Source organism: Podarcis erhardii, assembly GCF_964252035.2.
Source record: "Podarcis erhardii genome assembly, chromosome: 1".
NCBI classification, from domain to species: domain Eukaryota; kingdom Metazoa; phylum Chordata; class Lepidosauria; order Squamata; family Lacertidae; genus Podarcis; species Podarcis erhardii.
This window is the reverse complement of record NC_138497.1, coordinates 59,971,081-61,019,057: the sequence shown is the minus strand read 5'-3', so window position 1 is coordinate 61,019,057 and position 1,047,977 is coordinate 59,971,081. Positions and strand designations below refer to the sequence as shown.

Genomic DNA, 1,047,977 nt, shown 5'->3' with positions numbered 1-1,047,977 from the left:
CCTGCGGTGGGTTTGTGTGTGATTTTAGAGAACCCACAGACAGTGGTACTGGGAGATAGTGCTAACTTAATGTCAGGACTGCTTGGGAGGACCAGTTTGGGACTTTATGGTCACCATGACAGGCATAGGACTATGTTTAATACATCAGCGACCCAGCGCATTGACATGCCCTCAGTGTAGTATAGAGAGAGTGGACCAATATTCCTGTTGTCAAGATTGGATTATTTTCTGGTGAAGTTTCAAAGAAAATTCACTTTCGTATCACCATTGCATCCTCATATTCTGTGGTGAATGGGCTATTGAAAGCTGACCCAAAGTTGGAGGGGATGGAACCCTTGAAGATCTGCTGTTACACATTTGCAAGGCATTTTAGAGGTAAAGTTGCTTGCATTCATGCTGAACTTGACCTAGTTCCAGTGGAGGTATCCACAGCACTGCCTGGTCAGGTTGTATACAATCAATTTTATTTGTGGCTGAGGACATGGACAATATCTGACCAGCCACGTGTAATCTTGACTTTTGAGAGCTAGCAAGAAGAGCTTGTCTGGGTGGGTCCAGCAAAAATTTGTTTGCATGAGGGGAAACCTGCCACCTTAAAGGTTGTGGTAGTATGATCACTCCACAAGAAGTCCTCACCAGACCTGGTTTGTACTCAAGGTGGTGGTGGCCATTCAGCTTCAGACTCCCTTGAGATGGTACTACTGCCAAATGCAAAAGTTACCCCAAGTTCATCTACCAAGACTGCCAGAGACTTCTTGTCAGGCTGCCAATAATAGGACTGCTCAGAGGGTCACTTGCTCCAGTCAAGTTGTCTGGAAATCTATGAGATTCAGAGATGATGGATTGATTACTTGGACTACCAAATATTTAAATAGCTCTGATTGGTTCAATTGTTTAACAAAAGGAAAGATATGAGTGGATAGTGTCGTTATAGAGTTTAGTCACTAGGTGGCACTGGACTTAGTTATCTCTTGATGGAGTCAGGAGTTTCCTGTTCTTGTTTGAAAGAGACAATAAAGTTCATGTCTAGCTTCCTGACTGGTGTGTCTTCTAAGGCTTTAATGATAGGTCACAGTGGTTAGTTCTGCTTACTCCTAAGAATGTGTCCAAGACATCTTCCAGGGAATGCTTTCACAGATGAGTAAAGATTTCCCTCCTCGTTCCTGCAATTCAAGACCTCAGTTCCAGCACTTCAAAAAAACAACAACCTTGAATCTTCAAGCCAATGCTTTAGTATGCTATCAGTCACAGACCCTTTTAGCATTGTATAATGTTTAAGGGTGTCTGAATTTCCTTTCCTCCCGATCACTCTAGTATTATTTGTTTTTCAAAAAACAAATGGCTAAACATGTTCTGCGCACCAAACAAAAAACAGAAACTGGGGACACTGAGCTCTTGGGGTGCACATATTTGTTTAGAAATTAAATGAAGTCTGAAAGTTAAGATTTTTCTTTTTAATAGTGGAGAGAAACAATTTTAGCATTTCTCTCCAGAATCCACTGTGTGCAAAAAGAACATTTTAAAATATAGACAATGACATTAGTTCTTGGCGTTTCTGAAAACATCTTTCATCAGCTCCAGTCCTGCAAGCTTGGCTGCTCTGTTCATTGGGCCTTTTCCTGCACTCGGGTAAAGTTATTATCCTTTTTTTATATACTGCACTTCGTGCCCTTATGAACCTGTTGAAAAGTAGTGAAAGAGAGTTGAAAAGTACCACTGGCTCCTAAAAATAGTGCTGACTATGAGGCAGAAAAGGGGAACTCCGGTTTTATTCAGTGCTAAAGATAACACCATACAGAATGATAGACTCCTCTGAATTGTTTGTTCCCCTTCAGCTATTGTTTCTCCGTCACTGAATGAGCCTCTTAGCCGCACTTGAGGGCCTGTCACAGGTAGGCAACCAACAGAGATAATTCCCAGCCTATGCTTGATTGCCCCCTTATAGACACTCACTCATGATTCTGAAAAGCCTCAGACACTGTTGAATAAACTCCTACTCGCTTCCATAAACTTTTTCTCCCACTGAATTTTCCGGGGATGTGAGCAGCTCCCAGCCAAGCCTGAGGATGCTGCTGAATGCACTCCTGTTCTGAATCAAAGTTTGACAACCCCAGCCTCTTTATAAAAGCAAGAGAAGAAATGGGGCCATCCTTCTGGAGGAATTTGCTTTCTTATGCAGGTGAAGGCAGAGCCTCTGTAACTTTTGTTTTTGCACTCTTCTGCTCGGCACTTGAATATTTGCAAATTTACTTTCTGCAGCGTATCCTTCCAGAAATGTCTGGATGGAAAGATGCTTTGCAATTCTAGTGTTTTGGGTGATCAACCGCAATGAACAACACTAGCATGTGGGTGTTCATTGGAACAAATGCCTGTCTCTTTCACTTGTTCACTTTTGCTGCTGTAGCATGGGTGTGACTGATAGAATCCGTGCCACATCTGATGCCTGGTGGCAGATGTTTGAGGCCGCAGAGCCTTTTAAGTCGGCCTTTTGGAAATTTGTGAAAAGAATCAGTGTTACGGCACAGGTTTGAGGAGGGAATGCAGCTCAGTGGCAGCGTTCATGCTTTGCATGCAGCCAGCCCTGGGTTTAATCCCTGGGCATCTGCAGGTAGGGCTGGGGAAATACTCCTGCCTGAAACCCTGGTCAATATAGACAATACTGAGATGGAAGTACCAAAGGTCTGACTTGGAACATGGCAGCACCAGCATGTATGTTTTAAAACATACATTGCTTTAAAACAGTGAATTTGGCGCTTGTTTTACAAGTAACACACAAAATACAAAAGGTGTTGCATGCCACAATACAACTACTACTGCTACTATTCAAGCGCATGTACAAAAATAAAAGCATGTTCATAGCTGGCATAGTGTTAGTGATTGATTTATTGATTTCATTAAATGTATACACTGCTTGACTGCAGCAACAACAACAACCTTCAAAGCAGTTTACAAAAAGAATCGCATTGACTGAACTGTTGGATAATGTGCAAAAGATGTATAGTAAATATATGCTACTCATGCTGCTTGTTTTCTGAATATTTGATATTGGGAGATTCTTAGAGATGGATTTTGATTTATAGAAGCTAAGGATTTCCAGGATACTTACATAATTGTTTCATCTTGCAGAGCTAGCTTCTTCATTATGCCTTATTTTATCCTGAAGAGATGTGAGAGGAGCCTGAAGGTATGGAGCCTGAGCCCATGAATATTTATCCTGAAGTAAATTCTACTGAAATCAAATAAACATGCACAGGATTTTAGCCTTGGGTTGTATATATAAAAAAAGAAGAAAAGATCAGAATATACTATTTTTGGGACTCCAGGCTTCTCCCCTCCAGATACTCCTGCAAAGCCCTCAGGTACATAAGATTCCCTTTTCACTTCAGTGGAAAAAGCCTTCCACATGTTCACTCCTTTGCAGACCCCACCCAGTGAAGCGAATAGATGATATGTATTGTGGCTTGCTTGTAAAGCTTTTCTGATTAATTTTTTTTAGAGCTGTTTTCACAGGGTTGTGTTCTTCGTGAACAAAAGTTATGTGCTGCATTATTTATCTTTAGCCAGTATGCTGGCTAGGCAGTAGCTTGCCTTGTACAGTGGCAGAGTGGTGGGACAAGGAAACTTTTGCTTCATTCCTCTGAAGGGTTTGTTGTGGGTTTTTGGCATCTGTTTAGTGTGCTAAACTGTGACAAGCATCAAGTTTGTTTGCTTGCTTGCTTTTAACAACCAATTATCCATGTTTGTACTGTACATAGGACTGTAAGAGGCAGGTACTATGAGGCAGGGACTTGCAAAAACAGTTGGCTCTTCCTCAAACAACTGAAGCTGTTTTCCCCTAACCTGGCAGTTACCAGACTCCACGGAAAAGAAAATGACATGAAGAAGTAGTGGTGGGAAGCATTTACGTATAAGCACTCCATGTGCCTTCTCTGCTTCCAGTTAGGCTCTGCATTTAACCTCCTCTATGCAGCTGGTGGCTTTAAGATGTCATTTAATTGTTGTACTGTTAACCGGAGACAGCCAGTGGGGCATAGTGGCCAGAGATTTGACTGGGCCAGGTTCAAATCTCACTCAGCCATGAGGCACACTGGGCCAGTCACTCTCTCTCAGGCTAAACACACAGGGTTGCTGGAATGCTGAAATATACAGCACATGAGGAACTTGGAGGAAAGGCCGGATAAAAATGTTAATGATATTGTTGCTGTTACTAGGCACTTTTATATGTGGTTCATCTACAGAAAGGCCTACAACCACTTGGTTGGACTAGTCATGTAGACCTTTGCCCTGGAATCAGCACTTCACCAGAGCTGCAGGTTTTTAAAAATTACCAGAATGCCCTTCATTGAACCCACAGAAGAATGCCTACCACACTATAATTTTTAAATGGCACTTGAGGAAGCAGTACTAACTCCCCACAATCTTATGATCCAGTGGATGTCGTTTACAGGCCTCCCTCCTTTGGCCTCCACTGGCGTAGGCGATTCATTGCCACAGATGTATTCATTGTACTCAAGGGAAGCACAGTGGAAATAATGTAAGACATTTCAGGGGTACAGCTGGCCCAGCCAAGGATCCTCTGTATCCTAGGCTAGTTCAACTCTCAAAGAGGCTACCTGTCCCTACCGAGACACCTTACTATGGACCACAAATTGTTTTTCTAAAAGTCACACAGTGATGGAGGCAAAAAAAGTGGCACTGCTCTTGTAGACCTTGTTTACACAGAGCATTAAGCCAAACTATGTCTAAGCATGAATGAGCCAGCATGCAGGTACTCAGAACAAAAATCTTAGCTGCTTTGCTTCTTCCATAGTCTTGCTGCTGCCACACTACCCCAAACTAAGCCATGGTGTGGCTTAGCATTATGCCTGAACTCTAATGTAGTTAATCTTCACATATACACTCAGTTAGGAAAACTCTGTATTATGTATGAACATTATAACACAAAGATTATGGTCAATCAGAAACAGAAATGCTAATATCCTGAAATGTAGTTTAGCAGTCTAACCAAATGGCATTTCTTGAATACAATGTCCATACATATAATTTTTTCCACTGGTTTTTGTACCTTTGAAATGAAATCATAGTTTTCTTAAAGTAGCTCTACACGCTGCTCTGTTTAAATTTGCAGTGTTTCCAGGCTACGTAGTAGCATTAAAGCATAATAAATAAAATCTTATAATCACTTCAGTGCTATGGATACAAGCTTAGTGAATATATGTGGTAATGACACACAAGCAGTGTCTCTTTACTTGGTGCAAGGTTGCCTCGAAAATTTTAGCAAGCTATTTTGCTTCTTGTGAAAAACCTAGTCATTTGGGGTGGCGCTTATGCCAAACATAGACTAGATAAACTCTAGTCATCACCTCACAATTCCTTTTTATTATTATTAATCTTTAAAAGGACAGGCTGCTGGTTAACTGAGAAGTCCCTTGCTTGATTGACAGTATCTGTCAGAGGCAATGAACTCCACTTGAACATTGCCTTTATGTTGCTGTGTAAAGTTGTTCAACTGTGACCCTTCCATCTGTTCCAGCTAATCTGAAAGTCATTTAGACCCGCTTTACCATTCATCCTAAACATAGCGCATTCTCCTGTTAACACACATATGCAAAGTTGGGCTGTCAGCAATGCAAGGGATTTTTTTTCCCTCCATAAAAGTCTCATTTATGGTATCTATGTAAACATTTAGTTTACGAATTCATAAAAGAAACTGTTCACTTGAATCCACTTCATATCGGGTCAATTTTTATTTAATTGTGTTCATGACTCAACCAGTTTCCTAGTTATCAGTCCTTAAAACTGATGTATTTTGAGATACATATGCAAGCCTTTAACTTTTTAAAGATGTAAACAGATATAAATTTCTGTTGTTTTAAATGTGTGTCGCTCTGGTTTTTAATAGTTATTTAATCTCTTATATTATAGAAGTTTACATCATTGATTGCTAGGTAGTTTTCTGCTTCAACTTACTGAAGCTGATCATATGATTTTGAAGAGCAGGTTTCAAATTCACAGACTTGAGGTTGAATATTCATTTCATTTGATGAACATTTGAATTTGCATTATGTGAATGCAAACAAATTGTTTAATTCAGCATTTACAATAAAGCTTTGTCTCAGTGCTAATTTACATGTCTAAGCATTGCTTTCATAAAAGCAGTAAACAGCTTGGGTGTTGCAGACCTCAGAAACTGCCTTCTCCCTTATGTCTTATTGCAATCCTTAGAGGCCACTAAGAGCTGCTCTCCAGTCATGGCATTTGTTGGGAAGCCAACTCTTCTGATTTTGTCTGGGCAAGCCAGCAAAATCATTATCATCCTAAAGAAAAAAGTCTTCCTTTCAGGAAAGGGAAATATCCTGGATTAAAAACAACACGCAGGAACAGAAAATAATACTTAGCTTGATTCAATCGCTCTTTTTGTAAGGTACCGGTACATATAAAGTGCTTAGTTATGAAAAGGCTTCTGTGTTTATTGCAGTGATGGGGGTGAGGGCAGAATTGTGCAGGAACCCTTGCCTGGATAGAGTTTCTTTACCACCAAAGTGGGTAGGGAAGTGATCTCATGTTGGAACTTCTTAGAACTGTGCATGTGTTGCTTACGCATAGATTCAATTTATAACACAATAATCTGGCTCCACCCTTCTGCTATGAGTGTTCAGTATAATGACAGCACAGTATATGTGTGTTCAAAGTGTAAACACATTTGCAAGGCATTTCAAAAATAAATGCACTCATATTTGTTCTAATCTTGAGGTCACATTTGCTAGTTTCTGGTGAGCCATCCAGAACTTAGATTGTTTGGGGTTGGTTTCAATTACTGTGGCCTGGGGATTTGGACAAGAGGTTAGATGGAGTCTGGCCTACTACTTGTTCTCTTGACCCTTGACTTTTAAAAAGTAGTCAAAGGGGTTGATTATGTGGGTCTAGGAAGTAGTGAGTGTCACACTCCAGTGTGCATGTGATGTTCCTTCCACCTTAGAAGAGATGGTGATTCTCTCTCTGGACACCGAGGTTTTTGTAGCACCTACCAACCATTAACAAATATTCCGTTTATGGTGAAAGTTCTTGAGAGGGTTGTTGGCTAGGCAACTTCCGGCATGTGCAGATGAAGCAGAATTTCTTGATACATTTCAATATTGTTTCAGCACTAAGATAGCTTGGGTCACTCTGGTTGGTTTGGAGTTCTGCATCACCAATATGCAGATAACACCTGGTCCCCGTCCCCCCCCCCCGTCATTTCACCTGAACTAAATGAGGCTGTGTTGATGATGAACTAGTAATCATACATCCACTGTTTCGTTTAGAATATTTTTTTCTTGTTTTCCTCCTCTAAAAACTACGTGCGTGTTATGGTCTGGTGCGTGTTATAGAGCGAAAAATACGGTAACAGTTGCACAGTCCTCTTCTGTGCATCAGGAAACCAACAAATCATTGGACCAGGAAAAAAGCATTTGTACTGTTAAAATAAATTATTTACTCTCTTCCTGTATTCAGGCTATGAGTTTCATTTCTTATGTAGCCAAAATGGTACCATCCATGCACAAGAAGAAAGTGCCAACATGTTTGGGGAAATCAAGGGTTTCTGAAGTACCAAAAAACACCCAAAACTATATTTACAAAAAACAAAACAAAACCCAACTAAAGTTTTGTAGGGACTCGTAAAATAGCCGAATTATGAGTGAGTGTGCTCAGGGCCACTGGCCATGAAATACTGAGGGGCCATCTGCTCTATATACTCTTAATACACCGTTTTACCATTTTAAACAGCCACGGTTTTTCCCAAAGAATCCTGGGAACGAGTTTGTTAAAGGGGCACTACTGAGATTTGTTAGGGGACTCCTATTCCCTTCACAGAGCTACAATCCTCTGAGTTCTTAGATTGTAAGAATCCACTCAGTAGCAAAGGTCTCTTTTCTAATGCAATTTTAAACAACAACAACAACAACAACAACAACAATAATAATAATGATGTAGTATCAAGGTCTGTGGTTTTATAGTGTCTGCAAACTATTCTGGATTGATGCTTTTCCAGTTTTAGAAATGAATTTTCCTGGGCATCCCTGTTCTGGGACTGCTAATGGAGTTATCATGTTTATATGGTCTTTGGGGAGGGGGCCTCAGGAAGGCAGGAGATGGGAGCATCAACCTGCTTTCCACAATCCAATTTCATTCCAGCCCTTCTATTCTCGCCCAATGATCTGTTCCAGTGACCTTCTTAGATAATGAAAATATGTTTTAAAATGCAAACATTCAAGTTTACATACTAGCAAAAAATCCATATTTGACCACCCATTCAGATCCGCTAATAACTATCAAAGCAGTTGAGAGCTTTGAAGATTTGCATTTGCTATGAAAAAGCATCTTCATCTAGGTCACGAGTTCTTCTTTAACCCACTACTTCACACCCAAATGAGCAACATCATAGCTGAATGTACTGCAAGCCACAAGTAAAAAATTAGGACATTAAAAAGCACTCTAGCTAAGGCAACATTATTCTGATGCATTTGTATATTTGTGATTTATGCCTTTTTGTTATTATTATTATTATTGTGGGAGGACAGTTTACAGCATAAAATACAAAATGAAAAACAGAATTCCTATCACAACAACAACTGCAACTACAAATAACCACCCTCCCACAAACACATTTAAAAGGCCACAGATTGTTTATTCAGCCATTAATATAATTATTGTCATTATTAATATGCCTTAATGTAAAAAAATGCTTTCAAACTCAAATACAGTACCGATTTCTGGTTCTCTGAAACAGACATGTACTTATGCAACTATTGTTTACTATTGTATATGTCTATAGTATATTGTGTACTATTGTATATGTCTGAACCCACATGTGTGGACACCACTCATGTGCATTCACACACACTATTAAGAGGTTAAGGGCTTAATACACATAACTCAGGCATACTTTCAATGAGTTCTTTTTGACTAATGACAGTTGGCCAACTCCTTAAATGTTAGGTTTGATATTGCAGTTTATCCTCGGTCTTTGTCACTGTTTGCCTCCTTGTTGGCTTCTCTGCTTGACTTTGTCACTAGGAGGGCCATGAACCACTGAGTCCCTGATGGAATCAGAAGCATGCCAAGAGTATGTCAAGAGGAGTTGGCAGCAACCGGGAGGTAGCCCAGATGGCTGCCTCTTCTTAATCTGTGATCAAGTCGTAATCAGTTAATCAAACCAATTAACTGATTATTGCTTTGCTCTGGGCAGAAATCAGATCAACTAATGAATCATTTGAAAACTGAAAAAGGATTGATTAACCTGATAATTCATCCACACACTGAATAATTTAACCAATTCTATATGGGGAATATCTTGTGTTAAAGAAAATTCAGCTTCTTGATTTGGTGAGATGTTGAACAGCAAGACTCAAAGAAATATTCTATCCAATTAGTCCCCTTGCAAGCCGGAACTGGAAAGCAAGTATCACTGTACCAATGTCACGGTTTAGAATCTGATAGCTTCACACTAATAACTGCAGTTTATTTGTGTCTGTGTACGACATAAAATAGCTTCATGGCATGAAAATGAAGACATTAAAAGTGCATGCTCAATGGAATAGAGAAATAATTGGCCTGCCCATTGGAAAGGTTCAGTATAAAAGCTTTAAATTAGGTTTACAAAACAACAGCATTTGTCATTTTCATGCCATTAAATAGAGTGGAGCATTTAGTTGCAATCCACACCAACAGTCATTTAGGTTGGCTTGCTGATTCACATTACCCTAAATGTCAATTGATTAGACTATGTGTCAAGAATAGAATTCTGAAGCAGAAGGCATCCCAGTTGGAAATATAGTCGCTGATTCACCCCAATTTTAAAGGGGAGAAAGGAGTTATTTCCTTTTGTTTAACTTCCACTGCCAAGGTCATTGGTATAACCTGGTCTAAAATCATGGGATAAGTAAGAGATATTTTAAAACAAATGATTTATTATGTATCATTATAGTTCTCTGAAAATTTGTCTTGATTTTGAAGCCAAAATTAACTCGGATTTAATCCTAAAATAGATCATAAGCATGCTTACCCTCACTAATTCACATATATATTATTAGATACTGCACTCTGGCTTCTGTCACAGTGTTCCATTGCACCAAAAGCAGTTTAATCATGCTGGCCACATGACCCGGAAAGCTGTCTGTGGACAAACGCTGGCTCCCTCAGCCTGAAAGCAAGATGAGCACCACAACCCCAGAGTCGTCTGTGACTGGACTTAACCATCTAGGGGTCATTTACCTATTACCTGTCTTATCTAAGTAGCTTGGGTGATATCTATTGCATTTGGATGGTTAAATTTAGATGAAAATGAACATTTAGGTTTCTCATGGAACTATGGAGATGACGACCCACTTAACAGCCCCTTTCCTACATGATATAAATCGTGGAATGGAAAACAGTGACTGCAAATCCAACATCCATGCATTCATATCTATGTCTAAAAGGAGCTCATGTGCCCTCCTAGTCTTTTCCTTCTTACAATCATATGATTTATGAAAGGGGGTAATGAATTTTCATAATAAGAACTGCATATTATTAGCAAAGATACTCAATGAAGGTGAAAAGATTTAGTGCTAATAACAATGTCAAAAGGGTATTGACGTTTCTACAGCAACCAGAAATGTACACCATTATTTCAAAATCATTATGTGTAATTCCGTTAACAGCTTTTTCAGCAACTACAGTTGTAATGTGAAAACCAATGTAAAAGGTAGCACAGCCAAACATAAGGCAAGTCGACTGAGCTATTGAATGAAAACGTGTGTTTGTATCCCACCCCCCGTCCCCTAGCAGGGCCTATGTTAAATAAAAAGTACGATTGAAACTTCATTTTGAGATGGTTTTTCTGTTTTGAGGAAGACTAGAAATGCCTATTCAGTCTTTTCACTCCTTCAGCTGTTGCTCTGCTGCCTCCCTAAGTCAGTACTTTTGGTCAAGTCTGAGAGCATTTGCACTTGCTCTCATCAGTGGACATGGAGTCTATGAAAAGTTTTGTCTATTTTGCCTTTTTTCATTATATGAGAACATGACTGCAACAACACTAAACGAATATCAGCTGCCTACGCTGTAAAACATCTTACTGTGCTGCAAAGGCTCTTCAGTGCCTTAAAGTCTCTAATTTTCTAGCCCTGGTCCCAGGAAATATGTCTATGTAGAATCATAGAATCATAGAATCATAGAGTTGGAAGAGACCACAAGGGCCATCGAGTCCAACCCCCTGCCAAGCAGGAAACACCATCAGAGCACTCCTGACATATGGTTGTCAAGCCTCTGCTTAAAGACCTCCAAAGAAGGAGACTCCACCACACTCCTTGGCAGTAAATTCCACTGTCGAACAGCTCTGGTCCTTATGACATCACTTCTGGGTGACATGCCAAGCAGATAAGCATTAGAGTGGGAAACATTGAACTTCATCCATTAAGAAGTATCAAAAGGCAACTTTATTAAACTTAATGATTTTATTTTTATTTTTTTGCAGTGAGGTAACAGCTTATAGCGTCTTGCAAAGAGATATGAGAAAGGGCAGGTTTTTCTTATCTTTTGTTATTGGAATTGACCCTCAGGATCTCTAGGCCTCAGCGAGAGCTTAAGCAAGCTTAGATCAAGGAAGGATTTTGAAATTGAATTTATTCAGATTACCAAAACCTTCCATGACAGGATTTACTCTCAACAAGCTGTTGCCAAGTTGGAGCATACAAAGCGCAACCCATTTTGCTGGTATACAATCAACTCGTTCTAAGGAGGGAGGGAAGGAGGGAGAAAAGAAAGCTGCTGGCTGGCATCAATAAAAACATATAACTGAAATGTAAATATACTGGAGGAAAATGTTTTCTATTTGATCTTCCCTTTTTCTGTGTTTTTTTTTAATTAAAAAATGTATTGTATATTTCCTTCAAAGAAACACTAAACCAAAAAATCAAAATCATAGCTGAACGTTGTCTTCAGTTAAGAAGGATCTTAACAAGATTAACAAACATACAGAAATGAGGGATGCAGCGCCTATATACACACTTACCTAGAAGGAAACCCCAGTGAGCTTAATGAGACCTATTTCTTCTGAGAAGACGTGTAGGACTGAAGCCTTCAGAAAAGATAGGCACAGATTTAAGAAATGCGCTATTGAAGAATTATTGTTGAACTAAGAAATAATCATAAACCGTTTACCAGAAAACAGTTTGCTTAGTAATGGAATAGTAGAGCTTCTTTCCGTGTTTTGTTATACTGTATTATCATGAAGTAGGGATGCAGGTGGCGCTGTGATCTATAGCACAGAGCCTAGGGATGCCGATCAGAAGGTCGGCGGTTCGAATCCCCGTGACGGGGTGAGCTCCTGTTGTTTGGTCCCAGCTCTTGCCCACCTAGCAGTTCAAAAGCACATCAAGTGCAAGTAGATAAATAGGTACAGCTCCAGAGGGAAGATAAACAGCGTTTCTGTGCACTGCTCTGGTTTCACCAGAAGCAGCTTAGTCATGCTGGCCACATGACCCGGAAAAACTGTCTGCAGACAAACGCCGGCTCCCTCAGCCTATAGAGCGAGACAAGTGCCACAACCCGAGTCGTCTGCGACTGGACCTAATGGCCAGGGGTACCTTTACCTTTATTATCTTAAAAATAGGGTTACCATATTTCAAAAAGTAAAAACCAGGACACCCTGAAAGCCAAAATGGGGCCTAAACCCCAATGCAAATGGATCTTGAAAATCAGTTTCCTCCAAGAGCACCTCAATCTGGTCCAACTGGGTATGCAGCAGTTGGGGTGCATTTGCAGAGTCCCATTAGGTTTGCAGCAGTTGCTTTCCGGCCTTGCCAAATAGACTGGTGCAAAAAGAATTAAATTGGGTGGACCTCTTTCCCCATCCCAAAGAGCTGATCAGCATGATCATTGATTTTCTAACGCACTTCAGCATCCACAGCACAGGTAGCTGAATTGGAGAGACAAGCAGCATATAGCAGCCATTTGTGTGCCTGGTTCCTCATCCAGCAAGTGATATCTGTACTCCCATGGATCATGGGAATATAGGAAGCTGCCTTATACCATTTGTCCAAGGGGCTCAGCATCATCACTTCTGATTGACAATGGCTCTCCAGGGTTTCAGGCTGGAGTCTTTACCAGCCGCACCTAGAGACTCTACCAGAAATTGAACCTGGGTCCTTCTGGGTGCTAAGCATGTTCTCCATCACTGAGCTACAGTGCTTCCCGAAAAGCACAAATCATATCAACTGGATCAAGTCATAAAGATTTAGCTGGCTAATACTAATTAATACTTTGCATGTCTTAAATTTTCAAGATAATCAGTACTGGGCTTCACAGAGGAAGCTTGGGGGCCTCTTTTCAGTCACATATGATGTTTCAAAGCCCTTAGTGATATAATATAAACTATCTGTGCTTGAGATTGTCCATGGAGAACTCACTCTGGTACTCCTACCCTCAGAGGTTAAGTAAGGAGAGAATCTGTCATGGCACCCAGTCATGGAATTTCCCCCAGAATTGTTACTTGTGACCTAAGCACTCTTCATACGCACATACTGTATGTTAGAGTGAAAAAGAACTTTATTTCAGAAGTTTGCTCTAAACATATGAAGGCCTGGACAGAGCCATGCGACCTTGGGGGCAGGACTTAATTGGCCCTGCATCTGCTTTGTATCCATATTGCTCCTTCATGTGAGTAGTATGAGGAGTGGGCTTACTTTATTATCATTTAGGCATCTAAATGGTGGAAACTGTTTTGGGCTGTTATTCTGTTTGCATACTTACTTAAGAGTAGACATGTAAAATACTGTCTTGTTATTCTTCCAACCTTTGCAGTGCTATATTTAATTGTGATCTCTTGGGTTTTATTGCCATGGTGCTGTAATTTTGATTTTTAGCTGTTAAGTGATTTTAAATTGTTATTTTTTTATTCTATTTGCATACCCTTAGGCTGTCCTAAGGAAAAGTGGGACATTCTGGGATCAAATCAGAAACCGGGATGACATCTCTAAATCAGGGACGTCCCTGGAAAATAAGAACACATGGAGGGTGTGTATTTGTATTATTGTTCTTAATTTCTGTTTGTAACCTGCCACAAAAGCTATGTGCATAAAATAGGAAGATATCTTACTCTGCAATTTAAAGCATGCTTACTCAGAAGTAAGTACCAGTGTGTTTACTGGGGCTTATTCCCAATAAAATGTGCACAAGTAGCTTATATAAAAATAATAACTCAGTTCCCAATGAGTTTGGTTTCTTTTGTACCTAGAAATTAGCAATAAATATTTAATTTTTAAAATTTAATGTGACTTCTGAATAGAAATGAATAGAATAGAAAATATACACTCATTTATTTTATTTAGAATCATTTATTTTTTATTGTTTTAATTTATGATTTGCCTTCTTCACATGTGTCAAGCAATTTACAAGTTAAAGGTGTAGAGAAAGAATATCGCACATGTGTTTATTTTACAATTTTTATCTTCTTTTTATTTTTATATTCCCAAAGTTTATTCAGCTCAGATTGTAGATCCATTCCTGGGAAATCTAGAGACCTTTTTCTTGTTTCATTTCATCCTTTCCTATTAATTCATGCTTTTCAAGCCCTGTTTAGGACAAATTGGATTTTCTTTTGATTTGTAAAACCTGTTACTTCATATATTTAACAAAAGGCTAATTTCCATCCATAAATGAAATGTTTTAAAAAGAAAATGGTTTCCTTTAGCATTAACACAGACTTTATAAGTTATTTCTGTGTGGGGTTTTTTAATACCCGTGAAATACTTGTGCCTTGAATAGCCCTTTTAAATTTAACCAGAATATCTTTTTTTATAATTGATTTTAGCATTGAGTACTATTTGGCACTATTTCAATCAGCTTCTCTTTTAAAACAAAATAACTAATTCTCCTGCTTTTAAGAGCAATTGGATTATTGCTCATTCAAAGTCTATTATACTCTCCAACCCCATTTTTGTTCATAAATGAGCTGGAAGTATATGACATATTTTGAATGAGTTAAAACTGGATGGGTTTTCAGCAGTGGTACAATATAAAATTATTAATAAATTTAGAATATTAAAGACAAACAATGTCCCATGCTAAAACAGAGAACTTCTTCAGGGGTTTGTTTTCAAATGTTTCAACATCTGTTAACTTAAAGTTCTACTAACAATACAATGCTTGGATACAAACTTTGCACCTAAAATAAAATGCTTGCTTCATGCAAATACAATAACCTTGCTTTTAAATTTGAAAAAAAACAAACCAACCTGAAAGGCGCTATTTTCACAGACTGTTTTATGTACACAAAATTGAAACCAGAGAATTAATATTAAACCGACCATAATTATTAACCTTGGATTAAATTTTATCTTTTATAGAGAGCCAGAGCAACTGCCACCAAAATACACTCGAACAATATTTTATATGTGAGCTTACATAACTTTCTTGCTTCCCTGCTGGAGTATACGTATGCATAGATTGCAAATTATTAATTTGTATACATGCCTAGTTATGATTCCATTGGCTCTGACATTAGGCTTGTTTCTTGTAATAAAGGCCACTGTTGTATGTATACTATCTTAAATGGTCTTTTTGTGACCTTGGTCTGTACCCTCCAACAAATGAGCAGGATTTTTTCCCCCTGATGGACATTGGGAGGGGGGGAATCATCATTATCCATGCGGTGCACCAAGGCATACAAACTTCCTTGTGACCGTATTTAAAGAAACGGACACAAAGAAATAGTCATTGCAGTTACAATAGGGGAAATCTAGTATGCATTTCCAAGGAATCACATTTTGGGGAGAATTACAGAATAATTACACATATGCTTAGATCACGAGCATTCAATGAAGCGGACAATATTTTGGGGATTTAAGATGTTGGTGTTGTGGTCGTCTCTAAGAAACCAGGATAATTCAGACATTCAAATGCAAAAATGCACCATTTGGAGAGTGTAATGCGGTCTGTTCTGGTCAGTGTTACAAATTCGGAAAGGATTCCCTGGCTGCAGACATTAGCCACTTAATACTTAAATCTGTTTCCAAATGTAAAGCATAGAACAAAAGTGCTTTGCATTAATGAAATGTATCCTAACACTAGGTGTAGTGACACATTTCATTAATGTGTCACACTGGTGACATAAAATATAATTACAAAAGATATGCCTGTCGCAGAGACTGATAGAATCTTTGGATTGTACCAAAAATAGATAGAAATGTCTGAAGAACTTTAAATAAAAGCCAGGATGTGCAAACTGTTAACAGGAGTTTTGAGAGCCATGAATATGTGCATTGACTTTATTTGGGTTATAGGATCAAACCATGAAAAATAGTCCAGAGCAAAACAAATAAGGAGGGAAATAGAAGTAGGCAATAATAAAATATTTCTAAATTATTACAATGTAATTGGCACCCTGTACTTAACTCCAAGCTCTCTGAATTTTGCCTTCTAATTCCCATTATTTCTCCCTAGCAGATGATTGGTGACTTTTGCATACAACCTGATCAGAGCTAGCTCTGCATGTGCAATCCTGACTCCTCAATCAAATGTCCAATCCCTGGGAAATGTGAGCACATAGCTGTTTGTGCGTACATTTCCTCCTGTTGGATCAGGGCCAGCAAGTTCAGCAGCCTTGAGAGTATAACAATAAGCAGCATTGAGCTATGAAAAGTGCATTTCTGGTAACTGGTATTCAAAAGTGACCAGTTTATTTTTTTCCATAAGGAGGGATATTAACAGCAATATTGATTGTGTAATAGAAGGGAGCTCACGTAATGTTAAAAATGGTTGGCTAATTTCAGCATGTAAGTAGGGCTTTTAGAAGGATCACAGCATTTCTAAATCATTATTTTTTAACACATTGAATTATATACATAGAAGGAAGTTAACTGGCTTCCTTGGAGTTCTGAAACAGATAAAATTTAGTAGTTAGGTAAAAATATCAGTGCTGATAAGCAGTTCAATCCAACTTATTGAAGAGTTATTAATTCTCTCTGATCACCAAGAATGTTAATACCAATGTTAACACCATTACCATATTTAATTAATTACTTTTAGGTGGATTCAAGTTACAAGCAAGGAGATTCCGACTAAACAGGAAGAATTTTCTGACGGTAAGATCTGTTTGACAGTGGAACAGACTCTCTTGGAAGCTGATGGACTCTCCTTCCTTGGAGGTCTTTAAGCAGAGTTTGGATGGTCATCTGTCATAGATGCCTTAGTTGAGATTCCTGCATCACAGGGGGTTCGACTAGGGACTAGATGATCTTCAGGGTCTCTTCCAACTCTACAATTCTATGATTGTATGTGCTGTTGGAGGGAGAGATTGAGAGGGAGCTTAGTTTGGGCTTTGTAAGCATCTTAGGGTGCTGACTTTCCCTAGAGATCTGATATGTTTGAGCAGTGATTCTGGTCATCTATGAAGTGTTCAAGCTGCGTGTTTCCACTTTTGCTCAACCTGTATCTCTATAAAGAAATATCAATGACACAGGCTCTGCTCAAAATAAATCAGTCATTAGAAGTACTCACCAAGCAATCTGCAGAACTTACTAAACAGTCTACAGAGAATTCTAAGAAACTGACGGAGCTGACAACAAGACTAGACCTGAACACAACAACAATCTCATCTAATACAGATTCTATAAACCGTTTGGTTCAAGAGTCTACGGAAACAAGGAGAATAGCTGAGAGTGCTAGGTCTACTGCCGAAGAAACCAAAGGAAAGTTTGCGCCTATTGCAAAAAAACTACATGAACATGATACAGCATTAGCCCTACTAGAACTGGAAAGGAAAAGCAAGAACCTGAAATTAAGACTGGTTCCAGAAGAGGAAGAGGACAAGCTTGGGGAATTCCTCACAGATAAATTTCAAGACTTTTGGAATGATGAGTTAGATGGAGAAGAAGATGAATTTGTGATAACCTCAGCCTTTCGGATTGGCAGGAAGCAAGGGAAGAAGCCAAGAGACTGTTTAATTACCTTGGGATCAAAGGAACAAAGAGACAAAATACTGAACCTACATTTCCAGAAGGCCTTGGTTATTAAAAATTCTCAGATCCAGATTTTCAAGGATATTCCTAAATATTTTTTGGAGGTTAGATCTCAATTTAAAGAATTAGTTGATCTACTTAAACAGAATAATATCCCATTCAGGTGGGAATTTCCACAAGGGCTGTCCTTTAACTTTAAAGGGAAGAAAATTAAAATAAAAACAAACCAGGATAAAGAACTCTTTTTGGAAAGAAATCAAGAGGATCTTCAGAAAGGAACTGTTAGTGAGGGGGAAGTACCGGACATTTCAAATCTATCATTTGGACTGAACCGAGCACCGACCGAGGAGGAACAACAACTTGGTGCAGTCGGTGGAAGAGCTACCCAGTAACAAAAATGTCTCTGCAACTCTTCAGCTGGAACTGTAATGGTTTGAACCACCCTCGAAAAAGGGGTCAAGTATTCCATCTATTAAAGAAGGAACATCTAGATGTAATCTGTCTACAAGAAACTCACATTGCCAGGATACATAGAAAACTTTTAACAAATAAGAGATTAGGACAAGAATTTATTTCATCAGATAGAGTTAAGAAAAGAGGAGTTGTGATCTATGTCAAGGAAAAATTTGAACCAAAACTGATCTTTAAGGATGACCAAGGAAGATACCTGGCAGTGGAAATTCAAACTTATGGAGAAAAGATTTTGATTGTTGGAGTTTATGCACCAAATGAGGGGAAGGCTGAATTCTTCAAGAAGTTGCACGAGACTTTAATGGACTTTTTGGATTTTAAAATTATAATGATGGGTGATATGAATGGAGTCGTCTCCACAAACATGGACAAGGCCCAAAGACAAACAATATCTAATGATGGAAGACTACCAAAGACATTCTTCGAACTGACTGACACTATGGACCTGATTGACATTTGGAGAACTAGGAACCCTCTGGAAAGGGAGGGGACCTTCTTCTCTGAAGCAAAAATGACATGGACTAGAATTGATCAAATATGGACTTCTAGTAATCTGGCATCAAAAGTTAAAAAAATAGAAATCTGCCCAAAGACCTGTTCTGACCACAATGCTGTCAAGATGGAAATGAAACTGACAACAGCTGGAACCTTTAGATGGAGAATGAATGACACTCTTTTTGGAGATGAAGAAATTTGTAAAAAGGCCCAAAAGACACTTAAAGACTACTTCGAGATTAACCTGAGATCAGACACCGAAAAAAGAGTTATTTGGGACGCAAGTAAAGCCGTGATGCGTGGCTTCCTAATACAACAGAATTCAATAAAGAGGAAAAAACAGAATGAGAAGAAAGAGAAAATTTGGAATCTAATAAAAGAAGGGGAGAAGAAATTGAGATCTAAGTCTAAATCTCAAGAGATATTAAGAGAAATAAAATTCTATCAAACACAATATATGGAATTGATGAATCAGGAAATAGAATGGAAAATTAAACAAATGAGACAAAAGACTTTTGAGTCCGCAGATAAATGTGGGAAGCTACTGTCTTGGCAATTGAAAAAGAGGCAAAAATTGAATACAGTGACATCACTCGAAGTAGATGGGAAGTCTATTAATAAACCAAATGAGATAAGTAATTGTTTTCAAAGTTTCTTCAAGAAATTATACAAACAAGGGCCAAAAAACGAACAGGAGATAGAAGAATTTATTGGAAAATACGGCTTACCAAAAATCTCTGAAAATAATAGAAGGAGTTTGAATGAGAAAATTACAGATCAAGAAATAGAGAGCGCCATTCAGGATATGCAGCTGGGAAAATCACCAGGACCAGATGGACTAACCGCGAGATACTATAAAGTACTGAGGGATTGGTTAATACAACCATTGAAAGAAGTTTGCAATCAAATTTTGGAAGGGAAAAAGGCTCCCGAATCGTGGAAGGAAGCATTCATCTCACTTATACCGAAGACAGAAACTGAGAAACATCAAGTTAAGAATTACCGCCCTATATCACTCTTGAATGTGGATTATAAAATCTTTGCAGACATTTTAGCAAAAAGATTCAAAAAAGTTTTGTTAGAGGAGATTCACAGGGACCAAACTGGCTTTCTACCAGGCAGGCAATTGTCAGACAATGTGAGGAATATTATAGACATTTTAGAACTTCTGGAAACTGACATAAATAGAAAAGCTGTTTTGATTTTTGTGGATGCAGAGAAAGCCTTTGACAACATTTGTTGGAGCTTTATGAAGAGGAATCTCCAAGGGATGGGGGTAGGCAAGAACTTTGAAAATGGTATAAGTGCAATTTACTCTGAGCAAAAGGCCAAACTAATTGTAAATGGTATGGTTATGGACGAAATTCCAATAGAGAAAGGGACACGACAGGGATGCCCAATTTCCCCTCTATTGTTTATATCGGTACTGGAGGTTTTCCTAAATATGATTAGAAGAGACCAGCTGGTTAAAGGTATACAGGTCGGAACTAAACATTATAAGTTAAGAGCATTTGCAGATGATCTAGTCTTGACATTACAACAGCCAGAAACCAGTACAAAAAGAGTTCTGGAACTTATTGAAATATTTGGTCAGGTAGCAGGTTTTAAATTAAATAAACATAAGACAAAGGTGTTGGAAAAAAATCTTACGGTGGGGGAAAAAGATAGTTTTCAAAGAGAAACTGGTTTGGAAATTACTAAAAAGGTAAAATATCTGGGGGTGAATTTAACATCTAAGAATGTGAACCTATTTAAAGACAATTATGAGAAATGCTGGGCCGAAGTGAAGAAAGATTTCGATATATGGTCAAGTTTGAGACTTTCCTTGTTAGGCCGAATTGCTGTTATCAAGATGAATGTATTGCCGAGATTGTTGTTTCTGTTCCAGACATTGCAAATTCTAGATAAGATGGACTGTTTCAAGAAGTGGCAGAAAGACATATCTAAATTTGTCTGGCAGGGCAAAAAACCCAGAATAAAATTTAAGATTTTGACTGATGCAAAGGATAGAGGGGGCTTTGCCCTGCCGGACTTAAAACTTTATTATGAAGCAGCAGCTTTTTGCTGGCTGAAACCATGGCTACTTCTTGAGAATACAGACATTCTGGACCTGGAAGGTTATGATAATAGTTTTGGTTGGCATGCATATTTATGGTACGATAAGGTAAAGGTACATAGAAATTTTAAAAACCATATTGTTAGGAAAGCATTGTATAATGTATGGAATCGATATAAAGATTTGCTTGAAAGTAAAACCCCCAGGTGGTTGTCACCAATGGAAGCCAAGGCGGTAAAAAGACTGAACATGGATACAGATTGGCCAAAATATTGTGAAATTATAGAATATGATGGTGAAAAGTTGAAACTACAGAGTTTTGAGAAATTGAAACCTAAAGTCCGAGATTGGTTACATTATTTCCAGATCAATGAAACTTTTAAGCAGGACAGAAAACTAGGATTTCAGAAGGAGAGGTCAAAGTTAGAAACAGAATTGCTAGAACCCAATACTAAGAATTTGTCTAGAATGTATAATCTGCTGCTAAAATGGAATACACAGGATGAAACGGTTAAATCAGCTATGATTAAGTGGGCACAGGATATTGGTCATGATATTATGTTTGCTGACTGGGAGCAGTTATGGACCACAGGTATTAAATTTACGGCATGCAGTGCCCTGAAAGAGAACATAATGAAAATGATCTATAGGTGGTACATGACCCCAGTCAAGCTTGCAAAGATATATCATTTGCCCAATAACAATTGTTGGAAGTGCAATGAATGTGAAGGAACTTTTTATCACCTTTGGTGGACCTGCCCAAAGATTAAGGCCTACTGGGAAATGATCTATAATGAAATTAAGAAAATCCTTAAGTGGACATTTGTAAAGAAACCGGAGGCTTTTCTCCTGGGCATGGTCGGCCAATTGGTACCAAAGAAAGATAGGACCTTTTTTATGTATGCAACAACAGCAGCAAGAATCCTTTTGGCGAAGTATTGGAAGACTAAAGAATTACCTACTCTGGAAGAATGGCAGACCAAGGTGACTGAATTTATGGGACTGGCAGAGATGACCGGCAGAATCCGTGACCAGAGGAAAGAGACAGTGGAGGAGGACTGGAAAAAATTTAAAATCTATCTCAAAAATTGTTGTAAAATTTTGGAATGTTAAGATGTCAAGGGATTGGATACAAAGAATTACAGCTATAAATTGAAATTTATAAAATAGAATTTTTTTTAAAGAGAATTAAACATAAAAATGGGATGAAGAATTGCTAAAAATTTTAAAATATGGATGCAGTGAAGGGGAGGTTTGGGGAAGTCGTGTTATGTTTATTTGTTTTTTGTTTATGTTGTAAAATCAATAAAAATTATTTAAAAAAAAAAAAGAGATTCCTGCATCACAGGGGGTTCGACTAGGGACTAGATGATCTTCAGGGTCTCTTCCAACTCTACAATTCTATGATTGTATGTGCTGTTGGAGGGAGAGATTGAGAGGGAGCTTAGTTTGGGCTTTGTAAGCATCTTAGGGTGCTGACTTTCCCTAGAGATCTGATATGTTTGAGCAGTGATTCTGGTCATCTATGAAGTGTTCAAGCTGCGTGTTTCCACTTTTGCTCAACCTGTATCTCTATAAAGAAATATCAATATTGCAAAATGGCAATAAGCCTCCAACAACTTCCTTCCAAACAGAACCAAACCCAAGTTACTGCTGCAATCCTGGAACTTCTCACCTCAGTGGGATGAGCATGACAATATCATTACAGTGGTACCTCGGGTTAAGAACTTAATTCATTCTGGAGGTCTGTTCTTAACCTGAAACTGTTCTTAACCTGAGGTACCACTTTAGCTCATGGGGCCTCCTGCTGTTGCCACACCGCCGCCACTCGATTTCTGTTCTCATCCTGAAGCAAAGTTCTTAACCCGAGGTACTAGTTCTGGGTTAGCAGAGTCTGTACCTGAAGCGTATGTAACCCAAGGTACCACTGTACAGGTTTGCAAAGTACGGTAAGAGTAAATAAATGGGCCTAATTCATAAACAACTAAATGCCAACCATAATTCATAAGAAAGAAGAAGCAAGTGTGAATATATAAAAGCAAACATATAGCAAGTTTTGTTCAGGTGTAATATTTAGTTACAGCAGGTTGCAACCTTAATTTTTTAAGCCTTCTCATTCCTGCTGCTTTTCAGTTTGTCAAGAGGACTGAAGCTTAAACATTTAATTATTTTGATCGCACTCTCCACACATTAGTCTTAAATATTCATACTTTATTTTACTTGGAGTTGATAACTGTTTCTTCCATTGCACTAGTTGATCATGAGTGTGTGCATTTGTGCATCTTTTTCTTTTTGTTCCAGTTCAGATTCAGGTTCTGTTCCATTATTTATTTTGTCTCAGGCTCAAGTTCAGTTTGAATCCCTGCTCAAAGGAACTAATACACACGTGGAAATTTTCTTTTGTGTCCTCTTGCCCCTGTGTATTGAATGTGAAGCTGAATGCCAGTTAGTTCAGGAGTTATAACAGGAAATTGATCATCCCAGCGTACATATGAAATGTGCAATCATAAGTTTAGGGTATTCTTTAGGGAACTGGATAAATTCATGGAATATGGCTCTGTCAACAACTATTAGCTAAATGCAAGCCTCCAAATACTAAATTCTAAGGAGCAACAGCAGGGAAAACCCCTTTTTGTGACCATACTGAGGCCTTCGTTGGCTGCTATTAAAAACAGGTTAAGTTCTACAGGTTTCAGTGGTGCTTACTCCCAGGTAAGTGGAAATAAGATTGCAGCCTTAGTCTGATTTAGCCATTCAAGACCTGTAACCTCCTTGCCTCTGTCACCAGATGGCAATACCAAGATCTTGTTGACTTGATCGTATATCCTGATAACCTCTTACCAAACAAGCAGATAACAAAAAGGGAGGCTCTCGGCACCATCATTTGCTCTTTCCTTGCCTTTGTTTTCACCTCAAGAATAATTAACAATGTCCTTTCCTCAGGTAGGCTCCTTTAAATGTCACGGAGAGCACATCAACCAAGACATCAAGCAGGGGAGGAGTGTGATTCTCTTTTTGTCTAAAGAAGTAAGACCATTGATTCAGAATGATTAACCTTTGAATCACACATAGTCTTGCTCCAGGAATATAATAAACAGATCTTAAAAGAGTCTGGTGGGAGCAGATGCATGTAAATGCAGCAAGCATAATCAGTGCTCACTTCTTTGCCCTGCAGATGGCTCCAAATACAAAGGGAGCCAGACACAGGAAGCTGCCTAATACTGAGTCAGCCCATTGGGCCATCCAGCTCAGTATTGTCTGCACTGACTGGCAGTGGTTCTCCAGGATTTCAGGCCGGAAATCATTCCCAGCCCTTTGCTGGGGATTGAACCTGTGACCATCTGCATGCTAGGCAGCTGCCCAACCATTGAGCCACAGCTCTTCATATCTATTGGCCATGATCTCATGGACTCATATTTCAGCGGAATAGTTTAGATGTGCAGAACACATATATCCATATACAGGGGTACCTCAGGTTATGAACTTAATTTGTTCCGGAGGTCCGATCTTAACTTGAAACCGTTCTTAACCTGAGGTGTGCTTTTGCTAATAGGGCCTCCTGCCGCTGCGTCATTTCCGTTCTCATCCTGGGGCAAAGTTCTCAATCTGAGGGCCTACTTCCAGGTTAGCGGAGTCTGTAACCCGGTTTTTCTATATGCAGTAACAGCAGCAAGAATATTATTGGCCCAAAAATGGAAGCAAGAAGAATTACCAACGAAGGAAGAATGGAGGATGAAATTAATGGACTATGCGGAACTCAACAAACTAACAGGAAGGATTTGAAACCGGCGGGACCAGAAATTCACCGAAGACTGGAGTAAATTTACGGATTATTTGAAAAGTATTTGTGATGACCAGATGATGTTTGTAGGTTTACAAGAAGCTCTGTGAGGAATAAGATAAGAAATATTGTAAAAATGTAGAATAAGAGATGATATGTTAAAAGACGTAAAGGCAATATTAAATTAGGAAATGCATAATAAGTGATTTAGACGAAGGATTATCAGAGGTGCTGATGGAAGTCCAATAAATTTGTGATAAACTGTGTGGTATGTTTTATAATTTTATATGATAAAAACCAATAAAAATATTTATATAAAAAAGCGGAGTCTGTAACCCAAAGTGTTTGTAACCCAAATCATATACACATACCAGAATAAGTATGCCATCCTATACCATTTTTCTGAAAGAAAGCCCTATAGCACTAACTTGGATTTGTTTCTGAGGAGATATACATAGGATTCACTATATGTCTAACTGTACTCATTTACTTCTGAGTGGATATTTATATACTTGCACTGTAAAGTCTGAAGACAAACAGTCAGGTTGTGTATCCACATTAGTGACCAGAGGAGAAATAAGTGCTGGGAGGAGTGCAGAGAGAAGATACACCATGGTGCATCTGTATCAGCACAACCGGACACCTTCAGCTGCCCCTGCTGCAAAAGGCATATTTATATGCCTTTTGTCTTTGTCCATGGAGTTTTCTTGGCAGGGATACTGGAGTGGCTTGCCGGTTCCTCCTCCAGGTGGATCACGTTTGGTCAAAACTCTCCACTATGACCTGTTCATCTTGGGTGCCCTGCTTGGCATAGTTCATAGCTTCTCTGAGTTCTTCAAGCCCCTTCGCCACGGCAAGGCAGTGATCCATGAAGGGGACAGCAGCCACGAAATTAAGAGATGTCTGCTTCTTGGGAGGAAAGCAATGACAAACCTAGACAGCATCTTAAAAAGTAGAGACATCACCTTGCCAACAAAGGTCCGTATAGTAAAAGCTATGGTTTTCCCAGTAGTGATGTATGGAAGTGAGAGCTGGACCATAAAGAAGGCTGATCGCCGAAGAATTGATGCTTTTGAATTATGGTGCTGGAGGAGACTTTTGAGAGTCCCATGGACTGCAAGAAGATCAAACCTCTCCATTCTGAAGGAAATCAGCCCTGAGTGCTCACTGGAAGGACAGATTGTGAAGCTGAGGCTCCAATACTTTGGTCACCTCATGAGAAGAGAAGACTCCCTGGAAAAGACCCTGATGTTGGGAAAGATGGAGGGCACAAGGAAAAGGGGACAACAGAGGACAAGATGGTTGGATAGTGTCTTCGAAGCTACAAACATGAGTTTGACCAAACTGCGGGAGGCAGTGGAAGACAGAAGTGCCTGGCGTGCTCTGGTCCATGGGGTCACGAAGAGTCGGACACGACTAAACGACTAAACAACAACAACTCCCGTATTGGTCACAGCACAGCCACAGCAGGCACTGAGACTCTCCAACAGTTTGACTTTCAATGTCACTTGAGACAGACGAATGCCAACAAAGTACCTTCAATCTCCGGAGGCTACAGCAGGTCTCCTGCTAGGAAAGGCAATGATATTTGGGGCTATTTAGTTTAGAAAAGAAAGGCAAGTAAGGGGGGCACGATAGACATGCATGATGTGGAGAAAGTGTTTCTCATAGTACTAGAAACCAGGTCAACCAATGAAGCTGAAGGTAAGGATATTCAGGTTAGACAAAAGGAATCCATCTCGTGAACTACTGAACTCACTTTCACAAAATATGGTGATGGCCACTAATGCTGTCAAATTCATGGAGGATGTGGCTATCTTCTCTTTCTTCTTCTTTGGCGATCACTTGAAGCCAAGTAAAATTGTCTTCCAAGAACACGGTCTTAATAATGAGTCCGTAAGTGACTGTGGAGGCCAATTCTGGAGTCACACGTCCTTCTGGAGTCCTTCCACAGTGGGGACATAGGTTTCCAGGCGGAAGTTGATCATGGTGAGGGTTTGCCAAGCATGCCTTCTTAGCATGTTTCTCCCTTTTGTCCTGAATTCAAGCATCTTCAAAGCCCATGACACCTTTGGTAAAGACTGTTCTCCAATTGGAGTGCTCGCAGGCCTGTGTTTCCCAATTGTCAGTGCTTATATTAATATTTTTAAGATTTGCCTTGAGAGAGTCAATGTGGCTATCAATGGCTACTACTCATGATGGCTATATACTACCTTCAGGACTCTACACTGAAGATAGCCAGGAATTCCTTTGCACTGGAGATTTTGGGCATCCAAAGCAGAGGTCTAATTTCTTAGTGATGAACTATACAGCACTTCCTAAGTATGTAATTTTTATGCATGACAACATAATTTATGGAAACAATTCACATTCTGCATTAAAGCATACTGACACCAAGGAATGTGTATGATCAAGTCTTTAACCAATGGCAAATTAAATCAAGGGGATATCAAAACACTTTAAACCAGCAAGAATGGTTTCTTTTCAAATGCCAAAGCTTCATCATACAGTGGTTGCAATTATTTACTGTAGGTGTAAAGCATAAATAGAATATTATTTTTTTAATGGCACAAAAATTCTATGAGGGTTCTACAGGCTGCCAAAATCTGCATAAGAAAAAGGCAAAGAAAAAAGAAAAAGGCTGAGGATTTGCATCTGGTACCCTTGCTTATTAAGAAGGGAAATATGAAATCTGCTCCATACTTGGGGGTAGACTTTTGTGCTCCTTATTCTTCTAGTGAAAAATTAAGTCACTGAATTTTTTGTTTTGGTTTTCCCCCCTGCTAGTCTAGATATGGTATTGTCAAGCATTCACACCCAAAAGCAGGGGGGGGAAATCTATGGAACTTTTGTCTTCTCAGGGAAATAAAGCAGCAATCAGAAAGAACTCTCCATTTGTGCCAGTATCCTGGTGGCAACTCTTTAAACAGGTTTATGAATGTGCTGAACAAAGGTCAAACTGGAAGACACACAAATAATTAAGTTGCTGAAGGCTGCATTTGGGTAGTTCCGAGTGTAGTATTTCTTTGATTGATAGCTCTGAACTATACCTGGGGGTTTCAGCAGTATCACTTTATTCTAAAACAAATTCACAGCTATTATTTATTACAGGTGATTCAGTCATTTTTCCTGAGGGCAGAGTCTCTGCTGTAAAGGTACCAGTTTCCCTTCCTTCAAGCTGCAATATTTTATTGCTTGAAAAAATGACCGCCTCCTATTTTATTAGGGCAATCTGTGCTAAAACAGTTGTTGAGTGGTATGTGAGTGCGTGAAACTGTCATGGACCTATCTGGTGTGTGAGTGAAATTGTAGGAACAGTATCCATTCTGCTGTAGGCTGACTCTGCCAGTCACATTGAGCTGTACCAGACTAAACATTTGATGTAGTTCAGTCTATTTCAGGTGCATCAAGTAAGCCACTACCATCCTAAAAGAAAACATTACATAGGAATGCATTATAGATCATGTGTCCCCCCCACCCTTGTCTTTTTCTCTAAATGAAATAGCCCCATATGTTGTAATCTTTTATCATTGGGTAGTTGTTCCAGCCCATTGATAAAAACTATTCCAACTCCACAATATTCTTTTAGAGATGTCCTTTGGAACCAAGATAATACCCTTAGCATATGCCTGTCATCAAATGAAAAGCTAATGGACATAGAAATAGAAAAGCAGATAGCTGAAGTGATGGAGGTATGGTATCTTGGGGACACCGGGGTCTAGCAAATTTGTCATTTATGGTTATACCCTTCTCCCAATGGTTATCTTACTTAGAATCATAGAGTTGGAAGGGACCCAAGAGTCATCTAGTCCAACCCCCTGCAATGCAGGAATCTCAGCTAAAGCATCCATGACAGATGGCCATCCAACCTCTGCTTAAAGTCCACCACTTCCCAAGGGAGACCGTTCCACTGTTGATCAGCTCTTACTGTCAGAAAGTTCTTCCTGATGTTTATGGAATCTTCTTGCTTGTAACTTGAAGCCATTGGTTCAAGTCCTACCCTCCTGCTCTCCCTTAGTTGCTGGCTACTTCCCCTGGTTGTGGGAAAGAGTGGGAACAACTTTTTAGTTTGGCTATGGCAGTAACTTGAATCACACCACCATTATCAGTAATATATAAAACAGTGAAAAATGTAAATTGGTGGCATGTCCATGGTACAGGTATATAAACAACCAGAAAATAAGGTGAGTTTTTGTTAATTATTTTATTTTTATTTTTATTGTCCTTGTTGAAAGATTAGTGTAGTAAGTTGTGGTCAAATTAGTGCACCATATAAGAACAAAAGGGGGAAGAGGGAAATGGAGCATTTTGCAGTGGAATCCTTTCTAGTGCTATTTTTCTAGAAAAAGAAGTGCCAGAGCTTAACACGAACTTTTCCCTTGTTTTTTTGAATGACAATGGTGCCCACCTGAGAGGTGCCAGAGCTGAGCTCCAATGAGCTTCAGCTGTGGGGGGGGGGGAGCCCAAATCCTTTCTATGAATATTGTATACTCCTATGGCTGTTACTTGCATTGGGAGGAAAGTTCATATTGGCATCAATGAGTCTTTTCCCTTCTATGCAAATAGCATCGGGGAGGGGGGTGTGAACAATACTGGGACTATGCTGAAGGCAAGGGTTACATTTCCTTCCCTCCCCCAGCCCATGGTTCTGATCTGGATCCCCCCCCCCTTCCACTCAACATTCTGAAATTCAGAACAGAGAGCAGAATCTAAACAATTAGATGATGTCTGGGGCATCCCCTTGGCTGTAGCCTGACTCTTAGGAATACTTAACATAATAGATAATCAAGCCCTGCTTCAGCTGCACTTCTACAATGAGACAATCTGTAACAGCAACAGCTCAGACAAATTGTGACCGGAAGATTAATGCTACTTGATATAATATATGGCAGCGCTGAGCAGAACTGGAGGAATACATTTATTTAAAATTGTTATCATCTTGCCAATGATTATTAAGACAATGTGCAGTTTGCCAAAATACGGTATGTATCAAGCCACCTCTCTCCTTGATTGCAGCTAATCTCATCCTGTTCATTTTTATTGTTTGGTCTAGATATACATCATACAATGCCCATGGGCTATTCATATTTGGAAGATGATCAGCTGTGACTGATTGTAAAAGAAAATAAAAATAAATGCATGCTGAGGTCATCATAAATACTTATGTTCTGCATTTGTAAGAAATCAATCATTTAGCATGGCAACACATACACTCTAGAACTCCCTTCCTTATTCACATCAGGCAGGAGGTGACCAAAAGCATTTTTGTTCAGGCAAGCCTATCCAGACATGCAGAAGTCAACATGTGTTTGAATCTGTTTTTAGCTTTTTGTAGATTTTCATTATTATTACTTTTGGAATTTTTCACTGACAGTTTTAATGCTTTGTGTTTTTTGTGTTTGTTTGTTTTTTGTACATTGTTTATAGGTTCTGTTTACAATCAAGTATTATATACATTATGATAAATGAATGAATGAATGTAATTTTATAATCTGCTTTAGTTACAAATTTAGCCCATGCAGTCCTTAAGAGTAACCTTTCCCAGTCAAGCCACCATTCACCAATGGTCCCAGGATAGGTGGCTTATTTTGTAAAACTGATTAAAATACGGCATAGCACTTAGTGGCAAATGGTATGGTGGGGCAGCAGCTGCTTCAATGTGAAGAGTGCGCATGTATTTCTGTGGAGCTACTCAAAGCTATGCGGAACCTCTAGGATTTGCTGTGTGCAAAGGAGGTTCATGTTCTGAAAATAGTTGGGCTTAAAGTGCATAACTAGGTTTAATCTTGCTTTTATGGACATCAAAAATCTCCTTCTTTCCAGCAATTGATGCAATTACTGCTACACAGAAAGAAAATGACAAAATGTTATATAGCACTATTGTCACAAATAGACCATGGACAACATCCTACTGATCCCTACCTCCACTTACCTCCCTTATTTTTTGTTCTTCCATAGCTGTCAACTTTTCCCTTTTCTTGCAAAGAATCCTATTCAGAATAAGGGAATTTCCCCTTAAAAAAGGGAAAAGTTGATAGCTATGTGTTCTTCCTGTGCTGAATTTTACGTTAAGGCTCCTTCTGGCAGGGGCCTGTCATATTCTATATTCTCTTATGCTCTATGCACACTGACAGAGTTGTATAAAATATTGTGATTGCCTCATGTTATTTTACATGGTAGCATTATATTCTCTGCATAATAACACTTCCAGCTTGAGTTATTCCAGCATTCCATAGAAGCAGACTACCTCAATATGACAGGCCAGGAGAAGGACACCAAACAACCTATGCACACCAAGTAGCCCATGGCTTTTCAGGCCTGGATGAGTAGCACTTAAGGATTGATGCAGTTCTTCCCTAGTTCTTCCCACCATGGAATGACCAGGGAATGGAACATTCTTACCTTCCTGCTCTCTCCCCCCATGAAACAAGGAATAACACTCAAGTCAAAGCTTCTCTGTGTACTCTTCAGTATCGGACCCAACCTTGAATGTGGCTTGATTGAACTAATTATACCGCTAGGGGGTAGGAGGTTGCAGTTCACTGCAAATGCACATGGCAAAATAGAGATCATAAAAAAGGCTTTTATATCTCTAATCTTCAACACAGCAGAATCATTTTATGAGGCTTTAGAATACACTCTTGGTCTTGGTGATGCATGGAGGGGGTAAAGCAAATATTTTAGCCAACTTTCAATAGGCAAAACCAATTATAATGTAGCAAACAGTCTTACAATATGCAAGCTCACTGGAATTCTTATTCCATCCCTCCTCCTTTTTTTCTTCTGTTCTTCAAAGCCTGTAGATCACTCCCACACACTGACGGAAGGGAAAGCTGAAATTGTGAACAAGTCACTTTTCTTCTTTGCCTCTATTTCCTTTTCAACCCTTTCTTTCTTTTCGGTGTAAGTTGTAAGCTCTTTGGAACCAAAGCTGTCCTTTTCTATAAATATATGCCATGTCTAACACAATGGCCCCCATGATCTCGCTTGTTGCCTCTCAGTGCTGCAATAATACAAATAATCATGTCTTTCTACTAGCTGTTCTAAACCTACATGCTTCACACCCTCTTCCTTACGGTGTCCGCTTCCATTTGTCAGGGAGTGAATGCATGGGTTTGATTTATGCGGAGAAAGCATGATATAGACAGCATCACTTATGCTGAAACTTCATCTGTGGCTCCTTGCAGCTTAAACCTACAAGACCCAGTCAAGAAATAGACAGGTGGATTTCGTCTCCTGTGTTGAGCACAAATGTTCCTTCTCTGCAGTTGCAGTTTTCGTAGAATTAGATTTAGATTTTGCCTTCAGGGCTGTTCCACATGGAGCTCAGCTTTGGTGCACATTTCTAAACATGATGTAAATGTATGCTTCCCAGCTAGTAAATCTGATCACTCTGACATCATAGATTGAGAGTTCTGTTGCATCACTTCAGATTCAAATGCATGCTTTCAAGATGTGCAGTGTGCTTCAGATCATGCTGGTCCTCTCCCAACTAACCTGAGTCAGTATAAAGAGTCTAATCCTATGATTCTATGATTCTATGATTCTAATCCACATATATCTTGTTGCACTAATTATGGCAAGGAAACTGAAAAAACAAACATCCATATTTTGCTAGGACAATTCTGCAATGTGTGTTGTATGCTCACAGGAGGAGACCTGGTAGCCACAAATCTTTCCAGGACTGTGGAAACGAATTATGTAGTGAGTTCAATTCACAAAAGGTGAGCACTTGATTGGTGCCACATAGTAGGAAAATGATCTGTGCAGTCAGGAAAAGTTATTTCAGATTCAGAGCGCTTCATCATTCACGTTCAGGATATACACAAGAATGTAAATGCTCATCTAGTTCCCCTGAAAAAGAATTCAACTTGACATTTTCAAAATTAAACAGAATATCTACCTACCTACCTACCTACCTACCTACCATCTATCTCTGGGGCCAAAACACTGACAATGTAATCGTTAAGAGATTTTAATGGCATTGTCATTTTGGCTATCGACACAGTTTTTTAACCTGTTCAAAAGTCCTTTGTGAAACCTCCAGCTTGCCTGGGTTACATTGCCCATTCAGTTTCCAAACCCCTTTAAAGAGAAGCAAAATTGGTTTCATTTAATAGGTGATGTTAAAAGACTTCCCCAGTGAACTCGATAGAAAGGAGGAATAGGGAAACCCAACTTTTTGCCCTCTCTGACAGAAATCATTCCAGTTTGACCACCTGATGGGCTCTTGGGGTTAATTAGAAAATCCCCATCAAGAGCTCAGAGGCCAATATCAGCTGTCAAAATCCCACATTCCCCTTCTTTCAAGTGCAAAACAACCTGTGTCTGAAGATGTGCCAGAGTATAAAAGGGCACACCACCACCACTGCGGGCTCTGACTTAGCTCTATTCATAGCCTCACTACTATGAATACAGCAAAATCTCAAATGAAAGTTTTAATCTCCCCAATGCATTCATCCCAAAGAGAAAAGGGTTTCCCTTTTAACAATTTTCCTCCTTAAACCTTTTGTGTTGGTCCGCTTTGGTGCGTGGGGGGAGAGGTTTTTACTCTGACCCAGCAAGGGCTTTTGCTATAGAAAGCACTGCACCTCACCCTTTTATGCTGGAATCAGAGTAAAGGTCTCCTCAGACCAAAAGTAACTAACGCAAAAGGGCTTAAATGCAGACTGAACATGGCCAGAATGGTTTTTTAAACCCCCCCCCCCCCAAGAAAGAGGCACCCGATTTCAGTAAACTTACCTATTTGTGCCTTTCCACCTTTCTCCCATCAATCTATTAGCAGCCAACGTGCTGGATAGGAATTCCTGTGTAAAGAGTGAGAGACCTTGATGGAAAAAATAGTTGGGGGAAAATGGACAGCAGTATACCTCTCCACAGAATGCAAGTCTGAAGCCTGCAGCCCCTCTGCAGAAGAGGCAAATCTGTAAATAGTAAACCTAATTTAATTATTATCAGAGCTACACAGAGCATGACCAAAGCCATTCTGATATCAAATTTACTAATGGTTAATTTCACCTTTCCACATCACGAGAAGTCAAGTTTATTGCATTTTAGCTTTTCTTTACATACTGCAAGTTATCTTAGCTATATAATGTTTACATTACAGTGGTACCTCTGGTTACATACTTAATTCGTTCTGAAGGTCCGTTCTTAACCTGAAACTGTTCTTAAGCTGAAGGACCACTTTAGCTAATGGGGCCTCCTGCTGCCGCCGCGCCGCCGGAGCCCAATTTCTGTTCTTATCCTGAAGCAAAGTTCTTAACCTGAGGTACTATTTCTGGGTTAGTGGAGTCTGTAACCTGAAGCGTATGTAACCTGAGGGAACACTGTATATAAGAGAGAAGAAAAAGAAAAGCCAGCTTACAAAAATGCCCCTAGCTTGCATTGCATCCTTTTGACACTGAGTGACTTATTTTAAACAAATTTTCCCTTAAGTTCAGCATCTAGATACAGAAAATAGCATAATTAAAAAATTATGGGTTAACCAAAACATCCAACTTCACTTATTAATCCTTATTCAGGATTGAGAACAACCTCTTCTGCCTAATCTATGGAATGGAATATTAACAAATAATGTGAAAGATCTTGAATAGGTTCAGATTCACATAAATAACATTATTATTGGGGGGACAGGGCAGAAATGTGCCTCATTCTACATGCAGCACACTCTCATTTTAACTATTTTTTTAAAAAAAACAACTAGCTATAGGCCACTGCTTATATATGTCACATACTGTATGTTTAACAAGAACCACTTTGCCCACATTTATGGCAAACAAAATTTATCTGTGCCAACATGTCCTGTTATAAAAGAAGCACCTACTATATATCATAAGACCCCAGTGTTTGCATTATTATGGCACAGAAGTGTGTGTGTGTGTGTGTGTGTGTGAGAGAGAGAGAGAGAGAGAGAGAGAGAGAGAGAGAGAGAGAGAGAGAGAGAGAAATCGAGAAATCCCATAGCCCACATTCGTTATTTTAAAAGGCATTTGTAGAGATGTTAATGGTGGATATCCACGCAGGCAGGCAGGCATAGTGGAAGGGGTCTTTGTATTAAAATGCATCTCCTCTGTGCATCTTTAGAAGTGCTACTTGGTCTTTTTGAGGGTTATTTCACTGTAAAATGCCCACCGATTGACTCACAAAACCAAGGCAGATGCTATTCCAATCTCATTTAGAATAGCTCGGTGCTTTCAAAGAGCTCTCCCGACCCCCTGAAAGTACCATTCGAAGTCACCTTTTGTACCATGTCCCTCTTACTGATATGAAGGAGGCATGATTTTATGAGTGAGTGAGAACGCTGCCCTCCCCTCCGCAGGACTGAGCTCCCTTCAAGTGATTATTGTTTTGTTTCTTTCCCTCAGAGCAGTAACACCTACATTGTATGAGGAGAGACAGAAAGCATTCATACCCTTCAGAAAACCATTCACTTAAAGGCAGCTGGACGGACTAAAGTGTTCAGCTTGCCCTCTTCACTCTTGGATGAGTTTTGTGCAAAGCCCGGGCTTGGAGGCCTTCCCTTCACAGATCCGAGCAATTAATGAGAGAATGATTGTATTAAAATAAAAAAAGGGGGAAAGGAAAATGTTGTAGTGTTTGGTCTGCCTCGACCATTTGGGTTTGTAATTAAATTATACTCCTGAAGTCCCCCACCATTATGGGGAAATGGCTGGTCTTTTCCTTTCTTTCTTTTTTAATGCACGATGAAAAAGTAATGCTGTTTACGTAATTAATAGCCATGTGTGGCTTTTCTTTCATATTAAAGGGCTAATAAGGGTTTGAATATAGGGCCTACTGTTAATCCAGCAGCAATTGGAATTAATACTTCCCCAGCCAGATTCTTAGTCAAACAAGATGCGGGGGGAGGGCATTAATTTAGCATCACTCCCCCCTTAATTCTGACAGGCCAGTGAATCAGTTCCTTTCAAAGGAAGTTTTTGTAGCATGAACAGAGTTCAAAAGGTCCTAACGGAATGTTAAGGACCTCTCTGCCCCGAGGTCTGTGTGTTACTGACCAGGATCACATTCCCTAGAAACACTGTGGCTGTTCACTTCTTAAAAGTCCATTAAAAAGACAACAATCCTTTCTCTCCTCCTGCTCATCTCCCTGTCTCCCCGCTTTCATTTTCAAGCTAGTTATTCCTGGCAAGACATAGTGCTTGTTTTTTACTTTTCACAATGCAGTCGGTATATAAGACAACCTACCATCAGATCACTTGACAATATTTGACCATTTTTTGTAAGCTAGTTTGCACTCTGGCTTCTCTTTCATCTGTCAGCTTCATGGGATTTATTTTGGCTTCTTCCATATGTTGGATTATTGGGTCACCACCAGTTCGTAGTTTTATGAACTCTTCATCTTTCAGTATAATTCTACCAATAAGGAAATAGTAGTAGTAGTAGTAGTAGTAGTAATGAGTTTTCCACATGCCATAGAATATATTTCTGCCATTTCTATATAGCAGAACTGTGTGTCTGAACTATCAGTTCTGTTTTTACTAAAATAATAATGACTATGATGGATGCTGGAGAGAAATGGACTTCCGGATGCAGCAAAACACAATTAAACAACAGATGTACATTCTAACCTCTGCCACTATGTCACTATGGGAAAGGGCCATGGCTCAGTGGTTGATCACATGATTTGCAGGCAGAAGGTCCCAGGTTCAATCCCTGGCTTCTTCAAGTAGGAATGGGAAATACTCTTGTCTGAAACCCTGGAGAACCACCGTCAGTCAGTGCAGACCAGGAGTAGCCAACACGGTGACCTCTGGATATCTTAGACTGCAAATCCCATCTGCTCCAGCCAGCATGGCCAGTGGTCATAGATAATGGGGAGCTGCCCTCTGCAACATTATTTGTTTTTTGGTGTGGGGAGGTACCCAATTGGTATAGGTAATACCAAGTTATAAGGTTGGATTTGGTATAAGCTATCTTCCTTTGTTTCTAATAAGGGTAAATTATTTGATAGACATATAATACATAATGTTATTTTTTCCATATTTTGAAAAATGGCATTGCTATATAGGAAAATAAGGGGGGATTGTGGCCAGTTGGAACTGTGACCAGTTTTCCAGGGCCATATGACATGTGACACTGGAGAAAAATGGAAGATCACACCAAACAGGCCTCCATGGAATAGTTGAGGTGGTTCAGTTGACATGAGAGCAAACTGTGTGATACTCCTCCAAGTCATTGTATGCACCGTAACTAATTCTGCCTTATTGAAACTTCTGGTTGCAAGTAGTAGATATCATGGCCCAGTTTGATGTGATGGTTCCAAATCGCACCAGCCTGGATGCCTCTGAAGATATGATCACCCAATTTGGAGTGACAGTTCCGAAGAGTGAGGAGTGGGTTTTGGTCTACACTTGAATACTGTTGACTCCAGGTGGTGGACTGAACCATTCCAAAGAGATGACTGTTCTGAACTATGCCAATTTGGATGCTTCTGAAAACATCATGGCCCAATTTGGCATCACATAACCCAATTTGGCATGATGGTTCCAAACTCTGCCAGTTTAGAATGCTCTGAAGACATCATCATTCCAGTTGGATGTGATGGTTCCTGAGATTAAGGTATAGGCTTTGGTTTATTGTTTAGATACTATTGGATGCCTTTTCGAATCAAGGTGGCAGACTGAACTGTTCCAAACCGCAGTGATTTGGACATCTCTGAGGATAATGTTGCCCAGTTTGGCATAGTGTTTCTGGACATGAAGAAGGGGTTCTTCATGAGCAGCCTCACCACCAAATTATTAATGACAATTGAATTTTTTTCCTTTCATAAAGAGATGTTTGTTATCTTCTAGATTCAGCTGGTCAACCCACTTTTGCTAGCCAAGAAGGACAATAGTCAAGAAGACATATAGCAGGCCACACTCATTCAAGCCCCTTCTTCACAGCCCAAAGCTGCAAAAACAAAAATGCATCCCATAACCCCATAACTTAATGGTGCCATAGATACATCCACTGCCTGAACTTCTGAACAAGTCCAGGTCAAGGTAAATGCAAAAGCCTTTATTTTCAAAGTACTTAGCAAACTTACCTTAGTGACTCTCCAAAGTTTCTCTAATGCCACCAATTTGCCCAAGTTGAAGTAGGCCCTGAAGAACTTGGAAAAGCTCCACTGGGTGGCACCCTGAGGATGCAATGGTGGCTTGGCAAGTCATGCTTTTTCACTGCAATCCAGGGCCAGCTGCCTTAGGTGGCATTTCTGCCCCATAATCTGTCTTCTGCTCCTTAAGCTAGTCTGCTGCTCTCAGATACCATGGAAGATGCTATTGGGTCACCAGTGTTGAAGGAAGATTAAGCTGCTAGCTTTATTAGCCATCATACATGGACTGGGTGAGACACTATATTTTTCATTGCCTCAAGCAGCAAAGGACTTAAAATGGCTTTGTCACCATCACTGTCACTCAGTAGGCTCAGTAATGAGCTCTTTTCTGGCTTCAGTCAAATTCACTTTGAGACTTTCACCATTAATATTGTACTCATCTCTTAGAAAGCCTCACTGCTTGGAGCTCCTCAGAAAGCCAAGGAGAAGACTGAGCTCTGCAAAGTGGGAGAGGCACTTGGGAGTGATGGTGACTACCACTGCTATTCCAGAGAGGAACCGGGACTTCAACAGGCATTCTGAGGGCAGTGAGGAAAGAGAGAAGAAATACAAATCCTTCTGCAACCAGGTGTTCTCCTACAACTCCCATCATCCATGAGTATTGGCCATGCCAGCTGGGGTGGATGGGAATTGTTGTCCAAAACATTTGGAGTACACTAGTTTAAGGAAGGCTGCTATAGGCTATAATGATCTCTCACCAACCAATTCTCATGCATATATTAGTGTTATAGAGAAACTCAGCTGACCCTAGGCAAACACCGCTGCTGAGAAATCAGTTTCTCTCAGCTTACACACCCACATCTCAGTAATACACAGTATGTCAGTTCCCTTACTCATGATTAAGTCATGGGTGGTAGATATATAGCCCTGAAATCAAACAATACTCCAGGGCCCTTATGACAAGTTGGGAGGGAAATCTATGTTACGGTGGCTGGAGGAATAGTGGATGGACCTCAAATGTTGATCCTAAATATCTTAACACACATTTAGTTATCACAGACAAGGTTTCTTTATAACACTAATTTGGGGGATACCAATGGAAGCCAGCACAGTGGTAAACATATCACAATAGCTGCCACTTCAGTTATCACATTAATTAGCTATTTGCTTCTTTATAAAATGTCCTGTGCAAAATCTGAGATGCAACTTTGCAGAATAAGGTGGCTTGCTTGCTTAAAATGGATTAATTTATATCCTCCGAGATTAAGGTCATATCGATATCATGCATGATCTCTATCAGCTTTACGGATTCCTGAACTTAATGTTCAGGCTCACTAAGGCCTATTCATACTTGGCAGATTGATATAGGAACTGACAATTCATTGCCACCCAAGTGTATCTTAGCCTACAAAGCTCACATAAATATTGCTGAACATATCCCATTGTAGAATGGCTAGTTAGTTATGCCAGTCATTCAGCTTCCTGCAACTCTGAGTAAAGGAGCATTTCTCTCAATGATTCACATAAAAGAACTAAATGTGCTATTATTCTTTCACTGTGTTTTTTTCCTCTTCACCAATGAACAGCACTTAAGAAAATAGATTTATCTGTCAATCAGTGGAACATTGAAGGAAGAAGTGGAACAGGACCTGAAACTGGATCGGGGGCGGGGGGGATGATGGGATTAAGATGGAAGCATAATAATAATAATAACAACTATTACTAATGGTCCATTGAGCATTCTAGTCAAGCACTTTCTAGTTTGGCAGGTAGCAGTTCTCTAAGGTATCAGACTATGTCTCAACTTTCCTGAGATCCTTTTATAGCTGGCCTGAGTGCCTATTGGTGGTTAATACTAATGGTTGGGTCACCTTCCTAAATCAGTTAAAGCTGGACTGCTTTAATTCCAGGCAAAACCAAGCAAGCCAAAATCAATCATTTTTGGTATAAAAGTAACTGGCTAATTGGGCTAGAAAGTTGTCACAGGAAGAAGATGGGCTTCTGTTTGGGAAGCAGATGTCTTAGTGTTTGCCTCAGTATTGTTTGCTGATGACAAACACTACAGCAAATCAGCAGGGCCACCATTATCCTGTGACAATGTTCTATTAATTAGGCATGCCATTCTAACTTTTAAGTATAGAGTCAAAAGCAGCTGTTCTATAAGCACTGTTATGAGGCAGTGAATTGGAGGGACCACACCTGGTAGCCAGAGCCTTAAGTGTCATCAAGTCCTGCCCTGAAGAGATCTCTCCCCCCCCCCGCCCCCCTACACGCACCAAAAACTTCAATTTGTGAGGAAAATCTGAGCTCACCACCAGTTCCCTCAAGGCTAATTCAAGCACCATACTCATGCCAGATTCACTTCAAAAGTCACTCAGTTACTTCACTAATAGCCCCCCCCCAAAGAAGGGAATCCCAAAATGCTTAACAAACCATGAAAAACATTGGTGGTGCCTAACACATTTTGGTTATATCATGGCTGTGTACACACCATACATTTAAAGCACATTTAAAGCATATGACTTCCCTCAAAGTATCCTGGGAACTGTAGTTTGTCAAGAGTGCTGGGAACTATGGGTCTGTAAAGTACATTTTCCAAGATTCTTTGGGCAAAGTCATTTGTATGGTGTGCTCACAGTAATTTACTCACCTTCAGAGTTCTGCCCCAGTCCTTCATCTCTGTTTTTCCTTCTGGGTTATTTTTTTTTTTTTTAAGAATAATGAAGGTAATGTGAGATTCCCACTTTAACAAAGTTCCTTAAAATTTCTGAATCTATCTATCTACCTACTGCATTTATATCCCACCTTTTTCTCCAAGGAGCTCAAGGTGGCATAGATGGTCCTCCCCCTCATTTAATCGCCACAGCAATCCTGTGGGGTAGGATTAGGCTGAGACTCGCCCATATTCACCCAGTGAGCTTCATGCCTGAGTGGGGATTTAAACCCTAGACACCCAGTCTGACACACTAACGACTAACCACTCCACCACACTGACTTTTGCATCTGGAGAGAAGGCAGCTCTTGCTCCTTGTGTTTACTCCCTTCCCTATCTGCCATCCCTCCCACCAGACACAAGGATTTCTTGTGCCATAGAGCAAAGGAGTAAATGGAGGCAGATACTACAACTGATAAGGGAAAGAGCAAGAAGAAGAAACTGTCTGCTTTCATTTTGTTTTGGGAAATTTAAAGGAACCAGCCTATTGTCCCGTTTGTAAGGTGAGTAAGAGTCAAGGGCAGAGGGTAAGAGTTAAAGGATAGTAGCTCTCCAGCTGTGAGAAGAAACTTTCACCATATTGGTCCTTGTGTGTAGTATATTCTTTCTGTCAGTGACCAATACCTTTCCTTGTCTAACCAACACATGAAAATTGGTAGCAGCCATGTAAAAGTTAAGAATGAATAAATATTCAGAGAAGAAATTAGGCATGTATTCATTTTCTGATACGCAGTATAATCCAATGTAAATAGCACCCCATTTAGCTAATCTTCTGATGACCCACAACTATTTAATAACTTCAGGCCCATTTAGCTTAATGAGATTATACTGTACATTATTCTGAGGCAATCAGGTTTGATAAATCATATTAAATTGCTCTGGAGTTGCAATTTTGTCTTTCCCTCCTTCCTTCCTTCATGCATTCTCTCTCCAGAATAATGTCACTGCAAAGGATACTAGAAGCCAAAGCAAATGCTTCTCCTTTAATTTTTTTCCCCCTCCCAAATTCTATATGGTAAATTCTATACCAGGAACGGGGGGAAGGTCACATTCCAGTCTTTACCAATGACAGAAACAGAAATCAACAAATGTTATGCAGACTAGTTGATTCCAGAAGATAAAAGCAAATCCCTATATTCAAATCATAGACTATAGGGAAAGTAAAATACAATGTATGCATATGTAGCAGGAGGCAACATCTGCTTCTGTGGAAGCATGAGTCTCCAGTCTGTAAAATATAACAGCAGTGTCACCTAAAAAAAAGGCTGCTTACATACAATACCTTTAAAGCACATTCATATTTTTTTAAAAAAGATATTTATTAAAGTTTTTAAATATAAATGCACAAATAATAAACAATCTTACTTCTGTCAGAAACATAGTTTCATCACTTCTTTGGACTCCCTCACGTCTCCCGCTCCCATTTACATCGTTAAAAGTTTTTTCCAAACAAATTATCAACTTGTTTACAAATCTCATGTCCAGTCATTCAAATATGATCTAGCAATTCTTCCAAAAAATTTTATATTTTCTTTAGTCTCACTTATCATCAAATTTTAATTCTAATTTAGTGGTGGCCGCTTTTTTATAATCTAGCATCCTTCTTAATATTCAACCAGATTACAATGTTTTTGTAGATAAATCTTAAATTTCTTCCAGTCTTCCTCCATCTTCTCTTCTCCCAGGTCTCGGATTCTGCCAGTCATCTCGGCCAGTTGCATATAGTCCATCAGCTGCATCTGCCACTCTTCCAGTGTGGGTAGATCTTGAGTTTTCCAGTTTTTTGCGATGAGTATCCTTGCTGCCGTTGTTGCATACATAAAGAATGTTCGGTCCTTCTTTAGCACCTTCTGGCCGACAATACCCAGGAGGAAGGCCTCTGGTTTCTTAGTGAAGGTATACTTAAATACCTTTTTCAGCTCATTATATATCATTTCCCAGAAGGCCTTCACCCTAGGGCATGTCCACCAGAGGTGAAAGAATGTTCCTTCATTTTCTTTACATTTCCAACATTTATTATCAGACAAATGGTATATTTTGGCAAGTTTAACTGGGGTCATGTACCATCTATATATCATTTTCATTATATTTTCCTTCAGAGCATTACATGCTGTGAAGTTCAGCCCAGTGGTCCACAACCTTTCCCAATCCTCAAACATAATGTTATGCCCAATGTCCTGCGCCCACTTTATCATAGCCGATTTAACCATTTCGTCTTGTGTATTCCATTTTAACAGCAAGTTATACATTCTAGATAGTACCTTAGTCTTTGGTTCTAACAATTCTGTTTCTAACTTCGATTTCTCCACCTGGAACCCTAACTTTTTGTCATTTTTAAAAACTTCTTTAATCTGAGCGTAATGTAACCAGTCTCGCACCTTATCCTTCATTTTCTCCAAACTCTGCAATTTCCAATTGTCTCCATCTTTTTCCAGTATTTCCCAATATTTTGGCCATTTGGCCTCCATATTGGGTCTTTTTCGGGCCTTAGCTTCCAGAGGTGAAAGCCACCTTGGAGTTTTATTCTCCAATAAGTCTTTAACCTTTAAAGCACATTCAAACCATATTCTTTTCCTCAAAGTATTCTGGGCATTGTAGTTTACCTCTCACAGAATTACAATTCCTGGCAAGCCTTAACAAACTACAGTGCTCAGAATTATTTGAGGGGTCAAAATGTGCTTCAAATGTCCTTTAGAGGTATAGTGTGTGCACAATCTAAGGTTGGAGTCCTCTGGTCTCTCTGAGAGCATCCCAGAAGCTGTTAGACTATTTTGCATCTCTCTCTCCAAGAATGGAGAAAGAGGTCCCTGGAGATAGTTGTTGCTCTACCAACATCAGATCTTGGACTCCAGAAAGGGCAAAAATAAGGCATTCTGGGAGAAGCTGTGGATCCAAAGCTCTCCTGTTTCCCCAAAACACTCATGGAATTGGGGAATAGCATCATTTATTTCCCAGAAGAGAAGCCTATGGCTACCTTGGGTTTGGATTTGAAGTTTCCTCTGCCTTTGATTCCTCCTATTCCTACCCCAAAGGATTGCTCTATAATTCTTGTACTGTATTTTGGAATGAGCTATTGCATCAGATGCTTGTCTTGTAAGCATCTGTGGGTGTGGAGTAGAACAATGACCCATTTAAACTGGCTGACAAAAAAACTGAAGCAACAAAAAAAATGACCCATTCCTTACTTTTATGTAGGAATCACTATTTAATGTATACTTGCACTAGTACCACTAGTGATAATTCCTAATTCTTCTTTATCCATTAATCATGTGCTTATAACGCCAATCATCCTGAAGAGGGGTGACCTATCTGGACGTGTATTATTGCATCAAAAGCTTTGCTGTGGTAAATGGCCCAATATTCCTTCAGCCTATCTTAGTATATGGTCCATGAAAGAAAGAAAAATGGTGGGAATGGAGCACACTTTTGAAAGCAAAGGACGCACAACAGACATAAAGGAGACAAAAATGCAGCCTTTTTTTGGTGCAATCAAATTCAGACACCCTTAGAATTTAGCCCATCAGCCTCTTTCTAAAAATGGCTTCAGAAGTCCTATAGAGGTATTTCAGCTTCTCTGACTTCTCACACAATATTCTTTTAAATGAATTTAAAGCTTTTCAGAATCCCTGCAAAATAACCATGGTGCAGTTCCCCTCGTACTATTATGCAAATAGATTAATCAGCCAATGCTTCAGTGAGAATTAATTTATATTTGAATCAAATGAGCCCTAGACGCTTTATAATTGAACCCTTAGGCCAAGGCCTGGGCTAGGTAGCAACCCCATATTATTCATTTGACGAAACGTGAACTGACATAAATACTATGGCTAACTTTCAATCCGATTACTCCGTTACCTCACATCAATGCTATCCCAGCCATCAGACTCTGGCGTCCTTCCTTTCATTGGCTTTGCTAACAACTGACAACTCCTGCCTGATAAACAAGCACCCACGCTGCCATCTCATACCCCCTCTCTTAACCCATAATTCCTGCTCAATGGGCCCTATTCGACAAGGTACTTTATTTTGTTTGTAGGAATCAAGGACTAAACAGGGTGTTTTTTGTGCTTTTTTTTTAATTATAAAAAAAGTTCTGTTGATGTGGCTACAATTCAGAACTTCTCACTCACAGCTGCTAACTATTTTGAGTCCTAAGAACCCAAAATACACATGGGTGCTCAGCTCTTAATTTTAACAGTTATCCAAATTTATTATGGTCTTTTAAAGTCTTCCCACACCTTCCTTTATATGCCATTTTTTGATAACTGTGAGTAAAGGTCAACGTAAAGTGAACCCACATTTTGTACCGCACCCTTATACCAAACTCATGTTGACAACCACCACATTCTTTCAATTGCATTGCACAGGAACTTGTATGGGGGTGTATGTTTTAAGGAAAAAAGTTTTCCCCCTGTAAAGCCACAGGCATTTAAAAAGATTGACCAAACAATCCACCAGGTGTGAGAAAAGCCTCCACCACCACCCCCCGCCACCCTCTGTAGGCAGCTCTCTGGCAGAGAACTTACACTCTCTAATTAGATTATCAGGCCAGCTTTGAAACTCTTATCAAAACATTTTCTCTGCTGTACGGTTCATTGTGCATAGCTGATAACTAAGCTTCTCAAAAGCTCCAGTTAAAAACCTGTTTTTAAATAAGTTGGAAGGAAGTATGGAGAAGAAAAAGAAAACAAGACTTCCATTTACTTGAAAAAGCATGGGTCGCTAGGGATTATTTTACAAGGCATGTTCTAAACATATCATATGATTTGTAGTTCAGCCTTTAGGGTGCACATTACATAGGGAAGGTTAAACACAGCCATTCAAAGCTCTCTTAAAGTTGGCCCTATGCTACCATTTGTGGTGAAGAGAGGTCATCTTTGTGCGTGGTACTATGCAAAGAGGTAGGCGAGGTTGCAGTGAGCACCAAAATACTTGGGACTGTGAAATTTCAAGCAGACTGTGAATCATTCCAAAAGGATTTATTCACACTATATTCAATGCTGCTGACATTTTTCAGTCGTATATGTTAAGGGGGTATAAGTTGGCTTCAACCCACCAGAAATAAACCAGAGCTGAAAACTCTGAAATTGAGGAATTGAATTTTTTTAAAAAAACAAGTGTTTTAATATTACTCACTTGCATAAAGCTTACATAATATCTATCTACAGCACGGCCATTGTTGTTGTTGTTTAGTCGTTTAAACGTGTCCAACTCTTTGTGACCCCATGGACCAGAGCACGCCAGGCACTTCTGTCTTCCACTGCCTCCCACAGTTTGGTCCAATTCATGCTGGTAGCTTCAAGAACACTATCCAACCATCTCGTCCTCTGTCGTCCCCTTCTCCTTGTGCCCTCCATCTTTCCCAACATCAGGGTCTTTTCCAGGGAGTCTTCTCTTCTCATGAGGTGGCCAAAGTATTAGAGCCTCAGCTTCATGATCTGTCCTTCCAGTGAGCACTCAGGGCTGATTTCCTTCAGAATGGATAGGTTTGATCTTCTTGCAGTCCATGGGACTCTCAAGAGTCTCCTCCAGCACCATAATTCAAAAACATCAATTCTTCAGCGATCAGCCTTCTTTATGGTCCAGCTCTCACTTCCATACATCACTACTGGGAAAACCATAGCTTTAACTATACGTGCCTTCTGGTTTGGTTGTCTAGGATATTGTTGAATGAAGGGAAACTGAAAATGGTAATTAGTGATCAGCTGGGTTGAAGCACCATTATTACAAAGATAAGCTTAAGAAATTATGTATTTATATACTTAGAGAATATTTGTATACCACATTTCAACAGTATATTCTCAACATGGCTTAGATAGTACAAAGTAGCTTATGAATGTTTTAATAACATTTAAAGTCTCAGCATTAACAGAATTCCATGTGTAGATTGTCCACCCTAGAACAGTTACACTCTCATTAGGATTTAACCAGTATGCAGAGATGATGGATATACAGTGGTACTTCGGGTTAAGTACTTAATTTGTTCCGGAGGTCCATTCTTAACCTGAAACAAAGTTCTTAACCTGAAGTACTATTTCTGGGTTAGCAGAGTCTGTAACCTGAAGCGTATGTAACCTGAAGCGCATGTAACTCAAGGTACTACTGTACCTGACATATACTGGGTCTCAACTGGTATTAGAGTGAATTATGTCAATGCTGTGCAACAAAGGTAAGGGTCATATTGAGTGCTGGACTAGATGATCCTTTGGCAAGCATTTATTATGTTCTTATAGTCTAGACTTCAGTCACTGTAATCATTGATTGACCTTGTAAATGTGGTGCAGGAAATCACAGCAAGGATTGCAAGAGCTTCCTAAAACTTAGCATTCAGGACTATTCTTGTTCTTGTGTTAGTATGTATCATACAGAAGGATTAAATCTTGCTTCTTACTTCTGTGTAACTTACTGTGTGATCAAGTTCTTCAGTACTGACGGAGCTGTAGTCCTAAACATCTAGAGAGCATCAGGTTGGGGAAGGCTGGCATAGGCTGTTGATGTGCTCATCTGACACATTAGAAACTGAAGTTGGAAGAGCAGGACTAGGTGACGGACTCCCAATGAAGCTGATGAGCTTGAAGCCCTATGCTCCGTCTACTTGTGGACCACAGTCATGACTGCTCAGCTGTTTGCAGGGGGAAGGCTTGGACGATGCTTAATCTCTGCTTGATTGCTTTGTGTGGCTTAAAAGCTGAGGAAAATATATGTAGAGATAGAGATTGAATTAATACCAACAATAACCAGACACATGACAAATGGGAAAATAAAATTCAAAGTAGACAAGTGAAACACATTAAGAAGAGAAGGGACAAATTAACTAGCCTCACAGTTGGCCTGGCAAAGAAACAGGGACAAAACTCCAGTGAATTACTTTTGACCTGATCACATCCTTCGTCTGTGTATTTGAGAACATGGTCGTTCAGGGTTGGCCAGTCTGAATGGAAGGGGTGGAAGCATGTAACTCTCGCCTCCAGGTTCCTTTGCCAAGTCTCGTCTCTGCTGTTTTATCCAAGATCCCTTCTTTCTTTGGGGCAGGGAGAGAAAAAGAAGAGAAAAAGGGGGGGAAACACCACACAGTTAACCACCTGTCAGGGCTGAGGACACAATAAGACAGTCCCCAAAAGAGCTTTTCATGCATGCGTAATATATTTGTTCAGCTATTCACTTAATGAAGCTGATAAATGTGATGCAAAACAATAGTCAAGTTAATCTATTTAGTAAAATGTTTTGAGACTTTCAGGCGATGTTAAGGAGGGTAGTGTATGCAAGCCATTTTCATTTCAATGCACTCATCTCTCCCCCCTCTTTGGGGGGAATAGAGGGAGGAGGGGGTAGATTCAGACAACCTATGTGAATATAATTTCTTATAAATGTGTCTTTAATGGGTTTAATTCACCCTTGCCAGCTGTTTTTGGAGCTGGTTTGAAAGAGCAAAACAAACGTGCCAGGTTTGGAAAGCTAGTTAAAATTAGTTTCGGTCATTGGGGCCAAGCTATATTTCCTGCAAACCATCTGCTTGATTGGCACAATAGAGGGATTTTCAAGGAAAAAAAACAGGGAGGGAGGGAGGGAGGAGGGAGGGGGAGGGAGGAGGTGGGGGAAAGACCAGCAAAGCTTTGAAGGACCCAACAGTTACTGTTCCTTGTGCTGAATTCTAAAGGCGAACATCTTAGGTGTCTTAATACAGCATGTCCCATTCAGGCATTCAGCAAGGTCGATGAGCATCAATAAGGGCACCTAGAAAGGTATTAAAACTCCATGCAGAGAACCTTCATCCTTATACCCCCCCCCCCCGAAAGAAACAAAAACAGAGAAATCTCTCTGTGTGTTTTAGATAGATAGCCTAGATTTGAGTGAGAGGGGCATTAGCCAAAGGTGCCCGGGTGGAGAAGCCTGGCCACCAGCAGGAAAGGCATTCAGGCCCAAATGATTTCCTAGCCTCTCTTGTTCCATCAGATGCTAACATGTTTGGAATATGAGTTATCAAAGGAAGGCAAAACAAGCAAAATGTGCCAAGCAGTCGTTTCTTCCCCTGCCCCTAAACTATATATGGTACATTGCAAAAGGGTTGCCATCAAGAGCAGTCCTATTTAAATGGATGATGCTTCCTGATTTGGACTTGGGTTCTAAGCTCCCTTACCTGCCCAACCTAAACCTAAATTAAACGACACACATCAGCCTACTGGAATCGCTACATAAATGAATTCCCATAGTGGTCTGTGCTAAGCTGCCAAGGTGAGTCCATTCACAGCTATTTCTGCATATAGTGAATGTCATATAGCAGACGGGTAATTGTTGATGTTTTTACTGCTCTCTCATGCTGAGGGACCAGGCATTGTTTGGATTGACCCTGCACAAGTGTAACCATTCACAGGACTGGACTTGTGTCACACCACTGTCAACCCACAATTGCTTAGTGCCTTTTAAAACAAATTGTTAGCAGTAGGGCTTCGAGGTACCCAGTTTTGATGGGGGTGTATTCACAACACTGGCTCTCTAGGAAAAGTTATGTGCAGCACTTGCAAGGGAACTTCCAGCAGCCTTCATATGCCCGTATGTCCATGTAGTAAGGCTCTATTTGAACTCTCTATAATGTAAGCAAACGAAAGATAAATAATGGAATGTACTTCCATTAAAATTATGCATAAATCTTTCCATGCCAGTTTACAATAGGATGATAGATTAGAATCCAAAACTTAGTTCTGTAGTAGTAAATGTATTGTATCTATTTTCATTGATGAATTATTATTTACAAGCGAGCCTTTTCAATGTTTCAGCCAACCAGCCATGCCCTCCTGCACATATTCCATTCCATTTTGTTTACCCAGCCTCCAGTTTTCTGCCCCACCATAAATCATAGAATTATAGAAATAGGACTGTAGAAGTGGAAGGAACCCTGAGGATCATCTACTCCAACCCCCTGGAGACACACAGCTTGAACACTTACTAGATGGCCAGAAGCACGGCTCAGCATATCAGATCTCTAGGGCAGGCATGGCCAAACTTGGCCCTCCAGATGTTTTGGGACTACAACTCCCATCATCCCTAGCTAGCAGGACACACGGTCGGGGTGATGGGAGTTGTAGTCCCAAAACAGCTGGAGGGCCAAGCTTGGCCATGCCTGCTCTAGGGACACTCAGCACCCTAAGATGCTTACAAAGCCCAAACTAAGCTTCTTATCAGTCTCTCCCCCCAACAGGACATAGTATCATAGAATTGTAGAGTTGGTAGGGACCCCGAAGGTCATAAAGTCCAACCCAACTAAAACATCCATGATAGATGGGCATCCAACCTCTGCTTGAAGACCTCCAAGGAAGGAGAGCCCACCACTCTCTGAGGGAGTCTGTTCTACTGTCAAACGTATCTTACCATCAGAAAGCTCTTCCAAATGTTTAGTCATAATCTCCTTTCTTGTAACTTGAATCTGTTGGTTCAGTGTCTACCCTCTAGAGCAGGAGAAAAAAAGCCTGCTCCATCTTCCATGTGACAGCCCTTGAGCTATTTGGAGATGGCTATTATACCTCCTCTCGGTCTCCTCTCATCCAGGCTAAACATACCCAACTCCTTCAACTATTCCTCATGAGGTTTGGTTTCCAGAACCTTGACCATCTTAGTCACCTCCTCTGTACACATTTCAGCTTGTCAATATCCCTCTTAAATTGTGGTGCCCAGAACTGTATTCCAGCTGAGGTTTGACAAAGGCAGAATAGAGTGGTACTATTACTTCCCTTGATCAGGACACTATGCATCTGTCAATGAAGCCTAGAATAGCCTCTGCTCTTTTTGCTGTGGCATCACACTGCTGACTCATGCTAAGCTTGTGGTCCACCAAGACCCCAAGATCCTTTTCACATGTACTGCTGGCAATCCAGGTGTCTCCCATCTTATATTTGTGCGGCTGGTTCTTCCTACCTAAGTGTAAAACCTTACATTCGTCCCTATTGAAATTGAAAAATTTGTTGCATATTACATTATTGGCAGAGTTTGAGTTTCAAGAGATATCAGGGTAGTTGAAGTCTCCCATGACTGCTATATCTCTCCTTTTTTAATGTTTGGTATTCTGCTGTAGAAAGTCTTCATCCAAGTCTTCAGTCTGGCATGGTGGTCTATAGCAGACACCCAAAGTAATGTCTCTGTTGTTTCCCTCTCCTACATTTTTACCCATATACTCTCAATCTGCCTTCCATGTTCATGTATACATCCTTTATATGTAATGCTGCTACTCCTCACTTCCTGTTTGATCTATTCCTTTTGAACAGGTTATATCCCTCAGTTTCTGCATTCCAGTCATGAATCTCATCCCAGTAATGCCCATTAGGTAATATTTACCATCTTGCATTAAGAGCTCAAATTTGTCTTGCTTGTTTCCCATACTCTGTGCATTAGTATAGAGACAACTGAAACCATGAGTCATTCCCTCCAGCTGCTTCCTTCTTGTAGTTTCCTGCCCTTTAGCATGTTTCTGTAGCACTACCTCAGTTTCCTGTGCATCAGTGAAGCTATTATACCCAGGAAAAGGTGTTCTCCTGCAATCTGTAATATTGTCTCCTTCCCCCTCAGCATTTAGTTTGAAAATCTCCTGATCAGGTTCACAAGACTCTAAGCAAACAGATTTTGCCAACGACTGTGAGGTGCAACCTATTTCTTGCCAGAAGTTCTTCCTATATTTTGCTAAACCAGTGAAACAGCATGGATCCTGATTGTCCTGCTTCTATGTGTCATGCTCCTCCAGGGTTTCATCTCCTGCAGTAGATGATCTTCCTTCTCTCTAGGGGCAACCCACCTGCCTCACTGTTCAAGGACAGTCCACTCTGCTCTATCAAGAAATTCATCATCTTACCTAGTAGCTCAAAGTGTGGATAGATGAGCCTCAAGTTGCTGTACCTTCTCTTCTCTCAGAGCCTGTGCTCTAGCAGAGGCCACACACACAAAAACTCACAATCAAACCTCCAAACAGCTCAAACAACCAAAAGACACAAGCTCATTCTCTTCCTTCTCCTTCACCAATCCCTGACAAACACTCCTTTTTAACAAGTCCTGGTCACAAGCTCCCAGAGGCTGCAATCAGCTAAGTGAAACTACTGCTGGCTGCGACCACCAAGTCACTCATTATTCCACAAACATTGAGCATGCTCATTCTACCCTTCACTGAAGTTTTCCTCTTAAATATTTATTTGCACTTGGCAAACCTTTTGCCATCTGATGCTTCACCCTTGCATCCATGGATGGTACAGTTTAGGCAACAGAACTTCGTTGACTTTGTGCAAGTTAACAGCAAACTTCTCCCATTTCATTTGCAGAGCCCTGCACGTATCCCATACCATAGTCCCCAACACTCAGGAGCAGATTTTCAGGAGGTGCAGGAGGCAACAGGACAGAGGCAGGGGGCGCAGGCATTCTGTGGATGTGAACTCTAATGGAAAGTTAGGACCCAAGCCTATGTCCTTAAGCACCCATCCAAAATAAACCCCATGGTCCTGTGAATATGTTTATTGTTGTAGATTGTTTAGGCAACCTGTGAAAAAAGGACCATTTCCTTATCAGCTGGACTCTTTCATGTAATGTTCAAGAGTTCCTCCTCACAGGGTGATGCGAACTTTGAGAAGTTGAAGAAACACCATACTGCAGAAGATGGATGTAGTAATGGAGGTGAAACTCAGAAAAATGAATGTGGTAATAAAGAACTGTGAGGAGACTGGTTCCAGAAGAACCGTGGAACTAGGCAAATTCTAAGAAACGGACTAGTACATGCTAGCAAATGTCCTACCAGGGATGTCCAACAGGTCGATCGTGACTGACTGATTGATCCCTGTAAGGTTCTGATTGATCGTTAGCTCCTTTTCCTTTGCAGTGGCATAAGAGCATCTGGTCCTGCCTCCTCACCCCGTCCTTCATTTTTGCATGATCGCTGGAACGGAAGATGCAGATAGTTTCCTTAGCTGAACCCAAGAAACCCAGGACATTTCGCCCTTAAAAAAGCTCAACAACTTTGACCTGAACCCCTCCAGAAAGGGGTAAATCACTGCCAGTTTTTTATTCTGTGAGTAGATTGCAGTCTCTTGGGAGTTGGTTGTCCCTGGACTAGGACAACTAACTTGGCATTTTGGAAACAAAAAGTGTGTATCTGAAGAAGTGTGCATGCACACGAAAGCTCATACCAAGAACTAACTTAGTTGGTCTTTAAGGTGCTACTGGAAGGAATTTTTTCATTTTGTTTTGACTATGGCAGACCAACATGGCTACCTATCTGTAATTGGCATTTTGGGTCAGGAACAGCTACCACCCACAGTGCCCCTTTGGTTAGTAGCTTCCACCAACCTTGCATAACAGCTGGCCCTACCAACATCAAGTAGATCCATTGAAATTGAAAAACGTGAAGTTGTTCTAGTCCATTATTTCCACAGGTCTATGCTGTGTATAACTGACATTGGGTCCAGCAACTCTCAGATGGGCTCCAAGCAGCAGCTTTACTGCGTGGAGGGTACAGGCAAGATCAGAGCCTCGGTGACTTTGGGGTAGCAGCAGAGCACCGACAGAGCCCATCTGGTGTCCCACCAGACTGTCCTGGTAAGTGGCAGGGATGCTGCTATTGCAGCATTGGTTGGTGGCACTAATCTGTTGTGACTGGCTGTTCACTGCCTGGGAGGGGAAGAGGTGATTTTGGGCTTTGGGGGCCTGGAGCTTTAATGGGAGGGGTGAAAGATGCTTAGTCCCAGGCAACAAGATGTCTTTGGGGCCGGGCCCTGCCTGGATCCCTCTATCCGTCTGTGCATGCTCCAAGTTCCACCAGCAACACCCCCCAATTTGATTTTTTTTTTTTTTTAGCCATAAAGGGGAAGGAGAGGCGGACAACGGCAACAAAGCCGCCGAGTGACAGTTAAGGAAGAAAGTTGGGAGATCAGGACATGGAAATGAATGGTAGGACGCAGCACCCCGCCCTCTCCCTGCGCCGCCGATCCCAGGTCAAGCGGCATTCGTCACAGGTTTTAGAGGGAGAAGTCCCTTCCCTTCCACCCCCAGCGCCTTTGAAAAGACACTTCCAAAGGAATCGCTGAAAAGGAAGATCCCTTCCCTCCTATTTCTGGGCTTCTTGGGCGGCGGCCTTCCCTTCTCAATAGCTCCTCGGGCCCCTTTCGCCGCGCTGCTTAAGATAAGTCTCCTGCGCGCCCCCGAAAGAGAACCCGGGGCCACGTGGGCGCCTCTGCGGGCGGCGGACCCACATGAGAGGCAATGCAAAGGTTCGCCTCCCGGCAGCCCGACGGGGCCACGGCAGCTGCCACGAAAGGGCATGCGCCTGCCTGCCTGCCTGCCTGGGCCGCAATTCCGCCTTTCGCCTCGGGTCCCCTGAAGCCAGACAAGTCGCTGGAGCTGCTGTGGCGCGTCACCGGATCCGCTCTGATTCGGAAGCCCGTCCTTCTCCCTGGGGGCTCCGCGGGTCTTTCCGTCGGACTGCAGCCTTGAACGTCACATATTTTCGGGGTTGTGAATGGGGCTGGCAGACACACCAGACCTGTCTCAGAAAGTTATGCCAGTCACCTGTTGCCTCCAGGTACCCCAGCGTCGGTGGGACTGTGGATTGCGCTCCGATTCTTGGGATGTGGCGCCTGCTCGCTCACTGCGTTTACACACGTTATGACCAAAGCGAATTATAAACAGGATAACAGCGCGTAAATACTTTTCCATTTTAATCACCTCCCCACCCGAAACAATGGGTTGTGGCAATCTGTATCCTACTAGCGGCAACCAGACCCTCCAAATGTCCCTATTTTTCAGGGACATCCTTGATTTAGAGAAGCCGTCCAGGTTTCTGATTTGATCCCGGAATGTCCCACTTTTCCTTAGGATGGCCCTGTTTTCATTGGAGAAATGTTGGAGGGTAGGGAGTTATCCGACCCCCAGTTGTCTGAAGGCAACCCAGTATATGAGGGTTTTCTAAATGTTTTATTATGTTTTTATATATGTTGGAAGTTGCCCAGATTTGCTGGGGCAACCCAGTAAGATGTGTTGGGGTATAAACAGTAAAATTATCATTATGGAAGGGACGTCCCTCTTTTCATCAGAGAAATGTTGGAGGGTATGCAAAACACGAATGGCCAAGGGGTTAGGGTTTTCTGAAACTTGCGCTTAGAAGTCTGCTCGCTTCAAAAAGGTCGGAGGCCTAAGTCGGACTGAAACCTATTGGTTCAGTTACAGATAGGTAGCCGTGTTGGTCTGCCATGGTCAAAACAAAATAAAAAAATTCCTATTTGGGTCGGCGTCCCAAATCCGAACCCATTCCTTAGCGAGCAAATTCCCAGAGCGTATTCGCTTCAAAATGCAGTCGCTACTCATTCAGCTTTATCCCAGGAACGTCTGTTCTTACTGGCTTGATTTCTTGACATGAGTTGAAATAACAGAAATATCGTAAACCGTATCCCCCCCCCCCTTCTCCATTTCCTCGAGGTATGGAATTAAATAATGGCAAAACTTTAGTAGCCCAAAGTGAGGAACTACAAATGCTCTTCCTTCTTTCCAGTGCTAGAAATAAAATAAGCACAACCTGAAAGTGAACATGCCCTGAACAGGGGGTCTTTTGCAAAGGCTAGTAGTTACGCACTACAGCATGGGCGTAGTCAAGGGGGGCAGCTGCCCCCCATCAAGTAAAACAATAGAAATACTTAAGTAACTGACCAATCACATCTGCTCCCCCTAACAAAAGTGCTGTTCCCCCCAACAAAAAACTTGGCTCCGCCCTTGCGCACTAGTGACTCCTCAAGCACATTTAACCAGCTTTGTCTTATTCGTTACCCGTGCGTAAGGGATGGTTAGGATCCCCTCCCTTCTTGTACTTATGAATGACCTGGTGATTTCTCATTCGTATCAGGAAGTACAAAGCCGGAGTACTTGTTTCTGATCAGTTGCTTCATGTCTGAACTTGAGGAAGGATCGTTTAGTTAGGTTCAGCCTAATTCTGAGCAGCCCTTTCTCTTCCAACAAAGATAACCTCATATCCTTTAGATCCGTCTTAATTATTACACCTGAATAACAGCCGCTATATGCAGCCTGTGCCTCTCCATGACTTAATAGGACGTACTGCTAAGCAAATGTCCTCAGCACAAACACGAATAACTTTCCAGTCTCCAGAAGCGCGACTGGATGCAAAAGATCGAATAAACCTTCTGCAGCTTCCAAATGCTAACCTCCAAAGACTTCCAAGATTTATTAAGTTTTAAAAGTCAAGGGGTGAATGGTTCTAGTGGTCTTCGGTGTCCTCTGTCATTTACTTACATTGAATCGGTCTCTGCACAATTGTTACAAAAAAAGGAACCACACTAGAAACAAATCCGAATGCTATTAAGAACTCTGCAGCAGCTTTTGACTTCTCATTTAGAATTGCTCTGGAGTCAGCGGGTGCCAGGAGCTAGCCCGGTCCGTTACTACTTGGAAATACGCGCCACTGGATTCAATGGGATGAACTTGTACACCATCCCATCCCCACCCCGTCAATTAGCCATACTTAGTCCTATCCATTGATTTCAATGGGTCTACTCTAATTTAGGTCCATTGATTTAGTGGGTCTTTACTGAGTATGGCCAACGTTGGACCCCACCCAAAGGGAACTTCTCCCCGCCCATCAGTGCAGCTTTCCAAATATGTCCCCTTGGCATCCGCGCTATGGGACTTAATTCGAAGTCACTGCGCTTGAAGCTTCGAAGAGCATTTGCTCCCTCCTCCCCCCCTTTGCGGTTTACGATCAAGCTGCTACTTAGAATAGTAGATGGAGCAGTGGAGCCAGTGTGGTGTAGTGGTTAAGAGCGGTAGTCTCGTAATCTGGGGAACCGGGTTCGCGTCTCCGCTCCTCCACATGCAGCTGCTGGGTGACCTTGGGCCAGTCACACTTCTTTGAAGTCTCTCAGCCCCACTCACCTCTCAGAGTGTTTGTTGTGGGGGAGGAAGGGAAAGGAGATTGTTAGCCGCTTTGAGACTCCTTAAAGGGAGTGAAAGGCGGGATATCAAATCCAAACTCTTCTTCTTCTTCTTCTTCCTGCCGCAGGAGCAAAAAAGAGCTGCGGAGCCACAGCGAGAGCCAGCCCACTGCGAGCATTGGAAAGTGAGGATTATTTATATTCAGAGCCCAAACTCTGCTCTTTTTGCAAGTGATATCCGTTGTCCCTCTGTGACATTTCTTAGGTTTTTTCTTTATTTTCACCAAAATACATAATAATGCGTGGAAATCGCGCCTTAAATATCAAGCCACTCCATTTGCTGTCAGCTCGGGCCAGTGCTTACTTACTCCCAGTTGGGTAGGGGTATTTGTGGGTGGGGAGACCTCGGTGGGAGCAGGAGGGGCTTCTAACGCCACCATATTATTTCGTAGACTAATCCCCTTCGCCTTCCCTCAAATAACTTTTTGATTTGAATCGAGGGAGAGGTTGAACAGACGTTCTTTCTTCGCTAATGTGATATAAATCACAGATGCACTTTCTCCCCCCCCCTCCGAATGGTTAAAGCATGGAGACATGGAGATCATGAGCGCACGCACGCACACCCCCAAGAAAGAAAGGAAAAGACGAAGGCCCAGACCCCAAAGGAAAACCACCGAAAAAAGTAAAGCTGGTTAATAAGATTTTTTTGGAAGGGAGAAAGCTTTGTGTCCCCAAGTTAAAAAAAAGAGGAGTGTTGAAACAGCTGAAGGTGACAGTTAGTTCATGCTTAATAGGATCAGGGCTGCCTGCCTCGGGCTGCACGCTTCTGCCGGCTAAAAGTTCAGCACCAAAAGGCTGAATGGGGTGCTTTTAAAACATACGACGATTTAACACATCTGTTAGAGATTCTGCAACGGAGAGGTTCAAAAAGAGAAAAGAAAAGGGAAAGAAAGCCTTTGCAAGGACCTCTTTGCAGTGTTAACTGCCCTCAATTTTCGACTGCCCAGCACGTTTGCGTTGGTTTTTCTTTTATGCATTCACCCACCAACAATTTTTCTTGAATACCAAAATATCCCTTTTTTTCAGTGAGGTTGGAGTTGGGGTAGGGGCTTTGTGCTAAATTTCCCATTCGATAGCCAGGGCAGACTTCCCTGTTCTCAGTCTTGCCTCTCTCCCAGACACCTGCAATTCAGCATAACGATGCATCTTGAGGAAGTGCGCTGTAGCACACGGAATTTCTGCCATAATAAATGTGTCAGTCTTCAGGACTCTTCGGTCTCGCTCCGAGCCTAGCTCTACTGCCCCTCCAGAGAGGTGTTTTCAGAAAGTCTGCGAAAAAGCCGCTTAGAGGCTAGAGGGCTGAAACATCAAGCAAATACAGTAGTTATGTGATCAGCCTGTACAGGGAGCGACAGTGCCAGTGCAGTCTTGTCCACTGTTCCTCGGAAGCCCAGTCCCATCGCATTACATATTGGGCATACGCCTGGGGCTTACCTTGGTGCGCCTTGCAGCGTGGGTCTGTTTGAAAGGAAAGCGCCGTTGAGATGCACAACCCAGTACGATGGCAGCCTTTGCGGCTGACGCCGATTTGGTCGCCTCCAAGTGGAGGCGAATCCGCTTGAAATCAAGCAATGGAACTTCGACGTGAGTCGAAATAGGAACTTATCTTCCATAACAGCAAATAAATGATTTTGTTTCCAAGGAACATATTTAGGATCGCAGCGCAAATCGGCTAAAGTCTTTTTTTTTTTTTTAAAGCGATGCTTTATTTTATTGTCCAAAACAAAACATTAAATTTAAAAATCGGTACATAATATGAATTAGTAATCGTATGCGATGTAAGGCTGTTTCCCAAAATGGGTAAGATTTTGTCTTCAGCAAATGGTTTTTAATAAAGAAAGCTATATTTTTGCTTCCCAGGATGTCTCAAAGCCAGACATAAAGTAGTTACTACGAAGATGTAGTTCTAATTTCCATTATATACAGACCTATATATAGTTTTGCTTTGGATGAGTTAAAAAAAACACACCACACGCCCCATACACACCAAAACACTCCATCCCAGAACGTTGATTTATGACTAGGTCTTTAACCGCAGCAGTTGCGGGAGCCCGTTTAAACCTTAGCAACTGGAAACTTGTTCCGAGACGCAGACACACTGGGGAGCAGCCCAATTTAAGTTTAGCAACTAACCCCCCCCAAACAAAGCCCCCCCCCCCCAAGGCACAGCGGATCATATATCAAAAAAACCCTTTTCATCTGCGGCAAAGATTTCACTTCACGTTGCCTCATTTGTATTTTCTATTCTGCAGAAAGCTCCGAGATAAGTTTATATGAATATTTATTGCTTTATTTCCTGAGAGCCAGCGGGGGTGGTGGGGGTGAGAGACGGACAGAGAGAGAGAGCGCGCGCAAATAAATTTAATGCTTTTCTTAAAATAATTCCCCCCTTTTTTCTCTTAGGAAGGTGGGGGGATAAAATGTCCCTGGAAACTTTTTGTAAATATATAAATAAATAAGAAATACGCATTTAATTATCCGTCCCGTGTGCGCGCGCCTTGCATCGGAACAAAACCCCGCTGGTCGCCCTCGGAGCTACGCCTTTCCCCCAAGAGGCGGTCAATATGCAAAATTGATGCCTGCCCCTTCTTTGTGGCGGGCCCATTGTGCGGGGCTTGCTGATGAAGCCTAATCCAATCCTAAATTGCGACCCCGGACCAATCAGGGAGCCCCGAGTGCCCGATGAATGAAACTCAAGGGGAGAACCCCATTGTGGGAGCTGTCACTTCGGGAAGCGCCTGAGCGGCCCGGACCCCTATAAAACCCCATTGCGCCAGAGAAAGGCCGAGGAGAAGAAGCCTGCCAGTCTCGCTTAGGTGGATCTCGAGAGAAAAGGAGACAGAGCAAGACCATTTGTTTAAAAAAAAAAAAAAAAAAAAGCGGGAGGGGGGAGGAAAAAGGAAGCGGGGCGAAGACTGCTTTGGAAAAGCAACAGCCAGCCCTTCCAAGTTGAGGCTTGGACCCTTGGCCAGGCGGGCGCTTCCTCTGCCTCCCTCCCCGTCTCCTGCCATGATGTTCCCCAGCCTGATCGCGCCTCCCGCAGTCTACCCGAGTCTCCTGCGTCCCACGCCGACCCTCACGCTGCCGCAGTCGCTGCAGTCCGCCTTCTCCGGCCACTCCAGCTTCCTGGTGGAAGACCTCATCCGCATCAGCCGGCCCGCCGCTTACCTGCCTCGCGGTGGCGGCGCCCCGCCGCCGGCCAGTCTGTCCCCACCGCCACCGCCTCTGTCGGGCGCCAGCCCCGCCCGGACGGGCCCGCCCGGACCCTCGTCGGCCGAGCCGGCCAACTCCGACGGCGCTGCGCGGCGGGGCTGCTCGGCGCCCGCCTCCGCCTCGCCCGCCAGCGACGCGCCCTTCCTCAAGTTCGGCGTGCACGCCATCCTGTCGTCGGCGCCCCGGACAGGTGAGCGCGCTGCGCCGTCGGGGGGAAGCTGAGGGAGGGAACCTCCGCTCGGGTTGGCTCAGGGAAGGAGGCCTTGCCAATGGGAGGAGCGGGGAGGTGCCAGGTGTGCCTGTGTGTGTGTAAGAGAGAGACTTGACGAGATGGGCAGGAGCTTCCTCCTTTGCGCACCCATTCAGGAGAGAAGGGGCGGGGGGGGCACCCACCCACCCGTATAGCAGTAGGGAGGATCGCGTCACAAACCAGGTGTGGGGAGAGTTAAAAGGGGAGTAATTAGATATTCTTCCCAATTGTGGTAGGTAAATCAGTAGACACTATTCCGGGGGGTGGGGTGGGGGTGGGAGAGAGAGTGCGGTTGCTTCTTTAGCACCACGGACGTGACAAAAAGGAGAGAGATGTCAGTTCTAGTAATGGTTTGTCAATGTGATTCATTAGTTGCACAGGAAGCTAGGTGGAGGAGGACCACTGTCCCAGGATCCTGACATTGTCTCTCCGGGGTTTCCGGCTTGGGAGGGGAGAGGCGTCTCTTCCGATCCTGCTACCTGGAGATGACAAGGACTGAACCATCGGGAACCCTTAGCATTTTAGTGCCTGCGCTCTAACCACTAAGTCGCAGCCCCTCCTTGCCTTTAACCCGTCCTTACTAATGTGCATTTTCTCTGCTCTCCCCAGAAACCTCCCATGCGCTGATGCAGAACGTCCCTCCCAAGACTTTCACTTTCCCGTATTTCGAAGGATCCTTCCAACCTTTCATCAGGTCTTCTTATTTTCCAGGTAGGTCTGGGGTCCTCCTCCTCCTCCTCTGCGCTCGCCCCTCCCCCCCTCCAGCCACCCACTGCTCCCTCATTGTTGCAGGCATCAAAAGCGAATTATATCTTTCGGAGGGTCCGGGAGGTGGCGGTGGATGGGTGGTGGTTGGGGGAAGGGGGAGGCCGTTGCTCGTCCTCCAGTTCAGAGGTTGGACGGGGTACAACATTCAAGAATCCGTCGCGCCAATTTGATGCCCTATTTAGCACAAGCGCGGTGGCTGCTTGACATTTTCGTTCCCAATTTCTCTCTCTCCCCCCCCCCACGCCCCTCCCCTGCTCGACAAATTAGCTGGGATTGTCACGGTCCGAATGCGAGGCGGTTCAATTCTGACACAGAGATGCTGTCCGGCCTCCTCTTCAGGGCGGCGGTTTTCCCACAGAGCCGGTGATCGGCAACAAAAGTTTCAGCACCATGACCAATTTGGTCAGCTCCCTCCGGGCAACCACACACAGACCAAGCGCTGACTCCGCCGTGCTGCTGATAGACATTTACCAGCCATGGGCTAATTTCCCTTTAAAGGTCATTCGCTTTGCCAACGTTTTCACAAGGCCACATGGAGCGCTCCCTTGTTTGGGAATTCGGTGTGACCGAAGCCAAACCCCCACCTCCAAATCTTTTGCTCTGACAAAGTTATTACCTACCTAAATCTCAAAGGGACCTCAGAAGCAGGTGGGTCTCAGTCTCTGCAGAATCAGGCTGGGAGGCCAGGACCAATTCACACCCTACTACCCTTATGATTGCCAACTTTCCTGCTACTTGATGTTACTTGACCATTGCAACCTCTGCCACCCAAAGTATTAAAACTCAACATATAGCGCCTGGTGTGAGCCGGGGATCACCTGGTGCTACAGGATTGCTACAGTTAGGCAGGTGGTTTGGAAAGGAGATCAATAGAGCCTTTCCCCAGGTAAGCTCCCCCAAGTTTTCAAAAGAAAGAGAGGCACGAAAGAAGCACCTATAGGTACCACTTTTCCATACTGAAGTTATGTTCCACTGCCAATTTGGGTTTTCAATTTTTTCTATGGGGTGTGTAGAATCACACACAGAGGGTACCTCTCACATTACACATCTATAATCCTCAACTAGTGTCGAACTGAAATTAAATATGTTTAGAAGAATATGCTCCAAATTATCACACACAGATCTACTCTAATCCGCTGTTGGTGTTCAACTGATTATTTGAAGCATATTCTTTTAAACATTTTCAAGTTAGGAATGCCTAGGCAAGTTAACTTCAAATCTTAATTCTGAAGCTGAGAAAAGTGACGGTTAAGAAGAATGACTCTCAAAAATATCACTCTACCAACAAGCTGCTAATATACTTTGTACCAAAAGCCAAGAGCTCCTTCATTCACTCTCCTGATAATGGAATTTGCTTCCTTTCTCCAGCATTTGAATGGCCCAACAAAAACAACTTGAGCCTTATATATAGCTTTTCATGTCCATTTAATGAAAATGATTTGGGGAAAGAGAAGGCTGTGTCATCAGTATTCTCTCCAAGGAGCCTGGCATGCAGTTGTGTTTAGTTTGAAAGTGTAAATCTCTTTTGTTCCAATAATATATGGCTTTAGCTGCTTGTCCTCAGTCTTTTTCTGTTAGTTCATTACTACACAATTACCATTCACGCTTCATTAGAATCTCTGTTTCTCTTTGGGAGTTTTTCTTTCCGCTTAAAGGCGAAACTTTGCCCTTTTTATCATACCAATTCCATTGGGAACCAGTCAATGTGCTAATTAGCTGTTACTTTTCATGTCTCCAGAGTGAATTCTGCAAGTTTTGTAAGGAAGAGGTGGGGGCAGGGGAGGAAAGATTCATATATTAAAAAGATGAATGCTGATTGATCAAAACTTGCCACTTAAAAGGACTTTTTTGTTCCTATAAGAAAAGTCCCTTATTTTAATCTGGGGTAAAATAAAGTTCCTGCAATTGGGGGGGGGGATGGGACTTCTGAACATTTAAATACTCAGACAAGAGAGGGGGGAGTTCTTATCCCCTTCCCTTTCCCCCCTTTTAAAATTATACCTCTATCTTCTTGGCCTTTTCTTTTGAAAGTTAAGATCTTTGAATCTGGTAACAAAACAAGCCAACATTCATTTGGTGTATCTAATCAAATCTGGTTACCATTGGCTGAAAAGGACAGTTAAGTTAAGCGTAAACTCCCTTTCACAAACCAGGTTCATAGGTGCTGATCTGCTTAATTCAGCTGAGAGTACAGAAAGGAAAAAAGAGGTGGCAAGAAAGAGAAAGGCGAAGAGAGAAATCTATGGGCATGCAAATAAAAGGGAGATTTGCTCCTTGACTTCAGTGGGATGGGGACTCCATCTTTTGGAGCAGGACTTTTGTCTTTCTTTTAAAAAATCCAGCCTGTTTCAGTGCTTTATTTTTTCTTTTTCTCACAGCTTCATCTGTGGTGCCTATTCCTGGCACTTTCTCTTGGCCTCTGGCTGCCCGGGGGAAACCACGCAGAGGTATGCTCCGCAGGGCTGTCTTCTCAGATGTGCAGCGCAAAGCCCTGGAGAAAATGTTCCAGAAGCAGAAGTATATCAGCAAACCAGACAGGAAGAAACTGGCAGCCAAGCTGGGCTTGAAGGATTCCCAGGTAAACTCATCTTCTTTCTCCCCCTAGACAATCACAGAGAATGTGAAGCCACAGGTTGGAAAGAGGTTGGCGGTGGTGGCGCTAGACATTTAACTTTCACTTCTCAAAAACAAGACCTCTCCTCCTCAAAGAGAAGTGTGAGTATAAGGAGACTTTCTAAACTGGAGCCAAACACTCCATCCAGATAATATTGGCGGCACTGAGGACCTGACAATCTGAAAGTTGCTCAATGTGGTATTATACTACCATTGATTTCAGTGAGATGTAAGCATGACAGTCTTTTGATTACTGGCACTTTTGAAAATGAACAAATTTATTATGGTTCTATCAGGCATCTCCAAACTCGGCCTTCCAAATGTTTTGGGACTACAGCTCCCACCATCCTTGACCACTGGTCCTGTTAGCTAGGGATGATGGGAGTTGTAGTCCCAAAACATCTGGAGGGCCGAGTTTGCCTATGCCTGGCATAGCACTATACTGTTTGCCTGCAAGTAAGCCCCACTGAAATAAATGGGACTTAGTTTTGAGTATGCATGCATGGCTACCTCTAAGTATTATTATTTCTTAAATGGGGCCATGGAGAGTTTTGCATGAATAGGTTAGTCTCATTCAAATCAATGTGACTAATTTCTCAAGTTGATCCCTGGCTTGTGCTTGGGGAGAGGAACAGGAAATCTCATTGTGTGAATGAAAGGTTATTCTGCAAGTAGACTGTTAGGTGTCACACAATTAGTCGCTGAAAACAAATAAACAAACAAAAAACACTATATTATCCTTTATTGCATTTCTTGGTTGCTTTCCACCAGAAAATGGTCTCAAAGTTGCTTGACAGAATAGAAATGCTTATTGCAGCCCAATGCGCATCACCCTCAGGTTTATTTTCACAGCCCCCATTGAGAATTTCATGAGGTCTCCTTGGGCTAGTCCAACATATTAACTTGCATTTCTGGGACAAGGGTGGGGGATAAGATCTTCGCCAAGGAGAAAACCTGAAAATTGGTAAAATTTGGAAGTGCTGGCTGCCATAAGATATATGAGCTTTCCTGTGAGTTGCTGCCCTGAATGCAGACCTGGAGCACCTTAGAATGGTTGTCTCCATTATGCATACTTAAAAAAAGAGATGCAAAAACTCCCACCTTCTTGCAACAGCGAGGCATGGGGTTGTATTCAACATTGGGTAAGTCTAGTTTAGCTCATGAAACTTGACTTTCCCTTCTCTCCACCCCCTTGCATCCCCACACTATGCCCCCCAAATCTGCTTTGGAGGCCCCCAACCTTTAGAGCAGATTTTGAGGGTGCACAAGGGGCTGCAGGGAGGAGGGAAGGAAAGTCCCATTGTGCAAATGCATGCTTCTTCTACTGCCACCACATTAGGTCAGGCTATAACCCATTTTGTTTTTGGACAACCCAAGTAATTTGCGTACCCTTGAAAACTCTAGGTGAAGATCTGGTTTCAGAACAGGAGGATGAAGTGGAGAAACTCCAAAGAGAGAGAGCTCCTGTCATCTGGCGGCTGCCGGGAGCAGACTTTACCCACAAAGTTCAACCCTCACCCAGATCTCAGTGACGTAGGCAAGAAAGGCTCTGGAGAGGAGGAGGAAGAAGCAGTCTCACCCCGGTGCCCAGCCAGCCCCAGGCATTCCTTAACATATCACCAGTCCACAGATGACCCACGCCTGAGAGACAGGTTGGACTCCCACATGCTCCCTTCCCCCACCCATTCCAGCAGCCCCAGCAAACCGTCAGACTTCTCAGACTCTGAGGAAGAGGACGAAGAGGGGGAGGAGGAGGAAGAAGAGATCACGGTCTCATAGAGACCCTTCTTCTTGCTATCATGAAAGGGGACATTGCAAAGATGTAAATAAACTAAGGGCTATCTAATTGAAGAGGTGGTGTCCTTCCACACCCACATGGTTCAAACAGACAATGTACTGATCATCATGCAACCTTGGGGTTTCTGTATGACATATTCCCTGATTAGGAACTCCTTGCCTCAATATCCTCCTGTTGTGATCAATGACTAATCAGCCAGTCTTGCACTTTTCAATTGAAAACTATAGACTAGAAAGCCATTAGAACATACACACCCCTTTGGTATTAAGATCATGTTGATTTAGAAGCAGAATAATTAGCCTAATTCAGTTGTGATTCACTTAGCTAATTCCAGGATGTGTTAATTTCTCTGAAAATATCAGCAATCTTTTCCCCATAAGCCCTAATCTGTTGCGATGCTGATGTGATGCTGCAAAATCCAAGTGGTGGTTAATGATTAGAGCTCGCAAGCTGAGCTCTAAAATGCAGCCAGTGTGAATTGGGGTGGTGGTGCTGGTGGTTCCTATTCCAGAGAGACACTTACTGAGTGTGGGCATATGAACTGGAGCTGCCCCTGAAATCATTCACGTTCACCCACAAGAACCATGGCCCCTGGCTTGGTTCCAGTGTTGAACATTTCTGTGTTAATTTATGCATCTGTCTGCTTCATACCATTTCCACATTTGCCCCCAGCTCTTTGGCCATCTCCTTGTTTTGTGACTGCTGCAGGTGCAATGTGTGGATGCAGGGAACTGGACCTGCCTCTTTGATTGTTGACTGAACTTTGCTGTCTTTGCACAGCTTCTATGATCTGTACACTATTTTGTACTCTTACACTGTATGGATATTTTATACCAAGGCAATTGCAAGTATGCAGATGGAAGAATATTATATTTTGTCTGGGTTGTCTTTTTTTTTTTTTTGGTGTGGTTTTTTGGGGGGGTTAACTCAAGGAGAAGCTTAGCTTCTAACTGTGTAACTTATAAAAAAAACATTGTCTATTTTGTATTTTTACTTTGTGCATATTTTAAATATGTATATATAACAAATGAAGCAAATGCCAAATTAAAAAAAAAGATGTGCAAGGCTTATCATTTCTGAAGCTTGGGGATTACATTTCATGCATTTCTAGTCATGCATTAACAACCATAGCCTGGCTAGAGTGGTGCATATTCTAAGCTGAAGTGGGTTGTGATTCGGAACACACTTTATGTAGAAGTAACTTCTGTTGATATCAGATGTTCTTAAAAGCCTCCTGTCGGTGGAACTCCTTCATGTTGATGCTGCCCCAGTGGCTTTCCTATGCATGTGCAAATAGCTGGATTAGTGGTGCTAAGCCATCTGGAAACAGCACAGGATCATAGGACATGGACCCTTTGGAGGCAGCGAAAAATGAAGATGAGCAATTATTATGTCCCAGAAGAAGAGGGGTGTACATGCATGTTCCACTTGGCTGTAGCAATTCCTAGGATGCAGCTGCATTTTGCACACATGGACAAATGTCCTTCCACAGCAGATAAAGATGTTCAATGATCAGCAGTGCTGGTAGGGAATTTTAGACTCTGGACTTTATGGTCTTGAAAGGCACTCCCCCTGCTTTGGATGGTCATGTATATTACTTCACTTACTTCAACATTTATTTATTCAGGACATTTATATATCACTTGATTCCCCCCCCCCCACCAAAAAAACCCTCCCTCCCCTCCAAGCCTTACTCCATTTGGGGCCCTGGGTGTCTGTTTCAAAGTCTTGCCCTGATAGCACCACTGAAAATAGTTCTTCCTTTCCTATGGGGGAGTCTGTGCCAGCAAGAAGAATTTGGAGTGGAAGGGTCACAAGTTAACAGGGCTTGCTGACAGCTGCTTCCCACTGACTTGGGAGCTGCATCAGCTTTAAAGGTTGTTCGTAGTTTTAACAACAATCCCTTGTTTGAAATGCCTCACCTGCACTGATCCTGCTAATCTCCCGGCCCACTATTTCCACCAGGGATGATGCTCCATACAAAAAAAAAAAAAAAAAAAAGTCGCACAGTCTGAAAAGGAAGCCACCCCAGATCCTGCATGCAGGGTTACAAATTCAGATGCAGATTGCTCTTGTAACCTGCAATCTTCAGATATCTTCAGGAGGAACGTGTGAGATCTACAGTATTACTTGCAAACAAAGGAAGCAATTAAATACCCACATGACAAATATAAAACATAAAATTCCAAGGTGTATTAAAAACAAAACGAAATTCAGGAGGGTTTTTCCTCTCTGCCCATTTGTCTCATTATAGCTTGCACTAGTGTAAATTTAGTGTGTGTGTGTGAGAGAGAGTGTGTCTGCAGAAGTGCAGGTAAATGTCAGGTGTTACTCATAACCAATTCTCACATTAGTTATCATTCATCCTGTGATGGAAAAAGCAATGCAAGAAACAAATCTTCAGACAAGCCCTTGCTACCCAACTATGTTGTAATACTGAATTAACAACCACTGTGGGGGGAAATGGCCCCTAGATAAATTATGAATTTGGTCTGAAAAGCGAATGAATCAGAAAAGAGCACATAAAATAAGCACAATTAAAAATGTATAATTGTGCCATAACACACACTTCTCATCTGTAAATAAATAAATTTCATTTTATAATGCATATAAATCAGAGAGAACAATTACGTGCAGCTAAAAATAAGGTCCTACATTTCAGTCTTCATTGCTACTGTCACTCAAACTGTGAGTGAGAAAGTGCCAAGAAGCTGATAAGAGACTGATGAAAAGCAGGGTAGTAAGAAGTGGGAACAGAGTTGCTATTTAGTGCCATCAAGAAAGGAAGAAAGGAAGAAAGGAAGAAAGGAAGAAAGGAAGAAAGGAAGAAAGGAAGAAGGAAAGAAGGAAAGAAGGAAAGAAGGAAAGAAGGAAAGAAGGAAAGAAAGAAAGAAAGAAAGAAAGAAAGAAAGAAAGAAAGAAAGAAGCACCCAACTCTGGGGTTGTACTGTGTGGGGGAGCTAACAACCACCAAACGACATGAATGCTTCTCCACAAAAATATTAAAGGACTGAGATGATAAACTATGTAGTTTGCAGTATGGTAATGATGTTGCAAATGCTATCTACTTCACTCCTGCCACTATGCTCCATACAACCATCAAACAGGATGTGTCATCAAGGGAAAAAAATCAGACATTGCACTTTAGCAGGTTCAACAAACTCAACAAAGCACTAGGCAGATTTCTCTCCTAGCACAAGCATTTCTGCTTGTGTCCTGTTCTGGGGGTTTCCCCCACTAACTCAGAGCCGATTTGGGGAGGGGGGCACACAGTGGGCTAGAGGAGAGGGGATGAAAGCCCCATTGTGCTAGCAGAAGACTTGCATAAGCTTCTGCTGGGTGGGGCTCATTAGTTAAAATCCATATGTTTAATTACGGATCAATGCGACTCCCCTATTCCCCTTACACAGCTACCAAGTTCCCTGGGAGCTGTAGCTCTGCGAGGGGAATAGGGAGTGGTGGTCCCTCAACACCGTCCCATAATTTTGGGGGTGAAGCCATGGCTGTTCAAAGTGCTTTAAATATTGCTTTAAATGTGTAGTGCAGGCAGGGCCTCAGTGATTTCTTGAACTCATTCCAGCCATGCAATAGAGGTGTAGCCAAAGCAATCTTGAGCAGCGTTTTAGTAGAGCATTGCATTTATTATTATTATTATTATTATTATTATTATTATTATTATTATTATTATTTGTCAGAGCTGCCTCTAGGTCCCAGCTCACAGAGGACCAACGCCCGGTTGATGTAATGTACAAAAGTCTTTATTGAAGTTTAGTTTCCATTTCAAACCCCAGAGCGTGCTGCCCTACGTCTTGGCCCTAGACCAGCGAAGTCCCCTCTGAGTCACTGCCCCTTCCGCACCAGTTTAAGATCCTAGCCCGGCTCCACCTCCTGCGCTGTTCCTTCCTCCTCTGGGTCCTTCTGCCCCCTGGGGTTTCCTCCTTCCTGGACTCTTCTGACGCTGACCCCCCTGAGTCTTGCCCTTCCTTCCGGCGGGCTTTAGGACCTGGCTCCCTATCCGGGCTACCTGCTGTGCCGCTCGCCTGTACATTTGAACTTGGCGCGCGCGCCCAGCCGGTGACTTTCCTCTTGACCGTTTCCCCGCTCTCTGATGGAGGCGTGGCCAATCCTGACTCATCTCCTCCCTCTGGTGGTGAGAAGACTGGTCCCGATGCCTGGGACTCCTCCCCCCCACTACGCTCTGGTGGGGACGCTGGTCCTGATTTCCAACTGCTGCTCAGGGAGTCCCCGCTGGCCCCTTCCTTCTGGGGTTTCCCCCTTGGCACCCCCCTTGCCCTGGCCATCGGCGCTCCTCTCTGTGAATCTTCCGATTCGCTGGAGAGACTCGTGGAATCTCTCTGACCACTGTCACTGCCTACACCCCCCTCGTATTCCTCCTCCTCACTCTCCATTTGCTCCTTCTCCTGTGTCTCTGCTCCTGAACCCCTGACATTATTATTATTATTATTCCCTTCATCTCAGAGGAGCCCATACTGTAGTTTTATTGTAGTTTCTCAGTTTATTATGATGTACTTGTTATTTTGTAAATTACTTAGAGAGACTGCCTTAAGTATTAAGCAGTATATTTGTTGTCGTTTAGTCGTGTCTGACTCTTCGTGACCCCATGGACCAGAGCACGCCAGGCACTCCTGTCTTCCACTGCCTCCCGCAGTTTGATCAAACTCATCCTGGTAGCTTCAAGAACACTGTCCAACCATCTTGTCCTCTGTTCTCCCCTTCTCCTTGTGCCCTCCATCTTTCCCAACATCTTTCCCAACACTCCTGTCTTTCACTGCCTCCCGCAGTTTGGTCAAACTCATGTTTGTATCTTCGAGAACACTGTCCAACCATCTTGTCCTCTGTCGTCCCCTTCTCCTTGTGCCCTCAATCTTTCCCAACATCAGGGTCTTTTCCAGGGAGTCTTCTCTTCTCATGAGGTGGCCAAAGTATTGGAGCCTCAGCTTCACAATCTGTCCTTCCAGTGAGCACTCAGGGCTATTTCCTTAAGAATGAATAGGTTTGATCTTCTTGCAGTCCATGGGACTTTCAAGAGTCTCCTCCAGCACCATAATTCAAAAGCATCAATTCTTCGGCGAGCAGTATATTACTATGTAAAAATAAATTATGGTCAGCCTGTGTAAGGCATCTTCCCATGTTCTAAAAGTATACAAATTGCACCCCCCCAATCTCTTATTTTGAAACTTTTAAATGCAAGTGCTGGGAGTGTACATTTTCTTTTTTTGTGCACTTCTAAATGCTTTTGTGTTTTCAATGCAGTTTTTAATAGAGTTACTTTTTTTTTTTTTACACTGCTTGTGTATTTTTAGTTGTGTTTGTTTCCATTCTTGTTGTGAGCCACACAGGGACCTGCACTGGGAGAAAGGAGGGAGGGAGGGAGCAAGAGCAAGCTTGAGTTTATACAGTATGAAGATTTGGTCACTAAGCAACCAAGCAAAGCCCAATTTCAGTTAGCTTGAGTTTGCTGCCATCTCGTGGTCAGGTTGAGATAATTACAAAAACTTCCCTGAGAGATCTTCATATGTGTGTTTTGGAGGGTGTCAGTCTGGCTGCTGTCCTGCAATAAACCAGTTCCTTTGTTGAGGTAATGATTTAGGCTAGCTAGTAAAGTCACAACAATTAGCAGAACCGGAGATGTTGCTCTGTGTCATGGAACAAATGGATAGGCTTTATCCCCACCCCAAACTAGCTGTCAGGTAGGAAAAGCATAGCCAGAGTGGCTAAGTTGAGCTGGAAGCAGACTGAAAGACACAGGGACATGTTTGCTCTGTGCTGGATCCAAAGCTGTGATTAATGGAGAAGAAAGATCGTTGGGGGTGTTAATGCTGTGAATCCCTTTATCATATGTGCAGGTTGTATATATGTGTAAATAAACCATATAGCCTATAGAATTCCCAGTCTTACTAACCTTCATTCCAAAGACTCCAAACCCTGGGCAAACACTGGAACCCCTGGATTCTCTCACCACTCAGAGACAGGGACGGTGTACATAACAATACTAAATAATTTTGGCATCAAACCAGACAAGGCTAAGCAATTTGATAATCCTATTCATTAATGCTTAAATCACTATATCTTACACCAATGAGATTTAAGGCAGCTTATTTTCTGGATCACACGTCTCATTCACATTGTAAATGATTGGATTCTATGCTATCTCTAGGTTTGCCGATAAAATGCTGCCTATGAACATTTGAACGCCTCTACCTCACCTTCCAATGATGTATGGAAGTGAGAGTTGGACCATAAAGAAGGCTGATCGCCGAAGAATTGATGCTTTTGAATTATGGTGCTGGAGGAGACTCTTGAGAGTCCCATGGACTGCAAGAAGATCAAACCTATCCATTCTTAAGGAAATAGCCCTGAGTGCTCACTGGAAGGACAGATTGTGAAGCTGAGGCTCCAATACTTTGGCCACCTCATGAGAAGACTCCCTGGAAAAGACCCTGATGTTGGGAAAGATGGAGGGCACAAGGAGAAGGGGACAACAGAGGACGAGATGGTTGGACAGTGTTCTCGAAGATACAAACATGAGTTTGACCAAACTGTGGGAGGCAGTGGAAGACAGGAGTGCCTGGCATGCTCTGGTCCATGGGGTCACGAAGAGTCGGACACGACTAAACAACTAAACAACAACAACCTCACCTTTCTCCACTAGTTGTTTCCCGAGGAGAGTTATGACAGAAAAACATGTTTGATCATTTAGGGTGCAATCATGTATCCAGTTTCCAGGAAGAAAAGTCCCATTGAACTCAAAGAGACTGCCTTAACAACATAAGAATCTTGCTGGTTCAGATATAAGACTCATCTAGTCCAGCATCTGCAGAGTGGTCAACCAGATGCCTATGGGAAGCCCACAAGCAGAGCATGGCAGCAATAGCACGGTGTTTTCCAGTAACTGGTAGTCAGTACCATACTGCCTGATACTAGAGGTAATGTAGACACCATGACTAGTAGACATGTTTCTCCATGAATTTGACTCTTTTGGCAGCAAATTTGGAACTTGCTCTATGTGCTCTATGTGTGAAGCAGTACTTCCTTTTTTCTTTGTATCCACTGTTTCCCACCATTCAACTAGGGTGGCACTGTGGTCTAAACCACTGGGCCTCTTGGGCTTGACGATCGGAAGGTCGACAGTTCGAATCCCCATGATGGGGTGAGCTCCCGTTGCTCAGTCCCAGCTCCTGCCAACCTAGCAGTTTGAAAGCACACCAGTGCAAGTCGATAAATAGGTACCACTGCAGTGGGAAGGTAAATGGCATTTATGTGCGCTCTGGCTTCCATCACAGTGTTCCGTTGCGCCAGTAGTGGTTTAGTCATGCTGGCCACATGACCCAGAAAGCTGTCTGTGGACAAACGCCGAAAGCAAGATGAGCGCCGCAATCCCATAGTCACCTTTAACTGGACTTAACCATCCAGGGATCCTTTACCTTTATAAAAAAACAAAACAAAAACCATTCAGCTTTATTGGATTACACAGGGTTCTAGTTCTTATGAGGGAGAAACTTCTCACGACCCACTTTCTTCATCCCATGCATTACACACTCCCCTTTTCACTTAGCCCTTTTTTTAAAGCTTACAGGAACACTAGTAATGTTTGTATACTTGCAGATCCCATGTGGGCAACTGGGAGACCCATGCATTGTCCACCTGAGAGGACAATGAAAACCTCGTTTAGGGTGTGCATCCCTTGTCTTGTGACTGTCTGCACAGTTAAAACACTCTGATTCATCAAGTATCTGTTCTTAAAGTTCTGTGGACTTGAAATGAGCCTTGAACATTCTCTTCGGCAGCATGTGCAGATTGTTGTTGCTGAGAGTACGGCAACGTGACTTTAATAATAAAGAAGATGAAAGGATCTGAATCCAAAACACACAGATAATTGGACTGGTGAATGCGGCACATCACCTAACTACTGCTGCTATTATAGTTTATATGGCATATGAACTATGCGGAATTTTGCTCCAACCCTTACAGCAGTAAAAACGGCAGTAAGACCAACCAATCTGAATAAATAATCATCAAATTTATTGAATCATGAATAATTTAAGACTGGTACAATCATTAGCTTTATTCTCCATGACACAGGACAGGGGTGAGAAGGGCAGGCCAGAGGGAGGAATGGTCCAAAACAGACCAACGGCAGAACCAATCCTAAATGGTAACAGAAAATTAAATAGGGATGGTAGGGCGGAGGTAAACATCATACTGTACACAAAATACTCAATTCCTAGTTTTTCTCTTTAAAAATGGCTAGAAAAAATTCATCAAAATGCAGCACTTGTAATCAAATATTTACAGTTCTATGTTACAATGAAAAAAAATGTACATCTTAAAAGAGAACTTTTCTCATAAATGGTTCCACTGGAAACAACTAGATCAAAACAGCAACCTTCCATTTAATCTCCACTATTTTTTTCCATGTATTTTTTCCCCCTCGCTGTCTCCTTTTCCTTAAAAGGGAATTGTCACATTTAGACAAGTTTCAAGACACAGAATATCAAAAATGTCAGCATCACCAATGCAATATTGTAAGGGGTTTATTTGTCTCTCCAAAATATACCAAAAAGGAGGAGGAACTAACCAACCCCTCCCTGTTTCTGCACCATCACCCTAAAAAAAAGAAATCCAATATATGACTTGTACAATTCTTGACAGTTATGAAGGAAAGAAATATTTTGCATGCTTCCAATTTATAACAAAACACGACTGTTGCATAGAGTCTTGCACTAAAAACCAAGAAGTAATTCCAATTTGTGAGGCGGGTTGAGGGAAGGCAAAACTGGAAGCAACTCAGATGAAGTATTTCATCATTCTAAAAAGGGAAGGAATTTTTATTTATCAATGTTGCAAAGAAGAGCTAGGTAAGAAATGTGCACAACAGGTAACCCTGAATCCCGAAGTTTCAGAAAGGATACTGAAGTTGTCCGATCATCCAAAAGGATGAAGTTGCTCAATGTAAATTATTTTTAAGTGACACAAACTATGGTAATAAAAAGATAGAATTCATTTCCTGTTCATGGCAACAGGATATGCAGGAGAGGAAAAAAACCTGAATACCCAGCATAGAGATTTTGTAAAGGGAGTCAAATAGGCTATATATCTGATGTCAGTCAAGATCCCACATACTGCTTTCCCCAGCCATATCATTCCTGTAAATAATTCTTGTATGTCTTGATGTTTGTGAAATTTCAGTGCTCCCAATTCAGTCTGGCTGGACAACAAAGCCTTCGGCTAAATAAAATTTCTCCACACATTTCACTGGAGAGATCATCTCCATACGTGGTTTTTGCTTTCTACATATGAAGAGTTGCTCTTTGCTTTGAAATGGACCAGACAGCAGAAGCATGCATGGAATCACTGCATCAGGATAAATTTGCGGCACTTTTATAAGGAAGTTTCTGGACTTGCGCAACAGGGTAAAGTTGTTAATGTACCTTCACAGAAACCACTTTGCACATGAGGAGACTTGACTGGAAATGACAAATAGCAAACTCTAATTGTCAATTCCAAACAGATACAAGGGGTGGTGGTGGTGGTTGGGAATCAAATTGTATAATTTAGCCACTGGGGCACAACTGTAATAAACATTGTTTACTATATTGGGTAGGGTGAGCAGAATCCTTGAATGTTTCTTATGAGCCTATGCATACACACATCAAGAACCCGATTCCACAGTTCCCTTAGGAAAAAAAAGTCCCCACTGGCTGGGGAAAAACCCCCATTGGTTGGTTTACTTTAAACAGGATCCCTCTGTTTTTAGCAGAGAAAAGGCAGGAGAAGATGGGAACCCTTCCAGGGCACACTTTTCTTAGCACTATTAACTATGTGGCAATGATGCTTTCAGCAAGACATTTTAATGTTGCATGTTAAAGGCATGGCAGCTGGGAATCACTCATGCTACACAGTTCCATGCAGATCTTGCCATACAGGTACAATGCCTGACTCCAACCTGCACTATATCATCACTTGGGGTGGACTTCAACACTGCGATAACTGGGGTACACACACAGCGAGCAAGGTATGCTTGCACAATGAGTTTGCTTCTTCTCTCCCCTGTACCCCCCAAACCTGTTCTATGGTCTCCCTCAACCCTCCATAACAGATTTATGGGATGCAGAGGGAAGAAGGTCCCATTGCATGAGCAGACCTCATTCATTGTACACAGCAACTTAGGTGAATCTTCCCCTAGTTTGTAAATCCCGGACTTGGGGGAAAGCCTCACATATACAACAAAATATATTGCCCGTATGACGTGCACCTCCATCTATGCAAGCTCTGGGTTCCAGGTAGAGTGTGTGGTTGCTACTGAATCATGCAAGTCAGGGTATGACTTTAGGAACTCTGCAAGACTCCAGAAGTATGGGTCGCCAACTACAACATCCATGGGGTGCGAAACAGAAACTGCTTAAAAACATGCAATGTAGAAACCAATCTCCAATGGGACACAGATGGGTCTTTCCCAATGCAAGTGGTCTTCCTCTAAACTTCTTTTTCCTTCAAAATTATTTCAACGGAGAACACCACATATTCCTATGAAGGAAAGTGCTATGCTGAAAGAAGTCCAGACTGTGTTCAATGTTGGGTATGATGAATCTATTCAAACATTTATAAAAGGCATGCAGTACAAATTTCCTGGGACTATACCATTCAAAATGTACATGGATCTCCTGTTTTAATGCTGGTTCTTGGTTTGTTTGTTTTTTAAAAAAACCCTGCAAGTGTAAAGATAGCACTTCAGGGAGAAGGCAAAGAAAGAATCATTTTCTAGGATGATGGTTTCCATATGAAGGGAATTTTTGACCTGGGAGAACCTTTCAAATCTGTCCTGCAAGAGGTCCTAAGAAGCAGGGAGCTAAAAAACTAGCTCTCTCCAGCATATTAGACGGATCTGCTTAGGGCTGTGGATCACTGTGGCCCATTATCAGCAACCAGGTGAGAATTAAGAAGGTCAGCTACCCTCCTTATATCTTGTTATGATGAAACACTCAAGAAATTCTGGTTCAACAGTTCAACAGGCCATTAGTTCTAGAAAAACATAATGGGAGCAAGTTCACAAAAAACTCCAAAACACAACAGATTAAATTCACACGTCACCAAAAGCAGAAAGTTATGAGGTATAATAAAAAAACCCTTACTCTTTCATGAGGCATGGTAGCATAACCATAGTCCTCTTCAGGCATTACAAAGTTAGAATCACAGGTGGTAATTAGAATCATAGAATTGTAGAGATGGAAGGGACTCTGAATGTCATCTAGTCTGACCCTCTTCATTGCAGGAATCTCAACGTGATCTCCCATCCAATTTGAAATCATAGCAGATCCTGCTTAGCTTTGCAAATGTGCAAGCGGTTTCATTGCTGCACCACCAGGTTCTGGATGTCTGGGAGGCATGGAACACTGTGTAGCGGTCCTGCTCCCCCTCCCCCCGACTTTGCTGTGTTGAATGGTAAGGATTGAAGTGGGATTGTAAGTTTGCTCCCATGGACATGCTGACAAACCTCTGCACAACTGGGGTTCCTGATTGCAGAGAGGCTTGTAAATATGCTCAGGGGTACCCATTTACAAGCCCCCTATATACCTTGCTGCTCAACACAACGTGATTGGAAGTGGGGCGAGAGCTCTTACGGTGCCCTTTGCCAACCTGGTGCCCTCTAAAACTTCTGGAGGGCACAAGGTTGCCGAGGACTGTCCTATATGCTTTGACATTTATAATGTCTGAAGAGGGCTTGTGTCTGTTGCATCATATTAACCCTACAAAGATTTAACACTTTCTTTTCAAAATGGTGACAAACATCTAACCTGCATGTTCTAAAACAAAAGATTCTAGCAGTGATGCTGTACAGCATCCTAGAATATTTGTTTCTGCCTCCATTAGATAAACATTTGTCCAATAAACTGTTAGCTGTAAGTTGATATGGACATTCTGAAAAGCCCTCTCCCTCTTATTTTTCCCCACTCTTTTAGTTATTGTCACATTTAAAAAAAAAAACCAGAAGAAATCTCAATTATCTTATTACAAACAGTATTCACAGCAACTCACATAATTGTACTCCAAGAGATGACTCCTATAGCCCTGTTTTGTTTAAATAAAAACCCCCATCATATGCAGCACTAATGGAATTCAAACACAATTAGTAGAAAGTAGGTAAGGCATCACTTTAAAAAAAATCAGCACCCAAAGATAGCTGAAAAGGCGTGTGTGTGTGTTTTGACTGTGGCTCTAGCTGTGGTACAGCCTGAGACAGCTGACTAGTTGTATATTTCAAACAGAAAAACACAAATCAGAGTGCAATTCTTTGTGAGGTGTTCTTGTTCCCCAGCAGAAGCACCAAGATTTTTTTAAAAAATAATAATTAAAAAAACACGCATCTTTACTCTGTGCGTTTGGGCAAGGAGGAAAAGGAGAATCTAAGAACCAGATAGGTTCAAAAACACGACCCTTCAAAGAAACAAATAAAATATTTAAAGACACAGTTCTCCTTTACGCAAGACCTGGCTTAATAAAAATGATTTAACAAGTTGCAGGAGTCCAAATAGGCTTTAGTGTTTTTGTACTGAAAAACAGTGAATTCTCATTCCTCATGACAAGTGGCTTTTGAAAATGAGGGCATTTCAAAAATAGTTTATTTTGAGGCATGAGGATGAAGTGTTAAAAAATTGTACTTGGGCAGTGTGAAGGCTAAACAATTGCTGCCTCAAACTTTTGGTAAATGTTTGGGTTAAGTAACAGTGTAACTAAAACCGGAAGTGTTCATTAAGCGTGTTTTCACCCTTCCGGTATGGGCAGCTATGCAAAGAACAGATGTGCATCCATGGGTGATGAAATCCACATTGGAGTTTTGCTTCCAGTCTTCCCTGATGCAGATCCTATTCCTGAAGAGACAAGCTGCAATCTAGTTTTAAAAGCCACTTGCCTTTTCAGCGGTGATAACTGCTAACGCAAAAAGTGGAAGTAAAACACAGGCTGTGGGTATGTTTGTTTTCCTACGCATTACTTTGAATCCTGGCAAAAATGGTCATAGTCCACAACATGCTGCTGTGGCTCAAAGGTTTGTGGCTCCATTGAAAAGTAGCAAATGATGTGCAACATCTGTGTTTGGGGTGGATTAAGCCTTACATCTGCACCTATATAAAGAAAACGAAATACATAAACATAAAAAGCCAGATCTCTAACTAGAGAACACCCGTGTGTATGTGTGTGTGTGTGTGTACATGTGTGTGTACATGTGTGTGTACATGTGTGTGTGTACGTGTTTTCCCTGTTTCTCAGCTCTTTGCCTTTTGTGGAACATTATCAAGGCAAGCAAATATTTTATAGCACCAGAACTATCTGTAGATGAGGTTAGACTGAAAGATGATGTTTAAGTTCAGCAAATTCTGAATGAGTTTGGTCAGAAGCAGCATAGGCAAGATCCACTCCCTTTTCTCCCTTTCTGGACAGTACATGGCACAAAGCTCTTTTGCTTCATAGCTTTGTAGGTGAACATTTTTTGTTCCTTCTTCCCCCACGCCCACCACAAATTACTATGACTAATGTAATTGTTGGTATGGGGGAAAAACATGTATTCAGTGTCTTAGGCATGTGAGCTCACAGCAATGTCAAAAAACAAAACAAAAACAAAGTAGTGCAGTTCTAATTATTAAGGAAAATAAAAACACAATTCAAAAACATCAACTGGGTTGCCTGCACCCATATTTGAGACTGAAAAGGGGGTGGTTGGGGGAGAAACAGAAGGGGCGGAATAGTGTCTCTATTGTTCTTGCAGCTCTAATACTGAGATGTCCAGCTGGACTAAAGACCAGTGATCTTCATGGTTTGGTGATTATGTCTTCTAAGCAAGGCAGGAGATGGACCATGGGAAATAACCCACTTCTGCTATTTTCGCATCATAATGTTGATTCCAGAGATGAATCGAGGATGTCGTCATGATGGCTATTGCTGTTGGAGTCACTGTCGTAACTCTGTGGGCTTGAATAGTTAGCTGCCTCCTGCAATCTCATCAGCATGTTCATCTGAGGAAATATCACAAGAGGACAAGCGGTGTTACTTGAATGTTGGCTCTATTTCCACATTTATTTATTGGCCTGTTTAAGCACTTGCTCTGCTTGCTGCATAAGACCCTCAATTAGCATTCAATGCCACAAGAAATCTAGCACCTACACAAGCAGGGTAGACTGGGCAACCAATTCTTCCTTGGTGTTTATGGACTACTGGCAGTAGCTACGTGGTGGAAACAGAATTGGAGTTAGGCTGGGTGGAGTGGAACTAGCTTGCTGGACAAGCTAGAAAAATCCTTCTGTCCTAGTAGCAGATCATGCCAAACATTTCAACCTTTCTCTGGAGGTTATAAGTTACCCATCTCCATCGCATCATGCAATGCAGGGTCAGGGAACACTTGGATCTGTTGCGGCTCACATGCCAATGTTGGGCAGGGCGAAAAACAGTGTTTGTCAAGGGCCCACCCCTTTCTCTCCCCTCTCAGTGGGCTGCCAGGGGAGGGTATGATTGCTCTTGCTGGAAGTGTGAACCGACTGCTTGCAAACACCCTCCTTCCATCACTCTGTTCATTTTGATTTTCTCCTGGGTCTGTCCCCCTCCCCCCACCCATCTCCTCTCTCTTGGCTCCTCAGACTTGCATCAAGTTAGGGATGAATGCAGTCTCAGGGGATTAGATTCCCCACCCCTTATCTAAGTCCCTTTTGCAAGTCACATGTAATGTCATTGATGCTGAAGTGGTTTTTTTTGCAGCCAGTTGAGAGTAAAAGAGATTTTGGGTCCCACATGTTTGGTCCTGCCCATTTGTTTGTAATGGGCAAGACCACTCACATAACAGTGCCATCCTATGAATCCATGGAAAAAGCAGCTTCTGTGGTACTGTAGTAACATGAAAAGGGCACCATTACCATAATCTGCTCATTGAAAGAATTTGCAGAAGGCATGGCCTTGAGATAAGTTTCAAAGGTGGTTTGTAATCACTGTTTTACTCCTTCCAAAACTTAAGAGATGCTTCTCATAGAACATATTGTAAGGTCAGCACAGCATACACAAAGCAATCACACAGACATTGCAAGCCAAGTAGACACCATCACATCTGCAACACAATTCTAAACTTCTAGGATGAGCCACAAACCACACATGGGGCTACACTGGGGTCATCTGTATGTACATTATACAGACCACCTGTGCCTTCCTGGACCAAGTCTCAATTCTTCCAAATGATACAACATTCAACACAATAAAATTTGTGCTGCTGACCAGCTGAGAAATCTCACCAGAGGATCTCCTTCGGCATCACTAGGTGGAACTTGCTTGCTGGTTGAACCTTCCCGAGGCATGGAGTACCCATCAAATCCAACATCTTCTGGCCGCAGTTGCAGCAAAGGAGGCCATTCGTGGTGTTGTGGGGTGGCTGCCCATGGGTAAGTGTCCATTACCCATTTGGCAGGGTCTTCCCATGGTGCTCTTCTTCCATACAACTGCAAGCAAGAACAAGACATCGACCCTCATTAAAAGATTAGATTTTTCAATATATAGGCCCTTTTTAAAAAAACAAAACCAAATTTCTATTAAAGATTTCCTAGTTTTCAAAAATATGTGCATTGTCTCTTTTTTCAAGTTGTGTTTTCTACAGATCAGTTTTATTTGTTGCGAGGCATTAGTGCTGCATACAGTATAAAGTTGGGAAGAAAAGATGGGGAGGGGTGGAGGATGGTGAGTGGGGTGGGGATATATAGGCCTTTAAGGTATAGCCTTTTGGTTTGTCATGACATTTCACAAGAGGAATCTCCCATTGTGTAAAAAATGTCCGGGCCAAGAACAGCCAGAGCTCTGCATGCTTCCTCCTTTAAGCACCAAGCTCTAACTGTTCCTGGGTTGCCTGTTCATTGCAAGTGATGTGGAATGATGATTCCCAAGCATTTGGAGGTGTCTGAGCATCTGGATTTCTCATAGGTCACAACCATCACAGCAATGGTTTTCTGTGTTCTGGGAAAGCCTGGGATTTCTCAGACGTTTATGAGGGTTTCCTCAAGGAGAATGGTGGGACCAAAGTGCCCCTACCGCACATTGATATCATATATCACACGCAACCATGGGATCTTTATGCGTTGCAGGTACCTAGGATGAACTCTTAGTACATGTGAATTGAAAGTAAGGACTAATGGGGCTGGCCAGCTCATGAGACCTGAGCTTGTGCAACGAGGCAAGCAAAAGGAGAATGCACAGGAAAGTGCGGGATAACACTTGGTTTCACATGTCATCAGCGCCCCCCAACAACCCCTCAATTAATAATGAATGCTCTTTAAATAGCCTGTGTTGCCTAATCTCCATGCAAACAAATCAAGATGAATGCTCAATAAACAGGTTGTCGGGAAGCACTCAGGGATAGACAACCGTCTCCTCTGAGAATTTGTAAAAAACAAAAGAGGTAAGAAGCTTCTCTGATCTCCTGTCCTTTTAGACCAAATGTGGTTAAAGCTTCAGAAGTGCCTTTGCCAAACTGTTTGCTTGAATGTTTGGCTTCAAAGTCATCAAAGAACTACAGTTCAGTGCTTGGCAAGCTTCCCCTGCTTTGGTGCCAAAAATCTCCCAAGGAACAGGTGATTCCACACATTTTAGTCTTTGACTTCAAACACGCATGCCCTCGCCACTTTGAAGAGGCGGTTTGATTTGACTGTAGCTTGCAAAAAGACACCACAAACCCTGCTCTGTGGAGCCATGGCTTTTTGTGAATGTATTTACACGCAGCGTCTTGGGCCAGCCAAAACCATTTGAGCAAGATGAAAGCTGAAGTTACAGAAGGTGTTTCTAGAGGAAAATGAATGTTCATGTTTCCATGCTTGTAGTACAAAGTTTAAGGTGGCTGCCCGTTTGGGGATTGTTTTTCACTTGCTATACTTCTCTGTTCTGACAGCTTACATGGTGGAACATTAAGCAGGCCCACCCCACGGGGAGCAAAGATGCATTATGAGAACATCAGAATGTCATTAGCGTTCCGGGCATAAAGATTTCAAGAGCAACCCATGACTGCAGTGGGTTACATGACGAACATAAATGCTCCTATTCCTATTCATCTCTTTTATAACCTGTGATAAATTTTAACTTAAGTTTTAAAAGAAAATACTGGGGAGCTCTCAACAGTCTTCCTTTGAACCAGTCAATTAGTTAAAACAAAAAACATTTATTCATTTGGCATTACAGTCTCTCTCTCTCTCTCTCTCTCTCTCTCTCTCTCTCTCTCTCTCTCTCTCTCTATCTCTCTCTCTCATGGTGAACATTCTCTTGACCAAGGCATTTAGAAACACAAGAGGGGAAAATACTGAACCATACACTTGAGGTAGATGGAATCTCTGTCTACGTATTTTGCTACCTTTGGATTCTGACAGTTTGAAGCTTCTGTAGGACATATCCGATTTGACAACATTTGTCAAATCTTTGTAGCATGGTGTTGCTACAAAGTATATTTTTTCTCTATCCAAAATTGTTTTAGAAACATTACAATATGTATGAAATAAACCAATTCTATATACAGTGAAATATGCTTTGTAGAGATTTCTCAGAAAGCAGGGTGTGTATTTATTAAGTAAATAATTAACAGAATTCACGCTTTATTCTGAGAGCACGCCAAATGGTTACTGAGCAAATTTGTCCGCTAGGTGGTGCCATGTAATCCAAAATCAGGGACTCTCACTCAACGAAATTGTATGTCAGAAGAAGAGAAGAGGATTTCTACTCCAAAGACATAGATTCAACCTGGCAAATGGATGCTTATAAAATTCCAGTTCTACTTTCAAGTCTCCTTTCCTAAAAATGTGGAATAATATCTTAAATCTTAAAGTTAAGGTTATAAACTTATCACACTATTTTCCCTTTTTTCTTCTTTATTCAAGGCCATTTAAGTGTCTGAAATATGCTTTCAGATCACTGTGCATCAAGCAAGTTATGGCACTGAAAAACCACAGGCATCTTCATACATTCTTATGGGAAACAATCAGCAGCAAATGGTGTCCTTTCTTACAAGACTGAGATGGTTACCGACTTGTTGAGGATGGGAACATGAAACACAAAATAGATTAAGATGCGGAGTCACCAGCAGTTATCATGTTTGTTTCACAGATATGCTGGCTGAGATAACAATAGCAGTGTTGTCTGAGCTGCTTGAAGCTGCTGAACAATTAGAACTTGTAATAAGATACTAAGCACTATCAGTTCAATCAGTCCTAAAAGACTCCTAAATCACTTTAATGACTCCTAAAGCACCATAAAGGAATTTAATATATATTTCTTTTTTTAAAAAAAAACCTCTACAAAAATGTTACAACTAGTTTAATTACATTGCTTTTGCTTTGTTCTCCTGAATGATAAGAACACAAACAAAACTACTTGTGCCCTTTCCCCACATCTTACTCCAATGAAAAGAATACTGTGTTCTTAAAAAGATAGTAATAAATGTAGTGAGATAGCTCCAGACATGTGCTTGCATGAAAAGAAAAGCTAATTTAGTTAGCAGAAGGGACTCTGATCCAGTGGAGGCTCCAACACTGCCCCGAGTGTCGCCCAACAGAGCACAGAGAGGGCTGCAGGAGGAATTGGTGAAAATCGCTTTCCTCCAGTAGTTGAGTCCCGTTAACAGAGTTGGTTCCCAGCATGTCTAGGTCTAACCCACCGGGTATTGGTGCAATTCCTTTCCAAGCTAAAGAAAGCATTAATGCAAGTCTGCATAACTCGTGACTCCAAAAGCCATTAACAGAAAAGTGGGGGAAGGAAATACTCTTGTTTTCAATGCCTGTCGGGGACTTGTTGCTGAGAGAGTTTGCCCAACATTAATGCTCTCATAGCGAGAGTTCCCTCACAAGCTTCTGAGGCACACTTGGGTTTGCCAAGCTCCTGTCCGGCTATTAAATAGTTGGTGGGCTGTGACTGGCTTGAAGGAGAGACAGTGTGGTGTAGTGGTTAGAGGATTGGGCTGGTACCTGGGAGACCAGGGTTCAAATCCCGGCAAATAAAACACACCTGGGGGGGGCACAGATCTTGGGATGGTCATGGCCTCTCAGCCTAAGCTACCTCCCAGGGTTGTTGTGAGGATAAAACAGGGAGGAAGAGAACCATCTACACCACCTTGAGCTCCTTGAAGGAAATGTGGGGTATAAAGAGAGTAAAACAAAACAAATAAATGAGATGTGAAGACCTAGGTTGTGCTGTATCTGTTATTCCCCCATGCCCACACTCTTTTGAGTAGGTGTAGTTCATATGCAAGCTCCTTACCTGTAGCCCTTCTCTGACAGCCTCAAGAAGATACGGAACAATAGAGTAGTTCCACAGGTCAGTAAACCAAACCCTAGAACCGTCAACATCTATAGGGCAGGAGAGGAAGAGTCTTGGACCTGTGAGAAAAAAGGAGAAGGTTACATATGCCAAGCATCTTTAGTGAATATGGATTGAATTACAGCCATAACATCAATGACAAGAGAGGAGAAAGAAATGTACACTTAGGATAAAGCACTGCACCAACAAAGGAGCCAATTAACCCATAATGATAGATTAGGATTTATCTACAAGTTGAACATTTGCTATGGCATCTTTAGTGAGCAGGCATTTAAAATCAAGCTCCCTCAATAGTTGGGCACAACCTATTTTTATTGGGTTCACATTATAACAAAAAGTGTAATGTATCTGATTCCATGCCTCATAAAGCTCTCGTTTTTAATGTAATTAGGACACTAAGGAAAAAGTAAACTATTATCTTATGTAGAGCAGATGAAATCTATGTTCTCGACCAAGTGTTTAGAAATGCGTCAAGAGCTCTAACAGATAATTCTGAGTTCTCACCAATAGTAACATCTGAAGAGCTGTGGGCCTCTAAGAACTTGTTGAGATGCTGCCAGACTTTGGGAATCCAGTCTATAATTTTAATTAGTTCCGCATTTCTCATACGGCCACCAATCTCCGTTTCAATGAGCTTTCTTCTCAAGAAACGGCCAAGAAAGCCCTTGACTGGCTCAGTGTGGTTGGCACACAGCACCCATCTGAAGTTGTGGTGGAGCTGAAGGTTTGGTGTAGAGGAAGTTGCCTGGTTCATAGTTCCAATAATGTAGGGACTGTGGGAAACAGATCAGTCAGTATTAACGTATAGAAAACACAGTATGTAAAAAAAGAAGAAAGAAAACCTTTAAGTAATCACATTATCTACTTTTTTGCTACTACCACTGGCATGTGAAGGAAAACTATCTGAGCCTAAACAACATTGATCAGACCTCTCCATCTCTCCCAAAGTATTGGCTGAGAGTATCTGTGATTTTACAGAACATTTCAGAATATTTCATCTGCTTAAGAAACAGAAGGTACAGAATCCGTGAATGAATAATGGGGGGGGGGGGAATACTGCACAGGGTGGCTAAATTCCACATTTTAATATCAACTAACCCATCAGCCTACTAAATATTTGGTTGCAGGTCTTATACATTTTATTTATTCTGGGCTGGACCAAGATGGGCAGAAAAATCCAACCCCCATGTCAGGGTGGTGGTTTGGATTAGGCAGAGATGTCTCTCCACCAAGCTTTCCTGGCTCAACCAGGCTCCTGCTGAACATGCAGGTGGCCCCATTGCTGCGGTCTTTGCAGGCAGAAAGCCTCAGAACTGAGTGTTCCAAGGGTGAGGCTGAGAAAGCGCAGGAACCACTGGATCTTGAGCAAATCTTAATGTCATTGAAAACAGCATGGCCTCGAATTATCCTGGCCCCTTCACCTTCTGCTGCCATGACTGACAGGGCTGAGGATGATACAGTGGCCTTGCTGCTCTGCAAAACCACACTGATGGTCATATTGGGGAGTTTGGATTACGCCCTAAAATAGGTCACTTCAGTTAAATCCCACTGATTTCAATGGGAACTAAGCCATGGCTAATTTTTCACGTTTGATTTCAATAGTATCACGAGCAACTAATGTGTTGGATCCAGCCAGGTCAAGTCTCAAGGAATGCTCCTGAAGCAAACACACTTTCCTTTCATGAAAGTTTGAGGCAGAACATGCTGTTACCATTTGTGGTACTTGCAGTTCAAGAGCCCATTGAAGATCTCTCCCAGGGAGCTGACATGGTGCAAGTTGTCCAGGATGATCACAAGAGGCATCTCCACAGCACTGTTTTCACTATTGCATTGGTCGGCAAGGTTGGAGAGGTATTGGCGGAGTTCCTGTGACGCAGATGCAAAAGAGAAAATTGGCTTTCAGACATTTCTTTTGAAGATCTTGAAAAAAATGAAAGTGGCTGGATTCAGTGGTAAAACAGTCTTCTGTTAAGGGTGTGACAGCACACTACACAGGGCCAACATTCTCCCAAGAGAAATAACCTTTTGAATAGCGTGTATAATAGCTCGGACAAATTTGACATCTTGCTTAGAATCTTAATTGAAAAGCTGACTATGATCCAACTAAACACCATTTCACACGAGACAGGAAAAGGTGGTCCTCTTTCATTCTGGGGGCAGTTCACAGATGTCTCCTGATACTCCCAAAGAATTGAGATTGCTTCTGTAGGCATTAACAGATCTCTCTTGAAGTGATCATGTAACGAGAGGTGGTGTCTGGGGACAGGGTGGAGCCAGGATGATGAAAAGCATGCGCTGCATGTCAGGATGAGGGTAACAAAATTGGGGCTGCCAGGTTTGGCTAGGTAAAGTCACCAAGGTATCAACTAGTTTTCTGCACAAAGTCTCTTGCAGAAAGCTACCAGGTCCAAGAATGTCATTGCACACGACACAGGCTCAGCATTACAAAATGGAGGACTCCTAGGAGGACATTAATTAGTAACTGAATACTATTCTTCACTAGACAAAAAAAGTGGTCCTCTTCCAGGCCTTTTTCCACATGGCCTGGGAGGGCAGGGCCCTGACTGACTCCAGCTACAAAAGCTAAGGCTGCTGAACAGAATCTTAGGCTGAGGTATTGTTGAGGCTTTTTGTTGGGGTGTGGTTGTTGCTGCTGTTATTTTTTGCATCTTTATTTCGGATTTTGTGATTTAGGTGGAAATCTGGCTACATTTGTTATGTTTGTAGTTATGTAACTTTTTATACTTTGTAAACCGCCTTGAACATGGTCTTAAAGTTGGAAAAGCAGCATACAAATAAAATGACTGACTGAAAGAAACATCAGTTCACCCTACAAGAAGAGGGTCACCTGCATGCTTGCCAAGGCAGGCAAACGCATCAGGGCCTTTATCGCACCAATCTGCTGCTCAGGAACAAATTATTTTGATTTGTAAATGGTAAACTTTTTGAGGGGGGACAAGTCAATTATATGAATACTCACCTTACTGGACTTGTGATCCACATTAAATGTTGCAATAGCACCATCAGCCAGCTCCCTGCCCTCTCTAAGGACCATGTACTCTGACAGACGATTGGCTAGGTAGGTCTTTCCTGTGCCGCTTGGGCCAGATAAGATGATTCTCCTGTGCTCCATCAGGAGTGACACATAGCGCTGCAGAATAGGCTTGGGGATCAGGGACTCAAACACCAGGCAGTCCAAACTATTCTCTGCAATCCCTGTAACAACAGAAGACATGGCATTCAAAACTTAAGAACTAAAAGTTATCACCAGAAGATTTTATTTAACAAAATTTATAGACCACTTTATTGTAGTACAATCTCTAAGTGGTTTACAACAACTATTTAAATTATAAGAAAAACCATTTCAATATAATTAAAACCAACCATAAAATAGATTAAAACACTTCAGCATCTATGTGTCTGGATAGGCTTTCCTAAACTTGCTCACTTCAGTGTAGTGCAACTCTGTCCAGAATCAGCTGCCTTCCCACCTCTCAGAACTGAGGATACTTAATACACCTTCCTGATAAGGATTCAGCTTCAATCTATTCCGCCATGGCCAGACCACACTTGAAGTCCTGTGATTATCAAGGGGCTGGAAATCAAGCTTATGAGGAATGGTTGAGGGAGTTTAGCCTGGTTAAGAGGAGAGGAGATCTGATAGCCATCTTCAAATATCTAAAGCAGGCATAGGCAAACTCGGCTCTCCAGATGTTTTGAGACTACAATTCCCATCATTCCTGACCAGATAGGGATGATGGGAGCTGTAGTTCTAAAACATCTGGAGGGCCGAGTTTGCCTATGCCTGATCTAAAGGACTCTTGCATGGAAGATAGAGCAAGCTTGTTTTCTCCTGCTCCAAAGGCTAGGACCCGAAACAATGGCTTCAAATTACAAGAAAGGAGATTCTAACTAAACATCAGGAAGAACTTTCTGACGGTAAGAGCTGTTGAACAGTGGTACGAACTCCCTTGGAAGCTGATGGACTCTCCTTCTTTGGAAGTCTTTAAGCAGCGGTTGGACGGCCATCTGTCATGGGTGCTTTAGCTGAGATTCCTGCATTGGGGGTTGGACCAGACCAGATGACCCTTGGGGTCTCTTCCAACTCAATATTTCTGTGCTTCTAGATAATTGTTATGTACTTCTAGGTTTACAGGAGGGAACACACCAGTGCCTCCATCAAGGTGGATGGTACTTCCAATGAAGCACTGTTCACTTCCTGGACCCACACAGTAGTCACTCCCCTTAGACTAGCTCTAAGAAGCCAAGGCTCAAGAGGGTAAATTCATGCTTCCAGATTCTACACATTTACGATGATTGTCGTGTAAATATGCCACACTTTGCTCACTTTAAAACAGCATTCCCGCCTCCACCCCATAAAAACTTCCTCTGAATTCAAAATACTTCTCTTTCCCCGGAAAAACCAAGTGATGTGTTGAATCTTGTTTTGTACATTATGGGATAAACAAGGGAGACTACCATGAAACATTGCAGTGTGGATTATACCTGTTCAGAATTCCAACTAGCCAGCTAGCCATGGCAGGGTTCTCGTTAGCCACGACAATTTGTTCCATTGCCCCTTGCCCCTTTTCTGTGGGTTCCCCCTCCCTCCAACTGATATTCAATATTTCATGGTTACCCCAGAGTGGTGGTGGTTCTCTCTTAGCTTTAAAAATATTTTCTTCCTCCATATTTTTTTGTTTAGAAATGTATCTGCACACATATTTCTGTAAACCAAGGCATTCTTCTGAGCATATTGATACTTCCCTTCTGTTTCTTAGTGGCTGTGTTTTGACTACATAGCTGTTGGCACTCACTGCCAAAGTTTAATATTAGAGGGAATGTTATGTTTTCTGGCAGAAAAACTTCCACTGGGGGGTGGGGGGAGAGAATACAAGCAATGTCAGCAGGGAGAATTGACTGTGAAAAAGGTCAGCAATTCTTAGAATCCCGCAGATGGAACTTCAGCTGGGAGAGTACATAGGGATGGAATGTTTATCACCTGCTAAAAATTATCAAGCTTAAACATTTGTATGAACAGCTGTATATCTGGAAGGTATGTTACCATGAAATGTTACCATGAAACAACTTAAAAAGCACTTTGATCGTATAAAAATATATGTACTATAACCTGACTCTTAAAATCCAGCATTAGCGTAGTTCTTGAAATGCCTAAATAAATAACTTGAAATATACATAAATAAACTTCAGCAATCGAAGCTTGCCTGATAGTCAACAATTACAAACACGAAAAATACTGGCTGAAATTCCATCTTCTATACAGCAGTTCCAAGGTGTAAGATCCCTGTTCCTTTTTTTTTATGCAACCACCCTAACGTCAGTGAACATGAATGCTTCTTCACTTGGAACTTTTCACTCAAAGAAAGACATGAAAAGGATAGGAAGAAGAAAGAAACTCATGAAAATGTCTCTTGCTCCTCTGAGGTTTCTCCAACGCCTGGCAAAACCTGTAATTACAAAGAACAGTAACAAATGGATCACCTATAATTTACCTTTGATAGTCACCGATATGGTATTGTTTTCACCAACCAGATAGCCACAGGGAAGCAGCTCAGGTGTCTCCATGCTATTTGTGCGAACAATTTCCCCAATGCTGTATCCCAGGACGCTGTCTGAGTTCAACCCTAGCTGACTTGCAGGATCAACATGAATGATGTATTCCTGTGAAAGGGAAGTAGAAAAGAATAATAACAATACACCAACCTTATCTTCAAGGGTCTTGGTTCCCTAATATTGAAATTTCACAACTGAATTTTTCATTTTGAAAATGAACTAATTTGGGCAATGAAGAAAGGCAAACCCAAAGTCTACTTTAATCAAAGAGTAAAGAGAGGGAAAGGGTAACAGATATATGCAAAAACCACACAGCATATCAGCAGACTCACTGGAGATTTCAGTACTTGTTGCACCATCACACTCAGTTTCCATGTAAGAGAGTTAATATAGGACTTTCCTGTCTATGTGAAATGTATTGTATATGCACTGTATATTTAAATTAAGAGGTGCAGACACATATGAAGCCCTGTATACATTATGAAAAGAGGCCAGGTGCTGGACAAAAACAACAGCAACAGGGGGTGTTGTCATCTCCCTACACTGGTTGTGAACTTTCAGAGGCATCTGGCAGGCTACTTTTGGACAAAGTGTTTCCCGGATGTTGAGTCCTTGAATGTTCTTGGACTCCCAGCAAAAGCTTTAGAGATGATGGGAGGAGTGGTTCAACAACATATGTGGACCCACAGGTGGGAAAGAATGAATTAGGTGGAATTTTGACCTCACCCAGCAAGGTATTTCTTACAGTCCTCCATTTCAGGCTATGGCATAATGCATGAAACCTCTTCCTTCAGTGAGATCACAAGTATCAGAGGAAAAGTGTCAGTTGCCACACTGCATATTACAATGGAAGTACAGTGGTACCTCGGGTTAAGTACTTAATTCGTTCCGGAGGTCCGTTCTTAACCTGAAACTGTTCTTAACCTGAAGCACCACTTTAGCTAATGGGGCCTTTCACTGCTGCCCCGCCGCTGGAGCATGATTTCTGTTCTCATCCTGAAGCAAAGTTCTTAACCCGAGGTAATATTTCTGGGTTAGCAGAGTCTGTAACCTGAAGCGTCTGTAACCTGAAGTGTATGTAACCCGAGGTACCACTGTACAGGTCTTGAATATCCTCAGTTGGCATTTATTCGAACCTCTGGAACTGGGAGGCTGCAGTGGTCAAGAAGGATGTACCATATGACCAGATATACATTGTGTATTTGGTCTTCTCTTTTGACTTTTTTTGTTTTAAAGATAGGAATGTTGAAATAAAGTAAGATTATTTAGCACACACTGCAGCCAGTACTTAATGACTTTTCAGAAGCCTACATTATATATGGTGTAAAAAAAATAATGTATACAACATAAAGAGAAATACGATGCTGCAGTTAGTATGTTTTGCAGGCTGCAGTACATCAGGCCTTGGGGAAGCCTCACTTTAAACTGATGAAGCAAAGGAACCTGTCAGAAGAGTTTTCTGCCTAAATAAAAAATAATAGCTTTCAAAGCTATCCAAGTTGTTAGAAGTAACAAAAATAACAATGTTCACCTTAAACAGCCTTCTAACAACGCCATCGAGAACATCCCATTTGGTCTTTCCACTGACGCCTATGCAGCCGATAAGGAAGAGGCGAGGCCTGGAATCCTAAAGGCATACAAATATGTTAAAAGAAAGGCAAATATGGTGCTGTTGCAGAACTATATATATTATTTCACCATCATCCAAGCTACTTTGGTGTACATCCCTGGGCTGAGACATAACCCCTACATGTGTGGCATTGCAGACCTGATCTATTCTTTGACTAGGAAAGCATGTACACTGGGGATTTCCCACGCAAATAGGGCAGAACCTAGACACAAAGAATTCTGTATGCTCACTGGCACCTCATCAAATTATGTGCCAAGTTCCTAAACACTAGTGCAGTCTATTTAACCACTTTGCTAACTGAAATATGGGGGGGGGGTTAAATAATTTATTGAATTATGACCAGAATTAAATTAAATCCAGAGCATTTCCATAATCCACTAATTTAGGAATCCAATCTAAAAACACAGGTAGGATTAGTCTGGAAGGAACCATTTGTGTCAAACCTGTGCTGACTTCTGCAAATCATTGTTACCATGAAGCTTACAACAGATCCCTTTAGAAGTCAAAAAATGTGCTCCCATGTGACAATACAAGCCTTCTAAACCTAGCAGGCAAGTTCCGCAGATAAACAGGTGCCTCTCTCATTACCCTGCACCTGATCTAGGTCTTGGATCACTCGTCACTAGTAATGTTTATTTTAAAAGTTAATTTAAAACCAGTGAACAGGAGAAAGGGCATGTTTCAGCTTAACCAAGACAGATCTTGAAAACTTCCTCCAAGCTAAGCATGTTTGGTTCAATTTCTCTTTTATTCATGCCAAGTTCCTAGGGTACTAGCAGGTCTGGACTTCACAACATCCATGGCTGCTGGCATTGTGTCTAGACTAGAACGCCAAGCATATTCATCCCTTTAGAAGCCGTGATAAAGGAAAGGTCCTAGTGGGAACCAGGCCAAAGCTGATCTTTTGAGAATGGAAGTACTTCTGAGGACGGGGTTGGAGAGTCCTTTTTTTTCTTAGTCTTTGAAAACTAAGGAAATAGTTGGATGCAACCCACTAAAATAAAGTTTCAACAGAGCAGACCCACTGAAATGAATTGACCTAGGTTAATCATGTCCATTCATTTCAATGGGATTACTCAGAGTATGACTAATATTGCATACAACTTATTTCTGTAGATTTTCCACTCTTTGGAGTATTCCGTAGTTCTGCTCTCCCCACAAGGGGAACTTTTTCATGCAGCTGATCAAAGGATTACAGCAAAGCCCTGAAGGGATTGACTTTGAAGTTGTTTCACCTGAAATCAGGTGAGTAACAGGTGGTCAGCCAAAATGGGTCTCCAGGGGTTGGAGGAGTTCAGGATCTGGCCCACTGGCCGGATCCTCATTTTTGTTCTTGCACTAAACCCCTTTTTGTATGCTTCAAGCAGTTTCTTTAACCTTCCATTCATTTAAGCATAACATTATTCTTATGATCAGCCATTGGGTCATCAGTCATTTCCTAGAAGCAAACTAGTGACAAAACCTGAGTCTTGACTGCATTGCTTCAGACTACAGACAGGACTTCAAGTGACAAAAATACTTAAAATAGTGAACGATGTGGGTTTCCTCACAAAAACTTCAGTCTACGTAGCATGCCAACAGACCTAGTCTCTGATAACGTGGAATGGAAAAAGGTGAAAAGCAAACTCCACACATAACTCACTTCTCTCCATTTAACTTCATCCTGAAAACTGACAACTATTTTAACATGCCTGCCACCTTCTTTTCGAGAAGAACCATCGCTGGGGTCATCCAGCAGCATGTCTGTGGACAGGAAACAAATTCTTTTTTAGTTACAAATGGTGAGCTGGGAAAATACGCTCATATGGTTATTTATTTCATTTATAAAATAATTTACGAGTTGGCTTTCAGCTCAAAAAGGGTCCCCGAGCTACTTAAAAGTTTTAAGTTTGTAACTTTTTTTTTAAACATACAACCCTATCTAATTCTACTAAGAGTGGACCCACTGAAATTAATAAGACATGAGTTAGTTATGTCTATTAATTTCAGTGGGTCTTCTCTGAGTAGGACTAACATTGGATACAACCCAAGACAATGACAAACAGATTGAGAACAAAGGTGGGGGCGAGAATCACCTTTGAAGAGAGAGTGTAAAATGAGTGACATTCAAAATCTTTGTGTGGAACAAATAAGTTTTAAGGACCTACCCACAACTAAAGAAAGATGAAGTCAACCTAACCTCTCCTAGTGGTGAGACAAATAGCAGGACCTCTGAAGCAGATATTAATTTGTGAACTTAAAGGGCAGGTTCATAGTCTTGATTTACCCTGCTACAAAAAAATAAAAATAAAAAATACCCTACAGTATTACTCTTTTTGTGAATATATGCAAGGCTGTGTTTACTCCAGCCCTTATAGATGAAAATTATGCACCAAGAAAAGTGTAGGTGCACGTGTCTATGTTACACAAACTTTCAAACAGTTGCTTGCTTTGGATAATTAGATTTTTAATTGCTTGATTCTGTGAACACTGCCAGGTTTGGTGCTTTCGAAATTGTGAAGCGCACACTTCTTGGAATGTACATAAGACCTGAAATAATGGAAAGACATTCCTCTCGCAATCTGGAACAGACATGGAAGAAATGAGGGAAGACCACAGAAAAATTAACAGCGTTTTCTCTTGAAAGAAATTTTACTTTGGCAAATGGGTGCAATTAAACTGACTCCCAACATGATTTTGCACAGCTGAAGTCATAGCTGGAATGCTACGCTTCAAAGTGAAACAGAGCTGCCAATGATATTGTAATGGAAGGGTTTGTCCCAGGCCACCTTCACACCTTAGCCACCAGCGATTATTTACAGCTATTATTTATTTACGGCTACAGGATAAAACCTGTCGGCTGCCCTACTCACCAAGACTCGCTGACTCTGTGAGGTTCAGGCTGTGCTGGGAAAGACCCATGGACTGCCTTGGAGAGGATGAAATGGAAACCTGAGATTGGGCCCTGCTGCAGCTGCCTTGATTTTCCGACTTCAGCCGGTCATTTTCTGCTTTTAGTTTCTCGATCTCACTCTAGATTAGAACAAGAAAACAGCCAGTAAAGGGAATGGAAGGTGCATGCCCTTTCAGCTTTTTTTATACACAAAGAGAGATAAAAATCTCTTACACACAAACACACACAAACATGAGATACAGCTTACCAGCTGGTCCACTGTCTCTCACTATCCCCAACAGCTTTCAATCAAAGTCGTTTCCTTTTCAAGCTTTGCTGGTAGACCAGGCTTCCCCACTTTATCCATCCCCTCGCCTTGGCCTTCCCATAGTCAATCTTCCCCCAATCATGCAGAATTACACATGAGAGCTGATAAAGTTTTCATGGCAATCTTCTTTGAGTTGTAATGAGACCTGCAGGGATCTCTGCACTTTTTGCAGCGGTACTGTTTTTCCTTTCTGAATGATGTGGTGGCTGTTGTGCACTCTCTCTCTCTCAAGTAGCCACTGAACTTCCAAGGCTGAATGGGGATTTGAACTCTGGCCTCCCAGGTCCTAGGCCAACACTCTAACCACTACAACACACTGGCTCTCACATTTCCATGTAACAAGGCCCAGAAGCACAACAGAGATGCACCAAAAGAGAAGCTAACTTCAGAGAAACACATTTTTCAAGTCTTGCTTTAAATAGGCTTTCTGACGATGGGTGTGGTTCTACTCTGCTGCTTATTTGGTTTTTTGGTATTATTGTTTTCAGAACATTTTCTAGGTTTTAATATATGTTTGGATGTGACTTTGAACACCCATGTTGAATAAATAACAAAGCCATAAACGCTGCAAGTAAAATAAATGAATTATAATTAAAACGGTGGGATCAAAGAGCCAGATTTATGAAGCGGAAATGACAGACACGTGGGGATGTATAATATCTATATATTCATGGCAGAATGTAACAAAGAGTGACCACCTTGCCTCGCCCTATGGCCCATCCACACACATTGGTGACAATTAGTGGCAACTTTAATGAGCATGGCTCAAGCGTCTTGCCTTGGCATTTGCTCTGGAATGAAAAATATAGTGTTACATAAAATCTTTACAGAGAAGCTCTAATTTTAGGATTAGCGTGTAGATGTGTGTGTTGATATAGATCAGTAACAACTGAATAAAAAATAGGAACCACAGAGTAAAAATAAACGGACAGTTTTCCCAATGGAGATAAATATAGGAAGTGTAGTTCCCTGAGGTTCGGTATTGGGAATTGTGCTTTTTAACTTTCCATAGATTATATGGAGTTAGGAGAGAGCAGAGAGGTAACCCAAGTTCTGTTGGCGATACCTAACTGTTCAGGGCGGTAAAAACAAAAGGGGGGAGTGAGATGCTTGGAAAGGATCTCTCCTAACTAGGTAAGCGGAGAGGAAAATGGCAAATGCATTTCAATGTAAGCAAGTGTAGAGTGATGTGGTGGGGGGACGACCCCTAAACTAAATTTCACAAATTTGCTCATGGGATCTGAACTGACAGTGACTGACCAAGGAAGAGGCCTTGGGGTTGTAGTGCACAGCTCAATGAAGGCGATGACCCAGCGTGCTGCTGCTGTGAAAAAGGCAAATGCCATGCTAGGGAATTATTAGGAAAGGGACTGAAAATAAAACTTCTGATATCACCTTAAAAAAAGGAAGACTTGATAGAGGTTTGTAACATGATGCAAGGTGTGGAGAAAGTGGATACAGAAATGTTTTTCTCCCTCTCTCATAAAAGCAGAGCAATGAAGGACAGTTCAGGAGGGACAAAATAATGCTTTGGGGGTCAGTATGCCTCTGAACACCATCTGCTGAGAATCACAAGCAGGGAGAGTGATGTTGCACTCAGGTCCTGCTTGGGGGTTCCCACAGGCATCTGTTTGCCCCTGTTTGTGAGGATGCTGGGCTAAGCAAGCCCAGCAGGGTTTTTCTAAAGTTTGCATGGGTGCTGCTGCAGTTCCTTCCTACCTGCATTCTGTTCATAGCTTCCCGAAGTTGGTCAAGTTGGTGGGCGGAGCTGAGGGCCTCCAAACGGATATCAGTTAGCTTCATCTCTTTGTCTCTCAGCTCATTTCGCAACTGCATGACTGTTTCCGCTTCACTATCGATACATTCTGAAATCCTGGGAAAAGATAATAACGAGCCGTTCACCGAAGAGCTTGAGAAGCAAAAATTCTGAACGTTAGCAAAAATCAAAAGTGTCATTGCTCTGCTTTCAACCAGATTTTTGTTTGTTTGGGGGGACTTGGCAAAAATGGTGAGATGAAGGGGACCCTATCTTTAGAAATGGTCTCAGCCTGCCCAAGGAAAAAAAGTATGATGACAGCCAGCGGAATAAGGGCAGAGAAACTACCATTTTGGTTGTGACCTATACAGAGTTTGTTAAGCTGCTGTTAAACGTACAGCTGTTCATTGGGAAATCTATTCAGCCTGAAAATCCCAGGTAAATTAAGGAGGCATAGTAGCAGCAGTCATTTGGAGATTGATGGCCTCAAAGAAAGATTTAGTACTCAGCAGGTGTAGTGCACAGCTGGGCGCCCCTGTATGACTCTGGAGGGCTTTGGAATCCTATACCTCTTCAGCTTACTCTGCACTGTTCAGGCTTTTTTAAAAAAGAAAGAAAGAAGTAGTTTTATTCTCCTGGCACCAGCTTTCTCCACCCTCCCACCTACTCAAATTGAACAGAGTTGAATTACTCCCTAACGCATAAAAGACAAGCAGCACCCTTGCCATTTTCTGGCAATTTTTCATATCACATGCATCCTGTGAATAAATCTTTTTTCCCCCTAGCTTGGCTTCCCTTGTCCTCAACAGTATCAAAAACCAATTATATGGTACTGCAGTCAAGAAACAAGAAAGGAAGGAAGGGGAGAGCTATGAAGAAAAATGGTGCTTTACCATCCATGCAGTGGCATAGCATGAGGGGGCCATGGCCCCGGGTGCACAATCTGTGGGGGTGCGAACCAGGTGCCCCCCTGCAGAGACCCCCCTTGCGCCCTGCTGGCGCCAGGGGCTGGAGAGCACGGAGGGTGAAGATCGCCCTCTGTGTGTCTCATTCCCGCCTGGCATGTTGAGCCACAGCTCCCCCTTCCCGGGGTCAGTCCTAACCCAGGGACGGAGAGCAGCTGCAGTGCCTGGCCGCAACTCTGGAGAGTGGCCATGGCACGCCCAGCCGAGGCTCCTCCTTCCCTGAGTCAAGGTTGACCTGGGGGCGGAGAGTGGCCTGATCCGGGGCAGAGAGATGCTGTGGTGTGCAAGGAAGCTCCTGCTTCCTTGCTGCCAGCTCCAGTAGAGTGAAGAGAGTGGGTGGCTATGTTGCCACCCACTCTCCTGGACTGGGGTGCGCGAGTGCGCCCCTGAGCCGGTGCCACAGCAGGCTCCCTCTGTGCCCCATGACCCATGTGCTATTTAGATACTGCCATGTTAGGGATGCTTCCAATGTTCTCTCAGTTCAGGCTAAGAAACTAACTTTGAGGGCCTGCCTCAAATGCAAGGATTTTTTAAAGCTTGGGGTTCTTTTGTTCCAAAGTTGTTCAAGCTGGAGAATTCCTAGCTTCTCCTTGGCTGTTTCTGCTAGCCTTCCCCTTCTCCAAATATCATCCTTGTCTGCTGCCATCCTTCAAACCATATCCCCCCATCATTTTCCTGCCTTGAAGCTGCTGCTGCAGTAGTAGCAGCAATGGTGCATGGTGAGGGAAAGAGGAAGATGATTCCCTCCCCTCTCTTTCAGTCTCCTAGACTTTCTGGGTAACAGTGAGGTGTAAGACCATGGAGCACTATGGAAAATATTGCTTCTAACCACTTTCCAGTCCAATGAATACTTTAAAATATCCCTTAGTTTGTGAATTCTGTGTTCACAATGGAGTACTTGCAAACCTTTGGTTTTGTTAAGACTGACAAAACTGATGACAGAAACCTAAAGTGCCAAAGACTAAATAATATCAGCAAAGTGCAAACAACTCAAGAAATTCAACTATATAAAGAAACTTTGGATTTCAAGCATTGATACAATACATCTTGATAAAATACAGTCTTTGCTTACATGACTATCAGGCTGAAAATATTATGTAGGCTGAATCTGGGAAACATTAACACTACGTATATCTATTCATAGTGCTCTTCTGCTTTCTAATAAAGGCTACACTCAGAAGCCAAATAAATCAGTGCTGAAGCCCTAGGCAGCCTAGTGCTCTGCTTTTCTCCTCCTTAATTCTGTAGGCCTGTTTATTCCTCAGGTACTTGGTACTTGTCAAGACTCGTCACATGCATACTTTGACTGATGACAAGCACCATCATAAAAGACATGATGGATTACATGGCTTTAAGCTTTTGCTCACTATTCAGTACCACAGGGATACGATAGGCTAGTTTCAGAGTGATGAAAATGAGATAACATAGTTGAAGATAAGTGAGAATTTTAAAAATAAAAATACATGATTCTATGATATCTTAATCTACAGGGCTTTTAATTTCAGGAATGCAAATTTTAGTGATGCCTGATTATCTCAAGTATTCCCTGTTTTCTAATCTCTACTAAATTCTGTATCTTACCATCACACACAGTTGGCTATAAGGGGCAGTGGAAAATCATCTTAACCATTGAGGTTGCATGGAAGAAGAATATTCAAGCTTTGCAATACTGTTTACATTCACCATTTCCTGAACCCCTTCAATAACTTTTGACAGCTTCTCCTGAGCCTTAGAGTCTTCCTCAAAGCTACAATCTAGAGTGGACATTTCAAAAATGTCCTCTCACCATCACTTTGATGGCTTCTGGGTCTGATCTAGCAATTTAAGGTATATGGTGGATGAGTAAGCATTACTGTATAAATGAACAGCCAAAAGAAGAAAGAAAAAAAGATAAAGCAAATACCCACATTATAGTTGGCACTGGCTTCAAGTACCTGACTAAATAAACCTCAGCTGAAGAAAATCTACGTAATCCTTAGTGTCTTGTTCTTTTATAGAGTCCACAGAAAAACAGACTCCAACCCCAGCATAAAACAACAGCAACATGTCAACAGGAACTCTCCTGGACATGCAAACTCAACTCACAGTGAATTAGAATGGGACGTTCTCAGTAATGGCGTAGAGATAACTGAGCCATTGTGATGCAGTTTTGGCGATGAAGGCAGGGAACAATCCGTCATCTCCTCAATATCTGAATGAGAAGAAGCTGACTTGGGGGACTTCTTTTTACCAAATGCTTGTTTGAAGGAACTACGCAGCTGAAAGAAAAAGAGCAGAACAAGAAAGATTATACATAAAACAAACTGCTTTATGACGATAAGTAAGGAACAGGAGAAAATAGTTAGCATGCAACACTTTAAAAATGGTTACAAAAGTCCATTTTGGGCAGTACAAATTGACAATGGAAGTACAGATTGCTACCTTTCTGTTCTGGAAATCTTTACATTGTGTTTAAGAAGGACATTGTCTGAGACACTGCAAAAGTTCTGGCTGTTGACAAGCCCTTATTCTGAAGCACACCTTTCCACTCTGAGACATTGCAAATTCTTTTCGGCTCAAGGACAATTTTATTACGGTGTTATCACAGGTTGCAGTTATGAAATGACATGGCTCAGATGAGGTTATTGATGCTGACAGAGTTAATCATGTAAATGGATTAGTTAGCTTTGTATTTTAAAATTTAAAATACATCTTTCTTACCTCGTTGACCTGCCAGAGGAAGTACAAGCAAAAAGGGAAGCGGGAAGGAAAAAAAGACAAGTTTTAACAGATAAAGCCTGTGACAGGGAAAGCGCTGGATTTCTCAGACAAACATGAACCCCACCCATCCACAAAAGCACACACACACAAAACAAATAATTTTACCATGGAAAATAATACTGTAAAGCATGTCATCTTATGATCAGAATAGGCCTGGGACATTTCACAGAGCTGAAAGGATGATGTACAGAGTTCAATATAAATTCACATTGGATGAGATTCACCTAGCCAGTCCTGTCCTGTCAGCAGAAGCCCTGTGTAAGAGTTCTGCTTGCACAATTGGGCTCTGCCTCTCTGTGCCCCACCTGAAATTGGCTTGGCTGGGGTCAAGGTAACCCCCAGGACAGCATGTGGCAGAGAAGAGGGGGGATTGTTCCGTCAGGGAAGCTGCAACGCTTGTGCAGACAGAATGATTAGAAGAGCATTATGATGAATTCCACCCATTATATTTTGCAAGTCACCCAAATTATCTCCTATCAGCCCAACAAAGGATCTCACATAATCCTTCAAAATGACTTTGCACAAAAGCCCCATTCTCAACTTCTCCACCATACATTTGGTCAAGTGAACATTTGTCGGATCCAAACATAATCCCTCAGAATTACTGTACACAAAAACTCTATACTCATATTCTCTGCCACACATTCTGGCAAGTATTCATTTGTAGGGCCTGTACACATGACCATAATCTCTCAAAATCACTGTGCACAAAAGCCCTGTACACAATCCATCAAAGTTACTGACCATAATAACCCTATTCTCATTTTTTCAAGCACATGTTTTGTCAACTATACATTTGTAGAACCTCCTGCACACAACCAGGTCCCCAATCCTGAACACATGCCCTGCATGTATAAAACTGTACATGTTTAGAGACCCTTTCCACTCTTGGTCTGAGGTGCAGAGGTCAGGGAGCCTCAAGGGGAGACAATTCCTCTCCATGTGCTGATTAAAAGAATGCAGGAGGTGAGAACAGTGCTTAGACTCTGTAAATTACTGGCCTCCCATAATATTCAGCAAAAACAGGAGCAGGCCTCAGGCTGACATGCTCTTTTCCATTATTGACAGAAAGTTATTTCTGTCCCATGACAGAATTTGCATTGTGAAACTCTTGAAAGGATAATGAAAATACTAGAGAAAGAAGTTTATTGAGGGTAAGGGAGGGCCCATTTTTAAACAAGCATAAGTCAAGATCCAGAAGGGAAGGAAGTGCAGAAGCCCAGATACTGGAGAATATTAATGTTGGCAACTCACGTGCAGTTTCATTGTTGCAGGTGTGGGGAAGTCAACCTTTTCCAAGGAAAAAGCCTTAGTGGGCTGAATAGGATCTACAAGTCTTATGTTAGCTAACCCTTTTTATAGGGAGAGGAGGCAGCATCCGTTTATTTGCTTACAACACACAAAATCCAAAGACGCAAAGGGACTACAGGAACTAAGTTCATCTGTTCAAACTACGATAAAAGCAACGTCACGATGGCAGAGGTAGTATCACAAAAACGGGATTCGATATCAGATACCTTTCCTCCAGCACATGGGACCTTGCATACAATAAGCGGCAAGCAATGAAGAAATGGGAAGTGAAAATGGTTATTTTGAAGGCTTCTACCACAAATTAAGTTTAAAGACTGATACACGTAGGTCTCACTTTCCGAACACAATGCATTCCCAGGAAATCATTCATTAGGTTTGCATAGCGAGTTGTTTCCCATGGGAACACTTCTATTCAATGCTTTCTCCCGCCATGCTTTCTGCCTGAAACTGCAGCAACCAATTAGCAAAAGCCAAACAAAGGAAAAGCTGATTCGTCCAATCACTCCTGCTCCCTGATTGTACCAAACTCTCTCCCTCTGCCTGTAATGGTTGCCACCGACCAGCAAAAAAACAAGTCCGGGTTGGACAAACTCTGGCTGTTTGGATATCTGAATCAGCCATTTGTATAGCAAGGTTTGGGTATAATTCTTTGCATTTGGACAACTGAGATTTTGGATAACAAATGTTCCGATCACAGGACCTGTGTGTATTTTTGTTTTGCCGTGACAATACAGTGGTACCTTGGGTTACATACGCTTCAGGTTACAGACTCCGCTAACCCAGAAATAGTACCTTGGGTTAAGAACTTTGTTTCAGGATGAGAACAGAAATCGCGCAGCAGCAGCGCAGCAGGAGGCCCCATTAGCTAAAGTGGTGCTTCAGGTTAAGAACAGTTTCAGGTTAAGAACGGACGTCCGGAACGAATTAAGTACGTAACCAGAGGTATCACTGTAGTCAAAAGAGGGCCCAAGGTATAATGAACTTAATTAATACTTTTCCTAAGGGTGAAACCAGACTACTCAAGAGAGCGGAGCTTTTCCTTATGCAGATAGCTTACACACACATTTATCATGGACACAAATACTAATTATTATTTGACTGATAGATTTTATCACCATCTATTTAAAGTAAAATCCACCACTTCCAACTCTCTGTGCAGATGAACAGCATAACACTGAGTCATAGAATTACTTTATGCTATACTTGATCTTAGCCAAAAGGCTGATGATTACTTTTTGGTGTGAATTCTTAACAAGTATTGTACTGAAATTCACATTTCCACACCTATGGCATGGAAAATTCATCTGGAGGAGCAGTGTGTGTGTGTGTGTGTGTGTGTGTGTGAGAGAGAGAGAGAGAGAGAGAGAGAGAGAGAGAGAGAGAGAGAGAAACTAATTCTTCCCTTGCATACTATTTTTCCAGTCAGGATTGTTTCCCCTTCTAGGCTGCTGTTGGCCCCATTATATTAAAAATACACCAATTTTGGTGACAATAAGCTGAGACAGAGTCCATACTTCACTGAACAGCACAGTGGAAGGGGTTAAACCACCACTTCAGCTGCTCTGAAATTAGAAACCTTGTAGATGCATTTCAGGGAGGAGAAAAAAAGTGGGAGATCCATTCACAGATATCCTGTGGTAAAACATGTTGTTTGGATGTCAACCACTTCCAGCTAAAACTTTGTCAAGTCCTAAGAATGGGCATAAGTTAATATTTATTCACTGGGTGTCCATCATACTCATTTTAGTTCAAGGCAGTGCATTTACTTGGCTCATGTACTGTACTTTCTGGAAAGCTGATAAGACACACACACTTCAGTTCATTTGATCTGCTCTGTTGAAGCATACGTACCCAGTTCTTTCTTTTCTTTTTCTTGGAGTCACATTCTATGTTGCTTCCCACACTGGAATGGCTGGTTGCACTGTTAATGCTAGAGACACTGTCTGAGGAGTGCTGCCTCCGGATCCGCAAATCAGTGGTTTGTGCAGTCCCACTTCCTACATGGTAATTAAACCTAGTTAAATGCATTCAGAAATGGCATCTTCCTTTTTCTTCCTATACATGGACATTCTCCCTTGCTGCCCCTTGCTATCACATGCAATCAAAATTGCCTGACCCACCTTCTTCATAGCCAGCCCAGAGAACTATAATAGTCCTGTGCTGGTACTGGCTGGGGCACATGGTACCGTATTTTTTCGTGTATAAGACTAATATAAGACTAGGTTTCCCCCCCTAAAAAATAATGTCAAAATTAGGGGGCATCTTATAGACGGATACATCCCCCCACTTTCTTAAATCCGAGCCCCCCAAAATAGGGGACGTCTTATACATGGGGGCGTCTTATAGACGGAAAAATACGGTAGTTGTAGCCAAAATATCTGGAGAGTTTAATCACTGAATCTCTGTTCCTCCTGCCATACTATATCCTAGCATGGATCCAGAATTGGCTTCCATAGTCACTTACGGACACACCATTAAGACAGTGTTCATGGAAGACAATCTTACTTGGCCATGATTGATTGCCAAAGAAGAAGAAAGAAGACTATCCTAGCATGGCAGAATAACATCACTATGTGGGTGATGGAGCAGGAAGTGAATCTTGACTGCTGAAACAACAGAGCAGCGGTGGTTATGTTAGATGGAAGAGGCAGAGCAATGCTGACTACTGGGTATGGAGACTGTGGCACTGGAAAAGAAACTGCTAGAGAGATGTGGGTTGCAGCAAGGGACCCTACTGTAGTATTGTGGGGATTCCTAAGCTACATGTATATAAACAGTATTAGTAACAACAGGCCTATCACTGCAAGAAATAAAGTTCAGTTTGATGATTAAACATATAGTCTATCTCTGGAAAAAGAACTCTGCAAAACTTTGCATCAGCTATTACCAAGGGGATGAATGCCCTCAGAGCGTTACACTGTTATTGAAAGGGAAGGCTGAAATCTTTCCTTTACCTTTGCAGGCGAGCTCAGGTGTGTTAATTACACCATTTATGGCAGCCTGAGCAGCAGCATTTTGTTTTTTCAGTAGTTCAATAGTTTTTCTTAACTCATTCAGTTCTGAATCCTGCAACACACACAAAAACAAACAAACAAACAAACTAATGAATGAATGTTGTCTCTGGATTTTCTCCAAAGAGTGGTCAAGCAGCCTGTACAGCACTAAAAGTTGAGACCATGCAGTCAAGCTGGATGGGTGTTTAACGGGGACTCTAAGGTGAGTCTGAATCTGGTACCTGAGCAGTGGTCAGCTATGGAGACTTAGGAAGATTTTATGGATTTCACCTGTTTGTATGTCTGTCTAACTGATTAAAGATGGCTACAAGTAGAGAAGAATATCGGTGGTGCTGAGCACATGATGTAAGGGTATAAGGACTTCTTACTTTAGTAGGAGGGTTTAAGGGTCCCTCAAGTCAAACTGGCTAGAAACCAGCATGCCACATGCCCTTATCTGTACTCTGCCTTCTCCACATCATGACTCACTTCTTTAGGACACTTGGGCTAGTTTCACAAACTCTTACAAGCACAAACCACCTTGCTCATTTCTATTCTTTGCTTGCTGCACACTGTATTGAATGGTCCAGACTAATCTAGGATAGCTACTTGGGTTTAGAACACATGACAAAAATGATAGTTTTCCATGCTCCCAGTGTAATGCTTGTTTGCCCAATTCTGGCTCATCAGCTGTATACAGCAGAAAGGAATAAGCTGGTGCAAATCAGCATAAATTTATTAAACTGCAAACTGCGTAGATGTTCTAGAGCAACCTGAATGAGCCTATAGATCATTCTATTTTAGAGTAAAAGTGCTCACTACAGTGATTATGATTATAGATCCTTGCCCCAACAGTAGTAAATTGAAAATTTTACAACAGCTCAAAGATGCAAGAGTGTCATGTCTGCATCTCTGTAGGATCTTACTTTATAGACATTTTAGTTAGTCTAAGATATTGTAGTTCTATAGTGGGTTGAAAATACGCTTTTCAATTTAGAATGCATTACAGTCATACTTTGGGTTGTGAACGTGATCTGTGTGGGAGGCACGCTTGCAACCCGCAGCGTTCACAACCCGCAGCGCATGTCTGCGCAAGTGCGTGACGTCATTTTGCACTTCTGCACATGCGCTGAAACCCGGAAGTAACCTGTTCTGGTATTTCCAGGTTCAGCAGGGTCCACAACCCAAAAACGCAAACCCGCAGCGTTCGTAACTCAAGGTATGACTGTACTAGATAAAATTCATAGAAAATGCATTATTTGCAGTTTGTATATATATTACAAACACATGCAAAAAAGCTGGGTTAATAGTAATAAAATACTAAGGGAGTGTAATAGTAGCCCAGAATACGGCCTGAAGACATCAGTTGGTTTCTACTGCTGGAACTAAGCAGGTCTGGTCCTGTAAACTCTCTTGAAAATGAAAGACCACCTGGGAACCAGAGGGAAGCTGCTTAGGGCTCTTTGGAAGAAAAACAGGATACAACTGAAATAAGTATTTATTGCTTCCAGTCATTGCATAATTGGTTTCTGCGACCCCTCTAATGTACAGGCACTGACATGCTCATTTTGTGGAAACGATGAGAGACAGGATGAATGTCAGGTTTAAAACATGGACTCAAGAAAGCGCAGGGAATAGGAACTAGTGTCACCAGGTAACGTTTAGTTGCTAGTGCAAATGGTCTAATACCTCATTTTCACCCCACCACTAACCCCAGAGAGAAAGTTTATACTCAGTTGTCACTGGAACGTCAGCAGCACATAGATGCCTGAGAAGTTTTGCTTTACTCTGCAGCCCAATCCCAAAGACATCACTTTACTGCGAACCCAATTTTAAAAGTTCTACTATGGAATCTAGGCTCATGAAAAATGTACAAGGGAGCTTCAGACTTGCCTTCTGTTCTGCTGTCATGGTAAGGCTTTGTAGTCTAATGGTCATATTTCCTAAGCTCTGTTCAAATGCTGCCACGAGGTGAGCCTGTAAGTTGAATTGCATTACACAATCAAGACTGTACCTTTGTAGACTGTTTGAAGAATAATGCAGAAGATAACATTACGCATGCAGAATGTAATCCACAACCAGCTAGTCCAGAAAGAACAGCACAGACAATTGAAACCTGGCAAACCTAACATTCCTGAGATGACAAAACCATCAAACTAAGTGGCCACACAATAACCACTGATGCTTCTGCATCTGGGTCTAAGTGTCACCTGCCATGAGCTAGCAGTTCCTGGCGTGGAGCTGTGATAACGTCTCTAATAAGTCATATTATAGTGTCATAACCTGGCCTGTGAAGTCTTCTGGCCTCAGGTATGTTTATACATGGTGAATCTGCTTAGGATGGCAACTTTATAACCACCTCCTCCAAGCTAAGGAAAAGCCATGACAAATATTTATCCCGTATCAATGTGGTACAGTAAAGTCTTGTGCAGTCATTCCAGCATTGTTCATCATCAGCACATAGTTGCCTTAACCTAACTAACTGTTCTCACATTCACCGTGAAAACAACCATGAAGAGTATGATAACACTGCGATATGTGGCTCTTGCTCCCTCTGGCCCCTATAAAAACAAGCCTGGCTGAACAAGTGAGAAAAAAATGGGAGAAAATAAAACAAGCTTAGCATTGACTACATGTGTTATGAAGCTAAAATGTTTACTTAAAAAATACTGGAGCGAGTAATTCCTGCTTGAAAAGATCTGCCAACTATTCAAAGAACCAGCGAAGAGTCTCAATTCAAATATTAGTAGGAAAAGAGGCATTTAAAGGGGGAACAGTTAGTACATTCCATAGTGCTGATTAAGGTGATCTCTCTGTTAGATTTGGATAGTTGATGTGAAACCAGCCCAAAGGATCAAAAGATGTTGCTATTTGACAATTGTTCCAAGGGTAATATCTTAGTGGGTGTTAATTAGTACTGTATGAATTAATTGATCAGCACAACCTCCCCACCCTGTGCCCTCGCCAGATCTACTCCAGAGGGTTTGGGGAGCCCCTAGAACAGTTTTAGGGGGACACAGGGAGAGGAGGGGGAGAGACTCTACTGCACAAGCGTAAATACTCACAGTAATGGGACACATTATTTGGATACCACCCACAGTTAGTCTAAAATGTATTATGTTTAAAAGTTAATGTATTTTCATTTTTTTTATACCAAACTACATCTGAAATTCTTATAAACCAGCTCACTGTTTATCACCAGATTGCTTCTGTCTAGCTATCTAGCTATCTATATTGTACTCACATTGGCAGTCAACTGTGTTGTCAGAGCCGAGACTTTCTCTTGGGATGCATCCAACTCCCTCCTTAGCTTGCGAATCTAAGTATTATATTTCAAAGGAATATTTTGTTTGACAAAACACTTTTCAAAATTAAGTTACACAAAATGAGAAAACGTATCTACCTGCTTTTGGAAAAGATGAGAGAGAAAATGTAAACAGGAATCCATATCCAGACCAAACTTGAAATGACAATATTCATAAACTAGTAAGCAGAGGTTGGGAATGACTATTGGGCAGAGGGCTGGATCAAATAGTGCCCAACCCTCCACGAAAGCAGCTGGATTTGCATTTGGCTCCAAATTTAAACAGCAATTAATGTGAGCTGAGGTTGCAAAGGAACAACTGGGCTTGTGTGGCTTACGAGTGTGCTTCTGATTGTTCCTTTGCAGCCATGCCTTGCATTCAGTGCTTTTAAAATCTGGTGCCAAATGGAAGATGTGCTGATTTTGGCAGGGATCAGATTCATTTGGGAAATGTGACTGGGAGCTCTTGAGCACAATCAATCCCACCTGGCAGAAGTGTAGCTTGAATTTGGTGCCAAACTGAAATGGCACACCACTGCTGCAAAAGAACACTTGGGCCTCCACACTGTTTTTTAAAACACAAAGGCAGCAGCTATACCCACACGATGGAAATTAGATGATAAGGTATGTAAAAAAATGAGATAAGCACTAAAAAAGAAACCCAACAAGGAAATTCAAACAACACACACTTAACAGTGTGAAGAAGACTGCAAAACATACACACTGGTGGGTTTTCTCTCTCCAGCAGGAACTGGTGAGTATAGATCCCATGCCCAGTTCTTTGCTGAGGCAGGGCCAGAGATTCCTAAGGTATGTTGTTTGACCATCACTGAAGGATTGCTTGAACTCCAAGTGATGGTTTGAACTCCATCATTTTTCTAGTCTTTTCCCAGCTCTTTCAACTGAAACAAAAGTTTACACTTGAAGATGGGGAGTAATATTACTGGACAGTAGCCTGGCCAGGCTGTTCAGTGCCTTTAATTCCAGTGTGTCTAGTCTAGTTTTGGTCTGGAAAATGAACAGCCTGCAAATTGGAAAAGGAGACACAAAATAATGGGTGCCAAACTGAGTCTGGAAACATCTAAGACCAGCGATGAACTGCGGACATCAATAAGTACATAGCCTTTTCTTAGTCTACGAACTTAATGTAACTCTCAAGGCCAAGAAATACAAATATGCAAGAACCTTTTTTTTGTATGAGCCAGTCTGCGCACCATTTATGACACTGGGTACATACAGCCCTCTTACACGCACAGTTCTGCATATAGGAAGGAGCCTGACAGGGTTGGCAAGAAAAGATTTACTCATGTGGGAAAAGCATGTGCAGAAGGGCAGGATATTGCAAGACACTGTTCTTAGGGTCATTGATGATTTTATAAAAGCTGAGACTATTGCCACCGTGAATGCCAGACTTTTTTTTTTAAGTGTGCCTGCCACTAAAGGTGGAAAGGTTACTAATATGAAAGAAAAGGAACTCTTCCTTACCTCTGACTGACATTTCTCTTCAGGCTGGAAAAAAGAATTAAAAATAATTGTGTGAAAGTCATATTGATTATTTATTTGATACCAGATAATATTGTCCAAAAACAAAGGGAGGAAATTAGATGATTTCACATGCTTAGGTAACAAAGAAAGCAAGAGGATGTAAGGGCACTGCTAAGCACAGAAATTCTTTTGGTGCAATTTAAGTATGTTTAACATTTTGTGTGCCCAGTTCTGAGCATTAAGCTAGTCATTTCCGTTTTATGACACTCACCGTTGAGTAAATAGATGATGTGCTTGAAACCAAAGAGAGAGAGGATCCATGCACTAAAGGAAACATAAAAAAGCAAATTGCTCAACTGATTCCTTGTGTACAACACAGTAAATGACAGCAGATAATTCACTGTGGATGCTGCTAGCAGCTTTAACATTTCATCAGCAGCCTATTAAAAAATTGCATCACCAGTCATAAACATATTTACTCAAAAAAATCTTTGCAGAAGTGTCAAGAAGTAAGCTGAAATAAATGGAAGCATTATACAGAGCATACCCAAAAATGATCTCAAAATAAAGCTTTTTTAAAATTTAAAAAATCATTATTGGGATGTAAACATTTGCCTGCCTCTTATGTTTCATACATTACAAAGTTATGATAGTGCATGAAAAATGAAACAGAAGATGATGAGAAGCAGACAAAGTAAAGGTTAAACTGACCAGTCCAGTTTCACCATATGGTTGGCCTGAAGCATAAACAGCAAAAGGGAGTTAAAAGGTTTTATAAATAAAGAAGGCTGAATATTTAGGTGTTAATATAGGTAAAGACTCATATTAAGACAGCAAAGAGGAAAAAATGAATATATTTTGACATTTTCTCTAGTGCGGGTTTCCCCATTCTGGTGCCTTCCAGATGATGCTTTAGCTGAGATTCCTGCACTGCAGGGGGTTGAACTAGTTGTCCCTTGGGGTCCCTTCCAACTCTACAATTCTATGATTCTAGGGACACAATAGTAGTAGTCTATTAACATCTGGAGGGCACCAAGTTGGGGAAGTCTTTTCAAGGGGGATAAAAGTGGGGGAAATACAAAAAATATGCTATTGCAAAATAAACAAATTCAACTGGCTTAGAAACAGATTTTGCTGTAAAAAGTAAGTTTCTTCTAATGCTATGAGTACGCAATAAAGCTGTGTTATGCAAAACGCAATTGCCTTAAGCATGTCTAGATATGTGGCTGAAAATCTGCCATCAGCAATAAGTAGTACAGAGGCAACGAGACAAGCTGCTTCATTATTGGCCATCCCACTTCTCTCCCTCACAACAGGACAGAACCTATAGATCCTGTTTCTTTTACACAGGATCCCTTTAACCTCACTCCCTCCCGCCATGCCGGTTCTGTACCAGAAAAGACATTTCAAACCAAGGTCCCACCATGTTGCTTTTCTTATAAAACACATTAATAACCTGTGCTACTTCAGAGACCGCTGAACTCACATCACTCCAAAGAGCACAACCAGTGTTCAAGGATGATGGAAGTTGTAGTCCAACACCATCTGGAGGGCCACAAGTTCCGCATCCCTGCAGTAGAACATTAAAACACCCCCACCCCCACAGGCCTCGGGCTAATTAAACAATTTATGGCCTTCTAAACCATAAAGTATTGTTTTTGTTTGCTACTTGTGTTATGTATTTTTGTGCTTTTTATATCGTGAACTGCTCTGTGATCCTCAGATGAAGGACAGTATAGAAATTTAATAAGCAAAATAGTAAAATAGCAAACTAAAAAGAGCTTCCCTGAGGCAAGACTTACCGTATTTTTCGCTCTATAACACGCACCTGACCATAACACGCACATAGTTTTTAGAGAAGGAAAACAAGAAAAAAATATTCTAAATGAAACAGTGGATATATGATTTTTGTGGTTCATGCTGTGGCCACAGACATGTGATCTGACGGTGAGTTTGGGGTAGCCCAATGCAAAAATCCTGAGGATCCATGTGGATCCATGCTTTGTAACCACGTTTTTGCGCCATTGCGACCCCATGAAACAGTGGGTGCGTGTGTGTTTTGGTGCAGGCTGTAGCCATGGATATGCTATGTGATCTGATGGTGAATTTGGGGTGACCTAGTGCAAAAATCCTGAGGATCCATGTGGATCCGTGCTTTGTAACCACGTTTTAAGTGGGGAGGGAAGGAAAAGAACTCAAGGGACAAGGAGCTCGCGTGGGGGGTGTGGAGAAGGATGCTGCTGATAATGCAGGAGAGGCTCCTCTCCGGCTTTGCTCCTTTAGAACAAGCAGGCTCTGCGTCTCTCCCTCCTCCCCGGCAAGGAAACCATGATAGTAACCACTCTGAGACAAATCAAGAAAAATTGCGACCAACACTCTCCCCCAACAAGCGCAGTGAGGTCAAAACACACACACAGAGAGAGAGAGAGAGAGAGAACTGGCCCTAAAGTCGCAGGGCGCTGGGGGAGTGAACGGGAAGCAAGAGAAGGAGAAGGAGCCCTCACACACACACAGACACACAGAGTGTCAATTCTAAAGTCGGAGGGACAGCGCAGGGAGAGTGAACGGGAAGCAGGAGGAGGAGAAGGAGCCCTCTCTCACACACACACAGACGCAGAGTGTCAATTCTAAAGTCGGAGGGACAGCGCAGGGAGAGTGAACGGGAAGCAGGAGGAGGAGAAGGAGCCCTCTCTCACACACACACAGACACAGAGTGTCAATTCTAAAGTCAGAGGGACAGCGCAGGGGCGCAGGGAGAGCGAAGGGGAAGCAGGAGGAGGAGAACGATAGCTCAAGCACACACACACACAGCCCCTACAGTGGCTAATCCAAAATCGGACAGCAAAAAACTGCAGGCAGGGACAGAGAGCACGGGGTTGTTTTAAAGCAGCCAACCCCGCTCTGCTTCTCTCCCTCCTCCCGGCTAGGCTGGCTGAAAAGCTTCGCTGCTACTTAGCAGATCAGTGGGGAGGAGAGAGGAACATAGAGGACGGGGTTGTTTTAAAGCAGCCAAGCCCGCTCTGCTTCTCTCCCTCCTCCCCAGCTCGGCTCGCTGACAGGAGCCGCTTACACCTGCTTTGCTGTTTCAAAGCAAGCCACAGACTGCTCACAACTGCAGCAGATTCCCCCGCCATCTGTAGGCATTCGCTCCATAACACGCACAGACATTTCCCCTTACTTTCTAGGAGGAAAAATCTGCGTGTTATGGAGCGAAATTTACGGTAACAACTGCGTGTTTATTGCACTAAAGAAAGTAAATAAATAAAAATCTGGAAGTGCCAATAAACAAACAACAAACAAAAGGGGGGAAACCCCCAAGAACCAATCTGTATTATTAAAAACGATTTCCACAATGACAGAGAAAGATGTTTGTTTAATATGCAATTTACATCATGGGTTGAACCAAGTTTAGAGTACACAAACTAAAAACAATTGAACTTTAAACTGGAAGTGGTTCTATGTGCATGATCCAAATTTAGCAGTGTTCAGAAGCTTAGTCCCCGTGGGACTATTGAAAATATGCAGGCTAGCTCTACCTGCAGAAACATAATCAACTTTAAAGTGAAGTAGGCTTGGTTGTATGGTCATTCTACATGGATGGGAATCAAAATCCCAATTGCCGCCCTTGCTGAAGGAGCCTGTGTGCATCCATACCTCTGCTGTCCTTCAGAACGATGCTGACCACATGTCATCTGGATGTGTGGCTGGCATATGTCTCAGTGTCACAGGGGCACAGCTAGCCTGTGTGTTCTCAATACAGTGGTACCTCAGGTTAAGAACTGAATTCGTTCCAGAGGTCTGTTCTTAACTTGAAACAGTTCTTAACCTGAGGCATGCTTTCATTAATGGGGCCTCCCGCTGCCACTGCACCGTTGGCACACGATTTCCGTTCTTATCCTGGGGCAAAGTTCTTAACCTGGAGCAACCACTTCCTGGTTAGCGGAGTTCGTAACCCAAAGCGTCTGTAACCCAAAGCGTCTGTAACCCGAGGTACCACTGTAGAGAGTACCTGATTCGGGCTACAGTAATATTACATTTCACAAGCCCAATAAACATTTACCATTAAGTTTTTACTTTCAGTAGCAGCTCCATTCTGCTATGTCTGGCTTTTTTGGATTTTTTTCTTGTAAACTTTGAAATAAGATTGTGTTAGACATTTCCAACTATTTGTAAGGGGACCTTTCCAGGAAAATAAATTCTATGGTGTGCTCATAATCCCCAAGTAAGAAAATGATTCTGTCTTAAGTAATTTAATTTTACATTAATCAAATACAACTAATATTTTGGTAACTTCTTAGTAGACCTAAATGTGTGTGAGAGAGTGTGTGTGTGTATAAATATATTTGAAAATCTGAATACTGATTGTGATTTTCTCTTGCTTCAGAACTGTATATTAAATTACTCTACTTTTGGACTTATATTAATCTTGGCGTGCCAAGCATTTTGCATATTTCATTCTGTATGCTCTCAATTTCTCCTTCATTAAAGGTTATAATTCTCATAGTTTGCCATAGCCAAAGGAATGAAAATAGTTTTAAATGCTATTATGAATTAAACTAAAAATACATTCATTGCCACTGTTGCATTGTCCACATAATTTGTGGAAAAGGGCAAATTCGAAAATCATATTGGCCTATTAATGATTTAATAGTTTGACATGAAAGTCAAGAAGCAAAGGAATTTTTTTGTCTTAACTCATGCCATTAAAACAACTATTTGTTTTGCTTTCTTCCATGGCATTCATAATAATTTTATAACATGTATTGCAATGCATACAAGGACACAGCAAATTCTAACTTTGGCTGGGAAATTTGGCAGTGTGAAATGGAGCGGTAGAGCCACCACCATATTCGAAGCCCTGACACTAATGCTGACCAAGTAAGGAGGAGAGGGCACTATTTTTAATTTTTTCACTGCACCAATTCCAGGCTGATGCAGCAAAGATGATTAGAGAGCTCTTTGAGAGCCAGAAACCAGTAGTTCCTTGAACGGTCCATCTCCACCCGACTGCCACCTATTAGGGCCTAGAACTGCAGCACGAAATAGCCAACTGATTGATATCTCTCAGCAAGACAATGCTTAAACTAGGTGAACAGGTTATGAATCCAAACCAGCACTTCAGCTTTTGAAAAATAGCTGGTTTCTAGGCAACATTGCAACTTCAAAGGAAAATCCTGAAAATATGATGTTGCATGTGCCATAACTGAACTTTCCCAGATGAAATCATTATCCACAACGACAGACACTCACAATCCACATCTGACAGACAGTATGAGAAAGAAGCCTGAACTATGGAAGACAAAGATCTACTCTGTTCAAGTTGGGAAATTGCTACTTGGAACATCTTGAACTGAAAGGTAAAGGAAATGAATTTTAGAGGCTCTTAAAAGGTACAGAAAATGGCACCATTCATATTTATATACAGAGGGAAACAATAAGCAGTTGATTATGAAATGCTGTTCATCTTAAAATGCAAGGACACAAATATTTATGCAAGGATATTCTTCAGTAAGAACCATTAGGATTTTACGAGGTATTTGACAGAATGTGTTGACATCTGAAAGCAATGGTTAAATGTTTTAGTGGTCTTAGGCAAATTACCGTATTTTTCGTCCCATAGGACGCACCTAGTTTTTGGGGGGGGGAAATAAAGGAAAAATTTTTTCCCTTTATTTCCCCCCCCCCCCAAAGCAGGTCAGGGAAACCGAACCAGGTTGAGGAACGGCGCTGCGCCTCCCTGCTGTCCCCCGAGCTTGTGGGGCTGGCCGATGTCTGCCTCAGGCGGCAGGCTGCTATCCGCAGCATGGGGAGCCCTGCGGGGAACTCCTGCAGGGCTCCCCACACTGCGGATGTCTGCCCAGCGCGCGGGGCGCTCTGCTTCAGGGCGCCCCGCCCACCGGGTGGCAGGCTGCTATCCGCAGTGTGGGGAACCCTGCGGGGAACTCCTTCAGGGCTCCCCACGCTGCGGATGTCTGCCCGGTGCACGGGGCGCTCTGCTTCAGGGCGCTCTGCCTGCCGGGCGGCAGGCTGCTATCCGCAGCGTGGGGAGCCCTGCGGAGAACTCCCACAGGGCTGCCTAGGCTGCGGATGTGTTCCCAAAGCGCCGGGAGCTCTGCTTTCAGGGCGCCCGACGCTCCGGGAAGCAGGCTGCTATCCGCAGCCTAGACATCCCTGCAGGACCTCCCGCAGGGCTACCTACGCTGCGGATGTGTTCCCGAAGCACCGGGCGCTCTGCTTTCAGCGCGCCCGGCGTTCCGGGAAGCAGGCTACTATCCGCAGCCTAGACAGCCCTGTGGGAACTCCCGCAGGGCTGCCTAGGCTGCGGGTGTCTTCCTGAAGCCTGGAGAGCGAGAGGGGTCGGTGCGCATCGACCCCTCTCGCTCTCCAAGCTTCAGGGAAAGCCTGCATTCGCCCCATAGGACGCACGCCCCATAGGACGCACCCAGATTTCCCCTTCATTTTTGGAGGGGAAAAAGTGCGTCCTATAGGGCGAAAAATACGGTAGTATCACATCAGGACTCAAGTAAAACATTCCCATCACCTCTGTTTACCTCAATTAACTTTTTTTTTTAAAAAAAACCCCTAAATTTTATATTTGCAATTTTACTTAAATATAAACAAGTCAATGTTAATCAACATTATGGTTAAACACTTGAGAAACTTTAATAATGTTTGATTCAGTTTATCCCCCAGCAAATTTCAATTGGAAACTTGATCCAACTTTTGAAAAAGATTTTCAGCTCACTTACCCTCTTCAAAGCCATCCCGGAATGACCCTGAACGGCTCATTGTCCTGCTCTTTTCATCCAGTGACATTGAGCTGTTCCGGAACCGGGTGTCACTGTAAGGATCATAAGGGCCATCCGCATTAGAAAGACTGTGCGTCCGTAGCATGGTTGGGTTTGACAAGCTCATCTGGGCTGCTGTGGTGGGGCTTGCTAGAAAGCAAGGCAGGCACAGAAAGTTCAAAAATCTATGCACAAGAAACTACCAAAAGCAGCAACTCTATCACTACAAAAAGGTATCAGTCTCTATCTACATCTAATTAACTGAAAAGCTATACAAAGCCGACAATGGTACAAAGTTGATTTCAACACATGACACTGAGCTCATTGAGCAATCTTCTAATCACAGACATTCATATTCCACACCGCCTTTCATGTTTTCCCCTCCCCTCATTCCTATGTCCCCTTGAATTTTGGAGTTAGCTTGGTTTGGGTTACTCCTGCATCAGCATCAAGACTAATTATGATTTGTTAAAATGTTGCTATAGCATTAGCTTTGAGTAGTGATCAAGGCAGAGGGAGGGCAAGCAAAGGTCCCCAAGAACTCTGGGGTGCAGAGACAAGGATTGCAGATGCCTAGGCACAGGCCCCAACACAACTCCAGACCTCACCTGAGATGGGTCCTTCTGAGTCAAAACCCCTAGAACAACACTCCTGGGTCAGAACACCTTTAAAAGAACCACTACTGTCATCACTAAGGGCCTCTCTATATTCAGCCTGCCACCTGGCAAAGAATATAATGTACCTGGGCATATATAACTGAGCAGCAAAAGAGTGCAAGGACGCTGCTTTAAACGTTTTTAGATACTAATGGCATACAGGGAGTGGGTGGCGCTGTGGTCTAAACCACTGAGCCTCTTGGGTCTGCCAATCAGAAGGTTGGTGTTTTGAATCTGTGCAACGGGGTCAGCTCCCATTGCTCTGTCCCGGTTCCTGCCAACCTAGCAGTTCAAAAGCATACCAGTGCGAGTAGATAAATAAGTACCACTGTGGCGGGAAGGTAAACAGCATTTGTATGCACTCTGGTTTCCGTCACAGTGTTCCGTTGTGCCAGAAGCGGTTTAGTCATGCTAGCCACATGACCCAGAAAGCTGTCTGTGAACAAATGCTAGCTCCCTCGGCCTGAAACGAGATGACTGCTGCACCCCATAGTTGCCTTTGACTGTACTTAACCATCCAGGGGTCCTTTACCTTTTACCTTACTAATGACATATGTGGGTCTTGTTTGAGCAAGGTGTCTTGCTTTGAGCTGTCCATGGTACTGCTGTCCCTACACATTCTGACTGATTAATAGTTGCCATCCCTTTTACTTCCTAACACTATGTCTGTTTCCTACCACCCACTGAAACCCTATTCTACCTACAGCTGCACACTCTGGCTTGGAGCTAATCCAGATCAGTGAAAATACTGGTGAAAGCATAATACTAATTATGGTTAGCTCCAAAAACTTTAAAGAAGGGAATTTTACATGCAAGAGCAGGGCAGAGAAAAGAGTGCAAGTCCATGGGACTCAAGTACAGTTAGAAGACTGCATGGCATTATACCTACACTGGTCTTCATTGGTAAGCTACATCAAACAAATGTCTCCTCATAATACATCAATTCTGTAATCATCAGTGGAATAATTTTCTATCGGACAAAATCCATCACCCAAAGTAACAAAAATGATGATTTGTACAGAGAATGAGTGCTGCTTGTTATTCATTCTAGTTCCAAGAATTAAAGCTCCACTTCCCATTTCATATAGAGTTAGCATTAGCTTAAAATAAAATGGACTCAAGTTTTCCCATCATACTAGCAAAGCTGATGGGACGAGAGAAACAAAAAGCAATCCCTGCAAAAGGCATAAATCCCAAGTTGTTCACTGCAGGTGTGGTCTGGCTTATTTCTTCTATCCTTTCAAGAAAGCACAAGTTCTAAGCAAGCAGTAAAAGCTGCAGGAACAGGCAAAATAGGCTTGCATCTCTTACAACATGTGTTTTAATCAGATTTTATTGCAGTGTCTTGGCATTTTATTGTATGTTATTACTGTTGGTAGCTATGTTAGGCACTGGTTGATGGAAAGGTGGGGTACAAATTTAACAAAGAAATAAATTATATAGTAAATATATAATCTTAATCAATAACTTTGACACTTTATTAACAGGATTCCTTGAAATACACTTTTTAAAAAATCTCCTTGAAGATGGAACTACTTCAATGCAGAAATCAGTAAAATTACAAGGATAGGCCACAGGTTTCTGCAAGTCACAAAGCAATGCCCCACGGGTATACACTTAGCTTTTTCATATATAGTCATTCTTGTAAACTGGTGAATGTATTTAAACATAACAGTCAAACAAGAACAAAGTACTCCAGGGTTTGTTTTTAGGGAGATATAAAAAATGGAAATGTACAATATTTCATAATTAGTATCTGGAATTAAAACGGGTATATATGTATGGAATTTTCCTTCTTGAGGTAAGGCATTTACAGGACTGGGTTCCCAGGATGAAGACTGTGTTAATATAGCTGGAGCTCAGGCTATAATCCAAGTGAGCTTTAAAGGAGAGGAAGAGTATGGGGTTTGAGAATCCTGAATGTGAATGATATGGCTGTTAAGCCACACACTGATAGGGGAGGTTCCTTACTGGTTTGTCAAATAACACTTTTTTAATATTCAAGTTCATAAGTTTACTGTTCTAACCAAATGTCATGACAAACTTATAGAAATAGTGCTAATACAATAATACAGAACATACATCCACAAAATAAGCCAACTTCCATGATGAAAGACAGGGAAGATATCATAGACACCAACAACCTCAAATCTAGCTTGATTTCAGATTATACCTCCAAATCTCCAAAACAACTTATAGCGATTCCCCCCCCCCTTTTTTTTTGCAGCCACTGCATAGAGGGCCATTCAAGATTACTTATTTTGAAATAAACCTTCAGGTTTTGTTCTAAGGTTAGCTATAATGCTCCTTTTTATAATGCTTCACTTCTATTGTTACTTATTGTGGCAGATCATAAAAAATCTTAATAAACTGTTGAATATTAAGTATCTATATATGCATTAAATAACCTCTATTTTTTATATCAGCAGCAATGCCATACACATCCATAGGAAAAAAATGCCTAATTTAACTACCCTTCCTACTTTTCTTCTCCTGGAATTTCCTGACAACTGGTTTTGTACTTCACTCTTTTTTCAGTGATTTACTTGGCAACCTTGACAGCAAATCTTCTTAGCATCTCAGTTACTTGGTCCCTGGACCAAATAACACTATTGTAACATGACTACACAAACAGGGCAGTAGTATCTTTTGCTAGCATTAGATGTCATCAGGCAAGAGCAATTAATGCCATATATGGAGTACCATCAGTGCGAAGATCTCCTTGGTCATGGACCATGGATAAATTGCAATTTAGTGTGATTAGGACTGTTGTGTAGCAGAATCCTTTGCTCGCAGAAGAGAAGGGAATGAACTGAATATCACCCACAAGAGATGGCAGCTACTTCCCTTCCCAAGCTCTGAAGCAGGAATGGCCATTGCTATTCAGGCCCTTTCTGCCATGTTTAGCTAAATTATAGTCTCTGTGTTTGAGATGATAGTGCTGCAGCATCAACTTTTGCCTCTTGCCTTACTGACCACCATTGTGTGGCACTCAGATGGCTGTCCAGAAGGAACTTTGGCCCTTGTTCCCCACCCCGGGAAACATCCCACGCTAATATACCCTTAAGGACATGACAAAACTGCACTCTCCTCTCTCAGATTGCTAGGCCAGTTACTGCTGGTCTTCCTAAGGCCTCCTTTGCAGATACATCTGTCCTGGATCTTAAAATCTTTGTGTTTGGCTTCTCCCATGCCTATCTCTCTGTACTTGCCTACGGACTTCCTAGCTCGACCTTTTCCCTCTGATTACGGTATACCTCATAATGTAGCCTGCCATACTGAAAGGCCTAGAGAGTTGCTAAGCATTCCATTCTCGGCGATGAAATGATATATAAAACATTACAATGATGTGGAGGAAGGGAACGGATGAATTTAAATAAAATTATTTTTTAGAAATTATTTGATTCCGAGTACTATCACCATACAGTTGTGCAGGCAGAGATCCCACTTTTGTTTGTGGTGAGGGAAAAAAATCAGTGTGCTATCTGTTACTTTGCAAAGGTAAGCATGTTAAACATGTTCCAATTATGAAAAGCAAATAGTTCACTCACCCAGTTGGGAGAAGTTAAATCTAGTTCCAGAAGGTGATGTGATGCTGGAGCCAGAGGAAAATGGAGAACTGACAACTGTATCCTGAAGTCCTCCTGCAGAGTGTGAACGCAGCCATTCTTTTGCTTCTTCTTGACTGCGAAGTTGTGATGAAGGAGTATACCTGTGCAGACAAAATAAGCTTTAGCATTTGCTCAAAAAATGTTTCGTTTACCGAAAATCCATAAGCACGTGGACAGGAAAACAGGCAGCGAGCCTGAAAGAAGTCTCCTGCCTACCAGAGGCCTTTTCTTTTCTTTTCTTTTCTTTTCTTTTCTTTTCTTTTCTTTTCTACACTGGATTGTGCCAGTAGAAGGAAGTTAAATGGGGTGGGTGGGGGAGACTTTGGGAGTCTTAAAAATGGCTTTTCTTATATTCAAGCCATGTAAATGATCAGAATTTCACTTCCAAGACAAAATGTTTTAATTTCATTTTACAAATGTTGGCTGAGTATCCAATCTCATGTGAAATGCTACTTTTCAGCACAGGACAAATATGTTGTTGGAAAGGTGGGTGAAGGATCTGTAGAAAGAGGACATAGTGAAGCAAAATGAGATGCATATAAGCATCCATGAAAAGAAATAGTGTGAATTGAGAGGAAGCTTTCACATGGCTAGAGATTAACAAAGCAATCATTTCCTGGGGCCGTCCAGCCACAGGGATAATTGGAGTGGAGAAATCACAACTGCATCCAAAGCTTCAGACTGGTGTGGCAGAGGAAATATCTCAGAGGAGTCCAGTTCCCTCTCAATGGGCTGGCTCAGGTCCCAGCAGATCTTTAGCCTGCTCTGCTTCACTTTGAAAGACCTCGTTGAAAGGCCTTGTGTTGGCTTCTGCTGATGGTAAGATTTCTGGCAGCAGCTCCCAAACAGCCAGCATTTCCTGTGGTGGCGAAGCCTCCTTGACTACAAAACCTGGCAGAATTGGTCAGAAGGACACCTTCACCTAATCATAAACCCTATCAGGGGTGTAGATGCATCCCTAAGAAAGCTACACCAAGCTTGTAAATAGGCACTTACATAAGGTGCACATAAAAGTACAAACTGTCTCCAGACAACTGGGCAAAGATGTTAGCTCTTCCCTGCTTTTCAGGCTGCTGGTTAGAGTATAGGATAGGGTTGCCATACATCCAGAATTTCCCAGACATAGCTAGAATACGGAGGTCGGAAGCAATGTCTAGGCAGAAATCACTGAAATGTCCGGATGTATGGCAACCCATGTTGGAGGTCTAGATGATGGCAAAGATTTTAAGATTTTGCAAAAAAAAAGCAAGCAAGCTCAACAGCTTTTTTTGTGTCCGGATTTTCACTTTTTGAAATATGCCAACCCTAGTATAGGACCAGGAACGGAAAGACTAGATTAAAATTTCCACTTAATCATGAGAGTCAGTGGTGAGCCACAGCCATTATTGCTCAGCCTAGCTAACCTCACATGATAGTTGTATAGGCAATGTGGGGCTTGAGTGAGGGTGGCGGGGTAACAACCTCCCCATTCAGGGAAAATAGGATATAGAGCTAATAAATTTTAAAACACACAACAGAGGTCTAGTGGTATTTGCAAGACTGGGATTACTGGTCCTTACAAAACAAAAAGGAACAAAAAACAAAAAATGGGGAGGAGGAACCCAGGTAAAGCCCATTTATATGCAAATATAAATTTTGTGCATGGCAGGTTCTGGATCACAGTGATAATCACATCCTCAGTTATTTTTTAGTCTTTGAAGTAAATGAGAATGCACAACTTTTAAGAGGGTACTGGCAACACCACTGTCTTCCTGCCATCAGCCTTGAATTTTGAGTATTGATTTCAGATACTGAAGATAAAAGTCATTCATGTGTATAGATCTTTCAGGGATTGGAGCCATAAACAGGCACACAAAGTTTAGCACAATATGCTAAAGAACAAAAGTGTAAATACCTACCTCTTTGACATTCAAATACTTTAAACTTAAAATATGTAATTCATTATTTAGCTGGAGACATTTGACAGGCACAGAAAACAATTCAGACCGACCAATCTCTCCCCACCCTCACCCCACAAATTAGCAAAATGCTTTTAGCACCTAGCTCAGTGTGACAATCAAAGCTGCTGCAAAGAACAATGTCTTTGTAGTGCAGAATAAATTGCAGCTCTAATGTAAAGCCATCATTTCCGTAATCTAAAAAAGTATTTATAATACAGTCTGAAATTGAACTGTTTTGCCAGATACTTTCCACTGAGTGAGTTCAGCGCTTTCATTTTGTTGTATTCAAGTTAATGAACCTAGTAAACCTAGTAAACATGTTTAAAGTCTACTTTCTTTACAAAAGAAACATATTCTTCTATGTAATTACTCTTAATGTCAAATCATATGTATTATATGTTTTGGAAGCAGACATTTATGGAGCACCTGATTGGTTTGATACTTTTTTGTATTTAAAGTACTAGTATAGCTCCAACTGTTGTATTGTAAAATGTGCATTTTTAATGACCTCTAAATTCCTCTTGATCTGCATTTCAGAAGTTACACTGTGAGAATAACATCAACTAGTTACTACTTTGGTCGTAAAAGCTGCAAATTATTGCTTGCAAATCAAGCTCAGTGATGGTTTGTGAGATGCGCTTTTCGAAGAGCCAGCCAGCTACTGTTGCAGTCCCTGCTCAAGCTGAGACGTTATCAGATGGAAAGAAGCATGTAGGGTAAAGGAAAGGGGGCAATGACCTGCTTCAAAGAGGCTGAGGGAAGAAGGAGGAAGAGATTGCAGCCAGGCACTGCAAAAGCTGAGACCACCACCATCACCACCAGCACTACTGACGGCCACAAGAGACACACAAAGCAAAGCTCCAAAAACCACATGGAAAACTGCTTATGCTATGTGGAAACACCAATACCTGAGTCCTTTCTTAGGCAAAGTGTTCCTATCAAGATGAGGGTCGCTGTAGAAAAGTTAAAAGAAAAGAACTTCAGAAGAAAAGAACGAAAGAGGAGGATTAAAGATCAGCTTGAAAGAGAGGAGAATTCACTATTAAAACAGCTGCACCATGGTACTGGAAAAGATAACGAGAGCCCCTGCCAAGCCGACATGCAAAAAACCTTCTTACCACGTGTGGGTTGTGTTATATACAGAACATGCACAAGGGACCATGCAAAATGAAGACTTTGGACCCTCAAACCACTGAACTGCGTGTAAGCAGCATTTTACTTTTATGTGACTTTTCATGGTCATTTGAAGATAGGGATCACACAGTGACCTTCCTGTTTCTCTTCCACAAATGTGGCTGGAAGAAGCTAGCTTTTAATATGAAGTGTGCATGCCTCAGATGAATGCATTTAGGACACAGATGGCCACAATCTTGTTTTCTGTCTCTATCTCTAACAAATGCACACCTCTGAAAATGGCGACTAGGCAAATGACCAACCAACAGGGATCTGGGTTTCCACTTTCAGGAGACCAGGGTACTACTGTGGTCCAGATCACATGTGATTGTTCCTGGCATCCTATACACAGTAGGAATGGCTACTGTTATAAATTCTCACAAGGGCCACCATTAGCCACAAACACATTTGCTTTAAATAAGGTGTGACAGGTGTGTTGATAATGCCACAGTATGAGACATTTAAAAAGCAGTTGCAACAAATGCTTTTAAAATATACTGCTTTAAACAAACTAATAATAATAATCTTGGATTCTCCAATGGCAAGACATTCAATCTAGCTGAAAAGGTTTCCCCACCTACTGAAATCTGAAATGGTACCCGTGCAGGAGACATAGAAGCGTTAGAATTAATTCTCTATCAGTTACTGGTGTCAGATGAACAAAGCACAGATGACAGCAACAGCACTTCTGACATATCTTGCTTCCTTGCATTCGTTTTTACAAGGACACACAGATACCCCTACGATCCTCCCTCTCCCACCCCACAAGCCAAAATGGGTGAGCAACTTGTAACAGGAAATAAATTTCAGCCACGCTGGAAGGGTGGGGGATAGAGGGATCAAGACAAAAAGGTGATACGGCCTGAAACGTGAGGGAAAGCAGCATGCCACCAGAATGCCGAAATGCTAGTGAGAGTTTACGCTGGCAGATAAAACTATGGAACTTTAAAGAGATTGTTCATTTTGTTCTTGGAAAAACTGCTACACGCCCCAGCTTTTCCACATGCCTCTCCCCAGAATAAACTGGGACACAGCGCTGTAAAACGGTCTCTCACTGGCATGTCTTTTGAGTGACGGTTTACACATCCCAGTGAAACACACACACTCTTCACTGAGCACAGTCTTGCACAATACACTTTTGGCTTCTCAAGTGTGAAAATGAACCTTCTCGGCTGTTTGTGCATTCTACTGCCCTGAGACAGCATTACCTGTCCTGCCTCCTGGGTAAAGTATTTCTGCAGAATTTGGGACTAGCAGCAGGGGAAGAGAGAGGGCTAGAAGAATAAAGTCCAACAAGACAAAAACAAAAAACAACAAGAAGAGAGAGGAATATTAGCACAAAAGGAAGAAAGGGAAAGAGCTTTTGTATGTTACGATGCCACAGCAAATTAGAATGTTCTAAGTGGAAAAAAGTTCTACAACGGGGTTAGATAAGCTTCAAAATTTCTTTCAACTCCTGTGGTTTTCACTGGAGAAACATTTAACGTCAGTTCCAACTTCTTTGTTTTGTGGTTTCTTATCCACACAGTAGTTGCATGAGCACCATTTTCCATAGGAATGCAAACTGACAAGGATCTTGAACAAATGGGTAAGTTGGCATGCCGCTGCAGATCCATGACCATAAAACCAAGTTGATAGGTGCCATTCCCAAACCAAAACAATCTGAGGAACTGCAGATACTAGAACCCAAGTTTTGCTTTGAGTGGTGAACCAACCATTGAAATGGATCTGGGAAAGATCTAAATACATGGGTCTACCTATTTCTGGGGTGGATATGGAGGGCAGAGAACAACTGAGAGCATTCTGATGAAAATGCTTTTATTTAGGACAACAAACCTCCCCAGCTGCCATAGCCCAAGGTGGGTAGGAATTGTATCATTCCTACATTCTGTAGAAGGCTCAGCACATCTTTTCCAAGAAAAGGTAAACGTAGTAATATAGCTACAGCAGCAGTAGTATAGCAAAAAAGCTCATACTATCATCAATTATACCAGAAAAAGTGACATATCCATTTTGTCTTTGTTTAGCTTCTGGAGCCTACCTTTTAACTTGCTCTTACTCATCAGATCAAAATTGTGGTAGTAAGTAAGATCAATGAAAATAGCTCACTTTTGCAATCAAAATAAATATAGGGTGACAAAATTAAGCTGGATTACTTAAGTCATCATAACTGTGATGGATATGTCCAGAAGGGAACAGCAGATACTAAACCTTGGGGCCAAACTACATGTGAGGTTAAGAACATCATTAAATGCATCTTTGCAGCTAATGTGCAGGTTTCTAAAAATACAAATTACACCATATTGATAATTAATGGGAACAGAGTAGATATGAAGAGGGAATTTAAGTCTTTCATCTTCTGCAATCCTAAAGAAAATCTCTCTTCTGAAGTTGGTATTTGCTTTGGGGAAAAGCTCCATGGGCATTAGTGGAATAGTTTCCTCCACATCAAATACCAGAATCACAGGAAGGATTCTTCTCAGGACTGCAGCAGAGGCTTAAATTCCATATTCTGGTCTGTCCTGTTCCAGTTAATTATTTGTTACTTAAACCAGATAATGCAATTTGCATTTATTTTAATGGCACATTAAATGTCATATGTTGTTTGGCCCCTAGTATTTCAAAGTGCTTAACATTCATTATCTCAGTAATTACCAATAGGCCAGTATTGCTGTCCACATGATAAAAAGGGAAGAATGAAGCGGATTGATAATGACTTGCCTAAGATTATCTAACAAATTTGTGGCTGAGGTGAGATTTGAACTAAATCCTTCCCAACTCACATCTCTCCCTACGTCTCGGGCACTATGCTTTTTGTTGAGTTCTTATGCCTTGATCTATGAAATTATAACCTACACTAATTTATTGGCCTAATACAGTAATGTGCTGAGATCTAAATGGCAGAACAGGATGCCCATCGAATGGATGGACATGACAAGGCATAGTGCTCTTTTCAAGTATGGTTTGACAGGAAATAAAGCATGTTCTTCATAGTTGCCACATTATGTCAAGCTGTATGCCAAGCCTCTTATTCATGGCTGTAGTTCTCACTGGTGAAATCTGACTTGTGATGATCCAGTTCATATATGAGGTGGTTTGTTATTACCCATCTGAAAATCTAGGCACTTTTCATCATACATGTTTGGGAGCCCACAGTTAACAGAGATTTTTTAAAGGATGACAGGCACAGTGATCACAGCCATCTGTTGAACTCCCTAGATTAATTCATGCTTGCACAACAATTTCTCCATCAATTCTTATTTACCTCATAGGAATGTCAAACTGAACAAAAATAAGTCATCCTGAATGACACTTGAACTCAGCGGGAATAATTCACAGTGAAACATGTCATGATTAAGCTACCGATTACATAAACCACAGTATGTAACACAAAGGTCTTCGGGGGGGGGGGAATCTCACCTCTCTGACAATGTTGTCTTTACACTGTTGGTTCTAACAAAGGGAGTCAGCGAGTCATCTTTAGAAGCTGCAATCAAGCCACTGGACGAGTTGTGGCTCAGGCCGCCTCCACTGCTGAGTGAAATATCTATGGATTCACAACTGGTGTGCAGGCTGCTAACAGACTGGTATCCAATCCCATCCTTGCTAACAGCAGAAGAACTACTGGCATTAGTGCCCCAGGTTAAGCTGTTGGAAGGAGCTGAATGAGCTGAACTGGGACTAGAAGCTAATGGAGACTGGTTCATGTCTGCATTCTTGCTATAAAGGGGACTACTACCACCACTGCTCAGTATGCCACTGCCAGGAGAATCCAGGTTCCCCTGTTGGTTCATGGTTGCATGTGGGTTGGAGATGACCACTGAATTTTTCATGCTTTCTGCAGTTGTGATGGGAGCTTGTTTACTTGGCTTTCCACCAAAAAGTCTGAAGAAGGGAAGAAAAGGAAAGAAAGTCAGGAAACATACTAAGAACCTTTGAGTTTAAACTTTTTATTCATATTTTACTTGGCTCAAACACATTTGAGAGAAATCCTTATTTGTCAGATTAACGGGATACACTAGAGATTATTTTGTTCTGATCTATACTGTGTGTAGATGGACATCCACAGAGTATAACCTGCACTCAGAATAGGCAAATTGGTGTCAGTGCACCAATGAGTGAGGCATACTAATGCTGACTTGGATCTGAATGAAGTGTGATAGCTTCCCCCTTTCCTCTATGTTCACCTCTGTCTCTAAATGCTGGATCAAATAAGGTCATTCTAGGATTTCCCTCTGCCCATGGGGGGGGGGGGGTTAAGGGGGAGGACATGGGCACCAAGCACACCTATAAAGTATATGCAATCTTGGCTAGGATCACCAGAATGACTGTTTCTAGCTATGAACAGGTCTGTAATGATGGCATTTTAGCAAACCTGGCATGCAAAACGTGTATTCTTCTTACAAAAGGAAAGGAAAATTTCATTTTCAGAAGAGGTGATCTTTTGGATTTCATCCAGAATGGCAGTGTAACAGAGGATTTATTGTGGCTAAAGTCGTTCCCAGAGAATATTCCATTCAGTGTTTCACTCTGTTTTTACTTTATACACTGCTTTTATGGCTTTATGCCATGAAGCTGTCTATACATTATTATTATCATCATCATCATCATCATCATCATCATCATCATCATTATTTCTGTTTAAAGAATGTCAAAGTCAGAATATAACCCCCCCAAAGCTTCTGAACTCCTTTCAGGCACTGCACAATTGAACAAGTTCTACATACCTGCGCAAGGTAGGGGAGGCTACATCTGGGTACTTGACTCCTTGCTGGTGAGCACTCTGGGATGCACTTGAAACCGGCTGAGATGCTGGGTTCATTTTAACAGAATTACAAGAGATTACACTTTCGTTGTCCGATGAGATCCCTTTCTCTTTATCCGTTTGGTTGACTAAACCTGGCAGAGAGCTCCCAAGGGCAACTTTGGCTGGCTCTCTCATTTTAGGAACAGGCAAGCCTGCTGACTTGCTACTTATGTTGGAATCTATGCTGCTAGTGCTAGATCTATTGCCAGCTCCGCTTCTGCTGCTGGATTTGCTGGGCCTGGGTAAACTCCGGTACTGAAGATTGCTTCGAGTACTAATGGCTAAGTAACCATCGTCCTGATTCTGCGAGCCATCAACACTAGTCTTCCGACCAGTTGACCTTCCCATAAGTCCAGATGACTTGGGGATTTTGCCCAGGGTAGCTGATCTACTAGTGATAGTTGCCCCACTAGCTGTTATTATGGTCATGCCTACAGCTGACCCACTCTGTTTTTTAAATCCAAATGCATTTGTGTTAGCAGCAGCTGTTCTAGAGTTATTTGCAGAAGGTTTCTTTGATTCATCACCACTGCTCCGTCCTGCATCTGATGGGGAACGTTTAATGTGTCCGGATTTGGGAGAAATTCTACCCTTTTCCGATACCTTGGCATCATCAGTTTTTCCTAGGAAGAAAGGAAAGTAAGTTCAAATATTGCATGGTATCAAACGCTGTGCACATTAGTATAAAGAAGTGATGAAAAAGCTTAAAACACATGAAAAACAAGAGTATGTGGAAGCATTCTAATTTTTTTAATTTCTAGAAATCAATAGCACTATGCACAGGAATGACAGGATAATATAACTGCTGTGTTTAAAAGTGAAATTTGAGCATGTGGGCCCAATGATTCAAACGAATTGAGCATGGTATCCTTAGGGCAGATGTGGCAAAACTTTGGCAAACAGGTGTTGCTGAACTACAACTCCCATTGGACCCAGCAAGTACAGCCAATGGCCAGGGATGATAGGAACGGTAATAATAATAATAATAATAATAATAATAATAATAATAATAATAATAATAATAATTTATTATTTATACCCTGCCCATCTGGCTGGGCCTCCCCAGCCACTCTGGGTGGCTTCCATAGAAACCAAAAATACACTAAAATATCATGTTAAAAACTTCCCTGAACAGGGCTGCCTTAAGATGTCTTCTGAATGTCAGGTAGTTGTTTATTGCTTTGACATCTGCTGGAAGGGCGTTCCACAGGGCGGGCGCCACTACCGAGAAGGCCCTCTGCCTGGTTCCCTGTAGCTTTGCTTCTCGCAATGAGGGAACCGCCAGAAGGCCCTCGGCGCTGGACCTCAGCGTCCGGGCAGAACGATGGGGGTGGAGACGCTCCTTCAGGTATACTGGACCGAGGCCATTTAGGGCTTTAAAGGTCAGCACCAACACTTTGAATTGTGCTCAGAAACGTACTGGGAGCCAATGTAGGTCTTTCAAGACTGGTATTATATGGTCTCGGCGGCCGCCCCCAGTCACCAGTCTAGCTGCCGCATTCTGGATTAGTTGTAGTTTCCGAGTCACCTTCAAAGGTAGCCCCACGTAGAGCGCATTGCAGTAGTCCAAGCGGGAGATAACCAGAGCATGCACCACTCTGGCGAGACAGTTCGCGGGCAGGTAGGGTCTCAGCCTGCGTACCAGGTGGTGTTGGTAGACAGCTGCCCTGGATACAGAATTGACCTGCGCCTCCATGGACAGCTGTGAGTCCAAAATGACTCCCAGGCTGCGCACCTGGTCCTTCAGGGGCACAGTTACCCCATTCAGGACCAGGGAGTCCTCGATACCTGCCCGCCTCCTGTCCCCCAAAAACAGTACTTCTGTCTTGTCAGGATTCAACCTCAATCTGTTAGCCGCCATCCATCCTCCAACCGCCTCCAGACACTCACACAGGACCTTCACCGCCTTCACTGGTTCTGATTTAAAAGAGAGGTAGAGCTGGGTATCATCCGCATACTGATTGAACGCCCAGCCCAAACCTCCCGATGATCTCTCCCAGCGGCTGCATGTAAATGTTGAAAAGCATGGGGAAGAGGACAGAACCCTGAGGCACCCCACAAGTGAGAGCCCAGGGGTCTGAACACTCATCCCCCACCACCAGTTTCTGAACACGGCCCAGGAGGAAGGAGCGGAACCACTGTATGACAGTGCCCCCAGCTCCTAGCCCCTCAAGACGGTCCAGAAGGATGTTATGGTCGATGGTATCAAACGCCGCTGAGAGATCCAGCAGAACTAGGAAACAGCTCTCACCTTTGTCCCTAGCCCGCCAGAGATCATCAACCAGTCCCATGATGAGGCCTGAATCCCGACTGGAAGGGATCCAAATGGTCCACTTCTTCCAGGCGTGCCTGGAGTTGTTCAGCAACCACTCGCTCAATCACCTTGCCCAAGAATGGAAGACTTGAGACTGGGCGATAGTTGGCCATCGTGGCCGCATCTAAAGATGGTTTTTTAAGAAGCGGTTTAATAACCGCCTCTTTCAGCAGGTCTGGGAAGGTTCCCTCACGGAGGGAAGCATTCATCACCCCGCGAAGCCCATCGCTCATTCCTTCCCGGCTAACTTTTAAAAGCCAGGATGGGCAAGGATCCAGGAGACAGGTGGTTGGTTTCACTCGTCCAAGCAGCCTGTCCACATCCTCGGAGGTACAGATTGGAATTGATCCCACTCAACTTGACTAGACAAAACTCTAGCACTCTCCCGCCCCGGCCCTGCTCCCACGGTGGAGTCTACTTCTTCCCGAATCTGAGCGATTTTATCTGCAAAAAAACTTTGCAAAATCATTGCAGGAGAACATGTGGTTCCGCTAAATTGTGAACCACCTGAAAAAGTCTCCTGCTACTGTTTTCTGCAGATGCAATAGAGGCGGTGAAGAAATTCTTCTTCGCCGTTGCTATCGCCACTTGGTAGGCTCGACGTTGAGCTCTAACCTGTGTCCGGTCAGATTCGGAATGAGTTATCCGCCACCGGCGCTCTAGCCGTCTCAACGATTGTTTCATTGCCCTCAGATCCATGGAAAACCACGGGGCTGTCCGGGCTCCATGCAATCGGAGAGGGCGCTTCGGAGCCAAACAGTCAATAGCCCTGGTTAACTCCACATTCCAGCAGGCCACCAGGGAATCAGCTGAAATGCCAACATGGGATAAAGCATCCCCTACCACTCTCTGGAAACCATTTGGATCCATTAAGTGACGGGGGCGGACCATCCGAATTGGTCCCACCTCCCTGCAGAGGGGATGGGTCGCAGAGAAGTCCAGTTGCACCAGGAAGTGATCTGACCATGGCACTTCTTTCGTTTCGCTTTTACTTAGTGTCAGATCACCAACATCCATAGAGGTAAACACCAGGTCCAAGGCATGTCCATGGCTATTGGTTGGGCCAGACTTATTCAGGGACAGCCCCATGGAGCCATGCTTTCCACGAAGTCCCGAGCGGCCCCTTGTAAGGTTGTGTCGGCATTTATGTTAAAATCCCCTAGGACGACCAAACTAGGTGTCTCCAGGAGAACATCCGCCACGACCTGAAGCAGCTCGGGCAGGGAATCCTTGGTGCAGCGGGGAGGTCGGTACACCAAAAGGAATCCTGTACTGCCCCTATTGCCCAACATCCAGAACATGCACTCGGAAAACTGGGTCTTCCCAATAGGACGCCTGGTGCAAACTAATGACTTCCTAAAAATAACTGCAACCCCCCCTCCCCGCCCACATGACCTGGGTTGCTGTGCATAAGAGAAACCTGGTGGACAAGCAGCGGCAAGGACAGGCCCATCTGCTTTATCCAACCAAGTCTCTGTTACACATGCCAGGTCAAGTCCTCCATCCATGATCAAGTCATGGATGGCAGTGGTCTTGTGAATCATTGACCTGGCATTGCACAGCAGCACCTTCAGGTCATGTGGGTATCCCTTGCTGATTCTAGTATCCATCCGGTCAGGACCAGACCTGGAGGCAGGAATAGTCCTCAGACAACGACTAAACCTGCCTCCTCTGTAATGACATGGTCTAGTCTTAGCGTAACTCCTCCTCCTACCCGTGATCACTGAGATCGGTTGTCCCAGTGCATCCCCCCCTGTGGAACATGCCCCAGCCATTTTGTGGGCTGGGGCCCACTCCCCGGCAGCCCTGACCCCTCCCCTTAAGAACAAAATAACACCTTAAACAAACAAACAAAACCAATAAAACAATACAAACAAAAAACTGTAAAAATTACAAAAACATCAAAATCAAAAAAATTCCCCAAGCCCAACCAAGCCTCACACTTACCCAAGGGCAGTGCTATTTTTCTAGAAAATGAGGTGCTGGAATTAACCATGAATACCTCCAACTGAGAGGTGCCAGAACTGAGTACCACTGAGTTCCAGGTGAAAAAAAGCCCTGCCCTAGGGTATGAAATATTGGGGCAATTGGAGGTGGTTGTGCAAGAATGAGGCAAGGCAGGGCATCAACCACAGTGGTCCCCACCAGCCACGCCCCTCCTCTCCTCTCCTCAGCCCCATATCTCCTAGTTTAAAGTTGTTTTGTTCATATTAAATTGCCAGCAGCCCTGGTACTCTCTCTCTCCCTTGCTCTGAAGGGGGGGTGCATCCTAAGTGCAAGGCATTCTGGGTGATGTGGGCCACAGAGGGCCTGTGCTGCTACTGTTTCACAGTGGTAGTTAGAAAATATTTGTTTGCACTTAGTTTAGAACAGGGGTCAGCAAACTACGGCCTGCGGGGGGTCGTTAAACTGGCCCCCGGCCCTTGCCGCCTGCTCGGTCAGTTCCTGCTTGGAGCTAAACCAGCGCGGTGTGCCAGTTTAGCTCCATGCGGGGACTGACTTCCAGGACGCAGCCACGGCTTCCTATTGGCTGCAGGAAGCTTCTGCAGCCAATAGGAAGCCGCAGAAGCCACCTCCTCCCTCGTCATGGCTCCGAAAGCCCGCGGGGAAAGAGCAGTGGGCGGGCACACATTTGCACGGGTGCGCACACTCCCATGCACGGGCGATCCGGCCCGCCGGTGGAAAAGTTTGCCGACTCCTGGTTTAGAACCTCAAAGTTACTTTAAATTAAGGGTACCTATACACCAGGCTAAAGGTGCCTACACACTCAGTTTCTCCTGCTATATTTCATTTGGAATGGCATGCAGTGTTAAGAAACGTGCAGGGACAATTAGTTATCACAGCTGGATATGATGCTTGCAAGGCGATAGGTTACATATGCAACTTAGACACATTTTCTAATTAAGTAGATTGTTATTTTAAAAAAGAACAAGCTGGTCTTAACTAAGCATTCAAAGGTGCCTTCAGATTTATTTACACTTTCAAGAAAACACACGAGTTCTACTGCTTAGCACATACATCATCCATTCAAGAGGCAAATTTCACCCCAGTTACAAGACACTATTGAGTCGACATCATTGTTGGCAGGACCTCTTCAGTTTGGCACTGGTACACAAGGGCAGAGATTTATTGCACAGTTCTCCATCAAAGACAAGCATAAATCAAAATGCAGTTGAAATCCTGACAGAGGAAATTTTCTTCTAACTGCACAAATTCTTGGCCTGCATTGTTTGTCTGTTGGCTGTGCATTCCTCACCTGTTCCAGGTGTCTTCAAAGTTCCTGAAGTGGCTGTCGTTTTTGTCCTTGGTGTGGTAATGCCAACCTGAGCTGACATGCCCCGTCTCCAGGAACCCGTCTGCGAAATGACTGTGTTCTTCCTCCCAGAATTGCTTTTATCAGATTCATCAGACACATCAGAGGGATTCCTTCTCCATTTAGACCCAGGCTCCATCTTCACACCACTGTCTGAGCCACCATCGGATTTCTTGATTTCGTCGCCAGACCACAAGGAATTCCGCTCCACTTGGGAATGCTTTTCAGCATCAGTCTGAAGAGAAAAAGGAAATCATAAACTTATAAACTTTTTCTTCCCCCAGCATGAAAAATTTAACCCTTGAAAACTTCACTAATTATTTAAAGACCTCACTAAGGACTTTTTACTTAGCTATTTTTGTCTCCTTTACATTTTTTTTTAAAAATCAATTCTAAATACAAACAATAATTAAGCTAAATCACATTTTCTGTAAATTCATTTCTAATGCATTTAAGCAAAAAAGTCACTAAATAAAAGACATAAAAACAAGATTTATAAGGTGAGAAATCAACTGATTCATCCTGAGCTTCCTCACAATATCTTTTACTGCAAGACATGAACCCACTTCAAATCTGTGTTGTGAGCTTCTTCCTTTGTTCTGCTTTCCTGTCTCCTTACTGGCAATGTGATCTGTGGAGTATGAAGAAGCAGCTTTTCGCAAGACTGAAATGTGTGCTTCCCACACACCCACAGCCTCACTCTAACTTTATCATCAACTGAGGTGAGAAATTTTCAGAAGTGGCAATGCTTCACATCTGATGACTAAATTTAAATTTGTGATTACCTAGAATCTCCTAAAAGCCCGGATTATTTATTCCTCACAATTAATTTTCTCCCCTTTTCCTCCAAACGTATGCTACAAGCTAGGACCCTTCAAGTACAATATTATTATTTTTTCTTCGTATGATGACCAAGGGAAGGGACCCTTTTCTGGGATGTATTCTTTATCTGCACTCTTTTGTTTCACTTGCACTGGCTTCACCGGCTTCACCATCCATCCGAAATGATTTGCAATTCAAATCCCACACATGGAGACTGACATCCACAAATGCCAAAATAGCAGAAAAAGCTGTGAACCTGCTACACATATGGGAACCCAAAATTGCAGGCGCTGGGGGAATCTGTGTCTTTGGGCACTCTATTTATTCCTTATCCTGCTGAGTGGGTCCTTTTATTTCCTGCCCTGTTTACATAAATAAAACATTTCAAAATGCAAAATAGGCAACATTTTTCTTCAGACATGAGGCATGATCTTACAAACTAAAGGTGACCTGGGCTCATGTTTCATGGGTAGGGGGGCATTTTTGGCCATTTTCAGATGTGGAAGAAGAGCAACTGCCACATTTTCAGAGGGGTGGAATGACAGAGGCTTCTGTTTTCCTTTTTTAAATAAAATATTTTTTAAAAATAATTCTGCCACAGCAGCTACACTCCTCCAAACAGCCTGTGAGGAGCATCCCTGTAATGTATCACCTGAAAACATGACATCATGGTGTATAATTGTTCTGAGTGCACTGGTGAGGGGAAATATTCAAGGTGACCCTCTTTTGCCCAATGAACAGCAGCCATTTCCATTCAAGGAAGAGAAGCTGCACTCACAGAAGGACTCGTTCAGTTGAGTGCAATTCTTGAAAATACAGTGGTACCTCGGGTTACATACACTTCAGGTTACAGACTCTGCTAACCCGGAAATAGTACCTCAGGTTAAGAACTTTGCTTCAGGATGAGAACAGAAATTGTGCAGTGGCGGCAAGGCAGCAGCAGGAGGCCCCATTAGCTAAAGTGGTGCTTCAGGTTAAGAACAGTTTCAGGTTAAGAACTGACCTCCGGAACGAATTAAGTACTTAACCCAAGGTACTACTGTATAATGAAAATGCTAGATGCAACCCACAGTCCCACTGATGCTAAACCTCACAGTGTAATCATACAAATTCGGCAAACTGAGTGAAGGTGCACATGCCCCGAGGTGAGGCGAGAGGCTTCCCTCCAGAAACTTAGCTTACTTCAGCAACCCTTACTCCGTTGGATTGGTTTTTATTCTGCAGGTCTTCAAACTGTTGTATTTTAATAAACATGACCTTGCCCTGACATGCTGTGGCTTGTTTCCTCTTTTGGGGTGTGGGGGCAATGGTGCTTCTGCCTTTAGCAGGCATGGGTTTGGCCCACCCACTCCTCACCTAGGAAGAGATGTGATTTGTTTTCTCCTGGGGTTAAGGGTTGCTAGCTCACCTTGGCTGGAATGCTCAGTTAGGAAGGGCAAGACTGACTGGATTCATCAATGTCATTCTTCCCCCTGCTCATCCTTAATATCCTTAACCTTTATATACCACTTAAGGAGTTCAAGGTGCTGTACATGGTTCCCCTTCTTCCCTTTTCATCTTCACAAAAATCCCTGTGAGGTATGTTAAGCTGAGAGTCAGTGGCTGCTCCAGTGAGCTTCACGGCTGAGTGAGGATTCGAACCCTGGTCTCCCGGGTCATAGTTCAATGCTCTAACCATTACACCACACTAGCTCTCCTTTATCTTCATGGTGTGTGGCCTCCTGCCCTCTTTTTCACAGCCTGGGCTTGTGCTAGCTGCTTTTCTTAAGGAACTGCATAGGAATTTTGTGGGGAGCCCCTGATTGGCATCTGGGACTCCTCTTCTTATTGCTACATTTCCTCAACTTGCCATGTATCAATTCTTCTGGGGTGTGGGGGCAACTAGGTACCACCAATTTAAAACACACATGAAAACTCTTGATGCACAACTAGAGGCAAAACTCTTTAACGCAGCCACAGCTATGCACTTCATGGCAACAGAACAAAGAGTAACACTTCATGGCAACTGCACTGTTATATTAAAAACTGCTATTAAAATATTTTCAAATTTCAATTAAAAGAAAAGAAAAGAAGGAAGTGAAATAATAGCTGCACAGAAATATTCACGAAACAGCAACGGTTAGAAAGCATGGACAAATTGCCTTTGACTTGTGAAAACCCCTAAATTATTGCATTCTTCAAAGAAGTTTTAGATGTAATCAGGTTGTATCCACTTTGGAAAGCAAAAGAGAATGCAAATTCTTACAGCTTATCTTGGGGACAGAAAACTTCCAAATTGCATACTGATGCAAAATTCTTTACTGTTTTTGGATCTGTTGGATCTGTTGGCTAGGAACACTGGAAGCTCCTAGAATGCCACCTACAGACATTAAATATAAATTTCTTGTGAAAAGCTGCCAAAAGACTGGATAGCTAGTAACAACATGCAACCTTGGAAAATAATAGTGCATTTCATTAAGTAGACACGTTTACATTTCTGCTGAAACTGTAATCATCTTTACACTTTTATATGAACTAAATTAAAAATCTATTCCTTAATTAATAGTAGATTATACAGTTTCAGTGTCAAAGAAAGAAAAAGAACTATTTGTTAGATGTGTGTGGTCTTACTCTTTTTTCAAGTTCAGCACCTAATTGTTACATTTCTATGGAAGCTGAAAAGCCACCGATCCTCAGCACAGACAAAGGTTGCTGTGTCTTTCAACTCTCAGTGCTGGGACACTGCCTTGAGACAGACTGCAATAGGTGAAGTGTGTTTTTATTTAAAAATAGTTGGCCTTGTATGTAACCTCTGTTTGTGACAACGTGAGAAAAGGATGTCTGTGTATATTTCACACTTGGTATGTATGAGTGAAGTCTCCATGAAAAGAAAAGAAAAGTTTCTAATCTTGAATATGGACCTTTGGCATGTTCAGTTGTATATGTGTAGATAACACATGGGTTTGGGGGGCAGAGGTAGGCAGAATGGTCTAGTGTTACTCCGCCCCCCCCCCATATGTTTGGTCAACAATCAATACTCTCTTGACCACACAGTTTAAGGCAATTCTTTCATTCATCCAGACCAATGTAAGATCATTCAGAGAAAGGAAGAATCTGCATACCAAATATTACTGAAAGCCACCTACTGTAGCGCAACATGGGCAACATATAAAATAAGCAAACATATAAAATAGTGTATCAATTTTAAAAAGCACATGACAATCACCAAAACATATAGGGGCATCAACAATTCATTATTCTAGCCTGGTTGTGTCTCTGCTCTGATCTCTAGGAGCAGTCAGGAAACATCAGAATCTGGAAACCGATCTATGTTTTCTTAGAAGCAGGTCCCACTGTATGGAATGGGGTATACCCTTTAGGACGGCAGCCTTGAAATCCAGAAGCTTCAAATGAAATAAGTCCTTAATTCTCTTTTGGTAAATCAACAATATACACAGGCTCATGAGGCACTGAAGGTAATGAATACCTCCAACACTATTAAAACATGTCTGCTATAGAAAGGAAACCTTACCTGGGAATCTATATTTTTACGAGAGGATGCAGGTGTGTTGGCATAGGAACTGATGGAGGAGCTTGTGTTAATGTCATCGGTGCTGAGGTTATCTATGGTGTCACTGATCCCACTGCTGACAGAACTGCTGTCATCCCAGCTGAGGGGAGGAAAAAAGCCACAAAAACTTCATAACTCAAACAAACAATAGCCACAGCTACACCAAGAAGCCAGGTGACACACAAGGGAGCTTTAAAACATCTCAGGGTCTCACAGCAATTATTGATTTAGGCCTCTAGAAACAGTTTCAAACAGAATCAAATGTTAATTCAGGCAACTTCCCTAAGTGCTTTTTTTTTAAAGAACGCTGACGTTATTGCTGTTGTAGCTTTCTTACTTTTACACAACACAAAATCATGCTATCAGATTTTTACGCAGAAAGTAAGAGAAAAGATGGCAATTTTGAGGAAGGTGGGCAATGAGCTTCATTCTGGATTTTTGCTAAAGTGAAATGAACCACTTGGAGCTTGGTATTTCTCTACAATGTTCTGGCACAGACTTACTTCTATTACCTACCAGTTATTTTATCATTTTTCAGAGTGATTTACAGTGGTTTGTCTGTTGGGAATCCTGTGAGGCAGACGATTACTAGTTACAAGTTACAGAAGGGGCAAAGAGCTAGGGGCTTGCTCCTGACCACACAACTGAGGTGGACCAATGGCCTGACTCTGTGTGAGGCCACGGCCTATATAGCACTCAGGAAGAGCTTCTGGAAAGAGTAACACATGAAGCAAATCTTTACCGGTTCAAAGACAAATGTGATCTCATACAGAAGGCCTCTCTGTGCAAGCCACCGGGTGCTCTTATTAAGTGTACCTGACAGGATGATATGCCCTTTCATCAACCTCTCAAGAGCTAGATATGCAGTATCACTTCTAAACTCAGTTGGGGTTGGCGGGGGGAAGGCGGAGATGAAGCAGAAATTCATTCAGGAGCTGCCAGCTGGATTCAGTTTCTAAAGTTACACCATGCGCAAAAACAAAGACTTACTATGTAAGACTTGCCTCTTCAAGCAAGAGACAATAGTGTGTTTTTTAAATCCTCCGAGCATGGAATGCAACATAGAATAAAAGCACATATGCAAAAGTTGTAACTGATAACACATGAACTGATTTAAATATGAACTACTAGTGGAGAGATTTGTAAACAGGAATATAATATTTTAAAAGTCTTCAGAAAAGGCCCTAGAGAATTATTAGGCAGTGGCCCAGCTGTTTGCAATATGTTTTGGGACATATCGCGTAAAGGACAGCTGGGATAGGCACACTCTAAACTCATACCCCTGGGGTTAAGTTTCACCAATTTCAATGGAAGTTGTTCCAGACTAAGGTCTGGTTCTGATACTGTATCTTTTATCTCCAAATCATAGCTTGGAAATGGGGCATGAGCTGCTGTCTTGCAGACTCCTCATTGCTCTCAGAAAAATGCCCCCCTACCTTCCAGTTTGCTTTAGCCACTCTTCCAACATGTTATTTCAGTTCTGGTTCACAGTGAATGCAAAAACTGGGCCCCTGATTAGCCTCAATCGTGTTTATTTTTGTTATTAACCTTGCATTGAGTTAAACTGTGTCAGTCAGCAATAAATAATAGGATCACTATCACCTGACACAGACACACAATTTGGAGAGGGAGAGAGATTAACAACTAACCATAGTTAAAACCATCAGTGAATTCTGCATGCAAGGGGGGGAAAGAGTGGAGGAAAAGGACTCTACTTCCATGGTTCACATCCTTAATCATGGTGAAAGAACTGGCAGTGTTCTTTACTTTTTACTTAGATAGCAGCCAATTAACATATTAGCTGCTGCAGAACTGGAGAAAGGTATAAACATAGTACACAGTAGTTGCTTCATAATATTTCTGTGTTATTACACCATTAATATTCCTTTCCTTCCAGCAAACATAGTCTTCCTAATGAACTGCAAACAGAATATAATCTAACCAATAGAAGAGCAAGCTCATGAAAATTATGGACAGCAAAATGTTTGATAGATCTAAGAATGCACGCAAGCACTCTTCTCCTCAGTAGAAACCAACTCCAGAATGTAGCTTTATACCAATTTTAAACCACTTCATTACACATATTGTTTTAAAATGTTGCCCTTGCTTCAGTTTCTCAGTGGTTGCATTCAAACGCAAATGGAAAGGAAGGGAAATGTAAGAGCCCTCCTAATTACAGCACTCTATGCTCGGTGAACAATGATAAGATCTTTGTAATTTAGCTGGGCAATCAATAACTTCTGATGCCAACAAAAGTCCACTCAGCCATAACTTGAGACCCTGTCTTATTTCCTTTTAGTCACTTGATCAATCAAATGAAATCTACTTTCAATGCTGGAAAATTATGTGAGTGCTGAGAGACATAGTCATTTTCCTTCCTGTTGTGGAAAGCCATTTTAAAACTGAAAATAAAGCTGAAATTCAATCAGACAGGTAAGACATTACAATTTGAAAGAGAAGAAATGAAGCCTCATAAGATGACTGAGGTAAGTCCTCATATAGGACTGAACTTGTTTAAGAACACAAATTGTACTCCAGCCTACAATTAAATAAAAATTGCAGGTGCCAAGTGAAGAATGAAGGATTCTGACAAATAGCACGGACTCAATCCCAGAAGGGAGGGGAGATTTTTCTAAATATCCAAATCTTAACCAAAACTCTTTAAGACCTCAAATATTAACCAAGAATCTGTTCTGTTTCAGCCAAAATACTAGTTTCCTGTGAACTTTGGGAGCCCCCCAAAAACAATCTCAACTGGTCCTTAACAAACATTTCACTGCCAGATTCCTAATACACAACAGGCAGCCACAAAAAATGGGAAGAACATTACCAGAAAGATAAAAGACATGTTTAAACATGCAGATTAGTATAGCAATTAAAGGTTAAAAAAGCACTATCACTGGCTAGTACATCGTTAACCAGAAGCCTTTAGCCAAGTTAGTCTTCTGCCTGCCTTACCTCTAAGACACTTAGAATTATTTGGGTCTCCAACATCATAACTGATTCTTTACATTTGTGTATTAATCAAGTCTCAAGCCCATACTTCTTTCAATAGTAGGTTGAGTCATCTATCGTCACTGAAATCCTGTAAGTTAGGTGTACCTGAAAAACTGTGATTTCCAAAAGCTATCCAGTCAGTGAGGTTTTGAAAATAGGATTCCACAGTCAAACTCAACACTGTAAACACTACAACCAGAAAACTTAAATCTGTAGAGGTGGTAGCTTCTCTGAGGCTCTGAGCCATTAGCTTTTACTTTTCCCAAGTTTCAATTTACAACAAAGAGTAGCTCTTCATTGGCTATACATAGGGCAATGTCGCATACACAATGGTTGAAGTCCATCGCATTTGCCATAAAAAAGTACCATATGCAAATTGCATATTTTTGGTGACATGCTCAGAAGTAACTCTCAACTTAAAATCTGACCTCGATTAAAGGTTCTTGTGTAGTGTTGGCAAGTGCACCACTGTATTCTGCTCATACTATCATATTCCTCCCATGCCAAATTTTCTGTTTACAAACTTTGCTAGATTTAGCATGCTCACTGCAGCCAACCACAGGAATCCAGCCTCTTCAGAAAAGGAATATAACAAATTGGATCCTTTTAAATACCAGTTGGTGGAAGAAACAAACCTGATTCCCAACAGACAAACTATCCAAAGCTCTGCAAATACCAAAACCACATGTGTACACACAACTGAAAAAGGTAAGTTTAATATGGTACAGTCCATCATCATTTTGCCAGGATGCATAATTACTACCTTTTGTTTGTTTGCATGGCTTGTCTACTGGAAACATGAAGGTGTATTTTGTCTCCCACAAACAGAAATCCTCCATGTCTCTTCTATTTCAAGCAAGAGGAATAAGAGTAATATACAGGTGCTTTTTGGATGTTTACTGACCTGGATAAAGGTGTGACATATTTACACGTGTATCACCAACCAAGTCAGATATTAATAGTCCAAGTTTAATATGGAACTCTCCCATTAGTACCAAAAGAAGGCTATTTTATACTACACGGGCATGCAACATTTCAACTGGAAACTTGGTGATTCTTCCTAAAACATTAGCTATTAATTTGTTCAATGACAGATATAAGACATCACAGCCTAAAAGAGAAATTCTTCTGAGAAAAACCACAAAGCGTCTTAAACTGTACTATAAAACAAAGTGAGAATAGCTGTTTCCATTGTTTTTCTTTGGGACACCCATCAGATGCTGACATCACGGCACGAGGAATTCTAGGAACGATAACAATGACTGCATGGGGTTTATATCAAAATGTTGAATCATTAGTCTGAAGAATAAATGATGTCATGATTTCAGCTCCAAAACAGTTGCACAGAATGAATACACAAACACACACTCATGGCAGAGCTTGGTGTGTGTGTGTGTGTGTGTGTGTGTGTGTGTGTGTGTGTGTATGTAGTTAATATGATTATCAAAGCCAACTCAAATGGAAATGTCCATAAATAGAAGGCAAAATGTGAACATGACAGGGTTGTTGGAAAGGATTTCTCTTCTCATCCTGAAGCAAATTTCTCAACCCGAGGTACTATTTCTGGGTTAGCAGAGTCTGTAACCTGAAGTGTATGTAACCTGAAGTGTATGTAACCCGAGGTACCACTGTAATCATGATTTTTTTCTCTTATCCACACGCTGATGATGGTCAGGGGTGTAATGGGCAACACTGGTCTCTGTCCCTCTTTCCTTTCCTCCCTCCTCTGATGCCCTCTAGCATCCCTGCCTCCCAAAGGCTTGCACAACTGTTTGTTGCCGCAGCCCTGGCTACAAGCTCCCCAGGCGAATGGCGTCTCTGGTGCTGGCCAGGGGGTGCTTCCCAGGCCCCTGTGGGGCAGTGGGAGGGGGCACCTCTCTCTGGGGCAGGGGGGTAGCTCAGAGACCAGCGGAGGCAGCTGTGGCTGGCCAGAGCACTCCCAAGGAGAGGGGAGAAGAGAGGAGGCTGAGGGAACACTCCACAAGGGTGTTCAAAAAAGGGTGAGGGGCTTCTCTCAGTTACCAGGGGGGTTGGGGATTTGCTGCAGTGTAGGTACAACCTCTGCCCAAGCTAGCCATAAGCAGCCTTCCCACTGGCAGAATATAGCAAGAAACCCCAAAGTGAGTCATTTTGGGGCAGGGTTGGGGTAGGATTCCCCCAAGGGAATCGTTGGTTCCTAATCTGCAACAACCCTTGATTTGATGCAACAAAAATGGGCACATGCACCCTTTTCTTTCCTGATTGACAGTAGCCGGGGGAGGGGGGCGGTTGAATACAGTGGCTCTGCTGTTTCAGTTGTCCCTGGCCCATTCAGACAGCTCTGCCCATTCTCATCTTGCTGACATGTGAGTCAGCACCAGTTCCTCTCCTATACACACTATCAGGTATGCAGAGGTACACACTGGGAGGGGTGGGCGGAGAGAATGTTGCATTCAGAGTCTGCAACATCCATATGGTTTTCAGTCTAAATATTTTCATACCTACTGATTTCTCAGTCTTCCTAAGCATGTGATGAAAAAGATACTTAAGTTGATTGTGGCACGAGTTTTCACATGCAGCATCCGCCTAAAGTTACTTTCAGCTGGGTTAAGGATGCTTCTGTACTGAATTGTGTAATCTTTTTTTGCTACTAAAATCTAATACTGATATTATTCCAAGACCAACAGTGTACAGATTTGATTAAGAATTCACTAAGCAACTACCAGCATAACAGAATGCTTCAAAGAAATTAAAATACATGTTAAAAGAAGATTTGGCAATGATAAGATTTTTTTTTAGGCGAAGGCATTGCTCAAGAACTGAAAATGCTGAGGAGAAACAGTCTCTCTGTCTCCCTTATCACAGCTCATTTATTGGTTCTTAAATACACTGCCCCTCCTGTCTCTTCTGCTCTTTTCAATCTTCACTATGCTGTTAGCCACCAACATTACTATCAGCTGATTTAAGTTATAAACTCCACTATCCAAAGATCACAGTAGAGAATAATAGAAGTGCATTTTTAGAGAGATTGGGATATTTCTCAAATTGAAAATGAAAACTCAGTGTAATAGGATAAGCTTTTTCTCTTCAGCTTGCACTTATGCTTGGAGAATAATTCGTAACTAGTGGAACTTGTTTTCTGGGAATCATTCAACACAAAGCTTTCCGAAATGCCTTAAGGGACAGGAGATAAATCAGGAAGTAGTAAAGTGTCAAACCCAAAGGTAGGATTAACACTAACCTACAGAAAAGAGATCAGAATACTATGCAAAGATTTCATTCAGACATATTACTCTCATGGGTAGCTGTGTTGAATTCATGTTTTAATTCTAAATATTTGTGTGAGTCTCCTGACTGGAATGAACATCAAAGATTCACTGCTGATTCTCTTATGACAAAGGGTCTCACTGAAACTGTTGAGATTTAAAAGTGCTTACAATTCAGCTGGTTCAAGACTATGTACATCTGGTGTATTCCTATATCTCAGGGCAGAAAGTGCTGAGCATCACAGTCAACTGAAAGTCTTGCTGCTATAGACTGAACAATTTTAAAGTTGTACAGAAGTATGGGACATAAATAGCTCAGTTTATTACTGCCAAGACTGCTCCCATTTTATACTATATACAGCAGTGGACTGCACATTCTTTTCAGTGGCCTGGCCTTTTTAGATTTTCTCTTCCCAAAATCACCTCCCTCCCCCTTATATGAGGTCCAGTTCTCATGTTCCTTTTTGCCATACAAAATCACTGCAGTGGTGGCTTTTAGTCACTTATTTTTTAGTTAATATATGTATTGTCAATTATTGTGATAGATGTATTATGTCTACTGTTTTAAAGGTCTGGTTTTATTGCTGTTTAAGTTTATCATATGATATGCAACATGCTTATATTTTTAGAATTAAGTGGTGTGTATACACACACACACACACACACACACACACACGTATATCCATAATGTTTGCAGTTCCCACCCTACCCTGAGGTGGTTGCTGAGAGGCAGTGCATACGGGCTGAAAGGGGACTTGGCAAAGATTGATTCCCGTTCCCTTTCTCAAATGTGCTTCCTCTCCTGGATCTCTGTGTAAATGGAAGAGGACTTTCCATCCATGGAACAGACCATCTCGAACCAGCCCTATGCTTCTAATGTGTCATGAATGATGACTCCAACATTAAAATAAAATAACTAAGTAAAAGAGCACACAAAACTTATTAATTTATACACTGGCCCACAACTTCCTAGGAGACAAAGGATGACACCCTCAATTGTCTGCTTAAAATAAATGGCATAGTGAAGTGTTTTATCAGGCTATACCCTATTTCCATTCCACCAAGCCTCCAATGACGCTTCTCCTCATAGCAGACCTTTAATATCTTATTTCCATAGTCAGTTCTTCCCCCCCACACAGAGAAAGGGTACCAGATTTGCCTTAAGGCATCATTTATAACTCTGGGCTCAAGTGCACAATTACTTCTTAACAATGGGGGGAGGCAGCTGTAAGCTTCCAGCCTACCTATAACCTAAGCAACATCCCAGAGAGAAAATATTTCAGAGATAAAAACACAAGAGCCTGGTCTGTTGGGAGTTGTTAGGAATGGAAGAAATCACCAAAAAAGAGCATTTTATGAAGAAAAGAGAAAGACTGCAGAACTATATCAGCGCTTACGTTACAATGTGAAAAAATGCCAGAATATCTAAGAATTCCTGAGCTTCCCTCACTGTAATAAAGCCCTGCCAAGATGTTTGATAGGCTGGATTTCTGCTGGCTTAATATAAATCAAAAGAGAAACCTATTAATTATTGAAGTCATTTCTGCATCATGCTTCAGTTCAAAATTTTTCAAAGTAGTTTGCAATAACTCATAAAACAAAGAATAGTAAAAGTTGGATCACACACACACACTCCACTCATGACTTCTTTTTTTAACATGGATGTAGAAATGAAATGGAAGGTGCGTGGACATAGCCAGCAGTGATTTCCATGATCACAACATGATCTAAAAACAAATATTTGATGTATATATAGTGTGGAATTATTTTGTTTCATATACAGATCAGGGACATATGCAGCTATGTTTTCCTCAGATTATGTAAAATAGGCTACATCAGCCCAAGATAGGAAAAGAGGTAGTAAGGAAATACCTAGCTACTTTAAATGCATTCAAATCTTCAGGGCCTGATGAGCTGCATCCAAGGGTACTAAAGGAGCTTGTGCATGTTATTTCAGAGCCTTTGAGAATTATCTTTGAGAATTCTTGGAGAACAGGTGAAGTCCCTACAGACTGGAGATGGGCAAATGCTGTCCCCATCTTCAAAAGGGGGGGGGGGAGGAAGACCCAGGTGAGTTTGACACTGATACCAGGAAAAGTCCTAGAACAGATAATTCAACAGTCGGTCTGTGAGCATTTAGAAAAGGATGCTGTGATTACAAAGACCCAGCGTGAGTTTCTCAAAAATAAGTCATGCCAAACCAATCTCTTTTTTGATGGAATTACAAACTTGTCCGCCATGATATTCTGGCGAGGAAGCTGGTAAAATGTGGGTTGAACGAGGTAACTGTTAGGTGGATTTGTAGCTGGTTGACTGACCAAACCCCAAGAGTACTCATTAATGGTTCCTCGTCATCCTGGAAAAAGTGACAAGTGGGATGCTGCAGGGTTCTATCCTTGGTCCATTGTTTAACATCTTTACAAATGACTTGAATAAAGGAATTGAGGGGATGCTCATCAAATTTGCAAGTGACACCAAACTGGGGGAGCGGGTAGCTAATGCTGTAGAAGACAAGCAGAATTCAAAATGACATTAACACATTGGGGAACTGGGCACAAGCTAACAAAATGAACTTCAATAGGGACAAATGTAAGGGTCTGCACTTAGTCAGGAAGAATCAGATGCACAAATATAAGATGGGAGACACCTGGCTTACCAGCAGTACATGTGAAAAGAATCTAGGGGTCTTGGTGGACCACAAGCTGAACATGAGTAAAAAATGTGATGCAGCAGGAAAAAAAAAAAGCTAATACTATTCTAGGCTGCATCAATAGAAGTATAGTGTCCAGATCAAGGGAAATAATAGTACCACTCTATTCTGCCTTAGACCACACTTGGAATACTGTGTCCAAATCTGGGCACCACAGTTTCAGAAAGATGTTGACAAGCTGGAACGTGTGCAGGAGGGCCACCAAGATGATCAAGGGTCTAGAAACTAAGCCTTATGAGGAGCGCTTGAAGGAGCTGGGTTTGTTTAGCCTGGAAAAAGAGAGACTGAAAAAAGATATGATAGCTATCTTCAAAAATCTTAAGGACTTTTACATTGAGGAGAGAGCATGCTTGTTTTCTCCTGCTCTTGAGGGTGGGACTCCAATGGCCTCAAGCTGCAAGAAAGGAGATTCTGACTAAACATTTGGAAAAAACTTTATGACAGTTAGAGCTGTTCAGCAGTGGAACAGACTCCCATGAGAGGTGGTGGACTCTCTTTCCTTGGAGGTTTTTAACCAGAGGTTGGATGGCCATCTGTCACGGATGCTTTAGCTGAGATTCCTCATTGCAGGGGGCTGGGCTAGATGGCCCTTGGGAACCCTTCCAACTCTATGATTCTAAATTCTATAAAACTGCAATATCATGATGAAGTATACAGAAAACTATCATGTTGCCAATGGATCTTAAGTTTATGGCTACCTACTTTGAAGAGGAAAAAAATGTTAAACATAGCATCATCATCATCTGCTAATAATTATATTACATTACTTCTTATTTTGTCTTGATGTTGCTTGTTGTTCTTTAAAAAAAATCTCCAAACAAACAACTGTACAAGAACTAACAACTGCCACCAGATTTCAGAGCTTTTTGCTGGCTATATCAAAGTAGTGACTGTCTCACACATTTCTCTACATGATAGCAAGCACACCCAAAGCAATGCAAACACACAGCTGAAATCATTCTCCTGGGGTTGCTTGGAAGCAAATGTTTGGTTTGGGAAAGGGACTGCTGCACAATTCCCCCACCCAGCTGTTCCTAGATGTGTAGCCAGTACACAGCAGATGCCTGCCACTGCCTCCTGCACTTATTGCAGAGTTTTCTTTTAAAATGCACTGAACCTGCATTATACAGTACCACCCAGTTTGTTAACAGCCACATAGAGACCAACACCAAATACACACATAATTTATATGGAAGACTGAAGTGTCGCAGCTGTGACAGAGTGAGAGCCAGGAGTCATTATGAAGCTGCTAGTGGGCAGCAGCTGGGATCCAAATCCCATACATATTTGCAGACAGTTTCTGGAATTGCGATCAAATTGGTCTCAGTCAGTTAGGCCTATCTGAGTATACCCTGAAGCAGTATGCAGAAACTCAGTGACTGTCCATCAAGCAAGGTAAGAGTTACATCAAGATGAGAGAGGGAATGAACAGGTAGGGGACACTGCTCCAGATTTTTGTAGCATGGCTGCTCACGTTGTCCACCACCGGCTGGGCCACCCAGGTTATTTATTCATTTAATAACATTTCTGTACCAAACAAAACAAATTCCTTCCAGTAGTACCTTAAAGACCAACTAAGTCAGTTCTTGGTATGAGCTTTCGTGTGCATGCACACTTCTTCAGATACACAGTGTATCTGAAGAAGTGTGCATGCACACGAAAGCTCATACCAAGAACTGACTTAGTTGGTCTTTAAGGTGCTACTGGAAGGAATTTGTTTTGTTTTGACTATGGCAGACCAACACGGCTACCTATCTGTAACATTTCTGTACCACTTATGTAAAAAACCTCAAATCGGCAAAAGAAGAAAATCAAGTGGGGTGGGGAAACCACAATAATACTTTAAGATGTAAAAAGGTAAAGGTAAAGGTACCCCTGCCCGTACGGGCCAGTCGTGTCCGACTCTAGGGTTGTGCGCCCATCTCACTTAAGAGGCCGGGGACCAGCGCTGTCCAGAGACACTTCCGGGTCACGTGATGAAGCTGCCCTGGCGAGCCGGCACCAGCGCAGCACACGGAAACGCCGTTTACCTTCCCGCTATAAAGCGGTACCTATTTATCTACTTGCACTTAGGGGTGCTTTTGAACTGCTAGGTGGGCAGGAGCTGGGACCGAAAGACGGGAGCTCACCCTGCCGCGGGGATTCGAACCGCCAACCATGCGATCGGCAAGCCCTAGGCGCTGAGGTTTTACCCACAGCGCCACCCGTGTCCCTAACTTTAAGATGTACAAAAGTTTAAATACAAAAATGGATTAAAATTACCTTAACTTTCTATACATCTGGGTAGGCTTGTCTAAACACGAATGATTTTAGCAAAGGGAGTACAGTGAAGGTGCTTGCTTGATCTCAATAGGCAGGGAGTTCCAGTGTGTAGTGCTGCCACAGTACGTAAACAATTGAGTTCTTACAAATGTGGAATGGGTATAATGTGGCACCTGTATGATGTTTTCTGACCACCTGAAAACTTACACTAGTTGATATATTCATCTGAGTCTGGTTTAGCACAAGTTTGCATATGTGGCCAAGAGTCTACTATGAATAATAATAATAATAATAATAATAATTTATTATTTATACCCCGCCCATCTGGCTGGGCCTCCCCAGCCACTCTGGGCGGCTTCCAAAAGAATATTAAAATACTATGATACATCAAACATTAAAAGCATCCCTAAACAATGAAGGAAGGAAACAATGCAGTTTAACTGGTCTATCATATGTTGGGATGTTGTCTTTCTTGCATCAAATTTACAAGACCTGCTCCCACTGAACGGTAACTCGACTCTTGCACTCAAAACAGCAACAAGCAAAACAAAAGGCAATGTGCTTCACCTGTAGATTGGGTACAAGTCAGGCACAGAGTCCAGCAGAAAGCCGCCTAACAACAGGATACCAATTTTTGTGAGGTGTCATCATCATTACCATCATTTTTAATAACAGAATTTAGATACTGCCTTTCATTTTGAGAATGCCAAGGTGGTTCACAAGCAAATAAAAGCAAGCAAGAATAAAAGGAACATACTTGTAGATTCCAAGTATACAACAATTTTAAAAGCTTTTCGGAATGTTTTGTGGTCTGCCTCCCTGGCTTCTTTGGCAGGAAAGGGAGAATAGAAATGTAAGAAACAAACATGCCACAATAGCCGGTCTCCACTAGGGCACATTTCCATCTAGACTTACATACAGGAATAAGGTACATTGCTAATTTTACAATGTGAGGCTTTCCTGGTGGCCTGTCCTCATATAGGGGATACCAGTATGGATACAAGACTGATCTGCCTAGCTGTCTAAAACTATCACAAGTCCAGTTTCAAGCACCTGGACTGGGACACAATGTGACTGTATTTGCTATGGGAAACTGGAGAATCTGAGCAGATTTCAGCCAGGTAGACAAAGCAAACTGTAGAGGAGACCGCAGGTTTTTATCCCAGGGAACAGAAGCATGGGCAGAGAGATTTCAAAGAAAGTCTCCACCTGCAGGATAGGGAAGGGAAAGCACATCAAGCAAAAGAAGTCTGGAATTGCTGGAACATTATTCTTTGACTTGCGAAGTCTTTGCTGTGTTTGCCATCACAACAATCCCTCTGAGATAGTTGCTGTTCCCGTTTTTGTACGCAATACTTGCTGCAGACCACACAGCAATGTGGGTTTGAAACTAGTCCCAATTTACAGTCATTGAACAATAACTCTGTTGTTACACACACATACATATGGGCGGGGGGGGGGGAGGAGAGAGATGTTTTAAAAACCTGACTGTTCAAAATATCCTTATTGTTAGATGTTTTGACTAATAAGTGAATATAAGTGTAGTAAGTTGCAAAAAAAAGCATTTTTTAAAAAACATTCTGACTCTCTACTTCCACAGTAGGGAGCAATTTTAATTGTGTATTTAGATTATTTACCGGTATTTCATTTATATACTGCCATTCCTCCGAAGGACCCCAAGGTTGCCATCTGTCAACTGCACACATCCCCCCCTAAAATGTGTTATTACATTGAAAATCAAAGTAATAAAAGTCAGATTTCATTCATTGTTCCAACTTCAATTCGGTGCCGTAGCTTACGGCATTTCAGCAAGGAGAATTCTTACGCCAGTGTTGCAAAGATTCAGTCACCTACTCAAATAAAAATTTCAACATTCCTCCTTTACTACTCTCCCTTTACCCACCACATGAAGACCATCCTTATTCGAAGTGCAAAAAAGAAGAATATTCCTACCTTGCCAGGTCCCTAGGCCAAAGCATTTCTCCACTTTGCTGCCCATGAAGAACTCTAGAGAAAGGGGCCAGATTTATTTTGCAGGTTGACACCTTCATTTGGGTGCCATAAAAACACTCCAGCAGGAAGGGGTAAAAAAAAAAGAGTTTGCGATCTTGGGACGCCCGGTGACACACAGGAGAAAACAAGGCTGCTTCTCCTAACAGCACACACAGTGGCTCCGCACGAGGCTGGGAAAGAAGCAAGCTAGCTAGAAGGTGAATACTATAAACGGCCCTACAAAGTAATCTGATCCCTCTGTGAAATTAACCTCTGAAATGCTGGTGGAGAATGAGACCGAGCCATTTCCCCGGGACTAGGTCAGCTGCGGAAGAGTTTCGACACGCCTGGCTTTCAAGAGGCAGACAAGGTTGTGCAAAGCCTTCAGATCAGATACAGTAACTCTGTTACCCTCATGTGGGCAGCACAATCTGATCACAAGTAGCAGACCTCAGTCTGCAGAGAACAAACAAACCAGACCACATACTGTAATCCTAACCTAGTCTGATTTAAAACAGGTCTGATACACTTCTCAACATTTCCAATGGATTTTATCAGGTTGTGCCCAATGTAACGTTTCTTTTTTTCTCCGTAGAGAAAAAGCTGTAGAGAAATATTATTTTGGATTTTGAAGAAAAGGTCTTGAAAGCAGAGATTCTTGCCTTCTTGGAACTTCTGTGAAGGGCAAACAATACAATCAGAACTGGCCCTCTCAAACACTGAAATCACTGTACAAACACTTGCATTTGAATACACTAAATTCCTTTAATATTTTCGTTTGTTAGAACATAACTGATATGTTGCCCAGTTGCCTTGCACAATACCATACATCTGGCCTTTTATGGACACAACACACACAGGATACATACTTGATTGCTATAATTTGAGTAAATGATATAAACCGTACTGGAAAAACCACAAGGTAGTACAGCATCAGGCTGAAGTATTGGTTTGATCCGAGTCAGAATACGTATTATTATTGGCTCACGCAAGCGAGGTCCCTGGTTTAATTTGCTAGTTTGACATTCTGCTTGACATTTCTTTTGTGGGCCACAGACCCCGCTAGCCACAGGTATGGCTGCAATAAGAAGTTCTCTAGAATTGTCCTGACTGGTGTAGAGGATCCTTCCTTACATGAAGGAACTCAATACACATCTCTTTCATGGTCACCCAATAAGTGGAGGAAGTGTGACCATTGCATGAGAGTATTGATTTGAACTCTTCTGTTATTGACTGCAACACATTTAACAATTTTCCTTGAAAATTGAGACACTGGGATGAAAAAGTGAGCACATTCATGACAAGGTTCTTTATCATAATCATAATTAAGGCATTTGAAGTGTGGATTGTTGAACACTGTGCTGTTCATCAGAATTACCATTAATTCCTTTTTACAAATAGCCAAAAGAAGGCCTGAATCACTTGTGACACAGCAGCCTGACTGCAGCTGACCAGACTTGTAATTATGGTGTTGAGGTGCTTGAAAACCTCCCTGTGGCTGCCATATGCAATTGGTGAGTTTTGTTTGGCTTGTCAGGTTGCAAGGCCTGACTTAGCCAACACCGTGAACCTGAGATGAATACACCTGAGGTATGCCAAGCTTATTAATACACAGATGTTGGAGTGTTTTGCATCCTTTTTTGTAACATTTGGTTTCCAAGTGAAAATTGGTGGAGAATAAATCAAAACCTGTAACCTTTAGAAAACAAAAAAATAGAGAACACAGGTCATTAAAAGCCCTTCACAATTCTAATTTTTATTTCCATACTTAGGCAGTGATGGCTGGTTGTTTTCCTAGGTTTACTTGGCTCAGAACTATTTCTCTGAAGACTGAGAAATAGCTTGGTTTATTCCCCAAGTGATCTGAATTGTGTTTTTGCCCACCCTCACCGCTTCTACACAGTCACTTCTACCCCCTCCATCGACCAGTTCTCCAAACTTCTTCTACCTTTCCTCTGACTCCACTTACTTTGCAGTGGCAAGAAGCAACAAGCAGGAGTAAAAGAAGCCATCTCCCCCCTCTGGCATCTGTTATTTAATACCACAGGTGCAAACAGCCTCTGGAAAATATAGTTTCCCCCAGGTACCTGTATTGTCACGTGTGAAAGGGGGAAAGATCTCCCTCCCTTTCCTTCTGCTGTCCGAAAATAAGTGGGGTAAGGAAGACAATAGGGCCTTGGGGGTGGGGTGGTTCAAGTTGAAAGGGGGAAATTTAGATTAAAATCAAACCTGTACAATAATGCAGAGGGTCGTAATGATTACCTCATATCTGAGGAATGAAGTACCGTACAAGCTTGCAAGCTTAATATTTCCGAGCCAAATATAAGTTTCGATAGTGTCATTAGCTTACTTGCTAGCACAGGAGCAAGAATTCCCCATCCCCTGCAAAAAAGGATGGGGTGAATTTGGCAGCTTTGGGCAAATAATGGTGCATTCTAATAATTCAGGAGGAAGGTTGCATTTGAATTCTTATAATTGGAGAGACACTGTGGATGAGGTGCCTGACAGTCTTTTCTTTTTCTTTTTTTACACACACACACACACACACACACACACACTCTTAATTTGCTGCCACTGGCACTGCTGATAGTAGCCTTCCTAATTAAAAAAACAGATTGTGTCAATGGGAATGACACTGCATCATGATGTAAAACAATTCCCAGGGGCACTGGCTGCTCCCATACACCCCCCAATATAATAATAATAATAATAATAATAATAATAATAATAATAATAATAATGGTATCACAGTGGCAGTTGTCGTTTCCAGTTGATTATACACTTATCAAGTTCACCACTGTGTAATGTGTGCAATGCACTTAAATCACACCTAAAATGTTAACTGTTTCCAGGCTATGTAGTTTGCCATGATGTAAAACATACAACCTAATGAATCCTAGAGACTTTCACTGTTTTAATGGGTTAAAACTGTATGCTCTCCAAAGAGTTATAAAAATACCGACTTCAGGAAACAAAGAACTGCAAAACTAAGTCAATATATATGCCTGCACTTGCTTCTTCTTTCCTCGGTCTATGGTTTAGTGGCTATTGTGTCACTATGGCAACATGAAAGACTGCTTATTTAGAGGTTGCATGTGACAATTTGCTATTTTTAAATAAACAAAAAAAAATCACAGCCGTTCAGAAAAGCCTAATTTAAAGAAACCAGATGATTGTGTTTTTAGGATGAAAAGAAAGAGTGTTAATGAAATTCCTTCCTGCAGCTGGACCATTATCGCATTAAACTAGATTAGCTATGAATATAAAAAGACAGGAGTGCTCTAGTCTCTCGCCACATATTTGTATAATGACAGAGCTAGAGACTGTCTTAGCTGGGTGGATGCTAGATGAGTAGATATCAAAGGCAGACTGTGAACTGAATGAAATAGCTGCTCCTTCATACAAGGGAGCTTCTACCACCAAGATTGACCTCTCTGTACAAGAAAAATAATGTTTGGTGTAACCTCTGATGTGTGACACTAGAATTTTTTTCTCCCCAGATTATACAAACTGGGCAGCCACTGTACATTGGTTGCCTGATCAGTATGCCTCAGCAAAGTAAAACAAAAAACAAAACAACAACCATGTTTTGACAGTGACATGCTAGCAAATGAAGTTCAGGGCCAATTCCTGCTTGCTGAGGGATGACATCTGCTTCCCTCTCTGTCCAGCTACCAAACTAGATGCAAGAGAAATCTGTGAAAGGAGGAGTGCTGGCAGTGGTTGCGGGCAGCTTTGGTCCACAATTCTTCACTGCCTCTTCAAAGCTGAACCCACAGTCGCTGAGGATGGACTTCATTAAGGAAATTCCAAAATATTAATCAGTTTATGTACAGAGGTACAGTCGAACCTTGGATCCCAAACGCCTTGGTACTTGGACATTTCGGCTCCCGAACTCCGTAAACCCAGAAGTTAGTGTTCCAGTTTGCGAAAGTCCTTTGGAACCTGAACATCCGATGGGGCTCCCACAGCTTCTGATTGGCTGCAGGAAGCTCCTGCAGCCAATCAGAAGCCATGTTTTAGTTTCTGAACGTTTTGGAAGTCGAACAGACTTCGAGAACGGACTCTGTTTGACTTCCAAGGTACAACTGTACTTTGAAATCCTGGATTATAACACGCATGCTGCCTGAAAAGTCTCAAACCCCTGAGAGCTAGAATATTTTAATCTTGATTTTTTATTATTATTATTCAAAAAAAAAGTTGAGACTGGTCAAAACTGTCCACTCATATTCCATATACACTGAATCACAGTACCAACAATAGCATGTTCTAAATGTAGTGCAGTCTGTACAACTGGAAACTCATTGGCTCCTTCCAGTGACAAGACAAATGAAAAACAGCATCTTGCTTAATAAAAATAACTGCACTGCCTGATTTGTCCCAATCCATGAAGTCCCCAAACAAAAGCATAGCCTGTGAGCTTCAATGAGTTTTGATTTTCTTGAGCGCCTCTGAAGTCAGATGAATTTACTGCATTTATTCAGTGAATGGAGAATGAACATGTATTTATTTTACTTAATAACCTGTGTGAGATTAGTTGTGATTCAGTTTATAAGGATTTGGTTTATAACAAGTGTGTTTGAAAATTATAATTAAAAAAAAAATCCAAATAGCAATCCGGTGAGATAAGTTTTACATTAAAGGTCTGTTCCAGTAGTTAAAATTGTGGATAGAAGTAAAGAGGCCCCAGGTATTAATTTACCTAAAGAGCAGCTGTTAGAAAACACATTGCATTGTGTCATACATGCCCAGTGTAATGAAACCACAGACAAATAAACCAAAGAATCACTGGTTTAGGGTTTAAGCCTCCTGCCTAAGCATGTGTTCAGCTCCTTTATAAATTAATGGGAACTGGATCCAGCCTGCACTGAAAGGGGATAGCGACACATTACCACAGTAATGTAAAAAGTCAACTTAATACTTTTATTTCCTGTCTTGAAGTGCAAAGTTTGGAGTCCATATTGAACCCACATGAAGTTGGAAATTCTTCCTCAGAGAGAAAGACTTAACACACATTTATTTTAAATTTGTTATATATACTTCCTGCCATAACTTGTTTCAAATTATCCAGCTTGACTTTATCATTCCTTTGGACTAATTCAGAACATGACCCTACTAAGTATCATTAAATTTATTTAAAAATGTATTTGTTGGGGGGGGGGGTTCTATAAAGCACATAAAGAAAATTAAGAAAACAGTTAAAAGTATATGTGGTGTTTTTAGACATAGCAGCTTAATTCATCTTAAAATAGGTGATTGGCAGCTCATTCTCATTTACCACTTGCTGGGGCAGAGGAAGGGGTGTGTGGTGGGTGTGGACCGCCCCAGGTGTCACCACTGAGTGGGGTTACAAAATGCTGGGCGGCACATGTCTCTCTTGGGAGAGATGCTGTGGCTTGGGCACGCGCAGGCTCCACGCTGCCCAAATGGTCTGCCTGCTGCCTCCCCACCAGCTGTAGGGCAGCTGAGTGGAAGAGGCAGGCCCCACGGTGCACCCTACCCCTCAGGGCGGCTTGCCCCTACCCTCTGGGCAGCTCACCCCACCCCTGGGCACGCAGCCCCAGGTGCCCAAGCGGCTTCCTCTGCTGCTGCCATTTGCAACCCCTTCTAGAAAAAGCAGGTTTTGCCTCCTATCACACCCAGGCTACTACTACTGTAACAAGCTCCAAATGGGTCTGCCTTTAAATAGGGTTCAGAAACTTCACATAGTAAAGAATACAGCTGTTAGGATGCTTGTGGGAATAAGTATCCAGATCATGTAATATCAGTCAATACCAGCTGCACATGACTGATTTAGGCCCATTTATTTCAATGGGTCTACTCTGAGTAAAACATAGTTGAATATCACCCTTTGGAACTAGGTTATTTCAAGGACTGCCTGCACCCTCAAGTTCAAGTCTCTGCTCACAGCCACACTTTCAAGATCCATCAGACAGAAAAGCTTTTTAGTTGTGGCCCCAGAATCCAAGCAATACATATGACCTAATCTTTCTTAGTTTTTTTGGGCAGACCTCAATAACTTACAGTATTTGCTTTGGCCTGGATTCTGTTAAAAGTGTAGTGAGTTCAGTTTTTAGCTTTTGTTACTGGATAGTTTCATGTGTAGTTTATGGAACTCTCACTTTTTGAAAAAGTCTTTAAAATCTTGTCCCTTCTCTAAAGCTTTTATTAATATGTAAGGTGAAGGCTTCTTACTGGGACATGATTAAGTTGCTGCTGTTCTCAGGCTCGTTTTATTTTATTGTGGTTACTCGCATATGGTTCCTTTACTTACATGTGGTCTGTTTGAAATATGCAGCTTTGTGAAGGAACACCTCAAAAAGCTGTGTATATATTTTTTAAAAAAATATTTATTAAGTTTCTATACCACCCTTCATCCGAGGATCACAGGGAGGTTTAATGCAGTAACACAAAAATGCATAAAATAGTTATTAACAAGAGATATTGCCTTTGACAATATCTCTTGGAATTTTATGAAGAAGAATCTCCATGGGATCGGGGTAGGCCAAAGGTTTGAAAACGGTATAGGTGCAATATATTCGGAACAAAAGGCAAAACTAATTGTAAATAATGTGGTTACTGATGAACTTTCTATAGAAAAAGGGACACGGCAGGGATGCCCAATTTCCCCGTTACTCTTTATATCAGTCCTGGAGGTTTTGTTGAATATGATAAGGGGGGACCAGCTGGTGAAAGGGGTTCAGGTCGGAGCCAGAGAGTACAAATTGAAGGCTTTTGCAGATGACTTAGTTTTGACCTTACAAGAGCCAGACACTAGTACAAAAAGAGTTTTAGAATTAATTCGAGTTTTTGGTCAGGTTGCAGGATTTAAACTGAATAAGCAAAAAACTAAGGTTTTGGAAAAAAATTTAACAAATGTGGAAAGAGAGAGGTTCCAAGAGGAAACTGGATTAATTATGGTAAAAAGAGTGAAATATCTGGAAATTAACATACATCTAAAAATGTGAACTTATTTAAAGACAATTATGATAAGTGCTGGACAGAGATAAAGAAAGACTTAGAAATATGGTCGAACTTGAAGCTTTCCTTGTTAGGCCGAATTGCAGTGATTAAAATGAATGTGCTGCCTAGAATGTTATTTTTGTTTCAGACACTACAAATTGTGGATAAATTAAATTGTTTCAAGAAGTGGCAGAAAGATATATCTAAATTTGTCTGGCAGGGCAAAAAGCCCAGAATAAAGTTTAAGATACTTACCGACGCAAAAGAAAGAGGGGGTTTTGCCCTGCCGGACTTAAGACTGTATTATGAAGCGGCAGCATTTTGCTGGTTGAAAGACTGGCTACTACTTGAAAATGCAGACATTCTGGATTTGGAAGGTTTTAACAGTATGTTTGGTTGGCATGCATATATCTGGTATGACAAGGTTAAAGTGCACAAGGGTTTCAAAAACCATATTGTCAGGAAAGCACTATATAATGTTTGGATTCGGTATAAGGATTTGTTGGAAAACAAAACTCCCAGGTGGCTATCACCAATGGAGGCTAAAGAGGTGAAGAAACTTAATATGAGAACTAATTGGCCAAAATATTCTGAGATTTTGGAACTAGAAAGTGGCGAATTTAAATTACAGAGCTTTGAGAAGATAAAGTCCAAGGTACGAGATTGGCTCCATTATTTTCAAATAATGGAGGCCTTTAAACAAGACAGGAAAATTGGATTCCAGATGGAAAAATCGAAATTAGAAACTGAATTGTTAGAACCCAATACGAAGAATTTATCAAGGATGTATAACTTGCTGTTGAAGTGGAATACAATTGATGAGACAGTTAAATCAGCCATGATTAGATGGGCACAGGACTTAGGTCATGATATTATGTTTGCTGACTGGGAACAGTTGTGGACCACAGGTATTAAATTCACGGCTTGTAATGCCTTAAGAGAAAACATTATGAAAATGATTTACAGGTGGTACATGACCCCAGCCAAGCTTGCGAAGATTTATCATTTGCCCAATAATAAATGTTGGAAATGTAATGAGACCGAAGGTACCTTTTTTCACCTTTGGTGGACCTGCCCAAAGATTAAGGCCTTCTGGGAACTGATTTATAATGAAATTAAGAAAGTACTTAAATGTACTTTTCATAAGAAACCAGAGGCATTTCTTTTGGGTATGGTCGGCCAATTGGTGTCAAGGAGGGATAAGATCTTTTTTATGTACGCCACAACGGCAGCAAGGATCCTTCTAGCAAAGTATTGGAAGACACAAGAGTTACCCATGCTGGAAGAGTGGCAGGCGAAAGTGATCGACTTTATGGGATTGGCAGAAATGACCGGCAGAATCCGTGACCAAGAGAAAGAGACTGTGGAGGAAGACTGGAAGAAGTTTAAAGCATATCTTAAAAATTGCTATAAAATTGAGGAGTGTTAAAGTGTTAAGGGAAAGGAAGATGTATAATTACAGCTATATATATCTTTTGATTCAAAGTGTAATTGAAAGGAGAATAAGTTAAACTATAATTGGCTAAAAGGGTTGCTGAAAAATTTTGAAATTAGGATGCAAAAAGGGGAAGGTATGGGGAAGTCCGAGAAAAGAGGCTTATGAAAATGAGGTTAAGAAAGCAAAAATGTATGTATGTGTCTATGTTTGTTGTTGTTTGTATTGTTTGGTGTTGTTTCGTTGTTAAAATTGGAAAATTAATAAAAATTATTTAAAAATAAAATAATTATTAACAAAAACAATAACCCCACTCCCAGTTTAAAAGGCCATAGATTGTTTAATTAGCCAGAGGCTTGGGAGAAGGGGAACATTTGATGACTGAAGTTAGGCTATCCCTGTGCAAGCAGGACCACCAGCGAAAGCTGATAGAAGACACTCTGCATGGCCATAGCCATTTGAGCCTCAAGTGACAGTAATGAATCCAGAAGTCCCCGAAAGCTGCATACCCGCTACTTCAGAGAGAGTGTAACCCCATCAAGAGCAGGACACTTCCCATCTATCCCGTCTAGGGAACCGCCCACTAACAGTGCCTCTGTCTTATCCGGATTGAGCCTCAGTTTATTGGCTCTCATTCAGTCCATTACCGAGGCAAAACACTGGCCCAGCACATCCACTGCCTCACCTGCAGATGTAAAGGAGAAGTAGAGCTGTGTGTCAGCATATTGCTGACATTATACTCCAAAACTCCAGATGACCCCATTCAGCAATTTCATATAGATGTTAAACAGCATGTGGAATAAGACTGAACCCTGAAGAACCCCACACTGATAGCTCCACAGCGCTGAAGAGCATGCCACAAGCATCACCCCTTTGGAAATGACATCCAAGTAGATCTTAAACCACTGCAAAGCAGTGCCACCATGCCTTAATTTGGACAGCTGCTCCAGAATGATACCAATGTTGACAGTATCAAACGCTGCTGAGGTTGAGGAGAATTAGCAAGGACACGTTCCCCCTGTCTGTCTCCTCACATAGGTAATCATACAGGGTGACCTTTTAAAATATGTTAATTTGGTTTTAAAAATAATTGTTTTAGTTACCGTGTGTAAGCCACCTTGGCAAGGCTTTACACTGAAGGGACGCACACAAGTACTTTAAATAAATAAATATCATCCAGAAGATTGCACTCCTAATATTATTTTCATTTATTACATTCATATCTCACCTTTTCTCCAAAGAGCTAAAGGTTCTTCCCCTTCCACCATTTCATCCTCAGAACAACTACATAAAGGTTAAGTTGAGAGAGAATTATGCCCTCTCTTTCCAGATTATGTCTTTGATTGTAATTTGTTCCACCTAAAATGGATTTTTTCATCTAACTTTGATTTTAACCTCAATTCGATTTCTATAGTATTACACAATGTAAACTGTGAAGGATAACCTTCCAGTTACAGGATCAATTAATTTCCTTGGTTAAAGAAGAAAATTCCATTCTTTTAGGTTAATGCAACAGACCAGAATATTACTTTGCTTTCTTATCCTACAATACCCCCTTGTCTTTTGCAGCTGTTAATATTTGACTAGGTCCTCTGGACTACAAAAAGGGTTATCAAAACAACTGAATTCTCTCCCCCTCCCTACTGCCCTAGTTTCAATAGTAGAAAAGTATGAGGAACTATGATCAATATGGTAGATTATGTAGAATAAAGGTAAAGGTAAAGGTAAAGGTAAAGGTAAAGGTAAAGGTAAAGGTACCCCTGCCCATACGGGCCACTCTTGACAGACTCTAGGGTTGTGCGCTCATCTCACTCTAGAGGCCAGGAGCCAGTGCTGTCCGCAGACACTTCCAGGTCACGTGGCTAGCGTGACGAAGCTGCTCCGGCGAACCAGCACCAGAGCAGCACACGGAAACGCCGTTTACCTTCCCGCTATAGAGCGGTACCTATTTATCTACTTGCACTTAAGGGTGCTTTCGAACTGCTAGGTGGGCAGGAGCTGGGACCGAACGACAGGAGCTCACCCCGCTGCGGGGATTCGAACCGCCAACCATGCGATTGGCAAGTCCTAGGAGCTGAGGTTTTACCCACAGCGCCACCCGCGTCCCTTTTATGTAGAATAGTATTTAAATAAACAATCCCCCTGAATCTGAGTAAACAATTGTGATTGTTAGTGTTTGGGATTCAGTCTGGTTAATTAAAGCTCTGAATTACAAAAGAAATTAGCTAGAGAACAGTCCTAAAGTATTTCTGAGCCTATAACTATTCAACAAGACGTGTTGGAGTCAATGGGTGCTTCTATCCAGGGCTTTCTTTTAGAATTGGACAGTCCTCTTTTTAAGAATTGGACAGTCCTCAGTGCATCCAATCACAACAGGAAAAGGCCTTGTGGCTACAGTTACAGGATCAATTCCTGATATCTCCAGATTAGGCTGAGACAGACTCTTGTCTGAAACCCAGCTGTCAGTCAATGCAGACAGTACTGAGCTAGATGGACCAATGGTCTGACTCAGTATAAGGCAGCTTTCTATGTTCCTAAGTAGCAGCCAACTCATGAACACTAACCACTGTCTTTTCTTATACGTATACATGTGCATGTGCATGACAGAAGGAAAAAATGACAGATCTAACAGGGGTTCAAATATTCAAGCCATAATGCATGAAGTATCAGTGCACCATTTATTACTGAATCTGCCAAAGGTCCTACCTGGACATGACATGATTCCTGGTTTCTTTTCTGTCTCTCCAAGGTGTTTTTTATTGATTTATATCCCTTCATGGGCTCAAATAATAGATTATAAAAAGGTAAAAATAAAAGACCCCTGGACGGTTAAGTCCGGTCAAAGGCAACTATGGGGTTGCGGCACTCATTCAAATGGCTGCCAAATGACCACCTGATGGGAGTTCTGGACAGTGCATATTGTCATGACATGAAATCATGTGAGCATGATCCTGCAACCCCCTCACACTTTCTTGTAACACATGATATTTAACAATGGAATCATTTTCTATTCACATATAAATCTCAGGCAGGAATTTTTGTTCACGCAAGGGGGTTGATTTCAAACTATCTTGGGAGTTTGTATATTCTTCCCCCTTTAAGTCTTTCTATGCAACAGGTTTCATACCTACAACGGACTAGTTGGCCCTCAGGGTCCCTTCCAACTCTACAATTCTATGATTCTATGCAGTGGAACTTCAATACATACGTTACTTAAGACTTCAGATAACTTCATTTCCTCTGTCTTGCAAAATTCCATCATGCCCGTACACGAGCTTGATGTTTTCCTCTCATTCTCAGTGAAAGAATAGCTTATCAGAAATCTGACAAGCATTATTTCTTCCCAACAGTAGTGAACAGTAGTGAACACATTTGAAAAGGAAACCCCTTTTCAGGCTGTCATTGTTGGAGCTTTAGCTCATAACACTAGAACTCGGGGACATCCAATGAATCTGAACGTTAGAAGATTCAGGAGAGACAAAAGAAAGTATGTACTTCTTCACACAGAGCATAGTTAAAACTATGGAATTCACTTCCACAAGAGGTGGTGATGCTCACCAACTTGGATGACTTTAAGAGGATTAAACAAATTCATGAAGGGTAAGCTTATCAGTGGCTACTAGATGCAAAGGCTTTCTTCTTCCTCCATGCCCCTGGATGCCAGCTACTAAGAACCACTAGTGGGGAGAGTGCTGTTGCATTCAGGTCCTGCTTACGGGCTTCTCATAGGTTGTCCACTGTGAGAACAGGAAGCAGGACTAGACAGGCCATTGCTCTGTTCCAGTACGCTATTTGTATGTTTTTATTAACGAATATAACAATTCCATGCCTGTCCCCATCTAGATGATATACATCCTTATAATGAAGCAGGAAGAGATTCCTAAGCTTCCTAAACTAAGTAGAGCTTTGAAAATTGAAAATTCTGCAAGAATTCAAGTTGCTGAATTGAAATATGCCCTAAATGAAATCTATTCAGCCTTACACGACCACTTACACATTAACTAACTGTTACAGAGAACTATTGTGTAATAAAATATCTGGTCAAGCCCTCTGTTATTTGAGAATATTAACAGTCTTACAAGGCAAGGTATGACTAAGCGTATCAGCTTCAATGAGTTTTATTGGAAAGAAACCATAGCCCACAAAAAATGCAAGGATCAAATGGCTCAAATTTTCACTTCACGGTCAGTAAGCTCTTTATTGATAGCTTTACACCGAAAATTAATGCCTCCTCTCAATTCTTGACAAGCCCTCTTTTGGCGCCCAAACTGGTATGGTTCCTGTACATATAATGGGGGGAATGCTACCTAATGGTAAATTATGCAAAAGCTACCCATAAGGCTTTCATTTTTCCAAATCATCCCGTTTTCCATGTAACACATAAACATTTTCTGAGATTGTCAGCCTTCTAGAACTTTTAAGTTGCAAAGTACGGTATCGCTTGACTCACTACCATCAAATTCCTACTGGTTCTATTTTTCTATTCCTTTTTTTGTGCTATTTGCCTTTCTGCAAGTGACTTCAGTACTCTTCAGGTATTATGTTAAGGTGTTTAGTAAATATGTGAGGGGGTGGGGGAAAGCAGGGACAAGTGTACTAACTCTACCTTTCAGAGTAATAGATTCACTGAAGTAGAGAGACTCTTGAACTTCTAGAGGCTCCCTGTACATTTTAGAACTCTGTTTATAAAACATACATGTAATCTCCAGGAGTATAGGAAGCCCTCCACCTCAGATGGCTGCCCTCTTACAAATATGGCAAGCAGAGCTAGAGAGCTCATCCCTGGTGCCTCCTTGTGTGTTTACTGAACTGAAGAGGGCTTATCGCTAAGTAAGATTTTAGCTGGTACACTGGTACTAGAAAATTCATACAATGGATTCAGAAGCTTGTCAGGGAGCTTCCAGTGTATTCTGGATGTGCAGTGACAGTTGCCTTCCAGTCTCAATGCAATACACTATCTGTGTAACAAAGCTCAGTACTGTATGTAAAATTTCTTGCACTCAAGCACATCGATGACTTCTGTGGTGCAAAGTAACTTAATCACGGCCGATTTACCTGCCAATCTCACTGAGTGGTAATGCAGATATAGAGTTGCTTCAGGAGATGAAAAACTTTACCATGAGTGCTCCCTGGCAATAGAAAGAGTGCATCTCATGTCACTATTATCAGACTGACAGCTCTGGCTGGAGAAAAGGGTTCAACAAATACAGTTACAGTGGTACCTCTGGATGCAAACGGGATCCTTTCCAGAGCCCCGTTCGCATCCTGAGTAGAATGTAACACGCTTCCGCACGTGACATCATTCTGAGCGTCTGCACATGCGGCGAAACCCAGAAGTAACACGTTCCATTACTTCTGGGTTGCTGCAGAGCGTAACCTGAAAACGCTCAACCCGAAGCTACTTTAACCCGAGGTATGGCTGTATTAAGGTGGTATATTTTCTTTACTGAAGAGTGCATGGTTATAGGTAGCAGAAACACTGTAAGAAGAAAAGCTACTAGTTTGTTGGTAACATGAACTATAATTATTTGTTTTGGCCCAACTAATACCTTTGGCTTCATGTATTTAACAGTTCTGCTTATTCACATTTTTTATTTTTTTATTTGCAAGATCACTTCACCAGCATCTGATCAGAGATCTAGATTTATTAACAGGATTCATGTAATGTCATCTGACAATGATCTGCAAAACTATTTTCTTTTAGCTGCCTTTAAAGTAAATGTCTCCATTATGTACCTTATAAACAGAGTTAAATATTTACTTTGGATTGCCATAAGACAAATGTCTGTCTGTAAGAAACTCTTCCTCTTACCCCTCATTAAAATTGTTCACTCAAGCTTTTAATGAATGTCACTAACTTAGTCATTGGAAGCAAGATACTATCTGGGAATGAAAACTCCAGTAAATATTTAAGCAGACAAGGTAACATAGAAATAAATCAAGACCTAAAAATGACTGTTAGCTCCATCTTCTAAGGTAGTATACCTTGGAATACCAGATACTATAGAAGAACAGCCATGAACATAACTTTGTGTGTTATATTTTGGAGACATCTCAAACGCTAGATAGCTATTTGATATAGTAATGATCCAGTAAGGCAACTCTGAGGTTCAGTGGGAGATTACATGTTTTTAGTGTGGAAAGGGCAGTTTCGACTGCACCTTCCTTTGTACTGAATAAAGTAGTTGTAATAAGGCCTCTACAACAGGAATTCCAGCTATGCCAACTCGTTTGCTTGACTGCTATGAGCAGGCCATAATTCTTCACACAAGTGAGGAAGTTGCAGTGCTTCTACAAAAGCCTAATAACCCTGCTATTGGCAGCATTATGGTAAATAAGCAGGTCAAAGAGGAGAGATTATTGCAGCTCCCTATTAGCAGCTACCTGCTTTAGTGGAAATCATAGGCAGGCCAGTCTCGTGTATCTGATGGATGGTATTCTTGCAAAATTGCAATCTTTAGAAATATCACATTATACATGACACTGTACCCATGTTAGAGGAATTCTGGTATCATTCAAATTTGTGGTTCTGCTCTGTAATAGACCCAGGATTATTCCAATAAGGTTCCTACCTTTCCTGGGCTCCTGGGCCTGCCATTTCCTGTAACGAACTGTGTTTCCAACACTGCTCCCTCTATGGGATTAAGGGGAGGTACATATCTCTTGCCTGAGCCTTAACAGACATAAACTGCTCCTGAAAGCTTTAATGGGCCTTGCTCTTAATTATTAACACTCAAGATATTGACATGTATTGGTACATTTTATATGCTATATGTATTTAGGAGGCATTCAGGTCTCAAGTAACCAAGGAGAGAGAAGGAACAACCCATTGCCTTATGCCCTCCATTGTTCCACTGTTGCCAGCTTCATTGCTTTCCACATGTTGGGAGGGGTGATACGGGGTGTGGGCCACAGGGGAACTGGAGAATTGGTGAAAGATGTCTCTCACCTCCACCAGCTGGGTGGAAAAAAACCATTATTTCCATGTTGTGTGGGGAAAGCATTTCCATTCATAGAACGCAAAGTAAGTCTGGATCTAATTTTATGAAAATGGTTAAATAACAGAACATGAATATATCAGTTATAAATGTATTGGGGGGGGGGAATCAGGCATAAAGGAAAACATGTACAGAAGCTAGACCCGGCTTACTCCTTCCATTGTCTCCATCCAAAGTACTGCTAACTAGCTGAACAGAAAATAATTCAGAACCTAGTATTATTAAAGAAGATAAAACTGACTCCAGCTACAAAAGCTGAGGCTGCTGAAGAGGCCAGAGATCATCTTGGCTGTGAGTCCTGGAAGACCTGCTCCCTGCCTTGCAGGCCTTTTCCCACCTGGCCTGGGGAGTCAAGGCCCTGACTGATATAGCTACAAAAGCTGAGGCTGCTGAACAAACTCTTGGGCTGGAGTATTGTTTAGGACTTTTTGTTTGGGGTTGTTGCTGCTGTTATTGATACTAATCTTTATTTTAGATCTTACTATGATTTATGTGGAAATTGTTTCATTTGGTTGTGCATTTTTTAAAGTTTTATTTATTGTTTATGACTATTTTTGTTGTATTTTTTTCATGTTGCAAGTGGAGCATTGGCGAACTATGGAAATAAAATGATGTATGCCTGAATAGTTAGACTAAGAAAACAAAAGGTAGATAACAGTGTGAAGTGACAACACATTGAGCTGAATGCCCCACCTGATCCATTAGAGATTTTTAAAGTGTTGACCAAAATAATTTAAAGCTTAAATCTTTACTCAGATATACTCAAGTGCTCACTTGTCACCATTTCAGGCTATTCATTGACTGTTCAAATCCTGATATACATCAGTGCAGCCTTCAGCAATGTGATAATTTCCAGAAGGTCAGTAGGCCTTAGTTCCCAAAGCACGTACATCAGTCACATGAGAAGTGATATCCCTTTCAAAAACATCACCATACTTGCTTTTCTTGCAGTTTCTATCAGCGGATCCAAGAACTCAGCACATCACCCGCCGAGGTCAACAATGATGCATATTGTCAAAACAACATGAAAAACTGACGTAAGGACAGTCCTTGGGGCGAGACTGTACAGATTAGTCCAATACATGTTTATTTAGAAGTCCCACTGGTGCTACATAATAATTCTCACTATTATCTGCTGCACCTTAACTTCCAGCCAAGTGTAGTTATGCAGCCTTAGATTATCACTGTTACTTGAGAGCGCAATTCACTGACAAATAATTATATTGCATGCCTTCATCCACAAAAGTAGAGTTCATAAGGGTTGAAAATTAGGCACACCCTTCCCCAGTGATTTGTCATATATTTGCTTGAATGCTCAAAAGTGCACTTGCTTGTTGTTTGATTGCCTTTACATTTGACCTTATTGCCTCACAAGATACCCAAGTCCGAATGAAAGCTCCAAATGTATGAAAACAGTGTTTGCACTTTGGAAGCTGAACAGATAACCTCAGCAACAGGGAAATCCCAAGATCAGAGGTTACTGAAGCAGCTGTCTGGGGACTTTTGTTGATGTTGTTGCCATTAGATGTGAAAAGCCAAATAACAGTTTCTGCTCTGTGTCAAAAATTTTTTTTACATCCTTCAGCTTGTCTTGCAAAGCACAAAGGACCTGCCTACTGTGCTTAATTTTGGATAGCAAACCTACTTTTCCCACTTGTTCTGCTGAGTTTGAAAGCCACTATATGTTAATATTTGCAGTGATCTGGTAACTTCCTGACTAGATTACTATAATGCATTGTACATGGTGCTGTCCTTGAAAGCAACTCATAGGCTTTAATTACTGCCAGATTAATTAATTAATTAATGTGACTGCCAGAATTTTAAGTGGGGCAGTCAGATGGAATCACAGTGCTTATTTTTCCTGTTTTCAAGTAGGATACATAGAAGAGGATGGCCATAGTTGGATGGAAGGCAGATATAGTTGTACTGTACTAGGAATGTCTTTAGTACAAGCCTAATTTCATTGCTCCTTACAAAAAAAGATAGTATTGGAATATTGTGCCCTGTCCATGTCTTTTGACACAAAGGTTAATGCTTTTGACAAGGCTGCACTTAAACCTTTATGCTCAACAGAATAGTGCTATCCTTTCCACCTTGTTGGGCTCTAAAGGAGGGAACACGGGTCTATAATTTTGGCAGCTAATCCAAACATTGTGGTTGTCAGGATTCTAGCCCTTCACCAGTTTAGACCAGAAAAGGTTGGCGGGGAGCTTGGAGCAGCACAGCATCCAAACAGCTCTTCCTCCAAATCTTGAAGTTGAAGGGGGTCAGTCACTGTCCAGTTGTGAGGATGATCCCCGGCCCCTTCTGTAGTTCTGGGTTTGGGAGGGATGCTGGGGTTCATCGTGCTCATCAAAGGGTAACTCTGGGGTGGGCATACTGAGTTAAGGCATACGAAAAATCTCACCTATAAAACGAAGGCCTTTTCTATTGTTATTGCTAGCTATTTTAACCAGACAATCATCTTTCTAGAATGCAAGAGTTCAAAAGAACTTTTGATGGGAATTCCCTTTGTTCTTTTCCCCCGCATCTGATTTACAAGATAAAACTTGTCTTTCTAAGGCAGAGGGAGATTATCTCTCCATGTACTCAAGTATAACTTTACTTTGAGAGCCGGGTTGTTTTGAGCCAGCTGATAAAAACCAAACCAGACAGCTACATGAGGCATGGGGTTTTCTGGGTTGAAGGTTTAAGTGGTCCTTTGATTTCTCTGTTACAGGAGCTATAAATATTCATATATTACAGTTTAGGTGGCTAAACTGGGATACATGATCACTTCCAAGGGCCAGGGTGTCAACAAATACCCAGAGATGAAAGCCAGAGAAGAGTAGTGATGCTGCTCTGTAGTAGCAAAAATACAAAGAGTGTTCTGCCTTGCTGTCTCATAATGCAGCAGCTGAAACAGGCTACGATCTACAGTAAAACGACTTTAGTTTTACCTGTCTGGCTTTTGTGTTCTTTTGAGCTCAGACATAAGCCAATATCCTTCAGTCTTGCTGAATTCAGTGAGATGAACACCACAACTAAAAGTTTATATGCCAGCATGTTCTGGCTTAACTTTGTGGCTGCTTATTTGATGTGTTCAGTATACTTGTATCATTAATGAATCAGTGATGGGACACCTGTGTCCTTCCAGGTATTATTGGAGTTCAATTCCCATCAGCCCCAGCCATCCTGGTCAGAGATGATGGGTGTTTGGTACAACACTATCTGGAGGAGCACAGGTTCCCCATTTCTGATTTACATCCTGTATTCCTTCATCATGAAACTCAAGGCAGCATAAGTAATGTTCCCTGGCAGTCTCCCATCCAGGCACTGATCACACCATGACCCACTTAGCTTTAGCAGGAGACTGCATCACTTTCCTTAAGATCATGCACCTGAACAAAAATGTTTTTTATTACATTTGATAATACAGTGGTCCCTCGGGTTACATACGCTTCAGGTTACAGACTCCGCTAACCCAGAAATATTACTTCGGGTTAAGAACTTTGCTTCAGGATGAAAACAGAAATCGTGCAGCGGCAGCGCAGCAGCAGCAGGAGGCCCCATTGGCTAAAGTGGTGCTTCAGGTTAAGAACAGTTTCAGGTTAAGAACGGACCTCCGGAACGAATTAAGTACTTAACCCGAGGTACCACTGTACCCTTCACCAAAATAGCTCAGGTCAATGGACATGGTCCTTCTCTGGTCTCATTTTACCATCACAACATCCCTGTGAAGTAGGTTAGCCTGAAAGAACGATGGAATAGCTGGCTCATACAGAGCGGAGAGTTGAATTTGTGTCTTATTTGGTCCTAGTTTGGCACTCAAACCACAATCGTTTCTTTTGTGAAATGAAAGCCACCTTCCCCCTAGCTCAGATCTAAACTCGTGTTACTTTTAAAGGAGCCACAAGTCTTTTATGAGAGTGTTTGGGATATAAGAAAAGTATACCCCTCTTTTATCAAAGATTGGATATCATGCCCTAGAAGGAACAATAAAGAACAGTCCTATTAGTTATATATCAGATGTTTTTCTGCAAGATATATCCACTAGTTCCATCAACTGATTGCCTTGTTTGTATGTTGCAGGAAACAATGCTTGATTTCTTTATGTGCACTTACAAAATATCAAAAGATATCACATCATTTGTCAGCTACAAGAAATACTACTTTTCACAAGACATTCAGAAACATGTGTTAAGAGATGGTGGATTAAAATATGGGGGCATGAATGAGAGTTGTGTAGGTGGACCCTACATGCCACACATATATTTAGAGTTAAAGATATACTACTAAAATAAATTTTCCCACACATTGACTTTGAAAGCAGCTGCCCATATATCCTCTAAGCTTATAAAAGCATGGACAACTTTAAAGGTTAAATTAAATTATAGCCCAACAGTTAGCATAATGAATTATAAACACTCCCTGTCATGATATAGGCCTATAATTGCCATGGTTTCTCAGGTCTGGCCAGCTTCCATTTTACAAAAAAAGTGGAAACTCTACTGTAGAAGCTAACAATGCTAGCAAAGCAGTTACCGTATTTTTCGCTCTATAACACGCACCTGACCATAACACGCACATAGTTTTTAGAGGAGGAAAACAAGAAAAAAATATTCTAAATGAAACAGTGGATATATGATTTTTGTGGTTCATGCTGTGGTCACAGACATGTGATCTGACGGTGAGTTTGGGGTAGCCCAATGCAAAAATCCTGAGGATCCATGTGGATCCATGCTTTGTAACCACGTTTTTGCGCCATTGCGACCCCATGAAACAGTGGGTGCGTGTGTGTTTTGGTGCAGGCTGTAGCCATGGATATGCTATGTGATCTGATGGTGAATTTGGGGTGACCTAGTGCAAAAATCCTGAGGATCCATGTGGATCCGTGCTTTGTAACCACGTTTTAAGTGGGGAGGGAAGGAAAAGAACTCAAGGGACAAGGAGCTCGCGTGGGGGGTGTGGAGAAGGATGCTGCTGATAATGCAGGAGAGGCTCCTCTCCAGCTTTGCTCCTTTAGAACAAGCAGGCTCTGCGTCTCTCCCTCCTCCCCGGCAAGGAAACCATGATAGTAACCACTCTGAGACAAATCAAGAAAAATTGCGACCAACACTCTCCCCCAACAAGCGCAGTGAGGTCAAAACACACACACACGCAGAGAGGGAACTGGCCCTAAAGTCGCAGGGCGCTGGGGGAGTGAACGGGAAGCAAGAGAAGGAGAAGGAGCCCTCACACACACAGAGACACACAGAGTGTCAATTCTAAAGTCGGAGGGACAGCGCAGGGAGAGTGAAGGGAAGCAGGAGGAGGAGAAGGAGCCCTCTCTCACACACACACACACACAGAGTGTCAATTCTAAAGTCGGAGGGACAGCGCAGGGAGAGTGAAGGGAAGCAGGAGGAGGAGAAGGAGCCCTCTCTCTCACACACACAGACACAGAGTGTCAATTCTAAAGTCGGAGGGAGAGTGCAGGGGCGCAGGGAGAGCGAAGGGGAAGCAGGAGGAGGAGAACTATAGCTCAAGCACACACACACACAGCCCCTACAGTGGCTAATCCAAAATCGGACAGCAAAAAACTGCAGGCAGGGACAGAGAGTACGGTTTTTTTTAAAAGCAGCCAACCCCGCTCTGCTTCTCTCCCTCCTCCCGGCTAGGCTGGCTGAAAAGCTTCGCTGCTACTTAGCAGCTCTGTGGGGAGGAGAGAGGAACATAGAGGACGGGTTTTTTTAAAGCAGCCAAGCCCGCTCTGCTTCTCTCCCTCCTCCCGGCTCGGCTCGCTGACAGGAGCCGCTTACACCTGCTTTGCTGTTTCAAAGCAAGCCACGGACTGCTCACAACTGCAGCAGATTCCCCCGCCATCTGTAGGCATTCGCTCCATAACACGCACAGACATTTCCCCTTACTTTCTAGGAGGAAAAATCTGCGTGTTATGGAGCGAAATTTACGGTAGTCTGACCAGTTTTAACGCAGTATGTTCCATTCCTTTGTCTGAATCCTGTTGTCACCTGCAGGGATTCAGGTTGTGGATTGTCCTCTGCTTGGCCTCATGTTTTTGCAATGTAAATACTATTTTAAACTGCTGCTAGGCAGAACTCATTTGTCCTGCTCTAGTGCATGATGTCCTGCATGTGTTCCTCTGTCTAACTGGCTACAGGCCTTTCCTCCTGCCTATTCCAACTACATTTCAGAAGAGTATTTTATCAAAATTTTGTACAGGCATCCCCCCTGCCCCCCCCTCTTTCACACGATCAATTTGTGTGACCATATATATGTGTGGGGCTGGGTTCTTATTGAAGAAGGTTTAACAACAACAATGCAGCTATAAACCCCCCCAAAAAAGATAAAAGGCCTTTTAATATAAGAATGTTCTACTAGCCTCCTAAAAGAAGAAAGAGATGAGGCCTGGAGATCCTCAGTGGGCAGAAAATTCCACCAGAAGAAGACAGAAGAATAAGAAAGTAAACAGCAAAGATTCGGAATTTCTTCCTATCCTGACAACCTTTCCCTGTTAAAGGGTGGCACCTGGGAGATGTGCAGATCTGTCTGGGAAACTGGTATTTTTCCAACCTTCTTGCACATTCACTTTTGTAACAAACAAAGGCCTGGGGATCTAGATTTGGAAAAAAGACTTTAATTCCTAGAACTCTGTACCTACACCTATGTCTCAGGGGTGATGTATCCCGTTTTGCCAGTTGAGGCAAAAGGGGGAAGCGCTGCTCCGCTCCACTGCCTCTGGTGGCCAGCGGTGGTTTCTGGCCAAATATCACCAATTTCCGGTGAGATTTTGCCAGATATTGGCGCTGCTGCTGCTGCTGCTGCTGCTGCTGCTGCTGCTGCTATTTCTCCAGTAGTGATGGGGTGGGTTGCCTTCGCCTGAGGCAGTGGCTTCACTCTACCTCTTTGAAGGGCCGGACCTGGTATGTCTAGTCTCTTTTACCATTCTGTGACGCAAAAAGAGAGAGAAGTCTTTGGCTTGCACAGATGTTGAAATTAATTAATAACTCCCACAACCAGGTGGGTAAACCCAACACAATAAATAAAGAAAAGATGAAACTATTTTTGACTGTTTTACATCCTTTTAAAATAAACAAAACAAATCTAAATTAAAGGGGGCTTTCAGATGCTATTCATTTGAGTGGCGTGTATGCCTGTGCACACAAAAATACAAATAAACTGGTAAGCTCAGCTGTTATTAAGGTAATCCCCATTAACCTAGCAATCAGGCATTAAATTAATTTTCCACATCCAGATCTGCTGGTCTGCTGCAGGGGGAAATGTATCTTGTAAGGGCCATGTTTGATGCTAATACAGTTAATATGGAGAAATCTTCATTCTATCTACAACTAATGAGATAGCACAAGTAAGCTGAGCAGCTGGAAACGAAAGAGCTCCACTGGGGATATCTTAGCAATAAGCCATTTTACTGTGACATTCAAGTCCAGTGTTGGATTGGCTCAGTCTTGGGACATTCAGCTTTATACAGTTTCAAGGGGATATAAATCCAGTCTCTAGAATATTATTTCATGAATCATGCTTAAGAGCAGCTTAATAATGTTTTAATTATAGTTAGGGCTGAGTGGAAATGCCTCTCCAACAAATTTGCCAGCCCTGTTCACAAATTATGTGAACTGGAATGGCAATTTTGGCAGTTTTCGGGGTTGGAATTAAGTATTACAAATTATTTTGCAGGGGGTGCTGTTTCCTTTCCCCATCCCTCATCTTTTTAACAGTAATGCTGAATATGCTGTCTACTGCTACCCTCCTCCACCCTTTATGTTTGAAAGTCTAGCAAAAGTGCCACTTGCCACTACTGTGATGTGGCCAGTTGCCACCATTTTTCTCTCAAATGCCTTACAGAGTAAACCAGCGTAACACCACTAGCATTATAATTAGAGGGGTTGAGATGGGGGAGAATATGGTGGCAGACAGAGTAAGGGTTGATTTTTCCATGCTTTAAAAATCTGTTGACATCTCAAGTGAAAATCAATCCGGACACAAAAGTTGTTGAGCCAAAATCTACACTTTTGATATGGGTTGCCATATGTCCTGATTTTCCCAGACATTTAAGCTGTTTCCGCCCAGGCACTTTTTCTGATGGCCAAATCCCGGTTATGTTCAGGAAATTCCAGACGTATGGCAGCCCTATCATAGGTTAACTTTGGGTACTGGGAGGGATAGAGCTGGCTTTGAATAATAAGCAAGTTATCTCTTGCTGTGGCTTGGGAAGAGACTTTTCTTTTTGGTCTCCAGGTCTTATGGACTGGCATGAGGTCAGAAAAATACGTTCCCCCAGTTTGACTGAAGACTCTGGGACAGGGTGAGAACCTGCATGGCCTTCTTCACTTCGTTCAGCCATATGGCTTTGTTTTCAGTCAACGTCTCTACACTGCAGACCATTTATTTATTTATTGCATTCTAGTGCAGGGGAAACAGGGTAGATAAAATCTCACCTCTGCCACAAACTCTCCAGGTGGTCTTCAACAAGCTACTGTCTCTCAGTTTTATCCCATTACCAATTAACCATCGAAATAACTGTCCAGATGTGCTGTCATAGAAAATGTGCCTAATTTCCACTCCACTTAAATACCTTAACTCAAGTATCCTCAGAAGATCCCACTCAAAATCACAACAGCCAAATTCTACTTCCTTGCAATATATTCGTAGGCTATTCAAAAGGCACATGTTTTCCTTTGTGCTTGAGTTGGAACACGGTTCATAAGAGTGTAAAAATACAGAATGTAAAAATAAAGAATGGCAGGTGCAGGCCTACCTGTCTGCATCGCCCAGGCCCAGCGAGGTGTTGCGCTGCAGAGTTTCCCGTACAGCAGCCATCCCATCTGGGAGTCTGTTTAGCCTTCGAGTGTAAAGGCCCAATCCACCATCTGTCATGTACCTTTGAAAACACCAGAAATACATTTGTGTTGCAGGTTTACCAGATCAGTCAACCTAGCTAGCTAGCTATTCATTTTTATATTATCCTTCACCAAAAAAGTCAAAGGGTAACAATATGATAGAAAAATGCATGCACATCATATAATCACTAAATTCAACACCGAGAGATGTAAAGTTGGATTACATTTACTTGAAACTAAATTTTGCCAAGGAATAAAACACAAGAGCTTTTTTACATGTTACATTTACCATGAATTCTGTTAAAAGTCAGTTTTAGGAGGTAATATGGCATGTTAGAAGCATGGCAAAGGTCTTGCTACCTTGATGTACTGAGCTCTGCAGGTGAGGGCCCCTTGCAAATACCATCTTATCAGGAGGTCCATTCTGCACAATATAGGAATCAAGCATATAGTATTTTAACATCTACCCATCGGAATTCCCTTCCCTTGAATATTCGGTGACATGTATGCTGTCTTTTTTGTGCCTACTGTAGACTTTCCCATATCGTTCTCAGTTTTCATGTGTACTGGAATTGCTTTTAAGTTGTTTTTATTGTATGGACACTTCTTGTTTGCTGCCCTGGGCTCCTTTGGAAGGAGGGGCAGGATATAAATGTAATTAATTGCTTGAGTAATAATGTCTTCCAACTAGGAATGGACTGGTAATATTGTGAGCTTATCTTCATAAGTAAATGGATAAGAAAACTTATTTTTCAGGCAGGATTCACTGGAAAGAAATTCTTCCAGTGGTAGCAGGGGCTGGTAATATCAGCAATAGACCTCTCATTGCCACTGGGTGTCATACAGTTTGTGTAACATTTTGGAATTGAGAGGCTCCTGCTTGAAAATGTTGGAATTACTACTGCATATTTTCTGTCATTAAAACACCCACTTCCATGTCTGCAGTATGCAATCACACTCACACATGAACTCTTCAGTCTATTAGCTGGCTATAGCACCACTATGTTCATTTCATGGAGTTTAACAGAGTGTAAATTTGTCACACTTAAGAACTTAAAACAAGTTATGAATGTAGTTTATCTCTTTGGAAAAGACAGGATAAAATAAAAAACACTGGCATTGAAATAAAAGGAGCATCTCTGACAAACAACATTAAAAATGGTTTAAAATGGTTTAAAATGATAAAGTACGTGTTATTACCATCCTTTACCCCTAAAGGATAAATATCTATATCAAACCAGTTCAGCTGAAATTAAAATATATCTATTAAGCTGAATATATTAAAAGTAAAATAAATGCAAATAATTCATCCAAACACATACACATGAAAAATATGCTTGGCTATAAGATAGAGATTGATGCATGCCCTGAAGCATTTATATTGTTGTTGTTTTTTGCAAACAGGAGTATGAATGAATAAGCTTATGAACACTGGAGAAAAAAATCTAAATGCATGGTATATGTGCACCTTTCCCCTTCTTCTAGATTGTTTCCAAATTGGCAATACAATCAAAATGTACATCAAATAAACAATAAGAAAGCAAACAAACTGATAAGCTTTGGTAAACTTTCAATAAAATAACATACTTGACTAAACTGTAACCTGAAGAGCTATTTCCTTCCAATGCAGTTCTGGAAACAGTGACCAAATTATCTGAAGAGGCTGCAGACGTCCTTTAGTTTTGCAAAGTTCATTGCCACTCACTGATTTTTCTTCTAGAGACTTATATTTGCCCGTGAGAAAGAGAAAAAGAAGCCTTCCCCCATCACACGGCCAGTCCAAATGCTGTTAAAGTTGATAATCTTGCAATGACTAACAGAAAACAACCCTTAGTCCACAGAAGCACTAACCCATTTTTTGAAACCCTAGTGTTATACTGTCAACATTAAGAGACAAAACCTGACTGTGTTGCCTGACTCAATTATTAAGCTTCTCATGCAACAGGAAGGCAAGAAAAAAGTGCAATGGATGTAAGTTAGCTTTGTGAGTCTCTACTGGGTTCAAGAACAATAGACAATTGCCCCTCTGGGGTTTAACAAAGAGGTTGCTAAGCTAGTTAAACTAGGGACAGGGCTATTCTCAGTTCTGCTTTGTCCATGGGGACAAGACACAATACTTTCTCTCAACTGCATAAACAAGGAGTCCAGTTTCAATGGCACTAATAGAAGCTAGCTTGCCACTAGTCCTCCATTCATTTATTTGTCAGGAGCTTACAAAAATCAACCTTAAAAGTGGAAGAAGAAAACTCAGCAGTTATGTAACAGACCGTGTTAAAAGTGCTAGTATTTAAGGACATTTCATTCAACATGGAATAAGTGCCACAGAGAGCATATACACAAATACAAACAAATACGCACATATATTCCACAGTAACTAACAAGTTTGCCACCAAGGCAGTATTTAACAGAATACTGCAGCCATCCTAATGGTATGACCAATGTCTTCTTTCCATGCACATTAAAACACCTTTTCGTTGCATTCAAACTTAATGTATTTAGATGAATACAGTTTTAAAATCTTTAAAATCTCAGGGGCACATACAAAATGTGTACTAGACAAGTCAATCAAATTTGAAAATACTGAAACCCTGCTGATTTCAGTGGGGCAGGCAAGCACATGCTTAAATCTCTCCACTGAGATCAATCGGATTTTGGCCAACAATCTATGAGGCTAGACTTTGTCCAATCAGTTAATATACATTTTAGAAATAAACAAAAGCATGAGTGAACTCCATTTCTGTTATTCCAGCTGCTACTTACACCTCCCCTCAACAGAGTTAGTTTCTCCTGCCTAATAGGCAGATCCTTTCTTGTTCATAGACATTTCCATCTTATCATTCCAGTTCCTATTCACTTACAACCATTTAAAAACACTAATATAACCACAACCCTCTTTTCCTGCACCAGCAACGTTTGCTACGGCACTACATTGCATTGAAAAAAATGAAACACTGAATGAACTTTGACTTTCCCACATGTTACAATGACAGGGCATTCCATCCCCAATCCCCCTTTGGGTAGTTGGTGCCTATTTATCACCACCTTTCTGGACATACATGTTGGAACAGGAAAGGAAACAGAACCTCATGAGTGTAGCTTAAGGAGGTTCAAATCAGTGGAATATCTGCATATGAGAGAGAGAGAGAGAGAGAGAGAGAGAGAGAGAGAGAGAGAGAAGCCATTTTTTTAGTTTTCATTATTTTAAGTGAAACACTTGTGCCTCTTTTGGCAGACCTATGCAGACAGAGCACAGGAATAAGAAAAGTGGCTTTCCAAACGTATGCATGTTTATGGTCTAATCTTTCTGCTTGTCCGAAAACAGCAGCAGCCACCATTCTTCACTATCAGGACATATTTTGTACCCAAATATTTGATTAAAAATAACAGTGTGAATAGCTATGGATAATGTGCTGTTCTGCTTCCTGCAACAATAGCACCCCCCTCACCGAGATACATTGTGTGTATTTGTGTGTAAGCATCTTAGATTTTCAATTAGCAAAACTACTGGGAAAACAAAGCAAATGGACTTCTCATACCCAATAAAGCTCTCATTCTTAAGGTTGTCATAAATGAAGAAGCTATTGATTTGGGGTTAGGACCAGTGTGCCAGAGGAATTGTAAATAAGAAGTTCCCCCATTTGCTCTGCTGAATTATTGCTCCACAGAAGCACAGCTTTTGAGGGGGAAGTTTACTTAACTTTGGCAGGCAGGTTACGACAAAGTCTGTGACCCTCTAGCACAACAACAAGTTGCAACATGTATTGGAGATATAAAAATAGATTTGAATGATTGGTTATCCAAAATGTATTTCACTGGGATATTTATTGAACTCATCTGTGGAATCCTCATACAATCATGAATACAAACAACCAGTAGATGAAAATAGATTATGGACATATTTAATGATTGCTACCTGTCAAAACAAAAAAATTCCTTCCAGTAGCACCTTAAAGACCAACTAAGTCAGTTCTTGGTATGAGCTTTCGTGTGCATGCACACTTCTTCAGATACACTGAAACAGAAGTTTCCAGACCTTTCTATATAGTGAGAAGGTGGGGAGGGGTATTACTCAGAAGGGTGGTAGGAATGGGTGATTGGCAGATAGCTGTGATGAGCCTGTTGACGACTCTTAACGACTGCAATAGGTCTTACAGGAGGAAGCAAGGGGTGAAAAGGTGAAAAATGGCTTTGTCATGTATAATGAGATAAGAATCCTAGGTCTTTGTTCAGGCCAGGTTTTTCCATTGTTTTAAGTTTGGTGATAAGTTGTAATTCAGCAGCTTCTCTTTCCAGTCTATTTCTGAAATTCCTTTGTAGTAAAACAGCTACTTTGAGATCTTGTATAGAATGTCCTGGGAGATTGAAGTGTTCTCCTACTGGTTTCTCTGTCTTGTGATTCCTGATGTCCGATTTATGTCCGTTTATTCTTTGGCGTAAGGTCTGGCCTGTTTGTCCAATATAGAGAGCTGAAGGACACTGTTGGCATTTTATGGCATACACAATGTTAGACGTAACTGATCTGTAACTGATGTTACAGATCAATGTTAGACGTAACTATCTGTAACTGATTGCTACCTGGTTATCTAGTCTATTTATTTATTTATTTTATTTTTAAAATCTCACTATTCTAGTGCAAAAACACCAATATTTTTTTTTTATAACACATAACATTACCATTTCATAAAACAATTGCAAGAAAGAGGTAGTCATTAAGCACTGTGATGCTTAGATGCTTCTGTTTCAGAACTTCTTCACTATCAATCAAAAACCACCTTAGAGAACCAGAGTGATATAATGAACAAAATGTGCCAGTTTTTCAGTCAGCCTCAGTAACTGTGTCTTTAACAGCAGCAGCATGCAAGAATAGCTGCCTTCTTTTAACCAAATGTAGAAAAAGATTATCACTTATGGATGGTTACATAGGAAGCTGCAGTTAAAATAATGTCTACAGAGGCCTGGTTCCCACAGTCATGCTAAGCCAATTCACTTTGTTCCTTTCCAGTCATTTTGCTGCTACACTGAGCACAGGGTCATGGCTTAGCTCTTCCAGACAAAGCCCAAACTGTAAACTCTACAGGACAAAACTCGGGTTACAGTTTGTGGTCAGACTCTGGAGAGAACTGAACCATGTTCAGAGTGCACATTAAGCCAAACCATGGCTTACCTCAGCACAGTACAGCAGCAACAGCAGCAGCAGAGGTGCAAAGTGGCTGCAATCTCGTCTTCCAGAGCCCATGTGCTCATTTAGGCTAAGCCATGGTTTGCCTTAGCATAAAGTGCAAATTAGGCCAATGTAGATTGAAACGTTGATAGCTTTAGGATTGGACTGGAGAAGTATGGATTAAAATCCTGCTCAGCTGTCAAGCTCAGTGGGTGAATTTAGGCTACTCAACCTAACCTACCTCACAGGGTTCCTCTGAAGATAAAGCATGATGGCTATATTCTACTTCCAGAGTCAGAAGCAATATGGGGAAGAGTGGGGAAGAGTTCTGTTGTACTAAGATCCTGCTTGCAGGGTTTCCATAGGCATCTGATTGACCGCTGTAATAACAGGATGATGGGCTAGATGGACCTTTGATCTGATGGCTTTTGTGTTTTTAAAGTAACTCACACACACTGTCTAAACCCATTTGAATAATGGAAAGTGCAAATGACACACTGAGGCATTTTGGTTTTATTGCATTTGGGGAGCTCACCCAGAGAAGCCCTTAAACTTTTGTGATTTCTATGCAAATTATTAAATTTCAGTACTTTCTCAAAACATCTAAAGGGTATAGTTTAGCATAGCTTTAAAGTGGCAGATGGGGATGACAGATATTAATTGATGAATTAAGCATAAACTACCAAAAGAATTCTCTGATTCATTTTCCTGATTATCTCAGGATTTTTCTCAATGACAGTGCTATTCTACAACTAGTAATGGGCCATAAAATTCATTTTCTACAGTCGCATTCAGTGTACAACCTTTATTTATCCAACTGTTATTAATAGAGCATTAAAAGGACTTACCGCAAATGGATATATGCTTTTCTAGGCAAAAAGGGGGGAGATGCTTCCCCCCTCCTCTGTTCCCAATTTACTGGCATAAACCAACTGCTTCTGAGTTCCCTTGGCAACTTAAACTCTTGAACTTTTCTCTCCTTTTGCCAGCGGCTTGCACCTCAAACATTTTGTTTTGTACAGCAAAGTCATTCCAAGTCATTGTTTGTTTTTGTTTTTTAAAAAGATGCCTTAAGTAACGCTTTTCACTGCTACTTGCATTCACTGAAAGAGATCAGGTACAGTAGGTTTCACTTTAGCAATCTAAATCTTGCCTATTTTTCAGTTGCCAATTTACAGGAGCACCTGCCATTATCTAATGCAGAATCAAACCTGTTGAAAACATTTTACAAAAAGATAACAACAGCTGGAGGAATTGACTAGACCTTCTCTGTTATGGAGCCAACATTCTGGGATGGGCTTTTGGGGGAGGTATATAAATGATGGATTACGCTTTCAGATGGGATGGAAGATAGTTTGAGGGAAAGTGCATCAAACAGCAGTATTTCTCCAAATAACTGCAGGATAGATACAGATTGTGGCTAAGGTCATGTGTACACAGCTTCAAACACCAACACTGGGAGTGTGCTGGAGCCGGAATAACTGGCAATGTGTACACAGCCTAAGTTTTTATTACTATTTTGTCATCACTTCTCTCCTGTCCCCTCCTCCTCTGGTGGTTTTATGTTTGACTTGTGTTTTAGGTTATTTTCTTCTATTTATAAATATAATTCCTATTAAGGTGAACAAAGAAAGTTGAATGTTTGAACCCATGTTTACTTTGTTCTAGTCCGCCTGGGTTAAATCCAGTGCTAACATGCTGCTTGAAGAATGGCTTTTGATCCAGCACAGACGTCGGTTGACATAAAAAATGAGAGGTGGTTTTCTGTGAATTCATCTTCCCTCTGCAGTGCTACTTTTCATGCTGTTGTGGAGGGTCCTCCAAACCTAGGATATTTGTCACATGGATTTTTTACTCAGCAAAATTTATATACTGCTCTCTCTTTTTTTAAAAAAAGAAAAGCTAAGCAGCGTATATAAAATAACGACACCGCAGATAAAATCAGCAAATTTTTAAAAACAAGTATATGTAACTAAATTATATATCTGAGTAGGATTGCTGAAATAATATTTTTTCTTAACACAGTATAGCAAGGGTGCCCACCACATGAAAAGATACGACTTCTAACTGTGGAATGAACATTATATGGAACTTGTAGAAGTGCAAGTTCCACAGCTTGAAGTGGTCAAGTAGGCAAGTATGGAGCAAGGCAATCCTTCAGACAAACTGGTCCCAAGCTGGTATGGGCTTTAAATACTAATAGGAAAACTCTGATTTGGGCCAAAGTCTGGAGGAGGTCAGGAGAGTCCACACCAAAATACAGAAAATATTCCCCTTTCTCTAATGCCCTCCTTTGATATTTGGCCTCCTACAGGGTGCCACTGAAATTTGAAAGACCAAAGTCCTGATGATGCCCACCTGCTGTCAGGTGAGGTGAGGTACAAACACAGCTACAAAGGAAAAACTAGGAGCTTAGAGTGAGCTCCTAATTGTTCCTTTGCAAGCAGGGATGCTTATTTAATATGCTGTGGTTTTGGGTGGGTTATCCATTAAATCACAACTGGCTTCCCAACTGGAATGCAGCAGGAGTTGGATCTGGAAGTCCATGTGGTAACTTTAAAGTAAGAACCAATACTGGCCCACAAGGATTGCTGTGTTAAAAGATGGGCAGCAGCGCTCAAAAAATGAGAGAGCAAAGCCCCATAATTTCTCTAGAACTACTGGAAACCTGACACGTCAGTTCAGAATAGTTTTGTTTTTCTTTCTTTTTTTCTTGGCTAAATTTCTGTGCCAAACCATATTTTATTCCCTTAGTCTGTCAACCCATCAGTCTTAACTGACCACCATCTCCTTTCAACTTGATCTTTCTGGACAAAGAGTAGTATGTGAAGTCTGCCCACAAGTTTTGTCAATGTGAAAACTAAGAAATATATAGCCAGATGGCTAGGGTCAATTCAAGTTTCAGACTACAAAACTTGAACTGATGAATGAAGTCAGGCAGAGTGAAGTTTGGTCATGAACTTGTCCATGGCTTTGTTGCCACAGTGTTTAGTCAACCCCAAAGACCTTCTTTGAGTACATATCCACTCGACACACTCTAAGCATTAGCTTTTAATCTAATAGTACAGTCTAGCCTTGCTATGTGGTATCTTAGATGAGCTTCAAACTGCATAAGAAATTGTTTTGTAAGCGGCATAGTCTGAAAAATAAGCTTATAGGGAGGGAAGACATGTGAGGAAAACAACTGAGACAAACAGAGGTCACTGAATATTATGACAGGGATGTGCAACAGTCCCTTGTCCTGGCAGAGCCCCCACAGAAAAGATCACTGAGTCACAAATCTTCAGGAGGCACCACCACATGCCTAGAACATGAATGAAGGATATCTCTTTCGAGGAACGTTGAGACATTCATGTCCTAGTCCTCCATTGCTCTTTGAGCTCCGCTTTACAAGCACACCCAGCTGTTTGGGAGCTGTTTCACTGTGACATGCCCCCCCACAGGTGGAGAAAGTGTGTGAATATTAACAATCATGATGGTGGGGTTTATCCCACCCAGTCAGCATCCTGCTAAGATTGATGGTGACAACTGGGCTGAAAGAACCCATGTTCTTTCACATTGCTGGAATAGGAAATGGGATAGTGAGTACAAAACATAACGAAGTATAATGCCACTTTCATTTTATTTGTTTATTAGATTTCCATTACACCTCTTCTCCAAGGAGCTCAAGGTGGTGGTATACATGCCCCCCCATAAATGAATGCCATACAAAAGTTATTACTGTTACTGTAAAAAATAATACATCTACAATGTGTGTGTTTGTGTATGTATATACCTAAGAAACCTAATTAAAAATAGAACCCAGGGTCCTAAAACCACACGATACCTATTATCCATTAATGCTATGTTGGCTGGTGGTTTCTAGGTAGGAATTTCAATACAAAGGATATCAAAACATAACAAACTTTAAGAACTTGGTGCTTGTTAAAATATATGTTCACTGGATTGCATAACGATAGATGCCATTGGGATTGAATAAGACATATCTTAGGTCAAACAGAGCTTCAAAATTTATCTCCATAATAATGAGGTTATAATGTGTTGCCCACCTGCACCCCTCCCCCTTTTAAAAAAATATTCAGCTGAGGAAGGTTAAGAACAAAGCGACTTTTGCCTAGAGTCGGTTTTCAGGCCTAGTATCTCCCAGCTTGTTTGAAATGAACAGAGATGAAACTGCATGCACCCATTTTTCTGTATGGCTAGGGGCAAATAAACTTCCAATGACCTCACGGTGGGGAGAGATTTGAATTAAAATTGAAAGCACAGGTATGCTAAAAATGAAATAACCGGCCTGTTTTTCTGTTATCCCTTTTCAGGCTTAGCCAGAAAACAAGTACTGAAGAGACAATATTGATTTTACTACCTTGAGGAATCAAAGAATGGAAAATCTCAAACAAAATATGCAGTCCGTTGAATTCCACTGGCTTGCTGTTCTTGATCACATTTCCCTCTAGTGGACAGATCCAATGTACAGTATTGTAGCATGCAGCAAGCCTTTTACTGAAATGGCAGCAGCATGGGCTCATTAATTTATTGGCTATATATTTACAGTGGTACCTCGGGTTAAGTACTTAATTCGTTCCAGAGGTCCGTTCTTAACCTGAAACTGTTCTTAACCTGAAGCACCACTTTAGCTAATGCTGTGCCGCCAGAGCACAATTTCTGTTCTCATCCTGAAGCAAAGTTCTTAACCTGAGGTAATATTTCTGGGTTAGCGGAGTCTGTAACCTGAAGCATATGTAACCCGAGGTACCACTGTATCTCACTTTTCATTACACAAGGAGACATACCCCCTCCCTGGACTATTTATGCGTAGCATTGAGAACAATCTCCTGCTTATCACAAATACGGATCTAGCTCTGATCTTGCAACAGCACCAGTATCTTGAGAGCTGTCTCAAACCCTAACTCTCGGAGCTGACTCAATGTAATGGAGTGTATGGAGGTGAAAAGGGAAGTATGTGCACTGACATTCTGGAGACGAGTTAGCAGAAACCCCCAAAGCCAGCCTTTCTGTCCCACTGTGTATTTACTTGCAATGCTTCAGTATTTAACAAAATCAGCAGAAAGCCTGCTACAACAGAAAGCAATTCAAACAAACACCACATTCAGAAAAGATAACGTAAATGACATTGTAATTATTATTAATCATGTTGAAATCATACAGCCATATACGGTATATAAGTAGAGTTTTCAGCTCTCTTCATTAGTCAGCGAGATCAAGTCCTGTTCCTCTAAGCCAAGCTATTTAATGTTACTGTGCCTTTTGAACTGACCAAGTCGTGCTAATTTATTTTTAACACTGTTGAGGGGCCCCGGTATGAAATGCTGGAAAGGTTACAAAGTTCAAATTGCACTTGAGTTTGATTACACTGCAGTTCAGCCTTCACCAAGTGAGATTTGTTAGCATTAGGATCTAAGCCAATTGCTTCAGAGTTTTGGACCCTGAAAATCTTCCGCACACGTCTCAAGGCAACAGACAAAATGCGATAAAACAAACCCACAGAAAACAGCAGATAAAATGTAAAAGCAGTACCTAGTAGACACCCGTGGCAGAGACCTATTCATCCAGCTCAGAAAGCTCGTCAGAACAAATATATCTTCACTTGATTACAGAAAGTGCAGAGATCTTTGGAACTTGCAGGAGAAGCTCTCCTGCAGACCACAGTGACCTATTGGATATATAAGGGATACGGCAGTCTCTCAAGTAACCTGGTCCTCAGTGACATAGGACCTTACATATTGGTGCCAAACCTTGAATTTGGCCCATAGCAGATTGGCAATCAGTACAAATCCTACAAGCAAGGTGTTCAATGCCAGTGGTAGTTTGCCACTACAAATAATCTGTTCTACACCAGCTGCAGTCTCTGGATCATCCTCAATGGTAGCCCCACATATAGAACACGTTGCAGTAATCCATTCTTGGGGTTACCAATGCATGGCAATTGAGGTCAAACTATCCTGGTCGCAGCTTTCTTCCCAACTGATGTTGAGAACAAGACACCTGTGCGTTCAATGACAGATCTGAATCCAGGAGCACCCCCAAACAACACACTCGCACCTTCATTGAGAGTGTGACCCCATCCAGGGCAGGCAAGTTAACTACCTCCTAAACCTGGAAACCACTCACCCACAAAGGCTCCATCTTGCCAGGATTCAACTTATTAGCCCTCATCCAGCCTACCGCTGCACCCAGACCTGGGCCTTCTCTGCCATTCCCAGTTCAGCTGTTACACAGAAATAGAGTTGGGTATCATTGCTCCATATGACCACCCACAACAGCTTCATGCAGATGTTAAATAGCACTTAAAACAGTAGTGCTGTGTGACACCCTGTAAGAAGATAAAGAGAGCCTGCTGGCTCAGGCCAATGGCCCATCTAGTCCAGCATCCTGTTCTCACTGTGGGAAACAAGCAAGCAGTATTCAAGCACCGGAGCGCTCTCCCCTGCTGTGGTTTCCAGCACTGTATCCAGAAGCATTTCTGCCTCCAAATGTGGGGGCAAAGCATAGTCATCATGGTTAATAACCATTGGTAGCTGTCTCCTCTATGAAGCTGTTTAATCCTCCTTTAAAGCCAATATTAGAATGTTAGCTCTAATACTGGACCATAAAGAAGGCTGATCGCCGAAGAATTGATGCTTTTGAATTATAGTGCTGGAGGAGACTCTTGAGAGTCCCATGGACTGCATGAAGATCAAACGTATCCATTCTTAAGGAAATCAGCCCTGAGAAGGAAGGACAGATCGTGAAGCTGAGGCTCCAATACTTTGGCCACCTCATGAGAAGAGAAGACTCCCTGGAAAAGACCCTGATGTTGGGAAAGATGGAGGGCACAAGGTGAAGGGGATGACAGAGGATGAGATGGTTGGACAGTGTTCTCGAAGCTACCAACATGAGTTTGACCAAACTGCGGGAGGCAGTGGAAGACAGGAGTGCCTGGCGTGCTCTGGTCCATGGGGTCACAAAGAGTCGGATATGACTAAATGACTAAACAACAACAACAAGAAGAAGAAGGTTAGCTCAGAGGGAGGAGGCTGAGAAACACTCAGCCAATGCAACCTTCTGGAGCCATGGTAGACGGTAACAAAGAGATGTCTAGCAAGAACAACAGGATCACACTCCCCACATCCCTCTTCTTATAACAGTTCATTCATCAGGGCAAGCAAGTCAGATTCACTCCTGAGCCCAGAGCGGATTGGGCCTATATAATCATTTTCATTCAGGAATGTCTGCGGCTGCATCGCCATGGCTTTGAGTATCTTGCCTGAAAGGGGGGGGGGTGGCGTATATGTGATCAGGTTGTAGTTGTTAAATACCATTAGGTTAGGCACTTATTTTTTGACTTACTAAACTCTAGAGAATGCCATACACATTCATGGACAGGTAGGTGGTATGGTATCATTATTATTTATATTCCTCCCCTTTTAAAAACCCCTAAGCTTCAGCTACCCAACATTTACAGCATGGTGAGTCAATGTACAAGGGGGAAAGGGAGGGAAAGAGCATTATGAGTCAATGTATAGAGATGAATATAAAAGGCATTCACCCTAAGCAAAGATTAAATAAACTCTCAATCTAAAGTGGCAGGTAGGAAATGTACAACTGATGCTTTCCAGACAATATTGACATGAACAATGAGACTGATATGAAGCATCCATCACAAGGGGCACCAGACACACATCAGAATCTTGCTCATGTTACTCAACACTCAAGCAAATCCACGCTCTATCTTGCTTCACAAGCATTCTTGTGCTACATTCTTATCTCCACCCAAGCAAATCTAACATATTCAAACTCAACTTGTGACCTACTTCAACAACCATATATTCAGTATGGGCTTTCATCCTCTAGATCAGTGGTTCCCAATTAGCTAATTACTGAGGAACCCCTATTTTTCAAAAGTGAAGTCACAGACCCCCTACTTTTGATTTTTTTTATAACTCTATGGTAGTTACCTCTGCAAAGCATTTATAAAAAAAAACAAAATGTGCGGTAGCCTCTAATAAGCAATGGATTTTAGGTATACTAAAAAACAGACTAGTGCTGAGCGAAATCTGGTTTTCAGCATCATGATATACCAGCAGCTAAACATTGCATATCACGATGTCTGAAACTGGAGATCAGGCGTGCGGATGAGGGAAGGAGCGGTCACAGAAACAGCATTTACCACCATTGATGCAATGCAGCAGTGGCACAGGCATTCTCTGGGGCCAGCTTACCTGCAATGCCTTATTCTGAGGAGGGGGCTCCAGTTGTGGTGGTCTGAAGAGCACAACTGCCAGCTGCTTTCCATTAACAGTAGAAAGACTCCAGGGTGAATGAGGGCGAGTCACAGTTGCTGCCACCACTGCTGCCACCGCAACATTAATCACAGTAGGCAGAAAAGTAGGCTGCCAGCCAACCATGCTGGTGACAACAACAGGCAGCTTCGCAGACAGCAGATGGAAAGTGCAATTTGCCAAGACGCACACCTCATTATACAGTTGGCCTTGCTCACAAATCCTTGAATTTTTAAGGGGGAAGGGACGTCAACTGATAGCTGGGTGACTGTTGCTCCTTTAAAGTTCTCTTGCAAATGCAAGCAACTGGGAAGCACCTCCTAGTGCTTACATTCAGAAACCTGTACCCTCTGGCCCAGGGTGTAACTAAGGACCTCATACATATTTTCCAATGTCCTGTGAACCATCAGGTGTTCACACACATACTTAGGTGGAGACAGAGTTGAACTGGTTGTAAAATTGATGTGATTACATTTGTATAAGACAGAAATTAGCACTGCTGCGAAAAGTTGGGTGGCCCATATGTACTCTGTGCAAGTTTCACATGCATGTTATCACGTGCTGGGCTTAAGAACTACAGTCAGACATTGCACAACCAAGAGAAGATGTAGTCTGAACTGCACTGTGTGAATGGGATGCGCTTTCTGATGTGCATTCAAACTTACATCCCAATCCACTTTTTTTTTTAATGCATCACTAGTTGCACATTTACAGCTTGTGGTACACATGAGTAGGGCTGGATTTGACATATTCTAAAGAGAAGATAGAGATACACAATGATCTTGTTTATATCCCCTCTCTACGTTGCTTGGCTGTGTTGATTTCTGGTATCTATGGCAAGGCAACTCCCCTGGGTGGGTCAATCAGTTTCAGAACAAGCACCTGTGGCCTCCTAAGGTTTGCAGAGGCATACAAGGTCATAGATATATTCAGATATTTACAAACCAAGAGGAATTCAATTCCTTCTAACCTCAGGATACCAAAACTGCTGCCTGCCAGAACTTTGCTTGGACAGACCTGTAAGTGAGGCCTCACAAAATTTCCCATGGCCCAAGATAGATCAGTGAGGGATCTGAGAACATGTGGCTGCAATGATTTATCTTGGCCACTGGGTTTGTTTTGGCTGTAAGAAATATTTTGGCTCTCTTTCCTATCTAGTTGCCAGTAAAAACACAGATACTTGCCATTCTGAGAATGACAGTGGAGCACATGCCAGCTGACAAAAGGGCATTCGTACTGTAATTTTTTTTCAAGCCTCCTGTTATTATCTGTACACCAAGACACAGCAAAGAATTTGTACACATTTGTTCTGCTGCTTCTCTCAAGCTGTTTTCATACTAGCACCTCTTCTCACTTTTAAGTGCCCTTGTGGGGAGGAAGAAACCTTTTTTGAAACTTAATTAATTAATCCTGGAAGCAACTGTTCTTTGCTCCTCAGTTTAAATCAGGGCAACATGCTTCTGCCAATTAACCAAGGCTAGTGTGCAACTCCTTCTGTCTGCCTGATTTATCAGTGGTTTTTGCTCCACCCTCTAGTTTCACAAGATTTCTTGCAAAAGACAACCACAATTTTTCTCCCATTTCAGAAAGTGAGCAGCAGCCAAGCAAGAATAGACTGTTATAGGGGTTACATGAGTAGAATGAGGGTGTTGCAACATTTGTATCAAGGAATTAATGGCAAGCCTCATCATTGCTTTTTTTCCAAGAAGTGCTGCTCCACATTTTGTGGAGTATAGGCACTTTCAGCATAGACACTATGAGCGATGTTCAGAAGTGGGGTATATACCTGGAAACAAATGAGAGATGTGCAACTGACATACTTTAGGAACCACTATTGAAAATACCTAGCCAATAAACAAAAGTCTTCTTAGTTTAGAATTACAGTGGTACCTCAAGTTAAGTACTTAATTCATTCCGGAGGTCCGTTCTTAACCTGAAACTGTTCTTAACCTGAAGCACCACTTTAGCTAATGGGGCCTCCTGCTGCCACCGTGCCGCCGGAGCACGATTTCTGTTCTCTTCCTGAAGCAAAGTTCTTAACCTGAGGTAATATTTCTGGGTTAGCGGAGTCTGTAACCTGAAGTGTATATAACCCGAGGTACCACTGTATAGCCACATTCACACCATACATTTAAAGTTCTATGATACCACTTTAAGCAATCATACCCCCACCCCTGAATTCTGGGAACGGTAGTTCGTTAAAGTTGCTGAGAGTTGTTAGCAGACCCCTTCCTTGCAGAGCAACAATTCTCAGAGTTCTTTGTGGAGAAGGGTTGATTGTTAAACCACTCTGTAAACTGTAGTTCTATAAGGGGAATAGGAGTCTCCTCACAACTCTCAGCAACCTTAACGAACCACAACTCCCAGAATTCTTGGGGGGAAGGTATGACTGTTCAATTTGTATAGTGGTGCTTTCAGTGTAGGATGTGAATGTGGCCTACGTTTTCCTCAGTAGCCAGCCATCTCTTCTGGGTACTCTCAAAGAGGGCATGAAACAAATTGTCCCCATCATGCTGTTTTCAACATATGAAAACCAAAGCTACCTGGCATGGGGAGAAGGTTGTGTGATAGGGCAGAGCCATGGAACTGTCCTCTTTACACCTGTATTCTTGCAGCTTACCCAGACAGTGCTGGGGTGGAGTAGGGTGGCGGATATGCCAGCATAATCAACCTGGAGGCACTCCCACCTGTCTGTGCATCTACACAGGTACAGCCCTGACCTTGCTGCCACCCTGTTCCACCCCAGTACTGTCCAAGCTGCAGTGATGCTATGCAGTGATGCTACCCAACCACACCAGCTGCTACTGCATGCTTTCCCCCTGCAAGCCACATGATGGGTACGTTGAAAATACACCTGAGTGAAACACACAGGATTGTTTCCTGGGGCACATCTAATTGTGCAGATGTGCACAGCGATATTATTTCTCCCGCAGTGAGAAATATGGCTTCCTCGTTTTCTCTTGTCGTGTGTTGCAGATGTCCAAAAGCTATGTCTCATGAAACTGATGCTACAGAAACATCTGTTTGCACTGCAGACAACCCTCTTCCAGCAGTATTAGGTGCCTGCATTGTTCGCTAAGGTAACACCCTTCCCCTAGAGGCGGAAGAGTTTATGTCCCATAACAGTTTTTGAGATGTTATCCAATTGCGTCATTGCAACACAGTACTGGAATGCTGCCTTCCTCTGGGGCAAACATGAATATGAGCTTATATATCAAATTAAAAAGTCCAAAATCAACACTGCTGGGATTGAGTTTCCCTGCCCCACTGCTACAATATCTTGATTTCAATTGCTTCTAAGCAAATATGGCATTTGCTTATCCCCCAAACACCAACAAGCTCATATTCAGTCATTAATCTAACAGTCCAAGGGGCTTGCCAATGGATATGAGTAACTATCAATCTGTCATTTTATTAGGCACAGAGCCAGAGAGAGGGAGTCTAGCTTGGCTGGCTGCTGGTAGAGAAGGAGTATTGGACTATACAGACCTTTGGCCCAATCCAGGAAACCAATGCAATTGTGGAGTATAATTATTTATCTGCGTCTGTTAATGTTTAACCCAGAAACTCTTTCATGACCACCAAGATAATTGCTGAAACTTATACCATCTACTTAACACTGGAATTGTTTACAAAAACAAAGCCCACACAATGAAATAATATGTGTTATTTCAGTCACATAAGTAAGGATGCACATATAGAGTAGTATTATTAGCTAGAGTGTCAAACAGATGCTTATGGGCACTGCTTGGAAAAACCAAGATCAGCTGACTGCCTTTCCATTTTTTCACACTATGTTGGTTTTATTTGTGTCCAATAAAGTGCATAACACATTGTTCACGCTAGATACTTCTGTTTATTTACTCAGAGATTTATATTCTGTCCTGTTACTGCATTCACAGCAGCTTACAGCAATTAAAATTGCTAATAAGAACTACAATATATGAAACAAACAGTAGAAAAATGCAAACATTTTAAGTGGTAGTAGCTACAGTTCAGTAATTGCAGTCAGCATTTGCTATGTTGGATTTACTAGTTATAATTATGCTCTGCAGGCAATCCACAAGTTATGAAAACAGTCTGTGGTAGAAACAGTGATGCTGAATTTTTCATCTATTTTTGTTCCTGAGGGTTCCAGGTTCAAGAATAGGAAACTGCAATGCTACCTGACAGTAACAGGTTTGCCGTACAACACTTGAGTTTCACAGGCATATGCAAATATATTAACAAAATCATCCACCACTAGATGGAGCTACAAACAAACAAAAAAGCAAAACTTGTACAAAGCACAGGCATCTGTCTCTGCAAGTGCACGTGCAAAGCTACCCTAACAAATCAGACATCCATCTATAGGAAGCCTATAATTTTCCCCAGTTCATCCCCAATTCAATTGAACATGCATATGCATATATTTTATTGACCGAAGACATTCCTTTGATGAAAGGATTCACAATCATTTAAAATAAACTCTCTTGGAAATAAAATGCATTCCAAATGCAGTTTCAGGTAAAGGTCATTTGCTTAGCAAATATTAGCACAAGAAACATTGAAAAGCAAAGTCTTGCACTACTTTATTTGCAGAAACATGGGATGGGCAAGCTGTGTGTTTGCTAGACCACTGGTTGCTAAAGGGTTCTTTTGATAATCATTTTCTAAACCTTTTGCAGGATAGAATTTTTATTTGTGTGTGTGTGCGTTTTTTTTACAATGTGCTTTTGAAACTGTCAGAGTAAAAATCAGCAGCCTCAAAATCAAGATGTTTCAGGTAAGGACCAAACTAGACAAGATGCCAGGAGATCCATGATTACATTTCCTATGGACTTGAAGTTGTTTTTAGTTCAAAACAGTCAGAGGGATGATTTGAACAGGGAGCCAGTGCTGGACCAGGGCACTGAATCCATTCGCCTCCACTGTTTAGCCAAATTGTGATCCTAGTGTATGTGGTTTGTACCATATATTGAGAATAGCCAACTGGCAAACAGGTGGTACTCAGTGGGAATTTTATGTCCCTTAAATCTGGCAAGAGATCCTAAGGAATCTCTACTTCTTCTTTTTATCTTGGCCGATTAATTTGATCCATCAAAACTGTTATAAACCATTTCTTGAATCAAACACACATTTCATTTGCACCTGCTCTCTACTTAATGACATCAGATTGCGATAGGTTCATCTATATTTAAGGGGACAAGGAAGGAGAGACAAATAAGGATGGGGTCCATAATGTTCAATGTGTGGAGAGCCCAGATTTTGTAACTGAAGTTTTTTAGAGGTTCTCCTGGTCTGACATACCTTTTAAAAAAGCACCAGCCTTTTTAACTCTGTTTTCTTAAAGTAATTATTTTCCTATAAAGATGTGTGTTTAATAAATAACATTATTTGGTGTTCAGAAAACGGATTTGTATACCATGTATACAATACTAAAAGTGATCATTTTCTGATCAATGTTTCCTTCCTTCCTTCCTTCCTTTTCTGTAGGAATACTTCCACATTATTAATGTTTTTTGATAAATCATTTCACAGAAGGCCCATCAAGTGTATTCACCTACAAGCAGTATATGTTGCATAACAAACATAATTTTCCATGTAACGATAATCTCCTATATTAACTTGACAGCACCTAGATTTTTAAAATAATTCTGAAAAAGCTCTTGTTGAACTAAGAGTAGAAATATGCACCCCCTTGTGGTGACAGGGAATGGTGCAGCAATTCTCTTTTAGACACCCACTAAAACACAACACACCCCTTCACTATAATCTGCTTGAGTGCAGGAATCTTTTGCAACCAATCGGAACCGCGCCTCAGTTGTCAAACATTTCAGAAGCCAAACAGGCTTCCAGAATGGATTACATTTGACAACCAAGGTTTGACTGTATAGTTAAGGCAGAGGTGTTAAATTTAATTCTACCATTATAGGCTGAGAGCATTCTAAAATATTTCTAAAACGCAGACTATTTGGTCAAATTTTCTGAAGAATGGTGGCAGGAAAACATATCCCCCCAAGAATTTGAAACTTTACAGTAGTCAATAATTCAACATGCTGCTTCAGTATCCTACCATGCCACAATATACTAGGGAGGAGTGGCGTGTTTGCTGTGGGGTGTCCCATTACCCTGAAAAAACCAAATAACTCAACCAACTGCTTTACAGATCCTTGTAAAAGACTGTAGTGTTCTTAGGAGACGTTTCACTATAAAAGTGTCTGCATCAGGCATGCATAAGAGGAACAAAATCTACATTCTTATGGAAGTGCTTGAACATCTGCATCCTGTGTCAAGCAAACAAAGTACATGTGATAATTTATTAGTCCTGACACATGGCATTTATGGCCACCTGAGGCTCTTCTTGCTCCTCCCTTCTCCTGCAGGGAAGAGCCTAAAATCTAGACTTGGATCATCAGTTTCATGGAACCAGTTGAAGCTACCATAAACACACACGTCCATGTATCTTTAATACTACGTATTTTCATAAAGTATTGTAATGGTTATAAAATGCTCTGAGAGCCAATTCTGGCTCAAAGGAAGATTATACAATTATTATTATTATTATTATTATTATTATTATTATTAATCAGTAAACTTGAATGTACTCACCCACTTGTAATATCATCAGTCCTTATATTTTTTCCCAGAACATCTCCGTCACTCATGTAACCCGTGGCATCCATGTTGATTCCTTCAAGATCTATTTCATCACCTCCTTTGTCGGTGATATCCACATGACAAACGTTGCTGCCCCGCGATGCTAGCTGTCTTCTTAAGGGAGCTGAATACATATAACGCCCTGATTCTGCATTGATGAACCGGCTGGCATTGGCTCTTGGAGGATATCCATTGCCCACTGATGGAGCATCACCTGCCTGAAGGCGGGGACTAGACTGCCCAAGTCTCCATGATAAGGGTGTTGGCCTTCCCGTCATACTGAGAATACTGCGTCCGCTTATTTCAGTGGTGACATTGGTATCAAAGGTGGTCTCCAAGGTGCTTGAAAGAATAAGAAATCAAAATTATGAAAGAAATTAAAACTGGGAAACTTTTAATCAAAATGTGTTACATTTGTAGTGAATAACAAGCCCCCCCCCATTGTTACAAATACAGCTGATTGTACTTGCAATGTGCTACACTTTGAAGACCTTATCAGCTGATAGTCAGGACTCCAAAATGTCTTGCAAACCCCCTTTTGGGCCAAATGGGACAGCTTGGAAGGCCTAATTAGGCCTTTGGGAAGGAGGTTTCCCACTCTGTTATAAAGGGATTTATTAAAAACACAACTGTATTTTTAAAATACTGGATTCATTTCAAACCTCTTCAGCTGAGATGCTTAGATACAATGCTTAGATATATTGAACTCTAGCCTAACTCTTAAAAAAAAAAAAAAAACACCTTAAGGGTTAAGTTAATATTCTCTATTCTCCCTCATTCCAATTTTAACCTGCAGCTTTGCTTTGTGTTAATACCTCTGTGACCTACAACACTGAAAGAACAGAAATATATTTGCATGTACTGTGAATATGGAGGTAGGCACTTAATTAAAAATCTTCATCCTTGCTGAAGGAATCCTACAGGGAACATATTTGAGCAACACATGCTTCATCACTGTGACTAAGTGAAAGCTTTACACCTCTCAAGACAAGAAATACTTTTAAAATACAATTTAGGCTATTGTATTTTTTCCTTGGAGGGTGTTAAGTTGTGGGCGAACATATCAGACGACACAGCGATTCTTCCAAAGCAGCTCTTTATTTTTAAGCTGGAACAGAACAAACTGAGGAGCTCAGTCAGCCTGCTTATATAGAGCTCCAGAACAATGTAACTGTTGCCATTTTCTAAAACTATCCAATCACTGAACGTCACTTGCATACAAACTATCCAATCACTGAACGTCACTTTCGATCCTTCATTTGCGTAACTATCTACAGTATCCCCCTGCTGGCCCAGGGTGAGAACTTCAGTACATAACAGAGGTCAAAAAGGGAGCTTGGATTCCTAATGTTATAATATGGTGTGCTGGGTGATTTAACAGCTGCAAATCAAAGAATGTCACATTCCTGTGGTTTTATTAGCTTCCTTTAACAGTTAGCTGAAAAGCTAATTTGATCATAAAAAAATTGGATTAAGTGTATACAATGGCCTGGATTCAGTGATATTGCGAGTGAATTTTATGTTTGATTTCATTTCCCCATCTGCAGTGCCCTATGTCCCCTGAAAATCTGCACTGGAATATTGAAGGACCCTCCAGACCTGTGTGGTAGGTGATCCTGGAAGATGCAGAGAAAGGATGGGAGGAAATTGCCTTCACTATATTGCCAGCCCTTTTGAAAATGGAAGGACCACTCTGGTCCCGAGCCAGTGTTTTAAGGTTTCTTGCAGTAAGATCCAAGTATTCTTCCACATTTTATATTTGTTTGTGGATGTGTACTGGGAGTAGCCTTTCTTTGATTAACAAGGAACATTGTACACTATTCTTCAATCATTTTCTACAGTTACTGCTTGAAAAGAGGAACATGGGAATCTGAGTTATACCACGTCAAACCATTGATCCATCAAACTCCATGTTATCAAATGGTGTCAGCTATCCAGGATTTCAGGCAGGAGTCTTTCCTAGCCCTACCTAGAGATACTGAGAAACATTTTGCATGCAAAGCATTTGTTCTACCACTGAACTATATGGGTCTTCATTATTTCTTTTGTGGCTGATTTTATTTCCTAGTTAAAAAGGTAAAGGTAAAGGGACCCCTGACCATTAGGTCCAGTCGTGGCTGACTCTGGGGTTGCAGCGCTCATCTCGCTTTATTGGCCGAGGGAGCTGGCGTACAGCTTCCGGGTCATGTGGCCAGCATGACTAAGCTGCTTCTGGCGAACCAGAGCAGCGCACGAAAACGCCGTTTACCTTCCCGCCAGAGCGGTACCTCTTTATCTACTTGCACTTTGACGTGCTTTTGAACTGCTAGGTTGGCAGGAGCAGGGACCGAGAACAGGAGCTCACCCCATCGCAGGGATCCGAACCGCCGACCTTCTGATCTGCAAGTCCTAGGCTCTGTGGTTTAACCCACAGCGCCACCCTTGTCCCATTTCCTAGTTACATAACGTTTATTATAAGAACGGGCACTGAAACATGCAAAATGCCTCCATTCTGACTATTTGCCAGAACAATAAGTATTCTACAGTGTTCTGAGCAAGTCTAATGACTCCATAGTAATTGTCATTAATCACACTGAGCCACCGTATTAATTTAAACTTCAAAAGGAAAACTGATGTGCTGGAAGTTCCTAAGTGCAGGAACTAAATTAATTGAATTTTCCAGGCAAACTTTCAAATGTTGAATTCATTTGAGATCTTATGCTAAGAGGTATACAACCGCTTAACAGTCAAATTAAACTAGCTCTTGAATGTCTTTGCACGTCATATTCTGTGATGGGATAGTGAGCTGCTTGTGCGTAAAAGCTTGATCCCTCTGGGGTTTGGCTGGTCATCCAAACCGATGCACTAACGGAGCCCCCAAAGCATGACTCCGTCAGTCGCTGGTAGAATCTGACAGTGGGCGTCTACGGAATTTACGCCAACATAAAAGCTCTTTGACAGACATGCGCTTTCGAGACTCTCTGCGTGACAGTTTCCGGCGAAGGGTGGGCGTTCCCAACGGGGGTCCCGTTACCTCTCCACTACTCTCACTGGAAGCATCCCAGAGCCTCCCCTCCGCTGTGACTCCTGCACTCCCCCTGCTGGTTCCCTCTTCTACTGCAGATTCTCTCCTATTCTCCTGTAGCCTGTCCACCACCTGTCTCTCCGATGGCAGTTCCCTGACATCCACCTCCCCCCCAGGGCCCCCTTCACCCCCTCCCGCCTCCTCTCCCACTGGCGGTGAGGGCGGAAAGCCCCTGAAGGAACTCTCCTCGTCGTCCGAGGATTCTAACACTTCCAGCCACGGCGTACCGTCTCTCTCCCCGTCTTCCTCTTCTTCGTCGGAGTCGGCTTCTTCACCCACCCCTGACTCTGGGAACCCTTCAAACTCTCCTTCCTCATCGGTGGTCCCAAAGTGTTCCCTTCTAAATCGAGCCACGGGTTGCGGTTTTCTTGGGAAACGCTGATGAAATGTTTCTATTAAAACCTCGTCATTGACTACCTCTGCTGGTACCCAAGTGTTTTCCGACTCTGCTTCCCCCTCCCATTCTACCAGATATTCCACCTGATTCCCCTTCCACCTGGAATCAATGATTCCTGCCACGTTCATGTCGCGCTCTCTCTCTTCTATCACGGGCGTTTGGGTGGCCTCTCTCTCACGCTCCCCCCACTCGCGTCCCTCTCGGTACGGCGACAGTAATGACCTGTGAAATACTGGGTGTAATTTCATGTGACTGGGCAGCCTGAGTTTGAATGCCACTGGGTTGACCTGCTGTATGACCTCAAAGGGTCCCAATCTTTTGGGCCTCAATTTCTTACTCCCGCCCTTGAACGGTAGCCCTTGGGTGGACAACCACACCCGGTCCCCCACCCTTATAGTTTCACCTTCCCTCCTATTTCTGTCTGCTTGCTTCTTATATTCTTCCTTGGCTTTCTCTAAGTTAAGTTGAAGCTGACGGTGGATCGCCTCCATCTCTTCAAAAAAATATTCCGCCGCCGGCACGCTCCACCTCTCCCCTCCCTCTCCTGGGAATGCCCGGGGGTGACACCCATAATTTGCCAGGAAGGGACTCATCCCTGTGGACACGTTCTCCGCGTTGTTGTAGGCAAATTCTGCTAGAGGTAACTTATCCACCCAATCATTTTCTCTGTCTTTTACATAACACCTCAGGTATTGTTGTAAAACCCCATTTGCCCTTTCCGCTTGCCCATTGGTTTCTGGGTGCCGGGCAGTTGAGAAATTGAGTTCTACGTGCAGTAAGCTCATAAGTTTCCTCCAGAACCTGGAAGTAAATTGTTTCCCTCTGTCGCTGACCACCCTCAAGGGGGCGCCATGCAACTTGAAAATATGTTCTACAAACAACTTGGCGGTTTCCTCCGCTGTGACTGCATGTGAACAAGCTATAAAATGACACATCTTGGTTAATTGATCTACCACCACCATGACAGCTGTTTTGCCTTTGGATTTTGGCAGGTCCGTCATAAAATCTATGGATACTGCCTCCCATGGCCTTTCGGGCGTGGGTAAGGGTTGTAATAGCCCCGCTGGCGCCACCCTCTCTCCTTTCGCTCGCTGGCACCTGTCGCAACCCCTGACATATTCCCGTACGTCCTCCCTCACCTTGGGCCACCAAAACTCCCTGGTAACCAACCACATGGTTTTGTGCTGTCCAAAATGTCCCGCTGTGGGGCTGTCATGCAACTGCTTGAGTACTCTGCCCCTCAGTTCCCCGTCGGGTATGTACAGTGCCCCTTTGTAATACAACGCCCCGTTCTTTTCTTCGAACCCCCCTGTGTTCTCCTCTGTCCTCCGGAGCTCTCTGAGTTTCTCTTGGGCGTATTCATCTTTCTCCGTACCCTCTATCAGTTCCCTCTGCCCCACCAATGCCGCCCCACACACCCAGCGGTCTTCAGAGATTACATGCCTTGCCTCAGGCGCTCCCTCCCCCTCTAAGTACTCAGGTTTCCTGGAAAGAGCGTCCGCCCTCACGTTCTCGGAGCCGGGCACGTAACGAATCTCAAAGTGGAATTTGGAGAACTCCTGGGCCCATCTCACTTGTCTCTGGTTCAGCACTCGGGCTGTTCTCCAGTATTCCAGATTTTTGTGGTCAGTTCGGACTTGAACCTTGTGCTGCGCCCCAATCAGCAAGTGCCGCCATTTCCGGAATGCTTCATGAATGGCGAGCAGTTCTCGGTCGTACACTGTGTAGTTCCTCTCTGATTTGTTCAACTTCCGCGAGAAGAATGCACACGGTCTCCATTCAGACGTATCTTTTCCCGGCTGGAGAAGAACGGCCCCCACCGCTCGGTCTGACGCGTCAGTCTCCACTCTCATTGGTTGTTGTAGATCCACGTGCAAGAGTTGCTCTTCCGACGCAAACGCCTGCTTTAAGCGTTCGAACGCTTGTTGCGCTTCTCCCGTCCAAACAAATTTCTTTTTGCTACTAAGACAATCCGTGATGGGCGCTGTTAAATGGGCAAAGTTTTTGATGAACTTCCTATAGAAGTTTCCGAAGCCCAGGAACCTTTGCACGTCCTTCTTGGTCTTTGGTGTTTTCCATTCCAGTACCGCTTGAACCTTGCTGGGATCCATGGCCAATCCCTTGTCAGACAACCGGTACCCCAGGAATTCCACCTCCTTGGTATGAAACTGACACTTCTCCAGTTTCACCCACAGCCGGTTTTCTCGCAGCTTGCTCAGTACCTCTCTTACATCTCGCACATGCTGCTCCTCATTGTCTGAGTACACCAGAACGTCATCTAAGAACGCTACGCAGTTCTTGTAGAGCAGTGGCCCCAGGACGTGATTCATGAATGATTGAAAACAGGCGGAGCCCCCTTGTAATCCGAAAGGCATAACGGTGTACTCAAAGGCCCCCAAGGGGGTGAACATAGTGGTCTTCCACTCATCCCCCTTTCTCACACGTATCAAGTTATATGCCCCCCTAAGGTCCAGCTTGGTAAAAATTTTCCCTTTTCTCACCCGTGTTAGAATGTCATCAATTCTGGGCATAGGGAAAGTCACTGGTTCTGACACTGCATTTAGGGCCCTGAAATCACATACAAGCCTGGGCTTGCCTGTGTTTTTTTTGTCCACAAAGAACACTGGGCTGCCCCCCACCGCTCGTGACTCTCTGATGAAACCTCGCTTGAGATTCTTGTCAATGAACTCCCTTAACTCCTGCATCTCACTGTCTGACATTGCATACAGCTTGCCCACTGGCAATTGTGCTCCTGGGAGTAAGGTAATTTGACAATCAAAGGGTCTGTGCGGGGGCAGTTTATCTGCTTCTTTTTCGCTGAATACGTCAAGCAAGTCAGCGTATTGTGGTGGCACCCTCCCTTTGTCCATCACTTCCATCACTGCTAGAGTGCCCCTGGCGCCTGCCTGAGCCTCTCCCTCCTTGCAGTGTTCTAGGCAATGTGCTGATCCAAAGGAAACCACTCTCTGATGCCAGCCTACTAGCGGATCGTGTAGCGCCAGCCAGCTCATACCCAAGATAATAGGAGCTCCTCCCAAGGTGGCTACGTTAAACGCTATCAGTTCGGTGTGTCGTGCCACCCTCATTATCATTGGTACAGTCTGTTGGCTCACTTCTCCTCCCAACAGCTCCCTCCCATCAATCGTGGTAACCTGCAAAGGCTTACTCAATGGGATAGTCTGTATTTGGTGTGCAGCTGCAAACTCTTTGCTCATGAAATTACATGAGCTACCTGAATCCAATAGCGCCTTTATCTTCAGTGGGTGTCCGTTTGCCAGTTCCAGCAACACCTCTATCACAAGCGCTGGTCTTGGAGGTTCCGGCGTGGGCACATTCATTACTCCCTGGCCTGGCTGCTGTGCCCTGATGTTGGCAACCAGGCGTTGGCTTTTACTGGCTCCGTGATTTCTTCTTCCTCCTTCCCCCCAACAGTTCCCGCCATCCCTTGCCATTCCTTCCTTTGCGGACAGACTCTGGCAAAGTGACCTGGCTGTTGGCAGAGATAGCATCTCTTGCCGCTCTTTCCCTCCTTCTTCCGCCCTTCACTGGTGTTTGAAACTGCGCGCGCGCGCGCTGTTCCAAGTTCCATCGGCTCTGCTGGCGGGAAAGGCTGCTCCGGAATCTCTGGAATGCGGAAGTCCTTCCAACGTTCCCCCTTTCCTTCCCGCTTTTCCATAGCTCTAGCTTCCTGGCGTGCCCCAATGGACAGCGCTGATTTAGTCAGCTGATCCATAGACTCCGCCCTAGGCGCCCGGGAAAGTTCATCTTTCACTGCCGGAGAGAGACCTTCTTCAAACAGCATTTGAATAGGTTCACTAGCAAGGTCCCACCCAAGTCTATGAATCAGCATGGTGAACTCAGTCCAGTACTCACGTACAGATCGGCTCCCCTGTTTACACGCCATTAACTGCCTGCGCACCACTCCCTGCTCGATCTCGCTGGAAAACATCAAGTCCATGGCGCGGAAAAACTTCATTGTGTCCTTTAAGATTTCATTATTGGCTGCCATCAGGGGCCGAACCCAGTCCCTCGCCCCTCCCTCTAGATGGCCAATCACGTACGCCACTCTAGAGTTCTCGTCGGGGAAGTCATCAAACAGTAGATTGAGAGCATATTGCATCTCTGTCCTAAAGGCTTGATAGTTCCGGGGATCCCCCCCAAATTTCTGCACCAGTCCAGGCACCCGTCTGGCAAGTGGGGTGGTCTTCCCCTTATCTGCATCTTGAGCCCTCCTCTCCTCGAGCCTCGCCGTTTGCAGTGCCAGCTGGACCTCCAACGCCCTGTACCTTTGTTCCAGGCTTGGATCTGCGCCAGCTCCCGCTCCTGCTCCTCCGGTTCCGGATGGTTCGCTCATGATGCCTTCTGCTTGCACAAGCTGCTTTCAAAGACTGTCAGATTGCTGTGATGGGATAGTGAGCTGCTTGTGCGTAAAAGCTTGATCCCTCTGGGGTTTGGCTGGTCATCCAAACCGATGCACTAACGGAGCCCCCAAAGCATGACTCCGTCAGTCGCTGGTAGAATCTGACAGTGGGCGTCTACGGAATTTACGCCAACATAAAAGCTCTTTGACAGACATGCGCTTTCGAGACTCTCTGCGTGACAGTTTCCGGCGAAGGGTGGGCGTTCCCAACGGGGGTCCCGTTACCTCTCCACTACTCTCACTGGAAGCATCCCAGAGCCTCCCCTCCGCTGTGACTCCTGCACTCCCCCTGCTGGTTCCCTCTTCTACTGCAGATTCTCTCCTATTCTCCTGTAGCCTGTCCACCACCTGTCTCTCCGATGGCAGTTCCCTGACATATTCCTTCCAAAACCTTTTGTTAAAAACTTAAGTTGGCAATCTAACTGAGTATTGGCTTAACAACAGACATTTCGTTTTATCTCTGAAATGTTACTGGAGAGTCCTAAAAGTTGCTTTTCTCTTAAAAATCATATACATGTACATCACTTAAAAAAATTATATGGCTTTGTTTGACCAAAGAGCAGGTAGGAATTCAAGCTATGCACCTTATCAAACAGGTCATGTAAAGTTCAGGTGCTTGTTTAAACACAATATTGTAAATCTGGTAAAAATGCATTGAAGTCTCTCGTAAGTAACATTTTAAGTAGTAACCTTTGCACATTTTTATTCAAACATCACCTAAAGTATGTAACAAGCATTTATTCAGGGTTAGGCTTCTATATACAGTCTGGTTTTCTCCTCTACCAAAATTTACTTCATCATCTTTAGACAGTTTAGAACCTGGGCTTTTAGTTTTAAAAAAGAATAAAGCACAATACATGCTTAGTTCAGTCAATGCTTGTCATTACCAGTCTTAAATCGTTTCTCGGGGCAAAAACTGAGTCAAGGACAGGAAAAACAGGCCCCCACAGTTCTTCTTCTATTTGAACAGAGAAGCAATTCATGCCTCCCACCTGTGAGAAACCTGGGTCCCTCGTAAGCTTGACATGGTCTCCTCCAAGTTTTGTCGCAGATCAGCGATATTCTTGACGGTTCGCAATCGTCTAGCTTCTGGATCTTCCCCTATGAAAAATATAATTGTTAGAGGGGAAAACAACTAGATTTTATTACCAACAGAAATTGCCATCTTTTTATGGCTCCAACCCAAATGTGGTTTGCTTCTTTTACAGTTAATGCACACTAGCATCAGTTTTTTATGGAATGGGTACCTACTGTTGATGTACAATAGCACATTAATGACATTAGGAGGATCCCTTCCACAACAACCAGTATCAAATGCTTAATATACTAAAATATTACTCTTGCTACTGACAAGGTCTTTTTCCTAAGCCATATTATTGATCACTTAATTGTTAAAGCAAATACTCAGTGCATTTCAGAAGAATATAGTACGGCTTGTAGTTTGAAGGTTGTAGTTTGAAAGCGCTGATAACTGGAATACTTCAGTCACCTTTGAACATAAGATGCTTACCTTTTTTCAAAAAAATTAAAAAATGCTGCTTATAGGAGCCTGAACAGACTTAGCTGACCAAACAGTTCTTTAGCTTGAAAAATTATGAATTTTCTCGCTCAACACATCCTTGCATCGTATCAGTTATCATGCTGGCTGACTGAGAGTGAAACAACTAAACCCTCATCAGTATGAGGACTGTAACAAAGGATCATATTCCAAAAATCTACTTTTATGAGTCTTGATTTAAAAAATGAACTACAGAGTAGGTTTTGCAATCCTGTAAGTTTTAGTGATCCAGGTTTTTTCGGGTTTGTGTGTGTGTATGTGTGTTAAAGACACTACAAGGACTCCTCAGTCTTGCAAAACTGTTATTCTCTTTTATAATACGATTTCTTGTGCAAGAAATTAAAGTAGACATATTCTTGGCATACTTTCCTCACATTTTGAATTTTGTAGGAAAATGTGGAAGTTGCATAATATTTGAGGAATTTTTAACAATCATCTTTTGTACAGCAAATACTTGTCTTGCAAAACAGAAAGGAGAACTCTGTTAATTCATGGAATGAATCACAGATTCAAAGTGAAAAATCATTTTCATGTGTTCATTAACCTAAGTGAAGCCTGAGTTTTTAATACATAACTTATTTGATCTGATGAGGGTACCCTAGGAAGAGATGAGAAAGCTTGTCCTAAAGTGGTTTTTATTAACTATACAGATTCAGAAGCTCATTCATTCTTCATCTCCATACTGCTTCTTCCTCACCCTAATTTATTTTGCTAGCAGCCTACAATTTATAAGACTATCTGCTGAATGCCACTAACCATCTGTCTTTGTGAAACTGTTGTCCCACTTCTCATGGTGCTTGATCAAAAGTTACAGTGTGCTAAAATAAAACATTTCCAGTTTTGATGACAAAGGACCAATACGAGTTAGCTATTATTTGCTTTTTGTAGATGTGTAACTCAGGTCTGGAAGATTTCCTGAGGCACCACTACATGGGGAACGCATATCTTTCCTTACTGGTTATGCTGATATGTGTTTCTATATACCTTAGGTAGCCAATCTCTCACTAGAGGCCCAGATGACTACAGTTGCTTGGCTTGCCCATTGTCACTTCAGTTGGTTCAACAGCTATGATCACTCCCAGACAAGAGCAGCGCAGCCTCGCCACAGTTGGCCATGCACTTGTAACCCTGTCTAGATTACTGTAATGTGCAGTATGTGGAGCTACCCTTCTGCCTAGTTCACCAGCATAATCTAGTACAAAGTGGGACACCCAGCTTTGCACAATTGCACTGGTGTTGAAAGATCCTGGCTACAGAGCCAGGTTCAGTGCTTGGTTTTTGATATTTAAGACCCTGAACAACTGCTTAGAAGCCATATTGGCAAGTAAGTGGTATATAAATTGATAAATAATAAAAGCAGACTACCTCCTCCAGCATAGACCAAGATGAGCCTCGAAATCTTCTGCTGAAGCTCTGCTAGCAATTTCTCAACCAACATACTATCACTTGGTTCCAGCACAGAAGTTGACTTTCTTGGTGATAGATCCACCCTTTGGAATGCCCTTCAGTTAGTTCAAGCCGCAGAGTAAAGTAACCAGCCTTACTCACCTCTTTAAGTTATGTATGTTTACTCAAGCTTTCCAGGGCTCTACGCACTGCTAAGTTTTATATATGGTCTATAGTATTGCTCTGCTTGTATTTCGCTTTCAAAAAGTCTTATTCGAATATTGTTATTCTACTTTTATACTGATACCTTCATGGTTATATTTTATGTAAACCATATAGAGATTTATTTTTACATCAACTAACAAATATATTGAATAAATAAACAGGACTCCCACTGTTTGCCATGGTGGCTAAAAGGAGTAATAAAATAATAAATTTAATGGAGACAGAGAATGTTCTCTACTGGTCATGCAATGTGAATCTCCCAGCCCCTAAATTTTAAGGATTTATCCAGCCCATCCTGGAAAAATGGTCCCCACATTTGCAGCCAAAGAACAGGACTGGGAAGGTTAGGCAGGGCCTTTTCAACCAGAATCAGAATAAAAATGCACACTAATCTCCTTCCCATCACAGAAGGGAGATAGTGGTAGCTAATGATTTCATTTAGCCCCATCTTTTATTCCTCTGTATTAACAAAGTCAACACATGTAAGTCTTACCAGAAAGATCTTCTAAAATAGGCTGTGTAGTTTTTGTGTAAGGAGCAGAATCCATGCTTGTGCTCATCCCTCCAGTGCTGGGCTCAGCCGTTACATTCCCTTCATTGTCTGTCTGGGATCTTAAGTTCAAAATATGAGAGAGAGAGAGAGAGAGAGAGAGAGAGAGAGAGAGAGAGAGAGAGAGAAATGTAGTCATTCATATGGCAAAAAAGAATTCCAGCACCAATACAAGTACACTTGCCATCTCACATTGTGTCCTCTCCCCAGGATATACTAGCAGACTGACTTTACATAATTCATTAGTCCCATGTTGAGCTATGTCCTAGAAATGGAAACAAGCACTCAACTGTAAAAAATATATGAAATATTCACTGTCAAATACAGGCTTTGCAGGCCCACAGACTGGCTATACAAATACCTTCACATTTTTAAATTAAGCGTTCAGCCTGGTCAACAACCTTTATTGCTGTTTTATGATCCAGCCATCACTGATGACAACTTTAGGCAATGTGATGCAGGCTGTTTGTGTCAGTTTCTTTTTTTATTTAAAGTATTTGTTCCATTTGTATACCACCTTTCCTCTAAGAGGCATAGTGTTGTAGATCTATCATATTAAAGCAGCATATAACTTCCTAGTGCTTTTTTTAAAAAAAATCTCTGTTAATTTTTATTCTAGAATTTAGGGGCTGGTTTACTTGTGATGGTGACCACATGACAGCTGCAATAACATGGTTCACTCTTTGTGTGAAGTGGCTCGGCATGTGGTTTGGATGATTTTCTTAATGCCTGTGCAAGGTTGGTATAGAAGAAGAAATCAACTCCTCGGCTGGGTTGGGTATGAGCCACAATGTGTGAATAGTTTACTCTTGACTAACAGTCAGCCCATGTCAATCTATGCTGACTTTCATGTTGGAACTATACAGAAGGTGCTTTTCTTTACATATCCCACTGCCATGTGAGAGATGCTAAAACAGATAGGAATCCTTTTGATGCAAAGTTAAGCAGATGGCTTATTTCCATGGGCTCATTAACTACAGAATGACATATGCTGGGAAGGAGTATTCTTATTATGAGCATTCCTATTTATTCTTATTTTTAGAAGGATTTAATATATCTTATGTTCTCAAATTAAAGCAAAGAATCAGAAAATCCAGTCTAGATACTGCTTCATTCATGACCCTCTAAGCACATTACACACTTTGTCAGAATCCTCAGAAATAAATCAAAGATGTTCCCAATACTGCAAGAAGAAATTTAAAGTCATCAGCAACATCCAGACATCACAAGAAACTATGTTTTCTCATGACAGCAACCAGCTAATTTCCCTTAAGCTTGTGCACTCCCTAGTCTGCTCTCCTCCTCCAATGAAGCCACAAGGAGGAATTGGGAAGCTTTCACTTCTGATTGCAGCTAACAACGGTTTAGCTTATGTCCAAACACAAAACTGTAGTTAATCTTAACTATAGGTTGTTGAAGCAAGCTAGCTTCATAAAACACAGTTTGCCATTAGCTTGTTTTAAACAAATCACAGTTTGGTGGGTTCAGACAACCTGATAAGATGCAGTGAAAGCTTCTGAGAGCCTCATCACAGTTGCATTGGAAGAACCTGCTGGATCAGACCAATGGCCATCTAGTCCAGCACACTGTGACAACAGTGTCCAACCAGATGCCTGTGGGAAACCCACAAGCATGACCCAAACCCAAGAGCACAACCCCCTCAACTGGCATTCAGGAGCATTGCTGCCTCCAACTGTGGAGAGGGGCAGGGGAGTATACAAGCCTGGAGGATACTATATGTGCAGTTTATCATGATAGTGGGATGTAGCCATTAACTGATTAGTCTGTTAACCTTGAATTAAATGTTTGTATATTTTAAAAAGCATTTCAGCCAGAGTCAGTTGATTAACTTTATGAATTGCTACAGCAATACATAAAACATACATATAAACCTATTAAAAATATAATAAGAGAAAATGCCCAGGGGAAAAAAAATCTTTGTCTGGTACCAAAACAATGCCAAGTAGACACCAGGCTGTCCTGGGGAGAGCATTCAATAGATGAGGAGCTCCTACAGGAAAGGCCTGCTCTTTCATTGTCACTCTCCAAATCTCCCCTGAAGGTGGCACACAGAGAAACGTCTCACATGATGACCTCAGGTTCTGGACAGATTTATATGGGGAAATGCAGTCCTTTAGGCATAGGAGTCCTGATCTGTATATGACAGTAAAGGTGAAAACCTGCACTTTGAATTTGGCCCAGAAACAAATCAGCAGCCAGCACAATTGGGTTAGAACCTGCTTTATATGGTGATGCCTTTTTCTCCCAGTTAACAACTGAGCTGCCATAGTTTGGCGCTAATTGTAGTTTCCAAACCAACTTCAAAAACAGCCCCATGTACAATGCACTGCACTGGTCTGACTTGGAGGTTACCAGAACATAGGCAACCAAAGCCAGCTGGGCTTCCAGCCAAAGCTAGTATAAGGCGCTTCATACCACTGAGACCACTTTTGCCTTCAATGACAATGCCAGATCCAAGAGTATCCCTGTTACACTGCTGCTCCTTCAAGGGGAGTGTCATTCCATCCAGAACAGGATGTAATCTACTCATTCAGGCTGAGAAACCTACCACTAACAGCATCTCTGTCTTATCTGGATTCAACAATCTGCTTTAAACATTTCTGCCAATTTCGAAACATCTCTATAATCGCTATATAGTTGTGGCAAGGGATTTTTCATTTTGTACCTTGAGCAACCCTGTGTTATTAAGGTTTGGCACAAAATGTAACGAAACCATAATCTTACCATTATTATTATTATTTGTAGCCTAGAAACATACAGTTGTATTTATTCTTTTGTGTCGCTTTCACAGTTAACTTGAGGCACAAATAAAAAGAAGCTCTGTCCTATGCACACCACAAGTCTGCTGCTTATTAGGATCTGGAACGCTCGTTTGGGGTGGAAACCCAACTCAAGTTGTTATTGTAGGTTTTTTTCCTACTTCTAGAGAAAGCATGCCACAGAAGAAGCAGACTACGCTAAGCGAGTCAGACTTGACACACCCTGCTTAAAAAGTTACTCCTACCTGTACATGAATGGTGCTACTGTGGCAGTATTCGGGTGGCTGTATTGCTGTTGTGGATGAGGTAGCTGAACACTCACAGTATTGCTTCCTGTGGTCTGTGTGGTACTGCCTGTGGGCCCATTGACAGCCTGGGCACTGCTACTAGTACTCAGAGCAGGCACCCCTCCAATGCCTCTCCCTTCAGAGGAGGCCAAACTTGACGTGGAACTGGAATTCCTGCCGTCCAGCTGGGGCTTCTGATGAGAGAGGCCTGAGGCAGGCTTCCCACTGCGGCTTCTCTCGCCATCCTTTGCCGAACAGCTTGGGGCACTTGAGGATTTCCCTGTGGCGGTTTTCAACCCTGGTTTTGGTATTCCACTGTGCGAAGGGGCAGGTGCCTCCTTCTTGGCACTGTTTAGCTTTCCCCCTTTAGGGATAAAGCTTGCGATCTTGGAGGATTTTTTTGGCATCTCGGTTGTAGCTGGTGGGATCTGTTCTTCTTTCGGCTCCTCTTTCACATCTGCTTTCTCAGTTACGGATATTCTCTTGGCAACGTCTTTGCCCTTTTCCTTTTCTTTATCCTTCTGCTTCTCTTTTTCTTTCTCATTGCCCTTTGGGGAACTCTTCTTATTGGTCAGTGCCCGACTGAACGTTCTTTGTGCAATTCCCTTGAGTGCAATTTTGGGACTGTTTGATGGGGGGTTGTTTGCGTTCCGATTCGCAGCTTCAATCTCTTCACTTTCCTCAAAGCTAGGGAGGGCCTCTAACCTTTCACAACTAGTGTCCCGAGACCCCGGACATTCAAGGGATGACCCTCCTGCTTTGGAGCCTCCTTTTGTATTAAAAAGCTTCAGCTTTTCCAGCATGGATTTCTGACCGTTGGGAGTTGGTTTGACCATCTCTGGAGAGGATTTTGGAGGTTCCTGGACTTGCTGTTTTACTGATAATATGGAAGACGTAGCTGTGTGCTTGGCACTGAGTGACTTGCTGCGCCAGGGTTTGACGGCAGAGTTGGGCTGGGGGATGGCTGAGGAGTTATTGCAACCGGCAATGTTGTTGCTACTGCTGCTTTGGGTTGAAGGTGGTGCATTTTCATTCATTCCTGTGGGCTGAGAGGCTAAATTGTCTGCTGGCTCTGGAGACAGAGAACAAAAAGAAAAGAAAATCATGATGCCTTGCTTTTTGGAAAGTCTTCAGGTGAACACAGCTTGCTTTCACAAAATGCTGACATCTAACAGCAGCTACAAAATACTAAGGTAACATTTTATATGACCTGAACACAACACTATCTATGTCATTCAAAACAAAATCTGTTTTATTTTTGTTCTGGTGGGGGGGGGGCAGTAAAATAATAGCACGATCAAATCATCAACAATTAAAATTGTTAAGTTTTTTAAAAAGCCTTCTAGCAGGGACCTTCTGTTCCTTATTGCTATGAATTACCTTGTCTACTTTTAGTTGCTTACCAAATAATAGAGAATAATGTATTTTAGATATTACCTAACATCAACTACATTCAAATAAATGCACATCGTCAGTGTGTGTCAGAGTATCCTGCTCAGACACTAACAGCGTACTATTAGAAAATCAAAAAATATAACAACTTTATAACCCAAACTGTCTGCTTTATACTGAGCAGAATTAGCTCTGCTGAAGTTTGCTACTTGGCAAAAATCCAACTGTAACATGGATCAAACAGCACAACACACACATGTACACTCTATCAGAAGATCCTTCTGATAACTGCAAGCTCAGTTTCTAGTCCAGTAAAACACTGAATCAAACCCAAATCTACAAAACCGAAACTCATCATATCCTTATTCACGCAGCAACAATAAACGATACATCTTTATCTCATAATTGAAACCAGCTGGAGTAAAAAGAGCTAGCTGAAAATGCTTCCTTGGCAAGTCCAAATCTCTTATTGATTCTGTCTGTTTGAAAGTGTCTCATTCAATGAATACGAGAGCATAAGAACCACACTTGCTTACCCACCTCTTGAGAGCCACTTCTTTTCTAAAGTTACTCTTTGCAAACTCTCTCTTCTGGAGACATTACATCCCAATTACTGCAAATATGTCTTCTGTTATGCTGCTCATGTTTCCAATTAACTTTTGTCATCTCTGTCTGTTAGTCTGCCCAGGAGCTTGCTGGGGATTAACGGCTTTTACCTGCCGTCCCAGATCCTCTAGCAATAAACGGCATTTAGAGCTTCCCAAGCTGCTTTTTTTATAAAAAGAAAAAAAGGAAAAAAATGAACTTAAAAATAAACAACGGCTGAGAGCGAATGTTTGCAGCAGTTTGTGGGGGGGAAACTGTGAATGCTGTTCTGTGAATCACTAACTGCTGCAGCCACACAGAGGCTGTTTTGCTTCACTTTTGGCTGCTCACTGAAGATAAAGCTCTGTTAACCTCCCTCGCATGATCCATACCAGACCACCTCACATTTCCAAGCACACCCATCTTCCTTACGTAGCAGGGATGTGAATTTCCAGGAGAACCCTCTTGTAATAAGCCCACGGTCATTTCACACTGTTACGTCCTAACTAGAAGAGCAGATGTGTATGCTTGTTTTATAGAAAGAAGGCATTGCTAGGATGTGGGAAGATTTCCAGTGTGTTGGATTATTAACCACAACCCGTTAAAACTGGACGGTCTCTGCTGCAGTTTCCTCCCCAGAAAGCGTTATGCCAGGAGCCACAGAAAGGCACGGTGCAGGAGAAATTTTATTAACAGACCCAGATGCAGGGAGAAGAGCCTTTCGTGGATTAATTAGCACACACATTTAATTGGTGCATCGTCAACCCATATGGGCTCTTTCACAAGTTATGCTAAATGCACCTAAAAAGGCAGAGCTCAAGGGTACCATTGACTGTAAACCAAGGTAGTATGTGCAGAGACCTCCGATTTGTCTTAATGCCGAAGTGTCAATTAAGCCTTTAAGCCACTAGGGATTTATTGATATGTTTCAGTAAAAGATGCATTCTTACTATGTTTTTCATGTGTTTCTGCAATGCAGGACTGAGTATAGGCACTAGTCTAGTTGCCTCTGATAAGGAAGAATCAAATCTTGGTAGGGTTATATGCTTTTCGGTCCTCTCAACATCTAGCAATGAATGAGCAGCAGGCTAGTAAAAGTTCCTGTTCACTTGTAAATTTGTAAAATTTATTTGCAAAAGCTGCTGTGGTGTTTAAAGGAGAGGTTTTTGGAAACTTTTTTTGTAATTTATTAAGTAGCCCTGAACTGTGCAAAGCTATTCCCACCCACAACTTGTTGTCTCCTGTACCATTCCTTGACCCTCATTTTCTCTCTCACTACTTACTCTCAATTCTTATCCTCTTCTCCCATCTCCCACTCTTATTTTATCTCTCTATTCTTCCTTTTCCTCACAACTATAAACTGCAGCCATCACACATTGCCTTCTCAATTAGAAATAAACAATGCCCTCATCCCTAATCCTGTTATATCTGTATCTGTATGATGAGGATCGTATCACCATATCATAAAACCTTCTAATGGGGATTGCTTTTATGTATACATTATGTTTTATTATCTGAAGAAACTTCTAGTGGTCAGAGAGCTGAATATGGGAAACTTAAGCCACAACTTTGTTATGGATAGACTGTGTAACTTTAGAAGTAACTCAGTCTTGCTCATCATCAGCTCCCAATATGGAGTTTTTGGAAGAAGATGCACTTGCCTGAGGACTTTACCACATGCCTGCCTCTGTCTCTTGATCAGTTTTTACTTACAAAAATTTGCTGCTCAGTGTGGTAAATTGTTTTGGCCCTATATCAACAATACATCATAAAAAACTTCACTTGCTAAAGAAATTTTCATTTCAATTAGCTCTGACTTTGTCCTGCTGAACACTCAACTGATTTTATGATGAGTTAAAATCCCATTTGTCTTATTTTGTGAAGCTGTATTCTTTTTGCAAGAACCATTGCTGACTTTTATCGACAGCAAATGAAATGTCTTCAAATTCAAAATACAGCTAGGCTGAATAACCACTCACTATGCCTCTTTCATAGACAAGTGCTGTGCCTAGAGTTTATTTAATTCCAAGTGTTTCTGCTACACAGATGATGGTGGTCTTGTTTGAATGCCAATATACACTGCAGTACAGTTAGGTTGGATTTCATCCGCTCCTGTAATGTCTTGACTGCAAACGCAAGCCTAACCATTTGCAATGAGAAGATGCATATGGTTTGAATTGTTCTGTGAAATGCTAGATAGCGTGCACTATAATAAATGCCACAGAAAATATATGCAATTTCCCATCATTTGTCAAACACAAGCTGCTCTCTCACTATCTGTGTAACTTTGCTAGAAGTAACCAAAAATGCCTCTAAATATTACCAAACATAGTTCTAGGCAGACTGACAGTGAGTACCCAAAAAGAAACATAAATATAAGAGATTTTCACAAAGCAAATATAGTTAAATGGTGTCTGGAATTTATCAACACAAGAAAGCACAAACGAAAGAAAATACAGCAGAAAATAAAATTAGATCAGTTTAACAATTCTTTAATGCATACGACTATCTGGTCTATTCGCCAAACACCACTCAGAGCATGCTGGGTTGTGCACATAAAGTAACCTGGGCCAATTTCATTCACACACAGCAGATTGTGTGAAGCCAGACACCATATGAAACAGTTCAGGTCTTAGTTAAAACACATAAAGGGAATCTTCAGCAACAACTTTACATTTTAGTCTACAAAAATAAATATACCCAGAGATGGAAATACAGTAGTCATGTTACTAATTCAGAGGAAAAAAGCAGAGTATTTCAACAGAGATCTGGGTGAGCCAGGGGGAAATAGAAGCATGACTGATTTATGCTTCTGATTAGCTACATCTGCAGTAACGTTTAATAACATAGGTGCCATCTTGCACTGAAGATTGTGGGTGCCTGCAACATAACGCAGATGTGTGATGTCACACACACATCCTGCATGTAGTACGTGTGATGTCACACGCACCGACCAACCAGCAGTGGCGGCTCCTCTTCTTCCTCCTCCCTCACTGATCAGGAGGAGGAGGAAGAAGAGGAGGAGGAGTAGCTGGCAGAGCCAGACACAGCAGCCCCTCCTCTCTCACGTTGAAGAGATGGGGACAGCGGGGAAGGGCATCAACTTTGCCCATTGATTTTTCGGGGGGAAGCCCCCACATATATAGTATTGTGGGTGCAAAAGCACCCACACCCCCTGGACTTGGCTCCAGAGTTTAATATGGAGATCCTAGATGAACCATAATGAGATGCATGAACACCACCTTCCCTCAGGATCTCCCTGTAGCCACTACGTCAAAGTCATACTTCGAATGCCACTGCAGAAGGGAATATTCAGTCAGCTGGATCAATCATGAGGTTCCAACTTACTGAAGGACATTTGGATAGGTAGATGGAAGGATAGCTACCCAACATTTCCACCCTGGCTTTTGTCCCATTGCTCAAGGCGGTTGGTTGGCTTACAATAAGAAGCAAAAACAATGCACAATAATTAAACAAAAATACAGCAAAAATGACAATCGGAATCACAGATTTAAATGACAAAACAGACTTTTAAAAGGCAGTAAATGATGGACACATCTATGACCTAATTTATTTTGATAGTTCAGTTCTGAAAATGAAACCCAAAGTGTGTCAGTCAAAAATACCTATAAAGAAGCACATTTCCTTCTTGGATCTAAAGCAGAACTACACCAAACTAACTATCCCTTTATAGTCAACATTCCATCAGGGAACAATGTGAAACAAGGCTGTTCCATCAGCTCTGCTGTGAGACCAGCTTAATTTGGCTCCTTTTGTCCCTCAACCGTTTCCATTCCAGCTGAGAATCAAGAACTAATATATTAAGAATTGGTCCCTGGGCCTACTTGTTTCCCTCTTTCCTCCTCATCCCCCCCCTTTTTTTTTTTTGCTTCTCTGCGATTTCTTTTCCACTGCAAGCCTTTGGAAATTCTTTTGGCTGAAAAGCAGGGTAAAAACACTTTAAATTGACAAATAAATAAGCAAGCTGTGATGGCCTGGGATTCCGATTCAGAGGATGAACCAGAGGAATCCCAGCCTGCACAGGAGTCCCCGCCTCCAGGGCCGGCTGAACTGGGGCAAGGCCTAGATGCTGAAGAGCCTGCACCTGTGGCAGAGCACCAGGAGCTGGCCCCAGGTGAAACCCTTCAGGCCCCAGAGGGGCTTGAGGACTCAGTGGCTACAGGTGAGCCTCCTCCAGGGCCCAGTAACCCTTCGGCCTCTCCTGATCTGCAGAGGCTTAGGGCAGAGAGGCGAAGGGAACTGGTTGCTCCCAGGAGGAGTGCTCGCCTTAAGGCCAGAGGAGGCGGGGCTCCTGGGGGCCGGGACCGCCCCTGGCCTTAGAAGAGGATAAAAGCCCAGTCAGCCCGGTCCCAGGTTGCGGGAGCAACGTCGTTGTTGGCTTTGGACCTTCCTGTGTTCCTGATCCCTGCTCGGCCTCCTGTTCCTGACCATCCGGTGCTCCTGTTCCCTGCTCGGCCTCCTGTTCCTGACCATCCGGTGTTCCTGTACCCTGCTCGGCCTCCTGTTCCAGTGTTCCTGTTCCCCGCCCGGCTCTCCGCCTCGGACCTCGCCCCTCTTCGTGTGGACTCAGACTACGCTCACGGTACCTTTCCCCCGGGTCCAGCACAGTTTGCTCCCGCCACACCCGCACTCCCCCTTCGTTGGGGTGCGTTCGGGAAGAGCCAGAGGCCATGGCTGACCAGGCGGCTGCGCTGGTGGCTTTGGCCCAGAAGAACCAGGCCTTGACTCACACCGTGCAGCAGCTCAGCGACGCGGTTACGGCACTTCAGCAGCACTTGGAAGCCCTACCGGCTCCTGGGGCCGACGCCCCGGCTCCTGGCAAGTACCCAGTGGCTTTGCCCGAGAAATTTGATGGAGCCCCGGCCAGCTTTCCCATGTTCCTCGCCCAAGCCAAGCTGTATATTCAGGGGCGAGCCCGGAACTTCCCTGACGACCGCACCAAGGTGCACTTTTTGATTAGTTTGTTAAAGGACCAGGCGGCCAAGTGGGCGTTGCCGCTACTCAGGCAAGACTCCCCCTTGCTGGCAGACTATACGGGGTTTTGCAATCTTTTGGAGGCCGCGTTCGGCAACCCCCAGAAAGGGAGTCAAGCCAACCGGGCGATTCGGCAGTTGAAACAGGGCGAGTCCACGGTGGCCGCATATACCACGGAGTTTCGGCTGTTGGCACAGGACTTGACCTGGAACGACTCGGCATTGCGGGACCAGTATCTCGAAGGGCTTTCGGACGAGATACTGGACCAGCTGGCCACAATGGAACGCCCCACCACGCTAGACACTCTCATTCAACGGAGTCTACAGATAGACGACCGGCTGGAGGATCGTCGCCAGGCCCGGGGCCGACGACACCTCCAGTTCTCGGCACCAGTTTCTTCCGGCAGCCCCACAGTCACAACTGAGTTATCGGAGGAGCCTATGCAGCTCGGGGCAGTGCGGCCACGCCTTTCCCCCGCAGAGAAGGTGCGGCGTCGGGAGGGGAATCTATGTCTCTACTGTGGCGGAAGTGGACACTACGCTCGGTCCTGCCCTGAGAAACGCCAGCCGCAGGGAAACCGCCAACCCCCAGTAGCTGATGGCCCTAGCTACCGGGGGTCCCAAACAGCGCAGAATGGGCCCGCACCAATGGACTTGCAACATCTTATGGTTCCGGTACGTTTATACCCTCCAGGTGGGCCCTGGATTCTTACCCATGCTTTGGTGGATTCAGGAGCAACCCGTTCTTATATGGACGCTGCTTTTGCTGCCCATCATCAGGTGCCACTTCGGAACAAGCCAGAACCGGTCCAGGTGGAAGCAATTGACGGACGGCTTCTACGTTCAGGAGCCGTTACTCAGGAGACCCAGCCCCTGGTCCTGTGTCTCCAGCAGCACCGGGAGTTGCGAACTTTGGACATTGCCTCTATGCCCCGGTTCCCCCTCGTGCTCGGGATGGACTGGCTGGAAGCTCACAACGTTCAGATTGACTGGGTCAAACGGACTGTGCACTTCCCAGACCCATGTTCCCATGCTCAATCCGAGACGCTGGCGGCCGCGCCCACGGAGGAGGCAGCACCCACGCTCCCAGCCGTGTACCAGGACTACCAGGACGTGTTCGAGGAACGGGGGGCAGACCAGCTGCCGCCGCATCGGCCTTTTGACTGCGGCATAGACCTCCAGCCCGGAGCGCCCTTACCAGTGAGTCGCTTATATTCTCTAACAGAGCCAGAGCGCGAGGCTTTGCAGGACTTCTTGCGCAAGAACCTGGAGCGTGGGTTCATTAGGCCTTCCACCTCGCCTACCGCGGCACCAGTGCTCTTTGTTAAGAAGAAATGTGGGGAACTTCGCCCTTGCCATGATTACCGAGCCCTGAACAAAATTACCATCCCAGACCGGTACCCCTTGCCCCTTATCTCAGAGTTGCTGGAGCGGGTGCAAGGGGCACAGGTGTTCACCAAGCTGGACCTCCGGGGGGCCTACAACTTGATTCGGATCCGAGCCGGGGATGAGTGGAAGACAGCATTTGGGACCCGGTACGGGCAGTTCGAATACTTGGTTATGCCTTTCGGTTTGTGCAACGCGCCTGCTGTGTTCCAACGCTACATCAACCACGTGTTCCAGGACTTGTTAGACAAGTACGTGGTGGTGTACTTGGATGACATACTGGTTTACTCCCGTGACCCGGCTCGCCATGAGGGACATGTCCGGACCGTGCTGCAGCGCTTGCGTGAGCACCGTTTGTACGCAAAGCTCAGCAAGTGCGAGTTCCATCAGCGGACTGTGGACTTCCTTGGACACCGGCTCTCTCCAGATGGGGTGCAGATGGACCCTGGGAAGGTGGCAGCGGTTCGAGAATGGGCGGCACCCCGGAACCGCAAGGACCTACAGCGTTTCCTGGGGTTCGCCAACTACTACCGGACCTTCATCGCAGATTATGCTCATCGCACCACCCCGTTGACCCGGCTACTGCGCCCAAAGACGCCGTTTTCCTGGGACAAGGAGGCAGAGGAGGTGTTTCAGGGGTTGAAGGCCTGTTTCCAGAGGGCGCCAATCTTACAACATCCTGACCCCTCTCGACCCTTTGTGGTGGAGACCGACGCCTCCAGTACGGCTCTCGGTGCCGTCTTGTCTCAACAGAATGGACCTGAAGCGCCACTCTTACCCTGTGCCTTCTATTCCCGCCAGCTCCTACCAGCGGAGCGTAACTATACTGTGTGGGAGCGGGAACTACTGGCCATCAAGGTGGCCTTTGAGGTCTGGCGCCACCATCTTGAGGGGGCACGACATCCAGTGGAGGTGAGAACCGACCACCGGAACCTGGAGTACCTCCAGACCACCCGCAAGCTGAACCAAAGACAGATCCGGTGGGCGTTGTTCTTTTCCCGGTTCCAGTTCCGGATCCGCTACATCCCTAGCTCTCAGAACCAGAAGGCGGATGCCCTGTCCCGGAAACCTGAAGACAACTCAGACACGGTACAGCAAGCAGAACCCACCACGATCCTACCTCCAGCTGCATTCCTGGCCACCCAGGAGGCGGAGCCACTGCAGGCTCGGGTGCGGAAACAGCAGCGGGTCGACGCTTGGGCCCAGGAACGACTCCAGGAGCTGGCTGAAGGGTCCAGCCCACAGTATCCGGGGCTGGTCCTGCATCAGGGCGTTCTGCTGCACCACGGTCGTCTGTACATCCCGCCAGGGCCACTGCGGCTGGAGGTTCTCCGGATGGCCCATGATGCCCCAGCAGCGGGGCACTTTGGACGGTATCGGACCACCCATCTGGTCAGTCGTGAGTTTTGGTGGCCCCGCCTGAAGGCTGACGTGGCTCGATATGTTGCTGGTTGTGATGTCTGCCGGCGCGCCAAGGGCCCTACCGGGCGACCCCCCGGCCTACTTCAGCCATTGCCAGTTCCACCGCGCCCTTGGCACACGGTTTCATTGGACTTTGTAGTGGACTTACCCCCGTCTCGTGGTTGTACCTGCCTCCTAGTTTTCTCCGACCATTTCACCAAGATGGTGCACTGCGCCCCCTGCCCATCTGTACCCACAGCCAAGGAAACCGCTCAGCTGTACCTTCAGCATGTCTTCCGCCTGCATGGCCTACCTGAGCGCGTGGTGTCCGACCGGGGCGTTCAGTTCACATCCCGGTTCTGGCGAGCATTACACCAGACCCTCGGGACAGAGGTCTGCCTCTCGTCAGCCTACCACCCACAGACCGATGGCCAGACGGAACGGGCGAACGCGGTGCTGGAGCAGTACCTCCGGTGTTACTGCAGCTACCAGCAGGATGACTGGGTCGACCACCTGGCATTGGCGGAGTTCGCTTACAACAACGCGGTGAATGCGTCCACCCAGCAGACCCCGTTCCAGGCCAGTTACGGTTATCATCCACGGCTGTTTCCAGATGTGCTGCCGGCATCCGCGGTCCCGGCGGTGACGGAGTGGCTTCAAGAGCTCCAGTCCCAGCAACAGCTTTTGGTGGAGCAACTGCACCAGGCCAAGGAAGCGTACAAAGCCCAGGCCGACCGCCACCGCCAGGTGGGGCCGGAACTTCGCGTCGGTGACCTGGTTTGGCTCTCCACTCGCCACCTCCACCCCTCTCGACCTTCGCGGAAGTTGGACGCCCGATTCACCGGCCCGTTCCCTATTGTGGACCAAGTCTCTCCTGTGGCATTCCGTCTCCGGTTACCCGCAACCCTGAAGGTTCACCCGGTCTTCCACAGGTCCCTTCTGAGTCCAGTGGCCCCACCCGACGAGTTCCACCCGAACCGTCCCCGACCGCAGCCAGTGTTGGTTCAGGGAGAGCCTGAGTACGAGGTGGAACGCATCCTGGACTCCCGATACCGCAGGGGAAAGCTGCAGTATCTCATTGACTGGAAGGGGTACGGACCGGAGGACCGTTCCTGGGAACCAGCGGCCAACGTCCACGCACCTGCCTGCCTCCGAGAGTTCCATGCGACGTACCCCGGCAAGCCGGGTCCGGACCCTCGGTTGAGGGGGGGGGCCTGGGAGGGGGGATGGTGTGATGGCCTGGGATTCCGATTCAGAGGATGAACCAGAGGAATCCCAGCCTGCACAGGAGTCCCCGCCTCCAGGGCCGGCTGAACTGGGGCAAGGCCTAGATGCTGAAGAGCCTGCACCTGTGGCAGAGCACCAGGAGCTGGCCCCAGGTGAAACCCTTCAGGCCCCAGAGGGGCTTGAGGACTCAGTGGCTACAGGTGAGCCTCCTCCAGGGCCCAGTAACCCTTCGGCCTCTCCTGATCTGCAGAGGCTTAGGGCAGAGAGGCGAAGGGAACTGGTTGCTCCCAGGAGGAGTGCTCGCCTTAAGGCCAGAGGAGGCGGGGCTCCTGGGGGCCGGGACCGCCCCTGGCCTTAGAAGAGGATAAAAGCCCAGTCAGCCCGGTCCCAGGTTGCGGGAGCAACGTCGTTGTTGGCTTTGGACCTTCCTGTGTTCCTGATCCCTGCTCGGCCTCCTGTTCCTGACCATCCGGTGCTCCTGTTCCCTGCTCGGCCTCCTGTTCCTGACCATCCGGTGTTCCTGTACCCTGCTCGGCCTCCTGTTCCAGTGTTCCTGTTCCCCGCCCGGCTCTCCGCCTCGGACCTCGCCCCTCTTCGTGTGGACTCAGACTACGCTCACGGTACCTTTCCCCCGGGTCCAGCACACAAGCTTTAACTGTTTGCTAAATTATTTCATTAATGTTTCGTTGTTCCACCAGGCTGTTTCCACGATTGAAAAGCATCTTGTTTCTACACATAATTCTGGCCCTCTATATATTATCACAGGCAGAAACTCATATTGTGTATCAGTAAATATGTTCACCCCATGGTGCTTCCAAGAAGGACCACCATGGCTGGGGAGATCTGCCAAATTGAAAAAATGTGAACTGCCACTGTACAGAATATATTTCCCATCCCCTCTTGAACCTGTGCTCTCTTACTGTAGTTCGCTTGCTTAAGACCTTGAGTAGAAACAGAGTTTTTAGTTCTACGATATTGTCTATAGTGTAGTGCTGAAGATGGGACTTGAACCATGGAGAACGGATGTCAACGCCCTGCTCTGCAGGGACCTTGGGCCACTCATGGCCTCACAGTGATAGCTGAACCTTCCTCACAATAATGTTGACAAAATAAAATGAGGGGAGGATGCAGCCCTGAGCTTCCAAGAGGATGGGCAGGGTGGGGGGATCTAAATGCAATAAATAAAGTGGAACTGTGATCACACAGAGAAGAAAGGGGCTTCTGGCTGTGAGAACTAACTTTGAAAGGTGAGGAGGGAACCCCACAATGCTACAATACAGGCATATTTATTTCCTTGTCTGGCCTTAAGTGACTACAATTTCTTATTGTCTTTGTTTAAACACTGTATAAGTACTTGAAATGCTAGAGGCACTCCTATCATCCCATTATGCAACAATAGAAGATGTGAGGTGCTTTTAAAAACTGAGCAAGACTTGCCCCTCCATGTAGTCTTTCAGGATTGAAGTCATTTGTAATAACAAACACTGACAGGTTTGAGATGACAGAGAACTCCAAAGAGCCCTTGGGAGGCTGATTCTCCTTGGACCCTGACTGAATGTTTTAATGAAACTCCACACAGAGAGGTCTGGCATACAATCTATGAGGCACTAGAAAGACTTGAAACAATCATGGGAACCTGTCAGTCATGGGCATCAAGTTAGACAACATTTTTGTCACTGAAGAATAACCAGGAAACGAAAGCATGCTACAATAATCCAGACGCAAAAAGAGAGAAGAGTAATCAAAATGTTTGCTTCAAATGGCATTGAAATATTAAAAACAGCAGGGGTTTAACAAAGCTTTTATTCCTAGATACAACCAACCCAGCAAATACCCACACTTTGCTTTTCTGTCAGTTCTTACACCTGCATTCTTTGCTGTGTTCAACCACACATATCCTTATTACATCCCTCCATCCACATTCATCTGTGTTGGCCTCTATTTTTAGTATTCTTCAGCTAGCTTCTTCTTCCTGTTGTTTCCTTCTACACACATCCCTCTCTGCCCTCACGGATGCAAACATACCTTCTTTCATAGCTCAATACCAAAGTATCTCACACTGTAGGACATAAGGCTTTGAGTGCCATTGCTGCTTCATAGAGTCATAGAGAGTCAGCAGCTTCATAGTTCCTTGGGTCACCTGACCACTACTGATCTGTATGACTGACTTGCCTTCTGCTACCCTTTCCTGGAGAACACTGACCAGATCCCTATTCCACACCAGTTGGTCACTTCAGGATTGGATTGCTAGAGATTAAATACTCCAGGGAACAATAAAGTGGTGGTCATTTCCTGCCCCTCTGTAAAGATGCCACCATAAAGAACTCTTCAAGGCTTCCTACATGGATTCCACCATGCTTTTCACTAATTTGGATAGCTTTAAACAAGGATTAGACAAATTTGTGGAGGCTGCAAATGCCTACAAGCCATAATGGCTATATACTACCTTGACTGTTTGAAGCAGTATGTCAGAAGCAGCTTCTGAATACTAGCTGTCAGGGATCACAAATGGTGAGAGGGCTGTTACACTCAGGTTGTGCTTGTGAGGTTTCCACAGGCATCTGGTTGGCCACTGTCAGAACAGAATAATGGACTAGATGGGCTCCTGATCCAGCAGAATTCTCCTTATGTTCTTAGACCTTTAAAAAAGCCCATAGGTGGGGTCCCATTATGAAGGTTTAGTTTTAAATCTGTTTTGTGGCCTTTTAAAAAGGGTGGGAGTTAAGAAACCTGCATCAACTATATTCCTTGGCTCTTGTCAGTTCGTAGAAGTGTATTTAAATATAGTTTTATTTTACTCTAATATTTCAACAAGTTTATACCAAGTATGGCAAAGCTTTCACTATTTCAGCTGCTATTGGAACTTTAGCCTCTTTATGTTTAAGTAAAAGAACTGGGTATGTTTCAAAATGCCAAAAAAGGGCCAAATTTAGCCTGTTAAAAGAGACATAAGATTAAACAGCATGATTTACGGCCTGCTTGTATCTTGTCCTCTAACTGCATTGGGCCTTGGATTTACTGTGCCCCATGGCACATCTCCAATATAAACAAGCTGTCAAGACTGACTCAGACAAGCCAGTTGTATTCTTAAGATAATGTTAATGAGTCACATCAAATAATAATAGTATAACGGCTGTAAGAAAACTGAAGTATCAATAGAAACAATTGAACAAAAAAGGGCAAGATTCACATTCCTGTCTCAACTGCTTAATTCTAGTGACTATAATGGAGGAAGGAGAACATTAGCCAGCCGCTCCTATCTAATAAATATTTTACAGAATTGTAGAGTTGGAAGGGACCCAAAGGGTCATCTAGTCCAACCCCCCGCAATGCAGGAATCTCAGCTAAAGCATCAAACATCAATTTCACCACAGTTTTTCAAAAACTGCCCACCCTCCCAGCTAAACACCATCTTAAACACTAGGTGTCCTTACTGAGACTAGCTATTGAAGGGCAGCATCCAAAAGACTAGTCACAAGGCAGCCATCTTCAAATATCTAAAGGTCTGTGACATGGAAGATGGAACAAGCTTGTGTTCTCCTGCTTTGGAGGCTAGGACGCGAACCAGTGGCCTCAAGTTACAAGAAAGAAGATTCCGACTAAACATCAGGAAGAACTTTCTGATGGTAAGAACTGTTCCACAGTGGAGCAGGCTCCCTCCAAAGGTGGTGGATTCTCCTTCCTCGGAGGTTTTTAAGCGGAGGTTGGATGGTCATTTGTCATGTATTATCTAGCTGAGATTCCCGCACAACGGGGGTTGGGCTAGATGACCCTTGGGAACCCTTCCAACTCTACAATTGTATGATTCTATAAGAGGGGCTTGTTGTAGTTTCCCAAACAGAATTTATCTTACTGCAATTGTTCTGCAGCCTGTGTTTAATGCTCAGGTGGGCTGAATGGTACAGAAACTGGGAATGTAATGATTACAAAAAAGAATCCCAATGTGTGCTTCATAATGAGGAGAGGAACTGAATGCACTAGTTTATAAATCTGTTGTCTTTGCCATTTTTCTATAAATTGCTATGACCTATACACTATGCTGTATTTGCTATACTGTTCACTTTTTTAGAGCAGGAGCTTCTGCAGTGATTGGGCTGCAGTGATATCGACTTCTAGGTATGATAATGTAATGCTTGCTTAGCACCCAACTGGGATATAGCACTTTAGACAGTTATATGGCACATGGACACATAAAAGCAAGTCTGCAGCTCTGATATGCACACTGGGGCTGCTGCACAGTTTTACTAGACAGAAACCCAGCACTGGTCTCAATGGTGCACCATAGTTTCAAACTCCATGTTTTTGACTGAAAATGCAGGAGAGGTTTTCAGCTTCAGTTTAGCTGTCATTATTTTTCAGCTTGAGCTTTCAGTGCTTTGTGATACTAAACATGCATTTCTGTGGCTACAAACCTATATAAATAAAATACAAAAATATTAATGCTAAAAGCAAGCATTTAGGAAGCAGAATCCCATTAAAAACAGAAAGCATGATGAAATTTTTATAATAAGATGAAAAACTTACCACAGCACTTTAAGAAGTAAACACCGAGAAATATCCAAGTAAATCGCCCGTTTTCCAAGTGTATGAAATAGTAAAGCATTCATCCTTTTATCATGAAGGAAGCTAAACATATTTAACTTACTGCTTTGGAGTGTTTGAGCCAAACTATTTCACTCTATAATTGCTGCAGCTAGTTTCCCTCTGCATGTGCTAATGCAGCATTCACCAATAACTAAAACGATCTCTACCTAAAAACCTCTACTTAGTTTTGACAGCTGAGCAAACTGCTGTTAATCCCGTTCAGTTTCTGAAAATTTATCATCATTCCCCTCTCACCCCTCCTCCCTTGTCCAGCTAACACACTTGGATTCAATGCTACAGGGAATTTGGCACGGTCCAAAATCAATTTCGCTGATGATCTGGCAGTTGTCCAGAAAGGGTCACTGGCTTTTCAAGATCAATTAAAGTATCTCAGAGTTCTCATTGGCATATGACAATAATGTGTACAGTTCACAAGAGAGACCAGTACAGATATCTGTTTCCAAAGTTATACTTTTCTTTCATATATCAAATGCAAATATATTTATAGTGGTAAAGAACACCAAAAAACCTTTCTGGATATAATGAAGCTGATTAATAGTACTTTCGCCAATGAATATATAGATTAGCTAATAAATATTGATGAAACAAATAAAAGCAAAGTTTTTATTCACAAATTTAATGAGGAAAAAAGAAGAAAATAATTAAAATTAAGGAAGAGACAGATGAGAAGCCCCTCCATATAATAATAATATACAAAAAATACTAATAATAACACTGTATCTCCAATGTGAACCGATGGTGGTCTGCTGTTATCATTAAAGAAACTTAAAATAAATACATCCAGAAGATTGTCAATTATTAATAATAATATTAATAATGATAATATTTTTTATTATTTATACTCCGCCCATCTGGCTGGGTCTCCCCAATCTCTCTGGGCAGCTTCCAACAAAATATTAAAAATACAATAAATCATCAAACATTAAAAAACTTCCCTAAACAGGGCTGCCTTCAGATGTCTTCTAAAAGTCAGATAGTTGTTTATTTCCTTGACATCTGATGGGAGGATGTTCCACAGAGATACCAGGAAACCCAGGTATTCTATCCGATATTCAAATGTACTTTTAATAGAACCTCACAGAAACAATTACTTCTTTTTTACTGACATTTAATGAATACTCATAAGAGAGAGAACTTTTTTAGTACGTAACAGAGTAATGGTCACCTCTGTTTTTATTAAATATACCACACATCCTATATTAACATTTAATTCTCACTGAAATGAAAATGATTTTTGGTTTCATCTGCATTTCTGCTGCCACCTGCAGGATTATTTTCAAGTCAGTATTTTATAACAAAGTGAAGCATTTCAAAGAAAATAGTGTTCTTTTGTTACAGAGCACTGCACAGGCTTGCTAAGACAGATTTACAGAGCATAGCTTTGTGGTCAAGTAAAGGTTGGGGCACAACCAAGACAACCAAACAATGCAGTTAAGCAAGCGCATTGACCAGTCAGAACAAGCTCATAGCACTGAAGTTTGCTAGTCCATATGAACAAGACATATGAGCACTGCTGTTTTTCTTAGCTGTTTCTTACAATTCAAACTATAAAAAACATCCATTTTTAATGGGAATATACCTCTGGATACTGAACATGGATTGGAACAACTGTACTGTTATTTAAATGACAATATATAATGAGAAATATCTATATAGATATGAAATGCAAAGTGACTCAGAAATATATGTACCTCAAGGGACAAGGCGCAGACTGATGAATGAAAAGGCTTGCATGTAGTGCATGTTTGTTTAGACTGCACAGAAATGTCTCAAGTAATTAAGAAGAATCCAACAATGACCTTGTCCAGAGGGCATATGTTTCTTATGCTGTGGTTTATTCACAGTCTGTCTTGTAAAAGAGAAAAACCAGACAGGGGGTACATTTGGATAAGCAATGGGTAAGTGACAGTGACAATTCAGATGTGGATTACAAGGTTTTAATTACACAGAAGCGAGTGGGTGACATCAGAAATCACAACCTTGAATGCTTCATCACTTTCTTTGTAACCCTAAGTTATAATTACAGCTCTGCTCAGCTGCTTGACCATTAAAAAACAAACAAACCCAACCCTTCACCAGGCCAAGTAGTGCAAAATGCAGTGTCTAAACTGTGGATTGCTAATTAAAATGCTATTGAGCACAGCGAAAATGAACAAAAAAAATTAAACTAAGGAAGGTTATGGCATAATTATGCTGTATAAGGAATTTTCACTTTCAATTTCTATTCATAGAGGTCTGTGCTTTAACACAAGGAATTATGAAATAACATGTGGAGCACACAGGACACCAGTGGAGCTTTTTTCTAGGTGGATTTCAATTTCTGATAAATGTTAGCAATGCGGTGTTATCGAGGCCACTGGTATTACCATGTTTAAATAGATGTCCGTATCATAAAGGGGCTTGAGATAAAGTATAGTTTTTTCAATTTACTTGCACAATTTTAGGTCATTTGTACCTTTAAAAAAATGCTTGGGCTGATGGAGCATTCAGCCTATGCTTGCCATTCTCCTTCGGAGGGCTGTGCCCCAATAGTCTTCGTGGATCAACTTCCATTGATTACATGCACCTTATATATATTCAGAGTGTAGTGGAGTTCTTACTTTGTGCTATATTTCTTCCCCAATTTCCTAGTATTTATAACTTTTATTTTATCATTACTAAATTACTTCTTATGAAATACAGTAATTTCCCCACTGTGTGTGGGGTGTCAGGATCGTCCTACCCACGAGTAGGACCCTGGCAGAGACACATGCCCGACTGGCATGTTCTCTCCCTCCTGGTCAGTCGTTCGGGAGCTTCAAAAGCTTTCTCCAGCCCGAACATCACAGCGACTGATACCAAAAGGCATCAGCACACTTACAGAACCTGCAGAGTATTAGCGGTTTGCATAACAAACTCAGCAGCACAGCATTTTGGCTAATCTACTTTTATTTACATATAATACACTCAGAGCATTCTGACTTAGCTTCTTCATCAGACAGCAAAGAGAAAGAACAAAGGACAATAGTCCCACAACACAGAAGCACAGTAAAGACAAACATCCTGTCTCCGTCACTTCCCACTATGTTGAATGAAAACATACACCGTCATGTGACATAAAACAATCCCATGACTGCAAGCACAGAGCAAGAATCCTAACATGGGGGGGGGGATGGAAAGACTTGGAGGAAGTTGGCTACTTCCCACAGCTATATTTGTGATTGTTATACTTTTATCAGCATCTTGAAAATGTTGTGCAGTAGTTTGTAAGGGCTCATATGAAATTGACCACTTCTAAAAAACAAGTAGAAGGCTTCTCTGTGTAAAGGAGGAATTACTGAATATGGCATGTGGCTTTGGCAGAGAACCTAACTTGGAGCTGTAGGATGGCTAGAGGTGAAGAGGACACATTTTCTGAAATATGGTTTCCGTTTACTGTGTATGTTCACTTCAGTGGCAATTTGTCTTGGCCCCCAGCCTCTCAGGTGTATTTTTGGATGGATTCGCTCATGAGATAAATTTCTGTTAGTGCTAACCTGTTATGGACTATATTGCTCCTTACCTGCTTTTTCTGCAGGCAAAAAACTGCAGACATGTACTGTTTGTTTACTGTTTCTGTTTGTTGTTAAAAGTCAGTAACATTTTTTAAAAAGGAAGAACATGTTGCTATGAGCTAAAGAATGGTAAAAGGTAACAAAATTGGACAGACTCTAATGATGTGCTTCCCAGTATTTTTGAATGTACAAATATTGATAGACTTCATCAAGTACGACTAACAAGCTTTTGCTGATCCTATGTGAATGTGCAGCCTCATTCTGTGAAGTTGCTTGAAAATACAGGCTCTGGTAAACATTTTGAAAATATAATGATGTACAGAGAGAAAACACACTATATGGTAAAAGTTACTTATGATATGCAAGTACACAAAAACTGCAGCTGTGTCTTAAATAAAACCAACCATGTTACATACACAGTATTGGCATACCAAAAGGATGGGTAACCTGTGGCCCTCCAAGTGTTGTTCAACTCCAACTTCCATCAGCCCTAGCTATCATGGCCAATGGTCAAGGATGATGGGACTTACAGTCCAAAAAATGTTTGGAGAGTCTTGGCGTCCCCATTCCTGAACTAAAGTATCAAATCTATATTTTAGGCCCTGGAGAAGTTATATCAGTCTCTCTCACTAGGGGGCAGCAACATTTCAAACAGGTATGTTCTCTCACTTTCTTCTACACCATCTTTTCTACATATGGCCACCAGATGCAGGCAGTAGCTGATTTTTGCTAAGCATCCAGTGACAGAAGAGCAGTCAACAACTCTTTATCTAACCACTTTTTTTAAAAAAGTACATGAGGAGATGAAAGAGACATTTGCCTGCCAGCCAGTCACATCATAGTATTCCAAATTGCTCATGGCAGTTCACATGGGGATTTTTATCTTCACAACATGGCTAGGATGTAAGTTAAGCTTCCAGATCATGATTAGGCCAAAGTCACCAAGGAAGTTTCATGGCTGAGCAGGCATTGTTCTAATGCTATAACCATATGTGAGTAGGTCCCACTGAATTCAGTAGGATGTCAGCATGGGTATAGCCAGGATTTTTGTGGGGGAGGCAAGCTTTTGCTAGGGGTGGGCAGAACCTCAGATTTGTATTGATTTGTATTGATGTTTATTGATTGGGGGGCAGCTGTCCCCCTGCCTCCCCCCTTGGCTATGTCCATGTATGTCAGATACTCTGCCCACCATATCTCACTGGTACAGTGGTACCTCGGGTTACAGACGCTTCAGGTTACAGACTCCGCTAACCCAGAAATAGTACCTCAGGTTAAGAACTTTGCTTCAGGATGAGAACAGAAATCGCGCAGCGGCAGCGCGAGGCTCCATTAGCTAAAGTGGTGCTTCAGGTTAAGAACAGTTTCAGGTTAAGAACAGACCTCCAGAACGAATTAAGTTCTTAACCCAAGGTACCACTGTACTCATGTGCTGCTGGTGATTAGAAGCTCCTCCAAGGATTACAAGACAAAGAAGCAGCATCCCAAATAAAAACAGCCAGATAATTGCACGACTGTAATTGTCAAATGGAAAAGAAAAGCTGGCCCTGATAACATTCAAGCAGAGTGAAGTTATGAATAGAGACATCCCAGCTTTGTGTGGAACAAACAAGTTTTTACATATCCTTCAACTCTTGCTGAAGGTTTTTTAAAATATGTTTAGCTCTTCTGCTTTATTTTCCATTCTTAGTTTTACCTGACCTTAGTTTGGAGCTTGTTTTAATTATGCTGCATCACATTTATTATATTATTATTTTACTGTTGTTGTTGTTGTTTACCTGTTTGCCCTTTTTGTGTAAGTGGACCTGAGAATTTTTTTTTATTTTGGTGGCCTATGAATATTGCAAATTAAGACAACCACACACTTTTGGTGCACTTTTAAAATACTATTATACTACAGATCCAGGCGCAGCAATCCAATGCCCCAGCCAGGAGCCATTGGGTGGAATGGGGGGGGGGCAGATTCACTGCCGAATGAGATTCATTTGAAACCAGGTAACAGCCAGGCAGATGGGAGGGGGAGGAGGAGGAGGAGGAGGAGGAGGAGGTTGTTACTTTATCTTTATTACTGCACTTGCTCCAGGCTGCCTGGCTTTCACTAAGAGCAGAGGAAGCCTCCACAAGGCCAAAGGAATACCTTTTTCTGTTCATAAACCCCCAGATTGAGGGCTAGTGCTGTACTGTAATACACCAGTTCAGGTTCCGAATATCTTATCAAGTTATTTAAGTTTGGTGAAACAACCATTTGCGGCAGGGGCGGGGGGGGGGGAACCATATTCTCTTAGGAAAACACTGTATTTGGCATTCATGATGAGCTGCCTCATTTCTCTGTAACATTTATAAAGCTATAGCACATCTTCAGCTATCTAGCCTGTATCCAATGATCCTTGAAATTAAATTTAAATCATGTACATTTGGAGGAGAAGAGAGGGTGGGAGGCAACAGGCTTATTTGTCATAGAAAAAGTCTGAGGATGTTTCCACTGGTTATTTTTCAATTCCTGTTAATCAAATATATCTATATATGTATATTTATTTTTTACTTCCCATTTGCCTCCACTTTTAAAGTAAAAATCACAGGGCAATAGGATTCATTGGCAGGATTTGCGGGCACATATATGCTGATGAGGAAGGTTGTTTAACAATAAGGAGATTTACTTCAATTATGCTGAACCACAAATATACACACTTTGCGGCTGCAGTCGCCAGCTGGTTTTAAATGGTAAATGCTATACACATACCATTCAATTTATCTTTTTCTCTAGCAGCTAAGAACTATGGTACAGAACAGGGTTCAGATAGTCAGCAGGAGTAAGAGTAGGAGAAATTCATTTGCAGGTGCTTGAATGTCATCTACAAAGAACTTTCTAATAACTGAAGAGTGACCTTCCTCCTCCTTTCAGCACAAGGACTAGAGATTAAGCATAAAGGCATGCAGCATGGCTCTGTTTTCTGATAGCAGAAGGGCAATAGGAAACAGAAAAGCAGCAGTGGGTGGGTGAGGGTGTGCTTAATGCTTTCCCCAACCAGCATGTTTCTGTTCTATATTCATGCTGGAACTGCATTTCCTTCTGAGGCCCCAAGGATGTATTTATCCCTGCAAATGTTCCTTTGGAAATCAGCTGTGGTGTTGGGAAGTTCTTGGAAGAAATTCTTTGGAGTGGAGAAGTGCTCTAATGGATCACAAGCAGAAAGCAGACACAAGCATAGCGCACTGTTTCAAAGTGCCCACAAAATAGATGACAAGCTTCAAGAAGGGAAGGGAGGACAACTAAGCTGAAATTCCTTGCCAGTCTCTGATACAACAAACAACTTGACTAGATAGCCAAATCCAACCATCAACTTCCTCTGATTTTGGGGTCAAGGTTTCCTGTTTATTGAAGGCACTCTTTTCCTGACCTCCAAGTATTTGTGGAGCCATAACTGTTCCCTCCTACCACATGGCAACAAATATAAAAATATCAGTGTCAAATATTCAATCCAAGCTCACTTCCTAAATGTTATGCATAGAGAACACTCCTGTCAAAGTTAAGCGCATTTGAAGTTGATTTGATTTCAATAAGACAAATGCACATGTTTTAAATGCTTACTTTTGAATACATCACTCCCTGTATTTCCAACTGTTTTTAAAAGCTGGATAGATATTCTACTTTTGAGAGTACAATACAGATCAGAATAACATATACTTCACATACCTTTCTCATTGCTATTTGATAGAAGGGATGGTGGGCTTGTGGGTTTGGATTTGTCATAGTTGTTAAAGCTCTGGCTGCGCCGGTTGTTGGCATTAACTGAACCACGAGTTTTTGCTTCGCTGCCTGCAGCTGAAACTCTCGTAGGACCTGGAAGTCTGTTTTCGAGGTAAAAAAAAGAAGAATAAGCAAATGTTTCCCTAAAGCACATGAATGAATTCAAGTTAAACACAGTCAAATTGGAGGAATGTTTACCTCCCGTAAAAGACAACTTTACCTCCTGTAAAAGACAACTTGCCCGGTTAAGAGCTCCGTGTGTGCCCTTTTGTTTACATGGAGCTCCAATGAAAGGACTTTCCTGGTTACTTTAGTGGAGAGAGCAGTTCTCTGCATGCAAATAATCTGTCCATGGAACTTGAGTATTGAGTCAATGGAACTTGAGCTCTTGAGTATTGGAGCTTCCACTAAAATGTAGCCCAGAATGACTAGGTATGCAATCTATGTCATTTTGGAAGCTTGACTAACTGAAAATAATTTTTGAAAAGTTATGCTATAAGGTTGCCTCAGTGGATTCAGTTATCTTAGTGGATTCAGGTGCCAGTCAATTTCCAGTTGATCTTCATGCCCACTGCCTAGTTGATTTTAATGCCCCCAAAAGGTCATCATCTTAGACTTGGTGTTTCCCAGTTGGAACCTGGATAATGTGCCTAACTGAATGTTGCAGAGGTCATCTACTTATGAAAACGCTTGATACAGTAGTTGGGAAACATTTTTTCTTAGCTGAATTTCACAAACTCTGAGATGTCAAAATAAACCGTTAGCCTGTATGGGTCTGGATACACTGGTGGTAACATTGCATATGGTTGCATTGCCTTAAATCACATTGGGTGATATCCAGTTGTGCCCATTACTAGTGGAGCAGACTTTTGCTCATGCAGTGTGATGTCCCTGCCTATCCTATCCCCAAAAGTCTCTCTGACTCTGCACCCACCAATTCTGTTTGAGAGGGTTAGGAGATCCTCTGGGCCATATTTGGAGAAATATTTGGAGAAAGGCTGCAGGAAGAAGAAGAGGAAAGGGAAACTAGCTTGTACAACACTGGATATAACCCACTGATTTCTACGAGGTATAGCTACTATATGAGCTGAATTACAGCCCTAGCCTACAATTCAGAGAATCAAATCCTTGCATAAGCCCATTGACAAGTATGCACATGAAACACGAGCTATCAAGGCTCTTTTAGCTAGCAATATGCATTCCATTCCAAAGGTCCAGAGCACAGAGTTTCCATGCTGGGCCCCAGATTGTAGCCATGCAACATAATCCAAAACCTCTTAATTCAGAAATCAGTATGCTTAGAATTTCTGCCTTATTTTTGAAGCGGTCATTTGATCAAATCTATACAGTGCAGTAAAACTGAAAATGCAAAACAGTGCACTAGATGGAATGTTGCAGAATTTTTTGAACATAATACCGTGTGGTGGTCCTTTTTATTCTAAGGCTTAAAAAATAAAAATAGCTCACTTTGGTACAATCTGCCTAGATTTTCCCCCACCCTGCACCAGCCCATCATACAGGTTGTTATCACAATGGCTTGTGCAGGAGTTCCCAGTGGCCAATTGCTTTAATTTATAGTAGCAAATTATTTACCCCATTGTTTTCATGAATTATAATATTATTCAATAGCTTACTTTTTTCCTTTTACTTGCTCAATACAGAACTCAAAAAATGCTTGAAGTAAACCATAAAACCAATAGGCTAAAACCAATTGCAGCATTGATTCGTATACAGTTTCCTGAAGGTAGAATTCCCATCTGATTAGCAACATTACAAACCTTTGGTAGTTGAATGGAACTTTTAGAGCTGGAAATAAAAGAGGATTAGTGATTTCTTCCCAACAAATTCATAAGATTGATCAGAAGGAGGATAGATGGGGAGAAGAAAAGAAGCACATAAGTCTCAGCAAATGCATGCACATGCTTTCAAAGCTTAAAGCTGGCAAGTTTGCAAACAACCCATTTACTTCCACATCACCACAGACCACTAAAACATAGAGCTGTGTAAAGTTTGCTTCCTTGCTTTCCCAAAGGCAGACTCTTCTGCTTTCAAGTGCATGTGAAATAAACCTAGGAAACCAAAGCAAGAGGAACGCTAGAAAGTTTCACATAGCAGTTGTCACAAAGACACAACCAACCCTGGATACAGAAACAGCCCACAGAAAGGCTACAGAGGAAGGCACAGAGGAACCCAGGGTGAAAGGCTAGGGGAAAATAAGGTTCTTTTTCACTTTCCATGCTTTTGTGTAAGATTTGACACTGACATGGCAATGACATTCATGCAGAGCTCATGCTGGTTGAAAGGTAAAGAGAAAAAGTGTTGAAGCATAATCTTTTCACACAGAAAGGACATTTCCCCCTAGTCTTTATCTCCCCCCATGGCTTCTAGGATATTTGTTTGTCTTTCTAAAAAAGCATATAAAGTGTTCTCCCGCTAGGAGAACCCAGACATGGACAGTCTCTGATGTCTGTCTAACTATGTGCAGATAGGCAATTAAGTATTAAGTAAGTATTAAGTATGTGGTCAAACTTGGTAAATGTGTAGGAATTACAAGCAAAAGAAGAGATAACATTTGACTACAGCAATGATGGAGAACTGAGATGTCAATCAAAGCAGAGTGGAAGTGTTGACAATTCTCAAATATTCACCTGGTAAGGATAGTTTTGTTTTGCTTTTTGAACATCTTGCTTTTTGTGACATCTCTCTAAGTACCCCATCATTCAATGTTTTAAAGTGGAGGGACTATAGGAAGTTGCAGATATATCCCTGTGAATTCTCAATAAAATAAAATTATCAGTAAAAGAAACCTGTATATCTCCTTTGCAAGGAGAAAAAAGCTTGGAGAGGTCAATTTGATTGGAAAAAAATAGACTGCACAAGGAGTTAAGTGCACAACATCAGTAAAATTTGCCTCCCATCACTTCTGCTTCTCTATCTCAGTCTTAAAATAAGTCAGCAGGTTACTCCTGCAAGGACTCATGTCTTGTCCAGTTTCTCTCTAAAACTTTGAAAGAAGTTGTTGATTGAAATACTGAAACAGGTGAAAAGGCATGAATTGGTAAATAATTGAGATGAAGGAAGATTAAAAATCAGTGAGGAGAGGGGATCCTATACTAGTACCAAAGAAAAATGACGGAACAAAGAATGATTTAGAATAAAGGAATCTAAATCACAAAGTAAAAATAATGTAGTATAGTTTGTGCACAAAACAGGATAAACTGTGGTGCCTTATACAGAGAGAGATGTTAGGGGTATTTCTAATGCAGCACAGCGTGGTAAAAGTAGCATTCATCTCAAGAAAACCTATGATGAATATCACAGGTATTAATAAAGATTAGAGCTGCATTTTTGAAGTGCTGCAGTGAGATGCTCGTAGGAGTCATGTCAAGCTGTGGCTTAGAGGAAAACAAATGGGCTGAAACACCTATTATTCATTCTCAGAGGGATTAGATGTTCCCCAGTACAGGACACGGAGGAATCCAGAATAGAGACGACACACCTATCTACGCTGCTGTGTTACATTATCTGACAGTAGTCATACTCATTACTCTTTTTCACCCATGAGAAAATAAGTTGAACCTTACAAACGTAATCTATAAACAGAAATTAACAAGGAAGTTAGAGCAAAGGTAAAGGGAGAGTGTCCAAACACATTCATGTATTTATTTTTTCAAGATGGAAAATTCACAGGAATTGAGTCCCCTTCACACGTGAATTGCCAGAAGGGAATATAATGCAGTTAACCACAGAACACATTACATTGTTGCCCCAACCTAAGATGTCAATGTACGGCATGGACAACTGAACTGCCAGAGCTCATGCATTAGCTTCCTGGTGTTCAGCACTCAGATCACATGGAAGCCTCCAAACAAATAGCTGCTCATGCACAAGCTTTGTCAGTTCGGTCATCCAAGGACAGGGGCAGCACTGTGCAGCACAGAATGAAGATCACGTGATGCGCTCATGTGATTCACCTATGAAGGGGGCTATTATGCTACTATTCCCCAAACTAGTAATATGAATTACAGGTTTTAATTGTGAGTCATTTCAGGACATATACTGATGACATTGTTGTAAAAAACAAAAAAACAAAAACATCCTCAGCCCCAAAGACAGGGAGGGGTATAATCAGGGGTCGGGAAGGTTTACCGGCCATGGCCTGGATCACTCCCATGGAGATCGTCCGTGGGCCGGACTGGTGCAGCGTGACACCGGAAACCGTGTCTGTGCATGTCCGCGGTGCCGGAAATCGTGTCTGCACATGCCCAGATGCCAAAAATCACTTCTGCACAGGCGTGGTTTTTGGCATCTGAGCATGCGCAGAAGCAATTTCCAGCGCTGTGGACATGTGCAGATGCAATTTCCGGCATCACTCGGCGAGTCCCCGCGCCGTGATGTGCCGGTTTAGCACAGCGCACGGGGGACTCGCCAAGTGGGTGGCTCAGTTCAGGGGCAGCTCATAGGCTGGTAAAACAGTCTTCATGGGCCACATCCGGCCCTTGGACCGCATGTTGCCGACCCCTGGGTCATACAGAATAAAATAGCTCTCTTTGCTTTGGTTTTTTCTTAAATGTTTGGTTTGAAACCAACAGGTAAGCAGTGGTAAGGTGAGCCTTGAGACATGCAAACTGGGGTTCTTGCAAGGAGGGTTTTCCATGCTTTGCATTAGAGGAAGAAACGCTAACCTAGAAGCCTTTTTCTGACCGAGAGTGAATCGGATGATTTTGCTTTGAGATGAGTCCCTGGGTGATGCACTGCACAACAAGAAAGAAAAAAAGTGGAAGATGTGAGTGAGTAAAGAAGATACAGTTGCACATGAACCCACTGAGCTGGCAAAGGTGTGGGGGTTTTTTGGAACGAGATTAATCCAAGTGTTTCAGAAGGGGAAAACAATCCCTCTCAGCCAAATAAAACATTCAGGTGTAGTACCTTTGGATTTATCAAAGCAGCAATAGTAAGAGAGGCAACAGTATGCATGCAAGCAAATTTACTTCAGGGTCATGTGAATGAACTTTCATAAGCAAATGCTGTCTATATGCACATTTCTGAATTTGAAAAATATCCATGGTATGATCTGATGTTCACCATGTCGAAGAGCACATTTTAGTTTAGTTTTTGTTGTGGTGATAAATACCATATTTCACCACATGAGGGTGTGTTCCAATGAAAGCTTTCACCTTGTAAAAGGGATGAAATTATTTATTTTCAAATACCATGAAAAAGATACAAAAAGTAATGCAAGACTCAGGCTTAAATGGTACATTTATAGTTCAACATTTATGATCTCCACATTCAAAATGTATATAAAATATTTATCATCTGGGTTTTAATTCTGAGGAAAACAAAATTCAACCAGCCAAGATTCAGTGATGGCAATTTTGTTCCAAAATGAAAAAGTAACTATTCAAAAAGTTTTGATTTTTGATTCAGCTATATAATTGGGTTGAATTTAAGTCTGCAAATAATTTTAAGGGCTATAAAAGGGTTTTATAGCTCAGTTTAAAATTCGACAGAGATCATATATACTGTTATATTGAAAAATATGCAAACTGTGTCATGTAGGGATATATTAATATTTCTATATGAACACATGCTTTGAAGGTATTATGGAAGGTTATTCTGCAGAGAGGCTATTTCAAATAAACCAGAAAATATTATGTTCCCCAATTCATTAGGGTTGATCAAAAGAACTGAGGTCTGGATCTGATTTAACCACAATCTCTGTACTGGATCACAAGAAAAAACAAGAGACAGCAGAAGGCATCTATTTAAGAGCAGCTTTTTGGGGGGTGTGTGTGCGTGAATTGGCTCAAGGGAAGGATTGGACCAGTATCTTTTTTTCCAAAGATCCACCTTGCCAGAGATGCTATTAAAAGACACGTGCTTGTTTCTCCTAAATAGTAAAGCTAACAGGAATGGGGAGGGCAGGAGGAGGATTTCAAGTAGGAGGTGGCATGTAGGAGAAAGATTAAATTGCTCCTCCCTTGAGCCAATTTGCCCCTGTGCTGCTTTTACGCTTTAAAGGAGACCCAGTCATGGATCTCCCACATCAAATGTATTTTGGGTCTACAAGTACATTGGTACACCTTAAGCATCACAATATAGCACATGTAGCTGAATGGAGACTGAAGAATCAGAATATGAACTCTACAATCAATCATTAGCCAGCAACCACACTGAATTTACACATAGCCAATCCAATCCAGCTGGGGGTCGTGTGGTTCTGGAAGAAGGATTCAGCACCCGTATCCCAAGGAATGAGGAAATCTGTGAGCACAGGGCTGCTGCAGATACAGTTCCTTTAATAAAACAGGATTGCACAGCCAGCTGTTTAAGAGGAGGAGTGCAGGGCCTCGACTGAGCAACGCCTGCTCCCACATCCACACCAAAGCACTCAGCAGTGTACACTGGCCTTTCTAACTTATATTTTTAGGATGTTTTCTTTTGCTCCACCTCTATCAGATGCATGCATTTTAAAAAATTGACCGACGTTCCAAATCCATTACCCGGGTGAAAAAGAAATAGAGCTACTTCATGTTAGCTACAGTTATTTCCAGGCGCAAAGATTTCAAAGTAAGGTGCTATTTTAGCATCCGTGAAACACTTGACATTTTAAAACAAAAAGAAGATTTTGAAAAGGAACACCCACCTGGACTGCATTTCTGGTTGTGCTTTTAACTGAGGATGTGGTGCTTGCTGGGGTTGTTGGCACTGAGACTGGGGTGATGCTGGCACAGATTGTGGTGGTTGCTGCTGTTGCTGTTCTTGTTGGATTTGCTGTTCTTGCAGCCCAAATTGGCACTGGGATGGAGGCCTTACTTGCTGGGGTGATGTGGGAGGTTGCTGGGATGGGTGGGGCTGTGAATATTGTTTAGGGGGCTGCTGTTGCTGCTGCTTATATCGTGACAGACTGAAGAAAAGGCCTAAGATAGCCTTTAAATTCCCATTCCTGATTTCTGCAAGACAAATCACAAGTCATTTATATCAGCTTCCAATGCACTTTATACATTCAGTAGAGTTGCTTGTTTAAGCCTTAACACTATTCATAGTACTACTGACAGCTCCCTGCAAACCTAATTGCTGTCACAATTGATTAAAACTGGCCATCATCCGCTGAGCAAATTAGTTATTTCTCCCCTGCAGAAACTAAATGCAGACAGGGAGCTTGGTACTATGGCAGAGAAGATTTAGTGAGCTAGGCATCCATCAGCACTAAAGTGCACAATGGAACCTGTCATGCCTATGGCAGATCCATTCCTTAATCCAGACCAGGATTCCAGAATGCTCTGGGCTAAACATAGTCTACTTCATTCCAGGACTTTCAGAGAATTCTGCAAGGAAGAATCGTAGTTTGCATGTAACCATAAGAAAAGAACTCTGAAATAAACCTCTCTGTCTAGCAAGCATAGTCTGAGTCCAGGTTCTTATTTCTAAGACTCCCAGGCCTCTAAGCACAATATGACCTACTGCAGGGGAAGGGGCAAGAGATATATTTCACTTTCCTTGGCTACTTCTGAAGACATGTCAATCCCCATGAAAGCACATTTCAGGATCATGGCAAACACTTCTCAATTAAAGAAAAACCAAGAAGAATATACTGTTAGGCTGCATTCACATGGCAGTTTATTCCATTTTCATGACGTTTTGCTAACTCTTAATTTTCACATTCTATTTGAGCTTTCACATGATGTAAAAGTCACTTCCAGAACAATAGTGGAAATGGAGTGGAGTGGAGAATGCAATGCTAATAACCAATACCAAGGATGAAGGTCTACCAGGCTTGCATGTTGAGCAGGCTGCTTTATTGAAGAGAGTCATGGGCAATTTACACCTGCCAGGAGTGATGCCTCAATACCTTTCATATGTGCTGCATCATGAAGAATTTGGGCATCCCATGGCAGGACAGAGTCTCACACAAAGATGTGCTCTCCCAAGTCCACATTCCCAGCATGTTTGTACTTGAGTCTCAGCAATGTCTTGGTCATGCCCACAGAATGGAAGATGGCAGGATCCCCAAGGCCGTGCTCTACAGGGAGCTGGCTTTAGGCACCAGACCCATTGGCAGGCTAACTGCATTACAAAGATGTCTGCAAATGTGGCATGAAGGCTGACAACATTAATCGGGCTGTGTGGGAATCCCTTGCAGATGACCTATCAGTGCCCATGGCAGCTATACATATAGCGACTGGCCATGTGAAGTGGCCTTTTGTTGCCACAGGGTCAATCAGGATTCCCAATTTGCATGAGGGAAGACTGTATAATTCACATAGCCACCAAACACCTGGCTGGTGAGAGAGGCAAGATCATCCTATTGGTTTAGCACGCATAGGGCTAGCTAGCTGGTGTGACTCCACAAACCCTCTCGTGTGCTTTCAGTGAGGAAGTTCATGTGGACCCACCCTACGACGTTGTGGCCAGAATAACTAGATGAGTGCCAATTAATTTCTAATACAATTCATGTCCCGGTAACATGCATCTTCTGATAGAGATACAGGTAACACACCCTAAAAATTAAGCCCAACGAATGGATTAGCAAAACATTACTGGACTTTGTAGAGTGCTGGTTTAGAAGTAAGCTATAAACTATGTTTCAAATAATCGCTACAGATGCATTTCCTGTTAAGTTATCTCAGGAGATGGACTGAGGTAATTCACCTGGCGCTATGCCACTGGACTTTGCACATAGAGGGCACATCAACCTCTTTGTTTTTTGCCGACTAGTACAGTCTGAATTACTTCCTCTTGCTGCTCCCTTCTGTCCTGTGTGTCTGTTTAAATATATACACATAGGTTTTGTCGATGTGAGTCTGTAACCCAGTCATTTCCATTTTGGCCACAAAAAAGGGTATTTTTAAAAACTGAAAGCAAAATACTGCCAGATGTTCTAGGGTTTTTTAGGGCAGGGAGGGTTTCTTTTTTCAGTCTGGTGTTTGGAAGCTTCCATGCTGTGAGGTTTCTGTTGTCTTGGATGCCTTGATCTCCTTTACTTCAGTTTTTTATATTATTTCTCTTCTTCTTTTCCCCTTGTGACACAAACCACTCAAATCACAATTGGGAGCAAAAGAAGTCACACAGAAAGTTAGTTGAAGAGGCTCAGTACTAAGCAAGGAGTAGGAGGAGGAAGAAGAAGAAGAAGAGAAGAAGTAGCAGCAGCATGGAAGAACAGACTAGCATGTGAAAATGTGCTTTCCTGGCAGGACTTTCATATAATTTCATATCAGCAACTTGAAACATAATGCTTTTTAAATGAGTCACTCAGCTGCGATTCAACAAATTTTGATGGTGTAAAGGCATGTGTGAACCAGCCCTTAACTGAAAGAAACCCTTTCCTAAAAAACTCGAAAGCTATAATGTCCTTGTACAGGGAAAAACAAAAAAATGACTTGTTGAATTTCTGGGCTCCCCTTGTTTTGGATTTGAAAGTCATATTTTGTATGTACAGTACTTGTCTGCCACTTAGTGCTCTTACTTTAAACATAAATATAATTCAGCCTGAGAGTGGAAGACAGAAAGAAAAAGTATAATTATCCCACTGGCATAAGCAGCTGGGATTCCCTCCATGCTCAGTGTTCTTGTTTAGAGCCAGGAGATTCCATTTGCTGGCAACCGGGATTCTCCTACCCAGGGAATGAGGGAATCTTTCCCATGTCAGCCGAGAGTTGATCTGTTGATCTTCCATTTAAGCATTCTGGCAGCTGACATGTATAAATGTGCTCTCAAAGCAGCAGTGTGAACTCAAGGAAATTGTGGCAGCTTTTGCTGTCAAGGTAAACCTTATTCACAAGTAAAAATGGATACAAAACTCACACAATCTGTCTTTCACATAAATGACCAAGAATAAAACAGGCTCACCTGTATTTGCAAATCCAACTGCTAATTTTGAGAATAGTGAGGAGGGGTAAGAGAAAGCGTTCAGCGGCAGATTTAACTGCCATTTATTGAAGTGGCTAACTCCTGCTTCCGCTTGCAAACATGCAAGTGAAAGTAAAATAGCAACTCAGAGCTGTGATGAACATACAAATAGTTTCGCCACGCAGCCCAATCAAGGATCACCTTTTGTGTGCACAATGACTCTGATGCAAACAAGAGTTTCCCTATTGACCTCATAGCACCAGGAACAGCTCAACTTGTCTATCCCAAGTGAATATCAGGAGTTGCCCACAGAGCTTGGATAAGAGCCAGACAACATACAGCTTGTTTTTAATTAAGCAGGCATGAAACATACCTAATTAATGATTATGCCATGAAGGAGTTTAAACAATTACAGTCTGAGCATTGGATTATTTTATATCAGCACCTTTAAGACATATGACCTCTATAGATAAATTAACCACAAAGCACAATTCATTGCCTGAATCTGGTTTGGCCAACTGAGTGCACACAAATCAGTCAAAGTCAAAATTGTGTTACAATGATAAACAAGCTAACTTCTATTTATACTTTACACCTAGTATTAGGTGAAACAGATACACTGCTATCTTGAACTCTAATAGACTTGAATGCAGGTTACGATATAAAATATTTATTCACACTGACGGTGGTTATTATTATTTTTTTGTCATCATTGTAATCTATAAGACTGTACTGTAGCTCCACTAATCTTGTTGCTATATAAATACTACAAATACGGACTCACCTTCTGCAGACAGTCCCTGTATGTTTATTCCTTTGGCAGCCAAAAAACTCAGGCACGCATCTATATTTTCAATCTTAAAAAGAGAAAAAGAGGGAGAAAGAGAGAGGGAATGAGAGATAAATGAAAATGCATTACTGCACCCTTTGGATTTCATTCTACTATTCATGTGAAATCAACTTGTCAGGCAGAAGTTCATGTCAAAATCCTCAGCTTAATACTTTACGTTATTATTTATTACAATTATAACCCTCATTTTCTCCCAAGGAGCTACGCCAACATGACACCTTCTGAGCAGGCCATAGTGAATTGCTTATGTTTGTGCAGACCACAATACCTTATGCTCTTATCAGTCACATAATACAAAGACAATGCAGACCTGCCCTTAACTTGTATTAGATACCACAGGGAGAATAAGCCGCATGGGAAGTGCTTTGTGTGACACAGTTCCACATGTGGTTCAGGTGGTTCAGGTAACAAAATCTTTATTTGGGGGAACCTTTTTATGACACGGTTAAGACTGCCTCGACAAAATAAGGATCTCTCTCTCAGACACACATATGCCTGCCAACTGATTTAGAGCCAGTTTGTTCCCAGCTGTGCCACGCTACCAGCCCAATATACAAATGGGTCCCAAGAGTAACTTTCCCAATGTTTCTTGTCACTGTCTGCTGAAAATAAACACGGGGCACCATATTTGTTTGATGTGAGGAAAGTTTCTCATTTACTCCTAAGTGGGACAGCTGGCAGAAATTTCCAGTCATGGAGGCAGTAGAATTCAAAAATGGAAACTAGAAACCTCAACTGGAATCCAGAGCATGTTTACTCGCATCATTCTCTAAATGGTATGAATAGCAGCTGATTACTGAAGGCAACGGCTGTTTCTCATGGTGAGTCTCTTCTTCATTTAGAATAAAGAGAACTACAATATGGGCTATGCAGATACAGTGGTACCTTGGGTTACATACACTTCAGGTTACATACGCTTCAGGTTACAGAAACCGTTAACCCAGAAATATTGCTTCAGGTTAAGAACTTTGCTTCAGGATGAGAACAGAAATTGTGCTCTGGTGCAGCAGCAGGAGGCCCCATTAGCTAAAGTGGTGCTTCAGGTTAAGAACAGTTTCAGGTTAAGTACGGATGTCCGGAACGAATTAAGTACTTAACCCGAGGTACCACTGTATTCAGAATTTATTTCAATGTGACTAGAGCATGGGAGTATTATCACTATAAACTTCATTTGGCCAGAAAAATCACTGTGGGGGTAACATTCCCTTCCCCAGCAATCCTAATGTAAAATTATTTCTCTCTGTCCTCTTATTTAAAGGCACACCAGCTCCAAGTTCAATTACCACCAGGTATCTAAACATAAACTGAAAGTATTGCTTTTGAGACTAAAGAAGAGCTATCCCTCTCTCCTCTCCCCCTGCAAAAAATATCTCTGGGTTTTCTAATTTATATGGCCTGGTCAAGACACGCAGAAGAAGGAAATAGTAGAATCCTGAGGTGATAAAGTGAGCTATGCCACTTCAGGCTGAAGAAGGGGAGCACCATTTTTAATGCTCCTGCATGGAAACCAACAACTCCCCAAAGCAAAACCCAAGACCCTAGGATTAATGTTTTTAACCTAGCCTGTTCCTATTGTGCTGGATTTCTTTTTGCAGGAGGTTTTTGTTTTCTTAACACAAGAAATGTGATTGCCTAACTGCAGTTGGTATAATCCATTCTACCAGGTGAGAATTCTACTACCTTATTCTTACCTCATTATGCTGTGTGTGTAAACCAGGCCTATATTATGCAGGAGAAACTTCTGCCACTTCTAACTGCAAGTAAGGGAACCGGTTTTGAAACTAATCCTCCATATAAAAAGCTCATTATGTATAGTAAAATAGCACACACAATAAAAATGTTTACCCTAATATTATAAAACATTTTCGTATATGACCACAATATGGATAGTATCATATAGTTTAATCAGTAGGTGGTACTGGAGTTATATCTGGGTGGAGTGTGAAATTTCCTGTAAATGTTCTTGTTTAATGCACAAAAGAGTTATTGGCTATGTACACACTTCAGTTTACTCTGCATCCTGTATGCTACCACTGCTGGTTTGGGAAGCAGTGTACACGCAACATTAGCCACAATCCATATCTATCCTGTTTTTTACTTATGAAACACTGCATATTGATGTATTTTCCCCAAAACCAGCTTTGATCCAAATTAAGAAAAGGAATGTCTGAGCGCCATTTTACGCCTGTAATGTGACTCAGTCCTTGCCTTGCTATGTGACAGTCTTCATCCAAATCTTCAATGACAAATACCATACATCTGTAGTCCATCATTTATTCTGCACATTCATACTAAAACACACACTTTCAATTTTACTATATAGGGCTTGATGTTTTACTGTACACACACACAGTGCTTTTTCCTGGGGGGACACAGGGGTACACATACCCCTAAACATTTTGTGGATCTAAGTTTGGCCTCACTGAGGGACAGTATTTCAATATGAATAGGAAAATGAGAGTACCCCTAAACATTTATTTAAGAAAAAAACACTGTGTTTGTGTGAGTGTGTGTGTGTGTGTGAGAGAGAGAGAGAGAGAGAGAGAGCGCGCGCGCGCGCGAGCGAGCGCTACAACTAAAACTATATTTGGTCACATATCGTTTAATAGCAAACCTGCCTTGCTGCAAAGTGCACATAATGTAGGCTTAAACAGCAGCCAATAAAGATCTGAGCTGGAAAAAGCATAAGTAGTAAAATCTTTCTAGCTTAGTAAGCATGTCTGGTAAATGTCACTAATCACAGCAGAGAGAAGACTTAAAAACGGTTTGTGTAGCCTCTTCTTGGCCATCAGTTAGCACATCTAGAGTTAAGATGCACTGTTCAATCTATTCTTTCACCTCAGTTACCATTGTCTAAGTCTGACAAATATGAAAAGTGAAGAAACCAGGAAGAGAGAGTGTGCAGAAGGTTGCATATGTTTCAAGTAATGGGCGTTAAACAAAGTATCCACGTGGGAGTCCGGAAATGCAACTAGGCATGCCCTATTTCCTTGCACAGTCACAGCTGATTTCAGGGCATCAAAATTGTTATTAAGACCCAAAATCCACTATGAAGCATGAAGGAACCAGAAAGGTTCGTTCTGTAGTGGCTTCCTGCATCCTGTAACCCTCCATTGTCAGAATCCTATGCAGCTGATATACAAGTCCCATCCTCTGGCTTCCAAGTGCCCAGCATGAAATCTAGTAAGTTGCATACCCTTAACAAATGATGTAGGACACTGTGGACCATCTTGGGTATGAGTCCTGAAAGACCTGGCTCCCTGCCTTGCAGGCCTTTTCCACCTGGCCTGAGACAGTGGGGACCTTGACTGACTTCAGCTACGAAAACTGAGGCTGTTGAACAGACTCTTGGGTTGGGATATTATTTAAGGAGTTTCTGTTGAGAGGAGGGTTGTTGCTGTTATTGAAAATATTTTTTTGGTATTTTTATTTTTAGATCTTATTATGATTTAGTGTGGAAATTGTTGATTTGGTTGTGTACCTTTTGATGCGTTGTTTTTATTTTTTATGACTATTTTTGTTATATTTGCAAATTATGAGATTTTTTTCATGTTAAGCATGAACTGAATTATGGAAAGGCGACATGCAAAGAAAAGGTGTGTGTGTGTGTGTGTGTGAGAGAGAGAGAGAGAGAGAGAGAGAGAGAGAGAGATCCTAACCCAACAGGACACCATCATGTGCAGTTGGTCCTCTGACCCAAAGTTTTTTTAAAAAAAGAACTTTTTGTACTCATTTCAGAAAGCAATTAGAGCTAGTTCACAAACCCTGCCAGTAGCCATTTATTAAAGACTTGATGTCAGATCAGACAGAAAATAAGCCAGCACCCATAGAAGAAAGGGAAGGATCCATCCCTTTTACCCTCTTCAAATATATGATTGGTTCTACCATTGCTGAATAAAGTACTGTGCATGTTTCACCAATCCAACAAGAGGAACATGCTTGCAGTTGTAGATATTTGGCAGGAATACAACAAAGAACACCCTGAATATATATCCTACTGGAGATAAAGGAACCCAGAGAGATGCAGCCTTTGATGAATTGGGGAGATCATACTTTTAAAATGTGTGTGAAAGAGTTTGCCCCATGATACATATGAAAGATCTTAACATTAAAAAAACCAAAACCCTAAACTTTAAACATCATTCAACTTGGCTGGAAACCAAAATGAAGCACTAAAAATTCAGGTGGGTTATTTACTAAGGCAAGCATCTTGACAGTGCAGATATTTCTATTAAAAACAAAAGTATTGAGGTTAAAAGTTTACTGATGTTAAGTGGAATTTTAAATAAGGCCCACAAGACTCATTGTCCTCCTACATAATTCTATTTTGATGCCCCTTTATTAATACAACTTGAATGCTAGTTCCTGATGGCCACCAGCATGTTTCTTCCAGGAAATCTGTTTTGATTCATAACATTTGAGTGGAGCCCCAAAATATTTTACAAATCACAAAAGGGCAGGACATCACTGAATGTTTGTTCCGTATCTTAGAGACAAGAAAAATACCATCTGTTGTGGCAGTTGTCATGGTATCATTTTCCTAGGAATACTTAACACGACAACTTCATGTAAATTATCCATGCTAGCAGGATAGGACGTGGAAAGAGAGAGAGAGAGAGCCATACCATTGTCTCAAGCTACACCCAGCATTTCAGGTACAACAGTGAAAATGCAAAGTATATAAAAAGACTTGAAATCATAACAGCAGCACTAAAGTGTAGGTGCCTGGAATATTAGTTTTCTTTGAACACCTTTACTTTTTACCAATAAAACCAACAAAAAGCATTAAACAGATCGTCCATTAGCAAGTTCTTTACCGATCACTTCTTAAAACATTGTTGATACACCTTTTTTAAAAAATAATATTTATTACTTTTAAAGCTTACAAAAAAGAAAGAAGAGAAAGAAAACAAAAAAGAGAAAAAACAATACAATACATAAACAATACAAAACACAACCTTAACACATTAAACTAACACAATAAACTAAACCAAACCAAACAAAAACAATTTAAAAACATACATCATACCTTTTCCATATTCTATCTTTCATTCCCTTGTATCATTGACCTCCTCTCACCTCCCTCTTTATATTCCATTTCCATTAATTGTTTCAGCAATTCCTTTCCATCTTTCTCTATTTTCTATCATATAAATGTCTTAAAATATTTTTAATCTTATTTCCATTAAAATTAGTATACTTATTTAAGCTTAACTCCTTATAGCATTTCAGCTAAAGCCATAAAATTTCCTTCCAACATTTTTCTATCACTCAGTAATTTTACAATATTTCTATATATAGACTTTAAATTTCCACTCTTCTTCCACCATCTCCTCTCCCCAGTCTCGGACTCTCCCAGCCACTTCCGTCCACTCCATACAGTCCATCAACCTGGAGATCTTATGTCTGAGGCTCTTAACTCTTTTCCACGTCCCTTCTGCCAGTCTTCTTCATATTCTTTGATGCTGAAGAGCAGATCTCGGGGAAACTCCAATCCAACAATACTTTTATTCCTTCTCGACAAGTCAGCCAGATTTCTATAATTAAAACTAGGATCCATAAAGTATTTCCGGGCATGTTTCAAAATTCCTCCAAATCCAAAGGCCCCCAGAACTCCAATCTCCTCCTGACCCAAGTCCATATTCCAAAAGTCAGTTAATCCCTGTATAGAGGGATCTTTCCAACTTTCCTTTTCTAGTCCAGGCCAGGCTCCGATCTTCAAAATCTGACTTTTTCTAGTCTCAATCATAAAGGGCCTCAACTTGTAGTCCTCAATTTGCCTCTGTAAGGCTAAGGCTCCCCCTTGTATTACTTTAGGTTTGACAACAGCAACTTTCTCCTTCTCCTTTTCAGCAATTTGTCCTGTTGAAATAGATTCCTGTGCCAAATCCTGAATAATTTCTGTATTGGTGCTCACTTTTGGTTCCAAAATGTCAATTTTAGTAGCATCCATATTTTTATGAAGCTGTTCCAACAAGTGGCTTATCTTAGAAAATGCAGTCCATAAGGCTTCTCCTGTCGACATTCTTGAATATCCAAGGTCAATCTCTAGTTCTCACAGTTCTTATCAAGCAGCTGGAGATTTCCCAGCTCCACTCTTGTAACAGTTTCAAAAGCTCCCTCTAGAGGGGAACAGTCTCCACTTGTATCAATCTTTTCCAACACAGATCAAAAAGTAAAGATAGTTTCAATTTTCAGATACTTTTCCTCCCTTTTAAACTCAGAAGCAGACAATGGAAACAATATATTTCTCTTATTTAACTGACTGTCAACATCCGTTCTCTTCGCTGTCAATGAACTCTCCTGAAACATCAATCACTGGGAGCCCGTTCCCAGGTTCAGAGCAGTGGTAATTTAATTTTGATCACTCTCTCCTGCAGGATACACAGTCCAAAATTTCCCCCCTCTTCTCCTGCTTCCAAGGGGGGTCTAATAATTTCAATCGATGGAAGTTTAATCCTTTACATAAGGCTTTCCAAGACCTTAACTTTTAAGCTCTTTGCTTCAGTCTATTTACAAAAGGGGAAGGCGGACTTCCTGTTTTGAACCTTCCCCGTTCGATGCCAAATTAAGATATTTAAAGATCCAATTTTCCGTTTTACTCACGGGTTGTTGTTTAAAATCCAATTGTCCACAAGAAAAAGTCAGTGCTCTCTGGCAACAGCAATGCGGCTTCACTCCGTGAAAGAAGCGGTCGATTCAAAGCACCACGCTGCTCACCCCACGTCGCTCCGGATCCCCAAAACAGGGTTTCCCCGCGAGTAGGGGAGGCGCAAAAGGTGCCAGCCGAATCCCAGGTTCACAAGCTTCTTCCGCCTGTGATTTCAATGGGTCTCCGCCTTCGCCGTGGCGGTTCAGACCCAACTTTCCACGGAGCAAGTTCCTCCCGATCGGAGGAGCTCCGCCATTGCCGGGGGTGCCAACCCGGAACTGCTGATACAGCTTTTTTAAAACCTGAGTGCCACTTTAAGGTACAACAAAGAACACAACTCAGATTTGCTGAAACAAATATGCAGTTTTACACCTGGGTAAAAGCTGGTTTGGCAAGCTCCTTTTGGACTGGATTCTACAGAGAAGGTGCCATTACAGAGTAGGCCAAATTCTCTGCCACAACTTCATGGCAGCGACACTCAGAAAAAAGGCCTCCATAGTGAAAGGAATTCAAGCAGAACTGAAGTTCCTAACAACTTTGCAGGATTGTGAAGCCAAACCTTTCAACCTATGTGTGTTCTATATGGTCCCTATTCCTGATAAGGCTTAGTTTCCAGATCCTTCATCATCTTGGTTGCCCTCCTCTGCACACATTCCAGCTTGTCAATATCCTTCCTAAATTGTGGTGCCCAGAATTGGACACAGTACTCCAGGTGTGGTCTGATCAAGGCAGAATTGAGTGGGACTATTACTTTCCTTTATCAGGACACTAAACTTCTATTGATGCAGCCTAGAATAACATTAGCTTTCTTTGCTGCTGCATCACACTGTTGATTCATGTTAAGCTTGTCATTCCCCATCTTCTGTTTGTGCAGCTGGTTATTCCTGCCTAAATGTAGAATTTTACATTTGTTCCTATCAAAATTCATTTTGATAGCTTTGGCCCAGTTCTCCAAACTGTACTCATGCAAGATTGTATGTACATCTAGGCAGCCTTAAAGAGTTGCTTGGCTGTGCAAGAAAGTCTCTGCAGGGATGCAGCTTGCACAGGTGTGGGAACCATTCATGAACTTTTGGGACCAAGGGTTTGCCTTATTTACCCTTCTACAACACTCCACAGGCTGCATGCCAGTTGCAGGTGTGGCCACCTCGTACTCGCGCATGCACGCACACACAACACACACACATAGGCAAGCAGATCACCCGAGTGGGGAGGATTACTGCCCCTCCCTGCTCATCAAATTATTGGTCTGATAAATCTGTGACAGGTGTCTTGCATCATTATCAGGGTACTGAACTGGGCAGAGAGTTTAGATCAAAGTGCTGGTTTTGACCTATAAAGCCTTTAACAACTCAATACCGCTATACCTCAAGGACCGCCCCTCCCCATATAAACTGCCCCAGACTCTGCAATCATCATCCGAGGCCCTTCTTCACGTACCTCCTCCATGTGAATTCTGGAGGATGGCAACACAAGAACGGGCTTTTTCTGCAGTGGCTCCCCATTTGTGGAATGCTCTCCCCAGGGAAGTTTGCCTGGCGCCATCATTATATATATATTTAAGCGCCAGGCGAAAACACTCCTCTTCAACCAGGCCTTTTAACCCACAGCCTTTTAAATGTATCTGTGGGAAGAGGAGGTGTTCGTTTTATGTTGTATTTTATTCTGTGAACTGCCCTGAGATTTTTTGATGAAGGGTGCTATATAAATTTAATTAATAATAATAATAAAAAAATAATAATAAATCCAACACCCCAGCACTATGTCTTTGTAAAACAACAACACATATTTTCCTCCCACTGTCAAACAGTGGCAGGGGAGGGGTGGCTGCAGGGGGGGAAAATGCTTAGTGGGGTTGAATCAGGCCTCCAAACAGAGGACTAGTTACTCCTGCATCAAATGCTTTATTATACAGTGGTACCTTGGGTTACATACGCTTCAGGTTACATACGTTTCAGGTTACACACTCCACTAACCCAGAAATAGTGCTTCAGGTTAAGAACTTTGCTTCGGGATAAGAACAGAAATTGTGCCCCGGCGGCGTGGCGGCAGCAGGAGGAATCATTAGCTAAAGTGGTGCTTCAGGTTAAGAACAGTTTCAGGTTAAGAACAGACCTCCGGAACGAATTAAGTACTTAACCCGAGGTACCACTATATGTGTAGGCAGTGCTTATGTGATGGAGGCTTTTCTGAGTCTCCTTAGTGACTTCCTGGCTGGCTCAAGCAAGTTTCAAGCAGTGGCTTCTTTGCTCACCCTCTTAGCCATGTCATTGCAGCAGTTTGTAACTTCATGGTAAAGGAGTGTATTTTCGTGTGTTGTATGTTTTTGGAGAAATGCAAATGTGGAAAGCAATCCTATAGTTACACAGCTATGGGCAGGGGTGTGGGGGGTGATGTGTGAATCAGCTCCCAGTTGGGAAGGCCTATACCAGGGGTCAGCAACCTTTTTCAGCCGTGGGCTGCTCTACCGCCCCTCAGAACATGTGGGGGCCGGACTATATATTTTTTTGGGGGGGGGATGAATGAATTCCTATGCCCCACAAATAACCCAGAGATGCATTTTAAATAAAAGCACACATTCTACTGATTCCCGGACCATCCGCAGGCCGGATTGAGAAGGCGATTGGCCTTAGGTTTCCTACCCCTGGCCTATACTTAAACCTTTCATTTCTTAAGTTTTCTGCCCTGGGCCAAGGCTGCACACTATCCAAAACAAACACAACAAAGTCTGTTGATTTGCCAAAATGAGATTCTGTGTTTTCTTTTACTCTTTGAACAAATCTGGCAGCCAGTTCTGATTTTCAACTGTCCTGCACCTCCTCCTCATTTAGAGGGCCACTTTATAGTACAGCAAAGAAAAAGAGGTAAAGATGAGCACTGGAACACTCCCTTTCTAAACACATGGACAGAATCAGCACCAGAGAATTGGAGGGGGGCAGACTGAAAAATGGCACATCCAGAACCATGTTGCTTTGAAGATGAACATCTGTAAACAGTTCAAAATACCTCAAGATAAAGCGCAAGAACATGGTGTCTGGGTGCTATTATATTTCCTCTTAAGACTCTGCAACATTGTTTGAAGAGCTTTGCTATTTATTTGCATGAACTAATATCCTGATTTGACCTGGAGGCTTGTCCATTGACTTCACTTGGTCTACTCTGAGCTCTACTCTACATCACTCCTAACACCAAATGCCAGCCAAAAAAGAAAGTTCTTATGATCTTTAACATTCATATTGTAATGTGGAATAATCTTTGCAGGTATTTCTGCACAGCACCTGGTGGTTTCCAGTCAGATGGGTGGCATATAAATGATGCTGATGCTGAATAATGTCCACAGTTTTCCTTCTATCCATCATGTCTGTCTAGAGAACATAATGGCTGTAATAGCAAAAATGAAATACTTCCTGGCAAATCTGGTATGTGGTAAGAACTGAGATGGTGAACCTGTAGCACTCCAGATATTGTTAGACTATGGGAGGGATTCACCTAATGAATCCTGTTGTGCAAGGTCTTCCACTTGAACATTCCCCCCTGTCTTCTCCCCATGCACCCCCTGCAGGTGCATAGTTGGGGGTCAGGAAACCCCAAAACAGCATGCATGGGGAACCCAGCCAGATGGGTGGGGTATAAATATTATTATTATTATTATTATTATTATTATTATTATTATTATTATTGAAATCCTTCCAACTGACAAGCTGAAAAGCTTGCGCTGATGGAATGCTCAACATAGTGCAACATTGAATTTCATCCTCTGAGTCCCATTATTTCTGAAAATTGGCCAGGTGGCTGCAGCTGAGGTGAGTTGAAGGCATCTGAAAGACCACAGGTTCCCCAGACCTGGTGTAGTCTCGGTGAGGCAGCAGAATTGCCCTAACCTACATGTTGCTGTGTGGGACCCAGAAGCTGTCTGTGGACAAACGCCGGCTCCCTCGGCCTATAGATGAGCACTGCAACCCCAGAGTCGTCCACAACTGGACCTAACGGTCAGGGGTACCTTTACCTTTTGCTTTACATGTTGCTGTTAGTCCATACAGTGAGGCTTCTGGTCTATACACTGAAGGAACCTGATATATGCAGGTTGAACTTAGCACCTGCATTCTGACTAGCTTACAACACAAAGCTAAAATTCTATCTCTGTGCACGCCAGAGTAGGCATACAATCATGCCTTCTTCTCCCAGCATATGAATGGCTATCCCCAGATATGCTATTGTGCCCATGTCTAGCTTGCAGGCTTCTCACAGACATCTGGTTGGCCACCGTGAGAACTGGATGCTGGACTAAGTGGTGGGCCATTGGCCTGATCCAACAGGCTCATCTTATACTCTTCCATGTTCCAGTGGGTTTGTGCACAGGTCCTTACCCTCTTTATAAAATGTTTTCTTTACTAACCAGTAAAGAGGAAGAAAGCTCAGAAAGGTGGACCAGTTACTGAGATCCATCCCAGCCAGATTTATTCCAGTTCATTTTGTGTTTATACACTCCACCCTGGGGAGAAGAAGCAATCTTTCTTCACTCCCTTTTGTGGCCACCCTTTTGCTCTCTGCCAGGATCCATTTCCCATTTCTGTTTAAAGTAGAAAAACTATTGTCTCACAACAAATATAACTGATCTGTAGAAAACATAACCTGAAAATAGAGACAGTGCATGTGCTTTTGTAAATGAGGAAAATATTTAATAAAAAGTATCCTTTAAAAAGGTAGAGAAACAATTAAAAAGTATATTTAAAATGAGAATGTCAGCATCTTACATTTTAAAAATATGAGCTGGATTTATATGCAATACCAGAATCATCACTAGAAATGAATATGAAAAATACCAAACAGGAAATGGAAAAGTCTGGCTGAATGTTCTGAAATCACTGGGCTTAGATCTTTCAGCTGGATACATGCATCCCATGTATGCTTTTCTTCCAATTCCCATCTGTGTCTATTCCACTACAACTTGGAAGAAGTCTCTGTCTCGGTTTTGATTTTTATACTCCCTGCTATGCATTTCTAAGATTTTGTACTAAAACAGCCCCACAGGATTTTGCTGGCCACACAACTGACAAACCTGCTGTGTTAGAAAGACAATGGAAACACACTCAGGCTTATACAAGAAAGTAGGAAAATTTGACTCTTTAGCCCATGGGTAGGCAAACTAAGGCCCGGGGGCCGGATCTGGCCCAATCACCTTCTAAATCCAGCCCGCGGACAGTCCGGGAATTAGCATGTTTTTACATGAGTAGAATGTGCCCTTTTATTTAAAATGCATCTCTGGGTTTTTTGTGGGGCATAGGAATTCATTCATTTTCCCCCTTCAAAATATAGTCTGGCTTTCCACAAGGTCTGAGGGACAGTGGATGGCCCCCCTGCTGAAAAAGTTTGCTGACCCCTGCTTTAGCCCTTCACAAGCTATAGCACATAGAATTATGGGGTTGAAAGGTAAAAGCAAAGTCTGAAGCTAAAACCGACAGGAACCTATAAACTGCCTTATGCTGTGTTAGACCATGGACCCTCAAGTCCGTAATTGTCTACTCTGAGTTGAAGAAGTTCTTCAAGATCTCAGCACAGGTCTTTCCCCATCACCCACTGCCTGGTCCTTTCAACGGTTTGAGCCCAGGACACAGAGCACACAAAGCTTGTGCCCTGCCACTGAGTTGTTATAACAAATGTGAACCATTTGTGCAACCATGCAAGAGAGCCACACGCCTCCCAAGGGGTTGCAAACACATTTCCCTCCCAGATCACAGGCGTTTACTGCAACATACACTAGTGTAACACTTGGAGCCAGTTCAGACTATCGTAGTTCATATCAACACAGGCCTTCAAAGTGTGGTTTAATATCCTGGTTTGTTCTGAAGCTGGTAACCATCGTTTCCTGTTTTGAATGAAAGGGGGAACTATGGTTATTTAGATGCTTCCTGGTTTTACTGCAGCTCATGTGAAGGGGGTCACAAGGGCAGGAAAACTGCTTTTGCATATTGTCAGGGAACTGCCATCGGAAAGGCAGGTGGTGGAGAGGCTCTCAGAAGCTAGGAGAGACTCAGCAGCGGGGGAAGGCACCAGTAGGGGGAGTGTGGGAGATCAGAGAGAGAGTGAGGTGCCAGACTGGCTCAAGGAATTTTCCAGCGAAAACAGTGGAGAAGTCTCAGGACCTCCTATAGGTACACCCACTCCTCGCCGGAAACTGTCGCGCTGAGAGTCCAGACGACGCGTTTCCGTTAAGGAGCTTCTATGCTGGAGTCGTTTCCGCAAACGCCCACTGTCGGATTCTGCCAGCGATTAAGGGAGTCATGCTTAAGGGGCTCCGCTGTACACAGTGTCTTGAGAAACATGCCCAAGATCTGAGGGACTGAACTTTTACGCACAAGTAGCTCATAATCCCATCACACATATCTTGGTTTTGCAAGCTAAGATAGACTTGTCCAAATGCTTGATGTAGCTTGAATACCAAATAAAGTGTGAAGCAGTTCAAATTTAGAATGTAGCTCAGAAAATTTGTGATATGCAGAGGAATCCTACACTTGTGTACATTACTGGTCTTCTAAGGAGCATTTGACCAAAATGCGGGAGGCAGTGGAAGACAGAAGTGCCTGGCGTGCTCTGGTCCATGGGGTCACGAAGAGTCGGACACGACTAAACGACTAAACAACAACAAGGAGCATTAGTTTGCATAGGATGGCAGCCTTGGATATACAGTGGTACCTCAGGTTACATACGCTTCAGGTTACAGACTCTTCTAACCCAGAAATAGTGCTTCAGGTTAAGAACTTTGCTTCAGGATGAGAAGAGAAATCGTGCTCCAGTGGCGCGGCAGCAGTGGGAGGCCCCATTAGCTAAAGTGGTGTTTCAGGTTAAGAACAGTTTCAGGTTAAGTATGGACCTCCGGAATGAATTAAGTACTTAACCTGAGGTACCACTGTATGTAAAATTCTGAACCATTCAATTGTTTACAAAACATTCTAGAAAAATATGTAAAATAATCAATGCAATAAGACCCTTACTGCAAAGTTGAGGAGATCTCTATTTCTCAGCACAGCAATAGAACAGGACAATGCTACTAAATTGTGGCCAAAAGTGTTAAAAATAAATTGCAAAGTAGTAGTAGAATAAGAAGACTCCTTCCATTCAGAGGCTTTAGAAGTTTGGAAAGATAAAGGATATTATTTCTGCCTTCAATAGAATGCCAATTTCAGGTGTGAAAACCTCAGTAGTAGGTACTCTATAAATAGAGGCATATTTAAATAGTCAGAACAGCCAAGGTGGAAGCAGTTGTATAAAGAGTTCTGCCATAAAATTAAATCCCTGTCAAGGTTCCCCCCCTCACATTCTGATGTGGCACAAAGAATTGCAGGCTGCCTCGCTGTATATTGTTTAACAGACTATAGAAATAATAGGGTTCTATTAATATAATCCAGAAACCAGAGCACACATTTGGAATTAGAAAAAGGCAATTCGGACCATGCAAGCATAAGCATTGTGGATCCGTCTACATTACAAAGAGCTGTAGCCTCCACATTTTTACTCGGGAAATGCTGTGTACAGGGATAACACTTTCCTTTCCACACAAACAATGGATGGAATTCAACATAGCACTAAGTGGGGTATGTGGGATGAAAGCATCCCAAATGCTAAGTGAAGGGTTATAGCATTCCAATACAGTACTCTGTGATGTCATACACCTTCTGCCAGAGACAGTTATGGCAGTTGGTACAGTTATGGCAGTTATTAACGGTCTTTTCGAGCAGCTGAGAAGTAGGTCTGTTCTGTTGTGCTGCTGTCTGCTTCAGAGTTACCGGTAGTCTGCAACAGTTTTTTGTCTTAGATACCACTCTATGTAATATGTATTAGTAACATAAGTAACACCTGACTGTCTTGTATCTTTAATCCAACAAGTGCAAGTACACTGAGTAAAAGTTATTTGTTATTTGAACTTTAAAAGAGAGTTTCTTGTGAATTTTTTCGGGAGGGAAAAGGGAACTAATTAAAGGGTGAAACTACCCAGTCTCTTCCTTTTGCACAGCTCTGTAAACGGGAACTAGAATCAAATTCCCACAAGGAATACCTATGGGGAGCAAGGTCTGCTCGCACAATGGGACTTCCCTCACTGCCCTCCCCAATGCCCTTGTAGCTGTTCCACAAATCTCCAGAGCAGATTTAAGAGGTGCAGAGAGAACAGGAGGAGGAAGGTCTCATTCTGTGAGTGGATCGCATTCCATGAATGCCACAATTTAGTGGAATCCCACCTCTAAGGCTGTAGGAGTTGCTAGGAGACCCCTGTTTCTCTCGCAGAGCTACAATTCCCAAGATCCTGGGCAGAGGGATTGGTGCTGAATATCGTAACTCCGTACCCTTAACAAACTACACTACCCAGCGTTCTTTGGTAGTTAAACCATGATAGTTTAAAGTGGTATGATATTGCATTAAATGTATAGGTCAGATGGAGCCTTTTAAAACAGGGATTAAATCACAGACCTACGGTTCCCAGCACCCTCAACAAGCTACAGTTCTTGGATTCTCCATGAGGTGAAAATGGTGTAAGAGTGCTTTAAAATATGGTGTAAATGTGACTTCAGGCACTTAGCAGCAACTGTGTCATCTGAATTATGTTTGAAGCAGGTCTAGGTGTAACGCAGGTGGCTTATATTCTTGTAATATTCAGAATGCCCCTTCTCCTTTCAAAGAGTATATAGATGTACTTCAAAGAGTATTTTAACGTCCCTACTGTAGATAAAGATGCTATGACCATACTAAAAACTTGGAGTCCCTAAAGCAAGTCCCATTGAGTTAAATATGGCTTATTTCCAGTTAAGTTTGCATAGGTTGCAATTTTACAACAGCTGCTTGGTTCAGAATACTACTGCCAGTCTCTTGGCAGGGGCTAGTCATTTGGAGTATGTGACTCCACTGCTATTTAATCTGTGTTGGCTTTTGGTATGCTCAGTTCAAAGTGATGGCTGTTACTTTTAATATTCTATATAGTTTCAGTCTGGAATATTTGAAAGACTACCTTCTCCCACATTACTCTCCCACCTGTGGAGACTATGCTCTCATCTTTCTCCTATCTGAGATATGTTTAGTGCATTCATTGGGACAGGGTCTTCTCAGTGGTGGTGCCTACACTCTACATCTCGCTCCTCAGAAGGCTCATTTAGCACTTCCCCTCCCAGCCGTCAAGAAGATTGGCAAAGCAGTCTTGTTCAGTCATGCTTTTTTGTGCTGTTTGAGAACCGGAGTTTTATTTATGATGCTGCAGTGTTGCTCATTTTAAAAACTGAGGATACTGTTATTGTTTTCTTATATTTACAAACTGCTTTGAGAGGACATGCTGGGGTGAAAGGCAGCATATAAATATTTATATTAATAAATAAATATACATTTGCAAATATATATGAAGTAAATGAGAAAGTTTAACTGAGGATGGTTTTTTTCTGGGCAGGGGGCGGTTGGTTACTACAGCTATACTATTGCTAATGCTTCTAAATACATTCCTGTCTGGAATTTGCGGGGCAAAAAAAATGTCTCTAATGCTTTTGAACTTTTTGTTGCCCCCTCTGTGATTCCCCTGTACCAGTTTTCAAAGCCAACTAAACCCTTGGTGTTAGAAAGATGAATTTTATTCTCAGTCTTAAAATTCTCCTGGGAGGGTTTCATTGTAATAGTTAGTACAGCTGGCTACATTCATTCAAACTGCCTCTTGAAGTCTTTAGGGTGTGATATTTCAGTAATCCCAAATTGAGATTAAATGAAACAAAAATTGGTGAGAATGTACAGCCACAGAGAAGCCAAAGGCACCCTCTCTATGAACATCTAGGCTCAGCTCTGCACACTTTAGATTCACCACTTTACCACAAGCACCACACAGTCACCACAGTTATTTCCTGTTCTTATTATAAGATAAATTTGTGGTTTCTTTGTCAAGGCTGCATTTCTTTCTGCCTGTCTGATATTACTGCTTGGATGTTCCACAGCTTCTTTCACTTTCCTCTGGCTACATCTCTCTTTCCTATCTTTTGGTTCAATTGTTCTGCTTTCTCCATCTTTCATGCTGGCCTGATACAGAAGTAGTGTTAAACTATGTGCTCTAATGAACGTTCTGTCACCTTTAAAAGCAAGTTTTACATCATTTTCACTCAGGTATCATTCGGCCTGTTTTATCACCTGTAACTCCTCAGTGTACTAAGGAGTAGCACAGGTCCTAAGCACAAGAAGGGGCACTGGGGAACAATTGTGTCAATGGCCTATCACATTTCACCGTTCCAAGGTGACATTAGAACCTCAACAGATTATTTATTCACTTATTTACCACTTAAATGCCATTCCTGTCAAAAAAATTCCTAGGGTATTTAGGAATCCAACAGATTTCATATGTCTCCAGAGGTGGACCATCTTAATGGAGCCACAACTTAGTGGAGGAACTGCCATTCTTGACCAGGAAATTGTCTGACTATGACAATGGGATTATCTCACCTCCTCCTATCTCCACACTATCACATTCATATCAGATGATTCAAAGACTAAGGGCAGGCAACAAAGTCCCATGGTTGTCATGAAGGCCATGAAATCTTGAGCTGGATCATTAACGGCAGTCTCAGTGTGAATGTTGAAGTTCCCCAAGACAATGGTCCTGAAGTTCTTCAGCATCATGCCTGAGACCACCTCAACCAGCTTCACTTTCCTAGGGTTAAGAATGCTTTCTGGCTGTGTTAGCCTTTTAGAAATGGTACCTGCATCTTTTTCAAAACTTAATCATTATTATTTTTATTTTAAAAAATCACTTTCATTTTATTAGCAAAACTTAAAAACCATCATAAAAACCATGAACCCCAAAGTCCTAGCTCCATATATTGAACACATAGTTCATTTATTTGAAATAGTTTTAATCCAGCCTTTATCAATACATGATAATAGGATGGGGTGCAATCACTTAAAAATCAAACATACAATCAGCATGCACCAAGATAAAGGGACCAGACAAAATCATAACCAGATTGGCAGTAGCAGAAAAGTTAACATACAACAGCAAAACTGGTCAATTTATTTTATCATCATAAAAGCCCACTGGAATAAGTTGCTGTTCAACCGTCACCTGAAACTACTCAAGAGATGGCACCGGAAACTACTCAGGATTGGCATCAGTCATATACCTGGGGGGCGGCATTCCATAATCAGGGTGCCATTGCAGAGTAATCCTAGTCTCTGGTTGCCACATAACAGATGTCCTTTGGGTGCAGAACAACTTAACTTTAATGCCATTAACTAAAGACAGGGCCTTCATTGAACATACAAGGGATAGGATAAAGCACTTTTTGAATCAGCCTTTAAGATAAAGGACGTTATTAATGTTATGTTTTTGATGGCTCAGCCAGCTGTACCATGTCATATAGTAATGTGACTTTAGTTCATCAATGAAAACTTCCCAGCCCTGGATGGAATTCAACACCACAGTATTACAAGCATTCCATTTGCATAAGGATATAAGCTTGCCAGACAGAATGATTCCCCTTTCCTTCCCGTCATGTGCTGTTTTTTTGAGTTATTCCCCCCCCCCCGAGTCTACTTCAGAGGGAATAGGGGGTGCACACAGGGGAAGGAGAGGGGGGGAAAGCTCCATTGTGCAAGCATATAGCATAGGAAAAATGTATAACTTTTAAACGAACGGTTCACATAACAAATATCAATGTAATAAATGCATTACATTGATGTATATTAAATGTATATTAAATGTTTGCATACTTTCCCCATACTATTTTTAAATATTCTATAAAATGAATTAAAAACTCTACGTCCAATACATTTGCATTAATATTCTAAACTGTGCTGCTAAACAAACCTATACAGTAGGGGTTGCAGCTAAGATTCAATTACAATGTTAAATACAAGTTAATAAACAGAAGATGCAATTATTGTAATTAATTTAATGATCTCCATGTGATCTGATTTGATATATTGTATGGCTGTGCAATAAAGCAATATTGGTTGATTGATTAAATGTTAAATATGCCATCATGTCTGCAGCTAAACCCAAACAGGTTTCTTCAGAAGTAAGTCCCACTGAGCTCAAAGAAACTCACTTCCTCTTAAGTATGCCTAGAGGAAAACACAGTGAAGACAAAACACATTTAATTTTTCACTTACCATTTGAGATCTATTCTTTGGACAGCCATTGATGTCTTCGATTTTCTCATTTGCTAAAAATGAACAGACAGAATTATTTCAAAACAAAACCTATTGTAAAGACACCTGGTGCAGTTATTCTCAGAGCACTTGTTGCAACTAAATCAAACAGCCTAGAGCTATGGTTGCCCAATCAAAACAAATGTGTGAAACACCCAGAGCCATCCGGTGAAATTCTTCTTCTGAGCCATTCCTCTAGAGACAGCTGGAGAAGGTCACCACCATTTCAAAAAGAGACAACTGGGCTGACAGCAATTCTTAAAGTGATGGGTAATCTTTGCCAGACTGATTGTTTCAAATCTGGAAGCCACATCACTCTTTATGCATGAGTGCATGGCTGGTTTGCTTAATAAGCCATGCAGATGTACAAGTCAGATGTAAATAAATTAAATTTTTTTTTAACTTCTCATTTACTTTACAAGCAGTGGGTGAAGTCTGTTGTTGATGACACATTTCCAAGATCTAGCAACTAACCTGAACCTACAAAGTATAAATGCACATGGTGCAAATATATTCCGCTACTGTGCAATTTAGTCCAGAGGTGTTTTTTTTTATAAGTATTTATTAAGATTTTCCAATTTTATACACAAAGAAAAACAATTAACAAAAGAGAAAAAAAGCAGAAATACACATTTAAATACAAAACAAAACAAATATAATTCCCAATTCTTATTTCCATTACCTTATATCCCGGACCTCCTCTCACCTCCCCCTTTTGTATTCCAGTTCAAATTCTTAATTTAGCAAAATCCTTGTTGCAACATTGATATAACTTATTTTAACTTATTATGCCACCTTTACATTACAGCTGGTAACCATTTAATTTCTGTCCAACATCATTCTAGCTTTCATTAATTTTGCACCATTTGTGTAGATAGTCTTTAAATTTACTCCAATCTTCTTCTGCCGACTCTTTCCCCTGGTCTCGGATTCTGCCAGTCATTTCCGCCAATCCCATGTATTCGATCATCTTCATCTGCCATTCCTCCAGAGTGGGTAAATCTTGTGTTTTCCAGTATTTTGCGATGAGAATTCTTGCTGCTGTTGTCGCGTACATAAAGAAAGTTCTGTCCTTCTTTAGTACCATTTGGCCAACCATTCCCAGAAGAAAGGCCTCTGGTTTTTTCAAGAAAGTGTACTTAAGTACCTTTTTCAATTCATTATAAATCATTTCCCAGAAGGCCTTAATCCTTGGGCACGTCCACCAAAGGTGAAAGAATGTACCTTCAGTCTCTTTACATTTCCAACATTTATTATCGGGCAAATGATAAATTTTTGCAAGCTTGACTGGGGTCATGTACCACCTATAAATCATTTTCATAATATTCTCTCTTAAGGCATTGCATGCCGTAAATTTCAAACCGGTGGTCCATAACTGTTCCCAGTCAGCAAACATAATGTTATGTCCAACATCTTGTGCCCATTTAATCATAGCAGACTTCACCGTTTCATCCTGAGTATTCCATTTCAACAGCAAGTTGTACATCTTTCACAAATTCTTAGTTTTAGGTTCTAACAATTCTGTTTCTAATTTCGATTTTTCCACTTGGAATCCGATTTTTTTATCCAATTTATAAACTTCCATTATCTGGTAATAATGAAGCCAATCTTGTACTTTACTCTTTAATTTCTCAAAGCTCTGCAATTTCCATTTGTCTAGTCCAGAGGTGTTGATGGTACTCAATATTCTGATTCACAGGATTCCACAATCTAGTTTACCAGAAAGTTGTAACCTCTAGTACGTTGTACATGCAGAAGGGCCCTCTTCCATTACTGCCAGATGTGCAGCCACTGAGAGCCCAGAGAACACGCTGGCATCAGGAGGTGTGGCCAGTGGGCACACTCCCACTCACATGGACATCCAGTGACTCAACTCACAAGTTTCACACAGGCCATTAGTGACAAAACATTGGCTTCATTCACACATCATAGTAAGCCGCAGTCTAAGAAAAACTATGGTTTACCACAGTGTGATGTGCACACTGGTCAATCGTGGCCACTTTGCTCCTCTCCGGAGACAGCTCAAAAACAAACTGTGGAGTGGCTGGCTTACTGTTCTGTGTGAACCAGCACTTGAGGCTTGTTTCTCTTGAAGTCAAAGTTTGTTCTTGGCTTCGTGTTGTGTGGGTTCACACGTAGTGGTAAGCCAAACACTGTACAGTGGTACCTCGGGTTACATACGCTTCAGGTTACATACGCTTCAGGTTACAGACTCCGCTAACCCAGAAACAGTGCTTCAGGTTAAGAACTTTGCTTCAGGATGAGAACAGAAATCGGGCTCCGGCAGCACGGCAGCAGCAGGAAGCCCCATCAGCTAAAGTGGTGCTTCAGGTTAAGAACAGTTTCAGGTTAAGTACGGACCTCCGGAACAAATTAAGTTCTTAACCCGAGGTACCACTGTATTATTTGTTTTCTGGCTCTGGTCAGGGTAGACCAAAGCAAGCATGATTCGGCACCATGCACCAGCACTCCACTCATTCGTGGTAAGCCACAGGTTATTTCTAGCCATGGCTTACTGTTACAAGGAAAGAGGGCAGTAGGTTAGCCAATGGCTTCAAAGTGGGAGAGAAAGCAGAGAAAGAAATAGTAAGAGTGGTAGACAATTATTTTAATATTCAAGATGGCTCGAGAGATATATCTTGCTCAAACAACTTCAAATAAACCATGTATCTTCAACCTTTTCAGACCCAGGACCCATATTTAACCCAAACATGCATTTGGGACCCATTTCTCAATCTTTTACCATATAGCTGTATGGTGGTAGCCTTCTGTGACCCACCTTGCATCAGGGTACATGATCCACCAGTTGAAGACCAGTGATTTACACTATAGGTATAGGTTTGGATTCTAACTGCAGTCTTTCAGACACAAGTACAGCATATCATCCAGTAGAACACACTAGTCCCCTACTTTTAGGGCAAAAAACTATCAGTTTAAGCAGCATAGTATACAGATATTAAACAGATCTCTGTGCATCAGCTCTCTAGCATAACAAGAACAAAATAATTGCATGGCAGAAATATCTACATTCGCAAACAATATTTCTGTTTTCTCCCACTATATTTACTACATGCTACACATACATAAATATGGCAACTGGGTGAAAACATGCCTTAACAAAAATAATGGTCTTTTTAAGTACTCATTCCATACATTCTCAGATGATGAATTATGGCTTCTTTCTTCTTCATGTCAAAAGAGCAAATTAAATGGCTTAACTCCACATTAAAGCAGACTGTGGATTGGCCTAACTTTTGCTTCTCGTACACTGAGCGGATCAAAAACTGGAAGGCAGCCTAAAAGAGTGCTTTTCTTCAACTCTTTGGTGACAGGCACATTCCAAGACTACTAGCTTCTACATGGAGACGCAGAGTATTAAATGTATATGGCAACATCTCCTCTATGCTATAAGTGACAGTGAAGTATTCCTGAAATAGCTTTGCTGGGCAGCTGCTGGTTTCTCCAAACTTATATATAGAAATGAAAAGTCACCAGCAAACAAAATCCCTTACATCTGCCAGCAGCATTTTGCAGGCTGTCTGTAGGTAGGATGAACCTTGCTTGGTCCTGCTTTTGCATGGATCATACCATATTCACAACTAGATAAGTACATTTAGGAGGCTGTCTATCCATAGTTAGCAGAAAGTTTTATCAGACTACCATGCTCTCCACTTCCCTTCAATCATAAAATACAACCATATGCCATGAAAGGAGGGGCTTTCAAACACTAATGTCATGTTCAATCTGTTCCTTTCCCATGTAGGAGTCGGGGGTGGAATCCAAAGGAGTGAGAGAATGGAGTACGAGTAGTGAAAGCACTAAGACCAGGCAGTCAAAACCATGGCTCTCCTCTCACAAAAAGAAAGGGGGGGGGGCATGAGCTGTGCAGTGTAGGACCTGGAAACTCACACAAGAGGTACTGCTGCATATGAGCCATGATTAATGCTCCCCTGCTGGTCTCAGCAAAGCTTGATGATAACGCATGCTGATGGCTTTGAGAATGTGGTAGCAGCTGAAAGCTGTCTTTTGGGTGTTCACAATTCAAAATAATAATCACACTAATAGGGTGTGTTAGGGTCTTTTAAAAAAATGCTCATTCCAGTGAATTTCTTCCAAAATTATTATGACTCTTGCAAGTCCTGGAAGTGTGTGTGTGTGTGTGCGCGCGCGCGCGTGCACACATACGTGCGCACACACTTGCATAAACTGCCTGTTGGCTTGGGAGATATAGCTTGAGCAAGAGATTTGTCATGCTGTTCTGATTCATCTACACAGTTCTTATATTCTTCTGGAGGTCATTTTGCTTCTTTATAAAGTGCCCTCATTCATAAAGAGCTGCATTATACATTTTATTCACATTAAAAGTAAATTTGCTTTATAGTTTTTTTTTCTTATTTCCCCCCCAATATGCAGTCTGTATGAAAGTGGATCTTTTCTGTACTGATTAAAAATCCACTTCAAGTTTTCCACAAGCTCTAGTATATCAGAATCTGGAGATGTTCCAATCCAGGTTTTATTGTGGACTGAGTCTTTCCATTGCCTATTAACAACATTCATTTACAGAAGAGCTAAAATATGACTTTAGGGTCATGTGTGGAAAGGTTCTAAGTGGTAATTTTGACTGGTATGAAGTGCAACAGTACTAAGGATGTTGGTGAACATGGAGCATACAGTAGTGAGTCAATAGCAGTCTTCTCAAAATCTTGGAAAATATGAAGACATACTGAAAGTTTATGTTCGTGCTGCCCCTGCCAGTTTAATCCTTGCACGTCTCTAGTCATCATAGAATTGTCCAAGAAAAACAAAACAGTTCTGATTGTCTTTTTTAAAAGAATAACAATACTAGAGACAGGATAACACTCCCTCCTCCCCAAGAAACTTGAACAAGAAGTAAGCTGTTCACTCTTCTTTCCATTCATCACAAAACTGGCAGCAAACAAGTATATTTTCCCTCTTCAGATTGCCTTAAAACAATGGATTAAGTATTGCGAAGTACCTTCGCCAGGACTCCTGAACAAATTCCAGACAAACCATGTTTGTCTGTAGCAAGAAAATTCCAGACAAACCACATTTGTAGCAAGAAAAAGGCAACACACACAAACACACACACCACCACCACTAAGTAACCCATGGTATTTTAGGTCATGTTCATATATACAGGTGGGGGTTATGTTCTGGGCCCCGACATGCATAAGTGAAATTGCATAAACAGGGGAGCAGCCTCTAAATGCCTATTTCACCCTGCTCTCCAGCTCTCTCTCCAATCCAGACCAAAATATCTAGAGCTCTGGGGTTATCTTTCTGGATGAGTTGTGATGTTGTAGCTTCCATTTCATTAGCTATACTGAAACTGTGATCACAATCACTATAGGTGCATATTATCACCTCAGATGTGACAATGATATTCACTTTGCCTACAGCTAGTATATGGGATACAAATGACTACAATTTTTTAGTGTCAAATTGAGAGATTAAAATAGGAGCAGCTGTGCTTAAAGATGAGTTTTCTTTTTAATGGAAATAGGTGGTGGTGGAATCTTACGTATTAACAATTCAGTGTTCTTAAACAACTGAACCCAAACATATTAAAGCAATGAGAAGAAGAAATGGAAAAAGAGAATCAAGTCAAGTGTTCCTCCTCTTGAAAATATACAACTTTCTTTCCTGTCTTTGTTATATTTTTCATGGGTAAAAACTATTGGTCTGCATGGAAGGCAAGATTTGGTTTGCATTCTGTTTTGGAAAATGGGTCAATTCACAAACACCTCAGCTTTGAGTATCACTTGCTTTGCCTTGGGTCTGAATCCTTGCTTTAGAAAATCAAAGATTTCAGATGTATATGCATTGACTAACATGAAGAAATACACAAGGGGAAACCTTTTTACTTTCTTTTCAGAACTAGGTGAACTTTTCAGGAACAGGAACAGTTTCTGAGTTAATGGGGCTGCCAAATTGCATATAAATATGTGTAGGAGGTTTTTTGGTGTTGAAATTTACAGTTTGAGGGTTTGTTTTTAAAGTGAAACTTATAACAGAAAAGTTATAGGAAGAATTGGATGGAATTTGCAGACATAGCCACCCCTTCTGAAAAGATGAAGCTTGCTAAATTTCAGGCAAAAGGGTTTTTATGCAAAAGTCTTGGGGAAGTAGATTTTCATACCTAACCCATATGTGATTCTGGGGGCACTTTTTATGAAAATGGCATACACAGCACAGGTAACCCTAGGTTAGTAACTTCCAAAATTTCAGAAAGATAGGTGCAGGGGTTATGGAATTATGGTGAATGAAAACCCATGCAAGACTGTGCTTTTGCTTTATGTTCATTTAACAGTAAGTGGTAAGTTCCTTCTACATTCTATCCTGTTCTGCTGGGACTGGGGCCCTTGGGGATACATGGTAATGAATACCAGAGCCTCTTCCATTCCAGGTCTGGTTTGGTGGAAGGCAAAGCAAATCAGGACCCTGGGCAGCTCCTGGTAGGCCCTGCTAGTTGAGTTTGGGAACTGATGCATTAGCTGAAACAGAGTCCTCTGCAGGCAGTGCAATATTCTTGTTGAAGTTAGGAAACAAGAATTGTACACCGTGTTCAACCTTTAGTCACACCATAGTTTTGTATAACAGCAGGTAAAGGTAAAGGACCCCTGGATGGTTACGTCCAGTCAAATTCGATTATTAGGTTCACTTTCAGGCTGAGGGAGTAGACAGTTTTCCCGGGTCAAGTGGCCAGTGCACGGAACACTGTGATGAGTGCCAGAGTGCATGGAAATGCTGTTTACCTTCCCACCGCAGCAGTCCATATTTATCTACTGTGCTGGTATGCCTTCAAACTGCTAGGTTGGCAGGAGCTTACCCTGCTGCATAGATTCGAACTGCTGACCTTAGCAGTTTTATTTTCAGTTCCTTTCCTAATTATCACTAACCTGGGATTCACCTTTTTCACAGCTGCCACAGCTGGGTTGTCATCTTCATCAAGCTATGCACTATGAGCCCAATGTCTCATTCTTGGTCAGTCACCATCAGTTTAGACTCTAATAACCTATTTGTGAAGTTAGGATTCCCCCCTCCTCCAATATGCATCACTTTACTCTTGCCTGCATTGAATTACAGCTGCCATTTTAATGCTCATTCATTTAGTATGACAAGAGCATTTGGTGTTCCTCAGAACCCCATTTTTGCAACTGAATCCATTTTTGGGGTTCTGGCGGCTTCACTGATCATCCCTAACTCTAGATCATTTAGGAGGAAGTTAAAAACCAGAAAATACTGCTGAGATTCTCATTTTAAAGTCTTCTTTTGACAATGTGTATCTGTATTTTTGTGTGTGCTTAAATTTTGGGGTTAACTTTTAAAATTGGGTTAGGAATGTGTAAATTAATCAGATATTAATATATTAAAAAGTTGTTGGTGAAAGGAACAGACTAGCTAAAGCATGATGGATGTTGATGAAATTGCATATATGTCACCCATGTCCAGGCAATGTGAGAGAAAAGAAGTGAATGAGGTCAAAGATGGACCACCCCTGAAGCCTCTTGCTAGTGAAGACCCACTATGTCTCTTTTAGTGCTTTTGGCAGAAAATGTCAAATGCCAAAGTTCTTCTCTTGTTCATTCTAATTTGTGCTAATGGACTTCTTGAGTGTTCAGCTCACTGCGATTTCATCCATGTGGGCAACAAGACCATATGGATGGATCACTAAAGGAAATAATGAACTTGACAAACTGGCAAAAGTGGAAGAAGAGCAGGAAACACTCCAGTGCTGTGAGCTGCAGTACATCCCCAGTTTCTGCAGATTGCAACCTGAGCTGATGATGGAGCTTTTATCACTACATATGGAGCTTTTATCACTACAGTACTGAGAAAATAAATATACCCAGCTTATTCAGTTGCAATAATCTTCAAGGTTAACGAGGCCCATGCTATTTAACAAACAAGTGAGGGCTGGTTTATGCAACCAAGTACATCATTTGATTTCTCTAGAGTTGCTCACTGTGCTCCTCATATAGGCAGACTGGAAGCTGCATGTACAAACTGAGGCTCAAAAACAACACAGTATGCTGAGTGCATAGCAAGCAGTTAAGTGTCTTGCTTTTCTTAAATTAATTACAGCTGTAGAGAATCCCTGATTGTTATCAAGATCACAGCATCCACAGAGAGGAGGTTTATCTCCCCCCAGTTCCCCAAGAAATTCTACTCTGGACAGCTATGGGTTATAGTAAAAAAAAAGTTTTATTTATTTCATTAAAATTATATACCACTTGATTGTTTTAAAAAACCCTCAAAGTGGTTTGCAGAAAAAATAAAACAACGAAATTATCAATAAAAACTGTTAAAAGTAACAATTTTAAACCTTCAAAAATATTGACAATCAATAATGAGCCAAAAAACCCTGATTAAAACATGTCAATATTCTGTATGTCTGCATAAAAAAGGTATAAAGGTACAGACCCCTGACAGTTAAGTCCAGTTGCGAACAACTCTGGGGTTGTGGCGCTCATCTCGCTTTACTGGCCGAGGGAGCTGGCATTTGTCCGCAGACATGTGGCCAGCATGACTAAGCTGCTTCTGGCAAAACCAGAGCAGCGCATGGAAACGCCGTTTACCTTCCCACCGGAGCAGTGTCTATCTACTTGCACTTTGACATGCTTTCAAACTCCTAGGTTGGCAGGAGCTGGAACTGAACAACAGGAGCTCACCCCGTCATGGGGATTCAAACCGCCGACCGTCTGATCAGCAAGCTCAAGGCTCAGTGGTTTACACCACAGTGCCACTCGTGTCCCAAGTCTGCATAGACTTGCTTAAATAAAAATGTTGTTGGCAGGCACTGAAAAGAGCTGGTGTGTCTTCCTGGCGTCAACAGGCAGGGAGTTCCAAAGTTTTGGTGCTGTCATGCTAAAAGGCTGATTTCTTACAAATACAGAATGAGTATTATGTGGTATCTGTAACATTCCAGATCTGCAGATCAGAGTGGTTGAGTCTGAAAATATCTTGCAGGTAAACTAGTCCCAAACTATTAATGAGTTTAAATACTATATTAGCACCTTGAACTTGACCTAGTGACCAATCAGCAAACAGTGCAGATTTCTGAGTTCAGGAATTATATGCTGACAAGGTCTCACTCCTGTCAACAGCTGTGCTGCAGCATTCTGCAATAACACCAGTTTTGGGGTCAAATGCAAGGGAAGCCCAACATAGAGAGCACTGTGGTGATCCATTAGTTCCCATCACTGTTAATAAGAACTACTTCTTCATCTTTTTACTAAAACTCATAGCTGGACAGGGGGGATTTCTTTTTTTGGGGGGGGGACAGCAAGGGAGACAAAGGATAAACTTCCACTCCCTGCATGCTGCAATCTCAAAACCAAACAAACAATCACCACTGCTGCAATTAATTTAAGAAAAAGAAGAACCATAGCATCAAGTATAACAGCTACTTTGGCCCTGACTCTATGAGGAAAAAACTTTGTATTTGAAGTGATATGAAATTTCTATCTTATATTGATTCTGTGATTGAAGGTGTAATTACCAAGTGATGAACTTGAATTTGTGAACCAGAATTTAAGAGTGCAATCCTATGCATGTCTGCTCAGTTGTGCCACTGAATTCAATGGGACATCCCCAGGCAACTGTATAGGATGGTAACATTAGAAACTTACAGTATTTTCAAGGATCTGCTAGTTCTTGCACTTAGATCTCTACTTTGATTCATATTTAAATCTCAGATTTAAGTTTATTTTTTGTAAAACTGAAATAATAATAATAATAATATATAATATATGAATTGCTTCTTATGAAGCATCTCAAAGCAATTTCACAATCCAGAATAGAAATGTTAAGAACTCTGTGCATAAACACTACCATCTAATACCCACTTCTGAAGCCAAAACTACAGCAGACAGCTAGCTAACTCATCAATTATTTCAATATTAATCAAAAAGAAAAGAGGAAATAATAAAAAATGGAATGCTCAATAGCAGTTATTTTAAAATCCAATGTGACTGTTATAAAGTTTGTCATCAGCTTCTTTTTGGCTTTAGTTGTGTGCATGATATACTGCTTTGACAGATCTTTTCAGCAACAAATAATTACCACAAACCATTCCCATGATTTTTTTAAAAAATGCAACTAATAATTACAGCATGCATGCCCATAGCACTATCTATATGATTTTAGAAAGATTTTTTCCCCAGATAATTATTATTATGAACACTATATCTGACTTTCTAAGCTATTGTACTATGATTTTATGTGTGCACTGCCTTTAAAGGCTGTTTTGGCCCTGCAAAGCAGCACAAAAATATTTCATTAAACATATTTGCTTTTTCACAGAAAAAATGCTCCTGATGAGACAATTGTGGCTGTGAGGTAACAAAAGGCAAATTTACTTACCTACTACCTGGATGATTTCAGCCAGTAAAACTCCGTCAGTCACATCTTGTTGCAGATCTTTTATCAAACGTTTATGACCAGATTTTGCTAGATAGTGATTGGCCCAGTCTGTATAAATCTGTAAAAAGCAGAGAAGGGATTAAAAGATACGTATTAATCACATTGTCTAATTAGCTTTTTAAACCATAATTTTATCAAGCAAACTAGCTAAAGCCAACCACCAAGGTTTGCAATCCCTGGACTATAACGTTTCTCTTCTTTTTCCCTGAGCTGATAGAAACAAAGTTAGCAACATTAAAATTCAAGGCATTGTGCTAATCAAGTATTCAGCTTATTATAGCAGGTCTTTCTTGTATAGAGAAATTTGACATCAGAGCTGGAGGAAACTAAAGAAAGCTTCTAAACATGCTAAAGCCTGAATGGGTTATCAGACATGGAACTAAACAGTCTGCAAGAGAGACTGGGCTGAATTTCTCTATTTATGCTAAAGAATTCAATGTCCTAGTACCGAAAAAGCTGAAGCATATTTTTTTGCAGCAAACGTTAGACATTTTTACATTTAAAAAAATTCTGTAAATGATCCACAGTATTTTTAAATCAGTTGGATTTATTTAAATTGCTAAAGTCTTTTTGGATGCAAATAGCAAGAAACCTAAATGATATTGCTATTTACTTTACATGTGAAACATTCTCCTTACACATTAGCAGCTCACAGTTCCAAAGCTGGTATCCCAAATTAGATTTGTGAAACATATATTCCATTCATCCTAAAATAACCTCATATATCTATGGATATCTTCACTGGTAACGCCTAATATTGTTTCTAAAGGATTTATATATTAATCCTGAATATACTTTGCAATTTTTCTATGTGAGGACTTCAGAAAGAAATTGGAAACGTTCCTACTTTGATAACATTCATATCCAAGTTATATTCCATTTTTTAAAAAATATCCTATGTATTAAAGATATAGCCATTTTTCAAATGGCTGACAGTACTGCACTAATTGGTGACATAACCTGAATAACCTTTGTATGGTAATTCTATCCTGCTCATAAAATATAAGACATTTGCTTGCATTATTTTTAAGAATGCAAAAGCACATATAGACCAGAGACGAGATATTTGATCACTGCAGAGTTGTATTGCATGTTGCAAAAACATTCTTAGGGAACAAGCTCTTTTAGTCAAGAAAGAATATTGTGTTTAAACACAATTCTTCAAAGAAAAGTCAGCCATCTTCACACCCCAGAAAGAACCATGTGGCAGGGGGCAGACTGTGGTTATATGGTACCCTGAGTGTTGCAAAATTTGGTGCCCCCCAATATTTCTTATTTTCATGCCCTCCTTCCTCTCACCTTCCATTCTGCACCCCCTTGTCTTGGCACCCTGGGGCGGGGGGCGGGGGGGACCACCAGCACCACCATAAATCCAGTGTTGCATGGATACACTGGCAACTATCTGTATGTAGTGGTAAAATGTGCTTTGGAACATTTATAATGACATCGAAGAATTCATTGGTAAATGCTGTCCAAATAACAGTAATTCATCAGATCTAGGCAGACAGGATGAATGATGTTTAGCAGGTCATTTCATTTTGTCACTGCTATGATTTTCATATTTTTAATCAAAGCCGCCCCCACCCCCTTCATGCAACCATCCTCTTGTCATATCACTTTTACATCACTCTTGGAAACCTAGTTCTTTAATGCACTGGAAAGATTAACTAAACGTAATACCAAAAAAACCTGCTACTAATAAAGCAGTTGATAGAATTACAATGAACAACTTTGTTATTTAGTTACAAGCTCAGATAGACACAGAATGCTCAGCATATTAGCCAAAAAGAAAATAGTTTAGATATGAGCTGATACAGTCTAGAAAATGACAGGGAGAAAGCTACATCTTGACACATTTGAAAATGAGAATTGTTATTAATATCATCCATTTGCTGAATACAAAATTATTCGACCATATGCATATTTGAATCTAATAGAATTATTTGTAGTGGAAGGAAGAGATGTTGCCTGTGTTTTTGCTTTACAGCACAATTCTATGAATGCTAAATTGCCAAGGACGTAGCTCATTTTAAGCAACACCTTACTTTACATGAATTGCAAGGTCTTCTTGCACACATTAAACTAATTATGGAAGCATTGCAGGATATAGGCAAGAGATTGCTTGAGTTTGCAGCTTCCTCCAGTTTTGCAAGACCCTAGGAATTTCACCAATCTAGCCCTAGCTCAGTTATTGCAGAGGATAGCATAATGTGATGCCCAGCACTTCCTCATCGTCCATTGATAAACCAGTCAAAATCTGCATTGCAATTGACAAGTTCAAGTGGCTGAAAAGATCAACAAATAGATAGACACAGTGACAGAACTGGGAATATTATGCTTATTACTGTTTATAACAACAACAACAACAACAACAACAACAAACAACAATCTATTTATCAATTTTTAACAAGACATTAAGGAACTGAATCTAGGCAAAAACTCTGAAGAATTGCACAGAGTTCTGAAAAAGTGTTATAATGAATCAAACCATGAGTTCATCAACCCTGGAACTGTCCACTCATGACTGGCAGTGCAGTCCAAAGTCTCAAGCCCAGACTTTCTCCAGTTCTTCTACCAGAGATTATTTTAACTGGATATACAAGAAATTAAAATTGTGACTTTCTGCAGGCAAAGCAAGTGCCTTGCCAGCAAGGGACAAGCAAGATTTGAGAGTGGCAGTTTCCACCTCTAGCTTACTCTTCACATAGTTTCTGTCTACTACCTCAAGTGCTTTCCTCCATCCCAGTCAAGTTTTCAGGTAGGGCTGTAGCTTATTGATAGAGCATCTGTGTTTGCTGTTCCATGCTTTCCAGATTCAATCCCTGGAATTTCTAGGTAAGGCTAGGGTAGACTCCTGTCTGAAATCCCGGAGAGCTAGATGTTGCTGAACTATAACTCCCATCATACCCAACAAGCATGGCCAATGACCAGGAATGATGGGAGTTGTAATTCAACAACATATGGATAGCCCAAGGTACTCTGCACCTGCTGTAGACTAGTGCTCTGGCTCAGCAAAAGACACCTTTCAATGTTTCCCTTGTTCATCGGATAATGAAAGTGACTTAGGCTGGTGGGGGTGGGAGGGTAGGGATGGAGAAGTACTTGGGGAGAGGAGCTATAATTGGCAAGAAAGGACAATACTTTACTTATGCTCCAATTCTGGCTGTTCAGAATTGAACCCCCTGCCTCTCATTCTGCATTATTGCTGCCATCCAATATGGACCTTCTGTTCCCTGTAGATTTTTTTCAAATGATGCTAAAAACATGTATTCATGAATTTAAAAAAACTACTATTAAATCACAACAGTTGCCTCTAACACATAAATTATGAAAGAGCTATATGTGAAAAAGAGTTCCACGCACAGCCTTTTCATACTCTGAGTTTGAATTAGGGATGTGCCAGGTCAATGTTGTTTTTCCAAATATAACCCAGGATTTTTAAGTTCACTGCTGAAAGACTAAAGACAGAGCAATCAAAGTTCTGACAGATGACCTCATAAAGTCAATATAAACAGGACACTGCCTGTAAGAAAACAAGAGTAAGACCTAAGGAAACAACTATATTTTAAAATTCGGAAGCTTAAAGGCACAACTTGGGGAAAATATGTAAGGGTGGCTGTCAAACATGTGGCCTTGTCAAATGCTTTGACTGTCACACGCCCACAACTTTTGGAGGGCCCAGAACAATGACCTGGTTATGACAGGTGAACTGGATTTATTCAGTAGACAAAAGACTCTTCTATCATGGGCACAAAAGTTCCCATGGAATTTTTGTTAAAAACTAAGCACATTTATTTACCCTTAGTTTCATCAAGCTGACAAACTCATTAATCAAGCGCTGAGCTGAACTTCAATTTCTTAAAAGCTTAAAAGAGTGACATGATAAATGAGCAAGAGGCCCGCTCAGGAAATATGCTTTACTTGACGAGAGAAGGGGTGGGGTGGGGAAAGAAACCTACCAAACCATGGTTTCACTTGAGTAAACCTCCACTGGGATCCTAGTCACTGGGACTTTTCATTTTAGAGAAAAGGTGAGGAAGAGGCAGGATGACAGAAATGTATAAAATAATACAGGTAAGGAGGCAGAGGATAGACAGAAGCTTTTCTTCATCTTTCTAGAACTTGTGGACATTCAGTGAAGCTAAATGCTGGAAGACTCAGAGCAGACGCAAGAAAGTATTTCTTCACAGAGTGCATGGTTAAAATATGGATTCTGCTTCTATGAGAGGTAATGATGGCCGCCAGTGTGGGTAGCTTTAAAAATGGATTGGACAGACTCATGGAGGATAAAGCTATCAACTGCTACAAGTCATGATGGCTATGCTCTGCCTCCACTTTCAGGTTATTATGCACCTGAATAGCTAATGCTGGAAAGCACAGAAGGGGAGAGTTCTCAGGTCCTGCTTGCAAACTTGTCACAGACATCTAGTTTTCCACTATGAGAACAGGATGCTGAATTAGATGGGCCTTTGGTCTCATCCAGCAAGCTATTCTTTTGTCTTTGTTCATACAGATGAGGGCTGCGTTATAAATATTTTTAATTAAAAAATAAATCAAGAACAAATAAGAATGGTTTATACATACATAAGTGCAGAACAAATGTGCATTTGGAAGCTCCCTTGGAAATTTTTATTTGTCACACACAACTACTTTCTGTAATGAAATGCCTGTGTTCCTGACTTTGCTTCTCATTGCCAGTTACTAACAATGAAATGCATTTTCTTCTGCTGTCCCTCTGAACATTTTCCTTTGAAGAGATGTGTGTGAATCAGACACTCATGAGTATGACTCAAGGAGATACCACAGTAACAGCTGAGCACTGTATTTTTGATAGTAAATACCATAATTAGAACTGACTAAAGAGTGTGCTCCGCTCCTTGATGGCTGACAAGGTTAGTCACAGAAAAAAGCCCCGCAAAAGAAAAGAAAAGAAAAGCATGTGTTAAAATGCAGTGCCTCTCATGGTGCTATCTAAAACCACAAGGGACTGTTGAGATTCACACTATGCTTAAACTTAGCATCAGCACTTTGAGGTGATCCTCACAGGAACATTCACATTTCCTGTTTGTCACAATCCCAAGTGCAAAATAAAGTGTAAAACACAGCCCTGGTCAAAACTTAATTTACCTAAAGGGTACGTAATTTTAAATTGGGAGTGAGAGAAGATGCCTCTGCCTTAAACTCCCACTCCCTGTTGCCATCAAATTCTGAAGCTACAAGATGCCACGCTTGTCTCAACTCTTTTCACTCTCAGTTGGTGCTAAATAATCCCCATGGGGCTGAACTTGGCTTAGGAACTTCCAGTTACTTGACTCCTATTTTAAAGTATTGTCAACTGGTACTTTTGCTTTTGAATACCTTGCTGCTGAATCATATTTTAACGTCAATGTTCTCTCTGTTGGCCTCTTAGTTGAGTAATGTAGTGCTTAAAGTGTTGGATTAGGACGTGGTATGCCAGTGTTGGATGGTATATCAAATTCTCACACAGGCATGATGAAGTTCATTGAGTGATCTTGGGCCAATCACTACCTTGCAGCCTAACCTGCTTCACAGGGTTGCTGTGAAGAAAAACAGGAAGGGGAGAGGTGGGAATTCTGTTCTTTTGAGTGTGTTTGTTCTACTTGAGAGAAGGACACCTTCTATCAGGGAAAGTTGTCTTTTCCTGGGCTAGGACCACAATCCAGGATTCCTCTTAAGCCCCTGCCAGAGCTTGTTCCCCTTTCACAAAGAGAAGAAGTCATCTGGGGAATGAAGGAATGGGCCCCTTCTTCTGAAATTCCATTAGGAGACTTTCTCCATGCTAAGTGTCCTCTCCCACTTGAGCAAACAAGACAACCGCTGAGGAATGATGGAATAACAATATAACAAGTAACTGTGCTACAATTTTTTTATTAGTTCTTAATTTTTAACATTTATTTAAACTTACTTAACTAATACGCTTTTAATTAAACTTGGGGGGGGGGGGGAGAAGCCAAGTGGCAGTATTGTCATGCTTCAAAAAATGATATAGGCTTGCATAATTTACAGTCTAAAAGTTTTGGTCATACAGAAACACTGGCAAAAACTTATGATAAAATTGCACTGGTTGTGTTACCCCCAAGCCACTCCCAGAAGTCAGCATAACATTTCTAGGTATTTGGGCAAAAAATCCTGATACATATGAAGGTATTAGATTCACCTCTGAACTAATTTCAAACCATATACCTCATTGATTTATTTGACTCTCCAATTGCCTTCCTTGCACAGGCTTCTGAAGAATGGGTGTTAGTGTAAAGAAATAGCAATTACTCCTTTTTAAATCTTACTCATTTTTTAAAATTATATCCTTTTTGCCTCCTAGGAATTTGAGTTCCTTTAAAACTTTATGATATTTAACAGTGTACTTATTCTTGCTATATGCTGGTTGTATTTGTTATAGAAAAAGTGCAACTCAAACATGTGTAACAACCTTCACTATCAGAATAAGCACTCCCGGGTATATGTGCACGCAATCATCTTTTATTTTTATTTTTAAAGGGTGTCAGAAGTAGAAACTTGTCTGTATAGATGGAACACATGCCTTGGGTGAGTAGCAGCAATACTTTTAACTGCCTGAAGGATATTTTCTGCCTCCAGAGCCAGTCCAAGACATTTAGCAGCCAGAGGCAAAATAAATAGTGCTTCCCTTTACATCAAGGTGCATGGAAATAATCAAAGCCAGCCAAGTTGTTTTGACATCTGAGGCAGAAAATCCCACAAATGCCACTCCCGCTGTAAAGATACAATCACCACCACCACAAATTAAATAGCTAACAATATGCGACATTTCTCAATGCCCCAAATCAGCTGCCTGAAGCAGTTGCCTCACTCTGCCTAATGGTAGGGCTAACTCTGGAAGCCTCTTCTCGCATAATTCCCTTACAATACAGCTTGCGTGCATTAAGCTGGCTTTAGAGTCCTCAGGTATTACTCCTTTAAAACAAACAAATCTGAAAAACTTATCTGAAAAAGTTACAGACAGGAATTCACAATAAACATGGAAACTGAATTTCAGAATCTCAAACAGACAACATCAACCTCAGGGTAACACCACAGTAATGAGAACAAAACCAAGCTATGAACTGCTTACTCTTTTATAGTGATCATAGGAAAATTTACTTCGCTCACAAGCTGGGACCCGGAAATTCATACTTATTGGAATAATATTTAAAATGAAGGTAGAATATCCATTTACAATGCAGCCTGCTCTTCTTTGTCAAAGGATGCACAGTGGAGGGTGAAATATATGCTGGCATGTGAAGCCTCAGTAGTTAATTTTAGTGGAGGTCATGAATGCACCCTGATCAGATATTCTTACACAGGAATGTTTGCTGCATTAGTATACCCACCCTGACACAGCTCATGCATGTCTCTCAGCCCCCATAACCCTGTCACTGCCTCCTTTTCTTTTCAGTCTTCTTCTGCATAATCCTAAGCACCTTTTAAAATATCATTATTCTATCATTTCATAACATTTATATACTGCTTTATTGTAGGAAAAAACCTCAAAGCGATTTTTTTTACAAAAAAGCTAAAATAATAATTTCCACTAAAAAAATTACAACCATAATTTAAAAATCCAAAAGGTTAAAACTGCAATCTAAACAAATGAAAACTTGTACAAATGTTCTAAGCATCTGGTTAGGCATTTCTAAATAAGAATGTCTGAATACATGAAACACCTACTGTTTTGAGGAGAAATTATATCCAAGCTGGTAAACATTTCATAGCTGTGAAACAGCACAGCTCATGCCAGCCCCAAGATATTACATTAAGAAGTACATTAAGTTGTTATATCCAATAGTGTACCAATGATCAGTTATTTGCCTTTGATTTTAATGGGGTGGTGGCATGCACAGATTAGATATATTAAACTAGCACAGCTCACAATTGTTTTACATTGAAACAACATAAGTACAGTGGTACCTCGGGTTACATACGCTTCAGGTTACATATGCTTCAGGTTACAGACCCCACTAACCCAGAAATGTTACCTCGGGTTAAGAACTTTGCTTCAGGATAAGAACAGAAATCGTGCTCCAGCGGCGCAGCAGCAGCGGGAGACTCCATTAGCGAAAGTGGTGCTTCAGGTTAAGAACAGTTTCAGGTTAAGAACGGACCTCCAGAACGATTTGAGTACTTAACCCGAGGTACCACTGTACCTGTGTCTTTAAAGGCAATAATTCAGCTTTTGCGCAATTTAAGACAACTGTCTCACTAGCCCCACCCAAGTGGGAGTTACAAATCCTACTAATTATGTTCATCTAACTAGAGTAGGCCATTTTTTCAGAACATGACAACAACAAAAGTATTAAAACCAAACACCAAAAGTCCCTTATTTCTGAAATGTTCATCTAACTGTGAGCAGGCAAAAGAAGTTGAAATGTATATAGAACTTTGATCTGGGGATGTGCCTATGTTGTATTACCAAAAAGATGGCATATTGCCATCTTCAAGTCGTAACTTGTTCTCTAACATCTTGGATGATATTCAACATCACATTGGTGAACTTCTGCTCATGTAATGGAACTTCCTCTTCCTCTCCTTCCCAATCTGTTCTGGAGGTCCCCCATACTCTAGAGCACAGATTGAGGAGGAACGTAGAGGTTACAGGAGGGAGGAGTGGAAGATGAAGCCCTGTTGCATGAGCAAAGCCCAAAGACACAATAAGATGCCACCCTTTTTGCACTTTACAAGTGTGCTCAATTAGAGACACTGTCCAACTTCCACTGGAGGAAATAGTAAAATTTCCATTAATTTTATTGTAGCTGAACTTAATGAAGCTCAATGCATTGTAGAGTCTCTCAGATACTGTATTCTAATAGGAGCACAGCAGAGGAAATTTTATCATGTTGTGCAACACAAGTTTGACTGAACTGACGGAAACAAGATTCAGTGGAGATGAATTCTACAGAATGTACTGTTGAGATATGAAAAGAAAGTTTGCAATACCCATTCATAAACGCTACTCTGTACTTGGAAAAGCAAAAGATAGGCCCTCTAATGGTACAAAACTTCTACAGCTCACAGTGTTTTAAATAATGTAAATGCTTAAAAATATATCTGGAATTTTCATTTTCTCCCTAGACAGTTTGATTGTATGGCTTTGAGCTCCATTAAATAGCATACATATATTAGTTTCGCATCGGGAGGGGAGGGTAGCGTGCTTTGATCAAAAGCTGTAGTTTGTTTTGGCTGGGAAGGCAAATCTGGATTGACAAAAATCCAGAGGTCTTTATACCTGAGCAGATCACAGCAAATCATAGATCATGAGACAATCATGAGACAGTCACAATATTGCCAGCGAAAATTAGCCAATCACAAGCTTCTTGCCATGCTACCAGCTCCTGGTCAAGCACTGGTCAAGCACGGAGTTCTAGTTCTGCTTTCCGATGCTTGCAGTGACGCTCTGTCTATCCTCTCCCCTAGTTATGACAGGACAGGGAGTTTTGGAGATTTTGTGGTTTTGCTCTTCCTGTTCTGTGGATTAATTTAGCCTGTATCTGAGGGGATTTTGTACCAGAATCTCTGATTCACGTCTTCCCCTTGTCCAGGGTACACAGATGTTTGTAGGGGAAAGGTCGGCTCCTAATTTTGCTGTTTCAAGCAGTATGCAGTTAGCTAAGGCACAGCTTCCCTTTGATTCAAAATGGATTATAAAATACTGTAAGCCCTGATTATGTGTGAGCATATATGAATATATTGATTTCTGATAACTGATTATATGAATAGCATAGGGGTAGCCCTTCTTCCTTGCCTCACTACTACACAGTTTGTAAGCAGGTGTCCTTTGTTTTGGGCATGTAGTCCTCCATTTATCTACCTTACATTGCAATACAGTGAGGACAGGAATTGCATTTTAAATCCCACCAACTCAAGTTCATACTGCCATCAAATATTTCCAGCTGAATGCGTGCTGCTAAATAAGAGGTATTTGATATTGCAACAGAATGTCAGTTGATACGGCTACCCTCCCACCTGTTTTCACCCACCCTTTCTATAATACTTCATTCTCATTTTTCTCTTCTATAGTTCTCTTACTTCCCCTTCTCAGTGGGAAAGTCCTTTATAACTGTCCTTAAAAGAGACAGGAAATTCCCTCTTAATCAGGATAGATCCCTTCTGCCTCAGCAATCACAGCCTGGTGCACAATCTAACTCCCTCACACAGCCCCCTTGCTCCCCAAGGAATGCATGTTTTGAAGAAGAAAGGGGGAGGCAACATTATACCGTACCTGAAGAAATGTTTCAATCTGAAATTAGTACTCTGTACTTCAAGACAGTCCAACAAAACCAGCCACCACATTTCTTGCTATCTCTCTCTACCTGTTTAGACTGTAGCTTCAAAGAATAGGGAGCACAAAGCATTTCAAAATCAATGTTATCCTGTTAAAGCAGAAGTCTGTAGCCAATAAAACCTTAGCAGGCAGTGAGGCTTATGAAGGATTGGAGTCTGGTTCAACTCCATCCCCCAATAAGACTCACTGACCTGTGGCATTAGGATTTGTCAACTCAAGTCCTGGGGGATCTGTATCAAAGGAAAATGGGAAAATTCCCCTGGGATTTGTGTTCCAGTGGCTCAGAAAATGTACCATATTGGAAATAGACATGTCAATACAACTTTAGAAAGTTGTACCCCCCAAACCACTTCCTTCCTTCTCATTCTCCATTTTGGGATTGGAAGGCTAGATGGGATGTAAATCAGAAATTCTTCTCCAGCTCAGATTTGAATCCAATCCAAAGAAGAATTCAGGGTCTCCTTAATGATTTCCTCAAAAAGGAGTTGAGTATTTATAAGCCCCTGAGCTGGTAACTGGTTCTGATCCTGGTGAAATTTGCTGCCAGTGCTTTCAGCTAAGCTGGTCTAGCCTTAAGGTATAAATAGCATATATTGTAGAGAAATCATTTTGCTTTAGTGCAGAAGATGGGACTGGTTGGGCCTTCTAGAAGTTCATATATTTTGTAAATACTGTATAATTAGATTGCTTTTGTCCTCTTTTCCAAAATATAAACCACCTTACTCTACTCTGCCCTCTCAAATACTTGTAACTATCAGCAGAACAGCAGAACTTTCTTGCTTAGAATCAGATATTTCCCAGTGACAGCAAAACGATGCTACCTAAGAGTAAAGAAAGTAGCCACTTCAGTTGTTGATAGCCAGAGTATATTGCGTCCTCTGCAAAATGCATTATATTTTTGTAAAATATTCCTCACCCATTTAGGAAGTTGGGGGAAAGCCTCTAGAACGTTTCTAAAGAGGGAATTAATTCAGACTCATGTGGGCAGATCAATTTATTTACTTTTCATGAAGCAGTTAAAACAGCTGTAAAGCATTACTGAGTTCCTTCATAAAATAAACAGTCAAACTGTCATGCTCCTATCCTTTGGTTTGGAAAGCAAAGACGAGAGACTGTTGCAATGTGTGTACCATTTAGGTATGAAATTCAAGCAAGCTTGGGTTACAAGAAGGTAGTGTCTCTCCATAACAGGACGTGGGTGGCTCTGTGGTCTAAACCACCGAGTCTCTCTCCATGTTTCAAATGGAGCCAGGAACTGTGTCTGAGCAAGTTTCATGTGCTCCAATGGGCTTGTGCAAGCCTTTCTGTTGATGCACCCACAGAGAAGTCCATAAATTGATTGTTTAAAGGAAAACATAAATTGGGGCAAGAAAATGTGCATGGTCTACCCCATGAACTGCAGTGCAGTTAGAACTTTTCAGTTTTGGACTGCATTTTAAGGATGAGCCAAATGTCCTATGTGGTCAGCAGAAAAGTAACTAGTAGATCTTGGCAGAATAAGAGTCAGATGCTCAACAACTTAAAACAGAAACATGCGGAGAGGTTATATTGGAGAGTTTGGTCTAGAGTACTTCAATGAGGAGCAAGTAATTGTTGCAAGTGCTTTGTAATGACAGATTAGAGTAAAATAAGATAATGGTTGAAAGAACAGTAGCTATCATACATCAATAGATGGCAGCATTTATATTGGTGTATTGTCACACCTCATATACTTGGCAGTCACCAGATGCATAATTTAATATGTTCTGGGACTTTCCCAATTTCACATCAAAGAACAATGATGCTGCCATAAATCTCCTTAGTTAGATTGTGTTAAGTATATCACACAAGTTTTTTCAAATAATACGGTGCTGAATTAATTTCAAACAGGCATAAAAGATCTAATCAAATAATCTTGTATTTGGCCATCTGTTTCACAGATGTAAACAAAAGCAAAAATTTTCTACTGACTGATAACTTTCTAAATTAATTGTCTGTTGTGAACCTGCTGTCAGCTTGGTTGCTCTAGCTTCTATTTAGAGGTTTCTGGGTCAAAATACATTTTGTCATTACAAATTGAAACTCTTTAAACTGTCTAGATCGTTGCTGAAAAACAAAACTAGAGCCATGAGGAAGGTGAGGAGGGCATCACGTTTTTCAAATTTGCCAGATTTCCAAATTTGCCCGGTGGGAAATGGGAAAGAGCTTTCGAAGAGTAATTACTTCTGTCTTCATTCAGTAATTTCATTCATTAATGGCTTAGCCCATACTGGCAACGTATTATTTAGAAGGCATACTGAAAAAGAGAGGGGGGGGGAGAGGGAGAGACAGAGACAGAGACAGAGACAGAGACAGAGAGAGAGAGAGAGAGAAAAAAAAAAGGTGACAAAGGAGTAGATAAAGAATAAGGTAACTTCCCTAGTGATTAAAGCTGTTCAGAGCATTACAATTAATTTTACAGTGTTGTTGTTGTTGTTGTTGAGTCATTCAGGCATGTCTGACTCTTCGTGACCCCATGGACCAGAGCACACCAGGCACTCCTGTCTTCCACTGCCTCCCAGAGTTTCGTCAAATTCATGTTGCTAGCTTCTATAACACTGTCCAACCATCTCATCCTCTGTCGTCCCCTTCTCCTTGTGCCCTCCATCTTTCCCAGCATCAGGGCCTTTTCCAGGGAGTCTTCTCTTCTCATGAGGTGGCCAAAGTACTGGAGCCTCAGCTTCACGATCTGTCCTTCCAGTGAGCACTCAGGGCTGATTTCCTTAAGAATGGATAGGTTTGATCTTCTTGCAGTCCATGGCACTCTCAATAGTCTCCCTCCAGCACCATAATTCAAAAGCATCAATTCTTTGGCGATCAGCCTTCTTTATGGTCCAGCTCTGACTTCCATACATCACTACTGGGAAAACCATAGCTTTAACTATATGGACCTTTGTTGGCAAGGTGGTATCTCTGCTTTTTAAGATGCTGTTCACAGTATTACTATCCCTAAATTGCAGGTATGAGGAAAGGAGCTGAAAGTGGCAGTGGTTTGACTAAAGCTACCTGATGAGTTAATGGTTCAGCTGAGGCTGTCACCAGTACCCCTGGGGCAGAGAGAAGGGGCCATGCTGGGGTTGGATCCAAAGTCCTCCCATTCACCTAACATGCCCCGGAGCTGGCATACTGCATTTCCTTCCAACTGGTTACCCAACACACACAAACATCCACCTGGGCAGCAAGACCAGCAGGTTTCATGTTAGCCAATTGCTCTGCCAATGATCGATTGGGTCAACTTAAGTCTCTTGATTTCTGAAGGTACATCCAAAGAAATTAGGTATTCGTTTGACACTCCCATTGCCACAGACAACCCAGTAATGCTTTTAAGCAGATGGAAGCAGAAGATGACAACTAAATGATGTTTGGATTGCTCCAGCAATTAAAACTGATGTTGCTGTTGAAGAATTGTTCTAAAGTAGGGGTGGCCAAAATTGTTGAGCTTTTTTTAGGAAGGAGGAAGACTTTTCTACCAGTAGATCGATCTCAATCTACCTGTTGGACGTACCTGTTCTAAAGTATAAGGAACCAAGAATTAAAATGCACATAACTAAAATGCTATGCAGGAACCATTTGAATGTGAAACCCATACAAGTATAGAAAACAAGCACTCAGCCCATTAAGCATTTAAGAGCCTGTACTGATGACAACACTTAAGGGCTTTTTGCTGGCACTTTGTACTGAGGTGTAATTCGCTTTGAATGAACAGGACTCTTTGTGCATTAAATGATGCTTGAGATTGACATGGTTATAAGTAAACTGCATATATAACAATGACTTGGAGCCAGACATGGAGTAATACAGTTGGCATAAGCACGAAGAAACCCATCCTATTCCATTATTTGTGTCACATGTCTCCACTGCTTAATTCATAAGATGACAGGTGCATGAACTCAAATGAAGCCTTGCATACATTTCATTAAAAGTGTAGCATATGTAAATATTGGTTTCCTGGGACCTGTAGTTTAAGGCTGCTGGGAATTATAGTTATGTGAGGGATGAATGACAGTTCTAAGGATTATGTGGGTGCGGGGAAAATGCTTTTAGTGTGTGGTGTGTATGCAGTCCTAGTTGTTGTATGGCACACTCTATCATTTACAAAAACAATGTACTAATAATCGCTTAGCCTGTGTGTGTGTGTGTGTGAGAGAGAGAGAGAGAGAGAGAGTGAGTGTGTGTGTGTTTTTTAAAAAAAACATTTTAAATTTACAATAAAAGGTAGTTTATTTGGATAAAATCTAGGTTTTGTCCCCCCACAAAATGTAAATTTCGAGTTAGCCACATTAACCTATGGTTCAGTGCTGAACTTCACTTTTCAACACAGCAGAGCATGATTCCAGTCAATACACCAGGACTAGTCCCTGCAGCATTAACACTTTAGTTTCATTCAAAGAGTTTTATCACCACAGTGTCCAGTTTATTTATTTATTTATAAAGGTCAATCAAGCAAATGTTTTTGATAGGCAGTGGTTTTTGATGTGATTAGATGTCTCATGGAAGCATGACAGAATAACAAGAAATGGGTGAAGGAAGATAATACTGTCTTGAAGTCCAAACTGCTATAGTTCATAATTTCTCCTAGTTGACATAGGTAATCTGGCAACCTGGTCAGATTAAACAGAGAGACATGAAATCAAGTCATGTGTGACATATCTGGAGGTTTTTATAACTGGGAAAATGATATACAGAATTAGTAGGTTTGCAACAATCCCTGCTGTAGAACACCATGTGTTGGTTGTGCATAAGGAGCTGAAAGTGCTTTGTTTGTCTTCTTGCCTGTGGTATGGCAAGTTGCTTTTCAATGGCACACAGCAGTGACCAAAGCTGAAAATCTTTTGAACCACCTCTCCTTTCAACTTTTAGATTGCTATCAGATGGTTTCTCCAAGATAAAATCTGTTAGGGATGACGACAGCAAAACCATGATTATTCCAACAAAATATAATTAAATGGTCAATTTTCACATAAAATTGAGATAACATATTTAACTGAAACCAGTTTCAAAGCTAACAGAAGCCATTAGAAAGAAAGATAAGTTTTTTTGCTTGTGTGAAATGGAAGTGTATATATGATAAGACTACACCAGTAAGATCAAAAGCAGAACCTTTGGCAAAGTCACCCTTTGTAAGCTCTATAAATATATTTCTACTAAATGTTTTGCGAAGCCTACTTTGGATGTTATTATTTATGTGGACTCCAGGCTTGTCTGTGCCCAAGGGATCAGGGCAGGTAACCAAGATTTAGCCTTTGATATTAAAAACAGGGACAAGACAAATAAATTGATTTATGTCTCAAAAGGGTACAAAATCTAGTTTGTCTGGACAGGAAAAAATTTGAAAAATATTTAGGCATAACAAAAGATCCAACTGGAGAAGTCATACAAATTAGCAAACTATCTGGTAGCCACATCAAGTGTTGCAGTATTCTTTACCATCCTCCAACCTAACCCACCATGCATATTGAAATAGGTATTTCATTTTTGCCAACCAGCCAGAACTGGCTTCAGCACTCCTTGGGCAATTGCCAGGACCCCAGTGCACCAGTAGGGCCCATCACCAACCTCACCCCTTTACTGTGCTCTTCTGAGCAGTGGGGCAGCTTAGAGATGCTATTTACATTTCTGACAGTGTCCAAAAGCTGCCCCCCCCCCCCCAAATATAGCATTGCTCTCAGGATGCAGGAAATTTAAATGTATGTCCCAACTTACTGCCAGTTAAGTCCACTGGGGTTAATTGGGGACTCTCCATGTAAAAGAAGCCCACTAGAGGCCGCATCAAACCATGATTTGTCCCTCTGCCCAACAGTTGAGTTTTTGAACAAGGCTGTTTCAAAAAACAACACCTTCAACGCATCCCCCCATCCATTATGCCTGATTAAAACCTGCCTTATATTTTAATCAGATCATTGATCCCTCTGGCCCAGTACTGTCTGATTCCTTTGGCTTTTTCTCTCCATGGTCTGAAACAGAGATTTTTCAGGACTTTTTCGTAGCCCTTAGAGAGCAAACCTGAACAGTTTCCATCCCAGATTATCATTTTAAGAACTGTAGCTTTAAGAACTAAGACCCACATTTGCCTTTCTTCCCTTCCTTCTTCATTCCTTTTTTTTCTTTTATGTCTTGTAGACTGAGACCCTGATGACAGGACTCTCTTGTTTTTATTAATCAGAAAGCCACTCTGGGAGCTTTTCAAGAGAAGAGCTAGGTAAAAATGCTACAATAATTATTTTCTAGGCTATATTTTAAACATTTCTGTTATGGGAAACTTGGAAAGACCCAATTATTTCACTGAGTTCTGCAATCTCCAGAGAGAAAATAAATGACCAGATTAATGGAAGCTGCTACTACTGTGCATCCAACTATGACTTACAGGCTTCATAAACAGTGCTTATTGGCAGTTGGGCCAACTGATTCCTTATGAGAGGATTATGCACAATTAGCATTAGTTGTTTCTAAATGGGTAAGACAGCTGTCTGACAACCACCAATTTCACAGTGGCAAATGGCCCAGCCTCTTCTTCCTAACACTTAGTGAACAAAACACTAATTGTTTGGGGGTTTGTCTTGAGAATTCCTCCTTTTCCAATCAGCCGCATTGCCGAAGATGTCTTGTCAGCAATGAAAGAGACTTTCATAACATCCTCCAGTGAATTTATTAACCAAATTTAAGAACAAGAACAAATTTAAGAAATGGGCACAAATTCATGGTCTCACTCACACTGCTATTAAATGCAAGGAGACAAGCCCCCACAGTGGCCCCGCCTTCAAAGTGACCCCAATTTAGGTCTTAAAAGGGCTTAGTGGAAGTATCTGCAGCCACCATTCAGTATTAAGGATATCATAAGATTATCCTGAAGAAGTGAAAGTCAGCCCAGTATTTAGAACTATTTATATAGTCTAAAGCTACAAAGGCGGCATTCTGTCATAAGGATTTAAGGGGCTATTAATATAAGTAGAATATCTACAGAATTAATGCAAATATTTTATATGTGTGTATTTAACAAAAATGTAATAGGCAGGGCTCATGCCTTCAGAAAGAAAGTAAGTGACACTGGGAGCAGCCATGACTTCCACTTTGATTAAACAATTCAGTTTCAGAGGGAGGGGGAAGGAAAGAGTTCTGTTTTCTCAGAAGAATCTGTACTGAAAGCAAGGAAGGACACTCTGCCTTCGTTTTAAAAACCTTGGTCCTCACTCATGTTCTTTGAAGAACACTTGGACTGGGGAATAAGAGGTGCCCCTGCCAATCTTCCTTCCCTCCCAACACCAAATGGCTAACCAGCAACACCTTTTCCTTTTTCCATTCCCTTCTTTTGCCTTAGATTATTAGTAACTAGTGGGCCAAGAGATGTTCACTCAGGGGCCAGATTGCTGACTTTTCACAACATTGGGAGCTGGATTTGGATCTGTTGTAAAGGGTATAAATACCCAAGTACCTTACCTCAAGTCTGTGCATTGATGAATGCTGATGTTTCTCTCTTCCTAGCTGGCCACGAGCAGCAAAGGCATTAAGACTGTTAAATCTGGGGTATCTTTAGGCACTGTAGTGCCCCATGTTGCTCCATTCACAGTATTGCCCATTCATTTGAAAACAGATCTCCAGCAGCATAGTCTACTGAGTGTATGTGTAGGCCGTCCCCATGCATTGGAACCTGCAGAGCTTAGGGTTCCACTTCACAGAAGCAACCTACTCATATACAGCAAACTGCTCTGCTGTAGACATGGCCCCAAAGGTGAGGGTTGTGTTTGAGGAGCTGTCAGGGGTGCTGGTGGTGTAGGACAAGCAGGCATGGCCCATCTCTCCTGCCTCACATAGTTACCATTGCATATAAGCTGCAGGAACTATACAGCAACACAGAATTAGTTCTTAGGATCAGGTAGTTCTTTCACTCTAGAAGATGATCTTCCTCTCAAAAAACTGTCGAGCTGAAGCCACAGGACAGAGCAGGAAGCACAGAGCAGGAAGTCAGTGTTAAACTAAGGCAGCTTGCTATGGCACAAATTGTTCTACAGTGGAGCTGCATGACTGGGTGTCTTCTCCCCAGCCATTCTGACTGAAGGCTCCAGCACTGCTGCACAGAAACTTGATCCAGCCTCCCCAATACCTTGCGGGACCACATGACAAACCAGTTGAGGCTTCTGAAGAGTTGGTGAAGTTGCTGGTGCATTACTGAGCCCAATTTAAAGTGCTGTTTTGATCTTCAAAGCCTTAAATTTAAATGAATTGGGTCTGAGTTACCTGAAAGACCAGCAGTGGAAGCCCTTTTCCAAGAACAGTTAAGCTGGCAGAGACAAGAAAAATGGCATGTAATGTAGTGGCCTTGCAGCTCTGAAACACGCAACCAACTGACCTTCTCCAAGAAACAACACTTCAAGCAATGCCGCATTTAGTGTGGTGCAAGGGTGCAACATTCAGAAGATCCATAATTGAGAAGATCCATTTGGAGGCACAAAATTTTGGCCTTGCACAGGGCACCATATTATGAAAGATTACCAAAGTCCACCCCTGTTTCAAGGGGAGGAATTCAACAGCACACTAAGGTGATAGTTCTATTTCAGCTTGCCCCTGCCCCTGTTCCATGGATTCTTTTGACCCCTAAGCCAATTTGGGGGCGAGGAGAGAGAGGGAAAAGTCCCAGTGCACAAGTGGAAATCCTTGCACAGTCTTCTGCTTACAGGAGTCATTAATTTAATCCTTTCCTGGGTGTTTAAGAAAGCATTAAAGCCTTGCCTGTTTTCATTAACCTCTTCTTGAACAGTGCTCTATTCTGTTATTATACTATGTTCTTCTGCTGGTGGTGGGTTTTCTTAAGAACTTAAGGAGAGCCCTGCTGGATCAGAGCACAGGCCCATCTCTACCCCAGACACGTGTTTCACAGTGGCCAACAAGATGCCTATTGGATACACACAAGCAGAACCTGAGCACAAGAGTGCTCTCTTCACATGTGAGTCCCAGGAACTAGTTATAGATATAGATATATCTTGTTAAAGTTATACAGTTTTTATTTAAGTTTGGGGCTGCTTGGTTGTTTTACAATTGCCAGTTTTACTGGAGTCTGGAAATTTTTGTGGTATTGTATTATATTGCACTGTATTTTACTGTGTTCAGTTATGGAGGACATCTCGAGTTTTACTCTCAAAGGTGACCTACAAATGTTTTAAATAAATGAACAGAAGGAGTATATGGCACAGCAGCAAAGTTTTTTCAAAATAGCTTGTAGTTGTTGGCCACACTTCTGTTCTCTTGTACATATTTCAAGGACATGCACCCATTTTGTCTTGGCAGTAAAGGAGAATCAAGACTGCCACACAAGTCTCTGTAAAAATCAGCTCAGTTTTCTTTGGGTTTTGAAGTAATCACTCAAAAAAGCTATTTACAAAGGTGATTATGGTTATTATCATTGGCAGCAACATTAGTGTAGCACAATAAGGAAGACAGCAAATTATCTTCTTGCAATTCAGGCCAAGAGTGATTTGTCATAAAATAGGAGCAAATCAGACTAGGAGCATGAAGTATCACAGACAAATAAGGCAAAACCATATTATAGGAGATAAACTTGCATATTTATCTTCAGAGGAAAACTCTTTGACACAAGCAATGTATCTTTTTCCGACAAACTGTTCTAAGTTCAGCAAAGTGTATTTATTTAACTCCCTACTTGTAACAGCACTAGCTAATATTGACTGAAAACATTTCTAGAACTTTCCAAAAGTTCAATTGCACTATATTAAAACCAGAATAAAATAAAGACGAAGGGCGGTATTCAACTAAACAATTGCAGAAGTCAAATGATTCCCACTTGAGAAATGGGACTTCCCTTTTGCCCTGTATTTGCCCTGTGATGTGTCCAAATCTGTTCCAGAGGATTGGGGGAACCCCTAAAACAGATTTAGGGGACACGGAGAGGGAGAAAGGGGGAAAAACATTCCATTGTACAAGGAACATTCCATTGACCTTGTGCTGATGGAACTTTTGCTTCAGCACTACCTTTAATTCCATCCAAAAGCCTTACTGCAACACCAGTAATGACACCCTCTGCCTCTCATAAGAGACTATAAAATAAAATAAAGTCCTAACCTCTCTTTAATTGATCTTAATGCCTAAATTGTACCCTGCTGAGAACAGTCATTCCAGAATCCCGAGACTACAATTGAAAAAAAATTCTGTTATTTCCTGCAGATGATTTCATCTCCCAAACTCATTGCAATAGGATGGGGATCCCAACACTTTGGTGATTCATATTGTGACTGACTGACACCAGTTTGGGGTTGCAGTTAGAGTGTTGGACCATGAAGCTAGCTGGATGACCACTATCTCCTCAGCCTAACCTACTTCACAGGGTTGCTATGAGTTTAAAAAGCGGAGGAAGAGAACAATGAACGCCATACTGAGCTCCTTGTAGAAATGGTAGAATATAAATGTAATTAAGTTTAATAATATGCATGGGAAGCTGTACTCTACCTAGTCAGATCATTGTGCCATTTAGCTGATTTGCTGGAAGTTGCTCTCCAAGGTTTCAGACGGGACATTCCCAACCCAAACTAGAGGTGCCAGGGATTGAACCTGACCAGTGCTTTTTTCTAGAAAAAGAGGTGCCAGAACAACATGAACACCTCACTCATTCACTTAGAATGGAAATGATGCCCACCTGAGAGGTGCCAGAAATGAGTTCCAGAGAGTTCGGGCTGAAAAATAGCCCTGAACGTGACACCTTCTTCATAAAAAGTGGATGCTCTACTACAAAGCTATTGCCCTTCTTATTGTAATGAAACAGTTTAAATAAAATCTTATTCTAATGAATAGTTATGTTCTATCATACAGAGAAAGGAAAAACTTTTGAGACTGTAATATTATTTCTTAAAATTGCAGCTATACTTTGCACATATGTGTGCGAGTAAAATACAATAGGTGTTATAATAGCTAACAAATGTATGTCAGGCGAAGGACTCTGCTGGAGAAAAACTGGTTGATCAAATCCTAATTCTCCAAACTCCATAATCTCTTATCCCCTTGAATCAGTTCCTCCCTTGCAGTTTTAAACTTCAGCATGCAAGAGTCTTTCCAAATGTAATTACTATCCCTAAATAAGCATTCCGTCTTTGGCAAATTCTCCTCAAGAACCCAGAAGGCACACAGTGATAAGAGCATTAAAGACATATTTTGAGCAGAAAGTGAAATCATGTAGAACAGATATCCTAGCCTCAGTGATATAAACCTTCTTGCACTCTTCAGAGGGAGCATTCTAAATTAGTTCAAAATTTACATGAGCAGAACTTAAAACTTTTTGAAACACAAGCCAAAATTCACTGCTAAAAGGCAGTCTAGAGATTCAGGGTTAGTTCAAATGCAAGTTTTTGGAGGGGGTAGTTATTTCTAGGTACAAAAGATACACATTGCATGCTTCAATCTGAACTACACACACACACACACACACACACACACACACACACACATACACACAAACACACTCTTGCAGCTGCTTGCCTCTTGAGAAATACACATTTGTGAGGGTCCAATTCTTTCCAAATAGCTGTTGGACTGGAGCATAGGCGCCGACTCCATGGGGCCTGAGGGGGCCCGAGCCCCCTCAAAAATTTGTTTGGGGGGGCTCTGCCCCCCCAATAATTTAAGAAAATTATTAGTTATATTATGCTTTGTAAAATCACAAAATTATGTTGGTATTTTTTATTTTCCTTGTTTGACGATAGTTACCTTTTAAAATACATTCAGTAATGAGTTAAAACAAAGCCACTCCCGATCTAGAGAGGGGGTGGGGTTGCGGGCTCTCGACCCATCAACAATCTCGCGGGGCTGGCGTCAGCCCCGCGAGAAGCGGGGATTCCCCCTAGCTCATTAATATTCACCGCCCACGGCAGCAGCCAATCGGCTGCCGCAAAGGGCGGCCCCTCACAGGTTCACTTAAGGTCGGGGCAGCCCGGGACTCGCCCCTTTCGTTCCCCCAGCAGCAGCAGTTTGGAGGTCTTGGCCCCCCCCCATATTTTTTATGAGTCGGTATGGGCCCCCGCCCCCCCCAATATTTTTTATAAGTCGGCGTCCCTGGACTGGAGCTAAATATACCCATGAGCACATCTCAAAATTAGATTTTAGGCCTGTACTTTGTACTATGGGACTCACACCCATAATCACACCTGTACTTTGTATTATGGGAATACAAAAATGCCTTGGTTGAAGTGCCCTGAGGCTTAAATGAGATGTACTGTGCCTGCATCCCACCATAAGAATGCTGATCCTTTTCAGTACAAAATTGCGTGACCAATTCAGGCCTGATTTAATATATGCCCTTACCTTTCTTGATTTTTCTACATTTGATGGCTGGTAGAGCAATATATGGCACGATTCCACCAAAACCACTAAAGGTGATGTTGGGAAATGCTGGTTAATATACTCAATGGCCCACTCATTCAAGGAAGTCATCACTTGATGATGCAGATTGAATACTGGATATGCCTGGCTGAACAAGCCCATAATGGATTTACAAAGCTAATTTCCCAGTCATTCTCTGCACACAGTTTGTGGTAGAGGACCCATTATTTCCCCAGATTTTCATTCTTTTAGTGCTTACTAGTTCCCTCCCCATTTCAAGATTTGGAGGGGTGGTGTACTGCTGTGAGATTTGCTCTGTTACTTGTTTTATTCTGTTTTAGAGTTCATGTGTTATGGTTTTATCCAAGTATTTGATTGTCTTCAACTTTATTTTATTTTTTTTATTTATTTTATTAATTTTCCAATACAAAATAAAAACAAAGCAACATACACACATAAACAAACAAAAACATATAAACATGTATAGTTTCAAATCCTTTAAAAAGAAAATAAGTAATTATCTAACTGGTGCGGAGGGTTGTTGAAAAAATTTAAAAATAGGGATGCAGAGACGGGGAGGTAAGGGGAAGTCCGAGAAATAATGTTCATGAAAAAAATGATTGTCTTCAACTTTAATTCTAAGTCACAAAGAGAACTTCTCTTGTTGGATGGCATATAAATACTGCAATCAAACACATAGGAAAGCTGTGTAACCTAGTTTTTTTAACAGTTCTTCCTCTCACCTCTCAATACCACATTACAGTGGTACCTCGGGTTACATACGCTTCAGGTTATATACGCTTCAGGTTACAGACTCTGCTAACCCAGAAATAGTACCTCGGGTTAAGAACTTTGCTTCAGGATGAGAACAGAAATCATGCGGCGGTGGCGTGGCAGCAGCGGGAGGCCCCATTAGCTAAAGTGGTGCTTCAGGTTAAGAACAGTTTCAGGTTAAGAAGGGACCTCCGGAACGAATTAAGTACTTAAACCGAGGTACCACTGTACTAAATACCCAATCACAAGGCCAGAAAATTGACATACAAATCACCTAACCAATTAGTCACATGGAACAAGTAGAAATTACAACTGAAATACATCAGGTTGGCTGTAGCAGGGTAAAGTCTGTACTATCTGCTTCCTATTCTTTCTTTCTTTTTTTTTTTCTTTTTTTTTTTTTAGGCAAAGGAAACTCTGTGCCCTTGTTGCACCATCTACATTTCTACTAAAACTGTTGGCCTGAGTCACACGTCTCCCCCTTGCAGCCAGGAAGTCAATCCTATATGAGTGGTTCTCATTGTCCAAATATTTCAGGGAATTTTCTGGGTCCTGTTGCCAGTGCTCACGTATGCCGCTTTGTTTGGAAGGCTCACAACAGATGTGGCAAGTTTTTACTGGCACTGATGTGCCACTAATTTTTTAAAAAACATTTATTTATTTATTTATTTATTTTGAGAGAAAGAACCATGGGGGGAGGGGTATTGCTGTGGGTTATGGGTCACACCACAATGTCCATAAATTTTCCAGTGCACAAAGTTACTCCACAAACAATGATTGGCTATCACTACATTACAATGTCTAAAGGCATTTTATCACTTCAAAAGTAATGATATGTTTCATTCTATAGTTATCTATCTGGATTCCCGTTACAGATAGGTATACCTAGGAGCCAGCTCCTAGGGGCTGAGGTTCCTTTGGACCCCAATTAAAGTATTTGAGGGGGTTGGGGGTTGCAAAGTTGATGGGCACTGCCATTCAAATGGTGTGCATGCACACGTCTAGTGATTGATTATGTGGAGCAGGGCTTACCTGGCGTCCCCAATATTTTATTTGAGTTGGCAACCCTGTATATAAACAAGACTGAGACAGTAAAGCACAGAAGGCCACATGGTGAAAATGTAGATGAGTAGAGATTTGAACCCAATTTTCCTAAGTCCAGATCTAGCATTTTTATTTTATGGCCCATTCTGCTACAAATACAAAATTGCCACAGAGGAAGGGAGGGAGGGAAATAGGTTATACTCACTTGGCTTCTCCCAACAAAATGTTATCACTCACATCCAAAACTCTGCTTCACACCTACATACATCCCAGCCTGCCAGGCACTGTAAGGGCGCTGCTCAGTTATTAAGGTTAATCTCTGAGTGTCTGAGTTGGGGTGGTAGTGGCAGGTTCCACCTGCTGCTATATGTGCACTGCAATGCAATATGCATGGTTGTGGGGAACCACAGGATCTGCAGCTTTGCTTTCTCAGGGTTCTCAACTGTGGTGAGTCCTGCCTTTACACCTATGTTGCAGACGTGTATTTCTAAACATGGGTGGTGGGGAGTAGAACCTGCTGCTAACCATCACCTGTACGTTCCACATTGTCCCTCGTAACAAGGGTATGTAACGCATGCTAGGGACAGAATGGGGAGTAATGACACATGCTTGTGACCATTTATGTCCCAAAATTAGCCTTGGCCAACCATATGTTCTAGACTGAAACTCCCACCAGCCTCACCCAGCCATGTAGTTGTGGGGTAAAGAATAAAAGATACACAAGGTTCAATACTCTACTGCTAGTATTTCAGCAGCTTGTAAGAGCCTCAGAGATTCTGTTTGCACAGGACAGAAGTGAGTGTCCTTCCACAAAAACAAACAGAAATCCCCAAAAGGAAAATATGACCAGGGCATAAATGTTTTCATCTCACAACTGTTCTTAAAAATATGTCCGAATTTGCAAGGATATCCTTGCTGCAATGATAAGAATCCAATTTTGTGCCAAGAATGTTCACAGCTAAACAAGTTTCAACCTTTCCTTGAAAAGAATATACTGTAGATCAACATCAAACACATTATTTCCTTGTTGGTTGGCAACTATTTTTATTGGCGGACCATCTAAAATGTGGGGGCTCAAGGAAGCCTGATGTGTTCTTGGCAAAGACAGCTATCACTCTCCTCTTTCCAGGAGAAGCAAGAGGACATCAGCAGACAGAGGGAGCCTTCTCTTCTCCCTTAGCTCATTTTGGTCTCAGTCTCCCTTTCCCATGACCTTTCTAGGAGACAAACTCATAAGGAGCTGCTTCCACATTGTTGTTGGTGGTGTTGTGGGCCCCAGAGTTCTATTTCTTTATGTTATTGTATACTGTCTTTCCACCAAATGATGCTCAAGTTAGATAACAATAAAACACAAAGATAATTGTGCAAAGCTTCAGCTGACGGGGCTCATCTACTCAATAAAAATATATAATGAAAATTGCAATTGGTTTCCAGTTCATTCCTGGGCCCCATTCAAGGGGCTCACATTAGTGTTTAAAGCCCTAAAAAGCTCAAGCTCCAAGTACAGTGGTACCTCGGGTTAAGTACTTAATTTGTTCCGGAGGTCCATTCTTAACCTGAAACTGTTCTTAACCGCGCCACCGGAGCACAATTTCTGTTCTCATCCTGAAGCAAAGTTCTTAACCCGAGGTACTATTTCTGGGTTAGCAGAGTCTGTAACCTGAAGCGTATGTAACCTGAAGCATATGTAACCCAAAGTACCACTGTATCTGAAAGGCTGCTTCCTTCCCTACAAACCCTGTGTGAAGATCAGCAGAGGGTAGTTTCTCCACCCTCAAAAGCTTGGATTCGTCATGACCCTGGAGAGGGCATTCTATGTCGCAGGCCCTAATTTGTGAAACTCCCTCCCCACAGGGAGCCCTCATTATGTAGTTTCTGCCACATACTGAAGATCAACCTTATTTATGTTGGATTCTCTCTCTTTCTCTTACACACACACACACACACACACACACACACACACACACGTATAGACCCATCTTATTACATTTATTGTAAACTGTTGTATTTTAAATTGCTGTAACCCGCCCTGAGACCTTGTGGCAAAGGGTGAGTAAGAAACTGAAATAATAAACTTAAGAACAAATCAAGTAATAACAGCAGAAACAACCAATTGGAAAAAAACACTTTCAACATATGTCTAAGTCAGCCTATAGGCCAAAGGACTCTCTAAATAAAAAATGTCTTTGCCTGCCTGCAGGCCATCAAAAATGGGATAAACCTTTGTCCTTTGGTAAGGAGGTCCAGAGTCTGAGAGAAGTTGCTGAGTGAAAATGCTGCTTACAATTATGCAAATGTGTTTAGGATTGCCCTGCTTCCTTCTGGAAATGTTCTCAGTTTCTTCACTTGGCCTTTCCTTGGCAGATTCAAACAGATTAGAAAAACAAAGCAGGAAGGGTTATCTGATGCCTATTATATCCAGTTACATTAGTCATCATTCTTTTACTGATGTAATGGCCAAAGGTTAATCTAAAAAGGAGCAGGATGGATCTCGGGTTTCATACACATACTAAGCTGGCTGCAAGGAGTGTTAAAATCCTTGTGTCAAGAGAATTCAGATCAAAAGTTATTTGCAGCAGTAACTTGCATTCAGAGCCTTAAAAACAACAACACCTGAACAGCACGTCATTCTCTGCAAATATACAAAGCAGGCGGTAGCAAAGAGGTCATAATAACCTTGCTGTGGTTATGATAAAAACAGAAGGTGTTGCTAAGAGACATGCAGCCTACGTGGAGTTTCTGATGGAGGGGGAGAAGTGTCAGATTTGGGGTTGTCAAAAATGTAGGTTGCTGGCATTACTTTCAATAGCTGTAAGGAGCTGGGGAGTTTACACCATGGTGCTAAGACAGCCTTCCAAGCACACATTCTAGGGTCAGGTCTGTGTTCTGACACCTGCATAAACAGGCTATTGTGAGGGAAATGGGAGCATGAAAATGCAATCCTGGGCTGGCAATCCTCCAGCAAGAGATTACATCTCAATGAAATCTATTATGCAGGCTGTTTGTGCAACAGCATTGTGGCTGAGTGTAAAAATTACAATGTCAGCCTTAGGGTGGTCACAGAAGAGAGGACTATTGTGGCAAGCAGAGCATTACCAACAGGAAAGGTTCAGGAAAAATTGCACCATCCTTTTTTAAGTACAGTTGCAACACTCATCTTCTATTTCCTTTTAGGTTGTTTGCACAGGTCACATTTAAGTCACTGTCAGGTAGTTGTGCTGATGCCCACTATTAGCACTGCAACATTTCTTGAATGAATGAATTTCTATTCTGCTTTTGTGCTAGATCCACAAAGCACTTACAATATTACTACGAGTTTGTGGGGGAGGCAAATTATCCTGAAAGTCCTGGGTACCAGATTCCCAACCCCCTAATTTCTAGACTTAATAAATGTAGGAGATTACTAAATGTTTGAAGTCTTCACCTGGGTGTGAGACAGCTTAGCAGTGTAAAAAGGCAGGCTGAATCAGCTTTCTGACCAGGAACTGCATGGCAGTGGCGTAGCGTGGGGGGGTGCCAGGGGTGCCGGCCACACCGGGCGCAACATTTGGGGGGGCGCGAGTCCAGAGGGAAGGGACAAGTTCCTTCCTCCGCCGGGCTCCCCGCCACCACCGCCAGCCTTGCGCCCTAGCGGGCGCGCGCCCCCCGCCGCCGCCACTGCGGCTGCACTCCACTCACTGCTCGCAGGAGGAGCAGCCGCTGCAGCAGCGCCGACGCCACCACCAACGCCTGGCCGGGCACGGGCAGCCTCCGCACCCCGACGCCGACGCCATCCCCTCGGCCCAGCCACAGGCGGCGGCTGCTTCTGCCGACTGGGAGGGAGGAGAGCTCTGAGGGGCCTCGCCGCGCCCTGCTCTCCCCAAAACCCTCCGAGAGGAAGCCGGCGGGCGGGCGAGGGTCTCCCGGCGGAAGGGGGCGCCGCTGGCTCCGGCTCTCAGCGCAAGTCTCAGCCGGGGGGGGTCGGGTGAGGACGGAGCGTGGCTGGAAGCCCCCGGACCAGGCCGGGGGGAGGAGAGGCGCTCGCCAAGCCCGGATCTGGAGCGCCTCGGAGCGCGGGCTCCACCTACAGCCCAAGGAGAGGAGGGGGCGGGGAGGCGCCCGAGGGGTGGGGGCTTCGGCTGCCTCGGCCCGCGGGGGCTCCGCAAATAATAAATTTAATAAATTCCTGCTGAGCCTTAAGGGGGGAGGGTCCTTGGCTCCTTCGCTCGCCCCCAGCCCCAGTGGCGTAGCGTGGGGGGTGCAGGGGGGCGGCCGCAACATCTGGGGGGGCGCGCTCGCACTCGAGTGCTAAAATCCAGGGGTTAGGGGGCGCAAATTACTTGCCTTGCCCCGGGTGCTGACAACCCACGCTACGCCACTGCTGCATGGTGATTAGAACCATGGGTAATTGACACAAACGGTTACTCTGTGCTGAGCAGCAGAGAGGTGTCAGCCCCTCCTCCCATGAGGGGATGGTGATCAGAGGCCAGGTTTAGGATTTCAGTGTTTGATGATATAAGCTGGGAGGGGAAGTTCCAGGTGGGCAGTAGGTGGGGGTGTAGGCTGGAGGATAAATTGTGGCATTAAAAAAAGGGGGGGGGTTGAAAATGGAGGGCCGGGGAAGAACTTTGGGCAGGCTGGCAAGTTGAAGGAGAGACATGGAGATGGCACTCAGGATGCCTCTGAATCCAATGCTACACTCCTGCAGGAATGCTGGGAACTCCAGTAGACTCAGGTGTAAATATGTGTAAATAAACCATATTTCACAAAGACAGTACAGTCTCCATTGTGCCTCAATTCTGAGGGAAACACAGTTACGTGCCAAGACCCCCTAGAATCTCGTGCACCACTTGGCAGAGATTGGGGTAGCTCATAACAATATATAAAAAGTGCTAAAATGCTTTCGGCTTGCCCCTCTGGGTGTTTTCGAAAAAGTCTCGCTAAGTTCAGTGGATCTTACTGTAAAGTAAGACCATATCACAGCCTTTATTGAAATACTACAGGCACCGTTGCTTTTAAGAACTTGCTGTACCTGGAAGAATTCTCATAGCCACTCCCCTGACAGTCAATTGACCCCGTCTCCCCCCAGTGCTTGTGACAATCTACATTTGTGGCAAACGTATGCAATGCCTAAATCTATTGCCATAAGAAGAAGTTTCCACTCCGCATGCCAGTCAACCCACCCGTTACTTTTTGTCTCATGCCTAGCCAAATAGCAGCTTCCCTTCATCTAGCAAACCTGTTCATTGCTAGCATAGATTGCAGAGCGGTGAGAGGGAATATTGCATAAGTCATGTCAAACTTTAGATACTATTTATTGGACTTATTATTCTCTTGTTGCTTAGAGAACTACTTAAAATAGCTACATCCAAGCACATTCAGAGTCATTCTGCCCTTTTTTCTCCTTTCAAACACTTTTTTCTTAGAACATTCCTGTGGCAAAAAAACCCCACAATATCCTGGCCTCTTAGTGGAAGGTCAGACATACAGTTTTGAATCAGTGCTGCCCTCCCTCATTCTTCTCCTAGCTGCAAGTGAATGAGATGGGGGCAAGTCACATTAGATGTTCTAACACTCCAAACAGTAGCCTGAAGAACTTTAAACAGGCAATAAATAAATACAAATCAAGCTTGTTTTCCCACTAATTTTGATTAATGTTAACACACTCACTTGCCTTTGATCTTTGTTCTTTCCATGGTACTACTTGGCTTCTGAATATTGAATGAGTCACAGAGATGCTTTCTGTTGCATTGATCTCAGACACAGACACCACACGCAAGTGATGTTGCATGCAAATCAACCCATTCTGAACCCACACAAATCCATAAAAGGGTTTTCTCCAGTTACACTTTAGCTTCCAAATCAGAAATAAGTCTTTTTGGGAAAACAGACTTTCCTGTTGGGATTTTAAGAAAGCTTCCTCCCTGCGCCCTCCTTCTATCATAATTCGGGAACTCAGGGGCACACAAGGAAACAGAATGTTGGAAAGTTCAAGACAAAAGAAAGTACTAATTCACTTGCCACATAGATACAATGCTAAATTAGTGCAAGATGCAGATGGCCACCAACCTTCCAATGCTCAAACCACACTTTTGCCAGCTGGGCTTTTTGCTGAGAGATGCCAGGCATTTGTCACTTTGAGATCTACCTGGGAACTATTACATACGCCTTCCATGAGCATGGTATGTGGTTCTGAGAATGTGAAAAACATTCCACTCAACAATCTTCTAACATAAGGGTGTGTTTCAATCTATGCAATTGCTTACAGGTTGTTACTCCTGTGTACCATGTGGTTGTCAACAGTAAAGCTGAAGTCAAAAGCCCACTGAAACCAATGGAAAACATTTCCATGGAATAGCCTACAAATATGTGATATGCACACCAATATTCGTTGTGTTGTTATGAGGTGCTGTGTTGCCTCCACAGGATGTTTTGTGGTTGATCTTACAGTTGTTTTCAGGAATGTTATGATCTGCTCTGTTACTTTGTTGGATTGCTTATATTTCAGTTCAATTGTAACCTGCTCTGACATTGTAAGATGAAAGTGGGGTAAAAATATACTTAATAAATAAAATTAGAAATTCCTTCCAGTAGCACCTTAAAGGTAAAGGTAAAGGTAAAGGTACCCCTGCCCGTACGGGCCAGTCTTGACAGACTCTAGGGTTGTGTGCTCATCTCACTCTAGAGGCCGGGAGCCAGCGCTGTCCGCAGACACTTCCAGGTCACGTGGCCAGCGTGATGAAGCTGCTCTGGTGAACCGGCACCAGAGCAGCACACGGAAACGCCGTTTACCTTCCCGCTATAAAGCGGTACCTATTTATCTACTTGCACTTAAGGGTGCTTTCGAACTGCTAGGTGGGCAGGAGCTGGGACCGAACGACGGGAGCTCACCCCGCCGCGGGGATTCGAACCGCCGACCATGCGATCGGCAAGTCCTAGGTGCTGAGGTTTTACCCACAGCGCCACCCGCGTCCCTTAGAGTAGCACCTTAGAGACCAACTAAGTTTGTTATTGGTATGAACTTTCGTGTATTTTGTTTTGACTATGGCAGACCAACACGGCTACCTACCTGTTAATAAATAAAGCTATTATTGCTATTGTAATAGCTGTAGTGTTTTATTCAATCTTTGATGCATTCAGCCCTGTTAGCCATTGATCATTCCTACAAAAGTGCACCTTACTAGGCTGGAATTAGTAGTGGATTGGAATCAGAAACAAATATTCCCTTGTTGAGAAACAGCAAAACATTCCCACAGTTGCAGGGGGTAGGGGAAAGGGAGCAGGCAAAACTCTACAGCGAAAGTGCTACAGAGTACGCAACTGATGGAGGGGGGGATGTTAACACTGAAGTGGTACTTCTGCAACAGAAACAGTTCAGAGGTAAGCCACCTGTTCAGTTCCTGCCTGCCTCCCAATTCCCAACAGCAACCCTATAGAATTCTAGGGTTTATGCCAGTGTTGGATAAAGAGATTCTAGACATGAAGAGGAAAGCTTGCCGTGCTTATTTGCAAGTCAATAAAAGAAGAGTGCTTTTTCTTCAGCTCACAGCTAGCAGAGTCTTGGGAACAAACAGAAAGTGGGGGTCTCTCACTTCTGCCGCTGCCTTGATCTTTGCCAGAGTGAGGTTTCAATGGCAAAATAGTGGGTCAGTTTGCACATATTCCCATCATACTCTGTGGAGCATGCAGTGCTATTAGCAGTTGGGAAGCAAATGCAAGCAGTAATTGCGTTTCAGAGAGAAACATAAATGTGGTGCTTTCTCGGAAAATAGCAGGTTATCAGTATGATTAAAGGTTAGGTCCCCCTTTAAAGGCATAAAAAGATCATTATGTTTGCCTTGTCTAGAATTTCACATAAACATTTTTTCCATGCAAGGCTTATCTTCCTACATGTAAACTGATAGCAGATGGTAACATAAACCTTGATCATGTTTCAAAGGAAGCATGGTTTCTCTATAAAAGAATTGGATTAATCACTTCTGTATTTTAATTGTCTTATATTTGTCTTAATTGCACTTTTTTAAAAAAGGGGGGGGGAGAAGAAGAAAGATATACAATATTAATATGTAACAATATATTTCAGAAGCAGAAATAGTAACAGCATCACTAAAGCTGCTAGCAAGCTGCTAGCAAGCAGCTTATATAGCAGCCAGAGTCAGAAAAGAAGGCATGATACACAAGAACAAGCTGAGAATGAGAAAGAAAGGGCACATATGTAAAATAAATAAGAGTTATGAAAGTGGGAGGTGGAGAGAGAGAGAGATAGGCTAACAAAGCTTTAAAAGGGGGCAGGCAAAATTGTAGAGGATAAGCCTATCAATGGCTATTAGTCATGATGGCAATATATGCAAGCATTGCATTCAGAGGCATTATGCCCCTGAATACTAGCTTCTGGGGAGCAATACTGGGAGAGATCTGGCTATGCAGTTGTAACCGATCGCAGCTCGTGCAAAGGTGTGCTCTCTTTTTTGGAAGCTGCTAGAGCCCAATCTAACAGTGGTGCAGAAGCACATGTAAAAAAAGGGGGGAGGGCAGGATAGTTCCACATGGCCATCCTCATGCTTCAGAAACTGAGTTACAGTTTCCTATGCATGAATAAGTGCACATTGCACTGGTGCCCTAACCGAGTCAACAATACAACCTAAACAGTGCCATTTGCCATATGGAGCCTCACATGGGGACTCTTGGGGTTTTGTTTTAATACCCACAACCACTTCTGTATTGAGTTTCCGTGCTATGCAAAGACAGTGAGAGGGGCTCATGCTCCAACCCTTTACTATTGCTTTGAGCAGGGTGGCTAGCCTTTTGGACCAGAGAGATGCATTCAGGGTTGGCCAATCCTTCAAGGAGTCAGTGCTTCTTATGGCCAAAACAGTTGTGACCACAAAACTCCCCTCTGCCCACCATGAATTCCTACTTATATATGCTTTTATACTATTGTTTTTCTGGTTTTATGTCATATTTTTGTTTTAATGATATTGTTTATTTTTGAAATAAGCCATTTATAAATGTTTTAAGTAAATAAATGAATGTGCACACAGAAGTACACAGGTCACACTTGCAGACCACACATACACACTCTCCGCATATACTCTCACTCTCTCCTCCACACCTGCACAAAAACAGACATACATTCAGGTACACATCACATGCATGCACACCCACCCACATGAGTGCATAAACATGCACATTCATAGGAGGAACATGCACATAGGAGGAAGATCGGAAATAGATGTGATGGAGAGAAAAAATATTCTTTCTTTGCTTCAAAGAGTGCTGTTGAAAGAGTAGAGACAGTGATTTTTATCTCCCCATCAGTGCTAAGTGGGGAGGAATATGTGATGAACCTGACCAAGTCTTGATTTTGATTCAGTAACTCATTCCATTTTTAGCCCTGTAACCATTTAGAAAGATCAAGTCATAGTTGATGATGTACTTGTTAGCACCTGGAAACCTTTCTTGCAGTGGGCAATCTCCAGGTGTTGAAAGACTGATATAATCATCTACACATATATTTATATACCTTGTAAAACTCCTGTCCTCACAGCCCTTAGAGTAGAAAGAAGCGACAACTAAATATCATCTAATTGGAATCTTGCAATTAACAACAGCCCTCAGCACAATAAATAATTTCAGCATCTGTTTGGCTCGGAATGGAATATCCACAAAGTGTTAACCTCTGCTTTTCTCTCTATAGCAGTGTGGGTCAGCCTGGGCCATGAAAGAGAATCAAGCCTTTTATGGAAGCACAAGCTTTTCACCTGTTCCTCATAACATTGCTAGAGGATGAGAGGGGTTGGGGAAACACACATGCACTCTGGCTTGCACATGCAATGCTAAACCATAGTTTAGCATTATAGGAGAACTAGGCCATCTCCACTGGAGGCTGGTCCATTAAGTCAAATTGAGTGCTGCCTCACCAATATCATTCTGTCTTCAGCCAGCCCCTTTTTGCCTGCCCAGCCCACAAGGTTGCCCTGCCAGCTTCCTCAATCTCAGTTTTGCCCTTGTGGAACCAAGAATGGAAGATGAGGTTGAAACTAGAAATAGTTTACTTTGGCTGCCTCTCATTGACTCTGGCTCCACCTTTTGTTGGTTCCATGCCTAGGTAGTTTTGCCTCCATCTTCCTCTGCAGAGTTGCACAGTGATGATACTGAGATTGAGGAGAAAGCTGATAGGCAGTGCTACCTCTTGGGTTGGTTATAAATAAGAAGGCAGGCAGGTGGGGGCTGGCAGCAGGAAGACTAAGGTTGGTGAGGCAGCATCCCACTTGCCCCTGAAGGACCAGCCTCCATTGATTTGTCATCCGTCTTTGAGACATAACATCCAAACTTGTTATCAATAAAGCAGGCAGCTCATCTGTTGCAGCAGAAACAGAGGCATTCCACATAGCTTCAGCCTTATTCCCTGGACAAAATGACTACAAAAAATGGATACCGGGGGAGAAGAAATTCCCTGAGGACAGCCACTAAAATATTTAAGACATATAGTAAATCATCCAAGATGAACACCATGACATGCACACCAGGTGCAACAAAGTGTAGAAAGCATTTCAGTGCTCTTCTACGCTCTGTGCTATCTGTAATAAAGCAAGAGAAAAGTGTTTACAACATATATAGAGCACTGCCACCATGAAAGAGGAGAGAAGGAAGCAATTAGGTTTCACGGAGTCCAATAAAACCGTGACAAGCAGGCAGATTTGCCTACACAAGGCAGGAGTGGCTGTAAAGCCACTCAGAAGAAACTTCTGAGCGCTATTTGATCCATGAACCAGAACTACAATGCTGCTGCTGCTTTCTAAAGTGAACTGCCAGCCCTCACTAGCTGACTTCAGGATTGTCACCAATGCTTATTGGGCTGATATGTCATGCAACATTGTCAAACTTTGTCATTTTGGAGCCAAACTGGGACATTGCACACAGATGCATGTAGCTTTCTCTCCCCCCCCCCTTTCCTAATGTGAAAATAAGGTTTCAGAGACTGCCATCGGAACTAGAGGAATGGTGATGGGGAAGAGCGCCCTTAATCCTTTCCATGTAGCCCCTCTGTATCTCTTAGCCCATAGAAGAAAAGCAGCTTGGTAGGTGCCAGGGATTTGAGGACAAAAGCCACTAGATCCATCCTATGAAGGGCTCCTACTTTTTGAGGGGAAATCCTAGCGGATACAGGTTCTCCCTTCATTCTAACACAATGACAACAACAACAAAAAAGTCACAATATGTAAAATTATCTTTTCTATGCAAATGCATACAGAAGCTCTTTCAAGACACGGACCTGCAAAGCTAAGAGGTAGTGAATTCCAACAGGCAGGGAAGAGAGGAGACTGATCCCAGCTATCCAACAATGGAAAGAGAAAGGTAGGTCCAGCAAGCTCCCTCTAGTGGACATGAGACAAGCCTGGTGGGCAGCAGCACTCGGTAAATAAAGGTCTGACCTCTGAAAGGCACAGATGTCACAACCATGAGCTGATGTGGGATATGGAACCCTGCCCAGGTCCATGTTACCTCCATTGCACTTTCTGGGCATTGGGCCTTTAGCCTATTATGTGTGGCTGTAAGCTTTCACTGCCAGAGCTTAGCACATCATTGAGCTAAATAAATATTAAACAGCATTAGTTGTATCTGATTATCACTAAAGCCCACAGAGGAGCCCATTGTACCTACTGGATTCTCAAAAGCCCATATAAAGGCCAGAGACAGTCAGTGTTTCTCAGATATCCTCAGCATTCATAGGTAATTTGTAAGCACAGCACCGTGCCTTGCTGTCTGTCCTGACAGAACCCATTTTTTAAAGTCAGCAACCGCAATAAAGGAAAAATAATCACTGAATCACCTGAAGTAGTTTATGTCTATCTATCCGGTAAATGCAAAGGAGCCGAAAATGGGAGGGAATTTTCTTGCTTGTCTCAATTTGCTTTAGATCTTTTTATATCATAAATACAAACCTATCAGTTATTCTAGACTTTGTATCTTAATTTTACCTCTGTGACCCCCATGAGATATGATCTCACGGATCTGCTTGTTGAACCAAGTGTTCTCAGCTATTTGGCAAAATATCAAGTGCTAAAATTGCTGGCATACCCCGCCTTGCATTTTTAAAGCTTCTTTCCCCTCTTTACTTTTTAAAGCTGGCTCAGTTTCCCCATGCATTTAGTTCCTCCTCTTTGTTTGGGAGGCCCACTCCAAAGTGGCTCAGATGTTTATGTTTAAAGAAAGGGCTTTTGCTACACCTGCGTAGCCCATTCTCTTAGCTTCCTGATTTCCGGAGCATAAAAAGGCAGGCTGCTGGAACAGGAGCCACCTCTCATCTCAACATGCCTGGCAGCAGCTCAAGCCATGCTTGGGCAACCCCTGTGCTTAACATGCACCCTTTCCTGCCAATTCAAAAACAACAATAATTCAATTTTCTAAGAGGCACTCACACATGCCAAATCGGAAACCATCCTGATCTCCCAACCAAGAATGGCTTTTGTATCCAGTAAGATCATCCATAAACTGATGATGACTGCACAAACAGTCCTTCAAATGTAAATAATTTTTTTAAAGATGGGAAGTAATTTTGAATGACAGCCATAGAGATATGGGTTTCAATTAATGCTCCACGCGAGTGATGCTCTTAAGGCACTTTCTACACTACAGTACCAATTTCCCAGGCATACACTGGTTTGGGGCCCCTTGACACTTGGAACAAACCCTTGGTATTGAATTCTAAACTTCATAGGAAACATATTTAAAGTGAAATGTGCACAGGAGTGCAATTTCCATTGTTTAATATAATCCAATAGATGGATAAAGAATAACACTCTTTAAAAAGAGCAGTTGCTGGCTCAGGTTTGGAAGCAGATTTCCAAAAGCCGCTAATGTGCAGACTCCCTAAGTTTTTTAACCCACAGTTCCAATCTTGGCACGGGGAGTAATTGGAAAAGACAGGCAGACGTTTGGGTTTCCTGATCTCATTTGCGCTGGGGGAAATGGGAAACCCACAAACTTTCTCTTTGCAAACAAGGAGCTGCGGTTTCTTTTTAACTCTCTTGGGGAAATTAACGGGGAGGTTTTTTAAAAAAAACAACGAAGCGATCAGCAAACCTAGCGCCCAAATGCCTGCGCTTGAGGAATCCTTATTACAGCAAAGGGCACTGAGGCAATCCAGAGAAGCAGGGAGGGAGGGAGAGGAGGAAGTAGCTGAAGAACAAAGTATAAGCACCATCGATTTCTATTTTTCTGCTTTGAAAGAAGCTTAAGCTAGGAAAGATCAAACTACAGGCGCAGCCATGCGTTGCAAGAAAGAAAGAGAGAGAGAGAGAGAGAGAGAGAGAGAGGAGGATCTGTGGGGAGATCGGCCTCTGCTTCTGCACTCCTGCTTTGCTTAACAGCTTTATTCTGAACGCTGCGCCGCTTGGAGCCAAACTCCAGCAATGATGCCCAGAAAACAGCACACACAAAAATGCCATCCACACGAAATGCCCAAGGCACATGGCGAGAGGGTCTCCAGCAGACTTCCTCTTCACAGTTATCACCAGCGTGCAATCGGAAATCCTTACCAACTTCATGGTCATGTTGTTCTGTTCCCAGCGCCATAGCATCACACTCATTTTCCTCGGCCAGCGCACCCAGCCAGCAGCACCTGCCCAGAGGAGCCAGCACCCAGCCAGGCTACGCGTCCATCTCACGCGTGCTTCCAGTACCTTAACATCCCGCCGCTACAGAGAGCTTCATTCCCCTCTGTTGGGTTAAGGAAAGCCTCTCTCATCTTGACGGTGTTCTCTGCAAACTTAGCTCTCTAGTCGTGCACGGAGCTGAGCTAAGACCATGATGCATCAACTCCTCTCTCTTTCTCTTTCTCTCTCTCAAGCCAAATCAAACAACTCCTCAAATGAGCTGGAGGAGGCAGCTGGGGCTGCAGGAGTGAAAGAAGGACAAGGAAGTCTCCCTCCCCGCTCCCCCCCCCCCCGCCAACCACAAGCACTTCGCAGATTGGGCATTCCTGGTTCAATGGGCCGTTCATCGTTTCTGAAGAGAATCCCGTTTAACCCCTTCGGGGCGGGAGTTTGATCCGTGAACCGGGGAAGAATGGGAGCAGCGCGCAGAACAACGGGCCCCGCATGCGAGGAAGGAGCGAGGGTAGGGCAGGCGGGGAGTTAAAACGCCCAGAATTGCTTGCTCCCTGCTTCAGCCGATTTTGCAAACGGAGCTGCCGATTTCAAGCGCATATCTTCAGGTTTTGTGTTTGATTAAAGAAGAAGAAGAAACTAGGCTGGCATAAGCCATCAGCTGGAAAGGTAGCACGTGCTCTAGGGTGACCTGGTGCAATAGGACTTTTATTTTCCTTTCAAATTTGGGCAGGTGTACATCCAGGGGGAGTGGCACTGGACGACATTTTCTCTTTTACAAAACTGCAAGAGGAATCCTATCTGAATCAAATCACAGAGGTGGAAAGGGAGCTCGAAGTCCAGCCCTCTGCCCATGCAGGGAATCAGTTGTTCCAGCATCCTTGGGACATATGAAGCTACTGGATGCTATCAGACATTGATCTGTGCAGCAAACTCTCTCTGGCAATGGTTTTCTAGGGGTGCCATCAGGGATAGCAGTTTGGGGCACAAGTTTGGGCCCTCTCAGCAGGATAATCAAGAGGACCCTTAAATGCAGCAGAGCAGGCTTACACATTGTGAAACAGCCTGCCAGCCCACCCCAACCCATAGGGATGGCTGAGCTTTTTTTAGGATGGAGTGCAGGCAGAGCAGGGTTGGCGACCAGGTACACTTGCCCAAACTCTCGGAGGGCTAAGCAGGGACCAGCTGCTTTTTTGTTCTTTATTCTAACAAGACTCCCACCCTGGGCCTCAGACAAGCTCTGTACGGGCCTGAGGATAGGTGTTTCCTGGCCAGGAACTGCTGGTGGCAGGGGAGTGTCCTTGCAATGGGAAGAATAGAATTCTAGAATTGGAAGGGACCATGAGGGTCATCTAGTCCAACCCCTGTAATGCAGAAATCTTTTGCAGAACATGGGGCTCGAACCTATGACCATGAAATTAAGAGTATCATACTCTACTGACTGAGTTATTGCTGGTGGTTCTCCTGACAGTGATAGCACAATCCCTCTGTTGTTGTTGTTTTTTTATATGCAAAGCAGACTTTGCAGTAATGACAGAAATTCTGAGATAATTTGCTTCCTTTTTAATATACATGCCCCCAATCTTGTTCCTTCTTTCAGGCAGTGTTTCTTCCCACCTGCCTTCAACAGTGTTGTTGTTGTTTAGTCATTTAGTCGTGTCCAACTCTTCATGACCCCATGGACCAGAGCACGCCAGGCACTCCTGTCTTCCACTGCCTCCCAGAGTTTGGTCAAACTCATGCTGGTAGCTTCAAGAACACTATCCAACCATCTCATCCTCTGTCGTCCCCTTCTCCTTGTGCCCTACATCTTTCCCAATATCAGGGTCTTTTCCAGGGAGTCTTCTCTTCTCATGAGGTGGCCAAAGTATTGGAGCCTCAGCTTCAAGATCTGTCCTTCCAGTGAGCACTCAGAGCTGATTTCCTTCAGAATGGATAGGTTTGATCTTCTTGCAGTCCATGAGACTCTCAAGAGTCTCCTCCAGCACCACAATTCAAAAGCTGGAGGAGACTCTTGAGAGTCCCATGGACTGCAAGAAGATCAAACAGTTTAAGACAACCTAAAGGATGCTGCCAATGAGCCAGTTAAAGTTACACCACAACCAATGGTCAAGCGGCATGCACTGCTTTCATCTGTTAAGGGCCACATATCCTTGGGGAAATGCCAGCAGCTGCATGCCAGTGGTGGGTTGAACCAAGCCCAGCAGTGGGTGGGACACTCGCTTTCTCTATTCCTTCCTTCCAACACCCTTTTCTCTCTCTTTCTGATACATGCAACTCCCTCTGTCTTCCACCCCACTCAGCAGGCTACAGCTGTATGGACAAGTTGCTCTTGCCAGAACTGATTGCTTGCAATGGGCTTTTCTCCTTCCTCCTTCCACTGCTCCAACAGCTAGGGCTTTTCCTGTTCCTCCCCCCCTTTCCCCTTCTGTTATCCTCCCCACCCATATACGCACTGAAAATAAGCAGCGGGCCATGTATGGCCCATGGGTCAGTCACTCCTGCCCAGGGGGATGCACACATCCCCATTCTTGTCAAACAGTCTTCTGGCCAGTTCAGTAAGTTGTGACCAAGCATGTCCGTGCAGATGAGGATGCACATCCACATCAGATACAGGAAGGGAATCCTCCTTCCACATGTAGATTTGCCTTGTGGATTAGGCAGCTGGGTTCAGGACAGAAATCAGTATTGTACAGCCACCCACACTCACTCGCTGAAACATCTGCCAATATCTGCAACTGGCTTCTGTGTATGTGCAGCCATTGGTAGGCACATATCTATATGCAATGTCATTGCAACACTGAACCGGGCTCCACTAAATTCACTAGGTACACATTTTGATGGTGAATTGTCTGGATACTCGTGCCCATTCAGGGCCACTATCCACTGCTCACAACTAGAGTCTGATCAGAAGCTGCTATATCTAATAAAGATAAAGATATTGCCCAACTTTGGAATCCAGAGGGTTTTTTTTCCCTTATGGACCAACACAGCTACCCTTGGTTTTGAGGAGTTTGGGGTGGGTTTCTTTTTTATATTTAACATAGATTCTTCTGGGCTGATGGTAGTGCAGTATGCAGTCTAAGGTCACCACATCAGATATCCAATCAATGGAGTCTAAGGAAATTAAGGATATGTCCAGCTAGCAGGTTTCTATGCTTTAGCCAAGCACTAATCCAGGAGCACGCAAAGCACATTCTCTTTCTTATCCCATAATATGCTATTGTACTTTTGAAAGGATTTTCTGATCTGCTTGGCAAGCAAAACTTTTGCCAGCCTCAGAGACCAACAAAGAAGTCAAAAGGTTTCCCTGAGCTACAGTTTTAAAGCAGATGAGGACAGACACCTGCACAGTTATATCAACATTTAAATTCATCAGGTTCACTTAGCCATTATAGAACGAGCTTTTAATTCTTTCTCAAAGGTATAAAGGACTCTTCTTCATTTGCTTTTGTGGCAGCAAAATACCTTGCATTGCAAAACCTTCTGAACTAGCCGGAGTGAGTGCCCCACTGAAAGGTCACCTCCAGGAGGTTGGAAATCTGAGGAAGAAGGTCGCAGCCTGTTGGCGGGCTTTGGAAATTAGATGCACGATTTGCAGTAGGGTCAAAGGCAGCTACAATGAGCCAATGACAAATGAAAAGATAAATGAATATGAGGAAAGGGGGAGAGAACCTTGGATGTGAGGCCAAAGGGATTTCTATGGGAATTACATAAGTCTTCTTAAGCACAGTGCTCACGCAAACTGCCAGGCCCTTCAGAGCTTTCCTTTTAACTAAATTTAATTTGTCCCTTCCGTGCTGCTGCTGACCCAGTGGAAGCACTACACAGCCTGCCACTTAGGATGTTGTCACCCAGCTTCCCAACTGTGCCTCAAGGAGGTTCAGGCCAGAACGTGCAGCTCAGGGAAGGATATGGAAGAAGGCTCTGGGCCATATCTGTATTTTCAGTGCTTCCCTGTGGTTTTCAGAAGCTCCTTGAACTAAGTGGATGTGACCCAGGGTTGCTCTGACTTAGAGAGGAAGAATTAGAATGGCCTCCTAAACAGAAGCCAATTAAGATCCAATAGGGCCCAGCTGGCTGATCGACAACGAACCAATAAGCAGCTCTTATTTCCTCAATTATTTCACCATCCGTTCATATAGCTTGCTTGCTCTCTTGTTTTCAGTCACATGATTCCTTACACACCTCCCTCCTGTCTTATTTTGTTTTCCTTACTGCCCCCTACTTCTGATAGCCCCAATACTCTTTCCCCCCAAACCACTGCAATGACTGCTGTTCCCCCTCCACAGCCTTTAGAACATAGGAACATAGTAAGAGATTGTTGGACCAGGCTAGTGGCCCATCTAGTCCAGCATCCCGTTCTCACAGTGATCCACCATGCCCTAAAGCAGGCTTGGCCAAACTTGGCCCACCAGCTGTTTTGGGACTACAACTCCCATCATCCCTAGCTAACAGGACCAGTGGTCAGAGATGACGGGAATTGTAGTCCCAAAACAAGTTTGGCCATGCCTGCTAAAGGGAAGCCTGCAAGCAGGACCTGAGCACAAGAGCACACTCTCCCTTCTTGTGGTTTCCAGCAACTGGTATTCAGAAGCATTACTGTGCCCAGCTGTGGAGGCAGAGCGTAGCCATCATGGCTTGTAGTCATCAACAACCTTAGCCTCCACGAATTTGTCCTCTGTCCTCTCTGACCCCTGTCACTCCTTCCTTTGCAATGATTGTGCTGCCGCCCCTGCCTCTCTTAACAGTGTTATTACTTAGCATTACAGTTTCTTGAAGTCTACCCACTTGACATTATTACAGAGGCCTGTTATGGAGACCTGATGCCAGCCCACCCCACAATCTCAGACAGTCCTAACATAAAATCTTTGCCAACTACCTTTGGAGCATTTTCTACTTCTGGTGATTTTGTTTGCTATATCAACTTGAATCTCTTGGAACCTGTTCAAATCCCCATTCAGCTATGAAGTTCACTGGGTCCTTTACTCTTTCTTCTTCTTCTTCTTTTCCTTTCACTGGGTGACCTTGGGCCAGACACTACCTCTCAGCCTAACCTACCTTGCAGGGCTGTTGAGACCATAAAATGGAGGGTGAGGGATAACTGTATACACTGTTTTGAACTCCATAACGAAAGGTGAGATATAAATAGAGTAAACAATTAAATGAATATGCAAAAGGCCAAAAAGTTATTGGGGCCCATGGTGGATTAACTGCTTTATCACTTCCACAATCATTTTCACCATTCCTTCAAAGCAGAACTTTTTCTACAATGATTTTCCAGAGATTCAATTCACAAATTCAATTACAAGTCACCAAATGTTGGGTAATCTGTTCATGCATGGATGAACCATCCCATAACTTCTACATGGCAAACTCTAAGAATGCTCCTACAGTAACAGATTGTGACTATTATGCTGTACAATATACAAAGCATACAAGATATACAAAGTATGCTAGAACTTCCTGAGTATGATAGAAAACACAGGGACTTTCATCAGCTTAGAAACACAACAGAATACAGTGTTACTAGAAAAAAATTAAACCAGAAATCCTATTTTGTTCCCATCATTTTCTAAAATACAGCCCATTTTGGACACATTCATTTAATTGAGCTTTTTTGAACTCAAGATGTATTTTGCCTCCAGAAGAAATCCTGATAGCATTGCCAGGTGTAATTGACACTTGTTTCTTTCTTTTTTAAAAAATAAAAATAAAAAGCAGTAAGGCTTTGGAGTTTCTTTCATCCTCTTGCAGAACTTCCCTAATAAGGAGCTCCTTGAACAAAATGGAAGAGATAAGATTGGAAGTGGAGTTGGCAAAATCCTTGCTATGACCTTTTCCCTCCTCCCACAAGCAACCTTTAGACAGCTCATCCTCCAGTGCTGTGTGTTTGACTCCACAGAGACATGCTGCTCAGACATTCTGCCTTAATTTAAAAGGGTAGGATGGCAAGGGCAAATACATACAATTCCTTTAAAAAATAGCATTTATCAGGATTTCACAAACCCTTTTCTTGAAACTACTGACATTTAGCAAGGAAGGATAGAGGTGGGGGTGGCCAAGGAGCTTTTTACCAGTACATGAAATGCATGTCAGACTAAAAAGCTTGTTAGCAGCCCTAATGGGATGTTAATGGGCACTTAAGCATCCCAATTAATGTGCAAAATAATGCTCTTGTTATTCATTGATGATTCTTCAATGACACAGAAAACAGGTATGAGTCCTGCATTCAGCCCCCTAATGAATATAATTCTAACTCCCAGGACACAAAGGATACTGTTGGGAAAACAAGAGGAAACAGATGTTGGGGAAATTATGAATGAATTCAGAACACATAAACATTGTCAATACATCAGTTACTAGAGGGAAAGAAAAACCCATTAACTACTTACCCATTGTGTTGCCATGAAAAATATGCATAACAACAACTGGCTAGCTAGCATTTAAGCTTCTCCGTCATATTAGATTCATTACAATTACTTTGGCTTTTTATTTCTGAGTTCTCTAACTCAGTTACAACTATTCATTAATTAATGCATGAAGCCTACTAATAGAACACTTTGCCATTTACATTTGCTGTTTACTTGAGTTAATGCTGTTATAACATCAGGCCTAACCAAGCCAACTCAGAAATAAGCCCTGGTAATCCCCCCCCCCCCCAGTTTGTTAGTGTTTAAAGTGCCATAAGGCTTTTTGTTGTTTTTACTGCAACAGCTACACATCTGGACTTTGTTCTGGAGTGACTTCACACATGTTTTCTGAGTCTTGTAACTGCAATTTTATTGTGGTATGAGCCTTTGTAGACAAGAGCCTGTGTCATCAGATGCAGATAAATGCCAGGTTATGAAAGCTACTGCCTATAAAGCAAAATGTTTTTGAATGGGATTTTCTGATGGAAATTTTCTGGAGAATAATGAATAAGATCACAGTGACAATTATTGATGCGATTGAAAATATAAAACTCTTCCCTCTACAGCAGAATCTATGGCCGAATCTTTTCAAAATAAAGATGTTTCCATCAGGATTTCCGATTTACTGTATCTGCTGAATTGTGTTTTTATTTTATCTATTCATAGAACTTGTTAGTTGCTTTATCCTGCCCAGGGCAGCCTAAAGCAACCTACAACCAATTAAACAGACAGACAAAACCCCTCACATTAGAACCTGGGGGGGGGGGCGTATTTGTTGTCGTTTAGTCATGTCCGACTCTTCGTGACCCCATGGACCAGAGCACGCCAGGCACACCTATCTTCCACTGCCTCCTGCAGTTTCCTACCTACTTCCAAAAGGCCACAGAGAGTTAAAGGCCACAGGCCTAGTTATAAAGGGAAGTTTTTGCCTGGCAGCTGAAGATATTTAACAAGGGCAACAGGAAAGCCTCCCTGGAGAGAGAGCGTTTCACAAATGGGGAGCCACCGCAGAAAAGGACCATTTACATGTTGCCACCCTCTGGACCTCCCATGGATCCATACCCCTTAGAGAGAAGATACAAATCTATTTATTTATTTATTTATTTATTTCATTTTTTAAAAAATGTTGCTTGACTATAAGGGAAAAACTTCAAAGCAGTTTACAAAAAAAGATAAAACAATAAAATGATCACTAAGAAATTTACAACCACAATTAAAAACATAGGAAAGTTAAAACTGCAACAGAATTAGCTGAAACAAATTAAACTTCATAAAAATACCTGGTTAGACTTGTCTAAATAAGGTTTTCAGCCTCCGCCAAAAAGAATACAGTGAGGGTGCCCACCTCAGATCAATAGGCAAGGAGTTCCAAAGTATCAGTGCTACCACACTAAACCACTGAGTTTTTACAGATGCAGTGCCTAAGATATTAATATTTGTATTTTAATGCACTGGTAAAGGTAAAGGGACCCCTGACCATTAGGTCCAGTTGTGACAGACTCTGGGGTTGCGGCGCTCATCTCGCTTTATTGGCTGAGGGAGCCAGCGTACAGCTTCCGGGTCATGTGGCCAGCATGACTAAGCCGCTTCCGGCGAACCAGAGCAGCACACGGAAACGCCGTTTACCTTCCCGCCAGAGCGGTACCTATTTATCTACTTGCACTTCGACGTGCTTTCGAACTGCTAGGTTGGTAGGAGCTGGGACCGAGCAACGGGAGCTCACCCCGTCGCAGGAATTTGAACCGCCGACCTTCTGATCAGCAAGTCCTAGGCTCTGTGGTTTAACCCACAGTGCCACCCGCTGTGCATATTAAGCCAATGGGCCAATTTTTTTCTTGTTATTTTTCTGTTGGTTGCTATTTGTTGTTTGTGAAACATCTTGGTATTTCTTTAAGCTAATAACAATAACAACAATGGGCAGAATTCAATGTAGTCCTAAGTGGAGTATGCATACATGGAACAAGGTCTGCTCATGTGACTGGGTATTCCTCCTTCTCATCACCCTGTACACCCCCTAAATCTGTAATGGGGTTTCTTCCAAGCAGATTTAGGGAGTGCAGGAGATGAAGGGTGAGGAGGGGGGAAGTCCCATTGTGAAAGTGAAATTCCCTCCCTATGAAACTACACTTGGTCTCTCCAACGACTTTCTGGCATCAACTAAAGACATACCTGTTTACTCAGGTTTTGGGGTGATAAAAATGATAAAGACCCTCAGATTGCATGATGGAAATGCTTTGGACTGATATATATGATATTTAGTTTTTACATGTTTTGATTTTCGTTAACTGCTTGCATTTTATGTGATTGTGCTGTATACCAGCCTAAGTTCCCAGGGCAGAAAGGGCAGTCTAGAAATAAAATAAAACAAGACAGCACATGACCCCCAACAAAATCTGTATGACAGAGAAAAAAGCTTAACTGATGACATGCATTCTTTATTTCTCTTGCAGAAGAGGACAAGTGGTGCTTGCTAATCCTTTTCAGGAAGTTGAAAAATCTCTCTTGGTTTCCCCTAATAGTGCTTCCTGGATCAATATGCCCAGAAGCAATGACTGAAGAAGATATAATTGATCATGTTGATTTTGAGGGGTGGTTAAGTAAGACTTGCCACCTGCTTTAGAGGGACACACAGGAACACATCTGAGGATGGATTTTACATGCAATAAAATTGAGATCAATGCAAATAAATTATTTATCAAATTAATTTATCATTTGCAGAAGCATTAGGAAATGTCTTTGAACAACATTTTAAACTGTAACAATGAATATTAATTTGCAGGGTGTTTTGAAGCAAGAAGTAGGGTGGATAAAATGAAATGAAAGTCCAACTCATTTTTTTTTAACAGGCCAAGAATCTAACATACATCCCTTGTATAACTAAGTAAGAGATGAGATTGTCTGAAATCTTGGCAAGTTTGAGTGCAAATGTTGTAGTGAACATAAGCAGTGACAAGAAAGCAGCTGTGGAAATGGATGCCCTTGTATATTGACAAAGCTTCTGTGGCTGCTTCATCAGCCCTTGAAAACCAAAGGCCACTTCTAATGAGCCAACAGTATTCCACATTTGGTTTTATGTTCCATCATGACTGAATCAGATTGTGTTGCTTTGATGGCTTTACAGCCCTATCCATTTATTTTTGGCTGTTTATTGCAGCATTATCTTTGAAAGCATTCAGGGTTTCCCTGCCCTTCTTATTATGCAGCAGTGACTCACCAGATTTACTGAGGCTTATCATTCAATGATCCCTGGGATGACATCAGCATCCCCAAAGCTGGACAGTTCCACTCACTTCAAAGATTTTCTCCCTTGTTCTTCTCCCACCACCTCCCTTGCTCAGAGAGATTACTCAGAGTAGCTGCTAAATTACAGTGTATTATTCACATAGTTTTCTCTATAGTTTGGAGCAGCTCTTCATGGAGCTTCATATTTTCCCCATCCCAAATCATAATGAGGCTAAGACTCCAAGAGGAGCACAAAAAGTTCTGGTTTGGAGAGATTTAATCTATGCACATTCTAATAAAGCAGCTGCCTCAAAATACTTGGGTGTATGGAGAATATAAATTCTGGGGCTGAGATTTCAGTTGGCGCATGAGAATTTTAAGCGCCAAACTGAAGAGTGGGGGGCAGGTGGCATATCATCTGATTGTCTTGCAGCTTTGGGGCACTGTCAGGATCTGGTTTGGGTCAGCAAGCTCTGATAGAGGAGGAGGTAGAAGAAGCAGAAGAGGGCTGAATTGTGGGAACCTGGGTTGGAGGAGGGTGGGGCCTCCCCTTTCCATCTCAACTTCATATGGAAGGGGAAACAGGGATGCCAGCTATCCCCTTTGATCTTCCTGTAGATAGGAGAACCTCAATGGAGGCTGGGGAGGGATTTGATCAGCTAAGGAGGAGGCTGAGCAGGAGATGGCAGTGACTGAGCAGGAGGGTACAGTCTTGTCACTTAGAACAGCATCCACCCAACCCAACGAGGAACGTGCTTGCAATCTCAATATTCCTACACATGGGTGTAGCTGGGGGAGCAGCTCCCCACAATCCACAAAAATTATTGAAAAGCATTGAAAGTACTCGAATAACTGAGGTTCTGTTCCTCTAGCAGAAACCTTTGGCTACCCCCTTCAAAAATCCTGGCTATGCCCATGTTCCCAGAAAATGAGAGAGTCTTATGAAGGAGTATGCCATGCCTTGTCTTTATTTTTATTTTTTTAATAATATTTATTAAGGGTTTTTTGATTACAATATAAAAAGGCAAGCAAAAATATTATATATCATAACATATTTTCTTATCTCCTTTGGACTTCCTCACATCTCCCGCTCCTGCGTTCCAAATTATAAAAATTAAACCAGCAATTTATCACCTTATCTCCATCCTTACTATCTAATTTTCCAATGTTATATCTCAAATTTTAGATACGTTTATTTCACTCCTTAAAAAATTAAACTTAGCCTAATAATTATCTAAAAATTTGTTTTTTCTTGAATTTGACTTATCTTCATAGTTCACTTCATCTGTTTCAATGCTGCCAAGTTGTTTATAATCAAGCATCCTGCTTAACATTCATACATTTTACAATATTTTTGCAAGTAAATCTTAAATTTTTTCCAGTCTTCTTCTACCGTCTCCTCTCCCAGGTCTCGGATTCTGCCAGTCATCTCGGCCAGTTCCATGTAGTCTATCAGTTGCATCTGCCATTCTTCCAGTGTGGGTAGATCTTGGGTTTTCCAATGCTTAGCGACAAGTATCCTTGCTGCTGTTGTTGCATACATAAAAAATGTTCGGTCCTTCTTTAGCACCCCTTGGCCGACAATACCCAAAAGGAAGGCCTCTGGTTTCTTAGGGAAGGTATACTTAAATACCTTTTTCAGCTCATTATATATCATTTCCCAGAAAGCCTTCACTCTAGGGCAAGTCCACCAAAGGTGAAAGAATGTTCCTTCATTTTCCTCACATTTCCAACATTTGTTATCAGACAAGTGGTATATTTTTGCAAGTTTGACTGGGGTACCATCTATATATCATTTTCATTACATTTTCTTTCAAAGCATTACATGCAGTGAAATTCAGCCCAGTAGTCCACAACCTTTCCCAGTCCTCAAACATAATATTATACCCAATGTCCTGTGCCCACTTTATCATAGCCGATTTAACCGTTTCATCTTGTGTGTTCCATTTTAACAGCAAGTTATACATTCTTGAAAGTACCTTAGTCTTAGGCTCTAACAATTCCGTTTCTAACTTCGATTTTTCCACCTGGAATCCTAACTTTTTATCAAGTTTGAAGACTTCTTTAATCTGAGCGTAGCCATGCCTTGTCTTTAAAAGCTTGATTGGATGGATGGAGAAATTCATTGGGACATCTTCACTACCTCTATCCAGTTATGAACTTCTTGCCCTACTCCTGAACCTCTGAACTGTGACTCCTGTGCACTGTGTCTGCTGCTGAGTCTGTATTGTTACCTGCCTGAAATAATATATCTCTCTTATTTAGAAGTAAAAGTCTCTGACTGTGCATGTTGGGTGGAGGCCAGGTCATTCATATCTTTTTGACAATTATTTCATGATTTATAGCCTCATTTATTACAATGTGATTTAAGTGCAACTATCTCTCTCTGGATTTGGATCTTATTGCATAAAGCCCTTGATATAATTAACAAAGTTAAAAATGCTTTAAAAGAAAAAGAAAGTTTTGTATTCTATGGCTCTGATCCAAAGAGTTTCCTGCATGAGTGGAAAACACTTCCTGCTTGTATAATGGTGAGTTACTGATTCCACTGATTTTCTTGTCTAGTGGGAGTCCCTCTCTGTGTGCTACTTCCCACACCATTCTGGACGGTGTCCGGATGTCAGGGAACTGCCGTCGGAAAGGCAGGCGGTGGAGGGGCTCTCGGAAGCGAGGAGAGACTCAGCAGCGGAGGAAGGCACCAGCAGGGGGAGAGAGGGAGCTCCCAAAGAAAGAGAGTCGGAGGGATGGCTCAGGGAGACTTCTAGCGAAAACAGTGGTGAGGTCTCAGGACCTCCTTGAGGCACACCCATTCCTCGCCGGAAACTGTCGCGCCGAGAATCCCGAAGACGCGTTTCCGTCAAGGAACTTTTATGTTGGAGTAGATTCCGCAGACGCCCACTGTCGGATTCTGCCAGCGATTAAGGGAGTCATGCTTAAGGGGCTCCGCTGTAGACAGAGTCTTGAGAAACATGCCCAAGATCTGAGGGACTGAACTTTTACGCACAAGTAGCTCATCATCCCATCACACCTGAGTACCAGGAGCTGCTTTTCAGTTTGGGCACATGAAGATCCAGGGCCAGGAATTCACCTGTTTCTTGAAGAATTCGAGCCAAAGTAATTAAGCAAAATCATCTCTCTCTCTTTTTCTTATTATGATCTAGACAGTTCTAGAAAGGATTATTATGATTTACCTGTTGGGGGGGGGGTTCGCTTTATTTATGCACAGGATTATCAGGATTCTTTCAGAAGTCAGCATTGCAACTTCCTGCTCACATTTGATGAAATGAAATATTACTTTGTTGGCTACAGAGCTTTCAGAGATGCCTTCCATGAATTATCTCCACGTGTCACTGACAGACCTCTACGAAGAGAGAGATGGTGCAATGAACTCTGCTTATTCCCATTTCTGCTCAGGTTAGACCATTTAATTCTGAAAACTGGTTGCAACCTCATTAGCCTGGTTTTAAAAAACCAAAAACCCAACAACCTTGAGTTAAAATAGTCTTGAAAGCAATATCACTTTCCCCTTTCTGAAACAATTTGTTCAATTACACCTCCTCTTCATTTTCCTTTACTTTGATTATATTCTGGCATGGTGAAGCAATTAAGTCTTGGCAATACTGGAGAGGTTTTAGGTTACAGTGTTAAAGCAGTTTCAAACTGTATAAGCTGCCCATGACCTTCCGAGAAGAAACTTTACACATAGAAGCCTACCTCTGAAATAATGATTTAGAATGAAACTAACAGGAAAAATGACAGGAATGTTTTCAGCGGGCAAAGTGAGGTGTGGTCAAGCAGGGCAGCCAACACAGACCTGCTCAAAGACCATTGCACTGGAGACATAAGTTGCAGGATGAAGACTGAAGCATGGCATGTTTTCCATCCAAAAACAGCAAGCAAAACCAAAATAGCTTATCTTTTATAGAAAGGGCACACTGCACACTGTCTGCATATCTAGTCTTGAACATATTTTAACTTTTAATATTTAGTAGTCTAAAGTAGTAGCCCAAGAAAGGATTACATAAAGCTGGTACATGCAGGCTAGATTTCCTATGTGCTTTTAATGCTTGCTTTAGGGTGGAGAATTTTGGCAGGCACATCTTTTCATCTAACTGATCTTTAAGAACATTCCCTTTTTTTCTGGGAATACATTACAGCAGGACTTTGGGGGTTCTCTTCTGATTGCAACATCCCCTTGCTGCATGAAGAGTTAGTTGGGAACCTATAGGGGACTTTATGTGAAGTAGCTCCACTTTGACTAGGATGTTGGGTATTCTCTGTTGCACACACAAAACTGCCTGGGTGTAGAAAGAGAACACTTGGGATCCCTGCCATTGGTTAAGGTAAGTTTATACAAGGTAGTTCCAGCATGGGAGAGTGTAGCTCTAAAGACTGCACCAAAAAGAAAATTCCTTGCAAAAATTCCCAAAGCAGCACTCTGGTAGTAAATGACAGAGTGGGGAAAATTTTCCTGCAGTTCTTAAAGGTATGTACTACAATACTCTACAAGTCATGATCTAGGGACTTTAATTGAGTGTAGGTGGTGGGGGAGCTATTCACTGATACTTGAGAATGTCAATGAATTCAGATGCCTGATGGGAGTCTCCACCCCCATTGCTCAGCCCGCACACTGAGGTCCAGCTCTGAGGGCCTTCTGGCAGTTCCCTCACTGTGAGAAGTGAGGTTACAGGGAACCAGGTAGAGGGCCTTCTTGGACGTGGTGCCTCCCCTGTGAAACGTCCTCCCATCAGATGTCAAGGAAATGAACCACTTTTAGGAGAGACCTGAAGGCAGCCATGTATCAGGAAATATTTAAAGTCCGATGTGTTACAATTCTTTATATATGCTGTAAGTTGCCCAGAGTGGCTGGGGAAACTACTACTACTACTTCTTCTTCTACTACTACTACTATTAACAACATTTGATCCCCATATTACTTTGACTATAACATCTGTCAGCAACCTCTACTGCAAATGTTTGTTTTGTAATTGCTACAATAGATGTGTTTCTTATAATATCAAATGTACTCCTAACACATTTTAATAACTGTTCTAATTCCAATTATGCATGAACAGAACTTTCCCCCCTTCTTTTTCCATCTCTAAAATTTCTCTGTCGCAAATAAAATCTTGTTGAGTTCCCCACCCCTCCATTAACCTGGTGCACCCTGGATTTTGCTTGTGGAAAGACCCATGGATCACAATGTTTAAAGCTCAAGGGATGCTGAAATATAAACTAGACATAAACATCTGTTAGGAAGAGAAAGGGCTATTTCAGGCTGCCCTGGAATATAAAAGACAAGGCACACAAAAGGTCAAAAGATGGTTTAAGAGCCCCAGGAGGTACCTCCTGGTAGAGCAAAGATTGCAAGGTGGTGCATTCCTTGTAATAAAACAAGAAATTTCAACAAAGATACAAAATTGAGATAAATGGCTTTTACAAGGTTTGGCTGGAAGCATATGCAGCTCTTTTTGCTTCAGTCACAAAAAAAGTAGAGCCTGCAACCACTCATTTTTTCATCCAAATTACAAATTGGGAGGAAATGACTGTATCCTTGATGATCGTGATAAAAGCAACTCAGCAGAAAGAAATGAGTAAACGTTCTTTTTAATAAATCCATAATAGTGCTTTTGAGACTGCAACCCAGAACACTTGGATAGGGAAGAAGCCCCACTGAACGCAGCAGGACTTACTTCTGAGTAAACAACAAGCATAGGCTTGTATTGCACATGCCTACACAACCTTGTTGACTGACTGCATTTGGATGCAATGATGAATGATTGGTTTTTTATTCCTGAGCCTCAGGCTCAGGCTCTTTCCCTTCCCAGCTCTTCCTTCGAAGTGGCTGCAAGCAGATCAGAAGCTAGAAGGAAGAGATCAGAGAGTGTTCTCAGTTGTGACACTCTGACTGTGGAATGCCTCCCTCTCACCAATTTGATGGGCATCAACTCTGATGGGTTAAATAGCTTGTGGAGGGGGGACAACATCTCCTCATTGGACTTCTCAATTCATTATATTTGCTGCTGAGTTTTAATGTTATGATTGGTTTATATATATTGGCTTATTTTTGGTTATATTTTGCTGTGCCTGTATAAATATTTGTGGGAAGCCCCCACCTCCAGCAATAAATTGGATTAGGCTGAAGGTCAGATCTCTCTTCTCAGTGTGCAGAGATGAAGCAAAAAATGCTGAAGGGGTGGGACCAGCTGGATGAGGAATCAGAAAGAGTGAAGCAGGGGAGTGGGCAGAAGGAGAGAGGATTCTTCCATCCCGCTTGCAGAGCCAGCAGTTTGTGGGAGCTGACAGGAGGAGGCGGAGCCCTTTAAAGCAGCACCCGAAGAAAGATGTACAGAGAAATGGGATTTGGAGGGCACAACAAATAAGAAGGCAACAAGCAATTGAGATATTGGTGATAGGGTCTGGGACAAAAAGATTGGCAGAATATAAGGAAAGCAGGGGTTGAAAGCAGGCTAAAGGACAAGGCTAGGGGAGTCCTGTGATAAAAAGGGAGCCTGCACTCTTATAGTGATGGCCCCCACCCATTAAATTCTGAAAGGTGGTGGAGAAACAGAATGAGTATAAAACCCACTTTTCATTACTTTTTAATGAACTGAGCTACGAATGCCTTAAATATAATTAAATTGTTGAATTAAAAAACAGTAAGTTCATTGTTACGTACCAACTTTAAACCAGGAAAGGGGAGTCTGTGGCCCTCCAGGTGTGGCTGAGCAAGAGTTCACATCATCTCTCTAGCCATTGGTCATGCTGGCTATTGGGAGTGCCATCTTGTGGGAGTTGGCATTCAAGACCATTCTAAGGACTACATATCCCCAACACTGCCCTAACCTGTGGTATGGTTTATTGAAACATGCCAATTTCATAAGCCATGGTTTGAAACTACCGTATTTTTCGCCCTATAGGACGCACTTTTTCCCCTCCAAAAATGAAGGGGAAATGTGTGTGCGTCCTATGGGGTGAATGCAGGCTTTCGCTGAAGCCTGGAGAGCCTGGTGCGCACCGACCCCTCTCGCTCTCCAGGCTTCAGGAGAGTCGCAGCGCCAGTCCCACAAGGTCGGGGGACAGCGGGGAGGTGGAACGCCGCCATCCCGCTATCTCCCGATGTGGTTTGGAGGCCGACGGCGGGGAGACACATGCTTCTCCCGGCCGCCAGCCCCACAAGCTCCGGGGACAGTTGGGAGGCACAGCGCGTCCTCCCGCTGTCCCCGGACCTGGTCTGCAGGCGGGCGGCGGGGAGAAGAGCGCTTCTCCCCACTGCTGGCCCCACAAGGGAAATATTTTTTTTCTTTATTTCCCCCCAAAAAAACTTGGTGCGTCCTATGGGCCGGTGCGTCCTATGGGGCGAAAAATACGGTAGTTTGTTTCAGTAAACCATGGTTTAAGGCTAACCACATATTTTCTGGATAATAATGCTAAACTGCAATTAGTTAAACTTACAAGCAAAAACATCAAATGGCTCATGGCTGGGCTAGAGGAGAAAGAAGCTGGGAGCTTATATACCCAAGTCTTGTTCATGTAATGATAAAACATAGTTTATTGGTACACTCATATGCAGCCAGTTAAGGGACAACAGGCAACATACAGGCTGTTCCCTAGGATGGCAGCTCAGAAGGACAGCAACACTTCATTAAAAAGATCCACTTTAACAGATAGAGGAATCTCAGATATAGTATATGGATAATTCTTGGTATCTCAGTAAATTATTTAAAACACTTATTTGCCAATCAGTCATCAGTAAAGAGGCTCAGACCTTTCTTTTATTAACTTAGGCATTTGCTGTAGTTTGTCTTCATAGTTTTAACTTTTTCTAAAGATTTTAATAAAGACCTTAAAGATGAAAACCCTAGAATTATCCTCTTATAGGCTCGGCCTTTGTCTAAAATCATGTCTGCAAAGGTTTACACTGGAAAAACCATCTTTTTCAAAATTAGTTAATTTATGGGTCAGTTTAACAATCTGGCGAAGCATCAAAGTCAAAAGGCCACAGTGGTTTGTTGCTAAAGCAAGCCTATGAATTTTGGTGCCCTGAGCTTCAAAACAAATGTGTATCTGACTGATGTATTGTAGCAACACACTGGTTTTTCCCCCCTTTCCTAAGCTTTCCAGCTGGAAAGGATTAATTTGCCCTATTATCAGTGTCTTTTTTCCATTACAAAGCAGGCATAAATTTCTAATTTAAATTGCAATGAGGAAAAGCGAAGGCCCCCATCCCCAGCTAATCTTGAATGTGTAAGACAGAATTGCAGGTATATGAGATAGATAAATCTGCTTGGCAGAAAACAAATCAATTAAATGAAATCAGTTTTGTAGAATCCAGCACAAAACCCACACAGCTAGGGTTTTAGATTCATTTTGGGAGTTCCATCAAGGTTGAAGAAAGAATTTACCTATAACGTCTGCTGTTTAGGCAAACACATTGTGTTAATAAATATTTTCTGGAACTATCAAGAAGAGGAAAGTTAAAAATAAAACACAACTTCAAACATGAATATGGGACTAATATGGCACTCACCTGAAGGATGGGGGGGCAGCACTAGAGCACCACAAGGTGTGTGTTGTCTAGCTCTACGAACTTGAAGAGAAAGAAAACTTCATTCTTTCTGGATGTAAGCCCTCCCCCTTCTTGTAGATGCAGTTCCAGCTATGCTGAGTCTTAAGTTAGTCATTCAAACATTCCTACAAGGATTCCTACTCAGGATTCAAGAGATCAGCTATTATCTAGGTATTAGTGTTAGCATAATACAGTAGTGCCATCTCCCTGTTTTCTAACAATATTTTTACTTTTCTCAGCCAGCACTGGGCTCAACCCTGCATTCTGTTATTATGCCATATATTGCCATTACAGTGGACCCTCCGGATACAAATTAAATTCGTTCCGGGGATCCATCTGCAACCCAAAAAGTCCGTAGGCAGAGGCACCGCTTCTGCACATGCGCATGAGGTGAAACCTAGAAGTATACACTTCCGGGTTTGCCGCGTTCATAACCCGAAAGTTACGTATCCAGATCAGTACGTAACTAGAGGGTCCACTGTACATAATTCAGAAGCTTATCTATTAATACCAGAAAGTACTGAAGCACAACACCTTTAATACAAAAAGGGTTACCTTCAGCACGAAATGCCACCTAAAAGGTATCTCAACATCACAACATGCAGTGATGACCCTCCCCAGCTGTCACCTCTTGTTGCGCCATACAAGGGAATATATTTCTATTCAGCAAAAAGTAAGATTATGGTCTCATGAGGCATAATTGTGGTCCAATAGGAAAAGCTCGGGGGGGGGGGGGGAATAATGGTTTCTATTCAATTTTCAGTCGATACCTACTGGATTTTGCAGGTTCTGGTGGTATTTCCTTGTATTTCAACCACTTGTTTCTATTGTGGACAAAGGCTTCTAAAACTGGTGGTGGAAAGACTTCTGCCAATTCAAGTGTTATATAGCAGAAGTAATGATGTCTTTGTCTGCAAGAGGGCCTTATTTGAAATAATGGCAGTGAACCCTGGGTGGTCTAATGCAGAGGGAGGTGGAAAAGGAACAATGTGCTTTAGCTACCTGAATGCAGTGCTAATTTGACTGAAGTTGCAATCCCTTGCATAGTTAGACTTCTTAGTTTCCTAATGATTTCTATGGGATTGAAACAACCTAACTTTGTGCAGAACTGCAATGTAGCTTTCGATGTTCATATGTTAAGTATTCACTAAGTATGTCTTAAGCAAGGAAAGGGGAACATTTGGCCTTCCAGATGTTGTTGGACTACAAATCTCATTATCCTTGCCCACTGGATACACGACCAGTGTTTGGTGAGAGTTGCAGTCTAACAACATCTGAAGGGCCACAAGGTCCCCAATCCTGTATTAATCCCAGAACTGGACAGAACTAGCAACTACATGGTGTCTATAATTGGGGCACAGGATTTTACTTCTTATGGATTGCATTCAGCCTTTAATTCAGAGAGCTTCCCTTTTTTCTATTCATTTCAGAATGTTGCTGTGCCTCTCAATTTTGTCCCACCAGCTGTTATGTTACCAATTCGCATATCGCAGTTTGATTGCAATCATTTGTCTTTCTGTTTTATGTATGCGTATGCCCAAAAAGAGGCATATACATAAATGTTTACTATCTAACTAACTAGCTAACTTTAACTCAAAGTAGGTGTTCAGGCTTAAATGGAAGTCCAAAGCTATTAGGATATGAACTATAGCAACCTGTATTTATTTATTTATAAAAAACCTCATCACACAGAAACTCCTCCAAACAGGCCAATCACACAGCAAAATAAAAAAATAAAATAAAAAATGGAGGATTTGGACTAACAATCACTGTTTCGCTCAGAGGATCCTGGGAACTACATGCTTATGAACCTTGTTAGAATTCTCAGATTCCTTTAGAGATCTACCATACATTTATGTTTCTGTGTGTGCAATAAATGCAAAACATTATAGCTTACTGATTATGTGCACATGAGGGGGTTTTTTTAACCACAGGCAACCCACCACCCAATCACTATCCTGTATCGTATCATACAAAGGACTGTACTTACTCTATACTGAAATAAACCAAATCAAAACTCTCTGTCATGATAACCTAAATACTTTATCAGGAAAAGAGAGCTTCAACAACTTGTATGCCTTATTAAAATTAAGAAAAAGTAAACCCTGAATAATCAGGGTGTAGATCAAGCTTGGGGATGATGGGAGTTGTATTCCAACAACATCTGGAGGGCACCAGGTTGGGGAAAGCTGGTCAGGTAGTTGCTGACAGCATGCATGTGAATATGGGACCACGGTAATAATATTTGACAAGTAAATAAATTAATAAATAATAATACTAATACTAATAATAATAATAATAATAATAATAATAATAATAATAATTCTTATTTATTTCTACCCCGCCCATCTGGGTGGCTCTGGGGGGCTTTCAACAGAACACTAAAAACAGAATAAAACTTCAAACATTAAAAACTTCCCTAAACAAGGCTGCCTTCAGATGTTTTCTAAAGGTCGGATAATTGTTTATTTCCTTGACATCTGATAGGAGGGCATTCCACAGGGCGGGCGCCACGACCGAGAAGCCCTCTTCCTGGTTCCCTGTAACCTCACTTCTTGCAGTGAGGGAACTGCCAGAAGGCCCTCGGTGCTGGACCTCAGTGTCCGAGCTGAACATTGGGGCTGGAGACGCTCCTTCAGGTATACAGGACCGAGGCCGTTTAGGGCTTTAAAGGTCAACACTAACACTTTGAATTGTACTCGGAAATATACTGGGAGCCAATGTAGGTCTTTCAGAACCAGTGTTATAAGGTCTCAGCGGCTACTCCCAGTCACCAGTCTAGCTGCTTGATTAGTTGCAATTTCTGGGTCACCTTCAAAGGTATCCCCACATAGAGCACGTTGCAGTAGTCCAAGCGGGAGATAACCAGAGCATGCACCACTTTAGCGAGACAGTCTGTGGGCAGGTAGGGTCTCAGCCTGCATACCAGATGGAGCTGGTAGACAACTGCCCTGCACACAGAATTGACCTGCGCCTTCATGGACAGCTGTGAATCCAAAATGACTCCCAGGCTGTGCACCTGCTCCTTCAGGGGCACAGTTGCCTCATTCAGGACCAGGGAGTCCCCCCCCCTCGCCCACCCTCTGCCCCCCCCAAAAAACAGTACTTCTGTCTTGTCATAATTCAACCTCAATCTGTTAGCCACCATCCATCCTCCAACTGCCTCCAGGCACTCACAAAGGACCTTCACTGCCTTCACTGGTTCTGATTTAAAAGAGAGGTAGAGCTGAGTATCATCTGCATATGGATGAACACCCAGCCCAACTTAATTTATCCTAAAGTTATATAGTCCTTGATGAATATATCTCTGCTGGCATATTATTGCTTCAGCAATTCACAGAGAACATCTCTGACAGGATATAACATGATTCCCTCAAAGCCACGGCTACACAAAAACGATCCTTCAAACAGCACCATAACACATGAAAAGATTTTGCAGACGTGTGTGTGTGTGTGATTTAGAAAAATTAACAGCTTGGAATGAGGATGAAGGAACAAGTATAACACAAAATGATTGGAAATAGTGCTTGTATGATTAGCATAAGTGCTATTCTTACTTTAGAATTTCAGCACAAAGTTCTGTCTCACTTTGTTTAAAAGTTTGTAACACGCTGTGCAAGTGTTAAGATGCAAGCTTGCCAACAAGCTAACCACAGTCTGCATCTGAAACATTCAGGTCAGACATTGTTCTCTTAAGATGATCACATCCAGCAGCTTGAAAGCCAAGGAGCAGGTTGAATATAGGATATGCTTATACTAAGTTCATTAAAGTCTACTTTTACCTGTGACATGCAGATAGCTCAGCTAAGTACTTCATTTCAGGCTTTCAACCTCAGTGACGAGAATGTCACTTGTGCAGTTCTCCCTCCTGAATAGCTTGTGGTCCCCAATACTGTTCTAAGCTGGCATCTGGTTCATCTAAGGAGCAGCTTCGTTGCCTACTGAGGATGGCATAATGGCTATAGCTCCACCTTCCAACTATTATATCCTAGGAGGAGATAGTCCATGGACTGAATAAGAGAGGTAGGGGTGTGTGTGTGTGTGTGTGTGTGTGTGAGAGAGAGAGAGAGAGAGAGAGAGAGAGAGAGAGAGAGAGAGAGAGAAGGCTTACGGTTAAATGAGGCCGCTCATCAGGTTTCCTGGATTTAAGATGAGCAATTGTTACTGTGACAACATTTCACATCTTCGGCTGCTACCAAGTGAACATTTATTCACATAAGAAGCCTTTGATCATGACAGTAGCCATTTGTCTCCAAGAAGAGTTGCTCTGACCGTGGCAAGTTTGCACAATTGGTACACAGAACGAGGCTCTGAGAAACGTAACCTTTTGCAGTTCCTTCAGCCCCCTTGCCAACTCCTCTTCTCGCTTGCACTGAACTTGCTGTGCCCCATAAAAGAGAAGGGAACATTCATCCCAAACCACAGCCTTCTGCTGAGATAAACGGGTATTGAGTCCAGCATGTTTGTTTTGGTCCGCTCTAAAATGTACACTGTTACGTGAGACTGGCTTGTACCACTGCCGTTCTATTAATTTTCGAGTGCTGCAGTGAACAAACAAAGTGAAGCTGGAAGGAAGGGAGGAGGGTCAGAGAGGAGAAGATACTGCTGGCTTTCATTTCAGGAAATATTACTAATTCAAGTGGCACTTGCACACACCTGGCTGCTCTCTTTCCTGCTGGTATGACCAGGCGCTTCGTTCCGATAAGCTATTAGTAACCACAAGGCCTGAAATGACTATATACTGTCTGGTCAAAATAGACTCTTGGGTTAAAAAAAGAAAACACCCCATAATACAATTGCTAGTTTTGGCAATGAGAGAAGGCTTATAGCAAAAAAATATTCATGGAAACGGGTAATCCAGTAGCAGTTGCTCCTTTTGGAGATATTTTAGGGGCTTCTCGTGGTTTATCAAAAGGGAAGGGGGGGGGGGAGCAGCCATGCAAAGAAGGTGGTAGAAGTACAAAAGCAGTCAGCAAGCAAATAAATGAAATGAAATGAATGGTTTTTCAGTAGTCAGTGTTTCTTGTCCTGGCCCCAGAGGGCAGAGGTTCATTAGCTGCAGTTCTTCCATCTATAGGTCAGTGGGGCAGAAATGAAGGCTGCTGGATCTATCTTTGGGAACCATGATTGGCAGCACAAGATGGAACCAAATCAAACACAAGGACTTGTGTGGATGACTGAGAATTGCAAGTATTTTGTGCAGTGAGAGGGGTTTTTATTATACAGTGGTACCTCGGGTTAAGTACTTAATTTGTTCTGGAGGTCCGTTCTTAACCTGAAACTGTTCTTAACCTGAAGCACCACTTTAGCTAATGGGGCTTCCTGCTGCCGCTGCGCTGCCAGAGCCCGATTTCTGTTCTTATCCTGAAGCAAAGTTCTTAACCTGAAGCACTGTTTCTGGCTTAGTGGAGTGTGTAACCTGAAGCGTATGTAACCTGAAACGTATGTAACCCGAGGTACCATTGTAATTGCTATTCTAGATCCCAAATTCAAAGATGGGGGGGGGGGACGGGGACTCCTGAGGATGTATGGACATATCTAATTGCTCACCAAATATCTTTGGACAATGAAAGGAAAGGGGTCAACATGCCACAGCCCCCCCTTCAAAAAAACACTTTTTCAGCCATGGTGTCAGTGGCCGTGTGTAAGCCCATTCCACCCCATCCTGCCACCTTCCAGGGCCAAAAGTGACGTGTGCCTTGGCAGTTGTGAGTGTTTTGGTTGTTCACAAAATAGCTGTTCCCTGTACTGGGAAACTTTGGGCAAGGATCAAAATTTGGGTTCATTTTGGGAACCTAGCAAAAGTGGGTTGTGCCCTTGAATTTGGTTGATTGGATACAACAGATCTTCTTTTTTTACCTTCCCAGAGGCCCAGGGCTAACTTAAGCTGAGAGACAGTGACTTCTCCAGGGCCACACAGTAGTTCATGCCCTAATGGGGACATGAATCATGATCTTCTTGGCCCAAATCCAGCACTTGATCACAACATTACTGAGGCCAGTTCCAGTTCATGGAGGGGTGGAGAAGAGCTTATTTCCAGTCCAGGCAAGTATTCACCCCCATTACTAGAATTGTTGAAATGCCGCTGTGGTGTTGTTTTGTTAACGCTTAACTGAAATTCAACTTTTATGCTCTCCCTAGCATTTTCTACCACAACGCTTTTGCTATGATTTCAAACCTCCCCACCCAGAAAGATTTCCAGGTGTGAGTCTTGAATACACATGGGGGAAACAGAAAAGTGGGTGGTCTGATATAGCACAACATATGAAAGCTTTATAGGAATCTTTTTTTGAAAATTCTTCCTTTCAGGGCGTTTTTCTTTACCCCTGAAGAACAAGGGCTGTATCTTCAAAAAAAGATGTAATAAAAAGTTAAACATATGGGAGCTTTCTATTAAAAAACCTTGGGGATGTTGAGGTGGGAAGCTTCAGTAAGTGAGGTCACGGGCTTTCCTTAGCCATCCCATATTGCTCCTTTCTAGAGTCTCACTCCTTATTTTCCCTGTCTTTACCTATAACAGGGGGTAAGGAATTTGATCTGAACAGCAGGCCAGATCATTATCTCCCCCACCCTGCAAGGGCATAGTTGTCAACTTTCCCCTTTTCTTGTGAGGAATCCTATTCGGAATAAGGGAATTTTCCTTTAAAAAAGGGAAACCTTGACAGCTATGCACAAGGGACAGGTTTGACAGGTGGGCAGGACCATGCACCTGTCAATCACCTAACACCATAATTTCATTGAGTGACATTTTTTCACCACACGGTATTGCAAATCCCCTTCCTGGGAATTTTGTAAATATATTTAGGCATAGATACAAAGCTCTGTGCACAGCACGTTGCAGCCATTGCTGATCAGATGATGTCATATACATGTCAGGTGTAGGGCAGGGGTGGGTGTGGCCTGGTGAAAATGGCTTCATGAGCCAAACGAGGAGGCCTGGTGGGCCTGATTAGGTCTGTGGGCTGGAGGTCTCCCCTCTCTGCCCTGTAATCTCTCTCTCTCTCTCTCTCTCTCTCTCTCTCTCTCTCTCTCTCTCCATTTTAGAGATGCAGCTCCTCATGCATCCTAATGGTTTGCCAGTGGAACAGAAGTCAGTGGGCTCTTTTCCCGGAGGGATGCTGCAGTTGCATCCTGCAGTGGTGCAATGCAAGGTTGGCCTTGATAACCTCCAAAGTTCCTTCCAACTATGACATTCTATGTTTTTTTTCTCTCCCAAAACAGAGTGCATTTCTCCTGCTTGTCCATCATCATCATCATCATCAATAATAATAATAATAATAATAATAATAATAATTTATTATTTATACCCCGCCCATCTGGCTGGGCCTCCCCAGCCACTCTGGGTGGCTTCCAAAAGAATATTAAAATACTATGATACATCAAACATTAAAAGCATCCCTAAACAGGGCTGCCTTCAGATGTCTTCTAAAAGTCTGGTAGTTGTTGTTCTCTTTGACATCTGGTGGGAGGGCGTTCCACAGGGAGGGCGCCACTACCGAGAAGGCCCTCTGCCTGGTTCCCTGTAACCTGGCCTCTCGCAGTGAGGGAACCGCCAGAAGGCCCTCGGTGCTGGACCTCAGTGTCCGGGTAGAACGATGGGGGTGGAGACACTCCTTCAGGTATACTGGACCGAGGCTGTTTAGGGCTTTAAAGGTCAGCACCAACACTTTGAATTGTGCTCGGAAACATACTGGGAGCCAATGTAGGTCTTTCAAGACCGGTGTTATATGGTCTTGGCGGCCGCTCCCTGTCACCAGTCTGGCTGCTGCATTCTGGATTAGTTGTAGTTTCCAGGTCACCTTCAAAGGTAGCCCCACGTAGAGCGCATTGCAGTAGTCCAAGCGGGAGATAACCAGAGCATGCACCACTCTGGCGAGACAGTCCGCAGGCAGATAGGGTCTCAGCCTGCGTACCAGATGGAGCTGGTACACAGCTGCCCTGGACACGGATTTAACCTATGCCTCCATGGACAGCTGTGAGTCCATTATTTATATCCCACCCACCTGGCTGGGTTTCCCCAGCCACTTCACTAAATAAACCCATGGCAAATAAGTACAAATTGCACAACAAATAAACACCCACCATTATGAAAAACAAATGGGCAAGTGCATGCTAAGTATTCCAATTATTGTCTTACAGGAGAACGTAGAAGGCGACAAAGGCCCATGGATCGCAGACAGCTTTGGGAATGTCAGCAGAGGCTGGGGCTTCATGCAGAGACAGATTTTATTTTATTTTAGAATATATAATGGTGACCAGGTGTGTGCTCAGGAACGAAACATTATTCTACAATCTTTGCAACAAGTGTCAAATCCACTCGAAAAGAAACGTTGCAGAATAGTGCCTTCATTTCCCCCCTAATCCCACCAGGTGGCGGTAGCAACCAAATTAACCAGGGAACTCCCATCCTTATCCTTTATCTTCCTAAATACACAGGATAAGGCTCAGTTTAATTTTCTAGCAGTTAAATTCCCTGTCAGCCTAATCATGTGTAAAAAAGGAAACCATATGGCGGTTTTCTCAGCACTTGGGATTCCAGCGATGTCAGGGAACAGCCAATACACCCTCTCCGAATGCAATTATCTTTGAAATACAGTGCCCAGTTTGAAAAATAATTATGTACCTTGGACCAGGTCCAGGACTAGGAACACCTCTCAGTGCCCTGGGTTTTTAAAAGGGGAGAAAAGGCAATTGTGTTGGCTGTTTTCTGACATGCACATTAACATGATATTTGACTTCTTTCACTTGTGACTTTGGCTCTAATTTGCAGGGGCACTAAATCCAGCCAAACAGCAATGCTGCCAGTTTCCAAGATGCAATAATAATAATAAAAAATTTAAAAAATAATCCCGTGCCCATCAAGTAATTGGATTTCTAAAATTAAATTCTATACTTTAAACCATATCCATATCCGTAAGTCAGTGAACATTTGCTAATGAAGGATAGAAACATAAAGCTACTCTGGCAGCTGAGGTTCTCAAGAATTTAGGAAAGGATCCAATTTAACAAAATTATGCTTCTACAGTGCTATAAAGAAACCACAACATTTGATAAGAATGCAATTTAGGAACTGCCCGCAGGAATTGTCACAGCAAACGTATATTATTGAGCATAATATGAAAACAGTGTGCTGCCACCTATATTTCTGTGCCTGTAGGTGGCACTTTTTTATTACATACCTAGAAAAATAGAGATTCGGTAGAGAGGTAATCTGAGAGCAGCTGACAAATTCAATGAAGCACCACATTCATAAAAAGTATGCAAAATGCAATTTGCATGCCAGCCTATATACTGCATAAAAAAGCTAGACTATACTAATAAGCTTATCTCCAGTAGAACCCATTTTATCCTCTATTCAAAGGATGATAGTTCTTGATAAGACTGGAATGAATAGAAGTCTGGAGAGAAGATTAGCTAAGGCCTACATCATTTTGACCGAATGCTTTGAGTTCTGCACTCCACCTTCAGGAAGGCTCATCCTCTTAGAAGGCATTTAGGCACAAGAGATCCGGACAGATTCTAGGACTTGCTTTCTAATGCCCATCCATGTCTTCACATCCTGCCTAGAGCCAATCAGTATTCTTGACCCTGTTGGTAACAAGAACTTCCACATACCCCATAAGAGTGTTATTTGGCTGCAGCAACAAGCTACTGTGCAACATCTGGATGTATTTCAGCTGTTAACTGGACGGCAGCACACTTTAACAAGTTTTGGACACTTACATGGAGGCAACAGTCTTCACACGATGGAGAAGCAATTCTTCCCTCTTGAAGAGGAGGAGGAAAATCATGTATTGAAGCTTTGACACATGAGTGCTTCTGTGTGAAGCACCCGTGGCACACGCTATTTTGTTTGCATAATGAAGGGGAGAGGTGCATGACCACCACTCAGCGCAGTGTAGTGGTTAGTGTGTTGGACTAGGACCTGGGAGACTAGGGTTCAAATCCCCACTTGGCCCCTCACTGGGTGACCCTGGGTCACTCACTGCTTCTCAGCCTAACCTACTGCACAGGGTTGTTGTGAGGATTAAATGAGGGGTGGAGGGGCGACTATGCACAGCACCTGGAGCTTCTTGGAGAAAAATGTGGGGTATAAATGCAATAAATAAATAATTTTAAAAAAATCAGTGACTGCTGCTGTCTTGCTGCTGATCAGGTAAGTGTCGGAAGCAGGCAGGCCACACTGGGCAGATTTGCTTTTACATCTAATAAAGCCCCAGAGGATTTAGTGCAGAGATCCTACAGCAAAGGTTTGCAAGAGCAGCCCTCTGTGTTCAACGCTCAATTTTCGTGAGGTTCAATTTTCATCTAAAGTGCCGACCTGCATGTGTGTATGCAAAACTGTACATGAAAAATACCCTCTTTTGCACATTTTCCACACTCACATGTAACTTGTTCTCCCACCGGCTGCTGTCAATAGAAGAGAGAGGGGTGGGAGAGATGTAAGACTGCTACCCAGACCCAGCAGCTATTTTCACAACATCATGACCAACTGAGAAAGAATGTAAATGTGGATGACCATTCAGATGTGCATCCCATTGAAAATAATGCATAGCTATCAGAGGACAACAAGAAACCGATGTATGGAAAACTGTTTTCATTTGTTCGTGATTAGAATTAGAAACATAATGACAATCTTTAGCCATCTTCTTTGTAGTAGATTATTTTCCTTTTCCTGTTCTGATGAGAATGCATTATAACAAAAGGACAAAAAAGGGAGAAAGTAATGCACTGCAGATGGGTGACACATGCATTGTGACATACATCCTGTATATCCAGATGCTATTAAGTCATCTTAATAGCTATACCTCCAGTGAGATGCACATCCCAGCCTGATTTTGCCCACTTCTGAATGTTCATCTACATCCTGTTCTGTGCCAATGAAACTGGATTGTGACAAAGGGGCAATGGGACTGACAACCCTTTGCCACATTGGGTTTTTTTTAGTATGACTTCCAAGTGTACCTGTGCCATAAATACAATGTGTAGGTTCATGGGATGGCCAGATTCAGAGATCTGCAGGAACACACTCCTTGAATAACCAGCAATGTCAGCTTTGACAGTGCTGATCACCTGTTGAAGCAGGAAAAAAGAAACCTAGCTTGTTTGTCACTCAAACAGGGTTAAATTTGGCAACTGTCTTCTTGGCACTAGTAGTGGTTGGTGGGTTGGCAGCACTTACCTGACATCCCATCACCAGTGTCTCTGCAGCTAAGTGAGAGGGAAAAGGGGCAAGGAGGCGGTGATGCAGGCATGGTGCAAATGCACTAGCAGAGCCAATCTTATCTTCTGCCAGTACATTTGCTCCACACTGACCTCATAGCTGCAGTTGTGGGAGATCAGGTAAGTTGCTCCTGCCCTGCTGACCACTACTGCTCAGAGCTCTACACATCATCCTGGTCCAGCAAAATAAACTACACCCATAGTTGCTGTGTTTTGAGGTATTTCAAACATGGAAGTTTACTTCTGTGTGCAGATCATTCTAGGTGGATTGAGGTGTTTTATGTGGCTCGTGACCTCCGTGCAATACATTTTGAGGGTAAAATGGCTCAATTTCACGATGACCTTGATGCTGCTACTATAGCATGGGCTGATGAGGCCCCAATATTCCATTTAATCGATTTTGGGGGGGGATCAGTTTCAGCTGATGGAGCCAGAGGATGTGGGCAAGGTGCTTCCTAGTATGCATTCATGCGAATGTGCTCTCAACCGTTGCCCATCCTGGCTGATTAAAACCAGTCAGAGAGGTTTGACTGTGTTGGTTCAGACCATAGTGAATGTCTCATTACAATAAGGAGTAATGTCCCTGGTTTCATAGTATACAACCACTACACACACACACACACACACACACACACACACACACCCCACTACCTAGTTGGCAGTTTATAAATATTCTAATAAAATAGCAGAAAAAAAGCTAAAATTTATTTTGATGAATTACATGTTCCTTTCCCATCTACATACCTCCAACCAGAGCTATAAGAATGATTGTGTCGATGTGGCCAAAGATATGCCAAATGTCCATTAAGGGCATGAGAGAGCTCAGTTGGTTAGAGCATGGTGCTGATAACACCAAGGTTGCAGGTTCTATCCCCATATGGGACAGCTACATATTCCATTGCAAGGGGGTTGGTCTAGATGATCCTCACGGTCCCTTTCCAACTCTACAATTCTATGATTTCTTCTAACACTATAAAACTGAATCTGAACCCAGGAAAAGCCCATTCTCCTTATTCTCTCTTAACCTAGCCAATAGTTCTCCTTGAACCTGCATGACTGGGCTCTAGAAGCAGGAGCAGGCCTGTGTGCTGCCTGGCCACCGTATTCCTCCAGCCTCTTGAGTGGAAAACCTGTGCAGCCCCACACTACCTGGATGGCGGCCCTGTATGTAAGAAGGCTCACATAATTGGGGCTTTACTTAGTGCTCACTTACGTTTAGCATTTTCAAAAGCTACACAACCTGCAGAGTACAGATATGTGCGGTAGCACTGCCACTTTGCTAGGAAGGAAGCTATTTTTAAACACTTGCAGCAGTGGGAACTGCATAAAATTACCATAATTTCAGCCTTCACTAACAGTTTTCGGTTTACAGCATGATATGGTATGAATTAATGGTCGGCAACATGCACTTTCCCTTCCTTTCATGTGGCCAACCAAGGAATTCATCTGGCAGTTTCTGGAACCTAACCTTCATCTACCACAGAATAATTTCAAAGATCACCGCCCCCCCCTCCAATGCCCCGCTGCTTCCCACCTCCCTCCCTTTTTGCAGAGAGATAGTATCAAAGATTTGGATTTCACTACAAATCCTGAAAAGTCTTCATGTCTAACCGGTGGTTATGTGACTTGATAATTGCAGGACATCCTGCTATTTTCCCCTATGGTGATATTCTGCTTGTGGGCAGATGGCATCAAAGTGCAGTACAGATGGTAACCCACAGCCCACAAGCTTCTCGTTACTGTTTCAGATTCTGTGCACAGGCCATTTTGATTCTTATCTTTGCTTTATAATATTTTTAGAATTAAAAGATGCATGCGGTGCTGCTTTTCCGCAAGCGGGACCAAAATAACAATGCCTTGTTGTTTCTAGTTGTGTGCAAAAACCTTCCCTTTCAGCAGATTAAGTGACTTGAAGTAGGTAGGTTTTTACAAAAACCATTATATCCTGCCTTTGAGCCCTGAGAATAAACCTGATGGCAGTTTCATACACACACCAAAACACACACACACAAACCCATCCCTCAATGCAAAGAACCCACCTCCCTGGGATAATATTAAAGCAAGAATAAATCAACAGAAAAACCAAACTCATAGCCTGCAATATTAATATACTTTTGTTGAATAAAAAGTCTTCGTCATCCACCTCAATGATACCAATGAAAGGGCAAACCTACTTTTTCTTAGGAAGGATTTCCACAATTGGGGTGTTGGTGTGATAAAGGCCTTGCTTGTCCTGGGAAGGGCCATAGCTCAGTAGTAAAGCATCTGCTTGTCATGCAGAAAGTATGGGCATCTCCAGGTAAGGCTGGGAAAGAAGAGTTTGGATTTGATACCCCGCTTTATCACTACCTGAAGGAGTCTCAAAGCGGCTAACGTTCTCCTTTCCCTTCCTCCCCCACAACAAACACTCTGCGAGGTGAGTGGGGCTGAGAGACTTCAGAGAAGTGTGACTAGCCCAAGGTCACCCAGCAGCTGCATGTGGAGGAGTAGGGATGCGAACCCGGTTCACCAGATTATGAGTCTACCTCTCTTAACCACTACACCACACTGGCTCTCACAAAGGCCTCTGCCTGAAACCCTGGAGAGCCCCTGCAGTTTGGATAGACAATACTGAGCTAGGTGGACCAATGGTCTGACTCAGTATCTTCCCATGTTCCCATGTATCCCCCTTCAATTGCAGCTCTCCTGGTAATGGACAATGTCTGTAGTCATGACTACTACTGATGGGCAGATTCATATCGAGGAGGCGGTTCTTCAGTTATCCTGGTCTCACTCCTTATATAAGCAGCTCCTTGAATTGGTGTCATGCTTCAGGGAATCAGATTCCTATCCCTGTGGCAGTAGATATGCAGAACAAAGGAAAAGGAGTCTTATCAGTTAGAAAGTTTAATAAATCACAGTGAGAGAACAAAGAACCCATCTCCTAGAAATGGCAGTGCTCCCAATTAAGAATCCCACCCCCTTACATCCCTATATCTCTGTCACTTCTATGTCTTGTAATCTGAGCTTGTACCATCTGTGATCTCTGTGCTTTCTGTTCTGCTACTTTCTGAGCTCTTCTTGACCTTGGGGAGAGTGGAGGAATGCTTTCCAGAATCTGTTAACTCTCTCTCTTCCAGTGTTTCTTCTCCTAGCTGTTCCCCATCCAGTATTTCCCAGCTTCTGCCTTCTGAACTATGTCCCTCTGCAAACTACTGCTCCAAATCTATACTGTCCTGCTCCTGGGAATATTCAGGATCTGGATCAGGAGCAGGGGGAGGGGGTGGCATCCACCATTCCTCCTCAGTGCAACCCTCCTCAGTACGGTCCCTGACAACTGGACTCTGAAATGAAACAGGTACGGTTGATTAGAATCCATAAATTACTTTAAGTAAAGGTGAGGATTTTTTAAAGTCTTTGCATTTCCTTTTCAGAAGAATTGGCAACTTTGCAACGAATTTTTTTCTCATGGACTGTTAGTGTGAAATGGTAATAGAACGGAAAGCCCCTCCTTTCCTCTCTCATTAGAAGATGTACCAACCTCAGACTGAAGCAGCCTGAATTATAAAGGTGTCATCTACACAGCTAACAATGTCCTCATCTTCCATGTATGATACGGCACTCAGCTTTGGAATGAGGCAAATAAGAAAGGACATGATACAAACCAGGAAATCTATACAACTTTAATTGAGTTATTTTGCACCTGGTTTCCCCTTAACTCTAAATAATTTAATCATTTGGCAATAGACATTAGTTTCATTAAATGCAGACCTGCCATGGGTGTGAACACTAATAACTCCACGAGGTAATTTATTCATGCATGGGCAAGGTAAGATTTAAATTACAGTCTGTCTCATCCATGAAGGTCAATTTATCTTAGTGCCACTCACAAGGGAATCCCCCTCCATAATCTCTTTAGAAGTTTTACTCTCAGGATCAGCACCCAGTTGCCAGACTTTGCAAAAAATAATTCACATTGAGTAGGAACATGGTTAGTACAATTTCAACATTAAAAACTTGCTATAAAAAATAATTATTTTATCAGGACCACCGAGGTTCCCAGAAAACTGGTTGAAATGGCAGGTTGTATTTGTTTGTAATGTTATTATTTTTATTCATTTCATTTCTATACCACTTTATGTTGTGATAGGAAAGCATTTCACATAGAAGACAAATAGAAACCATGGGGCCATAATAACATTTTTTGAGAATAAGAAACAAGAGGATTGTTCCCTTGCTAAGGTAGTGTATACAAAATCAGGGTTTCCCAAATTTTATCAGACTACTGCTGAGACTCTTAATCTCAGGGTCATGGATTTGAGCCCCACATTGGGAGACAGTTTCCTGCATTGCTGGGGGTTGGATTAGATGACTTTGTGGTCCCTTCCAACTCTACAAATCTATGATTCAATGATTCTAATTGTGTTGTACCCAGTTCTGCCAATTGCTTAAGACGGTCTCTGTGAAGCAATCATGAGGTTCCAAATGATGAAGAAACATAGATTTAGGACAGATGTAGGGAACTTTAGACTTCTTAGGTGTCACTGAACTACAAATCTTATCATCCCTGGCCACTGGGCACAATTGCTAGGGCTAATGGGAGTTCAGTAGCATCTGGAAACCAAAGATTCCCCACTGCTGATTCAGTAGCCACCCGCAGTCTAATGTGGAGGAATTCCTGGCAGTAATCCGCAGCCATGTTCCAGAACTCCCACCAAAGGTGAAAGTATGAACAAATCTGCACATACTCCTTCCCACAATAATGACAATAGTTTGGATGTCCTGGTTAGATTCAGACCGCCCTTTATCCAATGGACAAATTAGTGAAAAGGGCCATGTTAAGATATCCTGCTCTCTTTTTTTAAAAAAAAGCAGATTGGAGCACTAGAGGGGTAGGTGAAGGAAGGAAGAGATTGAAGGCGGGGTGAAAAGAAGGTTGCACAAAAGGAGGTAGTGGAAGGCATCAGAATGGTTTTAAAGATGAAAGCAGGGACATGAAAGGGTCTGAAGAACAGGAGCAGGTGGTGGCCTCATAAGCTGAAAAGGGTGCTTAGTAGTTGCAATGCATAGGAGAAGGAAGATGCAGGAGGTTACCATGGGGGTGGGCTTTGTGTGCATTGGGGGTTGCACAAAAGGAGGGGGAGGCACAGACATGGGGTGAAAGTGAAAATGGGAGTGCAAAGAAGAAAGAAGTGGCTTCAGAAATGGGGCTGGGTAGGCGAAAAGGAATGGGATGGGAAGGGTTAGAATCATAGAATCATAGAATCATAGAGTTGGAAGAGACCACAAGGGCCATTGAGTCCAACCCCCTGCCAAGCAGGAAACACCATCAGAGCACTCCTGACATATGGTTGTCAAGCCTCTGCTTAAAGACCTCCAAAGAAGGAGACTCCACCACACTCCTTGGCAGCAAATTCCACTGTCGAACAGCTCTTACTGTCAGGAAGTTCTTCCTAATGTTTAGGTGGAATCTTCTTTCTTGTAGTTTGGATCCATTGCTCCGTGTCCGCTTCTCTGGAGCAGCAGAAAACAACCTTTCTCCCTCCTCTATGTGACATCCTTTTATATATTTGAACATGGCTATCATATCACCCCTTAACCTCCTCTTCTCCAGGCTAAACATGCCCAGCTCCCTTAACCGTTCCTCATAAGGCATCGTTTCCAGGCCTTTGACCATTTTGGTTGCCCTCCTCTGGACACGTTCCAGTTTGTCAGTGTCCTTCTTGAACTGTGGTGCCCAGAACTGGACACAGTACTCCAGGTGAGGTCTGACCAGAGCAGAATACAGTGGCACTATTACTTCCCTTGATCTAGATGCTATACTCCTATTGATGCAGCCCAGAATTGCATTGGCTTTTTTAGCTGCCGCGTCACACTGTTGGCTCATGTCAAGTTTGTGGTTAACCAAGACTCCTAGATCCTTTTCACATGTACTGCTCTCAAGCCAGGTGTCACCCATCTTACACCCATGTTAGTTCTAGGGGGTTAATGTGGGGGGAAATGGCAGAGAGGTTGGTGAGCAGGGCAAGCAGGCGGGCACCCATGAGTACCAACAAACATTCTGTGGGGCTTCCCATATGACACACTGGTCACAGCTGCCTCCTCAAGAAGCACTGCCTTCTTGTAATATGGTGAGTTTATAAGAAGGCAGGTATTAAAAGATTATACTCCCACTATCCTGTCACTGAGGAGTTTGTGCTAATTATCTGGGGCAGAAAGCAAATTCTTTGACCCATTAACTCTTCATTCCTGCAACATTTCAACAGGGAGGGGGACATCCTTGATGCAGGGAATAAGTTGTAGCAAGTTACCTTCCCAGGTACTAATCAACAGATGGCTGTGGCAGCAGCATTATGCTAGTCCGCTCACCCACACAAAAAGCTCTTGTCAAACTAAGGAGTTTGGACACCCCCAAACTTGTTGAGCTGCTTCTTCTTCTTCTTCTTCTTCTCTCTCTCTCTCTCTCTCTCTCTCTCTCTTTTGGAAAACCCAAAATCACCTCCAAACTTCTTCTGGAAATTTCCCCCGAATGTCACTTCTGCTTTTGGAATCCCAGACATATGGCAGCCCTATGGTATGTTAGCATGTTTGTGGAGCCAAAGGTACAATACTGCTCACTGAACACACAGGTCTTCAAGGATAATGGAAGCAATTTTTCCTAAGTCTGCATTTACTGTAACACCAGCAAGATGCCAGAGGTCAACACGAACTACTTCACCAGACAAATTGGGTTTTCTAGAATGTAAATTGTTGACAAGACTGACCTTTCCCCTTGTGGTTTTAAGATATAAAATCCCACCACATTTTCTCAAGAGAGATTTGGAATTGCAGTACCGCAGGCACATACACAGACCAGCAGAGGGTGCTAAAAAGTAAAACTGCTTGCACATCTCATCCCACTCCGCTCCCCTAAAAAGAAATGACTAAGCACATTGCAGCTTGCCAAGTGTTCTTGGTCATGAGCCAGAATTAAAGCTGCCGTGGAAGCATTATCTTTGGCAAGCAAGCCTTAGAATCTTTCCAGGTTTACAGATAGTGGGTGCTTCGTTCTGTAAGGGCAAAATCTGAATAGCATGCCCTGATCTTCTATCTACACAGGAACAAACTGGACTCCTCCTATTCACCAAAACACCTGTGCTATATGTGTGGTGTCTCTATGGGAATGTGTCCCATTCACAGCAGGAGAGTCTTCCTTTGGCTTTCATAGTTGTGCAGGGAAACTTCAGCATATTTCTGCAACCTAGAAATGATAAGCTCTCCCCATCAAAATCCCCTTGTGAGTAAACTGCTACTAAGGGCACAGGAGCACTGTCCTTATTGCACCTGGTCACCCTAGATAAAAATGCTGAGTTTCCTGTGTCCTTTGGGTTTTTCCATTATATTCTGAACTAAGCTATTCCCAATGCTCCATGGGGAGGTGTACTGGTGGAAGGAGCAGACCTAAGAGTGGGTGTCAAAATGCACCAAACTAACAAGACAAAGTAAGGCCTGTAAGAAATGACTCCTGGCTTTGAATCTAATTAGGCCTGTTCATTGTTAGTAAAAACAACTTCATAGGGTCATGTCAACAATCTAGTGTCTTGCCTCTAATAGTAGTCAATTCTGGACGCTCTAAGTGGAAGCATATGGCTGCATTGGTTGCTTTGGTTATGTCTGCACCAGTGTCCCTCTGCGGAAGTTCTTCATGTTTTGCTTTGCTATGTTTTGTCTCTCTTCTGCTCTTTGCGAGTGTCATGTCAATAGGTGCTTCTTTCTGTTGGGATTGCAAGATGCTCTAAAAGTGCTAAAAGGAGAAGGGGATGTGAACTTCCAACACATTGTGCATCAAGTTAGAACTATATATTACACTGGAGATGCAGCTGCTTTTAAAAATTGTGTATCAAGTGTTAGGAAAGTTGGAACACCCCAGTGGTGGTCATGGGGATGACAATGTGAAGGTAGAGCTATATATCACACGGGCCACAATGGGACCTCCATGTCAATTTCTCATCATCTCAACACTGAAATTCAGATTTAGAAGAAAACATATGTAGAAATAATTGCTTGATATGCAGAGTAAAGTGAAGACAAAATAAAAAAATTCCTTCCAGTAGCACCTTAAAGACCAACTAAGTTAGTTCTAGGTATGAGCTCATACCAAGAACTAACTTAGTTGGTCTTTAAGGTGCTACTGGAAGGAATTTTTTTATTTTGTCTTGACTATGGCAGACCAACACGGCTACCTATCTGTAACTAGAGTAAAGTGAAGATATCTTTGTGTTTGTTAATGCTGCATTCTTTATGTTGCCTAATAAGGTTTTTTTTTTAAAAAAAAAAAAAAACCACAAAACTTTGGAATCCTTTAGTTTCAGAACTCATAATTGAAGTTTACATGAATCACATCAATAAGTAGTTTACAGCATCATCAGATTTTACTTTCACTTAATAATGAACTGGGAACTCATCCGAATTTACAAATAAATCTCATAAGCCTGTCCCCATCCTTCTTAACATTGGATAGGCATCTTTAAATCTAAACAAGTAATGAAGCTTCTGTAGGAAAAATAACTTTTGTCCATATCATCCGCACTGCAGGAATCTGCAATTTTGACAGATGGGATATGAGAATTATTATGACTTCTCCGGCCTGGATATTTTTTCCAAAGCGAGTTAGATTAAATATGATTTCCTTACTACTGACATCTTTAATGTTAATACATGCAGACACAGGAAAGGAAAAGATACAGATAACATAGGTAAGTATTTTTAATGTTTAATGTTACTAGGACTATGCTTGCTTCCCAAAGCATATGTAGGAAGTCTGATGAAATGTCATAGATAAAATGATTTTATAATGTTTCTCACTTCTGGGATATGCAGTGCTAGCTCTAGGATTTGGGGGGCCCTTAGTGTAGTTTTGTGATTTCTAAAGAACAAGACCCTGACTACTGTGCAGGATCTTGTTTGCCAGATTCCTTCTTTATAAACAGAATAAAACTTCTTTTGAGGTTTGTGTCAATGAATTTCTACAGCACAGCCAACTTCAGTTCTGACAGGGAGTAAAGGGGATCGGGGCTCCTAGGATCAGCTCAATGGTACAATTGTAGGAACATCGAGGTGCTAACTGTCCTGCCTCCTTCTTGCAGAACACATCTCCAAAAGCCACATATTGAGTTGGGAGTTTCTCCTCCTCATCTGTGAGGATTGGCAAGGGATCTCCAGAGGGCTGTGCCACAGAGCCTAGGATGGCCTCTGGCAGTGCTGCTGACAATAATGTGAGGAAAACACAAACAAGAAATGCATGGATCGTGTAACGTTAGTCAGGTCATTCCCAGGACGATCAAGAAGCAAAGCAGGGACACCTGATAGAACACCAGCTTCTCTCAGTGTCCTAGTATCTCCTTCTAGAGGCTTGGATAGGGGAAGTTTGTGTGTGCTGGCACCTGTGTCCTAGGCAACAAGGTGAAGTGGATGCCAGCTAGGTACCAGATTTACTCTCAGCCACCTTCCCTGAAAGGAAAAGCTCCTGTGTAGCAAGGGGAAGTGCTGGAGGTGGCTCCTCAGCTAGAGAAGTTAAGAATGGGCAGTAAGAGGAGCCCACTGGGATCAGACAACTGGAGTTTCGAATCCACCCAGCTGGGCCTATCTTCAGGGTCCTCCAGGGTCCTCCAGATCTAACTCACTGAGCCATGCATGTGCTCTATTTATCTGGAATGCTGCTTTATACTGTATGTGTTTATTAATAATGTGTGTGTGTGTGTGTGTGTGTGTGTGTGTGTGTGTGTGTGTGTGTCCCCCTCCTGTGTTCCCTGAGTCTGCTAGAGAGCCTTCATGGGCCCCTGGGTGTCTTAAAAGAACCCCAAATTTAGCTGGTACAGTATTGGGAAATGTGGCTCACTTTTCATGGTATGGCACCTTCAGCGGAGCTCCCTAACCTGGAAGTGGCAGGACAGGTAAACTGAGCATTCTTCTAGGAATGTGGAAATGCTAGTACTAATAATACACTGGACCCTTTGCTAGACTTGGGGCCCTGGCAAATACCCAGGCATTGCCACCCTCTGGAGTGGGTCCTGGTGATAAACAATGTAGATTAATATTAAATCAACACCGGCTTAACTGGAGACATTACGATGATTAATGAGAATTAGAAGAAGCAATAAAACATGTAAGAGTAACTTTTAATTTATACTGATGAAAGACAGAGTCTCTGAGACAATTACTCCCCTGGTCTTTCAGTGCAGGAATAGCATACAAGATGATCATTACTGAATTTAATAGAACTGTTTGTACTAAATCAGTTTTAAAATTCTCAAGTTGCTTTTCTAGGCTAAAATTCAGTACTCACACAGTTATATGGACACTTATGTTCCACTGAATTAAATGTGGACTGATTTCCTAAAAACCAAATTCTCTTAGGCGTGCTATATCACATATTTCTTGACAATGCCATAATGGAAATTGATGAAATTAAGCCTTGCACATTCTAACAGAGGACAATAGCAATATATTTATACTGCTAGAGTACTGTAACTTGTCTTAAAACGAGATGTAGGATATTGGCCCATCCAGGAATAATATGGTTCAGATATCACTTTAGCCATGGGGCCCTGGGTGTCAGAGAGAAGGCAGAACTGCTTAACGCCTACTTTGCTTCTGTCTTCACCCAAAAGAAAAGCAAGGCCCAACCTGGTGATAACAGAATAAATGGTGCAAGGAGGGAGCTGCGGCCCAGAATACAAAAAGAGGTGGTAAGGGAACACCTAGCTTTAAATGAATTCAAATCTCCAGGGCTTGATGAGCTGCATCCAAGGGTACTAAAGGAGCTTGTGGATGTAATCTCAGAGAATGTGGACTGGAGGCGGGCAAATTTTGTCCTCATCTTCAAAAGGGGGGGGGGAGGAGAAAGACACCAGGAACTACCAACCTTTCAGCCTGACATCAATACCAGGAAAGATCCTAGAACAGGTAATTAAACGGTTGGTCTGTGAGCACTTAGAAAAGGATGGTGTGATTACTGAGCCCCAGCTTTGGTTTCTCAAAAACAAGTCATGGACCTTATAGTTCACAATAATAAATTACTCTTAATAAATGCTGCTGCGATGATATGGCAACGGGAACTGCACAATACAGGAAAACAGAGCCTACGTTCAGTTTGATATTCCTGTCCCAAATAATCTAAAGTGCACAAACTTATTCTGAAGGAATGAATTTCCAGATAATATTATAAGCTTGCCAGTGAAGTGACAAGTGTTTGACTATGTTCCAGTTCTTGGTGAATGGAAAACCAGCAGCTTCCTGTTACAAAATGTACCAACAGCCCATGCCTAATAATACACACTGACACTGGCAACTTATAAGCTTGATATATAAATGTTTCTTTTATTTTTTATTTTTAAAACTGAAACCACTATATTTTTAGCAAGGTAAATAAGTCTGAGTTAGACTGGTTTCTTCTATGGTTCAGCTCACAGAGTGGAATTTGAAAGGCGGTGTTTTGCACAAGATACAGAAGTGAAAATTCAGCCAGGACTCAATTAGAGAATTTCCTGGTCTATGCTGTATTTCCTCTAGTGGTAAGTGTCTTGAGACTGCAGAGTAGATCAGCCTCCACCAATCAGATGCTTTGGAGTAAAACTCCCATCAGTCTCAGCCAGCATGGCCATGTCATCTAGGACAGATGGGAGTAGTAGTCCAAAACATCAGGAGTGCACCAATTTGGCAAAGTCTAGAGAAGAGAAAAAGGGGACAACATTGATGCCTCAGTTCCTAGCATAGGTAGATTATGTTGGTTCCTTTGCATTAATGCTTTGGGTCAGGCGTGGTTTGTTGCCTCATTTGTGTGTTTCCCTATGCTTGCTCTGGGTGTGCCTACCTGCTTGCTCCCCTCCCCTTTCTCTGCACTGACCCTCCTTGTGCATCTGCCCCATCTTCCCATTCATCTCTGGTCCTAAAACTTTCAGGTCTTTCATTTCAGCTCCCACATGCTCGGCTACTTACAGCCCAGTGCTGCTGACACTAACTCCATCAATGTCACTGAATGAGCTGAATTAGTGGCATTTCCCTGGGAAATCCGCATTACTGATGTTATTCAGTACTGATGCGGGGTTGACAAAGGTCACAAAGCAGAACGTAGCTTAACACATTCAGCTTGCAGAAATAGAAATTAAAAAGAATCAGGTCAGCGCTACTTGACAGGGTTCATCGTTTTAAACATGTTGTATAATCTAAGAACTGAGACTCTGTTCACACACATGATTTTATTGCTTAACCTCCAGGCTTTTCCCAGTCTACTTCCAGGCAGTGCCAGGACCACTCCAAGACCTTTTGCTGCCTGAAGCAGAGACCAAATGGCTCTGCCTCCTCACACCTTTGCTAGGCCAAAAAGGTGAAACTGCATCATCAGATTCCAATCCCTCCCCACGTTGCTTCTCCTGTAGCAGGTTGCTTTACCCTGCTGCAGGGCAAGGCTGGCCCTGGAATAGAGGTGTACTGCAAACTAAATGGTATAAAAGTTGCCCATAATTAACATGAGTCTTGGCTGAACCTAAGACCTATGAAGCATGTGCTCTGCTACTCAGCTATGGCCCTTCTGTGGCAGGGACAAGAAGAGAAGTGAAAGTAGGTAAGTGCAGGAAGGATAAACAGCATTTTATAAGCTGCATACCAAGGCATGTCACACAGACAAGGAATTCCCACAAATAGGAAGCTGATATAGGGAAAGGCATGGGCCTGATGGAAAAGTAGGATCTTCCGGTCCCTGAATTTCATTAAGGCCAGCAATGGAACTTAGCCACCAGACACCAGATACTAGCTCTGATCCTGGAAGGTCTAAGATTCAAGTCTACTTCCCACTGCTAGTCGTGCCACAACTTCAGTATTTTTCAACTGACCTTTAAGTTTTGTCTCTCTGCAAGTCCTTTAATATTCCATTAAACACCAAAGTTTACTAGCTCCAACAATACCATATGGGGCCATAAGATTAATGTTGAGCTCTACTCTTTTTATCAACAGTCCTTTCCTTGGGGCTCTGCCCAGATACTGGATTTATGTATTCCAAGAGTTGAGAACATGAGAGGAGCCCTGCTGGATGAAACCCAAGGCCCATCTCATCCATCTTTCTAGTCCAGACCAATGCCCATCTAGTCCAACCAGAAGCCAATATGAAGGTCATACATGTGAGCAATGGCCCTCTTCTACAGTGACAGGTTGCCTCTGATACAGGAGGCAGCATGTAGCCATCTAGTAGCCACTGATGTTTACAATACTCAGAAACTCCCCTAAAGCTTCCATTCCTGTTGAACTCACTTCCAAAGCATTATCTTGCTATTTAACACAGCAGCATAACGTTGTGACAGATTGTAGTCTTGGAGTTATTTGCTTCCAATTTTTGATTATCAACCATGCTCCAGGAACACCTGGAGAACAAAGTCAACAGTGATTCGTGAAAGAACTAACAAAAAAATAACTAGTGAATCCCAACCTGCGTATTCAGATCCTTGCTTTGCAATCTACTGAATGGAGGTTTCTGTGGAAACGAGTTAAATATTTCCAAAACAATTCTGTCCATATCACAGTATAATTTATTTCCGTATGTTTGTAAAACTGACCATTTAAACATCAACAAATCAGTTAACGAGGAGGAAGCTATTGTGAGTCATGAAAGGCAGGCACATGTTACTATAACTGGACAGGGTAATAGCCTGTGTTTTTTAATGGTTACAACTGAACAAATATAATGGAGCGGTTGGCAACTTCATGTGGAAGAAGTACAGGGAGGAGGAGGGGAGAGCTAGGATCCTTCGTCTCCTGCACTTTTCTCTGAAAGCTGTTCCCCTAGCTGCTTTTCATATGGCTGGGACAAAAGACTGGAAGGAAAATCTGTATTTTTATCTACTTATTTAAGGCTGTAATCCCATAGTCACTTACCTGGGAGTAAGGTTCACTAAACTCAATGAGTTTTACTTCTCAGTACACAAGTACAGTGGTACCTCAGGTTACATACGCTTCAGGTTACATACGCTTCAGGTTACAGACTCCGCTAACCCAGAAATATTACCTCAGGTTAAGAACTTGGCTTCAGGATGAGAACAGAAATTGTGCTCCAGCGGCGTGGCGGCAGCAGGAGGCCCCATTAGCTTAAGTGGTGCTTCAGGTTAAGAACAGTTTCAGGTTAAGAACGGACCTCCGGAACGAATTAAGTACTTAACCCGAGGTACCACTGTATAAGATTGCTCTGCAAATTGCCTCTCTACTGTTGGCATGATGAGTCATATATTTTCTAAAACAAAGGTATGTTACATCTAGTTCTGGCTCCTCCCCTCTCCCAATGTATGTTTCCTCAACTTACAGTTTTTTTATGCCACATTCACACTAGACGGCAACCTGCAGTCTCAACCCTTTCAAACATTAATTATTTATTGCTTTAAAAAGTGTCAGTACTGTACTACACTGCAGTTATCACATCCATTTATAGATACAATAAGAGAGGAGTAAAGGCCAAAATTCTGAAAAGGAAATACTGGTTTTGATGCTAATACAAAAGTCTAGACTATAAGTCCATGCTGAATATGAGAACTTGACAGGTTTATCAACAGCAGACCATCCTCAAGCCTAACTACCGTAAGCCTCACTACCAATGTGACCTCCATGACATAAATCCTTACTTTGTTTCCTCACTGTCACAGCCGCATACCCAATGAAATAAGATACAATGGCTAATGATGCAAGAATTACCTTCATGGTTTGTCAAAACAAGGATAGCAGTGGCCAAACATGGCCATTGTGGAACTCAACATATAACAGTCTGTAGCTTACTGTTATAAAGGAGGGGGAAACACACGGAAAGTCTAGTGGAGAGCTTTTAGTAATGTTTTAAGGGTCTCACTGAGCTGACTGATCATAAGGGGGACTGAAGTTCAGTGTTGGGATGGGTCTGCTTCTTATTTCCCCAACCTTAAGTTAAGCTCACAGGATTTCTGTTTGTGGTTTATCTTATTTTAAAAGTCTACATGAAAAATTGTATGTATTTTCTCATGTATTTTTCCTAATATACACATTTTTGTACACATTTTTGCCAACGAAGTGCATTTTTCAATCAAAGCAATGTTGCATTGTACATTATTTTCACCAATATATACATTTTCGTGCATGTTTTGTGCAAATGTGGAGAAGTACAACCTTCAAAGGCTACTGTGTTTTGGTTCTCTTATCTGTTCTGAAATGGCAAATTTAGATACATTCACATTAAAATGCAAACTGAACAAATTTCTACCCCATTCCTAACACATGCAGAAAACCCCAATTTCAATCCATGACATCTTTTGTTCAAAGTGTTGGTGCTGACCTTTAAAGCCCTAAATGGCCTCAGCTCAGTATACCTGAAGGAGCATCTCCACACCCATTGTTCAGCCTGGACACTGAGGTCCAGCGCTGAGGGCCTTCTGGGGGTTCCCTCACTGCGAGAAGTGAGGTTACAGGGAACCAAGCAGAGAGCCTTCTCAGTAGTGGCACTCGTCCTGTGGGACGCCCTCCCATCAGATGTCAAGGAAATAAACAACTATCTGAATTTTAGAAGACATCTGAAGGCAGCCCTGTTTAGGGAAGTTTTAAATGCTTGATGTTTTATTCTGTTTTTAATGTTCTGTTGAATGCCGCCTAGAGTAGCTGGGGAAACTCAGCCAGATGGGTGGGGTAGAAATAAATAAATAAATAAATAAATAAATAAATAAATAAATAATAATAATAATAATAATAATAATAATTACTATTATAATTATTATTATTAAAAGGATTAGATAGCAGATGATTGAAAAGATCCTCATTGGTGACTCTAGAAACCACTGTTAGTTAGAGGACACAATAATGGGCTAGATGGATGAATAATCTGACCTAGTATAAAAAACACTCTCCTAAGTCCCCTTGCAATTGACGGATCCCAGAACTAGTAAGACTTCTTTAGCAATGTCACTAGAAACATACCCACAACATAAAGACCTGCTGGCTAAGTAGGCAGCCCCACCATCCTAACTGCAATTGGGGCTGGCCCAAGACATTTTGGCACCTATGGCGAATCACAAAAAGGCAGGCCTCCCTTCAAGGAAGAAGGGGTGAGTGAAGATCTACATCAAGAACATGGCAGGGAATTAAACAGCTTTACCCAATGGTTAACGTGGGAAGTAAAGGCCATCATGGTGGAGGGGACCTGCTCTGAATCACTCTGGGCGGGTGCAGACCCCAGGAAACCCCAGAGGGCAGCTCCCACCATTTCCTCCCTAGGATTTGAGGAGACTAGCAGAGCCTCCTATTCACCAAGAGGCTGCTGTAGAGGTGGCATGGAAGTGTGTGCTGCCAAGGAGGTAACAGGTCTGGCCTCCAAGGCGTGCACTCCTTGGAGGCTGGATCTGCTGCTCCTGTGGATCCTGCCTCCTGAGGTGGTTTTCTCACCTTGTGCCATGAGTTGGTCCTAATTGTAATGTATAGGATGTGTAAATGGCTTTTAAGAGCACCTACAAGTTTTAATTTCTCTTTCCTCATGGGAACCTGGGAAGAGTCTCACTTATTCAGTCACCTTTTCTGTCTCTCAGTGCAGGTCTTAGAGCTGCTGAGATAATGAGTCATGTGACTCCTCAGAAGTTAGTACCTCTTCATGTTTGGTGTTTTTCATGTTTCATGTTTTGTGGAGGTACACTAATCTCAGGGTGTTTCCTGGTAAGCAAAGCCTAGGTGTGGACAATAAACTGAGCAGGTAGGTTCCCATCATATTCATCTCACCCAAGAGCCATTACACTATGCAGCCAGAGCCATACATTATTTGAAAGGGAACGACATGGTGTGGTGGGAATGGACATCTCTACCCCATTTATCAAGGTCAAGTACTTCAGTTGCTACAATGCAAACTAAATTGGAACACTCAGAAGTGGCTGTGGAGAAGATCTCAAAGCTGTTCTTATGGTATCCAAGGGACTCACCAACAGAACATTATCCTTGCCAATAACTTACTTGTCATTTGGCCTAAATATTTGTTCCCTAGGCTAAGCAGAGTCCTAACATCACCCCATAGCTTGCTGGCTAACACTTATACCCCTCTCCCAAGGCTCTTACAATCCAGAGCTGAACTCTGACTTGGGGATCTGTATTCTTCAAAGTACACCCCAGAGGACAAGAGGGAGCTTTAAGCATGGACAGCCTCCAGATGTCATTGGACTCCAACTCTCATCAGCCCCAACCAGCATGGTCAATTGTCAGCGATGGGAGTCCAACAACATCTGCAGGGCCCCAGATAGGCTAGTGCTGACATATAGTTTTGGGTTCCTGCTCACTTACAGACTCATTGTTAAAACCATGTTTATGGAAGACACTCTTACTCGGCTACAAGTGATCGCCAAAGAAGAAGAAGAATACCAGATGCAGAACTGCCATGGTTTGAGGGTCAAACTAGCACAGCCATCTCCAGCCTTGTGCCCTCCAGATATTATTGGACTACTGTTCCCATCATCCCTGACCACTGGCTATGCTGGTTACAGCTGAAGGATCTGGAGGACACCACAATGTAGAACTCTGGTCTGTCACAATGTGATCCTCTGCTAGCAGCAAAAAGTAAATTAAGTAACTGGTTGAAAAATCACAACCATATGCACAGTGTGACTGTTTTGGTAGGCAAAATCTCCCCCCCCCCCATGAATTTCAATGGATATTACCAGACCCATGACAATACTAGAACTCTTGAGCATTTATTTGGTGCCAACAGAACACATAGGTTATACAGCAGCTTCCCAGAAGCCTTGCTCTTGATTTAAGACAATGGAGGAGCAGATATTTTGAGATGAAGAGCACAAGGAAAGATTAATTGGAAGCATCCTAAAACAGGTGAGGCTGTGATTGTCTTGAGAACAATCTGTGTGAAGATGGGTAGGAATGGAAAACAAACAGAAACCGAGCAGTATACTAGGCATAAATGCTATAACCAAATGACCATTATTACCATCATTGAGGCTACGTTCAGACTAGTAAAGCTACATGCTGAACTCTCACTGAGCCTTGTGTTCTATTACAACTATTGAGATTTGTAAATGTGAAACACTTCCTCGGGCTTTGAGCTATAGATTGGGCATGCGAGTTATCATTCCTCCCCCAAAGCAAAACCCAATTAGCACCAATTGATTCAATTTCGAGCTCCTAACACATACACCATTCAGTGATTCAGTTCTCAGCATTTAATGTGCCACAGATAGGTGCATACTAGACTTCTACAGCCCTCTTAAGAGTTATAAAATCAACTCACCCACTCCATCACCCATATCATATCATATTCTTATCACTCTTTCAAGCACCAGATTATCCCCCCTCTTTTCCCCCTTTTTTGGGGGGGGGGTCTGTAAAAGTTGAGGTGTTGCCAGTGCTTTGAAAATGAAATATAGAAAATCGAAAGAACATTTGTGGCTCTCTCTGGAGTGTGATGTGATGCAAAGGTCAGTCTGTCTGCTGCCACTACCCTGACATCAGTACTATCATGTCTCCCTTCTGGTTCTCAAGCCCCCAGGAACTGGTAGTGTTTCATGAGTCGTGCCGGATATGTCACTCTGCCTGCCAGGACAAGAGAGTGCAGCATCCCCTAAAATGCAGGGCAGGAGGCCAAGCTCTGTCAGCAGCCATGCTATTCCTTAGCAGAATAGGTTACGAGGCCACAGACTGCAAAACCTAGATTTGCAGGGGTGACCTAGTATTCCCCAGTGGTGGGGAAACAAACCAATAGCGTTCTTTCTAAAGCAGCTAACTTCCCACCCCAACATGGCTGCACCATTTGCTACCAGGCACAAACGTCTGCAGAAGAGGCTTGTGGCATGCAAAGCCGTTTTGAGAATTCATGATCTGGCCACACGGCAATCTCTATCTAGCTAATGTTAATTAGTCCCATTTGTGGCAGCGGACCATCTGCTTTGCTCACTCAGTAGTGTGTGAGCGTTTACTATCTGCTTACGCTGTTATTGAGCATATTAAGGCACTGGTGATGCAGAAGCAATCTGATCCATGCTGAAAATACTAATACACTCACAAAAATAAAGCAAGTCAGAATTACACAGACAGTTGCAGCCTCTCGCCATATAAAGCAGCAGCATTTAAAGAGGCATCTAAAAATGGATTCAAGCCACATTTGAAGATGGTTGTATCCAGGATGACAGGAATATATAGTGGAGAGGAAATTCCAATTAGCCTATTTTTTTCCCAGGCATCCAAGGCATGGACAGTGTTACTATATTTCACACACACTCACTGAATCTAAATGCATGGTATGTTTAAACATCAGTATCTTTCATGCATACCATAATATAGATCATGCTTCACCATCATTTTACACATGACTGCTACACACACACACACACACACACACACACACCACTCCCACAAGCTCAGCAACATAAAGCAGAATGATGCTCAGCTACACACAGCAGTACAATCACAACAGGAAACCTCCGCAAGCAGCAAACCCTTGTGTTACCACTATGATGCACAAACACACCCACTGCAACCTGTACCACAACAAACTGGAATCATATATATTGGCATCGCAAACAAAGCACACACTCCACTACTGACAGCCCTGCCTTAGTGAAATATTCAGGACACCACAAGTAAGAAACTACCCACCACAACTAAGAAACATTATAAGAATATCTATGAACATCCAATTCCCCCTTTCACTATAATATATCTGCAAAAATATGATTTCCTCGCCAATATATGCAACCACCAGGAATATAATACACATACACCCCATCAGCATCGCAACACAATCTGCTCAGCAGATTTCCATAAAACACAGTACACACACCCATGCTGTTACCACGCTAACACCATTTTTGCTGACCTGGGTGTCAAAGCCATTTTCCATGGAGCTGCTCTTCTTGGGTAGGAAGCCATCTCCTGCATTCTCATGACCATTGTGTGACTTGAGAGGGATCTGGCTGGAATAGGATGACTTGTTCACCTCCACCTTGCTCCCAAACTTCAGGTAGCAGGGTTGTGGGATGGTCCTTGCTGCTGGAACATGAACAATAGGAGTAGCACTGTGGACAGGTTTAGGTAGTCCAGATTTCATTTTGGAGGCTACCAGGATGGCTGGCATTTTTTCTCTTTCGGCTTTGTTAACACGTTTCTGTCAGTAACAGCAACAGGACCAGCAACAAGCAGCAGCCAGGGAACGAGGTTAGAGGCAGATTTTCCAAGCTGGTGATGCTGAATCACACACACACATACAAAATGAGCAGAGAGTGGGGGGATAAAGGGGGGTTCCCCACTTTAAAGCCCGAACTAGCTCTGACAGGTGTCTCAGCCTTCCACCTGTTTCCTCTTTTCCCTTTTTGCTGTTGGTCTTTATTCTCAACCAGTGTCCTCCTTCCGCCTTGTCCTCTTCTGCTGCTGTTTAACTTGCTGATTCCTCCTCGGTAGCTGATTCCTGTAATTTTCTTTCTTGGAGACGAGAGGCTCTTATTTCATTATCTTTTCACTGGAAATGGGAAAGTGAAGCAGTCTTTTGGAATTAAAGAAAGAAAGAAAAAACCTGCTGCAGCATATGCTTCTTGGGCTGCCTGCCCCGTGTGTGTGTGTGTGTGTGTGTGTGTGTGACCACGCTAGAGAACAAGCACAGGAAGGATTTCCAGGCTTAAGATGTCTTTCTTCAGTCTTAGCCAAGAAGCAGATGTAGTTCAGTATGTTAACAGCCGATGCCCTTGGATACGAGCCTTAGAGAATCCAAGCTCTTTAATCTTAATATCTGTGAACAGGACCAACGATGCCGGAGCAGAGGGAGAAACGTCCATGGATGACATTTAAATCATAAGACGGCTGGTGGCAAAGCGATTTCTCAGTGCTGCTGCTGCTGCTGCTGCTGCTGGAGCCTAGAAGGAGAATTTCCCCTGTCAAAGCTGCGGGAAAAGCAGCTTCCACCTCATTTTTAAGCCTCAGCAGTGAAACAGGTTTCAGAGCTGAATGGCTAATAAGAGGCTGAGCTATGGTGTGAAAGAGTGAGAGCGAGCGAGAGAGCGAGAGCGGATGTGTGTGAGTAAAGGCAGCCTGCTGTGGACTACGCCAAAGAAGGCTACCCAGATTAGCAAGAGCGGGAGAAGGTTGCAATCTGACAGTACAGTAAAAACAGTGCGAGCCTCCTGATTGGTCCTCCCAACTCAAATCAGAAACAAAATATCTCTGCAAAAGAGGAGTGGCTTCAACTCAAGTGACTGGCAGGAAACTCTTTCCCCTCCGCTCTAGTACAAAGCACATTCTGTAGCAGCTCTGCGGCAACACGGTGGGTCTCTGGGCTAAATGTAAAGGATGTACAGGAGGAGTGGGGAAGGCGGGGGGGGGGGGGCGAGGCGAGGCGAAAATTCCTAACCATCTAGGCTGCTGTTTTGTGTTTTGTGTGTTTTTTTAAATGGAAGGCCCTTTCAAAGAAAAACACATGAGGGTGAATCACAATTCCGTTTTTACTGACTACTCATTCAGGGAAACTCCCACTGAAAATGCCAACAAAAATGTGGGTGAATAAAGGCTGAGTTATTTAACCCAATCAAGTCGGAGCTGGAAATGCGCAGGGGCTTTGCACAGGTGGTTGTAGACCATCTAACCTGATCTATCTCTCTCTCCCCTCCCCCTTCTCCCCAGAGAAGCCAGTATTCCTCGTGAGCAAAAAGCTTATTTGCACATTATGCTTCTGATGTGTGGCTCTATAACATTCCACACACATAACAAACACATCAGCAAAACTGCATGTGCTTTACAGCTACATCTTCTGGGGGCAAGGATTGGGCACAGCTCACCTGCACACAGCTGTGCAATGTGTGCAGGGTTAGACCAATTAATGAGGAATAGCGATATAGCAACAAAGGCAGGATGCCAGTTACTGCGGAAGGAAGGTAGCTGCCAACCTCATGCAAACTTATTGTTGCTGAAAACATTACATTAGCGTAGCTGGACTTTGGTCTGACCCAATAAGCATTTTTGACCCTCGTAATATGTGACCTAAATGACTTTAATGCCAAAGGTCACCTGGCAGCTGCAGAAAGGAGTGAAAATCAATGGGGTCACTTAAAGACAATGTCCAAATAATGTTCTGGACTAGTTTTGTGATAACAATGTTTGTTTGTTTTTAAAACACACGACACTCCCCTGTTGGCTCTCATGGATTAATTTTTGGAACACCATGAGGCATAGTCACCCTGCTGTTATTTTTGTGATCTACTTATCCCAGGGTGAAATAGAGATCAGTGGAAAGTATTCATTTGTTTATTTCCTTATTACTTAACAGTATTTACTGGCTATCGTATAACAGACTTCTTAGGATGGGAAACAACACACACACACACACACACACACACACACACACACTGGTACCTCAGGTTAAGAACTTAATTCGTTCTGGAGGTCTGTTCTTAACCTGAAACTGTTCTTAACCTGAAGCACCACTTTAGCTAATGGGGTCTCCCGCTGCTGCTGGGCCGCTGCAGCACGATTTCTGTTCTCATCCTGAAGCAAAGTTCTTACCCTGAGGTAATATTTCTGGGTTAGCGGAGTCTGTAAGCTGAAGCGTATGTAACCTGAAGCGTATGTAACCCGAGGTACCATTGTAATTGCTATTCTAGATCCCAAATTCAAAGATGGGGGGGGGGGACGGGGACTCCTGAGGATGTATGGACATATCTAATTGCTCACATTTCAGTGTAGTGTAGCGTAGCGTGGTGTGGCGTGGCGTAGCATAGTGTAGTGTAGTACCGTGTCAAAATATTTCTTTTTATTTGCAGAATATGGATAGATATCTTTTCAAAACGAGAGCAAGAGCATCAACTAGAACAATCCTAGTTGTGATCTAGAATTGGTGTTCAAACAGCATGTTGGAGAAGACTCGTATATAATTATATTTGGGGAGTAATTCGTGATCCTATGTAGCTGCGTTGTTTTATACTTTCTGGATGTCTCATGATCACATTATAAAGTAGTTGTGTTGTGCGTTATAAATCAAGCACTGCTAGGAGCTGTTTCTTTTTGTTTTCAATGTATTTCTTGTCAACAAAAAAATTGGTGTGGCGCAAGCAAATTTTAATTACGAAAGTGTGGCCCAGAGAAGAAAGTTTGAGAACCACTGCACTAAGCAAACAGCAATAAAAGTATAAAGCAGCATTAAAAATAATCAAGATAAATGTGCATGCCAATGAATGGTACAGCCTCCTCCCCTCCTCCCCCAAACCCCCGCATACACATTTCAGAATTGCTGTGGCTTTTTCATTATTTAAAACAGGGTTGGGGATACTTTTCCAGCCTGCAGAGAATGTCCCCTTGCTTTCCAGGGGCTGCATGCCAGTGGTGGGTGGGCACAGAGGCAAGAGTGGGAAAAGCAATGGATGCAAGCAGATCCCACTGGATTAGGCCAATGGCCCACAAGATCCAGCATCCTTTTCTCACAGTGGTCACCCAGATGCCTATGGGAAACCCACAAGCAGGATTCAAGCAGAAGAGCACTCTCCCCTCCTGTGGTTTCCAGCAACTGTTATTCAGAAGCACTACTGCCTATGATTTCTCCCAACCAGTCTTCCCATGCTCCCTCTCTCCCATTTGCTGTGCTCTCTCCCATTCAGCAAGTGAGTAGGGAGGATAAATGGGTTGAGGGCAAAGAAGGCCAGGAGAAACCAGGGCTGCATTGATTCTCCCTGTCAGGCAGGTGTTGATTTTTTATAACTGAAGTATTTATAGACCACCCTTTCATATGAAATATCACAAGACGGTATGCAACCTGTATGGGGGTGTTAGGAGAGGGGTAGTACCTTTTGGGAGGGGACACATTATGTTGCTTCTGGGGTAGTTCGTCCACCTTTGGTCCCCACCCTGCACTCAATTCTCACCTGTGGCTCCCAAAACCTGTCAGCATGCTACAGCGGCTACACCCCGCAAAACGTCTTCAACTGGCCAGCTAAACCAGGTGAGGGTAGCTGATGGGTCTCAAACCCTCAGCAAGTTAAGGACTTCCCCCTGGATGTGAAGACATCTGGTGGATTGAATTGATGAGACCAACAGTGGGTCCAACGGTCAGGAAGGCAGTTTCTGCACGTGATGTAGAGGAAAGTGAGGGGCAGATGGGGCTTGTCAACCTGAAAAGGTAGCCCATCTAGGAGAAGGAAAACTCTGGTGCTAAACCTCTGATGCTTCGCAGGTTATCTTCAGAAGGTATCCCAAAGGAGTATTTAAGGAGTAAACACTACACAAATCCAGAGTGAAGTCCCCAAGACGGTTGGATGGCACCTTGTACGCCTCCATGCAAATTGGGAACCTGTGCAACTCTTTCAGCAGCAGAGTAACATGTTGCCAGAAGCCTGCTTCTGTGAGAAGGCTGGCCACTCCATTCTGTACTAGCAGCAACTTCTGGACCAAATACAAGGGATGTCCCACATAAAGTCCAGAGGTTACCAATGCATGGACCACCATGGTCAGACTATCCTAGTCAAGGAATGGTTGCAGCTGGCAGAGGCTGGTAGAAGGCATTTCTAGCAATAGATGTCACTGGGGACTCTACTGACAAAGATGAATCAAATAGTACCCCCAAGCCACGAACCTGCTCCTTCAGAGGGAGTGCAACCCCATCCAGAACAGGCATTGGCCTATCTTCTGGACATGCACCCACGCCTCCATCTTTCTAGGATTCCAGCTCAATTTGCTGGCACACATCCAGCCCAACACTGCATCCACGCACTGGTCCAGGCCTCACATAGTCTTTCCTGAGTCATATGTAATGGAGAAATAGAACTGGGTTTAATGAGCATACTGATAACACTTAATGATATATTATACCTTTTCAGGCATTGGGCCCTCACACATTCAACCAACACCTGTACATGATCTCTCAAGGGTTGTAAATGATCTCTGTGATCAGGGAACTTGCGGCTTATCTTATATATTTCCATAGGGAATTATAGTAGATTGACAGGCCTGGCCTGCAACACAGAGTACACCTTCAACTGCCAATAGAAATTCTGAAAATAGTCCTTAGTTACAGAATGACTTACATAGTTTTCCCTTTATACGGACATTGCTTTTTTATATGGCAGGTGTTATTTTATGGTATGTTTTATGAAGGGGTTGTCGTAGCATTGTTGGTGGTCTTTATACTCATCTGAAAAGCCTACAAAACCTGTTTTAGCAGGACAAAAGTAATAAAGGTGTTTACAAGGGAAAACAGTGCTTCTATCATACCATTTTCAGCTTTCCACTGTCCATCTCAAGACAACCAGCGAAAAACACCTGAAGGTTCTTGAGAGACAAGACTTATACTTTCCGTTCATTTGACATGCCCCTGGTTTCTAATCTCAGTTTCCATGCTCACTCAGTGGGTTGCCTTGCATTAACGCTAAGTGGGTAATTTTTTAAACAGGAAATGTGTTTTTCCTCTAGTCTCCTTTGTCCACTAATCTCAGATTACAAAGCGCTCATCTCTGTTCTTCCATCTCATTCAGGCAAACCTTCCAATGTTTTCTCTTTTGCCACAGCGTGAAGCACAGCTTTGAGCTGAAAATGATTGTGAACAAAGATTTCAAAGCTTTAATAAACCTGACAAGCCAGTGTCAGATTTTGCCAGATGAAAAGAGAGGTGGTGGTGGGAACCGAGACATGTGTTAAGAGTTACTTCACTATTCCCATTTGTTCCGATACTTTTTTAAAAACATTGATTTTAAAAAAGAAAACACCATAGGGATCTACAGAATACACGATTCCAATGCAAGGCTAGTTTTTAATCCCACAGCTGTCAATTTACTGACACTTGGTTTACATAATTTTGCAGGAATTCAAGGGACTCCGTATCTGTAGGAATAAGTGTCTGATGACATTTGTGCTAATTCTAGTGTGAAATTATAGGATGGTTTGGTGATCGTCACATAAAGGAGACAAAGTAATGATATGATAATGTAAACAGTGGAAACTGTTGCTAATGAGTGAGAATTGAAGCTAAAGTACATATTGCCCACGTGACAGCCAGTACAAAGTTTCTGCTGCTTAAGAGTGAAAGCATAGCTCTTGGAAGGGATGGAAGAACCTGAGTGATTGTTTTCTTCCTCTTGCACAACCTGAAAACTCCAAATCAATGCGGGATCACAATCAGAAAATGGGTTGGGATACAGAACAAATTAAAGCTACCCAAACAAATTAAAACCGCCCAAACAACCTAAGACAGCATCACATGACCAAAGCACAAGCATTAAGGATGAGACGAAGACAGCAAATAAAACAACTTTAAAATTATAGAAAAATCAGCCTGCCTAGATGAATGGGTCTTAATAAAGTGGCAAAAAGAGAGTGAAGCAGCAACCAGATGGAAATCCTGGGACACAGTGTTGTCACCACTACAGAGAAGGCTCTGTCCCACGTGCAAGTGAGCCTCTACAGCATGGGTAGGCAAACTAAAGCCCCAACACCTTCTAAATCTGGCCTGCAGATGGTCCGGGAACCAGCATGTTTTTACATGAGTAGAATGTGTGCTTTTACTTAAAATGCATCTCTGGGTTATTTGTGGGGCTTCGGAATTTGTTCATTCCCCCCCCCAATATAGTCTGGCCCCCCACAAGGTCTGAGGGACAGTGGACCGGCCCCCTGCTGAAAAAAATTGCTGACCCCTGCTCTACAGTTTACCTCAAAGGGTGGGGGACACCCAATGACATTAACATAGTTATCATTGGGGTTGCAAACCTGTGTCTAAGTTGTGCTACTGCTGTTGGAACCTTAGGCTTAGATTACTATAAACTCCTCCAGTAAAATGAAATCTCTCCACATAGAAAGCTGGTAGGTCAGGAGGACAAAAAGCTCCAGTTTAATCTTTTCCCTGATACCAATTTTTCTATGTGCATGAAAGACATGCACACACTATTAAATGCAAAATGCAGCTCCAAACTTTCTATATTTATACTCTAGCAGAGAGGCTTCACTAGACTGATGTTGCAGCCTTGTCTGTGTAACTTCTTTCGGAAACAAGTGAGCTATTGTAGGCACTTTCTTCTGATTACTAACCCTCATCCCTAGGAAAAAGTCTGTTTGTTACAGGAAGACCACCGCACGCAAACCCCATCCAAGGGGGTCTATTTTAAATTGTCATAATGCCCTCCTGCATTCAGTATAACACAGCATTAAAAGTTGCATCTCTAAAAACTTCTGACATGTGGTCTTTCTGCTTCACTGTGGATCAGATTCTTAAGATTGAACCAGCGATTTTTGGTTGGGTCAGCTTAGTATTTAATTCCTATAATGAACAGAAGAAGAGCCTCTTGGATCAGGCCAATGGCCCATCCCATCCAGCATCCTGTTCTTACAGTGGCCAACCAAATGCCTGTGGGAAACCCATGGGCAAGATCCATAAGCCATATGTATCAATATTTCACGAAAAGTTAAAATTATCCCCCTCCTAGGCTCATTTCTTGAAAGCATTGTTAGACAATGGTGAGGGAAAAACACAAGAAAATGGCCCACTTTCTGCTATCCATTGTTGTGCCAAAAATTTAGGGCTGAGTGAAAATAGTATCCTAAAATACTCAAGTCTATTCGCAGGTGGAAAACTTGGAAGAGAATCATTTCATCAAATATTCTTGCTGGGGGAAGAAAATTTCCCAGTGCGCCCCTACCATTGGTGTTTGAAGCCACAAACACATATCTGCTTGATGTGTTTTCCCTCAAACCAGCTAATTTGAAAACTTAAGCCACAGTTAAGATGAGGTGTGTACATTTGAGACAGCTCTTGCCTATGCACAGATGCATGTGCATGTGCAGACAACAGCTTCATTGAATAGGGGCTCCAGGGGTTGCAGGCAAAGGGAAGGAAATCAGGCAGTACACATCAGGTGAATTTTTGTCCCTTGCCCCCTCTCTGGTGTGCACAGCAACACGCAAACATGACTTGAAACACACTGGGAGGAAACGACCTTGCTCTGTTTTAAGGCAGTAATATGTAGCTGAAATGAAACAACTTTGTTGTTGATACTGGTTAGTGAAGGGTGCCAGATCCTGGGGACCGAGCCCTTTCCATGCCCCAATATGTTTGGGGTGGGGGCTGGGCCTTCCCAATATCCAAAAAGCATGGAGGTGAAGCACAGTGTGGCTCCAGTGGCCAGCTCCTCCTCCTCTGCCGCAAAGGGGTTGAAGCAGCCTCCCCCCACCCTGGTGGCAGTGCCAGGAAAAGGAGGAACCTCTGGCCATTGAAGCTGTGTTTGGCTCTGCCCCCGGCTCCTCCCATCATCAGGACATCATGCACATGATGGTGGCTCCCCCAATCACCCTCACAGGCTGGTGTCTCTGATGAAGGGAGCCGCATACTCAGAGAGGAAGACTGAGAGGAGTACAGGGTGAACTCGTTGCTTCCTTCAGTAATGATTTCAAAATATATCTCCATAGTTATGTCTGAAATTCTATGTCCTATTTGTAGGTGGTGAAATATTGCTGAATATTCTCCAGAGATGGGTGGGCTGAAACTTTCCAACACTTCAGAGGAGTCTTGAAATAGAAAAATACGCCCTCCTGAAAAATTCAGGCTAGCTATAGCTGAATATATCAGGAAGGCAATCAAGAGCAGTAGTATCCTTTGAAACAGTTTCCCAGGAGGAATTCCAGAAAGCCCCCAGGAATAGAACAGATACACACCTCCTTGCAGCCAAAGGCAGCAGTCTGACCATTAACATGTGTTGCTTTTCTTCTGAACTTAATGAGAGAAAAACTATGTCTTGGGAGTCCAAATGGAAGCTAATATAAGCCACGATTCTTGCTGACCATTCAGTTACTGGAGAAAACTGCCATATACCCTTAGTCCCCTGCCCTGCCCTTCTGCTTTCGTACTTGCAAAGAGACAACATGGTCAAGTGCCTCTGTATCCCAGACTTCCCAAAGGGAATTGGTTTCACCAGACACTTGTAGTCTGCACACTCTCCTTGTCTCCCCATGTGTTTCCTTTTTATAGGATGAGAGAAGATTAAATTCCTTTTAAAAGGATCCAGCATAGCATTTCGCTGGTAGTTTAAGCTTTAATAATTAGCTTCCCCTCTTACAGCAGACGTGGTACATAACTACTTTAAGTTAAGTGGTTTTGCTTACTTTATTTTATTACCAGAGTCAGTGGCTGCTGCTATTTGTCAAGGAGAAAGGACATTGTGATGGCAAATCTGCTTTCAACACTTTGGTTAATAATAAGAGTAGCTTTACTTTGCTCCCCCCCCCACCTCCACCACCACCCTGGCTGCCCCTGGTTTCTATGCTGCCATCAATATTTGATCTATCTTGCTCCATTTTTCTGCAAGTATACTGGTCTAGTTCACATTGCAATGTCAAGTCTCCAAGTCATATGCATGGAACAATACATGCAAAGGACACCTATTGTGACCACAAAGCAGAAACCTAATTAAAAAGCATTGCAGTTCTAGATCTGGACTGTAAGATTAAATGAAGTGCCATTACTAAAACCTTCAAAAGCACATACAATTCACACTGCCCACACCACTAGTTTGCCTAAATGATGCTTAAAGCTATAGTCCTGAACACATGTAGCCTGGATGTTAGTCCCATTGAACTCAGTTGGGCTTACTCTTGGGTAGACATGCCTAGGAATGAGTTATTAATCTGTACCAGTGCTCACCAGCTGTGAATACACAAACTTCTTTTAGGACTCAGTTGTGTAGCATGCAAAGTAATAATGAAAATGAGTCTATTGAGCATGAACAGAGAGCCTCTGCTATAGCATAATTAATAAGCATGGAATATGCAATCTGAGCTGTAGCATTTATCAAAAAGGAATGATGCGCACACCTCTCTGTAGGATTTTTTTTTTTTTTTGTTTTTAAAAAAGCACACAGCACTAATCAACCTGGATTCCTTATGACTGATAGACTTGGTGAAATTAAAGCAGAAGAAATTATTGGGGGGGGGGGCGTCTTCCCAATTCACTCTGAAACTAGAGCAGAAATCCAAATAGATGCTAGACTCTTGTTCATGCTGAGTCTCATTTTGGCTCATCTTCAGAAATGGCTGAATTTTAATTAGCGTAAATTTTAAAACAAGCACCCTGGATTTAGCCTGGAAATAAACCAGGATCCAGTAAAAGTGTTGCTATGTCCAGGAAGCTGTATCCCTATTTCTGTCTGTCAGTAATGTAGCTGCTGCATTCTGTGCTACCTCCACTTTTGAAATGTTCGTCAAAAAAAGCCTGGCATATAGTACACTGCAGAAAGACAACTGGGATGTAACCTGAGCATAAATGACTGTGGCCAGGCTGGTGAAAGTTGCTTCATGCTGCTAAAGTTACTAGGTTCGTTCTCAAAAGAACGGATTCTAGTAGTCCCCAGACTCCAAAATGGATTCTTTTAGGGAAGTAAAATCCTTTCCTGACAAGCGAAACACACCTCCCAGCACAGACAGACCATTTATCAACCACATCTTCAACTTAGCAGGTTTTAGTTTCATTTGTCCTCATCACGTCCATTAACAACTCCAGACACTGGTTTAACACATCCCTTGCTTTGCCTGAATTACATGAAAAGGAGAAAGTCATTGGAATCAACAGCCTAAGTGACATCACTCAGCAGTTTGCCATAGGTTCTGAGAAGCATGGAGAACAGAGTAGGGCCCATTGCCATTGCCATGGACCGCACTGCCATGTATTAGGGCGGCTGTGTTCCAACACCACTTTCTGGAAACAGCCGTCCAAGCAGGAGCAGAACTAATGGAGCAAAGTGCTCCCAGTTACCCCTTTGAAAAGCCACTCTGAAAGGATACCATGGCTGATGGCACTGAAAACTGCTGGGAGTTCCAAGAGAATTAGCAGGGTGACACTCAGTAAGAGCTGTTCGACAGTGGAACAGTCTCCCTCGGGAGGCTGGGGACTCTCTTTCTTTGGAGATTTTTAAGCAGAGGTTGGATGGCCATCTGTCATGGGTGCTTTAGCTGCGATTCCTGTACTGCAGGGGGTTGGACTAAAGGACCCTTGGGGTACCTCCCAACTCTACAATTCTATGATTTTATATTTTTACGATTCCTCCTGTTCTTCTCCTGGCATCTGCCATCCATCTAGTACAAGCAAAGCAGTTCCTGTGCCAAAGCCAAGTCAAAAACCAAAATGAAATGGATTTATATCAAGGAAACCAATGTTATGTCCTCCTGATGTTGTTGGACTACAGCTCCTATAATCCCTGACCATGAGCCATGGTGGCTGGGGCTGATGGAGTACAGCAACACCTGCAGAGCACTGTATTGGCTATCCCTGATTTAAACAGTATCACCAAAGAGTGCATGGAGCTATATAACAACCAGCTGCTTAAGCTGATTGCCAAAAAGGGGTATAACTATTGCAATGGGCCAATAGTTGGAATGATCCAAGCCAACCTTTTTTTCAGAAGCAATCTCATGACTGCTGTTTTCAAGCAGTGGAAGAGCCACTTACTTAGCACTACTACAGGATGTGGGATTTGCAAAGGTCAAGCCAAGCATATTCAAAATAGGAAGCTGCCTTATGCCAAGTTGGGTCCATCCAGCTTGTTATTGTCAATATAGACTAGAAGCAGCTCTCCAGGGTCTCAGGCATGGGTCTTTCCCAGCCCCATCTTGAGACATCAGATATTGAACCTGGGACCTTTTGCAGGCAAGGAAGATGCCCAAGCACTGAGGTTCATCCCTTTCCCAAACTGTACACAAACTGCATTCATTTTTCTCAATGGAGTCAGAACATTCGCAGAAACCATAATGAAGTTATTGCTGGTACCTCTGTTTTGTGTGCACTGCTGGTTATCTGAGACGAGCCATTCCCAGAACCGTGTGGAGAGCAATCAGTGAGGCTGGTGACAGCTTGTTTTAGGCACAAGATGCTCTTTAATAGGAAGTTATTAAACAGAAACAGCTGTGTTGATTTCAGCTCCATTCAAAACACAAGGAAGGGAAAACAATCAAAGTCTGACTAATAAAAAGCACACAATGTACGGAGACATAGAAGGGTGTTTTTTTTATATATATAAAAGAAAACCACCCCCCATTTTACAATTAGGAGTAGATTGACCTTTTACCTACATTCTGGTACATCTGGAAAAGATCCACTGCCTTGTCTTCCTGGAAGCCAACCCAAAATGGTCCTGCCAGCTGGCTTGAGAGTGGTGCCCATCTGCACTTGTCCAGAATCCCTGTCAGACCTCCAGGCCTTTTACTAGCATATGGCGTTAGTCTCCTAGTGGGTAAAATGAGGTAAATCTAGAGGGCAATTTCTGATATTTCACTCATTTCTTGTTTTGAGGGGGTTTTGTAATCATGCTGCCAATGAGTTATGCAGGACTGTGTACCAGGTTCTTGATGCCCTCTCATTCTCACAGCTTCCAATGAGATATTTCAGAATGATTTCTATTTCTTCAGCAGATGGCAAACCAAGGCTGAAAGATAGGGCCTGGCATAATGCCACTCAGCAACTCTGGCTAAGATTTTATTTGAGCAGAGGTCTCCTCAACTATCTACTGGCACTGTGAGAAAAATCCTGCAAGGATCCTGAGGCTTGCATATTTCCTCTTCCCTCCAAGCTTTCCTCATTAGAGGCAAACTATAGTTTGCCACTTTGTCTGTGTTTGTCCTGAAAACCAGGACTATAAATAACTGTCTGATCCTGCTTTCTGTGCTTAGTCTGTGGGGAAAGTGCAAAGTATAGTTTGCTGGTTTGGATGTGATGGCAAGCTATGGACCTATTCAGGTCAGGTATTATTAAATTCTACTTGTGCAGGGGATGTACCATTCCTGAACTTCATGGGTTGGGTGAGAAGGTCTGAATGTGACTGGGAATCTTGAAGGGCTTCTTAAATATATTGAACCAGGAAATGATAAGTGGGTTGTGGGGGACACACAATACTTCTTAAAGCTTAATTTTCTTAGAACAGAGGTGAGAAATCTCAGCCCAGGGACCAAATGTGGCCCTCCAGGTCTTTCTGTCCACTTCTCTGAATGACCCCCAGGCTACACTCCAAGTGTTTGTGCCTCGCTGGAATATGTCCTGGAACTCTGATAATGCTTCTTGTTTGCAGGGATGGAGGTTAGAGAGGAGTGTGAGAGTATCCGCAGAAAACAGCCTACTCTACAAAGGTACAATTAACATTCCTTGCTCTACTCACATTTGCCCCTGGTCCTGCCCACCACTGACATGTGGCTCTCAGAGCAGAATTCAGCCCTCAGACTGCAAAAGGTTCTAGCCCGCTGTCTGTTGCATCTGTACCAAACCAGTGATACCTATACTACACATGGCCTGGATAAAGAGAAATAAAGAAATGACATTCCCAAGGTTGAGTAGACTAAAATATTGCTCAGCACCTGGCCACTTATCCAGCAGGGTATTCTTGAGATGAAATAGGTTACTAGCACAATACTAGTAACCCTTGGGGATGAATTGTCCTTAAGGAAACAGTGGCACTGACGCTCCAAACGGCTTGCAAAGTTCCTTCAGTAAACCAGACTACCCACTATACAGAATACTGTATACCCTGCAGAGTAGCATGGGGGGGGGGGGGGACAGAGTGGCATTTCACTATTCTTCTTTTTTTTAAAGCAAGCATTCATTTCTAAAGGGGAGCAAACTTAGCCATTAATATAATCTGCATCATAGACCATAGTGTTGCCAAGTGCCACACTTGCAGGCTTAGTTTACATTGTATTTAGCATTTTACATGGATTTGCCCATTGCTAAATTCTCTGGAAAACCTAATAATAATAATAATAATAATAATAATAATAATAATAATAATAATTTATTTATACCCTGCCTATTTGGCTGGGTTTCCACAGCCACTCTGTGCGGCTTCCAACAGAATATTAAAAACACGATAACACATCAAACATTGAAAACTTCCCTAAACAGGGAACATTTAGAAAACATTTAGAAAACACTGGAGACCCCAAGTGACTATGATAATGAGCCAAGCGCTTGAGTCCTGGAAACCCTCAGGATAAGGTCAACTCTGACAGATTAAAGTTCTGCTTCTGCTTCTACTACCAGAGATCTCGCTGAGATGGGGGACTGAGGCTGAAGTTTAGTGCTTTACCTAATGCTGCTCAGGAAGATGGTGGCATAAGCATCATCATTCTCCATCGTTCTTTTTCTGAATTTTCTCAGCTTCTCCCTTGGTTTGGTGCTTCAGAGAAGACCTGATAGCAATGGTCAAGTTCATGCCCCTGAAGTTCAGCAAGGTGGTGCTTGAGTGCCTATCTAATCTGAGCTTGGGAGGGAGTTGGGCTCGGGCTCACTAGAATGAATGCAGGATTCAGACAGGACTCTCACCTTTCATCTCCCACCTTCCATGGACCAGATAGGCCTGGAGAGATCCATTTGGTTCCCATGCCTGAGACTCTCTATCCTGGATTTAGGGTAAGTGAAAACAGCTTCCCAAAACCCTCTACCCTAGATGCAGGAAGTGAAATTGGAAAGGGTATTTTGTCAAATACTCTTAGAGGGGAAGGCAGCTGGGGACAAAAAAGCAGAGGAGAAATTGTCAGAAAATTGCATTCTGAGAAATTTCAGCTCTGTTAATGTTAAAGTGCACCATGAACAGGAGCAACATAGATGGTAATGTTTGGTCCCCCCCCCCAATTGATGACTGCACATAAAGGTTTTTTGGAAGATAATGAAGGAGTTTTGGCTTCTTTCTATCCATATAAGAATGGATGCTTATTTTTCACTATGTAGTTAATTATAGGGGGATGGGGGTGGCTCCGTGGGTTAAACCACAGAGCCTAGGACTTGCTGATCAGAAGGTCAAATCCCTGTGACGGGGTGAGCTCCCATTGCTCAGTACCTGCTCCTGCCAACCTAGCAGTTCAAAAGCACATCAAAGTGCAAGTAGATAAATAGGTACCGCTCCAGCGGGAAGGTAAACGCTGTTTCCGTGCACTGCTCTGGTTCGCCAGAAGCGGCTTAGTCATGCTGGCAACATGACCCGGAAGCTGTACGCTGGCTCCATCAGCCAATAAAGTGAGATGAGCGCCACAACCCCCGAGTCGGCCACGACTAGACCTAATGCTCAGGGGTCCCTTTACCTTTACCTAGTCAATTATAACATTAACACATGGCCATTTTAATCTCCTTGTGGTAATTCTCCCCACAAGCTCATCAGCAGATAAGCAGTTCATCTGACTACACCTTTAGTTTATACTGAAAAGTTATCTCTCACAAGCGAGTGATAAAAATGTTTCCGATTGACAAACTGCCTACCTCAAACACAACGCAGGAAGAAACAGGTTTTCTTATTCATAGTTTTATACAGTTAAGAGTGAAATGGTAAATGTGTAGAGTTGTACGTCTGCCTTCTTACATTTGTATTCCCTTTAAAACACAGTTATGGCTAAGAAAACGAGAACAGCAATAAAGGGGGAAAGGTTGGAGGCAACGCCCTGGGCACAGCCATCACAATGTCACTTCAGCTTTCTCTTTTACTGTGCTGAGCAAGCATTTCCAAATCAAAAGAGTAATTAACATTCTGTAGAGAAATCAGAGCACTGGCAAATACCAAAGCTTTAACCTTGCAATAGTAAAGATCAATGTGAAAACAGGACTTTAAGCCCACTTGCTGTTCTATTATATTGGGAACTGAGGGAGCGAATTTTGTGTGGCATCTACAAAACCACGTTGCAAACTCTGGTGGAGTCCTGAAAAGCACATCCTGAAGGCAAGGGTATTGGACACGTGGGAGCTTGACAATGGAACTTTTGCACCAGCAAAATACTTTCTGGCCATACTAACTAAACCTACTTATACTTCAGGGAAATCTACCAGCCCAGACTTCCTTTGTTCCCTTTCGGGCTGATCTGATTTGTAGATGCTCATCTCGTCTTGATGGATGCAACAACGGTCAGATCCTGTTAGGTCAAGAAGGTACTTCATCTCTGGGAAAGGAACTCTACCTCAGCTCTGTTGTCATTTCTTCTGAGCCAGACTCTGGGGTGACCATGGAAATCTGGGACTTAGATATGAAGAGGTGATCTTTCTTGAAAAGCTGGATTAACTTGGAGTGGGGTGTACAGTAGACCAAGCCTTGCAGCTCAAAGTTCCTCACTGATCTGAGAGGGCTCAGAGATCTAATCATCTTCACAGAAAGTTTTGGGGAATTGGAGAGTGAGTATGAAGCAGTACTGTACTTGGAAGATAGCACACAACAGCATGTGATTCCTGGTGGCACAACCACTACCTGGGAAGTTTTGGGGAAAGCCAGATTAACAGCTGTTTTGATATGCCCTTGCCCAACCCATCAAAATCTTTTTTTTTTTTTTAAACCCTTACATTGTATAGCTAGGTTTTATCTTGTACTAAGTACTGTAATGTGAGTTCTGGTTATGTTACTGACAAGGATCCTTCTGTGTCATTCGAGTCACAGCCCTTTCTCCCTTGCATTCACTGTTAAATATTGGCCAGGGAGGGGGCTGTTCAGTGACAATAGTTACAAACATCTGAGCAAACGCTGAATATTTCATCCTGTCTTTCTCTCCAGCATGTGTCTGCTATTGCTTCTCTTTGCAATCTTGCATGGGAGTCACCAGCCGATCAGGGTGCATACATACAAACACACACACACACACACACACACACACACACACAGGCATAGCCAGGGGGCAAAGAGGGGCAGCTGCCCCCACCAAATCAAGTAAATCAATACAAAATATTTAACTGAGGTTAGCTTGCCCCCCCCCCAAATAAATCATTTCAGGTTTTTTTAAAAAATCAAAGACAGCTAAGAACCTGTTTTAGCTGTTTTACTAATTTATTGTTTGGTTAACATCTTGTAGAAGAATGCTGGGCATGCTCAATATATTTTAAATGGGTACAGGGATAGGTAGATAGACAGGTATGGAAACAGAAAGTGGAGTTGACCAGGGAATTGTTGCTATACCAGCTTATGGAACAAAAAGTAGCAGCATGAGGGCATTTCAGTGTGTGGGCATAGCATCGCGCACTTAAAGCAAATAAGTATAAACGCTTTCTGAAGTCAGCGTTTGTTATTAGCCCAAACAAAGACAGAAAAATATGCCTCGCCCTGCATGTACCTTTTATAGTAACTGGTGGTTCCTCTTACAAGAACCTGCTTGTCCTGTTTCCTCCCCACCCCCACTCCCCCTCCCAAAAAATCTCAGGTTGACAAAAGATATTCATCTAGCTAGGCAGTTTATCAAAGCAGCAAAAGCACTAAGCCTTTCTTTTAACAGCTGTCAAATCAAGGTCCTAGAATGTAGTTCCAGATCACCGGAGGCTTTTTTTTTTAAGGAACAAATATCAACATAGTTAAAGGCTTGAGCTCATTTTCTTCAAACTGACACTAATCCCCCCATGCCATGCTGACCTGCGTGGCCAGTAAGGAGGGAATCCCCTTACTTAAGGATGTCTGGCAGGCAAGGAAGGGTCAGAGGGATGTCACACTTCTCTGGTCATGCCCTGTGCAGTAATTTTCATCTTCATGAGCTCAAGATGATACAAACAACAAAGTTGTTCAAGCTGCTCCAAGGGCTCTGGAGCTAATCCTCAGTATAGCATCCTAAAAATAACCCCACTATAGCTTTAGGAATGGTGGCATTTCAAAAATTAATTATGTGTGTTTCTGCAAAGAAGAGCTATGTTTTCTAAGCATTTTCTAGTTTTAACCCGGATTTTGTTTTATTCGTCACACAAAAGCTGGGATATACAGCAGGCCTTGGACCTTTGAGGCTAGGCTAAACACTTCTTCCTCTCATGCTAGTTTTTAGCATGAACACATATTGTAACATGGGCAGCATTTAAATAGCATAGTCCGGGAAAAGGTTTGTTTGTTTGTTTTATTAATTGTATGCCTTTAGGCAATTTATAAGCTACTTTTCTCCATAATGTCGTTTCCAACACCATAAAACCAGCACAACAATTTTAAAAACCAGAATCCAAGTAAAATCAATAGACAGCAGCAGCCGAATACAAACACTCCTGACCTCCAGAGCAGACTTAGCCAGATCCCTCAAAAGCCTGGGAGAATATATATGTTTTAAGCAGGTGATAGAAGGTGATAGAATCCCATGAAATATGTAGCCATCCATGCATTAAGGGGGAGAGAATTCAAGAACTGGGGTGCATTTATCCAGGGGTGCAGCTATTCAGAGTGCCATTTCCCTACAGAGTAAGAAACACAAAGGGTGCCCCTATTCTCCTCATAAAGCTACAATTCACAGAATTCCCTGGGAAGAGCAATTGTTTGTTAAACCACTATGGGAACTGTAGGTCTGTGGGGAGAGCTCTTAACTCTCAAAACTTTATCAAACTTCAGTTCCCAGGATTCTTTGGGGAAGCTATGACTGTTTAAAGTGATTTGATATTCCTTTAAATGTACAATGCAAATGGGGACAGAATCTAAGGCCAGCTGATCCTAGTGAGCTACTGTCTCCAAAATTGAGTCCCAGGTATTGCTGTTGATTTTCAAATAGCACATGGGTCATGAAGACTGCGCGCTATTTTGGTCTGCCAACGGATTATTCAAATGCAGCCACCTTATGCCAAGTCAGAACACTCATCTATCTCACTTAGTGTTGTCTACAACAGAGATTGGCATCAAATCTGCAGGGTTTCAGGCAGGAGTTTTTCCAAACCTCTGCCTGGATCTTCTGGGATCTTCTGCTTTAAAAGCATGTTCTCTATCACCAAACTACAGTCCCTTCCTATATACTAAGGGAAGTCAGGGATATTCTATGCAGCTTGTGTCATATCAGATTCTGCATGGTGTGCTCTCACTTGAAAGCATTCTGGAATAAAAAAAATAATAACAATACTGGAACCAAATAAAGTAATATTTGTATATGATCACCACAAATCTGTGTATCAGCAGAGAGGCTTGTGCTTTGCTCCTGATAAATCCTCAGAGCTGGTGTATAAACAAAGGCAACTGGATACCCCCAAAGGCTGCTATGCAAAACGAGGTGGTGGCAGTTATGCAAACAACCCTATTAATATATCTAATCCACACAAACAGAGAGCAGGAAAAAGGGGGTGGAGAACTGAAGCCTGCCAAGTGGAAAGAGACCGAAGTCATTAGGGAGAAAAAATATGGCCCAGCTTCTGAGAGGGTGCTATAGCCAATAAAAAGTAAAAACAAATGTATAAAAGCTATATAAAACAGCTTTAACAGCTGCCTCTTTTCATGTGGAAATATGCCTTGATGGGGTGCTTTATGTTTAAAGGAGTCACAGGCAAACAGGGGGTAGGGGTGGGGGAATGAAAAAAAATGAGAAAACATCATAAAAGTAGCACTTGTGAGGCCACGAAAAACAAATGGAAATTGTTGTTTGTTTTTCCTTTAACCCCTTTGTATTTTCAGTCCCTGCCTCAAAAAACAGGGCAATAGGAAAGGTCAAGTTTGAAATGTCATCAGGCAATCCACCCAGTCGCCTGCTTCAAAACAAGGTTTAATGAATATATGCTCTCCCTCCCTCTCCCTCTTCTCCTCTCTCAACACACCAACAGGTATCAGTCAAACTGAGGACAGCCCTTTCAAATGATGTCTGAAGCTGCATGTGTCATAGAGCTGTGTGCAGGAGAAGATAACTGAAGGAAACAAAAAATAATAATCTGGGACTATAATGAGCAAGAAGGCAAATGTGGCAGCAAAGGGCAATGGCTGATTAGTGAAAAACCAGCCCCAGGAAGGATTCCACCAGGCGTCAAAGCTATCTTTCCTGCTAGCAGAAGCTAAGTAACAGAACAACAAGCACAGGAAAGCCAGCTCCAGGAAGGCCCATATTAAGCATTGCACAGTATTCCAGAGAGGCATTCTGCTTTGATTTCCAACATGATGTAGAGTTTGTGATGCTCTATGTTCTCAAGGGTGCAAACAAGACTCCATAGCGTTTGATTAAAATGTAACCAAGAGAGCTCCGAGACCCAACCTGATGAGCAACTTAATACAAACCTAGTTTGGGGACAGCAACACCTCCCAAAGCAAGTGTGATAAGAGTACAGGCTTCATAAAGTTGCCACTGCAAAACAGTCATTCCACTGTGGGCAGAGAGACACTAGCAAGAGGGACCACTTGAGGAAAAGCGTTGTATACTATAAATACACAAAAAGAAGATTAGAGGCAATTATTTAGGACGCCAGTCAGCTTCCCCTGTCAATACATGAACAGATAAAATGGGCATCAAGAGTTCAGAGCCAGTAGTGAATATGATCACTGCAGGAATAATACTTTGTTCTTGCACTACACCTTTCATCAATGGATCTCAAAAGAGTTTTTACAGCATTAAGGCTGCAGTCCTATGCACTGAGAGTGCCTGGGAGCAAACACCACTGAATAGAGTGAGACTTTCTTCTGAGTAAACATAAACGGGATCATTTAGTAAGTGATTGAAAACAAAAACCTAAGCACACCTTTCTGGTGTGTGTATCAGAAGTGAGGTTACAGGGAACCAGACAGAGGGCCTTCTCGGTAGTGGCGCCTGCCCTATGGAAAGCCCTCCCATCAGATGTCAGGGAAATAAGCAGCTATTTTTAAAAGACATCTGAAGGCAGCCCTGTTTAGGGAAGTTTTTAATATTTAATGCTGTATTGTTTTTAACACTCGATTGGGAGCTGCCCAGAGTGACTGGGGAAACACAGCCAGATGGATGGGGTATAAATAATAAATTATTATTATTATTATTATTATTATTATTATTATTATTATGCATCCTAAAACTTCACAAAACCACAGAATCATGCAATGGGATAGTTTTAATTCAATGGAATACATGCAATTGTGTTCGTCTGATTTCTATCTGGAACATTTGTCTTCTGTTGTTACTTCAAAGAGCTCAGGGTATACTGGGTATTTTGTAACTACTATTGGCTACAACCAATTACAATATGGCTGAATGAATAAAATATCAGGTGTTTTAATCATATCCTCACAACAACTTTCTGAGGTAGGTAAGGCTGAGAGAAAGTGACTGCCGAAGGTCACCAGTGAGTTTCACAACTAAGCTTATTGTTGAACTGAAGTGTCTCAGGCCAAGTCTGATACTAGGTATTCTATGCAACATTGTTTCACAGTGACATGCACTGGTCTATATAGTATCTGTCAGCATTTTTTTTTTAAATAAATATTTTATTAAAGATTTTCTTAATACAGTAGAAAAAACAAACAAATATAACATATAATTTTTCAATATCCACATTTTCACTTCTTTGGACTTCCTCGCATCTCTTGTTCCTGCGTTCCAAATTTTCGAGCTTTACCCAGCAATTTATCACTCTGTTTCAATTCTTATATTATAATTTTCTAATATTGTATCCCTAATTTTAGATAATTCAACCCAAACCTTACAAGCTTAATTTTAACATAATATTTATCCAAAATTTATCTTTTCTTATATCTTCATTTATCTTCATATTCCTTTTAACTAACTTATTGGTACCATGTTGTTGATAATCTGTCAGCATTGAATAGATAACATGCAATGGTACACAGTATTTGACAGCTGTAGTATGGACAACTATTTCAATTATTGGGGACATTTCTATGTGTATATGGATTGCCCATCACCCTACTTGGTCCACACATATCCTGCATCATTGTTACATAGGCAAGTACATCTAACTATGTACAATTCTGCTTCATAGCCTAGGGCAAGCAACTCTGAGCAAATTTTGTCCGATTGAATCAGGAGCTCTTGGCAGAATGTTCTTCTAATTAGTTAACCAAACTCCAGCATATGAAGAATTGAGTTCCCCAACCTGAGAGCATCAGAAAAGCTGACAGCACAGAATTCATATGAGGATAATGTATAACTGGAAAAGAAGTGACAATGGACTTGTGAGGCAAAGGGACTTCAGTAAGTTAAGTCTCCATTAAATGCTTACATCTCAGGCTGGCTCTTAAATATCCTACAAGTGTAGAAATGAAAGAATAATATCTGTAAGTTCCTAGAAACAGCTGAGTGCCAAGCATGGGGTTACCACATCAGCTGTAAGTGCTATAAATTAAGAATGAAAATTCAAAGGCTCTAACACAGCCATTTCCTAATCACTGTTATTATACTCCAGACAGGATATTTTCAGTTGATGAGAGGATTTTATTATCAAAATGCTGGGTGTGTGTAGTGTTATATATATTGAATGTGTAATTGTAAAGACCTTTCACTTCAAAGCATAATTTAAAAAAAATACCCCAAGCTCTCATCACTGTATGAAACAAAGCAGTCCCTCAGTTTTACAGGGACAAAGAAGAAAAGTTCAAAGGATTTATATGTTTTGTCAGAGATGTACTGAAACCAGCGTTGGAGTTGGGGTTCAGAGTAAGCATGCCTTGAAACCCCACCCAGGACTCCTAACACTCCTCCTCAAATATTCGTGTTGAGCAGCAGTAGTAGTTAAGCCTTAAAAGGTTCCAGCCACTTTAGCATTTAATAATTATTATTTCTATATGCACTATGATTTCTGTTCTGGGGCAGTCAGCTATTTCAAAGTAATGCCAATAAATATATCCAGATTCTTCCAGCTGGTCATGTTTTGAGGGAGGAGAGAGAGGTGCTTTGACAAGGATCCACCGTATTTGATTCTCATTCTTACCTTTAGCATAGAAAGGGTCAATGCTAGGCAAGCACTCCTCCAGATCATCTTAGAAAGCACAAAGTTCTCCAGAGCTTTCTCAGAATATCTCCAGAACAAACATGGGCATTGGTTAAACATTCTCCAAGAAAACAAGGGAAAAATAAACATGGATGGGATGACTCTACCCTACCACCAACCTATCCATGAACATCCTACTTCATCCCATACTTCTGCCAGCTATTATCTTTGCCGCTCCCTCCTCCGGTACCTGGTGTGCTGTTATACAGATGCTGGAGGGGGATTTGCTCTGTTCCTCTCCACAGATGGAGGAGCAGCAACTCAGTAGGCAGGTGAGAAAGAAGGAACTTTGGGTAAGAAAAAGAGAGTTGATAAGAATGGAAAGGGCTGATTCCACCCCCCACTCCACCCCTGGCTTGCTAAAAGCACACCCATTCTAGTGAACATGCATTTGTCCCCACAATAACTCAACGCATAGGGAAGCATGATTTATTTTGAATGCAGGAACAAAAGTCTGTGTGATGTAAGCAATGTAATCAGTATGGCTCTTGCTAACTCCAGTTATCTAATTCCAGGAACTTATTCCTGAAATACATAAAGAATAGATAAAAGTGCCCCAAAAATGTTCAGAGTCTATTTGCCACACTCTGTGTCATCACTCATCAAGGATTAAGGGAAAGTCTTCTAGACTGCTGTATGTTGTTTCCAGACAGATGACCCCAAAAGATCTCTGTTTCTCGCTCATTCCCTTTTAAAGTACTGAATGTTAAGAGTAGCTTCAAATGATACTTTGCTATATAGTAGGGGTGGGGAACTCCAGATGTTCTCAATCCATAGTTACTACCATCCCTGACTATTGGCTAAGCTGTCTGGGATTGGTGGGAGTAGTTGGAGGACAGCAACATCTGGAGGGCTACAGTTTCCTCATCCCTGCTGTATAGAAATTGCTTGAACAGTTCCCCATGAAGAAGAGTTTGGATTTGATATCCCACCTTTCACTTCCTTTAAGGAGTCTCAAAGCGGCTAACATTCTCCTTTCCCTTCCTCCCCCACAACAAACACTCTGTCAGGTGAGTGGGGCTGAGAGACTTCAAAGAAGTGTGACTGGCCCAAGGTCATCCAGCAGCTGCATGTGGAGGAGTGGAGATGCGAACCTGGTTCCCCAGATTACGAGACTACCGCTCTTAACCACTACACCACACTGGCTCACAACAGAGCCTTTGCTTCTCCCATACCTGTGAGAGTGCCTGCAGATTTCCTTGGGATATGCAAGACTATATTTCAGATGTGACATTGTTGTGGAGGAACAGAAAGTGTGAAAAATTGCCATGGTATTCCTGCACAGGAATGCAACATCTGAAGATGCTCTTTGAAGAATTTCAGGGCCTTTTCCATTCCGCGTTAACATTTATTTCTTTGTCCATTTAAGATGACTTATAGGTGGTTCATACATTACTTCCTTTGTATAGTTTCCAGAAGCATGAGTACCCAGTGCGTTTGAAGTAAGGTGTTGAAATGGACCTCATAGATCTCAACAGATGTTACCTGGAAATCATGAATCTCATTACTGTGGAGATCCAGTAGGAGCCAAATTTTAAGCTATTCTAACTGAAGGGCATCAGAGAAGCAAGAAACTTAAAATAAAGACCTGACTGGCTGCCAGGCAGGACATAAGTAGAACAGCTGACTAAGTAGAAAAAGCTAGGACGATGCATACTGGAATTATTGATGCAAAAGGTTTAGTTTCAGTGTCATGAAGTACCTTTGAAGCTCTTGCCAGCTGAAACTAGATTATTGTTGATGATCTGACAATAGTTTTAAAGCATAGTTCTATGGGCTGAAGCTGGGAGGGGCATCAACAAAATAATGGCTTTCACCAACCTTTGAAGAATAACAGTTCATATAAAATATACCCATCTGGGTTCTCTCTCCCCTCTCTGTTGAGTTAAATATACAAATATCACAGTTATGGCTTACTGTAGTCCACAATGTGAGATGGACATAGAGCTTGAGACATAGAGCTTAGCATGTACAATTGATGCCACTAGGTCATGACAATAACAAAATACTCCAAGTACTTTACAACCTTACACTTCCCATGGAGTTTTTACTGAAATCCTGCTCGTCTTTTCAAAAATCAGTCAATCAATCAGAGCCTTACATTATTATTTTTTAAAAAATTCAAGCAGCTCTTTTACTTACTTAGCCTAATGTAGCTGCAATTGCTGCTGGATTTTACACTGCAGGTGGGCTGAACCAGTTTTTATGGGTCTCAAATGCCTGCACTCTGACTGCAATGCAGATGGAGCTTATTTGCCAGAATTCTTGCCAAAGGTAAAGGGTTCAGAGCACATGGCTGCCATGCCAAGAGAAACCAACTGCCTTCCAGCAGGGCAGTCAAAGCTACATTTTAAGAACAAGACGGAAGGAATGATTATGTCATGGTAAAAAGCCAACTTGAAGGACTTAACTGGCATTTGAGTCCACTTTGAGGCTCTTACCTTCACAGCACAAGCTTAAGAGGAGGAAATGGGAAGAGCTTCAGGATTGAACCGGCATGTAGAAGGACTTTGCTGTGTTAATGGGAACCACAATAATGATCTTAAGACTATACAGTATGAAGATGAAGACGCTACGGGGGAGATCTTCTTGTGTATATAAGTATCTTAAAAGGGATCACAAGGATTTGAGAATGGATAAAGTTGAACTAATTGGTCTCAGTAAAACATGTGGAGTTTTATGTAAGTTAAATGTACACATATTAAATCTGAAGATTCTTCCCTCCAACCAACATCATCAGTATCTTATTCCAAATTCTTCTCTGCAGAAAGTAAGTGCTGTTTTGAAGTGGCAAAGGATATGGAAATGAATCTGGATAATTACACAGATACTAGTGATATCTTGTGGTTTAAATAGGATTAACCATGGCTTAACAATGATGATTCTTGTTTGCACGCACAAGATTGAACTGATGGCTAAACTGAAAAACAGAAGTACATGTGTGTCAACTCCTAAGTCCAAATGCGTTCAGTGGAACTTATTTCCCAGTTAATGAGCTTTGGCTTGAACTTTCAACTAGATAATTAATACTGCATAAGTATCAATCACCAGAATAAAGCAAGGGTAATTGAATATCTTCTTTGAGATCTTAAGCAACCATTTAATACCATCCAAAGATTATGTTGGAGGAAGGATAATAAAAGTTCCTTCATCAAAAGCATAGCTCAGGTATCCAAAAGAAAGCAAGTATGGATAATGCTCATGAGCAAAAAACAAAACAAAAAAGCAGCAATATAACAAAATCTTGACATGACCAAGAACAGCAGATCCTTTCCACCACCTTCTCCCCAACAGTCCCTCTCTCCATAGCATTCATCACTAATTCACAGCGCTGTTTCTCATACTGTTATTCTAGCTTCATGCAGCTCACTCAGCCATAACAACAAACAAACCAAGTAGCCAGGCAAGAATTTTATTTTCTCGGCACAATAATAAAGCACAAAGAGGAAACTCCTAATTCTATAACTAAGCTATAACTAAGTCCAGTGCCACCTACTGACTAAAACATAAGACACTAACAATAACACATTTCTTCCTGAGCCTAGTCTTAGAGACAAGAAGCTCTATAATCATCAGGGTCAAACTCCATGCAACACATTTTATAGTAACTCAAGAGCAACACTCAAATATAAAGAAAACTGCTTCAGAAGAAGATAGTTTGGAAAGGGTAAGGACCTTCTCTTCTCCCTCTTTCATTTCTCTGTCCTTGTCACATTTAATGAAGTGGCATTTCCTGTTTTGGTACTATTTCACACACTTGTGCATAACCTGTAATTTTTATCAGCCTTATAGCTTGCACTTCTGTTGCAAGCTCCAAAATGGCCCAATCTTAGAATGTTTGAGTAGGATGGTGCTATTCTGGAATGGTTGTGTTGCACATCACTACAGTAATACTTCAAATGTGAGACCATGACGGGCATATAATAATAATTCTGTGTGCTGCAGCTCTGCCCATTCATGATGATGGGGTGGGGAGCAGGAGCAGCTTGTGCAGTAAGATGGTTCTGTGTTGCCACTTTTCTGCCAGCGATGTTACTACTGCATGGTACCAAGACAATGCTGGAAAGGGTTAAGTCAGGGCTGCATGGGTGCACTGGTGGGAGGGGCAGATTGGTTCCACTGGCGCACCCACTCAGCCTCAACTGCACTGCTACTCTGACCCTATGCTGTGTGGGTACCATCCTGATAAGTGGCAGCAATGTCACTGTAGGAGGACAGCATCCCCACCCTTCTTTGGCCATCTTTTATGAAGAGTAACAGTTTGTGTGTGTGTGTGTGTGTGTGTGTGTGTGTGTGAGTTCCTTTTGCTGTTTTGCTGTTTGCGAGGAAAGGTGAGATAGAAATGTAATTAAATAATAATGACAACCATATCATAGGTTGATTGATTGATTGATTGATTGATTGACTGGGTATTTTTTACCACACACACACACTTACTTTAAAATCAGCATAAAAGAAAACAAAGCAACCCTGTTTTTAAAAGGCAGGATCAAAACATCCCATCCACTCAAGGATGCCACAGATAAGATAAAAGCCAAAGGCCTGGAAAAAAAGAAATGTTTCTGCCTGAAACCTAAAACCTATGCAATGATGGTGCCAGGTGAGGCTCTCCAGGGAGACAATTCCACAAGCAGGGAGCCACCACTGAAAAGGCCAATTCTTGTGTTGCCATCCACCAAGTCTCCTGAGGAGGGGGCACACAAAGAAGGGTGCCAGATGACAATTGCAGGGTCTGGGTTCATTCATATGGGGAGAGGTGGCCCTTGAGGTATTGGGATCCTGAGCTGCATAAGGCTTTAAAGGTCAAAACCATTAAAAATATATATTTAATATATTTTAATATATAATGCAAGAAGCACTGAAGATAATGCAGCAATAGACATAGAATGTAAGAAACTCTCACATAGTGTAAGAACAGGCATTTCTACCATACCACTGAAAGCTCATGAACTGTCTCTGTCTTGCACTTCCTAGCAGCTGCAATTCAGTAACTTGAAAGCTGTATACAGTACAGTATTTCCTAACTTGATATGCAGTTTGCTAGTGACTACCAGATGTGCAACTATATTGAAGCTTACCAGACATACACATCTGTTCATCAGGCAGGATGTTACTGATCAGACTTCACTAGGCTTCACAATTTTTCAAGCATTTTGGAAAGTCTATGCATTTTAGGATTTAGTGTTCAAAATGCATATTAATGTACAAAATTCACACATGTATTTATGTGTAGAGTGTTTGAGAGAGACAGAGGGGCAAAGGGTGAATGAATGTGTGGTCTCTCTCTCTCTCTGTGTGTGTGTGTGTGTGTGTGTGTGTGTGGTCTGGGTGAGAGGAAGAGATGTGTGTGTGGCTGTGTATACATGATGCATATGAGAATCTGGGAGTGGGAGAGATGCATGTATGTCTGTGGCCTCTATGTGTGTGGTGAATGTGTTTTTGTGCTGCCAGTGCAAGATAGTGTGTGTGCGGTAAAGCCACCTTTTATATTTTAACTGGTACTGGAAAATGTGCCCTGTTGTCATTAGGTTGTAACAGCATCAAGTTTTGTGTATGTCTAGCAGAATCAATATTGTGTGAACTTCACAATCAGGACCAGCAGGACATAGCTGACAATGACTGTATTTTGTCTAGTTTTGTGTTGTGCCATGCCCCTAAAGCCATCATTCTGTGACGGGTGCTTACAGCACTTTCTCAAAATTCAGAATGTGCCCACTGGTCCAGAAGGGTAGACAACCTCTGCCTTAACATAAAATAAGTACCTATTTCTCTTCGTTGAAAGGAATGTTGCTGTTCCTGATTAGTTTGGCTGCAACCAAGAATTTATGCACATTTGCACAGAGCATGGTTTAAATGTTCTGCCACAGCCCTTTCATTATTTCAAAGTGTTTCCCAAAACAATTTAAGTGCAGATTTGCTCAGATTATATGTATCTATGCCAACGGAGGAGAATCTGTGGAAAATGCATTAGTTACATCACACATCCTAATCTTTCTGCAAGATGCAACCCACTCCTTAGCAGCTCTTTGGCAATGACTAGTCATGCGATGCATCAAGAACTGTAAGTAGTTTTGTTTGTAGGCCAAAAGGTATATTTAAATGCCTCCTTAAAATGAATTCAAAACAAAAAGTTTTAAATAATGTTGTCTCAAGTCTCTCTCACATGTTAATTTCTCCTGGAAAGTAACGACATCAGATTTAAAACTGAAGCTCTCTCCACCTGGATTTGCTGTCAAGCAAATTTAGCTAAACAGAGGAGAATGTGCTGCACTAGCAGGTGACAAGGTGTCAATAAAGGAATTTGTAGGGTGGGATGGTAACATTGGCCTATTTATTTCCACTACTATTTTTCTTCCTTGTCTCTGATTTGACAGTGGTTCAGGAGATCAGAGACAAGGATAGGAAGGTGTATAAAAGCCTCAAGGCAACCCAACTTCACTGACCTGAGAGTATTGATCATAAGATGGCTCCTTGAAATCTTATCCCCCCCTGCCCTACAGTTTTGGTATTATGAGGAGTATCCATGTATAACCATTGATCTCTCCAGGACAGGTCAACATGCAATGGTTCACCCACATCATTTGCTGCCTGTATGCCTTCTCTGGACAGAAAGGGGCCACACCCTTTGTTCATTGAGGACACCAGGGACCACTAATATTTTCTGATTGAAACAACAACCACTAATACTAGCTGATAACAATGTTCTGGTCTGCAGCATCCTTGGTTTTCAAGGTTATGCAAAAAAGAAAAAGGGGAAATGGTGTTATCCTAAGAAGCAGCATATAAATAGCAGTGATAATTGGACCATGAAAACATGAAAAGCAAGGACAATATGTATTTGGTTTCTAAATCACCTTTCTTCTTCCAGATTAATTTTCAAAATGAAATAATGACTTGAAGCACTCAAGCTTTATTAAAACAACCCAAGCACAAAAAAGACAAAGTTAAATCTCGGCTCTTACTAACATATGTTCTTCATTTGAAGGGTAGAGCTTCATTTGCATTTACAACTCTTTTTGCAATATTTCCTCATATAGACTATCACAACAAAGTCCAAATATTAAAGCATAAACCTACAATTGAGCATGGGAGCTAAATTTTACTGCAATCCACTGGATAGAAGGATTTTATTAAACACTAAAATCCTAACACTGCCCCAAAATTCCCACTTAACTGATATCAGTTAACTGATGTTAAGACTGATGTTAACTGATGTTAAGACAGGTTTCAGTGAGGACAATATTAAACAGCATCAGAACTTTCATCTAAATTATACCAGTTTTCTGTTATCAAAATGGTTTTATCTTGACAGCATCAAAGCAACTTACAATATTGGACATAGCTCCCTGAAGGGGCTTCAACAACTTTTCTCATATGGCTCCTTTGCACTTTGAACCAAAACCCACAGTAGGGCAATATTGTCAGAAAAAGTTACAGAATGGTGAACAAGTTTCTGAATTCTCCAGAACTTTTTATCAGGCTAGATGCAAAGAGTGGTAGGTAGTTAGGCTGGTGTAAAAGTCATAGTTAGACTCAGATGGGTTAGTCATACTTTAACCTCACTTAAATAAAGGGGACTTGTTAGTCATGACTAACATGACTTGTTGATATCAATGGAACTAAAGCATTACTGAGTTAGTTTGGATCCAACCTGTTAAGCCTGCATTGGTCTTTATCTTAATATGGTGCATAGGAAGAGGGAGCAGATGTAATTGGGTTAAAACTCTTTTAAGCAGTGCTGTGATTAAATTTGCCCTTCAAATTGCTCAGAGGTTTTCTTCCCCTGTGAAAGAAACTGTCGTTTTTCAACCTCTTTCTCAGAATGTGCCTGCTTTTCTTTAGAAGTCTATAAATTCTAGTTGAAATGATTGATAGATTACATATACCAACTTTCCTCCCAGAAGCTACCTGGTTTTCCCCTTCCTCATCTAATCCCCAAAGCAATATTATGAGGTAGGTTAGGCTGAAAGGGAGTGAGTGGCCCAAGGTCACCCTGTATTCTACATGGCCAAGGAGGGATTTGAACCCTAGTCTCCTAGGTCCTAGTCCAACATTCTGAACACACTGGCTAAAGATAAGTGTATATGTCTGCCTGATAGATTAGTTAGTGAAAATGAAATAGGCTATCTTAAAATAAAACCTGCTATCAGTTAGTATTTTGGCAAGACAGTCATACCAATTCCAAAAGATTTTTTATTAACTGTATAATTGCTTTATACAAGCACATATGGATGGGCTATAACAAATATTTTTAGTTTTATATTCAAACTATCTAGGCAATTTGCCCACAAATGGCTCCCTCTAAAGCTTGTATTAGCTTAAACTCTTCCTCGGTGCTTTGCAATCAGCAGCCAGTCCAGCTGTAAATTCTTTAAAATAGCCTGTGCCATTAAATACACCCTGCTGCGTAATTGAGCACCACTGCTAAAATACTGCATACATAATGGAAAGAGAGGATGAGCCTGAAGATAGTAGCAGTAAATCCTAAGAAGCGCGGGCAAAATATTTCAGAAAGAAAACTGAAAAATCGTTCTCGGACATTCTATTTTAAAGGGAAGGCTACAAGATTATTGTACCTCGTACAATGGTTGTATCAAAAGAAATCATCCTACCAAGACTTGACTTTTAACCCTAAGACAGAAATGATGGCAGTCCCCTTCTGAGGGAAAATGGGTCCAGAGATTCCCTCTACCAGTTTCTATCAGATGGCAAAAGACATTGCTGGTGAATCTGGAGATACTAAGGCAGTAGCCTTTACAGGTGAGGACTTCAGCTCCAGAGACACTTGTATGGCAATGCACGTAGACATGTTACGTGTTGTTGCTATTGTTGTTGTTGTTGTTGTTGAACATTACAGGCTCATTTGGGGGCTGTGCCAGTTATGCAATTTTGTTTCTTCTTAATGTGTGTAATTCCAACATTGCAATGTGTATGGAGCAAGAATGCAGCGGAAGGGCAGCTCCAGGACCTTTTTGCACAATGATGTGATCAGCAGGAGCACCAGGAAAGTCTCTTCACTCTGCTAAGTGAATGGGGTGATAACAAGGCTTTCAGGTTTTACCACTGTCTGTGACAGATTAGCACACAGAAAGTCGAAAAATGTGTGAACTAATAAAACAAAGGCTGGGTGCTTCCCTTGGTAGGGTTCCCAGTTCATACTAGCATTTTAAAGAGTAAATGCTTCCATGAAAGATTCTTTGCTGATCTAATTAGGTTGCATTTCAGCTGGCTGAAGACCTTTTGTTAAAGCTCCATGTGTTTTAAAAGTTGAATTTATGTAGTCAAAAGGTAAGCACCACTGAATTCAATGAAGCTTATTGTCAGATCACTATCCATAGGATTGCACTTTGTTACCCTTTGCCAGCTCATTATTCTATGACTACCAGCTAATCCTTTAAAATTGAGCATTATGTGGTGTACTGCTGCTCTTTGAGGAGTGGGGTGTGTATGCATTGGCCAACAAACACAGTTGTCTGTATGTTTGGACACCCATTGGGGCTGTGGCTATAGAGCCACTGTGCACTTCAGAATTTATCATTACTCCACTGCTCTTGGATTGTGAAAAGAGCATTTGTTGTTACTTATTTGCTCCTCTATTGCTAAATATGTTATGCATGTGGAACACAAGTGGCGCTGTGGCCTAAACCACCGAGCCTCTTGGGCTTGCCAATCGCAAGGATGGCAGTTTGAAATCACACAATGGGCTGAGCTCCACAAAGGAGCCGCTCTTTCCCAGCTCCTGCCAACCTAACACTTCAAAAGCACACCAGTGCAAGTAGATAAATAGGTGGGAAGGTAGATGGTGTTTCTGTGCACTTTGGCTTCCATCACAATTTCCCATTGCACCAGAAGCAGTTTCCTCATGCTGGTCACATGACCTGGAAAGCTGTCTGTGGACAAACGCCTGCTCCCTTGGCCTGAAAGCGGAGATGAGCTCCACACCCCATAGTCGAATTCAACTGGATTTAACCATCCATGGGTCTTTTACCTTTTTTTACCTATGCATTCAATAGGGCAGATATCATTTGATGAATAATGCTACTTTAATAATATGGTCCTGGACTTTCAGTCCATGATCAAAAAACTGAGAATGCACATATGCAAAAAAATAAAATCTACAGAGGCCAAAAGAAATCCCATAAACTCAGATCCAAGGAGAATAGCTTGTGCCAATTCACCATAAATTTATATTTTCACACAAACCACTATAGGCCACCTATACTGAAAGGTGGTTTAAAAAGCAAGCTTTTTCTTTAATTGGCAGTTCTGCAAATGTTATTAACCTGAGTTCAATGAACAATGAAATCCCACCCTGAATTGTTAAACTTAAAGTAAACCTTTAGAGCAATACTTTTCTATGCCATATATCCAAACACCTATATTCTAAATATTATGCACTATGTGAAACTAAAGGTATGATGTAACATGCGGAATCTTAAAAAGGCATACATCTGGTATCTTTAGGATGAATGTTGGTCTCTGGAAAGAAAAGAAGCAACACATTTCTATTCCAGTTGGGAAGTAAACCTGCATTCCCTACATTCCCATTGTTAGTATTTGATGCAAACAAGAAAAGGCCAAGAAAACTGGAATCCATCCTGACTTCAATAGAGAGCTGCAGATGGTTGGAAATCTGGCATTATACTGAGAGAAAGACATCTGTTAAGAAGTGGAGTTCACAACGCCTGCAATTCCCTCCCCCCCCCCCCAACGTCAAACAAGCTCGTGTTAAAGATTAGGAAACATTTTTGATTAGGAACAACTATTAAATTATAAAATGGTATGTGAGTGGAGAATATCTATGTGAACGTGCAAAACTCTCAGGGATAAGACCAGACAAGAGGTATCTTCCTGACATCTATGATTTCCTATGTGGAAGTAATTTTTGTATGAGGGGAACTGAGCTATATGAAGTGGCACAGACCAGGCACAGATTTACCATCTTATTTGCTATTTGTGAAAACTAGGCTTCTATCCCAATAAAGTCCTGAACCTCACTGCATAGTCAATGCAGGGTGGTCCACTGCAGCACAATCCCACCACCACCACTCCTGCTTTCATGAAAGAATGCAGGATGCAGGCTGTGGTGCTGTAGGGGTTTGCCCTGCCCACAACCAACACAGCTGGGGGCAATAAATCCCCACAGTCTGCACATTTGGCATAGTTGAGAAGGGGCTCTCTGTGAATACCAATGCATGCACATAGAATTTTTCCATACAAAAGAGAAATCGTAATATCAGTTGGGTCCATCCTGATTGCTCCTACTATGCAGACAGCAGGGAGTGTGTTGCTGGGCACAGTTGCAGCGGGGTGGCTAGCCTGAGCACCTCAACAGCTCCAGTTTTGTTCAATTCATGGAGGGATGGAGGACTGAATCCTAGGAGCGCACATAACATCTGTGGCATAGCAGTGGGGTTAAAAAGTGTGATTCCTCCACTATGTAACCACTACATAGGTCCAGCTCCAAGGCCCTTTGGGCGGTTCCCTGACTGCAATAAGTGAGATTATAGGGAACCAGGCAGAGGGCCTTCTCGGTAGTGGCACCCACCCTCCCATCAGATGCCCTCCCATCAGATGTCAATCAAATAAACAACTATCTGACTTTAAGAAGACATCTGAAAGCAGCCCTGTTTAGGGAAGTTTTTAATGTCTAATGTTTTACAATTTTTTATGTGCTGTAAGCCGCCCAGAGTGGCTGGGGAAAATCAGCTGGATGGGTGGGGTATAAATAAAACAACAACAAAAACAACAACAACAATCTCTTGTTACATGTTGGGATTAAAAGGTGTTTTCTGGGTTTGGAAAGTCTGAAGAATGCTGAGAGCAACAACATGACAGATGGATGCTCAGGACAGAACTGCACGCTGAGAATACATTTCCCAAACTGCTCATTTTGTAAAAATAATTTATTTTTTTTACAGAGTAGAATTGGCAAGTGGGAGTGGAAACATTTCCTGTAGATACAGTTCTCACCTCAGGCCTTCCCTTCACCTTACTCAGGGCCTTACTCAGGGGTGGGGTGATTTCAGCAGGAGAATAAATGAGTAGGAAAATAATTAAGCATTTCCCTCACGTAATTATCTTTCACAATTCCCCACATTATGTTATGTAGCCACCATGGGTTTTGGAACTCAATGTTGCTCCACCTTCACAACCATGTTTGCATGTGTCCACAGCTACACTTATTCCTTCAGTCTCTGGAACTGTCAAGTTCAGCACATTTCTAAAGCACCAAGCTTAGTAATTAAATATTAATAATAATGCTACACAGCCATAAATAACATGGAAAAAATAAGACCACAGAAGTGGCTTCAAAGTGTAATCATATTACATATGGTTGGTTTGTGCCCAATGACTCTACTACCCTCAATTACTTTTGGGAGGCTACAATATATTTTCTGACATTTCTATAATTTGAATAAAAACAAAATATGCAGGATGGCTGCTTAAGCTAAAGTATGCCAGAAACATCTGAGAAAACAGGCACTTAACATTAGTCAGTTTAAACTGTAAATCCTCTGACTTTCAGATGAGTCACTGCACTGCTGGGCAAAGGATTCTTTAATTTTTATCTTTTATGAAATGCAAAAATTTGGTAATACTGCATTAGGGAAAATGATCCGATGTTTGATGTTCAAAGGAATTAAGGCTGATGTGTCTAGCAGCCAGATCTGACAAGTACAGTAATAACAGTAATATTTAGTAACACTTCAAGGGTAATTCTGGGTTGTCCCCAAGTCTGAGCTAATGAGAAACCTTCCCATTCTGGGAAAAGGAATAATCATCATGAAAGTGATGACTTTACCCCTCCAAGGATCTAATTCTGGCTCCAATGATGAAAGGGTATCTATTCAGACGCAGGGTTTCCTGCTGCATGTTCATGTCTTTCTGGAAGTTCTTCTGCTGCATGTTCTGGTATTTCTGCATGTCTTTCTGGAAGTTGACAGCTGAGGGTCCCTTTTTCCTCATCCAGGAAAAAAAATGACAAGTGGGGGGCTGCAGGGTTCATTCCTGGGCCAGTTGTTCTTCAGCATCTTTATAAATGACGGATGAAGGTTATTGAAGAGATGCTCATCAAATGTGCAGATGAAACCAAACTGGAATATATAAAAGGATGTCACATAGAGGAGGGAGAAAGGTTGTTTTCTGCTGCTCCAGAGAAGCGGACACGGAGCAATGGTTCCAAACTACAAGAAAAAAGATTCCACCTAAACATTAGGAAGAACTTCCTGACAGTAAGAGCTGTTTGACAGTGGAATTTGCTGCCAAGGAGTGTGGTGGAGTCTCCTTCTTTGGAGGTCTTTAAGCAGAGGCTTGACAACCATATGTCAGGAGTGCTCTGATGGTGTTTCCTACTTGGCAGGGGGTTGGACTCGATGGCCCTTGTGGTCTCTTCCAACTCTATGATTCTATGATTCTATGATTCTATGGAATGGGTAGCCATGCTGCTGAAGACAGAATCAGGATTCAAGAAGACCTTAACAGATTGGAGAACTGGGCCCAAACAAACAGAATTAAATTCAATCAGGACAAATGTAAGGTTCTACACTTAGGCAAGAATAACAAGCTGCACAGATAGAAGATGGGGGACACCTGGCTCACCAGGTACAGCAGCAGCAGCAGCAGCAGCAAAAAAAAAAAAAAAAAGCTAATCCTATTCTAGGCTGCATCAACAGAAGTAGAGTGTCCCGCTCTATTCTGCCTTGGTCTGACCACACCTGTGGTCCAGTACTATGTCCAGTTCTGGGAGCCACAATTGGAGGATGCTGACAGGACGGAAGGTGTGCAGACAGAGCAGAGTGACCAAGATGATCAAGGGTCAGGAAACCAAGCCTTATAAGGAACAGTTGAGGGAATTGGGTATGTTTAGCCTGGTAAAGAGGAGACCGAAAGGAGATATGATAGCCATCTTCAAATATCTAAAGGGCTGTCACCTGGAGGATGGAGCAAGCTTGTTTTCTCCTGCTGTAGAGGGTAGGACATGAACCAGTGGCTTCAAGTTACAAGAAAGGTGATTCCGACTAAACACCAGGAAGAACTTCCTGACAGTAAGAGCTGTTCAGCAGTGGAACAGATTCCCACAAGAAGTGGTGGTTAGACTCTCCTTCCTTGGATGTTTTTAAGCAGAGGTTGGATGGCCATCTGGCTTGCATGATTTAGTTGAGATTCCTGCACTGCAGGGGGTTGGACTATATGACCCTTGGAGTCCCTTCCAACTCTACAATTCTTTGATTCTATGATTCACATATTACATTTCTATCTTGGTTTTTTTATATAAAAAAAAATGAAGTGTGAATGTGACACCGACAAATTCACTAAAAAACCATTCAAGACACTCTGTAACGAGCCAGGGTTGCCAATGGTCTAGGATAGGGGTAGCTGATGGTGATATTCTCCAGGTATGGTTGGACTATAGCTCCCATCGCACCTAAGCAATGGCTGTGCTGACCAGGGCTGATGACAGTTGTAGTCCAGCATCAGGAAGGCACCACTTTGACTTTCAGCACAGAGTGCTGAAAAATGGACAACAAGTCAAGTTTACAGCTGAGATAAAGTCACTTGAGTGTACATCTACTTTCCCCTCTGTATCTTTGTGTGGTTTTGCCTCCCACAGCTGCACAGTGTAGGAGAAGCAGATAGGTGTAGTCTCAATGCAATGCTGCCACCAACACCTACTATTTGTGACACTTTTAGCATGCATGCTACAGATTCTACATCAATGATCTATAGCGATCTGCCGCAGTTACTATAGCCGTAGCAACACACCATTAATGTAGACTCAAAGGCATGCAGTTGTATGCTCTGCAATAGCTTTCCTCAACCTACCAACTTCCAGATGTTTTGGACTAAGACTCCCATCAGCTCCTGCCGGCATGGCCAATAGTAAGTGATGGTGTAAGTTGCAAACATCTGGTGAGGAAAGTCTGCTCTACAACATGTTGAAGACATGGTTTATTCTGACGAGAACACTTACAACCCATGTCAGATGGAGAAAACATAAAGTGAGAGCATAAGGTAAGGAAGGATTAACTGATAGCAGACGGTGCACAAGAGATTAGGCTGTGGTGATTCCGGAAAGGCTGCACTTCAGTAAGCACCTTGTCGTCTTTCCGCTTGTCTCAGCTGAAGTGATTCCAGCTTTCCCAAGCAGCCGTTGTGGCATATGCCCATCTAGCTACTTCCTCTTAGGCAGAGCTTCTCTGTGGGTGGGAGGACAAGAGTTATGCAAACATTATGCAGGCAGCTAAATTATCCACGAGGATAAACAGCAAGGATTTGTAGGAAGAAATGTTCATTTGCAGACTGATAAAACTTTGTCAACATACCAGTCAAAACTAAGGGAGGTCATATAAACGTATCAATGAAACTGCCTTATATTGAGTCAGACCATTAATTGCTCTGTGCTACACTATCAGCTGATTGTCAGGGCTTTAAAATGTCCTGCAGTGCTCTATTAAAGCATCAAGGACCGATCGACTGGTCACTGGTGCTTGCACAGAGCCCTACACAGCACTTAGAAGCACCAACAATGAATTTTTTAAAAAAATATTTTATTAAGGGTTTTCTTGTTTTACAGTGTAAGTGTGATGCCTCGTATTTTTTCCCCCATGTAACATTTTTACAAATCCATTTCATTTGTTGAGGCATTAGGGGGAGAAGAAAAAAAAAAGAAAAGAAAGGCGGGGTGGAGGGAGGGGAGATGGATGGGGGTGGGGTCGGGTAGCGGTGTTTCTATTATGTTTAATGTATGTAGTTTGGTGTCAGCGTGCTTGTGTTGTTCACTTGTGTTCCTTTGGTGGTGAGAGAGGTTGGGGTTGGCCTAGGATGTGATTGTTTGTTTGTGATTGGCTGTGGTGATCTTTGTTTTCGTGTGTGAGTGAGGTGGGTGGGTGTTTTGGATCAGGTTAGCCATATTGATTTGTATGCTGTTGGTGGATTATTGTCATTGTCCTGTTGGGCTGTGTATGTGATAAAGGGGAGCCATACCGGGGTGAAGGTGTCTTCTTCTGTTTGTCCCTGTGTCAGTTTCAGTTTATTAGTTAATTTTTCTAGTAGGGCTGTTTCCCATACTATTTGGTACCATTGGTCCATGCTTACTCCTGACAGGTCTCTCCAGTGTCTGGTTATGGTGTTTCTGGCTGCTGAAAGTAGGTGGGTTATGAGTTCTTTGTGGTGTAAATGGGCATTGTTGTCTTGGAAGATGTTTAGTAGGGCCAATTCTGGGGTGAAGTCTAATACTTGCTTAGTTATTTTACATATTTCTTGTATGGCTGTTGTCCAGAATAGTTGGATTTTGGGACACTCCCACCACATGTGAAGGTATGTGCCTGTGGAGGTGCACCCTCTCCAGCATTTTGGTGAGGTTCCTTGGTGTATTAGCGCTAGTTTCCTTGGTGTGATGTACCACCTGTAGGTGAGTTTCAGTGTGAGTTCTTTTCTTTTCGTTGATATGGATTTAAAGGGGGGTTTAGACCACATTCTGGTCCATTGAGTGGGATTAATCTCATAGCCTATGTCATTCTCCCATTTTTTTTGATTGCGTCTAGGGGATTTGCGGGATTTTGGAGTAGTATTTTGTATATTGCGGATACCGTCCCTTTACCGTTTCCCTTTGTTGTTAGGAGGAGGTTTTCAAAGGTTGTCAGGGGCCTAGTTGCTGCTGATTTTACTGTTGGGTTGTTTAAGAGGGCATGTAGTGCACCAACAATGAATTGATTGCCAGGGCTTCAAAGCCCATGCAATTTAATTTCAAATTGTGCAGGCAAAAATGAGTTACCTGGCGTAATTGACAGGTGACCAACAAGTGTGTGGGCTTGGACCATAGAGGAAGGGGGAGATAAAAGTTTCAGCTCACCAGCTGAATCCAGTTCCCCACTCCTGCTCTATAGCATGGTCACTCATTGCTTAAAAAGAGGAAATGGATCAACGTAAGAATAGATTTTTTTTAAAGGGCACTGATTTGCATGATCAAATTTGTGTATGTTAATTTATACATAATAAATGTGTCTTGCCCAGTGAGGAATCAGAACTGCAGTAACAGCTTCCTGGCAGCGGTGTCACTGTTGCATACTAGGAGGGGAAGGCAAGGTGGCAGGAAAGTTAGGGTTGCACAGGATCACCAACGAGAGTGCTAGACTGACTCCAAATGTGTGCCCATGTAGCCCTGACCTCACTGCTGCCTTGCTCCTCCTGATACATCACAGTGACTCCCTTTCTGATAAGCTACTGCTGCAACTCTGCCCAAAGCTGCTCCTTTCTAAACAGAAATAATATATATTCCCATAGTAGGGAAGATTGTGACCACGGGGCCTGTGTTCCAGCTCAGTTTGCTTTGCAGGTGCTAACCACTGATGACCAACTTCAAGATCTTTCATTTTCCCTCCTATTTTTGCTTATCTTTAAACTGGCCTTGGACAGAAAGCTCTTCATACAGAAGACTGACTTCTATACAAAGCAGTACACTTGGCGACCCTATTCCTTTATTCAGGATCTGAGGCTGAGGTCTATACTAGACCCACTGCTTCTGACCCTTTAACTAAATGTGACAGGGACTGACTCCGGAACCTTCTGCCTAGAAAGCATGTGCTATCACTGTGCTATGGCTGTTTACACTCTTAACCACTGATGGCAAAGAATCAGGATATGGTCAGCCTGCAGCAACCTTTATGGGAACTATACATGGTAGCCAATATGTACACGTTTACACACTAATTCCAAGTGACAGTCCGGGCAAGAAAATCAGAATATGTTAAGCCCAAGCAAAAGGGGGCAGGAGGAGAACATGGAATGTATTCTGCTCTAAGAGTGTCAAAACCAAAAGAGGTCAGGGTAGGTTGTGGTTCTGCAAAGCTTAAGACTGGAATGATTGGTTAGTGCAAAACTGGAGTCACAAGATCAGGAAAGAAAGCAAGAGTCTAGGTAGAATCCAGGAAAGAGGTAAGGCAGCAGTAATCAAGGAAATGACCTGCTGTATCATCCAGAAGTAAAAGCAATGACCAAACAAAGCTCAAAACCTAAGTCATTCCCTGTGCTAATTGTTAATGAGTACACAGGTCTTTGTCTGGAAGGCCAGAAATTAGCCATGGCCACCCTAGAAACATGGCCTGTTTCTTGGGAGAAAAGCGATGACAAACCCAGACAGAATCTTAAAAAGCAGAGACATCACCTTGCCAACAAAGGTCCGTATAGTTAAAGCCATGGTTTTCCCAGTAGTGATGTATGGAAGTGAGAGCGGGACCATAAAGAAGGGTGATCGCCGAAGAATTGGTGCTTTTGAATTATGGTGCTGGAGGAGACTCTTGAGAGTCCCATGGACTGCAAGAAGATCAAACCTATCCATTCTGAAGGAAATCAGCCCTGAGTGCTCACTGGAAGGACAGATCCTGAAGCTGAGGCTCCAATACTTTGGCCACCTCATGAGATGAGAAGACTCCCTGGAAAAGACCCTGATGTTGGGAAAGATTGAGGGAACAAGGAGAAGGGGACGACAGAGGATGAGATGGTTGGACAGTGTTCTTGAAGCTACAAACATGAGTTTGACCAAACTGCAAGAGTGCCTGGCGTGCTCTGGTCCATGGGATCATGAAGAGTCGGACACAACTAAATGACTAAACAAAAAACAACAACAACCCTAGAGAACATAACTTCTCTCAAGGCAAGCTGATGCATGCTGATTCTCTGCTGCCCTAATAGCCTCGGCCCAGTATATCTGAAGGAGCATTTCCACCCCCATTGTTCAACCCAGACACTGAGGTCCAGCGCCAAGGGCCTTCTGGCGGCTGCAAGAAGCTAAGTTACAGGGAACCAGGCAGAGGGCCTTCTCGGTAGCGGCGCCCACCCTGTGGAACACCCTCCCATCAGATGTCAAAGAAATAAACAACTATCTGATGTTTAGAAGACATCTGAAGGCAGCTCTGTTTAGGGAAGTTTTTAATGTCTAATATTTTACATTTTTTAAAGTGCTGTAAGCTGCCCAGAGTGGCTGGGGAAACCCAGCCAGATGGGCAGGGTATAAATAATCATCATCATCATCATCATCATCATCATCATCATCATCTCAGATATGTAAACCTCATTGACAATAAAGAGGCCCTGATCTTCAGCATTAGCTGCTACTTTCACTGCAGTGATCTGTGATGATGTTTTATAAGCCAGACAAGTTTTCTCCAGACTGCATTGCTATAAATTATATGTATATTTGGCGATGGAGAGACATGGGTGACTCAGCTAATAAATGGATTCAGAAATGGTGGGACCAGACCTTCCGTCACCTCATGTGAAAACAATTGGGCAATGCCCAGTTCTCACTTGTGAATCATGACTCTAGGACTGTGCACTTTTCTATTATTAAGATGTCCCTTATTAAAGTTAGATGTTATAACTCCCTTGAGTAGAGAGAGTTGGCCCAGGCAGTGATTTAGCATATTTTGCCAGCAGTCATACTTGAAATCAACACAATTTTTCAGGATTAACTATGTCAGACAAAAGGGGCCAGCTCTACTCTAAGAATGTCCAAAGAGAGAGACAAAGAAACATAGCAACTTTGGACTATAGCAAGCAGACCTTGGTGGCTCACAGTATTGCAGGTATGGTGTATTGTGCTGTCTTCTTGTACACTGTGGAGGTGAGCCATACATTTATAAATAAATATTTTTAACTGGGTCTTTATTTATGTAAAGGTAAAGGGACCCCTGACCATTAAGTCCAGTCGCAGACGACTTTGGGGTTGCGGTGCTCATCTCGCTTTACTGGCCAAGGGAGCTGGTGTTTGTCCACAGACAGCTTCTGGGTCACGTGGCCAGCACAACTAAGCTGCTTCTGGCAAACCAGAGCAGCGCACGGAAACACTGTTTACCTTCCCACCAGAGTGGTACCTATTTATCTACTTGCACTTTGACACACTTTCGAACTGCTAGGTTAGCAGGAGCAGGGACAGAGCAACGGGAGCTCACCCCATCACAGGGATTCGAACCATCAACCTTCTGATCAGCAAGTCCTAGGTTCTGTGGTTTAGACCACAGCGCCACCTGCTGTGCATGTATGTAGGTATGTAGTACCTGTCAATTGCAGCATTTCTTCTAATAAAGGTGCTGCACCATGCAATACAAATGTAACCAGCAATTAGTGGGCAATCCTCATTCAAGAGGAATAACTGCAATCCTTAACCCCCAACCCCCTCAAGGCTTTGGCTGAGAGGTTTTCAACCTGGGACTCTCCGGTCTATCTTCAACAAACAGCTATATTACACTGGATCTCAGAGGAGGGGTTGAGGTGGGAAGCTGAATGGGAAAGTTAAGGAAAGTAAACTCAGCTAGTGGAGTATGCTCTGTAGTGGAGCACTATAGGAATATGCTGCTGGAGCTGTAGGCCTTTAGAGGGAATGCACCATACTTCTTTCTTCTGCATATTAGTTTTGCTATTTGGGGGGAAACTGAATGAAATACATAAATGACCAGAGGAAGAAAACATCACTACTGAATAATCCTGGCAAAGTTATCTCTTGCTTGTTGTATGTCAGGCACAGGAAACCTGTGGCTCTAGAGCACGGGTGTCAAACACAAGGTCCGCGGGCCGAATCCGGCCCGCCAGACCTCATCATGTGGCCAGCCTTCACCTTTTATTCTCGCTTTTTTTTTTTTACACAAGAAAGCCGCCTCTTCAGCGCATGCGCAGCAGCCTACAAGCCAGAGAACGTCTGCCCTCTAGCGGTGCCGGCCGTTCTACACAAGAAACTTGCCATTATTCTGACTATGTTTCTGCTTTCAGAGCTAGTTATTACTTACATTATTACAAAAAACAGTAATAATTGAATGCAGTGACAATAATTTATGATAATAAAGAGTGGACACATAGTCCTACAGATACAACCGGCCCTTTGAGGGTGACCAAACTGCTGATGCGGCCCCCGATGAATTTGAGTTTGACACCCCTGCTCTAGAGGAATTGTTGTATAACCAACTGAGGTCAGCCCTACTTCCAGCATGGCCAATGTTGTTGGAGCTGTGGTCCAACAACATCTGGTTCCCCATGACTGACTTACATAGAGTCCTTAACAAAATACACTGAAATTATGGTCACATCATTAATGTTGCATCTATTAACTGCCAGTGTTGACAGCAGATGTCTCAAAGGGCCAACGACACAAAATACAGTATAATTATGTGTGTGAAACTTGTTGCTACAAGTTCATTTTTATTTATTTTTTGCTCTATATTTTATAATGGATTTTGCTCATACTTCAACACAATTGCTTTCAATGCATTTAGCAGCCAGAAACCTATAAATTCTCAGTAAAGTCTTGGTAGTCATATCCAAAATTCTGTTGTCAAATCAGAAAACAACTCCAATTAATCTGTAGAATCCCCCCCTTTTTTTTAAAGTGGATGGGATATTGGCTGTGAGTAGTAGTCACTGAGACGTAAACAACCCAGAGCCATTTCCTCAAACAGACTTACACAATAATGTTACAATAAAAATATTAACATTCTTTCCCAATAAGAATGCACATGGAGGCTTGTGATGGCTGGCTGGGATATATATCCCTGTTTCTCCTTTCTGCAGCAGTGCCTGGACTGTAAGGCTGCCAGATCAGGAAACATTTCAGCTGACGTAGTTCTAATAAACCATCAACTCCTAAAGGAGTTGAGGAGAGCACTCTTCTATAGGTAATATAGGCACATGGTCTATTGAGCAAAGTACCTCAGATAGCATTGGCTCAGTCCCCTGCGGTAGAATCAGAAAAGGGCAACCAGGATAATTAAGGGGTTGGAACAATTGACCTGTGAGGAAAGTGGAGGAAGAACAGGACAGGCTGCAGGTAGCATACTAGCCTAAGCTAATGTAAGGCCACAGAGGCTATCTGAGTCTCCAGTGACAAAGCTGGATCTACTAGTACCCACTTAGAAGGACCTTAGTGCATACAGAATCACAGACTTGCAGAGTGATAGATGGCAACTTGTTTCCCTTCTGGGAAGAGGCAGTTGTGGCTATCCCAAATTAGTCTCCTGTAGATCTGCAGGGTGTAGAGTATATATTTACAACCATAGCACACTCCAATAACTGCTCCAGCCATGTGGATTCTCTGCTGTCGTCCCTCTCAGCAAAGATAGGCTGCTGGGTCCTTTGCTTCTAACTACCATATGTAGATTATTACTAGCTCAATGAGCCACATGTGAAATCCAGTCTAGAAAACCCACACAAAACCCTCACAAAAAAATGGCAGACTGACTTAAGCTACCGTGTTTTACAAAAACACTTCAGGCATTTGAACAGTTTTCACCAGCATATTTCATGTGTCACTGTTGCCTAGTAGGCAAAAGTGGCTCATATGTGACTCACATGTCTGTGATCACCTGCCCAGATTAAGACCATGTAACCAAAATTTACACCCACTAATCATCCTAATCTGAGAAACACTGAAATGCTGACAAAAGGCCACCTGGCATTTGAATGGGACAAAAAACTTCAGTCCTGAAACTAGGAGTATAGTGGTCGGTTATGCATTGCCAAAACTGAGGATCACCAGAACTGAGGACAAAGTTCTGTAAGAAATGTGCAACATGTCAATTTCTATGTTGTAAATCAAACTAAAGCCAGGCAGTCTTTAAATAGAGAACATCTTCAAAAGAGGGCTTTCCCCTGAGTGCCCTTCAAATGTGGACTCCTCTCTGTAAAGTAGGATGGAACTGGGACTTCCATATGAAGTTGCCATGTACTGGATAAGACCACTGATCTTTATAGGTCAGCATTATTATTTAGTCTGCCTAGCGGTTGTTCCCCAGAGTCTCAGGTAGAGAGGTCTTTTCCAATCCAGCTAGTTCCATGGATCCAGCCTACTCCCAGCCTCAATGATTTAAGCAGAAAACCTATCCCCTGATCCCCCATTGCACATAGACCCTATGAACCACACACCCACAGAGGTTCAGGGCATGCTGTGCAGCATTTGTATAATTATGTCTACTTCTGCTGTTTCATTCTTAGGCTGTATTTGGCAAAAGCTGTAAATAAAAGAAAATAAATGTCTAGGGAATGTGTCCTAATCTCTTTCCTGCTTTGGAACAAATAAACTGCAGTCTAACAAAAATTTGCCTGACAGTCCTCCTTTCCTGCCATGCCTCTGTTGTCTATTCCAGCAAACTGCTCGCTGATTTACTGACCTGTATCCTAATGACAGTCTGTCTTTATTCACATTTTCAGGAAATCTGCTTGATGGACAAGTGAGACATCTGTCTTGGAGCAGAAGAAAGCTTACAACTCACTGTCTGTAGCCTTGGGTTATAGGTGAGGAAACAGCAAGACCTTGACAGATCGCCATGGCAAGTCAGCCTACTGCTGACCTGATTTTTTTAGCCTTAGGAAGAAATTTGATTCCTTTCCCTTCATCTTAATAGATACATCTTCAGAAAAATCTACTGTATGTTGGGATTGGGGAAGGGGCATAATAAATGCAGATCTTGGATCTGTTTATATATTATTTAAGCTTTCTGTCCAGTGGCTAAATGGTCTCTTCTTGCAAAGCCAGCTCAAGAACCACTTTCTTTAAAAGTGCTAGAAAAAACTGGCTGAACTAATCTAAATTTTACCATATTTACATGAATTTTTAAATTTATTTTCATCCAAATATAGCCCAGGAAATAGCCTTTGGTATTGTGATGGTTAAGTAAGTACCTGGTGTCATAGTAATGATATTCTTTAAGGTTTTCTATTCTGAGGGTCCTAGGTAGGTGGAAAGGTGGGAGAAATAAATGAGATGGATGATAGAGATTTCTTTACTTTAAATGCAGATTTACCACTCTACATTTTTTGGGGGGGAGAGAAATCTTGCGTATAAGAGTATGCAACTGTTCAAAAGCCTATAGGGATGGGTAATGAATAATCAAAGCAGAAAGAGATTTGAAGTTAGGCAGAATAAAAATATATTAGAGCGCATCTATTACATTTGGAGTCCAGCCAAGTTATTCTTAGGTTGATGCTACCTATTACCCATGAATGCATGTAACAAAACTGTAGCAGCTGTTTTTTGTTTTTGTTTTTAAAGGGAAAAGCCATTTCTGGAAGCACAGTTAGAAGCAGAGCAGTGGTAAAGAGAAATGGTGCTCAACCTCCCTCCCTCCACTGCTTTTTTGCTGAACACATACACACATACACACACACACACACACTTCCCTATGAGCATGAAGATCTGTGTTTATACTTGCAGACATGGATCTGAAGCCTAAAGGGGAAGGAAGCTATATGGACAAGCAAACACAGGTGAGGCACTAACACTTCCCTGCCACTCTCCCACTTTTAATTGTCCCTTCCCAAACCTGCTTTTCTCTATGGCACAGGAAGTGGCAGTCAGGTTTTTATTTTCATGTATTTGCATGCAGCTCTGAATTGTTCTCTGGAATGATACTAAGTCTTTAACAACAATGCAAACCCCTTATTCATTCATTCATTCATTCATTCATTCATTCAGCAGCTTTAGCAACAAGGAACCCCTTGGCTGTGAACAAGTGTGGTGGCACTGACTGGGCTCAAAAGGGAAGAGTGGCAGCCATCGAATGACGCATGTCACTTGTTCTGCAACCTGAATGTTTCTTTGAGATTTCTGATTCACCCACTAAGCCAACTTGATTCTCTTCAGCTTGCTAGATCTGACAAGAACAAAGCCCCTTGTTGTTATGGCTGCAGGCATAATTTGAACTTGGGCTATTAAAAATTGAAAACCTTCCATTCAGCGTGTTCACTGGCACACTGCTACTTTAAACCTGTAACACTGCTTTGTGTATACTGAGCTGTTCCCTGGGAATCCTTCTTGACTCAGGTCAAGAGCAGCGCACTTCATGTTTTATAAAAGGAGCAGGGCTGTATGGAAATAGGCCGCCGGCTTGAAATAATGATCATCTGTAATGTTTGGCTGAGGTATCTTGGGACATTTATACAATGGACAGGAACCACAAACTCTGCTGAATCCCACACATGCTCAGACAGAAGGCATCCTCAGAACCGGTTAATGGTCTTCTTAGGTCTATGTCAACATACAAAGGAAAAAGGAAGAAAATAAATGAAGTGATGCTCTGCTTATTATTCTCCTCTGCATGACATGAAACCTAGAAAGAAAGACATACAAGGAGGGACTTTCACATGTTATCTCAGTAAAGATTTCTTGGTAAGCAGAGCAAAACTAGCCAGAACACTTCTCAGAAACTCTGTATCACAGGGGTGGACAACTTTTTCCCCACCCTCACATTGAGGGCTGCAGTCCCTTGGAACTAATCTCTCTGGAGCACATGCTAGCATTGGGAGGGATCAGAGCTACCCCATATGCAAGAAAGGGAGAGGGAGAAATAGTGTGTGTTTGAGTGTGTGTATGATATTCACTCCCACCCACTCCCTAGAGCCACATGAAATTAGGATGCATGCCACATGTAGCCCAAAGCCACAGGTCATGCACCTCAAATCACGTACTTTCAGCGGAGGATGTTGCTGATCTGCTTTCACAACTCACCACAGAATCTTGCACAAGGGGTGGGGCAGGAAGAGAGGGCCCTTGCAGCTCTACCAAAGACAGTTGCCTGGTGCTGGGATCTGAGGTACCACCAGCGGTGACTCTAATTTAATAGCTCCCCCCTTCACACTGTACACAGGGATGAAGCAGAAACTCCCAAATAGCGGTGGTTGCTGTTGCTCAATTATGTATGTGCCTCTTCTATTTACTGTAGCAGAGATCAAAAGGTGGTGCAATAGAAGGAATGCTCTTTTAAGGCAGCAGCAGAAAATTAACCTGTCAAATAATAAAGGCAATTGCTCACTGAAAACTAGGTTATGCCTTATGAGACTGCTTATTAAGAAATAGTTATAAACAACTCTAAATGTTGTCAGTGAAAAGGCATTATCTGGTATTAATAAGGAGCAGCAAACTGCTCTGCTTCTACTATGAGTTTTGATTAGAGATGCTACATGCATCATTTGGAAAGAAATCTATGGTTCTGGCTGGAAACCTACTGGAATATGGTGCAATTTCACCCTCATTCTGGAGACTTCACTGATACAGTAGGGCTGTTGCACATGGCCAGCAAAGTCTCCTGTATTGGAGAAAAGTTATCAGCATCCCTCTTCTCTCACTTACTTGTGGATGCTGCATATAAATCCAGGATGTTCAAAAGTTAAAATGGTGCTTGGGATTCTGAAGGCTCAGCAGGTATTCTGATGAAAAATTTAGGTCCACACCACACCTTTTCCACCTCACACCTCTACTTTTCCCTATCTTGTACATTTCCAAGTATTACAACAGCTCATCACTCTTCAATAAAGATATGGATTGATGAGTACAAGAGAGATCTGCAGCCAAATATTACCCTGTAACCTCACCTCCTAGCTATTGGTATTTGGAATTAAACTACTCAGCAGAAGTTGAGGTTAGGTCAGAAAGGACAGTCTATGAAACTTGGAGCTTCTTCTACAGTGGCGTAGCGTGGGGGGTGCAGGGGGGGCCGGCTGCACCGGGCGCAACATCTGGGGGTTAGGGTTAGGGGCGCAAATCCATGGGTTAGGGGGCGTAAATCCACGGGTTAGGGGGCGCAAATTACTTGCCTTGCCCCGGGTGCTGACAACCCACGCTACGCCACTGTTCTTCTATCTACTCTTTCCCATACAGACACACCAGTCTTCAGTACAAGCAGAATTGCATCCCACTGCTTCCAACACTAGCAGGAGTGCTTCCATTTAGGGTTCCAGCCAACCACCATGCCCTCCTCCAGGTTATGTTGTCAGGAGCTCAAGCAGGGCATTCCGCTGCCCCTTTTTCAGTTTCCTTTTTCCAGCATGCAATGACTACTGAACATGCTCACTGCATCAAGCTGTTGCAGGAGTCTCTCTCTTAAAGTTTTTAGAAAATATTGTTGCTGTTGCTTGTCTGCAACCTTCAGGCTCTTCCCAAGCATTGAGGTTTTTCAAATGGCCCCATTTTGGTTGTGATCCTGTTAGCACTCACTACTTAAGTTTGCTATTGGAGGGAGTGATCTTTATCTTTGGATGTTGAAGAAATAAGACGGCTGCTTAATCCACAGCAATACTACTAAATTTTAACAGGATGGCAGTAGGGCATGCATCCATGGCAGCTACCCAGGCAAAGATGGAAAAAGGCACATGATTCTTCCCTAAAGCACTTCCATGCAAACATCACGGTGCCTGATATAAAGGCTGCCCATCTCCAGTACCACCCAAGGGCCTCCACACAAAAATTGGGATCACATTCGTCATTCTGGAATGCACTCACTTTGCAAGGGTAGCCAGCTATGCTAAATGCAGCATGGAACCTCAGCTGGGACCCTGCTTCTGGTATGAAGAACATTCCTTTAATTAAATGGCTCCAGGCAACTATCTATCCTACCTGCTTGGTTGAATCAGTCCTGCACAGCTGGGGAAGAAGCACTGCATGGCAAAGCCTCAGGCATGTTTATTTGGTGTGTATGTTAAGACACCCTGCAGATGTGTGCTGGGTGAGTTAAGAGCTGCATGGAATTCAGATAATTTCAAATAAATTCCAAGGTGGGCTTGCCCCCTCAAGCGAAGTTTTAATTATGATTGTTTCTCAGACTCATGGAGTTAAATTTTACTAATGTTAGAAATTGCAAATCTACTGTCATGCTACATATATTGTAGAACAGGCACCTGCAGTAATGTAAATTATATGTGCACCTCTCTTTGAAGAGCATGTCATTCCATTGATCTGTGCCAGCAACACCTGGTTATTTTATTTATCTAAAACATTTAAGGATGTAATAATGCAGTCTATCCCTCTCTTCACTGCGGATCAGAATCAACACAAATAGCATACCATACCATAAGGCACAATTAATTACAAATAGAAGAACACAAAACTGGCGTCACCACAGACCTAGTCAAGCATTACCTGGTGCAAAACAATGCAACAGCACTGGCATATTAATCCATGTACTTCTCTATCTATACCACCTTGAGATACCACCGTCATAACATATATAAGAAGCAATTGAATTTTAATTGCTGTCAAAATAATCAGCAGCTAGTTCTACTTGCTTGACATAGCTCTAATACTGATGCATGGAGATAGCTTTTCAATGGAGCTAATTATGCAGATGATGCTAATTACCCAGCACTTTTCAAATACCTGTTTTGTTCACAATGGCTATCTTTAATCTGTGCTTTTGAGAACCAAAGTCAGAAATGAAGTTTGGTCCAACTTCCCTTCCCAGATAGTATGCAAGTTTAGCAAGTTACAGAAAGGCGAAAGCCCTTGCAAATGTTGGAGGATTGCAGAGACAATGGATATTGCTTGTTCTGCTAAGGATGCTGCATTATCCTAGTTACAGGGAGTTTGTTCCCTGCTGAGTGCTAACAATAGGAGCTTTGCCTGTCATGTACATGATACGGCTATAATTTTCTTAATGGCATCAGTGAAGAAGAAGTTCTTCAAATAATAAAGCAAAGCAGGAAACCAGAATCATGCGTTTATCAGCACAATCAGTTTCATAGTTAATGCAGCTGGATTGATGCTGCCTTCCCCATCCTTAACTCTGAGAAATCAATATCTAATTTTACAACTAATCTTCTAAAAACATCTTTCTAAGATGAAGAGGTTAGAATAAAAAAAGAAAAAAGCCCACCTACACATGATTTTTAAAAGAAAGAAAGAATTTTTTTTTCAAGGCCATCATATACTATACTATTCATCATGGCACAGAGCCAGCCAGTATTACAAGGCTCATCTTCAGTCAGTTTAGTCAGGTGAGTGAGGACGTATGTTACAACCACCATGCTGAAATCAGTAGTTTCTGGTAGGTATGGAAGAGTAATCCATTTAAAATGGGTTTATACATGGAAGTTTCTAGTTCTAACCTAATCAAGCTTTGCCTACCTTGGACCACCTCCTGATGGTGCCCACTTATGTGCCCACTTATGTCCGAGTTGCTTGTGGATTGCTGGTTTTGTTTCATTTTTTTTTAAAGGCCAACCAATTATATGCATAATTATGTCAAAAATACATTATGTGTTACTATGTTTCTGCAGAATAATTTTATAAGCATTATTTGTGTTTGTACACACACACACACACAGAGAGAGAGAGAGAGAGAGAGAGAGAGAGAGAGTTACATGCATTCTTGTAAGTATCTGTTTATTATAGGTAAAGGTAAAGGGACTCCTGACCATTAGGTCCAGTCGTGGCCGACTCTGGGGTTGAGGCACTCATCTCGCTTTACTGGCCGAGGGAGCTGGCGTACAGCTTCCGGGTCATGTGGCCAACATGACTAAGCTGCTTCTGGCAAACCAGAGCAGCGCACGGAAATGCCGTTACCTTCCCACCAGAGCGGTATCTATTTATCTACTTGCACTTTGACGTGCTTTCAAACTGCTAGGTTGGCAGGAGCAGGGACCGAGCAACAGGAGCTCACCCCATCATGGGGATTCGAACCACCGACCTTCTGATGGGCAAGTCCTAGGCTCTGTGGTTTAACCCACAGCACCACCCATAATTTGCAAGAATTATTTGTATTTTTATTGGAACTGGTTAAAGAAAAAAATAACTCATCACATTTTAATACTTGTATTTATATCCCACCTTTTTCTCCAAGGAGCTCTAGGTGGCATACATGGTTCTCCCCAACCTCATATAATGCCCACAATAACACTGTGAGGTAGGTTAGTTTAAGAGGCAGTGACTGGCCCCAGGAACACCCCATGAACTTCATGATCCTGGTCTCCTAGGTCCTTGTCTAATGCTCTAACCACTATACCATACTGGTGAGATAAAGGAGCAAGACATGAAATGGGAAAAAATTGAGAAGCTCAACATTGATATTTTCAGAAAACCCCAACTCTAGTTTCTAGGTGGTGGCTGTAAATTTAGAGTGCACTCTGATACCTATCTACTCAGAAGGAAGCCCTGTTGAGCTCAATAGGGATTTCTTGCAGGTAAGTGTGGGCTTAGATTGTGGGTTTAGAGCAGTGCCGCTATGGCACGGAGAGTTTACACACCATTACCAGCCAGCAGCAAGGATATTTGCCCATAGTGTGAAGGCTCTCCAGAGTCTATTGTGCAGCATGCAGGTGTCATAGGGAACATATGCCCCAGAGAAATGTATTTCACTATTGGGAGGCCACTTTTCCTCCCCCAGCAATGGGAATACTAAAACTGAATTGGAACAAAAGGCAATCAGGTTTTCTGCAGTTTGCTGTTTGTTCAGATTCCAGCGCAAACACAAAACTGCTCTGACCTGTGCGTAGAAAGCATGGGAAAAGCAGAAAGCCGTTCAGACCCAAGATTTTTAGGCATGGGGCAAGCAGAAGTGTGGATGAGCTGTCAACCAGACTAAGAGGCTAATCCAGATCTTAGCCTATGCCAACAGCCGCTATCAACCCTTCTGGTCTGGCCTGAGCACTGCTGAGCACCAAGGTGCAAAAATGGGACATCCGTTTGTCTTCATTATGAACAGTGTTTCAGGAGAAGGGTGCCAGGCTCATTACAAAAGCAAATATTACAAGCAGTGGAAAAATGTGTCACAAGCTCATTATCTGCAAACTCTGCCAGTATCTCATTAGCAATTGCATCAGCGACAGTGAACCATGATTGTCTTTGAGAAGGGGAAGGGGAAAGGGGCTTTACAAGCAGTAGACAGAGGGAGGAGCATGTGGGACACTCCCAATCTTTTAACCATGGCTAGGAAATCAAGTGTCCCTTAATCTTTTTAGTGCATCTAGACATTGTAACATGACAACACATCTGACGTTGCTAGAGATTAGTTCTGAGGGACATTTTCAAGGGTATAATGAAAAGCTGGTCCACATGTCAGCTGACTCCCTTGACATTATGATAAGTGGTTATTAATATACTGTTTTATTTTTCAGTATATGAAATATAGACAATAGTAGAAGACTCTGGTTTTGTAAGGGAAACTGATAGCATTTTATTTTCCAAAGGATTCATTCAGATTGATGTGTCTGACTACCGTTTGAATTAAATTACAGTTCAAGCACCAAGTTACACAGAATATTTGTTAAATGCAACCTGTCAAGAACTTCTTAGTAGCAAATAAACAGGTTATCATTTAGCTGTCAAGAAAATAAATATGGATTAATCTGTTGAAATATGTTCACTGGTTATCACTGGGAATACCCAATATTTATATAATTTCCTATTTCATTACCATATAGAACTTCTACATTTGCTTCCTTAGCAAACAAAACCACTTTAAGATGTATGTGTGTGCGGAGCGCAGAGCAATTCTGCCCAAAATTTGACATATTTGATCTCTGTTGCATTCTCCAATGAAGATACCATATGGCTTATGCACTCAGGAAAAGCTTGGGTAATAGAATTCATCCCTCAAATTGTCACGGGAGCCCAAAAGCACATTGCCTTTAGAATAAATCATTTCAGGAGGGTGTAAGGGTTAGATACAATTAGGTGTTCTTGGTACTTAACCTAGAGGTGCTTAATGTGCCTCAAGGACAAGAGGGATAGTAATCACTAACAGCAATGGCTGCGTTGGGATTCTAATAATCATATAATAGACACAACTCATACAACTGATATGTAGCAACATCTGTATCTGTTTCCAGAAAGGCAAGCCCTAATAACTGTTCGTTTCAAAAACCAGATTGGCTAGAAAACACTCTACTGGAGTAGTCAAAAAACATGACAGCTTCCTGAGAGTTTCTGCTCCCTGAGCTACAGGATTCCTGGGGTTTCGCCCTCATTCAGAAACTGCTCTGCTACATATTATTGTGTGCAACCCAATCTCCAAGCAGCAAGAGACTGCAAGGTTTACAGCACTTACACAAGGGTTGCTTTCCTTGGAAGGAAGGTGTCTTTAGGTCATACGGTTTCATTTACATCTTTATACAACCTGAGCACAGGATGGAAGGGCTCACAGCACTAAGGCTCCAACAGATCTTGGCTCCCCATCAGGTTTTCATGCATTTCCACCCCCACCCTGCCCACTGCAAGCCATAGCTTTGGATTCAGCACATTGTGAGTGTGTAATGTCTTTGTGTCTCTTCCACCAGCAGCCTAAACCCACACAGAGACTAGCCCCTACTGGTCCATTTTCTTCCTCCTCCTCCTCCTCCTCCTTTGGCAATCACTTGTAGCTGAGTAAGATTGTCTTCCATAAACATGGTTTTAACAATGAGTCCGTAAGTGACTGAGGCCAATTCTGGATCCACATGTCCTTCCACAGTGGGGACATTGGTTTCCGGACATGAGTTGATCACGGTGTGGATTTGCCAAGCGTGCCTTCCTCTTAGCACATTTCTCCCTTTCATCCTGATAGGATGGTGTGGCATCCAGTGAGGAAATGGTGGGCAGGACAACCCATTCGTCTCTATGGCAACATGGTTCACTCTTTAAGATGCTGGGTACTTAGCTGGGCCAGCGAGGGCCATTATCTTATAAAGAGACTGGCTTGATCAGTTGAACAGGTTCTCTATACAGTGGTACCTCAGGTTAAGTACTTAATTCGTTCCGGAGGTCCATTCTTAACCTGAAACTGTTCTTAACCTGAAGCACCACTTTAGCTAATGGGGCCTCCTGCTGCCGCTGTGCCGCTGGAGCATGATTTCTGTTCTCATCCTGAAGCAACAACATTATTATATCAGCATTGGTGACTAATGCCTGAAAAATGAAATTCTGGAACATGGGTAGTGTCCTGGGGTTGGAGTGTACAGGGGGTAAGGTCACCCGGGGTGATAGAGCTGCAAGGCCCAGTGGTAACCACCCTGTTCACCCAAGTGCTTATGGAGTCACTTGCCAACAAGCAATGTCTGTACACAATGCCACTCTTACATCATCCTTATGTGGCTGTGCAGCCCCAATCTCAGTGCTCTGCCCCTGCACTATCTTGGTAAGTGGCAGCAATGTTGGTGCTGGGGGTGGGGCAGCTCCACAGGAGGACCCTCCCACTATGCTGGCCATTCATTAAACTAATTTGTTTCAACTGATTAATCAAAACTCAGTATGTATATGTTTGTGTGTGTGTGTGTATAATCTTAACTAACAAGTGTTGGAAAAGTTGCTGTTTCTTCCAGGGGGTGTGGAATAATCACTTGAAATTGTGGGCATACTCTAGGGAAGGCCAGACATGCTTAAGCCTCATTTCAATCCAAAGGGTTTAAGCACACATTAAGAACTTATATCTCATTTATTTCAACCGAAGCAAAGCAAATCTAACTTTCTCCTGAGTTGTGCTCTTTGCATATTGTTTTCTGGCTCAGGCTGTGCTTGCAGCTAAGTGTCAGGAAGCTGTATTACAGCTAAGAAATCAGATGAACATATCTAGAGCTGAAATGTATTAGATGACAGCCATGAATTTACATGGTTCAGATCCAGATTTTGCACGGTGAAATGCATATCTCTTCAGCTGCAAGTATCTGAGCTACAAGTATTCATGCGGGAAGATTAGGGTAGCAAAACATAGTCAGTTGTAAGTAAAACGTTGCTCAGAAGCAATTCTTATGTTTCAAAGTAGGTGTATGTGTGCGAGAGATGCAGTATTAACTAGTGTAACAAATGGATACCACTTAAAAGTGCAACTCACTTACCTGGGAGGAAGCCCCAGTGGCCTTGCTTTTGAGTAGACATGTATATACCGGTAATTGCACTGTAAGTGATGCTTCTGAGGTTATGAAAGTTTGTTAATTATCTCTCAGCCTTGTTGCAAAGATAACATGGGGGGGGGAGAACCATGTATACCACCCGAAGCTCAAGCCTGGGGTCAGAACCCAACACGCTGGGACACTTGGAGGGGTCCACAGCCCCCCAGTGCCTACTGCCATTTGGGGAGGGGACCGTCTTGAGTCCTGTGGAGATGTAATAGAGAGGATGATTGGATGCTGAGAAGGAATGGAGAGAGACTGAGGAGGTAGAAGACCCCACAGAGGGTCCAAGTGGGCTGGGGGAGAAGATCCCAGGCTGCTGGATGTGTCTGATTCTGAGGAGCAGCATGAGAGGTGGAGATCTGGATCCCAATGAAGGGCCCAACAGGCTGTTGGAGGGGCATCTGGAGACCCCCAGCCTGAGGCCTCCTGCTGTGGAGCTGCCTCTCTTCTAGGGAGACAGCTGAGATTGGGTCTGATGTCAAGCTGGCTCTGTCTCCATCCCCCAGGTCCCCATTACCGATAATTTGATGGCATCAGCACCTGTGCAAACAGGCCTGCAGGGCCAGCCTACATTAAAGGTATTTGGGACACTTGCCCTACAAATAGTGGTGGTTGTCCTGTACTTTAAAAGGAAGGTTCAGGGGCTTTTTGTGTGAATGTCTTAGCTTGTGCTAAGGGTGTGATAGTGAGCAGGAGACTGCCAGGTGCACTACCAGGGCCCAGAAGTGGCAACAGGAGCGGGATGGGACACAAAGGTATGCTCACTGTGGGTAACCAGGTTAGGCTTCCCAAAAATCAGTAGCTGGATCTGCATCTCTTGGAGGGAGGGAGGGAGGGAGGGAGGGAGGGAGGGAGGGAGGGAGATAGATTGTATTATTTCAGGAGTGACACAGTGACCTTTTAGTCACAAATATTACTAATACACATCTTTGAATAAAAGCCAAACAAGGACCACCTTCTCTGTCAAAGAGATGCTACAATGTTTGGCTCTGCAGCTTTCTTGGAGGTATATTAGGTGTGATTTCGTTTTGTTGATTGGCACACGTTGCAGGATAAGAAAAAGCCTTCTCACAAATGCCACCGTGGTTCTCCCCACCTCAACAAACTGTCATGAACACCCAGACTGATTTAAAGTAAGCCACCGAGTTCCAGACACTGTGACCTTTATGACACAAATGCAGAAATATCCTATGAATGATAAACTAAAGCTGACAGTCAGTCAGGCTCCTCCTGCACTCAGCTGCCTGAGCCTTCCGATTCGATATTACCATAGAAGCAGGAATTTAACTACAGGGCTTCTGATTCTCTTTGAGAAAAGAGGACTTTCGCATGCCGTTCTTTGTTTCAAGGTCTGCCCTGTGTGGTTTGTAATGGTGCCACTCACAGACTTCTGAGATCGGTTAAAGATACCTCAGACAAACCAAAAATCAGAGCATTGTGTCATTTGTTAATAACAGCCGCATGTGGACAATAAATCACTTCTGTTTCCTTTGCATGGTATTATTATCAATTATCACATGGTAAGTCCCCTAGAGAAGGCTGCATTTGACAAAGTGAAGGTTTCTGCCTCCTGGCCATCTTTGCCCACACAATGGCCCAGGCTGGTTCTGAGGCAGCTGCTTCAGGTGCTGGTGGATACTGGAGGAGCGCTAGAGGACACAGCTGTAAGCATGCGGGATGGCCTGGTTAATGTGCCCTCCGCCCAAGATAGCCTGCTTCCCTCAGGTGCAGCAGAGGATTTCCCCCCCCCCCCTATCATTGAATCTGCTTGTCTTCAGTGAGGCATCATCTTGTTCCTTTGCCTCAGGCAGCAAAATATCTGGGGCCAGGCCAAACTATGGCCATGTTAGGACAATCAAATCTCACTTTAATAAGCTCACACACAGGTGCTTAGCTGCTTTCTTTGCATAAATGAGGAAACAAGCCAGGAAGCTGCACAGATTCCTGTTATATCTAAACTAGGAATATGAAGCCCATGGTTTAATACTGGCTTCCAAGCTAGCCAGACTATTGTTTCTTGGTTCAGGAGTAAAGGAAATACACAGTTTACTGCAGCTTCTTGGCTTGTTTTCCTACTCATGTGAAGGCAGAAGCAAAGCAGCTGTGTGCAGGCGCATGAAGCTCATTCATACTATTCATAAACAGCCTTGCACTGGCATTAGGGGTCATGCCTGTAGCTCCCTTAGTACAGAACAACAGTACTATATAGTGGTACCTCGGGTTACAGGCGCTTTAGGTTACAGATGCTTCAGGTTACAGACTCCACTAACCCAGAAAGAGTACCTCGGGTTAAGAACTTTGCTTCAGGATGAGAACTGAAATCGCGTGGAGATGGCACAGTGGCAGCTGGAGGCCCCATTTGCTAATGTGGCACCTCAGGTTAAGAACAGTTTCAGGTTAAAAACGGACCTCTGGAACGAATTAAGTTCTTAACCCGAGGTACCACTGTATGTTCCCTTGGGAGCTGAGGAAGCTCTGGAATGGCTTCCTTTGACCAAAACCAAAGGAACAAGGTCCAACTGCACTCCTGAGGTTTGATTGGTCTTCACTAGAAACAGATCATTTAGTGAAGCAGGCCCTGCTCAGCAGAGGTTCAGCAGGAACCATCTCTCCCTTCTTCTAGATACCTTTAAAAAATGATATTGTTTAGACAGGCCTTTGCAATATTAATTTTCTATTTTTAACCCATCAGTATTTATTGATGTTTTTAATGGTGTTTTTATCTATAATGTTTTTCTGGTTTTATTCTTTGTATGTTGCACGTGTAAATAGCTAAGAACTGGGACAGAACTGACGACTATTGTTCAGCTGTTAGCCTGTGTAAGATGGCCGTTGATTTCCTTGCTGTGGAAAAGCAGCGAGACTCCAAGGAGCAGCGAGACACAAGGAAAGCGGCAAACAGCTAAGCAGTTTAATTTGAGAATTTGTAATGACTCTTTGAATAAGCAACCCTGCAGAGACAGCGGTGACATAAATCCTGCTGCTAGGAGACAAGTTGTGTTTGCCGCACACTTAAAGCAGCAGAAAGGAGGCGGAAGGCAGAACCTTCACTCCATCAAAATGCAGCCCTCTCAATGAGGCTGAGGAGCAACCAAGTGATAATTAATAATTATCCCACACAGAGAGAACAAAAGTGATTTATTTTCACATGTGGTTATTAGCAAGTGACATAAGTCTGTGTTATTAGGACCCCCTAAAAAGGAGACTGTGACTCCACTTACAAATGGTAACTGTTAACTGTTAATGTTAATGCACCTAAATGAATGTTTTATTTGCTTCTTGGTCAGCTTTTTCTTATGGACACATTAAACCAAAATAGGTTCATTTCCTTATGTTGCTATGGAGATTCTTTGTCAGATGTAAACTTTATAAGATGCTATCACTCAATATGAATTAACCATTTAATATACTGTGATTTTCAATTAGCTGAAATGCTGTCAATTACCACTCCTTCGTCCTGTTTTTGATGGACATATATGGGGTGAGTATGTCATTTAACACTGACACTATCAAAAAAGCCCTGAAGTCTTTACTGACCAAAGCTAATTTGTTGGATGAAAACCCATCTTCTGTCAGCACACTGATATAAATGCAATCTATCTCGTGCTTATTCAATAACATGAAAAATACTGACCATGGTTATCCCTTAATATCTTTATCAACATATTCAATGAAACGAACACTTAAAAAGCAAACTGTTGAGGGACTGAGGCAGTTTAAATATGTGTGGATGGTATGATGAAGACCCAAATAAATGAGCCAAAATAGTCCAGGGCAAAGAAACAGACTTGAGGACAATCCCAGCTCATCTGAATACTCTAGTGTGTGACATCGAAATGAAATTTCCTTTGGGGAGGGAGGATAGCTGCACTGATAGAAGAGGGGTTGCTACCCAATACACAAGTGTTGCTTGTGAAATAATATTCTTAGCCCAAAAGTCCATCAAAAACAGGCAAAACTATTTGTCCCAGCATTAGGTCAGTATTGCCTATTCTTTCTTGTCAATGATCTTTCTCATCATAAAAACGTAAGAACAGCCTGCTGGGTCAAGACAGTTGCCCATCCAATCCAGCAAATTGTTCTCAAAGTAGCCAACCAGATGCCTGTGGAACCTATAAGCCTGTGGCCAACCAGATGCCTGTGGAACCTGATCACAAGAGAACTCTTTCCCTCCTGCAGTTTCCAGCAAGGAGGTATTCAGAAGCATTACTGCCTCCTGTGGTGGTGCTGGGACACAGCCTCCATCACGATCATTTATTTGCTACTGTGCTGTGGAGATGCCTTGGATTGGGGCTATAAGGACACATGAAATCAGAATTGTTAAAGTCCAAGTTAAAGCAAAAGGACTGAATTAGGGGGAAAGAGGATAACAACCTAAAGGTGCAATCCAAGTCCCATTGCAAAGCTAGTTGAAGGGAAACAGAAAGTGGCATAAGTCATATTCTGCTGGCGGAGATGGAGATACAGTGGTACCTCAGGTTAAGAACTTAATTTGTTCCGGAGGTCCGTTCTTAACCTGAAACTATTCTTATCCTGAGCTACCACTTTAGCTAATGGGGCCTCCCGCTGCTGCCATGCTGCTGCCACACGATTTCTGTTTTCATCCTGAAGCAAAGTTCTTAACCCGAGGTACTATTTCTGGGTTAGCAGAATCTGTAACCTGAAGCGTCTGTAACCCGAGGTATCGCTGTATACTGGTAGGCCAAGACTTAGGCTGCCAGAAGTGCATCCACATGATAACAGAAATCTCCAGCAGCTTAGAAATTCCTCTAATGATGTTCTCTTAATGGAGTAATGAGAAATGGGGTGTGGTGGGTATGGCTCCCATGTCGTGTACAAAGCCCCTTATGGTTCCATGTAATGCCCACATAAATAGGGCTGATGTAATTAATTCCTTCCCACTGCACTAAAGGGGGCAGGGGGAGAGAGAAAAAGTCAAGCCCCCACTTCCTGCTCTGTCCAAGGCAATGGATGGTATTGGTTGCCAGCTGGGCACTTGTAATGAGGACTGGTGTTTTCAGTTGCATGGATTCCATGCGTCTGCTCTCCTGAGCAGTCAGATCTGGGACTTAGCTCCACTACTCTGCCACAGACGGCTATCCAGCTCTAAGGCAGCAGTGGGGCTGGAACTAACTACAGGATACCTTACCATATAAACATTTCCTAAACAATGTATCTGTTAATGGTGTGATCCTTAATTGCTGCAATTTTGTGGCATTTTGGAGCTTAAGGGAACATGAGAAGCCCTGAACACAATATGCTAAGCTGAAAGGTTTTTGCTAATTGCTTGACATTTAGGAACAGAGCAGAAACTGAATAAAGTCCCTTTTACAGGGTGCCAGGTGGTTAGCACTCTGAAGTCGTCACTTGAAGGAATCTTATACTGAATCCCTTAATTGAAGCTGTATGCATAATTTCTTTCTTTCTTTCTTTCTTTCTTTCTTTCTTTCTTTCTTTCTTTCTTTCTTTCTTTCTTTCTTTCTTTCTTTCTGATATATTTGAAACATACACACTACCGTCAGCATCCCAAAGGCGTTTTGTTTGCCACAAAAATCTGGTCTTCACAAGCAAAATACAAATGATATTCAGGTGATACACGTTAAACTCTAAAAGCAATAAAAATGCTACACCTCTGGGTAAGTATTGTGAATAGTAAGAAGAATAGTACTAAAATCCCTTAGCTAAGCAGGATATGGTGTTTAATGTACCTATATAAGGAAAACCGCTGTTGCACCCTTGATACAAATTACTGTGAGAGAGGGTTGCTATCACAGCCTTAAGCTGTAATCCTTGAAACCTCTCCCTTGGGCCCACACCTGATTTGATTTAAGTGAAATTTGCAGTAGGCACAGGACTTTCCAGGGCCAAACAACCTACTGCGAGGAAGCAAAGTGTGCATGTTTCAGCCATATGACTTCACATAAATTCTTTATAAGATAATTAAAACACTCCCAGGACTACACACATATGGCGCAAGCATGCAAAAACCTGAATGTAGATTCTCCAGATCAACAAATGTTTATTCGGGCAGTTAAATATTAGTTTTTCTTGCATTTTGTTCAAGTGAAACCAAACGGGGGGGGGGGGGATTTATTTTGTCTAGATCCAGATTTGCTCTGCCCTGTTATTTGTGGGGTGGGGAGACAGTTAAGTGAAACCATTACATGTATGTTGACCCTAAAATATTAATCCTTTAAAGCAACTGCTATTCCATCTTGTTTCCTACTGGAAACAAGGGGAAGAGATTTAGCCAAATGCCAAATCTAACAAAACTGATGTTCGGCTTCTATCTCAGTGCTGTATTCTGCTAAGATCACAAGTGGCTGGTGCAGTGGGGTGGTGCCACAGAACCACCTTCCCAATTGTGTTATCTCAGTTACATACTGGGACAGTGTGGAGGCAGGGCAGGGCAGGGCAGGGCAGGGTGGTGAGGTTGGGGCTACATAGGCACACTGTAGGAGCTAATCCAATGTTCCCACCGGTGCATCTGCAACAGCCCCATCCTCCCCACCATCCCAGTTAGTGGCAGCAACACCCATGTTGGGAGGGTGGCTCCTTGACCCTGTCCCACCATGCTAGCTGCTCCTCGTTAAAGCTCTAGATGAATTTTAAAAACATTAGAAACTGAGAACTGTGAGAATTTCTTACAAACTACCTGCCTATAATTATTCAGCAGCTCCTAATTCTGTGAAATAAAAAGCTGCTGTAAATGTACCTGAGAGAATTTCTCATTCTTTTAATTGTCTAAAGCACTACACAGAGTTGTGATTACTTAAACCTGCAGATCATTTGTGAAATCCATACATACTGCTGGGATTTAAGCTGTGTTCTGACCCACTTAATTCTGTGCAACAGGAGAGAAAAAAGCACAAAACTGACTAATAATTTTAATGGCTGCTTCATTGTCTTTGTTTCCTTTTTTATTTTCACATTCCCGCAGGATTTCTCTCTGCGTGTGTACATATTCTGAACCAAGGCATGACGGAAGGAATTGCCAAGTATATTACATTAGTTATTTAAAGGGAGAGACAGCAGCATGCAGCTAGAATTGGAAGTGCTGGGACAGGAGATAGTGTGCAAAATCATTAAAGTGTTATCAGTACCCATAAACTAGTTATTAATGTTTTCTGCCTATTGTGAGATAACAGCAGGGGGAAATGTAAAGGTAGGTCTCTCTTGTCATGATAACATTAAATGAAAGGGGTGGGGTAGGGAAATCAAGTCAGTGGTTTTGCATGCTTGCTTCATTGCCCTTTGTTCTCAAAAAATACTCACATTTAGCATGATCCAATAGGACTTTTGAGGTGTGTTCAAAGGCTTGTGAGACCACTGGAATTTATTCCCTCTTGGTTGCAATGACAGATCTACAAACAGTGGACTAAAAATGCACGTTTCTTATGCATCACAGAAGAGGAGGAGGGCTGTTATTCGAGGAACAGAAGAAGCCCAAAGACCTATTTACAGTCACCCCAAGAGTCTGACTTGGTATAAGGCAGCCTTCTATGCTCCTATGTTTCCAATTCCCATCAACCTCAGTCAGCATGGCCAATTGGTAGGGATGACAAGAGCTGCAATTCCGACAATATTTGCAGGTCGACAGGTTTCCCCCCCTCTGACCTAGTGTTAAAGACAAATCAGTGAGCCAAACACACTTTCCTTTTAGCATAAAGTTGTGCTGTTTGCAGTAACTGATGTTAGATTTAATACTACTTTTTATTTTGTTTAAAAACGGTTGCATGCTTTTATAATTTTGCAACTTTGGGGCTCCTTTTGGAACCAAAGGCAGTATAGAAATATTAGCACAAATAAATATCAGAACCAAACACTGCAATTTACAGAGAAATTGAAAGCTCTCTTATTTCCACATTTATATCATGTTACCATGCTACCTGCTTAAAATAGTTCCTTCAGGCAGCTAAATAAAAGCCATAGCAACTAAAACGTTTAATAAACTATCTCAGCCCTAATTAAATTCTTCAGTAAGATAACTTACCCATTACAAAAAATCAACCAAAAATATCTCAGCTGAGCTATAAAACACAACCAAGCAGCAAAAACATAAACTGCCAACCTGAAAAAGTCAGATTAAAATAAGAGCCATTTCAGTGTCTAAATATCTCACAAAATTGAACTGTCTAGTCTAATATGTGGCAGATGAGAAGGGGTTTGGTCTAGTGCTTCCCCTGGGAAGGAAGTACTAAAGAGACAGTTAACAGTACTACTCCTTGTCCTTGACAACCTTAACCAGCCAGAGAAGGCAGTTGTGGTTCATGAGAGAAGATGGAAGCAATGGTATCCTCCTGTTGATGGCACCATGCTCACTGGGATTGGGAAAGAACATGGAAAGGTGGCTCTGGCCAGACTGGGGGAGCTTTGGCTTGGTGATGGTTATCCCATAGGTGCATGCAGCTCTGCAGGGCCACTATGACCCTGCCGCCACCACCACCTTGCCCTTCCAACAAGTGCGGTGCAACTGCTGGGAGGACACCACTGCTTCTACCCTCTCCTCATGAGTCACTGTTCAGAGCAATTAGCCACCCCAGCATTGACAAGTTAGACTTCACTGTACTGAGGGTCTTCATGTTCATTGCTGCCCCATACCCAGCACTCACTGATAATTTCCACCATACAGTATCTCCCAGAATCCTTAAAAAGGAACAATAAAGCTGGGTGTCATCTACATATGTCACTGTACTTCAGACAACCTCTTCCAATGGCTTCATGTAGATGTTAAAAATTATGGTGTACTGCGTACAAGAAGGAACTGTGCTTTATCTCATAGAATGTATTCAATGGGGCAGAGAAGCAGCCCTCCAGGATCGACCTTCTCTAGGATCTATCCGACAGTTACAGTGAAATAAGGTGTCTTTACCTTCCTGCATCTTCCCTCACAGCTTGGCAACCCAGAAGGATATGAAGGCTGTCAGAATAAATAGCCTCACAGTGTAGTCATGCAGCAGGCTGATGAGGATCTGTTCCAAAGTCAGATTGCTAAGGAATATAATCAGTTTCATCCACAAGACCCTGGAGCTGCCTGTGGTTAGCTTCATAAGCCTTAGCCAAGAGAACAGAGCTGAATTCAGTGTTGTTTGGGACTATAGACCATTATTTTGTGCTGATGTTGATACTCTCATGTGGGTGTTCTGTCATCCTTAGCCTTTTCTGTACTACAGAGCATTGTCAAACTGCAGGGAAAAACCTTCCATAATTGATCTTCTGCCTTTTCAAATGGAACACAGATTGCAGCCTTGTGCTCTTCTAAAATGCTTTTGTTCACTTGAACAGTTTTCAATATGTGAATATTAATTTATGCATCAGAACCCAAATTCCTTAGAAGGGGGATTATGACTGGAGCTTTTCATTTCTACTGAATTATATTCACAAAGAATAATTTAATTGGTCTAGAAACTCTGCGTTGTGTTTTTTTTAAAAAAAGAATTATTTATGCAGAATTAATAAAAGTACTTCTTGTTACGTATATAAAAGACCAAAACAAAATTATGTAAAATACAAGCATATTTCATGTCATTCAGGACTCTGAAGAATTCAAATATGTTTAATCGAACTTTAATGTTACGAGATCTTTCTCCTCTGTGTTCGTGCTTAAGGCCATCAACTGAGACCTACACAGACTAGCAAATACTGTAGGACCCTCTCTTTAGTCCTGTCACCAACATTGAGGGCAATCTCTCTAGTGAGGAGCCTCCTATATTTTAGGAGCCTGATGAAGACATTTGCTTGAGAAGGCTTTTCCTGAGTATTCCTCATTTATGGAATACTAAGAGTATATCTGCAGAAATTGTTTCAGTTTTTAGGGTTTGTAGAAAGGATTTTAATTGTTCTTAGAGCTTGTAAGAGTTCTTAGAGAGCCAGTGTGGTGTAGTGGTTAAAAGTGGTAGACTCGTAATCTGGGGAACCAGGTTCGCGTCTCTGCTCCTCCACATGCAACTGCTGGGTGACCTTGGGCTAGTCACACTTCTCTGAAATCTCTCAGCCTCACTCACCTCACAGAGTGTTTGTTGTGGGGGAGGAAAGGAAAGGAGATTGTTAGCCGCTTTGAGACTCCGTAGGGCAGTCTCCTCTTCTTATTGTGTTTTATCTCATTTTAATCTTACACACCACTTTGATAACTTCAGGCTGTGAACTGGTTAGGCACTGGTTCAGGTGATAGGGATGGGACAGCAGTCTCACCATCCCTATGTGAAGGGTATTCCAATAAAGGAATCGAGGGACTCAACTGGTTTGGTCAACCCCCAGGAGGGGGTTGTGCCTGTGCCTGAGTCCAGGGGGGCATCTGGGTGGTGAACATAGTCTGTTCCCAGCTTTTCACCTATGCAGGTGTTCACCCTTGGCTGACCTATGCTGGTGCCCTGGGTCTGCACTGCCTGGAAGGGTGCAGGGAGCTAGTCGAACCAGAGCCTATGCAACCACTCACCTTCTGTAATCAATAAAGTTGTGGCCTAAATTCTGCCAATAACCAAAACTAAAATTTGAGTCAAGTGTGAATTTATTTAGGGGGGGTCTCTGGGTCTGAACACGCAAATACTGCTTAATGAAACCTCAACATGGTTTGCAAAAAGAATAAAACAATGAATGAATGAAAACTTCACTGAAATACAGTATGGGTCACTTTCAAGAAAAGACTTGCTGGAACAACCAAGTTCTGAGCTGCCATCTAAACCACACTACAGATGGTGATAGACTAACTTCAGTGGGCAAAGGATTCCATAATCTCAGTGCCTCTACACATTAGCCACCTTCCGACCATCCAAAGACAGAGCATTCAGAGAATGACCTTGCATTATGATCTCAGTTGCCTGGCATGTTTATGTGTTTTTTTGTGGCTGGTTTATCCACACCATCCAGCTATAACCAGAGGGAATAAAGTATGTGTATGTCCATTGTTGTGAAGTAGGCCCCAGCGAACTCCATGGCACTTACTTTTTAAGTAGGCATGGGTAGACTTGTGCTATAAATATAAATCCCTCTCTTAGTTTTTCCTTTCTACTACATCATGCAACAAGAAAATTATCTTTGCTAGAATATGTGTTTTTACTGGAGTGGAATTTGTAGAAGCAAAATTCCTCAGCGATATCATGAGAAGACAATCCAATAAAAATTTCTTAAATTCTTGTGTGGAAGTCAGTTCTGTCTTCTGAACATATATCCATGAGCTACTGATTGAAACCAATCAGACATCAAACTCATTAAAAAGAGGTGTCCAAGCTTTCTCATATGTTTGAACCACCCAAACTGCAAATGATAACAAAAAATTGTACCCTTTCTCAAAGCGCTTATGCTTATCTTCAAGCCAAAAAGAGATGTAGGAGCAAGTCCACATAGACTAAATATGTGTTTTACATTCCCTTTCAAGGGGATTTATGAGAAAGCCAAGTGCTTACTCTTGTCCCATATATCAAATACAAGACAGCCTGAGCCTCTATTTTTTTAACAATCAAGAAATAAATGGCTCCTCACATTTTTTTAAAGAAGTCCCTGCATGAACATGTAATGTAAAAATGTTCTAGTCTAAGAGTTTTCTTGATACATAGTTTTGAATGTGCAAGGTGTTTTTAACACGAGATGTTATTAAACATGCAGCCCTCCACTTGCAGCCTGAATCAGTCCTGCAACAGATTTGCCATAGGAGCACGTGGTCACATCCGTCAAGTTGCCATTCGTTACTGCAGTGTTTCCCAACCTTTTTTGGGCAAAGGCACACTTGTTTCATGAAAAAAATCTCGAGGCACACCACCATTAGAAAATGTTTAAAAAATTAACTCTGTGCCTATATTGACTATATATAAAGTACAGTGGTGCCCCGCAAGACGAATGCCTCGCTAAACGAAAAACCCGCAAGACGAAAGGGTTTTCCGATTTTTTAGCGGCTTCGCAAGACGAATTTCCCTATGGGCTTGCTTCGCAAGACGAAAGCCCATAGGGAAATCTCCGGGACAGCGGGGAACCCTCCTCCCACCGCAAGCCCTGGGAACAGAGGAGAAGCTGCGCACCTTCCCCTCTGTTCCCGGACCTGTCCTGAAGGCCTGCGGCGGGAGGAGGGCTTTCCTCCCCACCGCCAACATTCAGAATGCTGTTCTGAATGTTGGCGGTGGGGAGGAAAAACCCTCCTCCCACCGCAAGCCCCGGGAAGAGAGGAGAAGCTGCGCGCCTTCCCCTCTGTTCTGGGACCTGTCCTGAAGGCTTGCGGTGGGAGGTCCGGGAACAGAAGAAAAGGCGCACAGCTTCTCCTCTCTTCCCGGGGCTTGCGGTGGGAGGAGGGTTTTTCCTCCCCACCGCCAACATTCAGAACAGCATTCTGAATGTTGGCGGTGGGGAGGAAAGCCCTCCTCCCGCTGCAAGCCTTTAGGACAGGTCCGGGGCAGCAGGCTGCTATCCGCAGCTTGGAGAGCCCTGCGGGGAAGTCCTGCAGGGCTCTCCAAGCTGTTAATGTCTGCCCCGCGCGAGGGGCGCTCTGCTTAAGAGCGCCCCTCGTGCAGGGCAGCAGGCTGCTATCTGCAGCTCGGAGAGCCCTGCGGGGAAGTCCTGCAGGGCTCCCCAAGCTGCAGATGTCTGCCCCGCCCAAGGGGCGCTCTGCTTAAGAGCACCCCTCGTGGGGGGCAGCAGGCTGCTATCCGCAGCTTGGAAAGCCCTGCGGGGAAGTCCTGCAGGGCTCCCCAAGCTGCAGATGTCTGCCCCGCCCAAGGGGCGCTCTGCTTAAGAGCGCCCCTCGTGCGGGGCAGCAGGCTGCTATCCGCAGCTTGGAAAGCCCTGCGGGGAAGTCCTGCAGGGCTCCCCAAGCTGCAGATGTCTGCCCCGCCCAAGGGGCGCTCTGCTTAAGAGCACCCCTCGTGGGGGGCAGCAGGCTGCTATCCGCAGCTTGGAAAGCCCTGCGGGGAAGTCCTGCAGGGCTCCCCAAGCTGCAGATGTCTGCCCCGCGCGAGGGGCGCTCTGCTTAAGAGCACCCCTCGTGCGGGGCAGCAGGCTGCTATCCGCAGCTTGGAGAGCCCTGCGGGGAAGTCCTGCAGGGCTCCCCAAGCTGCAGATGTCTGCCCCGCCCAAGGGGCGCTCTGCTTAAGAGCACCCCTCGTGCGGGGCAGCAGGCTGCTATCCGCAGCTTGGAAAGCCCTGCGGGGAAGTCCTGCAGGGCTCCCCAAGCTGCAGATGTCTGCCCCGCCCAAGGGGCGCTCTGCTTAAGAGCACCCCTCGTGGGGGGCAGCAGGCTGCTATCCGCAGCTTGGAAAGCCCTGCGGGGAAGTCCTGCAGGGCTCCCCAAGCTGCAGATGTCTGCCCCGCGCGAGGGGCGCTCTGCTTAAGAGCACCCCTCGTGCGGGGCAGCAGGCTGCTATCCGCAGCTTGGAGAGCCCTGCGGGGAAGTCCTGCAGGGCTCCCCAAGCTGCAGATGTCTGCCCCGCCCAAGGGGCGCTCTGCTTAAGAGCGCCCCTCGTGCGGGGCAGCAGGCTGCTATCCGCAGCTTGGAGAGCCCTGCGGGGAAGTCCTGCAGGGCTCCCTAAGCTGTAGATGTCTGCCCCGCGCGGAGCTCCCGCCGGGTGCGCAAGGCTTGGGGCGGCAGCCTGTTGCCCGAAGCACGGGGAGCCCTCCGGAGGGCTCCCCGTGCTTCGGGCGAGTGTCTGCAAGGCTTGCGCGCCCGGCAGGAGCTCCCGCCGGGCGCGCAAGGCTTGGGGCGGCAGCCTGTTGCCCGAAGCACAGGGAGCCCTCCGGAGGGCTCCCCGTGCTTCGGGCGAGTGTCTGCAAGCCTTGCGCGCCTGGCAGGAGCTCCCGCCGGGCGCGCAAGGCTTGAGGCGGCAGCCTGTTGCCCGAAGCACAGGGAGCCCTCCGGAGGGCTCCCCGTGCTTCGGGCGAGTGTCTGCAAGGCTTGCGCGCCCGGCAGGAGCTCCCGCCGGGCGCGCAAGGCTTGGGGCGGCAGCCTGTTGCCCGAAGCACGCGGAGCCCTCCGAAGGGCGCCCCGTGCTCCGCGCTGCCAGCTGCCGCCCCAAGCCTTGCGCTCTCGCCCGCCTCCCTCCCACGGCACACCAGGCAACGTCTCGCGGCACACTAGTGTGCCGCGGAACACCGGTTGGGAAACACTGCGTTACTGCCCTTGTGTGTACGTGTGTTTCTTTGCCAGCTATATTGATAGAACATTAAGTAAAATGTGAAACTTTGAAGTTTCATCTTGAGAAGTCACCATGGGACAACATGCCGTGGCTGGAGACAGCTGCAGCACAAACATCTGGCAGTGCAAAAATAGCAAGAGACAATAGCTTTGATCAGTGGTGGGAAACCTGTGGCCTTCCACATGTAGTTGGACTCTAACTCCCATCAACACCAACCAGAATGGCCAAAGGTTAGGAAATGTACAGCGACACCTGGAAAATCACATGTCACCACCTCACCCTGACCAGCTTAGATTCTACAGGTTAGAATCAGTGTCTCTTGTAAGACCTCCTCGCTTCATATAATCTCTAATAGATGCAGATATGTCTCACACTGCACATCTTCCTTCATCCCAGGCTTGCCCCCTTCTTAGCAATGATAACCATAATCACAGCAAACCTGTGATTTCCAGTGTAGGCACACAGCTCACTATAGGTTTTACTCCATTGCTTGTTTGTACAGTCATGCTGTTGCCACTATAGGAAGCAAATGACAGCACACATCTACACGGGGAGATGATGGCATGTCATCCCTCATCATTTGTTTGCACATGCATTTGGAAAGCTGTAGGTTTCATCTCATGTGGTCTCGTACAAGCAAATCATCCTGGCGTTTTTTATGGGGAGTATCAAGATTGATGACAGGCCTTTTGAATTCTGTACTTAGCAGCAGCAGATTGCTGTGAAAGGGGAGTTTCTCCCTCCCCTCCCTGCCAAAAAAAGCTAGCAGTGGAGGTAGTAGCACTGCAGTAATAAGGCATCTGTGACTATAAAGCTTACAAGTTGTTGCTTTCCTAAAGCACAACGCTTGTATGTTTTGTGAGTAAAAAAAGTACTGCTTCCAAAATAAGCTGGTTGCTGTTTTTTTATGAATTGTTCTGAATTTACCAAGTGATTATCAGCTTCTCTGACATAGGCTGGATCTAGACACATCAAAAATGTGTTTCAGTTAAACGTATTGTAAATTTAAACAGGGAAATCCGGTAGGGGAAAATGAGACTTCACAGTGCCATCTGGTGGCACAATGTTATATCGCAAATACAACACACAAAAATGGCTTTTTCTTTACCAATCTAGAAGACCATAGATACATAAGATGCAGCTGTGGATGTTCAGCTTCTATCTATCAAAATCAACTTCTTTCTACTGACCAATAACTCCTATTGAGTATCAAAGCATCTAAGTCAGGGATGGAGAACCTGTTATTCTCCACTTCTACTGTACAGCCAGCATGACTAATGGTTAAGGATGATGGGAGCTATTTTCCATCAATGTGGGGGAGAGCTCCCCATTCCTAATCTAACTAAAGATTTCATACCTCTACCAATGTTTTCAATGTTAGCAAGGGAAGTTGTTAAAGAAATCGAGCCGGTTTCTAAAGCAATTCACAAATACATTTTCTTTTTAGTAATCCTTAAAATGGCCCCGCAATGGACACCCAGTCTTGTTGTCCACAAATAGCAGATGAAAAATTAAAGAAGGGAAACCAACAACTCGCAACAAGAAAAAGCTTGAACGGAGCCCTTTTTCAAGATTACAGATCTCTCAAATCTGCATTTTATGCCATTTATAATTCCACAGAGTTATGTGAGTTTTCAGAAAATGAAATTCAATATGAATAGTTTATCCCTTTGAATCATTTGTTGTTTAATATATCTTGCTTGCTGTCTGTTAAAGCTTTTGGTCCTTATAGGAAAAGCACTGCTCTCATGCTGCCTTCAATGTCAGGTAGATTTATTTCCCTTGGGAGTAGTTCGGTGTGAGCAACATTTTGGCTGCAGTCCTAAATGCATTTACAAGGAAGTAAGTTCCACTGAACACAATGGAACTTACTCCCAAGTAAACATTCACAGGACTATGCCAATATCTCTCAGTGTCCCCCCCCCTTAAAATTATCCCTGTGCCTCTCTTCCTTGAAACTGATATTGCTTTCTCCAGTACTCCTTTATACTTCACTTCTTTTCCTGTTTAAGTCTCTGTTCCTGACTTTGTCTGGTATGGGGAACTTTTGTGTGACCAGAGTTCAAGCTCTACCCATTAATCATTTTGTATGTTAATGGGTGGTAAACATTTATTATCATGCTTTGTAATATTATTATTATTATGCTTTGGAAACAAAACAAAACAGTTCATTACATCAGAGATGTGTAGGGGACATGCTATGTGAACTATTCTTCCACTCTGATGCATATTTTAAGATAGTTCATGGCTATGATTTGTTTATATGATGGCATTCTTTCAACTTAAAATAAAAATATTTAGAAAGAAAATGTTCCCAAGTGGTCTACATAGTCTGCTCTTCCATCATATTTTTGTCCATTACAGAATCATATTGTGTTAGAGGGAGGAAAAGAAGTATTTAAAGAAAATATATATGATAAACTCCAGATAATATTGATTTGGGCAGAAATGTTAGCATTAAATCACTTTCCCAATCACACAAGTAAACAGTGACTGAGGACTTTGGGAAGTTTCTTTCAGGGTTACATTTTGAAATTTCTTTCTCCTAACAATACAAATTCATACATGGTTCTTTTTCTAGGATGCTGAAAGAGTAGCATGTACGGAACAAAAAACTGGTAGCCAAAAGATGGTAGTGGATCCAGGAAACCATTTCATTCCCATTGCACAGCTACCCTAGAGGTCCCGGGTCCTAAGGAAGTTAGATTAGCCTCAACCAGAGCCAGGGCCTTTTCAACACTGGCTCCGGTCTGGTGGAATGCTCTGTCTGATGAGACCACGGCCCTGCAGGATCTGATTTCTTTCTGCAGGGTCTGTAAGACAGAGTTGTTCCTCCTGGCCTTTGGCTTGGAGCTAATTTGATTCCCTCCCCCTCTTTCTTTTTTCCTGTCTCCTCCTGTGATGAGGCTGCATTTTAATGTTTTAATGTTGTATTTTAATCTTTTTTTAAAAGCTGTATTCATTCAACTTGTTTTTATTATTGGTTGTTAGCCGCCCTGAGCCCGGCCTTGGCTGGGAAGGGCGGGGTATAAATAAAATTTATCCTTATCATTATTATCATTATTATTATTATTACATTTGCAAGCAACCAGTGTTGTAATCCTAGTGTCAGAAGAGATGCATCACCAAAAGTTACATATTTGCATAATATGTGGATATGTTAATTTGTAGGGATAGATGCACAAGTGTTGATCATTTCTATGGAAATATACTACTTTTTCCATCCTTGATGGGGGAGATTGTGTTGAGGTGACCTGTGTCTATATGATCATGGAAAATATGATATTACACATGAGTACTGTGACTTGCCACAGATATGTAATGAAGGTGCCAGGTGAGCATTCCACAAACAGGGAGCCACTGCAGATAAGGCCCATTCTCATGTTACCACCCTCCAGACCTCTCATGGAGGGGGCACATGAAGAAGGACCTCAGATGATTATTGCAGGGTCAGGGTCCAAAGCTGATGGAAGGAACTCTGTACCATGCAGACCACCTGAGCCTCAAGCAACAGCAATGGATCCAGCTGCATACCCACTCCTTCAGAGGGAGTGACTGTAACCCCACCATAAGCAGACCACCTCCCATCCATCTAGTCTAGGAAACCGCCCACTAAGAGTGCCTCAGTCTTTGAGCTTCAGTTTGTTGGCTCTCATCCAGTCCATTACAGACAATGGTCCAGCACATTCTCTGCCACATCTGCAGATGTAAAGAAGAAGTAGAGCTGTGTGTCATCAGCATATTGCTGACAACATACTCCAAACCTCTGGATAACCCCACTCAGTAGTTTCATGTAGATGTTAAACAGCACAGAGGATAAAACTGAACCCTAAGGAACTGAAGGCTCCACAGGGCTGAAAAACACTCCCCAAGCATCACCCTCTGGAAATGTCCATCCAAGTAGGATCAGAACCACTATAAAGCAGTGTCACCCACCCATACCTCCTCTGCTCCAGAAAGATACCAGTGTTGATGGTATCAAATGTTGCTGAGGTCGAGGAGAATTAACAGGAGCATAGTTCCTCTCTCTCTCCCAACAGGTCATAATATAGGATGACCAAAGCAGTTTCTGTGCCAAAACTGGGCCTAAACCTCAATTGAAATGGGGTTTGATCTTATCTAGCAGAGCTTTTCTTATACTACATTCTTAAAATAATGTGTCCTAGTCAATTCATCATCAGCATTAAAATCAAGCAACTAATGTGAACTTAACACTTAATGAGGTGTACCTTGAAAGGTATGCATCGACTACAGGGCTCTCTCCCCATTATTTGTTAAGGAAAGTGTGCAAGTCTGTCATGCTGACAGAGTAAGATTGATTAAAGTCCTTAAGGTACCATTTCTCTTGGTTTTAAGTGACTGGACTTCTGCAAATTATGTGCCAGGAAACTATATTGTCATTATATCACAGCTATGGCTAGTTTTTAAAAGAGTTCCTTTTTGGTTCATTGCAGTTTGATTTTACATTATCATCACTTTCATGGGGCAGTGAAGAAGAAGAAAAACACTAAGTTTGCAAGCTGATTTGGACATTTAGTTGATTTTCACTATGAAACCTTATGCTTTTTGGCAGCACAATGTGTTAGAAAGTCTCCACAAATGCCTGAATTACCCAAATCCTAAATTCAGAACACTTGTGACCTACTTTCTCTGCCCTGAAAGGAATTATCCAACAAGCCAGACAATTAGCCCCTAGCATCAATTCCGGTCACCAGTCACCTCAGCAACAAGAATGCAGTTTATGGTAAAGAGCAGACTTCAAGTTAATAGGCAAAATCTAAACTGGACTGACACTCTCTCTCTCTCTCTCTCTCTCTCTCTCTCTCTCTCTCTTGGCTTGGTTGGGATTGTAGCCCAAAAAAGTCCTTTGTACATTGTCAGGTTTTGCATACTAAAAACCTATTTAAAAATATAAGGATATAACATATTTTTCATTCAATTTGTATTCTTACTTATAGACTGCCTTTAAGGGCACAGTTCTTACAAATCATCAAGATGGACAACAAAGAAGTGGTAATCACAACAATTAGGACTGCATCTGACTAAGTTATGCTCAGAGTAGACCCATTGAAATCAATAGACTTAAATTAGTCATTACTAATTAGGGTCCATTGATTTCAATGAGTCTGAGCAGGGCTTTGTCAAATACAACCCTTCCAGCACAATCCTATACATGTCTACTCAGAAGCAAGCTCCACTGAGTTCAAGGCGGCTTGCTCCCAAATAAATGTGTATACTAGGAATGTTGCTCAACATCCAACAAGCACAAAACAACCCCTCTGCAGCACCACAAATGCAACTCAATAGTGTAATGTTGGAAAGTGTTGATCACTTCTCTTACCTGGGCGGTTATCTTTCCACAAAGGCTGACATTGATGCCAAAATCCAGCATTGCCTGAGCTCTGCAACTGCAGCTTTCTCCCAATTGTAGTACAGAGTGCCCGAGGACCAGGACATTTGCAGGGAAACCAAAATGCTTGTTTACAAAGCTATTGTACTACCAACCTTACTGTATGCTTGTGAAACATGGACCACTTATAAATGCCATCTCCAACTCCATGAAAGAATCCATCAGTGGTGTCTCTGAAAATTTTTACACATCACTTGGGAAGACAGGCAAACTAATGCCAGTGTACTGGAAGAAACAAAGATCACCAATGTCGAAGCAATGATTCTTCAACATCAACTTCGTTGGACTGGTCATATTGTTCAGATGCCTGATTATCGTCTTTCAAAGCAACTACTCTATTCCGAACTAAAAAAAAGGGAAGCATAATGCTGGTAGTCAACAAGAGAGGTTTAAAGATGCTCTCAAGGCAAATCTTTAAAAATGTAGTATAAACACCGACAACTGGGAAACACTGGCCTGTGAGCGCTCCAATTGGAGAACAGCCTTTACCAAAGGTGTCATAGACTTTGAAGACGTTTAAACTCAGGACAAAAGGGAGAAATGTGCTAAAAGGAATGCACATTTAGCAAACCCTCACTGTGATCAACTCCCACCCAGAAACCTATATCCCCACTGTGGAAGCAGCGGCGTAGCGTGGGTTGTCAGCACCAGGGGCAAGGCAAGTAATTTGCGCCCCCTAACCTGGGGCAAGGCAAGTAACTTGCGCCCCCTACCCCCTAACCATGGTCATTAATACTGACGGCTCTACTCTGGGGCAAACTCCGTGGTGACTACTGCCCTCCGTAGTGTTGTTTTTGCAATTAAAGGACCCCTGCCTCAAATAAAGCATCTTGGGGATTGGGGACTGGGATTTGCCAAGGGAGCTGGGAATTGCAGTTCAGTGGTGGGTCAGGGGGAGAGGGTCCCTTCCGCGTCTGAGTGCCGCGGGCCCCTTTGCGCCAAGACGCGCGTCTTTGGGCGTCGCGGCGCAGCCTTCTCGGTCTCCCTCCCCGGCCCGGCTAGCCCCAACGCGGCTTCTTTCTGGCGCGGGGAGGGGGCGCCTCTGGGGCCAGTGCGTCGGCCGGCCTCCGGCGCGGGTGGGTGGGCCCCGTCGGGGCGGGTGGGCGGTCTTGGCGCGCAGGCACTAGAGCGCAGGTGGCTCTGGCTGGGCGCTTCATTCGCCGCCGGTGGCGCATTTGGCGGGCTACGCGCGTCCAGACAGCGACCCGAGCCTGGGCGGCGTGGCGCTTGGTGCCGGAGCCTCCGCCCGCAGCGCCCCGTCGGGAGACCCGGCCGGAAGGAACCTCGAGCCGGCTGTCGGACGCGGCTGAAGCAGCCAGGGCGGCATGGCAGGCAGCGGCTCCTCGGCGACTCCGGAGGCAGCGAGTGCGGCCCCCCCCCAGAAGTTGCGCCCGGTGCGGCCGGCCCCCCTTGCACCCCCCACGCTACGCCACTGTGTGGAAGGACATGTGGATCCAGAATTGGCCTCCACAGTCACTTACAGACTCACTGTTAAGACCGTGTTCATGGAAGACAATCTTACTTGGCTACAAGTGATCACAGAAGAAGAAGAAGAAGAAGAAGAAGAAGAAGAAGAAGAAGAAGAAGAAGAAGAAGAAGAAGATGATGATGATACTAGGAATGCAGCCTAAGGATCCTGTGCATTATAACTAGGAAAAATATATATAGCTTTTGTAGTTCCAGATTAGTGTGTGGAAAACATTAGTATATCATGTAATACAGGCAACTCTCCATTTGCACATGATCAGCAGATACAATATATATATTACAGAGCTATCCACTTGAATGCTACCTAATCTACATCTGATAAATGATAAAATCTTGCCCACTAAATCAGTCTTTAAGATTTCACAATATTCTTTTGTTGTTGTTCTTATTGTTGTTTGCTAATCCACAAAGCAGACACACTTATTTATTCATTTTTAAACTCATTTACCCTGCCTTTCAATTAAAAATTTATAATGTGGTGTACCATAATATTAAAATAAACAATAAAAACAACATTATAGCCAATAAACAACAGAAAACAAATAAAACAATAGGAGATGCAGTAAAGACAATAAAAACCAGGACCAATAAAACCAATAGTAATAAAACAACAAAATTATTTTGTATGAAAAAGCCTAGGCAGATAAAACCTAGTGTGCCTTTGTTTAAAAGGCACAGTGTTCAGCCAAGGCATAACAATATTTATCCGCAATGGCAAAGCATGGTCTACTTTTGCCCAGCTAATTTATGTGAACCTGTTTCTAAATAATGAGGCACCCAATAATGAGGAGTGGTGTTATGCACTGGAGAAACCAGAGTTCAAATTCCTGCTTAGCTGTGAAGCTGCAGCCTTGAGCAAACCACTGTCTCTGAGCTTGGCCTACCCTACTGGGTTGTGTTGAGAATAAAGTGTGATCCCTAGCTCCATGTAATAATGGAAGAAGTATGAATATGATTAATATCTGACTGTCTTAGGAATCTCTCATTCTCTGCATAATCTGACTCTGAGTTTCCAAAACAACAGTGACTCTCTCCCTGCTTTCATAAGGCACTTGCTTAAATATTTCCTGTGTAGCAGCATCAGTTTCAATTATTTCCCTGTCTTTGTGCTATTTCCTTGTAAATAAGTACATGCACTTATTGCAAAAGAAAGTGAGGATGCTGCCATCCCTCCAATCCAAGCACAACACAGTGACGAAGAGATGTGATTTTTGTGGCACTTATTTGCAGATGGATGTAGTGGAAATAAGAAACATTTTGCCAAACTGCCGCATATTGGAATACTCTGTCTAATTAAAAGTCTCTCAGCACATATGGGAATCGGTCTTTTGAGTAATAGTACTGAAGGGTGTATTCCAAAATGCAGGCACAACAGAGAATACAAAATACAATAGCAGCTTTAATTAAACATGTTTTATTTTCCTTCCCATCTAAATATTTGGCATGTAAAGCCGTTTTGCTGCAACAAAATGTACAGACGGGTGCCAAACTGGGTAATTACTTTCTTGGTGAATGCCACTTGGACTGCCTGCAGAATGTAGAGGCTAGCGTGAACAATGGAGACCAGAGAACTTCTATTTGATTATATTGTTTGGTGGGCTGATCCAGATAAGCATTTAAAATGATCTCCCATAGCTCAGCTCCCTTGGAGCTGTACTAACCCATAATATCCCCCTCCTCCAAATGCATATGCAAATCAATAGTCAATACTGGGGTAGGGGATTCCATACAATGTCTGCTGCCCCTTTCTCTGTATCCTGTAGATGTGTGCCACCTATTTGACCACTGTCCTTATATGTGTCAAACCAGAAGCAATGCCACTATTTCCCTGTACTTAAACATGGAAGTGCCCCAATCATGAACAAAGAGGTGGGGTTCCAATTTCAAAGGTAAATGGCTTGTGTGGATGTAGTATCAAACAGTCCCTCCTCAAGTGGTGCAGTTCTGCAGTTTTAGATTCTGGGCATTAGGCTTCTAGCCCTGAACTCTGCTTGATGGCATCTCTACCCTCCTCCCAAAGCTAACCCCTCTTCTAAAGCTATATTCTCCCAACATTTGGACAGAGAAGCTTCTGGAAAGGAAAGGGCTCACATCCTCTCATTTGGGCACCTTTTTTGCTGTTAAAATCAGACCCTACCTCCTTCTTTCTACAGACTGGGGCAATTACATGTTAAAATGCATGGAATTGTCACTGTCTTAGGGAATGAGCAGATGGTTGGTGTCCCCTATTTGATTCCTCTGCTGGGTCCCAAATAACAGGGCAATAGATTTAATTTGGGGTTATTTTACCTGACCCTGAATCAAACTGCAATGTCAACAAAGTACCATGAATACTATTACTACTACTACTACATCATTATCATTATCATTATTTATATCCTGCCTTTCCCCCAGATCGGGACTCAAGAAAGCTTACATAAATTTTAAAAAAAACACAGACACAAAGCTAAAAACAAATAAAATGTTATAGTTAAAAAGCAGTTAAACTATAACAGAATTAAAATAATATTTAAACAAATTTGTTAAAATGCAGAGAGTAAAAATAGCACAGCACTATTAAAAGCAGTTTCTTGACAAAACAGTCAGTTCCCCCGATGCCTGTTAGAATAAAACACTCTTTACTTGATAGCTGAGGAACAACAAGGTGGGAGCCAGTTTAGTTTCTCTAGAAAAGGGGTTCCAAAGTCTGTGAGCAGCCACCAGGAAGGCCCTCTCCCATGTCCCTAACAAACATGCTGGTGAAGGTGGTGGGTCTGCCTTCTCTGAATATCTCAGAGCCTGGGCAGGTTTGTATGGGAGAATACAGCATTTCAGACAACCTGGACCTAAACTATATATATTTATTTATTTTTATTTATAGGGCTTTATAGGTCACAGGCGGTGGATGAGAACAGTGGGGAAAGTAGGGAGGATCAAGTAGGGAGACAAAAGAGGACGGCCACAATCTCCCACAGTCAACTGGCTAGCGATTCTAGTAGGAAAGGGAAAGGATGAATGTGACCCCCTCTCTCTCAACTTCAGCCACACATTACCTTTTTGCCTCACAGATTCATACATCTAACATGGCATGCATGTCAAAGATTCTTCATATTGCTAATAATTTAAGGCTCCTGTCTTCAGGACATAAAATCCAGCTTTTGCAGCAGAGCAGCAGAGGACGAATAATTGCAAAAGACTGAATTGATCTGAATTTCTACATTCTGACAATGAGACAGAGAGAGTGATTGAAATTCTGTTGCATTGGAAGTTTTATTAACGGTGGGTGCATATTAGCTCTAGGCAAATGTTGTTTAAAAGACTGCTATTTTGGAGTGTTGCTCTTCTGTGTGCATTGCCATTCAATAAATGGAACTCTAAGGAGTCTTTAATTATACTACTCAGAATGAAAAATAACATGGTGGTCACTGGCACTTGGGCAGATATCAAAAATGCCAGATTTTTTAAGAGTGTATTCTGGTAAAAAGAGATTTTGTACACAGGAACTAATTAATTAACGTAAGAAATATATCCAAGCCAGAAATCTTACTAACCAGAGATTAGATACTTCTAGGTATAAACTTTTTGACTCAGCAAACTTTTTGACCCATAATTTAAAGAAGAAATAAAATCCTTTCTATTTCCTTTTCCAAGGTATGGAAACCCTATGATTAGTGTCATAAAACACACCACTATAAAATATATGAACATTAAAACAGTTCTAACCACACTCTTAACTATTACAAAAACAATCAGATCAGCCCAAGTTCAGGTCAACAATTTAAATACAGTTTTTTAAAACCATACTGAAAAAAGCCATAAAACCATCCTTTTGAGCTATTAATATACGTTAACCACATGTAAAAAACAGAAACATATACTTGGCCCTTCAAGATGGGTAAAGACTGGCACTTCCGTTTACAGGCAGCATTCAGGTGTGTATAGTCTGAAAATGATACTGTGTTTGCTGAACACAGAATATATGAAGGGTATGCTCTCCCCAACAAAGTTGCAATTTACTAGTGCAAACGATTAAGAGATTAAGCAAGCTGAGATCTCAGCCAACATCATAAACTCAAGGGATCCAGTGATTTTAACAATTCAGCAATCAGGTAGGGTAAACCAACAATGGAAGGAATCTGATCACACTGAAAACTCTTAACTTGCTAATATTAAGGAGTCTGAAGTACACGGATTCCACTGTCGTTGGCGTCTCTGGGTTACTTCAGTTTCTTAAAAAAAACCATGAAGACTCACAAATTTTTCATCTGCACCTTAGAAGTTCAATAAACTGAAAAGCTACGGTAATCCAAATAACAGCTATCAGTATTGAATAACGGAGCCCCCACCCCCATGTAGTGTATGTGCTTTGGAAAAGATTTGTAAATGTTTCCACTGTGTATTGCTTGTAAAACTTCAGAGCCTGGAAAGGTGCCCTGGATGCTATGTCATTTTGTGTGCTGCCAGAGATGGAAAGAAAGAAGAGGGGCTAATAAAATCACCATTAACAGGGGAACACAATGTGAGAGGCAAGGTCTCAGCAATAAGGCCTTGCTTTTCAGAGCTAAGAAAAAGAGAGCAAAGCTTGCAATTTTGAATGCCATCCTCAAAATGGGGAAGGGTGGGTGAAGGGGAGAGGAAGAGGGAGGGAAAGATATATGCAGGCAACTTTCCAAGCCATTTTACACATTCTTTGGACCAGTGAAACTTTCTTACAGCGATCACTGACACCGAGCCAAGGAAAGTGGGCAATAACAGACTCATGTGTTTGCTGAATACTCAGCCTGTTCTTCAGCGTGATGCATGAGCTGGTAATGAACCTAAAGAAGATGTTCTCAATGATTCAGTTAAAAAACACCACCACCCTAAAACTTAGTCAGCCATTTGGGTTTAAAGAAACAAGGGATGTTTTTATTGAGTATATTAAAGGGGGAAATACCCAAGAAAGCACTTAGTCTTTTCCTTTACGCAATAACAGCGGCCAGAATAATTTATGCCCAAAGGTGGAAGGACAAAAATGGTCCTGCAAAAGTAGACTGGCAGAAGAAGCTAATAGAATACGTGGAGCTAACAATGTTGACTGCAAAGATAAGAAATCAGGATGAGTCGGATATAAAAGAAGAGTAGGAATACTTTGGCGAATATTTAAAGAAATGTCACAATCAGATAAACTTCCAAGTGGGGTTAGATATATGAGCAGCAGTTAAAAATAAGCAGAAGACAGGTAGTAATTAAGGAGATGGAGCTTAAATAAGGCCCCACAGATGGATCTGTGTGGAAGGTAGAGTGTAAGATAAACAATGACAATTGTATAATTGAGGTACTAAGATATGTAAAATGCATAAATAAATTTTAAAAAACCAAGCAAAAACTCTGCATTTAAACATTTGTTTATTTGATAAATGCACAGGCCAGCCTTCAGTCCAAGACCCCCCAGGGCAGTGTCCAATAAAAGCAATACAGTAAAACACCATATAAAATCAATACTAATCACAAAGCAACAGCCAAGTACCAGTAAAATCAACAAATCCATAAAACCCACCAAGCCATAACAAACACCACCAACATGCTATATAACACATTGCTGAATTGCCTGGCACAGAAAAGAGATCATAGTTGGAAGCAGTTGAGCTTCTCGGGGGGGGGGGCATACCACAAACAAGAAAGACAGCACCCCTCTCACCGCTCGCCTCTCTCCAGATGAGTGCCTCTGAAGACGATGAACACAAGGAGATCACCATACAGACTGAAACGCCAGACTGAAACAAACCACGGAAGTGAGGGACAGTTGGCAATTGAGGAATTGAGTGGATGGGATTCACTGGTGTGAGAGCAGCAGAGCATCTATCAGTGGCACCATTTCTCCCAGAAATAGCATCATTCTGGGAACTGGGAGGGGGGGGTAAGGTTCCACCAATAGTGGCTGCCCCAATAATTCCCTGAAATGAGGCAACATCTGGGTATTCAAGGAAGGGGGCAAAATGGCAGCTACCACCAGAAAAGTCAATCATTGGTGGTGACCTGCCACAAGTGCCAAAGAATAGTGGTCTGCCTGTGGCATACAGGATCGTGCTAGTGAATGCCAGGTAGTGACCTTTAGTCTTAACTTGAGCAGGTCCATTCAGGTGATCATACACTTTCTTTCTACAGTACAATAAATGTCTATTGAGGGAACCATAGTTTTGCATCTGCTGTCCTTACTTTCACATCCTACATATGAGTTCTGAACGATCTTAGGAACATACAGATTACAGGGTTCCCAACTGCAGGCAAATATTCCATGTTCCTATACTTTGAACGTGCATAGCTGTTTCAGAAGTTATGTTATATACACCTATGATTCAGTTGCAATGATAATGGACACTGCTTCCTCTGTGTACATTCATAGTAGCGCATGAAGAATGCTATAGTCTTGAGACAAATTCTGGAGAAGCCATTTGTCAGTTTCAGCACACGCACAAATCCCAAGGAAGGAGTACTCAGTCTCTGCCTCGAGGCTTTGGAAGCTGCAATCCCATTGCAGTGAAACTGACAAAAGGCACCTCCAAACATTATCTTGAAACAAGTCAGTTTCAGTTCACATGGGAAGTCCTTTCTTTGCAACTTGAGTATTCACTGGAATGCATATCACCTAGCCTTCAGGGCTCTTGCTGGGTATGCAGAGAGACAAATAAGATATCAACCTAAAACACAGATCTGCAGGAAAGTAGCAGTTGTGCTGACCTGATATTCCCCCATCTCCTAAAAAAATAAAACTGTTTAAAAACAAACAAATGCTGAGGTAAACACAGGCTACCACAGTGGTACCTCGGTTTAAGAACAGTCCAGTTTAAGAATGATTTGGTTTACAAACTCTGCAAAACTGGAAATAGTGTCTTGGTTTGAGAACTTTACTTCAGTCTAAGAATGGAATCCAAACGGTGGAAGGGCACCGGTAGTGGGAGGCCTCATTAGGGAAAGCGTGCCTCAGTTTAGAAAGGGTTTTGGTTTAAGAACGGACCTCCGGAACAGATTAAGTTTGTAAACTGAGGTACCACTGTATATTTTAATGCTTCGGAGCTTCTGACTGAGGACTCATCCACACTTCTGCTTGCCCCATGCCTAGAAAGCATAGGTCCAAGCATGAATGTTGCATGTATAGAAGACTGGGGTGAATGTGACATATAAAGCAATGTGTGAACATGTGTATAGTGTCGTGAACAGGGTGAGTAGACGTGTGATAGAGAAGGTGTTATACATTTCATCTGTATCAATGAATATATGCACGTTTCAATATTCCATTAAAAATATTTAGAGGCTGATTTACTTTATTTTGAAGCGTTCTGATATGACTTTGCAGTTTAGTAAATGCTATCAAAATAAAAAAAATAAATAGAAAGCACTTGTTTCTGCATTTAAACAGTTATTATCCCAATATATTATTGCAGAACACAGGCAAATTACAATACTGTTCATTTATATGCTGAACCGCTCTTAGTCCAATTTACACTTAAAAAGTAGTGGGTTTGCTTCCTGTTCATACAACTTTTCTGCTTATGAAGTGGAAACTCCTGAAGCAGATAAATTTGATATCTGTCTCTGCAGGGCTATGCAAGATATATATTGACAAGGAGGTATATGCTTTGAACTATCATAACACAGAGGGAAAGCTTCATTAATATCAAGCAGCAATGATCCTACCAGATGGTATAAAAATAGAAAGAGCCTGTAAGATATACCTTTTGGGTGGCTGGAATATCCATCAATTTCTCTTCGCTTTGATTCAAAGTAATCTGTTTCTGTTCCACAGTGGAGGTATCTTTACCCTTGCCAATTCATTGTTACAGCTCCCCAAGGAAACGCAACATGTTGCCTCCTGAAATTCCATGTGACATCATTGAAGACACAATGTCAGTTTAAGTAAAGTTTTGCTCTCCATCCTTTCACTCACATTTCTCACATCCATGAGACCTGTATTTATTGTGATCTGAGCACATGGCTTAACAAAAGAAGTATACTTCCAAAACAATATTCTTGTGAAATGGAAACATTACTGCTTTGTTTCACTGAACAGAAACTTAGGCTGTTTGGATTATGACCCTGTCTTCTTCTGTGAAATAACTAATAACTATTTTAGTCTTAATTTGACAAAAAATACAAAAATCATTTATATCCTGCCTCTCCTCCTGCCCATTATTATTATTATTATTATTATTATTATTATTATTATTATTTCTATACCACCCTTTATCTAAGGCTTACAGGCATTTTACAATACAGTATCAAAACACAAAAATGTAGTAACGAAAACAATACCTACCTCATCTCAATTTAAAAGGCTATAGATTGTTTAATTAGTCAAAAGGCCAAAAGACACAGACATAAATAGGTTTACCATATTTGGGCCCAAACAAGCTTTACTTCAGCAAAGCGCCTGCATCATGTACATTCAGCACATGCCCTGGATGTTTTGGCAATAAAAAGATATAGGGAGCTCACAAACCAGGTAGGAAGCTATCTATCTGTGGTACAAATGTCACCACTCCTGTTGTCGCTGGTGTAGATGTGTGGTAAAATTCTCCTCAATGCATAAGCAATGACAAATGACTAGTTTCCCATGATATGTGGTGACGGCTACTTACTCAGGTGCCTTTAAAAGGGGCTTAACCAAATTCATGATGGCTAAGGCAAACCATGGCTATTAGTCATGACAGCAGTAGATTCACTCCCGAATCAAAGGCAAGGTTGTTCAGAATATAAGTTGCTGAGGAAAGGCAGAAGAATTACATTGTGCTCATGTCCTGATTGTAGGCTTCCCTCAGGCATGTCGCTGGCCAGTGAAAGTTTCCTAATAAATTAATGGGCATCTGTAGGAATCATTTGAACAGCACCAGAAAAATCTCATCATAGTCTTGTGGTGAAAAAATAAAATAAAATATTTTACTCCTGTCTTTGTAAAGTTCTTATCTAATTTCTGTTCCTGAGAGCTAGAAGAATAGAAAACATATGTTCATTTTCTCTCTTTCAAAGTGAGATAATTGATCCTGGGCATTCAATGGTGCTGAAAATAACAGCTACAGAAAATTAAGGCATGATATAACAAAAGAGTAGTACAGCTAGAAACCATAAAAACCAGATTGCACATCAATCTCTAAGGGCCAGATCGCTATCTGAAAGCTGGCCTAAAGGGTCAAGCAGGAAGAGAAAGGCTTATCTGACTCAATGATTATGTTCTCCTCAGGGTGAACAAAAGTATGATGGATCAGTAGGCCCCATCACTTCTGCATACTGTTAGTGCTGCTGCTGCTGCTGCTACTGGATACTGGTGTGAAATTTTGGAGGAAAGGTGGCACAGAAATATTTTCAAATGAATAAACAAAAGAAATGTCAAATAAAACAAAACACACAGCCAGTTCTCCAAGGTCTGAACAAAACTGCCAGGGTTGCTTAACGACTGAACTTGCAACTGACCCCAGACCTCACTCTCCCTTGCTACAATCACCCCTGAATCTCTGCAAACGTCTATTCAGCATTACAATAGTATTTTTAGAAGGCAACCCAGTTGCTCTATAATTAATGTGACATGACACCTGTCTTCACAATTCACATCAGAGCTGGCTACATGGTGTAAAACAACAGAGAGAGAATTTAGCCTTTGACAGCTCTGGTGGTTTTGGCTGCTACTCTGGTGCCTGGTTTCTTTGACTAAATGGGTTTTAAAGCCCCAGCGCAACATCATGCTGGCCATAACATTCAGCTGCTGGGGAAAATGACATTCAGCTAAACCAATATTTGAAATCTTGAACAGCTGTAGAGAAGGCTATGACATTGCTGGGGAGACTCTCCTGAAGATCTGAGCCCTCAGCTTACCACCCCCCAGCCCAACTTTGGTCTTTGTGAGGTCTTAACATATAATACCCCTAACCCTTGTCCACTGTTATCTGTGCCATGTGCCTGAATTAATAAACTCTTTCATCTCAGACATTCTTCTGGTTAACCCACCACAGCTTATAACATAACATCCCAAGCAGGGCAGCACTGGCTGATTGGCTGGAACTCTGGAACAAAAGCATTACTGCTAGGAGGTGAGGATAAACTGCAACATCTTGTTACAGATGTCACTTGTCTGCATACTGATTTCTTGTCCAGGGAATGGAGTGGGCCAATTTTTTAGCAAGGAGCCAGACAACAAACAGCCAGAGCATTGTTGATAAGGAACAGAGAGAATGTGCTTTATGTGAAGATGCCCTTCAGAAGTTGTGGTTAGTGCAAAATGTGCTAGGGTGCTCAATGGTGCATCTTACTGTGCACATATGACACCTGTGCTAAAGGAATTGCACTGAGTGACTGTTCACTAGCAAGGTGAATTTAAGGTCTTCTAAGGTCCTAAACTGCTTAGGATCAGGCTAAGTGAGTGTCTTGTTTTGCACAATACAGCCAGTTCAGTGAGATAATCTGGTTACTACTCAAGGGCACCCCTTTGCAGTGCCTGCTCCCTGCTTACAGATACATCAGGCACCTCCACTAAAGATATTCCACCAATTGATTAAAACATTGATTAATCTTCTTGCAACGGCATTCCCAAACCCTGTTTTTAGCACCACTTCTATTGGATATTGGTGGCATTTCCTCTTTCATTGTATTGATTTTATCCTGTAAACCACCTTGTTATTTTATATGAAAGGTGGTTTATGAATGTCTTAGCACATAAAATAAATTGGAGCTAGTCCTCCGCAATCCCTGACAGCAGAATGTGAATATAGCTAACAGGTAGGGCTTCTGATAGTAGAGCAAAGTGTAAAGTGAACCCAAGTGAAGAACCTGTTAACATCCCACATGAAATGAAATGTGATATAATGGACAGTGTGCTGGGCTTGGATCAGGAAGACCTGAATTTAAATGTCCAGTCAGCCACTGGGCAGATCATGGCCAGTTTGGCAATCCTGGCTCATACGATTGTTGTGAAGAGAAATTCCACCCTTGGAGGGAGACTGGGATAAAACAGTGATGAAGAAACGTTCCCATCCCTGTGAAAGGAACAAGTGTTTTGGACCACAATTAATAGCACTTCTAAATGTTCAGTCAAGGCTGTAATTGCGAGTTATGCAATTAGGATCTATTTCATGCATCCATTTATGCTTTCTCTTGCTGCATAAAGATGCCTACTTGTAAAGCTTGTGTTATGATTGTAGCTGCAATTTCCAGTCATGGAAACCCACTGTATCACATCTTCTTCTCTTCCAAGAGTATGAAAAAGATGTCAGCATTTTAATAAAAACAAAGCCTTTGATCAAGAAAAATGTACCTAAGCAGGAATGATAATACAGCATTAAAAGAAAATGTTGTCCACATGGCACTGTTAACACTGAATTTAAAAAAATAAGGGTAAAGTTATATTATGGGGCTGTGGTTTGGTCTGTGGAGTTCTATGCCGCTTCTCTGTTCTGAAATAACAAGGAACATTTCCATTACAGGGGGAAGAAAAGAATATTCTTTATGATCAGCAACATCTGGCAAATCTAATTCTCATTTGAGAAGAGAGGGAAGGCTAGTAAATACCAGAGCCTAGTTTAAATGAACACAGTCAATTTATATGTGAGGCATTTCGTGGAGCATTACATTTTCCAAGCCAGAAAAATAAACACTCCCATCTCCTTCTTGAAGTCTCCTGTACTGTTGGTGTGGGTGGCCCACAAGGTTCAAAATCTGTTTCTTAAAGATGACAATGTTAGTGGAGGGGAAAGAACCATGGATTATGAAACCATGATGTTCTCTCCACAATGTCTTTTTTTAAAAAATAATCACTTTCCTTGAGGAAGTTGAACAGGACATCCAATATGGAACTGAATAGATGCTGCAGGAAGACAATTTTGGAATCAGCACCAGATTGACAGGATGCACTGAAACCAAAAATTATACAAGAGCTCTGCTGCACATTATTTTCTTTAACTACTCATTTAATGTAAGGACCACAGAATCATCTGTTTATGATTATATACGAAAACCAATTTACAAAATGGCTTGATTTAATTATCGGAAGCAATGAAAGGTGATACCCAATTGGGGCAAGTGCATATGGACACCTAAAGGTGAAGAAAAAAACTTTTTTAAAGCACCTGAACTACACAGATACTGTGCCTTAAAGCTACTGTCACTGAAATCCCAGATATAGTTGTGGCATCTACCCAGAATTTATGTTTAGACTCTCGTTTTCATGTATGTATTGGACTCCTGGTTTGTCCCATCCATAAAGTTTGGCTTTCCCTAGGTACCACATGTCAGTTTGAATAAAAAAAATATTTTATAAGTTTCCAGAAGACATTTAGCCTCAAAATTATTTTACCCACACTTCCACTGACACAATACAGTAGCACCACCCTTCTCTGTGCTTTCCCCAATGCACTGCACTGTACTGCTGGCTTTAAGGAGCATGTGCATCTCTTTCTGCCCACCTGTCAAATTTGGCCCACTAGGCTACATCCTGATACGTATCCAACCTGTGTAGCCAAAAAGATGGCCTGCCCCAATACAAATGTAAGTGAGCACAGGGGACAAGAGCAGCTCCTGGAAAACCCTGCAAGTTAGCTCCCAAGATGCAGAGCCATAGTCCCCTATTTCTTCTCTCTGAAATCAGCCTTGGAAGGAGGACCAGAACATAGTGCCATCAATCCAGGAGGATATCATGGGCAAAAGCCACAAAGAGGGCAAGTTGTATCCCCACTGCCCCTCTTCTGGCAAAGGTCATCAACCAGGGTGACCAAGGCAGTTTCTGTATCCTGACTGTTTCCTGTCTTGAAGCCAGATTGAAATGAGTGTACATGAATACATATAGATGATTTTTTAAAACTTAATGCAGCACAATTTGCTGTGAACCCTGGTAGGGTGCAGTTAATCACTAAAATAATACATTTATTACTGTGATTAATAAAACATAGCTTAACTTTTTCATATATGCATGTGGTATGGAGAGAGAAAGAGAGGGGGGATTTATACTGGTCAGGAATTACAACAGTATTGGACAAAGCAGAGAACTGTCGTTAGCCACTCAATGGAATCTGTATAAGGCCTAGAAATCCAGGAAGGACTCAGCTGGTGTGTGGCACAAAGTTACCTCTCAGTGGTATCTTTGTTCATCACTATAGATGGCCCAAAGTTTATCTAGTAATGGTATTAAAGGAAGATGAAAAAGCCAAACAAATTTATGGTTTATTTATTTTCCTTCCCAGCCACAACATATGTAGACAGACATAAATACGCTTTAACTCAACCGTCTCAAACTTTTACATGTGAACCAGCTCCTTTCCTCAACCATGACACAAATGCATCTGTACTTTTTCTGGGAAGTTTTGGTGTTACCTCTAGGCAGTGTCCCCCCCAGGGGTACTTAAGGGTATGTAGTGCCAGCAACTCTTTTTGTTGTTGTTGTTGTTGTTAAAAAGTGTGACACTTAGTGTAACAACTTCATGGTGAGTTTTTCTAGAAAAAAGGCACACTGCCTCTAGGGATGGGGAAGAAATCTGTTCAACTGGCCTTTGAATGTGAACCTACCTAATTTGCTTTCCCAGACCAATGCATACAATGAAACACAGCTAGCCTTCAAAATTCACACTTCTACTAATTTGTGATGTATCTCTCCACCCCCAAAAAGTGTATCAAAAAAGCACATATCAATATGGAAAAGTGTATACAAAATCACACATATTGAGGAAAACAACATACAAAAATGTGTACAAATTTTTATGCTAGCCATTTTTTTTTCCTTTTTAAGAACTAAAAGGTAAAAAGGTAAAGGACCGCTGACAGCTAAGTCCAGTCGCAGTTTGCAAAACTGGTGTAGAAATGGGGTGATTTGAATTTAGGACTGGAAAGATGACGTGTACATTCTTAGTAACGTCCAATGCTAAACTGAAATAAAGGCTAAATCATAATCTTCCAAGTGCAATAAAACCCAAATTCATGAATTGTCACTTGCTCATAAAAGCAAGTGGAAGCAATAGGGTGGAAGCACAATGCTAGTTTCCAGGCAGCAGTGTCACTGCTGCCCACTGGGCAGGGGAGGGGCCAGCTGGCAGTGAGGTCAGAGCTGTGTGGGTGCACTGGCAGGAGCACTGGACTGGTTCTGCTGGTTCACCTGCACAGCTCCAACCTCTCCACCATCTCACCCCTCTTGATAAGCAGAAGTGGTGTCACTGGGAGAGCAATGTTGCAGCTTTAGGCAAGCCACTTTTGCTTGCTCAAATTTGTCCCTTGATACTGTGGGGGGGGCAGCAGGATGGAGGAAGAGAATGGGAAGTCCTTTCATATGCACCAAAGTGTGTTGGATTACACCCGACAAAAAGATTTCAGTTAAAGCGGGATTCAGAAGGGCAAGACTCAAATCTGAAGAAAATACTCTTGCTGTATGAGGATAATATTCTTGTAGCAGTCTAAAACTTTTTTTTTTTAATGTCAAATGGTTTGCTGACTTTAAAAAAGTAGCATGGATTTAAACCTTTCTTGTCTGAAAACCTATGATTATGGAGGCTGTAATCATTTTACACTATCTGGTTGCTTTTCAACGTGTGTTTCAGTCTATTGTTTGCCATACACTGTGTTCTTATTGAAGTTTCAGCCATCCCAAGTAATAATTAGGGGTTAGAAGAGGAAGGCGTTTGGAAGACAATAGTGATAAGAAGGAGGGGGGGGGAACCTCTCCATCAATATACCAGCGGTACTGCATGCACTTTACTGTGCTATTTTTAACTTGTCCGCATACAGCTCAGTTTAGCAATTTGTAGGGCTAAGCTGAAAGGGAGAAGATGCATCTGCTGATGCTTTCATTAAGCATGAAAAGCATTTCCCTTCCCTTTCATCGTCTTTTTTTTCTTTTTCTTTTTTGAGATGGTGGAAAAAACTGCCTGGGTCAATCTGTGGGGTGTCCTTTGCCAAGAGAGAGATGAGGGGTCCCTTAAAATATGCAGTTTGTGCATGAAATTATTTTTGCATATGGAACCAAAACTACATGCCAAAACATGGAGAAGTGCATTATCCAACTAATAGTTGCATTCCAATCTACAAGCAAGTTCAGAAACATTGAATTGGGAAGGCCTGCTGTGAAGAGTGAACCAAATTCTCCCTCCATCCCTTACACTCAATGAGATTCTGCACTGTTATGTTTTCCAGTAATGATTGGGCTGTTTTGTTTGCAATAGCACAATGTATTCACCTACAAGGTTATCGCTCCCATTAATGAATTGTGCTCAGTGGATCACTGTAATACAAACCCTTCTACATGCAATCATTGTTGTTATTGTTTTTTTACTTTTTACACTTGCTAGCCTGAGGACAGGCATTTTATGCAGAGTGTACAGTGCTTGTTTAATTAACAGAGGACTCAGTCCCTAGAACAAGCCACAATGAAACAAATAGGTCTAAACAACTAACCAGGGGAAACATGGTAACCTCCCCACCAATGAAAAGTAAAGAAGAATCTTGAAAGTAAGAAAAGCCAAAATAATCAAGAAGGAGCTTTCACTGTTTGTATCCATTTTCCAAACGAAATGATCAGGGGCTACAATGTTGCAGCCTTCACACAATGTTAAATAAAAGACCAATACAGTGGTTAAGAACTTAATTCATTCTGGAGATCTGTTCTTTACCTGAAACTGTTCTTAACCTGAAGCACCCAGACAAAGTGTCATTTCCCATAATGTATGCCAAGCCACAAATAACAGATGAGCTGCTTGAATCTTCTGCTCTGGTAATTCTGTGAGGGGTTCGGTCCCAGCTCCTGCCAACCTAGAGGTTTGAAAGCACGTCAAAGTGCAAGTAGATAAATAGGTACCACTCCAGGTGGAAGGTAAACGGTGTTTCCGTGTGCTGCTCTGGTTTTGCCAGCAGCGGCTTTGTCATGCTGGCCACTGGAAAAACAGTCTGCGGACATATGCCAGCTCCCTCGGCCAGTAAAGTGAGATGAGCGCTGCAACCCCAGAGTCATTCGCAACTGGACTTAACTGTCAGGGGTCCTTTACCTTTACCTTTTACAAACACATTGAATTGTGCCCGGAAATGTACTGGGAGCCAATGTAGGTCTTTCAGGACCAGTGTTATGTGATCTCGGCGGCCACTCCCAGTCACCAGTCTAGCTGCCGCATTCTGGATTAGTTGTAGTTTCTGGGTCACATTCAAAGGTAGCCCCATGTAGAGTGCATTGCAGTAGTCTAAGCGGGAGATAACCAGAGCATGCACCACTCTGGCAAGACGTTCCATGGGCAGCCTGCGTACCAGATGGAGCTGGTAGACAGCTGCCCTGGACACAGAATTGACCTGCTCCTCCATGGACAGCTGTGAGTCCAAAATGACTCCCAGGCTGCACATCTGCTCCTTCAGAAGCACAGCTGTCCCATTCAGGACCAGGGAGTCCTCCACACCTGCCCACCCCCCTGTCCCCCCAAAACAGTACTTCTGTCTTGTCAGGATTCAACCTCGATCTGTTAGCTGCCATCCATCCCTAGCCCTGAGAACAGCATTTTCCACAAGTGAGAAGCCACGACAGAAAAGGCCTGTTCTCATGTTGTTGCCCTCCAGACCTCTCATGGAGGAGGCACACAAAGAAGGGCCTCAGATGATGATTGCTGGGTTCAGGTTGGTTCATATGGGGAGAGGTGGTCCTTGACATATTGCGGTCCTGAGCATAGGCTTGCATTTGAGCTCCTTCCACACCTTCCATTCCACAATTTAATGCAATTGCTACTTGATATACAAGAAGCAATACTGTTTGCTAAATTCATGATCATGAACTAACTTGAAGTTCAAGTACTACTAAGCAGGCATGCTTATTACTGATTATCTGCAACCAATACAGTGGTACCTTGGGTTACATACGCTTCAGGTTTGTCTGGGTTCTACTCAATTGCAAAAGAAAAATTATGTCGCTAACAGCACTTACATGTTGATTGTAAGGGAGTGACTATCAGGCATGGCATGTCAGCTCACTCAGAGTAGCATTTCCTTATAGTGTGCAATCTAGTAATTCCACATTTCATTTCTCCCCTTATTCTGTGCTATTAAACTCCAAGCAGCTAACACAGTTAATTAAACAACCATTGTTCAAATGAGAATGCTCCCTATAGCTTGTGCCTTGCAATAAGAAATTGCTTAATTGAGATATTTGTCTTTACCTAGAATAGGTTTCTGCTGTGAAAGATAGCCATTGGCAAAACAAAAACAACATTATGAATAGTTAATAAAAATGTTCTTTTGATTGGAAAACACCAATGGAATTCTGAAGAAACACATTGCCATTACATTTGTCTTAGCAAGGGAAACAGACTGTAAAAATTCTGAAGACTTCAAAGAAGATGAAAGCATTCTAAGAAGCAGCTTTTTTAAAAAAATGTTTACATACAATTATATATAATTCAAATTGCCAGCTTACTGATCAATCCTAAACACGTTTACTTGTTCAATGAATTTGCCCAAATACAATTATTTAGGATTGCAGCCCCCATCATGAACACAAGTTATTGTTGTTATACTTGATTACAATCAGGTAGTGCAAGGGGTCCAGAGTGGTCAATTCCCCACCAGAAAAGCTACATTGTCCACCCTTTCCCACACCCTAGATGGCAGAAGTTCTTCTGAGCACCAGCCTGCCTCCAGCCACACAACCCTGACAAGACAGCCACTGGGCATGAAACCTATGTTGAACGTGGGCAGACTTCAGACTTATGGGATCTACTTTAAGCATCTCTTTGCATAACTAAAGAGTTGGCCACATGCAGGTGCATTGCCATAGAAACTAAACACCTGAGATGCTCCCAGATGACCTAAAGTGAGCAAACTTCCCTCAATTCCCTGGCTGGAGGTTTATTGTTCTGTGACTAATCAATAAGAACAAGTGAACAATAAACCCAGGAACCAGTTGTGTTTTGGACTAAGGAAACCAATCCCATTACATCTGCTTAGACCCTTGGGATCTCCTCCCACATAAGAGACTGGGGTATGTTAATCATTTTATAGTAGGAAATATATCACTTAAAATACTCATTTGTGGAGTCTTACATAACTAAGCAGCTACCAGAAAAGTGACCTTCCTTTCTGGCAGATGCTATTGCATTTTTTTTTAAGCTGTTCTCTGCTCCCAACCAGTATGAAAGCTGCTCTTAGTGGCACTCAGCCTGAAATTTGATGAATGGAGTGTACAGAGAGCCTGAGAGAATCATAACAACTCCTGCATATTATAATTTGATGAAAGCTGTAAATATATTCAGGAATATAAAAGGTTGTGTTCAGCTTCAATAAACTAATTGCAAAAAAGCTGAACCAGAAGAATAGAGATGCTGTTTCCTTGGTGTTACAAACTGAATCTTGATAACATTTGTCTGGCAGATGGGCCATCGTTCAAGAATTATCAGCACATCTGAAGAATTAAAACTGTCCTCTGGGCCAGTCGATACAAAGAGAAAGGGATTGAACGCAGCCTTCCTCAACCTGGTGCCCTCCAGCTGTTTGGGACAAGTCCCATTAACCCCAGCCAGGTTGGTGGCTTGGGAAGTGTGACGCTTGTCAGAGTTTATGAGTCTAATAACCATAACGTATAATCCATTTACTTCTACACCTGCTCAAAGCGCTTAAACCTACAGAGTTGAACACCTGCTCCCCCCTCCCACCACTAAGTGACCACTTCTTGGTTTCCATGTGAAATTTAATTTGACCATAAGCCTACATCAGCACAGTCTCCTTTAATAGATTTAGAGCATTCATGATGGCTGCCAACCATTTATTGCAAAGAAATCCAATCAAGGGAACATGTGCAAGCATTACGTATGCTTCCTGCTTCAGTTCACTAGTCAAGCAGCTTCTCCATTAGGGTGAGTTGGCAGGATGACTTAGAGCATACTGTATTACAATGCAAGATATCAACAGGCTGGAAATTCTTCTTGAAAAGTGGAGTAAATAAACTCTCTTAAGTAAAGCATTTCAGTGGTTTGGTTTCATGAGTTCTTTTTAATTTGCAAGTTGTAGTGAAAACGCAAACATTTTAATAGTTTGGAGGCAGGGGAGAAATCAAGGCAGTAATAATGATAAATGGAACATTGCCTCCCTGCAGGTCTGTTTCCTCCTAATTTGATTTTTCAAATAGGCCTTTGAATTGCTTATGCTGGAAACACTGACATCAGCATAAGATTGTGTGTGTGTGTGTGTATGTGTGGTCTCTAAAAGAAGAAATCAACTTATCAAATATAGCAGGGGGAAATAGAGCAAGTCAACTATGAAATTAGTCTGTTAACCCTTCACAAAAACCAGGCTTCAATTTTTTTCTCTACTGTAAAAATCCTAAGCCATGTAATGATTAAAATCTGAAATAATATCTAACATCTAGCTTCTTATCATGTAGCAATGATAAAAGCAAAGAAAGTGCTTGAAAACATTCAGGAGAAATCCCAAGGGCTTTATCCCTTCATGGTTTTACAGCGAAAGCATATCCCTTTGCAACACCCTGGAAATCGTATTTACTTTAATTTGCTGGTATTTGTAACTAACTGTCATATACTTCCGTCAGATTGATGAGAAAGCTACATCTCCTGCATGGCATCCCTGCCTTATTATTTAGCCTGCTGAGATAAGGCCTGTTTCTGGGTCACTCCTATGGTGTGATCTCATCATCCACTGTATACAGGTGTCACAATTTGTGAAGCAAACATTTAACACTGAGAAGAGTGGACAGTTCCTTTTTTAACATGCTTTAACCACCCTCTTGATTTATGTATTTAAAACTAATGGGTCTTTATTTAGCAGTCTTTGCAGTCTAATGTCTGTGTTACTAAGCAACATAGTTTTCCTCTAAAATTTACTTCCATGTGGTTGGAACTAAGAATGTATCAGCACAGAACTCCAACCATGCAGGAACATATTTTGGGCAGGAACCACATTGGTGTATGAATCCACAACACTAAAGCCTCGCCTCAAGTGTGCAATGTGAATCTCAACAATGCTAGCAATTGTGGGAACAGATTTTCAGAGAGTGGGCTCTGAACTGCTTCCTTCAATTAACTACGAGATATTGGAATGCAGAATGCAAGCATCATTTCTCTGGGCCCATCTGGGATTCCCCCGCCCCCAAACTTATAACATGGGCCCCTTGCCACTCCATTAAAGGCTTTGCCTGTTTTGAAAAATTAAAGAGTGTCTTCTAGTTTTTCTTGTTTGTTTAAGCTCCTTACATTCCTTGCTGTCTGATCTGTATTTATAGCCAGATATTTGAGAATGGCATGTATGTATATTAATTATCCTTGGTAAGAAATGCCTATTAGATGGGGTTCCCTGTCCCTGAAATGCAGGATCAGCTCTTCTATGCACTCTAGAAACTGGAAGTACAGGTCATTTGCTCAAATATATTATCAGGCTACTAAATCTCAATAGTATCAATAGATGAGCTTTGGGCACCAGCCCTGCCCCTTGCATTCCAAGCTTCCAGCACTGAGCAGGGAGGTAGGTTTGAAGGGAGCACATTAGGTTCCCCCACCCCAGCAATCAAGAACCCTGGTAGCAAGGTAGACTACTGATTACATTCAGCCAACTGCATGCATCAACACAGGATACTCCAGGTAGAGGGAGTGGTGGAAGCCCCGCATCCCTTCCACAGATGCAATTAATTAACATCCAGATAGTGCTTGCCCAACCCTCCTAGCATATTATGGTGCTTGCCCAACCCTCCTAGCATGCCCCAATGGCCTCCCCAGTTTGTGCACAGAAAATGCTTGCAGAAATTAAGGAACTCTGGGACATATTGTTCTTGAGAGAGCATATCACATAGTGTCCTACACATCTTTCTGTCACTCAAACTACAAGTTCTAAAATTTCCTGTATAATATCTCTGTCTCAGCGATGTTGCTTGATCTTCAATATTGCTATAATTGCTATAATTGCTATAATTCTTCTCTCATGGTAACGGATTTTCAATCCAGGTTCTCTCCACTGAGTAAAGTGTCAACTTTCCTAATCCCATGCTTGGAGCTTGTTGAAATGCTCCTATGGGCAGAATTCTCTTTAAAAATACACATGTTGAAAGTGTTTGCTACTGGGAAATATGAGCCCTGCCAAGCAGATTCAGAATCTTGACAGTCACCGCTACCCATGTTCCTACTCTCCAAAGATGAATTAGCATCTTAGTTACTTTGGTATTACATTTAAGAAGAATGTTAATAGTAAATTAGTAGTAGTAGTAGTAGTAGTAGTAGTATTACCCCGCCTATCTGACTGGATTGCCCTAGCAACATATATAAAAACATAAAAAAATTAAACCTTAAAAAGCTACCCTATACAGGACTGCCTTCAGATGTTTCCTAAATGTTATATAATAACTCATCTCCTTAACATCTGATAGGAGGGCATTCCACAGGGTGGGCACGACTACCGAGAAGGCCCTCTGCTTGGTTCCCTGTAGCTTCACTTCTCGCAGTGTGGGAACCACCAGAAGGCCCTCGGCGCTGGATCTCTGTGTCCAGGCTGAACGATGGGGGTGGAGACACTCTTTCAGGCACACAGGGCCGAGGTTGTTCAGTGCTTTATAAGGTCAGCACAAACACATTGGGAACCAATGTAGGTCTTTGTGACAATAATGATTTCAGACACACATGCACAATGATCTTCTTTCTTCTTTGGCGATCACTCGTAGCCGAGTAAGATTGTCTTCCATAAACACGGTTTTAACAGTGAGTCTGTAAGTGACTGTGGAGGCCAATTCTGGATCCTCACATCATTCCACAGTGGGGACATAGGTTTCTTGGTGGGAGTTGATCATGGTGAGGGTTTGCCAAACGTGCCTTCCTCTTAGCTCGTTTCTCTCTTTCATCCTGAGTTTGAGTGTCTTCAAAGCCCATGACACTTTTGGTAAAGGCTGTTCTCCAATTGGAGCGCTTGCAGGCTAGTGTTTCCCAGTTGTCAGTGTTTATACTGCACTGCCGACCCCTGATAGGAACTCTTATACTTTAAAACCAGCCCCCCTTTAAAAAAACGATTTTAAAGCAGAAGAGAACTAGGAATATAGAAAAGACAAAATAAATTTAGAGCATCAGGTGGGATAGTATTAAGAATGGTCTCCAATGGACCAGAGAAGCACCAACTGTTTTAAGGTAGAAAACCTATTCTAATAGATGACCATTAGGTCAATGTGCTGCCAGCCATTGTTGCCTGCCATGAATTACAAGTTGTTAGATCTCTAACCTCAAGTTTTAGCTGGATAGCTAAACCCAAATACAAGAATAATTGGTGGAATTATTTGCTTGTTTGGAAGATCTTAGATGGGGATATTTTTTCTGCCCCAGTTTATTTTTTTCCAAAATTACAGATGGAAATAACATTTTTATTTAAGAAAAAAAAAGGAAAAAATAAAGAAAGAATGGCATCGTATTCGGTACTGGCAAATACTGTATATTGCACAAAATACCATAAAAATAACATTTAGTCACATGCTAACTTGAAATGCAGAAAATGTCAAGTATGACCACAAGCATCTTTGCAACATCCAGAACTGAAAGCTAAATACTACAGACCAGCATCTGCAATTATTTTTGAACTAATATGAAACAAATTGAGACTTACAGTTAACAGAAACCTTTCTTCAGGCAGCGGTGAAAAATGTAGCTGGCAACGTTCTCATCCTTAGCTTGTAAGCAAGTGACTGCCTGTAATTCTACATCTAGGGCTCTAACGTCTGAGATTATACAGGGCTTCTTTATAGTTCTCCAAAAGATATTTGTCACGTTTGAGATTTCTGTTTAAGTCACTCATACATTATTCAAAACATTCTTGTAATAGAACTGCAGAGCTGAGTCCACACACAAGTGTTTTCCACTGTTACAATTTCTATTTGAATGTAGCAGATCTTGAGTTACTATACACACACACCCTGCCCCGTTCTGGACTTAGTAAAAACAAGGGGTGATTCACAGATCACAGTTTAGGATTGCTCTCATAATCTATTTCTGGCTACTAGGAAAACATAATGGGAGATATATTCTCCCTGCTTTCCTCTGAACTGCATGTTCTGGTGTAGAAGTGTCATACATAAAGTAGAAAATCTGAAGTGCCCCTCTTTTCATGTACTCAACATCTCTTTCCTAGTCCATACACACATGGAACCATATCAGTATCATGCCACATCTGGAAGTGACTTAGGAGATGGTTCAAATGGAACCAGGTTCTGCATATTACATATCAACACAGGGTGTTTGCAAGCATGATTGAAAGGAAGACACAGACACTATTTGGAACAGAGCAGTAATCAAAAGCAAGGGCTTTGAGCTAAACCCACTCTGGTTGAAAATGGACTGAGCAATCAATGGGTTGCTTCAACCCTCTCTCCTCACACCTTCAATATGGTGTCCAAATGAACTCACAAAGGGGGTGTGGCAGACTAGAGAAGAATTAGTTTCTCATCACCCAGGTTAAGTCATAGTCAAAGGGTTTCTGAAACTTGGGTCTCCATCTGTTTTTGACTATAATTCCCATCATCCCTGACCACTGGTCCTGCTAGCTAGGGATGAAAGGATTTGTAGTCCAAGTTGTAGAACTGAGAGCATTCATCATCATTCCTTGGCCATGCTGGCTGAGGTTAACGGGAGTTGTAGTCCAGCAACGTCTGAAGGGCACCAGATGATAAGATTGTAGAAAGCTATACATCCCTCTGTATCTAGGGATACAGAGCTTGATGCATCCAATGCTATCTTGTGTTTAGAGGATGGAAGCATACAACTGAATCCATCCTAAATCCACAACTGATTCAAGGCTGGAGTATAGGGGGTCACCAAACCTACCCAAAAGAATCTAGCTGGTTGTTTAAGCCCCAGTGACTTCATGTGCATGTTGCTTTCTCTTACCAAGGATTTTCCTGTGAGAATTTTTGGAGTGCTGTCGAGTTTTTAGACAGCAGCGTGAGATCTCTGTGATGGAAATTATCAGTACTACATTATAAGTTACCTTGAGTTTCCTTATCTTTAAAAAAAGACTAGTAAGTACACATAATAATAACAACTATAAATTCACACCAGCTCTTCCCGCGTTCACATACTCAGACCAAGCACTGCAAATAGGAACTTGATTATACCACTGTAAGGTCACAGCATAGCTGTAAGGATTTACTGACTTAATATATTTCATGCCAAACATTGTGAAAAAGAGATTTCTAAATGCTAAGTGTTATTATATTTGATAGAAAACAGTAATTTCCAACATACAGTTGCTCTAAGCTCTCCAGCTGCAAAGGATTTGGGATTTGTTTCTGTGTGGGTAAATAGGTAACCATCCAAATATTATAGTTGTTCAGAAATTCAGAACAATGGCACTCATGTACATATGGAAGTTGCTTTCTTGGAACATGAAACTAAATTTTAAACCAATATAAAAAAAATATAAGTCTCTGAGGCCTTAAATATTAAAAAAAACCCCTCTTCCTCTTAAGTTTATACCTTCATAAAAATTCTTCATATATTGAAATGTGCTCTCAGCTATAAATAAATCTATATGAAGTTGGTTTGATATCGTAACTCCAACAGCAAATGGCTAAAGCTGCCATTATTGGAAAACTTACTCTTTTTAAAACTTGTCTGCTTCTGATGAATCCTTCATAAGCACACATATAATTAAGCATATGAGACTGGTTTATTCAGTGATAGGAGCCCAGCTCAAATGACAGCTCTGGGATTATTTTCAAATGCACCAAAGTTCTCCCTGGAGCTTTGGAGGAGAATAAACTTTTCTGCATGTATTGACCATGAAAAGGGCACCTCTTAGAAGAAGCCAGCTTTTCACATTTATTTCCTTAGGGGTTCTTAGTTTATTAATCCTGGCTATATGAAATCACAATTACAGCCACACTCGAAGGAATCAATGGGAGTTCTGCTTCAGGCTCCAAGGCACAATCCGCAATCCTCTTGCTATGAAGCAGCCCAGCTGAAATCAATAGTGTGTGCAAGCCGTCATAATTGGATGAAACTTTTACACATAAACTGTGAATTTCTCCAGACTGTTTACTGTTGCATGTATAGTACACTGGGTTGCTTTGTACTTGTGGCCACTTAAGATGTAAATGCTTTCAGAACTGCATTTAGAAAGCCACGTTTCATTATATAGGCTCACACTTATTCTCATGTACCACACAAGTCATTTTCCTGTTGTTTGCAGTTAACATTTGAAGATGCCTTAGTTTGCTTTTTATCTCATACCAGTTTTAAGCACTCTGTCTGCAACCTACCGGCAACAGGAGATAAGCATACAGAGATCTGCACAGGATTCTTGGTCTTCAGTATCAGAAAACACCCACATATGTAATGGGATGATGCATAAGAAGCATACGAGAGTCCTTTGTGCAGCTGGATTAGGTTAATTATATAGTACTAAATTACACAAAGGTCTATCTGACATGTAAATAGAATGCATGTCCAATTCTTATATTACAGGAGCTGTGGGGTGGCCTGGGGTTCCATCCCAATGCCACTCTGGTATTGAAATCATCTGGGAAAGGTTGCAATCATATGGAAAGAATTGCATGAGTGTCAGAGGCTGGATTTCGGCGATCTGCTGGTGTGGAGCCCCTGAGAGTGGGGCAGCAATGCCACTGCAATATTGCAAAGCTTAGATGTTAGAATCTAGTACTATGAGGGTCCTGCTTGGTGGCTGAGAAACAGTGGCTCAAAGTGGGGTGGAACAACAGATCAATTCAGAAGCAAAAGTCCCATTTTGTTAGCGTTGGGTGAGATTGTATGAATGTCATGGCAAGGGATACTTGCCATTGATGGTTGATGCTTAACCCTTTCCACCTCCACTGATTCTCTGTTGCAATTCCTTTCTTTTTCTCCAGTTAAGATTCTGGTTTCAGAGCCAAGCTTGGGGGTGGGGTAAGGATATCTTATGAAAAAGACAAAGGGCACATTTGCAGGGGAGAATCATGGGAGGGAGTTTCAGCAACGGCTACCACCAATCTGTATTTTACCTGCAAATGTCCCTGTCCTGCTACATTTGCTCTAGGAGGCAGGGAAAAGAGAGTCACACTTTCCTGGTAACATCTAGCGCTATCCTGACAAAGTTATTTTCTTCATATTGGTGACCCCTATGTCCAGCACCCCAAAACAATGGCAATTCTCCCTAGGAGAGCCCCTAGAACAGGACATGGGGGAGGGGGAGCCGATATGCTTTTGCAGATGGTATGTTTGTAACAGCACAACCTTGAATGCCACTCATTTTATTCATGGTAAAGGCTTTGGGGGGGTGGGGGGAGAATGGGCATTGATCAGTTTCACATCACTGGAGACCTGAGAGCACTGTTAAAGCATTTGTTACTAGCTGTTGGGCTGTGAACCCCTCTCAGACTGCAATCTATATCCATTTATCTGAGAGTAAGTCCTATTTAGCTCTATGGGGCTTAGTTCTGAGTGAATATAATTAGGATTGCCCTGATAAGAAAGTTTATACTTGTAGAACACAACGGGGGGGGGGCAAAATCACCCCCCAGAGCTCTCCTCTTATGGATTGTCTCCTTTCCAAACTTGGGAACAATGCTACTGCACCAAATGCTTGGTAAAATCAGTAGTGACAAGTGTTGTGTGAGCATAAGGGGAACATGGGTTTTAATTTCTAGATTTCACTACACACTACATTTGTCTCTGAGAAGGAAACTATACTGGGGAATCTAATGAGATATCTAGAGATTTTGTTGACAGATAAAACAGGATGCTTAAACCTGGGAGAGGAAGCAGTGGAAGAGGATTGGAAGAAATTTAAGGACTATTTACAAAAACATTGTAAATTATATGAGTGCTAAGAAGGATGCGAGATTGAAAATAATACGGCACCATTAAGCTAGTTGAAAAGAATATGAGAATGAGCGAATTTTAAGAGAAAGATAAATTTTTGAATAATTATTATGTTTAAATTAGGTATTTAAGACCTAGATAAAAGTATTCAAAGTTAGGGATACAATATTGGAAATTTATAGAATAAGAATGGAAACAAGGTGATAAATTGCTGGTTAAAGTGGCATAATTTTAGAATGCAGGAGCGAGAGATGTGAGGAAGTCCAAAAAGCGAAGAAAATATGGTTATTATAAGATGTTAATTGTATTTCAGTTTCTTTTTTTGTTTTGTTTTCTGTTTATTCTGGTTTCTTTTTTACTGTATTAATAAAATCTCTAATAAAAAAAACTAAAAAAAAACTAAAAAAAAACAGGATGCTTAAAAAACAACAACCATAAAGCAACTTCCTGCACTGTGTATTGATTTGTGAGACCCAAGCTATTGATAAAGCCTCTTCTTCTGATCTTAACCACTGAAGGCAAGAAGCAAATTGCAAAGCAGAACTGAATGCTGAATGACAAATCTCATATGCACAATCCCTTATAATTTTGTGCTTATATTCACATCAGATACCACCACAAGAGCAGTTTCCCACACAGTCGTGTAAGTATATGTGGAGAGGTTGTCCAGACTGCAGCACATTTCACAATTTGTAAGGCTTTGATGCTTTTTATCAGTCCCATTCCAGATAATTCCAGTTTCTGTCACATAAAAAAATAAATACACAAAAAAGTGAATGTTTGGACAGAAATCTCCAAGTCCCATTCTTTTTGGCCATTGTTCCACATTTGCAATTTCATGAGCATCATTTGGTTCTCTTGTATGTACAGAGTACATGCAAACATACAAAGATTGGTTCTGGAAGAGCATAAAACAAAAGTGAAATGGAATAAATGTAAGAAGATTGACAGCACAGCAGACATTCATGGGGTGTAAATCCCCCCCCCTCCTTTGTATATTTCGTGTCATTTCAGGTTGCCCATTGTTCTCTCAGTATTAAATGTAACAAACTTCTTGTATTTATGAGCTTTTCTCATCAGGAATTCTAGACTTCATTTGTACTAATGCACCCAGGGACTGAAGGGACATCACAAACCATTGTGGCTTTTATGAGTACTCCTTTGCGGCACTCAAAAATCCTCAAGGAGTTTTGTGACTACTCGCAAAGAATGCTGATGAAAACCTGAGATGGCATATTGCTAGGCTCTCCTCCCACCCCTTTTGCAAAAGGGAAAATAAATAAATCCTTCTTACCATTGTGAAAGAGGATAACCACAGCGGGAGAGAGCCTGACTCAGTACCAGACAAGCAGGCTTGCTGGGCAGCTGCAGAACTTGAAACGATGGTTCTGAGCATCCTCAGAACTGTCATTTCCTGCTGGGCGCAAGGAGCTTTTTACTTTTTCATGGGCAGGGAAAACTACAAGTCCCTTGATTTGGCAGGAAAATGACAAGTCTGTCATTTCAAGTCTGGAAGCAGGAATGCCTGCCAGTAAAGCAGGATCCTTTTCACTGCAGATAACCTGAAATGACCAGAAAGCGTCTGGATTCACAAAAATTAGGAGTAATTTTCTAAATAGGGGCTTGACATATTTGGTCCATTTCCAATCAGAGTACCTGTGATGGGCTGGACAAGTGAACTGAACCTAGCAGCATCACTAAGTACTTAGAAGTCTTGGGACAGAAGCCCATGACACAAAGCAGCCTCTGGGCAAGTTAAGAAGGCAGGTGTCTGAGGTCTCTCTGGCACTCTGCTTTGCAGTGTGTCCAGAAACCCAGTGTAAACAAATCTGGACTTAAACTATGGTCCGCCCCCCCCCCCACCACTCAAGACACACACCCCTAACTTTCCATTGTAAGCCACCTCATTTTTTGGTTCAGAAGTAGGATATAAATGTGAGGAATAATCAAATTAAGAGCTTAATAATAATAATAATAATAATAATAATAATAATAATAATAATTTATTATTTATACCCTGCCCATCTGGCTGAGTTTCCCCAGCCACTCTGGGCGGCTCCCAATCGAGTGTTAAAACAATACAGCATTAAATATTAAAAACTTCCCTAAACAGGGCTGTCTTTTAAAAATAGGATAGCTGCTTATTTCCTTGACTTCTGATGGGAGGGCGTTCCACAGGGCGGGCCCCACTATTGCACAAGAGTGCAATTATGAGATAAGATTGTACAAAGTAAGAACAAAGGGGGAAAGGGGGGAGAGAAGTAATGGCTATATACCTCCAGGATCACAGGGAATTTCCCCCCTGAAGACCAGTTACTGCAGAGCGCCCTTGCTCTCATGCCATACTTGTGGACTTCCATAGGTATCTTCTGCTGCAGGTCTCCGCTTGGTCATTGTAGGATACAGCATGTTGGACTAGTCTGGCCTCTTGGTCTCACCCAGCAGGCCTCCTCCTATGTTCTTGGTGACAATGTGTAAGGTCCCTATGATAAATTATTGGTGTCATTATTGAGGGAATAGCTTGCCCAAAAAGCATTGAGAGGGGAGGAATCTCCAATAAAGGTGAATGCCTGGGAAGTGGTGCAAAAAAACCCCCCACATGCACTCAAGAAGGCTTGTACCTCCTGAATGAGCCAATGAAGACCAGAGTGGCCTAGTAAACAAGCAATCAAGGACAGATGTGAGCATGAAATGGTATCCTGGAGATACCCTTAGCATCACATTTCATATGAGATGTTTTCCAAAGTCGGCAAAGTGATCATTAGAGTCAGATATAGGACCATTAGCTCACATTTAGGGCACCGTAAACAGTTGTATCCTTCGAAAATACAGTTTGGTTTTTAATTAACTTCACTATTTTCTCTACAGCCAGCTTACAGAATTAATTCCAGTTTGCCTTTTAATTACAATGTAATAGCTAATTAAACCGAGGGGGGAAATACTTAAAACGTTAATATCGCAGATTAAGCACTATAAAGCTCACTATGCTAAATATCACACATTATTTTTATGCATCTCCAAGGCTTCCATCGCAAACAATCTCAATTTACAAGTCTTCAAAGCGAATCTCCATTTCCTTATTTAGACAAGAGGCATTTCATTTGCAATGGAGATGAAGATTGTTTTTAAACATGATGAAGTTGAGAGTCCAGTCTTGACACCCTCCTCAGAAAGCACCATAAGATCTGCTCCTTAAAAGCGGAGGTTGAATCATGTTCTTACTCTGCTTAATTATGGTGGCCAGATACAAGAGAGAGAGAGAGAGAGAGAGAGAGAGAGAGAGAGAGAGAGAGCAGGAACTCCTTCACTTTAAACAGTACTATAGAAGAAGGAATTTCAGCAGGTGTAGCTTTCGTGATAAGCTACACTTGACAAAAAACCCATATCTACACAGCTAAGTGGCATGAGCCCTGCCTTCTGTTGCATCTGGTCAACCTGGATTTAATCACACAAACAAAACCAGAATCCATATTAGACCAAAAGCTTCACAATGACTGCAAACTTTGAATGCCTCCAGACCATCCATATTTTGTAGAAGGGTATTTTCTCTCGCTTTAAATTTGTATTGTTATATTGGAAATTAATAAAAAAATATTTTGCTGGAGTGGGTCAAGTACATACTGAGAAATTAAGTTTGTGCAATTAAAGCGAATTAAAGCACTCTGTTGCTCCAGTGCAACAGAGCCACTTTTAAAAATATAACAACAACAACAGACTGTTTGCATTAGGAAAGTGTTGGGGAATTGCACTGAAAAGTCCAAATAAAAGTTCAAAATGTAGCACTGTAAATATTATCTGATGTCTCCAGCTGTGATATTACATATTTCCATTGTCTGCAAGAATTGATCACAGACACACTTGTCTCTTGAAGATTCCCACAAAGGAAAAAGAAAACATAAGAATGGCAACGCAAATTGAGATTTCCCCCCAACACCTGAAAAATGCATGCTTGATTGGATGTACCTTGGGCATATGTGCACTAGACAGGGAAAATTCCCTGGGGATTTCTTGCCAAGAGATCCCAGCAACAATATGGCACTACAATTCTAAGCATTCTGAAGAGGAAGACCAGAGGCGGTTAATCTTACTTTAGAGTTCCCATCCCAAAACATTATGGCTAATGAGAGCATATTTGCATCAAATGTTCCCATTGACTAACACATAAGAAAGGGGAAGTTTGATATAGGTTGCCTGAGAGAACTTTTGAACCATGGATCCACTTTCTTGCCAATGCCTGCCTCCTCTCAACCCAACAGAGCCTTTTTTTCAGTCATGATCTATCAGGGTAGAATTGCTCTTGCTCAGTGTCTGCCCTTGATGAATTGCTCAGCAAAGGGAAAAGGGGAAAGAGATGTTAGGTAAGCAAAGAGCTTGTCTTGTTGAACAGCAGGGAATTTCCCTTTTCCTTCCAAAGGCTCCGTTTTTGAGAATGAGCACATTAAAAACTGCTGGAAGATGCTAGCTGCCTTCTTTTTTCTTAGATGTATTCCTCTTCATTATGTATTCTCTGTTCCAATGGACTGGCAGAACGCATTTAATTAATAGGCAGAAATTGCTGCTAAGAGAAAATAATTCTCAACAGCTCAGCTGTGACTGTTATGAGCTAGAATCATGGAGTTAGACAACCACCCAGATTGCTGTTTACATGAACCAATAAAAGAAATAAAAAATCATAATGGAGCCAGAGTAACACTGAAAATGGATTATCCCATGGTTTGAGATTGCTTGCTGCTAATTACATTTGTCTGGTCTAAGAGCATGCACTGCTACATCTGTGCTTGCATACCGCAGGTAGGGCTGAAATGTGTGTTGTCACATTAGCTTGGGAAGTGATGAGCTGCTGCCTAATTTATGGTGACATGACTACATACGGAATGCTTAAATCTGTCCTGTTTTCCCACTGGATTTCCACTTTGCAGGTGTCCCATAGAGAAAAAAGTAGCTGAATACCATGACATCAGAGGGTTGTGTATTTTTGTCCCCTTGCTGGGATCTTGAATAGCACAACCATGCTTCCTAACAAGTAAGAGCAGTTATGCTGAAATCCCTTCAAGCTTCTACCACTGTAATTCTCCCTGCTTGCTAAATAACACATTCATGAAAGGATGTTTCGAGATGTTAAGCAGCAGAGAACTAAAACAAACTCCAAATGTCAATCTAGATTGTTGAATTGTTTTTGCTCAGGTTCTGTGGCTGATGCACATGAAAGTGTTGAAAGTTATTCTGTCGATGCATCATTTCACCTGTATGATCGAAGTAGTTGCTTCCTGTTTATTAATGTTTCCATGCCTAATTATTTTGGTATAAGCTGCAGTTATTCAAAACAAGGGAGGTTTTGCCTTTGAATTCTACAGGACGGAGAATCAAAGACTATTACCCCCTCTCTCCAAGTCCCCCAGGAAGGATCACATCTGAATGATATATTTTGTACCGATTAAACTTTATTACTAAATTTGAACTATTTTAAACCATACTTTAAGTAGAATGAATGGGTACTTGGAACACAGTTGCAAGAGAAATAATGAGGCAGTTTCATTAATTTCATTGATTACATAATATTGTGGGAGAAGTATATATTCCATTTTTAATGCCAAGTAATGTGATTAGCAGCGACTTTCCATATTGGGAAGAACACATGGGGGGAAGACACATGACTGTAAGAAACTCACTCGGAATAAATGAGAGATACATTGGTCAAAAATGCCCTAGTAGGGTCTTTTAAATCTCCTTCCATATTGGACTAGTATCACGAGTGACATCAATTACAGTTTATGATATTCTCTTTTGATACACTGTGCCAAAAAAAGCATCTGTTTTCTATGCAGTTTCAAAGGAACAGATTTGCTTCTACTTTGTGCTCTCCATACAGGATGGAGTGTCTGAAAGACATTATTGGGGCTAGCCTATCCATGTGTTCATTTGCAAGACCTAGATGATTGTAATTGAGACTCTGGTATAAGAAAACTACAACAGACATAAAATTCTCAGTTTAAGAGAATGTCAAGAAAACAACCTTTTCAAGTGATGTGCACATACGTACAGGACAGTTCTGTGTTTAGAATGCATCTTTTAAATATAAGTGTCTGAACAATGGACTGAGTAGCAGCCTTCATTGTGTATTTCCTTACATTTGCTGGATCCATCATGTTGATGTGATGTCAGTTTTCTATTTGATTTTCTGGAAGCAACAGAGGTTAATTGCCTCTGGGTTATTTCTTGCAGCAGTGCCACACACACACACACACAAATTACTTTGCAGATGCTGCTTTAGCAGTGCAGCATTGTTTACTGAAGACTGAATTTGGCATTGATTCAGTGCACACCAGAACACAAAGCTAGAGTGAAAGTTATAATAGATTGTGCAGTTTTGTCATCCATATTCTAGATTCAATAAAGCAGGAAGAACAACAACAAATTCCATTTGTTCTTCTTCTTCCCCAAGTCTGAAAAATGCAATTTAACTCAAATACATATGGTTTGCTTTAGATTGGTGAATCTGTTGTTTCCCTGAGGAAAGAAGATTGTGTCATGATCAATAGGATCTGTGACTGTGGTGTGATTTTTTTTGATTGCCAGATATTGACCCGGATCCAGTGAGATACACAAGTAGTTCTGTGCATCCAACAGGGCTATGAATTGGTATTTCTTGAAGACCTCCTCATGATGACCACTGAGAGGAGCAGAGAGAAGAAATGCCATGGTGCATCTGCATCAGCACAACTAGACACGTTCATCTGCCCCTGCTGCAACATAACACGTCTCTCCCGTATCGGCTCTACAACCACAGCAGGCGCTGCAATTCTCCAGTGGTTTGACTGGAGGCGCACTCCTCCATTGTCTCCTGAGACAGACAGATGCTAACAACCTCATGATGAAGAAACCTCTTTTGAAACTGAAAAGCTAACAGGATAAAAAGCAATTTCTGAGAAGTCATGCCTCTGGCCACAACTAAGGCCTTGCATCACACACATACAAAAATGATTTAGAGGGCTTATTCTAAATACATATGATAGAAGGTATTCAAAGCACTGATGTTGCCAGATATTGCCAAAGAGTGCTCTCTAAATCTGAGTCCATTTGGGTCCCAGATAGTGCTGCCTCAGCAATTGGTGCTACATACCTTTCCCAGATCATTTATTGATCAATCCAATAATTGTGGGAGCCAGACACCCACAAAGTCAATGAGAAAGCTGGCAGGGGGCAGTGGTGCTGCCTCTGAGAAAGAGGCAGTTCAGCTCCATCCTTCGCAGCCAGCCAGCAAAGTATGCTTTTCCAGGGAAGGGTGGGGGCTCAGACTGAGAAGAACAGAGATAGAGAGGAAGAGGAGTCACTGCTGCAGGAGTGTGTGTGTGACATTGCACATCTGCGTTTTGGTGGCAGGCACCCACAATCCTGAGGGTGAGATGGCACCCCTGGTCACCATCTCTTAGCTTAACCTACTTCACAGGCTTGTTGTGAGAATATGACAGGAAGGAAAAACCATGTACACTGCTCTGATATCCTTGGAGGAAGGGCAGGATGTAAGTGTAATTAATATAATAATTTGTTTTTATCCATCAATATAAATGTTAATTTTAAGAGAAAAGCATCTAGACTTTATTTTAATTGCTGATCAGGCTATTTTAACTAGCAACTGAATCAAGGTAAGCAATCTGTACAAGTCCACTAGATCTAATGTTTTTAGCTGTAAACAGTTCTTTCCCCTCCTAATCTCTGGAAAGTAGGGACGGCAGTGACCTTGAGGCACAAATTGTACCATGTTGTCTATGTGTCTCAACAGCATTTTCTAACGAAAAATCCCCAAAAGTAACCTTCCCCCTCTTTGTCATTCAGCCAACATGCTTAGTTGTTGCATCAGCTTTGAACCCAAATATTCATCTAAGTAGGGGGGGGGACCAAATCTCAACAGGAAACCTTGCATTGATTTTACCACAACTTCCACAGAACCTGTGGCTCTACTGTTGTTGGATTCCAATTCCAGTGGCCAATTGCCAGGGATGATAGAAGTTGCAGTCCAGCCGCATCTGGAGGACCATAGGATCCTTAGCTCTGTTCTAACCAAGGGAACATGTTTCCTCTGTATGTTTTACGTGTGTGTTGCTTCACATGCTATCTATTTAACAGCTTCATTTCCTTTAGTTTCAACACACCTTTCAACAAAATGTGTTCCATCCTCCTCCCCACCACACCCCCAGCCCGACTATTTTTAGCCTCTTATCACAGTTATTTCCTCCAGTGAATAGTTTCCTGGCATTGCTGCTGGAGCATATTGATGTTCACAATGGGGAAAACACATTGTGGCACAGTAGGTGCCCTGCATGTGTGTGCTGTGTGTGAAGGGAGAGCAGTGGCTGCTTCAAGAGAACAGCTTCAGCGGGGGGGGGGGGGGGGCACTCTGCACACCTCCCACCACAACACACACACACACACACACACACACACACACACACACACCACACCAGTAGCATTTTAGAACCCAAGATGTAAAGTCATTCTTCCCAGGTGCCCAAGGAACTTTGAAAATGAGCTTTTTGATTTGTTTTCTCAAGGGTCTCTCATCATTATTTTATCAGGAGAACATCCCCTGCCCAAATGCTTGTGGTGAAGCAAGGGGAAGGGGAAGGAAGCCCTGGGTGGGGAAATGGATGGCAATGCAATTAAAAAGCCAAATGCTGTAATTTGTCAAACCTATGTACTAAAGGTGAGAAGGAAGCAGCAAGGCAGAGGCATAAGGCATGAACAGGAGAGCAACTGTGATTGTGAACTGACCTACTAAAGAAAGTGGAATGGGTGAATAAATAGATATTCAGTTGTAATGACCTACACTAGGATCAACTATGGATATGCATTCCTCTCCATAAAACACAGTAATGCACACTAGATGGGACGGTCTTTACAAGATATTCCTGGGGCATATTTGTAAATGGTTAAAGAAAGTGCTAAGCATGTGTGGGGAGGGCATTCCACATCTGGGGTGCCACAACTGAAAGGCTCTGTCCTGGTGGCCACCCATCTAATGTTGCAACCAGGAGACAATTTTATTTGGCTGACTTTAATGCAGGGCAGGATTATGCTGTGAGAGCTGGTTCTTCAGATATCCAGATCCCAGGCTGTTTAGAGTTTTACAGATCAAAAGCAGCACACCATTGAATTGTGCCTGGAGACAAACTAGAAACCAGCAAAGCTGTTTTGACTCTGATAGGGTCAATAACACCAAGTGGAATCCCCTCCCTTAGATGAACTGATGGCCACAACACTGGTGCGATTCCATCACATGGTGAAAACTTATCTGTTCTCCTGAGCTTTTGAATGCTTCACCCTGGCAGCCAAGTTTTGGGATTGTTTTATACTGCAGTAGCAATTATTTTATTCTTACTATGAGTTACATTGTCAATGCTTTAATTGTGTTTCATATATTCCAATATATTTTTTACTTGGTATATTGGAAAGTGCATATTGTGCTTACTGTGTGACCAAACGCAGTATGTAAGTGTATCTAAGCAGGGCCGTCTTACCCATAGGTGCTAGGGGTGCAGGGCACCCGGGCGCTGGGCTCTCAGGGATGCCAGGCTGAGAGCCTGGGGCCCGAAAGTTGAGTCCGGGGAAGAGCCCGTCTGTCAGTCAGAGTACCACAGTGGGCTCTTCTGCTGCAGGCGGCTCTGCACCACGAGTTTGGGGGCAACCAAGCCAACGAGACGCTGAGGCGGCCAGCCAGCTCCGCCTTCCTGCGTGCCTGGGACTGGGCAACCTGGGGGAGGGGTGCCGGGCGGATCTTTGCACCCCGGTGCTACATATACTTAAGATAGCCCTACATCTAAGATAAATAAGTAACCAGCCAACTAATGACCTGCAGATATTTTTCAGGACTCAGGAAGGCAGAAACAGCTGAGCACCTTTTCCCATTAGAGACTGGAACTGCGAACTCTGGAATCCCCAGTGAAACTAACATGCAGGAAAAGATGCTCAGCTAGGCTTTTGGGAGCCACTGGCCTCCCCTATCCTAAATGGCAGCAAGTTCAGTTCCTGAATTCTTGAGGTGGACAGTAGCAGCAGGTGCTTGAGAAGATTCAGGACTCGTCCACACTGCTGCTTGTCCCATGTTTTCTACATTTTGCTTTTGTTCCACAGCTTTCCCCTGGAAAACATGCTCCTTGCCGCTGAATTGGAACAAATGGTAATCTGCAGAAAACCTGATTGTTGTTTGTTCGTATTCAGGGGTAAAGAGAGCATTTTTCTGGTGATGGGGGGAAAACAGCGGGGGAAACAGATGCGTGGGTGAGCCCTAAATATGAGTGTTTGCAAGTGCTTGAACTGAATCACAATCACATTTGGAAGGGACCCCAAGGGTCATCTAGTCCAATCCCCTTCAATGCAGAAATCTCAACTAAGGCATCCATGACAGATGGCCATCCAACCTCTGCTTAAAAGCCTCCAAGGAAGGAGAGCCCACCACCTTCGGAAGGAGACCTTTCCACTGTCAAACAGCTTTTTACCATCAGGAAGTTCTTCCTAACGTTTATTCAGAATCTCCTCTTGATCTCCCTAGTCCTGTTTGTCAAGAGTAGTATATAAAATAAAAATGATCCTCAATCCTGATATTTATATTAGATCAATAAATTACACTTTAGCAACTAACTGCTGATTTTAAAGAATGTGCATTATCGGTAACACACTTTTTCTGCCCGAAAGCATATGGTGGGTGTCTGATTATTATTTATTATTATTTTCATAAAATTAGGTTTTATTAGTAGAAGGGAACAAGATTTATTACACTGGTGACTTTCTAACTTTACATTTTTATGTAATTTCTGGGCATCCAGTCACTTCTTATACTTGCTATGTTGTTTTCTTTTTCTGACCAGATGTTCAATGTGTGTCTTCTAAGCATATTTCATGCAGCTGGCTTTAAATCCAAAAGCTGAATGTTGATTGCTTTTTTTAAAGGTATGTAATTTCTTTCTGAGTTTGGGCCCCAAGGGTAAAGGACTCCCCCCTCCCTGATCAATACTTGTTAATGAGCTGGCAAGCTTTCTGCTTTTTAATTTAAATTGGATTCAGAGGGGATGTAGAATCCCAAAATTTCAGTACAGTACTAGAAACGAAAGAACCAGGACTTGCAAAAACATTGTTGCATATCCTCACGAGTGTTCTTTTCAGATTTCCAGACAGTCACCACACCCTCCTCTAGGACACTCCATTCCAATACCACCTCTGACTTTTATTTTTCAATTGATGCTTCATATTCCATTGATACTGAGCATGCTCAGTCCACTTCAGGGCTTTCTTCTTTTAGGGGAAGCAGCTGATCTCTTTGCTGTTGTTTTCTTTTCAGTTGTATGTCTGCAAACCTCCCTCAGGTTATCCCCAGGGCAAATGCTTTCCTCTTCCTTCTTAGTGGCCCTATTTTGGCTTCAGTCTTGTTGGCACTTACATCCTGAATCAATATTACAGGGAGCAATATTGTTCCCCAGAAAGCAGCTTCTTCAGAACAGTGGACACCTTCTCTTATTTTGTGCTGAACTGGCAATGTACCATTATTGACTTTCTGAATGAGCAGTAACATTAATGTAGTTTATTCCTCTCTCTATCTCTCTATCTCTCTCTCCCACTCCCACTCCCACATACACACACAATGTCAAAAAAGACATGCTTTTGCTTCCCTGTGAAAAGCATGGTGATTTCTTACATCCCTTCCTGAAATATTTCCAGCTTGTCAGCTAGCATCCCCATGGCTGAGACATACCCGGGCCCTTATCCAATAATACACATGATTGAGGATGCCTGTGCATATTCCACTGAAAGCAACAAAATGCAGAATGGGCCCATGACATCCACTTCTAGGTGTGCATCTGAATTCTATCCATCTGCATTGCACTATTATCAAATGGCTGTGTATTTGATGTGCTTCACAATGCATATCCCAAACCACCTTCTGTCACAACTAGTCATTGTAAGATATGACTAGAGCTGGATAAGGAAAAATCCTTGCCATGCATTGTTGCTCCCAGGTTAAGACTGCACAGGATTGTGATCTTGCATAGGTGCAAGATGATGTGGCATCTTAAACTGGATTGCCCAGTTGACTGTTGACTAGAGGGAAAAACAGGGACGGGCCAGGGAGCAGATAGATCCTGGGACACAGTTTAAGCATCTCCTGGTGTGTATCCTGCTATATACACACTGCTCTTTATATTAGCAGGGGAAGATAACGTTGGAAAGCACATTAAACATGGAGCCAACCCATCCTAATTTAAAGTTCTTTTTGTTTAAATGCTTCACACATATACTACCAATCCTATGTTTATTTTTATTTATTAAAATGATGAGGAGTAGTGCTACAAAAGTGATACTTGATAAATACTTAGTTAAATGCATTTCTTTTAACTGCCTTGTCTTCTGAATATTTTCTTAGCTACTGGAATGCCATAATTTGCAATGTATTAATGTGTTAAATATACATGCCTTAATACTGTCCTGACATTTTCTATTACCGCACAGTGGAGGCTTTGATGGATCATGTTTTACAAAATATGTCTCTATTATAATTGGCACTTAGTGACAGATAACAGTAGCGGGATGAATACTGCTATTGAGGGGCCCCACTTCATAGTATAATGTGCTATTCAGAAAATCTCAGCAGGTGGGCGGAGGTCAAGTCTCTGTCTCTTTCTATTGATCCTTCCCTTATGTAAGCAAGCACTGCTCAAGTGAAACAAAGACTCTGCTGGGCTTGCATTAATAAAGTTGCTCCATTGTGTTTTTTTCTTTCTTTCATGTAACTGAGCACACTGCTTAAGAAGTTTTAAAAATATAGGGCCCACTCCACATTAGCATGCTCTAGCCTAGCAACCATTTGTTTTTATGGTGCCTTCCTGGTGAATAGACTATGGCTTCATGAGTAGCTCTGCTTTCTTTGTTAAGGGTGTGTTCTGCATACCTATTCGGATGGGAAAGGTACTATTAGGGACTCTACTACCAGGTCTAATGACAGCCACTTAAATCAGATTATGAGAGTTTCATACTTAGAGTCCAAAGGTCAAGAGATGGCAGTTGCTATGGAGATTTTATCTCAAACCATTATACTTGGAAGTAGGACCATAGGCAATGTGCAGAAGACTCCCCTCAGGTATTTTATATAAACAGAAAATTCAAAACTGTCTGTGCTATTATCTCTTGGAGTTTTCATTCTGAAATTTTCTACAATGATATAAAGTGTATTCCATTTCTTATCACTCGATATCACTGAAAATCCTTGGAAGTTATTGATTTGTGAAACACAGCTGAAGAGGTGGGGATCATTAGTAAAGCCACTTAAATAATGCAGACAGAGTCTAAAGAGGAGAGTCCTGACACGCTTTACTGAGAAAACTGAACAAAACAGTGTATTATTTGAGGAGCAAGAAACAGAAATGTTTTGTCTTTCTTAGGTCAGGCCTTATGCATAGCAGAGATAGAACCACCAAACAAACAGAGGAAACGTTCCCTCAAAACTACACAGCCACTAAGAGCACGTTTCCTCAGTGAAGACCATGCCACTTTGCTTGGTTTCTAAGCAACATCTTCACCTGCCCTTCTACTGGCTAGTTGACTTTAAACAATAGCAGGATTAACACTTACATTACACATGGAATGATCTCGGCTGTTGAACTACCAACAGAGAAAAATTGAACATTGGATCCAAAATGAAATGAATATAATTTAAAGTTACTCCTAGTGACCAGAGGAGAAATGCCTGGTGGGAGGAGAACAGAGAGAAGAAATGCCATGCTGCATATGTAACAGGAAAACTGATGCCTTCATCTGCAATGAAACATGTGTCCCTCATATTGGTCTCCACAGCCACAGCAGGCACAGTAACTCTCCAACAGTTTGACTTTATCCCCTTTCCCCCATGGTGCACTATTCCATTGTCTCTTGAGACAGACAGATGCCAACAACTGAGAACTCAAGGCAGCAAAGTGTGTAAAGTTATGGACCAGTGTCTAATTTAGGAACAGCCAAGGACTTTTGTGCGTTCTGTAGGATTTGGTTTGCAGTATCAGCACAGCTTGCTTTTAAACCTTGCCCAATTTTAAAAGCAGGTTGCTGTGCAGGGCATGGGGTGGCTGCTGATCAATAAAGCATAATACAAAGCCCCTATTTGCATGCTGCTTTAAATCTTGGCCAATGGTGTTTTGTTCCAGTACGGTACACCCCATTCAAAAAACAATGAAGGCTGACTTTCATTATCATTGCATCTTGCTAAATATGTTTTACCACAGATGTTGCATATCCCAGCGGTGTTTTTAGAAGTGTTTACAAACTCGCTTGGGGAATCATTCTTGAAATAGCTTTGCTCATCCTCAAAGATGAGTGTCTTCATTTTACACATTCAAGAGCTTGAGCTTGGCATACTAACTGTCCATTAGCAAGTTTCTTCGCCCTAAAAGTATCTGGCTGTCATTCTCTGGCTTGGTTCACATATCGCATTAAACCGTACTTAAAAACAGACAGTGGTTTGATGTAAGGTGTGGCGTTCTGCTGCAAGCTGTTGAAGAAATATTGCTTCACTCCTTCCCCAGGCTGCTTGGAATGTTATCCAAAATGTACCACGGGCAATATGTCAAGAATAAACTTTGGTTATCATTCATGGCTTGTTTGGAGAGATGTAACAACAAGCCATGGCAGTGCAGCCATGGCAAGAGGGTGAGGGGTGGAGCAAGCTTGCACTTCCATGCTGCACATCTATTATGTATTTTGTATTATGTATTTTGGAAAGTGGCTTACCTATGAGATCATCGCCAAAGGGTTCCCATTGCACGAGGGTTCCCAAGGTGTGAGCAGCACTCTTCATCAATGTTTGGATGCCAGCCATTTTGAATCAAGATGGTGGATCAAAATGTGACTTTGATGTGACTTGGCCCTTTTTTGGCATAGCCTTTCAGCCACCTATTTAGATATTGAGTGTTCCGGGGGGGGGGGGGGTTGGTTGGTAGTGGACTCTTTCACTGTTGGAATGCTGGGCACCATTTTGAATCAAGATGGCATACTGAAATGTGACTTTTTCAACAAAGGTTTGGTGCCTCTTGAGATGCTGTTGCCAAACTTAGAGAAAGGATTCCTGAGGTAGGGATAGCAGTCTTCATTACTGTTTGGATGCTGGGGGACATTTTGAATCAGGTGTGGCTTTGGCATGACTTTGCCCCCCCCCCTTTCCCCATAAGCTCATCCATCTCTTGAGATGTTGTTGCCAAACACAACATGAGTGGAAGTAGGGGATTTCATTAGCATTTGGATGCCAGGCACCAATTTGAATAAAGAGGGTGGGCCACAATGTGACTTTGGCATACTGACTGGCAGCAAGGCTGTATGCCAAATCCAAAGTCCAGAATTCAGTCCACACAAGTGAGTCCAAAATCCAGGAAACACAGTCCAGGGTCAATCCAAGTAGCCAAGTCTGAAGTCCAGCAGTCAGGAAAGAGTCCAGAGTCAAACCCAAAACACAGTCCCCTAGAGGTCCAGGTGCATCCAAGTCAAGGGCCATCTACATGGGCAGTTGAGCAGCTCTGCTCCCCTTTTGTGTTTTGCATGCTGATTGTAGCATCTGGGCTTGATGTGGCCCTCCTCTGTTCTGAGCCTACTTCAACTGAAGAATCACATATATTCTCCCAGAGCTAGTGAGCCTCACCTGGCCAGCTAAGGAGCTGAGCTATGGGCCTTTGCCTGCCTCAGCCTCCTAGAGCACCTATCCCTCTGCTCCCTATGCCTCAGAGTCTGCTGTGTTCATGGAGACAGGGGCTCCTCAGGCTCTGGTCACGGGTCCTGCTGCTCTGGTTTCTGTGTGCTGACTCCCATCCCCTGCTTGTCCTGGTGTGTCCCAGCCTTAGCTACATCCCTCGCCAGGATACCCTTCTTCCTCCTTGTTGTCCTGCCAGTTCATGACAGCATAACCTCAGCTGATTTTTTGTATGACTGATCTAAACTCACAAATCACACTATCCATTTAAAAATCATAGTATTTTTTGGTTTCTAAAAATTTCTGGCCAGCACCAGGCACTCTCTTCTAGTTCACGATAAACCACATTTTTTAAAACTATGGTTTAATCTGATGTGTGAACCAGGCCATTATTAGCAACTGATAACCTTAGCGTGTTAGCAGCAGCAACAACAATTTTTCATTGTAAATGGCAAAGCAATAGCTGATCTGGTCCAACCTATAAATTATAGATTTATTGCTGATCACCTATCCATTTGGCAAGGATGACATGACAATGCTTTAATAAATAGGAGCTAAACATCACAGTTTATGCTGAGTCTGTTATAGAGACGACCCTGAAAGTGGGAGAAAATGACTTACGTTCCTTCTGAGTTTGTAGCAGTTAGCTTCAGTCATATGCGTACTAATTTAGAAATCCCAGTTAAATCATTGGGGTTTACTTCTAAGTAGATATGGCCGAAATTCTGTCCCCAATTACAAGTGCATACACTTAAGGGAGAATTTGCACATGACACTTACAATTTTTCTCCTTTTTTGTCTTATTTACCATAAAACCTATTATGACAAAAGCACTCATTCAGATAGGAGACACCTCTCCTCTGCTTTCTGCTCCACATCAGCAACAGTCAAACATGAAAGAGATTGAGAGGAGAGATACTCCCCATGCACAGAAATGCTTCCAAGCAGGACTGAAGTGTGCATAAGCAAACACAGGAGCTCAGCCTGTGCCTATTTTCTGGTGTGATGAAGAACGGTGGAAGCAGTAAGCCAATGTTTAGAATGAATAAACATTTCCATATAAAGTGTATATTTTTTCATTCTCATTCTATAGATAGTTTCACCTTACAGCCAGAAATAATATGTCACCATACTGGAGGCTGTTAGCTTTTAAGTTAAAACGAAACAACGATATATACCATAACTGTGATTAGAAATATTTGGAAGCAGAGCCTAAACAACGACTTAAAAGGCAACCTCTTCTTACAGATTCAGATCTTGGAATCATCATTCATGCCTTCAACTTTTCAAAACTTGACTACCGTAATGCACTCTGTGGGGAAACTATCCCTTGAAGACAGCTTGAAGAATGAATCACACGTAACACATATGTTACGAGCCTACTTTCTGTGGCTTTTGGAGCATATGTCAGGTTCTAACTTATCACTGATACATTTCTCAACAGTTTTGTTTAGGTAGATTTTACAGGTGGTTTCCTCACCTGCTGGGCCACAGTTCTGTGACTTCATCTCCCACTTGAGAACCATCTCCTAGGAGCAATGACCACCCCTTCACAATGGGCATACACTACCAGCCACTTTTCAAGTCCCCATCTGAAAAAAAGGCCTCTCTCTACAGAGGCTGAGTTTACAAAAAGGCTTCCATTTCAGTGCAGCCCTCAGCATCACAAGCTGGCAACCCTAGTTAACCTGCAGGACTTGGAAACAGAGCAGGAATTGCCTGAATTAATGGACTACACACACTGCTTGATGTAAATGAAAAAATATTATAGACTTTCTCCTTCGTTTGTTTGTTTTTTTGTTAATGCTGCTGCTATATTGATGTAAGAGCCTTGCCACACTATGACTTTATCATGTAAGTGTGCCTTATTAATTAAGCCCATATTAATTAAAAGTCTTAATGTAACACACACACACAGTGAGGGAGAATATCTCAGGGTGGTGTACAAAATGTATCAAAATAAAAATACATATAACAGTAAAAATACCCCACAATAAAAGCCATCACCAAAAATTTGGCAGTAAAAATCAGTTGGACCTTTAACAAACACCAGAATAGTGGCACCTATCTTACCTTGTGGGTGCAGTTGTGATTCCAGAGGCTAGGCACCATAACAAAACAACAAGAACCAAACTGCAACAAAGGCCATCTCTTGGGTTGCTACCGGATGTACCTGTGCAGGCAGCAAAACAACCAGAATGCCCTCACCTGCAGATCTCAGTGGAAAGACAGGCAGGCATTCTGAGGGGAAGCCATTCTCTCAGGTAACTTGGCACCAAGGTTTTAAAGGCTTTATCATCAATAACAGCATGCTGTTCTGACAGCTCCTTGCCATGCAGTGCAGCCCCCTAACCAGATGCATAATGTGCTTACTATATTATGCCTCAGTTGTCAAGCTAGCAGCCACATTCTGTACAAGCTGCAGCTTCCTGACCAACCTCAAGGGAAGCCCCACTCAGTGTGCATTACAGCAATCCAGACTCAGGGTTATCAATGCATGGGCCACTGTCTTGCGCTGGGGGTCTACCATAGCTCTGAAAATCCTGGCCTATATTGTTTCATAGCCCAGCAGCATGAGAATGCAGATATTCTGGGCTTTAAAGTCAGATTTATATTTTGCTCTGTGTTGTGTATATTTGGAGTAGCAGTTTTTTTTCTTGCTTGGTATCAGAATTCAAATCAGAGTGAGGCTCACAAAAGGTATTAATCGAAGCAACAGAATCCCTTTTTACTCCTTTCATGGTTAAGTGAAGCTTGCTCCTTTTTTATTTTCTAAGTATGGTTAGGCGCCTCAAGCATGCTTGTTAGGATGGAAAAAGCGTGCAAATCCCAGACCAAGGGCTCTGCCAAAAGTCTCTTTAGACAGGCAAGGCAGCCAAAAGTATGCTGAGAGCATGCCAGAGCCATACTGGGTGGCTAAAATTAAATAAACAGTTAATAAAAAGATTTTAAGTCAACCAAGATGAATACAAACTTGCAATCTATCTGCTTTATGAAAAGGGGATCTGCCATAGCAATTGAAGTCCTCCACACTTACATCTCTGCACTTAAGACAAGAAAGAGTGAACCTAAAAGGCGGTCTCTATTTTGCATGCAGAAAAAGAAAGGGAAATGCATGTGAACAGATCAGTGCATCTTCTCCTGCAGTGAGGGCTTCCCCTTTAAAATCTAAACCCAGCCTGCCCCCTGTTGCCAGCAATTTACAAATTATATCCTGCAGCAATGGGCAAACATCAGGCACCCGATGACATCAATACCAATAAGCCTTTTGAAACAAAAGATGGCCCTTATCAGGAGATCACTTCATTATGCACATCTGAATGCAATATATGTATCATCCCTTCATTATAAAACATGGTCAGTCCCTAACCAAGAACACCCTCTGATTGTATTAGCCTCTGATGTAAATGCAGTTGTGTATGGGTGTCCATGAAATTCATTCTCTATCAGCAATAAAGATGAACATCTCCCAGGATCAAAAAATGCCTCCATAAATATCAAATGCTGTAACGTGTTTTCTATCTATCTATCTATCATCTATCTATCTATCTATCTATCTATCTATCTATCTATCTATCTATCTATCATCTGTCATCTATCCCTTTGTTCAAATCCGTTCTGGTATTATTTATTTAGATGCTAGTAATAAATGCTACTAGAAATGATAATGAATGTGTAGCCTTCCAGGAAAATAAAGTGTGCAGGGTGGGGGTGGGAGTTCACTAAGTATAATTTGTTTCTGCTACTGCCACTGTTTTAGTTAACATTTCATGGGTTGCTTTTTAGTCAATTCAACTCTCTTAGAATTGAACTACAAGAGATAAGATTGTGGCGGGTGAACAGGAAGCGGTTGGGTTGAGTGGGTTTTGATACCATGGGCCATCAGTAAGGGATGGGGAGAAATTCAATTCTGTATGCATTCATAGGCAAATCTCCCTAATTCACACTTTCTGTAATAAAATGTGAAATGAAACACAACCGTCCTTTGAACTTCTCCAAAATCTGCAATGTGGTTCTCCAGCCAAGGAATATGTACAAAATGCACATGATAATAGAAATGCAAATGTTCGTGAAAATAGCATACTAAAAGTGCCTTATAAAAGGGGCAAATTGCTATGCAAAAATATGTACCGGTATTTGTTAGGCAAAATTGTACCCAAAGATAGGAGAAAGTTACACTAAAAAGCTGCTGAATTTTCATGAGGATTTGTGTATTTGTGTTTTTTTTAAGAAGTCTCGAACTGCTGTGAAAATGCAGAGAAATGAACATAAGAATGGAAAAAATGACAAAATTAAATTGAGCGATCCACCCATCCCAACATGGTGAGACTTTGCTGGTTGTGTGCAGAGTGTAGCTTCTGGTGTCTCAGACTCCTTTAGGCAAGGATGCCTGGGGTCTCTTAGTAGCTGTGCTATTGCGGCTCGTGTATTGAGCATGCTGTAATGTCCTTGTGGGTATTTCACATGTTGAGATGGCATGGCATGGTCCTGGTCAAGCATCCAGTCTGGGCTGCCTGACGGAGTAACCTCTGCTACCTATTGAGATTGATGAGCAGTAGTGGGTTTACCAAAGATACCAGAGGCATTGCTGGGGATATTTTTGTGATCCTGGACAGTATTCTTGTGGCAGCTTTTAAATATTTCCTGCTGATGTGTATCACCCTCCCGTCCTATAACTTATATTGGATATAGTGGCTGTTCCACCCATGTAGCTGCAACGTATCTCCAGCCACAAACCACCATGGCAGCACAGGATTGCTGTACTCATCATATTTCCCTATACAGTGGTACCTCAGGTTAAGTACTTAATTTGTTCCGGAGGTCCGTTCTTAACCTGGAACTGTTCTTAACTTGAGGTACCACTTTAGCTAATGGGGCCTCCTACTGCTGCCTCGCTGGCAGAGCACGATTTCTGTTCTCATCCTGAAGCAAAGTTCTTAACCTGAGGTATTATTTCTGGGTTAGTGGAGTCTGTAACCTGAAGTGTCTGTAACCTGAAGCATATGTAACCCAAGGTACCACTGTACTAGCCTTCACACACACACACACACACACACACACACACACACAGTGAGAGCATAAGTGTAAATGAGTTGGGCTTAATTAAGAGCATGCTATTTTTATATTTTCACAGCTTTCCTTATAACGTTTACTTCCTTTAAGCTATGAAAGATGTCCAAACATTTTGAAGCATACAGCCAATGTTACCAACATGAATAAATAAAAATATATTGGCAGGTGCATGCCTTTGCTGTACACTTCTCAGCACCTGTCAATTACATTTCTGTTCAGGTGTGTAGAAGCCAACAAGTGTTTTACTCTCTTTTTTTAAAAAAAAGCTTACAGTTGATTTTAATTATGTTTTCATATTTTGAATTACCTGTTTTCAACTTAGTTTTTTATTGACAATTTCAATGTTTATTATACTTTTTATAAACTGCTTGGAGGCTTTATCTGCAGTTAATCAGTATTAAAATTGTATTAAATAAAAATAAAATAAATACTGATATGGAAAGTAAGCAAAGTTAAGTTATAGAGATTCAGGAACTGATTATATCACTTGCTCATTGTTTCAGAGGCAAATGTGGCTTTAAAGCAGTGCTTTTTTCTAAAAAAAATGTTTAGGGGTACTCTCATTTTGACTCAAGAAAATCACCATTTTATAGTTCAAATCAGGGAAAATAAATACAGTAAGTGGACAAAAGTAAAAAGTTTCACAAAATGTTTAGGGGTATGCATCCCCCTGCATCCTCCCAGAAAAAACAACAACACTGCTTTAAAGTATACATTTTTCTTTCGGATTTGATAGCTGTTAAGAGAAATTGTGCATAAAATTAATATATTTGTGAAGATAACAAACAAAAATGAATTATATTAGGAAGAATTGCTTGCAAGGCTTTCAAAATTCACACTAAAATTTCGATGAATTTTCATGAGGATGAAAAATAAATAAATCACAAATGGTTGCAGAAATGTGGAGAACTGAATTTAAAACTTGAGAAATCCTGCCATCCCTACTCCCACCTATTCTCCAAGGACTGAGGTTTTAGTACATTTCTGCTGCACTGGTCTAGGCAAATATAGACCATGAAACATTTTTCAAAAACAAAACAAAAACCCACCAGTGATGGGTTATGGGGAGTTGAAGCAACATCCAGCAGGCTGAACCTCAAACAGGAAAAATAGAAAGGGACAGACATGAAGCCAAGGTGGAATTTAGAGCATTATAGACAAAACACAGGAAGAGGCTTCATTTCAGGTACAATTGTTTGCCTAGTCCGATATTGTCTTTTCTGTCCTGCACTAGCTCTCAATGGACTGATCACCTGTTCTAGGCTCCTTTGTATCTAGCGAAGCTGAGACATTTGTACGCAAAGGATGTAATCTACCATTGAGCTATGGTTCCTTTCAGATTTTGGAGTCTGGCAGAATGTAGGAAGCTGACCTGCCATTAAAATGACAGCTCTCCAAAGACTTGTTTCCAGTGAAAGAGTTGCTGAACTGAAATTTGTTCAGGAGTCATCTGTTGAACTCAACAGGCAGAAAAGATATAGAGTGGTTGCTCTATAATAGCATATTTCAAGTTATTTTCATCCGCTTCAGATGCTAGGCTACCACATGGTTTTTCTTGTGGGAGATTTTTTTGCTTCTTCTCTTCTTTTACAAAAACACTTTCAAAAATATTTGCTCTTTATTGAAAGTATTTGTTTACAAAAAAAGTAGGGGAGTCCTCACAAGGTGGTGCACCATTCTAAAAATCGCACATGAATAACATAAAATCATCAGTTCTAACACATGTGGACCTTAAACTGAACAGTGCAAGTTAATCTAAAGCACAACAGTTAATAAAATGCAGAATGAAAGAAAAATAAAGCAAAATATTGCTGGCCAGTAACAACATGCTTGTCCATATTCTATCCATATATTGGATATTTGTTTTTCATTTTTCAAAAACCTCTATGCCAGTCTTCTCCTTATTTCTACATGAATAGACTCAACGACTACAAATTTCCCAGAATCCATGCAACAGTGCATGGGCAAATAAGTACCCAGAGTGGGATGCAGTAGTGTCCTTGTGCCAACATCACCCCTGGGATACAAAACAGAGCCAATACAGCACTGCAAAATGTGTTGCCACTCATTCCCAAAACTACTGTTATTTGCCAGCTACACCAGCTATAACAGAATGCAATAATGAAAAGCAGTTGGAGGCCCAGATTTCAGACCTTCACCGACACTTTAGATGTATGTTCTTGTGGTTTGCTCTATTTCAAGGCTGGCTGATTTATGCCCTCTCCCCAATGTGGAGGACTCCAATTCCCATGAGCCACAACCAGCATTACCATTTGTCAGGGATGATGGGAGTTGTAGTCCAGCAACAACTGGAGGGGGGGAATTAGGTCCGTTATTTGGAATATAACTTAGAGACAAACTCACGCCACTGGAATGGATGCACACTGCAGTGTGCACCTAGCAGCTTCAATGCCGAGTGCCATCTGCATAAACCTGCATTAAGCAGAGACTCTCCCCTCCCACCCCCTGTGTTCTTTTATTACGCACAACTCTGAAATAGAGCTGTAAGGTTTTGAAAAGGCCAAGGGTGGGAAAATGTGAAAGCAATTATAAAAGCAAATCAAAAGTAGGAGGTTCAGCAGGGAGCAAAATGTAAATGTCAGAAAGAAGTTATCACCAATAATTCAGCCATGGAGTCATGAGAAAAAATGCCCATAGGGAAAGAAGGAAGCTACTGGAAAATGACAGCAAGCCCCGTGGTCCCAGCCACAGAACTAGGTCTTTCTTTTTGAAAGCAATGATACTCTGCAGAGTGCGGGAGCATTCATTGTTTTTGTCGATGAATCCCTCTGGGCAGTTGTGGATGAGCAAGACTTGCTTAGTATGAAGCTCAATCCTATACATGATTACTTAGAAATAATTCCCATTTTGTTCAAGTGGTTTACACCCAGGTAAGTGAGCACAGGATGCAGTCATATAGAAACTGACAAGGCGGCAATAGACAGGCAAATGGATATCCAAACATAGTTAGATATCAACCATAACTAGGAAGCTGCAAGTCAATTACAAGAATTTTAACAAATCCTTCCTATATGTAAGGCTGTCATCACGAAGCCCCCATAGGCGGATTTGTAGTGCCATATCACAATCCTTCATTTGCATGAAGTTAGAGCATAGTCTGCATTTGAGGATTACTTGGTTGAACTATCAGTCCCAGGTTTATCAGTTGATGACCTGTCCTCCATAGAGAAGTCTTCAGAAGCTGGTTCTCAGAAATTTGTCTCAGGTGATTTGGATGCTGCAGGGCTCCATGGTAGGTCACTGTCTGAGAGGCCACAGCATCAAAAGCTGCCTTATAGCAGGCCATTCTATCTGTCCATCTACCTTAAGATTGTCTACTCTGGCTGTGGCTCTCCTGTGTCTCATGAAGGCCTCTTTCACATTACCTGTTATTTGAACTGACCATTTTACCTAGAGATGCCAGGAATCGATACGGGGACTTTATGCATGCAAGAATGTACTCTACTAATGAGCTATGGTCCTGCCACTCACCTCCTCTAAAGGCATACGGAATTTAACGGAATGCATTTCAGCTATATCTTAGCCCAAAGGGTCTTGCTTATGCCAAGTCACAACAGGAGACTTCAAATGCAGAAAATGCTTTTCCTCTCTTAAAGTGAAAAAGGTTAAGAATAATGTAAAAGTGCACAAGAGAAATGCAGAAGCCCATTTGCAACAAAGGCAATTGGCCAACATGTTTTAAGATACAGGTGAAAAGATTGCCAAGGCTGTGAAATTTCAAAATGACACGATCAATTAATTGCACTTAGGAGAGTGGGCAACGGTATACAGAGGACCACATCCAGATGGAGCCATTAAGCAGCTCCCAATTCACTGATCATCTGAGATCAAGTAGGGGGAAAGCAAAAGGTTTTGTAAAGAGCAATTCAGCCTTAAGGTCTTGCCAGAATCTTCTTGGAAGATTGTCCATCTATTTGTTGCCTTAAAAATCTCCCCCTGCATAAGGATAAAGCATGCAAAGTCCTAATACAAAACAGTCTCTGTTCTAAGGTTTTCACTCCAGTGTGAAAGGCCAGGCAGTGCTTCTTTCATTTAGTTGCACCATTTGCATAAATAGAAGTTGCTGCCCGAGCAGCCAAGTTGGAGGAGTAGAAAGAAACAGCAACTTGTAACACTTGGCTGTCTATATAATATTTGAATTTGCAAAAAAGGAGGAGGAAGCAGCCATCTCCTTATATTCCAGAATAATCCATTATATGTTACCCATATTCTAACCTCTAAGACTAAACTTGGTGAAGGATGAACATTAATATTCACAGTCTGCAGCATCGTCACAGATGTGCTGCAGGACACATACAGTCCACCAAGAATTCCTAGGTTTAGGTTTACTGAATGAATTGCTCCCCACAAAAAAGTCCTACAGCAAGAATATAATAATAATAATAATAATACACAAGCATGTTAGAAATAAAAGACTAAAAACATATGGTAGTGGTGTCGGTCTTTGGCATGGAAATGATGACAAAGTTGGCATCAGGCAGTCGTCCTTGGGGAGAGCATTCCCTAGACAGGGAGATACCATGGAAAATGCACATTCTCTTATCACTACCCCACAGACCTCCCTCTGAGGTGGACCTCACAAAGGACCTCACAAAGAAGGTTTAGGATCAGAGTTTTCCTTTTCCTAGATGAGCTACCTCCTCAGCATGATGAGCCCCATCTTCCCTGCTAAATATATAAGCCAATCATTTTAATTTTTTAAAAAAGCTTATCAAAAAGTTTCAAGAGAAATTGCAACAAGCTACCAATGAGTAAAGGAGAAATCATTGTTATTTTCTGACAAACTCATTATCTCTCCTCTCCCCCTAATCGGATAAAACAGGCAGCTAAACTGCCATTTAAACTGACTGCATGAGCATATGCAGAAGAGACAAATAACAAGAAGCTTTCATAAAATATGCTTGATTAATTCAACTGTGAGAAAAGAGACAACCAGAGCAGATGTAACTCTTGTTGATTATAATGTAAGGGGTCCTGACCACAAGCGGAATTCTGCAGAACTCAAGCATGTTAATTCTGCTATGCTCTGATTCATCCCGGGAGGTCAAAGTGAATAAAAGTGGGTCTTTCTTTCTCCTGGTAGTGCTGTCAAAGTTATTCTACTCCTGGCTAATGGAGGGGTTAGGGAAGACCTGGCATCTAATTAATGTCGATTACAAACACTGAGTCTCCGGAAATAATAGTCCTAGGGGGAAACAAAGGGCTCACATGAAGGAAACATCTGTAGCTCAGTAGACAATACTGAACATGTAGCATAGAAGAGTACCCGTAGGTCACTCTCTAAGGTTGCAGGATGTTATTTACTGCCACCTGCAGGCCACATCATACATAAATCTGGTAACACAAGAAATAATATAAAAAAGAGCTTGGATTATGAATATGTGCATGATTCAACAGGAAAGCATTCCTTTTTTGCCTCAGGACAATTAAAAAATACTTGTAGGCTTGGCATTCTCCTAACTCTTGTCTCTGTTTCTTAAATCCTCCCCAAAAAGCTGATTATGTTAAAGTAAGTGAGGGGAAGCCAAGGGTATCTTCTGAACAAGAAAATGGATTTTGGCTACAAATGTAACCACAGGAGATGCAGAAAGAAAGCTAAACAAAATAGATTTGTCTGCATTTAAATTACAATTCTTTCATAATCAGGGATCACACGGACACTTTCCGTACAAGGGGAAACCTTGTTTACTAAATGGCCTGACACAGCATTCATGTAATCAAAAGATGGATGTTCATATAGGCTTGCCACATATACTAATAGTGATAATAAACTCAGTTCTCTGAGTTCCAGTCCTTATTCAGCCAAAATGCCACCATCAACATATACGAGGTATCAGCAGACTTGTGAGAGCCCTAACGTTTGCAGAAATACATGTTAAAAAAATATTTCAGGAAGAATGCAGTATTGTCAAAAGTGGCTAACATTTGCAAATGCTAGTGTGAGATCTAGCAATACTTTTGTTACTGACTGGTAAGCTTTAAGAACCTATTTTCAAGGTCCATTTCCCAATACTTAGTTCTTTAACGCGAAAAATGTTGCTGAGGTTTCATGTGCCATTTAGGAAGGTGTGGAAGAAATATATGGTGCTTCCAGACTATCATTATTTTATTGTGGGATTCAATCATCTACTGGCGAATTCAGGCAGCACACGGCAGATTTGGAGCTCTTGCGCAACAAACCTGCTTTCCTTTCAAGATCAGACTATATTGTGACAATGAAAGTGATGGGAAACGGCACTGGAAAGTATGAACCTAACAGGAACATGTTGGATCAGGTCAACGACTCATCTAGTTCAGCATCCTGCTGCAGGACCTGAGCACAAGAACACTCTCCCCTCCTGCAGTTTCCAGTGACTGGTATTCAGAAGGATATTGCCTCCGAGCACAGAGGCTTGTATAGACAAGGTGGCTTAGAGCCATTACCCTCCATGAATTAAGTAAGCAAGTATAATTAAGTATAACACTTGCTTTGATGCAACATCATCTAACCTCCCTGTAAACAAATCAATGTGAACACAGTACTCATTAAGTAGCAAACACCATCTAATATTCCTGCAAGCAAATCAGGATGAAAGTTCAACAAACAGGTTGTCTGGAGCACCCATGGCAAAAAGGTGGGAATACGGTAATTCTAGGTGTGAGAATAAGGCCAAGTTGAATCAGAACAGTCCATTTTCTTATCAATAGTTAGGTAAAGGGAACGAACATAACTGAGTCGGGACAAACAGAAGGATCAATGAAGGTAGATTGTATGTTTATTGGCAAGTCCTATTGTGTTATAATCTATACTTTAGATTTATTTATTTTCTTACCCCATGTTTGGGTTACTCATTGTGATGCAAGAGTAATTGTACAGTGGTACCTCGGGTTAAGTACTTAATTCGTTCCGGAGGTCCATTCTTAACCTGAAACTGTTCTTAACCTGAAACACCACTTTAGCTAATGGGGCCTACCTCTGCCACCATGCCGCTGCCACACAATTTCTGTTCTCATCCTGAAGCAAAGTTCTTAACCTGAGGTACTATTTCTGGGTTAGCGGAGTCTGTAACATGAAGCATATGTAACCCGAGATAACACTGTATTGGGTATAATCCTGTATATTGCTTGAGATGACTATGATTAATTAAGCAGTAGTCAAATTGTTGAAATAACTAAGTAATAATATTCAAGATCTCTCTCCTGCCAGCCTCTAATAAATGTAGCAGCAGCTACGTGCCAACACTATGTGCCCCTGGGGAAATATTTTTCTAGTTCGCCTGAATGTTTTTTTCTGATACTCTCTGTACTTGTACATTGCAAGTACTCACTTTCATAAGTAAACAGGGGCAGTCTCAAGATAAAAGTTTAGGAGAGTGTTACCTTTAGATTCAGTCAAATGATCAGAAAAGTTTTGCAAATCATATTGCAATTTGCTAGTGATTCATCACTATATTTTTTTCAATTGGCCAAAGTTTGCATTTCTTGTAAGAAACCAGTAGAGGGCACTTTATGATCTCATATGCAGTACATGAGGAAATTAATGAACAGAATGTATCTACCCTTATTTTATCAATAATGTGTTCTGTTATTCAACATGAAGATGTTCTTGCCAACAAGATCTTGGGAACATTTCTGTACACCTGTTCTTTGCCTTCATAACAAAGTTACAAATCCTTTTTGGTAAAAAATAGTCTCAGTTATGCACTTGAAACACATGCAACATTGATATCTGATACAAATATACCCGGTCGTTGGATATACATTAAGAATGGAAGTAAAATGCTGCCTTTTTATGTTTGTTGGAGTTGTGGAACTGTTTTTTATTTTACTTGATATGCACTCTTATGTATTGTTTTTAGGTTTTTATTTATGTAAACTCTTCTGAGGGTTTATTGGCAAAGGGCAGTATATAAAATGGCTAAACAAACAAACAATAATATTCTAAATAAAATAAATGTTATTTAAAAATATTTGCTAGACAATTTCATTTCTTTTGTATCTTAGGTAAAGTGAAGTCACTACTGTAAGTCCTGCTGATATACAGCTTAATGCAGTTCAGTGTGGATTGACAGGAACAGTGCAAGATTTATCAGGCAACATCTGTCTGACAATTTGCTCTATTCCAAATTTATTTGGGTGGGGGGACTTATGACAAGAACTTCCTGACCTGAAGAAAAATAAAACTGTGTTGGATCAGATCTGGTTGCCAGAACAACTTCACCAACGATGTATGCAAATACCTTTACAAAGCCATTCAGTTAGAGAACGGTAGCACCTCAACCCAAAACAATGTACAAACCAATCCACAAACAAAGGCAGTTTAATCTGGCATATGCCACAAAATTCACTGGAGGCAATGTATTTGATAGGCCAATTTATGATATTTATCCATATCTGTGAAACGTCAGCAATGCTTTACAAATTAAAAAAATCTCTGGGTGGTACACTTCTGTGGGGCATCTGGAAATTGCATTAGAGACCACTATACAACTATAGTTCCCAGGTCTTCCATGGCTGGAAGCCAGCTTGGAAACTGTAATAAAGAAACAGGCACACATCCCCTCAGGTCAGGGAACCTCCATTTTGTGTGTGTGGAACAATGGGTTTTCTCAGTTTGGTTTGGTTCAGCTCCTCAGCATGGCCACCTCCAGGTTTAGCAGGGCTCTCAGCAGAAACCACTACATAGTCTTCCCCTCCTGTGGTCATGGTGTCTGATGGTGTGTAGTCCAGTATTATTATTTTTGCCACTATGAAAATGAGGACAAAGTGTAAATAAATGCTTAAATGGTAGCTTCCGTTTCTACTCTGCCTTAATGGAGGCAGCCCCCATGACAGCGGGATACTGTAGGTTAAGGAAAAACAAGGGTGATTAATGGTAAATCATCCTTGTAAATTCCCCCTCAGGGACAGGGGGAACGGGCTTCACTCGCAGTTCGTCTCAGTACCTGGCTCTCACCCCGGCATGGAATGCAGGGGGTAGGAAGGTGCTGAGTGCAAAAGCACCTCACCTGGTGAAAACTCTCCAACGTCGCTATTAAGAAGCAGAGGTTCTCCTGTTAACTGGAGCTTAATTTGACTAAAGTACAGCTGCATGCTAGAAGAGATGAGATCACAAACTGCGGAACAAACCAGCTGCAAGGACTTTAAGGTTTGAATTTGGGATAAGACTTCATTCAGTGCAAAAGGTGGTGGTGGGGAGGGGAGCCTATGGTTTCTTTATTTAAAGTTTTCTTCTCTACATTTATGATTCGGCAACCCTCCCCTGAATGGTAGTTCAAATTACAATTGTACAAGTGAGGATGAAAGAAATTGGATTATAAATATGGAATATAACATTAAGCGGAACTGTGTGTGTGTGTGTGTGTGTGTGTATAAAGGGGGGAAGGGAGGGAAGCTCTATTTTGCAAAATTAAGATTACGATGGAAAATTAAGAGCTGACTCTTCCCCATCCTTTATTATCTATGAAGTGAACTGAATAACGCTAAGAGGACTTGAAATTTAATTTAACTTAATTATTTAATTTAATTTAATTTAATTTAATTTAATTTAATTTAATTGGAAGGATAATTCGCCATATATCTTCAGCTGGAAGGAAGGATGAAAAGAGTCTGTGAGCTGCTAAGGAACTGACAAGGTTTTTTATTGAGTCATCTGAAGTTCGACAGACCACTCTTCTTCCCAGGCTGAGGGGGAAATGGTGACAACGGTTTATTACTGGGACAGTGTAACTTTTGCAGCTGTTGTTAAAGTTCTTGGTGCAAACAAGGAAGCACAGGACAGAGCAATGGAGAAATTTCTGGAAGAGCAATGGGATATCATCTCCACCCAAAGCATGACGGATAACAGCAACCATCGGGGGAAAGAAAGAAATAACATCTTACAAGGACAGGAAGAAACAACATGGACAGAATAATTGCCACACACAGGAAGAACAAGGATATAGAGTTCCTCACTTGAAGTTTTTAAATCATTTAGTGTGTCAACACGAATAGAAGTTATTAATATTGCAGTTGTTGTATAAGGAATTATGATGCTGACCGAAATGTGATGGAAACTAATATTTTGGAATGCAGGAATAAAGAAAATCATCAAGTCTAGCACACGGGGCACCACTTTAACTAAATTATATAATTCAGTATTTGAATGATTGATATTGATAATTATTAAAAATATTGTTATAATGAGGCCAATATTGGACTATAATTGAAAACTAATAAAAATTATTATATAAAAAAAGAAATGCTTAAATGGCAAGCACTAGCTTTTGCTGCTGCCTGCAATATTTATTCCCCATAGCACCACTGGAACTGATGCTAAGTCAGGACCATGAGGCATTGTGTGGGGATTAAAACGGTGGCTTCAGCTGCCTGGAATCTAGAATGGTTAAATGAGAAATGGTGGCCACCTGGTCCTGAAGGAAATGGTGGGCCTAGGTGTCTGTAACTGCCATTTTGAGTCAGTAGTGGGTCCAGTTGAGAGACTGGGACCATCAGCAGCTTCAATGATCTTTTCTTTGATTAACATGAATCTGCATGTCAAAAAAGGTATTTGCACTTTTTTTGTATGTATCCTTTTTTGTATATATCATTTATTCCTCAAACTGTAGAATGTAAGATATCTCGATCATAAAATCATCTGCTTTTATCTGGCTGACCATTGTGAGAACAAGATGGTGGACTAAATGGGATCTAGGCCTGATCCAGCAGGCTCTTGTTATGTTTTTATCAAAGAAGTCAGCAAAATATTGAGGTACAAATGAAATGTAGAACAACTCTTCACAACAGAAAGGAAAGGTACTTGGTTTCCAGGAGGACCAAGAACTGCATCGGTTCTCCTGGGATTTGATATTGTGGCATTAAGGACTATAAAACATTTCACAACTGAGACTTCCTCCTGACAGCTTTGTACTATACATACAAATAAACTTACAATTAGCACTACTTTTTACCACAGAGAAAACTGCAAAAGAAAAAAGTGTTTTAAATATTCATTTTTACAATCCTGGTAATTTATAGCTGGAACTAAGCTTTTTTAAAAAGAAAGAAAGAAATTGAAATCCTCTAACTGTTGGTGAATTCTAGTTTCTTCCTGAAGAGGTATTATCCTGCATGAATTTTAAAAAGCAGGATCTTCAGCACTGAATAATCTGGTTAGCATATTCATTCATTTCTCTTCTCTCTCTCTCTCTCTCTCTCTCTCTCTCAAAAAGGGGGGAAAGTGAGGAAAACACAGAATATGTCATAATTTGCTTCAGCTGTTTTTAGTGGATATAAAAACTTCCTCAAGGGTTTTGCAGCAAATGAGCAAATTGAGGCTTTTGCCAAAGGTTCCTGGTATCTATCGTGTGTAGAAAGAGCCCTATCTCTGCTTTGCCTCATGAATCCTAAAAAGACCATTAAGCACCAGCGTCATAAATTGCCTAACTGACAGAGCACTGTGTGAACATTAAATGTGCAGTCATTTCTCTCCCCTATTTTTGCTACATGGTAACTCAACTAAACTAGCATTCAAAATATTGCCTTGATGGTGATGATGGTGATGGTGATGATTATGAACTAGGAAAAAAAGTACTAGCAAAAAAGATAGCCCCAAATAACAGGCACGAGAACCCAGCATTTGTTTCATCCAAGCCATGGAAATGAAGGGGAGTAGCATGATAGTGTTCCTCTGCAATCAAGGTTTTTGCTGGTGGAAGGACCTCAGACAGAAAAATAACTCCAGCAAATCTGCAAGCTGCTTATCTGAGTGCCTCCCCCAACCTAACATTGTGCATCAACTCGCTGCCTAAGGCTCCTTGGTGTCTTCTAAAGGCAGCACCTCCAGCCTTGGCTGACCATGTGGCTTCCATTTAGCAGCTTCCATTAATTATTTACTAACTGAATACAACAGACAAATCTCTCTCCCCCACCCCCGGCAAGACCCCACAGGAACCAGTGCCATTCATGCTCTCTTCCTTCTTTTGCAGACAAAGAAAAGTCTCCTAATATGACTGCCTTGGCACTAAAAAGATTTTTCTAATGCTGCGAGAGCGGAAAGAATACAGCATTTATGAATCCAAGGAAGCTGCGGGGTGAATCAGACCAGCAAAACAGAATGAATGATCAAATAAAAAAATTAGTGACAGATAAGAAATGTTTAATTGCTGCTATAGATCAGGGAATCCAGCCTAGCAATCAAGCCTGGATCAGACATATATTTAGGAGCACAGATTGTCACAGCTGTCAGTGAAAGCTAGATTTACAATATCTATTTTGTGAAGCAAATTGCTATAATATAATTTACTGCTCTGAATGCCTTTAATGGCTGGAATTTAAAATGTAAGAGATGTTCACACAGGCTTCTGCATTGCAATGCTGTTTTGACATGACGTCTGTTTCAAAGCAATTAGTGCTCTCTAATTACTATTTTTACTGGTTTCTAAATTTTTTAAAAGGCATGTATGAGCCTGGAGAACATTAGCTTGCAGTTTGCTTTCAGAGATGACAGAGCAAAAACTGGGAGGAAAACACACTCCAACATTCTTCTCTAGAGGTTTAAGTGAAACTTCTGAACGTAGCCAGCAGAACCAAACTGGTAGTCCTCTCGGGTGCTTGGGTTTGAGTTTGATTTGAGTGACTGCTTTTATCTAGTTAGAATTTGTGCCATCATTGCTTCTTATTATCTATAGGGTATTCTGTCTGATGAATCAATAGTGAACCAATGCACTCAAAGTGTGCAAGTAAGCAGAAGACCAAGAAATGGTGGGGGGTTGACTAGAGGGAATCTGGCATTCGATTTGTGCCATAGCTAACTTCCCTATTAAATCTTTTGGAAAGGGCTGTTCTCATAGTGGTGGCAGTGGAGAAGGTCTTCTTTTCATTGTATTTGCAAATGAGCTCTCCACATGGCACTGTAACTAGGGTTATAAACTCTTGACTTCTGATATCTGGGAAGGGTTTTTGAGATACTGTGCAGAGCACAGCTAATGTAGGCAGAGTCTAGGTTTTTTTTGGGGGGGGCAGGTCTGGAGCCCAGCTGTTTTGGTGGGGCCAAACAAAGCTAGAGCCTGGCACTTAGGGGAAGGTCTGGAGGTGGAGTCTGGTGTAAAAGCTATCTATTCACTTTTTATTATTTAAATATTTATATTTATTGAAATGTTTAGTTAATAGTTATTTCTAGTGTTAGTTCTATTCCCACCCACCCTGCTTTTGTCCTCTGGGTTTCTGTTCCCATGTACATGGCTGGTTTAACCCTTACATTGGTCAGTGTCAGTACTCAACACTGGCAAGAGTTTGTCAGTGGCTCCCTAAGGAAAGGCATGCCTGTCAAGTGCAGCCATCGCAAAAGCAGACAATAAAAGGGGCATTGCCTAATAAAAACAAACCGTCTCTTTGCCATTCATTTCTTCCCCATCGTTGTCTTTAAATGGATGGCAATTACATCTAGGATGCTTTTAATCAGCACAGAAATCTTGAGGAAATGTCATGAACTGTTGTAACTGTAATTGAATGAAATTTAACTACACAAAAGTGTGCTTGGCTGGTTTTGTTTTCTTCTGTAAAACAGGGCTGAGACTAGAGGCCTTCATCCGCCATGCAGGTGAATCCACTTCCAATAATCATCAGCACTTTCCTAAATGTTATATCTTCCTCTTCAGATTGTGGGCTGTTAAAAATAATACTAAACCTGCAATTTCACTTTTGCACCTGTACACATAGAAATCACTGGTGCAACATGAAAGTTTCAGAACATCACTCTCTGCAGATTTGGAGTGGCTATTTCATCTTTTCTTTACCAGTGGCTTGGCGTAAAGGTTGTGGTTACTGCTTAGACTGCTGCCTATATACTTACTGTACTGTAAGATAAGTTGCTTTTGAATAGAGAGCCTTCTTCTTGATTTGTGATTCTCCAAATGGATTGTCATTTTAAATTACTGGCAGAGAATGTAGAGCCAGGGAGCAGTGCTGGATTTGGCATTTCCATTACATTTCGTATTTTCAATTAAATAAGAAATAATATGTAGGTTTGAATATTAATACGTAACCATTAATTCAAAAATTGCCAGAAAACTAGCAGTTTCAGGCAGGGAAGGAAGATATGAAAGGAATGAAAAGTAGTAAGCTCAACCATAAGAAATCTTTCGAGATGACCTGCACGGGTTCTGGTCTAAGGATTAAATATAATATGTTAAATTAAGCTGATGTTTACATTTCTTTTCATATCCATCTGGATTTTGTTACATTTCATTGGTCCTGGTAATGGTCCAAAAGGCACATCAAAATCAACACTAAAGCACACACATTCTGCATTCTCAAAAACAAGTAAATAAAGGAAATTACAGAAACAGGCCGATTCTACTGGGTTTGAAATAGCACAGTGCATAACTTTTCAAGCATTCTAAAATATATACACACACACACTGAAGGAATGGGAGGTAAAGGGGTAAAAGACTATGAAAATGTAGGTGGAGAGATGCACTGCAAGAACAAGCAAAGTGAGGGCATAATCCAAAGGAAGGATTCACACATGTAAGGATTCACACATGGTGGCTTCTGATATTAGTAGGGTTAGTAGGAACATACTGTTTCATTTTTCTCTTTAAAACATGAATATATTTTAAAACCTGAGGAATGAGGATGCATTGTGCCTTTATAGAAATGCACATATTAGAACGGGGAAGCATTATAAACAAACAACAGCATTTAAGCACAGGGGATACATACAGTGATGACAAATGTTATTTTGCTTGCTATTGTGAGATCATTTGTGAGCTAAAACATTATGTGCAGATCAGGCTCTACTACAGTGCGTGCAGCTAGGACACCAGGTGGTATGCAGCTCAGATCAATAATGGTGTCCAATTGTAACAAAATAAAATGACCCACTGGAAGAAATGGCTCCCATGGGCAGTACAAATCCCAGAGACATCTCTCTTCTGCTGGCATGTTCTGCATTCTAAGCCCTTCTGATTGTTTCCAGAGCCACAGACATGTCATCTCAGGCGTGCATTAAATGGATGATTTTTTTTCCTGAGGTAAGCACCTACACAACCCCATGTGTAAGCGCATGACACATGGATAGGATGAGCCTCTTCACTCCCTTGCGGTAGCTGACTAGCAACATTATGTGCTCCATAGGTTATTTTCATATGATACTTTACTGGTCTTTTGTAATTATTGGAAATAGATGGGGAAAGGGGGAAAGGTGGGCAGAACACCATTTTTTATTTTCATTTTTTGGATTTGATATCCCGCCTTTCACTCCCTTTAAGGAGTCTCAAAGCGGCTAACATTCTCCTTTCCCTTCCTCCCCCACAACAAACACTCTGTGAGGTGAGTGAGGCTTAGAGACTTCAGAGAAGTGTGACTGGCCCAAGGTCACCCAGCAGCTGCAGGTGGAGGAGCGGAGACGCGAACCCGGTTCCCCAGATTACGAGACTACTGCTCTTAACCACTACACCACACTGACTCTCATTTGTAGGCTGCATGCTGTTTCCGAGGAAGTACATATCTATACTGTGGGGTGGCAGACATTAACATGACCAAGAGAATAAGATAATAAAATTACCAAAGGACTAAAAAGAAAAGAAAAGAAAACCAGGAGGGCAAACTGAAAGACGCTCAGATTCATGCAGAGTCTTTCAAGTTGTCAGTTGCATATCACAATTTTGCAAAGGCTATGTTTATATTTTCATGTTTCAAAGTAACAAATTTAGAGCCATCAGAAATGTGTAAGGACAGTGGGTGTCATCTCAGGCCATAGAAATCCCTTGTTTTTAAAAGGCTTCCATGTCAAAAGCTCTCTATACTGTACTTAGGAAACCGACATGTTTCAGGGAAGGCTTCAAGCATCTAGGTACAGTATACCAGCCAGAAGTCTTGAGATGGTGGAAGAAATTGGTTGGTTTTATCTCAAATCTGACCTTTCAGTCCTATGACTTCCACCTTTATGGCTATCTTCATCTTTTTGCCATGTTACTACCTCTGAGGTTTGTCTTACCCACTAATGCAGTAGAAGAGATAGGCTGGTTTTGTTCCTCTTCCTATCAAGAAGAGTAGCACTGCAACTCTGCAGAAATTGTCAATGTGCTTTTTCTTGTTCTTTTGTGGGCAGTGAAGAGCACTCACTGTCATAACCCTCACCACCAGAAAAACTAAATTAAATTCAAAGCCATGAAATTGTAAATGACATCATTGATTGCACCACACAACTCCAAACTATTGTAGCAGATAGCTGGGTAGAGATCTGCATTTTACCAGTAACAAAAGATTGCTTTGTGATTACAGAGAAAATGTGTTTTACTTGCAAAAAAAAAAAAAAGTACCTTGATTCTCAGCAACAACTATTACAACTGCTCATTTATAGTGCAATAAACCTCCAATCATCTGGAAAGGCTCTGAATGTGAAAGCATCTGAGACTATGTGCTATGTCATTTGCCTGACAAAAACTCCTCCCCATTATTGTCACTTTGCACATGATATGAAACTTAAAATAAAATGTGAATACAATAAAAATGCAGTAGTTGCATGTTACATTAACTTTCATTCCCACAAATTACATGATTGTCTCATGTAATTGCAGGAATAACCTCAGCATAAATGGTTTAGTGTTTCACGCAGACACACACCCATCCTGGATCTGTTGAAGAATTTTGTGGTTCAAATATACAATCTTGCTAGAAAATGCAAGCTAGTCAATATATGCAGCGCTTTTTGGCTTTCTTCTCTTAGATTCAGGATATAAGGAACTGAATATTTACCAAATAAAATTTAATACAACCTCATGGTCTGTTGGTTTTTTTACATTTGGGTCTTGACTCAAGCACTTACAGCAAAGAGAAAGAAACAAAGAGCCCAAATCATAATAATAATTTATACTGCTCAGGCATCTTCCATCCTGGAGTTTCATGTCACTTAAATATTAATGATTATCATGCATAACATATCTAGGAGCACAATGTAGCTTTACTCCTATTCTGAATAAAAAAATATTCAGCTGAAACAGATTTGCACACACAAACATATCATATTCTCAGTTGGTAAAAAAACACACCTCAATATGACTTTCCATGTTGTTTTTGTAAAATGTTCAATGACTACCCCCTCCCCCTTAAAACATTATTGATAGTTCTGAAATACTGTATATGCATCTGGTTAGGAGGCTGGGTGTGTCTGGATTCTATCTTGTTCTTTCTTTTATTCAAAGCAGGTGGATGAGATCATGTGGAGATTTCCAAGGAGTTGTCATTAATATGATGATGAGTAATACTCCATCTTGGTCTTTTTGCTTATATGATCCAATTCTTCTCATGAATTATCTATCTGTAATGAATGACTAGATGCTGCCCTGAGTCCCACAGAGGTGTCATGGAGGGAGAGGTCAGATCCTGAGGAAGAATCAAAGCAGCTCAGATAGTTGGATTTCCTAGGGCAGGGTCCTAACCTGTGAGACTCCAATAAGTGTCAGAGCCCAGGGAAGGGCCAATAGCAGGATGTAGAGCAGAATCAAGGGGAAGGACCAAGCAGATTGTCAGGGGAGTGTTCTGCTCCTGTGCTACCAGACACTCCTAGGCAGACCCCCTCCTGCTGCAGAGCTACCCTGGCATCTCCTGTCAGTGGAGAGCCTCCTCTGGAGAAGAAAGCTACGGGCAGCAAATCAGACACTCTGCTGGCACCAACTCCCTCTCCAAGGACACAAAGACACCAGCTCTGGCACTAATGGACTTCAAAAGCCCAACCCACTCAAAGGGGTGCCAGCTTGCTCACCCAGTCCCGGGACTCCACTTTATTGTCACACTAAGTGCTGTGCCCACACCGTCCTTCAAAATGAAAGTGCAGAGGGCATGTCACTTGTTGGATCAACACCTTAGCTTGCACCTAGCCATGTATCTAATTCTCTTGCATACCTGCTGTACCTCATAACCATGTTATCAGCTCTGATTTAAGCATTGAAGTCCTTGGCTGAAACTGAGCTAGGAGTTTTGAGTTCTTCATCTAGCAATGAGACCCAGGACTGATGCAGATGATATGAAACTGACTCCAAAGATAGAAATAAGTATGGCAGGTTCTGTAGCTTAAAAGAGTACAGTCACCTCACCTGCCATTGAGCATAAGAGCTAGAATCCCATGAACAGCTAAAACACTCCCACTCGGAGTCCTTCTAGACCTGGAAGAACTTCTGACTCACCAAGCTCAGCACAGTCCACTTGCCACTGCTGTCAGGTGCTTGTGATCACCCTTGTTTTTGCAGTTCCAGGCAGAGAGCAACAATAGGAGTTTTACACCAATTATATATACATGACCTCTGTAAAAGCCACATTTTCAATTATGTAATTAGGATTGTCACTGAGATCAAAAGGAGTAAGGTAAATTTAGTAGAATGTTAAATGTCAACAAGGTCTAGATCAGGAGAGGGAAACCCCCTGCAGTATGCTTCATTAGGCTACCAGGCTATTAGGACAAGCTCTGCCCATCTGCCTATCAGCTGAAATCCCAAACAGGATAGGTAACACTGTGGCTTCAAATGGCACTGAATTCACACCACAGGTGCAAAGGAACTTTCCTTTGCAGCCACAGGCTGAATTACCTGCCCTCTGAATTTGACTCCTTACCCTGTCATGCTGGTTTTGGTGTTGATCAGATACACTTGGGAACTCCTTATCACTTTTGAAACCAGTGCCCCAGGGAAAGGTGCTGACAATTTTTCCTTGGAAGTTTGAAGGAAGTATGTTCCAGGCTCCTTGTTCGAAGTTTAAATCTCTTGAAGACATATAACACCACACGATTGGCAGGTGGGTGCCCCCCACCCCATTCCACCTGTCAAAGTGGTCTGTGGAAGGCTACCAACTTTTGAATCCAGCCCACTTGCCAAACTGAGTTCCCAAACCCAGTCACATCAAAGGAGAAGATTTATCTCATTTAAAATGAGGGCTCCAGTCATATGCCTTCACACCAGAGCTGATAGGTAAGGGCAGCGGCGTAGCGTGGGTTGTCAGCACCCGGGGCAAGGCAAGTAATTTGCGCCCCCTAACCCGGGGCAAGGCAAGTAATTTGCGCCCCTAACCCATAACCTGCCGCCGCTGCCAGCTTCTTCTTGCTGCTGCCTGGGCTGGGGTATTTACGGTAAGGTAGCCACGGCAGCGGCGGGTCCGTGTCAGGTGATCTGAGGCGAGTTGCCGCTGGCGCTGCCGCCCAAACAATGCCACTTGCCCGGAGGAGGAGGAGGGCAGAGAGGCGAGGAAAATGCAACATGGCCCAGCAGCTCCAGCAGCAGTGGCAGCGGCGGGGCTGTGAGGAGGGGCTGCCTGGCGCGCCCTCCACGGCCCTGACGCGCGGGGACCGCGGCGAGCGCTGAGAGTCGCTGCCTGCCAGACGCCTTCAGCCCGGACGCGTGCACAGCTCGTCGGTTCCGTGAGACATGGGGCTCTGCTACAGCCTGCACCCGAGGCTCTTCGGCGACTCCGGAGGCGGCGAGCGCGCCCCCCCCAGATGTTGCGCCCGGTGCGGCCGGCCCCCCCTGCACCCCCCACGCTACGCCACTGGGTAAGGGTGCTAGCAAATCAAAAGCACAGTGAAACTTTAAATCTTGCCACTTCCCAACCTCTCCCTCCCTTGTTGCCACCTCCTACTGCCCCAGCTGAAAGCAGCTAACAAAACACTGTGGTTTTTCTCCACCTGGTACAGGAGAAGGCAGCAGAGGAAGCAGCAGTGCAGCAGGAAAGGCAAGCAAGGAGATGTGCAAGATTGATGGGAAATAATCCACATTCCATTTGGTTATATACTTGTCTGAGAGGATCAGAATTCTGTGAAGGCTCTGCAAGCTTAATATATCATGTCTACCTTCTCCCTTAGACCAGCATAGTATGGGTTTAAACACCAGGTCCACCTCAAGTTTTGAATGTCTGGGCAACAACAAAAAATACAATATCATTGCATTAGATTCCTTAAAGACTTCCTCTATATCATCTGCCATTTCTCTCTTTATTCTTACCCTCATTAGAGAAGTGTTTGCTTAACATTGCGCTTGCCAGCGGCAAGCCACTGAAATGTTTATATCGCTCTTGGTTTAGGTTTCTTTTATTTGGTTTGAAATAAATGGTGACAGCAGCTATAGAGCACATATACACTTTCTCAGAGCTCTTTCTTGAGGTTAGGTCACAAGGGACAGATGAACCAGTGACCTCACTTAATGTGGTTCGTGTGTGGGTATGGAGACTCAAATGCAAGCAAAACAGAGGAATTCATTACTGATTTGCAATAAGTAAAAAGAAGAAGAAGCTAAATTCTTCAGACCATGGTAAGCTCTGCTCGCTTGCATCACTGCATTTTAAATGTCAATAGGGAATGGAACCAAGTTTGTAAATTACCAGACACTGTGATCAAAGGAGGTGGCAGCAACTGCTGAAATGTGATTTATTAATAAGGGATAAAGAGAATGCAAATAAACTAATTATAAAGAGGGATTTGCATTGGAGAAATTCCCAAAGTAAAATTTTAAGTGATGTTCAGATGATTATAATTATAATTAAGAACACATATACATGTTAACCAACCTCAATATAGTTAACATTTTAAGCCCTGACCCGCCCACAACCTTGACTTACCAGCCCCCTATGAGACAGGTATTAAATGCTAGAGCTAAGAACACAATGCTCAGATTGCAGATTAGACATTTCTGAAGGCAGGGGTTAAATTCAGGATCACACATAAGGAATACTAATTGAGGCTCAGCTAATCGGAAAATGTTTTCATCTATTGTAAATATCTTCCTTTCAAACTTTTTTTTTTTTTGCAAAATAATTTGTTGCAAGAATTTCATTTTTCCTACTCCCCCCCCCCCATCAGACTATTGTGCATTTGCAATGTGGGGTGACTGCAGTCTCTTAAGATATGAAGCATGTTTGTCATGGGCAGGCAGGAGTCCAAGGCGTGGGCAGAGACAGAAGGGGGACAGGAGGATAAGCGAGAGGAAGGGCCCAGTGATTTGTGGGGTTCTGTGCCGCCTGTAAGGCAGAGGGAAGAGGAAGAGTCTGAGCAGTCAGATCGGAGAAAACGAGGCAGGGGAAGAGGTTCAGGGGAGGCAGAGAGATGACAGTCCCAGAATTGGGTGTTTAGAATCTCCTTTGTCCCCTTCACCACTGTCTCCAGGAGGGGCTTAAAGCAACAGGAGCAGCTGGAGGTGCTGCACAGGAGAAGTCACCAGCTGCTTGAACCCACTACATCAGAAGAGGGGGTTTAAGTGTGCTGAAAGGGGTATGGTTGCGCTCTTACTCCAGCTGTCTGGGTCAGAGCACAAGTCAGAAGAAGGAGATGCTTAGCTAGTGAATTTGCAAGAGTGGTGCATATATCCCTTGCGTGTAAGGAGCTGATATAATTACGGTAAATGCTTTGCTAATAAAGAACTAAACTTCCAAATGCTTGACTTCATTGGGGCTGGTGCGCAGCTCAGGACAATATTTAACTTCTGTTCATCTCACTGGATAATGGAAGCACTAAGAGGACCAGCAAACAGATCCTAGGAAGCTGGAATCTCCACACGTGATCAATAAATATGCATACAGTGGTACCTTGGGTTAAGAACTTAATTCGTTCCGGAGGTCCGTTCTTAACCTGAAACTGTTCTTAACCTGAGGTACCACTTTAGCTAATGGGGCCCCCCGCTGCTGCTGTGCCGCCGCCACCCGATTTCTGTTCTCATCCTGAAGCCAAGTTCTTAACCCAAGGTACTATTTCTGGGTTAGCGGAGTCTGTAACCTGAAGTGTCTGTAACTCTAGGTACCACTGTATAACAAAAAAGGAAGGACATCTGAATCGCAGCACACTTTAAAATACTAATTATTGTTTTTGTCTTTATCACCAGGAGCAGGACGTAGAGGGGGCAACAACACAGTGCAGAGCTTAAGAAGACGACTGCTTTGACTCTCACTTGGAAGAGCTAAAGCAAGCCAGGCCAACAGCCCTAGGAGATCTACAGTCATATCACTCTTGCCTTCCATCCCTTTGGGCAGAGTAGAAAGGGCATACATACAGAGAGAGAGTGCACGTGCAAGGGAGGGAAGGGTAGCACAAGGGCCCCTATAACTTTGGAGCTGCAACACAGTGAAATTTGCTCCTGGCTGGGCCATGGAAGGAGGCAGAGGGAACGGGCAGAGGAAATACATTGCTCAGCCCAAGGCATGGAGAAGGATGGACAGGATCTCTTGGCAGAGTTTGAAGCTCAGTTTTGCTTCCCTTCACACGCCTTCGAAGGATAACAGTTTCTGGCACTGGAAGCACCCAGCAGCTACAACACATTCACTACCCCTCCGACTCACGGGCAGCTTAAGTTTCCTGCAGCACTGAGGAGAAGGTGATGAACCCCAAGCACAAGGCAGGGGCTCAAAGAACACATTTCAAATCAAATCAGGGAGACTGACAGAAGATATCTGTGGTGGGGGCTATTTTAAAAGCTTCTGATCAAATTCAAATCAAGTACATAGGTAGGTCAACCAATAGCTCAGTTAGTTAGACTAGAGTGTGGTGCTGGTAATGCCAAGGTCGCAGACTGGATCCCAGTATGGGACAACAGCACATTCCTGCATTGCAGGTGGTTGGACTAGATGATCCTCAGTGCCCCTTCCAACACTACAGTTCTAGTTTTTTCAGACCATAACTTGGCCACGCAATTTATACATCCAAATTCTGTCAATATTCACCTTAGGATGTTTTACTCCATTTGTCCCATAAGCCCATCCATGTTATACCAAGGACTGAATCCAGTGAGTTTCCCTTTTCTCTTAATTAGTGATCTTGTTGTATTGTTATGCATGTGTTTCACATTTTCTTTAAAAAAAAACAGTTTTTATTTATTCCTGGAACATGCAGACAGATCTCACTTTGAATTAAATTAATACATTATGGGTATTTTGGGGGTGGCTGATTTTGCAAATAGGCCCCCGGGCAAAGAATTATCTATTGCTGGAATAAATACAGAGAAGATATGACCCAGTTTTAAATTTATTTTATTTGGTGCCTGAAATGATCTGCCCCTTAGTTAATTAACATATAGTGAATACTTAGCTGATATGTATGTGAACAAAGTATAATAACAGAATCATAGAACTGTAGAGTTGGAAAGGACCACTAGGATCATCTAGTCCAACCCCCTGCAGTGCAGGAATCTTTTGCCCAATGTGGGGCTCAAACCCACCACCCTGAGATTCTTAGGGCCATTTGGAAACAGTTATGAATAAATCACTTCATGGGAGACTGGTGGTATGTCTTGCCAAAAAATTTGTGAAAGTCTGCAAACTATACATTTCTCGGCAATTTATATATGAAACATATCAATCTAAAAATAATAAAATACAAGATAAAGTACACACCAAAAACATAGTTGCAGGGCAAACATTATTTTGCCATCAAAACTGGTAGGTAATCTCAGATCTGATTCACACCTCCTACACTAATATGCAGGTGTTGGAACACATTAATCCATTTGGAAACTGGATGGAATGGACATATCAGTGAACATATGCAAAAGTGACACAACAAGCCTGATTTGTGAATCCCTAATGAAAATACCTACACATCTAACAAACTGATATGTACCTATTGAATAGATACATTTTGACACATGGCCATATTTCCATTTGTTATGGAGATAGAAGTAACCTAGCACTCTAAGTGTTATATCAGTGCAATCACTATTGAAACAAATGCCATATAAGTCATTGTTATGTTTGTATCTCACATTAAACACTGGGATCCTATGGCCCTCCAGATATTGTTGGAGTCCAGTTCCCATCAACCCCAGCCAGCATGGTCAACAATCAAATATGATGGGAGTTGTAGTCCAATAACATCCAGCAGACCACAAGTTCCCAATCCCTGCACTAATCCATAGTTTAAGTGTGATATGAAAAAGTTTAGGCAAGCCTCAACTCATGCATTCTCTCCCCCCACCCCAATCTTTTCCTCATCTACATGGGAGGAGGAGTTTGAAATCTTTCACTTCTATTAAGTGTGGTTTGTCACACTGTCTGAACTGACAAAAATCTGATTAACCATAACTTTGTTTAAAACATGCCAACTTCAAATCATTGGTTATGAGTTGGCTTGTTTAGATAAAACATAACTAAAAAGCCGCCGTTTAGGGTTCATATGAAATGTTAAACTGTGGTTAATGGGAAACATAAGCAAAAGCTTTAAAAGACATCCTCCTAGCTGTGCAATATCTATAGGTCTGATTTATAATGATGTTGTTGTTGTTGTTGTTGTTGTTGTTGTTGTTGTTGTTGTTGTTATATGGAATAATATCTGGCCAGGTTTGTTTTCATTATAAATGAAGTCAAGTATGCAGCTGTAATGGCTGATCTGTATTAACAGCTGCAACAACTGCAAGTCTTAGTCTGTACTGAGGAACTTCCCCAACCAAAGGAACAATTCTATACTTAAAATTAATCACCATTAGTCTGAAGCATTTAATTTTAAATGATTGTGCCTAATTTTCTGATGAGTTAACAGAAACCTCAGAATATGATCCTATTACCGTGCTCCAATTACCTGTTTATGTCAGTATTTCCTGGCAGGGTTCAGTTTTGGGTGCTTTAGAAGACAGCATAACAGTATCAGGGTAGAGGAGATTAGCATTTAGGAATGTGAGGCTGTGTTCTGCCTAATATCCATTTATTATGGATATTTTTGAATTGCATGAAGGAAGCATCACACAATTACAGGGAGTGGAACCAGGCCATGTCTGCCAGATGTCCACATGTTGGTGTGAGCTATCCACACAGAGAAAGCCTCCTCAAATGCAGTTGCTCATGCACAGGCTGGCTTCCAAGCAATCATAACTTCCCTGGGAGAGTGGCAGCAATATGTCCAATGCCAGGAGGCAGACTAGTAATCAGACGTTGGCCCCTTTGTGTTATTACTGCATGAAGGGGTCTGTTTTGTTTCATGGATTTGTGTAGTCTTTTCAAATTTAAGATACTGAATGTGGCTGCAGGTGTCATGTCTCACAAGACTTACCTTGTGTGCCATCTTGCTGGCTCAGAAGCATCAGTCAGGGCTAACACCTCCAATGCTACTCCAAATGAGGGCTTGTCTTCTCTTCAACCAACTAATGTACAAAATACCACTTTCCCCCCTTTTGTACCCACTATTCCAAGTCTGAGTGGCATCACTTCTAGTCCATTCTTGCCTCTCTTCCTGCTGCCACCCCCCACCCCGACCCACCGCTGCCACCACCATCTTTTGACTCATAGGGCACTTGACCCCTTGACACACTAGTTACAAATCTTACTACCACAGCCTTCCTGGGCCTTCCTTTCCAGAGTGTAGTGACTCAATATAGAGATCAGATAATTCTTCCCCAAGGGATCTCAACCACTATGGTTTGGTCATTATGTAGTGGCAATGTATCGTACTGGGATGCCTGTGGCTCAGATTAAGGAAGGCTCTGCCCAGGAAACTATTTTGTATGCAATATGGTGGTCTTTTTCTTAGGTAAAGTGTACTTTTCATTATACCCTACTCTTGCATGGATGACTATTGTTCTATATATCAAAATTATTAACTTTAGTGTCCTCTGCAAATTTGGGGGGAAATTCAAAGATTTTGGCTATGTTACATATTTCCACCCTTTTGAACAGCTGATATTCAAATGAGGTAAACCAGAAATCACAACCTTAAAGGAAGACTCTATCTCTCATAAGTCTTGAAATGTCATTAATTTTGAAATGTTTTGAAATGTCTTCCATTGCTTACTGAATACGTAAATAAATTATGTAAATAAATGCTTAATAAGGAACAGGAACCAGGTGGTAGCAGAGGAGAGCACAGCGCCAGGTCTTTCTTTTTTGCAAGGAGCAACTATCTTTGGGGAGGGGAATTACGGTAATTTTAGAAAGTGAGCAAGTCACCTGCACAGCATCCATTTTCCACCTATGCAGTCTCAGGTGGTAGTACTATCTGAGGTAGCAAAGCACTTTCCTGCAATGCTCTCATGTTTCTAAAGATGGGGACATTCCTGTGAAGAAAATAGTAAGCACCAAGAAAGCAATGGCAACAACATATGCATAATTCATTTTGTGTAAAATTGCTTTATATGCTCAGTTTTATGTTGCATTTTTAAAGTTCAAAACAGCAAAAAGGCTCTGGAAGATGAGTACAGGAGGGCATGTTATCATTACCATGAAACCAATATTTAACGGTGTTTGAATAATCCAGTCTTATTATACATTCATGCTGTCATCTTAAAGGTTACATTAAACATGCATCAATCTTGCAAAAGAAAAAAGTAAAAAAGGAAGCAGCAGTGAATATTCATTCATAGATAAAATATATAGCCCTCCACTGCAGGGTACGTCATTTTTGGAGACATGACACTCTTTTCTGTCCTCCCATAGAGTGCTATATTCCAACCATTCAGTGCTAAGTAAAGTAAAATTATCTTATTGGTATCGGAACCAGTAGAGTTTCCAGCGATTTTGTCCAGCTTCTTTTATTCCTGATAGATGGAGGATAGAGTGGAAAGAACAGATGGTACAGAAAGTGTACAAAAAGAAAGAGAAGGAAATTATGGGGTGTGGTGGTTCCAGAAGTATGAGTTCACATTCATCAATATCCCTGAAATCCAAGTGACAGGTGAATCACTTGCATTAGTTGTGCTCAGCACAACTAGGGATGGATGAATTATCAATTTCGGCTTCCCACCATTTCCTGTTTTTCAGTTTTAAAAAATTAGTTTGCAACTTTGTGTTTTTAAAAAGGCTTATAAAATTGTCAGTACTAATATATAATTTTCTGTACATGATATGCACATTTATGCAAGCAATTTCCCCGAATATAATGTACATAACGTAACATAACATAACATAACATAACATATAATACAATACAATACAATACAATACAATACAATACAATACAATACAATACAATACAATACAATACAATACAATACAGTGGTACCTCTACTTACAAATGTGATCCGTAAGTAGAGCACCACTTCTGTATACACTTCTGGGTTTGCCACATTTGCAACCTGAAAATCCGCAACATGAATCATAGAATCATAGAGTTGGAAGAGACCACAAGGGCCATCGAGTCCAACCCCCTGCCAAGCAGGAAACACCATCAGAGCACTCCTGACATATGGTTGTCAAGCCTCTGCTTAAAGACCTCCAAAGAAGGAGACTCCACCACACTCCTTGGCAGCAAATTCTTTTTTTTTTTATAATATTTTATTTGGATTTTTCAAACATAAATGCAAAAATTAAAAAAAAAAGTATAACATATATCATAACATCTTTTCATAACATCTTTGGACTCCCTCACGCCTCCCGCTCCCATTTACATCATTGCCAATTCTTGCCAGCAATTTATCATCTTGTTTACACTCTTATGTCAAATTCATTTAAATATAATCTATAAGTTCTCCAAAAGGTTTATAATTTTTTCTCAAATTTACTTATCATCTTAATTCTCACTAATTTAGTGGTGCACAATTATTTATGATCTAGCATCCTTTCTTAGCATTCAACCAAATTACAGTATTTTTTTAAATAAATCTTGAATTTCTTCCAATCTTCTTCAACCCTCTCCTCTCCCAGGTCTCGGATTCTGCCAGTCATCTCAGCTAGTTCCATATAGTCCATCAGTTGCATCTGCCACTCTTCCAGTGTGGGTAGTTCTTGAGTCTTCCAGTTCTTAGCGATGAGTATCCTTGCTGCCGTTGTTGCATACATGAAAAATGTTCGGTCCTTCTTTAACACCTTCTGGCCGACAATGCCCAGAAGGAAGGCCTCTGGTTTCTTAGGGAAGGTATACTTAAATACCTTTTTCAGCTCATTATATATCATTTCCCAGAAAGCCTTCACTCTAGGGCAGGTCCACCAGAGGTGAAAGAATGTTCCTTCATTTTCTTTACATTTCCAACATTTATTATCAGACAAATGGTATATCTTAGCAAGTTTAACTGGGGCCATGTACCATCTATATATCATTTTCATTACATTTTCCTTCAAAGCATTACATGCAGTGAAGTTCAACCCAGTGGTCCACAACCTTTCCCAGTCCTCGAACATAATATTATACCCAATGTCCTGTGCCCACTTTATCATAGCTGATTTAACCATTTCGTCTTGTGTATTCCATTTTAACAGCAGGTTATACATTCTTGAAAGTACCTTAGTCTTTGGTTCTAACAATTCTGTTTCTAACTTCGATTTCTCCACCTGGAACCCTAGCTTTTTATCATTTTTAAAAACTTCATTAATCTGAGCATAATGTAACCAGTCTCGCACTTTATCCTTGATTTTCTCCAAACTCTGCAATTTCCAGTTGTCTCCATCTTTTTCTAGTATTTCCCAATATTTTGGCCATTTGGCCTCCATATTGGGTCTTTTTCGGGCCTTAGCTTCCAGGGGTCCTTGGCAGCAAATTCCACTGTCGAACAGCTCTTACTGTCAGGAAGTTCTTCCTAATGTTTAGGTGGAATCTTTTTTCATGAAGCGAATGCAACCAGAGGTATGACTGTATAATATAATAAATAATATTAATATAATATAATATAATATAATATAATATAATATAATATAATATAATATAATATAATATAATATAATATAATATAATTTTGCTAATATATGCATTTTAGTGTATACTTTACACTAGTATGCACATTCTTGTTTACATTGTTTGACTGGAAAACTCTGTCAAAAATTCAGAGAATTGTGAATTGTGTTTCGGAGTTCATATATTGTTTCTGAAAGTGAAAAATAGGTAGGCTAGCATTAAAATACAAACTGAAATGAATTTCTCCACCCCGCTAACAACCAACCCCAAACACATTTCTTTGCAAGCATGGTCACAGCAAGAGTAATGGTAAAATGTGGACTGAGAAAATTCTTGGAGAAATAATTCGTACACACCTGGATTAAGTTGATACTGAACTACAACATCACTGATCACTTTTGAGGGTGGTGTAATCAAATTCAGTCTCAACTGGACAAAGCAGGACTTGGTGTTGTTCCTGAAGTGTCCAAACCTCAACCTATATTTCAGTCCATGCACACAATATGGCTGCCACAGGAAGGAATGTGTCTTTAAGCCACTTGTGAGCACTGGCTTCCCATTTGGATTGTCTGAATACTTATAAACCTTCTTTAAAAAAAAGAAAAGAAAAGAGAAATGAAGTCCACAAAACCACACAGGAATCTGGAGCACTCCAGCTGCTCCCCAAAGAATGGCAGTCTCCACAGACGAGCATCTATGTGGCAGCCTAATAAACTGATAAACTGGTTCCAAGTCCTTGTCTCTTAATATTGTAGCCTAAGTTATATTACAGAATTCTAGAACTCAACTCTAACATGACAGCTAACCCAAGGTGTGCAATATCTAAAGTGTGCAAACAGGAAATCCATGGTTTGTTAAACTAGAAGCATCTTGTGCCAGGCACTTTGGCTTGGCTTGGCTTGGCATTTGTATGGTGTCAAGGTGCCCTAGGCAACAGCACAATAACTATAATAATGGCTAAATAAGGTGCTGCTGATACGATTCCAAATGATCCTTTCTTGCTTAATCAAAAGGAAAAATAATCTGTGATGACTAAAAGCATTTGGAAAACTGCTAGGCACAATTTTGATGTTGATTTTAATGCGTGGCTATCATAAATTTAAAAAATCAGAGAGTGCAATCCTAAACACACTTACCTGGGAGTAAACCCCACTGAACTCAGTGAGACTTGCTTCGGAGTAGACATGCCTAGACTTGCACTGTAAGTGCTCTAGTGAGCACCACCAGTTCTTTGTCCCGCCTTTTGATATTTAACGAAAACCTTCGACCATAGCATTGAACTGGAATGACCCCAGAAACTTAGCCTTCACAATCATCTGTGGTGTCTTTTCACTCCAGGAGTATCTTCCTATCCCATTACTACTTAATCCCTTTATAATCCAATCAACCTCTGTAGCATCATGTCAGCTCTTACTGTCAACACTGTAACCTCATAATATTTCATTCTTGCCGAAGAAGAATCCCAGCTCCTACGTTTAGAGGAGCTGTAATTCTTACCCTTGACCCAGCTTAGTGAAGGATTCACCTTCAATTAGCATAACTGCATTTAAAAAGATAGATTCCATATTCTGCATTATTTTAGAGAGAATGGAAGGTGATTTCGTAACATCTAAACATAGAATTCTTATATATATATTTTTTTATATATAGTACCTTTAGCAAAAAAATAAATACAAATCAGGCTTTAGTGCTAATGTAACAGTGAATATAATGAAAACGTTGCATACAACATGTCATAAATTCACATTTTCCTATTTCTGTATCTGAAATCTGTCACAGCTTCCTTAAGGAATTTGTTTTACTATTTATCTTCATGCTGGGAAATTAAACTTACTACAAGAAATTGTGAAGCAGACATAGCTAGCGGTTAAATCAGTTAGAAAATTCACATTGGGAACAAATCTATGTGGCCATTCTTAATTAAGCTTTACTCAAGAGCAGACCTTTTGAAAGTAAGTTAGGTCCATTTATTTCAGTGGGCCTGTTCTGAGGGGAAAAAGTAGTTGAATAGTACCATAAATTATTCTTAAAGCATTTTATTGGCAGTGATGAGTTCCTTTTCTTAAAATATTTCTTTACTATATTTTTATCCTGCTTTTCTGACAAATATTGTTTATTGTTGAGACACACTGAATGAGGATCAGGGTTTTGTCAAGGAAAATACCATACATAATAATTGCTAGCTGCTTCTGACGGCTTTATCCAGAATACTCCCTCTAAGAGAGATTCCTGGGCGAGGAAAAATGACTAGCTTTCATGTTTGGTGTTTGCATTTTGATACTAAAGAAGATGTATTACTTTGTTATTAATTGTGCTTTATAGAATGCAGAAATTACATGGAGTGTGTGTGTATTTGCTGTTTATTTCAGATGTTTCAATTAATTATTGTGTACTGCTTAGAGTCCTGTTTATTTATAAGTGGTAGATAAACTGACCAAATAAAATAAAATAAAAATAGTAATACAAATCATGAGTAGACTTATGTTCTTAAAACAGGGCTTTCCTGCTATCATCCATTCCAAAGCCCTGGTCATGAGCACCAAGGGGCATTCTAGAACAGCACTTGATTGGGGGGAGGGATGAAGCTGGGGAAAACTGACAGAAACCAGTGACCCAAGCATTGCATGACTGGAAATGCCATTCAACTCACACTGGGCACTGTTGGATCCAAGCCACTGGAAATTAATTCTAAGTATTTTGACAAGTTTGTTTTGTCACCTATTTGCTATATTCTGGTCAGGTTTATTAACTGTTTCGGAGTACTTTTCTGCTGTCTTAGTGACAAAGATCTATTTCCTCACTCTCTGCCCGCTTCACCTGTAAGTCATTTTATGTGGAGATATTTTTGTTGTATCTTTAGTACTTGAAAGTTATTGACTTCGGTTACATTTTTGTGATGTGCCCAGAATATTCAAAAGTTCTATATAAACAACTAGTAAGATGTCTACCAAATGGTAGGAATGGGTAAGAACATGTGGCCATAAAGGTGGCTGTAGCTGTATGAGTAGTTTGCTGCAAGCTTCAACCTCCCTTCCCAGCATGCTTTGCCCACACTTTATTTCCTTTGGTCCCCATTTTCTTCTGTCCTTTGAGACTACTCTCCCTGCCTCCCTCAGTCTAGTACTATTACTCAGCAGGGTTTCCCACTCTATATGCCATGGGTCAGCAAACTTTTTCAGCAGGGGGCTGTTCCACTGTCCCTCAGACCTTGGGGGGGCAGACTACATGGGGGGGGGGATGAACAAATTTCTATGCCCCACAAATAACCCAGAGATGCATTTTAAATAAAAAGCACACATTCTACTCGTGTAAAAACACGCTGATTCCCGGACCATCCGCGGGCCAGATTTAGAAGGTGATTGGGCCGCATCTGGCCCCCGGGCCTTAGTTTGCCTACCCATGCTATATGCTCAGCTCTATATGTCCCTGTTATAATAGAAGGGCACCACCCACTCCAGCACTAACACTATGGTTGGGGCAAGGCTTTGAGCAGCAAACTACTGTAGAGATGGAGAACTTAATTTCCCCCCTGCCTGTTATGCATTTGCTCCTGTAGCTTTTCACCAGTGGCTTGGGCCATGGCTCAGTGGCACCTCCACTGGCATCTCCAGAGCTGGGAATGTTCCCTGTTTGGAACCTTGCAGAGTTGTTGCCACTCAGTACAGACAACACTGAGCTAGATGGAGCAATAGTTTGGTTCAATATTAGGGAAGCTTCATATATTTGCATGTATTTTCCATAAGGTGTTTGGGAGTGGCAGAATGGAGACATAGTAGGGAGGGGGAGACTTAAGTATCCTCTTTTCCCAATTTTTCCCCAATCAAAATTTTGACATATGTGCTTTTATTTTTTTTATTATTTTTTTTCTATGCAATGCATCATCAGCCACTTTGCCCCATTACTTGGTGTAAGGTGCTTTGAAGACAAAATGGCCCTTCATAGTCTTTCCCATCATGACCATATTAAACTCAAACAATTTTGAACAGAATTTGAATTTCAAGCATGATGTGAGCAGCATTTTTTTATGTGCAGTTAATTGCTAGAACTGTTTCCTATTATAACTGTCAGCCAATCTGTACCAAGCAAATACATCCATTTAATCATGGAATGGAAGCCAAAATATCCCCTAAAATGAATCACTGCTGGTACATTAAACTGAGATATTAATTAGACTGTAACCAATGGATCAGTGTTTGGCAGGTGTTAAGATTATCACAATTGCAAAGATGTAAAATGCCTGGAAAATGATCAGTTTATATGATGACAACAAAATTATATTTTAAAACATTTTAGCCATGACAGGGTATTTTTTGGTAATCATTAAGAAATAATATAAATGCAACATTTTATGAATAATTTTTTTTTTTGCATAACTCACATATGTCTTCATTTGTTATAATTGTTCTAATAAAGATATAAAGCAAACATACTATTATCCATTCAAGATACAAATGCAAGCTGACAATTACTGGCATATATTAGTTTCTATCATCTGTAGTGGGTACACAAAACTCAATTCATATTATTTTGTATAATTTATTTTAATAATTCCTATTTATTTAATAATTCTAGGATATCTGCTAACAGAACACAGGGATAATATCACTGTAGCCTTACAACAAGCCTGTCAAGAAGGTTAGGCTGATAGGCCCACCCAGTAAGGAATTTAAACTTATCAGACCAATCCTATGTATGCATTTCAGAAGTAAGTTCCACTGAGTTCAATGGGGCTTACTCCCAGGTAAGTAGTATGGAACTGCAGCCTTAGAATCCCCAGTCTAAGAGAGGCAAACTGAGTTGAATTCAAGGTTGTGCTATGGCAAACATTTCGGCTTCACAAGCATAACAGCTTGCCATATAGAATGATCACCCTTCTCCCCCCAAGCACTGTTCTGGGGTTTCTCCTGACTACTCAAGGGCAATTTTGTAAGGTGCAGAGGGAAAGCTCAGCTGTGTTTGTGGAACCCCCTGGGCAGCACTTCTGCTGACAGGGTTCATTAGGTGAATCCCACCCACTGTCTCCTTCACCCCTTATGCTTGGTTACACAATACTATAACCTAGTGGCCTTTAACAGCTACATGTTGTTGTTGGCATCTGTCTGTATCAAGAGACAATGGAGTGTACCCTCGGGGGTGAAGTCAAACTACTGCATCAGCAGTACCAAAATGACCTCACCAGGATGCAACCATGGGCAGTGTGTATGGAGGTCCTGTCTCCTGGGCTGCCCAGACGGCAAGACCCCCCTCTCAGCTTTGCTGATGTGGTCCAAAGGAAAGGAGAGCAATATGTTTGGTACCAGTTTGGCTTCAGGAGTTACCGGAAATTGGTGTACAAGGTGCCATCTTAGGGACTCCACTCCTGATTCGTGTAGGGTTTACTTACTCTTTACCCTTTCCTTCTTCCAAAGATATCCCACAAGGCAGTGGAGGTTTAGGATTAAAGCTTTCCTTCCCAAGTTGACAAGCTCCATCTGCCCACACTTCCCTCTACAGCACATGCAGAAGCTGCATTCTTGACCATTGGACCCACTATTGGACCCACTCAATCTGCCAGAGCCTGCCTTCACATGGAGGGGAAATCCCTTATTCACGAAGAGTTTGAGACCCATCGGCTCCTTTCACCTGGTTTAGCAGGCCAGTTGAAGCAATTTCCCAGGGGGTGTCTGCCGTTGCATGTTGTCAGCCCCTAGGAGCCACAGGTGTGAGCTGAATGCAACACCCCGTATACCCCACAGCTGCATGATGGATTGAAATTTAACAGGTGGAGTCTTCCCCATCACTATGCCAGGAGAAGTTGCACTTTCTTTCTGCCCATCATGCTTTGTTAGATACACAGCAACTCTGTGTTTTCTTTTTGTTGAAAAGGAATGATGTAGAGCAGTGCTCGCACTTTCAGAACATATGTAATGTGCTATCAAAATGATCCTTTTAAAAAATCCAGTAATCTCCAGGCTACCAAAATTATTCTTTGAATTTAGAGCAGCAAAATTAAAAATGGCTTGTGGTCTTTGAATTGCAACCTGACATAAGATGCAATTACCTGGGATCAAGCCCCATTAACACAATGGGATTAATTTAAGAGTAAACATGCAAAGGATTGTGCTGTTATTTAATTGTTGTGTTGCCCATGGGCAATATCTGCAATCACAAAGCAAGGCACTTGTTTTGTTATTTATTTATTTATGGACATAGGGTGTTTTTTTCCTCATTTAATGAAACAGAAAAATATATATTTTTACTTACTCTCCTTTCCTCCAATTAATCCCAATAGAAACCTTTTTCTTTTCTTTTTTTGCTTTTTAACCCAATCACTAGTACAAAAGGAGGATGGGGGACTTTAATTTTTCCTTGTGGTGCTGGTGCTACATAGAAACGAGCACCATGGGATCCATAAAAGTGCTATTTACCACAATTAGCAGATGAGTGATGAAACAGTAGTGACAGACTGTAGTAGCCTTGATTCTCCAGCCAGTCAACACCCCGGCTGCTAGAGTTATATGGATCATTAATTATTCCATCCCGTCAGTCCCTCGGCCTTCTGCTGAGTTCTACTGGTCAATTTCTTTTAAACTTTAAATATATCTGTAGCTGATTAAAGTATAACATGGCAAAATGTTGTTCCTTGTCCTGTGATTCTGTTCTTGGAAGTCCTGTGACTACTGCTGTGAGTGGCATATAGGTGTTTGCAGGATGGGAGGGGTTTCATTTGCTGTTTATATATATTACATAGAATGTGTACCGCACATTGGTTCATCAATCTATTTTAGTGCTTGATTGATCTCTACTAGATTTCAGTTCTGAATTTCTGGCACAACAACAGAGAATAAATGGGTTATATCCAAAGGTTCTCTTCCTTCAACAGAATAAGTATCCATTTGATGGAAGACTCTTTCTGTCAAAGAAATGGAACCTTTGTATTCAATCCAATTCATTTAAGAAAGATGTAATGCATAATCAGGGCCACAGGGAGATGCAGTATTAAAGTACTTATGATCTGAGCACTCTTTAATAGGACAAATAACTCTTTAGAAGGTCTGAGATCCTACAAAATAATGGATAACATGGTGGGGTGAGTCTCTAGTTACTGAGAAGGGGAGGGACAAGGCTGGCATGGTGCAAATACCAGCCCAGTCTGGAGCTCCTGCCAGGGCATTGGTACCACTCTTCTTTCTCTACTGTCTTTCCCCTCTGCCTCTCAGTCTTGGTAAGCAGCAGTGATTCACCTGTCAGGAGGTCAGGTAAGTGTCTTCACAACATCACACTGCCCATTGTCCTAAGTACATATATGTAAGTACCTTACTAAGGCTTTGGTTATCAGCTAATCTGAATCTCTAAAATGGCTCTTGAAAATTTCCCAGAAACTAGGAGGTGAAACAATGGTTTGAAATAATGAAGGCCATTAGGTTACTATCCTGGCTTCTTGGTGTCTTTTTTATGTTTACAGTAGTAGTTTGATTGTTGTCAAGCTGAACCATTATCTAGTCATCAGCCATTCTCAGTAATCATATCCTTTAGTTGTCATCACTTATGATTACTGTACACTTTGCACCTCTTTACGTAATTCCCACTTGGCTTGGAATTATACCCAAGAGCACTTGGCAACATGCTTTCCAGGTAATTAAATCATCACCAGCAGTTTCTTAAAACGTGGAAATTCACAATGCAGCCTTCAGTAACCACTAATGAAAAATGATAACTGTTTGGCAGGAAAATAGAAGAAGGTACATATGGTTGAGAGAGACACTGAAAGTGGCCAACAATGGAAAAATGAGAAATATACAGAGTGACTTCCTTGGATTTAATGTCACTAGGTCAGAGGTCAGTGAACTTAGGAAAGTAACATACATTTGCTAAGTACATTATGAAATACATGGAGCAAGCGGCAGAGTAAAGTAGAAGGCTTTACTTGTTTGCTCATCATGCTAAGCCCAATAATCGCTTAGTGCAAATTCAGAGAGGAGATTGCAGCTATTTTGCTTCTCCCCAGTCCTTTGATTGCTGTGTTGTGCTAAGCCAATATTTGTCTTAGCGTGTCATCTAAAGTCAGAGTCATGGCTTACCTCTCCCAGACAAACCACAAATTGTAAACCATAGGACAGATTTTGGTTACAGCTCATGGTTTGTTTTCATAGAATCATAGAATCATAGAGTTGGAAGAGACCACAAGGGCCATCGAGTCCAACCCCCTGCCAAGCAGGAAACACCATCAGAGCACTCCTGACATATGGTTGTCAAGCCTCTGCTTAAAGACCTCCAAAGAAGGAGACTCCACCACACTCCTTGGCAGCAAATTCCACTGTCGAACAGCTCTTACTGTCAGGAAGTTCTTTGAAAGAGTAAACCAAGGTCTTGGGTTCAGATAACATGCTAGGCCAAACCAAGGTTATGTCCAAGGAGGAGCAAATCAGCTATGATCTTTCTTGTACACACAAGGGGGTACGATGGCTGCACTTATTTTATGCCTAAAACATTGATATCTCAGAACACATGGAGCTTGTAGGAGAGGCAGATGCCCTCTGTAAACTGCTTGAGAAGAGGGCTTATAAATTCCATGTTTGGACACCCAGGGTTCACAAAAAGACAATGGTCCTTGAACAAATGTGGGAACTATTTATGAAAGTTCTCTACTACAGTTGATATGATCCATTCTTCTCACTCCTTTCGCAAAAACAAATTGAAGAAAAAATCTACCCCAATAAAGAACACTCTGTCAACAGACTCCATGAGAACTAAAGAAAGATAGCACTCCTTTTAATTTTGCCTCTGGAAGAAAAGGAATGCATTTAAGAGATTTTCCATAACTGTCCAAACAAAGGGCACCACATCACAAACCCAGTGAAATTGGCAATCCATGATGTGGAACAAAAGGGCCAGAAGGAAAAATAGATGCCAGAGAGCAGTAAGGAGTCTATAAGCAGATGTCCTGAAATTATTGCCAACCTTGTGTCTCAATGATGAAGGGACAGCATTTGAACCCCAATGGAGTCACAGCATATGGAACTGAGCTCTGGCATGCCCTTTTCAGGAAAGAAACTCCAAGAGGAGGCACCAAAGTCCTTTGATGGAACAGCCTGTCTGTGAATAGGTTTATGGATTCTCTAAAGGACTTGGTTAAAAACACGTTCAGTAAGGCTCTTAAACCCCTTCTTTTCAGGTGTGATCAACAACAAAAGCCTCTGCAGAACCTTTACCTTATCATGCATCTCAGTAAGAACTACAGATGTCTGAGAAATTCAAGTCAGTGCACATTTAAAGGTGAACCTATCTAATTTGCACTATCCAAAACAATGCCTGAAACGGAGCACAGCTGTCATTTAAAATTCACCCTTCCCTTGAATTTTGCAAGGCAGTTCTCCAGCAAAGTACTGTAATGTGTACACAGAAAACCATATACTGTGGTAAAGTGTGCATACAAATGCGAACAGAAGTGAAAATAACATACAAAATGCATTGTATTAGGGGAAATTGTTTTGGTATATGCAAATGTGTATATTGGAAGAGATTTGCAGTAAAACATGGTTGAATTTCCAAGATGCCTTTTAAAAATTGCTAACTGATGCAGAAATGTGGACATAATTCAAGATGGGGGGTGGGGAGAAATAGAGAGAAACCCAAATTGACAGATTTGTCCATCCTTAGTCAGAGAACAATCCGCAGGATTGCGGGGTTTAATGAGAGTCATTATAGCCAGTTCCCTATCCCTAAGGAAAGCCTCATAAAAAGACACACATGTTAGGGCCAACCTGGAAAAGTTGCCATGCAGACAGTTAGCATGAATGGCTTTTTAAGGGTTAAGTGCAAGAGAACTTGATCCAGAGCCAGATCAGGACTCTAGCATGAGGGGTAGGGAGCCCCCCCCCACCCTCCCTGTGCCTGCAAATTTACTTTTTAAAAAAGCCATTCATGCAATTCTTAATTACACGAATGACATCATGTCTTGTTTGGTCCTTAGTCTGTCATAAGCTTCTTATCAGAAAAATTATATTGACTCCTGTTCCATGGTTCAGAGTTCATAATGAGATATGCTTCTCTAACCCCACTGCTCATGACTCCCCTCAGAGATCAGGGTTCAGTCAACTAATGTAGGGAAAGTGAAATCATGATGGATAGCTCTGCCCCGGACTTCCACTGATTGAATGTAACATAACAATGCTCACCCCATGCAGATACTCCATGCATAGTGGCTGCATTTGCAGCCACAAATTCTGTTGCAGCTGTTTTTTCTGAACATGTACATATACCTTACATGTGAACATGTAAACCTTTAGAGCCTGTTCTTATGTTTTGCCCAATGCAGGAAGCTCGACAATGACAATTATATGCAGCCAGTGGCTGCATATAATTTAAGGGTGCAGCTAGCAGTTGCAATCCCACTCCTCTCTGAACGCTGATTAAGCATGTGGATGGGAGCCTGAGAAGAGGGATTTGGTTACTTTAAAGTTTACCAGAAGTTTCAGATTCATATAAGCAGCAAAGTTTATGTTACACACTCAAATCTGTAAGTAGCAAACTCAAGTATTTAGCATAACGTCTACATTTAAAACATAAACAAACAAAATTCTTCAGCTATTTTACTAAAAGCTGAGAAAGGCTTGATCACGTAAAGCCAAAGAGTTGCAGCTCAACACTCTTGCTTTCATGTCTCACATAGACCTATAGAATAAAAGTGCATATTCTCCACCATGTTAATACATCCACTTGGTTAAACAGTACTTCTGCAATAAACTCAATTTTGGAATACAGGAGATGATGTTGATTACTGCACATGATAATGATTTTCTAAAAAACACATTACCTGTTCATTTATTTTAAACTTTTAATGCCAGCTGTTCCCATGAGAAGGTTGACCATCATTACCATACATTACTCTGGGGAGCACAACATAACAGCTGTCACTTACAGTCACCATAGCAACACTTCTGTAACCACACTGGATTTGGTCAGCAAGGAAACATACACACACAAGCTGCTTATAGTAGATTTGCAACACAGTGTAAGGGATTTTCATTCGGGCCACCATATCTCCTGTCTGCTCCCCCGCCCCCCGCCCCCATCTTTCCAACTCCTTTCCTGTTTCTGTTCAAACTAATGTCTTCAAGGCTAGTATAGCCTGGAAGTGCAGTGAGTGATGTTGCTATGGAAAAATCAAATAATCTCTGTACACCAAAGCACAGTGCAATCTGCTATAAGTTAGCAAAGGAAATTCTGTTAGCACAGAAATTCTGCTCTCACTCTCTCCATCTTCTGTGAAAATATGTCTTCCCACTTTCTTTCCCTTTAGATTCTGACAATATAGCACAAGGCATTTGGGGGCAGGTAATAGTACAATTGCCAAACACAGAGTAGTACTGCTGGTGCAGTTATTAATTCACGGAGAGCCAAGAATACCAAATGAACCATTTTATATCCTTTGCAATTATACCCCACCTTTCCTCCAAGCAGCTCAAGGTGGCAAACATAGTTCTCCTCCCCATTTTATCTTTGCAACAACCCTGTGAGGTAGGCTAGGCTGAGAGACTGTGACTGTCTAAGGTTACCCAGTGATCTCTGTGACGTTATTATTATTATTAGAATTTATATACCGCCCTATACCTGGAGGTCTTGGGGCGGTTCACAGAATAAAATCGAAATCTAAAACCACAAACTACATAATCAAAATAAAAACAATAACCCAATAACCCCCCAAACCTCCCCCCCAATTTAAAAGCGCATAGGGTGTAAATCAAATTAATCAAAAGCCTGGTTAAAAATGAACATTTTTGCCCGGCGCCTAAAGGTGTACAGTCATACCTCAGGTTGCAAATGCTGCAGGTTGAGTGTTTTTGGGTTATGGACTGCACCGAACCCGGAAGTACTGGAACTGGTTACTTCTGGGTTTCAGTGCTTGCACATGCGCAGAAATGCTAAATCGCATCATGTGCATGCACAAATGTGGCACTGCGGGTTGTGAACATGCCTCCCACATGGATCACGTTCGCAACCCGAGGTTCCACTGTATAATGAAGGCACCAGACAAAGTTCCCTGGGGAGAGCATGGAGGCACATGAGGAAGGACCTCAGAAGATGATCTCCAAGTCTGGGTAGATTCATATAGAAAGAGGCAGTCCTTGAGGTATTGGGGTCCTGAGCCGTTTAGCATGACAGAATGGTAATTCAAACTCCTGTTTCCCAGGCTCTAGTTCATCACTCTAACCACTACACCACACTTGCAACACATTCCCCACAAGCTAGAACACCTCCAGGAATGATGTACTCATTGTGAGATGTGTCAACTTTAATACTCACCAACTCATAAGAGTAATTATGAGTAAAAACCAAACTAAAATTTTGGATTTACCTTATCAATGCATGAGGAAAAATGCAAGTGGAAAAAAACATTTGCCACCACCTGGAAAGGTATATAATATTTTCCATAAAATCTTGGGCTTCTATGAATCAGAATGCGAAGCAGAATAAACTGACAAAAGCAGTAGCAAAATGATAATGCATTTAACCTACTCATAGCATTTGTTTAATGACCGTAAGTAAGTTCGGGTTCAGTTGGGCCTGCTCTTCAGTAAGGGTGATAGGATTCTAGCTTCAGTAAGGTCTGTACAATAGTAACTGAGCAGGTGCATTCTCTGGTAAGCACAAAAAAAGGCTCAAGCTAACAGCGAATAAATACATGACTATTTGCCCACTGGCAACTCACCACAGCGTGCATGTAACCAAATGCGAAACAGTAAAACTTCCTGCAAAATTGGTAAGACAATGCAACAACCAATAGATAAGTGGTTGCAAGTCCACTGTGTAAAATTGCCAATTGACTATTGGTCATCTGTATACATTCATTTATTTCCAGGTGAGAATTTGAGGAATGGAGATGGTAAATGGCTTGTGCTTGCATACATCTTAAAGTTACTGTATAATGCCAAGAAGTACAAAGGTGTCAACGTCTGTTCCATAGCTTAGATTAGATATAAGTGAATGGTCTTTGTACTATAATTTCCATATTGCCTTGCTACTGTTAATCTATTTTTATTTTTCTGCATTTTTCTCCAGCTTTGTATGCAGACTCAGTAATCTTAATACTATGTCTTTGCACCCTGAAGAATACAAAATGTTTGCATGTAAAGCTGAGATTTAAATACACATATTTTTTACTTTTTAAAATGTAGCATTTACCCCCCAAAATGAGACTTTTTTCTTATTCTCATCCACCCTAAATGAGCTAGGAAAAATTTGTATATTTATGCATGGTATTTCTAAGAAAGAAGCATGGGTACTGCAGTGCTTTGTGCAATTAATTTTAAAGCACACAATACTGCCTATGGGAAGTTTCAGATTTTGCTTATTTCTTATTCATGAAGTCACATTTTCTGTCTTCATTTGCATTAAGCAATTTTCCCCCTACCTCTCTCAGCCATCATATAAACCTATATTTCCTAGAGTATTTTGCTGCTTAAAGCAAAGAGAGGTGAGTAAGTGATCTGTACATAGATAATGCTCTGAGCTCATCTGTTGTTGCTGGTTTGAAATGGAATTCTCTGCAGCTATCAAAAAGTGATTTTTACATGAATGGGGAGGGGGGGAAGTACTCAAGTGAAAGTATCTGTTCATGCATAATCTCATTCAACTGTGCAAATGGTTTTAAATTGTTGCAGCAAAATAAGCATCTCTTATTTGCCATAACTGGCATCAGCTTTTGTTTTACTAAATGAAACATGCTCAGGGAACAGAACCCAGAATTGCAGCTTAGTTTGTCCAAATACAAAAGCTTAGGGCTGGATTCTTAGTTACAATAAAGCTTTCTTTGTACATCCCTGGTCATGTTTAAAAGGCCTTCAAGTCATTCTGTGTGGTATAAAAGCTGTAATTACAGCAATCTGACAAAATCAAATAAAGTGACCTCAAAATGTATTAGCAATCCAGAACCGATGTCTGTATGCTTGTCTGCAAAAATGATACAATTATAATCTTTTGATAGTGTTAAATTATGAACAATTTTAAAATGCTATCAGTCTCAGCCTCTGGCTAATTTACTTGGCTGGTGACTAAAACTGCATAATGAGGAAAAATTACATGAAACATCTTGAAACAAGATGCTGCAGTTTGTGCTGGTGCCCCAGAAGCTACCTGAGATGTGAATATCAAGAGGATGCTTCCACAAGCAGGGAGCCAATCATGAAGTACAGTGGTGCCTCGCAAGACGAAAAGAATCCGTTCCGCGATTCTCTTCATCTAGCTTTTTTTTGTCTTGCGAAGCAAGCCCATTGACGGCTTAGCGGATTAGCGCTATTAGCGGTTTAGCGGCTTTTAGCGGCTTATCGGCTTATCAGCTTAGTGGATAAGCGGCTTAGCGGCTTAGAAAAAGGGGGGGAGGGGAAAAAACCCGCAGGAACTTGCAAGACATTTTCGTCTTGCGAAGCAAGCCCATAGGAAATTCGTTTTGCGAAGCACCTTCAAAACGGAAAACTCTTTCGTCTAGCAAGTTTTCCGTCTTGCGAGGCATTCGTCTTGCGGGGCACCACTGTACATCCAGTCATCTTACTGACTTTCATATAACTGGTGACAAGGAAGAAACATTAAAATAACTTTGCTAGCTTTCGAGCCAGAAGGCATCATTAGTATTAAAGGAAACATAATCTCTACTTTCCCCTAAGATTGGACCTTCACATTTCATTTGTATTATTGCCAATACGTTTAAGGCATAAGGATGAAGGAAAACATCATCATCCTGTGGAAGAAATGCTGAATGGAGCCAGTCTCTTGTGCCTTCATTGATGGGCAATAATTATGGTTCATGGTTGCTAAGAGGCTTCTATAAAAAACCTTTAGGAGTAGCAATTAATCATAATTAACAGAACCTCAGATACATTTCAAGCTTTTGGTCCTCAATTCTTTATTTATGAGCCTTTCAGAAACTGTTCCAGCACATTAATTTTCCAATTTTTAAGCAAATTACAAACACAGCCTTCCAACTGAAAACAAAACAATCCAGAGTTCATAAATAGTGGTTAAACTCATGCACACTGCCACGGCATTTGTGCATACTTTTTAAAAAAGCCATATAAATTATGTTTAGGCAATACATTTCCCTGCAACTAGAGCACGTCCTACATTCCATCACAGAAGGCTTGCACACACTTAACCATAGTTAAGTCTTAGAAAGGCTTTGCACATGTGATCACAGTAGAACAGGCTATGTTTTTACCAATGTGCATTTACCAAAGTAACCCACCCCAAAAGCTGAATGTCCCTAGTGCTACAAACTGCAGGGGTCAATGGAATGATCCACATGACTGTTTTGCTTGCAGTGATAGCTTGCCTGCCCAGAATGTGGTGTATCCTTCTTAGGCTTAATGGGTCATCCCACTCAGTACACTCAGTGACTACAAAATGTTGTCCTGGAGTTGTTATGGCAGAAGACTGGAAAAAACAACAGAATAGCAGAAGTTATTCTCTTTCAATATGATGATATGAATGGTGGTCAACTCTACCAGTCAAGTCAGCTCATGCCTTCTTTAGCTTAGGGAGATGATTTAGTGACCTGCTAAATGTCTCTTAATGGGAGCCAATAACCAGTAAAATGCGGGATCATCCTTGAGTGTTCTGAATAGGGAAAATCATTGGCCAGGGGACACATTTTTTTCTCCTGGACAAAACATGGTGGTGTACATGGGTACTGGAGCAACTGCACTTTGAATCAGAGGGAGTCAGAGAAGATAGGGTTGACCTCAGAGGGAAAACAAGTATCATCTTGGGATGCTGGGTTGTCTCTGGAGATCTGATATGGGGGCAGCCCCACATGTCCTCTACTTACATATTTGCAGCTGAACTCAAATCTTAGAGAAACACCGTAAGTTTCCTCTGGTTATCTGTCCTCCGAGAGGTAACTAATCCCATGTAAGTGCTGTCCCTAGAACCTCTTGTCACTTGGGGATATAGAGAACGCATAAAAAAATGCAAGTGACTCCACATCATCTGTGGTTTTACAGAATATGTAACATAATATACTTCATTGATAATTATTAAAAGATAGACTCTGCTTCCCAGTATGATGTTTTCCTTTCTTTCTTGTTTGAGAATCCAACTGGAGTTTTCTACAGGTCTAGCTAGCTGGCTATCATCTTTTGCAAAAGCATGTGTATTATAGGCATTTCTGTTGTAATGCATTCTTAATGCTTCATATTTATGAGCAACGCATCGGCAGAAACAGGCAACTGGCCAGTTTCCCAAAAAGGAGGTGACTTTCATCAAATTATCTTACATGTGTCAGGGGAAATGTGTCAGCCAGCCCTCAATTAAAGTCAGAAAAGATGTGAGTGATGTTGGGTATCTCAAGGTTTTGCTTATTTGAGCAAAAAAAATCCCTAGTCAGTAAGAAAATGTGGAAATGTTTGATATATGATTGAATTGGGCCATTTAGCTATAGATACATATGAGGATGGAAGCTGCAACTTTTCAGTCTTAGATTCACTAAGATACATTTTTAACAAAAGTAAAATTGTGGCAATACAAATCACTGCCCATTTTTTTGCAAGTCACAGCCAATTTTTGTTCCCTACCTATAGAAAATTAATACTTAACATTTGGCAACTGCTCAGATAACAAATAAAAGAAAGCAAGTATAAAATAAGAAACAAATATTCTGATAAAGAATTATCAGTAAAGAAAAACACAAAATCCCTTGAGTAGGATGGGGCGTGGGGAATCCCTGTAAGGTGATGAATTCTGGAACACAGTAACAATCTGTGATAACGTTTAACCTCCTGCCCTCAATTTAGAGCCTATAAGACATTAAATGAATGCCAATAAGTCAATAAACTAGGATAATCACAAAGGCAAATTTAATGACAAAACCTTTCCCCTAGTAATAGTGCTGATCTGCTTCTTGGATCATACAAGGGGACTCTAAAGAATGGAAATTATTGCCTTTGCAGGCTAAATCGGCCTGTAAAGAGTTAAATCAGTGAGAACACTCAAGCACCTGCAGCAGCCTGCTCATCTGCTTCCTGTATATAGTGGCCCGGCAGGTCACTGCTCTTTAAAAATTGGTCTGCTAGCACCAAGCCAATATCTGTCACCACCGCAGCTGTATTGTACACCACTTGGCATGAACAATATAATTCCCTGTTAAGAGGGATTTACAAAATATGCAGAGTGCTAACTAAATATTTGCAGCTACTGGTTTTTTTAAAGTTCCCTTTATTTATTTAATATTTACAAGAGTCTGCCTGTACCAATTTTTAATTTTCTCACATGTCGTATATCTCCTTCCTCCTGAACTCCCTCAATCGCACTTAAGTGGAACAAGTACCAGTGGAGAAAAAAATGAATAAAGTTTCATAACAAGAATCTTAATAGATTTTCCTCCTCATATTTTGGTTAAAGACCATGGGCCAGTGGAAGCTGGGAAGCTGCTGTTAACTTGGAATTAAATCTCAAAGTGGCTTTTTGTGCTATATTTTGTACTCAAACACCAATATCCAAGTGGAAGATCCATGCACACAGCATCAGTGAAGGATGTAGACAAACAAAAATTCACAACTTTCCCCCTTTAAAATAATTTGTTCCCAGACATTTCCCAGCTGCTTTAGAAAGAAAAATGGAGATTTATAAGGCATGTACACGATTAAGAATGGACACGCAGTGAAATTTTGATCAGAGGACAGAGTGTTGTATCCAGCGCTGTTCATGCATAAGTAGAATGAACCTCCACTTGCACAACAGGACTTTACCTTCCTCTCAGCCCCACTGCACACCCTCAAAATCTGTTTCAGAGAGTTGAGTGACTTTCTGGAGCAGGCGAGGGGAGCACACGGGAGGCTGCAGTGAGGAGGAGAGGAAGCTGAAGATGTTTCTGCCCAGAATGTAACAAAGGAAATACATTCAATTATACTGCTGTATAATTGTATTGCAAAGGTCTCCTGAACCACTAAAAGCTTATGAGGAGATCAGTTTTCCACAGGAAAAACTTTGATGAAATGAATGTGGCCAATGGTCTATGGACTATATGTTTAGGTGCCAGACATCAAGGAACCATTGGCATGGTCTGGCCAATATCATCTCCCCACACTGCTGCCCATGCCCTTCTGCTACCATTGGAGCTGCCCCCTTTGCCCTTCGCTTTGTAGTGCCACTGGACCACCATTTCCCTTCCTCTGCTGTTTTCCACCTGAAATGTTGTAACTGTCACAGCTGTGGTTGTATGAGGAACAGAGAAGGGATCAGCAAAGTTTAGCAGGGCCATAACATTTTCAGAGCTAAGGAAGTCTGTCTTAAACTAACTTAGCCTACCTTAGCCTAGTAAGAGCAGCACAAGGAATGGACAGGCACAAGCCTGAATAGAGCTGGGCCAGAAGCAACCAAGGGAAAACAAAATGAACAAGAATAAAAGGGGAAACAATATATTTAAGCAGAAGCATATTTTCTACATTATACAGGCCCCACCAATGAATGGCAGTGTGCATTACAGCACAGTGCTCTTGAACATTCATTATTCCTTATAGGAAACATTCTTCATAGATTGTGCACTAAATTAACTCTGGACATTAAAAATTGCAAATTGCCCCCCCCCAACCACACTTGAAATGTTGCCTTGATAATTGGAGTAAGGCATGACTGAGCACGCAGCAGGGGTGATGGATGCAATGGAGAAGAGCATGTTTCTGCGCACACCTGAGATAGGCTTCCATCAGCATGGCTCCGATGTAGCTTCGTTTAATTAGTGGGAACAATTTACTTCTTATTGCTCCCAGTGCTGCATTTTTACACTGCCTTGCCCTCAGATTTCAGGGGCTAAGTTTTATTTTCAGCTCAAATTAGACGCTGCCGAAATCTGTCACTCTTTCTTGCCTTACTGCACAGAGAGGCATTTCTCTCAATGGGAGGGAAGTGAAAATAGGCTTGGTTGCCTAGAAACCTGATTATCATCTCGCAAGATGGAACTTCAGGCCTGTTGATTCAGTAACCCTGAACCACAACTAGGATACAGGCTTGTTGCCAGCTGCTCTCCTTCTGCCACTTGCAGGAGGGTCTTCACTCTTCCTCAGGTGTACCGGGCCAAAAACAACAACAACACGATTTAAAGCCAAATATGCAAATCCTTCTGATCCCGTAATACAGAATGTTAAACCAAGGATTGACTTGTTTCTATAGCAAAAGAAGACATCTTGCCTAATCAAAGGCCTCACTTCCATACAAGGAGCCTGCAGTGAGGCATTCTCCTTGCCAGTGTTGGATAATGATAAGAATTCAGATGGTGGAGACCCAAATGCAAACATCTTATTAAGGTTGGTAGAATAGCCTTTGGAAGAGACTGCTCTCCATCCTAACTGTCCTCACTCTATAGCTGTGGAGAGGAGCAAAAATAAGGCAAAGGATATAAACGCTATAGCACAGGGCTGGACAAATAGTAGATAGGTATCTACTGGTAGCTCTTAAGGATGATCTGCAGTAGATCTGCAAGGGTTTCTGACTGTCAGTTTTCTAACAATAGAAATAGCTAAAAAGTTGTTTTTTCTTTCTAAATTAGACTTCTCTAATCAAGAAAGTTTGGGGAGAAAACTAGGAATAATGCAAGTGGTGTAACGGATATAACTATAAAACCATGTTGAGACCCAGAGAAGTGAAATTTGGGGTGCCTTGTTAACATAAATAAAATACTATTAACACCGGGCTTTGCTTGTTGAAAACTTCTTTCCATTTCAGTAGGCATTTTAGGCAAGGTTTCCTGGTTTTTATGGTTAATTTTAACTGAGTTTATGCTGTATCCCCTTTTGAATTCTCTCTTGTATCCTTATTGCACAATGTTTGGAAATGTGGGTAAATTATACATCTGTAATTTCATTATAGAAGTTAAACTACAGGACAAAAATAAATAAATAAGCCAGCCAGTTTATATCTCTGCCATATTAGCAGATTAATACTGAAGAAAATATTAGTAGCACCAAGATCCAAACTATCCTGATGAAGAAAATACACCTCTGAGAATAACTTAGAATCATAGAATCGTAGAATCATAGAGTTGGAAGAGACCACAAGGGCCATCAAGTCCAACCCCCTGCCAAGCAGGAAACACCATCAGAACACTCCTGACATATGGTTGTCAAGCCTCTGCTTAAAGACTCCCAAAGAAGGAGACTCCACCACACTCCTTGGCAGCAAATTCCACTGTCGAACAGCTCTTACTGTCAGGAAGTTCTTCCTAATGTTTAGGTGGAATCTTCTTTCTTGTAGTTTGGATCCATTGCTCCGTGTCCACTTCTCTGGAGCAGCAGAAAACAACCTTTCTCCCTCCTCTATGTGACATCCTTTTATATATTTGAACATGGCTATCATATCACCCCTTAACCTCCTCTTCTCCAGGCTAAACATGCCCAGCTCCCTTAGCCGTTCCTCATAAGGCATCGTTTCCAGGCCTTTGACCATTTTGGTTGTCCTCCTCTGGACACGTTCCAGTTTGTCAGTGTCCTTCTTGAACTGTGGTGCCCAGAACTGGACACAGTACTCCAGGTGAGGTCTGACCAGAGCAGAATACAGTGGCACTATTACTTCCCTTGATCTAGATGCTATACTCCTATGGATGCAGCCCAGAATTGCATTGGCTTTTTTAGCTGCCGTGTCACACTGTTGGCTCATGTCAAGTTTGTGGTCAACCAAGACTCCTAGATCCTTTTCACATGTACTGCTCTCAAGCCAGGTGTCACCCATCTTGTATTTGTGCCTCTCATATTTTTTTTGCCCAAGTGCAATACTTTACATTTCTCCCTGTTAAAATTCATCTTGTTTGTTTTGACCCAGTTCTCTAATCTGTCAAGGTCGTTTTGAAGTGTGATCCTGTCCTCTGGGGTGTTAGCCACCCCTCCCAGTTTGGTGTCATCTGCAAATTTGATCAGGATGCCCTTGAGTCCATCATCCAAGACGTTGATAAAGATGTTGAATAAGACCAGGCCCAAGACAGAACCCTGTGGCACCCCACTAGTCACTCTTCTCCAGGATGAAGAGGAACCATTGATGAGCACCCTTTGGGTTCGGTCAGTCAGCCAGTTACAAATCCACTGAGTGGTAGCATAGTCAGGACCGCATTTTACCAGCTTCTTTACAAGAATATCATGGGGCACCTTGTCAAATGCCTTCCTGAAATCAAGGTAGGCTACATCCACTGCGTTCCCTTCATCTACCAGGGATGTAATTCTGTCAAAAAAACCAGATCAGGTTAGTCTGACATGACTTATTTTTCAGAAATCCATGCTGACTATTGGTGATCACAGCATTCCTTTCTAGGTGCTCACAGTCTGTTTGCTTAATGATCTGCTCCAGAATCTTCCCTGGTATTGATGTCAGACTGACTGGGCGGTAATTATTTGGGTCCTCTCTTTCCCCCTTTTTGAAAATAGGGACAACATTTGCCCTCCTCCAGTCTGCCGGGACTTTGCCTGTTCTCCAGGAATTCTCAAAGATGACTGCCAGTGGTTCTGAGATCACATCTGCCAGTTCTTTTAATACTCTTGGATGCAGTTCATCTGGCCCTGGAGACTTGAATACATCTAAACTAGCCAAGTATTCTTGTACCATCTCCTTAGTTATTCTGGGCTGTGTTTCCTCTGCTGAATCATTTGCTCCAAATTCTTCAAGTCGGGCATTGTTTTCTTTATCGGAGAAGACTGAGGCAAAGAAGGCATTGAGGAGTTCAGCCCTTTCTGTGTCCCCTGTTTGCATTTCACCATCTTCTCCTCTGAGTGACCCCACTGTTTCTTTGTTCTTCCTTTTGCTACGAACATACCAATAAAAGCCTTTTTTGTTGCTTTTAACCTCTCTAGCAAGCCTGAGTTCATTCTGCAAGGCCAGTGAGGAATCTGTTTGACCTTATGCTCTTGGCTGAGTTTGACATCCAACAAATATCCAGGTAATTGAAGTCCCCCCTACTATCTCCCTTCCTTTTGCATGCTTAGCCATCTGTTCCAGAAAGGCATCATCTATGTGCTTAAAAAAAAAAAAAGATACATGAACTAACTATACACACACACACAAACATATTCTGTTCAGAGATCTAGATTCTGTAATCCAGCCTCCCAAATGTTCCTGCTGAATTGATTTTTTTCTGTTTATTTGTAAAATACGAACCGAGTCCAGATACATCTGATGTGCATCCAGATAGGTTAGAAAGGTTTAGATGATAAAAGCAAGAATGGGGTGGCAAGAGGGTGAGGCTGAATACAGGTATAAACGTTTGGATAAACCACCAGCACAATGGAGAACAGGGTCAGCCCAGTTCTCAATGACTCTCACTGGAACACAATGGCCTGCTACATAGGCCATAATAGACCGGGGGGGGGGGGCTTGCTTCTTTATCCAGATTTGCGAATCAATAGAGGCACATTTAGACTCCAGACTAATGATGACCCAGGAAGCATGGTTGTATACTCACCTCTTAGTAAGAACAGAAGGAATTAAGACAAGTGTGGAGATCCTTTGGTTCTCCAGAGGTTGCAGGACTACAGTTCCCATCAGCTCTATCAAGAAAGCTCAATGGCCAGAGTTGATGAGAGATGCAGTTTGGCAATATATGGAGGGCCAAAGGCTCCTCACACCTAAATAAAAGCAAGGTATCCCCTATGTAAATGAACCGCTGGTAGTCATATACTTTTGGGAAATGTGGTGTATTTGTGGTGGGGGCATAAGAAGGTCCTTGCTGGATCCTGTCCAGCATCCTGTTTTCACAGTGACCAATCATATGTCTGTGAGAAACCCACAAGCAGGACTAGAGCACAACAGCAAGTAGCAGTTTAGCAACCCATGAAAGGAGCCAACATGCATCTTCCCCAAACCTCTCCACAGTGTTCAGGATTTTACACACGAATCCTGCCCATCATAGTTACATAGTTAAAATATCAAAATGGATTATTTTCCAGATTTTATTTCAGGATCTTTATTGGAAATATCAGCTTTGCAAATCTTCCATTATTGTGAAAGCATGACCATTTTGTCTTTTTACTTCTCTCTTCCTTCTTTGTAAGCTGCCCTATCAATTGAAGCTTTTTAAAAAACCCTGAACAAGCCTACTTTGTCAAATCAGCAAATCTGATATGGATGTAATATCTTCCATTAAGAAAAACCTGACTTGCCATTTAATGAGATAATTAAATTGGGGGAGGTAGAATAGTGAGATGAAAAGGATTGCTTTTAATTACAGAAAACAGGTGCACATTTTTGGAATATCTTATGGCTTATTAAATTCAGTGTTGATGGTGGAGCTTATTAAATTCAGATGCAGTATTGAAGCAGAGCCCAAATATAAAGAAACTTAAGGGAATATCTATGGATGGAGAACAGAATAGAGCTGTTCTTTAAATGCACATCATTCCATTACAATACTAAATAGTCAGAGGCTGGAGGTCAAAAGTAGTTATGAGGAGGCAGTAAAAGATAACCATGGATGACCCTTTGCATTGCTAATGATTGGAGTGAAATGGCTTATGGTTGTAATCAGTGGACTGTTGCATGATTAGGAACACAATTTGGACTTTGTCTTGCCTGTGATGGTTGCAGATTTTGGAAGGATGCAACTATAAAAGTCCGTCATACCTCCAAGGTTGTATTTTTGTCTTTACACTCTCTTACTGATAGATGGTATCCTGTCCCTAACTCCTGCCCCTTCTTCTTTTATAAGTGATTAGTTGAATCAACCTTTCTAAGCCCCAAGTACTGTATTTTTCAAAAGGTGGAGTTTACATTATTCTCCTTAACACCAAAGTGTTTTTACATACATGTAGGACAACTGTGTCTTTATAAGTCTAACTTGTTCCAGGAGCCCAAGTGGCAGGAGAATAAAAAAAAGTGTCAGTTTTAATCAATATCATCTGACATTATGGGAATTGAATTTCTACCTTTCTGCTAATACATTAGCTATATTCTGGCTTTATCTCCTCCTGCAGAATTGATTTGCTACCATTCAATTCACTTGGCTCTTGTCATGCAAATTGTGGTATTTCTCCCCCATTGACTGTGCAAGCTGAGATTAGAGTTGAAAATCAAGTCTCACTGACCAGCTGCTGTGTATTTTTCATTTAGTTTCCCCCCTTTCCCCTTCCCTCCTCAGACTAGTTCCATTCCCTTGTTTTCACCTTCGTGCCTGGTAATGTGCTGATAATGCTGTCTCTAGGGACTGGGGGCCAGGAAGCTGTTGGGAATCATTTTGTGTGCAGCTGTGCCTGGAAAGAAAGCAAGTGCCTGCTATGATGCTTAGGTGTGAAGATACGCATATCAGAATAGTTTTAGGCATCAGAACTTGCTAAAGATTCCTAGCAGTCCTGAGAATGAACTCTCTAACATCGACTTCTCTCCTTGTTGGAATGGCACTCATAGTTATATACCGGTAATACCATGCTACAGTTGCAGTATAGGCACTGCAGTGTTGGGTAAGATGACTACTCTCTATACTGCTTTTACTGAATGCAGTCGTTGATACAAAGCCACTGAGAATTGTCTGGCTACCATAGTAGTTGTATTTACTGTACTGTACATATTGGATTTTGATTGGTATTTATATGTTGCAAACCATCTTGGGATTTTTAATGAAGGGTGGAGTAAAAGTGTTTTAAATAAATGAAACAATAATCCTAGCATAGGCGTCATTCCTCTGATATTGATGGTGCACAAAGAATTTGCAGTGTGGGCCTGTCTGTCTCTTGTCTTTGTCCACCAACTCTCTGTACCCACACGTGTTTATGGTGGCATGGATCCTGGGAGCATGGAGCCTCCTTTCAAATAACTGCATAAGGACTACACAGCTTTGGCCCTGTATACCTGATGGAGCATCTGCACCCCATTGTTCAGCCCAGACACTGAGGTCCAGTTCTGAGGTCCTTCTGGCAGTTCCCTCACTGAACTGAAGTGAAGTGAAAATACAGGGAAACAGACAGAGGACCTTCTCAGTAGTGGTGCCCGCTCTGTTATATGTCAAAGAGATAAACAGTTATACATCCTTCTGTAGATGTCTGAAGGCAGCCTTGTTTCAGGAAGCTTTTAATGTTTGATGCAGTATTAGTGTTGGAAGCCATCCATAGTTGCTGGGGCAACCCAGTCAGGGTGTAAGAAATAAACTACTACTACTAGTTGGGGTCACGAAGAGTCGCACACGACTAAACAACTAAACAACAACAACTATTAGTAGTAGTAGTAGGGTCATGAACTCTGGAACATGAATTCCTTCCAATACCCATGTCATATCCTGGGCTGTGTGCTTTAATGGTTTTTTGCTTCTTAAAATCTGTACCAAGGGTAACTAAATTCTACTACGTGTGTTACATATGCAAATTAAGTAACTCTGTATATGTTTTGCTTATTTTAGATCATTTATTCTACTCCTGCTATTCTTGGAGAGATACCCAGTGCTGTGCAGGAATCTTTTAGGTATCATAATTCATTGTGGTTTTGATGTATTTTATTGTATTTTATTACACATTGTAAGCTGTCCTGCGGGACGATAAGGTGACGTATAAATTTCATATAAGAATAAAGCAAGTTTCCACATGTCTGTTCATATGCAATTCCACCTACCATACACTACCGCTTGATTTACTCCGAAACAAACTTGTGGGCTAACTCAGATAATATCCTGGTGACACAATTACCATGTTAGTGCTTCACAGTCGATTTTGCAATGTTTTACTTCATTTAAAACATTTGATTCCCACATTTCCATTATCAGACCTTTGTTAGCAGCCTTAAATAGATCCTCACAGGAATCAGTGAATTTTTCAGCATGACAGGGATTATAGTGAGCAATGTGGTGTTCCTAGCAGAGTAAAAAAATGGCACAAACTACGCAGGTACTACTACAAATGTGCTTAACGTAGATGCCAGAGCAGTTCAGAATCCTAGCAACAACACTGCTATAATAAACATCTGTGGCTGCCAAGAGTGCTTTCTGATGTTACATTTAATAGGTTGGTAGCTGAGAGATACAGCATGGCTCTTCCCTTAGGGTTGCCATATTTCAAAAAGGGAAAATCTGGACACAAAGGTTTTTTTAGTGTTGTTGTTTTTTGACACATGGCAACCCTAGTCTGAAATCCCTCGTTTTAAAATAGCACCTTTTCTCTCCCTCCTGCCTACTTAAGGCTGACACCCTCCCTTGCAGCACCTCAGGTACAGACAGGAAGCCATCGTGAGGAGCTCTGTGCACCCCTTTCACCAAGCGCCTCCTTTCCCTTCTTCCCTTCCTCTCTTCCTCCCTCTTATCCAGCCTTTCACATTCCCCCAAAGAGAGGAGGTGGTTGTTAAGCTGAAACCTGGATCTGAATCTGCCTCTGCGGCTGACCAAACCTCAGTCTCTTTTGGCTCTCAGCGACGCCTTCTCAGTTGCTGAGCATGAAGGCCGGGCTGTTGACTCCCCTGCGGGGAGTGAACCATCACCACTGGTGGCAGCAGCAGCAGACCCGCTAGCTGTGTTACAGGTAGGAGAAGCCCTATGAGGAAGCAGGGGACATGGTAGGGGCAGAGGAGTTGGGGGGGGAGAGAGATGGATGGCCTGCACACTAAGCTTGATGTTTTAGAGCTATTTTTATGGAAAATCAGCAAAAACAACACTGCTGACACGGGTTGCCATACGCCCAGATTTTCTCGGACATTTGCCCAATTTCCACTCGGACACTGCTTCTGTCCGCAGTCTTCTGGGTATGTCCAGGAAATTCTGGATGTACGGCAACCCTACCTTCCCTGTGCAAGAGAAGGTAGCAATGCTCCCACAAGGCAAACTACACTCAACCTGACAAAAGTAGATCGAATGGTGAAGTGAAGGAGCTGCGGTCACAAAGAGGTGGTAGCCACTGCTCGTTATATCTGTACCAGAGTGTAAGGGAAAATGGCAATCATTCCTCATGTGAAGGATTGAGGGTTATCCAACTCTACAATTCTATGATTCTATGTCCTATTACATTTTTCTTTACAGACTGTGCTGTGCTCCTCTCACAAGCTCTTTCACTCTAGCATGAAAGGGGGGATCTTTGGGGTTTAAGCAAGGGGAGATAAGAAATCCAAGGACATGCACAAAGCTTGTGTCAATGTAGCTAGGCATTGAACAGTTTATATATCAAGCAGTCAATGCATTGCCTAGCTGAGAGAAAAGAAGGTTTTGCTTTACTGATTTCCTCTCGATAGTTCCCCAGGGAAATAAACCTTTGCAAACGGTACTACAAACAATGGAGTTTCTTGATAAATATTGCAAGGTTTGAGCTAATGTGATTTTTGAGATGACTATAATCCCCAAAATATACTGCTGTGGTTATTATTTCTGGTGCCCAAAATCTCTCAACCTCTTGCTTGCAATTTCGGAGCCTTTATATTTATTTACAGAACATGATAATTTAATTCAGCAGCCTGGTTTATAAATAGATTGAGGCATCTTGGTATTTACATTTCACACTTTCAATAGTCTTTCTGGTCTGCTGAGTTTTACATTTTCTTGACCGAAGCTTCCCTGTTACTTGCATATTTATTTTTCAAGATAATGCTTAACACAAGCCTGTGAATTGAAAATGCTGGACATTTGAGCACAGAAAGGGCCAAAGCATGTCACAATCGCACAGCATTTGGCAAATACTTCCTACGTAATGCAATACTGTTGCATAAAAACAGGGAAATTATAATGGGAGAAAGTCAAAGATAGTTGCTGTTTTTGCTAACACTCCTGCGTGCAGTTTGTGACCCTTGAGGAAAGACCCTGTTTACCTTGAGGATGATGGTTGGAAACCAAGTGTCATTGTGACCTTATTAGTGTCAATGCTTCTCTGTAATAAAATTACACAGCAAAATTCAAAACTTGGGGGGATGTGAATGATACAGCTGCTCTCCTGAGGCAGTGGAGGCTGAAATCACCCAGAAGAAAAAGTTCCACGGGCCAGCTGGATTGCTCTGCTTTATACCTGCAATCAGGTGTAGATACAACATATATGAGTGTGTCAATACTTACATGACCTCTTCCTTCACTGCAAGCTAGCTGAAACACCCCATGTCTTGTGGGTCAGAATTAAACAGGTAAAATGCTATAATTTATAAAATGAACAAACAGCTATCTCAAGGGAAGCAAGAGCAGCAAAGTTTAGAATCCTCAATGAACAATGTAACAAGGCAGCTTGAGCTGGATCTTTCATGGGCCTTTGAAAATGTGATAGAGAAGAAGCTGGGGCAAAAATGAAAGCCAGGTTGGGGAGGGGTGGCCTTAGCAACAGTTCCATGGGAACTGTTTATTTGGCCCGAAAGGCATGACAAACCCTACTTCTAATCTACCCTGATCATATGGTGGCCACATGTCAGCTCAGAAATCACAGAAAGACCTTTGAAGTGAAAGTTATACCAACAATGATAAACTACAGTTCTATGGCAGTACAATGCTGACATCAGTAATGGCTCCCTGCCCCACTCCCTCAAGGATAAGGCTCAGCAACTGTTTTCTTTGTTCTACTGCCTTTTAGTCAATGGTCCAGCAGCCTTAAACAATACCCTTGCTCCTTTGCACACTATAATACAAATTCTGCATCTGTCTAAAGCCTAACCTGCAGGTATTTCAGCTCTGACACAAAACAAACATTTCAGTTCAGTGATGCTGGCTCGCTTTCATGCCATCCTTGCTGCCCTTTGCTATGGCTGGATGACAGACCCGTGTCGCAGAGGGCCTTTAAACAGCAGATGTCTGTGGCCTCAGTGATGTAATCAGAATAACAGTAAAGTCTGGAGTTCCAGGGGGAAAGGCACCTTTTCCACCTCTGGCCATACAGCTTCATTAGCAGCACAAAGACCCGGCTTATGTCAGGATCCCTGCTCCCTTGAGGCAGTGGAGGCTGAAATCATCCAGAATGCAATATTTCCGTGGGCCAACTATGACTCTGGATTGCTCTGGTTTATACCTGCAAGCAGCTGGCAAAAGAAACTTTATATCTAGGAGCCTGCTTGAAACCAATTGCTGAATACATACTCTTCTCAGAGAGATACTGGGGTGAGGGGATACAGATAACAGAAGGTGCAAGTCAAAGTGATGGGCAAGAGGAAATAAACTATCAGCACTACCCTTCCAAGCCCATAATTATGTTTCCTTGTTTCATTCCCACAAGGCTTAGAATTTAATTTATGGCTTTAATGAGCCATGGGTGAATTTTCAAGACAAAACACAACCAATTTTGTGGTTGTCTCTCCAGGAAATAATTCCATCCACAGAAGAATTTTAAAAAACCAATACCTTCCATTACATTCTGTCACCTGATTGCAGACATTTGGAAATCCTTGCCCTTACTCAGAAATCAATACTTCACTGGCTTCTCCTGAATGGAAAACTAAGCATATTGTGGTACTAACCCAACAAATGATACTTGAGTCCCCCCCTTCCCTTTCAGAGACATTGCAGTGTGTATATGTGTTTGTATGTTTAATGATAAATCTGTCCTGCTGTGCTAGATTGTACTCTGTCTATCAAAGGCTTTCCAAGCAGCACAAAGAACAGTGTGTGTGTGTGTGTGTGTGTGTGTGTGTGTGTGTAGGCCGGAAAGAAAAGTAGGGGGAGAATAAAAGCATTAAGGAAGTTAAAAGTGTGGTCATGGTGGATCTGCAATTTTCCGGTGTATCATTCTGCATCAGAGGAGTAATCCATCTTATGGGACCGTCTCCAAGAAAGGGGCCATCTGCTCTTGGCATGAAACTGGCCACGGCACCTCCACAGAACCTTACCTTTATATCTGTATTATCAAAAGTCCCTTTTTGGAAGGGGGGAAAAATGGCAACCCTGTGCTCTTGAAACAGATAACATTGCAAGCTGCTAAGCTTGAAATGATAGCTGTGATAAAGCACTTCACTGTTTCAGTGTGTTTAACTGGCATTAGCTGCCTTCTGACACGCACAACAGTGCCATTTGGCGCAGAGGAAACAAGGGATTACTCACAGCAGAGAATGGATTTTTGGCAGTGAGATCACAGCATAAACCGTTACCTGTGTATTTGGTTTAAAAGACACACACACACACACACACACGGAAAGGGGCTTTGTTTTAAGATTAAGTTCCAACAGACTCCTTTGCTATTTTATCACCATGGAAAGGAACCATGTAACAGGAATCTGACACTGTACTTTTTCACATATTTTGTAAGAGGTCTTAATCCAATTGACTGCATAAAAGCCAGTTAGCAGCAATCCATAGTACTAAAAGTACAGTTCTTGGGATACTTTTGTTGTCCTGTAAAGCTATTATTATACAAAGCTAATCTGACTCTTCAAAAAGCAATCACACAGAGGACCTGTTTTCCCCCTTAAATTATTTAGTAAAGCACCATATAAAACAGTGACATTATATTAAAAAGAAGTTGAACTACCAACAGCAATTTAGAAACATCCATTTATACAAAGCTATACAAAGAATGGGACGCGGGTGGCGCTGTGGGTTAAACCACAGAGCCTAAGACTTGCCGATCAGAAGGTCGGCGGTTTGAATCCCCGTGATGGGGTGAGCTCCCGTTGCTTGGTCCCTGCTCCTGCCAGCCTAGCAGTTCGAAAGCACGTCGAAGTGCAAGTAGATAAATAGGTACTGCTCCAGCGGTAAGGTAAATAGCGTTTCCGTGCGCTGCTCTGGTTTGCCAGAAGCGGCTTAGTCATGCTGGCCACATGACCCGGAAGCTGTACACTGTCCCTCGGCCAATAAAGCGAGATGAGCACCACCACCCCAGAGTCAGTCATGACTGGACCTAATCGTCAGGGGTCCCTTTACCTTTATACAAAGAATACTGAAAATATCAGTATATTGGATGTGCTCCTCAAGAATGTAAGCCGACATTTCCATTTACTCACTTTGCAGTAATGAACACTGGAAATTCATAGAATCACAGAACTGGAGACTAACGGTTCACTAATGATCAGTGCGAACTTTCCTTGTCTTGCAAATAGCAGTTGAGACGGGATAAATTCCTGTGCCATAATCTTATTCCAGCTCAGCACCACTACCCCTTGCTCATTATTTGTTTACTTTTAAATCAGACATGCTAGGACAAACTGCATAACAAATATCTCACCGAATACGGCCCTCAGGCTAAAGATGTCATGTACAGCACATATGGAATTATCTTCTAAACTATTTTACTGGAATTCATCCATCAATCTTCTTCAACCTCTCTCCAAATTCCAAATATACCAGAGCAGAATCCTCAAAACTCACTTCAAAATTTGGCTTCATCACAGTTTAGTGGTTGGCTCTATGCTCTGGTAACCTTCCCAATGGATCACAAGGTTAGCCCTACCCCTACCTCATGCCCTCCTGATGTTGCAGACTACAGTTCCCATCAACGCCAGTCAGGAGTGCCATTGGGCAGAGAGCAGGAAGGAATGTCTCATTGGTCATGCTGGCTGCTGCTCACAAGGGTTGTAGTCAGCAGTTTTCTTTCTAGAAAAAAATGGGCCAGAACAGTCCTCTCATCGCCCCCCACATGCCCTGCTATTTAATGTGAGCTTTCACATTTCACCCAAACAAAATAATGAACTATCCTGTACAATAAAGCAATTTAACAAGGAGGGGAAATGTATGCAGGAAAAAACAAAACAAATTAAGTGTACATGCTCAACCAAAATAACTATCTATATTTAAACAAAATATTAAACAATATTAAAAATATTAAACAAAAATAAGAAATATTGATAAACTTGATAAAATACTAATATGGCAAATGCATATTCCCTCACTCCCCTTAACTTCATTGCTCCTTTTATCTTCATTTGCTTTTAGATTTCCAGGAGTTAGCACAGTTGATTTCTTTAATTCATTTCATTGTACCCATATGCCAATGCTCTACTCAGGTAGAGTAACACATTAAATACGTAAGGGATAACTATGGAGGTCACTGTTATCTAATGCAAGCAAGGTTGAAGCAAGCACACATCCTTGCCCTCGGCTCTTCTTTACCTCCAACCAGCACAGGGCATTATTTCACTGGCAATTTCAATAACCTGCAGAAAAACAAAGTTAGCAATAGTAGCGTCTGGTGTTTGTTTTTCTTTGACAATAATCCACCCTTGCAGTTTATCCTGAGGGACCCAGATTACTGTCATATAGAACAATACAAAAGCTAATAACACCAGCTCTTAATTCTCTGCATGAGTTGACAACTGACACAGCCAATATCATTTGGGAAGAGTGGGATGATCAACAGTGCAGTAATTAACTTGCCAGCCTTTCTTTGTCCTGACATTTTACTTCCATATAATATTTTGAAAATCAAGATAATGCTGTGCAACATGTCCTGCCTCTGATTAAAATGTGCCAAACTTCCACATATTAAAAGGTATAAGAGGCTTGATGTTAAAAGAAAACACTGAAGGGAGTGCTGAAGGCTTTGGATGGTCATGCCTGCATAAAATATCTGAGAAATGCTCAGGGGGATGTAGGAAGCTGCCTTATACTGAGCCAGACCGCTGGTTTTTCTAGCTCAGCACTGTGTATGTTGACTGCCAGCAGCTCTCCAGTCTCAAGAGGCATTTTAAATCACTTGTTACTTTTTTAGCTGGAACAACCAAGGACTGAACCTGGATGCAGAACATGTGCTTTACAACTGAGCTATGGCCCTTCCATGAGTTTTAAGCCTGCACATACAAGATGTGATGCCAGGCTGTTGGTCAAGCCATGCTGTGGATGTCCATCAGCAATGCATGTCCTGCTGGGAGTCCAGGCCACTGCATGCTACTGGCAAAGTTGGTGAAAGCTAGGGCAAGAGTTGTCACCAAATTTTGCCTAAAGGCTTCAATGTGAATTTGGAGGTGAAATTAAGCAATCTAAAAACCTAAGCCATCCTAAATTCAAAATTATTAATTTTTAATGAAATTGGATTATCGACTGGGCTAAAGACCCAGGAGGGCAGGCCTTATGTAGGGTTGTAAGTCACTGCAATTAATCTTGAAAAATTATACTTGCTTTGATTCTTTAGTATGAGATAGTATTTATTTACGGTAGATATTTTTCATCAAACAGCAATAAATGAAATAAAATTAGCATAAGGTCCAACATTTGCAAGATGAAAATTGGAGCAGATGAAAATAGGGAAAAGCAGACTCTTCCACCTCATTCCCAGAGTCCAGTAAGCCCTTGTCTAGCTTTGGGAAGAAGGCGTGGTGCTCTGGCAGGGTCCAAGAGCCCTCCTTCTCAAAGCCCTCTAAGTGCTTGCTAGCTTTGGGAAGGAGAGAGGAGTAGGGCTGCCATATGCCCAGAATTTCTCAAACATAGCCAGAATATGGAGATCAGAAACAGTGCCCAGATGAAAATCGCTCAAATGTCTTGGAAAATCCAGACACATGGCAACCAATGTCAGAAGTCTAAATTTTGGCAAAAAATAGCTCATTTATTTTTTTTTAAGATTTTGCAGAAAAAGCTCAACCACTTTTTGAAACATGGCAACCCTAGACAGGAGGACTCTAGGATCCTCCCTGCAACCCCACCTCTACCCAGGCAGCCTGGGCCTGCTCCATTTCTAAGACACTCCTGGAACAAATCAGAAGCCTCAATGGCTTCTCTATTTCTGGAAATGCCACGGTTAAATACTGACAGTTGGAAGGTATGACATAGTGTTTTCACAATTGTCATACAAAGTTTCAGAGAGAGAGAGAAAAAAGAGAGAGAGAGAGAGAGAGAGACCAATTTTGTCATGGGGAATGTATGACCCTGTTTTGAATGGTTCCCTTAGGGAAACATATTTATAATGCCCATTCCACAACCATTCAGTCCTTCCATGTTGATGATCAGTTTGCTCACTACAGAAATACAGCATTTCACTATATACTATGCACTGCCCAACTGTGGGTGTGTCCAGGCATAAAAAAAGGATGAGGATAAAGAGAAACAGCACTGATGAAGACAGAAATAAATGGGGTAGTTTTTGCTATCAGCTACAGGCAGGTTTTGGTGTGCATCATTACACCGGTTTATAGAATCAATTTACATTTTCAGAAGTGGCTACAAACATTGGGCATGGGCCAGCCAAACTGGAGTATCTGATGACTCATTCCAAGTCTGCAATTCCATGATTCTATCATTAATTTCAGCCCAAGAATGAAGCATAAGCTTCACTCCTTTCTCCTAAGCTAGTAAATAGGCCATCGACTGGATCATGCCCACTGTTTTGTTCTTTTTCAAATGACTGGGTAAAGTGGTTCAGATCCAAGTGTTCCTTTCACTGAACATTTCCAATGGGGAATAATGCTATCAACTTGGTCAAAATTTTCACGTAAATACCTCTATCTGCCTCATATGTGTATTTTTTACAATAGTTCCCCAGAGAAGATATGCCTCAATAATAAACAATTGCAGGATGGCTTTTTAAAAAGCATCTACATTGGAAGGACTGTATTGAACAGTTTGAGATCTGAAAGAAAAAACATGCTATTTCACCCCCACCACCTCTTTCGAAACCTATCATTAAGTGCCAGCTGGAAGCAGCTGTGTCAGCATTATCACAAAGTATTGAGCTCAGCCTCCCCATTACTTCTATGCTACAAAAGACTAGGAAGAATCCGACCCTAAGTAACTTGGCTGAGATTGCACATGCAAACAGAGAATCTGCTAGGACCAGAACCAGATCTTTTGAACTGCCAGGGGCATTAGGAGGCAGACACTGCCTCAGTCAATACATGAAGAAATTCCGGTTCTTTGCATTACAGATCAGCCCACTGATTTCTATATAAGGCCATGTAGTGCCACCGAGATGAATTTTTTTGGCACAGTTGCTTGGCTCTGCTTTTCTCTTTCACAACCGACGTGTATGCCTGTAAGGATAAAGGCAAATATAGCCTCTCTCACCTAGGGGCATTCTTGCCATTTCGTCCACTTGAAAATCATTAGACCAGAGTATGTAGCTGATAGTGATATAAACCACTCTTGATCTAGTATCTCAAGACACTATTCCAGTCCGTGCCTGTAACTGGTACTCTGGTCTCTGCCAGTGACGCTGGCTGTTACTCACACTGCTGGCACTCCTGTGTGAGGCTAAAGGGAAAAAGCGTTCTTGTTCCATGTGTTCTCAAATAATGAAGCCCATCTTTGGACACCAGCCCTGGGCAACGAGCCAGCAAGATGGATGAGCTGTGTTGCTCTTCTGCTCTGTGAACTTGAATAATGAGATTCAGAGGAAAAGCTTACGGTAGCTGCTGTGCATACTAGGAAAATGTCAGTGTTGTTACCTGATTGAAGAAGGTGGGGAGGGGATAAAGAATAAACTAATAGATTGAGGTGGGGTGTTTCTGCATCAGGAAAGGTTAACCCGGGCTTGGGGGGGGGGCAAAAAATAATCCTACACGCATATTAGAAGAATTCAGGAGTCAAATAAATATCTCTGGGAAATAGAACATTTTCTTCAAACAAAGGGGAGGGGGAAACTCACTACATTATTCCTTTGGGTGTAATGACAATTTCCAGGTAATCTGCAGGGGGCATTATCATCTGCCCCCTATGGATCACATTTCTCATAATTACTACAATGGCCATTTAACAGAGGTCCCTGGCCTGTTGTGGGGGCAGGATTTGCTGGTACACCAAATCAGAAAGCCTTAGAAGCACTAATCTAAAATGAAAGCAGCAGCATTAACTATTTAAAAGCAGTAATAGCCAGCAGAAATTGTTACAAAAACTAATTAAACAAATTAACATAGCTATATTTTGAATGAAGCTCATGAACCACTGGTGGTCCACAGACCATAGTTTGGAACCCCCGTCATAGATCATTTCTTAACTCCAAAAGTAAATGAAATCCATAAACACTGGATCTGCTGAGTTCAGGCTGTAGTACAGTGGTACCTCGAGTTACAAACGCCTCACATTACAAATGCTTCAGGTTACAAACTCCGCTAACCTGGAAGAGTTACCTCGAGTTGAGAACTTTGCCCCAGGATGAGAACGGAAATTGTGTGCCGGTGGCACAGCAGCAGCAAGAGGCCCCATTAGCAAAAGAATGCCTCTAGTTAGGAATAGTGTCAGGTTAAGAACAGACCTCTGGAACGAATTAAGTTCATAACTAGAGGTACCACTGTACTAAAGTTGCTATAGCCCCCTATTAAGAAACTTAAAACCTATTTCTAGATTCTCAAATTGATATGTTTTTGGTGATGCGTATGTCATTTATAGGTTTGCATTGTGACTTTTCACTGCATGTAGTACTTGCTTTTACTATGAGTCAGGAACTTTCACCCTATAATTCTAGGTCCATTTGTAATTAATAACAAGATAAATTGTGACCTGGTATCCCACTGATATGGAAATGTGGAAAGGTGAACTTACAAGTGGAAAAAGGAAAAACGGAAACCGAAAGTGAGTCACCCATCCCTACAAATCACTGTATGTTACCAACATACAGATAGGTAGCCGTGTTCGTCTGCCATAGTCAAAACAAAATAAAAAATTCCTTCCAGTAGCACCTTAAAGACCAACTAAGTTAGTTCTTGGTATGAGCTTGGTGTGTGTATCTGAAGAAGTGTGGTGTGTGTATCTGAAGAAGTGTGCATGCACATGAAAGCTCATACCAAGAACTAACTTAGTTGGTCTTTAAGGTGCTACTGGAAGGAATTTTTTTTATTTTGTTACCAACATGTTATACAGACAGTTGTTAGTGCTGTACTTAAATGTTTTATTCCTCCTTACTGCAGAGAGACTTTTATTTTAAAAAAAACTTCTTTAAAAAAGAAATGCAAGGCAAGCTATTGTAATAAAAGCTTTTCTCTACTGGCTTGGGGGAACTGATGATTAATCTATTTGAAATTTAAAAAGGAACTTTAAGGGAATCAAGTCAGATCTCGTGCATAGCACAAACCACAACTTCTAATATGGAACAAGAGGCCAGGAACTAATTCTGATTTAATTGTTCTGAGTAACAGAGAAAACTTGACAGCTTCATTGATTGAGCCTTGATAGGTGACTTTTCCTCACTGTTGAAATGTTATGTGCTCTACTGCCAGTTTCAGCTCATCAAAGTGCAAACTTCCAGCCGCTAGAGAATTGTCCACTAAGCTAAAGAGCTCTTTCGTTTGTGCTATTAAATAACTTCTCCTGCAAGAGGAAGATAACAAGAGAAAAATCTAAAGAAAAGGATGGGTTTCTGCTAGGAGGATTGAGAGTATGGAAGGTACTGCTGAACCGCTGACTATGAGGCATTCTTGAGTTCTGATTGCAAAGGACTCTCTGATAAGCAAGCCAATCACCCTCGTGCTATAGAGGAATATTAGCTAGTGAAGAATCCCAAGTAATCTTGCATAATACATTTCATGCCTGCACTTCATTTAATGTTGGGCAGGTTTACCCTCTTTCTGGCTTATTCCAAGCCCTCCTTCAAGTGTACAATGAACAGCATGGGAGCTACTTCCAGATGCTGAGAGAGTGTTTCTAGAGAGTGATGTGTACATGAATGCCAAAAGCCACATTGGTTGGGCTGGTCATGTTAGTCTTTGCCACTCTTTGGAAAAGTGTCAGGCATGTAGTAAAGACCCACTTGCATTTCTGCAGTATTCCCTCCCCGCCCCCCACAGCAGTCATCTGGGATATCACTGAGTAAGAGGAGCTCCCTTGATGTGTATGAGATGGGGCCTGAGTCCACTGGCATTATGGGAACATTTCCACTGCCTTCTGGAAAGCATGGGTCATGGCTGCGTAGATCTAAGTCCATTACAGGAAAGAGGATATTTCATTTAATCTCGCACATCTATCCATTTACAGTTTCTACTTCTCTGCACAGTTCCCAAAGGGAAGATACAAATTATAACAACTTGGATCAATTTAGTATCATTAAATGCTTTGCTAAAGTGAGATTTCCTCCCAAACCATTCCCATGCTGAGATGTGTATTACTTCTATTGCAAATATTGTGCTGTAAAATATTAAGGATTTCATCTCCCGCATCTTGAAAATCAGATCCTGCTATAGCTGTTGGGCAACATGGGAAGGCAAAGAGAAAAATTCACAGTTCTTAGAGACACTGTTTTATGGCTGAAATCATGGAGCTAAGGCAACTGCAATATAAAAATACACTGGAAAACAGTGGCTAGAGTGGGGAACTGGGAGTGAGAGATTCCAGCTGAAATCCTCATCCAGCCAGGAGGCTAAAACAGTGGAGTTGAGCAAGTGTTGTTTTTTAGATTGATTGATTGATTGATTGATTGATTGATTTAGATGAGAACTGCAGTGTTCGAAGTTCATATCGTTCTAGGTGCATTTTGCGACAGGGAATTTCATTGGCGCGAGTAGTTTCTGAGCTCTGGGCACAGTACAGCGCCTCAGATTTCAAATTAAAGCTGCAGAGTGGAAGGAAAGGAGGACCTTTTGCTGCCTCCCCACTTCCAGCTATTCTCTGAAGACTGGAGAAGAGTCCCGCTTAAGAATATTAGGGGGGTTGGCAGGGGAAGGACTAGACCATTTGAAATATGAACATAATATTTTAGGTGCAGTTCATTCATTTTCAGTTTTGTAGTCTTGTTATAAAAATAGCATGCCCAGACATTCCATTGTTGCACCCATAACCTAGGTTTAAGGTGCCATTTAGCTCCTAGCTTTCATATCTCAGTTTCTAACATTGGAGAACTGTAACATACTTTACTCATTGAAATGTTCCACAGATATAATGGGTTGTTTCCAAATGGCATCCCTCCACAGATGGAAGGCTCATTTGATCAGCAAAACAGGAATCCCCCCCAAATCTGCTCCAGAGTGTTGGGTTATCCTTTGAAACAGCATGAGAGGTGGCATAGACAGCATAGATAGCTGTAGTTTCTAATGGCCAAGTTCCACAATTGACAATGCCAATTTTTGTTCTTGTCATCCTCACAGCTTTAAAAAAAGAAAATCAACTATAATAAACAGCAGACATAAAAAGCAAAGGACTAAATAGGAGAGATCACAAAATCAGACACATAAAATTCAGAAGATCTAGCAAAATTGAAGTCAATAGAATGGATTTGGCAAGCTTCACACAGGTGGACCTTCTATAAGACAAATGCCACACATAGATAATGCACCATTTCTAGTAAGTGACATGTTGCAGTAGCTTCCAAACTGCATTTTAATTTTCAGGAATATTCAAACATGAGAAGATATTTCCTTCAACATTTAAAATTTTTATTCAGGGGTGAGGGACATCTTGCATGTTATGTTACTGGACTACATTTACATCTAGACCTGTGGGCCATGGAACAAAAAATTATGTTATCCCACCTTTTATCATCTCAAATGGAAGAAATTCCTTAACTTTTCTGAGCAATTCATAGTTATGCTCAACTCTTCTTACAGCTAAGAAATGTAATGAGAGGGTCAAACTAGATGTCATGTGGCACTGACTTTTATCTATCTATCTATCTATCTATCTATCTATCTATCTATCTATCTGGTAAGAAAGGCACAAAGGTGCATGTAGAGAGGAATTTAAAAAATGCAAAGGCTATTGAAGTGAATAATGTCATGTACAGTGGTACCTTGGGTTAAGTACTTAATTTGTTCCGGAGGGCCGTTCTTAACCTGAAATTGTTCTTAACCTGAAGCACCCCTTTAGCTAATGGGGCCTCCTGCTGCTGCCACTGCACTATTTCTGTTCTCATCCAGAAGCAAAGTTCTTAACCCGAGGTACTATTTCTGGGTTAGCAGAGTCTGTAACCTGAAGCATATGTAACCTGAAGCGTATGTAACTCGAGGTACCACTGTACATAGTCTGGCACCCAAATCCAATGCACTTCAGTAAGTGCAGAATGCTGCAGCACGATTGCTGAGGGGTGTGAGGCCTTGTCAGCATATAACACGTGTGGTCAGAGTTCTGTACTAGTTGCCAATTTGTACTCGACCATGTCAACTGGCGGAATTGGCACTACTACAGGTGCCACATAATACATGCTTAGTGTGGCAGCACCTACACTTAGAACTTTCTGCCTTATTGAGATCAAGGAAGCAACTTCACTGTACCCTTTTTGGCGCCTGTTTAAAAAATTCATGTTTAGACAAGCCTACCCTGAGGTAACTGTAATCTGTTTTAGTCTTTTAATTTTTGTATGTCTTAAAGTAGGACTGGGATTGTTTCTTGACATTATTGCTTTATCTTTTGTAAATCTCTTTTTAAGGCTTTTTACAATCAAGCAGTGTATAAACTTTATGAAATAAACAAACTCATACTGTCCCTGTCTATCAGCCATGCCGACTGGGGAGAATGGAAGATGAAGTCCGACAACAACAAGAGAGTCATGGGTTCCCCATCCCTGCTTTAACAGAATGTGAGAAGCCTAACTGTTAAGTTGTGGGTTGACATAGCCGACGACACAGCGATTTCTCCAACTAGCTCTTTATTTCGTAAGCTGGAATAGAACTGACTGCAAACAGCTCAGCCGGCCTGCTTTTATAGGCAGCCGGCTGTCAACATTGTAACAACAACAGCCCAGAGTTCCCGCCTAAAATAACTGACGCGGACCTGAGGGAAAACTATCTACAGACCTGATTGAAAACTATATACAGTATCCCCCTGCTGGCCCAGGGTGAAACTTCACTACATAACACCCCTCCCCACCGAGATAAGGCGTTAGTTACAATCGTAATGGTTTCCTTATATACAGCACTACGCGTAATGGTTCAATTAGGCACAAAAGCATATTGGTTACATTTCCCATACTTAGACCAACAGTGATACATGTCCAACAACATAGTCCTTTAAATAAGTTGGGCGCTTGGGAACTCTGCCAGACCGCCGGGGACTGGTAGCCAAGTCCGGAGGGCCACACAGTTCTTGCTGAGGCTGTGGTGCGACCCTAGGTGGCGTTGGAACCAAATCCCCTGGATCCGCTGCTGTGGGTGGAGCCTCCGCAAGTGGAGTGGTCTGAGTCTGTGGTAAGTCTGGCAGACCCTCTGAAGCGGCTTGGTTCGGCTCCACGCTGGCAGTTTGCGAGGGAGGTGTAGGTGGGGCCTCGCCATCTGTACGTGTCTCTTCTGGAGCCGCAAGCGCAGTTGGGGGCACCTCGGTAGTGTCCAAGTCCCCAACCCTGCGCCTAAGCTGGTCTATGTGCCGTCGCCACAAGCGTCCGTCTTCGAGTGCCACCTGGTACGAGCGAGGTCCCGTGACTCCCACTACTGTGGCTGGCACCCAAGGAATGTCCCCCACATAGTTCCGGGCAAAGACCTGGTTTCCTGGGACAAATGACCGTGGCGCGTTGGCACAGCCTGGGGGTTCAGCCACGGCAAGGTCCGGGTGTAGCCGGTCGAGTGGTGACCTGAGGCGGCGGCCCATAAGCAGTTCAGCAGGACTCCTCCCTGTGGCTGCATGAGGGGTGATGTGTTGCACGAACAAGTATTCGGCGACCCGCTCATGCCAGTCTCCCCGGTCCAGGCGCGCCAGTGCCTCTTTTGTCGAGCGCACCATTCTTTCCGCTTGCCCGTTGCTGGATGGATGAAAGGGTGCCGTTAGGGCATGGCGGATGCCCAGTCCCAAAAGATACCGCTCAAACGTGCCTGACGTGAACTGTGGTCCGTTGTCAGAGACAAGGACATCAGGACACCCATGCGTTGCAAACAGGCCTCGCAGCACCCGGATGACAGCTTCGGTAGTGGTGGAGGGCATCAGGGCGACCTCCAGCCATTTGGAATAGGCGTCCACCACTACCATAAAGGTCCGGCCATGAAAGGGGCCAGCCAGATCGATGTGCACCCTCGACCAGGGTGTCTTTGGCGTCTCCCAGGTGTGTCCCTTAGCTGCCGGTGGTGCAGGCCTCGACTCTTGGCACGCTTGACAGGCGGACACCCAGGCAGTGATGGCATCGTCCATATTAGGCCACCAGACATAACACCGAGCCAACGCCTTCATTTTGACAATTCCCGGGTGGCCAACGTGCAGAGCCTCCAGGACGCGCTGACGGAGTCCCTGGGGAATCACGACGCGGTCTCCCCACAGCAGACAGCCGCGATGAGCTGAGAGTTCATGTTGTCTGGTTGCGAAGGGCTGGAACTCCGATGCAAAAGGCCCTTGTGGCCACCCCCTCCACACCCAGTTGAGCACCCGGCTGATGGTGCGATCCTGGGCAGACGCGGAGGCCACAGTGGCAGCTGATACAGGCGCTGCCGGAAGATCCTCAATCAGAAGGAGCGATGAAGCTGGAGCCGGGTCTTCCACAAATGCTGGAAGAGGGCAACGGCTGAGGGCGTCGGCATGGCCCATCGATTTCCCCGGGCGATGGATGAGCCGGTAGTGGTAGGCAGCCAGGAAAACAGTCCATCGCAGCATGCGTGGCGAGAGGACCGGTGGAGTTGGACGATCACCGGCGAGGAGGCCCAGGAGTGGCTTGTGGTCAGTGATGAGGTCAAAAGTCCTGCCATAGAGGTATTCATGGAACCTCTTCACTCCAGCCACAAGTGCCAATGCCTCCTTGTCGAGCTGGCTGTAATTCCGTTCCGTCAGAGATAGTGTCCTGGAAAAGTAGGCGAGTGGTGCTTCTCTTCCATCTGGAAAACGGTGACTAAGGACAGCACCGATGCCAAAAGGTGAGGCGTCGCAGGCAAGGACCAGCGGCCTGGATTCACTGTACTGTACCAGCACACTGTCTGATGAAAGGAGAGCCTTAACCGCGTTGAAGGCCGCCGTCTCCCGATGACCCCAGGCCCAAGGCGTCTTTGTACTAAGGAGTCGGTGAAGAGGCTCAGCCACTGTGGCTTTGTGGGGCAGGAACACGTTATAAAAGTTCAGCAGCCCCAGGAATGCCTGCAACTCCGTCTTGTTCTTTGGGGTGGGGGCCTGCTGGATAGCGCGGATCTTGGATGTGGTCGGGTGAAGGCCGGAGGCATCGATAAGATAGCCCAGGAACTCTACCTGTGGAACGGCGATCTGGCACTTCTCCCTCTTTACCTTGAGCCCGGCCTCTTGGAACCTGGTCAGCACGGCACGGAGGCGCTCGAACAGCTGCTGGTGTGAGTCTGCAGACACCAAGACGTCATCAAAATATGGTACCACGCCCGGAAGCCCTTGCAGGAGACGCTCCATAAGGCTTTGGAAGATGCCAGGAGCCACACTCACCCCGAACTGCAACCGGCGGCAACGGAATGCCCCCCGGTGGGTGACGATCGTCTGGGCTTCAGCAGTGGCATCATCGACTGGCAGTTGTTGATAGGCTTGGGCAAGGTCCAGCTTAGCGAAGACCTTACCCTCACCCAGGGAATGCAGCAGGTGTTGGACAACAGGAACCGGATAAGCGTGCTGCTGAAGTGCCTTGTTGATCGTGCACTTGTAGTCAGCGCAGATTCTCACCGACCCATCTGGCTTGACAGGCGTGACGATGGGGGTTTCCCACTTGGCGTGGTCAACCGGCTCCAAAACTCCTTGGGCGATCAGTTTGTCCAGTTGTTCGTCCACCTTAGCCTTGAGAGCAAAGGGAACCCGGCGTGGCTTTAGCTTGATGGGGGCGACTTGTGGATCAAGGCTAAAGGAGATGGGCGTACCTGTATATTGCCCCAAGGTGCCGTCAAAAACCTCGGCAAAGTCTTTGACCAGACCCTCAGTCTCTGCGTTAGAGATGCAGTTGATGCCGGTGACTTCCAGGCCGAGGGCATCAAACCAGTCTAGCCCTAGGAGGCTTGGCCGCTGACCTTCGACCACCACCAACCGGAGCAGGCCCGAAAAATCCTTGAAGGCAATCCGGAACCGGCCAACGCCTACCACGGGAATGTCGTTTCCCTGGTAGTCTCTCAGGTGTACGCGGTGAGAGTCGAGTTGCCTTTTGGACACTCTGGGTACCAGTCTTTTGATGGTGCTCCACGACACGATGGACAGGGCAGACCCGGTGTCGATCTCCATGTCACATGGAGCTCCTTCAATGAGCACCGTGACGTTCAGCTTGCGTCGCGTAGGCGAGTCGGTTTGGCCAATCGTGGTTCCAGACGGGCAGCGGCAGTTGGTGAGAGCGAAACAACTTTCCTTGGCAGACTGGAGGGAAGGCTTGGACTTGCGAGTCGATGAAGGGGGGGTGTCAGACGGAGCCGATCGGCAGACCTTAGCGATGTGGCCCCTTCTGGAACACTTCCTACAGATGGCGTCTCTGAATCGACACTTGGCACGGGAATGGTTGCCTCCGCAGCCGGCACATTCCGGTTGGCCCTTGGACTTCTGTTGGAACTTCCTGTGCTCCCGCTTTGTCTGGTGCACGTCATCGCCTTCACTGGAGGATGCCTCATCACTGCTGGCCTCTTCATGATGCACCGGAACTGGCTCCCTAGCAAGACGCGGGCTGCTGCACTTGCGGATCTCCTGGGCGGAGCGTTCAGCAGCTTCTGAGGCCACAGCCTCCTCAATGGCTTTCTGCAGCGTGAGGTCTGGCTTGGCGAGGAGACGCCGTTGCAGATGGATGTCCCGGACCCCGCAGACGATTCGATCCATCAGGGCATCGTCTAAGTCTCGGAACTCACAGTGCATTGCAGCCTGTCGCAGGGCGGTGGTGTAGTTGTTGATTGACTCCCCCTCTGCCTGGTTCCGGTGGTAGAACGCATGGCGGGCAGCAATCTTGGACGGCTTTGGTGCGTAGTGGTTGCGGAGCTTCTCTTGGATCGTGTCCCATGGTGTTGCCTGGACTGCTTCGGGCGCAACCAATGCTCGGGCCGTCTCAAACACCTCAGGCCCACAGAGGCTGAGGAATAGGCCCCGCTTCCGATCCTTTGATACTGCTGTCAGCTCGTTGGCTTGGAGGTAGCAGTCGAACCGAGCGAGGTAGGAATCCCATGATTCAGAGGCTGGCGCAAACGGCGGTAGAGGCACAAGTGAAGCCATGATTCCGATGCCGGCGTGAAGGGCGATGGATGGAACACAGTGCTCTAGCCAGAACAGTCAGCTCTGAATTGGTTCTGTCCAGTGATTTCGCTCAGTGATTTCGCTCTGTGATTCAGCTCAGTGATTCAGCTCAGTTCAGAGGCTGGCCGCATCTGGCTGTGCTCTGATGTCCATCAATCCCACCTTCGTCGCCAGTGTTAAGTTGTGGGTTGACATAGCCGACGACACAGCGATTTCTCCAACTAGCTCTTTATTTCGTAAGCTGGAATAGAACTGACTGCAAACAGCTCAGCCGGCCTGCTTTTATAGGCAGCCGGCTGTCAACATTGTAACAACAACAGCCCAGAGTTCCCGCCTAAAATAACTGACGCGGACCTGAGGGAAAACTATCTACAGACCTGATTGAAAACTATATACAGTATCCCCCTGCTGGCCCAGGGTGAAACTTCACTACATAACACTAACCTTGCTTTCAGGGAAGGAGGAAGACAAGTTTCCCCCTTTTTTGCACAGCTGTAGATGTACACTGCATGAAAAAAGATGGCTTTAAAGATAACATTTATATAAAATGTTTTGAAACTGGACGTACAAGGAGAAGGCCTTGTGATGATCCTACAGTAATGTCAAGGGTGCTGCCACTCACCAACAGGGGTTTTTTTTTCATCCTGGTAAAAAGACAAGACGACTGTGTGTTGTGATGCCTTAAAGTCCAGCCCCAAGCAGAGTGTGCCTAATTATTCATAGGATAGCACAGCTGCAGGAGCAGCAGGTTGCAAACTTGCTCAGTGGAAACGGAAAGACACTCTGTATGTGGCTCAGGGGTGCTTTTACTATATTCCTGCTGGCTGCTAGAAACAATTGTTGGTTACCAAGCCCCGACACATTCAGTAGGCACTGAAACTTAACTGCCATCCCCAACATGCATGATCGTCACGCTTTCTGGAATGAAGATTTCTGTTTCCCAGCAACTGTACTCAGTGCTTTGCATCCCTAACTGAGGCATAGTGATAGAAATCTATTAGGCTGCTCCTGAAGAACTGCAGCAGCCCAGGCAGGAAATGTATCAATGCTATTCCTGAAGCAACACAAAGGTTAAGAGAGTCATGTGTAGCCAGCCACTATGTCTACTGCCTCATAAATCTCCAGCACTGCACTACCCTTAAAAAAAACTATGCAATCAGATTAACCTTTTAAATTTTACATACAGAGTTCATTACAAATATGTTTTTTGGACATTGTTTTTTAGATGCCAACTGTTCTGACAGAAAAAAATCCTGTAAGATTCATTTCACTTGTTTCCAACATCAAACACTCCTTAAATCTGAGACAAAATCATCTTGATTGTAAACAGCAGCTGAAGCAATTACAGAGCGAGGGCTGTACAGAGACCCATGGCAACAACCTGCCAACTCCAGGCTATTTTGAAATGTCAGATAAAGAACTAAGCACATTATTCACACAGGGATATTTCCACTTTCTAAAGAGAGAGCCTCGTTGAATTCTGTGGGACTTCCTTTCAAGCATACGTGCCCAAGATTCCACTGTAAATATAGATTCTTACAGTGCAAACCTACCACATGTCTACTTTGAGGTAAATCCCACTGGTTTACATGATGCTTACTCTCAGGTAAGTGAATACAGGATTGCAGCCACAAGGAAACTAAATGTGCTCACCCACCTGATGCCACATAGAGGGATTCTGTTTCCACTATTAATTAGGAGAAATAAGGGGAGATTAAAAATATATCGGAACTGAAATTGCACTCCACAGGAAGCAGCTCTTGAAGAGATAATAAGGTTTCATACAGATTAGTTCTAAATAGACAAATCAGGACAGACTTTGGGAAATTTCCAAAGGTACAGCAGAAAGAAAATAGGCGTGAGAACAAGCTGAGTGTGCTTCTGCTTGTAAACACAAGATGGGTGTGAATGCTGCCAGCAAAGCCAGACAACCCAAAGGGCATGGAGCAAGGCAGAACCATGGCAATATTCCCAGTCTGTGTTGAATGGCAGACTCGGGCTAGGCAAGCAAAAAAGTCTAAAACATATGGAAGAAGACACCCCCACAAAAATGCTGGATCCAAAGAGGATAGAGAAACTTACTTGTGCAACGCCGTCCCACCAGATGTCTTTTAGAAGACATCTGAAGGCAGTCCTGTTTAGGGAAGCTTTTAATGTTTAATAGGTTATTGTATTTTAGTGTTCTGTTGGAAGCCGCCCAGAGTGGCTGGGGAAACCCAGCCAGATGGACAGGATATAAATAAATTATTATTATTATTATTATTATTATTATTATTATTATTATTATTATTACTACTACTACTACTACTACTACTTCAACAAGGGCTAAACAACTTATAACACAGCAAGCTGAACATGGCCTGACAGTCATGAATGGCAACAAGCAGCTCAACAGACCTCTTGTTGTTGCTTTACCATCTGCTTGCAAAAGCAGGGGAGTTGTCCAACACTGTATCTACCATTTGTACAGATGTTCCTGAATAAGAGAATGTGCATCCAGAAGAACAAATCTCAAAACAACCACGTTAACAATGACCATTGTTTGTCTGAAAATGTGTAAGGCAGCAATCAAAGGTTCAGCCATGATCCAAAAGATGCCTGGCATGCAGTGCTTCCTGAGCAAGTTAACAGGCATGGAGAAATTTCAAAGTTGCTTGTACAGAGTACAATAATTTGACAGTGCTAAACCAAGCAAAGCATTAAAAAACAAGAACAAACAATTAGCCCAGCTCCAAATGGCTATACAAGAAGATGAATCCCAGCCAAGAGAAGGTTTGTGATCCAGCCAACTTTGACAGATGAATAAGAGAAGTGGTCAGAAGACAAACTAGCTCCCTAGGTTTCTCTGTTTCTTACACAGAATAAAGCCTGTGGTTACTGAAGCTCCAGACACAGATATGCCGAACGTCATTGCTTTGATATAATCCTAAAAATATTCACTGATGATAGAAACACAACTGATGCAATAAATAAGTTTGGGTTCAATAAAGAGTGGTATCTCTTCTTTCCTTCTAAATGGAAGAGCCAAAAAGGAAATCAGAAAACTGGCTTGGATTCAAGCACATGGATTATATAACAGGATGAAAACTAAGGCTTTGATCCCAACATCGTTCAATGTAGCTTAGTGCTCTATGACAGGCTTTTTGTACGTGACTGTTACAGAATGTGGGTTGAACTCAGTAGTTAGCTGAATTTAGATCCCACTGAAATCAATAATCCACAGTTGGGCAATACATTTATGGGAACCAACTAAGATGTTAGAAGTGTGTGACAAGCTTTTGAGTTCTTTGGAACTCTACATCAGACAAGATACTATGGAAAGTGAGGGATGTGAAGAAGAAGAAAAACAAAAGATACCTTTTAGACCCAGTTCCAAAATAGAAATTGCAGGCTGAACAAGTCCCGCCCCGCCCCCCAGCTGTTTTGGATATCTGTTGATAGATTCCAAAATAAAGAAGCAAAGGCTACTAGTCATCTATGAAAAAATGCAGACTGGCTTGTAACCTAGTTCTGTCCCAAACCTTGCATAAAATCATGCCATCATGACCAACTTGATCATTTAAGCTTGTATTCAACACTGTGCACATAGATGTCAATGAATGCAGAAGGATCTTCCTTTCCTTCCCTTTCCCTTTCCCTTTCCTCATGTGTCCTCAGAATGCTCCTCCAACCCTCTGAAGCATATTTTGAGAATGCACAAGCTGCTATGGAGGAGAGGAGAAGGAGGCAAAATTTCTGTTGCACAAGCAAAAATCTGCTATGCTATCAGATTAGCACTGGATACAAACAACCCTTGCAGTGAGGAGCTTAATTTCTCTCTGCACTGGGCATTTGGGCAAGACACTTCTCACAGCTCTACCCATCCAAAGTTTCCTCCCACCTGCTCCATTCCAGTTCCATCCATGGAAACCACTCCTATTAGCCAGGATAGGGCACCCAAGCCTCATACTATGTACTGTTGTAGTACATCACTGAGTACTAACTGTAGGAGACACAGGCATTTTTGACTGGGCACTGTGTTGAAAGCAGAGTGCTGGATTAGATGGGGACAAGAACAGAAACTGCATATAGATGACACCAAGCCTCCAAATCCATTGCTGCATTGCCACTGTATACCATGCTCCTTTCCCCCTGCTTCTCATTGTTTGCAGAGGTGATAGAAAAATAAATTCCAAAAGCCTCACAGAGGCACTGTCAACTCTGAGGGGGCCCTTTGGCAAGCTTACTTTCCGACCTGCTCACTTGCTGCTCCAGTGCCCTCATTAGCCCCCAAACCCCAAAGATGGACTTCTAAATAGAGTTTAAGATGGGATCTGGATTTTTACCCACTCTTACAGTATACACTTGTGCTTCCTAATAGCATCATTAATTATTTTTATTTACGTAAGCCAGCTAAATGCAATGTTTTTGAGTCCGTAAAACATAAAAGATTAAAATACAATTATATAAAATACAATAACCCAAAACAAATTGCTGCATGAAATTTCGTGCTATCAGCAAGCAAAGTAAATACTAAATTAACCGCAACAGTAAAAAAATAATAATAATCACAGCCTTAAGATTACAGCTTCGAATATGCAGAGATAGGGATGCAGAGATAGACATTTGTTTGGTTCACATTTTAATGCATGCCCAACTAAGCTGCACTTTTCGAAACAATACACAAACCAAAACACAGCTGTTCTTTGAATATTGCTGAATTTAGTGATGTAGTTCTCCAAGTGAATACTGCAAACAAAAAAGTGCATAGCATATTATTGAAAGTAAGTATAGAGAAAAACACACTGTATAAGGAGAAATTGCTTGTAAAAATGTGTATATTAAGTAAAATTGCACGCAAACATGTGAACGTTAGGAGAAATGCACCAGAAATGCATACAAATTCACATTCATTTAAAAAAAAAAAAAAAACCACGACTGATGTAGAAATGGGGTAAACTGAATTTAAGATTAGAAAAATTGAGCAACTAAGAGAAACCAAAGTTGACAAAGTCATCCATTGCTAGAGACATACTGCATCCCAATATGGAACTACCAGGGCTCAAATAAAGCACTGATGGACAAAGAACCTCTGAATTTCCATAAGCTCTTTTAAAGTCATCTAAGCCAGTGGACACCTTGTGGCAGCAAACGCCCTAAGCATTACCCGCATATGGAGGCAAGTGAATTGCAAGAGACTATTAATCTTGCAGACCGCTATCATTTCATCAGAGACCCATGACACTTCTTGTATGCAGTTTCTTTTTCACAATCATCACTGCGCCAGGACAAATATATACCTTTCTGCTAAGCCATTTCTATAAAGATTTCTGATAAACATCACAGCAGCACACAACCACAGGAACATCAGCACCATATTGATTGTCCCAACATAACATTTGTGCTGTAATTTATGCCATTTATCTTCTGTGCAATACCTAATATATTATTCTGGCACCACAGAACAGCTTCCGATCAAGCATTGCTTTTAGAATAGTTTAACCAGTTAACTCTCCATCTCTCATCACCAGCTAATATTATTATGCTATTTTGGGATGGACGTGCTTTTTGTTTGTATTCAATTTCACACGCCATACTGAGAAGTTAATCCTACTAAAAAAGTGCCAGAAGCCATGCAGTGAGTCTGTGGATAACCTGACATTTCTCAGCCTTTGCAAGTCTACTATACAGCTTATTGCACAGGTAGGTAGAAGGCAGATTCGGATCTACTGGTAAATCTATGGCTGATCTGCAGGAGATTGGTGTCGGTTTCAGATTCCCAATGGTGTGGATTTCTGATTCTTATTCCAAAGTTATTACAGCTAAAATAATTTCCACTTTTGACAAGCACAAATGATACAAATGAACCGAAATAATTGTTTTCCTCGCATTCCCAGGACGGATTCAAGATGTTAGCTTAAAACTGATTACCTGTTTCATGTTTTGGTTTTTGAACCACCCCCAGCTTACTGCCATATGTTTCTAACCACAAACAACCATAATTTTCTGAAATTATTTTCGTCTTGCTTCAGAGACAGAGATACCTTTTGATTCTATAAAACAGGGAGTCTAGTAGTTATTCATCTCATGCTCCAAGATAAATGCACATTATGAAACCATCACTGCTTCAACTGGTTGCTAATGTCTACCAAGTTAGAAGATTTCCTCACAAATATAATACTTCCCCCTATTATTTAATCCCCTCAAGCTATAGCTGAAAAAATGCTAATCCTGCCATGCCTTCTTGAAGCAGACTATTTTCTCATGTGCCTCAAGGAATCCATTCCTTGGAGTTCTTCCAGTTCATTCATAAAGGAATTCAATCTTAATTAAGTTAAAGTAGGATCTCAGCTAGATGATCATACTGCACACTATGAAGCTAGGAAAAGAGAAGTGAAAATAGGTAACCTGTAATCCTAAACATGGGATGCGGGTGGCACTGTGGGTTAAACCACAGAGCCTAGGACTTGCTGATCAGAAGGTTGGCGGTTCGAATCCCCGCAACGGGGTGAGCTCCTGTTGCTCGGTCCCTGCTCCTGCCAACCTAGCAGTTCGAAAGCACGTCAAAGTGCAAGTAGATAAATAGGTACCGCTCCGGCGGGAAGGTAAACGGCATTTCCGTGTGCTGCTCTGGTTCGCCAGAAGCGGCTTAGTCATGCTGGCCACATGACCCGGAAGCTGTACGCCAGCTCCCTCGGCCAATAAAGCGAGATGAGCGCCGCAACCCCAGAGTCGGTCACGACTGGACCTAATGGTCAGGGGTCCCTTTACCTTTTTAATCCTAAACATACTAGGAAGTAAAACTTATTGAGCTCAATAGTACACACGACTTTAGGACTGCACATCATGAGCCTTCCCCAACCTTTCGCTTTCCAGACTTTTTGGACTGCAACTCCCATCATCCCTAATTGTTAATGATGCTGGATGGGGATGATGGGAGTTGTAGTCCAAAACATCTGGAGGGCACCATTTTGGAGAAGGCTGCATAATTTAATTTGTTTTTCAGAACTTATGTGTCAAAAGGATATCTCCAAACTGAATGAACAGGCAGTAAAATGACAATTGCAATTCAATATGAAGAAGTTATACACTTCCATGCAAAAAATCTTAACTTCACATGTACACTCATGGGATCTTCACTGGTGATAACTGGACAGGAATGACATATTTGATCCATAATCAACAGTTCAATGAAGATATATTAGGAAGTGGAATACTTATCTTGATGGCCGTGTAAATAAATTACAACCCCATGGTCAGACATCTCCACATCTCTGAAAAAATTTATCTCAAGTGTTGCTCCCTGAGTACTTCATATAAGGAACAATATGTAATAATATGTACAAAGTCTTTAACTCTGCATAAAGTCAGATGTATTCAGAATGTGGCATATTTCTGAGCCTTCCTTCTAAAACAACTGTGGGAAGCAGATTTAACTGGGCCTTCCTTATCTCTCAGTTTCTACAAATCCTTAAAACAACAAGAGAAGAACAGAAAATGCTTTAAATGAATAAAACAATCCCATAAATCAATTTCTTCATTGATGAAGTTTATTACAATATGTTGATGCCACTGAAGTGGTGTACGGCTGAAATAAAAATTGAATAATATTTAAACCATTGTTAAAGACACCTAACAAAAAAAGTTTTACTCAAAAAGCTTGTTTTATACACAAGTTTTATAAACCTTGCCAAAGACCATTGACAAAGCTTTCCAGACACATTCTGGAAGGAGGTTCCACAGTGTGGTGGCTATTGGGGAGAGGCTTGACCTATATCTGCAGCTGTTTGAATGTGTCATATAGATGGCACAAACAGCAGTGCCCACCATCTTGACCCCAATTAGTGAATAGGCTCGTATGAAATGCAATTCTATTAATCCAAGGATTAACCTCTGTGTGGGAAGTGGAGTCCTTATCAGCTTTGGGACGATCAGAAGCAACAGTAAGTTATGTGTATCCAGAGTACCAATTCATGAGCAGCTGCTCATGTGTAAGCAGATGGAGGGTGAGTGGCCCGCAGGTATGGCCGTGTTCCAGCCTCCACACATTAGCCCTATGCATGGAAGGGACGCATGGATTGGGCTATAGAACACTGGATTTGAACACTGGCAACATGATGATTTGCCTTCCTCTTGTGAAAACGAGAAACATCCCAAGATATCTCTTAAGGTGACCCAAATACAATAAGAACAACAAGCAAACAATATAGTAGAAAGCAACAAAATAAGGAGAAGGGGAGACGGAAATATTTATTGAGAGATTTGCCAAGAGATGGGTATTCTGAAATGTGAGTGCCAAAGGAACAGTCCGGTTCTATGTTCCTGTTAATCTCATTTCAGATAAGGGAGGTACATGGGCACAGCAACGTAATTCTCAATTTAGCATTTCAAAGCATTTAAATAGAAAAATCAAGCGCCATGTAGATGAAGAATTTTCATTTCATCCACTAAGTGATTTGCAGCATATTAAGATTATCATGACTTTTACCACCAAAAGAGCACGCTGGCATATCACAGAACTGGAAAAACAATTAATTTAAAAGAACTAATTAATAGTGTAACAGATGAGATAAGAAAAAAGTTCGGCAGCATTTTTATTCTCACAGCATTTGAGCAAAATGAAAAGAACGCCATGTAGCAATCTTGTATGTTGTGAATACTGTATCTGGTAACAGAAATATTACCAGTATAATGACTTAGCCACCTTGAACTTGGCTTTGGTTCCATTTGGACATAACAATGAACTCCGGTTTATCATTATGGGCATGAGCTACAGCAAGACTCTGACTCTTGCATTTCCCTCACCTCTCCTAGCACTGCTGTGTGAGGATCAGAAGTGTTCATATCCATTTCAATTATTAATAGTTTAGCCTTACACCATATTTTATATTGCTGTAACTTGTCCTGGAACCTTCTGGTGAATGGTAGGTAATATTAATAATAAATAGCAACAACAGCATTGTAGCTCAATATAATTTGGCATAAAAGAAGCCCAGGAACTGTGGTAATAGGAAGGCATATGCAAGTGCCTTGAAAAGTTATAGGAATTTTCTTGAGTTTATCTCTCTTTCTCTCTCTCTCTCTCTCTCTCTCTCTCTCTCTCTCTCTCACACACACACACACACCCACCCCTTAGAAATTCCTTTAGTGACTGCTCTAGTTCATGTCAATTCAACTAATAAGTCAGCTGTTAAAAGAGTTGGATTGTTTTTTATTCTTATTTAAATATCTTTCCTAAAATACACAACAATACTTTAAAGGCTTAATAAAAAATGCTTTCTGTACACAATGGGTTTGTACCAAATAGACATTTTATGTTCATCTTGTCTCATTAATATAGCTGTCAAAAGCACCTTCTGCTCCTAGGCAGTGCTCTTCAACCAAGCAAAAAATAAATGTGTACTTTGTATTCAGAGTTCTGGTCATGGTCTGGAAGCTTGAAAAACAATGCCTGGCATCAAGACAAGAAACAAATTGTGTGTTTATAAAAACTGGTGCAGCTGAACCAAAACTGAATTAGCACAACATACTACAAGCAAAGTGAGGGGAAAGGTTCAAAAACTCTGCAAAGAGAACAAATATGTACTCTTTTTGCTACAAAGTGTTCTTTCACCATTAGATCATTCTATCAAACAGTGAAGTAACAAATGCATAACCAGGTAAGGCTTCATGGCTGTTAGGGTTCCACAGAAAAGGCATCTCTTAAGTTCACTCAACATGGTAAATAAATCCTCCACCACCCCACCTAAAGCCACATTTATTAGATCCAGATAATCAAAATACTAAATGTTCTGGTTTTGTGGCTTTTGTTTGGGTTCAGTTGTGACTGATGGTAATCTGGTTCAGTTCCAATTCAGGACAATAAAGGTTCAGTAACTGGTTCACGGGGTGGTGCAAGTTAATGAATCTAATTATCACAACTATTCACACATCCAGTACATGTGGATAATGAACAGAAGATGGGGCAGCAGCATTACATTGCTAGACATGCCCCCTGCACACTAACACTTGTGTCAGCCACACAAAGATCCTAGTAGCCACATTAGTAGACAATTAAAAATTACCCAGGCAATGCTATCATAGTCCATTCTCCTCATATTGCAGGTTGCAGACATTGCTGAAAAAGCAAAAAGTGCACCATGTTCCACTATTAATAATTTTCTAAAATGCAAGGTAAGGGGTCTGATCGTTTTCCTGTCTTCACGACTGTGTATGTTAAAAGTAAACATTAGGTTTTTTTACTTGATTAGTCCATGTAGTCAGAACTCTAAAAACTGCTGGAAATAAAGGGAAAAGGGTGGTTGGGTGTGGGTGGGTGTTTTGTTAGTTGCTCCAGAGAGTTGTCTCTTCCAAGACAACCAGGGATGGACTGGGCCCAAGTCAGTTCCACATGTGCTTATTTATTAGCCTGTTCCATTCTATTTCTTCATTAATCTGAAGGTTTTATAAAATCAACACTAACGTTCATATTTAAATACAGTGGTACCTCGCAAGACGAATGCCTTGTAAGATGAAAAACTCGCAAAATGAAAGAGTTTTTCATTTTTTGAGTTGCTTCGCAAGACGGATTTCCCTATGGGCTTGCTTCACAAGACGAAAACGTCTTGCAAGTTTGTTTCCTTTGTCTTGCAAGTTTGTTTCCTTTTTCTTAAAACCGTGCATTCACTTCGAGGAGCAACTCATAGCACGCGGTGTGGCAGCCTTTTTTGAAGACTTGGTGATTTTTGAAGCTTTTCCAAAGTCTGTGCTTCGCAAGACGAAAAAATCGCAAGACGAAAAAACTCGCAGAACGAATTAATTTCGTCTTGCGAGGCACCACTGTACGTATTCTGTCACAAAATACGTATTTAAATATAAATTGTATCCCTACATATAAGCTAGTAAGTGCATCCTATCCTAAAATGTGCCTTTTTAATGCATTTTCATATCTTTCTTTTTTCAGCCAAGAACTTTACCATAAAATTTGAAAATGTGCAAAATAACAAGAATAATTGATATTAGTTTTTAAGAATCATGTAAGGTCACATTTGAATTCACAGAAATCATATTCCTCATGAACTCTTTGAGAGAACTATTACAACATGTTATCTGTTTCATTTTTCTTTTAGTGTAGTAAGCATTGTAAATTGCTCCCATACGCCGCATGAATTAAATAGATAACATGTTAGATAACAGATAAATAGATAGCATGTTTGAAATATGTTACTGTGGTGTACACCCCTCTTCATTCATTCATGCAGAATCTTACGAAACATTCCTGATATCCAGAAATGATTGGGAAGATAACCCAGGATATATACAAGCAGCACCCTGTTCACAATAAGACATTATTAACTGCAAGGATCATCAACAATGGAAAGAAGGGACAGCAGCCGGACTATTTTCTCTTTCAATTCTGTATACTTTAGACACCAGCCTATTTAAGTTTTTGACAGCTGATCTGTAACAACCTTGCAAAGATATATATTATGTTGTACAAGATCAATGGGAGAGATGAAAAATTATATTGGTCGCGTGCCTGGTTTAACAGCATATAATGCCCAGTTGAAGGGCAGCAGAGCTGAACAACGTGCTCCAATTATCTGTTTATAAATATTGTGAAGCTACACTGATTGCTGAGCATCACGGAGAGAGAGAGGGAAAAAAACACAAAAATTTTACATTCTGTTTTTTTTTTTTAATATTTTTATTAGTTTTACAGAATAAGAAAAGGAAAAAAAAATAAAATACAGAAGTTTCATAAATCATATTTCTTTTACAGAATCTTTTGGACTTCCCCGCATCTTCCCGAATCTGCATTATTTATAATACCAACTTCAGCATTTTGTTATCTTATTTCATCACTTATTGTATCTTTCATTTTGTCATATTACCCATTTCAATATATTTGTAACCCAATGTTCATAATACAAAGTCTTCAGCTATTTATTATCTTATTTCATTACTTATTGTATCTTTCAATTCATCATGTTACCAAAATCAAAATTATTATAACCATGATCTTATGTATTATAATTAAAACATAATGCAATAAATTTTTTTTCTTAATTTCACCTCTATCTTCCCGTGCCTTAGTTTTCATTTCACCTGATTACCATTGCTGGGGCTAATATTTCCTAAAAAGTGCATTTTCTTAACATTCATACAACTTATAATATTTTTGCAAATAGTCTTTAAATTTTTTCCAGTCCTCTTCCATTGTTTCTTCTCCCAAGTCTCGGATTCTGCCAGTCATTTCAGCCAGTTCCATATAGTCCATCAACTGCGTCTGCCATTCCTCCAGTGTGGGTAAATCTTGTGTCTTCCAACACTTTGCGATGAGAATTCTTGCTGCTGTTGTAGCATACATAAAAAAAGTTCTATCCTTCTTTAACACATTCTGGTCTACAATGCCCAGAAGGAAGGCCTCCGGTTTCTTAGGCAAGGTATATCTAAATACCTTTTTTAACTCATTATAGATCATTTCCCAAAAGGCCTTCACTTTCGGACATGTCCACCAGAGATGAAAGAACGTCCCTTCCGCCTCTTTACACTTCCAGCATTTATTATCAGACAGGTGATATATCTTAGCAAGCTTGACTGGGGTCATGTACCACCGGTATATCATTTTCATAATATTTTCTTTCAGGGCACTACATGCCGTAAATTTCAATCCGGTGGTCCATAGCCTTTCCCAGTCCTCAAACATAATGTTATGTCCAATATCCTGTGCCCACTTTATCATGGCGGATTTAACTGTCTCATCCTGTGTATTCCATTTAAGCAGCAAGTTATACATTCTTGAAAGTAATTTGTCTTTAGGTTCTAACAATTCTGTCTCTAATTTCGATTTGTCCACCTGAAACCCAACCTTTTTATCTGTTTTAAAAATTTCCCGAATTTGAGCATAATGCAACCAGTCTCGCACCTTGCTTTTTACACTTTCAAAACTCTGCAGCTTCCAATTGTCACCATCTTTTTCAATTAGTTCCCAATATTTTGGCCAGTAGGCCTCCATGTTAAGTCTCTTACGTGCCTTGGCCTCCGCCGGTGAAAGCCACCTTGGTGTTTTGCTCTCCAATAAGTCTTTATATTTTGTCCAGACCATAAAAATTGCTCTTCTAACAATATGGTTTTTGAACATTTTATGAACTTTAACCTTGTCATACCACAAATACGCATGCCACCCAAAAGCGTTATCAAACCCTTCCAGATCTAGGACATCGGTGTTCTCTAACAAGAACCAATCTTTCATCCAGCAGAAGGCTGTAGATTCATAATATAACCTCAAGTCTGGCAGGGCAAATCCCCCCCTTTCTTTCGCATCTGTTAGTATTTTAAACTTAATTCGGGGCTTTTTGCCCTGCCAAACGAACTTAGAGATATCCTTCTGCCACTTTCCAAAACATACCACTTTGTCCACAATCTGCAGGGTCTGAAACAAGAATAACATTTTCGGCAAAACATTCATCTTTATAGCTGCTATTCGGCCTAACAAGGAAAGTTTTAGTCTTGTCCAAATTTCCAAATCCCTTTTAATTTCTGACCAACATTTCTCATAGTTGTCCTTAAACAAATTCAAGTTTTTAGAAGTCAGGTACACCCCTAGGTATTTTACCTTTTTAACCACATTTAATCCTGTCTCTTTCAAAAACTCATCTGCTTCTGTAGACGTTAAGTTCTTTGCTAAGACCTTAGTCTTTTGCTTATTCAACTTAAATCCTGCCACCCGACCATAATCAGAAATTAAATCCAAAACTCTTTTTGTGCTAGGAACTGGCTCCTGTAATGTTAATACCAAGTCATCTGCAAATGCTTTCAATTTGTATTGTTTCACTCCAACCTCAATGCCCCGAACTGACCGGTCCCTTCTAATCATGTTCAAAAGCACCTCCAGGACCGAGATAAACAATAATGGGGATAGAGGGCACCCTTGTCGTGTCCCTTTTTCAATATTGAATTCCTCCGTCACCACATTGTTTACTATCAATTTAGCTTTTTGATCTGAATATATTGCTTCTATACCATTTTCAAACCCCCGTCCCACTCCCATCCCTTCCAAATTTTTCTTCATGAACATCCAAGAAATGTTGTCAAAGGCTTTCTCCGCATCAATAAAAATTAACACCGCTCTAGTGTTAATATTTGTTTGTAAGAGTTCCAAAATGTCAATAATGTTTCTCGTGTTGTCAAACAAATGCCTACCCGGGAGGAAGCCTGCTTGGTCTTTATGAATCACTTCATTCAATACTTTTTTAAATCTATTAGCCAAAATATCTGCAAAAATTTTGTAATCCACATTTAGGAGTGAGATGGGACGGTAGTTCTTAAGTTGAGTCTTTTCAGTTTCTGTTTTGGGAATCAATGTGATGAAAGCTTCTTTCCACGTTTCTGGTGCCTTCTTACCCTCCATGATCTGGTTACATACCTCCATCAAGGGTTGTATCAAATAGTCCTTCAAAGCCTTATAATATTTGGAGGTAAGTCCATCAGGGCCTGGAGATTTGCCTAGTTGGAGGTTCTGTATGGCACTCTCAATTTCCTGCTGTGAAACTTTAACATTCAGGATTGTTCTCATTTCCTGGGAAATTTTTTGTAATCCGTTAGTTTTAATAAATTGATCCATCTCAGATTCTTTCTGCGGCCCTTGTGCATAAAGATCTTTGAAATATCTCTGGAAGCATTTCCTAATTTCTTCAGGCTTCTGAACCATTCTCCCTTCAATCTCTAGATTTGTAACTGTATTTAGTTTTTGTCTTTTTTTCAACTGCCATGCTAGCAGTTTCCCACACTTGTTAGCTGATTCGAAAGATCTTTGTCTCATTTGTTTAATTTTCCACTCCACTTCTTGATTTATCAGTTTCATGTATTGGGCCTGGAAAAATTTCACTTCTCTCAGCACTTCCTTAGACTTGGGCCTGGATCTTAATTTCCTTTCTCCTTCACTTATTCTCTCCAGTATCTTCTGCTTCTTTTCATTCCAAAGTCTTTTCTTTACAGTGTTTTGTTGTATTAGAAACCCTCTCATGACCGCTTTACTTGCGTCCCAGATTGTTCTTTTTTCCATCGTAGTGTTTAGATTTATCTCAAAGTAGTCTTTCAAAGTTTTTTGGGCCTTCTTCACAATCTCCTGATCTCTAAATAAAGTGTCATTCATTTTCCATCGGAAGGATCCGGTTATGTTTAGTCTCAATTCCATTTTCAAAGCATTGTGGTCGGAGCAAGTTTTTGGGCAAATTTCCACTTTTCTAGTTTTAGGTGCCAGTCCTTTAGTTGTCCATATTTGGTCGATTCGTGTCCATGACAGATGAGCTTCAGAAAAGAAAGTTCCTTCTTTTCCTAAGGGGTTCTTGACTCTCCATATATCAATCAAATCCATATTGTCTGTCATTTCAAAAAAAGTTTTAGGTAGTCTGCCTTCTTTTGTTATATTTGCACTCTGCGACTTATCCATGTTTACAGAGACAACCCCGTTCATGTCTCCCAACATAATAATGTTGTTATAGTCTAGATAGTCCAGTAAAGTCTCATGCAGCTTCTTAAAAAATTCCGATTTTCCATCATTTGGTGCATAGATTCCTAATATCAAAAATTTTTCTCCATGTGTATAAATTTCAATAGCCAAGATTCTGCCTTGTTCATCTTTAAATAGAAATTTCGGTGACAGGCTCTCCTTTGCATATATCACTACTCCTCTTTTTTTAACTCTGTCCGAAGAAATAAATTCTTGGCCTAGCCTTTTGTTAATTAGCACTTTCCGATGGAGCCTTGTCACATGTGTTTCTTGCAGGCAAATAATGTCCAATTGTTCTTTCTTCAAAATGTGAAATACTTTCCTTCTTTTTTCTGAAGAATTTCCGCCATTTATATTCCAACTAAGAAGTTGCAGAGACATCCTGAATCAGTTTATAGGCCTTACAATGGGGTGTCTAGGTCCCCCGTTCCCGGCGGCGGCAGTGATGGTCCAGCTCCAGGCTTTTTGGTTTCTGGTAGTGGAGGTGGCCAAGACGCAACTGCTCCTTTCTGGAGGTCTTCCCCGTTGTCGTGAAGAAACTTCTGCTGGTCCTCTGGTGTTCTAATTCTTATTTTCCTTCCTTTATAGCTAAATGATAGTCCTTGCGGGAACTCCCACCTATAAGGGATTGTGTTGTTTCTCAACAACTTTGCCAGTTCTATGTATGAGGCTCTAAGATCCAATAACAATTTGGGTATATCTCTGTAAATTTCAGCCTTTTTACCTTCTATCTCTAGAGATTTTTTGAAATGTAGGCCTAGTATCTTGTCTCTTTCTTCTCTTGATCTCAAAATAACCAAACAGTCTCTGGACTTGTCTTTCTTCACCGATCTGCCCAGTCTAAATGCAGTCACAATTTTAAAGTCTTTATCCTCTTCTATTCCCCAAAATTTGGAGAATAAAAGTGTCAAAAATCCCTCTAAATTGCCTTCCTCCAATTCTGGGACAGCTCTCAACCTAAGGTTATTCTCCTTGTTTCTCAGTTCAACCATCGACAGGTAGGCCTGTTGTTCCCCTACCTGTCTTTGCAGAGGCTTGATTTCACCTTTAATCTCATCAACTTTTTTACTTGCTTGCTCCGCTTTTTGATAGGCTTCCACAGCTAATTTATGATTTTCAGCTGTAGCTCCTTGTAAGTTCTCAATTGCCTGTGTATTCTGAGAGACCTTTTCAGATAATGCACCAATAGTAGATGTTGCTTGGTCTATTTTTAGTGATTGATTGTCCACTTTTTGATTTAAAATTGCTAATTGTTCTAAAATTTGTTTCAAAACTGTGTCAGATCCTCCTGTTGCCATGTCCTCTTCAGCAGGCTGTTCGGCCTCCACCTCCTGTGCTGTCAGGACGGTTGGAACAGATGATCTGCGATGATGAGCTAAAGTTGTTTGGACAAGTTGCACAGGCTTCCTTTCTTTTTCTTTTTCTTTTTCTTTTTCTCTTTCTTTAGCTTTTGCTGCTCTTGTTTTCCCTGTGCCACTCATTCCACACCTGCCTCTTGTTCAAGGTCAAGTTATCCTTTATTCCATGAGAAAGCAAGTCCAGAGTACAAACAATTAAACCACAGAGATTCCAAACAAAGTATGTTTCCCAGGCCTCTGTAACTCCACAATCCTCTAGGGGGAGTATCTTAAAGTTTCAGGGAAGGAGAAGATTTTTCCGCCATTTAAAGTTTCTGTGATCTCTTTTTTAATTTGTAATTCCAAGACAAAAGGAAGGTTCGCAGAGTCCTCTACTTTTTAAACTAAAGCCGCTAGGAGCCAGAGTGGTAATTGCAACAGTGTCTTAAACATTTAAAGTCTCAATATATGTAGCAACTTAAAATCTTGTTACTGTAGTCCGCAGTTTGACAGCTCAGTTACGCACTGACAGCCCGACGACTTGCGTTCTTGAAACAAAGTCCCAAATACAAGTCCCATAGGCAGAAATAAGATCTCTCTTAGTCTTTTAAATGAGAAGACTGCAAATTCTGTAAATGCACAATAGTTCCACTTTACAAAGTTCCCATTAAACGCCTCAGCGCTCCTCTATGTCTATGCTTTGATCTTGTAAGCAGTATCGGGAGACGGACTTCCTTTTACTCGTCTCCCGTTTTCAAACCCGGAAAAAAGATATTTTGAGTCCAAATTGTAGTTCACTTTACTCACGGGTATGTTACTTGCCAAATTGATGTTCACAGGAAGAAAGGTCGGCGCTCATCAGCAGCAGCCGCGCGGCTTCGCCTCCCGCAGAAAGAGCGATGAACTCACAGCGCCGCTCCCCCTTTCGCACTCCGGAGCCCCTTACGGGGTCCCTTCGACACTTCTGGGGGAGTTCCTGGCGCCCGCCGAGTCCTACGGCCACGGGCTCCCTCTGCCCGTGGTTTTTCCTAACGGGTCGTCGCTATGCCGCAGCGAACGACCCTTTCCTGCAGAGCCCCTCTTCAGAGAGTGAAGAGGACCGCCATCGCTGTTTCGCGCCGCCTCCGGAAGTCCCAAAAATTTTACATTCTGGACAAAGGGTTTCTTTAACCAAGCCAGGCTTGCCCTTAAGCAAATTACACTGCTTCAGTGATATGATCTAAGATTCTAAGTGGAAGGATGCTAAAGGCAGTTAATTTCTACCTTGGTATAGATTCAGTAGAGTGCCTGTCCTTTGACACAGATTGAAAACCAGTCACTATTCACCAGGATATCCATCATTTGGATATATTTTCTAAGGAGAAAAACATACAGGGCACAAGTTGCCTGGTTTCTGAATTACTCCTTTACAGTGACCTTTGTACAAGTCATATATTGTCACTCTGGATATAATTTGAAGATAATCTGATTGCATGGAGAGCATTTAAGAAGTTTTTCCTAAAGAATCACTGTAAGAATGGATGGTTTTTGTGAGATGAAAGATCCCAGCTTGACTCTCAGAGCACAGTGTGAACTTTTACGGCTGGCTAATTAGTTAAAATAAACAAAAACCGCTTTGCATTCCACACATATTCTGATGGATCAATGCAATTTAAGTCTCCACTAGAAATAAAGTGCATTCCTGGTGTTATATATTCTGAAGACATTTCTCCAGAGATGACATACTAATTGGTCTTTTCCACAGCCTGGACAATAAGTGTAAGACAGAATTAAGAGAATCATAATTTCAACTTGAAAGGCAGAATTTCTGCAAAGCGTAAGGAACTGTACTGAGATTCTCTATACAAGAAAAGAGAAAGGTGAAAGGCCAAAGCCCCTTTCAGATGACAAATGAATGCATCTGGAAGAGGGAGAGGGTAATGGGATTGGGTTGGCACATTGTATGCTGTCCTCTTGTCGTGAATTCATTTGAAGGTTGGAACACAGGCCTCTCTCCATACAATGAAAAACAGAAAAAGCATGTAGAGATCCCCGAACCTGTGCAATTGTAGGGATAGAGGCCATGTCCTGACCTTCAAATGAATGTGCGTAATTCAGAGACCAGACCTACTGCTGCAATCTTGCTCCCACCCACACCCCCTCGTGCATATGTTCATTGCCCCAGTTTGCAGATAACACTAAACCAAACCATGGCTTAGCACAATCAATATTTCACACTGTAAAGACTATGGCCATTTGACTCTTCCCATGACCTCCTGCTGCTGGATTGCCAAGGGCTAGGTCATGCTTTGGGCTTAGCTTTATGTCCAGGTTCATGGGCTGTTTCTCCTGGACAAAACCAAGAACAAAACCTTAGTTACTGCTAGTGATTTGTCTGGAGTGAGGAAACCCACAAGTCCAGGTTTGGAAATAATAATAATAATAATAATAATAATAATAATAATAATAAATTTTATTTATATCCCCAGCTGAACCATAGCTTAGCCCCAAGTAGCCCAACTGTAGCAGGGCTGGGGGAGGAGTGCAGCAGCCACAGTCTTTGTTCAAGAAACCTGCATATTTGGTTTGTTTTAGTGTTTCATGCAAACTAGGACATAACGTAAAAAAGTGGTTCTTGGAGGCTATCTACAAATCACGGGAACCCATTAGGATGACCCCAAACCCTCACCATTCCATACTGTCATGTTTTCTGATGACACAACCTTTGTGTTAAGAAATTAACAACATTGTGTTATGTGAGTTATATGAAGCTATTTGCTTTGAATTTGCCAAGAAGCTCCACCTGGCTCCTGGCTCCTAGTGCTGGACTTCCTGCTGACAACCACCTACACTTCATCCATGGCAATAGACACCTGCCTGAAATCTGACTGCTCTCTGCTTGTGATCACTATGGTCTGGATTATACAAGTTTATCCATGGAGATCAGGCATGCAGCTGTCCCTGTTTCAGACAGTCAACGAACTTTTTCAGCATGTACCTCAGACATTGTGGGGGGCCGGACTATATTTTTTGGGGGGAAATGATGCAAGAGCACCACGAACCCCCATGGCTGCTTACCTGTGTCTTGCGAGCAGCAGGGGCTGGGGGCGGTGGTAGCAGCAGAGGGACGATGAGCGGCATGTGAAAGGGCTCTGGAGAGGGGCTGCTTAAAATGGCGACCGCTCAAGCGCTGCTGCTGCTGCTGGCACCAACAAAGCCTAGCCCCCTTCCTCCTCTAGGCAGGGCAGGGAGAAGTCAGGAGGGAGGAGGCGGCCACGCCACCATAAGAGGGAGGGAGAGGGAAAGAACATATGTGCTGGCGATCCACACAGCAATTCCCAGACCATCCGCGGGCCAGATCCAGAAGGCAATTGGGCCTGATCCGACCTGCAGACCTTAGTTTGCCTATCCATGCAGATGATGATTTGAATAATGTACATTTGATGTCTGTGTTCCAACACTATAATTCTCATTGCAAATACACATTTTGCAACAGCCATAGTTAGAATCACTTTACTATACTGCTCTGTATGGTCAGGTATAAGCAGTTGCAAATGTGATAACTGGAAAAGTTACAATGTCTTAATGCACATGAGCAGAAATGTTGCTTTCTCAAATTTCAAGATGAGCTATGCATGCAAATGAATAAGTGTTTTAAAAACACTAATAAAGATTTCCTTGTAAAGATTTGCATTTCCACATTGGTTTGCCATCCACAGAAAAGAACATATTTTCCTCTCTTCCATGCATAAATTGCAATAAATTAGAAGACGTTATTTATAAACACTACTAAGCCTTTCTTATTTTAAAAAGAAACAACAATGCCTATGGCTTTTCATCTGAGTATTACAGATAACAGTACAAAGTATTTTGTTGATATTAATGCGCTTACAGCTTATTACACTAAATTAATTAAACTCTGAATAAGGCAAAACCTGAAAATTCCGCATGTCTAATTTGTCCACCAAAGCGGCTTGTATAATGAATAGCTTTGTAAGAGCATTATGTTATCACAATGCAGCATATGATTCTACTGCTGCTCTGTTCATTTTTAGAGAGGACTATTAAAAGCTGCATGGCTTTATGGGCAAACCATTAGCCTGTTATCCCCTGGGGGATATGAAGAGACACATCTGCCTGGAACAAGACAGCCCTGATGATCTCAGCCCACTCTTCATCGAAAACTATCAGTTAGCATGCAGCAGAACCACAAATGACCGCCCCTCTTACGATGGCAGGAAAACTTAAGCCAAAAAGCCACATACAACACAGAAGGCTTTCCAGAGGTCAACGGCAAAGCTATTAAGAGTACTGAAAAAAATCATTAAGAAAATGCTAGACCAGGCCTGTGCCACTTGTGATCCATGAAGCGGAACACATTATGCAATTGTGGCCTGCCAGGAGCCTTACAACCCCCTGTGGCTGTAGCCCTGAAAGGCAGCAGCAGCAAGAGGCTGATCAAGCCACCTAGGGGCCACACTATGCATAATAGACACATGCACTGTCCAAATTATGAACCTGCTACTGCTGCTTTCCTGGGAAGTGGAGGAGAGGTGGATAGGGGCACAGTCTGATTCACCATGCATGGGAGACTTGATCAGTAAGTAGTAAAGATATTATATTATATTATATTATATTATATTATATTATATTATATTATATTATATTATATTATATTATATTAATTATATTATATTATAATAATTTGTATACTGCCATATACTCACAGGTCTCAGGGCAGTTCACAAGATAAAATCACAATATAAAAACACAGAATACATAATCCAAACAAGAACAGCCCAGTAACACTCCCCCCAAAAAACCCCACACATTTTAAAAGGGCATTGAATGTCAGTCAACCAAAGGCCTGGTTAAAGTGGAACGTTTTTGCCTGGTGCCTAAAGTTGTATAATGAAGGTGCCAGGCAAACATCCCTGGGGAGAGCATTCCACAAATGGTGAGCCACTGCAAAAAAAAAAAGGCCCGTTCTCGTGGAGGATGCACACAAAGAAGGGCCTGCCTCAGAGGTTGATCTCAGAGTCCATGTAGGTTCATATGGGAGGAGGCAATCCTTGAGGTATTGCGGTCCTGAGCCCTTTAAGGTTTTGTAGGTCAAAACCAGCACTTTGAATTGGGCCTGGATGCTAAACATGAAAAGTTAGCAAAGTCCAAAAGGCACTAGATGGAGAATTTGTTACAGGTAAGTTGATAGGCCTTTCAACAGCATAATAGAGGCTAAACTATTGGGGAACAAGAAAAACTGAATTCATAAAGCTTTTTAGCAATGGCATTATTCATACATTTGTAATTTAATGGAATGGCAGGGATTAACTTGGTAAGATAACACAAAGCGTAAGTTTAGAATTTATCCAGACTGAGTAGACAGAGATGGAGGGTTGCATACATTGTTCCACATGCATAGTTCAGCTTCATTTTCCAAAGCCCCCACCACACAACCCCAGAAATGTACACTGAAGGGATCCCCAATTCTAGAGCAAAAGTAGAAAAGGGTCTCAAGCAGAACTGCCAATACCTCCACTATTCCCAGATTTTCATCTTGGAGCTCATGGGTCTTACGGTGGTTTAACATTATTTTGTGATGTAGATGGAATCTTATTTTACCGCACCCCAAAGTTGCAGTTCTGCAGCCAGTGATATGTTCCTAAGTAAAAAGGAACTGGACACATAGTTGCAGCCTCAACGTTTTTCAGGGTTTTATTTTAATTTTATTTTTAAAGTGTTATATTAATATAGCCTTTGCATTAAAAAGTGTGGGCATAACCTGGAACAAAGTTAAGACTAATTCAAAATGGACTTCAGATGAGGTGTGCACACATTAACTTCTCAGGGACCTTGAAGCAGTCTTTTACTACTGTCATTGTACACATTTTCACTTTTTCCTGTTCTGCTGTGATGGTCTCAGGGCAAACTGTCCTTGCAATGCTTCGAACAATAGCCATGGAAAGCCAAAATTAGCTCCCCAAAGTGTGATGCATACTGTTTATTGTGGAATATTATGGTGTCACTGATAATACCCATGGCGTAATACCCATAACACCCCCCTCTCTGAATTCCTCCCCCACAATAAAAGATGTACAAGGGCAGAGGCTGTTGTTATTGAAAATAAATGTATAAGGGTTCAATTAAGGGTTCAATTAAACATGGCATTAAGTAGACATCAAAGCCTGTCTGATGGAGAAAAACAGAGGAAGATTTAACTAAGTTGTGAAAGCCACCAGTTTGCCAAATGTCTGTCTCAAAAGACTTGAGCCACATCCACCAAGACTCTTAGAAAATGTTGCCATGATTTTTGAAATCCTTACATGTTTTAATTCCACCACTGATATAGGAAATGGATCTTTCCCAACACGATAAGAGCAAATGAATGTACCTAAAACATGATTCCTGTGAATTCTTCCCAAGATAAAATCTGCTATGAGAAAAATAAATCCATATATAATATATATTGAAATAGGATAGCATATTGGTTCACCCAACATTATTTGCTCTGCCCTACTGACTTCAAAAGGAACAGGGAAGTGCTAACTGGGCAGAGGATTGCTGCCTTTGTCATTTTCACTTTCCAGCGCAGATCAGTTGCCTGTCAGCTAGTGTTCATTTCAGCTTATGTGCCAAGTAGAATGAAGAAGTGACAGGCTGCAAATATCCCTTGCAAAGACAACTTCATTCTATGCCCGAAGAAAGTGTCTGGATAAAAATAAAAATCGTACAAGTCAGTGAAATAATACTTTTTAAAGGACTAATCAAAGTTTACAATGGCCCTGGGCTCACACAAAATGATAAACCAAGCATTGCTTACCAGGACCATACAAATGTGGAGTCTTCCAGAGAGCAGCTGGCAGCCACTTTTCTCCTCCCTGGCCTGTTTTGCTCCCATACTGCACTGAACTAAACCAAGGTTTGGCTTAGTGTGTCATCTGAACCTGGGTTAATTTTTAAGTTCTCGCCTCTTTTGAATGTTCTAGAGCTTAAATCTAGAAAACCATACTTCTTCTAGTTCAAGATCATAGACTCCTTAAAATACACAAAGAATGCAGAGAAACCAAGAAAACCTTCAGCTTCTCATTAGCTGTAGCAAAATGGAAACCTTAGACCACATATTTTGTCCTGTCCCCCCTTTTTTTTTACTTTCTTAGATCAGATTTGTGAGTTTGAAGTATTAAAACATCCAGTGCTTTCCTTTAAGCAATTGATATTTACTATGTAAGACCCACACCCTCCCACATTCAGCAACTGAACTACTTTCATTCAATTGCAAATATCTCCATCTTCCCAGAATTCAGTCAGCCCTCATTCAGTCCACCACTGCATTCAGATCTTGATCCAGAACTTTCACAACATCTCCTGATTCAGATGTTATGGAGAAATAAAGCTGCACGCCATCAGAGGCTCACCTGACACATTCATTACATATCTTTAGGTGCCAAGCAAAAACATTTCCCTATAAGCAGACTCTATGGCTTTTTAAATGTGTTTGTGGAAAGTGGGGGAGGTATTGGTTTGTTTTTGTTTTATTGTCTGTTTTGTGTTCTCATTTTTTATTTTTATGTTGTGAACCACCCTGTGATGTTCAGGTGGGCAGTATACTACTTTAATGCTACTATATCGAGACTATTGAGCAGATGGAGCAGAAATGAGGAACCTAAAGTCATCCATATATACAACTACGGCTCCATTAACCTTACTGCTGGCTATGCTGGCTGGGGGCTAATGGGAGTTGGAGTCCAGCAACATCTGAAAGGCTGCAGGTTCCCCTCCCTGAGATAGAGCAATCTACAACTCCCTTGTAGAGGCAACAGACTAAGTGGAGGAAAAACACACAGTCCTCCTCTACTTCCAAAAATTAAGGTGGGGAGGTATACAATTGCTTTATGAATAAGCAGGCTCAGAAGAAGCAGTTGCATTCATCTTGAAGTTCCATCATGACCTCTATGATCAACTGGAAACACTCTCAAGACTACTCTTGGTGTAGTGTTAATACTAAAATAGGCTCTCAGCAATTGTCTTCTTCATCTGTGCCTGAGAATCCCCCCCAAAGCTAAGAGGTTATAATTTAAATGGTGTTTGAAGTCTGAAAATGTAGGGAAATGCTTAATAATTGCAATGACTTTTATGGCTTTAGCATGTTCTTATGCACCCTAAACCTTTGTCTGAGTCTACAAATCAAAATCAATGAAGAAATAAAAAAGAAACATCATGTCTCTTTCCCTTTCTCTAATTCCTAAATTTAACCTTTCTGTCAGGGTGGCTTTTGACATTTAAGAGCAGAAACCTGTTTTCCCTTCCCATGAAACAATTTTAGACAGGAGGGATAAAAAGAAAATCAGACAGTAGAAGAAATGTTCTCCAACATGACAGACAAAAATGGCGTGCTGCACTTGTGTTCTATTCAATTTGTAGCAGAGAGGAAATGAAGCAAGAAGTCTTGTTTCCAAGGGGGTCTGTTAGCTGTACCTCCAGAGATTTTTGTCAAGTGTTGGCTTCAAATTATGCTTCCTGAAAGCTAGAAAGTACATCATCATACATCAGAAATCTGTATAAGTGCCAAACAGCAGTAGCTTCTGTTGCCAACTCTATATTGGCATTTTAAGAAAAGTTTGGCCCACTGGCTAAACAGAAACTGAGGGTGCTATTAGCACAAAGTCCTAAACCAGGGATGGAGAACCTCTGGCCCACCAGAAGTTGCTGGATTGCAACTCCCATTATCTGTCACCACTGACTATACTGAATGGGACTGATGGGAGTTGGAGTCGAACATCATCTGGAGGGCTACTGGTTTCACATCCCTGCCTTAAACAACTTGGGTTCAATAAGTAGTCCTCTCCACTTCCAATGATCCAGAAATTACAAATGGCAGAAGATGCCCTACTCATTATCTTACCCGCATCAGAAGCAAGAAGAATGGTGACACGAGACAGGGCATTCTCAGTCCCTGGTCTATAGAACTCCTACCTAGGTGACATTTGGTTTTCCCCATAGCTGACATCCCCAAGCAAAGGCTTGATACATTCCTGTCTGCCCAGGCATTTGGAACATGGATTTTGTTGGTTTGGTGTTGTGGCTTTATAAACTTTCATCACTGTTGTTTATTGCAGTTTTGTGGCTTTATTGAAGTTGTGTGGTTTGAGGATGGGCAAGACATAAAACTGTCAAATGAATAAAACATAAATAACATGGGCTATCACCACAAACAGCAACCCTATGCTAAAGTTCCACTGTTCTCCTCCAATATATGTTATGCAACATGCTCCGTGTGCAGATGTCATTATGTGGTCCATTTCAGCATTCCCACCCACAGCAGCCAGTGATAAGGAGCAGAGCATCAGGAAACACAAGGACAGTGAAATGGGCCCTGACAAAATGCCATCAGGTAGATCCCTTTTGACATCAGTGCCCCTTGACAAGATTACCTGTAGCGGTTGGAAGCAGCACAGGAATGCTGTCAGCCAGCTGCAATTTTAACTACCCACAATGCACCAACAGTGTTGCTCTGGAGCACTGTGAGAAATTTTAAGAGGTGGCAGAGTTCATGCTGCCTGCTGTTATCACTAATTGAGTCAGAACCCAGCAAAGGAGCCCACAGACCAGGCATTAGCACCAAAAGCACTAAGCACGCTACCATTTTGGGTGGCAGGTCATGTTTTTGCAGCATATTTTACTATGTTTTATATATCCTATAAGCAACCCAGAGTGGCTAGGGTGGGGTATAAATAAATAAATTTTTTTTAAAAAAATATTATTATTATTTAGTTGTTCACTGGTCTTCTGAAAGTCAAGATAATATGGTAATTCAACTAGTAATTTAACGTACATTTTATAATACGGCGGCTTATTAGCAACATCATGTACTGCTGTGTACCATGATTAAACTATGGAACTTGCTCCTACAGAAGGCAGTGATGGCCACCAATTTAGATGGCTTTAAAAGAGGATTGGATGAATTCACAGAGGAAAAGACAATCAATGGGTATTGGCCAAGACAGCCATGCTCTGACTTCACAATTGGAGGGTAATTGAGAGTAATATTTCTGGACACCAGTTGCTAGAAATCATGGGGTGGGGAGAGAGCTCTTATGCTCAGGTGCCACTTGCAGGCTTCCTACAGTTTGGCCACTGTAAGGACAGAATATTGAACTAGGTGGACCACTGGCTAGATCCAGAAGGCTCCTCTTAAGTTCTTATTGAAATACTAACATTAAGGCACTTGGTAACTTGTGTTCTTTATTTTCAAATCCATCCTTAACTCTGGTTTTCTCCTTACATTCAAACTAATGTGGAAAAATTACTGCCTTGGCTGGGGGGGGGGGATGCTAAGGCTTACTGGCAACCAGTCTGAAGGCTTCTATCACTTTTTCATTATTTTCTCTGTGACAAGATTTACGTCAAGGCTTATTCATGAAAGCAGAGATTGATCCTGGAGGAAGATTCTGCCTGCAGTTTCTCATGCAGATGAGAGAGAAACCTGACAGACAAGCAACTGACTATGTTCACAGGAAAATTATACGATGGGGTGGGGAGCTGGGGTGGGCAGGAGGTGAGGAAAGAGAAACGAATCTGAAATATACCAAACTGCAGAGAACTGGTACTAAATTTCACAAAAGGTCAATTAACCTAACCCCTAGGGGTACTGCGATATTCCTTAGCAAAGATATATTCAGCTGTAACAAAAGGAAAATGGCTCTTGAAAGCACATAACACTTTAAGAGGAAATAGACAAAATTCTGTTCCTAGGAGGAACTGGCAGCCCAGAAGCTCCGAAGAAAGCACTGAATGGAGATACAGTGGTACCTTGGGTTACAGACGCTTCAGGTTACAGACACTTCAGGTTACAGACTCTGCTAACCCAGAAATAGTACCTGGGCTTAAGAACTTTACCTCAGGATGAGAACAGAAATCGCACGGCGGCGGCAGGAGGCCCCATTAGCTAAAGTGGTGCTTCTGGTTAAGAACAATTTTAGGTTAAGAACGGACCTCCGGAACGAATTAAGTTCTTAACCCAAGGTACCACTGTATAGTATTCCCAACAATTACAAGTTGTTGCAGTTTCTTATCACAGCTAAAGGCAAACAGCATCTGCTAATTGAATCAGAAATGACAGAGACAATTGACTAACAGAATGAAAGCATGTGGAGAGAGAAAATAAAAGCAGATGCTTGATCCAGCTCTAGTTTAACTTTTTAAAGGTAATGTAAGCATGATTATTAATTACCCCAAAATGTGGACGGGGATGGATAGTTAAAACACGTGCTTCATTGCACACCCCATTAAAAGCAATGCAGAAATAGGATTCTAATTTATATTTGCAGTTCCAGCTCCAATTATGCATGCATAGGTCTCCATAGCTTGGGATGAGACGGCACTAACACAGAATGAAAGCTATTCTGATTCTGATTCTCTCCCCCTGCCCCCTCCCACAAAATAATAATCATAATTGCAGAAAAAGACTAGAAAAGACCTGGAATTTTATAGAATTTGAGTTATTTTCATCCTGAACTTCATAAAGGCCACTTTCCCCCATGTATTTAACCAGCAGGGTAATCTTTAGCTAAAAAATACCGGTAAATAAAAAGAGTGAAGGTGAACAGATTTTCTCAACCTCTGTCCTGATATTTCATGGTTCATAGTATGCAGCCCCTTAATGGGATTCTGAATCTCCATGAGTGCCACTATATTGCCAGTAGCATTAATGCTTGCATAATGGTATCAGAAGCTGGAGGCAGATAGCTGAGATTCTGCATGGGGGACAGACAATTGCACCGAAACATTATTCTCATGACAATAGGGGTAAGAAGCAAAATTTAAACAGCTCTTGAAATATGTGTAATTGTTTTAGAAGTCAGTTTTGTGTTATTGCAATGCTTATTCAACTGATTGCATTCTGGAATAACTATTCTACATATCTGCTTTGTTCAAATAATCTGTCCACTTTCTCTTCATGTTTGCTGCAGTGTAACATGCATGCTGCAGTATTACACAATAAATATGAAAAGCTTCATGAATTTCAACACAAGTGTGCCTTTATATATTGAATTTTATTTTTAAACCAAATCATTATTCATCTTCCATGCAAATGTCTGTATTTGCAACATTTAGTATAATGAATCTCCACTAGGCACAGAGGTTAGAAAATAATTTCTCTGTCATAACCACTGTGGTAAATGCTGACTGATGACATTAAATTTCACAGGGATTCACATCTAATTATTATTTTTTGCCTGAGACTGAAAACTAAATCCCCTGTGTCAGGGGTTGCCAACATGATATCCTTCAGGTGCTATCGGACTCCAATTCCCATCATCCTTGGCTATGCACCATGCCTGCTGGGGCTGACTGAAGTCAGAGTTCGGCAACATCTGGAGGACACCTCTTTACCTACTTCTGAACCTTCTATGGGGATTTTAAGAAAGCATAAGTTTGTTTGGAGTGCTCTCCCTCCAGTGTCACTGAAGAATAGTGCCATCCAGTTGTGCCCATCCACTAGCAGAACAGACTTTTGCTTACACTATAGGACTTCTACTTCCTCTCCGCCCCAACTTCCGTCCCAGATGCCATCACAAAATCTACTGCAGAGGGTTGGGGGAGACTTTTTTTAAAAAAATACCAGACCGTCACTCTTGCCACAAACCCGCTTTGGTAGATCATCCTCAATGCTAGACACAAGCAATGGACTTTCAAATCTGCTAACATTGGCTAATTTGTAAGCATGCTTATAAACAGCACTTCCCTCCTGAAACTGGCTGGCAGTTCTGTATAAAATAAGTTACTGTACAAAGAACTCAGTAGATCGTTAGCTTGCTAGAACTTCAGACTTAATGGATCAGATTTCCTCTTTCATATTACAACAACAATATCACACAACAATATTTAGACAAATTAATTTTAAGTTTTATCTCTGAGTAATATAAAAATCAACATCTTAACTAATTTAATAAGATAAGCACCTTTCAATAATGCATAAAGAATATTATATATATATATATTTAAAGTGACAAATGCAGGGAATAAATATTTTATGTGCTCTAATCTAAATGTCTTTAAAAGAGTATTGATTACTTCCTATATCCATTAGAGGTTACGTTGATCTAAAATAGCTGGAGACAGTCTGTAGGGGGGCTCAGGAAGAGCATTTTTATGTTATTTTGGATGTTGTTGATTCCAATATAATAAAATCTAATTATCACAATTTTCATGATGGAAGCTCACATGTAAAAAAAAGAGCCTTGGTTTTATCTTTTAATCTTCTTTCTCCTTTGCTCGACATCTTTAACACCCATCCAGCCACAGCAAATCAAGGGATCCAGTTCATTAAGAGGCATACGCTGCCAGTCACAGAAGAGATACTCATCCCTTTTTGGCCTTCCATGTCCCAGGAGTCTCCATTCTATGGTTCACAAACCACCTGCTCAAGGGAGAGGAGGGTAGTATTATCAACACAGGCTAATACTGTTGCCTTTTTCAGGGACAAGGGGGAAACTAGTACAAGACTTAAGACTACTAGACTTCAGGCAACAGAATAAAGTAAGGCAGCAAAAATAGGCTTCCTGGCTTATCACCTCTTGCTCCCCTGCCCAAATATAGACTGAAAAAACCGAGGCAGGCAGAACAAGAAGACACTAAGGCAAATACCAATCAAACAGGAACCACCCCTAGGCTTCCAAAAGACATCAAAAGTACCAAGACACATCAAAAGTACCCATGTACTGAAACTACAATAAATTACAAGGTAATACTTGAATATTCATTAATATAGCATGTAATTCACTGATCATCCTGTAGTATTATTAGTATTAATGGTAATACTAATAGAGCCAACCCGATCTTCATGACTGGTTCTATAAATGCTTGTGAAACATACCATTCACAGTAACCCAGAAATGAAAAACAATTAGGAGTATGAGCATGTTGCCCAGTCCTCCTGTACAGTTTAATCAATCAGCCTCATCTGTGAATGTAAAAGTTTATGCAAATACAAATGGTTAGTTATCATCTGACCTCATAATGACATCAAGTGACTGACAGGTGGTCAGTCCCACCCACCTGTCAAAATTAGCCTATAGGAAGAGTGAGGGAAGCAAAGTTCCAGCCTACAACTCCTGCTCTAAAGCTCTGCTTGTGATACTTCTTGCTATATTTTCTGAGGTGATGCAATGATAACAGTACTGTTGTTAAAAAATATATCTGGAAGAACTCTTAGTGATTTGTTATAAGTGCAACAGACGCATAACTTTAGCAAAAAAAAGTGTAGCATTAAATCATGGAAGATTTGGTCTCATAAGCCATCTCAGGTGCCTAGTAAACACATTTAGAACTTCATTTTAGTCAGCCTCAAAATCATGCTCTAAAGTTTAGATGTAAATTCCCTAGAAATTTTGAAGATAGAGAGATTGCTATTTCTCTCTTGGGAGCTATTTAAATGCATTTTCAGAAATAAAGATTAAGGCTGCTGCTTTTAACTTAATGTATTATTATGGCAGAGTGGAAAAAAGCAATGCAGGAATGAGGCAAAATGTATGTATATGTTAGGTCTATTTATGGCTAGATGTAAATAGGATGGGCCGTGAAGCACCATAAGCGAAAATCAATAAAACAGTTTAATTATTACACCCCAATCAACTAAGGGAATTCAAATGATGATTCACAGTTTGCTTACGCTGGTGTATTTTCACTCACATTTTTGGGACTACACCACACTAAGTACTTTGTGATTCTGCTAAAGCCTATAATATAAAAGCAAGTGGTGTGCTTTCAAGCCTAGAAAACAGGATAGTCACCCTATCCTTTTTGTTTGCAATTTCACAAAATAGAAACCAGGTTACAAGCCTTCCTTGATCTTCTGTTCCCCTAGAACAGCATCATTTATCATAACACAATACATGTTCCAAACACATTTACAGAGTGATTGATGACACACACTTCAAAACCCTAAAATCAGGGAAAGGATCACCTGGTTATTATTCTACGAGGCTACACATTTAACAATGATCTTTAAAAATATCACAAAAGGAAGACCTTGGAAAAAGAGTACTCCATTGAATCATTTTTTAAAAAATAAAATAAAAGTGAACTCAGCACTTCAAAGCAAATTATGTGATTTCATGCAGGGGTGCAGCTTTCCTGAATTATCACAAATTATCTATATATGCACAAGGGAAAATAGCTGCTTTTGCTCATAATTTATCTTCTTAAAGAACCCAACCTATGTCAAAGACCACAATCTGTTAGTCTGAAAGATTAAATTTCACCAGTGACTTTGAAAGTGTAATTAAAGGTTTTAATATATATGGGGTGCAGTCCAATCAAAATTCAGCACTTTGAAGTCTCATTGATTTCCATGGGAGACTTAAAGAGTTAAACATCTTCCACTTAAATCAGTGGTATGAAATACTTTTGTTTATTTTACTTTGAGTTGTGGCCATAACATTATTCACTCAAAAACAACAATATGCTTGCCTACTGGAAACTGCAATTATCACATTGCAAGGGTCTCAAAAATGCAAAAAATCACTTTGTGGGAAGAGAGTTCAGTTGAGGATAGAATACTGGGGGGTGGGAGGAGAGATATCTTTGTCATTTTCTGCAGATGCATGTACTAGCTAAAAAGTATTGCTCCAAAACCAAATTCCCTTAAAGAACCTCCTAGTTTGCAGTCAAGAGGTAGGGTATGGACTCTTTACAACCTGGGTGCTATCCTAGGTCCTACAGACCCAACATCAGCCTGGTACTTATTGACGGCTTTTGTTACCTGCTACGTCAGAGATTTGGAATCCATGGCCATCATAACTCCTGTCATCCCTAACTATTGGCCACAGTGGCTGGGGCCCATCTATATTCTTATCTTTGTACTGTGCGCTTCTTGTTCTGACACCATTGCTTGGGCCTCACCTCAAGTCCCACCTGCCTCAGCCGGTACCAGCACAGGGCAATGCAATTTTTGTCATCTAAGTAGCACACTTGTCCTGGAAAAAGAGAGTTCAGCCATTCTGACTCACACAGAGCACTTAACAGCCAATATTTAGGAAGCAGTATGATAAAGCCTTCACCGCTGAAGCCTGTTAGAGGATTTCAGAATTGTCATACTAGAAACTGTAATGAGCACTGCATTCCAGAAACAAAACTAGCAAAGAGAAGGGAGGAGAAATGCAACCTACAGACAAATGTGCCAAATAAGTCTCTCTTAAAAGCTGACATGAGAATTGCCAGGCAGACAGTAATAATGCTTTCATTCTATTGCATTTGTTGTGCTCATATAGTGCAACTGAGGTTTGGAATGCTGAAGAAGCCTGAAGTGTGTAGTTTTTACCGTTGAACAAGATGAAAACAATGTCTTAATAGATGATAATGAAATACTAACCCACTTATGTGATCCATTTGTTTGTTTCACAAATGTCTCATTATTCAAAGGTGGCTGCTCAATCTAAATTATTTATTTATTGTAGGTGGCAAAATATGTACTCAGAATTGCTTGAGAGGGCAGAACAGGGGATCACTATAACAACTTCCATGAACTGGACTGAAACAGATACTTCTATTCATAAATCTAGTTTCAAAAAAGTGATCCATAGTACATCGATTCATAAGACCTTTATGAATAGTTCAACCTAAATATTCATAACAGATACAAAAAATAACCTGCTGCTCTTGCTTCAAATACCACTGCATTGTTGAGAGGGATGCTCTGTACACTGCTTCTTGCAGTGCCTTAAATTCTGTAAGGAAAAAGACTTGGCACAGGAGGATCAGTAGGCACTCACAGGCCATGAGGAGGGAGAAGCAGAATTGCAGGTGTGAGGAAAGGAAAACAGAAGAGTCCTGGGAAAGGAATCCGCCTGCAAAGGATACAGCTAGAGCTCCTGCAACTCCACCCATCAAATTCATGGGCCATAATCACTAGGGATGTGTGGTCCAGATTGTGAGGTGGTTATGATGTCATTAAGATGAACAAAGAGTGTAAGAGAAGGAACTGCATGTGCAACACTTAAAACGACAGGAGTAACCTTAGAAGTGCTGTTTTCCCCATTTCCCATGTAAGACAATTAGAGCATATTATAAGGTATCTTAAGAGAAGTTAAGTTGGAAATGTATGCCCAAATCCCCTGTTTGGCTGTATTAAATCTGGCTCTTTTACTATTTCAAGCACCTATAGCAACTCAAGGGGTTTGAATGCTGTGACATTCAGACTATAACTTTTGTCCCAACCCAACCCACAAAAAAACCCTTGCTTTGCAGGGTCAATTGTTTTTTCTTCCATTATCACGTTTTTCTTCCTTGTGCAGAAATGTGAAGATTCAGTTCTTACTGGACACTTTCCTTGCACTGAACCCTCCACAGGTTAGGACTGGAAAGTGACCTTTGCAGCTCAAAGAAATGAGGTTCTTTTTCCTCCAGTCTCCTGAGAAGCCTACCGAGTCATTCAACCTGTCATCGGAATGTTTGAGATGAGAACAGAAGGAAGTCTGAAACTCTAAAACTAAAAGAGAAAATACAGTACGTTGGAAGAGGCCGTATGGGAAAGGTCATACACGGGAGATTCTACATTTGCCAAAGATTCTAGGTAAAAATAGCCTGAAGGTCCTACCTTCTTTAGAGAAAATCACTATGTTTTGGAATCCACTTTTTACGTGACAGACGTAGAAGGTGACACTAAAAAGCTTAGGATAGTTTGAATGTTAGTTGTTAAATAAGAAAAAACAAAAGAGAGACATTTTACAAAAATTATAAATCAACTGGATATCTGGAACCAGGTTTTCCAGTTAGCAGAAATGATTGCACCATTAACATTTATCTCCAAGTCTTGTTATATAAGCACCAATACATAACAGAAGCATACTGCAGGAAGCAGGGGCCTAGGGAATGAATGTTCTGGGAATGTCTGCATTTGTAGCTGGTTGACAGCCCAAACCCAAACAGTGCTCGCTAATGGTTCCTTGTCATCTTGGAAAATAGTGGCAAGTTGTGTGCTGCAGGGTTCTGTCCTGGGCCCATTATTGTTCAACATCTTTATAAATAACTTGGATGAAGATACTAAGGGGTAGTCAATGCCACTGAAAACAGAATAAGAATTCCAGAAGACCTTAATAAAATGAATTTCAATAGGGACAAATGTAAGGTTCTGCCTTCCTAAGAATCACTAAAACCTCCTCTCCACGCCCACATGACCTGGGTTGCTGTGCGTAAGAGGAACCTGGTGGACAGGCAGTGGCAAGAACAGGTCCATCTGCCTCATCCAAGAAAGTCTCCATTACACATGCCAGGTTAATTCCTCCATCCATGATTAATGGATGGCAGCGGTCTTGTGAACCATTGACCTGGCATTGCACAGCAGCACCTTAAGGTTATGTGGGATTGTTGTTGTTGTTGTTGTTTAGTCGTTTAGTCGTGTCCGACTCTTCGTGACCCCATGGACCAGAGCTTGCCAGGCACTCCTGTCTTCCACTGCCTCCCGCAGTTTGGTCAGACTCATGTTTGTAGCTTCGAGAACACTGTCCAACCATCTCGTCCTCTGTCGTCCCCTTCTCCTTGTGCCCTCCATCTTTCCCAACATCAGGGTCTTTTCCAAGGAGTCTTCTCTTCTCATGAGGTGGCCAAAGTATTGGAGCCTCAGCTTCACGATCTGTCCTTCCAGTGAGCACTCAGGGCTGATTTCCTTCAGAATGGATACGTATGATCTTCTTGCAGTCCATGGGACTCTCAAGAGTCTCCTCCAGCACCATAATTCAAAAGCATAAATTCTTCGGCAATCAGCCTTCTTTATGGTCCAGCTCTCACTTCCATACATCACTACTGGGAAAACCATGGCTTTAACTATACGGACCTTTGTTGGTAAGGTGATGTCTCTGCTTTTTAAGATGCTGTCTAGGTTTGCCATCGCCTTTCTCCCAAGGAGCAGGCGTCTTTTAATTTTTTAATTTTGCTGTCACCATCTGCAGTGATCATGGAGCCCAAGAAAGTAAAATCTCTCACTGCCTCCATTTCTTCCCCTTCTATTTGCCAGGAGGTGATGGGCCCAGTGGCCATGATCTTCATTTTTTTGATGTTGAGCTTCAAACCATATTTTGCGCTCTCCTCTTTCACCCTCATTAAAGGGTTCTTTAATTCCTCCTCACTTTCTGCCATCAAGGTTGTGTCATCTGCATATCTGAGGTTGTTGATATTTCTTCCGGCAATCTTAATTCCGGCTTGGGATTCATCCAGCCCAGCCTTCTGCATGATGAATTCTGCATATAAATTAAATAAGCAGGGAGACAATATACAGCCTTGCCATACTCCTTTCCCAATTTTGAACCAATCAGTTGTTCCATATCCAGTTCTAACTGTAGCTTCTTGTCCCACATAGAGATTTCTCAGGAGACAGATGAGGTGATCAGGCACTCCCATTTCTTTAAGAACTTGCCATAGTTTGCTGTGGTCGACACAGTCAAAGGCTTTTGCATAGTCAATGAAGCAGAAGTAGATGTCTTTCTGGAACTCTCTAGCTTTCTCCATAATCCAGCGCATGTTTGCAATTTGGTCTCTGGTTCCTCTGCCCCTTCAAAATCCAGCTTGCACTTCTGGGAGTTCTCGGTCCAAATACTGCTTAAGCCTGCCTTGTAGAATTTAAAGCATAACCTTGCTAGTGTGTGAAATGAGTGCAATTGTGCGGTAGTTGGAGCATTCTTTGGCACTTCCCTTCTTTGGGATTGGGATGTAGACTGATCTTCTCCAATCCTCTGGCCACTGCTGAGTTTTCCAAATTTGCTGGCATATTGAGTGTAGCACCTTAACAGCATCATCTTTTAAAATTTTAAATAGTTCAGCTGGAATATCATCAGTTCCACTGGCCTTGTTATTTGCAGTGCTTTCTAAGGCCCATTTGACTTCACTCTCCAGGATGTCTGGCTCAAGGTCAGCAACCACACTACCTGGGGTATACGAGACATCCATTTCTTTCTGGTATAGTTCCTCTGTGTATTCTTGCCACCTCTTCTTGATGTCTTCTGCTTCTGTTAGGTCCTTTCCACTTTTGTCTTTTATTATGGAAATCTTTGTACGAAATGTTCCTTTCATATCTCCAATTTTCTTGAACAGATCTCTGGTTTTTCCCATTCTATTGTTTTCCTCTATTTCTTTGCATTGCTCGTTTAAGAAGGCCTTCTTGTCTCTCCTTGCTATTTTTTGGAAATCTGCATTCAATTTCCTGTATCTTTCACTATCTCCCTCGCATTTTGCTTGCCTTCTCTCCCCCGCTATTTGTAAGGCCTCATTGGACAGCCACATTGCTTTCTTGCATTTCCTTTTCATTGGGATGGTTTTAGTTGCTGCCTCCTGTATAATGTTACGAGCCTCCATCCATAGTTCTTCTGGCACTCTGTCCAACAAATCTAAATCCTTAAACCTGTTCCTCACTTCCACTGTGTATTCATAAGGGATTTGACTTAGATTGTATCTTACCGGCCCAGTGGTTTTTCCTACTTTCTTCAGTTTAAGCTTGAATTTTGCTATAAGAAGCTGATGATCTGAGCCACAGTCAGCTCCAGGTCTTGTTTTTGCTGACTGTATAGAGCTTCTCCATCTTTGGCTGCAGAGAATATAATCAATCTGATTTCGATGCTGCCCATCTGGTGATGTCCATGTGTAGAGTCGTCTCTTGTGTTGTTGGAAAAGTGTGTTTGTGATGACCAGCTTATTCTCTTGGCAGAACTCTATTAGCCTTTGCCCTGCTTCATTCTGAACTCCAAGGCCAAACTTGCCAGTTGTTCCTTTTATCTCTTGACTCCCTACTGTAGCATTCTAATCCCCTATAATGAGAAGAACATCCTTCTTTGGTGTCATTTCTATAAGGTGCTGTAAGTCTTCATAGAATTGGTCAATTTCAGTTTCTTCAGCACCAGTGGTTGGTGCATAAACTTGGATTACTGTGATGTTAAAAGGTCTGCCTTGGATTCGTATCAAGATCATTCTATCATTTTTGAGATTGCATCCCAGTACAGCTTTTGACACTCTTTTGTTGACTATGAGGGCCACTCCATTTCTTTTACAGGATTCTTGCCCACAGTAGTAGATGTGATGGTCATCCGAACTGAATTCGCCCATTCCCGTCCATTTTAGTTCACTGATGCCCAGGATGTCAATATTTATTCTTGCCATCTCATTTTTGACCACATCCAGCTTACCACAGTTCATGGTTCTTACATTCCAGGTTCCTATGCAATATTTTTCTTTACAGCATTGGACTTTCCTTTCGCTTCCAGGCTTATCCGCAACTGAGCGTCCTTTCGGCTTTGGCCCAGCCGCTTCATCAGCTCTGAATCTACTTGTACTTGTCCTCTGCTCTTCCTCAGTAGCATGTTGGACGCCTTCCGGCCTGAGGGGCTCATCTTCCAGCGTCATAACTTTTATATGCCTGTTGTCTTTGTCCATGGAGTTTTCTTGGCAGGGATACTGGAGTGGCTTGCCGGTTCCTGCTCCAGGTGGATCACGTTTGGTCAAAACTCTCCACTATGACCTGTCCATCTTAGGTGGCCCTGCACGGCATAGCTCATAGCTTCTCTGAGTTATTCAAGCCCCTTCGCTACGGCAAGGCAGTGATCCATGAAGGGGTATGTGGGATACTCAGTGCTTTTTTCTGGGGGGACGCATTTTGTGAATCTTTGTATTTTTGTCCATTTACTGTATTTATTTTTCCCAATTTGAACTATAAAATGGTGATTTTCTTGAGTAAAAATGAGAGTACCCCTAAACATTTTTTTAAAGAAAAAAAGCACTGGGGACACCATTGTTGATTCTGGTATCCTTCTGGTCAGGACCCAACATGGAGGCAGGGATAGTCTTCTAACAATGACTAAACCTGCCTCCTTGGTAATGACATGGTCTGGTCCTAGCGTAATTCCTCATCCTACCCATGATCACTGAGATCGGGTGACCCAATGCATCCCCCCAGTGGAACCTGCCCCAGCCATCCTATTGGCTAGGGCCCACTCCCAGGGCAGCCCTGAACCTATCCCTTAAAACATGGGTAGGCAAACTAAGGCCCGGGGGCCAGATCCAGCCCAATCGCCTTCTAAATCCAGCCCACAGACGGTCCAGGAATCAGCGTGTTTTTATATGAGTAGAATGTGTCCTTTTATTTAAAATGCATCTCTGGGTTATTTGTGGGGCATAGGAATTGCCCTCCCAAATATAGTCCAGCCCCCCACAAGGTCTGAGGGACAGTGGACCGATCCCCTGCTGAAAAAGTTTGTGGCCCCCTGCCTTAAAAACAAGTTCTCTTAAGGCAACAACAAAACAAACCAGTAAACCAATAGAAAATTTAAAGAAACTCAAAACACAATTTTCTACTACAGACACGATTAAAATAACCGCCACCTCCATCTAAGCATTGAAAACAACCCCAACCTAACTAAAACAAACAAACAAAAAAGACAGGTAAAATTTGAAACCCCACAGATTAAATGCTGCTTAATTTTTTTAAAAAAACACTAGACACTTGGAGCAGTGAAACAATAGCAGAACACCCCACCCAGCACTGCCCCAAGAGTTCGTTCCAGTGAATCTTCCCCCGCCCCCAGGCCAGCTGGGGACGGCCTTGCAAAGGAGCAGGCCCTGCTGTCCTCACCACAGCTGATGGTCCAGCCTTCACTGCAGCAGGGGTCTTTATAGCTGGGAGTGTGAGGGCCTGGCCCCCTCCCCATAGGCCAGATGGTGAAGGTCTTGCAGAGGGAGCAGGCCCTTCTATGCTCACCGCAGCATTAAACTGTCAAAGGAATTAACTCCTCGAATTCTGTTCAATTTGTAGAAGCATCTAAGCTCAAACCAGGGTCTTTCATTTCATCTCCTTGTAGGCAATCAGAGGCGGGAAAGGACATGGCATATTGCTGCACCTGATGAAAGGGCAACTGTTGGGGGGGCAGTATTCACAATACATGGCATTTTCCAATCAGATGTAGGTAGAGCTATAATACAAAGCCATAAAATTACAATCTTAAATGGTCTATTAATTCAGGCAGCTAACTCTTTAGACAGATTTAATAGATGTTATCAGAAGCCAGATCTCGGCAACTGTGGGGCCAACTAATCAGCTGGAAAGAAATGAAAAGAAAGGGAACAAAGAGAATCACATTTGTTGTATGAAGAAGTAGTTGATGTAACTGGAATGGTGGTTCGGGCATTTCTCTTGAACCAAAGGACACCATGCCAGGTAAAGTGGACAAAGGGAATGTTTATGATACTGAGGAGGAGGAGGAGGAGAAGAAGAAGAGAAGGCAAGATTCCAGTGCAGCCAGACTGTCTTGCTATTTGAATTTCTACTGAATAACAGATGTAAATTTGAGGTGTATAGTGAATCATTTCACTGCGCTGAATGCAAGTAGGGAGGCAGCCTTCTGTTCAGAGCAGCAGCGTTTTTGGAAGCTGGTGATAGACTGTATAAAGAGCAGCAAATCCAAGTGATTTATAAACATTTGGGGAATAGAGGCAGGCAGACAGACAGACAGATATCTGGCTCAATATGCCCACTGGATTACAGTTCATAAAAAATGCCATGAGTCATTTCTGCTGCCATCTTTTGAATTGATTGCTCAAATTCTAGAGTAGGTAGAATTTCCAGCCCTCTTTTTCAGGGGGCTATTTCCACATTGCTCACAGGGTTTCTCTCCATCAATGCAGGACACATGGATTTCTAAGAATGCCAAGGTTCTGAATGGGAAATGCAAAAACCCAGAGAAAAGAGGCACTGAATAATCCTTAGAGTAGAGGCAAATGAATGGCAGCTCAAAAAAAAAAATCCTTAAGGCAATTTTTTTTAATTTTTTAAAAAATTGCTTCCATGGAATAGACAGATAATAGAGCCTCAGGGCTGTCTAAGAAATTGGAACTATGCTTCAGTATAGCCAGTTGGCTGCCATATGTATTAATTGCATACGAGTTGGAAGCGACCACCATCAGCAGCAAAAAAGTCAAATGATGACAGCTGTGCTCCCAATTCCCTTGGCTCCATGAATCCAACAGACATATGAAATTTGCTTTATAGCCTTTGCCTGATGCATGTATAATCATGCTGCTATCCAATCCATATTAACTGCTAAAGATGTTTTGTTGTGGCCAACCAAGATTTCATTTCTGCCACTAAGTGAGCGAAAGCCAGATTACTGTTGGCATGCTCCCATATTCACTAATTACAGTTATGAGTTTTCTGTTACTAGCAACCTACTTTATGTTTTGGAATTACTTAAGTCACACTTACATATCAATAGAACAAAGAATTGGATCTTAATCACACATTGTTGTTCTTTCTTGATAGAACTGGAAAGGCAGTTTCGTTTGATGTGCTTGGCTGCCGGAACAACACACCCTCCCTATGACATAACAATAACAATAATTTTGTTATTTTTACCCCCCACCCATCTGACTGGGTTGCCCCGGCCACTCTGAGCAGCTTCCAACATTCTCTGGCACCCACTCACTTTGCTATGGCCATTTCCTATATGCAAGTTCTTCCCACATTTTCTACCACTTCTTCCAACATGACATGTTCTAAACACACTGCAGATAGCAAAACGAAAGACGATACAAGCATATGAGGACTGGTGCTCATAAAGCTGAAGACCTGCCTTCAAACACTCACAAAGAAGGTTGGTGCTCAGTCCTGCAACCAGTTTCCACCTTTCCACTGTTTGAAGGTGAACATTAGAAAATAAAGTTGTGAAAGGCCATAGTGAAGATGCTCTCAGGTCACAGCAGAAAATGGCCTTTTCCAGCTGAAGACTGGGTGGAACATGTTATGTACTGAAGTTCTCACCCTGGGCCAGCAGGGGAATACTGTAGATAGTTTTCACTCAGGTCCGCATATGCAAATAAGGAATTGAAAGTGACGTTCACTGATTGGATAGTTTCAGAAAGTTGTTATTGTTGCGTTGTAGTGGAGCTCTATATAAGCAGGCTGGCTGAACCCTTCAGTTCAGTTCTGTTCTGGCCTGTGAATAAACAAGAGCTGTCTGAAGAATCGCTGTGTCATCTGATATGTTCACCCACAACTTAACAGAACACATACAATTTCACTTTCCTCTTTATAGGTCCAGCCTCCATCTTTGTTGGGAAAGACACTCTGCTAGAGGCTGTGAACACTCAGTGGTGCCTCTGCCTTTCTCTTTATCTATTAGATTTTAACCATTCCCTTCAGGTAGTGGAAGAGGGAAGGCATGGTGGAAACCTCATGGGTGTGTTTAAGAGCTCTCTTGGAACATGCACAAATAAAGATACTTGTGCATCCCTAACCAGAATCCAATTGGTTTTGTAGTAATCACCAACAGAGGACCAATATTTCTATTTTAATGAGAAACTGGGAGAATTTACTGAAGATGTTAGATGCAGCACTTTTCTTGTCCAAAGTTAAACCTCCTGCTGCCTGTAACCTGGTGGGCACAGCTCATGATGTGCACAGCTCATGATGTAGAAGGGGCTGGTAAGAAGAGGCCATTTCTAAGAAGACTGGCTTTGGGGCAGGCAGTTCAAGACAGGACCCTGAAGGCATCAAAGGTTTTACAGCAGGCATGTCCAAAATCCATTCCAGGGACCTAATCCGGATCACCAGTCAGTTTAATCCAGCCCCTATGGCAGTTTATTTCCTGGGGTAAAATCCTTAAAAAAGCTCAACAACTTCAATCCTTAAAAAAACGTCAACAGCTTTGGTCGGCCCTCATAGCCCTTCATTTCAAATCTGGCTCTCTTTGAAAAAAGTTTGGACACCACTGTTTTTCAGAGTCAGCAAGGATAACATATGGAGGACATATGAAGTACAACCTACCCCCTGAAGAGTGTAACCTTTTGTTTTGTTGTAGAATATGCTGGTTTCTGAATCTTTTCCATCAAATATCCTTTTCCTAAAACTCTTTCTTTGTGTTAGTAAACTTTTTGTTTCCTTAGCCAGTGATGTACTCATCTTATTTAGAACACCCCTAAACATAGAAACCATAAATTATGCTACCTTAAGAGGCTTCAAGGGGATGCGTGTGGCACTGTGGTCTAAACCACTGAGCGTAGGGCTTGCCGATTAGAAGGTCAGCGGTTCAAATCCCCGTGACGGGGTGAACTCTCATTGCTTGGTCCCAGCTCCTGCCAACCTAGCAGTTCAATAGCACCCCAAAAAGTGCAAGTAGATAAATAGGTAGCGCTCTGGCAGGAAGGTAAATGGCATTTCTGTGAGCTGCTCTGGTTTCGCCAGAATGGCATGACCCGGAAAAACTGTCTGCGGACAAACGTTGGCTCCCTCGGCCAGTAAAGCGAGATGAGTGCTGCAACCCCAGAGTCGTTCGCAACTGGACTTAACTGTCAGGGTCCTTTACCTTTTTAAGAGGCTTCAGGGAGGTGCTAGGAAATATTTTAGGAGGATTGATAAAGGGCAGCTTTAAAATCCACTTTATCTGATGGCAGCAGGTTCTTAAGTGAGGAAGGACCAGATTTGTGTTCAAATTTCCCTTCTCCAGGCATCCCAGGACTCAAGGTGGCTGAGGATGAGGCCTATATACACATATTATGCAAAGTTTCACAAGTATGAAAAGTTTCTGAGGCATTCTACAGGGTTCTCAAGTATCCTACAAACTGAATCACTACTGCGTTTAGGAACGATTAATATGTGCAGCAAAGAAGGAGACAATTAAATTTTTGAATAAAATTACCTGGCAAAAATGTTGCATTAGTGAAATGATATTTATAAATAAACATGCCCAAAATACACAGGCGGCTTCAGAGGATACCCTGTAAATGCTAATTTCCAGAGCTTGTTCCAATTTAGAAACCTCAAGTCTGCAATTTTGAATCTAATACTTTCACTTTAAAAACAAGTTGCAGGCAGCAAAACCCATCATATAAAACACAGCCTACTTTCTAGAAAAGAATAATCCCCTTTTACCCATTCCATTATTTGCTTAAAGCTCTAAACATCAAAGAAAAATATCAGAAGAGCTCACAGCAAGCATTAAACCAGTATAAAATAGTCTGGCATCAACTGGAGTAAATAAGGGACAAGCTGACCTAACAATAAAAAAAAAGTTACGTGTAGGTGTATGCATATTAAGACTTCCAATATGCAACAGAAAACTCTTCAGCTGTGAGCATTAATGTTTTAAAATAAGCTCAATTGAAATGAAATTCCTCTGGAAAAGAGTACTGTGTGTATCTGTTAACTGAGAAAAATTGAAAAAACTTGTTCATGAAATATTTATCAAGGAATAACTCTGAGAAAGATTACGCAGGATCAAGCAGTTAGCCTAATACACCATTCCCTGAAGAAAGAGACAGACATTTCAGTTTCATGGGCTGAGCCACTGAGAGCTTCGGCAGCAGACCACCTCATACAATCAAGCACAAGCCACTCGTCCAGGACAAGGGAAGTTTCCTTCTAGATCAGCAGCTTCCCAGAACCGCTGCTCAAGCATCCCTGGAGTATAGGAGTACTAGAGAAAGTTGAGCTTACGAAATGGCTGGCAAATCCTTTGTGCTGTACTCACCTGCTCCACTAAACATGGTTTGGAGTGCTAAGAACAATTAAGACACAACTGATCTGAGGAAACACCAGAAAGATGCATGCATTTCATTCTAGTCCCAGCCCCGATACAGAAGCAGCCATTGATACTGCTGCACCACTACTCCCAGACATGTACCAGTATTTGAACAGCAGTCCTTAAGCAACGGGGTAAGTCCCTACACGCTTGGCATTTTGGTTTTTGACAGCTTTGTAGGGTGGGACCCTATTAAGCTTGTTTGTGACGCTGGAGCTAAAGAAGCCTCTTCAATTTGTGTTTCAGGTACCTCGGAATACAACACTGCCTTCCTTATTGCAAATGGGTGTATATCATGAACAAAGAATGTTTTCTGGGCCTTTGGGTTGCCATGTGCTATTTCAGGGTGAAATTCTGGTCCCCCTCACCAAGGGATTTCAGCATCTGGCAGTGAGACCATCTACCAGCAAGCAGAATGCGTGTTAATAAGTGCCGTGCCAGAATCAGAATCGTAACATGCTCAGAATGTGAGGCGGCAAGATGGCTTTAAGAAAGATTACAGAAAGGGGGCAGGGAACCAGTGAATGGCTATAAAAACCCCAACCTTATAAATTTAAAGATCCAGCATCTGTACGTTTCAAGGTACACTTCTCCTGAGGAACACTTTTGACAAATGAAAGAAATACTGGAATCTAAAAGAAATGTTTACATAATTCATAATAAATACATTCCATCATAATATTCTGACAATTTTTAAAAAGAAAATTGCAATATGCTGTTGACAACATAGTTTTGTAAAATCACTGCTACTGTTCTTATATGAATTGCTTCACCCATAAAATTTTCATGTACCAATTATAATAAAAGACAAAAGATCCATTGTTTTGAACTCCTTGTCACATCAATTTGGAAATCCACTTGGGACAAGAAGTTTCAGTATTTAAAAAAAAAAAATCTGACTAAAAGTATCCTCATTCCAATCAAAATGAAAGAAAAGTGAGAAAGTGTCTGTTATCCAAGCAAAATCTTGCATCATTTAACACAATATCATCTATTCAGGGGAGCAGCTGCCCTGGTTCAGAATATTATGGTTTATGAAGCTAGGAAAGAGTGTCAGGGCCAAGCCCTCCTCTTCTTGCCCCTCTTCTCCCCTCTCCTCTCGCACCCCAGCTTTGGCACTGTAATCCTACTTGTATTGAGATGAAAGAACCAGGCTGGTTTGTCCTTTGCCCCTTCCCACAAAGGTCTGCAGAGGGGTACAGTAAGTGGCATTCTTCTGGAAGTGAATCAATCACAAAGTTTGCATTCCAAGCAATTAAAATCCATAAGCAACCTTTACTCAATTGTAAATGGGTAATGGCCAATTTTAAATTGATTTTAATCTTGTTTTAAATATAAAATACATCATTAGTGGGGTACATGGGGTGTTAAGGGAGGGGTAGTACCTCTGCTGGGGGATATGTCATGCACCTCCTGGGATAGTTTGTCCACCTTTGGTTCCCACCCTGCACTCAGCTCTCAACTGTGGCTCCTAGAAGCTGTCAACATGCAATAGGGGAAAGATGGGAGCTCACCAACCTGCGAAGGTAGCCCATCTAGGAGAAGGAAAACTGATACTAAGCCAGAGATAAGGGCCTCTATTTCTCTGTCCAACTGGTGTGTTTAGAAGTCTCAGTGACTGAACATATATACAATTATGACAAAGGGCTGCACCTCAGTACCTCTGAACGGCCCTGAGACCTCCAGGTATAAAGCGGTATATAAATTCAATAAACATATAAATAAATAAAAATTTCTGTAGAGTGTTGAATTCTTGGCAAGCAGTTGATACTGATTTTCTACAGATTCATTTTGTTGAGAATGGGGTGTTTTAGTTTAGTTTAAAGTTCAATCTTGCTGCTTTTATGGAAAGTTTAAATTATCAGTGGCATTATTTGCATTTCCCACCAAGAAAACAAAAGGCAGTGTTTGCATTTAACTCAGCAGATATGAGCTGATAAATGTATTTCATTATTTCTACAATTAAATCCCTTTTTTAAAAAAGTAGCCAGATAACTATGGGGAGGGGGGAAATCTTCAGATTGTTACTTTCTACTGACACATGAAAGGGAAGTAGCAAGCTGCAATTCTTGCCTTTAAACCTGATAGTCTACCCTGGTTCTGAGAACAGCTGGCAAAAGTAATAACCTGGCAAGCTCTGCCAAGGGCTAAGAATTTATTTTCTATAGTATATTAGAAACCTTAAGTCAAAACGGTAAGCTTAGGCAAACATTTTTAAAAATATAGAGAAAGCTTTTTATCATTCTCCGCTCACTCTCTCCCTGCAAGTATATAATCCACATGCAGATCCTGTAACTAGAGAATATAATATAGAATATTTAGGATGCTGATTCATGTGTTTTCACAACAATCAACATCACACTCCTTGAGAATAAAGGGTTAATAATAAATAACTTCAACATACACAGTATACATACTATATGCACCAGCTGACTTTCTTTTTCTTGTCTCCTGATCAGAATCTTATTTACATTTTGAGCTAAAGCAGAACTTGGAGGAAATGATGCCAAATTCATGAGGCAGCTGAGCATGAATGAGCTGCACAAATTCATACACCAAGTAATTATAAATTCCAGCAACATCACTAACAATAAGTAACCAGAACGGCAAAATCACCTCTTGATCATCAATGGGCTAGGCAGAACATGCAGTATGATAAACTCTAAATGAGTCAGATTTGCACTTTTGCACCAAGCAACGAAAAGACTTAGCTTGCTGCTGTTTCCTGCTTTGGTTCCCTGACTTTACAGGAGCCAGGTCCAACAGACATAGAAAATTTACATACCACTTGATATCAGAACTCTAGGATACACACTTCCTGTTGTTGCACCAAGACCACCAGACACCCCCCCCCTACTGAATGGCTGGGAAATTTTATATTGATCTCGACTTACATGCCTCTACCCATCCCTAATTCTCTTTCAATGTTGATTCTAGTAATGGGGGAAGGACATGAACTGTGAACTAAGCTACATCCTTAGGGTTTTTTTCAGGCTTTATTCATCAGGAAAAATTAAGATTTCCTGCTCCTCCTCTCAGATTCTGTTCTGTCTGTTATCAACACATATAACCTTTAGGCACTTACTTTTAGAATGACCACTGTGCTTTAAAAACCAGCATAGCACCAGAAGCATGTGTCAGCTTATCTAGCACATGGCAATACAATGATTTTTCATGGGTTTAAGAATGGTTTGAGAGGTAGAAATATCTTCAGCCAGATGGCCTCCAGGACTAAATGTCCACTATATAGCAGCACTATAGACATTTACCAGCCACAATTTTATATAGCTTACATATGGCAAACCTTGTTACATTTCACTCTTCCTTCCTTTAAATATAAAAAAGAGTGATCAGGTAGTCAAATTGTTTGAAATGTTGTAATTTTTTAAAAAAAATGAAATTCATACAAATGAAAACTATAAATAAAATTATTTTTAAAAAATGAACGCTGCCTAATAATGAACACCAAAAGTACAATAGAGTTGACAATATGAGAAAGTATTTGTTGTTTCCATGTTTTGCTTATTTTAATATTTCTCACAAAATAGTTATTCTCCACAGCCAGTGCTAGAAATTCAGATATTCAAGCTAGACGCCAAATGGCTTATTAAACTAGTGTTGCCAAAATGAAATGCCTAGTTGCCCTTTTTGGGCTAAACAGCCCAAAATTTTTGGTTCCTGAAATTCATTCTGATTGTGCAGATAAAATATCACAGATAGAATTCAACAGGATGTGTCAGTGTGTGAAAATACGTTAGTGTGTGAAAACAGGCAAGACCCAAGGATCCCCAGGCATGCACCTTCAGATGGTGGAGATGTCAGGTGCCATCCTGGCACCTTCACTTGGTCACAAGTGGCCAATAACCAGGTGCAAAATGTGCCTAGCACCTGGTGAATTTTTAGCGCTGTCCACAGCATAAAGGGTTTCGTTGTCCTTCATATCGCTCCCTGTTCTTCATCCATTTAGCAACTGATGACAAATTTAAGTTGAAAGACGGGAAAGTTTTCTTTTTTCCTATGCAGAGGGCTTTTGACACGGTTCATGAGGCAATTGGAAACCTTTAGTTCTGATGCTAAGCTCTTAACTAAGCTAGAAACATCTGTGGGGTTCCTCACACATGACATTCCCAACAACGGAAGTGAGAAAGGGTTGGGGGATCCTCCAGAGAAGGATGAGAAACAGAGCAAGCAGCTGCAGGGAGAAGGGGAGATTGGGACAAAGAGTTGTCCCACCCTTGTACTCCTGCAGAAGCCCCATCAATTCCCAGTTTCCTCCATGAACAGAGGAATGGTTTTCCATTCAAGGATAACTAGTTAAGATTCAAGCCTATGTATTAAGCCAAATGTCCAGGAAAAATTAAAAGCCATTAAATAATAAAAGGTTCACTGCTATAATTCAGTATTGTCAAAATATACCAATATATATTTGTGACTGGAAAAGACCAGGAACATTTACGTAACTTGGCACTATCAGCAGAAATCCACTGGTGCTCTAAAGAACAGTATTTGAAGTATGCAATGAAAATTTAGGAGACAACAGATGTATGTTTCTGACTAACCTTTTGATTTTTACAGTCAAAGTCAATGAAATAATTATAACAGAATCAAAATAATGAGAAGGGCATAAATGGGGCTCTAAATCAGAAACCAATTTCATAGGTTGCTCCCCGCCCCCGCCCCCAAAAAAAATCCATGCCAAATGAAGGGATCCCTCAAGTAGAACTTGGAGGATTAGCAAGGCAGAGGATGGCTATACCACTGCTGTTGCAAATAATCAAATCTTAATGAAGCTCTCTTATCACTATGCCAGCATCACAGCAAATAGAAACGCTGGATTTTCTATTGCCTTAGCAAACACATCGTGCTTGCAATGCGTATCAAAAAATTCATGGCTTTCACACCTTGTTGTTGTCATATGTCTGTGGCTGAACTGATAAGACATATACAGCCCTATTTTGACAAGCAACAAAGTAGGAAAACAACCAAACAATTGCTTTGTAGGAGCCGCATGTTTCACTGGCAATAACTCATGGGAACATTTTTGGACAGGAACAGAATATTTAGCAGTTTCTGTAGCATTATCCTGATACAAGTCTAAAACATTTTATGTTACTAAAGTTGCTTACTAAGCCATCTAAAATGGCATGACTAATAACTATGGGGAAAATGAAAGGCAGCCCCAAAACTGACAAAGCAGGCAGAAAAATCCCTTCAAAGATAGAGAAAGTATGATGGAATACCGCCATATCAAGTTGTTGTTTTTAAGGAAAGAGAAGATGGGCCCTGGACTGAGACCAACTTCAGCATATTTATCCTAAACTCATTATCTGAAGGTAAGCCTCATTTATTTCAATTTAAGATATAGGCATTAGAAGTTTGATGTTGCATCCCACATATTCAGGGACACAAAAATGTTAACTTTTGCAATTCTAAAAATGAAAACCAAATTGCCCAGAACAGATGAACTATAAAATAAATGTTGGTCAGCAAGTGAAACGTCCATGGTGAAATCTAAGAATTCTGGGCAATTACAGTCTTATTAAAATGCTGCAAGCTCTATCTTTTCCACAGATCATAACCTGATTGGTTTTGTTCCTCTTCACACTCTCATCAGTAGCAAGAAGCTCATCTTAATTCTTCTCACATGCCTTGCCATTGCCTATTCTGGTTATGATCTGACAACATACAGTGGTACCTCGGGTTACATACGCTTCAGGTTACATACGCTTCAGGTTACAGACTCCGCTAACCCAGAAATAGTACCTCGGGTTAAGAACTTTGCTTCAGGATGAGAACAGAAATCGCGTGGTGGCGGTGCAGCAGGCCCATAGCTGTCAACCGTCCCTTATTTGGCAGGAAACTCCCTTTTCCCAGCGCCATTTCCCGCTGCTGTCCCGGATTGATGATGTCCCTTAAATTTCCCGGGTTTCAAAGGAAGCAGCTCTTCTCCCTCCCTCCCTGCTGGCCAAGGAGGAGGGAGGCTCCAACTGTGTTGCTTGGCTGCGTTGCTCACCCAATAAGGAGTCTAAGAATGACTGGGGGGTGGAGCTTGCATGCCTTGTGCAGATCAAATCGGCTGCGTTGCCTGGGGACTTGCCTTTACTCAGTGCTTCCCAGTGGAGAGGTGACGGTGGTTTTCCTTGCTGCACCCCCTTTGCCGGGTTGCTAGGCTGTGGGAACCACTGCTTGAGGCTTCATTTGGTTGCTGGTTGACAAAAATCCCTTATTTTGGCTGCTGATCCCTTATTTTCGAGGCTGCTGGTCCCTTATTTTCAAATCTGTAAGTTGACAGCTATGGGCAGGCCCCATTAGCTAAAGTTGTGCTTCAGGTTAAGAACAGTTTCAGGCTAAGGACGGACCTCCAGAACGAATCAAGTACATAACCAGAGGTACCACTGTAATACAAAATGGGTATCATTTTCAAGTATGATCAGCATTCAATAGAAATGGGAAACAGATCAAGAAACAGTGAAGAAACAAAGCATCTCTCAGTACAGTACTCATCTAGGATGGTTATCTGTTAAAATTAAAATATGGAGCTAGGTTTTGCCCCAACTGTGCATGCCTCACACATACTATTCCACACTGGAACGACACACATACACTGCTGGCTCTGGGTGTAGGGACCTCAGATGCAAATTCCTACCTAGCTCTGAACCTCCTTGCACATCCTAGTTTCTTAGCTATGGGGTTCTGTCCTGGGCCCACTACAGTTTAACACCTGCATACAAGACGTGAACAAAGAAATAAAAGCAGCAGCAAATACCTTTGGGGATATAAAAAAGCATCCATGATCAAGATATAATTTCTCAGCCATTCACTAGTGGTGGGTTCTGCCTTTAGGTTGGGGAAAACAGATTCACAAATGAAGGATGGGTGACACCTGGTTTGACAGTAGTACATGAGATCTAAGATCATGGGGAGTCCAAATAAGTAAGGTTATATAGAAACAAAAATATTTTAACATTGTGCTAGTCAATCTGATGAGTATTTGTTTTAACTTATTCAACAGGAAGCAGCAGGGGAAGAATAAATGTAGCCAGAGGTCTAAAGAGGCATAAGAGAGGGTCACAATTCAACTAGACTAAGATACGTGGATAAGAACTCTGAAATCCCTGGCCTATTTTTATTCCAGAGGAGTGCCCAGGAGAACAGAGGAAGATTACTTATCAAGGCAAGCCCCCTCTACAAAAAATGGGTATGATAGTATTATTTCCATGCTGAAATTATGAGCATTCCTGCAAACAATTCACCTCTGTGAATATCATACAAGATATTATGCAAGAATATCATTTCTGTCACAACAAGAACCACAGTTTCTATTCATTTGCGTGTAATTGTAAGCATGCTGTGTTGATTATTATCTGTCCACAGTATATAAATGGAATTGAAATGGTAGTTTCAACTGCAGTACGAATAGGGATGACATTTTTTTTTAAGAAGAATACTGCAATTAAAAAAATCTGAACACAAAACAGAAAATGCTTCTGCTTTTTCATTTTTTTATACAAAGAACAATGAAAATCTCTTATTTGACTCTGAAAAATCACCCTTAGTTTGTTTGGCTATCTATCAAAAGGTAACAAAACACACAACACTCATCCTTGTTCATTCTGATTTACTCATTATCCATTTATGGTGGTCCAGTGTTGGCTGCCTCCATTTTCTGCTAGCTCCCTGGTATTGCATGAACAGTAAAGACTAGTGATCCCCTAGAGCAGGGGTAGGCAACCTAAGGCCCGGGGGCCGGATGCGGCCCAATCGCCTTCTCAATCCAGTTTGTGGATGGTCCAGGAATCAGCATATTTTTACATGAGCAGAATGTGTCCTTTTATTTAAATTGCATCTCTGGGTTATTTGTAGGGCCTGCCTGGTGTTTTTACATGAGCAGAATGTGTGCTTTTATTTAAAATGCATCTCTGGGTTATTTGTGGGGCATAGGAATTCGTTCATTATTTTTTTCCAAAATATAGTCCAGCCCACCACATGGTCTGAGGGACGGTGGACCGGCCCACGGCTGAAAAAGGTTGCTGAACCCTGCCCTAGACAGCCAGCATACATGGATTACAATGCAACAGCTTGATAAAGTACAAGATTGGCTTCATTATTATCAAATAAGGGAGGCTTATAACCTGGACAAGAAAATTGGCTTTCAGGTGGAAAAATCAAAATTGGAAACAGAATTGCTAGATCCAAAAACTAAGAATTTGTCAAGAATGTATAACTTGCTGTTGAAATGGAATACCCAGGATGAAATGGTTAAATCTGTTATGATCAAATGGGCACAAGATGTGGGACATAACATTATGATGGCTGACTGGGAAAAGTTATGGATCACAGGTATGAAGTTTACGGCATGTAATGCCTTAAGAGAGAATATAATGAAAATGATGTACAGGTGGTACTTGACACCAGTCAAGCTTGCAAAAATTTATCATTTGCCCGATAATAAATGTTGGAAATGTAAAGAGATTGAAGGTACATTCTTTCACCTTTGGTGGACATGCCCAAAGATTAAGACCTTCTGGGAGATGATCTATAATGAAATGAAAAAGGTATTTAAATATACCTTCCAGAAGAAACCAGAGGCCTTTCTCTTGGGCATGGTCGGCCAATTGGTGCGAAAGGAGGCTAGAACTTTTTTTATGTACGCCACAACAGCAGCAAGAATACTCATCGCGAAGTATTGGAAGACACAAGATCTACCCACCCGGGAAGAATGGCAGATGAAGGTGATGGAGTACATGGAACTGGCTGAGATGACTGGCAGAATTCGGGACCAAGGAGAAGAGTCGGTGGAAGAAGATTGGAAAAAATTCAAAGTTTATTTTTAAAAAATATTGCAAAATTAAGGATTGCTAGAAAGATGTTGGGAAAAGAAAATTATGTGGTTTTAGTAGAAATGACATAAAGGATTAAGTAAAAATGAGTTGGTGAAAGAGAGAATGTAAAATTATAGTATATTAAGACAAATTATTAAGATAAAAATAAGGTTGGAAGGATTCGCTGAAATAACAAATTGAATTAGAATACAAAAATGGGAGGTGTGAGGAAGTCAAGGAAATAAGTGAATGTAAGCAAGTGATGTACAGGTTTGACTTGTTTTTTTATCTTTTTTCTTCTGTTTTATGGTTTTTGATGATGTTTATTTTTATATATATATGTATTGGGTTTTTTTCTTTTTTTCCTTGATTGTTATTATTTCTTTTTTTTCTGTAATCTTTAAAATCTTAATAAAAAATTATTTTTTAAAAAAAAATACAATGCAACAGCTTGTCCGTGTTCCTTCAAACCCCCTGGTGGGCAATTCAAGGCAAAGCCAATCTGCATGCCCCCCACAGCAAAAAGTATTAATGCCTTACTCTGCCACAAGGTTTGGGGATAAGCCTCCTTAAGTGAGGAACAGGAACCCACAGTTCTACCAGTAAAAACAAACCATTCACCCTTGTAAGCTCTTAGCAAAGAAGAAAAGCTGAGGAACTCCTAATTTCCCAGTGCCAAGGTAGCATGCTGTGGGGATTCGCAGTCAATAGAAATGCTGTGCGATTTAGTTTCTCAATTGACTACAAAAGCAAGGTCCAGTCTTGCCATGGTGATGTCACTCAAGAGTTCTCTATGTCCTACAGAACTCAACCTTGCCTTGTGCTCTGGAAACAGATTAAAGGTAAAAGTAAAAGACCCCGACAGTTAGGTCCAGTCGCAGACGACTCTAGGGTTGCAGCACTCATCTTGCTTTACAGGCTGAGGGAGCTGGCGTTTGTCCACAGACAGTTTTTCTGGGTCATGTGGCCAGCATGACTAAGCCGCTTCAGGCAAAACCAGAGCAGCGCACTAAAATGCCGTTTACCTTCCCGCTGGAGCGGAACCTATTTATCTACTTGCAGTTTGACGTGCTTTCGAACTGCTAGGTTGGCAGGAGCTGGGACCAAGCAACGGGAGCTCACCCAATCGCAGGGATTCGAAGCATCAATCTTCTGATCGGCAAACCCAAGAGGCTCAGTTGTTTAGACCACAGCGCCACCCGCGTCCATCTGTCTCTGGAAACAGATTAGCTATCATCAAATATCTACTGGCAGGCACTTGCTGGATGACATCTTCCAATTCTGGGCTCCATTCAAGTATTGCTCCGTGCCTCACAGGCTGTCAGCTGGCCCAATATAGGGCACCAGGGGTAGCCATGAACATTTTGGCAACTGAAGCAAAAGTAAATGCAGCTGTCATCCTTTTTTTTCTTTTTTGGGGGGAAAAGAGGCACATAGAAATGCAGGGGGGGTATGAAAATAGCAAATCTGCACCAACTTCAGTGCCACATGTCTCTACATAGCACATAACATTTGCTATTGTCTGATGCAGGATTTCTCATTGCCAGAGAGACACAGTGCTTTTCAAACTCAACAACTGCAGGTCTCTTAAAGAGAGCAATTGTTGTTGCAAAAGCCTGTGCTTGTGATATTATTGTTCTTTATTGTTTGCAAGCCGCGTTGGGATTCACTTGGGTGGAAAGTGGCACAGAAAATCAATCATAGCAGCAAACAAAGCTCCAGTTATAGGTATGCTTCTCTCCCATACCTATGTGCCTGATCTTTGGATCCCAACCTCAGTTTGTATTTGCAGACATCCCATCAAAAGTACCGTATTTTTTGCTCTATAAGACTCACTTTTTCCCTCCTAAAAAGTAAGGGGAAATGTGTGTGCGTCTTATGGAGTGAATGCAAGCTGCGCAGCTATCCCAGAAGCCAGAACAGCAAGAGGGATTGCTGCTTTCACTGCGCAGCGATCCCTCTTGCTGTTCTGGCTTCTGAGATTCAGAATATTTTTTTTCTTGTTTTCCTCCTCCAAAAACTAGATGTGTCTTGTGGTCTGGTGCGTCTTATAGAGCGAAAAATACGGTAGTAAAGTGTATCAGATGGCAAATAAGGCCTGTCCCGTCCTGCCCCTGCACGGACATTAGGTCATGGGAACTCATCAGTTGATGGGAACTGATCAGCTGAATTTTTAATTCTGATGGCTCCAAGAAGTCTCTTTATTTTCACATAAACCTGGGGGAAAATATAAACATGTTGTACCTGAGCCTGAAGGCTACTTATCATTGCAGATCATTTTGCATAAATTACACCCACATAATACCCACCTATAATTTCGCAATCACGAAGCTCTGTTTTACAACATTTGTGTGATTCTTGAATGTGAAAATTTATGCTATGCAATGGATATCATCTGTACGTTAACAGAAATAATTGCTTCCCCACCCCAGCAAGAAGACAGTTTAGAATCAAGGCACAGTTTCAAAACCTCATACAAAAGAAACCCAGCTAAAATCTCCAGGGCTGTAGAATAAGTTAAGGTGCTTCCCTAATTAGATATTCTTTTCCCCATTACCTAAAGATTGGTGTTTGATGCAATGGGAAGAACGTGCATGGCACATTACCATGCATTCAATAATGAAAAAGGTCACATAGACAGCTACTCATCGTTACAGAATCTGGGCAGCCAGCCAGCAAAAGAGAAACAAAGGATCAATGGATATTAAATTATTATCAGACATTATGAATAGTTTCTTGGCTAGCAAAGTTCAACAGTGAAAACATTTGACACACTATTACTTCTGCTTCATAAAAGCTTTCATTTACTTAAAAGGGGGGGGGTGGCTTTGATGGTTAGAACTTCTGACTTCCCAAGAGATCTACTGGAGAAGATGAATTCTGGAAGTCAGATATCTCAAAGCAGGAGGGGGAAATCCGGCTTGCTCAGAGTAGGGATCAACCAAGACAGCCCAGTATGGCACCTAACACACCTTCTTGAGGGTCACTACTAAATTCCTGGGAGGCTGGCAGGTCGCTCAGTGGCAAGACACATTCTAAGCATGCAAGAAGTCTCAGGATTGATCATTGACATTGCCGGAGAGAGCTAAGAAAGATTTCTAAATAAAACCCGGGAGAGCATCTGCCAATCAGGGTAGATAATACTGAACTGGATGAGCCAATCAACTGATTCAACAAAAAGGCAGCTTTCTGAGATGTCATTGGGCGTGCCATATGGAGGAGCCTGGAAAAGGAGGAATCAGAAGAAGGATTGGCAAGTCACATGCATGAACTCACTTCCTCCCTCTGAGTTACTGTTTCATTCTGAATTTTCATTTTGCACTGGAGAAAGTGTGCGGAGAGTGCAGCAAGGGTGCCAACTTGAATAAAATACTGCAGGAGGCAGGTAAGCCCCGCCCTGCCCAATCAATCACAAGATGCAGTGTGTACACGTTACTTGAATGGCAATGCCTATCAACTGGGAGTGAGAGGCTCAAATGTTTTATTGCATGGGCTACGGGGAATTTGACCCCTAGGAGTTGACTCCTATGAAGTGCAGCATTTCTGTGCATGGAGCAGTGGCGTAGCATGGGTTGTCAGCACCCGGGGCAAGGCAAGTAATTTGCACCCCCTAACCCGTGGATTTGCACCTCCTAACCCGTGGATTTGCGCCCCCTAACCCTAACCCCCAGATGTTGTGCCCGGTGCGGCCGCCCCCCCCCCCTGCACCCCCCACGCTACGCCACTGGTATGGAGGAAGCCATGTGGAAGATGGTGAACCCTGTAAGGCTGAATGTTCAGCAAGTTGCCAAAGGGGGAGGGTGCTGATTCATATTCTTAACAGATTCCCCATAATCTCCAGCACCAAAAACAGACCATCAGCATAATGTAGAGAATGCCTCTCCTTGTCGTATTACTAGATCTTGGGCTGGCTCACCTGCCAGTATCTAGGGTGCTTCTCTCAAGGAACTATATATTGCTTTAGTCAAAGGCCTGTTACCAATATAGTAGCAATCAATGCTAATGAGGGGCATAGTGCAGATGTGCATAAACAAAAAGGTCTGCCTCCAATAGAGGCTATTACTTTGACTTTCATATTGTGTGAGGAGTCGTCTCCTGTAAAGAGATCACAACCTCTGACCGAAGATTCTTGTCTTGTGGTCAAACAATCCTCTGGAGCCAAAATAAAAGGGGGATGGGGAACATGCAAGGCAGCAACAGCAAAGTGCCACTGAAAACAAGGAATCCAATACTCAGGGGAAAGTGTGTGCCAAGCCCCAAGAGGACAGCCGGGCATCTGAACCAGAGGCCACTTCAGTCAGAGCTCACAAACAGCCACCACTTCAAAAGCAAACTGTCACTTAGTTTGTCAAAGCCTAATGCGCAGGACATCTCTAGCTGAGAGATGCTTCTAAGTATCTAATGGGAAATGATTCAGAAACTCTGTCAATGTGGGAAACATCCCAACCGTTGTCATTGGCTTCGAGGCATGCGAGCTGTCAGATTGCCATGGCTGAACAAATTACCAAATCTGGGCGGAGAGATAAGTCCAACTTCTCATGCCTGTTAAGTCTCACAAGGCCAGCATGGAAGCAGTTATCAAACTTGTGGAAGAACAGGACAGAGATGACAAAAGGGAAAGTTCTGTGTTTTTTGTCACTGCTTCTGATCATTTTGCTTTTGAAATGCCTGTGCTAATTAAAAACACGTGATTCCAACAAAAATAAATAAATAAAAGCAGCTCCCAATATTTCTAATGCCCTGGACTGTCCCACCATGAAAAGCTATTCTGAGGATGTATGACCTGATCCAGAAGGGAAACACACATATGCCCCCCCAACAACTGCACATATAACTGCTGGTGAAGGTGTGGGCGGGGGGGGGGGGCGCCAATGATAATGAGCTAAAGCTTTCATGAGCTTTAAATGGAAAATACCCAAATTATCTGTATCCAACAGAGACAATCTGCATGGCAGAAACCTGAATTTTCCTTCTGGATCAGGTCATATAAGTACAAAAGTGTGTTGGGGCAAAGCTGAGGGGAGGGTAGAATTGGCAGGTACCAAGAAGTCCTCATATGGAATGAGATGTGCTCTAGGATCTCTCTCATTAAATGCTAACTACTGGGAGATGGGATTAATTCAGACACTCTAACTCTCACTTCCCAAATATGTGATCCACATAGTCACTGAGGACAGCACCCATCCCACTTTTGTTTAAAAAGGATCTCTGGAATTGAGCCTTTCCCTTCAGAATTTCTACATGAAAGGTTTTCAAAGCTGGTTAATTTTAATATTAATATTGGAAAATGTGTTTCAATTAATTTTAAAAAAACAAAATAAATACTTTATAGCAAACATTTTCCTAGATTAAACATTAAAATTGGATTAAAGTTTTTTAAAGCACACCATTGGAATATGCATTGCACTTTTCCCCCCTCTAAAGATAACAAGGTAACCCAGCTTAACAGTGACAGTTATGTAGAAAGCATTTCTAGATTTGTAATCTTAATTGCCAGCAAAAGGTTTCATTAAATTGCACTGTAGGAATTGATTTGCGATGGGCAATTTAAATGGGCTATAATCTTACAGAGGAAAATTAGACATTGCAGACTCATGGAAGAATACAGCCTGAACATTCAGGCCTCTGATAGATTTGCAAACGGCGGGAGGGGGTGGGTTAATATGTAAGCTTTTTGAAAGAAATCTAATTGCATCCTGTTGTAACCTCCAAGGACTCTAAGCAGCAGCCTTTGTGTTGCCTCTTTTAAATAGGCATATCCATGCTTATTGACTACAATAGCCAATACCTTGCTACAACCTAGTTCTCCAAACCCAACACAGCAACTTCAAAGTAATAAACAAAAAAATTGGTGTGGCTCATACGTAAAGCAGTGTATAAAAATATTGTTGCAGCATTATTTTAACTTCATCTTATTAAGGCGTCAGATTATCTGATGATTTCTCATATAGCCCAGGACTTTAGACAAATTTATCACACCTGGCACTCTATAGATGAATGCTAATGGCACTATGATACGGCTTATTTTTCAAAGTTTGCAGAGGAGAATTACTGTGTGCCTGCTATTGATGATTCATATGAAGCAATGGCTGAGAAAACTGAGCATCTTTTCCCTGACAATATAAGGAGAGCCTGGCCCTTAAGCAGCTTTATCAAGTAGCAGTGGCCCCCAAGGTTCAAGAAGCAGTCTGTGATCTTCAAGCATAACATGACATTCCTCAGCACCCTTTTATTATTCTGTCTCTAAGCACAGGCCCAGACTGAGGAGGGCAAAAGAGGGCACATGTCCCAGGAGGCAGGTAAGGGAGTGGCAAAATGGCAGCATAGGAGATAGGAGCACTGCAGCACACACTTAGTGACTCTTTACATTCCGGCCAAGTTCCACATATTAGAAGAGGTGGGGGGTCATCCACCCATCTCTTCTAGAAGGAAGCTCAACCCAGCTGGAATGTAAGGAGTCACTGAAAGTATGCTGCAACTGTGCAGTGTCTCTCCCAACTTTCCCATGCTATGTTGTCATCAGGGCCTGACTCTTCCTCCTAGATGTTCCCGCTGGCTTCCACTATTTTAAAAAGCAGAGATGGGTGGCAATAGAAAGTTCTGCCTGCTCCTTGCCCACTCCCGCAGGAAGAGGAAGGCATGAAGCTGCAAGACAGGCTTCCTTCTTTTGGTGGTGGCAGTAGCACGGAAGGCGAATGGGAGAAATACTTTCTCCCTTTGTCGCTGTCCCACTGCCACCAAGAGAAGGAAGCCTGCATGGGACACAAAGTGCAGAAAGACTTTTTGCCCCCTGCCCTTGCTGGTGTTGCTGTACCCAAGAGAAGGAATCCTGGCACAGATTATGATGGCACAAACCTGCAGGAGAGGGAACAGAAGTGCAGGCTTTTGCCTCATACAGCAAAATTTGTTGATCTGACACTAAGTATTTGAATGAACCAAGAGACAGACAAATACACTGCTCCACTAGTCACGATGATGTGGTGGCTTCTGCACCCTTTATAAGCTGTGAGGACTGAGTTCTGGGCAATGGAGCAAGCTTCCCTCTTCCCAGCGTATCTTGTTCACTCATTTATTTTTTTTAGAACTAGTTCCTTGGGAACCTTGGGGTACACAATGAGCACATGTGGCACTCCTTTCACCAGGCACCTGCTTCTGTGTCTCAGTGCCCATCAGAGCGAAGCTTTGTCCGAAAGCCAGTACCCATCTCTGCATTGCTAGTACAGTATTATAAATTATTCTGGGAAACTGAGATGAATTAAAACATTTATTGAACCAACAGTGATACAGAGAGAAGCAAATGGATACATCCCTTCCTACCCGCTTCTAGGAAAGAAAGACGGGGGTGGGAAATTGCACAGATGGGTCTCCAAGGCTTTCTACAGCTATGCAGCTTTCCCCAATATCACTCAAGGACAAAAAGAACAAAATAGGTTAGCATGGGGGCTAACTATCTATTCTCCACTACAGCCCTCATCACATGTCATGGGTACATATTGAACCTGAGCATCACACCAGGGGCCACAGGCGTTTGGATGCCTTGCATTTCGTTTGGAATTCAGAAAACTAATGGTCTGAAACAAATAGCACTTAACCTGCTGCATCTAAAGATGTGGTTAGACACAGTGGACTGTAAAAGCACAGTTTAAAGTTCTACACAGCTGCTATAGATGAAGGTAGCCTGCTTCCTAGTTGAGATCCGCCACTGGGAGCACATGCTTTGGTGCTTTGTCTGTGAACATTTCCAAGTGGTACTATTGTACTGTGAAGCCCTTAGGAAACTTGTGCCCATCTCACCTAACAAACTTCAACCTCTACATTCAGACAAGAGCTTCCTCTTCCCACTGTGTGCCAAATATGAACACAGATGCAGATATTGATCATGCTGGTCCCTTATTAAGGAGTTTCCTTTTCATATGCTCCATGGGACAGAGTCCCTGAAAGCCTGATGAGAAGCATGTGATATGGCCTTGAACTCAGCTGAGTTTCAGCCCCTAATATCAAGCCAATATTGAGTATTTTTAATTTTAAATCTTTTCAAAATTTTCTGGTTTTTAACTAGAACTGCTGCTGTACATCTTACTTTTCAAAACAGTGAATCCTTAGGATAGGGTAAGACAAAAGCCTACCCAGTAAATAAAACTTTTCATCACCTAATCCATTTTTCACCAAAAGTTATCTTAAAATATGCCAATGATGGGGAGTGTCACTAGTGTTAGGGAATCAGAAACTGCTCCTAGAGTTACTGGTAAGTATTTAGATCCTTCCCTTGAGATAATAAAATAAAAAACAAAAAACTCAGATACTTAGCTAAAGCTAAGCAAAGCAAATAGTTATCACTATTCCCCTGATGGTTTGAGCATTCCTCTTAAAGTGTAGAATTCAGAAAGTCACAAAGGATTTTAGCCTTACAGCTTTTTAATAATAATAATAGAAGAGAAAGGGAGCAACTCTATTCAAATTCTCAAGTGAGAAACATGAGACTGCATTGCTTCCCTAAGGCATGCACACCCTTTATTAAAGTTCTGACTGCCCCCATTGTCATCACAGGGTATATTCAGATGAACCTAGAACAAAGTAAATGCTTACAATACTTTTTCCACGCTGTGCCTCTGCATGCAAAATGTAAAATGAATACATTTCTTAGGCATGTCAAACACTCTGCTATCTATTATTCTCTGATACTTCAGAATGAGGCTTTCTCCTTCTGAATTCAGTCCTTGCTTTAACGGGGAAATGCTGAAAAAATTCTAAGCCATACAAATCATAATACATAGTTATCACAATCAGCCTAAGCTCAGCCGACAAAGGAGTAGTTAACATTCAGGTATCAACTCCAAAAAAAGACACACAAAAAACCCCTAGGCTCCAGAACAATGACATTTTAATGTCATCATTTCAGGCTATTGTCTGGGCCAGATTATGCTTTCCAAGATTCATATGTATAGGAAGCAGCTTGGGGAATAAAGCACTATTGTATTACGAGAGTGAGGATTGTCCTTGTGACAATCTAATTCTAGACTGGTACGGGAAATCCTAAAAATCTGCCAGATCTCCTATATTTAAAGTCTAAAGGACACACAGTGCAATCCTGTGCATAACTGTGCATTCAGCGGAATGTACCTCCCAGATAAGTCCACACAGGATTGCAGCCTTATGTCTCTTGTTATTAGCATAGAAGCAGCTTCCCATCTAAAACTAGTAGTAGTGAATGATAATGAATTTGAGGAGCAGAGCCTTAGGCTGTATTCCATATCCCTTCAGAGGAAAGCTCTATAGGGATTTTACTATGAAAGAATGCCTTTCATTAATGTTGTGGTTATACAGGTGCATAGGATTGCAGCCTTTTTGTGTTAAGTCACAAGCCTTTAGACACAACAAATACAGGCATGAGGAAACTCCCTAGGTGTGTTTGTGTGGAATCTGCATTCTGCTCATGTGCTGTGGCTGAACCAGTCTCTTCCGTACTATTCATACCAGATGCTTCTTTCTAAGCTAAGCACCTGGCTCTAAAAACAAGCTAAGGTACTAAAAATGATACCTTAAGAACTAAATCATTTCTACCTGTCCTAGATTTGCTAGTCATTACCCCCTGGCTCTGCCTACTATTAACTCTCCTGCTTTCTGACTCAGCAGCAGCAATGGACACCGTGCATTACTGTAAAATGTACCACATGCTAAAACTGCCAAATATTTAAGCAGGGAACTTAAGAATAAAAGCAAGAAGAAATGCAGCAACCTGAATTAAGCAATAAGAATAGCTCAGAAATCACCAAGAAGCAAGACCCTAAAAAATTAAATATGTATCAAGCAGACATGTATAACCTCCACACACTAGTCTCTTCTGTCCCCTAGTTCCAACAAAGCCCTGAAGGAAGATGAGCCACACAGGGTGTCTTAACAGCTGAGTGACTTTTCCCTGACCTCACAGTATGATTATCAAAACAGGTATAGGGCATCTTCAGTTTCCCACAGATTTCAGGGAACAGTTACTATAGAGCTCTAGAGCCATACACATCCTAGGATGTAATATTGTGGTCTGTTATGTTACACCCTATGTAAAGTTTGCTTGGAGCTATGTAGCACTTATTTGCATGGTACTGACCTATTCCCTTGAAAATGCTACGGGAAGCCAACAAACTGGTGAATTTTGCTGTATGACGTCTAAGAAGTACAACCAGGCTACACAAAGAAAGAAATCTTTATATCAGATGCCTAGTTAGGCAGACTCTAAAATGGGGACAGAATAAAAATGCTAGTAAGAAAAAGAAAAACAGCCAGTGCATACATATTTGCTCCAATAGTGCTATCTCTATTCATAAAATTAGTCTCAGCGATGACAACTTTAAACGAGAACAGCTGCCTGAGTCTGGGTCCAGCGCCCTATCTTACTGCACCTCATTACAGCTCTAATGGCAGAGACTCATTCACATAACCCTCAGAATTTATTTATTTGCACCAAAATTATTCACAGAATTCATTCAGTCACGCATCCCCAAATTTCAAGCCCAGTTTTCAAATCAGATTTTAAAACGTGAGCTCTCTCTCCTTAGGATTCCTGTGCTACACGCATCAACCTTTCATAAAACTTCACACCTTCCACCCTCCAATACGGCAAATGTTGGGGAATATAGGAGGTGAATGGCAGGGAACTGCCTTGCTCTAAACTGCCCCAGGCAAACTTTAAGAGCAACAGCAGACAATCAGCAGAATTATTTCTGTAAGTGTATCTCCAAAGTTAACACCAGAATCCAAACAAGTCATACATGAGGCTCCACATAACCACAGCAATACTGTTTGTGTTATTGTTGCTATTATTAAAATTTATGGACTGCTTTCTATATCCAAGGACCCCAAAGCAGTCTACAGAATAAAATCACAACACTAAAATGTTTAAAACTTACAAAATCAAGCAAGCAACCAGATGGACAGGGTATAAATATTTATTTTGTTGTTGTTGTTGTTGTTGTTGTTGTTGTTGTTGTTGTTGTTCACATGTAAATAAAATCAACAGCAACTAAAAAACCATGCCAGAGATATCTGTGTTGGTTCCTATCATCAACACACACCTTCCATTTAGCCATTACTGAGGATTGAGGCCTCTGGAGCAGTATTCAGTGTGACACAACATTGATCTGGAAAGAGAAGCTATGCATGCAAGGAAATGTCTTAGGCACATACAAAGCTCTATGGATCCCAATAAAGGAATCTGCATAGGTCTGTAACAAGAATATGGGAGCAATTTGTGTTGTTCTCATATTAATGACTTGCAGAATCCAGGATGTCCATAATCATAAGATAAACTTTATTAACTATTTACAGAACAAGGAGTCTCTGTTAAAGGAAGCCATAGCTTCTCTATTTCTGAATCATTTTCCTACCCGGAGGCTCATCTGATTCACTAAAGCACAACCCATTTAAATTGATAGTGTCCTCACACAATACACTGAGTAATCCAAATTAATCTAAATAGCTGCAAGGAGAAAAGGACATTTAAGAGATGTTTTACTGAATGCAGGTGCCAGTTCTGTCCATGGTGCTATTTTTATGCAAAGCAGCATACTCTTGAGCTTTCAGCAAACACAGGAACCAAGTGTCTCAGAATTTAGCAAGGGCTGAAAAACTGCACCTGCACAATGGAGGCAGGTGGAATTACAGAGCTGGTTCATAAATGTTTGCTTTTGGTTATTATTCTGATAAAATCTTTTTAAAATTGCAAAGCTCTTGTACAGTGTCTTTGCCTTATGTCTGTGAGCATCCTAATAAAAAATGAATTAGAGAAACCAGTGGCAGCAAATGCAATACACCTCAGATTCTAATCAAAGCCCTTTCACATTATTGCTGAAGTTAACTTTTGAACAACAAATGGGAAAAACCAAGAAGAAGAAAACTCCTTGCACAACACAGAACAAGTGTGGAATTTTTGGCCTTAGTATTACAAAAAGCATATATTAATGTGAAATCTGATGAACAGATAATGTTATGACCATTATTATACTGAACTATGCAAACTAAAATAAGAATAATCATCTCATCTCCAGGGTGTAAAGAAAGGAAGGAAGCTATTCCTTTCCCATATTCAGCACTGCATGATTGACTTGGCATATTAATGTAGGGGTTGATGTGCACTTTTTTCTCTAAAGCATAAGATATTGATCTCTGCCACAGGCAGGATACCAAACCAGATGGACCGCTGGTCTCATCTGCTCTGTCAAATCTTATCAACATAGTGTTAATCTCCAAAAGGAAAGAAAAAGAACAAGATCACAGTTCCATGATCAGAGGAGCCCAGACTGAAATTTTTCATAGTATTTCCCTGCCCTCCCCCACTTTTACTACCAGAATATCAGAGAGGAGCATATGTCACTTTTAGACAAGGCTCAGCATAGAGAAATGGTCATAGTGTCATGCCACCACCAGGAAAAAGTGATGAGTTCCTTATAAAGTAAATTGAGCTGATCTTCTTTAAATATTGTTACTCAACAGAGAGTTAGATTACATTATGCATGAAGATTTGTAACATTGCTTATTTCCACAAATACTCTTTCCAAGAATGGCTGCACAAGTTCATATGACTGCCACATATGGAATGTCATACGAACTGTCTTACATCCTCTCCAATACATTGCTTAAGATACTTTGTTTATGTAACTGTATCTGAATGCCATCTATAAATTAACTTAAAAGAATAATCTTATGTAGGTTGACTAGGGTCTTAAAGGGTTTTTTGCTCATAAGTTGTTCCAGTCAGCCTCTTCTGTTTTGATATCTAGGTCTATTTCCCCATAATTGGTTGCTGAACATTGTACAGCAGTAAGGTCACTAAATATTTTGTACAAAATTGACAGGATCTTTTTAGAATGTTCAATCGTATTCAAAATTAAATTTTCAAAGGGCGTCAGTGACCAAAGGGCCTGAGACTTAAGTGTTGAGCTTGAAATAAAATGTACAATTTGATGGATAAGTAGCCAATTCACATTGCATCCTCTCATATTTTCTATAATTTGTTCTGCTGTGAGGGTGCTGTCGTTTTCGTAAAAATTAGCTAATATATATAAGACTTTTTCTTTCTATTTCTTGCCAATTCGATTTCTGTCAGGCATGTAAAAGGAAGGGTGCTATCCAAAGATATTAATGGTGATATAGATAGAGCTAATTTGGGGATCTAAATTTGTCAAATCTTTAATTTTGCTTTTGCGATTTTTGCCATTTCTTGCCATTTCTTAAGGGTTTCCACTGAAATACATATAGGTAAATTCTGAAACAGAATTAAAAACTTTGAAAGTACCATATTCTTAACTGATGCAACTCTACCCATCCATGACAAAAATGCCTTACACCAAGTTTTGATATTCTTATTAGTGACAAAAATTGTAAAGTTGTGTCCAAGATTTTGTATTCCCAAGTACTTAATATGATGTGGGCAAAGGCTGAAGCGGTTGTGGCGGGCCTCGCAGCTTCCTCTTGCCGTGTGATGTCATATGTGCATGTCGTGCGCATGACATGCACACACACTGAGCACTCCCAAAGTTGAGGAGAACCCATACCCATGCCAGATGCTGACGCCACTAGCTTTGGCGTTACCAGCAGCTGAGTGTCAAGTCCCTTTGGACATGCTGATTGGTGGGTTTGACTCTAATTGCTTTTTCAAATGGGTTACTGGCAAGACAATAAGGTATCTCCATTTTAACTCATTTCATACTCTTCTCCTTTTCATTGGGTTGCCCAGCCCATTCACATTAACACCCAAGGTTACATTTTGGAGAAATGCTTTTTATTTTTAACGCTAGTTACCATAAAAAATTATTTTGGTTGCCACATATGCAAAAATTGTTTTGTCCCAGTTCCAATATTTGTTCTCATTATAGCTTGAGCAAAAATTCAGTAGATTTCATTTTTAAAAATTATTTTCAGTGTGGCATAAGTGGAAATTGTTTAGTCTCCATTCCATTCCCTGCTCCCCCATATGGAGCCTCTCAGGAGAGACTCAATGTGGATCTTAATTAAGGGCCTGCAGGTAGCGAGTGTATGAACGGAATGAGCAAAATCACATTTAACTCTTTCCCCACCCCCCACTTATACAACATTCAAACAGATCAACTTATTGCAATGTTAAGAAACGGTATGCCCTTTCACCATCTCTTCTAGCAACTGCAAGCAAGGGTTTCAGCAAACAATGCAGGTTATAGCAATAAAAATGAAAAAGTCCAAGACAGGTTACATGAAAACGTTGTCCCTGCTTTCCAAGCAGATTCTTGAGTTTCTTATAACTACAATCCATCTTGAGGCATGCGTTATCAGACAAAGTAACAGCAAGTTCTGCATGCAGCTCAAAAGGCAAACTGGCAAAAGTCCAGAGAAACAAACATTGAGGTACCATGTCTCAACTTGCAAACTGAACACTGGCGATACAACTCTGCTCAGGGACTAACAAAATTAAGCCTTCTTCATAAGGCGTAATTCCAAGTGATCTGAAGTTCTTCATCACAGTGTTGCAGCAATACAAGTAGTATATGCTTGAAACTGTGGCAGCAATGGGAGCGAACTTGAAGATTAAGTATAACATTTTGTAACAAAAGAAATAAGGAAGGGAGACAAGAAACCAGAAGGATAGAAGACTCCAAGCAGCAATCGAAAACAACCTATTCATTTTTTGAGTTTCCAAGCACATTGTGCAGCTAAAATGCTGATTATTATCCACAAGCCATTGTACGGTTGTTGGCTCTTGAAAAAGAAAATAATGTGAAGATAATGAGTTCCTTACAGTGAGAGGCGCAAGCATTTTGCTCATAAAAACCTGAATATTAAGCTTTCACCTTAACACATTTAAACAACCTTTAAAATATGTACAAGCAGCTTATTAATTTTACAGCAAGATGGTAAATCTGAAACCTGGAAAGAAGAAAAAGAGAAATCTCAAATATAAAAGCTGAGCTCTTCCAATGATATAGGTAATTACTACAAAAGGGCACTATTAAACTGTCAGAATTCTATTTGAATTTAACCCAGTCAATGATCAGCTCTTTCTCTCTCTCTCTCTCTCTCTCTCTCACACACACACACACACACACACACACACACACACTGAATAGGACAAGATCTTGAACAGGAGTAAATCTGCAAGGCCTCATCAATGTCATGTTGATTTACACAAGCCTTAAGCAAGACCCATTATTTCAACACATTTAAATCACTCGAGAACTACAAGAGTTTGATAGCCGAGTATTAGAATGACTCACAACAAGAGTTTTCTGCTCACAGCAGGCCTGTAGCATACATGCTTCATAATTGCTAGCTTATTCTTTGCATGTTAGGGGCAGATTTAAATTTAGAAGAGTGTTTAAGTCTCACAGCCTAGTCATGTGTTGCATTACCATGCTGCAGAGATGGCTCAGTCAATATGGGAACACTCTCTGCAGGAGACAGTAAGACTGAACTATGCTCCATCTATTCTAACATAGTATGTTCCTGGCCACTGTCCTTAATCTCAAATTCATTGAAGAGGCAAACTGACCACAGTCCCTCACTGGCCGCACAAACTACACAGATTATCTTTTGAGACTCTTAACCTGGTGGAACATGCAAACAGCTCATGCTACTGGAGAAATAATCGAAAATATATTTCTGTTGCACTGTTAAAATAGGCACGGATATGTAAAACTCAATGTGCTATTGCACTCATGTCATGCTTGTGGGCCTCTCACAGACACCTGGTTGGCCACTGTGAATAAGGAATGCTAGACTCCACAGACCCTTGGTCTCATCCAGCAGGGCTTTTCTTATGAGACAAGAACCCCATAATTTATTAAGTGTCTAATCATGTGCTACTCTTACAACATTCATTCAGCCAATCTAATCATACCTTAAGAAACATGAGAACTAAACATTCTAGTTAGTATTTCTTGGACCACTTAATCTATGAAATTTGCTTTGATTGATGGTGAGGAAGTGGTAAGGTACCTCCAATCTACTTGATGATACAGAAGTAACTACTCAAAGAAAGGGTACCCAAAAATCAAACAAATCAATGGTGTTACTAGGAAAAAAGAAAAGTCCCTATGCATCAATTAGATTAAATCATGAAAAAACTTTAAAATGCCTTTTAATGCACTTAAACTAATTAAATGTTTGTTTCGCTTATGTTCAAATTCAGTGGAAATCTGGAGAAAGGACATAGCTGTCAACTTTCCCCTTTTCTTGCGAGGAATCCTATTCGGAATAAGGGAATTTCCCTTAAAAAAAGGGAAACGTTGACAGATATGAGAAAGGAATAAGGTGAAGTCAAGGGAATTCTGAAAAAAAAAAAAACAATCTGGAGTAAGAAGCCATCAATTTCTGCTCCAACCAATGCTTGTTGCATGCAGCACTGTTTCCATTCTGCTGCAGTTCAGCTTCTAACGAACACTACATTATTGTGCTTGCTGTTCACTGTGGCTGAATTTTATGTAATTAAGTTATTATTACATTCATTTCAATACAAATACCATTAATTTCGATGCAAAGGAAACAATGCAAATTGGGGGAAGGGAACATCAATTATTTATCATTTGCAAACTGAAAGCAACAGCGAAGACCAGTCATATGTACCAGTCGCTAGATTGATTTCCTCTCCAAACATGGGATGAATTAAGTGTACACCAGCAATTTCTGCTACCATTTCAGTCAGACATCTCTGACATCCCTAGCCTGGAGCTGCTTTTAAAAGAATATATTCTTAAGTCAGTTCTGCCTTAAGTGATTGTGCACTAACTCAATGAACCTAATGGCATAACCAGGCATATCAAAACTACTAGGCAAATTTATGCTTAAGTTTAAAACAAACAACAGTTCACCTCAAAATGTGAACCAAGTAACATTTATTAATAACAAAAAGAAACATTTTGACAATACCCCACCCCCTGGCACTGTTTTCAAATCAATGCACGTCTATGAAATTCTGAATAAGAAACTTAACAAGGAAAGGAATCAATCCAAGAGAAATCAATACTATTGTGTCACAGAAAATTGACGTCTTGCATCTACACTGGTTAAATAGATTCTTACTGAACCAAACAACGCTGCTTGTTCTTCCAGCAATTTTTACGTGGTTTATTGTGGCTTCCAGGAAGTTTTTCTCAGTTAAATACAACAACTATGATGCAGCAACCCTAAACATGCTTACTGGGAAGAAAAACCCCTATTGCTTGTAGTGGAACTTACTTTTGATTAACATGCACAGTTAATTTATGGCTCCTCCCTGAAATCAGTAACCTACAAGCCCCCAAAATTATGTAATGCTATCAGTAGCAAAAACTTATTTCTTTGCCCATAAGAATAATTCTACTGATTCCAGCAGATCTATTCACATGGTTATTTAGGTTATTAATTTTTAACTTTAAAATGGAAAGTTAACCAGGATTTAGGCATGTAATTCACACCAAAGCCATTAAAAATTGTATGGCTAAATCAAGTTCAACTGTGAACATGATTAGTGTCAATCCCATTTTAATTCTGTCTGGAAACTAATAAATCAGTGAAAAGCTTCCCTTCTACCATTACAACTCGGGGGTGGGGGCAGGAGCAGACCCCAATTTTCTACAGCTTTCTGAAGGCCAATCTATAACAACAAAGCTAGATGAGATCAAGCTGGAGATCAGGGCTAAGAATACTAATTAAATTCAACACCCACAAAATGTGGTTATGAAAAAAGCATATTAAGGGCTGAGCCTCAAACATATTCATGGGGTAGTGTTCCTCTTTCCATTCCAATTTGCACAGGCAATGTATGTTACAGAAAAGAAACCACAAAGAACATGGGCGCATTATTTTCTTTCCCTCTATAAAGGTGGATAAACCTTCGCAGTCTCCTAGCACAGTTTTCTTACAGACGGAAAACAGGTGCATGTGCTAATTTAACACCATTTCTTTCTTATTTATTCATGTAGGAGACCAATTTATTTCCAATGAACAAATCTGTTCCAATAATTAATTATTAATGTTAGACAGCCGTCAAATACACAACATCTCTGGTTGAGTCTCTCGCAAAGAGGCAGGCAGGTAGCACACATCCAGCCCAAAGATTGTGGTCCAAAGTGCTTCTTTCTATAATCCTAAATATGTTTCACTGAAGTTTCTGACCCACATCCTTCTCCCTGGAAAATTCAGCCAGGAAGGAAATGTAATAATACCCAATTCCCTGTGTTGTTTTGCAAACACAAGTAAGAGAAAGATCACCCAAGCGTGAAGAGTCATTAAAATAGATCTTACATATATCATTATAAATTTAATAATCTCCATGACGGCTAGAGTTCAAGTTAAAATGAATGTCAGCTAAGCATGACCAATTGATGTTATCCCAGCTGCCACCGAGCCTCACTTGGGGTTATATTATACTTTCAGAGGCCCCATTTTACATGTGCACCAAACACCCAGAGCCAAGAGCAGATGGAAGATGTAGGCCTCCATACTTATCAGAGTTTCAGTCAAAACCGCATATTAATATTAGCAAACCAGCTCTACAGTATCTTAGTGTCAAGAACACCAAATGTTTGTCTCATAGAGCGCAAGCCTTGTATACAGCAGGGCTTTAAAATATATTAAAGGCCTCTAGAAATTAAGTCGATAAGAGGAATTTTCTTTCAGTGTCTATTGATTGTTATTTCCACCTCCGAATGGGGTTGTGAAAATGGGAGAATGAAGGGTCCTTGTCGCCTTCAGCTGATATAGCAAACAGGAGAGAGGGAGGGAGAGAGATTCTTTGGGGAAGGCTCCCTAAGCAAACAACTGCATTTTCATCTTGTTGAGAGAGAGAGAGCGCTATCCAAGCTGGTTTTATTTCCAGTGGAAAGTAAGTTTTATTCTTCAACACTCAGCAAAAGAAAATCAAGACACATAATCCTTCTTGTTTCACTGTATCACTGGCATTACTGAAAAGGAGAAGTAAAGCTTGACGCTCAATTTACAGCTCAGGCATATTTCAACAATTTTCTCAAAGCGATGCATTTAAGTCACAATGAAAAAAAGGGATCTCTAGAGGAACCAGAATACATCCAACTAATCCCTGTGGACTTATGTAGCAACAACACATCACAATTTGAACCAGTAAAATAAGTTTAAAATTCAGTTGCTCACTACTTTCAATTACTACTAATGAACGACAACACTATATTGGATATAGAGTCACATGTCAATGAAAAACCCAAGGCATGGTTTTCATCAAACTCTTGCTGGCCAATGAAAAGCATACAATTATATAAGTATACTCTCACTTTTCTCAAACACATGAGACACCAGGAAACATATAGAGACTATCTTGTAAATCCACGGGTACCAAATATTCCATTAAGGTTGCAATCCAACACTCACTTACCTGGGAGTAAATCCTACTGAAGACAGAAGAACTTACTCCTATGTAAACATGCATAGGATTGCACTACATGACTATTCATTTAAGATCTTACATAGAAAACAGTCCTTTATGCATGTTTATTTTTTAAAAAAACCACAGCACCCACCAACAAATGAAATAGTAAGTTAGCTATATCTTCCTCACTAGTGTCACCACGTGACAGCAGACTCGTTATAATAACCAATCATTCTTCCTGCTTCTTATTTTCCTACTGCTCTTTCAAAAACAGCTAGATGCTTCCCAGTTCTTTGCTGCTCCCTTACCACTCAGTGCCAGCCAATTAAACTAGATCAATGTTAAATGTTCAACCTAAGAAAGCTCATCCACCACCAGCTACAACACTGAAAATCTGCGCTGAATACAAAAATTGTAAGTGGCATTTGAACTCCCTGAATCATGCTCAGCAATTTAAGCACAAAATGCCAGTGGTGAAGTCTTGTCACTTACTCTTTTTTGATCTTCCAGTCCATGTGTCACAGGCTTTCTTTTCTGATGCTGGCTAGACTCTGATCCAGATTCCATTTCCCAGTAACAAATATCCTGCGTGTCTCCTGAAGCTTTTTCCTCAAAATCCACAGTATGAATAAGAAAACATTAATGTGAAACGAAAAATAGAGAGAACCTTCAAATCTCTTCCTTGTTTTTTATAATCCTTTCAGATCTCTGGTTTGCCATCTCTGCTAATTATCTTAACAGACAAGCACTGTAAGCCCTTTATTCCCTATTTTAGCTCAGATGTAGAAATCCATTGATGTGCTTTATAGGGAGTTGGCAGAGCTGAATCCATATTTAACAGTCTGTGCCACATCATTGCTTCACCAGCATCTTCCTTGTTGCTCCACCAGCATTCTTGGCATGGATAATATATGTGTCAATAAAGGTGTAAATGTGCATTTAATCCACTGTGTTGATATTATCAGCATCCCTCTCCTAGGCCACCTTCCTCCCATAAATCAGTGTAAACACTTCACAATGATAATTGCCTTTTGAAAATCTAGCAAGTGTAAATTACATAAAATCATCCATGCAACGGTGTCGTCGGTATCGTCGTCATCGTCTTCTTCCACACAAGCAAAGGCCTAAAAGGGAGAAAACACATATTTTATCTGTTTGACAGATGAAAGGATCTTTATTACATTAGCAGCTAAAATGTGTGATAAAATCAGAGCTTTGCACATATAACACTTCTTATGCACATGGTTAAGAACACACTGTTGCTAAAATAATGGGTAAAATGTAGTATCAGATGTGCTGACTTGTGCAGCAGGTCATCCCTTTCCTCTCCTCTCCCCTGAAATCCCCTCTAAAATCTGCTCCAAAGTGTGTCCAACTCTCAGAAGCAGTTTTTTTTGGGGGGGGGGTACATAGGGGATTGCAGGGGGAAAGAGAGGAAGGGGAAGTCCCACTGCATGAATGAAAGTCAATTCTCCTCACATACATATACCACTGGATGTCTCCCAATATGTAGGTCCTCCTTATTTTGGCATTTAATTTAACAGAAATGAAATCAATGTTGCTTTACAAGAGTAGTTCAATGTGCTCCAACCTTCTTTCTATATACTTTTACCGTCATCTAAATTTCTTTCTCTGTTTCAGCCAAATATAGCCATCTGTGAAAGGCACATGGAAAGCAATAACATATTTTGTGTAATAATCACCAGGTAAGTTAATGTTCAAGACTGGACAGTTCCTGGCTCTACCTCTGCAACAAAGAAGTCCAAGAAAGACACAAACACATTATCCATAAGACAAATGAACTACTGTTACTCAGTGAAAGAAAAACAAAGTTACTATCATCTAAAAACTGTATTTTTAAACAACTCATTCCCTACTCTAATTTTAAAAAATGATTAGTTGAGACCCTGCAGTATATAATCATGTGTCACCTCAAAGGAAAATTTGAAAGGCCAAATTGTAATATTTATTTAGGTGGGGTGCCTTGTTGTCTAATTGGTTCTTTATCTAAACACAAAAATGAAAATGGCTCCCATAAGGAATTATTTACAAAGAAGTCTAGATAAAGAGCAACAAAGGTACTAGAACAACAGTCTCCTTCTTTGCCATACAATTACAATTCAACTCTACCTGTCACTGTCCACCTGTCAAACTTTGCCTGCAGGGGAAATAAGGCTCCAGCCCCCCAGACAGATTCAGTTTCCCACTCCTTTTCTACCAAGTGGTTGTCATAATTTTAACAGTCTTCTGCATCTCTTCAAAAATCTCCAAGGAAGCAGTAATCTAGTAAAATCCTCCGCAGCTCTTGGATACACATACAGGTTGTCTGCATTTACTCTGAAGGAACTGCTCTTTATGAGTCGCTGATTTATTCTGTATAGTTCATTCACTCTTTTTCAATCTACATAACACAGGGCTACAACTAATCCCTATATTGCTGGTCACACTTACATTGTTTCTCCATCCTCACTACTGGCAATCAATTATTTCACCTCCTCTTTATTTTAATTATCGTAACTATTTCTTCTTTTCATGACCTACAGGATAAGTGACATGCTTGTGCAATTGCTACTTTGCATATTTCATTTGTCTGTTATCTTTTTTATATATATAAATATTTATTCAAGATTTTTCAAATACAATATAAATGAACAAACAAAAGTGTTACTTAACATCACATATTTTCTTAATTCCTTTAGACTTCCCCGCATCTCCCGCTCCTGCGTTCCAAATTATAAGCATTAAACCAGCAATTTAACCCCTTGTCTCCATTCTTTCTATCAGATTTTCCATTATTATCTCTCAAATTTTAGAAACAGTTTGTTTCAATCCTTAAAAGGAAAATTTAGTTTTAGCCTGATCATTATCTAAAAATTTGTTTTTTCTTAAATTTAACTTATCTTCATACAACACTTCATCTATTTAAGTGGTGCCAAGTTAATTATAATCAAGCATCTTATTTAGCATTCATACAATTTATAATATTTTTGCAAATAAATCTTAATTTTTTTCCAGTCTTCTTCTGTCATCTCCTCTCCCAGGTCTCGGATTCTGCCGGTCATCTCTGCCAGTTCCATGTAATCTATCAGTTGCATCTGCCATTCTTCCAGTGTGGGTAGATCTTGAGTTTTCCAGTACTTAGCGACGAGTATCCTTGCTGCTGTTGTTGCATACATAAAAAATGTTCGGTCCTTCTTTAACACCCTTTGGCCGACAATACCCAAAAGAAAGGCCTCTGGTTTCTTAGAGAAGGTATACTTATATACCTTTTTCAGTTCATTATATATCATTTCCCAGAAAGCCTTCACTTTAGGGCAGGTCCACCAAAGGTGAAAGAATGTTCCTTCACTTTCCTTACATTTCCAGCATTTATTATCAGACAAGTGGTATATTTTTGCAAGTTTGACTGGGGTCATGTACCATCTATATATCATTTTCATTACATTTTCTTTCAAAGCATTACATGCAGTAAAGTTCAGCCCAGTAGTCCACAACCTTTCCCAGTCCTCAAACATAATATTGTGCCCAATGTCTTGTGCCCACTTTATCATAGCCGATTTGACCAATTCATCTTGTGTGTTCCATTTTAACAAGTTATACATTCTTGATAGTACTTTAGTCTTATCGTTTGTCTGTTATCATGGGGAAAACAGGTTTCCATGGAAAAGTTTTTTTTTTACAAGTTTTTCAAAAACCACTAAAACTCAAATGTAAAAAAAAAAGAATGGCAAATGTTGGCAAATGTTGGCATGTGCAGCTTTTTGCTCCCAGAAGCACTATTGCATGCTGCCTTGTTGCTGACCAGGAGCAGCAGGGCTGAATGAACCAGCAGATGCACCAATAAATTTGAAGCCCTGCCACACACCCTGCCCATCAACCGCACTGACTGGGGCTCAATGAAACTGCTGGGCCTTGGCTGCACTAGCTTCAGGCTGGCACAGTGGAAAGGCCTGGATTGGATTGGAACCATCACTGGTAGAACCTATGGCCAGCCCAGCTCTGCCCCCGAAACACCACACTTCAGAGGTTTGTGCCAGTTACTGCTGCTGAGTAAACTGATGGTAGTAGCTTCCACCTGTGCTTTTGGTGAGCATAGTGGTGACCTGCATGGTGGCAGACCTCCCACTGTCAGAGCCTGGTGGAGCCGAGTGGATGTAAACCTCTCATCCTCATTCAGCTCCCTCCCACAGCACATCAGATTGAGTGGTAGGATTTGCTCCACTCACCAAACCTAATGGAATCCCTTCTACACAACTAGTATATGTTGTGGAAACAGTGGGCTTCATCCAGTTGTGACTCTGAACCTCCACTCATGCAAAGCAGGGCACCCAATTTTTGTCAATGACTTCCTAATCATGGTGGCCTCCCCATGACTACTGAAAGCTGCCCCTGAAAGTTAGATGACCCTCTGGAAGAGTATCAATATGGTATGGAAGACTGAAGTAGGGAGGACTGGTGAATATCAGGCATCTTGCCTTCTGAGGTTGCAAGGACTTTCCACTAGTACAAAGCCAACATTGGACACAACCCCATTTGTCATCCTATCAGGAAAGGAGCTATACGTTAGGATCGCTGTGGGAAATACCAGCACCACGCAGTGGTGAAGCTGCATGCTCCGGCACTGGGGGCATGGCACGTTGCCCACAGGGGCGTGGTGTGTGTCCCAGGGGCCTGGCACCTGGCGTGGTGGGGGGTGCATGGCGCGTGTCCGGAGGGCGGCCACGATGGTACCCTCCTCCCCGATGGTGCTGGGGGTGGTGCGCTCCCCCGTTCCTCTGCCAGTGGCACCACACCAGTGTCTACTACAGCCAATGCATCATGCATGGAAATAAATGTGTGAGTGGCTGCCCTCATTTCCCCTTATGTGTCTACACAGATATATGCACACATATTTTATTTGCACACTACATGCTTTCTTTTTAAAAAAAAAAAAAAAAAAGTGGTGGTGTAAAATCAACATTTCCCATAGCAAGGTTCTCTGGCAGTGATATATACATGTAGCAAGATGGCAGCGTATTGCTTTATCTTAACTGCACCGTTACAGGCACAAGCTTACTTTGTGGAAAAATTACTAAAACAATGGAGAAAAACTTTTTTTCACCCTTCAGTGATTTCACCATGATGTGGCACACGAGACTGCATCAGTCACATCACGTTATACCATGCTGCAATAGCATGACATAACCAGTGCAAGTAAGGACAGTGTGAACGATCCTCTGAAGCAGAAAAAGTGCAATCTCTCCCTCAATGTCCCTTTGTATTAAAATTTCCAGAATTTTTTTTATTACTTCTACACCCTTCAGATTAATCTCAGGACATGCATGAGTAGAAATTGGACTTTGCAAGAAAGCCTTAGGGTGATGCTCACAGCCCTTTGTACAAAAAATAAATCTATGGAGTTGAAAAACTTTTTTAAAAAAACTTTTACTACAAACTGGGACTGGGGAGAGAGATCCATAGCTAAATGATTTTAAAAGACCCCAAATATTTGCAATATACACAGTGATTTGTTTTATCTTCCCAGGAAACAAAGCTTGTTTTGTTAATGCTGTAAGAGGTTAGTTTGGCGTGCTAAAGATTGGTGAAGAGGAAAATCAAAGAGAAACTAATGGCACCTCAAACAAAATTCTGACTATTTCAAGTAAAACCGCCTTTCTATCTCCATCAAAAGCAACAATTTGATGTCACATCACCCCTATATTTTTATGTCATCAACTTACTAGAGCCTCTCATTTGTGATGGTCAAAGGAGTTTTCTTCCATTTTATCTCTATGTCATATGTTAAGCTGAAAAACTGACTGACCCAAGAACAACTAGTTGAACTTAGGTTTCCCTAGTCAAGAAATCTATCCACTATGTCACATTAGCCCTAAATACAAATCTGAAATGTTGTCTATCTCACAAAAATATACTGAGGCTAGATAATAAAAACCTGCAAATGTGTTCAAGTGAAGCACCAGATGCTCTACAAGTTGAGCAAGATTGATCCGTATAGGAACTTTTCTGGTTCCCAATTAAAAGCTATACTTAGAATATATCTGCATTTCAGAGGTTGGGTGCAAATCATAGCACACTTCTGATTCCCACCAGCCATCAATCCCAGGTCATTCAAACCCTGCTTAGTACATAGCAACTGGTCACTGCAGACTCCATACAGGTGGTAGAAAGCTGTAGCTTGCCAGGGATAAAAGGCATATGCCGTTTCCCTTAGAAGGCTCCCAAATTTCTTTGTGGCTGACAGCATACCACTCCAGGAACACAGACAGTTGTTGTGCCATACACTAATAGAGTGCTACAGGGTCAGGAATCAACAACCACATTGGCAGAGGCTACCCAGTACATTCATGAACTTTCCAAGTACACAGAGGACCAAGTGAGCGCTCTCCCTCTCCCTCTCCCTCTCCCTCTCATTCTCTTTGGCCTAGAATCCTAACAGTCAAACAATACAGTCTACCCCCTGAAGCAAAAAAGAATTAAAAATAACCTTGTCTATTTCAAGTTAGAATAACCTTTCAAGAGATTTCAACCTAGAAATATAATGTTCGGATGATTAGCAACTAGAAAAAGAGAGGAAATGTACTAGTATGCCCTTCTATCATAAACCTTCTTAAAATGCTGTAGAATCAAGAATCAGTATAACATTAAATACAACAAAGAGACAAAAACCAAGATAAATCATCTTCCTTTAGTTTACAAATGAGCCTGTTTTAATATAGATGCCTCAAACAGGAGCCAACTATGAGCAGTGCATTCTCCCTCCCTCCCTCCCTCCCTCCTTCCACTCCAACCCCTAGTCCCCATCATTCAGTAATATGCCTTTATGTGCAAAGCAAGAGTTCAGACAGGATGTGTATATGGAACTGTGTTAGGTGAACTTGAGAATGTGCTCTTGCATTAGTCCAGCATTCTTTACAAGAATCCCAACAACCAGCAGGCACTGGCTGGTCCAGCAGAAATAACCCATTGCTGTACCAAAGAACCACCACAATTCACCTCCTGCCAAACCTTGATATAGCAATCTTGCCTGCTAAACAATACTTAGTAGAAGGTATCTAGGAAAAAATTATCCAGGCCTTCTCTCTTGACTAACCTCATAAAAACAAATAAACACACGCCTTATAGGATTCAGAGACCATGCTTAATTGGCTGGATGCTCTTTTCACAAATACACAAAACTAATAGCCAACCTGGGTAAAAGAAACCAGGACTGGCTGGCATACAGGAGCTACCGAGCTCCAGAAACATCGATGAACCAGCCTTCCCGTTAACACTCCTTTACCTTCTTGTGCCAAGGGAGGAAGGCAAAAGGGTACCAGTTCTCCCCTCACCTTTGCCTGCCAGGCGAAGACAGGCAGAGGGAGGCAAAGAAGCGCCACCAGCTCCGCGGCGGGCAGGAATGGAGATGATAGAAGCCGAGGAGGAGCTGCTGCTCCAAGCACCCGGCGCCTCCCGAGCTACCGCGCGCACCATCTACCTCGCCGGCGCTGACGACTGCTCGGCTGCCTGGCTGGCTCCTTCGGAAGCCCCGCTCAGCTCCTTCTCCCCGGCGAGGCGGCGGCTGTTGTTGCCCTTTTCACGCAGGGAGCAGCAGCCCCAGCTGAGGAAACGCCGGCAGCCAGGAGCGGCGCCTGTCCCCGCGCCCCGCCTCCTCCTCTTCCCGCCACCTCCTCTTCGCGCCTGACGGGGAGCGGCCGAGGACGGCGCTTCTGGGCACTTGGGGAGGCTGCCCCGCCACTTCTTCCACACCTCACGAGCGCAGCCGGAGCCTAGTTCCCTGGGCTGCTCGGGGAGGGGTACTTATTATTTTATTAAGAGTAGGAATAATACTAACAGTAGTAGCAGTAGTAGTAGCAACAGTAGTATCCCTCATCTGGGAAGCGGGGCAGCCGGCAGCAGATGGGACTGCCAGCAGGTTGCTTTGCCGGAGACCGCCAACAAACCGCGCGCGAGGACTGCCCGTCTCGCTCGCAGCCCCTGCTGGGAAGCGACCCACCCACCGCTTTCCCTCAAGCCACGGCTTAAAACTTTCGCATTCTTCCGCAAGAGCCGGCAAAGAGAGCCTCTCCGGGGACTCGAAGCCGAGCCTTACCTGCGTCTCCGGGCTCGCGTTCCTCCAGAGATGTCCCCTCAGTCACCCTCTCTTTGCCCCGCCGCTGCGCCCCTGGAGCCTCCATAACCCCCGAGGTGACGAGGGCCACTATCCTTCCGCGGGGAGCGGGGGCGCTCTTTTAGAGCCGAGGCTGCCGGCGGGGCGGGGCGGGGGGGGGGTCGCTCCTTACTCTTCCCGGTTACCTTAGCAACCAGCTAGCCAACCAGCCCAACCCTCTGGGTGCGCACGTGCGCGCACGGCGGCCAATGGCGAGGGAGCGGGGCGCACTCCGGTAATTGAAGAGCCACTTTCAAGTCGGAGGAGGAGGATCTGGGAAGCAAGCGCGCGACGGCGGAGGGTGGAAGGGAGTCGAGAGCGCTGCTGCGGGGCTGCGATGGGTGAAGGCGCGGCGCATGGAGGGAAAGAAGTTGCTTTCTCCAAGGGAGGAAATAAGTTACTCTCAGCTAAAGGCGGGTATCCTCAGGAGTAAGTCCCGCCGAACTCTGTGTAACTTGCTTCCCTCAGTAGATACGCGCGGAGATCGCGCTGCAGGAATAAGGAAGTCGAGGAGGGGGAGGCAACCAAATTAAAGAAGGATTTATTTTTCTTTTACTGTAATTTTATTGGTAGCTTATTTTTGCTTGGGGACTGAGGAGGAGCTTCTGGGCAGCGCGTAGACGTCGGAAAGGTGTACCGATCGAGGTATAAGGAAAAGAAGTAAGGAGGTTTTACGCACCCGATCAAAGCAACTACGGGGCAGCCTCTTACTTGGCAGGAGTCGCTCTTTCGAACCAGCACAGACTGGGGAGGGACAGAAAGCTTATTCTGATTTTAATTTAAGGGGAAACCTGGGGGGCAGCTCCAGATCAAAGATCATTGCCTGCCAATGGCGAGCCACGCGAGGCTACAGCGCCCTTCTGTGGGCTTAAGCGGGCAATGCAACCACAGCTTCCCTCTCCTAATTTCTGGCTGTTGCCCTTGGCCTTGAAGTAATTGTTTGGCTGGGCTTGCCTGCCTTTCGCTTGAATACATACAGCTGTGTCCCACTGAATGAACCTATGAATGCTTCCAGGAGGGAGAGTTGCTAAGTTTTCTTCAGTAGGTATGAGGTCTAGCCATAGAGTTTGATCACTGGAGCTGACAAGTCTGATATGGAAGGACAGAGAGAGACATCAGAAAGGATTCTGTTGATGGGGGGGGGGGTCTGCACAAATTGGTTGGACTCCAGCTCACATCAGCCCAGCCAACATAGCCAAAGCTCAGGGATGATAGTAGTTGTCCAGGCACCACTGAAGACAGTATTTTTCTGGAGTGGCTTCAGGAGGTGAGGTTGTGGGCACTGTACTTCAGTGGTTCCAGTCATTTCCAGAAAGTAGTTATTGAGCAAGGGGGTTCAGTGCTATGGGAACTTTCCTGTCCACCAGGGTTCTTTTTGGTGAGGGGCATGCTGTAAAACAACTCCATGAAGTATTTGAGAGCTGTCACCAGGAGTCTTGAAGTGTCCACAATATTCAAATGACACACAGCTCTATCTCTCTGTTTCTTCTGAAGCAGGAGACATGGCTGAGGTGCTAGATAGGTGTTTGAAGGCAGTGGAGGGCTGGATGTGGTCCAACAAATTGAAGTTGAATCCTGGAAAGACAGAGCTGTTGTGTTTTCCAGGTTATTGAGTCTTCTAGGAGATGAGAAGATTGCCTATTCTGAATGGGGTTGCACTTTCTTGGATGAAGCGGGTTCGTAGCTTGTGGGTACTTCTGGACACCCAGGTAGCCACAGTGGCTAGGACTAGGAGTACCTGCTTCCAGCACTGGCTGGCCCGCCAGCTACAGCCCTATTTAGACGGAGATGACTTGGCCACAGTACTCCAGATTGGCTTGTTGCTATGCACTCTATGTGGAGCTGCCCTTGAAGACGACTCAGAGACTTTAACTGGACCGTCAGAATCCAGACTTGGGTTGCCTTTAGAACTGAAACAACCCCAAGTAGTTGTCAGTTAGCTTCTGGGCCCACTCTAAGGTGCTTGCACTAGTGTTTAAATAACTTAGGCCCCAAATATCACAGAAGTGCCCTATACACTATACAGATGTTGGCAAAAGCTGAAGACACACCTCTTTATCCTGGTCATCATCACCTGAGATGTGTGCTTTCAGTGCCTAGCCTATTCCTGTGACTGTAATTTAACTGTTTTTAATACTGAATTTTAAGTTGTCATTTGCCTTGGGACCTGCTGACAAAGGGCAAGTAATACTTTAATAATCTTGATGATAACACAGTTAATGCAATATGGGGCTCAACCAAAAAATGACATTATTTTCTTTTACCCACATAGAGAAGGAGATGCAGTCATTTCCCACCTCCAGGGGACAAACAGCCAATGCAATTCTGGGCTGCATCAATAGGAGTATAGCATCTAGATCAAGGGAAGTAATAGTGCCACTGTATTCTGCTCTGGTCAGACCTCACCTGGAGTACTGTGTCCAGTTCTGGGCACCACAGTTCAAGAAGGACACTGACAAACTGGAACGTGTCCAGAGGAGGGCAGCCAAAATGGTCAAAGGCCTGGAAACGATGCCTTATGAGTAACGGCTAAGGGAGCTGGGCATGTTTAGCCTGGAGAAGAGGAGGTTAAGGGGTGATATGATAGCCATGTTCAAATATATAAAAGGATGTCACATAGAGGAGGGAGAAAGGTTGTTTTCTCCTGCTCCAGAGAAGCGGATACGGAGCAATGGATCCAAACTACAAGAAAGAAAATTCCACCTAAACATTAGGAAGAACTTCCTGACAGTAAGAGCTGTTCGACAGTGGAATTTGCTGCCAAGGAGTGTGGTGGAGTCTCCTTCTTTGGAGGTCTTTAAGCAGAGGCTTGACAACCATATGTCAGGAGTGCTCTGATGGTGTTTCCTGCTTGGCAGGGGGTTGGACTCGATGGCCCTTGTGGTCTCTTCCAACTCTATGATTCTATGATTCTATGACAGGTCCACAGTGTATACGCCTGTGCTTAAAAGATCCCACTGCGAGGAAAAAGGGAAGTCCTCCAGGGTCCTCAGTCTATAAGAATTTTACTCGGAATACTCCAGTAGCTAATATTGGCATATTCCAGGCTCCCAAAGCCAAGTAACAATTTGCATATGATGCCAATCAAACTGCTAATTATACATATCAGTTGCAATATATTAGCATACCTAATTTGTATAATTTCCAACAGGTGCATCACTTCAATGTCTTCTATGTATGTACTTTTTTTGAATCTGCTTCCCCCCTCCCCCCACTGTCAGAGCAGTAGAGCTCCTCGCTTTATCTCCATTTCTGCTCTATACTCTGTCCCTGCCATCCCTATATTGCCATCTGATTTCAAAGGTACAAAGTAGCTCATGCAAAATCTATTAAAATGGCCTTCTAAAAATCCTGTAAAAATTTATTTAAAATCCCATAATAGCCACAGCAGTGGCACTGATAGCAGCTGAAAATTAGTGCAGTGCTGAACTGGGGTGTCAAACGTTTCTGTGCTCCTTGAAATGGGCTGCCCCCATTTTGTGGCTAGAGTAGAGTGCTGGACTAGAAGTGGGACCCTTGTTGGCCATATGTCAATCTTGGTTCAATTCCTAATCCCAATAGCAAACTATGTGGTGGAGCATCAGTGCTCACCTGACCTCCCAACAGCCGAGTCACTGCTGCTTACTGGGAAGGGAAGGGACAGCCATCTCCCCACTGCCTTATCCCTTCCCTTCCCAGGTAGCTGCAGCAACTCATCTGTCAGGAGATCAAGTGGGCACAGCCACTTCACCATGCCATCAGCTACTGTCTAATTTGCAGCCTATCTTACCTCCAAGGATAGTTAAAAGGACAAAATAGAAGTGGCAACACCTTATATGGTACAACGAGCTTCTTGGAGGAAGAGCACACTAAAAAAATGCCTTTGTTAGTGGGAGGCATTCAAAAAGATGCACAACCCTGTGAGAGACAGGGGAAAGAAAGGGAAGCTCCCAGGTGAGTGTTGTGAGGGTCCAGCCCTTTGTGTGAGACAATGATTAAGATCTACTTTTGAGAGATGACTTTCCATTTTTTTCTTTTTTCATTTAGATTAGTTTGTTTTTTATTGTATTATTAAATAGCCTTAATAAATTTTTTGGGGTAGTACACAAAACTTACGTTCCAAAACTTTTTGTTTGTTTATAGTGCAGGCATTTCTGCACATTACTGCACATCATAATGGCAGTGCACAGATGCAAGGTGGGGTGTGGGTGGGTGTGTTTCACTTGCCCTTACTGACAGCACCATGGGCAAATCTGATTGGGTCTGTAGGGCCACCCTATTATTAACATACTGTTACATAGTTTTGATGGGCAAATTCATGTCTTTCTTAGCATTAAATAGGTTTATCTTTGCCATGTTTAGAAAAAAAAAATGTTTTTGTTCAGATGTTCACGAGGGGCAGGTCTTATATCTTGACTGGAAATTGCACAATGCACAAAAAAGTATACATTACCTACAAAAGAAATACAAAACCTTTGATTCCTGAGTATGCTAAAACTGTCCAATATTAGAAGCTCTGGGGAAGACAGCAGTATTTTTTTTGTAATAGATTTTACATTTCTTTTCTACACATTGTTTTCCTCATGGCCAAAAAAGGTAAACTTGTAAGGTTGAGTTAGACAGCATTTTTCAATTAGAAATTGTCTTCTTATTACCTTAAGACTAACCAGGCTTAATGGAGAGGCTTTTCTCATTTGTAACCTCACTGTGAAACTCGTGCCTTAGTGTCAGAATGGAGTGGAAATAAGCGGCAGAAGGAATGCATGTTCAAAGATTTCTATCCTACCCTTCCAATGCATTCACTTTACTCAGTGTGGCTTGCAACACTGAAAAATATTTCAAAGTCTATTATATATAAAATCATACAATATAAAATAGAACCAGGCTCTGCAAATAAAAGCCTTAAATTGGGTTCACTGTAGGAAGAGAGCATATGCCCAGGAATAGGGTTGCCATACGTCCAGAATTTGCTGGACATAGCTGGTATTCAGCCTTTCTGAACAGGGTCAGGGCAGAAATTGCTGAAATGTCCAGGAAAATCTGGACATATGACAGCCCATGTCAGAAGTGTAATTTCATTAAAAATAGCTCAAAAACTTTTTTTTTTACTTTTTTAGAATCCCCCCCCCCAAAGCTAAACAACTGGCCAACTGGAGTGGCAGCGGAGCTGGCGTGGAGCTGGACAGCTGAACGTGAGAGTGTGAATGAGAGTGTGTCCCCGACGGCTGGGAACAGCAGAAGTCAAATTGATTTTTTTCTGTTACACTCTCAAACATCCAGGGGAGCGAATTGCACTCTGCCCCTTATGCACGCACTGGCTCTGTGCTGTCCCCCCCCCCCCCCGGCTGTAGGGCAGCTGAGTGGGAGGGGGCAGGCAGACTCTGGAGGCCCCGCAGTGGGCCCCGCCCCTGCAAGGAGCTCAGTGATGGCACCCAGGGCAGGCTGAGAGAAGCAGCTGCCATTACACAGCTTGCCTCACTGTTTGATGTTTAAAATATTTATTTCTTCATTTCGGGCTCAAAAAATAGGGGGCATCTTATACATGGGGGCATCTTATAGACGGAAAAATGCGGTAATTTCCCACTTGGGAAATATTTGCATAAAGTTCCTGGTAGTACACTGGTTCAGGTTCTTTCATGATCAGTTCCTTAGCTCATGTAACAATCACAACCTATCACACAGTAATCTAAATAAGAACATTCCACAAGCAAACACCATTAAATAGGTGCAGCATGAAAGTGCTTGCAGCAGTGCCTGCAAATCCTACTTTTGGCTTCGCTGCACCTTACCTGCCCTATTCCTGATACAGTATCATGTATCATATCATATCATGTATGATATCATGTAGCTTGGGTCGGGGCTGGTGGGCCTTTGTTCACAATTACATATATTCCCCTGAAATGTGTATACAGCTCCCACACACATCTTAAATAAAATTCCTCTTTGGAGCCTGTGCACAAAAGCAAGCTGCATCCATGCACATGTCTCACACACGCAGCAATGTCTGAAGATATTCATAGATATTCCTCAGTGTCTTAAATAAAAGAAAACAACACTGAGGATTGAGCAGCCAGTCCCACTGCCAGCAAAGCAACTGTACTTAGCTTTTCTCAAGTACACTGTTCTAAGAGGCTTTTATAGTGCTTTATTGGTAAATGTAAATCATGAGAACAATCATGGGCATTTGTATGAGCATCTGTTAAAACAATAATGATGCTTACGGTGCGATTTACAGACCACTTACATTGATGTAGTCCCATTGTCTTCTGTGGGACTGTTCCAGTCCTAAGTGATCTGTGAATCATCCCTTTAGTGGTTTTAATGTGCAAAAGCTATGCATGGTGTTAATTAATAAAGGCAGTATCTAGCAGCAAACACAAGCAGAATTTGAAACAGACGTAAGTTAGAAATACACTGATCTGAGACAATGGGAGTTAGGTACATATTTAAAGGTAAAGGGACCCCTGACCGTTGGGTCCAGTCACGGACGTGTTAGTAATTTCAAATGAATGAGAGCATAAGAAACGATCTCTAGACTGAGCCCAGAAGATGGAAGTAAGATCAGTTTGATGATTCTTGATTGCTATTATACAGCTCAGCAGTGTGTGACCTACAAATTGAGGGGGTTCAAAATTTGGGGGGACAAAAGTGGGTATTTGAGATTTTGGGGGTTTAGACAGACCCTTCTCCTCTCTTGCAATGTTTTCCTATAGCCAATGGACATGAATCAGCACTGAGAATAACATCCCAGATTCCCTATTTTGCCCACAGTCCCTTAAAAAAGACACAGAGCAAAAAAAAAACCAAGCAAATTTAGCTTAGCAGACATAGGATAAATCAGGTCCTTTTATGGATCAGTAACTAGTTAAGGGACAGGAAGCAGAGCATAGGTGTAGTAGTTAGAGCGCTGGACAAGGACCTGGGAGGCCAAGGTTCAAAGCTGATGCACAGCCATACTGAATGGGCCCTTTGGAGAAGGATCATAGCTCAGTGATAGAGGATATTTTGCATGTTAAAGCTTCCAATACCTGGCCTCTTCAGGTAGGACTGGAGATGTTCCTGTCTTCTTGCATTTCTGTGCAAGTGCAGATGTGATCTACCTACATAGCAACACAGGAAGGTGCCTTATAGCAAATCAAACCATTCGTTTATCCAGCTCATTATTGCAGCAGCTCCCTAAGGTTTAAAATAGAAATCCAAACACACTTCCCACCCATTTTTCACAGAACATTTGTGTAGAAATTAAATAATTCTTACCATGATCTCCAAGAACAATACAATCCTTGAATCTTTAGGCTGCAAGTGCAATACTTGTAGACTGTATCATGGATAGAACATTTTATTATAGAAAATTGGAATTAATGGTGACCCCAGAGGATTTAATCAATTCTTTAATGAATCCCAATTATCTTGAATTGAAGTAATTATTGAATTAGGTTTAATTTATGAAGTATAATCTCTCTCGCCTAATCAAACAAGAGCTCATAACGGTATTGAGATATCAACTTGCTTGACTAAAATAGTAGTGGAATATCAGCTTGTTCAGGCTCCTTGAGAAAATTTAAGTAATTCAACCAGTTGTGACGCTTGATAATATAATGTTTGAAAGTGCCATACTACTTGTTCACTCAGTTTAAATGAGAATTTCCCCTTTTATTTCAACATTGAGTTGTCTTGTAGGTGTTCTGACTGATAAAGGATATACATAATAGGATATACACATAATAAGATTTACTGTTAATCTTTTCCAGTTTCCTAGCTCCTATAAACTTTAGAGCCTGTAAAAGTAGAACACCAAACTACGAGTTTAGTGTTCCATCAAAAAAATATGCTAATATAGTGTTCCAGACAGAACTATCCTGTGCATTCTTACTTGGAAGTGAGTCTTGCTGTGTTCAGTGGGGCTTACTGCCAGGTGAGCATACCTAGAAATATAGCCCTGTTACACTGGAGTAAGCCACACTTGGCTGTAAATTACAGATATGGACCAGGAAATCTGTTGTTTCAAATCTTTCTTCTGCAGTGTGCTAAGTGGATGGCCTTAGGCAAGTCTCTCTGTCTGTCTGTCTGTCTGTCTGTCTGTCTGTCTCTCTCTCTCTCTCTCTCTCTCACACACACACACACACACACACCTCTGGCCATAATGGGGTTAATGATGTCTCTCTTATCAAGTTGTTGCAATCATAATTATTATTGTTCATTAAATTTGTATACCGCCCTTCATCCGAAGATTTCAGGGCAGTTCACAGCATAAAAATACAATATAAAAGCACAAAATACATAAGAATAAAAACAAAGCAAGCCAATAGACCATGATAAGTTTTATTTTCTCCCTGCCTCCCCCCCCCCCCCGCCACTGGCCAAACTGCCACTACACAACAACCAGAGAAAGTTGGGGGTGCTTAAAAGACTGTGTTTTACCTAGGCTGTGTACATACAGTTGAGGGATTTCTTTGTCATGCAAACAGTTTGGTGGAGCTACTATCATTCTTACTAAATCAGAATCTGACCGGTTGCATGTAAAGCCTGATATATGTAGATAAAATTAGCATATAAATCAAAATCTAATTAACGTGGTGTTAGCAGCAACTGCATGGCTAGTGTTCAGGGTATTGTTGTTATTTAATATGAGACCAAGCATTAAACAAAAGCCTTAATTAGAAAACAAAAATAATTTAGGAACCCCATGCAATCCATCATCCAAAGAATGTTAATCATTTAACATTGGGCATTTTTTGCTTTGATCCTCAGATCCTGCAAGCCAGCATTTCCTGAGGGGTTTACAGAGACTTTCAGGTCAATCTGAGGGTTCATTGTTTCCTAGATATGTCTGGGGGAAATGATCTCTTACTAAGGCCATGCAGTGTACAAACGTTATGAAGTAAAAGAATGTGACAAGGATACAGACACATATATATTATTGCATTAGCCAGACTCTGACCGTTTTGGCCGAGTTTCCATAATGCCTACTAAAATTGTGTTAGATCAAAAGGTTATGGTTTCCAGGCTCAGCTAGTATGAGATGTGTATTAGAAAGCACTTTAGCACTCTTTGTATTGCTTGGCCTTTGATTAAAGGCCTGACTAAAAGTTGTAAAGTAGCCAGGCTCCGATTCTTGAGAACTCTGAAGGCTCCCTCCAGACAGTCAACACTAGAAGAATGCTTGGAAGTTTTTGCTTGGCCAGCCTCATCTTGCTGAAAGAAAAAGAAATGATGGTATCCAAAAAGCTTTCATCTCTTAGCATCTTGCTCAGCTAATTTTTTTTCTTTTTTGCTATTAAAGTTGCAATCCTACCCTTAAAAAGGATGGCGTGAAACTCTTTATTTTCTGATGGAGAGGGAAGCCCAACCCTTGGAAAGGAAGGTCTGATCAAGGAATCGTCTTTGCAGCAGCAGAGGAAAAGTCTGCTTGCTGCTTCTACAGTGAAGACGAACAGTCATGGGGCAAAGAAGAGTGCCCTGGGATTTGTGGCTGGGGCAAACTGGGTAAGGATGGACCCTGAATGCCACCATCCTAATTCATTTGGCATGCCCTTGGAGGAGGAGAGATAGTCCATCGCCCCCAAGGCACCCTCTCAATGACAGTGATTAAAAAAAAAAAAGACCTAGCAAGGCCTTGGATTTTGCCATTTATCCACCACTACGCCTCTCTCCCCTGCTCAGTAGGATTGCTCTGAACTGTATAAAACTCTTCCTAATATTGATCCTGGGCTTATATGTTGTTGGCATCTGTCTGTCTCGGGAGACAATGGAGGAGTGTGCCTTTGTGGGTGAAGTCAAACTGTTGCAAAGTCACAGCATCTGTGGAGACCAATACAGGAGAGACATGTTTTGTTGCAGCTGGAGAAGATGAAGGGGTCCACTTGTGCTGCTGCAGGTGAACCATGGTGTTTCTTCTCTCTGCTCTCCTCCCAATGGTCATTCCTCCTCTGGTCACCACTATGAATGCACAACCTGTATGTCTCCAGGCACTGCGGTCGTCTGCAAGGGATTCCCACACGGCGGGGTTGATGTTGCTTGCCTTCATGTCTTGGGCTTATTAACAATGTGGTTAAAACAATGCAGCAACACCTACAATCCATAAGTTGGAGGTAATAAAACAATCACTAGCACAATACACACCTGTGAATTTGAATGTTAAAAAGCAAGATTTTAAAAAATCCAGTGTTTTATAATATAGCATCCTCCCTATGCTATTTTAATTGCTAAAAAAAAAATACCCGAGATAATAAAATGTATTTACCTGATGCCTTAGTGATAGCAAGGCAGATGCCAGGCAAGCCTCCTTAGGGAGGGCATTGCACAACTAGGGCATCTTAGAAAATCTATGTTGTCATACACCAGCTCTCTGGTGGTGGTGGTGGTGGTAGCAGCAGCACTACTGAGAAGGCCATACATGCTTAGGTAGGGAGAAGGCAGCCCTTGTGGTATATCTGTCTCAAGGTGTAATGGTTTTAAAGGTCAAACCAACACTTTGAAATGGCATTGGATATAATTACAATATAATAATAATAATAATTTATTATTTCTACCCTGCCCATCTGGCTGGGTTTCCCCAGCCACTCTGGGCAGCTTTCAACAGAACATTAAAAACAGAATAAAACTTCAAACATTAAAAACTTCCCTAAACAGGGCTGCCTTCAGATGTCTTCTAAAAGTCGGATAGTTGTTTATTTCCTTATTTCCCTTTATCTGATGGGAGGGCGTTCCACAGGGCAGGCGCCACTACCAAGAAGGCCCTCTGCCTGGTTCCCTGTAACCTCACTTCTCGCAACCGCCAGAAGGCCCTCAGCACTGGACCTCAGTGTCCGGGTTGAACGATGGGGGTGGAGACACTCCTTCAGGTATACTGGGCCGAGGCCATTTAGGTCAGCACCAACACTTTGAATTGTGCTCAGAAACATACTGGGAGCCAATGTAGGTCTTTCAGGACTGGTGTTATGTGGTCTCGGCGGCCGCTCCCAGTCACCAGTCTAGCTGCTGCATTCTGGATTAGTTGCAGTTTCTGGGTCACCTTCAAAGGTAGCCCCGTGTAGAGTGCGTTGCAGTAGTCCAAGCAGGAGATAACTAGAGCATGCACCACTCTGGCAAGACAATCTGTGGGCAGGTAGAGTCTCAGCCTGCATACCAGATGGAGCTGGTGGACAGCTGCCCTAGACACAGAAATGACCTGCACCTCCATGGACTGCTGTGAGCCCAAAATGACTCCCAGGCTCTGCACCTGCTCCTTCAGGGGCACAGTTGTCCCATTCAGGACCAGGGAGTCCCTCATCCACCCCCTGTCCCCACCCCCTGACAGTATTTCTGTCTTGTCAGGATTCACCCTCAATCTGTTAGCCACCATCCATCATCCAAATGAACCAACAATAATTGTAAATGTCTCAAAACTGTCATGATGTGTTCCCAGCTGTCCTATTCTGGCCATACTCTCAGCTTCCAGGCAAAGTAGACTGCAACAACACGATCTACTGGTGGGGCAGCATAATAGCAAGTAAGACAGACTCATTTCCAATAGAGTCAGGCCAGGCAGAGTTACCGTATTTTTCTCTCTATAACATGCAGATTTTTTTCTCCTAAAAAGTAAGGGGAAATGTCTGTGCGTGTTATTGAGTGAATGTGTGGTCCCTGGAGCCGACTGGCGCGAGTGCAGGGGCAAAAATCAGGCAAAAATCAAATCACACGTCAAGGAGGAGGAAAGCCTGAAGAGAGGAAGCTGCTGCTTTTCTGCATTCTGCCTCAGGGTCTTACTGCCCACCCTCTTCTGTTTTGTTGCTGTGTTTGCTCAAACGGAACAAAGAGCAGGGAAATCCCCTGCCCTCCAGGCAATTAGAGGGGAAAGGAAAGGATCGCGTCCTTCCTTCTAATTCCTCTCCGTGCTCTAATGCTTTCTAGGGACTCGCAGGCAGCCGGAAAACATGCAGGTGGGGGAGAGAGAGAGAGAGAGAGAGAGAGCTGGCTTGGGTGGGTGTGGGAAAACTTTTGCCTTCCTTTCCTCCCTCCCGTTAAACCCCTCCTGCATTCTTAGCCAGCTGCTTCTCTGCACACCCCTCTCGTGCTCCTTGTCCCTTCTGTGTTTTTCCTTCCCTCCCCACTTACAACGTGGTTACAAAGCACAGACCCATATGGATCCTCAGGATTTTTGCATTGGGTCACCCCAAATTCACCATCAGATCACATAGCATGTCCATGGCTACAGCCTGCACCAAAAAAATCACGCACCCACTGTTGCCTGGGGCTGCAATGGTACAAAAACGTGGTTGCAAAGCATGGATCCACATGGATTCTCAGGATTTTTGCATTGGGTCACCCCAAATTCACCATCAGATCACATGTCTGTGGCCACAGCATGAAGCACAAAAATGATACATCCACTGTTTCATTCAGAATTCCCCCCCCCCTTGTTTTCCTCCTCTAAAAACGATGTGCGTGTTATGGTTAGGTGCGTGTTAATAGAGCGAAAAATACGGTACATCTGGTAAGGTCAGGTCAAGGAAGGTAAGGCAGAGTCTGTCTTAGGCAAGGCATCAGTAGTCAGGACCTTGGACAGAGCATTGTAAGAAAGCTGGCTGGAGTATTTTCATACATGGAAGAAGAGTTGTTGCATCAGTGAGGTGCACAGGCCCTTGGAAGCCTCCTGAAGTCTATCCAGTTTATTCCCACTGTTGGCCTTGCGCTCTTGAAGCCTGTGCCCTTAAAAGGTCACTGCCTTGCTCTAGAGGAGTTGGCTCCAGCTTCATGGAAGTGACAGGGGCTACCCTGGGACTTCAAGAAGCAACTTCCTCTGATCTGGAAGAACTTGGAGCAGAGGACAATAATGATTCAACTGCTGATTCAACTCTATTCATGTCCTCCTTTGTGCTTCAGTGTGAGTCAAGACTAGGGCACATGACACCAGCAAACAGTCTCAGGCAAATTGCAGTATTTTAAACTTCTGAACTGTCTTCAAGGGAAGTGCAATGTCTAACACATTGCAGTAGTCTAAAAGGGCTGTCACCAGACTGTTGCCAAACTATCTCTGTCTAGTAGAGGTCCCAGTTGGAATCCCAGTCTAAGTACCCTGTGCCACTGAGGACACCTAAACCTCAAATCAACAAAACCAGATCAAGAAGTATTCCCAGGTGGCAAACCTGATCTTTCAGACAGGGTTCAGTCCCATCCCACAAAGGATGAATTCCTTTCCCCTTCCAAGACTGGAGAGCCATTCACCAATAGTACATCTGTTTCAGTTTACTGACCCTCATCCAGCCCTTTATCAAGCTCAGACAATGTTCCAAATTTTCTACAACTGCACCTGATTTTCTACAAACCCACCATGGAGAAATAAAGCTGACTGCCATCAGGATGCTGGTGACACCTAACTCCAAATCCTGAGATGACCTCCTGCAGCAGCTTCATCAATATGTGAAATAGCATGGGGGGGGGGTCAAGATGGAACTCAGGAAGTGCAGCTAAAAGCCCACTGCCCAGTATCATATTTCCTCCTTTCTCAGCACAATGCCAAAGCAATGCCACCAAGCTTTCATTATGGAAGGCACCTTCACTGCTGTGGACTTTTGTATTTGTACCGAAAACAGTTGTGCTCCTATTTTGTGATCTGGACATAACAATTAACTTGCAACCTGGTGACAGCATCTCTGGATTCTTAGATGGGAATAGCTATGCAGCTCTTTGGTGGGCAACCTGAAGGAACTTCAGAAACAGCTTAGTACTTGTAATTCCATTGGGTCTGGTTTCACTAGCTCCGAGTTTAAGCTATGAATAATTGATTAAAATATAATTTTGCAGTTTGGTTTGGGAAAGGGGGAACAGCAGAAGCCTCGGAGCAAAGGAATTACATGCACTTTACATGCATTTGGACTCTGCTATTGAACAAAAACTGCACTTCAAGAGAGGCCTCATTACATGGGCACAATGTACATGGCCCATCTGAGATACAAGAGCAGCTTCTGTCTCAGTTCTGAATTTCACAGGGAAGTACAAACATGCATGGAGGAGAGAGTGAATCTGTGACAAATGGAACTTCAAAGAAAATGTTCATGCTGCTAACCGTCAAGGAAAAAAGAAAGAGGAGCTTGGCTCATACCTGTTTTACTGCTGCATTTTTCTGAGCCCAGATATAAGGCAACTTGCCTCACTTTTCTGAGACACAATGTAATAATAACAACAAGTTAACTTGAGATTATTATTATTATTCAAATAAATGCCCACTGCAGAATAACTTGACAGGCACAGTTAAGGTGGTAAGACCATTCATTGCCAACTGGCTTTTCTGCACCAACAGATTAATTCTTATTGCAAATATAGTCCTGAACATTCTTGAGAATACATTTTGAGTTGGAATAAACCTCTTCTAGTAGATAAAACATAATAGACCTGGGGGAGGAGTGGAAGAGAGAACTAAAAGACTACATTAGATGTTGCAATAACCTCACATATTGGGGGGAAATGATGCCAAAACCCAGCTTTGGAAGTAGATTTAGGGCACAATTCAACCCTACCCTCTTCCTCTCTTACACACACAGAAGGGCTGAATGTAGTGACTGCATGGCAGATGGGGCAGAAGGTGGGGGTCAGGCAAATTGGCTCAGAGATCAGGTTCAGATCAGGTCCAATGCCATTGCATGAATGCAGTGAAACCCATTGACCCAGGGCTGGCTCAGCTCCTCCCTACTCTTGGAATGCCCCATTTTGGAGCTTTCTGCTTGTGCCACCAGTGGGGATCCTGCCTGTTGCCCCCAAGCAGCCAGAGGGAAGGCAGCTTAGCCAGGAAAGCTAGGTGGAAGGACATCTCCACTAAATCTACCTCTACCCAAGCCTAGCATGAGCAGGGGGTGGATTGCTCTGTTAGTGTCTGGAAATACAAAACAATCCACAAAGTACTCAGCTCAGAAACAGGAGTTGCTTTAAACTTCCTAAAGGATAAATTAAAGTTTAATTTAGCCGCCCCAGTCCATCATAAAGTAGACTTCCCTTGAAAGCTGTTGCCAGACAACAACTCCCACTAATGTCACCTGTGGCAAGGGAGTAGGACTGATCAATCCATGATAATGTGGCCCAGGAATTCGGGTAAAGCAGAAAATAATTTAATTATTTGCATGTTGAAAAAAAGGCTTGGAGTGAGTTATTCCACTGATATTTAAAGTTCAAAAGTGCAATTCCCTAAATTGGCACAATTTATCACATTAGGCTCAAAGAAATTAAGCTTGTGGGCTTGATGGTGTCTCTCTTAGTTTTGAACACGCAGTTATAGTCAAGGTCCTTTATCGCCATACTGTCATTTAGCTGATACATTGATTGTCAAATATTGTATCCTGCTGTAGGAAATTGTTGTCAACACTTCCAGTATCTGACATATATTTTGCTATTAGGGCTTTTGGCCTTCATGGCTTTGTATTCATGGATGTTTTTCTGACACTTCAGATAATGCATAGCAGTCTATCATGCCTGGAACAAGTGAGCTATTTTGGTTACTTAGATCTAGGAGAATAAAGTAAGGGCTAAGCTGAAAATCCAGTTTTTTCAAAGACCCAGGTCTATAAAATTGAAATGGGAAACATTAAAGACTCCTTGTTTGAGGTTCCTTTAAGAGGGAGGCTAGGATATATTTCATCTCTTTCTTGGTTTATCCATTATTGCCCACCCTGACTGAAGTACAAACTCTTGAGACTGAGGGTGTTTCCTGTTGGCTTCTTTATTTAGCATTTATTCTGATTTGTTTGCAGGGCGGTTAGATGATATGGCATCAAATGAATCATTACCCCACACTTACCTGTACATTTGCTCATCACTTTCCTTGAAAGTCCAGAAAGTCTGATCTTTTAGCTTTGTTGCACAACCTGAATTTGCCAGGATGTGATTGAATCCCACCCCAAAATAGCAACAGTCTGCATGTGCCCTGAAACAGAGAGATGAGAAACATCTGAACCCACCATTCAATTAGTCCCTTTCTGCTCTGTTCCTTCCCCCATTGTCCTCTCTGTGATTGGACAAAGGTTGTTTACATGCATCCATGGAATGGATAATACTTAACACTGTTATTTCTTATGGATTTCATATGCATATATTTTTCTGCATTTTAGAATTTTTATCTCACCACAGCTGACATTTTTAAAAAAGTTTTCTCAAGGTGTGTTGGTCTTCTTGTGAAATACAGATATATAGCCATCACAGCAGCACAATCCCTGTTCGGTTTTTGCAGAAGCCGAAGTCAGGGGTATTATGGGACCCATGCAGCTGATCCAAAGAGATGTGGCTTTTTGGTGGCAGTTCTGCCTCCCTTTCCACTCCTATCCAGCTCTATTTTCCATCATGAAAAAGAGCCAGTGTGGTGTAGTGGTTAAGAGCGGTGGACTTATAATCTGGTGAACCGGGTTCACGTCCCCGCTCCTCCACATGCAGCTGCTGGGTGACCTTGGACTAGTCACATTTCTCACTGAAGTCTCTCAGCCGCACTCACCTCACAGAATGTTTGTTGTGGGGGAGGAAGGGAAAGGAGATGGTTAGCCGGTTTGAGACTCCTTAGGGTAGTGATAAAGCAGGATATCAAATCCAAATTCTGCTTCTGGCTTGGAATGCTGGTGTAACTGTGACAGCCACTGCACCAATAATGGCAGAGATGGCTCAGCCCAAAACACTGGGCCAAGGACACAAGTTGCCTCCTTTTGACCGAGTTGGTCATTATATTTGGTCATATGAATGTTGAAACACTCAAGACAGACAAAAGAAACTATTTCTTCATGCAGCACAGAATTAAACTATAGAACCCACAGATGGCTTTAAAAGAGGATTAGACAATTTCAGGGAGGATAAGGCTATCAGTAGCTACTAGCCCTGATGGCTGTGCTCTGCATCCACAGTTGAAAGCAGCAATGCTTCCGAATACCAGTTTCTGGAAACCACAAATCCTGTTTGTGGGTTTCACATAAGCATCTGGTTGGCTACAGTTTCTTCTTATGTCCTCATGTGGCAGCACATCAGTACAATTGACTCAACTGCATTCTTATACTACAGTATAGTCTAAGAACAAAAGCTTTACAGAGCATGCATGGAAATTCTCCTGGTTTTCTGGTCCTCTGAAATGGACCAGTCCCTCAGATTCTCAATTTCACCCATGTGCATCAGAAAATATTTCCTCGTAAGTGATTTGGGAGCCAAGGCATCAGAGACCTGAAGTCAACATGCTTAAGAATGTTTTGACAGGGTTTTGATGGGTTTGCAACATCAAAATGGAAAACACAATAAAATATTTATTCTCAAAACTCAAGCCACCATGACCTGACAACCATTGTATTCACCTAACAGCTTCTATCAATCTGTGCTGTTTTCAAATTAGCCTCTGTGACCTTTTCCATTCCTGAATGCTGTTGCAACTGTAGGGCAACATCCTGCAAATTTGCTATCCAAGTCCATGGAAACAATGTTTATTGAATTACACTGGATTTTGCACTGGGAAAGAATGAATCAGCTGAACTGCGGAATGATTTTTGTTTCTGCTAATACAAGACCTATAATTAAAATAATCCTGTTATCATCTATGCAGTTGATTTTTAAATAAGTATATATTCATTTTGAAATCTCTTATCACTTTGAAACATCTGCATGGGGCCCTCAGCAAGCAGTTATATCCCAAAATCTTGTGCATGATTTTAACTTCACAAAATATTAAAATGTTAGGAGGGGTCTGTGTGGTTATACTGCCCTTCATAGAACACTGATCTGATACTAAAGCTTGATAAAGACAGAAAATTAACCTTTTGATTATTTTATTGGAAATCTGGCCGTTATGTATTTTTTTCTCCAAAAACAGTAAATCATATGCTTAAGTAGGCAGCATAGCACTTGAGTTACAAATTCTGATTTAGAAATAACTGAAATCTGAATTTTGTTTTCCCTCCCCTCTCCCTTGTGGATTTTATTCCATAACAAAGCCATGGCTATAACAAAAGCAGAAACCACAATTTTCTGGAAATCACGATTTCTATTCTGAAATCTTTCCAGTCTATAATCCCAGATATGTTTAGTCACTGGTGAGGGAAATGAACTCCAAACATGTTCAGGGACAGTCTGTTATTATTCTACATCTACCGCAACAGAGCCCTGGCATTTGTAACAGATTCCTGGACATAGCCCTAGGGATTCCTGGCCAAAAAACCCCAGAGAAGTCACTTAATACCTAAAATGGTATAACGTGTACAATAAAGCAAAAGGCATGAGATTCATTGCTTTCACTTTAGCTTAGATTGATAGGCTGCACCCTTTTGCCTGCTGCGTCGTGTATGAGAGAATGTGCAAGAGTATGATGAGTGAGTTAGCTGAGGAAGACTATTGTGCCTATTGACCTGAGACAGTCTCCTGGAAATAATCTAACAGCAGGGAGCAGAGAATCCTTTTTAAAATCAATAGAGCAAGAAAACGCTGTTGACTATGTGTGTGTTTGTGTGTGTGTGTGTGTGTGTGTGTGTGTGTGTTTAAAGGAAGGTGTGGAGGAAAAAACAAGGAAGAGCTTTCCTTTAATGCTAACGTTAATAATTCCTCTGATCTATCCCTTTTCACACTATTTCTGCTGGTAAGAAACAGTTATCCTGGAAAAGGCATTTGTATATGTGAGTGTTGCAGGTGCACATACACCCTTCCCAGGCTCTATAAGGTAAACTATTTGACTACCTAAAAGCAGAGCATTCTTAGTCCGCCATGATACAGCAAGAACACTTGTTCCTGCTATGTAGGCAAGGTATAACCCTTCCCAAAATGAACACAGACAATTTTATGGAGTAGTTTTCTACCTCAAGGTGACTTCCAATTTATCTTCAGGTTGTCAAATGTCTCAGACAAGGCCACACATGCTGAAGCAAGAGAAGAGTACTTTAATCTGCTTCCAGGAATCAGCTTTTGCTTGAAAACCATATGGAACATTCCCCCTCCCCAGTACCTTAAGTCTTGAAGAGAAACTCAGAAGCAGGCATAAACTGGTTGAGGAGGGTTTTTTCTCCACCCCTAGCCAAACTCAAACGTGTGTCAGATTGGTCATGCATCCCAGAAATGAAGCTATGTGTGGTATGTCACAAGAACACTAATTGTTTCTGGATCAGCTTCCACTTGAAAAACTGAATGGGATCTTTCTTTTACCACAATATGTGGAGCAAGATACCAAGAACCAGTAGATTTCATGAGACGTGTTTTGCCCTGGTGTGTTTTGCTTACAGAACACAAATTGGAAATGGATGAAAATCTGGGGACTTTGTTTTCAACAATTGTGCAGGGACTGCATCCTAGAAGGGCTACTTTAGTGCTAGTTCTGCAATGAAATGTGGCCCCAGGGTGTATTTCAACCTCATTCTGCTTGTGCATCAAACTTACATGCAAGGGAGCAAAGCATAGCCAGGGTACGGGCTCTGTTGCCATCCTCACTGAGTTCGAATTCATGGAGGGTGAAGACCCAAAGCAGGGAGGCTCCCTGTGAGATTTAGGACCCTACATGATTGGGGTTCTATATTGTATGAGGAAGCTATGTGGATAGAGCAGGCTCCCAGATTCCCAAATTCACCCTGTGAATTGGAGGGCAATAGGGTTATGATGCTCAGTGCACCCATTCCTGCTCTCTCTTCTCATGTGTAAATTTAACATATGAGGAAGTTCCAAAATAAGGGGCAGTTGGGTCGGAAACCTATGCCAAATTCCTACAGAGTTATCTATATAGGTGCAGCTGAATCTAGCTTCAGGAAAGGCATGGTGTTTATTTTGGTACATATACATGCAGAAGAGCAACATGAAATTACAGTAAGAGGCAAATAAACTCTTCTGCTACATGACTACACTGAGTATTCAGTGTTTAAGCTATCGTCCCCACAGTACTACAGAATGTAGAGTTAGTGCTAACAATGGTTGTTACAAGTAAGGTTTACCTTCGTTTTATGGCTTTAACCTTGTATACCACTCTGGTATTGTGAAATGGTCAGTGGTTTATAAATATATACAGTAAATCAAATCAAATAAATAGCACATTTTCTAAAGAAAGTTTTAATTCAAATGCAGACTATGTGCTTAAAAATCTGGACATTTCCAACAAACTGTATATGGTCAAATAACTTCAAAATGTCAGTAGCTTAAAAGTGTGTGAGTATGGAACTTTAAATATAAAACACAAAAAACAAGTACAAAAATGAACCCAAAGGTTAATATATTCAGATAGCTGTAAGTGCATGAAACAGATGATTTGAACAGAAGTGCCTCTTCATACATAACTCCAGTGTCACTAACATAAAGCTATAATCTTCTTTTTTTCCTGTGTTCTGACTATTATTGAAGTGCTAAGTGTCAGGTGGGAAGGTGTAATACAAGAATCTTCACTGGAGTGGAAATTGCTCATCTTATGATATGTAGTAGTGTAACAAACAATGGAAGTTTTTGTCACTGATTTCAACTGATCCTCCATTTATTGCTGCTTTGACAGCCTTTTAAGGAGATGGACTGTGAAATGAAATCTCACTTTCACACTCTTGCTAATAGACTAGGAGTGCCTTTTCCCATCAGAAATGGCAGTTTCAGTGCCATAAAGGAAGGTTAGATGGAGGTCCTACAATGACAATTATTGAGAAAGTAGTGGTCGCTTGTGTTTCAGCTCCTTTAGTTTAGTATCTGGCTGCCTCAAACTGTGTTATAGAAAGTTTACTACTTGAGGACACCTAGTTCCTTGAGTCTTCTCAGAACAAACAATGTGGCTGGTAATTTTCACCAGAGTTAGCCTTCAGCATTTTGGCTCCTTGGACCCAAGGCCAGCCCAAGCCATGCTGCTATCTGAAGTAGAGCATCCACATGCACAAAACAACATAGTACCCAATGCCTGAGAAATTATTTTGCCACCAAAAGCAGAAAATCCCACTGGCACCTCTCCCACTCCCTTGATTAAAAAAATGGGTGAATATATTTAATAAACTATCTGCTGCCCTTTCATGACACCCAAAAACCAGCCACCTGAAACAGCCACCTTATTTTGCCAATAGATGGGGAAAGCCCTATTAAATGATAGAATATTGAGCCCAACCTGGCCTAGTAGCCTGCCAAGACTCAACATGGCTTCCATCGCTCATCTAGTCAACCAACCATCCTTATCTGGCATAAGGCAGATTAAGGAAAAAGGCATTAGTAGGATTCAAGATTCTTATGGAAGTCTAATGAAAAAAGAAATATAGTCCACTCACCCAAAGTAGCATCAATCAGCACAAAGGCAACAACCACTCACATAATCAGTCATGTTGTATTGGCTAATAGAGATGGAGGGATGGTTAGCATGCTGCTCCCTGTTTCTGCACAAACATTGCGCTGGGAGGAACTAGGGAGAAGCTTGTAGCTTTATGGACAATGATTTGCATTGTAAAGAGATCTTCAGCCCATTGTGAGAGAACCATGGGTTTGGAATTAATTACTGCTTGGGAGGAATTGTTTTATTTGTCTGAAAAGCTCCTGCCAATTCATGACTTCTAATTCTGCATAAATATATAAAGCTGCATGCAGTGTTGGTTCTGCCTCCACCTTTCATCAGACTGCTGACTTTTATGTACAAGTTATTTGTGTGTCTCTTAAAGTCCATTTATAGTACTCATATTAGAGCAGCTATCCATATTCCTTTACTCAGTACTTACTCCACTGTCTTCAGTTTCTGAGAGCTCTGATCACAGAACTCTGTGACTACTATTGCCCTTGCCCTTCTTAAGTCTACATAGAATTTTCACTCTGGCTTAATTAACATGGAATAACTACCACCTTTGGTTTTATATTCATAATCACAAATGTGGACCAGACTTTTATTCAGTCATCTAAGCCCATAATAGTCATTGGCTTTCATCATCCTTGTTGACTTTCAGATATGAGCTGTACTATTCCTCCGATTCCAACATTTAGTTCTGCGCTGATTACCTATTGACACTTGAACACCATTGCAGCTTCATCTCCCAGTGAAGCCATACTCTGGCATGGGAAATAACCCCACTAATTGGGAAACGGCTAAGAGCTATGCTTGCCTGTTATGCTGAGACTTAGATCCCAATCATTTGGAGAAGGCTTTCATAGCATCAGAAGCCATATGCCATAAATAAAGTGCCCAAGACTCTTCATGTAAGCCAAGGATCATAAACCTGTAGTCCTCCAGATGTTTTTGGAATACAATAATATATAACAACAACAACAACAACAACAATTTATTATTTATACCCCACACATCTGGCTGGGATTCCCCAGCAACTCTGGGTGGCCTCCAACAAAATATTAAAATACAGTAGTATATTAAACATTAAAAGCTTCCCTAAACAGGGATGCCTTCAGATGTCTTCTAAAAGTCTGGTAGTTGTTTTTCTCTTTGACATCTGGTGGGAGGGTGTTCCACAGGGCGGGTGTCACTGCCGAGAAGGCCCTCTGCCTGGTTCCCTGTAACCTCACTTCTCGCAATGAAGGAACTGCCAGAAGGCCCTCGGCGCTGGACCTCAGTGTCCGGGCAGAACGATGGGGGTGGAGACGCTCCTTCGGGTATCCTGGACCGAGTCCGTTTAGGACTTTAAAGGTCAGCACCAACACTTTGAATTGTGCTCAGAAATGTACTGGAAGCCAATGTAGGTCTTTCAAGACCAGTGTTATGTGGTCTCGGTGGCCACTCCCAGTCACCAGTCTAGCTGCTGCATTCTGGATTAGTTGCAGTTTCTGGGTCACCTTCAAAGGTAGCCCCACATAGAGCACATTGCAGTAGTCAAAGCAAGAGATAACTAGAGCACGCACCACTCTGGCGAGACAATACGTGGGCAGATAGGGTCTCAGCCTGCATACCAGATGGAGCTGATAAACAGCTGCCCTGGATACAGAATTGACCTGCACCTTCATGGGCAGTTGTGAGTCCAAAATGACTCCCAGGCTGCACACCTGCTCCTTCAGGGGCACAGTTGTCCCATTCAGGACCAGGGAGTCCTCCACACCTGCCCACCCTTTCCCTCCAAAACAGTACTTCTGTCTTGTCAGGATCCAACCTCAATCTGTTAACCGCCATCCATCCTCCAACCGCCTCCAGACATTCACACAGGACTTTCACTGGTTCTGATTTGAAAGTGAGGTAGAGCTGGGTATCATCCACATACTGATGAACACCCAGCCCAAACCCCCTGATATTATCTGCCTAAATTATAATACAGCATAGAAATGATCCATGAATAGAAAAAACCACCCTTGATGCTCAGCAGCTCTCAAAGCAGACAGGGTGACTTCAGTAATATTTAAACCCAACCATCTGTGTGACACACCCACCATCCTGAAAGTGATGAGGCTGGTATTTGTGCGGTACTTCCTTGCCCAAACTCACATTGTTTCCTAGCAGAAGCAGTTGCAACAGAACTGTGACACTGTCAGATAGAAGGAAAGAGAATGCAGCCAAGGGTGGATCACTGGACTCCCCAACAAGAAGCTCTCTAGCTCTTGCCAGGGACACCCTCTCCCCAGTATTTCTTCAACGTCTCGTGGTTCTTCACTTGTAAGCTACATATGGCTGTTCGGCACAGAAGACACTGGGTTGTGTTTTATCAAGCCATTTTACCTCTTCAATCTGTAAATTCAGCCAGAGTAATTTTTATAATATGAGCAAGCCAAAGGAATAATAAAAGCAAATGCAGCCCTGTCTACTCTGGCAGCAGTAACCCATCAGTATTACAGCAGTAGAAAATTGCAAAGAAATTCAGACCTGAAGCCACCCATTACTGACTCAAACATGGTTACCTACAATCTGGAGGAACAGCTTTCTCCATTTCACACAGGATGGATGATAATTGCAGGCCAGGAGGTTATATATTCTTTGTCTACCTACGTTTGCTTATGCTAAGAATTCAGTCATTTCCTCCCCCATTTCTTTCTCTCTCTCTCTCTCTCTCTCTCTCTCTCTTTCACGCACACACATGCACCTTAATCCAAAGGAAAGCAAAATGCTGGATGTATTTCCAGGCCAATGAAATTCACTCTACATTTTCTATAATTAATCCTGCTGAGAAACTCATTTTGAAAGCAGGATTTTTTTCTCTCTCGAAGAGACAGGAAAACAGATTAATTCCTTGGCAACAAAATTCTAATTAATTGAAAAAGTGGCCCTATACTTTGCTTCTTTTGCTGTTGAAATTATATTACTGATGCCATGTAGAAAATCAGGTGGTTCTTCCTCTTTAATTATAGAAGTAAGAATTAGGGTTATTATTGACTCTGTACAAGTGTTTATCTTGCTCCATGGCTCACTGATTACTAAACTAAATGATTTGGAAAGAGCATGAGGACTCTCTGTAAACATTGCACAAGCAGTGATTATCTCCTAACTGATAGGCTGCCAATCATCTAGTAAAACAGCCCAGTTTTAATTTATCATCAAATTTCTTCCCCTCAGCTTTGTCTGCAGCCTCAATAATGCAGAAAGAAAAGGACAGAAGTCCTTTCAAACATATCTGATCTTCATGAAAACCACCTTTGTCTCATTTAAACATATTCACAAATCTTTGCTCGTTCTTAACTATGTTGACTTTCTAATATTAATTCATGAATTGCAACACTTTGGTCTATCCTGTTTAAATAAGTACTCCCTCCCTCCCAATAAGATGGGCATGATCCTGTTGTTTGAGTTTCAACTTAGAGGCAAGCAAAATCCTATTTTTTATACATTGTAGTGGATGCCAGAAATTAGGTGAAACCATGACCATTAATATGTGAGGTGACAATTCTAAATTAATTTTGTGAATGCCTGAAGCTGTGGATGGGTGGATAAACACGCACGCACACACACACGCACACACAAACACACTTATTTCCCTCTCAGTATTCAGTGAATACAGTGGTACCTCGGGTTATAGACGCTTTAGGTTACAGACACTTCAGGTTACAAACTCCGCTAACCCAGAAATAATACCTCAGGTTAAGAACTTTGCTCCAGAATGAGAACAAAATTTGTGTGGTGGCAGCAGGAGGCCCCATTAGCTAAAGTGGTACCTCGGGTTAAAAACAGTTTCAGGTTAAGAACAGACCTCCAGAACGAATTAAGTTCTTAACCCGAGGTACTACTGTACTGGCAATCACAATTAGGTGACTGTCAACATTCACCAGTGTGTTTCTAAACTGTCAGACATTTACCAAAAAAATAATCTAAGATTGTCAGTACTCCCTTGCAAATGCTTATGTACTATTGAATGTTAGGGTCAAACTAGTTGTGATGTGGTGCTGCATTTTAGAGCTGCCCACATCATTTTCTTTCTGAAACCGTAGCTGTGCAGTAGGGGCTATTTGATTTGGAACCACAGTGTCAGAAGAAAGTGAATTTTAAACCTTTGCTTCCATGCCACGACCCCAAGCCAAATCACTCTCCAACTTCTCTAGCTCCTAATAGTTGCAAAAGGGATAGTTAGAGTGGGTAACAACCTGGTTTCACCTGGAAGGGAGTTGCATAGGTAATGTGCTATGTCAAAGTTACTTGGAAGAGGGCTCTCCCTATTCCAGGTAACAAGTTCAAGAAATAAAGGCTAATAACTGGAGCTAGCTAGTGGAAGAAATGACAGACTCAGTTTCAGGACTGGGGAGAGCTCCCAGGGAAAAGCAGATGTTGATTCAACAATCCAGCATTTAATAGTTTGCCAGCAAACTTGATAAGAATGTAAAGGCATAGTGTGAAATAACTTCCTTTTTTTGTCTTCTGTTTTTCCCCTTTGGGTGATATGTGGTCTGAACCCCCTGTATTCAGGATCTGGTAGCTTGTCCTGCTGTTCAAAGAGCTTTTGAAAGCTGTGCAGATGACCCTGGCGTGAAATCAAACTGCAATGAGTTGCTAAAACAGTGTCCTGGGTTACCACAGAAATGAGTGCATGGTAAAATGTTATCTATTAAGAACGGTTAAGCTTGAAACATAAAGGATTTGTGTTTTTCCCTTTTCCATTCCCTGATTTTAGCAAGCTAGTGACAAAAAGAAAAAAGCTCTCAGATCAACCTAGATTTTGATTAACAAGGCATAAAAAACCACCCATCCTGGTTTTGCTTCTCTCAAGTTCAATACAATAATTTGAGTAGACGTAGGCAACTGACAGTCATGACAACTAAGCATATTAGTGGGACATGCTCTCAAATTTCCCAAGGGTGGTTGGGACAGTGAGAAGCTCAGTGATTAACATATTGTTTGAAGTCATTTCATGCTCATACAAGATCTGTTGGGCAGGTTTGTAAAACAAATGAGTTATTTATAAGGATAAGACCAGCCCAGATATTATATGTGCTAGAAAAAGCTGCTACATTCCAGATCTGGATTTCAGGGATACGTTTAATATCTGGCTGTCTCTTGAAAAAGAGCTAGCCAGAACATGCAAACATATCTAATCCAGTTTTTTTCAGCATCTTTTATTCATAAAGGTAAAGGTAAAGGGACCCCTGACCATTAGGTCCAGTTGTGGCCGACTTTGGGGTTGCAGTGCTCATCTTGCTTTATTGGCTTCCGGGTCATGTGGCCAGCATGACTAAGCCACTTCTGGCGAACCAGAGCAGTGCATGGAAATGCCGTTTACCTTCCCGCCAGAGCGGTACCTATTTATCTACTTGCACTTTGACGTGCTTTCAAACTGCTAGGTTGGCAGGAGAAGGGACCGAGCAATGGGAGCTCACCCCGTCGCGGGGATTCGAACCGCCAACCTTCTGATCGGCAAGTCCTAGGCTCTGTGGTTTAACCCACAGCACCACCCGTGTCCCACTTTTATCCATACCTGAGGCAATAAAACTTAACAGTTCCATTCTTTTCCCATTGGGGCCTGTTCTTTAAATCTAAACTTGTACAGTACTTTTTATTGTACAGTGGTACCTCAGGTTAAGAACTTAATTCGTTCTGGAGGTCTGTTCTTAACCTGAAACTGTTCTTAACCTGAAGCACCACTTTAGCTAATGGGGCCTCCTGCTGCCGCTGTGCTGCCAGAGCACGATTTCTGTTCTCATCATGAAGCAAAGTTCTTAACCCGAGGTAATATTTCTGGGTTAGCGGAGTCTGTAACCTGAAGCGTATGTAATCCGCTGCTTGCCCACCAGGTTTCTCTTACGCACAGCAACCCAGGTCATGTGGGCGGGGAGGGGGGGTTGCAGTGATTTTTAGGAAGTCATTAGTCTGCACCAGGCGTTCTATTGGGAAGACCCAGTTTTCTGAGTGCATGTTCTGGAAGTTGGGCAATAGGGGCAGTACAGGATTCCTATTGGTGTACCGACCTCCCCACTGCACCAAGGATTCCCTGCCCGAGCTGCTTCAGGTCGTGGCGGATATGCTCCTGGAGACACCCAGCTTGGTTGTCCTGGGGGATTTTAACATCCATGCCGACATGACCTTACAAGGGGCCGCTCGGGACTTCGTGGAAAGCATGGCCTCCATGGGGCTGTCCCTGAATAAGTCTGGCCCAACTCATAGCCACGGACATGCCTTAGACTTGGTGTTTACCTCTACGGATGCTGGTGATCTGACATTAACTAAAAGTGAAACAAAAGAAGTGCCATGGTCAGATCACTTCCTGGTGCAACTGGACTTCTCCGCAACCCTTCCCCTCCGCAGGGAGGTGGGACCGATTCGGATGGTCCGCCCCCGCCACTTAATGGATCCAATTGGCTTCCAGAGAGTGGTAGGGGATGCTTTATCCCAAGTTGATGGCCTTTCAGCTGATTCCCTGGTGGCCCGCTGGAATGCGGAGTTAACCAGGGCTATTGACTGTCTGGCTCCGAAGCGCCCTCTCCGATTGCATGGAGCCCGGACAGCCCCGTGGTTTTCCCCGGAGCTGAGGGTGATGAAACAATCGTTGAGACGGCTAGAGCGCCGGTGGCGGAAAACTCATTCTGAATCAGACCGGACACGGGTTAGAGCTCAACGTCGAGCCTACCAAGTGGCAATGGCGACGGCGAAGAGGGCCTTCTTCACCGCCTCCATTGCATCTGCAGAAAACAGCAGCAGGAGACTTTTTCAGGTGGTTCGCAATCTATCAGAACCACCTGTACCACCGGGGCCTGGTAGGGACCCCAAGATCTCCTGCAATGCTTTTGCAAAGTTTTTTGCAGATAAAATCGCTCAGATTCAGAAGGAGGTAGACTCCACCGTGGGAGCAGGGCCAGGGCGGGAGAGTGCTAGAGTTCTGTCTGGTCCTGTTACATGGGATCAATTCCAATCTGTTACCTCCGAGGATGCGGACAGGCTGCTTGGACGAGTGAAACCGACCACCTGTCTCTTTGATCCTTGCCCATCCTGGCTGATAAAAGCGAGCCGGGAAGGGCTGGGCGATGGGATCTGCGGGGTGGTGAATGCTTCCCTCTGTGAGGGAGCCTTCCCAGACCCGCTGAAAGAGGCGGTCATTAAACCGCTTCTTAAAAAAACATCTTTAGACCCGGCCAATTTGGCCAACTATCGGCCAGTCTCAAATCTGCCATTCTTGGGCAAGGTGATTGAGCGGGTGGTTGCTGAACAACTCCAAGCAGCCTGGAGGAAACGGACCATTTGGATCCCTTCCAATCGGGATTCAGGCCTCACCATGGGACTGAAACTGCCTTGGTCGAGCTGGTTGATGATCTCCGGCGGGCTAGGGACAAAGGTGAGAGCTGTTTCCTAGTTCTGCTGGATCTCTCAGCGGCCTTTGACACCATCGACCATAACATCCTTCTGGACCGTCTAGAGGGGCTGGGAGCTGGGGGCACTGTTATACAGTGGTTCCGCTCCTTCCTCCTGGGCCGTGTCCAGAAGGTGGTGGGGGGGGTGAGTGTTCAGACCCCTGGGCTCTCACTTGTGGGGTGCCTCAGGGTTCTGTCCTCTCCCCCATGCTTTTTAATATCTATATGAAGCCACTGGGAGAGATCATCAGGGGGTTTGGACTGGGTGTTCATCAGTATGCAGATGACACCCAGCTCTACCTCTCCTTTAAATCAGAACCAGTGAAGGCGGTGAAGGTCCTGTGTGAGTGCCTGGAGGCGGTTGGAGGTTGGATGGCGGCTAACAGATTGAGGTTGAATCCTGACAAGACAGAAGTACTGTTTTTGGGGGACAGGAGGCGGGCAGGTGTGGAGGATTCCCTGGTCCTGAATGGGGTAACGGTGCCCCTGAAGGACCAGGTGCGCAGCCTGGGAGTCATTTTGGACTCACAGCTGTCCATGGAGGCGCAGATTAACTCTGTGTCCAGGGCAGCTGTCTACCAGCTCCACCTGGTACGCAGGCTAAGACCCTACCTCCCCGCGGACTGTCTCGCCAGAGTGGTGCATGCTCTAGTTATCTCACGCTTGGACTACTGCAATGCGCTCTACGTGGGGCTACCTTTGAAGGTGACCCGGAAACTGCAATTAATCCAGAATGCGGCAGCTAGACTGGTGACTGGGAGTGGCCGCCGGGACCACATAACACCGGTTCTGAGAGATCTGCATTGGCTCCCAGTACGTTTCCGAGCACGATTCAAAGTGTTGGTGCTGACCTTTAAAGCCCTAAACGGCCTCGGTCCTGTATACCTGAAGGAGCGTCTCCACCCCCATCGTTCAGCCCGGACACTGAGATCCAGCGCCGAGGGCCTTCTGGCGGTTCCTTCATTGCGAGAAGTGAGGCTACAGGGAACCAGACAGAGGGCCTTCTCGGTAGTGGCGCCCGCCCTGTGGAACGCCCTCCCATCAGATGTCAAAGAGATAAAGAATTACCTGACATTCAGAAGACATCTTAAGGCAGCCCTGTTCAGGGATGTTTTTAATATGTAATGCTGTATTGTTTTTAATACTGATTGGGAGCCGCCCAGAGTGGCTGGGGAAACTCAGCCAGATGGGCGGGGTATAAATAATAAATTATTATTATTATTATTATTATTATTATTATTATTATTATTATTATTACCACTGAATAAGGACTGGGGTGGGGAAGAATATTCCCAGGTAACTAAACTTAACAATACTTATCCCCAGAAATCAGCACCAGTGCCAGATATAGCAATGTAGGACTCTTGACTAAAATTTGGAAACCCTCTCTCCTCCCTTATTTAATGAAGAACACAATAGAATTTAATGGAGGCACAGGCCTCCAAAACTAATTCAGGACAAAACTACACATGAAAAACAGAGCTACTGCACACACCCATTTAACCATTCCAAGTAAAAACACAACACCCTGTCCCTTGAAACCTGTTTGTAGTATCTCAATGATCCATTTGCAAAATAAGCCTCCATCTGAAGAACGTAACTATAAAGTGTGCTTTGTTTGTTAGTTTATATTTTTGTCTCATTCTCCATCAAAAAAGGGGGAGGGAGAGTGAAAGGCCCTACTTACCAATTCAAAGACTATGGGCTGATGCTATGTCAATGCCAAAATCTTGTGGATACTGCAAAAAAAACAAAACCCCACAACTTGTATGGATGAGGAGCACCAATTCCACAATAAGCACCTGTCTGAAAGCACTCATGTAGCCATCAGTGCAATAATTTGGAGATTTGGAAGCACTGCATCCTTGGCTACACACAGTGGCCCCATTCCAGAAAATAATAAGTAAGTCACTGTTGTGATGAACCTTCATGTGTGAACCAGCCCACAGAGTACAAAACTAATCTTGTGTGTATAGTGGAAAATGTAATTACTGCCCAATCCAACTTTAAACTGGCACACCAATATCAAATTCAACCACTCTCTGTTCTGACAGTGATTGAAGATTTACACCCCAACCCTTTCCTTTAGATATGACAATACATGGAGGTGATACATTCCGGTTTTTTAGCTTCACAATGAAAAGCTGCTTTTTACTTGAAAGGACACAGTGAGCTGTTCTCAGAACAAATGGCCCTTGAAAAGGTGCCAGGATGATTGTTAGTACTATCTATTATACCTCATATTGTGAGCCTGGTATGCCGAGTGTCTCTCCACCCCCTGTCATTTTAATGGACAACTCTCTATTGTGGCTAAACAAATGTCAGTGCCTTTAGGGGGAACTGCAGCAATCTTTTCCGAATGATGTGCACCTGACTGACAGGGAGGGATTCGTGAGGTTGGGAGCTAGACATAAATTCATATCTGAAAGCAAGACATACAACCATAATCTTCAGTAGATGCAGATTTTTACTCTGCAAATATGACTTTACAAAGAAAGGTGATTTTGGATGGCAAGGAAATAGATACTACAGAAACATTTATCTCCTTTTTTATTGTGTTGCAGCATGACAATATCCTCAAGAAATCTATTGTTCTTGGGCAAAACTACTGTAGTTATAAACACAAAGCAGTTCATCTTGATGGGCTCGTATATAATCACTGTGAGTAGCATCATCATTGTTCTCTGACAGTGCAGAGACAAATGCAAGCATCCTCTCAAAAGCAGGACATTACGGGAAGAGGTACCTCTACCACATGAATGGGTTCCTGGAAAAATGTTTCATGGCTACACTATCTTTAGCCTTCTGTGTGGGGCAAACCTTGAAGAGTGCCCAGGAATTGTAATTAGTACAAAATGTGGCATTAATGCTGCTGACAACAGCCTGATCCTATAGGCATATTTATTAGTTGCACTGCCTCCCAATGAATTTCAGGTCAAAATCAAGGTGCTATTTCTTACTTGTAAAGCCCTAAATAGCTTGGGGTTGCCACATGGCTATCACAAGCCTCTCTTGAGTGTTTATGGTATACCAATAATCTAGGAACTTTTAGCACTTTGTAACTTAGCAAAGTTTCACCTCCTGTCCAACTTTCTGAAGCATATGAATCTGACTTTTGAAGAGTTTGTAAGTAAAGCATTTTTAACTTGCCAAACATGTGGGTTTTTTCTGTGCTGGGGGAAGAGGGAACCTTTGGAAGGAACTTGGAAGAGCAAATTTTAAAGGTCTAACAGCCTATATTTCCACGCTTTGCTTTGCTGCATTTTATTTTTTAAAAAAATCTGTGCTGGGGTTCTCTCACCAAAGAGTACTTGCTCCCAGCCTGGATCTTGGCATGCAGGAAATACTCCTTCTGTATATTATTTTTCCTGGAACCAACACATTCTACATTGCAGATATGCTACAAGGCATAATTTCAAGCTTGATCTTTTCATTGGTTGACATTAAGGGGGAGTTGGCAAAACCTATAGTTACAGACTGAAAATGGCAATAGGTGGCAGCACTGACATATGGGTAGGAGGCAGAGGTAAGAATGTAGCTTGGTCAGGATGTGTTTGATGTTGTAAACTGAAACTGCCAAACTTGCTCATAGGAACATAGATGAAAACAATGAAGGACTTCAGAACTAACAACTGGGCTTTGCTTAAGACTCCTACAAGGTAGGCTGGCTTCAGACTTGTTTACTCAGTCTTGGGAACAGAAGAGCTCTTTCTTAACTCTGCAAGTTAGCTCTGTTGCTTGCAATAATAAACTGAGTTTGAAGATCAGTGCCTCATGGCATGTGTCATAACATGGTTCATGTATGCAGTCTATTACATATTCCCACTTATTATGCAAGCAGTGGTTAAAGGCTACATCCTGGACCGTGATGCTACCCAGTGTGTAGCATCCTTCTTGCAGGGTTGTATAAGCAAACCGTTCTTCCCTGGGAACTGCAGCAACTTAATTATGAAAGCTCTGGTTCTTTCTCAATCTCAAGGGGGAGGGGCTGTGGTGAAATGTGTTATCTCTATATGGAATTCAATCTGCCAGCGGATCAAGCTGTACTCTGAAGACGGCTGAAATGAAGACTGTACAGATTTCTTCCTTGGGTACCCTTCAAACTTGAACATTGTTCCACCAAGACCATCACTCAAGGACCAGCCACTTTAACCTACATATTGATACCACAGTCTGCAGTTTGGGAAGGATACCTTCTGCACAGGTGTTTTGTTCCTCCATCTGTCAGAGGCATCCCTTAATAATCCCCAGCTCCTGGGCTTGCTGTCACGACCCCAAAGTTGAGCAGTGATCAGGACACCTTGCCAAGAGCCTTGGATAAGATGCCAAAATGGTTTTCTTGATCTGAGCCTAATACTGCCGATTGGGAACCCATTCATCCCAAAGCACTGGGCCCCATAGAACCGGAACCAGGACCTTTAAGGGCACCTTCTCTTGAGCCACCAAATGTCTCCCACAGTACCTAACCAGTCCAACAGCACAAAGAAAGCTCCAGACATAAGGCCATGGGATGAAGAGGTACCAATCTTCAGGGTTGGCCTCTTCAATGATTTTAATTCTCCAAAGCTCCCTTGAGTGTCCTTGAAGAGGTAGACTAGAGGCAGAGGCTCAAAAACCCTCAGTTCACTTCCAATTCTTGTAGGAGCAAGTTGCTCACTTGAAGCTCTCCATGGTGCTGTGAAAACCTACCTGCCTTGCTGCCATTCTGCCGGACCAGAACAAGATATTTCCCACACATTTCTTATGTGTGTGGCAACCCAGTCAGATAGGTCGTGTACAAATAAAAGTATTATTATTATTATTATTATTATTATTATTATTATTATTATTATTACTACTACTACTACTACTACTACTCAAAGGCAAGCTTACTAGCCTCTTTGCAATGTGGTACATCAAAGTTCACTAGGTATGATGGAGCTATTGATTATGCTCCTGATACATAGGGTAGAATTCAACATAGCACTAAGTGAAGCATGCATGTGGGAAAAGAGGTCTGTTCACATAATATGGCTCCCCCCCTTTCACCCACGTGCCTCCCAAACATGTTCTGGGGTTTCCCCCAACTCTCCAGAGCAGATTTAGGGGGTGCAGGGGGAGGTTCTGTGGCATGAGCAGCCTTCGTTCCATGCACACAACAATCCTACCCTTTGAGCTACAAAGCAGCCTTATCATTTTGTCCCCTTTGCAGGATATGCCTCAGCAATGAACAGTAGTAATTATGCTGAAGGCTTGCATTTTTTTAGGTGTTTGAAATGTATTTATACTGGGCACCGTAAAAAATAATCAAAGGATCAAATAGCAAATTTCTCACCCAAAACTTTCTGAATGGAGCATCCAGCCATGAATTTAGATCCAAATTGAAGTCTGTTGCAGCACACAACATTCTTCTCGCCCTTAGCAGGAAGACAGTGCAATTGCCAATAATTATTGGAAGATCCCAGTGTTCGAAACTCCCATTGTTCTAGGCGCATTTTGCGACAGGGAATTTCATTAGCGCAAGCAGTTTCTGAGCTCTGGGTGCAGCACTGCGCCTAAGATTTCAGATTAAAACTGCACAGAGGAAGGAAAGGAGGGCCTTTTTCTACCTCCCCACTTCTAGCTACTCTCTAAAGACTGGAGAAGAGACCCTCTTAAGAATATTAGGAGGGTGGGCAGGGGAAGGACTAGACCATGTGAAAAATGAATATAATATTTTATCGGCAGTTCATTCATTTTCAGCTTTGTATTCTTGTTATTTAAAAAACGCACCTAGAAATTCTGTTGTCGCACCCATAACCTAGGTTTAAAGTGCCATTTAGCTCCTAGCTTTCATATCTCAGTTTCTAACATTGGAAGATCCTACAAAATAACACACAATTTCCTCCATTATGTAATGACAGGTCTTTACTAAGTAACTCAATTTGTACAGACCCTGAATATGAACCCAGCAACCCCAGTTACTCTTACTTACAAAGTGGGTTGCAAACCTGAACCTATTACTGAGGGTCTTGTTCTAATTCTATGCATGCACCTCTATAAAAGAAAGAAGTCACTCATGAGAGTATTTCGAGAATAGGCTTTAAAAGAATGTGTGTGAAACAAATGAATTGTCAGACATTAGGGAGAAAAGAACTCGGGGAGGAGGAAACAGAACAGATACAGAAGATGAAAGGACAGTTAAATAGATAAAAGGAGAATCTGGTCAAAATGTATAAAGCATGAGATGCTAAGAACAAAGCAAAAAAAAAGACAGCTTTTCAAAAATAACAAGTGGTAAGAGAGAGCAAAGCCAGAAGAAAATAATCTGATAGTATTTTAACACTATTGTAATTGCACACCAAGGCTGCAATCCTATATGCATGTAGGGTAACTCTCGCTGAGCTCATTGGGACTTACATCAAAGTAGACGTGTATAGATTTGTGCCATAAGAAATGCCTTCTAGAAAAATGCATTTCCTGTATTCATAATTTGGTGGTGCAATTCCTCAAACACCACATGAGTTACATGAAGGATTAAATGGTCATTTGCATGGCAGCAAGCAGCATTATTCACTATAAATCAAGAGAAGGATGAATCCAATCTGGACCTCAGCCATTAATATTGCTAACAAATTCCAAGTTCAGAGAATAATTATATTTTTAAAAATCCTCAGTCGTGTTCACCTCAGTTCTTAGGCACTTGTTTTGTTAATCCGTTTATAACAATTGAGGTTTTGTAATCATGCTTCTAATGCCAGCAGTGACTTTTTCCACAATTATTAGTCTAGGGTAGCTTGTGTTAGAAGTGGTTATTAAAATATGGATGAGTCTGTTACAGATGCAAAGAAGAGGATTGCACATTCTTAAGGCTTTATTGGCCAGCCTGACAGCCTGCACAAAAGCTTCCAGATTAGATTCCACTTAAAGACATTGTTCTTTTTTCTGATTCTGCTACTTTGGGTGTAATCCTCATAGCACATTTGAAGGAGATGAATGTACAAATCCATGAACATACAAGCACTAGCAGCCACCTTTCTCCACACCCCCAGCAGAAACTGAGATAAGCATTGGGCCAGCAGAAACTGAATTGTCCAGAAAAGGTGTGGGAGCCATATAATGGTACCAAAATGGGGGGTGGGGAGCATAGAATCCTTCTTGCACTTTTAGTCTAATAGAAAAGCAAATGGCCTATTTGCAGCTTTCCTACCACTTGAAGTGCAGGCAAAACTTTTTGGGGAGTAAAAATGAAAAATGGGCAGAATGCTCTGGTGGAGATGATCCTACCAGCAGACTGGATCCTCAGTTCCCCCACGGGCCACTTTGAAGGCTGCCAGCTTTGCCCACCTGCCACTTACCTGATGTCACCATGACATCAAGCAATCCATCTTCAAAGAAAATAATTGGGAGCACACTATTAAGTTCACTATCCATTATTTTCTTCCTTCCTTTCTTAACCGGCTTGGGTTCAAGCCAGGCTGCAAAGAAAGATTCCTGCAGAAAGCGAAGCTTGTAGTCTGATCAACACTGACTGCAGACCACACTTGTGAAAGGATTGCGTGTTCCAGGTAAGGTGTGGGAGTTGCTTGGGGATAATGGTTCTATGGACCACATTAGGACCCTTGATGGGCTTCATCTTTTCAAAACGGCGAGGAGGCATCCCCTTTTTTGCCACCAGGCACCCAAATGTGTGTGACTTTCTCAGACTTTCATGGGGAACACCTAGTCCTGAAGAAATGAGAGAAGATATTTGGGACAGCTAAAATTTGAACTAGCTCAGCTATATTGGAAGCCTCTTTGTGGAGACATTTTGCCTTGAAAAGCAAGCTATAAATAACTAAAGAAACAAAGGGAGCAATTCCATAGCACAACTCTTAGAAGCTTTTTGCAGAGTTCTGTATATTGTGCTATAAATGTACACTTGATTCTATTTTTTCTGTGCCCAATGCTGATATTTTCTCTCAGTTCTTAGAAATATTGAATTTTCTGAGCACACAAAACACAATGTTTCACATTTGTGAAAATGCTTTATAACCTTCCCTTCTGGTGCATGCAGAGTTCAGGAGTGCTGCTTTTGCTTTTTGATGTGTTTTTCTTTTCTTTTCTTTTCTTTTCTTTTCTTTTCTTTTCTTTTCTTTTCGAGGAATGATGCTGCTTTAGGACTAGCACTACTTAAGTGCCTTTTTCTCCTCAGCAGCTGAGCCTGTGTATTTGTAAACAAACCAATACAAAAATCCAAAGTCTCCAATATTCTTTCCCTTTTAATTTGAGGAATAAGCCGCACAAAACAACACAAAAGAAATAATTCAGATCACTATAAGAAAAGGTGATCTCTCAATCTTCAGGGCTTCTAGAACTTCAGATACTGAAAATATTAAATTTCATGGCACCCTGGTGACAAAAGATACACTATAACTCTAGCTATTGTCGTCTGATCCCAGTCAGACCAGTTCAGTCACTTCCATTTCCCTGTCCAGTCAAATAATGTGGAAATATACAGACTGCAGTACGGATACAGACTGCAGTACGGAAGTGGCTGTTAGTACACATCTTCTCGCTTTTGTTTGTGCCACCTTCTTAGCATTCTCTCAGCGTCTTTCCAGCTGTATGCATTAACTTTTAATTAGCATTCCCTCAAACAAAGCAAGAATCCTATTATTAACCACTGGAGGTGTTAATTTGTTTAGGAATCAGGATTGCCAGGATCTATCTCTCCCTCCTCTATACCTCCACCCTTCTTGCATACGCAAAGCTCTGAGACAAATTGATTTGACTGGGGTTTCTTTTCTCCCCTTACAGGATCATGTAACAATTAAAGCAAATAAATGAAATTAAAAGGAAATTGAAATCCGCTCTTTCGACAATACTTCTGATTTAATTTTATTCATGCTAGTGAATAAAACATGAGATTCTTCCCCAACCTTTGACTGAATGAAGCAAGTTGCCTTGTGCATCATACAGCGCCGCCTGCTGGCTGCTAATTTCTCCAGTGTTTGCTTTTGTACTTATCTACCCTTTGAGATGTTCAGTGCCATTAATCACTATTTACTTATCATTACTGAAGTACCTTGAAGCATGTTAGAACTAGTTTTCCCAGGATAAGGAGCTAAAACAAGACTCTCTAAACCACAAACTTTATAATCTGAGCTGAGATGAAACAATGAGTGTCGATAATATAGTGCTGGGGAAAGCATGAAGCATTCAGAGATAAATGAAGGTTGCAGCAACAATTCCTGTAGTTACTGAGGTCAAACTTATAGCTGAAGGAGGAGTTCATATGAAATGTATTTATTGGTTTAATAATAATAAGTGACAAAGTACAACAGTTCAGGGATGGGGAACCTGTGACACTCCAAATGTTGTTCAACTCCAACTCCCATCAACTCCTGCCAATATGGCCATTGGCCAATGGTCAGGGATAATGGGAACTGTAGTCCAACAAAAAACTTTGCCTTAGATCAAGCATAGGCAAACTCGGCCCTCCAGATGTTTTGAGACTACCATTCCCATCTCCCTGACCACTGGTCCTGTTAGCTAGGGATGATGGGAGTTATAGTCCCAAAACACCTGGAGGGCTGAGTTTGCCTATGCCTGCCTTAGACCCTTGGTGTCACCCATACAAAATTATTCAGATGGCCCTGTAGCAGCATTAAAAAAAAGATCCGTCGCCAAGACACACACTGAACAAAAACCTGTGGAGAGGGGGAAGGGAGACCATTTTTTAAAGGGGGAGGTGCCCTAAAAGGGAAAAGATATCCTGATCTAGGCGAGTAGGAAAGATCTGTCCTGTAATGCAACATGTGAGGTACAAACAAGTCTGTTTAATACCAAACATAAGGTGTGTTGGTTTGCAACAAACCAGATGACTCAGTGATATCTCAGCATCTTATAAACTGACACATAGTGAGTCACTCCCCAAGCCTGCACCTGTCATGCCTTCTCTTCCCATAATGCAGGAGCAGGGAATTTTTATGAGTCTGAGAGCCTGATTACCTGGATTGGGGGCTGCATTTCAGTAGCAGGTGAGGCCAGACTTCACACAGACACACACCAGAAACATAATACATTAAACACAGATGCACACAATAACACACACTGTAACACCAACAGGGGAGCCCTTTTCTCAGTTCACAGGGTGGAATTAAAGCGAGCGCACGATCCAAGCTGAACGTTGAATGTTGATCCACTGCCTTGGCAGTAGATCAAATCAAAACAGATGCATCAAATGTCCACTCCTGTACATAATTCGTATATCTGAGTACTGTCTAATGGTGTAATGGCAATCTTAATATTGGCCTTTTCCACTAAATACACAAACAATTTTCTAAAAGCTAGAACTGTCAATTTAAAAGTCTGCTCCTACCACACCTCTCTGTCTTTAAGGCTACAATTAACAGGTTCACACTACACACCACACAGATTGTCACAATCTAAACTCAAGGGTAGCAAATTGCATGGTATGTTGTATTTTTATACTACAACAGAAGTTTTATTAATTTTAAAGTATTGCAGAAATGTCCAGTTTCTTAATTGTACATAATCAATCTATCTCCACACAAAACAATAATTATCGCCAAAAAAAGCACAAAATTTTAAGTAAAGAATTATTGCCACACTTTGACAATAAAAGCACCCAGTTGGTAAAATGCTAAAAACTTTCCAATGGACAATGAGAGCCTGCAAGGGAGAGGTAAAATGTCTATCTTGGCCGAGTCCACCTTAAAAACCAGATCAGTTTATTCAAGATGAACAGGTTTCTTGGTGAAATTTTCCAGTAACTGTTTTGCCTGTGGGTAAGCCAACCTGTTTCAGGGAGGAAATCTTTTCAGAGGAAAGATTTTTTTACCTACATGTATCTTTAGGAATGAGACACAAATATCAAGGCTGATACAAAGCTTGGCAGCAAACTCTGTGGAAATAATAAACGTGTTTGCAAGATTTGTTTGACCACTTGTGATTCCCAAGATAGCTGCCCCAAAAACTGGGAATACTTCAGAAACTGAAGACTGCAACTATTCATAGTCATTGTATCTACAGTGTGGTAATAAACTCTATTGAACACAATGGGGCAGTTAGGCTGCAACTCTATGCACATTTACTGGCAGTCTTTCTCATGGTTCCAGACAGGAATTTTGTCCAGTCCTATATGTGGGAATATCAGAGATTGAACCTAGAATCTTCTGCACAGAAATCCAAATTGTCTTACAGCGAGCATTAATTTCCAAGAAACACAACTTAAATTGATGTCATGTCTATAGTCAATGCCGTTTTCTCCAAAATGATGAATGCCAGTTCATACTATTAGGTATAGCAGGAAATCCTGATAGCTGGGTCAGCTGTACAATTGGGCAGTGTGAGGTAGCTGCCTCAGGCAGTAAATGCTGAGGGAGCAGTGATGTCCCATCGGCAGTGTTGAACTAAGAAGCAGCTACCAGTCTGGCTGGTTTCTGTACATAAAATGGCTGGAGGTGCCATCTTGTCCTCTGTCTCAGACAGCAAAACGTATTGGGCTGGTCCTGCCTACAAATTTAAGATTTTTGGATTGTGGTTTTTTAAAAATTCAAGAATGTCTTGAAATCTGCAGTACGCAAGGATTCAGAGTGACTCGGTTGTACATCTGGAACCAGATAGTACACTGTAATCTCCTAAAGCTTTGCAGTTTATTCCTGGCTGCTAAAACTTTATGGGTAGGGTAGTTCTCTATTTCACACTCACAGAGGTCAGCGTCACAATAATTTGAAAGTTATGACTGTGGCCCAACTTGTTTTTCAAATCTGTGAAAAAAGGAAGACTGTATTCCAATACCTTTCTCATTGTTTGCAAGAGAGAGAGAAATGAATAATAATAATAATAATAATAATAATTTATTATTTGTACCCCGCCCATCTGGCTGGGTTTCCCCAGCCACTCTGGGCGGCTTCCATAAAAACCAGAAATACATTAAAATATCACAGATTAAAAACTTCCCTGAACAGGGCTGCCTTAAGATGTCTTCTGAATGTCAGGTAGTTATTTATCGCTTTGACATCTGATGGGAGGGCGTTCCACAAGGCGGGTGCCACTACTGAGAAGGCCCTCTGCCTGGTTCCCTGTAGCTTTGCTTCTCGTAATGAGGGAACCGCCAGAAGGCCCTCGGCGCTGGACCTCAGCGTCCGGGCAGAACGATGGGGGTGGAGACGCTCCTTCAGGTATACTGGGCCAAGGCCGTTTAGGGCTTTAAAGGTCAACACCAGCACTTTGAATTGTGCTCGGAAACGTACTGGGAGCCAATGTAGGTCTTTCAAGACCGGTGTTATGTGGTCTCGGCGGCTGCCCCCAGTCACCAGTCTAGCTGCCGCATTCTGGATTAGTTGTAGTTTCCGAGTCACCTTCAAAGGTAGCCCCACGTAGAGCGCATTGCAGTAGTCCAAGCGGGAGATAACTAGAGCATGCACCACTCTGGCGAGACAGTCCGCGGGCAGGTAGGGTCTCAGCCTGCGTACCAGGTGGAGTTGGTAGACAGCTGCCCTGGATACAGAATTGACCTGCACCTCCATGGACAGCTGTGAGTCCAAAATGACTCCCAGGCTGCGCACCTGGTCCTTCAGGGGCACAGTTACCCCATTCAGGACCAGGGAGTCCTCCACACCAGCCCGCCCCCTGTCCCCCAAAAACAGTACTTCTGTCTTGTCAGGATTCAACCTCAATCCATTAGCCGCCATCCATCCTCCAACCGCCTCCAGGCACTCACACAGGACCTTCACCGCCTTCACTGGTTCTGATTTGAAAGAGAGGTAGAGCTGGGTATCATCTGCATATTGATGGACACCCAGTCCAAACCCCCTGATGACCTCTCCCAGCGGCTTCATATAGATGTTAAAAAGCATGGGGGAGAGGACGGAACCCTGAGGCACCCCACAAGTGAGGGCCCAGGGGTCTGAACACTCATCCCCCACCACCACTTTCTGAACACGGCCCAGGAGGAAGGAGCGAAACCACTGTATAACAGTGCCCCCAGCTCCCAGCCCCTCTAGACGGTCCAGAAGGATGTTATGGTCGATTGTATCAAAGGCCGCTGAGAGATCCAGCAGAACTAGGAAACAGCTCTCACCTTTGTCCCTAGCTCGCCGGAGATCATCAACCAGCGCGACCAAGGCAGTTTCAGTCCCATGATGAGGCCTGAATCCCGATTGGAAGGGATCCAAATGGTCCGCATCCTCCAGGCGTGCCTGGAGTTGTTCAGCAACCACGCGCTCAATCACCTTGCCCAAGAATGGAAGATTTGAGACTGGGCGATAGTTGGCCATACTGGCCGGGTCTAAAGATGGTTTTTTAAGAAGCGGTTTGATGACCGCCTCTTTCAGCGGATCTGGGAATGCTCCCTCACAGAGAGAAGCATTCACCACCCCACAGAGCCCATCGCCCAGCCCTTCCCGGCTTGCTTTTATTAGCCAGGATGGGCAAGGATCCAGGAGACAGGTGGTTGGTTTCACGCGTCCAAGCAGCCTGTCCACATCCTCGGGGGTGGACAAATGAAGCCATCACAATACAAATTTATCACTTTATATTAATATTTATGTGGTTTCGTGTTATGAAATGAGTTTTCTGTCTACTACAGTATCTGCACAAAGTTTTGCTGCTGTTTTGATTTTTTTCCCAATAAACACTGTGCATTTATTACAAGATTTCCCAGACAATATGGACAGTTTTTGTTTTAAATCAGAGTGACTCCACCATGCAAGATATGGGACCAGAAAAAGTTTGAGTTGATAGGCAGGCAGCCACCCACCCACTATACACCCTGTTCCTCTCCACCTCTGTATATCCTCCTCCAGAGATGAGGCCAGAGTACAAGATGGTTAACTCATTTTCTCCCCCTAACAAAGCTGAGATAGGTTTATAGATCGTGATGATTGGCCCAAGGTTAGGGATTCAAAACAAAGTGTAAGTGTCCATTGTCTGAGCCAGACATTCTCCTCAACTACTGTGTAAACAGAGGCCTGAAAGGACACAAGGCTGATTAGTTTGCATACTTTGTTCAGAGATCTCTCTGCAGTAGTTGCCATCTCTTGCTTCTCTTCACTTGCAAAGCTCCTGTACCTTCCAAAGCTGCACGAATAATTGCACCAACCTTATATTAAACAAATGCAGCTTGCCCGCTTTGGAAATACAGCGAGGACAAAAGGGAAAGCTCGACCTGCTGAGCATCTGCCTGAAATGAAACTGAGGGGTTCCCGCCCCAGAGGCCGCGCCAAGGCAAACCCTACCAACCCTGTGAAAAGGAGATGCCGAGACCAGCTCCTTCATCCTAAAGATGAGGGGAAAGGCGGTACTCTGCACATGCTCAGAGACAATGACATTCATTCACAGACCTCAGGACTGAACCCTCACCTCCCTAAATTTAGGGGTCTCCAGGGGACCCCGAGCGCTAAGCCAGAGAAAGCCGCGCTCGGCGCCGCTCCCGCCCCCCAGCCTCCGGCTCCCCCACTTCTCGCGCCAAACTCCTCCGAGTGAGCGCCCAACTTCACCCCCCCCCCGCGCGCCCACCCCACCCGCTTTCCCTAACCGAGGAACATCGCCGATTGGCTGGGGCGCAAGAGCCTCTGCGCTCCAATTGGTTGAGGGGGCTCGCCTCCTTCGCGCTCCTTTCCACGCCCACCTTCTCCGCCCTCCGCGGGCCAAATTCAAATCGCTGACACGGGCGGACCAGCAGCTTTCAGCCTAGCGAGGGAGGGGATGGTGCGCGCTTCGTCTGAACGGCGACCGCCGCGCAGCGCTCGAGATTACCCCTAAGAGAGGACGAAAGTGAGGAGGGGCGCTCACACACACACACACACAAAAATAAATAGGTGAGGGCGGGGCGGGGATTATTCAACTCGCGGGGTTGGTGGCGCCAAACGATTTAAACTGGATCAGGGGAGGTCTCCGCCCCGCTCCCACCAAGAGCCAATCAGAGGCGTCATGCGCCCGAAGGATGGGAGGAGCTTATCCCGAACGAAAGAGCGCGGGTGGAATCCCGGGGCTGGAAGGAGGGGAAGGTTGAAGTGGAGGAGGAAGGCGGGGGGTGAGTGGCTGGCAGAGAAGGAGCTGTAGCAGAAGGCAGAGGAGACCTGGGGGGCGTGCTTGAGAAAGTACCCCGCAAAAAGGTGATTTTAAATGGTGGGCGTTTTGGGGGGTGTTGACAATAAGGTTTGGGTTGTACCAGCGGGATCCTTTTTATTTATTTATTTTAAAAAGTGCTGCGTAATGGTTAAACCGTGCTTGCTGAAGTCAGTAACCTTGACGATATTAAACTCAAATCTGATTGCCTTGTACTTTGACAGATGCACCATTCTTTGGTGGTATCTGATTAAGGAGCCTCTATCCTGTGAAAGTGTGATAAGCTTTGTACATTTTTGTGGTATCTTGGGGCTCTTTGCTTCGTTTTTGCTACAACTGGCTTCTGCTTCTGTGATTTGTAACAAATAGCAATGAATTGGACCTTGGAAGTAGCACAGGGCACACTTGCCAGATTCAGTTCCTCCAACAACCATGATAGCTGCTGTACCACTGGGGAGAATATAATTGCTGCATAAATATATATATGTATATGTAAATGTATTTCAGAGAAAGTGAAATGGTGCCGTTTTCCCTTTCAACAGACACAACTATCCAATGCTGTTTCTTTTAAAGTACTGGTGCTTTATTTCATAATATCACAGGCCTGCAAGTTTAAAAAAATATATATAATTATGTATTTCACAACACAGGTGCCCCACAAAACATGTACCTTTGCTCCACAGTACTTAAAAAAAATGTCTGGGAACTGCTGGGACAGGGAAAAGAAAGCCACTCAGCTTGATAAACTAGTGGCAGTCCTTGATATGTTTTCCAGAGAAGGAAGGCTCACCTTTGAACGGGATTAGGGGGTGGGTTGTATTCTGGATGACATACACTGCAGTCATCAAAACACTAAAGATATGTGCAGACTGGCAGCCTTGGAGTCAATTTGCTGTGGCTGCAAGAAGGTGGTGATGTGCTGCCTACCATGTTGTGTAATCTGTGGTTATCCATTCTGCCAGTAAATGGTGGGAACAGCCTGCTGCACCTTGTTAAACAGATATTGACCAGTGTTTGCCAGTCTGGTGCACCCTAGATGTTTTGGGTTACAACGCCTATCTGTTCCTGCCTGAATGACAGCGGGGGCTGCTGGAAGTTGTAGTCCAAAACATCTAGGGTGCACCAGATTTGTGAAGGTTGGTACAGACCTTCCTACAACCAGTTTAGACAGAAATCTCATGTCGCAGTTTCTGATCATCAGCCTTTATTATTTTTCTTTATTGTTTTTATGTTACAATGCTGATTTGGCAACTTCACAATCACCAACTTGACTGAAGCAAGAAACCTGAAACAGGATTAAACAAAACTAGTGCTAAGCTAGACACATACTTCACCAAATTGCACCAGTCTCCTTCGTGTAAAGACATGTGACCATAGGAAGACAAATTTAGCAATCTGTGAGAATAAGACTCATGTAGACACATTCTTAACAATGGAGTTAGGAAATCTTTTTATAACCCTGCAATCCTAAGCATGCTGCCTGTGGAGTAAGTCCACCTAAACTCAGTTGGCCTTTTGAATACAGGTGTGGCACATTTGTCATCTGAATGAATGGCCAGAGTTCTCATTCTAGAGGTCTTGCACAAGTATTCCCACATCAAATTTGTTTCAGCATCTCTGGTAAAATGATGTCATCATCACCCCACCTTTCTTTCATGGAGATTAAGGTGACATACATGGCTTGCCCCCTCCCCATTTTTTCACAACAACCTGTGAGGTAGGCTAGGCTTAGAGAGTGTCCTAAGGTCACCTAGAAAGCTAACTGGCTCAGTGTGGACTTGAACTCTGTTTTCTAAATCCTAAGTCCAACACTGGTCACTATACCATCACAGACTTCCATCTACCGGTATTCTGTTTTTTGTTTTGTTAAGTGCATATACATAAACTAATTTTCCTTTTTTATTCTTCTCAAAGAATGCTGTAAAGGTTGCCCAACCAACAAAGCCCTTATTCTATTTAATTCAAACGAATATGAATAAGAGAAAAGCTTGCAGTGGCAAAATGAATGCTGAAGACAAGGTAACCTATCTCCCACTTTATCTATCGCATAGCAAGTATTGGCTAGAGGTTGCTGCTCATTGGACTGTGGCTGACAAAGCTCTAAAATAAAGTTAAGAATTGCAAATTACATATGAGCAGCTATCACTACGCTTGGCATCTTCTGTTTGTTGTTTGGTTTAACAATCTGGTTTTACTTCAGTCTTGATAAAGAACTGGACCTGAAGAATAGTTACCTTCACTAACATTCAGTCATTTTGTTCTCTGCATCTGTACAGAGACAAGTCACTTGTGACGCTATTATCGAAGGAAGTTCTGGACCCAGCAATGGGTAGAAACAAAACCCCATCAATTTAACTCATTGTATTTTATCAGCATAAAAAATGGCCACTCCTTTGACTTTGAAATTAGCTGGTCAAAAAATGTTATTCCTAACTTAAGTTTTCTTGATATAATTTTCATGTTCACTAGTTAAATGAGTCTCCTGGAAAAAGCCACTGTGAGAAGAGAATGCTGGTTTAGATAGGCACTTGATTTTATCCACAGGCCTGCTGTTATGTTCTTCAGTTATTTTTCCCCTTTTATCAGGAACTTGTTTACACTTTTTGCTTTGTTAGCAAAATAAAATAGACAATTAAACTTAATTGTGTTTTGATGCCATCCATTTTTTTGTCCCCAATGTTCAGTCATGTAGAATTGCATGATGTTGTATATTAAAACACAAGTAAATTGTACACATTATGCAAGGTAAGAGTTTGGCTGCAGCCTTCTTTTACTGCAGCATGTATTTCTGCCCTAAAGCAAAACAATCAAGACTGACCGAAATACATAGGAAGTCTTATAAAATCCCCTAGGAACTAAACAGGTGAAAGTTTTGACACATTGGTTTTCAACTGGTGGTATACTGCAGCCTGATCGAAGATGGGTCACAACTACCACCATAAAAATACATGGCAAAATGTAAAGGAATGTGTCCTTTACATGTTTGGGCTAAAGGTGGGTCCCAGGTCTGAAAACATTGCAGACTACTGTTTTGACAACTGGCACTTGATTGATTTCAACATGAAATTCGTTGGTTTATTGATTAAAAACAGCTTTGTTTTCATATTGCTTTTATGCCTGGCATTGCTGATCTTGAGTCACACAGTTTCATTTCTTTTTGGCTCAGGAAAATTGGTTTTTTGAACCACATGAAAGCACATTGAAAACTCCTCTGAAACAGGCAGCGACCTCCAATTGGCTTTTGGCAGAGAAGCCGCCTCCTGCTTCTGGCCATCTGACAACGCCACCCAAGCCTAATGAAATCTCTCCTGGAGACCCATGGACACCGACGGCTAACCTGAAAATGCTAATCAGCGCAGCTAGTCCTGAGATTAGAAATCGAGAACAGGAAAAAAGATTGTCAGACAGCAGAAATGAAATCCCTGAGGTAAAACATTTGTCTTCTTATCGCTATAAATATTATTGAGCGCTGTACTCAAAGCTTAAGTATGCACTTGAAAAGTAGCTCAGCTTTGGTTTGTTTCAGTATTTTGTGCTAGACCTCAAATCTGGAGTGTTAGTTATTTTTAGAGATTATAGTGTGTGCATAGCAGACGCTTCAGGGTAGCTCTATTATTTTGAGGCTCACCAGCTGTCACCAAGAAGGCACTTGGCATTGCGCATTGGCCAGAAATGCTGTTACTAAATCTGTCGAATCTTAATATTTTTCGTGTAAGGCGTTACCAATTGGTGTTTCTGCATTGTTTTCTTTCCGCAGGACCATTTGTCAGGAGACGAATATGAAAAATCTCAACCCAGCCGTAAAGAGAAAAGTCTAGGGTTGCTTTGTCACAAATTTTTAGCTCGCTATCCTAGTTATCCCGACATCTCTAAGAACAATGAAATTTGCCTTGATGAAGTAGCAGAAGACCTTAGTAAGTTTGGGACTAAGATCCGGTGTTTATTACTGGAAAAAGCAAAACTCACTTCACGCCGTTCAAAATGATAAGCGATTGATTAGAGTCTTGGTAATTCTTATAAACAACTTTATAATGTGGTTCAGTATCCTTATTAATAGCTGTCAACATTTCCCTTTTTTAAGGGAAATTCCCTTATTCCGAATAGGATTCCTCGCAAGAAAAGGGAAAAGTTGACAGCTATGATCCTTATACTCTCACTGTAGCTGATACTAATAGGTTATTACATTAATAACTACAGTTTTTATTTATTTACTAAATTTATATACTGTCCTTCATCCAAAGATCAAAGGGCAGATTTTATACTGTATTTTGACAAGACACATAACATGATACCCTCCCCACCCACCCCAAATACCCCCAGCACATTTTAAAAGCCACAGATTGTTTAAGCAGCCCAAGGCCTGGGAGAAGGAAAATGTTTTTGCCTGGCACCTAAAGATATATAACGAAGGTGCCAGGCGAGCCTCCCTGGGGAAAGCATTCCACAACTGGGGAGCCACTGCAGAAAAAGCCCATTCTTGTGTTGCTTCCCTCTGGACCTCTCATGGAGAGGGCTTACGGAGAAGGGCCTCAGATGATGAGTGCAAGGTCTGGGTTGGTTCATATGGAGAAAGGCGGTCCTTGAGGCATTGCGGTCCTGAGCCATTCAAGGCTTTATAGGTCAAAACCAACACTTTGAATTGGGCCTGGAAAGTAATTGGCAGTCAGTCCAGGGCTGGTGTTATATGCCCAAACCATTTTGCCCCAGTGAGCAACCTGGCCATTGAATTCTGCACTGACTGAAGTTTCCAAACTGTCTTCAGAGGCAGTCCCATATATTGCAGTAATCTAACCTAGAGGTTACAAGGGCATAGAAAACAGAAATTAGGCTATCCCTGCCCAGATATGGAGGCAGCTGGGCTGCCAGCTGAAGGTCATACAGATCCTTACAGCCTCCTTGCAGCAACCAGGAATTTGGAACAGGGGCATGTTATAGCGAGGCAGACTATGTGGAAAGAGCATAGTCTTCAGTTTTCCAGTCTTCCAGTTTTCATGGGGAATGAAGATATAATCATGAGGGTCTACCCACCTTCCAGAATGTGGCAGGATTAAAAAGCAGGTGGAAAATAAATTTTTTAAAATTGCCTTTCTTACAGATGTTGAACGCAGGCGCATCTACGACATAATGAATGTACTAGAAAGTCTACACATGGTGAGTCGACTTGCCAAAAACAGGTATTCTTGGCATGGGCGCCATAATCTTAAGAAAACGCTACAGATTTTGAAAAAAGTGGCTGAGGAGAACAACTATAGTCAGCAAGTTGAGCTGATTAAAAGAAGACAATATGAAGAAGAGCCTGAAGGGGATGACCAGAAGATTCAGTTGATGGCAAAGCACGTTAGGCCAAATGACCATACAGACATCTGCTTTGTGGAACTTCCTGGGATGGAGTTTCGAGCAGGTACATCTTTGCTTTTTAGTTTTGGCATGCCAGTATCTTCTACGATTTGAATTTGGTTGGTTCCAAATGCTTGCATCTGGGGCAATGTTTAATTAATTAGTTGGATTAATTTGTTTTTAACTCTCCTTATGATTGGCTTGTATAGTACCCTGAAAGGGCAGCAAATCATTTTTTCTTTAGAAAGACAGCATATAAATCCTTTAAATAAACAAATTGAATCTCCATGGAAACATTTATTGGGGGGAGTGGGTGAACCCGAAGCCTAGGCGAGTTAGGAACAATGATTTCAAAGCTCTCATGACTTGGATTATATTCTGCCATGGTTATCTCTCCGTACAGCTTCAGTAAACAGTCGTAAAGACAAGTCTTTACGGGTGATGAGTCAGAAATTTGTGATGCTGTTTCTTGTTTCAACCCCCCAAGTTGTGAATCTTGAAGTCGCTGCTAAAATATTGATTGGCGAAGACCATGTTGAGTATTTGGATAAAAGCAAGTTTAAAAGTAAGTGGCAGAAATGGCTATTTCCATATCTTCTCTATACTGTCCTTGGCCTAAGTGTCTTAATTTTTACATATTTAAATACTTTTTCCTGTAGCCCATCAATACAGTGGTACCTCAGGTTACATACGCTTCAGGTTACAGACTCCGCTAACCCAAAAATAGTACCTCGGGTTAAGAACTTTGCTTCAGGATGAGAACAGAAATCGTGCTCCGGCGGCGTGGCAGCAGCAGGAGGCCCCATTAGCTAAAGTGGTGCTTCAGGTTAAGAACAGTTTCAGGTTAAGAGCGGACCTCCGGAATGAATTAAGTACTTAACCCGAGGTACCACTGTACAAGACTAAAAATATGAAAAAATTATGATAGCATACTGAGAATGTAGGTGTTTTGCAACTTAGTATGCCCTTAGTACAAGTGTTCCCAGATGGGTTTAGATGTTAGCTCTTAATGGCCAGGTTTGGCCTAGTGTTGGCCCATGAAACTGATTTATTAGAATAAACTCAAATAATGTGTCCCCATGTTCCCTCCCCTTTGCTCATCTTTGAAGATATAATGATTTCTTAAATCACAGTTTCCTATGATGTCCATACTGGGAGGCTGTGGTTTAAGAACCAGGGTATCTAACAAGCCAGGCACACAAAAGTAGGATTGAATGCACAAGCACACACCTTCTTTCGGTTCAGTAAACTGGTTGATTGGAGCTAGATAGTGACTCCTGAACCAGACCAATATATGATGTTGGCCTCCTCATAATTCGTGGACAGGCTGTCATTGCTTAACTGGCTAAGCAAGTCATGAATGAGCCCAGCCTCCTCTACCTGCTCCTATCCTCCTGCACAGCCAGGAAGAATTTGGGAGCCTTCACTTCCACTCGGTTAACTGCAGTTTGTTGTGTTATACAAACTGATAAGCAGTGCCTTATATCAACTATGGTTAGTTTGAAACAGGAATGTGTAACATTGGCAAATGGTCCAAAACTAGAGGGCCACAGGTTCCTCATCTCTTGTTTGAAACAAGCCAATGGCCTGCAGCGGTTTAACCATAGCTACAGTTCTGTGTTCAGATGAGACAGCAAACTGCAGCTAAGTTAAAGCTTGTGGATGTGGGAAAGATTACTCTTTTCTCATCCAGCCTCCATCTAACAAAGCAAGGTGTCTGTTGAGAATGTTCTTCAGTGGGGACACAGTTCTTTGGACTCCTACCAAATTTAATTTTCCACAGTTTCCTAAACCCCACCCTTTTGTCATCCACACAGAAGCTCATTTAAAAATATTGAGCATATGGCTTGACCAAGGGACCAAAATTTAACTATTTGTGTTCTCCAGTCTTGTGGATCCTTGGAACATAAATGACCCTCTTGCTTTTGTTTTGTGTGTTTAAAGCACCATTTGGACTAATAGGAGAAGAAGGCTGATGTTTTCATAGTACTGAACCTCTGCTTAATGGTGATGTAGTAGTACTGCATTTTCATTAGTCTTTTAAACTTATTTCAGCTAAAATTCGAAGGCTGTATGATATTGCCAATGTTCTCAGTAGCCTTGAGCTGATCAGGAAGGTTCACGTTACAGAAGAGAAAGGTCGCAAACCAGCATTTAAATGGACAGGACCAGATGTTTTTTCAGAGATTCTGGGTAGGTGGATTATTACTTCTGTACTCTAGAATTGCAGGCTATTCCCCATTTCTACAGGGGTTTTGTTCCAGGTCAAAGCATGCATTGGCAGAATGTGCGTAAGTGTGCCCCGTTATGCCACTATTCCTGCCTCTTCCGGGGTCCGAAAGGACCCGCATGTCGGTGGTTACATGTCAGTGGTTGGATGTCAATTGGACTCACCTAAAATGGCCGCCACCTGTCATTGTAAAGGTGAAGCTTTCTTATCCACTGCTCCTTGCTGCTACCAACCAAAGAAGGCTTTTTGTGAAAGGCATTTTTCACTTATATGTAGATGTGATCATTTCCCAATAGTTCTGCCAAAACAAAGGCTTAATAACAGTTTTGTGCGCGATTGATTTATAGCTGCGCAGCCTGTATCTACACCAACTCCAATTGCTTCATCTCATCCTGCGGAAGGGAAGTCTTCCAAAGAGCATTGTTCCAAGAACCTCTTCCCTACGAGAAGCAAGCAAGGCTTCATACGGCACCCATCTTTAATGAAATTGGCAAAGGGTGCGCAAAGCAATCAGAGGAAAATCAGATCTGCTCCAAGCAGCCCCGTCAAGAAAAATGCAAGTACGTAGTTGAAATTTAAACTCTATTCAGTGTCATTCCGGAGATGCTATTGAAATGTTGAATGGTTCTGCTTAATGCCTTAGCGCAGAAAAACAAACAAACCCCAGTATATCTTGCAATCTCTTGAGTTGTCGGCTCCTGAGCAGCCTTACTAAGTTTGGCTAGACTTATACAAAGTGGAAGCTATGTGCTATACTCAGGTTGGAAAGACTAATGGTGTTAGGCGCAGTCACAGGTTCCATTTTGAAGCTTTGAAGTGTAGTAGGCTCCATCCATGGCATTTCCAGCTGATGACTTTGAGTAGCAAGGTGCTGAAAAACCTTGAGTCCTTGGAGATGCTGTGTCAGATCAAAATGCTCTTAATATGACAGCTTCATGTAATCCTATGGACTTGTCCCACTGTGTCAATGGCTGTGTGGGTGGCCAAATCCAGGCCACAAGACTAACCATATACAACACCTTATGAGCAGTATCATAAGGTGTTGTCCTTCCAGTGACAGACTCTGGAAGGCCATGAATTGCTCATCCTCAAGCTATGCAAACAGTACGGTTTTAGTGAAATCTCTTTATTTATCTCTTCTCCCAAAGGTCAAATTCCACCAAGCTTTCCAAGCAAGATGGCTCAACTTGCAACAATATGCAAACAGCAGCTGGATGAACAGTCAAGGTATGTTCGTAAAAGAAGGGATGCGTACAAAGCCTGCCTATTGAAAGCAAAATTTCCCAGCTAGGTGAAACCTCCAGCAGCATATCACACTTACTAACACTACTCCTCAACAACAGGACAAAAATTAACATATTTGGTGTAAGAAGAGCATGACTTAATGTTTGGCAGTGCTTTCTTTTCTAAATAAGAGGAGCCAATTCTACTTTATTGCTTTGGCGGAGCCATTTTGGATGCAAGGATTTTAATGCTGTGGATTTATTTTCTTAGGGATTTCAAGAAGAGAAAAATGAAATTGGAACATTCTACTTTGCCATCCCCTCTAGGTCTGCCACCCAAAACTCGTTTGAAGCCTAAACCATTCTTGTTACCATCTCAGACTGAGATCCTACCTCTGATCCACAACTCGGTACCTCCAGCAGTGCTACCTCTCCATTCCAATGTGCCCTATGCATTATATCTTCACCCTTCCCAAACACAGCTAGTGACAGCGTACAATCCAAGTTTCACGGTGCGGCCTGTCCGCTGTGCTAATGTGGCTGGAAGTAAGTCTCCCACGGAGCCCAGTTCCCAAGTAGCCCCCGGTAAAATATTTATTGAAGACAGTGGCCGCAATGGAGAAGGAAGTGCTTCCTGTGATGAAGACCAGGACCTCTGGCTGGCGAAGGAGCAAGAAGGTACAAAGGATGACGTGGTGCCTGAGAGACGTTTTAAGAGACGTAGAATGGAGGGCAGTCCACTGAAAAAATGTGCGAGTGAAGAAGCGGCACTGCATGATGTGTTACTGGTAAGCTGTATTAAAGTGCACACTCTTTCCAAATACTAAATGGGCAGCTGAGGCATGAAATTAGGGCTCTCTAATTGGTCTCTGTGGGAAATCAATTCAACAGTTAAGGGTTCCTGTGCGTCAGGTTCATACACAGGGCCTACCTTCAGCAGTGGCAGCGGCAGCTTTTTCAAATCTCAGCTGTGCCACAGGTAGCCACACTATCAGTAGAGCTCCCCTTCTGACCGCCTGACCTCCACTCTCTTTCTACACAAAGCCTTAGGAGCAGAGAAAGAAAACAGCTTAAGAAATACAGTAGTTTTATTTTTTAAAACAACAACAGCTGACTTTTGCCAAAAAGGCTTAACAACCTTTGGCAAAGCTAAGGCAAACTCAACAACTTTGGCCCAACAACTTTTGTGTCTGGATTTTCACTTTTTGAAATATGGCAACCCTAACCTTATGGAGGAGGCCATCTGCTCAGGCTCCCTTTTAACTTCCAGGTAGCTTTGCTTTTGTGGTATTGGAGCATCCAGTTACTCCCCATATAGAAGGACAGCAGTTACCCAGCCTCAGAAGAAGCTGTCTTGTGTTTTTGCATGAGTTACAGCTCTGGGCAGCACTTCTTTCCAGCAGGAACTCACCAGAACTCAGTTCCAGTACCTCTCAGGTGGGTGCCATTGCCATTCTAAGAGAACAAGGGAGACGTTTGTGGTGAGCACCTCTTTTTCTAGAAAAAGAGCACTGGCTCTGGGCCTGCCTCCTTCCAACTGCCAGGTATATTCAGAACTGCTGCCAAACACACTAACACGATGTAGCATCTTCTCCTTCCGGGGGAGGGCGCGTGGAGAGGAAATTCATACTTCTTTCACCCTTTACAGATAATGGGCTAAAGTATGCTTTGGGAATTTGTGCCCTAGATGCTGCAAAACGGTGGGACACATATTACAGAGTGCACTAAGTTTTGGAGCAAGCCTGTTATTTTCTACCTGACAAATCAGTAATTGCAGATTATCAGTTGTTGCAAAAACTGCCCTCCTTAGCGGCTGGCTTGCTAAATGCAGAGCTCTTGTGACCCATATATTGAGCTGCTCTTTTTTAATAAGAAGTTGATCCAAAGGTGTGTGTCCAGAAGTCTTCAGTCATTGAGATGGAACATCAGTGAGTACAAAGCAATACACAAGTAGATCACATTCCTCAGTTGAAATGAATGCAGAAGGCATTAAGAGTGGAAGAAATCCTTTTTAAAACTGGGGCATCTGCCCACAGAACCAGCTACTGCATTAGGATTGTTTCCTATTTTCCTAGCCCTGATCAAATGTTCTGGAAACAATATCAAATGTATTTACTGTGTGCACTTTGATGATAAAACAAAGTACTGTACTAGAATATGCTTGTACTTCTCTCTTTTCCTTTTGCACTTTAGTCAGGTTCATCAGCTATTCCCTATTCCTTTTCCCACTCCTTGAGTTTCTTGGACCAAGCTAGTTCTGCCTTTTCTGCTGTTGATTAAATTTCATAACTTATTTTTACTTTCCCTCTGTCTTGTTACTTTTACTGATTTTAAGCTTGGGATTCTTCTGTATTATTGGTGCTTGGTGGCAGTAGCCAGGATTTTTATACTAATTTTGTGGGGGGAGGGTGTTGGTGAGGTCTAGAACAGGGGGTTGCTGTGGGCAGGATTGGCAAGTAATGTGAGGGGGGTAGAAGACTCCTTAGTAACAAATAAGTGACAACATGACTAAAGAAAGATGAAATAGACCTCTGTTAGGAAGGGTTACATAAGGATGACACCTTTTGGAGACACACATTTCACCAGCTTTGCTAAGGTAAAGAATATTTGAATCTGACTAGTGTCTTGTGTGTGTAGAGATCTGGGAATTTCAATAGCCCCAATCAGTTGCTTTTTATAGCTATGTTTTCAAGGCACCGTGTTTCCCATTTATTTGTTTTTTTACTCTGTACTGTATTCCTGTTTTTCTGAGTGATGACAGCCAGTTGCTTGTTTCAAAGAATCTGGTTTGATATAGATACAGAATTCTGGGAACTGGATATCTCTCGGTTGTGCTTTGAGCTGCTTTTCCAGGAGTGCAATAGAGGGTGGGCAAAGTCCAGCCTCAAGTTGGGAGAAGGGAAAAATAGGAATTGTGTTGGAGGATGGAGTTGACATGCAGAATGCGGGAGAAGAAGGAGAACAAGAAGGAAGAAGCACCTTTAATATTACTCATTCAGAGATATGCTCTGTGTGTGTGTGTGTGTGTGTGTGTGTGTGTGTGTGTTTGCGTGCACACACCTCCCTATTCTAGATGGGGTTTCATTCACTCTGAAAGAATAGATTGGGGGCTGCTCCCCGATCCAACTTTGTCACTGGAAGCTTAGGTAGCCTTGTTGGGGAGGGGTATATATTACCATGTACATCCAATATGCCAATGACAGTGATTCTTGGACAGGAATAGTCTTGCCATAGTGAACCATGCCTTAGTAGCCTCAATACTCAGTTATTGCAATGTGTTTTATGTAGGGCTGCACTTGGGCCTAGTCTGGAGGCTTCACCTGTTACAGAACGCTCTGACTGTAGTGCCGTTGGGGAGAGATTATCACCAGCGTACAACTCTGGTAGCACTGGCTGCCTGCATGCTCCAAGGCCAGGCTCCAGGCTTGCAAGGCCCTTATCAACTTGGCTCTCAAGGACCACCTGATTCATTATATCCCTGCCCAATCACTGAAGTCTGAAGGGGAGTCACTTGTTAGTGGTCTCCCATGGCTTGTATACACCAGAAGTCGCACATTCAGCATTGTGGGCCCAATTGTATGGGACTCCCTTCCAGTTGAGGTCAAACAGTGCCTGCCCTTTGGTTGAACTTCCTGTTAGAATTCAGGCTCGGTCAGAGGTATGTGCCTATCTCTCCAGGCACCGGCTGAATTCTTTTGACCTCCCTCCGGCGACTCCCGGCAGGAAAAACACACGAGGTCCGTTCCGGCGATTTTCCTCAGGCTGTGAGAAAAACACACCAACTGCTTCTCCTCCTTCTCCTCTCCAGCATATCCCCAGGGAGGGGAATCAGACTCAGACAGAAATGTATCTACATTGCTTTTATTCCTGTCTTTAGCAGTCATACAGTCAAAGATGTCTGCTCTCTTCAACTAACAGAGAGAAACTCCAAACTCCACCCATGTACATCCTGTACAGGTCATATGACACACACACTGAGCTAACATCCGGTGCTCAATAAGGAGAATGGACTGCCCCTTTGTTTCCATGGCAACAGTCACATACATCCTGTCTGGCTTTGCAGCCACAAGCAGCTGACTGAGCTGCTAGAGCCTTTGCTTGCTGCAGCATTGCTGCTTTAGAATAACACTTCCATCACCTACTGAAATTTTTGTTTATTCCAAAAGGCATTTTAACTGAATTCTGATATTATACTTTTAACTGGTTTGTTGTTGCTGTACTGAGTTACTTGTAAACTGCTTAGGGACTATTGTAATTAAGCAGTATATAAATTGTTGAAATAAATAAATAATATCCGTGTGTGTGTATCCCCCTCTAAATTAGCCTTTGGTTATTTTGCATTTCCCCCACCCCCCCACCCCAGGGAGTATCTGTTGAAAGCAAAAAATCTCGATGTCCCATAGCTTCGCATCTTGACCAGGAAACCTTAACTTCATCAGCTGTGAAACAAAGTAAATCTGAAAAAACAGATCAACACTTGGAGGGTCAACCTAAGCAGCAGAGGCAAGGGGAATTTTTGGAACCCGACAGCGTCACCACAATGCAGGAGATGCCCGCAACATTTGCAATCGCTACACACAAGGTATACTTCCCCTTAAGCACATTTGTCCCATATCTTTGCTCTTCTGAAAGGAGCACTGAATGTCTTAAAGTAGGCATTTTATGCTCCATCTTTACAGAAAAAGAAAGAAAATTAGATCACATTCAGGACCAATGTAGCATCTGATAGATAGCTTCAGCGCATGGACATTTTCCCCTTTTTCCTTTTATATTTTAATTAAGGACTGCTGCTGGAATTTACTGTATTGCATTTCATACAGACCCTCGCTATTTGGACAAAGCACATGTTTTGTGTGATCCGTGGGCAGAATTGTAGAATGCAATAATGGACATGTCATACTATCCAGCAACATATTAAAATTATCCTTTATAAGACCTCAGGATGAAAAGTAATGGTCTTTTAAAATATTTTATCATTTAAAAGAAATTTTAAGAGATCAGAATGAAAAAGAATCAGGCATTCTGCATGCTTGTAGAGCACAAACACAGTTGCATTTTTCTTAAAAGTTGAATGTTGTATTTATCTCCACCCACCCCAAATATGTTTAATTTTCATCATTATTGATGGATGCCTTTTGCTTCATATATGAGGTCTTCATTTTTAATGCGGCGTGGAAAAAGAGGAAGAAGGAAAACATAGTGTGGCATGAATTGAACGTGAGGTGGTCCAAAATTGCATCACAGGTGGTGGTTTACAATCTTCTCCCTCCTACAAAGTTATTATTATCCATTGCAATATTGGACAAGTGCAATATCAAACTTGGGTTCCAAATATTGGGCTACAACTCCTATCTTAGCCAGTAAATGGTCCAGGACGATGGGAATTGTAGTCCAACCTCATCATTTGGAGATCCAATGTTGAAGAACCCACCCATGGGTAACAGTTGCTTTGTGGAGAGGGGTGGTTTTCCATCTTAGAAATGACATGGCTAAGTTCTCTTACTGTTTTACTTCAGTCACAGTGGCTTCTTTAATTGTTAAGACATCAAGAGATCCAGTCATTGTTCTGCCATGTCATATCTATTTTGGCCCTTTCTTGTTTAGGAACAGTGCAGTACCTGGGCTAAATCTATGAAATTTGTGTTGATTATTGTTGTGAATATAAACAGTACATTTCCCCTTGTTCTTTAGACTTGGTTTCCTTCAGGATACCTTATACCTCTTCCTCACTGTACCAAGCTTGGTAATGAGACCATTTTTTCTAAAAAGGAGAAAGCTGAGATGTGTGCAGCAGAACAGAAGTCTTATAGTTCTCCTATTGCTGGTGTGTATTCATTAACTGTGCCTCTAAAGTATTCCAGACTTGTTTATATCTGATGACTCCTGTCAGCTATTGATGAAGGACTTTAGGTGGGAAATTTAACTACAGTGGTGCCTCGCAAGACGAAATTAATTTGTTCCACAAGTTTTTTCTTCTTGCGAGTTTTTCGTCTTGCGAAGCACGGTTTCCCATAGGAATGCATTGAAAATCAATTAATGCGTTCCTAGGGAGACCGCCTTCAGACCAGGTCCGGGGACAGTCTGTCCCCGGACCTCTTCTGAAGGCTGGCGGGGGGGGGGGAAGGACTTTTCTCCCCACCGCCAGCCTTCAGAACAGCCTTCTGAAGGCTGGTGGTGGGAAGAAAAGCCCTTCTCCCGCCGCCAGCCTTCAGAAGAGTTCCTGCAGGGCTGCCTAGGCTGCGGATAGCAGCCTGCTGCCCGGTGCGAGGGACGCTCTGAAGCAGAGCGCCCCTCGCGCAGGGCAGACATTCGCAGCTTGGGGAGCCCTGCAGGACTTCCCCGCAGGGCTCTCCAAGCTGCGGATAGCAGCCTGCTGCCCCGCGTGAGGGGCGCTCTTAAGCAGAGCGCCCCTCGCGCGGGGCAGACATTCAAAGCTTGGGGAGCCCTGCGGGGAACTCTTTTGAAGGCTGGAGGCGGGAGAAGGGCTTTTCTTCCCACCGCCAGCCTTCAGAAAAGCCTTCTGAATGTTGGCGGTGGGGAGGAAGACCTTCCTCCCACCGCAAGTCTTCAAGACAGGTCCGGGAACAGAGGAGAAGCGCTGCGTGCCTTCCCCTCTGTTCCCGGACCTGTCCTGAAGGCTTGCGGCGGGAGGAGGGCTTTCCTCCCCACCGCCAACATTCAGAATGCTGTTCTGAATGTTGGCGGTGGGGAGGAAAAACCCTCCTCCCACCGCAAGCCCCGGGAAGAGAGGAGAAGCTGCGCGCCTTCCCCTCTGTTCCCGGACCTGTCCTGAAGGCTTGCGGTGGGAGGTCCGGGAACAGAGGAGAAGGCACAGTGCTTCTCCTCTCTTCCCGGGGCTTGCAGTGGGAGGAGGGTTTTTCCTCCCCACCGCCAACATTCAGCGCTTCTCCTCTGTTCCCGGGGCTTGCAGTGGGAGGAGGGTTCCCCGCTGTCCCCGGAGATTTCCCTATGGGCTTTCGTCTTGCGAAGCAAGCCCATAGGGAAATTCGTCTTGCGAAGCCGCTAAAAAATCGGAAAACCCTTTCGTCTTGCGGGTTTTTCGTTTAGCGAGGCATTCGTCTTGCGGGGCACCACTGTACAGCTATTGCATGCCTGAGGCCTGTGCCCTCCTCATTCAGCTTTTGCAATGGTGGCTTGTTCCACATGGTTCCACCTTCTGTGATCTGAAGAAGATGGATTTAATCGGTTCAATACAATATGTATTAACAGTTCTGAACTCATTTACAGAGGGCTTACAAAACTACAAATAAAAGCTAACATTTTTGTTATCCATTTAACAATTCATTAAATAAATGAATTGCCTCCTATAGTTCTCATTTCCTTCAAGCACTTCTTTTTGTTTATTTCATAAAATTGATATGCCGCTGGATTGTTTTTGTTTAAAAACAACAACCTCAAAGCAGTTTACAAAGTGAATAAAACAATAAAATCAGTAACAATCCATAAAAACAATGCAGTAAATCATTCGAAACATAAAATAAACAATAAAGGAAAAAAACAATTAAAACAAACACCCACATTCTACACATGTTCCATGTTCTGATCTTGAGGGGTGGTTGTTTTTTCAGTTATTGAATGTATTTAAACCAATGTTCTAGGGGAGTCATTTTGTTGTTGCAGGACCTTTTCAGAGTTTCTTATAATGTGATAGTTTGTGCATTAATATTCTATGCCAAGGCTTAATTTCATTCATCTGAAGCCTGCTGTGACCAAGCTTCTGGTGTTTGGCTAGACTTGGTGTCCACGCCTGCCAAACATTGGCCTGTGCTCCTTGACGCAGAAGTATTGTCATTTGTGACGTTTTTTTTTTTCTTTCTCCTTCTCATAGGTGGTATTCCAGTGACGTCTGAATTTACTGCCGTTAATTTCCCTGCTTTTCATATAGCACCTGTGAATCTAAAGCTACCCGCATCATCTGTAGCTACTGTCCCCGTGGTGAATGGCACTGCTGTGCCTTCAGACCAGGCTGACTCGATCCAAGCCCCAAGCGCTTCAGTTATGAACTTTACACTACAACACTTGGGACTGATTCCAGCCAATCTACAAATGTCTGCAAATCAAGTACTTAGATCTGGCCCAGTTTGTCAAGGAGCAGAACATGCTAGTTTGGTTTCAAAAAGTGTAGGCTTCAAACAGGAGAAAGCAATGCAGAATGTTTTACCACTGTACGGTGATGAGTTAAATGGTAAATCAGTTTCAGCAGCTTCTTTACAGCAGGTAAGAGAGCTTTTAAATAATAGTCTGTTTCAAATAAGACTGATGGGTTATTAACACATATTCTTGCCAGAGTGTACAGTCGCTCATAAGCAATGGGGCATTTTACATGATTTGGTAACAGGAGCAAGCCAGCAGGAAACCACACCCAGCAATTTGGAGTTAACTTTATTAGCAACAACAGGATCTGCAAGACATGAACAGCTTTGGATACAGATGTCGGAAAAGTGGGTTTTCAGTAGCAATAGGATGTTTTATCTTTGCATACCAGTGCTTGTATAAATTTACTTGGTTGAAACTGTTAAAAATGCAGACTCTGCTAAAAGAGCAGTACCATTGTATGAAAGGGCTAGAAAATTACAGAAGGGATGCCTAATACAACATTGTGAAATTGGCTGTTATATTGGCAACCCTCTCCATATTTACAAATATTTACCAGTGGGCCAAAAGCATTAATAGAGCATGCTGAGAGAGGATAATTAGTAAGACTTACCAACAGTGTCCTTTTCACCTGCTTCTTGTTTCCTTCTCTGTTGTTCCTGTTTCTTCTGCTTAGTTACAGTGTTAGAAAGCCCCAAACAGGGTTCCAAAATACATTTTAGTTGTTTCAGTCTCATCACTTGCAAATAATTTAGTTTTCTCTTCCATTCAGGCCACTGTTCCTGTTACGTCCAGCATTCTGGATAATTGCCATGACTTCCAAGCATCATGCGAGTCAGCTGTAGTTCCTGAGTTTTGTTCATCCTTTCATGAATCAGATAGAATATCTCAAGCAACACTGGCAAATCCACAAAGAGAACATGGTGTTTCAACAGAAGATAAATTTTGAGTTGGTATAAAATATTGTTGAACTCTTCCCCCAAACAGATATGATTGAAACACTTATTTCTGGTATTATAAATGTGTACTCTGGAAATAATGTCTGACTTCATAGTTGTGTGGAATAAGAAAGCTCTTGTTCGTTATTTGTATAGAAACATACTAAATATGTACTGGCACTTTGCAAGTACCAAACATGTAATATATTGTATTTTTTAAAAAAACTATTAAGGAGGCTCTTGTTACTTAAGTTTACATAACATTTTGATTTTGTGTGTTCTTTAATACTGTTGCAAAGTTTTAAAATCTTAATCACGTCTGTGTAAATTTTAAGGTTTATTTAAGGGATTAATCAATTTCTTCAGATTAAATTTTGTGTCAGTTTTCTAACTTTTATACTTGTGGGTTGTTTCTTGGCATTGAAACAAAATGAACATGCACAGAAAGAGCGTGAAGAAAAACGTGCCATATGTATATCAGGAAAAGTATGGATAAGGATAAAATGCTGCATAGTGCCTTAAAATGGACTGGAGTGCGTGAGGATTAGACCAAAGGGTCCATTTCTCCAAGCTCTCCAACTGAGGTGGCCTCCCAGCAGGTGCTGTCAATGGAGTCACAAAAGTGTCGCCAACCAATCCTTTCACCTGCTAAACATGGTTGTATCCATGCTTACAGGGGTCAGCAGAAAACCCCAAAATGATGTTCGGAGGGTAGGACTGAGCCAGGCCAGGACCCACTGGATCTGAAACTGCCCTCAGTTTTCGTATGATGGCATTGGGTCCAATTACTGCCCTAGCCTGGAGTTGTCACAGTGATGAAGCCCGATCGTTCGTCCCCTACTTTCTGTCATGGCTGTAGATGCAGCAAAGTAAGTGTGTGTGTGTGTGTGTGTGTGTGTGTGTGTGTGTGTAAAAGCTTAGGATTGTGCCCCTAAATCTGACTAAAACCTTGCCAAGGTTCAAAATCATGCAACCTGGTATGTGGATGCCATTTGGAAATGGCTGCAAAGACTTGCTGCCACCTGTCTGTTTGGGTTGTAGCCAGAACAACTTGGTTTTTACTAGCTTCTCGAGCACATAGCTCATGCCCTTTCCCCCCATCTGTTGAATGTTGTCTTAATATATAAATTGAGTAATAGATAGCATCTAATAAAAGCAAATGGAATCTATGGCACAGATGCAAGAAACTGAAATCTCTTCACCCCAACAGCTGAGATTTTTCTGTATAGAAAAATGTCATGTTTGAAATCACTTTGACCTAAGTACTTTTTACTATAATTTTATGCCTACTATTAATAGTGTGAGCATATTACACCCCAATCCTAAAGTTAGTTATCTAGAAAAGGAAGCTGTATTGCTATTTGTAAATAAGTTTGTTTAGGGGCATTGCATCAGAGTTGATATAAAGCACTACAAAAATATGAATGGAAGTACTACAACGGGCCTTGTATCAAATCACATTTATTATCATTTTTCAGTATTTATAACATTAAACCAGCAAAAAACAAGCTAGATTTTGAAAAGAATAATTAATATCTGAACAAAATAGTGAGTCAAGGTGACAAAGGCCTGGGACAAAATCATAATCTTCCTGTACTTTATCACCCTGTACACTCAGTGTTCAATAAAATATTGGCTTATCAGTTTATACTTTTGCAGTTTCTGCCGCTGATAGTTGAAAAACCTCACCATTCTTTCAGAATGAAAGAATGATCTCAGGTTAAAAGCAATCTCAAGCCTACTCTGATTTATACTTAGTTCTAAGGTCCTGGGACCTTAAAGGTAGGTAAGAAATTGAATTAATGAGGAGGAGGAGGCAATAATTATGCCAACCAAATTAGCCATCTAAACTTATTGCCTTCCACGCTATAGATCATTAGTCTGTCAAATATTTTGTCTACAGAATCTCCATTGTTTTATTCATTTGAAAACTGCATTTTTATCTTGCCCTCTACTCACTTCTTAACCCCTGCAGGTTCTCTTTTGATACATTTTTATATGAAGGAATGACTTAGAAGAATGAACTACTGTACACCAATTTATGTTTTGTATAGGAAAAAAATATGTACTCTTCTGTTTGCTATTAAGCCACTGCAAGATCAAGGCTTCCTGGCTCTGCTTCTGAAATAATAACAACTTCTCTAAAACTTCCTCTTTTGTTTCTTCTTTTTAATTTCTTGGAGGTTCTCTGGTTCACGTTTACAACATGACAACCTTTCTGTTATTTCTTTCCTATTTGTATCTCTTAATACCATCAGTGATCTGCTTATCAGACTTGCTGTGCTTTTCCGCCAGCCTGACTTAAAATACAGTATGACCTGATTACCTCATTCACTTGCCTGCCTTGGGAAGCTCTCTTTGATCTTGGGTCTGACTTCATGTTCTTGATGTGCAGCTTTCAAACATTTGAAAGGTGTTCGTAGACTCTGCACATATTCCGTCAGTCCAAATAACTGCATCTTGCACTTCGAGTGATTGAAATAAAAATTGGAGCAGCTGCTGTGATTCATTTGATCAAAAACAAACCTGCATTTACACTTAGATTGAAATAAATAGAATCTATGGACAAAAAGAGACACTTGTGCTTCCTTTGAAGACTAAAAAAATTATTATAGCTTCCATGTGCTCGTGTCCTGAGTTATTGCTGTATATACACATGTGCTAGAGTGGCAAAATTGTAAACAATTACAAGCTTAGCCCCTGGCAATTTTGCTATATCTAAAGCAAGTATATACTCTTACTGGCCCTGAGGTCAGTAAAAGAATCCTCCATTGGTAATTGGACTAAATCTAAATCTGTATTTTTGGAGAAACATCACCACATTTCTCCACGAGGGGCACTTTGGTCACCTGACTCTGAATTCTAATTGGCCAAATGTCCCTTGTGACCTCCCTGCCTCTTTGTGGCAGGAAACCTACAATGATATCCCTCATAACCATTCCATACATGCATTAACTAGCAATTAATGTCCCTTTCTCTGAACTAGAGCTAAAACCCTTCAGGAAATGTATTTCCTATTACTGTACTAAGTAGTTCAGATTCCCAAACAGTTTAGCCTCACAGGTTTAACACTCACTTGGCCACTCTGCATTTCTCTTCAAGCCTTCTCCAACCCCTGGATGCCTGCCGGAGCAAAATGTCTTCATTCTAGCTCAGTCCCTTTATGTCTGCCTCCTCTACTACAGTATCTTCTTGTCTCTCAGCCATGATTGTTATTTTCTTTGAATTAGTCTGGACTCTTGTAAGCATAAGCCACTGTAATACTTTATTCTTCTTGTAATGTTGAACTAGATTTAAAGGACTGTGAAGGTTTCATTCCACTTCTAAGCTTCTTCACAGTCCTCTCCTGGTTCCTTACTCTTACAATGCCTAACTGTGCCCACCAACATCTTCCAGGGTTCCAGGTCTCTGAAACTGTTTCATTCCCTTTTTCTCTCTTGCAGTTTCAAGCCTTCACATTTCTGACTTCACAACCATCTGACTAATTGATCTATTGTTAAACATGACCTATATACAGTTGTTTTTACTAACCCACCCCCCTTTTACCCAAACAGGAGGAAAGGAAAGTCTGGGTTAATTTTCTATTTTCTCTTCATTTCCAGATGTCTAGAATGAAACTTTGACCCTCCCTGTGCAAAATGTTGTAAGCAAAACATCACCTCTTAGATTTCTTACTCTTCTGTGAACAACTTTCTCTGAACTTTGGACTCTCCTAAGCAGGAGGTGCCCTTGAAGCAAAAATGCAACCATTGAAACCAAGTAAAAACCCAGAACAAAATGTCTGAAAGCCCTGTTTCTTCACAAAAAGTGAACAGAGCATTCTGTAAAGCTTTGTCAGAAGAGCTGTGGCTTGACAACATAGCAATGAGTGCCAGCTCCATGGTTGATACCTGACCAACTGGCTCGACTGTTATTGGCTTTAGGTTGTAGCAACGCAATTCTCATATTATTTTCTTTACACAAATTAGTATTCATGTAAGGTATTTCCCTAATGACCATTCATCGTGGCTGAGGACACCGTCATATTGCTGCCTATATTGTTGAGCAGTGTTTCTGCCTTTAATTTTATTTTTAAAGATTCAATCATTATTGACCTCTCACCTAGCACATGCCCTGTGTGACACATTGATTTATTAAATTTCTTTATATCTAGGCAGCTGCACTTGGAAAGGGCATCTGGGTGTAATCGGAGGGCCCTGCATTGTTCTGCAACTTGCTCATAATTGGTGCTCAATCCAAGGCTTTGTCACAAGTTATTTTAAGCCACCTGATAGCAGTAGTATTGCTCACGTACTCTTTCTCCTGTGTCCCTTCACACACACACACACACACACACACACACACACACACTCCTAGCCAAAGCTTGTAACTACTTGGAAGTATTTAAAGACTTCCAGATCCTAGCTTAAGCTCTTCAAAAAAGACACAGAAGACAAGGGGATACAACTCATCCTGGTAAGTCATGATGATAAAGTGTCAAAAGGCTCCAATTATGTTTAATGAGGAGCATTTTCCTTTTCATTGAGAGAATGTTTTTCCTATATCTCATTTAATTTACAAGCCAAGGTAGTGCTCTGTATTTTAAGTTTGCAGGGGCATGATGCTTTATGTGAAGATTCCCGACATGTTGATTATTAACGTCTTTTTTGGGCTACTTCCAAATGTGTTGTGGTTCTCTGAATTTTTCTTCCAATAAATGAAAATATATTTAGTACAGCACAACTAAAAATGTAATGCTGGCAAAAATTATGTTAAGAAGTGGCGGTTGGCATCTTGATACCCAAAAATTCTGAATTATAGATTTTTAAAATACTCTTAGAAAGATGAACATTATGTGCTGTGCAGTGTCAGACCTCTGATACTGAATGAAACGTTTGCTGCTCCTGATACTAGCACTAGTAGTAATTTGGAAACAATTATAATTTACGACAGCCAGATCTTCAGTTTTCATTATTAGATGGTGTTGTTTTAAACTGGAATCAGGCCTTAAGTTTCCTGATAGAGAACTGTGGGTGCACTAGGCATCTAATTATCTTAGCCATCTTATGTCACAAGAAATAGTAATTCGGTTATTTTGCTCTAGCCGAAATCGTTTAAGAGTGAAGTTATATTTCTGTGTTTTTCTTCATAAAGAAATAAAGAAAATAGAAGTTTATTGAAGACTATTTGTTCTTTAAAAGACTCTATGACAGTAGTGTTCCTAAGTCAATATTCCTTAAACTTGAAATCTTCAGTATCCAGTATCATCAAATGCATTCAACATTTATGTGAGAGAACAGGTTTAGTGTAATGCTCTTAGAAATGGCAGTATTGATAGTCCACAGCAGTTCTTCTATAGGTTTCCCAGTATTATGTTTTCTTTATAACTCATATCAGCTCAGATTATTTTGGGGTGGGTTTTTTATGCTTTAAGTGAGAAAGAATCAAAGCAACTCCTTTTGGTAATATATCAACACAAAATCTGCTCCATATTCTTTTTGACATTTAGAGGGTCATTTTTATGAAGGAAGGATAGAACTTGATAAATCTTTCGCTATTCGAAATCCTTTGACTCAGTTAAGAATACCTCAGTTGTGGTTTTGTCTAGCACCACTGAGAGAAACTCAGCACAACTTTTATTTTGGGGGTGAGGTTGCTATAGTAAGAAAACAACTCTCCTGGCAAGGACTGGGTCAAGAACAACTTGACAAATGTTGATGTGATGTTCTAATGTCAAGTTAGCATTTGATCATCCAAGAAAATATGACTCAGAGACATCAAGAAAGCGCCATGAGCAAAGCAGATACCCACCTACTAGATTCTGCGGTAAATCTGAAACATGAGTCAACGAAGAGGACATTGAGCTTACTTTTTTGCCACCAGCCAAGCAGCTGTGATCATATCACCTCTCCATGCTCACATAATATGGCCAAAGTATTCATTTTCCCTTTTCTCTCTGAGCTTAATGACCTAAGATGAAGGAAGTATCTAGACCAGGGGTAGTCAACCTTTTTATACCTACCACCCACTAATGCATCTTTCTTGATGGTAAAATTTCCTTACCAGCCACCAGTGCTCAATGGAAGGAGGATTCAGCTTGTGCGGTAAAACCCCCTACCACCCACCTAGAATCCTGAAACGCCCCCTAGTGGGCAGTAGGGACCAGATTGACAACCCCTGGTCTAGACCCCTTTTCTCTCTTCCAGCCATTACCAAACCTAAGAGGTGATTGGTACTGTAAAAGCATGCAGCATGATGTGTGGTTCTGGATTAATTTCATTTTGACTTCTTAAATACAAAGGTTAGCATAACTAAACACATTGCCAGGTTCAGGTTTCAAGGAGCCTCTCTATAGAAGATACTTTCACCAATCTCCTACGGAGCAAAGTTCCTCTGCTCAGAACTTTAGCAGAGACACCTGCTAGATTGCTTTTGCTATGTGAAATTCGCGCCTGGGCCCTACAACCAAGGTGAGACAAATGATCTTTCTATTAGGCCTTACTTGCACCATACAATTAAAGCAGCATCACATCAGCTTAAACATTCAGACATTCGGCATCTCCCAAAAAATGCTGGGAACTACAGTTAGTAAGAGCTGAGAGTTATTAGGAGGCCTGTATTTCCCTCACAGAGCTACAATTTCCAGAGTTCTCTGGAAACAGGGATTGATCGTTAAGCCACACTGAGAACTGCAGTTCTGTAACAAAACTTGTAACAAATGTTGGAGATGTAAGGAGAAAGAAGGTATATTCATGCATATGTGGTGGGATTGTAAGAAAGTAAGGGGGTTCTGGGAGATGATATATAATGAACTAAAGAAAATGCTAAAATATAGCTTTGTTAAGAAACCAGAAACCTTTCTGCTGGGAATAACAAGAATGGACATAAATAGGAGAGACTGTAAACTTTTTCAGTATGCAATCACCGCAGCAAGAACATTGTTGGCCCAAAAATGGAAACAAGAAGAAGTACCGACTTTGGAAGAATGGAGGACAAAATTAACAGACTATGGATAAATTAACTGGGAAAATCAGATTCCAAAAGGATCACAGGTTTTTTGAGGACTGGGGAAAATTTACGGAGTATTTGAAAACTGTATGTGAGGACTGTACAACGCTAGTGTGCTTTAAAGAAGCTTTGTGAAAATACAAGGAATATTGCTAGAAAGCAAATAAGGACAGAAATATAGTATTTAATGGCAATATTAAAATTAAGGAATGTGAAGATAGGATTTGAACTACGAATGATTGTCAGAGAAGTTGAGGGAGGTCCAATAAGCTAAAATATGTGATGTGCAAATTGATATGATTGGAGTTTTTTATGGAAAAAAAAATTATTAAAAAAAATTATTAAAAAAAAAAAGAATTGCAGCTCTGTGAGGGGAATCGAGGTCTCCAATCGACTCTCAGCACACTTAACAAACTGCAGCTCTCATAGTTCTTTGCGGGAAGTCATGACTGTTTAAAGAGGTATCGTACTGCTTTAAATGTATACTGCAGATAGGGCCTCAAAGACATTCACCAACTGTGAGAAGGTGAAACAACAGTGTGGGAGGCAGCATGCCTTTGAATACCAGCTCCTGGGCATCACAAGTGGGGAGAGTGCAGATATGCTCATGCCCTGCTTGTGAGCTTCTCATAGGTTGGCTACTGTGAAAACAGGATGCTGGACTAGATGGGCCTTTTGCCTGGCCCAGCAAGGCCTTCTTAGGTTCTGAATGTGCCAGTGCTGCGAAACAACACTTCAGAGTTGGAGATTTGGCCTGCGTTGCTAGCAATAGCACAGGTGATCATCATCGGCCAATAGATAAGCATGCATGCTATGTAACTCTTTGGAGCAGATCAGCTACTTATTTTGAGCTTGTTAGCACTGATAATTAGATAACTGTAATTAACAATGTCAAACATCTGTTAAAGGTCCTGCCACAGCTTGAGTGATGCAGAGACCTCTCATGACTGCAACATGTTGAAGAATCTGGTAATAACAGCAGTAATGGAACAGTAGAAATCATGGGCGTAGCCATGATTTTTGTTAGGGGGAAACAGGCTTTTGTTATGGGGGGGTGTCAGAACCTCAGATTTGTATTGATTTGGGGGAGCAGGTGCCCCCACCCCCTTTGCTATGCCCATGGTAGAGATAGTGGCTGTTGAACCTACTCAAAAGAAGACTATTAGGAGTGATCAAGCTATCCAAAGACATGTTTATGTCTGGTGCATTTATATAAGTACGCATTTTAGAAAGCGTGTGTAACTCTGTGGTAAGCTTTCTAATGTTAGAAGTGTCACTCAAATCTATCATTGTTCGTTTTAATCTAAAAAAAAAAAAAAGAGGGAAGGGGGAAATGTAGTATAGTTGTTGTTTATTATAAGTAGACCAGGGGGTTAAGAAAGAGCTGACAATTTTTGACAGGACTATTACAACAGGCTACCCTGTGGCTCTCCCTTCATCATCAGCCATGCTGGCTGGGGCTGATGGGAGGTGGAGTCAAATAAGATTTGGAGGACCACAGGTTAGCCACTCCTGTGGCACAGGAATAAGAGGTTAAAATAGGGTTGCCATATTTCAAAAAGTGAAAATCTGGGCACAAAAGTTGTTGAGCATTGGGGGGGGGGGAGGCAAAGTTGTTGGTCTTTTTTTGAAAAATCTCTCCCCCCCCCATGAAGTTTTTCCCAATTTGGGGAAAACTTGCCAAAAAATCAGCACTGCTGATATGGGCTGCCATTCCTCTCGGATACTCTTTCGTACGGATGAATCCCAGCTGTGTCCGGGAAATTCCGGATGTATGACAACTCACTATTGAGAGAGATTTCATTGTTGGACAAACCTCAAAGAGACACAACAGAAGGAAACTGCTCCATTATCTTATTATTTTCTCTGCTTACCTGCTCAGAGAGGACAACTGAACAGGCATTGAGACTGGCCCTGGGCTCTAGGATTATGCAAAGGAGAGGACAACTCTTCTCTGTTTATTTTCTCTACACCATGCATAATCCAATAAACCTCTGTAATGTGTCTTTCCTCCCCATTTTTTCCCTAAACTATAAACCCCTAAATGTTTTAACCTCTCCTCAAAGGGCATTTGCTCCAGCTACTTGATAATTTGGGCTTTTCCTTTTCTACTTCTTTTCCAATCCTACAATATCCTTTTTGAGCCGATACACTTTCAAATGCTCTGCACAGATATGTGCATCGCTGTGCTGTAAAATCCAGCATGTGGGAATTCATTCTGCAGTCTGCCTTCATAACCAACCATATAATATCAGAGACACGATGCCTGCGGGAAAGAATTCCTTTTAACTTCCAATACCAGAAGTGGAAGAAGGCAACCTAGCTGAGTTTCTGACTAAAGAATTCTCCAAATTTTGGAGTTTAGAGGAAAAGGACTTTAAAATTGTTTCAGCTTTTAGGCTCGGAAGACTTCTAAAGAAAGAGAAGCCCAGAGATTGTTTGATAATATTGAGGTCAAAGGAGGAAAGGGATAAGATTTTGGGCCTACACTACGGAAAGTCATTGGACATTTTGGACAAAAGAATTGAGATCTACAAGGATATTCCTAAACAACTGCTAGATCTTAGATCTGACTATTTGGAGTTGACAAGACTACTAAGGAAGAATTCAATCATCTTTAGGTGGGAATTTCCTCAAGGACTATCTTTTACCTTTAGAGGGAAGAAGATCAAAATCAGAACATCGGAAGACAGAGATAAATTTCTGAACGTATACGGAGAGGACCTTCACAAAGGAATTGATCAACTTCCAGGGCCTGAAACACCAGAGGCATCTGTACCCTTGGACTCTGAAGATTCTCTGAACAAGATACCACCCCTTGAAAAATAACCAGATTTATTCAGGATGTCTCTGCAACTTTTGAGTTGGAACATTAATGGCTGCAATATCCCGGAAAAAAGGAGGAAAATTTTTCATATATTAAAAAAAGAACAATTGGATATTATTTGCTTACAAGAAACACACGTGACTAGGCTCCATAGAAAGGTGTTAATAAACAAAAGACTTGGCCAAGAATTTATATCTTCGGACAGAGTAAAGAAGCGAGGAGTGGTGATATATGCAAAAGAGAGCCTGTCACCTAAATTCTTATTCAAAGATGAACATGGAAGAATATTAGGAATTGAGATACAACACCAAGGAGAAAAGATTCTGATATTAGGAATTTATGCACCAAATGACGGGAAATCGGAATTTTACAAGAAGTTGCATGAGACTATGCTGGACTATCTGGACTACAACAACATCATTATGATGGGAGATATGAATGGGGTCGTATCGACAAATATGGATAAGTCACAAAATCAAAACGCTACAAAAGACGGCAGACTACCAAAGACCTTTTTTGAAATGGCTGACAATATGGACTGGATTGATATTTGGAGAACTAAGAACCCCCTGGGAAGAGAGGGAACATTCTTCTCTGAAGCCCAACTGACTTGGACAAGAATCGACCAAATATGGATATCTAGAGGTCTGGCACCCAAGGTCAGAAAAGTGGAAATCTGCCCAAAGACCTGCTCCGACCATAATGCGCTGAAGATGGGTATGACACTATTGCCAACCGGCTCCTTTAGATGGAAGATGAATGATAGCTTGTTTAGAGATCAGGAGATTCTCAAGAAGGCCCAAAAAACCTTGAAGGATTATTTTGAAATAAATATGAACACTACGGTGGAAAAAAGAACTATCTGGGACGCAAGTAAAGCTGTGATGAGGGGGTTCTTGATACAACAGAACACTGTAAAGAAAAGAACACAAAATGAAAGGAAAGATAAGATTTTGCAGAAAATTAAAGAATTGGAGAAGAAATTAAGATCAAACCCGAAGTCACAGCCGATTCTGAGAGAAATTAAACTATATCAAGCCCAATATTCTAAATTGATAAACCAAGAAATAGAATGGAAGATTAAATTAATGAAACAAAAAACTTTTGAATCGGCAAATAAATGTGGAAAACTGCTAGCTTGGCAGTTGAAGAAGAGACAGAAATTAAATACAGTCACAAACCTAGAAATTGAAGGAAGAAACATTCAGAACCCCATGGAAATTAGAAAGTGCTTCCAGAGATACTTCAAAAAATTATACACTCAAGGGCCGCAAGATGAGGTTGAGATTAAACAATTTTTGGAAAGAAATGGACTAACAAAGTTGTCACAAAAAAACAGATTAATCCTGAACAACAAAATAACACAGCAAGAGATTGAACAAGCTATCCAGAACATGCAATTGGGCAAATCTCCAGGGCCAGACGGTCTGACCTCCAAGTATTATAAGACATTAAAAGACTATTTGATCCAACCATTGATGGAGGTCTGTAATGAAATTATGGAAGGGAAGAAGGCGCCGGAATCGTGGAAGGAAGCCTTTATCACATTGATACCAAAATCTGAAGCTGAAAAGACACAACTCAAAAACTATCGTCCCATCTCCCTTTTGAATGTGGATTACAAAATATTTGCAGACATTTTGGCAAGTAGATTCAAAAGAGTGCTTAATGAAGTAATTCACAAAGACCAGGCAGGCTTTCTCCCAGGTAGACATATGTTTGCAAATACTAGGAACATTATTGACGTTTTGGAACTTTTGCAAACAGACATAAATACAAAAGCAGTGTTAATTTTCATAGATGCGGAGAAGGCCTTTGACAATATTTCTTGGAAATTTATGAAGGGAAATTTGAATGAAATGGGAGTGGGACGGGGGTTTGAGAATGGGATTGACGCAATATATTCAGAACAAAAGGCCAAACTGATAGTTAACAATGTGGTTACAGAAGAGTTCAAAATTGAAAAAGGAACACGACAAGGCTGCCCGATTTCCCCTTTGTTATTCATTTCGGTTCTGGAGGTGCTCTTGAACTTGATCAGAGGGGACCGGTTGGTGGAAGGGATTCAGGTCGGAGCGAAACAATACAAATTGAAAGCTTTTGCAGATGACCTAGTTTTGACTCTGCAGGAGCCAGAATCTAGTACGAAAAGAGTATTACAACTGATACAGGATTTTGGTCGGGTGGCAGGATTTAAATTAAATAAACAGAAAACTAAAGTGTTGGGGAAAAATTTGACAGATACAGAGTCGGAAAGGTTTCAGAGAGAAACAGAACTAACTATGGTTAAAAAAGTAAAATACCTAGGGGTAAACATAACAGCAAAAAACCTGAGTCTATTTAAGGACAATTATGAAAAATGTTGGTCTGAAATTAAGAGAGACTTGGATAGTTGGACAAAATTGAAGCTTTCTTTGTTAGGCCGAATTGCTGCTATTAAGATGAATGTATTGCCAAAAATGTTGTTTTTGTTTCAAACATTACAGATTGTGGACAAAACGGAGTGCTTCCGGAAGTGGCAGAAAGATATATCTAAATTTGTCTGGCAGGGCAAAAAGCCCAGAATTAAGTTTAAGATATTAACAGATGCGAAAGAAAGAGGTGGCTTTGCCCTGCCAGACTTAAAGTTGTACTATGAAGCCGCAGCTTTCTGTTGGCTAAAAGATTGGCTACTTCTCGAAGACACTGACGTGCTGGACTTGGAAGGTTTTAACAATGCTTTTGGTTGGCATGCATACTTATGGTATGACAAAGTTAAGATCAATAAGGCCTTTAAGAACCATATTGTCAGGAAAGCACTGTTCAATGTCTGGACGAAATATAAAGACTTATTGGAAAACAAAACTCCAAGGTGGCTCTCACCTCTGGAGGCTAAGGCCCTAAAAAGACCCAATATGGAGGCCAAATGGCCAAAATATTGGGAATTATTAGAAAAAGATGGAGACAATTGGAAATTGCAGAGTTTGGAGAAAATGAAGGATAAGGTGCGAGACTGGTTACATTATGCTCAGATTAAAGAAGTTTTTAAAAATGACAAAAAGTTAGGGTTCCAGGTGGAGAAATCGAAGTTAGAAACAGAATTGTTAGAACCCAAAACCAAGGTACTATCTAGAATGTATAACTTGCTGCTAAAATGGAACACACAAGACGAAATGGTTAAATCGGCTATGATAAAATGGGCACAGGATATTGGGCATAACATTATGTTCGAGGACTGGGAAAGGTTGTGGACCACTGGGTTGAACTTCACTGCATGTAATGCTCTGAAGGAAAATGTTATGAAAATGATATATAGATGGTACATGACCCCAGTTAAACTTGCCAAAATATACCATTCGTCTGACAATAAATGTTGGAAATGTAAAGAAAATGAAGGAACATTCTTTCACCTCTGGTGGACATGCCCTAAGGTGAAGGCCTTCTGGGAAATGATATACAATGAGCTGAAAAAGGTATTTAAGTATACCTTCACTAAGAAACCAGAGGCCTTCCTTCTGGGTATTGTCGGCCAGAAGGTGTTAAAGAAGGATCGAACATTTTTCATGTATGCAACAACGGCAGCAAGGATTCTCATCGCAAAAAATTGGAAAACTCAAGATTTACCCACACTGGAAGAGTGGCAGATGCAGCTGATGGACTATATGCAACTGGCCGAGATGACTGGCAGAATCCGAGACCTGGGAGAAGAAAAGATGGAGGAAGACTGGGAGAAATTCAAGATGTATCTACAAAAACATTGTAATTTGTTTGAATGTTAAGAAGGATGCTAGATTATAAAAAACTGGCCACCACTAAACTAGATTTAAATTTGATGATAAGTGAGACTAAAGAAAATATAAAAATTTTATTGGAAAAAGTGTTAAATTATATTGGAATGTGTGGACATGAGATTGTAAACAAGTTGATAATTTGTTTGGAAAAATTCTTTTTTTTAATGATGTAAATGGGAGAGGGGGACGTGAGGGAGTCCAAAGAAGTCAAGAATTTGTTGTTATAAAAGTAAGATTGTTTGATGTGTGCATTTATATTTTAAAAAAAAACCTTAATAAATATTTATAAAAAAAAAAAAAAAAGAATTCCTTTTAACTTCCGTCGCTGAGCAACACCACATAGCAAGCTGTGATAAAATAGCATCTGCTCAGGGGGGAATAAGTGAGAAGACTGAGCTAAAGAAAGGAAAGGAGCTCAGCTAGAAACATAAGGTGGAAGAGAATATAGCTGCCTACTAGATAGGGTAGGCAAAAGAGGATACTGCTGTACATAGGGTGGTTTGGATGTATAGCTGAAAATTTAGGAGGAAAAAATGGAATAGAAATGTGATTCATTGCACTATGGTGGAAAGACTCTGACCAGCTGAGCTGTGTGGCTGCTCACTCTGCTGTCCAAGTGCTGTTGATGGGCAGATTCAAGGTCCCTTCACTCTCTTATTTTTAATCTTTAAAAATCTTATGTAGCTCTCCAGACCTCTTTGACAGGCCCAGGCCACACCAATTACTGGTTTTGCTTCCCACCCCAAGTGTTTTTGCCTGGCTGGACTTTGTCCTCAACCTCTGATAATGCCTCTTGCTTGCCTGGATGGAGGATAGAAAAGATAAAAATTGTATTTGTTATTACACTCACTTTTGCCTCTGACCCCACCCACCACTGCCAGGTGGTCCAGAAGAGAACTCAGCCCCCAGGCTGAAAGTTTTCCCACCCCTGTTTTAAATCGATAGAGTTATCCTATACCATTACAATGGCATATTTCTCCTAGCAGTTTACTAGGGACTGGACTGCCAGGTATACCCTTATTCCTGATGAATAAACATGGTCAGGAGTACCCCCAATGTATCACTGCAAGAGTCAGTTCAAATGTTTTAGGAATACAACTCTATCTCCTCTCACTCCTCCTGGGCTGAGTACATGTAGTTAGGCAACATTTCCTTTTCAAAGGCAGAATTCTTCATGTCCCCTTAATAGGCACAGCATATTCCCACTATAATGTGGCAGAGCCATTACTTTATTCTCAATGTGGAGATGAATCCAAAAAGTTCAGCAGCGCCTTAATCTCTGAGGCAATTGCATGCAAGTGGAGTAAAAGAGAAATACTTGGAAAGAACAAACTGCAGTTTGAGAAGGCAGGTGTGAACACATCACAGGCTTTGATGAAACGGTAATTGGAGCAGCAAGAGATGTCAGCTGTGTACCCGGTTCAGAACTGGAGGGGATTTCTGTACCATTAATAGCTGCACAGAAGGCAACATTTCTTGGAGTGCATCTTTTTTAAAAAAGGCAGAGCTGAAAGTTAAATTCAGCTTAAAATGTCTGTGCAAAATTGGCAGGAAAATTTGGGGAGCTTTGCAAATTAAGCCCCTATCCTATATGAAGTTTACAACAGGTCACTGAGATTGTTGGCAGTGGGGTATTGTTGTTGTTAGATTTTCCTCAAAGGCCGACATTGTTGCCAAAATCCAGCATCACCTGGCCTCTGCGAGTGCAGCTTTCTCCAGATTGAAGTGCAGTGTGTTTGAGGACTGGGACATTTGCAGGGAAACCAAAATGCTTGTTTACAAAGCTATTGTACGACCAACCTTATTGTATGCTTGTGAAACGTGGGCCATTTATAAATGCCTACTCCAACTCCTTGAAAAATTCAGTCAACAGTATCTTCGAAAGTTGGGAATACACATCACTTGGGAATACAGGCAAACTAATGCCAGTGTACTGGAAAGATCACCAGGGTTGAAGCAATGATTCTTCAACATCAGCTTCATTGGACCGGTCACGTTGTACAGATGCCTGATTATTGTCTTCCAAAGCAACTACTCTATTCCGAACTTAGAAATGGAAAGCATAATGCTGGTGGTCAACAAAAGAGGCTTAAAGACTCTCTCAAGGCAAATCTAAAAAAATGTAGTATAAACACCAACAATTGGGGAACACTGGCCTGTGAGCGCTCCAATTGGAGAACAGTCTTTACCAAAGGTGTCATGGGCTTTGAAGATGCTCAAACTCAGGACAAAAGGGAGAAATGCGCTAAGAGGAAGGCACGCTTGGCAAACCCTCACCATGATCAACCTAGAAGCCTATGTCCCCACTGTGGAAGGACGTGTGGATCCAGAATTGGCCTCCACAGTCACTTACAGCCTCATTGTTAAAACCATGTTTATGGAAAACAATCTTGCTTGGCTACAAATGATTGCCAAAGAAGAAGAAGATTGTTGTTGTTAGATTTTCCCACAGAAAGGTAAAATTCAGATTGGGGGGTGGGGGATATAGTCTGGCCTTTTGATGCCAGAAGGAGATTTGATGCAAGAGGAACACTGAATAAACACCCATCTGGAAGTCCCCAAAGTCTCAGGAAGGCATATCAGTTTCACAGTAGCGGTAGCAACCTCTGCTTGCCTTTCTTTTCTGCCGCTGCCACTAGAGGTGGTGGAGCTCCTCTGAGTGGTGGAGCTCCTCTGACTGGTCACCCACCATTGCTTCCCCCAGAATGCTCTAGAATAATGCCACATCATGACGTAGCTTCCTTCTAGAGGGCATTCTGAAGGGCTGCCGGAACGCTGACCATTACTAAAGAGAGAGGTATGAGAGAGCAAACTAGGTTACTAATATGTTCTAATTCTGACTCATTTGTATTTTGGTTTAAAGGTGTCATTGCAAACCAGTTGAAAGTTTCAAGGATGCCAAACTGGGGAGGTGGAGCCAAATGTGGTGCGTGTGACAAGACTGTCTACCATGCTGAAGAAATCCAGTGTAATGGCCGTAGTTTTCATAAGACGTGCTTCCATTGCAGTAAGTGGATCTCTGCTATTTTATTTCACCAGCAAATCCACAATGTACTACAGTAAGGTTACCAGATTTTTTTCAATGAATCCGGGAACACTTTTCAACTTCAATGGATTTTGTATGGGGACTGATTTGTAAATCCAGGGACTGTCCCTGGGAAATGGGGACATCTGGTAACCTTATACTACAGTTGATTGTGGCACTAATCCTACTCGCCTAACTGAAAGGAATATGTGGGAAATGGAGGTTTATGGTGGAATAGTTATTATCTGAGGGGTAGATGAGGTTGTCAACCTGGGAATGTAGCCCATCTAGGAGAAGGAAAACTCTAATCCTAACCCTCTGCTGCACAAATTCAGGGTGGAGCCCCAAAGATGGTTGGATGACACCTTGCATGCTTCCTTCCAGCAACACCTGCAGCCAAGCTGTGACCAACATATTGCTCTGTTTCCTTGGGACCACACCAGCTAGGTCGAGCGTGGGGTCTTGTTGCCTGGGCAGCCCAGAACCTCCATACACACTGCCCAGGCTTGTGCCCTGGGGAGGTCACGCTGGTGCTGCTAACACAGTGGTTTGACTGGAGGCACACACCACTGTCTCTTGGGACAGACAAATGCCGACAAGTTATGATCTTCAGTGAAGAATAAGGAAGAAATTACACTCAGTTTAACTCAACAACAACACCTTTATTATTTATATGGGTGGTGCTGTGGGTTAAACCACAGAGCCTAGGACTTGCCGATCAGAAGATCGGCAGTTTGAATCTCTGCAACGGGGTGAGCTCCCGTTGCCCAGTCCCTGCTCCTGCTAACCTAGCAGTTCAAAAGCACATCAAAGTGCAAGTAGATAAATAGGTACCGCTCCAGCAGGAAGGTAAACAGCATTTCCGTGCGCTGTTCTGGTTCGCCAGAAGCTGGCCACATGACCCGTAAGCTGTATGCCGGCTCCCTCGGCCAATAAAGCGAGATGAGTGCCACAACCCCAGAGTCAGTCACGACTGGACCTAATTGTCAGGGGTCCCTTTACCCTTTACCTTTTACATCTGACAGGGCTGCTCCAACTACTCTGGCTGACTCCCAACAAAATATTAAAAAACAAAAAATCAGATGTTTCAAATCAAACAATACGAGCATCAGATAAAGTTAAGGGGGAGAGGACAAGGATTAAAAAAGGAATTGCTTAGCAAGGCATGGACCGAGAAGGATTGATGGCTGGCAGACAGCAGCTTGTTTTCCTTACTGATTGTCCCTGATTGCAGATAGGTAGCCGTGTTGGTCTGCCATAGTCAAAACAAAAAAAAATCCTTCCAGTAGCACCTTAAAGACCAACTAAGTTAGTTCTTGGTATGAGCTTTCGTGTGCATGCACACTGTATCTGAAGAAGTGTGCATGCACACGAAAGCTCATACCAAGAACTAACTTAGTTGGTCTTTAAGGTGCTACTGGAAGGATTTTTTTTTGTTTTGTCCCTGATTGGTAAGACATTCTCCTCTAATGTTCAACCCTCATTTACTTACCTGTAATTTAAACTGAGATCCATTGAAGATAGGATAAAGAGTGATGGTTTTAAAGTACAGGAAAGCTGAGTTCTGGTTAAACTTTAGAAAGGACTTCCTGCCTCTACAACCCTGATCAGTAATTATTTTTCTTGCTGGCTCTCTGAATGACAGATTGACAGTGAATGGTGCAGGGCAGGTCTACCCACACTTTAAGTGGGCTATTCACAATTCAGTTTCTCTATACATAGTTTCTGCCTCTACTAGGGAGGCAGGCAGCACTCTGCCTCAGCAGGTGGCAGTGGCGTAGCGTGGGGGGTGCAGGGGGGGCCGGCCGCACCGGGCGCAACATCTGGGGGTTAGGGTTAGGGGTAGGGTTAGGGGGTGCAAATCCACGGGTTAGGGGGCGCAAATTACTTGCCTTGCCCCGGGTGCTGACAACCCACGCTACGCCACTGGCAGGTGATAGCATTTCTCTTCCTGAAAGTATAAAACAAGGGGAGAAAGCTCAAATATCTCCTCTACCAACAGTAAACCACATAAACTGATATCAAAATCCTGATTTATTGGAATGAACAGGAGCATTTGTGAAGCACATGCTACTATCATTAAAGACATTATAATAGGTTGAAGATGTCAATATACCTTTTATGTTACTGGATACAAGTTTTCTGTTATAAAGTGCACCAATTCTGTCCATCTTGAGCTTCATGCCTTGTTGGCATAGTCAGCAGGTGAGTATTGCCAGAAATTGCAGATACCCTTTGTTTGAAGACTTTGATGTAAATCTAGGTTTATTGCTGTCAGTTGTGGGCTGTGGTCCCATACGTGCTTACTTGGAAATTAGTTCCATTGAAGTGAGCAGGATTTATTTCTGAGTGAACATGCCTTTACTTGCATTGTGAATGTGTAATATCTTCTAGCTGTGCTGCTGTTGGTATGGTTTAGGTTATACATTCTTTTGTATTGCTTTTTGAAACTTTGTTAGTTTTATATACAGAGGAACCTCAGTTTTCGAGTGTCTCGGAGGCCGAGCAATTCGGAACCCGAATGCCAAAAACCTGGAAGTAATTGCTTCTGTTATTGAACACGCCTTGGAAGTCAAATGGCTTCCATGGCATGTTTTTCCATTTTCCCCATTGAACTTGCTGACCGCCCATTGCTTTTGGATTTTCTCAGTCTTCTGGAATGGATTACATTTGAAAACCAAGATTCCACTGTATATGTATATAGTATATGATCTTACGCTCATGCTGTACAATATGCTGGCTACATTATTCAAATACGGGGGCATAATTAAAAAATTAATATATTGATTATGATAGCAATAATAATAACTTAAAGCAAAGCAAGAAGAATCTCGATTCGCCTGGTAAAACACTAAAACCACACCAGTCCATAAAAGTAACAAAATCAGCTACAGCAAAGATTCAATCAGAGATTAAATAAAAAAATCATCAAAAACTAGAGAGGTAAAAGCAGCTCATAATGTGCCATCAAATGCACAATATCACCATCCTCTTCCTATTTCTATAGTATAATGCAGGCAGAAAAGTACCCTTCCTCCATTTTTAAAAAAATTAAATGCCCACCTATTATCTGCAGCCCTGTCCCTGACTTGAAAGATACTCTTTAATGTGTGGCTTGCTATTTACTTACTTTGCTTCCCAGCTGACTTTTACTTAAAGCACATCTGTGGTGGACATGTGGCATGATCACAATTTGTAAGCCTAAAACTAATTCATGGCGGCTGTGCTGCCTCTGCCAGCAGATTGACGAATATCTCGGAGCTGATTCAACAATAGCACTTCAAGGGCTTTGACTCCATCTGTTGCAGCAAACAGATACTCTGTCCCAGAGGGGCCAGAAATAGAAGCACTTTATCTGCATCACTCCCCTTACACACACAGACACACAAAATCATTTTTTCACAGAGAAGAACGCAGAAAAGGGACAGATCATCTTCACATAGTGCCAGAAATGTCTCGCTTTACTGGTCTTAATTTTAGGACAACAATGTAATCCCTGGAGCTGAGGGCGATGAAACAATCGTTGAGACGGCTAGAACGCTGGTGGTGGAAAACTCACCCTGAATTGGACCAAACACGGGTTGGAGCTCAATGTCGAGCCTACCAAGTGGCAATGGCGACAGCGAAGAGGACCTTTTTCATTGCCTCTATTGCATCTGCAGAAAACAGCAGCAGGAGACTCTTTCAGGTGGTTCGCAATCTATCAGAACCACCTTCATCACTGGGGCCTAGTAGGGATCCCAAGATCTCTTGCAATGCTTTTGCAAAGTTTTTTGCACATAAAGTCGTTCAGATTCGGAAGGCGGTAGACTTCGCCGTGGAAGCAGGGCCGGGGTGAGAAAGTGCTAGAGTCCTGTTACATGGGATCAATTCCAATCTGTTACCTCCGAGGATGTGGACAGGCTGCTTGGACGAGTGACGTTTCCGAGCACAATTCAAAGTGTTGGTGCTGACCCTTAAAGCCCTAAATCCAGCGCTGAGGGCCTTCTGGCGGTTCCCTCATTGCGAGAAGTGAGGTTACAGGGAACAAGACAGAGGGCCTTCTTGGTAGTAGCGCCCGCCCTGTGGAACACCCTCCCGTCAGATGTCAAGGAAATAAGCAGCTATCCTATTTTTAAAAGACATCTGAAAGCAGGCCTTTTAGGGAAGTTTTTAATATTTAATGCTGTATTGTTTTTAACACTCGATTGGTAGCTGCCCAGAGTGGCTGGGGAAACTCAGCCAGATGGGTGGAGTATAAAGAATAAATTATGATTATCATTATCATTATCATCATCATCATCTAAGAGTAAATCTCATTGAACTCTGTAGGAATTTTGGTTTCTCTCTTTCCCCTACTCTCCTATTTCTTCACTATTTAGGACTGGATCCAAAATCCAGTGATATAAAATTAAATATCTCCAGTGACATTTCTTCCATTTTATACCACTCATTATATCAGGATGTTTTATGTCTGGAGAATATGGCATTTTCCACAACTGAAGCAAAGTATGAATAAGAATTGGAGCAGGTTACAATTCTGGTGATGGCTTTACAAAGTTCTGTTAATATGTGTAGAGGTAATAATCACTTTTAGAATCAGAAAGCAATTATTTCCCAAAATGGTGGCTTAGATGTAATACACATTTATGAGACACAAGCAAGGCTTAATAAGACCAGAGCTTAAAAAATATATGCAGCATTTATGAATATCCAAAGCACTTCACATAGATCTTAGTAATCTTTACAACAGCCCTGTAAGGTAGGCCAGTCCTGTTACTCCTGTTGTAGAGAGGGCAGGACTGTATGTGGTTTGCCCGAAACAACTTAAAGAGTCTGTGGCTGAGGAGAGATTTGAAACAAAGACCTCTACCATTTAGTATTTGCTCTCCTAACTTTTCTGGGCCATTTACCTGTAATTTTACTAACACCCCAGATGTGAGTAGCATACTTTGCCACTGATTATTAAGTAGCTTTTAGTAGACCTTTGGCTCTAGGAACCCTCTTCTGTCCAACTCCCTGAAACCTATAGCAAACTGCAGGTGCATATGTTTCAGCGCATTTGCTTCCTTTCCAGTGGCCTGCCGAAAAGCTCTGGACAGTACGACAGTAGCAGCCCACGAATCTGAAATCTACTGCAAAACTTGTTATGGGAGAAAATATGGCCCCAAAGGGATTGGCTTTGGACAAGGTGCAGGCTGCCTCAGCACAGACACTGGAGAGCATCTTGGGCTGGATCTACAGCAGTGAGTGGAATCCTCGGTTTTTTAAAAATAATAATTATGCATCAAGTCACTTCATTAGTTTCCATAACAACACGCAGGGGAAGCTGTAGCGCAGACTTTTCTTCAATAGATCTAATAATTTTTATCCATTTTAATGATGTTCTGTCCCTGCAGAATATTACTTGAAAAAGATTTCCTATGCCAGTGGGCAATTATGCTACAGAAAGAGCCCGTGCTTTACAAATTGTCACAGTCTTTACTATTCACCGCAATTGTGACTCATTAAGTGCAGTACAATCAAAGGGATGGGTTCTTAGTACAATGATGGAATTATTTTTCTGCATTGTACTGAGATGTTACTAATACTTGAATAGCCACAATGCAATCTGTATTGTCTAAGGAAGGCAGGCAGAAAAATGACTGTGGGTATTTTATATTGGGGGGCGGGGACTGTTTCATTTGGAGAATTCTATGTAAAGACATGGAATGAAAGGTTACAATTGCAACACAGTAAGAATAAGAAAAGGAGCATTACAAGATGTGTGGTGGCATGAATATGTTAATTCCATAAAGATTTTCATCACTTGTAGAATCAGATTATTATTATTTCCCAAAGCTGTAACCTTAAGGAAACGTATTTGAAAATTGATAGGACTTACTTCCAAGTACAGTGGTACCTCGGTTTTTTAATGTCTCGGTTGATGAACATTTTGGTTTTCGAATGCCGTAAACCTGGAAGTACCGGTAAATGCTTTGGTTTTTGAACATGCCTCGGAAGTTGAACATGCCATGCAGCTTCCGTTGAGTGCAAGATCCTGAGGCCTAGCTATCGGCTTTTGAGTTTTCAGTTTTCGAATGTTTCAGAACTCTTCGGGAATGGATTACGTTTGAAAACCGAGGTACCACTGCACGTTACATCTCATGGAGGAGAGGGTTATTGAAGGGTAGTAGGAATGGCGGCAGGACGCGGGTGGCACTGTGGGTTAAACCACAGAGCCTAGGACTTGCCGATCAAAAGGTCTGAAGTTCGAATCCCTGCAACGGGGTGAGCTCCCGTTGCTCGGTCCCTGCTCCTGCCAACCTAGCAGTTCGAAAGCACGTCAAAGTGCAAGTAGATAAATAGGTACCGCTCCGGCGGGAAGGTAAATGGCGTTTCCGTGCACTGCTCTGGTTCACCAGAAGCGGCTTAGTCATGCTGGCCGCATGACTGGGAAGCTGTACGCCGGCTACCTCGGCCAATAAAGCGAGATGAGCGACGCAACCCCAGAGTCAGTCACAACTGGACCTAATGGTCAGGGGTCCCTTTACCTTTACCTTAGGCATGGTGGCTACTATCTGCCTCCACAGAATGCCCCCTCTTTTTGTATAAAGTATTTGTATTCTTCAACCAAAAGTGATTATTGTTTTGTTATGGATGCCGCGACACATCTTCTGCTTGTAGTGCTTAATTTAGCTGCTCCAAGAGAAAAAGCTTAATGTGCACTGAACATTCTTGTCATCAGCTCACCAAAGCCAGCTCGTCCTTCCACTCCTACCAACCCTTCAAAGTTTGCCAAAAAATTTGGCGATGTTGATAAATGCCCTCGTTGTGGGAAGTCAGTGTATGCTGCAGAGAAGATAATGGGAGGAGGAAAGGTAAGAAACGAGCTAAGCAGGTAAAGTGCCATTGCATTATAGCAGAGGGGCAGCTGCCAAAATTGAAATTTTAATCAAAGAGAATAGAAAGCGCATGAGAGTGCTAACTGCTTGGTGTTGCTTCTGAAAAGACACATTTAGGGTTGACTTGTAAAGGCATTTTTCTGTTCTACATTTAATTCAAACAATCAACTTCCCTGTTGGAATAGCTAAACCCATAGACCAGATTAAAAGAAAACAAAATAAGCTGCATTTAAATTCCACATAGAAATAAAATGTTTTAAGACTTCACATAAAATCATATACAACATAATTTTACTAATTTTACTGCAACAGCTTTGCTTTTATTAAGGCAACTAAAAAATATTATTTAGCAAATGTAAAAACCATTCTAAGCTGAAGCCATTGAAGGTGGGAGGTACAAGATAAAAATAGACTAAAACACAGCTCTAAAAACATCAAACTCTATAGCCATCTTCACAAATTCTTTTTAAAAAACACAATTAATATTCCACAAATGACTGGGTCAAACCCCAGGGAAAAACGTATTAAACAAAAATGTCTTCAGTAGGCATGCAAACATCATGACACGAATGCTCTTGTCTAATTTCAGCTGGTAATTGAGTTTATATCCTTAAAACTCAAGATTTCTACCATAGTTGCCTGAAATGGATTCTAAATGTATTTTCCTGAGGCTAGAGGGCTTGATTGCAGAAGACGCTAACTTCCCAGTCAAATACCGATTAGCTTCTTGTAATAGAAAGCTTAATGTTTATTCCTCTCCCCAATATTTCCGCTGCCCCACGGAAGGACACCAGTGCAATGGGGCTTTCCAGTCTCCCCGCATCTGCCACATGCCTCCTATTTGCTATGGGGCGGGGTTCTCTGAGAACCCCCAGAATGGTGAGTGGGGGGAGAAGAGGTGAGATCATTCTGTCAGGCAAGCAGAACTGCCTGTACTTAACAGCATGTTTGTAAAAGTGTGATGTCAAATTCCTCCTATGTTCTGTATAGTGTTCTCCAATATCAGGAAATGGAAATTGGTACTTGGTGTGAATTTCTATTTACAGATGGAACTGGAGGACATTCTCTGGGTCAAATGATGTCTCCCTCTAATCAGGATAGGCAGGCCCTTCCAACTCTTTTGCCTCCTCTTCCAGGGAGAGGAATTGCCTTGCCCTCCAGTCCAAACTGTCAAAGGAGGAACAACTCACGTGTTGAAATTCCAGCATTGCAGGGGTTTGGACGAGATGTCTCTTGGGATCCTTACAACTCCCCAGTCCTATTATTCCTCAGCCCCCACAAAACAAAAATGCACAGGAACCATATAAAACATGGAAACTTAGAAAGTAGATCAACAATTGGATGGAACAAAACAAACACAAGCACTAAACATGATATGTATGATGCAGGCAGAAGCCCTAAAACCCAGCCCACACCAGAGGTGGTCTCAAGAGGAAAGATAGGTGGGCAGAATGTCCTCCAACACTTATTTGAAAATAGAAATTCGTTTTCCATTTATACCAGATGGGGTTGGAGACCATTCTTTGAGTAGAATATAATAAAGCCGTGTCCATATAAATCCAGGAAGACTTTGTCTGACAAACAGCTAGGCTACCCTCTGGAGAACCTTCCTTCCAAAGGACAGATCATCTGAGGAAGATGAGTCAATCTTGGACTGTGTGTTGGGATTGCCAAGTGGCTGCATGACAAATGTACAAGAGAGGAAAGCAACCCAGTAGAGCACTGAGGTAACAGTCCCTTTCAGAGAATGGGGCATCATTTATTTGGGTCTCCACCAACCCCATCTTGTAAATAAAGCTAACATCCAATAAGCAAAGCAATTCATTATATTATTGAAATCCTCCTTTCCAAGATGGTGTTCCCACCTTTTTCTTTTGCTGCGCCTAGATCAGGGCAGGAAGCCTTCCTCAAGTGGCAAAGGCAGGGAGTAGATTGGGAGTTAGGGGGTGGTCCTGCCTCTGATGTCTTCCTCAAAAGTTTAACTTTCTGCCAGTGGTGAGATAGGCAGAGACAACCCATATCAAGGATCACATTCCCTCCCTACAGGAGAATAATAGATTCCATCTCTTCCAGTCAGTCTGGTAATAGATTTCCACCTGAGCTGTTGAAAATGTTAAATCTGGGGAGAGGTGTGTGGGTGTCTGTGCAAAGGGAGTTAATCTCTTTATTTACCAATGTATAAATCTTGGAAAGGTAAACCTGCAATGTCTTTGATTTCAATAATAATAATAATAATAATAATAATAATAATAATAATAATAATAATAATAATTTTTTATTTATATCCCGCCCTCCCCAGCCGAAGCCGGGCTCAGGGCGGCTAACAACAGGGCGGCTAATATTCTTTTGCTTTGTTTCAGCCGTGGCACAAGACATGCTTCCGATGTGCTTTCTGTGGGAAGAGTCTAGAGTCTACAAACGTCACAGATAAAGATGGAGAGATTTACTGTAAAGGCAAGTGTAGTTGTCGTGCCTCATACCTAATTCAGACAAATTAAGGTGCCTCCCTTGAAGACTTGTGGAGTTACCAAAAAATCTTTTTTTCAGAGTGAAACTCCGCTGCCACTTGGTTTTCTTAAAGGTCCTTAAAGAAAGAGGCTGCCTCTACTGCTCACATTTGGGCTGCAATAGCACTGGGTTTCTACCAGAAACTGGAAATATTATTAAACCAAAGGGGAGGGCGTCAGGATGGGAATGCTAGCTTTATGAATTTTAGGTGCAAATTTTCGCAGGATCAAATTGTCTTCTCAGGGCTGGGCTAACTAAACATGTGAGAAAACATATCAAGCTCCCCCCTCAAGTATGAGATACCCCCATGTCTTGACACCACACTATTCTGAATCTTCCCACCCCAACCTGCCGGTGATGCTGAGGCAAGGAAATGCAGGATACCCTCTTCCCCTGGCATCTTTCCTCTCCTTCTCACCCATGTGAAACTAGGCAAAGGGCCATTGATCTGTTAGTACAATGGGGTTTTGCCCCCACCTCAATTGGCTCTTCAGGCTCAGAACCCCCAGAACAGTACACAGGCAGAGGGAAGGGGGATCATTCCATCTGGCAATTGGAAAAGCTTGCACTGATGGAACAGTTGTTGTAGTGCTATACTGAATTCCTCCCAGTCCCATTTAAATTACACATACTTTGGCTTAGTTACAATATGTTATTGGTTGTTCCAAAAGCTTTTTTGGGAGAAGCTGAGTTTCAGGGACGGCCTTGAAGGAAGTATGGGATATGTTTTGTGTTGAGTGTCACATGAAAACAGCTCAAATATTATGCCTTTCTTTCTTTTCCAGTTTGCTATGCAAAGAATTTTGGTCCTAAAGGAATTGGATTTGGTGGCCTCACTCAAGTTGAACAGGCTTAGGCTTGTCCAAATAGTAACACATGAACAAGAACGTATTAAGAATACTTTTTTCATCTGAAGAAGTACTCTCCTTTCTTCCCCAAGTTTTGTAGAATGGTGCAGGAAAGCTTGTTGTGAGAGGTAGTGTAGGAAAACATTTACTTTCTTAACAGCTACTGTTTAATATCTTAATTTCTGGACTGTTCACAAATAATTTCAGAATTGCTACCTATTTTAAATAACAGGAGCACATAGGATACCACTATAAAGATTACTGTTTTTACATCAATGTTAAATAAACAGAACCTGATTCCTATTTTACATTCTGTTGCTTATAAGTGCCAAAATAGCACTTTTGAAGATGTGTTGTTGGTATGTCATGAAATAAAGATACTGGACTGTAAGCAGCCACAATAATAATGTTTTTTAAAAAGCACTGTTCCAGTTACTACCAAGTTCAAAACCATGCCATCTCGCCTTGAGAAAAACATGGGATGGTATTATCTCATCTCCAAACATATATTACAAGGACAGCACTGAATGTAGAACCACTTGCATATTGGCAGCCTGATCTGAAATAAAAATATGCCTTACAAGTGCAGGTGCTGAAAAAATATGTATGTTATATTTACCTCTTGGATTACAACTGATCATTTCTCAAATTCTTCTGAGTGTCTAACAGAGCCTGTAACGTAATTCCACAATCCTGACTCTGAACTCTATAACCCTTCTAAAAATGGACAGCACTTGTAATTTTAGCAACAGAAGCCCAGTTTGATACCACTGTCTTTCATCAAGAAAAAAACTTGACAGGAATAAGAGTGAAAACAGTATTAAAATCAAATCATGGTAATGCTTCCTTAAGTTGTAATACACCACATGCTGCTTTTAATTCCATGGTGTCTTCTAAAATGATACATTGTGTACTAGTGCAAATAAGTCCATTACTTTACTATGTAGAACTCAGCTACAAGCAAGTCTATCACTGTAATTTCATTATTTCTACTATTACATTTATATTCTGCCTCTCCTCCAAGCTCAAGAACGTGTAGCTGGTTCTTCCTACCCTATTTCAACTTCAACAACCACTGGAGGTATATTAGATTGGTTTTTACTGTATTCTGTTTTGAAAACTTTCAATGAAAAAAACCAGTGTTTTTTTTAAACAACAACAACCCTGGAGGTAGATAAGACAGAGACAGTGAAGGGCCAAAAGCCACCCATTGTGACTGAGTGTCAGAGGTAAATCCAGGTCACATCAGTTCTGACATTTTAACTGCTATTCTATACAAGATCTCATTTTTCACCCAGCCCTCAAATGTTGTGCTTGTATGGGAACTAAGCCTCATATCCAAAGCAAGAATCGTACTTCAAGACCAACAAGCTTGGACTAATTCTATAATCTTAAACAATATATGTTTACTGATTTAACCTGCTATTCTTCAGTGTGAATTTTTTAAATACAGTATGAAACTCAGGATACACAGGACCCTTGCTGTGTGTCAAGTCCACTGAGATGTATGATTTGTAGTATTTAAGAACTGCACACTCCTCTTAAACTTTAAGAAAGGTGAACCACAAACCTGTAGTCTGAAACAAGCTCTTCAAATGCCATGATAATTTTGCGAACTTGTATTGAAGCTGCTGCTACCTGCTTCTAAATGCATTAGCACAACTGAGAGAAGTATTTCAGCCATTATTCATCATTATTCAGTGTATTAGGGCCTTAGCCTTGGTTATTATTTCATTTATAAATGTTTTCCCTTGATTAGTTGAAAAGCCAGTAATTACACTTGTAAATACAAAAATGTTCTAATTTAATAAATGTGAGCATGAATATATTAAATCTAAACAGCCCTTATATACAGATTTACAGATCAAAGAGACAGTTCAAGTTACAAATCAGTTTTCATATACTAAAATATTTTGAAATTCAAAGCATCTCTCCCCACCCTTAATTATCAAGTGCAAATTTTAATGGACACATAAGAACAACAATGGCTAGGATTTCCAGGCTGCTTTATAAAAAAGGCCTTTCATAAACAATTTGAAAAGTGACATTTCGTAGTTGTACTTACTTCCAACCTATTGGAAGATTTCATATATGAACTACAGTTGTCGCATTGCATTATCCACTTTGCTGCAGTTTGTTCATGTAAAACAACCTTTCCCAAAATAACAGTGATACAAATATAGCAAAGGAAATTCCGAAATAAGTTGCAAACTGTAAAATGTATACCAAATATCCATATTTATTTCAGCTTCCAGCTGAATCCCAAGGACCGGATGTAGGTTATCTTCACACAGCGTGAACATTTCTATCCTTCAATGAATGAAACGTTAGTGTGTACTGCTTAGTCCAGTCAATGATGTTGGGCTTGAACATTCCAAAGCATTTACACTGGAAGAAGTCTGCTAGGTTCTGAAGGCAGCCATAGCTAGGAAGGGGAAGAAAACAACATGATGAGAGTGGAAACATTTTCCCTTGTTTTGCTAATAAACAAAGTGCTTGAAACATTTATATGGCCCCAGGGAAATGTTCTGGGAGGAGAAGGGGACTGCTGAGCAGCACTCCTGTGAAAGGGCTGTTTGTGAGAACTAGTTTCTCAACATGCGGCTATAGTCATATATGCCCCATACAGAGATACTGGTTTGTATATATGGCACTTCCACACAGGCCTTTACATACTTCCAAGGTACTCAAAATGGACATAAGTAATGTATTTATATGCTAAAAGAAATCAATCAGATTTAGCTATATGTAACAAACTTTTACAACGCAGAAACAACATTAAAACTAAACAGCATCCCCCATCTGTAAAAGGTTTCTGACAAGTTTTGGGACATCTTGGTAGGTTCTAATAAAGGCATTGGGATCTTGTGGGTATCCATGAAAACAGATATTAGAAGAGCTATCAACTGTATCCAGGAAAGGAATGAAAGGCTGTATCCAGGAAAGGAATGAAAGGAATTTCAGTCTGCAAGTCCTTGCCATGGATGAAGGGATCCAGCTCAAGACTGAGATGTCTCTTCTTCCTTGGTGATCACTCATAGCCGAGTAATATTGTCTTCCATGAACACGTCTTAACAGTGAGTCCATAAGTGACTGTGAATGCCAATTCTGGATCCACACTTCCTTCCACAGTAGGGACATAGGTTTCCAGGCAGGAGTTGATCATGGTCAGGGTTTACCAAACATGCCTTCCTCTTACCACATTTCTCCCTTTGGTCCTGAGTTTGAGTGTCTTCAAAGTCCATGACACCTTTGGTAAAGGCTGTACATCCTTTAACATCCCAGTTTGAGGGGTGGTGGTGGAGGGAATGAATAACAGCTTTCTTTCTCAAGGTCACTGAGAATGCTGCAAAGCAACATGGTTCTTATGCACCAAGGTTAGGTGGAGGTCCCCTCTATAACATGCGAGTGATGCAGACATGAAACAGAAACTCTCCCCGCAAGTCTTCCCTAATCTTGTGGTCTCTAGAAGTTGAAGGCATATTGGCTTGGGATGATGGGGCCAAAAGTTACTTACTTATATGGAGTTTTCCTGAGTGAAACAGGATGCTTTGAACGCTTACTCTGCTTCCAGAGGGCACTCCTCTCATGTGAGGTCAATCCAAGAAAGGTAATCTTGAAAGAAACAAAAATAAAATAAAATGGAAATTGCCTATTACATGCAATTCAGGAAGAATACGAAAAGAAATGAAGCTCTACATGAAATGTCAGAGGTACCCAAAAGATAGTATTTTATTGCATTTTAATGAAGCCATAAAAAACAGGGCCCCTTTCAGTTAAAAGCATGTTAACAGTGGAAAAACTGTGAGAGAGGTACTACTAACAATTAATGCTGGGTTCACCATCCCAACTATTGACAGAGGTCTCAATATAAAGCTGTTAGAACTGTGTGCTTGAATCACTTTCTGTGTAATGCTATTAAATTATTCAGCAACTTATTATTGGGCACAAGATACCAAGTCAAGAACAGTATCAATCTTAACTAAATTCTGTAAGCAGGCATTCTTACTTAAAAGCATGTATTTTTTCCCCTGTGCAGTTTTAATAGCTCAACTAGAAACACATTTCCAATCATTGCCCCATATGCACAGTTCAAAATAGTCAAAATCAGGAGAAGAGAAGGGTAGATCTCAGACTGATGCCAGAAATAACTGCCAGTGGGAGGCGGGGGCTACAGAATCCTCTCCTCCTTAGGTTGAATGTGCTCATGAAGTTCAGCACATTCCGCTTGATCACAGCTTAAGGAAAATGAGCTAAGATGACCAGTATACGTATTTGTTGCTAATACACTTTTCCATGCTCGTTCCTTGGCTGAAAATGAGCGCACAAGTGGCTACTTATGCAGCCAAGCTGGCATCCTTGATTTGTAATGACACAAAAATAAAGAAGAGGAAAAGGTGACTTAATGCTCCCAGGCAGCTATCTTCAAAGGTCATAAAGGGTTTAGCATGGAACAATGATGCACAGCTGAGCTGCCCGACAGTTTTCAGTTCAGCACTAGCCACTCCACAGGGCAGGATCAATTATTCATACCATATTTTTAGAAACTGGCAACAGGACTATTTTTCTTTCAAGTCCTTCCATCTGAACATAACATTCTCAATAAGCATTTGCCGCACGTGAACCTTAAACTAACAGCCCAACTTCAAAGGTCTAGTTTACTTGCTGCAGTTTGCGATCCTGCAGCTAGAGCAAGATCCCAAATCTGGAAGTAAGGCAATTAAGAGCAAACTGGGCATGCTACACACCAGGGCAGGGGATGTGAGGCTTCAACCCTTTCATAAGCTGCCCAGGGAGACTGAAAATGAGAGCAACTCTGTTGTACAGTCACATTAAGTGGAGGACTTGTGCAATATTGGCTGCTGGTGTGCTGGCATTAGAGTTGGAACCAGTCCCATCTCTGGCACTGGGACACCAGTTTGTCCCTTATGCCAGTGCTGAAGCTACTATTCAAACCTCTGAGCTGCTGCATTTCCATAATTACTGGATCATCATTCCATCTATATCCAAACTTCAGAGGTGAGTGTGGATCTTTATGTAGCCAAAACACACAAGAAGAAGGGTATCAGGAGGCCTGGAGGAACTCCAAGGCCTGGAGAAGTACAAATGGACAGGGAACAGAGGGAACAGAGTCCTCCAAAACAGCCCAATGAGAATTTCAGTAGCCACAGAATTGTTTTGGGAGGGAGGTGTGGATGACTAACAGAACAGAAGCACTCCACACTAACATTTTGTTGCAGGTGTACTGATTCACAGAAACACTCTTGATTGGCACCTACTGGCTTGAGATATGGTTAGATCTACACACAAAACTGAGGTTCAGTATTGAGATATTAATTATAGGGATGCAAGGGTAGGTTGCTGAAGAAGTATTACAACTGAAAAACCCTTAGGAATAAACCTTAGATAAAATCAAACAGTACCTGATAGAGCTGAAGGATTAGCAACAACATAGCCCATGACGTGTGAAAAGATATGAGTGTGAAAATGTACAACACCCATGGAGAACAAGACACAATCTGCGTGAAGGAAGTCCATGCTCCATCTTCCCAGTATGTTGTTGTGCAGTGTTCTGACCAATCTAGGACAAGGAATTTTTATTTTCAGCTTTTAAAAAAGGTTGCTTGAGAACAGATGATGGTGATCTACCCAGAAGATCCAATCTGTACATTTACTACAAAAGTATTGTTCACATATTTAACAAGCCATAGGAATAGTTGAATGTAAATAGGGAGTACCGTTCTCTCAGTGTGGCCAGGGTCAAAGATCTATTTGTAGCAGAACTCTTATGAATTGAAAATTAAAGCTTTACGGAGAGATATTGCTCAACATGCACAGGCTTCCCTAACAAAACATAACCTCCATTTGTTCCATTGCCATTTACGTGATTATTTTGTGTGTGTATGCCAGAAGCTGTGCATTTTGCAAGTAGAATTGTTCACATGGCAATTTCTCTTGATCTCAACTTTTCATTTCCAGATTATGAAAAGTTTTTTTTAAAAAACAAACATTTTTTGCTGGAACATGAAACAGTGGAATTTTCTAAAATGTTACTCAATACAAGGCTAGGTATCAATATATAGCAGTTTGTGGCAAACTAATTAGTGAAATAAGTGTAGGGAATACATACACAGAATTGTTCCGTATAGTGCCCAGATATTCACCATTGTCAGGAAAACGAGAAACAGGACAAAATAAGAATGGTTGCCAACACCTAGATTAGAAAAGTTGGTAAGGATTTGTTTATACCACAGTCACAAGGCAATTCTTCCACACCATATCCCCAGTCATCAAAAAATGCACCCAAGTAATTCATGGAAACAAAACTAGTTCAGGGAAATTAATAACTCAAGTTCTACATGTTTTCTGCTATAAGAATTCAGGAGTTGGCCATTTGATATCCCACCCAAATCATGGCAGTGTTAACCGAACAGAAATGTGCATGTTTACTCTGAAAAGCTCAGGAAGGCTGACTTTTATATGTATAGGATTTCAGCCCAAAACTACATAAAATGAATTTTAAGTACTTCAAGCCAAGCTTTTTAACAATACCCAAACTGTGCAATGTGCATATGAAACTACTCTTATATTCTAACTGGTTGCGGTTCCCTGTGCAGCTTGTCAACATCCCATCACATAGCACTCAACTACTAAAGTTTCTCTACATGATGTATTAAGGGCTCTGCTTTGAAGTCTCCAAAAACATTCCTGGCACTAACAACGGACTTCTAGTTCTGCTAAAATAAGCTCACCTATGCATCGTCCAATCCAAATGCAATGCTGGTCATATCTAGCTACACATGAGTTGCAAGTGTGGCAATGCATGGATCTCAACGGTTTTTTCACCTTGGGAAGAATGCAAGGGAAAGTAATTAACTCATGATTCAGACAATATATTCACAGATGTCCTGATTAGCTTTAAATCTTCATCCTTGTTTACTTACAAAACCACACAAAACCCAACAATATGAGCCACCACTTTGGGTGGCCAAGATCATGGCTTGGTTGGATTCAGAGAAGCCTGTGTGCACATGCAAAGTGCTTTCACATATGAATGGGAGGCGGGAAGGAAGGAAGTTCCCATTCATGTAACATAAAGGATACCATTCTGAAGACACCCACTACCTTTGGGGAAAGGGTTTTAAATCTGAATGCAGGCCAAGGCCAACAAGCAGGCTGCAAGAGCTGTTTGTTGCCACTGATGGACCACTTTTGTTGGCACTCCTATCAGGTCTTGTAACCCCTAATTCACGAGCTGTTAAGACAGCAGAGCAGCTTGCAGGATTGGGCTGCAAAAAAATCACTTATTATATACAGTGGTACCTCGGGTTACAGACACTTCAGGTTACAGACTCCGCTAACCCAGAAACAGTACCTCAGGTTAAGAACTTTGCTTCAGGATGAGAAAAGAAATTGTGTTCCGGCGGTGTGGCAGCGGCAGGAGGCCCCATTAGCTAAAGTGGTGCTTCAGGTTAAGAACAGTTTCAGGTTAAGAACGGACCGCCGGAATGAATTAAGTACTTAACCCGAGGTACCACTGTATACCAAATTAAAGATATAGCTGTGGAATTAAAAATAAATAAATCAATACTAGAACAAAGCATGACTTACAAGACACGATGTGCAAAAGGTTCTGAAATCCAAGGAGCCAGATTCTCCAAGATTAATAATATTCTGAAAGGCAGATATTTTTCAATCATTTTTGTGAATCCTCATAATGGCATCATCATTGAGAGATCCTACATTCACCTTTATATACTTCTGTAAGCCCATTTTGGGTGCTGGGAGTAGGATTTTCATTCCTTTCAAGGCAGCCATGACATCCCAATCTAAAGCAGTTTATCTCTGCCTGATTAGTATCAGAAGCTTCTCCACACCCCTTCCTGGATTCTTTCAGCTTTAAATGACCAGAGCCTTAAAAGTTTACAGTATCTTAGTGCTGTGTGTGTGTGTGTGTAACAAAAGAGTGGAAGGATGTTGCTGGCAAGGAAGTATGATGCTGGAGCAGTGTTTCTGAAACTGGGAGGTATTCCCTACATTATTATGGCCCTGGAGAGTCCTTTTACTTGTCCTTGTATAACTGACACAAGTTCCTATTTTCTTGAAGTGCTGACAGGTTTCCTTGCTATAGTCTCACAATTTCCCCAAGTTGCTATCACTGGTGGTGAATGTTTACATTACGAGGAAAGTGCTAAGTAAAGTATCTCCAAAATGCATTGTTCTCAGGTGACAAATGTATAAAAAATATAATGTATTATAGGAAATCATGGCATACATTTGACGCAAGCAAAAAATACCTTTTTATTCTCTTCTTCTGTAGTCTTAATGAATCCAGGATCAGTTCTGATAGTTTTGTATAAATAATAGAAAAGACCCACGATACCAAGAAAGAAGGGAAGCCGAGAAATCGTGCCTGAAAAATGTAAGCTCCAGTTAAGGAATATGTCTAAGAAGGTGCTGGATTAGATGAGCCTTTGTTATGACCTAAGAAGGCTCTTTTTATGCTTCCCAAATTCATGTATTGCTGCATATTAAGCATCCCTCTCCAAGGACTCAGCTAGACTGGTAAAGAAAAAGCCATTTATATGCATTGTATAAGCAATATAAGTGCCTGGCGTGCTCTGGTCCATGGGGTCACGAAGAGTCGGACACGACTAAACGACAACAACATCATAAGCAATATAACATTGTGCCACCAGATGGCGATGTGGAGTCCCATTTTTCTCTACTTGTTTTCCGTTTAAATTTACAATGCTTTAAACTGAAACGCTTCTTTGATGTGCCTAGATCCAGCCCAAGCTACGCTTCAAAGTTGAATGGATGCCTTAATGCCTGCAAAGCATGCTACAATAACAATATTTACAAAATTGTTGTAAATAAACCACATCATAACACTGAAGCAGCAGTAGCGCCACTACTATAAAGTATCTTTATTAGAAGCCAAGCAAATATATGCATGCATTTTAGCTGGAACATGCCCAAGCAGTTCACAGGAATTAATCCAGATAATTGTATTAATGAGATCTCATTAGAAACCATGCAAAAAGAAAATACCACTTGGGAGATGAAGTAATTAACATTGAAATGCTATCTAGTACTAGAACAGATTAAAGATGGCTTAAAACAGTAATTATTGTTGCTGCCGAATCTCTGTTATCCCTTTTCATAAAAAAATAAAGCCCCATGTGCAGAAGCTAAGCAAAACAGAGGGCTGAAAATACAATATTTGAATATCAGAATCATGTCACTCGCACAATGCAGCCATGTGAATTAGCAATTCTATGCGAAATACAGCAGCTTCGAGTGAGAACATACTGTTGTACTAGGACAAACTTAAAGGCAATGTGGAGACAGAGATGTTTGTTATGCTGCTCCCTAGCTGTTGTCTACCAAAACATGGCTAATCTTTTGTACCGTTAGCACAGTATATCAACACATCAGGCCGCTTGCACCATTCTCTCACTGAGTTTTGGTAATGCTTTGTTGGTATTCACCCAAACCCAGTAGGAATAAATTACTTGTATTTTATCTACCCTACATATAGGGGGAAAGGATGCTGCTGAGGAGGTGATCCAGACTGTATTCCAGTTAAAGACAAGGGGAAACTACTGGATTTATTGCCAGTATCTGCTTTCCTTTCCTTTGACGGCATAGCAAGACATCAGTGTTGTCAGAGGCCAACAGCCCTGACAGATGGGCGGTGGTACATGTTGCAGAAACATGACTCTTCCTCCATAAGAAAAAGCCCACCTATTGCCCCAAGCTGTCAGTACATTGAAAACTGTATTTTATGTTTCCACCTCAACAAATGTCTTATAGCAGCTTCCTATAAAATGTTAAAAGTCAGAATTTCTTAAGATTTCTACAGAATGAAAGCGTTTTAATATCTGAAAGAACAAGACCAGTGTTTCTTCTATGCAATAAAACACAAAGGATATCAGGCAGGAACAAGATGAAACAGGTCCAAGATATCCAGAAGACGGAACCAAGCAAGAATGCTAATGGGAAATATTGTAGTTTGTAGACTCCTACAAACTGCCTGAAAAGGAAATTTGAAAAACATTTCCATGAAGTATACAACATTTAAACATTCAAAATAACATCTGACATACAAACATTCAAAATAATATTTTAAAAACTTCAGCAAATTTATTTTTCAGGTTATGCATAAAAAAAAATTTGTGTGTGCTTGAAAGGGTTACAACAAACCACAGTTCTGAGTTTATATGTAACATAGAACTGCAGTTTGTTCTAAAATGAATTAGAAGCTTTCAATATTTCCTTCTTCCATGAAGGCAGGGGATGGAGAGTCCCAAAGCTCATGCATGCTTATCTACAAGGTGGGAAACCATGGTTTCCTGTGATGTCTCAACTGAGCCTTCCTAAATCCCCCACCCCAAAGCAAAGAAAGAAAGAAAGACACACACACACACACACACACACACACAGAGAGAGAGAGAGAGAGAGAGAGAGAGAGAGACTTAAAATACACTGTTTACGCTGATGTAGATTTGAATTATGTTCCAAGGCTGCTTCACACATTACTATTTTTTTCTACACAATAGAAGCTTTCAAAACACATGTAATCACTTGTAAGCAGTCCTACAGACATGACACGCCTTGCACATCCACCCGGTGCACACATTGTGGGAAGTTGCAGTCAATTACTGCTGCATGTAGCCAATCAATGACACATTTTTCACTATGGAAGCAATTTCTATGTAAGAAAGCCATAATGTGTCCAGCAGAACTTTTTTCCTTTGGATTCTATTCAGTGCCATCTCTCCATCCAATACTCCAAGTGCCACAACTAATATTATTGAAAGACTGCCATCTTATTGATGAAAGAGGGCAATGCTTGTTGTGGCTCATAGTTTAGGAGGTGAGCATCTTCACCAGGCCATGTGTTTTCCCTTTAACTTAAAACGAGTTCCTTGTTGATCTTCTAGGAACACAAAGCACAACTCTTTGCAATGTAGAAATAACCACAAGGAAGCTAGGGGCACCTACCTTGCAATCAGGGACATGATAACAAATATGAAGACTAGCAAGCTTCCTTTCAACAGCCACGAATCTGAATTTAAGTCCGCTACATATCCTATAGCCCATATCAACGCCAACGATGACACTAGCAAGAGTAAGAACTACAATAAAAAGAAAGAGTATCAGTTTCATAATAACATGGTATGGAGGCAACAACATGTGAAAGTTGGAAAACAGATCAGAAGAAACTGATGCTGAAGAATGGGAAGGGGAGAGAAAAATCGTATCTCACAACTCAGAAATGCTTGAAGTTGCCTTGCTTATCAGCTAGAAAGTAGAGCCTATCTGGCATCACTCAGGTACACCCAATGTTTCCCAGGGGGTACTCATGGGTACTCAGTACCAACACCTCTGTATGTTGTTGCAAGTGTGGCACTTGCTGTAACAACTTCATGGTGAGTACCATCACCTATTTTTCTAGGGGGAAAAGCACTGTGTACATCTTTTCACTTGACTTCTGCCTCTCTTAATCAGGAGCAAGATCCCAGAAGTACAATTTCCCTCTTCCCCAGCCAGATAACAATCACTTAAAGTTTTTTTTTTAATTGTGCAAAATAGAAGCTCAAGAGATGCATTAAAAAAACCCCCAACAACTTTATGATTAGAGAAGCGAAGCCAAGTATTTGGCACAAGCGAGTGTTTAAATAAGTATGTGATTGTACGCCCACTACCTCGTTTGTCTCTTTGACCTTAATACTCACTTACAATTTCAAGGTTCAGACCCTAAGAGGACTCTTGTGGCTGTCAAAGAATGGGAGACTTTGCCTTATTTGACTTTCTCCATGACAGAGCAACTGTGTTAGAAAAGCATATCAGGAGCAATTTTCTCTTCCTTTAAATTTAAAGGAAGCATCCAACGGTCTGAACCAACAACCCTGAATTCCTTGAGTCTGCTGATTGTCCATTTTCTTTCTACCAACAATACACAAGATCTTACTTTTCCTAAACCCATCACGAGGTTTCTCTCCCAGCTACATGTTCTCTTTGCTTTCATAAACCTTTTGCCTCCACCACTCTTTCTTTGAGGTTGACTCAGCCAGCAAATTCTATCAAGTCCTGGTTCAGTTCCAGCCTAAGCGGTAAGTGGGATTCTGCAAGCATTCCTAACTCAAATGGGTTTTCTTTAAAAGTGCACTGCTGCATGCCAAGATGTGTATCACTATACAATACCTCATACTTTCCCAGAATCCTCAGAAACCTGGAATTTTTTCTGGCTCTCAGTTTCTCTTCTTCACAAAGCAGATGAACAAGTAAGCGATTTTTAGTTTGATGAGCAAGGTCAAGCGGCCTCTCGCCCTTCAAATAAAAAGTTTTAAAGTTCTTTAAAAACCAAGTAAGAGGAAGAAAAGCTCAAAAAGGTTATGCAAGCAAGAACATAGCACAACATCTTCTTATTTCAGGCCTAATTGTTAGCAACCCTGCAGGTTCAGGGAATGCCTCTCTGGCCATATGTCAGCTCGCGGCACCATGTTGGCAACCTTAGTTCTAAAGAAGCTTGACAAAACAAACCCTTAAGTTTACCTTGTAAGAATAGAAACTTACAGAAATGTTTAAAAGTTAAAGGGTGCAAGGAGATTAACAGATATATTAGCTTTGTGCAAATGAATCCAATTATGAGAAATAAGTGAACTATTGTAACACCAGCACTACAAATAGATGGGTTTTTTAATAGCAGTCCTCTCTATATGTCATGCAGTCCTAGCTCCAAACAAAGTTAAAATTAAGTAGTGCTAAAATCCCAAGAGATATACCAGGATACTCAAACGGGATAATGCTTTTAAGTATTCTGCAAAACAATAGGAGCACAGATTAAATGCCTTATCATGTATTGTAATGCTACACTCAATTGCCTTGAGATCTACCATATTATACCTTGGTTTATGTGTATGGTTGAATTACTGTCAAAATCTTGTATTTATTCAGCTACCCTATTTAAAACCACAATTCACATACAACTGTGCTGGCTAGGGAAATGGGGTTTGTAGTGCAAAAACATCTGGAGGGCCCCAGGTTGTCAAAGGCTGCCATAAAGAGAACAGGTGTTTTCAGAGACCAGGTGTTACCTGTTCTAATAATAAGCTATTTCTCTTCCCGCACTCCACAAAAGATGACCACTTATCTTATTTACAAAAGTTTCCTCAAATTGATTTCCCTCACAAATAATTATGAAGCTACACTACTCCATTTTTTCGAACAGAACAGCCATACAGGTGAATGTAGTGTTTTCCTCTACAAGTATTTATTAAAGTAATAATAGTAATATTAACAGCTGGTATCCAAAGGACCATATCCAACACAGCAGCTCCACTCATGCAAGGGACTTCCCTGCATGCCACTGAACTGCCTCTCCTTTCTGCTCGTTTTCCACATGCCCTCAAAATAAGCTCCTAAGGGTTGGGGGACCCTCTGGAGCAGGAGGGGGGCATGGGAGAAGGAGAAGAAATGGAAGTCCCACTGTGCCCATGGAATCCTGCTGATGTAGTGTTGAATACAACCAGAGAGATGTGCACAAGGGCTTGGGCATGATCCATGGAATTGACATTTTCATGCCATATCACAGACTACCATGCCATATCACAACCTACTTTTGAAGGCACCAACAGATTCAAAAGTGGTTATCCACATGGCATGGAGAGTGAAGAAACACAAGCCCCAAGCCCTCTTTGGATCTCACCCAACATTTTTTCTGCATTCTAAACACTACAAAGTACTTTACAATACATGATTGCAGTAATCTTTACAACCCTGTAATGTAAAGTTTTTATTATCCCCATACTGTAGATGGAAGCAGGGAGATAAAGCCATTTTGTGAGTTTAAGATGAACCAGGGACTTCCTGTCTCACACTCCAAGCCACAATACTATAGCAAATAAATAGTTCAACATGATTCTTTTATTTCTTGTGAGCTGCCCAGGTAACCGATGGTGTTGGATGGCTTATATAAATACAGTTAACAACAACGTTGTTTTTAACATTCGATTGGAAGCCGCCCAGAGTGGCTGGGGAAACTCAGCCAGATGGGCGGAGTATAAATAAATAAATTATTATTATTATTATTATTATTATTATTATTATTACAACAACGGTGCTAACCATGCTTATGTACAGGTGAGGCATCTAGATGCACATATATAGAACTTCTGACCACCATGGGGAGTAATATTATCTGTGATTTCAGGAAACAGAATGGAGCAGAACAGAACAGCAAAACTCTTGTGGCTAGCATTGCTCTTTGCTTTGAAACAGAAATAAAGATATTTTTGCTTTTGATGGAAAAAAGACTGTAGCCCTGAAGCTGTGCTTTGAAAACTGTATTGTGATTTTAATAGCCAGGAGGCTCTTTATTGATGAAAACAAACTCATACCTTGATATTTTTGATGTCCAGACTCGACCCAGCTTCTAGCAACACATCTACAGCACTAACATTTCCTGATACAACAGCCCAGTGCAATGCAGTGTTTTTCTCTATGTTGTCTACAGCTTTGAGGGAAGGATTAAACTTTAACAGAAAACGAGTAGGTTCCGTCCTAGATGAAAATATATACAAGTCAGCAAAGAGAAAACACACATCACCTTATGTCAGGGAACTGCCATCGGAGCCAAGGGTGGTGGTAAGGCTCCCCAATGACGCTGGAGAGGGAACCAGCAAGGAGAGAGGGAGAGCTTCCGCTGGGGAAGGAAATAGACGTGACGCCAGGGAGAAAGGGGAGGCTGAGGGAGCTTCGGAGGGAAGGCTCCGGGACTGTTCCAGCGAGACCAGCAGGGAGAGCACAGGACCTCCTCTTGGGACGCCCACTCTGCGCAGAAAGCTTCCGCGCAGGGAAGCTAGGCGGCGACTTGGTGTCAAAGAACTTTTATGTTGGAGGAAATTCAGGAAACGCCCACTGACGGATTCTGCCAGTGATTGAGACAGTCACGGAGTACTGACTGTCCAGCCAGGGGAAAGTTTTAACCAAACTACTCAGCTTGGAGCAGTTTGCGCCTTACGCACAAGCAACCCCAAACCCCATTACACCTTACCTTTAAAATGTATGTATTTTAATAATTTATTTTATTAATAGTAACTCTGGTAAGCTGTTACCCAGAAATAAATTCTAGAGGCGTACTCATGTTAACCTGTTACTGCAAACAGAAGAATGTGGTACATTTAAGATTTAAAAAGTCTTAATAAATATGGCATAATCAATCTGTTCGCAGGACTCTTTTTTGAGTCACTTTGGAATAAGGACATCTAAGCACCTGAAGTAAAATACTCAGGGCAGGACATAGAAGATTCATGACTGCAATCATTTTTCTGTGTTTTTCACGGGCAGAGGAAAGCATTTCAAGAGCAGAGAAGGGGTATTGTTGAGCTGGACAGGATGCATAGTGAATAGATATACATGTTTGCCTATTTAAAGAAGAATTTGTACATGGTAGAAGGTTATAAGCAGCTTACGAGAAATAGCAAAATTACAGAAAGGAGAAGAGACAGAAATACTTAGGATTATGATATTATCTGTCAAAAGGTTTCGCCTGCAGTAGAGAAATAAGTGTTCAACATGGATGTATTGATTTCATGACAGTTACACTTATGGGAACTCATCATATTTTCCATTATAAAATAAACTCTGAACAATTGCTTTGGTAATGAATATGTCACTTGGTATTTCTTCATGAAATATTTGAGCTGTTTTGAAATAATACAGGTTAAATGCTGCAATCCTATGCATACTTATTCAGGAGAAGTCTCAGTGAAATCAGTGCAACTCACTTCAAAATAAATATTTTACGATTATACAGCACCTTAATTATAATCATTACTTACCCAATTACTTTGTGTGCTGACAGCATAAGAGGTGTTTGTCCATTATGATCAGTTGTATCTACACTCTAAAAATGAAAAGATATTACCATTTCAGGAAATGAAAGCCTAAGCTAGATGTACAAACAGAGCCATAAATTGAGAATCCTGCATCAAAATTAAGCTACTTATTTCATTGAACATTTACAGCTGAATAACATTTTTGTATGGCCCACAGGCCCTGCCTTTCTTACTCTGGTATATATGATATGTATCAATTGTTCTCATGAACTGGGAGTGTAGAACTGGTACCACTAAAAAGCAGCACAGCACACTCTGGCAACTTTATTTTCTATAAATATACACACCAAATCAGAGACGTTAATAGGAAAAAGTGATATATCTGAATGGCTTACCTTCAACTGTCATTTTTGGTTAGACTATTAAGCATTACAGCATGAAGTATTAAATAATAAATTATATTAAATGAAAATAAGATGTGCTAGGCAGAAGCAGGTTGGTGCATCTAAAAAACCACTAATATTACTAGAAGGATTTTTCAGCCCTGCCCCAAGCTGGCAATTCTTTAAAACAAATTCATCAGTGGTTCAAGATCCTACTTCAGCAGCTGCATTTTGCAATGTTATCAGTGATGAAAATGGGAAGAAACTGATATGTATGGGACCTGAGGAAAAAACCCATGCATTTTAATGCACTTTTAAAACCGACTAAGTATGATCGTATGAACTGGGCTGACAGATAAAGAAATCTTCAAATTGACATGTTAAGCACTGAACTGAAACAAAGGCTAAGAGGTTAAGAAGCAGTACCAGACTCTTCTGGTTATCAAGCTAGAATAACAGCAGTTTGTGCAGTTGGATCTCTAAATGTAACTGGAAAATTAAATAGACTCATCCGAAAGGCTGTTGCAAAAGGACGTAAACATCTGTGGCAGGATGTAGTGATTTACTTTTATCTGTGCAGCTATGAAATGGGATTTCTTAACAGTACCACTATTAGGATCCAAGTCATCAGTAAGGTTTCATCTCATAATAGCACCCACACAAAGGAAGTGCCCGGTGTAATATTATCATACTAAGAACATACCTGACCCTTTGATATGAGGTAAGCTATGACGGGCATGTGCTGAAAAAGCACAGCTAAATGCAAGCTGCTATATCCTTCACCATCAATTAGAGTTGGGTCTGCTCCACATTTTAACAACAGTATGACCATAGACAAATGCCCTTGTCTGGAAAGAGACAGAAGTGTTTAGTTTTAGAACACTACCTGATATAGAAAATATAATGCATTATTTCAACTGCCGGCTTTAAAACTGTAATTTGGAATTACATTATTAGCACAAAAACTATTGATAGCAGCCACACTATTAGACACTAGCAAATGGAAGAAGAGAGATATTCTTATTGCTAAGTGACTGTATGAGGGACAGTAACTGATGAAGCACTGATTGGATTAGAATAAGAAACAAAGATGGAAAATTGGGCTGGATTCACCTAACCAGCCCCATCAGCAGGAGCCCTGCAAAAGGATTTCCACTTGTACAATGTGACTTTTTCACCCTGTCCTGTGCCCCCGGAAACTGGCTTGGAGGCATCAGGAGAGGCCCCAGAACAACATGCCCCTGGGGTAGGAAAGCAGGAATGGTTTCATCTGGCAAGCACTGCAGTTCCCAGATGGAATGGTTGTGCTATGTTGAACTCTACCCACAGACTTTATTTATTTATGGAATTTTTGAATGGACATATTAGCAATAATTTGGTTTCAAATGAGAATGTCAATTCTGTGAGCTTGGCTATTTTCCTTTTTTTCTAGGTGTATATATATTGAGTGGTGTAGAAGTGTTTGACAAGTACATAGTAAACCAGGTGCAAATTCACATTTATTCATGTAGCTTACCTTGGGCCAATCACCAGCTCACAGCCTAACCTAATAGGGCCCAATTGCACTGGCTGCCAATTAGTTTCCGGGCCCTATGCAAAGTGCTGTTTTTGACTTATAAACCCATAAATGGCTCGGGACCACAATACCTCAAGGACTGCCTCTCCCCATATGAACCAACCTGGAGATTCAGAGGGTGCCAACACGAGAATGGACCTTTTCTGAGGTGGCTCCTTGTTTGTGGAATACTCTTCCCAGGAAGGCTTTCCTGGCGCCTTCATTACATATCTTTAGGTGTCAGGTGAAAATGTTTCTCTTCAATCAAACCTTTGGTGATTAACTTTCTATGGCGTTTTAAATTTTTTTTTGGGGGGGGGGCTATTGGTGTTTTTCTTCTAACAGATTTTGTGTTTTCATTGTGTATTTTTATGTTGTGCACCGCCCTGTGATCTTCAGACGAAGACTGGCATTAAAAATAAATAAATAATGCAATAAATAAATATTGTGCTTATTTAGTAAACTGTATTAAAATCCTCAAATTGAATGAACCATTAAACCTGGACAAGAACTTTGCCTTTTGTTTGTGTTTCTTATTTTTTATGGTCAGCTGACTTTTTGCCAACAACTGAGGTGAAAGAAAAGAATAGAGAAACAAATGAGATGAGAGAGAAACAAATTAGTAGTTATAAAATTAGGAGTTATGTATGGGTCAGGGGAGATAACAAGAGAGTGAAAACTATACCTTTCTAGCAACATAATTTTCACAAAAGCAAAACTATGTTTCCCTCTTGCATCACAGGTAACATGCATACACTCAAGAAGTCTAAAGCATGATTGGCTCTTCATTAATTTCATACCTAACAGCCCAGTGAAGTGGAGTGGAATTTAAATCACCTCCTAGTTGATCCACCACTGCACCTTTGGAAATAAAGAACCTGTGGTAACAAACAAACAAAACGACAATGCATAAATAAAACAGAATGCTTGTTCTAAAAGTGGATCGTTCACTGAACATCTGCCCACAGTAGATTTTAGAAATAAATTTATTCAAAAATTAGCAATATAGTCTTATAAAAAACAGAAATTTAAACACTGTCAAAATGATGACTTTTTCTCTAGTCACCCAAAATGCATTTTGAAAAATAACCATTCAATGGTTATCATGGCAGTTTTAATAGCTAGAAGTATACCACTTCGGGTCTGAGAAGGAACAAGTTCTTGCAAATATCTTAATACACATCTGAGATACTAACATAAATGGCACTCTCTGCTGTTGTTGGGGAACAACAGCAGAGAGTGCTGTTGCTCTTAAGACCTGCTTGTGGGCTTCCCATAGGACCTGGCTGGACATTCTGGGAAACAGGAGGCTTGATTAGATTAAGCCACTGATCTCCTTAAGCTTGGAAGGAGTGACAAAATCCTTTCCTGGCCGTAATTGCAAGGTTGTTCTCCCAAATGAACCAGCACAAACACTAAGTTGCTATCAGAGTCCCTGTTCCATGTACTTTGACCCTCAAAGATGCAGCAGACAGGGAAAAGGGTCGGGAGATTTCCTGTAATGGCAGTAAGAGTCAGAAATAGCCTCCTAAGAAAGGTCAGCATGGGCTCATCTTTAGATAGGCATTTTTATTACAATAGGCCTTTGGGTCCTTTTGTCAATGTATTTTGATTGTTTGATCTGTTTTGGTTGGTTGTTATTAGAGTTAGTTTATGCCTAGTTTCCATTATTATATGACACAGCAAAGTACAAACGTATAAAAATAAAAACATACGCTTGTAAAAAGACATGTGGCTAATTTACAAATATCATGGTATTGTTTGGCATTCTGCGTACTCAAAGGCGGCATCTGGAAGAAGAAACACCAGTCAGGCAGGCTAAAAGATTTTGCACTGCTTTTACTGGTTCACTGGTCTTAAAATATAATAGTATGTTGTCTTTGCCCTGACTGAACTGGGACTGCTCTGAACGTTCAAAATGATGCTAACTGATAACCTCCATCACAAAGCATTTCGCAAAAAGTTTTGAAAATTTTAAAGAGCCATATTTTCTATGAAGTAGTTTAGTGGAAGGCAGAACACATAGGCTTGATCCAAGAACAATCAGTGGAAGAAAAATAACTGAATAATGCACTAGCCCTTACACAAGAGTTTACAGGTGGCTTTCTGAAGTGCAGTGTCACAATATATCAGGGGTTGTGTTAAAGTATAAGAAACAGTGTCTTGATTATGAAAGTTTCTCCTAGCAGTCAGATTCTTGCCTTGTGCAGAATATCAACTTAAATATCTGACTCATGCAAATGGCTATTTGGATTCCACCCACAATTCAAAGTAAGGCAAATAACAAAACTGCAGTTACTGAAAACTAACATTTTTATATTATCTGTAACCATTTTATCAATTATATTTGATCTTAAGACCCAGAAGCCTCACAAAGGTCACACTAACAAATGTGAATAGTAATAAAATGAAGTTTCACAGGCATAACTAATGCACAATATGGACAGGTATTTCTAAAACTAAGCAACATATTTTATTTATTTAAGGTGTTTGTAGGCCACTTAATCATTAGAATTTACGAGCATTCTAATATAATATTCAATTAGATAATTTAACACATTACAAAGAAAAAAACCAAACAATTTTTTTATCTGTTTCATTTATATACAGTCCAAAGTCCTTACACATGCAATCACTGACAAAACTTACTTTACAAGATCAAGCCGATTATTGATTGCTGCCCAGTGAAGAAGAGTAACATTTTCTTTGTCTGGCTGTCTTACATCATACCCTGCTTCTACCAATTCCTGACACCGATCCAACAGGCCATATCTGAAATCAGAGTAAGACAAATTTGAATGGCAAAGAGTTATAGCTTTACTCTAAGTCATCATTATGTCTAAATCTGACAGTAAGAGTGGACAATACAATATATTACACGCACCAACACAGAGTCTCTGGAATGCAACTTTTATTCCAGGAAAGCATAAAAAACACAATCTAGCAGGGGAGGGGAAGACTTTCCTATGAGAAACAAATCATTTTTGAGCAACAGGGAGAGAAATAGCTAGGCTAACACACACACACACACACACACACACACACACACACACTACATATTTAAATGCTGGTTACTAGTACCTTGCTCACTTATACAACATACTGTAGCTGAAATTCAATGCATTACTTTATAACACGTGAATTATTCAAGAAACTTACTGAGTTGCTTTGACAATATCAAAATTACTGTAGTCCTCTGCAAAAGGAAGCACATCTTGTTCTTTTGGTAGATCTTTTTCTTCATACATGTTAGACCAGCTATGTCCATGATGGCCAAGGGGACCGTGGCTATGATTTTTACACTGTTAATGAACAATTAACATATTTCATAAGAAATATTTTACCCGAAAACATTGTATTCTTAAGAGAGGCTGTTGTTTACTTGCAATTTATAATATGTATTCCTGTTATAAACCATCTGCCATATACAAAAAAACCAAAAAAAGTAATGGGAGCATTTAATCCAAGCCTCTGAGTAATTTGCATTCCTACCCATGTATGAACGTGATGGGAATTAGGGCAAAAATAAATAAACAACAATGAGGGAGCACATAATCCCACATCCCAGTTCATGGTCAAATATATCAACTTATGCATCTACAGTGGTACCTCGTGTTAAGTACTTAATTCGTTCTGGAGGTCTGTTCTTAACCTGAAACTGTTCTTAACCTGAAGCACCACTTTAGCTTATGGGGCCTTCCGGTGCCGCTGCACCGCCAGAGTACGATTTCTGTTCTCATCCTGAAGCAAAGTTCTTAACCCGAGGTAATATTTCTGGGTTAGCGGAGTCTGTAACCTTAAGCATATGTAACCTGAAGCGTATGTAACCCGAGGTACCACTGCATACAAAAGTACACATGAACCTGTGTCTTATCCTATTATCCTGTGTCTCTTCCTATTACACAGAGCTAAGCAGAGCTTGTCTTATATGGAATGAAGGTGGCCACTAGTGAATCAGGCAGAACGCAGTGCAGGCTTAAAATGCGGGGGGGGGGGGGGGAGCTTGAATGCAAATGACTGAGGTTTGAACTACCACAAGGAGTGAGAGACAACTGGACTAAGGAACTGAAAAGGGCCTAAGGAAATGAAATAGGAATTGGTTGGTTGGCATCCCTTCTGTCTTGGATGAATGAAACACTATTAATGAGTGTCCCAAGGAAGGAAGACAACAGAGAAACAAGTTCAGTCACACGTGTACAGTCACAGCTGAGAACAGTTTCTGACAGTGAGGCATCTAATCATAAGCCTGCATTTTTTATCAAAGCTTATATGTTTGATCAAGGCTTGTATTTTAAAATGAGCTTAAAGATTTTCAAATGTTTCATACCAGGCAGAAGACTAAAAAACCTTGGCAAGATGTTTTTCCTCCTAGACAAGGGGGCCCCCTGATTTATAGCAGAAAACAATTCTCAAAGTCGTAAAAAGGGAATTACAGGCTGAGAGCCAAGGTTACACTGACCCTACAAATTAAGGGTTGGTAAATAGTAAAATGAGCCATATCTTCTTCCTAAGGTTAAAAAGGCCAAGAGCAAATGGAAAAAGGCAACTGGCTTGGCTGGAGAAGAAGAGGCTTCTTTCTATTTTTATTTTGAGGCTGGAAACTGTTCCTTCCTTTTTTACTTTGAGAAGATTTCTTTTCCTTTTAAAAGGTTATTTATGTATGAAATATATTGGCTTAAATGTAATTATGCAAAGGATTTAAGAAATGCTAGATTCTTATTTCATATAGTTGTAAGAGTTGTAACTATCCTGAAATTAAGTCAGCCACCAGCCCAGCCCCCCTGCCAAGCAGGAAACATCATTAGATATATGGTTGTCAGGCCTTTTGTTTAGAGACCTCCAAATGAAGGAGATCTTTCAATGATGATGTGAACTCAAGATCATTGAAGTTAAAAATTTAAGATTAACCATCTGTTTTGGAAGGCAATAGGGCAAGGAGGGCAAGAGGTGAGCTGGTAATTAAGATTCCTTGTTGAGACACATGTAAGATATATTACTACTTATTTGTCATTTATAGATATAAGAATATATAGCTCTTTTGTGTCCCATAAAAGGACAAAAGGAAATGGGTGTATCTTTTGTGATTGGTTCTAGCAAACAGCCAATAGGAATTTCAACCAGGCTGATTGGATAGAGGCAGCCACAGGAGGAGCAAGGGGGCTGGATTAAGGAAATATAAGTGCTGGCCAGAATGGCAGGAGGCCAGGCCAGAGCTTGGTAACCATATACCACTGTGCCTCTCATTTATTTGTCTGACAAATAAATTACTATTTTAATTTCTCTATTGCTGCGTTGAATATTTCATTCCAGCTAAGCGTTAACCACAAGCAGGGTGCTACAACAGCAATTAAAAAGGGGGCAGGGTGACCAAAGGTAGGCAAGCCTTTGCAGAGAGCCTCTGAGCCAAAGGCTGATTTCACCTTCTTAGTATTTTTTAAAAGCTTCCTTTTGGATTAGCACTGGCTTCTGCTTCCTAATTAAGCTGAAGAAACAAATATGACTGAAAACCAAGATGGGGAAAGGAGGCAATAAGGAATTTAGATAGGCTGGAAAAAACATTGCTCCCTAGTATGAATATTTATGGAAATCTCTGCACTATTAATGAAGGAATGTATCATAATCAGTTTCAGATGATATTTTGAATGTTAATTTCATACCATAATGACAGATTCATAGAATGTGAATATTAATCATTACATATAAATATTAGTACTTTCATTACAATATATTTAGGAATGTTATATGTATATGTACACACACACTTAAAAGTCTTCTTTTAAAAGTAATAGGAAAGTCACTGGAAGGCGTAGGCTCTAAAATAAAGGGTGATCTCATTGACGACAGAGATGGATGGATGAGCCATTTAATGACAGGAAGTATAAGCAAGGATTACAATACAATTTCCCTCCAGAAACTTGCAGGTGACAAAGAGTCTCTGGCCAATCATAATTCAGATCAGAAAAGATGGAGATGTTTCCCAAGGAATGTACATTGACATCAGTGTAAGATGCTTGCTGGAGGGAACTTTCCCAAAATTAGTCAACACATAAAGACATCCAAGCAATCTAGAGCATTGCCATACAGTTCCTAGAACAACATGGATATACCAAGGAGAATAGCAGTATTTGCGAAAGCTTCCTCCCTGAAGTTGCTAAGCGAGGACCCTGCAAGGGGTGTAGGATGTCGGGGTAGCTGCTAATCGGTGCAGCTCCGCTCATGCACCTTTTCCACTTATGAGCTTTTCTACTGAGGAGGGCTGGTGTGTCTCAGCAGAGCACCTCTCCCCATATCAATAAGAATCTTTGATCAGGATCATTTAACAACAGATCATCATCTTCCTTTATACGGCATCTCACATTCATTTCTGGTTATATGCCTCATCCAAGTTCTCTCCATCGTTCTCTGTTGTCTGAATCTTGCATCCACGTAAGCCCTGCTCCTAGTTTTGTATTGTCCACACACAGATCAGTTAAGCTGAACACTCTTTATTTGAGGATGGGAGGAAATGTCTGTAAATGCAACACCTTTCATGGAGGAGGGTGATTTCAGCTCTTGTTACCAAAAGGAGGCTTGAGTCAGGTCCGCCCATAGTTGAGCGGAGGAGAGTGAGGAAACTGGGATCCTCTTCCCATCAGCCCAATACTGCCATACCAGCCAAGATCCCTTCAGCCCCCCCCCATAAAACACTTGAGGGGCTGCCCCTCCAAAGTTGATGGGCATTGCCATTCAAGTAGTGCCACATATTGTGATCGATCATGGGGGCGGGGCTTACCTGCACTCCCCCGGCCTATATATATATATATATATTCTCTCTCTCTGCTTTCGTAGATTTTCACGGGTACAGGAATGCAGGTTTTGGTGTCCTCGGGTGTCTTCCCGTGTAAAAGTTGGGGTGTCTAGGCGACGTTTCGACGAGGTCTCACTCGTCATCTTCAGGCTGGTGCTTTCGGCTTCTTGTTACTGCTCTGTTCCAGTAACAAGAAGCCGAAAGCACCAGCCTGAAGATGACGAGTGAGACCTCGTCGAAACGTCGCCTAGACACCCCAACTTTTACACGGGAAGACACCCGAGGACACCAAAACCTGCATTCTCTCTCTATATATATATATTCTATATATATATATATATATATTCTAGTCTAGATGATACCTGCAGTTTCACACACTGTGAAAGGATAGCAGCCGCGGGCTTTCCCATACCGGCTACTGCCTCTGCCCCCAACCAACCTCTCCATGGGATCAGATGGGATCATGCCTTCCCCTTGGGGTTTTGCTTCTGATCGTTGGGCGGTGGGAAGGAGCAGGATCCGCCCCCTCGGGAAACAACTCCCCACGCCCCGTGCTTTCCTTTCTTCTTTTTTTGGAAGGGCACAAGGCGGCGGCGGGGGGGGGGGAGTAGGGCCACGGGACGCCATCTCCTCCTCCTCCTCCTCCTCGCTTTCTTCCGGCCTTACTGCTTCGCTTCTAGGCCTCTCCCTCCCCGGCCCTCGCTTAGCAACCCCTCCAGCTCCCCCCCCCGGCTAGCGGCCTCCACTTCTGCCCGCCCCCCCTTTCGCGACCCCGGTGCTCACCTCACGGCCTCCGCAGCCTCCGCGGCCGCCCTCCATGCCAGGCCGCCAAGACCAGGCCCAGCCCCGCTCGCCTGACTAGAGCCGCTTCTTGGCGCCGCTTCCTGGTTACCGACGCGCACCTTCCCCGCCGCTCTGGCCCAGGAGGAGGAGCTGCTGCTGCAGGAGACGGAAGAGCGGCGGGCCTCCCTGGCTGCCCCGGCCCCTGGCGGCGGGGAGGCAGCCTGCAAGGCTCCCGAGGGGGAAAAGGCGCCTCTGCCTCCGCTCCCCAGTTGTATCGCCCGCGAGTTAAAGCCGCCAGGTCGCGCTTACCTGAGAGGAGGCCCCATGGTACACGGGTCTTCACCCTGTGCATACGGTTGTGTTGTGTGGGTAAGGGGGCCAGGGGTGGGGTGGGGGGGTCGGTGTGTGCACATATAGACACGGAGGACACAGCTCATGCAGTGACATGTCCTCTTATTCCTGTTCTCATTTGCTCCTGCCTAACGCAGCTCAAAGGCTGCAACGCTGCACGCCGTCTTTGGGAGGAGAAAGCCCCCTGAAAATAACAATATACTTATACCCCGCCCCGCCCAATCCGGCTGTGTTTTCCCAGCCTGAGTCTGTCTGTTAGCTGAGAAGGAAGAGCTTATCGTGGGGCAGCTCTTACTCCCTGAGTAAAACAAGGCAAAACTAGTTGGTCTGAAAGTTCCACTGAAAGCAATGGGGGGCTTCCGTTTTGACTAATTTGCTCTTTTCATTTCGGCTGTAGAGCTGAAAGGGAAATCTTAAAACCTAGCTGCTAAGGCTGCAATCCTGTGCCTAACCCTGCAGGGCGCAATGGGAATACTGTACCCTGCCTTCTTAGTAATCATGTATATAAGGTGGTCAGATCAGCATACATAATTTTCTCTTCACAACAATCCTGTGAGGTTGATGAGCCGAGAAAGAAACCGAATGAGCATTAGAACCCAGGTCTTCCCGATCAAAATTCAACAGTCTTAATGACTGAAGCCCCTCTGGCTTCTTTATGTATGGAACTGAGCTATAAAGATGTTTGCAGATGTTGTTCAGATCAAGATAAAACAGAGCAAGTATTCAAAAGGTGGGGAAGATGCACCTCGTCACATTGTAGTTTTAGAAAATTAAGTTGATCACATTATTATCATTATTTATTAAATTTGTATACCACCCTCCAAAGATCATAGGGCAGGTCACAACATAAAAATACAAATGGAAGCATAAAATACATAATAAACAAAAGTAAAACAAACCAGTAATGATGGTGATCCATAATTTTTCCATTACAATTTCTTAAGGTGATATTTTCTTAGCACCACCACCAATAGTAGGAATAGCCAACCTGATGCCCTCCAATTAATGGACTACAACTCTCATCAGCCCCAGCTACCAGTTATGGATGATGGGTGTTGTAGTATGACAACATCTAGTGAGCGCCACTGGCTGCACCTGCAATACTGTGAAGAACGCATGGTAGATTTGTGTGCTTCAAAGCATGCGGCATGAAAAATCTGGTTTCCACATCATTCCTTCTTTCATTTCATAAAAAGCATTCACCATGTAAGACCTTGTGTAAGATATAGCACAATGCCTTGCTTCTACATATACAAGCAAACTGTTGGATTTGCATTCTCTGTGCTTACATAAACTTACTGGCACTAAATTCAGAAAAGTCCATGTGTACAGGGAAGAGGCCTTATGCTTGTGGAATCCAACCCAATATCCCAACACAAATCAGTTGAATGTGCTTGGGGCTTAGACTATTCATGAATCACAGGGGTGTATTGTATTTATAATAATAAAGATATTCTATTCTGGAAAAGATAACATTTTGGAAGATCAAGGTGATCCTTTTATTAAAAACATGCTTGATTTCTACATAGCAGACCGATAGTTTCCAATCTGTTCATCTGTCAGTGGACTTGGTGAGCCACTGTTGTTATGCTGTGTACATCCGTGAAAATTATGCTTTCCTAATTACGAAAAATATATTCTTGCATGTGAAAAATGTGGTAAGCAAGCAAATAAAGCAACTTTAATTCTGTGGCACTATATCTGGGTGGGAGCAGATTTAAGAAGACAGAAGAAAACACTCCACTTTATTTTTACATTATGTCACTTAATGCATGAATGGGAAGAATACTCTGCCTTCTTTCTTTACCTTTGAATTTGATTTTATGAAGACACTATTCCAGCACTGTTTTCACAGTAAATAGAAAGCATCAAAGCCATTTAGGGCCAGGCAAGGGAGTTTTGCATTTAACTATAGGGTAAAGCCTTGATGTCCATCACCAGCTAGTCTTCCTCACCCTAACATTAAGCTGTATACTCAAGAGGTGTCACTGGAAAGACTGCATAAGAAGTTTAGGCTAGATGGTTCCTTGTCAAACAGGAACTTAGTTCTCAAAGTGGTAAACTATCTGCATCTACTATGCATTTTTGAAAAATGTAGGCAGAAGTGTTGCTATTCCCACTTAAAATATATGCATTCCCATAAAAGAGGATGAACTTGTATGCAGAAAACATCTATGATAATTAGTGAGGGCAGTATTTCAACATATTTCTAGAATGTGATTTTTATCACAATTAACAGAATTGATAAGAGACCTTCTACCAACCCAGCTGTCATGTTTTAGAATCATGTCCCTTTGTTATCCAGTATGCATTTAGAGCTTAACTACTGCTCCAGAATCTCTGATGTAGTTACAATAAACCTATCCGAAGGCCAAATATCAGATCATAATGTAACTGGAGCTCTGCTCATTTATAGCTGACCTGAACAATCAAACTCAGATTGAAGCTATCAAGAATCACCACTGTTCAAACCACAAGGGAAAGAATAGTTTTAAAGGGCCAGTCATTTGCCTGTGGGTTGTGCCCCAGAGTGAAGTGACATTGTAGATTCAGTTACAACCAGAGGCATGTTCACACACAAATGTTCCAAGTATAGATGGAAGCAGGGATGCACATTCAATCCCTCCCCCTAGCATCCTTGTGGCCAGCACACAAGGAAACCTTGTCCCCAAAGTTCTCACGAGCATCTTGCCCACCACTCCATTCCGGACCTCCCTTGTGTTGCCCAATGGAAGTCTGCAGGCGGCTTCTACTTCTGTGAAGTTGAACATGTGAAGTTGAGAAGAAACATCTTCCATCATGTGCAGTTAGGCACTTTCAAGCAGATGCAAGACCTTCCTCAGACAACATGAGGACAGGTAGGACCGGGAGGGGAACGATCCATGAGGACACTGGTGGCAGGGCTTGTGTGTGTATTCCTGTCCCTGTACACACTTTGGAATCTCTGTCCAAGGTGTCAATCTGAATGCTCCTCAAAATTCAACTTTTTAATCTGAAGCTTTGTTGATCAAGGACAGGGAACTTTTAAAAAACAAAACAAAATCCACACCTTTAAAAAAGATCATTTTAGTGGCACAATGACCTTAACAGATATTAGAATCATGTCTCATCAGGTGCGCCAAAAAGGTGCTGCTTTTTAGATCCTCAAAACTTGCTGCACTGAAAAGATAACTGTTCATAAACCTTTTGAAGTCGAGAAATCGAGCATTTAAAAGAGCCCAGGAATTAGCCGGTAAGGTACTGCGTCAGTATACTTCTTCCAATCGTTGCCATACTTGCTGGAGCATCGGTGTTCATCCCGGATGCAACGGTGAACCAGAAGAATGGTCATATAAATTATGTAGAAGTAAGGCAGAATGTGTTCAAAACCACAACATAGACAGTATGCCAGGGAGCCCATCAAGTCGCCTGTATAGTTAAAATGGCGTGCCACTCCCCAGAAGCCGGATGTCAACAACTTGCTGTGGTGTTTGATCCCATCTGTTGACGTATAGGAGCATTCAATGTACTGGGGCTTTCTGCCCCAGATTTTACAGTTGCCATCTGTACGACGAAAGAGATCTTTCTGATGATTGGTCATTCTAAAGATATAGTAGCCCACTAAACCAAATAGTAGAATCCCAACTGCACTGCTTGTAGCCAGATGGACAGGGTGGTAGACCAAGTATAATCCCTAAAGAAGGAGAGAGAAACATACCCCATAAGCAAACGTTTATACAGAATTGGTACCTGTCTGCTTTCATTAGAGGAGCCCATACTAGAGAATGAAGTTGTTGCCTGCCAGGGGGGTGGGGAAACTGCTCTTATGATAAATACTCTATAACACAGATAGATAAGCCACAGTCACTTGCTTTGTCATAATGAGAGTCAATGTGGTGTAGTGCTCAGTCTGCTGGATGAGGACTGGGGAGATCTGGGTTCAAATCTTCACTCAGTCATCAACTCCCTGGGTGAGTTTGGATCAATCACTACCTCTCAGCAAATCTTCCTCACAGGGCTGCTGCAATGATAAAATGGGGTGGAAGGAGACCACTTGTATCCTGCTTCTTAGGGGGGGGGAAAGGGGCAGGATATAAATGTATTTGGTTTGGGATGTCAGGAGCCACAGCATGTGTCCAAAGCAGTCAATAAAATTGAACAGGACCTTTACTGTAGCAGCTAATAATGCCACTGTTGTTACTACTGTTTCTAGGGATTAATGAATTTCACATCATGAACATATGAAAATACCTGCAGTGTATAGAGATAAGGAAGCCAAACAGTGTCTCCCCAGCCCAGGTACCATCCAAAATGATCGTGACAGATGTCCATCGTTTTCAAATACCAGGCTTCATTCCAGAAAAAATCCAAAACATATATACCCTGAAAAAGAACACAACAGAGATCACTAGGGCTAGAACTGTGAAATCCTTCCTTGAAAATTTAAATGCTTAAATCGCTAGATTTTGGCAGTATAGTCACATCAGGCTTCTTTTGATTGCTTCTGCTAAGCCTCATCTTACAAATTTTCTCTTATTTGAGATGGGATAAAAGTTTTTGACAAAAATGCAGTTCTAGGCACTCTACACTTCAGAGAATCAAACTTCCAACATTTGAAAGTATAGCTAGCCCCTCAACTTGATGGGCACACACATGCACACTTATGTGAGCCATAATTCTTTACCACACTAAGATCAAAACTCACTAACTTATACTGATTATGGGCTACAAGTTTTAGCCTGAAGGCACTTTGCTGAAGTCAAGCAGATCTTGTTCTGTTCAGCACCTGGATGAGTGACTGGGAATCACATGTACGCTACCTTGAGTTCCATGATGGAAGAAAGTTGGGATATAAATGTAAGCAGGAGCAAGGGGATAAAGCTAGATATATGGAGCACCTATTACCGTAGATCCTAAATTCCATCAGTTTATATATTCAGAGCATTAAGATTCACTTGGCATTTAACAAGGTCTTGGCTTACCTGGAGGACATTGACAAGTATCATTGAGTTAGTTACTTGTCCATATAATTCTTGTTGTTTCGCTGCATAAGAGAGGTTGATCAGAGTCCATGCTACAATGCCTGGGCGGCCATTGAAGAACAGTTTGAAATCAAACCACTTTCCTAAACGAGGATTAAATTCAATCCCCATCATGAAGTCGTAGAAGAAGTTACCAGTGAATTTGCTAAAATTGTTTAAAACAAAAACAAAAAATTGAAAAGATTAATCTAAAATCAATTTCAAAACATGATATTGAGAAAATTCTTTTAAAAGGCACATAATTACAGTGGTAAAAGGTAAAGGTAAAGGGGCCCCTGACCATTAGGTCCAGTCATAACCGACTCTGGGGTTGCGGCACTCATCTCGCTTTATTGGCCGAGGGAGCCGGCGAACAGCTTCTGAGTCATGTGGCCAGCATGACTAAGCAGCTTCTGGCAAACCAGAGCAGCACACGGAAACGCCGTTTACCTTCCCGCCGGAGCGGTACCTATTTATCTACAGTGGTGCCTCGCAAGACGAAAAGAATCCGTTCCGCGATTCTCTTCGTATAGCAGTTTTTTCGTCTTGTGAAGCAAGCCCATTGACAGCTTAGCGGATTAGCGCTATTAGCGGTTTAGCAGCTTTTAGCGATCAGCTGTTAAGCGGCTTATCAGCGGATCAGCTGATAAGCGGCTTAGGGCTTAGGAAAAGGGGGAAAAGAGGGGAAAAACCCCGCAGGAACTTGCAAGACATTTTCGTCTTGCGAAGCAAGCCCATAGGGAAATTCGTTTTGCGAAGCGCCTCCAAAACGGAAAACCCTTTTGTCTAGCGGGTTTTCCGTCTTGCGGGGCACCACTGTACTTGCAGTTTGATGTGCTTTCGAACTGCTAGGTTGGCAGGAGCAGGGACCGAGCAACGGGAGCTCACCCCATCACGGGGATTCGAACCGCAACCTTCTGATCAGCAAGTCCTAGGCTCTGTGGTTCAACCCACAGCACCACCTGCGTCCCTTAATTACAGTGGTACCTCACGTTAAGTACTTAATTCATTCCGGAGGTCCATTCTTAACCTGAAACTGTTCTTAACCTGAAGTACTACTTTAGCTAATGGGGCCTCCCGCTGCCGCTGGAGCACAATTTCTGTTCTCATCCTGAAGCAAAGTTCTTAACCTGAGGTACTATTTCTGGGTTAGCAGAGTCTGTAACCTGAAGCGTATGTAACCCGAGGTACCACTGTACTTACTGACTAGTCTAATGAGTTTACATGGTTGTTTGCTATAACAGACAAATATTAGATTCCTGCATCTAGGATGTCAAGTGGGAAAGCAAAAGTAGGGCGCTACTGGAATGATTTGTTTTATTTATCAGAATGAAAAATGCTCATCAAATGTGCAAACACCATAGATGTAGTAATAAATGCAATGCCAACATACCGATCTTCTGCATTAGTGGGGAAATAGTAGGCTTTTATCATTACAAATATGGAAACGGTATAGCCCAGGATATTTGCACACCACAAGAGAGGAATCCAGTTGTCAAAAATGATGGTGGGCGAGAACCAGTGGAAGTGGTAAGCGTTTGCAAACCAGAGTATGTGCGTGATAAGCCAGGCTTGAAGTCCATTGACCTCATATTTGAGTACTGCACCTGAAAGGGAAGAGAGAGATGCATGGTCCAGCTTAGTGATGGCTCTTGACAAAGAGGTAGGGAAGTCAGTGTGATATCCAGTGGTTGTGAACTTTGCAGTTCTGTACCCTGTTTTCATAAAGTGATGCAAGTCTTCATAGCATAGAGTTTTGGAGTGAGGAGGAACCAGCTCATCCTACCCAGTCTATTTTTATGAATCTGCTTTGAATGTGGTGGAACATTTTAAAAATCACCCACTATCCCAACCCGTTCCAATAGTACAACATGGGCAACTGTGTAGCCAGATGTATTTGTAGACTGCCATTTCACAAGAGTTCTGAGAATGGTGAACACTTGGCAATAAAATGCTAAATAAAGCATCAGCCATAAAAACTATTTTCTGTAAAATTGAGTATCAACTACTATTAGCCAGGATAGCCAAATGGAACCTTCATGTTTAACAAACACATAAAGAAACAGGAATCCTGTGATTCTCATGTCCTGCTTGTGAACTTCCTGGAAGCATGTACCTGGCTGTTTTTGCAAACAGGATGCTGGATTGGATATATCCAGCAGAGATGTTCTTAGGTTACATTCCTTGTCTGTGGTATGCATTGGTTTAGTTCTCAATCCTTAATTTGAAATTAGGAAGCTCTCGGAAATTCAGCCAGTATTAGGATGACCTTGATGAAGAGAAAACGTTTCCCAAGTGATGGATGTCTTGTTAACTTTGTGGAATGCTACTTGCATTTTTACCGGAGACCTTGTAATTGAGCTTTTGACACAGATCTCAAACCCACAGGCTGAAAGTGGTTCTCTGGTCTCTGCATCTGGCCCATGGGACACCCTAGACCACAATCCTTCCTGTCTGGAGCACGCCTTTGAATTATGATACTGCCTCTTGCTTGACTGGATGTAGGATGTATGCAAACAGAGGGTGTGTTTGTGTAGCAACATCACATTTTTGTGTAGTTGGAATGTAGTCTGCCTCACAAAGGTAAGCGACACCTATTGCTCCAACCACATTTTGCCTAGGACCCCACCCACGTTTTGCTTCTGGCCCTACCCATCACTGGCATGTGGCCTCTTGAAGGTTGCCCTTGAGGTAATGTAGACCTTGGGCTCCCTGCTTCTGCTTTAGCACTTCGTAGTCTTTCGTAGTCAAACTTCCTGGGATCAGTTGGCATTGAGCTGGAGGCATGTTGCATGTGAATCACCTTTGCAGAGTCAAAAGGGTTTCTACAGCACAATGCAGCATGCCTAAGCATGTATACACTTCACTATAGACTTTTATTTATTTATTTATTGCATTCATATCCCAACTTTCCTGCAAGGAGCTCAAGGTGATAGACATGGTTCTTTGCCTCCCCCCTTTATCCTTACAACTCCTCTAACCACTACCCCATACTGACTTCATACAACCCTCCGAGGGGCAAAATCTAAGCATCTGAAAGACACAGATCCCACATTCTAAGAATTCCTTTGGGGTTTAGTTGTAAACAATGCCTTTTCTCCTGCATCACAAAAGCAAGACGCTTATAGGCTTGAGTTTGCCTTTTTAGGTCTCTGCACATGGAACGACAAGAGTAGCGCCCATGCCATCACTGTTCCCTGACCCGTATTTCTTGGTGATGCTAAAAAGCCTTGTGAAGAAAAAGTATTGGCAAAAATGAGCTTACCAGCGGGTGTGACAGCCCCTTCTTGCATTCCTCCTCGAAAATAAGGAAGAAATTTGTGACAAAAGTCAGGAAGCATGTACAAAAATACCTGTAACAAAAATTAATTTGTGAGAAGCATCTTAGACTCAAAGAATTGTAGAGTCAGAAGGGACCCTGAGGGTCATCTAGTCAACCCCCCTACAATGCAGGAATCTTTGTTATAAAAACGTTAAATGATTTCTGAACTGTCAGGTAGTTATGAAGGATGGGTAATTTTGGCTTGTGTTCTCAATGCTCTCATTTCTGACAGTTGTTTTTTTCCTTCCAAATCCCGTCTTGATAATTTCTACTCCCTGCAGTTTCAGGCATTATTCTACATTATCTACATTTCTTCTCCCTGTATAAATTCTTATGTACCTACAGTCTTTCTAATGACTCAGTAATTGTATTTGGTGTGTGTATGTATGTAGAACATGTGTGGGAGGACAGAGTACTGGAAACAGCAATACAAATGAAAAAGAGTCAGCAGTAGAAATATCACACACGGGTCCAGAAAGCCAGGGGTCTTAACAGCTGATGCAAATCGGGTGGTGACAGAATGCTGAATCCCAGAGTCTTGGGTTGCTGCCAATAGCATTCACAGGATAATAATGGACAGTCTATATTCCCTAGTTTCATGTGTGAGCTTTGATTCTACCAATAAAATACTGTTTTGTAATCAGAAAAGCTCAGTTTTGACCTGAGACTGCCTTACTTATGCCCTACTGGATTCCAACAGAGAAGCCTCAAGGCACATACCTGGAAGATTACCCAAGAAGCATAGAGGGTCACAGCTTTCCAAGTCAATGGTGGTGTCTTGTGCCAGATATCCAAGAGACTGGCTTTCCCTGTGACCAAGTCAATGGCTGGCTTAGTTAGAGAACAACTGTACTGATCGCATGCCATTATGAAATAATATACAATGAAGGGTGCAAATAGGAGTAGAAAGATGACACACGCCAAGGAATACCCATCGACTTTCCTGAAACATAAGAGACACAAGAAACCGAATAGTTGCAAGATGCTGCTGCTTTGATTATGGCCTGATTTAGACACAGAGATAAATAATTTGTTTATTGTGCAGTGCACGGGGTCTCAAGGATGACAGTAGACTTTGCAAAACCAACCAACCTACACACACCCTTCTTCCTGCCATATCAACTTATTTCACCTAGGCTCACTTCCAGCATTTGCATCCTCTGAAAAGCCATAAAAAGGGACAAATTTCAAGGAGGTAAGTGACATATTTGGGGGAAGGTTCAGCATCCCGCATCTATTTTCTCTTTACTTCTAGAAATGGGCCTGCTGCCACCATATTTATTTTGGCATTGATTCCAGATCTGTGACTCCAAATAACCCTACTAGGGGTACCTTTCTGTTTCTTGTTCATAAACATCTGCATATTACTGTTAGAATATTCCGTTCCACCTTAAGGGACAGGCATGAGACTGTTGTGTGTCACATGTCTGTTTACAGTCCAGCACAGCTTGCTGGGAACTTCTGTTTGTGTATAGCTTTTGTTTTGCTGTCTTGCTTTGGACATGAAGGGGAGAAGATATTCTTTCCTTTCATCCTGATGTATGTTGGAAAAACTGCTTGTAAATATGCTCAACACAGCCTCTCCATGCCACTTCTGTTGCGCAGCGTTTTACTCTGCTGAGTGTGTGTGCCCAGCTTCTGAAGGCTTTTTAAGCTAGGGTCGCAGTTTCATGCTGATCCAAGGTATGGAGATCACCCAGCACACTGGCTGGTGGGCTGGGGCCAGCTGGGGGCCTGCCAATTGCCCCCGATTCCTTGGCTGCATCCCAACAATTAACCCATGTAATCAATGAACGTAACTTAGCACAAGACACCTCCCTCACCTTCCTGCTCGGGATCCAACTCATATAATAGATAACCCCTCTAACACAGGCCTAGGTAACCTAAGGCCACATGCAGCCCTCAGTGTAAGGTCCAAAAGCCCTCTGCAAGCAATGAGTTCAGGCCTCTGGAAATAGGAATCTGCTTCTCTCCCCACAATCCTCCTGCATGAGGAGAAAGAGAGAGATGGGGGTGTCCCTGCTCTGCCCTCCCATTCTGGCCCTGGCCACTGATGGCATATTAACACTCCCCCCTGAGGCAATTATCCCTGAGGGAATGTGTCCCCCGCATACAAAAAGGTTGCCCATCCATGTTCTAAAAACTTCCAGGGCAGGAAGATCAATAATCTGTTGAATGCCTTAATCATGAGGATTACATTGATACATAAAAATCCAACACTGCCTCAAGTGTGGCAAAATTCTGAAAATTTTAATTGTATTCTCAGCTTCCAGACTGTCTCAAACTATACCAGTTAGAGATGATGTCTCCCGGCAGGTTTCCAAAAGAGGCTTTTGAGTCGATTTTTTGCTTTCTTTGGTACACAGATAACTAAAAGGAAATGAAGACATTAATCTGAAGTGGAGCTGTAATTTGCTCTGGAGAATGGGTTGGACCTACATCACCTCTAAAACATAGCCTTCCAGCCTTGTGATCTGACACTTCTTCATGTTGCAGTACTGGAAGCAATTTTTATATAGCACCTAAAACTATGTCAGGGCGGTATTCTCTTACCAGGCCCTCCCCCATTGTCCTTGTGAGGTTCCAGTTCCATTCATTACGGATTTACTTTTTCCTCCTTCAGAAAACTGTGTTTGCCGACAGGCAGCCATTGGAACCTACAGGGAGAGACGATAGGAAATTCATAAACTGTTGAGTTCAAAACAATAACACACCCCTGTCCGAAATTCTGTGACTTGCACTAACTTCTTATGCTTGACTATGGCAAATCAGAGTTTGCTATCTTATTTGCAGGGGGAAATAATAGTTTGCATTTGTATACAAAGCATGAATTTCGTGTTATATCAATACAACATAAATAAGCCACCAGAGTTCCCGAGCAATGGATTATTTAGCAGGCCTTTTCCTGGCACTTCCCACAACATTAGATGTTGACAATCTTAAATCTGGGGTGGGGTGAGTCTCCCAAAGGCTAGCAAAGTACTTTGCAAGTCTCCTGCTCCTTCTTTAAAATCACAGCAAGTTCGGGCTTAAGACTTCTCTCCCCCTTCAGCCGGATCTCACTCCAGAGTGAAAGGGATTTTGACAGGTGGGGGGGCCCCTGATCAGGATCTGGTCCATGGAGCCTAACATGTTCTGTACCCCTGGGCTAGGCTCTCCTCATGCCCATATGGAATTTCTTAAGAGACACGTCTATGAGAATATCCTACACACACTGCCATGTTTAGGATTCAGAGAAGGCTGAGTATAGTTCTGCTTGCACAACAGGCCTTCCCCACATACTGAAGCCCTCAGAACTCCCTGAAAATCTCAAACATTGTGCAGGAGGGGATGTGGAGAGCTATGGAGGGTGGGGGAGAGGAATTGGCAAAATTTGGCCAACATGAAAGAGACCAGAAGAACACAGCAGCAAGCTGCAGGGGATCTCTCAGACGAGGCACTGTGGAACAGCATTACCAAGAGGTTACAGCTTCCTGCATTTGTATGTGTGCTAGAGATCATAAACGTGGAACCAAAATGGATAGGGTCAGACCCAAGCAGCAGCCTGGAGAGTCCCTGCAGTACTTCTGCCACTAATCGTTTTGGAAGCCCTGGGCCTAGCCCACAGCTGTTTTGCAGAGGCCTACTATATCCACTCCAGTTGGAGAACAGCCTTTACCAAAGGTGTCATGGGCTTTAAAGACACTCGAACTCAGGATGCAAGGGAGAAACGTGCTAGGAGGAAGGCACGCTTGGCAAATCCACACCGTGATCAACTCCCGCCCAGAAACCAATGTCCCCACTGTGGAAGGACGTGTGGATCCAGAATTGGCCTCCACAGTCACTTACAGACTCATTGTTAAAACCGTGTTTATGGAAGACAATCTTACTCGGCTATGAGTGATCGCCAAAGACGATGACGACTACATCCACTGCTGTCATTCCAAACAGCTTTTACAATACTCAGGATTAGGCCACTATGTTTGCATTGTTCTGGCTCACTGCTGCATCACACAGTTTTGACAGCTACAAAATGCAAGGCTCCCTTTGCCTTTAACAAAATCAGTGACCTTTTAACAAAAAGGTCCTCGCATACAAATGCAGAAAACAAAGCTCTAAAGTACAGATAAACAGGCCCAAGCTTGTACTACACTGTACCATTGTATACTACATATTTCCAAGCCTGACATTTAATGGTTTATTGAGGCTGTCATTGCTAAACAAACCTTAACCTGCCCAACACAATACAGTATAGTTCCGAGCAGTGCTATTTTTCTAGAAAAAGAGATGCTGGAACTCACCATGAACAATTCTGTGCAGTCTTTGCTCTTAAAAAAGACTTCCACATATGAAAGTGAAAATACTAGGTTTCCACCAGTGTGATACAGTGATTGGAGTGTCGGACTATGACCTGGGAGACCAGGGTTCGAATCTCCACTCAGCCAAGATACTCATTGGGTGATCTTGAGCAAGTCACCGCCTCTCAGCCTCACAGGATTGTGGTGAATAAAGGGGGGGGGACCATGTACACCACCTTGACTATCTTGGAGAAAAAGATGGGATATGTATGCAAATAATAACATTTACCCAAGCAAGCTCCAAGGAAATAAGAGTACCCTACAGTTTCCCACTAGGCCAATTGCTACAAACCAAAATGGATTATGCACACATAACAGGCTTCCATCTTCAAATCAGTCTTCCTCCATCTGTGGCTTGTTGGCTACAGCTGATAGTAGTTAAAGGATAATTTCAAAGAAAATAATGGTGCACACAGGTTTGTAGACACTTTTTGTCCTTACTTCTTCTTTTCTTTACGTATTCCTTAAGCCAAAGCAAGACAACCGCTTATGAATTAAAAGTTGACCCAACTAACCAAAAACATCCTTACAAAAAGAGGTCTTAATGCCAAAACTGAAAGCTTCCTGAAAGGTGCATAAAAATGAAAAAAAAAAGCCCTTAAAACCTCCATCTTATAACAAACTGTTTTCAGGTGAATTTTTAAATACTGAATTCAACCTTCTCTCGTGTTTTTTTCCTCATGTATGAAGAGTTTAGACTTTAGTAACTTAAATTATCTAGGACTGCTAACTTCAAGAGGGTAATTTTATTACCCCCTTTACTGGCGAACAATGAGCTTCTCTCCCAAAGACCACCTTTTCACAATTATTTTGGATCTCATTGATTGGACTCCTGTGCATATATTACTTGTGATGTCATTGAGGTGATCAGCTTCACTCTAAACTACTGTTTTGAGATCAGGTGGTCTCCGAGCAAAATGAACCCAGCCTGGTCATTTTTAAAATAATATAGGATAGGTGATGTGGTGCTAGTCTTCCCAGGTTCCAAAGCTTCAGTTAGCACAGGCACAACATTACCTTGCTGGGATGGTACACAGTGTGTTAAACCAGGGCTCCAAAATCTGCACTGGCTCCCAATTGTTTACAGGGAAGATTAAGGCATTGGGTTTTAATCTACAAAACTCTTCATAATTAAGAATCAACACACCTCTAAAACCACACCCTTTATTCTGAAACATCCAGCATCATCATAAACTGAGTGTGTTCTTAATTTCATCTCTGTTGCATGTTTTGAACAGCAAGGCATTCAGTATGCTCTTCCCACGAAGGTCTGTCAAAACCTGGCTCTGAAAGCTGTCTAACAGGTAGGAAATCTAGCACTTCCCAGACCTTACTCAGGAACACAGAATGATTTTGCCTGACTAGAATGTGCTCTTCAACAACAATAATCCCTCTTGCTTGCCTGGATGAAGTAATACCTGTTTGTGAATGTGTAAACGTGCCAGTTTTTGTACAGCTGGAATGAGTCACTGTAAAAAATAGGAGACACATCTGTTGCTCTTGCCCTGTTTCATCTCTGGATTCATCTGACACAAGCCTCAGGCTAAAAAAGGTTCCCATGCCTACTATAAAACTTTCAGTTGCGAGAGCTAATAGAATAATAATTTATTATTTACATGCTCCCCATCTGACTGGGCTGCCCCAGAAAGTGTCAGGGAATCTTCATTATAACTGGGATATATAAGATCAATATATAAGGTTATATTATATACAGGGTTATGTAAGTTCCAGCCCAAGGGAAGGACGTGAGGCAAAATTTTAAAAATGGCCCTCTTCCATAACACCCTCAAAAAGTGTCTGGTTGTTTTTATTTATTAATTAAATATATTATCCAATTAATATAAACATTACATGTGCTATATGAACTCCAAATGATAATACAAATATCAGCAAAGAATATCATACAATGTAACACATCCTGTTATAGAAACCTTTCAAGATTCCTACTGTATCTTAATACAAAACCAATCTAATATTCTTAAATAAATATATGAATTATCTCAAAAAATCTCATTATTGAAAGGGATGGGACACTTCATTATTGAAAGGGATGGGACACTTCAGTGTGATAATTAACTAACATTATTTCCCCTCCATTTTTGTTTGAGAAGGCCAACATCCCATCTAGTCTAGCATCCAGTTCTTACAGTGGCTGAACAGTGGCCTATAGGAAACCAGCAAGCAGGTTTGGAGCACAATAACCCTCTCTCCTCCTGTGGTTTCCAGTACCTCGGGTTAAGAACTTAATTCGTTCTGGACGTCCATTCTTAACCTGAAACTGTTCTTAACCTGAAGCACCACTTTAGCTAATGGGGCCTCCCGCTGCCGCTGCGCTGCCAGAGCACGATTTCTGTTCTCATCCTGAAGCAAAGTTCTTAACCTGAGGTACTATTTCTGGGTTAGCGGAGTCTGTAACCTGAAGCGTATGTAACCTGAAGCGTATGTAACCCGAGGTACCACTGTACAGTGGGACCTCAGTTTTCTGTTCCGGAATCTGTTCCAGAAGTCCGTTCCAACTTCCGAAATGTTCGAAAACTGAAGATCAAAGGGCTGTCAGCAAGGTGAATGGAGAAAATGGAGAATTGTGCCTCGGAAGCCATTCGACTTCCAAGGCGTGTTCGAAAACAAAAGCATTCACTTCCAGGTTTTCGGCGTTCAGCTTCCGAAATGTTTGGCAGCCGAGATGTTTGACAACGGAGGTTCCATTGTACTTTCTTTCTGTCTGCAGTAGCTGTTCTGAAATGCAAGGGCAACGGGTGCCTTATGCATGTATTTAATAAAATTTATACACTGCTTGACTGTAAAAACAAAAAGTTCTCCATTTCATAGAATCATAGAGTTAAAAGGGACCCTGAGAATCATCTAGTCCAACCTTCTGCATTGCAGAATATGCAGCTGGACTGAACCTGCAACCTTGATGTTTAGCAGCACCACACCCTAACCAACTGAGCTATCTAGTGTGACCCATTTAAACAAGTCTAAAAATATAAGCAACAGTGCGTGCTCTTCACTTCCTCTTTCTTTGTCAAATTTTTAAGGTTACAAAACAAATGGTATAAGATCAAACATGGAAATGCATGTTTCCGCTTGGTACATTATTTACAGAGTAGAAACAACCCTGTCCAGATAGTTATGTTTTGTAAACTGCCAAACTAATTATTAGTCAGCAAAGAAGTTGTGAAATATAAAAAACTTATGACTAATAAATATTTAGCCTCTACATAGTGTTTAGCTGTGTTTGAAGTCAAGAGAGAGTGACTTGCATGAAACTACCCCAAATAATTCATTGCTATAGCAAATACAGGGACTTTCTGGCTCACAGCTGACTGCTACTAGTTTGAGGTCTGCTTCAACAATATTTGCACACATTTTCAATGTCAGCTTCCTCTAGTCTTGCTCTGGAGTCATTCTACACATTTTACAGAAGAAAATATTAGAATTCTGGTTGAATTCTGTATCACTTCAGATACAGGTACTTGTCCATGCTCTAGAGCAGAGGGTGTTCAATCTGGGTATGAGGCAATTTCCTTCAAACCATGTTCAGTCACTGACATCACTCCTGATGCTGATTGGTGGGCAGGAGTGAAATCCTGCATTGGCTGCATATTCCTGCAATCTTCCCACCAGGGGCACAAGGCAAAGCAGCAGGATTGAACTCCCTGCTAATTCCAAATCGTCTAGCGTCCGCCTCGTCGAGTGCCCATTCCATTAAATGTCTGTGGCAAACCCGGAAGTACCGGAATGGGTTACTTCCGGGTTTAGCACGCGTGCGCAGACGCCGCGCTTTGTTCAGCGTCCTTTTCTTCCGGGGCTTCGGAGCAAATCCTGGTTGCAAAACAAGGTACTTCTGTAATAGAGGGTGTTAAGCAAGGATGTATACTGGCACCCTTCCTATTTAATTACTATATAAATACAGCGGTACCTCGGGTTACACATGCTTCAGGTTACAGACGTTTCAGGTTACAGACTCCACTAACCCAGAAATAGTACCTCGGGTTAAGAACTTTGCTTCAGGATGAGAACAGAAATTGCGCAGCAGCGGCGCGGCGGCAGCGGGAGGCCCCCTTAGCTAAAGTGGTGCTTCAGGTTAAGAACGGACCTCCAGAACAAATTAAGTTCTTAACCCGAGGTACCACTGTAAAGATAAAGCAGCTATTGCACTGTGCTGGAAAGAACATTACCAGCATCTCCTTAACTGCAACTCCCCCGTAGCTGCTGAAGTCCTCTCACAAATTCCGCAAAAACAAATTAGCTTGCAGTATCTCCAAATCTGGGTAAGTTGTGTACAGCTGTTAATCAAATGAAAAACAACAAAGCCACCGCACCTAATGGGATACCTGCCTGAAGTCTTCAAAGTGGGTGGAAATGAACTTGCACAACTTCACAAGCTCATGAAAAAAATCTGGGAGAGGAGATCCCAGCAGACTTAAGGGACGCCAAAATAATCAATCTCTTAAAAAAAGGTGACAGAACAGATTGTGCAAACTGTCAAGGCATCTCTTTATTAGCTGCGGCTGACAAAATTTTTGTAAGGATCTTAGCAAACCGTCTCTTAACAATATCTGAGGTGACCCTTCCTAAATCCCAAAATGGTTTTTGACCCTCTAGGGGAACAGTGGACATGATTTTCACCTCTCAATAGCTTCAAGAAAAATGCAGAGAGCAAAACCAGCCTTTTTATATGGCTTTTATTGACCTGACTAAGACCTTCGAAATTGTAAATCGTAATGCCCTGTGGAATGACCTTCTGAAAATCAGCTACCCAGATAAATTTGTGAACATGCTTCGGCTCCTCCATGATAATATGATGGCCACAATCGCAGATAACAATGGCTCTCAAAATGAACCATTCACATTGAGATCAGGTGTTAAACAGGGTTGCATTATTGCCCCAACTCTATTCATTATTTTCATTGCCATGATCCTACACTTTGTCAAAGGGAAACTCCCCTTGGGAATAGAAAACATATATTAAACAGATGGAAAGCTCTTTTATCTGAGCAGGCTGAAATCAAAGAGTAAGGTTACTGTACCTTTCATCCTAGAGCTTTAGTATGCTGATGACAACGTAGTGTGTGCACACTCAGAAGATGACCTCCCAACCATCCTAAATATGTTCGCAGAAGCTTACGAAAAGTTTGGCCTATCACTCAACATCCAAAGAACCAAAGTGCTGCACCAAAAAGCACAAAACAACCCCTCTGCAGCACCACAAATCCAACTCAATGGTGTAACGTTGGAAAATGTTGATCACTTTTCCTGCCTGGGCAGTAATCTTTCCATAAGGGTCAACACTGATGCCAAAATCCAGCATCGCCTGAGCTCTGTGAGTGCAGCTTTCTTCCGATGTGCAGAGTGTTTGAGGACCAGGACATTCGCAGGGAAACCAAAATGCTTTTTTACAAAGCTATTGTACTACCAACCTTACTGTATGCTTGTGAAATGTGGACCATTTATAAACGCCATCTCCAACTCCTTGAAAGATTCCATCAACGGTGTCTTTGAAATTTTTTACATATCACTTGGGAATACAGGCAAACTAATGCCAGTGTACTGGAAAGATCACCAGTGTCGAAGCAATGATTCTTCAACATCAGCTTCATTGGATTGGTCATGTTGTGCAGATGCCTGATTATTGTCTTCCAAAGCAACTACTCTATTCCAAACTTAAAAATGGAAAGCATAATGCTGGTGGTCAACAAAAGAGGCTTAAGACTCTCTCAAGGCAAATATAAAAAAATGTAGTATAAACACCGACAATTGGGAAACACTGGCCTGTGAGCGCTCCAATTGAAGAACAGCCTTTACCAAAGGTGTCATGGGCTTTGAAGATGCTCAAACTCAGAACGAAAGGGAGCTAAGAGGAAGGCACACTTGGCAAACGCTTACCATGATCAACTCCTGCCCAGAAACCTATGTCCCCACTGTGGAAGGACGTGTGGATCCAGAATTGGCCTCCACAGTCACCTAAGGACTCATTTACTGTGTTTATGGAAGACAATCTTACTCAACTACAAGTGATCGCCAAAGAAGAAGAATCACAATTAACAGAGGTGTCAAGCAAAGATGTATACTGGCACCCTTCCTATTTAATTACTATATAAATAATTTAATCCCTGATATGGAATCCCCCTCCTTTTCTGCCCCCACCCTTGCGAATCGTAAATTGTCAATTCTGCTCTACACCAATGATTTAGTTTTGTTATCTCAGAATAAAATTGGAGTTAGGAGGGTGCTGGTTAAATTGGACAGCTGTGTAAAAAAGAACATCTAAAAATTAACTATGATAAAACCAAGGTCGCTGCATTTGGCAAGAGGACTACCAAGTCCAGGTGGACTCTAGATTGTTGCACGCTTGAGCAAGTACCCAGATTTAAATATCTAGGATTACTTATTGATGGAAAGTCATAATGGAAACACCATCTGGAAGCAATTAACCTAATATTTGGTCACTACTGGGCAGCTATATAGGTTCTTCCATTCAAAGGGTGGCCAGTTAATAAACCTAGCTATTAAGATCACTGTCTCTAAAATCATTGCCCAAATGCTCTACCGGGCTGAGATTTTGGGAATTGGTGTTAGATCTGAAATAGAGGTCCTACAAAATAAATTTATGAGGCTGATTTTTGGGACTTCCTGGCAGAACATCGGGAGACCCACCACAGAAATGAGTTGGGCCTTCCCTCACTAGCAGCCAGAATTGATCTAGCCTATCTGAGAAGCTGGCATAGACTAAATGCCTTCGAGGATCATACCCTTACTAAACTCTGCTGGTTAGAGCAACTAAGGATAGAGGGCTGGGCACAAAAGTGCCAAGATAAGCTTAGGGCTTATAATCTTCAAATTGAGAACTACTTAGTCCTTAGCCCAAGTGACCTGTAGATAGATGGATACAACTACAAGTTGACAGAGTCACCAATACTGCAGCAATCAATAGCCTCCTGCTTTCCTAATCCCAACAAGAAGTACCTAACTACTTCCATTTCAACATCTTTCTGTACTCTCTCTTAAGCCAATGCTTGCCTCAGGAGGAGGCAAATCCTTTCTAAGTGGCAGCTACCAATGCTCCTGATTTGTAGTGTACAATCCAACACACAAGCAATCTCCCTGGATAAAGCAGATTACCTGTTGCTCCTCTCCCAAATCATCTTTATCCTCATATAGATAGTAAAAAAGAAAACTGATGACCCATCTCTACTTCTGTCCAACAACCAATTCCATCTGCTGTATCAGCAAGCATCTGGGCCCCTGTACACACACCATGTGTGGACAAAACTAAACTAGATTTTTATATTGCTATCTGATCTAATTCACTTGCACCAGAATTAAACCAAGGAAATCTTGTGTCTATGATAGGCAGAAAATCCACAGGCACAATATTTTCTTCTCTAGATCTGAGTGTCTGCTGAATGCTTGACTACTGCTTAATTCCTAAAAGCTCAGGTACCATAGAAGAAAGAATCTGGCAACTTAGTACAGCTATATCAAAAGTAGGTTGTTTTAACAGATGTAGATTATGTTTTACTTGTGTGGTTTGAACAGTTCAAAAGGTGAGCTCAGACCAGCCCTGAGTGTAAAGAAAAGGAAACACCCTACTGCATAAACCAATGTATTGTTACTTAACTGGAGCATTGTTACTTAACCGTATTGTTACTTCATGGAGCAAGTATTAATGCACATGGCAAAAAATATTTTAAAGAAATCTAATCTTGTCCAAGCATGAATACAGTACACAATACCACCAGTAGTGTAAAAAAGTAATTTATTGCTAAGCTCTAGGTAGCATTATTATATAGAATAATATAGGAACAGTGGCCAGTGATCTGCCATCATTGAAAAACAAATTATAAGATTGCCTACCTCCAATGTACAATTGTTAGGAACATCTCATTTTCTTTTTGTCCAATCTTTAACAGTGGAGAATGCCAACCTTGGAGTTTTATCTGAGCCTCAGGGCTTCCAGCACAGATATCTTCTCAAGGACACACATTTATTACACACTCAAGTACTTTTTATTGGCTTTTACAATTCCTTCTCCTTAGAGTGAGCAGCACGAGTGTGACCTTTCCTACTGTTATGCTCCTAGGTCACTCCCAAGACAAAAATGGTACCTAAAACAGGAGTCAGAAACCTTTTTCAGCCGTGGGCCGGTCCACCGTCCCTCAGACCATGTGGTGGACAGGACTAGATTTTGAAAAGAAAAAAAAAGAACAAATTCCCATGCCCCACAAATAACCCAGAGATGCATTTTAAATAAAAGCACACATTCCACTCATGTAAAAACACGCTGATTCCCAGACCGTGCGCGGGCCAGACTGAGAAGGCGATTGGGCCGCATCCGGCCCCAGGGTCTTAGGTTGCCTACCCCTGCCCTAAAATTACCCATTCTCTCCCCTTCTCCTCCACAAGGAGCATCCGAGATTAAGAAAGAGCCACTGTTCAAAAGACACCTTCCTCCTTGGGAACTTTTACTGGTACTGATGTAAATGAATAGGTAAGAGTCAATGCTACTGACATTCTACTTCAAAACATGCCCGAAATCCAGTAAGTTGCAGACCAGGGACTCGCAGAGAAAAGTCCCACTAATATATATATCCCTAAACACTCTACCTATCTCAAGGAAATCTTGTTCACTTATTGGGAGGCGAGAAGAGAGTAAGTTTCCATTTAGCTAGTTTTCTTTCAATACACCTTGAGGGAATTACTGTTGCATAATGGGAGGATTTCATTCCCACACTTCTTCCAAAGAGTTTAGTACATTTACCGAATTCACCTTTATCTGTACAACAACCCTGGGAGCAGCCCAAGGATGCTCGGTGAAATTTAAGTACAGGGTGGATTCTTGAACCAGGGCCATGGTCCAAAACTTGCTTGAGTAAGCCTCACCCCCACAGTTGTTCATAATTTTAAACCGCATGGGGGTGAAAGCTATGTAGATGCAAGTATAACAATAGCATTTTTCGCCTGCCTCAGAAGCTGCCCCTCAAGCAAAATGCCGCCCTGCCTCCCCTCCCAGGACTACAATAGTGAACATGTTAGAGGTCTGTTTCATCCACAAGGACGTTAAGCAATCTGCACGATATGCAGGCTTATCTCGGTGCACAGGTCAACCAGTCAGATGCTGAACACTTTGAACTCCGTTCCAAAGAAGGTAGAAAAAAGGGGGCTCTGTTTAGTTATACCAACCTGTTATGTACTCTGGCTTGGCAAACACACAAAGTCTTTCTTTTCTTTAAAGAGCGGACGGCATTATTGCTTCAACTCTACAATCCCCCCCCCCACTACATTGGTAGGATGCAAAGTTAAGAAAATAAAATGGAATTCAAGCCATTGCAGCCTAGAGATAAAACTGGCCACCGTTAACAGGAGCCTAAAATGACCCTGTTCATGCCTAGTGCCAGTGTTAAAATGAAGGGACGTTATAGGAAACATATTCAATTTCCGCTTTTTTATAACTAGAGCATATGAAACCTGTTGTCCGCTCTTTTTAACTCCCAACAACCGCGACGTGCAACCTTCTCATCGCCGGAAAACCACCCAAGGCGGGCGCCGCTTTATTAATAGCATGCAAAGCTATTTATTTTCTGCTTGCTTCGCTACCGAGACCTCGATTCACTCCAATATCCCATTTCGCTTCGGGTTCCACAAACCGATTCCCCCCCCCCCTTACCTGCGCCGCTGCTGTGCAGCCGCCCGCGAACAACGGACGCTTTTGTTCGCTCCAGCGCCGAGGGCTCGAGCTTCACTCTTCGCCTTCCCCCTCCGATTTTTGCCACGCCCCCTTAAAATAGCACCCTGCACCCATCGCCCAATCACCTGCCGGGTTTGTTCAGCATCATCCCGTGCTTCACCGCTGGATTGGTGCATCTGCCTCAAGCCATCAGCTGAGCCGATGCCAGTCACCATGGCAGCAGCCGCCTGATGAATATTGCGAAGCGGAGGAAGAAACGCTTTGTTGATAAAGAGCGCGCGCGCGCGCACGAGCGAGCGAGCGGCTTGGCCGTGGTGTGCATAAAAACGAATGTGGGAAATCCAACGGAAGCCTCCTTGCACGTGTTGCAAATCACTAAGAAAAACATGCTTCTTGGTGTGGCATTTTCTAGGAATGAGAAAAAGGTTTGCAATCCCGAAAAGTTTCAGGAAAGGGGCAGCTGAAATGGTCAAGGGACAGGAGAAATTCCTATAGGAGAAAAAAAGGTTGCAGTATCTGGCGCTTAAAAGAAAAGTAGGGCGCTGGAAACAAATAAGACAGGACACGAAAGGTGAACAGGCTTCTTTGAAAATATTAGGACACGAGAACGTCTGATGAAGCTGAATGTTGGACGATTCAGGGAAGACCAAATAAAGCATTATTTGTTTGAAGATCACAGGGCAGTTCACAACATAAATGATCAACATGAGGACACAAATTACTGTACATTAAGGTTATCGGATTTTTTTCAATGAATACGGGGACACTTTTCAACTTCAGTAGGAATGATAGGATTTTGTGTGGGGACTGATTTGTAAATCCAGGGACTGTCCCCAGGAAACGGGGACATCTGGTAACCTTACTGTACATACCACCCCCACCAACGTGCTAATAACCTCCTTCCCAGACAAAGCACATCTTCATGCAATGCACAGCTAAACCTCAGAATTCTCTCCCACAATATGTGGTGGCTATCAGCTCGAATGGCTTTCTAAGTAAGTTAGACAAATACATGGGGAGAACAATGGCTGTATATTACAATGGTACCTCGGGTTAAGTACTTAATTCGTTCCGGAGGTCAGTACTTAACCTGAAACTGTTCTTAACCTGAAGCACCACTTTAGCTAATGGGGCCTCCTACTGCTGCCACTCCGCCGGAGCACGATTTCTGTTCTCATCCTGAAGCAAAGTTCTTAACCTGAAGCATTATTTCTGGGTTAGCGCAGTCTGTAACCTGAAGCGTATGTAACCCGAGGTACCACTGTACTTCCAAGATGAGAGGCAGGATGGGTGTAGCCATGGGGGACAGGGAGGGGCAGTTGCCTCCCCAAATCAATAAATGTCAATAAAAATACATGGCTAACTGAGGTTCTCCCCCCCCCCAAAGGCCTACACCCCACTAACAAAAATCCTGGCTACACCCATGAGAGGCAGTATAATTGCTGTGATTCACAAGTTGGGCTGCTGTGCTCATGTCTTGACTTGCATGTTAACTGGGTCTTTTCCCCTTACATGGGCTCTATAGTTATAACTTCTACATCACAAACATAAATTCAACAGGTTAATTTTTGCTCTTTCCTTGTCTTTCAGTGTGAGACGGCATAACGCCAGCTCTGGAAGCAGCTGTTCTACATCTAAAGAAGAAAATATGGGGGAGATGAGCATAACAGTCTGGGGGATTTGGGCTAAGGTTAACTTGAGTCACGGTCATCCCAAAACTGCTTTCAGTCACAAGAAAAAAAGGCCACATAAAATGGGGGATTCTTAGTAAAGGAGAACATATGTGACTATTTTTGCACTATCACAGCAGCCCAGAACATATAAATTAGAGAACACTGCTTTTAGTCAGATTTGTCTCCTTTTAAGAACTACCAAGGAACATCCATGCAGGAGAAGTTGCACAAGGAGCAAGCCTCAGTGGACACAGTTGTAATTACTTCCATGTAAAAGTAGGATTGCACTGTTTTAATATTGTGTTTTAGTGCTGTTAACCTGCCTTGGGACCTTAGGATGAAGAGCAGGTAATTTAGAATAATAACAGCCCTCCAGAGGAATGCAGCTATGTTATATTATGTTTTCCATATTTCAGATACAGGCTGTGGTTGTTAAACGCCTTACAACTTTATAATAATGGCTTTATAATTGTGGCTTGCTCACTCTTGATTGGTGAAATTGTTTTCCGAGACCAAGACAGACGAACGCCAACCAACATAGACACTACTAAAACCATTACACAGGATATGCAGATATTTCAACCACACTCATTTTGCTAAGTGCATTTAATTGAACCGAAATCTCGCATAATCATCCTTAAAACAGTACAGATGCCGAAAGAGACCCCCCCCGGGGGGGGAAGCCAAAACAAACCCTAGACCTGAAATCGGAGCAAAAAAAGCCAACCTCGTAAACCTTCTCTCCACCCCGACCCACCAATCTAGCGCCCTACAGGATACAGACGCGAGTTCAGCTGAACATAAAGACTCCGTTCATTTATTTACACGGGAACCACATTACCGTTCTCAACCATTTCTGGCCGTGCGGGGAGAAAACTGAAATACCAAAGGAAGCCGGGGGGGGGGGCGCGAACGCGTTACTAATGGCGTCGCGTCGCTCTACCCTCCCTCATCTCCGTGGTGAGAGCCCTATGCTTGGCGCTGGGATAACGAGAGCGGGAGGTTTAGTTCCATTTTCGAATCCCTTCCTACCTCTATGATTTATCCCGGAAGTGCCCCGCGGGTCTTATGTGTGGATTCTCTCGCTCGCCCCCCCCCCGGAAGCGAAAGGGTCCGCTTTTGCTCTGAGCTGGGGCTGTCGCTGTGTCTTGTTTACAGCCGACCTACTGTCGCCAAAGGGCTCCCGGGAGAAGCGAAGCCTCAGGCACCGAAGCACCATGGGCAGGAAGGTGACTGTGGCCACCTGCGCCTTGAATCAATGGGCGCTGGATTTTGATGGCAACCTGGAAAGGATATTGAGAAGTAAGGCAAAGCAAAGAACGCTGGTGTTTCTTGGGTGCGGGGAGGGGGCGCGCGCGCGCGCGCGCGCGCGCATATATATGCATGCAGGGATTCTTCAACTTCATTGGACTGAACAAAATAAAAAAATTCCTTCCAGTAGCACCTTAAAGACCAACTAAGTTAGTTCTAGGTATGAGCTTTTGTGTGCATGCACACTTCTTCAGATACACTGAAACAGAAGTCACCAGACCCTTCTATATAGTGAGAAGGTGGGGAGGGGTATTACTCAGAAGGGTGGTGGGAATGGGTGATTGGCAGATAGCTGTGATAAGCCTGTTGACGACTCTTTAACGACTGCAATAGGTCTTACAGGAAAAAGAGTCGTTAAGAGTCGTCAACGGGCTCATCACAGCTATCTGCCAATCACCCATTCCCACCACCCTTCTGAGTAATACCCCTCCCCACCTTCTCACTATATAGAAGGGTCTGGTGACTTCTGTTTCAGTGTATCTGAAGAAGTGTGCATGCACACGAAAGCTCATACCTAGAACTAACTTAGTTGGTCTTTAAGGTGCTACTGGAAGGAATTTTTTTATTTTGTTTTGACTATGGCAGACCAACACGGCTACCTATCTGTAACTGATTCATTGGACTGGTCATGTGCGGATGCCTGATTATCGTCTTCCAAAGCAACTCTATTCCAAACTTAAAAATGGAAAGCGTAATGCTGGTGGTCAACAAAAGAGGTTCAAAGACTGTCTCAAGGCAAATTTTAAACAATGTAGTATGAACACCAACAATTGGGAAACACTAGCTTGCGAGCGCTCCAATTGGAGAACAGCCTTTACCAAAGATGTAACTCTGCAATGAATACCTTCCAACTCTGCAATGAATACCTAACTCTTATGAAAGGCCGGCTCTTCTCTTTACTCTGTGGTTGTGGTGGAGTTAGCTTGTCCTGTGCCCCACAGCAGCACAACAATAAATTATGCAAGTGGTAATAAATTATAATAAATTATGCAATGAGATGAAATAACAAATGCAATGAAATAATAAATTATGCAATGAGATGTTTCAGACACAGGTGCTCTTGTTCAGGGTGCCATGCAGATTTCCCCCTTCCAGGATTCTGTTTCTTTTCTCTTTTTTCAATTATATTTTATTAAGTTTCAACATTTTTAGTATATACAATCAAAACACATTTTCATCTTTTCTCCCACTCCGTTTTCCATGGAGTTGTTGTTTCTCCCCTTCTTCTGCACCCTATCTTCTATCTGTTAAATCATAATCACAATATTATAATGAATTACTTCCGTTGTTCATAACTCAAATCCTGCTCAAGACTTACCAGGCTTCCTTGTTGCACCTCTTACAGTGGCTCTGTAAGGCATGAAGCTGGTATGAGTCTCCAGTAGCTGAGATTAAGATCCGTGATTCAATTTCCTGTCTCTTTAAATGCCAGAGAAATGAGATACCTAGTGATGATTCTTCATCATGTTGTCGAATTGGGCCCTGCATATTTGATTGGCTCAGCTGGATTTATTTTTTTAAATTGAAACACTGCTGCTTTTTGTTTGCAAACTCCAGTTATGGCAGAATTGGTTAGCGTTTGTTCCCCCCCAAGGTGGAGGGTGACACTGACATCAGGTGGACCACAGAGGCAGGACTACTGTGATCTGCAGCTGGCTAGCCCAGCACAGACTGGTTCAAGTGGCAATTCTAAGCAGTTCTGTTTTTCTAGAAAAAGAGATGCCGGAACTCACCATGGACGCCTCCCTTTTTCTCTTATAACAGCAATGGCACCCACCTGAGAGGTGCTGGAACTGAATTCCAGCGAGTTCTGGCTGAAAAAAGCCCTGGTTCTAAGGATAATGTTGCTGGAAAGCAACAGCAGGAAAAGGCTGTTGTGGTCAAGTTCTGTTTGTAGGCTTCTTGCAGGCATTTGGTTGGTGACTGGGGAACAGGATGCTGGACTAGCTAATCCTTCGGTCTGATCCAGAAGGACATTTCTTATAATTTGTAAAGCTTGAATGTTCTGTGTAAGCTGTAAGAGAGCTCTGTGCATAGTTGTTGCTCTGTGATAGCCATTTCATGCATCTGTGTTTTCCACTGATTGCAGTTAAAACCGTTCTGTGACTCTGAGTTGTACATAGGGCAGTAAGTACCCCATTGGAAAAAGAAAATATTCTGTACCAAGAAAAACTGATGCTGATGACAATTTGCATGTAGCACGTCCTCTCAGTTATTGAATCCTTGATCGTCTCCGGTTTCTGAGATTTCAAAATGGAGTGCTCACGTATGGAGTGCTCCCATAAGGGCTGGGAATTTGCTTTAAAAAACCCGAGATTCTGAGGAGGCTGTATTGAGGCATCACATGCTGCCATTTTTTGTGCTCTACTGAGTCGTATCATTCATGTTGCTATACTTGAAGATGCAGGATTCTTCCCATCCATGAGATTGCCAAAGATTAATAATTATAATTTGATATTCTAGGTATTGAAATTGCTAAACAGAAGGGAGCAAGATACCGGCTTGGGCCAGAACTTGAAATTTGGTGAGAATTGCTTAACCATTTCATATATTTTATTACCCTGCTGAAAAGACATGTAGTCCTTTTGCAGGGAAAAAGAGAAATATGATTTTCCTAATCCTCCATAACCTTGGGGAGTAAGGATATCAAGTATGTTAGAAATATGTCAAAGTAAATGTAACTGAAATGTTTCTGTACATAGCTATAGCTATTGTAATCATACTTAAGTAAAATATTATTTTGCATTGCTTCTGAAAATTGTTCAGATACAGTGCTGTGCAAACTTAGCAGGGGTGGCATCCAGAGTAGTCGACTAGTCACCAGAATCACACTCCACCCTCTTGTTCCTGTCTTTAGATGGGAGAAGGGAAAGCCAGTTTTCATCTGCTCACCTCTTCAGACAGGTGATCAGCACTTTTAAAGGTGACAGTGTTAACACACACACACACTGCCATGCTTACTGGTTTTTTACTTGGGGTATGTAATGTTTGAAACATTTATCCTTAAAAGATTAATTGTCCTCAACACTTCTCTTCTACCTTCTGAAATAATGTGCAAACTTGTTTCTGTCCATTTGTGGAGCAAAGGGGGGGTTGTAGTTGGAGGGGAAAGAGAGCCATCTCATTCATGCCAATAGCATAACCAGTAGCAGATTTGATCGTGGACAGCAGAAGGATGGAATAGAGATTTTAATACAAAAAGGAAATAATTCTGTATCCTACATACTTATTTCTTTAATGTCAATTACCACTGGAGTAATATAAATGTAGTTAATAATATACTCTTGGTTCAAGTGGTTGCTTCACATTAATTGGTACAATTAATGTACAATTGCCTATAATGAAGGGGTTCTGCTTTAGGTAATTTTTCTTGCGAAAGCTCATAATTTCCTTCTTCGTATGAAAATATGTGTTTGTTGATATGATTCTTGTTTTCATGCAGTGGATATGGCTGCTCTGATCATTACTATGAGTCTGATACACTTCTACATTCATTTCAAGTTCTGGCCAAACTTTTGGAATCTCCTGTTACTCAAGACATAATCTGTGATGTTGGAATGTAAGTTACCTTGTAATTACAATGTACGTACATTAGCTTGAGATCCATGGTTTGATTATTTATTGGCTTTATACCCCATCTTTCCTCCGAAGGAGCCCAGGGTAGCAAACACATCCACATTTGTTTTTAAAAAAGGATTCTAAAACAGGAAAAACATTCTAACAACAGTTTCAGTTAAAAATACCTAAAAACAGTTACAATATGCTAGTACTAACCCTTTGAATTGGGCCTGGTAGCTCACTGGCAGCCAGTGGAGTGTTTTCAGGATCGGTGACAGATGTTCCCATTGGGCTGCCTCAATTACCAAACTAGCAGCCACATTTTGTACTAGTTGCAGCCTCTGCACCATCTTCAAATGTAGCCCCCATTACAGTAGTCCAAGCAGAACACTAGAACGTGGACAACTGAGGTCAGGCTGCCCTGGTCCAGGAATGACTGTAGCTAGTGACCCAGCCAAAGCTGAGCATATGCTCTGCTCATCACAAATGTGTACTCTATGTGTAGCATTCCTAGCCACATGCATGTCCTGTTTTGCTATGCAGCACAACTTCTCAATTATTTTCTGTGACCTCATTTCCTCCATGCTATTCTGTGAACAGAAAAAGAAGTAATAATATATTGGGAGCAGAACTTCTTCATAACTGGTCTGGAGGTAGGGGTGAGCAGTGAAATGACCAGGTTTGCTGAAAATACCAGATTCTTTAGGGTGGTAGAATAAAAAGGGGTTGTGTGGAGCTGTACAAAGATCTCTCCAAACTCTGTGAATGGGTGTTAAAATGTCAAATGTGGTTCATTGTAAGCAAAGGATGCACGTGGGGGCTAAAGAACAACAACCCTCAATTGTTCTGACTTCACACATGCCCTAACGGGTTGGTAACATTGCAGAAGCAAAATATTGGGGTTGTGGTAGATAGCTCAGTGAAAATGTTGACCTGGTTTGCTGCCCCTGTGGGGGGAAAAACAAACAAATTATGTGGTAGGCATCACTAGCAAAGGGATTGGAACTGAAACCAGCAACTTGATTATGCTTTTATATGAAAGTATGATATTGTGGCCAATTTTATCCCAGTGAATGATGAAATCATTGCCTTGAAAGTGTATGGGTCTTGTAAAGAAGGAAGCTAAGGACAATTTTGACTTGTTATTATTAACTCTTAACAACGTAGCAGTACATGATGCTATTTTCATTTCATTCATACTTTTGCAAGCACATGGAGGGGGCAGCCCTTGCACGACTAGTCTTGATTAAAAGCGGGGAGTCCTGGCAATATACTTCATCTTCTTTAACTTGGTTCTGTTCTTCACTGGATGCAGGCTTCTCATATCTCTTTAGACTTTTTATTTTTCATGACCTTGTTTCCACATTCCACTCTCTTTTTGCAGCTGTTTCCTTCAAAGTACATGCTGTTCTTATCTCCTGGTCTTCCTGTTCCGGCTGGTTTTTTGACAACTCCAGCAGTTTTTGGTAGTACTAGACTTCTAACCCCTTTAGCCTTGTTAAAGGGAAAAAAATACATGTTCACCCATCTGTGCCGTATTTCATTCCATTATTTAATATGTTTGTTTCATAACAGTATGACCCTCATTTGAAGTACTGGGTTGTATTCAATGTAGTGCTGAGGGTATGGTTCTGTCAATGCAAGGATTTTCCTTTTGTGGCTGAACCTTCTCTCCTCCTGTCGCACACCATCTAAATCTGTTCCAGGGGTTCCCCCAACCCTTCAGAACGGATTTAGGGATGGAGAGGGGGAATGAGGGGGAATTCCCACCATGTTGGTAGGAATCCTTGTGCTGGCTTCCCCTAGTGCAGTTAGTTAAATATGGCCCATTGTGTACACTTCTGGTCACTACACTTCAGCAGAGATGTTGTTGAGCTGGAAAAGGTGCAGAACAGGATAGCCAAAATGATGAAGGGGCTGGAGCAACTCCCCTATGAGGAAAGGTGAAGCCATTTGGTTTTTTTAAAAGGTTTTTTTTTCTTCAAAAAAAAGATAAAATGATTAACAGAGATTCCTCTTCTCCAGTACTGAGCACATTTGTACAAGCTCAGTCATATATAAATGAAGTGGGATCTGCAGAAGGCTAGAATCGAGTTTTGCCTTGCCTAGATGATGGGCGTGCAATGGGGACGCCTGCAGCACTGAATTGGCTGTTTCTGGCAAGGTGGGGTGATAATAGGAAGAGTGACAACAGTGAGAAATATTTCTGGTGTGTGCTAGAACTGAGACGTTTTGAGTACATCAGAGTCTAGGTGTGTGAAAGATATTCAAAATTCCATTATTTTGTTCAGGTCCTCTCATATACATATGTATGTGAATGTCATCTCTTGATTACACTGATTTTTATTATTTCTGCAGGCCTGTTATGCACCGCAATGTTCGCTACAATTGCAGAGTGATCTTCTTAAACAAGTACGTGACTGTTTTCCAAAGTACTCTTCCTCTTTTTTTCAGAATGTGCCTCTCTGGGATACTCGGTGTGCTTGTGTTTAGGTGTAGATTTAATCCCCATTTTTAAAGTGGAAAAACTAATGCTTAGGCCTAAGTATATGTTTGATTGTTCTCTGTTGAAATAAGCAGATTTCAAAATACCTTAACTTTGGCTGGGTTGCAGTAAAAGAACATTTCTCAAGGGCCTTGTTTTCATTTTGTTGCGCTGCATGTCCTCATGGTAGCTTTATTTGTTTTATTCAAGGAAAATACTTCTGATACGACCAAAGATGGCACTGGCAAATACAGGAAACTACCGGGAGATGCGATGGTTCACTCCTTGGAGTAGATCACGGCAAGTTCCTATACTTGATAGGTATTCTAGAGATTTGGGTTGCTCCTTGACGTATATCATGCCAAACCTCTGTTAGAAGATCTTTCAGGAGGCTTTGTTGTGTGGCTTGTCTTAAACATCTTTTTTAAAAATCATTGCCAGAATTGCACCCATGCTGACATTGCATCCTGGTATAATACTTTGTCATGAGCACCATGTGGCATGCTAGCCATGCATGGCAGTCCGCCAAGGCTGTGTTTGTCCTTTGCATGGGACTGCAAAGCCAGGAGGGTTGTCCTCTCAGGCTGTAAAGCTGCCCTTGGGGCTGCCCCTGAAACTGACCTAGAAACTCCAGCGGGTGCAGAATGCTGCAGCGAAACTCCTTATGGGGTCCCCGTTGCGGTATCACATTCACCCAGTGCTATACCAGCTGCACTGGCTCCCAGTGGAGTACAGGATCAGGTTTAAGGTCTGATTTTAACCTTTAAAGCCGTATACGGCCTAGGGCCCTCATACCTACGGGACCGCCTCTTCAGGTATGCCCCACGGAAGACCTTATGGTCTGCTAACAACAACACCTTGAAGATCCTGGGCCCCAGGGAAATTAGACTGGCCTTGACTAGAGCCAGGGCCTTTTCGGTTGTGGCCCCGGCCTGGTGGAATGCTCTGCCACAAGAGACCAGGGCCCTGCAGGATTTGACATCTTTCCGCAGGGCCTGCAAGATGGAGCTGTTCTGCCAGGCCTTTGGGCAGAATGCAGTTTGACTTACTTTCCTTTGTATAAAACAAGCCTGAAGGAGGCCCCCAACCCATTCACAGGTCCTTGCATGATCAGTGGAAACAGTTGGTCTTGGCAAGTATTAACCACTCTCAATTCCACCCTGATATTTGCCACCTGCCCAGATTTTAACTTGTCTGAATTAATTTTAAGATGGATTTTAATTAATTGATGTCTGTTTTTATGTTTATTGTGTTGTTTTTATGATGTTAGCCGCTCTGAGCTCAGCCTCGGCCGGAGAGGGCGGGATACAAATAAAAATGTATTATTAATATAATTATTATTAAAGTTGCATTTGACTTTTAAAATTATTATTATTTGTTGAATTTGCATACCACCCTGTACCCATAGATCTCAGGCTTGGTAGGTTGCAAGTTGTGCAGGCCTCGTTTATGAAAAGCTTCTGCTTTAACTTGATTTTTTATAAAAAAAACCCTCTTTGTCACAGAGCTGAAGAGGTTTGGCAGTGTGTTAAAATTTAGTATATGGAAAAGTGTGTTTAAGTGCTTATTTGTCGCATAATTTCCCCCCCATACCTCTCCTTTAGGCATGTGGAAGAATATTTTCCTCCCAGGATGATACAAGAGATAACAGTTCAGGTACAATGCTTTGATACATATGGGGGATAGCAGTATAATAATAATAATAAAATCCACCACCTTTGACTGTCGACCATGGCTGGATCTAGTCACGTCAAAGAAGCGATTCAGTTAAACGCATTGTAAACTTCATACAGGGAAGTTCTGGTGGCGAAAAATGGGACTCCACATCGCCATCTGGTGTTATAATGCATATAAAGCGCTTTATCTTTACAAATGTTGCCGAGTCCCAAGGTTTAGATACTAGCGGTTTGATGTTACAGGTGCTAACTGGTGATTTTTGTTCTCCTTTCTATGTTCTTATATTTGGAATATAAATAAATTAAAAAACTAAAGTTGATTGAAAACTCTTGTATTATTACTGTTAATGGGACATGCATAGCCTTGCACTTCAAATTTTCCTGAATAAATGTTACCTCAGTATTTCTACACTGTATTCTCTTGCCAAAAAGGCAGTTTCTGCAGTGTACAAATTTAAAATGAAAGCTCATGTAAAACAAGCCATAGGAGCTTTTGGAGACCATGGGCACATTTGCAAATCAGGTGAATTGTTGTGGGTGCCACACCATATCCTATTCTTCTGGCTAGATTCTGCAGGAAGAGGGGACCCTGAGGGTAATAGTGAAGGCCTCTGTGGTTGTCATGTTGGCAACTCTCATTTAATTCCATTAGCCTTAAAACAACGGCTATGTTAGCATAGCCCTTAACCATAGCTGTTGCTCGTCTGGATTCACTTTCAGACCAGGGTTTGAAGCAAGTTTAAATTACCTGATTTAAACTAAAACCTTGCTTAACATTAAAAGTTAACGCTAGACTGATTGGAGAGAAGGGCAGGAAACCCTGTGAGGAGGAATTGTGAAACCCCATAGTCCACTTGTGATACCTTTTATCTTGGTTAAGGGATCAGAAACATGCCTTTCAGAAGCGCAGTTTCCAGAGCTTAATTTCCTGACATGTTTTGTAGCTGAGAGCTACTGTGCCCAATATTACGTCTTGTGACTTGGATTATAATTGGCCATCCCTGTGTTATGGTACAGTATGTTCCAACTAAAAAAATATAAATGATGTAAACTAGTTTCATAACCTTTTTGAGAGATGTTTTTATTAGGGTATTGTGAGTCAAATTGCATACGATAAATGCCTCTATCACAGCTTTAGATGGATAATTTTGTATGATGGTCAATCACATTATTTTTTCCTATTCCAATGGCCCATCCTCACTCCTTGCTTGTCTTAGGAAAGTGTCCCATTTGGTGATGGAGTTCTGTCAACTTTAGATACCTGCATAGGAAGTGAAATCTGTGAAGAACTGTGGACACCAGTCAGGTAAGAGAGGTGAATTAAGGTTTGGAGAGGATTCCCAAAGCTGCTAAAATAAATAAAATCCAAATCAGTTTTGCAGTTAACATTGAAGACCCCCTTCACCCTCTCTCTCTCTATGTGGAACATTCTAGAGAACGAGTCAGGTTAATCAATAAGATGGCAATATGGAGAACTTCAGCTTTCATTGTAGATAGTTCTGTATCCACAAATGTCCTTAAATTGTTTATTGCTTGTTTTATACACTGAATACAGTGGTACCTTGGTTTTTTTAACTTAATCCGTTCCAGAAGTCCGTTCTTAAACCAAAGCCGTTCTTAAACCGAGGCGCTCTTTCCCTAATGAGGCCTCCTGCTGCCGGTGCCTTTCCACCGTTCGGATTCCATTCTTAGACTGAGGTAAAGTTCGCAAACCAGGACACTACCTCTGGTTTTGCGGAGTTCATAAACCAAATATTTCATAAACAGGGCTGTTCTTAGACCGATGTACCACTGTATTTAGTAATTGCACGTGGGGGCGGTGGCGGTTGAGCTTTTCTAATTTGAGGAAATAAATGTTCATATCCAAAGTCACTGATCATAAATACCAAACTTAAACTATAATAATAGAAAGAATTATGGTAGTAACGATAACTCTGTATGCATAAAAAGAAATCTGATAACAAGCATCAGTAAATCATTAAATCAGAGGGTATCTATGATTCATGTAGCTTGAGGTGCTCATAGACTATGCCCATGTTTTTACCAGAGCTTCAGTTTACATTTCATATTTGCACAATAGTTTTTCTTAATTACTTTATAAGGTAAGCATGGGCTTGGCATTCGTAAATTGACTTTTCTAAAGTCAATATATGGAGCTCAGTCATCCATAAACATTTGATTCAGTGTAAAGCAGGCATAGGCAAACTCCTGCCCTCCAGATGTTTGGGACTACAATTCTCATCATCGCTGGCCACTGGTCCTGTTAGCTAGGGATGATGGGAATTGTAGGGCCAGAGGGCCGGAGTTTTCCTAAACCTGGTGTAAAGCTACAAGGCATGTGGGACGTTGCACATTGGCTGCAGTGCTCTAGATTGGTGGCACTATCTCATACAATGGACTTGATGAGAGGCACTCTTACCAAAGAGTGGGCAACACTCACATAGATGACGGTTTCCAAATGAAGACTTCATCCACCTTGCTGCGTACTCTACTCATGCAGTAATGGTGTAAGTGGCATTTTCTGTATGGGTATATTAGTTGTACCTGAACATCTGTTCCCTAGAAGAGCACTTTGGCGGCAGCGAAACTGCATTTTCCATGCAGTCAAACAGCAAGCTGTTGCTGCGCTAAATTTTGATCCAGTAGCACAATGCAAATTTTGGATGACACACAGCTGCAAGCTTTTCACTTAATTTGTGGTTCCTCAATTTCATAGTCCTCACATTGAAATGGGAATTGATGGAGTGGAGATCTTCACAAATTCTTCAGCGAGTCACCATGTATTGCGAAAAGCTAATACCCGAGTGGAATTGGTAAATTTTGCAACAGCTAAGGTAGGTCAAATATCCCCACATTTTACCTGATTTTTTATTAAATGGTGTGTGTGACATTGATATCTAATCAATATAATTCAAGGTGGCAAATGTAGTGTTGCCCAAAAGTCTCTGTTCCCAGAGTCAGACTTCCTTGGGGCCAGCAAGGCTGCTTCATCATCTGTCTTCAGATCATAATCTGTAAAGCGTTGTCATGTTGAATTATCCTTTATAACCTGGGACTTGATTTTAGTGCTTGTGAAAAGAAAGAAACCCTGGACATGGTAGTTACCTTTAAGCCAGCGATGGCCAAACTTGGCCCTCCAGCTGTTTTGGGACTACAACTCCCATCATCCCTAGGACCAGTGGTCAGGGATGATGGGAATTGTAGTCCCAAAACAGCTGGAGGGCCAAGTTTGGCCATCACTGCTTTAAGCAGATGATCAGTTTTGGGAACCCTGACAAGGAAACAGGATAAATTTCCACAAAAAAACTGATGACTTAATATCTTCCTTCAGTATGGATTCTCTTGTAAACTGAGATACTCTGCAGTGGCCAGAAGTTATTTTTCTGATCGCAGCAATTTGGCAAAGTTTCCCTCTTGATCATGGAAATGAGCTATGGTTCTTTGAAAAGTATCTGTATTTGATGTCTGGCTCCCACAACCTCCCCAACTTCTTTACATAATTCTGTAACCAGGAGCAGATTGTGTGGGGAGAAGTAAGTGGCTGAGTTGTGTGGGTGAAAGCAAAATACTAGGCCTTTTCGCTTTCATATTTGCAGAGCTGGTATTGTGAAAGAACTTCCCACTGCTTGTTAACTTGGGTTGGCACGGGCAGCCCCAGTTGTTTGTAAGGACTTGTTGGGAACTGCCTTGCCTTTACGCTGATGCTCCTATTAAACATATTGGAGCTAGACTACTAGACAAGGCAGGACTACCCTTAAAGACAGTCTGAAGATGCTAGTGTAGAATGCAGCCACCAGAGTACTGACAGGCACTTCTGTGCAATTTCATAGAACATCTACTTTGTGCAATATGCGCTGGCTGCCTCTGTGTTACCAGGCCCAGTTCAGGGTGATAACTCTTAATGCATTGGGCTCTGAATGACTCCAGGCCTAGGTATCTGACAGAGCACTTCTCCCCATATCAGCCACCCCAAGCTCCGAGATATGGGACAGGGACTCCTACTTGTGGTCTCACCAGTACATTTAGCTTGCTGTGCAGGGACCTTAGAGTAGGTCGTGGTGTGCCAGCTGCAGAGCTCCCTGCCCTGGAGGCATAGGTGGCCACAACACTGATAGAGATTGCATCACTTGGTGAAGACTTGCTTGTTTTTTCTAGCTTCTGGAGCTGTGGTTAGATTGTTTTGAGCATGCCTTGAGTCTGCCTGGTATTATACCACTGGTGTGTGTGTGTGTGTGTGGCTTTGTTATTGATCAGGCATAGGCAAACTCTGGCCCTCCAGATGTTTGGGACTACAATTCCCATCATCCCTAGCTAACAGGACCAGTGGTCAGGGATGATGGGAATTGTAGTCCCAAACATCTGGAGGGCCAGAGTTTGCCTATGCCTGTTGTTGATGCTTTAATGTTGATGTTTTAATTGTGTTCTGTGAATTTTTAATAATATGGCTTTGTTTGCTGTATGGAAATTACTTTGAGGGCACTTGTTGATGAAGCATTCTTCATCAAAATGTGGCTTCCCATAAGTTGCTCACAGCAGCTCTCTAAAAGTAGAATGGAAAGCAATTTTTTTGCTATGTTATTTAAAAGGTTAATGTTATTGTGGCAGTTAGTGACATATAGGCTGAATTGTCTTTTTAATAATATGTGTGTTCATGCTTTTTTAGAATGGTGGGATATATGTCATGGCTAACCAGAAAGGCTGTGATGGCGATCGTCTGTATTATGACGGCTGTGCTATGATCTCTATGAATGGAGACACTGTTGCTCAAGGACTTCAGTTTTCTCTGGATGATGTGGTAATGCATTTATTTATTCATAAAATTTTAATATACTAATGTATCATAAAAATATCTCACAGTGGTTTACATCAGTATAAAACAAAAAAACAAAACAAAACAGTAAAATAATAAAGAAACAAGTTAATAACAAACATCAGTTGTGGAAGATGTACTGTACTCTTAATTGCCTGCATAGGCCTAGTGGGCTACAAAAGTTTTCAGTAGGTGTTTAAATGCTGGCACAGAAGGTGCCCACTTCTAGGAATTGTGCTTGAGAGTGCTGCAAAATATTCTTAAAAGGACACTCCTGTGTGTTAGTGTGAGTGCATAATGGGAGCTTTATTTACTACATTCAAAGTAAAAGTATGTTAGAAATTCTTGTGCCTTTAGTTTAAATGAGAAAACACATCAAAATAGGTTCTGTAAACTCAGTACCTTATTACAGGTTGATATCGCTGTTGTTTTTTAGGAAGTGTTGACTGCCACACTGGACTTGGAAGATGTCAGAAGTTACAGGGCGGAAATATCCTCTCGAAACTTAGCAGTAAGAATTTCTTATATGTGATTCCCCTCCCCACAAGGTGTTTGTTAGCTTAGAAACTACAGCCAATGTGAGCTAAAACTGAAGCATCCAGAAAGATACTGTATTCCAGAACATAAGGAAACAGCCTGCTTTTCTACAGGTAAAATGCCTCTCGTTTTCTGAACCTTCTCTTTTTCCGTTTTAATTGAGCAGGGAAGCAGAGTGACTCCTTACCATAGAATAAAAGTAAATTTTGCCCTGTCATGTTTTGATGACGTATGTACACCTGTGAGCGAGCCAATCCAGTGGAGGTATCATAGTCCTGAGGAAGAGATCAGGTAGGCAAAATTAGGAAGAAGCCTGTCTCCTTGTATAACATCTCCCTGTCTGATGCAAACAGAGCAGAGTTGGACCGCACCACTCCACTTTTCCCCTCCATGATCAGTCCCAAAAGCCTTAGTTTGTACCCCTGGGCTCCCCAACCCCCTTTACTAGATCAGCCATGTGTCTTTAGAGCAGGGAAAGAAATCATTAATTATCCTTATTGGAGATTTAAAAATGAGATATTGAAGTTCTGAACAAAGTGTTCTACAAAGTGTGCTCATTTTCAAGGCTGATATTTCTGCAAGCTTCCCTCCAAGGCTGATAGCTTAGTAAACAGATTTGGAGCAGTTTGGAACTTAATAAGAAGCAACATTTCCATTCTCCATAACTGAACACTGTTGAGCCTCAGCCTTCTGCTAAGTGGACATTGATTCTCTGTAGTGAAATGTGATGAACAATGACAGAATCCTTCTTACAGACATTTTTCCAACCTTCATTTTTGTACAGTCTACCTTCTAATTCTATTTTTCTATGATTATTTTTAATGCCTTAAGTATTCTTATGGATAGTGAAAATTATGTACTACAATATAGCCTTCCCTCACCCTTTCCCATTGTGTTCAGAAGTTCTAAAAATTAAAATCAACAGGCACACCAATACTAGACACATTTAAATGGAATTTATTTCAGAGGAATTGACTTCCTGAAATAAAATACAGATAGAAGCCACATGTGAAGTATCCGTTGCTTGGACATTTCAGACCCTTGCTACCAGGAGCTTCTCTTCATTTGTGCTAATTCTAAGCAAGCATATGTAGGACTGTGATCTAAACCTAGTTCTGAAGAGCACATGTCTGATGTAACAGTGTAAGGTCGTTCTGTAGGATAGATTAAGGATTTGGTTGAATAATTGGGAATATAGTGGGTATACCTGAAGGAGCATCTCCACCTCCATCATTAAACCCGAACACTGAAGTCCTCCTCTGAGGGTCTTCTGGCAGTTCCCTCACTGTGAGAAGTGAGGTTACAGGGAACCAGGCAGAGGGCCTTCTCAGTAGTGGCGCCCACCCTGTGGAACACCCTTCCTTCAGATGTTAAGGAAATGAACAACTATCTGACTTTTAGAAGACATCTGAAGGCATCCCTGTATCAGGATATTTTTAATGTCTGATGTTTTACAATTTTTAATATATGCTGTAAGCTGCCCAGAGTGGCTGGGAAAACCCAGCTAGTTGGGTGGGGTTTTATTTATTTATTTATTTATTTATTTATTTATTATTAATTATCATATCAGTCTAAAACTTGGAAGTCCAGGTTCAAATCCCTACTCAACCATGGAGGTCAGTGGGTGACCTTGACCCAGCATAATCTACTCTGTGAGGACAAAATTGTTTATTTGTGTACACACGTGTGTGAGAGAACCATGTATGTTTCCCTGAGCTCCTTTGGTAGGATATAAATAAAATAAAAATAAAAATAAAATAAGCATCTTGCAGGCCTCTTTTTCCATGATTTTAGCACTAGGGTATGGATAGGATGCAATCATTGCTCAGTTCTGGAAAAGGAACAGTTCCCCCAGCCCATCTCACTTACTGTTGGTATATCTGTTGAAAGAGCAAAGCTGTGGTTTATATCTAAATGTGCCCTTCATAACTGAAATGAAATGCCTGGATCCATTTCAGTCTGAGTTCATGTCCCTGTCACGACACTGAAACTGCCTTGGTCACCCAGGTTGAAGACATTTGTTGATGGAGTGTGACCGTGCTCATTCTCCTAGTCCTCTTCATGGTTCTCGATAGCATTGACCCGGTTTAAGTAACTTGCTCTGTAACCCTGTGACACCTACCTGGAAATAAGTCACATTGATTTCATTGGAGCTTATTTCTGAGTAAATATGCATAGGATTGTGCTGTCAGTTGTGTGTGTGTATGTGCAATGTAAATAGAGATCATGAAATTCATAATAAAATATAGGGGCTGCCAAGGTGCAATCCCAAGAGAAGCTCCAATGATTTTGTGAGAATATGCCTTCTTTCCTCAGTCATCTTGAAACAGGTGCTCTTTTGCTTTCAGCCTTGGCCCTGCATGTTGGCTTTGGGACTATTTGCGGCGCAGTAAACAGGTAAAGACTTCTACTCCCTCATTCAACTAAATTAGCCTTCCCCAATCTTATGTCCTTCAAAAAATTTGGACTACAACTCAAAATATCTCGGGGGCACCAGGTTGGAGAAGGCTGGTTTTTTTAATTTAAAAAAGGGTAATGGAAAGTCTGCATGGATTTTGAGATGAAGATACTTTTAACTTAGAATTGCAGGTTGCCCATTCTTGTTTCTTTCTGAAATAGGTAGCAAAAATGGTGTTTATGGAGTGTTTTTTACTGTTTAAAGATGTTTTGACTTCATTTGATCTGCTTGACCCCCCCCCCCCATGCATAGCATTCCACAGCCCCTAATGTCTTAAAATTAAGGAGACAGCTGGGAAAATCAGTAAAGATATGCTTGGTGAATTGCCTTGGAAACAGGACACAGTTTGGCTTGCCATGAATAGGGATTTGATGTGCTGACACACTTCTTTTATTTTTTAAAATTATATTCATATGCAGGCAGCTTTATTATATAATTACTCTATCTTAAAAATCAATGAAGTGCCCTTTGTCCAAAAATGGATTTCAGGGCAGTGCACACTTTTTTAAAAAAGCACCCAATTACAAAAATACAAACCAACAACAAAATTTAAGAGGAATAAAACCACGTAACCGGACAAAAATATTTTTTTTAATGCCTGGGTAAGTAAAAAAGGTTTTAATCCAGTGTCAGAAATAATACATTGTTGATGCCATGCATATCTGCCTCAGGAGGGCATTACATAGTTGTGTTGCCACCATAGACAAAGCCATCTCTCTTGTATATATATGATGTACTTTTCCTAAAGATGGAAGGCAGAGAAGGACCACCTTGGACTATCATAGTGCATAGACAACTTGGTGTGGGAGGAGGTGCCTCTTCTGATACTTGGGGCCTGAGTTGGTATGGGTTTTTAAAGGAAAGCACTAGCACCTTGAATTGCCTGATAATGAATATGGAGTCTATGGGTGGTATTCAGCTAAACCATTGTGCCAGTTTCCTACCCCTACTTCAGAACCACATGTTCAGTACACTCCATGTTCACTACATTTCTGGTAATATGGCTGCTTCCAAGTAAATCAGCCAGAAACAAAATGAAAGGCCTACAGTGCTATTCTACCCATATCTACTTAGAAGTAAGTTTTATTAGGGTTAGGATCGCAGCCTTACAGTATATGAGACGTGATACATAAGGGAAAAGGAATGAGGAAGGCATTCCGGTACCAACTGTTTCATACCGTTCACAAACGTATTGGATATTTTTGTTATCTTCTGGGTACATCACCTTGAGGTGGTTGCTTAGAAGGTGAATGATAAATTGATTACGATGATGATAGTCATTATGCAACAATATTATTATCCGGAAGGATCACAGCAGAAATAAATTCTGAGAAAGGTAGAGTAAAATGGGAGTTGTTCTCAGCCAAATGACGGAAGGGGCCTTGTTTTGTCACCTCTCCCCTTGCACTTTCCAAAATCATATGAGAAAAGGTATGCATTTTAATTCTGATCTGAGAAAGGAGACTTGGGACCACAGCTGGCCAGAAGTGAATAAGATTAGGGTGGATATATACCGTATTTTTCGCCCTATAGGACGCACTTTTCCCCCTCCAAAAATGAAGGGGAAATGTGTGTGCATCCTATGGGGCGAATGCAGGCTTTCGCTGAAGCCTGGAGAGCGAGAGGCAGTGGCGTAGCGTGGGGGGTGCCGGGGGTGCCAGCCGCACCGGGCGCAACATCTGGGGGGGGCGCGAGTCCAGAGGGCCCAGCCCCGTCGTGCCCTCGGCCCGCCCCTATTGTCAGAGTGGCCGGCCAGCCTCCGCCTGCTCCTACCTTGCCCACCTGAGGACTGCGGCAGCGCCCGCCCCCGTGGCCACCTACCCCCGCCTCGCCCATTGGCTTGCTTCCCTCGGCCCCGCCTCTCTCCGATGGCCGCGGGGGTGTCCTGCTCGGCGCCGGCGCCTTTTTTCAGGAGGTAGGGAGGCTGGACGGGGAGGTGGGGTCGGAAGCGGGCAGAGAAGGAGGGGAGCTCGTAGCCAAAAGGGCTGCGCCGGCCGGCAAAGGGCCGGGGAAAGTTTGGAGAGGAGAAATGCACCGTCATGATTTCCCGGTGGAAGCGGCAGGATTAGGGATGGCGAAGCGTAATTACGCACGAATTTCGCTGGGTGAGAGCTTGGGGGATCGATCGGCCGAAATGGGAATCAATTGGAATATGAGAAAGAGAGAGAGAGGGGGGCCATCATTCATAGGCATAGATTTGTAGGGTTAGGGGGCGCAAATCCACGGGTTAGGGAGCGCAAATTACTTGCCTTGCCCCGGGTTAGGGGGCGCAAATTACTTGCCTTGCCCCGGGTTAGGGGGCGCAAATTACTTGCCTTGCCCCGGGTGCTGACAACCCACGCTACGCCGCTGGCGAGAGGCGTCAGTGCGCACCAACCCCTCTCGCTCTCCAGGCTTCAGGAAGCTATCCGCAAGCCTCGCGTGCCCGGCGGGAGGTCCTGCCAGGCGCGCAAGGCTTGCGGGCAGTAGCCTGCAGCCCGAAGCACAGGGTGCGTTGCATAGCACGCCCCGTGCTTCGGACAGAAGTCGGCAAGCCTTGCTCGCCCGGCGGGAGGTCCCGCCGGGCGCGCAAGGCTTGGGGCAGCAGCCTGCAGCCCAAAGCAGGGGGCCAGCTGCGGAGCTAGCCCCTTGCTTCGGACAGATGTCCATAAGCCTTGCGCGCCCGGCAGGAGGTCCCGCCGGGCACGCAAGGCTTGGGGCGGCAGCCTGTTCTGGGGGCTGGGGTCGGGGGAAGCTCAGGCTTCCCCCGTGCCAGCCCCCGCGCCGGGGGGGGGGGAATAATTTCCCCCCCTTTATTCCCCCCCCCCAAAAAAACCTAGGTGCGTCCTATGGGGCGGTGCATCTTATGGGGCGAAAAATACGGTAGTTTGTGCAGTGGTGGGCTGAATAGTCAGATACATGGTTGCCAACAATGTTCTGTTTTCTTTCTTTCCCCACTCTGTTGCAATTCGTTAAGGGAGGATTTCTTTTGCCACTTAGTGGTGGCGTGGACAGTTCTTCTGCAGCCTGCGTTGTGTACTCCATGTGTCTTCAGGTTTGTCATGCAGTACAGAATGGAAGTAAGTGCACATGAATAGCTGTGATGACCGGAAGTTAGCTATAGATCAGAGATGTGATCCTTTGGATGTTGTTAGACTCCAGCATCCATGAGCCCTGGCCAGCATAGCTAGTGAGGGATGATGGGAGTTGTAGTCCACCAACATGTGGAGGGTCACAGCTTCCCCATCCCTGCTGTAGATGCTGGGGATGTTTTTACAAAGAATTTGTTTTCAAACCTTCCAGGAACTCTTTCCAGTTCCGATCAGTTTGCTGAATGTGTGAAGCTGACTTAGATTGAGTCAGACCACTTGTCTGTCTAGCTCAGTAGTATTGTCAGCAGACAGCCAATCTTCAGAGTCTTGGGCAAAGAGAGGACTTTCTCAGAGGATGCTAAGAATCCTCTGCATGCGGATCATGTGCTTTACTATTGAGCTGCAACCTTTCTGAGCAGCTGGCCCAGAACCTGTGCATGTTACAGAGGATCATGTGGCTTATCTTAGGTCACACACACAGCTCATTTAGAGCATATGGCAAGCACTGAGAGTGTACTCTTAATATTCCCCTGAAGTTGTACGTTGCAGAGGAAGTTCAGTAGTCTGAGCATGTTGTCTTTCAGAGAAGGTAGTCCCGCATTAGTGGTCTTCTTACTGAGATGCTCCTGGGGAGCTTTCAAGAAACCTCAGCATTCTAAGCAAAACAGTTTTGAAAATGTCTTTCAAAGTATGTCTTGCACTTAGAGTCTATGCTTTAGATAAAGGTGGGATCTGTTTTACAGAGCGGGAACTAGAATCCAAGACTCTGGAACAAGAGGGAGTCAATACTTTTAATTTGGCCTAGCCCATTTGTAGTGTTCAAAATAATGGAAACAATTCTTTTTGGTCTTTTGAGTCACACAGCGTGTTAGGCTGTAATCAGCACAGCTTAGAGTCATACTCCCAAATTGCTTAAGACTGCAATCTTAAAACATACTCAACTAAGGAAGTAGGTCTTATTGAACACAGTGGGATTTATGTCCAACTAAACATGCATAGGATTGTGTTGTTGGTGTGTTAGAACCGAAAGCAAATTGAGCTCCTTTATTGAACCAAGGCTGCTTACCTGATTTCTCTCAGGTTTAATTTCTTTATTTTATTTATAGATTTTCAGTTATACGCTCTTATCACTTTACATTCTTGTTCAATAATTCTTTTAGATTCCCTACCCAGCATCCCCTGACATTTCTTTGTACATCTTAATTAGCTGCATATACAGTAATACCTCCACCTGATTTTCAGCCTTGTCACCCTCAGGTTTAATTTCATATCACTTACATTGTTTGGAACAAATGTAATCACATTTAAGAAGTTCTATTCTGCTACCAAGGAGTGGTAAAGAGTCCAAACTTTTCCAAAAAAGGGAGAAATGCTTACTTCAAATAACTTTCCCCAAGTATGCATTTTCATCTTTAAATTAAATATTTGCCCTTCAGTTTAAAGTAAGCTTACCAGCATCAATAAACTGTATTCAGAATACTTACCAACACAGAATTATGTTACTTTATGAAATGATGCAACTGCTTTTAGTTCTGATACACTCAGTTCATCTCTCATTTCCTCCTTTCTTACCGTTTTCAGATCAGAGTGTGCTGGACGATGTGCGCAAAATAGTAAATGATGAGGCCTACACACCAAAGGAGCCTCAGGAACTTTGTGGACATGTCTTAACAACTTGCTACATGGCTAGTGAAAACTCCTCTCAGGAAACATGCAATAGAGCCAAATGTTTGGCTGAAGAGATAGGCAGGTATATGAATGATAAATGCTTGATAAACTGTAGGTTGTGATTAAAAACCTTGATACAGATCTAGCAGTACCATTAGACAGGGGCATTATGTTCAGATACGCATCTGCAGTAGCTACTAGCCATGTTGCGTATGCAACAGTTGCTGGAAATCACAGGAGGGAAGAGCTAACCCTTGTATGGGTATGGGATTTTCTCCACGTGGAGATAGTTGCCCCTACGTTAGCTGTCTCCAGGCATCAGTCAAGATGCATTTGTTTCTTCAGACCTCCGCAAATCGTTGATGTAAAGTCAGAGATGTTGCTAGATTATTTCTGGCTTTTATTTTCATCTTCTGGCATGTATTTTTTATGTATTGTTGGTTTTTCAGTATTTTATTTTATCGGTGTATTTTAGAAATTCAAGTCATTTTGAGGTTGGTTACTAGACTGCCTCAAATACCTTGTATGGGTATGGGATTTTCTCCACGTGGAGATAGTTGCCCCTACGTTAGCTGTCTCCAGGCATCAGTCAAGATGCATTTGTTTCTTCAGACCTCCGCAAATCGTTGATGTAAAGTCAGAGATGTTGCTAGATTATTTCTGGCTTTTATTTTCATCTTCTGGCATGTATTTTTTATGTATTGTTGGTTTTTCAGTATTTTATTTTATCGGTGTATTTTAGAAATTCAAGTCATTTTGAGGTTGGTTACTAGACTGCCTCAAATACCTTGTATGGGTATGGGATTTTCTCCACGTGGAGATAGTTGCCCCTACGTTAGCTGTCTCCAGGCATCAGTCAAGATGCATTTGTTTCTTCAGACCTCCGCAAATCGTTGATGTAAAGTCAGAGATGTTGCTAGATTATTTCTGGCTTTTATTTTCATCTTCTGGCATGTATTTTTTATGTATTGTTGGTTTTTCAGTATTTTATTTTATCGGTGTATTTTAGAAATTCAAGTCATTTTGAGGTTGGTTACTAGACTGCCTCAAATACTTAGTAAGTGTAAATAGTAAGAACTGGGCAGGGCGGGGGGAAGCACATTAACTTTTGCAAAGGTCGGCAAGGCTAGAGAACTTGGTAGTTTAATCAGAAATCTAAAGTGTCTTCTGTGACATTCAGTTCTAACTTGTCTATCTTCAGTGAGTTAAACACCTGACAAACTTTGGCTTGGTTCCTGAGCTAAGTGAATTTAAGGAAGTTCATGAAATGAAAGTTTATTGTTGCCTTCTCCCCTACAGCTGTTGCCTGAGTCCCCTAAAATCTCTCTGGAGGTTTGGGGGGGGGGTTGTCTTGAAGATTGTAGAAGGAGGTATTGTTATGGGAGGTGGGGATGGAAAGTGTTCATTCTGTGAACTTCAATAAGCCACCTGGGGACCAAGCCTAGTTTTGCACAGGAATCTCTTCCCCCAGAAGCCTCTGGGGGGAACATTGTTCGCCAGGCTTTTCGTGATTCTTAGGGGCCTCTGCAGGTTAGATGAGGAGACAGGAAACTTTCCTTCTATGAACTTCCCTAGGTTAACTTATATTTGGCTCCAAGCCTTTAATTCTTGTTAGACAGTAAAGTATGTTAAAGCAAACTTATGAATTTTGTCTTGATGAGGTAGAGAATGCTTTTCTTTGGTGGTAAGTATTTGTTTCTTCTCTCAGTTATCATATAAACATAAACATAGATGGAGCTGTGAAGGCTGTTTGGAGCATTTTCAATGCCGTAACAGGACGATTGCCCCAGTATAAAGTACATGGAGGAAGTGCCACGGAAAATATGGCCCTACAAAATGTGCAGGTAATTTTATGTATATTTATTTTTTCCTACTGATTTACTGGGGACTTGGTGATTCTTCTGACTATGGTAGACTTAGCTGCTGAAGTCAGATTTCTCTCGCTTTAGACTGACATCATATAATTTCTCTTTTTTGCAGTTTTAGTTCTCTTTCTTTGCTAGCAACATCTATTGCCTACTGTCCTTAGGAAGAGGAGTTGGCTCTTTTGCACTTCTTACAATACAGAGTAATCTACTAAACATTCCAATAACTGACCTTGCTCCCACTTACTTTGTTATGTCAGGAACCTCATGCCTGGGAGCTGAATATGGCCTTTCAGGCCTCTGTTTCTGTCCCTTGAGACTCTCCCCAGGCCACACATCCTCCTTAGGCATGTCCTTGTGAGTTTTTGCCTGGCTGGAATGTGTCCTTGAACTCTGATAGTGCCTCTTGCTTGCTTGGATAGAGGATAGAAAGGGGTGCATGAATCTCTGCGTAAGCACCAGCCTACTGATATTCATTGCCCCACCCACTTTGGCCTCTGCCCACCGCAGGCATGTGGTCCCCAGAAGGTTCCCCAGAAGAAAATGTGGCCCGCAGGCTTTATGTAATTCATACTGTTCTTAATATCCTCTTGCTGAGACTGTTTGACCTGCCACAACCTGCCACTAGAGAATTCCTTCTTCCTTAAAACCTGGTTGTCTATATTTGACTTCTAGGCCAGGATAAGAATGGTACTTGCCTACCTGTTTGCACAGCTGTGCCTATGGAGTCGCGGAATGCCAGGTGGATTGCTAGTGCTTGGAACATCTAATGTGGATGAAAGGTATGCATCTTAGGGGTTAGGAATGAAGCTCTCTAAATAACTTCAGTAGATATCTAAAATGCTGGTAGAGACAAAAATATCATTGATGGGTTTGGGTTTTGTTACAAAACATAGTGCTAATCTCAAAAAACAACAACAAAAACTTGTCCAGTTTTCTTCTATATTCCAGTTTGGTGCCTCAGCAATCATACCTGCTCAGCATTTTGGTTTTCTACAATCAGCTTGTGGGTTTTGTTTCTGCTTTCTCATTATCTTTTGTTCCACTTTCGTTAACATCAGTTAAACAGTTACTGAAAACATATACAAAACCATTTAATTGGATATAGGAAGTGGATTGAGAAAGTTGTGCGTGTAGTACACACCTTTTACTTTCTCAATATGTTTGCTTAATATGTCTGATTAAAAATGGATGGCAAACTGTACTGATCAAGTAGAGTCCATTAATTCAGTTATGTAATATCTGTCAACTATTACTCACCATGATGGCACAACATCCAGCTGTTCAGGGCTGACCGAAAGTGGGAAGTGGGTCATTCCAGGAATACTAAAGTTTCTCATGTTTTGTCTGAAACAACTAATAGTAGATTCTCCTTCTGTGGAAATTTCAAAGAAAGGAGTTGTTCAGACAGCCATGGTCATGAATTTCAGTGAGTCTACTCTGGATAAACATTAGTTGAACACAACCACTAAAATGTTTATACTGTTGCATGACAATGTGTAAGAATCTGGACCTTTTTCTCTCATTTCCTTTCTGGATTAAATGCAAAGTAAAAATACTTGTGTTCTGTCTGTCAGCCTTCGTGGATATTTCACAAAGTATGACTGTTCCAGTGCTGACATCAACCCTATTGGTGGAATTAGGAAGACAGACTTGATCAGCTTTATCCAGTATTGTATCGATAATTTTCACCTAACGTCGCTCAGAAGGTAAGACGTGCAGTGATGAAGCTTAGGCTTTCCTTTAAACTGGACTACACTCTTGACACCACAAACTCTCCTATGATGGTTGCATGTTAGTATGATTGAAGTCTGACCCCAATTAGGACTTTTGACTAAATTTCAATCCGTTTTTGAATGCCAGCAAGAAACAGTATTGCTTACCCTAAAAAACAATTGTAATTGACAGCTTAGTTGACCAATGGGAAATAGTTTCCTGAGGCCAACTGTATTCCATCATCTTGACATTGATTGACAATTTATGTATGCTTGCCATTCAGTAGAAACAAAACCACAAAGGAGATAATAGTGGGAACTGCATGTGACAGACACCCGCACTTAAAATAGGTGCTGGGTAATATGTTTTATTGGAAAAATCCCTCTGTGTATTCCCACAGCAGACATTTTCATGTAACTCAGAGGACCTAAGTAAGATTGAGGCACCTTTACAACAAAACTAGAACTTTATTTGTTTACACTTGAAGGGGGATTATAGCTTAGTGGTTACCTTTGAAAGGCACAGCACTTTGTTTCAAACCAACAGCCTTTACAGAAGATTTAAGACCTTCCTTGACTTGACACTTAAACCTGTCCTTGGAAAGTCATATCTCCCCCTTGATAATTGTTCTGGGGAAAGGGAAACACAGTGAGTCCTTGATGTAAGTAAGCTTCCCCCTTGCAAGAAGAGCTAATTCTTCAAAGGATACCCAAAAACTAATCCGACTGGATTCTTTTTCTTTTTCAGTGTTGTGTCTGCACCCCCAACAGCAGAGTTGGAGCCCCTGATAAAAGGAGAGGTCACTCAATTAGATGAGGTAAAGGACAGCAACTACAAAAACCCCTTGGAAGCCTGATGTGTAGCTGCTGTTTGTTTGTTTGATTGATTGATTAATGTTCCTGATTACTCTACATTATGTCTTGGTTTTGTGACTCAGGCAGCACAAACAAATCAATGCAAATGTGCAAACATCACATCTTTTCCTTCAATTATTTCTCCAGCAAACCAATAAGGCATTTCAATTATAATATCTTGTATTGGACATGATGTCAGTGAGGGAAGCTTCTGCGCAGCCGAGAAGGCTTGGTCTGACAGCTCTGAGTTAGTTTGTGGCAGCTGTGAAAAAGGGAAATTCCATGCTCTGGATCAATAGAAAAGGAGTTGAAAAGAAAACTGCCAACACCACAGTGTCATCATGCAAATTTACACCACAACTCCTTCAGGAATACAATGTACAATTCTGGTTGCCTCACCTCAAAAAGGATATTGTAGGGTTGGAAAAGGTCCGGGAAAAGGCAACCAAAATGATGAAATGGATAGAGCATCTCCCCTATGAGGGGAAGTTGCAGAATTGGGGAATTTTTAGTTAGAGAAAAGGTGAGCAAGAGGTGACGTGATAAGAAAATTATGCATGGTATGGAGAAAGTGGATAGAGAAGATGTCTTTTCCCCTCAGAAACTTGTCGACATCCATTGAAGCCAAATGATGGCTGGATGGGAATCATTCCTTCTGCTTTGCTAGGTTTTTTTTATTGAAAAGAGTTGGGTCTATACATGAAAGAGCATTCAAATTGCCCTTTTATTCTGCCATGTATAAAGAAAAGTCTCTTTTCCAAGTCCCCGGACAGCCTCAGAACAGATGATAACTGGGCTACATGTATCATGGGTCTGATTCAGTTGATGGTGGCTCCTTAGGAATTCACGGTTTTTATCTTAATCCATGTGATTTCAGGAAGACATGGGGATGACGTATGCTGAACTCTCTGTATATGGCAAACTAAGGAAAATAGCCAAGTCTGGACCATACACTATGTTTTGCAAGCTAATCACAATGTGGAAAGATATTTGTACTCCAAGAGAGGTAATTAGAACCCTTGTCCCATGTTGGGAGGTGAGATTTGGGAGTTGGGATGCTGCGGAGATGAATGACATGATATTTTGCAGGCAGGGTGCTAATGTTGGGCATGGTGTTCAAAGGCTGCAGCAATGAAATTGTCAGCTGCAGGAAAAGCTTAATGGCAGAAGGACTTGAGGTTGTCATTTTGTTTTCTTTCGAGTGTAGAGGAGGAAGAGAATTCCATTTGGTCTGCATTTTTAAGCAAATGCAGGACCTAATTCTCAACTCCCAAACTAATACATTGATTAGAATATAATTATCTTTCAGATGTTGTATTTCTCCAACTTGTTCTAAGATCAAACATACCACAATTCATTTAAAAATGCATATTTTATGATGAAATGTATTTTAAAATGTTATGTTGAGATAAAATACATATTTAAAGTTGCATTTTATTGCATATTTAAATACATTCTTTGTAAAAACATATTTTTAAAATAGCAGATTATCATGGAAACAGAATAGAACTGATTTATAAATATATATGTGAAATTGACACAGGCTGGAAATGGACTGATGTGTCCATTCCCATTGAGTGCTATATATATTCAGAAGAAAGGAGATTGATGAGTATTTGGGAGAAGACAATTTTATCAATTAATTGGCCCAAGATTGATGTATTATGGGAATTTGGGAGTGAGTTGGAGACTTTCTCTTTTTCTGTGTGTGTCAGACAGAATTTGGCCACCATTTTGGACAGAGTCCATTTTTTATGCACATGTCATTGGCAGGTCCTTCAGCACAGATACTGAGGCTTAAGAACTTTATAGATTGTTAAAATCTGACCAAGAATATATAAGGTGAAATCAATTCAACCCTGAGAGATGCAGTGGCATAATTCAGACATCTTGCCAAGTCACGATTGAGGAAGCTTGGAATCAGTACATTCTGATACATATTCTGATGTGTATTCTCATTCTCTTGCTGAATCTAGTATGCTATACTAAAAAGATCCGTCTTTTAAGAGCCCTTTTCTCATCTGGGATTCTGATTGCGGTTGTGAAGCACCTTCAGGTTGTTTTATTCTTGAAATTTTGTGTGTTGTACACCAGGTGGCGTCCAAGGTTAAGCATTTCTTCCGAATGTATTCTATCAATCGACACAAAATGACAATTCTCACCCCATCCTACCATGCTGCAGACTATAGCCCTGATGACAACCGTTTTGATCTGAGGCCCTTTCTTTATAATACCACCTGGTCCTGGCAATTCAGGTGCATAGATGAACAGGTAAGTGGGAGCCTTTTCTTTATTTAATGTCAGAGCCCAAGTGCGGGGAACATTTGACCCTCCAGATGTTGCTGAACTGCAACTTCCATCGCCCCCTAGGCCTAGTCCATAGCTCAACAACATCTGGAGGGCAATTTTCCATAGTTGTTGACATCATGATGATGCATAATATACTCAGTATATGTATAATGGAAGTGTGGTTAGTAATGTACAGTGGTACCTCTGGTTACGTACTTAATTCGTTCCGGAGGTCCGTTCTTAACCTGAAACTGTTCTTAACCTGAAGCACCACTTTAGCTAATGGGGCCTCCTGCTGCTGCCGCACCGCCGGAGCACAATTTCTGTTCTCATCCTGAAGCAAAGTTATGGGTTAGCGGAGTCTGTAACCCGAAGCGTATGTAACCTGAAGCGTATGTAACCCGAGGTACCATTGTACATCTCCAGTAGAGAGAAAACAGTGACCATAACAAGGAGCTAAAATATTCTATAGAAATGGAAAATATTGAAGTAGTTAAGTGTTATGGAGACCCTTATAAGCAAGCAGAAGTTCATTTAATGAACGAGCTATTCTATAGGCACCCTTTCTCTTGAGGTTGGTCAGCATGGCAGACGTTACCATCAAATTTCATAGCCAAGCAGGGATTGGAATCTGGGGTTCTTGGGTCCATGCGCAACAGTTTAGCCCAGAGGTGGAAAACCTGTGGCCCTCCAGCTCCCATCAGCTCCAGACAGCATGGCCAGGGATAAAAAAGGGGGGGATGGGGTCTGTAGTCCAGATTCCTCACTGTTCAAACCTACACTAGTAATGGCATTTGTTTACAATCATCTAGCTTTCGGAGCAAAAGTTGATGTCTGTGGATGTCAAAACTACCTCTTTTAAGGGGTCCCAAACCCATTTCCTAACTTGCTTTTTTTTTTTGTTGGACCATTGGGTGAGGAAGCTTCTGAGCCATTGTCCATCCCCTCCAGTACAGGCAGAATGGATAGCTTTATGTAGCCTTCAATTTTGGGTACATGAGTGGGGAGAAGACGTGTGTCTTGCAAAGCTTAGGCTCCCTCCTGAATTTACCTGTAATGAATGTGGTGGGCATTCATGGCCATGCTCCCTCTTTGCCTCTCCTCTGTCTTTTGCAATACTATTTCTCACACCTGGATAAATGTGAGCTTACCCCAGCCAAGGCCTTGATTTAAATAATAATAATAATAAGCGTTTGTGGGGCTTGAACTGGCTTTCTTGCCCAAAGCAAGGTTCATTAGGTTCGTAGCTGAAGTCCTGCTTTGCAGCAGCATTCAGCTTGGTCAGTGGAGTTTTAGACCTGGATATGGTTCTGTTCCAAGACAAGGTACTGGAAGGTATGGAAAAGATCAAGCAAGCTTCATAATTATGACTTGCTTGTGGTCTTCGGTCACAGCTGTAACATTATTTTAATGTATTTTCTTTTGCTGGACAGAGGAATGTTAACACCTTCACATTTTCCCTGCCAAAGATTTTTACACCTTGGTTGCCTTTAATAGTATGTTTATGCATGCAATAAAATGCTAATTCCCACCTCCCTGAAATGCCAGACATGCTGTAATAGTATCTGACTTCCTGGAAACGCAAGATAAAAGATGCCATGTGGTCCCTGCTTCTTTTCTTTCTTTCTTTTAAGTGTTGTATTGTTTTTCCATCATTTTTTCCACAATGTAGACCTGACCCAGTCTCATTGAAGTCAAAAGGGGGGAAAAACCTTACTAGCTTCAGTGAGAGCTCGTTTGGATGTTATTGCGGGGTCATATTTTTAAAATCTTTCTGTGCCTGTAATAATTTATGGGCATGATTAATCGGGGCTTAAGTATCTAATTACCCGGTATATTGGTGTAGTCATTAGCCTTTGCCAGATGCCTAGGCAATATTGCCAGGTCTTGCAGCCTTATGTGGAGCTTGGACTGCGCACAAGTGTTATGCTGGCAGCCGGATTGCTCAGCTTAAGCAGTTTGAATTGTCAGGAAGGATGACATTCCTAATATCTCATGTATTCAGGAGGCTTGAATTGTAGAGTAGGAAGGGATCCCAAAGGTCATCTAGTCCAGCCCCCTGCAATGCAAAAATCTCAGCTAAAGCATCCATGACAGAACACCAGAATGATTTGTGTTGCAGGCCCAGGATCCCTCTTCCCATTCCCTGCCCCACTCACTCACTCACTCAGCTAGTTTCTGGGGCTAAAGCTAAAGCCACATTCCATGTGTTTGCGGACCCCTGCAACTCTTGGCATTTCCCTTTTCACTCCCGACTACTTCCTTGCCAGTGTCCCTTTGAAGGCCACAACTGGCACAGAGTTGAATTGTTGGTGTGAGCGAAGTTGCACTTTTTCACACCAAAGCATTTCTGGGCCTCTCTCGTGGTCCTTGGGATGCCGTAGAAGGACTGCTGTGCTCTCTTCCCATCAGAGCCATGGAGAGACTTTAAGGGATGTAACTCTGCTGGGCAGGAGAGAGGGAGACACCCTGGGACAGCAATTTCAATTGCAGCTGCTCAGATCCTGAATGCTAGGCTATTTCCTAACACTAGTGTATGAGCACCAGTTATGGGTCGCCACTACAGCCCTATGAAATGTTGAAAGGAAGTACCCATTTAGTGTGGAAACTGTGGCTCATTGGAAACATGCTCATCATGATGAGGGGGCATGTATAGTTACCCTTATGGGAGTTGGAGAGGAGAATGGTGTTTTCTTTTTATTATTATTATTATTATTATTATTATTATTATTAATACCCTGCCCACCTGGCTGCTTTTCCCCAGCCACTCTGGGCGGCTCCCAATAGAATATTAAAAACACTATAAAATATCAAACGTTAAAACTTCCCTAAACAGGGCTGCCTTCAGATGTCTTTTAAAAGTACGATTGCCTCGACATCTGCTGGGAGGGTGTTCCACAGGTTGGGCGCCACTACCAAGAAGGCCTTCTGCCTGGTTCCCTGTAACCTCACTTCTTGCAGGGAGGGAACCACCAGAAGGCCCTCGGAGATGGACCTCAGTGTCCGGGCTGAACAATGGGTGTGGAGATGCTCCTTCAGGTATACAGGGCCAAGGCCGTTTAGGGCTTTAAAGGTCAGCACCAACACTTTGAATTGTGCTCAGAAACATACTGGGAGCCAATGTAGGTCTTTCAGGACCAGTGTTATGTGGTTTTTTTTAGTGTCCCTTGGTGAGAACAGACAGGGCAGAGCTTGTGCGATATGAGTTAAGCTATTTTCATGCAAGAGGAATTGCCACAGCCTGCTATGGCAAACAACCTGGGGTGCTTGCTTGCCTTCTCTACCAGTAGTTCTGCTCACAAGGAAGCACCCCGGTCTGCCATTTGGAACAGAAAATTGGGTCCATTGACTCACAAAAGCATTTCTGTGCTTCTCAGTTTGTTTGTTTGTTTTTTTGAATAATATTTATTAAAGTTTTCCAATTAATTACAAATTAATAAAACATCCAATTTCAAATCTTTTTCCAATTACATCCTTTCAGGACTTCCCCTTCCCTCCCCCCCTTGTATTCCAAATCTCTCAAATGATCTCAACAAGTTCTTCTCCTCAATTCAGACTTGTTATCCTTAACCCAAATTTTTTTTTTTTTAAAAAAAACAACATTATTTTCCATTCCCCTAAAATCGGCTTATTCCCACCACGAGTTCCCCACTTTAGAATACCATGTAGATGTATATGGCCTAAATAAAACATAGCTTACGCCCTTTGGATTCCACATTTCCCACCCCCCCTTTTCCCGGTTGCGTTCCCAATGTTCCTCAATGTCCGATATTTCCACGTCTCTCTAAGTCATAGTCCTTTGCCAGTCCTCTTTAGTTTCGAATGTCCAATCATGGAAGGATTCTGTCTCAAAGAAAGGCCCATTTTTTCCATCCAGATTTTTATATCCAGGAGTGAAAAACTCCAAATTATAATCCTTAAGCTTGTCAAATCTGGATGTCCCAAACGTCCCCACTTTTGACTTGGTCCAATTCTTGTTATTTTGTTGTTCTTATTGATCACACTCCTCTTTCTATTTCTTTCTGTCCCTGTTTTCCTGCACAAATGTCCTAATTCCAAAAGTTAGTTCCTTTACAGAGGCTTGTTATTCAGAAACAAAACATTACGTCAAGTTCCTTTCATTCCACAACAGATGATTCCATTGTCTTCTTCGGTGTAATGGCCTCTGTAGTCATAATAATGTTCCATTTCTGCAGTTTCCCAGGAGATAAACAGTTCTGTTCCAATTTCCAGCTAAAACCACTTGTAATATCCCTCGGCTCCTCTAGGTGGATTGCAAAAACTGAGTTCTCTTCCAGATCGCGTCCATTAGCCCTAGTAACTTTATAATCCTTATTTAAAACAATTTGTATCCAATTTATAACAAATGTAACCAGCAAAGTCCTTGTAACATAGTCTCTATCTTATTTTCCGCTTTGACAGCTCTTTGACAGCTGTCAAAACTTGCCTTTCTCCTCTCCAAACTCCGTCATCGATCGCTCCCGGGGTTCCAGGGGGGGTTGTTTTTAAGTCCGAATTCTACTTTCCTCCTCCAGCTCAATCTCATATTCTTCACTCGTGAGGTTAAAAACTTGCCAAAATGATGTTACTCCGATCTTAGTTATCAGATCCTTTGCTTTGACCCTTCTACAATGGAGGGGGTGGCTGACTTCCTTTTTTGCGCCTCCCCCGCTCGCTCCGAAATTTTTAAAATTTTTGTCCCTCTTTTTAGTCCAAGTTCCAATTACTTACGGGTTGTTCTTTTAGGTCCGAATTTTCAAAGGAAAAAGCCAGCGCTCTCCGCCGAATGGCATGCGGCTTCGCACGGCAGGGATAGCAGAGGACTCAAAACACCACGCTTCTCCCCGGCACCCGATCCGTAGCCTTTAAAAAGGCTCCTTCACGAGTCGGGAGGGCGCTAACGGTGTCAGCCGAGTCTCCATGTCCACGGCCCCCGTGGCCGTGGTTTTTAAGGGTCCCCGCATCGCCGGTGCGGTAGGACCCAGCCCCTGCCGTGCAGGCTCCCTCCGGAGCTCGGAGGGAGTCCGCCATTCGGCGATGGCGCCGACCCGGAAGTCTGTGCTTCTCAGTTTGTTTCCCTGCTGCTTGGAATACTGGTTGTGATATTTTACCCACAAGCAGATCTGTTTGTTGGGAGATATTCCAGGTTCCCTGCTTTAAACTGAAGGTTGAGATATGTTTGTCTTCCAAGCAAAGTGTGTTAGGTGACAAGCTTTCAGGAGACAATGTAGAGAAGTCATGGGCTGGAAGGGTTAAGAACCCCACCTGCTGATTCTGTTCCACTTTTTCTTGGAAGAAAAAGCCACAAGGGTTGGGGAGTTGATGCAGTTATTTGTGCATAACGTATAGTTCAGCTCTTAATTGGAGTTTTGTCCTGCCTGGATCTTGATGAAAGGTTAAATGGTTGCTTGAACTTCTGATTTGCAGGTTTCAAAAGTAGAATCCAAGGAAGCGAACTCCAAGCTTGAAGAAGTGGCTTGATTCCTCTCACTCTTGTTGATATCTTGAAGATCAGAAGTTCTGCAGATTCCCTGAATTATTTTCATCATCATTTTTGATTATGTTACTGATTTATGTTACTGTAATATCAACAGTAGTAAACAATTCAAACTGAACACATAAAGTATGATTATGATTGTAAAATTTTTCCAATTACACAGTTTAGTGTGTTTTCTTGGTTTCTGATTGTCTCTTTATTAAGGACATTTTAGTCCTTGTTTTGAATCATCCCTCTCCACAGTTTGACATGAGACAGTCTCAGCTGTTTTTTTAAATCAATAGCTTTTATTTTATTTTTAGAAAAATCAACAATCACGAATAATAAATTAAACTAAATGTTTAAACAGAAAAGAAGAAAAAGCACTGACGCAGAATAAAATTGCAGAATTGAATTGAATCAGTCTATTTTCTAAGAAATTGCTCTTGCTGTCATGAACCTGTGAGATTATAGAAGCGCCAAGTTTACGAATTCTAAAGTTGGTCAGACTCTTCACTATAATCAGTAACATGTGCAGAATTAAGACCAACAAAGTAATAATTCAGTTGCACTTTTTGTATACATTAAAGATTTAAGATGGATCAACATCTTGGATGACTGTTCCAAAACTTTGGTTACTTACGGGTCATATAATATGATTTGGCCATTTAAGTTGCCTGGATTTATTGCAGTGTTCTGGCTGGGGTGGCAACTTTTAGAACACGAGTAGTAGCTGTGTCTGAGGTTTTGGATGAAACAAAAAATGTTCAATACTTGGAAACCATTGGAATATATGGAAATAATTAATATGACCAACACCAGTCATAGCAACTCAATCTTTAGTTTGGGAAAATATTTGCTCCTCTAATGAACAGTCTGCATATGATTTTTCTCTTTTAACTTGTTGAACTGAAATCATAAAATTTTACAGTCACTGGCACATGTGGACGTGAAAAATGATTTTTTTTTTTTCATTTTACTGTGCAATAAATTCACATTTTAATGAATCTAATTGGCTCTGTTTTTATTTTTCATATTTTTTGTTATTTACATAGGTTTAACTGCTCTGGTCTGGTGGCTAGGACAGCAAATAGAGGCCCTGATTAAGCCTGGTAGTGGAGTATGTGATTAACTTTAAACACGGATATAATCCTGCTGACGTCAGAATGGCCTAAACAGGGACTTCTGGGTTCTTTGCTTGGCACTTTTGATATTTAATAATTTAGCTAAACATTAAAACTCTTGAGAGCTTGCCCTTGCATTGCATTTTTGCATTACTACCTAGGGTAGTTCCCATCTGCCTCCATTTTTATGTTACAGTGCTTATCTCTGATGAATTGTATGTAGTAGTTAGAGACTAGCATATAAAGTATTGCCTTTTAGTGACGGGTCTGGTGGCTTGATTTGGCCCCCGGGTGCTTCATTCTGGCACAGCCACATCTCTCTTCCCCACCTACTCTAACAATCTGCCTACGTATTCTGTCCCTTAGCTTTTCATTTCCACTAAAAATTGGTTCAACCCAGACTCACGACTGTAAGAACTAGGCTTTAGAACACCATATAGCGTGCAAGAAAACATCATATGCTTTGGAGACAAAAGGAAAGTCTGGGTATGAATTCGGAGACAAAAGGAAAGTCTGGGTATGAATTCGGTTCATGGCCTTATTTGTGAATGAACACCTGTAGACTGGACAACCAGGTTCTGAAGAAAAACAATTTGTTACTGGACTGTTCCAGAGAATTTATGTAGAAGGTTTTGCTTACCAATAGGCTTGGGGGGGAATCCGGTAAGAGTCTTTATGCTTAAGTAAACTTCTCTGTTGGCAGAATATGGTTGTGCAAGTCTCCCCACACACAGGAAACGGGACAAGAGTGTGGAACAACTGAAGATTTAGAAAAGAGCCAAGTTCTCACAGTAGGAGTGGGGACTTTGGAGACTCGAAAAGCATTTCAAAACCCACTGAGAGATCATGGTATAGAGTTTGTCTGTTTGTTCATAATATGTACATAAACAGGAAAGAGATGATGAATAACAAAGCTCCCATTTAAACTAAACTTTAGTTTAAATTAAATCTTTTCAGGGTTGCCCATTCTCGGCCTAAATGGTCTTCTTGTCCCTTGTAGAATTGTGTAGAAACTAATCTGTGGCTTCTAAACCATCACGCTCCATACTTGCCTATTTGCCACACTTTTTTTAAAAAAGACAGTGGAGTTACTTTGACAGGAGGAGACAGGTTTGGAATGTAGGAATGAAAATCACGGGAGACGAGCAGTGGGTGTCACGAGAGGCGTCTGCCGGGAAAAGTCCCGGGAACTCTCTTTTATTGAATATTACAAACATTGCCACAGGTGTGCTTGTGGCTGATTGGTTGATACAAACACAAAGAAACTTAATGCTGATTGGTTAACATACATACAAGGCGGGAATTACATGTGAGGGGTGGGAATTACATGTGAACATTAATCACTGGTAGATTAAAGGCTGGGAAACGAGGTTGGGACTAGACAAGCATGAAACCTCCTCATTAATAATAACTAAAGATTAACATAGCTATAGATGTGGTCAGCTATGCATGGAGTACAAGTCATCATGAACTTAAAGTAAACTGAACGATGAGAGAATGTCTTGGTGTTTGGAACAGGTTCGTACAGTGTGTGCAGAAACAGAGAAAAGATTATAAGCAAGACTTCCCAGAATGCAAGAGAAAAGAAGCAATGCTTCCCATAAGGCCACAGTTATGTGCAGAGGGAAAACATATGTGCAGAAGGAAAACTTCCCTTTATCTCCCCCTTTCTTTTCTTATTTGCGAGGCATACTGGGTAAGGCAAAAATGTTTCGGGATTAGTGGTGTGCCAGCAAATGCCCGAAATAAGTTCGCCAGGGAGGATGGGACAGAAGATACCACGAGATACGTGGTTTGCCAGCGCATGCTCGAGATAACTCTGCCCATTTCTCCCCTTTGGTTTACTGTTGGTGTTGCCATTTCGCAAGATAAGCAGCAAGGATTTTATTGGGTGGCTGAGGGGGAGAGAGAAGCCGAGAGAAAAGACTTATGAGGCCAGGAATGCATTGGAGGAAGCAGCAAAACAAAATTAATATACATATAATAACAATGGCATATTGAAAAAGACTACGAAGCCAAGTAAAGTTTGGTAACCAAGCAGTAAGCAGAAAACCAACATCCTGTTTGATGTGATGTGTGAGATTTTGCAAATGAGAGATTTGTTTTTGGATAGCCTTAGAATTGTCAGTGATATTAAAGCAGCACATGTTTTCCACTTGTTCGCATCCGTAATGATGGAGCATCAACAGGTAATCGATAGCAGCGGTCTATAAGAGTCCATGACGCAATTCACTCTGTTCTTTATTCAAAAGGTGAAGAGCTTGTGAAGTAGAATTCAAGGCTTTTGCTGCAGAGCAAGCTAAAGAGTTAATATTCCTGCTATTTCGTACAACCAATCCAGGAACTCCTAAAAGAGAGACAGCTAGAGAGAAATATTCAGATCTGCTAGGGAGAAAAACAAAATCGTTATAATCATTAGTCAATTGCACAGTGCGTCAATATCGAGAGCGGGACAAATGATGCTTTTTTGGTAAAATAATAGACATACCGCTTAAGCAGCAAGGTGTGCCATGGCTGATGTTTGCAGGAATGTAATTAAATGTAAAGCCTGGACACGACCAAAACCAGCCTTCAGGCAGCTCTGTGTATTTATATACATAGGAAATATTTGCATAATCAGAGCAATTAAAATTATCCTTGCCCATTTTCACACAGTTGGTTTTTGTGCAATTCACCATACGGGCACAAGTAACATTAAAGGAAGCCACGTATGGGGTCATGGAATTGGCTGCGTGGAGGAATGATGCAAAACTTTAACAGCAGCTGCCAGCTCAGAATGCTGGGCAAACTTCTGTGGAAGAATGTAGAGGCTGTGCCATTTATCATTTTGTTGCCATGCAACGACCCCCCTGGAGGGGGCTCCATTAGTAAACACAGTAAGGGCATCCAACAGGGCAGGGCTACTGCACTATGCTTAAATTCACTTTCAAAAACTACATATTGAACAGCAAATAAAAGCATTTGGTTGGCTGCCAAATTTGGATTGGCTCCGGCAAGCAAGGACATGGCATGGCTCTGGTTGCCAATTTCCGCACAAGATTGATCGGTGTTTGCATTTTCAAAAGCCAATTTCTTCATGAGTTCATTCTGGGCTGTAGTATTATCAACCTGCCTGGTGACAGAAGAGCTAACAGGGAAAGCAGAAGGCAATTCCCCAGCCCACACAGATTCCTCCTCTAAGGACAGAATTCCTTTCTGCCTAGCCAGAGAAATTGAGGTGCGCACAGCTCCTGTAGGAGAGCACGCAGGGGTTGTGGCAGGCAAAGCAGGCAAAGGAGGAAGGGGAGGGGTGGATGGGTTTGTGGGCTGAGGTGTAGGGAGGGGTTGGCAAGGCTGCAATGGAGGCAAAAGCTTGGGATAAGGAGGGGGGGGATTGTCTGCTACAGCCAGAAGGGCAGGGGCCGAAGGAGACGCCTGGTGGACCTGGGGTCCTAATTTAGCAACGGCAGCTGCACATTTCTGCCAGGTGAGCAGACAATGAATTGAAGCCCTCGGTTCTGCAAAGAGGGTCTTCCCGATCTTTTGCCAAGTCTCCACCTCCAGAGAGCCCTTCTCGGGGTAGGAAGAATATTGGCAATTGATCTCCAAAAGTAATTGTTCAATTTCTTTTAAGGAAATTTGAACACCCACAACCCGTTGCCTAACTAAAGAAAAAAGTTCCTTGGCATGCTCTTTCTGCATCCGAGTCAAATCGCCCCCCATACTCACGAAGTAGCGCGCTGAGACTTTTCCAGTCGAGTGAAGTACAGGGGCTAGGCTGCATAAGGGATCTGGATCACGTCGGGGTCACCAGATGTAGGAATGAAAATCACGGGAGACGAGCAGTGGGTGTCACGAGAGGCGTCTGCCGGGAAAAGTCCCGGGAACTCTCTTTTATTGAATATTACAAACATTGCCACAGGTGTGCTTGTGGCTGATTGGTTGATACAAACACAAAGAAACTTAATGCTGATTGGTTAACATACATACAAGGCGGGAATTACATGTGAGGGGTGGGAATTACATGTGAACATTAATCACTGGTAGATTAAAGGCTGGGAAACGAGGTTGGGACTAGACAAGCATGAAACCTCCTCATTAATAATAACTAAAGATTAACATAGCTATAGATGTGGTCAGCTATGCATGGAGTACAAGTCATCATGAACTTAAAGTAAACTGAACGATGAGAGAATGTCTTGGTGTTTGGAACAGGTTCGTACAGTGTGTGCAGAAACAGAGAAAAGATTATAAGCAAGACTTCCCAGAATGCAAGAGAAAAGAAGCAATGCTTCCCATAAGGCCACAGTTATGTGCAGAGGGAAAACATATGTGCAGAAGGAAAACTTCCCTTTATTGGAATGTCTGAAAAGCTTTGTGGTTCCCGTACCCGTAATATTCTCCCTCCCATGCTTTAAGTAACTCCACATATGAGTTGGCCCATAAGTTGGCCCATTAAAATGCTGCAGGCCTTATTGGGATGGCTTCCAAACAGCTTCTCCCCAGGGTCACACTTAATGTTGTGAGTGACATTGGTCCATGCGCGTATTAGGCCAACACATGAGAAGGGCATTTTCAAATTCTTGGGGACTGATGTTACAGAGGTGTAACAGGGCTTTAAATGCCAGACGCAGATTTTAGCAACCACTGTGCACAGCCTGTAATGCTCAGATTGGTCCTTGCTTTTCACCAGCACACCTACTCCACATGTCTACATCCCCATGTTGATTGCGTTTACACTGACACCTCTGCAGTCAGCCAGGCACCCTTGTATGTGGGACCTGCAGGTACCTCATGCAATTGGCACACATACCTAGCAAGGACTTTTGTCTCTGCTTCTTCCATATTTAATGCCTAGAGAGCTGGGATATGGAAGCAGTCATTCATATTCATTTGCTTTTTGGTCTTCATCAAATAAAAAACTTGTCAAAAATGTTTAAGAGGTGATGTGCCAGAACTATGAAGGGGGAAAAAATGAAATGGGTCTTTTATGTTTAAGAATAGCCCAGATGTGTGAAATGTTTGCTTCAGGAGACTGTGACCAAGTGTTCCCACCAAAATTTCCACAGTCACTTACACAGACTGTAAGTCATAAGGTGGTCATGTGACACCATTGTTTGGCTATGCTGTCTTCCTGGAATTGACCTCATTACATTTTTTAAAAATACGTTGCATTGTGAGACACTTATGATTCATATAAAGCTAGATTCTTCTGAAAGTTCCATAAGTCTCTCCTCTTGGCTCTCCCTCGCTGTTTTTAGCTTACTTGCACTAAGGTTCACAGTGTCATCTGTGTCTTGCAAGTGTGTGGCCAAAATTATAGGAAAAGGGGAATGAAATAGTCTCTCTTGATTTCTTTTTTAGGGGCCTGGAGGCCAGCTAATTTTTAACGAGGGCTATATTTTTTAGCTGAATAAGGGTAGAATAGCCAGCAATGTTGGCCCATATGTATGAGCTGAGATATAGGCAAAAAGCTCATTAACCCTCTTTCCCTCCCATTGTGAACAGAAACAGAGTCACTGACTTCGTTTACTTCAGTGCCTCACATGTCTTGGCATGAGCAAAATAGTTTTTGGCTGAACTAAAAATAATAAGCCTTGTGGCAACTTGGAAGGCTGTTTTGGTTTGCACATCTCATGTTTGTTGACTGGAAAAATAGCCTTTTGGGTAAAGAGATGCCTTTATCTGTTCCTGCATTGGTTGGAGAAAGGATTTAAGTGCCTTCTGCCTTTGTCTCTGCTTAGGAGGAAGTGGCTGGTGTACATAATGGGGGCATGGGATTAGGTAGAAGCTGTGCAGAGGGTGAGAGAGAGAACTTGGAGAGGGGCTGGATCTAGGACTTAATTTATCAGCTAGTGAACACTGAAAAGCACATTTTCCCTTAATGTGGCACCTGTGCTAGCCGTGATCTGGTGTGAACACCGCACTGTTCCATCCTCATGAAATAGCTGATACAGTCTCACTGCAAGTGTTTGCGTATTTTAGATTAGGGTGATGTATGCTGCAGTGCTAAGGGACGCGGGTGGCGCTGTGGGTAAAACCTCAGTGCCTAGGGCTTGCCGATCGCATGGTCGGCGGTTCGAATCCCCGCGGTGGGATGAGCTCCCGTCTTTCGGTCCCAGCTCCTGCCCACCTAGCAGTTTGAAAGCACCCTTAAGTGCAAGTAGATAAATAAGTACCGCTTTATAGCGGGAAGGTAAACGGCGTTTCCGTGTGCTGCGCTGGTGCTGGCTCGCCAGAGCAGCTTCGTCACACTGGCCACGTGACCCGGAAGTGTCTCTGGACAGCGCTGGCCCCCGGCCTCTTAAGTGAGATGGGCGCACAACCCTAGAGTCGGACACAACTGGCCCGTACGGGCAGGGGTACCTTTACCTTTACCTTTTATGCTGCAGTGCTAGATTATAAGAGTTCAAAGCCCTCATGAAATGGCAAACCACACTTTTGGGGGCGGGGGCAATGTGTTTGAGAGATATGGTTGCTGAACAGAAATAGTGAGAGATCCTGAGAGGCTTAAAAAATGTATTCTATGATAAACATCTTAAGAATAATCTTATGCCTTCTAGAAGAAAAGGATAAGAACATAAGAAGAGCTTGCTGGGTCAGGCCAATGACTCATCTAATTTAGCATTCCAGACCCTCCAAGTGTCACTATTTTCCAAGGACGCCCCTAATTTAGAATAGCCGTCCCAGTTTCTGATTCGAACCCGGAATATCCCACTTCTCCTTAGGATGTCCCTATTTTCATTGGAGAAATGTTGGAGGGTATGGAGTTATCCAAACCCCGAGCTGTCTGAAGGCAATCCTGTATCAAGGGTTTTTTTTAATGTTTAATGTTTTGTTATGTTTTTATATGTGTTGGAAGCTGCCTACAGTGGCTGGGGCAACCCAGTAAGACGTGTGGGGTACATATAGTAAAATTATCATTTTTGAATGGGACGTCCCTATTTTCATCAGAGAAATGTTGGCGGGTATGGCATTCTGTCCTCACAGTGGTTGACCAGATGGCTGAGGGAAACCAGATTGTGGTTTCCAGCAACTGGTATTCAGAAGCATTACATAGCCATCATGGGTGGTAGCCATTTATAGCCCTGACCTCCATGAATTTGTGTAATCCTGTTTTAAAGCCATCCAGTGCCTCCTGTGGGAGGGAGTTCCATAGTTTAACTATGCACTGTGTGAGGAATTGTCTAATGAGGGCCAGAGCAATGTGTACCGGAATTTATATCTTGCAGGTACCCATAGCTGTGATACCCTTACCCACAGATCTAGTGGTCACACAAAATGACCACTATCAATGAAATCCTGTGTGTTTCTCCTCAAAAGTGCCATAGACTTGACTCGGGTAAATGTGTACAGTATAGGCCACACAATACATTTTAAATCACTCCCACTAGTGTCTGGTTCTTTGCAGCAGCAGTAGCCTATTTGCATTCAGCAGTTTGCAGTGTAGATGGAAGGATTCTGTCCCAGACCATAAGTGAAAGAGAGTTTCTTTTGGTGGTGTAGGCAAAATCTCCTGCCTAATCCGTCCCCTGAATGGCTTGCTGTGTGGAAAGAGTGGCTGAGCTGCAGGAGGGCAACAATATCCATGTGGTGAGTCCTTATGTGCCCTTGGCTCTTACTTTAATTCTAATTGTTTTCAGACACAAAGGATTAGGAATGAGTAAATAAGATTTTACTTATCCCCTTTGAAGGGTCAGCAATTAAGAACCAGCCTCTGAACCTGATCTTTTTTTTTTTTTTTTAATGATCCTGCAGCTTGAGAGCTGCTTTGTGTAACTAGAGGTTTGCAAAAATGAAAAAGCATGGGGCTTAAGGTTACCTGCTACTAAAGAAGGCTTTCCCTGAAGTATGGTCCAGTCATTTTATGGCCATACCAAGGACCACCTGAAGTCTTGTGCCAGCCTTGGGGCTGGCAAACCTGTGGCCCTCCAGAAGTTGCTAAACTGCAACTCCCATCATCCCTGACTCCTGGCCATGCTGGCTGGAGGAGATGGGAATTGGAGATCAACAACACAGGGCCACAGGTTCCCCTACCTGACTTAGATAGTCTCTCTGTGTGTGTCTCCCTTTTTTGTTCTCTTGCAAAGAAGAAGAATTCAGAGACAGAAGTTTAGTGTTTTGTTAATGTCCTCACTGTGTGTCTTCAAGATAAAGAAGGAACATAAAGTTCTCCTGATAATCTATTTTTGGGCAGTCCAATTAGTTGCTTGCTACTGCTTTTGTACTAGAGAGCAGTTTATCCTTCCTATCAGCTAAGGCGATACCTGGTCTGTTCTCCTGGTCTCAGATGAGGCAATAATTGTTTAACAAAGGTGTTTTTTTTCAGTCAACAAATGTATTTTATGAGGATGGCCCAATAAAGATACATGTAAAGCTGTTAAGTCTTTAAAATACCACAAGACTTTGTTGGCTTTGCTGCCCTGCTGGGAGATACGCACAATCACTTTTAAAGGACATGGTTTTTCACAAACCTCCCAACACCTGCTTCTGTCAACCACACCCAAGCAGTGTTAGAAATCCCACTGTTTCTTCCTTTGCTGAAAATTAATGTCACCTTACACATTCCAAATCATCAAATATAATGTCAGTCTCTTTAAGCCCATGTTGACTTAAAAATGCATATGTAATAATGCCTCATCCCATTTCTTTTATTCCTCCTCCTTTCAGGGTTAATATTAGCCTGTTTCTAGCGCGCGCGCGCGCACACACACACACACACACACACACATATATATATATATATATATATATATATATATATATATATACTTCTTGAGATACTAGACTTTAAAAAAGGTGGAGGCGGAGAAGCTGGATTTACATAATGGCTCTCATACATGCATCACAAATTATTCAGTGGTACCTTGATTCCCAAACTTAATCCGTTCCAGAAGTCTGCTCCAAAACCAAAATGTTCTAAACCCAAGGCACGCTTTCCCATAGGAAGTAATACAAAATGGATTAATCCGTTCCAGACTTTAAAAAACAACCCCTAAAACAGCAATTTAACATGAATTTTACTATCTAACAAGACCATTCATCCATAAAATTAAAGCAATAATCAATGTACTGTACTATAAAAAAGACAGTATTGTAGATGGTAGAAATTAAAATTTATTTATTTTCTTACGTGCACTGATGATAGTCATTGTTTGGATGGAGGGCTTTTATCCATTTCCGCAGTTGCACAATCAATCAATCAATCAATCAATCATTAGCTGAACTGGGTTCCACACTGTCACAAAAATGGAGTCACAAGCCACAGTCACAAGTCAGTCCCATAAAATGAAGAACAAGTCACAGTAAAAAAAGAGAAAAAGCCTGTTATGTACTGAGTCGAATAGGATCCAAACTGCAGCAGTCTGATTGGTCCTAGAACAATAGGATCCAAAAGGCAGCAGTCTGATTGGTCCTAGAACAATAGGATTCAGAATGCAGCAGTCTGATTGGTCCTAGAACAATGCAGCAGTATGATTGGTTGGCAGGAACCACCCAATCATGCTCCAGATTGAAGTGAATCCACAACCTGATTGGTTTACAGTACAATTCCGGAATTAGCCAATCATGTGCAGCCCATTGTGTAAATAATGTATATAAGGCAGATACTGTGAGGGGACTTTCATTCATTCCTCCTCACCACTATGAGCTGAATAAAGAGCATGAAATCACCTTGCGACTCCGAGTATATTTCACTGGCGACGAGGATGGGATCCCGCTGAGCTGACTGCCACACACAGCACCGCAGCACCGCCACCTGCCGCACCGCTGCCTCGCACCGTGTATCCAGGCTTCAGCTCCGGGACACAAGGAACTCAGAATGGCAACTGACAGCAACTTCTCGCCGTTCAACCCAGCATCTGGAGACTGGGAAGCGTACGCCTCCCGTTTCACCTTCCTCCTAGAAGCCAAAGGGGTCACCGATGATGAAGACGCCAAGAAGAGGGCAATATTCTTCAGCGTCTGCGGAGAGGAGACATTTGAAATCGCCCGGGCTCTCCTTGCGCCTGAAGACGTTGCTACTGTTCCATACAAAACAATAATGGAACAGCTGAAGGGGCACTTTTCGCCACAGCCCTCAGTGGTGGCTCGTCGAAATGCCTTCTACGCAAAGCGGCAAGCCCCTGGGGAAACCATAACTGGGTTTGTGACCTCTCTCCGCCAAGCCGCCCGGTTCTGCAACTTCTCAGAGCTGGAGAACATGCTTCGTGACCGCCTCGTCGGTGGCCTGAGGGATGAGAAGCTGCAACGACGCCTCTACGCTAAGAAGAACCTAACGTTCCAGGTCGCTCTGGAGGAGGCCCTGGCAACGGAAGCTGCCGAGAGGTCGACACAAGAGGCACGGCCGAGCCAGCCGTCCCAACCGAGGGTCCACCATGAAGACCTCACCGACGACTCAGGATCTGACAGGGAGGAGGTGCACCGAGTACAGCAGCGCACTCAAGCAGCCCACATACCACAGCTGCCTCGACGAGAAGGAGGGAACTGCGCAAGCTGTGGAGAAAGTCATGAGAGGAGGACCTGCCGTTTCCGCAATGCAGAGTGCAGACAGTGCAGAAAATCGGGACACATCGCCCGGGTGTGTCGGGCTCGGCCCACCCGACACCAGGCATCAGACGACCAATCCAAGAACCCCAGGTCCCGGGGCCCAACGCACCAAGGCAACTCGACAGAGCTCACGGACTTCCAGGTATACCAGTTGCCCCACCCCAACGTAGAGAAAATTTATGTAGAGGTACAGATAGAGGGGGCCCCATGCCGCATGGAGCTTGACACGGGTTCAACTCTATCCATAATCTCGGCAAGGACCTTAAGGAAACTGTGTCCTACTGGGGGTCCCAAACTCAGGCCGGCCCCATTCACCCTCCGGGACTTCCAGAAACGTAAGGTCCCCACAATGGGGGTGGGGACCTTCAGGGTGCAATACCGAGGGCGGACGCGGCAACTGGACTTGCTTGTGGTCAAGGGCCCCTACATTAGCTTACTGGGATTGGCATGGTTTGGACCACTGGGGCTAGCTGTCACCGGGGTGAACCACACTAGCTTACAAGTGGACGTGGACGCCATATGCAAGGAATTTCCGGGGGTTTTCGATGGGAAATTGGGACAGTATACGGGCCCCCCCATTGCTCTACAGCTTGACCCCGCAGTACGACCAGTCAGGCTCAAGGCCCGCCGGGTCCCGTTCGCTCTGAAACCCCGTATAGACGAGGAATTGGACCGGCTCGTGGAGCAAGGAGTGCTGGAACCGGTACCTAATGCCCCCTGGGAAACCCCAATCGTCACACCTGTCAAGCCTAATGGCTCAGTCCGCATCTGCGCAGACTACAAATGTACCATAAACAAGGCCCTCACGGCCCATGCATACCCAGTGCCAGTGGTCAGCCATGTCCTTGCCACCCTGGCTGGGTCGAAAATTTTTGGCAAGCTGGACTTGGCCCAAGCATATCAACAGCTGCCAGTAGATGAGGCAACAGCAGAGGCACAGACGATTGTGACGCACAGAGGAGCATTCAGGGTAAAGCGGCTGCAATTCGGTGTCAGCGTGGCACCAGGCATATTCCAGAATCTAATGGACTCTCTCCTTAAAGGGATTCCTGGCGTCACCCCCTTCTTCGATGATGTGTTGATTGCCGGGCCCACACCAGAGGAGTTTGAGGACTGCCTCCGCACCGTTCTGCACCGTTTCCAGACAGCGGGTCTCAAGGTAAAGCGGGAAAAATGTCTACTAGGAGTGCCCCAGGTGGACTTTCTGGGATTCATGGTGGACGCAGAAGGGGTCCACCCGACTGGGGACAAGGTACGGGCCATTTGTGATGCCCCAGCGCCCAGGAACAAGACTGAACTTCAGGCCTTCTTGGGACTATTGAACTTTTACCATTCCTTCCTTCCCCACAAGGCGGCGGTAGCGGAGCCCCTACACAGACTCCTGGACAAGCGGGCCCCTTGGGTGTGGGGCCATCGTCAGGAGGCCGCATTCCAGGCAGTCAAGGACTTGCTTGTCTCAAACTCGGTCTTGGCACACTTCGACGAGAGGCTGCCGGTGGTGCTAGCATGCGACGCCTCACCCTATGGCATTGGCGCTGTCCTGGGACACCAACTCCCAGATGGAAGAGAGGTACCGGTGGCATACTTTTCCCAGACACTCAACGCAACCGAGCGGAACTACTCACAAATCGACAAGGAGGGCCTGGCAATCGTGAAGGGAGTAAAAAAATTCCATGATTTCTTGTATGGGCGGCCCTTCACCGTGGTGACTGACCACAAACCGTTGCTTGGCTTGTTTGCCCCCGAAAAGCAGACCCCCCAAGTGCTGTCTCCTCGTGTCCTCAGGTGGTCAATTTTCCTTGCCAGCTACCAGTATGCACTGATTCACCGCCCTGGGAAGGCGATGGGCCATGCGGACGCCCTCAGCAGGCTACCACTACCAGAAACAGGCCCCGACCCGGCACCTGCACAAGAGGTTATGAGCCTGGAGCTGCTTCCCGACCGCCCCATTCAGGCACAAGAAGTTGCACACCATTCCAAGAAAGATAGGGTCATCTCCCGGGTCCTGGACTGGGTGTGGAGGGGATGGCCCAGCAGCAGCCCCGGGCCAGAATTCGCCAGCTACACAACCCGCAAACATGAACTGTCGGCCCACAAGGGGTGCCTGTTATGGGGAAGCAGGGTCGTTGTTCCCCAGCCCCTCCGCAAAAGGGTCCTCACAGCCCTACACGAGACACACCCAGGGGTAGTAAGAATGAAGGCCCTTGCCAGGAGTTATGTGTGGTGGCCGGGGATCGACGGAGAGATAGAGGCCTGGGTCAAACACTGCCAGGCCTGCCAAGAATCCCGCCCAGATCCCCCAAGGGCCCCAGTCCAGTCCTGGGAGTCTGCCCGAGCACCATGGTCACGCCTGCATGTGGACTTCGCTGGCCCCTTTCAGGGGAAAACATTCTTCATAGTGGTGGACTCCTACACCAAATGGCTGGAAGTCGCACTGGTACCATCCACTTCTACATCCGCAGCCATCCGGGTACTACGCAGGCTGTTTGCAACGCACGGGCTCCCTGACACTCTCGTCTCAGACAACGGGACTGCATTTACGTCAGGAGAATTCCAAACCTTCACAGCGCAGAACGCCATCCGCCACATCCGTTCGGCGCCATTCCACCCTGCCACCAATGGCCAAGCAGAACGCATGGTGCGGACCACCAAGGACACCCTTCGCCGCATGACGCAAGGGGATTGGGAGTACCGCCTTGCCACATTCCTTCTAGCACAGCACAGCACCCCCAGCTCAACGACTGGCCGGAGCCCCGCTGAACTACTAATGGGTCGGCGCCTTGCAATCAGATTGGACCGCCTTCACCCCGATAGAGCTCAGGATGAGGTAGGGGTGGGGGAAGGCAGGAACCCCCGGACCTTCGAGGCCCAGGACCCAGTGTACGCAAAGAATTTTGGGGCAGGCCCTGCATGGGTACCCGCCACAGTCACCAGGGTCACTGGCCCCGTGTCGTACGAGGTGCTAACGGATGGGGGGCAATGCTGGTGCCGCCACTGTGACCAGATACGGCGACGATTCCCGGGAGAAAACCAGGAGGAGGAGGACAGGTCAGAGGAGTCCCAGGGGAACAGTGGGGCAGTGAGGCCCATAGAGCAGCAGGGGCCAGCAGGAGAGGCAGAACCAGTAAATACAGAGAGGTCCCGGGAGGCCGAAAGGACACCGGAACCAGAACCACGACTGAGCGAGCCGGTTGCGCCAGACCAAACAGCCCCATCACAGCCAGCATCCTTGGAACACGAGCCAGAACCAGAACCCCGGACCAGGGAACACCCCAGGCCGCAACGCACACGTAGGCCGCCAGCGTACCTTGAGGACTATGAATGCGACCTCCCGGGCAGGACTGGAACTTAGAGGGGAGGGGTGTTATGTACTGAGTCGAATAGGATCCAAACTGCAGCAGTCTGATTGGTCCTAGAACAATAGGATCCAAAAGGCAGCAGTCTGATTGGTCCTAGAACAATAGGATTCAGAATGCAGCAGTCTGATTGGTCCTAGAACAATGCAGCAGTATGATTGGTTGGCAGGAACCACCCAATCATGCTCCAGATTGAAGTGAATCCACAACCTGATTGGTTTACAGTACAATTCCGGAATTAGCCAATCATGTGCAGCCCATTGTGTAAATAATGTATATAAGGCAGATACTGTGAGGGGACTTTCATTCATTCCTCCTCACCACTATGAGCTGAATAAAGAGCATGAAATCACCTTGCGACTCCGAGTATATTTCAAAGCCGCACAAACAAAAATGCAAAAAAATAATAATAGCAAAAACAAAATCTCCAAATATCACCTCTGTGTTGCGTGGGTGCTCAGGACTCAGCAGCCAACAGACTCAACAGGAAGCCTCTGATTAGCAGTGGGGAACTCAATTTACAAACGGAACACACTCAACAGGAAGTGGAACATGTTCCGCTTCCAAGGCAAACTTCACAAACCAGAACACCTACGGTACTTCCGGGTTTGCAGCCTTCTATTTCCAAGTTGTTCATAAACTAAGCTGTTGTAAAACCAAGCTACCACTGTAATGGTGTGTGCAAAACAAAGCCCAAGTGAGACTTTTGCTCCCTTCCTTTCATTTCCCTATGCAATAACATCTCCTGAGTTACAAGTAGGGTGGTTGTGTGACTACAATGGTATTAGGCTACAATGTGTTTGAGAAAAGCCCCACAAATGGTGTTTTCAGGATGGTGCCGTACTTGAATTAAACACCAAACTTCCTGCAGATTATCTGGTTACCAAAATGTAAAAAAAAGCCAAGATCTAGTTTACATCAGAAAAGCTGTTCCTTAAAATATCAAATAATTAAATATTAAATAACCTGCGTTCCCCAAAGTTATAAGAAGTTTCAGGGTTGACACTACTTGGTAGTGTCTTTGTAATATTTATTTTTAAATGTACAAGCTGCGCATATTTGAAGCAAATAGGTACACCAGCAGCTGACAGCACAGCCGCTAAATCTTGCATCAGATTCTGACTTCACCAAACTCCAAGCTGTCTTTACCTCTTGTGATTGCTTCAAAACCGTACTCTGTCCCCTCTCAGTAACTCAACATTGTTACCTTTCAAAGTCAGATTACATTCTGAACACTGGGCAGAGATCCCCAACTATCAAGAGAACCACTTCTCATTGATGAAATCTTGACTGGTTATCAGGCCACCAGTGTAAGAGTATTTTTACTCTTGTGTGGGTTAAAAAAAATAATCATTACCTAATCTGACCTGTAGCTGAACTCTTCCTCAGTAACTTCTCATTATAACTTATTTCATAATGAACGAAGAAAACTCCACTACTAACTCCCACAATATAACCCGTGTCCAGCAGTAAACTTTTTTTAAAACTCCTAATTATTGCGTAAGTTATCATGGGAACAATGATGTCATCATTTATAAACCAATAGCCAAACTATGATTAATGCATGGAATAAAACCACTATAGGCCTAATTACTAATGGGATTTTGGCTATTATATAAGAAAAAAATGAATTTAAAATGCCAGAAAGGAAAACCTAAGAGTTTCTCACCATGTACAGGCTTAAACTTACTCAAATTTTATTACAGTGGGAAGAAATACTAGCCTGACACATTTGAAATTAATGGTCCTTATTTGTTTCAGTGAATGGGTCCATTTTGCTTTTCTGTTAGATCAGATTTAAATAAGAAAAATCATTTATAGTTACTTAAACTAATTTGGATCTCAATGATAACAAATATCTAGAAAGCAAAATGAGGCTTCCCTAGTTTGATATTAAAATATTGTTAGCTAAAGGTCACACAAGATCTCAGTGAAGTTCTGAAAGGCAAAGTTTTTTGTTTTTTTTACTTTGGCAATATAGGAATTAAGATATATTACCAGATTGTTTAGCCACTCACAATTATTTTTTTAAAATCCTACCTCTTGGGAGCATTATTATTTAAAATTTGTGGTAACATGTGCTTTACCATTTTTGTTCCACTAATTTTCAAAAGACCTCTGCAAAATGGATCATGTTTCCAATTTTCTAGATGGATAAGAGGCAAATAGCTCATCACTCTGCTCCAACCAGGCGCTTAATACTAATTTTATAATGAAGCTATTCATTTTTCTTATTGCAAAAGTTGTTTTTCCAATTCCTTTTAAATTATTGAATATTACAGTTCCATTCTTTTCAAAGTTGCATTTCTTATGGAATCAGCATCCTACTTAGATGAGGGATAAACTGTTTAAGACAGAGGGTTGTATCCAAATAGCCTTACTCTGAGTCGACTCATTAAATTAATTGATATGACTAAATTAGGTCCCTTAATTTCAGTTTCATTGTGTCTGCACTGAGTAGGGCTTATTTGGATACAACCCAGAGTCAACATTTTCTATGCAAGGGTGATGGATATAGACATAGTAGCATTTTCACTTTGAGTTATGCGTCAAAGAGGTGTGCCAGGTTTTCTGTCATGGGAATTTATTGATAGACAGTGGGAAACAGTATGGTGAAAAGAAAAATGGGATAGTAGAGTTTGAACCAGTTGAAAATAAAGTATGAACATATATCATACAGAAATATTAGCTTGCAAATTATCATTGTTTCCTGACACTTCAAAAATATAGTTTCAATAGTGGGAACATACACAGATCATCAAAATACTCCAGGTTGGACTCTTTTGCCTGAGTTAGTTTGACCACCTTTATTAACATGCTAAAAACATGGAAATGTGTGACAGATTGTGTGGTTTAATGCTCATTTGTTTGTGGGCACCATGATGCTGGTTATGGAAGTAAAAATTTGTTCTATTTTGTTTCTACTGTGGCCATATAACATTTTGCTGTTTTTTTCCTTGCATTTGTTTTTTTACACCTTTTGCCAGATCTATGCATTAAACCAAGTTTTTATCTTTTTGTTGCTGACTTCTATGGCTTGGATAATTTGTTCTCCTTATGCTGGCTGGATACCCTTGTAGGAGGTAACTGCATAGTAATGCTTTACAATGTTGCCCAGCATAAGCAACAGCAACAAAAAAAGGCTGGCATATAGAATTGTATCTGTGGACATAGGATAAAAATCTGAATGAGATCCTCTTTATTTGGATGAGTTCACCTTCATGAATGGAATGCTTTTATCATCCTAAAAGCTTAGGCAACGAAAATGCTGGCAGCTGAACAAACCTGAAAAGCTGAACATGGAAAAACTACTCACTGATTCACTGGCAGCCAAAAAGGATCCATTTTGAAAGAAGGAAGCTTTAGAATTAATTAAAATCCTATATAATAATGTTGAACAAAACCACTTTGCATGCAAGGACAAGTGTGATCAGTGAGAAATGATTGCCAGGGCTCCCATACCTTTGACAGGAAATTTCAACAGAAATATACTGGGCCGAGCATTCTCAAGAAAACAGCAGTAAAAGGGATAATGTGTGGAATTTAAAGTACCAGTAATTCATTCTGCCATAGCCTTAGAGAGTTTGGTAAAGTTTCCTTTTGGGAAACCACCACAATTTAATGCCCAACTAAGGGTGACATGTGTGAAAATGAAATACATTGTTGCTAAAATTAAATTAATGGAAAAGTTACTAACTGACATGACCTTCAGTAATAAATCAGCAGCAAACCTCTCCAGTTACACACACATAAATGACATCCAGTGCATGTTTAGAGCGCATCTTCCCCTGAAGAACCCTCCCAGAGCTACCATTTCCAACACCCCTAAACCAACCAGTTCTCAGGGGTCTTGGGGGGGGGGAGTCATGTGCTTGAAATTCATGGTTTAGACCTGCTCAGAGACACAACTAATGAGCACATAACTCGTCTCTGTTCACTCCCATTTAGTATACAGTTGCTCCTCTAGCAGCGCAATCCTATGCATGCTTGCTCAGAGTGGTAAGTCCTAGAGTGTTCAATGCAGTGGCGTAGCGTGGGGGGTGCAGGGGGGGCCGGCCGCACCGGGCGCAACATCTGGGGTTAGGGCAAATCCACGGGTTAGGGGGCGCAAATCCACGGGTTAGGGGGCGCAAATTACTTGCCTTGCCCCGGGTGCTCACAACCCACGCTACGCCACTGGTTCAATGGGGCTTACTTACTCCCAAGAAAGCGCTCCTAGAACTGCAATCCCAGACACATGCACAAAGGGGTAAGTACCAATGAACACAGTGGGATTTACTACTGCAGACAGGTTTGGGACTGCTGTTAATGTGTGACTGGGGCAGCACATCGCTGCGGCAATGATATCAACCCTATTGAATTAAGTCGGTCGGTGGATGAGTGGGTGGGTACCTGCATTATAGGATGGAGCAGATACTTATACCCCCTGTTGACACCCCCTGTTGAATTCGTCACTGACTGGCTGGGGGTATACAGCTGTGCGGGACTGCAGCTTTCTGCCTTTAGTCACACGACGAGAGTTCATCTGAGCATGAACAGAAAGCACCTCCCAGCACCGCCCGCCTGGAAGCATCTGGGAAGTTGCACCCGCGTTTTAACGCAGGCCTGAGCTCCGGAGCTCCTCTCTTTGAATCACAGAATAGAACGGTAGAGTTGGAAGGGACCGCGAGGGTCATCTAGTCCAGTGTTTCCCAAACTCGGGTCTTCAGCTGTTTTCGGACTACAGTTCCCATCATCCCTGACGACTGGTCCTCCTAGTTAGGGATGATGGAAGTTGTAGTCCAAAAACTGTTGGAGACCCAAGTTTGGGAAACACTGATCTAGTCCAACCCCCTGCAATGCAGGGATCTTTATTTGCCACATGCTCTATAGACCGAAGATTCTTCGGATCAGGGAAGATCCCGCGGGTCTGGCCCTTTAGTCCCCCTCTCAGCAAGACCAGAATCGCACGGGAGTTCGACGGCCGCGCAGAAGAGGAGCGCCTGCGGCTCAGCAGCGCTGCGAAACGGGCGAACCGCGCGAACCGCCCCTTCTCCCCCCCCCCCGCGGAGGAAGCCCCGCCCCGCTCCCGACTATTGGGCGCCACAGCCGGAGCGGCACTGAGGCGACAGCCCACCCTGTGGGGAAAGCGGCTCCTCCCCCCGGGCTCCGCGCCAGAGTCCCGCCCCCTCGGCTCGCCCGGCTGCCTCCGCCTCCTCCAGCTTCGGGAGCCGCTTCCGCTCGCCATGGAGGAGGCAGGCAACCCCGAAAGAGAGCCTCTGCTCGCGGCGGCGGCTCCCGGCGGCCCCCGAGGGCTGGGGCGCCTCTACTCGGGCGGGGACAGCGCCGCCTCGGGCGACGGAGGAGACGGCGGCGGCGGCGGCGGCTCCGAGGCCTCCCGGTCTCCCCCGGGCGGGAACGGTGAGCCCAGGGGGACGTCGACGTCGGTGGGGAATCGACTGCTGGATCCTGAAGCCAGGGACGCGGGCCGGGCCGGGCTGGTGGGGCAAGAGCGAGGCCACTGCAGGGCTCGAGTTCTGACCCTGGAGGTGCCCGGGCTTGAGCCAACCTCGAAGTTGCATCCTGTGATGCCCAAGAGCATCATCCTCACCTGCAGGGGGCTGATTGGAGGGAGTGGGGGGTGAGCCGCCTGCAGCACAAGCCTCCGCATGCGCGCGCTCTCTCTCTCTAATTTTTATTCAATTTTCTGTTTTACCATTTTAAATACTCATTTAAACATCCTTAAAATAGCAGTGACTTTCCTTCTCCTCTTTCCATGGCTCATTTTGTATATCATAAATCCCTGCATCTTTTACAAAAACTAAACCATTCATCATTCCATTATTACACCCATCTCTGCATGCTTTCTCTCCATAGGGTTTCCTCTCCCCGGTAAGTAGGTGTGGGATCGTGTAGCTTTCACAACAGAGGAGTTTGTTCCTGCTCAGGGAGCCCTTGCACTGAAAATGGGCACCCTTGGTCAGTAAGGCCTGCATGGGTTCTAAAGTGCCCCTGAACATGTGCAGACAGGAGGACTCAAGGTCCGCTACCAGCACTTCAGAGACCTCGTGAGGCATTTTCAGAGCAGCAAATGCAACTTTCTCAGGATTAGAAATTAATCGTTGTTACAGGCTTTTGCCCCACCATTTGCTGTGCTGTAACCTTAGCCTCCTGTTTATGACGGTCTCTGCTGGCTAGGTGTGGCAGCATTCCTTCTGTTTTACTTCTTTGCCTGCTTAAATATTGTTGGGTAAACTGGAGTTGCAAGAAAGAGCAGAGAGAGAGAGAGAAAATTACATTTACAGCATGTAGGACAATACCTATAGAGCCTGTACTTTAGATGGTACAATGAAACTTCAACATTGGATGCATACTTCTTGTGCCTTGTGTCACTTCTGTGATGGAAGTGGTACAACAGATCTGCTAATTGACTGCCTGCATTTCTGGATTACAGAGCCATTTACTAATCCATCCATATTAAATCGTACAAACAATTCCATGGCCTGGAATGTTGCAGGTCCAGTGCCACATCCCCAGGGATACCCTCTCAATAAATACAGAACAGGAACTCCACAGTTCACATAACAGTAGGAAAGCAATCAATTTTCATAGAACATGTTTACATATTGTTTCAGCAAGGATTCCATGCACTCCCATCAGTCATTTGCATTTGCAATAGCTAAGTCTAGCTCAGACTTTTGTGCCTTTTCCCTGAATTATTTGAACTCTATAAAGTACTGTAGATGCACAGTGCTATGGTAAATGTCAGCATAGTGACTGGCACCATTTACATCCAAGTTTTTAACTGAGACGATTCATCTGTGTTGGGGATTAGTCATTCAGTTCCACATCTTGAGAAGTCACTCTCCCTATAATCTCTAGGGCACACCCAAGTTCCACCCACAATAACATTTGGAAATCATTTGTTCATACTTTCCTGGACAACGTGAATACTTGGCTTAAGAGACGGGCACAACATTTTTAGAACAGAGGGGCTGCGTTTGAAGCATCTAAGAACATACAGAGAGCCCTTGCTGGATCATGCCAAAGGTCCATCTAGTCTAGCATCAGTGGCCAACCAAATGTCTACAGGAAATCTGCTAGAAGGGCATGAGTGCAGCAGCACTCTCCCTATATGAATCCCCAGTGACTAGTATTCAGAGGCATACAGGGTGCAAAATTAGCAGGGTGTCAGGTGCGTTTTGCACCTAAAGATTCTCCATTTACGAGCACCTCCCAAAGCCTGGGTGCCATTTTTTGCACCTGGGTGCCACTTTTTGCACCTGGCTGACACTCAAGAATTACTGAAATATACGTTCTTTGAAGCTTTGTAGTATATGTTAAGGATAGACAATATGTTAAGGAATTTAACAATAAAGAGTAGAGTGTTTTGAAAACAGAAGTATGGTACCAATATTTTTTATTGTAAACACCAAATTAAACATGTATTAACAATTTATGTTAAAATGTAGTATTAACAATGTGTTACTTATGTGAATTGCATATTATCAAAGTAATAAATAAAAAGTGTTGGCAACTCCCCCCCCCCCCCCGTGACTAGACATTCTGTTTTGGCACCCACAACTCAGGTCCCAGGAGTCATTTAGCTCCTAGCTTTTCTAACCCAGTTTCTAACACTGGAGGCATACCACCTTCGACACTGAAGGTACATCACTGTGTTCAGTTCAGATGCACCATTCCTTCTAATGTGGAACTTTGTGTGGTGGTGGGAGTAGTTCTGCAAGTTTGCAGCAGAAGTTTGTTTGCACAAGACTGATTGACTGATGGCCATAGTCTATCCCCCAATTTCCTCTTTTTCCATCTTCAGGGCAATTTTGCACTTTAAAACGTTTCCTTTAAAAAATATTAATTGAATAGATTAACTTGCAAATGGTGCAAATGGTGCTTTTTAAAATATCGGACAGCCTGTTCAAAGCAGCATAGGGACAAGACCCATCATGGCAGCATTGGCATTTGTTTCCTGGTATATACAGCTGTCACTTCAGTTGCAAAACTGGAAGGAAGGGAAGCTCACTTGGTATCTGAGCTGGGCTGCCTGCTGTGAGCTTTGCAGTACGTTCCAAAATTTTATCTCCTGCAGACAAGGAGCTAGAACATGGGAAGTCAATGCGCCTTGCAGATGTGGATCACAACTTCCATTATCCCTAACCATTGATGATGCAATTTGCAGTCCAAAACATCTGAAGGGTACCATGCTGGCTATGTCTGGGATGGAGGTTCCTTCTCCTGAGCTATTCCGGCTTTAGAAGGGCAATGCATACACTTGTCTCTTGAGTGCTTCTGTTGTATTCCCTGGTGTCTACTTTTAGGATTTGGACCCCAGTCCACCACAAACTTCTTCACAAGCTTCATTACAATGGATGGGAGTGATGCAAGAGCACAGCTGTTCTCTTAACATGCATGTTTGCTTCTAGAGCTTCTTATCCCATAGAGCCTGATATGTGATCTTGCTTGTTGGCTCACTGCCTATTTTGGGTGCAACTTTGTATCCAAAAGTCTCAGACTTGCTTGTTACAGGAATGGTTTGTTGCTGCTTTCCTGTAATTGGTTTCACCATGCTGATTTGTCAGTACTCCCTCTGCTAATTTACTTGCCTGCATGCCCTTGGTGGAGGAGAGTGAAAGTAAGGACAGCACCAAATGAGGGGTAATCTGCTGCAACCCTCTATTTACAAATTGCTGCTGTTTCCTTGAGTTAAACCCTTTCATCTTAAACAAGAGGGAAGCGGTAAACAATGTGAAAATTACCTCATGTATGAGGCAGTTTTGAAGTAAATCAAGAGTGTCTTAGCTTGCAAGCCTGAGAAGACATATTAGGGAGGAAGCTCTGAGGAGCACAGTGAGAATTACTTCAGAGCAAATATGCAGAGCATTTGCGCTGCACGTGAAATTGCTCATTGGACATGCTTTAGCATGTAGATGTGATCGCAGCTGGAAATCAGAAAGGAAATAGGTGGGAGCCAGAACATTCTTGTCGCATCCTGTTAACCAGGAAACTGTCCAAAATGACTGAAATCATGATCAAAAGGGTAATTGTGAATGGCCCCTCATATTCCTTCCGGACCACTCAATTAACATTAGTTTTTGAAGGTTCAGCCACACAAGAAAAGCTGAAGATTAGCCAGTACATTGGTACCTCGGGTTAAGTACTTAATTCGTTCCAGAGGTCCGTACTTAACCTGAAACTGTTCTTAACCTGAAGCACCACTTTAGCTAATGGGGCCTGCTGCTGCTGCTGCGCCGCCGGAGTACAATTTCTGTTCTCATCCTGAAGCAAAGTTCTTAACCTGAAGCACTATTTCTGGGTTTGCGGTGTCTGTAACCTGAAGCATATGAAACCTGAAGCGTATGTAACCCGAGGTACCACTGTAATTCAAAAATACTTTTTTTCTTGATGCCAAAGTTCCTGAAATATGACTATATAGGATTCTGGCTCTTTAGAAAAAGAGGAATTTTTGGGCACATTAGCAATAAACTCTGGACCATTTCTAAAGGAAACTAACGAAGCAGTATGGTGTCCTGCCATTAAGGCGATGTCACCCACCCATTAGGATGATGTTACCAAATTGTCAGGTGGCCATGGTTTAAGAAAAATGGTCTCTCGTGCCATATTGGAACCCCTGCTGGACCATGATTTGCCCAAAGGCTGAAGGTTCTCCATCTCTGCTTTAAGGGGAACATTACAGATTTCTCCTCAATTGATTTTTGTTTGTTTGCTTTAGCACAAATTTGGCACTGGTGGCATCTTCAGTCTTCCTTCCTAATATATGCAAGCTCAGCACAGCAGAGATAGGTATAAGGCTAACACATGAATGTTCACGTCATTACTGCTGTTATATTGGTTTAGATAACCTAAAATCCAGTGCTTGGATTAATTCACAGAGCCTTGTCTTAATCCTGATGGTCGGTCAGTAGAAGGGCTCTCAGCTTCCTTTCCTCCTTCATTCTCCTATTGTATTCACAGAAAAGATGCTTGAGATGTGATGACACATAGTCTGACATCCTCAGCAGCCAAAAGGCTAAATTAAGCAATACCAACACTTTGTGTGGGATCTTCATGATTAATGAAACTATCTATTAGCTTTGTTGGGATCACAGAAATGACTGTTGTATCTTTGCAGTTGCCGATGACCAAAATCCCTACTTGAACCAAGCAGTAGTATTCATTGAAGATGCAATTCAGGTAAATGTCTCATCTGCCAGGCTATGGCCAAAGTGGAGATAACTGATTAGTGCCCAGCAAAATAAACTATTGCATAGGACTTGAGTATTCTGTTTTCCTGGTGAGCTGCCAGTTTATGGCACACAGTTAAATTAATGTTAGGCTCAGCAGTCCGGTCTTGCCAGCTGTGCAGTAAGAGACTGCCCTAAATAATTTTAGGGAAGCTTGATTTCTGCATATTTCTGTTTTCATCTCTTTGGACAACCGGGATTGCATAATTATTGCTCATGACACTTGTAAGAGCCATTCCGTGTTGGGAAATCAGCTTGTTTAAAGGTTAGTGGATGTTGCCTTGAATAGTGCATGCCTGTATAAATTGATATGGCTTGACTTTGAATAACAGAGCAATTGGGATGCCTGAGTGATCAATCTTGCCTTTCATCTCTCTAGTATCGTTCCATAAATCACCGTGTGGATTCTTACTCCTTGTGGCTTTATCGGCGGTATTACTCAGAAGTTTGCCAATGGTGAGAAACTGGGCTCTTTTCTCTTGCTTATCTCTGATGCTTAGAGCCTCTGTCACTCTCTGACTCCACAAATCCTTGGTTCCTCTGTCAATCCAAGGCATTTTTGTATTTTCCTAACTATCCCTCTTAGGATTTCCTATCTGGCTGCCGCTACGTTGGCCACTTTCATTTTGCAGCAATAACCATGAAGCCTCTCTCCAGCACTCCCAAGTTGGTAGGCTGGAGAAAGAGACCTTTTGCTAAACAATGTGACATTGCTACAAATATTGCTGGTCATCACAGATATAAAATCACCCCTGTCCAACCAAATGCCTGTGGAAAACTCACAAACAGAATGTGAGTGCAGCAGCACTCCACAGCTGCTGTTCCCCACCAACCTTTAGTCAGAGGCCTTATTAGAGTATTTCAGGCACAATTTAAATCTTTATTTAAAATGATGTTTATAAGATGAAACAGAATTTGCACTTTTGCCTGCTCTTGTGATAGCATAACACCCCACTGGATGAAAGCAGAGGTATGGGAAACCAGAAATGGTTGAATAGTACAATCCTATGCATGTCTACTCAGAAATACAACCCACTGCGTTCAAGAGAACTTACTCCTGGGAAAGTATACATAGGATTTCAACCCACGAGTTGAATTCAACATAATGTTAAGCAGAATGTGCTCCTCCTCTGTGCCCCCCTGCATCTGTTCTGGGGGATCCTCCAACCCTCCAGAGTAGCTTTGGGGATAGCGTGGGGAGGAGGGGGCAATCCCTTTGTGGTGGTGTTAATCCTGTTTAAGTGAATACCACCTACATTTCTTATTTCTTGCTTTTTCTTTTTTTTGGTTATTTATATTTTTTTGGAAGTTATTTCAATTAAAAGAAATAAAGTGAAACAGAAAAAAGAAGGGAAAGTAAGGGGGGAAATAACAACAAAGACACATATGAAAAGAATAGATAGATAGATATGCAAAAATGAATATATTATATTTCCATACATTCTTATATAAATTGGTATCGTGTTATTATCCTTAATACTTACAGTATGTAAATGTTAATAGCCTACTACATTTTGCATAAAGTCCTTCCAAATATTATCATATTTATCCAAGCAAAGTCTGTATCTGTAAGCATTCTGTTCACAGGTTGCGAGTGTTGTCATATTGTCAATTCATTTTTAAAAAGAAATCCTTAAGAAAAATTCCCAGGATTACAAAAATAAATGCAGATACCCTCTACCCTGTTTTAAGTTGTGATACATTCCATGTTATTAATCATCCTTTATTCCTGCCCTTCTTCCCAAAGTACCCCAGAGTGGCAAACAACAAAACAAATTTACTTGTTTAGAAACAAGCCAAATATCCTCACAATGAATCATTTGAAAGCTGCCAGAATGTATTTTTCAGCCACCAAATGCGTGAGCGAACAGGAATGTTTTAAAATCCTGCCTAAACATTAATAACATAGGCCAACGACACCCCCCCCCAAGGGCGTTCCATAGGTCATGGGTTGCTACTGAAAAGAACCTGTCATAGTTCAGCACCAGTTCCCGACTTTGTCAACCTTCATCTCCGAAGCTAGGAAAATGTCACATTTCCAGATCCTCACTATCACAAGCTTAGTTGCAAATGGCAAGAATGCCAAAACATGTTGGTGATAATTTAAATCCTCATGGCTTGAAAGTGAGGAATATCACTGAAATACGTGTGGTATCTATAGCAGGTGTTGGAAATCTTTGGCCCTCCAGATGTTGCTGAACTACAACTTCCATCAAATGTTGCCATTGGCAGCACTTGCTGGTGTTGATGGGAATTGTGGTTCAGCAACATTTGGAGGGCCAGAGATTCCCAACGCCTGATCTGCAGTGTTCGCTATTGCAAAAAAGGGCTTGGTTTTATCAGCCACATTTTTAAAGGCCTCTCTGTGAGCACTGCAGCATTAACAATGGTACTACCATTAGGTCATTGTCTTGTTGCGTTGTATATTTGATAAAGGGGACCCACACTGGGGTGAAGGTGTCCTCCTTTGATTGTCTCTGTGCTAGTTTAAGTTTGTTGGTTAACTTTACTAGTAGGGTGGTTGCCTATTCCCCCCCCCCAAAAAAACCCCCACAGCATACAGATCAATATGGCTAATAAGACCCAACACTCGCCCCTCTAACACATGTAAACAAACCATGCTGCAACCAACCAAACACAACCAACCAAGCTTTGGAACATCCCCCTCCCAATCTCTCGCAATGCCAATAAAAATGAACCCATATATAAATAAAACACCTACTCAGGTGATGCTGACCTAAAAACCCTGCACAAACACTATGCAATAGAATAAAAGTTCATTATCCCACCCTCTCCTTCCCTCTCTCCCCTCTTTCCCCCAGTCGCACAGTGTCTCATACTGAATGTAAATGAACTGTGAAAAAGATTCTAAAGTAGAGACGCTATATGTACTTTCCCCTGTTCGTTTGTTTTGTAACAGAAAAAACCTCAAATAAAAACTAATTTTTAAAAAATGGTTTTACTATTAATAGTCATTGTATCAGCTATTCACACTTGTAGATACAGTGGCTTCATCATGTATCAGTCCACACAAAACTTTCACCCTCTTCCAAGGGCAAGCTATCCTTACCAACCTAAGATATGCATTCGCCTAACAGCATAACATGTGAACCAAGCAATTGCAGGTATAACTGGCAGCAATAGCTGGAAAAGAAATGGTGCTGCAGCTGGCTGAATTTTTTGCTCTCATCATTCGTATGCCCCTCTGGTCCTTGTTTAGAGAACAGTTAGCACTACTTGGATGTGGAGCAAAAGCCTGTCTGAGCTGATCCTGTGAGCTGAAGCCATTTTTATTTGTTTTTTTGATTTCTGAACTAAAAGCATGTCACTGAATGTACTAGGTGATGCCTGAATGGCTTGGCCGGCTTTCGGTCCAAAGAGATTGGAATGAAGGGCTTGATCTCTTTCTGCTGTACTATCACTTTGCAGGGAGGTAACTATCGCACATCATCATGCTATAAAAGGGCTTTCAGTTGTCCATTTAGGCTCAATCCCATATACTATGCGTTTTGACTGCTCCTGATATTAAGCGATTGTATGGCTGTATATTCTTTTTGGCCAAGTAGCTTTTAGGAGGATATGTTTTTCATTCAGTAATCACATTGATCTTCCTTTGTTCTTAAAGGATTTTGATTGCCACCATTACACTAATTCTGGCTCTTGCTTTCATCGAAACGCCTTCTTCATTTACTGTCACGTCGGACATACGATACCGCTTGGAACCCTGGGAGCCTCCTTGTGGCTTGACGGAGAGCATTGAACTGCTTTGCTTCCTTGTCTTTATAGCAGATGTCTCTGTAAAGGTGAGCGATGACACATTTAATGCCACTTGGAAAATCTCCAGGTTCATGAGGTGCATTTGAACTGCCCACACTTCCCTATGTGGAATATATGGAATAACCAATGAATTCCAACATGATTCTGGGCTCTGTGCTTCAGAAATGGGAAAATTAGGAAATGGTTCTTTTGAAAAGCCTCCCCATCGGTGAAGGCTTCATTTTCACGATGACTGGTCCAGCTGTTTTTAGAAAGAGTATATCAAAATTAGTCGCACTTTAGTTTTGTAAATCTTTCTGTGAAAGAAAATGTTACAGTGATCTAACGACTGTTTAAACATGTATTGTATTGCTTCATCAGAGTTACTTAATAGGATGGGAAGAGTTTCGGAAAACCAAGTGGTTGATGGCCTATATCCTGGTGCTAGTAGTCTCCCTTGCAGACTGGACTGTTTCACTGAGCTCTTCCTGTGGTGAGGTAAGGACTATATGTGTGTATGTCACTGAGGTAGGGGCTACAGAGAAGGAGGGTCAGATTGAGCAAGTAGCACTTTGCAGTTGAGCAAGCAACAAAAACATTTTTACTTTTGCAAAACTTTTGAGTTTGTAATCTGAGAGCATCCTCTGCTTATATACTTACAACTTGGAGCAAGCACAGCTCAAAGTCCCACTCTGCTGTGAAGTTGTTGTCATTGGCCTTTTTATCCTGTCCTCCTCCTAACCTCCTCCTCCACCATGTTATCCTCATGACAACCCTGTGAGGTAGGTTAGGCCCAGAGTCACCCAGTGCACTTCCTATCTAAGTGGGAACTTGAATCTGGGTCTCCCTCATTTCATTTTAACACTCTAGCCTTCATACCATATTGGCATCTCAACTGAAAGTTCAAATCTCCATTCAGTCCTGAAGCACACTGGGTAACTTTGTAATGTTTAACTTTTAAATTTTATTATATTTAAAATATCTCTATACTACTTTTCATTGACATGATGCTGGAGCAGTACACAGTATATAAACACAGTACAACAAAATGCCCATACAGTGGTAGCTCAGGTTACATATGCTTCAGGTTACAGACTCCGCTAACCCAGAAATAGTGCTTCAGGTTAAGAACTTTGCTTCAGTATGAGAACAGAAATCGGGCTCCGGCGGCGGCGCAGCAGCAGGAGGCCCCATTAGCTAAAGTGGTGCTTCAGGTTAAGAACAGTTTCAGGTTAAGTACGGACCTCCGGAATGAATTAAGTACTTAACCTGAGGTATCATTGTAATAGCAACACAATGTCATTCAAACCACTGTAAACAATAATACATTATAACCAAGCTGTCAATTACTAGCCGGTAAACCCCACAAGGAGAGGCCATAGCTCAGTGACAGAGTTTCCGCTTTGCATGCAGAAGATTCCAGGTTGGAACAAGGCATCACTAATATACGGTTGACACCCAGTTATATAACAGCTGAGCCAGGTATGAGTGTTTGAAGTTTGCTTTCTTTGGAAAGTATGTTCGTTTCAGTGGTGTTCCTGCTTGTTGCATTTTTAAAAAATGATTTTGGAAACATCCCTTCTGGTACCTGTACTTTCTTCCTGGAACGCATGCTGACTAGAAATAACTCCCACACTGGAAATGAAGATAACCAAATGAAGAACTAAAGAGGAAGAGTTTTGTGCTTTGTTCCATCTGTAGAATTTTGTGCCAAGGTTATTATTTCAACGACTGCAAAAGATATAAACTTTGCATCTGATGAGCTGATCACTTGGAGAAGGCCCGAAGTCCTTCTCTCCTTGGCTAGCTATGTGAGGGTTCAGTATGCCACTGTCAATATCAGTGAAAACAGGTGCAGCTGAAGCAAACCATCTTTTCCTTCCTCTGTCAGACTTCAAAGCATTCTGAAGAATTCTCAGGTTAACCTGTTCTAGCAACAACAGCAACAAAGAGTTTTCTAGTGGGATTGAGCTAACGTATGAAGTCTTAAGTTGGAAAGTGTATATTTATTTATTTATTTATTTATTGAAAACATTTATATGCCACAATTCAGCAGAACTTCTAGGGCAGTTTACAAAAAAACACCCCAAAACCAAGATACCCCAAAACCAATCCCCCTCTTTGCAGCAATTTGTTAAAAAAGGAAAATACATTAAAACACCTGAAAGAACACAAATGTTTTTTGCATGGCCCTTAAATGATAGCATTGTTGCTGCCTGTTGGATATCTCTGATAGGGGAATTCCACAAGGAACACCATCACTGAGATGGCCCCAAAATGAGCATTCACCTTGGTTAATCGTTAATGCTTCTTCCCCCCAGTTAATTTGTTCAAACATTGTTTTTCTTTCTTTCTTGTCATCCATTTATACACTGGTAGTCATTACATCGTGTGGGTGATCAAATGTTGCCTGTTTGTCTCGTTACCACCCTTCCATTTTAAAAAATAAAGAAATTATTCCCTTTTGTGCTTGCATTATATTTTGCAAAACTAAACTTTACTGTTCAGCTTGAGCAGCCCATGTGGACATTGCATTAAAAATCAAATTCATTCTCTGGTTTGGATGCTGGCTTGTTTTGTCATTAACAAGTGCAAACCTTATCCCCTTCAATCTTAGAGTCTGAGAATAAGGCGAATCCTCCGCCCTTTCTTCCTCCTTCAGAACTCTTCAATGATGAAAAAGACACTAAAAAGCATCAAGAGGACATTGCCAGAAATTACAAGGTAACAAGGAGTAATAGAGCAACTCTCTTCCAGCCTGCAGATAAGCAATCAAAAAATACTGTAGGCTTTACTTCCCCATAGTGGCCCAGTTTGCACACCACAGTTGTTTACCATGACATGTCAATCTGGGATGTTTTGCTCCTGCCCGTAGCGTGTGGATAAAACAACCCACATTTTATGTCCAATTTGTTTTTGGAATGATGATTATGGTTTGTATGAGCAAAACAAGCCATGGTCCCCACTTCAGACATAACGCTAAGCTAGGGACCATGTTTGTGTCTTCTATGAACTAGTGGGAAGTGAGAAAATAACCCAGAGCATTGTGTTCATGGTAAACCTGGGGTGGGGAGCCTGTGGCCATCCAGATGTTGTTTTACACCTCTCATCATTCTTGGCCATAGGCAATGCAACATCTGGAAGGCAGTAAACTGTTAATTATGATTTACCATGAAGTATGAGCTGGGTCACCACACTACCATAACTAAGAGTAGAAATTGGGAAATGCCTGAAGGAATGACTGGTTGGGAATCAGTTGGAAGTGGAGAGGAGCCAGGAAAATCATCTTGATGATAATCTTCTGGCACAACATTTGCAAGTTGAGGGTGAATTTTGGGGTCTTTGGAGTATAGTGGAAACTTGTTGAGAGGGATCTGTCAAGGAAAATTTCTACATTACCATAGGAAGATGTACGCCAGTGCTATGTTCTTATCCTCATTCTTCCCAGGTTTTGACTAAATTTACTAGAACTTAAATGCCTCAGCCAAATAAATTATTTCCTGAATATAGGGCAACTTCTTCTTCTTCTTCTTCTTCCTCAAAAATGCTGTATTCTGGTTTATTTGAATGTTGTAGTCTGACATTTCTCCATTTGCATCCTTCTTACATTTTAATGAAAGAACTAATTTTGGCATTTGTGCTTTCTCCCTAATAGTGTTATGCTGCTATTAGCTGTTCACCTGTTTCTCTTTACCATGTTTGGCATGCTGCTGTTTGCTCGAACAAAGGTAACTAACGTGAATGATTCATGTAGGGTTTGGTTGTCTTGAGAGCGTTGTCAGAAGTGCTGGCAAATGTAATAAGTTTTTTGGGAAAAATATTGCCCCTTTCTGAAATGTCTATCTTTTCTGTGTTTGAGACATAGTGTTAGATGTAGTGTTAAGGTCTGGATTATTTCCCCCCTTTATCAGAAGGAAATAAAGCTTGTGTGTACACACTTTGCTTTCCCAGAGGATCTTTGTAAAAGTTGGATCCAGCAGAATTAGCCTGAAAAGCGGATAGAGCTGAAAAAAATGGGAAAGAGTGTCACCCCTCCAGCTTCCCCTTTTCAGTTCCCTCCCTCAGCTTTTTGCACTTTCCACGGGAGAAAGTGGTAATCCCCCTTGCCATATCATGACCAATCATATAAGAGTAATTACATATATGAAATGCTGCAACATGATAGCTTTCCCCACAAACTGTTCCCTCTAAGAAAAACTGACGTGATAGTTACCACATGCAAACCACCACAAACTCCAAAATAAATGCCTGTGTAGAAGACGGATGTCTTCATTTCACTGTGTCTTTCTTGAATCTTTGCACTCTGAACTTTGCTGTGCTTTCCCCCCTTGTGTATTTAAATACAGAGGTCTTATTCCTGTGGGTATATGTGTGTGTATGTGTGAACACACACAAGCCCATGTATATAGTACCAATAAATGTTTGGTACCAATTCTCTTCCAGCATGTTCACTTAGAAGCTGACTGCTTGTAAGGAACAAATCTCTGTAACACAGCTCCAGTTCTCAAGCAGAAGCAGATACTTAATCCTTTTGCTGCTCGAATATTTTCTATTCTAGGTGCCCCCCCCCGGCTGCTTTCCTTCCCTCAGGTTTTTAAAAATGTGTTTGCTTTCTAAATACAACACTGGAAAAAATAAAATTCCATTGGTTTTTTTGGGTTATAGTTTGCAAATCTGCCAGTTTATGACAACGATACAAAAATGATAAAATGTTAAAAAATATATAGATGTTAAAATGCGATATTATATCAAGAATATTCTTTTTATTTTAGAGATTCTAGCTTAATTCTAGTCATCTTAGTATTCATACACCAGCTCAGACAAGACTGGAGAAGAGGAGGTTAAGGGGTGATATGATAGCCATGTTCAAATATATAAAAGGATGTCACATAGAGGAGGGAGAAAGGTTGTTTTCTGCTGCTCCAGAGAAGCGGACACGGAGCAATGGTTCCAAACTACAAGAAAAAAGATTCCACCTAAACATTAGGAAGAACTTCCTGACAGTAAGAGCTGTTCGACAGTGGAATTTACTGCCAAGGAATGTGGTGGAGTCTCCTTCTTTGGAGGTCTTTAAGCAGAGGCTTGACAACCATATGTCAGGAGTGCTCTGATGGTGTTTCCTGCTTGGCAGGGGGTTGGACTCGATGGCCCTTGTGGTCTCTTCCAACTCTTCTATGATTCTATGATTCTAAGACCACTTTGGGAAGATGCTCATATATGATGTTGTTATGTGCAAGTAGAGTAGAAAAAGTGCCACCTGAGACTAGCTGTATGTCTTGTGGAAATTTAATGAATATCATGTTTTACATTATATTTTTCTGAAGTACTCACCTGTCTGTCTGAAGCCAGAAGTAACTGGATTTATTGTAACATTGTGTTGTGTGGCCCCGATCTTCCACAGTCGTATTCTGCCTGATAAGCTAGTTATGTGTGTGTGTGTGTGGCATCATGCACTTGGGTCATACAGTGTGATCCCAGGACTTGTGCATGCTTCTTAAATGGCTGTGGCAGACTCTTGGCATTGCTTTGCTAATGGCTTGGCTCTCTGTGACTAGGATGCCCAGCAGGACAAGGAATGGCAAGGATATTTTCACAACTTGCCAGATTCATTAACTTCCCTGCTGGTACTGCTGACAACTGCAAATAATCCAGATGGTAAGCATAACTTTCTAAATGTATTCTCTCTCTCCCCCTCTCTTACTTTCTACTGTTAAGAGAATTAAGATTTGAGGAAATTCATGTTTTTCATGGTGGTGCAAACTTTGAGACATTTGGCTAGGAGTGTGAGCGCGAATTATTTCATTTTCACTGTGTCTCAGGCCTGATTTGACTACCATAGAAATACAGAAGACCCCCCCTCCCCTCACTCTAGTTTTCCTTTAAACTTATTTACTTACGGATTGGAGTTCATAATGGGTTTTGACCTGTAGAGTAAGCTCTTATCTACCCCAGTATAAATTGAATTCTGATTTCCTTTTTCAGTTTGTCTTTCTTCCCCATGTTTCATGCTGACTAACTGCTTCTTTTGTCTCTTCAAACACCTAGCATGTTTCTCTGATAGGTGTTCCTTGGTGTTTGCCTTGATTTTTTAAACACTGTTTGGAGAGAAGAAGAAGTTGGCTTTGTGACTGGCATAAAGGCTGGCCATTTAGTAATGTGCAAATCTGGCTTCTAGCAAAAAAAACCCCTCATAAGTAGAGGTTCGCCCTGAGCTTTATCTGAAAAATAATTGTATACATATGTTTTAATGAGCGCACTTCTTCATTGGCCCAACATAAGCAGTGTGTGTGCTTCTCTTTTTCAGCATTTTATATATTCATTATTACTTTCTAACCTTCTTAAAAATTGTTGTACAGTGATGATTCCTGCCTACTCTAAGAATCGAGCATATTCCATCTTCTTCATATTCTTTACTGTAATAGGTAAGCTGCCACTTCATTTGAATAAGATCCCTATGCAAGTCATTCAGTGTGACCTTTGTTTTATTTGTCTCTATATAAGGGTGTTTCCAGACTTCTGTGAGATTGGTACTCCTCATTCATGCATTCCCCCCCTCAGCATCCATAGGACATCATTGGCATTAAAATATCCCTCTCCCCATTTTAACTCTGACCGGTGGGGGAGGAATCTGACACACACACACACACACACACACACACACACACACACACACAAAACCAGTTTGCAAATTAAGCCTCTGTTTGGAAGCACCTATACTCCTCAACCTCCCCTGTATTCTAACGAAGTTGTGGCTTTCTCTGGGAAAATAAAATAACATTTAGGGACAGAAGAAATTACCTTCCATACACTATTGACACTTAAAATACACCTGATTAAAATTCATTATACTTTCATACATTGTATAGTTATCTAAGCCAGTCTTTAAAAATACAAGGTACCTTCTTCCTTCCTTTATTTGGAAAGAGTGTACTAGAACGAACATGTTTTAAAGTGTGGTGTTCATACTTGTGGTAAAATAATTCTAGAAAATTCCCATTTTACCAGCTAACCTTGGGAATTCTGCTTATTTTTGCAGTTTTGGTGCAAATTCCTGGAGCATTCATATGGGTCTCTGTTTACAGTTGAACAAACACAGCACAGCTTCTATTTTTTTAAAGTAAATATTTTTTCTTTTCTTAAGGGAATTTATTTCTGATGAACTTGCTGACAGCAATAATATACAATCAGTTTCGTGGCTATCTTCTGGTGAGTAAAGCCTAAATGACATTTTGTTGAAATGATGAAACCTAGCACAGGCTACTGCGTGGGAAGTTCCTGCTGTTGGGGTATTTCAACAGCCTTCAGGAATCTGGGTTTTAGGGAGTCTTTGGTAGAAGATTTTGACTGTGGCATGGTCGAATACAGCTGTGGCACAGTTGGATCTCATGTGCTTGTGTTGTATGTGTGGTTGCTGCTGCAAGCACATGAGTAGGTGGTTAGGGTCTTTCCCATGTGATTGTCACCTTAGGAGGGAGATGGCAGAGTGAGGGAAATCCACACGATTCGCTTCCTTCCACATATACATGGTTGTGATTTTTACGTACACATTGCAGTTGTCTTGTGTGATGTGTGATAGGAATTTTATGGTCTTAGATATATGGCAACGTTCATAACCACACGTACATAGATCAGCACAGGAAAGCCAACCTGGAACCATTTTGATTCCTAAACTGAGCAAATGTTTCTCAGCAAGGTCAAAGTGGAAAAGCCTCCCCATTGTCTCTTCCTTCACAAATCCTGTCTTAATCTGTGTTTGAATAAGGGTGTGAGCCTTATCATTACAAAAGACTGCCCAGGCTCCCCAAGAAATCCAATCAAGAAACCTGCCAGACAGGAAATAAACAAAGCGACAGGAGAAAACAACATGCAAATGTTCTGTTTTAGATCACCTTATCTGAGGGGTGGTCTTAGATTACACCCCTTCTGTGATGAATGCATAATGTTTCTGGGGGTGGTCTTGATCTACAGGATGGGAATTTCAAAAGTCTTTATAAGCCCTTGCACAGCAATTTTGGGGGTCCTCTTCCTCTCCTGCGTGTGAGGGGAGCACTCTGTTGCAACAGATCAATAAAGACCAAGCTTACTAGCTGCTTTGCTTCTCAATATTCTCTGGTTGGCCTCTGTTATTTTCTCCTACCAATAGGGAACCTATGTAAGGACTCTATATGGGCTCTTGGATACCCCATAAGGGAAAAGGGCATATTTTTATTTACAACAGATGGAGGTAGAATCATATTTAACATTTCAGAAACCAAAATTGTGAGCAAACATTTCCCAAGGAGATGCTTATCTGGCCATCTCACCTGCAAGAGTGAGAAAATCAGTTCAGCCAATGAAGATGTTCTGAAGGCCAGGAGCTCATGATGGACTTTTTCCCAGTGACTTTTTGTCTTGGACTTGCGCCTTTGATTTGTGTTCTGCTGCATGTGACACTTTCAAAACAGAGCGGATCTTCTCTAGTTCTTTGTGTTCTTCATGCCCGTAACTTTCTCCTATGTGTTGGCAAATATTTTTTTCCCCGTTTCAGAAATCAGTTCAATCCTCACTTTTCCGAAGGCGCTTAGGAATCCGGGCTGCCTTTGAAGTTCTTTGTCCTCTGAAGGAGACTTCTCTCAATAAGAACATGTGAGTGAAAGGCGTCAAGCACACATAGGGTGGGTAGAGACAAGGAACAGAAGGTTAATGATTCCTTCTCACACATTGTAACTTTGTTTATGTAGTTTGCGTGTCCAGGTGGAGACTCTAGCTCAAGTTCTTCATAGAGTAAAAATGGATCCTGACTGCAAGGAAGCAATCTTTAGGGTAGGAATCACTTTTTTAACTTAATGAGAAGTTGGATTTCATTCAAAAAATGTTCTTGAACAACAACATTGGTGTGTTAACTTCCAGTTTCTCTTGTATATGCAGAACCTTGAGTTGTGTCCCCCAGGAGGTCTGACCTCTGCTCAGTTTCAGTTACTCTTTGATGAACTGGACAAACACAAAGTTAAAGAGGTATGGACCTGGCTTTCATTTATGCCAGCTTTCCAGGTTCCCTCCAGGTGTGGTGGCCGAGGTAGATAGGAGCTGTGGCCCAAAACATCTGCAGGGTACCAGCCTGGCAAATGCTGATTGTACATTTGGGGCTGGTGTACAAGTTTACTGAGAGTCGTGCTATGTGTTAGTCATGAAAGTTGCGTCTGAATCATGCATGTAACTTTCCTCCCTTTACCTGGCATAAAATGTAGAATTTAAATATTCACATTTTCTAGCTTTGTTGAGTCTGAGAACTCTTGAAGGAGCTGCAGTTAATACTGAGTTGTTCTAATAAAGAATTGCTTGGATAAAGTTAATGGGAATAGTTGCGAATAGGGGTTTGTTTGTTTTTTGGTGCATTTGCTTCTCTGCAGAACAGTAGCCTTTCAATTTTTGTTTCCTCTTAGCTCTAATGATGTGTCTACTTGAGTGTAGGGCACTCCCATACCTCAGTAGGCGTGGGGCTGCACTTCAAGCCCCGCCTTTGATGGGGCATCACTGTGTCTGCCTCAATGGGCCCTTCAGGCAAGCAGGTGCTCACACATCTAAGCTCCGTGCAACTGGGACTCCCAGTGGCTTGGGTGTCCTGCTTGTGTAGAGCCTCTATGTGTGGGCTGCTCTTCCGCAGAGGATTCCCTTTTCAGACCTCTGTGCTCAATATGTGAAGGTTGAGGGCAGTTTAATGTCAAGGGCACAACATCAGCAATGGGAATAGATGTGTGGCCCCACTCCTGCTGCTACCCAGGAGTGTTCTATATATGGCTCACGAATGCATAGGGCTCCTGTGTTTCCTAAATCTCAAAGCATATTTGGAAAATCACTGCTTCCCTACTAATAAAAGAAAGCAAAGCTGAACATAATATATTATAGCTGGTCAGTGAGATATGAATCCCTGCTTCCTGAATAGGGTCTGACTGCTCCAAAAAATGTGCAGAAAATTAAAAATTAAGATATTAGACAAAGATCCCCTATGCCAGAGGTTCCCAAACTTAGGTCCCCTGCTGTTTTTGGACTACAACTCCCATCATCCATAGCCAGTAGAATCAGTGGTCAGGGGTGATGGGATTTGTAGTTCAAAAACAGCAGGAGACCCAAGTTTGGGAAACGCTGCCCTGTGCATATGAAAACTGTTCAGAATACACCTTTCCACCATTTATATAAGGTTCCCAGGGAAGGACTTCTAAAGATTCCAATTAGTAGTAATGTTGAGGTGGCTTAATGTGGTAAGAGTATTTTTTTGTTGACTGATTGGAACAAATATGCCATAACTGATGCAAGAAATTTGTACAGTCTATCATTTGAGCGAGATCATCTTCTACTAACTGTACCCCTTTGATTGATGATCAGTGCTGATAACTGGACCTTTTGTTGCATTTTTTTTGGGGGGGGGGTTTGACGTTTTCAGCAAATAAATGATTAACTGGGCCAGCGGGTATTGTGTTGGGCCAGGGAATTAATCTTGTTGCACTCAGAGATTTCTGGGTGGGGACAGTTTCCCTGTCATCCTTTTCTTCTTGGTCTCTAAAGAGGGGCTGCATGCAGGTGTGGAGCTGTCACAGTGCGGTTGCAGCAGGCCTTAGGGATACGTATCCTAAGTCAAAGAGATGCCTCTTCAAGGCCGTGTGTTATTGAAGAAACAGCAGGTCATGTTGACAAGACTTTCATATCCTTTTCTTTCAGCGTCCTCCCAGGCCAGATTATCAGTCACCTTTTCTACAGAGAATCCAAATTGTCTTTGGTCACCGTTACTTTGGCTATTTAGGGAATGCAGTTGCTGTAGCAAACGTTTTGTCTGTGTGCGTAAGTATAACATGTGTCAAATAGTAGTGATTTTACATTAAGGCAAGTTTTAGCAGGGCAGTTTAGTAGCCCAGTTCTCTTGTCATTTTCTGTGATGCAATTGTTCTCATAAGAAAAGCCCTGTTGAATCAGACCAAGACTCCAGGAAGCATCCTGATTCCACTTGCAGCCAGGCAGATATTCTTAGGAAGCACAGCGATAGCCCTTTCCCGTTGTTTCTCCCCAATAACTGATAATGTTGTGGTGGGGAACCAGTGGCCCTCCAGATGTTGCCACACTGCAACTTCCAGCAGCCTTGACCATTGGTCATGCTGGCTGAGGTTGATGGGAGTCCAACAGTATCTGCGTGCCAATTACAACAACACAAAGCAAAAACAAAGCAAATCAGATAGCTGCTATTCTTGCTGGCCCTTGAAGTGCAGTGGCTTTTACTGCACAGCTAGAGATTTCTTGTCTTCCTATTGGGGGATGCCTGAATCTATTGCAGGAAGGGAATGAGAGATGCATGGATATACTGTTAGGTATGTCCTAACTGTTGAAGATTCTCAAAATATTTGACTGCTGCCATGGTCAGTGGGCGAGAATGCAGTCTTTATAACATAATTACGGTCTGGTCCATTTTCTATCTTGCTTAATGTGCTAGGCATCAATTCTGAACAACTTTGCTCAGGGCACTTCATAATGTTGTAGTTTAAAAGTTTGGTGCCAACTGACCAGTATCTGTTTCTCTTCCCCTTAAGGTGGTCATGGTACTAGATGCAGATAAGCAACCTGCTGCACGGGATGACTTTTTTTTAGGGGTAAGGCCACTTTCTCTGGCTTTCTCTGCAAGAGTGTCTGTTCCAAATGCTCAATTCTTAATGTGCATCTCAATTCTAAATTTTCAAGGTTATAAACTGTGTCTTCATTTTCTACTACCTCCTGGAAATGTCATTGAAAATTCTAGCACTGGGATTAAAAAGATACATATCTTATCCAAGCAACATATTTGATGGCCTTCTGACTGTAGTTCTGATGGTGAGTATTGCTACGCAAGTTCCATTCTGTTTTGTTTTTTTACTGTAAAGATGACCACTGACCACAAATTGATGGCTGGAGGATAGGAAAGGAAAAGAGAATGTACATGTGACTTCACCAGGCTGTGTGTGTGTGTTTTGAGTTTAAAAGTATGACTGTGTTGGTTATATTTCCTTCATGGTTGAAAACTACTTTGTTGGATGCAGAGGAAAGAAAGAAAGAAAACTTTTAGGACCTTGCTCGTAATAAAGATCCCTCCCCAGCATGTTAATAGGACATTTGTCTCTAACAGATGTTTTCTACTACTAAAATTTCAGTTATTGAATAGCAATTGAAATTCCTATAGCTTTGCTCTGTTCCTTCTTCTCAAAGGTTTTGGAGGTGTCAACATTTGCTGTCTATGGATTTCCTCATCGAGGATGGTATGTGCTCTTTGTAAGCAATTTCAGCTTTCCGGAAACCAGCAACTTTTGATGCTTTAACCAACATCCACTTTGCTTCTTGCTAGAATTCTTGCTGGGGAAAAGTGGGGCTAGAAACTCATGACCAGGAGCTGTCTCACATCCAGCTCTAAAATCAACTGCTTTTCTGATAGTGGTTGATTCTGGTATCCCTTTATTTGTAGGAATATAATGTTGATGATTATGATGATGTGGCATTGTAAGGAGGGACATACTGGTTTATAATCTGTATTACATGGGGATCTGAAAGTATCTGCAATGGACAGTGGAAAATCCTTTTAGAGGAAAGAGCAGGCTTAGAGCCATGGGGCTTTGTATGATCATAGCCAAAATGTTGTATTTCTCTTCAGTCTCAAGCCCCTTTAAAATGGAGTTTGATAAGAGGGTTGCAGACCAGTTGGAACATTGCAGCTTGGAAAGGATAGCAAATAGGCATGATTTTCCTCCTGCACCCCCCCCTGCCATATTAACACTTGAAATAGTCATTCTGAGTCTGAGGATGGGGAAATGACCATGCCATTATCAGCTTATAACTCTTAAGGCAAAGGTGTTAATTTAAGACTGTGTGGCATTGTGTTCCTTTTCCCAATACGGGCATGAACATCTTGCTTGAGTAAGATCACACTTTTAGTTGGCTTAGAAAAGCAGATGTAGTTTATAGTGTTGGTTCGTACTCCCAGGTTTTTTGTTTTTTGTTTGTTTCTATCTTAATTCTAGGAGACCTGAAATGTTGGGCTTGCTCTCTCTGTGGGACATGGTTCGCCTGGCAAACATGTTGATTGTGTTCCGATTTCTGCGGATCATCCCTAACATAAAGGTACTTCTGCTTCACTGTCTTGCTTTTATCTGAATTTGGGTTATAGTCTCTGTTCTCATGTATAAGAACTATTTTTAAAATTAAAAAAATCCTAATGATTCTATCTCTTTTTCCAGTTCATGTCCTTAGTTGCCAGTACACTGTTGGACCTTGTGAAAAACATAAGATCTTTCGCAGGGATCTTAGTGGTAAGTGGAAGCCAAGAAAGATTCATTTCTCCTTCTATGTTTCATCTTAATGAAACAGATTTATAAAACAATATTTGGCAATGGAATATATGTAAGCAAACTCTGGCCACCCTAGTGGGATCAGTATGGTCACTGTTATCACAGCATTATCTATTATAATGTGTGGCATCATTTATGGTTGTTTTTTTTAATATACAAGATGCTTATATAAAAGTAAAGGGTGGTAGTCAGCTAAATTTTACTCATAGTAAATCCACTGAAATGATCAAACCCATTGGGTAATCAGAGTAAAACTTAATTGGCTACAAATAAGAGTTGTCGTAAAGCAGAGCTTTCCAAACTTTTCACCTTGGTGGCACACTTTTTAGACATGCATCATTTTACGACACAGCAATTCAGTTTTAATAGCAAACTGGAGGTTAAACTAACCCCTTTCCAGCCCCGGGAGGAGCACTTACACACTGCAGCCAACACACAAATGTGTTGCTACACACAGTTTGGAAAGCTTTGTCCTAAAGGGTGAAGTGCCATCTGTTGACATATTTAGGAATTGCAAGGTGAAGATAAATCTCTCAAATAGCTTGTCAGACAGTTTGTGGGAGTTTTCTATCATGGAAGCGTAGGAACAGATAACTATCCCAGTAAGGCCAGAAGCAAAAGTTTGTTGTTTTTGTTTTAAATAGCCACTTTTCTCCAACTGCCTGTGCCTCTGTTTCCTATCTTCCTCTCTTGTTTCAATGTGCCTATATTTTAGATGGCAAATCCTTTAGGAAAGGATTTCGTCTCTGATCTGAACACAGATAGCTGTTGGAAATGTTCCTGTGATTTCTTTATTTATTTAAAATTGAGCAAAGCAATAGTGGCTGTCAGGACACTGAGAATCATAATGTGGCCAATGATTGTTCCACGAACCATAAGCTATGTGCTGCAGACGAGCACAAGCTTCCTCTTTATGTGTCCGTATCTGTATGTGCCAGCGGGTGTAATTAAGGCTTTTAGAAAGTTTGACCACAATCCTCAAAGCCAGAAAAGCAAGGCAGGTGTTCAGAAAAGGCACATGACGCTGTCCTCTGAATAAGCCCAGAAGGCACATGAAGGAGCATGCACCAAGATCCTGGCGCAAGCCACCCATCCACATCTGAATCTGCTCCTTAGGGCTTATATTTTGCTACAGTGAGATTGCTATAGAGCAGGAGCTTTGAGGTTTTGCTGTCTTTGCTTCTTTTCCAAACTGCTTATATTAAAATTAAAAAGTGAACAAAGATTAGCGTGCTCTGGAAAATGTTGAGCTTACCTATAAAATGACTATCATCTTGCCAGTGACTTTTCACTGGTAGCTTAGAAATAGAAAATAACTGATGCCCAATTCGTTCTTCTCCAGGTGGTTTTCTATGCATTTGCAATAGTGGGGATGGAGCTGTTTAGGGGTGCCATTACTCCCACGGGAAGCATTAGGTAAGTCTCACTTAAATGTGGCTTTAAGGCAGAATTTGTTGTAATTTCCATGTGCGAACATAGCCAGCTGCAGAGCAGCATCTAATCCGGTCCTGCGATGCATTGCACGCAATAATGAAACAACTTTACACTCATTTTTCGTTTATAGCGGTGTCAATGCAACAAACGCCACTCTGCAGTGCGGCACCTTTGAACAGCTGCAGTATTGGCCAAACAACTTCGATGACTTTGCGGTGAGTGTTTTCATTAGGGATTTCTTGTCATTTTCAACATTTACCCTACCAGTTTGAGACCTACCAGTTTCCTCTCTTTGCTGTTGCTTCTAAATCTCAAATTAGAATAATCTCCATTACGGCTCATTTTTTCGTTCTTGTCCCTCAGGCATCCCTGGTGACTTTGTGGGATGTGATGGTTGTGAACAACTGGCAGGTTTTCTTGGATGCATATTCCAGATACTCATCTCCGTAAGTAATGGGCAGAAGCTGTACATTTGGCAGATGTCTCCAAAGTAAAAAAGATCTTTGCATTTTGGGGGGAAGAGAATTGGTCTGCTTCTGCAGTATGGAGAGTGCCATGTGCTGCTGCTTCAGAAACTCAGCACGGAGAGATGCATTTTGTAGGCCCTTTAGAAATAACCCCATAACAACCAGCAGTTAGTCCCTTTATCAGGACCAACCAAGTGAGTGAGGTTTCTTAAAGTTCTCTACAACATTTTGTTCTTTAAAAAATAAATACTTTTATGGATGATAAATGAAACCAATAAGAACAGCAGAATGAGACAAATTGTACTGTTTGGTGGGCGGGCGAATGGGGTGGGAGAAAGAGGCACATATCAGGGCATGATAGGAAAGCTCTAAAATCTGCAGTTTTAAGAAACAGTGTAGGATAACCCCCTAATGGAGATCAGGCTGCATCCAGGGTTATGGGGACCATGCTTATGATTTCATTTTTTGAAAATGTGTAAGCTAGGAGACCTATCCCCACTAGAACACATGGATCCCTTGTGAAGTCCAGACCATAAATAAAGAGAAATAAAGAGAAATGGGATAGTCTTAAAGGTGACCTTTCTGCTAGACAAAAAAGAACTCGAATTTGCTCCATGTCACTTACCAGGGCTAGTCTGTATGTTTTGAAGCTCATGTCTGTTCACACAGGCATACATATTGGAAGAAAGAATTCTTGGAATGCTGTGTTTCATCTTTCATGACTGGGGAGAGCTGGGATTGGAATATGCCCTGATTGTGGAACTTGCAATGTGGTGTGTTTTGAATGACCTCCTCTGAAGGTCTGCCAGTGTGTGTGGGCTACCTGTCCACCTGCATGAGCAGCACACATTGGGTTGAATCTAGAGTTGATCATGCCTGACTAACTTAAATCCCATTTATTTCAATGGGCTTAGCCTAAGCATCATTAAGTCTGGATCCAACCCATTCATTTGGAATAATAGGTGCTATTTGATTTATCTTTAAATATATGCATCTGTTTCCCTCCCTAGATGGTCAAAATTATACTTTGTCTCCTGGTGGCTGATTTCCTCCGTCATTTGGGTCAATCTGTTCATTGCTTTGCTTCTGGAGGTAATGCTGATGGGCTTAATCATCACAAGAGAATTCACTTTTTGTTCTTCTTGAAGTAGCAAACCCTCTGATGGATAAATGGAATAGGCAAGCTATGCTATCGTACAGGCAGTATTTGGAACACAGTGTTGTCCGTATGCGGATGACGCCCAGCTCTTTCTCTCCATTCCATCTGAATCAGAAAGGGCTGTTCAGTTGCTGAACCGGTGTCCAAAGGCAGCAACAGGCTGGGTGAGGGTCAGTAAACTGAAACTGGAGCCTGACAAGAAGGAGGCCCTGTTGGTCCTTAGAACTCAGGTTCAGGCACATGGTTGTCAGCTTGTTCTGGACAGGGTAACAAATCACCTGAGAAAGCAGATATGTAGCTTAGGGCTGCTCCTCAATTCTAAGCAAGGAATGTCACATATACCCAGATAAAGCTGGTTCACTGGCTGTGGTTATTCCTAGACCAAGAGGCCTCAGTGACCCATGTTCCTGGGTGGATTACTGCCATTCCCTCTACATGGGACTACTATTGAAGAAGGCCTGGAAGCTGCAGTTAGTGCAGAACACTGCTGCCCACTTGCTGTACGATATGGCAAGAGATATACCACCCCCTTCCTCAGGGAACTGCATTGCCTTCACATGAACTACTAGGCCCAAAGTGTTAGAACCAGTGTACAAAGCCTTAAATGACTTGACACCCTAATACAATGAAAACATTTTTTTTATTTTATAGCCATTTAGACATATCTGTCTAGCCCTATAGTACCTCTCCCAAACAATATCTAGACTGATTTCAAAAGCCTTCTCCTTGCCTGGGCCACCTTACATCCTGAGACTTAGAGCGGGTTCAAATTGCCTGTCTTTTACTCAGCACAGAAAGGCTGCTGTGGTGATTAGGGGCAGGTAAGTCATGGAAGTTTCACCATCAACTTCCATGAAATCTGGGAAAGCAGATTTCCACTGCTCCTGGTGCACCTCACTTTTATGAGGCATACAGCTAGGCTTCCATGAATGGTTGCTTCCATGAGTAGAGTCATGCTTGCCTGGTGGGTGTGGAGATGAGAACCTCTCAGAAAGACCACCTGAAATAGCCCTCTTCCCATTCTTTCTCTTCACTGGCAGAATTTTATCCATAAATGGGACCGTCTCTGCCATCGACCATCTCTCTCAGAAGTTGAATACCAGATGACAATGGAACTCATGTTCCGGTGAGTATGGAGTGCTTAATCTTATTTCCTGATTTAAAACATGTTTTAAGGAGTAGTTGAATGGCTGTTGACACTAGAATTTCCCTAAGGGCTACGAAATTTGTGTTCCACAAGTGATTGTTTCTTAACTCTATTAAAGATCAGAATATTCAATAGGGACCAACCTTATAGACACAGTATGGTCAAGACACAGTGTGGTACCAGATTTTAGAAAGATGTATTATTTTCCCTGATTGAAAGAGAGTGAATCCCCTTTTGATGTTGGATTCTTTTATATTCTCTGCAAGGACATATGGGATAACTGTAAAACATTTTGTGGGTGAACTGTACCTTGAAGACCAACTTAGAAAGTGTGTTCCACCACAGAGGTTATTAATGTTCAAGCGACTGTAGAAGTTGCATCTAGAGTATGTAAAGGTAAAGGGACCCCTGACCGTTAGGTCCAGTCGCGGACGACTCTGGGGTTGTGGTGCTCATCTCACTCTATAGGCCAAGGGAGCCAGAGTACAGCTTCCGGGTCATGTGGCCAGCATGACTAAGCCGCTTCTGGAGAACCAGAGCAGCGCACAGAAACGCCGTTTACCTTCCCGCCGGAGCGGTACCTATTTATCTACTTGCACTTTGACGTGCTTTTGAACTGCTAGGCTGGCAGGAGCAGGGACCAAGCAACGGGAGCTCACCCCGTTGCGGGGATTCAAACCGCCAACCTTTTGATCGGCAAGCCCTAGGCTCTGTGGTTTAGACCACAGCGCCACCCGCATCCCTCATATCTAGAGTACATAAAGGTGTGCAAAATCTGCACTGAGACATTAGCTTTGTTGACTTCTAATGGCTCCTGTTTTGTCCTTCTAGGGATGTTTTGGAAGAACCTACAGAAGAAGAGCTAATTGAAAAACTTCACCAGCACCCACATATGCATCTATGTAGATGACACAGGTGGAAGCAGCAGTTTCTCCTCGTCATGCCTGCATGCAGGTTTTGTAGCAGAAGGAAAGATATTGGGAATCTTTCTGAAAGAAGTACTCTATATCTTTGATTTTATTTTTGAAAGGTGCCTGTAGTACATGGTCTTTAAAGGTTTGTTTTAAACGGTTCATTTAAAACATATTTTTTTTAAAAAATCCTAATTTGACTTTATTTTAAGTTGACTTTTATAAGCTTATGGCACTGTCACATTAAAAATACAGAACTTTAAAAATCTGGGAAATAATGTGACAGAGCAATTAAGTCTTTTAAAGAAGGGAAATGCATTAATGACACTGCACTTTAGAATGGAAACTGTGGAAGATGTAGAACTACTATGCTGGCTTGCTGCTAGCATTTAAAAACATAAACTCTGTAAGTTGGACTTAACTTTTTCTGTTATTTGTGTGTGTGTGATATGCCACAGACAATGCCTTGATAACGGGGAAAGTTCTTGGAAAATAGCATCTTTTTTCTTTTAAAAAAGTAAATATTTAATGCAAAAGCGTGAGGATTGAAACAAGACGCCATTATCCTGGGAATTCTTTTCCAATATCACCTGCTCCAAAGTGGTAAATCTATGACTGTGTATACGCACATCAAAAACGCAATCTTCTCCAAAATTCTAGGTGCTGTAGTTTTCCCCTTAGAGAACTGCATTTCCTATCATCAGTGAATGAACTATAGTGCCCAGAATTCTTTGAGAGGAAAATATGCTTTGAATGTGCTTTAACGGTAAAGTGTATATGCTACCTAGGTTAGAATGAAGAATAATGCAGTGCCAGTACAGCATCTTCATAGCAATTGCACTCAGTTGTACCTGTTGCTGGGTTTACACTGAAGCGGTTTGAGAACCGCAGACCTGCTCTCCCTATTTTAAATTCCCACACATGCCTTATTAAATGGATTGGCAGTTTCACAATAGTTGAGCATGATGGATTGTGCCTCCTTGTTGTTGTTGATATACAGATATATATATTTATATGCCTTGTTGCAATAAGGGAGACATGTGCATTGAAGCAGGCTTCTGTGCACATATGCCATGTCTTGGTTTGGGAAACCTGTGGGCAAATTTGATGCTCACCAGGTTTCTAGGAGGAGCCACCTCTTTCTTGCAGCATGGAGGAGACCACACAGCCTCATTTGCTTTCTTAGGCCGCTATCTGATCATGCGCAATGCCTTGTGGAACATGACTGCATCTGGATTAGGACCACTATGGTTTTTATATGGCAAGTAGAAGATGAGAGGGAGCACCCCTTTGCTCTTAGGGGTTTTGCTTCTACTCATTCATAAAATTGTTAGACTGCCGAGTGCATGCTTCATTCCTAATTGTACTACCCTGCCATAGTTCTGGCTATTCCCATTAGCATCCTTTTGTTTCTCAGGGGTTTGGTTTTTTGCTAGAACGTTACATATGGGATCTTGATGTTGCATGGAGCTATAACTTCCATACATTGCCATGCTTACCAAGACTGATGCTTAAAGCCATGTTTCAAGTGTAGACTCTGAAGTTATTGGCAGCGTGAAATAAAACTTCTAGACAGCCTTTGGTATTTGGACTATTGCGTTGCTGTTGAATCCCATTAGACAAAGGTGAAACCAACATCCATTTTATATTAGTAAAATGAGAATTTGAGGCTGTTGTGCCATCAAATTTTAAAAAATGTGAATTACAGTAGGAAAATCTCAGTGCTTTTAATTGTAGTAGTAGTAGTAGTCTAAATATTTTTCTTGGGCATTTAGACAAAATTCTTTTGTGCAGGAATGAGCTGTGGTTCCATCACAGCATGTGTGCAATACCTTGGGATGCGAGTCCTTGAAAGAGTCCTAAAAATACAGTTTTAGAAGTAAAAGTAGTTCATTACACCATGATACATACCGTAGATGTTATGGAGACTATCCCTGCCGGTTAAGGAGTTCTGTGTTATGACACATTGCTTCTGATATCCATTCCTGTGATTCATTTAGTCAGCAAGAGCTATTAAATAGCCCCTTTCTGTTATTTTCATCATAAGGCACGCTCTGCCCCCTTTTCCCCATTCTCCTTGTGAACTTCATCTAGCAAGTAGATTCTAGATTCATAAGCAGTTCTAAACCAATAACCTCTTGGCCATTGCAATCCTGAATTTTTAATTTCTTTAAACTGTCTGCTGGGATCCTTTTTCGTCTTTAGACATGCTGTGCATAGCTTTGAGGGTTTAGTAACTTGGAGGTCCAGTGCCAGACCCCTGAGAGGTGCCCCCTGTCCCCAAACCACAACCTGGAGGGCGGGGGGAAGTGTACAGAAAATTGAACAGGGACATCAGAATGTGTTGAGTAACCTGCCGCACAAATTAGGGAAACTGGCACACCACGTTCATTCCTCAGGAAAACAGTTCCAATCTTTGCAGTTGACAAGCAAATGGAATTGTAAAAAAGAAGCAATGAGTAGTGATTCCTTTGTAGCAATTTCATATGTATGCGCCATTATGCCAGCCCTGGGATTATTCCTGTCTTAGCATCAGTAGAACTCTTTCAGGGCAACATACATGTTCAGTACAGTCATATGGTAGAATACTTCCAGCCAGGGCTGGATTGAGGTTTGATGAGGCCCTAAGCTACTGAAGGTAATGGGGCCCATTATATGTCCAGCTGTCCTTTGTCAACAACAAAATTCCACTGTTTTTTGTTTTGAATATATGCTATATGGTAATTTATGGACCTAATAGGTATCTAAAGTCATTTGCACATAACAAATGTTTTTGATCCAGTACATTTTCCCTTTACATTTTTTGGGGGCCCCCAAGATAGTGGGCCCCTAAGCTATAGCTTGCTTAGCTTATATGTACATCCGGCACTGCACCACTTCAGACTGCACATAAAGGATTGCATGTTCCCCTCATACAAAAATAAAACAAAAATACGCCTGTGTGTACAAGGCTAGCACATTGGGAATAACGAACATACCATAGCTGTCTCTGTTACATGCCAGATTAATTTACCTGGTTCTTCATTTATAATACACTCATGGGAACTTTGGGACTTTTTTTTTTATGTTTCTCCATCTAATAATGGCTAGGGCATGTCTTAACTTAGTTTCACCTTTAGTTGTAAACAGTCTGTCTCTGTAATTTTTCACCTTTTCAAATTACAAGTAAAATGGGCATTTTTCTATACTCTTAACACCAGTTGGGGCTCCCAAAAAGTTCCTCTTATGCAACTTTCAATAAAATAAAATAGTGCCATTTGACCAGTACAATGTGCCCAATATATCAATGCAACATACCTTTTATTCATGCTCTGGGATCTTTTATAGAAAAACCACTAGGATTGTGTATTTTGTGATTTTTAAAAATGCATTAAAAATTAAGTGTATCAATGCAAGTCCATTACTGAGAGCACAAGAATTTGAATGTAATTACTTGTTAATATAGTAAAATATTTTTGAAACAACTGGAATCCTCCCATTTATTTTGTGTGTGTGACTGCTTGTTTGAAATTGGGCTGTCTGAAATATTAAGCTGTCCTCTGGTTTTCTGAACATTTTGAGCATCTAGATTTTTGGGGGCAGTTTTATCTGAGGTGGGTTACTGTCAACCTCTTATTCGTGCATTGTTTAGCTCAACTGGTGTTGCCACATTTTTGCTTAAATTCCTGCCTTATGAGTTGGATTACACAAGCAAGCAACACAGTAATATTTGCTCATTCATTTTTTCTCCTGTGTTTCCTCCATGGAAATCAGGGTACCATCTCTTCCCCTGCTTGCCAAATCAACTGTATCCTTAAAACATCCTTTGAGGTAAGTTAGGCTGAGAGAGAGTCACTCAGTGAGTTTTATTGCTGATCAGGGAATGGAAGCAAGGCTTTCCCAGTGTGGTGAAGGGCATAGCTCACTGGCTGAGCTCCTGCGTTGTATCTGAAAGGTTCAAGGTTCAATGCCTCTAGTCAGAGTTGAAAATGTGTGCTACCTGAAACCCTGGAAAGCCATAGCCAATGAGTACAGACAGTACTGAGCTAGATGGACCAATATGCTGATTTGGTATAAGGCAGCTTCCTGTGTCCTAGTCTATATCGCATGGGCTCTCATTGGGGAATGACTTTGATAATGTCAGACCAGTGCAGTTATTTACTGTGCAGTGGTACCTTGGGTAACAGATGCTTCAGGTTATATCTGCTAACCCAGAAATAGTACCTTGGGTTAAGAACTTTGCTTCAGGATGAGAACAGAAATTGCACAGTGGTGGAGGGAGGCCCATTAGGTAAAGTGGTACCTCAGGTTAAGAACGAACCTCCAGAACGAATTAAGTTCTTAACCCGAGGTACCACTGTATATCTAATGCACAGAAAACTACTCAACACAACAGAGTCTGATGAGGATGAGTGTTGTTACTTTTACCAGGAGGGAACTGATGAACTTTACAAGAAATGACAGTTCAAGGCCTTGAAAAGATTCATGTTAATGTTAGATTTGCAGATAACAAAACAAAATGTATTCAAAGAGAATCCCCTGCCTTTGTCAGTCATGTATACTTGAAAGTATGTCTCCGTTGTAATGGGTACAATATTGCTGCCTAAGGAAACAATATGGTTTTATAGTTTTGTATGCAATCTGCATGCAGGTGTTATAAGTTGTAGTCACAAAGTAGACCCATTGAAACAAATGAAGAAAAGCAGCAAGCCAGAGAGAGAGAGAGAGAGATATGTTTGATTTCTGTTTGAATCCAAGGCTGTGGCTATGGGAGAAACAAGGCCTTCTGGGGTGTTAATGATGTGAGCCCCTCCAGCATAGACACTTCTCATCTTGTTTATTCAACATGATCCTGTTGGCATCTGGGGGCATCTGATTGGCTCCAGCTAGATCGTCTCCCTCTCAGCCTTTGCACTGCTGAGATTCATCGACCTCTGGCTCCGACATAAATCAGCAACTCAAGCTTGCTCACTTGAGCACACTTTACTTAGCACAGTAAACTGCACAACAGAAGAGGCTTGAGGCTGTAGATACATACTAAAACTAAGGATTTATTTTACATAAATCAGAACAAAGAAACATGTTGTCTCTCCTTGTTGTCTTCTCGGAGAGAGACTAAAAACAAAAGCAATACACAGAGCGGAAGTTCCGCTCACGGGACCCAGCAGTCTGTGCTAGAATGTAAACAGACATGTGACATGTAACAATCCCACATATCTGCAACAAAAGGTGGAATGGAACCTCCAACAGATCCATCCTCATGCCCTGTAGAAAAAGCTTGAAAATCATTATCAGTTTTTATCAGAATCTCCCCATCTACTTATGCTGGTCTATGACTGTAATAAAGATTTGATTTGATTTGATTTGACTCCTCATCTACTCAGAAACAAGGGTCATTAAGCTCAGTTATGCTGACTCCAAAGTAAATATGCATAGGTATCATCTTGTACCAACATTGCTCTTTTCACTGTCTACCCCACTGTCATCTGGTAGAACAGAACAAGTTCAACCATGGGGATAGAATCTAGTGCAAAAGATGACATCTCCAACCTGTGTGTATGTCAGGCTGACATACCAGTGGTGTGTAGTGTTTCTGCATTTTCTGTTTTTCTTAATATACCAAAGGTCCCAATTCATAGCAGTCATGCAGGCATCCATGCATTTCCCAAGATGACTACACATCTGAAATTGACTGCAAGACAGATACCGGTATCTATAATTCTGCAAAAGTAGACCTGTTAATCACAATTTCCATTTTCTCTTTCATCATCTTGGACTCCCAACTACTAGAAAATGGGAAACTAGTGAACCAGCAATCAGGTATGGCCAAAGAAAGGAACCTAGGAATGTTATTTATTTATTTAAATATTTATTTATTTATATCCTGCCTTTTCCTCTGACAGGCACTCATGGTGGCTTACAGCTAAAACAGAAACGTCTAGAAAACATATTGGGGGGGGGGGGAAATCTTATTCATGAAACCTTAAGAGGCTAGCGTCAGCTGACAGTTGGAATAAGAAAGAAAGGAAATATGTTAAATTGTTACAGTCTAGAAGACAGACAAGTTGACTTCCTAAAAGAGACATATGAATAAACAAATGGAATCGCCCCCTCTTTTTTCCTTTGTCAGCGTGGAAGCTTGGCTAGATGGCCGTTCTCTTTCTGGTCCTGAAATGTACGTGAGAACTGTAGTGCAGGATTGGGTCCTGGCAGCTTGGGTTGCATTTCTATCCAGCAGAGGAGTGTGGTTTTGTTCCACGGAGATTTGTGATGCAAATCTGTAACACTATAGTGTTGAACTGCCACGGCCTTGGGTCATGTCAATATGGTGGTAGCTCTTTACAATAAAGATCTCATTGAGGTGAGCAGGAGAGCCTGTCTAACCTGTATTATTTTACTCAGTTACATCTCCTTTCTGCATTTTGGGTTGAACCGGTTCCAGCCCTAATGTGCTGCTGAGCTGTTGCCAGTGCGCTTTTTATTAAGCAATGGTCTTAGAAAGTAAAACCCGAGTCTTTAATGTGGCCTCTCCTACCTGTTTTAATACTGGTGAGAATAATCTTATATTTCACCAAACCTATGTGTATTTAGTTTCTGGCTTCCTGGATAATTGAGGGTTCCTATTAAAAAGGCCTGAACAATCCTTGCTATAGAAAAACGGCTCTAAAGACCTTCTCTGTTTGGAATTAAAGGTGAAGGTGTTAAACCCAGACAATAAAACTCAGATCAAAGTAGCCAACAGAAGGAGGCCACAAGAAGAGCAGATTGTCCTTTCGACTCCATCACATCACAGAAGGTGCCACCTCTCTCTTTTCGTAATTGAATTTCATGAAAGAGGCAAAGCCATTCTTTCGAAAGGTAATTCAATCGGGCCGCTGGCTGGATCGACAAGGAGAGCACCTGCTTTGTTTGCTTTAGATTTTGGGCTGCAGACCCTCCTGGCCTGATGGGGGTTAGCTAATCCACTACCCCAGCTTGCGGGGGCAGCAACAACACCTGTTGCCCAAGTGTGCTGTTAACCCAGTTCATATTAGGCAGGTTTTGGATTCTGTAACTATGCTGTGAAGGACGTTCATCCTTCCAGCTGTGTCGGTTGCAGCAGAGTTGAATAGCACAAGACCATAAATATTGATAATGGCTTTTTTTGGTATGGCTATAAACTTGCTCACATGGGGGGGAAATAGAAGGCTGAAATGTCTGTTCACAAACTGGAATTATTCTGGGCATGATGTATCATATGGATGGAAAATATTTTCCAATACAAGTCTCATTTTATTTTGGGCCTGGTTGCCAGATTCTGCCTCCTACAACTAGGGCCTGAGAGAACAGCCTGTAACCATGCTCACACAAACATCGGGTGACAGTCAACTCAATTTTACTCCTAGTAGACCCATTGAAATTAATGGACCTAACTCGTAGAATCATAGAACTGTTGGAAGGGACCACAGGGGTCATCTAGTCCAACCCCCTGCAGGAATCTTTTGCCCAACATGGGGCTCAAACCTATGACGTTGTGATTAAGAGTCTCATGCTCTATCGACTGAGCTATCCCAGCTGACAATCAAATACTACCCTTATTGGTTCAGATCCTGTCATGCATTTGACCCGTGTCAGTAAAATGATAGTTGAGGACTGCCTGCAAGAAAACAGAACAGATATTTTAAAATGCACACACAATGCCCTGCCCCCACATTATTCTTACTTCATTGATAGGCTCATCTCTAATACAAAGACTGCTGGTGGAAATCCTTGTTGCTTCCATAAATGCTTCTGTTGGTCTGTCATTTATGCAATTGTCACTGTCCCTATTCAGTGTATTTCAAGCATGATAGCTGCTCTGTAGGGCACAGCTTTATCTATGAGAACTTCTCGACTACAGCTACTTAGGTTTGGGTGATTCAATACCAGGCAAATGTTCTTAACTTGGCTGGAGAAAGCCTGAATATTTTATCAGACTCTTTATCAATAGTTATTGGATACAATTCCTACCTCATTGCTAAATATGGAAAGTGGAATCCCCCATTGAGAGCAAACCAACTAATTCAAACATCCTGATCTACTATGCAGACTGGAATACAGTTATTCTTCAGATTGTGTCATGTATGTCTCAGCTCAAAGAAACGTATAGGGAAATGCATGGTTTAGGAGGAAATTATACAAGAATGCATATTATTGGTCAAGTTTAGGGGAAGTGACTACAATCAAAATGCAAATTTTCTGCAATTTTTTTTTTTAAAGGGATGGAATCAATAATGACTGAACGCATCCAAAGCTAACACGAACTGGAAAGAGACTTATTCATTTATTCCCTAACCCAGCATAGGTCCCATCAAGAAGGAAGTGCCTCTATAGGCCGTATACATATGCTGCAATGCAGGGGAGGTACAGAAATATGGTAACTCAGAATGTGGTAATGGGTAAAGAATTCAGCTTCCTGAGAGTCAAAGTTTTCATTTTAAATAAGAAGCAGGTACCTATCTTTTAAAGGCATGTTTAGAGGTATGGGTGATGCTTTCTGAAATCTCAGAAGCTGTGCACCCATCTTTTCTAACTATTCTCCAGTCTCCTGAAGACACAGATAAACTGCCTTCCTTTGCAGACCAGCAGATTTATTTATTTTATATAAAATGTCAATTCCACCCTTCTGGTACTTGCACACTGTTGTGTAAGTCTGCTTAAGCAAAAACAACAAAACATATTGTGGCAAACAAATTTATTGCAGCACATTTGAGTCCATTTTGTTAAACGCATAAAGTGTTATGTCGGTTGGCAGATAGATATATTCACATACTTATTCCCCCCGCCCCATTTCATTGCCATTTAGTACCCCCCTGCAGCCTCTCTCTCTCACACACTGCTGTATCCCTGATGTGTATATATAGCCAAGCAAAGATAATACTTCCTGCATCTGATGAAGTGGAGTTCAGTCCATGGAAGCTTATGTGACAATAAATCTGCCGAAGCTTTTAATCTGCTGAAACTCTCAGCACAAAAATAAATCTTTATGCTTATATCCTGCAGAGTCATCCTGTTTGAGCAAGGACTTCTGCTTGTTCAGTTGAACTTCCTCTCTTTTCCTCTCCCCATGCACTCCCCCAATCTATTGTGGGGGAGGAGAAGGAGGAGAAATTTGATTGTGCAAGCACAAGTCTTTGCATGAATGGGACAACAACTTGATGGCTCATGCTCACGGTAGCTGCCTTTTGCTCCTTGTTCTGTTTCGACGCTGGGACAGTTTGTTGATCTTGCATGCCATAAGGATTACATGAAGAAGGCTCCTGAATGCTGGCATGCAAGGCTTCAGGCTTACATTGGTGTTGGAGGAAGGAAGGCCCTAGGCCCGTGTTTTTCAAACATTTTGAAGTGGGACTCGCCACGAAACTCACTCACCTCTCCACACGTTGGATGCCATTTATTTTATCTTCCCGACATTCATTTCACACCCAAATTAGCATGAATGTGGTTTCTAGGCACACTCACTCATCCGAGGAACTGACCAGACCCAGAACTGCTTAGCATCCACAAAGTGGTGGCCTCATGGGCCTTGAGATCACACCCTGGAATCTGGCATGCATGGAGGGCACCACTTAAGTGACAACCCACTTATCAGGCAACGGGGGAAAAGTACCCATTTGTTTACCCCACTGCCTGATAAGGGGGATGGACACAAAGGGTTCCCTTTTTCAAAAAGATAGAAAAGGGGCTCCTTTCCTCTCCCATCTCTTGCATACCAGGCAGAAAGGGAAGGATCTGGTCCCCTTTTCCAAATCTTTTTACAGAGGATGTCCAGTGAATGTGCTGACTCTAGTGTGCTTGACATCCTCTGTAAAAAGTTTTGAAGAAAGAGAAAGAGACCCTCTGGCTACCTTCCTGCCTCTTGGCCCATCCCTTCTCACCCCACCAGGGCAGTGGCAGAAATCTGCGGAACATCTTCTTCTCTTTCTTCTACATTTTACAGAAGTGGATGAGCTGGCCCAATAGCGTCTGTGCCTCTGGGAAAATGATGATGGCAGCCACAACTGTATAGACCCCCAGCCTGGAGCAAGGCGCTTGCTCTGTAAAAAGCAAAACAAAGAAAATAAAGGAAAGATGTTGTGGTGACTGCTGCCACTGGGGTCCTGTAGTTTGGGGTCCTCTGGACTGCAGGGCCCCAGACCAAGGTTTCACAGACTGGCCCTTGTGGTGCCACTGCAAGGAACAGGGTAAGGTGGAAATACTGTGGTTTATTTAACTCCACCCATCGGTTCAACTCAATTGAACCAGGGAATATCTTGGCTCAGACCTCACTCTCTTAACTACCACCTTTATTCTGGTTTTAAGGTCAGGTACTTCATATCTAGGGAAGAACATCATATGTCTAGATTTGTAGGCCTGAGGCTCTGCTGAGTTAGGTTTCTGGAAGCCAGAGTTTTCCCTGCCACTTGCTTTGTACTTTGCCGCATGGGGTTATTATTTTCCCCTCTGTTTTGAATGGTTGCCATAATGTTACTGTGCAAATACAATTATCAGAAAGCGCTCCGTGTTACAGAAGATACCCTGAATATTTCTTTAGGGTCACCTGGTTCATATTATTTATCGCCAATCATATGACATAGCAGGTGCTGCCTTCCTGTGATCCAAAAGTGCCACTGCAGTGAAAGGGTCACATGCAGTTTGGGAGATGTCGCCTTAAAGTTGGTTCTGTCTTTAGCCAAGATTCTGCGGAATGCCAGTATGTTGTTGGCACAGACAGATCCCTAATTACTATCTCTTTTAAATACATTTAAAGTGCTGTGCAAATCAAAAAGTAATTGCGGTGCTTCCATGCAACAAAATAAAAACGCCTTTGCAACTCAAGTATTTCTGCCCACGGGGCATTTACCAGAAAGAATATTGAGAAATGTGGGTTTGATTCATGTAATTGGCTTTCTGCATTGCCGCCATGAAGGGCTTGTGCTGTTCTTTACATCAAAGCATTTTCACTTATCCTGAGTGCTCACTGAGTAGTAAAGCGGGTGGAGTTGTATTTGGTGCCAAACCAATTTTGGGGGTTGGCTGGCCACATAACCAAAGATCTGTAGATATGGAATTGCCTGTGTCTGTTGGGTCCCCCAACCTGAGCAGCAGTCTGGGCTTTGACTCAGAACTCATCACCATGAGATCCAGATCTGAAGCTGATCAGCAGATTGGGATGGGGGGGCCCTGGATGCAGAGAACCCTGAATAGGAACCTCCAGAGTCCATACCTTCCAAGCCTGCACTCCCTGAGAAAATGTATGGGCAGCAAAAACAACTCCTGCCCTCCCCCCGCAGAATCCTGGGAATCACAGTTTACAATTACCAGTGTCTTTAAGAAACTACAGTTCCCAAGGTTTGTTGAAGATGCCATGGACTTTAAATGTGTTTTGAATTTAGAAATGGTTGACACAAATTGTTTTCTTGGAACTTTCCATGGTGCAATCCTTTGGGCCTCTTATCTAGGACATTTTCACGGAGTTGGCACATCCATTTTGGAAGCACGGCAGTTTAAATTCTATCATGCAATTGTGCACTCACTTGATTGATTCTGTACATGTTCTACTTATTTCTGAAAGCAAAATCAATTTGGTTACTTACCTGTGCTTCTTGTTGGAAACTATAGCATGCAGCTACAGACATGAGAACTGCCCCTGGAAAAGCTAATTGCCTGGACATTCTCTTGGACTTATGGATTGTACTGATATGCCACAGTTGTTCCCAGATATCTAAATGTCAGGAAAGGATTCATTTCCGATCAGTGGACATCTCGAAATTTGTTGCTGAAACCCAGTACGTAAGGTTCTGCTTTGTTTTAGTCCGTTGCACTATAGACTCTCTGGGCAGCAGTAATCTGGTAGAATTGGGCAAGCATCACAGAACAGTAGGGGAATGCTGTGGATGTAGTCCAGCTTGATTTCAGTAAGGCTTTTCACAAAGCTCCCTATGATATTCTTGTGAAGAAGCTGGTGAAATGTGTGCTGGAAGAGGTAACTGTTAGGTGGATTTGTAGCTGGTTGACTGCCTGAACCCAAAGAGTGATCACTAATGGTTCCTCATCAGCCTGGAAAAAAGTGACGTGTGGGTTCTGCCACAGGGTTCTGTCCTGGGCCCATTGTTGTTCGACATATTTATATATGATTTGGCCAAAGGAATTGAGGGGGTGCTCATCAGATTTGCAGATTACACCAAACTGGGAGGGGTAGCTAATGCTGCAGAAGACAGAATTAGGATTCAGGATGGCCTTAACTGATTGGAGAAGTGGGCCCAAATAAACAGAATGGATTTCAATAGGAACAAATGCCAGGTTCTACAGTTAGGCAGTGACAACCAGCTGCATAAATATAAGATGGCTTGCCAGTAGTACATGTGAAAAGGATCTAGGAGTTTTAGTAGACCACAAGCTTAACAGGAGTCAACAGTTCTGGGCACCACAATTTAAGAAGGATGTTGACAAGCTCAAAGGTGTGTTGAGGAGGGCGACCAAGATGATCAAAGGTCTGGAAACCAAGCCTTATGAGGAACAGTTGAGGGAGGTGGGCATATTTAGCCTGGATGAGAGGAGAGTGCAAGGAGATCTGATAGACATCTTCAAATATCTAAAGGCTGCCACATGGAAAATGGAGCAGGCTTGTTTTCTCCTGCTCTGGAGTGTAGGACTCAAACCAATGGATTCAAGAAAGGAGGTTCTGACTAAAAATCAGGAATAACTTTCTGATGGAAAGAGCTGTTTGACAGTGGAATAGCCTCCTTCAGGAGGTTGTGGACTCTCTATCCTTAGAGTCTTTTAAACAGAGCCATCTGTCATGGATGCTGTAGCTGAGATTTCTGCATTGGAGGGGTTTGGACTAGATGATCCTCAGGATCCCTTCCAACTCTACTATGCTATGATTCTGTGCAATACACCACTGATGCACTATTATTAAGTCATGAATGTGTTGCAGAACACCCCTGTGATAAAACACCGGTCCAGGTGGTGGTGGTGGTGGTAGAAATACAGCTTCCCACTGGTGGAAGGGCTGCAGTAGTAGAGGACATACTTTATATACATAAGGTCACAAGTTCAATCTCCAGCATTTCCAGGTAGGGTACAGAAAGTCTCCTATCTGAAACTCTGGACAGCTGATGCTAACCAGTATGGATAATGCTTAGCACTTTGGACCTGTGCACTGATTTGGTGTAGGGCAGCTCCCCATCTTTCAAATTCTTTAGCTTGCCTTCCAATTTGGGGATGTGGCATGATGGAAGGTTGATCCTTTCTCCCCATGTTGCATCTGTGACCCATGTCACCCATCCCATGGAGTTGACATTATTCTGCCTGTATGTTTCCAATGTGCAGTTTGGCAATGTGCTGGGGAAGGGATAGCCCACTCCTTTTCCTGTGCCACAGCATGATGCAAATTGTGTGCATGTGTGTAAACACACACAGACACAAACACCAGCTACCAAGGGGGGGGGGAATGCATCCCCACATCTCTGAAGTCATGGGTAGTTTTGACCCCCAGTGGGTCTGAGATCCCGAAGCTCAAGACACCAGATCCAGCAGCAGCATCTCGTCCACTTTATTGTTGTGGTTGGTGGGTTCAGAGCTGGAATTGTTTCCCCTGTTGTCACTTTCTTTTCGGAATGCCCTTTTGTCATTTCAGCCTACAAGATGTTACTTGTTACTTAAATATACCACTGCCAGCTTCACTGAGGTACCACAAACAGGTTGGCCTTTGTGAGAAAACAGAACCATTCTGAAATGAAAGCAATGAGGGAATATCTGTGTCTGGCATGGACACAACCTGCAAAAAAGAAAAGGGGGTGAAAAAAAAACCAATGCTTTGATCAGCTATAAAGAATAACAGCTGTGTTGAGAAGGTTTGTGGTGGTTACCTGGCATTATCTCTTTTTGCAAAGGAAAGTACATTGTAAACCGGTAAAAATTAACTGCCAGAGCACAATGCTGTTTTTGTGACTTAGGAATTCAGATAAAGCTCTGCTTCTCTTGGCAAGCGGATGAAAAGAACAGAGTATTTGCATACAGGTGAGGCAAGGCTGTAGTCCAAGCCACTGCCAGGTATGCAAAGTCCTTCCAGCTGTGAGTGCTATCTTTTAATTAAACTGGATAGATTTCCACCTGACCAGTGTGTGGGAGGCTTCAGACATGGGGCAATACCAAGAAACGTCATTGGATGGCAGCAAAGCATTTGACACATAAACACCTGGCACATTCAAGTACCACATAGTGACGTTCCAGCGACTGTCAGTCAGTGAGCTGGAGACTGTGGACCCAAACTCCTAAGCTGGCTCAAAACTCTGACATACAACAGAAAGAGTTTTGAATGAGCTGTTCTCAAACATTGTCATAATAAGCCTCTGTTAGCCAACTGTTTAGGGCTCTCTATCTCCGAAAGTCGCCACCTCCGTCACCAAAGAAGGTTACTGTACTTCCAGTAGCTGTCAGGGCTGCCCAGCCTGTTGAATTTCTGTGTGTCACATACAAGACTCCCACCAGATAAATTGGCCAACGGATAAATTGAAATCTGTGGAGTAGATTAGTAAGGAACAATGTGGTTGGCAATGTTCACTCTTATTCTCCCAGTCAGGCATACCAGGCAACAGATAAAAGGAATATCCAGAGAAACCCAAAACCACACCTGCAATTCTGTGTACAGATGAGGCACCACTTGTATACTTGTAAATGTCATGCATTGATTGAGCTTTTCAAGAGGCTTTAAAACTATTCAAATGATTGAAATCTACAAGGTGTTCCCAATTGCAAATGCTGCAAAAGGGCAATTTTAATTTACCAAAATTTTCCATGACCCTGTAGCGTTTAAATTCTAAGGTCTCTGCTGTTTGGCTTTAGTACACTCAGGACTTGTGTGATATTAAAAGCATCTAATCAAACAGGAGTCAGAGGCAGGAAGTGAATCCTTTGTTTGCCTTGGCTTGCTGTGACATCAGAGCAGGTTCGCCAATGGCATAAAAAGAGATGGGACAAGAAGAGTTCTCAGAGGAAAAATATTTTACAGGTGACTAAAAACACAGCACAGCATATTAACAGGCCCATTTCTCAACATTATATAATGCTGTGCATTTGCTTGCAAGCAGAGACATAGGCAAACCCTGCCCTGAGGAGCTTACAAATGAAAAAGAGCAAGATTAAACATGGAACAGTTTAGATAAGGAAGAATATGAGCAGTATTTCATTTCTGTATATGTTTAAGCCGTAATCCCAAACAAGTATGTGCCTATTCCCCTGACAACTATTGTAATTAAAATAGGTATTCAAAATGCTATGAACAATAAGAGCTTGATTCTGTCACATAGGAGGGTGTCAACCCATCTAGCAACTTAAAAATCTTACCTGCTTGCTCAGAGAAAGCTATGAAAAACAAATTGGTTATTGCAATTTGGCACTGAATGCCCCTGGTTTGGGCTTTGGCAAAGGGAAGCTGGCGGAAATTTCCACAGCTTCATCTGTGAAAGTTCTTCTTTCTAGGCAGCTCTTTGATTGAAGGGGTAGTATTAACTCAGGCACAGCCTGGCAGTGTGTGTGGGGAAAGATTATTCCATGCATAAAATGGCATAAAATTGTGATCTTTCTCTCCCCATATTCCAATTGGCCAGACTCCCAAGGAGCAAAATATCATACGCTCAGACTATTTACTGATCAGTGGCCTTTTTAATGGATTTCTCTTTTTCAGCCACGAAATAACCCAAGTTCTAAAGTTCTAAAGTAGACTGGTATTTTCTGATGTTTGACATAATAATGATGATGATGATTTATTTATTTATACCCCACCCATCTGACTGGGTTTCCCCAGCCCCTCTGGGCAACTCCCAACAGAATATTAAAAACACGATAAAACATCAAACATTAAAGACTTCCCAAAACAGGGTTGCCTTCAGATGTCTTCTAAGTTGTTTATTTCCTTGACATCTGCTGGGAGGGTGTTCCACAGGGTGGGCGCCACTACCGAGAAGGCCTTCTTCTTGGTTCCCTGTAACCTCATCTCTTGCAGTGAGGGAACCACCAGAAGGCCCTCAGAGCTGGACCTTAGTGTCTAGGCCGAATGATGTGGTGGAGACACTCCTTCAGGTCAGAGTATAACTTCAACTGAATAATGGACCTCAAAAGGATGGGTAGCTCCTAGAATTTGGCCAACATGCTATTTACTTGACTCAGTACTCACTTCTTGCCAGCAGTAATTGATGCTGAAAAGCCAGCAGTAAATATGGACTGTGAAATGATACTCCACTGGTACTGAGCTACAGGGTGCCCTCAACCCAGGGGTGTATGGGTGTACACATCTGCATGTGAGGGAGCAGAGATGACAGGGCTCTTCTGTTTATAACTGCAAATTTTCGGGAGAAATTTTTATAAACAGGATCTGCTCAGCCAAAGTAAGGTTAGATTACTGGTGTTACATAGCCAGACCCTTTCACGGTTTAGCTAATCACTTCTTCATTCATTTGGAAACCTCAGGTAATTCAGGAACATGCTTGAATTTCAAGAGTCAAGGCACACAAGAGCTCATTCTCTAGGTAAATGTCTCCTGTCTAGCATTCAGATAAAACATGATGGTAGGAAACACTGGATTTATTTTGTAGGCTGAGGACAGGACATAGGCTTAGAATGACGTTCTTTTTTTTCATCTAGCCAGCAGAGTTGATTAACTTTAATAACGTTGCCTCTAATGTTTCATTATAATCTCATTTTAAGGAAATGTTTGAGCATTAAGTATTTTTTCCCACAGCACTAAAAACAATATGCCTTTCCTTGCCAAGCATTGCATTTGCACATATCCTCTTCATTTCTGCAGTGTGGAGGTAATGTTTGGAGGTTTTCCATCATCTGGCTGCCAACTTACCATCATAGATCATTATCAGGATTCATTTGACTGAAGTATCTAACGCATAGGAAGGCGTGTTCCTGACTCGCTTGTGATTTTAGCTGTTGCCCAGATCTTTCTGCCAAATGCTGCTTTGTCCAACACAATATAAGGTAATGCACATTGTGTTGCAGCCAACCCAGGTTTACTCAAGAGTAGACCAATTAAATTAATTGACCTAAACTGGCCATGTCCATTAATTTCAATGGATCTACACTGAATGTGACTAACATTAGATACAACCCACTGTTACCTTTCTCTTTACACCAGTGTTTCTCATAAAGGGCACTTGTGTATCTCTAAACATTTGGGAACAGACAGTAGCCATGCACCCAGGAAGCAGCAAAGGTTGGGGTTCCCTAGAATGTGTCTGTCACAGCTTTGGAGATGCTTGCCTCTGCTTTTCATGACGTAATCCCCACAAGAAACACCCCATGTAACAAAAGTACCTGCAGAGAAAAGCTAGTAGAAGTATTACATTATTTCAACTAGATTTGGGGCTATATGGATTCTGAAACATTTCTCCATAAACCACATGTAGGCCAAAAGCTCATACTTTGCTTCATCATTAGCCAAGGTCATCACATAGCCCCCTTCCTGGTAAGCCTTCATTAGTTCGTATTTTCTCCAGATGCATGTGTTCATGTAAATGATGTTGTAAGCCTTCTTAAATTTCCCGAACTTAATATTTTGGGCCCAGTTGAGTATTGATAAATATCCCAGTCTATAGGGATGGATGGATGGATGATTTCTGGTCTGTGTCAGTTTTGCTTGAGTCCACAAGTCTGTTGTGATGTCTGTTATGTCCTGTTCCCACATCAACGTATGATTTCTTTCTTTCTTTCTTTCTTTCTTTCTTTCTTTCTTTCTTTCACATCATGAAAATTTCCATTATTGATGAATTTGCCTCCAGCCCAAAGAATGTGCATTTATATACATATTTTAGTATTTTTTTGTTTAGCTGTGAACTGTAGTACAAAATTCAGAGAAGTGTGAAAGCTGAAGACTAACTGCATTTTCATCTGCATATTAGTTTGAGAAATGAAAACTGCCTTGATCTCCCTGATTGATGACTTCTGCTGGGAAAGAGATAGGAGGAATGCAACCCTGTTTATTCTCTTTCACCTCTCAGCAGCATTCGATAGCATTGACCATGGTGTCCCCAGGAGTGTTTTTGAGGACTGGGTGTTGGAGACACCGCTCCACTGCAGTCTTTATGGATAGCTCTAGAAAGTGGCAATGGCAAGTGGCAATGGTAACTGCTTGGCCCCATTGAAAATGACCTGCAAACCTGATACTTCAAGGGAATCACCCACCCATCCGCAACAGCTCAAATCCCCACTCCAAAGACCCTCTCCTTCCCATCCAGGAGCTCCTTAGGATTAAGCCTCCATTTGCTAGCCCACAACAAACCCATTGTGTTCTGCAGAAACCAATTCAAAACACCAAGCTTCCTTGGTATTAGATGGAAATAAATAAATATATGTCATCCATACATTGGTGGCAAAGTGTGCCCAATCCCCAGATGATCTCTCCCAGCAGTTCCATGGGAGACAACGCTGAATGTGGTGGAGTGCTGCAAACCAATGGTCAATGTTCTGAGCAGGAATCTTCCAACACCACCTCCTGGAACCAACCCTCAAGACTATTCCTGTCAAAATGTCCAGACATTGATGGGAATGAACATTGCTGAGAGGTTCAGCAGAACCAACAAGGACATGCCCCCATGTCTAGTGCCTTGTGGAGATCATTTCCCAAGGAAGCCAGAGCTGTCTCAATCCTGAAAATCTGTTTGAAGATGGCTTGAAATGGTCCCAGATAGATAATCTGGTTCATCCAAGAATGTATATGTACTGGAATGGACCAACCTCAAACTAACCCAAGGCAATGTGAACATTCTGATGGTTCAAATCAAGGAATAGATGTGTTACAGACACATGGCCAAGTGCTTACATTATTGAAAGCCGGAAATTTCAGTTTCTGGCACATGCAGTGTGCAAAAATGTGTGGAGGCCATATGCACCAAGTCACACACAGTGCCCTGAGGGTTACTCAAGCTGATGTAGCTTAACCCCTTCACCGAATGGGAAATTTCAAGGGAGACTCTAACTTAACATATATTATGACCTTTGCTGTTTCTTCTTCCAAATTAGCCAGAATTGCCTGCCTTGGAAATGTCTCAGTGATAGATTCCCTAAGTATATAATTTTATTTTACTGAAATATAAAAGAATGTCAGGAGCAGGTCTCAGAAGCCAAAACCATTTACATATTCTCAAGTGAGCTAGAAAACACAGAAGTAAAATCAATTTATTGTGGTGCAGGGAGTAAAGGTCACATGGTGTTAAAACCAGTAGCTAGTACTAATGCAGATCTAACCAATCTGTTAATAATGAGTTGGATCCAGACCTTTGGAACATTCCTCAGCTCCTTACCTGATTGTAGGAAGAAGCAGTTCAAAAACCAACATATGAAAGAGCGAGAGGTAGCTGCCTTCCAAAACATCATTTTAGTTCTGCATTATGGCACAATTGCTGTTTTTTTGGGGTTTTTTTTTCTAATTAATGGGGGATGTTTATTAGCTTCCCCAACCTCTTATCCTGTCATTGCTCTGTGTGAATATTGAAATAGGCAATGTAAAATGCTGGGGACTCTATTAACTTCTCAGTCTTAAGCTCAGTACAAAACACACACAGTGTTTTAAGCAGTGTGATGTCACAGGATTAAAAAAAGTCAGTTTCTGGCTTTTAAATCTGTTGAAGAGTACTCCTATTCGAAAGCATAAATAGTTGCTTTAAAAAATATTCATGTTCTTAAATGCATTTTCTCCCATTTTTAAATTAAGCTCTGGTAGTATAACTCTCTTTTTATAATTTGGCACAGATGTAAAATGGGATTCTGTCGTATGCTGATTGGTCCATCTAGCTCAGTATCACTCACATTAGGGCTCTGTGCAAATGGCTTCTCCAAATTTTCCACTCTATTTGCAGACAGAGGAATTGGAAGGACCATTTCACTGAATTTCTCCTAGAGATGCCGTAACATCAAAAAGGCACAAATGCTTATCAGTTTTGCCCACTCAAAAGATCTCATGGAAATATAATTTTTAGCAAGTTTCCCCAAAGCATCTGAATGAAAGAATGCTCTTTGTGAAAGCAAAAGACAGGACTGCTTGCCTTCGTTAATAACATGCTGGCTTTAGTTTGGGGAGTCACACAGCTTGAGATGTTCTTCAAGAATACAAGAATGTCTTAGACTAGAGCTAATAATTCACCTGATTATTGCTCTCCTTGGCTTTTCCCTAGATCAGGATGAATCGACTGAATTTATGGATGAATTCAGTGGTGGCTTCTTTCTTTCTTTCTTTCTTTCTTTCTTTCTTTCTTTCTTTCTTTCTTTCTTTCTTTCTTCTTTTAAAGGTAGGCTATGGAGCTTGCTCTCCAAAGCCATCTCCTAATGCAATGTTAATGAATGGAACACATATTTTGACTTTTTAAACATTTGTGGGACACTCTGTTCTTGCAACAATCACCTTCTTCTTTTCCTCCTTTCTTCCTTGGAAGATAATTCCAGTAAAAACAGTGTCCCAAGGACACAGCGTCTGATAGGCTATCAGGGGAATCTGACTGCCTGACAGATCCACAGGCTGTCAGCGCAACTGCCGAGCTGGTTGCCAAGAAGGTGAGATGCCAAATACCAGGTGAACCTCTCTGCCAGCTTAGCACCTCGAAGCCATGTGATTGCTGCCTGGCAGAGGGCTGCTTTTACACGCTAGCAGGAATGGAAAAACAAGCGTGCTGCCTTAATGCGTCTCCTCAAGCAAGATGATGATTTACATGGGGAATTTAAAACGCCAAGTTAGGCATTTTGCAAGTTGGCATTTGCAATGGATTTGCAGTGGCTGTGCTGCGGGCTGGGGAGAGACACCCCACTGCAGTAAACTGCTCATGTGCCTCTGGCCTAGGCCTCACAAACAGCAGATGAGGTGCTAAACCTATGACTGCACTGTGAAACCTGAGGGCCAATCTGCATTTTCCAGAGGCGATCAGTGACTGGGTCTCCTGGTGTCTTTCATTCTTCTCCTGGCTGTAGGGAGCACTGAATGTGATCAGAGCAGCACGGCTGAAGGAGCAGGCTTTAACCGCAACCACTTGTTGTTTTTCTAGAGGAGGGGTTGTAGCTCAGAAGATCCTGGGTTCAGTTCCTGGCACCAGCAGGTTAGCCCTGAGAGAGACCGCTTCCTGAAAACCAGGACAGCTGCTTCCAGTCAGTGTAGACAATTCTGAGCTAGATGGACGAAGGCAGCTTCCGATGTTCCCTAATCTATGTCACTATACCAAAGCTGTTGTAAGGGAACAATACAAATAAATCTTTCCCCTCCTCAGCTTACAGCCAACGTTGGAACTACAGGGAGCTGGGGAGGGGACTAGGCCCCTATGTTTTGTGCTGCCCACCTCCATTTTAGTTTTAGAAGACTATAAGACGACCATGATTTAGCCAAAATTTGGGAGAGTGAAGAGTTGGGGGCTGTGGATTTTATTAAAGTCCCCTAACATTCCCTTCATAACTTGCACCCTGTTAGCTGCCACTATTTGGGGGAAGGCATATAGTCCACATGCACACCATACCTTTAAAGCATGATACTACTTTAAACAGTTGTGGCTTCCTCCAAAGAATTCTGGTAGCTGTAGTTTTTTAAGAGCACTGAGAGTTATTAGGAGACCCCTATTCCCCTCCCAGAGCTTCGATTGCAAGAATGGTTTAATGGTAAATCCTTCTCAGGGAACTCTAGGAATTCTATTACTATTACTATTACTACATTACTACTACTACTACTACTACTATACAGATTCATGGAGAATAAGGCTATCAATGACTACTAGCCTCTGATGGTGGCTATGTTCTACCTCTACAGCAGTATATCTCTGAATACCAGTTGCTAGTAATCAGAGGCAGCTGGTTGGTCACTGTGAAAAGAGGATGCTGGATTAGATGGGCCCTTTGTGTGACCCAGGAGGGCTGTTCTTATGTTCTTAAAGCTACATAATGAAGTTGCCAGACACACCTCTGTGGGACAGGAATTCCATGGTTTATAGGCTGCCACAGAGACTACCCTCTTCTGGGCCACTGCCCCAAACTTCTTAGGGTGGTTGAACTACCAAGAGGACCCCTTTTGCCATCTTAACACCTGAAGTGGTCTTTCAGATGCAATCTTTAATAAATTCACCTATTGTGGGGCATTCAGAAGAGATTCCAAAGCTGTCCTCCCTGGTTCAAATTAAGCCAGTGCTAGGATAGTTGTATCTGTATGGCTGGGAGGTTCCAAGTGATTTGTGATGTTACAAGATCACTAGATCTAGTTGAATCTGTGCATGGTCAGGAGTTTTCTGTTCTGTTCTTTTTGGAGGGAGACAATAAAGTTCTTATCTCACTTCCTGACTGGTGTGGCCTCTAAATCTTCCATGACAACTGGCTTGCAACTCATGGGTTTTGGCATTGCCATATTTGTTTGTGAGCTAGAAACTGAGCAGGCAAGAACCAGCCTGCCTGTCTGCCTGCCTGCCTGCTCCCTCAGCAATTCTCTAGCCTCTATTCTGTTCTGCAGAAACCTGCAGCGAGGCTGTGATGAAAACCAGGATGTTGACCAGACAAATCAGGACCCTGGGCAGCTCCCAGTGGGTCCTACTATCTACCTTTTGGAAGATGTTGTCTCAGCAAATGCACAGAATCACAGCAAGCCTTAAAAAAACAAAAACCTTCCGGTGGCTTCTCCCCTCTAGAAAAGCTGTTTGCAATATTGAAAGGCCCTGTAGTTTATTCTGCATTCATATGCTGATGTGTGATGGGACAGCAGGAGAAGCTGCAGTGGAATGAGCCTCTGATTGCAAAGATGATTGAAGAGCAAATTGAACCCTGCCCTCCTACCAGTAAAATGGCCTCATGGGCCATTTTAAACCCTCAGATAGGCCAAGTCTGACCTGTGGGCTGGAGGTTCAGCACACCTGTTCTAAAAAAAAAAAAAAAATTCACCATTTGACCACCAACAATGAAAAAGGTAATTTAGAATAATTTAGAATAACCCATTTCATAGTCAGTGAAATGGTTTTGTAATTATTGTTACCATTTTGAGTCAACTCTAATTCAGTTACTTGTCAAAACAAAACAAATTCCTTCCAGTAGCACCTTAAAGACCAACTAAGTCAGTTCTTGGTATGAGCTTTCGTGTGCATGCACACTTCTTCAGTATCTGATACTGAAGAAGTGTGCATGCACACGAAAGCTCATACCAAGAACTGACTTAGTTGGTCTTTAAGGTGCTACTGGAAGGAATTTGTTTTGTTTTGACTATGGCAGACCAACACGGCTACCTATCTGTAATCAGTTACTTGTGTAATCCACTACTCTTCTGTTTGTCACAAGATTGAAAAAGACTACCAAGAACTTCCAAAGCATTTCTACAAGGCTCTCATGTTTGTTACTTGTTTGTTCATTATACCTGTTAGCAACAATTCAATTATACCTGTTAGCAACAATTCAATCCCCAAAGAGAAAAGAAGTTCTTGATTAAATTGTTTCTGACAGATATCATTAAGCATGAACATGTAAACCCAGAGAAAACATGTGAAGGTACCAAGCCCAAGATGTAATGATAAAGATGAATGCTGCTGCCAGATTTTTCTTAAACTTTATATAGTCAATTGATTGAGTTGCTTTGAAACTTAAGGATTGAAATAACCTAAGGGGCAAAATATTGCATGTACCAGCTAATTAGAGGACAATACATCATAAAAAGTAAAAGTTACCTTACATAAAAAAGGAATCCAGGTCATCATTTAAAAAGGTCGGCCATCTTATGGCTCAGTATACCATGCACTTCAGTCTTAATTCTTTATCCAAAATTTCATGTGCAAGAGTTAATTTGGTTGAGTAGACAATGAGCATAGCCATTTAGCCTAAAACAGGACACAAACTGCTTATGAAATTCATTGAAACAGGTACCACCTACCACAGTGCTCATACTCAGTTAGTTTGCATTGCCTAAACAGAACAATTATAGTTGCCAACTGAAACAACAATAGCAACAGATAACTTAAAATCTCAAATTTGGGTGATAATTAAAGAGATGCTTAATGGGCATTACAGAGAGGTTTAAAAGAAAACATTTAAAGCTCACTTAAAATAAATGAGGGGCAGAGCAATCCAAACCCTTGTTATCCTGGGTTGGGGTCGGGGTTGGATTAAAAGGATGTGTCCTTCTACTCAGCTTTCCTGGCTTAGCAGCAGTCCTCCTGCCAGCCAAATGGGTGGGTGTGGATGAGGAAAGCTGGAAGAAGAAGAAGAAGAACTTGGACTTGATATCCCGCCTTTCACTCCTCTTAAGGAGTCTCAAAGCGGCTAACATTCTCCTTTCCCTTCCTCCCCACAACAAACACTCTGTGAGGTGAGTGAGGCTGAGAGACTTCAGAGAAGTGTGACTAGCCCACAGCAGCTGCATGTGGAGGGAGCGGGGAAGCGAACCCGGTTCACCAGATTACGTGTCCACTGCTCTTAACCACTACATTATGCTGGCAGTAGGTTTCTTACCGGTGGGAACCAGTGGAAGCTCCCCCAAATGAGGTTTAGATATTGGAAGGTCTGTCACCGGGATGATGGAGAAAGCTTGTTTTCCGATGCTCCAGAGGGTAGGACCCAAACCATTAGATTCAAATCACAAGCAAGGAGATTCTGACTAAACATGAGACAGAGCTTTCTGATGGTAAGAGATGTTCAACAGTGGAATGGACGACCTCCGAAGGTGGTGGACTGTCCTTCAGTGGAGGTTTTAAACAGAAGTTGGATGGCTGCCTGTCAGGGATTCTTAAACTGTGATTCCTGCTTGGCAGGGGGTTAGACTAGATGGCCCTTGGGGTCCTTCCAACTCTATAGTTCTGTGAGAGAGTGGAGGGAAAGCAGGCTGAGACAGCCCAGGATCCACTGGATCCTGAGCCAGTCTCACAACCATCGCATGACAGCACCATGCCCGATTTGGCCTTGATCACTGCACCACCCTGGAGGTGATGCAGTGATCGGGTCCAGATTGGGCCCGGTGATTCTTCCACCAGGGCTGCTGTGAGCAGTAGGGCTGCGAATGCAGTGATGGCCTCATTACTCTTAGCTGGGTAGAAGTTAGAATGCACCTTAAGTAAGAAAAAAAGAAAGAAAAAGAAAAACCATCAATGAAGAGGATTGTATCCAACTAAGCAATACAGTAGATCCATCCACTATTCAAAATACATTGATACCAGTCATGTCTGCTTTAAGTTCATTGATTTCAACAGGTCCTATTGCACCCTATCTAAAAAATTCTAAAAATTATGAAAGGAAGGACTGTGAACTGTTCATTAAAAAAAAGAAAAGATAGCTGGCAAAAGGAGGAATTGAGCCTGATTCAGACGATGTTGTGGTGGGGAGGGATGCTTTAACCCTTTACTGCTGCCATGGCTCCAATCAGAATTTTCCCCGCCCCCACCTGTTTGTGAGCTACCTCCTTATCGGTCAAGAACTTTATGCAAAATTCCGCTGGTAACAGCTGGATTTGCAGGTAAAGTCCAAGCAAGTGACTTGTGCATTAATATCCTAGCATGTGCAGTTCAGAGTCCAGTCAGATGTTTTCAAGATTGACGTCCACAGCTGAGAGCAGCCAGTCAGATGACTAGGATTCTCTTCAGTGGCTTCTAGGTATGCCAGGAGCGTGTTTCTGAAAAAGGACTGACCCAGTCCACCCCTCTTTTTTTTTTTAATAGGCCGGGCTCAAAAGACAACTCTAAGCCAAAAATGAGAGTGACTTAAAAATTAACATTACATCTTATATATTTTGATGTCACAGAGTGCATATCTGTGTAGATATGTCTGTTAGGCTTTTTAGGTACTACAAAGTCCTGCTTTGTGAAATGTGAGTGGATCATTTCCATGCAAGGTGGTTATTTAAAAAACAACAGCAACAACTTCATAGTGTTAAACATTTGGTGCCTGATTTTGCTTGTTTTCCTCTTCCCCCATTCCCTTATCCCTTGGTATCATGTCTTTTTAGAATGTAAGCCCAGAAGTAGAGAGAGTGATATTTTTATTGATTTGCAAGTCACTCTATGAATTTTTCTGGCTAAAGAAAATGGTATGTAAATGAATAAATCAATGAATGAAGAAGCAAATGAAGTCACCTGTGTGATCCTTGTTATGCACATGATGGTCCAGACAGTTTTATTCTTGGGAAGTCCCTTCCCTCCCTTCTTGACAATCCTAAAATCCCATTTCCCTGCTCTCTTCTCCTGTGCTTCAATGGGAGCTGCATGCCCAAGGCCAGTACTCGGCACAACTTGAGCAGCTTCAAACATGCAATGCTGTATATGCAGGTAACTCAAAGAAATGCAGGTAATTTCTCTAACACATTCCTTACTGAAGGGCAGGTGCTCTTTCTGTCACCTCAGTTCTACTGTACCCTTCAGGAACCAGAAATGTACCCCCAATGTGGAGAGCGACTGATGCAAAGGCTGGAGGCAGGTAATCAGTTTCTCAGAGGGCTGACAGCCGTTTGAATGAACGCTGGCTGCTTTTGGTGAGCACACTTAGCCCAATTTCACCACGGGTTAATTAGGTTTTGCAGGGTTTTGTAGTGTTTCAAAAGCCTACATAATCTGTTGGATCAGAGGCGCCCACAGGACAAAAGAAACACGTGCGGACACTGTGGGCAGCGCACAGGTCTCTCAAAAATGATCGCCCAACTCTAGCCTCAAAGGACAGTGATGTGTTTGGTGGTACTGCTGTCATGCACCCTGAGCCCAGTAGTTGTTGAAGTGTGTGTGTGTGTGCCAACTTAAAACCCCCCTCATTTTTGGAAAGCAAATCCTCTGCTTCCGTACTGGCCCCACTCTGGCATTTTATACTTTGGAGCCAGCAAAGAGGCTCGGGGGAGAGAGGGCCTTGACAAAAGGCTAGCCAGGAAGCCAGTCGCAGTGCCTGATCCTGCTGCCACCGAATACAATCTGCCTCTTGGCACCCAGGACTTGCAGCTGCCAGGCACTCTCCTTATGTGGTCACTGATGTTGGCTCCGAGGCAAGAGCAGACAGAGGAGGAGGGCGAAGGCGAGCTCATTCATCACTGCCAGGAGAGAGAGAGAGAGAGAGAGAGAGAGAGAGAGAGAGAGAGAGAGAACGAAGCCAGTGCCAAGTCACTATGTAACTAGGCACCTGTGCCAATTTGCTCAGTAATTGGATTGCTATTTGAAAAATTAACACGGTCTCTGGAGCCTTTTGCGTTTTGTGTAAAAAAAAAAAAAGTTTTTGCAGTTGAAATGGCAGAGTAGGCAGAAAATAAGCTGTGCATGACGCCCGACTCCTCGGAGGAGGATGGAGAAGAGGGGTATTTTTAAAAGAAGTCATTTGGTTACCTTCCAGAATATTATAATGCCGCTTCTGAATCCACTTGACTATGCTGGCAGATGCGAGAGACAAAGGACCAAAATACAGTATGCCGGAAAGCTGTGATCTTACTGCTTGCATGAGGAATTAACTGGCTTCCACACTGCCATGGTCCAGCAATGCAAACATGGCAAGCTTTTTTATAAAAAAAGAAGAAGAAAAATGAGAGAGGCTTTAATGCCGTTGGCCTATTCGCCTCCTCAAAAGGGAGAAAATGCAAATAGGTATGAGATGCCAATATTATATGCAGATGATTATGTCATGGAATTATGCCCAAGGTACTGACGTTGTGGTTGGCTCGAAGGACAGGGGGTTGCGAACGTCTCCCAACCTGAACTGTGCCACCTGAAGTTGGCATGATAGAGGCATCATTTCTTCAGATGTCTTCCTGTGTTTCTCTTTCCCTCCCTCCAACCCTCAGTTGTCTCTGGGAAAGCAGCTTGGGATGACAGTCAAGTGCAATTGTTGGTTTTCTTTTAGCATATGACAACATGGATTCCAACCCCTCGCCACCCCCCCACAAAGTAGTACATCATTTAAAAAAAAGTTTTCAGATTTATTTAGTTCTATATTGCTCTTCAACAACAGTTTCCAGGGCATTTTACAAATGGAATGAATGAAAAAAACAACATTGCCATACAGATTGATTTTTTTTTTGTAAAGATGACCAAATAAAAAAAGGAGACATAAAAACTGAGATGGAAAAAATCCTTTAAGAAAAACAGCTGGGTGAATTTCTGAGAAGGATGCAGCATAGGTACCAGGCATGGATATTCACTACTGGAAAAATTAACATGAATGAAACATATCCATGGTTAGGTGTTCGTGCGAACCCAAGAAGAGCAAGTTTATGCACAGAAAGCATAGTGCTGGGGGTGGAATGTAACACTGTATATTGCCTTAACTTAGCTGATATCAAGGAAAATTGTGAGCCTAGAGATGTCTCGTCTGGCTTTCTAAAACTGTGCCACAACTCAAAGCAAAGCTTGGGGTGGGAAGGGGGAAGAAGATGAAATTTCTGCCCCTAGATGGAGTAATCTGCACATTGGAATTTTTGACATTTTGGGAGAACATAGACAGCGATGTGTTTAGAAGCCTCGTGATGTTTCTTTTCTGAAACTCCCCTTATTTTAGAATTATTCATTAAAAAAACCTTCAGCAACTTGGAAAAAAGAAAGTACAGCTTTTATCTGAGCTGAACTGGTTGATCAATCTAGTTCCATTATTTGGTAAGCAACATACCCCATGAAATGATTGCTGTTTATTGCTTACGTGGCATAATGCTGATATTTCTGAATTAAAACAATCCTTCAAGGAGGAGAGCTGGATTTTGTTATTCCACTGCATCATAATATCTCTTATTTACATTCCAACAGGAGGCTGTCAATTTTTAGAAGCTGTTTTCTTTGTCATCAGATAGAGAAGTAAATAGGAAACTTCATATTGCAGTCCAGACAATCAAGCCCTTATTCATTCTCATAGATAGATAGATGGAATGGTCAAGTGATGAAGAACTCTAGCTTCATCCTCCTTCCCCATATCCTAGCCCTTGCTAACCTCCCAAATCGCTGCCCTGCAATCTTAACACAGGCTTCTTTGACCCTTATCCATCCGTGCTCCTCACCACAACATGTTGAAAGAAGTCAGAAAGACATGAGAATGTCTTTTCAGCTTGGCTACATTGCAACATGACACTGAACACTGAGGTGCACTTCTACTCATCAGCTTTTCACATGCCTAGGATAGCTCTCTCGCAGTGTTCTGCATCAGTTTCAAAGGCTTAGGTAGCTCATGGTTTTCTCGACTTGGTGTCAAATGTTCAGGGATCCTCTCTGGATGTTACGGCGGAGGCAGAAGAGATGGGTGACACAGTTTAGCTGAAATGATTCCTACTTAGGTGTAACATGCAAAGCCACTGAGTGAGCAGTGCACAAGGGCCACAACCTTCATTTAAACGTGTCATTTCTATCATTTCAAGAACACTGTGGTTGTGTTTTGTCTAAACAGGGACCTCGATGTCATCATTTGAAACTCTTCTCTGCATGTCACCTCTGAGGGAGGTTGAGAGAGAGAGCAGGCCTTTTCTATGGAAGGCTCTCCCCAGGGAAGGCCACCTGATGCCAACTTTGTCAGAGTTTTGACACTAGGCAAACACTTTTTTTTGTTTTCTCGGGCATTTGGGCAGCACCAATGCTTGGTTGTTTTTACTCTGATTATGGGTTGTATCTAATGAAGTCATCCTGTTTGTTCCAGGATGCAATGGCACCCCCCTCTCTCTTGTCTCCTTGTGCCCCCCACCTGCTCCAGAGGGTTGAGGAACCCCCAGAATAGGTTTGTGTGTCTGTGGATAGAGAGGGGAAGTTCCATTGTGCAACTTCATGAACAAGACTTGGTTGGATACAATGCTGATTTGAACATGCCTATATATTTTCTACCGTTGTCATATGTTGTTTTTGCAAATTGCTTCAGGACTGTCTGTTGTGGGATGCAATTCAAGTAGCTAAAGTAAGTAACTGTGTGGAGGGAGTTCAACTTAAACTGTTCAACTTAAAAAGAAAAACTAAAGCAGGCTACATGAAGCAATTAAGCAGATGAAGCTTTTCCTAGCGCATTATCCGTTGGTCTGCAGGAAAAACTGTGTGTGTGTGTGTGTGTGTGTGTGTGTGTGTGTGTGTAAACACCTAAAAGAGAGAGAGGGAGGGAGGAGGGAGAGCTCACTTTTAATGCTGGAGAAGTGGGACCAGGCTTAGGCTGGAGAACAACCCCCTAAAAGCACTCAGCCAGCAAGAGCAGTACTGTACTTCCACAGGTTAGTTCATTCTTCTGCCCTCAGCAATGAAGATGGAAAGCTGCCTGCAACTAGGCCCCTACTGTTCTGCTTGCCAAAGGAGAAAAACTGTGCCTTAATTCAAATGGGCTGTAATTGGTCTCTTTAAATGACTAAGTAGATACTTGTGCAGTGGGTGCCACTGGATTCTTTTCTTATCAATGAGACGATGATGGGCTAATTCATCTCAGCAGCAGCAGCAGCAGCAAATGGGCCTTGCAATTGCCCCCCATATAAACATTGGCCTGGTTTTAGGAGCATGTTTGACCTTCTCTCCCTTTCCCTGCCTTCTTCTGCTTCCTGTCCCTGTTCCCTGAGGTCTGCCTGCTCTCTGTTTTCCCCTTCCTTCCTTCCTTCCTGCCTTCCTGCCTTCCTGCCTTCCTTTACAGCAACCCACCGTGTCTCACACACAGCGCCATACCTCACACATTTGCCACTGCTAACCACAACCTGTCAGCTCTTTCTTTGCGCTGTGCTAGGCGCTCTTTGTTTTCGCAGCCCAGCAAGCCTTGCAGCTGTTGTCCGAGGCCTGCTCCGCCAGCCTGTGATCAGTCAGCTGCAAAATCCTCCCTGAACAACTCGGTATTCACAGCTCTAATCGGGCCAGCGGACTGTTTCCTCCTCTCTTGCAGTAAATCTTGATCACTTGCGCTCTGCTCGTCAGTTAGTGGCGCCAGCTCTTTGGGCTGTTCTGTCCTTTTCCCATACTCTGCGGCAACGTGTGCTCTGAATGCTAACGTCGGCCTTGTTTAGACTCGCTGCTAACTCAGGGCTGTGATCCACAACTTGGAGAAGTCCAAATTCTTCTCTCTTTTTTTATCCCCCTCCCCGCCCCCCACCTCCCTGCCCCTTCCTCACAGCTTGCACGTAGTAGAAGCAAATTTCTCGCTCTTCCAAGGGAAGGAAATAAACATTCCTAAAGGATTCCCTCTGCCTATTTCATATTTTACCCATATAAGTTAATTATGTGATTGTCTTTTCATTTCTCTCAAGGAAGGCTGCTGTTCTCTGGACTTTATGGAGTTTTTGGGCCAAGGATGAAGATAAGCTGTACTGACAGATGCAATAACTAACAGCAAGACATCCCTACAGGAAACTGGTGCAAACATTAATCGGACCACATGTCCGAGTTGATTAACAGGCTGCATCGTTCGTAATTTAAGTGACTTGTATCTGATTCACACATTTCTTTTCATCCGATGTAGGGAAGTCAGCGTGTTAATTTTTAAGGAAGTTTTACTCAGCAACAGTTACTTTTGCCTCTTTAAAATGTGGTGGTCCTTTTCATGTGATGGCCACATCCCCACATGAAGATGGAAGGGGATTGTTGTTGTGTATAGACATCATAGCATCAAAAACACCCATCTGCATCCCTTTCTCCTTCCATTTTTGCTGACAGAGGCAGTTTCCTGTCACAACAACCCTATGAGGTAGGTTTGGCTGCCCGAGATCAATAAACATATGGGTGCATAATTATTTGAAGCTGAACCTGATTTCCCATATTCAAACCCCAGTTTGTCTGGGTTGTACCACTAGGGACTCAGCTAGGTTGGTAAAGAAAGTGTTTTATATGCATTGTATATACATTATAACCCTGTGACATCAGATGGTGTGGAGCTGTGGAGTTCTATTTTTGCCAATGCCATTTTTCATACAAAGTTTAACGCGTTTAACTGAAATGCTTCTTTCTTGTGTCTAGCGATGCAGCCTATGTCTCAAAAAGGCTGATGAAACCTCACTTTAAAAGCTTGAAACCTGGAACACCCCCCTTTTCTGAATAGGCTTAACAATTAAGGTAACCTTATATCTTTATCGCAGTTATATGCATAATAATAATAATAATAATAATAATAATAATAATAATAATAATAATAAATTATTATTATTTTTACCCCACCCATCTGGCTGGGTTTCCCCAGGCACTCTGGCGCAGCTTCCAACAAAATATTAAAATACAATAGTCCTTCAGATATTGAAAGCTTCCCTAAACAGGGCTGCCTTCAGATGTCTCCTAAAGTCTGGTAGTTGTTTTTTCCTTTGACATCTGGTGGGAGGGTGTTCCACAGGGTGGGCTACTAGGATGCAGGAAAGTTTCTTTCTCACATAACACAGAACTCATGGAAATCCAATGAAGCTGAAGGAGAGATAAAAGACAATGCTTCTCCATGTAGCACGTAGTTAAATTATGAAACTTGCACCCACAGGAGGCAGTTGAATGGATTTAGAGGGCTTCCAACAGCTGTTAGCCACAGTGGCTGTGCTTTATCTACCTCCCCAGTCAAAGTCAGTCAAGCTTCTGAATAGCAGTTGATGGAAGCGACAGGAGAGGAGAGTGCTATTGTGCTTGAATTCTGCTCCCTGGTTTCCCACAGGCACCTGTTTGGCCACTGGGATAGCAGAATGCTGGACTAAATGGGCCATTGGCCTGATCCAGCAGGCTCTTCAGGAGGAATAAAAGGGTTCTCCGCCTCCTTATTTAATCCCCACAGCAACCTCATCAGGTAGCTTGGGCTGAAAGGCTATGACTGGCCCAGGGTGGGCTTCATGGCCAAGTAGGGATTTGAACCCTGGTCTCCCAGCTCCTAGTCCAACACTCTAACCACTACATCACACTGTTTCTCTGGTTCTAATCATAGATTTGCAAAACATAAACAATCCAAATTGCATTCATTGCAGTTGGGTCCAGACTAGTCACATTAGGGTTCCATTAAAATCAATGGGACTGCACTTCGACATTACTAACTGGATCCAGTGATCCACATGGGACTAACTCGTGACTAACGTAGACTAAACCCAACCCATGGAATATATTCTGGGTAAAATCTGTAAAATGACCAATTGCAAAGGAAGGGCTCCACATTTAGTAACAGAAACAATGTAAATTATACAGTACCCATTTCTAAAGTCTGTTAAAAAAATTCATTGAAAATTATGCAATAACCCTTGCCTATTTTATTGCTGATACAGAACAAAGCTCAAAACATGCAGAGAACCTAATTTCTCAATATAGTGCTGATTGCATTTGTGGCTTTATGTTCTTTCTAGGATGCTGGAGGTTTGGCCATTCTGTTTGCTCTTTCTTTCAGGGTAGAGGGAGACTCTCAAGAATCACACTGTGTTATAGTGCTTCAAACATGAAGAGTTCTTTCTTCATAGTGTTTGTCACTTTCATGAGCATTTGTCTGACTGTTTAGACGTGTGGTATTACAACATTATGCATGCTTAAGGCTGTAAAGGTAAAGGTACCCCTGACCGTTAGGTCCAGTCACGGATGACTCTGGGGTTGTGGCGCTCATCTCGCTTTATTGGCCGAGGGAGCCGGTGTACAGCTTCCGGGTCATGTGGCCAGCATGACTAAGCTGCTTCTGGCAAACCACAGCAGCACATGGAAACGCCGTTTACCTTCCCGCCGGAGCGGTACCTATTTATCTACTTGCACTTTGACGTGCTTTCGAACTGCTAGGTTGGCAGGAGCAGGGACCAAGCAACAGGAGCTCACCCTGTCACGGGGATTCAAACCGCCATCCTTCTGATTGGCAAGCCCTAGGCTCTGTGGTTTAACCAACAGCACCACCCGCACCCTGCTTAAGGCTGTAAGCAGTTTTAATTACTGTATTACTGCCCCCCTCTTTCTAGTTCAACCAAAATTTGTTGTGAGCATTCTGTACTGAACTCAGTGAGAATTAGGTGGCAGTCCCAATCCCAGTTACCTGGAATTTGGTCATCTGTCATGCATGCTGTAGCTGAGATTCCTGCATTGCAGGGGGTTGGACTAGATGACCCTTGGTGTCCCTTCTACAATTCTATGATTCTATGAATAAGTCCTACAGGATTCAATAGGTTCTACTTATGACATGGTTAGGATTGTGCTGCAAGTGCCCTCAGAGTAGAACTAGGTGTTTCTGGAAAGCAGTGAGTTGTGATGCTACAACTTACGGTACCTAATACACCATGGTTGTGGGCTGCTGGGCCATCAGGATACATCTACAGTCCTCAAAGCTTTATCCCGTTTTTGCCATTAGGCTGCAATTCTGTTCACGCCTACCTGTGAGTAAGTCCCATTTAACACAATGGGGTTTGCTTCCAAGGAGACATATTACAACACAACCCTATGCACATTGACTTAGAAACAAGTCCCATTGATTTCAGTGGCTCTTACTCCAAGGTAAGTGGTAAAAAGGCTTACCTTTACCTATGCTGCAGTAACTTTGTTATTTTTGGCCACCTCTGTTACCAGCTTCTTAAAACATCAGGCTGGATACTTGCTGGGCCATCGAGAGGTTTGGTCATTGACAGTCCTGACTACTGTTGTAGCCAAGCCTCACTTCCTTCATATTGTCATTATTTATTACTTATATAGCCCCATGTACATGACCTGGCACTTTTCCATGAGTGAAAGACTGCTCCCTGCCCCAAGGGGCTTACAATCTAGACATATGCACAAGGGAGATAAGAGAGGAAGGGGAAGGAAATGATTTCATTCTCCCCACAGGCAAGTCTTCCCTAATGAATCTTCAGAAGAGTTGGACCTAAATACCTAATCAGCTATGGGCAATGCTCTGATAATTAAGTGAAAGAAAATGTTGAATGTGGCTGTTTGGTTTCAAAATTAGACATGTAATAGAAAGCAATATAAGGAGACTCTTGTTCTTTTGCAGTGTGAAATTCATGCAATGTGCATAATATATTTAACCCTAGAGGGAGGAATGTTAAGTGGATGAATTTTTGTGCTTCTCTAGAATGGATATCCTTCAGGTATCGTGTGTGTGCGCGTGTGTGCGTGCACGCACGCACACACACACACGCACACACACAATAAGAATTTCAGCATTGTCTTCTTTCATTTATTTATTTATTGGCTTGTCACAATAATATTAAACTTGTCAATACTAAAGACTGAATTAAGGGAGGAGTGGGGTATTTGTAACTGGATCTGTGTGATCACATCCTTTCCTCCTCCCATAATACCTTCTCTTGAATCTTGCTTCACTTCTCTCACTTAAAACATAGTGAGGAGGAACTGTAGAGAGCTGGTTATATCTTTGATCAGTGTTTTCTCTGTCTCTCTGAATCATTAGGTCATCTCCTCATTTTCTCTGTAGAATCCTTGTTTTGTATGGTGTTTCAGCATGCGGGCATTTTTTTGTTAAGATTGTGGCCTGATGATCACTTCCTTCCTTTACAAAATTGTCTTTTTTAAAAAAAAGAAAAGAAAATGCTTAAATAAAAGAGTAATTCTTTTCTTCTTCTTGCAGCAACAGCTCTTTCCTTCTTATGAAAAATAAAATGTCCCATAGTCAGAGATTATTTTCAAAATGCTTATTTTGGCCTCTTTACAATCCAAATACATCATCCTGCTGTAAACGCTTCTCTTCAGACTTCTAATCAGTTTAAGGTAGTCTTATTCATAAGCTATGGCTAGTACAAACCTTGCCTTCTTAATTTTTACAAAAGTGTGTTTGTCACATTGTAAACCTGTGAATGCAGTCAGATTTCTTTCTTTCTTTCTTTCTTTCTTTCTTTCTTTCTTTCTTTCTTTCTTTCTTTCCTTCCTTCCTTCCTTCCTTCCTTCCTTCCTTCCTTCCTTCCTTCCTTCCTTAGACTGCCAAGTATCTGAAATAACTGCAATCAGAAAGTTACTTTTGTCTGTAAGGTGATACAGTTACTTTTCACCTCCTTGTCTGATTTTGTATGTTCTCACAGGGAATGAGGAAAAATCATTCAGGTATACTGTTTTTCCAAAAAACGCAACAGAACATGCTTCCTTCTTCCTGACAGCATTCCTGGTTAACAGCTTGATCAGCCAGAACAAAGTTACATATCAGTTTTCAGTGGAGCTTGCTGAAATGGACTTTCTTTCCTTCCTCTCTGCCCTCCTTTCCATGTTCAAAGAGATCGTAAACAAAATCTAGATAGACCATTAATACTAAATAAAAGATCAGAAATGGGTGGTGCATTAATTCCCTAAAGGATATTATTATTATTATTATTATTATTATTACCCCCAACCTTCACACTAAGGTCCCAGGGCAGGTTACAGCAATTTAAACCACAACATTAAAAGCAGTTTTTAAAAACTTACAATTACAGAAAAAAGCAATTACAAGAAATAGGGTAGGTCCTGAAAATATACAGGGGAGGTGTTTCACAACTTAGGGGTTGTCACAGAGAACAGCCTCTCCCACCCCACCCGCAAACTTCTGAGGGTGGTGTAACTACCAGCACGACTGATTTCAACTCCCAGTAGGTTGTCTTTCATGTATTTAGGACTTTAAATACCTTGAACTGGGCTTGTAAATGAACTATCAACCAATGTAGCTGTTTTAAAACGGGGGTTAGATGTGATCTAAATGGAACTCCAGCCAGTAATTTGGCGGCTGTATTTTGGATCAATTGAAATCTACTTTACAGTCAAAACAGTCTCAGGCATGAGCCTGAGATGGACCAAGCAGAGGGCATGTCTGTCCCCATTTCTGGTCGGAGAGAGAAAGAGAGAGAGGGGGGGGGGATACTTCTTTGATTCTTCCTACTCAAGAGACATGGGGAAATGATATCACATAGAACCCTCTCTGTCAATTACATTTCTATGGTCTGAGTCTGCCAACAGCAATACAACTCTGTGGTCATCAGCACCAAAACATACTAAAAAGCAAGAAAATGCATTGTTGGATTTGACTATAATTTCCCACACTGGATGGGGTTGCACTCCTCTGAAGAAACAGGTATATAGGCTGGGAGTATGCCTTCATCTATCATTGCCACTGGATTGGTTTTTATCGGCTTTGGCTGGTATGCCAGCTCTGACTGTTGCTGGAAGAGATAACTTTGCTACAGTGCCCCATGCCCAGGTCACCTTGTAATATGGATCATTGCAATGTGATCTATGTGGGGCTCCCCTTACATTGGTTTTGGAAGTTGCAGCTACTGAAGAATGCAACCCTTTCCCATTTTGACTCCCAAATTGTTCCCTTCCCAAAATTGTTTCCCCTTCCTCCTCCCCCTTTCAATACTCCACTTTTCACCCTGTAGGTATGAGGGCAAAGAGCTGTATCTGAGGTCTCTTCTCCTCTGTCACCGCTCCTACCTTTATGGGCCAACAGCCAGGTGGACTACCTTCTAGTGCCTGTCATGTTGAAAACCAACTCTGGGTCTGAGGCCTAGTAAAATACCTCTTCAAACTCAGAACCGGTTCCAAATTAGTTTTTGGAATTCTAGTACATGGCACCTGGGCATTCTATTAAAATGTTTTATTACATAGTCAAGTAAGTGCTAGACGTCTACTGTGAGATAATTGGCTGATTAGTTCAAATAATATATGCCTCCCCGCCCCCCTGCTTTTTGACAGTTATACTGGCCAACCCACAACAAGAAGAATCCCTTGGCATAGTCTGGATGTAGCAATTAGTCACTCTATATCTTGACCAGCCTTCCTAGTATGCCTTTCTTTTCCCATCAAAGCATATAGCTCCCTCAACCTTAAATGCTTTGAAACTGAATGCTGTGACTCCTTCTCTGATTAGTCCCATTTTTCATTTCCAGTCCCTGCTGTCTTTTCTCTCAAGCAAGCTACTATTCCTTCATGTCCCTCTAAGTCCTTTGCCTGCTCTGTAATCTCCCTTCAACCTCCTTAATTCTAGGTTTCCTGTCCCTTAGCTTTGCTACATCCCGGGACCACCTCTCAGTCCTCAGCCTCCCTCACTGGGGGACTTTAATCCCAGCCATCTTGACAGCATTCCCTTCCTTCACAGAAATAAATAGAATGAAGGCTGATGCACTCCTGAAGCAATTGAACAGTCCTTGCCACCACACCAGCTCAGAATTGATGTCACAGGTTTGATCAGCATCCCACACAATATGATGCAAATTTGATTAAAATGCAAGGACGATATTAAAATGAACTCTTTTTTTAAAATCTGAGGTTGAGGGGGAAGCTACTCTTGCATAGTTTTTCCTCTAGTTTCTATCAATGCTTGCCTGTTCTCTCAGTACTTTTGTGACATTTTTCGTTGCCGAAGAGTAAGTAAGAGGCATGTGGTTTGTGTCCTTCTCGGCACAATGTAACATTGAAAGAACTTGGAGCATGCATATAATCACAAGGTCTTGAAACAGTTGTTTACTTTGTCAACATTTCAGATTTTGCCCTTTAAAGATAAAACTCCTTGATTTGGCTTTTAACAGGACTCCTCTAAAAGGCTGTATTGTTTTCACTTCATTGTACAGGGAATTGTGGGACCTTAGGTAAATACATTGAAAAGAGATGCCTTTACCTTTCCAGTCTGATAAATGTAGGAAACCTGTGATGCTAAGGGATAAGCACTGGCGATCTCTGGGTTTTTTTAATTTAAAAAATCTTTAAAAGAAAACTTCGAGACCTCTGTATTAGTCAAAAGGCCCTTGCTAGGTTTGTGTTGCTGCCTTTTCCATCCTCTCTGAATATGTGACTAATAAGAGTAAGTTAAGTATCCTATTTCCTTATTCTTTTAATTTTGTGTTAAGATATAATTTTCACACGTTATTTATTTCCTATAGTGGTTAGCTTGTGGTGATGGTTAGGATGTTTTAATTGTCATTTTCTTATGAGCTGTAAGCACCCTGAAGGTAATTTAAATGAGGCGGAAAGGCAGAATGTAAATATTTCAATACAAAGAAGGAAAATAAATTTGTAACACACACACACACACACACACACACACACCGCACACAATTTTACGGACTAGAACCCATTGCAGTTGATACCGAACATAATCCTTGTTTACTGTTGATATTGAATGTCAGTAATTTTTGTTTGCAAATTGGAGGCCACCTAAAATGTAATTATTATTTTTCTGATTAGTTGTTCAAGTATCTTCCTCCTGATTGCAAGGTCATGAAGATCAAAAATACTGAATCTGGTTGTTGTTTTTTTAAAAAAGCATATAATCAAGATACTATGACAATATATTAGTTATGAGTATATCACCATTTTTCACAGAGGTGTATACGACATACATTGACCACAGTCCCATTGTAGTCAAGGAGATCTAGTTATACATAACAACTGGTGGTCTGGAATGGGGGCGACATGCAGCCCCATTTGCATCAAAAGATGCACTCAGCCAGTTCGATAGGATAAGCATAATAATGTTCACAGTCCATCCAGATGAAGATACACATTCAAATCAGCTGTGCACGCGGATCTGCCTTACTGGATCTGGACAAAGATGTACAGCATGGGGCTTCCCATCCCATGAATCTCCCAGTGTGTGCATTTCCCATCTCATACATGGAGCTAAAATTACCATAGTATATTGGGAATATTTCTTTCTTATGGTGAAGCAGAGGAAAGATCTTCAATTCCAGAAGAGGGAGGTGTGAGGCAAAAGTCAATGCTGGACATTAAGGTTGCAACCCTATACACTTGGGAGGAAATCCATTGTACTTAATGAGATTTTCTTCTGAGTAGACATGCATGGGACTGTGGCGCAAAAGCCATAGAATATACCCCCCCCCCGAAAAGTAACTTGATCCATTACTGTAAAACGCTGCCTGTTATAATCCGTCCCCCAGGATAATTGTGAATAATGAGGTCAACACTGATATGTTATAAGAAGAATTTATCCTGACACAGAAATAGAGAACTAATACAATTCTCATCTGATCCCCATTAAGCACAATGTGTTTGTTGTGTTTATTGCATCTAGGGATCCCCTTCCCCTCAACTGGGCCACTAGCCACACAAAACAGAGGCTTAAATCGAACCCAGAATTAAGTTTGCATAACTCTGTTGGCTTAAGTACCCTCATTCTGGGTTAGATATAGACTAAAGTGCAGCGGTTGGAATAAACCTGTTTGGTTTAATGAAGTTCACTGAACTAGTTCAAAAATCTCTGAACTACACCTGAAAATAGTTCCCATTATTGCTGGATGAGTTAAAGGTGAATTAAGGTTATTTTGGGGTGGAACTTTGAATGGTTTCTAGTTAATCTTCATGTTCATTCCCCTTTTCCAGTAGGAGGCCTGGAAGCTTTCATATATATTTTTTAAAGTGTCAGTTGAAAGTTAGAAAACAAAACATGGAGGCAACATTATGTGTCTTATTAGGCAGATATGGAGGTATTGCTGTTGCTATGGTCACTCAGTCACCAAAATCACTGTTGCTAAGCAAAGAAAGAAGGAATATGAGGCATTACCAGTATCTTCTCTGCTGAAGAGATTCATTTTCTTCCACAGGGGAAGCTTGCAGTGTGAAGTACAGGTAAAATAACAAAGTGAATGCTGTCTTGTGCCTGCTGTGTAGCAGGCAGAAATTAAACAGGTAAGCCTTTTCCAAGATAGAAATAGAATTATGGGGAAAGACAATTCTGTCTTTTAGACATCTTATTAGTTGTGTGTAGCCCCTGATTTACTTTTGGACCCTATACTTCAGTTTATCATATTCTGAATGCTGATTTCCCACCTCCAAAGAATTAGTCTTTCATGAACTAAAAAGTCAATTTGGATGAACTTGAACCAAACTAGTTTGTTTTATAAAAGTACGAGCTTTAACTTGAACTAGTTCCTTTTGGGACAGTATGAACTAGAACCTTTTATAAATGAGTTTTCTAAGTACTGCTAAAGTGTGACTAGTACTGGACTGGTGGATATAGATTATTGTACTTCCATAAAATTGTAGTATGTATTGACTTTTTTTCTTGTATGTTACATCATTCTGAAACTTTATCGTAGAGATCTGAGTAATAAAATTGTATATGTAAATAAATATGATTTATTTATAATTTGATCCCATGCTTCTTAAACTCAAAGCAGTTACAACCACCAAAAATTGCCAAGACCAAAACATTATTTGAAACCAGTACATATTGCATATGAAATGAAACACCAAAATGAATACAACTTCTTTGGAAACCTTGATGAAACTGAGAGGATTTACAACCCATGTGAAAGGGCAGTGGAGATGAATCTTCCTTACCTCTTGAGAAGCTCCAGGCCTGTGCGGGGGGCGGGAATGGGACGGGACGGGCAGCTGGGTACACTTGCCCCAGGCTTTGGAGGGTTAAGCTGGCCAGGGGGTCCCATCAGAGACCCTCTGCTTTTTTGTTTGCGTTTATAACTTTATTAAAACAAGACCCCTGTACTGGTCCTCAGACAAGCTCTACACGGGCCTGGGAGGTTTCATGGCTTGGGGCTCCAGTTAAAATGCTCAGTCTTTAGCTGATGATATCTGAACCTGTCAAAATGACAGTGTAAACAACAGGCCCAGCCGACTTGACCTCAGTTTGTGAGTTTGGCTGTGAGTTTGGTCAATATGTGAAGAAAAGATTTACTCCAATCATATGTTTTAATGCAGGGATGAGAAACCTGTATCCCTCAAGGTAAGCCATTGGACTCCCATCAGTCCCAGCGAGCAGAGTCTCTAGTCAGCATGGCCAATGATCAAAGCTGACAGCAATTGCACTCCTGCAACTTCTGGAGGTTCTCCATCCCTGATGTAAGGGCAATTTTTATAAGAATACACACACACACACACACACACACACACACACACACACACACACAATAAATCAGAGTTAGGTAACTAGTGACCTTTGGTCCTGACAGGGACCAAAAGGCACCTTGTTTGGAGTAAAGTACTAATAATAAATAATAATAATAAATTTTATTTATATCCCGCCCTCCCCAGCCGAAGCCGGGCTCAGGGCGGCTAACAACAATCAACAATCAAACAATCAGATATTCACACATTCTAAAAATATTACATTATAAAAATCAATTAAAATCAAATTAATGGCAACTAATTAAGCAAGATTCTAAGCAGGTTGCCAGAGGAGGGAGTCAGACTGCGCCCTGACCAAAGGCCTGGTGGAACAACTCTGTCTTGCAGGCCCTGCGGAAGGATGTCAGGTCCCGCAGGGCCCTAGTCTCTTGTGACAGAGCGTTCCACCAGATTGGAGCCGCAGCCGAGAAGGCCCTGGCTCTAGTTGAGGCCAGCCTAACCTCTCTGAGGCCTGGGACCTTGAGGATGTTAGTATTTGCAGACCGTAGGTTTCTCTGTGGGGCATACCAGGAGAGGCGGTCCCGTAGGTACGAGGGTCCTAGGCCGTATAGGGCTATAAAGGTTAAAACCAGCACCTTAAACCTGATCCTGTACTCCACCGGGAGCCAGTGCAGCTGGTGTAGTACCGGTTGAATGTGATCTCGCAGCGAAGACCCCATAAGGAGTCTCGCCGCGGCATTCTGCACCCGCTGGAGTTTCTGGGTCAGTCTTAAGGGCAGCCCCACGTAGAGCGAGTTACAATAATCCAGTCTGGAGGTGACCGTCGCATGGATCACAGTGGCTAGGTCAGGGCGAGAGAGATAAGGGGCCAACTGCTTAGCTTGGCGGAGATGAAAAAATGCCGCCTACTACAATAAACCAAAGTCGTATCCCTCAGCTCCTTTGCTTTCAAGGAATTGAAACTTCAATGGGCCAAGTAGCTGTATCATACCCTACCATGGCAGACCAACTGAGGCAATAACTACAGTTCAATCTGCCTCTGCCTCAATATCTAGTTTCCCATGAACCCAACCTGTTTTATTTTCTTGAAAGCACAGTAGCTGAGTCTCATTTGCACTGGTCTACAGTAGGGCTTTTGCAAAGTCCCCCTCTTATTTATCTCCACCAATAGTTAGCAAAATCAAGCCCCACAAAGCTTCGCTTTCCTATTTCACTTTGCTACAAATAACAATGCCCCTAACACAGAGAAGCAAAGACCAGCCTTCCAAGAACTCCTTTTCTTGTACAGTTTTTGTAACTCTGAGCTTTGCTATAACAAACAGTCTTTTCTGTCACATCTGCTTAACATACTGACCGAAACAGTCTCCCAAAGAGAAAGTGAGCATTTCCCTCCCCACCACCACCACCACCGGCCGCCTTCTTCCTCGCTATGAGATTGACTCTCATGGGTGCTTTTGCATGCGGCCCTGGACTAATTGATGAGCAATGCATTTTGGGAAGTTTCTGTGCTCTGATTTGCTTTCCCCCTTCTTCTCCCTCCCTCCTTTTTCCTTTTTAATTTGTCTAGGAAAGGAAAAGAAAAAGCCCCTCCAGTGTTGTTTCCTGCAAAGACTGTTCTTAAGAGCCCGTTGGACAGCGCGGGGGCTCTTGAAGTGATAGCTAATTGGCAAAAGAAAGGCCCCAATTGTCTTGAGGGGACTGGAAAGTGCCGCGTGTGCTTCTGAAAAGGACTAGGGAGAAGGTGCCCGGTTTCGCTAAGCAGCTGCTGTTGGAGATGTTTGGCGATTACATCAGCATTGGGAAAAAAGAGGCTGGAGAGAGAGAGAGAGAGAGAGAGAGAGAGAGAGAGAGAGAGAGTCTAACTTCACAGGGTGTGTGAGAGAGAGTTTATGGAGGCTCCCCCCCCCCTTCTTCCCCTTCCAAAGACCTTCTGACAATAATGTCATTGTCAATATAAGAGTTGTTAATTCTTTATGAATAGTACATGGGGCCTCTTGACTAAATAGTACATGTCCCAAATCTGTCAGCTGGACTCTTCCTTCACATGCTAGTGAGATCACTTTGATTGGAATGTTACAGGAATGGCTCCATCCGCCACACAGCCCTGAATACGACATTATATAATTAGATCTCCCAGAGCAGTGATAGTAGTAGGATTAATATCCCCCCTACCCCGTTACCTCATTATTGTAGCTTAAATATGGGATCAGGCCATTTGATGATTTTAGTGGTTGTAATTATATTAACGCGATTCATTTTATGGTCCTGTTTCAGTGCTTATTTAGATTACAAACTGTCCCGTAGGTTTCCTGAAAAGAGGAAGGACTCTTAAAAGAGCTCATATGCATTTTCAATGAACAAATGGTGCCTTACTGGACAATGTCATAGAACAGGACACTCTTTTTAAAAAAAGAGGCTAGTTTTCAAAGGGGCTAGTTAATGATTCTTTTCTTCATAGGGTCAACTGAGTTTAGGGTCCATTTGTTTAAATAGGCCTAGATTATAATAAGCAGTGAATTGCAAAGTAGTCCAGTCAACTGGTGTTCATGAAGTTGTTGCTGGAACAGACCTGTAGCCATTTGCTACCTAAGTATTTGGATAGGCTGAATGCAATCTTATTGAATCCAGGCAGCCAATTGGACAATTCCACTGTCTTGACAAAGCGAGATGACTTCCTTCCTGTTGCACAAGTTGCTGACCTGCTGCCTGAGTCTACAACAGCTGCCTATATGCAAAGACTCACCCATACCAACTTGAATCAGGAAGATCAGCATCCCTCTGAAGCACTGATGTAAATAGTTGCTTCTAAAAAAACAAGATGGACATGTTTGGAAGTGATTGTTTAGATCTCAACATTCTAAATGGATCTGGGCTTTGAAGACATGCCACTCGAAAACTGTTTAATTAAAATGAACCTCAATAGTGACTGTGAATAAATGGCTTGGCTTGCTGTACATACTTCTTTTCCTTCCTCATTTGCAGGGATTCAGAAGTTGACTAAGTGGTACGATACCAATGAAGTGATCTTGGTCTGAGTTAAACCATTGGTCCATCCAGCCCAGGACTGCTTATTCTGACCTGCAATGGCTCCCCAAGTCTTTAGGGCAAAGGTCTTGCCCAGTTCTGCTAACTAAAACTAAAATATCAATCTCTGGAAATCTGATACATTGAATTCAACAAGGCTCCTTTCTGAGTAGACATGGTTAGGATTGTGCTGTAAGATCCTTTGATATGCCAGTGCTAAGATCTGGGATTTTCTGCATGCAGAGCTTTATCACCTATATATTTGATAGATGTTGCCAGTATGCATCCACAGATGTCCACTGCATGGATGCTGCCATGATGCAGAGCCTGCTGGATATTCTTTGCAGACCACCAAGAGCAACATCCATTTCTTACAGAAAGGTGTAGTGACATATTGGGGGGCCTAAAATTGCAGCCCTGTTTCTCTGCCAACATAGCAAGGCCCTACACATGAGTAACTCATGAATAAGGTTCTGGTCATTGACTGCCTAAGACAGGCATAGGCAAACTTGGCCCTCCAGGTGTTTTGGGACTACAACTCCCATCATCCCTAGCTAACAGGATCAGTGTTTAGGGATGGTGGGAATTGTCTCAAAACATCTGCAGGGCCAAGTTTGCCCGTGCCTGGCCTAAGAGGAAAAGATAGGAAGCTGTCTTATACTGAGTTACACCATAGGTTCATCTAGCTTAGCTGGCAGTGGCTGTACTGGGTTTCAGGTGAGGGTATATTTTATTTCTACCTGCAGATGGTGGAGACTGAACCTGCAACCTTTTGCATGCAAAGCAGATGATTTAACTGCTGTGCTAAATGGTTCTTCATCTTCTAAGATTCTCTGCCCTAGTTACAGTTTTTGAATTGGCCCTACTCCTGTTATTCTTATTCTTATTCTCTGCCTTTTCCCTGACAGAGACTCAAGGCGGCTCCTACTTTTGCCTTCTTAGCCTGTTTCTCAGGGCTCACTCAGAGCTGTCTGATACGCTCCTTCCCTTATTCCCCAAGGGCATTTCTTTCTCTAGGTTAGACTTACCCTAGAGAGTTCTATCATTTTCCCCTTGATTCAGAAAAAAAGGACAACCACACATCTGCCTCACAAGTGAGTTGTGCCCATCAAAAAATATCTTCAGGGTGGCTCCTTACCAAAAAATAAAATAATAAAAATAAAATAAAATAAAATACTATATATAATAATTAAAAGAAGCAACAAACAATTAAAGAGAGCAGCAACAGCAGATCTTCCTTGCTCCATCAATTTGTCAGAGACAAAAAAGATGTTAAAATGATTTTTAAAATATTGAAAGGCACAAAAAAGAAGAAGTAGTTGCTTGGCATTGAAAATACAGTGATTTAGGGGGCACTTGGAGAATAGTCTCTGATGATGATCTTGGGGTATGGTTAGGTACCATTCGGTACTGAGATAGGACTTTATAGGTCAAGACCAGGACCATGAATTGGACCCAGAAATGAATTGCAAGCCAGTTCAGGTTGAGAAACTTATAATGTCACATATTTTGGTTTCGATAGTCATCCATGAATGGTTTGATATCCAAACCTTGCTTAGAATCCCTTTCCCAATGTCTGGCACAGAAGATACTCTGTCTGATTTGTAGCTGTTGTCTCTGTCTGACCTTGATTTTCTGGCAGAGAAGCATATGTACTTGCATTAAAAAATACCATTCAGATAAGAAAATGAACAATAGAGCTCCATGAAATTTCCTAATCGCAGACTATGGTGTTACATAACAGAATAGCAAGGCATGCAAGACTCATCCTGAGCCATGGCAGCAAATTCCCACATTGGCAAAACAAATATTTGATATGCCATAAATCTCATGGAATGCAGTTTGTGTGACAAATGGCCCTAGGATTTAGTTATCTACTGTTTTTTTTAAAAAAATAAAAATAAAAATAAACTAAGTCCCATTGAGCTCAATAAATTGTATTCAATGCTAGCTCCATCCAGAGTAAACCCATTGAAACAGATATGACTAACTTGGATCCATTAATTTCAATGGAGCCGCTCTGAGCAGAACTGAGACACATTAGCACTAATAAGAAACTAACACTGTATATACAAAGCTGACAATTACAGGAGCAGTGCAGATAACAACCTTTGATATGCCAAATTTCTCCCATCGATGCAGACAGGTAAGTTTGTGCACTGGGTCCAGTTTGTGCATGAAGTCCCACCAAATGGCTTAAAAGTGTTCTGGGTTGTCTGTGCCAGTGGAAACTTTTAAATGATTTGTATATATATATATTTAATTACAGTTGCCCACACATTCTTATACCAGAGCATGGTATAATCCTTTATGCCTTTCCATTTTTATGCAATTGAAATATGAGTTTCAGTCAGCATCTATGTTACTAAATCCTTCGTGAATGGAGTACCCACAAGCCCATCCCATAAATACAACACAGCAATCAGTTTTACAGACATTAGATATTTCTTTATAGACATCAGACCAACATTTGGGCATTCCCACCATAAATGGTGGAATGTACCTTTACCTCTACATCAGCATCAGCAATTTGGTGAGAGTCCCTGATGTCATTCGGGAAAGTTGCACCACTGTGCAGTGCCCCTGTGGGTGACTTTGAATGTACTCTCCCTTCTGTATGCTGAAGCTGACCAATACAGACTAGATAACCATAGTTTATGCCACCTCTTTTCAGTTATATTTATCTGTACAGTGGTACCTTAGGTTACAGATGTTTCAGGTTACAGACTCCGCTAACAGAAATAGTACCTCGGGTTAAGAACTTTGCTTCAGGATGAGAACAGAAATTGTGTGGCGGTAGCACAGCAGCAGCGAGAGGCCCCATTAGCTAAAGTGGTACCTCAGGTTAAGAACAGTTTCAGATTAAGAACAGACCTCCAGAACGAATTAAGTTCTTAACCTGAGGTACCACTGTATATCCATTTCCCAAACACTTTAAAGGCCTAATAAAGGCCCTGTGAAAACTTCCAAAAGTTCACCTTTGGGAGCTGACACCAGCCCCTTCCATTGATTTAGGAAGAAAGCCTTGAATCCAGTGACAGTTCTAGATGCTTCGGCTTTTATGGATTGGCTGGCTAGAAGATAATGGAAATGGCGTGTTTGCAAACAGATTAGAACCATTGTCTCCATGGTATGTTATGGTTGGTGTAAGATCATTTACCTGTGCCGTTAGTGCAGACGTACCATAATCTAAATAACTATTTAAGAGCATAACAAGAGCCTGCTGGATCAGGCCAATGGCCCATCTAGTCCAGCATCCTGTTCTCACAATGGCTGAACAGTTGCCTATGAGAAACCAGCTAGCAGGATTCGAGCACAAGAGCACTTTCCCCTCCTGTGGTTTCCATCAACTGGTAGCATTCCCTTCCCTGGATGAGATGGAATTGTGCATCTGGTCAACCTCTGGATGGTGACCCAATGGCAGCCGTGGTGAACCTAGACATAATCTTTGTATCCTCCCATCCCTTTGAGAATTCCTGGAGAATAGGCGAAGTCCCGGCAGACTGGAGGAGGGCAAATGTTGTCCCTATTTTCAAAAAGGGGAAAAGAGAGGACCCAAATAATTACCGCCCAGTCAGTCTGACATCAATACCAGGGAAGATTCTGGAGCAGATCATTAAGCAAACAGTCTGTGAGCACCTAGAAAGGAATGCTGTGATCACCAATAGTCAGCATGGATTTCTGAAAAATAAGTCATGTCAGACTAACCTGATCTCGTTTTTTGACAGAATTACAAGCCTGGTAGATGAAGGGAACACAGTGGATGTAGCCTACCTTGATTTCAGCAAGGCATTTGACAAGGTGCCCCATGATATTCTTGTAAAGATGCTGGTAAAATGCGGTCTTGACTATGCTACCACTCAGTGGATTTGTAACTGGCTGACTGACCGAACCCAAAGGGTGCTCATCAATGGTTCCTCTTCATCCTGGAGAAGAGTGACTAGTGGGGTGCCACAGGGTTCTGTCTTGGGCCCGGTCTTATTCAACATCTTTATCAACGACTTGGATGATGGACTCAAGGGCATCCTGATCAAATTTGCAGATGACACCAAACTGGGAGGGGTGGCTAACACCCCAGAGGACAGGATCACACTTCAAAACGACCTTGACAGATTAGAGAACTGGGCCAAAACAAACAAGATGAATTTTAATAGGGAGAAATGTAAAGTATTGCATTTGGGCAAAAAAAATGAGAGGCACAAATACAAGATGGGTGACACCTGGCTTGAGAGTAGTACATGTGAAAAGGATCTAGGAGTCTTGGTTGACCACAAACTTGACATGAGCCAACAGTGTGACGCGGCAGCTAAAAAAGCCAATGCAATTCTGGGCTGCATCAATAGGAGTATTGCATCTAGATCAAGGGAAGTAATAGTGCCACTGTATTCTGCTCTGGTCAGACCTCACCTGGAGTACTGTGTCCAGTTCTGGGCACCACAGTTCAAGAAGGACACTGACAAACTGGAACGTGTCCAGAGGAGGGCAACCAAAATGGTCAAAGGCCTGGAAACGATGCCTTATGAGGAACGGCTAAGGGAGCTGGGCATGTTTAGCCTGGAGAAGAGGAGGTTAAGGGGTGATATGATAGCCATGTTCAAATATATAAAAGGATGTCACATAGAGGAGGGAGAAAGGTTGTTTTCTGCTGCTCCAGAGAAGCGGACACGGAGCAATGGATCCAAACCAGAAGAAAGAAGATTCCACCTAAACATTAGGAAGAACTTCCTGACAGTAAGAGCTGTTCGACAGTGGAATTTGCTGCCAAGGAGTGTGTGGAGTCTCCTTCTTTGGAGGTCTTTAAGCAGAGGCTTGACAACCATATGTCAGGAGTGCTCTGATGGTGTTTCCTGCTTGGCAGGGGGTTGGACTCGATGGCCCTTGTGGTCTCTTCCAACTCTAAGATTCTATGATTCTATGATTCTATTCTATGATTCACTATTTACTCTTCCCTACTAAGGATTGTGCTGATATCATTTAACTTTCCATATACCCCCTAATGAACAGCAAACAGATAGCTCAAACCATGTAGAAATATGAATTTCATTGTAGATATTTCTATTTTGACATTTGCTCTAAGACTCTGAAAAATGCGAGCTGGAAGAGTAAATTATTGTAAAAATAAACTTATTTTCAAATGCACAGATTTTATAATGTGCTTAAAATTGGCATTAAGCGCCTAAGGTAAAGGGTAACAAAGCCATGAACTTATACTCTAGTGAGCAAGTTGTTATTATTGATTAAAAGAAATCTACAACTTTATTTACAATGCCATCACAATGGCATGCTCTTAAACAATTAGTGTCAAACCAAGTTACTGAGTGTTCAGCGGGGCTTCCATAAACAGAACTGGCGATGCAACAGTGCAACAGGTGGCTCAATTACTTTAGGTATGTCCATTACAACCAACCAACAGCAAAGAGAGGCTGAAGATATTAGAGTGGGGGGTGCAATTATGTTGACTCATAGAAGGAATCTGAACAGCTGGGGGCCTAGTGTCTTGTCTGCCAACTGCATACAATAAACTCCCCGTCACAAATGAGAGCTTAAGGGGAAATGCTGTAACTGACAAGAGCTGCTAACATATATGAGAACTGCTTTTAATTCGGATATTGTCTCAGAAACTTGGAGCAGAGAAGTAGATGCTGTTACCCAACCAATGAAAGACCATTGTCTGCAATGTTTCTTCTTCTTTAATATTTTTTATATCTAATACTTTTAATATAGAGACATAGACTTGTTCTCGCTCTCTCTCTCTCACACACACACACATGCACACACTTTATATTTTAAGGAATGTGTTCTTACTTTATTCCAATTCTCCAGCAGTTGTGAAGGCATTTGGATCTTTTTGGATGCATGGCATCTCTGAGGCCAGTCTAGATCCACATTCTCTGAAGCGGATTTGTTATTAGTTCCTTATGGGATAAAATATCTAGTAACATGCACTTAGTGGGGAATACAATTCGTTCTTTTTCAAAATATTTAAAAGTGCTATTTTCCATCTTAAGTGCATTGATTTCAATAGGCTTATGTAGGCAGATGTAGCCAAGACTGTAACCTCCATATGTTGATGGACTACATCTCCCATTAGCCCCAGTCAGCATGGCAATTTGGCAAGGATGATGGGATATGTTGTCCAACAACATTGAGTGAGGTACTACGAATCAGGCATCCCAGGTAATGTGCACGGTAATGTGTGAAAAGCATAAATGCAACAATTCGATCCTTTCAGTGCTTACACATAATGTGCAAAATTGCTTTTGATTGAGGCAATTGCTTTATGGTTCACAGTAGCCACTTTTCCCAGTAAAATCTCAATTTATAATGCAAGTAACAACAACAAAAATTACTGTTGATTATGACCAAACGTATTGTGAACTTTGGAAGCACATAAATGAATGAACTCACTCTCTGGAAGACATGCAGAAGCAGTCAAAAAGGTGAATTCCAGATAAGGGATCATTAGGGAAAGGACTGAACATAAAATCTCAAATACCATGAGTCTATTACACAACTCAATGGAGCGACTGCACTTGGAACACTGTGTCCAGTTCTGGCTGCCTCACTCCGAAAATGATACGGTAGAGCTGAAAAGGTTTCAGAATATGGTAACCAAAATGATCACAGGGCTTGAGCAACTCCCCCAAGCAAAGGTTACAACATCAGGAGACTGTTAGTTTAGAAGGAAAAGGTCAGCAAGGACTTACTAAGGAGGGACACAATAGAGATGCCTAAGGTTTCACATGGAAAAAGTCAATAGAGAAAATATTTTATTCTCCTGCAAACCTAGAACTCAGGGTTATCGAATGAAACTGAATGTTGGAAGATTCAGGACATACAAAATGAAGCACTTCTTCATACAGTGCATAAACTATGACATTTGCTTCCGCAAGAGGTAGTAGTGGCCACCAGTTCCGATAGCATTAAAAGAGGATTAGACAAACTGCTAGGATAAGGGTATCACTGGCAACTAGCCAAAGTGACTAGGTTCTACCTCACATGCAGGTACAAGAAAACATAAAATACTATAAAAATGACACAAAATAATCATTAAAATGTCTGAATAATTGAAAATTACTGTATTTTTTGCTCTATAAGACCCGCTTTTTCTCTCCTAAAAAGTAAGGGGAAATGTGTGTGCGTCTTATGGAGCGAATGCAGGCTGCACAGCTATCCCAGAAGCCAGAACAGCAAGAGGGATCGCTGCTTTCACTGCGCAGCAATCCCTCTTGCTGTTATGGCTTCTGAGATTCAGAATATTTTTTTTCTTGTTTTCCTCCTCCAAAAACTAGGTGCGTCTTGTGGTCTGGTGCGTCTTATAGAGCGAAAAATACGGTACTAGCCTGCCTTACATCCACATATCCTTTCTTCTTCTTCTATGGACTCTTTTTAATTTTTTATTTTTAAAGCACGAACTCTGTATTCTTTAACAATCACCTGTGGAATCGCTAGGACTAGTGTAACATTCTGAACCTCATTTTTTCTCAAAAGCTTCTTAGAGAGCTCTCTGTTTATCATCTGGCTAGCTATGGATGAAGGGGGTTACAGAGGAATGTGGTAAAATCCAACGGACCGTGAAGAGTTCTCAGTACTGCTTCTATATTTGCTAATGGGTTTTCCTTATGTAAGGATGTCAGGATGATCCCCGATTTCATTTATAAAGACATGAAAGAAACGTTTAATAAAGAAGGGTTTTTTCTCCAGTGATGCAAGAGACCCAATTTCTGAAACTGGAGTACCTACAGAGGGGTGAAGTTATTAAACAGGGATACACAATAACCACAGAATCCTAAACTACTAGTGTCATCACCTTAGTAACAGACAAACAAGTTTGGGTGTTGTTGTTGTTGTTGTTGTTGTTAATTAAATTTGTATACTGTCCTTCATCCAAAGTTCACAGGGCAGTTCACAACATAAAAATACAAAATGAAAACACAAAATACATAATAAAACAAAAGCTAAACAAACCAATAACCCCTTCCCAACTCTTGCTGTGTTTCAATAGGATGCAATAGGCTAAATAATATAAATTTCTATATATAGCTAAGTAATGAAGCAGATATATTGTTCTGCTGGACCTCTGTAGACCAGCTGGACTTCCTGTTTATCTTATGTGGGGAAGATAAACTCTCCTGTACATTCAACTGTTCTGTGTTTGAGTGGTACAAGGGATTGTCAGTTTTGGTTTCTCCCTTGTTTACAATTATTCCAATTTTAGGTTCACTTCTCCACATTTCCACATAATTTGCATTTGTAATTTTATTTTTTAAAAGCCCACATGAAAATCCATCAGCATTTTACTGTGACTTTCTCCTAATGTACACACTTTTGTATGCCATTTTGCCTCATATACACATATTTGGAGAGCCATTTCCCTTCAGATAATGACCGCTCCCCACTTAAAACGGGGGGCGCCCTTTGCGTGGACGCGTGCAGCCCTGGATCTGGAGTGGCCCCATCAGCATAGGCTTTGCCTTCCCTCAGGTGGGATACCTGGAGGTCCCCGCCTACCCCAGTGAGTTGTCCAATCCCACCTGGGGGAAGCGTTGCCAGGGAAACCAGGCCAGGTAGGGGGAGGGATTACCTGCCCACACAATAGAGGGTGGATCTTAATTGGTAATCCTCACTTGGCTCCAGAGCTTCTCCCACCCTACCCACCCTCAGTTAATGTCTTCTTTTGCAGGTTAACTTTTCTTCATAGGTTTTGCAGGTTAACCTGTCTCCACAGGTATGCGGGCGCTGCTACGATAAGGTCACTGTTAAAGGGCCGGAATTTCCCTGCATTGGCAGGTTTCGCCTTTTCCATAGCAAAACGTCACAACTTTGGCGGTATCAGGCCTTGGGCGGAATCCTTTAGTCCATCTTCCTCTTTGCGGCGGCGATACCAGGGTTCCCCATTAAAGGGGTTTTTGAAGGGAGGCTTTGGCCGTACGCCGAAAGGTCGTCATTGCTCTCCCCTGCGGCGGCGTAACGGGGGTGGCTATCTCTGCTTGAACATATGTTCTCCAGAGCCGGCCCATACCCCCCCCCACACACTGGATAACCCTGATGCTCCCTAGGTCCCCGGCTGGGGACTAGGGAGGGAGAACGCCCAATGCCTGAGCCAAGGTCTACCCACATTTGAAATTTAATAAAGTTGTGGCCAATTTAATCCCATAGCACGTTGTCTAGAGTCGTTATTCCACATGACGGGGGGGACCACTCGGGATCTGGGGACTCCGCCTGTCCACGCAATGCATTTTTGTACTTTACTTTGACAGATATATGAATTGTAATGCACACTTTCTGCCAGCATATGCATGTTGTACACCTCATTTGGCTGGAGAACTGCATGGTAAAACTCAGAGACATGCACATTTCAAAGGATGGCTGTGTTCTAGTTCCTGTATGGTTTCAGAAAGTGTGAATTAGGTAGGTTTGCCTTTGAATGCGAACTGCATTGAATTTCTCTCTCCTACCTAGTGGGAGCAGAGTGCTTGAAAATAATGAAGTCCCCAACTTTACAGGATCAATGAGAGAGGAAAACAATGTATTGGAGAATCCTCTTCAGGGTGAGGAAACATGTTACTTCCAAGACACTGTGCATCTAAACGATAAATAAATGGGGTAAGGGGATCACAAATTGCTATGTGACTGGAAGCCCTCCCTTCCTGGGATGTCTGAAAAATAGGCAAATACCACAGTGCTCTCTCTCTCTCTTTTCTTTATATCCTCTTATAATTGGGTTGTTGCTGGGAACTCTGCATTCCAGCAAGAGCACAGCTTAAAGCGCTAGGCCCAACAACAGCAAACCATCAATCTTGATGCTATCTATCTTATCTACAACCATTTGTAACAGCCATTAGCTGTGTGGCAAGTCTAAATCTCAGCTACAGAGATCAGTTTTCAAAGAGGGGAAAACATTCATTAGATCTCTCCATTCTTCCCTCTGTTTCTTTGCAGCTTCCAGTCCATTATTCCCTTGGTGCCTGAAATGAAACCACAGGTTCATTTGTTGCTATAATGTTCATCATGGTCCATCAAGGGAAGAGTCCACAAAAGCTTTATTTTGAATGCGATCATTCATGGCAGATAGCTTGTAATTTATTTTTTCAAGCCATTTTTTAAATGGCTAATTTTTTAATGCCAAAGTGTTGCATCCTTAATAATAATAATAATAATAATAATAATAATAATAATAATAATAATTTATTTATTTATACCCCGCCGATCTGGATTGGTTTCCCCAGCCACTCTGGGCGGCTTCCAACAAGATTAAAAATTCATTAAAACATCAGTCATTCAAAACTTCCCTAAACAGGGCTGCCTTCAGATGTCTTCTAAATGTCAGATAGTTCTTTATTTCTTTGACATTTGATGGAAGGGCGTTCCACAGAGCAGGCGCCACTACTGAGAAGGCCCTCTGCCTGGTTCGCTGTAACCTCACATCTCGCAGTGAGGGAGCTGCCAGAAGGCCCTCGGCGCGGGATCTCAGTGTCCAGGCTGAACGATGGGGGTGGAGACGCTCCTTCAGGTATATAGGACTGAGGCTGTTTAGGGCTTTAAAGGTCAGCACCAACACTTTGAATTGTTCAATAATGAGAAGAGCATCAGTGTACTTCTGTTCATTTTCAAGCCAATTTTTCCACATGCAGGGATTCCTTTTTAGTAAGTCCAGATATGCCACCAGCATGTCACAGAAGCCCTGATGTGTCACGGATAGACTAATGACACATCCTATACACGATGACTTATCCCGTTGCATTCAGTGACGCTTACTCAAAACGTCAATGGTCAGGCTTGTGGCCTGCAGAAGAAACAGCAGTGGGGAAGTATGGAAAGAAAGAGGATTATATCATGCCCAATTTGGTGTTAATTGCAGTGGTGCTGTTTTAATGAGCATGCTCCTTTCACTTTGTCCAGCTGTTGGAGGGAAAACACATGATGTGGCCATTATTTTTATTCGCTCTGTGCAGAGCTCCTGTAAAAGTTGCATGTGTGGTCTGCCAAACAGAATCTACTAACTGTAGACATTAGCTCTTGGATTGTGGACATGACCTTCCCCCTTGGACCCAAAGCGGTTGATTGGAAGACACAGCCTCCCTTTTCTGCACCCCCCATGGCTCCCCCAATCCATTTATTCCAGCGGAGAGACAACACATCCTGTGTGATGTCAGCAAGTGCAGTTGGCTCTCCCGTGCTTTTTCCCAAGGTGAGGATTAGAGAGCATCAAATGCTGTTGGAGGGAGAGAGGAAATCTCGTGTAATGCTTTTGTTCTGCTAACAGCTATGTAAAGAGCTGCCTGGGAGTTTTGGAATGGAATCTGTCAGCACTTTAATCCTGTTCTAGAAAATTGTGATGGAGACAGCGCAGGGAATGATGTCATTACAGACCCGCAGTAGACGAGCTCCCCCCGCTCCAGCCATTTTGCTGTCCAATCGATTCCCTTCTTTCTCAAACTGCGGCTCGCAATTGGCTGGGCTGTAGACTGGCATTAGGGTTGCCCCTCCTATACAGCTGTGTTAAAATTTGAAACCCAGATATATGAGGAGTAAAGCTAATACAGAAGGGAGCCTGTTCAATGCTATCCACAGACTTCAGAGGCATTTTTGTGCGCTCTGTCTTTGGCACTATGTGCAGGAAATTCCTCTCTGGTCTGTACAATGCAATAAACAAGCCTCCTGTGTATCAGCTTAAGCTTTTAGCACTTCCATCTCATCCTAGGGAGAGCAGTAAATCTGCAAAGAATATGCCCATTCGCTTTGTCAGGATCAGGCTGCACCCTTATGCATAGGCTGCATTCATTCAGCACCTGTTACTGCGTGAGGCCTTAACCCTGAAATATCGCTGATAATATATGCACATCTAAGCCATGATTATTACGTTTGGAGACTTACTGATTGATTACATGTGTGAAATAGTAACACCAAACATAAGGCTATGAACCAAGAATTCCTGCATTCTAATTGTGGCTTGGTTAAAGCTTTACAGCTTTGACTAAATACCATATTGAAAAGGTTTCCCATGCATCTTTGGGTAGAGCTGAATCATGCTGTTCCATGGGCAACTTGGTCTTCATTCCTCTTCCCTCTGGGTCCCTTGCCCTCAGATTGCATCATATATTGGCCCAACTCCTTTTGGTTGAGGATTTTCATTTATTTGCGTTGGCTTTTTAAAAAAAACATCAATAGCCCGTTGACTTTTAGGCTCCATTCAGACTTTATTCCATCTTCCTGATTTTTCCTTACCTGATCATTTCCACATTTTATGCAATCTTTCACATGATGTAAAAGCTGCTTCTGGAAATCTAGAAGAAGTTTAGCTCTCATTTCCATGCTAAATTTCCCCAGAAAACAAATCCACCTGCAACACCATGAACTCAGAAAATCGCAGGAGTTTTGTGTTACGATTTCCACACGGTTTTCATGATCATGCCGCCGCCGCTCACTTGACACAATCTGGTGTAATGTCCTGGTGTGCAGTTCTTTGCTGCTGTTTAGAATTTAGAGTGACATGGCGGGTATATTGGTCAAAAAGCCACCGCTCCATGATGCAGCAGGACTGCAGTCTAAAAGGAAGATTAGAAATTAGGACAGAAGCATTAGCATTATACACAGTAACATTAAGGCAATAAATCCCATGTCCGAGTCTTATTCAGTTCTAGAGGATTTATTCCCAAATACATTCTGGTTCTTGCAACTCTTTTTGGCTGAAATTCAGTAGTAATAGCAGCAGCAGCAGCAGCAGCAGCAATATGCATAGGATTGCATGTTTTAAGATGTTTTCATTCCCCCCCCCCTATTATTTTATCACTGATGGGTTCAATTTCCCCCCCTTTGGAAGGAAGGGGTAGATAGTATTGTAATTATTCTATTATTATTATTATTATTATTATTATTATTATTATCTGTCATGCCTTACATGTCTGCTAGTTAAAAAAATCTCTAGTAGCTTCACCGAGAATTGCTGCTGAGCCTGCTAGCTGTTGCTCAGCATTAACACAGATGAAAGAAATGTGTAATAAACAACCTATCACACATCATAGGCTAGCAATAGTTCACCTGGTTTTCCTGTATGCAGTCATCTCTACCACTGACATTTTGAACTGGTGTGGTCTGCGAGCTGTTCTAAAGGCCACCTCTGATTTTATAGTAATTGATGGAGAAGGCAAAAGCAAACTTAGACAAATGGTCTTCTGCATCAGTTTGAACTGAGTACTAGTTGTTATTCTGATAGCTCTGCTCCCTCTTTAGCCAAGAGAAACTGAGCAGATAGCGGTGGGGTGAGGATACAAAGCAGCCAAGAAAAGCACCCCTCATCCACCAGAACATGTATCTCCTCTTTGTTGTTTGTAAACAGAAGCATTATATATGTAAAGAAATGGCTCTGAACATTAAAATGTGGGCCAAGGCCTCTTGATTCTAAACCTGGCACCATTATAGCTTTCTGGTTGGGTGATGAACTGCAGACAGCTGGTTGGGTAAAAACACTATTCTGTTGTGCAGACAGCGGTGGGGAGCAAGATAAGTGAAAGCTCCTTTTCACTAACTGGAAACAAAATTCAATGAAATGCTCAGAGCCAGGTTGGCTTTTTGTTCAAATGGTTCATCATGGTAGAATGTACATTAGCCTAGTATCAAGAATCACTTTGGACAGGAGCTGCCTTCATAGCATTTCACCTATGGATGGTCCTGTATCATTGACCACTAGGCACTTATAACAACAATATTCAGTGAGTGCAAAAATTATTCTCCTGCCCCAGCTAATTCTGTGCATATTTTCGTCCAGCTTGGGAAACAGTGTCCAAAAATGTGCACATTTTGTAGCAATCTGATGTTCGCTTTAGGTGCAATTGCAGGACATACGCTGAAACAACAGTTGATACTTAATAGTGTAGCAATAAGCAAATAATTCCCCACATTTCCCTGTGGAAAAATTAGGGATAACAATTTTTACTACTGAAGAATGTTAAGGTGAAGGAAAGTGTGTGTCTTCAGTAAGTTTGCTTTATCATGTGTAAAATCCTGGCCCCACTGAAATCACTGTCAAAGGGTTCTTTCATGTTGTTTTAAGGAGACCAAACTTGCCCTTGGAAAAAGAGCTCCTCTCTACTAACTGGAAAGAAAATCCATTGCATTGCCCAGAAGTAACTTGACGCTTCCCTCAAAATGGCACCTTAGTGGGACGCACTCTAAGATAGAATGTACTGAGTCACTCTGTGTTGTTTTTTTTAAATGCCCTGTGCAGAAAATGATAGCTAAAAGGGTTCACTGTTTAGAATATTAGACCGGTCTTCAAATATTTGAACTTTCCAACCCTTTAATAATCCCTTCAGACATTTATGGTCCCACTAATTATTTGCTGAAAAACTCTTGTCAATGACAGATATTTTTCTTCAGACGGCATTAATTCCTCTTTTTGCTTTCCACATGGCTGAAATTTTCCCTTTTGCTTTTCTCCCAGGGCTGCATTTCACTAGGAAGGTGAAGCAGCTAACTGGGAATCCTCAACAGAAAAACTATTAAAGGGTGATAAATCACCGGAGAGAAACCCAGCGTGCAATTTTTCAAAACTGCAGCCACCAGTGGTGGCCCATGGGGCTGCAGGTATCAGTGACAGGGAGCAGGGGGAGGTATTTGGCATTCCAGAGGCCTACTCAGGGCACAGAGGTTTGTTTATATTTCTGTTCCACTGACTCCTGTGAAATGCTCTCTGTCTGAACAAGGAACACACATTGAGCTAAGGAAAGCATGCCTGGCATTTCTTGGAACTTCAAGGCTCTGATGCTCAAAAGGTAATTTGTGGAGAGAATTACATGGGATTACAGAGTCACAAGTCCAGGGCTGATTGCACCAATCAATGTTGTATAATTATACTGAGATCATTATTACAATCCTTTTGGCAGCAGTGGATCAAAAAGCTTAAAAGAAACCCGCACAGTTCACCTCTGTATTCCATACCTTCTTTTCTCTGAACTTGCTCAGCTTACAATCCTCAGAGTATGAGAGTGAAGAAGAATATATGAAGCTGACTCATACCAAACCAGGCCATTGGTCTATCGAGCTTAATATTCTCTACACTGACTGGCAGCAGCAATCCAGAATTTTAGACTGGGAACATCCCCAACCCTGAAGATGCTGGGGATTGAACCAGGAACCTCTCAAATGCAATGCAAATGCTCTATCACTGAGCCACGGCCTTTTCTCATCTCTATGGCAAATATTTTGATGGAGTGAAGGAAAGGAATTGCTCGCTAGCTGGGAGAGATGTTCAAAAAGAGAAAGACGTTAAAAGTTACTCTTATGTGTTTATTAATTGTTTTTGATACCTCTACTAAAAATAAATAAATCAAAGTGGTTTACAACCATACATCTACACAATAAAAACCACATAAGATTTAAAGTCATCCACTATTACAGTGGTACCTTGGGTTACATACGCTTCAGGTTACATACGCTAAACCAGAAATAGTACCTCAGGTTAAGAACTTTGCTTCAGGATAAGAACAGAAATCGTGCTCCGGCGGCGCGGCGGCAGCAGGAGGCCCCATTAGCTAAAGTGGTGCTTCAGGTTAAGAACAGTTTCAGGTTAAGAACAGACCTCCAGAACGAATTAAGTTCTTAACCTGAGATACCACTGTACTGATATTTTCTTAATTGCCTGCATAAACTTGGCAGTATCAAAAAGTTTACAGCAGACATGTAAGGGTTAAAACAGAAGGTGCTTGGGCCAATGACACCAAAGGCTCAGCTTTTTGGTGGTGACAGATGAGCCTCATCAACTCTGGAGATGTTCAATAATGGTCCTGCAGAAGACTTACTTGGTTTTCGATTATTGCTGCTTGCTGTCTTGTGACAGAGTGCTGATCACTTTAAGAACAACTTGAAAATGGTTTTAGGAAGCAGCTACATATCCCAAGCAGAGCGAGACCTGCTTAGCTTCAGCAAGTTGGTGCCCTCATGTGTGTCCAGACTGTAACCTGGAACCATGTAGACCATTACCAGGATGAAAGGCCAATGATATGACTCAGCATAAGGCAGCTTTATATATTTATTATTTCAGGTTTAGCTTCCCAAAGTTTATTGCTGATACAGGGCCCTGTTGTGTACCAACAACCCGGTCAGTCATGCTCGCTTCAACACGGTTTCCAAAGACGACTGTAAAATTTCACTGGGCAAAAGTGACTTGTAATGCCTGTTGCTACGGAGTATAAAATAGAGTAGAGGTGGACACACCTTGTAAAGATGGGGGTCATAAAACGAGGCAGTTGAAAGGAATCTGGAGAACGGAAGTCTGATAAGGACCTTTAGTCAACTTGCAAGCATTTCAGCCGGAGTGATGACTTCCAGATGCTCACTCTTCCAGATGTTAGGATTTCCAATTACGGTCTAATTCCTGTTCTCTGTATACGTGGGGGAAGGAGGAAGGAAAGAGAGGCTTCCCATAGCCCTGGATGCTTTTAAAAATGAAGCCAAGAAACACCCAGATCTTTTGCTCTGCACCCATCCAAAGTCTTATGAGGGTGCAACTAGACAGGACAGCAGCAGGACCAGCCAATTGCCTATAAAGTGAGTGGCCAAGGGTGGAAGTTAAAGCAAAGCAAGACAAGGCAGAGGGGTGTAATACTTCCCCACACTCACAGGTCTGTGTTTTCCCACCTTGAGCAGCCTTAAAAAGCAGTTTGTCTCTTGGCAAGGGTGATTTTTGGCCTTTGGGTACCATTATGCACCCCTCACCCCTCTTCGTCAAAAGTTTATAGGAAGGAAATTATGGACAAGGGAGAGGTCACTGTCTTACTCTTGCCTGCCAATTTATTTATTTATTATGTTACATTTATATCCTGAGGAGATCATGGTGGCTAACAGTGTCCTTCCCCCATTTTATTTTCAGAATAACTCTCTGAGGTAAGTTATGCAGAGAATTGATGACTGGTCTGACTGACTGGGGATCTGAACCCAGGTCTCATCAGTCCTGGTCCAACACTCTAACCCCTGCATCCCATAAGGATTCAACAGCAAACACTGTTGTCTGCTTGAGTCTACCACATTCTCTTAGCCCGCTGTTTCAAATTGTGTGTGTGCCCAACATTGTTCATTTATTTATTTATTTAAACACACACACACACACACACACACACACACACACACACGTACGTCACCTTTTCCTCCAGTCAGTCTACATGGTTCTCCCCTCCCCATTTTATCATCACAACACCACTGGGAGGTAGGTTAGGCTGAAAGACAGTGACTGGCCCAGATTTTCTATGGGACACATAAAGGTGGGTTGTGTGTTTTTTGTTTGGGGGGGGGTGAAATTTGAATTGGAAAGTTGGCATGAGGGGAAACGATTTACCACTTTTTCTTTCATTTCTGTGGGGCCCGATAACTGAAGTTGCGATAAAAACAAACAAACCAAGATTATAAGATAATAAATGCACATGAACTCTGAAACAGCAAAATACCATATTTTTCGCTCTATAAGACGCACTTCCCCCCTCTTAAAAATAAGGGGAAATGTGTGTGCATCTTATGGAGCGAATGCACGCTGCACAGCTATCCCTGAAGCCAGGAGAGTGAGAGGGATCGGTGCACATCGATCCCTCTTGCTGTTCTGACTTCGCTTCCCTGGAGAGGCGCTGCACAGCTTTCCCTCTCTGCACAGCGCCTCTTCAGTGCTGAAGAGGTGCTGCGCAGAGGGGAAAAGCTGTGCAGCCCCCCCTCAGCGAAGCAGGAGGAGAAATGGAGCCCCTGCCATTTCTCCTCCCGCTTTGCTGGAGAGGCGCTGCGCAGAGAGGGAGAGATTTTTTTTTTCTTGTTCTCCTCCTCTAAAACTAGGTGCGTCTTATGGTCGGGTGCGTCTTATAGAACGAAAAATACGGTAGCACAATGTAAAACAGAATACGATCCAGGGGCAGAGGAAACAGCAATGCAGCAGATCTAGAAAGCATGAAAACTCATTTCCCAAAAGGTGCAGGAGAATTTGGGCAAAACAACAACTTTATTCACCTGGTGCCCCGGGTGCCTTCATCTCAATCAAAGTTCCATGCAGGTTGAAGTCACCCTTTTAAAATAGTGACAGAGACCTGATCATCAGGACAGATGAAAGAAAGTACTTCTGCATGCCGTGCATAGTTAATCTATGGAATTTTCTCCCACAAGCAGCAGTGATGGCCACCAACTTGGAGGGTTTTAAAGGAAGTTTAGATAAATTCATGGAGGTAAAGGCTATCAGTGGCGATTAGCTATGATGGCTGTGCTCTGCCTCCACGGCTGGAGGCAGCAATGCTTCTGAAACCATAGGAGGGGAGAGGGGTCTTGTGCTTGAATCCTGCTTGCTGGTTTCCACAGGCATCTGGTTGGCCACTGTGAGAACAGGATGCTGGACTAGATGAGAGTCAGCAGGCTCTTCTTATGTCCTTATCACAGAGCATCTTCAAGCTCTCTTGCCTAGACTCACCCTTAAATCTTGTCCTTAAGATAACAGCAGCACCATTTCAGGGTCGAATGGTGGGAGAACCTTGTTTATTTTATTTACTGAGAAGATGGGGAGGCTTATCATGAAAAGGAGTGGATAAGAACGCACAAAGTTTTTCTCTTTGCGTCATTGGAAGAAATGAAAAGTCCGGCCCTGAGATATATTTAAGATTAAATTGGGCGAACGAAGCAACATTTTTGGGAGAAGGGGGGGGGATCATTTGTTGGAGCCAGGCTGCAATGTGGAGCTCACATACTTAGGCGCAAAAGCCACTGAATTCAATAGGACTTACTTCTGAGTAGGCATTGTTAGGATGGCATGGTTTCTCACTTTCAATGACTCATAGATGCCTCTCCTGAGGGAAGGCTGCTTCCCCACCCTCCCTGTGTGACGCTCACACCCCCTCCACATCTTTGCTTAGAGGGCAGTCTTTCAGGGCAGAGGGCATGACACTCATGGAAGGGCTGAACCCCTGCACCTTTTGCTTTTAAAAAGTAAGGCAAGGCGGTACAATCCCATAATGAGCAGAAGCCTTGAGAGAGGCAATATCCCCTCTTGTGATCTGGCCCTGTTATTGATAAAAGCTGCCTGTGGACACGGAAGGTCAAAGCAGTAGCTTGGAAGTAGACCGGGGTCACTGCGCAGGCAGGAGAGACCTCTTAGAATTACACTTAATTTAGCAGCAATCAGCCCCTAAGTAGATGACAAACAGGAAATGTATCTTTAGGCGCAACATGAAATAGTACGGCTGTCACCTTGAATGAGAAAAGCCAACATTTTTGGAAGCAGCGACACATTTAAACAGCCCGTAGGGTCAAACGCTGCTTCCTTTGGTCCTCTGATAGCTCTGCTGATAGTGGTGACTGCTCTATAAATACCCTCAATCAATAAGGCTCTATCGCTGCTGAAAGCAGGCGTGTTCCCATATCACAGCAGATGGGAAGGGAGCAAATAATATTTGTCTTGCCTTTCAAATTGATTTCCTGTTTTGAGCGAGGCAGAGTGTGTCCATATGTTAATCAGATCACCAGGAGAGATAGCAAAGTTCAGGTCAACAGCCCACCACTTGACATCCCATAAAAGCGGAGGATGAAAAAGGCTTTTCATGACCGTAAGGGATCCCTGAAAGAAGAACTTTTAGATATGGCAGAGGGCGGTGTGAGATGATCAGCTCTCCCTGGGCCAAGCGAGGGCTGTCCTGCAAGACACTGAAAGCTCCTCATTCACAGTGATATACATTTTGGCCCCTGGGGTGGGAGAAAGCCAGTCTGAATTCATGGCCATTTGGCTGGTACAGTACAAAAAGCAGTACCATTTAGTGGTGGCAGCTGGGAGGGTGCCCTCCCCATACCCTCCAACACTATCTCAGATGAAAATAGGGACGTTATTTTATTCTTTGGTAGATTTATAAAAAGAAAAACACACACCAATAAATAAATTTTAGAAAGGGGCAAGATTAGATGTGGACGCACAAAGTATTATTATTTTTAAAACCAAGACTCCTTGCACTGTCCTCTGCTCCCCCGTTCTTCCCATCCAGGATGGCCCTGCCCTCTGCATGCTCCTCAGAGCCGGTGTGTCATGTGGGGCTGGACTTCAGTGGCGGCAGCCTCTGTTCCTCATTGCCCACTTTCCAGCTAGGAGCTGCCCAAGGGAGGAGGCTGGCAGCAGCAGCAGCAGCAGCCCTGGAGAGGCAACAGGATGCTCCTTTGCTGCCACCACTGCTAGGGTCAAATGCTAGCTCATTCTCTTATCCAAGCTCAGTGGTGGCAGCACTGGCAGGGGAAATAGGGCATTCCGGGATCAGATCAGAAGCCAGAATGGCTTTTGTAATTCTGAGACTGTCGCTGGAAAATCAGGACCCCTGGAGGTTATGTCTCCCTACTCTGGAGTCTACAGCTTCATATATGGTATCTCTTTTCCTCACAACGCATGAAGAACGAAACATTCCATGACATGTTGTGTGAGAAAGCCCCTGTCATAATGGGAGAATGCCAGGCTTCAGTGAGAGAGTGTCATTCGCCGCTGCAATTTATTCGCCTAGGCCTGCATTTCCCATGGTGCTTGGCACGGTTGCTATGATGGTAAGCTTGACAAATCAGCTTTCCACAGCGAGGGAATGACTGAGAGAGACCGAGAGAGAGCAAGAGCCACCTGCTTGTCATCTGTGGGAAATTTCTGAAAAGCATATTCTGTTCCCAGGCTAATTTGTCTGACTAGGCCTAATAAAGTAGGGGAGCATCGAGAAAAAGATAGATGGAAGTCAAATGCAGCAAAGTATTCCCAAGCGATTGTGCCTTTTGCAGGAATGTTTCTCTTGTGGAAATTCTTTCTCAGATAAAATGCACTGATGCAATGAGGTTATAGCAAGGGCATATTTGCATTACAGGAAATCCCTGGGCTGGTTTGTGTCGTTTTTGGTACACAGTGCTTTGCTAAGAGCCCATTTCAATTGTACTGCCTATCCTCTGCTCATTTTTTTCTTCCTTCCTTATGTCCATGTCCACGAATATTGTTGTCTTGGGCCTCTCCTGGGATGAGGCTGACCCAGGAGAGTTGCAGAGAAGGGCCAAGGGCCAAATGTGAGGTTTGATTCATGGGATTTCAGTCCACATACATTTATTTATTTTTTTGGAGATGAAAGATGAAAGTAACTCTTTCCTGACTTACACTGTTTTTGCAGAGTGGCCCATCTGGACCCAAAGTGGTGCCCAGATGCCTTCAATGGAGGTTGCAAGGATCGCAGAAGATGCTGCAGAGAAGCTTCAGTTTGACCCTAGCCTATGAGCACAGACGTTGCTCAAGCATGAGCACCCATCATTTTGATGTGTGATATCCCTGAACTGATTGTTCTATGCATGTGAAAAAGCCATTAGGCTTAGTATAGAGCACAGACTTCATATGAACATGCCCACACATTCTGCAGAGGTGCAAGGAGATTTTTCTTACTGACCATGCAAATGTAGAGGGTTGCCTCCAACTGCAGACCCTCAAGTGTTCCTATTTTCCAGGGACAGTCCTGGATTCACAGAAGCCGTCCCAGCTTCTGATTTGATCCTGGAATGTCCCACTTTTCCTTAGGACGTCCTTATTATCATCAGAGAAATGTTAAAGGGTATGGAGTTATGCAACCCCCAAGCCAAGGAGATAAGCAACTATACAACCTTTAGAAGACATCTGAAGGCAGCCCTGTATAGTCTTAACTATGTTGGAAGCCACCCAGAGTGGCTGGGGTAACCCAGTCAGATGTGCTGGGTATAAATAATAAAATTTATTATTATTATTATTATTATTGACCAGGAAATTCCTATTTTCATGGGATAAATGTTTGGGTGTATGCAACTGTTTGTTACTATGTTAAGTATTTTTGTGTTTTTATACTTAAACCACCCTGTGGTCCTTGGATGAAGAAATTTAACAAATAAAAAATAAATTAAAAAATAGAATGGTTCAGAGTAGAACCATTGGAATTAATAGTCCTAAATTAGCCACACCCATTAATTTGAGTGTACAGGATTTCTTGTCTCTTTTTGGTTTCTGGTGTACGAAAGGCTGTTCTTGGAAGACAGCCAAATACTTTGCCATCTAAACTAGAGAAGAAGAGAGACTTCTAAGGGAAAGTGTCTTGCCCACAAAGGCCGCAACATACTCTCACCAGTTTCCTGGCTTTCCAGGGCACACATCTCATTTTGTATTCCAAATCTCACTTTTGATCCAGACTTTCAGATTGTGGTCTTGACTCCCTTCAGTTTTGCATTCCAAAGAAGAAGAACCAGGGGGAGGGTGGGAGAAATCACATATCGATGATTGGTTTGTGTCTGTTAGCATGTTTGCTTGTGCCACTGCCTATGTAAGTCTTCCCAGACACGAGGCCTGCAGTTCTCTGCTGTTTTATATTCCCACCACCACAATGCCCCCTGCAGTGGATCTGCTTGTTGTTGCTAAAAGGAGAAAACAAATAACACAATTATACTCAGCTAAAGCAATTCCATCAAAAGGATTGTCTCAATTGCACAAATGGCCAATATGAATTAAGCTGCTAAAAGGGGATGCATTAAGAATAGGGGATGGTTTTGGCAAGTTGAGAGTAGACTAGGTGCTTCCTGGGCAGAGCAATCCTGGCATGGGGGTGGGGGTAGAGAGAGAACATGGCAGAGAAGTTGCCATTTCCAAAGCCCTTCTGGGCTTGCTCTGATCAGGGCAGAAGGTGTGTGGCCTGCCTCCTTCCTTCCTTCCTTCCTTCCTTCCTTCCTTCCTTCCTTCCTTCCTTCCTTCCTTCCTGTTGCTTTTTCTTTTTCTTCATTTCCTCTCCCATTGATTTCATCTTCTGGGAACATGACCAAGGAATTAGGAGGGCTTTAGATTAGACAGATATAAAGCTGCCCCTGACATGTCCCTGAATTGCTCCATTTTGGACCCCACCACCCTCAGAACACTGTGGGGAGTGGTGGTCAGCAATGACAGTGGAGCTTTCCATGTCTGCGTTGACCTCTATCCATTGATCATCTTCCTTTCCTACTATTGAAAGAGATCAAGATCTAGAACAGCTACCTTCCAAGGGATTTCTCTCTTATGAATGGATTAATTAAAATGCTCATATTTCACCATTTTGGTTAAAAAAAAGAAAGAAGTCAACAGGGGAACTAATTTCATCATAATAAGCATAGTGCCATGTTGAATACAGTGGATGCTCGGGATGCAAATGTGATCCACCTTTCAGAATTTGCCCTCTGTGGTGAATTTGAACCACTACAAAACAGCACCCAATAATTTCAAGGTGGTCTAGGTTCTAGAAGGTAGCCCTGGTTGACAGCTCAGGACAAGAATCGGGTCATCTACCAGAACAGCTAAAGCATTTTCCACCCCCAAACCAGATATGAAGCCAGACTGAAAAATCTCTAAATAATTATAATCCAAGAATCCCTTTGTTTGTGACACTGTGGCCCACTCCAACAACTTACCTAAATCAGAAAGAGTGGAAACTGGTCTGAATTTCTTTCAAGGCAATGGATCCAAGGACAACTTTCTCTGGGAACATACAAGTATGATTCTGCAAATCCTTATTCTGTTGTACGTTTCATTGATGTTGAGCCAACAATATTATTTACAGTAGTTACGATCTAAAATACGGAAGCCATTTTTATTCTTATTTGTTTATTCATATTATGTTGTTAATAATAACAATAATAAAGTCAAATCATCGCAAGAGGTGTTGAAATTTTGGGAGGTTGGATAGTTACAATGGGATGGTCTCAGTGCACATTTTTATTTTTATTTGCTTATTATTTTATCAAAATAAAAATAAAATAAAATATGGAAGTGCCTCAAAATTACATGTAGCAGATAAAACTTCTCAAGTTTTGAAAGAAGCTTCATAATTGGTGCACATTAATTTTGAAATGATGCCACAGGCTAACAAATATAACATGAGAATGATTTTGGAATCCCTTTTCCCGTGTGTGTGTTAAATTAAAGGCTCTCCCCCACAAGTCCAGAAAGAGGCTTTTTGAAAGCGACCTTTTTTTAAAACAAACTTACCTTTACATTGCGGGTGATTTTAATCGATATGTGAAGGGCACATGCGGTGCCATATGCTCCTTGCCATCCATTAGTGAGTAGCAGGTCATTAAACTCCCACTAATGTTTCCTAACTATCATCATTGTGGTAGGTTGCCTGCCCCCCCCCTCCCCACTCCACCTGCTTTGTAGCATATGAGCGAAGAGGAGCACTGGTGGCAGATTGCCTTGAAGACAATACGAACTCTCATGCAGGGTGCTTGTTTGTTCAGGCGCAAACAATAGGGACGTTTTGTGATTACCATTTGCCAGCTACCCAAGGGTTTTGCCAGCCCCCACCCCACCCCACCCCTTTCCTCCCTCCTCCTCCTCCTTCTCTTTGGTGCAAAAAACCAATCTTTCTTTTCCAGTCCCCTTGAATTGACCTGTGATGTTGCAGTGTCATTTCGAGGAGAAATTATTGGAGTGAGAGTGGATCATAACAATAGGGGCCTTGTGCCAGACACATGACAGGACAGGGAGGGCTGTTGGTGGCTCTTACTGAGGAACAGGACGGCGCTCTGGCAGGTGCTCCCATTGTTAAAATCCGCCCCCGCTCATAGACAGTGGTCACAGATGAGTTGATGTCGTTTCATTCAGATTCTTTCTGCATGGAAGTTCTGTGATGTGACACTGGTCAAGTGTCCAGCCTAGCCTTTCCGATATCCGCAGCATAGCCTCTTCTGTAACATAACACCCGCCCTGCCTCTATTACTAAGATATGTCAATGTTCTGCTAAGCCATATGGCTCCAAGCTAAAGTAACTTTTATACTTTCTGAAGGGAACATAATAACTTAATGTTTACTCTGCTAATATGGGCTTGACAGCCGCCAGTGATCCCGACATTACGCCTTTAAAATGCCATTCAAAAACCTGCTTCAGTTCATTGATATAATGCTTATTAATTAATTTCACTAACATTTTTTTTAAAAAAACCAACAACACTAGGGATTACTGTTTTTGAGCAGAGAGCTCTTTCTGAGTGCAGCAACTCCAACAAGTTTTGCTACAGCCCTTTATTGTAAAAAATAAAAATAAAAATCAGTACTGTCAAAATAACATGAAAGATTTTGTTTGAAAAAACAATTCAAGCCCAGTGATCACTATTTGTTAATGTACTGGCTTTACCCAGTGCTGCTTCTGTTATGGGAGCGAATAAGGTCATGCCATAATACATCTGCTTCTGTTTTACTCATTGTTTTGTTCCACTTTTCATTCTGTAGACACTTGCCTTCCTCTGAACAAAACCAAGAATCCTCTTTGGTAAACAATCATTTTGTTTTTTGCAGTCAATACATGACGAGGAATTTAAACTGCACTTTCATATGGACACTGGCCATTTTCAGCACGAAAGGGAATGTAATCCAATGAAAATGAAAAGCATTGAAAGATGATTACTATTTAAACTGTATGTGGTACCTCGGGTTAAGAACTTAATTCGTTCTGGAGGTTTGTTCTTAACCTGAAACTGTTCTTAATCTGAGGTACCACTTTAGCTAATGGGGCCTCCCGCTGCTGTCACGCCGCCAGTGTATGATTTCTGTTCTCATCCTGAGGTAAAGTTCTTAACCCAAGGTACTATTTCTGGATTAACGGAGTCTGTAACCTGAAGCGTCTGTAACCTGAAGCGTATGTAACCCGAGGTACCACTGTACTTCTTCAAGGAAAGTTGTGTCTTAGAGCACATCTGTATTACTGGTTGGAAGCAGTGTGTGTGTGTGTGTGTGTGTGTGTGTGTGTGTGTGTGCAAATTAGGGTTCCCTAGTCCCATCATAGTATTACAGTTTGCAGGATTCTTTGTTCAGGACCCATGACAATTTTAATCAAAGTACAGTAGGTTAAATTGGTAGTATAGAATCATAGAACTGTAGAGTTGGAAAAGACCTTAAGGGTCATCTGGTCTAACCCCCTGCAATGCAGGAATCCTGCCCACAGCCATTCCTTGGTCGGCATGAAGCACCAACCTTCTGTTTAATAGCCAGACATACTCACCCGTTGCACCACAGGGACCAAATGCAGATCATTATCATGGCAGCAGCAATGTAATGATTATAATAGCTTAATGAGAGGGACACAGCTCAAGCCATACTCCCATGTGTACATCACAGTCCCTGCCAATGTAACCTTCCTGGCAGAAGTGGATGGGGAAACTGCTTGTGTGCCGGAGCCCCTGATCCATGCAGTGTGCTCAGAACTGCAGCCTTGTGGCCCAGTCTTTGGAGTCGTGGAAGCATTAAAGCTGTGTGCTGGATCAGATACATAGCTGTTTTCACTGAAGTTTTCTGCAACTGGTCAACCACTGGAAGCCTGCAAGTGGGACTTGAACATAACAGCATTACCACCAGTTGTGATTTCCAGCAATTGCTATTCAGAGACGTACACATCTGACAGAGGAGGAGGCAGAACATAGCGTTGTGGCTGATAGCTCCCTCCTCCGTGAATTTGCCTAATTCTCTTTCAAAGCCATCCAAGTCGGTGGCCATCGCTACATCTCGAAGCATCAACCATGTCTCTTTGTGCAGCATTCATAGAAGGACATGTCAGGCACAGCGAAGGCAGGTTAAACAGTTGTGATTTGGTGCCCAGCTTTTCCGATAGAATGTTTTGGATGTTGTGTGTATTTGCATTGGCAGGAGGTTCAGTCAGTTGGCTTTGTCTTGCTTGGCAGACATAAATTGCCACTGTAGCTGTGATAGCGCAAGCCAACTTTTCTGTTGCTGCAGCTATGGGGATCGAGGGAACTGGGCTTTAGAAAAGGGAGGAAAATCCCCAAATATCTGAAACATATAAGAAGATTAAAGAAGAGGAGAGACTGAAAACTGATTAAGGGGTATTATAGTTTAATGACTATTAAAGTCTTCCAAATGCAGCTGGATTTGACAAATGCAACTGAGGAGGTCTTCTTCTTCTTCTTCTTCTTCTTCTTCTTCTTCTTCTTCTTCTCCTCCTCCTCCTCCTCCTCCTCCTCCTCCTCCAAAATTACAATAATTGCATAGGAGAATGCTCTTACATCAGTGCCGAAAAACGGTATCATCTGTATTTGGAGATACAGAAGTATTAGCCATAGCCAATGAACTGTAAAGAGAGTTTGGGTGGATTTTTTTAAAGTCCATGTTTCCAATGGATTTAATTATAATATATACTTGGGTAATTAGTACCTGTCACATCAAAAAATAGAGAGAAATTCAATGGCAATCACCCTCACCCAATAAGTGGACAATTAAGGTACATGATTAAGGGTTGTTTTAATCCCATACACATGGAAATATGCTTGGATTGCTCAATTTGAGAAATAAGTCTATGAGCACCTGGTAGGGCTCTGACTCATCCAGAGTGTCCAAAATGGACCACAAAGGCAAAGGCCATGGTGGTGCTTTGTGAGCTATAGGATCTGAACATCTGTGATTGTGGGAATCTGGCCTTATCCAAAGAGCAGACTTCCAGCCATGACCTTCTTTTTATAGATGAGAATGAAATGCTGCTAATCTGGTTGTTCAAGTTCTCAGCAGGTTAATGGGGTCCACTGGGAATCTGACATACTGGAGGAAAGGAAGGGAGGCAAGCTGTATTGATCCCTTACCTACTATGCTGAAACCCAGTATGGATGAACATCAAGAGGTAAGAGGAACAGGGAGAATAAAGTTGGGATGGAAAGCTGAGGGACTGAAAGTTGAGGGTAACTGCTTTCTAGGAGTGCTGTGGCTAGACAGTCCATGCCAGTTCTTTCCTGGACATGTTCGTGATAAGGACAGTTGACCAACCTGGCCTATATATATATTAGCTTATTAGCAGCTTCACAATTGTATGTGTCGGCTGTAAAGTCATTCTATATCTTTAGGCACCAGTTGAAACATTTATTTTCCACCAGGCTATTGACTTTTAATTATCTGTGGGTGGGATGTTTTAATTTTGTCTTTAAAAAAATATTATTGTCTTTTACATTTTTATCTGTCTTGCTTTATGCTGGTTTTATTGTATGTGCTTGTTTGTTTTAAGTCACTTTGAGTCACTTTTTTTAAAAAAAATGTGTCCAGTAAGTTTAAATGATAATGGTGATGTAGCTTTTTTTCTGTACTATCATGCTGTAATCATTTTCATAGAAAGGAATATAGGTACAGCTGCCTTATACCGTACCAGACAATCAATTCATCTAGCTCAATACTGTCTACACCATGGGTAGGCAAACTAAGGACTGGGGGCCGGATCCAGCCCAATCGCCTTCCAAATCAGGCTTGTGGACAGTCCGGGAGTGAATGTGTTTTTACATGAGTAGAATGCGTCCTTTTATTTAAAATGTATCTCTGGGTTATTTGTGGGGTATAGGAATTCATTCATCATTATTTTTCCAAAATATAGTCGTCCCCCCCCCAGGTCTGGGGGACTGTGGACTGGCCCCCTGCTGAAAAAGTTTGCTGGCCCCTGGTCTACACTGAATGGCAGTGACTCTTCAAGGTTTCAGAGAGATCTTGCCCAGGACTGGAGATCTTCTGCATGCAGTGCAAATGTTCTTCATCTGAGATCCTGGGATTTCCCAAAGATATGCTAAATCTTCTCGACATATTGTTATATTTCAGTAGGATCTCATCTTGAGAATTGCTGTGCTCCACTTTAGGATTATTCAAATGCTGGAAACTAGATGGTTCTTAGAAATCTGGAGCACGAAGAAGCCATCTTATTAATTTCTGCAAGTCCAGTCAATAACATTTTCAAATCCCCACTGCATTCATGGCTTCTAGTGCTGCTTAATAGCCATAAAACTGTTGAAATATCTGTTTGTGTACAATAAAAATCAACTATATATGTTGGAAAGTGGTTTGTTTGTCTATTTTGTCTTTCTGTTCTCCATAGGTTTAGCTTCCTCTCAAGATATCATCACCAACCTTGGCATACGGTTTTCTGAGCTGGGGTCATTGCTGACGTTTGGACACTGGCCACCATTTTAATTCAATATGGCAGATCTAAATGGGACTTTGGCATGACTTCATCAATATTTTGGCATGGGCACTCACTACTTCTAGAGGTTCCATCACTAGAAGTTTCCTGAGGTACAATTCTGAATCAAAATGCCAGACCAAAATGTGAAACAAACAAATCACACAGCCCGTTTAAAAATCACATTATCTTTGGGTTTCTACAAATTCCCTCTGGGCAGAAATCAAGGGATGCATATGTGAACCCATGCCCTGTGCCCACCCATGTGGCTTGCGGCTGCATGCATGAAGTTGGCCTGGGAAGCCAATGACACTAAAATCTAGCTTGATGAGTGGTTTGGCTGGATTGATCATGCTGCCAACAGATGAAACGTGCCAGTTCATTTCACTAGTAGAGTGAAACTTATGAATATTAAGTACTAGCTAGTAAATATGGTACATAATCCTGGCAATATTTTAAATGCTCTGGTCTCGACACATTATCACATTGGGGATACACACACACACACACACACACACACACACACTATATTCTAGACAGTGCAAAGGCATGAAATGAAAACAGAGAAGAGCATATGAAAAGGTTATCATCCGCATGCAGAAAGCAAAGTTTCAAAATGGGTTTAGAAACACTAGGTGCTTGCTAATTTTGGGGATGGGAGAGGGATTTCATAAACGAGAAGAACCACAGACTGGACAGGGTGAAAAGGTTGCCCATAACTAGACTTTTTGTTCCTGAAACGACCGGGACCATTACTGAACAACAGACAAAAGTGAATAAATGGTGGGCATCATTGCTTTGTTGCTGCTCCCCAGTTTAAGGATACTCTTGTCCTCCTTCTGCCCCATCTATATTTGACAAGTTTGCTTTCAGCAGATATGACAGGCACTGGTGGGGGTCACTGGCCCAGTTCCACATTTCCACACTTGGCTTGCTCCGAGTTCACTGGCCTGAACTAATATCTCCAAAGGAGGTCGTACTACTGAACATTATGAGTTTTTGCACATTAAACATGCATTGGTGGCTCCCCTCTGCTGATCTGACAGCTGTAGAAAAATAAAGAAAATTCAGTTTGAACTTTTTAAAAAGCAGGGGCTTAATTTATGTCCAGTACTTTTGTCCCCCAGTTTCTTTTTCATGTGCCAATTGCAGAGCTCAGGGGAGATAATAACATGGAGGGGTTTCTGCTCTCGGCTTCCACGTGCCTTTCTGAGCTCGTGTCTCAGGGGCTGAGCCAAATCTACAGCGAAGAGAAGAGTTTTCAGATGGAAATTGGATGAAACAATGCAATCATCTGTCTCACAATCTGTATATATATATATATAAATATCTATGAAGAAAGTATTTTTTTTCCCTCCCCCAAGGGAATTTTTTCTTTCAGAGGGTTTTGTATAAAAAGGGAGGCTCATGAATGCTGATGGAAAGGGACGGGCACCTTTGTGATTTCTGTGCAGCGACGATAAAACGATTTAATAAAATCAGAAAACACAGATGTTGCTTTGAGCATGTTTGATGTCTTTTTGAAATAGCTGGGAACAATTGCTTTTTTCAGATCAACAATAGGAGCTCATGACAGACAAACTCGGGAACGTCCAATGAAGCTGAATGTTGGAAGTTTCAGGACAGACAAAATAAAGCACTTCTTCACACAGTGCATAGCTGATCTACAGAACTGGCTCCCTCAAGAGGCAGTGATGGCCACCCTCTTGGGTGATGACTTTAAAAGAGGGTCAGACAAAATCATGGAGAATAAGGCTATCTGTGGCTGCTTGCAACAACAATAGGTTCTGCCTCCACTATCAGAAGCAGTGGCTGGGAAACACAGGAAGAGAAAGTTCTGTTGTGCTCATATTCTTTTTGTGAATTTCCCATGGGTCTCTGGTTGCCCAGCATGAGAACAGAGTGCTGGGCTGCATGGACCTTATGCTCTTAAGGGCTCTCCAAAACCTGGAGCTGGCATTGTAAAGGTAAAGGTAAAGGGGCCCCTGACCGTTAGGTCCAGTCGTGGATGACTCTGGGGTTGCGGCGCTCATCTTGCTTTATTGGCCGAGGGAACCGGCGTACAGCTTCCGGGTCATGTGGCCAGCATGACTAAGCCACTTTTGGCGAACCAGAGCAGCTCACGGAAATGCCGTTTACCTTCCCGCCGGAGTGGTACCTATTCATCTACTTGCACTTTGACGTGCTTTCGAACTGCTAGGTTGGCAGGAGCAGGGACCGAGCAACGGGAGCTCAACCTGTCGCGGGGATTTGAACCGCCAACCTTTTGATCGGCAAGTCCTAGGCTCTGTGGTTTAACCCACAGCGCTACCCACGACAAATCCTCTTAGAACTGCATACAATTTTTCCTCTCATCCTTCCTTCCAGTAAAACAAGAGGTTGGGAACCTCAGTCCAGGGGCCAAATGTTGCCCTGCACACCTTTCTGCCTGATGCCTGGGACTCTCCCTAAGCCACACCCCATCTCCAGTCAGATGCTCTTTGCCTGGGCTATATCTCTTGTTGCCTTGTTTCACATCCTGCTTGAGTGTCCTTGCCTGGCTGGAATGGGCCCTTGAACTCTGATAATGACTCTTGCTTGCCTGGATGAAGGACAGAGAGGGGTGTGTGTTGAAAACTAACCAAATGAACAAAGGCAACATTTATATTCATTGCTTAGCTTCCACACTTTGTAGCTAAGAACTATTCCCTGTGTTGGTCTTTTCCTCCTCCCTCCCAACCCCTTTTCCTTTTGTGTTGTGTCTTTCAGAGCCTGAGGGCAGGGAATGTCTTCTTAGTATTCATCTTTGTAAGCTGATATGGTGGCTTTCATTTCCTCCCCTCTTCCATAGCGCCTTGAATATTGCATTGTTTGGGGGCATTCCAAGGGGAGGAAAAGCCATTAATCGCCCCCCCTTTTCTTTTCCCTATTCCCCCATTACAAAAGAAAGAAGAAGAAAAAGGGAACATGAGGAATTAAACAGATGGCAATTGAAGAAAGAGCGATGAAATGAACAAGTCTTTAAAAATAATGAAATGATTAACGGAGTAACAAAATGAACATAGAGGGAGAGAGAATGAGAGAGAATGCTCATATAGTGACAAACTTCGTCACCTTTCATAGTGCATCACATTCTCATGAACGTTGCCTTTGTTTGTATTTAATTTATTTCTTTGAAAGCGAATCCCTTTCCCTCAGTAGTGCTGGAGAGCCCATCTACACCGGCTCCCTCCCTGCAAATGAGACAAAAACCTGTATAGCTGACACACCTCTAAGAAACCCATCTCCCCATCCATTGCATGTGAACTGTATCTATGATGCTATTTGGGGGGCTGTGGAGCTATGACATGCGGAGGGATAATCCTCACTTTCTCCTTCCCTGTAACAATTATACCTGATGCAAAACCAAACACTCAGCTAAACACAGAGCAGCTTTTTGCCAGCTTTTCTTTTGTCCTTGTGCCTTTTCTCTAGTCCAAGACTACTCCTCTGCGGCCACCTGTTCACCCCTGACGTTTGGTCCTCCTCCATCTTTGCAACACAAAAGCGTTTCAGAGCTATAAGTGAATAACAAAAGGTCATCAATCCACTCAACTGCCTTAACGACTCTCTGGGTGCCACTAATGTGAAGCGTCTTAACTTCCCTGTGGGGTGGTTCACCCTGGGTGATTGCGTCAGTGACCTCATTATATTCATGGCAGGCCATTATTTTATTATCATTTATTCATTAGGCTGGCACAACCTAATCCTTAACTTCTAGAACAGGTTATAAACAGTCTCGGGATGTTATCGTCCATTGGTAGGAGAAGGGCTTGTAACTGTCCAGCATATTTAATGTTAATATACTGAAAACAGTGTTGCTACTTTTACAAGGGCAAATGATATAGCCGATCATTGTTTAACACATGAGATCTGCAACAAAATGTTGCAGCATGGAGTGCTCTCATTCAGGTTTCCAGTTGCAACATTCTATTGTCCACCCCATCTTTTCTTGCCTGGCCCTCAGTCTATCAGCATTCTGTGACCAGTGAGTATTCTCAGTCCTCCTTGAGCTGTTCTGGTTTTCTTTCTCCTTTGGATTCCCACCCCCTAAAGTTTTATTTCGTACTTCTGAGAATCCTTGGTGTTACCTCAAGCCTGCAGACACGTGTGTGTGTGTGTGGTGCTGTTTTGTCTACCTAAGCGCATAGATAGCATGACAGGGCGGCAGCGACACTCACTTGACCTTTGTTTGGTTATGCTACTGCTTTATGGGATGTAGGGAAGCAGGTGGCGCTGTGGTCTAAACCACTGAGCCTCTTGGGTTTGCCGATCGGAAGGTTGGCAATTCGAATCCATGCAACAAGGTGAGCTCCCATCGCTCTGTCCCAGCTTCTGACAACTTAGCAATCTGAAAGCACACCAGTGCAAGTAGATAAATAGGTACCGCCGTGTTGGGAAGGCAAACGGTGTTTCCATGCGCTCTGGCTTCCATCATGGTGTTCTATTGTGCCAGAAGCGGTTTAGTCATGCTGGTCACATGACCCAGAAAGCTATCTGTGGACAAATGCTGGCTCCCTCGGCCTGAAGCGAGATGAGCACCGCACCTGATAGACACCTTTGACTGGACTTAATCTGCCCAGGGGTCATTTACCTTTACCTTATCTTTATGGGACATAGAATGGATGGGGCAAGGAGGTACCTAGGTCACTGTGGTGCAAACACATCACTGGGAGCACTGGATTGGCTCTGCTCGCGTTTGCACCATGCCTCATTCCCCACCTCCTGGTAAGCTGCAGCAGTGCAACTGACTGACTTGAGGTCAGGCGAGCATTGCTGCCCCGCCATGCTGGTTGCTACTGCCCACTTATATTTATTGTTACTAGACATGAAGGGTGTGTGGGCAGGGCCAAATGGAGGAGGCAGATGTCATTGTAATTGCCCAAGTGGTCTTGATCAATGTAGCATCACTATAGGGCATTGTGGGAATTGCAACAGTGGTTGCAGTACACTCATTGGAGTCCTGGTAAATGTGTCTCAGCGCAGTGGGGCCAGCCATGGGGTCTTGTGTCTTCCTTTGAGATGAGAAGGAAAACGTTACTCTGTCATATAGTTAATAGGATGCTGTTTTGCAAAAGGACTTCTGGACTTCTACTGTCTTTCTGGCTTTTCACGTATCATTTATTTGTGAATTGCATTTATATTCCACCTTCTTCTCCAAGGAGCTGCAGGTGGTGTACATGGTTCTCCCCCTCCTCATTTAAGCCCCACATTAACCTTGTGAGATAGGTTAGGCTGTGAGATAGTGACTGGCAGTGAGCTTTATGGCTGAGCGGGGGTTTGAACCTTGCTCTCCCATGTCTCCTAGCCCAACACTTTGACCACTACACCACAATGGCTTTCAACAAACTTCTTAAATATAGCCCATTCATTGTTTCCACACAAAATTTGCTACTCTGCATTGTCTTTTTCTTCTTCTGTGGTGATCACTCATAGCCAAGTAAGATTGTCTTCCATAAACTGGTTTTAACAGTGAGTCCATTAGTGACTGTGGAGGCCAATTCTGGATCCAAACGTCCTTCCACAGTGGGGACACACCGTATTTTTCGCTCTATAAGACGCACCCGACCATAAGACGCACCCAGTTTTAGAGAAGGAGAACAAGAAAAAAAAATTGTCTCCCTCTCTGCGCAGCGCCCCTTCAGCGAAGCGGCAGGAGAAATGGAGCCCCTTCCATTTCTCCTCCCGCTTCACTGAAGGGGTGCTGCACAGAGAGGGAAAGCTGCGCAGCGCCTCTACAAAGAAGCAAAGCCAGGAGAGCAAGAGGGATCCGTGCGCACCCGCTGCACTCTGGAGGCTTTGCGTTGCTTTCGCTGAAGCCATGGAGCCTGCATTCGCTCCATAAGACGCATGCACATTTCCCCTTACTTTTTAGGAGGAGAAAAGTGTGTCTTATAGAGCGAAAAATACTGTCGGTTTCCAGGCAGTAGCTGATCACGGTGAGGGTTTGCCAAGCATGCCTTCCTCTTAGCACATTTCTCCCTTTCATCCTGAGTTTGAGCATTTTCAAAACCCATGACACCTTGGGTGAAGACTGTTCTCCAATTGGAGCTCTTGCAGGCCAGTGTTTCCCAGTTGTCGGTGTTAATACTACATTTTTAAAGATTTGCCTTGAGAGAGTCTATAAGCCGCTTTTGTTGACCACCAGCATTGCGTTTTCCATTTTTAAGTTTGGAATAGAGTAGTTGCTTTAAAGTCTATATGGATGAACAAATGGAACAGAAGCACCTTCTGAATTACAAGAGAACTTTGTAAGTCACAGACGAATTGGAGCAGACCCCCCCTAGCTGTATACATTTATTTATTTTTGGCAAAGTAAATGGAGAGTCAGGTGATAAAGCGAAATCAACAGATGGGGAAATTGGGGAACAGCTAAAGGACAAACAAACAAAACAGCAAACAAATGGCAGTGGCAAACAAACTTTTGGAAGAAACAGATTTTAAAAGGCGTTTGCCAAATGAGCAAACTTTTCTTTCTCTTGCTGGGACATATGTAACCTGTTTTTCTGTCTGTTTTTGGATGCGAAAAAGTGAACACATGCTGGGCTTTAATAAATCTTGTTGCAGCCACAATAGGCAAGGACCAAACTTGATGCACGTTTGCTTAACTGACCAATAGCCTTCATTTCAACCTTGTTATCCTTAAGCTTTAAAATAAATGTTCAACTGGGCTGCTGGTGGTGGGCAACTAGGGAAGTGTGCAGAGGAACAGAAAAATGGACTTTGCATTTATGGACATCTTTCCTGCCTCCCCATTTCCTTTGCAATGCCTTGGACCCACCAAATGTGCTGCTCCTGGGGGCTGGGGGATCTTTGTGAGTATTGTGGGATATAATGTGTTTGGGAGGCCACAGATGGAAGGAAATTGCTCCCTCCTTATTTGAATGGAGGAGCAACTTAAGGTCCAGTCCAAAAGGATTGTCTTGTGGGACCAGACCAAAGTTCATCCAATCCAGAGTTTTGTTCCCCATCACAGCTCACCAGATGTTTCAGCAGTGGCACAAATTGCTTCTAGGTGATATAGGAATGCCCTTTAGTTTCCCATAGACTGTGTATGTTTGGACCGAAGCATATATTAAGGGTGTCCTGCAGCAAGGTGTGTACCCCATCTAAGAAGACAAACAACTGTGATTCCTGCATTGCACAGGTTGGGCCCTTCCAACTCCAAAATGCAATGATTCTATGAAATAGGGGGGATTTGGGTCATTATCTTACATTACCAAATTCAATCACACCATGAATGAAGACAGTAATGTCTGCCCTTGTGGGAGAACTGCTGCATCTGCATTTCTGAATTTTGGCTATATCCTGGCCTTTTTTCAGCAGGAACTCACTGGAACTCAGTTCCAGCACCTCTCAGCTGGGTGCCAATGCCATTCTAAGAAAATGAGGGAGGTCTTCATAGTGAGTTCTGACATCTCTTTTTCTAGAAAAATAGCACAGGCCATTTACCGTATTTTTTGCTCTATAAGACTCACTTTTTCCCTCCTAAAAAGTAAGGGGAAATGTGTGTGCATCTTATGGAGTGAATGCAAGCTGCGCAGCTATCCCAAAAGCCAGAACAGCAAAAGGGATTGCTGCTTTCACTGCGTAGCGATCCCTCTTGCTGTTCTGGCTTCTGAGATTCAGAATATTTTTCCCTTGTTTTCCTCCTCCCATAACTAGGTGCGTCTTGTGGTCTGGTGCGTCTTATATAGCAAAAAATACGATACTTTCTGAAAGGGTCAACCATGCCCACAATTTACACCCAGTTCTGGCAGAAAACAAAGATGTTAGAGACATTTTCTTTAAAAAAACAATCAAATAAATGTACTTTGAACCATTACTTGAATCTGCCTGACATTTATTTATTTGTTTATTTATTTAATTAATTTATATACCACCCTTCATCAAAAGATCTCAGGGTGGTTCATGGAATGAAATGCATGATAAAACACAAGTAAATAATTAAGCCAAGACAACGAAACAATACCCCCCCCCTTTGGGAGTTTTAGTCCGCTCTGGAGGGGGCATCTCACATCCACTTATGTGAAAAGAGGGGCAAATATGATAGCAGTGTTTAAACTCGCCATTACAAACAACAGGAACAAAACAGAGCTTCAGATTTAACAGAAAAGATTTGGACCTGAATAACAAATCAAATCAGAATGATGCAGAACAGAATGTCACAGATTGGGGTGCTTTCAAACACTACAGATACGAGAGGAAGCTTGTTGCTTCACACCAAACATCTCAAGGGCTTTCTCATCAAAACCCTGAAGCATCGCCTGTGGAACATCTCACTGATCACAGAATTGGGTAGCATCAAATGATGGGTTGGGCCCAGACTTGGAGTGGACCCACAGTTAGTCGTGCTTAGAGCAGACCTACAGAAAAGCATGACTGTCTTAAGGCTCATTGATTTCAGTGGTTCTGCTCTAGCCCATTATGTACAGAGTCATCTTAGTTTCGCAATGGTGGGTTAGAGTAAGTGCTCTGTTATCTTCTGGCAACACTTAGGGTGCACTTAGACATGAGGATTATTGCATTAGTTTCCTGTAATAATTTCCTATAATGATGCTAATAGTTTTGTCCTGCTTTCTAAAGTTCTTTTACACAGTGGTACCTCGGGTTACATACGCTTCATGTTACAGATGCTTCAGGTTACAGACTCCCCTAAACCGGAAATAGTACCTCGGGTTAAGAACTTTGCTTCAGGATGAGAACAGAAATCGTGCTCCAGCAGCGCGGCAGCAGCAGGAGGCCCCATTAGCTAAAGTGGTGCTTCAGGTTAAGAACAGTTTCAGGTTAAGAATGGACCTCCGGAACAAATTAAGTACTTAACCCGAGGTACCACTGTACTGCATTACCAGTTGCACTGTGGAACTGTGGCTTTTTGACCAATATACTGCCATGTCACACTAAATTTCATTCACACCAGTGGGAATGATGTGACACACCAGCAGATGTCGTTGGACATCTCTCTGCTCCTCATGTGCATGTGTGCTTCTCTTCTCCCATTATTTTCCCCTGAAAACTTTGGGAAAGAATAGTATGCTGCCACATCACCCAAAATTTAATCCCATAATTTTATGGGTTAAAGGGGTTGCAAATGGATTTTTTTTTCTGGAAGCAATTAGCATGGAAATAAGCACCAAACGTCCACTAGATCCTGCTAGATTTCCAAAAGCAGCTTTTATGTTGTGTAAAAGATCACATAAAACATGACAATTATCAGGTAAGGAAACAGGAAAATGCAGTCTTAGAGATGATCTTTCTGATCCCAACTGGATGGAAAATGCATTGGCCCTGTCCCTGGTCAAAAATGCCTTGATCACCAGTTACTCTACTTTTGTCATATTCTGCTGTTGGCTCTATGCTTCTACAGTCATACCTCAGAAGTTGAATGGAATCTGATCTGGAAGTTCGTTTGACTTCCAAAACATTTGGAAACCAAGGCGTGGCTTCCGATTGGCTGCAGGAAGCTCCTGCAGCCAATTGGAATCCGTGGAACCCGCGTCGGATGTTCAGGTTCCAAAGAACGTTCACAAACTAGGACACTCACTTCCACGTTTGTGGCATTCGGGAGCCAAAATGTTTGACTTACAAGGTGTTCAATTTCCAAGGTATGACTGTACTATGTTGTATACTACTCTGAGTGCTGCCTGTACACACATCAGAGAATGCAGCATAAAAATTATATGAAAAAATAATTGAACAAATAAATTTCCAAAACAGAAAGGTCGCTTGTTGTAGAATCCAACTCAGAAATCCAAACTAACAGTAAACAGCTTGGAGAGGTCCACATAGTATAACAGGAAGCCACTGTAGTTTGTGCACTGGTAACCTCAAGGCTAGATTACTGTAATGTGCTCTGTGTGGGGCTGCCCTTGGGTCTGGTTCAGAAGCTCCAGCAAGTGCTAGATGCAGTGTCCAGATTGCTGATGGGGGAATCTGGCTCACGCATGTGACACCATTGTTAAAGCAGCTGCACTGGCTGCCCATCTACTACTGAGCCAGGTTCAAAGTCCTTGTATTAATTTACAAAGCTTTGAACAAATTAGGTCCTTGGTACTGTCTGAAACCATATATTACAACTCAATCAGTGAGATCACCTACAGGAGCGTCGTTGGTCATTCCCCGAGCTGGCAGGGCTCAACAACAAAAAACCAAGGCTGGCTCTAGACACATCAAAAAAAGTGTTTCAGGAAAACACACTGTAAACTTCATAAAGGGAAATCATGTTGGCAAAAAATGGGACTCCACAGCACCATCTGGTGTCACAGTGGACCCTCCGGATATGAACTTAATTCGTTCCGGGGGTCCATATGTACCCCAAAAAGTCCGCAACATGAGGCACAGCTTCTGCGCACATGTGCAGCGTGATAGAGCGCTTCTGCGCATGCGTGCAGTGCACAGAGCGCTTCTGTGCATATGCGCAGTGAAACCCGGAAGTATACACTTCCAGGTTTGCCGCATTCACAACCCAAAAGTTATGTTATCCAAAGGTAATGTAACCTGAGGGTCCACTGCAAAGCACTTTTTCTTTACTAATGTAGTTGAGTCCAGAGTATTTCATTTCATTGGCCTCATCCTGTGGAATACTCTACCAATAGAGATCTAGCAGGCTCCTTCTGTTTCAACTTTCAAACGCCGACTTAAAACTTTTCTATTTCACCAGGCCCGTGCATGCAATTAACAACCTATGTCTTCATAATAGTTATCAAATTTTAATTGTATGATTTTATGTATGGTTGTTTTGAACTGCATTGATATTTTCTTTATGAATTAGTGGTATAGAAATAGTTTTAATAAAGAAAGAAAGCCATGAATAGCAGTGAAAATCATAGCAAAAAACAGAAGCATTTGGATATCAGCTTTTGATATTCCCTTGTAGCTTTCAGATTCTGCAAAGCTCTACACACACACCTATACATAGACCGAAAACATTATTTCAGATATAAACAATTTGGCAAGAGTAGTGGAGCCCTCTCATTGTATAGTCACATTAACACCCCCCCACCGCCCCGGTCAGCATGATAAATTGCTAATTTTGGGCCATGCATTTAACAGAGCAGAACAAAACAATGACACCATGGAAAATCCGAAAGGTATCTGGGGGACTGAGTTTATATTTACATTTGGCACTCTCAGGAAGCAGTCACTAGGGTGGAAACACCACTGAAGAATATTAGGCTATAAGTGCAGTACTCGGCTGTGTCTCAAATCCATAGATGCACTGTGGATTAAAAACAAGAATAAGCGTGTTGGGGAAAAACACTCCTTAGTTTTTAGATTTCCACAATTCTTCCTCATCTGGCTAGTTATTTCCTGCCATTTTAGAGTTCTTACGTATTTGGAAAGGCTGTTTGTTGCTTGGAAGCAACTACTAAATTTACAGAAATAGAAAATCTTGCCGCTGCAGTTGTCATAGCCTAGAGTAAAAGTACTTGTACATCTCATCAAATCCCTTTTTGTATATTACTGATCTGTAGAGGCAAATCAAGTTAGCACTATCCCCAAAGTCGTGCTGGTCCTCTTGACCCCACTGTGGTTGTTGGGCTGAGAATAACACATTCAGTGGGGAGCCTTTTTATGCAGGGAGGCGCAAAATGAGCCATTTAGAATCCTGGGCAACCTGTGCTTTAATCATAGAGAGAGCCTTCATGTATAAAGAAGGTTCCCCACTGCAGAAATTATTCCACAGCAGTACAGTTAGGAGGACCAAATGTGACTTTGCAGGTGGGACTAAATCCCAGAGCCAAAGCCCCCTTCAACACACTTCCCCTTCACGCTTGAGCAATGCATGAGGAGGGCTTAAACCATCTGAAATGATTTCATAGCTAAAAGGAAAGGCCCATTCGTTCAGTTAGGGGATGATCTATCTGAGACCTGGTCCTCACCAAGAGAGTAGAACCGATTGATGAACAGGAAGTACTGGGGACCTTGGGAGGAAGTGATCATGTCCTCTTGGGTTTCATCATACAGAGGCAAGGGAAAGCTGAGTGTAGTTGGACATGCACTCTTGACTTAAAGAAGGCCGATTTCAAAAAGCTTAAGGAGCTAGTGGGTGAGATCCCATGGTCAGAAATACAGTGGTATCTCAGGTTACAGATGCTTCAGATTACAGACGCTTCAGGTTACAGACTCTGCTAACCCAGAAATAGTACCTCGGGTTAAGAACTTTGCTTCAGGATGAGAACAGAAATCGCGCGGCGGCAGCAGCAGCAGCAGGAGGCCCCATTAGTTAAAATGGTACGTCAGGTTAAGAACAGACCTCCAGAATGAATTAAGTTTTTAAAGCCAAGGTACCACTGTACTTAAAAAGAAGAGAGTCCAAGATGGAAGGGAGATTCCTCAAGGCGACAAATGCAGACAATTCCAACAGGAAGAAAACGTCAGAGACATATAAAGAAACCAGTGTGACCACGTAAGCAGCTTACAAGGGAAGTAATAGTACTTCTCTGTTCTGCCTTGGTCAGACAATGCTTGGAGTACTGTATCCAGTTCAGGGTGCCACAGTTTAAGAGGGATATTGACAAGCTGGAATGTGTGTACCTTTCAGAGTACTATTAAAGGGACTATTCTTTTTCTTTGTATTTTGAGATACAAGCACCCCTCTTCAACACTACTTTTAGGTCTAGTTGAAGTGTCAATGAATCTTTTAGTAACCTCAGATTTGATTTGATTTTTGGAAAAAGCATGCGAACCATTGCAGTGCACTCTGCACTGCTTCAATCCCATTAACACTTACTTAGGAGTAAGCCCCATTGAACTTAATAGAACTTACTTCTGAGATGACATGCTCCCTTGATTAGGTTTTTTTAAGTATGTTTTGCTGTTAAAATACCATGTATATATAGTTTTCTATCCTGAGTGATCTAGGATCTGTAGGTATGGGATATAAATTCAGCAGTTAAACAAAGAAACAAATATAAAATTTTAAAAATATCAAGGTGGAAAAATTGCAGATTAGGAAATGCTGACCTACACCCAACTGTTGACTTGCAATCAGTGCCAGTCAAAGCATATGCAAATCCTTGTGGATGGTCTAGTGAACGGAATTAAATTCCTGTGCCCTTTGATTGTGATTAACATAGGCTCCCTTATCATTGAGTCCTTTATGGAATTAGAAGCACAGTGCTTCTTCTATAGACCTACACCAGCTCTCCTATGCTAGATTTTTGTTTTGTTTCACAATGGGTGAGATGCATTTAATTTATTGTAGGAAACTCTTAAAGATGCAGGATCTTTTAAGAGCCTTTTACAATAGACGTGAAGCACTTATTTAATCTCATTGAATGGGGACTAGATTTACTAGCTGAGCCAGACATGATTTTTGTTCGGGAGTCATCCTGGAGTACATCGAAGTTTAAAGAGCTTTTTAGAGAAACCGAGGCGAAACAAAAGAAGTAAATTTTGAGAAAGGACTTTGTCAAGAAGGTTTAGATGTTAAACACAGAGAGAAAAGCACGGTGGCTTGACTAAAATGAATGTCGGGGTTTGCCGAATCGCTGCCGATACTGCAAGAGATGCTAATGAAGCACTTTAAATGCAGGCCCGGTGTACAGAAAAGGGGCAATTTCATACAAAAGTGCAGCAAGGTTAGGGAATCAAAGAAGGTGCACTTCAGAGCTGCAAAAAACGACAACGCTCCATTGTAAGGCCTTTTTTTCTTCTGGCTTCAAACATGTTTTAAGTACACCATTTACTAACTTGTACAACCTAGATTGCTCACTGATTAAGAATTTATGACCAGAAACAAACCTGTTGGGGAGGATGGGGGGGCGGGGGGAGCAAGGTTTTGATCCTTACAGTCGCAACATAGCACAGTTTGAATGAACTTAACCTGGGCACTGTGGGGGGCGCACAATATGTTTTTTAAGCTCAGGGGCCTAGCGCTGGAGCTCAAATGGAATCTCGTCTTTCAGTAACAATTAAAACAAAAGCAAGGGGGAAGCGGTGGCTGGGGGGGGGGTGGAGAGGAGAAATGTTGCAGACCATCTGTGACCCATCAACCTGCCACAATGTGGGCTGTTTCATTTTGGGTTTAATTTATCCACTTACTTCTGGATTGTGCCCCAATTGACCTTTTTAGCTCATGAGCTTCCCCCGCTCCCTCCCCATTTTTCCCCAAAAGCTCTCTCATATATATATATATATATATATATAAATAAACTGCAGGGATGGTTACAGCAATCCTGCTCAGTAGACTGACTGCTGGTGAAGATGTCAATGGCGGTTGAAGCCCATCAGCCCCAGTTGCCTTTGTGCTGTACTGTCCCCAATTCCCCAACAGTGCGGTTGGCTCTCACTTTTTGCATGAAGCACCTGAGCAGCTCAGAACAGGGATGGGCAATTCCATTGATTTCCATTTTTCATGTTTCTAGTCATACAACCAGCTCACATCATCATTTTGCTTTTTTATTTTTTAAAAATAGTCATTATAACTGGTCAGCATTTTGATGTTTGTTACTAAAGGTGTTTTGAAAACAAGTCCTGTAGCCTCTCCACCAATTTATTTTGGCAGGCAGAACACTTGTCTCCCACCCTTCCTTTGAGGAACTCTGAGCTTTGCAAACATAGCTTGCCATGCCAGAAAAGTTATCCTGTGTGTGTATCTACCATTCTACTCAGTATACCTGAAGGAGCGTCTCCACCCCCATAGTTCAGTCCGGACACTGAGGTCCAGCGCCGAGGGCCTTCTGGCGGCTCCCTCACTGCGAGAAGTGAGGTTACAGGGAACCAGGCAGAGGGCCTTCTCTGTAGTGGCGCCCACCCTGTGGAATGCCCTCCCATCAGATGTAAAAGAAATAAACAACTATCTGACATTTAGAAGACATCTGAAGGGAGCTCTGTTTAGGGAAGTTACACACACACACACACACAGACACAAACTGTGTGTGTGTGTGCTTTTTTATTCTGTTGGGAGCTGCCCAGAGTTGCTGGGGAAATAGATAAATTATTATTGTTGTTGTTGTTATTATTATTATTATTCTCCATCAATAGATGAGAAAAGAAATTGCATCCGAAAATGATCAAAGTAGAGAGAAAATTTCACTGAAATTACACTGGGGTGCAATTCCTTTGTTGCTTTGACCTTGCTTTTGAAGAGAATGAGGAATGTTTTCAAGTGTTGTTTCTTCCATTCTATAAACCATCTTTCAGAGTGGCTTGCACTCTGCAGCCTTCCCAGGTGCCCATGCTTCAGCTGAAGCCCAAAGGAAGATATCATGTGGTAATGAACTCCACCCATGATCCCCGTCCCCAAGATCAGGCTGTAGAGAAATAGTCACAAGCAAGACAAATACCACCTTAGGCACAATAAGTTAAGCCACACTGACTGAAATTCAAAGTGCCCTCAGAATGAGACAGAAAAATGGAAACCTATTTTGGTGGAGTAAGTAGCCTTTTGAAAAACTGAAGGGCGGATTTTAGCACAGTATTGGTAATAGCCATTGAAGTGAGGAATTGCGGAGGACCGAACCTGTGCAGTTTCAGAGAGGGAAGTGCAGCAGGAGTTTCTGTTGCCATTCTCCTCAGAGCTTTTCCTTCAAAGACTGAAGTTATCTGCAAAATGGTATTTATTGCACTCTTTGATTTTTTATTTGTGTATATTATGGAAACCTTTCTCTTGACTAGGAAATCACAGTTACAAGACAGTATGAGCTCTTAGAAAACAAAACACCTGGCTCACTTATTTTTGAAGATGTTAATGGTTCTACAATGATTTCTTTGTTGTTCGTTTTTATTTAATTAACTTGTTTAATTCATTTTAAGCATGCTACATGCTCCCGTGGTGTCCCACAGTTCAGAAGAAAACCATGCCAATCAGGCATTTAAAAATACCCAATACAATGGCAAGCAGTGGTGTTTCAGTCGTGACAGCAATATTCCACATGGTCAGGCACATCACCACTCCCATGCTTGTGCCTGCATATCCTGCAGATGGGGTGGGATCCAAGGCACCTTCTCACAGTTACCCTGAAAGAGGTTTGGACTCCCGCCCCCATGAAAACATGCTCGTTCATGCCTCCCAAACAGTAGAGAAGCATTTGGAGGTTAGTAGCGCATAAGAAAGACAGAAGTGAAGTCTCTTACAAAAGAATGTGCAGGGAAGTCGATAGATGCAGTAATGGAACCCAGTTTGGATCATGACATAGCCACTGTAGGGTTCACCAGAGGAAGGAGCTGCTGGCATGTTATCAGTTATAATACCACCGGGGCCCAGCAGAGGATGGTATTGCCACTACTTTTGCAGGGGTCCAGCCATAGGACAGGCCAATGATATTCCACTTGGTCCTCCATGGTTCTTGACTCTGAGCAGCTCCTTGACCTGAGATGCTCACAGTCTTCCTGCTGATCAGCTTAAAGCTATGCAGTTTCCTAACATTTCTACCTACTGTGAAGTACCTGCTTGCCTCCCAGATCACCAGCCATGCCTGTGGAAACAAAACATGAGAATGCAAAGGTCCTGAAGATCTGCCAGTTTACAAGCTGGATCTGGATTGTCCCAAACAGTTAGAATTTCCAGATCTCTGATGTTCATTTTGCCTCCCTTTTGTGTAAAAGCTGCACTCAGTTGCACTTCCCCCAGTTGGCTCCCAAGTTAGCTATGTCCTATAGCTGCTTTATTATGTCAAGCATTATCCTTTAAAAGGGCTTATGATGGCACATGCTTGTTCTGTTTATACATGTTACAGAATGTATATGGTATGTGGCTAAAATTAGCTTCTCCTAGCTATAACAATATATCTTCCTGGAGTTGGGGAAACGGCACCATCTAGGTGGTTAGAAACAAAGAACTGGAAACTAGATGGCAGTATGAACTAGTCCTTAAAGGCTCTCTGCAATCAACCTTGTGATGACTCATGCTCCACAGAGGAATGCGAAGGATATAGAACTTTGCATAAGCTTTGCATGCTGCACCCAGCCAGCCACCTCTCCCCTTTAAAAAGACAATTCAGAGGACTAAAAGTTCATGTAGATTTATTTACTTAGACAAAACATTACAATGTGCTCCCCTTCAACAAACAGCGGGGAGGAAGAGTGGGATCGGAAATGCAAATCCCAAGAGAACAAACAAACATAACCGAACTAGTAAAAATCATGCATATTTATTTATTAATTTGTGTAGTTCCTAGAACACCCTTCCTTCAATAGGAGGTCTTTAGAACTCTCTCTTTCTCTGTATGTGAGAGAGAGAGGGGGGGGGGAGAGGTGTGTGTGAGGGGGGGGGGGATGCTTTCAGCCAGTAACAGCAAGAATAATTATTTTGGTTAACTTTGTATTAAAAAGGTAAAGGACCCCTGACAGTTAAGCGAACGACTCTGGGGTTGCGGCACTCTTCTTGCTTGACTGGCCGAGGGAGCCAATGTTTGTCCACAGTTTTTCCGGGTCATGTGGCCAGCATGACCAAGCCGCTTCTGGCGAAACCAGAGCAGCACACAGAAACATCATTTACCTTCCCACCAGAGCGGTACCTATTTATCTACTTGCACTTTGATATGCTTTCAAACTGCTAGGTTGGCAGGAGCTGGGACCGAGCAACGGGAGCTCATCTCGTTGTGGGGATTCAAACTGCCAACCTTCCAACTGGCAAGCCCTAGGCTCGGTGGTTTAGACCACAGCGCCACCCGCATCCATAACTTTGTATTGTTGTTGTTGTTTAGTCATTTAGTCATTTCAGACTCTTCGTGACCCCATGGACCAGAGCACGCCAGGCACTCCTGTCTTTGTATTAGTGCTATACTAATGGCACGGGTGGCGCTGTGGTCTAAACCACTGAGCCTAAGGCTTGCCGATCAGTTATGCTGGCGACATGACCCGGAAGCTGTCTGTGGACAAACACCAGCTCCCTTGGCTTATAGAGCAAGATGAGCGCCGCAACCCCAGAGTCATCCACGACTGGGCCTAACGGTCAGGGGTACCTTGTGTTGAATTGTGGCCGCCGAGTTTGGGAGCAAAATGAATCTGTAGTTAACAAGATTCAAAACATCCTGATTATTTCTACAAATTTCAGAATAAACCCTAACAGAAACATTTTGCTTCATTTCTTCTTCTTCTTCTTCTTCTTCTTCTTCTTCTTCTTCTTCTTCTTCTTCTTCTTCTTCTTCTTCTTTTTAAAAAAATATGGCTGCATTTTAGCATTGACGTTTACTTTCATATCCATCCATTCATTATCAGTTGGATAAAGCCTAGCTTGAAGGAATATATCGGCCAATAAGAAAGCTATCCCCAAACTCTCTGAGATATGCTGGCAGTGATCAATTTATAATGCTTAATTATAGCTGGAATTTCAAGGTGCTCTACTCACCACAATATGATCCTAATCTCCTTCATATCCTGTGATGCTGGTTTCACCTTTCTTTGAAACAATTGCAAGGTCACATTTAGTATCATGACAAACTTTAGGTAAAATTCTTCAGTCTTGGGAGTAAAAGCTTCCTTTAAAACCTGGGCAATCTTGGCCATAGTTTTACCTAAACTTTGGTAAAAATTTGCCAACTGATAAAATAATTTTCAGCTGATTAAACGTTTGCCTCTTAAAATCAATCAATTACTCTGCTAATATAGTTACCCTTTTGAGGTTTGCAAATTAATATAAACATTATTAACAAGTTGCTATTATTAGAATAAAAGGAAATTTTATTATGTGCACTAGGGACGCAGGTGGCGCTGTGGGTTAAACCACAGAGCCTAGGACTTGCCGATCAGAAAGTCAGCGGTTTGAATCCCCGTGACGGGGTGAGCTCCCGTTGCTCGGTCCCTGCTCCTGCCAACCTAGCAATTCGAAAGCACATCGAAAGCGGGAAGGTAAACGGCATTTCCGTGCACTGCTCTGGTTCGCCAGAAGTGGCTTAGTCATGCTGGCCACATGACCCGGAAGCTGTACGCCGGCTCCCTTGGCCAATAAAGTGAGATGAGCGCCATAACCCCAGAGTTGGTTACGACTGGACCTAATGGTCAGGGGTCCCTTTACCTTTACCTAATGATTAGAAGTTGCCCTAAATGAATGACTAATGGCCGAATCAGGTGTGTGTGTTTGGTTATTTTACATCAGGTGTGGGAAACCTTTAGCTCTCCTGATGTTGCTGAACTACATCTCCCATCATCCTATGATTTCTTGTTTATAAGGTGAGGTGGAGGGTTTTGCTGTTACTACCAACTGGAGAACATGGTTGGTTATGAAGGCAAAACTGGTACTTCCCTCAAGTCCAGTTCCAATCCCAGAAGTGAGGCAACTGAGGGAAAATGCCTTCAAGCAGTGAAATGCAGAAAGGGAAGGTGGGTGCAAGTTTGCTCACCTCCTTTCTGAATTCCATTTAGTGATAATTATCAGATATTCTGATTTATCATCTCATATTGCAGTGCACTGGAAATCCAAAGGAAGACACACACATATAAAGAGAAAGGTCTGTCAATTAATTGGTTGGGTCAAATTGATTAATTAATTGAGCCAAGTTGTACTCAAAGGATGTTAGATCAAGAAGCTGACAATGATAATTTGATCTTAGGCTGCTGTGCAGCGTCAGATGTGGGGCTTAAACAGATTTCTTTTCCACTCCTCCTTAACCCCCAAATATTAGGGTAGGCCCTTGTGAATTTGTATGTGCAAATAGCCAATTTTTTGTTGGGAATTCTATCCCTCCCGTGCTGTAGATGTGTGGGATTGTTACATGCCACATGTCTGTTTACATTCCAGCACTGATTGTTGGAGTCTTGTGAGCGGAAAGGGAGATACGCTGTTTCCGCTCTGTATAGCTATTGCTTTTGCAGTGATCTCTCTGAGGTAGAAAGACAGAGAGAGAAGCCATGTTTTTCTTTGTTCTGTTACATTTGATTTAATTCGCAATCAATTAGGCTTAGATGTTACACCTCAAGGCTAAGCGTCTGTTTGGACTCTGCTAGCCGTGTGCTCATGTCCTTGGATATGGGTCACATCAGTGTGGCGGGAGACCGGAGGGATGAATCCCGGGCGATACTGTGTTGGTGGGGAGGCACCGGCCTCGGCGTTATCATTTTCAAATGATGATGGTGAACCCAAGCCCACGTTTTGTGTGGTTACAATAAGAAATCTCCAGTTTGTGTTCACAAAGCCTAATGGCAGAACCTGATGTCTCTGAGGATATTTCAGTTTTAGGATGTAATCTAATAAGGTTACAACCCCTCGATTTATTTTTGCCAATTTTGTTTCTGTGTTTTCATTCTGGATCACAGAAAACAGCAATAGTAGCTGCAGTAATAATCATGGACAGGAAAGCTTTGATAATTTGTTTTTATGCAATGTACGCAAAACAGATTTTCCACAATACATAACATAATAATAATAATAATAATAATAATAAATTTTATTTATATCCCGCCCTCCCCAGCCGAAGCCGGGCTCAGGGCGGCTAACAACAATCAACAATCAAACAATCAAATATTCACACATTCTAAAAATATTACATTATAAAATCAATTAAAATCAAATTAATGGCAACTAATTAAGCAAGATTCTAAGCAGGTTGCCAGAGGAGGGAGTCAGGCTGCGCCCTGACCAAAGGCCTGGTGGAACAACTCTGTCTTGCAGGCCCTGCGGAAGGATGTCAGGTCCCGCAGGGCCCTAGTCTCTTGTGACAGAGCGTTCCACCAGATTGGAGCCGCAGCCGAGAAGGCCCTGGCTCTAGTTGAGGCCAGCCTAACCTCTCTGAGGCCTGGGACCTTGAGGATGTTATTATTTGCAGACCGTAGGTTTCTCTGTGGGGCATACCAGGAGAGGCGGTCCCGTAGGTACGAGGGTCCTAGGCCGTATAGGGCTTTAAAGGTTAAAACCAGCACCTTAAACCTGATCCTGTACTCCACCGGGAGCCAGTGCAGCTGGTATAGTACCGGTTGAATGTGATCTCGCAGCGAAGACCCCATAAGGAGTCTCGCCGCGGCATTCTGCACCCGCTGGAGTTTCTGGGTCAGTCTTAAGGGCAGCCCCACGTAGAGCGAGTTACAATAATCCAGTCTGGAGGTGACCGTCGCATGGATCACAGTGGCTAGGTCAGGGCGAGAGAGATAAGGGGCCAACTGCTTAGCTTGGCGGAGATGAAAAAATGCCGCCTTTGTTATAGCTGTAATCTGCGCCTCCATAGAGAGGGAGGTATCGAAGATTACACCCAAACTCTTAACGGACGGTGCTGGCACTAGTTGCACCCCCGCAAGAGATGGGAGTTGCCCCCTCAATCCCATATCATCCCGCCCCAGCCAGAGGACCTCTGTCTTCGAAGGATTTAACTTCAACCGGCTCCCACGTAACCATCCAGCCACAGCTTCCAGACATCTCGCCAGTGTATCGGGGGCCGAGTCAGGATGGCCATCCATCAACAGATAGAGTTGGGTGTCATCGGCATACTGATGGCAACCCAGCCCAAAACTCCGGACAAGCTGGGCGAGGGGGCGCATAAAGATGTTAAAAAGCATCGGGGAGAGAATCGCACCCTGAGGCACTCCACACACCAAGGAGTGGCGCGATGACAATTCCCCCCCGAGCGCCACCCTCTGTCCCCGACCAGAGAGAAACGAGCGCAGCCATTGAAGGACTGTGCCCTGGATCCCCACGTCGGCAAGGCGGTGGTCCAGGAGTTCGTGATCGACCATGTCGAAGGCTGCTGACAGATCTAGAAGAATCAGCAGCCCCGACCCGCCTCGATCCAGCTGCCTACGGAGATCATCTGTTAGGGCGACCAGAGCCGTCTCGGTCCCATGACCAGCACGGAAGCCGGACTGGAATGGATCCAGAGCAGATGTTTCATCCAGAAACCTACCAAGCTGTTCAGCAACCGCTCTCTCAATCACCTTACCCAGGAATGGAAGATTCGAAACCGGGCGGTAATTGGATAGATCTAAGGGATCTAATGATGTTTTCTTTAAGAGCGGACGCACCACTGCCTCCTTCAGTTCCCCTGGGAATATCCCGGTGCCAAGGGACAAATTGATGATATCCCCCAGGGGGGCCCGCACCTCGTCTGGACACGCTCTAATCAGCCATGACGGGCACGGGTCAAGAGGACAGGTGGTGGGCTTTCCAGCTTGGAGGAGTCTGTCCACATCGGCTGGAGATATCCGGTCAAAATGGTCCAATACTGAACCCGAGGACAGTCGAGGGGCCTCCAGTTCCTTTATTGTATCCAAATTGGCAGGGAGGTCATGGCGGAGCAACAGGACCTTCTCCGCAAAAAAGCTCGCAAATGCCTCACAGCTGTGTGTCAGATTGTTATTTAAATTTGGCTGTCCTTCAAGGGACGTTAAAGACCGAATTATACTAAATAATTGCGCCGGGCGAGAGCTAGCGGATGCAATGGAGGCCGAGAAGTAAGACTTCTTAGCGGCCTTCACAGCCATCTCATAGGTTTTCATAAAAACCCTATAAGATGTTCTTGAGGCTCCGTCACGGGCACCCCGCCATACTCGCTCTAGCCGTCTGAGGTCCCGCTTCATTTTCCGAAGCTCCTCGGTAAACCAGGGAGCCCGGTTTCTGCGGGGTCGCAGAGGGCGCTTAGGTGCGATCTCATCGATGGCTGCCAGGAGCTGGGTATTCCAGCCCTCAACAAGCTCAGTCAATGAGTCGCCAGGGAGAGCAAGGTCCCGCAAGGCTTGACGGAATCTATCAGGGTCCATCAGCCTCTGCGGGCGAGCCCAAATCGGCTCGCCACCTAAGCAGGGTGGGGGTGGAAAGTCAATCCTGGCTTTCAGAGCGTAGTGATCAGACCATGGCACTTTCATCGAAGGAGACATGATCACATCTATACCGGCACCAAAGATCAAATCCAGCGTGTGGCCTGCTTGATGTGTGGGGCCCGAAACAAACTGGGAGAGCCCTAGTGTCGCCATGGAAGACACCAGGTCCAGAGCCTGTGAGGAGGGAGCGGCATCAGCATGGAAGTTGAAGTCTCCCAATACCAATAGGTTAGGGAACTCCAAGGCCCAGCCGGCCACCGCCTCCAGCAGGCCTGACAGGGTGGCTGCTGGTGCGCTAGGTGGCCGGTACACCAGCCAGACAGCCAAGCTCTCCTCGGAGCCCCACACTAGGCCAACACATTCAATGCCGGGGATCGATGGCGATGGTAGAGCCCTGAAAGGACAATCTTCCCGGATTAATAATGCCACCCCTCCCCCCCGGCCCACAGTCCGTGACTGGTGGAGGACAGAGAAACCCGGGGGCGCCATCTCTCGTAAGGTAACAGTTACCCCTTCGCGCACCCAGGTCTCCGTCACACAAGCCAGGTCGACCCCCTGCGAGGTAAAGAAATCTCGCAGGGTGGCGGTTTTGTTGCCTATAGACCTGGCATTGCACAACACCAGTGAAGGAGGTGAGTAATCCTTGCTCACCCTACCCTTGTCTCTCGGGATGGGGCACAGATTGGAAGGGGTACGAGCATATCCGTATCTCGATCCCCTTCGCTTATAACATCTGCCCCCACCGCCATACCTCCCTCGCCCCTCCACGGTAGCAATCCCAAGCCTCATAGTAACCTCCATTTACAAAATAGAAAAACAAAACAACGAAAAAACAATTGTGCCCAAACAAAAACCAATCCCCACCCACTCAATATCCCACCCCAAAACAGAACAAGATAGAACAAAACAAGAATACATAGATAAAACCCACCATTCATGGTGGTACAACAAAATAAGCAATAAAAACACGTTTAAAACACATTAAAATATATAAAACATCTTTAGCATTTGCTGCAGCAGCACCGTCCTTATCAGGGAGGTGAGCCTGGGCCCCGCCCCCTAGGCCAGATGGAGTTAGCCTGAGGAGGGGGGGAGGCCTTACACTCCAAGCACTCACGATGCAGCAGCAGCAGCAATGTCCCTGGCCTCAATGAGGCCTCTTAAAGCCGTGGCGAAGGTGAGCCTGGGCCCCGCCCCCTAGGCCAGATGGAGTTGGCCTGAGCAGGGAGAGGCCTTACACTCCAGGCACTCACGATGCAGCAATATGTATATATAACATAATATGTATATCCTTTTTGTTGCTCCGCTGGTATTGTTGTTCATGTGCTGTAAGTAAATAAAATACCACACTTTCCCCTCAAATGAAATAAGTTGGAAATGTGTATTTAATACAGTGCCAACAACTGACAAGATGTCCCATTGATTTCAAAAGGGAAAATTAAGTGTCTGTTCAACTCTCGCCCATTGAAATAGCTTGATGTATCAGACACAACATACAGTGGTACCTCGGGTTACATACGCTTCAGGGTACAGACTCCACTAACCCAGATATCCTGAACTTTGCTTCAGGGTGAGAACAGAAATCATGCTCCGGCGGTGCAGCGGCAGCAGCAGGAGGCCCCATTAGCTAAAGTGGTGCTTCAGGTTAAGAACAGTTTCAGGTTAAGAACGGACCTCCGGAACAAATTAAGTACTTAACCTGAGGTACCACTGTATATCAGTGGTAAAGTTTTTATTTCATTTTGCAAATCATATTCTGCTTTGAAAAAAACAGAAGCCTACACAACCTTTCCTATAAATTACTTGTGTTACAGATCATTCATTAGTGCATTTCCATTAGGGCTCTGATTCACAGATGCATTTACAGGCTTTGTCAGCCGTCTGCATTGCTTGGTATTTAATATCATAGGCTGAAAGCCTGAAACCTCTTATTTTCTGCTGCTGTGCTGAAATCTGAGGCCATAATTTTTAAGTAGGAAGGTTTTTTTTTTTAAGGGATATAAAAAAATCACACTTGTTGAACTTCAATTTGTTTTGTATTTCTCCCTGTTCCTAGATAGTTTTGCTCAGCTTTTTAAAACAACATCACAACTAGAAAAGATGTGTGATGAAGTAAATCTATATTTATGTGTATAAGGCATTTCACAGGTCTTTTATCTTTGCAAACCTTCTGTCTAGTGAATGGCTAAGCCCTAAAGAAGCAACTTAAACAGCATAAGCAGAGGGATAGAATAACAGCCAAAAGAAAGATATATTATTACTCAATGTGGTATTGGTTGGGCCCCATCTGGAGGGCTATGGTTCAATCCCAATGGAAGATATGCTAAAAGATCTTTGAAATCCTTAGGGACAGGTGTTCAGAGTACAATTGCAGTCTCCACCCCTCTACTTGCCCTTTGGAAAGATTATACAGAAGCGCTCAGTTATATGTACATATTTTTTATTTTCGTTCTTCACACACACAAAAACATTTTTGTCAGTACTCTGAAATACTCGGGGTGGGTGGCTGGGTGGGTTCCTGATGTCAAAGGGTGGGATCCTTAAATGGTGCCACTGTACTGATGCTACCCACCAAAGCAGTTGATCCACCCCTCTGTTTGCCCCATCTCTCTGCAACAAGTGGCGGAACTGATGTGATTGGCTGGACCATTAGCAAATGCTCCGTGCCAGGTATGGAGCAACCTGGAGCTTTAGGCATTTGGCCATTCAATATGGTGACCTTTGCCACTGGTCACAGTGGTGTCAGGTGCTGCTGCATGGCCTGTGGGTCATACGGTATCTTGACCCCAGTTATATGTGGGGTTTTCTAAGGCTGATGGGGCCCAGGAGGGAGCCACAGCAGGTCACAATGAATCATGTCCTAAATTTTGAGTGACATTTTTTTGTTTACTGTTTGTTTAAAAATTTGTTTACTGTTGAATGGCTCACACACTGCTCACAAGTCTCTGGGCTGATCTTGCCCTTTAAATTGTCCAAAGGTGTTCCTGGATTTCATGATTTAGTGCTGAGAAACTTGGTGCTAGGTACAGCACTCAGTATCTGGAGAAGCTCAGCTTTCATTTTTTAAAGTGTACAAATTTCCTTCCCTCTATGTGTCTGTGTGTGTGAGAGAGGAGAATTTCAAGTGATAAGTTGGCAATTGCAAACCAAGTACCATATTTTTCGCTCTATATGACACACTTTTTCCCTCCTAAAAAGTAAGGGGAAATGTGTGTGCATCTTATGACGGGCTGCCCTTCTCCCTCCTTGGGGAAAAGCCCCCAAGAGCTGCATACACGCTCCACGCGGCTCGTGAAAGGGAGTGCTGAGCAGAGCCTGGGATGCATATAGGCTCTGCTCAGGGTTCCCTTTAAAGAATTTTTTTTTCTTGCATTCCCCCTCTAAAAACTAGGTGCGTCTTATGATCAGGTGCGTCTTATGGAGCGAAAAATACGGTATATTACATTTCTCCTTACAATGCTACATTCTGCCTATAAGAAGAACATATCCTCCAATTCACATTACTTCAGCTTTTCTTGCTGCAGAATTTATGTATATTTTGCAGAAAAATTGGCAAGTTAGACTTTACACATTTGGGGAGCTGTGTGGGGTATATAAAGATTCTCCAAACCTTTACAGTTTGATGGCATTGGAAGTATAATCCCCTTCTACTTCCTTCACAGGCTCAAGTGCTGGGTAATCAAATATAGAGAAATCAAGCAATAATCACATAAATATGAAAAGCCCTAAGAAATTGGGGGGGGGGGGAGCCGCAGTCTGCTCTGGGGTTTGATAATTTCCTTTAATACAGAAGTGAATACATACTTGATTTCTTTCATATGTTTCTATAGCATTTAACACTTTAAGTCTGAAAAAGCTTATTATTCTGGTTTTAGAATAGCAAATCCTTGGATATGCCCTCCTTCCCTCAGCTCCCCGTTGTCATGAGATTTCCATCCTAATTGTCCAGAGCCAGGTGGTCTTTGCTTAGAAGATGTGATGTTCATAGAGTCTTATCCAAATGGAACTTCCAAGGGCTGTGAGGTTCCTCTCTTGTTAAAGTAGGCGAGGAAATGCTTTTAATTTTGAATGAAGAAACCATTTGTGGGTCTTTGCCCGCCTCCCCCCTCCTATCCTAGAGCCTCCTCAGAAAAATGCAGAGCATGCCATACATGTGAAGCTCATGAAAGATATGGATGACTGTATAATCACTTCAGCCCCTGGGCGGATGGTTTGAGAGTTGCTTCCAGGGTCACGTACATTGTCTTGAAAGGCTTATAGGCCTGCCTCTCCCATTATTCATTCTCTAATCATGGCATTATTCTCAGGGGGAGATTTCTTGTTTGATGAATTCGTGCAGTATGTTTTCATCTGGAGTAAGTTTTAATGCAAATTCCTCTCTAGCCTGTGGGTCCTTCAAAATGGGGAGTTCCTACGATTGTAGGGATTTCAAACCCGCCTCCCCCCCCCCCTTTTCAAGAAAATTCAATGACTTGAAATGTGGGAAGAAAGGGGCCTAACTTCACATTGTTCATAGCCAAGGAACAGATAATCTGTTCCACAGAAAACTTCAGCCCATTATTCAATTCAAAGAACCACACACACACACCCATCTAATTAAGAATACTCATTTTGGGAAAATAATCAGACTTTGGATTTCTGTAGATCACTAGATGATCTCACAGCACACTTAAACCACATTCATTAAGGAAGCTCCAAAACACCCCCAGAAAGGAGAGAAGGTTTTAGAAAGAACCAGTGCAGAGCCAGCTAGAACGGCAGAGTAGGCCTAGAAAGACTAGCTGAAATCCCTTCCCACCATTGAAAATCACTGGGTGACCATGGGCAGTCACACACACACCAGTGTGGTGTAGTGGTTAAGAGCGGTGGACTCGTAATCTGGTGAACCGGGTTCGCGTCTCCGCTCCTCCACATGCAGCTGCTGGGTGACCTTGGGCTGGTCACACTTCTCTGAAGTCTCTCAGCCCCACTCACCTCACAGAGTGTTTGTTGTGGGGGAGGAAGGGAAAGGAGAATGTTAGCCGCTTTGAGACTCCTTCAGGTAGTAATAAAGCAGGATATCAAATCCAAACTCCTCCTCCAACAGGGATTCTGTGAGGACATCAGGGTTGGAGAAGCAAATACGTTGCCTTGAGCTCCTTGGAGGTAACTGTCTGGGATGTAAACCACCAGACTGTGCTTAGGGCCTGGTACAGGTGTATGAAGCCATACACAGCTTGTTGACAGCATACCTAAGAACATAAGAAAATCTCTGCAAAGACCCACCTAGTCCAGCATTCTGTTCTCACAGTGGTCAAGCAGATGCCCATAGGAAGCTCCTAAGCAGAACCTAAGTGCAGAAGCCTTCTCCTCACCTGCCATCTCTAGCAACTGGTGTCCAAAGGCATATAGCCTCTGACAATGAAGGGGCAACAAAACTTAAGAGCACAAGGATAGCCTGCTGGATTTGGCCAATGGCCCATCAAGTCCAGCATTCTATTCTCACAGTGGCCAGCCTGTGGGAAACCCACAAGCAGGATTTGAGCACCAGAGCATTATCTGCTCCTGTGGTTTCCAGCAACTGGTATTCAGAAGCATTGCTGCCTCCAGCTGTGGAGGCAGAACACAGCCACCATGACTAGTAGCTACTGACTGCCATTGACATAGAATCGTCTCACCTATTATACACCCAATCAGTCAGGGCACTTTGAAAGAGAGGGTTTCCTGCAGATACTATCACATCAGGAGCTCTGCTCTTTGGACATAGGAAACAACTTTTTAGTTTGGTGACACCAACCCTTTGAAACTCCCTTCAATTACATATCAGACAGATCATTTCAGCACTTTTTTCAACTGCATTTTTATATTTTGTTGTTGTTATTGTTAATGTGAAATAGCTTTATTGAAGTGAAAAAAAGTATGGACTCGATAAACTGCATAGAGATTTGGGCTTGAGAATCCATGCGAGAGCCAGGCATAGTGCTGGACCTGAAATGTAGAAGTTATATTCAGGCTTCCTCAAGACGGTCCATTGCCCTACACCCTCTTAAGATAACAAGTGTATAAAAGCAATCAAGCCTTATTATTGCTATAATATTTGTTAATATACAACGTGTACATTACAGCACATGTTGCACATTAACAAGTATTATAGCAATAATAACACAGGAACTTTATCATAGTCAGTAGTTCTCACAAAAATCCCCTCTGAGGGCTTATCCAGGCATGGTCCGCGATTTATAGCTCCATGCCTGAGTGCCCACCCCCTTTTTTGCTTCACAGCTTTCCCTGTAAAAACCCGCTCTTTAAAATTCAATCGGAGGAAACATAAATCCATGGAAAACCCAAATGGATGTTTTCTCCGATTCAGCTTTAAAGAGCGGGTTTTCACAAGGAAAGCTCAGGGCAAAAAAACAACAGTGCTCAAACACTGAGCATTAAACCACAGACCTCTGCTTGGAAAGAGCAGGGCACAAGGTGCAGCCCTCAATGTTACCTCCCTTGCTCCCAACAGATGCTGCCCAGATTGGGGGATGGGGCAAGGGCTGCAGAAGGAAGGGGGAATAAATAGAAAAATGCCTCCCAGTGTCCCTTCATGGAAGCCTCCACAGGATCAAAGAGCTTCTATGAATGTTTGCAATTGGGGGGGGGGGGACCCAATGGCTAACATGTTTTGATTTGAAAGACAGTTAAATTGATCTTTTAATCTACTCCTTGACAATACCTGATGGGAGCTTATTTTCATATGTTTTATGACAAATATTGTGTGTTTTAAATTCTATTTTCGCTCTCTGATTATTGGGGGGGGGGTACTGGGTTTTTAATTTGCTTATGAATTTTGTGTTTTTATATTGTAATTTTATCATGTGAACCTCCCTGAGACCTGTGAGTATAGGGTGGTTAATAATAATAATAATAATAATAATAATAATAATAATAATAATAATAATAAACAGACCCTGAGATGTGGTGTGAACCCCAGCTTTCCTTCCATTTTCATAGAATGGGGCTTTCCTTCTCTTCCCCTTCATCCTTTTATGTTCCCTCCAAATTTACTCATGGAGTCAGAAGGTCTTTGTGAATGGGGCTGGATATGGGACAGGACTGCAGACAGAGGGGCAGGTTGTCCAAAACCACACCAAGCTTTTAATATTAGGAAACTACTGGCCACAATGGCTCTGCTGATGGAGGCAATGTGCTTCTGAATACCAGTTGCAGGACAGGAGTGTTATTGTGCTTAGGTCCTGTTTCCAATGGACGTCTGGTTGTCCATGGTGAGAACAGGAGGCGAGACTAGATGGGCCACTGTCCTGATCCAGCAGAGTTGTTCTTATGGTGTCTTATGGTGAGTCAGATCATCTAGTTCAGAGCTTGTTCTGCACCTAGAAAGCATGGGTCTGAGCAGTTTCCTGCTTGACTCACACTTCCTTGGCACAGGTTGGAGTGATTTTTCTCCTGCCCCATTCCTTTCCCAGAGAAAACCTGCTCCTTAAGTGCTAAACAAAGCAAATGGCAATCTGGAGAAAACTGGAATTGCTGTTTGCTCCGACTGAGCACTAAAGAGCACTTTCCTCCTGAGAGAAAGCAGCGAGACATGTGGAAGTGTGGATGAGCCCTCAGTATTGTCTGCACTGAGTGACAGTGGCTCTCTAGGATCCTTCCCAGCCCTATCTGAGGATGTCAGGGTTTGAACCTGGGATCTTCTGTACGCAATGCATACACACCATCAGATTCAACTGTAGTTACACCCCTAATAGTCTCATCTTGTAGTCAGTGAAGTGAGGCCATCCCGCAGTGGCTTACCCAATACCACTCATGTTTATGGGTGATAAGGAATGTCCACCAATATCTCTCTGGTATAGGCTTAGTACTATGAGAGCTCCCGTTCCCCAAGCCTGACTGAAGGAATAGGGTGGGGGAAGAATCATTGGGTCACTCCCAGAGTGAAGTAAGCCCGGCTGAAGTTGTGTGTGTGCATCAGCTGGTCTTAGGGCAGATCTTCATGCCAGACTTCTGCCAGGTCTTTGTGGCTCCCTTTCTGGAAGGGGCATTGTAGGTGTTATTTGGTTCTCTGGGGCTGAGTATAAATCTTGCCTCCCCCAGTTAGCCTGACTGAGCTTGATTGAGAGGGAGCCAGGTTAAATAGGTTGATCTCATGGTGGTGATTTGATTTGAGGGAAAGAAAAAAAGGAAGCACCTTTATGGTGAAAGAGGGATTCCTAATATTTTATGCTAAAGTAAGGTTACCAAAGGAGGGACGCGGGTGGCACTGTGGGTTAAACCACAGAGCCTAGGACTTGCCGATCATAAGGTCTGCGGTTCGAATCCCCACGACAGGGTGAGCTCCCGTTGCTCGGTCCCTGCTCCTGCCAACCTAGCAGTTCGAAAGCACGTCAAAGTGCAAGTAGATAAATAGGTACTGCTCCGGCGGGAAGGTAAATGGCGTTTCCATGCGCTGCTCTGGTTCTCCAGAAGCAGCTTAGTCATGCTGGACACATGACCCAGAAGCTGTACGCTGGCTCCCTTGGCCAATAAAGAGAGATGAGCGCCACAACCCGAGTCGGTCACAACTTGACCTAATGGTCAGGGGTCCCTTTACCTTTACCTAAGGTTACGAGATTTTTTCCCAATAAATCCAGGGACACTTTTCAACTTCAATGGATTTTGTATGGGGACTGATTTGTAAATCCAGGGACTGTCCCCAGGAAACAGGAACGTCTGGTAACTTTATGCTAAAGGTATGTGTGGCTCAGGGATGGGGAATTGGACCTCCTCTGGGACTCACCCAGAGCATGTACCTAAGGTGTTGTGGCTTGAGGAAATTGTGTGTCAGAAGGGTTTCCCTCAGCCAAGAGGTGGCAGGCCAGGACCATATCCTGCTTGAGCTCAGTACAGGGTTAAGCTTACCTTTAAGACACAGGTAAGGAGAGAGTAGCAAGGCTACTCCTGTGTTCACAGTAGCCTGCACATAAATGTATTGATTTGCAGTTTCTATCCTGCATCTTTGACATAGATTTATGTTGCCAGAGTGGCAAATAGAGTAGTAAGCAACAAGAGTTCAAATCGTGCACCCATTAAAACAGTATACTAAAACAGTGAAAACCAGTGCATATAGATGGTCATCAAACAGTTCTTAAAAGTCTGGGGAAACAGCACTGTTTTTGCCTGTCACCTAAATGATAGTAATGATGCCTCTAGGCAGGCCTCCCGGGGGACGGGCATTCCAAAATGGAGGAGCCATCACAGAAAAGGCTCTTAAGTTGTGGACCTTAGTTTACCCATCACACATATCTAGCCTCTTTTTTCTGGGCTCTGGGTGCCAACATAACTGCAATCATTTGTTCTAATTCTGTAATAACCAATGGACAAGTCACACTTCTTTCTTCGTACATAATACAAATAACAACTTCAGCATAAGTGGGTTGGGGATTGTGGCCTTACTGCACTTTGCCCCTCATGTATCCTTTTTGCTCAGTTACCTCACTGTTTGTGGCCTCAAATCCCTGCAAGTGTGCTATACACAGGGAGAAAGAACATAGAAAAAAGACAAATTCAGACTTGTTTTATTCTTGGTAGATCACCTCATTTGTTTAATGGCATGTCAGTTATGTGTACAATTTCCAGATATAAGCCATCTTTGATTTAATAGCTGTATGAGTCAAGAAAATTCTACCTGTCCGATTTATTTTGAAGTTGGATTCACACAGTCATATGTTAGGTGACTTTTTTGCTGTGCATTTGTTCCTATTGCTGTGGATAGTCCAACATTCTGAGGACTTCTTGTGAGCTGGACATAGGTTGAACCATTCTGGAAAAGAGATTGACATGCATCATCCCTGGGACAAGTCACAACACCCTAGGTCCATTCATCAGGGCATATCCTGCTAAATGCAATTCAAAATAGAAGTCAAAAGAAGATCCACAAAACACCTGGACATCATACCTCAAGTTGAGCAGATATACAGCATCTGACATATCTCAGGGTAAGCTTTGCAGCATCTTGACTAGACTATATTTGTGCTCTGGACCCTCATAAACAGGCTACACCATCTTGGTTTTAACCTCCATTACAAACTCTGGAAACACAGGAGAATGAACTCCAGGCTTCTTCACAACACCATATTACAGGCTTCTGTAATTATGCTTTTAATATTTTAAGGTATGTGAAAAGCAGAGTGTACAATTTGCACCCCATTTCAGGAACAAAGAAGAGCCTGACCCCACACAATATTTAGTCAGCCCACTTTTAAGTCAGAAACTAACCATGTATATAAGTTACAGATAGGTAGCTGTGTTGGTCTGCCATAGTCAAAACAAAATAAAAAAATTCCTTCCAGTAGCACCTTAAAGACCAACTAAGTTAGTTCTTGGTATGAGCTTTCGTGTGCATGCACACTTCTTCAGATACGTATATATGTATATAAGTGATTGTTCTTTTATGAACCACCCATAGCAGATACTGAAGAACCTTGCTCTGAAATCTCGGCCATTAAATGTATATCTACTGTTATAAAAAATGATTTTCCATAAACTTTTGCCATGCTTTTCTTTGAAGTTACGGAACTTGGTCCCAGTAAACTGTTTATCGCACAGATAAGAAATCAACTCAAGGATATGCAGGGTGGCATTGTAAAATGCTTCAAAGGATATCCCCAATAAACTTGATTCTTGCAAGCACATTGCTTCTACAGTTACTAAAGTGGGATTCCGGGAATGGGCAGGCAATAGAAAAATAAGGTCTTTAGGATATAGAAAGTGTAAGTTTGTATTTATTTTTATTTTACAAATGATTTGATTAAAAATGGTATTTGGAGATAGATGTCATTGGACAGAAATTAGTTTATTTCTCTGCAATGTTCTACATCTTTAAGGTTCAAGAATGATCATGTGAAAGGAATGAAAATTATCTGCTTAGTCCAAAGGCTGTCCTACAACTGCTAACAGAAAACAGAAATTAACAGACTGTGTGTATGTGCAAATAAAATGTTGCCATTGTCAAACAACTAGCAAACAGTATGCAACTTTCCCTTTTTGCCATTTCAATCTGGAACTGGCCATATAGCATACATGTATTCATTTATAGAAACATAAAGTGTTAACGTGTAAGTCTGCTCTTGTAGGGTTTCCTGCCCCCTTATCCAATATGGTTCTTGAACCATGAGTAATACTATAGGTGAAGAACAATATTAGGTGGGTTTTAATTCACATAGGAGCTGTGGAAAGGTTACAGGTATAGGTATTGTGCGTAAGCATTCCCAGAATTAATTGTGCCTGATAGCTCAAGAATTATGGCCCGTTTTCAGTGCCCAGAGTGAAGTTTGGAGTCAAAGACAAAGACAAAGTGGAGCACATTTTGGTCAAACACTGAAATCTTCCCCATTGTTTTTTCACATTGCTGAAATGGGAAATAGAAATTATAGAAGGTTTAGCAAAGGTAAGCCATGCAAAAGGACAGAACGCATGCTATTAAGAGCATCAGCCATACTCACCAGAAGGAGTTCTTGTTTCAGTGCCTGGAAAACCTACATACTTTTTTCCATCCTAGTTGCTTCTATGAACAGAGATTCTCCTGCTAAAGGAAAGTTGCTTAGAGAAGAAAGAGACTGGCAGCCTTTCCCAACTTGGTGCCCTCCAGGTATTTGGGACTACAATTCCCATCATCTTGACCATTGGCTGTGCTGTCTAAGGTTGGTGGGAGATGGGAGTCCAGCAACATCTGGAGGAAACCAGGTTGGGAAAAACTGCCCTGGTTCAAGTCAGGACCACCCAGAGTGATCTGGGGCTGTCAATGGAGGAAGGAAGATATTAAAACATGCGGGTGGCAAGGAGATGGGCAAAGAGAGAAAAGGAGATGATGCAGGCAAGACTCTTCCTTGCATCATCTCCTTCTTCCCCTCTCTTTACCACCTGACCCTAGGGCTGTGCAAGTCCCCCAATTCAGTTGGGGGTCCAGAGTGATCCAGCCTGAATGGGGGCCCAATCAGGATCTCCAAATTGGGGCCCAAACTAAACTTGCACATCCCCCATATAATCCAGACCTCCTTTTCCTCTTCAGAAGGAATGCAAGAGAATGACAAAAAGGAGATTAATGTTCCTGCTTTTCAAATTGCTAACAGATATATAATATAAAACATAGCAACATCAAGTCATAGGACTGTAGAGCTGGAGGGGACCCAATGGGTAATCTAGTCCAACTCCACCCCAGAAACAATTTATTCAAGCAACAAGCAGAAATTGATTCCATAATTATTTTTTTACCCCTTGCATTTCTTAAAAATAAGAGGAGATAAGGTTTTCAGCTTTTTTTGCAGCTATTGTGCCACCACTGAAAAGGCAATGTTCCTGGACCGCCCTCCCTTCCCTATGAATGTTTCATTACAACGAGCAGAAAACCAGTGCCACTGATATGATCTTAAGGCTCAGGCAAGTTCATGTGGGCAATGGTCCTGGTTGACCTTGTCCTAGGTCACTTCGGACTTCACATCTACACTTTAAACTGTGGCTGGCAACAAATTGATGACTGATATATTTAATGTAGAATTGGTGTAAACCAGTGCTTTTTTCTAAATAAAATGTTTAGGGGTACTCTCATTTTCCTGCTCATATTGAAATACCACCCCTTAATGAGGTCAAACTTAGATTCACAAAATGTTTAGGAGTCTCCCTGAGTCCCCTGCAGAAAAAAAGCACAGGTGTAAACAGTCCCAATTTATTCAGGGACTCATTTCTTTTCTTCCATCCATTTTGAGATTTCGATTAACTAGCCAGTTGTGCAAACAAAGAATGCAAGTTATGATATTTATTTAGCGGAGCCCAATGATCATATGCAGAAGCCCAGAATGCCCAATGCTCTTTTCATAGGTCTTATTATCAGGGTTGCAATTCCAGCACATTGTTGTGTTTGCATAAATCCTATTGATTTCAGTGGGACTTCTGTAAGCTTATGGTGAAGGATTTCAGTCTTGGGGTAAGTACTATATATGAGTTAATGGTAGCAGCAGGACGAAGGAACGAAGAGAGATTTACAACCACGAAAAGTGCCTCCCTCCTTTTTTCTTTCTTTTTCAGATGCAGCACATGAATCACCAGGAATCTCTAGGAAAAATGTGAGACCTTGGAAGCATTATCCTTCGCTTCTTGGTATTTGGTTTTCATTAATTTTTTTTTTTTGGGTGGTGTCTCCCCGATCCTCTCTTAGATTAGAAATGCACAATATTCTCTTCTCTTGAGCTCACGGATACTCTTTATTGCAGTATTTCCTCTTAGTAACTTACTCCACATGTTGGATATCCTCTGTGTCAAGCTGCTCTGTCTAAACTGACTTTGTGTTCCCAATTTCCCTAATTTTAAAGTTACATCTGTTAATGCTTGCCCCTATATACTCATGTTTTTTCTGTTTTCCATCGAATCATGGAAATTACAGATGGAGAAATACCAATAAGTCACACTGATTCCATCTGGCCTTGAGACACTTTTCCCTTTCTTCACTTGTTTCTCACTCTTCTGCTCCCTCACTCTTATATGTGTGGCTAGTCTGCATTTAATCACAAGCCTTTGTTCCTTTGCCTTTGTCACCATTTTCTTTCCATTCTCAACAAGCCAGGAAATTGTTAAAACGGGGTCCAGAGATGACCACTCTGCTATATCTTCCATTTTGAAAATGGAAATCTGATTCAAGTTAAGGAATCATCTGTCACGGAACTGCCACCGGAGCCAGAGGGAGAGGGAGAGCTCCAGAGGGATTCCGGAGAGCGTACCGGGAGGGAGAGAAGCAGCCCATCTTCTGGGGAAGGAAATCAGCGTAACACTAGTGGAGAAGGGGGGCAGATGGGGGAATCGGCGAGGTGGCTCCATGACTCCTCACCGGAGACCAGTGGGGAGAGCACGGGTCCTCCACTGCCCACACCCTCCCTGCGCAGAAGGCTTCCGCGCAGGGAGAGTAAGCGGAGACTAGGCGTCAAAGAGCTTCTTTGCTGGAAGAAGAAACGCCCACTGACGGATTCTGCCAGCAATTGAGACAGCCACGGGTGAGTGGTTGTCCAGACAGAAAGGGTTCACCCAGGTAACTCAGCCAAGCGTGGCGCCGATTTACGCACGAGCAACCCCTAGAACCATTACATCATCACATTCACATTTTTTGGCTTTTAGAAATCTGCTTTACTGTCCCCCCTTTCATCTTTGCAGCAAATTGGTGACTCCTCCGTTAGCAGCCTGTACATGGAAGATAGGCCTGTTCTATGCTTTTTGCCACAATATCTAAACAGAACCTCCATGTTCAACTACAGTGTACCTCTGAGTATTGGACACTGTGGATAAACAACAGGGCACAGCTGTAACCGTATTTATTTATGTTGCACCATCAGCATGCATGGTGTTTTATGAAGTACAAGAGAACAGATCTCTGCCCTGTGGAGATCACAATTAAAATGTGATATGGGGGGACAGAGGAATGGAGACCAGGTAAACTGAGCTGTTTCCAAAGCTGGAAGCAAACTGCTGGACTAAGGGATTATATTCACCCTGCAGTAGCAAGATGGTCCCTGCTACCAACTTTTTAGAGGCAAGGGATGTATTCTTTGTCACTAGGCATTAGGGAGAATTTTAATTCAGTTCACATTTAAAGGCAAACCTATGTCACTTACCCTTTCCCAAACAATTCACAAACAGAAACACAAGCCATCCTTCAAGATTTGCACTTCTCTGGACTTCTGGGTTAGCGCCTCCGGCAATGGCGGAGCTCCTCCGATCAGGAGGAACTTGCTCCGTGGAAAGCAGGGTCTGAACTGCCACGGCGAAGGCGGAGACCCTTGGAAATCACAGGCGGAAGAGCCTGTGAACTTGGGATTTGGCTGGCACATTTTGCGCCCCCTACTCACGGGGAGGCCCAGTATCGGGAATCCGGAGTGACGTGGGGTGAGTGACGCGGTGCTTTGAATCGACCGCTTCTTTCACGGAGTGAAGCCACATTGCTGCTGTCGGAGAGCGCTGACTTTTTCCTGTGGACAATTGGATTTTAAACAGCAACCCGTGAGTAGAACGGAAAATTGGATTTCTAAATACCTTAATTCGGCATCGAACGGGGAAGGCTCAAAACAGGAAGTCCGCCTCCCCTTTTTGTAAATAGACTGAAGCAAAGTATTCATAAGCTAAGGTTTTGGAAAGCTTCATGTAAAGGATCAAACTTCCATTGATTGAAACTATTAAACCCCCCTTGGAAGCAGGGGAAGAGGGGGAAAATTTTGACCAAGCGTGCCTGCAGGAGAGAGTGGAAAACTAAATTACCACGTCTCTGAACCTGGGAACGGGCTGCAAAAAGAAAAAAAAAAGGAAAAAGTCCATTGACGGTGAACAGTACATATTTAACAGCTAGCTACAAGAGAAAGATACTGTTTCCATTGTCCGCTTCTGCATTTTAAAAGAAGGAAAAGTAACTGAAAATTGATACTATTTTTCACCTTTGGAATTGTGTTGGAAAGGACTGAGTTTTTGAAACTGTTACAAGAGTGGAGCGAAGGCATCCAGCTGTAAGATAAGGACTGTGAGAAACCAGAGTTTGACCTTGAACATCCCAAGAATGTTGGTTAGGGAAGATTTAGTGTCTGCATTTTATAAGACAAACTATTTGTTGGAACAGCTTCATAAACAGATAGATGCTATGGCTACTAAAATTGATATCTTGGGATCAAAAGTGGGTATCAACACAGAAGTTGTCAAGGATCTGGCACAGGAATCTATCATGACTGAACAAATCGTTGAAAAGGAGAAGGAGAAAGTTGCTGTGGTCGAACCTAAAGTAATACAAGGGGGAGCCTTAACCTTACAGATGCAAATTGAGGATTACAAATTGAGGCCCTTTTTGATTGAAACTAGAAAAAGCCAGATCTTGAAGATTGGAGCCTGGCCTGGTCTGGAAAAGGAAAGTTGGAGAGATTCCCCAATGCAGGGATCAATTGACTTTTGGGATATGGATTTGGGTGAGGAGGAGATTGGAGCTTTTGGGGCCTTTGGATTTGGAGGAATTTTGAAACAAGATTTGGAATGCTTTATGGATCCTAGCTTTAACTATGGAAATCTGGCTGTCCTGTTAAGAAGGAATAAAGGCATTGTTGGGATGGAGCTCCCCCGAGATCTGCTTTTTAGCACTAAAGATTATGAAGAAGATCGGCAGAAGGGACGTGAAGAAGAGTTAAGAGCCTCGGATATAAGATCTCCAGGTTGATGGACTATTTGGAGTTGACAGAAGGGACGGCAGAGGCCGAGACCAGGGAGAGGAGACGGTGGAAGAAGATTGGGAATTTAAAGTTTATATTTGGAAATTTTGTAAAAATTTAATGAGGGAGAGAAAAATCGTGGAATGAAATTTTTATGACCCTAGTGGAAATGTTTTAAGAGTTTAAGTTCAAATAGATATATTAATTTTAAGGAGAAATAAGATTAAAAAAAAAGCAAAAACGGATTGTTAATTGGCGAAAGAAGAGAATGTAAAATTATAGTACATTAAGATAGATTATAAGGACAAAATAAAGATGGAAAGGATTTGCTGAAATATTTAACTGAATTAGAATACAAAAAAGGGAGGTGGGAGGAGGTCAAGGAAACAAGCAAATGAAAGATATATTATGTGAAGGTTTGATGTGTTTCTTGCTTTTGTTTTTCCTTTTTCCTTAATCTTTTTTTTTCTTTTTTTCTTTATTTGTATGGTATTCTTTTTTTTAATGTGATACATTGTTTTGTTTTTTGTTTAATTTGGTGTTTTTCTGTTTTATCTGTAACCTTTAAAAACCTCAATAAATATTATTTTAAATAAGATTTGCACTTCTCTGAATTTTTCAGTGCCGTTCTCCAGCCAAGTAATTTGTACAAAAAGGAAGTACTAGGATAAAGTGTGTCTGTAAATGTATGGAAATAACATACAACAATATTATGAAAAATTGCTTTGCAAAACAGTATATATTAGGATAAATCCACACAAAAATGTTGTTGAATATTCACTGAGACTTTTAGGGGAGCAGGAAATCTGATGTGGAATTGTGCAAATCTGAATTTAAGATTGGAAAAATGTGGAATGGAGAGAACTCAAAACTGACTCCTTGTCACCTAAACCTTGTGGATTTACATGGTTCCATGGTCCCAGTCCTTGGGCTGTATCTATATACACAGTTACCTGGGAGTAAGCACAACTGAACTCAGTGGCTTGGATCCTGAGTAGCCCTCTTTGGTGAATGTGAGGAACGAGGACTCCTCTGATACAGTGGAGCTTTCGTCTGTCAAAAAGGAGGGAAAACAGAGTTTTGCATTCACTCTGCAGACCCCAATGTCACTTAATACTGTTCTGGAGGCCTTCATAACTCTCCAGAGAAAATTTTCTCAGAAGGCTGGGCTGCAGGGGGTTCGCCTCCTCCCACTTCCACCAGTGAGAGTATCCCATGAGTAGACTTCTGCCCACAGGAACTTAGGCCCTGAGCCAATGTGATGCACTTCTGAGAACATGCAGAACAATGTGTAGTTCATCTATCAGCTTCTGTCTAGTGGTGATGCTGCCTCCCCCTTTACTGAGTCAATCCAAAATTTCAGCAAAAGGGGGTTATCTTATATTGAACTTTTGTGCTTTATATTCAGAGTAATATGTGGCTCAACTCTACATTACATCAGTGCTGAGAGCAGACGCAGCTTAGTATCCCTGTTGGCCGAGAATTTCCGGCTTCTCATCTCCCCCTCCCCACTGAATCAACTGAGTCAGCTTTCAAGTGGCTGCAGTGAAAATACATCACAACATTTCGTGCATTCCACTGCCACAGCTATCCTGTTTCTTGCTTCAAGTACAACAGACATCCAGGAATCAAGGGAAATTTGCCTTTCCTTTTCTTCACCCCTCCCCTTTCTCTGACAAGAAGCAGAGACTGCGGAACATTAACAAACGCACTTGGACAACACAATCAAATTAGGAACTCATTTCAGAATGGTTTCCACCTTTCTTTGTTTGCAAAGTATCTCTGGATGGGAAGAAATATTTGCAGGCCAAAGATGCCCAGAGAACTCAGATGTTGAAAGTGGATCCAGACTTCCATCATGCTTAGAGTACACCCATTCACATCAATGGATCTTGGTATTATGACCACCTTAATTCCTATTGATGTCAACGAATGTTCTCTAAGGATGACCATGCTTGGAGTCAGCCACTGTGTGTTAATGATCCCGTTGTTTTTTATTCTTACTTTTTAAATGAAAACTTCAAGGTGCAAGTTCTCTTACCACTTTGGTTCTGTGACGGTGAGCAGTTTAATTTATTGTTTCTAGGTTGCCATTTAGAGCAAAGCCCTCACAAGGAGACAGGCATGAAAAGGATAAGGCACTCGTCCAATGAGGTACAGTAAAAGTCACAACGGTAGTTAAAACACGCATATGTGTTCCATTAGCTATCAAGAGCAATTAAAAACCTGTTGGAAGATGATTAAACTTTGGAATTTGCTCCCTCAAGAGGCAGTGATGGCCGCTAACTTGGATGGCTTTTAAAAAAAGATCAGCAATGGCTTCTAACCCTGATGGCTGTGTCCTAACTCTGCTGTCACAAGTAGTATACCTCCGAATGCCGGTTGCTGGAAGCACCAGTATGGGAAAGTGCTGTTGCATTCAGATTCTGCTTCCCACATGCATCTGGTTGGCCCATGTTTGAACAGGATGCTAGACTACTGTTTTAAAAGAAATAATGCTACGGAGAGATAAGGCCATGCTAAAATCTCCCCAAGTGAAATCAGTGGATTTCAGTGAAACTTAGGGTTGCATTCCACTAACTTACTCAGAGTAGACCCACTGAAATTAATGAACCTAAATTAGTCGTGACCATTAGTTTCAATGCATCTACCCCGAGTAAAATTTAGTGGAATGCAACCCTTAGATGTAAACTTTTTGACTGGATCGTTTCCAACATCTTTACTGCGCCCTGACTAAAATTGCCACATCGGACCCACCGCCATCCAGTAGGCTATCCCCGTAATCTATCCAGTAAATCTAGCTATAAAGAGCCCAGGAGGAAAGTGTCTGCATAAAGAAAACAAAAGCATGGCATATGAAAGTCATTAGCTTCTCAGATGAAATGGACAAAGGCCTGGCAGCTGTGTGGGAGGAGAGGTGTAACTGTGGATTTCTAAGATGGATGAGGAAGAAAGTGAGCAGAGAAAGGGAAGGGAGGGCAAGAGGTCCAGCTGCAAGGATTGAGAATATGGGTCTAGTTACTCAAGTATCCAGAAAGGGTGTGCACATTTAACAAGTCAGAGAGAGGCATGTTGCCAGTGACTGCAGCATCCAGGTTTGTCAGGCAACCCACAGGAGAAAAACAAGGGCCATGCTGATGGTAGGGGAGACCTAGAGCTGGTTAGATAGGCAAACTGAAATGCAAAAGTTTAGGATTGCACAGGGATGTGAAATTAAACCCTATGTGTAAATTTATCTTGAAGAAACTCATTTTGGAAATAGTGGAACCATTGATTCCATAGATGTAGGACTGGGGGAGGAATCTGGTTCATTTGGGGTTTAAAGGTGAGCATATGCCATATGCCCTTCCTGGAACAAGATGTGAACTGAAACATAGTCGTCCTTCAAAATTCATTGTTTCCCGAATTTTGCAGTGCAGTTATCATGCCAAGTATGTGTACATAACTGTAGTCCCTAGGCTAAAATGAGCATTAGAAATGCATTTATTGATAACGTACAAAAATGTGTTATAATAGGGAAATTTGCTTGCAAAAATGTGCATAGTATGAAAAAATGCATACATAAATGTGTTTTTAAGGAGAAATTTGCACTGAAATGTAGGTGAATTATCATAGGGACTTAAATCACAAACTGATGTGAAGAAACAAGATTAAATTTGAGGAAATGAGAACCTGAGAGAAACCAAAATGGACAGGTTCCCCAATGTGCATTGTTCTCTTAAACTCTGCATTTCTTAATATAGCCACTATAGTAGTAAACATACAAAACAGTGACAGATGGATAAAGAGTTGAGATATTTGGAAGACTTTAAGTAAAGTGATATCACAGGACTTCATACAAATATTGTCTATTTGAGAATACTATTTAATCCATCCTTCCTTGACAACAAGCCTATGGTGGGGTACAATCAGTGCTTTCCTTTTCCTAAAACAAAATGTTTAGGGGTACTCTCATTATCCTACTCACGTTGAAATACTGCCCCTCAATGAGGCCAAACTTAGATTCACAAAATGTTTAGGGGTATGCGTATCCCTGCAACCCCCAGAAAAAAGCACTGGGTACAATAAAACAATAAAACAAAACCCGTAATAGAATCATAGAATTGTAGACCTGGAAGGGACCCCAGGGGTCAACTAGTCCAACCTCCTGCAATGCAGGAATCTCAACTCAACATTTGAGTCCCTTCTGAGCTTCTTGCTAGTGACATGAACAGTCAGCAAAGGGTGGGGGGAGAGGGGAGTGATGATATAGGCTGCCTTTCTTGCACAGATATGGTGCTGAAGACATAAGGTGTCCATATGTGTACATGACAGGGACTGGCTGGGGAAGGGGCTCAGTAGGAGAAGCGTATAGACCAAATGGAATGGGAAGCAGGGAGAACTGCATTGCTACATTAATTTTTAGCTCTTTTATGAATGGAAATGGAGTTGCCAGAGTTCATCCTAGGTGTGTCCACAGCCATTGTAGTGTGCTTACATTGCTTTCCTTCCCCGCACCTGATAACCCGAAGTCATTCCAAAAGCCTTGCCTTTTCCACCTTGCGAAAGCTGCCTGGGGAAAGCCTGGGGTAACAGCACCTGCTGCCATGACACCTGGCCAGCTTCAGCTGCTGCTTATCAGCCGTGTGCTTTTTTTTTTATGAGCACAAAAGTTCAATGTTAAATAGAAAGAACAAACTTCACATTTCCACCCTGAGGAGCGTTTCCGGCTTTTTCAACTCTTTCTGACAGAAGGGTGCTAAAACTTGGCCGGACAGCACCAGCTCAATTTTCCGAGCTGAGTTTTAAGAAACACCGATAAAAGTGAAAAGCGAGCTCCGCAATGCAAATACCAACAGGCTGCTGAGCTCGTTATTTGCATAAGGACAAAGCCTCATAGTCTCTTTTCTCCTTGGGAGAGAGAAAAAAATAGGCACAATTTAAAAACAGATGGCTTATGAAACAATTCACAGAAATTGGGTAAAGTCACTTAAGAATCCTTCATCTGTCACGAGAAACACCATTATGTACTGCTTGCAAAATTCATTGAACACCGGACAAAAGCTGGAAAACAAGCAACAGCTTGGAGAGGCTGGGCTATTTGGAGAGGACGAATAAATGGGGCGTGGATCTTTTCATTACTGTATGAGGCAGCCACGGCTGATGCCATGTGGTGGCTGGCTGCTCAGTGCCCTGCGTGCATTCGAGGTGGGGGGGGCTGTTCTTCAGCTTTCCACTGAGCACCACTACCACCACTGCTGGCCAATTTATGATTCCTAGACAAGGCCTCAACAAACACCTTCAAAGGAAGAAGAGTAAATAATAAATGAACACCCGGCTATCTTTGTTTTTATTTATTTTTTTCAATTTATATACAGAATAAAAATCTGTTGTTTTAATTGCACGTGACATTTTATCAAAGGACTGACAAACTCTGATGTTGAAAACCTGCCAGGTTAACCACCAGAATCATGTTTGCTAGGGAATCACTTGAGAAGGTGGAACTAGAGTTTCAGTGCATGAAATTTCATTCCACCAGTAGGTGCTTCCCACTGAATCAGAAACCTCAAATGGTGCCTTCCTAGCCATTCAGTGAATGAAATTTCACTTATACTAGTCATACCAGGCACAGCCACCAAAGGCCAAATTAGGGCCCAACTCAGTATTTCTGGCCCAAATCCCTTTGTACATAAACAGATACAATGATTTAAATACATACCTAAAAATGTAATCGATGGTCTGAACCAAATGTGTTTGCAGGGCTGGCTCAATACATTTTGCTGCCTGAGGCGAAGGCAAGATGGCGTCCTGCCCCAAAGCACATAAACCAATTGGACTGGTAGTTCATTCTTACTGCAACACTGGTGAAAATATAGTGTCTTTCACTGCATTTGAGGGCAGCAGACTAGTGTAGGGGGTACAGGGCACTCATGGTTCTGGCTACCCCACCTCTGAGTCTGATGTTAGCAGCAAAATGCAGAAATCCATGCCCTATGCAGCTTTCAGCTTTCTATGCACCTTTCTCAAGAATGGTGAGCCTTTAGGCTAGCCTGGGTTAGCTTACAATCTTTGGAGACTCTCTGTGCTTCTTCCATCTCTGCCCTGAACTAGGCAGCCTAACCTTGTCTGCTATACAGGGATGGTGTGTTGTATTTGACTTGACAGATCACAGTCGCCACAGGCCTGTTCTTGCTTCATGCCGAAAAGGCGGATCAGTTGTTCCCCTGCTCCAATTTAGCCATATAATTCACATATGTTCTCATAGTTCTGAGCCAGCTCCTCATCCTATATATAGTCTACAGTGTTCTCGTTATTTTTGGTGTTTGCTTCATTGGAACAGCAACCTTTGAATTAGTCACTGATTTCCTTTCGAAAGGATGGAAACACCAACTCTTTGTAGCTAATAATAGGAATAACATTGTTAAAGAGCAACATTAATATAGATCTATATATATTATTAATAGGCTCTTCATCTGTGTCAAACAACGTCTTCAGAAAAGGGCTCTGTTTTATTGTTTTGTGTGCTGTGTGAGTCATAGGGAAAGTGTTAATCTTTTCAAAATCTTCAAGATCGGAAATGAATCATGTATTTGTGCCAAATCTTCCAAGGCCAGATCTGAAAACCTAAACACATTACGGGTCTAATTCGATGTACACTTTCTTGGATGAAAATAACTGAATAGTGTTTTTGTGTAAGCATACATAAATGTTGGTTGTAAATCCATTTAGTGAGCATTGTGCAAAGGGGGAATCCGAAAGGAAAATAACAAGCAAATGTCTGCCTTATTTATACCAAGCAGCTACTGTAGTGGGGGGACATGTGTACTGTGTCTGCACAGTACAAAACCTAGGAGATTTACTAGTCCAAATTATGTAATTGCGGTCCAAATATTTGCTAGAGACAGTAAAAGAATGTATGTTATATAATGGCATCTTCATACAAAACCTCCTTGATGGTTTTGAACTAGGAGGGCATCCCGAGGAGACGGGAGGGGGGCAGGGGGCAGGAAGTAAGGGGAGTGAGCATGTGTGCAAGAGAGATTATTGCAGAGTTTAAACCCAAATTTCACAAAGTGAGATGGCCAATTGCTTTTCAGCATTTTCGAAGGGAAAGCTGTCAAACAGCCGAGTTGGCCTGTGTCTGGAGATCTACTATTAATCACAACTCAAAAGCCCAGCAGGATTTCCTTCTCCTTTTTAAAAAACAAAAAAACTGCCTAGGTTAGTGCTACTTTGCTCATGCTGAATGAACATAGCGGAGTTATACAAGCACAGCTAGAAGGCAGGAGGGCACAACCTTTCCCTCCCCACTTCTTTCCCGAGAGAGGCCATTATTAATGATGCCGTCCAATCTTTACCCATTCTGACATCATTTTCTGTGGGTTACTGTCTGCTCATCGCCCCTCTTCTAATATTTTTGGATCTGTTTGCTCCATTCCTCTGAAGCGAGTCTGACAAAAATGCATTGCAAAAGGCACAAGGTACTAAATGCCACAGTGGTAAAACTTGCTACTTGCAAAATGAAATCAATAGCATGGTTCAGACATTGGCCCAGTTCACTTGTAACAATATGCTAAACCATGGCTTGACATGAATGTTTTACTGTTTGGGCTCCTCTTTGGACTAGCTGCCACTGTTAGCTAGTCTGAGTGGTTTCTCTTAGCATGGCATCTGAATGCAGGCTTGAGGTTTGACTCCTCCAGACAAACCATGAGTACCATGGAACAAACCTTACAGTTTGTGGTTTGTCTGGAGCAATACAAACCATGAGTCTGGGTTGAGACAACATGCTGAACCATAACTTGGCTTAGTGTTATGTATGAACTAGGCCATAGTGACCTTGGTCTGATGAACCATGGGTTGCAGTCTGTGGCTTCGGAAACCTCTGAAGAATTTAATTCAGGCACAGAGGGAAGGCAGGAGAGAAGGGAAAGAAGCAGAGTATAGGTGCAATGCACCTTATTAGTCCTATAAAGCATGCTTTATCAGACTGAAATCATTACATCTGATCCCATGTGTCATTCTTGTATTCATTTGCCCACTGCCCATATCTCTAGTCATCAGGAATATCAACAAAACACACCTACTGGATTGATTGAAGAATCTCTGCTGTAGCAGCCACAATTCTGTGTAGTTCTTCTGGTCCTGGCTGAGATCAGCAAATGCAGCAGTTGTCATGTGACAACTACTGCATTCACTAAACCCTTTATGTCTTTTGTTGGAGGATAGTGAACTTTGCTTAGGTGCTCTCGTTCCCCCCTGCCAGGCACCTGCTCTAAAGGTGCTCAAGGTTTTGCCTAGTGTGAAGCTGGTTATGGACGCTAGAGAACTCTCCATTTCCAGCACTGCTTGCAAGTGTGACTAAAAGCTGTTTTTATTAAATTCCTTTCTAGGTAAGCAGAGGTGAAACCCTTGGGAGAAATTCATCAGAAACCTGAATGAGTCCAGATTTAGGTCACAGGTATTTATAGGAATCCTGTCCCCAGCAGTTGAAGTCCTCTCTTGTGATGATAGCGATGAGCCACTGCAAGCCATTCAATATATAATGATGTGCAGAGGCCTTGTATAAGCACCTTTCAGCAGGAGAGCATATGCCTTGCATGCAGAAGATCCTACATTTCATCTCTGGTATCTCAGTCTAGAGTTTCTGCCTGAAACCCTGGAGAACCAGGCACTGCCACACCATACAGACCAGTGTTTCCCAAACTTGGGTCTCCAGGTGTTTTTGGACTACAGTTACCATCATCCCTGACCACTGGTCTTGCTAACTAGGGATGGTGGGAGTTGTAATCTAAAAACAGCTGGAGACCCAAGTTTGGGAAACACTAGTGTTGACAATATTGAGTGACATGGACCAAGGGTCTGACTCAGACCCTATGTTCCTATGATAGTTTTGAAGGTGTGTTGAATTTTGGGTTCTTTGGTATTCTACTCATGAACCACCGTGAGTCTGGGGATTGTTCCATCAGTGCAGGTATCTTTGCTCGACAGACAGAACCATCTCACCTCTGCTCCCCTTGCTTGCTGTTCTGGGGGCTTTCCTGACCCTTCCAAGCAGATCTGAGGAGAACGCAGGGGGAGTGGGGGGAAAGTCCCATTCCTCTAGGGGGACTCATTCTAATAGCTTCTACTGGCACAACAGCTGAGTTGAATTTGGTCCCCAGTTCCTGACATAAGCAGAAGGTCATCTAAAATAGGTATATAGAGGCCTCAGATGCATTTTCTCCCTATAAGCCATTCGGAGACTATGTGAATCAAAGTTCCCAGGAATCAATTCATTTATCTCCACAGTGCGTATATTCTAGTGCTACAACTACTTTAGTGAATACCTTTCCAAGAAAGGAAGATTTAAGAATGTCCGTCGTGGGTTAGAGTCTTCAAGGAGATTCTGCAAAGCTCTCTGCTTATTTTCAATAGGGAATTGTTAGTATAACCTGTCACCTTCCCTAGCCGGAAAATTTAAACTTTGTTGCCTATATTGCCTATATGTAAAATAATGGACGTGTTTAGCAGCTTGTACTAACTGGGGCTGTACTGCATGTTCAGCCAAACCTTTTTATTATTATTATCACAAAAAGGGGCTGGGAGGGGAAAGGAAGGGGGGGTGACATTTTTCTCAAGAGTTCCCAAACGTCTCTTTCTTTTGAGCTTCTTTGGAGCACCTTAACAGCCCTGACCACTTTGTTTTTGCAACTAGAGCCCATTTCAGGCATTCTGGATGGCTTGCACAAATTCATTGATTGAGTTCACTCTATACCTTTCCCGTTGCAATTTTTCAACACTTCTCTGTGCATACGCATGGGTGCCCATAGGCACTTCTACCCCCAAATAGGAGCCTGTGCTGGTGCAAGATTTCTCTCTCTTCATTTTGGCATTCTTTTTTTAGTTGAAAGAGCACATTCACAAAGCAGCTTCTCATGTGTCCAGTCACACACTTTACTGACTGTAATTTTTTTTTAAATAAAAAAAACCTCTTGTATTCTTTGAATTTGGGTTAAGAAAGGAGTGCTCCTCTTGTGGTACCACTCCAGCATGAGGTCATTCATCTCTTAAATTCTAGTTCAGAAGTTGTATTTTGAAATGTAATTTGCAACACAGTCCTGCATATGTCTACTCCTGCATATGTCAGTCCTGCTGAACAGCTTGGTAGGTTTCTGGATGAAACATCTGCTCTGGATCCATTCCAGTCCGGCTTCCGTGCTGGTCATGGGACCGAGACGGCTCTGGTCGCCCTAACAGATGATCTCCATAGGCAGCTGGATCGAGGCGGGTCGGGGCTGCTGATTCTTCTAGATCTGTCAGCAGCCTTCGACATGGTCGATCACGAACTCCTGGACCACCGCCTTGCCGACGTGGGAATCCAGGGCACAGTCCTTCAATGGCTGCGCTCGTTTCTCTCTGGTCGGGGACAGAGGGTGGCGCTCGGGGGGGAATTGTCATCGCGCCACTCCTTGGTGTGTGGAGTGCCTCAGGGTGCGATTCTCTCCCCGATGCTTTTTAACATCTTTATGCGCCCCCTCGCCCAGCTTGTCCGGAGTTTTGGGCTGGGCTGCCATCAGTATGCCGATGACACCCAACTCTATCTGTTGATGGATGGCCATCCTGACTCGGCCCCCGATACACTGGCGAGATGCCTGGAAGCTGTGGCTGGATGGTTACGTGGGAGCCGGTTGAAGTTAAATCCTTCGAAGACAGAGGTCCTCTGGCTGGGGCGGGATGATATGGGATTGAGGGGGCAACTCCCATCTCTTGCGGGGGTGCAATTAGTGCCAGCACCGTCCGTTAAGAGTTTGGGTGTAATCTTCGATACCTCCCTCTCTATGGAGTCGCAGATTACAGCTATAACAAAGGCGGCATTTTTTCATCTCCGCCAAGCTAAGCAGTTGGCCCCTTATCTCTCTCGCCCTGACCTAGCCACTGTGATCCATGCGACGGTCACCTCCAGACTGGATTATTGTAACTCGCTCTACGTGGGGCTGCCCTTAAGACTGACCCAGAAACTCCAGCGGGTGCAGAATGCCGCGGCGAGACTCCTTATGGGGTCTTCGCTGCGAGATCACATTCAACCGGTACTATACCAGCTGCACTGGCTCCCGGTGGAGTACAGGATCAGGTTTAAGGTGCTGGTTTTAACCTTTAAAGCCCTATACGGCCTAGGACCCTCGTACCTACGGGACCGCCTCTCCTGGTATGCCCCACAGAGAAACCTACGGTCTGCAAATAATAACATCCTCAAGGTCCCAGGCCTCAGAGAGGTTAGGCTGGCCTCAACTAGAGCCAGGGCCTTCTCGGCTGCGGCTCCAATCTGGTGGAACGCTCTGTCACAAGAGACTAGGGCCCTGCGGGACCTGACATCCTTCCGCAGGGCCTGCAAGACAGAGTTGTTCCACCAGGCCTTTGGTCAGGGCGCAGCCTGACTCCCCCCTCTGGCAACCTGCTTAGAATCTTGCTTAATTAGTTGCCATTAATTTGATTTTAATTGATTTTTATAATGTAATATTTTTAGAATGTGTGAATATTTGATGGTTTGATTGTTGATTGTTGTTAGCCGCCCTGAGCCCGGCTTCGGCTGGGGAGGGCGGGATATAAATAAAATTTATTATTATTATTATTATTATTACTCAGAAGTAAGTTCTGTTGAATTCACTATTTGCTCCCAGATTGTGTCAAGGATTGCAGCCTTAGTTCTTTAATCATTTATTTATTTATTATTAATTTGTATCCTGCCCTTGGAGCCAAAGTTTCCAAAGGCAGGGCATAAAAATAGTAAAATATCCCCAACACAAATATCACGAAACCAGCAAAATATATAAAACAGGGGGAAAAAACAGAATTCAGAAAGAATCTAGCAGCAAATTAGATCATCAGTGATTTCCACAGGCTAAAGAAACAATTAGCCTGTTCCTTTAGGGGAGTGCAATTCTACTCAAAACCATCTCTTCACCTCCTGGTATTAAAAAAATACCACCTACCTACCAAAGTCCAGTGTTTTACTTGAAGCGATATACTCCCTGGACCACTTTAATGGCCACTATTTTTACCTTCCCCAGTGTTTTGAAGTGGCCTGCATAGAACTAAGCTCATTATGCCAGCAACGTGGACACATCAAAGACCAATCTAATGGCACTTGCTGTTTTATTTTAGATCCTTTTCCTTAATCATTCCTAGCATTCCATTTGTCTTTTTCACTGCAGCAGGGTAGAAATGATATGGGGCTGCTGCTGCAATCCTATGTGCACTTGCGTGGAGGTGAATTCATCTGACCACAGTGAGCTGCATGACTTTTTACTGTAAGTAGCTGTGGATTGAGCAGCGAACAGGGAGGCAAGGGTCTATTTTAAGTGGCGACCAGTAACAGTCCCAGTTTGCACTGCTCCTGTGGCCCATTGAGGAACATTGGTTTTATATAACCCTGAACCTCCATTATGATCCTCTCTGGATGCCCTTGCCCAGGTGTCCCTGCCTTCTAGGCTAGGCAGGTGATGACCAGGGAGAGCATCTTTACTACAGTGCAAGGCAGGGGGACAAAGAAGTGCTACAAGTATAGTCATAATTGCATTATACGATCAGGAAACCATATGAGCTGCCTTAGGCTTGGAGTAAAGCTCTTGCAAGCAAAACACAGATGCCTTATGACAGTGGAAGAAGATCACTTTGTGTTTCATCTCTTACATACTATTCTGGATACACAAGAAGAGAATATTTCATTAATTGGCTTAAAGCCGTGAACCACGCAGTGATTACTGTGTTCCTCTTGCTGCCGAAGATCAAAGAGCTGACCATGGTTTGTAACAACAAATAGCTACATATTAATATAATATATAATCTTTTCCAGCTTCCTCCTCATTTCCCAGAGATGCACTTGATTCACCATCTTTGCTTGAACAGCTGTGGCTGTAATATGATTGAACTCTATTTTATCCTTTCTTACTAGCTCCACAGAGCTTGGAAAGAAATCAATCCAGCAATACAACGCCATAAGGAGTAATATTTATAGATCCGTTTAGGCACAGTCTACCAAGCCTATCTGCTATGGGAAAAGAAAAGACAAGTCATTTCAGCTGAATTTGGTTTTCAGTTTCCAACAGGTTCCACTTGTAAAGCCATTTGACTCCCAGACACTGAGAAAAGCAACATTAGAGAAAATTAAACTTTCATGGTGTCTGGGTTCTTTTTTCAAAGAAGATCCTAATTCCTGAAGCATGTGTTCATGCACCTCTTATAGATGCAATCCTGTACATGCAGTCCTCAGAGTAAGTCCCACTGAACTTAGTGTGGTTTATGTCTGAGGAAGTCAATTTCCCTCACAGGGAATTGACCTTGGGGGCAGATCATGAGCTTAAGTAGCTCCGTGTCACAGGGAGTTCTTGGCTGCGTCTTTTCATATCGGCCAATCTGATTGGCCAAAGGGGGTGTGGCTTAGCCCATTTAAATAAGCCGTGGCCAGGCTCTCACCCTCTTTTACCTTGCTCCTGCTTGCACAGTTCTCCCTCCCTCCCTAAGGTTAGGTCCTTATCCTTTGACCTTGCTATGGACTTCGGTTGGTCACCTTGGTTGTCCAGGGGGCCTGGTAGGATTTTTTCCCACTTGGCAAATTGGCACCAGCCACTTGGTTTTTTGCCTACCTCATAGCAAATCATCACAACTTTGTAAGGTTTGGCGCTTAGGCATTGGGAGTATTCAGTTGGAGGTGAGGGGAGGTGTCGGCCATCACCTACCCATCCTATTTCAAGGGTATTCCATTAAAGGAATCTAGGATGTGTGTCCAAAGCCCAGACAGGGGCCAAGGCCATAGCACGACCCCTATCGGTGACCCTGGGGGAATTCCTAGTTGATGTGCATCAACAGGGCTCCCCCTATCGGTGGTTAACCCTTACTAGATTCCTGGCAGGCGGGCAGGAGTCAGATATAGTAATTGGTTCCAATACCTAAGCCAATACCACTCACATTCTGTAATCAATAAAGTCGTGGCCTTTTTCAACCCATTAACCTAAATTCTATTGTCAAGTGTCTTTATTCTACAATGGGGGAGGGTTCAGGACCTTGCCACTCAATGCATGTATATGATTGTGCTGTAAGACCCACTCTGCCTTATCGGGATAGCTCTTTACCCCAAAGACAGCATGGCTGCTTGCGCTAAAGGAATCAAGGCCAAGAAGAATTCCAGGATGCCCTCGTATGATGGGAATGTGCTTTTCCTAAGAGGAAAACAACATGTTTCCCTGTTCTTAAAAAGTGTGGTGAACAGTACCCAGGTAACAATTTCTGGAGAAAACGGATAGAGCAAAGTTTTTCTCCTGCTTTTATAACACTAGAACTCATGGAAAACCGATGAAGCTGAAGACTCAGGACAGACAAAAGAAAGCACTTCTTCACACGGCACATAGTTAAACTGTGGAACTCACTCCCACAGGAGCCATGAACTTGGAAGGCTTTCAAAGAGGATTAGGCAGCTTTATGGAGGATAAGGCTATCAATGGGTAATCACCATGATGGCTATTCTCTGCCTCGATGATCAGATGCAGGAATGCTTCTGAATAACCATTGCTGGAAACCGCAGGAGGGAAGATAGCTCTTGTGCTTGAATCCTGCTTGCAGGTTTCCTATAGGCATCTGGTTGGGCACTGCGAACACAAGATGCTGGGACTAGATGGGCCGGTGGACTGATCCAGCAGGCTCTTCTTATGTAGCCATCTTAGTCTGTTGCATCAAAAACAACAAAAGAGTCTTGTAGTGTGTTAAAGCTGTACAAAATATGGCACAAACATTTTTGGACTACATGAGATGCATGCTCACCTCACCTCACCTCACCAGGTGTTCACTTCATCAGGTATGTGAAGTGTTATCCTGAAATGCAGGCATATATACATGTGGTTGGGAAGGGAATTATAAACAGTGAGGTCAGTGGAAAATGACCTGCAGAAACAATGAAGGCAAGGATAATTAATATTCATTATAATACTAATATATAATTTTAATTAATTTTAATATTGATATATAATTATATTGTTATAATTAATGCTTTATATTTTATTATATTAAAATCAAATGTCTAATTAATATTTTATATTTTAATTAATTATATTAATATAATATAGTTAATTATATTAATAGTGGTCATTCACAGAAAACAGTTGCTGATAGTACAGGCATCCTGGCGTTGGTAAGATACCTTTAAATAACAAATTTCTTTAATCTTCTGTAATATCTTCCCTTTGCTTCCTCACTAAATCTTAATAAAGATACCTAATACTGTTTTCTTACATTTGTATGAACACACCCTTAGTGTCTAGGCATGCACTTCAGCATCAGATTACCAAAGTTCACATTCCCATAGGTCTCTGCACATGACATTGTTCATTAGCCTAGCAATAATCAATGTCCCGTCTTTTGTTCTTGGGTGCTTCTTGGAACACCCATGTGACTTTAGACTGTAACTGCAAGAAGCTTTTTCATATTCAGGAATGTCCATTCTCACTCCTTTACAGCCTACTTGCCCTTTGTAGGCTGTGGAGAATGTTACTGAGATTGTACTTGCACTATGAAACAGTTCACAGAGTCGGCCCTTTGATTGGTAGGTGTAGGAGATAAAAGGCGGGGAGAGTCATATTTACTAGGGCATAAGCTACCAGAATGTGCCATATAAAAGCAGTAACACAAAACTGAAAGTAGATTAGTTTGTGATTGTCTGTTAGATTGTGGTTTCTCAGCAACGTACCACTTTGCGGTGAAGAAGACAGTAAAAAGACAGAGCGTTTTGCATTTGCTTTTTCATGCCTGAAAACTCTCTCTCCCTGCAAAGAGAAGCAAAATCAGAATACCATGCCCGTTAAGCAGCCGGACTCTTCAATGGTCTGCAAAGGCCGATAAAAACACTGACTCACTCACTCACACTGTAATCTCACAGTCATGCCACTACAATGCTATTTTCCTGAAGATGTATATGAATCGCCTTTCTAGTGACCTTTTCACCCCTGCCATGCATAGCTAACTCGCTTGGGTCATTTTTCTTACTGGCACCTTTCTCCAAGGAACAAGCTCTCTGACTATAGCACACTGTTGTCTGGAATTAAAAGGGCTGATGGGGTTGATGGTGGGAAGTGGTTTGTGGATGGTCCTGCATTGTTGTGGGAACAGTTTGGGGCTCAGGTTCAGTTTTCACTCAGAACTAGAGATCCTCAGCTGAGGTCCTGCTGTTGGCATCTCCACTATTGGGAGTCAGGCAGGGGGCTAGTAGTGATGGGGCAAAATCCCCTGGTCAGGCTTAGGAAGCTATGACTATTAAAGTGGTAAAATCCCACTTGTAATATATAGCACAGATAGGTCCATAGATGGTTGGAATCCGTGTGCTTCTGAATACCAGTTGCTGGGGGATCTTGTACTCTAGCTTCTCACAGGCATCTGATTGGCCACTGTGAGAATAGAATTCTGTACTAGTTGGAAATAATGTTTTTGTCAGATGCAACAGGCTTTTTATGTCCCTCTGTTGTTATAGGTCCAGTGCAGATAACAGCACAAAAACAGCAAACAGATGCTTTCTCCACTAGGGCTGGCTTGTGAAATTAGTTTGGTTCACATTTTATTGCACCCCATCTTAATTTCAACATTCTGAACCAATAAACGAACTGAAATGCTGCTATCCTTTGGTGATATAGTTTTCCAAACAAAGATGCATACCGAAAAGAAAAGAAAAGAAAAGAAAAGAAAAGAAAAGAAGAGAAAAGAAGAGAAGAGAAGAGAAGAGAGAAGAAAAGAAAAGAAAAGAAAAGAAAAGAAAAGAAAAGAAAAGAAAAGAAAAGAAAAGAGTATATTAGGGGGGAAAGTATATTAGGATGTATATTAGTGAAAACAGCATACAAAAATGCATGATATTAAGTAAAATAGCTTGTAAAATGCATATATTAGGGGAAATTGCATACAAAAATAGTGAAAAGGAGAAATGGTCATAAAAATGCTTGTGTATTTTCTTCCTCTCTTGCAAACTGTTGCAAAAAATGGGGTAAACTGAATTTAAGATTGGAAAATTGAGGAACATGGGAGAAACCAACATTGACAGATTCATTCATCTCTAATCATCCACTATGCAGGAAATCTCCCCTTGCCTTCTTCCAGGGACTATTTTGAGTCTGCCACATACCAGACTTCCTTCTACAACTTGACATTTGGGTCATATTTTCAGTGATTTTACTTCAGTATATTTACTTTAGAACTGCATATTTCATTCCCAACAAGACTGAAGGCTCACGGTGCTTTTTCAAAAGCCTAATCTGTCAGCTTTGCTAGGCACATTCTCTCTCTCTCCAGCTATTAACACAGAAATCTCCAGACAGTCTTGTTCTCCTTTGCACAGGATGGAATAAATCTCAACCTTCCACTTGACTGCTGTTTGTCACCCTGGGACCTCACTGGCTCAAACCTGTCAGGGAGTTTAACATGATGTATATGACCCATTTAAATCGGGATACATTTATCACCTGTTTGGATCAAAGCAGGGCTGCTTCAAAGGCATCCGCTCAATTGTGATGATGTAAGGAGCTGACTTTATCTATTGTTTAATGAGTATATCTTTTCTTTTATATCTGGCATTCAACATGACGAAACTCCTGCAAGGATTTTTCCACTGCTGGAGGTTATATAATATACAAGTTTTTCCTCAAGATGTCTTTACTCATGGGCAACTCCCAGTATGCAACGTGCTCCTCTCTTTTTGTACCAGGCTAAGATGATTGGTTTCAGAGAACAAGGGAATGCATACCGAATAAAGCAAACACCTAGTAAACTGGAACTGGTTCTCTTCATTCAAATATTATGTTGGTCATTGTGTGTGGACAATTTGTAGAGGAAATTCAAATATTGGGGAATCAGAGAGGCACAACTTTTCTGGCTGAATTCGGGGTGGGGAGGTTTTGCAGCCTATGGTTACATCCACACTATCCATTCATAGCATTCTTATACCGATTTAACTGTCATGGCCTCCCCCAAAGAATCCTGGGAACTGTAACTTGTTAAGGATGCTGGGAATTGCAGCTCTGCAAGGGGTCTCTTAACAACTCTCAGCACCCTTAAAGAAATTACGGTTTCCATTATTCTTTAGGGGAAACCAAGTCAATGTAATGAAAATTGACAGCCCCACTGCAGTTCTTGTGGATCTAAAAACTTCCAGAATTTGTTATAAAATATGTTAACATGGAAAAAGCTAAGAAACCTTAGCTGGACGGGGGGAGTATTTATATGGTACTGAAAAGACCAGAGTTCAGGGTAGGTGAGTCTCACTGGGGAGAATATTCCAAAGCCAGGAACCTCTCTTCCTAGTAGCCACCATTGCACCACTGGAGAGGGACTCTGAACACGATCTTAAGGTCTGGGTAGGGCAACTGACCCCAAGGCATTTACAATTAACTTCAGCTGATTAATATTATTATGTGGTGTACAGTAGCCCCCCTCTAATATCCAAAATATGTGTGTGTATTGGAATCCCCCTAACAGTGACCAGCATTAGCCTTCTGAACTACAAGAGAAGGATGGTGGGTCCATAGTCAGAAAGTAGGAGAGGAAGCAGATTTGGCTTATATAGTCCTGCAGAGACTGAACCCCCTTCATTGGCTAATTCAAAAGAGGTGGTTAAGCCCCACCACCAATTGCATTGTGAGGTTGGGAAAGGGAGTCAGCCTGGCAAAAGAGAAACAACTCAGCCTGCTATTAGTGATTATAACTGGCATTTTCTGCGCCCTTCATCATCTGGATGCTGGTAATCTTTTTAAAGAGAAGTGTGGCTCCTAAGTATGTACTCTGGCTCTTCTCTGAACTCAACCATAGTTATCCTTAAGTACAAGGATAGACAAGAGTTCTCTTTTTACCTGTGCCTGTTCCTCCTCATTAGTGCTTTGCTCTATATGTTTCTTCTGCCTCCAAGGAGTTTGCTGCCCTTAATTTCAATGGAAGAATTAAAATGTGCTCAAATCTTTCTCATTGAAATGAACAGAACTTCAAGAACTTGGGCAAGATCACTGCCTCTGTTTAAAATGCCAAGCGAAAGTCCTGCATGTTTCCCATTAATCCCCATGGAACTTAAATGCATTTTACTTAGCTTGCATTGCACTCATTGTTACGGAAGTGAAGTCCTGATCCTCAACACATTATGTAAGCATAGTCTCCACTGAATTGGTAAAAATCACATTTGTGGAATCTGTTTCGTATTAGTAGAAAACAATCTTCAATTGATGCTTAGTTTTCTTTATCATATTTCATTTTTTTAGGGGGAGTCATTTTAGGTAACAAAGCAGAGCTATTTCTAATTATGTACTACTTTGTCATTGCTTTTATACACCTACCAACTGGTTCGCACTTCAGTATAGTTAACTGATAAGATTGGAAAAAGGCATACACCCTTCCGTGTTTAAAATGTGAGTGCAAATATAGTTATAGGAAATGAGATGCTGTTAATGTTTATTGGTCAACTTATATGTTGCCAGGGTGACTTTTTGGGGCGGGGAAGCGAGGAGGAGCAGTTTTAAAAACTGATGGGTGAGATCGGAATTCAGACATTCAATTTTTGTGAACAGTGGTAGGATTGTTATTCTTGATTTTCAAAATCTTCACTCTATCCAAAATGCAAACATCGTAAGGTAGTAGCCTTCAGTGAATTGTTAAGTGGAAGTGTCCTTGCTTTGATAGCTTCTAAACTTTAAAAAAATCTCCTCTCCGTATAAAGTTGCCTGTTACCAACTCTAGTCTTTGCAACAGATACATTGGATAAGTTTTATAATGTATATAACTGTTCAACCCTAAACAAGCTTACTCAAGTGGCAGACCAATCCAACTCTACCTTGCTAGAGTGGGCAGCTTTTTGTTTTCAGTCTGCAAATAATATGTAAGAATACATAATTGATGACTCCTCCCAATTTGCATTGAGTTTCCTTTGCTTTGTGATGATTTGATGTGGAATAACATAATTAGTAAGGTGAAATTTCACCATAGTGAGGCAAATAATGTTTTTGTCAGAAACTAAGCTGCAGTGGCAGGGAAACAGTGCTGTGTGCAAGAAGATGGGATGGAAATCGATGCATTCTTACATCCCTGCTTATGGATACCTCCTGCAAAATCCTGGTGGGTTTTACATTTTTAAAATGTTTCTCCTTTTGGCTCTCCATCCCACGTATTTTCCATCTTGGAGTTGGCCTTCCTTATTTTGATTCAGGAAGCAGACTGTAGGCCTGTTTATAGAAATTCAGTCTTAATGTGCTCTGTTTCCTTTTGGCTAGAGGCCCTTGTGCATTAGCTCCAGCTAGCTCTGTACCTCAGAATTAGTGGCAACCCCACAGTTGTCTTAACCCTGACCATGAACCCCTGTGACATTGTTGTGTGTCTGCGTTTGCATTAATAAACTTTAATCTTTCCGGTTTGATAGATCCACAGGAGCAACAAATGTGGCTTCTTGCTCATAAATTAAGCCCTAATTGATTGCAGCAACACTGAGTATATTGTAAAAGTCAAGAAAAGGCTGAAAAGGTCCTTTTAAAGGACCCATTTGCTGAAGATGTTTGGATAGAGGCAGAATAATTTGAGAGATTTATAAATCCAGAGAGATTGATTTATTGTGGCTTTTGGTTTAAGGCCTCTTTGCAAATATTAATTAATCCTAGCCCACTATCTTGACCTATCCAGTTCTTAAGAAAAATAAAAATATGTAGTGGGCTTTTCCTTCCTTTAGACCTTGGTTATGAAACCAGAGCTTACATGCAAATTAAGTAACAAGGGATTCCAATGTGTGGTGTTCTTAATCTCCCTTCTCTCTATATCACATTAAATTTCATTGAATGTGCCTTTCATTTCCTCCTTAAAGTTTCCTTAATAAAGGACTACTGTTTGCTGAATATCACCACAGAGCAAAAGCCAACCTTACTTTGCAGTATGCAGTCCTAATGTAAGTGCTCAGAACAGTGAGATATGATTATTCCAAGATTAAGGAACAGGAGAATGTATTTGCCATTGCAATTAAAAACAGAAGAAAAGAAGAATTGCCTTGCCAGATCACACCATGTCCAGCATTGTGTCTCCAATTGTAGCAAGTCAGATGTCTTGAGGATCTCACATGCCACGAGATTAAGATGGCGACCCACTTTTGCTTGTCCCTAGTATCCAGTATAGGCATAGCCAATGGTGCCTTCCAGATGTTGTTGGACTACAAATCTCATCAACCTCTATCAGCACAGCCAATAGTCTGAGATGATGGTGCTTGTAGTCCAACAATGTCTGGAAGGTGCCATGTTGACTATCCCTGAATCATGGGTGGGTGGACTTGCAGCTGTCCCAGTAGTCTCAGCCAGGACTGCCAGTGGTCAAGGATGATGGGAGTTGTCATTCAGTAACACATGTTGGGCCACAGGTCTCTCACCTACTGTATGACTTAAGGATGGTGTTGCATCTTTTCAAGGAATTCCTTTTACCTGTAGCTGCTGGTTGACCTATCCTCCTGGAATTTGCCTAATCTAAACTGATGGGCGCCACCAAATTGCATGGCAATATCTTAATTAAGCATCTTTATGAGTAGCATGTCCTGTTTCACATTGTGCACCTTAGACAGCAGTGGATAAAATAGTGGGTGAACATTGGCAAACCAGTGGCGGTAGCAGGGCTACTCAAAACCTAGCATCCTTGAGCAGCTGCCTAGACCACAGCATGCTGGCATGCACCACCACTGACCGCTAGGTATTGTCATTTTAATTTGTGACAATGGCATGAATGATACTACACTGTGGACATTTAAATGTCAGCTAGACCCTGCATCCTGTCTCTACTAGGAGTGGGGCTGCTGCTCTTTCCTGCCAACTTTTGCCCAGCCCCCTTGCCTATGATTAAAACTGTTCCTCAATATACTAGCCATCTTTTCCTGACAAAATGTACATGTTTATAGTGCAATCCTGTGCCTGTCTGCACAAAAGTAGGTGCCACTGGTTTTAACAGAGCTCAGGAAAATGTGTACAGGATTGCAGCCTTGGTCTTTGAATGGAGATATTTATAGTTATGCATTGATTACGATCCTAAGCCATTATCAAAAAATGCACGACTTTAACTTCCGTTAGGATCCCTATGGGTTCAACGTTAGTTTTGAAAACTCCCTTAGGAACATATGAAGCCAAATCAGTCCATTGGTCTATCTAGCTCAGTATGCCCACACTGACTGGCAGCTCCTTCCCAGGGTTTCAGGCAGGGGACACCCACAAAATCACAGTCCTAGCGAGAGATGCTGGAGATGCTCTGCCACTGAGCTATGGCCTTGCTGATGTCTTATAATACAAATGTGGTTTTTGGAACTGATGCAGGGGCTCAGTCTGAAATGGTTGACTGCGCAATTTATCTAGGTCTGACAAAACAAGCATAAGAAGAGCCTGATGGATCAGATCAAGGCCCCATCTAATCCAGCATCCTGTTTTCACAGGGGCCAAGCAGATGCTTAAGTGAAGCCCATGGGCAGCACCTGAACACAACAAAACTCTCCCCAGTTGTGATTCCCAAGAGATATGCTGCATCCCAACAGTGGAGGTAGTTATTAGGGTTTTTGCTGTGTGTACCTATGGTATTCAACAGAAAAGATGTTAAGATGGAGATGATTCACCATATTTATGAATTAACAATAAATGGCTGCACGCATTCCGATAGTAATGTAATGTTCAGCAGCACATCTTAAGAGAAATAAAAGATGAAATAGCTGAAACATGTGACTTCCATGTGAAAGTCTTATTATTGCTGGCTTCTCTTGGTCTCATTAATGACCCGATATAACCGGATTTCAGCCCATGTAACTGCTGGGTGGAAATGCATGTCACAGCAGTAAAGGCATCTGCTTCCTTTAGTTCAAAGTATCTGCCATGTTTTGTTTGAATTTAAATTGGCCTTAAAAAGTTGCTTGGGAAAATGTGTTTAGTCATCCATATTTAATTTTTTTTGTGTGTGTGCAGGTTATTCAGCAGTGGACTTCAGTCATATTCCTCCATTATGTGCATACTAGTTTGCCTTCTTTTATGGCCCAGTGAATGAGTTTGTTGTAGTTAACACCCTGAACACCTGGGTGGCTCTATCAAATGATGTGGCATTTAATTCATAAAACTGTTGTTAACATTGTTTTCTGCGGTAGAACACGCACCAATTACCTCCTACTTTTTCAAAGAAGAAAAGTTTATGAATGGATGAGTCACCAGTGTGCAGATTAAGATAGCAAAAGGAAGCAGTAGATACATACAAATATTTAATGTTGCTTCTTAGCAGCTTATGCATACACCTGGTGCCTTTAAGCAAACAAAGGACTGTGCCAGGGTTTTTAATGCCATATAAAAGAATTTCTAGAATACCCTTGGATAAAAGTGTATAAGAATCTCCTTGCAACATGCCTATGCTCTTGTGCACATCAATTTGTTTGTAAGGTTTTTCCCCCTGACATTTTTTTGTTTTAATGCCTCGTAATATTTGAGCCCCTTTCTCATTGGTAGATGTTTTCTGTGTCCTGAAGCAGTCACCATAAAACAAAAAATTGCCAGTTTAAAAAGCAAGTCAATTCTTGCACAATTGCTTTGCAGCTTTTAATAGATTTCTTTTTAAAAAAAGTAATACTTTTAATTTGGTTTTAAGCGAACCCCCCCCCCCCATTTCACAAAGTTACACAGAGAAAACAAGGAACAAAATCAACAATGGCACACAAAGGGGGGAAGATGTAGGGAAAGTCAACCTAGCTGGGGTGTATTCATTGGCTGCATCAGTGCTACTGAAATCCTTCTAGTACATGCTTATGCAAATATGCCTGTGTGCAGAGTCCAAACAGCAGATGATTTGCCGGCCCCATGAAAAGACACTTTCTCAAGCCAGTTCAAGCCTGCCATTTTTCTTTCCGTGGATAATAGGTGAATATTTTATATATACAGTGGTACCTTGGTTCTCAAACGAAATCCATTCCGGAAGCCCGTTCAGCTTCCAAAACGTTAAAAAACTGAGACACAACTTCCCATTGGTTGCAAGAGCTTCTTACACCCAGCGGAAGCTGCGTCACATGTTTGGGTTCTGAAAAACATTAAAAAATGGAAGCATTTACTTCCGAGGTTTCAGTGTTCAAGAAGCAAAACGTACGGCAACAGAGGCATTCGGGAACCAAGGTTCCACTGTATATACAATGTTTTGTAGAACCAACACCTTTTTTTTAAATAAATATTTATTAAAATTTTTAAATATAAATGCACAAATAATAAACAATCTTACTTCTGTCACAAACATAGTTTCATCACTTCTTTGGACTCCCTCACGTCTCCCGCTCCCATTTACATCATTAAAAGTTTTTTTCCAAACAAATTATCAACTTGTTTAGAATCTCATATCCACTCATATCGAATATAATCTAGCAATTCTTCCAAAAAAAATTTATATTTTCTTTAGTCTCACTTATCATCAAATTTAAATCTAATTTAGTGGTGGCCAATTTTTTATAATCTAGCATCCTTCTTAACATTCAACCAAATTACAATGTTTTTGTAGATACATCTTAAATTTCTTCCAGTCTTCCTCCATTTTCTCTTCTCCCAGGTCTCGGATTCTGCCAGTCATCTCGGCCAGTTGCATATAGTCCATCAGCTGCATCTGCCACTCTTCCAGTGTGGGTAGATCTTGAGTTTTCCAGTTTTTTGCGATAAGTATCCTTGCTGCCGTTGTTGCATACATAAAGAATGTTCGGTCCTTCTTTAACACCTTCTGGCCGACAATGCCCAGAAGGAAGGCCTCTGGTTTCTTGGTGAAGGTATACTTAAATACCTTTTTCAGTTCATTATATATCATTTCCCAGAAGGCCTTCACCCTAGGGCATGTCCACCAGAGGTGAAAGAATGTTCCTTCATTTTCTTTACATTTCCAACATTTATTATCAGACGAATGGTATATTTTGGCAAGTTTCACTGGGGTCATGTACCATCTATATATCATTTTCATTACATTTTCCTTCAGAGCATTACATGCGGTGAAGTTCAACCCAGTGGTCCACAACCTTTCCCAATCCTCAAACATAATGTTATGCCCAATGTCCTGCGCCCACTTTATCATAGCCGATTTAACCATTTCGTCTTGTGTATTCCATTTTAACAGCAAGTTATACATTCTAGATAGTACCTTAGTCTTTGGTTCTAACAATTCTGTTTCTAACTTCGATTTCTCCACCTGGAACCCTAACTTTTTGTCATTTTTAAAAACTTCTTTAATCTGAGCGTAATGTAACCAGTCTCGCACCTTATCCTTCATTTTCTCCAAACTCTGCAATTTCCAATTGTCTCCATCTTTTTCTAATATTTCCCAATATTTTGGCCATTTGGCCTCCATATTGGGTCTTTTTCGGGCCTTAGCTTCCAGAGGCGAAAGCCACCTTGGAGTTTTATTTTCCAATAAGTCTTTATATTTTGTCCAGACATTGAACACTGCCTTCCTGACAATATGGTTCTTAAAGGCCTTATTGATCTTAACTTTGTCATACCATAAATATGCATGCCAACCAAAAGCATTGTTAAAACCTTCCAAGTCCAATACATCAGTATCTTCGAGAAGTAGCCAGTCTTTTAGCCAGCAGAAAGCTGCGGCTTCATAGTACAACTTTAAGTCTGGCAGGGCAAAGCCCCCTCTTTCTTTCGCATCTGTTAATATCTTAAACTTAATTCTGGGCTTTTTGCCCTGCCAGACAAATTTAGATATATCTTTCTGCCACTTCCGGAAGCACTCCGTCTTGTCCACAATCTGTAGTGTTTGAAACAAAAACAACATTTTTGGCAATACATTCATCTTAATAGCAGCAATTCGGCCTAACAAAGAAAGTTTCAGTTTTGTCCAACTGTCCAAGTCTCTCTTAATTTCAGACCAACATTTTTCATAGTTATCCTTAAATAGACTCAGATTTTTAGCTGTTATGTTTACCCCTAGGTACTTTACCTTTTTAACCATAGTTAGTTCTGTTTCTCTCTGAAACCGTTCTGACTTGTAGAACCAACACCTTGAGGTCTACATTTTGAGATAACTTTGAGCACATCTAGGCATTTTAAGTGTTGCCTTCATTTAGAAAATGGCATGGTTCTCTGGATTCAATGTGTCATCCATATGTGGTTTCTCCGACTGACTTCCTAGATTTTCTGCATTCACGCTGCACATGAAAAATCCTGCTATGACAGTCAATAAATGATTTTGCATCTGTATTCTGGTAGCTCAAGCAGCACTTCACAAACAGTGTTGCTGGAAGAACTTCACAGCATAAATCAAGGAACTCAGTATTTGAAGCTAAATTCTAATCTAGGAAGCTACCATAGATTTCATAGCCAAATTGAAAAGGTGCTGAATGTTAAGAAACCACCAGCAGTGCACTTTAAGGTTTGTTCCTTTTGCAGCTGTTTCTGCATCTGCTTTACACATATGACATCACAAGATTTCATAGGGGTATGGCTTGGGGGAAATGAAATAATTTGGCCCACCATCTGGAGTTTGCCCATGCTTGACAGTGTCTGTGTCTCTTTTTTTTTTTGCTCTGCATTGTCCATTTGGACACAGGTGGCACTGTGGTCTAAACCAATGAGCCTCTTGGGCTTGCCTATCAGAAGGTCAGCAGTTCAAATCCCCACAATGGGGTGAGCTCCCATTCCTCTGTCCCAGCTCCTGCCAACCTAGCAGTTCAAAAGCATGCCAGTGCAAGTAGATAAATAGGTACTGCTGTGACGGGGAAGGTAAACGGTGTTTCCGTGCACTCTGGCTTCCATCACGGTGTCCCATTGTGCCAGAAGCAATTAAGTCATGCTGGCCACATGACCCGGAAAACTGTCTGTGGACAAACGCTGAAAGCAAGATGAGCGCCGCACCAGGGGTCCTTTACCTTTTTTAAAAAATGTCCATTTGACCTATTCTGACGGCTAGTAGAAGACAGCAGCTGAAATGGCTCAGCATCAGTTCTGAACAATTATATGACTTACACTCTGCTCCCTACCATAACAAATGATAACTTAAAATGCTGTTGTTGTTTTTAATAGCATGGAGTGAAACAAATGAGCCCCATTCAAATGTTTCTTTCATTACAAATGTGATTGCACACCCTTTCCTGGTAGATATAGCTTTCACTGGCTACTACCCATGATGGCTGTGTTCTGCCTCCAGTATCAAAGGTGGTATGTATCTGAATACCAGTTGCTGGGGAGCACAACTGGAGAAAGTGTGGTTACACTCTGGCCTTGCTTGTAGGTTCCCCATACAGGATGCTTTGGTCTGATCCAGCAAGGACAGATTCCCCAATGTGCATTGAACTCTTAAACTCTGCATTTCTTAATATAGCCACTATAGTAGTAAACATACAAAATAATTGCTCAGTGGCGGATGGATAAAGACTTGAGATATTTGGAAGACGTTAAGTAAAGTGATGACATCACAGGACTTCATACAAATATTAATTATTTAATTGAGAATACTTTTTAGTCCATCCTTCCTTGACAACAATCAGTGCTTTTCCTAAAAAAATGTTTAGGGGCACTCTCATTTTCCTACTTATATTGAAATACTGCCCCTCAATGAGGTCAAACTTGGATTCACAAAATGTTTAGGGGTATGCGTACCCCTGCGTCCCCTCAGGAAAAAAAAGCACTGGTTTCACTGATGTTTATATCTTACCAGTCTTTGGCTATTTGCTTTCCAATGTGATGTTATGGCCACAAGGCTCAGAAATGTCGTCTTCTTGCTTTTTCTCTTTTCTTTTTAAGTCAAAGCATTTGGATTCTGCATGCAGTCATAGCAATAACAATATTTTAGAACTTCCACATAGTAAAACTTTCCCTTCCTCATACTCTTTAATTTCCAGTTGAGTGAGGTGGTTAGATCTTCCTTTGTTGTATCTTTCTATTATTTTCTGTTGGTTCAGAACCTAGCAAAAATTAAGCTTGCCTAAGGTGCATTCAAAGTTGTACCAATATCTGAAAATATGCTGAACCCAAAGAATGACAACTTCTTTTTAAAGCAGTTATGAGGATGCTAAGCAGCAGTGCTGGAAAAAGAATATACTGTGGTTCTCATTTTTATTTTTATTTTTATCATTTTACTGCTTGCTGCTGTGTCCATTACTATCATAGAAACCATTGTACAGAATTGGTCATTCTGTCATGGTAGGATATTTTGACATTTCTTAAAAGAAAAAGAAATGCTTGGAATGTCTTATCTACGACAAAAGGACAACATTAGCATTATGCATCTGGACATTTCCTTTTAGCAAAGAAAGTATTCTTTATTCAAGCATCTCCAGTGCTCAAAAAATCTAAAGGGCAAAGGGATAAAAAGGATGGAATGAAGGAAGAAAACATTCTCAAAGATAAAAACAATGTATAGGCTTCTGAAGTCCAACCACATACAATGGAATTTAAGCATCCCAATTCTGCATGAAATTGCAGCACACACTGGGAAAATAAATTACAGAGTTCTTGAGGACATGTTTAATTGTTTATCTTGCTTGAGTAATTTGCATGGGTAATTTCTAGATTCCATTTGCCCATGTAGGTTCATCAGCTTGTTTTTGTTAATTCACTATCACTTCGGTTAGGATGGCTTAATCCCTGGAGGGATCTATTATGGTGTGTAAGTCAACCTGGAAGGTGAACAATGCTTTGTGGGAAAGAAAGGGAACTGAATTTGATTACAAGCATTATTCATGTGGCAATACCAATGTGTGGAGTAATTAAATAAGAAAATCATAGGAATAAGCATATAGATAACTAGATTGTAATTGCCATGTTTCCTCCTTTAAAGCTATCCGAGTCTGATTTAAAGAGAAAGGTCTCTGTATAATTATTTTTTATTGAATTTATATACCACCCTATACCCGGAGGTCTCAGGGCGGTTCACAGAAAAGATCAGCATTAAAAACCACAATATATATAATCAAAATAAAAACAACAACCCAATAACTCCTCCCCCCAAAGAGCCATATTTTAAAAGGGCATAGGATATCAATGAGATCAACCCGGGCCTGGTTAAAAAGGAACGTTTTTGCCTGGCACCTAAAGGTGTATAATGAAGGTGTCAGGCAAACTTCCCTGGGGAGAGCATTCCATTGCAGAAAGGCCCAATTTGTGTTGCCACCCTCTGGACCTCTTGAGGATGAGGCATACGAAGAAAGGCCTCAGAAGATAATCTCAGTTAAGTTCATATGGAAAGAGGCGGTCCTTGAGGTATTGTGGTCTTGAGCCATTTAAGGCTTTACAGGGCACAAACCAGCACTTTGAATTGGGAAACTGCAGTCGGACCAGGATCGGTGTAATATGTTCAAACTGTCTTGCTCCGGTGAGCAATGTGGCCACTGAATTCTGCACCAGCTAAAGTTTCCAAACCATCTTCAGAGGAAGCCCTACGTATAATGCATTGCAGTAATCTAACCTTGATGTTACCAGGAAAGTAGAGAAGCTGCCTTCAAGTTTCAGTGCCCAAACCAAGCCCAAGCACATATCGAAGATGATCCAGATAACCTCTGCCCATCCAAAAACACCTGCAGTTGCGTCACCACCACTTTCTCCAGCGTCTTCCCCAAGAAAAGGGTACTGGCAACTAGCTGGTAGCTGTTACACACTGTTGGCCCAGGGTGGGCTTTGTAAGGAGTGGTTGTGCCCCACCACCTCTTTAAGGGCAGGTGGCACCTTTGCATCAAGCCATCATAAGGCTTTGGAACCACCAGACCACCCCACCTCAGCTAGCTTTAACCAGCTAGAAAGGGCAGGTATGTCCAGAGGTCATTGCAGCATTTGCTGCCACAATATTACTGTAGATAGCTTTGGAGGAGGATTACCAAAACGAATAGACACCATTGATGGCTAGTCATGATAGCAGCTATATGGAACCTCGAGGTTTGGAGTACCAGTTGTTGAGTAGCAATGATGGGGAAGCATCTTCACTTCATGTCCAACTTCTCATAGGCACATGAGTAGCCCCTGTTGGAAATTGCAGGATGCTGGGCTAGATGGACCTTTGGCCAGATCCAGCAAGGCTCTTGTGTTCATGACAGAAAGGAATAAAATCTCTCTCAGCCTTCTGGTGTAACAGGAACGGTTTGGATTCTTAGATCACGGACTGCAGTTTCTTGAAGATGGACTTCTGGCAAGCGATGGGCTGCACCTCACAACGGTTGGGAGGAGTGTTTTTGCCAAACACCTCAGAAACCTCATCAGGAGGGCTTTAAACTGACTAATGTGGGGGAGGGAGACAGTGCTCCTGAAGGTAGGAGTCTATCAATTGATGAAGATGATCATCCAAATGTCATAGACCAAATAGAGCAAACAGCACGCAGACCTAGTGGTGGGAGGAAAAAATCCTTAAATAAGAGACACGGTGGAATGATTAATGGACTTCAGACTTCCGGTCGGCGCCAGCGTTTGATGGCGGTCCTAGCCTCAAGCTCCGAGGCAGGACTGCTCCGTAAGTTCGGGTCTTACCCGCTACGGCAAGCGGGGGACCCCTAAAATCACAGGCGCTGAAGCCTGTGAGCAAGGAGATTCGGTGGGCACCTTTGCGCCCCCCCGGCATCGTGAAAGAGCCTTTTTAAAGGCTCCGGAGCGGCATCGGGGTGAGCGCGGTGCTGAGGATCGCCACCCAGCTTACGGAGTGAAGCCGCGTCGCCATTAACGGAGAGCGCCGATTCCTTTCTGAAATCAACGATTGGCAACAACAATACCCGTGAGTAAGACTGCAAAAGTAAGACGGGACTTAAAAAATTTAGAAGATTTGGCTGAAAACGGGAAGGCAAAATTAAGGAAGTCAGCCTCCCGGAACTGCATGATTAGTGGAGCAATGAAAAGACTAAGCTGTGTTTAAATGGACTTTCCTTTTAACTCTTATTAAACCAGACATCGAAAGGATCTCCCCCCTGTTGTGCAGGAGAAGGGGGGGAGGAAACAGAATTAATTTAACCTGCAAAAGAAGGGGATAAGGAATAAAAACCTCTGCTGCTGATACTTCTGGCCAGGCTGCCGGAGCAGCGATCGCCTGAAAAAAGGAACTGTCAAGTGAGCTGTCAAAGGACAGCGGCTACAAAATAAGACTTATTTTGAAACATACTCGGGACTTTGGTGGATTACAATTTTAACAGTAAAGTGCTACAAACTAAAGACTTTTAATGGGACTTTTGCCTTTGGACTTTCTGTTTCTTTGTTCTGGGTGCCTTTGGACGGTTACAATTTCCTCCTCTAGAGGGCTTTAGTTACATTACGGAGTATCCAGTGGGATTTTCCACTTGCAACTTTCCTGTGCGAATGACCTTGAGTTATGAGCAACCCGCCAGAAGAGATTTCAACAAGAAGTAAAACAAAGCAGGCTCAAAAACAAGCACAAAAAAGAGGCTCCTTATCAGGAGCAGCAGCTGCACAAGAAAAAATAACAGCAGCATCAATGGAGTCAATGACACAGGCCCTGCTCAAAATAAATCAGTCACTAGAAGTACTTACCAAGCAATCTGCAGAACTCACTAAACAGTCTACAGAGAACTCAAAGAAATTGACGGAGTTGACAACAAGACTAGACCTGAATACAACAACAATTTCATCTAATACAGATTCTATAAACCGTTTGGTTCAAGAATCTACGGAAACAAGGAGAATAGCTGAGAGTGCTAGGTCCACCGCTGAAGAAACCAAAGGAAAGTTTGCGCCTATTGTAAAAAAAGTACATGAACATGATTCAGCATTAGCCCTACTAGAACTGGAAAGGAAAAGTAAGAATCTGAAATTAAGACTGGTTCCAGAAGAGGAAGAGGACAAGCTCGGGGAATTCCTTACAGACAAATTTCAAGACTTCTGGAATGATGAGCTAGATGGAGAGGAAGATGAATTTATGATAACCTCAGCCTTTCGGATTGGCAGGAAGCAAGGGAAGAAGCCAAGAGATTGTTTAATTACCTTAGGATCAAAGGAACAAAGAGACAAAATATTGAACCTACATTTCCAGAAGGCCTTGGTCATTAAAAATTCTCAGATTCAAATCTTCAAGGATATTCCTAAATACTTTTTGGAGGTTAGATCTCAATTTAAAGAACTAGTTGATCTACTTAAGAAGAATAATATTCCATTCAGGTGGGAATTTCCACAAGGGCTGTCCTTTAGCTACAAAGGGAAGAAAATTAAAATAAAAACAAACCAGGATAAAGAGTTCTTTTTGGAAAGAAATCAAGAGGATCTTCAGAAAGGAACTGTCAACGAGGAGGAAGTACCGGACATCTCAAATCTATCATTTGGACTGAACCGAGCACCGACCGAGGAGGAACAACAACTTGGTGCAGTCGGTGGAAGGTCTACCCAGTAACCAAAATGTCTCTGCAACTCTTCAGTTGGAACTGCAATGGTTTGAACCACCCTCGAAAAAGGGGCCAAGTATTTCATTTATTAAAGAAGGAACATCTAGACGTAATCTGTTTACAAGAAACTCACATTGCCAGGATACATAGAAAACTTTTAACAAACAAGAGACTAGGACAAGAATTTATATCATCAGATAGAGTCAAGAAAAGAGGAGTTGTGATTTATGTCAAGGAAAAATTTGAACCAAAATTGATCTTTAAGGATGACCAAGGAAGATACCTGGCAGTGGAAATCCAAATTTATGGAGAAAAAATATTGATTGTTGGAGTTTATGCACCAAATGAGGGGAAGGCTGAATTCTTCAAGAAGTTGCATGAGACTTTAATGGACTTTTTGGACTTTAAAATTATAATGATGGGTGACATGAATGGAGTCGTCTCTACAAACATGGATAAGGCCCAAAGACAAATAATATCTAATGACGGAAGACTACCAAAGACTTTTTTTGACCTGACTGACACTATGGATCTGATCGATATTTGGAGAACTAGGAACCCTCTGGAAAGGGAGGGGACTTTCTTCTCTGAAGCAAAAATGACATGGACTAGAATTGATCAAATATGGATTTCTAGTAATCTGGCATCAAAGGTTAAAAAAACAGAAATCTGCCCAAAGACCTGCTCTGACCACAATGCTGTCAAGATGGAAATGAAACTGACAACAGCTGGAACCTTTAGATGGAGAATGAATGACACTCTCTTTGGAGATGGGGAAATTTGCAAAAAGGCCCAAGAAACACTTAAAGACTACTTCGAGATCAATTTGAGATCAGACACAGAAAAAAGAATCATTTGGGACGCAAGTAAAGCCGTGATGCGTGGCTTCCTAATACAACAGAATTCAATAAAGAGGAAAAAGCAGAATGAGAAGAAAGAGAAAATTTGGAATCTAATAAAAGAAGGGGAGAAGAAATTGAGATCTAAGCCTAAATCCCAGGAGATATTAAGAGAAATAAAATTCTATCAAACACAATATATGGAATTGACGAACCAGGAAATAGAATGGAAAATTAAACAAATGAGACAAAAGACTTTTGAATCTGCAGATAAATGTGGGAAGCTACTGTCTTGGCAACTGAAAAAGAGACAAAAATTGAATACAGTGACATCACTCGAAGTAGATGGGAAGTTTATTAATAAACCAAATGAGATAAGTAATTGTTTTCAAAGTTTCTTTAAGAAATTATACAAACAAGGGCCAAAAAATGAACAGGAGATAGAAGAATTTATTGGAAAATACGGACTATCAAAAATCTCTGAAAACAACAGAAGGAGTTTAAATGAGAAAATTACAGATCAAGAAATAGAGAGTGCCATCCAGGATATGAAGCTGGGAAAATCACCAGGACCAGATGGATTAACTGCGAGATATTATAAAGTATTGAAGGATTGGTTAATACAACCATTGAAAGAAGTCTGCAATCAAATTTTGGAGGGGAAAAAGGCTCCCGAATCGTGGAAGGAAGCATTCATCTCACTTATACCAAAGACAGAAACTGAGAAACATCAAGTCAAGAATTACCGCCCTATATCACTTTTGAACGTGGATTATAAAATTTTTGCAGACATTCTAGCAAAAAGATTCAAAAAAGTGCTGTTAGAGGAGATTCACAGGGACCAAACAGGCTTTCTACCAGGCAGGCATTTGTCAGACAATGTGAGGAATATTATAGATATTCTAGAACTTTTGGAAACTGACATAAATAGAAAAGCTGTTTTGATTTTTGTGGATGCAGAGAAAGCCTTTGACAATATTTGTTGGAGCTTTATGAAGAGGAATCTCCAAGGAATGGGGGTAGGCAAGAACTTTGAAAATGGTATAAGTGCAATTTATTCTGAGCAAAAGGCCAAACTTATTGTAAATGGTATGGTTATGGATGAAATTCCAATAGAGAAAGGGACACGACAGGGATGCCCAATTTCCCCTCTATTGTTTATATCGGTACTGGAGGTTTTCCTTAACATGATTAGAAGAGACCAGCTGGTTAAAGGTATACAGGTCGGAACTAAACATTATAAGCTAAGAGCATTTGCAGATGACCTAGTTTTGACACTACAACAGCCAGAAACTAGTACAAAAAGAGTTTTGGAACTTATTGAAATATTTGGTCAGGTAGCAGGTTTTAAATTGAATAAACACAAGACAAAGGTGTTGGAAAAAAATCTCACGGTGGGGGAAAAAGATAGTTTTCAAAGAGAAACTGGTTTGGAAATTACTAAAAAGGTAAAATATCTGGGGGTGAACTTAACATCTAAGAATGTGAATTTATTTAAAGATAATTATGAGAAATGCTGGGCTGAAGTGAAGAAAGATTTCGATATATGGTCAAGACTGAGACTTTCCTTGTTAGGCCGAATTGCTGTAATTAAGATGAATGTATTGCCGAGATTGTTGTTTTTGTTCCAGACATTGCAAATTTTAGATAAGATGGACTGTTTCAAGAAGTGGCAGAAAGATATATCTAAATTTGTCTGGCAGGGCAAAAAACCCAGAATTAAATTTAAGATCTTGACTGATGCAAAGGATAGAGGGGGCTTTGCCCTGCCGGACTTAAAACTTTATTATGAAGCAGCAGCTTTTTGCTGGCTGAAACCATGGCTACTTCTTGAGAATACAGACATTCTGGACTTGGAAGGTTATGATAATAGTTTTGGTTGGCATGCATATTTATGGTATGACAAGGTAAAGGTACATAGAAATTTTAAAAATCATATTATTAGGAAAGCATTGTATAATGTATGGAATCGATATAAAGATTTGTTTGAAAGTAAAACCCCCAGGTGGCTGTCACCAATGGAAGCTAAGGCGGTAAAAAGATTGAACATGGATACAGACTGGCCAAAATATTGTGAAATTGTAGAATATGATGGTGAAAAGCTGAAACTACAGAGCTTTGAGAAATTGAAACCTAAAGTCCGAGACTGGTTACATTATTACCAGATTAATGAAACTTTTAAGCAGGACAGAAAACTAGGATTTCAGAAGGAGAGGTCAAAGTTAGAAACAGAATTGCTAGAACCCAATACTAAGAATTTGTCTAGAATGTATAATCTGCTGCTTAAATGGAACACACAAGATGAAACGGTTAAATCAGCCATGATTAAGTGGGCACAAGATATTGGTCATGATATTATGTTTGCTGACTGGGAGCAGTTATGGACCACAGGTATTAAATTTACGGCATGTAGTGCCCTGAAAGAGAACATAATGAAAATGATCTATAGGTGGTACATGACCCCAGTCAAGCTTGCAAAGATATATCATTTGCCCAATAACAATTGCTGGAAGTGTAATGAATGTGAAGGAACTTTTTATCACCTTTGGTGGACCTGCCCAAAGATTAAGGCCTACTGGGAAATGATCTATAATGAAATTAAGAAAATCCTTAAGTGGACATTTGTAAAGAAACCGGAGGCTTTTCTCTTGGGCATGGTCGGCCAATTGGTACCAAAGAAAGATAGGACCTTTTTTATGTACGCAACAACAGCAGCAAGAATCCTTTTGGCGAAGTATTGGAAGACTAAAGAACTACCTACTCTGGAAGAATGGCAGACCAAGGTGACTGAATTTATGGGACTGGCAGAGATGACCGGCAGAATCCGTGACCAGAAGAAAGAGACAGTGGAGGAGGACTGGAAAAAATTTAAAATCTATCTTAAAAATTGTTGTAAAATTTCGGAATGTTAAGATGTCAGGGGATTGGACACTAAGAATTACAGCTATAAATCGAAATTTATAAAGCAGAAACTCTTTTTAAAGAGAATTAAATATAAAAATGGGATGAAGAATTGCTAAAAATTTTGAAATTTGGATGCAGTGAAGGGGAGGTTTGGGGAAGTCGCATTATGTTTGTTTTGTTTTTTCTTTATGTTGTAAAATCAATAAAAATTATTATATAAAAAAAAAATGATTAATGGACTTCAATGTCTGTACACTAATGCACAAAGCATGGGAAATAAACAAGATGAGCTTGAGCTCTTGGTACAGCAAACTAAATATGACATAATAGGCATCACTGAAACCTGGTGGAATAAGTCCCACGATTGGAATGTAATAATGGAGGGATACAATCTATTTCAGAGAAACAGACCAGACAAGAAAGGAGGAGGAGTGGCGTTATATGTCAGGGATGTGTATACCTGTGAAGAGATCCAAGATTTAGAACCTCAAAGCCAAAGTGAGAGCATTTGGGTCAAAATTAAGGGAGAGAAGAATAACAGGGACCTCATTGTGGGAGTTTACTATAGATCCCCAAGCCAAACAGAGGACATAGATGATGCTTTCCTGGAACAGATGGCCAAGCATGCAAAAGGAAGGGAGATAGTAGTAATGGGGGACTTCAATTACCCGGATATTTGTTGGATGTCAAACTCAGCCAAGAGCATAAGGTCAAACAGATTCCTCACTGGCCTTGCAGACAACTTCATTGTCCAGAAAGTGGGAGAAGCAACAAGAGGAACAGCCATTTTAGATCTGGTCCTAACCAATGTTGATGACCTGGTTAGTGGGGTAGAAGTGGAAGGATCATTAGGCGCGAGTGATCATGCTCTTCTGAAGTTTACTATACAGCGGAAAGGAGCAGCCAAGCATACTAGGACTCAATTTCTTGACTTTAAGAAAGCCGACTTCATAAAATTTAGGGAAGTGCTGGGTGAGATCCCATGGACAGTAATACTAAAAGGAAAGGGAGTTCATGATGGCTGGGAGTTTGTTAAGAGGGAGATAGTAAAAGCACAACTTCAGGCAATACCAATGAGACGGAAACATGGAAGGTGCCTAAAGAAGCCAGGGTGGCTATCTAAAGAACTTTTAACTGAGTTAAGATTAAAAAAGGATGTGTACAAAAAATGGAAAAGGGGGGAAACCACCAAAGAGGAATTCAAACAAATAGCCAGCACGTGTAGACACAAAGTCAGAAAAGCTAAAGCACAGAATGAACTCAGGCTTGCTAGAGAGGTTAAAAGCAACAAAAAAGGCTTTGATGGGTATGTTCGTAGCAAAAGGAAGAACAAAGAAACAGTGGGGTCGCTCAGAGGAGAAGATGGTGAAATGCAAACAGGGGACACAGAAAGGGCTGAACTCCTCAATGCCTTCTTTGCCTCAGTCTTCTCCGATAAAGAAAACAATGCCCGACCTGAAGAATTTGGAGCAAATGATTCAGCAGAGGAAACACAGCCCAGAATAACTAAGGAGATAGTACAAGAATACTTGGCTAGTTTAGATGTATTCAAGTCTCCAGGGCCAGATGAACTGCATCCAAGAGTATTAAAAGAACTGGCAGATGTGATCTCAGAACCACTGGCAGTCATCTTTGAGAATTCCTGGAGAACAGGCGAAGTCCCGGCAGACTGGAGGAGGGCAAATGTTGTCCCTATTTTCAAAAAGGGGAAAAGAGAGGACCCAAATAATTACCGCCCAGTCAGTCTGACATCAATACCAGGGAAGATTCTGGAGCAGATCACTAAGCAAACAGTCTGTGAGCACCTAGAAAGGAATGCTGTGATCACCAATAGTCAGCATGGATTTCTGAAAAATAAGTCATGTCAGACTAACCTGATCTCGTTTTTTGACAGAATTACAACCCTGGTAGATGGAGGGAACGCAGTGGATGTAGCCTACCTTGATTTCAGCAAGGCATTTGACAAGGTGCCCCATGATATTCTTGTAAAGAAGCTGGTAAAATGCGGTCTTGACTATGCTACCACTCAGTGGATTTGTAACTGGCTGACTGACCGAACCCAAAGGGTGCTCATCAATGGTTCCTCTTCATCCTGGAGAAGAGTGACTAGTGGGGTGCCACAGGGTTCTGTCTTGGGCCTGGTCTTATTCAACATCTTTATCAACGACTTGGATGATGGACTCAAGGGCATCCTGATCAAATTTGCAGATGACACCAAACTGGGAGGGGTGGCTAACACCCCAGAGGACAGGATCACACTTCAAAACGACCTTGACAGATTAGAGAACTGGGCCAAAACAAACAAGATGAATTTTAACAGGGAGAAATGTAAAGTATTGCACTTGGGCAAAAAAAATGAGAGGCACAAATACAAGATGGGGGACACCTGGCTTGAGAGCAGTACATGTGAAAAGGATCTAGGAGTCTTGGTTGACCACAAACTTGACATGAGCCAACAGTGTGATGCGGCAGCTAAAAAAGCCAATGCAATTCTGGGCTGCATCAATAGGAGTATAGCATCTAGATCAAGGGAAGTAATAGTGCCACTGTATTCTGCTCTGGTCAGACCTCACCTGGAGTACTGTGTCCAGTTCTGGGCACCACAGTTCAAGAAGGACACTGACAAACTGGAACGTGTCCAGAGGAGGGCAACCAAAATGGTCAAAGGCCTGGAAACGATGCCTTATGAGTAACGGCTAAGGGAGCTGGGCATGTTTAGCCTGGAGAAGAGGAGGTTAAGGGGCGATATGATAGCCATGTTCAAATATATAAAAGGATGTCACATAGAGGAGGGAGAAAGGTTGTTTTCTGCTGCTCCAGAGAAGTGGACACGGAGCAATGGATCCAAACTACAAGAAAGAAGATTCCACCTAAACATTAGGAAGAACTTCCTGACAGTAAGAGCTGTTCGACAGTGGAATTTGTTGCCAAGGAGTGTGGTGGAGTCTCCTTCTTTGGAGGTCTTTAAGCAGAGGCTTGACAACCATATGTCAGGAGTGCTCTGATGGTGTTTCCTGCTTGGCAGGGGGTTGGACTCGATGGCCCTTGTGGTCTCTTCCAACTCTATGATTCTATTCTATTCTATGATTCTTTTCTGAAAGTGTAACATAAAATCAGTTAACAATTAACTTACATATCATGCTGGTTAAAACAGGTTTTAGGTAATGATATTATTAGCGTATAATAATGAAGGCAAAGTCTGTTAGGGTCTTTTGAACCACAGAGTTAGTAAAGGTAGAGAAAATTATGATTAATATAATATGCAGTGCTCTGCTGCTTGGCATATAGCTCATTTCTGTTTTTCAGTAGATATGCAAAATGACAGAAATTCTGAATCCATAGGGGGAAATCCACCCCTCCTTCCGAAGTGTAAGTGCCTATACATGTTTACTCATCAGTGAGCTTCACTTCCTGCTAAGTGAGTATTGTTAAAACCCAGGCAAGTGGGGCTCGAGGTCCCATGTACCTGCCCAAAACATGGCCTTTCTGTCATAGCTAAGTGGCCGCACCATCGAATTCCAGGGCTGACAAGAGCGGGTTGGAAAAAATACTTTCATCAGGACCTGAACCCTCTCTTAGTGACACTGGCAGTGGGTGCATAGGTGTGCAGCAGAGGAGGCTGGCAGGAGTGGCATTTTCCACTTTGCTTGTAGTGGTAAAATGTCCAGGGCCAGCGATGGGTAAAGAATTAAGGTGCCCCAACACCCTGTCTCAGAACAATCTTTGGTTGTGAGACACACAGTACGAATAGGCATGGCTGAACTTCTCAGCCAAATAAAGGAACTGTACTTAATAGCCATATCCAGAGGCTGCTTTAGACTATACCGAAAAGAATTGAGGGATAAAGCTGTTTATTCAGGTGGCAACAAACAAATGCATACTGGGACAATAACCAACACAGGGGAAATTTCATAGTATTTCTCTTTGTCTCCTTTGCCTAACCATCCCTGCCCTTGTTCCATCCTTTTGCCTTTTAGTAGTTGTTCACATTGTGTCTCCTTAGCTTTCCCTCCTACCCCTTAATTGCATTTGTACAAGATGCATCATTCCCATTGACCACCTGTTTTGTTGTCCAATCCTGAGTAATGCCTCACAAATGTCAATAGACATATGGCAATAGCCATGTAAATAATAGTCAGTGCTTCTTTTTGGGGGGTACTGAAGGGTACACAGTACTGGTACCTTCCCCTCCCCCCCATGTTAAAAGTGTGGCACTTACTGTAACAACTTTATGGTAAGTACTGAAACCTTTCTCTTAAAAAAAAAAAGCACTGATAATAGTCCTGCGCTCATTATAGGTCCCAATTTAACAGCTGGATGGATTGAAAGCATCTCATTTTCACAAACAGGTGAGGTGGCAAATATTTAAGGACTGACTACTTCAAGGGTATATATTCCTTTGCACACAGAAAGCTAGATATCATTGACAATATTATAGTCTAGCCTTTTTAGTGACATTAATTTTCCATGTAGACTCAATGATCTTTTCCCAAAGAGCCATGAGATACCCTGCCTGAAATCTTAAGCAGAACAAGCCAGGAACAAAAGCAAAGAGGAAGGAAGAGCTTTTGCACTTCACAGCCTGGAGCTGCTGCAGAGAGCAGCCATCCCACCCCTTTCCCCCATAACTCACTTTGCTGTGGTGCAGGTATGCTGACACTAGTGATACTGGTCTGCCTGTGCATGGTGGTGGTGGGGCAGCCACAGCACCAAGAGGCAGCACATTACATTTCACCTCAGGTGACCTGGTTGGAGGTTCCCTACACAAGGAGGATAGGCAGGACCACAAGAACAGCCCCAGACATGAAAAGTGCCTCAATGGGTGTCTCAAGTGAACATCTCATGTGCCTGGGGCAGTGGACTGGTCAGGGCGATGTCCTTTGAAGCTAGAAGAAGAAAGGAGAGGGTAGTGTATAAAGGACAATCAGTATGAAGTCCGTTACGTCAACCAATGTGAAGAAAAGACACTCTGTAATTGTATGGATAAGTCCATTTCTGGCCAGTGTCTAAGAACTTAAGACCCAACCAGTCTATAAATATGAACAGAGTGCTTTTGGAAAACAAAAACCTAAGAATAGTTGATAGTGACTTAATCTTCTCAAACAGTTAACATTTGGAGAAGTTTTTATTTTATTTTAATGAATATTTGTTATTGATTCTTTGCCATTGCGATTTAGAGAAACAAAACACAAAGAACTTCTTTAGCTTCACACATATGTGATCTTTCTCTGTTGGTCTGAACAGAGCATTTGAAGAGTGTTTATTTTATTAATCCTGTTATGTATGCAAAACAACCCTGCAGTAAGCTAATTTTGTTAACATTGTTCCTAATTATCTGGTGTTATAAGTTGTTCTTGGATGTAATATGTATATTCTGTGTAGCAGCTTTTTAATCCATTCCTCCTTCTTTCACTCCCCTCCTTCAATTTGATATCTTCAAGGACAGTCATTTCAAGATGCTATAAGTAAGTCCTTTCATTACTAAAAAGGGCAAATATCTATCAAAAGCTCTGATCTGCTGCATATTTGGAGCTATAAGTTGCCTGACAACTGTATCTATCTCTCAAAAGATTTTTTTAAAAATAAACCCGCCAGGGCCTGAAATTAGCATATCTTAATATATGTAATGTCTGGTAGTTAACCTACAGTTCAGAGATTTGCATATATGGCATGTGGGAGAAATAATAAAGACCTTGTCATAGCTGATTTTATTGGGAAGACCTTGAGAAATACTTTTAACACTTCTGGGGGTCTTGCAAAAGTCAGAAGGAAATGAAAGTTATCCATTGAAAAAAAGATGGGAAAGGCCTTAGAAAGTTTCCTTTCATAATTGTTGTCTGTCTGTCTATCTATCATTATTTAATTTCCGAAAAGAGAGCGAGTGTGGAACAAGCCTTTCTTCATGCTACATTCTGTGACCTGAAGGCTTACTCCAGTGTTCTTCAACCTTTGATCCCCAGTGTTCTTGGACTACATCTCCCATCATCCACAACTATTGGCTAAACTGGCTGGGGATGATGGGAGTTGTAGTCCAACAATAGCTGTGGAACCAAGGTTGAAAACACACTGGCTTAATTTAAATATCTCCCATTATTTTTGTCAGAATGGTATCTGCTGATGCCTAGAAAGGGATGATGTAATTTTCATCACATTGCTTTTTAAATCCAACATTGGTGGAAGAGTTCATTGGTGGAGCACCTGTGGGACACCACCACTAACCCAGTGCTCTCCTGACCTTCCTGCTGGCTCACTTCTCCTCATCCCATCCCATCCCTGTCCTGGTGATGATACCACCACTGCCAGAAAGACACCACAGCCATTTGTCCCATTCAAATGCACCACTCCTGATAGCTAGATTGTAAGTCAATATACATTGGCAAGATAATGTTAATCACTCCACTGTGACTGAATATGAGTGCAGGCTACCAAGCATATGGTTTAGCTGGTGCATAGTTCCATGACCTACCGAGCATGTTACATCCATGTTCTAGCAACTTGGATGTATCCCAGCACTTTATGGGCACAATTCTTCAAGCATTGATTTTGTTCTATTAAACCTGTAGAAAAACTAACAAAGCACTCCAGGCAAATGTATGAGGGGAATCCTAAACTCTTGGACCTTCTGTTCCCTGCCTCCTGCTCATCTCGCATTGCAGCATTCGAGATCAATAACATTTTCTTGATTCACCAAATTTGTGTTCCAGCCTTGCACCATGAAAACACCTAGAGAGAATGCCTATAACCTTGGCATTAACTTCCTTTACCCAAAACTGACCAAAACCTGAACCCGATCATGTTCTGGATGTAGAACAAAATTTTATTTTTTTGTTAAGGCTGGATTTTAATGTCAGGCATTAAGCAGGATCTTAGCTATGACTGTCAGTATTGAGTGGAGTTTACTTTTGTTACATAATTAAGCAATGGGCTGTGGTGGAGAACAACAGAAGATATCTATCTTCAGTAGGCCTTGTTGGTGAGCTTCCCAATGTTGGCTGGTGTGTGTGTGTGTGTGGGGGTACTTTTGGAGCCAGAGGACTATGGTGAGTGAGATCCAGAATGTCTTGTTCATTTTGCAATCATGTTCCATGCTAAACAGAGATTTGATTCTCCTTTAGAGTAGGCACTGTACCTTGTTTTTAGCTAAAGGCACAAAGCACTCTGCCATTTTCAACAGAGGAACAATGGTTGATTTTAAAATAATTTCTTTTCCAAGTATTTAATATATGCCAAGGCTGAACCTTGTCCTTGAAAACAGGTAATGGAACTCAATCCCAACTGATATTAAATCTTGGAAATGAGTTTCTTTTATATTCCTGTATAATTTCAAAACTTTATTTTAAAGTGCACAGTGAAACATATTAGGAACATAACAAATTCCTTCCAGTAGCACCTTAAAGACCAACTAAGTCAGTTCTTGGTATGAGCTTTCGTGTGCATGCACACTTCTTCAGATACCAATATTAGGAACATATTAGCTGTGCTTTAGTGTCCTGTTAGCTTCTGGTTCATCTTCTTTTGCCCCATTTCTATGCTCTAGCATTTGCCCAAGTTCTGCCCTAAAATATTTCCTGAGTTTTTCTTCTAACCCTTTGTTCTCAAGGGCTCTACTAAAACACTGCAAGACTTCCCAACTGATCAGATTGAGAGAAGACTCTATTTAAAGTATCTTCAAACAGCCAAGACCACATAAGACCAGTCTTGAAAGACCTACATTGGCTCCCAGTATGTTTCCGAGCACAATTCAAAGTGTTGCTGCTGACCTTTAAAGCTCTAAACAGCCTCAGCCCAGTATACCTGAAGGAGCCTCTTCACCCCCATTGTTCAGCCTGGACACTGAGGTCCAGCTCCAAGGACCTTCTGGCAGTTCCCTCACTGCGAGAAGTGAAGTTACAGGGAACCAGGCAGAGGGTCTTCTCGGTAGTGGCGCCCACCCTGTGGAAATAAACAGCTATCTGACTTTTAGAAAACATCTGAAGGCAGCCCTGTTCAGGGAAGTGTTTAATGTCTGATGTTTTGCGTGGCCAGGCAGAGACCCCCTGACCCCAGGACCCACCCGGGTGAAATTAATGACACATGACAGCGTGTTATGGGATTAAAATTGGCCCCAACTTTATTTAAACTTTCAGATATAGGAAGACCTTGGCTTAGGCATTGTGCATTTATCCCTCCCAGTCCCCAGCCGGGGATCTGAGGCACAGCAGGGTTAACAGATCTGTCTGGGGTATGGGCTGGCTCTGGAAGATGTATGTTTAAGCAGAGAGGCTGCCCCATTTTGCCGCAACACAGGAGAGTGCACTGACAACCTTTCAGTGACCCCCTTCAACACAGCCCCTTTAACGGGGAACCCTGGGATCACCACCACGGACTGGGGCGTGTATCACCGCTTCATTCCCCCCCCCCTTTAGGGAAGATAGACTAAAGGATTCTGCCCAAGGCCTAGAACCATCAAAGTTGTGACGTTTTGCTACGGGGAAGGCGAAACCTGCCAATGCAGGGAAAATTCCTTCCGGGTCCTTTAACAGCAACCATTGAAAGACTGTAGCAACGCCCACATACCTGTAAAGAGGTTAACCTTCAATATAGAGCATAAACAAAGAGAGGGTAGGCCAGGTGAAGTTCTGGAGCCGATTGGGCTCCCAAGTAGGCTCCACCCCCTTACATATGCAAAGAGCGGACTGGAGTGAAGATTACCCCTTCTTGGTCCACTCTCCTGGCTTCAGCTCAGCCCGTCACAATTGGTTCATTCTGAAATGAGGTTTGGCGGGAACCTCAAGGAATGTGATATGGGGAGGTGGACCAGGAGCATTCTGCTGGGAGCCATGGAGGATCAGGGGTGCTGTCCATGGCCACGCAAAGGGTGCCCTCCAGTTGATGGGGAGAGCGATCATTATGGTATTTTAAATATTTTGTTGGAAGCCGCCCAGAGTGGCTAGGGAAACCCAGCTAGATAGGTGGGGTGTAAATCACCACTATCACCTTCCTATGCTGGAAAGTTGCACATGTGCACATTTGGCAATCATGTGCCAATCCATATAGATTCCAGTGCCATATACTTTCAGTTTTGAAAGGCGATTCTTTATACGGGGGCCAATGTGCCTACCTGGCACTTTCCCTTTTTGATGTATTCACCTTCCCACATGGAATTCACTTCAAAGCTATTTTGAATAGTTATGTAATTGGCCACTTCAGCAACTAAAAGCAAACTCTCAGGCTGCACACTGTGTGTTTACCCTTCACCTGTAAAGAGTGTTTCATTCAGAAAAAAATTGCCATTGTTTCTTTGTCTTCCCATGGGAAAGCTTCGTTTTTGGAAGCCAGTCAATAAATGCAAGGTATGTAAAGCATAGTGTAAAGACATGACTAGCATTTGCCAAAACCTTTGTTTATGGAGAATAGTTAGCAGTCACTTTATCTCTTTAATACAAAAGCCCAGAGATTTTAATGCATTCTTCTGTGGACTGAGACTTGATTTCTTGACAATCCAGGCGATTGTTTGGCTCCCTTATTTGCTATATCAGTGTTCTTTATTTCCCCATGGATTCAAGCAGGGCCTTAAATGGGATATCAGGGACACACCTTAGTTAATGCATTATAAAATGTCTGCCCAGGCTGTGGAATAAGAAGCATGACTACACTTGCACAGTCATGCACTGCTGGGAAAAATGCCACTATGCAATGTGACGGCTCACAATGGAGACATTCCATTTGAAGCTCTTAATATTTCAAAGGCACTAAAATAAAATAAAAAATGGAATGAAGGTTTGTGATCATGTGAATGGAAATGAAATGGAAACAAGAGGAAGAAGAGGAATTGGGATGTTGCACGGCTGTGAAGGAGCTATGTCCTAACCACACAACCTTGAAAGCCATTTCTGTTGAAGTCAAAGGTTTTTTGAAGTTACTGTGCATTTGATTCAGCTGTTGGAACATAAAGTTTATTGCAACTGATGGCTGGTGTGCATTTAGCCAGACCTCAGCACTTCTCAGTGTCATTAAGCATGTGCTCAGCTTTATTCCCTTGGAAGCTGATGACATGAACATGCACTTCATGGTAGCTGAACTTCACCCATTAATGCTGCTTCTTTCAGATGATGTTCTCTTCCAATGTGTATGTTTGCCCCAGTTCATCTCCCCTTGACCAATCACTAAAAATGGCATGATGAGTTGACGCAGAATGTGGGATACTCCACCAAGTATGCTGCCTTCAGCTGTCTCTGACTAACATTTCCCTTTTGGGCTTGAAGCACGAGGCCCTGGTTCTGTTTGTCTTCTGTTAAAGCATTCTGTTAAAGCACCTTCCGCTATTACTTTGGACCAATTTATTTTGATGCCCTTCATCCATGCCACTGTTCCATCCTTAATAATGAGATAGTGATAACGAGAGTCTTTCCCTTTCTAAAATGTGAAGCCCGTTCAGGACAGCTTTCACCCTAGATATCTTGTCAATTGGGGGTGGGGGCAGAAAGGAGATGCTTTGGGGTGCTGCATGGAGATAAACACTATGCACATTCTGAGCCATTTGTAAGCTAAGGTATCATGACACGTGTGCCACAAATATGCTGTGGGTGTGTGACACAAATATGCTATTTTGTATGTTGGGGGGGCCAGAGAGGAACCTGCCAAGTTGGCAACATCCCTCTTCCTGCTTGATATGGAGAAAAGTGTTGGGGGACAGCTGCGACCCTGGGGTCACCTAGATTATGTGATCCAGTGGCAAGATTAGCACAGATAACAGAGAGTATACCATGGTTTCAGTAACATTTCTTGGCTTCTAATATACTGTGACAACCTTGCTGTAAGCCAATAATCAATGGGACTTGCCTATTCACTGTTTGAAGACAGTGGCTTTTGACAATATAATTAAGCTGAAGGCCAAAGCCATGTTCCCAATGAAGCAGATATATATCCGTGGCTTTTCAAAGGTTAAGGAAATAGTTCCTTGTTCCCTTTTGTAAATGTTAATGCTTGCACCTTCAGAGCAATGATGGTTGGAGCATGACAGGTTAGGAAAACTGCCAGCTGTTGAATGGCTTGGAGGCTGAGCAAGAAATTTGCCATTAGTATCTTTGCCAGGAGAAATATAAAACACAGCACACAGGAATTAAAAAACAAAACAAACAAAAAAGGTACACTGCCTACCTGAAAAAGGAAATTCCCTACAAATTCTATAGATCATACTTTGCCTAACAATGTAAGACCAGGCCAAATCTGAGAGCTGTCAAGCATTTAGTTCTCAGGGGAACAGCTCCAAAACCAGACACCACAATTTGGCTGGAGGAGAATGTGAGCTTTCTTTATAAGGGAGGTCCAGTGCTGAGCTGAAATGGCTGAGAAGGCCCTGTTCCATGTCTTCACAGACCAGACTTCCTGGAGAAATTGACTCAAGAACAGGGCTTTGTCTTAATAGGAAAATGAGTTAATAAAAGAATGGACTTCTTCTCATCTTAAATTGTGGCTAGGAACTGGCCAGCTGTTTGATGGAGAATTGGTCTTATATAGTTCCTACTCCTTTCTCCTGTGTGGAAAATGAGTTGTCACAATTGGTGCTAGCTGCAGTTTCTAAAGTGGCTTCAAGGATAGCCTCCCTTCTTCTTCTATTCCTTTAAGTGTAAACACTGAGGAATGTGAGCCATAATGTACTAAAAATCCATGTCATTAATATACTACAAACAGGGATAGCAAATCTGACAATTTCAGTGTCTCTCAGTTTCTCATTTTGCCAGCTCGCTTTTTTTTTTGAAGTTCTCAAAATGCACCAGCTTTTTAGGGTGGAATTCTCTTAAAATAAATATTTTAGCAAATCAATTTCCCCTAATATAATGCTATTCTATATGTTATTTTCACCAATATATGCATTATTATGGGCACTTTCCTGCAGCATGCAAATTTTTGTACAAGTTACTTGTCCAGAGAAGTAAACTGGAAAATTCAGAGAAGTGCAAATTTGAAGGTGTAGCTGGATATTGTTTTGGAAAGTGAGAATTCTGTCAGTTTACCTTTAAATGTGAACTGAAACAAATTTCTCCCCCATCCCTAACCACAAACTATGATTATATTCCAAGGATCCATACATTTCCTGTTGAGTAACAATCTAACAAAGAAAGATTTGGAAAAATATTTGTAAAGTAGACCACTACCTCCTTGAAAGAGGGAAGCCTAGATGTTCTCTGAAAGGAGAATATTTAAGATCTATCATAGCCATTACTCATACTGAGGAATTTCAAGCCAAGCTCTTTGTGTATAACAAAGCCATGACTGGTGTTTTCTCAAGAATGGGTGGAACTGCTCTCCCAACAGTTGCATCGATACAGCTTACCCAGATGGGGCAGGGGGGTGGCAAGATTGGGGACATTTGGAGCCAATCTGGGAGTCCCACCAGTTTGTGTGCCCTTGCCTCACTATTGCCCTGCTCTACCTCTCTTCAAGTAACCTGTAATTATGCTGGTGTTGGGACTGTACTGTATTTTCTTAAATAAAAAAACAAATCTGGGGAAGGAGAGAATTTTGAGCAGAACAGGAATAGCACCTAGCTAATGGACATCAAAATCCTATACATGTCTATTCTAAAATAAGTTCCACTGAATTCATTGGTGCTTACTCCCAGCTGAATATAGTGGTGTAAAGGAACATATATATTTTTCTAGATTTTTATCTGTATTAGTATATTTTTCAAAGGACAGAAGCATCTGCCCAGGAGATGATATTGTTAAGCATAATGCATGCTTGTGTGTGTGCGCGTGTGCGCGCGCAATAGATATTATCTTGTTAGAACATTACTAGGCAATCTCTGTTTATTGTGCCTTTGAAATTGTTGTTGATGTTATTGTGCATTTGAAACCACTGTTGATAATCCCTTGTGAGTTTCTGGAAAATGATACAAAGCAGCACAGGATAGACAAGTGTTAACCCTTCTGGATGGCATGGGCATTATTATGGGGTGTAGGCTGCATGCTAATAATAAAGCCACTCTTGCTGCATTTCCTTATCACCAGGAATGTTGGTCTGGGGAGAAATATGTCCTAGCAGCAAATACAATAAAGGTGTGGTGTTGGTACATAAAACACAAAGTCTCTGTATTAATGATTTCAGGAAGAACAGATCATTTCCATGGAGAGGTGTGGTGGGAATGTGCTACCTTACATGAAGGAAAGCTTGTGTGATGCTTTGAAACACATTTCCTTGTTAGCGAGGTCACATAATTTCAATGGAACTATCGAAAGCTCACCTCAAGGTGACTTTTTCATGTTTGTCTGAAGGTCACTTTCATTTGCGCATTCTCTCATTTAATGTTGCCAAATGTTGCCCAAAGCATACCCTCCCACATGGCAAAGGTGAAAATTAGGAAGCTCTACATAGGAGTTTCTATGTAGGGCCAGGGCTGAGGTTAAAGGACTTGAAGGGGTTGGCTCTAGCAGATAATGGTGAAAAGTGGGGCCAGCACAATCTGACTGCAAATTAAATCATATCGGTTCAGATGGTTAGAGTGCTGAGGAAGGACTTGGGAGACCAGGGTTCCAGTTCCCACTTAACTGTGAAGCTCACAGGTGACCTTGGGCGAGACACTGTCTTTCAGTGAAAGCTACCTCACAGGGCTTTGAGAATAAAATGGAGAAGGCAGAACTGTGTACACCACCTTGGAGGAAAGATGAGATGTAAATGTAATAATAAATAAATGTGAAATAAAAGAAATATGCCTGAAAGTGTAAGGGCCAACTGACTATCTTGTCAACCCATCCATCTGAATATATTTTGACTCATCCCTATAACCATATAAGTGGTTTTCAGACCTAATTTAAAACCATCCTAACAAAAAGACCATATCATGATACAACTAAGCAGGTCAATCAAACCTTACAACTAATGCTGTACCAGGCGATTACATTTCTTACCTCCCACCAAACTCCGACATATGGGAGCCGAACAAAAGAACTCATAAATACAGGCAATCATGTCCCAAGGTGGACATCACAGCCCTGTTTATTTTCTTTCCAAGAAAGCATGAAAAGTTTTATGTTAAGTCTGCCTGAGAATTCCTGGTTGCATGGTAGTGTTGGGGAGGAGCAGAGTCTCCTACAAGCTTGTAATTCTGCTATGGGCCAGCAGCAAGCTGGCAAACATCCTCTCTCCCCAGTATCCAGGAGGAAGTACTTTGTCATAAGTGGCAGAGAGCATTAAATGGTCAGTTCAGCCGCCTTACATCCAATGAAGGCTACACATATGGAAACCGCCTCTTGCTTGCCATCAGGGAGCTGTTTAAATGAAACCTAGACGTAATAGTTTCCAGTCTTACATTCACGTTCATTGCTCCACCTATACTGCAGTAGCTAAAGTTTATTCATGCTGATCTTTGCTGACCCTCAGGAATTAGATGTTAGCTCTATTATTAGTCATTTCACTTGGACACATATTCAAAGGGATTCCAAGGAGTCCTCCCCATTATAACACTATCGTCTTTTGTTGCATTAACTTGGGTCCAGACTACGCACACATAGATATAAAGGTAAGATCTGCAGCTCCATCAGACAAAAAGAAGCCAATTCTGTAGGGGGGCCATCAGGGAGGGGGCAGAGGAGTGGGTGTTTAACCCTTTCTGCACCTGCTTTTTCCCTGCTCCCAATTGCTCCCAATTGGCTACCACCCTCCCAGATGATGTAACTGCAGATGGAGAAAAGATTAATAATCTTTGCCAGCTCCCTCTCCTCTTCTGATCACTCCCGCTGGAAGGGACTGTTCCTCATTTAAAGGTGTTGTCTTCTTACCATTATAGCTATGGCATGTAAAGGGTAGCTTGAGCCTTGAAGTAGATGGGAAATGAAAGCTTTAGATTAGATGAAAACTTTAGAACCTTTTTCATAAGGTCCCAGGGCAGGTTACTACAACAAATTATACAAGTATAAAACAAATAAAAGAGTTACAATCACAAAGCAAGAAAAGTGCAATAGCAATTACAAAAACCAGTTCATATATAAATCTCTTAAGAGCAATTTCATATATAAAAACAATACTTCACATACACACACACACAACCAAACAGTTAAATATAGTATAGATGCAGACGCAGACTGGGATAAAGATCTCCACTTAAAAAAGTTGTTGCAACAGAGACAGTGCCTGTGTACTATGTGTTGGGCAGGAATTCCAAAGGGTAGTGCCACTATACCAGGCATAGGCAAACCCTGGCCCTCCAGATGTTTGGGACTACAGTTCCCATCATCCCTAGCTAACAGGACCAGTGGTCAGGGATGATGGGAATTGTAGTCCCAAACATCTGGAGGGCCAGAGTTTGCCTATGCCTGCACTATACTAAAGACCTGATTCCTATATCATAAAAAGGTAAAGGTAAAGGACCCCTGACAGTCCAGTCGCAAACAACTCTGGGGTTGTGGCACTCATCTCGCTTTACAGGCTGAGGAAGCCGCGTTTGTCTTCAGACAGTTTTTCCAGGTCATGTGGCCAGCATGACTAAGCTGCTTCTGGTGCAACGGAACACCAAAATCAAAGCAGTGCACAGAAACGCCATTTACCTTCCCGCCGGAGCAGTACCTATTTATCTACTTGCACTTTGACACGCTTTCAAACTGCTAGGTTGGCAGGAGCTGGGACTGAGCAATGGGAGCTTTCCCCCTCGCGGGGATTCGAACCTCCGACCTTCTGATCGGCAAGCCCAAGAGGCTCAGTGGTTTAGACCACAGTGCCACCTGCCTCCCTATATCATAAATGGGAATGTAAGAAGAGGCCTGCTGGATCAGGCCAGGGACCCATCTAATCCAGCATCTTGTTCTCACAGTAGCAAACCCATAGGCCCATGGGAAGCCCTTAAGTGGAACCTGATCGCAACAGTGACTCTCCCCTCCTGTGGTTACCAGCAGCTGGCATTCAGAAACATACTGCTTCCACCCACGGAGGCAGAGCTAGTAGCATTATGGCTAGTAGCCACTGACAGCCTTATCCTCCGTGAATTTGACCAATCCTCTCTTAAAGCCATTCAGGTTGGTGGCCATCATGGCAAATTCCAGTTTATCTATGTACTTTGTGAAGAAGCACTTTCTTTCATTTTCCAGAGACCAATGTCCACAAGTTCTAGTGTTCAGAGACAAATTACAATGATTGATTTGGGTTCACCGAAGGGTAGGCACTTCAAATAGGTTTGAAACTGAGTGAAAATATAATACACTTAATTGGAATGTTAGACAGCATATTATAACTTGCTTATCGTTATAACAGGTTGCTCATTGTCTTCAGTTCGTCCTATTTTGTTGTGTGTTTTTCCTTTATGTGGTTTCCTTGTTGGCATATTTACATATGTTAGACGACTTATCTGTTAGAATACAAAAAGAGGAAAATGAAAGCTTTGCAAACAAGAACTTTTCAAAGTCAACATCGTGCCTGCCTGTCAAATCTGCTTATAAGCACATCTGCTTATAGGCAGATTTGGCTTGGTTTTGTTAGTCATCAACTGGCCATATTATGAGTTTCCAATCCTGTTACGAGCAGCAACCATTGGCCATTCAGAGCTGTTACATTGAGCAGATATTGCCTGTTCTTGAGCACCTGGGTATACAGCCTGTGGTTGTCATGCACAGTTTAAACTAGCTCAGTAATATTGCATGGCAGTTGATGGAGAGACTGATAAATGAGGTGACTTGGTACATTGGCAACTGATGTCCCTAAGGGCGCTCAAGCTTGCTGAGGAAGGTACTGGAGGCAGGGATATCTGGTTCTGTCTCCAAGGTGAAAGATGTGAGTTCCTCCAAGCCACAGCCCAAGATCTTTCTATCTTCTCAGCTTTGTTACCTTTCTCACTCACACTGGTTTTGAAGAGGAATCTACATGCCGACAGACAGAAATAGAGAGCATCTATACATGGGTCATTATACTGACCAAATTTACATCCTAAATAGAAATCTCACCAGTTTCTTGCAGCAGAATGAGTTGTTTAAATGACAGATTCATGGCAGCCCAAGAGGCACAATGGGGGGGATTAACCAAATATTTTATTAAAGGAAGGACCACACCCTACTTAGGAATAGTTCCCATATGAAACATAAACACTGCAAGGAGCAGAAAAGCTGCCATAAAAGCTTAGTTTACCTTCTGTTCTCTGAATACTCTGCAACTTAAAGGAAATTCACCTTGCCACAAATAGCTTAAGAGATGTGAATATGTTATTGCAGAGCTTTCTTGATGAGTTTCTACGTGTTTGAGTTGGGTCAAAGCTGGAAAGACAGTGTGTGACATAATGGGACAGCTTGATTTCTTTTGCCCTGTTGCCTTTTATTCTTTCAGTTAAAAACATGTTAAGCTAACCTCTGTTATGGATACAATAAAAACTGTAAAGTGGTATATACTGTACTTGATAAGCACCTATGCCATTCTGCATCTGCTTTTTGAAATGCCAGCTTATTTCACAGTGGAGCTGATGGCATAAAGCAAATATTCACCCCACCCCAATGTACTCCTGTTTCACCAAGCCAAAGCCATTCAGTCTGTACATGATTTGTAGCCCACGTAATACTTTGTGTTGAATTGTCTGAATATGTACTTTGGCATCTGGAAAGCGTACAGCATTTATGCAACTCAGGATGCCTGCTGGCATGCATACCTAGAATCTATATTACTATGTAGATTAGAGAGGCTCCTTTGTGGCTGCTGCTAGTATCTATTAATATAGGTAAACATGCATTTTGGGGATACATTTGAATTTCAAAGCACATAACCATGTTTCTTCAAGGGTTCCGCTCAAGTGGATAAGCAAATGTGGTTTTTTTAGGTTAAGAATACCAAGCAAATACATTACTTTTGTTCCAGATGAATTTGTTTAAAATTATTTTTCAGCACTCTTACCTCCTTGTACAAATTCAACTAGCCATGATGGCTTTGCTCTGCCTCTGCTGATTCAGGCAGCATCCCTCTGAATTACAGTTTCTGGGAAACACAAGTGGGAAGTGTGTTGTTGTGACCAGGCCTTGCTTTTGGGCTTCCTGTGGGCAACTGGTTGGCCACTGTGAGAACAGGATGCTGGACTAGAGGGACTATTGGCCTGATCCTGTTATATTCTTTTATGAGCACATCCTTCCATCCATTTAGAAAACTTCGTGTCCTGCTCTTCAACCTAGGAATTCCTAAAATAGTTATCAATAATAAGAATAACCAGGGCTTTTTTTCTGCCAGAACTTGCTGGAACTCTGTGCTGGAACCTCTCATTTGGGTGCCATTGCATAAGAGAATGAGGGAGGTGTTCGTGGTGAGTTCTGGCACTTCTTTTTCTAGAAAAACAGCACTGAGAACAACAAATTAAAACATACTAAAATGTTGTATTAATAGCAGAGCAGCATAAAACATGTTAAAAGAAAGTTAAGAAAATGTCAGAGACACACCAAGAAAAAAATCAGAAGCCTAAAACAAGAATACTTAGAAGACCTAGGCATAGAGAAGGATGCTGAGGCAAGTCACTCCAGAGAGTATTCAGATACAGAGCATCATAATTGAAAAGATCCTTTCATGGATCACCATTGTCTCGCCACTGAAGGAAGAAGGGTCTGAAGAACAAGGACATAAGGAAAGAACTTAGTACCGTATTTTTCGCTCTATAAGACGCACCAGACCACAAGACGCACCTAGTTTTTGGAGGAGGAAAAGAAAAAAAATATATTCTGAATCTCAGAGGCCAGAACAGCAAGAGGGATCGCTGCGCAGTGAAAGCAGCAATCGCTCTTGCTGTTCTGGCTTCTGGGATAGCTGCGCAGCCTGCATTCGCTCCATAAGACGCACACACATTTCCCCTTACTTTTTAGGAGGGAAAAAGTGAGTCTTATAGAGCAAAAAATACAGTATTTGGTCAAGGACTATCTCACTGAATAATCCAATACATGTATACTTTGGAATAAGTCCCATTGAACTCAGTGAAACTTACTCCAAAGGATGTCTGTCTAGGATTGCAACCTAACTTGATTTTATAAGCAGTAAAAAGGCATTTTTTTTCCAATTCATGTACTTTAGCTTTGAATTATTGTTCTGAATGTCAGTAGTGGGGTGGATGTTTTTTGTTCAATGCCTTCAGAAGTAGTATGGGAAGTGTGTGTACCTGCCAGGTACTGACACTAATTCCTCATTGTTGCAAAACCTTCTGGTGAAATTTGATGAGAGTGAAAGCAATCTCCCTCAGAGGTGGCAACATCAAAGGGTTTTGCAAATATGAACTAGTTCACTGTCACAATCTTCCTGAGATGGAGATTCCAGGCTCAAAATTAGTACCCCTCTAATTATCCTGAGTGCAAAACAAATTCTTGCTTGCGGTACACTGTCCCAAGAAATCAAACCATTTCACAATGACATCAGAAAGAATACTTGTTTTAAAGTGCCCCATATTGAAGTCTATTTGTACATGGAAAAGATACATGATAGTTGTCCTACTGAGGTGTCAATCTCACACATAAGCAAACAAATGAGAATGGGGGGGGGGAGAGGCTCCCTTGTGCCCTTGGCAAGGACCTCTATTGCCCCCCCCCCCGTTCCTTGTGCCTGCCTTAAAACCCTTGAGAGTTACTGCCAGACAGTGTAGATGAGCTACTTAGCTAGCTAGATGATCTAACTCATTTTAAGACAGCTCCCTATATGTACAGTGGTACCTTGGGTTAAGTACTTAATTCGTTCCGGAGGTCCGTTCTTAACCTGAAACTCTTCTTAACCTGAAGAACCACTTTAGCTAATGGGGCCTCCTGCTGTTGCCATGCCGCCGGAGCACGATTTCTGTTCTCATCCTGAAGCAAAGTTCTTAACCCGAGGTACTATTTCTGGGTTCACACACTTATCAGTGGCATGATTTTTGTGCCCCCCCCCCCCAGGCCTGCACCTTGGCCGCAGCCAACTTTGCCAAAGGCTTGGTGTGCCCCTGCTGGGGGAAGGACATCTCTACTCTCTGCTAAGCCCTGCTCCCTTTACTATAAGGGTGTTTTTTAATAATAATAATAATAATAATAATAATAATAATAATAATTATCAAGCAGTGTATAAATTTTATGAAATAAATAAAAGATATGTAGTTTACCCACTAGTTGGCCACTGCTTGGCATTGACTTTGATGCACCTGGGTCGAGTTAGGAGTTTTCTGTTGCTGTTGGAGTGAGACAATAAAGTTCTTGTCTCGCTTCTTGACTGATGTTTCTATGTCAGTAATCCTCAACCTTTTCAGACCTGGGACCCACTTCAAATCTAAACATGTATTTGGGAGGCTAGTTTCTTGATTTATTTCTAATATTTGTATGGTGGTAGTACTGCTGCTGCAACAACTCACCTTGGATCAGATTGTGACCTTCTAAGCATTCGAGGATAGTTGTGGCTCTATGCAGTTCAGCCCCCTGCAGAGTAGCCTCTGGGGAATGTCTGGACCACAGCCCTTTTGGGATGGAAATGTTTCTTTGAGGAGAACCTGGAAGTGTTCTGCCTAAGGAGACTGGGAAAGAGTTCTGGGGAGGTTCAGAGGGTCCCCACTCCCAGACATTTCGAAGGGAAGAGTTGAAGAAGGAAAGAGAGACCGAGGAAGCTACATGGGGGGGGGGAGGTAAGAAGAGCCACCCGGAGAAGCAAGTAGAAGAGACAGAGAGTAGCCACCGCCTTCTGCCCTCACACAGTGTTCCTCCAGCAGCAGTTCTGTAGCCAAAGAATGACTGAGACTGACGCCTACAGCTGCATTCCACGCCCAGACTGCGCAGCCAGAGACAGGTCTGAGAGACTCTTAAGTGCTCTCCAGTGGAAAACTACTTTATTGGACTCCACCTCCTCCTCCTTTGGTGCTTAGAGGCGTATCTTAAATTCTATATTCATCTGCGGTATTCCTTTTGGTTCCTCCGCTTGTTCTTCCTCACTGTCGGATATAGCCTTGTTCTTGTTCTTTTGCTGTTCTATTGTCACACCCAGGTTTTCCCCACCACATGTCTCCTTTTTTGAAGATGTGGGGCTGATGGTATCACACACTATTTTGGAGGCCCTGGCATTCTCCCTGCCCACCTCGTCTACTTTATTACAGTTGGAATTTGGGTCCCAATGTTTCCTCTGCATAAGGGTGGACAAGACGTGTGAGGGAAACAGTTAGGTAAGAGGAGCTTAATAGGTACCTTTGCACAACCAAAAGCCGCTTTCCAATTTGATGGACACAGATTGCTTGCAGCTTCAGTCTCCGTTCATATGTCAAAGGATGAGGCTGAAGGAGTGTTGAGTGCTTTGACCTATTTCTTTGTTCATTCTGGACGGTTTCTGCAAGCAAACTGTCAGCAAGAATGTTAAATGCCAATAATCAATTACCCAGATTTTGCAGTAGGTAGAATTTGGTGGCAACCATATAATTAAGATTGATATCACTTTGGTTTTTCCTCTGATGTACAGAGAAAGAGCAGTAGCTCACAAGCAGGGCATTAGCCTCATAAAGTCCAAACCTAAGCATCTCTAGGTAGGGATGGGAATTTCCCCTGTCTAAAACCCCGGGGAGTCACTGAAAAACATAAGTTAGTACTCTGACTCAGGCTGCATTCAGACATTTCATCCTCATGATGCTTTCATACTTGTTCATTTTTTACTTTTTATGTGATATTTCTCACGGTGCAAAAGCCACTTCTGCAAATCTAGTGGAAACCAGCTGAAATTTAGCGCTCCTTTCTGCATTGAATGTTTCCAGAAGAAATCTGTTTGTACCCATGGTAACTCGAAAAATTGTGGGAGTTTAGTGCTGACAGTTCTTTCCTACCTTTTAAAATTTAGCACAACATGGCAGCATATTGGTGAAAAAAATCCCCACAGTTCCATACCATAACAAGGTACACCAGTGTAAAAGCAATGGCAGAAATGGAGACAGAAGCAGTAGTATTAAAATCAGTAAAAATAACATGATGAGCCCATCTTACAGGCATAGTAGAAGACAGCTTCTTATGTCCCTAGAACATATGTATGAAGAAAGCCACAGGCTCTATCTCCCCAAGCACCAGAGGTAACGGGGATGAGAATGATATCTGCCAGAGCTCATAGACCCCACTGCCAATCAGAGTAGGTGATACTGAGCTACATAGACGGTCCCAGTACAAGGTGACTTCACATGCTTGTATTCTGTGATTCATTCTAATTCACATTGGATGCAAGGACTCCACATTACCAAGCCATGTTGTAACATTTTATCATGAAAGGTAGGGTTGTGTCGAATTCTGTCTAGTTCCTTTTTGCTTCGTGAGACTCCCACTTGGTGAGTTGCTATTGTCTACTCACCTTGTTGGAGAGTTATTGAGATTGGAAAAACCATGCTCTTCTTCCTAACTGTGAGATGGATTTGCTGTTGCCCTGGGCTCCATTGGGAGGAAGGGTGGGATAGAACAAACAAACAAACAAACAAACAAACATAAATAAATAAATAAATAATAAATAATAAATAATCTCTTTTAGAAACTACATAGCTGCTAAGTAGGGATAGGTGGGGGGAATCTGATTCAGTTAATATTTAAATGCAAACTTGCCTTTAAACAAACCAAAACACAACAACTCTTTCCAGTTCAGACTTCTGTGAATTTTGTAATGAAGTTTTCCAACCAAGGAACGTCTACGAAAATACATTAATAGGGTAAAATACAGGCATGCAAAGGCATATTATTAGTGAAAAATAGCATAAAACTGCAATATAAGGGGAAACAGCTTTGCAAAAAAAGTGCACAGTAGGCGAAACTGTGTTCATTAGGAAACATTTGCACCCAAATGCTTCATGAATTTTCATGAAGATTAAAAAATATATATGAGAAATTGCTGCAGAAAAATGGAATTTAAGATTGCGGGGGGGGGGGGGGAATGAGAAACTGAGAGAACTGAAACTGACAGATCTGTTAATCCCTACTGATAAGTAAGCAAGGCTACATTCTGATATTACAGTTGTGGCAGTATTGTATCAGATGGAGAAGGAGTCTCATCATGGCCTCTTCCTACATGGATCAGGCAGTGAAGGATTGAGAAGTGCTGCAGCAGATTCCATCCACCAAGAAAATACACCAAATGGGCTCTAAGGAAATTTATACCATGTGTCCAGTTGGGTACCGTAGGCTGTGTTGTATGTATATACATACATACTGTTTCCCTCATACGTTGTAATTAAAAAATAGTAATTGAGCTTCTTTTAGCCAGGGGTTGCAAAATACGAGTCACAACTATTGCTTGAGTCAGAGTAAAAAGATAGATTCACTATGAGTAAGTTTGCTGACATAATGCCATTGGCAGTTTTGTTAAATTATATAGCACCAGACCCAGCAGATTATTAAAATCCTTTTGAAATGTCTGTGTTATATTATTAAAAAAAGACATCCCTATCTGTAAACAAAGAAACCGATTGTCACCCTCGCAGATACTTCAGTAATTATAATGCTAAACTCATAAAACACAATTGTTGCATGCAGACACGCTAGATCTTGGCAAGTGGAGAATGGATGATACCCCCGACCTCAAAGGAAACGAACCTGTCATACCTGGATTAAACATTAAGGGGTGTGTGTGTGAAAAGAATGTGGTATATGTTTTAATTGACATTACAAGCTTGTGATTTATGCTGTCATGTGAAACAAGATGTCAGTGTCAGCACAATGAAGGCCTCCCAGTTATACAAAATAGGAACAGAGGAAACTCTCTTTACCCACCTAGTTCAATATTGTCTTGCCGCACTGTCTTGACTTGCAGTGGCTCTCCAAGGTTTCACACATGAATCATTTCCAGACCTGCCTGGAGACACCACGGGATAGAACTTCTGGGAACATCTCTGTGCACAGCCTGCGCACTGCCACTAAGCAATGGTCTATGAGGGACTGGTATTAACCAATTGTTGTTGATTTATCATTACATCTCGCCTCTCCTCCAAGGACTTCAAGGTGAAATGCACAGTTCTCCTTCTCCCCATTTTATCCCCATAACAATCTTGTGAAGTAGGTTCAGCAGAGGGTGAGTAACCTAAGGTTACCCAGTGGGTTTCATAGCTGAGTGGGTATTTGAACCCCGGCCTCCCAGATCCTAGTCTGACACTCTAACCACCACACCACATTGGCTCATAATCATAATAACCAGTATAAAAACCATGCATTCTAGTACTGAAGGGGATTCTGAAACTGGTCAATGTGCAGTCAGTGTTAATCTGAAGCGATGTGAATATGTATGCACGTAGGAGTCCCTCAATGTCAGCAGGAAACCTGATTATCCCAATATTACTCACACATTAGCTGGGCAGAACAGAACTTGCCTCATAACTGAATCTATCTCAAAGCAATTGTATAGAAGCCAATTAATCAATTGATGATGATGATGATGATGATAGAGTGGCATATACAGGGCAAATAGGGTTAAAGTCTCACAAGTTCCTGGGGGGAAAAGGGGCAATGTGACTCTCTGGGAATGATCCTTTGGGAATAGTAAAGCAAGGAAGGCTGACATCTGTTGGGTCATCTGGGAGAAAGACTCCTGGGAACAGTTGGGAGCACTGCTGAGAGAAAAGAGCCCATTAGGAAGAAACCCCTTTTAAGACCTGACCTCCATGCTCAGAGGAGAAGTCTGGACAGGTCAGCAGCTTCAAAGGAGTGGACTTGTTTGGCCATCCAAGATTTGGAAGTAAGCGCCCCACGGCATCCAGATATAAGTTGCCAGCCGCATCCTGCTCAGGTAAGGAATAAAGATTATCTCCATTTGCTACCTGAGCTGCAGTCAGGTCTATTATGAGGTGGGAATTTTGACTTTGTATATGTTAAATCAAGCATTTGATAACTTGCCCTAATCTCTCTTCTCCCCTCCCTCTTTGTAATAAAATACCCTTTTGTTCTCTATAGTATAAATCCTGAGAGGATTGGGAGGGGAGTAGCGAGGCAGGGAAGAGGAAACAGGTAACTGGTAAGAGGGGTCCAAGAATGGGGCTAGGGTGGTCATGTGTCCTATTATGCAGGGGACAGACCTCTGTCTGAAGAGCTGTCATAGGAAAGTCCTCTATTTGAAGGAATCTTCCATTCAAAGGAATATCCAACTCAGAGATAAAGAACCCTAAGGGAGAGCCGGTGCCTTCAAGCTGCCCATCAACCATTAACACCTGGACAGCAGACTGAGCAGTCACCTTTCTCAAGAACTGGCATGCAAAATATATATTCTGCCATTGATCTGTGGACTTTCCATGTAGTATTCTTCTGGACTGAAGTCATTTGCTCCTGGAGTGACAAAGTGTGCTCTCTGATATCATGTGGTAATGAGTTTTCTTGAGCTCCAGCTCCAGTTCCATGCCTCACTGGGGCCAGTGGGAACCATTAATTCCACTTTCCCTTACCCAGCAGTACAGCCCAATGGGCCAGCCAGCCTTGCTTGGAATCAATAGTCTTTCCAAAGCCAGACAATTGAAGGGACCATAATCTGACCATCTCAGCAGTCTCATGGTGGCACAAGAAGATTCCATGTACGAGGCTCTTATTTTTCCTTCCTTTTCTTCTGATCCCCCTGGTGCAAATGAAGGAAATCACTTTCTTTGTTTATTACTCCTGTCCTTCCTCTTTTCTTTTAATCCTGCAGAAACTTTAGTCTGCATGGATTCTGAAAAACAGAGTGCCACACGTTCAAGGTGCGATCCTAAAATGTTGGACCTGGCAGTAAGATTCAGGTCACCCTATCCGTGAAATATGCATCATTGCAAAAAGAGTATATATCTGCATAACACAAGGCAGAACAGCGACTACGATGTCTTAAATGTCCATCAAAGTGATGTACAACAAGATAGAAAGGGGATAAAATACAAAATGTACAAATTCTGAAAACACTAAATCAATAGAACTATTTCTATAGATGTACAATTAATAATCCATAAATTACTGGTTAAGAAGGGAAAGACTTCTTAAACAAAAACATCTTCAGTGGGTGCCTAAATATCAGAATGCTAGGCATTTGTCTACTGTAGTTTCAGCTGGCAATTAATTTCAGAGAACTGGAGCTGCTACACTAAAAGCTCATTTTCTAATAAACACTATGCACATCTCTGGGGCACCTGGTACTCTCAGCAGTGCTTCACCTGAGAACTGCAGCTGCTAGGGCAAGGTGGTCCCTTAGCTAAGAGACAAATATGAATAAATAAATCTTACAAATGAAACCATGAGAGCTAGAGACATACGCTACAGGTTGCATAAAACTATCTCAGTGATTACATATGATCTGCAGACATAAATAGTGCAAACCCATAAAATACATAGTGCATTTGATAATTGGATTGGAACCAACTCATTCCTTAGAGTTAACTCCTCTCTAATCAATGGCTTCTGACCATCAGCTGACAGAGTGCATCAGATACCCTGTTGTACACATGTACTTTTCCATTATTATCCTTCCAAGTGCTTTGAGTGCTTTAATGGTTTGTTCAGTGGTAGAAGAAAGAACAAGGGCAGATAAGCAGAGACTGTTGATATTGTTCAGAGATGTAGTATATGTGTCATTGGTTTTCTCAAGCTAGCACTTAGCCCTGATATTGTGATGCTGTGCAGGAACTGTTTTTGAAATGGACAAGACCCAATTGACACTTTTCAGCAAAGAAACTGAAGCCAGCAGCTTCCCGACAGTGATTTGCCCAATGAACCAAAAGAGGAAACCTTATCCGTCTCTGAAATGCAACTCTAAACCACTATTTTCTTTCATGATCATTGTGTTGATCACTGTGCTAGGTAATTATTTATGTCTGAGGTTCTTATTGTAGGCTGGTACAGGCAAACAAGCAAATGAATTAAGAACAGATTGCACCAGTGGTCTTCAAAATGCACATGGCAGGTGAAAAAGCTGGGGCAGAACTGTTGATGTATCTTATCTTGGCTGTCGGAAATTGATGGTGAATGGATTCATGACACTCGTAAAGGAAGTCCATGCATTTATTAGAGTCGATCCTAAGCTTACTGCTTGGCGTTTTGAGGTTTTTTTTTTTTTTTTTAGGGGGGAGACCCCCTCCAGCAGTAGAATAAGTTTATACTCTACCCATATTTCTCTTTTCTTCATATGTGATTCTTATGCCTCTCTGTCATTCCATTTTGTTTTACATTCACATGGAATCTATTAGTTCTGAAATCTCCCATCCTATCAATCATTCCTTGCTGGGAAGGTGTATATAGATAATGATTAGGAATGTGTCATTTTTATGTTTACAAACTCAGTGCATTTTCTCCCTTAGACATTGTACTAAAATGTTATTGGTAGATTACTGAATATTTTTCTATTGTTAGGACTTTTTCCTTTCCTTTCCTTTCCTTTCCTTTCCTTTCCTTTCCTTTCCTTTCCTTTCCTTTCCTTTCCTTTCCTTTCCTTTCCTATTGCCATTCCTCAGAAAGAGCCCAGGGTATTGCACATCAAGCATATATACACAATACAATAAAACAACATTATTTTAAAATATACATATCTATATCTATATCTATATCTATATCTATATCTATATCTATATCTATATCTATATCTATATCTATATCTATATATCTATATCTATCTATTTATCTATTTATCTATTTATCTATCATCTATCTATCATCTATCTATCTCAAATCAATTAAAACAGAATTACAGACATTGCTGAGCTCTTATTTATCAAACTATATAGCGGCTGGGCAAATGAAAGATGTCTGAAATTGTTACTGGAAAACTAACAGTATGGTAGATAGATACACCTCCAGAATTACAACCCTGCTATGAAGAAAGCCACTCTACTTATGTCCTCATCTTGAATCCTGGCAGGGAGTATGAGTAGGTTGATCTTAAGGATCAAGTATTTAGGCATTGAAGGAGTTGTTTTTGCAGATATTTGGGATGTATAGAGGGGTTTTTTTTAATCATCAATAATCTTGAATGGAGCCCAGTAGCACACAGGAAGCCAGTGCAGAGCTTTTAGGATAGGTGTTACTTGATCCCATCTCATTGCCCCAGTTAATAAACTGGCAGCTGTATTCTCTACTAGCTGCAGCTTTGGTCTGCTCTCAAAGGGCAGCTCCATGCAGATCATGTTGCAATAATACATATGCAAGGTCACTAGAGCATGGGTTACCAATAGCAGGCTATCCTGGTCTAGGGGTATCAATCGCGGGCCATACCTGGCAAACCAGACGTAATTGGAAATAGGCACTCCTTGCCATCAATGTCCTCTTGGAATCTAATGACAACTGTGGATCAAGGAATACTCTAATACTGCTCATTGGACAGAGTGCTACCCCATCCAAAACATAGACTAGACTAAACTAGGCTAGAAACCAGGGGTAGGGAATCCTCCAGATTTTATTGGACTCCAAATATCATCAACTCCAGTTAGAATGGCCAGTGTCTAATGGTGACTTCTGCTTGTTCAAGGAAAGACACCAATTTCCGCCAATGCTTCCCCACTTACTAGTGCCATGGCATCTTGTAATGTGGCTTGTTCAGGTGTGGAGACAGTGAAAACTGGTACCCTCCCTTAGGAAAGTGGAAGCATCTTCAAGTAGAACAAAGACACTATTGGATGCAACCCATGAATGCACCACCACTGAGTTCTATCAGAAGTGGACTGTGCATATAAACCTTTCTAGCCCTACTAGCACTTGAGTTTCACTCATGTCCAATCAAATATCATTTTAGTTTTGCTTTGAACCGTGCTTGCAATTGACGGGTGGCATGTTGTACAAAGATCTGATAGGATCACAATATATGCATAGAGATTGTTAACTGAAATGATGGTCATTCTTGACAGAAAGTTTATTTCTTCAGTTGATTTCTCTTGAATAATGAAAAGGAACATTTCGAGTCAAATCAACAAATATATCTTGCTTTGTTTCTGATGAACAAAGTACTAGATATCTGAGTGCATTTTGTTCCCAGTTGAAAATGCTTCTATGGAATACGCTGGTCTTCTTCTTCAGTCTTTATTAGCATCTGAGACGGAGGGCAAGCTGTTTTTCATGCATGGCCCTATGTACTCCCAATCTCCACCAAATGACTTTCACCCTTAATCACTCGGTTTCAACTTCTGGCACGTCAACGTCCAACCATCTCTTAATTGTCCTCAGCTCAGCATTTGGGAACCAACAGTCAACAGTATTGTAAAATATTCCCAAGGGTTATTCAGTCACAGGGCAGAAAGAGATAGGATGTTAATTTCTCATTCTGGCTTTGATTATAAAACTTCAGACTGATATGAAGAAAGATTATTGTCTCTTTGATTGTCTTCTATTGCTAGCACTCTTGTGGTTAAACCACAGAGACAGACATCAAGAAGCCTGGCTTCTATTGCATCTCTAATATAGGCTAATAATTTGGACAAGTCGCTCAGTCTTACAGCTCAGTTTCCTTTTGTGTGAAATGTAATCCATTGATATTCCATAGTGTGGTGAGTCTCAGTTCTTTATACTGCACATACTAGATGTGTTTTTTATCCAGAGCAAGCTGTGTCAAAAAGCTTAAATTAAAACAGATATATCTGTTTCATTTCTGATGCACATAAATTGGTATACTTGCTTCTTCAGAGTATCAGATGAGATGTGTCTATTCACCAGTTCAGTTGTTCACATGGCCAAGGCCAATGAATGCTCTAATACTAAAGCACAGGATGGAATCCCTCTCTCATCCACACCTCCACACCATTGGCATCCCTGCCCATTGATTTTAATAGATGTGGAACACTCATAGCAAGTTCCATGTTATCTACCATTAGATATAGCATAAATAGTGTGCTTGCCATGATAATCTACCATTTGGTCAAATCAAACGAATACAGTGGTGCCTCGCAAGACGAAAAGAATCCGTTCCGTGAGTCTCTTCATCTAGCGGTTTTTTCGTCTTGCGAAGCAAGCCCATTGACGGCTTAGCGGATTAGCGCTATTAGCGGTTTAGCGGCTTTTAGCGGCTTTTAGTGGCTTAGCGGCTTAGCGGATAAGCAGATAAGCGGCTTAGCGGCTTAGAAAAAGGGGGGGAGGGGAAAAAAACCTGCAGGAACTCGCAAGACATTTTCGTCTTGCGAAGCAAGCCCATAGGAAATTCGTTTTGCGAAGCACCTCCAAAATGGAAAACTCTTTCGTCTAGCGAGTTTTCCGTCTTGCGAGGCATTCGTCTTGCGGGGCACCACTGAATACATTTACCATGGCTGTGCCAATGCCAAAATTATTTTTAACTAAATGGATAAGCTATTAGTGCTGAGATTTCTGGGAAACTCTGCAGTGTGTTCTTCCTTCCAAATATATATTTATCCTGCAATCCCGTGGCAGTTATTCCTGTACAAGTTCTAAACAATTCAATGGAACCTTTACACAGCTTAAGGTTGCAATGCACCACACATTGAACTTCCACCATAACTAATGGGTCTTCAGAGATGGATGATGATCATGATGATGATAATTTTATTATTTGTGCCCCAACCATCTGGCTGGTTTGCCCCAGCCACTGTGGGGAGTTTCCAACTTGTATAAAAACATATCAAACATTAATAATAACAATCTGACCCAATACAAAAAAAGTCACAATAATTTGAAAATAAACAACTTACAGGCAAGTGATCCAATATGATCCCCTTCTCCTTCTGCTATATATTTTTCTCCATATTCCTGTTAGTTGTTTGCCGTGGTATGGAATACATGGTGATGGCAATCCACCTGGTAAACAACAACACATGGATGTTTTCCACCAAGTGAACCAACCACAACCACCACAATATAATAGAACGAGATCTAATGAATTTAGGATACATAAGTATATAATGTCACTGACAGTTTACATGTAACACCAACTCCAGGCACTCTAGACTAATTTTATAGATTCAAGTCAATCTGGGTTTAGGGCTGGTTTTGGCACTGTGACCACCTTGGTTGCACTGTATGACGATGTCATACGTCCAGAGATGGACAGGGGGAGTGTGCCCCTGTTGATCCTTCTTGACCTTTTAGTAGCTTTCAGTACTATTGACTGTGGCATTCATCTTGGGAGACTCTCCAAGCAGCACTGTATTTCAGTGCTTCCACTCCCATTTGGATGATGGTTTTCAGAAGGTGATGCTTGGGAGATGCTTCAGCCTCATGGGGGCTTCAATGAGGGGCTCTACAGATTATGATGTTATCCCCCACATTGCTTAACATCTACATGGCATTTTGGAGTGTGTTTTCACATCAATATGCCAATGACACACAACTCCACATGTCCTGCACAGCTTTTCCTTTACAGCTCAAGCAGGTGTGGCGGTGAATGTGCTGGTTCAGTGCCTAACGGACTGGATAAGAGCCAACAAACTTCAGCTCAATCTAGATAAAACCAAAACACTGTTAGTGGGTGGTTCCTCTGACCAGATGAGTTGAATGCATCCTGTTCTGAACGAGATTACATTTTCCTTAAAGGAGCAAACCAAATGTTTTCCGTTTTTTCTGGGCACTTGAGCAGCACCAAATGAGATGAAATTGTATTGTTAAATCTGTTAGTAATATGTTCTCATTGTGTTATTTTTACTTGAAAATTGCTTTGGGACTTTTTTTTAGTGCGAAGTTACATACAAACCAGCACAAGGTTCTGAATTATCACCATTAGAATTGAGTCCTAAATGTGTAAAATACAAACTGGCGTGATTGGCTGAAAGCTTTTCTTCTTTATTTATGTTTTAGCAACCTGACTGCATGGTGAAAATATCCCCTTTTTGTTCAGTTTCATTAGTTAATAATTCCCTTCCCCTCACCCCACTAAGTGAAACATTATTTTTATATCACAGAAGTTGTCTGTCTTCATTTCCAGCTTGGTAATAAGAGCATTTGTCTTCATTGTCTTTATGGGGAAACCCAGCCAGATTGGTGGGGTATAAATAACAAATTATTATTATTATTATTATTATTATTATTATTATTATTATTACTGCTCTCTCTGCTTGATCTCGTTTTTAAAAGCATATTGCTAAATATAGCAAGGTTCACGTCATTTATTTATTTTTTAAAAAATCTTTATAACACTACAGAATACTGGAAGATACAAAAGTACCATTAATTGTACAAAGTACTTCCTTTAGGTGGTGCCATTGTGTCTTTTACAGCAAGCTTGAACAGTCCAGCCAGGAGAAATAATTATTAAGTAGGAAGAAAGATTCAGTAGATCTTTTTATCCTTAGGGACTCGGAACTATCTGAGGGTATAAAGGTATCAGTGTACAGGATATAGTGCGATGTAGTTTCACAGATGGCATTGACACCGAGGTAAACAAACAAGAAACAAAAAGATTTGAGAAAGCAAAAGTGAAAGAGAGACAAGGTAATTCAACCCTATTTGCATTCAGCAAGATTTTTCTTTGAAAAAAATGACATAAAACTTAAACTTCAGCATAGAAATGCTGATTAACAGGGAAGATATTATAGCATTATTACCAAAAACACTTTAAAAACAAGTATCATTATTATTTAGCATTTCCAATCGTGTAGGCAAGATTAACATAAACTTAAGACACAGAACATTGAAGAAAAACTGTTGGAAGTTATTAGTACCCTAGTGAACAAACCAGTTAAGCCTGAATACTTTGATCTGCAAACTTGGATCAGTCTTTTGATAAACTGGAACTTTTATTAACAGCAGCAAATAGTGTGAGTACATTTTTCTTAAATCATTCTGCCAATAAACTCTGAAAACCTCAGCAATTAGATTTATGTAACTCATTACACTGTTTTGAAATTACTGTCTCAAAACATGTAAAGAAGTTGCCATGATCCACAATCCATTTAATTCATTGTGCGCCTGCAATCCATCTGGCTAAATTCCAATAACTTTGAATGGTGTGCAGATCACAATCTATGAGAGTACAATACACTCCCGTTATACTATCTTTGTCCACTAAAAATGGCTATCTCTATGGTCCACCAATTAATTCCTAGTTGCCATTGAAGAAATGGCTAATCTGTCCATTATAGAACAAGCATACTGTGGGCCAGATTAATAAAGTTAAAGTTGGTCAGATATCTTCTACACTTTTCCTTAATACATGAATGAAAAAGCAGTATGTACCTGATAATTTCATACATCTCATGTCCTCAGCTTGAAATCTGGCAAGCAAACAATATTACCAATAAAATGCACAGTAGCAGAAAATTGCTTCGTTGGCCAAGAGTGAATAAGAAAGGCATGCCTTTTGGGATATATTTATTTTCAAATGGAACTGCTGTGAAATCTTAATTTGAGAATTGATGTTCACAAAAAAGCTAAAATTTCACCCCCAAAATGAACACGAGCACTGAGTTTGATAGAGAAATATATTTAGACATCCAGTGCTAATCTGAAATTTGAACATTTGAATTATAACTTCAGCATGCAGATTCGGAATTTATGTATGCTTTTAAGTCCTTGTAGTTCTAAACTCAACAGAGTTACTCCGGATTTTATCCAATGAGAGTGCTGGGTTAGCCACTACTAGAAGCCAGACTTTCTTTGGAGCAGATCCAGTGTTATGGTATGAGTCATAGAACATCTTCCATGCTAATTTTCTGAAAAGAGCAATTAAAAAAAATCAGGTAGCCTTTGAAAATTAGCTGCTTTCTTTTGTGTCCATTATATGAATATTATTGCTATGCTGTTCTTTGCTGATTTTTCATTTTTTAAAATAATACAATGAAAGCAACATACAGAAAAAAGAAGAGAAAAAGAAGGGTTATTATGTCTTGATAATTGTGTTGCCAATGTTCGTAAATTTCTTCTATTTGTACTCATGTCAATACATTGCCAGCTCAAATAAGGACAGGGAGCGCACATTGGTAATCCATTGTCGTATGGAAGGCAACAGACTTCTCCTTCCAGTGCTGAATCCCCATTTGTTCAGAGCGCCCACATGACCCATTGGTAAATTTTGGGAGATGTAGCCTTTTCTTTCTGGGAGAGAGAGATCCAACAGAGGAAGGGGATGGTGGAAATATAGCAAATGTCCCGAGGAAAGAGGAGTAGGGAAAATTTCACCTCCTGGAAAAGATCCTGTTACTGGGTGGAGGGGGTAGTTCTAATTTCCTTCTGAATTTTTGGGGGCACAATGAATATTTCTTCATTGCTTGCATAGGGGAAGGTATAGATCCCCATGAAAAACAAAAACAAAGATGTAGCCAACAAAGTCAACCCACTGAAATTAATGGGCCTAATACAGTTATTTCCATTCACTTCAGGGGGTCAACTGTGCATCACAAAGATGTCTGCAAACATGATATGAAGGCTGGCAACATTTACCCTGCAGATGATCGCTTTGCCTTGAGACAGACAGGTCGCGTATCCACAGCTGTGGCCAGAACAGGAAGGAGCACAGAGAGAAACAAGCAGCTGAAGTAGTAAAACAGGATGCCTTCATCTTCCCCACCTGCAATAAAACATGTCTCTCCCATATCTGTCTCTATGGCTACAGCAGGTGCTGTGATTCTTCAGCGGTTTAACTCTGCCCCCAAAGGTGCACTCTTCCATTTTCTCCAGAGACGGATGCCAGCAACTTTAGACAGAGTTTGACTAACATTGGATACAAGCCACATTTTAAAACCCTCTCCCCAATCACTGTGACGGGAGTGCTCAAGGGAAATAACTCACTCTGATTAAATGCCCATCAGAATGAATATTTCCATACTTAAAATCACAGAATTGTAGAGATGGAAGGGTCATCTAGTCCAACCCCCTACAATGCATGAATCTCAACTAAATAATCAAGGACAGGGGGACATCCAACTTCTGCTTAAAATCCTCCAACGAAAGAGAGTCCACTGCCTTCAAAGGGTGTCTGTTCCATGTTCCTACCCTCTAGAGCAGGAGAAAACAAGCTTGTTCCCTCTTTCATGTGGCAGCCCTTCAGATATTTGCAGGTGTCTATCATATCTCCTCTCACTCTCCTCTTTTCTATCCTAAACTTACCCAGCTCCTTCAACTGTTCCTCATAAGGCTTGGTTTCCAGACCCTTGATCATCTTGGTCACCGTCCTCCTTAGCACCTTAGTACTTGTGTATAAAGCTGTTTGGCTAGCTTCACTGTCAATATTTTGAAATTTACATTTATTAAAGAAATAGGCCAATAATTAACAGATGAAAATGGTTCCTTCCTAGTTTGATGAAGCACTGAAATGTAAGTTTCCTTGAGTGACAGTGGAAAGGTGCCTGTCTCCAGGGCCTCATTAGATAACTCAAGTAGCTTAAAGGCAAGTGGGTCAAGGTGTTGCTTGTACCAGCTTGAAAACCATCTGGTCCTGGGGATTTGCCATCTACTCATATCTTTTATTGCTAGTTCTGCTTTTTTCAACTTCAAGTCTGCCTGAGATTGATCTAATTGTGAGAAAGTTGTTTTGTGCCAGGAATGAATGAATAGCTTGATCTCTCCCATTTAAATATAATTTGGAATAATGTTTTTAAGTTCATCAATTGCTTCTAGGGGTATACAAAGCTGATTGCATGTGGTTTTAATTGCTGGGATTAATTTTCTATCTTTTCTGCGTTGAAGGTAGAAGGTGAACAATTTGCTAGACTCCCTGCTCCACTAGACTCCCAGTAACTTTGCTTCACACAGGTTAATGCCAATTTTGCTGCTGTTGTATGGTGCATATTTAACTAATATTTTTATTAGCTAAATAATGGGTATAGTCATAGTGTTAAGAGTCATTTGGCACTCTTGCATCCATTCTTTTTATTTGCAGCATAGGGAATAGTCTTGCCCTTCACATATGTCTCAGGAGCACCCTGTATCATGGTTTCATTAATCAACTTAGATTAGTTTGAAAAAAAAGTCTTATCAGTTTTGAATACATTTGGGTACTGAAGCCCTAACTGTTCAAATATGATGAACTGAGCCACCATCTTGGCATAGAAGGAACAGACATACCAAACTATATGTTCAGAGAAACTGGTGCGTCGTCTGAAAGGGTGATAGTGCAGATTTTCCAAGTAACTTGAATATGAAAATGTAATCTAACCAAAAGTAATTTTAGTGTACAGAAGAGAGATACTTATTTTTTCACTACAGGAGTTTTTAAAGTGTGAAGGATCTGCATTCCCTAGCCTGTAATGTTGATTCAGGAGGCTAGTTGTTATGACCCAAAACTGGATCTAGCATAACACTGAAACCACTTTGGAGGTATCCAAACAGTTATGAAAATATGGTATGATGGGGAGTCTATATTGGAGCCATAAATATTTATGGTAGCTAATATTGATCTCTCTTCCTAGTCAACAAAAATAATGTAAGAAACCTTAGGGTCCTTAATTTTCTTCATTCCTCACGAACTATAATTTTGGGGAATTAGGACAGCTATCCCTTTGGCTTTTTAGATGGTCACAGGCATAAACCTTGCCTACCCAGTCCACACATGCTCAGTCTTTTGTCTGTCTTGGGGATAGGGGGTCTCTTGAATTAGGACAACACTAATTAGATAACTATTGTCTCTGTTTATTGGGACCTCCCAGGCCGTTAACATTCCAGGAAATTAAAGAGGTAGACATAGCAATGTTCTCAGGGGGGGAAATAGTGTAATGATGGAGTGGAATAGGGAGAGAAGCCCTATCCCTCACCTATTGGGCCCAATAAGGCTCAGTTTTATATACATTTATTAAACAAATAAATAATAAACATTACCAGAGGTGGAGGCAATGTAAATAGAAAACCACATGACATCCTCCACATCCCAGAAGAAATAAGATTATGTTAGATTTTAGTAGCACAGTCTGTTAAACATTGTCGAGGTCAGATCTTTGTAAATGGACAACAGCCCTGGTACAGTATCTGCTCTGAATGCAGAAGGTCTCAGGTTCAATCCACAGCATATCCAGGTAGAGAGCTGAGAACATCTCCTGCCTGGACCTCTGGAGAACCACTGCCGGTTGGTGAAGACAGTACTGAGTTCTATGGACCAATGGTCTGACTCAGTATAAGGCAGCTTCCTATAATAGCTAAGGATGAAAGGGGAGGTTTTAAAACAGCAATAAGGAAACGAGGGAAGCAAGTGATTGCAAGGGAAGCAAGCCGTCCAACTTCTACCCATACAGCATCTCTCTTGCACATCTGAGAATGTTGGTGAGGAACTGGTAGACTTTTACGATCAATGCATGAGGATGGCCTCCTTCCCTTGGTAGTGAGTTAGTAGCAGTGGTTGCAAGCCCTTTCAAGATCAAATTCATAGAAGTAAATGTAGGAAGTCAGTGGAAATTGGGGGGCCCCCCATGTTGTCTCCTCTCCAATGCCCCCATAATTCGTATATTGTACTGACAAAGGTGTCCATCAAGCTCTAAGGATTTTTCAACAGAGAGCATGTACATTAGCCTGCACATGTGTTAGAAGGTTCTCTTTCTTTCTCCTTAAATCTTATTCATTGTCTGTAGTGGGGCCACTGATTTTTAACATTTTAAAAAATATATGCGCTGCCATGGTTTTTCATTGTGGAAAAAAAATCCTTTTTCTGTCTCCTTTGAGGGAGGGAGGTGGATTGTGCTGCTGTTTGCTCCCCACCCCCACAGAGGAAGCCCTGGAGCCTTTAGGGGCAGCAGAATTACAGCCCATTTGCACATTAAATGAGGGAGATTAAGTTGTAAATGCCACCCCTCTGCCTTCAATAGGGTTCAGATGAATTCAGAAGATCTTCTTTTGCCTGTAGGCACTGAGAAACACTGCTGGAAATGCAGCTATGGTCAGGAGTTCACTAAATTGCATTTGATCTTTGCAGGAAGTCCTTGTGAACTGTTTTTGAAATTAATGTGAAAAAGTGGCATACAAATAATTTTAAATAATAATACAATAATAATAATAATAATAATAATAATAATAATAATAATAATAATAATTTATACCCCACCCTACCCAGCCAGAGCCGGGCTCAGGGCGGCTAAAACCAGTAAAATTACAATAAAAACATAATAGGGGGGAAAAACCCAATTTTAAAATACAATTTAAAATGCAGCCTCATTTTAAAAGTAGCCCATAGATCAAAACCACAAGGAGAGGGGAACATAAGGGTCAGACTGAGCCCAAACCAAAGGCCAGGAGGAACACCTCTGTCTTGAAGGCCCTGTGAAAAGATGTCAAGTCCCGCAGGGCCCTAGTCTCTTGTGACAGAGCATTCCACCAAGTCGGGGCCAGTACTGAAAAGGGCTAACCACCTTGTGACTTGGGACCTCCAAAGTGTTGTCATTTGTGGACCTTAAGGTCCTCTGTGGGGCATACCAGGAGAGGCGGTCCCGTAGGTACATGGGTCCTAGGCTTGTTCCACTTGGAATGCATCTGCTGTCAATGAAGCTCCTCAAAGCTGAACAACTGATAAAAGATAAAATCAAGATGCCTTTGTCATGTTCAACCCCTGAATCTGTGAAGAAGAATCTGTGTGTGGCTCAGGGGAGATGCCTCCTTTCCCCTCTCTGGCTGGTCTTTGGCATGTATGTGCTGCAGTCCAATGATGATAATAATAATAATAATAATAATAATAATAATAATAATAATAATAATAATAATAATTTATTATTTGTACCCCGCCCATCTGGCTGGGTTTCCCCAGCCACTCTGGGCGGCTTCCATGACCATTGTGTAGCCTGGGAAGTCACCATACATTTCACTACACTCATCCAGTTTCTGCTTCTCTCTCCAGTGTACCAGCCTGCAAGCTGTTGTTGTTGTACAAATATTATTATTATTTGTATATTATTTGTAATTTGTATGCTGCCCTCCAGCCGTAGATCTGAGGGCAGTACATAAAAGTTACTGAGGTCCATTAAGTTACTGCTCTGTGTTCTAGCCTGACCCTTTCCTTGGCTTGCATCTGCGCCCATATTGGAGAGAACTACATCAAAAGAGGTTTTTCCCTCCTCTCAGAATTGTGGTGCACCTCTAAAAGAGAGCTAGTATACTGTAGTAGTTAGAGTATCTGACTAGGACTTGGGAGACCAGGGTTCAAATCCCCATTCAGCCATAAAGCCCACTGAGTGACCTTGGGCCAGTGAGGATAAAACTGAGAAGGAGAGAAGTATATATGCCAGCTTGAGTTCCTCAGAGAAAAGGTGGGGTGTATTTTTTATGCTTTATTGAGATTAAAATGAAATAACAAACAAAGTGATTAACCAGAAGAAGAAAAAATAAAATAAAAATATTTGTTACATCACATCACATTGTCTTCTTCTTGGATTTCTAACAACTTCCTGCCACCCCATCGTGCATCTACCACTTAGTCCACTTAGTCTACCTAGCGCAGTATTTATCGTTTTCTTTTGTTCGTTTCCATCAGTATTATATTCTCTTATAATTACCGGTATCTATCATACCATAGAAGTCATTCAAGGCCTGCCATTGACGTCATGCTATTACAATAATCCTTGAGATATTTTTTGTACATGTCCCATTTCCTAATAAATGCTTGATCAGTGTGACCTCTCAGTTTTTCTGTCATTTTTGCCAACTTGGTGTACTCCAACAGTTTACATGCCAGCTCGAGTTCCTCACAGAAATGGTGGGATGTAAGTAAGTAAGTAAGTAAGTAAGTAAGTAAATAAATAAATAAAGTAAAATGTTGCCACCATCTTTTCGTAGAATCATTTTCTTAAGCAGTTTGCTATGTGAAACATGATAGAATATGTGCCTGGAATTAATTACTAATTGTAGTAAGGTGTTAACTCTTATTCAGTGACTACAGGTACAGTTCTGATCTGTCTTATTCCAATTGCTACCACAATGTACAATTTATTTTCTGACTAAACTATGTTGTAAATCCTATAAGTAGGCATTAATTTGCTCTGCAGGTGCTACTGTTTTATCTCTCTGGTGATAAACTAGTACTGTAATTCCTTTTTTTTTTTAAAGCACATCATCACTGTAAGTCGGTTAACAACTACAGAAGACCTAACAAGGCGCAGAACTTCAATGCATCTGACTCTGGGCCCTTGTGTCCTCCCGTGTGCTTAAGCTCCTGACAGTATTTTTCCTCATTCTTTTTGCCTCTAGGTTGGGTTTTCATCACAGAATATCCTTTGTGCTTGGTCACTGGATAATTGCTTCCTTACATGAGCAAGTCTAGGGTCTATTCCTTCAAATCCCAGCAGGTTTGAGTTTCCCTGCCACATTTTACATGCTATTTGTAGATAAGCTTCTAAGGCCCAACTATACATTAAAAGAAATGTGCAACTGAAGCTCCAAAGCCTTGGATTAGGAAAAGTCGCTTCCATTTGGGACAATCAGGGGGCAAAGAACAGCAAGAGGAGAGGTCATCTGCCTTTGTATGCATTTGCACACAACATGGTGGGCCAAACTGTAAGCTCCACCAGAGACTTTCCAACATCTTCCATATGCCAATGAGGAAATGATTGCCACAACTCAATTGGATGTCAGTTCATTTCTGGGGTCAGTTTAAGATGCTCACACTAGTGTTTAAAGCCCTGAATGACTTAGGTTCCAAATATCTGAAAAACCACCTCCTTCCCTACAGACCCTCTCAAGTGCTAAGAACAGCGGAGGGGACCATCTATGGCAGCCTTTACGTTGGGGAATTCCCTCCCTGCAGAGGTGCCATTTTGGCGAATGCTGAAGATGCACCCCTGTACACTGGCCTTTGACACCTGTGATATG

The 1,047,977-nt window shown here is 42.1% G+C and overlaps 8 protein-coding genes and 7 long non-coding RNA genes across 29 annotated transcripts; 10 read left to right on the top strand and 5 right to left on the bottom strand.

Annotated features, from left to right (window-relative positions):
• The first annotated feature begins 13,986 nt into the window (after positions 1 to 13,986).
• LOC309327647 lies at positions 13,987 to 25,003 on the top strand. Its single transcript, XR_014150611.1, has 4 exons — positions 13,987 to 14,034; positions 17,047 to 17,102; positions 23,944 to 24,027; positions 24,662 to 25,003. It is a non-coding gene; the product is annotated as an uncharacterized lncRNA (long non-coding RNA).
• Positions 25,004 to 32,355: 7,352 nt separating this feature from the next.
• LOC309327637 lies at positions 32,356 to 47,897 on the bottom strand. 2 transcript variants are annotated; one of them, XR_014150605.1, is made up of 4 exons: positions 47,423 to 47,897; positions 46,961 to 47,242; positions 33,524 to 33,588; positions 32,356 to 32,465 (listed from the first exon to the last, which is right to left on the bottom strand). It is a non-coding gene; the product is annotated as an uncharacterized lncRNA (long non-coding RNA). The 2 variants fall into 2 exon arrangements; XR_014150606.1 differs by lacking the exons at positions 32,356 to 32,465; positions 33,524 to 33,588 and adding an exon at positions 45,886 to 46,235.
• An 11,426-nt stretch (positions 47,898 to 59,323) lies between these two features.
• DBX1 (developing brain homeobox 1) lies at positions 59,324 to 66,200 on the top strand. The gene is made up of 4 exons (XM_081843507.1): positions 59,324 to 59,919; positions 60,589 to 60,690; positions 63,126 to 63,325; positions 64,765 to 66,200. The coding sequence occupies exons 1-4, from the start codon at positions 59,526 to 59,528 to the stop codon at positions 65,137 to 65,139; spliced, it is 1,071 nt and encodes a 356-aa protein (XP_081699633.1). The 5' UTR covers positions 59,324 to 59,525; the 3' UTR covers positions 65,140 to 66,200.
• Positions 66,201 to 73,178: 6,978 nt separating this feature from the next.
• Positions 73,179 to 632,638, bottom strand: NAV2 (neuron navigator 2). 9 transcript variants are annotated; one of them, XM_081882207.1, is made up of 38 exons: positions 632,023 to 632,638; positions 273,410 to 273,527; positions 262,985 to 263,037; positions 244,141 to 244,213; positions 240,154 to 240,460; positions 238,190 to 238,258; positions 233,451 to 233,605; positions 210,595 to 211,708; positions 207,513 to 207,631; positions 204,843 to 204,951; positions 195,922 to 196,311; positions 175,809 to 175,931; positions 138,413 to 138,551; positions 134,023 to 134,314; positions 128,373 to 129,075; positions 127,066 to 127,530; positions 124,854 to 124,919; positions 123,381 to 123,425; positions 120,473 to 120,633; positions 116,227 to 116,415; positions 109,749 to 109,801; positions 109,478 to 109,501; positions 107,933 to 108,007; positions 106,582 to 106,665; positions 104,650 to 104,761; positions 103,547 to 103,692; positions 99,710 to 99,882; positions 96,623 to 96,776; positions 94,556 to 94,715; positions 93,346 to 93,446; positions 91,605 to 91,700; positions 90,013 to 90,181; positions 87,480 to 87,715; positions 86,211 to 86,365; positions 85,004 to 85,272; positions 84,440 to 84,558; positions 80,449 to 80,652; positions 73,179 to 79,188 (listed from the first exon to the last, which is right to left on the bottom strand). In XM_081882207.1, exons 1-38 carry the CDS (start codon positions 632,095 to 632,097, stop codon positions 79,063 to 79,065), a joined length of 7,221 nt encoding a protein of 2,406 aa, XP_081738333.1. In that variant the 5' UTR covers positions 632,098 to 632,638; the 3' UTR covers positions 73,179 to 79,062. The 9 variants fall into 9 exon arrangements, with proteins under 9 accessions (XP_081738333.1, XP_081738328.1, XP_081738334.1 ...); XM_081882202.1 differs by lacking the exon at positions 632,023 to 632,638 and adding an exon at positions 360,777 to 361,977; XM_081882208.1 differs by lacking the exon at positions 632,023 to 632,638 and adding an exon at positions 311,459 to 311,590.
• Positions 257,851 to 294,248, top strand: LOC309327507. The gene is made up of 4 exons (XR_014150554.1): positions 257,851 to 259,045; positions 266,787 to 266,939; positions 289,923 to 290,001; positions 293,976 to 294,248. It is a non-coding gene; the product is annotated as an uncharacterized lncRNA (long non-coding RNA).
• LOC309327680 lies at positions 387,104 to 407,701 on the top strand. The gene is made up of 3 exons (XR_014150619.1): positions 387,104 to 387,210; positions 406,740 to 406,823; positions 407,581 to 407,701. It is a non-coding gene; the product is annotated as an uncharacterized lncRNA (long non-coding RNA).
• Positions 592,772 to 601,504, top strand: LOC309336082. 3 transcript variants are annotated; one of them, XR_014153892.1, is made up of 3 exons: positions 592,772 to 592,863; positions 593,168 to 593,390; positions 600,886 to 601,504. It is a non-coding gene; the product is annotated as an uncharacterized lncRNA (long non-coding RNA). The 3 variants fall into 3 exon arrangements; XR_014153893.1 differs by having other exon boundaries at positions 592,789 to 592,863; positions 593,225 to 593,390; XR_014153894.1 differs by having other exon boundaries at positions 592,822 to 592,863; positions 593,113 to 593,390.
• A 50,624-nt stretch (positions 632,639 to 683,262) lies between the features above and the next one.
• Positions 683,263 to 702,791, top strand: E2F8 (E2F transcription factor 8). Of its 2 annotated transcripts, XM_081834655.1 has the most exons (14): positions 683,263 to 683,352; positions 685,220 to 685,324; positions 686,472 to 686,732; positions 687,063 to 687,219; positions 688,401 to 688,706; positions 689,046 to 689,207; positions 690,698 to 690,835; positions 691,220 to 691,432; positions 692,021 to 692,099; positions 692,367 to 692,883; positions 696,459 to 696,677; positions 697,787 to 697,919; positions 699,945 to 700,333; positions 700,983 to 702,791. In XM_081834655.1, the coding sequence occupies exons 2-14, from the start codon at positions 685,277 to 685,279 to the stop codon at positions 701,157 to 701,159; spliced, it is 2,799 nt and encodes a 932-aa protein (XP_081690781.1). In that variant the 5' UTR covers positions 683,263 to 683,352; positions 685,220 to 685,276; the 3' UTR covers positions 701,160 to 702,791. The 2 variants fall into 2 exon arrangements, with proteins under 2 accessions (XP_081690781.1, XP_081690782.1); XM_081834656.1 differs by lacking the exon at positions 683,263 to 683,352 and having other exon boundaries at positions 689,130 to 689,207.
• Positions 702,792 to 705,445: 2,654 nt separating this feature from the next.
• On the top strand, positions 705,446 to 728,367 carry CSRP3 (cysteine and glycine rich protein 3). Its single transcript, XM_081836400.1, has 6 exons — positions 705,446 to 705,603; positions 717,596 to 717,739; positions 722,814 to 722,982; positions 724,464 to 724,596; positions 726,981 to 727,074; positions 727,914 to 728,367. The coding sequence occupies exons 2-6, from the start codon at positions 717,628 to 717,630 to the stop codon at positions 727,982 to 727,984; spliced, it is 579 nt and encodes a 192-aa protein (XP_081692526.1). The 5' UTR covers positions 705,446 to 705,603; positions 717,596 to 717,627; the 3' UTR covers positions 727,985 to 728,367.
• A 1,396-nt stretch (positions 728,368 to 729,763) lies between these two features.
• Positions 729,764 to 753,555, bottom strand: ZDHHC13 (zDHHC palmitoyltransferase 13). Of its 2 annotated transcripts, none has more exons than XM_081835123.1 (17): positions 753,333 to 753,555; positions 748,922 to 749,064; positions 748,412 to 748,534; positions 746,563 to 746,640; positions 744,911 to 745,055; positions 743,828 to 743,892; positions 742,385 to 742,547; positions 740,190 to 740,315; positions 738,987 to 739,120; positions 737,906 to 738,015; positions 736,274 to 736,389; positions 735,588 to 735,650; positions 734,729 to 734,822; positions 734,107 to 734,190; positions 733,400 to 733,557; positions 731,494 to 731,591; positions 729,764 to 730,401 (listed from the first exon to the last, which is right to left on the bottom strand). In XM_081835123.1, exons 1-17 carry the CDS (start codon positions 753,366 to 753,368, stop codon positions 730,263 to 730,265), a joined length of 1,875 nt encoding a protein of 624 aa, XP_081691249.1. In that variant the 5' UTR covers positions 753,369 to 753,555; the 3' UTR covers positions 729,764 to 730,262. The 2 variants fall into 2 exon arrangements, with proteins under 2 accessions (XP_081691249.1, XP_081691248.1); XM_081835122.1 differs by lacking the exon at positions 753,333 to 753,555 and adding an exon at positions 752,912 to 753,021.
• Positions 753,556 to 755,158: 1,603 nt separating this feature from the next.
• On the bottom strand, positions 755,159 to 776,177 carry DHCR7 (7-dehydrocholesterol reductase). Of its 2 annotated transcripts, none has more exons than XM_081835016.1 (8): positions 776,159 to 776,177; positions 764,559 to 764,662; positions 762,726 to 762,948; positions 761,949 to 762,036; positions 760,077 to 760,290; positions 758,645 to 758,849; positions 757,914 to 758,045; positions 755,159 to 757,356 (listed from the first exon to the last, which is right to left on the bottom strand). In XM_081835016.1, exons 2-8 carry the CDS (start codon positions 764,654 to 764,656, stop codon positions 756,892 to 756,894), a joined length of 1,425 nt encoding a protein of 474 aa, XP_081691142.1. In that variant the 5' UTR covers positions 764,657 to 764,662; positions 776,159 to 776,177; the 3' UTR covers positions 755,159 to 756,891. The 2 variants fall into 2 exon arrangements, with proteins under 2 accessions (XP_081691142.1, XP_081691143.1); XM_081835017.1 differs by lacking the exon at positions 776,159 to 776,177 and adding an exon at positions 776,013 to 776,106.
• A 2,526-nt stretch (positions 776,178 to 778,703) lies between these two features.
• Positions 778,704 to 811,895, top strand: NADSYN1 (NAD synthetase 1). Its single transcript, XM_081836737.1, has 21 exons — positions 778,704 to 779,008; positions 781,481 to 781,541; positions 782,460 to 782,576; positions 784,934 to 784,987; positions 785,271 to 785,360; positions 786,665 to 786,716; positions 787,954 to 788,042; positions 789,453 to 789,570; positions 791,400 to 791,531; positions 791,983 to 792,057; positions 792,250 to 792,374; positions 794,432 to 794,480; positions 797,498 to 797,600; positions 799,194 to 799,362; positions 800,989 to 801,124; positions 801,821 to 801,927; positions 802,723 to 802,854; positions 803,609 to 803,678; positions 804,593 to 804,721; positions 805,810 to 805,986; positions 811,432 to 811,895. The coding sequence occupies exons 1-21, from the start codon at positions 778,924 to 778,926 to the stop codon at positions 811,483 to 811,485; spliced, it is 2,124 nt and encodes a 707-aa protein (XP_081692863.1). The 5' UTR covers positions 778,704 to 778,923; the 3' UTR covers positions 811,486 to 811,895.
• A 19,817-nt stretch (positions 811,896 to 831,712) lies between these two features.
• Positions 831,713 to 862,394, top strand: TPCN2 (two pore segment channel 2; the record flags this gene model as incomplete). The annotated part of the gene is made up of 25 exons (XM_081834862.1): positions 831,713 to 831,887; positions 836,608 to 836,669; positions 837,099 to 837,175; positions 840,345 to 840,522; positions 840,857 to 840,973; positions 843,093 to 843,199; positions 844,131 to 844,203; positions 846,031 to 846,130; positions 846,832 to 846,897; positions 847,617 to 847,681; positions 849,003 to 849,100; positions 849,196 to 849,277; positions 849,383 to 849,469; positions 851,171 to 851,290; positions 852,031 to 852,090; positions 852,179 to 852,307; positions 852,680 to 852,729; positions 853,486 to 853,585; positions 853,702 to 853,773; positions 855,155 to 855,228; positions 855,377 to 855,461; positions 855,610 to 855,692; positions 856,724 to 856,805; positions 857,913 to 857,998; positions 858,851 to 862,394. The coding sequence occupies 25 exons, from the start codon at positions 831,713 to 831,715 to the stop codon at positions 858,927 to 858,929; spliced, it is 2,307 nt and encodes a 768-aa protein (XP_081690988.1). The 3' UTR covers positions 858,930 to 862,394.
• A 34,864-nt stretch (positions 862,395 to 897,258) lies between these two features.
• Positions 897,259 to 902,729, top strand: LOC309337733. Its single transcript, XR_014154527.1, has 4 exons — positions 897,259 to 897,516; positions 899,276 to 899,360; positions 900,393 to 900,533; positions 902,107 to 902,729. It is a non-coding gene; the product is annotated as an uncharacterized lncRNA (long non-coding RNA).
• Positions 902,730 to 1,023,687: 120,958 nt separating this feature from the next.
• On the bottom strand, positions 1,023,688 to 1,028,701 carry LOC309331094. Its single transcript, XR_014151728.1, has 3 exons — positions 1,028,556 to 1,028,701; positions 1,025,287 to 1,025,367; positions 1,023,688 to 1,023,760 (listed from the first exon to the last, which is right to left on the bottom strand). It is a non-coding gene; the product is annotated as an uncharacterized lncRNA (long non-coding RNA).
• Between the last annotated feature and the right edge of the window lie 19,276 nt (positions 1,028,702 to 1,047,977).

Bases quoted from the DNA above. Each gene is read 5' to 3' on its own strand.
- DBX1 (XM_081843507.1), top strand. From the start codon at position 59,526: ATGATGTTCCCCAGCCTGATCGCGCCTCCCGCAGTCTACCCGAGTCTC. The intron at 59,920-60,588 runs GTGAGCGCGCTG...TGCTCTCCCCAG, and splicing joins GTCGTCGGCGCCCCGGACAG to AAACCTCCCATGCGCTGATG. The intron at 63,326-64,764 runs GTAAACTCATCT...TGAAAACTCTAG, and splicing joins TGGGCTTGAAGGATTCCCAG to GTGAAGATCTGGTTTCAGAA.
- NAV2 (XM_081882202.1), bottom strand. From the start codon at position 361,034: ATGCCAGCCATCCTGGTAGCCTCCAAAATGAAATCTGGACTACCTAAA. The intron at 106,666-107,932 runs GTGAGTACAATA...TTCAACTTACAG, and splicing joins CAACACAGTTGACTGCCAAT to GCTCACCTCGTGGCAGCATT. The intron at 104,762-106,581 runs GCAAGTCTGAAG...TGTGTGTTGCAG, and splicing joins CCATGACAGCAGAACAGAAG to GATTCAGAACTGAATGAGTT.
- E2F8 (XM_081834655.1), top strand. From the start codon at position 685,277: ATGAATAAGAGAAAAGCTTGCAGTGGCAAAATGAATGCTGAAGACAAG. The intron at 685,325-686,471 runs GTAACCTATCTC...TTTTTGGCTCAG, and splicing joins AAATGAATGCTGAAGACAAG to GAAAATTGGTTTTTTGAACC. The intron at 690,836-691,219 runs GTAGGTGGATTA...ATTGATTTATAG, and splicing joins TGTTTTTTCAGAGATTCTGG to CTGCGCAGCCTGTATCTACA.
- CSRP3 (XM_081836400.1), top strand. From the start codon at position 717,628: ATGCCAAACTGGGGAGGTGGAGCCAAATGTGGTGCGTGTGACAAGACT. The intron at 717,740-722,813 runs GTAAGTGGATCT...CTTCCTTTCCAG, and splicing joins TAAGACGTGCTTCCATTGCA to TGGCCTGCCGAAAAGCTCTG. The intron at 727,075-727,913 runs GCAAGTGTAGTT...TTTCTTTTCCAG, and splicing joins TGGAGAGATTTACTGTAAAG to TTTGCTATGCAAAGAATTTT.
- ZDHHC13 (XM_081835122.1), bottom strand. From the start codon at position 752,959: ATGGGAAAGCCCGCGGCTGCTATCCTTTCACAGTGTGTGAAACTGCAG. The intron at 740,316-742,384 runs GTATGAGTTTGT...TTTTATTTGAAG, and splicing joins TGGACATCAAAAATATCAAG to GGCGAGAGGCCGCTTGACCT. The intron at 739,121-740,189 runs GTATTGTATAGT...TTTTTATTGTAG, and splicing joins GGATTCTGGGAAAGTATGAG to TTCTTACTCTTGCTAGTGTC.
- DHCR7 (XM_081835016.1), bottom strand. From the start codon at position 764,656: ATGGCTGCCTGTCGGCAAACACAGTTTTCTGAAGGAGGAAAAAGTAAA. The intron at 762,949-764,558 runs GTAAGAGAATAC...CTTATGTTTCAG, and splicing joins GGACAATGGGGGAGGGCCTG to GAAAGTCGATGGGTATTCCT. The intron at 758,850-760,076 runs GTATGTTGGCAT...AAACAATTTTAG, and splicing joins CCCACTAATGCAGAAGATCG to CAAATTCACTGGTAACTTCT.
- NADSYN1 (XM_081836737.1), top strand. From the start codon at position 778,924: ATGGGCAGGAAGGTGACTGTGGCCACCTGCGCCTTGAATCAATGGGCG. The intron at 794,481-797,497 runs GTAAAGACTTCT...CAATTCGTTAAG, and splicing joins ATTTGCGGCGCAGTAAACAG to GGAGGATTTCTTTTGCCACT. The intron at 797,601-799,193 runs GTAAGTGCACAT...TACCGTTTTCAG, and splicing joins TCATGCAGTACAGAATGGAA to ATCAGAGTGTGCTGGACGAT.